The sequence below is a fragment of the Ambystoma mexicanum genome, chromosome 12 (assembly GCF_040938575.1).
Source record: "Ambystoma mexicanum isolate Mex_15411 chromosome 12, UKY_AmexF1_1, whole genome shotgun sequence".
NCBI classification, from domain to species: domain Eukaryota; kingdom Metazoa; phylum Chordata; class Amphibia; order Caudata; family Ambystomatidae; genus Ambystoma; species Ambystoma mexicanum.
Window position 1 is genome coordinate 458894485 of NC_090936.1, and position 1153433 is coordinate 460047917.

A 1153433-nucleotide genomic window follows, 5' to 3' on the forward strand; every position below is an offset into this window, starting at 1 on the left:
ACCGCCGTAATAATGCTGAAGGACTAATTGAATAATTGAATTGTCATTTGGTAACTTTCTTGCTCTTTGTTTTTTATTATATTATTTCGAAGGCCTCACCTTGTATGGTTTCACAATCTTCATACTCAAGTAATGAGAAACCCCTTTACAGTTGTTTGTGTGCAGTTTGGAAGGCTCCTCTTGGGCAGGCTTTTAAATAATTAGGGTTAGGCTTAGTCTAGAAGAGTGTCTGGCAACTTGTCTGTTATAACATGATGATGGCCTAGGCAATTTGCTCTTTCTTACTTACGTTTCAATAGCGCTTCTTCAAGATGTATGACACTGTGAACCTCTTCTTCCAAATATCCATCATCGGAGAACTTACTTTTGCAAGGTCCAAAAAATTATAAACTTTTATTTAATTTTAAGGTCAGAGATATGCAAGATCCTCTAAGAACGTTTAGAACACATCATCTTACATCAGGTGTTACCACAGTAAATGTAATAGGGACATGTCGGGTGCATCAGTTACCAGTAAGTTGAACTGTACCTACACCTTTATATGAGCGGCGGGCACTCAATTGTGGCAGCAAATGGTACAAGGAAAGACTGTTGATGTGGTGGTAAAAATGAAGAAAAGAAGTAACTTTACATTTTTTAATTTTAGTTTCATGGTAGCAAGGAGACACTACTACTTTTCAGTCAGTACCACAATTAGAAATGTAAGCAAAGTAACTTAGTTGGCTAATCCTCACCATAAATGCACCCATTTCCAGCCCGAACATCCAAGGTGCTGAAACCGCAGTACTACAATAGACAACTTTTAAAACATTCCATCGGAAGCAAGAACAAAAACAATGTCATTCACGTTTCCTTCCAGATTTCAGTAGCATTTCTTTAAAATCAAATGATATTTTACATTTCGGAAAGCTCACCCTAATGCACCAGCCCAATAGTAAAGCTAGAGAGGGATGGCGTTTGTGCTATTTTCTATGGGGCAGTGTAACCCCCTCTGTGGAGAGGATCACGTGATTATTGGCAGCTACTGTCACCAGACAAACGTTTGTCGATTAATAGCAAACCACCCAGTGTATTTTCCCTCAGAAATGAGTCCAAGACACCCGTATGCCCAAAACCCAAACAATTGGAAAAAGCAGAGATGCTCCACACCTAATAAGCAATTGGCTGCGAGAGCAGGGGTTTAGGATTTTATAAAAATTGGGATGTCTCGAACCAAACAATGTAAGTGGGGTCACTTGTAGCTCTGTTTCAGTAAGTAAAACAAATGAGTAGAGTTTTCCAGATGTGAGTGGACCACTCTGTGTTCAATAAATACATAGCACTGTGATAAAGAAAAACATTGCAAAAAAAAAAAAACTTCTCTACCTGCTCCCAAAGAGGAAGGCAAAGGAAGTGCTCAGTGGCAGTGAGGCAGCTCTGGGTTGTATGCACCCACCCTAAGAAACAAAGTAGAGAGCATTCTCCTCCAAGAAGTAATGAAAGTATGAATTACATGATTGGGTGGTTCCGCCAGTAATATACCCAGATGGGAATGGTGACACAGGGTTGAGAGAGTTGGTTACAGTATTCTCAACGCCCGATTCATCATCATTGAAGGAGAAGGTTGTGGGAGCGTTGTCGACGTCATGACAATCATTTATTCCGAAGCAAAATAAGGGGATGCGAGAGAGATGGTGACCTTTTGCATTATAAAAAATGTTCATACGCAAGAAAGAAAGACTAAGAGGAAATGGGAAGCAATTAATAAATAAACAGGTTTACTTTAACCATTCCCTGTTAGCTATGGAGATGGACCGAATTTCAGCAGATTGCGGGGTCAGGAAATCCACTTCCTGCTTCTATTACAGGAAGTCCCAGTTCCATACAGCATGTGACAAACACATTCCTCTTGCTGGGCTCAAGGATTGCCCCAAGAATTTCCACCTTATCCTGCAACAACATTTAAGAGCTGGTGACGGGACAAGAGGAGGTTTGCAGCTTCACATCACGGTCGGGGGACATGCAGAAGGGCTCCAGCCTCTCACACTCTGGGAGCATGCAGTTCAGCTTTTCCATTAAGGGCACTGTCTGGTCAATGCCCATCTGAATGCGTCTCAAGATGGCGGACATCTCGTTCACCTTCTGGATCTGTTCAGCATATTTGGCAAAGCGCTTCTGTCGCTCCTGCATATGACTGTACAGTGTGTCCACAGAACTATCCGTCTGTTCAAACAGATAAGAAAACAGACATTTACACAAGGGAAGAATAAAGAGGAGCATTATTCTTTTCCAAAATATATTGAATGTATTTTTCATTACATTATATAAGCACATCCAATATTATGTAGAAAGAAATAGAAAATTATTATTATTAAACAGGATAATTAGTATTATATAAAATTTTTGTCACGCGCAACACGCCCATAGACCTCAATGCACACATACAACAACAGACACGACGAAAGAACAGCAAAGAAAACCTCTCAGACGTCAGGAAACATAAGCCAACCATAACTAATGACCTAATCCTTGGAATTAAAGAGATATGTCTTAATGGCCTTTTTAAGGTTGGAAAGACATTGAATATTTCTTAAGTCAGTCGGGATAAAATTCCAAAGGCCAGATATGCAAGTATCAAAACAGGTGCTACTGAAGTTTTTCAACTTCTATCTAGGTAGAAGCAATTTATTAGGTCCATTAGAATGGAGAAGACATGTAGTTGGAGCTTTGTGCAGCCACTGCATCAGATAGGCGCTTTCCGTGTGAGACACGGGTGTGTGATGGTGAGGATTTTATGTGAAATGCGGTGGTGGACAGGCAACCAGTGTAAAGATCTCCTAGCCTGGGTAATATGCTCTGTTCTGGCCAGTCCACACACAGCTCCCACAGCTCCATTTTGAGCTACCTGTAAAGTTTTTAGGTTACCTTTAGAGGTGCCCATGAGAAGACTATTGCAATAGTAATTTCTGGTGTTTATTAATGCAGTGGCCAACGCTGATACATTAGGAGCTGTCAAATTTGCCTGATCGATTTTGTTGTATAGGCACACGATGCTTTAGTTTGCTCGACATGCTTTTTCAAGTTAAGACCAGAATTAAGATAGACTCCAAGGGTTTTCACCCAGGGGCTAACTTGAATGATGCAATCCGCAATTATAAATCGATTGTATTTGGCTTCTAATTTTTTTATTCGTTGGTTGAACCTACTAGCATCAGTTCAGTCTTATTGTTAAGAGCCAACAAATTGGTGCCCATCCAATCCTGAATAAGATAATATAGCTGGTTGATTTTGGCTAAGTCTCTTTTGTAATCATCCTTCAAGCTCAAAGACCACCTGAGTGTCGTCAGCATAATTGGTATATTTAATACCAACGCCATCCAGGAGGTCAAAGAGAAGACAAGTGAATATATTAAACAAAACGGGGGCCTTGCGTGGTCTCAAGAAAGGGGCCATCCAGGATGTCGCAGTTTCCAAGCATTTTCCAGATTTTCCCACTCTCTCGTGCAGCAAAGCATGATCAGCAAGAGCACATGCTGCCAAGAGGTCGAGAAGCATCAGTAAGGCAACCTTGCACCTGTCCACAATATTAGCAAGATTTGCTTGTGGCATGGCTGTTTCAGTGCCATGCAGTGTGCGGATGCCAGACCGTCGAACACTCAACAGGCCATGTTTATCTATGTTTTCCTGAAGCTGCAGGTAAGCCGCCCTGTCCAGGATTTGTAATACAAATGGGACATTGGTTATAGGGCGGTAATTGCCAGCAACTTCAGGATCTAGAGTCTCCTCTTTTAGAATCAGGGCGATTCCAGACATCCTTTAGGTATGAGGCACCACTGACAAGAGGAATGAAGAATTCACTCACTTAGTAAGATGGGACACCAGACAACCGGTGACATCTTTGATTATACTCGCTGGCACAGACAGAGGGCTTCAGCCTTTTTACAATGCTCAACAGATCATCTCAGAAATGTGATTAAGCGTGAATTCAGGAGGCATGAAGAAAGACTCGGCCACACCATTCCTGTTGCTCGACGAGTGATTTCCCAAACAGGGAGGGCTCATGTGTTGAGCATCAATGGTGGCCATATGATACTTAATTTTCGTAGAGAACCCAGGTTGAATCTCAGCACACCAGGCATCACTTTTTTGTCCGAGCGGGACTGTGCTTATCATTCCCTCCAACTCTCTGAGTATTGAACACAATCCTCTTTGGTTGGGTTTGGCCTTAGATGTCCTATCTTCCAGATTACTTTTTTTGGCTGTGAGAATGGCATTTTTATATTTGGTGGCAGTGGTGCGATAGGTGGCGAGGGTCTCCTATATTTTAGTAATCAAATATCTAAGTACTTGCCCATTGTCAAGGATTGCCATCAAGTACCGGTAGCTTACCCTATTGCCAATAATTGGCATCAACTGCCCAACTAATTCCACCTTTGCAAATGTTCTCCCATCAACTACCCATGTACTGCTCCACTGCTGCTGTCAATAGGGGAACAGCAATGCTGCAGCTGGTCTTTCTTATGCTTCCCTTGCAATGTCTACCCTGCACATGTCCTCGCATGAGAAAAGTTTCCTGGTGGCTCATAATCATTGCATTGCTGCCGGTGCTGGGCTCTAGCAGGTAAGCAGGGCACACCATGTATGTCTCCTTTGATTTGCATGTCCGCGCCCTGTCATTGGATGTCTCACTTACTTTCCTTCCACCTGGCAGGATGACCTTGTAGCATGAATACCTTGGCAGGTGTGAGCTGTTTATAGCCAGGGGTTGAAGTCTACAAAAGAAAGTAGTGGAACTATGTTCTTCTCCGCCTCTCCCCATCCTGACATCACCCTCCCGCTGACCACTGACCCCCTCACCACCCAATACAAACCCCATATCCAGGTCTGGCTTTTCCTACACGCTGTCCCCCAACAATATGTGTTTTGCAACTGTGCTAGCAACACTGAAAGAAAATGACCACCGTTAGTTTTAGTCATTGTCCCTCATGGTAGTATGTCTATTTCTCAACCCAAAACTGCTCAAATTTATTTTGCTGGAATGTTACCACCAAAATGTAGATGGTGGCATGGAGTCCGGCAATATGGTGGGGGTGGGGAGGGGTAGTATATCAGCTGCGCAGTGTCACCTCAACGCCCTCTGCATTCTGTGTTAAAAACTGTGAGCAAAAAAAGGAGTAAAAAAACGTGAGCAGTTTCTTTCCACACCAATAGACATACATCCTTCCTCACAGCATGAAGATGTCTTCACCTTCCCCTTTCCAATCACCCACAATCCACATCTCTCAACCAACATGCCCATGACTATAGCCTGCAGTGATGTGCGTAATTGCAGAAAACAAACGCCGATCACTGCGTGCACCACAGTGATCAGTGTTTCTTTTCTGCAAGTAATCGGGGCTATGGCATGACTCGGGAACGTGGGAACTAGCAGGCTAGTCAAACAAAAGCAAACTAGAGTCTGCAAGATAGCTCAGCAAGATGCGACATTAGAGGGTTATCGGCAGGGCTCGAATACTCAGGAAGAGGGGTTGGAGGAGAGTAAAAAACAAAGCTTCCCTTTTCTGCTGTCCAGGAGCGGTGTTCCCAGTGGCAAACAGTAAGGAAAGATGGAGCATTTTCCGAATAGTAGAGGAACGTTGTACTCTTTAGTTCACACCCACTTCGACTTTTGTTTATAGCACCCTATTTTCTACGGTGGAGGGCTTGCTAGGGTGTACCACAGAAATGCATGGATTAAAGTGATATTGGGTTGGTGAATCATGGGTGTTGCATGCTTTTCACTGTCCTCGTGTCCAAGATTATAAAAGTGGGGGTGGGACTGGGCTTACGTTACCAAGAAAGTCAGCAATCCTTTGTATAAATTATTTTCCAGCGAGCGTTTTGATTTTGGTGCTGAATGGCCAACCCAGATTTTCCAATTTTATAAATGCTGAAACATGTGTGGAAGGCTACTCATGAGTCTCCAATCAAGTTATTCCTAAGCACAAACTAACTTTGTTAAAGGAATGGTTCGCCCAAAAATTTTTATTTCAAAAATAGATAGGCAATATTAAAAAAAAACGATTGCCATTTTTTTTTTGAAGTCCCTATGTAAAAATTTGAGCAATTCAAGCTCAAAGATAGCACATGGGGGCATCCATTTTGTGAAATGGATGCCCGCCGCTGTGCTCGCTTTGGCTTTTGCGGGACTAATGAAGGAAAAGCCAGCCAGCTGTAGTACACAAAAGCTACCACTGGGTGGCTTTTCCTTCATTGGTGCCGGGACTCACAGGACGGAGATCGGAGACTACAGGCAGAAAAGCTGCAGCTGCATCTCGGTAAGTGCTATTTTTTAAATAAAAATAAACACTAGCTGTGGTTTTTTTTCAAAGTTTTCCGGGCTGGAGGAGCCCGGAAAACTTAGAAATAAAACCGCAGCTTTAAAAACATTGTATTGATGTTTGTGGTTTCTTTTGAAGCGACCGCAAACAAATACAACGTTATTGTGTTTGAAAACGCTGCGGTTTTTCTTTCTAAGTTTCTCAGGCTCCTCCGGCTCGGGGGAGCCTGAGAAACTCGGAAAGAAAAATCACAGCGTTTTCAAACACAACTGCGTTGTGTTTCTGCCTGTCGTGGCTATCACTTTGGGTCTCCGGTGCTCCCCCAGGAGAGCACCGGAGACCCAAAGTGAAAGCCAAGGCAGGCAGAAACACAACACGGTTGTGTTTACATGCCGCAGTGTTTCTGCCTAAATCTGATTTCCCATTTGGGGCTCTAGGGCTCCATGTGGGGAGCCCTAAAGCCCCAAATGGGAAAACAGATTTAGGCAGAAACACAACGCGGTTGTGTTTGAAAACGCTGCATTTTTTCTTTCTAAGTTTCTCAGGCTCAGAGGAGCCTGAGAAACTAAGAAAAACCGCAGCGTTTTCAAACACAACCGCATTGTGTTTCTGCCTGCCATGGCCATCACTTTGGGTCTCCGGTGCTCCCCCAGGAGAGCACCGGAGACCCAAAGTGAAAGCAAAGGCAGGCAGAAACACAACACGGTTGTGTTTACTTGCCGCTGTGTTTCTTTCAAAGCACCTGAAAGTTCCCATCCAGGAACAAAACCAACAAAAACACTTAAAATGCTCTACACAGCTACCACTTGTTGGTTCTATGTGATTTGCTCGAAGTTATTTGGTCGAGGTAGATTTAATCGATTTTCTTTTTTGTTAGGGACATTTTATGTTATGTTATGGGGCATTTGTATAGTTTTACCCTTGGTATGATTCCAAAGCGATGTGGGTTGAACACCCTTGGGGACCGTAGTTTAGTAAATAGTGCTTGATCGCAAATATATCTAAGCAGAGACCCTCCTGCTCCCCCCTTCCCTCTACAACTTTGAATACCCAAACCCACCCCCACATACATTTGTTATGAAATTCGTCCAAAAAACGTTCTCTTTTGACCAAATATGCTGTGGCAGAACCTCCCATTCCCCCACTTGTTAGTTTCTATCTATCATTTTATCACCATGTGATGTGCGAATCATCAACTCGCCACTGGGAGGGGGCCCACCAACTGAGAAAAACAAAATTTTAAAAACAAAATTTAAGAAAATGTAAAATAAAAAAAAGGTTAAAAAAAATAGAAAAATGAAAGCGTAGGTTGGAGGCCTCCATGCCATGGGGTGGGGGGGTACTCTATTAATTAAAAAAGAAATAGTTTCTTTTTGAAGTCACTTTGCCTTCATAAAGAAATGATTCCTGTTACGGTTTCGGTCCTTTCACAGAAATAATGTCTTTATGAAGTCAGAGAGACTTCATAAAGAAACCATTTCTTTTTGAAGTACTAGGGCTCCCTTCCACACCATGACATGGAGGCCTCAAGATGCTCTGCAGAAAACGGAAACACACTTTCCTGGCTGCTGCAGGGAGCTGAAGGCCTCGTTCCCTAGACCAACTGATTGAAGGTAAGAAAATGTATTTTCTTTAAATGTGTGTGCGTGCATGTAAGTGTGTTGTGTGTGTGTGTGTATATATATATATACACATATATATATATATATATATATATATTAATGTGCATGACTGAGTGAGTGCATGAGGTATGGGTGGCTGCCTGGGTGTGCATCTGTATGTGTATGGTGAAATGGTGTTTGTGCGTGTGGTGTGAATGGTGTTTGTGCTTGTGTTCAGGGGCGCAACAAAACCTACATTTCGGGTAAGGGGGCTAACCCTTCAAATGTTGGGAGAAGCGCTTACTTCACAGGCGGTGAGTGAGGGGTACATTTATTTGTGTGTGGGCCTCTAACTTCTTTGTGCATTCTAATAAGACTATTCTAGTGCAGCTTCAATGTTCCAATCTGAAAGCACACACTTATGGACTGCTCTGAGAATGGTCTCCTGTCCTCTCTAACCTTCGAATCACTACTGTGGTATGCAAGTACTAAACCCAATTTCAATTGGCTAAAAAAATTAAGCATTTGAATGCAGGTACTAACAGTGTAATGCTTTACATTAGTAATTGCCAGGCCTTTGTTAACAGTGAAACCCAGGCGCTGTTTAACATATGTGTCCTGTTCTGTCTGGCAACGGTTCTGTGGGTCAGCCAGGTCGAGTCAACACAGCCCAAAATGTTGGTGGGGGGCGGAAGCCCAGTCAGCTCAATGGTGTTGCGCCATGTTTGTGTTTAATGCATTGATTACTTCTTGTTAATCTTCATTACTTCCAGCCCTATTCTTCCTCGTTCCAGCACTTGTATATGAGGCACTTTGCGTCTTACACAAGTACTGGGATGAGGGACGTGGAGGTAAGGCCTGCCTTAGTTACCTTTAATCTTCATTACTCTTAGTCCCACTTATCCGCGTCTCTGTATGTACATATGAAGCAAGGTGCCTCATACGTAAGCACTGGGACAAGGAAGAGTGACATGGAGGTAATTCTTGGCAGAGGAGCTCATTTTGGGGTTTGGGGCAGGGGTTGGGTGGGAGAGGGGATGTGTGGGGGTGGGCCGAATGGTCATCTATGTCCAGGCTTAGCAGGCATAATATGGGGTTATTAGTGGCTAGAGGTGCATTTTGGTGCAGCCAGTCTAGTCATTTTTTAGTTTGGCTTTACTTTTTTTTAACTGGGCATCTCTGATAAAGCAGTCCTGCTAAGTGTAATTACCTGGCTAGACTGGAATTTGAGTGCTGCCAGTCTAGCAATTTCTTACTGTGGCATTATATATTTTTCTGAGCATCTGCGATAAAAAAAATATAAGTGTAATTGCATACAACTGCCATTTTGGTGCAACCAGCCTAGGTATGTCTAATTGTGGCCTGGCATGCTTTACTGTAATATGTTATTACGTGTCTAGACTGATCTACATTGTGCAGCCAGTTGGACATGTTTCCTGTGTACTGTTGGTGACTTGCATGCATTGGATGTTTGGATTGGTGTTGCCCTACGAAACAATTGCAAAAGCACTGGCTTTTTTGACAATTTTTCTCAGAAAGTGTGCTGTATAATACATTAAAACAAATATGTATATCTTTCTCCTAGGGCAGTGTCCAGCGTGCCCGTGCAGCAGCACGTTTGTGCATATTGCACAAGCCTAGTTATGTAGGCCGGGCCAGAGTGTGGCGCGACGAGTGATTTGTTACCAAGCTGAGAGGGAGGGGGCACCCCAAGCATGACTCGCATGGAGGCACCCACATTTTGTGCTACGCCACTGTAAATTGCCCATAGAAGTAAAGCAAGCTGTGCCTTAAAAACCAACTTAGGCTTGGCAGCGAAGAGAGCTATTTAGGTAATTCCCCACGTCCGGGCAGAAACAGCTCCAGCTTTAATCTAAATGTACAAATCTGTACCGGCTGCTTGGCGGGATCTTGTTTACATTAATCCTAGGATATTAGAGTTATCGGAGCTCAGACTCACATCTAGCAGTTCCACAAATATGGTGCCTTTTAACAATACTGTGAGAATGTGTGAATTGTGCATCCATCAGGTCGTAGGGCAGACGCCGTACAAAGTAGCTGCCAAAACGCTACTATGGATTACTTGCTTCTCTTTTGTTTAAATATGGGTATATAAGGGAGAAATTTAAATGAGAGGAGGGGTGCCAGGAAGTAAACAGGGAAGGGTCTGAGTGGGCAAGGCCTACACAAAATCTGTAACCCACACAGACCAGACTTCTCCGTGCCCAGTTCATCCCCCACACTCCCGCATGGCTAACGCACTGACTGCACCATTTGTGTTTTTTCTTTTTTCAAATAAATGTAAACATTTTAAAAACATTCTAAATTGTATTTGAGCCGAAGTGTCTGCTGCGGCACACTTGTTTGCTTCCAGGGTACTGAGCAATCATGTCCATGTCGTTTAACAGTGCTGGTGCACCCCTCAGATTGTAGTAATTCCAGGGTGCATCTGCTTCTTGGATTAGTTAGTGCCTGGTGCTGCTCCCTCCTCTGCCCGAAAAGAGGATTCAGAGCAGAAAGGCAAGGTACATGTTTTGTAATGTTTATGTGTGTGCATGTGTGTTTATACATAATGCATGTGGTATATCTGTGCATGTGCAAGAATTGGGTGAGAGAGGGGTGGGGGGTTTGTGTGTGTGTGTGCGTGCTTGCGTGTGTGTGTGTGTATGAGTGTAAGTATGCATTCATGTGTGTCTGGTGGGTTTATATGGTGGGGCCCACAGCAGCAGCAATGCTGATTTATGTGCCCCGGCTTAGCCCCATGCATGTTATTTACAGTGAACGATATTACTGGCACTGATAGATAATGGCTGCACTCTTGTGCAACTCATTTACAGTCACATTTATTAGTTGTGCGAGTAGATAGTGGTCTCATGTAACTCATTTACAGTGACCATCAATAATGACAAGCAGAATTTGGCCACAATCTAATGTAAGTGATTTACAGTGTTCATTACTGGCATACATATTTGAATCACTTATTTCCACATTTGTGTTGATATTGTGCTACAAAATGCACTATTTCAACATATTTTAAATGTTTTCCTGGGGGGCAGGGAGTGCTGTCCCAAACATCCCTGTATTAACCCCCCTTGCTACGCTCATGCTAATTTCGGGAAACATATTTGCCTCTCCACTGAGATGATTAATTTGCCAGCAAGGACTGGGCATCATGCCATTTACTGGATTTTTTTATGTTACCTTAGAGGGGCGAGATAGAAGAGGACACCACTGGTGGACAGTGTATTGGTGGAGGAGAAAGGGCCCAATTGCAGCTCGGAAGGGCAGTTAGTGAGAAAGGAGGTCGGCCAGTCCACTGCTCAGCCAGTGATGCCGAGGGTGTCACAAAGTCGTTTTATGAGGATGGAATGGTTGACCATGTCAAAGGCAGAGGAAAGATTGAGGAGAATAAGAAAAGCAGGATAGTTGGAGTCGAGATTTGCAAGCATGGTTTCACAGTACCCTCCTTCTATCCTCATTTTCAGTGTTATGCCGATGACACACAGCTTTCCTACAAACCTCCCTCTACTTCCCGCTCTTCCTCCTCCCTCATCCCTCCTCTCTGTATGCCTTTCAGGCATGGTGTTCAGTGAACAATCTCTGTCTCAATGCCAGTAAAATGGAGATCCTCCTCATCGGGACACCTCTGCCCTCTTTTCCTCCTACACTTTGGCCACCCCTCTTTGGGCCACCTACCCACACCAACTTGTGAGGCCAAAAACCTCAGGGTCACATTCGACTCCACTCTCTCCTTTCCCCCTCACATCATGGACCTTACCAAAATGTCTCACTTCGAGCTCAACCTCCTCAGAGACATTCTTCTGTTTCTCCTTCCCACAGAAGCTCAATGTCTCCAGAGCTCTGGTCCTTTCCAGGCTGGATAATGCAACAGCCTCTTTCTCAATCTCCCTCTCTCCTCTCTTTGCCCCCAACAGCTAATCCAGAATAAGGCTGAAAGATGTATCCTTGGCCTCAAGCCCAGGGACCGTATCTCTCCATCCCTAAAATCTCTCCACTGGCTCCCAGTGGCTGCAAGGATCAAATTCAAGACTCTCTGCATCGTCCACAAGGCCTTCTGGGGCCTGGGACCATGCGATCTTCAACTTTCCCTCCCTAAATACTTCCCTGCTAAAGTCCTCCTCTAATTCCAGCTTTCTGACTGTCAAACATTTCTCTAAGCAGAGAGTTGGGGCAGATCTCGCTGCACGGTTGGTGGCTCCGTTTGGAACAGCATCCCTGCCCCTATCAGATTTGGGCTGGACCTCCTTAAGTTCTGGACACTGCTCAAAACTATGCTTTTCACTACCTCTTTCCCTCTTTCCCTTCCTTGCTAATCACTCCATGGCCGCTGTGACTGGGTGTCTGATCCTGATGAACCCCACAAGCTGTCAGGCCCTTCCACCTAGGCATTACCAGCACCCCCCTCCCCCTCCTCCCTACTGCATTGCCCTGTGGGCCCCTGCCTGGTGGCGCCACATACCACCCTTGAAAGCTGCCTGTAATAGCACTTAGCCTGAGGTGCTCCTCCTGGCTCCACTTAGCACTTTCCTCTTGGGCCCTCCTCCAGCACTTGTCCACTCCTCTGCTCCCCCTTTCACTCCCCCTCTCCTACACTTCTCATCAATGCACTTACACGGCCGAATGCCACAAGGCCTAGTAGGACCACAACTGTGTATATATTCTATGCCAAGACCAGAGACAAGCATTATGCTTTAACTCTTTAATGCCACTCTCCACAACAGCCTTTTAAAATATCTTTTATTCTCTCCAAACAATAAAACAACTTCAAACAAAACTCTGTAACAGACTACAAATCCCCAAAGGTCCTCTGTGTTTTGTATCCTCACTTTTAACCAATCCTGTCTCAGTTCACCATCTTTGCCATATCCAGTCTGAGATGTATCCTCTTTCTTTGCTGCTCCCCAAGCAGATAAGTTCACTTTTATTTTCTCTGATGTGTTTGAGCTATGTGTGGATGTTATAGACTTGATAGAAGTTTGACATTATTAGACGCTGACAGTAGTAAGGGAACATTGTGCCTGGCTTCGTTTCACTAGATATGCAGGTATGAAACATTTTGTTTTTCATTGCGTCCCATTTTGTTTTGATTACCCGTAACGCAGCGCATACATCGCGCGGCATCCCACAGTCCTTGAGAACCTCGGGACTACACTTGTGGAGCGGCGGTGTCCGGGTAGCGCTCAGAGATCGCAAGTTATCTCACTTGCACAAGGTGACCGGAGCGCTCTTTGGCAAGCGTAGTGCGGCATCTGAGAGCCGCATTAGAGTAAGGGAGTCTACTTTGGCGAGGTGTGTGCTTCCAGGTGTACGCAGTAGCGTTTCCGAGTGCATGGGTCCCCTCATTTAGCCAGCAATTCTTTAGTTGCACATTCGGGCACACACACAAACGTGGCCTTGAAATTAGAGGAAAGAACCTCTAGTTTTTGCATGACAGCACGAATATCTCCAGCAAGCTACGGTCAACGGGGTATCTAAGTCGCTGAAGCGAGCACTCTTTAGAAGCAGCCTGCACTGTCCAGGCAAAGTAAAGGCACACACCTACAGAGTGAACAGAAGCTTGGGGAAACAGGATAAATGGAGCAAGACAGCTTAGCACCTGAATACAGTGAGGAGGAGCAGGAGTTGGACAGGGACCTGACTGAGTTTAAAAAAAGTCTTAGGCGACTCACTTGCTATTGCTATGTCCCAAGGTGTTCAACCCATCCAGGAGAGACACCAAGCATGGGAGACACTCATTACTGCACAAGGCAAGTATCTAAGTAAAACAAAGAGAGAACTGAGCCCTGGTGAGGGCACTTCAGCCAACCAAGAAAGGGGTGACTTCTAAGGGAGAGGACAAGACCTGGAAGACTACCCCCTCTTCTACCCCCCGGGTCCTAAGGTTGGGGTTGACAAGATGCCCCAGGAGGTAGCTCACTCCTTAGGCAAATTGAAAAGTGCCTTTTTGGGGGAGGACGGCTGTGCCAAACCTCTTACCCCCTGCCCCAGGGGCAAAAAATAAAGGAGACGCCAATGAAGGCGACATGACCTCGATGATGAGGAGGGAGACGTTGATCAGGACAACGATGAAGTGGACCATGGCAGCAATATTGCTACCCGAACCAAGCAGACACTGCAGCTGCCCAAAGCGAAGCTGGAAAAAGGGGACGCCATTGCCGACATGTTTGAACCCGAAAACATAAGACACCCAAATTCTACGGAGTGGTCTCCATTGTTGAGGGTGGCACAATACATGCCTCAACGGATTAGGAAGCCTCTTGAAAAAGAAGTATATTTTGGGATAAAAGCAGAGTGCCGAGGCCGGAACTCCCCGGTAAAATCATGGACACACCAGAACTAGATGCCAAGATGGTCACCTTTGTCACCAAGGCAGCGAAAGATGTCAGGAGGGGCATAGTTCGCACCTGGAAAAGTTGCCAGGACAAGGTCCTGGATATAGCTGGACCCCTGGCAAAGATAATAGATTTGTATCTAATGTAGCACTGTGCACACCCTTAAGTTTACAGTATTATTAGTTTCCGGCTGAAGTATATAGAGTTTTATAATATTTAACTATGGTCAAGGTGCGGGGGAGAATGGACTGCCCTGGCACATGGACAGTGAAAACATGAGAAATTGTTTAAGTTCCCTAAACGGGGAACTCCCGTCCCCGGCACAATATCTTGGGATAATCGCCAAACCATCTATGTATATGAATATTCATGTTCAAAAGGTCAGTATCTCTCTCAAATCAAAGACATTTTGACGGTATTCGGGAATAAACAAACACTTTCAGGCACAAAATACTATTTCCCATACATTCCTATAGATAGGGAAGTATATATGATTTTATTTAAAATATCAAGTATTTTCAATCAAACAAAAGGTCTCAACGTGTTTCGAGAAGTTCTCTCTTCATCAGGGGAATTCTTCTTAACACATTTCTACAAACAATTCAAAGAACAATATCAAAACTGTGCCCAAACTGCAAAACTCAGTTTGATACATAAACATGTGGAATTCAAAACTTCATGTTACCAGTGTCTTTACAAATAGTGTACTCTTCTTTCAATCTATAGAGTTAGTAGTTCATTGCATAGGTTTAGCTGCTTTTCCGTCTCCTAGTCAATTGGAGATAACTCTTATTAGTAAAGTACATTCATATTGCCCAGCGCTATAGTCACTCTGTAATATGAAATGAAGATTCCAATACTACCTGACTTACTCAGATTTGTGCAGTTGTAGAGGTCACTAAACTGAATTCCTTATGTCTCTTGAGCACCTGTTGGAGAAAGGGATTTCTAATTGTGTGATATCCTCTATGGCTGTTTGAATCTATCACAGATATGTGTTACACATGGTGCCACTTGGTGCTGTTAGACACAGCCTGCTTGTGGGTCAGGTTTATATGTGGGTCTTTTCAAGGAATGTCCTCAGTTGTATTCTTACACATGGATTTCATCTGTTCTGTATTAATCAATATGCAAGGTGTTTAAGGTATAGTGTGATGGGTCTAAACCCTTATAACATGGTGCCCGCGATAATAAGTAAAGTAAAGGCACTCACCCAATCTCCATTAAACCAATGTTCTCTTTCTGCCTCGCTACTTGCAAATAAAATGTACCTACATATATACAATTAAATGAAAAATGTGTTGTCTCTAAGTATCTGAGTGTAAGTTTACATATTCCCTCAGTAACATAGTAGTGAGCAAAATGCCCCCAAGTCGTAGTTGCACTTACTCAGAAGTCGAGTAAAGGGTGTGCATAAAGCGTCTTCTGTACAATGCTGGACCAAGATTACACAAAATGACCACTATTTGTTATTGCGTGCCGTTCCTAATTACGTCATCACGTAATGACGCGGGGGAGGTCAGCAATGTAAACAGTATTAAAATGAACTCTGTGATTGTTCCACAGGTGTATATAGGAACTAGTGGGTAAACAGTGTTATATCTATTCTCAAAACTAGTGGAGTTTGTTTGTTTTATTCATTTTTTGTGCGCGCCAGACCCAGGGTTAGCAGGGCGCAGTGGCAAGAAAATGCGAGACTTACAAGGTTACATCATAGCACAGTGTACATTAGAAATTACAGTAGGGTCACACAAATAATTACAAAATATACAAGTTCAAGTAGGTCAATCAGAATTCCAGTTATATGGAATGAAGGTCTAGTGATAAATATCAGTAGGAGGTAGGTAACACCAGTCAACTGAGGTCAGTCGATGTAAGGAATTGAATGACTTTTCCAGGTTTTAGCCGCCTTAACCGGGAAACTATTTCCTCCAATAGTAGTGAGTCTAAAGTTTGGTATTGTCAAGCAATTGGAGTTGCCAGCTCTAGTTGGTCTAAGAGATGTTCTCCTATGGAATTTGTCAGACAGGTAACTACGGGCAGAGTTATTAAGGGCTTTGTGGGTCAGTGATAGCATTTTAAGTTTTATTTTGTTCTCCGTGGTCAACCAGTTATGATGTCGACTGGTGGAAGAGATATGGGACCTTTTATTAATGCCTCGTGCTGCTCGCCGGCCATTATTTTGTAGTGTTTGTAGTCTTTGGGTTATTTTATTATTAGCTCCAGAGTATAGAGCATTACAATAATCAATTCTGGAGAGAATTAAGGCTCTAGCCAAGATTAGGCAGCTCTTATTGGAAAGGAATGGTTTACCGGCTCTTATCAGTTTGCACGTGTAGGCCGTAGAGGATGCAAGGGATTTTAGCTGTTTATCAAGTGATAGGGTAGAATCAAGATAGAATCCCAAGGTTTTTACATCCTTGGATACTTGGGTGATGTTCCATCTATGTTGAAAAAGGAGAATTCCTGACCTAGTTTTTTGACATTGGCTTGGGTACCCAGGATAATCAACTCTGTCTTATCATCGTTTAGGCAGAGGCCCTGAGTGGCCATCCATGCCTGGATGATAAGGTATACTTTGTTTACCAATTCCGTGTCTTTGGCATGATCCCCAGAAAGCGGGAGGAGGATCTGTGCATCATCTGCATAATTAGTGTAGGTGATACCAAGATGGTCCAGATCATCAAACAAGGGCTTGGTGAAGATATTGTATAGGGTTGGGGATACACAAGAGTCCTGGGGAACACCACATGAGATAGGGGTGGGATCTGCCGCTGCTGAGGGGGAGAAGACTCTCATCGTTCTCTCGCTCAGGAATGACTTGATCCATCCAATGGCTTCCGAAGAGAAATGGGCGGTGGAGTCCAGGTGACTACAGAGGACTTTGTGATCCACCAAATCAAAGGCCGCTGAGAGGTCCAGGAGTAGTAAGAGTACTGTTCTCCCTTTGTCTCTCAACTCATCAATTTGAGACTTCAAGTCAATGAGGGCAGTTTCAGTTCCGTGCAGGGGACGGAAGCCCGATTATCTTTCTCCTAAATTATGTAGTTCTAGGTGCTTTTGAATTTGGTTATATGCGGCTTTGTCCAGAATCTTAAGAAGAAACGGTACCGTAGTAATAGGGCGGTAATTAGTAGGGATGAGGGGATCTAATGTCTGCTTTTTAAGGAGGGGGAGTACCCAGGACTGTTTAAGGTTGGCAGGGATAGTGCCTGAGGCAAAGGAGGCGTTGATCAATTTAGCGATAAAGGGAGATAATTCTCTGGCAGCATCTTTTATTAACTGTGCTGGGCAAATGTCACCTTTAGAATTTGATGGTTTAAGTGACAGGATAACTTTTTCTACTTCCAAGGCGGTCATTTTGGAGAAGTGGAAGTTACTACTGTGCGTCAGTAGGATATTGGTGTGAGGCATTTTAGTCAAATCCTGAATTTTAAGTACTTCTTTTTTTTGCTGGATTTTATTTTGGAGAGTGATCATTTTATTTGCTAAGGCTTGCTGGATATCCGTGCACCAAGGTTTGTCCTTGGTACAGGTGTCCTGAATGGCGATAGGAGACTCGAGTTCCTTTAAAATGGCAAAAAGCTCTTTCATGCTAGACTTAGATTTAACTATACGGTCATCCTATGAGTTACGTTTTGCCTGGCAAACTTCTTTTTTGTAAAGTGAGGAGAGGGTGGATAATTTAGCTTTGTTATTGAATGATGGGCAGAGCCTCCAGGTGGTTTCACTCTTTCTTTTCAGAATGCGTAAATCTCTTAGCTGTGGAGTAAACCATTTATTTAGATGAGCTTTTGGTTTACTTGGTCTAAGTTTGAGAGGAGCCACTTTATCTAGGGTAGTGAGCATGATGGTATTAAATTCTTGCACTAGGATACTAGGGTTTAGATTAGCTGATAGAGCGTTATGGGTCGGTAATATCGCTGGGATCACTTTCTCTACAGTGATACATTTTTTATTTCTGGTTAAGCAAGGTGGCGCTAGTGGAAGGGCCTTCTGGTTAGGTCTGGTGGTAGCTAGGTTAAAGGACACCAGGGAATGGTCTGTCCAAGGTAGGGGCATTATAGATGAAATAGTGGCTGTACAGTTGCAGTCAGCTATCCAGTCTAATGTTCTTCCCTTCAGGTGCGTAGGCTTATCAACTCTGAGTTAGGCCAAGTGCGTGAACAGTGTTGGCTACCAATGTGGCATTGGTATCTGTGGTGTCATGGAGACCTAAATTAAAGTCCCCAAGAAGGATAGATTGAGAACAGGGTTTGAGGTTATTTGTAAGTAGGTTATGGAGATCCTCATCAAAGGTGCCTAGAGGGCCAGGGGGTCTGTATAAGAGGTGAATGATAAGTGTTTGATTATTATTTAGTTGGAGTTTGGCAGATAGGGTCTCACAAGATAGAATCGATTGGGTGGGTGCTAATCTGAGTGAAAGGCTTGTTTTAGAGATTATGGCTATGCCGCCACCTCTAGCATCTTCTCGGTCGTGTCTGACTATCGTGTAGCCATCAGGGATAGCTAGCATGAGCGAAGGTCCTGCTGCATTGTGTAGCCAGGTCTCTGTGATAGCGAGAAAGTCAAGGTTGCCTTCTGTAATTATGTCGGCAATGTCTAGGGCATGGGCGACAAGCGATCTCACATTAAGGAGTGCTCCAACAATAATAGGGGTCTTAATGACCTCTATGGCTTGAGGATGTAGAGAAGTGGACATAATGGGTGTTTTATACTTGTTGTTCTGAGTTGGGCAAGTATAGGAATTAAGTTGTGGAGGTTGTCTAGTATGGCGAGGTTTACAGACCTGCTTGAGGTTTGTTTTAATGCTGGTAGAAGGCAGAGATCTGCAGAGGGCTTCATGCAGTTTAGATAGTCTAGCACGGAGTCTGAAGTTTCTGCTAAGTGTATCACATGGGTGAGATATCGCAGTAACTGTCTCAAGGGGCTCATAACTCGGGCGTAAATATTGGTCAGGAGAGTTATCGTTCAGGTGTACTATAGACGTCAATGGTGGCAAGGAGTTAGGTACGTTAACATCTGGCATGATGAGTAGGTGTAGGATAGTCCTCAGTAGAATTGTGTAAATGGCTGGTAGATCCATAATTGTAAAGTGGTGGCCTATCTAGAATACCACATTAGTGACTGGTACGTGTGCAGGCAGCCAATGACTCAAAGGCAATTGCTCGAATATGGCCAGCTAGGTAAGTACATGTGCGGGCAATCAATGGCTCAGAGGCAATGCTCAAATATGGCTGACTAGGTAGGTACATATGCAGGCAATCAATGACTCAGAGGCAATGCTCAAATATGGCTGACTAGGTGGGTACATATGCAGGCAATCAGTGACTCAGAGGCAATGCTCAAATATGGCTGACTAGGTGGGTACATATGCAGGCAATCAGTGACTCAAAGGCAATAACTCAAAGGCAATGCTCAAATATGGCTGACTAGGTAGGTACATATGCGGGCAATCAATGACTCAGAGGCAATGCTCAAATATGGCTGACTAGGTAGGTACATATGCAGGCAATCAGTGACTCAGAGGCAGTGCTCGAATACAGTACAATTGTCACGTAAAGGTTGGGCGGCTGCCGTGAACAAAGTGGAATGGGCCAGTGGTGGTAGGTAAGTCAGGTAGGGTGACGGCCAGGTGGTAAGGTTTGGTGCCTGGGGGTGAAGGATAGCCAACTTGGGGATCAGTGGGTGCGCATATTATACTGATAGTAGGCTTACCCATTGACCTCAGGCGCTGGAAGGCAGTAGTGACTGGTCCTGAGGCAGCGGGTCCTCCATGCTGGTGCTCTCCCGTGTGGGCCAGGGGGACTGGCAGAGGCAGAATCGGCAAGAAACAGGCACAAACAGGTGTTGGCCTTACCTCCCGTGGCCTCAGAGTGAGTGGGCCGGCTTCGCCGGCCGGCAGCCTGTGGGGGAAGAGATGGGCCCGGTGCCCAATCAGATGGCTGCAGAAGGCTCAGTTAGGCAGAGGGGCTTCGGGCATCAATCGGGCGGCCATCTTGGAATTATCAGGTACCTCGTGTACCTTAATGGTGGCAGGGGCTTCCTGAAGCTTTATGGTGATCCTCATGGAGAAGTGGGCATTTTGGTGCAGGATTACAAATAGGCAGTGCACAGGCTGCAATAGCGCTTTTTACAAAAAGTGAAGCACGGGGGCAGCGGCGCTTACCATAATCCGCTGATGGTAATGGTAAATAAGGTGGCTGACTCCGTGTGTCCACTGCTCCTGCAGGGACTCGATCTGGAGCTCCTGCTCCTCCGGAGGGTGGTGGTAAAAAGATGTATTGAGATGATTAATTGATCAAATGGAATTTGTGAACATATACACAAAATAAAAAAACGAATGCATCGAATAAACTGTGAAAAAATCCCTAAGTAAGTCTTAACTAGTCCATAAGGTTGATACTCAACCTACCAACAGCAAATAAGTCTTATGCGATCCTGCGTGGAAAGGAATATAACTAAATATATGGGAAGATGTCAGCCAGTGTGGGTGCATAAAATGAAACCCTAGTCCTGTAGAGTACACATGATATGAGTTCATAAGTTTAAAAACATTCTGATCTAAGTGATCTGGTATATACAAATCAGATAATCATAGCGTTTAGGAAATATCTGTGCATAAAATCATTACCTCCATACATGCCACATAATGTTAAACAATTCGTACAAGCTTGTGTAATAATGCACAATATCTCGATGGAATAAGATCTATTGCTGCCGTGCCCTCCTCCATGGAGTGTACATTCTATTGTACTGAGTAATATAAATCAAGATGACAGATAATGGATTTGGCAGAGAGGGCTAGATATACTGGCGAACCGGTGGATGCCAGCACCCTAGGCAGTTGGGCGCAGAAGGCGGTGTTCCTTCTGGGAAACAGCAGTTGCGGCCTCTTCTCTGAGAGTCGGTGCAGCCTTTTGCTGAAGATTAATGGCAAACTAGGAGACCTCACCAACTACAAAGCAGGAGAGTCTGCGCAATGCATGTTGCTTGGAGATGTATTTGCAAAAGAGATGTCCCTGCTTGTGGGTATATATACTGCTCTAGAAAATGTCCAATCTTCCATTTGCAAAATATTTCCCAGATGGGTTTTGGCAGGGACCAGCTGACACAGGATCTGCTCGACCAGTCGCTTCGACTCCTCGAGGAGGCCCCAGGGGTCCAGTATTGGGAGAGCCATCAACAGGATGCCTTCTTTCCTTCCAGAGGAAGAGGTCCGCGCGGACATAGAGGATGTATAGACAGCAGAATGTTGTTAGCAGTAAGTGTGCACCGCTACCCCAGGGTGGGAGGCAGAATGCTGCAGGGCATAGAAAAATGGCAGGAGCTATCAGGCGATGCTTGGGTGATGTAGGCAGTAGCAGGTTTGAAACTGGAATTTGTAGGATATCTGCGACAGAGGTGCTTCCCAATGAAACTAGAGATGTCCGGAGAGGAGGAGCGTCTCCTCAATACAGAGTTGAGCAAACTAGTAGAGAAACGGGCGATAGAGAGGTATCCACCAGAGCAGACAGGTTTCTACAGTAATATGCTCCTGGTACACAGGAAAGGGAAATCCAGACTGTTGATCAACTTGAAAGAGCTGAACAGTTGGATCATTTAGAGGCATTTCAAGATGGAGGGAATTCACCTCCTCAGAGACACTCCTGTCAACACAATGTTCACAGGGTTATTATGCTTCACCTCGACTTGCAGGCATCCCTCAGCCGGGTTCACATTTGCCAAATAAACAGTTCACGTTTCTTTATCACAATGCAGGATTCACTTCCCTTAGCTTTCCTCTTGACAACGTGTCAAAGACTTTTGATTTTACAAGGGGTTTTACTCTACCCTTGTATGACCACTTTGACCCTCTTACGTCAGGCTCTCCTAAGGCCTTCTGGTATTTGTAGTTTCAACAAAAGGGGACCAGCCAGTGTCTTTCGATGAGCGCCCATGTAGAGCCGGACCACTCTGCAGCTGGTGTTTCCCTGGGCTTTCTCAAAATTTCAGTAACACACAAGTTCTTTCAATTCATATCATGTTGCCGTTTGCAACCTTCGATCAACACAGTCTAGTTTACTGTCAGTTCTCCTTCCGACTCACCAGCTGAACTGAACTCCCTGGCGTTTGTCTCTGCTGTCAAGGATGGTACGGCGGTAGGATGCGCGTCTCCCTGCCTTGGTTATCAGAGTGGGGGGCCCCGTACAACATTGACATCTGTTGCATCATACGCCAGCTGTAGTTCCCAGTCTTATGATTCCTTTCAAGGAGGCTTCGCGGGTCTGGGTCGAAAAGGGCAAGGGCACTTTCCTCCTTGTTGTCCTTTCAGGTCTCGCCACCTATCTCTTCCATTTGCACTGCCATCCTGGAACAGCTGCTTCCTTGTGCGTTTTGCATTGCTCCAAGTGTGCTCTCATGCTCTGCCTTTTATCCCTGTGGGGAAGGGAAAGGGCTGTCAGGGATGTGTAGTTATTGTCAATTGCCTGACTCTGCCTGACCCTTGTGTTGGGACATGTCAGGTAAACGGCTTTGGTGTTAGTCCGTTGTCTTTCATGGTGTAAGAAAGTGTTTGTGTAGGTGCAGGGGGGTAGAGCTTCTAAATATCTTATGGGGTGGGATGGGGAAAAGGTGTTATAAGGAAGGGGTTATCGCCTGGTAATAGGATTAAAAACTACAGAATTAACATTATTAACTGTTGAGACTTGAAACACGAAATGATGTGTTGCTACTATGCAGATGGCAGTTTTTAATAGTATCACTGATCCAGTGTGCATTAAAATGCACTATTTGCCACCCTTTTTATATACAATATGTATTTCTATGTATTAGTCAAATAGCCTGTGCCAAAAAGTGATCCAAGGTAATTGGGAATTGTGCGCCACTTGCTTTATCGGTACTCAGACCTCTTGTGACCCAGTTGGAACCAGGAAGCTACAATCTGCTAAATAGTTCTCATTTTCTCACCACTTGATGTGAACCTGACAACCTTGTCACTGATTCCCTGGAAGGAAGCCTCTCTTACGTGGCCAGGGAAAGGCAGAAACTACCTGACTCTGACCCTGGGTGTGGCTATTTGTGAGAGGAACACGTGGGAGAGGGCAAGCTCCAGCGAGACAGGAAAAGACTGAGTCAAGACCACCCTTCAGTCATAACCTTTAGTGACAAACACGTGCCATTGCAACAATCCTACATGGCTTATTGTAATATAGCGACTGACTTCCCAGGTTTTTCAAACTCAGAACTTCATTCACCTCCCACAACGCCCCCTTTTTGGTAATGAGATGAGGAAGAGGGATGGAAAAATGAGGATGACTGGACACAATAAAACAACGCCACTTTCTACTCATTGGAAACTGCAGAGAAAGACTGGGACATTTAAAAAGGACACTGGTGAATCGAATTCAGGAGGAGAGAGCCAGAGACTGGAGAGACACCTGACAGATGCTGACACAGAGGGTATGGTGTGCAAAGGAGCCAGGTCGGGATAAGTTCACTGCTTTTCTGTTTCGGGCAGTCGGAGCTGCCGAATACAGAGAAGACAAAGAGGGAAGCGAACAACTCACAAGGCGCACTGCCAGTCAATTGACCGAGAGCACAGACGCCGGTGAAAAACGAGAAATGCTGAAGACGATGCACAGAGCCGGTAAGCACAGAGAGAGTGGGCTTTCCAGGGTGCTACTGGGTGAATGCGTGCACTGCATACTATGCAAGAGGGCTCAAGTAAAGAGTGAAATCGGCAACGATACGAATACTGTTGAGAGAAAGAGCCTAAGTAAAGGCAGTGCAAATATTACTGATGCGAACATTGTTGAGAAAAAGAGCCTAAACAAAGGCAGTGGAAATATTGCAGACACAAACATTGTTGAGAACAAGAGCCTAAATAAAGGCAGTGGAGTTACTGATAAAGGGTCGCTGACCCAATATTGGAGAAGTGTTGGGAGCTGGATAAAAGAGAAACTGAGCAGAGAGCGGAGAAGCCCTGGCAGGTTAGTGAACCAGGCAAACCATGACTCTGGGGCTCGCACCCAAGCAAGAAAGTAACGATATCCTAGCAGGCGAGTAAGCCAGGGGTAAGAAGATAAAGGATAAAAGGGAAGGTGCAGACCCCTTTTTCCGGAACAAGGAACGATACCCTGGCAGGAGAGTATGCCAGGGAAAGGAGGGAGGATTGAGAAAGTATATAACAGAAAAGGGAAGACATATGCCCCTTTGAGGATTCAAGAGACCTGTGGTTTGATTCAAGAAAATGATATACTTTTGAGGAGGCTCAAGGAAGAATGTTCCCCCTTGAACAACTTGGAACAGTGATAAAATATCAAAACCACTCGACAAAATCTAGGGGAAGGGAATACCCTTTGCCTCATGGAAATGTATTTCTTTTCTTTTCTGTACCTTAGAACTTTATGTTTGAAACTTCAAGAGAAAGCTATAAATCTATAGCTCAGAGAAATTCCCATTTTCACCTCGTATTTAGTTTAGTGTCTAAGGGTCAGTTAAAGTTTTTGGACACAGAACTGAAGAAGCTTTGTTTGTTTGACATCCTGTCAGACGTTCCTTAGTTTTGTTGAGGCAGGGAAGCCCCTCATGGTGTTAGGGCTAGACAGGATTTTTTTCACCAACCCTTTTATGATTTTGAAAATAAAAGTTTATAACCAAAAACTTAACATGCCACTGAGTCTGAGTCTTACCCTTGAACCCCTACATATGGTGTCAGGGAGTGGGATCCAACACAGCTGATACAAACTGGGGGACCCTCAAATTCATGAAATTGAGTGATTGGGCTACCAGTCCGACTAAAGCCACTAAATAATCTATTTATTACTTAGAAGGATCATTCAGTTTGCACCAGCTTTCATTCTTGAAAAATGCACTTTAAGTCATAAGGGTGATATAGGATTATTTAATTCAATGGTGTTTTACCATGTTCTTGTGCCATTCTGTAATAAATACCTTCCATAAAAAAATGTCTCTTTCGTCATAGCTTCATTGATAATAGTAACCTTAAGAGGTTACTGTTATCAATGAAGCTATGACCAAAGACATTTCGTTTGGAATTAAATCTATTCATAAGTATTGGGCAGCCACAATATTGTGACATCCTTTGCAGACAGCTAAATAGCCATAAAACATCATGATTCGCCATGAAGGTTGATCATTGCCTGCATTTCTCCACTAAATAATCTATTGGCTTTGATTTAGCTAGCAGTCGAGAAGAAACCCTACATTTAGAAGATCGGTTGTTGCTCCCTACAGATCTCGTGTTAATACCCCTGAAAGGAACCTACTAGCCTGGAGGCATGGCCTAGATGTGATGGCAGGGGTAGTGGACCCTGACTATAGGGGTGATGTTAAAGTGCAAATGCAGAACAATGGGAAAACCCCCTACACTATTATAGTGGGTGAAAAGAGCACCGTGGGAATTTTGGAGCAAGCCCTATTTCCTAGGATTGTGGAGTTTACTCGAGCTAGTGAAACAGAAAAGGTGAAAATGGATTTGGGGAGGCAGATGAAGGCTCTGCACCGCCATTGAAACACAATGTGTATAGGTGCATTATAAAAATCCAATAAATACATAAAAATAAAATAAACCTGACGTGTTAAAACCCAAACCACAAGGGGATGAACCTGAAATAATTTGTGACCTCGCGTTTGCCCAACGCAACGATCCCATACTGGCTGAGGCTTTTCTACACACAATCTCGGAAGAGGAGTAAAGATAAAAGGAGGGACTGTTCTTTACTAAACTGGGGCTCCTGCAGAGGGGATGTTAGTTCAGAGGGTACACCTCGTCACAAATTGTAGTCCCTAAAACCCATCAAAGAATTGTACTAGAAATCGACCATTCGCATCTGACAGGCAGACACTTGGGAGATGCTAAAACACAAGGGCAAGTAGTTAATAGATTTTAATGGCCTGGAATATATGCAGATGTGAAAAACATTGTCCTTACCTGTGCCTTGTCCCAGAAGACTAGTGGTCACACATCCCCTTCTAGCCCCGCTCCAACCATTGCCTGTTATTGGCATATGATATGATATTTATAACGCGCCTAGACACAAGTGTTTCAAGACGTGACAAGGCAAGGGAGGGGGAACAAAGGGAAGACAGACAGCGATCTTACTAGGCCAGGTGTCATTCAGATCGCGCAGGTTCTTTGGAAGGGGGAAAGGGAAAAAGTGCGAGGGGGAAGGGATCGGGGAAAGTGCAGTACATGGGATAGTAGAATAAATAAGTAAAACGGCCAGCTGGTGGCAAGTGCAAGGAAGTGCACACATAATTGCTGGTAGGGGGACTGTAGGGATACAGAAAACCATCCCCAGGAGCAGGGAGGCAGAGCAGATGTGCAACTGGCAGGGCCTGGGCCCGAGATCAGAAACGGTGGCCAGGTAACAAGTGCAATTACAGGCAGGAATTCAGCAGGAGAGAGGGGGGAGAAAGCAGAAGCAAAGAGGAAGGTTTTGAGGTGCTTCCGGAACCGGAGATGGTTTTTCTCAAGTTTCAGGGAGTCAGGAAGGCTGTTCCAGAGAGAGGCCCCTGCTGAAGAGAGAGATCTACCACCAACTCATTGCTTGGAGAAGCGACTGACCCTGAGGGAGTTGGAGGTGGATGAGCGAAGAGCTCGAGAAGGAAGATCTTTAGGAAGAGCGAGTTGAAGATATTGCTGCCCCAGGCCCCAGACGGCCTTGTGGACAATGCAGAGGGTTTTGAACTTAATCCTCGCAGCCACTGGGAGCCAGTACGGAGATTTCAGATTGCATACCCTTCTCACGGATCAGTATGGATATTGTGGGACCATTTGAACCCTCTGTTAGAAATAATACATCTCAACAAATATTAAAACATCTGATACCTTTTTTCTCCCGAGTTGGATTCCCCAAGGAAATCCTTACTGATCAAGGGACTACTTTTATGAGTAAAATAATGGCTGAGACAAAATAAATCCTTCATATTAAAAACCTCAGAATATCACCCTCAAACTGATGGTTTGGTTGAGTGTTTTAATAAGACCTTAAAAAGTGTCCTTCAGAAATTGGTGGAAGCAGACAAAAGAAATTGGGTTGTAATGAAACCATGGCCCTTTTTGCCATTCCAAAAAACGTAATCCTCCTTAGGGTTTTCACCATTCAAACTCTTATGTGGGAGGGAAACCAGAGATGTGCTGGACATGTTAAGGGAGACATGGGAGGAAAGAGAAGACGCTTTACTACTCCTATCTCTGACAGCCCAACGGCCAAAAGAACATATGACCACCGATAGGGCTATAGCCCATTCCCACCTTATAAGAGCGCAAGAACAACAAAATACCTCAAATGATAAAAAAGCTGTTCTCATGTCATTTTCCATTGGGCAAAAAGTCTCATTTTATTAACCACCTCTGAACATGAAATGTTCTATAAATGGCATGGACTAAATGATATATTGGAACAAACTGGTCCCTGTAATTACTGAGTCTCCCAACAAGACTGATGACGAAAAACATAAATATATTATATTAATCGTTTGAAAGAGTGGAGACAGAACCACGTACAGTTCCAGTCAGTGGTAATAGCTAGCCTGTTGGAAGACAATCCCAGTGAGAAAAACTTAATTCCTTCTGCTCTGTCACAGGATCAAAAACAAAATCTTCATGATTTGGTAGAACAGTTCCCAGAGGTCTTTCATATTCAACCAGGAAGAGTAAAGGGAGTTATTAATTACATTAATACTCCCAGTGGGAAGCTTATCAATTTAAAACCTTACAGAATCCCTGTGGCCCGAAGACATATAATTATACAGGAGTTGGAAAATATGTTAGCCTCTGACATAATTGAACTATCTCAACGCCTCAGGTCATCCCCAATAGTTCTTGTTGCAAAACCCAATAATAGCTGAAGATTTTGTATAGATTTTCGAAAAGGTAAACACTCTCACAATTTGACAACTACCACATGCCATGGATAGACTATTTGATCGACTGATTGGATTCAGCTGTTTACCTTTCTACAATCGACTTAACAAAAAGCAATTGGCAAGTGCCAGGCAACCCAGACGATAAAGAAAAAACTGCTTTCACTCTCCAATTGGGTTACATCAATTCAAAGTGCTCCCCTTTAATCTTCATGGGGCACCAGACACATTTTAAAGACTGATGGATCAGGTACTCTGTCCATTCTTGGCATATTGTGGGGCATATATTGACAACATAGTCATTCACAACAAAACCTGGGGTGAGCATATGCTCCATCTTTACCAAGGAACACACATCCTATGGAGAACATGTTTAACAGCCAACCCCAAAAAGTGTCATCTTGCCCGATCAGCAGTGAAGCACTTAGGAATTTTGGTGGGGAAATGTTATTGTGCAACTCCCAGTCGGAAATGTAAGATCAGTGCGAGAAATGCCAACCACCAAAACAAAAAGCGACTTCAGGGCCTTTCTTGCTTTGGTAGGGTATTATAGGAGGTATATACCAAACTATTCCTCTGTAACAGCCTGCCTTACTGACAAACTTAAAAATGCAGAACCACGGAAGTTAAAATGTACCCAAGAAGACCAAGCTTGTATTTCCACCCTCAAGCAAATCCTTTGTAATGAACCAATCCTGAAAGTAGACAATTTTAGCAAATATTTTATCTTGCAGACAGATGCTTCTCAAGTTAAACCGGGAGCAGTCCCCTCGCAGGGATATGATGGTATTGAACATCAGATTCTCTACATTAGTCAGAAACTCTTTCCTAGCGAGAGAAATTATGACACAATTGAACTTGAAGCATTAGCTATTAAACAGGCTCTGACTTATCTAAGATATCTATCGGCAAGAAATTTCTGACTGGTCTCTGACCAGTCTCCTCTGACATGGATCAGTTTCTGGAAGGATATGAATGCCTGAGTAATGAGCTTATTGTTTTTCTATAGAACACAGGGAAAGTACTAGAACAGGAAAACAGACTACTTTTCCCATTTTCCAATAGACAAAGAAGAAACCAGCAGCATTAGAGGAAGGGTATGTGACGAATCTGACAACCTAGCCACCGATTCCCTAGAAGGAAGCCTCTCTTAAGTAGCCAGGGAAAGGCAGAAGTTACCTGACTCTGACCCTGGGGGTCGCTATCTGCGGGAGGACCACGTGGGAGAGGACAAGCTCCAGTGAGACAGGAAAATACTGAGTCAGGACAACCCGTCAGTCATAACTTTTAGTGACAACCATGTGCCAGTGCAACATTCCTACATGGCGTATTGTAATATAGAGACTGACTTCCCAAAACGTCATTCACCCTCCTTCCCCCCTTTTTGGTACTGAGACGCGGAAGAGGGATGAAGTAATGAGGATGACTGGACACGGTAAGCCAATGCTGCATTCTAGTAATTGGAAACTGCAGAGAAATACTGGGACATTTAAAAAGGACACACATCAAATGGAGTTCAGGAGAACCTGAGTGCCAGAGACTGGAGAGACACCTGACGGATGCTGACACTGTGAAGGATGCTGAAGGCAAGCAGACTGCAGAGCGCAGCACAAAGGCCAGCGGGCACGGTGTGCAGAGGAGTCAGGTCGGGAGAAGTTTACTGCTTTTCTGTTTCGGGCAGGTGGAGTTGCCAAACACAGAGGAAGACAAACCAGGAAGCGAACAACTCATAAGGCACATTGCCAGTCAATGGAACGGGAGTTCAGACACTGGTGAAACACAAGGAACACTAAAGATGTTGCACAGAGCCAATAAGCTCAGGGAGCGGGTTACTGGGGTGGTTCTGGGCGAATGCCGTGCACCGCGTACTATGTGAGAGAACCCAAGTAAAGACAGTGAAATCATTACCGATATGAGTACTGTTGTGGGAAAGAGCCTAAGTAAAGGCAGTGCAGTTCTTACCAATATGAATATTGTTGAAAGAAAGCCCCTAAATAAAGGCAGTGCGATTATGAACGATGCGAACCTTGTTGAGAAAAACAGCCTAAATAAAGGCAGTGGAGTTCATGAAAAAGGGTTGCTGACCCAATATTGGAGAAGTGTTGTGAGCTGGATGAAAGAGAAACTGAACAGAGTGGGGAGAAGCCCTGGCAGGTTAGTGAACCAGGCAAAACCGTGAGTCTGGGACTCACATCCAAGCAAGAAAGTGACAATACCCTGGCAGACGAGTAGGGGGAAGAAGATAAAAAGGGAAGGTTCATACCCCTTTTTCAGGAACAAGGAACAATACCCTGGCAGGAGAGTATATCAGGGAAAGGAAGGAGTGTTTTACAGTAAAAGGAAGACTCATACCCTTCTAAGGATTCAAGAGAACTATGTTGTGATTCAGGAGAACTGTGTTTTGATTCAAGAAAATTATATAATTATGAGGAGGTGCAAGCGAAGAGTTTTCCCCCTTGAACAACTTGGAACTGTGATAAAATATTATCAAAACCTCTGGACGAAATCTAGGGGAAGGGAAGCCCTCTTTCCTAGTGGAACTTCTTTTCTTTATTGCACTGTACAACTCGATGTATGAAACTTCAAGCGAAAGCTATAATTCTATAGATCAAAGAAATTACCATTTTCACATTGTATTTACTTTAGAGTGTTATGGTCAATTTAAGATTTTGGACACAGGACTGAAGATACTTTGTTTAACATCCTTACACAGATGTTCCTTAGTTTTGTTGAGGCAGGGAAACCCCTCAGAGTTAGGGCTAGACAGGATTTCCCCAACTCTTATCATTTTGACAATTGAAGTTTATAACCAAAAACGTAACATGCTACTGTGTCCGAGTCTTCCTCTCGACGCCTTAAACCCTGGAAATAAGAAAAGTTGCATCGAGCCCATCAATAATCAACCGTGTTGCACACAGATCTCTACTGAATATGATCACTCCACCGACCTGTCTCACTAAATTTAGAGCCCTCAATCTATATAGCTGAAACACTAGACCCAACAATGTTCACTCACCTCTTTGATGCGCTTGACTAGGGCATTCTGATCAAAGGCCACAGCCTCAGCGCACTGGTGCAGATGTTCCTGATAGCGGAGGCAAAGGTGCAGAACCTGATGGGAGTCCAGCCTCTCAAGCTTGGTATTTGTGGGTGAGGTTTGCCCGCTAAGAAGCCCTGGAAGAAGTGAACAATAGGTCTTAGAAGAAGAGATAGTGCACTAGTATCCATCTTTTTAATGCTCAAAATATATACTTTTATACCCCAAAAGTCCAAACATCCCAAATAATAACATTGTTCCTAAAAACGTGCACCACTATTTGCACCACTTTTTTAGATTATTAGTTACCATTTTGAGTTCCTTCCCGAATTGATGAATGGAGGGAGAGAGCCTGCAAAGCAACGGGTCCATGTATGGGGAATGTATGCTTTCTCCCTTCCTGAACTTTATAGATATACATTTCTAACTTTCATGCTGTACATGGCTACCGGAATGACTCAGTGGATCATCCTCCACCGTAAATGATGTAATTTCTTGTGGATGAAGCCGCTTGTTTACACCTGTGCAAATGGCAATCGGCTGGCTGGAGGATATGCTCTGGAGGGGCTGGAAAACTTAAGTGTGGCATGCCTACCTTTAAATGTTTGCACTTTTACAGAGAACACGGAATATAAACACTATTTGCCGTTGAAAACTACTTTAAACAAGCATTGGCAATGCCAACAGTTTGGGCTTTTGTTTAGGCATGAGAAAGGACTTGCCAGGCACTGCCCTAGTGGTATTAACTGGCTGATGATAGTAGCAGGTGCAAAATGGTGCGAGTAACTGGCCATCTAATATCAGTGCCTGGCAAATGCCTAATACTTATACACAAGCCAAAACTGTTGGCTTGTCCAATGCTGGTTTCTAACAGCACTTCAGTGAAGGACACGCATAGTGCTTATAAATCGAGTGGCGTAAGGAAGGGAGAGGGAGAGAGAAAGAAGAGAGAGACAGACAGATCACTGTTATTGGAGGGAAATAGACACACCCCAGACGTTGGGTAGAGATAGAATCAGGATTTTGGAAAGAGGTGAACCCAGGAGGCTAGAGGGAGAACCCCAGGACTAGGAGGAGGTGGAAGACAAAGGGAGGAGGTGGTGAACATGCCAGAAGAGAGGAGGGAGTATCCTACAAACAGAAACAAGTGGTAAGAATAAGGTAGGAGATAAAGAGAGAAGAAAGACAACCCAGGAAGGTGATAGCAGTAAGAAGTGCGGGAGGGTGACTTCAAGGAAGAAGATATTGCAGAGGCTGAAGAAGATCAGAGGGAAATCATGGACAGGCAGAGACAAAGAGCGAAGGCGCCATAGATACACCCTACCTCTGGCAGACCACTGGGGTGGCAAGAGGTAGGAGCATGTGGCCGAGAATTGAGAAGGTGATAGGAGTCCAGAGTAAGGAGGAGGTAGTAAAGATAAAGAGAAGACGAATTCTAATTAGCAAGGCTGTTTTGGAAGTACAAGGAGGTCAACCAAAGGGTGGGATTGGGGAGTAGTCAGTGAGCTTGAGGTAAAGTCTGAAGTCCCTCCTTTTGAGACACATGGTAACCCTGTTCAGGACCGGGCGGAAACTGAACTTGGTGGCCCTTGTCCTTCTACCAGTGGTTGTGCACAGCTAAAGTGCATCAGCATGCAACCATTGGACCAAAACCAAACTGGGTCAGTAACGAAGGAGAAGACGGTAGCTACAGGGCTGATGAAAGGAAGTGTTGAGACATCTTTAAATACCTCAAACTGTTAGTGACATATCCCCGTGGATTGCTTGGCAGATGCACACAGCCTTTGAGACAGTTGATTTCTGAAAGTGACTTGTTGCTTACTTGATTTTTATCGGAGGAGAAGCCATCCTTTTATTAGTCTGAGTTAAACCTCATTTCTTTTGTTACTTATTGTACAAATCAAACTCCTTTAAACTTTTACCTTGGGCTATGTTTCTAACTTATCCCCACTCTGTTTTGTGACGACCCCCAGGTGACGTTCTGGATCCTTATGTTATGAATCCTATCAGTCTTTTACCAAGGTTCACAAGCTTCTACCTGCTCTGCCCCTGTGACCTGGCATCTCTCCAGCCTTATCGCACTGGTGGCACCGCCTGCTTGCACACTGGCACCCTTTCTAGTGCCCTTAGGCATTTGGCTTGGTCAATGTGGTTTTCTACTTTGATACCACAAGAATGTGACCCTAGTATGCAAAAGGGTTCCTACCAATGACTTCCCTAACATTTAGACACGTATTAGGGGAAAACAAATGAACCTTTACACACACAAAGAATGTTTTTGTGACAGTGTTAAACTGACTTTATGAAAGATTATTTTAATAAATACAAGTAACACATAAGCATCAAATGGCAAACATTACATTACTGTGAACATGTATCAGCACCAAGAAAAAATACTTGCGTTTCTCGCTGAAAATAGATTACAACATATGTGAGGGGTCAGTAATATGAGGCGAACAACTGCTTGTAATTTTCTCAGTATTTGACATTTTATTTCAAAGAGAAAATGCAAATAAAACCTAACTACGGCCACTCTACCAGTGACTCCCCTACCTAGCCTATGATCTAAGGGAAAACCTCCTAGCATATACAAAACTGACCCTCACTCAAAACAAACAAAGTGTAAACAACATAAATAAAAGATGACCAAACAACCAGTATCTTGGATGATTTCCATCTGACCTGGGTAGATCTTCTTCCCCAGGAATGTCCAAAGTTAATCTCTTCCAAGGAAAAAAAAAGACTTAAATCAGTTCTTGAAAAGTTCCACAGAAACAAAAGTTCCCTCAAACAAAAATCCACCGGTAACTGTTCCTTCTTGGTTTGTTGAAAGTTTCCCTTTCCAAGTTCCACAAAGAAAGCCGCACCAATGGTAATCCTGGATAACCTCAAAACAAAAGTACCACTTTTGCTTTAAGAACTCCTCCTTTGTGACCTCTGCAGAGTCTTGAATACAATTTGTCAGGTTACTTCTTCAAAGGGGGGTGCTCTCCCGTTGGCAACCCTCCTACAAATGATACCATGAAAGTAGACTCCTCTGCCTCACAGTCTACCACTGATTCAACTTCATTCAAAGGCAATTTTTCTGACAAAATGATAAAACAACTACAGCTCTAATGCTTCTGCTGCAAATGGATATTTTGAAAACATGGTAGGAAACTTTAAACAAGACTCTTCGACCTCTACAGGTTGGCAAGGCACTCTTCTTTCTATGCCTTAGGAAAGGGCAGTCTCTTTGCCTTTCCTTTCTGTCTTGCAGCTACCACAGAAATCTGTTTCGGCTTCTAGACTGCTTCCTTCTGTCAGTTTCAACAGTCTCAGCTTCACAGATTGTTGAATAGTTCTTTTTAACAAGCACCCAGCTCACTTCCCCAGCTTGATCACACCTTCCGATGCCCAGTAGGTAGCCCAAAGATGTATGGCCATTCATCCAGCCCTGGATAACCTTGTCACCCTTGTATCAGAAGACTCTGGGTTTGTATCAGCTTCAAGAACTTCATAACATCAATGTTCAGATCTTAATTGTGCTGGTTTCACTTTATAAAGGAACTGCCCACTGGCTTGGGTAATACTTGTTCTGTCTGTGACTTCAGCAACTTCTACAGGTATTAAGTATTTGTTCTGAATGTTACAAGAGTCCGTTTTCACTTTAGAAATGAAATTAGGTATACATCATTATAACTTTATTCGGTCATAAGACCATCAAAGTACATCCTCATACAAAAGGTAATCAACAAACAAATGAAACACAATTAAAGAAAAATCAATCATCCTTCAAAATACCACAAATTCCATGGGATTCTTCACTTTTGCCCCAATTGACATTGGCCTAAGGATGTAGGTTTACTCCAGTTAGGGGTGTGTTTACTGTGGCAATTCCATCTCAGGCAACAGAGCCAGGGAAAGGGAGCAAGCTGGTTGAAATCCCACTCGTAGGCATTTGGCCTGCCCATCCAGAGCCTCCCAAGACCCCGTTTGCTGTTCTATGATCCCAAAATGTCAATTTAATTCTGTCAGGGGTGTTCTTGCCCATGCTTGGAATTCTACAACACTCTGCCAAAGATTCTCTAAGTACAAAGGGGCAGCCTCCAAAAGTCCTCAACCAAAATAAGCATTTGTTTAGTACAGCATCCCTTGGCTCCATCTTGTTTGCTGCCAATTTGGGTACCCCATGAAGATAGACTATGGGACGTTTAGGATTTTCTTGACCAAAGGGCTTGTACAGACCCCCAGTCTTACATGAACCCTGGGCTGTAGTCTCATTTCTTCTGAGGCAATCAATGCCCACGATGGTAGGGACCTGAGTCACTGATGACAGAGTTATTAATTAACCTGATGTTGGAGACCCTACTACTCTTTCTGGTCTTGGCATTTAAATTGCAGGGTCGATTATTGGAGAAAGATTCCCCGGGTGCCAAGCTATGGCGGGCAGCAATCCCCTTGAAGGAGGCCGAATCCATGGGGGCCTGTTCAGATTGGCATTCCGGGGGTGAGATCTTATGCCCTTTGGCAGCTGATGTGGTTACCATGGAGACGTCGTGTATATTTCCTCCTCCCTTTCTTTGGGCCTCTAGCAATGTTATTAACAGTTCCCTAATGACTGCCAGTTCTGCAAGAACTTGATTACACCCACATCCCCTGGGTATGTTAGTCTCCTCTGTGGGTCGGTCGATGGTCAGATTAATGGCATGGTTACTGGCATTGTTTTGATGGCCTTGTCCATCCGGAGTGGGGTTAGACAGAGGAAGGAGCTGGCCCCAGAGTTTGTGGACGAAAGAAATTCCCTCCACGGACTGCTGTGTGAGCTAGAAGAAGGTTTATCCCCTTGGACGTTCTGTGTCAGTATGTCCTCTGCAGCCAAGGGAGGTGACGCAGGGGTTAAGGGAGTGCCGAGGGTAAAGGGTTCGGTAATGGGGGCCAAATGATTTGGGTCAGGGGGAGACTTGGCTCTGAGTTGCAACCAGCAGCTGTGCTGGCACCAGGGAACAATTCGAACAGTCCACCCAGAGTGTTGTGAAACACACTCTTGTTACACTTGGCCTGAATGCTTGCCGCCCCTCCCAAAGTATCATGGCTCCCCAGGTGCTGCTGGGCCTTTACTGTGGGCAAGTTAGCTGTCACTGCTAAATCGCCAAGCATAAACATAGACTTGTTGGCAAATAACCAGATGGCCCGCAGGGTAGAGTCGATTGTAGCAGCCGAGGATGCCCCCCCCACCCCCTGTGGTTGCCGTTTCTTCACTACCAAAGTCTTGCACTGGGATTTGTGGAGGAGGAGGTCTTGGGTAGTGGTTTGAGGGCAGAAAAGAAGCAGGGAGAAAGGAGAGGTGGGATCAGAAGGGTCGGTAGGCGGCTGCTCCATGGCCAGGTCCTGTGAGGCTTATGTTTCAAAGTGTTTTTGTTGGGGCCCGCAGCACACCTCCTTCACAGACTTCGTTATTATCCTTTTCCACAAGTGCTCACCTAAGTGTTCAGTGCCTGTCCAGCCTGGATTTGTCCTTGGGCTCCTCGCTACGCCGAACACCACGCGGTGCCAAACACTGTGCCCTTGCCCCAATGCAGGGCCAGTGGATCGCTGATAAGCCTAGGGGGGCGTGGCCAAGAGGAACCAGGAAGTAGAGAGTCCCTCCAGTGCAAACACTGCACCCTTGCCCCGCCTGCAAGGTATACATGATTTCTCTTTGATGATAAATTTCAACTTCTAAGTTGAGCTCCCTTTTATTCAGGTAGCGTTCTGCTTTAACAAGGATCAGGAAACACAGTTTCTCATATGCAATCTTTCTGTGATGTAAATGTTCTTGTAACACTTTGGGAAAGCCATTTGCTACTGCTTGACCAATTACCAGCAATGTTCTTCCGCTTAATAGGAGACATGCAACATCTCGGGAATGGATTTAAAGGTAACAATGGGAAAAGAAAGATTTTCTTCTCACGCAAGCACTTTAACTTGTGCTCAAAATGCATGATACAAATTCCCTTTGTATAGAAGACTTCCCATGACTGCCAACAACTTCACTCGCTCCAACTTCTATGCAAGTGTGAATTCTACTGGCTATAGTTACTGGCAAGGTAATTATTGTGCTTTGGAAGAACGGAGCTTCACTCACCGGCTCCAAAGACACAACGTTTGCAGGCGACTTCCACTTACCGACTTCCTTGCTTTTGGCTACTGCTACTTCAGGCACACTTGGGACCCACACCCCTCTGCTGCATGGGTGTCTCAGATCAAGCCTCGATAATGGAGAGTCTTCTTTTCTCCAGCTTCACTCTACTTGCTTCTGCACACAGGCCTCGGGTGGATGGACGTCAGCTATGTATTCACATTATTAGGTGCACCTGGAAAGACTGCCAGTTTCTCCCAGTATCTTCCAATGCAGCCACTGCAAAGTAGGATTTATAAGCACAGGACCAACTCAGAGCCTGCAAGTGAAATCTGCTCTTTCTTTGCTCCGGTGTCCCTTCTGTGGTCACACTTCCTGGTGAACTGCCAGCCTCATGCTCTGTTTCTTCTTCTGCTGCCGACCTTCCAATTTCTGCTCCAGCTTCTCTCTTCTGCTTCTTCCAACAGCAGCCTTTTATGCCTCTCAGTTGGTTTAATTGGAATTGTACGATCGGACTGAAAAAAAGGTCCGACCATACAAAAAGTCTGAAAAATGCTACCACCAAAGGTTTGCACACCAAAAGTTCGAACCTTTGGGGTAGCATTGTAGGTAAGTATAAAAAAAAAAAAAACAGGGGCTGCGGAGGTATCCCCCGCGACACCCCGCTCACTATACTGTGTGGTATAGTGAGCAGGGTGTTGCGGGGGACACCCCCACAGCACACCTAAAAAAAACGGGGGCTGCAGGGGTGTCCCCCACAACACCCCGCTTACTATACTGTGTGGTATAGTGAGCGGAGGTTGCGGGGACACCCCTGCAGCTCCCAAAAAAAAGTAAAGGACCCTGCAGCGCCAGTTCCCGATCATGGAAGTGAAAGCAAACTGGCGCCTTAGGGACTCAGCGTGAAGAGGTTTGTTTATGTTGAGGGTGGGGGGGTGTGTTGAAGGTGTGAGTGGGGGAGTGTTGTGGGTATGGTGTGGGTGGGGGTGTGGGTATGTAGGGGTTTTAAATGCAGGTTCGCATGGGAAATGTGAAAACCTTTTGTGGTTCGCACATTTCTCATGCAAACTTTTCCGTGGCGGAAAAATCACACAGATCCGGTTTAATTGGCTTCATTAGGATTCCTATGATGTTGCCCGACATGTTTCAATGCCCAATATAGTTGATGGGATTTTCTTCAGGGGCTGGCATTCCCTGAAAGTGCATGGTGCCTATAACAAAAAAAAACACATAAGTTTTACTAAAAGGAGTGTTGGGGGCACTTTCTCATTAAATAGTTATATATACCAAGGTGAGACCTCTATTAATGACGATATTTCCTTCTTTGGCTGACTTTCCAAAAAAGTCTAGAATATCATTCTGGTTGAGTATTAGTCTATAACTTGTTCACCAACAGTCAAAAATTGTTCAAAGTGTACGGGACCTGTCAAAAACAACACGTCAAAATGTGTAAACTCCCTATCAAAATGGTGTGAGGTTAGGAAGCTTACTGATGTAACACTTGTTTTCCATGTGAATGCACCACAAATGTACCCTTACTATTGTGTAGTAGAGAATCTACAGCACTGCTCTGAAATGGTCAAGTAAATGCCTCTAGGACCCTCTAGGATGAGCGCCCTCTCGCTGTATTACCAGTCATCTCCATTCTGAAAATGATGGAGTCGCCAGTCAGTAGGGATAATTACGAGGAACGACTACAAGGAGAATGCAATAATCTTTCTCTATGTTTTTAAACTATACGGGTCTGTCAAAAAATTGCTTGCATTTATGGATAAGGGGAAACTGCTCACCGTTGTTGGTTAGTTGTTATTCATGTCTGCCTCTGTCGTGCTATCAATGCGCTGTCGAGCTATATTCCACGTAGGTCTTTACTTAATACTTCTGTGTACCGTGATAATTATGTGAATTCTAAAAGCTAGAACTCTGCCGCAACTTGTAGGGGGGGTGGGGAGGGAGGGGCGCTTATGTCTCCATGTTGGGAATATTATTGATAGGAAAGAAATAAATGTTGTTGCACTTCATTTGGTTTCTGAAAACACATTAATCAGATATGCCAAGCTAGTTGTAAATCGTGTGTGGGTTGCATATTCGGGCCCTGCTGCTACTACAGTGTGTAAAGATGCATGGAAGATGCCAGGAAACCAATATAATGACGTGAAAGACATGTGCAGTACTTCTACTGACTATCGTGTCGCAATTGCATAAAGCTTCTATGGTAAGTAATACATTAACGATCCACCCTGCAATTCAGGAGCAACAGTATGTTGTGAAAGATTGTTTCCCACAGCTTTACATGCCCCTAAAATAGGTTACACATTTACATGGGTGGAGTACAACACATCATGTCCTTACAGGGTTACATTTTCCATAGTATTCCGTTACTCATGTCCTGATACAATATGATACTTTGCTAAGACATACTCAAAAACAGCGCCTCACATCTCGTGTGTATGGTGTCTGTTAGTTATCGTCTCCACAGTCTAACACATCTTGTGGGCTAACTCTTAATGTTCACATAGTCTTAAATATAGCAAACAACAACGTGTTACGGGATTTGGTACATATTTATCCCACTAAGCACTGCGAGTTAGAGCTCACCATTTCAGTACAGAGATGGCCTCACTGGTCCCCCTGGGAGTGTATGGACTAGAAATCATTCTTCTTTTATTTTCAAGTGCAGTTCTTTTTAACAATGTAGGAATGGCCAGAACCAGACAAGAAAGACAATAATAACATAGCCCGCTGCTGTTAGGCGCTTAGCCCTCTGTTGGCAGTATGTATTTGAACCACACTGATCCTATGTATACTGTCTTTTCACATCCGGATAGGATGCGGGTACCCTACTTCTCCTGCTTTGTGTGCAAATAGTGTCCTCATTATTCAAATGTTGATGGAAAGGTCCTCATTAAGACCATTAATATGTGATAGTGTCTTAAAATGCTTCTCTGTTGCATGGATAACAACCTTCTGTCCACATTCAAACCATACAAATTGGATATAAGGATGGACCATTTGAAATCAGTTTCCTTGTGATTGTTATCAACAAAGCGCTGTACAAGAGGTGCTTTCAGATTCTTATTTTTTCTACAACTCTTGTGTTTGATCTTGCGAACCTTGGCCTTTTGCATGGTCATCCCTATATACAAGAGATTGCAAGGACATCTGATGACGTACACAATTCTGCTAGTATTAGTTGTTGGGTGTTGATGTTTCCACACTATGGGCCTCATTACGAGTCCGGCGGTAAAACCGTCTGGTTATCGCCGGACTCGTATTATCATTCCGCCTCCGTGATTCCCGGAATTACCGGGGCATTACAACCCCGGTTTTCTGGGAATCACGGAGGCGGAATGGTGTTAATCCCCATTCCCATCGAGTCCTATGGGACTCGATGGGAATGGGGATCATGGAAACACCGGCAGCATCTCGTAATGCTGCCGGTGTTTCCTCGTCCGCCTGCAGGCGGGCGGTGTTAAACCCGCCAGGTCAGTCGGGATCAGGCGGTCCGGAAACAACGGTGGCAGCGGGTTTACCGCCACCGTTATTTCCGGACCGCCTGAGTTGTAATGAGGCCCTATATCTCTGTCCAGATCGTATGTGGTGCTGGCTGCAGTCTGGGAGCACATCACACAGTTTGCACAAAGTACATGACCATTGGGAGGGGGTAAACCTCATAACTGAGTGATCGTGGGAGTGGTTTGGAGGACTTGAGTCAGAACAGAATGGGTCATGCATTCCCTGAAGTTCTTGCTCCATTAAATGCAAACAAAGGGCGCTTGAGATGTGTGGGACCTTTTTCCAAAATGTGCAAGTGCTTAAGAATCATGTTATTGATATTGAATGACAAGTTATTATAGGTGTTAACACAGACCTGTTTGTCTATATTTTCCTCTGCCTCTGCCTTCTAATATGGCTTCTATATTATTGCAGGCCACTCTTTTCTTGCTTTTGCGAATATGCTTCTTGGGGTATTGTCGTTGTACCAATTTGTCAGTCAAGAGATCTGCACACCTGTGGTAAATGCTTCTCTCTCTGCTGCTGCGGTGAAGTCTAAGAAATTGCCCAAAGGGTATACCTTACTGGGCGAGGATGAAAACTTTTAAAGTGGAGCAATGAGTTCCTCGCTATTGGTTTACTCTATGGGGCAATTTTCAAAATCCCTTTCTCAGCATAGATATTGATGTCTATGAAATTGACTATCTACATTGATATCACAAGTAAACTGCAATGGCGGATTGAGGATGTTTAAACAATTATTGAACTCCTGAGCTGTCTGTAGCGACCCCCTCCATACAATCAAGATATCATCTATATACCTCTTTCATCAGCCGAGGTTAAGACGATAGGGGTTACTGTCATGTAGAATGTATGTAAGTTTGAATTCTTTTATGTACAAATTAGGAACGCTGGGAGCTTCAGTGGAGCCCCCACTGCTGTCCCTCTGATTTGTTTGTACAGTTTTTTGTCAAACTCAAAGAAGTTCTCAGTGAGCGAGATTTCAGCACACCATGCTTTTAATTCTCTTGTTTCTGGCCAGAGAGATTAATGCAATTGTTGTAAGGGCCTTTTCACTAGAACCACAAGTCCTTCTGTGGGAAAAATGTTTATAGGGACACTAGGTCACATGTTATCACAAGATGGTTTTGAGTGTCGAAGGTCATACCTTCGACTAAGTTGATAAAATGTGTGGTGTCCTTCACAATGATGACATTTCTGATGTGTTGGTTTAGAAAAAAATCAGCAAACCGTAAGGGGGTTTTGTAGCACTGAACCTATCCCAGACACTTTGGGTCACCCCAGGGGTTTGTCAGGATTTTTGTGAATCTTGGGGAACGTATAAAACACTGCTATTCATGATGGGGATTGTGTCAAGAAGAGTGCCTCATTCTGAGAAAGCCTTTCCTCATGAAGTTCAATCTGTGTTCTTTCTCCCATTAGTTCCAAGATGGAAATGTTAGGATCAATGGTGATAGGGGAGTAGCTGTCTGAATTCTGCTTTGTTCATCTTATGTTTAAGAGGATAAAGTGGCAGGGCTAGCGTGAAAGAAATATGGGTGGCATAGGTTTAATCTGAATTTGTGGTCCTTTTGGAATGAACATTCTATATCTATGGCAGTTTGTTTTGTTGTTTTATTATTTTTAATGCGTGCCAGACCCGGGGGTATCAGGGCGCAGAAAGCAATAAGGAGATGTTCAGCTTCGGTCACATTGCTGTACAGTTATGTACACATATTTATACAAATTACAGAATACAAAATACAAAGTGTAAACAAATATATACACATGGAGTAAGGTAGCTTAAGGTAGCTAAGTTAATAGGGGCAGATGGTAAAAGATTACGAAGCATAATAGGGAGGGTATGTACAGGCAGATAAAATGCAGATAGGAGGGTATAGTGACGATGGTGAGGGGCGGACTGTGTGTTAGCGGTCATTTTCTTTGATCCAGTGAATGAAATTGTGCCTGAAGTGTAGGTATGTTTGATCTACCCTTAAGGCGGACGGAGGGAGTTCTATAGTTGGGCAGCTTTTACAGGGAAACTACTTCCTCCGGTTTTGGATCGTTTGAATTCTGGGTACCGTAAGGAGGTTGGAATTGGCAGTTCTTGTAGGGCGGTTGGAGGAATGTCTCTTGAATCCGTCTATGAGGTATCGTGGGCCGGCGTTATTAAGGCACTTGTGTATGAGTGAAGCTACTTTTAGTGAGATCCATTGTCAGATCACAATGAGTCCATTGTGGTAAACCAGTTGTTAGATCTCCTTATGTTAGAGATATGATCTTTTTTACGGATACTCAATGCTCCTCTGAGAGCAATGTTTTGTAAAATCTGGATTTTGTTTGCAATGTATTTGTTGGTCCCTAGGTATAGTGCATTACAATAATCCAGTTTTGACAAAATTAGGGCTCTTGCCAGGGTGGTGCAGCTGTTGGTAGAGAGGAAGGGCTTGGCCGCTCTAATTAGTTTACATGTGTAGGCAGTAGAGGAGGCCATGGAGTTGACCTGTCTGTTGAAGGAGAGGGTGCATCTACTTAAAAACCTAAAGTTTTGAATTCTTTGGTTACTTTGATTGTGTTCCCATCTATGATAAAGCTTGTGTAATTGTGGCCAAGTTTGTTGATATTGGGGTGGGGGGTGTGCCAAGGATTATAATCTCAGTCTTGTCATCATTCAGCCATAGACGATGAGAGGCCATCCATGCCCGGATGATGAGGTCACCCTATTCACCAAGGCCAAATCCTTCTCATTCTCCCATCAGCGGTATGAGGATCTGGTTATCATCCGCATAGTTGGTGTAGGTGATACCAAGACCATCGAGATCATCAAAAAGGGGCTTCGTGAATAAGTTGTACAGGGTAGGGGAGACACATGATTCCTGGGGCACCCTGCAGGTAATGGCAATGGGGTCGGCTGATGCTGAGGTTGAGAAGACACACATGGTCCTGTTTAGGAATTATTGTATCCAGTCTATCGCTTCTTGTGAAAAGTGGGCGGCTGAATCCAAGTGGTTGCAGAGGATTTAATGGTTTACTAAAAGAAATGCCACTGATAGGTCGAGGAGTAGTAATAGTAGAGCGGCTTTACCATTGTCTCCAAGTGTGCCAATTTGTGCCTTACGGTCACTTAGAGCTGTTTCAGTCCTATGTTGTGGGTCTGAAGCCAGACTGGCGGACTCCCAAGAGGTGGTTTTGTTCTAAGTATTGCTGTATTTGGAGTTATGCTACCTTGCCTAAGATTTTGAGAAGGAAGGGGACTGTGGTGATGGGTCTGTAATTAGTGGGTATAGAAGTATCCAATGATTGCTTTTTAAGTAGTGGGAGAATCCAAGAATCTTTGAGGTTGCTGGCGATGGTACCAGTAGAAAAGGAGGTGTAAATAAGCTTCGAGATAAAAGGTGATAGGTGTCTGGCTGCGTCTTTGATGATTTGGGATGGGCATGGATTGGCTTGGCAGTTCGACGGTTTGAGGGCAAGTATGAATTTTTCAACCTCTAAGGTGGTTACTTTAGAAAAGCTAAAGCAGTGAGAAGGTTTATGTGTAGGTTTTTGTGTGGGCGAGGAGGTGCTGGTTACAGGGGTTGAGCAGTAAAGGATTTCTTTTTTATTGGCAGTCTTGACCTGGAGGGATGCTATTTTATTGCAGAGGGCATTTTGGATACTGGTGCACCAATTAATATCCTTCACGCAAGTGTCTGGGACTGGGATGGGAGTTTCCAATTCTTTAAGGATTGTGAACAGTTCTTTTATACTTGAGTTTGCTTGAGAGATTCTCTGGTTGTAGGAGTCTTGCTTGGCTAGAAGAATTTCTTTCTTGTAGAGGGAGATTATATTACTAAGGTTAATCTTGGTGTCGTCTGAGGGTGATTATCTCCATATCTGTTAACTTTTTCATTTTATCAAGAGTAATTGATTTAAGGTGCGGGGAGAACCACGTGTTCAGGTGCCTTTTAGGTTTGCTCTTTCTTAGTTTGAGTTGGGCGATAGAGTCTAGTGCTGAGGTCATTGTTTTGTTATATTCATCAACAAGGGTAAGGGGATCAGTGGATTCTGTTACTGAGTTCAGGGTCGGTAAAATAAGAGGGACAAGCTTTTCGTCCGTAATATTTCTTTTGATCCTAGTGGGAATGGTGGGGGCCATACGGTTGTTAGGGGGAGTCGGAGTTAGGGCCTCGAGTGAGAATGTTAGGAGGTGGTTGTCAGACAATGGCTGAGGAGAAATGGAGGTAATGGAGGCATGGCAGTTATAGTCAGCCACCCAATCAAGAGTTCTCCCCCTTGTTATGGGTAGGAAGTGTCAATTTTTGATTGAAACCTAGTTCTGCCAGGGAACCAGCGATTCGGCATGCTGGTCTTTAGGGTCTTTGAATCCCAGATTGAAGTCACCTAGAAGGAGGCTTTGGGACGTGTTTAAGTTATCGGAGAGGATGGTAGTTAGTTCCTCCTCGAATGACCCCAGGTGACCGGAGGGCCTGTAAAGAAGATGGATAGTGAGAGTTTGGGTGTCGGCAATAGGTAATTTGGCTGTGAGGGATTCACAGGATTCAGGTTTGTGTAATGGGGCGAGTCTCATGGCTACATTAGTTTTGGCAATTATAGCGAGGCCTCCGCCTCGGCTCTCGGTTCTATCCACTCTGATTACTGTGTAGTCCTCTGGGATTGCTAGCATGAGGGCGGGACCTGCTGCAGTGTGCAGCCATGATTCAGTGATGGCTAGGAAGTCCAATTTTTCTAGCTGTAAGAGGTCTGCTATTTCTGTGGCGTGAGCTACTATGGAACAGGCTTTTATTAGGGCGCTTCTGATGTGTGGGATATTAGTCTCAGTAGGTGATTTTAATGAGGCTTGATTATTGTGATTGTACTTAGGAGGAGCATTAGCAGGTTTGTTCAGTTGGAGGTTGTTAGGTGATGGTGTGTGAGAGAGGTGAGGGGTTTTAGGGGGAGAATTGGTAGGTTTGGCTTGTGGACATGGTTTCCTAATGTTTCTTGTTTCAGTAGGGAGCGTGGACCTGGCGTTTGGGTAGCTTAGCGCGGAGTCTGAGGTTTCTGGAGGTGGAGCTGCATGGACTGGCAGTTTTGGGTAGGTTTTAGCTATGGGCATCGGGGGATAGTGAGTGAGCAGAAGTCATGTTGTTGGGTAGTGGCACTACTGCGTCAAGGGCTGGTGAGGTATGTGGGCTTGTGTGACTAGTCATGCAGATCAGGTGATGAATGGTCCTTAATAGGACTGTGTAGATGCCTGGTACATACATAGTGTAGTAGAGTTAGGCTAGTGTGCATTCCAGCCAGCGGGTAAGAGGCCAGTGCCAGTGGGTGAGAAGGAGGTTAGCAGTTAATTCCAGCTTTGGTAGGCGATACAGTAACTAAGCAGGCAAGATTTGGCAAGGCAGGTGTGGTAAATTGTGAATACAGTTCAAGTAGGTTCAGTGCCAGTGTCGTAAATTGTGAGTATGGTTCAAGTTAGTTCAATGCAGTTATGGTGGTCGGCTGGTTCAGAAATGTACTAGGTGGTTCCAATTCAATGCCAGTTCAGTGCTAATTGAGGCAGTGGCTGTGGTAGGCTGGTTCAACATGCGCTTGGGTGTTTGCAGTTCAGTAATAGTGCAGGCATTTACTATGTTAGGCAAGTTTGAGGTACAGTAGGTACTCTAGGGTGCCCATAGTTCAGTACTAGCTAGAAGCAGTTATTGTGGCAGGCTAGTTCAAGGTACTGTAGGTACTCTAGGGTGCTTGTAGTTCAGTACTAGCTAGAAGCAGTTATAGTGGTAGGCTAGTTCGAGGTACTGTAGGTACTCTAGGGTGCTTGTAGTTCAGTACTAGCTAGAAGCAGTTATAGTGGTAGGCTAGTTCAGAGTGCAATAGGCAGATATAAATTAAGATTCATTTGGAGTAGTTGCTGAGATAGGCTAGTTCATGGGGTGAGTACAGAACAATAGTAGAGTGTGGTTGGCTAGATCAAAATGCACGCGGAAAATACAATTCAAAACAGGTTACATTTTTCAATGTAAACAGTAATGATCACAAAGTGAGCAAAGTTCTAGTGTTAGCTGGGCTGGCTATGTAGAGGTGATGCTGGTGAGTAGCTTTATGGCTGTGGAACAACATTGAGGTAGAGAATAGTATTAAGCCTCATTGTGTGCAGCGTTAGTAGAATAATGCAGGACAGGTAATGCTGGTAGTAAAAATGAAAATCAGCCGGTAACTCTGGATTCAAATGGGGCAACATACAGCGTTATGGAGCAGCAATTGTGCAAGCAGCATGTAATCAAGGCAATTTAGTACAAAACATTACAACACTATGCAACAATTGAGCGATATAGTGCATGGTTGTATAGGCAGTATATTGCGATTGACATGGTAGCATCTGTGGGGGGATTGTGGATAGCGGTAGCGTTCAGATGGTGCGGTTCAGTTAATTGGTGATAGGCATAGTCCGAGACTGGAGGCGTTAGAGGGGGTGCCGTGAGAGTGTGAAAATGTCCAGATACAGTAAATATTTTCCGAGGTGGTGAAGCATGGCGGAAGTTGGTAGAGCAGAACGGGGGAATCGGGTTCAGGACTCACCGTGGACAGGTTGGAGTTGGCGTGTAATTTCTCTCACAGTTTAAAGGGCTACTGCTGTGGTTAGCAGGTGGTGGCTGTAGGTCGTGTGACTTGTATAGAATTCAGATGGGAAGAAGAGCAGGCAGCAAAAGGGACAGCAGGACGTCGTCTGGCATTGGTTGCGCTCGGTCAGCTCAGTCAGGAGCCTTTTTCCTTTGGCCTTCTTTCGTGGGCCGGCGCTCGCCTGCCGGTGAGGTGTGATTGGGTTTAAGGTGACTGCTGCAGCCAATCCAAGCGGTCTTATGCTTGGTGGCATGGGGTGGGGGAGGTCCCATTCAGCAGGGCGGCCATCTTAAAGAGGGGTGAACCTCGTGCAGTGCAATGGCGAGTGTGCTCAGATAGCGCAAATGTGCAGTAAACTTCGGTGTTCACCGCAAAAAAGATGATCAATATGTTTTTCAACGGAAAAGCAGAAAATAGGCTTAAAGAGCAGCGGGATGCCGCACGATCATGAGGGAGCTTGGGGCTGCCAGAGAATATGCCCGGAAGCTTACTTTAGCACCCAGCAGGGTGAAGGTTAGGAAGATGCACCTCCACTAGGCCTTCCACCAGATGGTTATGTTATTTGGCTTTTACAATGCGCGAGTGACCACCGTAGTGGTTTTAAAGCGCTGGGTCCTGTCCGTGGGCAAGCAAATCGTGACCGCATCCAGTGTATTAAACCATACCTTAGTCTGTGAGGGGAAAGAAGGGAAAGGCGTCATCCTGAAATTGAAATCTTTTCCAATACACTTATTGTTTTTCCACACATGTATAATCATTCTCGTATGTATTTCCATAAACAAAATGTTCTCCCAAAACTTTACACCTAAGTATTTCTCTTATTCATTCCCCAATCAACAACTACAAATCCCTCTGAACGATAATATGTGGACAATAGACTGGATGACAAGGGACAGACCGACAAGCAAATGAACCCTATATGAATCATATACACTAGTCCTCACCGGTCTCCATTATCTCTACTCTGCTTATTACTTCATCCCCTTAGGGTCCTATTTACAATCACCCCTGTAGCGAGGGTCTAGGTACTCATCTGTGATCATTCACTAATTACCAATTCACCACATATCACATATCGATTCTATGTCAATTTATGGGAAGGGAGGACATCCCATGTCTTTCACTGCATCATGAATATTTATGAAGACTGTTTTTTGACAACCATCTATATTTTTTTGAGTACTTTGATCTATATTATTCTATGACAAGACCGGAGGAGATCATTATGCTTATCGCTTTTATTGCTGCTTCGCATAGCAGCCACATTTCAAAACTCTAAACTTCAAAACTCCAAACTTTCTTCTCTTTTTGCAAAACAGAACAAAAATAGAAAGGAAACAGTCCACAAGACTACTGCAACTTGGGACTACAAATCCCCACAAGTCCTCAAGGTCTTTGCTGCTTCCTGAGCAGATAGGTCATGTCTTTGAGTCTCTTAATGGTTTTTGTGCTTTCATGAGGATTTGGGAGGTTAGAGTGTTTTTTTGTGGTATGAGCGCAAGATCATCAGTCCCCCAGGGTTGTCACTATTTTGCTTACTTCATTTGCATTAGGTGTTTTCTTGCGCTCAGAGTGCCAGGCGAAGGCAGGGAAAGCAGTCGAAGCGGGGAGTGCACCGGGACCGCGAGTCATCTTGTTCGTGTTAGGTGACCGGTGCTCCCCTGCATTGTATAGTGTTCAGGGGGCCGGTAAGACAGTGGCGACCGTGTGTGTAGCTTTAGAGTAAAGCACCCGCGATTTGGGCACATCACGTGATCAGCGCGTCATCACGCATGCGCGATTTCGCTTATTCAAAGCGAATTCGGTGCCCGTTGAGTTAGTGAAGTATTCTGTCCACGGAGCATCCAATTTTATCAAATTTGCAGCAAGCCTCTCGCCCTGACTGCCTCTGCAAGGCATTGGCACTGTGGCACATAAAAAAATGAAATAAAAATAAAAATATTCTGTGAAGTATAAAGGGACAAAAAATAATAATAATAAAGAAAGAAGGAATTTGAGAAAGAGATAAAAGGAGTGCTAAGGGAGCAGAACTCTGCAGAAATGGAGGAAGCCAGTTCTACTCCTGAATACAGTAAGGAGGAGTGGAACGCTGACAGGGACCTGTCCCTCAGTTTCAAGAGGGTCCTGGGAGATTCGCTGGCCGTGGCGGTATCTCAAGGTGTCAGACCCATCCTGGAGTGCCTAGAGGTGCTGGAATCCCTTCTCACGACGACGGTCCCTAAACGAAAGGTGAGAGAGCTCAGCCCAGGAGAGGGCATGTCTCAAGGTCCGAAGATAACGGAACCTTTGAACAAATACATCAACAACGTCCTGGCACCTGAGGTCCCAAAGATACCAACTTTCCTACGTGACACAATGCACACCCTACTAATTTTGCAGGATATCGTGTGGAACCAAGACTACACTCTGGTAACTCTGGATATTAAAGCCCTTTACACATCCATAGACCACGGACTAGACCTTACGGCCATTGATTTTGCCTTCACAAAAGCATCAGCCTCCTTCTGGTCACATTTGGAACTTACTAAATAATTTCTGGAATTCTCACTGACCAATACTATCTTCCTATTTGACCAACAATACTACAGGCAAACAAAAGGCATAGACATGGGTGCGACATATACACCCTCAATGGCCAACCTATTTACGCACCATTATGAACAAATACATGCCTTCACCAACCACCACTTCAACAAACTGATCCACACTTGCATGCGATACATTGACGACATCCTGATGATCTGGTGTGGTACAGATGAAGAACTTGAGTCATTCAAACGCTATTTGAATGAGAACAATTTTGGGATTGAACTAACGGGGACCTCAAGTAAAGTGAGCATTGACTTCCTGAATATCACTATCACGCCAGCTGGCACAGAACTAATGACCTCAACTTATAGGAAACCGACAGAAGTCAACTCAATCTTGCACGCATCCAGCTTTCACAAAAGATCTGTAATCAATAATATCCCCAAAGGTAAATTCCTCCGAGCCAAAAGGAACTGCAGCAGCCGGCCATCATATGGAAACGAATGTGCAACACTTAACAGACACTTTCATGAGAGAGGATACCCGGACCAAATCAATACAAGCATCCATAGCTATGGCTAACAGTAGAGAACGCAGCTCGCTTTTGACTCCCAAGGTACCCACCAGTAAACAGGTAACAAATGACAGCCCAATAAGATACATTGCCCAGTTTTGCAGTGATAGCCATCAAGTACAGAAGATTCTGAAGAGACATTGGCATATCTTATCAATAGATGAAGATATCAAGGCATGGATCCCAGACAAGCCAATCCTAACCTATACCAAGGCCAGAACACTCAAAGACATCCTCAGTCCATCATTCATGGCGCCTATTCCAAAAACTGATGGCAACTGGCTCACCAGCAACAAACCAGTGGGTTTCTACGACCAAGACTTTGACTTTTAGTACCAGTGACACACATACAATCAGAGAATACATCAACTGTAGATCCAAATTTGTGGTTTATGCTATTAACTGTGTATGTAATCGCAAATATATTGGGAGTACTAAAAGAGAACTCAGAACAAGGATCAGGGAACATCTCAATTCCCTACATTCCCAGGACACCAGATATCCACTGGCATTACACTGGCAGGAAGAACACCAGTGGGACAACAAGGAAGACATCATCTTTGTGGGACTGGAGAAAATATCAACCGACATAAGGGGCGGAGATAGAGAACTCCAACTACGCCAGAAAGAAGCAAAGCAGATATGCAAATATCGCGCCATTACTTTTGGATTAAATAGTGACCATGATTTCCATGTTTTCTTGTAATCAGTCGTACATAAACCTGTGAGAGTTTCTGCCTACACATGCATTATGGACGCAATTGATGTAACTTCCTTCCAGGTACCTATCCTGATCAGGCTTGTTCTGGGCAATTCCCCTATATTTTCTAATCTCACCCCTGTGACGTAAACCATGACAGTTTCCCAACCCGCGGGACAGCCATCTTAGACCAATCACACCACTCGATGAACCAACCAATCCGTGCCATGCTCTTATAAATTTCCGAAAGTAGGGCTGATCCACAGCACATGGATTTCAGAGAACGCTCGCACGCAACAAACTCGCCGGACCCGGCCAACGGTAAGCCTCCCATCAGACGCCCCCTCATAGACGTCCCTCTCCAGCCTCCTGCCTAATTGCTACAACCTAGCACCCTTAACTCTACCGCTTGATATCTATCCAACATCGGCCACTCGTCCATGGGTCCCATCCCTGCTGAGAACCCTATCTATCTACTTTTCAGATCGGCTATCCAGCCCCCCTAGCGCCCTTATCTGGGAGGACCAGCTTACAGCATTTTGAAGTCCACCCCTTAACTCAATTGGGTAAGAGACTGCTTCTTCTACATTCCTTCAACAAGGCTGTCATATCAAATTCTTTTGCCCTTGACTCAACTAATTGACTCTCCTTTTCCTTTGTCTCCCTTGGTACGTTGTCTCTTACTCTGTCTCAATTTCACCTGAACTGTAACTATACACCTCGTCATGCCTAAATGTAACTATCAATTGTTATATGTTCTGCCCTGTTATTCACCCCGCCACCACCACTCACGATCAAGGGTGTTGATAATTACCAATCTGTTGCCACAATTTGCTTCCATTCCTCATTACTGAAACTATTTATTAAATACATGCATATTCAATGGAATATATATATGTCATAAATAACAATGGGTATCACTATGTCACTTCACGGTGCACATCACAACATCACCAAATCACAACCTTAAAAAAGACTTAGGTTGAAACGCGCGTCAGCTGTGTAGCGAGTTACCATATCAAAAACTTGTCATTCATTTCTACAATGATGTTTTCTTTAGTGCTAACTAACCAAAAATAAACAAATTAATTACCATGACCTGACTGGACCATATCATTGATCAAATCGTTCCGTTCAACAGCGACCATTGGACCACCATACCCTACCAGCGCCTAACTGATCCAGAGTTTGTCATCCCCACAATTCTTACAAATAAATGGGAACCCCGGAGTTGGTTCCTCGACAAACCAGGATCCAGGCTGCTGGTCAGATTCGGAAACAAGAAAAGAGGAGGTGCGCAGGAGAAAGGGAGTCCCGCCACGATTAACTCCACCCTTGCTAAAACTAAGGTTATGGAGACACATTAGTTGGACGCTAAAATGGTCACTTCTGTGATGAAGGCTACGAAAGATGTGAGACGAGGTGTTGATCGCGCCTGGAAGTCCTGTCAAGGTGTTGGATATGGCATATCCCCATGCAAAGATCATGGACCTAGCCGAAAGGGGCAGGGACACAGGAGTTCCAGTCTACCCAGGTACGCTCGTCAGCTGGGCGCAGAGAGCGTTCTGTTTCCTAGGAAACGTCAGCTGTGCGCTTTCAGCAGAGAGGCGACAGAGTTTGTTGTTGAAGATCGACAACAAACTAGGATCTTTGCCAATTACGAGGCAGGCCAAGCAGCTACAGGGCTGTTTGGTGAGGCGTTTGTTAAAGAGATGTCCCGCTTCGTGGGAACATACACAGCGCTGGAGAAAGTGCAATCCTCCATTTGTAAGATCTTTCCGGGGGCAAGTTTTCGCCATGACTGGTGGCAACATGGGCCGCACGGCCGGTCGCTCCTTTACAAGACGGCCTCAAGGACACAGGACACAGTACTGGGAGAGTGGGCAGCACGACACCTTCTTCCCCGCCAGAGGGAGAAGTTTTTGTAGGAGAAGAGGCAGAGGAAATTTCCGACAACAGAGTCCTGCCGGAGGTAAGCGCACAGAGCGAAGGCTACCCCAAAGTAGGGGGGCGCACAGCGTTATGTATAGACAGGTGGCGTAGCATGATATCAGGCGATGCTTGGGTTTTGCAAGCAGTATTGGGGCTGCGATAGGAATTTGCGAGTACACCACGTCAGGCCTGGTTCCAACCATTATGAGGATGCCGAAAGAGGAGGAGTTGCTCCTTGACAAGGAGCTTTGCGCGCTAGCAGAAAAAGGGGCGATAGAGAGGCGTCCAGACGAGAGTGTCAGGTTTTACAGCAATATGTTCCTGGTTCACAGGAATGGGAAGTCAAGGCCGGTGATCATTTTAAAGAGTTAAACGGGTGGCTGGTTTACAGGCATTTCAAGATGGAGGGTATCCATCTTTTGAGGGATTTGCTCTGCAAAGCAGAATGGCTGGCGAGACTAGATTTGAAGGACACCTACCTTACCATCCCGATAGATCAAGGGTTCAGGGATTATCTCAGATTCTTCTGGAAGAAGCGACGCTAGCGCTACGCGTGTCTCCATTTCGGGCTAGCCTCTGCACACTGGGCTTTCACGAAAGTGATGAAACCGGTAGCAGAAGCCATCAGTAGCAGAGGTATCAGGATTATTATTTACTTAGACGATATCTTGATACTGCCCCAGAGCAAATGGGTCCTGAAGGAGCAGGTGATCTCGGTCAGCAGCCTGCTGTCCTCCCTATGATTCCAGATCAATCAGGAGAAATCGGAGCTCGACCCGAGACAGAGGATGGAGTTCCTGGGATTTGTTCTGGACTCCAGAAAGGCCACCTTAGAGTTGCCCCAGCAGAAAATGAGAAGTATAAAGAAGGAGCTGAGGATAACTATGGAGAAGGTGGTCATTTTGTTGCAGCGTTTGGCTCGCATAGTAGGGCTCCTCGCATTTTCTATTCAAGCAATCTTTCCGGGACCTCTGCACTACAGAGCGCTTCAGAGGTTGAAGATCAAGCACCTGCAAGGGGGTGTAAGATATCACCAGTTAGTTCCTCAGGACGAGGCAGGGAGAGTAGAATTGCAGTGGTGGCTTCAGAATATGGAGGCCTGGAATGGCAAGGCTATCTTCGGGGACGTGCCGGAGATAGTCAGAGTCAGACGCAAGCAGAGCAGGCTGGGGCGCAAGGTGTGGTCAGATGCAGACAGGAGGTCGCTGGTCAGAAGAAGAGTTGAGGCTACATATAAATTGTCTAGTTATTGGCAGGTTCGTTCACAGTGCGAGCATTTGCAAAGGACAGGGTAAATTGTTGCATTCTATTGGGAAGAACAAGTTACTCTCTTACCTGGTAACGTTCTTTCGATGGGATGGTCCAATGACGTATTCCATATCTATGACAGTAATCACCACAGCTGTGCTGCTTCGGAAAATCTTTCGGCGTCTGCGTCCTGTGTTGACGACGTCGATACGCCACCCTCGAGGACCTCCCCCGACGGCCGACGTCACTGGATGTTATAAGTAGGACGCACGACGCCCATAGCCTCAGTTGTAGTTTTTTCCCCAGAACGTGTGGCACCAGTCTTCTGCCAGTCTGACCACACAAAGCCTTGCGGAAACGTAAGCTTCAATCGCATAAGAAATTCTGTAGCGGGGAAGGCAGGGAGGGAGCGATATGGAATACGTCGTCGGACCATCCCATCGAAAGAACATTACCAGGTAAGAGAGTAACTTGTTCTTCGAGGGGATTGGGTCCTTCGACATATTCCATATCTATGACAGACTCCCAAAGCAGTACCAATGCAAGGAGGTGGGAAAAGAATTTAGCAAAAGAAATTTAGAATGCCCAATCAAATTGCGGAGCAAAAGGACCACCTTGCCAAAGGCCAGATCCTGCCCACGGATGGAATCGAGGGAGTAGTGATGTACAAAAGTATGAACCGAAGCCCAGGTGGCTGTGTCACAGATGTTACGAATAGGAACACCCCTCTGTAGGGCAGTAGAGGCAGCCATATCCCTGGTAGAATGGGCCCGAAAGCCGACCAGTGGGTCCTAACCCGCCAAGCGGTAACACTCAGAAATAGACAGAATAATCCAGCGAGACAAAGTCTGCTTAGACACAGCTTGTCCCAAACACTTAACGGTGTAACCAATGAAGAGTTGATCGTCCTCTCTGACCCGTGACATGCAAGAAATATAAAACCTTAAAGCTCTTCTAGGATCGAGCCTATGGAGCCTCTCCTCTTCCTTACCAGGATGTGGAGGAGGATGAAATGCTGGAAGAACAACCTTCTGGCCTAAATGAAATTCCGACACCACCTTCGGAAGAAAGGAAGGACGAACTCTAAGGACAACCCTGTCCTTATGAAATACAGTGAAGGGTGGCTTAACTGAAAGTGCCTGTAACTCACTCACTCTGCGAGCGGAAGTGACCGCAACCAAAAATACAGTTTTAAGAGTTAACAGTCTCAAAGGGCAAGAATGCAAAGGCTCAAACGGAGCACCCATCAGAAACTTGAGGACAAGGTTCAAATCCCAACCGGGCACCTGGAAAGGTGACGGAGGGAACACATTAGTGAGCCCTTTTAGAAACTGAGAAATTAAAGGGATTTTAAAATAAGAACACTTCAGACGAGCGCTTAAATATGGACAGCGCCGCCAGGTAACCTTTAACCGTACCCACTTGCAAGCCCCTGTGGGCTAAAGAAAGCAAAAAAGACAGAACCACAGGAATGTCATATGCAAAAGGATCCACATTCTTAACCCTGCACCAGTCGCAAGAACTTTCGCCAACAGCAACGGTACAGGGACTTAGTTGCAGGCCTTCTGGCCGAAAGCAACACCTCCATTACGTCTTCAGGGACGTCCCAATCCTTATAACTCAACCTTTCAGAAACCAAGCGTGAAGGTTGAGGGATCTGACCTCTGGATGGAGAACCTGACCCCCCCTCCCGTGAGAGCAGATCGTCTCGGTAGGCGTGGAGGGCAGACGGACAAGTCGAGAAGGTCTGGGTGCCACGTCCTCCGGGCCCACGACGGAGCAATGAGGATCATCCGGGAAACGAACATTCGTTACCTTCGCAGCACTTGCGGGATGACGGGGACTGGAGGAAATGCGTACAGCAGTGGGTAAGACCACTCCACTACGAACTTGTCTCCTAAAGCTTCTTTTGGAGGAAATTCCCGTGAGCAGAACCTTTCGCACTTCCGGTTGACACCGGAGGCGAAGAGATGCACTTGAGGGGTCCCCCAAAGGGCGAAGATCTCCAAGAGAATTTCCTGAGCCAACTCCCACTCGTGAGAGGTCGCGCTCTGCCTGCTCAGAGCATCCGCCGTCTCGTTTTCGTCTCCGGCCAGATGAACTGCCGAGATCGAAACTTCCTGCTGGATTGCCCAGAACCAGAGCTGCATCGCCTCCCTGCACAGAGGAAGTGACCTTGCCCCCCCCTTTTTGTTGAGGTAGTGCATGGCCACTGTGTTGTCCGTTAGGATCAGGATCAGGACATTCTTTCCTCGCACAGTCGGCAGAAAAGCCTTCAGGGCAAGCCTGACGGCCCTCAGCTCCAACAGATTGATATGGAGTCTGGACTCCGACGGAGACCAACGACTGCTGACAGTCAACTCTCATTGGCATGAGCTCCCCATCCCGTGAGGGATGCGTCCGTCACGATCGTCACCTCCGGCCAAGGTAGCCAAAAAGGAGCTCCCTTCATCAGATTGTCTTCCACGGCCCACCACAGAAGGTCCTGGGGGACCGAGGACGGCACCTGAACAGGGTCCGACATCCTGCCAGAGGACTGAGACCACTGGAGCTTGAGTGCCCATTGCAAAGATCTCATCCACAACCTGGTCTCTGGCACCAGAAGAATGCAGGATGCCATGAGGCCGAGCAATCTCAAGAACTCGAACGCTGGGAGACTCTGGGCAAGCTGAAACTTGTGCACCATCTACTGAATGTGATGAGCCCTCACCTGGGGAGGAAAACACTGCCCCAGTGCCGTGTTGAGCACTGCTCCGATGTACTGGAGCCTCTGAGTTGGTGTCAAATGGTACTTCTTTAAGTTGAGGGAGAAGATCAACTTAAAGAAGTTGGAGCTTATGGAGGGAGTGGCAGGTGACTGACAGATGATCCAGGACCTGCTCAGGAGAGCGTGCCCTGGTCAACCAATCGTCCAGGTAGGGGTAGACGTGAATCCCCCCTTTCCTGAGATGCGCTGCACCACTACCGTGAGCTTGGTGAAGACTCTCGGGCGGAGATCAATCCGAACAGCAGGACCCGAAACTGAAAGTGCGAGTCGCCAACCACGAACCTCAGGTACTTCTTGTGCTTTGGATGGATCGGCACATGAAAATAAGCGTTGTTGAGGTCGTGAGACACCAACAAGTCCTGAGGTTGAAGGGCCTGGAGGACTTGAGTGAGAGTAACCATCTTGAACTTGTCCTTCCTGAGGAGTGTGTTCAAACCGCGCAAGTCCATGATGGGCCTCAATCCCCCGTCTTTCTTGGAAATCAAAAGATAAGAGGAATACCATCCCTTGTTCCTCTCCGCTACAGGCACCAGTTCTATGGTGCCTTTCTCCAGCAGAGTTTGAATTTCCTGCGCAAGGAGTGGATCCAGACTCTTCAAAGAGAGACTCCCCGGTGGATTGTCGTAAGGCCTTTGCCGGAAAGGAAGACAGTAGCCGTGGGCTATGATCTCCAGAACCCACACATCTGAAGTAAAGGCACGCCGCTCCACAAGATGCTGCGCCAGCCTTCCCCCAACCGGCGAACCATGGGACATGGCCTCATGACTGAGCTGAAGCGGCTGCGGCGTTGCCTGAGGGCAAAGAGGCAACTGCCAGAGTGGCCTTGGCACCTCGAGTACCTTGTTTTCCACCTCTGGCACTCCTACGGTGGCCCCTTTGACTGGCAGCTCCTCTCACTTTACCAAAGGATGAGTAATAACGAAAGGAACCTCCCCTCCATTGCTGTCACCTAAGACGAGAAGGTGGAGGTTGTCGAACTGCAGCACCCAACGACTTTGCTGCAGCTTTGGAGGTCTGCAACCTCTCAAGGCTCTTGTCAGCCTTGCTGCCAAAAAGATGTTCCCCGTCAAAGAGCATGTTGAGGAGCCGGGCCTGCACATCACGAGCAAACCCCGACTTCCGCAACCACGCAAACCTGCGTATTACGGTGCTCGCCGCCATGGACCGGCCGACGCAATCTTCCATGTCCAAACCCGACTGAACGGCCTCACACATGGCATCCTTGCTATCCTGGACCATAGCAAGGAAACCATCCCGTTCGTCCCCTTCGGGAATATGTTCAGCCACTAAGGAAACACAGTTCCACAGAGTGTGCGTGAAACTAGACAAGGCACACACAGAGTTGGCTGCCTGAAACGCCATACCCCCAGAAGAAAACACTTTCTTTGTCCAACCATCAAAACGCTTGTCGTCCCCATCAGGAGGGATGGTAGGATACGACGCCTGCTTTGCTGGGGCCGTAGCCGCCTGCACCACCAAACTCTCCGGAGTCGGGTGCTTGGTCAAGTAGCAGAGGTCGCTACTGGCTGGGCGGTATTTTCGTGGCAAAGACTTGCCCACTGCCGGGAGACTCTACGTAGCAGTCCAAGCCACTGCCACCCTCCTCTGTAGAGCCCTATGGAACAGCAGTACCGGGTCAGTTGGTGTACCTTGGTCAAGGATATCCATAAGGTCATCCTGAAGAAAATCCCCTGGGGGAGCAGACCACCCCAAGTACTCGGTGACCCTAGACATAAGGCGCCGGTACGAGGAGTCGGCATGAGTGCCAGGCTCAGGTTTACAAAACTCCACCTCCGGAGAAGTGTCCAGACCACTGGCGTCGTGCAGGGACTAACGCAGGTCCTCAATCTGGCTATGTCCCGAGAGAATCTCATCTGGCACTGTATCAGGAACCATGCCATCATCAGAGCCCTCATCCACCTCTGAAATGTATTCAAGATGGCGGTAAGGGGGCACAGAATGGGGAACAAAGCCATGCTTGACCTTGGCCAGAGCCTTTCTAGGGGGTTCCACCGTGCCCCGGGGTACCCCCGTCGAAACTGCCTCGAAAGGCGTCGATTGATTCGGCGTCGACGTCGAACGCGGCGCCGACAGCATCAACGGCGTCGACACAGGCCTCGAGGGCGGAGCCCTGAGCATGTCCCTCGACAGCCTGGCCGCCGATGGCATCGACGACTTCTTCAGAGGCGGAGCCTCGAAAGAGTCCGTCGATGACCTCGGCGCCACAGGCGTCGATGTCTTCCTCGAAGACACCACAGGTGCACACGGTCTCGAGCGCGTCGAGGACCGGGACCTGGAATGGGCATGACGAGAACGATTCCCCTTGTCCGAGCGGGACCTTTCCCGCAAATCGTGCCGACCACCCGAGCCTGAAGGCGTACGAGCGGCGTCTCTCGACCGATCATGACCGACCCCACTCAGAGGCGCGGACGGACCAGTGCCTTGCGATTCAAGAATCACTAGCATTTTCTTACCAAAGGAAGCCCATTCCTCCGGTATCGCATGCTTGGTGGGATAAGAGACCCGCCGATGAGCGGAGTCCTCGGATGAGGACGGGGAAGGTGACCGATGACGGTGCTTCCGGGAGTGCGTCGAAGAGGCAGAGGGGTGGTGGGACCTACTCCGGGACCGAGACCCACTGGACTTCCGACGACGATGCGGAGAGTCGCCCCTCGAATCGTCCGTTCGAACGCCCTGCAGACCTCGACTTCCGTCTTTGGACACCTTACCTACCGACAGTTTCTTCTTGTGCTGCTCCCGCAAGGCTTTGGACGTAAGCGACTGGCAGTCAACACAATCATCCGTGTCATGGGCCTCCCCGAGGCACCAGAGGCAGGCGTTGTGCGAGTCCGTCACCGACATCTTGGACCCACAGTCCCCGCACTTCCTAAAACCCGGACGCGAGGTGGAAGATGAGGTAGACAAACTAACAGGTTCGAAGAACCGATAAAGAACAGAAACTCAAAAGAGTCGAGACGCGCCGAGATCTCCGAAACGAAAACGGAACTGAGGCTACGGGCGTCGTGCGTCATACTTATAACATCCAGTGATGTCAGCTGTCGGAGGAGATCCTCGTGGGCGGCGTATCGACATCATCGACGCAGGAGCCGAAAGATTTTCCGAAGCAGCACAGCTGTGGTGATTACTGTCATAGATATGGAATACGTCAGAGGACCCAATCCCCTCGAATGGACAATATATCAGCAGTGCGCTATATAAACAAGTTGGGGGTACGAAGTTGAGGATGTTAGCAGCGATAGCAAAGGACGTCTGGCATTACTGCCTGCAGAAGAGATTAGTGATAGCAGCAGAGCATCTCCCAGGAGTTCAGAACACGATAGCGGACTGGAACTCCAGATATCTAATGGATTCCAGCGACTGGAGGTTGCACAGGAGAGTGTTCGAGCAGTTGCAGGGACTATGGGGTCTGAAAGAGATAGACCTGTTTTCCTCAAGATTGAACACGCAGGTGTCGAGGTTTTACAGCTGGAGGCTAGACCCCGAGGCATTAGGGACGGATGCTTTCCTGCACAATTGGAGGGGCGCTCTGCAATATGCATTTCCCCCTTTCATAATGATAATGAGGACCCTGGCTAAGGTACGTTGAGAGCGTGCAGAGGTTGTAATTGTGACGCCGCTCTGGAAGTCTCAAGCCTGGTTTCCGACTCTGATGGAACTTTCCTCGGATTTTCTGAGACTAATTCCATGGGGGGCAGACCTGCTTTGCAACCCATCTGGTCAGAGGCATCCCTTAGTTCAGGTGGGAACTCTGCATCTGTTAGCCTGCAGGATTTCAGGAGACTATGGGATTTGTGAGGCCTTTCGAGAGAGGCTGCAGATTTTATCAGGGATTCCTGGGCACCTTCTACCGTTAGGAGCTACGACGCCGCTTGGGAGAAATGGGCAGGATGGTGCGGACAGCAATGTATTCATCCCGTTTCAGCATCTGGAGTACATGTACTCAATTTTCTGGTGAAGATGTCGGCGAGTGGGAAAGCTTTCCATATGCTGTGAGTGTATAGATCGAGGGTCGTCCTATTGGGGAACATCCAGAGGTGGTTAGACTATTGAGAGGTGTGAAGATGCGGAAGCCGCCAGTTCCCAAATACTGTGGGACGTCGAAAAGGTTTTCCGACTCTTTAAGCAGTGGCCGGACAACAATAGTTTGCCAGCTAAGTGCTTGTCGGGCAAGTTAGCTATGTTATTGTGTTTAGTGTCATGTAGAAGGGTTTCGGATGTGAAAGCCTTGGAAGTAGACGGGAATATCTTCTATCTGGATGGTTTAGCGTTTCAATTTGCGCAGAGAACTAAGAGCACTTCTAAAGTTATTTCATAACCATACTTTCCAGATGAGCCCAAGTTGTGTGTGCCGCGTTGCATTAAAGAGTACGAAAGAGTGACCGAGAGTGAGAGACCAGCTGGTGTGCGGCAGTTACTGATTGCACGTAGGAGGCCTTTTGACGCTGTAGCTACAGCCACCATATCTAGATGGGTTCGGGAAGTCATGTGCTGGGCGTGCATTGACTTAGACATGTTTGGAGTACATTCAGTGAGAGGAGCTATAGCTTCCAGAGCTTTTGCGGCAGGAGTGTCTTTGCAGGGTATTTTAAAAGCAGCAGATTGGGCTTCGGAATCTACGTTTAAAACTTTCTATTTCAAACCAGTAGATTCTTTGGCTAAAATGGTGTTGGAAAGCTTTGAACAAGCATAATGATCGCCTCTGGTCTTGTCATAGAATGAAGATTACCAAGGCGGCTAGCGCAGGTAGTCTTGATTCTATTAAAGACATGGAGGCGAGCATTATTCCCACCCTTGTGCGCAGGGAAGGAATAGATGATGATGTAAGGTGGTCATCTTGAGGGTAAAATTGATAATTTAAATGGAGTGATGGATGTTTTGAATGATCTGTTTAGCTATCTTGTTGATGTCTCATAACTGGAGACCGGGTACTCCCGCCGTAATGATTTATTTTCAGATTTGGTTCTAGGGGAGGAGGCCAAGAACAGCTGTAGGAGGAGGTGCCTCGAAGGGGAAGAGGGAACGAGTACACATGGAATTGTTTGCAAATGTGTCTAGTTGTTGCCAGTTCATGTTAAAGGAGTTCGCAGTTTATGGTTGTGAAATCATCAAAGAAAGAGGAAGGTCTTTGGAAAGGATGTGAGGCATGGACTGTGCTGACCGTGGATTGGTGTAGTGGTGGAGGTCAAGACTACAAGGACCTTGAGGACTTGTGGGGATTTGTAGTCCCAAGTTGCAGTAGCTTGTGGACTGTTTCCTTTCTATTTTTGTTCTGTTGTTTTGCAAAAAGAGAAGAAAGTTTGAAGTTTTGAAGTTCAGAGTTTTGAAATGTGGCTGCTATGGGAAGTATCAATAAAAGAGATGAGCATAATGCTCGCCTCCGTGTCTTTAATAAAATCAAGACTACCTGCGCTAGCCGCCTTGGTAATTTTCCTTAATAAGTGCAATAGGTGTCCTGAACCGGAAAAGTGAGCATGCAGCATCATAGCTAATTTACTTTCGTCCTTTGCGTTAGCTTCCGCCAGCCCACACAAAGCATGCTACAAAATTCAGCCAGGCAATAAGCTACAACCGAATATGCTCATACACATGGCCTGGTATAAAAACATACAAGTTCTGATATCTGCCTTCTTAAACCATGGATACAACTGCAGAATTGTGGACAGACAAATCCACCGGGCAACAAGAATCCCACTCAGCAACCTCTTGGAATACAGAGAAAAAGGGGCACAAATTATAATGACACTGGTTGTCACATACAATTCAGAGTTGAAATCCCTCTGCAATATTGCTCAAGAACTGCAAACCATTCTTGAAAAAGATGAACATCTGTATGAGATGTTCTCTGAAATGCCCCTCTTTGTTTTCAGACAGCCAGCCAGCCAGCCAATCTCAGAGAAATTATAAGAATCAAGTTAGATCCACATTGCAAACAAAACGGAACAAAGACATGCAATGTCAAAAAAGGCTTGACATGTCCACACATCTACAGTTCAGATACAATCAAGATACCCCACATGGACAGGATTACAACATTATAGGAAGTTTCAAATTTGCATCCAGCAATGTTGTGCATCTGATTATGTGCACGAAATAACCCGCTAGGGGCTACTATGTTCGAGAAAATGGCTAGTAGATTCATCCACTAATGTAGTCATAAACGGCTGAATCTACAGAGACAAAACTTCAGGTGATTAAGTAAGTACACGCCCATCAGTGAGCACTTTTGGTACCAAATCACACCTTCAATGACTTTGAAATTGCAGTGCTGAAAGGTAAATTTAGGACAGAAAATGCTTGAAAAACATATGAATACAAATGCATGAAGATTTTCAATGAACTTAAAAATTGTTTAAACAGCCATTGTAACTTCATGACTCACTATCCCAAATAACAATTTTCCATTATTTGCACCCATAGAGAACCAGAGGTCAAAACGGATAGACTTGTTTTCCCTATATCTTTTTCTATGGTTCTTTACTGACACCCCACTCACCATCCGCTTCTCAGATGCATGGTTATGTTGCTACTTACAGCTGCCACGCCCTTCCAGTATTTCCTGGCAAAAAGTTTCTAATTGAAGAGGTGTGTCCTGTAAGGAATCCTCCCTCGCATCTCGTACGTAAGGGGCTAAATGCGAGAAATACTGCCACTTTGCAGAACCTTGACAAGACTAAGTGCTTCCAATTTAGGATTGCTTTTTCTCTAAAAACAAATACCGGTAGAACCCAAACATTATCTGCGACCATCATGGTCAGTCTAAGACGCCAGTTTTGCCTTGACAGAGACCCAGTGTCGAAACACGTTTTGGCTGAACCATACCATCAAGTGTACAACAATAAACCAATCTTTGTGCTGATCCAATATACGATTAATGTAATCATAATTACCATCGAGGCTAGCACGTACAACCAGAACCAACCTGCCAGTGCTATATATACATACTCACAGACTATTTAACTACAAATTCCATGACCAGCATGGACATGGAAGAAAGACTCAATCCAATCCAACTGAGTGCTCCAAGGCAGACACACACAGGAAAAGTTGCATACACCTAATAAATTGACAAAACCAGTTCCCACTTCATGAAGGAAGGAAAGGGCTTTGAGATTTGATCATTTTAAAACACAGCTTAGATGTTTTATGCAGGATTCACAGTGATTCAAAATACAAAAAAGGACATATCACTTAAAAACACAAGTGATGAACATCCATAAGTGATCAGACAAAGTCAAAATAAATCTGCCCGATGTCAGTACTGCTCTAGTTGCATAGCAAAATGATTTATAAAGCTCTTGTGCTACACAAAAATGGCTCTGATCAGTAACTGAACATTCAAAATGATGGGCCTCAGATACCCTACAAACTGTTTTTCATGCAGAAATGTCCATACAAAAGATAATGTATCAAGGCTCCCCACTCTCCTGGTGAACATTTAACTCATACTCTGCACATCTCTGGGTCAGCAACCATTTTGCCTCAGGCTTGCAAAAGTTTAAACTCATGGTTACCCCTCTTTTCCCCACTTTTGGGGATTGTGTCATGTTCAATAGCCAAACCCTTTACAGTAGTATACATTCCTTGATGTTCTAAGGTGCAGTATATTGGCGAATGGATTTCCTGCCCCTTGAAATCATACAGTTGTTCAGCAATTCCTTTATTCCAATAGTGCTCCCCACATATATTTTAGGGTATTTAGGGCAAATGAGAATATAAACAAACATTGTTGAACAATTGTTAAAACTATTGATCTCATAAACCCTTTTGACATCATAATTAAATGTACTTGTTCTGTCTTTGTCAAATTGAGAAATGCTACATTTTTCACACGTGAATACACCTTTTGGTTGTGGCGGTAGCCATGTCTTTCCTGCATCAGCACCTAATGATCTAATTACATTGAACCATAACCTGGCACGTATAGTTGTATTCTTGTTGAAGAAAATGTGTGGCTGTTTGTCAATGCAATTCTTCAACTCTTTGCCAAGTGCAAATTATGTTTTCAATATACTCCAGATCCTAGCACAATCGTCCATGTATGTAGTTATGAAACAAATGCATTTCTGATTGTCAAAAACATGCTGATTCGCCGTTTTGGGCACAAATAATATGTTATGTGCCATTTTGTCTGCAATAGCTTTATTTTGCTGGAGCCCCTTCCTTTGAACCTCATCAATCTCCAACCTGCCTGTCACAAAATCTTTGTCACATCTATCGTTGCTACAAACTATGATTATCTCCCTATAAGGGAGGCTTCTGATCAATTTCTGCAGGTAACATGTGTATGCTCGGGATGTCAGTAGAACTCCAGTTGTAGCAATAACCTTACGATGAATGTGAATCTCTAATTGCCTATTGATAGAAATAAATCTCCAAATCTAGGCAAATTAACCTGTCCTTGCTTACATGACTGATGCATTTTAAATTATGATCATTGTTATTTAAATGTATGATGAACTCATCCAATTTCTCTTCCTCTCCTTCCAAGATTACCAGTATGTCATACATACACCTAATCCATAGGGCTATATTATCTCTGTAATCTGCCTCTGGAGTATACCAGGTATGTTGACATTTAAATTAGCTGAAGAATACATTTGTATATGCCAGGGGAAACTTTGCCTCCATAGCTGTGCAACATACCTGGGGGAAACAATTGTCATTAAACATGAAAATATATTTAAGTATGAAGTCAATCATAATATATCATATTTATGTATGGCATATGTAAAATGCAAGCCTAGTCCGTAAATATCATCTTACTGCCGTTAATCTGATGGATGTAAATAATGATGCAACATCTCATGTCAGATTAAAATTGGGCAGTCATGTGCTGCTACCAATTGGGCACATCCATAATGTCCCGTATGTGAAAAGGAAGGGCAATAGCATACACCTGTAAACATTAATCAGTGTACCCAGAAACCTTATCTGTACATGAGCCAAACCACAAGATAACATTTGGGGAAATTTGATTTCCTTATGGATCTTTGGTAAAAGGTACAGGAATGATGTGTGGTGATCTACATTTGAGGAATTTGAATTCTTCCTTACTGAGTAAACCCTGCTGATACTACTGCAACAGCATACCAGAAAGGTCTGCATTCATTTGTGATGTAGGATCAGGTTCCAATTGTGTATAAGCTACTCTTATATTCAAGTGTCTCTATCCTTCATTGATATAATCCATTTTGTTCAACACCACATTACCTCCCTTAGCCACCTCCCTTATTAAACATTTATAATTTTCATGTCCGCTCATTAATGTCTTACATTCTAACACACTCAAGTTATTTACTTGATGTCTTCTAGAATGGCTGAAATTCTCCTCCCATCGTCAAGGTCTTATTTACCTGCCAGTTGGAAGACATCAATAGAATTTCTAGACAGCAAAATAGCAGAGAACAATGATTTAGGTGTAAATTTGGAAACCAGGTTGCAATCTGTCACAATATCCATAGCCTCCCTTAACTGTCAATTCCTCTGACAGGAGAGGAATCCATAAATGTTTCATCTGTTTACTATGTTTAGGTGTTTTCTCCTTTCCTGTTTCAGCCTTGCCGCACTCTATTGGATTATAGGCAGTCTTATTTAATGTCCATGCTTGTTGTGGATTTGGGAGTAGTTTGTATATATGCATATACTTTTAGCACCGACTTCATCTTGAAACAGCACTTGCTGCATGAAACGCGCTATTCATTAAAGTTTTCTGTGCAAATCTTTAAAGGCTGTTTGCGCTGCCGTAGCAATATCTGTTTAAACAGTTGAAATCCCTTTTGTCCATCTTCAATAGATGATCTTTAAGAAGCAGGAGTTTCAGCATTTTCCTCTAGTCTTTTATTCATTTAATTCCAAAAACAGACAGCACACGAGTCAAGTTTTCTATGCTCACACCAAGTACAGACACAAACGTTCTGCTATCGGGACCAAAGTTCTTACTGTACGCAAGCAAGCAAATATTTCTGCTCGACTCAGTTAATGCAACAAGAATTTAAACAGAAAGGTTCTCATCAGCAGTTCTACCAGGTAGCTTTGTTTCTTGTGCTGCCAAGTTGAGTCCCCCAAAGCCATACTTAATAAATAAGTGAATCAGTTACATGGGTCCATTTCTAACAGCCGAAAACTGTGCTCTTCTTTCCACGGCATTGATAAACTCCAGACTAGACTATTGCAACAGTCTATTGTCTGGCACTACTGCCCTGCCGCAAATATTCAATCCTTACAAATGGCCCAGAACAATGCCGTGCGGACCATTTTCAATCAATCTCGCCGCTCCCATATCTCCACCTTCAGGAAGAAGCTTAATTGGCTTCCAGTTAAACATCGCATTACACACTTACTACAACACATAAATGCCTCTCTTTCAGCAGCCCCATCTACTTGTCTGAACGCATTAACATCAAGAGCAATGGAAGAAATCTTGGCTCCTCCTCTGCCACAGTCCTTGCTTCCCCCAGATTTAAGACTGCAAAATTTGGAAGCACCACGCTTGACGTTCAGGGCCCTCTACTCTGGAATGCCCTGCCGGCTGGGCTACGACAGATCCAAAAATACCTCCTATTCAAAAAAGCCATAGAAACCTACCTTTTTAACATGGAGTGATCCTTATGACCCCTTTTTGCTCCTGCTGGCTTTCTCTTTGTTGTCTTGTCTATGTCTGTGTTTTTGTGCGCCCTGAGGCCCAAGGCGCGTTATAAGAATAAAAATAAATATAAATAAATACTTGGTTTTAAGTTACATACTGATTATCATTACAAATCCACTCTATTTTTTATTTTCATGGATACCCTCATAGCTGCATAGTTCATCCTGTTTCGAGGCGCAAGCCACTCATGTTTTAGCCTAGCCTTCTTGTGGCACCAGATACATTTCCCGAAAATGTCGATCCAGATTGCATCACATCCCCGAGGGGATAGGATAGGGGATCATTTGTGCCAAGTATACCAATTTGGAAAGGGTATTAATTTTAATCACATGAATACTTCCCTGTGGCGAAAGGAGCAGCAAATTCCATTTTATCAGATCAATTTGAATATTTGATATCAGAGCGGAAGAGTTATCATCTTGAACTAGTGACAGTACTGAGGCGCTGATACGAATTCCAAAATATTTAATGGTGTAAATTTGCAGCCTGAACAGGGCCACCCCCTTTATCCTAGGGGATATCCGTGCGGAGCGGCATGACCTCATACTTATCATAGTTTGCCCTGTAGCCTGCTGTTGTGTCAAAGCTGCGTGAAATAGATTGGGTTTCTGGGGGAGACTATGTCGCCATCTAGCAAGGTATAGGAGGACGCCATCAGCGTATAATGATATGCGGTGCTCCCCCCCCTGGCTATACCCTCCACCTCTGTGTCCACATGAATCTTGGCCGCAAGCGATTCAATAACTAAGGCTTATAGAAGGGGTGACAAAGGGCAGCCCTGTTAGGTACCGGAGTTCAACCAAAATGGTGCAGAGGTGAAGCCGTTAGTAACCACCAACGCTCGAGGGTCATTGTATAATAGCCAAATCATATCTGAAGTGTCCCTCGATGCCGAAAGCCCGCAGAACAGCAAACATGTAGGTCCAATCGACCTTGTCAAAGGCCTTCTCGACATCAAGGGATAAAACATCATCACCATCAGCCTCAATGCCCACAATGTTCAGAAATCGCCTCAGGTTGTCACATGAGTGTCGCCCGCAAATAAAACCCAACTGATCCGGGTGGACCAGTCTTGGTAGAAGAGGTTCTAGTCGGCTTGCCAAGCACTTGGCCAGAATCTTTGCATCAGTGTTAATAAGGGATATAGGCCTATATGCGCCATTCTTGGAAGGGTCTTTACCAGGTTTGGGGAACACTACAATGTTAACCAAAAGGAAGGACTCTGGTAAAGCACCCACATCTCTTGCTTCATTAAAGACAGAGGCGAGCCACATGGGCAGCTTGTCTGCCAACACCTTATATAGATCTATCGGAAGACCGTCAGGCCCAGTAGCCTTCCCCCCAGTCAGCCTTGCAATGGCAGCCACTAACTCCCCCCTCTGCAATTGTTGCGTTTTGTCTGTTCAGGTCCTCCGCCGTCACCATGGGCAGCTAGAGCCCATTCATAAACTCACAGATGACCTTGTCATCGAAAGGAGGCAAATCTGCGTATAGTTGGTGATACAAAGCTACAAACAGATACTTGATCGATTTGGTATCGGTAAGCAAAGAGCCCGAGCCATCATTGATTGCTTCAATGAGCTGCGCCCTCTAGCGGCCCCGCAATAAACTCAGTATTCTGTTATTGCTTTCAGAGAAGGATTGATTGCATTTGGAAAATAATTTCTGCACTCGCATCATGGTACACTCCCTGAGATCCCTCTGACTGCACTGGATTTTACCCAATGAGGACCTATCTCGTTAGGCCTTATGCGCAGGGGTGGACTAGTACCCAAAAGAGGCCCTGGAAATAATTTCAAAGGGCCCCATGTTACACATTTTCAGCAAGCCCAGTCTCCAGAGTTCCCTATAGGCCAGTCCACCCCTGCTTATGCGCCCGCTCCACCCTGAAAAGGTCTGTCTGGATATGCAGCATGGAAAAGGAGTGTCCCACCTAACCCTGTGCTAACTTTTCCACCTCCCCCATATCCAGATGAGTCTCTTGGAGAAAAAGTATATCCCCACTCATCCCTCATAAAATTTAGCATCCTACGCCGCTTGATCGGGTCCCCTAGGCCCTGAATATTCAGGGCACTAAAATTAATAGGAACCGTTCCTACCTGGTGCCCGTCCCTAGCCATCTTCCCCCCTTCTCAATCAACTGTGTGCAATGCAGCACACATGGACCAAAACCTTCATTCCCATCTGCCAACCCACCAGACCCAGCAGTGAGCCTCTGAGCGCCATATCCCGAGACCCATTTCAGGCGCATTAATGATCTAAGCTCTCCCACAGCACCCCATTCGTATCATCCACCCCTCCTCCCCAATAAAGTGGGAAAAAATATCAGAAAAACAACAAAGATACCCTGAAAATACACAAATATTGGGCCCTAAAGAGATGAGCCCAATAAGAGAACAATAGACCCAAAACAGAATCAACGAGCAAAGGTCCACAGGACTCACTCCCAATTCACAAATACAAAAACACTATAATTCGAACAAAAGCGGTCGATGTAGCAACACAGGGGAAATATGAGCCACAACTCTAGAGCTTCCGTGGCAAGTCCTGCCATGGTTCAGAAAAGTTGGATGCGCATTAGTCTTGGTCCGGTCACAGTTTAGCGTGCGTGGTTGAGGTCCTGCTGGAGCCGACTCTCCAGGGCAGTCTGCTAATGCTGACAAAAGTGGCAAAACGGCAGAGGCGCAAAGAGCAGCCAAGATGACACAGAAAACCACTATAGAGATCCTGTCAAGGTAGCAACTTGATCCATCTTCCCAGACCTGCATCATGCGAGGGGCCCTTAGGTCGTCAGATTTTCTTCTTTTCCCATTGCGATTTTTCCCCCACCAGACTTTGCTCTGCATTGCCTCCCAGAGTCGAGTTCATGAGGATCCAAGGGAAGAACAGCCCCAGGGCTCAGGATACCATGGCCAACCAGAAATTGCCAGGCCTCCATAGGGGAGTCAAAAGAGTGCCAACTGCCGTCCAATTGGCAGCACCAAACCGCCGGTAGTAGCGGTGTAGGTTCCCCCTGAGCGCCTCAGAGATCAGATTGAACTCTCTGCGTCGCTTGGACACCTCTATCGAAACGTCGTCAAAGAGCTAAATTTGGGCACGGTCCAGTCGGATCAGGTCGTGTCGACGGTACACCTTCAAGATGGAGATCTTATGTTGGAAGTTCAAAGAGCTTTCTGTGATGAGACGGGGGCGAGCTCTGCTGCAGGCTTTGGGATCGGCACTCTGTGGGCATGCTCAATTAGGAATTCCAAAGGGTCCTCGAGGTGAAGTGTGGAGCGCCAGATGGAAAAGAGGAACATCTCGAGATCAGAGCTCTCAGCACCCTCAGGCACTCCGACCACCCGCGGGTTATGGCAGGACCTATTTTCTTGATCGTCTAGCTTTGCTCCCAGCTGTTGGATCTCCATGATAGTAGCGTCCAGTTCCACCGCCATATCTCGCTGGTCATCTTTCACCGCATTTATCCACTGTTCATTATCAGTGGTCATCTACACTTGAGCGTTGAGTCACTTATTGATATCCGAGTTCCTCTGACACATCCTGCACCGCTAGGTTAGTCTGCTGAGTGCGCTGGTTCAAAGTCTTCATTTCTGCTAGGATTGCTTGGAACTGCTCCATTATAACCATATCCTCCTTATCCACTTCGGCCGCATCATCCAACGTACAGCCACCAGTTCTTGTACCAGCCCACCGCCCTTTAGGACTGGTTGTGCGAAGTTGCGGCTGTGGTGTGGACATACTCTGCATGCCACTCCGGATGTATACAGGGCCGCCGTAGACACCAGCGATGTATTCTCCCTCGGTGGCACTGGGGGTTCAGAGCTTTCCCCCAAAAGTTCTTGTGTCGCTGGGGCAGCCGCCTTCCCTATTGGTGCCACCAGGTCAGAGGCGCCTTTGTGTCGATCAATGTGGGAGCAGGTAGCCATTGGGGGTGGCACCGGCCCTCCAAATGTGGAAGACTGCAGGCTGCAGCAGCTGGTACACATCTGTCCCTCAAACTGCCCTCCCGGCCTCACGTCTCTGGCTGCCCACGCTGCATATGTCTCCATGGGTGCTCTGCTGAGTGGGGGAGCAATCAGACAAACTGCAGACTCCAATTACTGTCTCTGGTGCTCTCCCCAGGGCCTGGGTCTCAACTGTTGGTTCCCCAGCTTGTGTGTGGTGCCTGGGGCTGAAAATATCATATGGGGTGCATTCTGCCGAGCTAGCCTCTTACCGCATATCACGGCCCTGGTCCTCAGTGTGCTGCTCTCTCCACCTGCACCTCAGGCACACTGCCAGGTCTGGCTACAGCTTGTCTCGGTGGGACCTGGAGATGGTCCTGTGCGCAAACAGCAAGTACTGGATCTTCCACTCGCTGCAGAGCCCCGGCAGCAGTTGCCGACACAGGATGCTGCCTGAGCAGGGACTGTGGAAGTTTGAGCAGGCTGAAGTTCGAGCCAATTTAGCCTGCGTGGCTGCCTGAATGTTCCATGCGCTGTCCCGCTGCAGTACCCAGCCGCTGCTACCGGGCTAGTACTGCAGTGGCTCTAGACTGCGCTGTGAAAATTGCATCGTTCGTGCCAACAGCATTCCGGCGCCAGTTGATCCTGCTTCCTGCTGTCATGCAGGCCTACAGTGCAGCTTGACACACGTTCATGCATTTCTAGGTTCCTTCATCTAGTGCCTGGCTTCTACTGCCTAGTGCCCACCAGCTCCTGCTCCCGCTCTCCGCAAGAGTAAGCGTGAAGCAAAGGACTGCCATAAGATTGAAGCTGGAATGAGGTAGGCAAGTCTCCTCTACATGCTGTGAGAAACCTGAAGGTGTCCCCCTAGCTAGTGCCCGGGGATCTGTCATCCAGGTGGCCAGGACACAGTCATCACTATTGGATCCAGTTCCTGGGGGTGGACCAGTGAGGGCGGATCCCCTGGATGGGGTGGGGGGGGGGGTAAGAGCTGACTTTTCTCTGATTCAGACAGACACTTCAGAGGGAACTGTTACACCCCCGGAACAAATGGCTCACCTAACTAATATCATTGTCCAATTAGTGGCCCATCAGATACAGGCCGAAAACAGACTCCAAGAAAATTTTACTAAACCCATTGAATTCCAAGCAAGGCCTTCCCTACCCTAAGGCGTGCTTCAACCATATCTCGAAGGCGAAGATTTGGGAAATGTTTTTCTAAACTTCGAACGCCTGGCCGAACAACTAGGGTGGGAAGAAAACCTTAAGAGATGCCACTTGGGACCTTTGCTAAAATGGGAACTCCACACCTCCTATCAGTTACTCAACCTTGCACAGGGAGCCTCCTTCCTATCTATCAAGGAAGGCCTATAGAAAAAGAGTAGGACAAACCTGCAATTTTTATCAGGAGAAGCTACGAGCCATCCGGTTAAACCCAGGAGAAACTCCTTTAGAAACGGGTAAGTAGGTTAAAAACACACTGGCCCTATGGTCTGATAATAAAACTCTTGATGAACTGACGGAAATGATTACTTAGGAACAATTGACCAATTCCTTAACCCATTTTTTTGCAAAAATACATCCTTCAGATAAATCAGCCTACCCTAGCCATGGCCATTGAAACTGTGCAAAACCACTCTGATGCAGCTAAACATTTCCACCTAGCCCATCGATGGGAAGATCGAAGAGATCATAAACCTGTCCATCTGCCTCAACCCCAAGGAATAAACAAACAAGGGAGGTCATATAAGATCAAAGATGGGATGCATCGAGAGAGAATAGAGATCAGGAAAACTGATCAGAAGCCTAAAGATGAAAGTAGAAGGGAGGAAATAAAAGGAAGAAAACCTAATCTGATTTGTTTTTCCTGTAGAGAAAAATGACATCTAGCTAGACACTGTGCAAAGAATATTAAAGACATACCTATGGAAATAGGCTGTCTGAAGAGTGAAGAGTGGGCGGAAGCAGAGGAAGAGTTAGAAAACGTTAGCATCTGTTTATGTCAAACCCCTACCTGGTCATATATGAAAAGGCTTGGGAAAATGCGAATCAGGTTAGGACCCTAATCAACTCGGGTAGTAAGCAGACATCTATACGGGCCGATTTAGTTACAACAAAAGACCTAGACCATGCGGCCCTGGCCCGAGTAACTTGTGTGCATGAAGACAATGAAGTATAGCAGAAAATTCCAGTTAACACTGAAATCCGGGTTGAATCCTGTAAAATACCATCAGCCATCACCCCAAGGCTCCCATCTTCTCTACTCTCTTACAGAAGTTTCCACCTCCCTTTGGAGATTTTCTACCTCAGTGTTCCTGGCAAGAGACCTACGACTCAAAACTCGCCCGTATGGGACTGGGAAAACCCAGAACCAACAAAACCCAAGACAACCCTTGAAACTCTGTTAATGGGTTATCATAAAGAGAGCGATAAAACCACTCTACCTCTACCTACTAAAACCGATCAGTGGAATATGTGAGACTGCATGGCCATCTCTCTTCCCTGTTCTCTGCCCTATCTTGACCACAAAAGACCTGACCAAATAACTGGCATTTCCACCTTGCATAGGGGAAGGGTATGTAAGAAACCCGAAGGTGTCTCCCTAGCTAGTCCCCAGGGATTTGTCATCCAAGTGGCCAGAACAACACACCATTGCTATTGGATCAAGTTCCTGGGGTGGACCAGTGAGGGAGGATCACCTGCACGGGCGGTCCTATGGGAGTGGGACACCCACAGGTGTGACACAGTATCCCCCTTCCATCAACACCTTTTCCCCATCCTTCCACGTAGGACATTCAAAAACACTGCTCTCCACATTTCCGACACAAACCCTTTCGCACAACATGAAAGACAACGGACTTACACCATTGCTGTTTACCTGACATGTCCCAATAAAAGGGTGAGGAAATGTCAGGCAATTGAAGAGAATCACACATACCTGACGGCCCTTTCCCTTCCACACAGGGATAAAAGGTGGAGCAAGAGAGCACAGTAGACGCAAGGAAGACCGCACAACGAGACGGCTAACCAGGCACGGCAGTTCAAGACGCAGAGAAAGGCGGAGAATATCGAGATGCTGACAAGGAGCGACACAACATTGCCCTTTTCAAATCAGATCTGCGAAACCTACACAGAAGGAATCGTAACACCGTGGACAATAGCCCATGAGTCTATACTGATGAGCAGGAGCAAGGGAAACTCTCGCTACAGTGGTACCGGCCTTGACTCTAGATACAAAGAAAACCAAGTGGTTCATCACAGCCGGTGAGTCAAAGGGAAAGTCGATGAAAACCGAACTGTGTTATATGAAGGTCGCAAAGTGGCATATTGAGAAGTGTTCAAAAAACTATAAAGTGTAAAGGGAAGACCAGCTGCAGATGGAATTAGAACCATGTAGGTGCTAACTCGAGACACTCTGGTCGATCCCATGTTGAGTCAAACTACTGATTCCAGAAGGCCATAGAAGAGCTGCCAAGACAGGTCAAAGGGGTCAAACAGCGCAGTCGAAAGCCTTTGAACTAAGAACTGAAGGGAAAGCAAGGGAAGTGAATCCTGCATGTTGAGAAAGCAAGGGAAGTGATCCCTGCATGTTGAAAACGCAAGGGAAGTGATCCCTGCATGTTGAGAATGCAAGGGAAGTGAATCCCGCAATCACTATAAGTAAGAGGAATTGTGAAGTGGCAAGAGTGAATCCAGCAGAGGGATGCCAATAAAGAGGGGCAAAGTCTAAAGTCCCAATCAACAGTGTGCTGACAAACATGAACCCAGCTGAGTGATGTCCATGGTGAACTGTGTATAAAGACATTAAGATTTGTGAATGATGGAAAAGCCATAGGGAACCCGGCGGAGGGAGGCTAAAAGTGCAAGTGGTTAGCGCTCGGGAGAGTGGGACCCGGGGATGAAGAATCATCATCCTAAGTGCTGAAAAGGGAACAACGTTTCATTTGTAAAAATAACTTTTGTTGTTTAAAGAGCTGAACATATCAGGGCCCCGGAAAACAGAGAGCTAAATACTGGAGGCCATGATAGTGTTAAGGACGTTTTGTGGATCAGATCCCGCAGAAGGGAATCAAAGGGTGACAAGTATCACCCTAAATTACATACGGAAACAAACTATCGTTTGTTAAAGGAACTTTTGTTTTGGTTACAGTGAATAACATCTGGTCCTCGAAGGCAAGAGACTTTCAAGAGAAACAAGACTTGGCCATCGACGGCCCTGACAGCTGAAAGCAGAACCGTCGTCTTGTGCAGGGGACGCCCGAGAGTGTACTGTGCTACAAGATTTCACCAACCCCTGGTCAAAACATGGGGAAGGGAGACCCAAGCTACCGCATCCTGACATATTATTTGTGAACACTTCTTTCTTTTCTTAAAAACGATCCTACAGCCCTTTTGTATTAGTTGTAAGGATTGGCAATATGTTTTTCATAGCAAGGCCCTTTTCATTTGACACAACGCCACTAGGACTGCCTTATTTTTCATTTGATGGTCAACGCTTGCTCCCATCTTAGATTTAGGTTTAGATTAGGCATTTTTCCAACCTGCATACAGTTTAAGAAACACCCTTGAACTGTGATCACGTGTGTCTGTCTTTACTGTTGCCAGCATGAGTTCCTTACAACACCTTTTAGGAGAGGAGAGGAGGAAACGTCGTTCAATGATGCTCAGTACAAAGAGCTGGAGGAGTGTGAGTTTGTAGTTAGGGCAGCTGGCCAAGAACAGACTTCAAGGCTCAAAGTCACTAAGGCAGCCTGCTAGAAGGCAAATGCATGCAATATATTTTGCAACATACTTTTGCTAGCGATTTAGTGTGCAGTATTGTGTGCGCACGGCTGTAGGCTTGTAGAGGCAAATTTGGGAGGGAAAAAAACCTGCATTCCGAAGTGGCCTCAAGAATTAAACAACACGTTTGCACATTAATTGGTTAACCTGCAACAGTGCTACTTGCTTTTTATTCTCGTCCCAGTTTTTCTCCAGATGTTACAAACGCTGTAAGCAAGCTAGCAGTAAGCAATTAAGCTATATTGAAGCCCACAACCAGCTAGTGCGGGGTCCAACCCTTTAAGATGGTTGTGATAAATACTGGTTTGTCAGCCAAGACCTGATTTATCTACTGATTCTCGACCTGCCGCTTGAAGAGAAAACGACAAAGCGGCGAGCAAACAGTCCCACTCTGGCACGAGCTGCTAAGCGTGCCACAGTGGTGGGGTCACCACTCAAGCAATGGTGACTTACAGTAACACTACTGTGTGTTCTGCATTGTCTGTTATACCTGCTACCCGCCAAACTGGGGGTGGTGGGGGCATTGGAAGAGGCAATTATTCGAGTCGGCCGAGTGGAGGAGGATGGCGTTGTGATGGCTGCCGATATCCAAGTTAAAACGGTTTTGGGTGTCCCAGTACCAGACGAGGCGTTTGCTCCGGAGTCAAGCAACATCAGTCCGGCGCATAACAGTGTGGAGGTTGTGGAAGATGGCGCACCTCTAACCCAAGACTAAGGGTGATTCCTCTAGAGAAGGGACATTCTAATCAGGTCCATGAAAGACATTTCGATTTGGCCGTCCAATGTGTAAGAGCTTGTATGTAAGCAAGACAATGAGTAGGTAACTGACCAAGATTATGGACTTTTATTTCCGTATACATTCAAGTTAAATCACCAGATGCAGGGTTGATAGTATATACCCTCTCACAGACTTGTGCACACAATTAATGGCTGAATTGTCTGCTGCTGCTCCATATCTGCGCTCTAAAATGATCGAGTATGTGGCTTTTGCACTGGGAGGGGAGCCCCAGGTGCAAAAGTATCAGACTCAGGGTTGCTGCTCAGCCATTGGGGTGATGCAGGGGCAAACTCGAGGGTCGCCTCCTCTATGGTGAAGGAGGCGCCCATGAATGCTCTGGCAGATAATGTCAGCAATTGCTTGGGGGTCAGTTTTGAAGAGATTACGGACTCCCCCCTGGTATGGATGTCGCCACTAGGCTTGCCTCTGTTTTTGCTAGATATGTCTGCTTAGTACATCAGCAGGCAGTGAGACTGGGTGTTGATGTACACATCCTAGTGGAGTATAATATGTTGTTGAGTACTGGAATCATTTAGCTCGAAGGAAATGTAAGCTTATTACTAACAGGCAAACCTCCAAAAACTCAACAGGATAGTGTTTCTAGTTGCTATTCTGCTTCAATATTTGCAGTCCTGGAGTCATTACTGGAAAAATTACTCACTAGATGTGATGCGATTATGAAATGTCTCAAGGAGAAAGATACAGTGATCGGAAATAAACACTGCTTCCTTAATCCTTCTCGAGACCATTCTGCAGAATCACCGTCAGCCTTGAGAGAATTAACACTAGCTATGCGAAAAAACGAAAGCTCCCATATTAAAACAGAATGAGGAGGTGCTACTTTCGTCGCCCTCTTCAGAGGCAAAACCTGCAGAACCAGATACATGGTATGCACGTAGAAAGCGGAAAGTCATTCATAAAGCTACCATGTATATCGATAAACAAACTCAGAACAAAGTTAGCAAGAAAGAAGCAGAAATGGGCACTGATGGTAAGCATCATTCACCAACTAAACAAACCGTTTCCCAAGAAGATAGCCCAGTTGATGGTCCTGTTTCCCCAATATTCAACAAAAAGACTAAAGAGAATATTGGAGGCGGAAGAAAGGGTATACAGGAACGAGGAAGGTAAGTACTGCAAAATAAGGGTGTTGTTCTGACATCTTTTTCTCTAAAGGACGATAGTGCGTCCTCGAATAATAAGGACAAGACATTTGAAAGTATTCATCATAGAGCAGAGTTAATGAACATATACAATCACACTGCATCAAACACTATGAGTTTGCATGCAAAGTTGCATACGTTTTGTATTCCATCCAAAGTCAGTCTTACACATGTTTCGAGCCTAAGCTCTTCTTCTGAGGCTGAAAAGATTCATCCCATACAATTTAAGAATTCAAAACATTTACAGAGTTGAACCAATATAGATTTGAAAGGGCATAAAACACCAAGTTAAACAAGGGGTGTCAACAGTCAAAATGCAAATAACCATATAACCAAGCATTTTAGCATGACATAACCATGTACAAATGTCCCAAAACAAATTCATTGGCCCACAATGTACAAACCATGAAAGATAAAACAGAAAATCATGGAGAAAGAAAAAAGGAAAGAGAAATCACACAATAACACAATTAGTGAATGCTGATTGTTATATTGATAAAATGCAAAAAATAGCCTCAGAAGAAGAGCTTAGACTCGAAACACGTGTCAGGCTGACTTTGGATGGAATAAAAAACGTATGCAACTTTGCATGCAAACTCATAGTGTTTGGCGCAGTGTGATTGTATATGTTTATTAACTCATTACTTGTACTGTGGAGTGTTGGACCAGAGCACCCATGCCATACAATCGCCCACTGCCTCCTACCCAGCCATTTTGAGAGTGCGAGCGCTTGGGTGACTTTCTCTTACCTGCCCCTCTTTTGTCTGTTCATCATAGAGCAGACAGAGAAAAATTTGACACTATTGATCCGTCAAAAATGGGCACAAACAAAGTACAAAGGGAAAACAAACTGTAACCACCTGAGGCTTTTAGCCAAAAGAGTGCACATGAAGGTGGGCCTGTATATAATTTTGAGCGATTGTTTTCAATTCCAACTGGCCCACCATCTTTGTCTTTGAAGCATGTGACTGCACCCACACGAAAAAATCAGAACGTGGAAGTGCAGACTGTTGTATGTTTGCTCATTGATAATCAACATGCCTATAAATTGGACTGTATTGAGGACACAAAGGTTAAGGTCCTGAAGGTCAGAAGCCTTTTCCATACCAATAAGCAGGATCATTTGAATCGTTCACATAGTATGGAATTGTTTCAATCTATGTTACCATTGCGTATTATTAGAATTGACGATATTGGAATAGTTGACTCACTTGAGGATGAAGAGTTTGTGATTTCTTTGGTTTACTTCTGCACTTAAACTATGATTGACTATGTTGCACAACAGTGTCAACTATTCCTACGGCTAGGTTATGAGTGTATAGTGGTAGAAGAAAAAGAGAAAAAAAACATGGCGGTGGGGTGTAAGAGCGCTGCAAAAACAACACAGAGGGCTCTCTAATGCACACCATTCTGCTAATAAACCTCCTGCCCCTGTGCACTCAGCCACGTCACCGGCAATGGTCATATAAATAATCAAAGCATCTCAAAGCGTCAGGATCTTGTGGTATTGTATCGGGTATGGACGGTGACGATAGCCATTGGGAATGGTTGGCTAAGGTGGTAGAAAAGAGAAAGCAATGTCGTCTTAGTGCCCCATTCCTCTTGATATGCTGGAACACTAGGGGCCACTAGCATTTGTTCGAACATGAGGGTCTCCTGGATCATATAGACAACTTTACTATTGTAATGATGAAGGAGTCCTGGTTAATTGAGCCTCTACTGTTGGATGGGTGGCATGTTACTAACAAACCTGCAGCTAAAGGAATAGTGGGTCAAACAAAAGGAGGTTCGATTATGGGAGTGAAGAAACCTCTAGTACTGATTGAAATCCCCTGTGAATCCCTTAACATTCTTGCTGGAAGACTGGTATATACAGGTGACACTGGTAGTGGGGAAATTCTACTCATCAATGTTTATGATCGTCCTTATGTAGGACCATATGCCATCGTTCACAGGGAGATGGAGGATCAGTAGGTAGTTTAGCAGGTAATTCTACCAATTGTGGTATGTGGACACTTTAATTCTAGAATACCAAGAAATGCTAACGTGGGGGGTTTGAGAATGACCTTACATATTCTGCAATTGTATTAGAATCTAAGCTGGATTGTGTTAGTACTGCTGGAATAGGATGGACTAACATGCTCTATACAGCAGCATTCTCCATGATTAATGGTGCTAGACCTTCTGATCATCCACCACAGTTTACTCAGACATCCCTGAATAGCATCAGCATTATTGATTATGTATGTATTGCTAATGCGCATTCCTTGATTGCCGATATGTGTATATTCCATAGTTTTGAGATCGACCACTTTCCTATTATAGTAAGCTTCGATTTGGATGGTCTAAACCAAGGGGCACCATTAATTAGTCCAGAAAAAAACTCCTGCTTTGCCCTATAGCTATGATGGGAGTAGTCTCTACCACCAAATAATAAAGCAAACACAGTCCTAGTCAGTCTCTGCCAAATCAAACATGGCCTATCCTAACAAAACCTAATGCCTGTCCTATCTCTTACACAAAAAGTGTCTAATGGCGAATATATATGCAAAGGAAAATTAGTGTTAGAATATAAAGAATCAATGTGGCTGAGTCAGCTCTCCTCCCCACGTTGGACAGCACAGAGAAAGGCGGCCCCTGTAGATAGGACAACACACTCTGGCTCAGGTTCTCATAACAAAAGGTAGTTCAAAACGTGGACAGAGGCCCGCTTGACCTTCCATGTTAAAGTCACTTATTCCAGCTTTCAAAAGTTCTTTCACAGTTCAACAAAAAGTTCACGCAGTTCTCCTTCGGGTCGAGCTCGGACCTCCCAAAGCAAAAAAGTGCAAGTAGGTCTCCCTCGGCCATTCTGGGACCTCCCAAAGCAAACAGTACCCGATTCAACGTAGATCTCCCTCGGCCGGGCTCGGACCTCGCAATCACAGCACTTGCAGGGGTTTCCTTCCCCAAGTTTTATTCACATTCATTAGGGGTTCCCTTGCCCTATGTTATCACACTTCCGGTCTCCCTCAGTTGGGCTCGGACCGTCCGGATGTCAAAGACTTTCCGAATGTGTGAGGCTTTTACTATAGAGATCCGCAGGAGCACTTCAACTTTCCCTTCAGCTCTCACACTTGTGTTATTTGCCCCAGTGTCTCTTGGGCTGGGTAGTTCAGTATCATAAGCACAAAAGTTCAATATTCACCTTTTCACTTCACCTTTTGACGGGTTTAATCCTGACCATTACACATTTTAGAGTTAATTCACTATGTCACTTTATAACAATACATTTCACCTTTCGTGGAGACTTTCGAGTGAGCTACTTCCTTTCCTCAGACAGACCACTCCGCTACTCTGTATCACTGGCTTCACAGTTATCGGTAATTTAAAGTTCACCACAGGTCGGCCTTCCTTCACTTCTCATCCACACACGTGCAGCCTTCAATTGTGAGATAATTGGTTGCAACTTCAATCTTTCCTTAACAAACACCAGCCTTTTATGTGCTCACCAACTCACCGGCTGTGTGCATTCCTTTCTTATGTTTGTGGTTTTAATTCACAGGTCAAAGTTAATAACACAGGCTTGGCCTCGCCTCCCGAACTCTGTCATTCACCCAGGACGCGGTCGCTGGCACCTCTGAAACACAATGCCGTTTTCTTGTCTGGGATTTGACCATCTCTGCAAATCTTTCACAGCTCTTCGGAGGCAACAACCTCCTGCATGGATCTTCTGGGTTTCTCTACCCTTTGCTCTCGTCCCTCTGTTGGTTGCTCTGCTCCATAGGTTTGCCTTCGCCCTGTAAATTCTGTTCCTTCTCGTGTTCCACCCTGCTCAGGGTGTGTCTCTATGCTCCACTTCATATCCGTGTGGGGAGAGCTAATGGGTATCAGATGTACGTAATTAAAGTCAAGTGCCTGACTTTGCCCTACCTGATTAGCGGAACATGTCCAATGAGATATGTAAGGGTTAGCCTCTTTACTCTCAGTTGCCCGCTTCTTCGGTCCAGTGTTTGTGTCGAAATGGGAGGGGGGGTTGGAGGATCCTATAAAATAGAATGGGTCATGGCTACAGGAAAGGGGTAATACCACGTCTCACTATGGGTTGCCTCACCTGAACTCCCTAAAGACCCCTCAACCAGGTGATTCTCCCACACTGGTCCACCCCCAGGGTCTGGATCCAAAGGCGATGGCCGTGCCCTAGCCACCTGAGAGAGAAATCCCAGGGACTAGTAGGTGAGACACCCTTTGGTTTCTCACAGAACCCTACCAATATTGAAGCAACTAAGGTTGTGGTGTTAAAGGTATTTGAAGAGTTAATACCCTGAAAGTGTTTGCTCAATTCTGTTGCTAATGCTATGCTGAGTGGCTTCTCCTTTCTTTTAAAATATGAAAGCTGTCTGGTATTGATCAGAGAGAGTCTCTTGCGTCAAATTACAGGTAATCAAAGGATGGCGATGCATACAAATCAAACATAGAAACCCATTTGATAAGGAGGTTACAATATAAAGAAGGGCAACCATAAGGAATTGCGAATACTTGCATCACGTGTTACTGATCCATTACAGTATGCAACAGAGACCAAGCTCTTAAAGAGCAAATACTCAAAATGGCTAAAAAAATAAGCATCAAGTTGAATATAAGCAATGGGGAGATTTAGTTGAGAGTACACTCACTAATGACCTTCGTACATTTTGGAACATTTTTAATGGTAATAATATACTTCACTGTAGCATTAATGGGGTATCAGAGCAGATTTAGATTGGCTGCATTAAAAGTAGTTTATGGGGACATGAATTGGAAAGATTCATTGCTGGCTAAGATGTAGGGCACTGGAATTACTCGAAAATCAGTGAGGACATCAAAAAGCTGATAAGACTTTAGTAAATCCACAAGAGCCCCCGGTCCTGATGGCCTATGCAATTTGTTGATTAAAACTAATACTTCTGAGACCACCAGGTGGAGTGGACTGAGATGGCCGCGTAGAGCTGCAGCTCCGCCAGAGCCCTGTCATTCTGGAGCCTATCGGAAGAGCCTAAAGAAGTGAGCCACGCCCCCCCAGGACAAAGAGGGTGCAGTGTTTGGCGGCACCATAGAACACTGCCAGACGGAGAAGCTGTGGCAGTTCCAATGGGAGAGGTGGGCCGGATCATATGCAGGTCCAGAGCAGAGGCCAGGCACCCTCCTCTGACAAGCAAGGAGGTCAGAGTTGGTGGATGTGGGAAGGGGACAGGCCGTGAGTGGGGGCCACCTCGGTTGCGGTCTCCAGGACATGGAGCCTGTGGTGGATCTAGCTTGGGACAACAGAGGAGCCCCAGTGGTGATGAGGCGCCGCTGCATGAGAGATCAGAGCTTGCGACACAGGGAGCAGCTCCGGCCACCCTCGCAACAGCTGCACAGGAGAGGGAGGGGGAAGCACACCAGTTCCCACACGCCAGGTCAGAGGGTGGGCGGAGGAGGCACTGAGAAGATTATGTCCGCGTGTCGAGCCTGCCCCCCTTACAGGGCTCCACGTGGAGGGAGAAAAAGGTATGGCCTTTCAGCCCGCACTCCCCCCTGGTAATACTGCAGCCGGGGACCCTGTGGAACACTCAGGAGCAGCGGAGCTCATCTCTGCTCGTACAGACCTGGGCCCAAAGCAGTGAAAGCACCCCATACAGTCAGAAGGCACGTTAAGAGTGCTAATCTAACATTATAGAAGTGACACAGGGGGTTCTGAAGCGAGGGACACGAATATCCTGGGAGTCATCTCTTTGGATATCTTGGAAGACGTTCAGAGCCTAGTTGTGACTATTTTAAGGTCCTGCTGTCAACCTCCCTCCTTTTGACCGCCTGCAATCCTGTGGAACCTCATGTTGGAGGCATAGTCACTCAGTATCTGATAAATAGAGTTGAACATGACGGGATAGTAAGATAGTGGACCAAGAGTTATGTTCAGAGGGGATAGCAAATGCTGAGGCGCTAGGGAGCCGCACACACAGTCAAGCACAGACAGCAATTTCCCAGAAAGGTGGGGCCTCACTCTTGACATAGGGCCCGAGAAGCCTGAGACCCAGGGACAAGGCACACGTCATGGAGGATAAGGCGGTACACAAGTCCACGGACCCCCAGATTACTACGCGGGACTCGGGAAATGAGACATAATGCGCATGGCATCTAGAAGACATGGGCACCTCCGGAAAGGCGACAGATTCACTCACTGAGGAATTGCAGTGAAGCTAGAGTGAAACCAGAGGAGCCCACAGTGGTAAAGATTCCGGGGGAACCGTGCCTGAGGTCACACTGGAAGAGTGTCAGGGCACAGAAGGGCTGCGTAGACTGGAGTACAGTCCCTCCAGCGTTTCCGGAGAGGGGAGTCATCGAATCCAGGCCGCGATGGCGGCTGGGGGGTGGCCACGCCTGCCCCAGCCCTCACCAGAGACGATCTTAAGGACATACTCCAAGAAATAAAGGCAATCAGAACAGACATTCAGGCCTCCATATGTGACCTAAAGGGCAGGGTGGACAAGCTGGAAGACAAAATGGAAAGGATGGAGAATAACTACCTGCAGGTTGACCTTCTGGACATGAAATACGAGGCACCTGGAAATGCGAGAGGAAGAAACCACCTTGAAACTCGACGACCTGGAAAAGATGGAACGCTGGAACAATCTACGTATCCTGGGAAATTTGGGCTGGGAGATCGTATTATGAAAGGGATACAGGAGCTCTACGCAGGCCCGGCGGCGAGAATAGATGTGAATGGGAGACTGTCAAGAATATTTGAGCTACATAGGGGGACGAGGCAGAGGTGTCCCCTTCCCCCCCTCCTATTTGCTCTAATGATGGAAGGGTTGGCTGTGAGGCTAAGAAGGGGCCAACGGTTGAGGGCATTAGGGTGGGCACGAGGGAATTCAAGCTGGGGCTCTACGCCGATGACGTGTTGCTACACTTGGTGAATCCCACCAGTTCGGTCCCCGCAGCATTAGCTATCAGACAGGAATTTGGGCAGTTCTCGGGATTCAAAGTTAACTAAGAACAAGTCAGTGATCTTTCCAATTGCATCAGGGGACCCTGGACGGACCGAGGTGCTCCGATCTCTGGCTGCAGATACAGCCTGATACTATCAGGTATCTTGGAATCAATATTGTTCGGCTGGTGGGGGACCTAGGGGAATCCAATTACCCCCCCCCCACCCTTCGACAAACTATTCTCTGAAATGGCAATCTGGGGTAAGGGACCGCTGTTGTGGACAGGGAGGCTCAACGAAATAAAGATGAATCTCCTCCCGAGAGTGCTATACCTCTTTCAGATGCTACCGGTCCGTGCCCCGGAAACGCACCTGAGAGAAGCCAAGTCACGAATTCTGCGGTTCCTAGGGCAGGACCAGAAATCTAGGGTGGCATATGAGACATTGATCTTACCAAAGGACCGAGGGGGGTGGGGCTCCCGGATTTGATGTTATACTACAGAGCAGCGCAGCTTAGGGTGACAGTCCCGCATTTAAGGGAGGATCCGGGGAGACAGTGGGTATTTCTTGAGAACCAACACATGCTCCCGACGAGAATCCGTGAACATCCTTTCCTTGGAGTCCATTGGGAGGTGCTGAGCATGGGGGGAAAGAGGGGCAGGATCACCATTAAGCCCTCACTGATGATTCACATATGGGCACCCCCGTGAGAGATGCTATACCAGAGGTCTCAAGGTACCAGGAATGGTTTGAGGGTGAGGTCTCTAGAGTGGGTTATCTAAGATGTTTCCTACAGTCAACCCCCAAGGTTGGCATGGGTGTGGTAAAGCTGCAGACTATTGCCACATGTGGTGGGACTGCCCTAGAGCGCAGATGTACTTGTCGGAGGTCCTGGGGTGGATCAAAGAAGCAGGGGTGAGGGGAGAACTGGGGCTTGATCCTATGCTGATACTGTTTAGCTTAGAGAAACGAGAGGATAGATGGTATGCCCTTCCCTGATTGGCGCACTTCCTCCTCCAGGCTGCCCGAGCAAACCGAGCCAGATATTGGAAAAGGGTATCCCTCTCAACATTGAAAGAGGGAGTCAGTAGAGCAAGGGACGTGTATCTGATGGAGTAGATCACAGCACTGTTACATGAAGGGGGGGAACGGTGGAATTGGGGTGGCAACAATTACGTGATACTTTTGGTTGAGGTTTGAAGGGAGCGAAGGACCCGGAACATGAGGCCCGGTCTGGCCCGTTCAAATGAGAGCTGATTGATGACTCAACTGACATCTGCTATGATGGACTTTGAGCCCTTGAAACCACCCAGGCGTTGCCACATTAGATGGTGACTTTGGAATTGGATGGAACGAGAACTGTTCCTTGAAGGGGGAGGGAGGAGAGCAGGGTGGGGGGGAGGGCCAAGGTTGTAAAGGGCTGTTGTACTGTCATGTTTGAAACGCGAGGGATGTTCCCTCAGATAGACTTAAGTTATTTTGATTCTGGTTGTGCGCATAAAACCAATAAAATTAAATTTGTTAAAAAAATGAATACTTCCCTCTGGGCGAACGTTCTACATTGGTTATTTGTTTGTATTTCCCCGACTCAGATCATTCCAACATCCTGGCATGATGGCATCCTGGTACCTGTGTTAAAGAAGGGCTCCCAAGAGGATCCTTGAAATGTTCGCATATTGGCAATGCTCAATGCTTCTGCTAAGTTATTTGCCCGGGTTTTTCTTGAAGAATTGTGTAATTGGGCAGGGAGTGAAAACATCATACCTCTAAACCAAACATGTTACCGAAAAGGATGCAGTACCACAATTAACATTCTCGCACTAGTCACGACTGTTGAAAAGTCTTGGCTTATTCGTAAGAGGCCATTCTATTTTGCATTCATAGATCCTACTGCTGCCTTGGATACTGTCAACAGGGCAAGATTGTAGCAGAAGCTGGTTAGCTGGGGGATTCCCTCTCGTTTACTCAAAATGATTATAATGCTGCACGATCATACCAGAGTTAAAGTGCGGCTGGAGAGTAATGGGGGGACCTCAAGCTGGATTGAACCAAACAAGGCTGTATTTTAGCCCACATGTTGTTTAATTTATATCTTTCTGACACGGGGAAAGCTTTGGAAGATCATAATTGTATTCCTCTTAGATTAGGAGTGGAGGTATTACAATGGATGGTTATGCAGGGGATTTCGTCCTATTGGAGTGAACTGCAGGTCTTTTGACGACTTTGAGCAATCTACATGTCTACTCAACTGCTAACTCATTGAAAGTTAATACTTGTTTTTTGATTACTCCTGAAAAAAGGCTGCAAAACTTCGCTGGCAAATGAATGGAGAAAGCATTGAGGTAGTTTCACACTATGCGTACCTTGGTGTCACTTTAGACGCCAAACTTAATGGTAATGCTCATGTGGATCGATTAAGCATTAGAACTGCACAACCTGCCGGTGGTATTAGCTAATTTTCTTATGAAGGTGGGGGCTGCTCTGTCGGCATCTTGACTCAGTTGTATTCTACTAAAATCTTACTTGTCATTTTGTATGCGGCCGAGGTCTGGGCACTGGGACGTTTGCAGGAAAGGCTTGAAAAGATTTTTAAGGTTGCCTGTTTATACATATATAGAAATGCTTTATTTGGAATTCAACTTATTTCCCATTAGATAAGTGAACCTGAATTGTTTAATTCTACACAGGAATTGGCACATGCACAAACAAATTTGCTCATGAACTAGTTATGTGAGGTTTTTTTCAAGCAAAATACACTTCGTGCAGACAAGTGGTCTGGTGCAAATAAAATCGGAGGCTGATAAATGGAATGCTGGGTGCTTGAGAATATTTCTGCCATGACCCTCGCTTCCTAAAAACTAACTATGAAGATCCTACTGAAAAACAACATCACTGAACAGCTGGTAGTGAATTAAGTCACCAAATCTAACTGACAATGGTTTATTCCATATATAATGGAACGGATTTATCCTCCTACATACATTCGGCACTTCATTGGTAATCATCTGGTTTGGGACTATATGAAGCTTACATTTAATTATGTTGGAACCCTGGAGATTACTTGGGTATGGTTTAGTGCCCAAAGAACGAAAGGTTCCGTCGTCTCTATGGTGAACTTGAATTGGCGTCTGTACCTCATCTCTTGACTAAGTGCAGTGCATTGCTTGATTTAAGAGAATTAGCCATCAAAGCCTTGAATTATCTATATCTCCTGAAGATCTTTGGGAAATGTGTATTTCTGGTCAAAATGAAGGATGCATTATTTTTTTCCCCAAGTTGTGGAAACTAATTTGAGGTTGATGTTTTCGAGATACAAGGAATGTGTTTGTCAGAAACATCTGGTGTTTTTGTATTAAAAGTTAATTGTTTTCATTTTCAACTGTATAATACATTAAAAAACATTTAAAAAAAGATTGCGGCTTGTAGCTCCCATTGCCCGCAGCGTTACGGGATGGCTGCCATCACGCTCAGGCTCTCGAGAGCCCTCCCCCCCAGCCATCATGTTCTGAATATATTGCGGAAAGACAATCTGAAAACTGGGTAGCCCCAGACAAACTGTGTTAATGTAAGCAAGACACAAACACATTTAATCACAATAATGAAGTGGGTGGGAGAAAAGCGGACATCAAGTCGTCAGCTGAAAGAAACCACTTTGTAACATATTGTTTATCTGGATTTCAAAGGGGAGGTTGAAATCATTAATCACCCTGAGATTGCAGACTTGAACCACAGAAGATGGGCAGGGAACAAGTGCTGTTGGTTAGAGAAATGCCTTTCAAAGACTGGTCTTGGGACTGAAGATTATGGTCGTCTTTAGAGATTACTTTTGAGACTTCTTCTGTATTCATAACATGGTCCAATTCATGCAAGTATAAAAGTAAGTAGAAGTAACAGATGGTACAATACACGGTTTCCCGTTGGGATTCAAACGATAAAAGAGCAATGTATTGTGTGCATTCTTTCAAAATGCATTCAATCCAACTCCGTAGCGTTATCACCCCCTCCCTCTGAGCTGGGCCTGGGCAGTACTAGCTCGCTAGTCTGCGCAAAAGTAGGGACAGGCAAAGAGAGGACACCGTTAAGGACTTAGAGCTGTTACAACCCAAGCACACTCTGAAAGCCGGGGCTTAACGCTATTAGCCCCCATCTCATTTTACCAGGTGCTTACAATGTTTTCTTTGGGGTAAAAGATTATGTTTCCTATGATGGGCGGGTGCATATAGTGGTGTACCCATCCATCCAAAGGTAAGATCAGCCCAAGCAATATGAATTCATAGTTATTCTATGTGTATTTTCAATGCATGTTGTTTATCCCTATTTTGCCCAGTCATATTCTGCGATGAGTGTGGGTGTGCATGTTTATTCCATATATGTTCTCGGTGGCATTGTGCGTGTTTGCCGTGGTTGTGGGAAACATTATAAGCCTTAAGATATAACATTGCAGTCGGCCCACGAGTAGAAAGCAAAAAAGACCTGACAATGATCTTTCCAGGTCTCAAAAGGGAATTTATTTGCAATGGGTTTAATATAGCACAAAAACATAATCCCAATATCAAACAGTTGAAGAGAGGGATGGTCTCATGTCCTTGGAAATTCCGTCTCCCTTCCAGCAATCATGTCCAGTCTGATGAATAGTCCTGTACTAGATGGGGGCTTCTGTACTCGCATAGCCCAATACTCTCGACCAAAGAATGTTCACAATGGACCAATGGACTGCTGGCACAGAGTCCAGATCTTGCCCCAGTTTCTGTTTTTGTGGCAAGAAAACTTCCTGGAATCTCAACTTCTCTTCTTAGTTGTTGGTTCCGCTGTGTGGGCTTCTCTAGGGTCAGGCTTCAGGGATCAATTGGAGAGGGAAGGATGAAGATCTGGAGGAGCTGGCCTGCACGAGTCCCAGACTTCCTCTTCACCTTCTGGCTTTACGCAGTCCCAAAACTCTCAGTTTTAGCCTAGTGTAAGCGTCCTATCCCTTTGTGTGATTGCATGTCCATCTTGAACCCCCACCCACATCTGTTCCTTTCTGGGACCATCCTGGTCCAAAATAACCTCCAATGTATGTGTAGCGCAGGTTTTCTAGATTTTGTTCTTCCACTTCTACTAACACCTGCAAACCTCCGAGATCTACCTCCACTTGTTCTGTCTGTCCCTCCTTCTCTCGCCACCATTCTCTGTTTCAACAACGTTGGGTTACCCCTACTCATTCGTTTGTGTTTTGAATTCTCTCCTGCATCACTCTTCCTCCCAAAGTCTGAGAATCTACTCTAAGGCATCCGCATATACATCTGTTTCAACTCCCTGGTCCCTCACCTTGCTAAAGCCTCCTAATTCACCTTCCCTGCCCTTCTGCTCCTTAGTGTTTTCCTTGGTTAGTCCTCATCTCTGAACCACCTCCTCCAGTCTCTCTCGGGCCCCCTTGACACCTTTCCTCCATTCTCGCATTCCTATCTGGCCCCTGTAGTCGGCCAGCCTTCCCTCACCAAACTCTTTCTCCTCCAAACTCCCAGTTTCTGAACTCTCGTCCTGGCCTAGATACGCCTTCACCTCCTGTACTGTAGCCTTCTTAAGAAAGCTCAATTCCTCTAAGGCTATTTCTCCACCCCCATAGCCAAGCTCCTCTACTTCCTTTCCCATCTTTGAGCTTTCTGGGGCATTTTTACAGCCTGAACACTCTGTGAGAATCCCTGAACCACGAAATGTTGTGGCCACTGCTGCACTTGCAAATCTCAGGGTGATCCCTGCACCCTTAAATCGCAGGAGAACCCTGTGCCGTCAAATCTTGTGGTGACCCCTCTGTACATCAAATCTTTGGTGGACCTTCTGTCCACATACTCTGAGACCCCCCCCATGTGCCCCAAAATATTAGGGTAGATCACACAGTCCCAAATCTCTGGGTGACTCCATGTAGCCCGAAATCTGAATTTTTGGGCAGACCCAGTACCTCCACCCCCGAATCACTATATCTACTGTACGCCCTCTTTTTTACTCTCTAGGCTTCCAGCTCCTTCAGTCTCTCCACCAGCACCTCCTCTTAACAGTTGCGCTTCTCTCCCATCGTCTCCAGGCTCCATCTTCCAGCTCCTTCTCGTGCTATCGCTTCTCTTAGACTCAGGGTTCTGTGTTTTATAGCAACATGACCTTTGCTCTGGCCTGGATGGCACCTATGTGACATTGGTCGTGCTTGTTCCTACATGGGTCATGAAAACTGGGACAGGTGGATAGCCTTCATAGTGCTGTTTTTGGGTCTTGCAATGATGTGCTAGTGCTATTCTGGGACATTGAGGACAGAACTAGTAGAAATGTTGCCTACTTTCTGGGGGCTGTAGCTCTTGGGTGTATAATCTGCTTTCAAGATGGAAATACATTGGCCGGAATTGTCTTGTGATCCGAGCCTCCTCTAACTTGAGGTGGTACACAGCCCAATCGACCATCGGACTGTTTTTTCTAAACAATGTACAAACAAGGACTAGACAAGATGAGATGGGGTTACAAGTCCAAGCAGGCCACTTAAGTATAACGATCTGTATTGGTAGGGTGGATTTTGCAATGTGGGTAATGCTTTTACTAAATCACCACAAGTTACAGAACTCTGATGCGTTTTGCAGGTATAGTTATCACAATAGACAAGTAGACGTGTACAGGTCAGGTAACCTTTGAAGGCCATGAAAGACAGATTCAAATTGAACAGATAATGAATGGCAAAGTGTGTTAAAGCTGCTAGTCGTTATAGTTGAGTGCTGCATAATTATGGGTACTGAATCAGGAGGGGGGTGAGAAAGGCTAGTCGGTTAATGTGTCTGAAGCATAGAGGGGTGCCTATGTTTGTGTGTGCTGCAGAGGTTTGAAGTGTGTGTGTTTGTATGCGTGCGTGTGTGTATATTTAACTAGTCATTGTATTTGTATTGCCTGTGTAAGCTTTCTATGCCTTTTGTGCTTTGTCATATTCAGCACAGATTCTGGATGCACTAAATCAGTGCGCTTTTTTCTGCCTATTGCCATGTGCGTTATGCTTCTGTGCAAGAGTGTTGTAATGTGTGTGCGTGTTCCAATTTATCGCCACTGTGACGAACCCAAGGGTGTTGTCACTTTTCCCAGGCGAAGAAACCTTTCTCATATGACACAGGTTGATTCTTGTTATAAAGATCTCTCAATCTTCCCTTCTCTGGTACCATATGCCAGTGTAAAAGTGAACCAGTCATATGTACTGTAACGAGGAAGAACAACAGAGTCCCTGTCATGAATTAAAGTAGTCTAACTGAGACAAGGAAGCCCTATGGGGATGTCTGGAATGCACATGAGAACTGCCACACACGCTCTAGTCCTTTTGCCATTAGAGAAACCAACTGGAGAATACAAAGGAAAGAAGGATGAGACTTGGGGAGAAGTGGACGCAGTTTGGAGCACAGAGGTCGTGGAAGTAGATGGCAATAGAGAAACTGGCAAAAGCAAACAAAGAGTGTTGGAGACAGAGTCACTGGAGCAAAAACAAATAGGTGATGGCTGGAAGATTTAGAATTAAACCTAACCTCTGGCATTGCTCTGGGCAACCCTCCAGACCATCATTCTTCGCCTGCCAAGCCATTACTGAAGGGAAAAGAACATATGCAAATCAGGCTTGGTCCCCCCCCCCCAAAAGGGGGAGTCCAGCCTGAACTGCAAGGTCACATCCCTTCTGCACGAGACCACAAGCATCCCCAGACATGTTTCAGCCTTGTTGGGCATCATCAGTGAGGAGTAGCTTAGGTCTCTAGGCCCAGCAGGCATGGGACTGACTTCTGGACATACCCGGTCCCACTCTGGATGACAAAGCAAAAACAAAGAGGTGATGGCTGGAAGGTTTAGAAGGAATCTTAACCTCTGGCATTGCTCTGGGCAACCCATCCAGACGACCTTTCTTCACCTGCCAAGCCATTACAGAAGGGGAAAGACCATATGCAAATCAGGCTTGGTCCCACCCCAAAAGTGGCTGTTCAGCCAGAACTGCTAAGTCACATCCCTTCTGCACAAAGACCACACGCATAGCGACACATGTTACGGCCTTGTTGCGCCTCATCAGTGAGGCACCCGAAATCAAGTCCCAAAAGCCCGGTCTGATTCAGCGTCTTCGCAGCAAATGGGAGATGATATAAACGACACAGAAAGCATTTCGGCGAAGAACTTGCGGGCTGGAGCTACTGCAGAGCCGAGGCAGCACCACGCGGGTGCCGCGAGATCAGAGGCATTGGTGCAGTGTCTCTTAGAACCAGCCAAAGCCCTAGCAAAATCTCCGAGGAAGGTAGGAGCTTACTGGGCGCTCGCTGGAAGTGAGTGATGAGACAGGCAGTCCTTGGCAGGTGAGTGAACAAAAGGCTGCCATACACTGCAAGGGCAATACAATATAAGGGAAGAATCCCACCCTTTGAACTGTGACGTGTCGGATGAACTGAACACCCTTGGGAAGGACCGGGGAAGAAACGCAAACTATTACTTTGGGACTCTTGTAAGCTTAAGAAGTACGAGTGCCAAAGTGGTACCCCTTTTATGTTGTGAAACATTTTTGAAAGATCCTGGATAGCTCAGAAAGCCTGAAAGAATTCAGGGGTAGAACAGATCAGCGCCTAAGGATTGTGGAACTTTGTTTCATTTTAGCACCTTTTATTTTGGGACTTTGGAAAGAGCTGCCGGCTGAGAGACACCTCCCTGCTCACTTTATATCGAGTGTAGAGTGTGAGGGTCAGATTAGGGTTTTGGACCCAAAACAGAGAACTTTATTTTTGGACACTCTGACACTAGTTAGTTTTGTTGAGGCAGGGAAACCCATCTTAGAGTAAGGGCAAGTTAGGCATTTTCCCAACGGTACAACGTCCTTTCATCGCCAGGCATTTCTATGCCTGCATTTTAAACGTGTATATAATAACGGGAAAGTTCATTTAATTTTTTGCGGGGGTGATGGAGGTGGGAAAGGGCAGATAAGGGGTTGGGGGGGTCAGGTATAGTTAAAATAGGTGGCAGAGTGTGGGATTTGGGGGACCCCCCTCCCAAGAAATAAATTCGATTAACGTTTTCGTTATTATATACACGTTTAAAATGCAGGTGTAGAGATGAAATGACATGGAACCTTCCCAACCCCCATTTTACTTTAAATGTCCACAGTGTATTGCAAGTGCAAACGCAATGTTTGAAGAACGTGTGGATGTTATGTATGTCTATGGGCAGTTTAACATCTATGGGTTTATGTGGGTGATGGGGGGGGGGGGGGTGAGAGCATATGTGTTGCCTGTGCCTATTGTGTGTATCCTGGCATTCCGTGTACATTGCGTGCATATGTTCATTCCAGGCATGTTTCTGCCTATCAGGGTCCACAATATTCTGTGTGGGTGTTTTAGTTGCTGGTAATGTTGTCTGTGTGGGCATCCCTCAACTGTTTACCACATTCTCCTGCCCTGGGGACCCTCTCTTGTCACTGATGTTCTCCCCTTTTTAGACTCTCTCCTGAACTACGCTCTGTCGCCCACCCTTCTTACGCTCACCCTCTTTAGGGCTCAGGCAGGCCCGTCTCTTAAACTCCGCCCACTCTACTTAAGAGTTTTCTTAACCTCCCCCAGACACTGCCGTCCACCCTCCATCCTTTTCTTTTATCTCCTTTACCATCCTCCTTGGGTCTCCTCCTTCTCTAATTTCTCCTTCAACCTTGTCTTAACACCTCCTTTCTGGCTATAATCTCCCCTCTAACCTTTCTTGCTCCAATATAGCCTTCAACTTCCTTTCTTGACTCCACATGCCTTCTGATTTTCTTCCCAATCCGTTTCTTGGGTTGCTACATCTTCCCCATCTAGCGTCTTCTGCCTCTGCATTCTTTCTTATCAAAATGTCCTTCCAGCTCCAGGTCTTTCTCTTTTCTTTCCTCCCAAGATTCATTCTCTCTCTGTCTCGCCCTCTCTCCCCTTAATCCTATGCAGCTCCCCATCAATCCTTCTCCTCAGTGCCTCCACCTCAGCCTCATCCAACCTTCTCCTTAGTCTGCACTTTAGCCTCTTCCAACCCTCTCCTTAGGATCTCTAGCTATTTTTTCTGCCACCCACTTTCCACACTCCATCTCAGACTGTAACCTTCACTACACCCCAAAAGGATCTGGCTCTTATCAAGCCCTATACACTCTCCCGGGTCCGCCCTCCATGGGAGTGTTTGCAACTTTGAATGATAATTTCTACATTATGCAGATTGGTGTGGCGGGTACTGGGGATTCCATTCAGCTGTTTGTTATTGGGAAACGCTCCTCTGTGTGGCTCTGCGGAAAGACCTTTCTTTAGGCTCGTGCGCCATCTTGGTTCCCATACACACAACTCTTCTGGCTGGAGATTATTTACAAAGCAATTACCAGTCAGGCTTTTCCAGCGAAAACAGAACGCAGCCAGCCCTTTCCTGCTTGCAATTGGCGAACTTCGTCGGCCTTGGGTGAATGGGGATGAGGGGCTAAATAACAGTGCTGTAACTACATAGGAACAAATATGTTTAAAAGGGGAAACAACAGGCATTCGTATCAGTAGTAACAGTCCCCAGTCATAGGCCTGGAAAGAGGTGGGATGCTCCTGGGGATCCTCCATGTCCCTTCTCTGGGCTCAGCATCACAGTGCAGCTGGCAGCAACCATGTCCCATGGCCATCCCCATTCACCACCTCCAAGCACAGGCAGGGGACTGCTGCACAATAACTGTATACACAGAGCCATAACAAAATAAATATGACAATGCATTACTTACTGTAATAGCATTTCTGATGGTTGTATCTGCTTAGATTCACATGCGGTGCATAGGTCCGACATCCAGTGGTCACTGCGGAGTATTGCATTTTGTTTTTCGTAGTCGAAAAGGGGACGTCGACAAGGCGTGTCTGTAGCACTATCCCTATAGTGACGTGCGTTGTACCCATAATCCCTCACGCGTCGAGGTCCCTCTGTTTGTATTTTTCTGCCCTGAGGGAGCCTTCTAGACGTGAGTGAGTACAGAAAAGAGAGATATAGAAAAGGATGTCTATGTTCCTTCCATCCGAGCGGGGAGGAAGGGTGGGCGCATGTGAATCTAAGCAGATACAACCATCAGAAATGCTTTTAGGTAAGAAATGCATTGTCTTCTGATGTTTGTTAATCTGCTTAGAATCACATGCTGTGCATAGACTAGCGAGCAGTACTCGGAGTTGGAGGTGGGTTGTGAGAAGGAACAGTAGAGAAAAGATGTCTTAATACTGCTTGTCCCACCTGGGAATCAGATCTAGAGTGGGCATCTAGACAGTAGTGTTTTGTAAAGGTGTGTACAGAACTCCAGGTTGCCGCTTTGCAGATGGACTCAAGGGGAACATTTGCAATGAATGCTATGGATGCCCCAGTGCCTCGAGTAGAGTGAACTCTTGGCTTGAAGGGTAGTTCTCTCTTAGCAAGAGTGTAACAGAGAGTGATGCATTGTACAATCCATCTAGATATAGTGGATTTTGAAACTGCAACTCCTTCTCTTCCTGCTGCCACCGAGACAAAGAACTGATTAGTCTTTCTCAGTGGACTAGTTCTTTCCATGTAAAACATGACAGCTCTGCGCACATCAAGTGTATGCAGGCTTTTTTCTCCTAGATTTGAAGGATTTTGAAAGAAGGTTGGTAATTCTATAGACTGGTTGACATGGAATTTGGAGATGAAGTTCGGTGCGAACCTTGGGTGTGTGCGTAGAACCACTATATCCTTGAGAACTGTTACAAAGGGGTCTAAAACCGAAAGGGCCTGTAGTTCACTTACTCTCCTAATGGAGGTAATAGCTATTAGGAAAGCAGTCCTAAGAGTGAGATCTTTAAGAGTTGCCTTCTGCATGGGTTCAAAGGGTGACCCCATGAGCCTGGTGAGTACCACGTTTAGATCCCAGCCGGGAGCTGGGTTTGCTATTGGAGGGTTTATTCTCTTTACCCCTTCCATGAAGGCTTTGATTACTGGGATCTTCCACCATGATACTTTGAGTTGTGAAGTGGTGTAAGCAGAAAGCGCTGCCAGGTGTTCTTTAATAGAATTGAATACTAGACCCGAGTCCAGTAAATGGGTCAGGTACAGAATAATTTGTGTGGGAGAGCAGTCAACGGGGTTGATACTCTTCCCTCTACACCAAATCTTTTCCATTTGCTAGAATAGCAGTGACGAGTGTTAGGCTTTCTGGCCTCTCTGAGGATGTCCATGCACCTCTGTGGAAGTTGTAAATGTCCAAATTCTATGACCTCAGGAGCCAGGCTGCTAAGTTCATGGTCTGAGGGCATGGGTGCAGTGTCCTGCCCCTGTCTTGTGACAGCATGTTGCACGGGCAGGGCAGTTTCACTGGAGGAGATAGAGACATCTCCAACAAGTGAGCGAACCATGGCTGTCGGGCCCACATAGGGGCCACCAGTATCATGGTAACTTGTTCCTGGTGCATCTTGTGCACTATCTTGTTGAGAAGGGGAGTCGGGGGAAAAGCGTAAACAAATTTCCCTGACCATGGAATCGATAGACCGTTCCCCTTGGACTGGTTCTGGGGGTACCTGGAGGCGTAATCTTGGCATTGAGAGTTTTCCAGAGTTGCGAACAGGTCTATTTCTGGGAAACCCCACTGTGTGAAGACGTCGAAGACGATGTCTTCTTGTAACCGCCATTCGTACTCTACGGGCAGGGGGAAGTCTCTGCTGAGTTCGTCTGCTAACAGATTGAGTTCCCCTGGTACATGTTGTGATAGTAGGAACGTGTGTGGGAGCCCACTTCCAGATGTTCTGGGACAGCTTGGACAGTCCTGGAGAGTGAGTGCCCCCTTGCTTGTTGAGGTAGTACATGGCTGTGGTGCTGTCTGTGAGGACCATCACTGTCTTTCCTTGTAGGTGTTCCTGAAAGGCTTTCAGTGCTTTGAACACCGCTAGTAGTTCCAGCAGGTTTATATACTTGGATGCTAAGCTCGGAGTCCACGCTCCGTGAGCAGTGTGATGGGATAGGTGAGCCCCCCCATCCTGTAAGGGATGCGTCTGTGGTTAGAGTGGCTTCCACTGCGGGTGTGGCAAAAGTTTTCCCTAATAACAGGTTTTCTTTTGTCTACCACCGTAGCGAGAGAACCAAGGCCTGCGAGACCACCACTAGATCGTCCCATTGTCCGCCGGCCTGACACCACTGGCTGTTGAGCCACTCTTGCATTGGGCGCATGCGCAGGCGCGCGTGAGGTACCAAATAAATACATGACGCCATCATTCCTAGCAAGCGCATTGCTTTGCGTACCGTCACCTCTCGACCTGCCACATAATGGGGGATCTGAAACAGCATGTTTTGGACCCTCTCGTTGGAAGGGAAGACAAGGCCGTCCTTTGTTCGAATTAGAGCCCCTAGGAATTGTTTGATTTGGCTGGGGTCTAAGCTGGACTTCTTTTCGTTGATGGAGAAGCCCAGTTGGAAAAAAAAGGTCTACAGTCTTTTGGGTATTGGAGAAGCATGTTTCGTAAGAATCCCCTGTTATGAGCCAGTCGTCGAGGTAAGGGTATACCGGGATGGATAACCTGCGCAGGTGGGCCGCTGCCACTGCCAGTACTTTCGTGAATACCCTTGGTGCAGATGCTATCCCAAAGGGTAGTACTCTGAACTGGTAGTGTTTGTTCTCTATCTTGAACCTGAGGTATTTTCTGTGCGCTGGCAACATTAAAATATGAAAGTATGCATCTTTCATGTCCAGTGTTGTCATGTAATCCCCCTGTGATAACAGTGGGATTACTTCCTGCAAGGTCACCATACGAAACCTTTGGGGTTTGACAAACTTGTTCGCTGGGCGCAGATCTAATACAGGGTGCATGGTTAAGTCCTTTTTGGGTACAAGGAAGTACACTGAATAAATACCTCTGTTACCTGAGATAGGGGGGACAGCCTCTGTAGCTTCTTTTTTCAGTAGCTCTTCTACTTCTTGTAGAAGAATGGTGAGGTGTTCCGGTGTCATGCGTCGGTTCCGTGGGGGTCTGTACTTCGGGGAACCGTTGAATTCGATGCAGTATCCGTGGGCTATGGTGGATAATACCCAGCGGTCTGACGATATTCCCTCCCATGCTGAAAGGAACGATGTTAGCCGGCCCCCGACCGGTGATGCATGGGAGGGGACCCGAATCTTCGGGTCATTTGTTGGTATTGGGCGTGGAACCTTTGGGGCTGGAGCCGCGACCTCTTCCCCTGCCACGGCGTTGGCCTCTTTGACTGAACTGGGTGTTGTTACCCTGGTTAGAGGGCCAGTTGGTAGCAGAGTAAAATTGCTGTTGGTTTTGCTGCTGGCGTTGGCCACGAAAGGAGCGTCTATTGCCATAGCCGCGTCTGTTAGGGGGCCTAGAAATTTGGTCAAAAGTTTTGATGGTATCAAACTCTTTCTTCGCATGTTCTAGGGCCTCATCAACTGCTTTCCCAAACAGATGTGTTTCTTCTATGGGCTTATTTATCAGGGAAGCCTGGGTTTCCGGCTTAAATCCCGAATTGCGCAGCCAGAGTTCCCTCTGAGATTGTAGCTAACAGGCGTGAACGCAGGGGTTCTGGTGCGTCCTCTGCTTCGCTGCGCAGCTTGCTCCACTGTGCATCTGCGTAGCTAGCTAGTAGGGAATTGTTATTTGCAATCCTAGTTGAAAAGGCGACGGACGTCGTGATTCTCTTCCCAAGTGCGTAGAGCTTTTTGCCCTCTTTGTCAGGTGGTGCCTCACTAGTGGATAGTGGTACCCCTGCTCTTTTCCTTGTATTAGTAACTACGAGGGAGTCCGGAATAGAATGGCCTCTGATGTACAACGGGTCAGAGGGCGAAGGGCTGAAGAGCTTTTCTATCCGAGGGTTGACCCCTCTGACTAAGGCAGGATTGGAAAGGGAAGGAGTTATTCTTCTCTTTATAGAAGCCAGGAGCGGAATAGACTGACTAACAGGGGCTTTTTCTTTAATAACTTTCTCTACAAAGTCTATGTCAGGAAGAGTCTCCCCTGTGTCTATTTCAAAATGCGCTGCTGCCTTGCGCAATAGTGCATTAAGTGAAGGTTGGTCATCTATGGGAGAGGTGTTTCCAATAGGTGAATCCTTGGGAGGAGAAGGGTGAAAGACATCAGGGTCTGAGTGCACTGATGGGGATTGCCAAGGCTGCGAGGTAGCTGTATCTTCTTCGAAAGCTCCTGCACTAGCGTAAGGATCTTCTTCAAACCCCTCTTCCTCATGTTCTTCCTCTCCACCCAAACACTCATCATCTTCCTGGAGGTATTGCTCCTCTTCCGTGAGGTCATATACGTCTGTAGAAGGGGGAAACAGCCTAGGAATTTTGACCCTAGGGTCATCCTGGGGCCATTCTCTTAGTCTTTTGGGTGTGGGTGGGTTTTGGTTTCCCAAAAACCTTTCCATTTTCTCCATACAAGAATGGAGTCTTTCAAGGGTCTCATGGGGGACCCCTGAATAGTCTAGAGGGGGGAAATCAGTGTTTTCACCTTCAAAACGCTTAGAACGCTCCCACAACGTCGAAGAAAGGTTTCCGTTGCCATCTGAAAAGCCCTCCGGTAGTTCCGAAGTGCCCTTAGATGAAAGGGGCAGTTCCTGGCTACTCTTATGCTTTTTTGGCGTTTCTATAGCTTTTTGTGCGGTATTCGACGTTTGTTTCGTCGTCCGCTTACGTGTGTCTTCGGAAACAATTCTCGCCAGGCTCTCGACAACGAGTTTGTCAGTAGAGGACTCTGGTGTCGACGTTGCCTGCGTTACGCGTTGTTCCTCGGCGGCCGCTCTATGGAGCGTTACGTCGGATGATTTTGGGGTAGCGCCCGTGTTTGATGAAAGCCCAATCGCTGGTCGCGACTGCGTTTGCGGGTGGGGCTTGAGACCCTTACGGTCTGAGGTAGACACCGGAGTGCCCTGCGTCCCCTTCGGCGCTGATGGATCCTTCGTCTTCGACGAAGAAGAGCCGTGGGTTGTGTTCTTAGGCCTATGGGGTCTGTGTGCGTCCCTGTCGCCGGGGTGTTCATCCCCATGAGCAGGGCGTGAGCCGAGCCCGTCGGGGCCGGGGACGGACGTCGAGGAGCGCGAGCGCTCCTTCTGGGGGTTAATGACTTCCGTAACGGACGTCGAGTTATCACCCTCCTCGTCACTTTCTGTAACAGCGGCAGCGGGTGAGGAAACTGACTTCGACATAGCGTAGTCCGCCCACCTCTTAACTTTGCGTTCTTTAAGAGTTCTTGGTTTCAGGAGCTTACAGGCCGCACAGCTGTCCTCCTTATGATCGAGGGGCAAGCAACGATTACAGAGCTTGTGTTTGTCCTTCCAAGTGTATTTGCCCCTACAGCGTGGGCAAAACTTAAAAGGTGTCCTCTCCATAGCTGAGGCAATAATAACTGGTGATAACAACCCCAAGGGAAAGATAGGGGAGAAAGAAAGACATTCTCAAAGAGAAGATAAAAGTTCGAACCCCCACTCTCCCTACTGTATGTTGGCCGGCGAGGCCAGGCCACGTGTTCGGCAGCGCCGAAGGATCTCCTCCGTCTCTTCCCCTCGGTCGAAAACTTGCTCGGCGGAGAAACAGTTTCACAGCTAACATCGAGGGGAGTGATCTTTAACAATATAATAAGTATAATTAAGGACCGAGGTCCGATAGTAAGTATTTGCAATGTCTCTCTAGGAGCTCCGCGTAAGGCGACCAGAAGCTGGGCGGAAAAAAACAATCTGAGGGACCTCGACGCGTGAGGGATTATGGGTACAACGCACGTCACTATAGGGATAGTGTTACAGACACGCCTTGTCGACGTCCCCTTTTCGACTACGAAAAACAAAATGCAATACTCCGCAGTGACCACTGGATGTCGGACCTATGCACAGCATGTGATTCTAAGCAGATTAACAAACATCAGAAACATACATACATATTAATTATTTAATAAACACACATTAATATAAATGTAGCAACAACCTTAGGTGTGTACTTTTTTATTTAAATATGTACACAAACACACATTCTCCTATACAAACTCTGCTCAACATCTCTGTGCCTTCAGTACCGCACCACAAAATAGTTTCAGGTAAGTTAATTTCCTTGGACTTACATTTTAATACCGCCACTGTTTGCTACACAAATATGGGAGTTCCCCAATTGAGGTAACAACTCAAAATATTGCCAGCATAAATATTATGAGTTGGAATATAACCAAGATTCAAAGAAAGATGATTGCTGTAGACTGTCACACTTTTTTGGTCAGCCGTCACATTATATGCTCTCAAAAAAACAGTAATTCAACCTTTTTAAGCAAGCAAGGTAAGCCATTTCGGGGGTGGGGGGTACCCAAATGGTACGAGGGGGGGGCATATTTGTATGCAGATGGATATGTATGTCAATGCTACATATATTTGTGTTCCCTCTGATGACCAACTAATTTCGAGCATAAACACCAAGAATGGTGGAAATATTGTAATGGTTTATATCTACATCAGCCCCCCCCCCCGTCTCAATCTGTTTTGGCTTCTGAACCACTGATGAGCTTAAGTCTCAAACCCAATGTCTTTTTGATCTTCTTGGGTTATTTTAACACCCAATTCGAGCCTATGGCCTGTATTACTGATCAATTAACTGAAGAAAATGGGGGTATAAAGAGTTCGAGATACTGTGGTTCCACCTTTAAAACGTCAATATAAGCGTGCACTGATACTCTTCACTTGTGTTTAAGCTTCCGATTTCAGGCCCTGCAATAGGCATGCATATTGATTATAAATTAACAAACTTGAAGACAAATGCAAGATGTTTGCATATATCTGTGTGTTGAGAGTGCACATGATCCATTGGTAACCTCTGCTGTGACCACCTATTCAACCGGGTTCAAGGCACATTCACAAGTACTTGAGGTTAGGAATAATAGAAGATGGGTTAGATGGCCTGATGTAGACAAAAGTTATGTTTTGAGATGACTTTATAGAAGCAGGTAATCATTTAACTAATGCCATTACCAGCCAAGATAGGGTGAGCATAGAGGCGTAGGTGTCTGTCTAAAATGTATGGGAATGTTTTGCAACTTAGAACCGAAGAGTGGGTCAGAGAAGATAATGTACTCTCACATTGCCAAGCTGGTTAACTTGGTCTCAATCAGTGCCCTTCCAGTTTTTATAACCAATTTACTTGCCATAAAGACATGCTATTCATTTTAAATGATAAGCTTTAATTAATGGACTATTACATTGCATTAAAGCGCCAAACAGAGATATAAATGTGCATACATAACCAAAACCAAATGCTTATGTAGTCCCTGATTTCTATCCCAAACTGTGTCAGCGATCGCTCTTCCCTGCCCGAGGCCAGGGACAGTTCCCACTGGAACCACTTCCCCACCCACCAGGCCAGCAGGATAGGGATGGGGGTAGTATCAGTAAAATAAAATTGCTGTTAACAAGAGATGGGCTACACCCAGAGTCCTTACCTTACTTCAATTGGACAAAGACACCAAGGTGAGTTTTATTGGGATGCCAAATGGGCACCCCGCTAAATGTATAAAAAAAACACTTAACCTCTTCAATTAAACCTTTCTATAGTTCCAACACCAAATATTTCCCTTCTTATATTCCCCTGGTGTGAGTTTTCTAAACAGGGATCTGCACCATAAGCCTACACTTCCTTGGTGGGTCACAGGGAGACCAATAGGGAGCGACTGACAAAGCAGATCCCATGCCTAACCCCAGGTACCATCCACTGATGCATGAAGCCTACTTCTACTTCACGCCATGGCCCTAACCCACTCGATACCTTCTACGTACTATAAACAGAACCTACTCTTGCATAACACTTACATTACCTCCTACAAAACATTCATACTTCACTACTAACTTTACTATATACACAGTACTATAACTATAAACATGTACTTATCTATAAATATATACAAAAACAACAATAACATACAACACAGATTACATTATATCACATACGGATGACTGCTGCAGTCACCCCACCTCTTCAAAATACCTTCTTTGGTCTGTCCTGGAGGAGTGCAGATCTGGTGGCATGAGTCTGCTACCCCATCTCAATCTTCTTGAGTGGCCCCGTCCACTCCGTGGGGCCAAACTAGATCACAACTTGTGGCCTGCGCCTACCACTAGTCTCTGGATGGCCCTCTACCCGGGTGGGGGCCAGTCCATTCTCACAGCCTCAACAAGCAACACAAAACTGTTCTTTTTGGTGGCCGCCATGGCCTTGGGGGTGGGGGGGTGTTAGGGGTGCTAGACGTCACCACCATGGCATTTTCACCGCGGCTCTCTAGCCTTGGAGGCCACTCACGTCACCACAGAGGCCTCACTGTGCCATCTTGCCTTCAGGCGGTGTTCCTGCTGCCATGGCGATGGCACTGTTGTCACTGCTGTGCCTGCTGCTCCGTTATAGTCCTCATGGCCCCACCCCCACCCGCGTAGTCTTCACCCGGTCCGCAAGGACGGAGCGGCCGGGACTTGTCTTCACCTGGGCTGCTTCGGCAGACCAGGGCTTCGATTTACCTGGCCCACTCCAGCGACCCTCCCACTACCTCTCACTTCACCTTCCAAGCTACCTGGCATCTATAGGAAGATACAGGGTCCGTCCTAATGGGCCCTCCAGGGTGCGCCACAGCAGTCAGGTTTACACTCCCCCGTCTGGGCTGCATGACCCTGACAGGGTGGTGTCTTCCTCCCCTCCTAGTCACCCATGCACACTCCCCAGGGGGATTTTTCTCAATTAGGCCTGTATAATCTGCCACCCCCCCCACCTCCCCAGTCGCCACGCCACATGGGCACCAGGGCTGCTCCAGACATGCAGGCAGGGACCACGGTTCCTATGCAAGATTTCCCAGAACACGTGGCCCGGCACACAAAATATCTTTTGGCCCTTGGAGGCCAATTAAGGAGCTGATTCCCCCCTCCCCCTTTGTTCCTTCTCTCCTTTTCTCATGTCTTTTCTCCCTAACCGTCTTCGCTAATGCTTTTCTCAAACTGTAGAAACTTTTCTCCACTGCCCAGTCCATTCCTGAACAGGCGAGTTCTGTCCTTCGGTTTTCTTTTTTTCCCAACATTCTATCCAGCCCCAGAGTGGGCTGGATGGATCAGTCCAAAACACTTCAAATCACACAGATACACACGCAAATGTTAATAAAGGATATGACTTACAACCCTCGTGTCTGTGTCTATAGTTCTAGGTTTCCCTTAGGGGACAGGCATGTAGCCCTATATAGGCGGGACCTTTTTGGCCATTAGCTACAGTTACATATGTCAATCCTCGCACACAAGGATACAGACACCTAGAGACATGCACACAGTCATACTCAAAATGTCACGCATTGTCAGCACAAGAACACGCTAAAAGGACCGTTATGACCACACATGTCAAAGTGCCCCATACCCCACATGCAATCAGCTCACCAAGAAGCGTTCAACTGCACACATAATGACACACATCGGCACAACACAAAGCAGAGACTCAAATGTAGGTTGAGACGCACTAGCAAACAGCTACATAAATAGCTCTCAATGGGGGGTATGCATTGAGAATGCTCCTGTTCCATGACCAAAAGCAAGATAAAAAATACTCCTCTATGCTATGGTACATTTTTTTTTGTATAGCGCAAGCATGCAGACGAAACCGTATCGACGCAGTCTGATGGGGCAATAAGGGGATGGTGGGAAGACAATATAAGGGAAAATCTAATTCAACGCAACCCCGGAGTGGCAGTCCTCGGCGTGCGCCATATACCGTTTTTTATGTTCCCATCACCTCACAGTTCGCTTTGCTCATGTGCTAAAACAGCTTTCAGTGCCGTGATATGCAGGATACGACAAGTGGCCTTAGCCGGGTCCTTGTGGTATTCATTGTTCAATAAATATTTTCCATCTACAGTTGCTTAGCAACACAGAGTGGAAAAAAAGAGATGCTGAAGATCAGATTACATAGCTGCTGCAAAGCTTCTGGAAAACAAACTGGGATTTTCAACTAAAGTGTAATCTGTGTTCTAATGGTCTACAACAAGATTGAAAAACTTGCTAGCCTCATCGAGTGGAGAGAAATGTTTTCCTTTAAAGGGAAAGCTTTCTTTTTTTGGGTTGGTTTATGGAGAGCTTCAGTGCCTCTCATTTAGGGAGGGGGTGCATTAGCATTGAGGATCAAGTCTCCTCACGGGATTTGGGCACTGTTAGTACATTTAGTGCGGTCTGGCCTACTGGACTGGCGGGGTGGGGAGAATTTAGACCCACAAGCCCAGCCTGTTGGGGAGCACTGCGATTGTCCTTTACCACATGACCGGGACCAAGGTTGGATGACCAGGAGATCCTCACACACTGCCCCCGAGTCCAACATCCACTAGCTATGAGCCACCGCCTTGCCAGTTGCCAACCCAGGCAAGGAACTTCATCGCAGGCCTTAATGACTCTTGCACAAAATAAGTATTTTCTCTGAAGCCAAAGTGAATATGTAGTATATATAAGTGGGGAAAAGTAGCTCGATTGTATTCTTCAAGCAATTACATGGGACCAACACGTGCAAAGCTCTAAAACAGGGGTATGCAACATTTGGCTCTCCAGATGTGCTGACTACCATTCCCATGATGCTTCATGATAGGCTATACTGGCTAGGGATAAGGAGTATTGTAGTCCAAAACATCTGGAGAGTCAAAGGTTGCAGACTCCTGCTTTAAACGATGCCCCACATCTGGTGGGGGCAGTCCATACATTTCTACTTCTCTATTTGCATTCTTGAACAATTATAAATAATGCACAAGTACCAGAATGCAAAGCAAAAATCGGGACTAAATGAGTCAATCCATCAGACATGGAACAATTTGAGAACTTTGCACATACACAACACTCGCTGAATGTAAGCATTTACAGCTAGAAGTGTTTGCACGTTTACAGCACATTATTGACATTTAGTGAAAAAGAGCACATTACCACATGACCCCCTTCCTTGGTCCAGTGCTTACTAGCTTGAAGGCGATCCCCCACCCCACCAACAATATTCCAAAGATCCTAAGAGTGCATTCTTTTGAACTCTTCTCTACATCCATGTATAAAATGTTACACTGACCAATAATACTCCTTTGTGCTGCTCTGTCCTTCCAGGACAACAGGTGGTAAGGCCTGTCTGCCTTTTCTTTACCGGAAGCATTTTACATGAGTACTCCCAACTAATGGGCAGTTTGAAAGATTGAAGAAATCCCCAGTGGCACCTTAAGGCAGTGGTCATAGATGAGGGAAAGTAGCAGTGAATGTCCCTCGATAAGTACAGAGCCCAGGATGCTGCGTCAGATGGGCCAATCAGCAGTTTGCGCATTCAGGCCTTCCAATCCCACACTCCACTGGCAGCCTGGGGGCGAGGAAGCGGGTTACAAAAGGAGTGAGCCAGTGCGCAGTGATCCAGTAAAAGTACAGTTAAGCTGAAAGGAAACTGCATACAAATCCTAAGGGGGAAAAGGAGGCAAACTTAAATCAAGGAGGAAAGGGCACTAGCATGAAAGTCAGCCTTACTTCCACCTCTTCCACTTCTACACCATAATCCTCTACATCTACATCAGAGGTGGACAATACATATGAGCTCAAAGGGAAGTACCTCAATAGAGCACCCAAGTGTCAGAGAGCATGGGGTTTTATAATGAAGAACTCTCTGGACCCTCAAGCTATCCAAATGGAGGCAATTGATTATTCACCCCTCCGAGGAGTAGGAGCTCCTGCCGAGCACTGCAGGAGCAGTGCTCAGCCCAGGAGAAGAAATCCCCACCTGCAAAATAAATGCGGTAAGCAGGCTGCTAATTCCTGCCTGATGTCAGACCACCGCTCAAAAGATTTGTCGGAGCATCTCTATTTAAATAAATATTTGTAACCAGCACCACCGCCTGTATTTCGCCTGGAAATTCACTTTCAATCCAATGTTCGCCGCCGAAATTGCATTTTTGCCATTGAGCACCACGAGGAGTGCACCTTCTAAGATAGCCGACCTGGGTTACATGGCCTAGCACCCTCTAACCAACCAAGCCTTGGATTTGCTGCCTTGCTCGAATTGGTCATTGTGGCCTTTATACCCACCTATCAGGCGCCGGCAGGTATTAGCTGGCCCTTCCTGACCTTAGCCTGTCCCCTGCCGTCAGCCAGCCACTATGCGCGGATCGGATCAACCATTGTGAGGAGCACCTGGCCCCAAACACACAGCTAAGGTACAGCGTTACTCCGATCAACCTACTTGCCTAACCCACCCTCGTGTTGCTTAACGTTCTTGCATTGCCAAAGCCTGACTCTGCCTGCCCTCTCATGTACAACTTCTGCAACCGTTGCATACATGTCTCCCCCTAGGCGAGGTATCCTGTATTGCGAATGTAATTACAAACATAACTCTGACCACACACGCTAGCGTCTATGACCGATCTGTAGTCTATGACTATATGAGTCTCAACTCCTCTCTCGGCTGATCCCCATACCCACAAGTTGACTTTACACCATTATTGATGCTTGTATCCCAGCCACAACTGCTTCACCGGATGCCCGTGCCTCCGTGGACACTTGATCTGCCCCATGTTATTGCCATGTGCCAACTGGAATTTGTTTTGTATAAAGCGCTGGAATATATGTAACATGCAGTAACTGCGGTAAATGCCTATTGATTACATAGTGAGTTGTACCCTGACTTAGGAAACTGCTTCTGGGGCCTTGTTAACTGCTAACCTATCTTGTATTGCATTGCCCCATCACACAGTGCTGAATAAATAAATCCTCATAACACCTAGCCGGTCTCTATAACTGAGTCACATGTGCCCAGACACTACACATCCCAAGGCTCTCTGTGATTCTCTACTCTGAACTGCCTTTTTGCTAAATTCACAGCCCTAACTCCGCTAAGGCAATTACAACTGCACTGTTAACAGATGTACTGCCAATTCGCATTAAGAGTTAACAGAAGTACTGCCCATTCGCATTAGGAGTGGAACAGCAATCCGCTCATTCAAAGTTGTGCCACTTACTTACAAAGACCATATGTCTTCTAGCGTAGCGCTGCTAGCAAGTATATCACTCAGCCTACTGCGCCCTATCTGCTGAACCATACCTCTACTTATGTGCTACCACACCTCTTGGGTCCAATGTATTCATATTGGAGTCTCGTATTCAGCCCATTGTAACGTACTACTGGAATTCTGCATTTAGCTTACTGGGCCATACTAGTTGAATCTGAGCTTCGCATTCAGTCTACTGTGCCCTAATATTTGAGTGTCACTGTTAGCCCTCTGTGCCTTACACACTTAGCCATTTGTGTCTAACTATCTAATGTCGCATTTAGCCTACTGTGCCCTACTATTTGAATTTTACTTTTAGCCCATTGTAACTTACTATTTGAATGTCGCATTCAGCCTACTGCGCCTTACTATATGAGCTTGGTATTTAGCCTTCTGTGCCATACTTATTGAGTCTGCATTTAGACTACTGTGTTCCACTACCTGACCAGTATCCGCTCTGAGCCATAGCCCACTTCACGCCATGTTCACCTACCTTACCATGGCTGCGACAATATTCCTCGCTACCAGTACCCTAGATTATCTCAAAGAGACTTCACGAGTCATGCTGGAAAGAGTCGTGCATAATCAACACAATATAGTCTTACATAACCCTAACCCTGCCCTTCCCAAATATCTACATGATAGGGGCTTAAGTGAATATGATGCCATCCCATGTACCACTACCAACAGAAATCTAAAACTTTGTGCTAGATTACAAGATCCCAAGCACCAACTAATAAGAGAACAGGTTCTCACAATAGTATGAACCTCAAGATTACTAACCGGTCTACCCCCCCCCCCATCTAATCTCGGTACCACTTTGAATCAGAGTCGGATAACCAACCTTAAGCCTAGTATCCCTAATATTCCTAGACCCTTCCAGACTCCAGCTAAAAGAGAGGCACACTCCCTTAAGGGAGCACTTCTAAATGTGAGATCCCTGGTGGCCCACGCCATAGACATTGCTGATCTGATTATAGAAGCTAACCTGGACTTCCTGGCCATAACATAATCCTGGCTACACAATGCCGCAGGACCGGTGCTACTGCTAGCTATTCCAGATGGATACTCTATCTCTAGACAAGACAGGGATGGATCCCGAGGCGGTGGAATTGCCATCATATCTAGAGAGAGTTTAGCTTTGAGAGTAGTCCCCGACCAAACTTTGCAATCATGTGAAATACTCACTGTAAAACTCCTGTCTAAACAACTCTCAAACACTTACCATCCACTTAATCTACAGACCACAACTGGCAATAATCTCAAACCTACATCCCAATTTCTGGTGTTAGGTGACTTCAATTTAGGATTTAATGATCCAGACGACAAGCATGCCTTACTAATAGCTAATAACCTTAATGCACTTGGCCTGTCACAAAAAGTGAACTATCCAACTCATATAAATGGTAGAACCCTAGACTGGATTGCCGACCACAATTGTATAAGTATCATCACTTCTATTATGCCTCAACTCTGGACTGACCATTCTCTTGTCTTTTTCACCTTACTAACTACCAGATCCCAACAAATGACTATACATATAGCTCCACCCTGCCCTACTAGAAATAAAAAGAATATTACGGTGGATAATGTGATCCCAGCCATCCTCCCCACCTTAAATGTATTGCCCGATAATCTTGCCCCGAGTACCATGGTGCATGAATATAACAAAATCATGCTCACCACATTGGATAAAATTGCTCCACTTAAACTAAGAAAAAGCTAAAGCCCACCTTAACACCTGGTTCACCCCTCAATTAAAAGACCTACATCTATTGAAGAGAACAAGCGAAACTGTCTGGAGATTATGTCCCTCCATTGAGAACAAAAACAAACTCACGACGACTGCGGCACACTACAAAAATTATGTCTGTCTAGCTAAACGGAATTCCTATAACAATCGCATTTCTAAGTCTAATTCAAGTATGAAGGAATTATTTTCCATAAAAGAAATTGAGTCCCCAGCCTCTACACCTGACATATAACAAAAACAAGATCTGGTGCTCAGATATCCAACATGCTTTAGCCAACAAAATAAACACCCTCCAAAATAAAATAAAACTAAAGAAAGCCTCTTTAAACCTGCCTCACTACCCTAATACCCCACCACTTAGTGATTCACCTACCACCCAGATTAATAGATTCCACTTTACTAAAACATCTGTTATTGAGGTAGAAAAAACTATCCTATCCCTCAAGCCTTCCAATTGTAAAGGAGATATCTGCCCGGCACAGATTATAAAAGATGCTGCAAGAGACCTTTCCCCATTTATCTCTAAATTGATAAATGCCTCATTCTCCTCTGGCTCTATCCCAGCTGATTTAAAGCAATCTTGGGTCCTACCACTCTCAAAGAAGCAAACTTTAGATCCACTTATTGCTACCAATTATCGTCCTATCACGACAGTACCATTTTTACTTAAAATTCTAGATAAAGTTGTCTATATGCAGATTCAGAAGCACCTTGAGCTGCATAAACTTGTAGGGGTCAGACAATCAAACTTCCGCCCGTTACACAGGACAGAAACTGCCTTGATCGACCTGAAAACACAGATCGATGAGCTGAGAGACAGCGGGAAAACAGCATTGCTCCTGCTACTTGATCTCTCAGCTGCATTTGATCTGGTGGATCACAAGTTCCTCTGCAGGCACCTGGACTCAGCCGCCCATTTTTCTGCAGAAGCTATCAAGTGGATAGAATCCTTCCTGAGCGAGAGAACCATGAGGTTGTTCTCCCCATCGGCAGCTGTGGACCCTACCCAAATCCTGTGTGGGGTACCTCAGGGCTCTTGCGTTTCCCCCACTCTGTACAACATGTTTACCAAACCCTTGTTCGATGATCTAGACCTTCTGGGTATCACCTACACTAATGGAGATGATACACAGATTCTCCTCCCGCTTTCTGGGGATCACTGCAAGGACTTGACGTTGCTAAATAGGGTATATCTCATCATCTAGGCATGGATGGCCATCCACGGTCTATGCCTGAATGTCGACAAGACAGAGTTGTTAATCCTAGGCACTCCCACTAATATCAACAAATTACGTCACGAATACTCCTCATTTATCATCGATGGAAACATCATTGAGGTCTCTAAGGAGGTAAAAACCCTTGGCTTTTACCTCGACTCTACCATGTCCTTTGATAAACAGGTGAGGTCGCTGGCCTCTGCTACAGCTTACACATGTAAGAATAGAGCCGGTAGGCCATTCTCTCAAATGACAGCTGCATTATCCTGGCTAGAGCCCTAATCCTCTCTAGATTAGACTATTGCAATGCTCTCTACAGTGGTGCAAATAAAGTAATCATCCAGCGGCTACAAATTTTGCAAAATAACGCCCTAAGAGCTGCATTGGGATAAACAAAAGAGCACACATTGCCTCGACCAGACGTCAACACAAGTGGCTATCCACCCTCAATAAAATACAGTTGAAAATGGCCTCCCTAACACAAAGCTCTAAACAATGCTACCTCCACCTACCTAAAAGACAAATTGCTGAGAAGAACCTCTAGCAGGCCCACAAGAGCCAATACCAACTGCCTTGTAGTACCAAGATTCAGGCTCACTAAGATTGGTGGCAATAGTTTCCCGGTGAAGGCTGCTAAACTCTGGAACGCCCTGCCCCACGAACTGAGAACAGACCAACCTTATCTACACTTTAGAAAAAGGTACATCACCCACCTGAACCTGACCGAAGGCTAAATAGATTATTAATACGGCCCATACGTTATTGTAGAAGTATATATACTTAGCTGACGCTGCAGCTCATTGTAAATATTTTTGTAGATTTGTATTGTATAGATGTGTATTGCATATAATCTGTAACTTGAGCATTGATACCCATTTCTTGCCTGTGTGTAACCCTACTTGTACCCTACTTGTACCATGATGTTGTGACATTGTGAACTATTGGAAACTCTGTAAGCTTGCATCTTCTTATTACTGAGCCCTGCTACCTATGGGTTTGGTGCGCATTAGAATTAAACAAACAATTTAGTGCTACGATGGGAATAAGCCTTCCCTTCATTCTGGAGGTGTGCCCATGCCGGCCCCAGGTATACCAGCGCCCTGTGCAGGATTTACATGATACTGTCATGTAAAGTGTCAGTAAATTACTTTCTATTAGTGAATGAAAGAGGCACGGCGTGAGCGCCTGTTCAAGAATCATGCCGCGCTTCTGTCACTTACTAATACAAAGAAATTGACTGACACTTAGAGCACCACCAGCTCTCACAATGTAATGTGTCATGTTGACACTTTAAATTATGTGAGGTGGCGGCACCCTTTATTTGTGGCGCCCCTGTGTGACCACATCACTTGGTCGCTGCTTGAGCCGGCTCTGTTGTGTGCATGCTGCTGCTTAAAAAATTGAAGGATTCTGAAAGGATTGGCATACCTTGCTTCTTGACGAGGCTTTATTAATTCAAGGGTGAGGATGAAAAACGACCTATATCATTAGAGGTGGTCTCTCTATTATTGAGCTTGACAGGTTGACCCTTGCATTACTCAAGAGAAAGCAGCATGAGGGATTCAAAAGACAGAAAAGTCTATGCATCACTTCAAAAGAGCTATCAATGGGCTCACTTATCATCCAGTACAGGAACAAGACCTATACCTTCTATGCTGCCAAATCCCTGCTGGATGAGTTCCAGGAACATTAGGACAAAATGGAAAAGAGGGCCAAGTTCTCATCGCTGATCGAGGGAACATGCCAGATTTCAGAATTCAAGAAAGGTAGCAAAGAATGACATCAGGACAGCAATAAACTCAACATTTGAAATCTTTTAAATTCAGTCTTTTTCGTCAAGACAATAGGCAACCCATATGTTAGTCTAGCGTAAACAATGTATTCTCTGTGGTGCAGTTGGACTCTATCCTGGAAGGTTAATAATCACCTCAGTGAGATCATGCCTCCCATGCTCACCAGACTGGTGTGCAGCCAATGTACAATAGGGCTGCCAAAGAGACTTTTCCGTTCAACCCACAGCCTTTGTAAACTCCCTTCTAGCCGGTATGATCCGACTGGACACTGAAGTTAGATCCAATCTTCTGGAGACACTGCTTCTACCTGAAGCGGTGTCGGTCTGCCCATCAGAGCAAATCTGAATTATATTTGCACTCTGGAACGCCCCCATCCCCTAATATCCCATCACTTACAGTAGCTACGACATCCTGAAGGTTGATACTGCCGCATCCAGGTAGAAAAGCAAATTATTTCTAATGAGTCCTGAGGAGTTCTACTTGCGCATATAATGTTCCTCATCAAGGCCTCTACTTTATCAAACTGAAATTGAGGGCTTTTTAGTGGGATAATCTACAGAACCTACAGAAGCCTGGTTAATGAGATAACTAAGTAGGTTTGCCCGGCTGAGAATCGAGATCAGCAGTGAAGACCAGTTTATCGTGCCTTCATTCATTCTAGTTAAAGCCAGGTATTAATTCTCCTTCAGGAAGTTTCAATCATTTCAGAAACATGATCCCTAACCACACGAGAAAGAATGTTTTGCAACATGCAACAGGATTGCCTCTTCATCACCCTTTACCGGAAATGGTATTGAATGCTCTCAATTGATCTTATGACAATTATATTTACCAAAAATCTTTGTCATTTCCATTACTCTGGGCCCTGTAATCCTTGGCTGCCCTAAGAATATAAGCAAGTTGTCAGCGCATAACAATATATGATCTTCCCATTACTCAGGCCAGCAGAATCCCATAAAAGCATGGGGCCTCATTACAGGTTTGTCAGTATTCTGGGCAGTAATACCGCCAGGATACCGGCTTTGGGTAATAAATACTGTTACTGGCACTTGTCTGCCGGAAATACTGGCAGATTACAAGTGCCGGTATTCATGGTAAATCCCTATTTCCATGGATTCCCATAGGTCTCCACGGGGGGATTTTGCCACTATTGCCGGCAACGGTATTACCATGACAGTAATGCAGCAATTCTTTTGCCAGGAGGGGCCAGATATACCTCCAGCTTTTGGATGGAGATAAATCCGTCACCCCTACTGAGAAAGTTGTAGTTGGCCTGTCTGGTAAAAGTGCCAGTAAATGTTATTACAGGCACTTTTGCTGAGTACTGGCCAACTCTTAATGAGGACCATGGTCTTTTATGACTCATTCCGATAAGGGTTCCATAGGCATTGTAAGGGATCTAAGAACATTCCTTGAATATTTTTTGCAGACTACAACTTTGCTGAATTTTAACCCCCCGCCAACACCCCACATTATATGCTAAACACAAACTTACTATCTATAGTTTTGTGGTTAATAGAAAAGTGGTTACAAAAAATGGTGAAAACATTCTGCAAAGTTGTAGTTGTAAAAGTGTGGAATATGTAAGGGTGCAGAAGAAGGAGACTGACACACAGGTGGCATTGTGATTGTTATAGACTTGTATCAGTCAGGAAAATGAACAGCAAACCTAACTATCCCCATCTCTAAAAGGGGATTCCCTGGCAAAAACGAAAATACTAAGGGTTTGGTCAGAATGTCTGAGTAAATCAATAGTCCACCATCATTTGTCAAAAAGCCTACTTCTGTCCCTTACACTTAAAACTAGACTAAAGATAAGGTAAACTTTCTTGGCCCAGAAGAATGACTCCCCTCTTCTGGACTGGGGATACAAGTTTACTTTGGTTGTTGGTTTCCTTTTAGAGGGAATGTTTCCCTTCCCTGGGTCAAAATTGTTCTCCAACATAAAAGGCAACGTTTTAACTTTTCTCCTTGGCAGACACACTATCAATCTCTTAACACTTTGCATCAGAAAGTCTTTACAGTTCTGATTAACAGGAGAATGACACCCTTCGCCTGGAATCTGGATCTTACAGTTCAACACAACCAAGGGGAATTACCCCCTTCCCCTGGTCTTGCTTGGTTGCCAGGAGAATGCCTCCCTTCTCCTGGTATCTTGGTTTCAAGGTTTAACAACTCTAGGGGGAATGATTCCCTTCCCCTGGCCTCTCTTATGCTTTAGTTTTGGCAGGCCGGGTTCACTCTCCTACCAGGTACTGCCATGAAGAAGATGACTTTGGATTGATTTTCTTTTTTTTTTTGAGTATGGGTCCCAGACCCTAGTTTCTCTAAGGATTACTTTAGCAGACCTGTTTCACTGTCTTGTTGGGTACTGCCTCGAAGAAGAGGATTTTGTGAGTGAGAGGGTCCCAGAGCTGTGGGTGTGCTTTTTTCAGAGGGTTTCCCCTCCTTTCCCTAACCAATCATCCCAGCAACCCTGGTCCTTTCGGGTTCTTGCTGGCTCTCCTCAGTAGGTCTGGGCTTCACTGGGCTTCAGTCTTCCCCCAGTTTCTCTTATTCTCAGGCGGGCTGCAGCAGCTCTGCAGCATGTAGTTTCTCTCAGCGTGCACATCTGCACTTGGGTGCACTGTCCAGACTCCTCGCACGCTTGGACCTTCGGCTTGCCAGCTCTTGTTCTCTGGTGGGCTGTGGTGGTTCTGCAGCATGTAGTTACTTTCGGCGTGCGCATCAGCATTTACACGCACTGTCCAGGCTCCTCGCACCCCTGGACCTAGGACTTGCATGTCTTCTGTGTGGTCCTTCTTGGCCGGAATGAACAGGGACATCACGGCTCCCTCGCTCGCGTCCCGACTAGCGGTCTGTGCTCTGTTCTCCTCCAAACCACTTCCTCGTTCGATGGATTCTCCAAGGAGGGCTCTACTCACGAGTAAGTCCTTCCTTCCTCTTTATTCTGAATGGGTACTGACAACTAGAATGGCCATTCAAGTTCTCATTATGGCTCTTCATTGTTCCGCACTTCCTCATCATCTCAGTACTTGTCGAGGTATTCCCTACTCTTCCTCGTCTCAGTGGATCTTATGTTACTGGCCCTACACAGGTACATGGAGGTACTAGATAAAGTGTTAGGGTCTATGGGATATAGAGGTGGGTAGGGTTTTGGGTGTCATACTGCGTTCTCTCAAGATGTCCCCCCCATCCCCAGAGGGGGAGACCTTCCCATGAGATCCTCCTGCTGAGTACCACCACCAGGACCACCACCAGAGGGACAATTGGGTAGCAGCCTCACCACCCTGTCCTCATGGGAAGGGGCTCCCCCTCCGGGCGAAGTGATGACATCTCTGGATTTCTCACAAATACCATGGTAAATAGTAGTGGGGATAACAGACAACCCTGATGGGTGCACCTCTGCACGGAGAAAGTTCTTTGGTCTGTTATCAGGGGGGACTCTTTGGGGCTCACACTAGTGAACATCCTGGCCAAACATGGGGAATATCTCATCCACGGTCTTGCATAGAATCTTAGAGGTCAGGAGAGCAGGAGCTATGCTTCCATCTCTTGGGCTCCTGGTTCTAATATCATCATAATTCCTTTCTGGCATCACTTTAGATGGGTTAAGGGTACTGCTATAGTCCTGGGAATATATCTGGCAGCACACAAGCACCTCTACATCTGGGACTGGCCCACTTGTAAATGTCAAAGTGAGTGGCCCTCCGCGTTCCCTTTCATGGCGTAAAATTGTTTGTAGACCAGATGGAAAAAACTGTGTACAAAATGCATAAGAAGAATAATCAGGCTGGCATCTTGAGGGAAAATACCAGTATTCACCTGCAGTGATAGAAACCTAAGCACACGTGAAGCAGATATAGGTCTACCTCAGGTAGGGGGTGGCCTGTATTTAGAGGGAGGCAGAGAAGCCCTCTGAATGAGAAGGTGACCATGTGTCAGACATCTCAAACAAAGAACTAGTGGGACTGACTCTTCCAGAAGTCTGAAATTAGGGCACAGACTGAAGAACTTTTATCAGAAATGGAATGTTGCAGTCAGGGACCCCTGTGTCCTGCACATCATCTAGGGGATACAAAATCGAGTTAGCAGAGAGAACTCTGTGCACTGGGACAATTGGTAAACCACGGACAAGGTGAAGCAGGAAGCACTGAAAGAAATAATCCAGGCACTTCTCAACTGAGGCTCTATCACCAGAGTACCAGATAGAAAAGCTAACAATGTTTTCCCATCATTTCCTTAGATCCCAACACATCAGAGGAAGTTACATATGGCTCTAAGTCTCAGAGAGGTGAAAACGTGTGTGTAAAAGATCAGATTCAGCATGGAGGTGATAACGAGACAGATATCCATGACTGACTTATTCAGAAGGAAGTTAAAGTCGTGGATGGACCAGATGAAAATGTTGAAAGGTTTCTCGCTAAACCATCCTCCTCTGGAGCTTCTGACCACAGATGCCAGTGCTCTGGGATAGAGAACCTTCCTGAACGAGAGTACAGCCGAGTCTGTCCAACATGCAGGAGAAATTGATGGCCCCAAATTGGTGGGAACTCATGGCCATATTTGGAAAACTGAAATTCTTTGCTTGCAAATCAGGAACAACAAAATGGCAAGGATGGAAAATATGATGGCTGTAGCATTGATCAGTCACCATAGTTGGGACACATTTGGTAACTCAGGAGAAGATGGCTTTCTTGGGCTTGGGTTAATAGGCAGAAAAGATCCTCCTGTCACTGGCAACAGGCCAGATGAGGGGTATGGAGAACACAGTGGTGGACTTCCTCAGCCAATCCTTCCTTTAATCCATGAAGTGGTCCCTATGCCTTGGGAGTGTCCAGCATATTACCAAGGACCTGGGGCTATCAACATAGACACGTTCATGACGAGCGAGGATGCACAGCTCCTGCTCTGTTGCTCAAGATTCCAGGATTAGGGTGTAAGGGGCCTGGGTAGCAACCTGATATCTTTTGTTGAAGGTCTTCTCCTGCACTATATAAATACTGTTAATTGACGATTGATTGATGGATGCCCTCACAATACAGTGAATTGGACGGCATTGTCTACGTTTTCCCACCAACTCCCCTGAATAGCAAAATAATCAGGAAAATCTGGAACAGCCATGCAGGTGTTCGATTTCTGACACATGCCAATCAATGATTACTGTAATGCTTTATACATCGGTGCTAACAAATCTACTATCCAGAGGATTCAAATCCTCCAAAACAATGCCTTAAGAGCGGCTCTGGGCCTACCCAAAAGAGCTCATATATCAGTAATAAGGCGCCAAAATAATTGGCGTTGTACCCAAAATAAAATCCACCTAAAAGTTGCATCCCTCACACACAAAGCCTTGAATAATGCAGCCACTAGCTATCTCACAGACAGATTCCAGAGAAGAATCTCCACTAGACCTTCCTTCGAGAACCATCAATACTAACTGCCTCATCACACCAAGATTCAAGCTGTCTAAGGCTGGGGGCGGCAGTTTCCCAGTTAGAGCGGCACAACTCGAATTCCTTGCCTCAGTTTATAAGAGAAGAGAAGCCCTAACCCAAATTCAGATCTAGGTACATAAACTGGCTGAAGTCCTGGTATATTTAGCCTTGTACAAGTGAATACTAGATCCCCTGCGGCACCTTGTCTGTATATACTTAGGTAACCACCCATCTATCCGTTATGTGTTCTTGTATGTATCTATTAATTTGTCCAAATATTGCCGTGTATATATACCTTCTCCTGTCATATTGTGTAACCCTATATATATACACCTTCTCTTGTCACACTGTGTAACCATGTTTAACTCTGTGTAATTGTGTGCAATTTAAGCCTCGCATATCCTTGACTGCTGCGCCCCGATACCCCTGGGTCTGGTGCGCATTATAAATGAATATACAAACATTGTTCCGTCTTCTGCTACAGATAGCAGCAGTTTCCCGTTAATGCTTAAAGACTCCCTGACCACAGTCAAGATGGGAATTTTCCCTCAGCCGAGAGACAACTGGAGTTGTGGGTCATGGCTCTTGAGGGGGAAGGGCTAGTCAGACATCTCAAGTGCCATTTGCGGATTGAACAAGCACACCATTGCATTCCAAAAGCCTGGGGATTATTTGTTATATGGTGTAAGGCTAGAGATATCCTCTCATTAAAGTGTGGTATGGCAGCAATCAAATCTTGGAGGATGACTTTCTGTTGGTGCTGATCCCTTCATCTCTCTGTGCTCAGTGTACAGACACTGAGGTGGGCAGGCCTCCTCCCAGTCCCTCCTTATCTTCTGCAGCATCATCAGTGGCAGCGAAGACACAACAAGGCGCCAGGCAGAATCGAGCAGTAGCAACGCAGGTTCATGCCAGAGGGGCCAGGCCGCATGAGCCAGCCCTGCCAGTCAGCTACAGCAAAGCCGGAAGGACCACCAACCTCCTGGCAAACAATGGAGCAGGGGGGGCAGCAAGAGCCAGGTTGGGGAAGGCTGCCACCATGGAGCGGCAAAACAACACCACAGGATGCAGAGACCACCGCAACACCAGCCACCAGGGAAAAAGATACTGCACAGGCTCCCAGAATCAGCGTGGTGTCCTGGAGCAGAGGGCAGCATCATCAGAGAGTATCTACTGCAGCTTGCCCAGGGAGAGAACAACCCACTAAACCACTGGGGGGGGTTTGAAATTAGGAAGAAAAGCTTCCAGGGCCATGGCATTAGTAACCAACTACACCACCAGGAATCATTAATTAAAGGTCTCCACGCAGGCCACGTAAATCAGGGATCCACTAAACCAGCAGGGATTATCATTATAAGAAATGGCCTATAGTTAGGCCGGACAAGTAAGGAACAGCAGTTTATTGTGGATAGTTGGAGTCCATGTTAGAAACGCGGTATGACCACATCGAGAAGGGGGCCGGGTTTACAAGCCCTCCCTTAGCCTTTCCCCGTCACACCCCTTGGATTAAGGTAAATCCATTGGTCAGGGATTGATGAATCCTGGGAGGGGGTGGGATATTTAAAGGGTAGTGTGTGAACAGTCTAGTGTAGGTTGTAGTTGGGTGATGTGAGAAACCAGAAGGTGTCTCACCCACTAGTCCCTGGGGATCTGTCATTCAGGTGTCCAGGACACAGCCATCGCATTTGGATCCAGTTCCTGGGAGTTGGACACTGGATGGCGAGACGCGGTATCCCCTACCCTGTAACACCTTTACTTAGGATACTTAGGAACTCAACCCCCCAGCCCCTTTCACAACACAAACACTTTCTCATGGACAGCCCACTGTGAGAGAAAGCAGACTTACACCCGACGTGTCCCAATACAATGGTCAGGCAGGTTCAGGCAATTACTGACCACCACGCACACCTGACTTCCATTACACTTCCCCACACGGATAAAAAGCGGAGCATGAGAACACACTGAGCGAGGAAAAGCACATGAGGAAACAGCAGTTCCAAGATGGCAGTTTAACATGAGGAGAAAGACAACGAAACTGAAGGGGATCACAAGGAGGGAAGCTCCATTGACTTTTTTTCGACAAGGAACCGTTACTATCAAGAATAAAAAAAGTAAGACCAGGAAACCAGGCTGAGGAATCCTGTATTGCGTGTCTGAGGTACCCGGGGCCCTCCCCCGTAGATAATCAAAGCGGATAGAAACGCCAGCTGCCGTGGTACTGTCCTTTGCTCCAACAACAAAACAGCGTCAGTGAAATCAACTGAGCTGTTGAGTTGGGGAGACGGATACAAGACCTGTCTGTGTTGAAGCCAAGGTTGCAAGCAGCAACATTGCATGGCGAGCACTGCAACAAACATAGTATGAAACGCGTGTGATAACCAGCGCGAGTAAAGCTGAACTGCAGATGAGTGGTTGAACTTTAAAACCAAGATATTTGATAATTTTGACAGAGTGGTCTGGCATCGCATGCGTGCCTACCGAAGATCTCTGCAATGTGTCTAGCTGAGAGTTGACAAAAGTGAAAGAGTGGCAAAGGATTGTGAATCAAACTGGTCCTGAAACAGGTGAAGCCACATCCTGTGCACAATCGAAAGTCTTCGATGTTGATACAGTAAAGAAAGTTGATGGAAAGATGAAGATGGTCCGAACCCGACGGAGGGAGATCAATTGAAAGCTCTGCTGTAATGCCAGTTTGTGTTGCAATAGATCAATTGGTCCAAGCCCGGCTTAGGGAGACTGATTAAACATTTTGTGTTAGAACGGATCTGAGCCCGGCAGAGGGGGTTCTGGGGTGAACCGTGAATCACCCGAGAAATTGGATACGTGGAAATCCTAAGAAAATTGTGTATATGTCAAAATACGTACTTTGTGTTAAAGTGGATCTGAGCCTGACGGAGGGGGGTCCAAGGTGAACAGTAAATCAACTGAGAAAAGTGTGCATAGTAGAATCCTGGAAGGAAAGGAATTTTATTATTTGTTTGTTGCATCAGGCCCTCCGAAAGAAGAAACTTTGAACGGCAAAGAGACTTTGGCACAGAAGGTCATGATGTTGAAGTTTGGAACTGCACCCTGTGCTAAAGAAGCCAGAGACTGTGCTAAACTCAAGTGTGCTGTCTTATCACGTGCTGAAAATGTAGGGAAGGGAAGTCAATGGCTTGAATATCCCGACATATCATTTCTTGAACACTTTTGCATAACATTGTTTCCCACACTATTTGTATTTAGAGGTAAGGATTTGGCAATAGATTTATTAGTATAGGCCCTTTTATTTTGACAAGACACCACTAGGACTAGATTATTATTTGATGGTTGTAGCTTGCTCCCATCTTTAGATTTAGGATTAGACAGGCATTTTTTCAAACCCAATTGAAGTTCAATAACACCCTTGAACTGTGGTCTCTTGTGTCTGTGTTACTGTTGATACCATGTCTTCCTTGCAGTGAGGACAAGAGGCGAAGGAGGATATCCGAGAGATCAGAGGAGGAGAGAGTGGAAGGAATGTGGGGGTTACTGTAGAGAGGGGTGTTTGTACGTGGTAGAAAAGAGTGAGTGTCCTAAGAGGAGGGAGTAGTTGTTGTGGTGGGAGGCAGTGGGAGGTGGAGCAGTAGCAAAAGGGAGAGGTAGTCATAATATTAAGAAGTAGTGGCGGTGGCGGTGAGTGATAGTGAGAGTAGAGAGAGTGTGAGAAGTAGTAGTAAAGTATTAGTGGTAGTAGCAGTAAATGCAGAGTGCTGTGTAAGGAAGGCATGGTATCATAGTAAGTCAGGCACAAGTGATGACAGTTCAAGGGTGTTTATTAAACTGTAAAAATTGGTCAGCTAAACGCCTAATCTAAGCGTAAATCTGAGAGGGGAGCAAGCTACAACCATCAAATAATAATAATACAGTCCTAGTGGAGTCTAGTCAAATCAAAATTGAAGTTCAATAAACACCCTTGAACTGTGGTCACTTGAGTCTGTCTTACTGTTGATACCATGCCTGACCCTTGTGGTGGGACATGTCAGGTAAATGGCTCTGGTGTTAGTCCGTTGTCTTTCGCAGTATGAGAAAGTGTTTGTGTAGGAAAAGGGGGACGGGAGGTAGAGTTTTTAAATATACTACAGGGTAGGATGGGGAAAAGGTGTCATAAGGAAGGGGGTACTGCGACTCACCCATCGGCGTCCCACTTCCACCATCGAAGATCCCTCATCCAGGTGATCCCCCTCCGCACTGGTTCACCCCCAGGAACTGGATCCAATAGCGATGGCCGTGTCCTGGCCACCTGGATGGCAGATCCCGGGGGCTAGCAAGTGAGACACCTTGAGGTTTCTCACAGCTGGTAATGAGTGGTGTTAGTGATAGTAGAGATGTGGCAAGGACATTGAGTAGCAGGAAGGAGGAGAAGGAATTTAGGAGGTAGTAATAAGGTGACAATAGGAGATAGTAATGGTAGTTGTGAGTGGAGGAATTGAGAAGCAGAAAGAGAGAAAACAGCAAAGGTTGGAGGTAGGACGGTCGAGGGTAATCTAATATAAGGGGGAGAGAAGCAAGGTGGGAGGGGAACATCTTGGGCCAGCCGAGTAGGAAAGGGTCAGGTGAGACTGAACATGAGAGCTGAAAAATTGACATTGAATGGAAAGATGCACCATCCCTAACTCCCACTGCATACTAAGCAGGGCTAGGCAAGGGACTGTTAGAAAGCCCCTTGGGAGTTAGTCTGCCATTGCCTAGGGAAGCCACCTCTAGCAATAGCCAGCAAAAGACACTAGGGGTTGGGTTACCCGTCAAGAGAACAACCATTACGGATACCTGGGTTAGAGATGTGGGGAAAGACCGGGGAATTTAAGAGTGAGAGGCAGCACTAGCGCAAACCGTCCTAGGCCATAACGTGCTCCCACAAGAATCTACAGCCAGTCTGTCTGTATAGGTTTGGAATAAACACCCATGGGTATCCAACTATCCTAACCTCTTTGTTCAGAAGGTTTTTTTTGTTTTTTGATTGGTTGGTTTTAGTTTGTCTCCCTATGTGAGAGAGAGTGTGCCCAGATGTGGGTCCCTTGCTCGCTGCGACATAGGGAACGAAGCTGCACCTGACTGAGGAGGCCCAACAAATTCAAAACATGTCTGGGGTTGCTTGTATTTCCCTGCAGTGGGGACCTGAACTAGCAGATAAGGCAGGGCTGCTCCCATTGGTGGCAGTACCATACTGATTTGCATATGGCTGGACCCCTTTTGCAATGGCACAGACGTGCTAAAAAAAAAGGCTGAGTGGAAGGTTGCCCAGAGCAATGCCAGTAGTTTAGATGAATTCAAAACCTTCCATCCATCACTTTTTTGGTTTTAGTTTGTCTCCCTATCTGAGAGAGGGTGTGCCCAGACCTGGGTCCCTTGTCGCTGCGCCATAGGAAACCAAGCTGCACCTCAGTGAGGAGGATCAACAAGGCTGAAACTTGTCTGGGGTTGCTTGTGCTTCTGTGCAGAGGGGACCTGGCTTAGCAGTTCGGGCAGGGCTGCTCCCATTGGTGGTAGTACCTGTCTGATTTGCATGTGGCTGGATCCTGTTCACAATGGTACAGATGAGCTAAAAGAAACACTGATGGGCTAAAAAACGCTGGAGTGGAAGGTTGCCCAGAGCAATGCCAGTGGTTTAGATTAATTCAAAACTTTCCACCCATCACTTTTTTGGTTTCCAACTGGATGTCAGGCATGGTCTGCTTAGATATTGCAAAGGAGACAGCCCCCTGTCAATAGGACATGTCAGAATAATATTCATAGAAAAAACATGTGTAGAGTGACAAACAACACGAAAGGGGAAAAAGATTTGTTGTAGCAAAAATATTATTTGAATATATATTCATCATACAAACATACACGACTGGCAGCAAAAGGACTGTTACCAGTCCCGCTGATAGGCTTCTGAAGATGCAATTGTCCCAATGCTCCCTATTTGAAAGTCACTTATGACTTGGACAAAATGATAATGAGTTAGAAATACAATGACTACTTTTGATAATTCACCCTACAAGGTGCATTAACCCCGTAAGTGCCAGGCTATTATGTAAGTCTATGCAAAAAGGACAAGCATACTCGTCCTTGACACCAACAATGAATGCAGCAAACATATAAGACAAATAAAGTGTGATAAAGGAAAGACGTGAAAGAAGTGATGCAAAAAACAACCGTAACGCAGCATTACTCCTCCTTCTCGACTTATCGGCAGCTCTCGATTTGATCGACCACAACATCTTAACCTCTCACCTAACCACATCTGCCTACTTCTCCACTAAAGCTGCTGCCTTGGTACATTCTTTCCTCTCTGGCAGAACTATGAAAGTCTTCCCACCATCATCCTCCGAAGACCACCCCCCCTATCACATACAGAGTCTACAGGGCTCCTGTCTCTCCCTAACCTTCTACAATCTCTTCACAAAGCTTCTCTTCGACTAAAAGGATGACCTGGGAGTATTGTACGCAAATTATGCTGATAAGGCGCAAATAATCATCACACTAACAGGCTCTTTTGACAAAGACTCCACTCTCCTAAATGAAATCCACGCCAGAATTTAAGCTTGGATGGCCCACAATGGTCTTTGTCTTAACAATGACAAGACCGAGCTGCTACTCACAGGGTCTAAACAGCATCTTAACAAACTTTACGGCCAGTACGCTTCATTGGATATTGACGGGAACAATATTAAAGTTGTTAAGGAAGCTAAAACTCTAGGAGTCTATTTGGACACTACTCTCTCCCTCACCAAACAGGTTAATGCTACAGACTCAGCAAAATCATACACCGCTAACCTTTAAGTTACAAGTGTTGCAAAATAATGCGCTCAGATCAGCCTTAAACATTCCCAGCTCAAACCACATCTCACAAGCCAGACGAGATGCTAACTGGCTCCCCATCCAAGACAGGATCACCTTCAGGACGCTGATGATCACTTATAAGTGTCTGGCAAACCTGGCCCCCAAATACTTAGGACAAATTCTCCAGAAAGCAATCCTCCACACCCACTACAGCCAACTACTCTCACTGCTTAAAAATCCCCAAGTTTAAACAACACCAAGCCGGGGGTTCTAGCTTCCCGGTTCTGGCAGCTAAGGCATGGAACTCGTTACCCCCTGAGCTCAGAACCGAACCTTCTTTCCTCGCCTTCAGAAACAAGGTAAAAACCTGGCTCCTCTCTCAGATGTGCTAAGATCCTGTTATCAATGCCTCCCCTGACTCCCTCGAATGCCAAAAAACGGACCCCCTCGAATACCAAAAAACAGACTCCCTTATGAGGACTTTTGTCTAGATATGTAACACTAGATGATTGCCTTGGTGTTACCTCATTTGTTGAAGTTATGCGTCCTGATCTGTAACACAAGACAGCTTCAATGTATCATCGATTGCACTTTTCTCCTCTTCTCATGGACTAGCAGCCTCCATGTCGGATCTGCTCTATTCAGCCTCTGTAAGCTTTGTTTGTCATTTTCATTAATTTTCACTTTTATGTTGTAACCCCTTCTGTATTGTCAAGTAACAGTGCCCAGATGCCCCTGGGTTCGGCACGCTTTATAAGCAAATAAACTAAACTACACTAAAGACAAAAACAGTTAAAAACAATGGATAGCATGAACCAGAAAAAAACTAATAGACAGTAAATCAGACAAAAAACATCGACTCAAGCTGCATAAGTTTCGGCTATGCGGGTGCCTATAAGCATTCAGAAGAATGTGGCCCAGCCATCCTCAGGACTAGATTCCTAGTTGAGGCAGCCACTAGCGATTCTCAAAGTTCATCTGTATTAGATGCAGTGGATAATTCTGAAAAGATTATACAAAAGCATTCATTAAATTCAAGTAGTGATATTCAAATCAATCCTCAATATGCCTATGTTTCTGGTGCTACAAATACCGATATGTACCTTAAATTGGCAGTCTTCTTGAATTATGTGATTCTTCTGATGTGACCTCCCAAATTGGTTCACCATCCCTTTTCCATCCCGGGAATCCACTAAAATATACAGACCACCACTGATGTACCAGATATGTAGGTGTCTTCAAGGTTGACATAAACAAGATGGTAGGGGACAATAAAGATGTACCCCTCTTGCTAAAATTATTTACTGTGTGTTTCAAAGAGAAAAAGTCAGAAGGTTCTTACCCGTGTGTTGGAGGAGACTGTTCTCTCATGATCACAGTTATATTAAGCCTGAAAACATGATAAGAGGACCTGGGAAATGCCCACAAACGGGTGTGGTATTGCACAAATAAAGATACAAAATTAAATTTCTAGCCCTGTTACGGCTCCCAGCAACAAAGAAGCAACGCACCTTCACAGTTAAGCTCATTGTCAGTGCAGCCACTGAAACGCAAAATTGTAGTTGCATTGGTGTCGTCATCTCTGCGCGATGTTAAGTCGCCTTGTTAAGTGTGGCCATGTTATAGGACACTGCAAAACACTTGACTAATCACTGTTTTCCCGGCGGTGACCTCCTTCCATGTGGCCAGGGATAGCAGCCCCTTACTAATCCTGACCCTGGGGGCGGCTTTATGAGGGTGGATCACATGGGGAGAGACAACCTCTGGGGAGATATCCTGACCCCATCGGGTAAGACGCAGCATCCCCCCTTTCAGGATGAATCCCCCATTTGCAACATGCTAACGCCCATTGTGATATCTTCCCTCTTTCACCCATGGAGAGAAGTGGAAAACTTTGGCCACATTCCAGGGTCAAATCTAAACCAATCAGCCTTGTAAAATTATGAAAGAAACCTTTCAGAGCTCCACATACTCTTCTTCCAAACATAGTTTGCCTTTAAACCCTATTACAAACATTTACACAGTATGCTCAGAAAGGGACTACTGTTCCCACAATCTCCACAAAACTGGGACGAAGGAGAGCAACACTGGGACGAAGGAGAGGGGTTATGATAATCACTTCACCCTGTACGCAGTTTAGTCCTTCCCCAAATCCTATTGGCCAAAACTGATATTAAAATTAGGAAAGACTCGGGAAGTGTGAGACTCGGCTGCAGGAATCACGTGCTGGAGTAGGAAGGGCTGAAAACTGCTGTGCCAAGAGAAGAAAGGGGGAACAATTGCCTCCCAACTGCCTGTGGGTAGCTGGAAAGCACTGAAGGTGTCAAGAGAGCCTAGTCTGCCCTCTCCAGGAGGAAGGGGAACCCCTGGGCCTCAGCAGAGTGCTCCAACCCAGAAGATCGGCAGTATCCCTCTCTGGTGCGGAGACTAGGGAAGGTTTGTTGTCTTACCCAGCTGGGGTGAGACCTGTTGAAGTTGATGGTAACAAGACTAAAGAACTTTGCTGGCATGAGAAAGCTGATCCTCTCAGACGCAGCAGCTCGGGAGATGACATGGCTTCTCCAGCAAAGGCAGACAGAAGCTGGAGGCACAGACCGGTGTGCAGAAGCTGGAGGCATAAGCTGGTGTGCATAGGCTCGAGGCTTGAGCCGGTGTAGCGGAGCGAAGGAGCTCGCCAGCAGAAGAGGACAGAAGCGTGGTGCGGAAGAGGAGTGCTGTAGAGACACTGGGAACCGCGAGAGGAGCCCTGGGTGGCAGCCAAGAGAAGCAGCGTTCTCCTTACTGGGAGCCGAAGAGAAGCCAGCATGCAGGAGCGGAGCCGCAATAGAAGCTGGAAAGATGTCAGACTGTAGAGCAAGCGGCAAAGGAACGCTGCGTAGTCGCAAGCAAGTCTGAAAATGCCACACAGAGCCGGCGAGTCTGCCAGAGCAGAGTGGGGACCCCTCGGGCCTTTTCCACGACTGTGCCTAAGTGAAATGCTAAGAATTTGAACATTGCAAAGTTACGGAAAATGAAACACTAAGAATAAGAACATTGTGAAGTTACGGAAAGTGCAGTACTAAAAGGATGGTTTGTGAAGCGCAAGGGGAGAGTGCCAACCCGAAGCCCAATGAGAAATTATTGAAAATGTGGGGAAAGCTTGAATGAGAACAAGTAGATATAGCAAGTCAAGAAGGGTATGTGCTACTTGGTTGTAAAAGAGGCACTATAACAGATGAGAAAGCCCTGGCAAGCATACACCACGCAAGAAAAGAAGTCCTGGCAAGAGAGTACACCAGGTATTTGTGAGTGCAAAAGAAATCCTGGCAGGAGAGTATGCCTGGAAGCTGCACATATATGAGGAGTCCTGGCAGAAGAGTACACTAAGAGTCATTGCAGGGAAATATACCAGGCAAATTGCAAACCTATGATGAAGAACAAGACAAGACAGTGTTTGTTGAACAAAGAAGGAACTTTTGTTAAAGAAGCACTTATGCGGCTAAACAGCTTTATACCTAACAGGATTGTTGTTGGTCAAGAAAGACACAAAGAACTCTTAGTCCAAGAGACATTCTTATACCATTGCAGAATCCAGGGGAAGGGAAGCCCCCTTTGAAACCAAGGTCTTTTAATCTTGGAGAACATTTACGTTGGAGTTGCTCTATTTTTATTTATGAACAATTTTTGCAAGCATTTCCATTTTCACTTTATTATTTTAGGTTTGTAGATTGAGGGTCAGGATATAATGTTTGGACACAAGGACGGTTTTAGATTATTGACATCCTGACACAGACAGTTCCTTAGTTTATGCTAGGGAAACTCCTCTTAGTGCAGGATTAGAGAGACATTTTCCCAACACATTTGATTTAATAAAAGTCTTTAACCAAAAACATAACAACTTTGTGTCCGGCTTTCATTTCTTTCTGTTTCTTTTTTTTAAACTCTTTTTATTGGTTTTACAAGATGTTAAAGATTTCCCCAACTTATCTCCCCCCTCTCTCCCTCCTCCCCTGAGAGGCAAACTCGAGTCTTTTCCTGGTCTGCATCGTTATAGACAGATCCGTGAGGTTCACTGCAGGTCTAAGAGTCTGAGGCGCTGGGGGCACCAAACAGTCCGAAAGTCTTCTCTGAGAAAGGTAAGGGTCTCTTCCCAGTCTTTCGCGAAGTTGTGCACATTACCATTCATGGCATATGTTGCCCATTCCAGAGCCATGATTTCCCACACTTTGCATAGCCAATCCTATAGCGTGGGTATGTTTGCGCACTTCCATTTCTGTGCAATTATCGTCATTGCTGCCAGTGTCAACACCACTCTCGCTTTTTCTCGGGATTTGGGTTCTCTCCTGCTCCCCACACCACCTTGATCCCAAGCAAGATCTGTTCCGGTGGTCTGCCATCCCCTGGTCCGTAGGCCTGATCCTGCTCCTGCTGTACTTCCCCCCCCCAGAAAGGCTTGATTTTTGGGCATTTCCACCAGATAAGTTCCATTGTGTCCTCTTTCCTGCACCCCCTCCAGCACTCCCCTGATCTCCTGAGTATATCTTGTGAAGGCGGGCTGGCGTGAAGTGCCAACCAAAAAGTATTTTATACCACGCTTCTTGCAGCTGGGATGCTCTTGCTAGCTTGGGAATCTTTCCTCATACTCTCCCCCATTCCTCCCTTTGTATGTCTCTCCCCAGTATTTGTTCCCATCTATGCATATATGGCCAGTGTTGTCTAGGCGTGGTGTCGTCCAATATCCTGTACAGGTTAGATATCAGCCCTTTAGCCCCTTCATTTGACAGCAGGAACTTTTCAAACAGTGTCACTCCTCTGGTGGCTGCCTCTTTAATTACGGGATTCAGCACGCAGTGTCTTAGTTGGGCATATCTCAGCCTCTCCCCTTCCCCCACTGTAAATTCCCTTTTACATTCCACAAAAGAGTATCTCCTCCCCAGGAACATATCCTGCAGTTTCCTGCACCCTCTTTCTTGTCATTGTTTAAAGGCCCCCTTCTCCACCCTTGGCGTAAAGTACCCATTGTTGAATATAGGCGTGAAGGGAACGGGAAGATTGTGATTGTTCTGGTTCCCACTAACTTATCCCAGTTGTCCGCTACCAATTTTGTGAAAGTGCTCTCATACATGTGCTTCGGTCTGTGCTTTTTTGATAGCCACCGCACTTCTTTCAGCGCGTGTTGTGTTACTGCCCTGGCCAATTTTCCCCACTGCTTGCTTTGTGCGCTCTCCCTCCTGGAGCCATTCCCAGATTACCCTTAATTGCGTGGCCTTGTAATACTGCTGTAAGTTGGGCAAGGCCAGTCCTCCGTCCATCCTCGGGGCCATGAGTAAGTGCCTATTGATCTTTGCCATCCTACCCTCCCACATGAATTCATTGGTTAGTGGCCGTATCTCCCTAATGAAGCTTGCTGGCACCACCTGTGGGATTGCCTGGAATAGATAAAGCAAGCGCGTGAGCATTACCATTTTTACTACGGATAACCTCCCCATCCAGGAGACCCGAAGGCTCCTCCATTTGTGAAAGTCCTGCTTTATTCCCTTCAGTAGGGGAGGATAGTTGGCTGCATACCATCCTGAGAGGGCTGATGTGATCTTTACTCCCAGTTATCTGATCCCTCCTGGGCTCCATACAAACAGCGTTGCTACTCTTAGTGTGTTTCGGACCCCTGCCCCCAGAGTGAGGTTCATCAGCTCAGATTTGCCGACGTTAACTCGCAGGCCCGATACCTCCCTGAATTTCTCGAGTACAGCACCGCTTGCTTTGATGGATTCCAGGGGTTTAGTCAATGGAGCAACACGTCCCCAGCAAAGGCTGCTACCTTATGTTGCTGTCCCCCAAATGGAATGCCCTGGATCATATCTGCCTCACGTATTGCCTGTAGGAGGGGTTCCAGGTAGACTGCATAGAGCATTGGATAAAGGGGGCACCCTTGTTTCATCCCTCTGCCTGTCCCATTTACCGCCACTTGTGTTTGTGGTGTCTGATAGTTGGCTTGCACCATTCTGAGAAAATCTCCGCCCAGTCCCATTTTTCCCCATGACCCGAAACAGGAAGGACCACTCCACGTGGTCAAAAGCTTTTTCTGTGTCAAGTGATAAGAGGACCGCGGGAGTGTCCGTTTTGTGCACCATTTCCAGCAAATGTGCCACCCTCCTAATGTTATCTGCCGTCTGTCTGCCCCTGATGAACTCCAAATGATCTGGGTGGATCAGGTCCGGGACCAGTCCCTACAGCCTGTTTGCTAGGATCTTTGTGTAGATTTTCGCATCCATGTTGATTAGCGCAATGGGCCTATAAAATGTTCTTTCCGTGGGGTGTTTATTGGGTTTGAGAATTAGGGTTAGTCTGGCTTCTTCCATGGATGGAGCTATACAGCCCGTGGTTTTGCATGTGTTGAATAAGTGTGTCAAATGAGGCTTTAGTATGGGTGTAAATGTTTTATAAAATGTTGCCGTGTAGCCGTCTGGGCCCGGTGCCTTGTTCAGTGGTAGATTCCCAATAGCCCTTCTCACTTTAGCTTCCGTGATCTCCTGATTTAAAGTGTCTTGGGCTTCCCTGCCAATTTGATGCATCTCTATTCTCTCGAGGAAGTCCTCTTGTAAGTGGGCCTGGGGTTTTTGCGATGTGTAAAGAGTCTCGTAGAATTTGGCCATGCTTTCTTGGATATTCCCTATACGTGTAATGTGCTCCCCTGTTTCTGTCTTTGGTGCTGTAATTGCATTTTTTGCCCTTGCTCCCCCAGGAGGCACGGCAAGAGTGTGTCCGCCTTATTCGCCTCGGCGTAGTATTTTTGTCGGACGAAAAGTAACACCCCTTCTGCCCTCTTTATACGGAGGATCTCTAGTTGTCCCACCACGTGCCTGTACTCCCTCATGGTGCCCTGGATGGGGTCACCCTCGCCACTTGCCTTGCCGTCTCTACCTCTGCTTCTAACTGTGCCTCCAGTGCCTTTAGCTGTTTTTCTCTGTGTTTTTGCTGCTATCAACTCCCCCCTAAGTGTAGCTTTGAATGTATCCCATCTAGTATCCTCCCTTGAATCCCCCCTATTGTTGATTGCAAAGAATTCTTTGATCTTCTGTTCTTTTTCCCCTCTAATTACTGGGTCCCTTAGGAGGGTCCTTGGATGTTTCCATCCCACACCCCCCTTTCTTTGCGCCCTAATCCCATTTGTATGGAGACTGTTTTATGGTCTGCTATTCCGATGGGGCAACCATCGCTTCCCTCACCTGCCCCAACATGGCTGCCGAGATCCATACATAATCGATTCTCAATTTCGTTCCATGTACGCTCGATAGAAACGTATAGCCCTCTTCGTCCCCCTTCAGTTCCCGCCACATGTCCCTCAGCCCGCATGTTTCCTCCTATACCTTAGTTCTGTCAATACTACCATGCCCCCTCTCCTCTGCCAGTCCCCCCTGACCTATCCGTTCCCTATCCCAAGCTATGTTGAGATCACCCATTATAATTATTTGGACCCTTGCGCGGTCTTCCAGTATTCCCAGGAATCGCCTCAGGAATGTTTCTTAGCCGGAGTTGGGTGCGTAGATGTCATGATCTCTGCTTCCAAAAGGTCAGGGTTTTCCCAACTCCCTTGGAAGCAGATTCATAACCCAGGTTCCGAGTGCCAACCAGTCCCAATTGGGACCTTTTGGACCCAGTCCTGGCGCCAGTGGCACCAGGCTCATAAATATGCCCAGTCCCAGCGCTGGAAGCGCCGGGCTCATAATGCTTGGGTGGACTTACCTGCAGCAGACCATGCTTCTTACTTGCCTGCCAGTTGAGCCTCTGATCCTCTTCTGTTTGGAACTACTTTTCCTGTTGGGTGGGGCAGGAGCCACTCCCTAGGTTCAGAACACTGGAACTCTTCTGGAAAGCAGGAACTCTTTTCTTACCTAGGCGTGGCTGTGGAAGGAGACACCTAAGCACTACAGGAAGCTATTTAAACCACACCCGATGGATGAATCTTGCTTTGCGTTATTCTGCATCCTCTGCAGCAGAACGCTCATCGTGTCTTCTGCATCTGATCCTGGGCCTAAGGAAAAAGGCTTACCATCCTGAATCCAGTCTTCAGCAACACCTATAAAGACAAGAAAGAACAGGTTAGCATTACGGTCTTCAGTGACAGCTCTTCACTTACCCGGGCCATCGGCTGTCACCAACGCCTCGTGCTGCATTCTGAAAGACAAAGGCTTACCTACTCTTCGTGCGCTCCGGAGGTCTTCACACTGCATTCCGGCATCTGAAAGACAAAAGCTTACCAACTCTTCGCACGCTCCGGAGGCCTTCGGCGCTGCATCCCGCATCTGAAAGACAAAGCAAGGTGCGTTTAAAGACATTGGGGAACTTTAATACTCACGTGCCATTACTCCTTTCCACATCTAACCCAGTGGGTATTCCGGCACCCTGCAGCCGCTCCGAACTTGTACCTGCAAAAAAAAAAAAAAGACAGTTAGAGCGCATCGTGAAGCAGGCAACAAGCGCTTCCTTTCGTGCTTCCAGGCGCTTCTATTCATCACACGGGCTCCATCTTCAACTCACTTCAGCCCGTCATCCACCATCGCCGGAAACCTGCAAAACAAGAGACATCATTACTAAAGACTTTAAAGACATTAGAATTACTCGAAACTTACCGTTCATGCAGTAAACGACGGACAGCAGTCCTCTGAAGTCAAGAGGCCTGCTCCCCTTATCCAGTGAAGAAACTGGTTACAGCACCCTGCCCCGAGGCAGATGGAGAGCACGGCGTTCACTTACCTAAGGTGAGAGCGTTAACCTTCGGGGTTCTACAGGAGAAGAGAAAGGGAAGAAGAGCGAGACATTCAATAACCCAGTTCATTAATCCCATATTTTCTATCTTCAGACATCTTACCCTTCGAGTCAAACATACAGTGCACAGAGGTCCAGCCCAAAGAGCCAGCCGTGTGTTACACATCACCTTTGAAGATACGGTATACGCCCAGTCAAGACCGGCGCCTCTACGGGAATCAGGTGAGCGTTACAGTAGATGACCGCTATGGTGTAGGGGAGATCCATGTGTGTCACCTTCACTATAATGTACCTGCCCCCCTTGTCCCAGAGGACCTCCGTCACCCAGAGGTCCACTGTGTTTTTGATGGCCGGGGCCACCCCCTGTGTTGTTCAATCCTGATGCATGCAGCATCTGGTCGACCCCTCACAGTTTTAGTCGTCCCTGATCTTTGTATAAGAGGTGCGTCTCCTGTAGCCCCAGAATGTCTGGTCCCTCCTTCCTCGTGAAATGCTCTTTTTCCTTTTCAGAGGGGAGTTGAGTCCCCTAACATTGTGGGCCAACCACTTGAATGGATGTGACTTTGTTTTCTCCCCTTGCCTGCTGTCATGTCCCGTGATCTCCTCTCCTTGTGAGCCTCCTCATACCCCTCTCCTGTCTGCCCTCTCCCCTAATACTTTGCACCGCTCCACTCGTGTCTACCCCTCAACCTCAACTTTCCCCCCTATCCCCTTCTAACCCCCCCTCATCTTTTTCTCCCCCCCCTGAAGGGGTTCCCGCCTCCCCCCACCCCCTCCCTTCCCTTTCACCGGGCCTCTTCGCCCTTTCTAACTACATGTTGTTTACCCCTTCCACCCCCGCCCTTATAAACCTTTCTGCGTCCACCACCCCTTTTCCATGTTCCCTAATGAGGGCATCCCCCCATTGGCTGCATCCCCTTCCTCAGCATTTGACTTCTCGCCGCTTTCCTTGTACATCAGGCTGCGTAGGGTGGTTTTTATTTCCCGTTTGTCTCCGACCGTGGTTCCTTCCCATGTTCTAGGTCTCGTTCTGTTCTCTGTGCCTGGAGATCTCTCAGGTCTGTCCTTGCTCCCGCTCTAGCTCGAGGTGCAGTATGTCGTCCCCCTCTTGTACCGTGGTTATTCGTCTCGGCACGCATGCCCACTCGAAAAGGAGTCCAAAGGGGAAGGTCCATTTGTATCGTATTCCTCTTTCCTGGAGTACTGCTAGGATTGGGCCCATTTGGCGACGCTTGACAAGGGTGCTGTTTGCTAGGTCCTGATACAACTGGATTACCGGTCCTTGTACTTGACCAGTTCCTGTTGCCTTGCCGCTTTCAGGACCGCTTCCTTTTGGCCGTATCTTGTGAATGCCGCCAATACTTCGCTTGGTCTGGCATTTGGGCTCTTGTTGAGGCGTCCCACCCTGTGGACTCTGTCCAGTTCCACTGTGCTTGGAGTCGTTTCTCCCAGGAGTTCTCCGAAGATGCTTTGGATGACCTCCTTCAACTCTCTATCTGCTACAGTCTCTGATAGCAGTTTCAGCCTTAGACTGACTCTCAGGATCTGTTCTCCATGTCTTCCATCTGGAGTTCCAGGTTCTACCTGGCCGTGCCCGGCCTTTCTATGACCTCGCTGTTTGCCATTGTTTCTCTGTCTACGTCCTGTAGGCACTTCTCAAGGGTGTCCGTCCTCTCGCCCAGTTGCGCCAGTTGCTGTTTCATTTACCTCAGGGCCGAGTTGAGGTCCGACCGCAGTAGCTGGAACTGGACCTGGAATGTCTTTACTAAGTTGAAAAATAGGGAGAGCATTTCCCCATCAAAGTCCTGGGGTGACATTGGAGCTAGCGGGTCTGTTTCCTCTGGTGTGCTGTGGCCCGTTGCCCCCTCTTGGGCGCCCCATTGTGCTTCATTAGCTTCCCTGGCCAACCACATCGTGGGTAGTGTTCCAGGGATATCACCCTGGGGGGTGGGGGGTCCACCTTTGTTTGTCCTGCCTTTGTTTTTAGAGGATATTTTTGGGTACCCTGGCTGGGTTAAGGTCGGAGCCCTGGTTTTGTCCTGGTTCCCGGCGCTCAAATTTTGATACAGTCCACTTCTTTGAGTGGGATCCCACTACACCGATTCTCCTTCATTCTGCTCCTTAGGGCAGGTTGTGGTCGCCTGCCCCCTAGCATGTGCGTGATCTGGTCCCTTTATTGCGAGCCTTTGCTTCACTTTGTTCCCCCACGTTTCATGTTCTCTTCCCATCTCAGGCTGGGGGCGTCCAGGCCTCTCTGAGCCCTTGTGGCGGCCCTTCTCTCTGCTTCTCCTGTTTGCCTTTTTCGCTTCTATGAGGCTCTTGGGTCTGGGTAGCAGGGCTCTGTCTAGATTTTCCCTTCTCTTATTATGTGTCTTTTGGTGAGGGGTAAGCTATGAGGCCGGAGTCCGCTTGCTGTGTCCTTCCTCTCCAGTGCTGCCCCCTTGTCCTTTTGTTGTGGAACTCCTCAAGTCGAGCCCCCGCTTCCTGGTGGGTATGTCCTTTTGCCCCTTGAATCTGTTGGTGCCCTAGCGCCTCTCCGGGTTATTAATGTGCGTTGAGGGCTTTCCCACTCTGGTGGCCCCCCCTTGTCAGTGCTGCCAGCGGTGTCCAAGCACTGGGGGGCTCACCTGTTGGCAACATTGCTTCTTCCCGCGGTGCTCCTGCGCCTCCTCTCTGCATCCTGCTGGCGGCCAAGGGCCTTTGACCGTCCTTCTGTGCATGGGCTTCCCTTCTGGGCTCTCTGACTGCTCCCTCGTTCTGCTCCTCTCTCCAGTTGCTATCCGTTTCTTTTTTTGTTTGGTTTTTACAAACATTTAAAAAGAGGAAATTTCAAATCAATGTTGGATAGAACAGATTCAAACACAAGAGGTCGCCCATACACACTTGGGCACAGAATCTAGGCGACAGTGGAAAAATAAAAACAATGGTAAGTATAAAACCAATTAATAATAATGACTCATCGCACATTGTCTTGCTTTTCTAGACGTATAACCATTGCTTCTAAAAAAAAAAGTTAATGCAATGGTTAGTTTGCGATCTGTTTCATCAAACATTAACTGCCACCAGTCTTTGACACATATTGTTGGCCTTTCCATCATATGTTTACAAAAGTGAAGTTCTCTTTCATTACGAAGGGCAGTGCAAAATAAAACAAGGTGTTTTAATGTTTTGTCCGCAGTATGACACAGCCGACATTCATTTGATGCATCCTTATTTGTTGACCACAGTTGAGTTCTACCCGTTTCTATCACGGCGTCTACTTGCTTCTAGTGCTGTCTGACACTGGTGATGGGGCCGCTCTCCGTGCCTCCGTTTGCGGGTGTGGCCTCGCTGAACTACTCCTTGCCTCTAGCGCCGCCTGTCTCTGCTGATGGGGCCGCTCTCCATGCCTCCGTTTGCGGGTGAATGTGTGGCCTTGCCCGCCGTGTGTGTGCTTCTGCCTACGGCACCTCAGGCACCTGGCGTTCTTCTCTTGGCTCGGTGGCCGAGCCTGATCTCCGGCGCCAACATCTCCCACCGGGGACTTCTTCTGATTACTCCGCCCTTTACCATCGACGTGGTTCTCTCCTTGAGCGGACCGCCCCGACCTCGGGCCACCTTCTACTAGTGCCCAGGTGTCTCTCCGCACGTTCACCCGTGGCTGAGGAGCTCTGTTTACGGCTATGGTCCTGTGCCTTTCATTCTTCCTGTCAGGTCTCCGGGCCTCTGCGCTCGTCTTTCTACGGCAGTCCCTGCTGCTTGCTTGGCTTGCAGGCTGCTTTCTGGCCAGTCTGACTGTGCAGGAAGGTGCTTCCCGCCCGTTCTAGGCTTTCATTTCTGACCGCTCGCACACTCCACTGGGCTACGTCAGACAACATCATTCATCTTTAACAGCTGGTATTTATTTTGTAAAGGATTGTAATATAAATCCATGGTAACGCATGTTGCCAAACACTAAACTACACAGAACATCTGCACCCACTGTCAAGAAAATAACTGACTAGAATGTCAACATCAATCCTGAGAACAAAGCATCAGGATAGCGATTTCCCCATACTTGAGGCCAAAGAAGAATCAGGATTTCTTGATCACAAAATTGATATAGACCACTAAAGAAAACAAGTGTGTTAACATTCCACTAGGCTCAACCATCTTAGAACAGCTGATAGCTTCTGTGTAACGCATTGCAAAATAAATCAGAAGTACCTCATGCAGACTCCATAAAACGGAATTAAAATTAACTTATGCACAAACTGTCAAGAAAATATCTGACATGGGTGTCAACAATGTCAATCCTGAAACAGAAGTACGAGGAAAGAATTTGTACCCACTTAGACCCAAAAGAGAGATCAGGGTTACTTGATTACAAGATTAAGCGGAAAGACGACCTGGCTGAAAATGTTACCTACATTGAGGGAGTAAGGTTGCCCGGTTGAATTGCTCATTTAACCCTGTATTATGCATGTTCAGTCGATAGATCCAGTGTTGCTCTAATTTGTACAGCCTATTGGCGACTGAGAAATTGGGACTATGTAGAAGTATGTTCTCAATAATGAACAACATGATGTTGTTTTCACTGTGTGTATATTATTGAAAATGTTTAAGAGGAGCCTGCATGTTTAGATTCCCGATTTTGGATCTATGTTCAGCAATTCGTTTGGTAGTGGTACGGGTATTCATGCCTATATACCAACGGTCACATGGACATATAGCATAGATTGTGTTCTTAGTTTGACAGGTGGTAAAGTTCATCATAGCCCATCCACTGGAATTGATTGTATGTGAATTTAAATATCTTAGTTTTGAATTTACAGGATGAATAATAGCCCCATGGCAAGTGCCCCTTAGGGACTGTGGTATTACAACCAAATGCATAAAGAATGTTATGTTGACAAACTCAATGTTTGGTGGGCTGATTTGACAATTTATGTTTCAGGTTACCCTCTTTTCATTGCAAACAGAAGCTGAGAATACACTAGCTTAGCTATGTCTAATGTAGTCCAATAATTTGGGGCAGGTTTCTTCGGAGTAAGGGTGAATCGTGAGAAGGTCTTCACACAAGCACAAATAAGACTCATTGTCAGTGATTTTGTTGGTGTTAGAGAGGGTATGCCTATAGATATGCCAATCTCTCTTAGCTGATCTTTTCAAGAGGCGGAGGGGATATCCCCTTTTCAGGAATTTACAAAAACGGACTGTAAGACGGACTGTAAGGAAGACTGTCTCGTAGATGTCTGGGATGCTGGCTTGAATACTCTAGAAGAGTATTCCTATCCATGGTTTTCCTGAACAGAGTAGTATAGAGAGAATTGTTGGCATGCCGCACTGCAAGGTCAAGAAAGGCAATCTCATGTGTACTCCAATTCATGGTAAAGTTAAGGTTGGAGTTAAAGTCATTAAGTCACGTGACAAACGGATAGTGTGTCACTGTTACAATATCAAATATCAACAATTTCACACCACCAGCATTGGATGCTTTGGCTGAAACAATGAAACTTAAAGACACATTTCTCCTCAAAGGCTGCCATAAATAGATTGGCTATACTGGGTGCCAATGCTGCTCCCATAGCAGTTCACTTGATTTGGAGATAGCGTTTTGTGCCACATGAACACATGTTTAACCAAGGCTGATCCTCAGGAGACGTATTGAAAGAAAACTCTGTTGGTACTGTATGAGGCATATCCCGGGCATTCAGTGTCAACTGAGCTTCTTCCAGAGCCTAATCCTGTGGAATGTTGGTATACAGAGCTTTAATAGCCAACTTTACCAAAAGGTTCAATTGTGCTTAAAAGTTAAAGTTGTCAGTGAGCTGCATGGATTCTCCAGTGTTCTTAAGATATGCTCTAGTTCTAAATGTCAGTGGTTTAACAAAGAGGTCAATATATTGACCCAAAGGTTGTAGAATAGAACCGCATAATAGTGTTAACAGTCCTTTTGATGCCAGTGGTGTATGTTTGTATGATGTATATTTATTAAAATAATATTTTTGCTATAACATGTTTTTTTCTCTTTTTTGTTGTTTGTCAGTCTACACATGTTTTTTCTTTGAATATTATTCTGACATGTTCTATCAACGGGGGTGAGGGGGCTCTCTCTTTTGTGATGTCATTTACTTTCAAATTCCCGGTTCAATTATTGAGAGTTTTCTGTGCCGTGATCTGCTTGGATACCTTGAGAGATATGCACAAGTTAGAAAGTTAAACAGACTGTTTATCATGTTTGGCACATGCTTTGGTGCAGAAAACAGTGTTCATGAAATTCTACACACGGATGCACTGTTCCAATGGCAATCAGTACAAGAATGAAGTGAAAACGAGGAATCTGAAAAGTTCAGTCATGATCCGAGTGCTGCTGAGTGCCGAGTTATGTCGACTCCTCTTTTGGGGAGCCGACATAACTCATGTGTACGCTTATAGCTAGTTAAAGGCCCTCTTAACCAAAATCACAACCATCACCCCAGCTCGGGAGCTGTAGGGCAAGACTGAGTCAATTTTGGCACCCTAGTGATGAACAGACATTGCTAGTATTGGTGTGCAGCCCAATGTTGAAAATGAAAACAAAGGAGATTTATTCCGAGTACTGGAGCCTAAAAGTCTTTTTCTGACCCAGTTCCAATCAGGAAGACCCAGTTCTCATTCGCCAAACTCTGTGCCTGGCACAGATTGTCCACCAAACATGGATGCTGCCCAGGTCTGTCTCTGAAATTAAACAATATGTGGGTGTTGTCGTGTTTACCTAAAAAACAATGTTCTTTTATTGAAAGATGAGGACCAATATTGTCAAATAAGTATAAAAACAGTGGTCATTGGAGATTGTAAAAGAAACAGCTGTAGGTTTTGTTTTCCATCTACTTTATAAGTAAAGATTTATGTATGTGTGTGTGTGTATGTATTTTTCCGGCTATACAAATCCACACCATTGAACCCACATCTACCAAGTTTTGCATGGTGTGTGTGCGTGTGTGCATGCGCGCATGTGCGTGCATGTGCGTGCGTCTGTCTCTCCCCAGCTATACGAATCCACACTGTTGAACCCACGTCTACCAAATTTTGCATGGATTCCTCATTTGTCAGCGGCAAGACTGAAGTTTATGTTTGGATGCCAAAAACATACTCCGTAGACACCCTCATTTACAGATGCTCACCCAGATTCACTACAGTAGGTACTAGGAGGAGGCAACATTTGGAAAAAGCAGTTTTAATGGGAATTAAAAAAAAGATTTAAAAACCTTTTTTTATCACGCCACTCCAAATATGGGAAATGGCAAGGTTACAGTTTGCTTAAGTTCATTCACGAGAAGAGAGCACAATCAACCATTCTTGGACATTTTCTAAAATGTGCTGAAGAAATTAAGTGACAAACCTGCAGAAAAAACATACATCACTTGGAAAAGCTCCATCTGATGCAAAGCGAATATCAATATCAAGAGCTTCTGAAACACAACAAACAGCAGTACGACTTGACAACCAGAGGACAAGAGCAACTTTCTCCTGGGCAAATGAGATGCCAGAGCCAACTGAAGCAAGACTTGCTGACATGAGGACAAGAACAACATCCTCAAGGGCACATGAGAAACCACTCGATCAGGACACGGGCAACGCTGGTACCCCAGCTAGTATACAATAAAAACACTTGCACTAAGAGCAGAAGACCTTCTTTTGAGAGGGGTGTAATAACGGGGACTAATATCACCAGCTTTATCTTGTCCTAAGACACCAGAACTTGTGTAGGAGGAAAAAGTGAAAAGGGTCTTCTGTTCAAGCATTGTTTGCTGAATGATTTTTGTATTGGTGATAGGTAAAAATGCATGGGCATGTTCCAACTGACTGTGGATCATATGACAAACTGTACTTTAAACAACACTGGCTCCTTACTATATTGTACTTTGCTTTAGGTTATTTTGCGATTAAACATGTAAACCAATTACTCTATCAGAAATTAATCAATAAAAAACTAATTCCTCTTTAATAAATCCACTTCGAAAGGCCTACATCAACAAACATTCCAGGGTGAGACAGGTCTCAAATGTCCTGCTTCTGATCGTATTCCACATCCTCTTGTGCATACCGCTTAGTGCCAAGTCAGTGGTGCAGTCCAAAGTACACGGAGTGTGTGAGCAAGATCGCTATTCCGCACACACGCTAAGCAAGAGGTCTCAACTTCTTCCCACAAGGGAAAGCACAGAAGATGTATGATGGGAATTCATATGGATTCTAGACAAATGTGTTCATTTGAAAGAATGTAGAAACTTACTTAGGATCATTTAAGGTGTTGAAACACAGACAAGATTTAACTAAAAAAGTTATCAATGTAATTGTTAAGGAAGACAAGTATCACAATAGGGCTCAGATTTTGTATTGCTTTGTGAAAGGAAAATCGCAGGAGTCAAATCTTGTCCTTGATTTGAATAATGATTAGGGGGTTGTAACAAAGGGTATGTATCTGCACATCTGTTTAACTCCTTCATTAGGACACATACCATTTAAATGTGTTTCAGTATTCAGTGGACATGGAATGAGGCAATTCTTAAGGTACACATTCTTAGTTCCAGGTTGTGCCACGTTTCCTTAGAGGAAACTAACCAGGCGAGGGAGACCCTAACCTGTTTAATCCACCTAAGGTAATGCTGATAACTATTTGATTTGTGGAAGTCAATAATACAGATTAATCAGTCCTATAAAATCATCTAACAAAGAGCCACACGGTTTCTGAGATGGATGGATAAAACTCGAGTGGTTTAAGATGCTCTTTCTTGGCTTGAAGTGGCTGATCGAAAATGTCCTTGTGAAGCTCTTGTATTTGTATTTTATTGAATTTGATAGCGCTTCACGCTGAACATAGCAATGACAGTGCAAAACATGGGAAAATGCAAGAAAACCAACAGATCAATGAGATAAAAAAAATTGGTTTTTAGATGAGATTTGAAGAGGGGAAGGAATGACGTGGAACACAAAGAGAGAGGAAGAGAGTTCAAATTCTTAGGCACCAAGAGATCAAAATAACGGAAACAGGATGAGGCACCAAGAGCCTGAAGAACAGTTTAAGAGGAAGAGAGATTGGGAATGAAGTGGACAAGTAGGTGAATAGAACGAGATTCAGGAAGAGCGATATGGAGGAAAGCCCATAGAGGGATTTGAAAACAATACAGAGAAAGTTAAAAAAGTAGCTGATTTTCAAAGGAAAGCCAATGGAAAGAGTGCAGAGTGGATGTGATAGATTCACGGGGAGAGGATGAGCAAAGTACCCAAATTGATACATGGTACATAGAGCAGAGAGGGGAAAGATGAGATGCAGAGAGTACAAGGAGGAAAGAGGAGCAGTAGAACAGTCGAGAAGAATAGTGAGGAAATAGGTTTTGCAGAGGGCAAGGTAACGAACCGACATGTTTTTTTAAAAATATTAAATAGTTGAAAGCGACAGGAGTGGGAGAGAGAAGCGATATGAGCAGAAAAGGATAGTGAAGAATCAAGTTTAACACCAAGATTATGGGCAGAGGGAGAAATATAAAGAGGCGGGGGAAGGAAAGGCGAGAGGGGGATGGCCAAAGCTGGGAAGAAAAGAACCTCAGTTTTCAAGGGATTGAGGTAAAGATAGTGAGCGACATCCTGGATTGAATTAAAAGGAGGCGATTGGACAAGGAAGAGTGGATAGATTCAGTAAAAGAGGGGAAAGATAGGAAGATCCATAAATCGTCCGCATAGAGGTGATCCGAAAAGCCAAAGGATGAAATAATGGAGCCAAGAGGAGAAGTGTAGGGATAAAAAAGAAGAGGACGAAGGAGGGAGCCTTGAGGAACACTGTGTAAGTGGGGAAACATGGGGGAGGAGTGACCAGCCCATGAAAATAGAGAAGTGCCCTGAGAGGTAGGAACGAAACCAGTTAAGAACAGAGTCCCAGAAACCCAAATTGGCAAGAGAAGTGAGGTTTCAAAGGTTATTAGAAGTTAATAACCACAACTGCAATGGTTAAAACGTCCAAGCAATCTGAGACTTAGCAGTGCTAACATGATGCTACGGAGAGCTCCTTCCTCTTTTCTTTAGGTTAAGCAATTCTGCTTGTGAAGCATTATACAATCTCTTGCTAGACCTAGGGGAAATTGTCTGCAGCACTAGTACATTATTAGAATGTACATGGTGGAACAACATGCTGAATCCCAGCTAGAGTTCCTTTTCCAAAGGCAATCAGCCCAAAAATGCATAAAGGAGTCTGGGCTGAGTTCAGGGTAACCTGAGCAGGATTCATTTCTCATCTGCTGTGTTCAGGTTGCTTGTGTGGTCTAGCAATTTGGAGTTATGGGTGGGGAGCGAGCACCTTTTTCATTCATGGACACAGAGGGCTGAGTGACAAAGTGACATGCCAGTCATAATCACAAGGACCTAGGAGTAATATCACCAGATCCTTGAAGCAAGGAAGGATCCTTATAAACATATTCCAAGGACATTGTTTCTAGACATATTGGATGGACCAGAGAAATAAAGATCACATCTCCCAATATCGATCCAAAAAGCAACTTCTGGAGCAGATCCGGGAACTTCAACTACAGATTCAACAGAAGGAAGACTGTGGGGAAACTAAAATCACTCCACAGAAGTTGTTCCCCACCCGAAGGACAACAGTTATGGGACAGATAGTGTCACAGAGAGACATACAGCTCTTTCTTGTGAAAAAAACCAGACTCACTTCTGCCGTACAGTATATGGAGACCCAAGGACAGGACAACTCATTCTTTCCCTACAGCTGCATCCTTAGTAGAAAGTCTCCTGCAGCCAAAACACATCTTGAAACTAATAGGAGAAACACGCCACAAAGAATGCAAGCTAAATGGTTTTCAAACTCCCAGAACAAATAAGAGATTTTATATCACAAAAACTAAGAGTGTGCATATGGGACAGCCAGAGCAGACTCCAAAAAGGGAAGTCCTGCAGCAAGAAGCAGAGAGTCAAGACAGCAGCACCATCAGAACAGCAAGCAGGCACACACGCACAAAACAAAATAAATCCAAAATGGTGGCTGCCCTATATAAAGGTTTCTATCTCAGGCTCTGCACTACAAAGTATTCCTGCCACTGAGCATTCTCAGACAGGACAACTGACCTTTTCAGCGATTTAGGGAGAAACTATTCTGTCAAATCGCTACAGAAGGACCATCTCCCAAGCGAGAAGGGAAAGGGAGTTTTGGAGTGCAGAGTTGATGAATTTTAAAACTGGAGAGCTATTGGATAAAGAGGACAAGAGCTGCTCAGTGGAGATGGGGTCCATCAGAAGAGAGAGGAAGAAGAAGCCTGTAAGATTGAGGGCAAAGGAAGGTGGTATGAAAGTGAAAACCTGAAAAGTGGAGGAAGGTGAAGTGAAAAAGAAAACCTAGAAAGTGGAGGAAGTTGAAAGGAAGGCAAAAATCCAGAAACTGGAGAAGGTGAAGAGAAAGTGAAAACCTGTAAAGAGGAGGGCAGCGGAGTGGAAGACACAATCTGGAAAGTCTAAGATCGTAGAGGGAAAGAGAAAACCCTAGAATGAAGGAAGGAGGAGTGAAAGAGAAAACCTTTACAGTGGAGCAAGGTGGAAAAAGAGAATACAGAGAGGGTAGGGGAAGATAGATTGAAAGGGAAACAATGGAGAGGAGAGGAGAGGAGAGGAAAGCAGAAGAGAAGAACACCAAAGGGAAGAAAAAAAAGGGTGAGGTGTTCTGCTCACCTAAAAGGAATATAACATGAGTTGTGCACCTTATCCTCAGAGAAGACAGAAGCAGCCTACCAGCATCCCAGGACAAGAGCTGCAAGCACTCTAGAATCAGTATATGGGGTATGCTGCATAGGCCCCGTCTATCAAAGGGTCTGTGTCCCACCTGAGAGGCCTCATGTGTACCACTGAAGAACATGTTGTCTATTTGCTATCTAGTTAATGCATCATGCAATGTCCGTCAATATGGGCTCATTCTTTGTATAACTGTTGGCACTTGCCGTAGCACGGCAATGGGGACGACAGGGAAACTACACTTTGCAGGGGCCTGCGCTTCGTGATGTCATCACAGTGATGTCCATGACATCACCACAGCTACGTCCACGCAACCGTTGGCGCCCTGAGAAGCTTTCGGACGCAGAGAGCAGGGAGTTAAAAGAACACTGAGACCGCCTGCCACGCTTCTCAACGTCTTCCGGGAGTGCCGGTCTTTGTATCTTGTGATCCCTATCGGTTACAAGACCCTTTTTTGCTTGCCTTTTGGATTTCCACTCCTCTCCTGTTGCTCAGTACTGTGTTTGGTGGAATGGAGTTCCTTTTATTTTTTATACTGCATGTACCATGGAATGGTTTGCCTGATTTTTGCTTGATTGAAGGGACTTTTTGGAAACTGACTTTGGTGTAGTATTTTATACTTCTTGCGATGCCTTGCTCTGCTACCTGGTTCTGTAACTCACTAGCCTTTCTCTTCTGGATTGCCCTCCCCTGGTCATAGTTCTTTTCTGCTTGACTCTGCTACGCTGGACATCAAGAGATACCCTGCCTCCACTCTCGCCTTGTTTTCTGGATGTTACCTCTTCTTCCAGGGGTCCTCATGCCATCGGGTGTTAGATTCCTGCAGACATTTCTGATCTATGGACTATTCAACCTGTTCTTACCTGGGAAACCTGAGTATGAAGGAAGAGAAGTCGGGTAGGTGCTGTTCCTGCGGACGTTTCGGACTGCTTGTTGAATATTTGAGGTTAACGTTTGTGTGTTTTCCTTCAGGGCCATAGCACTGTTATCCTACTGACCTCTGGCCTTCCGGTGGAGCAGTTTGTGTTCATGTCTTCACTTTCCACCCGATTTTCTGGTGGAGTGGTTATTGTTCACCCTCCAATGGAGTATTGGGAGAAATGTCTTTGTGAGTCTACTGCATGGCCCTCTCTGCGGTGTCTGACAGAATTTATTAATGCTTATATGTGAGGTGGAGATTAAAGATCATGTATTGGCTTCTTTATGCCATGTGAAATGTCAGGTGTAAAGCCGGAGAGTTGTAGTGCCGAGGAGGTAGAGTATCCCTGGAAATTGCCCCCTTATTGGAGTGAGAAGCACCAGAAAGAGAAGATTAGGTGCAGAGATAAGCTACAAGAGCCAGACTTGACACACCCTTTCTCCGTACCTCTGGTTGACTCTGCCAGAGAAGATGTAGACAGGGGACAATGGGGCAGCCACCTGTGCCCTAAAAGAAGAGAGCACACAAATGAGGACTTAGCAACAAATCAAAATCTTGGGAAATCGCAGCATCAACACTAAAGAGAAGTAGGCGAGGGACCAACTCGTCATGACCCTTGCAAGGAGAGTACTTCTGCCTAAATTCAAAATGCTGGCTAGCCATTTTACAGATTCAGACAAAGCGGAGCCACTGGGAGGAGAAAGAAAACAACCTGGTTGCCAATCTAGAGGCACAAAGCAAATGGAAAGCAAGAAAGACCAATCAAAAAGGGGGAATGAACATGAAAGTGCCAGTTTAAGCTATAACAGCATGATAAAGACAGAGGCAAAGGGGGAGAAACAGTGTGAGCAGAAGATCTGAAGGAAAGAATGACGAAGCCTCAACCTTGTGGAGAAGCCAGAAGAGCTGCTGTACAAGCACAAGCACATGCTTGCCAGAACTACTAAAGAAAGGAAAAGCAAAGTTAATCAAATAAGTCAGAGAAAACCTTCATATCTGTACCTATAGATAACATTAGTTATAAAAGACAATAACAAAATCATCACAGAATATTGGTCAAGCAAATTGGCAAAGAGTTAAGTAGTCGTATGCGCATATAACCAAAAGGATTACAATCCGCCTGAAAATATATTGGTATCACTTTGGAATTTAAGAGGTCTACTAAATGTAGGTAAAAATCAGCCAGAGAGAACAATGTGAGAATGTCACTGAATAGGACAATTGAAACGCAAAGCAGGTATGCATCTTCTTGTCTTCACAGCAGCAAGAGAAGGGAGAGGGCTGCAAGGATATATGCAGGCAGATACAAATTCGAAGGAATGTACAACCCCACTAAAACTCGGCAATTCCTTACAAAAAATACTATAAAAACAAGCATTAACAAAGGTACTTCTTTGTCAAAGTTCTTTTTCAATTAAGTCAGTGTGTATTATTTGCTTAGTAAACTGGCCACATGACTCCATGCCACCGGCCACATGTATTCCAATCTAGGATTTCATTCAACAGATTTCTGTTATTAGGTATCTTAGCCAAATTGGTTCAATGTATTCAAACCAGGCCTGTATCTCCCCAAATCTGCCAGATTGTTAAATGAAACCCAAAACTAGAAATTTGAGGCCTGGGACACATGGAGTCACAGAGCCCAATTCATTGAATACATTTCGCGGAAAAAGGGTACTTGTGTGCCATTCCGCACGCAAATACGCATTAGTCGATTCATGGAATCGAATGCGCAGTACCTTTCCTGGACTTGCGTGGAGTTGGCATATGCTCGACATGTCTCAGAGAAACGTCAAGGGCCTTGCGTGAGAAGCCACACAGATTTTCCAAGTTTAGACTGAGGTATGATTTTTCATACGCAGGTTGTCGGGGTGCCGGGAACAGTTACGGGGAACCCTGCGCAGGGTCCCTGAGATGCAGACCTGCTTGCGGGGAACCCCACAAACTGTTTGAAGGGTGCATGTATTCACGCCCAGGGTTGCGCGCAAACGTGGCTGTGTATGCTTTGCGTGTGGCCGTGTCGGGGGCATTCCGGCCACGACTTGCAAATACGGTTACTGTGCGCAAAAATCCCATGAATACATGGGACATGCATTTTTCTTTATGTGCGCTGGCTCGCGCAGTGTCCTTCTTGGCGCACAGCCCTTGCAGGATTTCTGCGCACATTTCCATGAATCAAGCCCAGACAGTGTAAACACTACATGTTTGAATCACCTGCTTCGTTTAGCCAGAGACATAGGCAATGCTATATACAGCATTATATGTATAATAGAAGTGGTGCAGGCATAAGCAGAAAGAATTCCCGTAAAGTGAAAGGTTGCCTTTCATGATGGACTTCTTACAATTTGTCATTAACATCCGTGTTTGCGTGAAGGCTTGGGCATTGAGGGCACGCCATCCAGAGCCCCTTGCAAGGGCTGTGGGCTGTTAATACCCACACTCACATTAAAATGCGGCTGCTACCGCCTTTAGCACACTGGGCTGGTGCCTGGGGGCTGATGAGTGTATTGTGAAAAGAAGGATGGCGCCATAGACGCGACAGGGACTCAGGAGTGCGTAGCTTGATGCGGTCTATGGTGGCTGGGTGTCAGGAGGATTATCGGATTGCAGAGTCCAGTGGAGAAGGTAAGGGCATGTAAAGGAATGTAGTGGACAAAGATGCCTTAGGAGGGAAAGGTGCGTTGGAGCGGGCAGAGAATGGAGAAGCTGGGACCATGAAGGAAAAAAATTATGTATAGCGCGTGTGAGCCAGCAGCTCACTCCAAACCTATGCTTTTCATGTGTGCTCACGCCGCCGGAGCTGTATGGCGCTGATTGGCTGGCTCCCTCTTGTCAGATGCTAATGTGACATGGTTACAATTCTATTAGTCCCCATATTATTACCCTCTATTAAACTGTAAAGCCAGTTGTAAAAGGAAACTTAATGTACACTTGCATGTATGCACGGGATATGGTGTTTGTAGGGGCTCATTGCGGGACTAGCCTCAGGGGTGTCATTTGGGGGTCGTAACTGCAACCCCTGTGGTATCCCTTGCTACCCCTGTTGTCTGCTTTGCAACCTCCTTTTACAAACCAAAGCTCCTGATTCTGTGGCCAGCACCATGTGGCTCTTTGTTTCTAGAGTGGCTGGCTTTCTTGGTCAAGCCTCTTAAATTATTTTATTTTAAAAAACAGGGGGCTCCACAAATGTAACAGTAATCCTAAATACGAAAGAATAGGAATAGTAAATCATTTGTCTTTCTGAAATACTTAACAATAATTGATAAGACTCATTAAAGGTTTATTTTAGGTGCATTTCAGGGGTTGAGCCACTGATTTAGTCTTTTCTTTAACACCTCAAATTCACAATGCAGACAAAAATGTCCAAAAACCCCTAGAGTTATACAAGGCAAAAGTATGTTCCATGATGTTTTCTGGCAGCGAAATCTGTGGTGATATGAACTGTCATGTACTGGAGGGGTTACTAAAAGACATGCCTGTGCCAACAAGCAGCTTTCCCTACAGGTACACGTGGTAGCTCTTTATTGGCTGGATTGGGGGTGTTCAGTTTGAAGGTGTTGGACCAGTTTAGATTTGTAACTTATTTTTTAAAAGCACGCCTGGGATTTTCAGCTAATAATAAAGTGAATTTCAATGTAAGCTCAATTGCAGCCTCCCCTGGTAAAGAAATACTTGTGGTATGAGGAGAGTGGGTTGTAAGGCACTGTTCATTGGATAGGGGAATAGGATATAACTACATTTGGCACAAAGTAAACTCAAAATAGCTCTTAAAGCAAGAGCCCCTCCGATGGGAAGAGATGCAGCTGTCCAAAATATACATAACCTGCCTTCTTTAGCTTCATATGTAGACTTAAATGCACATATAAGAAAGGACAGAGAAATCTGTGAAATATGATCCCCAGAAGGCAGGAGGCTGATGCTAATGGTGAGTTTAAATTTACCCACCCTCAACAAATGAAGATGATGTGAAGGAGGAAGCACAAAGTGTGCCTGCAAAATGGGAGTGCATGAAGATTTGCTTCCTTTTCTGTTAATTTGTCATTGTTACTCTGTTTTACGTAAGCATGAACATGCTTGGAAGCTATGTTTTTTTATGAATAACTGTAATTATCAGGGTTTTATATAGAGCTTCTTTGAATATGTTAAAGCTGCTTTATTATTTTGGGCTTGTTCTTTGTGAATTTGATTAAATATGATATATGTTATTAAATGTTTCTAACATAATCGAGAAATATGATTAAACAAATAGTGATTGAGTAATAAAGCTCATTGCATGGTAGGCTTTACAGATCACTTCACTGGGGCTATGGAGGTTACTTCCTAAGAATTATTTTGGCATGCAATAGGGCCATAATGACAGGGAATCCGGGCTGTTCAGCGTAGTAATGGCTCGGGCCCGAGTTGCCCTTTAATGAGGGCCCCAAGACATTACCACCCAGTACAGCCCATGTTCCTTGTCATTATGGCCATTAGCACCCATGTAGTTTCCTACGTTGGTGCTAAGGGTGGTTACTTTCTTTAAAAAATGTAATTACTTTGTGGTGCTGCGTGGCACCGCACCGTAGTTTCCCAGTACGTATTTTGAAAAATGTGGCATGCATTTGCCTCATCTGCCCATTATCCACATGCCAGATGGGCAGAGTATCACACAATTACAATTTTTCCATTAGGACACTATGGGCCTCATTGCATGTTTAGTGGCATCCCGCTGGTAAATCCAGAGGGATACCACTAAAGGGTATTGCCATTACCGCCACTTACAAGTGGCCGCAAGGATAGGTTAATCCCCATTCCATGGAGTGCCATCGGACTCCATGGTGGGGTTTGCTGGCAGGATTACTGATGCCGGAAATACTGGCTGTTTTTTTACTGATGGGATGCCTCACTTACCTCTACCTCTTGGCGGAGGTAAATCAAGACACCTCTGAGTTTGGTATCATGGAAGGAGACAGACAACAGATTCAATATAACAAAAAGCTTTTATTACTGAAATTATTAGAATTGAGTAAGACCTAACTTTCCCTATACACAGGTGAGATTTCCCTAACTAAAGAAACTAAGGAAAGTCTTTGTCAATATGTCCAACTGAAAGGTCTGCATGTGTCCAAAACCTACACTTGCCCTCACAACTAAAACAGAACAATGTGTTGGGATGTCAACCATAAACTAAACAGTGTTTCAAAAGTAAAGTTCTGAGCTATTACCAGCTTGTGCTCACTCTTCAGCTTCTCTCTTCTCCCCATGTCAATATGTTCTTTACAATGTTCAATTACCTTCTTTTGGACTTGCAGCAATAAAGTTCCATTCGCCTTAACTTTCCATTGGCTTGCAGTTCATTGTGTAATAGTGTAACACGTTAGTTCTTTCCTTTCACTTTAATTCCACAGATGCAGGTTTTGCTTATTCTATTCAGTTCAATATTCAATGTATGCCGTTTTGCTAGTTTCCACTTATTCAGTGTTCAATAAATGCATCTTTGCTTAAGTCATTTAATTTGGTAGTCCAGAAATGCCGCTTTGCTTGTTTCTTTCAATTTGGTATTCAATAAACACAACTATGCTTTTTGCATTCAGTTCGGTATTCAATATAAGCAACTTTGCCCCTTTCGGTGTAAGTTGCCTCTGACCTTGCTGGGCCGGGTCACTATTGCTAATATGGTCACAAATTGTTGTACTTCTTCCAGAATATTCCTGTGTGCCGGGGCGCAGCTTTCTTTGGCGAATTGAAGACCTTGCAGGTGTAACTGGCGTGGTACCCGAAATCCCCCTGAATTAGTTGGGACACCTTGCTTCTCCAGTGGGACCGCGGCGGCATATGTGCGACTGACATGGAATTATACTTTTTGGCGGCGCCAGTGCATTTTACTTCATACTGGATGCCGGGGACCCTGCGATACCCCCATGTGCGGATTGAGAAGTGTTTGGTACGTCCTTTTGCTATCCAGGGTGTCTTAGTGTCCAAGAGGGTTGCCGACAGGTGTAAGGTTGATCCGGTCGCTTGCACAGTACATGCATGGAATATGATTTTGAAGCAGCTAGGAGTTGACTTCCCTTTTGATCAGGGGCTCGAAATATTGTAATATTGAATGCCTCCGGCCAACTTGCGATGTAGCTTTAGTTCAGGAAAGGTGTGGGAATGAGTACTATGGCTGATCTGTATCCGAACGGGGTGTTCATTTCGCGGGAGCAGTTCATGGCTAAGATGGGGGGTGGGTGCCGTAGGAAACTGCAGTACTTTCGTATGAGGGCTGCGTTGATATCCTGGTCCCCTACATTTCCAAACGCCCCTCCACTGCTGCTGGTACTACAGTATCTGCTTAAATTGGGCCTCAGCTAAGTGGCTGGTTTCTACTGTATATGGGTTGGTTCAGCAGGATTCTCCCCAGGAGGCCCTAAAGTGTAAACACCGCTGGGAGGAGGATACAGGGGTGTCCTTTTTAGATAGGCAGTGGGCAACGCTCTGTGCATGTACTCCTAAGGGGGCGTTTAACACGCATCTCCAGTTGATACAGCTCAAAACCCTTCACAGGGTGTATCTCGCACCTGCCTGCCCCACCTGTTTGACCCTACTAGAAGTGATCCCTACCCGTAATGCCGGGGGGAACCGGACGACTTCTGTCATATGCTGTGCGCGTGTCCTCAATTGAAGGACTTTTGGGGGGGGAATACTTTCTTGCATGCTGAGCTATGCCGTACCCTGTGAGTTATGTATTATGTTTGGCTGGCTCCCCGGGGCTCCATGCTCCGCCCGAAAGCTGCTGGCTACCAGTAGGATTGTGGCCCGGAGATAAACATTGCTACGCTAGACCAATCGCATCCCTCCTACTACTCGGGCCTGGCTGGATGACATGATCTGGCTGAGCAACATTGATAAGGAGTATGGATCATTATGTGGGCCACGGACTAGGCCTAGGGACATATAGGGCCCCTTGGTGACTTAACTCCTGGCTCAGCGGCCAGGAGGCTACAGTGAAGGGGGCGATGCCCACAGGTTAAAGCTCTGGATCAATGGTGTTGGTCCTATGTCAGTGTATTGCAATGTAACCCTGTTGTGCCTATCACCCACAGGCCTATAACCCGGCTATGTCACTGACTGCTTTTTGTTGTAATGTTTATCTGGTGTGATGAGTGAATCTTTCTTCATAAATAAAGTTTTTTTCATTTTTTTTTTAAACGTTGCTCCTTTCATTCAGTTCAGTATTCAAGATTAATTTTGGTATTCAATAACGGCAGCTATGCTTCTTTATGTAGACTGCTGCTATGTGTCCAGTCTTTTTCAGTATCCCAGACACTTACCCGGACTCTGAAGCTCCTCGTAATGGCTTTCCCCACTTTGCGGGAAAGCTTGATCGTCGGGCGCTTCAAACAGACTGCTCCGGCTCTCGTGCGCAGTGTCGCTCTCGCTCTTTGGTAGCACCTGCTGCCCGCCTTTCTTTCCATGGTCTTTTCGTCCTGCACCATCACTCCAGCAGGATCTCGGTCATGTACCAGTGTCTCGGCCTCTCTCATCACTGCACGGCTGCTTCTGTTGTGTCTTTCTCTTTCCCGGCTTCTGTTCAATGCATCAGCATTCCACCTCTTATACACCTGCGGTCCGGTGATGGGCTACAGGTGTTCTTCATTAGAGGCTGCTTGGCTCTCATTACAAAGACGTGCCCAACCTCTCATCATCTTCTTGTCTCAGTACCAAAGTGTTCAGAGTACCTGGTGACTATTACTCTCAGTTGCCTCTTCCTCGTCTTAGTACTCTTAGGTATCCCACTGGGGTGGGGGTGGGGGGGAAGAAGACTTCCTTATAATAACCCATAAAGGTTGGGGGAGGGTTAAACTGTTGTCAAGAGGATAAGAAGAATACAATGTCTCACCTGAAGGTACCTCACTCCCACACCCCAAGGATCTTTACCCAGGTGATCCTCCCTCGCTTGTTCACCCCCAGGGTCAGGATCCGATAGCGATGGCCTTTCCCTGGTCACCTGCATGGAGGATCCAATGTGATTAGGAGTGAGAATACCCTCAGGTTTCTTACACACCCCACCAGAAAACGTGTAGTTTGCTGTTCTGTAAACATGCCGGTAAACATTATTACCAGCACATTCATTCCGGTCCGGCAAACTTGTAATGACCCCCAATGTAATAATAAATCTAGGTGACACTAAACGTATTATTTCTGATACATATAATGCATGGTGGCATCAAACACAAACCTCACTTGTACAAAAAGCAGTGAATGCAAATTATTTGATAAAGCAAAGTTGGGTATGCATCCCACATATTTTTCCATTATGCTTCTGCTAGCTGTACAAAGGAACAGAACATCACCATTTTCTCCAGGACACAAACATGGGAACATGGTTCAATTATTTTGCTTATTAATACATTTGTCAGCTGGGCAACGAATCTGAAGAGGACAGGGTTTTAACAATGACACTGCTATAAAATAAGTAAGGACATTACTCCTTCGTCCCGTCCCCTTTGCTCCCTACTGTAGGACGTACCTCGCTAGGGACAGGAACAGGAAACTTTTTCACCCCTTTTTCACCCCCGGCGCCACCGTTCAGTCCTCTTTTCCGAGTCGATGTGAGCGGACCTCTTTCAACTAGGCTAGGATTGAGGCCCTTACTTCTTGCTCGTAATTGCACGCTAAACTTTACCTGGGATCGGTTTTTCCCTGCCATGCTCCTCCCTGGCACATGTCAACTGCGGCGGGATTCAGCCGGTGTCTGGCCTGCAAGGGTTCCTTCCCCACATCAGATACACAAGCACTCTGCTTCCAAAGCCTTGGCGAGGACCACAGCAGGGAAGGCTGCTCGCCGTGCGACGCGCTCACCCCGTGCTTGCTGAAGAACCACTTGGCCAGGTGGAGGGAGCTCTTCCCAAGATCGCCACCGGAGCACATCAAAGAGTACATCAGGAGGAAGACCAGACCAAAGGTAGGTGCCCTGTTCTCCTCTTCACCCTGCAAGTGCGACTCCTTCCCAGGGAAACGTCCAAGCGGGAGCCGCCTTCCAGGTCCTACTACCAGCAAGAGCACTGAGGCTCTGTGAGCTACTGGTCACAAAGCTGAGGGGTCTGAGGATCCTCCCGGTCCTGCAGTTGAGGGGCTGCAAGAATATTTTGCTGGGGATCCCCCCCGACGAGGCACTTAGCTCTAATACCGGGTGTAAACGTGAGGTGGTGCCTAAACGCAGTACCAGCACTACCGGCAACATGGCTGAGGGCACTTCACTTCCCAGGCCCTTACTTGAAGTGCAGGGAAGGTCCGAGCTGTCGCAGTCAAGCAAACAGGCGGAGACTGGTCCCAGTATGATTGTCACAACGCAGCAGGCATGTGGGGAGTACCAAACAAAATGCCCGCCTGGCCAGTTAAAATGGCAGCGCATCCTGAGCCTCTCCATTCCAGTGCGCAGGCATCGGAACGCCCGCCAAGGCGGGATTGGTCAACACCGGTCACTGGGGTGGGTAGACCGCATCAACAGGTAAAAGTCCAAGGACCCACACCCATGTAAGTAAGATCCTCACCAGCATGCGAGGACAGATTCTTTGAAAAGTTCCCCACGCTCATGATGTCGCCTCAAATGGGGACCATACTTAGGGGGGGGTCATCCAAGACATGCTCTCTCTGAAACCCAGTCAACTGCCTGTAGTGGTTCATACTCCGGTACCAGAGCAGGCCCAGGTTCCTGCAATACCCCAGGCACAGATCATCACTGCAGCTCTGCTCCAGGTGCAGCCCCTGGCACAGTTTTCGGCGCAGCCCATCAGCACACCACAACCAAGCGCAGCACCCTCCATCACTCCACCATCAGGCCCTGACCTGTTGGACACAGCGGGGTACATGGACAACGAGGTGGACCAAGAAACCACCTCCTCAGCCAGGGCCTCCCATGAAAGACTGGCCGGCGTGCCGGAATACTTAGGGATCCCGTAGCCACAAGCTGAGCAACCAGAGATGGGGGTCTTGGCAGAGGTGCTTACCATCTGGTCAACCACTAAAACTGGGATCCCATTGCAGAAAGAGGTTGAGTCTTTGACAAAGAAGGGCTGGGTAAAACCACACTCTACACAGCCTACAAGCAAGCACCTAGATGCCAAATATCAGCAGTCTGAGGGGGCCTCCCTCGTGCCATCGGTTCACCCGTAACCCCACTCTTCGGTTATAGCGGTGTCCTCTATGTATGCTAAGCCACAAACATGCATGTCTACACCTACTTTGGCCCTCCTAGGCAAGGAAAAAAAACTCCTATAGGCCTGTGGAAAAAAGATACATTCTAATGCTACGCTCCACCTATGGCAGGCTAATGCCGACGCCATGCTAGCTGCGGTAAACCAAAAGCTATGGCGGGAGATTGCAGAATTCTTTCCCGAGCTTTCACCCCACAGTCAGGTGAGATTCAAGGCAGGGCTGGCAGAGGCTAAGATAGTAGCCCAGGACATCATGGAGTCAAAAGTGGTACATATAGACACTGTAAGCAGGGCTATTTGTGTTGCCACCGACATGAGAACAGCTTGGCTCAAGGCAACTAAGTTTAACCCTGACATGCAGCAATGCATTCTCAACCTGCCATTCGAGGAGTGGGCGGGGACTTGTTTCAGTCATCTAGAGACGAGGAGCTTGATGAAAAGATAAACAGCTCTCAAACAGCCAAGTCCATGTCAATTTTAACTAAGCCCACGCCCAGGAGCTATACCTCACTCCCACATATTAGGACAGCAACTCTTCTCACGGAGACCAGCTCACTCATGGTAAGTCAGGCATTGGAGGAGGTTCGGGCCTCACAGTAAGGTGTGGGCTTCTAATCCCATATCTTTGCCATAAAGAAAAAGAACCAGGCTGGCCTGAGAGTCCTAATGGCCCTGGCAACTTTAAACCTTTCCCTACCCCTTCAAAAGTTCAAGATGTTTATGCCAGCACTTATAGCAGACACACTGTGTGGGGGAGACTGGATGTGCTCCCTGGATCTGAAGGATGCTTACCTGCACGTCCCGATTTGGGAGCCCCATCATTCCTTCCTATGGTTCAGGATCATGGACTTTCATTTCCAATACAAGTTCCTCCCAGTTGGCCTCAATTCGGCTCAAAGGGTTTTTACAAAGTTAATGAATGCAGTGGCAGCCCTGCTCAGAGCGGAAGGCCACCACCTTTATCCATACCTCGACGACTGGCTCGTGCGAGCAGAGTTCCCCTAGGGAGTTCAGCGCACTGCAGCCAGCCTAATGCACATGCTAATCGAATTGGGGTTATCCATCAACCTCAAGAAAACACAGTTACTTCCCATGCAGTCCTTAGCCTTCTTGGGACTAATTTGGGATACGAGGGTGGAGGGGATCTTCTCCTCGGAAGACAAGATCTCGGCAATCAAGAGGGCCATGGGGCATTTCCTCAGCAGACCAGTAACTTCGAAATGGTGGTACCAACACCTGCTTGGAATAATGCTGGCCTGTCTCCTGGCAGTGCCACATACAAGGCACAGAATGAGGAGGCGGCAGCTACACTTCTCAGCCTCTTGGAATCTGGAAACTGGCTCCCAGGCAGCTCTAGTAAGCATATCCGTCTGTCGGACCAACCTCCAGTCCTTCTTCCATTGGGACCAGCCCCCCTACAATCCCAGCAGGGAGATACAGTGGTTCATCCCGCTCCGCAGAAGTCAGCCCTAGCACACATTACCCTAAACATTTTCACCTGTCTCAGGACAACTTGTTGGCTATCATTCGGGGGGCAAGAAGCAGCTCCACTAGGAGTCAAAACAGGAGCAAATGTTCTGTAACTGGGCCAAGGCAAACGACTTAGACCCTCTGGCATGCACAACCAGTCCATGCGCTGTCATTTTCTGCCCATCTAGCACAATCAGGCGTGATGGTAGACACGTCATACATACCTGGCGGCCATAGGGATCTACAGAAACTCTGGATTTACCTCTTCTCCTATCCGATGGTCAAAAGGCACTTGGTGGGTCTGACCAGATTGTATCCCCCCGGTGAAGCACCCACACCCCGTCTGAGATCTTAACGTGGTGCTGGGTACCCTTGCCCACAAGCCTTTCGAGCCCATGGCATCAACGGATATCAGGGTTGTTTCTATAAAGACTGCTCTACTAGTTCGCCTTACCTCAGTGCGCGGGATCAGTGCGATATAGGCGTTAGTGGCATCAGAACCATATACCACATTTCACCAGGACAAGGTGGTGCTGAGGATGCACCCTTCATTTCTCCCAAGATCGTGTCATCTTTTCATCTCAATGAGGAGATAGTACTTCCAACATTCTTTCCAGATCCAAAGGACGAGGCACAGAAGGTGCTGCACTGTCTGGATGTCAGACGTGCTCTAAGATTTTACCTGGACAGGACTAAGAGCTTCCGTAAATCGGATGCCATGTTCGTCACTTTCGGTAGGTCAAAACCAGGCTGTCAAGCATCCAAAGCATCTATAGCGAGGTGGATGGTGATGGCCATCAAGGTGGCGGACTAGGGGCAGCACGTCTTTGCCAGAAAACATGCACGCCAATGCCATCAGAGCCAAGGCCACGGCTGTGGCCTTCCAAAGACACGTTCCAAGGCAGACGATCAGTAAGGCGGCTACTTGGGCTTCCCCAACGGCCTTCTGCAATCAGACGCAGATCAGACACAGCATTTGACCAGGCAGTTTTAAAAAAACGGTTTTCTTAGAGGGGCAATTCTCCTCCCCAGGGCTGCATTCAGTTGTAATCACCCATACAGTATGGAGGAAAGTCTCACCATCCTTCCCTTAATAAATTTGTGTCACTAGGCAATTGGAATATAGCCGACTTGTCAAAGGGGACTGAGGAGTGGAGCCAGAGGGCGGAGTCAGGTGAGCACCGGCTTCCTGTGATGTCACTTCAGGGAGGGATCAAGTGACATCACTTCCTGTGATGTTATCAGAGGTCAAGGGGCATGTGATATCAATTCCGCCAACCCTGGCATTTTTAGTAAAATGACATTCCTGACTAGCCTATACTAAGACCACAGCTGGGGAAGATGCTTAACAACTGAAAACAAACACGAAAACAGTGTAAAGAAGGTTCAAAGACAATGGAAAAATACTATTTATTTTAAAAAAATGTCATTTAAAAGCCACCTGAGCTGGCTAATGGATTAGCAGTAAATCATTACAAACACAATAACACATATAAAAGCCATCACAATGTACATAACAAATATTATAAAGTGCATCATGCAAGAAGTGCCATTAATATCAATGTCCCATGTTGTGGTCTTAGAATTTAATGTGGAAATAATGCAATCAACACCTAGTCAATAGAGTAAATTGTCAATCGAACACTTCTAAACCGCCTGGGTGTAAAGACATCCAAACAAATTAAAAGTATTCAAATAAGCCACAGTCTACTAAGTGAGACAATTGTGTGATGGCATTGTCCTCTAGAATATTCGAGCTCTTTTGAAGGGTCTTCTATTTTCCCCTTCTTCCTAGTTTCAGCATTTCCGCAAAGTATATTTGGTAATGCTTTCTTCAGGACTGGCTGCCCATGTTAATTGCTTTCAGAAGTGCGTAGATCACTTTGGCTCGAAAAGTCACTCAACAATACAGTGTCTCCAATCTCTTCATGGATACATTTTCCTCACCTCTTGTTCCATGGTTCACTGGGGTTCTAGCATCAATAAAAGCTTAATATCATAAGACCCAGTGTAGTCGGGGTCTTTGAATTGAAATCAACGCCTCACGCATCACAATATACGCTCCTGGGTTTATCGCAACTCAAACCAAACATGTGTGAAATAAAAATAGGCCACAAAAAATAAAATAGGCAACTTACTGGCGATACCAGCAAATGCCTGGCTCAAAGTAAAAAAGGCACCTAACAACTACTTGTGCAGGCTTTTATCATTCCCCGACATGCCCATCTCGATATGAATTTCATTTCCGGTGTTAAATACTTCTGTGTAAAAGTACTTAGATATCTCCATGTTTTTGTTAATCTTATGCCTGGACTGCTGCACAGCCTCCCCTGATCTAGCCCTTTCAACATGCTCCTCTGGGAAATGATATGGCCCAAACTACTTATTTGCCTTCCAACACTAGCATAAGGTTCTAATTGTACATTGCATGATATGCAATACGTGGCCCGGTCCCAGTGCCAAAACGTTATGGCCCTGAGGTGTATCCCCCAGGACATTCAGGCCTCGACCCTCCCTGATCTTCCTCTCAAAGATGGCAAACAATGCTTCCAATCTCATGCCTCAGCCACCCAACCAGACAACAAACCCAGCACCCAAGCTGCCCCCCTGTGACAGAGCTCTCAACTCACACGCTTTTGGCGGGTGTCACCCGCCTTGTAAAAGGCTGACTCACCCGCCAAGCCTCCTGCACGCCCATTCATTCCAATGGGCGTCTCACCCGCCAAAAACAAAATCGGGTGATTTCACCCGCCTTCGCAGCACAAATGGTTGAGAGCTATGCTGTGAGTGCACCTGGAATGCCATAATTACTATAGTGGCTGCACCGCTGCCGCTCTCCTTGCGAGCAGATGCACGCCTGTGTCAAAAGCGGTGTTCGATAAATAAAAATTAGGTTTTTCCTAAAAAAAAAAACATTTTATGGAAACGGTCCTTCTGAAGGTGCATACAGGATACTGCAGTCCTAATACTGGGACCTAGATAAAGGGCATCCACATTACATGTCCCTAACTTGCTGTATGGCACTTCAAAACAGTGAAACTCATAGGCCAGACTGGCAGAGGTTAGGAGTGCATCAAATGAAAGGCGGTTGGGAGATGCCATATGAGTCCTTTTAGGTCCGAGGGAGTTGGTGCAGCTTGACGCCAAGGTAACGGAGGCCACGTGCTTACCTCTGAAGAAGAAATCCTACTCTCCATGAACATGTCTGTATTTACCATGACCCTTGCCTGTAAACGCCTAACTCTTAGGACTTCCAATTGTTCCAGTGTTCGGTTGGGAGGTAGGCTGGGGGCTTTGCTTGTCACTAAATAACACACCGTGCATAAAGCAACATGAACTTTAAAAAAAAGTTGAAAACCAAAATGATCGCTGTTGGAGAGAATCTAAAATGTGAGGTATCCAATGTATTTGCTTTGGCAATGTCTGTGCAACTTATAATGCCAATAAAGTGCATTGTACTGCAGAGCCATAATTACAAGGAACAACTGTGCATACTTTGTGCAGCTCTCTTTCTTACAGAGTTCCTTTCTGCCCCCACTCCTCCTCCCCGCCTTTTCTCCTTGGCATCGCAGCAGTATCTATGTGGAAAAGAACTGGTGCCTGCTCCTGGCCAAGGGTGACCTCACCTCATTCTTAAAGGGTGAAGTCAGGCAGAGCTTTGCTCACACAAACATTTGCTAAGGCCGGGTGCCTTTAGCACTCTGGGCTGGTGGCCAACTTCTTTTTTCTTGCGAATGCTTTTGTTGATGAAGGGGTGGGGGCTGGGTGAATCAAGGAGGAGAAAATAGGGATGGATTTGAATGTGCATTCACAAGTCTAAGGGATCTATGCGATCACTGCGCCGTCCATAATTCCACCGACGAAAATGTCGACTGCAATCACTGATTACTGTAATGGTAAGCAGCAGACACCCCTGACCCTTGTTACTAAGCTCAAGGAGAGCGGGGTACACCCCCGCAAACCCCGCTCTGCTTGGGCGCAGTAATGGGGGTCGGGATGTTTGTAGCGCGCTCTGGCGCAATTGTAATAATTATGGATGATTCTGTCTAAACATAGCCTGCAGGAGCACTTTGTGGTTGAGGTGTAGGTTTGGGGGCCCGCTTAGCAAATTGAATCCTCCTTGCAGCTAGCAACCTGACAATGCAGGCTGCACAACTGGCCCAGCCTAGAACCGATGCTATCCATGGGGAGTGGAATGAAGTTGGTCTCTGGGGAGCTATTCGTTTGAAAAACTGCAACAATGAATGGCGGTTTCATTTATTTGACAACTGCCTACGCAAAACTCAATTGTTTCTTGGCGTTGGTGGATCGAGATTATAATACTCGCAGGTGCACAACGACTGCAATAGCTCAAGCGCTTAAGAATTAGAAATATCAAAGTAGGGCGAACAGGCTGCTTCACAAGGGGTTCTACCATCACCTCCAGTCAGAGTTATCTGCCAAACGAAAGAGGTTGTTTTCAAAAGATCCTCACCAGGCACCATCAAAACATCCACTGGAATCACTAGTGATTGCCCCAAAAGCCACGGCAGTTCCTCCCACAAGCAGCTTTTTCTGTAACTGTTTCATGGGGGGAGTCAGTCAGGTGAGCGGGTTATGTCTTTACCTTTCTTTCGGAGCAGAGGTGTGCAGTCTTGCATACATCAGCAATGCATTACATCGAGGACATTTTTATTATCAAGACTAATCTCACTGCACAGGCTGCTTTTTTCACCCATGCATGTCAGACAGGCAGGTGCACACTCCGGACTCCGCCACAGGCCTACGCGAATAAACGACACTTGCTGTGAGAAGCATTCGCCCCCTCTTTGCCGAGGGAAAGTGAGCGGACCAAGCCTGGTTGGCTCCTTTGATGACCGTCTTCTTTATCAGCAGTGTTTCTTCCCTCTGCCGAGCGGACGGCGCATAGGCTTTAATTACAGCTGACATCTGAGCTCTGAGGACGTCTGGCTTGGCCTTCAAAGAGCAGCAATTCCACGTTCACCCCGGAGTGCTTCAAATGGCCTGCTGTCACCCCAAGGCTCAAAGAGTAGGGGCTCATGGTTCTGATTGAAAACATGCAGCTCTGTAGCGAGTCTGGAAGTCCCAAAGATGGCGCCGATAAAGGGTAAAAGCAGCATGCTCAGTTTGCTTTCCCGTCACACTTTTGCCATCTACAGAAGTGTTCTCGTTCCGAGGTCCAGGCCCATTGGGTAAGGACGTGGATGGATGGGGAAGGAGCTGCCAATATCAAATCAAGCGTTCAATGGCAGCTAATGTACCTGCCTGTAATGGACCACAATCAGGTGTTGTTGCTCAGGCAGCACTCGGGCTGGGCATGGCAGGATGCGGGAGGCAGGCTCCGACTGGTCACGATGATGCCTATGAGATACATCGCTTCTAGGGTTTTCCCAGTCTCTAAGCTTGAGCTTGCCTAATATAGGTGGCTGCCTACAAGGAAAGGGGATCATGGTCTGGCAGGGAAGGAATTGGGCTCCGGCGAAAATGGTCATGCTGTAGCGCCGTTCCATGTAGACCTGAGGTCCAAACCTGCATGTTGAGGAAGCTCTCTGCTTCTGACTGCACCAAGACTTCACAAACTGCACCTGAAAGTCTCCTTTGCTCACCAGGACAGCCCAAACTCAAACAATGAAACAGTCCAGAGCTGTATATATGGATCATGCTTTGCACACATTTTACTGCCATAGTCACCATTTTAACAGATGAAATAAGCATCATGCAAAGTGTGCATTGCATGCTCAGAATGCACATTTGAATTATTGCCACAGATGTTTGATACATTGGTGGTCATGCTTATGTTCCGAAGATGCACTTAGTTTTTATGCAAAGCAGGCATCATGCTATATTGAAGACACCCACATTATTTGACACCTAGCTCTGCCCCTCTGTCCTGTCCACACCACTGACAATCTGCCTCCCCCACACCTGGTAACCCACAGACACATACGAGGAGTGGGGGCCGGGGTCCCGCAGCAAATTCTGTGCATTCCCAGCTCTGTGTCCTAGGAGGTGCTTCCCTCACTAATAAGTATCAGCTGTAGAGACAACCGAGAGGTCCTAGAGCAGTGGCAATGGAGAGAAGCAGGAGGACTGATTCACTTACATCTGTGCCAGCCCCGACCTCAGTCCACTCGGTGCCAGCCGCAACCGGGGAGAGCGCTGGACTGGTCAGGGAAGAAACCTACCTCCCCACTGCACGTCAGATCAATGAGCTGATGAGCAGGGAGAGTTGGACTTCCCAACATCCTGCCCGTGCAATCGCTCCAGTGGGAGGAAAGGCTATTCACAACAGAGCCTTAAAGCGTCTCTATGACCTCCTCCATGAGCTGCCTCAGCGATGGGCAGCATCTTCCATTACTCCTGCTGCCTGTCCTGCAGATGTGTGCCCAGCCTTAGTGCCTCCCTCAGTGACCATACAGGATGAGGCTGGCTGCAGGGATGTCTTTAGATAAGAGGCGCCCTTTTCTTCTAGTGCACCATCATTGGACATTATTTCCCGACCAAAGGGTCACACAATGTTGTGAAGCCAGTATGAAAACTCCCGGTATTTCAGTACCACAATTAAGAGCTTAAACCATAGACCAGACTTGGGGGAAATACGTTTTTTACAACGTAAAAAGAGTGGGTGGAAGAGAGGGGGAGTTCGAGAGAAAATGTAAAACCAATGGCTGAAGCTAAAAGCACGATTGGGAGCATTTCAGCCCAGCTGAATGATACTTTGCGCAGATGGCATTTAGGTATCCCTCCATGGCCAGCCACGCTGAGCACTGCACCTATGAAGGAGGTGCTGCCCTCCTTCCCACTGAAACCATCGACGACGAGACCCCCCCCAAACATCAAATTACACATCAGAACGAGTGTTTGTATTTCTTTCCGAAAATCAGATTTATGTTTTTAACACAAATATTAAAGAGAATATTAAGATATGCATCACTACACACGAAATAATATATATTCAAATACAATACGGTTCTTACTATAAAATGTTTTTCATTGCGCAAAAAGAAGTAAACCAACACATTAAACAACAATTTTACATTAGTGAAAAACCATACAATTTCACGAGCGTTTATATAAGGTTTCCAGAGCATATCCCTACAACGCATCCCTAACAAGACCACTATAGCACTGCATAAGACTCAACATAAAACTAGAACCGTTCACTTATGTAGAAAAATAAATAAAAACCTGTGCAAGTATTTCCAAATTTTCTACAGGGAAAAGTACAAATCTGCAGAGAAAATTTAAAAGTTGGAAGAAACGAGCAAAAGAAACATGCTAGACTTTACATAATGTTTAGATAAGTAAGGAACAAGTTACTTACCTGTAACTATTGTTCTCCAGCATGTATCTGGCGTGGATTCACATGCTCATGAATATTCCCTGTTGTCAGGCTGGGAATCCTCCTAAAAAGACAAACAGTTTCACTTTCACTTACAAACTGTATTTCTCCTCTAAACCAATCACTGTCCTCTGGGTCATACTGCCCCCATCCAATGACAGCCCTCTCCCTAACCCTCTCCTCTGGCAGCCATCTTTAGATTTGGTAATCATGTAAAGTGGCAGTATGACCATGAAGAGCTGCAGAGAGGACAGAGAGAGGGTTTGCATGTGAATCCATGCCAGACTCATGCGGGAGAACAATAGTTACATGTAAGTAATTTGTTCCTTCTCCAGCATGGGGTCTGGCATGGATTCACATGCTCATGAATAACGAATACTCAGCAGTACAACATTACACAACCACAGGATGTAGCAAGGCTCAACAGAAGCAATTAACTCTTAACTCTGGAGCAGACTCACCTCAAGCAAACAGGTTGCTTAGCACTGCTTGGCCGACTCTTAACTCCTCCCTGGAATCCCTGTCGACACAGTAGAGCCTCGTGAAGCTGTTCCTGGGCCTCCATGTAGCAGCCCTGCAGATATCCAGCAGGAGCACACCACCTAGGAAGGGCATCGCCGCAGTGATCGCTTTGGCGGAGTGGGCTCTTGGAAGGCCGGGCAGCGGTCGGTTTCGCCAACCGATGGCAGTGCAAGATGTAGCTGAAGAGACACCTTGAGATGGAAGCCTTGGACAAGGCCTTCTCATGGTTCACAGGACCAAAGTTCACAAACAGCTGTGAAGTCTTTCGAAAACTCTTTGTGCGTGCCACATAGAACTTCAGGGCATGAGGAACGTCCAGCGAGTGCACAGCTCTTTCAGCCAGTGATAAAGGTTTTGTAAAAGAAACGGGCAACATCAAAGGTTCGTTGAGGTGGAATTCCGACGGAATCTTCATCATGAAAGAGGAGTGCTTCTGTAGCACCACCCTTGTTTTCATGGCTGCTTGCACGATAGGGCCTGTATCTCACCCACCCTCCTGGCGTAGGTGATGGCCTCCAGGAAAGCCCTTTTCCACGAGAGGAACTTGAGAGGCGCTTGATGCATAGGCTCGAAGGGGGGCCCCATTGAGCCTCGACAGCACCACATTGAGTTCCCACACCAGGGAAAGAGCCTTCACCGGAGGTAAAGAATGAAAAAGTCCTTTAAGGAATTCCTTGATGAGTCGATGAGACCAAAGTGAAGACCTTGCTGTAGACCTGGTGTAGCCGGAGATAGCTCCCAGATGTACCTTGATCTAGCCGTGCGCCAGTCCGGCCTTGGCCAAGGCTAGCAAATATGGAAGAATCTGCAGGACTGTGACCCTCAGAGACGTAATCTTCTGCGACTGGCACCACATAGCGAAACGCTTTCACTTGTGAACGTAGCACTTCTAAGTCGACGAGGCCCTGGCGTTGGCTAGGACCTCCCTGCAGTCCGCAGGCATCTCATAGCCTCCAAACTCTAGGGCTGCAGGAGCCAAGCCATCAGGCTATGCGATACTGGATCGTGATGCAGGATTGCGCCTCCTCCTCTGGCGAGAAGATCCGGGACCACTGGTAGCTTGATCGGAGGCAACGCTGACAGGTTGAGAAGGTCCGGATACCAAAACTGCCTCGACCACGTTGGGGCAATGAGCATCATCCTGCACTGACACCGTCTGTATGTATTGATGACTCGTATCAGGAGAGGTAATGGAGGAAATGCGTACAGAAACATCCCTTCCCAAAAGAAGGAGAACACATCCCCCCCAGGCTCCTCGGTTAGTGGAATCTGCTGGCAAACTTCTGGCATTTGGAGTTTGCTGCCGTCGCAAACAGATTGATCTGCGGCCTGCCCCACTTGATGAAGATATGGTCCACCTGGTCCTGCTGACGTTCCCACTCCTGGCAGGAGCGCAATTCCCTGCTGAGGGAATGCCGAATAGTGTTCTTGACTCCCGCTAGGTGAAGAGGGATGAGGACCATTTCTTGTCTGATGGCTCAGCGCCATAGGTCCTGCGCTTCCCTGGTGAGCGCCGGGGATCGAATGACCCCCTTGTTTCCTGATGTAGAACATTGTGGTGGTGTTGTCCGTGAAGATACTCACCACCTTGCCCTTCAGAGACGGAAGGAATGACTTCAGGGCCCAAAACACTGCCCATGGCTCCAGGATGTTGATACAGAGATTCTTCTCCGGCAGCCACAGGCCTCTGGTGTGCAGACGTCCGGTGTGGGCTCCCCAGCCCTCCAGAGAAGCGTCCATTGTGACCGTTTCCTGGAATGGAGGGTTCTGAAACCCTGGGCCGCGGCCGATGTTGGAGCGGACACCCCATCACCTTATTGCCTGACGGAACTCGTCGTCCAGAGGGATCTTGTCTGCAAAGTTTCCGGACACTTCTACCCAGCGAGCATACAGGAACTCCTGAAGAGGTCACATCTGTAACCTGCAGAGCCGGATGAGGTAGATGCAGGACAACATCATGCCGAGCAATGACTTGATGGTCCGAACCGTGGCCATCTTCATCGACAACAGCCGCTGCACCTTCCCCTAAATGGCCAATACCCTCGACTCCGAGGGTGATGCTAGGCAGGACACTGTATTGAGTCTGGCCTCCAGGAACAGCACGTTCTGCGATGGGGTCTAGCAGGACTTTGGATAATTGATGGAGAATCCTAGATCTATCAGCAGCTTGACTGCTGACTCCGTGTGTCCGACAGCCAACTCTCACGAGCGTGCCTGGATGAGGCAGTTGTCGAGGTATGGATATCCGTGAATCCCCCCCGTAGACGCAGATGGGCCGCCACCGGTGGCAGGCACTTCGTGAACACCCTGGGGGCCGACTTCAAGCCGAAGGGTAGGGCCTTGAACTGGTAGTGCTGTCGCTCCACTATAAAGCATAAACATTTCCGGTGTTTCCTATGAATAGGGATGTGGAAGTAGGCGTCCTCCTGGTCCAGCAAGGTCAAGAAGCCCCTCTTTCCAGTTGGCCGAGCACATGCTGAAACGGAACTGTCCTGAATTTCTGAGACTTGAGGTACTTGCTCAGACGTTGCAGGTCTAGAATGGGCCTCCAGCCCGCCCATCTTGTTTATTACCAAGAAGTATATGGAATAGACTCTGGCACACCAGAGGCACTGGGGAACCAGCTCTATCACCCCTCTTCGTAGCATGGCTTGTACCTCCTCCAAGAGCTGAGAGATATGCTGCTCCCGATTGGTCACCGGAGGGATCTGCGGACACCTGTACTGAAATTCCAGGGTATGTCCTTTGTTGAGAGCATCCAGCACCCATCTGCTGGTGGTGATCTTTTCCCACTCACTGACGAACCTCGTCAGCCGGCCTCCCACCAGGGTACACGGATGGGGGCTAGACGCTAGACGAGGGGCACCCTCCACCAGGCCCCCACTCATGTCTCCCACCACTCCCATCCCCCTGCCACCATGGGCAGCCTCCACCAGGCCCCCACCCATGTCTCCCACCACCCCCACCCCCCAGCAGTGCAGGGGCACCCTCCACCAGGCCCCCACTCATGTCTCCCACCACCCCCACCCCACTGCCACCATGGGCAGCCCCCACCAGGCCCCCACCCATGTCTCCCACCACCAGTGGACAGTTCCGGCTTCCTTCGGTGCCGGTGCCCTGCTGGCAACAGCGTTGCGGTCCTCCTCCCCCGTAGGCCTGTGAACGGACTCTGTGGGCTTCCTGGGCCGTGGATCTGGAAGGCTGATGGTACGAGGAGGAGACACCTTTCAAAGACCTGCCCGACTTTCCTCTGGAAGAGCGAATGGAAGACCGGTGCTGCTGGAGGGTCTCCAGGGAACGGGCCATCTCCGTATCCGCATTGATGGCCTGTAGGGACTCCTCAACGACCTTCCCAAAAAGGTTATCTCCATCGAAAGCCATGTCCAGTACCTTCGTTTGGACCTCCTGGCGGAAATTTGTGGCCTTCATCCAGCCTTGACGATGAAGGCAGACACTGTTCCCCCATCTGCCGGAACCCTGCGTCGGCAACGTTGAGCGCCACTGTGATGGCGTGATCTGATGGTACCTCTCCCTCTAGGAAGAGGTCGATCACCTCCATCCTCTTGTCGTCCGGTAGGAACTCCAAAATTGGACCCTGGACCTTCTTGGGCAGCTTGGCCTTCTTCTCATCCGTCTGCGGCTTCTCAGCCTTCTCCCACAGCTTTGCCGGTTTGGACGACTTTCTCTTAGGGGAGGAGCTTGATTGCCGGCTGGCAATGGAGGCGGAAGGCGATGTCGATTGCGCCCTGTCTGCCGTGGGACCTGCTTCCCCGGCGACCCCGGACTAGCTGTGCTTGGCCTTGTCTTGGGCCCCCACGGATGAGGTGCCCTCACAGGATTTAGAAGACCGCTCCTTAGACTGACCGGGCTTGGGTGAGGCATGCCCCTGTTTGGAGCACCGGGCAGAGGCCTTGGCATTCAGCCACGCCACCAGTCTGCTGTGCCTGTCCTTTGACGTCTTCTTGGAGAAGCCGCGGCATATCTTGCAATCTCCTTCCTTGTGGTCCGGATGCAGGCAGTAGAGGCACTGCAGGTGCTTGTCTTCCACAAACACATTATGAAGCCCTCACTTGGGGCAGGACTTGAAGAGGGACCTTCCTTCCTACTTCTCCTTTATGGTCGGAAGTGCATGAAATAGACACAATGGCCTTCTGGAAACGTCAACGCTCTTCGCCCGTGAGGGGTGCTGAAATTCACCGACAACAGATCCACGCTGTCAGCAGATGGAGAGAAGAGCACACAGGCTCTTTTGGAACAAAAATAGAACCTTTTTCCATGAAAAACACGAAAAAACATATAAGTAGCTTTCAGAGCAAACTCGAGGTCTCCCAATACTGAAGCGTGCAACAAAAATCTGAAGATGGCTACAAGAAGAGGGGCTTAGGGAGAGGGCTGTGATTAGATGGGGCAGTAAGACCCAGGGGACAGTGGTTGCTTTAGAGGAGAAATACAGTTTGTAAGTGAAAGTGAAACTGTTTTTCTTTTTACCGAGGATTCCCAGCCTGACGAGGAGGAATATTCATGAGCATGTGAATCCATGCCAGACCCCATGTTGGAGAAACAGCATACATTACAATGCAATGACAGGAGCAAGCTTGCAGAGCAAAGTGGCCCTCATATTCTGCACTTACATCTGTGGGGTGTAATCAAAGTTCCCAAACCAATGGAACTGAAGGGCCCACCGGAAACATGGCCGGCCAGCTTTAATCAAAGAACATTTAAAAAAACAAAATTCACACAGAAGTGGGCCTATTAAGCCAGACTGTGGCGTTCTGCAATTAATAAATGGAAGTGCCATATGAGACAGGCCTACCTGTCATTACAAAAGGAACGGCCACATCTGAATTCACAGTGGCATGAGAAATGCAAAGGCCCCTTTCACGTGGAAAGCAGGATTTTCAAACACTGACACCAAAAGGACTTTGCATGGGTGTTTGCAGTTTAAAGCAAGACAAGAGAAAAATGTTCCCCTGCCAACATGAAGATGTCAGGAAAATGACATGTGTGTTGACAAAAAGTAATGTATATTATGCTTCACATCCAAAATACCGGCAAACATTTGAACAAAAAAAGCCCACTTTGTTTCCATTGGTCACATGAAAAGTTCCTGTAGGCCCAAGGCAGACCCTTTTCATTGTTGTGGGCCAAATTTCACAAAGGACTCCCCCGATGAAAGCCTAGCTTGCATCCCAGCTGTTTACAACTGCAATAAATGGTGGCCGCTAAGAGATGTTCAAAAGCATGTTTCCCTAGACCTACTGTCTCTTTTTTTTCTTTATTTTTTTTATTTATTTGTAAAGCGCTGAAAGCCCACGGGCATTAGAGCGCTGACAAGAAGACAGGACAACGAATAGTGATAAACAGGACACAAGTAAATTGACCGATTTCCTCAAAGAGATTTAGCCTGTTCCGCGGAGTTAATTGAAAAGTAATTTTTTCAATTTTTTACGGAATGAAATGTAGTTGAACTCAAGCTTCAGTGAGGTGGGAAGTTTGTTCCATTTTTTTATACTTAGAGTCGGAAAGGCTTTTCCAAGTCTATGCTGCTTTTTGTTGTGAATGTTTGCAGTTGGCCTGTATTAGGGGATCTGAGCCGCCTAGTTGGGGCATACCAGTTGAAGTGTTTAAGGTAAGCTGGCGCATTACTGTATAAGCAACGGTGAACCATTGTGAGAGATTTAAACGTGATTCTTTCTTTCATGGCCAACCAGTGGAGGGCCTTCCTTTCGCCAGTGATGTGTTCCCTCCAAGTTCTTCCTGTGATGGTCCTGAGTAAGCTTGAAGGTATACTCCTAAGGTCTTCACTTTTTCAAAGATCGGTATTTGGGGGTTTTTAATGGAAAATTAGGAGTAGAGTGGACTCAATATTCTTCTGGCCTGTGTGGAACCGAATATCATGAGCTCGGTTTTAGAGCCGTTTAGACACATCCAATTTGCTTTCATCCAGCATTCTATGATGTTATATAAAGATGAGAGCATGTCACTGTCCTTGTCGTAATCCCCACTAAGTTCTAAGACCAGCTGGGTATCATCAGCAAAGTTCGTAAAGAATATACCCATTTGGGGGGAGCATGATACAGAGGCAGTGCATGTAAAGGTTAAAAAGAAGTGGGTAGAAACTGGCTCCTTGTGGGACGCCACAGTCTACCGGTTTGGTATTAGATGTTTTATTTCCCCAGACAATCCTCGGTTGCCTGTTTTGAAGGAATGAAGCTATCCATTCGGTTGCCCCTGATGAGCAATTTCCTGATATTTCCAGGGCTTCTCTGAGTTTTGTGTGGTCCAGCAAATCAAATGCTGCCGAGAGGTCCAACAATATCAGTAGGCCAGATTTGCCTTTATCTAATATTGAAAGCATTTCTGTCTGAAGATCTAGCAGAGCAGATTCTGTACTATGGCTGGATCTAAATCCGGACTGCTGTGGATGTAGTAAATTATTTTCATCCACATATTTTTGTAGTTGTTCTGTAGCAACCTTATCCAAAATTTTCAACAGAAAATTGCAGTTGGTTATAGGTCTAAGGTTGGCTGGGTCTTGCTGGTTGAGGTCCGGTTTCTTTGGCAGGGGGGTGACCGTAACAGTTTTGATGATGTTGGGTACTGTTAAGTCCCTAAAAGAAGCGTTAACCATTCTTGTAAAGAAGGGGGCGAAGATAGCTATGTTGTCCACAATAAATTTTGGGGATAATACATTTTCCAAACATGATGTGCATCTCATGCTGGAAAGTGTTTTTTTCATTTCATCAAGAGTGATGGACCTGAAATGAAATTTGGGGTTTTCTGATTTGGTCTTGTTCTCTAGAAGATTGGTGTCAAATGAGGAATTTGGAGTCTGACAATTTGTGATGTTTTCTCTAGCTTTGACAATTTTATTATGAAATGCGGTTTGGACTTGCTCGCAGTCCATGTCAGTTGGTTGGAATGGTGGAGTAAGAGTGGTAGGTTTGTCCAACGATTTTAGGGTCTGGAAGAGCTTTCCCGCCGCACTAATGATGTTATTATAGTTGAGGGCAGTTATGTGCTCGACACATGTTCTAGCGGTTGCATGACCGGAATGTAGGGGGAGGGGAGGTGAAAACAGGGGCTGCATTCAAGGCTGAACTCTGCATTCAGACAACAAAGAGACTAATAAAAACACTGGCCAAGAGAGGCAAATGCACTGAAGACAGGAGGGCTCCAATTTGCATAACAAAGATGTGCTATTAATTCAAAAGGACCATTATCCTTTAGACATTTTTCCCCCGCAACCATAAGTCACACTGCCTTGATATATGTGTCATTTTTTGCTAAAATAAAATTCATCCACGTGCGATTTAGGGAATTGTAATGGTGAGCTAAAAGGTGTTCTTGGCTGCTATGAACATGTCCCGGATTTAAAAGTTAGCAACCTGGTGGAGGGTAAAATTAGTAGTGTGGAGTTTAAATTGTGAGTTCATAATTATTATGCTTTTTGTGTAAACGGGGGAAAATTGCCACACAGCCGTGCAACATGATGCGCAAATGGCTGTTTTACGAAATTCCCCATGAGTAGCTGAAGTGGAATATATGTATATTATGGCAGTTACTATTAAACCTTGAAGTTTTGCTACAAAACTAAGTTTTGCCAAAAAACTGAGACAGAAACAAAAGGGGATTTAAAATGGCAATTGACATATGTCTACGCCAGACTCCTAAACCAATCCTTAGCGGCTGGACTAGCGGGTAGAGAGAAGGGCAACTGTCCAATTCTGGTTGCGAGAATTCTTGCAGGGCACCGGCCAGTATTGAAATCTTGATGGTGTCATCACTGCTATATAAAGTGGATGCACTATGTGGAAAGGGGAGCTGCTAAAATTACCATCTGACAGCCAAAGGAAACACCAAAAGGAGATGTGCATCTGGATGGAGCTCTCCATTGCTGGGAAGGCCTAAAAGCTGACTGGGTCCTATGGTGGAGAGCTGGGGACCATCCTTGAGAGCTGAGTGACCAGACCCCTGCCCTGTCCATTCACAGGGTACTGAAATGCAGCTGGCTTTCCTAAACTTTAAACAGAGGTTTTCAATGTAAGGAGACCTGAACCCTTTGCAACCCAAAGGTGGGCAAATCTGTTGGCCTTTGACCCTTTCCCTTTATAGTGGGCAGGGTGGGAGCAATATGATGTAGACCCTTAGTCTATTTAACTAAAAATATGATAATTAATTCCCCTTGGCAGAACACCACAAGGTAATTTTTGTTAAAATTCGAAATTAACAAAGCTCATTCCGAGTGTGCATTGAAAACTATAGATTGTAATGTAAATGGGTAATCCTATTTTGCCTGTTAACCCTAACTTATTTTAGGAAGAGTGGTGTCTTTGTCCTTAAAATAAAAAAATCCCTAAACTACCAGCATCCCCAACACAGGCCTTTAAGTGGACAGGGGTGGGTGGCCGTGAAATCCAAATTTCTCAAATCGTCCCAATTTTTACCAGCTTCCCCAACGCAGGCCTTTCAGGGGAGGGGGTCTGAAATCCCAAATTCTTAAATCATTCCAATTTTTCGGTCCGACTTCCCCAACACAGACCAAAGCAGGGGGGGGCCTGAAAACCCCACTGCTAAATAACCCTGTGTTTATTTACTGCTAGCCATTTAAGCGTGCAGGAAAACTGAAAATTGTACAGCATTGCAAATGTGTAAAGTGATGTTATTTAGGGAACAGTGTTGATGATCATTTATTTTGAAATTTGTTTAAAGTAAAATATTGGGATTTGAGTTTTCCCAACCAAATGGTATAAGTTATTTATGTAGAGAGAAGTCGTGTTGTGCCAAGGCTAAAGTGCTGTGTGACATTTTAGTGTGATTTTCTATTACCTATAATCCAAATAAATACAACTATATTTCCTGTACACCAGCCTAGTTCTTGGCTCAACGGTAGCTCCGGGGGAGGGACCCAAGGGATATAATATGCGTCTGAAATAGGGCTGAACAAAGAACTGACATTAAATAGTTTGTTGTGTGTCACCTTAATTGGGGAGGGAAGGAACTCTCTGTGTTGAGGGTGGCCTCTCAATAAATCGTTACACATCTGCACCAGAATTCCCAGGTTAACTAAGGGCAATTTGTGTTGCAGGAGGAGGACTGGCTGAAGACACGTGACCTGTAGCTTACACTTCCCGATACTCACATATGCACTGGCCCCCTGAACCTGTGGCTCCGTGTTCACCAGCAATGCCATCTCTCAAAGGCTCTACTCTCATATACGTCATTCTGATATTTCCACCCTTGTTTCAGGGATAGAAGTGCAAAGAGAAAATAGAAACGTTCATGCTTAGCATGCACATTTGAGGCGCAGAAATACAAGCAGGGGTCTGGAAAGGATCTTGTCGACGTTACCGACCGTATCCCTGTGTCAGGACTCTGCCAGGAGAGGCATGGTGCGGGTGAGGATGCGGGCGGGGTGTGCGGAAGTGGGCGAATGTTCACCACAGCCTGACGAATTCCAGAGAGCACACACATTGGAGAAATAGCCCATATGTTGTGTGTCCGCACCACAACTCATGCCCAAAGAGATTTGCACATGTAATTTGCCGCTGACGACGGAAAGGGCAAACAAAGAAAAATGGAGAGTCCTCCTCTAACCTTTTCCCCTCCCCCTGGGTAAGGGGAGGGTTTGGGGGCGGAACGCTACCAAAAGCACCACGAAGCCCGCTAAAGGGCAAACAAAGGAAAGGGGCGGGTTAAGCCCCTCTATAACGAGCATGGTCCTACAGCAGGGAGCATCCAGCACCTGCAGTAGGACCCTGCATACCCGCCGTAAGGAAGGATTTCGTTTTCCACCCACCCACCCCACGAAAGGAAAGGGAAGGTGGGGTGACACCTGGACGTCGCTGTCGCAGGACTGTCAGGCTGGTATAAGGCGGTGTTTGGGCGACCAAGCACAAAAGACAGACTCCGGATGAGCAAGAAGGAAACCGGAATGGGTCTTCGCTCTTCCGGACCAGCGCCTCTTGGGAGCCTAACGGCAGGGGTGTCTGGTGGTAACAAAAGCTCAGCTTCCCCCAAAAAAGAAACTGCGCTCTCCCCACCCACAGACACCTGCATGGGCAGTATAGGCTCAGGCACAAAGGGTTGGGAGAGTTGGGCCTACTATGGAAACTATACAAAGGTATAGGGGGAAGCAGGTGAGGTCGGACACGGAGCAAGCGCCACACTTAACAGACTGGAGTTCACGGAATGTGTACAATGATTCTTTTGTTGTGGAAATAAAACTGCGGCCAAGTTTGCCATTTGAAACTACTGTCTCATGCCAATTCATTGCTTGTAAGAAACAAGGCGCAGCGAAGGAATGAACTAAGGATGGCTAATTGGCAATGGGTGCAAATGGACAAATGCAGGGGGTTAAACCTTTTGCGTCTCAAAACAAATGCAAGGGGGTTATTCACATGTAATTGATCAGCCCCGCTGCATTTTCACCAGACTATTGCTCGGTATTTAGAAGCAATAACAACATGCCTGCCCTAAGTGGATTGTTTGGGGTAATAAAATACAACAAGATTGCAGCAAATAAGTGATTACGACAAATCACATTGGCTCATTCTTTTGATCAGCATAGACTTTGTAACGGGGAGAGGCTTCCCAAGCCTCAATTCCTTGATTCATGCTGTGCATGGAAATGTCCTGTATATCAATATCAGTGAGCAAACAGACTAGTACCATTATAGATGCTGTCCATGAGCATCCTTGAAACATTTCTCCACCAATCAGGACGCGTGGAATGCAGACATTCTCTGCCAGAACAAACCTGCCCCCTGCCTTCAATCCGCGCTCCTTCCTCGTTGTCTAGTCTTCCCCCTCCGTCTGCTCCACTCCCCGCGCCTGCCTCCAGCTTCATGCATCCTCTGTGCCCGACATTCATTCGTTTATTTATGCTCTCTCCCCCTCCTAGTCATTTCACCTGCATGGAACGGATGCTAATGGCGATAATGGTCTCTGGGTGCGCTTTACCGGCCTGGCATTGTCCTGCCGCCCCGGTGAAGCCCTCACTAAACTAAGGCCTTTGCCATAGGATGGTAGACCAATACAAGATGGTACCACCCACCCCTAATGCCATTACCGACTGGCCAATATCACTAGTGCCCCTGGTTGGTCTACCTGGAAAGCACTGCAATTCGGCAGCAACGTTGACTTGGAGAGGATTGTTGAATTTCAGGAACGTTTTCAATTCAAACTTCTGGAAGAACCCATGTGAACCGCAAAGTCGTCGGCATTCATCTCTTGCAATGAAACGTTTCATAACATGTAGACACTGTAAATTCATCCAATAAATAAACTCGTGTTAATTTACCTTGTAAGTCTGCCTCTCGCCCAACAATATTCAGTCTCTCGCCTGGTGCTGAGCTTTGTCTGCCTAGTCTTTGGTCTGAAAAGAAAATGAATGAATTCTCTGCGCAGATTATAAATAAACACAGCACAAAGCAAATGCATAAGTAGACATCTGAACTTTGGAGGAGTTGGTTGGGAGCAGTCACTGGGCATGACCATAGTTATATGCAGATGTGAATCACCATGTGTTAGTAGTAGGTAATCTCTGCTATTAGTCATCGTAGACAGACAGGCATTTTGGCTTCTTTTAGTTATCATAGCAAGGCCTGGCTGAGAAGAAAACATTGGAGAGGAAAAATGTTGCTATATTTTGTTATTAATTATTTTTCCAATCTACTTCCTACTGGGCGCCTGCAATCACTGCCTTTCTAACACAGGGGCGTATTTATACGCTCATATATTTAGGTTAATGCAATTTAGTCTTGGGGATCAAACATCTTGCCAGATAACCGATTTCATCCGAGTTAATAATGTTTTGCCGTTTCTCAACTTGAAAAAAACGCAAACCAAGATGGGTGCCATGGACAAGGGAAAAGGGAAGTATGCATAGTCTCTTTAGCTCTTCCATGCCGGCCATTGCAGAGACAGGGATGTGCGGGGAACAGAGTCCTCTGTGCCAGTGAGGCACAAGGGAGTACCAGGTAAGTGGGGCAGTGTGTGTTTGTTTATTTATTTACATAGCACTCCAAACCCTGAGGTATCTGGGCGCATTACACGTTGCATACAAATACTTATTCCATTACAAAGTTTCAAGATACAAGAATATGTGAATTACAGGACAAGAATGCAAAGAATATTACACAGTTCAAAGTCAAAGGATTTACATATTATTTACAGGACTCAAAAGATTCACATACTATTTACTGAACTATACATGATCAGCAGGATAATGTCTAGCGGAGAAGCATGGTCATCAGGATAAATTAAGGATTCATGGCTAGAAGCCAGCTTATTGTTTTTTTTTCTAAAGCTGAAGAATGAATGTTCAGATCTTAACGCTGTAAGCATGGAGTTCCATAGCTGTGCTGCCCTGACCGGAAAGCTACTTCCTCCTACTTTTTTAAAGGTTATATCTGGGGACCTTAAGGTAATTAGAATACACTGTCCGGGTCGGTCATGCAGACATATTTTTAGTAAATTTATCCACCAGATATTTTGGTGCTGCGTTAGCTAGGCATTTGTGCGTGAGGGTTAATGCTTGAAGTTGTATTCTGTCATTAATTGCCAGCCATTTGGTATTGCATCTGATCATAGAGATGTTGCGTTCTTGGGATGCTTAAAGCAGTTCCAAGAGCGTTGTTCTGAAGAATTTGTAATTTGTTAATATTTTGCTTACTGGAACCAAGATAAAGGGCATTACAGTAGTCTAGTTTTGACAGAGCTAGGGCTCTAGCAAGCGTAATACAGCTGGCCGTGGAAAGGAACGGTTTGCAGGCGTGGATAAGCTTACAAGTATACGCTGTTGCCGAGGCAGTGGCATTGACTTGCCTTTGTAGGTTAAGAGTTGAGGCTAAGTGGAAACCCAACGTTTTTACATCTTTGGCAACTTTAATGTCTATACCATCGATGTTGACAAATTGGAACTGGTTACTTAATTTATTGAGAATGGCTGAAGCTCCGATAAGTAGGAGCTCGGTCTTTTCATCGTTCAGACACAGGCCGTGCGAGGCCATCCATGTCTGGATAAAGAGATAGATTTTATTCAACAAGGCAGAGTCAGCTTCGTAGTCGCCAGACATCGGAATGAGGATTTGGGTGTCATCTGCATAATTTGTGTAGGTGACACCCAAATTGTCTAGGTCATCAAACAGAGGCTTTGTGAAGATGTTGTACATCGTAGGAGATGCACATGAACCTTGCGGAACTCCGCAAGTTATTGGTATTGGCTCTGTGGATCGACTGTCTAGAAAAGATTGGATCCAGGCTGTCGCCCCTGGAGAGAAATGGGCAGCAGTAGAAAGACTGCTTGCTTAGCACATTATGGTCCACTAAATCAAAAGCGGCCGAGATGTCTGATAAAAGGAGGCGAGCCAGTTTTCCTTTATCCTTTAGGTCATCTATTTGTTTTTTTAGGTCCACTAAGGCTGTTTCCATACCATGTTCAGGGCTAAAACCAGGTTGGCAGAGCCCCAGAAGATTATGAGTCTCTAAGTAAGGCTGTATTTGGATGTACGCAGCTTTATCAATGATTTGTAACAGAAATGGGACTGTAGTTATTGGTCTGAAGTTGGTTGGGATGTTTGGGTCCAGAGTAGGTTTCTTTAATAATGGGAGGACCCACGCATCCTTAAGGTTGTTAGGAAATGAACAGGAGTCAAATGAGGCATTAATTAGTGTCCCTAGCTGCCTCTTTAATGATGGGGGCTGGGCAAGTGTCTTCCTGGCATGTGGAAGGTTTAAGGGAGGTTATAATATTCTCTACCTCCTTGATGGAGACCGGGGAACATTTTTATCGGTTGGAAGGTTTGGAGAGGTCTGGCAGAGTTATTTGCGGAGGACAGGAGTTTAAGAATTTGAGTTTTTTGGTTTTGATTTTATCTTGGAGAAGGGATATTTTATTGGACTGAGCATTTTGAATATTTGAGCACCAAGTCTTGCCCTTGATGCAAATAGGTGAGGTCACGGACTCGAGTTCTCTTAACATAACAAAGAGCTCCCTTGTGCTTGAGCTCGCTTTATTGATCCCGTCATTGTAAATATCACGTTTAGTTTGAATAATCTCTGATTTGTATTGTACTGACATTTTTGTGAGATTCTCCTAAGACTGTACGGTTAGTTTTCCAGAGGGATTCGGCTTTACTTTTTTCAGCTCGTAAGGCTTTAATATTGGGGGAGAACCAAGAATTGAGGTGGGCTCTAGGTTTACCTTTCCACATTTGTAAAGGTGCAATATTATCTATGGCTTGATTAATTGTAGAATTATATAAATCGACTAGGACTGCCGGGTGAGTACTGGCAACCGTTAGATTTGTAATGGGTTGGAGAAGCGGTAGTAAATTGTTCAGTGTTATATTCCGTTTATTTCTAGTGAGTGCAGGAGGTCCCAGAAGATTGGTCTGTGTGTGTTGAGGGCTATCCTCGAGATTAAATATTAATAGGTGATGGTCTGTCCATGCACAAGGTTCATTGGACAATATAGTAGTTTCACAGTTAAGGTCAGCCAACCAGTCTAGAGTTCTACCTTTAGAATCTGTTAGTGTGTTAACCCTCTGGGTAAAGCCCAATTCTGCAATAGTATTGGCCAAAGCATGCTAATCATTCAGGTCAACGAGACCAAGATTAAAGTCCCCAAGGATTAAAATTTGAGAGGTAGGTTTAGTATAAGTAGAGAGTAATGTTAAAATATCTTCTTAAAAATAAGCGATAGGGCCAGGTGGTCTGTATAACAGATGCATAGTTATAGTCCGTGAAGGTGTGAGTGGCAGTTTAACTGTCAAGAGTTCGCCTGATGGGAAAGGTGGATGAGTTGAGATTCTTAATTCTAGATTAGTTCTGGCAATGAAGGCAATGCCGCCACCTCTAGCAGTGTCTCTGTCCAACCTCAGGTTGTTAAAGTTATCTGGAACAGCAAGAGAATGGGAGGGGCATGCAACTGCATTTAGCCAGGTCTCTGTAATTGCTAGAAAGTCCAATTGATAAGCTATTATCAGATCTTCTAAATCTAACGCATGGGCAACCACCATCTCACATTAATTAAGGCTCCTTTGATATGAGGAAACTTATTGACTGAGGCATTGAGTGAAGTTGGCTGATCAAACAACTTAGTATTAAGGTTAGTTTTAGGTTTGCAACTCTTTTTCGGTGGAATTTGACACGTGGAGTTTTCCCTAAAATCAGGGGAGGTGATGTGGTTATTTAGTCGTTTAGATCCCAGCCTATAAGTTTCCGATATTGGTAGGGCAAGGTTGATTTGGAGTGGGTATTGTGGCAAATTTAACAGATCCATTGGTCCGGAGTTAAAGAACATGTAGAACCCAAATTGGCCATGTCCAGGAGATTATAGATGTAAGCTGCAGGGTATTGACAGGGCAAAGATGTGGACCGTAATGTAGTTATGGCTAGAGGCAATGTGATCGGTCAGTGCTGGGCGAATATATGGGAAGGGATATGTTTACATAGATATCATATTCTGGAGTCATAGGAGTCATCAATTTAGTGAGGCTCCTTGTGATAATATATGTATAGGAATTGGATGTTCGGCAATCATCCTTAGCGTTAGCAGTGTCTGAAGCTAGCACAAGTGTACAGATGCTGGGGAGTGATACCAGAAGGCATACAATTATTGAAAAAATGCCTAGCACAGTTAAGGCTGTCGGGGTAACCCGGGTGGGTGTTGTTTGCAATATATGAAGCAATATAGGCGGTAGTTGCCTTTAATAGAACATGGCGTAACATAACCACAACATTATATTTGGCCTTAAGCCCACATAAAACCAGTGTAAAAAAAATCCTATTTCAATGGATACAGGTTAAGAGGTACTCATAAAAAAAGTGCCAGGTACATGTAGCAATTAAGGTACTATGTGGACATCAAGGTACATGGAGGAGGCAATACTCTCTTATGTGGTTGAGCCAGGGAGACTAACAAGTTACTTACCCAAGGTAACGTTCTTTCGACTGGATGTTCCTCCCACGTATTCCTTATCTTTTATATTTCCTAATATCCAGCTTGCTGCTTCGGAAAATAATTTTCCCCAGTCCAGTAGAGGGCGCTGTGCGTCAATGCCTGTCGAGTGGATGTCCCTCAGAGGCCTCCGTGCCGATGTCGATGTCATCACAGGTAGAAGTAGCGCAGGCGCAGTGTCCGTTGCTCAGTTCCGTTTTGAATAGGGAAGCATAGTCCTGAGTTAGATGGTTACTAACCTTGAGGGAGCGCAGACTATAACCACAAGGGAACTTTTACTGCAGGGAAGGATGGGAGGGGTGATAAGGAATACGTGGGAGGAACATCCAGTCGAAAGAACGTTACCATGGGTAAGTAACTTGTTCTTCGAAAGGATTGTGTCCTCCCATGTATTTCTCATCTTTGATACTCTCCCAAAGTAGTAATATAATCAGGAGGAGGGAGTAAAATTCAAGTTCTTTAGGTATGCACATAGTGCAGTAGGGCCTTACCAAATTTAGATTTGTGGCTAGTGGAGGAATCCAGACTATAGTATCTTGTTAAGGTGTGTGCAGACGACCATGTGGCAGCTGCACAAATATCCTTTATTGGTACTCCTCTTTGAAGAGCTGACGAAGCTGCGATACCCCTCGTTGAATGAGCCCTTATATGCTCTGTAGGGTCTTTACCGGCCAATTTATAACATTCTGAAATTGTTAAAATAATCAACCTAGAGATGGTTTGTTTGGTAATGAGTAGGCCCAACTTATGACCTGTGTAACCCACAAATAATTGGTCAGTTTGTCTCAATTTAGCAAGTCTGCTAATGTAAAAGCTCAAAACACGGTTTGGATCGAGTCTGTGCAGCCTTTCTTCCTCTTTTCCCCGGATGTGGAGGAGGGTAAAATGATGCCAAGGTTATTTTCTGAGTGATGTGGAATTCAGAAACCACCTTAGGGAGGAAGTTAGGCTTCACCTTTAGTACCACTCTGTCCTTGTGAAAGACAGTGTGAGGAGGCTTGCAAGACAAAGCCTGTAGCCCACGCACCCTTCTGGCAGATGTTATTGCCACTAAAAAGACTGTTTTGAGGGTAAGAAGTCTAAATGGGCACGAATGAAGAGGTTGATATTGATATTTTATTTCTATCGCGCTCATACACAAACGTTTCAGAGCGCGACAAGGCAAGGGAAGGGGAACAGGGGAGAACAAAAACCACGATCTTACTAGGCCCAGTGAAATTGAGAACGCGCAAATGCATGGTAGAGGGGGTGGGGGAGAAGTGCATGGAAAGGGGAACAAAAAGGAGAGTGCGGAGCGAGGAGGAAAAAACAAATAATAATAAATTAATAAATAAAAAGGCCGCAAACAGTGGGAGTGCATTTAGCAAGTGGCAAGTGCTGGGTTTAAGGCAGCAGGCTGGGTAGGTCTGATAAGTGCATTGGAAAAAAAGGGAGGGCTGTATGGGTACAGATACAGACCCCAGTGCAAGGGGTGGCCCGGAGGCAGCGCGTGAGGGTGGCAAGAGGAGCAGGTACCTGGGCCCAGAGGAAGGAGGGTGGCCAGGTGCATGGTGCCGAGGGAGAGTAGAATCAGTAGTGGAGAGGTGGGGCGAAGGCAGAAGCAAAGAGGAAGGTCTTGAGGTGCTTCCGGAAATAGAGATGGTTCTCCACAAGTTTTAGAGTGGCAGGGAGGCTGTTCCAGAGGGAGACCCCAGCCGAAGATAGATCTCTCCCCAGCTCGTTTCTTCGAGAAACGACTGACCCTGAGGGAGTTAGAGGTAGAGGAGCAGAGTGCCCGAGATGGTATTTGGGGAGGGATAGCTGAAGTTATGTTGGACCCAGGCCCCAGAAAGCCTTGTGGACAATGCAGAGGGTTTTGAATTTAACCCTTGCATCCACTGGGAGCCAATGGAGAGATTTCAGAGCTTGAGAGATACGATCCCAGGGCTTGAGGCCAAGGACAAGTCTTGCAGTCCTGTTCTGGAAACGTTGCAATGTGTGGAGAGTAGAGACAGGTAGATTAAGAAAAAGACTGTTGCAATAGTCCAACCTAGAGCGAACCAGAGCTTGGGAGACAGTGAGCTTCTGGGGGAATGAGAGGAAAGGAACAAGTTACTTACCTGTAACAGTTGTTCTCCAGCATGGGTCTGGCATGGATTCACATGCTCATGAATATTCCCCGTCGTCAGGCTGGGAATCCTCGGTAAAGAAAAAATCAGTATCAGTTTCGTTTCTGATCTGTCTTTCTTAGTAGTAACCAATCACTGGTCTCTGGGTCATACTGCCCCCAGCCAATGACTGCCCTCTCCCTAAACCCTGCCTCCGGCAGCCATCCTCAGATTTGGTAGCACGTGAAGTGGCAGTATGACCAAGTGAAGAGCCGCAGAGGGGTAGGCGGGAGGGTTCACATGTGAATCCATGCCAGACCCATGCTGGAGAACAACAGTTACAGGTAAGTAACTTGTTCCTTCTCCAGCATGGGGTCTGGCATGGATTCACATGCTCATGAATAAGAGAATATATAGCAGTACACACATGCACAACAACGGGAGGTGGCAACAGGCTCAACATTAAGCAATACAACTCAACATTAAGCAACTCTTACCTCCTCACCAGGCTCACCTTAGGCGAACAGGTTGCGCAGCACTGCTTGGCCTACCCTGGACTCCTCCCTGGAGGCCCGATCAACGCAGTAGAATCTTGTGAAGGTGTGCGTCGACCTCCACGTCGCAGCCCTGCAGATGTCCAGCAGGGGCACACCAGACAGGAACGCCATGGTAGCAGTGATCGCTCTCGTTAAATGGGCTCTCGGACGGGCGGGCAGCTGTCGGTTTGCCAACCGGTGACAGTGCATGATGCAGCTGGAGAGCCATCTGGAAATGGAAGTCTTTGAGAAAGCCTTCCCTTGATTCACAGTCCCAAAGTTCACAAACAGTTGTGACGTCTTCTGAAAACTCTTCATGCGGTCCACGTAGAACTCTAGCTACATCCAGCGAGTGCAAAGTCCTCTCAGCCGGCGACAAAGGCGATGGGAAGAAAACTGGCAACACCAAGGGCTCGTTGAGGTGGAAGTCCGATGGCACCTTGGGCATAAAGGATGGGTGTGTCCTCAGCACCACCCTCGTGTCATGAAAAGTCAAGTATGGAGGCTTGCAAGATAGGGCCTGGATCTCTCCCACTCGTCATGCGGAGGTGATGGCCACGAGGAAAGCTGTCTTCCATGACAGGAACTTCAAAGGCGCTGAATGCATAGGCTCGAATGGGGCCCCCATGAGCTTGGTCAGCACAACATTAAGCTCCCACGCCGGGGCAGGAGCCTTCACCGGCGGGAATGATCGGAATAGTCCCTTCATGAATTCTTTCACCAGGCGATGAGACCACAAGGACGCACGTCCCGCCGTCCTGGTATATCGGGAGATTGCAGCCAGATGTATTTTGATGGAGGCGTGAGCCAGTCCAGCTTTGGCCAGCGACATTGGGTATGGCAGTACTTGAGGGGCCGTAATCCGCAGAGGGTTAATCTTCTGTGCACGGCACCAGACAGAGAACCTCTTCCATTCATGTCCGTAGCACTTGAGAGTTGAGGACGCCCTGGCCTTTGCAAGAACCTCTCTGCAGTCAGCCGGGATATCGTACCCTCCAAACTCTAGTGCTGCAGGAGCCAGGCATGCAAGTTCAGCGACTCCGGGTCGTGGTGAAGAATGGCGCCTCCTTCTCTGGAGAGAAGGTCTGCGTCCGTCGGCAGCTTGACTGGTGGGGACGTTGACAAGTCCAGAAGGTCCGGGAACCAGATCTGCCTCGGCAACTCCGGTGCAACGAGGATCATCCTGCACCGGGACCTCTTGAGCTGGCTTATGAGCCGGAGCAGCAACGGCAGCGGAGGGAACGCATAAAGAAATAGGCCGTCCCAGGGGAACGAGAAAGCATCGCCCATGCTCCTCGGCTGGGGGAACCTGCTGGCGAACCTCCGGCACTTGGAATTCGTCGCGAAGAGATCGATTTGGGGTTCGCCCCATCGTCGGAATAGTCGATCCACTTGATCCTGGCGTAGTTCCCACTCGTGGCACGAGCGCAGCTCCCTGCTGAGTGAGTCGGCGATCGTGTTTTTTATTCCTGCCAGATGAAGAGGCACCAGAAACATCCCTTCGGCGACGGCCCAATGCCACAGATCCTGGGCTTCCTTGGATAGGGCCGGGGACCTGGTTCCGCCCTGCTTCCGGATGTAGAACATCGTGGTGGTGTTGTCGGTGAAGATCCTCACCACCTTGCCCTTGAGGGACGGAAGAAAGGACCTGAGTGCCCAGAACACCGCGCGGAGCTCCAAGATGTTGATGTGGAGAGACTTCTCCTCCGGGAGCCAAAGGCCTCTCGCGTGAAGATCTCCGGAGTGTGCTCCCCAACCTTCCAGGGAGGCGTCCGTCGTCACCGTCACCTGGTGAGCTGGGGTCTGAAAGTCTGTGCCCGCCGACAGATGGGAGTGGGTACCCCACCACCCGATCGCCTGACTAAATGTCTCGTTGAGAGGGATCCTGTCCTCAAAGCTGCCCGTTGACTGGATCCAGCGGGCGTCGAGGAACTCCTGTAAGGGTCTCATCCGAAGCCTGCAAAGGCGCACCAGATAAATGCAGGAGGACATCATCCTGAGGAGGGACTTGATATTTCTTACCCTGGCCATGTCCATGGCTGGCAGACGCTGCACCTTGCCCAGAATGGTCCTGGTCCTTTCCTCCAACGGCGAGGCCAGCCTCGCCACTGTGTCGAGCTTGGCTCCCAGAAACAGGGCTACTTGCGACAGAACCAGGTGGGATTTTGGAAAGTTGATGGAGAATCCCTGGTCCGTGAGCAGCTGGACGGTCTTCGCAGTGTGCTCCACGGCGAGCTCCCTTGTCCTTGCCCGGATGAGCCAGTCGTCCAGGTAGGGGTAGAGGTGGATCCCCTGTAGGCGCAGCCGCGCCGCCACCGGTGCGAGGCACTTGGTGAATACCCTGGGTGCCGACTTCAATCCGAACGGGAGGGCCTTGAACTGGTAGTGCCGCCCTTGGACCACGAACCTGAGGAACCTGAGGAACCTTCGGTGTCTTTTTAGAATGGGGATGTGGAAGTACGCATCCTCCAAGTCCAACGACGACTGGAAATCGCCCACCTCCAGCTGTCCCAGCACGTGCTGGAGGGTGACCATACGGAACTTCTGTGCCTTGATGTACTTGTTCAGTCGTCGTAGGTCCAGGATGGGGCGCCATCCTCCTGTCTTCTTTTTTACGAGGAAGTACCTTGAGTAAACTCCAGAGCCCCGAAGCCTCTTTGGGACGAGCTCGATGGCACCCTTCCTGAGCATCGCCCTTACTTCCAAGAGTAGTTGAGGGACGTGATTTTCCTTCCTGGCCACAGGTGGAACGCGAGGGCACTTCTTCTGAAACTCGAGAGTGTGCCGTTGGGCCAGGGTGTCCAGCACCCAACGGTCGGTGGAGATGGACTCCCACACGCTGATGAACCTCGCCAGCCGGCCTCCCACTGGGGTGCTTCGGCGGGGGCCCGACCCCACGGTCGGTTCAATCTTGTTTGGAGGCCGCCTTGCCTCCTTGTCGACGACGGGCACCACCTGACTTGCCGCGTCCCCTGTAGGCTTCCTGGGACAAAGATCTTGCCACTTGGCGGTAAGTGGAGGAGCCACTGCCGGATCCCTTGGAGGCACCTTGTCTGCCTCCGGAGCTCCGAAAGGACGGCCGTCGTTGTTGGAGCACCCCCAGTGCCCGGGCAGTCTCTGTGTCTGTCTTGATGGCCTGAAGGGACTCATCAACCGCCTTCCCAAACAAGTTGTTCCCGTCGAAGGACATGCCCAAAACCTTGGTTTGTACGTCCTGGTGGAAATCCGTGGCCTTGAGCCATCCTCGTCGTCTCAAGCAAACACCGTTGCCCTACTGCCGGAAACCGGTGTCGACGATGTCCGTTGCCACCGTGATGGCGTGGTCCGAAGCAATCTCCCCCTCCTGTAGGATTTCAAGGGCCTCAGCCCTTTTGGCGTCCGGAAGGAAGTCTAACAGAGGGGCCATTTTGAACCACAACTCCCTGTCGTAGCGGGCTACGATAGCCAGGGCGTTGGCCGCCTTGATAGCCGTCGCTGCGGATGAGATGATCCGTCGTCCCATCGTGTCCAACTTCCTGCCCTCGCCGTCCAGCGGGGAAGTTGATGTCGAGGCCGATGCCCCCCCCAGCTTTCTTCTTTGTCGCCGCTGAGACGACCGAATCCGGGGTAGGTTGTGCCCGAAGGCACAAGGGGGCAGCGTCGGGGACCCGGTACTTCTTCTCGTACCGGTCCCTCTTTGCCGGCGCGGTGGCAGGGTTCTTGAGGAGGGCGAACCCCTCATCCCAGATGTCATCAAGAAGCGGTACGGCGAGGACCGTCTTCCTTTTAGCCTCGCGCTGTTGGTAAAGGAACCCTTCTTTCTTCTTTTCTTCTGGGCAGAACTGAAAAAGCTCGGATGCCCTGGAAATCATATCATGGCATGAAAGGATCCAATCTCGTCGGGCGGGGACGCCCGAGGAGGGGGCGACGGGGGACACGTCCCGTTGTCGCCTCTGTCGTTATCTGTACCTGTCGTAGCCGTGTCCGTGCCTGTATCATCCCCATGGGTAGTAGACCGGGGGGAAGGCAGAGCAGGCCGCAGAGGTGGGAGAGGTGGCGTAGGATGCATCCTCCTCCTCTTATGCGGTGGACTCTCCGAAGGTCCTGGCTCCGGTTCCCCCGTTGGGTCTGGCTCAGGTACCTCCGTCGGGGGAAGGGGCAACCTCGTCCTTATCTCCGAGCAAAAGGACAAAATCACTGACAAAATGGCCGCCGCGGTGTCCTGCGGCGCCGGAAACGACAGGCGCGAGGGCTCTTGAGGAGCCTTGTCGGCGACACCGTCACTCTCGTCACGCCCTCGTCGGGATCCCTCCCGATGGGCTGGGCCTCTTCCACGACTTCGATGAGCTCTTCTTCAGAGGTCGTGTCCGTATCCACGATGGCCACCAGCCCCTCCCCCACCTTTTCCAACGCGGACTTCGTTGGGGTCTTCTCAATGGGCCTGAAAGACGACTCCCTCCGCGGTGGCAGGGAGACTCTGGGTCCTGAGGGCACCTCCACTGGTTTAGCCTCCAGAGGCTGAGTCAGGGCCGCGGCGACATCCTCGATCGAGGTCTTAGCAGGGGGAATTAAGGCCATCGACACCTTCTGGACGCCTGGGGCCTTCACCTTGGGGGGAGGGTCCGCGCCTCGCTCCCCTCTGCCGGAATCTTCGAGATCGACCGGGGCCTCTCCAGAAGCTTCGCCGGGTTCTCGGACTTCCTCTTACCCGAGCCAGAGCGTTGGCTCGTGGTTGATGGAGCCGGGGAGGATGCGCCCTGCCTAGCAGCCAAGGAGCCCGACCGTTCGGCGCTCCCGGTGCCCGCTGACTCGCGGTGCTTAGCCTTTTGTTGGGCCCCCGTCGCCGGGGCACCCTCACAGGACTTAGAAGACCGCTCGGACTTCTTTTTCTTCTTCTCGCCTGACGGGCTCTTCCCTTCTAGCCAGTTGGCGAGACGGAGGTGGCGATCCTTCATGGTCCGCTCCTTGTGCGACTTGTCCTCATGGAGACAGTAGAGGCATAACGAATGCTCGTCCTCCTTGAAAACATTCTGAAGCTGGCATCCAGGGCAGGTCCTGAACAGCTTCCCGGGCGTCGAGCTTCCTTTCTCCTGGGCCATGTCCGGGGTAGGCCTCGGGAACTTCTGGAATCCTCCAAAAGCGTATCTCGACGAAATCTTCACCCTTGAGGGGCGTAGAAAACTCCGAAACGGATACCCGTTGATCGGATGTAGAAACGGTGGAGCTTGAGGCTCTATTTAACCGAAAAATTAGAAAAATCTCCTGAAAAAGCGCGAAAACGCAGCAAAAGCTTGAGAGCTGCAGCACGAGGACTCCCAACACTTGAACGTGCGGTAAAAATCTGAGAATGGCTGCTGGAGGCGGGGCTTAGGGAGAGGGCAGTCATTGGCTGGGGGCAGTATGACCCAGAGACCAGTGATTGGTTACTACTAAGAAAGACAGATCAGAAACTGATACTGATTTTTTCTATACCGAGGATTCCCGGCCTGACGACGGGAAATATTCATGAGCATGTGAATCCATGCCAGACCCCATGCTGGAGAAAGTGAGGCTACATGGTCCGAGCCCGAACTAGGGATGTCAAATGTGAATATTGTGAAAAAGGGATCCGAGCACTAACAAGGGAGATCCATGGTCTGAGCTCAAACGAGGGAGATTAAGTGCAAACATTGTGGTAAAAAGGGGGTCCAAACCTGAAGGAGGGAGACTCATGATGAAAACTAAAAAGCAAGAATTTGTGCATGTAACGATACTGATAAGAGTGGAACTTTGATATTTGTTTGTTATGACAGGCCCTCTACGGTAAGAGCCTTTATTGGAAAAGAGACTTTGGCAGAAGGCCTTGATACCTTTGCTTTGAACTGTATCCTCATGGCAGAGAAGCCAGAGTGAGTGCGAAGCTCGAATGTGCCACCTTGCCCCGTGCAGAAAACGTGGGGAAGGGAAGCCAACTGCTCAACCGGTCTGTCATATTGTTTCTTGAACACTTTTCTTTTTGCATACATAATTGTCCCACATCCTTTTCTTTTTAGAAGGATTGGCTATATGTTTATTGGTATAGGCCCTTTTATTTTGACAGAGACTTGACTAGGACTGTGTTATTATTATTTGATGGTCGTAGCTTGCTCCCATCCTTAGATTTAGGTTAGACAGGCGTTCAACCAACCCATTGAAGTTCAATAAACACCCTTGAACTGTGATCACTTGTGTCGGTCTTCACTGTTTGAAACCATGCCTTCCTTACACTGCCCTGTCTCTTATACAAATTTGTGTAAAGGGGAATGTACATGCAAAGGAACATCAGTGTGAGAATATAAAAGATCAAGGTGGCCGAGTCAGCGCTCCTCCCCACGTTGGACAGCACGGAGTAAGGCGGCCCCCGTAGACAAGATTGGACACACTGGCTCAGGATATTAAAAAAAAAAGGCAGTTCACAACATGGGGCGAGGCCCGCTTGGCCTTCCCCGTTAAAGTCACTTATTTCTAGTTCACCAAAAGTTCTTTCACAGCTCAACAAAAGTTCATGTAGGTCTCCCTCTTTCGGGCTAGGACCTCTCCAGACATAAAGTACCCGATTCAACGTAGATCTCCCTCAGCTGGGCTCGGACCTCGCAATCACAGCACCTGCAGGGGTTCCAATCCCTAAACTTCATTCACATTTGTTAGGGGTTCCCTTCCCCTAACCTATTTCCTGTTCCTGGTCCCCCTCAGTCGGGCTTGGACCTTTCACTGATGTCGAAGACTTTCGAATGTGCAAGACCTTTTCCATAGACCTCTGCAGGGCCACTTTGACTTTTAATTCAGCTTTCCCTTGTTTTTTTTGCGCCAGTGTCTCTTGGTCTTTGAAGTTCCATAACACACTTAGAAAAGTTCAACAAAATCTTTCTTTTTAACTTCCCATTTTGACAGGATTAATCTTCACCATTGCGCATTTCCTAGTTCGTTCGCTTTGTCGCTTTACAACAAGACATTAAGCATTTCGCTGAGACTTTCGAGTGGGCTATTTTCCTTTTGCTGGACCACTCTGCTATTCTAGATCACTGGCTTCACAGTTACCAGTAACTTTTAAAGTTTACTATTTGTTTGCTTTCTTTCGTGTCTCAGCATGCACGCAACCTTCAATCGGAGATACACTGTTGCGGCTTCAATTTTTCATTGACACAAACCGGCCTTTAGTGTATTCCGCTAACTCACCAGTTGCGTGTATTCCTTTCTTGCATTTGCGGCTTTGATTTACGAGTCAAGGTTGGTACCACAGGCTTGTCCACGCATCCCCAACTCCGCCTTTCACCCAGGAGGGTCAGTGGCATCCTTGAAACACAGTGGAGGCTTCTTGTTGTCTGGGATTTGGCTTTCTCCACGTATCCTTCATGGTTTCCTGGAGGCAACGACCTCCTGCAGGGATTTTCAGGGTTTCCCTACCCTTTGCTCTTGTCCATCGATCGGTCGTCCTGCTCCGCTGGGTTCGCCTTCGCCCCCGGAAGATCTACTCCTTCTCGTGTACCACCTTGCTCAGAGTGTGTCTCCATGTTCTGCCTTTTATCCGTGTGGGGGGAGCTAATGGGTATCAGATGTGTGTGATTAAGGTCAAATGCCTGACCTTATTAACGGGACATGTCCAATGGGATATCCAAGTGTTAGCCTCTTTACTCTCAATCTTCCCCAGCCCAGTGTTGGAGTAGAAAAGGGGGGTGGGTGGGGTTGGAACATCGGAGAATCCTATAAAATAGGATGGGGTATGGTTACGGGAAAGGGTGGGTACCAAGTCTCACCATCGGTTGTCTCACCCCCACACCCTGAATATCCCCCTACCCAGGTGATCCTCCCGCACTGGTCCACCCCAAGGATCTGGATCCAAAGGTGATGGCCGTGCTCTGGCCCCCTGAGAGAGAGATTTCCGGGGACTAGCAAGTGTGCCACCCTTTGGTTTCTCACAGAAGGGAGAAAGCAACTTTAGCAGAGCTGCTGAAATGAATGGGGCAACTTAACTTTGCAGGAAGGGTCCTCCCAGATGGCAAAGTATTTGCTAGAAGGCTGGGCCGGTGGGGCTGACACAAGCGCATCATCGTGTCCGTTTAGAGGCAGGATTGAAAGGGGATCTGCAGGTCTGGGAAACCTTCCTTGAAACCTTCAATGACAGTCTAGCAAAGAGATAGAGCTTTACACAGATGCCTCAGGAGGTTTGGGATTTGGAGCTTTTCTGGCAGGAAGCTAGTGAGCCAGCTCATGGCTGGTGGCATGGAAAACACAGCAGCTAACAGGGAACATAACGTTTCTAGAAACGTTTCCCATTGCAGTTAGTTTTTACATATGGCAAGAGAGGTTGGACAAGAAAAAGATCACGCTTTGGTGCAATAGCCAAGCAGTAGTGGAGGTTGTGAACAATGGTGCAGTGAATTGCCCAATGTTGCTTGCTTTGTTACGATTCTTGACGCTCACCTGGCTGAGACTGAACACAGAAATAAGGGCCACACATATACCAGGTCTACAGAACAGCATATCTGATGCATTGTCTCGTTTGCAGTGGCAGAGATTCAGGCAGCTCGCACAGGGGGCAGAATAGGAGATGACATTAATGTCAGAGTGGCTCGGGGGATATCAAAGATGTTCTAGGGACACACATGGAGAACTTGTTGGCCCCAGGTACGTGGCAACATTACAAGGGTCACTATGATAACTTCATGACAATAATTAAACCTGTGGGAGCAATTCAGGAACAACATGTTATTGAGTTCATAAAAAAGGCCTCACGGCCAAGAAGAGAAGGGCATGGGCAGCAAAGAGTTTGCCAGAAGTTGCATTTTTCATAAGAACCAGAGCAGTCAAGGACCCCACAAAGAGCGAGGTTATAAGCACAGCCATAAAAGGCTGCGGGGGGGGGCAGTGGAATGCAGTGAGCCAGATCACAGGTGCCCCATTACATTCCAAGACCTAACAGCAATGATGAACAAAAGTGCACAGGTATGTGAAGGCGAATACCAAATGAAACTCTTCCGAACAGTGTTCCTGTAAACATTCTTTGGGGCCTTCAGAGTAAGTGAAATCGCTGCAGCCAATAAGGCAGGTGATGGTCAAGGGGGCTTGAGGGGGGCTGACGTGGTGATACAAGGACAGGAGGTTAGGCTATTACTGAGAAGGTCAAAGACGCATCAGGCAGGTAAAGGCAATGGGTGCGGCTGCAGTGCATACAAGATGGCAGCTGCTGCCCAGTTTGTTTGCTAAGGAATTTTATGTCCATTAGACCTAAGGGTGCAAAAAACATGTTGGTCCACAAAAACGGGCTACCGTTAACGGTTTTCGAATTCCGTGCAGTGATGGGCACACTGTTGAGAAGGTTTGGTAGGGACTCAAAACAGTCCAGCACCCACTCATTCAGAAAAGGGGCAGCCACCGCAGCAGCAGGGGTAAGCATTCAAGGAATTAAAGATGTCGGGCGGTGGAGACAGCAGGCCTACAAGAAATATACTAGGAATTAAAGGCTGTAGGGTACACCAATGATGGTTATATATTTTTCTCCCCCTGTGATAGAATACACCACAAGTAGCAGGAAAATAGTATGGGTGATTGGTCACTCATTCAAAGCGAGCGCAGCAGAATGGGTAAACTTCAGGAAGAAAAAGAGAAAGTGGCCCTTTGAGAAGACTGACATTCGATGGTTTGGTAAGCAAGGCATGAGATGAGATGATCTTAAGAGCATGATGAAGAGGTAGACTGAGAAGCAAGCCCCTCCTGACATGGTGTTTATTCATCTAGGAGGGAACGACTTGGATCAGATGGGCAGGGGGCAACTGCTGAAAGAAATGTGCCTCACGTTTTAGTCCTTGAGCAAGGACCTGGTTGCTTGCGAATTGATTGGGTCCGAGATGATGCCTAGGTTCTCTTGAAGAGGGGCAAAATCGCATACAGCAGTGGAAAAGTCAAGAAAGAAATTGTATATGGCCATGGCCATGGCAATATTTTGCAGGAGGGCTAGCTTTTCATTGATTAGGCACGAGCAGATAAACCTAGGAGTGCCTGGTTACTACGATAAGGACAGGGTTCACCTGTCAAAAACTGGGTTGGACCTGTTTTTATTGAACTTAGAAGATGTCTAAAGAGAACGAGGTTATGAACACAAATTAAACCAATAAATAAAATTGTACATTGATGGAGGGCAGCAAAGGGGTGGAATCCCCTTTTTGCAGTGGCGGTTGCACAGGCGATCGAGCAGTGCCAAAACTAACCTCCTGGCGGAGGACACGAATGACCAGGAAAAAATATCCCCCTGTTAGTCTAACACAGTGGGGAGCGGCAAGGTCGGATTAAGAGGTGCACCCCCTGTTTGGTTTTCAGCTTCCAACATTGGATGGTGGAAAGAAAAGCATAATGGTGCTCCCCGCACCCAAGAGCGGCAGCTGTCAATGTGATTGTTTGGGGGAGGTGGGACCCAATGATGCAAAGGAAAAAGTTTATAATGAGAAAAAGAAAGCTGACTGGAGATGAATAAAGAGATGAAGAGTTGAAGGGGGTGCTGATGAAGAGAAAGGCTAAACGAAAGGTGCTGCCCACCATCTGTTATTAAAAACGTATGTGTGTTTTGAAGTTTATGGTTGTAAATGTGTAATAATAAACTTCGGCCTTGTTTTGCCTCAATAAGATTAGTTGATTTGTCCCCCGTTATTCGTGCAAAGTAAGCTTAAGTATAATTCTTGGATATGATGGGGGTGTTGTTGAGGGGGAAACAGTACGACACTGCCGATCATGTTATGGCGGCTAGGAGACGCGCGACTGGAGCCGACAGCTGAGATGTGGGGGTTGAGAGGATAGCTGAGTGAGGGTAATAAAGACAGCAACTGGTGCGATCGAGGAGACGGGAATGTCAGACTAAGGCAATGCAGCCTTGTGCAGTAGTCAATCCGCCGTTCCCTGAGAACGGACTCGTTGCACAGAATTCCCATATGGTGCTGATGTTAGCTAGTTTTGCTTGCAGATGTATTTCACCGCTGCTAATCTCTGAACCTATATCACAAACGCAGCTGAAACCTAGGCTCACCTGTCGGCCTAGGGCTTTGCTCACAAGGCAATCTGGATCGATTTCCTGGTACTTATGAATGCAATCAGTGCCCAGTCCAGAAATAATGGTGTCAGGTGAGGGTATGTTGCGTCATTCCAGCATTCAACCAAGTGGCATAACACTGCCTTGACTGAAGTGCAGGGAGAGAAAAAATGCAGATGGAAACTATGCACGTGCATAGTTGGTTTGATAGCAAAGATAGATCAGCAGATTGTGTGCATTTGTTCTACCTGGTTGAAATGGCTAAATAGTGTTACAATTTATATAAGTGTAATACAAATCTTAAATATTAGGTTATATCAGTTTCTATTTATAATACCAAAAAGCCATAAGGCTGGCAGGAAAAGCAAGAAACATGTTTGGGGATGCTTGTGGTCTCATGCAGAAGCGATGTGACCTAGCAGTTCGGGTTGGACTACCCCTTTTGGGGTTGGGCCAAGCCTGATTTGCATATGGTCTTTCCCCTTCTGTAATGGCTTGGCAGGCGAAGAACGGTGGTCTGGAGGGTTGCCCAGAGCAATGCCAGTGGTTAAGATTCATTCTAAACCATCCAGGCATCACCTCTTTGTTTTTGCTTTGTCACCCCGAGTGGGACGGGTATGCCCAGACGTGGGTCCCATGCCTGATGGGCCTAGAGACCCAAGCTACTCCTCACTGATGAGGCCCAACAAGGCCGAAACATGTTTGGGGATGCTTGTGGTCTCCTGCAGAAGGGATGTGACCTAGCAGTTCGGGCTGGACTACCCTTGGGGTGGGGCCAAGCCTGATTTGCATATGGTCTTTCCCCTTCTGTAATGGCTTGGCAGGCGAAGAACGATGGTCTGGAGGGTTGCCCAGAGCAATGCCAGAGGTTAAGATTCATTCTAAACCTTCCAGCCATCACCTCTTTGCTTTTGCTATGGCAGGAAAAACAAACCACGAGTCATTAGATGATGAATACAGTTGAAGAAAAAAAACTTCGATAGGGTAGAGCTAAATAGGGATCATACAATCACTGCGCCTACAAACATTTTAAATACGAAAATGCCGGACCTTTTGCTTCACATTTCACCTCAAGTATATGTGCAGGGGGTCGATTCAGGTAATAAATAAGGTAAGCCAAGTAGGGGGTGCGGGGCGGTCTTCCGCCGCATATACTTGCGGTTGCTGTTAACGGAAAAGACAAACTGGACATTTTAGTATTCTAATTTCTTTTCTGCAGTGATCTCGTAGAGCCGCTAAATGAAGCAGTAATTGGAAGATGCAATGTTATTTTAGATCGTCAACTGTACCTCGAATATTCATTCACTGGGGGATCCTCAAACTCCCATGGGCGGACACTAGTACATTACCCGTCCAAAGAGCACTGCTGCAAGTTTCACAGTGTGTGCAGTGCAGCAGAGTTTACAGACCAATTCTTTATTATAGGGCGACCTCTGCTGGCAACGAATAGTAATAATGATTTGGCTGGAAATCGTGCAAAGGTTCCGGTTAAGGTTCCGGTTGATTTCAACGCCTGTACCTACCCTCCCGGTTTTTTTTTAATGGAATAGGTACATCCTTGCCTTCAAGCGCAGTAAACTTGGATGGTGCGCCCTTACCGCCATTCACAGGAGTTAACGATATTTCTGCATATGTCCCATGACCTTGAATAATTTGTTTATATGCTACAGTGGTTCGTGTTCGCCATGGTTCCCAAAACAAGATTCGAACGTTACTATTACAAGTTAGTATAGGCAAACATTATAACAAAACATTGAGTTATTGTGGAGCGTTCGTAACCACAGTTGCTGCCATTGCGTAGCCCTGTAAAGTAACATATGCTATTATTACCCAACATAATAGTCAGTTCATTTATTTCGAAAGGATGCACTTCTGAATCAGCCATGCGAGTATTCAAATCTATGAACTGGAAGTTGATCGCAGATCTGAGCGGGAAGTAAAGGCACGGTGATAAATATTATGTAGCCGCGTTTCCGGATTCCAGATGAACACTAAATCCACCACATATCCATACCTCCCAACTCACACTTGCTGGTGTCGCACACAAGACCCATGCATGCCCCTAGACTTCAAATGGCTCCCACCCTCCGCAAATCAAAATCACCCGATTTACCCGCCCTGGTCACTCAAAGGGTTGATAAGTATGCCTAACCCTGCTTCAATAAGCAGAAAATGTTTAGCTCTTGTTCCACTGACATGATTTTGCACACTAGATCTAAATGTGTCCCTTGGAATGAATTCAGGGCAAGACAGAGTATAATGTGTTAAAGCAAGTATGGATTTTAAAAATAATTGTGTTTCTTTGTAACATCTGCATGCTATCACAATGGCCTCTTCAGGATGCAAGAAGGACATAGGGTGGGGAAAAAGGAGCGGACTGAAGCTTGAGTTAGTGATAGGGTGCAGGAAACTTGTAGGAGTCCATATTGTGTGTTCACACCGCTAGCTGACAGACTGGTTCAAAAAGCAATGCTTTTTGTGATGTACTGATCTTTAACAAACCTGGTTTTTCCCCGAGGGATGATGGGAAGAGTCCTCCCCCACCCCCCCACCTCCCCGCGAGGTGTCCTGATATTGATCTGATCAAACTTGTTTGCACCTGTGGTAGTGATCAGACAGCAGGTATTTGGAGGCAGATATTCGGAGCATGGAAGGGTGCTAGTGCAGGAATGAATTGGTGAAATAGTCATGTGCAGGAACACAGGTTTTATGGACCACGCTTAGAGTTTTGAACTCAATACTTTGCTTGATAGATAGCCAGTGTACATACAGTCTTCAGTGCTGGAGTAATGGGCTATGTTTCCTTTAGGGCAACAATGATGCGGCCTGCAGGATTTAGTGCCATTTGAAACTTGTACAGAGTTTTTTTTCAATCAAACCTGCATAAAGTCGATTGTGCTAGCCAAGGCATGAAAACCACCACAAGGACTGGAGTGATCTTGTTGCGGTCTGAAAAAAGGGTTACAATGCTCCAAATCCACTTCATTTGGTTGCATACCGATTTAATTAACGCTTTTGCTTGAGGTACAATTTAAAGCACTCTATAAAAGGTGATTCACAGAATACTAACTTTTGATTGGAGGCAGTCAAAATGCTGAAGGCCAATTGTTCACCTTCTTCTAGACACTATGCTAGAACTCAAGTGATAGTGATGGAGGTCAGAAGGATAAGTATTGGTGTGATTAGTGTATGCTTATTTAGGAAGTACAGCCCCTTAGATCAGTGAAGCATTGATAAGAGAATTGTGAGGGTCAGAAATGAGAGACAGACACAAAGTTGTAATTTTCTCAACATTGGTCAGGTTTATTAAAATAAAGCGAGGCACAGTGGATCTGCCACATAGAAACTATGCCAGCAGAACTGACTAACCTAGAAGCAAGGAACTTGTGGGAGAGTTGCTTTAAGATCAGCCAGGAAAACATTGCCTGTAAAAACGCCTGGCCCGGATGCGTTGGCTGCAGTAGTTATAAAGAATGCCCCAGAACTTTGGCCGAAAATACTAGAAATACTGTTGGGAAAAGTGATGACTGAAGGTAAGATACTGGCATCATGGCTAACGTCAATATTAATCCCCGTTTTCAAGAAAGGCAGCCGGACACTCCCTGGGAACGACCGCAGTCTAGCCATGCTGGATAGTCCGGGGAAGCTGTTTACTTCCTTTATCCTGAACCATCAAAAAAAAATGGGCCGAATCTAGTAAAATCTTCGATAACTACCAGACTGGCTTTCGTCCGGGTTCTTCTACAACTCACAACCTCAGAGCTATGAACTTGCTGATTGAGAACACAAGGCATGAAGGCATTCATAGCCTGTATGCGCTATTCGTGGACTTTACATCTGCCTTTGACTTGGTTCATAGGGAGAGACTTTGGTTAAAGCTTGAAGCCTTTGGATGTCCTGTCCCGTTATATTTCCTGAAACTTTTTCATACCAACTATACTGTTCAGGTTAGGATAGACAATGAGGAAACTCTGCCACACCCTATGGCTAACTCCAGGGGGGTTAAACAGAGGTGCACTTTAGCACCCCTACTCTAACATATATTTGGCAGGCTTACCTGAATATCTAGGAGGGTTGGAAACATGCCCTCCCAAAATATCCTCAGCTCACTCAAAGTCCCTTGCGTACGTTGACGACCTGGTGCTTATGGACCTGACCTTTGCTGGCATAAGAAAACTCGCTGATGGCTTGTGGAAATATGCTGCAGATAACCACTTAGTTATTAATCGTCAGAAGACCAAGCTAATGTTATTTAACCAGAAGAGAGCTGCGCGACCTGCCTTGCTGATCGAGGGGATTAGAATTGACTATACAGATCAGTACCTGGGTGTGGAATTGGAGTGTAAAAGGAACTACCCGGAGTACGAAGCTATCAGAAAAAGGAAATCTGTGCAATTAACAGCTCTGATCTCTACATTCAGCAAGAGCACAGCAGGCTATAGTTTGAAAGGAATTCTGAGGATGTATAAACAGTGCTTTTGTCCAGCTGTGATATAAGGTCTGGAATCTATCACGACGGCTGATATGTCCCGGATTAATAAACTAGAGGCCTGCTTTTGGTGTTGGATTTTAGGTCTACCACCCTGTGTCCCGATAGAGGTCATACGCCTAGAACTGGATCTCTGCTCAATGGAAGCATCGATCCTCATGAGACAAGGTCTGTTGTAAATAAAGGCCCTAAGCATCCTGGAGTGCTCCCTACTAAGTCTGTTAGGCCCAGACATGGAGTGTAGAGAAAACTATCCATATGTCAAGTCTATCATAGACTTATTCAAGACAATCAACTGGTCACCAAATTGGGAGCTGGGCTACTCATGCTGCATAACGAATTTAAGATCAAAATGACCGACTGGGATAGGATAAACAATCACACACACTTACAGAGCCTTATATATTATCAGCACACATCATATATGCTGTACACTCCAGGAGTGCCGCAGTGTTATCTTATGCTCTGCCCATCAGGAAATCTTTGCAGGTTTGTATTGATGCTCCGATTAAATCGGCTGCCCGTGCTGGGTAACATCGGGCCGGCAATGAAAATGAAGCAGAGTGAAAGATTCTGTTGTGCTTGTAAGAATGAAAGCTCTTTGGAAACTGAGAAGAACATACTGAGTGCCGCAGTATGAATGACAACTGCCATTCTGTGAAATATGTCCGATCGTACCGACAACTTGGTTTCAATCAGCGAGATCGCCTTCTGGCTCCACTGCTTGAACACAAGTAGAAATAGCTTACACCTGGCCTTATACCGCATATGGATATCCTTTGGGCAACTGCTGACACGCACAGGGATATGAGTGTAACCTGTTTGGCACTTCCGGGGAGTTGCTGGAGAATAAGCTAGATCATGTACAAGTAGATTTTATATTGTATTTAGTATTTAAAAGTTTTGTATATTTTTAATTTGAATCTTTTATGTGTACATTTTTTTTTGACTAAAACACATGAAAGTATAAAATAAAGAAATAAAAAGGGGATGGGGTGAAGACCTATCTATCCCTATCCTAACAAGGATGTTCCTACCTATCAAACTAAAGCTAAAGAAAATTGAACTTGTATCCAAATATATCTGACCCTCACACTAACATATACAACCAAAATGTGTAAGGTAAATTTATCCATTTCCAGTTCAACAGAAATGTGCAAAAGTTAAAAATTATAATTCCAACAAAGTAATCCTTGTGTCCATGGTTTAGCTCCCATCCACTGAATCAATTCAGGATGATGGTTGAAAGGGTTTTGTTTTAACAATATTCTATTAAATTCAACGAAAACAAAATTCTTTCATCCAACTCATTCCTCAAATAGGCAAAGTAAATGTCTCTTCCATACAACACTTGTTCAAGAGCAAAGCAACTGTTTCTTCCATGAAATACTTTTCTCAAGATGTCAAATCAATTACTTGGAAGAATATAATAAAAGTCTTTTCCACACAATACTTTTCTCAAGATGTTAATACAAGTGTTTCTTTTATAGAAGTCTTTTCTCAGGAGATCAAAGCAAGTGTTTCTTTCATAGAATACGTTTGTCAGAATGGCAAAGCAAATGTCTCTTTTTGTACAATATTTTGTCAGGATGGTAAAGCAAATGTTTCTTTCCACAACACTGTTTATAATGACATTGTTTTCTCCTTTACACAACTGTTCCTGGTTTACTCTCCTGCCAGGGACCCCCACCCCTTGTTGGCTCTAGTAGATCCCCTGGTGTACTCTCCTGCCAGGTATCTCCTTCCAAAACGGTTCACTGCCTGATATCTACCTTTCACCAGGTTCTGTCCACAATGTTCACTTTCCTTCAAAGCACAGCCCAGTTGTACTTCTTTACTTTTTACAATTCAAGTATTACTTGTTTCCGACTTCCCCCTTATTCGGGTTCCACATATGGAGGTTTGTTCAAGGACTGTCTGTCAACTTTCATAGTACCCTTTTTGGTTTTGACAATGCTTGTTCCAGTTTTCCCCAAACTGACATTTCATGTAAGGGGAATTGTACAATGTTGCCCTTTTATTTCTTCTTTAATGTCTCACCGCTTGTAGCAATGTTTGTTCCAGGTTTCTCCACACCAACATCTCATATGACTAGAGTTATACCATGTTTGCCCCTCTCTCTCTTCTTTAATGTTTCTTTGCTTATGGCAATGTGGGTTCCAGATCTCCCCAACTGGCATCCCATGTAAGGAGAATTGTTTCCTTTTTGCCCTTCTTTTCCTACTTCATCAGTATTCAAATTGCCTCCTCAATTGTTTGTCAGCTTTATAGCACGTACAGGGGCCGCAAACACCTTTTGGTTGACTCACCGGTCCAACGTGCAGCTGCAACGAAGAACCGTCAACGGGCCGGTTTCCCCAGTTGCACAGATTCTCTCTTGGTTCCCGCGTCAGTCTCTGACTCCTCCGCCAATAGATCCTTGGCCTTTCCGCAAGACCGCATCTTGTCCGGTCCTGCAGACGCGGACTTTCACAGGAGTCTCTCTCCTCCGGTATGCAACACTTCTAGGCGGGTGCTTGTGAGCATCCTCTTCCTTCAACATGGCTCACCCCTATGACTCTGCCTCTGAGTTTGTCTCCCACGTTCTTCGTAGCTCTCCTCTCCTTCTCCTTGTTTCTGACTGCGACCACCTTCTCTTCTCCTTCCACATCGTTCATGACAAGACGCACCATTTCGAAATCTCCTGCACAGCTGATGATCCTTTGAACAACCAGTCTGTGTCTTTAGCTTAAGGGTGTTCCTGCTTCACATTGTGTCCTCTCTCCTCTTCATCATCCCAGTACCATAGGTGTAATGGGTGTTGCAGTCCATATTGTTTCTACACTTTCCAAGGCTATATTCTTTTAACTGTTTGTTGGAATTGAGTTTGTCAAAAACAGAAGACGTTATGTCAGTATTATGTGCAGTGACTTTGTGTTCAAGACTTTTACCCCGGAGAGAACCATTATAATAGATTGACGTCAAATGTGATCCATACATTCCTAAGGTGTAAAGCTTATTCTGTTTATGTGGTCCTTCGTATAATATTCTTTGGGTTTTAATATGGGAGGGACTTGTGAAGTTACAGCATGCCATTAGGCGTTTTGGGATTATAGGATCTTCATCGTCACAAAAAGAAAAATACTGCTTCTCTTCTAAGGGAGTCACCACTTCTCCCCAATAGCTATCGCCTTCCACGTGATCCTCCCCCATAATACCACCTCCAGAGTCAGTGTCAGCATCAGGTAGCGACTGCCTTCCCCTGGCCACATGGGAGGAGATCTTGGGCTGGAGATCAGCGATGACTCTGCAGGATTCATCACAGAAGCAAATACAGGTACCCCAATTTTGGCATTCCTGTTATTACAAACATCAGCTCCTGTGGGCGAAGTCTTGAATGATTTTAAGATGTTGACAACATCAAGTTCAGTAACATGGTGGTTGGTTGATCTTTAAAGGCCTGTCAGTCCTTATCCCCAGCCAGGATTAGATTGGGCTCATCTACTCACCAAAATAAATAAAGGAGGTGCATAATTCACATATTGCATTCATCACAATATAGAAGTAAATATCACATATGGTAAAATATTGGTTGATCTGAAACCTTAAACATGCCATTCAAATAGGAATGCTGCTCAGAATACCGATTCTCAATTGGCAAACATGAATCCGAAAGAACTCATAGATAATATCTTGCAAAACCACTAAAGAACACATCACAACAACCAGAATATCTTCAACAGTTGAGGCCTGTGAACAAATAAATACTGTATCCTTAGAGTAATTTACAAATTCGATGAACAATGAACAGTCAGATAAATAATTGTGGTGTTAGTTTTTAAGAATGATGCGAGCATGTCCAAAGCTACTGCATTTCATAACTGGGCCCACCACACTTAGATAGGCAGTGGCCTGTGTGAGAAAGCTGAAGGTGTTGTCTCCATAGCTAGTCCCCGGGGATCGGTCATCCAGGTGGCCAGAACACAGCCATCGCTATTGGATTCAGTTCCTGTCGGTGGACTAGTGAGGGAGGATCACCTGGATGGGGTGTCCTCGGAGAATGTCAGACCGACGGGTGAGACGCGGTATCCCCCTTCTTTCAACACCTTTTCCCCATCCTACCATGTAGGACATTGAAAACCACTGCCCCCCTCTTTTCCGACACGAACATTTTTGCACAACACACAAGAGAACAGACTAACACCAGAGCCGGTTACCTGACATGTCCCAATACAAGGGTCAGGCAAAGTTAGGCAATTGATCAGAAACACACACACCTTAAGGCCCTTTCCCTTCCCCACAGGGATAACAGGTGGAGCAAGAAAGCACAGTACGACCAAGACAGACCACACAACGAGACAGCTACCCACACCCGGCAGTTCAAGATGAGGAGACAGGTGGCGAATATCGAGAGGCTAACAAGGAGAGACCTTGTCCTTTTCGACGCAGACCTGCGAAACCTCTACAGAGGGAATCGTAAGACCGAGGACAATAGTCCAAGTGTGTTGCAGCAGATGTCAACGGTACATGCAGCTTGTGGACGCTGATAAGCCGGAGTGAGTGAGACTCTGGCTGCCCTGGTACCGGCCTTAACTCCAGTTACGAGGAAAGCCAAGCGGTTCATCACTGCCAGTGAGTCGAAGGGAGAACCTATAAGAACCGGGCTGTGGTGAATGAAAGTCGCAGAGTGGCAAAGTGAGAGAAGTTCAAAGAACTGTAAGATTGAAAAGGGGGAGACCAACTGCCGAAGGGGACCGGCACCACGTGGGTGCTGCTCCGCGAAACCCTGGTTCCTCACCATCTGAGTAAAAACTACCAATACCAGAAGGCCATAGGAGAGCCGCCAACACAGGTCAAAGTGGTCATACAGGAGGTCAAGCAAAATCCCTGTACAGTCGAAAGCCTTTGACCTAAGAACTATAAAGAAAGCCAGGGAAGTGAATCCTGCCAAATGAGAAAGCAAGGTAAGTGAATCCTGCTAACATTGAAAGTAAATGTGAAGTTGGCAAGAGCGAACCCGGAAGAGGGATGCTGAAGAGGAAGGGGCAAAGCCTAAAGTCCCAATAAACAGTGTTGACAAACGTGAACCCGCCCGAGGGATGTCCACTGGAACTGTTTAAAAAGACATTAAGATTTGTGAGTGAAAGAATAAGCCATAGTGAACCCGGAGGAGGGAGGCTGAAAATAAAGCGGGGTCAGTGCCCGGAACAGGGGGACCCAGGGGTGAAGAATCCTCACCCTAAGTAAAACCAGGAAGCATACTTTGATTTTGTTGAAGGAACTTTTGTTTTGTTATTTCAATACGTCAGGCCCTCAAGGGCAAGAGACTTTCCAGGGAAACGAAACAAGGCAATCGAGGCTCCTGATAGACTGGAACAGACCTGTCGACTCGTGCCAGGAAAGCTCAAGTATGTGCTGTGCTCCAAGATCCCAGCTTACCCTGTGCTCAAATCGTGGGGAAGGGAGACCCAAGCTTCCGCATCCTGACATTATTTGTGAACACTTCTTTCTTTTCTTGAAAAACATCCCACACCCTTTTTGTATTAGTTGTAAGGTTTGGCAATAGGTTTCTTAGTATAGGCCCTTTTCATATGACATGACGCCACTAGGACTGCCTTATTTTCATTTGATGGTCGATGCTTGATTAGATTTGGGTTTAGATTAGGCGTTTTTCCAACCCGCATACAGTTTAATAAACGCCAGTGAACTGTGATCACTTGTGTCTGTCTTTACTGTTGCCACCACAAGTTCCTTACACCTGGGAAACTTTGATTGCTGGGCAACTGTCAAGATGGCAGCTCTAAACATTTGCGCACAAAGTCCCACCTGCAGACTGGCCAAAGTGTAAAAGTTAGCACCATCAGCATCATCTAACTGAACTACATTAGGGTCTAAAGGTAATTTTAGAGGAGCTATTTGTATGGTGAGCTAAGATTCCATGCCATAACAGTTGTCATACAGCAGACCATTATGTATGTATGGGAGTACCCCTTGCTAAGAGACATCTCTAACAGAAGAGGGAACATATATGAATTTTATTTAACCGAAACAGCATTAAAATAACATTTTAAAAATCATCACACTTCATGTCAGAGTCCTTCCTCTAAGTGGGGGACCAGATATCAAACCAGTGATGAAAAGCGTTGCCTTCTTCAAAGTCGAACGTTGCCCTTGAGCTAGGTACCATGTCATCACAAGTTTATATGCATTTTAATTCATTTACGTACAAAGAGAAGTTCTTGCAGCCCTGAATCATATGTTGTAACAGCAAATGTTATTGGGTTGTAGATCCTACTCCCACTGGACCATGTAGGTGTGTTTACACAAAAGTTCAAGCAGTTTATACAGATGTGACACTGTGTGCTTAAACACACCTGTCTGGTAAGAGTTCCAGATATGTGAGATCCTGACTACCGAGATGGTTATCGTCAAGGCAAGATGCCCAATGCGTAAACTGTAGATTATGAAAGTCTTCCCCTGCGGGAGTGAAAACTCTACTAAACATTCAGCTAATGGTTTGGATTTGCCATTTGAGTATATTTGTCCCCAATGTTTCAAACCACCTGTTTGACAAATGTTTTAACACCTCAATATTACAACCGAGGGCAAAATCAATATTCTTCCAAATTAGGGTAAGTGGGGCGGGGGGTGTTGTACTTTCAGTTTTAATGTACGATCCGATCAATCACGTCCCATGATGAGAATGAGTATACAGAGGCAGCTGGCCCCACTCTGGATCATGTCCTATGTGCTATACAAGGCAAAGACACCAAATGTACAGGTGTGTAGGCCTGCTCTAGACTCCACCATTTGTTTTGGTTGGTGTTCTCTAACCTAGGTATTTTTGTTTCAAACACACAATTTGCTTACTCCCAGTATGTGCAATAAATACTTCTTTAAATCTCACAAGTCCTTTCCACCTCACAAAATAGATGACATCCTGTGTGTGCCAGGGCAATGCTGATGCTTCTTGTCTGAACACAGCAGTGCCAGAGGCAACAACAGGGCAGAGTGCAGAGAATTGTCTGCCTTTTAAGCTCTGGATCTGTTTGGAGGGTGTATTTGCCTAATGCTTGGGAGTAAAACAGACCAGTAGGCCAGACATCCGTAGGTCTACTGACGTTACCACCAAGGGGCAACGTAAATCACACCATCTGTATCTGCATAACACTGATATCAGCCAAGGGACATTTGCAATGGTTGTGCAATGACAACATTACTCCCAGGTCAACAACTATTACACCTTAAACTGAGAGTAACACGAAGGGCAAGCACAACACTGGTGTGACCTACAGGGCAAGGGGCATCACGCATTCTGTGAAAGTGCAAAACAGTTGCTTCCTAGGGGAAACAACTATTACACCTTCTGTACATGTGCAAGATGAATATCACTACCCAGGCCAATGACTACATTCTGTATCCAGGGACCATGTAGATCATCCCCAGGGTAATGACCAGCACACCTTCTATAAGCGTGCAATACGAATATTACCCCCAGGGCAACGACTATCACAACATCTGTACTGGTGCAACAGTGTTCTCAACGCAGGAAAAATGCCCCCACATATTTAACACATGTAAAACAGTGATCACCCCAAGGCTAAGTAAGGATTATCACACAACGTCTGTTCCTGTGCAACACTGATATCACCTGCAGGGGCAATGACTATCACATTACTTCAATACATGTAAAACACTGCTACCTGCTGGGGCAAGATCTAACATAGCTTCTTGTGCAACAAGGACATCACACTCAGTGGCATGGGCTGTTGCACCATCTATAACTGTTCATAGATAGGAATGCTGTCTGAGTCAATGCCTGTCTTACCTGCAGTACCTATGCATCATGGATATCAACCATGGGAACAAGGGCTGTTACATCTCTGTATCTGTGCACCACTGACATTACATGCAAGGGGCTTGAGCGTCTCCTATGTACCACTGCATCGCTAATAAAGTAAAAACAGCAACAAACTATAACTAAAATAGACACACATTCAATACCTAGGCGTCAGATGCATGGCACACACTATTATTAGCATGGCTGTATTTCTGTTCTTTTGAAATCCAACACTCACGAGAAAATGCAGAGTAGTGGCAGGGGTGCAGATATTTGCCCTGTGGGCTTTGAGTTGTTGTGGCTTTTCAGATATAAATGTGAAGGTAGGAAAAAAACAATGCCACTAACGTGACATCTCCCTGGATATGCAAGAATCTCAGTATTGCTAGGTTCACATTGCAAAGGTTCCTCTGAGGAGAGAAACATCCACAAAGTTTTTTGTAGAATTGCAACTAAAAATAAAAAAGGTATCGAGTTCTGCTCTTCCTATAAATGAATAGTAGAAGCCACGCTTTTGGCACCATTTCACTGAAAAGTGTGAACAAAACTTAGAATTACATTACAGCGATGTTAGTAGGACAACAGAAAAAAAAGCTTTCATGGTGGAAACAAGAAAAATAAGTACAACATGTATGTAATAGTATTCAATGACAAAGGAAAAATAAATGGATAAACAAGTTAAAAAATACTCAACACACGTTAAGTAATTGTGTCCGGATTTAAAAATACACAAAGTACTGCAATACAAATTTGCAAATTGTTGTGTCAATCAATCTCTCCAGAGAGTTATTGCAGTAATAACGCATGAATGACTATTCTATAATGGGAACATGCAAATTAAACGGTATCTCTACAAAATATCCCCACCAAAAATATAGCCGTACATATGGTTTGTCTCGCCATAGTGGGCGAGGGGGTTGCGGGGGTGTCCCCCGCACATTTTAAAATAATGCAGTGGTTGTGGGGGGGGGTCCATGAGTCAATATCGCCGCAAAAATATGGCAATATATTTCTATCGCAATATTTTTGCGGGGATATTAACACATGGAACCAATGAAACTACCTTATTTACAATCAGTATTCCTGACCTTTGGAGCCAATTCCTGCATTTTATAGAACATTCTCTGTATATATTCTCCTGATTTGGGACTGTGTAGTACCAAGAATATGACTAAATGCAATTATTCAATCATATCATATGGTGACATTAAAAAAAACAACTGCCTAAGGACATTTGGTTGACGGAGTTCTGATATTTGACTTGTGTTTAGCCCTCTATGTTTAGCTTTCAAGGTTATCTTCGTCGCATAATAAATGCCAAATGCTCAAGGACAACAAAGTGCCTACATTACATTAATAGAATCACATATGGCAAAATCTTTAAGAATGATAGATGTTTTAAGGAATTCCCTCTTATGGGATTATACAGTGCTGATAACTGATTGCAGTTAGATATGTCATGTCCAGAGTTTCCATCCTATTACTAAGATTAGAGTTTTACCATATAGCCAACATCTTCTTAGGAACAAGAGAATCATTTCCAAAACCCAAGAGTGACAGCGGCAACATTTACTTTTTCCTGAACATTTTGAAGCATGAGCTTATGATTCAGAAATATCTAAAACTGCTCTTCAGAAGTCCTTATCACTAAAGGGAAATGATTTATTCAAACCAAAAGACAGTAAAACTGCCTCCGGTTTTAGTCTAGGCAAAAACCTATTCCATACAAAGTCAGAAGATTAAAGCAATTGTTCAAAGCATTTAGTAGATTGTCATAATGATGACCTAACTAGCAGATTATTTCCCAAACCCCAACAATCTTCTTATCGCAAACACACATTGATGCATAACATACTTGCCAAATCTGAACGAGGGAGACTTCAACCTTCCACAAACAAGAGGGTACATTTCTTTGCAAGTCTTGTCAACATTGTAGTAATCTTATAGGAGGGAATTCTTAAAGATTTAACAACATGTAATTGTACTAAAATAGAGTGGCAGTATATTTAATTGAACTTCGGCACACAAATGCACAATTACAATTTGTCATATTTGAGCTACGTGGTAAGGCAGAGTACTGACATAAGTGATATTGAATTTTTGAGTGAGTTTCGACAATGCTCTTTACAGTTTTATCAACTATGGGTTGGTTCAGTGCGGTGCCGTCTTGGAGTTGTCACTGACATGGGGAAAAAAGGCCTTGCTCCACAGCTCCCCTGCTCTCATCGGACATGGACCGCATTGCATACTTCTATGCTTTAGGTCTGCAAGGTGGTGTTTGCCCGTTCTTCTGATGTTAAGGCTTCTCTTCTGTTTCTTCATGGCTGGCAAACTCAGCAAGTTCACGGAACAGCTGTTCTTTGCCCATTACCGGCTGTCCCTCTTTCCATGGTTTAACATATGTCCCATTATGCCGCTATGTAAATGTAGTGTTGTAGGCCAAACCTTTGTAGAGGGACACCAGCTGAGGTAATATTGTGTATATGGGGGGACAGCAAGCTGGCAGGATCCTACCTTTTGCCTCCTCTGGAAGGCACATCAGGTAACGGCCAGACCAGTCCAGAACCTGGTGGTGCCATTCCTCGAAAAGCAAGGATAGAGAGTTCACATAAGTCACCACGGCTACTACACATTCCCAATAGAGGAGGTGATATACATAGAATGCTCGCGCAACGTAAATTCTTTTGAATATATAAAATGTTGGCATGAATGCCAATTATGAACTAAATTATTTCATATGAATATTCCCTTTATGTAATGTTTTGTTTATGTTTTGACATACCACTTTGAGAAATTGCTGCAATAGGTCTCGTGAGATATAGATTGAAAACAATGTTCACATTTTATAAGTGATTTATTCATGCATATTTTAAAATCCAGGCTTAATTATTTCACTCATCTTCGAGTACTTCTTAATTTATGTATATTTTGTTGGTTATTCTTTGTCACTGAATTATGTTATAATATTTTGTGCCAATATATTTAATGTAATTACAGTCTTGATTTATATTGTTTTATTTGAATTCTTTTCAATGTTATTGTTAACTTTGTTGGTGCATGCTCTGTTTATTTCTTAAACATCAGTCCAAATGTGGTACACATGATGTTCTGTATTAAGTTTAAGAATGTGAAGCTTTTTTTGTCCATTTACTTTAGCGAACAATTTCCGTATATTAGTGTAAATTATGAACATCTGGGACTCTTTTTAACTGCTTTACTATGATGACCTGTTAATGTTACTAGTTGATTGAGGATACTTTAAGTTGTGTCCATATTCTTCCTGGAGAGATTTCAAAAATACAGCCTGAACTCGACACCATTTTTCACATATTTAGTTATCAGCGCATATGAGGACTATCTGGTTTGAGTGAATGTTATCTGCTGGCGTGTTTTGGTTATGTAGATTTCTTTCAATTCTTTATGATGTTTCTCGAGTATTAGCAGCTTTGAGACACTATTGTAAGAAGGCATTTATTATTATACAGGAATTTATGGAGCACACCGCCCTACGTGTATATTGAAGCAGCGCTTCAGTTACATTTTCTGACTTGTTCTTCTATTTCACAATTCATTTTTGAATTACTTGATATTTTTATCCTTTAATTGGAACTTTGAGAAGATATTCAGGACCACAGTTACATCAATGTTATTTACTCTATAAATTGATTTCTGGTCTTATGCCCCTCTCTCACATATATGCCGGTCGAACTGTCATACATACACTTGATCTGTAATATCTCATGTTTAATCATGTGTGGCTTTATTCCGTCAGTTTGTTAAACAGTTTCTGTGTATAAATGTAAAAAAAAAATATACATATATATATTTTGATGGAAGGGGCACACTCTGGTTCTTGCACAATTCACCTCCACAGCTACTGATGTTCTCCTCCGACCGGTTTCTGTGCTCATCACGTCATCAGGGAGGCAGTCTCACTTGCAGCAAAGAGCCAGTACTGGTGTAATCAATCAATGTTGATTCTGCTGCAAGGACCTTTGGTAGCTGTAGTCATTACGTTTGCAGTGCCTCAGTGTGGGCTACCCCCATGACCTTTCCCCCACTCTGGGTCTGGGTGTGAGCTGGTACCCTGCAAACCAGACTACAACTACAAAACGTCCATGCAGCAGAATCTACACTGATTGACAACACCTACACTGGCTTTGAGCCGCAAGTAAAGATTGCCTCCCTGATATGATGAGCACTGAAACCGGTAGGAGGAGAACAGCAGTGGCTGAGTAGGTAAATTGTGCAGGGAACCAGAGTGCACCCCTTCCTTCTGGGAGTCTGGACATCATAGGTGGAGCTGCGGCACATGTTTTTCTAAACATATCAGCAGTATGTAACACATTTGATAGTCATCACTTTGATATCTATAAAATAGATAAACACATTTCTTACATGAAAGAAGGAATGGGACTTATCAGCCACGGCGTATCAATACATTTACAGACAGGTGACAACGACTTTATTCTCGTGTATTTAGTGAGTCGACACACAATCTAGCAATATAATAAAAGGCCAGATATATGTGTCCATGTATATTTGTCTGATACAGTAGCTTCGCCTGTTGTCACCGCTAGAGGGAGCTGTTGCCTTACGATATATAGAGACAATGCCAATTAGTATAGCTTCGCCTGTTGTCACTGCTAGAGGGAGCTGTAGGCTTAGGATATATGGTGGTCCTACTGTTTTAATGAAAACCTGCACTTTACTTATGTAAATTTCCCTCGCGATACCATCACAATCAATTCTTGAGACTTCGTCTCAACCTACTTAAGACCAAAGTAGTTCGAATGATGAATCGGGACCCTGACATCACGGACATTCTTTGCAGATACTGCAACAACGCTGCCGAATCAGCAAAACACCTAATAATCGAATGTCTAGCCATCAAGGACGAAAGGACATTGCACCTCGCAAGATTTGCTCCAATAGATGACGATCTAGAACAATGGTGGAACTATATAATCTCCGGAACAAACACACAATTAACATGTGCAGTGATAAATTACATGGACTTAATCCTGCCAATAATCTAATGCGACTTTGACCAGAGTAAAATGTGCAGCAACATGATGGATTGTCAAGAAAAAGACAGAGGGAATTGTGTAATAAAAAGTTTGTTTCTTTGTAAATTAAACTAAACATTACAATAAAAAAACCCCCAAAAAAAACCTGCACTTTTGCCAGTGTACACAGGCCTGTACACTAATCATGTTATGTTACTATGATTTTCTTCTGCCTGACTCACCACCTTAGTAGTTTCAAGGTGCAAAATACTGGGGTAAATTGCATCCTTCCAGCGTAGCCAGAGCTTAGTCTGCTAGGAAGGATAACGTGAGCAAGGGTCAAAATCAGAGGGAGGGAGGCGGCCACCAGGGGGCGCAGGCAAAATGGCAGCCTGATTCCAGTGCTCTGCCCCCTGCCCAGAGATTAAGAGGAGTTGCAGTGGTGTCTGTGGCATGGGACCCAAAAGAGTGTGGTACCCGTGTAGTGCGAGTCAGGAGGCAACATCGCAGTGAACCTGAAGTGTCTCAACCTGATACTGCAGGGAACTGGGCTCCGAAACGGGCGGCTGGCCCGGACTGCAGAGGGATGCCGCTGCAAGGCTTGAGTGCAGTGAGGGACAGCAGGGAGCGGTGAAGGTGGCGCTGGGCCCGAAAGACTGGACCGGGCCCGGGTGTACAACACGCCATAAGTGGAGGTGCGGCAGGGGACCCACACCCCTCCTTTTTCATCCCTCACCCTGAGTGCAAGAGGGAAGGCACTGCCGTGGTTCGGAGCAGAGCTGCCTGAGCAGTGCTCTCCCAACCAGGCTGTGAGGTGACGGACCATCCCCTCGCCCCTCTATCCACAGGAGGGCTAAGGAAGACCAGAGAGGTCTGTGAGGCATCACAGGGCCTGCAGCACCGCAGGTGAGGAGAGGGGCTGGGCAAAGTAGTGCCCCCATGGGGAATGCGCATAGAGAGCCCCAAAGGGCCACGAGAGGCAAGTGGAAGGACCCCATATCTGGGAGCGAGGAGGTGAGGCCAGAGATAGACGGCAGGAGACCAGCTGAAGGCCCTTGGAGTGAGAGGCAGTGTTACATGACAGTTTGAGGGACAGGGAAGAGATTGGAGCCACACCCGGAAGATGCCCATAGTAGAGGAGTGAGAGGTGGAGGACGTTGAGGCCACAGAGCAGCCACGGGGGACTGTGGAAAAAGGCCAGGCCGGGGGGGGTGTTGGAGACTGGCAACAGAGGGCCAAGAGATTCAGAAGTTTCAGAAGCTTAACAACCCACCTCCCCCCCACCCCCGAGAAGGGAAATGACATGAGGGGGATTGATAATATTGTTTTCTGATAATAGCACTGAGGGGGCGATGGTACCCTGCATTGAGTTCATAGGAGCCCTTGGCCCCATCACCCAGGTAGGAGACTACCTGAAGGGGCATGGATGGACTGATAACACTTGTTTGTTTTGACAGGGTTCGAGAACCCTATATGAGGGTGTTGGTTGGAGAAGTCTGCTCACAGTTGGGGGGGTGAACCTGGGAGGGTGGGGGGATGTGAACGGACGGGGGTTGGACCGTTTGTTATTAAGGCTCCGGTTTTGAATGAGTTTGTGGGGACACATACACAAAGGCCAGGAGGATGGGTGGGAATAAGGGGGGGGTAATCTATTGGGACTGCGGGAGCAGGTGGGATGGCCGAGGGTGATTGGGATAGTGCATCTAGGGCAAGGAGAGAGGGGAGCTCATTCGGGACAGGTAGGGACCCGCTACCACAAAGACTCGACAGGTGCCTGGACCCGGGGGTCCTGGGATTGGACAATGGACTGGGGGAAGCTTTGTTGTAGGGACGGGGGTCCTGGGAGGTAGGGAGGGGGGCGAACACTGGATAGGGCAGGGACTGCATCCCTCATGGTTCGACGACTATGACCAGCAAGGTTGGGAAGCATGGTCGGATGCCTCAGTTGGGGCTTGGGGTGAGTGGGAAGGTGGGCGGGGGACCTCATGCAGGGGCTCTCAGGAAGGGTGTTGAGGGGGCACGCCTTGAGTAACGCGAAGGGCAATTGGCGAACGATATGCAAGGGCTATGGCTGAAGTGAGGGTGGCCACGCTGAATGTGAAAGGGCTTAACTCCCAAAATAAGAGACTGCTCACCAGCAATATGTTCCGTAAGCAGCGCTTGGCGATCCACTTTTTGCAAGAGACCCACTACAAGCGGGGGCGGAGTCTGCTATAAAGGGTAAGGGAATCAATAGGAATTTATGGGCTTCTCACAAGGACCGGAAGAAGGAAGGGGTGGGTATCCTACTAGGACACACCTTCAAGATGACAGACACAGATTAAGAGGGAATTTGGGGACAGTTTTTTGGGGATATAGAGACTCCATGTGGGGACACGAGTTACCCTGGCTACCTTATGTGCATGAATGTGGGACAACTGGGGTTCTTGCACCAGGTATTTAGGATGTTGGAGGACTGGGCAGAGGGGGCCACGATATGGGGGGACTTTAATATTGTGGCTGACCCGGCACTCGATTGGTGGTCGGCAAAGGACGGAGGGCCAAAAGTGGCGGGTACATCGAACATTGCCTTCAGGAACTTCCTCCACTGCAGGATAATTATTGAGCCGACGTGTGGCGGGGGCACTTTCAGGGTCCAGGGGGATATACTTTGTTTTTGCCCCTGCACCAGACATATACCAGGATAGACTTGCTGCTGGTCCCGCAGGACAGGAAGAGTGAGATGAGGGCACCCACGGTTGAGGCAATCACGTGGTCTGATCATGAGTTGGTGGTTGCAGAGTGGAAGGTAACGCACCCTAGCCAGCAGCTTCGTTGGAGGTGTAATGACACCCTGCTGAGGGACCAGGTTATTAAGGAAGGAGGTGCAGTCATATTTCGATGTTAATGACAATGGGGAGACAGGTATGGCAATGGTCTGGGAGGCCACTAAGGCTACATTCAGGGGACATCTCTTCGCTGAGAGATCGCGAACGGTAAGAGAAAGGGGGTTGATCGAGGCCAGGCTTTGGGAGGAGTTGAAAGCGCTGTGGTCTTAATTACTCCACAGGAATGCGGACAGTGGAACACTCCTGGGTGAGATGAGGGACAAGAGGCAAGAGCTCCATACCGTGTTGATAGGTGAAGTGGTAAAAAAGATAAGGTCCATGCGGCAAATGTACTATGAACGTGATGACAGGGGTGTCCGGTCAAAGTTTAGACTCAAAAGGGTCGAATGACAAAAGGGTCAAATCAATTTGACCGAAAACAAAAGGATCGAATTTTTTTTAATGTATCTTTTTTTTTGTTGCTTTAGTATAGGTAAAAAAAGGTGTTTTTACACCAAAAACGGGGGTTTGGTAGGGCCCCCCACCCAAAAAAAAACAAATTTGACCCTTTTTTTTGGTCGAATTGACTCAACCCTTTTGTCATTCGACCCTTTTGAGTTGAAACTTTGACCTACAACCGGTGACAGGGTGGGAATCCTTCTGGCAAATAGAGTGAGGGGGGTTTAGGATGGAGAGCGGAGTAGGTGCAATATGGGGCTCCGATGGGAGTATGGTGATAAATGGGGATGACATTTCTTCCCAGTCTGCGAAGTACTACCACTAGCTCTACACCAAACCGGCAGACCCACGGGAGGAGGAGGTGCAGGGTTATCTTGCGGCTTCCCAAGTTGATGGGAGCAGAAAGAGAGGTCCTAGAGAGAGGGTGACGCGAGAAGAGGTGCTGCAGGTGATCCAGAGATTAAAGGCTAGGAAAGCCCGGGGGAAGACGGGTTCACAGCAGACATTTATAAACAGTACCAGTGCATATATGCAGCGCCGCTGGCTAAGCTGTTCAACTCGGTTGTGAGGGTGAGTACGATCCCGCCGACGTTCCTTCGGGCCTTGATAGCAGTCATCCCAAAGCTGGGGAAAGATTTACTGAATTGTGCTTCGTACAGGCCGATAGCTCTACTCAATGTCGATGCCAAAATCTTTGCCAGGGTCCTCACGTCCCGTTTGGAGTCTTGCCTTCCCCATTTGATCCAACCAGACCAGGCAGGCTTTGTGATGCACAGGCAGGAAGCTGACAACATGCGTAAGACACTTCATTTTCTTGTATTCGCTCTCCGCTCTTGCTTCTCCACTCTTTTTGACTGCTTATTCTTGGTTCTCTCCTCCTCTCCCTTTCTCCCTTTTCCTATCTCCTCCCCTCCTCCCCTTACTTTCTTCTATGCACTTACTCTATCAGAATTGCCCCTGGACCTAGTATGATAGCAACCTCGTCTGTCTCCACCCCCTCCCCTTACTTGTCCCCCCCCAACCTCCTTCAGCACCATATGAAATGTTGTCAGGCCTAGTACGAAACTCACTTGTTTTGTTCCTCCTCTCCCTTTCTGCACCCCTCTCCCTCACCTTTTGTTTTTCTCTGTTTCTACCAGAAATGTCAACAGGCCTAGTACAGTAGTCTGTTTCCATTTCCTTTCCACTCTCCCTCTCCTTATCTATGTCTTAGCACTTGCACTACCTGAAATGTCGTCAGGCCAAGTACGATAGTTAATTTCACATTCTTAATGTTCATGCCTGTAAGAATGTCATTGTATTTTCCCTTGTTCCCTCCCTTGCCTTCAATCGCTTTGAAACACATTGTGTATAGGCGCTAAATAAATAAAATATCATATCATAATACTACGGTAGTGAGGAAGAAGGGGGCTCTGCTGCTGGCCCTGGATCCCAAGAAGGTCTTCGACTGGGTGAGCTCAGCTTTCATGGGAGAGGTCAACTCGAACATGGGGTTGGGCCCGAAATGGAAAGGGTGGAAGGCGGCTTTATACTCTAGTCCGATGGCCAGGGTGGTGGTCAACAGGGATGTGTCACAGGCCTTCCCGCTACAGCGAGATACGTGACAGGGATGCCCACTCTCCCCCCTGCTTTAAGCACTGGTAATGGAGATTGGGACTATCCTGGATGGCACGCCTTAACTGTATCAATATAGTGGTGCTGTCGCTGTCCAGATTTTTGTTCTCATTCCCAATGCTCCCGGTGGTGATCCTGCCTTCCTTTGCCGAGGTGAAGGTGGCTATGCTAAAACTCCTCTGGGCAGGGGCAAAACACAGGGTGGCCTATAGGACGTTGATTTTGCCGAAGGATGAAGGGGGGAGTGGGGTTCCCGTATCTTGAGACTTACAATAAAGCGGCCCAGCTTCAGTTCCTGGTGGACCATCTGAACCCGCGCTCTGACAAACCATGGATGCCGATGGACAATGCAATCTTGGCCCTGGTCTCCCTGTGAGAAAGGTTGTGGGCTACATGGAAAGAAGGGAGAGGGGAGAAGAGTTGGCTTTCCACATGGCGATAGCCACTAAGTTGCATATGTGCCCCACCCCTAAGGGATGTGATTGAGGAACCACTAGCATTCCAACCTGGTATGAGGAGGGGGTAAGTAGAGCTGGACAAATGTGCGAGGGAGGTACTTTTATCCTGTTGAGTAAGTTGGAGGGGGCTCTGAACCTGGGTAAATTGTCGCCATTCCGGTGCTTGCATTTGAAAAAGGCCCCGACGGTCGCCCCGTGGGGTGAGAACCTGAGGAGGGAACCGACAGGCTTTGAACGGCTTGTAATAACAAGGAGGGGCTCTAAGGGTCTCATTGCAGGATTATATAGGACGATTAGGTGGTAACATGATCTAGGGAGGGACATTGAGGACACGCTGTGGACAGGCTGTGGACACAGATCTGTAGGAGGGTGGTGCGTTCAACAATCTCTCTGCAGTATAGGCAGCCAGCGCTGAAGCTGATACAAAGATGGCACTACCCGCCGGCTAGGATAGCAAAGATGTGCAAGGGATACGACTCACGCTCCTGGAAGTGCCAACGGGTGAGGGGTGACTATATACACAAGTGGTGGGGCTTTCCCAGAGTGCAGTCATACTGGAAGGGGGTTCTCTCCTGGATAAAAGGGGTGAATGGGATTCATAGGGAGCTTTCACAGTGGCTTTTTCATTTCGGGTGTGGTCAGAGGAGGCGGATGAGGTGAAAGGGGGGGATATGCTGCAGATTATGCTGGTCTCTGCTAAATGTTGCTTAGCCCAATTGTGGAAGAGCCTGCGTATAGCGGAGGAGAAGGACTGGGTGGCAAAGAGCAGGGAAATATACGATATGGAATACCTCACACATGTCCGGGATGAATCCCGGTCTAACATTGAAGGCCTATGGCTCCCGTTCTTTGAGAAGAACAAATGACTCTCTTACCTGGTAACGTTCTTTTGATGGGATGGTCCGACGACGTATTCCATATCTATAACAGTAATCACAACAGCTGTGCTGCTTTGGAAAATCTTTCGGCGTCTGCATCCTGTGTCGATGACGTCGATATGCTGTCCTCGAGGGCCTCCGTCGAGCCGACGTCACCGGATGTTATAAGTAGGACGCATGACGCCCGTAGCCTCAGTTGTAGTTTTTTCCCAGAACGTGTGGCACCAATCTTCTGCCAGTATGACCACAGAAAGCCTTGCGGAAACGTAAGCTGCAATCGCATAAGAAATTCTGTAGCGGGGAAGGCAGAGAGGGAAGGCAGGGAGGGAGCGATATGGAATACGTCGTCGGACCATCCCATCGAAAAGAACGTTACCAGGTAAGAGTAACTTGTTCTTCGAGGGGATTGGGTCCTTCGACGTATTCCATATCTATGACAGACTCCCAAAGCAGTACCAACCTAAGGAGGTGGGAAAAGAATTTAGAATATACAAATTTAGAATGCCCAATCAAATTGCAGAGGCCAGATCCTGTCCAGGTATAGAATCTAGGCAATACTGTTGTACAAAAGTATGGGCCGAAGACCAGGTGGCTGCAAAAAGTATGGGCCGAAGACCAGGTGGCTGCATCACACATGTTACGAATAGGAACACCCCTCTGCAGGGCAGTAAAGGCAGCCATACCTCTAGTCGAATGGGCCCGTAAGCCAACTGGAGGGTCCTTACCCGCCAGGCGGTAATATTCAGAAATTGCAAAGATAATCCATCTAGACAAAGTCTGCTCAGTCACAGCTTGTCCCAAACGCCTTCCAACGTAACCAATAAAGAGCTGATCGTCCACTCTGACCCAGGACATGCGTGAAATGTAGAAACTTAAAGCTCTCCTAGGATCTAACCTATAGAGCCTCTCCTCGTCCTTACCAGGATGCGGAGGAGGATAAAATTCCGGAAGAATGACCTTCTGGCTCAAATGAAAATCCGACACAACTTTCGGAAGAAAAGAAGGATGAACTCCAAGAACAACCCTGTCCTTATGAAACACAGTGAAGGGTGGCTCAACAGACAGTTCCTGTAACTCACTCACTCTGCGAGTGGAAGTAACCGCAACTAAAAACACAGTTTTCAGGGTTAACAGTCTCAAAGGACAAGAATGTAAAGGCTCAAATGGGGCACCCACTAGAAACTTGAGAACAAGGTTCAAATCCCACCTGGGCACCTGGAAAGCGACCATCCTTGTCCGACCGGGACCTCGAAGGCGCCCGGTGGTTGCGACGACTGCTCGAGCCCAAAGGCGTACAGCCACAACTGGCGTCCTCAGACGGCGCATACGGACCGGAGCCCTGCGATTGAAAAATTGCCAATATCTCCTTTCGGAAGGAATCCCATTCTTCAGGAGTGGTATGCTTGTTGAGACAAGCAACCCGCCGATGGGCAGAGTCGTCGGAAGAGGACGGGGAAGGCGACCTGTGACTGCGCTTCCTGGAGTGCCTCGAAGAGGCAGAGGAATGGCGGGACCGACTACCAGACCGAGAACCCCCAGACTCACGACGACGATGCGGAGAGTCACCCCTCGAATCGTCCATCGAAAGACCAGTGGAAAGCGACTTCCGGGGCTTGGCCACCTTACCGACCGACAGCTTCTTCTTACGCTCCTGCAAGGCCTTCGATGTGAGCGATTGGCAGTCGACACAGTCGTCTGTATCATTGTCCTCCCCGAGGCACCAGAGGCAAGCGTTGTGCGTATCCGTCAGCGACATCTTGGACCCGCACACCCGACACTTCTTAAACCCGGACCACGGGGCGGAAGAAGCCGAAGACATCATACGATAGCAATGAAGAAACAGGTACGAAGAACCGAAAGAACAGGATTCAGTAGAATCGAGGCGCGCCAAGATCTCCGAAGCGAACACGTTCGCAGAAAAAATGGAACTGAGGCTACGGGCGTCGTGCGTCCTACTTATAACATCCGGTGAAGTCGGCTCGAAGGAGGCCCTCGAGGACAGCGTATCGACGTCATTGACGCAGGACGCAGAAAGATTTTCCGAAGCAGCACAGCTGTGGTGATTACTGTCATTGATATGGAAAACGTTGGAGGACCCAATCCCCTCGAAATACAGACGCTGATGGGGGAGAGAAGGTGGGGATCTAGTGTTGGGGTGGTTGGGAGGGCCTTATTGTGGGGGAGCACAACTTGTTTTGTTTGTTATGGGGGAAGCCAGGGGGGAGGGGAATCACTGCAAACACAGAGGTAATGCTGGTCCGCAGGCCCTGGAACTACCTTTCCCGATAAGGGGGTGTTACCCCGGATTTTAACTCTGTGGACTCAATGAGAACCTGCTGCATGAGGGTGGGGGAGGGTAAGAGGGTAGGGTGAGAGGCTAGGGGAGTAGGTGGGGGAGGACACACAGGGCTTGCTTTAGGAGGTGGAGATCTCATGATGGTTTGTAATGATTTTTGAAATATTAATAAAGTTTAATTTTGAAAAACATCAGAGAGAGGGAAAGGAGTTGGTAGATCCAGGAAGTGAATATGATAATACTTTAATACGATTCCCTACAAATTCTGAGTTTTTTTAAGAGGAAGGATATGATGCAAATATATTTTAGTAGAGCCTTATTGCGAATGTTTACTCTCAAGATACATTTATTCTGTTTATCTCACCAAGCTCGTGTTTGATCAAAGGCTATTTATGATCAAATGTTATGTGCTAACAAAGACGTATTTTTTTTCTTCACTTTATTTATAATTTTCACAAACATATCAAATGGCATACAGTAAACTATAACATTGTTTCCATCAGAACACAAGCACACCTTTAAGATTTGATGTTGAGCTGCTACTAACACTGTCAATCCACATCCTTAAACCATAATCCCATTTATTGAGAACAGTTTTTCAAGAGCTTTTTCTCTTTTAGAATTTAAGTCAGGGATGTTTACTCCTGAGGAAAATACTATTGTAATTCGACACACATTGTAATGAAATACTTTTATACAACCTTGACTATGTTCTGTTTGGGTAGGATCCTTTTTTCCTCAAATTATTTGTACATTTAGATTTTCCACTATGTTGAAATGTATTAAATGGTGACAAAAACTTTGTTTTACCATTTATAAAATAATTTGAAAGAATGTCATTGTTTATATCATTATCAATTAAATATTCACCTTTAAGAACATTTATTGGCATTGATATAGGTTATTTTAATTGGAGGATTGTTTCCCTAGTGAGTGCCACACCACTCCTAGACCTATAGTGTCAGACTGCGTGCATTTGAATCTTCTGAAATAGTTATTTCACAATAGCAGCAAGATGAAGTTTGTTAAAACAAAAAAGAAAACTGAAAGAAAAAACAGGCAAGCAATTTGGAAAGGCTGGTAACGTCACTAGTAGCAGCAACTGACAAATCATAAGATCAGCTTTATGGCTGTGATTTGCTGCAACATGTCATAACCAATGACATTCAACGATATCCTAATAAAAACTCTGCATGGCGCCTTATCAAATAAGTCATTATGCTGAAATAGCTCAAACATGAGAAAGTGTTTGCCCTTTAAAAATGGTCAGAGAAACTTTCATACAGGAATCTAGAGCGCACAAACAGCGGCATCAAATATCGGCAACTGATAAAACCGAATGGTCCTTTTACACCATCTAGGAACAAACCATTCCATTTCAGTAAGGGTGCTAAGGCTCAGATCAGTGCAGCATCTTGGTAAATGTATATTGAGGTGATATAACTTGAGAGGCCGGGCCGCCCCTGCTGTAACAGCCCGCCACCCAAGTTGATGGACCAAGCAAAGGGTTAGATCGTCATTAGCACCCATGCAATTTCTAGTGTGTGTATAACTTTTAAAAAAGGAAACAAAAAAATCTTACCACAGGACTATATTTACAAAATCTGTTTTCTATGTTGATCACCGTGACGTCATCAACAAGGAAACAGACTCCGATAATGGAGCAGAACGCTGCACTACGAGGTAAGATTTCTTTTTAATTTTCATTTTTTAAAGTTAAACACACAGTGAGCAGCTGAGTAAGAACTACACAGGTGCTAAAGGTTAAGGGGGAAGTGTAGGGTGTGCAGGCCAGCAGCTTTCAGGCTGCTCAGAACGCAGGCTTATACAAGAGAATATAGACTGCGTTCCAAGCTTCCTGATTGGCCAGCGCCCAATTCCAGGGTGCTAATGAGGGAATCCAAACGTGTGAGTAAAAACATCACAAAGCAGAAAATCTGAGGATGACTAGTTGGAAATCATTTTTTAAAAGTTGGTACAAAATATACAATCTCTATATTTAGGGAGGATAAGGACTAAGAAGGACGAAAAGGACTGTGATGAAGGAAGAGGAATAAGGACTAAAAGTAAGACTGGTAAGTGGATGGCACAAAAAATACTTTATGAAGCAGCCAAATAGTCCACTTCGTGACATACTTTCCCACCTCTATAGCATTGCTTTGGCCACAAGGTGAAGGGAAAGCACCACCATATGTGCCATAACAAAGACTGCACAAATACACCAAGCTTTGATGCATGGACAGCAGGAAGGATAAAGAGCTGAATTACAATGTATCCTTACAACAATCCAAAAGCCCTCATACACAGGAAGACTATGGAAAAATTGGTTTCACCAACTTTCAGCAAAAAAAAAAAAATGGGTGAGGGGCAGCCAAGACATTAGGAGCCACAACATTAAATGACACTACAATTAGAGGCATATCATTTTGACATGGACCCTACATGATATATATTGAGAAAACACCTAACTTGGAGGCAAAATACGTTTTTCGCGATGCAAACTAAATCTACGCTATCAGTTTTTAGTCCTAACAATAATTAATATTTGTAGCCAGAATTCCTATGCCTACGAAAAAGAGCATTTATTCAATCTGCTGACAGACTGCACATTGTGCCTCTGTACTTTAAAGCAGATACTAACACTACAAGTGATATATGGTCATTCCTACCAGCAATAGAACACTGCCAGCCAAAAAAGCAGATGTAAAATCCATTCTGCATGTTACGAAGGTAGTGAAATGAATACCCTTTATACAAACTGGTGAAAAATATTGTTATTGAATGTTTACGATGCTATGACTCACACCTTCATTCCCGTAAATGGAATATGTAATGAATTATTGAGACTAGACTGAAGCCAAATATAGCTGGGGTCACCTTAATTTGGACCTGGTGAAAGTCAATGAGAGGATGCGCAAAGCCATGAGGCCCAGCACTCTCTGGCACCAACAAGCTTTGGTTGAAGAACTGGTCAAGAACTGAGCAAGTCGAAAGGATGTCCAGGATCCTGTCCTCTGTCAGGAAGACCTTGGCCAGACGAGAGTCCCCAACAAAGTCAATGAAGGTCAACCTTTTAGAGGGCATCAAGGTTGACTTTGCCGGATTCACTGACAGACTACACTAAAATTGAAGATCCAGCCGGACCACAAGAGATGCCTCGACTTCTGAGGCCTGAACCAGGCAATCGTGGAGGCCTTCCTGTCTGAGGTAGGCCGCCATCATGGACATCATTTTGATGAAGACTTGTGATGCTGTGTTGAGCCCGAAGGGCAGCACCTTGTACTGAAGCAGATGCATCCCCAGGAGCACTGCTTAACACTTTTTCACGGTTCCCAACCCAGACCACCACTGCTCCTGCGATCCAAGAACAAAAACAAAATGTTAGGAATGTTGAGTTCTGAAAATGTACCATCATGAAGAAGCATTGTTTTTATTTATTTTTAATTTATTGCATTCAAATTGTATAACATTTTTTACCTATGACATTTAGATGTAAACTGTGACAGAAAGAAAGAGGAGTGAAAAGAAGTCAAAAACCTTACTGTTTGCCGTTGAAGTGAACCGTTAGAGTTGTGTTTTAATTGTTTCACGTGCACAGGATGCTGGAAACCTCATTTCGTGTGAGTAAGGAACCTTGTTACGTGCATCTACGCAATTAGATGCAACGCAGGAAGCGACTGTTCGTTCCGTCAACGCGTCGAGTGCCGCTTCCTGGATTGTCTGCTGATGGACAGTGGTGGCAATGTATGGACGGCATACCGTCGTCCAGTGCAGTGACTGAGGTTTCCTGTCTTTCCCCTGCATGGAGTGCTGTGGGGAATGCTAGCGGCTACGGGAACTCCCTCATGGTAGGCTGCTGGATTTGGAATTCGTGGGTGCATATGTACGGACACTGCGTGGAGCTAGCAATGCAAAACTCAGGCTTCGGAAACACGTCTGAGTTCCGCTGTGCGCTTGCTGCTATCACTGCTGGGCGAGTTGGGCTTATCTTACGGCACAAATGAACTTTTGTGTTTCATGCTGGATTTTGGTGTTCTGAAGACCGTGGTCCATTGGGCTCTACTATTACACGAGTCAGTCTTCATACTAATGTACTACATTTACGCTTTGTTTGCATTTGGGGCTTCTTTTTGGAGAAGGTACTACTCGCACTCTGTTATTGTATGGGCTGCTTCCTGACTTGTTTCTGGCCCCTCCTCTGGGACGTATATGAAGTGATTATAAACAAATGGGGCCAATTACGTGGGGGGAACTCGGGTACACTTGTAGCCTAGTGTGCCATTATGGTAGATTGGTAATGTGAGCACTTTGGAAAAGGGTTAAGTGTGGTTGACTGCAGTAGGGAGAGGACTGTTGTCTTGCTGCTCTGGCATGGCACATTTACACGTTTAAAGTGTCAATATGGTGGGGATGTTGATGCCAACGAAGGAGACTTCTTGAGTTTTGCATATATTTTTTCTTTCAGGTGACTCTGTATTCTTTGGGATATTCCCGGGTGGATGGGGGTTGCTGGGCTCTGATTTTGCTGTGGATTGAGGAGTTCTTCGGAGAGGGTGTCACTTCATGGTTACTTTCTGTAAATTTAGTGCGGCCCTACTGTGCTTATTGTGGGCGGTTGCGTGGTTCTTTTCTTTCCTGTAGTGCAGTGGATAGCCCGGGATTTGTAATGGCGTGCAGACAAATGCTTGCAGGGCTTCTGCTTGCATTTGGTCTGTTCAAGGGGTGCTTTATGGTGCCCTTAACTTATGTGTGGGAGCTAGTGAGGGGTTAGTTTGTCAGTGGATTGAATACTTTGAATGCATCATCTACTGTTTGCAAGTTTGTATTGTAGTAGTATTCTACACTATTCAGCTAGCTTAGATGCATATGTAAAGAAGAGAGTATGGGTGGCGAAGGGCCTGTTTATGGATGTTGATGTGAGGGCATGCCGATCACGGTGGGGTCTATATATGGGTCATGTGTGGGTGGGAGGACCTTTTTGACTGATTGAAGAGAATGCTTGGGGATATAGGTAGTGTAATGATTGTTTTGGAGTGGGTTCTGGGACTTGTTACTGGGGATATTTGATGAGGAAGTTGTATTAGTGAGAATGTTGCCCACAGGGTTCTGGGGGGATGGTTGGAATAGGTTATGATTGTCTACATAATAGTACTTTGTTGAAACCTAAGTTCTTTTGGGTTTTTTTTCCAAACAATGCTGTTTTGAATGTGTGTATGTTGTCTTTTGTTGTTTGGATGGGGTGGGGTGGGGGATAGATACTAGTATTGCTCCACTCTGTGGGATGGGCTTGATGATTGTCATAGGGGTTTTGCAAAGGTCATGGCGACTTAGCCTCTCAGGAGGGTGCAGGAATGGGAGGTTTGTGGATGATTGATGATTGGCTCTCTTATGGATAGTGCTTGGGCTGCAGAGACCTACATGATTTGGGTTGATAGTTTATGAGTTTGTGTGATGATATGGAGTGGTTTAGTGAGTTATGACGGGGTCTGTTTCGTTGTGTACTTGGAATGTGAAAGGGTTGAATTGTGTGCGGAAGAGGAGGAAGATGCAAGCTAAACTTTGGAGGGAGAAAATTGATGTGGCGGTTTTACAAGCAACACATTTAGTTGATGGGACTGGTGTTTCCCTGACCAACTCGAGGTATACTAAGGTTTTCCTGAATTGCTTCTCCTCTAACTCCCAGGGTGTTGGGATCCTGTTAAAGAGAGGCTTGGCTGCATGTGTGGAGAAAGTGAGTATGGATGGCGAGGGGGGTATCATACTTATTGATCTTAAGTATGAGGACATGCTGATCACAGTGGGGTCTGTATATGGGCCATGTGTGGGAGGAGGAGCCTTTTTTGACTCACTGAAGGGAATGCTTGGAGATATGGGAGGTGAAGTGATTGTCTTGGGTGGAGATTTTAATTGTGTAATTGACCCCAATATGGATAGGTCTTCAAAATGCAAATTTACTGGACAGAAATCGAATAAGGAGTTTCAAGAGTTCTTAGCTGTATATGATTTGGTGGATACTTGGAGACATTTTCATTGGAGGGATAGTGAGTTCTCTTTTTATTCACCGGTACATAATTCTTATTTTAGGCTTGACTATATATTAATGTCGGATAGGCTGATTGAGAATGTAAAGGAGGTGTGTATGGGAGAACGACACATTTCGGATCACTCAATGGTAGTGGTCAAGTTGATGTTACTTACAGAGAGGCAGAGACCTAGCCGATGGAGGTTGAAACCTGTTGTGTTGAGTAATCAAGATGCTGCTGCCGCATTACTGAGTTTTATACCTAGTTTCTTTGAAGTGAATGAGGGTATGGCGGACAGCAGGGTGGTGTGGGATGCTTTTAAGGCTTCTATTAGAGGGGAACTGATGAATTGGACTGCGAGGATGCGGAAAAGGGGTGAAGCCAAATTGGTGGAGCTTGAGAGGGAACTTGGAGATTTACAACAGAGTTATGCCTTATCAAGAGAGGAGAAAGTTAAACTTGAAATTTTGGATGTTAAGGCGTTACTAAAAAATGAGGTGGACTCGCAAGTTGAGATGGGGTTGTATTTTGTGAAGCAAAAGTACTGGGAGCAGGGTGATAAAGCAGGGAAGTTGTTGGCAAATAGAGTTATTCGGAGAGGGTGTATATTCAAAAAATTGTTGATGAGTCTGGAAATTTTGAAATCAGGAAGGGAAAAATTGGAGAATGTTTTCGATCCTTCTATGCTAAATTGTATGAGGAGGATATTACACCACAAATAAGTGATTTTTGACAGATTTGGGAAGATTGAACTCCCAGTGCTTTCCGAGGAAGGTAGGTGTTTTCCGGAGGCACCGATTACTGTCTCAGAGGTTTTGTCGGTAATTGGGGAAATGAATAATGGTAAGTCTCCGGGGATAGATGGATTGACTGTAGTATTTTATCAATCGTGTGGTGAAGTGTTAGCACCGCGTTTGTGTGCATTATATAACTGTTTTTTGACGGAGGGGAGGTTGTGTAATTCAATGAAGGAGGCAATCATCACGGTGGTCCCGAAACCGAGAAAGGATGTAACTAAGTGTAATAACTATCGACCAATCTCCTTACTTAATGTGGATCTAAAGATTTTTACGAAAATACTGACGATGCGACTTAAAAAATATATGGGTGATCTAGTGGAGCGTTCTCAGGCGGGTTTCATGGAGAGAAGGTATGGTTATGATAATATTCAAACGCTGTTAGATATTTTAAGTTTACCGGACTCGAAGGTTAAGGATATTTTGTTGATTTTTTTAGACGCCGAAAAGGCCTTTGATAGGGTGAATTGGGGTTTTCTGAATTATACACTGTCCAAGTTGGGTTTTGGTCCTTTTTTTATTAGAGCTGTTCAAGCTCTTCAGAATGACATATCGGCAAAGGTGTGGGTGAATGGGGGATTTTCTGCGTCGTTTTCGGCGTGTAGAGGCACTCGCCAAGGTTGCCCCTTGTCGCCACTGTTATTTAATTTGGTATTAGAGCCCTTGTTAGCGTATATACGTCAAATGAGATGTATCAAGGGGTTTGGAGTGGGAGAGGTGGAAGTAAAGGCTCTGGCTTATGCGGATGATGTGGTGATCATTTTGAATGACCCTGTTGTTGGGGGCCAGGTCTTACGGGGGATCTTTGAGGAGGTAAGTAGGTTATCCAGATATCGGATCAATTGGGATAAGTCAGTGATATTTCCGGTGAGGGTTTCGCCTAATTGTGAACAGCTGTTGGGATGGGATTGTAGATGGGAATACTCTAGTGCAAAGTATCTAGGTGTTTATATTACTCGGGATTTGGGAAAGTTGGTGAGTTTTAATGTTGATAAAATCATTGAAGTTATTAGGTGGGATATTATGAGGTGGGGTCGTGTTACTCTGACTCTTTGGGGCAAAGTTAATGCTATTAAAATGATTTTATTGCCGAAGGTACTGTATGTTGTTCAATCTCTGCCTTTACGTTTTACAAAGGGAATATTGGCACGTATTGATAGGTTATTCCAGGATTTTTTGTGGGGGTTTGGAAAGAGAGCCAGAATTCCCAGATTATTATGGTCAGAAGTGTTAAAGATGGGGGATTTGGGAATCCGATCTTGAGAAATTATTGTAATGGCTTCTTGTTGAAAAAAGTGTCTAGTTACAATGGGATGGATATGAACCGGGTGCCGTGGTGGGTGCTAATTGAGAAACAGCGGTTTTTGCCTTATGATATTAGATGTTCATTTTCTTTTGGAAAGTTACCTAAGAGGGTACAGTGTTTGAGATCGATGTTGGCCACTAAAGAGGCATTGTCATCGTGGATTGTTGGTACTGGTCAGGGACTATATCTTTATGAAGAAGCTTCACTTTGGCATAATCCTGGTTTGATGCTTGATAATAAGGTACTGTCTTGGAAGAGTTGGATTCAGAGAGGAGTTCTAACTATTGGTGATGTATGGAATGAAGCTGGGGTAGTGCCTTTTGAGAGTTTAACCAAGACATTTATTTTGAGGAATAGGGAATTGGGGAGGTATCAGGTTTTGGCGGCTTTACTTTTAGAGCGGAGGGAGATGTTGGAAGCTCCTTTTTTGAAGAAACCGGAGAATTTTGATATTTTGGAGATGGATTTTTTAAGAGTGTCTACATGTATGCAGTTTATGTTACCGGATAGGCAATGGCTGGATTCGTGGGAAAAATTGAGGTTGTCGTGGACAGAGGAGTTGGGCAGGGAACTCACATTGAAAGAATGGGAAAAGATTTGGAGAGTGCCAACGACAGCCAAAGTGGATTTGCAACTACGCTACAAACATCAAAGAATAATGGGCAGAATTTATTGGACTCCAGCGTGTATGTGCAAGTTGGGTTTAGCCAATGATGTGTTGTGTTGGGGCTGTGGGAAGGAGCAGGGTACACTTCTACAAATGTTATGGTGTTGTGAAAGGGTGGTGAACTTTTGGAAGGAGGTTTGTGACAGAGTTGACCAGATCAGGAACATTGTCTACCGACTCCATAGCGGTTATATTTCTGTCATATGGTGGTGGGCGTAGTGTGAGTTGGGTAACATTGTGTGGAGTGCGTAAAGTTTTGTTAGTGGCAGCTAAACAGGTGTTGAAGGCCTGGAAGACACGGAAAAAGCCGACAATGGAAGACTGGATTTTGGATGTTAGAGCTTTATCACGGCTTGAAAAGACAATGTTTCGTAAACTGGACAAGGCTGACCTTTATGATGAAATGTGGGAGGGATTTAATGACCTTTATGGTTTGGACTAAGCTAAGTTATGGGGTGGAATATAATGGTTTGATTTCAAATACTATACGTAGGAGGGTGGGGGGGATTTGTGTTGTTTATGTGGTTGTTTTATGTAGTCCCGTTTGTCTGTTGTTGCTTGTTTAGGTGCATTTGGTTTGGTTTACTGATTCAATTTGCTGATTTTTCATGGGGGGATATAGGGTTATGTGATGAAACTCTGTAGTACTATTTCCCACTATTGTATGTATGTTTTGCAATTCTGTGACTTTCAATGATGCTACTGTTGTTGGTTGATTAATGTTGGAAATGAGAAATAAAGAGTTAAAAAAAAAAATAATCAGCTGAGTGTTCCAGTATCAGAAGATAATCGCTCGAGGAATTGTACCAAGGCTATACCGTACATGATTTTCGCACCACCAATTAAAAGTGACCACCAAACTTGGGGACCAGAGGCAATTAAATCTGAAAATAGATGTCTAAAGTAAAACGTGCAAAGATCTTTCATCCCAGTGCATTTTGTAACGATGTGCACCAATGTTTCAATCTCGTAAACTTGTCTACAAAAGCAAAACCGGTTGTCTTTCGATAGTCCTCGTATTGCCTGGATCTCATGTGTCAAGTAAAAGTTCAGCCGGGCTCGCAAGAAATTGTCCCTTACATTTTTCTCTGGAAAATGTTTCAGATAAATGCACACACTGTTCAGATTCCAACTGTCCGAGGGCGAGTGCGACACCAGTTGACATTCAGAGCCCACTTGCAGCGTTTGAATCCAGCCAAACCTTTTCAATTTTTCTTTCACCCTGTTTGGGTTGGTCAAGAGTTGGTCAAGACAACTGCCAATGGCATCTAAGCAGCTGGTCCTATCCTGGAACCAGTCCTGCAAAGATGGGTTGTGTTGTTGTTTTATCTCGTGAATCAAGTTCTCGGCGAAGAATGGCAATCGGGGTAGATTGTGGGACCCCAATAGCTCGCTTCTAAAAAAGGCCCTCAAGGCGAGATTAAACAGGGTATGAAATAGAGAACATGGCATCAGCCCCATAAACTACTGTCGGGATGACCTTTGCTTTGTAAAACCGGATTACCAGTAGGATGGAGAAACGTCCGAATTTCCTGTTTAAGGCATACGCCTGAGAGATCAAGGTTTTCATTTTTCCTACCAAGTATGACAGCATCGGGGTTTACGGCTTGCAGTGGCTTAGCCAAACCCTGAGGTATTTAAAGGAGTCCATGTTCTCGATTTTTTCACCACCGATTTGCCAGGAAAACCGTTTTTTGCCTTTGGTAGATGTACCAAAGCTCATGGTTTTGTTCTTGCCTTTGTTGATTTGGAGCCCACTCTGTCCGATGTAGTTATTGAGGGTATCGAGTTGCCGCTGAAGACCCCCCGGCGTTTGGTCGATGAGAACTACATCGTCAGCGTAGAGTAGTCGAGAGAGGTAGGCCCCACCCACCTTTGGGGGGAATGATCCTGTCGAGTAAAAAGCCTCAGGCATATCTTCCAGAAAAAGTTGAAGAGGCCAGGCGCCATCAGGCACTCCTGTTTTACCCCTCGCAAGGTCTTGATTTCCTTAGATGAAGGGCCGGCCTTATTTAACCTGACTCTTAAGGGAGTGTTGGAGTGCATTGCCTTAATTGGTTCCAATATAGATGGCGGGCAGTTCTTTTTCTCCATCTTGGACCAGAGCAGGCCTCTGTCTACTTGGTCAAATGCCTGCAAGAGGTCCACAAATACCATATAAATCTTTACTTTCTGACGCCGAGCCCTTTCTTTCAGGACCTGCAACAAGAGAATGTTAACGGCCGTACCCAGGCCTTTCACAAATCACCACTGGAATTGGTCGTAACTCGCAGTGCCCTACACCAGGCGTGGAGATTGTCCAGGAGGATCATACCAAACAATTTGCTGAGAACATCCAGTAGGGCAATTGGGCGATAGTTCCTTGGATCCTTCCGATCCCCCTTCTTGTGGATCGGAACCACCATCGGGGTATATTCGCGAACTAAAGAACCAGAAGTTCACCATTCAAGGAGGAGAAGATTGTGGTCACTCTGGGGGGTGGCAATTATCTGAAGGCTGAGGACCAGAAGCAGGAAGTTAGAGGACACATAGATATAGTCTACAGTAGAGGTAGAACCCCTACTTTGCCAAGTAAAGTGAGTAGGCACATCCCCTGTGATGTTACCATTAAGGAGGTGCATGGCTCTTGAGTTCATCAGTGTGTTCATCAGTGTGTTCCACTTGTCACGTCTGCCAGTTTTCGGGTCGTCATGATTCCATAATCGGCCCTGCTTTGACTGCACAAGATCAGGGATGTTAAGGTCACCACAACAATGAGGCATGTGATCTCCTGATTTGTATAGAAGTCATCCAAACTTGAAGCGATACAAGCAATAAATGAATCATTAGAAATCATTGCTGAGTTCCAGTAAACGGTGATGAACTGGATCGTATATCTTGAAGTACTACCTAGTGAAGGTAGACCAGGATCCCATCTAATCGTGTTTACTTGTATGTGAAAGTTGGAAGATACTGATTTCAGAGGTTTCAGAGAACCACCTGATTTTACCGCAGCGAGCGAACTCGCAGATGAACGACCAAAGTCACCCTTCACAGCCGGAACAAAAGATAGAACAAAACCATCCTACGTCGGTGGCTTCTTCAACCATGTCTCCTGGAGGGTTATAAAGTCGAAATCAGCTAAATTTAAGTTACTAGGACATGTCAGGTGGTGAAACCCCCTCGTGTTCCAGGAGATAAGTTTTAACCTGTCCGCATTGGTTATTGAGAGAATGTTCAACTAGTCTTTTGTTGGATGTTTTGGGCTGAGACTGAGTTGCTAAGAGGAAGGATGAGACACCAGGGTGTTGGCCAGCCAAGACCAGTCAGAAGAAGGCAAGTTAGGTCTTTTAGTCGCTTTTTGCATGGTCACACTTCCCACTTCTCGGGACGAGGAGTCGCGCTTGAAGGCGACGTTCAATTTCGTAACAGGGCCAGACGGGATACTACCAATCTTCAACGGGTCCTGAAACGGAGGAAAAGATTTGAAGTCTGCTATTCCTTTGTCCCTCCACATGTTTCACCTGTCGGGAGTAGCAGTTTGACGGCCTAGCGGAAGAGAGACTTCGGTGGAAGTACAGCCTGACAAGTCAAATCCTAGCAATAGCAAACTTTCTGTGGAATCCTGCAACATATTTTTAACTATTGGTGACGACAGATGGAGAAACACCAAATCCATCCGTTGCTTGTCGTAGAATTCAATGAGGTCAAAGTCAGAAGAGTGCAATGAACGCAAGTTTGGAATAGAGTGAAGCAGCTCCAGAATCGCTTGCCGGTTTAAGATGAGGGAGGTGTTTTTATCCAGGACCCTCTCCAGTTTCAATGATCGATTATGCGGGTTAACTCGTTTTACAGTGGCTTGTTTGTGATCTAACCAGTTGTTTCTAGAGGTGTTACTTTTGCCACCCACCTCCCTCCGCTTGAGTTAATCGGCATAGTTTGCGATTTTAGAGTAAGCAACGGAGTGAGTGTTGGCCGCCGATGTTCTTGCCCCCACTGGGGCCAGCAGACTGAGTTGTTTCCATTTGTCGCTCATGGGGAAACAGGTGACTTGTTTGTCAGTTTGGGGCACCAGCTTAATTCCAGCAGGAGGCTCTATGTTCTGAACATCCTCCAGAGTGTCCTCAATCCAGTAGGTGGAGAGGTTCAGCAAGGACTGAGAGATGGGACTGGTATTAAGAGGACCTATCAAAGGCCCAAGAGAAACACCACACTTCTCTAAATCACCGTCCACCAGGGGTCCTCCCTTAGTTGAAACCACCCTACTCGCAGCCGATTTCAAGGCCCCCCCTTACCTCAGTTGGAGGGCGGGATGAAACCTTGTTTGGCACTGGTGTTGCTCCCTCACCATCTAGAAATGGGCTCTTCTTCTGTTGCCCTTGTTTTTGGTTGGAAAAGATCGGGAAGGGGTTGTTGTCCCCCACCCCGTCCCCCTCTTTGAAAAGATTTGAAGAGTCGTGTCCCGGACAATATAAGGACCAGTCACCATCGTCTGAGTAGAAGAATACCTAGAGGGTTCGGACAGTCCCTGGTCAAATCAACAGCAAGCGACTGGTTTCTTGTCTGAATGGACTGGTTCCTTGTCTGTGTAGATTGAGAGATTGGTGTGTCCATTTTGTTGACAGTTTGTGAGGTGGCATGAGAAAACCCCACAGAACCGCTAGGTCTTGAGTCGTGCATTTCCTTGCCCATTATGAAACCCTCTAAAAATATTAGCTTAGAATGTGTCATAGCTAAGAGAGTGGTGTGATCTTTGAGGGTGTCGTTCACTTGTTCATATAATGTAGTGAACAGAGCAAGAGCAATAGTCAATGTAGACATTATCGAGAAGAGGTCGAGTTTGTCCTTCCGAGTCGACGGAGTAGTTGGAATAAGAGGCTCCAAGGGTTGTTTTGATGAAGAACCCCCCAAATTGAGTTGAGGAGAAGGAGAGACAAGCCAGTCAAGCAGGCGATGAGCTTCCAGTACCCGTTGTCCGGACTGACCCGCTCCGACAGACACTGGCGTCTTGGAAACCACATCAACAGCCACTTCTAGTCGCAACTTCGGTGAAGCAGTTACCAAGGCTGGAACATCCGATTTACTGGGAATGGAATCTAAGGGTGCAGACGCCATCTCCAAAGTTGAGTCATCCTTCCTGTGACCTTCCTGCTGGGGCTGAGGGTAATTGCCCGAAGTAAGTAGCTTTGCTGCACCTGGGATGAAATCCAAAGGTGCAGGTGCCATCTCCAAAGTTGAGTCGTCCTTCCCATGACCTTCCTGCTGTGGCCCCTTGCTGGGGCTGAGAGTCATTGCCTGAAATAATTAACTTTGCTGCACCTGGGACCCCCCCAAGATAATTCAGCATAGGAGCGACTGGGGGCGTGAGCCAGGCCTTCGTGTTCCTAGCAGCAGCTTTGAAGTTGAAAGGGACTATGAAAAGGGGGCGCTACTAAAGGACCCCCGTCAGCCATCTATGCATGAGTCGGAGACCAGTTCCAAGTTTCAGTGATTTTGAGTAACTCCACGTCAGACATGTCACTGAACCGCTAACCGAATGTAGAGACAGCAGATTTTTTTCCATAGAGAACATAGAAGGAACTGTAGGCACAGTCCCATGCCCCCACCTGACCAGTTTGTGGTGGATAAGGGGGTTGTGCAACAAGTTACCAGGTTTAGAAGAAAAGGCACGAGGGACCCCTGAGCCTCTAGTTCCTTTTCTGGTTTTTGAATGTGGTGGTTTTTTGGGATGACGAGGACCATCCGAGACCTCCGAGGCGTTCAACGTTGCGTCTTCCAGTGTAGGTGAATTAACCTCAAGGGCAGCTGGAACTCAGTGTTATTATGGAAATTCACACACATTGGTTGCTGTATCAGAGGCTCAAGTCAAGACTGGGACAGAACCCATGCCGTACTATGATTAATATATGTTTGATATAAGTTTCTTCTTCTAGATTACTGATATGACTTCAGTTATGCTTTCTTGTCTTATATCTTAGTGGTGGGACATGCACCATTGTACTGAGCAATACCCTACTAATAAGGAATTTGTTGTCTAATACTCTGCCTACCATACAGGAAGACAGATTGGTGCGCTAAGGATGTGAAGAGATTATCATGATTTAATATAAATGCTTTAACTGGCAATTTATAGATAACTCTGGTGACAATTTGTGGCTAACTATTGGGTGGAACCTAATATCTAACCCCCCCCTTCCTCTTATTGCCATTTACTGTCAAGTTACAAAACTGATTGAATGAACAAATACAAAATAAATCTGCCACCCTATAGTATGAAAAGAAAGAAAGAAACATTAGGAAAAAGGTGTGACAAATGCATTATAACAGCCAGAAAGGGAAGCAATCTATCAGTGATATCATCAAATAAAATAAAAATCAATCCAGGAACTTAAAAAAAATAAACAGGCATGCCGTTTTTTCACTAGGAAGGGCACTGCTTATTTTCAATGCACATGGAAACTCTTAAGTCAGAAGAAGAAGTCAGACAAACGGGTGGCATTTTACACACAGGTTTTATTAAAAGTATGAAAACAACCTACCTTTCCTTATACAAAGGGTTTGCCCTACCTAACAGAACTAACTAGTGTGCTTGTCGTTAGGGTGATTTGTCCAAAGCAAAAACTCTGTCCTCTAAAACAAACCTACTTCTGACCCTACCACTAATCAAAAAAGATTCAGAAAACAAAAAAGGGCTCAGAAGAATGTCTCCTTTCTCCTCGTCTGGCTGGCTCAGCCTTGGTGACTGATCTTATAGTCTCTTGTGACAGTTTTGATTTGCCCCTGCATATCCTCAATGGGATTTCTTTGGACTTTCTCAAGTGTCCAATGACTAATGGCTATCTTCACAATTGCTATGATGAGGGAGATCACTCTTGTGACACTCTTTACTTCACAATCGCTATGAGGTGCGAGATTACTCCTCTAGCAATTGTACTCCTGTAATGGTTCTCACAATCTCTGTGACAAGGTAGGTTACTCCCGTAACAATCTTTACTTTGCCCCGAAACCCAACTGGATCGCCCATCTCTTCAGTTACCTTGAATTCGATGGGGCGCATCACTGGTTCTTCCCCTGGTTGCAGGCTGGCTCGAGTTTCTCTCTCCGCTTTCTTGTGTGTGTCCGTGGCTCTGCTGAGCCTTTGGCTTGTCTGTGTCGGCACAGTTTATGGACTACATGGTCCACCTCCCAGAGGTAACGCCACCGTCTGACTTCTTCCAGCTTCCAGGTGGGATGGTTAATTGTCGAGTCACTGAGTACTCCTCTGTACATAATCCCCTCGACCGAGGACCAGCTTCTTTCTACGACCTGCTTGTTCCCAGGTTAGAGCTTCCCGGGCTGTGCAGGCTTGACGCCAGCTTCTCTCTTTAGCAAGTTATTCCTCTATTTTCATCCTCTGTTGCTGGGTCCTACTCAGTCAAGGATCAGTCCTTTCTTTGTTTCCAAGAGGTATTCATTATGCCTCCTCGGGGTCAACTTTTCCCAGTACTGGCCATCTTCACTGAAAGTGTAGTTGTTATTGCTCCTTCACTCTTCCTCTTCTCAGTGCTATTGGGTTCCAAACTATTGCCACTCTTCATGCCTCTTTTACTCTTCCATTCTCAGTGGTTTCTGATCTTGGTTGAGTAAAAGAAGAGATCTTACAACAGAAAACAGTTGTTTCTTCAGGTTGGACTTCTTTCTTGGTCTGAGGGTCTCATAGGAAAAAGAATTAGGGAGTTCCTTCAGGGGACGGGAGTACCTATCCCCAAGAAAGGAGTCTCTCCCTGTGAGGTCCTGCTTACCACCATCCTGAGGGGGAATGTTGCGTAGTAGGCTCACCTCCCTATCCTCACAGGGAAGGGCTCCCCCCCAGAGGAGAAGTGAAGAGATCCTGCAAACAGTCACAAAAGCCAACCACAATGTTTTCTTATCAGTGAACTGTAATGCCAAAAGCACATTTAAAGCACATTTAAAGTGTGGAATATTTTGGTTTAGGCAGTTTCCCACTACCTTCGCTCAAATCTTCCCAAAGATGAAATTTGTGTTACAGAACCATCAGTATGAAGTACCCTTTGATAACAAACGTGAATGTTCAACACTTATGTGCCGTGTACATACCCACTTTCTAAGAGCCCTTTACTGTCATTTAGCAGTTATCTAAGTACTACAGAGTTTTGGCAGAAAATAAGAGAACTGGGGCACAGTGTTATAGATAGGACTATAGATACAATTTTGGCATGGGAGCATTTTACTCTATTTATTTTTTAGGTGGGAGTAGAGTGATTTTATGGGAGCAAAAAAATAGTTCTTATTCCCAATTGTTTTTTTTGTTGGCAAGAAAAATATATTTAAGTCTAAACCAGACACCTTTACTGTAATGCAGGATTCTTTCGCCCCAGTAATTTAAGCAAATTAAGATGTACTTTTACTTTAAAGTTTCTTTTTAGATAAAGCAATGATCCTATTGGAGCTTCTTTCTGTGGCACTGCTCTGCTCATTCCACTGACCATAACATATATATTTGTGTAGAAGCAAAGTAGCAGCCTCATCTGCGTCCATTGTATTTTTGTTTGTTTTTTGGGACTCATTTTACTACATATTTTGTGTTGCTCAGAGTATTTGCCCGTTGCTACGTGATAAAGGTTGCAGGTACGCAGTTTATCTATAGGACTGATTGCATGCTCAATATTATGGCAGCATGTAAAACAGGGCTATTTGTATTTGAATTGGTTTATTGACATTTTTAGGGCAACAATACAGCATTGTATCAGCACAATGGGCCTCATTATGACCCCGGCGGTAGCCGTGCTGGTAAAAACGGCACGGCTGCCACCGGAGTTGTATTTTCTTCCGGTGGCTGGAAATGGGGAATCACCGGGGCATTACATCCCTGGCAGTCCCTGAAGCCAGGCGCCGGAAAATGTAACTGCCCCATTCCAGTCCCATAGGACCATATATAGGACCACCAGTCCTGCACCGAGGGTGGTGCCAACCACTACCAATATCAACCTTGGCTGCGAGGAGCATTGTGTGGAGAATAGATAGATGATGACAGAGTACCTGCAACCCCTTGCCTCTAAAGATGGCCAGAAACAAACTCACGGATCCATCGGCAGGGATTTCCTGTGATGAGGTTAATCGTGTTCAGTAGCTCCGTCCAGTTACAGACCAGTTTGGGTCAGCGCCATCAGGTATGCATACACGTCCTAACACCCCCAAAGCCCTACCAACAAGTTCCATCAAACCCACCCACCGCAGTGGACCTATATGCTCCAGCCTGTCTGGGGTTAGGTAGTCCATTGCCGAAACGTAAAACCCCTTTCCACAGACTGCATGCTTTGGGTGGCTTACTTCATCCCCTTCAAAGCGTCCCTCCATCTCTCCACAGGTATCTCCCCGCACTCTCATGCCAGGCATGGGCATATGCCAGCAACTTGACGCAGGCTTTAGTCCCCAAGCCCTTGAACAGTCGGGTTTAGTCCCCAAGCCCTCATATAGGCGGGATATCAGCCCCCTCGAGTCACATGCAGAGAAAGTCACTTTCTCAAACTATGTAAGCTCCCTGGTGGCAGCTGCCTTGTTGTGTGGCTGCATTGCCCAGTTCCACAGCTGCCAATACTGATACCGTTAACTCTCCCCAACCGTGTCCTTGCATGACTCAAAGGACCGGATTTGCCCCTTAACAATGAGGTAACCTAAAGATTCACACACCCCCACCTTCCGTTTAGAGGACACGCCACAATAGGTCGGCTTGACATCTGGCTTAAAATGTATGGGAGTAACTGGAGAAGGGAAAGAAGACAAACCGTGCTGCAAGATAGCCCCATCCCATATCAGGACAGTTGTCTTCCAAGAAGGCAGCTCATACATGCTCAGCAGTCTGCTAGGTCTGGGAAGTCATGGCATATAACAGAGGCTTACCTACTTACTTCCTCTTGCAGGTGACAACACTCTTGGAAGTTTTCGGATTGACCGAGTCATGCAGTGCTCTTAGTTGCGAAGCTTGGTAGTAGAGTGAGACAGGGGAGGGCGAGCCCTCCCATATGCTTTGGCCTGTAAAGAGTCGTCCTGGCTATCCTAGCCCTACCCCTCCTCCATACAAAGGACTCGACGTCACTCTGTACTCTCCAAAGGGCCCATGGAGGAATAGCCACCGGCAGAGCTTGAACTATGTACAGTAGCCACAGTAAGATGTTCATCTTGAATGAAGCAATCCTGCCAAACCACGATATTGCCTACGAACCCCAAGCCTGCGTGTCAACCCTGATAGCCGAGAACAGCCTCGGATAGATGGCCTCGTACAACCCCTCGCAATGCGGCTTAAGGTAAATGCCCAGGTATTTGAGAGACTCCTTAGCCCACCGAAACAGGGTCACCTTCTGCAAGTGCTCTATGGTGACCCAGCTTCTGCTGATATTCAGAGCCTTGCTTTTGTCCAAATTCAATTTGAATCCTCCGGTACCTGCAGAAGGAGGGGCACAGAAGACTTTGGCTGCGAAAGTGTCCGAATGATATAGTCAGTGAAAAGAGCTATCTTGTGAAACGCCTCCAACAGGGTACACCAACACCCCTAAACCCCCCGGCACTCTAATCCTCACCGCCAAGGGCTCTACTACTAGAGCGAAGAGCAACGGCGAGAGGGGACACCCTTGTCTTGCCACCCCTAGCAAGAGGCAAATCCACAGATAATACACCATAGCGGCTACTCTATCGAATGGAGCAGAACAAAGAGAGAAGACACCCTTTATAAAAGCTGTCTGAGACGCCTCTAACTCTACTCCACGGCTCCAACTGCACTCCAGATTACTTCATCTACGGTCTGCAACATTCCCCTCCATTGACTTGTTCTACTTCCCCTTAGTCGTATTGCTGTGCCTTCCGCCTCCACAACCGCGGCTCCAGCTACTCTCTGGCTGGCTCTCTCCACTTTGTACTTTAGAGTTCTCCTCCTCCGTCCTTGTTTCCCTCCCTGTCACAGACCACTGTGCTTCCACTTCCACTCCTTCTGCTCCTTCTCACTACCTATTTCTCCTACTTCAGGCTTCCGTGATCTCCCCCCCTCAACAACTGTGGGCATTGAGCTCACCTACCACCACCACTAGCTTAGCCCCCATCCCCTCCCCCCTCTCCAGTATTTCTCCTCTTCTGCCCAATAATGCAACTACTTTTAAGTGTCTGTCCCCTTCCTATTCCCTCTCCCTTCTCCCCTCTCCGCCCTCACCCACTGCTCTACTTCTCTTACATACTCCCTCTAACTGCCACTCGTTCCTGATTCATTCTATTCTCTCTCCCTGTTATGCTTCCTCCTCTCTCTCTACACCGATCCTCGCCCTTTCCCCCCCGTTTTCCCCCCACTGTTCCCCCTCACATTACTCTACATTCTACTAATGGCCATCTCCTCTCTCCATCTTCCCCCCTCCTCCCACACCTTCTCTATCACTCTCCCCAATACCTCATCTCATCGCCGCAACCTTATCTATCCTCCTCTCACTAACACCTCTAATGCCTTTGATGTCGCCCTTTGGAATACCAGATCGATCTGTAACAAAACATCTGCTGTCCTTGACCTTTTCTTCGCCTTAACCTACAATTTCTCTGCATTACTGAAACCTGGATCCCACCTCACAATATCTCTGTTCCTGCCTCCTTCACCTCCTCCTTCACCTCCTCCTCCTCCTCTTCTTCCTTTGAACATGTTCCCCGCACCACTGGCCGTGGTGGTGGTCTTGGCCTACTCTTTCGCCCGCACTTCACCTCTTCTCCATCCCCTTCTTCTCTACCCTCCTTCCATTCCTTTGAATTCATGTTCAAAATATTTAATTATCCTCATGCTATCTCTTTCTTCATCATCTACCGCCCCCTGGGCCAGTTTGCTCCTTCTATGAGGACATTGACCATCTCCTCAGTCTTATTTCCCCAGTCCCACTCCACACTTCTTGTCCTTGGTGACTTTAACCTCCACCTCTCTTCTAACCCTCCCTCCTCTCCTCTCCTCTCCTCTCCTCTCCTCTCCTCTCCTTTCCTCTCCTCTCCATCCTCGACTCCTACCTCCCCTCCCCTCCCACCCACCAATATGGCTCTACTATTGATCTCCTCTTTACTTCCTCCTTTCTGCCTCCCCCAGCTCCTCTATTCCCACCTACCTTTCTGACCACTTCCTACTTTCTTCTTCCCTCTCCCCTCCCTCCTCCTGTGCTCCTCCTCCTCCCCCTTAATCCTCTACCTCTTTTCTCCGGCGTGACCTACGCTGCTTTAACCCCTCCCGATTTCTAGCATCCCTCTCCTCTTCCCTCTCCCTCCTCCCCCAATTCTCCTCTACCTCCACCTCTGATGCCTCCTCCATCGTATCTTCCTCTCTCTCTTCTACTCTTGATCTTCTCTACCCCCTCTCACCATTTCGCCCCTCTCACAAACCTGCTCAACCCTGGCTTTCTTCTCATCTCTCTGCCGCCTCCTTAGGCACCTTGAACGTCAGTGGCTCAAACACTCACCCCCCCCTCTAACCAATCTGCGTATTTCTCCTATCACACCCTCTATGACTCATGCCTCAATTCTGCAAAACGCACCTACTACTCTAACCTTCTCCAGTCACATTCCTCTCACCCTCGTTGCACCTTTCAAACTTTAGCCCGACTTCTCTCTCAGTCTACTCATGATCCCTCCACTAGCTCTTCTCTCACTGCTAATGATCTTGCCTCCTCCTTTTCAAGCAAAGTCCTCAATCTCCGTCAAACTATCATCTCCCCCCTCCCTCTCCTCCTCCTCCTCCTCCTCCTTCCCCCACTACCTTCGCTGTCCTCTTTTGCTCCGGTCACACATTTTGATGTCACTCTTCTCCTATCCAACACTCATCCTACTGCTTCCCCCTCTGACCCTATTACCTCTCCCCTCGTCCCTAAAATCTACCCCCTCCTCAATCCCCATCCCACCTCTTTTTTCAACATCTGCCTCTCAACTTCCACCTTTCCTTCTCCTTTTAAACAGGCTACTATCATCCCTATTCTCAAAAAGCCTTCTGCCAACCCCCACCTTGCCTCCAACTATCGCCTCATCCCTCTACTACCCTTCCTTTCTAAACTTCTTGAGCGTATTGTCTGTTCTCAACTCTCTTCCTTCATCTCCAACCACTCACTCCTTCCCTCCACCCAATCCAGCTTCCGCCCACTGCACTCCACTGAAACAGCCCTCACATCTGTTCTCAACTCTCTCCTCTCTGCACGCTATGCAAAGCACTCCTCCATCCTTATTCTCCTTGACCTTTCTGCTGCTTTAGATACTGATGACCATCCTCTTCTCCTCACCTCCCTCTCATCATTTGGCTTCAAGGACAACGTTCTTAAACTGTCTCTCCTCTCATCTTTCTAACCACACCTTTTCCGTCTCCTGGGGTGGCTCCTCCTTCCCTTCTTTTCCTCTTAACTACGGAGTTCCCCAAGGTTCTGTTCTTGGCCCTTTTCTTTTCTCACTCTACACCTCGTATTAGCTCCTTTTTTGACATCTCGCACCACTTCTATGCTGATGACACCCAACTCTTCCTCTCCTTCTCTCCTGACATTCATGATAAACTCTCTTCTTGCCTTTCTGCTATTAAATCCTGGATGTCCTCACACTTCCTTACTCTGAATACTGATAAAAACTGAACTCCTTTTCTTCCCTGCTAACACTGTTCCTCATCCCTCCACTCCCCCCTTCATTCTCTTTCCCCCAGCGCAGCTCTCCTTCTCTCCCCACTCCCGCAACCTTGGTCTCCATCTTGACCCTCACCTCTCTCTTTCTCACCACATTTCTCACTGCTAAATCCTGTCGCTTTCACCTCTATAACATTCGTAAAATTCGACCCCTCCTTCCCTTTCACGCCACTAAACATTTAATTACTTCCCTCCTCTTCTCCAGACTCTTCTACTGTTCCTCCCTTCTTTTCGGACTCCCCTCCACCCATCTCTCCCCTCTTAAATGCATCTACCACTCTGCCATCCGCTCCCTACGCCTTCTCTCACCTCTTGACTGCATCTACTCCTCCCTCACCTCTCTAGGTTGGCTCTCTTTCCACTCCCAACTCAAGTTCCTCTGTCTTGTTTTCAAATCCCTCTATGATCTTGCTCCCCTTACCTCTCCTCCCTTCTTTCCTTTGACACCCCTTCTCATCCTCTCCGCTCTGCTAATCTTTTCCTACTCTCTCCTCCTCCTCCTCCAACCTGCGCCCCCTCCCGCTCCTTCCAACTCCTTCACATCTGCTCTTCTCCCTCCTACCCTTCCTTTCGCTCCTCTCTAAAATCTTACCTCTTCCACTCGCCTACCTAGCTCCCCACCTTCTCTACCTTCTCCCTTCCCCTTTACCCTTACCTCATACTACTCCTCTTCCTTACCCTCTCCATCAGTCCTATCCCCTTCCTCCCTTCCCCCGCTTGATTCCTGTCTCGCTTTCTCTGCCCTTCTTCCCTCACATTCCTGCACTTTCTGCCATCCTTAACTCCTCTATGACCTACCACTCCCTTGTACACCTCCCCCCTCCTACACCCTCCTCTCCGCTGTAATATTGTAAGTTGTTCTTTATGCTGTTATCAGATTGTGGTTCAATTCTATGACAAGACGGAGGCGGGCATTATGCTTTAACTTCTTTAATTACTGCTCCCACAGCAATTCAACAAAACACTTTTTTTTAAAAAAAAACGTGGTAACACTGTTTTACGCTTCCATGCCCTGGAAGCTTCTGTAAACACAGAGGTAAAAGTTTTCAAAAAATAGCATAAAAAATGATATCAAATCGTTTTGAACTACTAATGTCCACAATCCTCTGTGCCTCTCTAGTCCTGCACCAGTCCCTTTACCCAATGAGGGCTCACCCCTGTCCATAAGAAGGGCTCCGACTGCTCTCCAATCCTCTTACTTTGTTGCTGCTCCCATAAGATAAGTGCCTCATGAGTGTTGCTCTTCATTGTGTGATCGTACTGTGATTTATTTAAAAGGCGCGGCACGCTTTCCTGACCTACTTTATTATTAGTAGCGCTAGCGTTTAGCCATTATTGGTGTCAAAGATATAAATTAAATGCCGCGTTTTCCTTTTTTCCTCTTTCGTGTCACCAACGCTTGTTTTCGGTTTCCGCATCTTCGCATGCTCGCATTAGGCCCCCGGCCCCGCCTCCTCAGCTCAACTCTTGCGAGTGTGTCGAGCGGCCTTTCCCCGTGGGCTTTAGGACCTGGCGGGAGAGCGGGCACGCCCATCAGCTTTTGCGCACAGCTCAAACTGCATAGTACGAAGGAGAGAGCGAACGAAGCGACGTGCAATACGGAGCTCCGCTAAAGAGTTCCAACGGTAGAAAGATAAGTTCTAGAAGAGTCGTCTGGGCTATTTGGAGTGTTCTACATTCAGCGGAGTATAAAAAAATAAATAAAAAAAGGGAGATTGTGTTCCTTTACACTATACAGGAGAATATAGTGTACTCTGAGGTCCCATTCCAGTATGGCACAGTACAAAGAACCCAGATCCAGACCCCATCTCCTGAGTGGACTTTAGATGAGTGGGTTGAGGAGACTATCGAGGAGGACCAGGACCTCAGCTTGAGTTTCAAAAGAGTCCTAGGGGATTCATTGTCCCAAGCAGTATCCGAAGGAGTCCTCCCCCTCACCCAAAGACTCAATCATTTGGAGGCTGTGTTTAATAAACAGAAAGCAGAACAAGACCAGTCCAGGAAGAGGAGGGCGCTTAGCCCTGGCAAGGGGACCTCAGGGAGACACCCCAATCCTGGGGTTGAGCAGAAGGGCTGTAAGAAGGCTCGGCAGAGCGGACACTCTATGACGCCCCCGAGCAGACCAGAAGAGGTAGAATTAACACCTCAAGAGCCAGTTGACCCGGTCAGAAGACTAAAAGAAGCATTTCTGAAAAGGGCAACGGTGCCAGGCTCTCGGCCCCCTGCCCCAGGGGTGTATAATATAGGGGAAAAGGAGGATGCCGGTTATACACCAGAAGACGAGAGCGGCGACGAGGAGGTCTCCCCACGTCAGCCTGGAGCACAGGATCAACTCCCAGAAGAGGAACCATTGGGAGATATGGTTGATCCAGAGGCGATTAGGCATCCTAGATCAACAGACTGGGTGCCTTCACCCAGAGTCGCCCAGTATATGACTCTCCACATAAGGAAGCCCCTCGACCGAGAGGTAAGGTCAAAAATGCGAGCAAAATGTCCCAGAACAGAGCTGCCAGGCAAGGTCACAGACACTCCGGACCTAGATCCAAAAATGGTCACCTTTGTGACGAAAACCGCCAAGGATGTTAGGAAAGGAGTAGATAGGGCTTGGCGAGGGTGCCAGGATAAGGTACTAGATCTCGCTGGACCCCTCGCGAAGATCATGGACTTGGCCGAGAGAGCCATTGACACAGGATCCCCAGTTGACCCCCAGGTTCTAGCAAACTGGGCCCAACGTGCTGTCTGCTTGCTAGGAAATGCAAACTGCGCACTCTCTTCAGAGAGAAGGCGCGGAGTACTACTGAAAATTGACAGTAAGCTGAGTGATCTGGCTTCGTACGAGGCAGGCGAAGGAGAGAAGGGATGTTGTTCGGGGACGCATTCGCGAAAGAAATGAATCAGTTTGTGGGGACTTACTCTGCCCTAGAGAAGGCACAGAGCTCCATCAGAAGGATCTTCCCCAGCCGTGTTTTTTCCGGGACCGGGCGCCAGAGAGGTCGAGCGTCCTGTCGCTCCAACTCCAACAGAAGACCTCAGAATCAAAGGTCCCAATACTGGGAATCTCGGCAGCAGGACAATTTTTTCCCAACAAGGAGCCGTTTCCCTAGGAACAGAAGGGGGAGAGGAGCTTTCAGGCAGCAAGGTGCTCCTACTACGCCGATTCCCTACAATATAGGGGGCAGGACAGCAGAGTTTGGGCAGGCTTGGCGCGAGCTCTCCAGCGATGCGTGGGTTCTACAGACAGTATCCGGTATGCATCTAGAGTTCATAGGTACTCCCATCCAAGCGCGTACCCCAGTTCCGATGTTCAAATCTCAGAGCGAAAAGGCCACGCTCTTCAGCGAGCTACAGATCCTAGCCGTCAAAGGGGCAATAGAAAGAGAACTACTGCAGGATACAGGCTTTATCAGCAACATGTTCCTAGTGCGCAGAGGAGAGAAAGTGAGACCTGTAATAAATTTAAAGAGCCTGAACGAATGGGTAGTTTACAGGCATTTCAAGATGGAGGGTATTCATCTTCTTTGAGATATTCTCAGGACAGGGGATTGGCTAGTCCGCCTGGATCTCAAGCACGCCCACCTCACAGTTCCGATAGCAGCTCAGTATCGGAGATATCTGCGTTTCCTGTGGGGTACCGAGGTGTGGAGGTTCACTTGCCTACCCTTTGGTCTGGCCTCCGCTCCGTGAGCCTTCACCAAGCTCATGCGCCCAGTAGCAGCAGCTATCCGCGAGCGGGGGATAAGGATTATCATTTACCTAGACGATATATTGATTGTAGGTCAGAGCGCAGCGCAGCTGTGGGTCCAAGCAGAATGGGTATCCATGCTAGTGACATCTCTCGGTTTCATCATCAATTACAAAAAGTCAGATCTTCGCCCCGCTCAGAGGATAGAGTTCTTAGGATTTGTGATAGATACCAAGAAGGCAGTTCTAGAATTACCAGCTCACAAAGTGCGAGCGATTCGGAAGAAGCTCAGAGGGGTTATAGCGAGGAAAGTTATTTTGCTTCGTAATCTAGCACGTATAGTGGGTCTACTTGGAGCATCCATTCAGGCAATCTTTCCAGGCCCTTTGCACTACAGGGCTCTGCAGCGGCTAAAGATCAGACACCTCCGGGACGGGCTGAATTACCACCAGCTAGTTTCGCTAGATCAGGAAGCCATGACAGAGCTACAGTGGTGGTTACAGAATATGGAAACCTGGAACGGCAGAGCGATTTTCGGGGACTCCCTAGAGTTAGTAGTGGAATCAGACCCCAGCAGAGCAGGCTGGGGGGCACGCTGCGGAAGTCTCCAAACAGGAGGAAAATGGTCCCAAGAAGAGCTCAAGCTCCACATAAACTGCCTAGAGTTGTTGGCGGGTTCTTTTGCAGTGAAAGCATTCACCAAGGACCGAGTGAACTGCTGTGTCCTTCTCAAGATGGACAATATTTCGGCCGTCCGTTATATAAACAAGTTAGGGGGAACATCTTCCAGAATGTTAGCAGAGTTAGCAAAGGATTTCTGGCATCATTGCCTACGCCAACACATATCCGTATCAGCAGAATACTTACCAGGCGCTCAGAACGAGATAGACTGGAATTCTCGATATCTGGTAGACTCCAGCGATTGGAGGCTACTCCCTTCCATTTTCAACAAGCTCCAGCATCTATGGGGCCCGTTTAACCAGGAACTGTTCGCCTCCAGGTTCAACGCACAGCTGCCCAAGTTTTACAGCTGGAGGAAAGACCCGGAAGCAGCGGAGACGGACGTCTTTCTCCAGAAGTGGACGGAAGGAGTGCTATACGCCTTCCCTACATTTATCATGTTGACGCAAGTGTTGGCACAGACGAGGAGAGTAGTGATGGAACTTTCTATGGATTTTCCGAGAGTGATTCCCCACGAAGTGGATCTCCTGCCTAGCCCAGTCGGGCACGCTCACCCGCTCATAGCAGAGGGTACTCTGACCTTGCTAGCGTGCAGGGTTTCGGGCGACGTTGGGAGTTGCCAGGCATTTCGCAGCCCGCTGCGGACTGTATAAGAAGTTCATGGGCGCCTTCCTCCATTAGGAGCTATGGTTCCGCTTGGGATCGATGGTCGTCGTACTGCACAACCATCGGTGTGGATCCCGTTTCAGCCCCTCTAGTTCACATGCTGAACTTTCTAGCACTAAGGTTTAGCGAGGGTTGTGCTTACAGAACTTTAGGAGTTTACAGATCAGCCATATCGGCAGGTCACGACAAGGTGGAGGGACACCCGTTAGGGGAGCACCCAGCAGTGATTAGACTTCTGAAAGGAGTGAAGCTAAAGAAACCACCAGAACCTAAATACTCTGTACTATGGGACGTACGCTCAGTGTTTCAGTTGTTCGTGTCCTGGCCAGATAATAAAGACCTTTCTCGCTCTCTCAACTGTCAGGGAAGCTAGCCATGCTCCTATGTCTCATAGCGTGTAGATGAGTATCGGAGGTGAAGGCATTAGAAACAGACAGGAAAATATTCTACCCAGATGGCATGGCCTTCTCCATAGCGAGTAGAACGAAGTCGGACTCTGCAGTTATTTCATATCCCTATTTCCCAGATAATGCTAAGCTTTGCGTAGCGCAGTGCATCAAGGACTATGAAGCAGCTACGGCAGCGTTGAGGCCCAGAGGTGTGACGCAGTTGCTCATTGCGCGTAGGAAGCTTTTTCACGCAGTAGCGACAGCCACCATAGCGAGATGGTTTAGAGAAGTGATGCAGTGGGCAGGAATAGACTTGTCACGGTTTGGGGCGCACTCCGCAAGAGGTGCAATGGCATCCAGCGCATTTGCGTCAGGAGTATCCTTGCAAGACATTATGAAGTCAGCTGATTGCTCTAACAAACATACCTTTAAGACATTCTATTTTAAACATGTCTCACAAATTGCTAATAGAGTTATTAATGACTTTGAACCAGCATAATGCTCGTCTCCGTCTTGTCATAGAATGAAGATTGTCCAGGCTTAACAGCTCAGGCAGTCTTGATTTTATTAAAGACAAGGAGGCGAGCATTATATCCCACCCTCCTGGGTCATGACAAAGCATGAACTGTACTGTTGTATTGTGTTGAGCAAAGACCCACCCTTACGTTCTCGTCTTCCATTAATTGCAGGGGAAGACCAGAAGCAGACATGAATAAGTCTTCAGTGTTCCCGCATTTTGGAGTTCTTGGGAGGGAAAAGTTCTACTGCAGCAGCTTACGCCAAAGTTTGGCGAGAGGAAGGACTGCATTTCCAGGGTTGGTAGTTATGTTGACTGAGGAGTTTGAGTTAAGGACGTTGGTCGCTAGCCAAAGAAAGAGGATTGGAGAGCAGTCGGAGCCCTTCTTATGGACAGGGGTGAGCCCTCATTGGGCAAAGGGACTGGTGCAGGACTACAGAGGCACAGAGGACTGTGGACATTAGTAGTTCAAAACGATTTGATATTTTTTATGCTATTTTTTGAAAACTATGTTACCCCTATGTTTACAGAAGCTTCCAGGGCATGGAAGCGTAAACCAGTGTTAACAAGTTTAAAAAAAAAAAAAAAGTGTTTTGTTGAATTGCTGTGGGAGCAGTAAATAAAGAGGTTAAAGCATAATGCTCTCCTCCTGGTCTTTAATAGAATCAAGACTGCCTGAGCTGTTAAGCCTGGACAATCTTCATTGTCATCTTATGCTTGCTGAGATAAAGAGAAGATTTGAGCAAGCAAGGGGTTCCTCTTTTTTGGGGGGGCTGTGGTATTGGAGGAGTAAATATGAAAACAACAGCCAAATATACCACTAGCTACCCCACACCAGCAGTGGGAGAACCTACTCACAAGATGATTGTTTAGATCATCAAATTATATTCAACCAAAGGCATTGTATAAAAAAAAGACATTTTAATTTATATATATGCTGATGTAGCTTGAAGATCAACACCAAACATAAGGGGAGCTGTTTCTGCATGCACTGTCAATGTTGTTCATTTAAATGTCAGTGACGTGATGTTAGTAACATTCACTTCAACTGGGTATTGATCTTTTATCCAGTCTAAATTAGAGCAGTCTCAAGTGCAGATGTTTATCCAACATGGATTAACCAGCGTCTACACTTAGATGTGTTTCTGGGGCAGGGAACTGCACTTCCGTGCTCGGTCTTTGGTTAGTGGAGTTTCGAGACCCGTCTTCAGGACGCAAATCATTAGTGACAGTATTCAACTATGGTGCCTGGAGCCTGTGCCACACAGTTGAACCCTAGGGACATAAAAACAAATGTGTTTTAAAAACAAACCTAATGGGAAAGTGCAATCTATTGTGTACATTGTGTAAGCATGGAGTAGGAATTCCACTAACCTGGTAGAAACATTTCTTGTATGGAGGACAACTTGTATTTCATTGGTCTCTGGGTCACACTGCCCCCAGCCAATGACTGCCCTCTCCCTAAGCCCCGCCCCTGGAAGCCATCCTCAGATTTGGTAGCACGTAAAGTGGCAGTATGACCAAGTGAAGAGCCGCAGAGGGGAAGGAGGGAGGGTTCGCATTTGAATCCATGCCAGACCCATGCTGGAGAACAGTTACAGGCAAGTAACTTGTTCCTTCTGCAGCATGGGGTCTGGCATGGATTCACATGCTCATGAATATAAGAATACATAGCAGTACACATGCACAACCACGGGAGGTGGCAAGGCTCAACATTAAGCATTGCATAAAACTCAACATTAAGCATCTCTTACCTCCTCACCAGGCTCACCTTAAGCGAACAGGTTGCGCAGCACTGCCTGGCCGACTCTGAACTTCTCCCTGGAATCCCGGTGGACGCAGTAGAATCTCGTGAAGGTGTGCGTCAACCTCCACGTAGCAGCCCTGCAGATGTCCAGCAGGGGCACACCAGACAAGAACGCCGTGGTAGCAGAGATCGCTCTGGTCGAATGGGCTCTCGGACGGCCGGGCAACGGTCGGTTTGCCAACTGATGACAGTGCATGATGCAGCCGGAGAGCCGTCTGGAAATGGAAGCCTTCGAGAGCCTTCCCTTCGTTCACAGGTCCAAAGTTCACAAACAGCTGTGATGTCTTCCGAAAACTCTTTGTTCGGTCCACGTAGAACTTCAGCGCTCTTGCTACATCCAGCGAGTGCAAAGTCCTCTCGGCCGGCGACAAAGGCGACGGGAAAAAGACTGGTAACACCAAGGGCTCGTGGAGATGGAAGTCAGACGGCACCTTGAGCATGAAGGAGGGGTGCGTCCTCAGCACCACCCTAGTCTCGTGGAAAGTCAAGTATGGAGGCTTGCAGGAAAGGGCCTGAATCTCTCCCACGCGTCGTGCAGAGGTGATGGCCACAAGGAACGCTGTCTTCCACGACAGGAACTTCAACAGAGCCGAATGCAAGGGCTCGAATGGCGGGCCCATGAGCCTGGTCCGCACCACTTTGAGCTCCCACGCCGGGGCTGGAGCCTTCACCGGTGGGAACAATCGGAACAGTCCTTTCATAAACTCCTTCACCAGGCGATGAGACAACAGGGACGACCGTCCTGCAGTTCTGGTGTATCGGGAAATCGCTGCCAGATTTATCTTGACGGAAGCGTGAGCTAGTCCAGCTTTGGCCAGCGACAGTAAGTATGGTAGCACTTGAGGGGCTGTAATTCGTAGAGGGTTAATCTTCTGTGCACGGCACCAGACAGAGAACCTCTTCCACTTGTGTCCGTAGCACTTGAGAGTTGAGGACGCCCTGGCCTTTGCAAGAACCTCTCTGCAGTCAGCAGGGATATCGTACCCTCCAAACTCTAGTGCTGCAGGAGCCAAGCCTGCAAGTTCAGCGACTCCGGGTCGTGATGAAGAATGGCACCTCCTTCTCTAGAGAGAAGATCTGTGTCCGTCGACAGTTTGACTGGTGGGGACGCTGACAAGTCCAGAAGGTCTGGGAACCATATCTGTCTCGGCCACCTCGGTGCGACGAGGATCATCCTGCACCGGGACCTCTTGAGTTGGTTGATGAGCCTGAGCAGCAACAGTAACGGCGGGAACGCATGCAGGAACAGGCCGTCCCAGGGGAACGAGAAAGCATCGCCCATGCTCCTCGGCTGGGGGAATCTGCTGGCGAACCTCTGGCACTTGGAGTTTGTCGCCCACGCAAACAAGTCGATTTGGGGTTTTCCCCATCGCCGGAAGAGTTGATGCACTTGATCCTGGCATAATTCCCACTCGTGGCATGAGCGCAGCTCCCTGCTGAGTGAGTCAGTGTTTTTTATCCCTGCTAGATGCAAAGGTACCAGAAACATCCCCTGGGCAACGGCCCAGTGCCACAGATCCTGGGCTTCCTTGAACAGGGCTGGGGATCTGGTTCCTCCCTGGTTCCGGATGTAGAACATTGTGGTGGTGTTGTCGGTGAAGATCCTCACCACCTTGCCCTTGACGGACGGGAGGAATGACTTGAGGGCCCAGAATACTGCTCGGAGCTCCAGTATGTTGATGTGGAGCGGCCTCTCCTCTGGGAGCCACAGGCCTCTCGCGTGAAGATCTCCAGTGTGTGCTCCCCACCCCTCCATGGAGGCATCTGTCGTCACAGTCACCTGGTATGCTGGGGTCTGAAAGTCCATGCCCACTGCGAGATGTGCGTGAGTGCCCCACCATCGAATTGCTTGGCGGAATACTTCGTTGAGAGAGATCTTGTCCTCGAAGCTGCCCGTCGCTTCCATCCAATGGGCGTTGAGGAACTCCTGCAGAGGACGCATCCGAAGCCTGCACAGGATAGATGCAAGAGGACATCATCCCGAGAAGGGACTTGATGGACCTCACTCTGGCCACGTCCGTGGCCAGAAGATGCTGTACCTTGCCCAGGATGGCCTGCGTTCTTTCCTCCGACGGCGAGGCCAACTGCGCTACTGTATCGAGCTTGGCTCCCAGAAACAGCACGACCTGCGACGGAACCAGGTGGGATTTGGGGAAGTTGATGGAGAATCCCAGGTCCGTGAGCAGCCTGACAGTCTTTGCTGTGTGTTCGACGGCGAGTTCCCTTGTCCCTGCTCGGATGAGCCAGTCGTCCAGGTAGGGTTAGACGTGGATCCCCTGCAGGTGCAGCCGCACCACCACTGGTGCTAGGCACTTGATGAACACCCTGGGCGCCGACTTCAATCCGAATGGGAGGGCCTTGAGCTGGTAGTGCCGACCTTGGACTACGAACCTGAGAAACTTTCGGTGTCCTTTTAGGATGGGGATGTGAAAGTACACATCCTCCAAATCCAACGACGATAGGAAGTCACCTTCCTCCAGCTGGCCCAGCACATGCTGGAGGGTGACCATCCAGAACTTCTGTGCCTTGATGTATTTGTTTAGCCGATGCAAGTCCAGGATGGGACGCCAGCCTCCTGTCTTCTTTCTGACGAGGAAGTATCTTGAGTATATTCCAGAGCCTCTTTGGAACAAGCTTGATGGCTCCTTTGAGCATCGCCCTTACCTCTAACACCAGTTGAGGGACGTGGTTTTCCTTCCTGGCCACGGGAGGAATTTGTGGGCACTTCTTTAGAAATTCCAGAGTGTGCCCGTGGGCCAGGGCATCCAGCACCCAACGGTCGGTGGAGATGGACTCCCACATGCTGACGAACCTCGTCAGCCGGCCTCCCACCGGGGTGCTTCGGTGGGGGCCCGACGCAACGGCCGGTTCAGTCTTGCTTGGAAGCAGCCTTGCCGCCTTGGCCTCCCTGGCAACGACGGCGAGATTCACCTGACTTGCCTCGTCCCCTGTAGGCTTCTTCTTTTTGCGACAAGGAGCGGGCCGCCGGTCGAGGAGCCGCCGCCGAATCCTTTGGAGGCACCTTGCTTGCCTCTGGAGTTCCGGAAGGGCGGGTGCCGTTGCTGCAGAAATCCCAAGGCCCGAGCCGTCTCCGTGTCGGTCTTAATGGCCTGCAGCGACTCATCCACTGTCTTTCCGAACAGATTGTTCCCGTTAAAGGGCATGTCCAAAACCTTGGCTTGCACGTCTTGGCGGAAATCCGTCGCCTTGAGCCACCCCCGCCGTCTAAGGCAAACGCAGTTGCCCAACTGGCGGAAACCGGTGTCGGCAATGTCCGTGGCAACCGTTATGGCATGGTCCGACGCCACCTCACCCTCCTGTAGGATCGCCAGGGTTTCTGCCCTCTTGTCGTCCGGGAGGAAGTCCAACAGGGGGGCGATCTTGTACCACAACTCCCCGTCGTAGCGGGCCACAATCGCTAGGGCGTTGGCCGCCTTAATCGTCGTCGCCGCCGACGAGATGATTCGTCGTCCCATGGCATCTAGTTTCTTTCCCTGGCCATCCGGTGGGGAAGTTGAAGTTGAAGCCGAAGCTCCCCACCCGCTTTCTTCTTGGCCGCTGCCGAGACGACCGAATCCTGGGTCGGTTGTGCCCTAAGGCACAAAGGGGTGCTGTCGGGGACCCGGTACTTCTTCTCGTACCGGTCCCTTTTGGCAGGCATCGTGGACGGGTTCTTCAGGAGGGCAAGACCCTTGTCCCAGATGTCATCCAGCAACGGCACCGCGAGGACCGTCTTCCTCTTGGCCTCACGCCGTTGGTAGAGGAAGCCTTCCTTCTTCTTTTCTTCGGGGCAGAGTTGAAAAAGCTCAGATGCCCTGGCAATCATGGCGTGGAGGGAGCCAATTTCGTCGGGAGGAGACGCCCGAGGAATCGGAGACGGGGGGGTGGTCAGTCCCGTCGCCCCCGTCATCATCCGTCCCCGTCGTGACCATGTCTGTTCCCATGCCATCCCTCGGGAACTAGGGGGGTGGGGGCGACAAAGGCTGAGAAGGCAGTGAGGGCTGAAGGGGGGCCGGATGAATTCTCCTCCTCTTGCTTGGAGGGCTTCCCGACGGACCCGGTTGAGCTGGGTCGCCCGTCGGGGGCAGGGGCAGTCTCATCCTTATCTCCGTGCATAAGGCCTGGATTGCCGTCAAAATGGCCACCGAGTTGTCTTGTGGCTCGGGTTGTGATCGGCGTGCCGGGAGCAATGGTTGTTCCTCCTCCACGGGAACCTCATCGTCGCCACCCTTGCTCTCGTCGTCCCCCCTCGTCGGGATCCCTCCCGTGGGGCCCGGCCTCTTCCAAATTCTCAGTCAGTTCCTCCTCGGAGGTTGTGTCTGTGTCTATCACGGCTACCGCCCCTCCCTCTTTTTCCACCGGGGTTTTCACGGGGGTCTTCTCGAAGGGCTTAACAGAGGATTCCCTCTGCGGGGGCATGGAAACTCTGGGCCCCGAGGTCGTCTCCACTGGGATAGCCTCCACCGGCTTCGCCAGTGCCGCAGCGACTCCCTCAATCGAGGCCTTGGCCGGGATCAAGGCCTTCACCACCTTGGGCGCGCTTGAGGCCTTCACCTTAGGGGGCCTCTCCAGAAGCTTAGCCTGGTTCTCAGATTTTCTCTTCCCCGAGCCAGAGCGTTGGCTCGCGGTTGATGGTGTCGGTGAAGGTGCGTCCTGCCTGGCAGCCGAGGAGCCCGACCGTTCGGCGCTCCCGGTGCCCCCAGACTGGCGGTGCTTTGCCTTCTGTTGGGCCCCCGTCGCCAGGGCGCCCTCACAGGATTTAGAAGACTGCTCTGACTTCTTCTTTTCACCTGCTGGGCTCTTGCCTTCCAGCCAGTTGGAGAGACGGGTCCGACGATCCCTCATAGTCCGAACCGACATGTTCATGCAAAACGCACAGTCCTTCTCCACGTGCGTTTTGTCCTCGTGGAGGCAGTAAAGGCATTTCGAATGCTCGTCCTGCTTGAACACATTTTGTAGGTTGCATCCAGGGCAGATACTGAACAGTTTTCCGGGAGTCGAGCTTCCCTTCTCCTGGGCCATGTTCTTCTCGTCCGCGAGGTAGGCCTCAGAAACTTCTGGAATCCTCCAAGAAGCGTAACTTGACAAAAACTTCACCCTTGAGAGGCGTAGATAAATCCGAAACGGGTCCCCGTTGATCGGAAGTAGAAACGGTGGAGCTTGAGGCTCAATTAAACCGAAAAATGAGATAAATCTCTTTGAAAAAGAGCAAAAAAGCAGTAAAATGCTCGAGAGCTACAGCACGAGGACTCCCAACACTTGAACGTGCGGTAAAAATCTGAGGATGGCTGCGGGGCGGGGCTTAGGGAGAGGGCAATCATTGGCTGGCGCAGTATGACCCAGAGACCAGTGATTGGTTACCACTTAGACAGACAGATCAGAAAAAAAAACTGAGTGTTCTAGTGGACTCTTTTTTAATTATGGAATTGTTGATGTAAATGGGTGCTTTCTTAGCAAGACATTTGTGGGTGACAAATAGAGATTTAAAGATAATTCTGGCCTTTATGGGTAACCAATGGTTCTCCCTCCTGATATTAGAAATGTGGTCTTATTTTTTTAGCCCTAGTACTGCTCGTAGTACTTTATTTTGCATGAGTTGTAGTTTGCTTAGTTGGTATTTTATGTCCCTAGTAGGAGTACATTACAATAATCCAATTTGGATAATATTAGAGCCCTGGCTAAAGTGATGCAGTTTGTGGGTGAGGGAAACTGGTGACTTAGGGCAATAAGCTTAGATGTGTAAGATATGGATGAGGAAATAGTGTTCACATGTTTCGTCATAGTTAATTTAGCATCTAGGTAGACTCCTAAAGTTTTTACTTGTTTTGAGAGTGGAATCATGGTACCATCAATGTTGATAGTTGCATAATCAGAGTGGAGGGTATTGATTTTGAATTGGGAGCCTACAATGAGAATCTGTTTTCTCATCATTGAGGCATAGGCTATTCAGGGCCATCCAGTTTTGTATTGCGTATATTTTATTGATGATCATCATGGTCGTAGTTTCCTGTGATTGGAAAGAGGATCTGGGTGTCATCAGCAAAGTTGGTGTAGATGACACCCATGTCATCCAGTGCCGAAAACAGGAGCTTGGTATACGCATTGTATAGTGTAGGTGAGAGACATGACCCTTGAGATACCCCAATGGGAACTGGGATGCGATCTGCAGCCTCTTTACCAATGGAAACTCTGGACGTACGTTCATCTAGGAAGGATTTCACCCAAAGGATAGCATCTTTAGAGAAACTAAAGTCATTCGCATGTGTAGCACATAGTTTATCATGGTCAACTAAATCGAATTCCGCTGAGCGATCTAACAGCAGCAGTATGCAAAGTTTGCAGATGTCTCTAATAGTATCCATCTGGATTTTCAGATCAAGGAGCGACATTGCGTTACTGTGGTTAGGCCCAAATCCTGATCGTCTAGCTCCCAGAAGCTGATTTTGTTCTAGGTGTGTTTGAATTTGAGTGTATGCTATTTTATCTCTGATCTTAAGCAGAAATGGAACTGTAGTTATTGGTCGGTAATTGGTAGGTATAGTTGCATCCAGCGAAGGTTTTTTCAGAAGTGGGGTCACCCAAGCTTCTTTTATGCTCGCAGGCACTATGTTTGTATTTAACGAGGCATTAACAAAGTCAGTGATAATAGGAGTGAGAATTGGGGCACATAGTTTGACTAGGTGTGCTCGGAAGTTGTCCCCTTTGCAGTTAGATGCTTTTAGTTTGGAAATGGTGTTCAGCACTGATTGTTGGGTAAACGGAGAAAAGTGGAATAACAGGTTTGTTTTCTTGTCTGTTGAATTAAACGTGGGTTCAGGCAAATTTTTGATCAGCTAGGATTTTTCTTTTGGTGAGGATTTTCTTTTGAAGTAATTAAATTTTAGAGGTCAACACATTTTGGATGGTGGTGCATCATTCTTTGCTGGAGTTTGCCTGTGTGGTGGCTGGGGTTGGATTTTCTAATTCCCTAAAGATGGTGAAGAGCTCAGAGTTTAAAGTGGCGTTATTGATGCAAGTGTTGCAAGCATTGGCTTTGTGAGTTATGATTGCTGCTTTGTAGATATTATTGGCAGCTAAGAATGCATTGGCAGATTCTGTTGTGAGCGATTTTTTGTGGTGGTGTTCAAGGGATCTTTTAGCCCGCCTGAGGGTGACTAATTCTTTATCAAACCAAAAACTTGTACGTTTGCCAACACAACGAGTTTTAATTATAATGGGTGCTACTGAATCAATGGCATTTATAAGACATTGATGGTAACGTATCTGCAATGTGACAAGGATTGTTTATGACAGAATGGGTAGAAAGGGCATCGCTAAGTAGCGGGGAGAGGATATCCGCTGTTAGCTTGCGGATGTTTCTAGTTTCAAACGTGTCCATGGTTATAGTCTTTGTGGCACAAGTCTCATTATTAATAATAGTAAAATTGATGAAGTGGTGGTCAGTCCAGTCAAGTGGTGCGATAGACTCGATAGTTACCTGGTCGTTGAGCGTGAGAACCCAATTGAGTGTTTTACCCTTTTTATGGGTAGGTGCCTTCACTATTTATGTAAAGCTCATGTCTTGGAGTACAGCATGGAAAGCTTCTGCTTTGTGATCCTGTTTGTTGTTGAAACCTAAGTTGATGTCGCCTAGGATGATACATCTGGTGTTCGGTTTGTTGTGAGGTGCTGATAGGAGTGGAATGTCCAGGTCCAGATGGGAGATGCTGTTGGGTGATCTGTCAATGACCAGGATGTTAGTTGTTGTTTTGGGGTTGGGTGAGAATTTGGCTGAAAGTAGTTTGTAACGTGCTATTTCTTCCAGGGGGCAGGATCTGATTTGCAAATTGGTTTTGGCTATTATGGCCACGCCACCTCTGTGTGCATTGGCTCTGTCAGTCCTAATAATGTTCTAGTCAGGTGGGATGGCCAAGGCAAGGGGCCAGATGCTTGATGCAGCCAAGTTTCTGTAACCACTAAGATTGTTGATCAGTAATGAGGTTGTGGGTCTCAATAACATGGGCTCCGAGTGAACAGGCATTTATGAGAGCTCCTTTGAAGTTAGGTAGTGGCTCTAACGGAGGTGATGAGGTAGTGGTGGGTGCCTGCAATGCTAGGTTGCAGCGGTGTTGGTCAGTGGAGACTATTGGTGGTGTCTTATGTCGTTTGCTGTTGGGAAGGGGGTTGTGCTTCTGCTGCATAGGCTTTGTGGGAGACATATGAGGCCGATGGGGCTGCATAATGCGAGATCTTAGGTGCCATAGTCTGCTGTTGCCTATGATGGGGTAGGAAGCATTGGTGTTCAGATTGGTAGGCATACGTTTTGTAGCAGTCCATGGAATTCTGGCTGGAGGCTCTGATTTATTAGGGATTCTAGTATTATTAAGCGTATTACTGAAGTCCTGGGTAGGTGTAAATGGTGTCATAGTGGGCAGGAAAGGGGTGGGACATGGGATGGGATGGTGCCTGCGGCACCCCATTCTGGATGAGGGATTACCCTGGGGGAGAAAGTAACTTCCTGTACAAGGTAAGCTATCTTCTACGATTCAGAATGGGAACATGACGGCAAGTAGAAGGCTTAGCATAGTTGTGTAGTCGGTCGTGGTGGAAATATTTCAAAGCCAAAGAGCGCAGATCAATAGGGCACCCTGCCGTGGAGTAAATTCAGATATGGTGCAAGAATGCACGTAAGATTAGTTAGGCTCTGTGCGATAAATCAGCGGGGGATGGATAACACTATAGTACAGGCTGCAAATGAGATTGGTCAGGCTAAATACTAACAATTCAGCAGGGGATAAAAACACTTTAGTACTGATGCAAGTAGGATTGGTTGGACTAAATGCAGCAGTTCAGCGGGGGATAAAAACACTTTAGTACCGATGCAAGTAGGATTGGTTGGACTAAATGCAGCAGTTCAGCGGGTGTTAATAACACTTTGGTACAAGAATGCAAAGGGGATTGGTTGAGTTAGATGTGACAATTTTACAAACATTCAGTTTTACAAGACAGAGGATTCAACTTAGTCTGTCAAAGAACATTGGCATTAATTATTGGATAGGGAAAGAGCTGGTCAGTGTTAGACACTATAAGCTGGATATGAAGTAATGGGTGCTGGAGGGGCTAGATGATTACATAGAAGCATGCTCATGCGTTATGGTGCACCCTCTTGAATCACTTGGTACACATCAGGGCGTAGTCATACATTGAGTGGTGAGCGAGTTGGGTCCGTAACTGTGGATGTTATGGTCGAAGGATGGCAACCTCTTGGGTTACATACAGTGCTCGGCCATAATAAGCAATGAATGTCGTAACATAATAGAAGGCACGAAATAATATGAATAGGCAATCAAATGGCATGAAAGTCACAATGGGAGAGTAGCGCTGCCTCAGTTGACAGCACGTTGCAGAGTAATTTACTCTCAGTTCATGGCAAAGTTTGTTTCATCGGTTCGTGAGAGTTCCTCTGTTCTGCAGTGGATGGAAACTCTCCTGCTCCTCTGCTACGGCATCGCTGGAATGGGCTCGGGACAGGAAGAGCCTTGTGAGGATGGCCCTTGGAGGAGGGCCGGTTTCTCGCCTGCTGGGGAATCAAGTTGGGTCAAATAGTCAGCTCCAGCCAATGCGGGCAGGGTCAAAGATGCAGAAACGTTGCCATGTGTACCATAGGTGGCGGGTAACCATAGCGGGCATTTTGGAATGGAGAAGATCTCATGGACTAGTATTGCCCCGGGCAGGACAATGCTCAACAGCAGAAAATTATCGAGATAACAGTGCGGCAAGGCAGAATGCCACAAAAGTCAAAATGTGCTTTTAAATTACGAGCAGACTGTGCAATTTAAAGGGAGGTTGTGCTGGCAATATTGGAAGCATCCAGAATAGAGCCCACAGGCTTACCTTCCTAAATGGGAGGCCCCTTAGAGGTAGTTGGCACTGCTCCTACAGTGGATGGGAGCTCCTGCTCCTCTGCTACGGCGTCGCTGGAATGACGAAAAATGTTGACCTTACGCCCAAGTTTCCAGGGCAATATCTTCCCAGCTTTATTGCCTTCCTCAAAAAACTTCTGATTCAAGATGCCATTGCGAATTCTGCCTCGTCTGTTTCTAGGATGTTCAATTGTCTCCTGGCTAACTGAAGGTCACAAAAATCTTTGAGATCCTGTTTCTCTATATTCTTTGTCTTTAGCCCCAACCTCCTTGGTAAGGAGATGACAGTGTTCCCTCCTGGTTTTATTAAGCGCTGTGGCTTTAGATCGGCAAAGCCCATGCATGTATTCCTTAAAGGCATCCCACCTGACCACTTCTTCTCCTGTCCGACCAGATTGTTCACCCAGAAGTCGTAAATAGCCACCTCAATCTCTGCGCATATCATAGTGTCCCTCAGAAGAGCCCGGTTAAGCTTCCACTGTCTGGGCATAGGTGCCTGCGGCACCAGTGTGATGAGGATAGTCATTGGGGCATGATCCAAGAAGTCAATGGTGCCTAATTCCACCCCCTATTCCCTCACAAGGAGATCCTTGCTCACCCAGAAGTTATCAATTCTAGAGTACACTTGGTGCGAATGTGAGAAAAAACATGTTGCCTCTAGCGAACAGGGCTATTTGATTTGAATGCACTATAATGCAATATGCACATTTTAAAGCAAACAAAGCAATTGTAGTCCCAATAATATCAGTTTATTTTCATATTTGTACACTGGCATTTAGTCTGCCTCTACGTGCTCAAAGCTTGCACAGAAGAGAGAACTTTGGTGGAGCGATCAGCTGAGGAGAACACTATGTGTGAGTGAGGGGCAAAGTGGAAAGGTGAACATTGGTTAGCGCCCACGTTACCAAAGATCAGAGCTGAGGCAATAACTTCGTCACTAGAACACATTTTGTCCTAATAAGTAGAGGGTTAGTTGTTTTTAGATGTAACAGTATATTCCCCAGCATGTTGCTACAATTTAAAAGGTTAGTGGAGCTAGGGCTGATAGTTAAATGTGTATGACTGCAATGTGCCTCAGTACAACCAAGCTTCAAGTCTTTTTACATAGTCCCGTCAATGTCTGCCTAAAATAAAATGGGGACCAGTACGTAAGACATAAATAAATATGTTAATACCCAGGTTCTGTGTGAAAAGACCTCATTATTAAGGTCTAATGGGAAAAAGACTGATTTTTAATGGCCGTTTTTCTTTTGATCGTAGATCCCGAGACCTTAATAAGGAGGTATTTTCACACAGAATACCCTTTTTTTATCCAGGGGATTTCACCCCTAGTCCCCCTTTGCTCCTCCTGCCCCTGCCTCCCACGCCCTAATTTCCCGCACTATTATCTCACCCATCCCCCGACTCCTGCCCCTCCCCCCCACCTCTGTCGAAAAAGATAATTTCACATGGAACGAATACTTGGTTAGAATGCTTATAATGCCAGTAAGCGTCACCGGCTGTTTCACAGGAATACCTACTGCAAAACATGGCCTTTATACACAGACAGTACTCCTAAATAAAGCATCTAAAAAAGTATTTATTCTAAGGTGCAGCAGCCGTTTTACTGTCCATTTAGAATATTTGTATAGTGGCATCTAGCCTATTTCTTTTTTAAAGGCATGGTGTATACATTCATGCAAGAGTGCATCACTACATTTCTGTAGCTACCGAGACACACACCCATAACAGAAAAATTAATAGACATTCACGTTAGAGAGAATATTACATTAATGTTCATGGTTCAGGAATGTTACTGTTAGATGAGGTCGAAACATTATGAGCAGGCTTTTAAAGAGGAAAGGACTGAAGTGTGGACCAGTTATTTTTGGATGTTGTTGCATCAGTACCATATCACTTGCACTCTGCACCCTCTATTCCTCCTGTCCCCCTTCAATGAAGAAGAAATGCAGTGTTAAGGGGGTTCGTATTGTTCCTTACACCAATGATGTGAGGACCATTTCCCAGTCTCTCTCCTCTGTTCATGCCTCTTTCGTTGATTGTGCTCCTTCGGACTTTCACTATGCCCTTATGCAATTAGGTCTCCCTTTGACAAATACTAGCCTACAAGCACCTTAGCACCTCCCCCGTCTTCACCCCTGAAATTAAAGACCCTAAAATAAAAAAACATACATTGTTACCAACGATGCTGCCACAAAAATATGGATCACCACCCTGCTCCTAGTCTACAGAAATTCCGTTTGCTGCTCTCACCTCTGTCATGGACTGCATTCTCATTTACTCTACAAGCTTTGGTCACACCTCTCAAGTCAATATCCATTGCCTCCTACAACTCTTCTAATGGCCTGGCTCTCTATGCTTTCCTCTAAAATCTCAAAGATTTGCAACTCTCACAACCCTCCTTTGTCTTCCTCTGCCACCCTCCCTTGTCCACAACCTCTCCCCACCTCTTCTACTCTCAACTATTTCTCGCTTACCTCACCTTCTGAATAAGCACCTATGCTTCACAGCGGTAACCTATCTTGCGCTCCTATCGACTTGTTCAAATGGTCAAAGACACAATCAGCGGCCCTTATCTCGTAAACACTCTTTAACCTCTTTCTCCACTTCGCTCTTCCCTGTATTCTTCAAATGTGCAATGGTCCTACCCCTTTTCAAGAAACCCTCTACTGACACAAGCATCCTAGACAACTATCATGCTGTGTCCCTCTTTTACCATTCCCTAAGTACCTTGAAGTTAATGGCCTTGGAAATGCACTTCAATTTGGTTTCCGTAGTAAATATTCCACCAAGACTGAATACAAGCATGTCTCCAACTTTCTCCCTTATCCTCACCACTCCAAATCATGTCCTATAATCATCCTTTTGGACCTCTACACATTTGACACTGTCTAGCACTCCTCTCTCATTCTTGCTCTCCAGGACCCTGGGTTTTGCAAATCTGCTGTCACCAGGGTTGCGCCTCCTACCTGGAAAGTTGCTCCTTTAAAATGTCTGGGAAATCGCAACCTGATCCCGCCCTCTCTCTCTCTCTCTTCGTCTACCTCTCCCTCTCTAAGGTTCCCCGAGGACACGTTCTTGGACCTCTGTTCTTCACCCTCTATACCACCACCCTAGGAAGGCTTATCTTGTCATTTAGCTCTCATTATCACCTTGAAGAGGGGTTCCCTGGAATAGCTTCATGTCCCCTGTGCAAATGGCAACCTGAAGAATGAAAGGTGTAACTCGTTGTTCAGCCAGCCACCAGATACACCAATGTACCAACAATATGACAAGAGATATTCTTTGACAACCAATTAAACCATATCCATTTGATGGGTTTGAGGAGACAGGGGTCTCATCAATGGACCAGGCCGACTGACAGCAAAACCAAGCAGTGATGACGTCACTAGAGACGTCACAACATAGCATCGTTAGTCATGAAGCAAACCCGCACTCACAGACAAACACACGTTTTTATTACTTGTAGGCATGAAAAACATGCTTCTGACTCCCGCAGGTAGAGGACGGATACACTTGCATAATGCCAAGAACCTTATCCTTCTTTCGCCAAAGCAGAAACGCAAGACAGCAAAGTATATGTGAACCGTGCTTGCATTTGTTTTATGGCAAGTAATCTTATGAAGATAAAGAAACATATAGGGAACCTGTAGGGTGATTAAAAGATTGACCCTGGAAACACAGGCCTCAAATCCAGGGAAGGGGAGACAGCTATGGAGGGGGGAGCGTATGCCAAAATACGGTTTTATTGCTCTACATTCGTTCCAGCAAATGACAGACAACGGGACACTCACTGAAGCAGTTACCAGATTATCACAAATGCATGCCAACAAAAATGGAAGCAGAAACGGATGCTGCAGGAAAAGACAAAGGCTGGCTACATGCATCTTCACATGGATACCAACATGGATGGCCAATGGACTGAAAGTATTACTTGCAGCATTAGTACTAGTGTTGCTGACGTTCTGCGTCATCAGAATATGCATCACATAATGCCAAAAAGTGACAGAAAAAACAACTGTATGCATGAAAGTACTGGTAGAAACGGCCTCCAAAATGACAAGATAATTGTAGCTCAAGACACCCTGAGAGTGCAGATAACAGGTTGTCCTTTGTTCCCAACTGGATTAGTATTCGATGACCCCAATGACTCCAGAGACTATTGTGGAAAATGAGCTTGGTGCAACCCTGGAGGAGACTGTTATTTGGCATGGAGTTTGGATGACTAGGCAAGATTTTATGGACACCTAGGTGGAGTGACAAAGATTTGGCTCCCGGAGTTGAAAGTGAACAGGTCTGGAGAAATGTTTGTCAGGTCGACCAGAGAGGGGGGCTGAAGAGGGGGTCCCTGGAATGGCCCTCATGGCCCCTATGTGAATGTCAACCCGAAAAACTTGAAACAAAAGATGCAACTCGCTGTCCGGCCAATCACCAGGCAGCCAGTGTATCCCACATATGCAAAGAGACATTCTCTCAAGACCTTTTAAACTTTATCCAGTAGAAGGCTTTCATGAGACAGGTGCCTCATTGATAGATCACGATGACTGATGACAAAGTCCAGTTGTGATGACATCACTGGCACCAACACAACATAGCAGCGTTAGTCACAAAGTAAACTGACACTCCGGCACGAACATACACAGACTAACACACAAAGAACATGCTTACACCTTCTATAGATAAGGGACAGATACATGTAGATACTGTCAAGAGCTTTTCTTTTTCTTTGGCCAAATGCAGAAACACAAGAAAGGCAAACATACGTGAACCGAGCTTGCAACCACTTTATCGCAACTAACCATACAGAGCTACCGAGAAATGTAAGGAACCTATAGGGCTCTATTGCAACTAACCTCTAAGAAGATGTTAAAACGCATAGGGAAACCATAGAATAACTGTAGCGAATACACACAAAACCAAAGGCCTCCAATACATGGAGGGAGGAGTGCAGTCCCTGCAGCACAAAGCACAGATCCAGTATTCGCAGCCAAGGACAAGGGCGGGTGGAAAATTCCTGATTCCCGAGACGTTGAGCCACCTGCGAAATACGGAATAAAATCCACATAATTGTAGATTGAAAGGCTCAGTTTTGTGGTCCTCGCACACGTGACTCAGCAGAGCCAAACAATGGCTATTTTCTCATGGTGAGAAGAGGAGCTGTTCCCAGCGAAGCAGACAAGATTGATACATGCGTTTTCCATCATGCTGCAACCTGCAGGCACTCTCTCAGGCTAAGGTAATCAGACCAGTGGCAATAAAGGGAACGCATAGTCTTTCTCATTACCTTTAAAAGGTACACTGAGCGCTGTGAACGAAATAGTGTCCCTGGCCTGGGGGGACCCGCTCCAGCCAATCCAGACGCTCTGATCATGAAGTGTGTCAAATGTTGCACGGACGAATGGTCTTCGTGCGACCTTGCAAAACAGAAATGGATAGTTTTGTGGGGAAGTCACATAAAACTGAAGTGATATATCCATATCTTGACCCTAACTACACATCTATCACTGCAAACCAAAGGAACCAAGCAGGGGGTGCACAGCAAAGACGCTGAGTAACGTTCTTGGGTAGCAGTAGTTCATCAGGGTCGGATAGTGACTTCTATTATCGTCACTTCTATAACCCTTTTCAAGGACCCCCTCAACCTTTTTTAGGGGCAGGTCCATCACGAGGCCCCGGCCCAGGTTGGTTCCCTCCCCAATTTCAACCATGGGGACGAACCCAGAGACAGCCACGCTTCCGCAGGAGGAGCAATCGACCAGCAACGAACCAGTAAACTTACCAGTATTTAACTTATCACAAGTACCGCTTACAGCGATGGAACTTCAAGTTCTCTCCAAAGGTCTTTCATTTATTCCAACACATCCTACTGATTGGTTCAGTGTGCACTCCGAGATCAAAAGATTCTTTAAGTCAGTTAGACTCGAGATGTTTTTTTCAGATAACCAGGGTGCATCGGATGAAAGTGAAACAGGGTTACACCCACCCTCTACATTCATCCCGGAAGACAGCACTATGCCAGCTGAACTCCTTACATTTCAGAAATGTATTCTAAGAGACCTTAACCAGCTACAAAAACAGCATAGGACTGTTCGCTACAATCTAACACAAGCAGAGAGACTAGCCTTAAAATCCCTCAGCAGTAACTCAAAAATTGTCATCAAACCTGCGGATAAGGGTGGGGGCATAGTAATGCTAAATCAGTCTCAATACCACACTATGGTACAAGACCTTCTCAGTGTACCAGGCAGTTACCGCCCCCTCCGCAAGGATCCAATTAAAGACATCCAGAAGATGATTTCAGAAATTACAGATTATGCCTTACTACACTCCTGGATCACTCCAAAAGAAGCACAATTTCTTAACAAACCCAACTGTTCCACCCCTAAATTTTATGCCATTCCTAAAATCCATAAAGACTTGGCTAAACCACCGGGGCGGCCTATATTAGCAGGCTGTGGTACCGTTTTGGAACCAGTCTGCCAATTCATGGACAAATATTTACAACCCATTAGCCAACAAACAGAGATATATCTAAGAGATAGTACTGCAGTAATTTCTCTGTTTGAAGGCAAGACCATTGACCCAGCTACCAGCCTTCTGGTCACACTAGATATCACGGCATTGAATACTAACATCCCACACGATGAGGCTATGGACTGTATCAGAAACAATCTGACCCATTCTGCATCAAGTTTCAAAGCTCCCACTGAATTTCTCATGGAATTACTCTCCCTGGCACTTACCAGGAACTACTTTGTATATCAAAATCAATTTATCAGCAAACCCAAGGCACTGCCATGGGTGCGGCCTTCGCCCCCAGCCTGGCCATCATTTTTATGGCCGACTTTGAGTCCAAATTCATTTTTTATGACATTAATCCATATCGCCAATATATCGAGAGCTGGAGGCGCTATATAGACGACATAATCTTCATCTGGCACGGCACCTCCCAGGAACTTGACTCCTTTCTTCTCTGGTTGAACTCTTGCCACCGGACGATTAAATTTACTCATGATATGAGCAATATCGAAATCCCTTTTCTTGATTTACTCATTCAACATAAGGCGAACCAACTGGTCTGTTCTCTTTTTACCAAGCCCACAGATCGTAATACATTACTGCATTACGACAGTTACCACCCACGCACTCTGAAAGAAACCTTACCCTATTCCCACTTTCTACGCATTAGACGGAACTGTACATCCATAGCAGATTATGTCCAACATGCTACTAACCTGACAACTAAGTTCCGCCAGCGAGGGTACCCCAAAAAATTGATTACCAATTCCAATTAACGAGCAAGATTCACCCCTCGGGACACCCTGCTACTACCTAAAAATGTGGAGCCACAGGACAAACTAGCATGTGCCCTTACCTATAGTCCCTATTCCTTTCTCATTAAAAAAGCAATTAAGAAGCATTGGTCAGTGGCACAATTAGCTTTACCAGCTACAACCATTGCCGATCTTCACCATGAAGAGACAAAAGAATCTCAAGGACCAATTAGTCCATGCCTCCACTCTACAGAGGATCTGCGCTGGTGCGTGATTGATGTTGTCAAAAACTCTTCCAACCCCTCTCAAACTCTGTCCACAAAGGAGGCTCGTTGGATTTTCCAATTGGACACCATTTCCAATGGTCTTAATGAGCTATCTCCGCTTTGGCACTAAGGCTATATTTAACTAATTTTTTAACTAGTCCTCTTCAAAAAAACTTTTTTACAATTTTTTCATAATTTTTGCATTTATGCATTTCTATATGTTTCTTTTTACCAATGTTTATTATTGGTTGGTTTTCAATTTTCTTTCATGCAGTTTCGAATTTGGTAGAATTAACACTCCATATGCTTTGGGGTGTGCTGCCCCTTTTCGCTTTCTAATGTTTTTTTCCCTAGGATTAGTACCCTTTGCATATAGTACATAATGCCTGGCCTCACTAAAGTTTCAGCAAGCCTGCAATGTTAGTGTTAGTCCCTTGTCTATGTCCGGTCATTCATTCATAGGATTAGTACCCTTTGCATATAGTAAATAATGCCTGGCTTCACTAACGTCTCAGCAAGCCTGCAATGTTAGTGTTAGTCCCTTGTTTGTGTCCGGTCATTCATGGAAGGGCTCCATTTTGCTTTCCATTCACTTTGTTAGTCCAAGTCCCCTTTCTTTGTCCACCTTTTCCATTCAGTGTTACATGCCTTCCAGTTGAGTGCTACTACACCCCACTGGCTGCCTCTTTCTTCACTATGAAGAATAGCGTATACACGCAGCATTTTCCAGAAGCAAGCCGCAGCTTTCTTTAGAAGCAAGTCATTTGCTGCTTCTACGTGGTAGAAGTCAACAGTAAGTTCCACTTTACTTACTCTTCTCACTAAGCCATGACTGACCCACGCGCTGGGCGTTTTATTTACACTGCCTAACTCACATGTTGGGCTTGTCATTTTTTACTATAATGCAGCACTGCCATACTCATCAACCCATAGCCTGATACCACCAGCCCCAGGCTAGGAGTTTTTGTGTCCTGCGCAAAATACGAAGCACTTCATGGGCATCCACATATTCATATGGTGAGTTCTTGTTACCTTTACCATACCTGCACACACCAGCCGTATTAAATTACAGCTGCACATAAACTATCGCTACCTTTAGGTCTTTGTTCTCCTCCTTTTTCACTTTAGGTGAAAATTCCAGATTCAGTTCGTTTTCTAATTGCTAAACCCAAATAATGTGCTGAATGAACGACATCTTGCATGGTGAGCACATGATGTGCCCTCTGAGGTACGTTCCGCCATGTTTTCATTTATGTGCCTTTCTTTTGCACAGCATTTTTTGTATTCTATCACACACATTTTTCACTATATGATCACATCTTTCACTTATTTTTCTCATGAGGTGACTTAGTTTTTGGGCACGCTCTTTACACTTTAAGGGCGCCTTCTGGTAACCTTCAAGTTTTCTGTCTGGGGGTACTGCCAACTTGTTTCTGGGGCTCTGAGGCCTGATGCCTTCACCATATATTGGTATATTCTCTAGTTCTCTTCCCATTTAAAGTTAAACCTTTTGAGTTCACAAAATATCCCATGTTACTACCTTTTCAAGAGGACCCCCTACATTAAGGCTGTCTGTATTAAGGCTGAATGTGAAGATCCCAGTACCTGAGGAAGGTGGTTGCTACCCATCAATATACCACTGAAACGCCAACTAGTCCTATGTAATGGTCACAGGAACTACATTCTCCTGCGGTTTGGCATCATGGACATACCCGCTTTATAGCGGTAGGCGTAGTACACCCCCTTTCAGCCTGTGACAACACAGCAGATAAATGACTGTTTGGGTGACATTGTATATGTCGAAATTTTTTTTCAGCCAAAATCTGGCTTAACACACAGCACTATGCGACATTGTTTACATGGTTAGCCAAAATTAGGCTTAGCAAACAATATTCTGTGTGATATATATATTTTTTTTGTTGTAGCCATAATCAGGCTCTGGTTGGCGCATGTACTGTGCCATTTTCACGAAATTGTTTAATCTGAGCCTTTAGACAAGTAAGGGTCAGCTAGGGATAGTTTAAGTTTTATTAGCTATCTCGGAAAACTCTTATGATTTAAAATGTATTCCCTGTTTTGCTAACACCAAATCATTTTTTGTCAGTTCCCATATATTGGGTTCCTATGTGTATTTCCTAGTGGGGTTGTACCCCTACTTCTGTGAACCTTTTCATAAATTCTGCTCGCATTGATTGTATGGACTAAATAGTCCTGTTTTTTTCTCTTTGTAAATTGCATTGTTTTTGTATGTTTTTCATGTTGTATGTACTTATTAAATTGACACATTGTCTAGTTACAAACTAACAATTAAAGCAAGTTTATAATTTTTTTATGCCAATGTACTTTTTCCCCTTTTTTTCTCATAAAGGTTACTTTGACTGGTGAGAGACCAGTAAATTTAAATATTGAATTTGATTTAATCTATTGTTTAGGCTACCAGGAGAATAATACGGTTAGCTCCACAAATGATATTTTTTGACTTTGTATGTTCAGACACACCCTTGTGTTTATAGATGTCTGTTTGCTCCATTTTAGTGCCTGTACGTTTTGGAGTCCCTCTTTTGTTTTTATTTTATGAAGTCTCAGGCAAAGCCACCTGACATGGGAAGACCAGTGAAAATCCAGATGTATATGGGTTCCATAGGTAGTAAGCCTAAGCTAGCCAATAGGGGGTTCCCGTAGGTTTTTGGGGATGGGTCTGATGTTTGCAACATCACTGTGATACAAAACTGGGTGCCACGGGTTCAGAGGCTGAGATTGCTTGAGATTTGTGGTTTCCTGTATGACCCCTGTCTATTGGACAATAAAAGACAGTAAAACCTTCCCCATGGCTTAGTCCTCCATCATTGCCGGGGGGCGGGGGGGAGGTTCTGGATGGGGAACTAGGTACTCTGCTAACTGGTGATATTGTTGATGTGAACACCGCCATACTCTGGCATACTATTACAACCTCACTTCATCCCCAGCCATCTTGGAACAGATAACCAACTATCTCACTGCAATCTGTCACTGCATGCAAAAATTAATCTCTACACTACCTCTGTTGCTCCTCTTAACCTTCTCAACATTTGGAAACAGTGTCCATTTCTATTGCATCACTCTACGAAAGCTCTAATCTCCATCCTTGTGCTCAGCAAACTATACTACTGCTTGTGCCTAATCCATGCCCTTCCTCTACTCCTTCCACCCTCTAGATCAAGTCCTCAACTTCACTACCCAAACCCTCTATAACCTACCCAGATCCTCCCCCACTTACACTTACTGACACCAAGCTGGTTGACTCTCCATGCACAACTGCTCCCCTTTTCCATTACTTTCTCCTACTCTACAAAGATATAAATGTCTTACTCCTCAGTACCTGGCTGTCTACCAGTCTACTATACCGTTCTGTTATATCTGCTCCTTCTCTGAACGCAACCTCACTGTTCCATGCCCCTTCTGGGCCTCCTCTCGCTTCTGCTCTTTCTCCCTACTTGCCCCACTCCATTGGAACCCACTGCCCATCACAATCAAAGCCAGCCTGAGTATGGATCTCTTCAAGGGTCATCTTACACTTCACTTACTTGCCAAAGAGGGAGATACTGCTACCCTGTGCCCATCCTCATGTCCTGACCCACCCACTCCTCCAGTGCCGCGTAATAATGAAACAATGTAGTTTTATATATATGCACAGTACTCCACTGTATATGTTACCTTTGTAAGTCACTGTTTTTCTTATTTTTAGTTTGTTATGGCCTGGTCCATTGCATACTTTGTTCACACCCTCAAACTAGCTCACCACTTATCCTCATATTTGTGCTATTGTACAGGCACTCTTCAGTAGAATGCCTCCGCCAGATAGTCTCTCATGGTGTGCATGTTTTTTGAAAAAAATGGTGGCTACTCAACTGAATTCCTATGTTGAACAATTCTGGCTCTTTGATTTACTTAATTTGGTTTTTGTCTGCGTCATGGCTCTGTTTTCTGTAATGGTCGATATTCTCACCAATTAAGCTTACTTAGCCATATTGGTTATGGTGGACCCGTCAGCTGCATTTGTTATCAGGATAACTCTTTTTCACTCTTTCTACTCTCACAAGTGCTAGCGGTTCCAGAGTAGGCTCAGATTTCGTTTTTTTTTTCGTTCCTGTCTAATAGAACACAACACGTTTCTCTGGGCTATCTTTTTTCAATTTATTACCCTACTCTCCCCACGTCTTTTCAATATTTTCATAAGTCCTCTGTTTTTTACGCTGAATGTTTGGAGTCTTCAGTAACTTTCTTATGCTGATGAAACACAGATTTATGTAAACGTCCTTTCCTCTTAGGATGATATTACCTCCCTAAATTGCTATATTTCAAAGATTCAAGGATGGATGCTAAATAATCGCCTTCAGCTTCACCCTCAAAAACTAAATTTATTCCCATTGGTTTAAATAATCTTCTTACCCATCTGCTTAAATGTCCTCCTCACTCTCGCTCCCCCTGATTATTTGTAGTTTGGACACAATCTTTGCTACATCATTGAAAAACGTGGGGTGTCTGACCGAAGTTTTAATAAATCTCATAGGTTTCCAAACGCTCATATATTAGATTCCACCAACTCTTTTTTTGACTCAACACAGCCATAACCACAGAGGCCCTAATTTTTATTAATTTCAAATTGGAATATGCAAACACTTTTTATTGGCCTTCCAGATTATCAACTGGGACAACTGCAGCTTATTCAAAATGCGTCTGTTTGCCTAATTTTTTATCTTCCTTAATTTAAGTCGGTGCCCTAAACCTGTTCATCTTTGTACTGGCTTCCTGTGAGGTATATCATTCATTTTAAGACCCTTTGACGTGTTTATAAATGCTTGCAAGATACTACCTTATCCATGTTGCTTCGCTTATCCTCTTGCCTCCTTGCACATCGTTCCCAAACCAGATATATATATCTAGTGGAGGGACAGAGGCTTTCAGTCATGAGACCCCTTTTACAGAAATCACCCCAACAAAACATCCGGATGCTTCACACTCTCGACTCTCTTGGCCTTCTAGAAAACGTTGAAGACCCATTTGTTCTGTTAGTCACAGCCAGTATCTTTCCCCCCTGCAAGATACAGTTAACTCATTCCACTCTGCACCCAGATACAGATTTTCACTGTTTGATGCTCTCTCTGGAACTATGCACTATGTGAAGTAGCCTAATACCAATCCTAATCTGTAAATGAATTATTGTAAGGCAACTAATTCTGATCAAAATTGACATCCATACTCTTATAAATACAAAGTCTCATAACAATCAGACGTTAAAAGAACTATTTGGACTCCGTTTATGGCATTTTCCCTTTCGACATCATCAAAATGCACTTTGTAACCAACAGTACTGATACAGACATGTAGTCATATAGATCTTTAATAAAACTTTAGCAATCAACCTTAACTCTTGTAAAACCTGGGTACAACACTGAGCCACCATTGGGCCAGTCCAACACACGTGATGAAATATAACAGTAGCATCAGTATTGTACCAAGTGATTTTGGTAGGTGAAAGATATGCTCTATTAGGTATCTTAATTTGTACACATTTATGATGTGAATTCATAGAAATCCTCTGGGAAAGCAACACATTCTCTTCTACTGAGCAGGGGAAAGGGAGGAACCTATAACTAACACCCATTTAGCCTGAACCTTTCCCTCAGAAGAGGCACACACCTCAATGCACCATGGAGCAGAGAGAAAAGAACACCTTTACAAAGTTGAGCGTTCTCTATATAGGTCAATAAAGAAATTGAGATGGATGTCTCTTTATACACCTGCCTACATGCACTGAAGGCATGCCTCATTCTGAAATACTGAAACGTCTGAGCAGGATTCCTTCGAGTTTATATCTTGGAATACCGCTCGAGATTCAAATGTACCCTCAGAAAACCTTTCTTTCCCTTTACGTATTCCATGTCGATATCAAAATTAAGAAATGGCTGGATCACAAGTAGGGATCAACTCACTAGCTGCCCCATGAGCGTCAGTAGGGACTAGAAATCCCCAGTCTGATGTAGATATTTAGCCAGGCATTGACTGTACAGGTGTCTGGGTCAAAAGTTCACTTGTCACCAGTCTAACAAGTAATACAAGTTACCAAAGAAAGAGGAGGTTTGACACGGCTCTCTCGACATCGCGATGTGGAAAAGAACCTGCTGGGTAACTTCAATGTGTGACAAACTGGGCCTAAGCAGCTAATAAAATATAATTCTAAAACAGGAGCAACCGCTCCAACTTGGGAGAAGGGCCTGACCAGGGTCTGCCATTAACATAGTTGTTAGGGAGTTTAGTGGGGTACTAACAATGCTAGGATGCATAGTGACATAGTGATAATATGAGCATATAATGTGCTCAATTTACAGTTTACTGAAACACATTAATAATTCTATAGTTTTACTTGCGGTCGTGAAACAGAAGGAGGGGAACATCATTATAGAATTATACAGGAAACCCACAAGCTCCAATGCACCTCTCCATGAAAGCAGCAGTCACCCTAAAAGTCTTAAATGGAGCATTCCCATATGGGGAGTTCATCAGACTACAGTCCAATTGCTCCAACGTAGACACATGTGATAGAAAAGAACAAGTTACTTACCCCAGGTAACGTTCTTTCAACTGGATGTTACTCCCGCGTATTCCGCATCTTTGACACTTGTCCAGCTTCAGTTGCTTCGGAAAACATTTTCGGCAGAGGGCGCTGTGCGTCGAGTCGGTCCCTCGAAAGTCTCTGTCGAGGATGATGTCATCAAAGGCATATATAACACGCCTAGCGCCCTTTGGCCTCAGTTAAGTTCTACTCCTCTTGCAAGAGATACCCGTAAAACACAGGAGTGATCGTACTCAGCCTTGATGGAACGGAAGCTGTAATAGCACAGGAAATTCTACCCAGGGGTAGGTTGGGAGAGCGATGAAGAATACGTGGAAGGACCATCCGGTCGAAAGAACATTACCAGGGGTAAGTAACTTGTTCTTCAAATGGATTGTGTCCTTCCACGTATTCCTCATCTTTGACAGACTCCCAAACCAGTATTTGGTTTGGAGGAGGGAGTACAATTTGAAGTCATACATTTTCATGGACAGAGTGAAGGACTGCCTTGCCAAAAGTACTATCTTGACCAAGGGAAGACTCCAGGCAATAATGCTTAGTAAACGTGTGGATGGAAGACCACGTTGCTGCTTCACAAATGCTTCGAATTGATACGGAACCAAGCATGAAGGTTGAGTGTCTTGACCTCTGGATGGAGAACCCGACCCTGCGCTCGCGAGAGAAGGTCCTCTCTTTGTGGAAGACGCATCGGAGGACAGATAGACATGTCCGGAAGGTCCGTGTACCACGTCCTTCAGGACCAATCCAGGGCAATTAGGATCATGTGTTTCCCGAACCTTCTCAACCTCCTGATCACATGAGGAATGACGGGGACTGGAGGAAACGCGTACAGGAGTGGAAACTCCCAGTCCACTACAAACGTGTCTCTTAGAGCTCCTCTAGGAGGAAATTCCCTGGAGCAATACCTTTTGCACTTCCGGTTGACCTCGGTCGCGAACAGATCTACTTGAGGGGTTCCTTGAAGGACTTCCTGAGCTAGTTCCCACTGTGGGAAACTCTGCTCTGCCTGCTCAGAGCGTCCACCGCCGTGTTCTCCTACCCGGCTAGGTGAAGTGCTGATAGGGGGTTCTTGCTTGTATTGCCCAGTACCAGAGCTGCATTGCCTATCTGCACAGTGGTAGTGACCCTATGCCTCCTCTCTTGTTGGGGTAGTGCATGGCCACTGTATTGTCAGTCATTATCAGGACATTCCTTCCCCGGACAGAGGGCAAAAAGGCCTTCAGCGCAAGTCCGATTGCCCTCAGCTCCAAAAGATTGATATGTAGTTTGGACTCCGATAGAGACCAACAACCGCTGACTGTCAGTTTGTTGGCATGGGCTCCCCACCCCATGAGTGAGGCATCCGTCACTACTGTAATCTCCGGCCATGGTTGCCAAAAGGGTTTTCCCTTCAGAATATTATCCTTGCAGGCCCACCATAGAGGATCCTGTGAGACCCTGTTTGGGATCTCAAGTCGGTCCGACATCCTTCCTGAGAACTGGGGCCATTGAGTTCTTAGAGCCCATTGAAGAGATCTCATTCTCAGGAGGGCCTCTGGCACCAGAAAAATGCAGGCTGCCATGAGGTCGAGCAACCACAGAAAATCGAAGGCCGGTAGACTGTGGTCATTCTGAAATTTGGTCACTATCTGAAGAATGTATTGAGCCCTCACCTTGGGTGGCGAACTCTTTCCCAAGGATGTATCTAGCACAGTTCCCAAAAGCTCCAGTACATCGGAAGGTGTCATATAGGACTTCTTGTAATTGAGGGAGAAGCACCGTCTGTGAAGAGAGTGGGAGGCGACATTGAGATGACCCAGGACTTGTGTGGGAGAACACACCCTTATCAGCCAATCGTTCAGGTAGGGGTAGACACGAATCCCCCATCTCCTGAGACTAGTTGCCACTACCGCCATCAGTTTGGTGAAAACCCTTGGGACTGAGGTCAGCCCGAATGGCAGAACTCGAAATTAATAATGAGAGCCGCCAAATGCTAACCTCAGGTATTTTCTGTGCTTGAGATGGATTGGCACATGAAAATAAGCATCCTGAAGGTCCAATGACACCAACTAATCCTGATGTTGGAGGGCCTGAAGGATCTGAGAAAGTGTGACCATCTTGAATTTGTCCTCCCTGAGAAACTTGTTCAAGTATTTCAAGTCCAAGATGGGTATCAGTCCTACGTCCTTCTTGGGTATGAAAAAATATGGGCAATCCCAACCCTTTTTCCTCTCCGCTACAGGCACTGGTTCTATAGCAACTTTCTCTAGCAGGGTTAACATTTCCTGCACAAGGAGTGGATCCGGAATCCTCAGTGGTTCCGCAGTGGATTGTTCCAAGGTCTTTTTTTATAAAAGGAAGTCAGTAACCATGGGCTACGATTTCCAGAGCCCAAGCATCCGAAGTATTGTCTCGCCATTCTTCTAGATGCTGAGACAGTCTGCCCCCCACTGGTGAACTGAGATTCAAGACCTCAGAGCAGTTTTGCGGCAGCTGATGCAGTAGTCGATGGTAAGGAGGCTCCTACTTGATCTGACTTTGCACCTCTACCCCGTCCATCAAGAGGAAATCTTCTCTGGCCTCTTTGACTGGCCATTCCTCTCGCCCTTCCAACTAAGGATTAGTAGCGGAAAGATCTATCCCTCCAAGGTTGTCCACAAGGACGAAAAGGCTGAGGTTGCTTAATAGCGGCGCCTAAAGATTTGGCTGAAGTCTGCAACCGCTCAAGGCTCTCGTCAGCCTTGTTGCCGAAAAGGTAAGACCCGTCAAAAGCCATGTTGAGAAGTCTAGATTGCACATCAGGTTCAATACCCGACTTTCTCAACCACGCAAATCTGCACATAACGGTGCTGGTAGCCATGGATCTGCTGATGCTATCCGCAGAATCCAAACCCGACTGAAGCGACTCGCCCATGGCCTCTTTGCAGTCCCTAACAATAGCTAAGACAATAGCTAAGAAGCCGTCCCTTTCATCCCCTTCGGGAATGTGCTCTGCCGCCATGAAATACAATCCCATACAAGATGAAGATGGGAACAGCATGATTCAGGGCCACCAAAATGGTGTTTGGTCGTGGGAATTTCCATATGTGAACAAGCAACCATATGGTTGCAAAACGCAATTTCTTTTGCCCTTCTATTTCTGCGGTACCAAGCCACAGCCTGATCCAACCCTGCCACGCCGTACCCCTCAATATTGGGCAGCGAGGGATCAGAAGAGGCCAGGATTACTTTAGGAGCTAGCAGGAATGTGCGTCAGGCACCCATATCCGTTGTTTCCTGGAGAGAACGTACCGGTGCGCAGATGGAGTGTTCCTCAACAATATTTTGTAGTCTTATTGTTTGACCCAATGCTGAAAACTCACATAAAAAATAATATTCTCGTGACTCCTTAGCTTCTACTCGGGGGGGGGGGGGGGGGGGGACCCTCGGCTCCTGCTCTGTATTATCAGGTGCCTGGCGTGAAATGGCAGAGAGCGTGAGGGCAAAAGAGTAGTAGCCGGTCTACATTCTATGTTGGGCCTCAGTCCCAGGGAAAACCGAATCTGATACAAGCTTATTTTGGTGTACTTTTTGTGTATTTGTCCTTCTTTTGGGTATTAGACAGAGATTCCATGGTGGGAGATAACCAAGAAAACAGCAGACTTCCCTGATGCCAGGTTGTTTGGGAGTTTACGTCCCCAGGTAAATTGAACCACGAGTGACTGAAACTTAGAAAAGAAGTCACACTCAGCCCTTATCGTACATTTTGAAAAAAGTAGGGACATTTCAGAACCACTAATTTTTTTTATAAGGAAACCCTATAGTAAATAGATGTGGGTAAATTAAACTAATACCAAATATTGGATTGCAGGAGTTCTAAATATGCCAGTTTAGCCTTCAGCATTTTAGATGCATCCCCGAAAACCTTGATCCCCAAATAGGTTATCATATCCTGAGACCGCCAGATTATAAAACAAAGATGCATAATCATTCAAAGGGAAGAAAGCAGATTGATTAGATGCAGTAATTACACGGGGTATGATTGAGGAATGCGATTTATACTGCTCCTTATAAAAAGTTTGGAATGAGAACCATGTTTTTTTTACCAACAGAACAGGTTCTAGGCCGGTTTGCGACAGAGCGTTGTCATGGCGCCCTCTCTCCGACTATACTTTCACAGTCGTTGGCAAGAAATGAACAACGCTGTAGAAAGAAGGCTATGGAGATTGTTCAGAAATATTTAAACTTAGGACTCCAGCCATTGAACCAGACTGCTCTGCAAGAGGAGTCCCGACGAGGCTCTCAGCGTGACACATTGCATGCGAACATGTGGGTGTTCATAGTATTATCACTAGCAATATACCTCCTGTGCGGGTATCAACCACCCTCGCTATTTTAGCTGGTGACGATGCACAACTGCCACCCACTGATTGTGGAGTACAATAATGATGACAAGGCTGCACAATTGGAGGCAGAGCCACTCCTATCCAATCAGGATTTGCCAGCACTCCTGGCACAACCACCTCCCAATCAGGATGTTAGCGGAGAGGGACCTCCACCCCCGGGTTATGTGGAGCCAACTCTACAGGTTATCTCATGTTCTCACAATTTATTAACCAACAAAGATACATCACTTGCTGATGAGTCAACTACTACCACCAAATGCAACAAAAAACCGGTATCAAGACAAGACAGGAAGCTGAGATGCATGTTGCTTAATACTACGTCACTTATTAAGCATTCTTTGAAGGTATCGGATTACTAAGTCACTCAGAAAATCGAGTTTTGTACCGGCTGGCTAAAATAGTCAAAGGACTGACCACTTGAACACTAAAGGAGGTGGAGTGGTGCTACTCTATGACCAAGCCTTAAACATTTGTAAGATAAAGAATATCATGTTTCGGGAATGTGAGGCGATGTGGGCTAAGTTTGAGATTGACCCTAACACCACAATCAACATATTTTTGATATACAGACCACCACATAGCAGGTCTGATTTCCTAACCCATCTTACTTATCTAATAGCTCCCAGTCTTAAACCAAAAGCAAGAACCCTCATTCTGGGAGATTTCAACTTGGGCTCCTTAATGACTCAGATGTGACATCTATGACGGTCAAGACCTTGTTGCTGGATTTAGGTTTTCACCAGCACATTACACATATTAAAGGGAGAATTTTAGACTGTGTTTTTTCACAGAATATTACCATTGGGGACATGCATAACAATCCGTGCCCATGGTCGGACCATCATCTTTTGGACTGGAATATGTCCATTCGTTCTACCATTAAAATTACATGAGAGGCGCTGGGTTTCCTGTAGAAACCATTGCAAGCTCACACCTGCTGCCATGGCACCTTCATTGCACCCATCAATGACAACTTCGCCAACTTACGTTCTGCTGAGGAACTGGCAGTTGCCTACCAGAGAAAATTAGAGACAGCTGATGGCAATGTGGCTCCTGTCAAAACACGCAAATTGACAAGGGGGGTCCTGGGAGTCCCTCTGCCAGACATTAGTCCTGGTTACAAGAGACTTACCCAGAGTCTTTAGCTCACTATCTTTCACAGAGAAAAAATATCCCAAACATATCAGTCTTTGTCCTGCCCTGGGGCAGTCCAGCACCAAAATGCTAGGCAATTCTCCTCTGAACAAGAGTACCAACAGCATCCCCAGACACGTGTTTCGGTCTGGTTGGACCTCATCAGTAGGGAGGAACTGTGCCTCTCTAAGAATAGTGAGCAAGGGGTCCACGTCTGGATTCCCCTAGTAATTTAGGGTGAGACCCAAAGTTACTTAAATATGCAAATTGACAAGGGGGGGTCCTGGGAGTCTCTCTGCCAGACATTAGTCCTGGTTACGAGAGACTTACCCAGAGTCTTTAGCTCACTATCTTTCACAGAGAAAAAATATCCCAAACATATCAGTCTTTGTCCTGCCCTGGGGCAGTCCAGCACCGAAATGCTAGGCAATTCTCCTCAAAACACGCCTTATGAAAAAGATTCCCGACAAAAAGTCGTACTAGCCAGACATTCAGACTCTTAAACACAGAAATAATGCTTAAAAAAAACGTTGGGAAATAACTAAATCTGACAAGCAGAAATCCACCCATTTGCAGGTAGTTTAAGGCACATAAAACGGCCATCCCTAGCAAAAACAAATTACTACAACCAACGTATTCTTGGCACTGTCTCCAGCTCTAAAGAGCCATTTAGAGTTCTCAAAAAGCTCAAGGACCCCTGCCTGCTTCCATCACACATCATCAAAGACACTAAGTGGTTTAATACTATTAAAAAAACGCTTTGGGACAAACTAAAAAACATCCAGGCTAACATCGCAAGCGAAAATGTCAGAGGCAACACAGAACATAATAATTTGAAAGTCTCCAACTCTAAGAGGACTTGCCTTGAGTTTCATTTTCACTCCATCTCTGAGCAGGATCTCACCGATATTCTTAGTAAGTTAAAGCCCAAAAATTGTAAAGGGGACATCTGTCCAGCAATTACGGTAAATTCTTGTGCCTCGCTGTTGGTTCCCCTCATTACAAAATTTGTGAATGCCTCATTCAGGGAAAACCATGTCCCAAGTGATATCAAACAGGCTTAAAATGTCTCCACTGTTAAAAAAAACCCTTCCTTCATCCTAGCTTGCCAGTCAACTATCGATCCATCACTAACTCCCTCTATCTGCTTAAAATACTGAACAGAGTGGCATATCTGCAGATTGAGGCTTTCCTCTCTGAACATGAAATTCTAGGACACAACCCATCTGGTTTTAGACGTGCTCATAGCACTGAGTCCACTCTTCTTGAATTAAAAATGAACTAACTCCAGACTAGGGAAGGCTCTACCACGTTCAATCTGGTGGATCACACCCTTTTGGCAGACAGACTATGCAGTACAGCACACTTCTCCACAGCAGCAGCTGATTGGTTAAAATCTTATTGGGCTGAACGTAGGGCTAGGGTTTTCTTCAAGCATGCCCAGGCAGAGGAAGTAATCGCCATCTGTGTGGTCCCACAGGGCTCGTGTGTGTCACCAACTCTCTAACATATTTACACTCCCATTGTTTGAACATCTGGACAGGGTAGGCATTATATATGCAAATTACACAGATGACATGCAATGTCGTGTTCCCCTCTTAGGGGACTATATCACTGGCTCCACTGCTCTGAGCTCCACCTATGAGCATTTCAAGGCATGGATGCAAGCCAATAAGCTCGCCCTCAATAGTTCAAAAACAGAACGTATGGTCATCGACACTGCTACACAGTTGTGTAAACTTAGCTCAGAGCACACATCTTTCAAATTTGCAGATTGTAGTATTTTTACCCAGTCTAAGTTCAAAACACTTGGAGTCACACTAGACCAGGAATTGACCATTAACGGACAAGTAAATAGTCTTCTGTCCAGCGCTTGTTACCATCTGAAATTTCTGGCCCAGATGCGCCCCTTTCTCTCCACCGCAAATTGTGCCACAATTACAAGGGCAATTATAGGTGCCAAATTGCCCTATTGTTCCAGTGTGTTTGGCATCTCGAAACACAATCTCGGTCACCTACAGGTTGCGCAAAACCATGCTGTACGCATTGTTGAGGGTTTACATAGAACAGACCATGTCTCTGCATCCAGGAGAGCTCTACAATGGCTTCCTATTTGTAGCAGAATTTCTGGGCAGGCTCCTAAGTATTTATCTACTTACATCTTACTGCTACCAGCTCGTAGAATACTGAGATCCAATAACACCTGCCTGCTGGAGGTGCCTAGAACCAGACTCTCCTACGTGGCCCAGAGATCCTTTTTTTGCACGCAGCTCCACCAATCTGGAATATTCTTCCGCTTGATCTTAGATCATGCCCCTCACTCGCACTCTTCAAGCGTAGACTGAAAACCGTTCTGTTTATTTGATAACCTGGTGATGTCCCTTCTGTGAGTTTTGACCTGCTTTCATGTTACGTGTTTGTCTTGTCTTAACGCTATTATGCCTCCGGGCCTGTGCTCACAAGCCTAGTAAATAAAAAAAATAAAAATATACAAATAAATCTGTTTGGATGCAACCAGATTTTCTGCTGACATTATGGGTTAAATAGTTTTATTTTCATTTATTTTGTTTTTTATTATTCAGTTTGTTAACAGTTTAACATTAAACTTTCCACACTGTAGCATTTCATAACATACAATATTGTAATTTAAAATGTTCATAATGTGCAAAATATAGCCAACACGATCCATCCAATACTACTGTGACGTTCAAGTGGGACAATCAGGGAAGCATTTCTAGGAAGATAAAAATGAATTGGCCTGAAACAAGGATGTCCATTTGCGCTGCTCTTATTTAAATATTTTTATATTTAGATGATACCTCTAATATACAAAGATTCCTATTTAGACAATTATTGAAAATAGAAAGCTCCAATTTGAATAAATATCAAATTAAAAAGAAGATCTTGCAGTCATATAAAAATTAAATTACATTTCTAAAAGCTGAAATATGTGTGTTGGATAGCCAGGTTATGCTGAAAGCATTGGGTACAAAAAACATGCGATGCAAAGATTTTGGGAATTGAGAAATTCTAGTCAATCTTCAAATAATGTACAGGTTAATGTAATTTCTGAAGAGGAGTGGGTTCACTACTATGCTAAAGAATTTGATTCACAGATTACTAACATATATAAGCATCTTAAAGGAAATGACTGGAGTTATATCTAGGACGAAATTGGAAAGGTTCTGTGAAACCCCTCCCCCCAATCCGGATGGTGATAATTTGGCACTGGTTACTTTGAAACAAAATGTGGAATTGTGGTTGTATTTGCTGCATGATCTTTATATGGAAATTGCAGCTTTAAACATTCTTCCTTCTATTTATAAAAGAACAATTATAATTATTTGGGGGGAAGCATTTATCTTGCCCATACTCAAAAAAGGAGATCAAATGAAACCAGAAAACTATCGTTTAATTGCCATTTTAACAGCACCCAGGTAAAGTCTTTGCAGCCCTCATTTTTGATTAACTAAACAGGTGGGTGGCTGATTTAAACATCCTTTCCAAATTCCAGGTGGGTTTTCGATCAGGACTTGGTACTTCACTGAACAGGATGATACTGACCCACTTATATGCACAATCGCAAAATACTGGGGCGCTGCCTATCTATATTGCTAGCTTGGATTTGGCCACCGCACTTGATAGAGTAGACAGATCTAATTTATGGTAGAAGCTATGCAGATAGCATCTGCCGGAAAAGATAATTGCATTTATTGTCTTGTTATATAGGGAAACTAAAATCCATGTGCAGCGGCTAAATCAAGAGGAACATGTAACTAGGGCTATTAATACCTCGGTTGGTTTACGCCATGGCTGCTTGCTTGCCCCTCTACTTATTAATCTTTATTTAGCTGACTTGGAGGAGTTCTGGAATCAGACAAATTTGCTACCTGTGAGGTTGGGTTGAATGAGGCTGCATTGGCTTGCATATGCAGACGATTTTTCCCTTTTTAAACCTGCCCCATTGGGGCTGCCACGAAAATTGGATCTGTGTTTTTAAATATGTGATGGAGAATAACCTCCTGATTAATGGCTCTAAATTGAAGGTGCTAATTTACTCCAATAAAAGAGCTCTGAAAACATTTCAATGGTCTGCAGGGGACCAGCATCTAGATATTGTAAAAATGTGAGATATCTGGGATTTAATCTTCAACAATCCTCGTAAATCAGGCCTATAAAGGAAATGTTAAGAATGAAGGCAGCACCTTTGAGTTCTCAAATGAAACATGTTTTAAATACGTTTTGTACATTTTCAACAATCCCTTTGAGAAATGTGTATTATATGAAGGTGGTGCCTTCGTAGATATATGGGTCGGAGACAAATTTATTGTCATTGGAAATGTTTTTAAATGTTTTGGAGGGTATCATTTGAAAAAGGGTTATAGGTCTTTATGTGTCCCGAACACCCTAATAAGGCAGGAATTGGGGTTTATCTCTTTGGAATGCTTGGTTGAATGGAAAAAGTAGCATTATTGGCAAAATTATTTAATCCGGTCACACCAACTATCTTTTTGGAAAGTAGGAAAAAGGTTTTAGATATTAAGAATGTTTCATCTTTAAAATGTTTTGCTACTGATATGATGGTAGTTCTAGATCATGTTGACAGTGATTTAACGTAACTTCTGGAAATCCAGGGAAAACTAAGTTGAAATTGTATCATTTGAATTGGTGCTTTATGGTTTATTCCTTACATTGATATTCCCAATTTAAGGAACAGGCAAATTGTCCAAGGAAAAGAGGTATGTTAGCGAAATAGTTTGTGAAATTTCCCTGTCAAAAGAGAAGGAGATGGTTTATGAAACTCCAATTTAATCTTTTGCTAACAAATGAAGTATTGGGGCTAGGAATGGCATACTCAGAGAATATGCTGTGGGTGAAAACTTCCTTCTGAAATTGAGACATGAAGACATTTGGTTTTATGCTGTCTTTTTTATGACTAAAGACAGTCATTTTAAGGAGTGGGTTGAATTGAGTTATGTTCTTGCCGAAAGTTTATGGATGTGATTTCGTTCAGGTAACAATATTTCATTGATTCTGCAGCTGTGTAGATTTTGAAAATGTATTGAATTTAAAAATGAATTAATGTAAAATTTCTTTAAGTTGGAACCCTTATATAAGTCTATGTAAGATTTGTCTAGTATTTGTAATTTTGTAAATAATGTATTGTGAAAGGTTTTTTTCAAACCAATACACAATTAAAAAAAATATATACATATACAACAGTGTTGACATTATGAGATCTTTTTGTATAGAGACACAATCTGACTACTGGCCCATTTGCATTATCCCCTTTTATCTAAATGTTTAACATGTCATATTCGCAATTCTTGGAAAGCAATAAATGGGTTCTGATATATTTTTATTTTTTTATTATTGATATCGTTGAGATAAATCAAATTTTCAATACAAAACATTACATACAATTGATCTTAAAAAGTACATAAGATTAAGAAAGAATTCATTATGATTGATTGAAGCATTAAAATTGATACATAAGGATAATGTACAATTCTCATTAACAATAAAAGAGAAAAAGAAGTTATTCAGTTCATATAAAACACGTCTAACCAGAAATACTGAGAACGAGAAGATTCAACATGCCATTCCTGGATAAATGACAGAGAACTCAAGTAAACAGCAACAATTGTTTAACAGGTTAAGTTCACTCCATAAAGAAAATTGACAATGGCAATTTGAAGGGAAACATTGGTCGTCAGCAGTAATGTGGACCATCTTTCTACTGATTCTAAGTTCCCTAAGTAGCTACAATGCCATGAGAAAAATTTCAAGCGCTCTTGAACTAGCGCGGGGCATAGCGAAAGTATATGCTGTAAGGTTTCTATGGCTTTAGTATCACCACAAAATCTACAGAAAGAGGCCACCTCCTCACTGCCCTTCCGTTTGGCCAAAAGTTCACGAGTGTGCCATAAGTTCAGGCGCATTCTGAGGATGGCTGAGCGTATTCTCTTACAGGGACATTTTAAGAGATGAGGTTCAATACATTCCAACCTCTTATGTCGAAATTTTTCAGGGATTGCAGACTTATATTGCAAGCATTTGTTTAGAGTATTAATCCAATCTTTGCGGTAAATTAATTGTTTTACTTTGTTTGGATTGGTCAAAAGCAATTTAAGCAACGCTTCTGCCTCTACCAAAGTGCGATAAATTGTAAAATATTGTGCTCACAGTGAGGTAGAAGAGTTTTCCGCAATAAGGCACATGTTCTCCACTGATACTGAACAGAGAGAAGTGAGACCTAATTCATACCGTATCCAGACTATCGGGATACATTGGGGCAGCTGAAGAATGGCTTTCCAGAATTTGCCTTCAAGCTTATCAAAGACTTTTGGTAGCCATGGTGATTGAGACTCCAAACCATATAGGATGCATGGGGTGGCTTTTTGTTTCCAAAAGAGGACTGCTGGTTGCATCGAAAAAGCACCATATCGATGCATTATAATTTTTGTTTGGGAGATAGCCGAATTAAGCTTACACTTAATAGCATCGAGGTGAGCATTAGTCGAAACACCAACATCAAAAACCATACCAAGATAAACATAGCTTGATACTATCGCCAGATTTATGTGATTGATGGACCAAGATGAAAGAGATCTCATTGTGTTACATGGTCTGTAGACGACAACCTGGGTTTTGGTTGTATTCAAACGTAAATCATTGGCCAATATATAGCTATTAAAGCCATCAAGAAGTTTTTGTAGTCCAACTGGAGTTTTGGAAACTAACACCAAGTCGTCGGCATACATTAAAGTTTGAATCTGGCAATTGTTTATCTTGGGGGAGTCCGATGTTATTTCCTCAAAAACCTTTCGCACGTCATACATAAAGTAGTTGAAAATTGCTGACACAAGAAGGCAGCCTTGTTTAAGGCCACGAGCAGTTGGAATGGCTCTGGATAGAAGACCTTCTAGGTTCAGTCTAATGCGCACTGAGGTTTCCCCATGCAACAACTGAATGATTTGTTGTAGAGTGGACGGACACTTATCTCTGGTAAGTTTTGCAAAAAGAATCAGACGAGAGATGGCATCAAATGCCGTGTGGAGATCCACAAAGGCAAAATAAAGTGCTTGTTTGGTATTTTGCGCTTGAGATTTAAGAGCGTTAAAACAAAACAAGTTAATATTTGTGCCTAGACCCGCAAGAAAACCCGTTTGAAACGGGTCTCTTGCATGAGCTACTTTGGTCCAGATGTTAAAGTCCCTCAAAATAAGCTTGGAAAAAAGCTTTCCGGGGGCATCAAGAAGGGCAATGGGTCTATAATTGCACGGTAAAGTGCGGTCGCCCTTTTTGTGAATAGGAACTATAATAGATATTTCCATGAGTTGGGAATCTCGCGAGTCCTGGTGATAGATTGAAAGAGATTATTTAATATTTCAGCCCACTTTGTAGGGTTCAATTTAAACATATGATTACTAAGGCCATCAGGGCCTTTAGCCCGAGAAGAGCTAATATGTCTGATGTATTCTTCAAGTATAAGAGGGGAACAAGCAAGAGACCAACGCTCTGAATAACTAGGTAGCTTGACCAAAGGCACAAACGACGAGTCTGCATATAGGCTAGAATAGTGTTTGATCCATTGGGTCTCAGTAACACTGGAGGCCTGTAAAGTGCCTTGAGATTTACTAGCACATTGGTTGAAAATTGCCCAAGTTTCGGCCGTATTCTTATTTGCTATTAATTTAAGCATATGTTCACCATCTACTTGCAAAATGTGTGCACAATGTTGTTTCATCCAATTGTGGAATTTGGTTTTAACGATTTGCAACTGTTGAATGAAATTAGGCAAATTCATTTTGACAATCATTCTTTTTTCACGATGATATTCAGTCTTTTTAGCCTGGATTAGTGGATTGAAGGTATGTTTGTGTAGATGAAGCTCTTTTTTTTATATGGTTTCATACGGGAATCAAAAGTAAGGAGAAGGTTAGTATACTGTTTTGGATAAATAAAGCTATCATTTGAGATGATTAGACGAGCTAGAGATGACAAGTTACTATTTGACCAACGAAGGCGCGTTTTAGCATTATTGACTATTAGGTCGTTAGTATAGTATGACCTTTTGATAGTTAAATAATTCCACTTAATTGTAAGCATCAGTAAATGGTGATCACTATGTACTTGTGGAAATATTTTAAAAGTGCTTATTTGTCCTGTTAAGTTGGTATGTGTATACATATAGTCTATTGTAGTAGATATGGAACCCCTATGCCATGTGGGCTGAGCCGGAATATCGCCTTGAATTTCACCATTGGTCATGTGAAAATGGCGATTTGACATAAAGGAGGTCCATCGCTTAACCTTCTCCATTGTGATTTTTCCTTTAGGATTAATACAGTCCAAGTTAAGATCACCTACAATAAGGTTATCCGTAATATCTTGGGAAAGGAGTACCAAATCTAAAAGTCCGGACAAACCTGCATAAAGAGCAGTATCAGTCAACCCTAAAGGATTGCGATAAATATTAATCAATGCAATAGTATGTGCTGGACATGTAATTTTGACAAGTTGGATAAAGCCAGAACCAGAATCCCAGGCTTCAATGGCAAAACCACTAGATATGTTTACTCCTGTCAATAATCCTGATGATGGTCGACCTCTGACTCCCAATGGCTGGAAGGAGAACAATCTCGTAATTGTTCCATACAGGTGTTTGCAGGAGCCAAGTTCCTGTAATGCTATTATGTCTATAACAGTTGGAAAGTTAGCAATAGAGGTTTGTAGATGTGTATAACCTCTAGTGTTCCAACTAGCAACATTAATTAGATGGTCTTTAGATGTGTAATGGTTATGACAACTCGGCACGACCAATATTCTGCATCAAAGGGAAGCTTACGCTAGGTTGATTAGATGGTTGCTTTACATTAGAGTCTCCATTCATAAATGCTGGGTCTTGTGCTAATAAGAACCCCATCGAAAATAATTGCATTTTTGATGTCCAGATGGTATTTAGAACGATACCCGAAGGTATCCACAAACGCACCACTGAACAAGTATTTTCAGAAATAAATTCAATCTGCTCAATGTCACTCCAACATATGTCTTCGAGCTCCACCACTTCAGAGAAGATGTTGAGCACTGATTATTATGGGTTCTGATATATAAAGCAAGAACAGAGAAATACTGCCTAACTGTCCAAATAGACAACAGTGGGAGAATCATTGCTAGACACACTATTTACAATCGTATAGAGTGGAGTGAGGAAAACGGAATACTTCGATCTGAACAATGTGGATTCACAAAAAACACTCCAACTTAGGTAATTGCTTGGTCTTGAAGTGGCCAACCGAGAAGTATTGCATGAAAATCAATTCTAAATAATTTGTTTCCTTCATTGACTTTGTGTAGGGCCTTTGACTCGGTGGACACGATTCAGGTATGAAATAAATTAGCAAATTGGGAAATTCCAAAACAGATACTATATATCATTGTAGAATTGCTCAATAGGATCTGGATTTAGGCGCAGGAGGAAACTGAGGGCCACTAAACAAAGGAAATTTGAATAATGTCCTCAGGCAAGGCTGCATTCTTGCACCATATTTAGTCTCCTTATACGTAGGGCAATCCTCCTCCCTAGCAAAATCAAGTTGGTTAGGGCTTTCCTTCGAAAACCATCTCATACTGATATTAAGTTATGCATCTGCAACCTTTGGCTCTCCAAGTGTTTTGGACTGAACTGCCATGAGCCCTACCCAGCACAGTCAATGGTGAGGGATTATAGGAGTCTTAGTGCAAAACCTCTGGAAAGCCACAGGTTGCTTACCACTGCTCTATGTGAATGGCATAATATTGGACCGTACTCTTATTGGAATGCAGCACCCAGTTACAGCTCCAAGTAACAACTGTAAAGAAAATTCTCTGAAAATCGATTAATTTAAAACCAAGGTCAACTTCGATAAAATATTAAATGGGTTACTGTGAGAAACCCGAGGGTGTCCTCACAGCTACTCCCCTTGGGTCCTCTTCTCAGGTGGCCAGGAGAAGGCCATCGCTCTTGGATCCGGACCCGAGGGGTTGAGAAGCGAGGGAGGAAAACCTGGGTGTAAGGACCCAGAGGATTGAGAATGATGTCCTCAGGCGAGATGCAGTATTATGCATTCCCCTTTCAGGAAGAACCCTCTATCCTAGAGGCAGTTATGGGGTATTGCTATCCCTGTCCCACTGTCCAGGAAAAGGCCCAGATATATTACCACTCCAGAAACACCAGAAGGAAGGTGAAGAGAGGGGTCAAGGGTGAAAAAGGTGAGACATGGTATCCCCCTTTTCCTATTAAAGACCAACCTAACCCTTCTGTGGCCTTTATAGGCTATTATAAAACCTGTGCCCTGATGACCCCACATTTTACCTCTAACAGTACTGAGACGAGGAAGAGGTGAGTAGGAGTAATGAATACTAAAACCTCATTTCACGACTCTAGTACTGGGACGAGGAAGAAGCCTGCAGAGTGCTTTAAAGGTCAGGCATGTACCTTTCACTATAGTCAGGCAAACCCAATTGAGAATCCACACCTTCAATCTATCAAGTGGTTGCAGGTGTATAAAGGGCGACCAAAGGAACAGCAGAGATGGCAACAGGGAGGTATGTGTGGGAGAGACCTGCAGGGGACCCTTCTCGTGAGGAGGCAGCTGTGGGGGGCCAAAGGAAAAGCCAGCATATGTTCCAGAGATCCTGTGGAGCCCAGAGCGAGTCAGGCCTTTAGGCTGCCACAGGTGTGTGAGCGTCTGTGGTTGAGGGAAAGCAGCTGGAGCTTCAAGCAAGAGAGAAGGAGAGGACGCTGTCCGTGGAGCAGAAGTGGAGCCGCCGGCGTGTGTCATGAAGCACCCAGAGAGCGAGCAGGCGAGCAGAGACTGGCCCACCAACCTGTGAAGCTGACTGGAAGCAGAGTAGCTGAACGCGGAGTACCAGTGAGTGCAAGGAAAGGGCACTTGAGTCAGGGTCCACCTAGGGGGCTACGCACAAGCACAAAAGTATTGTATGAATTATATAGACTCCTGAACTGAATGAAAGCCTGAAACAAAGTTCAAATGTGCATATTGTATCCCGAACTGAATGAAAACTTGAAGTAGAGCTACATTGTGCACAAGGAATGCCGAACTGAATGAAAATTAAATATATTCAATATCGAACTGAATGAAACTTTACGCAAAAGCTAATAGCTGGTGAAAGCCAAAAGGGAAAGTGCCCATTTGCAAGCAGTCTACGGAAAAGAGCGCAAGTGTGAGAGTGCGACAGGAAGGTGTGGTATACATAAAGCCATCTTAAAGTGAACTTTATGAATGGATACACTATAGCAAGGCCAGAGACTGGCATAAGACGTGTAACAAATAATGGCAAAGCCAAGAGGCTAACCAGGAAAAGCCTGGAGAGTATGAACCTGCACATCAATCCAAGAGGCCAACAAGGAGTAGCTAAGTGAATGTGGATCTGTGCAAGTACAGAAGAACCTGTGTAGGGTGGGGTGCCCAGGGTTCCTGATTGCGCAACCTGTATTGGGTGGATTGTGTGCTCTGACAACTGCACCTAGACCAGGTAGCCCTGAATTGTAAAAGCCAAAGACATTGTGAAATAAGCCAAGAAAGAGCACTGTGAGTAAACTGGTAGTGCAATCCAGAAGAAGGGTCAAGTTGACCTAGATTTGTGTGAACTTTGAAACATTTAAATCAGTACAAGTCGCTACTTTGAAGTCTTGGGGAAGGGAACCCTGACTGGATGAACTGCAAATACTGTCTTGGGGAGGGAGCCTCAAGACCCCTTTTTGTTTGAACTGTGTTCCATTGAACTTGGGGAAGGGAACCCAGAGAATTGTGTGGAACTATATTGCCTTGAACTTGTAAAAGGTAATCTTAAGACCTTTGTGGAACTGTCTTAAACTTGGAGAAGGGGAGCTGACGAGGAAGCTAAGAGCTGGAAGAAGTTCAGAGCTTTCTGTTGATCATTTCTTGGATTATTGACATCCCTACACATAGTTTAGCTTTAGTTGTGAGGGCAAGGATAGGTTTTGCACACAGCCAGACTTTTAAGTTGAACTCTTTGACACAGACTTGCCTTAGTTTCATTCAGGTAGGGAAATCCCACCTTAGCATGGGGCAGGTTAGGCCTCCAACCATCCGGAAATTTGAATTAATAAACCATTTGAGTTTGATCTTTGAATCTGTTGTCTGTGTCTTGCTGCATTATGCCTTCACATTATTCAAATCAAACCAATAACAAAAAAAGTTATTTAATAAATGCATTCAACCTTTTTTGTAGCTGCCCAAGGAGCTCTCAGCATGATATTGTTAAGTAAACTCTATGAAGCAAAAATTCCTTAACGGGTATTTTATGTTTTTTAATGTCTTCCATTAAAACCAGTCTTGTTAACAGAAAAGATGGAATACCATACTTGCAAAACACTATTGAGTATAAGGAAATGTTCCAGTTTACAGGCCTAATTAGAAATGGGTTTGGCAGGAATATTTGTTTTAATGATTAGTGTTATTTTTTTTTGATAACACATTTTATTGTATTTTCGGTTTAACATCAAAAAACATACATTATTCTTCTTATAAACATACAACCTGTATGACCAGTGGAACAGTCCTTGGCCAGGCAAAAAGAAAACGTGAAAGGAAGAAAAAGAAGAAAGGAAGAAAGAGGAGAAAATGGTCTTGTGGTGTCCGTTGTTTCTCACGCTACGTGCCAGATCAGAGTACTCTTGCACAATGCACATTGTGCCCTACCGTCCATTATTCAGGTTGTTGCAGTCACTGGGCCTCCTCCCACTTGTTCCATATCTTATCTACTTTTTTCGGGTATCCCCTGGCCGCATATACTCTCCTTTCCATCGCGATGCATATGTTGACGTCCGTCACCCATTGTTTGTACTGTGGCGTGGTTTCCGAACCCCATAATTGTGCAATGTTCCTTTTAATAATTGCCGAGGCCGTCGATAAAAGCAGCTTCTCATATTTAGATGCTTCTCCCTCTTCCTCTATCCCGAGCAGGAGTAGCTTTGGGTCTCTGTGTATCGTTCTCCCCAGTACCCGTGAGAGTTCATCGCAGCATTTTTGCCAGTACTGTCTTATATGGGTGCAGTCCCATAGTATGTGAAAAAAGGTTGCCTCTTCCCTCTTGCATCAGAGACAGTGTGGGTCGGATGTCTTCCCCCAACAATATAATACCACCCTGGGGTAGTAAATTCTATGCAGAATTTTCAGTTGTACACGTCTAAGTCTGGCCGAAATGGCCACCTCCCGGGGGTACATGAGGGCCCCCACCCAGTCTTCTGGCTGTATGAGTCCTAGGTCCCTTTCCCACTTGCCCCTTAGGCTGTTTAGTTCAGTGGTGGCAAAGGAAGTGATGGCAGTATACATGGTAGACGTTACTTTGGCCTCTATGCTTGCCTCCACTATGTTTCTTTCGAGGGGAGTGCTTTCGACAATGTCTTTAAGTGCCGGGAGATGGGCTTGTAGGGCATGTTGCATCTGTGTATATTGGAACCGTTCAGTGTCAGGGAGGTGGAACCTGGACTCTAGTGTTTCGAAGGACACCAATTTGCCCCCTTCTACGATATCACCCACCGTGCTGATATCACACTGTAACCATGTACGCCATCTCGGCAGTTTGTTTACCTCGGGTCAGTTTATGTTGTTCCACAGGGGCTGTAGTGGAGTGATCTTCCCCTCCCATCCCAGGAACTTGCGCGTCTGTCCATACTCGGGTAATGTGTGAGAGCATTGTTTGTGGAGCCGAGTTACGAGACGCTTTGTAAAGGAGTTCAGTTTGTGGTCTAGCGCGTTCACTGGCCCTCCCCAGTCTATTGTGCGGCAACGTAGTGTCCCCGTGCAGCAAGTCGTTGACCACTGCCATTTGACTAGCCCAGTAGTAGGACTGTAGGCGGGGGAGCCCTATCCCTCCCTCCCAGATGGAGCGTTGTAGAGTACCCAGCGCAATACGTGGATGTCCGTTGTTCCACAGGAGCTTCCTCAGTGTATTATCTATCTTTTTAAATTCTTCCGCCGGGACGTGTAGCGGGGCATTTTGTAGAATGTATAGGAAGCGTGGGAGAGCCATCATTTTAAACAATGCCGCTCTTCCCAATAGGGTCAGTGGGAGGGAGACCCAGTGCCTAGCATCTTCTATGAACCTGGTCGTTATCGGGTGAAGATTATTAGCCACGTACCTGCTCAGGTCGTTAGTAATTTGTATGCCAAGGTATTTAAACTGTTCGGTTTCTAGGCAGAAGGGACAGTTAGCTGGTGGAGTAAAGGTAGTGGTGCCTATTGGGAATAGTATTGATTTGGGCCAGTTTACTCTTAGCCCGCTGAGAGTACTGTAGCTGTCTAGTATGGCTACGAACGTGAAGCAGGACAGGTGTGGGTCTTTTAAGTAGAGAAGCAAGTCGTCCGCGTATAGGGAGACCCTATCCTCCCGCCCATCTTCCCACTGGATACCACACCAAGCCGGTGACATTCTCAATGCCTCAGCTAGCGGTTCCACAGCCAGGGCAAATATCATGGCGGATAATGGACATCCCTGTCTAGTTCCCTTCCCGAGCTTAAAGGTGTGCGATGGCCACCCATTCACTCATTTGTGCCTCGGGGGATTCATATAGGAGTTGCACCCAGGTCAGAAACTGGGGACCAAACCCCATCCGGCCCATTATTTCCCAAATTGCCTCCCAGTACACCGAGTCGAAAGCCTTTTCGAAGTCAATCGCTAGTACAGCCAGGGGGCCTCGGGTGGAGTGCGCATTCTCTATTACAGTGTGTAGCCTGTGAATGTTCATGCGGGTCGACCGTTTCGGCATGAACCCGCACTGGTCGGAATGAATTAGTGTTGTGATGACCTTTTGTAATCGGTTGGCTAGTACTTTCGCTAGTATTTTGGTCTCACTATTGATGAGTGAGATTGGTCGGTATGAGCTACAGAGGTCCGGCGGTTTGTCTGCTTTGGGAATCACCATCACTGTGGCCTTCCGGAGATCTGCCGGTAGGCGTCCGCTCTCCTTGCACTGTAGGAACATTTGCAGTAGGTGGGGGGTAATCACATTTGTTCCGAGTTTGCGCCACAACTCAATCGGGAAGCCATTTGGCCCTGGTGTCTTTCCCGTCTGGAGTTCTGACATGGCCGCTATCAGTTCCTCATCTGTGATATCTTCCTCAAGTAGAGCTTGCTGCTCAGCGCTTAAAGTGGGCAGGGCAATGTCATCTTGCACCGATTTATTGATGGGCGATGTGGGTGACCTGTAAAGTTCCGTATAGTAAGCCGCGAAGCCCTCGGCTATATCGCGGTCGGTCCCTAAGGGTTCACCTCCTTCTGATCTTAGCGCCCTGACCTGGCCGCTGCCTGTCTCACGTTTCTCTAACCATGCCAGCATTTTGCCGGCTTTATCGCCGGTCTCATACATTCTAGCTCTCGTCGTCATGTGTGCCTGCCTAGCGTTATCTAACGCAATATTTCTTCCTCTCAAGTGTGAGCGGTCCATCCCCACCTCCATGACTTCGTTGAAGTCACCCCCAATTACTAGTAGGTCTGCGTTATCTCCCGAGATCAGAGGTGTAATGTCCTGTAGTAGGGTGGTGAGCAGTGTCGGTGGCGAGTAGACCCCGAGTAAAGTTATCGTCTGGTTCCATAGTGTTCCAGTAATAAGTGTGTATCTGCCGCCGGTATCTTGAGTCACCCGTGTCATGGTCAGGGGTAATCGTTTAATGTATTAAGAGAAGCACCCCACGGGTGCCCGTGGTGAACCCAGCATGTATTGCAATTCTATAGTTGGTACGTTTAAATACGGTACATGTAGTGCCTGCTAGGTGGGTTTCTGTAAGGAAGGCTATCTCTGGTGTGTGGCGATTTAGGAGTTGTGTGATAAATCGTCTCTTGATTCCTGCTCCCCTCCCATTAACATTCCAGGTTAAGAGTCGTAGGGTCTTGGCATCAGTGTTAATGGAGGCCATCTGGTAAAGAGTGCAGATTGATCACCGGCTGATAGCACTATGTGCACATGCCATTTGCGGATAGTGTTGTGGCATAGCGTTCTAGGTTTGAGCTTTGGACCCTTTTCTGAACAAAACCGTAATTAAACAAACTTCCCATCCCCCACCCTATACTCCTAACTCGAAGCATCTGTCGCCCGAACATTCAACGAAACAAACCTCAGCTAACCGTGGCTGAGTGCGCCCGCTAACAAATGAACAAATAAACTATTTGGAGTTGTGTAGGCTCCGGTCGCACCAGAGGAAAGGGGGGGGGGGGGGCTCTCCCATCTGGGCTGGCCGCTTAGCTGTGTGTCTCCTCGCGGCTAGTCGATAAACGTGGTCCGTATAAGGTTCTTGTACAGTACCTTAGGCCCCGCACGGTCAGGTCTCGAGAGTTTCTGTTCGCATCTTTTCTGGGAGTCGGTGCTGTTATCTCTGCAGTTGTGGTGCGATTCCCGGTGCAGGCGGTTGTAGATCTGGCGGGTCAGGACCCGGTCGGGCGCGGGGTGCTCTGTTTCTCTGTCTGTTGCCCCTCGCTGCCTGCCAGTCTCCCTTGATGTGTTGTTCCGCCCATCTCCTCGCCTCTCCGGGGTCGGTGAAGTGGACTGTTGTGCCTCGATGGTAGATTTTAAGTTGGGCAGGGAACATCAGGCCATATTTCACTTTGAGGGCTTGTGGTTGTTTTTTTAATGGGTCAAACGATTGTCTAGCCTTTTGCACTTCCCTGGTGTAATCTGGGAAGAATGCTATTTTGGATCCATTATAGGTGAGGGTGCCTTTCGCCCTTGCGGACTGGATCAGCGCATCACGATCACGATAGTTCAAAAGTTTGGCGATCACTGTGCGAGGCGGGGCGCCCGGAATTGGACGACCCGTCGGCACTCGGTGGGCTCGTTCAATGGAAAAGAAATTGGAGAATGTATTGTCTTCAAACATGTCTGTAAGCCACTGTTCCAGAAACAGCTCCATATGTGGGCTTTCCACTTTTTCCGGCAGCCCCAGGATCCTTACGTTATTTCGCCTGGATCTGCCCTCACTCTCATCCACCCGCTCCTCCATGGTTTTCAACCGTGTTGTAACTCTAGCCAACTGCTGTTCTATGTTCCTTATTCCATCCTCCGCACCCGAAATACGTTGTTCTGCCTCGCCGGTGCGCGATGTCAGCTTCTGGAGGTCGTGTTGCAGGAGGGAAACGTCCATGCTGATGCCGTCCATTTTTTTGCTCCATGGAAGCGCGCGAGTCGGCTATGGCCGCCATGATGTCCTTTAGGGAGATTGTGCCCTCTGTTTCCGCCATGGCGTCCATTTGGTCATGCTCTTGTTCTGGCTGGCCGTTAGTTGTTGGCGTAGTAAATTGATCAATCCTGCTCTGGGATATCAATCTTCTGGATTTGTCTTTGCCCATGCCGGATGCCGATATGTATTGCAGTCCAGACTGCTGTAAAGGGGTGGCGGCAACACTTTCCACCGGTCTCGACACCGGGATAGTCCTCTATGCTCCACTTGGCGGGGCCGTTTCTCCTCGTTCGCCGCGGTGTGAGCGGGCAACCAGTTCACCTCCTCGACCAGTTCTCGGGCTCCTCTCCACTGACCCTGGCCCTGTCGTGCCGCTCGGGCGTGCGATAAGTGTCTCGCCCTCGCCATCCAGAGCCGCCCAGCAGATTGTTGTTATATGTAGCGTATAGGGCGTTTTGCTGTACGGTTTGCGGTGGATAGTCAGGGTACTCCCTCAGAACGCCTTCCCGCCTCGCTCCGGTGAGGGCGGCCATTTTGATCGTGCAATGCCGCGCGCGCGGCGCCTCCTTTCCACCGCTCCGAACTCGCTCAAAGTGGTGCGTTTCGGCCTGGAACTTTCCCTGCGTGTGCCAGGGGCACTTGCCTTCAGGAGGGTATGTTTTTTGGCAGGATTTGCCACTCGTAGCAGGCCATTTATTCAGGCTGTTTGCTGCGGCCGTCGGAGCGCCAGGTGCTCACGTCCTCATCATCCTGTTGCTGGCCACGTCCCCCAATGATTAGTGCTATCTTGATGCTTGGATATACATTACTAGTAGTTTAACCAAGGATTATCAGGAGTCTTATCCAAAATATTTATTCTAATCAGAGTAAAGGAGTGATAGATTGGATCCATGATGTATCTAAACAGGCATATTTCATTTTACCCTCACTGAAAGTAAAGATGGATTTAACATTTTAAATTTACAACAAAATCAGTTTTAGATGCGTACGGCCTGTCCTACTGTATTAGTTGTATCAACATTTTTTAGAAGGGGACAGCAGATCAGCAACTCCCCCAAAAGTATGCAGCGATAGTTGGGAAAATTAAGCAACCAGAGGATTAGGAGATTTTATTGCCATTTTCAGATGGGCCAATTAAATAATGTTACTTGGACAAATATTTTTATTGAATTTGCTAAAATAAAAGGCTGCCGTTCAAGATGTTATTTATATTAAGCGTATGTGTACAACATTGAGTACTGTTCATTGGCTACTTCTTAAGCACATTATTTTAATATAGGATTTATGTGAAGGAATCATTAAGTAAGACACAGACAACAGATTCAAATTTCTAATCAAATGTTTTATTTTACTTAAATGTCGGGATGGAGTAAGGCCCAACTAGATCTATACTAAGGTGGGATTTCCCTACCTCAAGGAAACTAAGGCTAGTCTGTTTCAGTAAGTTCAAATCAAAAGTCTGTGTGTCCAAAACGTATACTTGTCCTCACAACTAACTATATACAATGTGTAGGGGCGTGCTTTAGAAGCCATGTGAAAAGACGTGCCTGTACGGGGGCTCCCGCTGATCCGTACATAATCCGACTGATACCGTGCAAGGACCGCTGCGATTTGGCGAAGATTGTGAAGACTGTGTACATGAAGTTCGGCTGCACGCGAGGATACATTTTTACACGGGTTCGTATTGCGCACGTGTACTTAGGAGCCGAGTGAAGCGCTGGTGGCGAGACCTCGAAGGACGACAAAATGGCCGCCGCCGCTTGACGAGGGGACAAAGGAGCGGTGGATCGGGACCACAGCATACGTGCGCCCTCTTGGCGGTACGAAGGGGGCAGCGCGACCCTGCCCATCTGGGGGGAGCGCCGGACAACAGCGTTGCCTGAGATTGTTGGGCGAGCTGGGACTCTCAAACTGAGTTGTGGTGTATGGGCATAGTGCCTCCCTGCCTTGGACCTGAGCGCGGCCAGAAGGACGCTCCTGACTGGAGATATGTCGAACAAGCTTCTGAGGGCGAAGAATAAACAGCCCACGCTCGACGAATACGCCAAGACGCCACCCGGCCCGGAAGGAGCCAGGAGCAAGGATAAGGCTCAGACCAAGGAGATGGCGGACCTGAAGGCGACGTGGGAGACCAAGCTCCAACTTGCTGTGGCCGAATCGAAAACTGCGATGGAATTACAGGTTGGGGCGGTGCAGGAGGACGTGAACCTCCTGAGGCAGGATGTGCGAGCCCTAGCTGAGCGCACGGAAACTTTGGAAAAGGAGATGGGCCCTACTGTGGCGGACTGCACCGCACATAAGCGTGATATCCATGCCCTGGTGCAGCGGGTGGGCAACTTGGAAAGTAGGGCTGAAGAGGCGGAAGGATGTGCCCGGAGAAACAACGTTCGCATCGTGGGCCTGCCGGAGGGGGCTGAAGGCCAGAATCCCACGGAGTTTATTGAGAACTTGCTGCTGCAGGAGATCACTGGGGGAGCCCTGTCGCAGGGGTTTGCGGTGGAGAGGGCGCACAGGGCCTTGATCAGGAGACCACTGCCGGGGAACCCGCCTAGGCCTGTGATCGCCAAGATCCTCAATTATCGGGATCGGGAAAGGATCCTAGAACACTTTCGTAAGGGGGGCACCATACGGCGAGGAGAGGCGACCATTACTGCTTACCCCGATTACACCTTGCAAGTACAGCGAAGTCGCATGAACTTTGGGGCGGTTAAGAGGCGATTGCGGGCAGCTGGGTACAAGTATATGTTGCTCTACCCGGCCAGACTGAAGGTTTTCTTCAAGACTAAGATGCTGTTCTTTGAAACTCCGGAGGAGGCCATGGAATGGCTCGATGCACAAAACTGTCCTCAGGAGCCAGATGAGCGGACGGCGGATGGAACGGGAAGAGATAAGTGACGCTGCGGGCCCGGTTGGGCTATGAACATTGGGACTGGAATATAGTCTTTGTGACTTTGTTATGGAAGTGTATGCGTTAGGAGTGTGGAACATGGTCCGTGTCCGCGGATGCGAGGGAGGGGAGCCTCCAGGGGCTGTTCTTTGTACCCCAGTTTGAGTTTAGGTTAGTCACTGTGTGTGGAGTGACACCCTGTCGGGTTCTCTACTTGGGTTCCAGAGAGAACCGAACACAGGGATGCCTGAGATCCAGGGATGGAGCTGGGCAGTTGGTTGGGTTAGGGGGGTGGGGTGGGTCAGTTTTTATACGAGCCTGGGAGAGAAACTGGAAATGGGGGGTCTTTGAGGTGGGGGGAAGCGAGCAGACCTGGGAGGCAGGAGGGAGCTACTGATAAATCATGGGGGACCTTAGGATACTAACGTGGAACGTTAGAGGGCTTAACAGCTACCTTAAGCGTAACAAGGTCATGTTGTACCTAAAAAGGCAAAAAATAGATGTCGCCTTGTTACAGGAGACGCATCTGACACGGGATAAACTGGAACTGGTGGGGAGGAAGTGGAGAGGGACAGTAGTTGGATCTACATATTCTGCCTATGCTAGAGGTGTGCTGGTTTGGGTTGCACCACATGTCCCGTTTAAGCTACTTGGGGAGGATGTGGAGTCTGATGGGAGGCTGGTCATGGTAAGGGGGCTTGTGGAAAATAAAGTAGTGTGTATTATAAATACTTATGCTCCCAAACGTGACACGGCGACATACTTTAGGACACTGATCACTAGACTTGGTGAAGAGATGGGGGGTCCGGTGATTTGGGGTGGGGACTTTAATTGTGTACTAAACCCCAGGGAGGACAGGTCGGATGACAGGGTGGTCTGGCCCAGCCCGGCGGCTAGGGTACTGCAGGCGCTGCTGGTAGACCTTGGCCTGGCAGACGTGTGGAGGACGAGACACCCTGGCGTGAGGCAATATTCGCATTACTCGGCCCCGCACCAGCTACACACAAGGCTGGATTACTTTTTCGCCACGTTGTCGCGGAGTGTGACCAGATAGTCTACAGGGCGAGACCACTCGCCCCTGGTCATGCGATGGCAACTTTGTCCCCCACGTGCGCGAATTCCAACATGGCGCCTTAGGGCGGAAGCGCTCAGGGATCCAGTCTTCAGGGAGGACATGAGTGAGGAGATAGTTGCTTACTTTGAGGCGAATACAGGTAGTGTCAAGTCGGCTGGTACTTTGTGGGAGGCCTTTAAGGTTGTAATGAGGGGGGTTGCCATTGCGAAATCCAAGGGATTAATGGGTGGAGTCCTGGCTGATCTGCGTAAAGCCGAGATTGAGTTGGAGAAAGAGCTGGGGGAGGGTGGGATTGATACGGAGGAGGTCACTAATCTGCAGCAGAGGTGCGCAGAACACTGGGACAAGCTCTGTAATCTGAATTACAGGAAATACATTGAGAGGTTGCATGTGGGAGGGGACAAGACGGGCAGGCTTCTTGCTTGGCTGTATAAGAGCGAGACCCCGAGATCCCCGATCCGATCAGTTATCACTGAAAAGGGCGTGGAGGGGGACACCCAGGAAGGGGTGAATGGGGCATTCGCGGAATATTATCAAGCATTATATGAGGATCGAGAAGGGGGAAGCCGGGAGGAGATAGCGGTAGTACTTGAAGACATAGGCCTGCCCAGGATAAGTGACGAAGAGCGAGAGGAGATGGATGCTCCGATCACTCTGGAGGAGCTGCAGGAGATTGTGCGGCAGCTACCCACTTGCAAGGCCCCAGGAGCGGATGGGTTCCCCAGTGAATTTTATAAAGCGTATGGAGAGGAGGTGCTCCCGCCCATGCTGGAGATGCTTAATGAAGCGTTCGAGGTGGGGCGGCTGCTGGAATCGCTCAGGGAGGCGATTATAGTACCGCTGACCAAACCCAATAAACCGGGACATGATTGTGGCTCCTATCGGCCCCTGTCGATGCTGAACCAGGACAGCAAGATCCTAACAGCTGTCCTGGCGGCCAGAATGCGGAGGGTGATAGGCAAGCTGATCCATCCTGACCAGACGGGCTATGTCCCGAATCGGAATATTACTCAGAATCATAGACGCCTTCACAGGGTGGTTGAATGGGGGTTTCAATGAGGACAGCGAAATGGCGATAGTGGCGTTGGACGCGGTTAAAGCGTTCGACTCTGTGCGATGGCCGTGGCTGCTGGCGGCTTTGGGGCGGTTTGGACTGGGACCAGGCTACATGAGGTGGGCCGAGCTATTATATAGTGCGCCTCTGGCTAGGGTCCGTACGGGCGCAGTGGTGTCAGATAGATGGCAGTTAGGTGGGGCACTAGGCAGGGGTGTCCTTGGTCCCCAATGTTGTACATACTGGCCCTCGAGCCCTTAGCGGTTTACCTCCGGCAGCAGTATGATCCGGTGGGCAGAGAGGGGGGAGGGGAGTGCCATCTTATATCCCTGTATGCAGACGATATGCTGTTATACCTGAAACATCCGGAAGAGAATTTGCAGTATATCTTGGAGGTATTGGAGAGGTACGCCTGGTTGTCCGGCATAGCGGTCAACCCTCAGAAATCCGCACTATTCCCGCTAGGCAGTTATGTGGGGATACCGGTGGAGAGGTTGCCAGAGCTGCGGATCACGTGGGCGACGAGCTCCTTCCGGTACCTGGGCATTGACGTGTATCACACGACCGAGGAAGAACACAGGCATAATACCGAGCTAGCTGTGGGAAAGATTGAGAAGTGCATGAGGTTCTGGGAAAGATTGCCTTTAGCGATGATGGGTCGTGGAGCTATGCTTAAAATGGTGGTGTTGCCCAGGCTCCTGCATTACTTTAATAACATCCCGTATATGATTCCTAGGAAGTTTTTTGCTAGGTTACATAGTGTATGTAGGAATTTCCTATGGCACAGCACGCGCAACAGGGTCGCATTGTGGAAATTGCAGAACTCTTATGAGAAAGGTGGCGCGAAGCTGCCGAACTTTGAGGCCTATTATATGGCGGCGCAACTGCAGTATGTGGCCAGGTGGCTCTCGGATGAAGAGACCTCCGAACACAGGCTGCTAGGGAAGGACTGCTCCCCCTTCTATCTGCGGGAGGTGATCTGGGTGACCGGTTCATGGATGAGAGAGCGTCCTAAGATGCTAGCCGTTGGCAGGAACATATGGCGGCGCACCTGTCGGATGATGGGTGACCCCTTGCCGTGTATGCCGCAGTTACCTCTGGTCGCCCTGGCGAAGGAAGACGGGCAGCTGAGAGCTATTCTCCGGACATACTGGGAGTCAGTGGGGTTGATCACTATGGGCGACATCTGGCAGGATGGACCCTGATGGAGTTCGATGAACTGGAGGCAGGGTCGGGGCTACACAGGGGTCAATATGTGACATATCAAAGGGTGGTCCGGGAGGTCCGGAGCACGTGGCCCGAAACTACTTTGGCCGATGAACCGGATGCCACGCTGGAAATAATGTATGATGCATCAGAGGGTGGGCACGAGGTCTCTAGGTTGTACGAGATGTTGATGACAAAGGTTGGGAAGGATTTGGGGCACCTGAGACTGGAATGGGAAGCGGAGATGGGGGCCTCGATGGCAGATGGGATGTGGGAGTGCGCCCTGGGGTACCACAAAAAGGTATCGAGGAACGCCAGGTTTAAGCAGATACAGCTCTATATTACGCACAGGGCATATATGACCCCCCTTAGAATTTCCAAATTTCTGGATAATGGGCGCCAGGCGTTGCGCAAGTGTAACAAAGAGAATGCGGACATGATACACATGTTCTGGGCGTGCCCAGTGATTGCAACCTACTGGGGTGAAGTGGCGCGGAGGCTGGCAGGGAGGGGTATCACACTTAAGGTGGATTCGGCTTGGGCCTGCCTGCTGGGAGGGTATCCCAGGGCGCGTAAGCTTCGACATGTTGAGAAACTTAAAGATCTGGCCTATGTGCTTGCCAAACGTAGGATAGCCATGGGGTGGAAGAAATGTCATAAGCCGCGAGTGGAGGTCTGGTGGCGAGATCTCCAAAAATGGGCTGATGCCGAAACGGCAGTGTGGCAGGATGGCAGTATGGCAGGGGAAGAGGAAGAAACAGGCTCTCTCACGGAATGGAAGTTGTTGTTAGCTGAGCTGTTTGGTACGGGGTCGGCCTCGGCTGGACTTGAGAGCGATGAGGCCCCACCGCATGGAACGGACACTGATGGCGGACACTCTACAGGCTCATAGGGGGGAGGGATGGGGACTGCAGTGCCTTATTTTTTGTTCGTTTGGTTTTGTTGTTTGAGGTGTTTTATTTATGTTTCGTTGTAATGTTGTTTGGTTGAGATAAAATAAAAATATATTTATAAAAAAAAAAAACTATATACAATGTGTAGGGATGTCAACAGTAAAATGAATAGTGTTCAAAATAAGGTTCTGAGCTCCTTCCAGCTCTTGGTGTGTACTCAGCTTCCCCATCCCCGAGTTCAGAACAGATTAAAAGGCCTTGTGCTCCGTTCCCCAAGAGTTCAACAGTTCACAAAGTCTCCGGGTTCTTATCCCCAAGAATTCAAATCTTCCACTTTCAAAAAAACAAACCCAGTTAAAATCCAGGAAGCCTTATACATTTTTATGGATGCAGAAAAAGCCTTTGATAGGGTTAGCTGGTCTTTTATATATGTTTGTTTGTTTTATTATTTGTAATGCGCAAACATACCCTAGGGTAACAGGGTGCAGCGGTTACATGTAAAGGCAAGGCTTATTTGCAGCAGAGCAAAAATATACATACACACAGAATAAAAATAGCAGGCTTATATACATATGTACAAATAAACACAAAAAACACATGTGGATACAATATGTACAAGGGAAAGGGTGTGCAGGACTTAACACCAGGGAATGTTTGAAGGCTTACGTCTTCATCCATGTCACAACTTTAGAGCTGAAGTTTTGATAAGGCAAGTCCGTTCTGAGGGTTGGCGGTAGGGAATTCCACAGTTTTGCTGCTTTCACTGGGAAGCCATTGCCCCCTATGGTGGAAGGTTTAAAGTTAGGGACAGAGAGGCAGTCTTTATATATTGTTCTTGTGGGTCTCAGGGAAGTCTGTCTGTGAAATCTGTTTATCAAGTAAGTCGGAGCAGCATTATTAAGGGATTTGTGAGTAAGTGACATAGTTTTTAGCTGAATTTTGTCTTTGATAGAAAGCCAGTTATTCTGATGGCTATGTGTCGTGATATGATCTCTTCTAGAGATACCCAATGCCGCTCTAAGAGCATTGTTTTGGAGAGTTTGTAATTTACTGGTAATAGCTTTGGCCGCCCCAAGATAAAGAGCATTGCAATAGTCCAGGTGGTACAATATGAGGATTCTCGCGAGGGTCAGGCAGCTAGTGTAGGACAGAAAGGGTTTGGCTCCACGGATCAGTTTACACGTGTAAGCCGGGGATGAAGCTAGGGAATTCACCTGTCTGTTGAAAGAGAGGTTAGAGTCCAGGTAAAAACCTAGCATTTTGACCTCTTGTCCTACTTTGATGCTATTCCCATCAATTGTGAAGGAAGAGTAGACAGGGCCCCGTTTCTTTAGACTAGAGGTGGTGCCCAGGATGATGAGTTCAGTTTTATCATCATTCAGGCATAGACCATGTGTGGCCATCCATGCCTGGATGATGATGATGATGTACACTCTATTCACCAAGGCCAAATCCTTGCCATAATCCCCAGAAAGTGGAAGGAGGATCTGGGTATCATCTGCATAATTGGTGTAGGTGATACCGAGATGATCCAGATCATCAAAAAGGGGCTTGGTAAATATATTGGACAGTGTGGGCGACAGACAAGAACCCTGTGGCACACCACAAGTGATGGGTATGGGGTCTGCTGCTGCTATGGGTAGAAAACCCCCCATGGTTCTACCGTTAAGGAATGATCTGATCCAGGTCATGGCCTCTATGGAAAAGTGGGCTGAAGTGTTGAGGTGAGTACATAGGACAGAATGGTCGACCAGGTCAAAATCTGCAGATAGGTCTAGGAGGAGGGGTAGGGCAGCTTGGCCATTGTCTCTGAGCTCATCAATTTGTGTTTTAAGGTCAATAAGGGCAGTCTCAGTCCCGTGTTGAGGACAGAAGCCTGGTTGTCTTGCTCCTAGTATGGGGTGTTCTTCTAAGTACTTTTGTATTTGTACGTATGCGACCTTATCTAGGATTTTTAGAAGAAAGGGTACGGTCATGATAGGTCTGTAGTTGGTTAGAGTGGCTGGGTCAAATGTGCGTTTTTTTAGTAACAGAAGTACCCATGATTGTTTTAAAATTAGTAGGGACAAAACCCGTGGAAAAGGAGGCTTTGATTAACTTCGTGATGAAAGGGGAGAGGTCTCGGGCAGCATCCTTAATGAGCTGTGCCGGGCACAGGTCTCCTGACAGTTGGAAGGTTTCAGTGACAAAATAATTTGTTCTACTTCAAGTGTGGTGACCTTGGAGAAGTTAAAGCATGTGGTTTCCAATAAAGTAGGGTTCTCAGTCGGTTTGGAGGGGGAGGGGTCAAGCAAGGAGGCCTTTTTACAAGAGATTTTGTTTTGTAGGGTGGCAATCTTGTTGGCTAGGGCATTTTGGATCTCTGAGCACCAATTTTTATCTTTAGTGCAGGTATCGGGTGGTGCTAAAGGGGTCTCTAATTCTTTGAGGATAGAGAATAATTCCTTCATGTTTGATTTAGCTTGTGTTATACGGGCGTCATAGGAGGTATGTTTTGCTAGGCAGATTTCTTTTTTGTAGATGGCTGTGAGTTTGGTGAGTTTGAGTTTATTAGCTGCTGAAGGGAGTTTTCTCCAAGTGGCCTTGCAATTTCTTTTTTGCTGCCTTAAGTTTTTAAGAAATGGAGTATACCATTTGTTCAGGTGCTTTTTAGACTTACTTGGTCTGAGTTTGAGGGGGGCGATTAGGTCCAACGAGGTGGACATAATTTTGTTGTATTCTTCGACCAAGGTCTCAGGATCAGAATTGTCAGGGAGTGTGTTAAGTGTGGGGAGTAAGTTCGGGATAAGTCATACTCTTAAGAAGAACAAGTTACTCTCTTACCTGGTAACGTTCTTTCGATGGGATGGTCCGACGACGTATTCCATATCTATGACAGTAATCACCACAGCTGTGCTGCTTCGGAAGAATTTTCGGCGTCCTGAGTCGATGACGTTGATATGCTGTCCTCGAGGGCCTCCGTCAAGCCGATGTTACAAGTAGGATGCACGACGCCCGTAGCCTCAGTTGTAGTTTTTCCCCCAGAACGTGTGGCACCAATCTTCTGCCAGTATGACCACAGAAAGCCTTGCGGAAACGTAAGCTGCAATCGCATAGGAAATTCTGTAGCGGGGCAGGTAGGGAGGGAGCGATATGGAATAACGCCGTCGGACCATCCCATCGAAAGAACGATACCAGGTAAGAGAGTAACTTGTTCTTCGAGGGGATTTGGTCCTCCGATGTATTCCATATCTAGGACAGACTCCCAAAGCAGTACCAACGTATGGAGGAGGGAAAAGAATTTAGAATATAGAAATTTAGAATGCCAAATTAAATTGCAGAGTAAAGGCCTGCCTTGCCAAAGGCCAGATCCTGCCCATGGATAGACTCTAGGGAGTAGTGTCTTACATAATTATGGACCGAAGCCCATGTGGCTGCTTCACAGATGTTACGAATAGGAATACCCCTCTGTAGGGCAGTAGAGGCAGCTATAGCCCTAGTAGAATGGGCCCGTAAGCCTACCAGAGGGTCCTTACCCGCCAAGCGGTAACATTCAGAAATTGCCAAGATAATCCATCTAGACAAAGTCTGCTTAGTAACAGCTTGTCCCAATCGCCTTCCAGCGTAACCTATAAAGAGCTGATCGTCCACTCTGACCCAGGACATGCGCGAAATATAGAAACTTAAAGCTCTCCTAGGATCCAACCTATGGAGCCTCTCCTCTCCCTTACCAGGATGCGGAGGAGGATAAAATGCCAGAAAAATGACCTTCTGGCTTAAATGAAATTCCAACACCACTTTCGAAAGAAAGGAAGGACGAACCCTAAGGACAACCCTGTCCTTATGAAACACTGTGAAGGGTGGCTTAACAGAAAGTGCCTGCAACTCACTCACTCTGCGAGCGGAAGTAACCGAAACTAAAAATACAGTTTTACGGGTTAACAGTCTCAAAGGGCAAGAATGTAAAGGCTCAAATGGAGCACCCATTAGGAATTTTAGAACAAGGTTCAAATCCCAACCGGACACCTGAAAAGGTGACGGTGGAAACACATTAGTGAGCCCTTTCAAAAACTGAGAATTTAAAGGAATTTTGAAATAAGGACACTCCTCAGACGAGCGCTTAAATATGGACAGCGCCGCCAGGTAACCTTTAATGGTACCCACTTGCAGGCGGCCTTTGTGGGCTAACGAAAGCAAAAAAGAGAACCACAGGAATGGCACATGAAAAAGGACCCACATTCTTTACCCTGCACCAGTCGCAGAACTTTCTCCAACGGCAACGGTACAGGGACTTCATTGCCGGCCGACTGGCCGAAAGCAACACCTCCATCAGGTCTTCAGGGAGGTCCCAATCCTTATACCTCAACCTTTCAGAAGCCAAGCATGAAGGTTGAGGGATCTGACCTCGGGATGGAGAACCTGAACCCCCTCCCTTGAAAGCAGATCATCTCGGTAGGGAAGATGGCGTGGAGGGCAGATGGACAAGTCGAGAAGGTCCGAGTACCACGCTCTCCGGGCCCATGCCGGAGCAATGAGGATCATCCGGGAACCGAACCTCCGTAACCTCCGCAGCACTTACGGGATGACGCGGACTGGAGGAAACTTGTACAGCAGTGGGAAGGACCACTCCACCACGAATGCGTCCCCTAAGGCTCCTCTTGGAGGAAATTCCCGCAAGCAGAACCTTTCGCACTTCCGGTTGACACTGGAGGCGAAGAGATCCACTTGTGGGGTCCCCCAAAGGGCAAAGATCTCCAGGAGAATCTCCTGAGCAGCTCCCACTCGTGAGAGATCGCGCTCTGCCTGCTCAGATTGTCAGCCGTCTCGTTTTCGTCTCCGGCCAGATGAACTGCCGAGATCGAAATTTCCTGCTGGATGGCACAGAACCAGAGCTGCATCGCGTCCCTGCACAGAGGAAGTGACCCTGCCCCCACCTTTTTGTTGAAGTAGTGCATGGTCACTGTGTTGTCTGTCGGAATCAGGACATTCTTTCCTCGCACAGTCAGCAGAATAGCCTTCAGGGCAAGCCTGACAGCCCTCAGCTCCAACAGATTGATTTGGGGTCTGGACTCCGACAGAGACCAACGACCGCTGACTGTCAACTGGTTGGCATGAGCGCCCCATCCCGTGAGGGATACGTCCGTCATGATCGTCACCAACGACCAGGGTAGCCAAAATGGAGCCCCCCTCATCAGACTGCCTTTGACGGCCCACCACAGAAGATCCTGGGCGACCGAGGGCGGCACCTGAACGGGGTCCAACATCCTGCCGGAGGACTGTTACCACTGCATCTTGAGAGCCCATTGCAGAGATCTCATCCGCAACCTGGCCTCTGGCACCAGAAGAATGCAAGATGCCATGAGGCCGAGCAACCTCAGGAACTCGAACGCCGGGAGACTCTGGGCATGTTGAAACCTGTGCACCATCTGCTGAATGTGAGAAGCCCTCACCTGGGGAGGGAAACACTGCCCAGGACGTGTCGAGCACTGCTCCGATGTACTGGAGCCGCTGCGCTGGCGTCAAATGGGACTTCTTTAAGCTGAGGGAGAAGCCCAGCTTGTGAAGGGAGTGGCAGGTGACTGAGAGATGAGCCAGGACTTGCTTGGGGGAGTGCGCCCTGATCAACCAATCGTCCACTTAGGGGTAGACGTGAATCCCCCCCCTTTCCTGAGATAACGCTGCCACTACCACCATGAGCTTGGTGAAAACCCTCGGGGCGGAGGTCAATCAAAACGGCAGGACCCGAAACTGAAAGTGCGAGTCACCAACCGCGAACCTCAGGTACTTCTTGTGCTTGGGATGGATCGCCACATGAAACTAAGCGTCCTTGAGGTCGAGAAACAGTAACCAGTCCTGAAGTTGAAGGGCCTGGAGGACTTGAGAGAGAATAACCATCTTGATCTTGTCCTTCCTGAGGAACTTGTTCAAACCATGCAAGTCCATGATGGGTCGCAATCCTCTGTCATTCTTCAAAATCAAAAAATAAGGGGAATACCATCCCTTGTTCCTCTCCGCTACAGGCACCCATTCTATGGTGCCTTTCTCCAGCAGGGATTTGATTTCCTGCGCAAGGAGCGGATCTGGACTCTTCAAAGAGAGATTCCCTGGTGGATTGTCGTGAGACCTCTGCCGGAAAGGAAGACAGTAGCCGTGGGCTGTGAGCTCCAGAACCCACACATCTGAAGTAATGGCATGCCGTTCTACAAGATACTGCGCCAGCCTTCCCCCAACCGGCGAACCATGGGACATGGCCTCATGACTGAGATGAAGCAGCTGCGGCAGTGCCTGAGGGTAAAGAGGCCACTGCCCGAGCGGCCTTGGCACCTTGAGTACCTTGTGTTCCACCTCTGGTACTCCTATGGTGGCCCCTTTGACTTGCAGCTCCTCTCGATCTACCAAAGGATGAGTAATATCGAAAGGAACCCCCCCTCCTCCATTGCTGTCCCCTAGGATGACAAGGCGGAGGTTGGTGAACTGTAGCGCTCAACGACTTTGCTGCAGCTTTGGAGGTCTGCAACCTCTCAAGGCTCTCGTCAGCCTTGCTGCCAAAAAGATGTTCACCATCAAAGGGCATGTTGAGAAGCCGGGCTTGTACATCAGGAGCAAACCCCGACTTCCGCAACCACGCATATCTGCGCATTACGGTGCTCGCCGCCATGGACCGGCTGATGCAATCTGCCATGTCCAGACCCGACTGAACTGATTCACACATGGCATCCTTGCCATCCTGAACAAGAGCAAGAAAGACATCCCGTTCCTCCCCTTCGGTAATTTGTTCAGCCGCCAAAGAGACACAATTCCACAGAGTACGAGTGAAACGTGCTAAGGCACACACGGAGTTAGCTGCCTGTAAAGCCATACCCCCCCTGAAGAAAACACTTTCTTCGGCCAGCCATCCAAATGCTAGTCATTCCTATCAGGAGGGATGGTAGGGTAGGACGCCTGTTTTGCTGGGGCCGTAGCCGCCTGCACCACCAAACTCTCCAGAGTGGGGTGCATAGTCAAGTAGCTGGGGTTGCTACTGACTGGACGGTATTTCTTCGGCAAAGACTTGCTCACTGCCGGGAGACTCTCCGGAGCAGTCCAAGCCGCTGCCACCCTTCTTTGCAAGGCCATATGGAATGGCAGTACCGGGTCAGTTGGTGGACTTTGGTCAAGGATATCCATCAGGTCATCCTGCAGAAAATCCACTGGTGGCGCAGACCACCCCAAGTATTCCTTTACCCTCGACATAAGGCGCCGGTACAAGGACTCGGCGTGCATGCCAGGCTCAGGCCTACCGAACTCAACCTCCGGAGAGGCGTCCAGACCACTGGCGTTGTGCAAGGACTGACGCAGGTCTTCTAGCTGGCTATGCCCAGACATGATTTTGTCAGGAACCTCTTCAGGAACCGTACCTTCATCAGACCCTTCATCCACCTCAGAGATGTAACCCAGAGGCTGGAATAAATCCCTGGATCAGGGAACAGAAAAAGGCTCAAATACAGGCCTCACTGACTTCTGCAGGGCCTTTCTCAGAGTTTCCACCGGTCTCCGGGGCACCTCCGATAAAACCTCCTCGAAAGGAGTTGACAGAATCGGCATCGACGTCGAGCGTGGCACCGACGGCATCGACACTGGCCTCGAGGGCGGAGCCCCGAGCGTGTCCTTCGACGGCTTCGGCGCCGAAGGTGTCGATGTTTTCTTCGAAGACCTCACAGGCTCCGACAGTCTCAAGGGCGTCGAGGACCGGGACCTGGAGCGGGCATGGCTAGAGCGATCCACCTTGTCCGATCTGGACCTCAAAGGTGCCCGGTGATCACAACGACTGCTCGAGCCCAAAGCCGTGCCAACGGTGTCACTAGAACGTTCCCTGCCAGCATCTTGCGACAGCGCGGACGGAACAGAGCCATGCGACTGAAAAATCGCCATCATCTCCTTACCAAATTAATCCCATTCCGCAGGAGTGGAATGCTTGTTGGGACAAGCAACCCGCCGACGGGCGGAGTCCTTGGACGAGGAAGGCAACCGGTGACGATGCTTCCGTTAGTGCCTTGAAGAGGCAGAGGAATGGCAGGACCCACTCTGGGACCGAGACTCTCTGGACTTACGCCGACGATGCAGAGAGTCGCCGCTCGAATCGTCAGTCGAAAGCCCAGTGGATTTCGATTTCCGAGGCTTGGACACCTTACCAAGAGAAAGCTTCTTCTTACGCTCCCACCAGGCCTTCGATGTTAACGACTGGCACTCGTCACAATCATCCGTGGCGTGCTCCTAACCGAGGCACCAGAGGCAGGCAGCGTGCGGGTCCGTCAGTGACATCTTGGAACCGCAGTCCCGACACTTCTTGAAACCCGGACACGAGGTAGAAGACGACGAAGACATCATGGAAATCGTCACAAACGAACAGGTTCGAAGAACTGAAAGAATAGAACTCAGACGAACCGAGGCGCGCCGAGATCTCCGAAGCGAACACATTCGCAGAAAAAACGGAACTGAGGCTACAGGCGTTGTGCGTCCTACTTATAACATCTGGTGACGTCGGCTCAACGGAGGCCCTCGAGGTCAGCGTATCGACGCAGACATTTTTTCCAAAGCAGCGCAGCTGTGGTGATTACAGTTCATAGATATGGAATACGTCGGAGGACCCAATCCCCTCAAAAATGTCATTTGGGGAGACGTTCATAAAAATTATTAGAGCACTGAACTCTACAATTAGTGCTAAAGTATGGGTGAACAGTGTTATGTCTTCATCATTTTTGCTGTCCAGGGGGACTAGACAAGATGTCCATTGTCACCATATCTGTTTAATTTGGCATTGGAACCACTCATTGCATACATTAAAAAAGAAAAGAGTCTTCATGGTCGTAAGTTTGGAAATAGTGGTTAAAATTTTATGTTACGCTGATCACATGACGATTATCTCAACCAATCCAACGGAGGGGTGTGAGAAACTTAAAAGCATGTTTAATGAGGTAGGTCTGTTATCTGGCCACTAGATAAATTGGGAAAAAACAGTGGTCTTCCCTATAGATGTTAGACACCCAAGAAATGTTATGGGTTCCTGGAATTGTCGCTGGGAAGTGGGCACAATGAAATATCTGGGTGTTTACATGGTCCGAGACTTGAAAAGGATGGCAGAATACAATTTCTCAGAAATATTGGTGAATATTAAAAGGGACATTTTAAAATGGAGCCAACTAAAACTGGGATTATGGGCTAAAGTTAACGCCATAAAAATTGTACTTTTGCCAAAGGTGCTCTATATCATGCAGTCCATACCCCTGAAGTTCACAAAAAAAGTCATTGGTTCTATATATAAGGTTTTTCAGGGATTCCTTTGGGGGGAAAGTAACAGGCCAACAGAGCCTAAATATATATTGACACATTCTATAAATGATGGGGGATTTGGGTATCCCAATCTGATGAATTACTGCACTGGGTTTGTCCTCAAGAAATCAACTTTTTATTCCTCTGAAGTAAACAATTATGTTCCCCATTGGCATGTTATAGAAAACGCTCAATTTTCACCTTATGCTTTGAATACTATATTCTACGTCAAAAATGCCAAATCCAGAAGAAAAACTACTTACTATGTGTACAACTAGGGAAGCATTGCAAAGTTTAATGAAAAATAGAGGGGAAAATATCTGGATACATTATGACGCACCTTTGCGGCATAATATGGGGCTACAAGTGGCGAGTAAAACCTTATACTGGAAAAGCTGTATCAGTAAGGGCATACTTAAAATTCGTAATGTGTGGCAAAATGATCGCGTGATTCCCTTTGATCAAATGAGGGAATCCTTCGGGTTTGGGGGAAGGGAACGTGAACGTTATAGGACTTTGAAAGCTCTTTTGATAGAAAGGAAAGGAATGTTGAATGACTTCATGAAAGAGAGACCCTCAGTGTGTGAGATCATTTGCTCTACCCCGTGTGCTGTGTCCACAAACATGAAACTAAAGCCAATGGAAATGTCAGAAGTAGAAGCATGGGATAAGCTTCATAGGGCTTGGATGGAGGATCTTGACAGACATTTCTATAGAGGAATGGGATTATCTGCTTCACGTAGGGGTAAAATCAAGAATGGATCTGGGGCTAAGATACGTTCGGCAAAGGATCCTTTGCAGATTATACTGGACACCATCTAGAATGGCCAGGTTGGGACTTTTGGAAGCCGATACCTGTTGTGGATGTGGCGGAGGTACTTTAATGCATATGCTGTGGGTATGCTCAAGAGTATCTAGTTTTTGGTCGGCAGTACTAGATAGACTAGACATTGTGGTGGAGGAACAACTTCCACGTACTTTCTGCTCGACAATTTTATTATCACACAGAGGAAGAGGGGATAAGGCCCGAGTAAGAATGGACAGGATTAATAGGGTTTTGGTTATGGCGGCAAAGCAAATACTGAGAGTTTGGAAGTCAAGAAAGAAACCAAATGTGGAGGAATGGTTGTTAGATATTAAACCTCATCAAAATATGAAAAGATTATGCTGTTTAAAGAAGGAAGAGAGGGTTATTATTCTCGAATTTGGGGGGCTTTTAATGAATTGTACAGTTAAAATTCAGAGACGTGCGTACCATCGTCTGTTTACATTAGGGGGATAGTTTAATGGATATATGGAGTCTGTTGTCTTGATTGTTGTACGTCAAAGTTCTATGAATTGATTGTATAATGGTGCTTTGCAATTGCTATTCATTTCTCTATTTCATGAATTTAAAAATGGTAATGTATAATTATTAATGGAATTGTGTATTTTACAATCTAGATGCAATGTTACGAGATTGAGATTGTGTTATTGTTTTGCTCTTTGTATGTTCATTTTAAAACTATAAATAAAGTGGATAAAAAAGAAATCTTCGGTCATCTAGGCTTTTCAATAGTTAACATAGATTGCTCTGCTTCTTCATTTGAAACTCACTTCAGCAACTGTTGCATCACACAAGCTTCTTTACATTTTAACTTTTTCCTTGGTTCTTTCCAAGTAGGGGGTACTCAGTCTAGGCGCCGTTGTCAGACCACATGTTCCACCCATTAAGGTCACGCAACCGATACCCCTATGCACTTTGTTATGCTTTCTTTACTCTTCTGGCTTTTTCCAACACAGTTTTTCTTTCTTAACCTGTAGTTCCTTGGGCTCCTGTTTTGGCTTTGCCACCACTTGTGGCTCGAACAATTCATTCTGTGGTGTTTACTATTAGCACCACCTTGCTTTCACTTCATTCATAAGTGTTCATCACTTGCTTTTGTTGTGTGCGGTATTCAAATATGCTCAGAATGTCCTTCAGTCAATTCGGTATTCAATATTACTTGTTTCAACTTTCAAAAGTGCGTGTAATAGCTTGCAGCTTTTTCTGTATTCAAAGACCCTTGTTTTGGCCTTCCATGGTACTTGGTACTTATAACGGTTTTCAGTTTACTCAGCATTCATACATGCTTATTTCCATTCCGCGGAGCGCCCCAGTACGAGTGTTCCCTTCTTTTCACTTACCGGTGGTATACAGCAGCTCCTTTGTGTTTCTCTGCTCGGCTTTCCGGCTTCTATTACCTCCAACCTTCCATTCTCGGGAGCCACTGTGAGCAGCATGCTCAGTCCGCTTAGCTCTGCTCTTCCCCTTCGCAAGCTTCTGAGAGCACCAGTTACTCTCTCAGAGATCTGGAGCGATCGGGAGGCTTCAGCGTCTCACAGCTCCAGTTATGGCTACCGGGCAAGGAGGACAGCAGGATTCTAGACCCTCTTACGGCTAGCCTTGGCCCCGGTGTGTCTCTCTCACTCCTGCTTGGCACAGCTTCTCTCAAGTCTGTTCCTCTCCAGCCCGCTCTAATAGTCCAGGCCGCTTACTTCTCTCCAGGCTGTCTCTCCCTCAGTGCTGGGTGGTCACCATTTGTATACACCTGGAACGTGTTAAATGACTGCAGGTGTGAGTCACTGACATTAATTGCCTGACCATGGTGAAAAATATTAGCTGGACATGCATGGCTAAGCCAACTGAAATCCTCCAAAGCCCCCTTCCTCATCTCAGTACCAAAGTGGTGTTTGGGGGGCAGGGGGGTAGGTGGAGGGGAAGAGTTTACATTAAAGGAAGTGTTTATAACTCATAGGTGTTTCCTTCTCGTCCCAGTATTAATGTAATATGTCTGTGGGACATTTTGGGCAGTAGAAAGAGACAAAGACGGATAGTAGCCTACAAAGGCTCATGGAATAGAGGGTTCACTTTGACAAGGGAAAGGGGGATACCATATCTCACCTAAAGGCGTCCTCTCCACACTCCCCAAGCTCCCTCCACCCAGGTGATCCTCCCTCACATATCCACCTCCAGATCCAGGATCCAAAAGCAATGGCCTTTCCCTGGCCACCCAAGCAGAGTACCCATGGGGAAAATAAGTGAGGACGCCCTCAGATTCCTCAAACTTACATAAATTCAAGAAAAATTGTGTTTTGTATAATCCATTGAACTTATTATCTAGCTTACGTTTTTGATTCTTTACTGCACGGATACATAAAAGAGACTGATATATTTGTATTTTTGATTATTTATGTTGTTGTCTGGCTTGATTGCCTTTATTATCAACAGTAAAGAAATTCTGAAATCCTGACATCTGTCAAACACGGGATATATGCCATATACTTTAGACTGTATTTTCTTTGAACATTAGAAGAACAAGTTACTTCTTACCTGGTAACGTTCTTTCGATTGGATGTTCCTCCAACGTATTCCTCATCTTAGATTTATTCCATCCAGCTTTGCTGCTCTTCGGAAATCTTTTCGGCAGAGGGCGCCGTGCGTCAATGTCGTCGAGTCGATGGTCCCTCGAAGGCCTCCGTCAAGGGTGACGTCACCGGGTGTATAAGTAGCACGCCCGGCGCCCGTTGGCCTCAGTTCTGTTTTTCCCCTCTTTTGTATCTGTGATCTTGTACTGTTTTTTTAGATTGTGCCGGCAGACAGGTGTCAGCCTTGCGAGATTTGAGATTGCAATAACCCGGAAAAAAATCTACAGAGGGGTTGGTTGGGAGGGCATTGAGGAATACGTTGGAGGAACATCCAATCGAAAGAACGTTACCAGGTAAGAATTAACTTGTTCTTCGAGTGGATTGTGTCCTCTAACGTATTCCTCATCTTAGATAAGCTCCCAAAGCAGTATTTTGCATAGTTCCTCTGTCGGAGGGGTCAGATTATTATTTATTTTTTTTAAACTGCCCTTAGATGGCAGAGTAAAGCACTGCTTTTCCAAAAGTTAGCTCCCTAGACTGGGAAACATCCAGGTTATAGAATTTTGAGAAGGTGTGAAGCGAAGACCAAGTTGCTGCTTCGCAAATGGACCTTATAGGGACACCTCTTTGAAGGGCTGTGGAAGAGTCGATGCCTCTGGTGGAATGAGCTCTTAACCCTTCAGGTGGGTCTTTTTGTGCTAGTCTGTAGCATTCTGAAATGCAAAGAACGATCCAGCGCGAAATTGTTTGTTTTGTTACTGATTGACCCAGCTTTCTTCCAGTGTAGCCTATAAACAACTGGTTGTCCACTCCAAGTCTAGAAAGCCTAGCGATGTAAAAGCTTAAAGCTCTTTTTGGGTCCAGTCTGTGTAGTCTTTCTTCCTCCTTAGAAGGATGAGGTGGAGGATAGAATGAGGGTAAAACAATTTTCTGATTTAAATGAAAATCAGATATTACCTTCGGTAAAAATGATGGTTTAACCCTCAACACAACCCTGTCCTTATGGAACACTGTATAGGGTGGCCCAGAAGATAGTGCCTGCAATTCGCTCACTCTTCTTGCTGATGTTAGAGCAACTAAAAATGCTGTATCCATGTTAATAATCTTAATGGACACGTGAGCATAGGCTCAAAAGGGGCACACATTAAGAATTTTAAAACCAAATTTAGGTCCCAAATCGGTACTTGAAATGGGTGAGGAGGAAACACATTTGTGAGACCTTTTATGAATTGTGTTATCCAAGGAATTTTGAAGTATGAGCATTCTTCCGATGAGCGCTTGAAGATGGAAAGCACCGCAAGGTAACCTTTTATTGTTCCGATATTCAGACCCCTATGTGCTAGGGTCAGAAGGAAAGATAGTACTTCCGGAATAGAACATAGAAAAGGATCAACATTCTTTTCCCTGCACCAGTTGCAAAAACCTTTTCCAACGGCAACGGTACAGAGACTTTGTTGCTGGCCTTCTTGCCGAAAGCAACACCTCCATAACATCAGCTGGAAGGTTCCAATCCATATATCTCAGCCTTTCAGATACCAAGCATGAAGGTTGAGTGTTCTGACCTCTGGGTGGAGAACCTGAGCTTCCATTTGAGAGAGAAGGTTTTCTCTCTGAGGAAGACATACTGGAGGACAGATGGACATGTCTAGAAGGTCCGGATACCACGTTCTCCTGGCCCAATCCGGGGCAATTAGGATCATGCGGTTCCTGAAGCGTCTCAGCCTCCTGATGACTTGAGGAATGACGGGAATCGGAGGGAACCCATACAATAGTGGGAAATTCCACTCCACCACGAACGTGTCCCCCAGGGCTCCTCCCGGGGGAAATTCCCTTGAGCAATACCTTACACATTTTCGGTTGATTCTGGTTGCAAACAGGTCTACTTGAGGGGTCCCCCAAAGGGCAAAGATCTCTTGAATGACTTCCTGAGCCAGTTCCCATTCGTGGGACACCGTGCTCTGCCTGCTCAGAGCATCTGCCGTCATATTCTCTTCCCCGGCTAGATGAATTGCAGTTAAAGAGATTCCCTCCTGAATCGCCCAATACCAGAGCTGCATTGCCTCTCCCTGCACAGGGGTAGTGACCCCACGCCTCCTCTTGTTTAGGTAGTGCATGGTCACTGTGTTGTCCGTCATTATCAGGACATTCTTTCCCCTGACGGATGGCAGGAAGGCCTTCAGCGCTAGCCTGATTGCCCTCAGCTCTAAAAGGTTGATATGTAGTTTGGACTCAGATGGAGACCAACGACCGCTTATTGTCAAATCGTTGGCATGAGCTCCCCACTCCAGGAGTGAGGCATCCGTCACTAATGTGATCTCTGGCCATGGTTGCCGAAAGGGTTCTCCTTTTAGAATGTTCTCTGTACATGTCCACCATAAAAGGTCTTGTCTGACCTTGTTCGGAATCTGAAGAAGATCTGTCATTTGACCCGAGAACTGGGACCACTGAGTCTTTAGGGCCCATTGAAGGGATATCATCCTCAAGCGTGCCTCTGGCTCCAGAAAAACGCAGGATGCCATGAGGCCGAGCAACCTTAAAAAGTCATAAGTCTGGAGATTTTGGGCATTTCGGAATTTGGAAACCATCTGAAGAATGTTTTGAGCCCTCGAATTGGGAGGCAAGCTCTTTCCCAAGGACGTGTCTAATAAAGCTCCGATGAAGGTGTTGGGAAGGTGTCATCTGTGACTTCTTGAAATTGAGGGAGAAGCCCAGTTTGTGGAGGAAGTGGCAGGTGGACTTTCAGATGACCTAGTGCTTGCTCGGCAGAGCGCGTTCTGATCAACCAATCGTCCAGGTAGGGGTAGACATGAATCCCCCCTCTCCTGAGGTGTGCTGCCACCACTACCATTAACTTGGTGAAGACCCTCGGGGCGGAGGTCAACCCGAATGGCAGGACTCGAAACTGATAGTGTGAGTCGCCAACTATGAACCTCAGGTATTTTCTGTATTTGAGATGAATCGGCACATGAAAATAAGCATCCTGGAGGTCCAATGACACCAACCAGTCCTGGAGTTGAAGGGCCTGAAGGATCTGAGAAAGGGTAACCATCTTGAACCTGTCCTTTCTGAGGAACTTGTTCAAGTTTCTTAAGTCCAAGATGGGTCTCAGTCCTCCGTCCTTTTTGGGGATCAAAAAATACGGGGAGTACCAACCCTTGTTACTCTCCGCTGCAGGTACTGGTTCTATAGCACCTTTCTCCAGCAGGGTTAGAACTTCCTGTTGTAGGAGCGGGTTTGAAAGTTTCAACGGGTGTCTCCCTAGTGGGTTGTTTTGAGGTTGCTTTAGAAAAGGAAGGCAATAGCCTTGGGCTTTTATTTCTAGAGCCCAAACATCTGAAGTAATGGCTCGCCATTCTTGCAGATGGTGCGACAGCCTGCCTCCCACAGGTGTTTTGTGGTGCAAGTCCTCACAGTGGTTTTGTGGCGGATGTTGCAGCTGCTGATGGCAAAGAGGCTGCAGCTGGAGCTGGTTTAGCACGTTTTCCTCGTCCACCACGAGTGGCCTTTCTTTGGCCCCTTTGACTGGCCATTCCTCTCGTCTTCCCGTATGAGGTGTAATAACGATAGGCTCGTCCCCTCCATGATTGCCCTTGCGCACGAAAAGGTTGAGGTTGCCTAATAGCAGCTCCTAAAGATTTGGCTGCTGCTTTTCTGGTCTGCAACCTCTCAAGGCTCTCGTCAGCCTTGTTGCCAAAAAGGTGAGACCCATCAAAAGGCATGTTCAGGAGACGGTTCTGTACGTCCGGTGCAAAACCTGACTTCCGTAACCACGCAAACCTGCGCATTACCGTGCTAGTGCCCATGGACCTGCTTACACTATCCACAGTGTCCAATCCAGATTGAAGGGATTCTTGCATGGCCTCCTTTCCATCTTCAACGATGGTTAGGAAACCTTACCTTTCTTCCCCTTCTGGTATGTGCTCCGCCGCCATTGCGATGCACTCCCACAGAGTGTACGAAAATGTTCCCAAGGCACATGTGGAGTTGGCAGATTTTAATGCCATGCTCCTGGCTGAAAATACCTTCTGTGCCCAACCATCCACACGCTTATCGTCCCTGTCTGGAGGGATAGACGGGTACGCAAGTTTGTTGGAAGCTGTGGCTGCCTGCATGACCAAACTCTCGGGAGTTGGATGTTTTGACAGATAGCCAGGGTCGCTACTGGCTGGGCGGTATTTTGATGTTAGGGATGTATTCACCGGAGGAATAGAATCCGGAGTTTCACAATTCTTGGCCACCCTGTTTTGTAAGGCTACATGAAAAGGTAAAACTGGGTCTTCAGTGGGACCATGATCCAATATGTCTGTCAAATCGTCCAGGACGAATTGGGCTGTTGGCTTAGCCCATCCCAAGTAGTCTACCACCTTGGTCATTAATTGACGATAAGATGGACTGGCATGCTCTCCTGGATCTGGTCTACCAAAATCATTCTCGGGAGAGGTATCAATGCCACTTGCAGTGTGCAAAGACTCCACCAAATCCCTCATTCTGCTTTCCTCTGAGATCAAGCATTCTGGGACATTTGGGGTGCCATACTCTAATCCAAAAGGTACATTTTGCTCCTCGGATCTCTCCTGTTCCTCAAAAATTGAGGTCAAGGATTTGAAAAACTCCTTTCTAGGGAGAGGCTTGAAAACCTTTTCTGGGAGAGGAGAAGGAAGAGGTGTAGTACCAGGCTCTGAAGGAATTACATATTTTTTAACTTTTTCCTTCTCTTTTTCTGGCTGCACTGGCTTGGTTGGAGCCTTTAGCGCCGAGGGTTTCGGCGTCGACGTCGATAAAGGCGTCGACGGCTGACATTGTGGTCGTCGACAGGGTCTGCTTCGAGGGCGTTGAGGCGGCCTTCGACAGTTTCTCCTTCGAGGTGTGAAAGGTCTCGGACGGCGTCAGTGACCTCGAGTGGCCGACTTGACTCGAGCATTTTTCGCTCGGCGTCTTGGAAAGTTCCCTATCCTTCCTTTTACGATCACCCGGGCTTGAGGGCGCGCGAGTGTCGGAGCGATGACGCTCCCCGCCGGCTTCCGTAGAAGGCGTGGGCCGAGGCTTCGCTTTCTCAAACACCTCCATCATTTTGACCCTAAATGCTTCCCACACTTTGGAAGACTAATGTTTTGTGGGGCATTTCATTTTCGGAGACTAGTCTGACGACGAGGTGGAGGGAGATCTATGGCATCGTTTCTTCGACTTTTTCGCCGAAGATGACGAGCGATGAGAATCGCTTCGAGATCTGGATCTATGCCTTTCGCGTCAAGGAGATTTTTCCCCATGGGGTCTCGACTCGACGCTAGAGGCTTTCCGATCCTTCCGACCTACCTGTAGCTTTCCTCTCCTTTCTCGCAAGGCCTTTCCCGTCATCGCCTGACACTTCGAACAGGCCTCCATGTCGTGGCCTTCCCTGAGACACCACAAACACCTGCGGTGCGGGTCCGTGATCGACATTTTTGAGCCGCACGACTTGCATTTCTTAAAACCCGATCTCGGGGTCGTGGTCGGCGTCGATGACGAGGACATAATTACTTCTCGTAATATTATATTTCCTGACAGAACTCGAGGCGCACCGAACGTCCGAAGCAACATACTGCAGAAAAACGGAACTGAGGCCAACGGGCGCCGCGCGTGCTACTTATACACCCGATGACGTCACCCTGGACGGAGGCCTTCGAGGGACCATCGACTCGACGACCTCGACGCACGGCGCCCTCTGCCGAAAAAATTTCCGAAGAGCAGCAAAGCTGGATGGAATACATCTAAGATGAGGAATACGTTGGAGCACACAATCCACTCGAAATGCATTTTTGTATGGTTTCACAGTATAAGATATGGTATTTATATGTTTTTCTTTTAAAACGGTTAGCAGTATACCTTTTTTAAAATAACTTGCAGACTTTTTGTTAATGCGTTGCTCTATGTAAAAAGTAAGCACCTTGCATTATTTTACAATTATGTGTTTTATATATGCTGCACTTTATATCTGCACTAAAAGCATGTTTGTGACTAAAATGTCACATGCTACGTGCGTGGTGACAACACAATGCTGCTCAAATGATCTGGGCAGACATAATTTCTTGTTAAAACAACAAACTCTCAGTATTTTGTAACCGGATAGACAATGACGGCTGTTTAGGAACGCTTAAAGATTTAACTGGGTTATTAAGAATAATTGCCTAAGTATTCTGCAATGTTGAATCTACTACATTCACAGAAGAGTTACAAGCAAATGAACACATTAGTCTCCTCATCTGTGACATGAGGACATTTGGGATAAAATATGAGAAGTTTAGAGTTTACAAATGAAGACAAATTTGATTTTTATTTTCTGGCATTGCATTCTGATATTAGAATTTTGAGACACTTTCCATGTGAATCACTCTGGAAATGAAACTAGAGGCAGGAATGTCATGGTCAACTAGACGAGGTTTCTGTGGTCTTAAAGGTCATACCTGAATTGTATTATTTAATTTACTTTTATATTTAACCCATATGTTTCAGAATGAGGAAATGCACAGTGGAATGCAGGTATGTCTAGATCTAAATGATAGGCAATGTTGATGATATTTAGAAGACTTCAAGTTTCAATATAAGATGTCCACAACATTTTATCTGTTGCACATTTTTCTGGAAGGTGGATCATTGATCCGAAATGCATGGATGGTTATTTTCTGCCTCCTAAATATTATGTACTGTGATGAACCTGATAATATCATCACTTCTTTCCCAGAGGTAGCTTCTCCCCATGTGGCGAGTGAACGGCAGCCGCCATCTGATCCTGACCCTGCAGGTGGGTAGTTGAGGGAAGACCACATGGGGCACTCAACCCTCAGGGGATGACGCAGCATAGTCAGGTGAAAGCATAGATTCCCATTTCCCTTATAGGGATGTTCCCACCATTCCTCATTGCATACTCTGGTAAACCCCTTGTACAGACCACAAGACCTACTAATGACATTCTTTAATATTCCATGAAAAACCAACAACTGAATCCGCACCTTTGATTGCAACCAACGCGTCATCCTTGTTTTTCCGGCTCCGTCGGCGGTGGAAGAGCAGGCTGTCGCCCTTCGGGTCCGGAACACTCTGGCGGGACCCTTAAGATAAGTGGTATGGACGGATGCATGATGGAATAAGGAAATAATGATTCAGGGTTTGTGAAGAGGACGGTGGTAAGTCCGTCTATGAAGAAGTAATGTTGAAATGATGATATATGTTAGATACGCCAGGAGGATGTATTATTATTGTTAGCCAATAGGTGCATATTTGGGAAAGGTGAGTGTTTTAGGCAATTGCGGTATACCGCCAAGATGGGTCAAACGGCTTCCCACAAGGGAGGTATAGGCAAGAGACACTATGCCCCCCTTGAAGGAACCCCTGCATTTGATATGTTGATTAAACATGGATTGAACTCGACATTGTTTTTAAGGGAGTGGTCTGAATATACAAAAGATTCGATTGAACATAATTGGCCAGATACCGGGTCCTTTGACATAGACCGCATATCCAAAATAGAAATAGAGTTAGTAAAAAGACGGGTTAGACCCGCACAGTTTGAGGCTATACGACTATGGAGGGTAGAAGCAATGCGCAGGCGCAATGCTCAGAATAAACAAAAAGCAAAGGAGCAGAAGAGAACGGTAAATCAAAAATTACATGATCTAGAGATAAAAGAGAAGGGTGAGAGGCTAGATCAGTTGGATAGACATATGATGATTAAGAACAGTGGGGGTATGTATCCTGCCGTGCCGGTGCCTCGATATGAAGATGTGATAGGGCTAGAAGCAGAACAAACAACGACTGAATTATTGTTTCCAGGAGCTACAGCTCCACCGGCAGACAGTGAGGGTGAAAGGGTGGAATTCCCAATGAAGTATGGAGACCCAGATAGGTTGATAGACCATAGGAGAACGACTACTGTAGAAAAGGATAGAGATGGAGACTTGCAAATCCTTATGACCGGGCTGTATGGAACACCCCTCAATGACAGCCTACGGGACCAATTGGGGCGTTTGACACCTTTGGAATTTAGGACAGTGGCCACTAAACTATATACCTTTCATGAGGGTAACTGTAAATTGAGAGGACAGAGTACTGCGGATCTGCCCTCAGCATATCAGGACGCTGTCGCGTTACTACCAGTGACTGCGTCCAGTGTTCAGTTATGGGGATGTATGTCCGACATAATAGCGGAAGTCATAAGGGGCGGTGTTGAATGGGAGAAGGAAAAGAGGGCATGGGAAAGAGAGGTGAGGGAAAGAGAGGCTAAACTCAAAGATGCAGACCAGGCGGGCCAAAACGTAGCTAATCGTATGATAGCATCCATACACTCGCAGTCCATGTCCACCCTGGTGAGTCTGATGGAGGGCCTTGGCTGGCCTATACAAGTAAACGTAATTAAATATCTTCTTATTAGGGTGGATGATATAGAAGAGGAAAAGGAGCCTAGATATGTGTCCCAGTGGAATAGGATTAGGACGGAATTGGATAAGAAACTGCTATCTAATATAAGAGTGGATGATTCAGGGGCGGAAGAATGGAGGATGGCTAAGGTGGAGAAACTATTAAAAGATTATAAAAAAATAAAAGAGAAAGCTCTTAGTCATCAATCCTCTGTTTCGCCACCAGCGCAGGCCCCTGTGAGTGAACAAACAAATACGGAAAAGTTACTATTAATGCCAATGAGAGAGTGCCAACCCACCATAGAGGCAGCCACTGGTAACATGATGCGCACCTATGTGTATGTCCCTTTATCCCGAATTGAATTAATGCATATCACCAAGTCCATCCCCGACCCCCGTATAGACCCGGCAGGATTCTACAAAGAAGTAGGAAAGTTATTCAGACCAGGGTTATTTACCGTAGAGGATGTAGATAACATATTGTTAGCCATTGTCCCAGAAGAAATATGGACCCCTTTCGTGCCAAATACAATGAAACAATAAAATGGAAAGATGTAATGGATGCGAGCAAAAATAGAAAACTGCATGAGGAATATCCTGAACCCCTAAGGGGGCATGGCAGTCCTGAGGGCTCTAGAAAAGGTGTTACCCCCATTTGATGTGAATGTGGAGAAACTGTCCGCTGTGATACAGGGTGCAAGTGAGGAAGTAGCACAGTACTTTCTGCGTTATGAAGCAGCATTCAAAGCGCACAGTGGGCTAGAGATAGGGTCTGAAACGGGCCAACGGTACTTTGCCACAAACTTTGTAGAGGGGCTCCACGGGCCAATTCAGGAGAACATTAGGAGGGCAGAAAGTACATGGATGACTAGAAACCCCCGGGATCTCCTCGAAATGGCTAGGTATTACGAAAGAGGGGAAAGAGTGAAGGGACAACAAAAGGCACGACAAGAGAAGGATTTATAAACCAAAGTGTTGATGCAACAGTTGCATCAAGGGCCCCAAGGCAGGTATAACTACAATTATAACGGCCCGTCACAGGGCTATAGTAGCAACATGATAGGGGGCCAAGGGACAGGAAGAGGTACAGTGCAAGGAGGTGCGCTATATGGGAGGATGGATGGGCTACCCCAAGATGTATGTGCCTTCTGCAAGAGACCCGGACACTGGAAATCCCAGTGTCCCCAGAGTGGTGGGAGAGGAAGGGGCGTACTCCCCCCTTCACAGACATTTGCCCCAGGAAATAGGACTGGTGGGTACGGCAACCAAGACAATAGAATGTTTAAACCCCCTCAACCCAATGCCTTTGACGGACAAGCAAGAGGGGATGTTCCCTGGCCAGCCCCGCCTCCCCCCAATCTACTGCATCAGCGACGACAAACGACACAAGTACAAGGTGTATGCCAGGGTGAAGAATGTGGAGAAGGGGTATACTATAACGATGATTTTCAGGATAACACAAGCGATATGTCCTGAGGATGCCGGAATGAGATAGCGGGAGTGGTGCAGGTTCCTATAGACCAAAGGGGGCCTTATGCCTCTATTAGGATAGGCCCCCACCGAAACTTGAGATGTCTGGTAGACACGGGAGCTGGAAACAGTTCCGTGAATATCAGAGCCGTCCCCGCTGTCCCATTATCGGATAAAAGCAAGGTATCAGTTGGATTTGGGGGAAATCCAATAAAGACTCCTGTAAGTGAAATAGTAGAAGCGGAACTTCATGGGGTAAAATGGGAGAATGGGTGGCTGTTGACCAATCACTGCCCAGAAAACTTGTTAGGTATTGATGCATTAAAAACGCTAGGGGCCACAATATATTGCTCCCCCCAGGGAGTGAGAATGACCATAAGCAAACCTATGAGTATGATAGGAGTAATGCAAACCCTGCCCCCGGAACTCCAAGACATCCCAAATGAACTATGGGCCACTCATGGGAATGATGTAGGAGTGTTGGATGTTTCCCCAGTAGTAATCAAACTAAAGCCCGGTGCCAGGTTGCCCAGGATAAAACAATATCGCATATCACACGGGGGAGAGCAGGCACTATATCAAATAGTACAGGACATGATACGGTTAGGGGTGGTAGAGCCAACAAATGATAGCCCTTGTAACTCTCCGATCCTTCCAGTACACAAGAAAGGTGATGAAGCCGTACCCTATCGTTTTATTATTGATTTGAGAGAAATAAACAAAATAGTAGAACCCAGATATCCAGTTGTCCCTAATATTTCAAGTGTACTCACTTTAATCCCCAAAACAGCGAAATGGTTTACGGCAATTGATTTGAAAAATGCCTTCTTCAGCATTCCTATTGCCGAAGAAAGCAGGTACCTGTTTAGTTTCACTCTTCGAGATAGACAGTATCGATTTACTAGAGCGCCGCAGGGATATACAGAAAGTCCCGCCATATTCAGCCAAGCACTAAAAACACAGATGGATAACCTAGCCCTACCCGCTAACACTGCTCCGATACAATATGTTGATGATTTGCTATTATGTGCAGCCACCGAAGAGGAATGCCATTATGTGACCAGATTTGTGCTAATGCACTTAGCAGAGAATAAGCACAAGGTAGCCCTAGCCAAAATGCAGTATGTAAAACAAAAGGTCCATTATTTAGGCTTTGAGCTGTCCGAAGAGGGGCGAACCCTGTCTACTGGTCGCATTGCTTTGATACAGTCCATAAAAGGTCCAGACACGGCAAAGGGTCTCCGAAGGATAATTGGTGTTTTATCCTACTGTAGGCCCTGGATTCCTGAATTCTCTGTATTGATCCAGCCCATGCTAAAATCCTTAAAAGAAGTACAAGAAAACGGCCCATTAGAATGGACACCTGAGATGGAAAAAGCCCTGACAGCTATGAAAGATGTTCTATGCCACGCACCGGCCTTAGGCACACTTGATTATACTAAGAGATTTTGCCTTTTTGTTGATGAACAGGAAGGTTGCGCTGTGTCAGTCTTGACACAGGAACAAGGGGGTAAACAGAGACCCTGTGCATATTTTTCTAGCACTCTGGACTCAGTAGCTCGAGGCCTACCCCCATGCATGAGTGCAGTAGCTGCAGCAGCGACAGCCCTAAAACAAAGTGCAGGTATCATCCTAGGGAGTGAAGTAACAGTAAAGGTTCCACATACGGTAGATGTTCTTCTGAATAGAGTGCATACACAGCATTTGACCACAGCTAGACTCACACAGTATGAGATGATCCTGTTTGCCAGTAATGTAAAAATTGAACGGTGTAACACTTTGAATCCAGCGACACTGCTTCCTTTGCCCACCTCACCTGATGACATTAGGCATGATTGTGTGATCCAAATGGAAGAACACACTAAGGGTAGAGCAGAACTGCAAGACACCCCGCTGGTTGATAATGAGGGTATATTATTCTGTGATGGTTCCTGTTTTAAACTGCCAAATGGGGAGACAACAGCAGGGTATGCAGGAACTACAGGGGAACGGTTGATTGAGAGTGGGAAAGTGTGTGAAAAATCGGCCCAGGCAGCAGAATTGATTGCGCTAACGAGAGCATTAGTGTTAAGCAGCGGTATGAAAGTGACAATTTATACTGATTCATCCTACGCGCACGGGGTGGTTTCCAGTTTTGGTAAACTCTGGGGAGAGCGTGGGTTTTTAACCTCCCAAGGTGATACTATTAAACATGCCCGATTGATTGCTGAATTATTGCAAGCCCTTACGCTGCCCAAAATGGTGGCCGTAGTGAAGTGCTCAGCGCATAAAAAAATACTGGATTATGTCACACAGGGAAATTCTTTGGCTGACCAGATGGCTAAACTAGCTGCCACAAGGGACACTCGGTGGGAAGCCCGACAGCTCATAGTGGGGAGGGATGCGACTATGGAAGGGACGAAGGAGCGCGTAAAGGAAATCCAAGCAGATGCAACCATTGAAGAAAGACTATCTTGGCACAAGGATGATCAATATGAGGAGACGGTAGATGGGCTATGGGCACATACCAAAACGAACACCTGGGTACTACCTGATGCATACTTACCTGTGATAGTGAGCGTGGCTCATGGTCCAACCCACGTTAACGCAAGCACTATGGAAGAAGTTTTAAGTACTGTGTGGTACAACAAAAGATTGGGAATGTATTGTCGCCAATGGGCAAAACAATGTGAAATATGTGTTTTATATAATGTGGGGAAAGGTGTACCGGCCCCGGCGGGCCACAGTAAATTACCCACCTGCCCTTTTGAGGTGGTGTATATGGACTTTATACAGCTGGAGCCTGTAAATAAACATTCCTACTGTTTGGTGATGAAATGTGGGTTCTCAGGATGGGTGGAAGCATATCCCCTGCGGGACAATAGTGCCACCTCCACAGCACAATGCATATTGAAACACTGGGTGCCCTTGTATACGGTCCCCAGATATCTATGGTCTGACAATGGGACTCATTTTACTGGTGAAGTAGTAAGCAAAGTTTGCAAGGCCCTTGGTATTGATCAACGTTTCCATGCAGTTTTTCATCCTCAATCAGCTGGGATTATAGAGGGCACAAATAAGGTACTGAAGAACAAACTGGCAAAGGCTTGTGCTGAAACGGGACTGAAATGGCCGGATGCATTGCCTATTGCATTATTGAGTATTGTACTATGCCTAAGCGTACACATGGTTTATCTCCTTTCGAAATTGTTATGGGGCGCCCACCAAGTATTGGGACCCCCATATCACCTAAGAGATTGTCTGAGCAAGCATGGCCTGCATTACAACAGTACTGTATTGGGTTAACTAATAGACTGATTTCTATTAATGCACAGGTGAACGCAGCAGCTCCATCTCCTCTGATAGGAGAAGGTCACGACGTGCAGCCCGGTGACTGGGTTGTTATAAAAGCCTTCGATCGCACAAGCGGACTGCAACCCAGATGGAGGGGCCCGTTTCAGGTGCTCCTCGCGACACAAACTGCGGTAAATGTTGATGGCAAACCGCACTGGTACCACGCAAATCATATTAAGAAGACGCTGCCACTATCGATTCCTCCAGAAAAGGGAACCAACCAACCCCAGGTTGCAACAGTACTGCCAGACGCCATTAGTAGGTGTGCCCATCGTCTCCGATCCCGTGACGTGTATGTGCCAAGCAACGTGTAAGGAGACTGTTTTGAACTTTGATCATTAGGGAGATGAACATTTGGACTCTCTTGTTGGTTTTAGCAGAATTGTGCCTTACTGAAGACGACGGGCTTGTAGCCTGAAGGGCCTTCGGCGTTCCCCTCCTGGGACAGGCACTACGAGACGTGGGACAGATCGGATGAAGGTTTTCGGTGAGACCTAACACTACTAGAGTAATAAGGACACTGGTGCTTTAAATCGGGGATATTGCTATATCGCTAGGTTGCAACTGATATACGCTGTATACTGAGCCATATACTGAACTATGTCTACACCCGTGTATGCTGGTTTAGTCCCTGAACGGATAAGTGTATGCTCCTCAAACACAGAAGGTAAGAGGAAAATACCAGTTTGTACCACAAGAGGCAAAATTTTGTTTTCTGTATGCACGATAGTAGTACTAATAGCATTTGCCATAATATTCTGGTATCTGGAACATCCATCTATATATGAATTAAAGAACCTGTTGCCCGAGTCAAATGAAACACGGAGAACAGATTCGGTCAAGAGCAGGAATCGAGATGCCTATGACCAACACGACCCGGAAGACTATGCTAAAAATGAATACGTGAAGATAATAAACACAACATATGGGGTAGTGAATAAAACTGATTGCTGGATCTGCACCCACATGCCCCGACATAGCAGTGAAGGCATCCCAGTGTACGCATCGCCAGTTACTGAGGATGCCGGGTGTACATTAATTTACATGAGAATAGTGTCAGCACAGCAATACATGATACCGAATACCGCTTGTTATGTTAGAGGAGAGAACAAAACCCTTCTAAAGGAAAAGATACGCTATAAAATCAAAACTGAGGGAATCGGGCTTGCACCTGCTATGGTACAGATAGTAAGAGAACCTCCTCCCCCTATCACCATCACACAAGAGTTTAGGCCAAAGAATATATGTTTTAAGAGGAGCGCAAGAGGTAATCAAAGAATGATCTCGGGGTGCAGTCAAATGGTGAATCTAAATAACTACAAGAAGGGATTGTTACAGATTGAAGGACATGCCTACGTCTGTAACAAGAGGGCTTATTTGTGGTTAGCCAAAGATTTTGTTGGGGTATGTTACATAAACAGAATAATGCCGGCTGTGATGGTATATGCCCCGTCTACTCTGCATAAAGAAATACACAGCAGAAATAAACGAGCAGTAAACCCAACAATTCCTACGTATCAACCTACAGGATGGGAAACGTTTATAGATCTGATGGGGGTCCTGGTTCCTCCAGCGGGCATCTTTATGAACAGTCAAGAAATCCAAAAGCTAAACAGGGCCCTTGAGTTCGTAATCGAAGAATCTGCAGACCTAATGGAAAACATCACTTATGAAATGAAAGCAATTCGGCTAGTGGCTCTCCAAAATAGGTATGTCTTAGACATACTCACTGCAGAAAGGGGCGGAGTCTGTTTTTTGGTGGGATCCCAATGCTGTGTTTACATACCAGAAGGGAGTACAGGAATCCTGGATGGAGTAAACAAACTGCATAAAGTGGCGGATAGCATCCACCAGGAGGAAGGGTCAGGAGATAGCTGGTGGATGAAGCTCCTGAAAGAAATTGGATGGCAACTTCTTACGCCTATACTGGTTCTAGCGGCAATAGTTGTAGGAATTTGTCTCTGCATCCAATGTTTCCCGGTATGTGTGTCGTGCTGTGTTTCCATGTGTTCCTCCACCGTAACACGCCTAAATGCAACAAACAAAAGCCATGTACAACAGGAATTCCTGGACATGGGAGGCCTGGAGAAGATTATGGTATACACATTATGTGATGATTAGAAATGCCTAAATTGATGCTCAAGTGTGAGCAAAAGGGTGGATTGAAGGTGAGCCCGCATGTGTAATATTGTGCTCACACTTGGAGTTTTGTATTTTTCACTATGTGCGCTAAATGAATGTGCGTTTATAAAAGAAAAGAGGCTTTCCTTTTGATGGCGATACTTGCAGATGCCGAGACTAGCATGAGTTGTTGAATGTCCATATAGGGATAGTAATTGTAAATTAGACAGAGGCCTGTTTAACCTGACAAGAGCTTGTTTTGCAGAAGGATTGTGCTTGGTCCATGTGTGTCGAAATGAGCTGAGTCTAACTGAAACTGTCTGCAGGATGCGGGTGGGGGGAAGGAATGAGTAAGCACAGCCTCGTGCACAGAGATAAGGACACAGAGGGGCACGAGAGAGAGCGAATAACAGATAACAGGAAACCACAATAGCAGAAGTTGAACTGTTGACCGTTGATGCAAAGTCATGACTGGAAGGAACCGCCTTGTGGTGGACATAATCTATGTGCAGCAATGTTTGACAATGTAAAACAGATGGGTATAAAAGGACCACGATGTGCAGGGGATAGGGCGGCACTTTGACGACTTGCTTTGCGAGACGGTTGAACTTGTGGCCCATTCGCGAATGCTTGTGTGTTAATAAAGCAATGTTTACTCAACTCTTTTCAGTTTGAGTTTTTATAGGGTCCCTCTTGTACTGGTTATGGTGACGGCGAGAAATCGCACCCACACATTGGCGGCGGTCAAGATGACTAGGCCTCAGGAGGAGTGAGGGTGATTGAAAGCCCACAATGAGCACACACAGTAAACAAAACCGCAAATTACTCTCTATAAGTGTATATCAAAAATATACATTTATTAAAGGCCTTTTAAGTCAAACACAAAGTAATTATTCAGCAGTAATAACAAAACCAACACAACACTAATCTAGCAAACATATATATAAGTAACCAATGGCCAACAGGGATATTCCACAGTACAGATCCACAACCCGCAAAGAAAGGAGACATACAGTGTGAATATCTCTGTGGCAGTCCTTCAGAATTCCCACCCTAGCTAAGAGGCTGTCCATTCCCTAAGATGAGCAGAGCCTTGCGCTCAAAAATACTTTTGGTGCTGGCGCACGCGATTGTGCGGTTAAGTCAAAACGGAGTCTCTTCAAGGGGCTGTAACGACTCAGGAAGGTGGGTGAGGCAGTGAAGAATAAGTTCCCACTATTCGAGGAGGGTCTCCCAAGAGGGCAGAACAGGATCCAAGAGTTGGTAATAGCTCAGTAGCACAGGCTACCTCGATAAAGAACAGTGGCCCTCAGGGGATACTTGTGCATAAAAATGGATGGATGCGCCAGGGGCCACTGGTAAGGGTTGCAAGCACTCACCTACCCTCGGCGCACTCTGGACCAAACTTCGGTAGTTGAGTCAACTTCGGTTGCAAGTTCAAATTCTGCAGTTGTGCGGCTCTGCAGCTTTCTGGGGCTGTGTTACAGGAATGATTATGTGGCGGGACAGTAGCGATTTCTCAGCTCCTGGTGAGTGGATCAGGCCAGTTCTGCTGCAGCGAGTATGAGGGCACAGGGGGGTACAGCAGCAAGGCGCCCACAAAGTTTGTTACCACAGCTAGGCAACACAGTGACCGCGTATGCTCGGTTTCAGGCATACTCTCCCAATTCCAGACCTAGGAATGCAGGTGTACAAAACGCATAGGGAGAGTGCCATATACCCAGAGGTTACAATCTCCAAAGGCTCAAGTCAAAACTCGAGACGGTGGCGGTTCCAGGGCAAAGGTCCTGTATGAGTTGTCAGTTCAGTGGGCGGTCCAGAAACACTTCCGAAGAGGCTCGCTTACAGGTTAAGTTGGAGGTGCCGAGAATAGTTGGTCTCACTATTCCACTGGGTCAAAGCGCCCTTGCAGGCCTTCTAGGTTCGATCCGAAAAAGAGGGTGCTACGAGTCATAGGCGGGCTCATGGTGCCAAACCTTCCAGCAGGTCACCAGCGGTTCCATGGCTCTGGTTCTTCGGTTCAGCATACTGGTCTCCTTTACTAAGTTCGGTGTGAACTCAGAAGTTACACCTGGAATGGGTGTAAAATGCTGTCTCTTATCCAAAATCTCCTTCGCGCCAAAACAAAGAAAACCCAATAGGATATCCGCTGACATACAGCAATCCCAGACGTGGACCAATTGCGTCATCCCAGCACACCAGACATCCTGGCACCCAGGATGTGTATTGGAACTATACAGTTCCAGCCCACATCCTGGGCATACACACACAAGGCATGCAGAAGACTGCTAAAGCTTTGGTTTGCGTGGGGGTCTGCATGACCAAATAAGGAATTTCACGATTCTGCTCGACCTGGGGAAGGCAAAGGGACACGATGGCCAAAGGACAGAACAAAGGACCTTGTGGCATGGCCATTTTTAGGTACTGGCCACTGTCCTCGGCCAAACGTGGTAAACGCGGTTAGGACCATTGAAAAGAGTTGAAAACACAAAAATGAACAGCTGCCACCGGCTCTGTCTCCAAGCCACATGTAGACATTCACCAAAAATCGCTCGCGGGCGTCTAGGGCCTTAAAAATGAAAAAGGAACCCCACCCCACTATACTGTAAGGTATTTTATGCACTGATAAAATGTTACTAAAGAATAGCAACAAAGTGAAAGACTAAGGGAAACAAAGTCTCCCAATACGGACTGTCTTAAGGGCATGTCAGTTTCCCCATAACAAAACGAGCAAAAGCCCAGTGGAGTGCAGCAGAAGGCTGGGTTCCACTGGCAACAAGTCAGGCTAGGATTGTCAGACAACAGCAAAATGTTGGGGGGTACACAACTGGAGGAAAAATTACCCATAAATGGAAATCCTTCCTAACAAACTGTACATGCCAGCTGATGCTTGAACCACAAAGAAAGAACTTGAAATACAATTGGGTGGGGTCACGCAACAGCAGGCCCATGGCAGGAGGGAGTAGGATACTTCCATTGGCTAAGTTATGTTTCTTTGTCATTAGCGGCAGGGGTCAGGCAATAGGAAAATAGGTTTGGGACAGAGAACAAACGTTAATTTGCAAGACATCCTGACAAGCACCATTTTTATTATTTTGCAGGATGGGGACCAGCAGAGAGGTAGGGGAAGGACTGGTGTCTCAACTTTAATAAACCTGAACCAATTGAGAACATGTCTTTGTGTCCGTCTCCTATGTCTGACTTACCACACCTTTTACTCCTATATTCCCAAAAAGGTGTTCGTGTCTGGAGGGAGGGAGATGGTAATTTAAGCCCCTCTCTGGGGTTCCATGTCCCCCAAGGAGGAGTGTGATGACTACTGTGAAATCATTACTGAAACCCTGGTATTGGTGTCATCTCATATGGCCAGGGGAAGGGAGTCGCTACCTGATCCTGACCCTGAGGATGGCATTATTAAGGATGATCATATGGAAGGAGACGTATCGAGGGGAAGTGGTAACGCCATTTATAGGGACACACGATTATTCTAATCTCCCGGAACTACTGATGGTGTATTGTAAAGTGGAGGCAAGTGGTGCAACTACTAATACCTACATATCTCCTGTTTCTGATAAACTCTATTCCAACAAACATTTAAAACAATGTAGCCATGGAATGTTTAGAAACAATATGGACTTCAACTCCTAGGGGGGCGTCAGTGAGGGTGTCCAGTTAAAGGGTCGACTCAATTTGGTTGAATTGCAATAGGGTCGAATGGTCAAAGCATCGAAATTGGTCGAAATGCATTTAAAAATAAATAAACTTTACAACGGTTTTTATTTGATATATTTTTATTATTATTGTTCAATAAATATTTTATATTTGTTGTAATATCTGTAATATTTTGAACATTGTATATATTTAAGCAGGAAACATTAATAAATATATAACTGCTTTTATTTCTTAAATAATTAAATATATGAATTGCTTTGTAACATGGAAAAAAATGTACTTTGAATGTATTACTTTTTGAACACTAGATGGTGCTGTTGTATTACTTTTCACATGCATAGTAACGTATAATTGTTCTCTGTAATACGTATGACGTATTACGTTTCGTGCGTCGACATAGACGCCATTTTTGAAGTCTTTTGCTCGCGTTTCGGATGCCTGTTGCTCAGGCTCCCACTTTTAATGGATTTTCGGATGGATTTTTTCTTTTTGTGGATTTTTTCTTCTGCTTGGATGCTTTTTTTACTGGATCGTGTCTTGGATTTTTTGGCTTGGATAACCTGTTCATGGATTTTGGTTTTCGAGTTCAACGGATGATGGATTTACCTTGGCGAGGATTTTTGTCTTTCCTGGTTTTTTCCTGCATGGATGGATTTAACTTTTATGGATTTTTTTTTTTTTAAGAAAAGAAAAAAAAGAAACTTATGGATTTTTTGACATGGAGTACGCGTTTTTGGATTTGGGTTTTTTCTTCAACGGATGGATTCAGCATGGATGGATTCAGCATGGAGTAGCTATTTTGATATGGTTTCCAGCATTTGGTGTGTGTTTTCGGTGTCCGGAGCTGGCGTTTTTTTTGGTGAGAATATGTGTCTGTGGATATATTTTATATTACGTCCGGTTACTTAAAACCATCAGACCACTATTGAGTGAGAAAAACTGCGCCACAATAGCAAGAGCGACCGTCATGTCACGTCTAGACTATGGTAATGCTCTCCTGGTAGGAGCTAGTAAACAAAACATTCAAACATTCCAACTGGTCCAGAACAACGCGATCAGAATGGTCAAAAAGAAAGCAAGAGGTGAACATATAAGTGAAGCTAGACGAGACCTTCATTGGATGAGAATAGAGGAATAGAGGAACGTATTCAATTCAAGTCTATGTGCTTATATGGCAAGGCACCAGCCTACTTGAAGTCCAAAATTACGTTTTACCATCCAGGTAGGGCATTAAGATCAGAAGCAAATGGACTCATAACACCCCTGAAATTCAAGAAAAAAACTCGGCTTGGGCAGAGCTTTCCCTAACTGAGCAGCCTCCAACTGGAATAAATTGCCAAAGCACCTTAGATTGGAGTCTAATCTTCTGGTCTTTCGCAAAAAACTCAAAACAGAGCTTTTCAAGTAACCTCCCGTCTAGGCCACTCTGAATCAGTTATCTGGTATATACATGCCTTCCGTCGCCTCTTTCTGGCTCCTTCCTGAGCTATGTTTATGTCTAATTGTAAGCGCCCCGATGCCTGCAGGCAGTCAGCGCTATATAAATATAAAATAAATACAATTTTAGAAAATGCTTTTATTTGTCCTTGTTCAAAATCCATGATTATTGTTTTTGTTTTTTTTTTCCGGCAATGATTCTTTAATTAATTTATATATACAGCTGTACAGTTCTTCCGATTTTCCAGGCATTAAAACGAAAATTAAAGGTATCACTGTCCCATTTATTGTGCCATGAATGCTGTAAAACTGAAGAAATGGTGCTGGACAGGTTTTAAAAGTAGTGTCTCCATGCCAAGTAGTTGAATCCCCCAAGTGTGTTATATTTTGAAAAGTTGTAAAAATTAGCATTTTCTCACTGTTTATTTCTAACGATTTCCACAGAAATTGCTCTCCCTTTTCTGTTTTTTGTAAAACGTCTGGTACAATCAGGTTTACATAACTTTGTGGTGCTATTGGTAAGTTCTCTTTTTGTTGTTTCGGTCTGTTTACATTCCGTTTCATTAACTTCGTATTTGGCATTTGTGCTGTTACATGCAGTGGTAACCTCTCATAAGCTTTGCTTACGAGTGAACTTGTTGCTTCATTTTTATTAATTTCTACATTTTGTTTCAATTCATTTAGCGTTTTCTTTATTAAAACTGTGGTATTGTCCGGCATATGGTTATGCTCACCAGTTAAACGTAGGTTTTCTCCTTCAGTTATAGCTCTGCCGTTGCAGTTTAATTTTTTGTATTCCTTACATTTCCAATAGCTTTTTTCATTTCTTGTGCATTCCTTGTTGTACACATATCCTTCATATGCCAATTGTGAAGCGCTCATTTGCGATTTTATTAATTCCATTTCTTTATCGAATTGTATCTGAAATATTAAATTGTATAAATTAATTCACCCAATCTGCTATAATGTGTGGGAAACGAGTGTGCAGTCAAAGTATCTTTTGATTAATGTGGAAAGTTATAATATAGAATACTTTAATGTCGAAAAAATAATCGAATTTCTTATTTTTTTATTTATATATTTTGTAGGGGGTTTAGCATTTATAAAAAAAGATTTTAAATATAAGTGGGCGGTTGGGAGGAAACCCCCACATTTCAAATAAACTGTGTGAACGACTTTCTAATTCGCTTATTTAGTGTGTGTAACTTACCGTTTTTCCAGTCACGTATACGCTATTCACTCGGTTGTTTTGGTCAGCTGCTCTCTCTGTCACTTTCCTGACGCACTGGCAGTTTGTTTTCAACCGTCAGCTGTGCTAATTGTTCCAATACAAGGTGCTTTACTCTTCATTTACTATCATGTCCTTTAACCCTTTTTTATTTTCATTGCTCTTTCAATGGGCTAGCCCTTTGTTTCGATCAAATGACCCGTGTATATTATGTGTATGGGTTGTCGATCCTTTGACTTTCGATCCTTTGGTTTCGACCCTTTTGTGTTTCGATCCTTTGTTTTCGATCCTTTGACCTATAACCCCTGTGAGGGCACGTGCAGGGTAAGAGTTGGGTGGGGCGAGAATAAGTGCAGAGGTAAACTGGGCAGGGGAGGGCCTGGCACCCTGTAAGACTCTGAAGGAACAAGGCCATCAGTCTCAGGCAGAGGGGACATTAGCAGGGGAGAGAAAAGTATGTTTTTGAGGAGATCCGGCTCAAGTCCGAGAGTGGCAGGGAGGCCATTCCAGATGGAGGCACCTGCGGAAGAGGGAGATCTACCCCCACTCTCTGCTTGGAGAAATGTCTGATTTGCAGACAGTTAGAGCTAGTCGAGCGAAGGGCTCTAGTGGGGTAGTATTTATGGAGAGAAAGGTGGCTATAGCGTGGTCCCAAGCCCCAGAAAGGCTTGTGGATTATACAGAGGGTCTTGAATTTGATCCTTGCAGCAACCGGGAGCCAGTGGAGAGTTTTAAGGGCTGGAGAGAAGCAGTCCCTGGGCTTGAGACAAAGGATAAGTCTTGCAGCCCTATTCTAGATAAGTTGAATTGGGCGAAGGGAAGACTAAGGAAGATTGAGGAAGAGGCTGTTGTAGTAGACCAGCCTGGAGAGAACCAGAGCTCTGGAGACATAGTTTCTGGGAGAAGGTGAGGAAGGGGCGATTGCCTCCGAAGAGGTATAGCTGAACATAGTCCTTCTAGGCTAGGTCCATGATGTGATGAGGAGGAGAGGGAAGAGTCGAAGATGACACCGAGGTTTTTAGCTTTACGTCAGGGTGAGGGGATGGGGCCTAAGGAGGGTGGCCAGAGTATAGGAAGGAAAGTGGGAGCAGTGGTCCCAATGAGATGGATCCCCGTCTTACTGGCATGAAGGCAGATATCGTTAGTAGTGCACCATGCCTGAATAGCAGACAGGCAATCAGGAATGAGAGAGGAAGAGGAGGTAAGTTTGAAAGAAAGCTGTGCGTAATCAGCATAGCACTGAATGTTAGGACAGAGGGTGGAGATAAAATGGGCAAGAGGGGCCAGGTAAATATTGAAGAGCCAGGGTGATGAGAAAGAGCCCCGAGGGACACCACGCGTGAACAATGAGATGGTGGAAAGGAAAGGGCCCAATTGAACTTGGGAAGGCATGTCCGAGAGGAAAGAGGCCAACCAATCTACAGCCGATGCCTGATGTGAAGGGTATCACAGAGCCGATTTATCAGGGCTGCAAGATTGACCATATCAAAGGCAGTTGAAAGGTCAAGAAGGATGAGAATGGAAGGAGAGCTGGAATCGAGATTAGAGAGCAAGTCTTCACAGGGATCCGACAAGTTGTTTAAATGATCATTTGCTCTGCAGGACATTTTAAAATGGTGCATCTTGTCTTGAACGGTGTGGAAGGAGAGGAGTAGGTGGTTGCAGTCAGAATGAAGGAGAGGAAAACCGCGGTAGACAAACTCAGAGGCAAAGTCACAAAGGCAAGCCGTGCTGAAGGAAGAGGACGCTCACAGGCACCCACCTGGAGGCCTCGCATCCTGGAGGAGAGAGACTCCAGTGAAAATCAGCTGCTGCAGGACCGGACGAGACACAGTCTTGTAGAATGACAAAAGTTCCATTGGCAGAGGTATGAGAAACCAACACGGAAACCAAGAGATATCAGTTTTTTGGAAAACTGGAACACGCATTGCCAAATCCAAAAAGAGTACTGAGAAGGAAGCTGACAGACAGTCCTTGAACAAACATCCATATGTGGACCTCCAATGGAGGGTGGGGGGAGGGAGTTGGAACAAATAATACTTGAAGTCAAGTAAGTGTAAACTGTAAGGAAGTACAGCTGGGTTGTGCTTTGAAGGAAAGTGAACATTGTTGAGAAAACCTGGTTAAAGATAGATATCAGGCAATGAAGCCTTTTGGAAGGAGATAACTGGAAGGAGAGTACACTAGGGGATCTACTAAAGCCAAAAGGGGGTAATTACGGGCAGGAGAGTAAACCAGGAAAGAACAGTTGTGTGAAGTAGAAACAATTCATAGCAGGAGAGTAAACCAGGAAAGAACAGGTGTGTAAAGGAGAAAACGTTATTATTAAAGGTTTTGTGGAAAGAAACATTTGCTTTGCAATCCTGACAAAACTATTGTACAAAAAGAGACATTTGTTTTGCCATTCTAACAAAAGTATTCTATGGAAGAAACACTTGCTTTGCGCTTGAACAAGTTGAGGAATGGGTTGATGAAAGATACAGAACCCTTTCAAAAGTCTTCCTGAATTGATTCAGGGGAAGGTAGTCAAACCCTGGACACAAGTAATACTTTATTGGAATTATAATTTTGAACTTTGCACATTTGTGTTGAATTGGAAATAGGTACATTTACCTTACACATTTTTGTTGTGTACGTTAGTGTGAGGGTTAGATATATTTGGACACAAGGTCAATTTGCTTTAGCTTTACTTTGATAGTTAGGAACATTCTTGTTAGGATAGGACAGATATGCCTTTAAATCATCCCCTTTTTATTTTAATAAACATGACAAATGTTGAGAAGATTATAACTTTGTGTCCATCTCTCATTTCTGGCCCCCGACAGGTGTCACCTCCAGAAGGTTCCCACGTATGGGCGCCGTGTATCCTATCTCAAAGTGGGTGTTAGGCATAGTGGGATCACCTCCCCGGTCGCAAAAAGGGTGGGGTGGCTCCCCCTTGGGGAGAGGTGACTAACTCCTTGGGGTTGAAACTTTAGAATTTAAAGTGCACAATGAACAAAGGATGTAAATGATGATGTGGTTTTGAAGGTTCTGTAGGACATTGCATCTTTTCACCGATGCCACTTAAATACATTCTGGTAAGCACTGATGGGTTCAGTGATGGATTGAGTGACTGCATATTTTATTAATGTGCAAATAACAAGGGGGTTCCTGGGAGACACTCTGCCAGAGATGAGTCCTGGTTACAAGAGCCTTACCCAGAGTATTTAGCTCACCATCTCTCACAGAGAAGAAATATCCCAAAGATATCAGTCTTTGTCCTGCCCTGGGGCAGTCCAGCACCGAAATGCTAGGCAACTCTCCTCTGAACAAGAGTACCAACAGCAAACCCAGCCACATGTTTCGGTCTGGTTGAACCTCATCAGTAGGGTGTAGCTGTGCCTCTCTACGAATAGTGAGCAAGGGGTCCACGTATTATTTTATCAATATACAGTTTTGCTGGTCTTCTCTCACATGCGCAACCCTGGTTCCCAACATGGTTGCACATTATAGCATATATAAAGAACAACAACAAACGTGCAATGCCAAACCTTTACACATACATACAAAAATATCGGGCAGGATTGGTACTTTATCCGGATAAAGTCCTCTGTGGGCCACGTAGAGGCTCTGCCAACATGCCAGAGTCTAGCCATTTACTTAAGTTTGCATGCTACACCCACACACCCATAAAGCGGGAACAAGAACATAAAGGCCAGAATGCAGAAGATGTTTCACCTTAGTGTGAATACACAATAAAAAAGAAAATTAAGATCCAGATTGGAGGAGGTGTAGGGGGGTAGGGGATGGAATAAAACTAGAGGTCATCCTTTTGTTGCTAGTAGGAGAATTAGGAATGCAAAAGTAATAAAACATGGTGATAGAGAAAGTAGGGCGCAGCCAGGACCACATCAGAGGAAGGATGGTAAAAAACTGGACCACATTGTTAAAATACAGTTCTTTTTGGTGTGAGAGAAAATGGACTGAAAATATAAGCAATTGAACAAGATGACATGAGGGAGATACTCTTGGCGTGTGAGTGGAGAAAGGATAAGTAGGGGGAAAAGGTAGTAAATGTGAGCCAAGTATGGAGCTGAACAAACTTGAGTAACGTAAAAAATAAAGATGGGGTTTGGATGGAAGATAAGTCAGACAGAAGCATTAAAGGTGTGGATTAGGGACATGCTTGGGAGAATCCCAACTCGTAGATGATATCTCGCCAGACAAACTGCCATTATTTGCTCTCCGTTTACAATACTGGCACCCACAGTCTCAGTCAACAAAACAAAAGCAATGTGCAATGCCAAATTCCAATGCAAATATACAACAATCTAGGGCAGCATTGCTACTTTATCCGGATGAAGCTCTCTGTGGGCCACGTAGAGGCTCTGCCAACATTCCACAGTCCAACCATTCGTTTAAGTTCAGACTGTACACACCCATAAACAGGGAACAAGAAAATTATTAAGTGCAGAAGGGAGCTTACCTCATTCAGTGTTTGTGGTAAAATGAAAGGCAAGATCCAGAGTTGGGGGATAGAGAGGAAAAAAGTACACGTCCGTCTCTGATTTCTGGTGGGAGCATCACACAAGCTCAGGGATGAAAGAGCATTGAAAGGCGTGTTGATAGAGGAAGAATGGCGATAGCCATGTCCACACCAGGGGAAGAAAGATGAACTACTGGACCACATGCTTAAATCAGGGAAGAGTGATATTGGGGTGTTTAGAGATAAATGCATGAAAAGACTAGATAAAGTGGGGGTTAGGCTCCTTGTGGTGTGAGAGAGGAAAGGAATGAAAGGGCGAGTAGGGGAAAAAAAGGGGGTATGTATTATGTTGACGCTAGTAGCCCTGTAGTTAAGGTGAAACCTAACATCCATTGTCTTTATGAACATTGTTTGTTTATTTATAACATGTGCATGTTACAGGGTACATAGGTACATGATATACATGAAGAATATACAAGAGCTTAGACATACTATCAAGTACAGGAAAATACATAGAATTAATTCTGTATAATGTAGATTACATGATCAAATAGCATAGTATTAGGGTGGGCATAATACATCCGGAAGGCAGTTCACATAAGCAAACACATAGAAGGCGATTCAGAGAACAGAGAGGTGGGTGTCAAGAGAAAGGTAATAGAGTAATTAGTTATCATTCTCTTTTAGCCAGTTGGTTAGATTCAGTCTGAATTTAAAGAAGGGTTGGGATTCTCTAATGTCAGGTGGTAAGGAGTTCCATAGTTGCGCAGCCTTAACTGGGAAGTTGTGTCCTCCTATAGTCGAGAGCCTAAATCGTGGAACTTGCAGACAGTTCAAGTTGGCTGTTCTTGTAGGTCTGGGTGAGGTTATTTTACAGATTCTATCCATGAGGTATGGCGGTGCGTTATTAATGAGGCACTTGTGAGTAAGGGAGGCAATCTTAAATTGAATTTTATCAAAAGTGGATAACCACTTGTGTTCTCTTCTTTGAGCGGATATGTGTTCATTTCTATTGATTTTAAGAGCTGCTCTTAGGGCATTGTTCTGGAGAACCTGTATTTTATGGATAGTATGTTTATTCGCTCCAATGTAGAGAGCATTACAGTAATCCAATTTGGAGAGTATAAGGGCCCTGGCAAGCGTAAGGCAACTATCTGTGGAGAGGAATTTTTTACTAGCTTTGATGAGTTTGCATTTGTATGCAGTAGCAGAGGCTAGGGAGTTGACTTGTTTAGAGAAGTTCAGGGTGGCGTCTAAGTAAAAACCTAGGGTCTTCACTTCCTTAGCTACTTTTATGTTATTGCCATCAATTGTGAAATGTGCATAATCAGGGCTAAGTTTGGATATGTAGGTTGGGGTGCCTAAAATAATAAGCTCAGTTTTGTCGTCGTTCAGGCATAACCCATGAGTGGCCATCCATGCCTGAACGATACTGTAGATTCTATTCACTAAAGCCAGATCCACGGCGTAATCTCCTGAAAGCTGAAGGAGGATCTGGGTATCGTCTGCGTAGTTCGTGTAGGCGATACCCAGATGGTCCATTTCGTCAGAGAGGGGCTTAGTGAATACATTGTATAGAGTAGGTGACACACAAGATCCATGCGGTACGGCACAGGTTATAGGGATCGGGTCTGCTGAGGCCGATGGAGAGAAGACTCATGGTTCGGTTGCTCAGAAAGGACTTGATCCAGGTTATGGCATCCTCCGACAAATGGTCTGCAGAGTTTAGGTGGCTACATAGGACTGTATGGTCAACCAGGTCGAAAGCAGCCGAGAGGTCTAGCAAGAGGAGTAAGGCTGCTTGGCCTTCATCTCTGTACGCATCTATTTGGACCTTAAAATCAATTAGGGCCGTCTCCGTACCATGTTGAAGGCGGAATCCAGATTGGCGGGATCCAAGTAGACAGTTGGATTCCAGGAAATTCTGTATTTGAATATATGCCACTTTGTCTAAAATTTCTAGAAGAAATGGCACGGTTGTGATAGGCCTGAAGTTTGTGGGAATGGCCAGGTCAAGGGTTTGCTTCTTTAATAGTGGCAATACCCAGGATTCCTTCAGGTTGTTCGGGACGGAACCTGTGGTGAATGAGGAGTTAAGTTTGGTTATGAAGGGGGATAGTTCTCTTGCAGCGCCCTTAATGAGTTGTGCCGGGCATTGGTCGCCTCTGCAGTTGGACTGTTTAAGTCCCAATATAACCTTTTCCACCTCGATAATCGATACTTTAGAGAAACTTAAGCGTGCTTCTTGTTTAGGGAGTAGAGGTGGGTCTGTACTCTGAGGGGTTTGAGGCGTTGGAGAGGCTTTTTTGAGTGCAATTTTGGTTTGTAGGTTGGTGACTGTTTGTTAGGGCATATTGGATGCTGGAGCACCAATTGTTGTCTTTGGTACAATATTCTTGTGGTACAATGGGAGTTTCTAGTTCTTTCAAAATACTAAACAGTTCTTTGACACTAGATTTAGATTGAGAGATTCTGTTGTTGTTAGTTTCCCGTTTGGCTAATAGGATGTCTTTCTTGAATTGGGTTGAGGCCTTAGTTAGGTTAAGTTTATTTTCAGCTGATGGGAAGAGTCTCCAAACAGTTTTGAGCTTTCTTTTGAGTAGCCTGAGGTTTTTTAGATGAGGGGTGAACCAGGAGTTAAGATGTTTTTTAGGTTTGCTGTTCCTTAGTTTGAGCAGTGCGATCTGGTCGAGGGCTGAGTTCATAACTTTGTTATATTGTTCGACTAGTGAATTTGGGTCCATGTCATCTGAGGTCAAATAAAGTTTAGGAATTAAGAGGGGCAGCAGTTTTTCAGTTGTCATAAGATTTTTGTTTCTCGTAGGCACAGGTGGGGCGAGTGAGGTCTGAGCCGTAATTAGGTTAGTTGTCAATGTAAATAGTAGAAGATGGTGTTCGGTCCAGATCTGAGGTATAATATCCGTAATCTTTACTTCACAATTATAGTCTACTATCGAGTCGAGAATTCGACCTTTATTATGCGTGGGTACGCTAACTTTCTGGGAGAAAACCAGCTCTTTCAGAGTCATGGGAGTGGCAGTTGTGTGGGTATCCTTGGTGTCATTATAACCTAAATTAAAATCATCTAGCACTAGCGATTGGGAGGTATTTTTTAGGTTATTGGACAGGGTTGTAGAAATATCTTCCACGAAGGTTCCGATGGGACCTGGTGGTCTGTAGATGAAAGAGGTTTAATGTTTGTGAATTGGCGCTGGTCAATTTAACCGTGAGGCATTCACAGGATTTCATAGTGGGAGATGTGACAATTCTCATGTCTAAGGTGGACTTGACTATAATTGCTATTCCACCACCTCGAGAGGTGTCTGTCTGCTCGCAGGATCGTGCAATTGTCAGGGACTGCCAACGATAGGGCCGGGCCAGCTGCCTCGTGTAACCAGGATTCTGAGATGGCTAAGAAGTCCAACTTATCTGTTAGAATAATATCAGATATCTCAGTTGCATGGGCGACTAGAGACCTGACGTTTATAAGTGCTCCTTTGAGATTAGGTCTGTGACTTTCTGGAGTGGGGTGGCTGGTACTAGGATTGTCTTTGGACGTCTGTTTAGTACGGTTAAATGTAGGTCTTGTGTGGTTGGTAGGACTTGTATTTGGCTCTACAATTACTTTATGGGATGGAAGCTTTTTTAGGAGGTTTAATTGTTCAATTTTTCTGGCTGGTAGCTCATGCAGTTTGGATAGGCGAGCGCGTAGTTCTAAGTTTCTGTCAGTGGTTTTACATGGTATAGTAGGGTATTCAAGATGCTGGTTCATTTTATGTGCCATATTCTGTTTATGAATGTCTCGCACAGTGAGGCAGGTGAGATAGTTAGAAGAGGTCAAGGCGCATGAGGAGAAGGTGCTAGTTTTATTTGGCAGGCTGTTGGTCTGTAATGCTAGTGTGCAGGAGGAGGCTATGAGAAGTGGTAGCCAGACTATCATAGAAAGGGCGCCTGTTAGGAATTTGCCTGGAGCGAGAATGTACATTCTGGTAAATGAAGCGTAGGCTGTCCAGGGTGAACCAGATATGCTGCTGGTCGGCTGATTTTAGGGCACCGTGTAAAGGTGCGTTGTGGGTAAACTCTGGTCAGTGACTCTGGTCGGTGACTTTAACTACCAATAGCATTTCTAGTGGTATGTAATTGCAGTGGAAATATTAGAAAGCGGTAGACATCAAACTAATAGTTTGTAAGTAGCAACGTACTAACAGGCCAGAAACAGCTATCGGGCTAAATGCACGTTTTAAGTAACGGGGTACAAGTAGGCTAGATGCAACTATCAAGCTGAGTGCATTTTTAAGTAACAGGGTACAAGTAGGCTAGAAGCAACTATCAAGCTGAATGTATTGTTTAGCAACAGGGTACAAGTAGGCTAGATGCAACTATCAAGCTGAGTGCATTTTTAAGTAACCGGGTACAAGTAGGCTAGATACAACTATCAAGCTAAATGCAATTTTGAATAGTAGAGTGTGGCACCCTAGACACATAGTACAATGTTGCTAATGACTAAGCAGCCACTGGGGTACCCGACTGGGGGGGAGGCTGCAGTATTAGTTGCTGTGAAAGGAGAGGGAGGATGGAGAAGGTTGGATCATCCTATGAGTAGTAGGTCTAACATAGCAGCATAGGCAGGTATACAATAGACAGACAGTAGGAAGCTCAGTGTAGTGCTCAAGTGGGGGAAGCTAAGCGTACATCAGGCGGTATGCAAACAGTTGGTTAGATGGTCAGGCAGTTGGATTTTTGCCGTACGTAGGTTGGCATTAGGTGGAATAGTACAGTATGGTGGATATTGTATTAACAACGTGTAGTGCAGCGAGCTGAGCCTTGAGATAGGACATTCAGCGGCTGTGGCAAAACATATACAAACAAGGTGCCGCTGTAGCAGGCAGTGTACAGTAGCTTGTATACATAAGGCTATGGTGGTAGCCTGAATAGTAAGGTTCTGGCTGTTATGGCCGTAACAAGTCAATTCATTTCTAGGAGGTCAGCATACTCACAGGTTGGGTTTAGTAGATGAATCAAGCAGGGGTCCCGGCCGACGGCCCTTACGGCATGCAACAGGCATAAAACAGGCCCTTTTACCCGGCCCTTCTGCGAGGAGCTTCCGTGCTCCAGCTTCCGCCTGTGGTGGCAGTGGTGGGCGGAAATAGTGCGCCGCAGCCAATCCGGATCTAGAACATGCTGGGTCAGGCAAATGCACTTGAAAATACTGCAATGGACGTGGCAGCCATTGACCACGTTGAAGGCAATGGCGGCGCTGGGCAAAATAAGTCGGGGCAGGGAGAACAAGGTATTCATGTGCCTTGCTCTTGCACGGCTGCCTTGCAGGGTGCAGAAGATGATTTTAGATCAGGGCCAGCCGCAATGTAGATGTCGGCGGCGCGACTCGCTGCTGCAGTGCAGATGGGTACCTGCAGAGCCCCATGTACTGGGCAAGCCTTGTGGCACTGGAGAGGAGGCTCCTGTCTGCCTCTCCCGATGTGGATGCAGCTGTGCTATTGCATTCTATTGCTGAAACGTGTTTTACCTGCTTGCTGCATCTGTAGGTTTCCCCCTTCAGTCTCCACTCACATGAAATACAGCAATTTCATCACTGCTACCCACCTTATTCACACAAAAGATGTAGGTTGTCTACTCACCAAGTGAGTAATGATTCTCACCAAATTGCGCATCTTACCACAGTGTCAATATCAAAAAACATATTTTAATAAGTATATAGCAATACATACTTGTAAACAATTTTTTTTAAAACAGTCCAATAAAAAACATATTTGCACTAATAGCAACATGCGTTGCGGAAGAGAAAGAGCCACTAACAGATATTAATTTGACCAACACCTATTATGGCCAACAAGATGTAGCTTGTGCACAAATAGGATCATGTGATGTTAGTAACATGGGTGATAGATGACAGCCATGTGTCCATTTTTAAAGAACATGGAGCGTCTACACATTAATCGTGTTTCTCTGAGCGGCTGAACACTTGAATAAACTAATTCTGCGTTGTGTTCTGCTAGCACCCGTCTTCAGGACGCGGATAGCTAGTGAGCCAGGGCTGACTAGGCTGAATGCAAGGGGCACTGTGCATAGTCGTTTTGACCTTTCTTTAATTTCTTTATCGTCTGTAAGGCAAAATAATTTCAGGAATAATCAGCACGGTCCTAAGGATACAGCACCGCAGTAGAATCCAATTACTTTCCTTTACGTTGAATCAATCAACATGTTGATAAATCGTGGGAAGCGAGGTCCCTCTACTGGCAATTGGATTATATCACATTTGCTTTGCTGAAGGTAATACTGGCCAAACTTCATGAACCATGATGCATCAGTATCTCTGTGAAACTTCAAAGCGCCTCCCAGTGCGAATGAAATCCAGCGAACGTGGTCCTGGATGTGTGCTGCGTAGCGCGTTGGGTTAATGCATGCACGCCACTAGTTGTTCTGAGGAAAAGCCCCTCAGCGAAAGTACATTCAGGAGAATATTTCACCTTCTGTGCTGATTTTTCAATTCTTCGATGTGTGATATGGTCATTCTATGAAAGTCCATGGGATCTTACAATATCTTATTCATGCCAGTCAGGCCGTCCAGAAGATCTGCAATCACGCTCTCATTGGCATCAACTATTACTTGTGGTTTCTAATTCCTTCTTAAAATCATCTACCGCTTGGTCGTTGGCCTACTAGTTGCATGCAGTCCCTCTTCTTTCCAAAGACCATTTTTTTAGCAACCACTCTTCTCCATTACAATGAATCAACAAGCTGGCAACACTCCACCCCCCACCTTTTGTTTCCACTTGTCTGGCCTTAACCTAGCCTGGCATGGGGAGCACTATTCCTAGGTTAGGTCCCCTACATTCTTATCTCATTTGCCCTTCTCTGCAGTAGGAGGGACTGAAGAATATACCAATCACATGCTCACATTATGGCTTATTGTGTCTCATGCACGGAGACCAAACCAGGGCTTCCTCCTTTATTTGCGCCAGTGACATGAGGAGACCCACAGTGTAGCGAGACCGAAAACTTGTGGGGAAGGTCCACAAAGAGCCAGTGACTGTCTGACTTCTGAGATCCTAGACATGTAGGTTGCTCCATGTGCAGCACTCAGTGAGAGCTGGTGTCCAATGCTCCACCAGGGGAATCTGTCTCTGCCCCCACCCAGAAGACAAGCAGCACTAAGCTGAGTTAGGATCGGGCCCAAGGACACTGAGCACCCCGATCCTCTACACTACTGAGTTCCACATCTAACAACTTTACTCCTCAGTCGTTCTGGGGACAGCATGTTACACGGTGCTCCCGCTAGCCAGGTTACTTGAGCCAAGCATATGCTCCATTCGGCCGGGCCCACCCCCATATCAGGAGGAAGAGAGCAAATTGAGCCCCTCCAGAGTTCCTCCAGCCCTATAAACCTTGCACGGCCTCTTAACAGGGCTAACTAGCCTTCCATAGTGCTACAGGGTCAGGGTAGATGGAGAATCCGCCATAATTCTTCCCTCAAGCGGCTATATTACACTGTGCCAGACACACACTGCATAACTAACATCTTAACTGCGCGGTCAACCAGCTGAGATCTCTTACTGGGTCAAATATAATGTGTTGTGTTATTGATGATTAACCTATATGTAGGCTCACCATTTACCTACAGCTACGTAACCAGAATAACCATTAACACATTTCATTAAAATCTGAAATATTAAAATAAAATTTGGATATTGCAAAAGAGACACTTATAAAATGTATTGTTTTTCCTTCACCACCCTACAATTATATAAAACAACCTTAAGTGTTTGGGTACAGGAAAATGCATTTTTTTTGTTTCATTACTGATACACTGGGCAAAGAGGAATTGTAAAATCATTTTTAAATAGTCAACAAGCATCCTCTACATTTTGGACAGGTTTTCATTATATTTGTTGTCTTTTGATTTTATTGAAAAGCAATAAGAAATCACCAAGGTAATTTGTATGCGCTTCTTTTTGAAGAAGTTAAGACATTAGCTAGATAAGGAAAGGTGCCCCCCGTCATTAACAAAATACTGAAAGAGTTTGTAATGTACATATTCCCAACTTGTTGAATATATTCTGATATCACTAGGTCAGTTACAGTGCACAATAATAAGTTCTACTCCTCTCCTTCTGTGTTGCTTCTTTATAGCATGTTGCCTTTATGGGAATACACCATTGCAAGTATCGTGCTAAGCGAAAAGGTCTGATTTTCATTGTAAAGTATACTATAGTAAAACCCTTGAAATTCAGTGAAATAAACTGTACATGATGTGACGGTAACATGCGGCTTAATGCAACAGGCAGACAGTGTTGGAAGCAACACCACCGTACCAATGATCTCCCCCCTTTGCATAGCCCATAAGCACGATGATGACATAAGATCAATGTACACTAGAGTACACTGATAATGTCACAATGACACCATTGATTACATCAATGTTAAAGGAATGAGGTCAATGTGTAAGTGCATCTCAAGTGAAGGCAAGGAAAATAAAGTTGAATCTAAAAAATCGTATGGAAAGAAGTGCACATTTTGTAAAGAGAGGACATTAAAAAAATACTGTACATTTTCAACTCTGGTATTCTTGCATAGTTGTATCAGGCAGCACTCTATTATTTCTATGAAAACATACTTTAGTACCTTTATTACTCTGTCCTTAAATTCTGTATCCCTTGATTAATCCCCACTATAGTAGCACAAGACTTCTCAAAGCAGAATGTCCAGCTTTCAGGATAAGCTTAAAACTAAAGTTTTTTACTTAATTTCATGGGTTTGGTTGCACTGAAATTGTTCACCTTAATCATTTTAGGTAAGGTTTTTTCACTAAAAATATATTTATAAATATTGGTGCAGGGTTCCCCCTAGGATCAAGAAATACGCAATGACCATTTGTGTTCTACTTGAGAATCTTTATTAGGGGATTTGTTACAAGAAGGGATAACTTAAACGAAAATAGGATCTTCCCAAACAAAACAATGGTTTCTCTCCTAAATGGGTGCATGTCCTTTTCCCTCAGAGAGCCACCCCTTGCACAATGTTTCTTCCATTTCTGGATGTGTCTGCCTTACCAGTCTTTGAAGCAATTGTCCCAGTTTGTATAGTTGAAGAATGGTTGCATCAACCCTTCCTGGTGGGCAGGCTTTAGGTTGACATGAACCCTTCTGGCCTCTCCCCCCACCCCCATCAGTTCTCTTCCCCTCCTGATGTTCTACTTGCTCGCCTCTCTGGTTTCTCCACCTGCTTCTACCACCTCCCAAGTCTTCTGATCCGCTGGGCTTTGTCTCTTTTGTAGAAGCCCCTTATCCCTTTGATATTACAATTTCAACCCTCTGCATACAACCTCCACTTACCCTTGATGTTACCCTTCCAACCTCCTCCACACCACATCAGGGTGTTCCTTTCTCCGCCTCCTCTGCATCACTCTATCCCCCTGAAATTATGATACAATATGATATGGCATTTAAAATGCGCCTGTACATTACCTCCTCTATGTCACTGCCGCCACCTTCTACTGCACCCAGTTTTACCACCTCCTATTGAGTGACACTCCCTGCTCCTGATGGAGTCAACTAGCATTGGCATAGCACCCCTTCTGATTGTACAACCATCTGTCAGTCAGCCGATTAGCTCTTGCCACCTCCTCCCGATCCCTCTCTCCAGATACCACCACCTCTTCATTTACCTTGACTCTCACCACCTTCTCCTGCTCCTCACTACTGCCACCTCTCCAGTCTCCTCAATCTCTCCAGTCTCTTATTCCTCCAACACTCTACAGTCATCTCCAAATGCAAGCCTCCTGCAACCCGCATTGACCAAGGATTCAGGATAAGGTGCAAAGGAAAAAGGGTGGTCTTGGTCTCAGCAGAAAGACAGAAGTCTTGGAAATGATATGCAAGATGGAAGTGCAGAGGCAGGGTGAAAATATTGATTATTAGAAAAGATTTAGGAATAACAAAAATGCCCAAACACCACTTACAAATAGCAGCCAGGTTAACAGTAGGAAAGGGAATTATATAAAACCTCCGGGTCACGGTATCAGTGACCAAATAAAAGTAATGGGCAAAGTAATGGAAATGTTTGGCAATGTTGGATTTGATTCTTTCGGTTCCCTTCAGAAGCTCTGGATCTTGCAGCTGTGCTCCATCCTGACTTTTCTGGGTTAGATTCCTCCGCTCCATGCAGTTAAACCTTACTCCTCCATGCTACCACTGCAGCACTTTCAATTCCAGTGTGGCCTGTGCTTACCTTCTATATCCTTCTGCCCCTCTGTCAGACTCATGCCTGACAGTTTTCCTGCAATGGATTAGATCTACTGACTAGTTCTAGCACATCCCCAGGTTTGTGCACAGATAATAGAGGGTGTTTTACTCCTTCAGCAGAAGGTTATTTTATTCCTTTACCAAGAACTACACATTGGTGTGTGCGTGGTACCCTGCGGGACAAGCGCCCTCTAGCTTCCTTGTGGGTAAGAATATTTATGCTTTTCTAAATATGTTCAATGCAACTGTTAAACATACAAAAGAACAAGTTACTCTCTTACCTGGTAACGTTCTTTCGATGGGATGGTCCGACGACGTATTCCATATCTATAACAGGTAATCACCACAGCTGTGCTGCTTCGGAAAATCTTTCGGCGTATGCGTCCTGCGTCGATACGCTGTCCTCGAGGACCTCCGTCGAGCCGACGTCACCGGATGTTATAAGTAGGACGCACGACGCCTGTAGCCTCAGTTGTAGTTTTTTCCCCAGAACGTGTGGCACCAATCTTCTGCCAGAAAGACTACAGAAAGCCTTGCGGAAACGTAAGCTGCAATCGCATAAGAAATTCTGTAGCGGGGCAGGTAGGGACGGAGCGATATGGAATACGTCGTCGGACCATCCCATCGAAAGAACGTTACCAGGTAAGAGAGTAACTTGTTCTTCGAGGGGAATGGGTCCTCCGACGTATTCCATATCTATGACAGACTCCCAAAGCAGTACCAATGCAAGGAGGAGGGAAAAGAATTTAGAATATAGAAATTTAGAATGCCCCATCAAATTGCAGAGTAAAGGACCGCTTTGCCAAAGGCCAGATCCTGCCCATGGATAGAGTCTAGGGAGTAGTGTCGTACAAAAGTGTGGACCTAAGCCCAAGTGGCTGCTTCACCGATGTTACGAAGAGGAACACCCCTCTGCAGGGAAGTAGAGGCAGCCATCCCCCTAGTAGAATGGGCCCGTAGGCGTACCGGAAGGTCCTTACGCGCCAAGCGTTAACATTCAGAAATTGACAAGATAATCCATCCAGACAAAGTCTGCTTAGTAACAGCTTGTCCCAAACGCCTTCCAGCGTAACCTATAAAGAGCTGATCGTCCACTCTCACCCGGAACATGCGTGAAATGTAGAACCTTAAAGCTCGCCTAGGATCCAACCTATGGAGCCGCTCCTCTTCCTTACCAGGATGCGGAGGAGGATAAAATGCCGGAAGAATTACCTTCTGGTTTAAATGAAAATCTGAGGCAACTTTCGGAAGAAAGGAAGGACGAACTCCAAGGACAACCCTGTCCTTATGAAACACTGAAGGGTGGCTTAACAGAAAGTGCCTGCAACTAAGTGACCGCAACTAAAAACACAGTTTTAAGGGTTAACAGTCTCAAAGGACAAGAATGTAAAGGCTCAAATGGAGCACCCATTAGGAATTTTAGAACCAGGTTCAAATATCAACTGGACACCCGGAAAGGTGACGGTGGGAACACATTAGTGAGCGCTTTCAGAAACTGAGAAATCAAAGGAATTTTGAAATAAGAACACTCCTCAGACGAGCGCTTAAATATGGACAGCGCCGCCAGGTAACCTTTAATGGTACCCACTTGCAGGCCCTTGTGGGCTAAAGAAAGCAAAAAAGACAGAACCACAGGAATGTCACATGAAAAAGGATCCACATTCTTAACCCTGCACCAGATGCAGAACTTTCTCCAACGGCAACAGTACAGGGACTTTGTTGCAGGCCGTCTGGCTGAAAGCAACACCTCCATCGCGTCTTCAGGGCGGTCCTAATCCTTATACCTCAACCTTTCAGAAGCCAAGCGTGAAGGTTGAGGGATCTGACCTCTGGATGGAGAACCTGACCCCCACACCTGTGAGAGCAGATCGTCTCGGTAGGGAAGACGGCGTGGAGGGCAGATGGACAAGTCGAGAAGGTCCGGGTACCACGTTCTCCGGGCCCATGCCGGAGCAATGAGAATCATCCGGGAACCGAACCTCCGTAACCTCCGAAGCACTTGCGGGATGACGGGGACTGGAGGAAACGCATACAGCAATGGGAAGGACCACTCCACCACAAACGGGTCTCCTAAGGCTCCTTTTGGGGGAAATTCCCGCGAGCAGAACCTTTCACACTTCCGGTTGACACAGGAGGCAAAGAGATCCACTTGTGGGGTCCCCCAAAGAGCGAAGCTCTCAGGGTCCTGGGCGACCGAGGCTGGCACCTGAACGGAGGACTGTGACCACTGCATCTTGAGAGCCCATTGCAGAGATCTCATCCGCAAGCTGGCCTCTGGCACCAGAAGAATGCAGGATGCCATGAGGCCGAACAACCTCAAGAACTCGAACGCCGGGAGACTCTGGGCATGTTGAAACCTGTGCACCATCTGCTGAATGTGAGAAGCCCTCACCTGGGGAGGGAAACACTGCCCCAGGGACATATCCAGCACTGCTCTGATCTACTGGAGCCGCTGAGTTGGCATCAAGTGGGCCTTCTTTAAGTTGAGGGAGAAGCCCAGCTTGTGAAGGGAGTGGCAGGTGACGGACAGATGATCCAGGATTTGCTCGGGAGAGCGCGCCCTGATCAACCAATCGTCCAGGTAGGGGTAGACGTGAATCTTCCCTTTCCTGAGATACGCTGCCACCACCACCATGAGCTTGGTGAAGACCCTCGGGCGGAGGTCAATCCGAACGGTAGGACCCGAAACTGAAAGTGCGAGTTGCCAACCGCGAACCTCAGGCTATGATCTCCAGAACCCACATATCTGAAGTAATGGCATGCCATTCTACAAGATGCTGCACCAGCCTTCCCCCAACCGACGAACCATGGGACATGGCCTCATGACTGAGCCGAAGCGGCTGCGGCATTGCCTGAGGGTAAAGAGGCAACTTCCCGAGCGGCCTTGGCACCTCGAGTACCTTGTTTTCCACCTCTGGTACTCCGACGGTTGCCCCTTTGACTTGCAGCTCCCCGCGATCTACAAAAAGATGAGTAATATCAAAAGGAATCTCCCCTCCATTGTTGTCCCCTAGGACGAAAAGGCGGAGGTTGGCGAACTGTAGCGCTCAACGACTTCGCTGCAGCTTTGGCGGTCTGCAACCTCTCAAGGCTCTCGTCAGCCTTGCTGGCAAAAAGATGTTCACCATCAAAGGGCATGTTGAGGAGCCAGGCATGTACATCAGGAGCAAACCCCGACTTCCGCAACCACGCAAATCTGCGCATTACGGTGCTCACCGCCATGGACCGGCTGACGCAATCTGCCACGTCCAGACATGACCGAACCGATTCACACATGGCATCCTTGCCATCCTGAAAAAGAGCAAGAAAGCCATCCCGTTCCTCCCCTTCAGGAATGTGTACAGCCGCCAACGACACAATTCCAGAGTATGAGTGAAACGTGCTAAGGCACACACAGAGTTGGCTGCCTGTAAAGCCATACCCCCTGAAGAAAACACTTTCTTCACCCAACCATCAAAACGTTTGTCGTCCCTATCAGGAGGGATGGTAGGGTACGACGCCTGTTCTGCCGGGGCCGTAGCCGCCTGCACCACCAAACTCTCCGGAGTGGGGTACGTAGTCAAGTAGCTGGGGTCGCTACTGGCTGGATGATATTTCTTCGGCAATAACTTGCTCACTGCCGGGAGACTCTCTGGAGCAGTCCAAGCCGCTGCCACCCTTCTCGGCAAGGCCATATGGAATGGCAGTACCGGGTTAGTTGGTAGACCTTGGTCAAGGATATCCGTCAGGTCATCCTGTAGAAAATCCACTGGTGGCACAGACCACCCCAAGTATTCCGTTACCCTCGACACAAGGCGCCGGTACGAGGACTCGGTGTGGGTGTCAGGCTCAGGCCTACCGAAGTCCACCTCTGGAGAGGTGTCCAAACCACTGGCGTCGTGCAACAATTGACGCAGGTCTTCAAGCTGGCTATGACCAGACAAAATCTCATCAGGTACCTCAACAGGAACCAAACCTTCTTCCTCAGACCCTTCTTCCACCTCAGAGATATAATCAAGAGGCTGGAATGGGGGCACAGAAAAAGGGACAAAGACATTTTTCAACAGGCATGCGAGTGGCAGCTCTAGCACGGTCACGGCCAGCGTCTTTCGACGGCACGGACAGAACGGAGCCCTGCGACTGAAAAATCACCATCATCTCCTGCCAAAATGAATCCCATTCCGCAGCAGTGGAATGTTTGTAGGGACAAGCAACCTGCCAATGGGCGGAGCACTCGGACGAGGACGGGGAAGGCGACCGGTGACGGTGCTTCCGTGAGTGCCTCGAAGAGGCAGGAGGAATGGCGGGACCTACTCCGGGACCGAGACCCCCCCTGGACCGCCGACGACACAGAGAGTCGCCCCTCGAATCGTCAGTCGAAAGCCCCGTGGATCTCGACTTCCGAGGCTTGACCACCTTACCGACAGAAAGCTTCTTCTTACGCTCCCGCAAGGCCTTTCGACGTAAGCAACTGGAAGTCTACACAATCATCAGTGTCGTGGCCCCCACCGATGCACCAGAGGCAGTCATCGTGCAAGTTCGTCAATGACATAGATATGGAATACGTCAGAGGACCCAATCCCCTTGAACTAGAAATTCCTAAAGGTACTAACTGTGACCTCATCTCATGTTAAGTGCATCTGTGTAATGATGCACTAGTGTTTGCCACTCCTCTGTCCCCAGTCAGTTACCCACCAGAGGGCTATTCCCCTTTACCTGGGTTGGACCTTCAGTGAGGGTCTGCACACCTGTGTCATGCAAGTGGGTACTGGCTGGGATTGGTTGTTGTATCTTGAGTGCACCTGAGACAACTAAGGGGAGTGGGCCAAACCTACGATTGGCTTGTCAGCCATCTTGAAAGTTGGTTTAACCTTCTGACCCTCCCTGGTGCTGTGCATGAGGTCTCCTGTACTTTCAGTATGTGAAATGGATACCGCTTAGCAAGCTTTGTAAACTCTTTGTTTCTATTTTCATATTGTACATGCAGTAAAAGTAACACACTGCATCTCTGGCCTGAGGATCACTTGCAAGGGAACGATGTTCCTGCAACTTTACTTCCTGCAATATATTTCCACCATTCAGGAAGTCAGAGATTTCTAACATTGCATCTGTTGAACTCCGTCAAATACCTTCGAAGATCTATTGGGTGAAGCTGAAGATGTATGCAAACACACTGCCATTGTCGAGCAAGGGGAAATAATTTCCCATATAGGGAAAGTTACTTTTTCTATGCTGGAGTCTTGGGCCTGCTTGAAGAGAGCGTTGCACTCTCTCAGCTCAAGGGGGTCCATTATTATTGCCCTAGAAGCACTCAAAAGAGGTTTGAGCAGGGTTAAGAGATGCTCAGGGCTGGCCTGCCCCAATTGACTCATGGAGTGGTAAGAAACCAGGCAACGAGTGCTGGTCGGTGATGAGGTACAGTGACTGTTTCCTGCCATGTGACTGGGACAAGGGTAGGGTGATCTGAGAATCCTCCTCATACTGCCCAGGCCCCAACATTCAATAGCTTGGGTTGTTACCTGGCCCCCTCAGTCACGACCTTGGTCCATCCCAGAACAAGTTGGTGGACTTCATCAGAAGCAATAATGAGTCCTCTGAAGTAGTTCGAGTTGAGGTTTATTTGTGGTAGGATATACTTTGTAGTAGGAAAATACTTTATTTGGACTGGTTGTTTCTCTCTTAACATTGGCATTCCAAATTGTTTTAGACTATATCTTGTTACCTTTGGACTGAATGTTTGTACATTAATGTTAACATTTCCAACATTTTGTAGACTTCATGCTCCTGCAGGTAGTAACCGGAACGGTTTTAAAACATTTTTTTCACATATTCCAATCTTTTTTTTTAAAATGCCCCTGTGTATTCCAGATATAAATGTTTTGCGTATTGTATTGCATGTTCGGTGTCTATGGAAGTTGAGGCATGCAATTCTGATTTTGCATGCGTAGTATGTGTTTGTACTGTCATCCACAAATGAACATGATAATGGTCTTCCTGTCTAATGTGTGTTGTGTTTAGTCGCAACCCTACAGTGTTGCAATGTTGTGCATCTACGCACGTGTTGAAGGATTTGGAGTTGATAAAAGTGAGAAAACATGAATGTCCAATACTTCTCCTACATGAAATCCAAGAAACTTCAACACACTTGGCCAAAAATATCCTGATCTGGCCGCAACAGTTGCATGCACAATCTGGTGAAATGTTGGGCAAGGTCAAAAGCTACAGAGGTAAACTTTAATTTTCTTATGTAATGCATCGTGCAACCTCAACCATAGAGTCACAACAACGACTAAATTCGAGACACACACACACACACACACACACACACAGACTTTGGCCCATTTCGTGAAACTTTTTTTTTCTTCTAAAATTCAGATTGCACAATTATGTCAAAAAAATGTGTTTTTCCTTTTAAACAATTATTCAAAACCTCACATTCAAAGAGTTATATAAAGATTAGATATGTAAAATATGTACAACACATCAAAGTAAACAAACCGCCAACACATGTTAAATACATTCGGCAATAATGCAACGGTCATCGGTGGATTCCAGTGCGAGTATGAATGGTGGCATACCAATCATGCAGACTATTCCCTTTCTTTTATCAGTAGTTTTTGAATATCCTTATCATAGATACAGAGCACCAAACATATTTTCCACGTTTTTCTCTCCAACAAAAGGTCTCGGGGTACTCTTCCCCAAGATCATCACAGTTCCTCAGAAGAGCCTTAGGGTTCCCTACCCCAAGTTCCACCCAGTTAGCCAGTTCCAACAAAAGGATCTCGGGGTTCCCCTCCCCTGATTCAACACAGTTTCACAAGGCTTCAAAGTCACAGTTAAATCCACTTGTGTAATTTGCCTCTTGTTTTCATCACTTGAACAACTTTTAGGCCGACCAGCCTCAGTCTCTTGACCCTTCTTGAGTTACTCCAAAGTTGCCAGCTCCATCTTGGATGCCCGTGCTCTCCGGCCCAGCTGGCTCCCCCTATGCTGCTTCTCACCCTTTTTATACACCTGCAACATTATAACAGGTTGCAGGCGTGAGCACTCAGTTTCACTTGCCTGACCATAGTTATTGGGACATGCCCGACACTCGCAGTACTCCTCAGGCCTCTTACTCGTTCATGTACGAGTGGTGAAATGAGCGGTTAGTGTTCACTACTCTTAGTCACTTCTTCCACATCCCAGTACTATCATGGTTTGCATGAGGGGAAATGTGACAAGATGGTTTACAATAGCCTATAAAGGCAGGGGAGGGTGAGGTTGATACTCATCAGAAAAGGGGGATATCATGTCTCAGCCTTGAACCTCCTGCTCTTCACCCTCTTCCTGGTACTTCTAGACTGATCATATCTTCTGGTGTCATCCAGGCCAGAGGGAAAAGGGTGACAATATCACATAAATACGCCTGGGATAAAGGGTTCATCATGGAATGGAAATGGGGGATACCGTGTCTCACCTAAGTGCCTCCTCTCACCATTTCCCAAATGTCCCCTGCCCAGGTGATCCTCCCCTGTATCTCCATCCCCAGGGTTGGGTTCCAAGAGCGATGGCCCTTCCCTGGCCACCTGAGCAGAAGATAACGGGGAGAAAGAAGTGAGGACGTCCCCAGGTTACTCATAATGTGCACTCAAGAGATTGATTTTGCCTTAGTGCCGGTAATTTACATACATCTTTTAAGAGGAGCACATATAGGCACGTTCAAGATCACCGCTGCACAATCACTGTTGTTATTGCTTACCGACTACCCAGGTGACCTTTCTTGACCAAATTGTAGCAGGTATTCGGACATTGATTAACGTCCTAAACATTTACAATATTTTGGTGTTAAATATGGGTTAGGTACAATACAGTTAACAAACCTTAAAAGTTTCTACAAACATTGTAGTGAAAACATCAAAGCATTTCCTGCTTACAGCTGCGCACAGAAAACAAAGTTCTGCTAACAGGACTAATTGCTTTCATCTAATGTGGCAGTTTATTCTTAGTGTGAGAAACCGGATGGTATTCTCCCACCTACTTCCCCAGAATCTTCCATTCAGGTGGCCAGGGAAGGGCCATCGCTTTTGGATCCCGACCATGGGGTGGACAAGCTAGGGAGGATCACCTGAGTGGAGGGTCATGGGGGTTGGAAGCAGAATACCCGAGGGCGAGACATGGAATTCCCTCCCAATTACACAACAAACCACTCTCCCTCAACCTTAATTGGGTATTTCCAATCACACCCCATCGCCACCTCCCCAGTTCCAATATGTACTGGAACGAGGAATAGGTGATCGGGAGCAATGAGGATTACCCATAGAAACAAAATAGGGATACAAAGTGAGGCTTACCATCTAAAACCTTTGAAGTGTCCCACTCCAATTGACTCTCACCTGCAGTATAAAAAGAGTGGTTCTGCCAGAATCTTCGAGTGAGCTGGTGTTGCTGGATGTAACCAGAAGTCCAAGGAGCAGAAGGCTGCAAGGAGAGGAGCTCAGAAAGACGCTGACCCGATGTATGTGAGGTGTTGCCCTGTGGCGAGGGAGCCGTGTCTCCAGGAAGTCAGAGCGCGACGGAAGGCGTCTATCGGCCTTGTTTAGGCAAGTTCTGATTCCCCTGGGACATGTGCAGGGCCTAGGTGTGTCTGAAGGACAGGTGGTGAGACCCTGACCTCGATCCAAACCCATTTGACCTGCTCGCCAGCGGCACGCTACTGTTGGAAGATTTTGTGAGCCAGAAAAGAAACTCAGTAGCACGCAGGTGGCTGGAGCGTGAGCAGGGGCGCTGAGAAAAGTGAACAGCTCGGTGAGCAAAAGTGGTGAAAGAAAGCAAAGCAAGAAAAGGGTAAAGCAAAGCAAAGCAAGCAAAAGCTGGAAATAGTTGAAAGAAAGCAAAGCAGAATGACAGAAAAGGTGCGCTAGAGGTGCGAAAGTAAAGAAAGAGAGCAACAGCATTGGTGGCGCTGGAGCAAGAGTGGGTGCGAGTGACTCGAAAGTAAGGAGAGGGGCGTTAGTGACTCAAACCCGAGAGAGTCAACAAAGAGATAGAGAGAAGGAAAACTGACAGTCAAGAGAGAGTGAAAGTAACCCAAAAGTAATAAAAATGGTGCAAGCGGCCCAAGAGAAATACAGAGAATGCAGAAGGCACGTTAAAGAAAGAATGAAGGTTCAAGAGAGCACAATGAGAAACTGAAGGTGCAAGAGAGCACAGTGTAAAGCAGAGACAAGTGTGCCAGAGGCACAGAAAGGTGAAAAGAATGTGCAAGTGGGCCCAACAGGAAAAGCAGGTGTGCAGGAAGCACAGTAACGTGAAAAAGGACAAAGTGAAAGAGGCACAGAAGAGGAAAAGGTACCAGAGAATAAGGAGAGGGGCTAGAGGGCAGACTGGTCGCGCCTGGGAGGAGCAAAGAACCCAGCGCAAAAGTCTCTGATACTACCCCCATGAAAGAACTGTAAAGTGAAAGGTACATCCTGACAAGAGGAACTTACTTTGTTTGAGACCCTAGGGGCCTAGGCTTGGGGAAGGCAGCCCTAAGAGGCCCACAAGAGACATTGTTGAACTTTGTGAAGAGAAGCCTAGACCTGGGGAAGGGAACCCTGAGAGGCCTAACGGGAACTGTGTTTTTTTGTTTGGAACTGAAAGCATCAAAGCTTGGGGAAGGGAATCACAAGAGACTCAGAGACATTGTGAACTCTATTGACTTACAGCAAGAGCCCTATGTGACAAGTTCCCAGGGGAACCCTTTTAGTTGAACTATTGTGAACTGGCAGAAATACCTGAAAGCAGCTGTGGTTTACATATCTTTCTTTTGATCCACTATTTTTTTCTTAAAGAAGATTTCCTATCACATTTTTGTAAACAGTAAGGGCAAGCATAGGTTTAAGACGCATATAGATTTTGGTTTTGGACTTTGACATTGACGACCCTTAGAACTGTAACTTACCAACTGTAAGTTACTTACCAACTGTAACGTTCTTTCGACTGGATGTTCCTCCCATGTATTCCTCATCTGAGATAATCTGCCAGCTTGCTGCTTCTTTCTTAAGAATTTTTTTTTCGCCAGAGTACGCTGTGCTCGAGGCCGCGTAGCTTTAGTCTCTCGAGGGCCGCCGTCGAGTGTCGACGTCATCCGTCGTATAAAGGGCTCAAGCCGCGCCCGTTGTTCTTAGTTCTGTTTTTTGGTGTTAATGGTCGCTTCAGTTGCATCGGGCGTCGATGGATGTCAGGCTCTTAAGAAAGTACAAGTGCAAAAAGCGTAAAAACTGTACGGAGGGGTTGGTTGGGCGAATCGATAAGGAATACGAAGTTGAAAGAACGTTATAGTTGGTAAGTAACTTGTTCTTCGAATGGATTGTGTCCTCCCATGTATTCCTCGTCTTAGATGGACTCCCGCAGCAGTAGTAATTTGGAGGAGGGAGTACCAGAGTTTTTAATTATGTACTGAATGAAGGACGGCCTTTGCAAAAAGGCCTCCTTGGTAAGAAGTGGAGTATAAACAATAATGTTTTACAAAAGTGGGCATGGATGACCAGGCGGCCACTGCACAAATGTCCTGCACAGGCACACCACAACTGAAGAGCCGTGGAAGTTGCTATGCCCCTGGTTGAATGAGCCCTTAAATCCATCTGGAGGCTCTTTCCCAGCCAACTTGTAACATTACGATATTGCTAGGATTATCCATCTGGATAAGGTTTGTTTGGACACACCAAGGCCCAATTTGTGTCCAGTGTAACCGACAAATAACTTATCAGTTTGTCTGAATCTTTCAAGTCTAGAGATATAGAAGCTGAGAGCCTTTTTAGGGTCTAGCCTGTGGAAACTTTCCCCCTCTTTACTAGCGTGCGGAGGAGGGTAAAAGGAAGGCAAAGTAATCTTTTGTGACAGATGGAAATCAAACTATTTTAGGTAAGAAAAAAGGTTTGACCTTCAAAATAACTTTATCCTTGTGGAAAATAGTATGAGGAGGCTTACAGGAGAGTGCCTGCAACTCACTCACCCTGTGGGCTGAAGTTAAAGCCACTAGTAAAACAGTTTTAAAAGTTAGGAGCCTTAAGGGGCAAGAATGTAAAGGCTCAAAAGTAGCACACATAAGACATTTTAAAACTAAATATAAGTCCCAAATGGGAACTTGAAAAGATGTAGTAGGGACATTTGTTAACCCTTTAAGAAATTGGACAACTAAAGGCATCTTAAAATATGAAACTTCTTCTGAGAAGCGCTTGAAAATAGATAGCGCTGTTAAATATCCTTTAATATTACCAACTTGAAGCCCCGAGTTGGCCAAATGTAAAAGAAAGGAAAGCATGGGAGTGCTACACTGAAAAGGATCCACATTCTTATCCCTGCACCACTGAATTTCTTTCAACGACACCGGTACAAGGATTTAGTTGCTGGCCTTCTAGCCGAAAGCAAAATTTCCATAACGTTGTCCGGAAGGTCCCAATCCTTATATCTCAGCCTCTCAGAAGCCAAGCGTGAAGCCTGAAAGTTTTTACCTCTGGATGGAGAACTTGACCTTCCCTTTGCGAGAGGAGATCCTCTCTTTGTGGAAGACGTATTGGAGGGCAGATAGACATGTCCAGAAGGTCCAGGTACCACGTTCTCCTGGCCCAATCCGGGGCAATTAGGATCATGGTTTTCCTGAACTTTCTCAACGACCTGATTACTTGAGGAATCACGGGGACTGGAGGGAACACGTATAGGAGTGCAAAAATCCAGTGCACCACGAACGCATCCCCTAGAGCACCTCTCGGGGGAAATTCCCTTGAGCAGTACAGTTTGCACTTTCGGTTGGTACCAATCACAAACAGATCCACTTGAGGGGTTCCCAAAAGGGCGAAGATCTCTTGAAGGACTTCCTGAGCTAGTTCCCATTCGTGGGAGACTGTGCTCTGCCTGCTCAGAGCATCTGCTGCCATGTTTTTCTCTCCGGCTAGATGAATTGTCGATAGAGATTTTCCTTCTTGCATTGCCCAGAACCAGAGCTGCATTGCTTCTCTGCACAATGGCAGTGATCCTACGCCTCCTCTTTTGTTGAGGTAATACATGGCCACTGTGTTGTCCGTCATTATTAGGACATTCTTTCCCTGTAGAGAGGGCAGGAAGGCCTTCAGCGCTAGTCTGATTGCGCTCAGCTCCAAAAGGTTGATGTGTAGTTTGGACTCCGATGGAGACCAACGACCGCTGATTGTCAGATCGTTCGTGTGGGCTCCCCACCCCGTGAGTGAGGCGTCCGTCACTACCGTTATCTCCGGCCATGGTTGCCTAAACTGTTCCCCCTTGAGGATATTTTCCTTGCAAGCCCACCATAGAAGATCTTGAGCTACTTTGGCCGAGACTTGCAGAAGATCTGACATCTCCCCCGAAAACTGGGACCATTGAGTCCTGAGGGCCCATTGAAGGGATCTCATCCTCAGTCGAGCCTCTGGCACCAGAAAAATGCAGGATGCCATGAGGCCTAGAAACCTTAGAAAGCCGAAAGCCGGTAGATATTGGGCATTTTGAAACTTCGTTACCATCTGCAGAATGTGGTGAGCTCTCTCCTCGGGAGGCGAGGCTTTCCGTGAGGTAGTATCCAGGACTGCTCCGATGAGGAGTCTTTGGCTTGGAATAATTTGTGACTTCTTATAATTGAGGGAGAAGCCCAGTCTGTGTAAGAAGTGGTGGGTCATGGTCTAGTGTTCCTGGGCTTGTTCTGGTGAACTCGCCCTGATTAGCCAATCGTCCAGGTAAACATAGACATGAATCCCTCCTCTCCTGAAACTTGCAGCCACAATGAAACCAGCCAGTCCTGAAGCTGAAGAGCCTGAAGGATTTCAGAAAGGGTCACCATCTTGAACTTGTCCTTCCTGAGGAACTTGTTCAAGTTTCTTAAGTCCAAGATGGGTCTCAACCCTCCGTCTTTTTTGGGGATGAGAAAATAAGGGGAGTACCAACCCTTGTTCCTATCCGCTGCAGGTACATGTTCTATTGCACCTTTCTCTAGCAGGGTTAAAATCTCCTGCACAAGGAGCGGGTCTGGAATTTTTACAGAATTGGCTCCCGGTGGATGACCTTGAGGTCTTTGATGAAAAGGAAGGCAGTAACCATGGGTCACCATCTCTAGTGCACAGGCATATGACGTAATGCCCCGCCATTCGTCCAGATACCGAGTGATTCTGCCTCCACCAGGGTTTTGTGGGTTAAGACCTCAAAGTGGCTTTGCAGCGGCTGAGGAGGTAGTTGCCGCTGCTGTGGCTGATCTAGCACTTCTCCCTTTTCCAACACGAAAGGGTTTTTCCTGTTGGCCTCTCTGACTGGCCTGCCCCCTCCCTTTTCCAAAGGAGGAAAAGAAGCGAAAAGGGCGACTCTTCCAGGAAGATGAACCGGCGTAAGAATGTTGTTGAAGCTGTCTTTTAGCGGCGCAGAGTGATTTTGCTGCCGCTTTTGAGATCTGCAGCTTCTCCAAGCTCTCATCCGCCTTGCTGCCGAACATCCTCAAGCCATCAAAGGGCATATTGAGTAACCTGGACTGTACATCAGATGCAAAACTAGATTTTCTCAGCCAAGCAAATCTGCGTAAAACCGTACTAGACGCTATGGACCTGCTCACACTATCAGCAGTGCCCTGTCCTGACTTGAGGCACTCCTCCAGAGCCTCCTTTCCATCTCTTGCTATCGCCAGGAAACCATCCCGTTCCTCACCCTCCGCTATGCGTTCATGCGCTGCATTCAAGCAGTCCCACAGGGTGTAAGTAAATCTAGCTAATGTACAAGTCGAATTAGTAGATTTAAGGGCCATACTGCCCAAAGTGAACACTTTCCTCGCCCAAGCATCAATCTTTTTATCGTCCCTGTCAGGGGGCATGGAGGGATAAGCTGATTGCTTATTTGCAGTCGCAGCTTGAATCGCCAAGCTCTCAGGTGAAGGGTGCTTAGACAGATACTCTGGATCTGAAGGTGAAGGTCTGTACTTTCCCACAAATGTTTTATTTACAGCTGGTAAAGATTCTGGGATTTCCCAATTTGCCATAACTCTCTTTTGTAGAGCTTTGTGGAAAGGAAGGATTGATCCTTCTGAGGTCCTCCATCAATTATATCTGTCATGTCATCTTGGTCATAACTCGGGTACACTGTCTTCCACCCCTTGAAGTCAATGACTCTTCCCATGAGGTTCCTATACCCAGATTCTACATGTTCAGTAGGGTCTGGTTTTTCAAATTCTACATCAGGTGAGGTATCTAGGCCACTGGCTGATTGTAGGCTGTCATAAAGGTCGGCCATCTTGGTACTTGGGGCTATTAATTCTTCATGAACTTCTCTTGTCCCAAATCTAACACCAGCTGATGTAATTTCTTCATCAGAGGATTGTTCTTCAAAAATAGAAGACATAGATTAAAAAAATTCCTGCCTGCGCTGAGGATGGAAGATTTTTTCTGGTAAAGGTGGTGGCATTGACCTAGGTTTAGCCATAAATGTCGTTTTGGATATCTGCATTAAAGATTTCCCCGTCGAAGGCGTCGATGGAATAGACGTTGGCTTCGATATGCTCGAAGGAATCCTCGATGTCATCAAGGAAGGCTTTGATGTCGTCGAGAGAGGCTTTGACACTGTAGTCGAAGGTATCGACGCCATCTTTGGCTTCGACATAGTCGAAGGACGTGTCGAGTCAATGCCCGACTTCGACGATGAGGATGCCATTTTGTCCTCTGTTAACCTCGATTTGTGCAGCAAAAGGTTTTCTCTTGTATCATGAGGCACTGGAGAATCATCCTCCGAGGACATGGACTTTTTGTCGGATTTTGCGTGTATAGTTTTAGATTTCCCTCTGTCACTCTTGGAGCGGAACAGGGCATGCTCTTCACGCAACTTTTTTGTGGGGGCCACCTTCTCAAAAATTTTCAGCATTGAAGCCCTAAAGGCCTCCCATTTTTGGGGGGAATCATGCTTAGAAGAACATCAAAAGAATCTTCTGTCAGGCGAGGAGGAAGAAGAGGAGGAAGAGGAAGAAGAGAAGGAGGAAGAGGAAGATTTGGGACGTCGCTTCTTTGATTTTTTAGATGAAGAGGAGTAAGACTTCCTCGAGCGACTCTTCGACCTCGACCGCCTCGACTCGTGACAAGATTTTCTACTCGAGTCTCCCGAGTCTTTTTGTCTTTTTGCAGACTTAAGACTACTCTCCCACTGCTATCTTACCTTGGCGTTCCTTAAGAGCCTTATTTGACATCGCCTGACACAAACCGCACTCGTTGACCCAATAGTCAGGTCTGAGGCACCAAAGGCAATTGCGGTGAGGATCCGTAATGGACATCTTCCTTCCGCACTTTAGACACTTTTTAAAACCCGTCTTGGATGTGGTAGGAGTTGAAGATGAAGACATTTTCAATGAAAGAACCGACGCGCCGTTTCGAAACCCGAAGCAGAAGCTCGGAAAAACAGAACTGAGACCAACAGGCGCGGCTCAAGCCCTTTATACGACGGATGAAGTCAACACTCGACGGCGGCCCTCGAGGGACTAAAGCTACGCAGCCTCGAGCACAGCGCTCTCTGGCGACATTTTTTTTCCAAAGAAAGCAGCAGCAAGCTGGCAGATTATCTGAAATGAGAAATACGTGGGAGGGCACAATCCATTCGAAACATCAGTTTAGGGAACATTCCCTTTAGAGTTAGGGACAGTTAGGTATTACACCAACCTTGGAACTTCATTAAATAAAGGTGTTCAAACTGTTACCTTTGAGTCTGTGTCTCTTGATACCATGCCTGTCTCACATAAGACACAAAGCACAATTAGCGTTTTCACCTGGAAAATCCTTCCGATGCTGCAAGGAAAGAACCAGAAGACCGGCATTCTCGGTCTCTAGTCCCTAGACTCGGGAACATCACTGCCAACACCAAACTCCTTCCCTAGTTTCTACATTATAGCAAGGAGCTTAAGACCATCCTCTTCAAGGAATAGCTCTTCCCTAACACCTAGAGTGACACTCTCCCTTCCTCATCTCACCTGGGACTGGACGATATGTACTCCCCCTATCACCATGTTGCCCGACCCTCCTCTTCTAACTCCTCCTTCCCCCTTGTTAGCTCGCCACTCCCCGTATATTGATGCCTGTGATCTGCTTCCCTTGCTGTACTCCTCTGCCCCCTTTGCTCTACTGTTTTCCAAAGCTAGGTCTGTGATCAATAGATACCCTAACAATAACACAAAAGAATAATTTTAAAAAAGAAAAAATCATTCAATGCATATGCAAGGGGCAGAATCTCAAGTAACCTTCTGCAATTCAAAGTGACACGCAGAGCGTGTGAACCCATACTTTTGCTATATGCATTTCTGTGAAGATGCCAAATCATCATGCATGCTCTCCGACCAATAGTGGCAGGGGGAAGAGGGTGGCAGGCAGGCAACACACCCTTGAGCATCAACGCAGACAGAGTTTGCACCTAAACACAACAATGTTTGGTAATGGAAGACTGCAAGTGGCCACTGCTGGGTTAGGAATCTGCAGTTGATTAAAGCAGACGTGTGGAATGACAGAAGCAAAAGAGACCAGATATATTTAATTGTGTGTGCATGGACTTTTTTTCAGGAACATGCAGGGAACAAAGTATGTGTTGATGCATGCACTGTGTGTGCCTGCGGGAGGGCAGTGGACACCCAATACTGTCCTGCGCTCCAACAATATACACATTACAAACACATAGCAGTATGCATGTAAAATCAGAGCCAGATACATTGTGCTGTTTGTTGGTGGGGATTCTACGGGTTCTGATTTTGCGTGAGAAAAGGTAGAGCGCATCAGATACTTGTGGATGAAGTGTATTTTGGGGAGAGTGGAGAATAAAAGACATTTATCGATAATGGTCGAGTAGTTATTCCCATTTCAGCTAAAGTCAATTAGGAGGACACTTGCAATCTTGGCCCTCCTTTTAACCAACCTTCATGAAATATTTTAAAAAGGCATACATTTTTGCGGCTTTATGTCAAGGCTGCTTGGTAGGTATTTCAATTCCCTTACAGAATTTTTGAAAAACTATAACACAAACATGCTGGTTGGATCGGCAGCACATTTGAATTATTAGTATGTATTCTGGTTTCAACAGAAACAAGTATAAACCCACCAACATGAAATGCTAGACTTCAGTGTAAACCAAAGGGTAATGATGTATGTACTCTTCTGCTATAGTAACAAAAGGGCTCCTGATATGAAATTATTAATATTTGTCTGTTACAGCATAAAGTTAAGACATCAACACATTTTATTTGGGATGCAACACAATCACTTCTTGAGAAGCTTGTTCATCAAACTATTGTTAGTTAGATATAAACAATTTAATTGATTTTGAGAAAAATATTAATTCATCTGGCCCAACTAATGCAGCCTCTTAAAAGAAGAACGTGGTTGACCTTTGATCTAAAAGAAATATAAATGTATAGTGTACATTACTAAAGTGCAGGAAAAACAGTGATTTAAAGTGCTTATGGTCAAAATTAAACGATCAATCCAAAACAAATATGTAAATACAGAATTGCTGAAAAAACAAATATTAGACACACCCGACTACGTTCCCATTCAATGTAAGTGCACAGATCCCAAACTGAATATATATTGGAGGCTGACGTCCCCGCCCAATATGTATGTATAAATTCCAAAGTGCATGTGCACCGAAGTTGGAGTCCCAACTCCCCTATAGCCGAGGAAGTTCAAGAATCCTCGCTAGGGTGTTTCGGTGGAATATGTGCAATGAAAACCACCTTGTTCAGGGCAGGACTTTGTAGGATTAACCATGCAGACAAACATATGACATTTTTAGCAAAGATACATTTTACTGCAAAATGTTATTCAACTGTTTATGTGTTGCTAAGGCCAAATCAAACAATAGCTGACCTTGTCTTGCGCTCGAAACTTCAATGCCTATGTGACCCTCAATTCCACGCACAGGAAAGACTACTGTTGACATTTCTACAAGTCTGTTTTTTAACTCCTCAGACGTAAGTGTGAGGGGTCAGAAATTTGAGGCGGACATTTGCAAGGATTTTTCAAAAGATGCCATTTTTATTAAATTAAAAAGTTGGATACATGCCTCACAATCCCTACCCTGACAAGGATTTCCATGCCTAAAATAAGATAAAGGAAACAATCTAACAATCCCTCACACTTATACAAACAATAACATAATAATTGGCAGTTCAAAAGCAACAAAAATATATCAATTTATTTCATAATATAACAATTGTCTCTCCTTGTAATCTGGATGAATTCCGCCTTCCCCAGATTCAAGCAGGTCTCTGATCCACAGTTCAACAAGAAATAAGGAAATCCTGTTTTGTAACACAGTTCTTTGTAACTCCAACTTGACAATAGAAAGTTCCACTTCCAATGATCCAATAAAAGAAAATAAAACGTTATTCTCTTTCGTGAGCAAAAGGAAGATTAACCTCAAAACTTAAAAAATATTTTCTTAGGTCATCAATAAAAACAATTGTCTTTGTGAGGATGATTTGCCACAACTTGGCATTTCAGAAGAAATACAACGCCTCCACAGCAGTGTTCTAGAGTTCTTGCTTCAGCGCCACAAACAGCATAAATTGCCTTTGTCAGCACCCCTTTATAGCACGTCATCAACTCCATGCCAGACAGACTACGTCTGACACCTGGTTTACTGCCATGCCAGGCCTACTGCTTCAAAGATTTCAAAAAAGGTAGCAAGCGCTCCTCTCCAGAAAGAACATGGCATGATAACCTGTTCTGAGATGAGTTTGCAGCACACGCTTTTTGCTCACTGTACCTTTCACAGATGGGAGATTACCATTTGCATATCAGTCTTTGTCCCGCCCACATGGGCAGTCCAGAACCGAAATGCTATGGCAATTCCTCTCTGAACAAGAGTACCAAAAGCAACCCCATACACGTGTTTCAGCCTTGTTGGGCCTCATCAGTGAGGTGAAGCTTTGTCTCTCTGAGCACAGTGAGCAGGGAGTCCACGTCTGGTTGCCCCCAGGTAACTCAGGGTGACCAACCCCAAGTTCCTTTCAAATATTTCAAAAAAGGTAGCAGGCGCTCCTCTCCAGAAAGAACTACTGCTTCAAAGGTTTGCCATTCAGGTATCCTACCCTGCCTGAACAGCACGTCACAAACAGTCAGTGCTTTTGTGGTTAAAATCAAATTAGAACAGATTTTTTAACAGCTTCTCAATGTTCATTGTTCTGCAACATTAACGTTTAAGCAACACAACATGGAAAAAGATTCACATTGTTGTCTCTGCAAATTATGCTCCTCTCCTTCTGAATAACCTTATCCAGAAAGACATACTTGCCACTCGCGTTTCCCCACTGCATAAGTAACCAAATACTGACAAGGGTAAGATCTTACTCTACTTCTTCCTTCGCTTTGGCAATGTGGGTTTAGACCAGCGTTTGTTATATGCTTCTCAAAATATGGGCAACAAGCTTCACAACCTTTGGACCTTTCATTAGCTCCCTTTTGCCTTTGGCAATATCTGTTGTAATTGAATTGCCTTGTTCTTGGTTTCTTTTGGCTTGGGCAATGGTTGTATGTATTAACTCTTAATAATATTGCCCTCTCTGGTTACTGGGTTCTTAAACTCACACACTTAAAGTTACAGTCATTTGGTTTTGACAAATAGTACTTTCGCTGCTTTCTGATAGTTTGGTAATCAAAATCACTTGTAGTACCTCTTCCACTGATACACAAGCGTAAACAACTGCCTTGAACACGCAAGCAGTCTCGGAGCGCTCCAGGGTCATTAACAGCTGGTGAACCCAAGGGGTAAGACGTGCGTGTCTGATCCTCTTGTTTATGCAGGTCTTCTGCTTCAGTGGCTCCTCGCAACACAGCAAACAGCTACTCGTGGTCCGCTGTCGCCCACGCCACTTATAATTGGAGCTTTCCTTGCTCCGGAGTCTCCCTGGTGCACGCCAGCCACCGGAAACAGCCTCTTGGGAAGGAAAGCTTTCCTTGCTTTCGCTTACCGCTGCACAGCCTCTGCATGATAGGTCTTCAAAGGGTAAGCTTCCCTCTTGCACACTTCCCGCTGCACAATCTCTGCACTTAAGACGACTGGAGGTATAGACCCTTTCAAGACCGGCTACTGTCTTCAGCTTAACAGTGTTCCCGGCATCTTCTCACTCGTCCAATTTCCGCGTCGGATGCATACACGCACTGCTCTTCCTGTTCGCTATGCTCTCTAATGACCTGCACCTCAGGTGTGGCTCATTTCTATTAACAATCTGACCACTCCTGCAGCATTGTTCTTCGTTAGCCCTCTTTCTCGTCCCATTACTTAGGGAATTACGGGACTTGAAGTCCCAAATGGCAAAGTTAGTTTTTCTGGCTTGATTTTCATTCTTAAATTCATTTCTGTCCCCTCTAATGTTCTTTAAAGAAATGTCATATGGATTAATCACCAGATTTGATTGTAAACAGGAAAAGTTATTTCGAGATTAAATCGTTACCATTCACAGACTTGCTTTCATTGTACCTTTGGGAGTTAGGGACGTTTTTAGCTTTATAATGATCCAGGGTTTTGGATGGGTTTTTATTTCTACCAATGCTTAGGGATTTGTGATTGTTTTTACTCATGTTGCGATGTTTGGTTTGTGGTAGTTTGTGGAACAAAAAGATTGTTACAACAGCAAGCCATTACAGACTTGGGTATGGAAGAGATGTCTTACTTGGAGGAAGATAAATACTGCCTCTCACCCCGCAGAATCCTGTCATTCCCCTTGTCCATTTCTCCTCCTAGGTGATCCTGCCTCAGAACACCACCCCAAAGATCAGGATCAGAAAACGTCTGCCTTTCCCTGGTCACCTGGGAGGAGACTTTAGGCAGGGGTTTAGTGAGGAGTCCGTAGGATTCATCACATAAGACATAACACAAAGCGTGAAAAAGCATATATGTGTTGTATTCAGAGGAACCTCAGAAGTTCATAGCCAGTCTTTTAAACCTCGCAAGTAACAGATACTCATTTACCTAGCATGATGCAAGATTCACAATGGCTTTTTGTTCCCTGCTGTGCTGTCCAGAACTCCGATTTTCCAGGGCGGATTTTATCCGCTACTACTACTGAGGAAAGACGGCAAGCGTCATATGTGAGCCCAATTTCCTTAACGCTGACATGCCAACCCTAAAGAGAGCCCCCAATTTTCAGCTCCATTCTTTATTCGAGCAAATCGGCACGTGGCTTCTCAAATTTAGTGTGAGTTTTTATTCTCACAATACTGAACCCCCACCGGTCGCATTAAAGGGAATGTGTCCGCGGGACACGGGTATCAATCACCCATCAATCAGTGGTGGCCCTTTACCGAATATTAAGGGAAATGCGTGGGAGAAAGTTAATAATCAACACGCAACCAGTTTACTGTCACCAGAGATTTCTCCCTCACTTTATTTCCACGGAATTTCCTGTAGTGGCAAGAGAGTATTTCTCAAGAGATTAGGACCGTGCTAGGCGGCCTATGTCTCTGCCATAGTTTACGAGCATATACTGCATGTCATTCAGCCCGGCATGCAAAAGGGAGGTTTGATAAAGAGACAGAAGTGTCAGTCGCCTGTCACACAAGGGCGTTCCTATGTCAAGTAATAAGGGCACACATAAAAAGAACATACGGCACTAGGCTTATTTAGTTTCACCGAACTGCTCCCAAAAAAAGACGTAAGAGTTGGTGCTTTGGGAAAGTTCCAACAGTACTGAGCATCCTCCGTTTTCACCATGAACTAATAACACGTGATGTATGTCATTCCTTGATGTGATACTAGACAAGGATATGCAGACTTGTAGCCTGGGCTATGGCTGGCTACCAATGAGAGGGCCCTCTATGTAGCACGTTCAAAATAATGTGTTATTGAAGGGGATCTGGTGAGGAAATTAAATTCTGCCATCACTCGCCTGCAGTGTAGCACAGGAGCACACCTTTTCAGAGAATGTGTCACCCCTTACAACAGCTATTGAGCTCCCGTAATCTAAATTTAGTAGCAAGCACTTGAGGCTCAGTTTTTCCACTCAAAGGGGAGTTCCTCATTCAGTCCCTCAATATGGATGCGTAGTTTAAATACCCACCACCTTTCTTTATGGTTCAGGACACTGGCTGGATTTGCTGACATTCCCACAGTTTCTAGTACCCACCACAGGACATCCTCCTGTGAATGTTGAAACTCCACATAGTGGGCAACCATTGGAGCATCCAATTTCTGACATCTAATCCGGATCTATGCTCCAAAATCCTCTTATGTACTGGTTTGCACGATTGTCCCACATACTTCTTACCGCACTGCCCCTGAATACAGTAAACCACGTGCAAGGTTTTACAATTTGAGAAAAGCCACAATTTCCCTCCAAAGTCAAATTCCCAGACTTTGTCGATAGTGGCCAGCGGTACAATTCCCACGACAGTGGAGACAGCCACTGGGTGCAAATTCCACAAGGTCTCTTTGACCGGTTATCTAATGAACTAGGAATGCACAAGATGTTACCCCAAGTTTTTGGACTGCTTCAGTGACATCCGTGGGAATGGTTCGGAGGGCAGTGCAAGCCTAACCAGTGACCAGAATGTTTTCATAATACTTCGGAAGTCAGACGTGTTCCGACAGTAAGTTGTAACACATCATTCTGTCATCCTTGTCAGTGGATTCTCCTGGATTCAACAGGGTATCTCAAGGTGTAAACCTTGCCCTTTTTGCAAGATTGTGTAACCAACTTTTTTGAATATGCCCTGGCTCTCAAAGGGGCATTTAATTGTTCAGCGTGGTTGTAGAAGCTGTCTAATGTAGAACAATTCTGGCACACCCTAAAATACTTGCTGTAAGGCAAGTTCTGTTTGCTATGCAGAGGATGATAAAAGCTGAAGTGTATCAGAGTACTCCGGTCAGTTGCTTTTCTAAAAAGGCTGCAGATCAATCTTCCTTCTGAATGACTAATAAAGAGATCTAAAAAATTGATCTCCTGTGTGCTGCGGTCATTGTGAACTGAATGTGGGAGCTCCTCCCTTTGAGCCACGCTACAAAGTCTGCCAAATCTCCTTGAGGACCCTTCCAAATTAGAATGACATAATTGATATACTTACACCATTTGCGTATCCTATTGATCAAAAAATAGTCATAGGTGCCCCTCTGTGAGAACGAACACGGCTAAATGACCTGTTCTTTGGAAAGGTTCCCACTCGAGAGTCTGCAGCCTATTGATGTAGGGTGTACTCAGAGAAAAGACATGTAGTTCTTCATACAATGCCATGTAAATAATGGCTAAACTCAGCTTGAATGCAGCATCCATTGCGGTCCCCGAAGACTTGTAGATAGAAGACTATGTCAAAGCTAAAGTAATTCAGTGTCAGCGCTATCCACATGAGGTCCAGAATGAAATCTACTGGAACTATTTGCTGTAAATTGTATGCATTCAAATATTTTCTCATGCATTCAATAGCGTGCTGTTGGGGATCATTAGTATATAATGCTTTGATGTCCATGGTGACAAGAATCTCAGATTCTGGATTGAATATTTCATCCTCAAAGCATTGCATGGCAGTCTTGGTATTGTGTAGGTAAGGCTTAAGGAACCGATCCACAAAAGTACTAATAGGCTGCAGCACTGATCCGCACCCGGAAACAATCGAGCAGCTGCAAGGGGGATCTTGGGCCTTTTGGATCTTGGGGAGTGCATCAAAAGTTGGTTATCTCCCTTGTGATGTATTCAAGAATTGATGTTGTTTGCTAGTAATCCATTCATGCTGAAGACCAAATGTAGTTGTCTCTAGAATCTCTAGCTGAAAGGCTGCTGTTGGATCAGTATTCAATTGTTTGTAACATTGCCAAGCAGCCCCCGAGGGTCTCAAAACAGCAAGTGTGAATGTACTATGCCGTGACCTAGAGCCTTGTGTGTTTAGAGACAGGGGTTGTCCCCAGAAGCATAATAAAATCTAGGGAAATTGGCATGACGTGAACGGAGGGTGGACTCTGAAAGTGGCGGAATGTCAAGAGTGGGAGGGGGGCTTAAACCATAGGTGTTGGGATCAGAAGGAGAGTGGTTAGCATACTGTGATCTACCAGAGAGGTGTGACACCATGAGGGCGGGGGGATGGGGTAAGTAGGACGGGGGGGGGGAGCTGGATGGGGGGCATTCACTGTATTGTGGTATGTTGATTTTCTATGCAACCGTATTGTGGTGTGTTGATTTTCTATGCACCTCTGGGACTTGTTTGACACCTTTTTTTTGTTTGAAAACGTAATAAAAACGATTTGTAAAAACATTCAAATAATACATTGCCAAGCAGCTGTAGGACCATGCTCACCTATTGGTCCGGATTACTTATTAGAGATTAGAGATTTTACTGCTGCCCTCTGCACGTTCGTGAGATTATGTTTTACAGGTCTGTTCATTCCCTGTAATTGAAATATTGAATTGAATATCACATTTGAAGACGTATTCTTCAAATGTGAGTAGTTCCTTGGAAGTGTGCACTCTCCTGCTACACAGGCTGTTCACATTTTTATTTTATTTTTTTAAGTATTTGATTGGCCCCTTTTCAAAGCTCTGATGGAGGTGCGTGGTATAGGGTGGATGCAGGCTACTTTGACACCTCTTTGTCTCGAGTAATGCTATTTTGTATCTAAAAGAGTGTAGTAGAGACAACAGTGAGTTCAATGGATAATAAAGTGACCACAGTCTGCCAAGAGTCGTTTGGCCTGGACTGGCACATTTTCATGCCCAATTGAAAACCCAGATAGAGTCTACAGTGAACATCACGCTGTCACACAATGACTATATCAATGTGACCTGTGATTTATTTTTGTTATGCATCTATACCTTCAAATGACAGTAGTAAAACACAGGAGATTTCCAGAGATCAAGTTTCTTGGACCGAGGTGTGAGAGGAATATTCTTTCCCAACCTTTTGGCACACCTCACTTTATATTCAAACACTTATGGATGTAATTTCCCATCACAAATGAAGAACTACAAGTACTATAAAATAATGCAACATGGCACATGTTATAGTGACTGGCCTTCTAGATCACTTGGGAACTGTATTTATGCAGATCTTTTGTAAAATAAGTGTGAATTAAGAGGTTGTGTTGATTCAAAAATGTTTAAGTAGTTCCACATTAAATGCAATGGCTGCCTTCAGAATGTGCTTGCTCCGAAGTTTGCTTTCCTGCAAATAACAATTTTGTGATTAATGCATGCTAGAAAATTAAGCCTTACTGAAACCAGTTGAACACCAATCTAATCTATGGCTTGACCTTGTGAGCCAGGAGCAGAGTACTTGTCCCAAGAGCCCATTATCTCACCATGTATGCTCAATGAAGTTAGAACCTTGAAAGGCCTGATTGATCCTGCACATTTCACCTAGACACAAACAATTCAAATGTGTTTCTGAAACTGGAATAGCACACCAATATATCAGCATATTGCTGACCTCTTCAAAAACATTTATTTTAAAAATACAAAATGGAAGGATGGTTCATTGACAACCTTTGCTTGAATGCATCCAAGACACAAATGGTCTTGTATAAGCTCTTTAGCCCTAATACAATACCATTCAAGTGTCCGTCCCACTTTTATGGGACCAGGCACTGCCACTTTGGAACAAGTAAAGTAATTTGGGATGATTTTTGACAAAACCCCATAGAGCCCTAAATTAACAGCTTGGTGTAAAAACCCATTTACAACTCTATATTATAAAGAAAATCATTCCAAGACATAAAACTGACCTGACAAAGCACTTCTGCTCTCAAGCCTGGATTATTTTAACAGTCTCTATATTTAGGACCACATAAATACAAACTACAGCAACTCCAACTAATCCAAAATAAATAGGCTAATGTTTATTTTCCGTCTCATAACTTGGGACCACATCTCGCCAGTTTTGAACCCCCTCAAATGTATCACGGCTGGGAAACTGATCACACAAGGCACTGGCTTCACCTTTCCGAATTCTAGAAAGAAGCAGTTTTAGCTACTTGAACACTTACATTGACAAATACGTAACAAAGAGAAACCAGAGATTTACCTAAACTACAGCCTAATAACACCATGAGTGAAAAGATTCAGAAATATAATGCAATTTAGACCTGAACAAAGCACATCTGCAATTTTAGCACCCTCGCTGCTTGTGGTTCTGCAAGAAAAGAGGGCATAGGATTTTTCGTGGGATAGGGGGAAAGGCAGGTGCGAATCCTGTAGATGTAATGCTTGCTGGTCAGAAGTATCCACATCCTGAGTCTTGGTGTGATCATATCTGGGCAGCAGCCTGGAATAGGACATTTGTTTTGTGTTTTATCCGGAAAATGAGAGTGTAAGGATAGTAGATCAGCGATGCAAGAATTTGGTTAGCCGCTGCGGAGGGTGGTGTGGTAGATCAGAATTAGGAGGCAGACAGGGTGCCACATTCACTGAATGTTTCTTTATTAGGCCTTCACAAGACCTAAGCTGTTCCTAAGCCTTACATTATTTGCCCTGCTCTATAAAAGAAAACATAAAAGGTTGGTTGTCAGAATGTCTTACAAAACAAGAAAAGTCTTCTGTCCAGAATCCTATGGTAACCAGAGTTCTGTCCCTACCACTCCAAAAGGAAAAAAACATACCTATAACAAAAGTACAATTAGGGCCCTGGTCCAAGCAAAAGAACGGTGGCTGGTTTCTGTCCCTCCCACCCCCACCCTGGTGTATCTTTCGCAATAGGGGCTACTCAACCCGCAGTATAGTCTAAGCCAAGTACACTGAGCGTCTCTTCAATTCCTTCTCTCCCCAGCACAGTTTAAGCGAGTACACTAAATATCTCTTGCCCTCTTTCTCATTTGGGGAATCCCTGCTCCTCTCCCCGCTCTGAATGTACTCTTGTGTACCCATCAAAGAAAGCTCCTTGTGTTCTCTTCACCTGGGAAGTTCCTGATTTTTACCCCACCTTGGGGTCTCACTTCTCTCACCCCGCCTTTGGGGGCCTGGTTTCTCTCACCCTGACTTGGGGCCAGTTTTCCCTCACCCCACCTTTGGGCCTGATTTCCCTCACCCAACCTTTAGGTCTGATTTCCGTCATCCCACCTTTGGGCCAGATTTCTTTCAACCCATCTTGAGGTCTGGTTTATTTCATCCACACTTGGGGATTGCTTTCTCTCACCCCACCGTGGGGATTGCTTTCTCTCACCCCACCGTGGGGTTTTGCTTCTCTCACCACACCTTGAGGTCTGGTTGGCCCTTGCAGTCTACATCCCAGTTCCCCGGAACAACCGCATACCTCTGATCTCCTGGCACTGCTCCCTGGAAGAGTCAGAGTTTGGCCGACGCTTCACCGCCCCTTTGGCTTCCCCAGTGTTACACATTGCGCAGAGCTTCCCTCTCTTGCCGATGGCTTCTGGTAGGACTTCGACATCAGCTCGTCAGCACGGGAGGATAGCTCAGGGGCAACACGCTCGCCTTTGAAGCAAGATGACACGGAGGAACACAGATTTGATCCCTGAGTCCGTGCTTAGAAACCTCTGCGTATTAAGCGCATTATAAATCATAGCGGTTGTCCGCTTGTCTGGGGGATTCCACTTCTCAACACTTTCCTGGGCCAGGCATTTCCAGTTGGTGTCCTGGCAAGAACAGAGCGCGCTCCACAGGCTCAGACATAGCTGGGTCCGTCATACCTGGCATACACTCCTCTTTCCTGCCACACTTCCTAGGAGGAGGTTTCAGATTCTTCAGCTATGTAGGCTTCTCTTCTCCTCCTCTTCAGGTCTGATTGGGTCTTTATCTCTCCCAGTGCAAAAGGGTGGGACTATCCACTGTTCTCTTGCTCACAGCGAGGACAGTGAACAGGGAAGATCAGAAACCATAGCAGCCGTTTGCACAGGAAGTTTCAAGTAATCACATAGTTGAACTCCCATATAGCTACAAAAGATATTGGGGTCTTGAGATAAGGGAGGGTTAACCTATATCCCTATCTGGGGATTTCCTGTCCTATAAGGTGGTGGCCCCCGGTGGGATCCTGCATACCATGTCCCCTAGGGGGTGTTAAGCGTAGTGGGCTTACCTCCCTAGTACCAACGTGGGTGGCTCCTCTTGGGGAAAAGGGGATGAGTTCCCTGGATTCTTCACAGTGGGTGTGATGAGATTAGAGAGTAAAGTATATTTGCTGCTCTATTTGTGTGGTATGTTTGCAGGCAGTTTGCTACCATCTGTGGGGGGGGGGGGTTGATTGTTTAAGTAGTGTAAGTTGTAGAGAGAGTAGTATGTTTGACGTGGTTTTTATCACCTCTACAACCAGAGCTTGTCCTCCATCCTCAAAGGGTGCGTGTTAGAACACCCCCCTTCCAACTTTCCACAATCTACTCTAATAGGGGTTCTGGTAGTTATAGAGGAAGAGAAAAGCAGATACATGTCACAGAGCTTCAGAGAACGAATGGGCCATAAACCCCTGCAGTGGACTAGCAACCCTCACTCATCTACACATCGGCACAAAGTGCGTGCAACAACCTTCCATCTTCGCTCTGGGATCTTACCTGCCTATCCCATTTTAAAAAAGAGCTGAAGACAAATCTTTTTTAATAAAGGATTTCAGTAATTTATTTTGATTTTTTCCCCCTAGTTATTCTTGTGTCTGCCATTTTGTGCATTTGTAAGGTTTCATTTATGTCTGTCTGGGTGCCCTAAGGCCTTTGAGCATGTGGTACCTTATATAAGCATTAAAATAAATAAACCAATGATTTACTAATTTCATTAAATGTATATAAGGATTCCTGTTAAACCTCCTACCAACCCATTCCTTAATGACACATGCACAATATACTGTAAAATACATAGATACCCCACACTTAATCCACATACACCTATGTTCATGAAAAGATTGTCACAAACTCTCAATGAATGCTCACAATACAAAGTTCCTTTCTTATTAGAAGAAAAAAGAAATACACAATCATAGCAATTATCACTGTAATTATACATAACACAATATAATAACGGTTATTAATGAAAACATTTCTATCATTTTCTAGCCTATATCCCTACTTATAATGAATCAATCAAATCAAAAAAGCTTCTTAAAAAGGTAATATGAACGTGAATTTGCTCAACAAAACACCTCATCCATATTACCCATCAATTGAATTATCTCTTCTAATCATTTTCTAATACTTCTTCCCTTTCTCAATTATATTAAATCAGGTAAAACCCATCTCTCATACGCAAACCACTCATCTGTGGCAGTGGGGAGCTGATCTGACCGCCTGATGCTGGAAAGAGGCTTCAGTTGTACAATCCAAAAAGCCCTCCAAATATAAAATACAATTGAAGAAATACCTAACCAATCACCATGGCCTTGAATGGCTATACTAAAAGCCTTAATAGAGATTTGGTGTCAATTGGCCTGACCATGATTCAAACACATGCCCAAATCAGGAGTTGAACCGGCTGCTGTAATTAAGCACATGGTGTTTCCGTATACAGCTCAATAAAAAAAGGATAGCGCTCTCAAAAAGCAAAAAGGCAAAGCTTTCTGAGCGTCATCAAAAATTCAATTTAGTGCTGCAAAACATCCAGGACAGAAAAGGTGCAATGGGAGCCCCTCCCTCCTACATAAACTAGAATGGACAACAGTAATCGAGCTAGCTTGCACTCTGTGATAACCTCAAACAGCATTCCCTTTACTCCTCCCAGAAGCTATCTTTATAGAACCTCTGCATTTCAAAACATCTTCCTCGGGAATAGGTTTATCATATTCTGAAGGAACATGCCATTGCTCCATTGTAGGAGTGCAACGGGTGGTTTGGAGCGCATCAGAAGATTGTTTATTACTTACAGGAAGATCAGGGACTATTTACATAAACAAAACAGCCACTGGATCCCAGCCTGGAACCTATTCTTACAGTGCTCTCTCGTGTGCATAGGAATGATAAGCTGGCTCAAAGGCCAGACTGCACAGAAGACAGAAAAGGATTAAAAGGATTAATTTGTAATTGTTCATGACACGGCTGACGGTAGCTGGCGTGTAGTTATGGTTAAGTTGCTAAACTCATAGGAACAGCACTTTTTCGGCAGCTTATAACTTCACTCCCCCTTTGCAAAAAAAAGTATATTGCCAGCTCCAAATTTTTTCGCCAATTTGGGTGTGGTTTCGTGCAGGGGGGGGCAAAGTTATAAGGGGGTTCCAAAAAAAGTTTTTTCCCCATAGACTGAATGGGGAAAAACTGCGCATGGCTACAGCCCGAACGGCTGGATGGATTTTCACAAAAGTGGCGGCAGGGGCTTGGGTCAGAAAGTGTGCTTTTGTGTGTTTGGTGGAAATCCAACAAGTACTTTTGTTGCAAATTGCTGAAATGTAGATCCCCAAAAAAATGGTGATATCTGGGTCCGCTGCGCTGACCCATTTCCCCGTTCGCTCCGTGGACCGAAGTGTCATTGGCCTGCGTTACGCTGTGATGTCGGCGAACGTTGGATGTGGCCGGTGGTTGGCTGGAGGGAAGCGTGCTGTGAGACAACGTTTTTGGAAAATGCTGCCATGGTGTGTCGGAGGACAGTGAGCCGCTGAAAGGGACTGACAAACATAATGTAGGGCATGTGGTGATGGGAAGAGGGATGGAAAGAGTGGGCGAGAGAGAAGTGGTTAATCACAGATAAGTGATTATTAGGTGGACGAAGACGGAGGAGGGCCTGCAATATTAGTGCATATTGTGTCAATTAGCCAGTAACATAGAGAGCCGACTACATTACAGCGTTCGTAACGGCAGATAGCTTGGGCTGCGACCTGTTTGAGGCAAACCACTTTCCGTGGTGAGGGGTGGCAGGTGATTTTCAGAAGGGGAGTGAATTACATATGGCATAGGCTTGGTGACAGCGCAGATGTGTGTGCTATGTGGATGGATAGCGGTAGTTGGCCACATGGTGGCATGCATGGGTGCATGATGCATCGATGGGTCTGTGGAAGGATTAGACTATTGGGTGCATAGCCGAAGGCCGTAGGCCAGCGACTATGCACTGAAAACCCTAGGACTTGAGCTCACCAACCCTAGCAATGCCGGTCAGACTCTGTATCCAGTAGAGGGGGATTTGTGTATAGTGTGGAGTGTGCAGATTGTTTGGAGTAGGTTTACTGTTGCAAGGAGTATGTGGGTAGGTTGGCAGTGCCACAATACTTTGTGAATGGAAAGCGGTACATCTGTACAATGTGATTCACAGTGCGCAGGGGTGTAGGAGACAGCATATTTTTTTTTACAATATGATAAATGTGGCAATTTAGTACTGGATAGCTAAATGGCGGTTGGGGTGGAGTGCTGGTGGGAGTGTTATGTATGTGGATTGTGCGAGTTGGTGACATGTATGGTGGAATTACGTTGGGGTGGGTGTGTGTAAGGCCTAGACTATTGGGTGCATGGCTGAAGGCCGTAGGGCAGAGGCCTTGCACTAAAGAGCCTAGGCATTGAGCAGAATGATGGCACTATTGTATTCTTGAGTCTGCATCCTGTCAGTATGGTAGAGGGTATGGTTGAAGGGCATTTTATATGTGGTTGGTTAGTCTTCTATGTGGCGATTGATTGTAGTATGGGCACTGTTGCGAGTAGTTTATGGTTAGGTTGGCAGTGACACAATACTTTGAGTGTAAGTGGGTAAAACAATAGTATGTGAATGAAAGGGCTTAGGGGTGCAGGAGACAGTGTAATGTCAGTACATTATGGTGACTGCTGCATTTAACGCTGTGCATATGCATTGCAGTGTGGAGGTTGGGTAGGAGTGCTGGTGCCAGCGGTCCGTATGTGCATAGTGGTATGTGGTGAAAAGCTGACATGAATGGTAGAGTTACGGTGCAGGGAATGTGTGCAAGGAGTACAGCCACTGCAGCCTTGCAGGTTTGACAGTGTGTTAGGCACAGGGTGATGATGTTTGGAGAATGGGTGTGGAGCACATTGTACACGTGCTACACCAGCACAAGTGAGTTCCAAAGGGTGCAACTGTGCGTTCCATGGTTGTGGTGAAAGTTGGAACATGGTACAGTATTTGGTGTACGGCAGGAGATGGTGCAGTGAGAAGTTTAGCAGTATGGCCAGTGTTTATGTAATGCGAGTATGGAAGAGGGTATGGTTGAAGTGCTGCTTACATGTGCTTGGTTACTGTGGTGTGTGTAGATTTCTTTGCAGTTGGTGTGTTGAAGGATTGGACTATTGGGTGCATGTACGGTAGGAGATGGTGCAGTGCGAAGTTGTGTACTGTGGCCACAGGGTGCAGTGTTTATGTGATATAAGTATAGAAGAGGATATGGTTGGAGTCCAGCTTACATGTGCTTGGTTACTGTGATGTGTGCACATTTATTTAAGAAGGCCAAATGTTGTGTAGGTGTTGTGAATAGGTTGCCAGTGACACAATACTTTGTGAATGGCAGTGGGTAGGTGTGGAGCGGGTTGTGGTATGTTTGTGGATTCTGCTAATTGGGATACTTTGCCCTGAATGGGTGTTATTCAGTGTGGGGGAGTTGGGTAGAAGTGGCGCCACGTATTTTACGTGTATGCATTATGTTAAGTGGCGAAATGGTGGTATGCATTGATCCATAGTGTTGTTGTGGGTGTGGAAAGGGTTGCACTGTTGAGTGCATGGCCCAAGCTGTGGTGGGTGAGCCTCTGGATAATTGTGGATGCTGCAATTGTGCATTCTTTAGCAGAGGTTTCTGTTGGAGGGGCTTTGGAATGAAACGGGACGTGTACTGAGAGTGTGTAATGGTAAATATGGAGTGGTGTGCAGAAATGATAGAGTGCTATGCAGAGGTTTTGTATATGAATGCTGCATGCGCGTTCGACAATTTGCCAGCACCTAATGGGGGAATGGAGCAAAAATGCTTGTGCAAAGGGAAGAAGTATTGTGTGTGCGTTACTGGGCCATGGCCCCAACTGTGGATGGGAAAGCGCACGTGCCACATTATGCCATTGTGAGCATGGTGGAAATGGAATTGTGGGAAATAGGCAATTAGATGTTTAGGGTGTGGTTGCCAAGAAGGGGCGGTACCAAATCGTCCCAATACTGTCTCGTGAGGTTGGTGGAGATGGATAGACGCACAGTGCTCATCGTCAGCGACACCTTTGAGCGCCATCTGCACAGGATTTGCTTAAAAAAGGTGCTGCTGGTAATTTCTGGTTGGAAGAGTGCACGTTTTCTGGGGCTGTCAGGGTGACTGCAGTTTCCGCAGAATGGTTCGACTTTGCAGATATGTGGCCTCTGTGACGAACGTTAACTTTGTCATCGTGCACTATGGAAGTCTACCTTTGGGTTATATGTCGTGTGGACATTTAATCCGCCATCTGAAGAGGTTGCTGAATGCAGTGATACCGATTTCTCCCACTGCTAAGGTCGTTTTCTCATGCATAACACCAAGAGGAGGAAGGGCCCACGACGGTGCAATTTGTCTGCAGCCAGAGGTCGGAAGGTGTGTTATAAACAGATTTATGCATGATTTTATGCAGACTGCAGGCATGTTGTCCACCCATTATGAGGTGATGAGGTTGCACAACATGCAGTGGTTCCGTAAAAATGGCATTTATTTGAGCGCCATTGGCAATGCGGTTTTCTTTTACACTGTGCAAGAAACATTGCGCAGAATGTGGTAAACAAGTGAGTAGAGGCAAACAAAAACGCATATAAAGAGGAAAGGAAAAAAATTAATTGCTCGCACACCCGTTAAAAACAAAAAACACAAAAAAAAAAACTGTATACATCTACGACAGAAGATCCAATCCCATTGTGAGGTTCATATTACTTACTCAGCCACCTCCCCCAATCCCCACACTATCACGAAAAGGTTGCGGATTGTGCAGTACTTTTAGTATTACACGTGCCACATCCTGGGTGGACCTGTGGATATATGCGGATGTAGAAAGCGTACATAGTTTTACAGAGCTTTGTAGTGGACGTGCTTTGCAATGGCACGCCACTTGTACTGTAAATGTGTGACGGTACATGTGAAGTGTTGTACAGGGGTGACAGTGTTGGATGATGGCGGCTTCCATGCGATTGGTGGATGCGTGTGTGCCTATTAATGCATAAACCAACGAGGTAGTGCCGCAGAGAAGATCGTGCCAAGGGAAGTAGGAGGACTCCTGCTTTACTGGAGCGCGGCCATGGCGCTACTTGGGGAAAGGCACGTGCCACATTCTGCCCTTCTCACCATGCTGGCCCATCAGGTGTTCAGGGTGTACATGACAGGAAAGAGCACCAATAGGGAGAAGGACTCCTCCTGCTTCACTGGGACGCAGCCCTTGCGCTAGTTCGAACGTGCATGTGCCACATTGTGCCCTTGTAAGCATGCTGGGCAATGGGAATGCGCCTGTCGGGATCCTCCAATCGGCTTCTTAGGTTCACCTCACAGGAAGGGGCGGTAACAAATTGATAAAGTACTTTGTGCAGTCAGATGGGTAGAAATGGAGGGATGCAGAGTGCTGTTACTGGGTGATGGTTTTGTGGTAGATTTGCACAGGCATGCCCGGGAAAAAGACTTGAATGGCAATTTCGGGTTGGAAGGAGTGGAGGCATTGTGGTGCACTGTCGACGTCTGCAATTTCGGCCATGACATGGACCTTTACAAAGCCTTTTGACGTTGTCATGCTACACTACGGAGCTCAACATATGTGGTGCATCAACTGAAGAGACTGTTGACAGCAGTGAGGCGTTTCTTTCCCGCTGCGAAAAATTCTATTCTCATCTATACCGCCAAGAAGAATGTGCGCCTGTTGGAATGGAGTTTCTTCCCACCCATAGGGTGAAAGGTGTACCATCAATGGAAAAATGGCTACTTTTTTTTAGCAAAGTTGGAATGTTCTTCTGCAATAATGAGATCCTTGGGTGTAGAAATGTGGTTTTCGTCCATGACAATGGCATGTCTTTGTCGAACACTGGAAATTGTATTTTGTTGCAGCATTTACAAGATGCATTGAAAACCTTACTTTAAGAATGCGCGGAGTACAGGAAAAGAAAAATCTGCATAAAAGCGAAAATCCTTTGCATTATCCATACCACTAACAAGACTATGCACTTGTTCTAATGCAGTTTGTTTCCTGCGAGAGGGCGGAAGATGTGTCAGCAATGGAAGCATATCTACATTTTTGTATGATGCTGCCATGTTTTTCTGCAAGATTGACATTATTCTGTTGGGATCTCGCCCGACGCCCAAGTCTCGCCAGATCTCGGGTGATCCCCGAAGAGCTGGGAAGAAAGAGCGCGATGCCGTCACCGACTCAGACTAAGCCGGCAGAGGACACCAAGCAGGTCGAACTTTCGGGCCTCCTCTCAAATGAACTGTAAAATGACTCCCGAGTCTGCATTTCATTGCGTCACCCTGCACTGTTGAAGGTCAGCTACCTTTAGACTAAATGCTACACTTGTTGTCTGTTTTGCACTGCCGATTTTGCTGCAGTAATAGAGAATTAAGCTTGTAACACAAGAGCTTCTGCTACATCATTTCACAACACGTTGCTTCAAAAAAATGCAGACTTATTCCATGACAATGGCATTTCTTTGTGCAATATTGGTAATGGTGTTTTGCAGTTGCATGTAAGGATGAGGTGAGGAGATTGTTGTAAGAATGGGCGGAGTGCACAAATATAAAAATCTCTACCGGAACCACAGAACGTTTTCCCTTAAATGCATCAACACAAAAAACACTGCAACCGCCTCTTTTGAGAGCCACCGCTACATATCAAATATGCTGTCTTGGTTGAAATGTATTCTGCCACGTCTGCACACAGCACGAAAAGTATGCATAAACCTTGTTACTTCTGGGATTCCACATGCACATCCGGGCCCATTTGCTGAATGGCGCGCAATGGAATTGGGTCTGTGGAAGCTACGACATTGTGCAATAAAGCTTCTGGGTGTGGTGTGAGGAAGAATGTGTTGGAAGCTTACCGTTTGTAAATTAGTCACCAAGGGGATATTACAGTACTGTATATGATGTTAACAGGAAACTGGAAAAGCTACTGCAAACGGTGGGCAGGGAATTGGACACGCATTGCGATTGAAAGCCGTTGACTGTAACTAGGTTCCAATACGCACTGTGTTCCTTTCATCTTGCATGTGGACAAAGGGCCACTGTACAGGTTGCGATTAACAGTACAATAGACCAATGAATGTACATATCCAACGTCTCATGCACTACTCCTACACAGCTTGTACAGTGGTGCTGCCATATGTGTGAATGTCTCCCCACAGGTCATTTGTTCTCGTACTTATTGATGTGCACTATATTAATTGCCATATATTACGCCACAAAACTGCTATTTGTACGTCTAATATAGCAATCTGTGCATCCAGGCAAAAGTTCCCTCACTTGAGGGTACGATATTAGTGTTATCTGCAAGGCATAAAATAAGCGGTAACGCATTGCAATTTGCGATACGATACCGCCTGTTTGCGTTTTAAATTTAATATGTAGCAGAAACTGCAATATGATTTATGGCACATAGCGCAGAGTTTAAAAGGCACAGATTACTGTGCCTGTTTATTTAAACTCTGTGCTCGGTGCAGTGACAGTGTGCAGGCAGCAGCCCCCGGCCTGGCTAAATACATTGTATCAATGTATGAGCCCAGCCCGGGAGCGGCGGCAAAGTCACGCGGAGAAGACTTCAGCAGGAGCACCCCAGCTCCACTCACAGACCCGGCTTCCATCCAAGGTAAGGAGTCATGCTGGGGTGCTTAGGGGAGGGTGGAGGAGGGGGAGCCCCTTGTCTGCGGCGCTGGGTGTTAGCAAATGGCCACACGAAATATTAATTCCAGCCACTTGCTAGTACCCAGCCCCACAGTAAAATGGCATGCGGGCAGATCAACTTTCAAATATTCTTTCCTTCTCGTGATTCGCATTTTTAACTCTTTCAGTCTAGTGCTTAAAAGTGCCACAAGCGCTTTAATCACGAGACTGAAAGAAAATTAAAAATGCCCTCTGCAAGCAGGCTACGTTATTACTGCAGGCCTGGGTGCTTGGAAAGTGGCGGTAAACATTATTTCTCCCGCCCGTATGGGCAGGAGATTTATTATTTACTGCTACTTTCCAAGCACCCAGGCCTGCAGTAATAACGCAGCCTGCTTGCAGAGGGCATTTTCAATTTTCTTTCAGTCTCGTGATTAAAGCTTTAATCACAAGACTGAAAAAAAATGCCCTCTGCAAGCAGGCTATGTTATTACTGCAGGCCTGGGTGCTTAGAAAGTGGCTGGAAATAATAATTCCTCTGCCCGAACGGACGGGAGAAATCTTATTTCTGCCAATTTCCAAGCACCCAATCCTGCAGCATACTTGCCAACATTTTGTGGCCAAAAAGATGTAGGATTTTTCAAGTTTCAAAACGAATGCTTTGCATAACAATTACATCACAGGAAAATACAAAACATACATTGTTGGCAACACTGGAGCGTTCTAAAATACACAACCCACCCAACAGCACAAGATGGAAAGATGTTCAAATGTCAAAAATGTGTAATTCTGAACGTAAGTTAACACCAATTACCTACCTTCACAGAAGGTAATCACACAGAGCTGGTAGGCAACGTTTGTCACTGCTCTGTAGCAGCAGCCCGGGCAATACATATTTATTCCTGCAGTGCAAGATAAATAACTGAACAACATGGAGACGGATACCCTCCTCAGTCTGATATGCAGATGATGTGCGATGGTGGCACGCTCTGCCACTTGCCTTCACTGGTGGTTCACCTAAGGCCTGGTCTGGCCAGAGTGCAGGGCAAAGTCATGTAGCTGTCAGGTCAATGGATTGGTCTGAGCCCATCACTCTGCACAGAGCGTTGAACTGAAAAATGTTTACAGAGCTTTTCTTTTTTTTTTTTAATCAGATCTATTTATGTAGTCCATTCATGCAGTGAACCTTTACATTTTACACTCATTGCACGAATATATTACTTCAGAGGTACATAGAAATGCTGTATTCTTGCTAATTGTATGTCTCGGGGTAAAACTAACTTCTGGTGATATTTAAAATAGGAGTAGAAAATTGCTAATCAAATAGGTTTATTTGCTAATCAAAAATATTTTAATTAGCAAATTCTGCTAATCAATTTTTGAAAACTAATTTATGCCTTGTATCTGTAGCATTTATGGAGATGAGTAAATTTTGCACATAGGAATGCTTTTCATCAGGAGACACGCAGTTTCATTAGGAAGCGCAGCAAGACAGTTCAGGCAGCGCCACGCAGCCACACTACTTTTGTAACCGCCACTGTTAATGTTTGAGATTCCAAGATTTTTTGTGTACTCAGCTGTGCTCAGATGCAACTGTCTGGGATTTAGCAAGCAGCAACAGCGTTCATATTTTGCAGACTCACTACTGATTGTCATATGTGCAGTGCAATATTTTATGCACTTGTGCAAACGGCAGTGAGGAACTTGCTACATACCCTCATGTTGCTAAGTGCAGAGACAGTGTTGGGAGTTTCACACGTAAAGGAATTGAATCAAGGCAATGGGTTATTTAACATGCCCACTGTACATTGCAGCATCCGGTTCCTTGCTCCCAATGGGCCCCAGGCAGCAAGCCGTGACAAAATCATAAATTGGTAGCTTTGCAACACGAAATCCGTAGCCGGCAGCACAGTTTGAGATGAGGTAGTGTGTGGCATGATTCAGTAGGCGTGGCGACAGGGGCGGCATTACCAGGAACCAGAGTATGACATATGCATACATATAGCTGTGCAACTGACAAGACGTCGGGTGCCACGACTAATTCAGAAGGGAATGAGAAGATGCAGACATGAGGCCAGTTCTGTAGTCGTATGGACACTTCCAGTGCGATTGAACATACGCCGGCCACATGCACTCTCAATAGGAAACCTCAATTTTTCTGACCTGCAGGCATATGGGGCAGCACTGCGCGCTACAGAGTCACAATGCATTGACAGCACCAAAGCAACAAATATACACACAGTCACAGGTTAAATGTACATATTTAGTTTGTAAGAAACATTGGCCGTATTTGGACGGGGTAGTAGTAATTGTTTAGCAATTGTTCTATTTTTACGCACTGGATGTGTACATTACTTTTTACAGTGTCTCATAGATTTAGTGTGCCTACATGCTGTTGTGGAAGAGCTGCCGCTATTGATGCGTTCCTTCAATGTAAAGTATGTCCTCTTACACACAAACATAAAGCAATACAGATTACCTACATTTCTTTTTACACTGTGCTGCTTGCCCATGCAGTTAGTATCCCTACTTATTTACAGCTATTCTAGGGTGCTTGGCATTGTTGCAGTAAAAAAACCAAATATCATGGTTTCCTACTGTGGTATACTGCAGAAATTAGGCATTAATAGGTGACACTTCAGTGTAGTTACCACATTGGAGTTACGTTTTGCTGTCAATACTTTGCATTCCTTACTCTGCTATTTGTTTCTACGTTTTCATGTGTGGTGGCATTATGGTAATATTGCTGGATGCAGACGTGACTTTGTGTACTGTTTTTTTCCATTATGGTGCATTCTGTATGCCTTTGGTCTGTGTGTTTCACAAGTAAAGAGTTTGCACACTTACCTTACTTCATTCTCCTTGCGATGTACATACATGGTGCTATTTATACATGTTTATTCACTTTGATGAATGGTAGCAGTATGTAAGACAACTAATGCGGTTTCCAGCAGTTGGAATGCTAGCCACTATATGCGCTCAGACATACATTTTGTGGTTATTGTGCTCCTTGGTATGGAGACATCAATTTCCTATGATGTATGGTACATCTACGCAACCTAATGGCTTTGTGGTGAAAATCTATTAAATTCAGTGAAAAAACTTTGTTAAAAAGGGAAGTTATGTTTACGTTGCACTAATAAAAACCTATGAAAATCAATGAAAAAACGTTGTTATAGGGAAGATATGGTTAAGTTGCGCTACTAAAAACATTTCCCCTTTATTGAAAAAACTAGCCTAAAGCAATGTTATGGTTAAAGTGCCCTACTAAAAACCTAGGAAATTCACTAACAAAAAACCTTGTTAAAAGGGACGTTATGGTTAAGTTGCACTACTAAAAAACCTATGCAATTCAATGGAAAAATGTTGCTACAGGGACGTTATGGTTACAGGTAAAACCGAAAACTCCCCGAAATTTGCAAGTTATGGTAAGCTAAGAAACCATAACTCGCGCCACCAGTGTGCACTGCAAGGACTAACACCTATCACATCAAAGATGCCATCACAAATCTCATTCATGACATCACTGATGACATCACATGTGCTTTTCGTTTTCATGGGAAGCCTCCACAAGGGATTGTTATGGTTATGGTGGCAAAAAACTATCAAACATCTTTGGAAGAACTACCCAGAGTGAAGTAGTCCATTGAGCAATGCACAGCTATACACACCATTGTATTACACACTTCTTTGCAGTACATGAACCAACTCTTGTGGAAAGAAGCCATTCTTTGCACCATGCCCCATTGAAGTGTAATATTGAAAATGTTCCCATGTCACATAGTGACATCATGAATGCTTTCGTTTTACAGTTTTGGGTACTGTGAAACATGTAAGAAGTAGCTACCATTCTCGTAATAACAACATATTTGCACTACTGTACAGAAAACAAAGACACCACAATGCATACCAATATGAGCATATACAGGGAAATTAAAGTAAGCAAAAAAGGAGCACTATTACCAGAAACTGTTCATAACATAACTGATTATCTTCATGCACAGAAATGCTTGCTGTGTTTTACTCTTTCTTCTTCCCCTATATGTATGACATCATGAGTGTACCATAAGGAAAGTAGTGTTGCAACATATGAGAAGGGTGCCATACCTAAAAAAGAACCTTTTCTACTTTTACTTACTGGCTGTTAGTGAAGAAAAGCACCTGGCCTACTTATGTCAGTGAACAAAAAAGAGGGAGCCACACATGTGTTGTCATCAGTGATGTCATGAATGAAATTTGTGATGGTATCTTTGATCTCATGGGTGTTAGTCCTTGCAGTGCACACTGGTGGCGCGAGTTATGGTTGCTTAGCTAACAATAATGAGCAAATTTTGGGGGGGGGGGGTTCGGTTTTACCGGTTACCATAACGTCCCTGTAGCAACGTTTTTCCATTAAACTGCATAGGTTTTTTTAGTAGTGCAACTTAACCATAACGTCCCTTTAACAAGGGGGAGATATATATATATATATATATATATATATATACACACACACACACACTTAAGTTTTTCATGTGTGTCCCAACTATGTAACAGAACTAGAATCACAAGACTACACTGTTAGTGAAAAATGCTCATACCTCATGAATGCATTTTCTTCCAGCTCAGCTAATATACAGGATAGGTTAGAAGGCGGGGAGTTAGGGTGATTAGGTGAGAGGCAGCCATTAGGTTCAGGATAGTTGATCTGGTGTTCGAGCATTTCGTTACAGCCTTTATTGCCAGGTTTCTTTCTGTCCTGAATATTGATTTTAAAAAAAGGTGCGGGCAGACTAACCACATTTGCCTAACCACCTGCACTTGTTTACTGCTTTGAGTCTGTTTGAGAAGTCACGTGGACATGGAGGAAGTTCCTTAGGCCTAATAGAAGACAAACATTGAACAACCAACCATCCTGAAAATTGTACCAAACTACAAGCGGTTCCAGAGACTCCTGATTTGGTGAGATATTATTATTTTTTTTTTTTTTTACAGTCCCCTGTGGGGGATGTAAAACCACTTAACCTTATAGCAGGACAGGGTTTCCAACCAAAAGATAGACCAAAATCTTTAAAGTGATAGCCTTGGCAGAGTGGTCAAGCTTCATTCAAGGAAAGACGTAGGATGATAGCGAGGTAGGAGTCCCAACAGTTACCCCCAGAGAATACAGCTCACTGATATACTAAAAATATACACATTATAAAATAACACATAGAAAAAGGAAGTGTACTTTGGGTTAACAAAAATACCACACCACATGGTATGACAGTGTATTGTATGAGAGGAAGGGTCGTTTGGGGCCCCCCTACATCCGGGACGAAGTGTATGGTATGCTCATACAATGGTTGGAAACGTACCCTCGGCCGAGCCCAGATGACGGGTGCAAGGTAACCATTGAATGGCACATATCCAAGGCCTCTTGCATGACCCCTAGGGACTCCATTTTGTATTAACCACAACTCCATTTTTAACTAGGCCGCACATGAAACTCGTAGTGGCAAGCCTGCATCTCTCCCATGTCCAGCACTGCGCATGGCCAGCCCAGCAACCCCCACCTCCTCCCCACTGTCTGCGCTGTGGCTGTCCTGTTCTCATAGAAGCTTGGGGGCGAATTGTTGCAAGCTGACACTGCATCTCTCCTCTTCCTCTGAGATCACTGCCCTGTGTGTGACCGGGCCAGAGCCTGGCACATGGAAACCATCCGTCTCCACAAACCTGCCCCTGCTCCAACAGCCCCCACCATCAAGAGTTACTGTCTGCATGAGCCTTAAAGCCCTCATCACTTTGATGTAGCAGTGGTGGGGCCCCTGCCTATGGACCACTCAAGTGCACCCCATATAACTAATCCTGAGCAATCATATATGTTCTATGTGCTGTTAAGCCCCGACACCCTTGTTTGATCTCCGAGGCATCTGATAAATGTGCCCCAAGAGCACACACCAAGATAAGGCACCTGAACCACCGCACCTCTGGCCCCTCTGCTCCAGGTCAAGAATGTATATCGATTGCTACAATTTATAGACGAGAATGTGTTATGAGAAGTCTTGTGTGTCATATTAAATATTGCATGCCCATGATTATTGTGAAGTTTAGCTTAGTTAGAATTACAACTGTGTGGACACGTCGTGACCCGCTGCCCCTCCCCGATGAGCCCAGCTGCCCCACACGCCTCAAGAAGCAACGAGTTCAACACCAGCCAATACAGCGGCAGCACTACTACACACTGTATAATGTCTTGCTTGACGCATTTTGGGCTTAAAATGTGATGTTTTCTTTAGCATGGGCAGAGTGCTTTCGGAGTAGCAGAGTCCTCTGCGTGCCCCATTTTATCTTTTTTTTTTTTTATAAAGAATAGCTTTTACTCACTCGCAATCTCTCCTGGTCTCATTCCCTACTGTGGTGTGTCCATTGGTGTCCATTTATTCTGTTTCACTGTACCTGTGGGGAATGACCACTTTCATTTGGTGACCCTGACGCAATAGTTTTTTTATTCTTTTGATACGAGTAGTCCCCCGGCCACATCGGCGAGATCTGGGGCGCCCCCATCAAGGCTGCCCACCTATGGCAACTGGTACCTTTAGAAATGTGTATGCTACTGAGAAGGTTCCACGGGTCCTGGCTTTGCAAATACCTGGCCCTACCGCTTGCCGGAGCTGGGTTTGGCTCTTGATTGTGGGGCGGCACCCTGATTGTGGATAGACCATACACGGAGGCTCTCAGATCAATACGGACACGTGTGTATCGATTGCGAGAGACTATAAAGGAAGGGTAAAAGAAAAAGGGAAGGTAGTCGGTCAGGTATTTATGGGATACTTGATCGGTGTGAGACTCGGTGGGTTCTTCCTTGACTGTTCTTTTCGGTATATGGCCATTAGATATTTTAAGAGGTGATGAAATAAAAGGAGATACAGGAACCTAGCTCCGAAAGGGGGTGGAAGGCGGCGCCGCATAGTACTATATCGACTAGTACAGGAGTTTAAATAGTGAAAAAATAAATGATGGGGAGTCTTGTATAAGGAGAAAGCTCAGGAAACTTTAGTTCTATTTTCTTTTTCTGATCTATCTGAAAGAATGGGTCTCTGGAGGTCGGTCCAAAAGGGGCCAGGGAAGGTGGAAAAAGGAAAATTACATTACATTTGTTATGCGCACTATTGACCCTTAGGCATAAAGGCGCAGACAACAGAAAGACATACAGCAACAATTGAGGAAAGTCCTTAAAGATGAAGGGTCATAAGGCTCAACAGAGGTTATTCCGCTATCCCCCGTAAGATAATACAGCCCTAGTGGAGAGATCCGGAATTTTCAATAGGTCAAAAAATCGAAAAGTCTTCAATTCCTTCTTAAAACATAAGAGGGAAGAGTGACTCCTCAAACTTGTAGGAAGGTTATTCCACAGTGAAGGGGCCTTCACCTTGAATGCTCCCTTTTCCGCCTTCGATGTTTTACATCTTGGCTGTATGATTTGGTTTGAGAAATCAGATCTCAAAGATCTTGAGTTACTCTTTGCAATTATGTACTGTTGTAGGTATTCCGGCATTACTTGGAGTCAGCATGTAAAGACTATAACTAATACTCTAAAATTAATCCTGCCTTCAATAGGTAGCCAGTGTAATGAGCGTCTGGCCGCAGTTACATGACTATGACTGGGAAGTCTGAGCACTACTCTAACCGCCCAATTCTGGGCTACATGCAGTCTGTGCAGCTCACCTTGATTAATGCCAAGCAGGAGGCTGCAACAATAGTCCAATTTGGCACCTATGATTGCCCTGGCTATAGTGTCCGCACTTTCCTGCGAAATAGAAGTACGGGGAGAAACTCTGGGTTCAGGGCAAGGGTAGTAGGGGAATAGGAAGATAGGGTTCATGTTTTATGTTATACAGTGTAAGTAAAGTATGTCAATGTGTCACGTTTGATGTTCTATGGTTTATGTTTTGTCATTTGGTGGTTTATAAATTTGTTTAGCATTGCAGAATTGTCTGGTATATTAAGAAAACGTGTGATCAGAATGTATTGTTGAAAGGTTGCAAAAAGGTTTTTTGGTACTGTACAGTACAGTAGGTACTGTAAGAAGAAATATTTTAGATTGAGCACACCTCCACGCACGCACCCAATAGTGGAAATGATGTTGGTACCCTTATGCACCTTCTATGGGATTGCTCTAGAGTTCGGACTTTCTGGACTGATGGGATTGATAGAATTGATTTAATGTTGGATGTAGCTTTACAGAGATTGGGTGGGAACATTATCTTATTTCTACATCGAGGTAGGTGTAGGCGTTCTTTGAAATATAGTGGTTGGATACATAAAGCTTTATTGGTGGCCATAAGACTGATCCTTCGAGTTTGGAAAACTAGGAAGAAGCCTACAGTTGAAGATTGGTTAGTTGATTTGCGCACCTTATCGAATTTTGAAAAGTTCTCATTTAGAGTGAAAGACAAGGAAGAGGTGTACAATTTGTTTTGGGGTCCATTCAATACCTTGTATGATTGACTATATAGGCTGTGGATTAGTATAAGAAGTGGATAGAAATGATAAAGTGGGAAAAGGAAGAGGAAAGGAAGAGATATGGAAGGGGAAAGAGGAAGGGAAAGATGTTTTATTTATTTATTCTTTCTCACTATTATACTTTTTGGGGGATTTGGTTTGGTGTATGTGTGTTGCTGGTGTTTGTGTGTATGTTCTATGTTAAATGTTTTTGACTGTTGTATTTTGCTCTTTTATTGTTTACAAAAAAAAATGGTCTTAGTATGCCGGAGGGATCATTTGTGATTATGCTGTTTGTTTATTGATATGTTCTTTGATTGAATAATTTTGATTTGTGTTCTCTGGTTAACTATTCCTTTATGTATTTGATTCTATGATTTAATTTAATGACAAACAAATAAAGATATTTGAAAAAAAAAATAGTGAAGAAGAAAAACACATGATGGGGCAGACACACCATTCATGTATATATGCCAGCACCTCCCGTGTATAGCGAGAAAATAAAAAAATACCATGAGCAATCACTAACTGATATAAAATGGGACCGACATCCCAAATATGGCCAGAAAGGGGGGGGCGTTTGACAAGACAGTATTGGACCATGTAGCAACATATTTATCAATTAAATATAAAGGTAAGCAGCTCCAAAATAGAAGAGATGTGGTAGATTTGTGGAGGCTGTTTGAGGCAGTGCCACAGGTTAAAAATAACAGAGAACAGCCGCCCCAAGCAACAAAGACCAGAGTGAAGGGGGTGAAGAGAAAGAGGAGGGGAAAAACCCAAAAAAACTGTACCCATTACTAACTAAACCCGCCGAGGGATACAGTGACCCTATGTACGTGTCAAACCAAGTGCCCCGACCACCCACACCAGCAGCAGCACCTCCTCCCCCTTATGATGCTAAGGGCTCGTACAGGCCAACGTTTAACGCAAGACTTGGAAAATCAGATAACTATGACCCATGCTGAACTAAGACGGTTAACTTTTGACCGGGGGTGAACAAACTCTGCCACCCCCAACACCGAATACTCCCGCAGACACAGCAATAGACAAGTGGAAATCGGGGGACTTCCTATTCCGTATAGATAACACCCCTGTTAAGGTAATATGGCAGGGAGGGGAGAAGAGCAGGTAAGTACGGGACCACGAAGTGTGACATCAGAAAGGGAAGAAGAATGTTGGAGTGATCTGGATGAGTATGAGGAAAGAGCCAGAGCAGGAGGGGTATCCCTACCGAGGAGGACAGTACCAAGTGATGAGGGGGAAGAGGAAGGGTGGCACATCGGGAAACTAAGAAATAGAATTGGGAGAATGGCCCTAGCAAAGACAAAAGTGACAACGGTGAGTTAAGGGAAAGGGAAGTAGAACTTACAAATGCCTCTAATACACAAGGGAGCAGGGAGGGCCCCACTATGTTCCGTGGGCACAGATGGACAAGGCCAATTTACTGAAAACATTGCCCCTGCTTTCAGGGGGAGCGAGTAAATGGATATATGCCTTTGAGAAAAACACAGCAGATGTTCCCATCAGCAATTGTCAATGTTAAATGTTTGCTGGTATCAGCGGTGGGTGATCAGGCTAATGGGAGTGTGGGTGAAGGCCAGTTTCCCAGGGGTGACACTGGATTGTGACCGTCATGATGGGGCGTCATTTAACAATGTAAGAGCACAGGTGTGGGATGCACTGAGGAGCAAATTGCCAGACAAGCCCGACTTACAATCTGTAATGCAATGCACAATGGGGGAGGATGAGGATGCTGCAACTTACATTCTTTGGGAGCAGGATATGCAGAGAGCAGAGACGGGCACGGCTTGGGACCAGTTCACCTCCCTCTTTCACTTCATAATTAAGAGAGGCCTCCCGAAGGAAGTACAGAAGGCACTTGATAAAATTGCTGGCATAGAAGCCAAGGGTTGGCCAGAAATACAGAGCATAATAGTACATCACTGTAGGAGGATAAAAGAAAGGGAGAAAGAAATAGCGCAGAAAATGATTAGCAGACCAAGCAAAGCTTGTGCAGACAAAATTGGTGAAGGTTGCGGCAGTAGCTGCCGCCCTCCCCACAGAACGACAGGGAGATGGGGAGGAGGGGCCAGTAGCAATACAAGCAAGAATGGCAGCCACCTGGACAGCAAACGAACAAGAGCAATGGGCTGGAGAGGAGCAATATGGAGGGCCCCAATGGCAATGAAGGGCTGGAAGAGGACGACGAGGTGGGTACCGAGGACAAAGAGGAGGGTATGGAGGCCAAGGACCCCGAGGGGGAGGGCAAGGAATGTGTTGGTCATGTGGTAGATGGGGCCACTTTGCAAGGGAATGTCGCACTCGCCCCATGGCATATTATCAGAATGAACAACGGTATGGCCACTCCGACCCAAGCAGCCCCTATGGCCTACATATGGGTGGATACAGACAAGAACAAATGGACCCCCCGTTACACACAAGAGCAGAGAGCGAGCACCACCACAAGATACAAAGCAGCGATTAACACGACAGAACCACATGGTAAACACACGCAGTAACCCATTCATTACCACGGCAAATGGCATGCCAGCGCCGTTCAGAGGAGCAGCAGTGATGGGGGACAGCGTTTTCACTCACCCTGAGACAACTAACACCCAGAATAGGACATCTCACAGAGAGCACTTGCGTGTCCAATCCTATCGACAACCCCAAGTCCAGGCGAGGGACCACTGGTGGGGGCAGAGATAGGAAACAAGCAGTTCATCTTCATGGTGGAGTGAGGGGTGGAAAAATTGTGTCTAAAGGATGGCCAGTTTCCGCTCTCAGACCAAAAATTGGAAACACAGGGATTTTCTGGGGCTGTGATCTCGGTTCCGTACACTAACGATTTGGACCCAACGGTGGGGGGAAAGACAGTGCGAGCACCCCTACTGTACCACAAAGACGCACCAATAAATTTACTAGGAAGGGATCTCCTCAGTAAACTTAACATGACCATCTCCTTCACAGAGAGGAGAATAGTGTGCTCTACGCCAGGTATATGTGCCATGAGAGCAATGTTACCAATTAACACAATTGCCAATGAAATAACTGTTCGAGGAGTGTCAATTGACCCAGACATGTTCGTACAAGGGATAAGAGTGTTGGCAAAAGCAGTGCCTGAAATAACGCAAGAATGGCGAGTACCTTCCGACTTTGTGTTCTGCCCCGTGGCTGCCCCCGAGGTGGTACCAGGGTCAGTACTGTCCCTAGATTTACATGGTGTGCAAATATACGAACAGCGAATAGCAGTGATAGGATTGGACATGCATGGGTGTGAGTGGAGAACAGTGCTATGAATAGATCCCAATATAGCGCTATGTGACCTATCAGATGGGGAACTATTCACTGACAGCGATACTGATGGGGAGATCATAATGGAGATTTGTATCCCTTGTGACATAATGATTCAAAATAGGCAAGTGTCTAACCCCCTCAGGGCCATTGTCAGTGCACCCCCAACATTTTTTGACAAAGACATGCAACAGGTGCCAGCCACGTTATGGACGACCAATCCCCATGACGTAGGTCTCCTGCAAGAATTAGCGCGCCCCGAGTAAAACAGTACCCCTTGTCAATGGAATCAGAGGAGGGAATAAAAGACCATACACGCCCTTCTAGAACAGGGATAATGGTACCATCAAATTCGCCTGGCAATACAGCAATTTCCCCAATTAAAAATGTGAAGGGTGGGGCTGGGAGGATGATACAAGACCTATGCCCACTTAATGACGTCATACAAAAAGAATTTCCACTTGTCCCAAACCCTGCATCAATTTTGTGCAGCATGCTGAAATCGACACCTTGTTTTACAGTAGTAATTTGAAAAATGCATTTTTCCCGACCCAGAATCGGAGTACCTGACTGCCTTTACCATGGAGGAAAAAAGATATGAGCATTGCAGATTGCCCCAGGGATATTGTGAGAGCCGAAGCATTTTCAATACAATTATACATGAACACCATGGCAATATTGACACAAAGAGCATGATAATTCAGTATGTAGATGACCTCTTAATATGCAGGGAAAACAAGGAACAGTACAGGACAGACTCAATCACATTGTTAAATTTACTGGCCTACAAAGTGTACAAGGTGGACAGACAAAAATTACAGTACTGCCTAAAAGAAGTGCTGTATTTGGGACAGCTGATATCAAAAGATGTTAAACGTATACTCCCATACAGGGCTGCAGCAGTACGCGCAATGATCAGGCCCAAACAGTGAAGTACATGCAGAAATTTCACGGCATATGTAATTATTGCCGAGCATGGATACTAGATTATGCAGCATACACCAGACCATTGCTTCAAGCACTAAAGGGAGCACAGAAAGAGTTCAGGGATCGTGTGGACCCCAGAAATGAACACAGCTTTTGACACACTGAAAGAACGCATCTCCACAGCACCAGTCCTAGCAACTCCCGATTATGACCACGAGTTCTTCCTATTTTTGCACTGTGACGGAACACTCATGACAGCAGTATTGACACAGAAAACGTCTCTAGGACACAATCCTTTAGCCTTACTAAAGTGGTACACTCAACGCTGTAATGCAAGGAAACTTCGCTTGCGAACAGGCTCTCGCAGCCGCCACATTCGCCATTGAGAAAAGCACCACCATTGTAATGGGATGTTAAGTAACTATTTGTTGAGCACTCCTTATTTGGCATTCTTGAAAGATCCAAATCCACACCAATGACACAGAGGGCCACAGCATATAAGATCATATTGTCCAGCTCCAACATACACATACTGCGTTGCAAAACAGTGAACCCAGCAACATTCATTACAGAAGCATGCACAGTGGAAGACATGCAAAATCATGATTGTGCCAAATATGAAAGGGAAAATGACGACATACCCAAAGCAAATGAGAATGCCCCAGAGGAAGGGAAAGCGTACTTTGTAGACGGGTCAGCATCAGTGTGCCCAGAGACAGGAGAAAAGCACGTAGGAGTAGCAGTAGAGCGGTTGGAGGATGGAGAATATGAGACGATTGTACGGCAAAAGTTACCAATGCATCTTTCAGCTCAGGCAGCGTAATTAGTGGCATTAATTGAAGCACTCCACGCAGCAAAAGGGTGCGCAGTAACAACCTATACGGATTCCGCGTACATGACCACAACCGTGCAGTGGGGGTTGTCAAGGTGGGGGAGGAGAGGTTTCAGAAGAGCAGATGGATCCCCTGTGCAACATGCAGAACTCTTGAAAGAACTAATAGAAGCATTAGCGGAACCCTCAGTAGTGGCCCTCGTAAAGTGCCAGGCACACACTAATTATAATGATGTCATCTCATTGGGAAACGTGGCAGCTGACGCCGCCGTGAAACAATCAGCATATTTTGACAAAGATTTAAAAGGAGAGTTCATACTGAAGACAAATGTGGAAGAGGAAAGGGAAACAGGATATAACTCAATGCCCATATCACAGATAATTGACCTGCAAAAAAGAGCACCGATTGAGGAACAAGAATTATGGGTTAAAAGGGGATGCACACAGTAGCTACAGACCTCCTTTGGTACCAAAATTGCACAGGGAAGGTAGTAATGCCTCTAGAACTGTTACAAATAGCATTTTAACAACTGCACTTCCCAGCACACACAGCAAAACACATAGCGGCAGATATAAAGGAAGACTGGTTCGTACCAGGTTTACAAGAACATGTGGCAAAATTAACAATAGAATGCATGACATGCCAAACATATAATTCAGGAATGACTAAGAACGCTGAGAGGGACCCTGCCCCGCCCCAGCAGACCATTCTGTGAGCTGCATATTGATTATGCGGACATGGGAGAAAGGTGCAATCGAGCAAGAGAACTCATTTTGGTGGTCTGCCTGTTTCAGGTTGGGTGAAGGCAGGAGCATGCGCCCACACAGATGCGAAATGTGTGGCGAAATTTTTTATTTAGTGAGAGGGGTATTCCCACAATTGGGAATTTGTAACGTCATACGTTCCGACAACGGAACGCCTTTTGTAAATGACTTGTTTAAGGAAGTAACATCCCTACTGGGCATCCCACACAAACTAGGTTCGATTTATCACCTGCAAGCGAATGGGGCTGTAGAAAAAAATAAACAGCCTTCTTAAAAGCAGATAATCAAAATTGTGCCACACCCTGCTACACCTGAGTTAGTGAGCTTGAAATCTGAATGGGAGAGAGATGTAGGGGCTATCCTATCGGAAGATTGGATCACAATCCTGATGTACCCTAGGGAAACGGCTGTATCTTCCAGGCTCCTACAGCTTAAAATACAGCACAGAATATATTATCCAAGGGTGGCACTTTATCACCGAGATGAAGGCACCTTCTTTCATATATTATGGGATTGCCCTCAAATAAAGCAATATTGGCAACAATGCTGCGAGAAACTCTCTCGAGTCCTCGGTTGTACTATTCCAAGAGACCCTAAACTACTGTTGTTGGGAGTGGAGGATGGGGGGGTCAATGTCGCGCTATGATGAGCTGCTTTTTTTGACCACCACAGCACTGAATAAACGTAATATTGCCAAAATGTGGGGGCTCTGATATAGTTCCGGAACATGCACAGTGGCTTACAGATGAGGACTCGTGCATAGTGATGGAACAGAGGGTATACGCGGCTAGAGGTTGTCCAGCGAAAGCCAAAAAGGTTTGGGGGAGATGGGAGGATGCCCATTAAACTGCTGTAAAATTGATCAATGTGCACCCTGTACAACTGTTGCGACACTGTTGCCAAGACATACTGTGATTACTGTGTGTGTGTGGAACTCTTGGATCCGGAGGTTGCTTGAGAGTTATTGTTGGTTGACTCCTTGGGGTCAATGATTTGTTATGTAATGAATAATGAAAAAATGTATAAAATGTGTTACAAAAAATAAAATAAATTGTGCCACACCCTAAAGAAAAACTGTGTATTGCTTACTGCTAGCCTTATTCCAGTTGAGAACACAGCCAAGCAAAGACCACCACTTGTCCCCGCATGAGATAATGACAGGAAGACGCATGCATACTCCAATATCTCCAATGAGAAGAGCATCAGAGGCTCACAAAACAGCCACAAAACTAGGCGAAGAGTTCCAGGAATATTTGACGCAGTTGACAAGAGCAGTAAGGAGTATAGCAAGACAAATCGCACCACCATTCACACGAGAAAGTGAAACTGACTGTCACAGCTGCAACAGACAGCCCCAACCCACAAATAATGCCTGGGGAGATGGAGTATGTGTGCAGTTTCATGAGATGATGGAATGCTCCAAGATTTCATGGCCCATATGAAGTAGTATATTGTACAGCAACAGGAGTGAAGGTGAAGGGCCTGAAATACTGGATACATCTCTCAGACGTACAAAAAGCAGATGATAGCATGATAGCACAAAGGGAGCAGCAGAATGAGCAAGAAACGGCTGCACCTTGAGGTAACTAAAATACATAAGTGTGCCACTGGTTAAGGGGTAACAAAATAGAAAAAAAAATGTGCAATGACAAATACAAGCTGTTCAACTCAGCAGAGACATTCTTTGCCTCATTCATCACAAGCATCCAGGCTTGAGCGAACGCCAAATGGCTACAGATTGTTCGCTGGGAGCTGATCCAAGTGGCCAATGACACAGAAGAAGGGTTCAACATCATCAAAGTGGAACTTAAAGCCCTGTGGTTAATGACTATGCAAAACAGGTATGTGCTGGACCTGCTCACAGCAATGGACGGTGGTGTTTGCCGAAAAATAGGGAGTGCACGTTGCACATTTGTGCCTTCTGCCGATGAAGACAATGGGACACTGTCACATGTGATAGCACTGGTACACGGTCTTGGTGAAAGGATGAAGGAAGAAGGTTCGTGCAACCAAACACGTGGCTCGACAACCTGTTTGAGTGGGTCCCATCATGGCTAGGGGTGGCCATGAAGCTCCTGATATCCGTCATCTTTTTTCTGCTGTTTTGTGTGTGTGGCAGGTGGAATCGAATGCTGTGCAAAGTCCATTCCTAACAGTGTTAGTCCACATATTTCTATGGTAGTTATCATACGAGTAATTCATCTAATAAACCATCCATTGACCATGTATTCATTTATGTATTCCACTAGAAATAGGCCATATTTACACAATGGGTTTGCTTAAGCTATAATGGTTCTATGTTTGCTTGAAGCCATGTGAGTTATGCATTTTAGTATAGCAACGAGAAGTGCTTTTAGGCACTAGAGAAATGAGCTGCTCTCTCTCTGTCCATTCTGAAACGGCTTCGCTGAGCGCGGAGGATTGTTGTTGCACAGTGTGAATTGTTTTGAAAACATTGTTCTTGGCAGACAATCAGCTATTTTCCGAGACAACCTTGGCTGGCGGAGAGAGCTGCAAGGAGAGGATGCGTTTTTCGGTTTGAAATAGAATGTCTTAGCTGAAGGAGAAAGATTATTTTGGTTTCACAAAATGAGCCGTCTCCATGCTCCGAGCAAAAGACATGACATGCTTGTCCCGTCCTTATGTAGAAATGTAGAAATATCACTGTGAACTATGTTCATGCACGTAGATGGACATGCCGTTTTTCAAGAGAAATGCTATGCTGGCGAAATTGTATGCATTACGCACACTGCCATTTGCGTCACTGAAATGTATGAACAGTAGCTGTCCTGTTAGGCTTCAGGATACTGCAGGGGGGCGCAGGAGGATCACCTTGGTGGAGACAAGATCCAGGGTAGTGGGGTGATTTTGCAGGGTGAAACACTGTATTTTTGCTTATAGAAATACTCTTACCACAGGCTTGGAGGAGGAATTGGAGTATTGCCCTTTTGCGATATCTCGACCTCCTACTAAGGATGAAAGGTAAATTTTAAAGCAGTAACTCAATCTAGTGTTGAACCCAAAGAAAAAATATTTGATGTCCCTAAACTCCCATATCCTACACAATGCCAAAGGTATGCCAAAGGAAATGACGAATATATGTCTTTTCCTGTCCCATCTACCTCTAAAAAGGGTACACTTAATAACTCCTCTTTCAATAATATCAAGGGAGGAAAGCCTATTCTTAGACCTTTTAAAGAAATAAGAAAACAATATTTCTAAGGTGGACTGCATGTGCCAGACTCCCTCCAGGAGTGTGACGAAGAAGAGGGCAAAGGAGGCATGCAGGTGCCCAGGACAGGCAGGCAGGCCATATAGCTTCTGGCAAAGTCAGGCAATTAATCCTAAGGGCCTGTACTTGAAGCCCATTAACCTACCTGAGAGGCAAGAAGTAGCAGTCGAAAGAAGCTGGAGCACGACCTGGAAGGTCGGCATTAGCAGAAGCAGAGCACGAGGCTGGCAGTTTACTGGGAAGCGTGACCACAGAAGGGACGCCAGAGCAGAGGAAGAGCAGATTTCACCTGCACGCTCCAAGTGGGTCCTGTGCTCACAAACCCCGTTTGGATGTGGCAGCACTGGAAGAAACAGGCAGTCTTTCCAGGTTTGCCTAATTGCTGTGAATGCAGAGCTGAAGTCATGCATCCACCCAAGGCCCATGTGCAGAAGCAAGACGAGGGAAGCTGGAGAGTGGAAGAGACTCTGGATTGGATACACCCGTGCAGCAGAGGGGTGTTTGGTCCCCAAGAGTGCCTGTAGCAGTAGCAGTAGAAGAAGCCAAGCCGGGAGGCAGAAGCAGCCAGCAGTCGCTGTGATTGTGGATTCGGTAAAGGGAAGCTCAATACTCCAAATCATCAAGAAAAAACTGCTGGTTACTGTAACCAGCTTATTTTATACTTGCGCGCACATAAAATTGAGTAGAAGTTGTTAGCAGGATTGGGAAATCGTTCTAACAAGGGAATTGTATCACACATGTATTTAAACAAAGCTAAAGTACCCAGTGTGGAGAAAGCATATCTTTTCCACATTGTTAGATGTAACCTGTTGCTGAGCGGTCGCATGTCTCTTGTTAAAGAAGACAACATTGCTGGTAAACCTAATAAAGCCAACTTTGACTTTCCCTCAATATTACTTTCCCTCAATATTACAAGTATGTTTAACATCAGAAGAACAGTGTTTCCCAATCCCCTTGGAAGCTTAACGCTGACCGAAAGGTGGCAACGCATACACCTAAATTTGTTTCCATTAAGTATGTTGATACTTGTAATATACCGAACATTGCTGTAGAAGTAGCTGAAGTTGAATCAAGAACAAGTATTACCCAAGCCAGTAGATCAAAGTGAAAACTGCTCATTGAAGGACTAAAACATAATTATGTTATTGTCGCTGAAGCTGTTGTAAACCCCAAGTCCTCTGATACAAGGGTGATAAGGTGTCCAAGATTAAAAGAGTGGCACTACAGCCTAGAGCAACTACTGGCGGCAAAAGACACATGAAGCTGGGTAAGGAAGCTGGGTACTTGTTCAAAGAATTTTGATAACATCTGCAGAGCTGAAACTGTTTAAGTCGAAAGAAAAAACAGTCTGGAAACTAAAGACAGATTTTGTGGTAGCTGCAAGACAAAGGGGAAGGCAAAGAGGCTGCCCTCTCTTGCCATACAAGAGAGAAGAGTGCCTTGCCCACCTGTAGAAGTCAAGAGTCTTGTGGAAATTACCTAAAATTCTAAGTTGTAGTAGCAGCAGTAGAACTACATTTGTTGATATATTTGTCAGAATGGTATCAGTTGAATGTTATAGAAGCAGAGGTTAACTGTGAGCAAGGGAGCCTGCTCTCACAGTATCATTGGCAGAAAGGAGTTGCTAGATAAAGAGCAAACCCTAAGAAGAAGCATCCTGACAATTGTATTTAAAGACATTGCAGAAGTTGCAAGTAGAAGAGTTGTTGTTAAACTGAAGTGGTACTTTTGTATTCAACTTTACCCATTCTTTCCTGGAAGGATGTTATCCAGCAACACCATTGGTGCTGTTTTCTTTGTGAAACTTGGAAAGGGAGTCTTTTCGTCAGGCAAAGAAGAAACTGTTACCAGTGGATTTTTATTTGTTTGAACTTTTATTTCTTTCGAACTTTTCAAGGCTTGATTTAAGACTTATTTCCTTTGAAGAAGAACAAGTTACTTATCGTACCTGGTAACGTTCTTTCGATGGGATGTTCCTCCGACATATTCCACATATATGACAGTAATGACCACAGCTGTGCTGCTTCGGAAACATTTTCTGTGTAGGCGTCCTGCGTCGATGACATCGATACTCTGTCCCTCGAGGGTCGACGTCACCAGATGTTATACATAGGACGCACAGCACCCGAAGCCTCAGTTGTAGTTTTTTCCCCAGAACGTGTGGCACCAATCTCCTGCCAGTATGACTGCAGAAAGCCTTGCGGAAACGTAAGCTGCAATTGCATAAGAAATTCTGTAGAGGGGCAGGCTGGGAGGGTTTGATGTGGAATACATCGGAGGAACTTCCCATCGAAAGAACGTTACCAGTAACTTGTTCTTCGAGGGGATTGTGTCCTCCGACGTATTCCACATCTATGACAGACTCCCAAAGCAGTACCAACATATGGAGGTGGGAAAATAATTTACAAATTTAGAATTTTAGAATGCCCAATCAAATTGCTGAATATAGGACTGCCTTACCAAAGGCCAAATCCTGCCCATGGATGCAGTCCAGGGAATAGTGTCTCACAAAGGTATGGACAGAAGACCATGTGGCTGCTTCGCAAATACTGCGAATCGGAACGCCCCTCTGTAGGGCCGTGGAAGCAGCCACACCCCTAGTAGAGTGAGCCCGTAAGCCTACTGGAGGGTCCTTACCCGCCAAACGGTAACACTCAGAGATCGTCAAAATGATCCACTGGACAAGGTCTGCTTGGAAACAGCCTAACCTAAACGCCTACCAGCGTATCCAACAAAGAGCTGATCGCCCACTCTGACTCAGGACATCCGTGAGAGATAAAAACTCAAAGCTCTCCTAGGATCCAACCTTTGGAGCCTCTCCTCTTCCTTACCAGGATGCAAAGGAGGGTAAAACGGCATAAGAATCACCTTCTGGCTTAAATGAATTTCTGACACAACCTTCGGAAGAAAAGAAGGAAGAACCGAACCCTAAGGACAACCTTGTCCTTATGGAACACAATGAAAAGTGGCATGGCAGAAAGTGCCTGCAACTCACTCTGCATACAGCAACTAAAAATACAGTCTTAAAGGACAACAGTCTCAGCGGGCAAGAATGTAAGGGCTCAAACAGAGCTCCAATTAGGAACTTTAATACCAAATTCAAATCCCATCCGGGCACCTGGAAAGGCGACGGTGGAAACACATTAGTGAGCCCTGTTAGAAACTGAGAAATCAAAGGGATCTAAAATAATAACATTCCTCAGACGAGCGCTTAAATATGGACAGCGCCGCAAGGTACCCCTTAATGGTACCTACTTGCAGGCCCTTGTGGGCTAAAGAAAGCAAAAAAGACAAAACTAAAGGAATGGAACATTGGAAAGGATCCACATTCTGTACCCTGCACCAGTTGCAGAACTTCCACCAACGGCAACGGTACAGGGATTTCGTTGCGGGCCTTCTAGCCGAAAGCAACACCTCCACGTCTCGGGGAGGTCCCAATCCTTATACCTCAACCTTTCAGATACCAAGCATGAAGGCTGAGAGACTTGACATCTGGATGGAGAAATCAACCCCCCATCCCGTGAGAGCATATAGTCTCGGTAGGGAAGACGGCGTGGAGGGCAGATGGACATGTCTATAAGGTCTGGGTACCGTGCTCTCCTGGCCCATGCCGGAGCAATGAGGATCATCTGGGAACCGAACCTCCACAACAGTTGCGGAATGACAGGGACTGGAGGGAACACGTACAGTAGTTGGAAGGACCACTCCACTACGAACATGTCCCCTACGGCTCCTCTTGGAGGAAATTCCCACGAGAAGAATCTCTTGCACTTCCGGTTGACACTGGTGGTGAAGAGATACACTTGTGGGGTTCCCCAAAGGGTGAAGATCTCCAAAAGAACTTCCCGAGCCAGCTCCCACTCGTGAGAGACTGCTCTGCCTGCTAAGAGCGTCCGCTGCCGCGTTTTCGTCTCCGGCCCGATGAACTGCCACGATCGAAATCTCCTGCTGGATGGCCCAGAGCCAGAGTTGCATCGCCTCCCTGCACAACGGGAGTGACCCTGCCCCCCCCCTTTTTGTTCAGGTAGTGCATGGCCACCGTGTTGTCTGTCATAATCGGGACATTCTTCCCCCGCACAGACGGCAGAAAAGCCTTCAGGGCTAGCCTGACAGCCTGCAGCTCTAACAGATTGATGTGGAATCTGGACTCCGACAGAAACCAACGCCCGCTGGCCGTCAGTTCGTTGGCATGAGCTCCCCAACCCGTGAGGGATGCATCTGTCCCGATCTTCACCTCCGGCCACGGTTGCCAAAATGGAGCACCCTTCATCAGATTGCCTTCGACGGCCCACCACAGAAGATCCTCTGTGACCGAGGGCGGAATCTGAACGTGATCCGACATCCTTCCAGAGAACTGCGACCACTGCATCTTGAGAGCCCACTGCAGAGATCTCATCCGCACCCTGGCCTCTGGCACCAGGAAAATGCAGGATGCCATGAGGCCGTGCAACCTCAAGAACTCGAACACCAGGAGACTCTGGGCACGTTGAAACTTGTCCACCATCTGCAGAATGTGATGAGTCCTTACCTGGGAAGGCGAACACAGCCCCAGGGATGTGTCGAGCACTGCTCCGATGTACTGGAGCCGCTGGGTCGGCGTCAAATGGGACTTCTTTAAATTGAGGGAGAAGCCCAGCTTGTGAAGGGAGAGGCAGGTGACGGACAGATGATCCAGGGCTTGCTCGGCAGAACACACCCTGATCAACCAATCGTCCAGGTAGGGGTAGACGTGAATCCCCCCTTTCCTGAGATATGCTGCCGCCACTACCACCATCAGCTTGGTGAAGACCCTTGGGGCGGAGGTCAAATCCGAACGTCAGGACCCGAAACTGAAAATGCGAGTCACCAACCGCGAACTTCAGGTACTTCCTGTGCTTTGGATGAATCGGCACATGAAAGTAAGCATCCTTGAGGTCTAGAGACACCAACCAATCTTGCAGTTGAAGGGCCTGGAGGACTTGAGAAAGAGTTACCATTTTGAACTTTTCCTTCCTGAGGAGCTTGTTCAGCCCACGCAAGTCCATGGTGGGTCTCAATCCCCAGTCTTTTTTCGGGATAAAAAAATAAGGGAAATACCATCCCTTGTTCATCTCCGCTATAGGCAACAGTTCTATGGTGCCTTTTTCCAGCAGGGATAGGATTTCTTGCGCAAGGAGCGGATCTGGACACTTCAAAGAGAGCTTCCCTGGTGGATTGTCGCAAGGCCTCTGCCGAAAGGGGAGACAGTAGACGTGGGTGATGATCCTCAGAACCCACACATCTGAAGTAATGGCACGCCATTCTCCAAGATGCTGCGCCAGTCTGCCCCCAACCGGTGAACCATGGGACATGGCCGAATGACTGAATGGACGCAGCTGCGGCAGTGCCTGAGGGCAAAGAGGCAACTGCCCGAGCGGCAGTGGCACCTCGAGTACCTTGCTGTCAACCTCTGGTACTCCTACGGTGGTCTCTTTGACTGGCAGCTCCTCTCGATGTACCAAAGAAGCGCTTGTAGTTCCCATCAGGAGGAATGTTAGGGTAAGCAGCCTGTTTCGCTGGGGCCGTAGCCGCCTGCACCACCAAACTCTCCAGAGTGGGGTGCGTTGACAAGTAGCAGGGGTCACCACTGGCTGGACAGTATTTTTTCAGAAGCGACTTATTCACTGCCGGGACACTCTCCGGAGCAGTCCAAGCCGTCGCCACCCTTCTTTGCAAAGCCATATGAAATGGCAACACCGGGTCAGTGGGTGGACCTTGGTCCAGGATATCCGTCAGATCATCCTGAAGAAAATCAACAGATGGAGCAGACCACCCCAAGTACTCAGTCACCCTCGACATGAGACGCCTATACGAGGATTCAGCATGCGTGCCAGGCCTGCCAAACTCAACCTCCGGAGAGGTGTCAAAACCACTGGTGTCATGTAAGGACTGACAGAGGTCTTCCATTTGACTGTGACCAGACAACAGGTCATCAGGAACCTCAGGAGGCACCACCACCTCCTCATCAAACCTTTCTTCCACCTCCGAAATGTAATCTAAAGGTTGGAATAAATCCATCCTGGGGGGAGGAACAGAGAAGGGCTCAAAAACAGGCTTCACTGACTTACTGAGAGCCTTCCTCAGAGTTTCCACAGCCCTCCGGGGCACCTCTGGCAAATTCTCCTCAAAAGGCGTTGAGGGCGCTGATGGAATTGGTGTCGACATCGACCGAGGCGCTAATGACTTCAACAACTGCTTCGAGACCGGAGCCCCGAGAGTGTCCTTTGACAGCCTCGGCGCTGATGGCTTTGACGACTTCTTCGGAGCCGGAGCCTCGAAAGAGTCCCACAACGGGCACGGTGCCAATGGCTTCGATGCCTTCTTGGAAGGCCTCACAGGTTCCGACGGTCTCAAGGGCATCGAGGACCTGGACCTGGCACAGCTACGGCAACCAACTTGTCCAATCGGGACCTCGACGGCTCCCGATGATTGTGCTGACCGATGATTGTGCTGACAAGCCCGAAGGCGTGCGAGTGGTGGCTCAAGCTCGTTCCTTGCGCCTTTTCTTGAAGGCGCGAATGGAACAGTGCCCTGCGATTCGAAAATTGCCATCATCTGCTGGCGGAATGCGTCCCATTCGGCCGGCGATGAATACTTGGTGGGACAAGTCACCCGCTGTCTGGCGGAGTCCTTTGACGAGGACAGGGAAGGCGACCGGTGACGGCGCTTCCGAGAATGCCTGGAAGAGGCAGAGGAATGGCATGACCCACTTCGAGGCCGAGACCCCCTGGACTTACGCCGACACGGAGAGTCGCCCCTCGAGTCGTCCGTCGAAAGCCCAGCAGATTTCGATTTACGGGTTTTCGAAACCCTACCTACAGATAATTTCTTCTTCCTCTCCCGCAAGACCTTCGATGTCAGGGATTGGCAGTCACTGCAGTCGTCGGTGGCTTTCACCGAGGCACCAGAGAAAGACGACGTGCGGGTTTGTGATGGACATTTTGGAACTGCAGTCCCGATACTTTTTAAAGCCTGACTTTGGGGTAGAAGGAGATGAAGATATTTTCGTAATCAAAGTAGAAGAACCGAGCGTGCAGCGATTCCGAAGTGAAAACATTCACGGAAAAAACTGAGGCTACGGACTTCCTGCGTCCTATATATGTAACATCCGATGACGTCAACCCTCGAGGAACAGTGTATTGACGTCATCGACGCAGGACGCCTATCTCGAAAAAAATTCCAAAGCAGCACAGCTGGGGTCATTACTGTCAGATGTGGACTACATCGGAGGACACAATCCCCTCGAAAATGACTTTGGGATTTAAATGGGGAGCAAGATCTGCCCGGGATGAGTAGAACTCATCGAAGACACTGATTGTTTGGTAACCTTTAATTTATGTTGTTTCTATGTTGCTTTGAATGTTTGAGTAGTGTGAGGGTTAGTTTTGTGTATGCTAGGAGGTTTTCTCTTAGGTCCTGGACTAGGTAGGGAATTGCCTGGTAGAGTAGGTTTGGTAAGGTTTTTTTTCTAATTTTTATGTAAAATAAAATGTCAAACCTTGAGAAAACTAAACAGTTGTGAGTCTGACCCATCACAATAGGTTCAAAAGGAGGGCCCATACGTTTAGTAAGGACGACATTCAAGTCCCCTCCGGGAGTTGGATTGGAGATAGGTGGGTGAAGTCTTTTCACCTCTTCCATAAAAGCTGTGATTGATTACAGGGATTTTCCACCAGGAAACCTTGCTTTGAGAAGTAGTGTAAGCAGAGGGCTGCTGGGGTTCTATGTTCATTCATCAACAGTGTTTTTTGAGACGTGTGATTAGTCAAAATTGTTTTTGTATCACAAAAAAAAGGAATCAAAAATGAATTTGTACACTATTCCCTACCCGCCCCCCTCATATACACTATTCCCTACCAGCCCCCCTTATATACCCTTACCCACAACACCCTACATTTTTTTTTGAGTTTTTTCGGAATTAAATGTTCTGCAAAAAAACAATCAAATAACAATGTCGGTGAATGCACATCGTACCCCGCAAGGTGGACCTTTAGCAAGTTAAAAACTAGTCCTGAGTCCAAGAGGTGAGTTAGTTAAAGAACTGTGTGTGAGTGAACAATCAATTGGGTTGATGTTACGAATACCACACCAAATGACAAAGCATTTCAATTTACTCAAATGACAGTATCTGGTATTTGATTTAATGCCTCTTTAGGAATGTCCATACATCTTTGAGGCAGTTGGAGATGCCCGAACTCTATGAACTCAGGAGCCAAGCTAAGTTGAGAGTTTGAGGGCATGGTTGCAGTGTTCTACCTTGATCCTCGGACAGCATGTTGTAGGGGCAGGGCAGTTTCATTGGCAAAGCAAGGCAAAGTGACATTTTCATGAGATGTTTGAACCACGTCCGACGAGCCAACGTTGGTGCCATCAGGATTAGTGTCACTTGTTCCTGGTGCATCTTGTGAATTATCGTGTTGAGGAGAGGAGTTGGGGGGGGGGGAGCGTAAGCAAATCTCCCTGACCCTTTGATCCAGAACCCGGTCTACTTGGACATTTTTGGGGATACCTGAAGGTGTAGTCTGGCCATTGTGCATTCTCCAGTGTTGCAAAGAGGTTGATATCTGGATGCCCTCATTCTGCAAAGACATTGTGCAAATTGTGTTCGTGTAAACACCACTCATCTTCTACGGGTAGTTGTAACGTTTCTGTTGAGAACGTCTGCAAGATGATTGTTTTCCCCTCAAACATGTTGCGACAGATGGAACATGTGTTTGAGTGCCCACTTCCAAATGCTTTGTGCCAGTTTGGACAGCCGTGGAGAGTGAGTGCCTCCCTGTTTGTTTATGTAAAACATGGCCATGGTGTGGTCTGTTAGGACTAAATCCGTCTTCCTTTGCAGTTGTTGGAAAACCTTTATGACTTTGAATACTGCTTGTAGCTCTAACAGGTTGATATGTTTGCTTGCTACTGATTGTACCCACATGCCGTGCACTGTCTAGTAGAGAAGGTGAGCTCCCCACCCCAACAGGGATGAGTCTGTGGTGAGAGTGGCCTCTATTGTGGGGGTGGTGAACCATTTCCCTTTCATAAGTTTTTCCATTGTCCACCACTGCAGTGGTAGAACGAGGGTGTTCAAGACAAGTACTATATCGTACCACTGACCGATTGCTTGACACCATTGACTCAAGAGCCACTCTTGCATAGAACGCATGCGCAGACTGGCATGTGGTACCAGAAAAATGCAGTAAGCCATCATTCCTATTAGCCGCATGGCTTATTGTACGGTGATCTGATGACCGGCTAGATACTGAGGGATTTGGAACAACATGTTGTGTACCCTCACCTTGGAGGGGAAGACCAGTCCGTCTATTGTCTGAATCAGATCTCCCAGAATTTGTTTTACTTGGCTGTGGACAAGGCTGGACTTCTTTTCGTTGATAGAGAACACCAGTTCAAAGAGTAGGTCTACAGTATTTTAGGTGTTCTCTAGATACGCCTAATGTGCGTCTCCTGTTATGAGCCTGTTTTCTAGATAAGGGTACACCAGAACAGCCTGTCTGCGTAAGTGAGCTGCTGCCACTTCCAAAACTTGGTAAAAACCCTTGGGGCTGAGGCAATGCCGAAGGGGAGCGCTTTGAACTAATAGTAAGTCTCCCCTATCTTGAACCTCAGGTATTTTCCGTGCGCTGGCAACATTGAAATATGAAAAAATGCATCTTTCATATCCAAGCTTGTGGTTCCATGTAAAAAAAGTTGCAGCGAAAATGGCAGTAAAATAAATAAATAAATAAATAAAAGAAATAAAAGAAATCGCAGTAAAAAGGCTGTGATGTTGCCACTTAAATCCATGGATGCAGGGGACACCCCCACAACCTCTGCACCCATTATACTGCACAAAGGGAGCAGGATACACCGCAGCAAACCACGCTCCCCTTGCGTGGTATAATGCAAACACTTTTACTGGGTCACAAACAAGCCTTTTTGCTGTGATTCTTTGAAAAAACTGACATTTTTCAGTGACCATATTACTGGATACCATCCTCTTGCTTCAGCAGTGGAATTAAATCCTGCAGTGCTTGTCATCCCGAAACTTTGAGGCTTGCCATACTTGTTTGCAGGACGTAGATCTAATAGTGTGCATGGCTAGATCCTTTTTGGGTACAAGGATGTATACTGAATAGATGCCCTAGTTTACATGGTGAGCCGGCACGAGTCCTATCGCTCCCTTTTGCAGCAGAAAAAAAGAAGGTGGTCTGGAGACATTCTTTGATAGGCATTTGACAACCTTCGATTGGAGTACTAGGGTGAACCTGCTGTGGTGTATGAAGCCTGTGTGGGTCTGGAGAATGATTGCCCTCGAAAGGAGCGGTGGGTGTTAAAAATCCTGCGCTGCAGCTATGGGTTGCTGGATATTTGGTTTAATGACGAGATTCTCATGCTCTTTTTTTTCGCCATCTCGAGGGCTTTGTCATCTGCTTTCCCAAACAAAGGAGACTCATCGATCGGTTTATTAATAAGGTAAGACTATGTCTCGTGTTTGAACCCTGAGTTCCGTAATCAAGCATGGCCCTTCAAATTAGTTCCCTCAAATAACACCTGTCTAGCTGTCTCGGCAGAGTCCAAAGTGTTTTTAAAATAATTTGGGTGGAGAGGGCGCTAGAGACCCGAACAAGATGGCCGCTCCTCTGTGAGCTCCCGCACGGCCTTCATATAAATCCTTACCAATCCTGAATTTACCGGTGGTTTAACTCCTCGAAACAGCCTCCGACCCCCGTCAAGCAGGCGGCAAAGAAATCAGCCCGGGTGCCAGCCGATCCCCGGGGCTCAAAGCAACCTATTGCCAGTTCGGTGCAAAGAGGCGTCCTTGTGAGGAGGAGAAGACCCGTAGGCCCAGCGACGCCTGCCTGCCACCCTCGGCCCTGCGGGGGAGCTGCAGTAACAGCCGTGCGGCACCAGTGGGCCTGTGAACGAGGGAAGGCGAGCGGAATTCACACCGATCCCCGGGGCCGCGGTGGCGCCTTGGCCCCCCCCGGCAACACCAGAGGCCGCTCTCGTGCGAGGCCCTTGAGAAGCGGAGAGGACCCGAGGGCCCAGTGGCATCCACCCGGGAGGGTTGGGGGGCTGGCCCTACACACAGCGGAAAACAGTCCATTGCTGCCCGCAATCCAAGTGCAGGTCCTACCAACCCCCCCCCCCCCCAGGTTGGGGAAAAAATACCCCCCGGCTCACCCCTATCAAACAACCCTTCATATTTTGGTGAAAGACTGCTTCGGCCACGCAGGGGCAGAAGCGCAACTAGCGTAAACACATCTCAGCCGGCACAAGCCAAGCCACCGGCCAGGAGTAATTCGAACGCGCTTCTGCAATAAAACACAGGGGGGCCACACAAATCAGTACAACTGCCACCACGCAAAGCGGAGGGTCACCAGCAAATTGTCCGGCTGACGAGACCCCTCCACCCCCGGCACTGATGGGACACCTGCTGGTAACGGAAAGCTGATCATGACCAGCATTACAGGGTAACAAAGTGACTCACAAACACCTCTAGAGGCGCGGAGACCCCTATAACCAGGGTAGTCGCCCCAAAATTCTCCACCCTGCATCATCCACTGTCCAGACTCCTGAACTGAGCGACTAGCAACACTGCCCACGCGATTCCACAATGGGGAAAATGGACAAAATGCAGCGCAAACTGAACTTTGAAGCTAGCAATTCAGCCAAAACGCCAAGACACAGCAGCGAACCCGACTCACCGTCACACACATCAAACCATGAAGAATGTGACCCACAAACACTTGACATTAAGGCACTTCTCTTAGAATTGAAATCAGCTATCAACAACCTCGACAGCAAACTAGATGACCTCTCTTCCAAAGTTGATCAAGTGCAGCATCGGCTGGATACCCACAATGAGCGATTGGACGAAGCAGAGCATCGTATCTCCAATCTCGACGATGGAGTAGCATCCTTGACCACCAGGGTGTCATCTCTAGAGGCCCAAATGAAAACAGCTAACGCACGAAACCAAGATCTCGAAGGGCGCTCCAGAAGGAACAACATTCGGATAGTAGGGGTGAGAGAGAAGCAGCAACAACAGGGCAAAATGGAAGATTTCGTGGAAGAGCTGTGCAAGTCTCTCTTTGGACCAGAAGCACTCTCGCACCTATTTGTCAATGAGAGAGCACACACAATACCGACGTCCAAGCCTGTTCCCGGAGCACCACCCCGACTAATAATTGCAAAATTACTTAGCTAAAAAGACAGACGCGATACTTCGAATGGCCAGAGAGAAGGGTGAACTACAACATGACGGCAACACTGTTCACTTTTACCTTGACTTCTCACCAGCCGTCCAGGCGCAGAGGAGGTCCTTTACACACATTAAACAAAGGCTCCACACCAACCAGATTCCTTATTCGATGCTGTTTCCAGCCCGACTGAGGGTACAACATCAGGGAAAGACCCAGTTTTTCCAATCTCTAGAAGAAGCAAGTATATATCTTGATCAAGCAGGCTGCCGCCCACCAGAGAACAACCAAGCTCGCGCCCAAAGAGAAAGAGCCCAGAGGAATCCGCCATAGACAAGCGGAGGCAACGGAACACAGACCAACATGAAGGCAACACCACCGGTACACACAATAACGGGTTTGAACACCCCGAGGCCACGCGACTTGGGAAGATCCAAGCACCCCTAGCACAGCAATGTTCATAAGTTATACGTTAGAATAAAGGGTAATCACGACGAGCAAGTTGGGGGTTGCTCGCGCGGGAGGGGTTTTCACACAAGTTGGGAGTTAAAGTTTCACTGAGCCCGTGGCTCACTACATGCTCCAACTAGGAGAGGACCGCACCCGGTCCAACACAGCCGCGCCAGGATCCACCACCTCAGCCATCCAGCTATGGTCCGCAAGAAACCGCTCGCATGAAAAAATAAAAAGACAGCGCATTCACAGTAGCTACATGGAACATTAAGGGGGGAAACCAGCTGGCGAAAGTGAGGAAAATGACGCAGTACCTACGCCGACATAAAATTGATGTAGCATTCATTCAAGAAACCCACTTACGGCCGACAACCGAACACTCCTGGGTGAAAGACTGGGGTTGTCACCGCTACTTTGCTTCTTTCTCCTCATACGCTAGAGGGGTAGCGATCTTAATCAACAAGACAATCAACTTCAGACTGATCGCCCAGAAAAAAAGACACAGAATGCAGATCGCTCCTGTTGCATGGAACAGTTGACAGGGAAGAAATCACCCTAGTGAACTCATACGGCCCAAACACAGACAGCCCCAGCAGCTTCGAATGGGTAATGACCCATGTAAACTCGTCCAGACGATCCACAATCATATGGGGAGGAGACCTCAACACAACCCTAAACTCAGCCAAAGATAAATCACACAATACGACGACAGCCCCATCCAAAGCAAGCCTACAAATTATTGAAATCTGCAAGGCCTATGATCTCGTTGACATCTGGAGACACAAAAACCCGAACACCCGAGACTTCACGTTTCACTCCTGGGTTCATCAGACCAGCTCAAGAATGGATTATCTTCTAGTGTCCGCTCATAGCCGCCTGCAGGGGGGGATTGCCGTATTCTACCGAGAGCCTTATCGGACCACTCCATGGTGTCACTAGAATGCAACACCACACAAACAATCAAACCCAGGCCTCCATGGAGATTCAAGCCCAGAGCGCTGCAAGACATTGTCTTTGCGGATGAACTCCGGAAGGAACTGAGCTCATTTTTTGACGTCAACCAGGGGTCAGTGGCCTCAGACGGGACACTATGGGAGTCACTGAAATGCTTCACCAGAGGGGTCTGCATCACGAAAGAATGTGGAATCTTAAAACTAATTCGAAGAGAACTGAATGCCAGTGAAGCCCGACTCAAAGACTACGGTCGAATGGCCCTTCCTCTTCACAGTCCTGGAAAGGATGGGCCGGGGAAAGCGCTTTATTCATCTAATTTCACTACTCTATAAAAGGCCAACATCTAACATCATATTGGGAGGTCTCCGTTCGGCCGACATCCAGCTAAGAAGGGGGACCAGACAGGACTGCCCACTCTCCGCACTTCTGTTCGCCCTAGTTATGGAACCCCTAGCTTCTGATATGCGCATGCACCACCTCCACAGAGGCCTCTCATTTGGCCCACACAAGATGATCATTTCACTTTACGCAGACGATGTAGCCCTGTTCTGCCAGAACGCAAGGGAGAATCTGAACGCGGCAATGAGAGCAGTAATACGGTTTGGGCGCTTCTCTGGCCTGAAGATCAAAAACAGCAAATCAGTGATCTTCCCACTTACCGCCACCACCACTGAATTCGCTGATGGCTTGGGCTTTCAGTGGCAACACTCGCATGTCAGGTACGTTGGCATCTACATGTCCCGACAGAAGGAAGAGGTAATACGCGGCAACTATGAAATCACTGCAGACACCATCCAATCCAAAATCGACAGGTGGAAATCCCTAGCACTTACTCTCTGGGGCAGAGTATCACTAGTAAAAATGATCATTCTCCCGAAGCTATTGTATCCATTCTCGAACATTCCTCTACTTCTCACACAAATTCCTTCGTCTGGGCTGGTAAGGTAGCGAGAGTTGCTTACACCACATTAACTCTGCCGACACGACAAGGAGGACTGACACTCCCGGATCTAGAACGCTACTACTGGGAAGCCCAAGCCCAGTACCTCAGTCAATGGTACGCCACAGAGTTCATAAGACCCCATGTACAGAGAGAGGGCGCTGGAGACACCACATCTCTTTCGCTTCATAATCGTTGGGCAGTTCCCAGTAACCCAATCATCTATGAACCCCGTCGCTACCACATACTCAATATGGAGGAAGATTGCTAAGGATAGTAACATCACATCTAGATTCTCTCCTCTTCTCCCGATCAAACACATCCCCGGAATTCACATCACAAACGAAAAATATTCCTGCTCTTGTCAGAAAAGCTACATTTACACTCCATGAACGATCTCTTCCCGGAAGGCAAATTTTTGACCCCACAACAAGCCCAAGAAAGAGGAAGCAATAATGCCCTTGATATTTTCATCTATTTTAGGCTTTGACACTCGCTACAGACGGTAATGCCGACCTTCCCGCAACAACCACCTGTCTGGCCGCTTCTTCATAATACAATCCAAGCTCAAGGAGACGGACGCCTAGTTACAAACATCTACAAAGCCCTCCTCAGTGAACTGAACCCGCCTTGCCCAAACGCAAAAAGAAGATGGGAAAAAACACTGGACAGCACAATTCTGGACGAAGAATGGACCTACACGCTAAGGCTCACTCAAAAAGTAGTGATCAACTCGAGATTCAAGCTGATCCACCTCAACTTCCTCCATCAAATACATCATACACCAGCGAAACTACACGCCCAGAGGGACTCCATATAAGCACAGTGCGCCAGATGCGGGGCACCTGCAGCGGACTTTCTTCATCTGGCGTGGACCTGCCCTCCGGTGGCCTTCTGGGGAGCAGTATTTGAAAAAACGTCTGTAATAATGGGAACAGATCTCATTCTTGAACCGAAAATGGCACTATTGGACCTGGATCAAACGCTACCAAAGGCAATAAAAAAACTGGCTGACCTACTGCTAGTCCTAGCACGAAGAAGATCGCATACAACTGGGGCAGGGGACCATCACCAAGTCTGGTGCTCTGGTTGAAGGACATAACATACTGCCAAGATGTAGAAACTGACTATATCAAGACTCTTCCACTGCACGCACGCACGCACGCACGCCGGACATCTGGGGTCCGTTCATCTCGTACTTGCTTTCAACAACTGACGCTTTGGACTCACAACATTCTTCTCCATCAAGGGACTCAAATGCTAGCTCGATTCACAACGTAGAATCCTCGAGGGCTGCACCACGGAGATAATGACTTTGGCATGGTGACACTGTCTAGTGTGAGGGGTGGGGAGGGAGGTTGCGGGGGGCAGGGGGCACCTTTCCTTTTTCCTTATGGCCGGCGCATGGCCTTACTGTTTGCTTGTTTTGTTTTAAGTCAAAATGCCAATAAAGAAAGTTTTTAAAAAAAATAATTTGGGTGGCTGGCTTGCAGCCCCAGCGATAAGGATGCTTCTCCTTTAGCCTCCGTGAGAAGCCCAGCATACAAACATGACATGCTCCAGTACTAGAAAACGAGGGTGCCACTAAATGCCAGGTGGCAAAAGGTGAACTGGAGCAGAAGTGCAGAAGTGCTGGGGAAATCGATGCAGCATTCCACAACACAAATGCAGAATAATTAAATGGAGCGCTCCCAAGATGGACGCTGCCTGCGAGACCCGTTGCCTTCCCCTCAACGAAGTAGCCTGCCTGCGGGGAGCAGGAAGCCAGGGACTTCAAGCATAACGGTGTGAGCGATCACGTAAGCCAAACACGGCAGCTGATCCCAGCATGGCCCAGCATGGCCCACGAGGAGCAGAGAACAAGCGGACTGTGAGGCGAGGACCCCCTCTGGATAACGGAAGGGCCATCCGCAGGCAGAATATGTAGTACGCCAACAATGGCCGGACTCTGGCTCCTGCGGGAGGAGGAGCCGGAGCAACACAGGAGGTGGGCTGTGAGGAAAGACACAGCCCGAGCTAAGTGATTTGGAGCATAGTTCCAGGGATCCCTGCCCGCAGCCCCATCAGAGCATGTATACGGCCTCCTTGAAAGCGGAGCACTCCTGGGAGAGTGGAGGAGCACGCCCAAGCTAAGGCCCATATTAATGCCATAAAGCAACCTTGAAACGGACCCGTGGGGCTGCAGATGCCGGGGGAGAGGGAGCAGCACCATTAAAGGAGACTGCACCATTTTAGTAGAAGAAGAACTACACAACACCCTCCCTACCAGCCAAGATCACACAGGGAAGGGAGCACTACGCCCAGGAGTGTGACAACCCATAAAACCTAGGCCAGTGGTGACAGCAGTGAAGAGTCTATTAACCCACTAGCTCACCTGAATAAAGGAAAGGGGCTGAAAAGGACCTTGCTCAAATCAATAGAAGCCCTTCCACTGCGGAGCTACCTCTTGGAGCCCTTCCCACCCTTTAACTCCTTTGGGACCAATCCTCCTACGTCGACTACCCCTGCAGGGGGCCCTCAAATTAGACCCCCGCACCCAACTATGGCAAAACAGCAGAAACTCCAGAAAAACACAGACATTGCAGCCCTCCTCCAACCCCAGGACAAACGCAAAAAAATGGATGTCGCCAAGATCTCATATCCTCTGCAGGAACTCCCCACTGGACAACGGAAGACTAAAGAAGATCTGCAATCCTTCATGTCAGAAATCGAGGTGGAATTCCAGAGTTGTGTGGCAAAGATATCGTCAAAGGTGGACAAGTTGGACCAACAGGTTTTGGAAGCGGAACAGAGGCTTGAAGTGAAAGACCAGGCAACGGACCAATCTACGATAATGGCTGAGTTCCAGAGAAGGATCCAGGTGCTGGAGGAGGAAAGCGAAGAGATGGCAGAAGAACAGGAGGACCTGGAAAACGGGGCTCGAAGGAATAACCTCCGGATCAAGGGAGTACCCACCTCAATTACAGACCAGGCCCTCCCGGCCTATATAGGCGGGCTCTTCAAAGAGGGCGCTAGAGAGCCGACCAAGATGGCAGCCTCTTAACGAGCTCCGTGCAGTGCCCCAAACATCCTGAAGATATTGTGCCTGAACTGCGTCGTTTCGCTTAGCCACAGCAGACGAATAGTACCCGGCCTGCTGCTGACAGTGGGGGACGCCCTGCCTCTCCTGAGGACTCACCAGATTCTCCGAAACAGCGTGTGGAGACCCGACCACTCCCATCCCCTAGGTCAAAGCCTCAGTCTCCAGCCTAAATCCGTTGGGGCCTCCGAGACTCCAGCCGAGGGCAACATCCCCAGCCAACAGTGGTGAAGGGTGAAGCAATCTCCACCTGAAGATCTCCAACGCTAGCACATAAACCAGACAATGCAGAGACTGCCTGCCGGGGAGCAGACCCCGCAGACCTCCACCCTCACCCTGCGCAATACTCCCATGGCGCACCCCTGCGAGGCCCCCAAACCGCCACGATTCACAGGCCCTGTCCGCTGGACCGACTTGGAGGAGAGCTAATAGCAGCAGACACAAGGACCGGGAGACAGAAGGTGGGTGACCGACGCAAGTGCGGGGCACTCTCCCACTCCAAAGAACACAGCTGGCAAGAAGTTCGCTGCGAGAGTGCCCGCGGCTGTCCAAACCCAGCACACATCTCCTAGCCGGTTCCGTGAGGCACTACCGACAGGAGCCTTCTCACACCGCTGCAGAGCCGCCTAGAAGCCCTACCCATCCAGGTACAGAGCGAGATCCCCTCACACAAGCGAAGCGCCCAAGGCCACACAATCAGCAGGGTGGTGTTGGCCACACATACAGGCCTTTGCTCGCACGGACACTCTGAGCCAGGGAGGTCCCTTGGTGCCGTCGCTAGGCATGGAAGCCCCCACCCCAATGCCAACACAGCGTCACAACTCCCAGTACTGGGCACGCAGACTGCTCCCCTTTCAGCCTGACGACCGGAGCTCTGGGTCCCAGCTGCAAACCCCACGAACAGCAACGCAGCGCCATTAGTCAACCTCCCGCTAGGAGGCACAACCCATACCTGAGGAGCCGGAGGAGCCACTAGATCGCCACAGCGGAGCAACGACCCGAGCAGCACCATCATCTGGTTCTTCCCCAAGATCGCCACAGGGGAGCAACGACCCGAGCAGCACTATCATTTGGTTCTCTCCCCCTTCTCCAAACCATCCTGCTCATTGTGGCCTCCGCAACACAACCGGCCATCGTCCTAACCCAGCGGCACAGACCAACGGGGTTGCTCCTGCTCCGCCCCTGCCCCGAGACCGACACGAGGCGGAACAGCACCAGCAATGTAAATATTTCTCATCACAGGCCCAGAGCCCCAATACACAACAACAACTCACCCACAGAGAGATTCTCCACGCACAGAGGTGTCACCACGCCTCGATCCTGCCTCGGACACCACCACGATATCCACGACCCCAGTACCCAGGGGGATCGTCGCCATAACGAACCACAACACTCACTAGCCGCACACTCAAAGGCAACACCACCAAGAGGGTCACACCCCACGGACCGTAACTAGTCAACAAGGGAAGTGCTAGCACCGTCACCGCTACCTCAACTAAGCCCTAGGACGAAAACAGTCAACATGCTTAGCGCTTCCTTGAACCAATCCAGGCAAGAAAATGGGGTAAAACCCAAAGTGTCTGACCACTACACGCACTTCTTAGCAATGCCACTACGGCCCAGCGATCGACTCAGCCCCTTCCTCACCCCGAGGTTGGACTATCGATAACCACCCACATCTAGCAATTCAGCAGACTCCCCAGTCACCCATTTGCCCCCCAAAGAGCACATAACCATCCTTGCTGTGAACATGGGCAAAACAGATAAAGCACAGAGAAAACTGACCTTCGAAACTGGGACCATAGTTAAAACCCCAAAGCAAACGAGCCAACAAACAGCTCCAGCGTCTAAAATGAAACCAGATGAAGATCCTGCATCCCCACCAACGCTTGATATCCGAGAAATCCTCCTTGATCTCAAGGCCGGGATAGGAAACCTTGATGCCAAAATGGATGCCCTCTCGTTTACAGTATACCTGCTTCAACACAGATTGGATAAGTACGGCGAACGGCTTGACACAGTAGAGCAAATAGTTTCCGACCTGGACGATAATGCGTCTATGCTCACCAACAGAGTGACAATACAGCGACAGATGAAAGAGGTAGCGGCCAAAAATGAAGACCTAGAAGGGCGCGCTCGCCGCAGTAATATCAGGTTGGTGGGAATACAGGAACAGCAGGCCCCTTCGAAGATGGAGGACTTCGTAGAACAGTTGTGTAAAGATCTCTTTGGAACATCAGCATTCTCCCATCTCTTTGTCGTAGAAAGAGCACATAGGATTCCAGCTAACAGGCCGATCCCAGGAGCACCACTGCGTCCCATCATCGTAAACTTCGCAACTTTAGGGACCGGGATACTATCCTCAAGCTAGCCAGAGACCAAAGGGATCTGCATTACGACGAGGATAATGTCCAGATTTTCCCCGACTTCTCACCGTCAGACCAAGCGTCAAAGAGGGCCTTCACTGGCGTGAAACGCCGCCTACGTGAGGAACAAATCCAATACTCAATGCTGTTCCCGGCCAAGCTGAGAATCCTAATGCCGAAAAGACCCAGTTCTTCACTTCCCCGGAAGAGGCCAAATCCTTCTTGGACAGCATAGGATGTCTACCCCAGAGAGGCATACCTAACCCACGGCTGGGGGAGCGAGACAGGGGCGACCCCCCATGAAACAGCGCCAAACGGACCGTTGCACGCCTAATCATGTGACACGAGTTGACGCAGGAACATGCACCGTCCATGACGAGGAAAGTGGCAACTGTTCTTGGAAGGCACTAGCGCCCCAAGCACAGCACAGTTTTGTTCATTAAAGAATGATTTTGTTCAAGGGGGAGAGAACTATTACGGGCAGGTTGGGGGTTGCCCGTTCGTGGGGGAGGGAAGTTACATTCGTGGTCCGTTCACCCAGTACCCGACCCAACCGAAATTCTCTTCCTCACACTACCTCAAACCGCCAAAAGACCACCAACCGACCGACCGACCAACAATAAGGAGACACCGCCTCACACATAGCGGCGCAGGCGGCGCCAGAAGCCTCACCAAAAAGATAGAGACCAACCAACAAGTTCAATCTAGCCACATGGAACATTAGGGGAGGCAATCAGCCAACCAAAACATGCAAAATAACTAAATTTCTGCAAAGACCCAAAATAGACATGGCCCCGATTCAAGAAACGCACCTTCTTTTAGCCCTGAAAATAATTGGGCCTGAGACTGGGGCTGCCATAGGTACTTCGCCTCCTACTCCTCCTTCGCCAGAGGGGTCGCCATCTTAAAATCGACAAAAAAAAACAAAGTTCAGGCTAAAAGCAACAGAAAAAGACCTGGAGGGTAGAACACTTCTGGTGCCAGGGTTGACAGAGAACAAAGAAATCATCCTGGTGAACTCCTACGGCCCAAACACTGATGGACCGAATAACTACGACTGGGTGATGACACACCTGGAAACAGCCGGATCAGCCACAATCATCTGGGGAGGCGACTTAAACACTCCATTGGACCACAAAACTCAGTCTCATAACTCAGACGCCCCCCCCCGTTCAAGGCTAGTTTCCAAAACGCAGAAATATGCGACGCCTACAACGTCAGCGACATTTGGAGGCATAAACATTGGGAGACCCGCGAGTATACCCATCACTCGTGGGTCCACAAAACCAGTTTGCAACTCGATTACCTCCTTGTGTCCTCACAGTCAATTGCACTGGGGGCAGTGCCAAAACCTGCCCAAAACCCTATCAGACCACTCTGCAGTAACCCTTGAATGCAACACACCAAGTGGCAGTACAAACAAACCCCACTGGAGATTCAAGCCAGGAGCCCTCCAAGACCAAGTCTTCACAGACTAACTACGAGCCAAACTACTGTCTTTTATTGAACTAAACCAAGGCCCTGTTACATCAGTAGGCACACTCTGGGAAGCAGTAAAATGCTACGTCAGGGCAATATGCCTGGCAAAAGAGAACGGACTATTGGAACTGATAAGGAGAGAACGGACCTTGAGCGAAGCCCGACTCAATGAACTAGAACGTGAATACTCAACGCCAACTGACCCTCAATCCCTGGCAGCACTTAAAGCACAACTAGAAACTTTCAGAGTTACAGCTGAAAGAGAAGTGAAATTCCTGATCAGAAACCACCAAATTCGCCAGTATGGTGAAGGACAGAAACCCAGAGCCCTCCTGGCGAGACTTGTGGCAGCTGAAAGAAAACCTACCCTTGTCGAAAGGATCTACGGCCAAAATGACAATCTGAGGTACACCGAAGAAGAAATAGTCTAAACCTTTCGCAAGTTTTATCAAAAGCTCTACAATGTTTACTACACCGCCGACATGACTGACTTGGTACGATACCTGGACAACATCGAACTCTATTGGACGAGCACCGAGCTCTGAGAGCCACTCAAGAAGCCTATTGCCCTAGAAGAAATTCTTGAAGCAATTAAAGAACTACTGAATACGAAGGCTCCCAGCCCAGATGGCCTAACAGGCGAATTCTACAAAACCTTTGCACACCTACTGGCCCCACTCCTACTACAGGTATATGACGAGGCCCTGACAACCGGTAAGCTACCACCAACTCTCCGTATGGCCAATATAATCCTTCTCCACAAACCCGGAACACCAAAAGAAGAATGCGCCTCATACAGGCCTATCTCCCTAATAAATTTGGACAATAAGATACTGGCGAAGATCCTGAGAACAAGGCTGCTCCCCCTGATGCCTGCTATGGTGCTAGCCGACCAAGCAGGCTTTATACCAGGCAGGAATACATCGTTCGGCATAAGAAGGATGTTTGGGGTGATGGAGGCTCTTGACCCAGAGTGCCAAGCGGCAGCAATACTGCTCGACGCCGAAAAGGCCTTCCACTCAGTCAAATGGCCTTTCCTTTTCACCATCTTGGAACGCATGGGCCTAGGCAAATACTATAACAAACTAATCACTCTCCTATATGAACACCCGACGTCCAACATCATGTTGGGAACTCCTCATCAGCTGACATTTGCTTACAAAGAGGGACAAGACAAGGCTGCCCACTGTCGGCAATACTATTTGCTTTTGTAATGTAGCCCCTGGCCTCTGATCTCCACTCCCACCACTTGGATAGGGGTCTCTCCCTGGGCCCACACAAGATGATCATATCCTTATATGCCGATGACGTTGCCCTCTTCCTTCGTAATGCCCAGAGAACCTGAGCCCAGTGATGCGTGCACTGATCAAATTCAGCAAGTTTTCGGGACTGAAAATTAACCACTCGAAATCCATAATCTTTCCCCTGACCAACAATACTCAAGAATTTACTCATGACTATGGCTTCCAATGGCAACAATCGAAAGTCAGATATCATGCAAGACAACTACAGGAAAACAGTGGAAACTATCCAAAGCAAGGTAGACAGGTGGAAACTCCTCCCGCTCACACTCTGGGGAAGAGTCTCCCTGGTCAAAATGATCATCCTGCCTAAATTCCTGTACATATTTTCGAATATCCCACTGGTGCTAACACAGCGGTTCCTTCAGCGCATCAGAAGCCTGATCCTCGATCTACTATGGGCAGGCAAGGTAGCAAGAGTGGCTTACACCACACTGATTCAACCTGTGATGCAAGGCGGACTCGCTCTCCCAGACTTAGAACGCTACTATTGGGCTGCACAAGCTCAATTCCTCAGTCACTGGTACACCACACACTTTATCAGACCCCATGTCCAAATTGAAAGAGCCCTGGCGACCCCCTACCTCCTCAGAGCTGTCATGTTACAGCCGTCAATTACAACCGCCTCGCACACCAATAAACATTGTCTTCACCACGTACACTATCTGGAAAAAGATAGCCCTAAAAAGTAACACACAAGTCAGATTCTCTCCTCTCATCCCAGCAAGTTTCATCCCGGGAATATCCATAACCACAGAAAAACTATCTACAATGGACCGACAAGTTGCAAATAAAAATACTAGGCAACCTCTTCATTGAAGGCACATTTGTGTCACTGCAACAAGCTCGGGATAAAAGGAAGCGACAACGCCCTAGACACGTTCATTTACTTTAGGCTACGTCACGCTTTCCAAACAAGCCTTGTCAATTTAGCTCGACAACCACCCACATGGCAGCTTCTCCACGGGATGATTCAATCTCAAGGTGAAGGACGACTGGTCTCCAAAATCTACAAGTCACTCCTTGTCGAAACAACAATACCACCCGCTAACCCCAGAAAGAGATGGGAGAAAGCACTAGACACCACAATAGCCGATGATAATTGCAACTACATACTGCGGCTTACCCAGAAAGTAGCTATCAATACAAGATGCAAACAAATCCACTACAATTACCTTCATCGAGTGCATCATACACCGGTGAAACTCCACACAACACTCGACAATATCGGCAGCATGCAACCGCTGTGGGGCCTCAGACGCAGACTTTATACACCTAGCGTGGTTATGCCCAAGTATCTTGTCCCTTTGGAGCCTGGTGTTTGAGAACATCTCGGCTATCATAGGGACACAATTGGAACCCAGACCCATTTTGGCACTCTTGGGCCTAACTAGACTCCTCCCAGAGGCCGAACAAAGACCGACAAACCTCCTACTAGTCCCAGCATGTAGAAGGACTGCAATCAACTGGGGGCGCATGTGTCTGCCAAGCCTACAACGCTGGCTAAACGATGTGACCTACTGCCAGGATGTAGAAACGTGCTTCTTAAAAGACACTGCCTCTGCTTGCCCGCCCCACCGGATATTTGGGGACCCCACATATATCTGATTTCCACTGCAGACACCTTCACAGACTTCATCCCCGGTTTCATACCTGCGCTCTCTGTCACATCAAGAAGGGACGAATGAGAATACGTGAACCTGGTTGCTAGCCAGTGTTTTGTGCCCAGACTGGGAGGGGAGGGAGGCTGGTGTTTTGGGCACTTTCCTGCGGCCGGTGCCTGGCCCGTTTGTTAGTTCATGTGAAAACCAATAAATAAAGTAAAAAAAAAAAAATAGGCGGGCTCTTCGAGACGCTCCTCCCACACCTGGAGAAGTCAATTCTGCTTCTCGACCAGACCCACAGAATACGCACCCGACCGAGCCTGCAAGGAGACAAGCCCCCAGATGCAATTACTTGGGTCCACTTTTTCACAACAAAACAAGAGGTCCTAACAGCCAGCCGGTCGCAGGGAGACGCAACATTCCAGGGATCACCTGTACAAGTTTTTCCAGGACCTAGCGGTGACAACGATACTAAGACAGGGAGAGCTCAGGTCCCGGACAGCATTGTTGCAAGACCAAAAGGTGCGCTATCGCTGACTCTTCCCCATCACTCTACGATTTGTCCTGGGTGACATGACTCGCACTATCAGCTCACTAGACGAAGCAGAAGATATCCTAAAAATGCCACCCCCGGAAGGAGAAACAAGCTCCTAATCGAGATCCTCATCGCCATTGAGAAAACTCTCTCCAGACCAAAGTGAAACACTTGGGCACAGGTAGCCAAGGGGCATAAGCCAGGAATACCCCCACAACAAACCTGAAGGCCTCCTCAAACATACTCTGGGCACTTCCTGTTGGAGCGAACGGCGGCCTACCGCAGACATTCCCATCAGCAGATCACCGGAACTAATGAGGTGCTCATACCTGGGCTTCACACGCCCTATGCCGGGCCTAAAGTGCCACAGCACCCAGAGGCCAAAGGGGTGCTCACCCCAATTTTAGTTCAATGTTATGGTTACTGGCAGTAGGCTGGATGCCAACTGCCACTGTTTTGTTACAGCTTCATATTTGGAAGCAAATGGTAAAAACCCGGTTGCACCACAGTGGGATCATTTCCACAACAGACCTGAATGGCTAAACTCTTCCACAGATTCACTGCCCCATCAGAAACAGAACTTTATCTCACTCAATGTGAAGGGCCTAAACGCACCTACAAAGCGCAAATCCACGCTTCAGCACTTACAGGATTTGAAGGGCTCTGTGGTCTTCTTGCAGGAGGCCCACCTGATTCCACTGGACTCTCCCCGGCTCCGAAAAAGAACTTTCCACTCCCATACTTGGCTTCCAGTGGCTCGAAGAGTGGTGGCACGGCAATTCTCCTGGCAAAAGGAATCACATTCAAAGCACTGAAGACATTATACTACCCAGAAGGACACTTGCAGAAATCAAGGGGATGATCTTTGGGCAACTATAAACCTTGATTTCAGTCTATGCACCCAATGAAGGACAAGCAGCTTTCTACAGAGCAGGAAGCCAAGCTGCTCCCCTTCTTCGAGGGCCAAGTGATCATTGGGGGAGACATTAATGGGGTCCCAGACCCCCTGATGGACAAATCTCACCCACGAGAGACTTCAGGACGTCCAAGGGGCTCATTCATCTGTTTAGGTCACTCTGGGTGGTGGACGCCTGGAGGGTAGTACACCAAGGTGAAAAGGACTTCTCTTTCTTCGCGCATGTGCATCGGACCACCTCGGGGATAGGACTACTCTTGACATCACCCTCCCCCCCAAACTACCGTCCTTTGTCGACGAGGTGTGCATAAAGTCAAAAATCTTGTCAGACCACGCCCCAGTCATACTGATCTCCCGGGTATATAACCCAGACCTCCCATTCCCAAACCTCACTGGAACCTCTATGATACAATCCTAAATGGCATGGCACTGAAGCATGCCATCGCTAAAGCAATCTAATCTTACTTTTGGGAAAATCCTACAGAGCACACCTCACCAGCAAACACCTAGGCTGCCATGAATGAAGTGATCAGAGGAGAACTTATAACACGCGGCAGCTTACTGGAAGCGTAGACCGGAGGCAGGCGCAAAACTAGAAAAAGACATAATAATAGCCGAAGGGAAACACAAGAAGGGATGGTCTCCGAGGGCCCACCGCTCCCTAGAGGTATCCCGGAACAAACTCGAAGCCCATTACGCAGAGGAAACGGCTCACGATCTATTGAGAACTAAACAGGGCTATTACGCCAAAAACAATAAAGCAAATAAGCTCTTGGTTAAGAAATTAGCCAAAATAAAAAAACAATAAAATAACAGGCCTGCAGGACCTACAGGGAAGGTTCCAATATACAGAAGCCAAATAATTGGCGGCAGCCAGCCTCACTGACACTATGACAGCGGCTCCCCGCAGCAGAACAGAACAGAACAGAACAAAAACAATATATCGAAGGGGCCACCCTCCCACACCTCAGTAAAACAGACACAGAAGCCCTGGATGCCCCGATCACAAGCGAAGAAGTAGACTTGGTCATCAAAGCTCTAAAAAGCAGGGCCCCAGGCCATTAAGGGTTCACAACTAGATTTTACAAGCTCTTTTGCCCCCAACTTTTGGCCCCCTTCACGGCCCTTTTTAACCCTTTCGGCGCGTCGGGCTCTGTCACTCCAACAAGGCAAGAATCTGTGACCATCCTCTTACCTAAGGCCAGGAGAAAATCCCAGTGATTGCACCTCATATAGAGCTATTTCCTTATTCAATATAGATGCCAGCATATACTCCAAGGTCCTAGAAAATCGCCTGGCAGTAGTTCTCCCAAAAATAATCAACCAAGACCAAACAGGCTTCATTCGGGTAGATCAACAGGGGACAATAGCCAGCGAGCACTGAATCGGATGGGAATAGCAACCACAGAGCGCCAGAAGACAACACTACGAGCCCTAGATGCATCCAAGGCTTTCGACAAAGTGGCTGGTCCTTCATGCAACTGACCCTTGAGGCTTTCCAGTTCGGCTCACTCTTCCGCAAAATGGTCCTGGCCAACTACTGCTTGCCCAAAACCTCCTTAAGGGTTAACCAGAGACTAATGGCATCCATCCCACTGACCTGTGTGACAAGGCAAGGGTGTTCTCTTGCCCCCCTAGTGTTCAACCTAATAATGGAACTTCTGGCCCAACGGATACAGAGGGACCCCAATATTAAGGGACTGCAAAAAGGCACCTCACAACACAAGATATCGCTTTATACAGACAATGTCTTGTTGACCATAACAAATATCCAGCCCTCATTAAAACACTCCCTCAGAGAACTACATAGATTTGGAATGGCAGTTGGGTTCACAATAAACTACGGGAAGTCCTCAGCCTTGGGGCTTGGGATGACTGCAGAGTAGATGGCAGTCCTTAAACCGCTGTGTACCGTTCAATGGAACAGGAAATCCATCCACGTCTAGGAGATGTATACTCAGCAAACGTTCCCCCTCACCCCTCTTTTTTAAAAAACTGGAAAGAGATCTCGAACAATGGGCCACCAAGAAACGTCACTGCTGGGGCGAATTACAGCCTGCAAAATAAGATTGCTCCCACGATTTTACTTTTTCTCCTCCCTACCGCTCTTAATCCCTTTACCCTCCCTTCTCCACCTTCTGCAAAAAATGCCCCGATTCATATAAATAAGTGATGATAGGCAGTGCTCGTCTGGGGGTCCCAAACCTACGCAAGTATTATGTGGCCTCACAACTGGCGCGCTTCTAAGCTTGGCTCCCCTCAACGGAGTCCCAGGGGTGGGTGGAAATTGAACAATCATGATTGCCCTTACCCCTCAGTTCTGTTCCCTATATCTCTCCCCTGATACGGAAGCCCTGGCCAGCCATACTTTCTTCAACGAAATGCACGCTGCAAACATGGGACTGGGCAATGAAATCCAAAGACATCCAGAGGGGCTTGGGCTCGAATACCCTGATTTTTCAGAATCTGTCCTTAACGCCGGGAACCCAACCCACAAACTTTAAAAACTGGGTAAGAGGGGGCCTGAAAACTGTAGCACAACTATTTGAAAATGGCCAACCACGGACATTTGAGAGCTGTAAAACGGCCTTTCAACTGGCCAAAACTGACAGATTCCCCTACGGCCAGTTCCCCCACTGGTATACTCACTCATGGTCCGACAGGGGGCCACACGTGACTTCAGCCCCATCAAACTCATCCTGCAAAGGGAACCATCGGAGGAAAGATATCCAATTTATATAAACCACTACAAGAAGACATGCTAACTCTCAGGCCCACATACATGACACAATGGGAAACAGATTTGGGACACCCGACCGAGGATCAATACTGGACAGACATTTGGATGAGAAGTTACTCCTCCTCGATATGCGACACAAATAGAGAATGTGGCCTTAAGCTGCTCCTCCGCTGGTACTATCCCCCAGTGCGGCTCCACCAAATCCAAAATTCACTGGATTCACAATACTGGCACATATGTGGGCTGCGGGGCATGTATTTACACATGTGGTTGGGACAGCCCCATTGTCCAATCCTTCTGGGCCCAAAGTCTTTCTACTATTGAGGCCATTACCCAGATCAAGATTCCCAAATCTCCTGAGGGTGGTCTTCCTCGGCTCCCCAGTCCAGGTGGTTTACCCAAGAAAGGAGGCGACTGCCAAACTCATCACTCAGTTGCTCCTCGCAGGAAGAATCACGATCCCCCGTACCTGGAAGATCCCAGAGGGCCCATCGCTGACCCTTTGGTGGATCAAAATATGGGACATCCTGGTGGCAGAAAAGGCTACTGCTGCCAGGGAAAGCCTCCTGAATAGATTCACAGATATTTGGCCCCCAATTCTAGACCATGACACGACTTCAGAGCACAAACAAACAAGCCCCACCTAGCACAGCTTTTCCTACGAGACAATTTCCAATAATGCATTCTCCTTGGCCGAACAGTTCTCTGATGGAGAGAAACAGGGACTGAGGAATGATTAGCGCCCAAAGAAGGGAGAAGGGAGGCAGTTTTTCATTTACCGTTCCATCCGCTAAAACTTTTGTGATACTGTCTGCTTCTCCCATGTACGCAACCGAACCAAAATAAAGTTCTTAAAAAAAAAAATTAAAAAAAAACATTTGGGTGACTTGCCGGCCCTCTTGAAGAATAGTGCGACTTAGCTGAATCAGGAACACTTTTCAGGCCTTCCTTAATAAGACCCCATTGAACGTCACTAAAGCTGACCAGCAAGGTGGTGTTGTTCGCAACACAGGTAGTATATGCTGCCAAAGTTCTAATCCTTTTGCCCAAGGCATACCATTTTTTACATTCCTTGTCAAGAGGAGCTTCAGCTGAAGACAAAGGAACTCCTGCACGCCTCCTGGTTATGGTGACCACCAGGGAATCGAGAAAACAGTGTCCCCGGATGTATACAGGATTTGAGGAAGCAGGTCTGAACATCTTCTCAACCCTCGGGTTGACTGCTCGTACCAGGAAGGGTGTGAGCAGAGAAGGGGCAATCCACTTCTTTACGAAATTAAGCAGAGGAATCGATTGACTCACTGGCTTTTTCTCATTAAGGATATCGTCCACTAAGTCAGGGTCAGGCACTGCCTCCTGAGTGTGCATCTTAAAATGTTCTGCTGCTTTTTTGAGATTATTAAATAGCAGCTGGTCATCAATTAGGGAAGAGTCACGAGGCTGTACAATGGGTGTGGGGTCTGCAAAAATGTTGTCTGGCTCTGCCTCACGAGTGGGGGTAGTAGGCCAAGGCCCTTGGGTCATCAGCGACATTGAGCCATGTGTCTGGGTCCTGGGAAATAGGATCCTGGGATTCGTCTCCCTGGTCTGGGACACAAGTCCTCATCTTGGTCATATTGATCATCCTGAATTATATACCCTGCAGTATCAGTCTGTTTAGGTACAGGAGAGGTAGCGTGAAAAGCTAGAGGCTGAGGTCTAGATGGCTTAAAAAGCCCAGGCTCCTTGTCTAAGGGAAGATACCTTTTAGAGAATCTGAGAAAGAAAGAAACGCTGACACCTTCTCCATACACTCCTCAAATCTTTCCCTTGTCCAAGTCCCTGTATTCTGAGTTTCCGTGAGAGGGAAAACAACTTCCTCTTGAACAGGGCTTTTGTGACCCTGTAAGGGCTGCGATAAAGTGGAAGAGGACCGGACATACCTTTGAGGTAAAACTCGAGAGGAAGCCTGGGTGCCAAAACTATAGGAATCTGGTTAAGTGTTTTGAAGAATTTTCCCCTTGATTTAGGGTGAGTTTTAACTGTCGGCGTGTGTTTTGACATGCCTGAAACGGGCATCGAAGATTTAGGGGGAGCAACCTGAAAAATCAAAGACTTTGAACCACGCGCTAAATGTGGAAGTGCAGCGGGCTCAGAACCGGAAGGTTCTCCAGGTTTCGCCGAAGATTACGACGTACCTGTAGGTGCAGTCGGCTTCTTCGACAGTACCGTCAAAGAATGCCTGTGGGTTGAGTGCTTAGCCTTGGTGGGAGTGTGTGTGTCCCTGTCGCTAGTGGGTGGGTCCCACATGGCAGTGCATTCAGCATGTCTAGTGGGGCTGGGGTCGGGGACGCAGGATTCCGAAGACTCCACTACAATGTTGTGGGCATCCAAACTGGGGGCGTGGCTGCCAGATTGTTCAAAGTCCGATGCAGCAGAGACGGTGGAGGGAATGGGATTTGGCCTGCATGCCGTAGGCGGCCCAGCGCATAGTGCATTTTTCTTTTAGCATTCAACGCTGCTTGCCGTGGTCATGAGGCAAACCGTTGTTACACTCTTTATGAGTGTCCTTCCAAGGGAACTTCCTGTTACAGGAAGTTCAGAATTTAGGAGGAGATATCTCCATGATTAGATATAAAGAAAGGAGCAGCCAGACGAGGGAAAGAAAAAGGAAGGAAAGAGAAGGCATTCTCTAATGAAGAACAATGTCGAGAAGAAGCCGCTCCACTCTGCCTACTGTCAAAGGCCGAAACCTGAAGGAGAAGTCTGCAACCAGTCGTCGAGAGTCCAGGAAGTCTTCAGACGGCAGAAGGGAACAGTCGATGAGACGCCAAAAGTGCATCAAAAGCTGGACTAAGTTTAAATAATAACTAGCAATATATTCATAGCACGCTACAAGCTCTGCATTATGCGACCAACCAGTATGGCGGAATAAAACTATCTGGGGTGACCTCGACACATGAGGGATCAGGTTTACACTACACGTCACAGTAGGGATAGTGTTAGACACGCCCAGGTCCGTGTTTGAAAAAATAAATAAATACAATGCTCTGCGATTACCACTAGATGTCGGACTATATGAACAGCATGTGATTCTAAGCAGATTCACAAGCATCAGAAATATTGTATATCACCATTAAGCCCAAATATATTGAGATATGACTTTTGGTCCATTACGTCCAGCCCTTCGAAAGACCTTCTCCGCTTGTGCCGATTTTTGTGACTCATTCCACCATGGTGAGTTAGGGGGCCTTCTCCAAAGCGTCAGAACACAGGCAGTGGGGAGGGCTCTGGGCAACTCTTGGTATGGATTATTACTCTTTACATCTCTTCCAGACCCACTGCACAGGTGTCCATCTCAGCCCTTTCCATCTCTATTCCTCGTGCTTGAGTGAAGAAGCCAGCTACTGTCCTGTCCTGTCCTGTCCTGTCCAGAATGTCCAGGCCTACTCAAGTTCGGGATGCATCTCGTTATCTCCAGAGGGAGTGTTTGGGAGGTGAGGGGGTATGTGCTGGCCACCATCAGTTACTGTGCAATATCAGAGTCCAAAGCCAGAAGTGTGTTAGGTTGGGTGACAGGTGAGGAAGGACAATGTCTTTCTTTTAGTATGGGCTGGGACTGAGAGTGTTTGAGGAGATCTAATACAAAGATGAAGAATGTATCTTTGATGAATTTGGTTACTGGGTGATAATGACGTCACGTGGACACTATAAATGATTGATGCAGTTAAGTGTGAGATTTTAAGATTTTGTTTAGTTTTAGGGGTGGTCGGAGATTGCTTGCTTGCTTGCTTGGATGGATGGATGGGAAAAGGCAGAAGAGAGGAGAGCCGGTGGGTTTGTGCACAATGAAAGCTTACACTATCAATCTCATGGAAATGATGTAGTCCGCGGCCTTCGGCATGAGCAGTCAGCCATGTTTTAGTGATCAGGCTTCTATTTTTCAAGTGCCAAGTCAGAAGACTGTATAATAAATGGATTTGCATGGGTGAGCTTGTGGCTGACCAATATAAAGTTAGAGGAACTGCAGGTTTGTTTGAAGAGGCAATGTTTGAAATGTTTTAGCATTTACTTTGAGATGATATATGAAATAAGTCATTTATAAAGCACCTGTACACATGTGTTTCTAGGCGTGACAAGACAAGGGAGGGTACAGAGGGAGGACAAGACAAGGGATCTTACTTGCGTCATTCAGATCGTGCAAGTGCGGTAAAGCAATGTGCAGTGGAAGGGGAACGGGGGGGTGGGGGGGAGTGCAAGGGTGGGGGGAAAATGCAATCAGGACAACATTGTTCTGAGTAAGTGCAGCCAGGACAGCGCAGCTGTGGATAAGTGCAAGAAGACAGGCACTGTAGAGGTTACAGTTACAGTCCCTAGTTCGTGACAGACCCAGAGGCAGTGCAGGGGAGACCAGTCGCGGGGAGCCAGGTACCCAGTGAGACTCTGAGGGTAACCAAACAACCAGTCAGCACAGCAGACAGGTAGATAGGTAGTTCAGCAGGGGAGGGAGGGAGAGAAACAGAGGAGAAAGGGAAGGTTTTGAGCTGCTTCCGGAGCTTCAAGTGGTCTGGCTCAAGTTTGAGAGGGGCAGTGAGGCCGTTCCAGAGGGAGGCACCTGCAGGGGAAAGTGATCTGCCCCCCTACTTTCTGCCTGGAGAAGCGTCTGACCCTCAGAGTTGGAGGCAGCATAACAAAGGGCTCGAGAAGGAAGGTATTTGGGAAGACAGTGTTGAATGTAGTGCAGGCCCCGGCCACAGAAAGCCTTGTGGACGATGCAGAGGATCTTGAACTTGATCCTTGCAGCCACTAGGAGAGATCAGGGCTGGAGAGATACAGTCCCTAGGCTTGAGGCCAAGGATACATCTCGCAGTCCTTTTCTGGATTAGTTTCAGAGGGTGGAGAGTAGAGGAAGGCAGTTTGAGAAAGAGGACGTTACAGTAATCCAACCTAGAGAGAACCAGGGCACTGGAGACAATGAGCATCTGGGTGAAAGTGAGAAAAGTTAGAGTACCTCTGAGGAGGTGCAGCTGGTAGTGAGCCTTCTTGGAAAGGTCTGAGGGGAGGAGAGGAGAGAAGAGAGTGCAGTCAAAGATGACAACTAGTTTTTTTGCCTCACAGGAAGGAAGAGGGTCCATGATGGGATCGGGATTGGTGGCTGAGGTATGTAATATGATAAGTCATTTATAACGTGCCTGTACACAAGTGTTTCTAGGTACGACAAAACAAACTATCTTACTAGGCCTTGTGTCCTTCAGATCGTGCAAGTGTGATAGTGCAAAGTGCGGAGGAGGAGGGAGAAGGAGAAATGCAAGGGAGAGTTAAAGGGGAAGTACAATCAAAGCAGCATTGCTCAGTAAGTGCAAGGAGGCAGGGGCACACGGTAGGTCAGGAGACAGTGCAGGGGCGAATAGTCATGGAGGAGCCTGGTAGCCAGACCACCAGTCAGCACAGCAGAAAGGTAGGTCAGGAGAGAGAGAGTGAGAGAGTGAGAGAGTGAGAGAGTGAGAGAAAAAATGGGCGCGAAAAGGAAGGTCTTGAGCTGCTTCCGGAACTTCAGGTGGTCCGGTTCAAGTTTGAGAGGGGTAGGTAGACCATTCCAAAGGGAGGCACCTGCAGAGAGGAAAGAGATCTACCCCCCCCCCCCCCCCACTCTCTGCCTGGAAAATCGTCTGACCTTCAGAGAGGTAGAGGTGGCTGAACGAAGGGCTCAAGAAGGAAGAGAAAATTGGATGTATTGTGGGCCCGGGTCCCAGAAAGCCTCGTCGAGGATGCAGAGGGTCTTGAACTTGATCCTTGCAGCCCCCGGGAGCAAGTGGAGAGATTTCAGGGCTGGAGAAATACAGTCCCTGGGCTTGAGACCAAGGACAAGTCTTGCAGTCCTGTTCTAGATTAGTTGCAAAGGGCAAAGAGTCGAGGAAGGCAGATTGAGAAAGAGACTGTTGCAGTAGTCCAGCCTAAAGAGAACCAGGGCTCTGGAGACAGTGAGCTTCTGGGGGAAGTGAGAAAAGGAAGAATACCTCTGAGGAGGTGCAGCTGGTAGTGGGCCTTCTTGGCAAGGTCCATGATGTGAGAGAAGGAGAGAGTGGAGTCGAAGATGACACCAAGTTGTTTTGCCTTACAGGAAGGCAAAGGAAGAGGGCTCAAGTAGGGCGGCCGGAGCGAAAGAGGAAAAGCGGGAGCAGGGGTCCCAATGAGAATGATCTCAGTTTCACTGGCATTAAGGCAGATATCCTTGGAGGTGCACCAATCCTGAAACGCAGATAGACAGTCAGGAATGAGCGAGAGAGGAGAGGAGGCTGAGGGGAGCCTGAAAGAGAGCTGAGTGTCATCCGCATAACACTGAAAATTAGAGAAGGTAGAGATAAGGTATGCCAAGGGGGCAAAGTAGACATTGAAGAGCCAGGGTGAGAGGTTAGAGCCCTGGGGAACACCACATGTTGAGAGAGTGTGATGGATGAGATTCAGTTACAGAGGGCGCTTATCTGTGAAGGCACACGCTTGCACGCTCACACCAGAAAAAATACAGCCTGCTAGGGAAGAAGACCCAAGACACTCTTGCAAGGATAACAAGTATTTATTTCTAGAAAATAGGAATACATCAGCAAATAACTCTGCTGCAGCCAAACGTTCCAAGCTCCGTAGGGATGTGCGGCACATTATAAGAACAAACAACATCACTAATGACGCAATCATATATACTACAGTTCTACAGTACGGATCAGAGGAGCCCTGTATAGGGCCTGTTACATATGGGATGCCAGCCATTGTTCCGTCTTCATTTGTCCATTTTTGTCCACTTGGGCGTCACTGGGCTCGTCATCTGCTGTGAAGCTGGCCTAACAATCAGTTAGCTACTGACATACACAATGTTATTTTATCGTCGTAACAATACACCTGGCAGATACAGGGATGGGTTTGGGGGGAGAGCAGAGGTCACACTAACTCGCATGCTTCACTCGCTCCCAGACAGATCAGCAACTCCCATGGTCCTCCACCTTAGTTTTAGGCTATAATTCTGATGCTACCCTGCACCTTGCTGCACAAATCACGTGACCCATTTCTGAAGGCGCGATAGCCTTGCCTTCAGATCTTAGTGATCAATCGGGAGGTGTAAAAGTTTCATGGTCCAGGTTTGGGTTTGGATGGTGCTGTGGTATGCAGGGGTCATGGGATGAAAGTGTGGCAAAGCTGTATTTTTCATCTGGGGATCATTGGGGGCAGGAGGGCCTTGCTATCTGCTTCGTGGGATGGTACTGCCAAGAGGCGCTCTGATCCCATCTCATGACCTTGCTGCGTGCATCCTTCCCAGGGCGTGAGAGCCTGTAACTTTCTGAACAATGGAGGATGTTGTGGATCTTTGAAACCTGGCCAGTGTGTAGGTGGTGTTTGTATTAGATCCCTTGCATGACCGTGAACACAAAATGCTGTTCGCTGTGCTTGGGCCCAAATTCTAAAGATGGCTGCTGCGTGCCAAGATGGCGTTCACACACGTATCTACCATATAGCTTGCAATGCATGCACAAAGGTAATTGTGCACCCTCCTCTATGTGCACTTTGCTCCTCTGCTCCCTGGATGTGCTCTCTTAGCGTTTAATTCTAATTTGGTATCATCTAAGGGGGTTGGGAAGATCCTCTCTCCTTCCCAACATTTTCCCCTTTCGTTAAGCCTAAATTAATGTACTCCCCCACAGTGTCATTGGTAGCTATGTTCCAATATATATTCTCCTCCCGCTTTGCACCCTCTCTAACCTTTCAGATTCCAGATATGCCGACAACCCATCCTTTGGAACCCATGCTCTGCAAACATCTTATAAACTTGCTCCAGACTGGGCATATTCCTCTGGGGTACATGTCATGTAACTACAATCCACATCCCCTGCTAAATCAATCCAGTGTACTTTATAATTTTCGGGGTGTGGGATTGTGCAAAGGGGGTGTACTGGATGATAAATCTCTATCATACAGGGTTTGTTTGGGTCGTCTGTCTGTGTACCACTCTCTGTGGTACCGCAAGGTGCTTTGGGTGTTATCCCAATTGAGACCATCCTCATTGCACTATTGGGCACTGCTTTGGAACAACATTGGAGTCCCCTTTGGCACGTGCAAATGATGACCAAGATGAAGACGTTGACGGGCATGAGTATTTTTACAATCGCCCACAGCCAGGATGGAGCCCAAGAGAACGTTAGATTGAACCAATCTTCACTCTGTATTCCAGCTTCTTTCTTCATGCGCACTCTCAGGTTGTGTACAGCTTCAATTATGTGTGAAAGAGAGCCTGCATCTTCTGGAGGCACGAACGTACAACAGGAATCCCCGATTTGTTTGCATACGCCTCCTTCCATTGCAGTAAGCATATCTAAGACGTAGCGGTTCCGCATCGTCATCAGCCTCAGGGCACAAAGTTCCACCTTAATGACGTTGAACCCTTGCTCAGTGTCATTAGCTAGCTGTATCAGTTCCCAGCTGACAATTTGCACCCATTTAGCGTTGGCTGCAGCTTGCACACCGGGTAATAACAAGGAGTCAAAGAAGTCTCTGCTTTGCTGAAGAGCCTGTATTCGTCTGGTATTTCATTGAGCAAGTTTGAGGAGTCTTTGGACAGACAGTTCAATCTCTTCTTCCTTCGCAGTGGTGTGCCTTTTTCTTTCATTGGGAGGGTGTGGAACTCTGGTACTGGCAACAGGGTTCTTGTTTCTTCTTCAGCGATTGGAAAGGTGGTAGGGGCAAAAGTCTCTGATGGACCCCCTTGCAAATGTACTTCTGGGATCACAAGCAGGGCTGAGTGTAGCATGGCCAGCGAACAATAGCCCCTCCAGGACGGTGGGAGGTGGATAGATAGCACAGGGGCAACTTGCTGGTCTTGGAAGCAAGACCACGCAGATGTTAGGCTCACCTGGTCTCTGCGGAGGCGTTGGGGCACCGTTGCAGCCCTCCGTGAACTTGAATCACCCCTTCAGGCCTCTCCCTCAGTAGAAAAGCTGTGAGGGGGTGGTACGTGGTGATACAGCTCCTGCATGGAGACAACAGTGTGTGAGTGCGCCAATCTGCGATTGTTGTACCTCTCGAACCCTTCACCCCAAAGTACGGTTTCTGTGAGCATACGCCGGTCCATAAAGCGCACCTGTGAATTATGGAAGATAAGCTCTCCGTCCTGCTGCTTCTGGCAGGGACTTGTCGAATGGGATCTGGTTCCTTCACTGATCCCTGATAAGGATTAGTCCAGACCAGCTGCGACTATGCTTTTCCTTATGATTGGTAAGTCTTTCTTGAGCTCTTGTGATGCTGTTCATTCTGTTTAATGTCTTTATATGTTGCTCCTACTCATGCCCACAATAATGTCTCTCTTCTGTTTTCTTCCCTTAGATGGAAATGCAGCCTCAATGCAGCTGTGAGACGCGAGAGGAGGCCGGATAGAAGATGTATACTACCGCAATATTCGACAGCAGGTAAGTGATGGTTTAAGGAAAAGTGTGAAGTATGGCGAAGCGCAAACTTAAACTGACTGTTTTTTCGATGTCTAACCTTGTCTTCTGTTTTTTCCTTGCAGGCGCTGCTGTTGACGATGGAGCGTGTCGTGCTGCAGTGCCAAGATCAAGATTTCGGCGTTCCGGAAAGTGTAAAGATGAATACTTGGCTTGGCAAAGAGATGTACAGGTAAGAACAGCTTCCCCCAGTTGGTAAGTATGCTGGCAGGAAGCAGGATGTCCAGGAAGCAGGATTTTCAAAGATAAGTCTGAAGCGTTACGCCGCTTGCAAGTGCAGAATAACGCAAAGCGTTTGTCTTGAGGATCGGGGCAGCTTATATAGCTGAGATCGTGGGCACGCCCATTAGGGCCGGCTTACCAGCCACACCCTGCCACTCCTAGAGAGTGAGCACGTGTGAAGGCAATCCATTAGCAGCCACACCCAAGAATACACTTGGGGCTGCTTAATGGATGGAATGTTCAAGGTTAATGCATCTGAAGTGCTATATCCATAAAAGCTTTTTGGTGTTAAATGGATGTTCTTGTTTACTTTTGTTCATGAGCCTGGCGTCAAAGGCACCAGGACAGTGTCCACCCAGGTTTCCTGTGCATGCGACCCCTGCATGCCCGTGCTCCTGACTTCATGACCATGACAGCAGAGCAAAAGAGGTTAAAATCCCAGATCTGCGCTTAGAAACCGAACTCAGGAATGGTATTAGGCGCGTTATAAAAAAACAAAATAAATAAGTACGCTTGTTGGCCGCACACCCAATAGTAATCTATCACTGCCGCCGTGCCTTTCTTGACATCAGGAATGAGCAGAGTATAATTGCAATGTTCGTTGGCCCCTACAGAGATCGTTCCAGCACTATAAAAGCAAAGTTCATACCTCTCTTCTCCATGCACCTTGACCGGTTTCACTATTGCTTCAAACTATGTTAGATTTGTGATGTGTTCCAGTCCAGAACGGTAATCATGCTGCTTCCACCCGGGCAATTATTTCTGCCGGTTTAACATAACAAAAATAAATAAAAAACCACATGCACCAACATGTGACCTGGGCATTATTTAATACCAAAGGCACAACTGCCAACTTTTGGATTATTGAATCCGTCCAGCGTCTGCAATCATCCACAGGTTTGTCATCCCTCCAAAACATTCAAACAATTGGGAACCCTGGAGTTGGTCCCCAGACGAACCACGATCCAGGCTGCAGGCTGACTTTGAAAATCACCAATAGAAGGTGCGCAGTGGGTAACGAGTTCCGACCCAACTAACTCCAACCAACTGAAATCTAAACAGTGACACGGGTAAGCAATGCACCCAGTGTTTCTTCAATGTGGTGCCAAACTTAGGTAGCTTCTTTTTGAGGTGTGTGTTGATCCTCGCCACAACCCTGTTGGCCTAAAGGTGATACATTGTACACATTAGGTGCTTAATGCCAAAAAGTGCAGTAATCTCCTTAAACAACTCATTGAAAAAGTGTGTGCCATTATCTGACCTTAATACATCACACACGTCCCATCAGAGGAAAGCTTTGCGGACCAGAAATGTTGCTGTGCATTTGCCATCTGGATGTGCACAAGGACCTGCCTCCAACCCAACGTGAGACGGGGCAGACGACAATGATCAGATACCGGGACCCGCTGCATCTCTCACCCATGTCCATGTATTTGATATGCAACTTGCGGAACGGCACAGTGGGGCAGAGTAGAGTGCCTCTCAGTGTTCAGAATGTCATGCCAGTGCTGAAACTGACACGTCGTGCATCTGATAACAATGCTCGTCAAGTGTTTCTGGATGTTTGGATGTTTTGCCTTTAAGGTCATCCTCCTCCCCCTCGTATGTTACAGTCATGTCTGGCCAAATCCTCATCAGTGCATATTTCTGTTATGAACATCGCAGAGTTCTCGGTTTTACATCATACAATGTGGATATTTGTGCTGGAGAGAATGATCTCATATGCAGATGCTCTTTGGGTAGTCAGAGTGGATTTCGATCTTTCTAAAATGGCAAAGACGGCATGTTCCACGTAGAGTGTAATAGAACAGCCCATCTCAATTGCAAACACTGCTGCTGGAAGTGCCTCCTCACAAGCGAACTGCCCTTGCATTCCTGAGTCCAGTGTGCCACTGTAATAGGTCACTGGCTTATGGCCCATAGTGCTTTTCTGTGTCAATACGGCAGTCATAAATTGGCCGTTCAAGTGTGAGAATAAGTAGAATTCCTGTTTATAATCTGGCGTTGCTAACACAGGGGCAGTTGAAATCACCTTTTTTAGCTCATTAAAATTCTGTAACATTTCTTCAGTCCATGCCATTTTGTTATCAGTCTTTTCTGCTTCTTTGAGGTCCTGTAAGAGTGGCCTTGTGTATGCTGCATAATAAAGGGTCCATACCCTGCAGTAATTGCACAACCCTAAGAACTTTTTCATTTCCTTTACTGTGGTGGGTTGTGGGGTGGCACGCAGAGGCAGCACGGTCAGGTATTATTCTTTTGCCATGTGCTTATATCAACTGCCCTAGATTTCTTGTACACAGTATTGTATTTTGCCTTGTCAACCTTGTACACCTTGCGGGCCAGGAGCTGTAACACTGTAGTTGAGTCTTGTCTGCAGTGTTGCTCAATGTCTCTGCACACCAGCAGGTCGTCCACGTACTGGATGATCGTGCTGGACACTTGGATGTTGCCTAAATCTGCGTGGAGTATTCTGTTGAAAATGCTGGGGCTCTCACAGTACCCTTGAGGTAATCTTGTGTGTTTGAACCTTTTCCCCCCACCCCATGTGTAAAAGCGGTGAGGTACTGTGAGTCTGGGCGCAATGGTATGGAGAAAAATGCATTCTTGGGGTCAAATACTGCGAAGTAGGTTACTACTTTGGGAATGCTACACAAAATGGTGGCACGGTTAGGAAACACAAGAAACTCTTGCTGCACAGCATCATTTAGAGGGCGCAAACCCCCAATCATTCTCCAATTTCCCTGTTGCCTTTTTTACAGAATATGTAGCCGTGTTGCATGGGGAGGTAGATGGTACAATTATCCCTTGGTTGAGTAGGGTACGATGGAATCCTTAATTACCTGCTGTGCCTCCCTGGAAAGTGGCTACTGTTTCATTACAGGTAGTACTGCTCCTGGTTTCAGTGTAATGTGTACTGGGGTCACTCCCTGTAGGAGCCCTATGTTATGGGGGTTAGTTGTTCACAGTCTCTTGGGCACCTGCTCCAAATCCGCCTCAACGAACTGAGGTGGGGCCGCAAGGGCCATCATGGAACATTGGACCTTCCTGTACTGCACCATTATTTCACAGGGGATACAGATTGCTAGCACTATTTCTCTGTCATCTAGCTTGTCCTGAACCAATTCAAAGGTACCGTGGGGTCAATGCAAAGAACTGTGCGCTACTCGTACCCATCCTGGTCAGTCCCTATAACAATCCTTTTTGCCGAAATCACCAATCCTTGTAAATCTAGGGACAGTATGGTTATTGTACCTGCCGCCAATTCAGGGGACACAACAGGGAGAAAAATGAAATCTGTGGGCACCAGCCAACACCCCTTGCAAATTCCATACACTATCAAGTCTGGGTCTATGGGAATTCCACGAACCACCAACTCTCCTCCCATTACATGAATGATCAGCATTGCCCTCATGGGGCACATCCCTGGCATGGCGCAAACTATGCCACGGTCTGAACGATATTGTCATATTGAGCTTGCTGAGCAGGTCTATGCCCAACAATTTCCTGCACCACCATCCCCTTTATTTTGATGTCAACCTCTTAAGTGTATAGAACCATGGAGACAGCCCCAGAGTAGCCCTGCATGTCAAGAGTGTGGCCCGAGAGTGGAATATCTCCCTCACTGATGCATGATTTTGTGGCCCCTGCGTCAACCATAAAAATGAAGTGTTTGTTTCCTATCTCTGCACCCACTAAGGGTTCCTCATCGGGGCAGACTGTCCTAGATAGGACTGAGCACGCAAGCGCTCTCTATGGGCTGTCCTAATTCGGCTATGTGGTCGACCCAGGGAACGCAGAAGAGTTGTTCCCCCATCATGCTCACCCCTCGGTTGGGCACTATGGTGACATTTGGTACTTAGTTGCGGGTGTGCATGTTACCAGTTCCGTGCTTGGGCATAGTTTCTTGTTGGTGCTGCTGTTGTGGATGGTGCTGTTGTGAATGCGCCCCCGTGGCTGGGGATGGAGCGGTGCGTATGCTTGGTGTATTTCATAGGATATGGAGGTCATTCTTGGTGTCGGCATTTGTGCTGTATTTTGGGGTTTATTTATTTGTAGAGCGCAGCCAAGCCCTGAGGCATCTGGGCGCTTAGCTTAAGGATATGGTTACAGGTTAGTTTGCTGTGGTCGTAATGTTACAGTCATACCACAAGTCCTACTTGCATGTTAGGTTACATACAGATTGTCATGAGACAGATGGATTCATTTGTTGCATACAGGTAACATGCATTATTCTTGAGCGGACAGCTAGGTTTGTAAACCTTTTAGGAACAACCAGAGCAGCAGGTCCGCTCTGAGAGCTAGTGGCATTAAGGGGTGACATGGTATTTGTTTTATGACTGTACAATAACCTTCTTGCCAAATGACGGTATATCATGGTTATCGCAGTATAGCAGGTGGAGTTAACTGATCTTAACAAATAATTTCTAAAAGGTCATAAATTGACAGATGTATCATCACAAACAAAACCAGGCACCCAGGGCCAGAATTGGGCTTTTCAACATACTTTCCACTGAAATGCCTTGCTTCCACCAAACACAAGTGTGGAGTGGAGGGGATGGAGGCCTGCTGCAACTGGCAAAGCAAAGTGTGTGTTTTGTTTTGTTTTGTTTTGTTTTGTTTTGTTTTGTTTTGTTTTGTTTTGTTTTTGTTTTGTTTTGTTTTGTTTTGTTTTCTCTCTCTCTTTCTCTCTCTCTCTCTCTCTCTCTCTCTCTCTCTCTCTCTCTCTCTCTCTCTCTCTCTCTCTCTCTCTCTCTCTCTCTCTCTCTCTCTCTCTCTCTCTCTCTCTCTCTCTCTCTCTCTCTCTCTCTCTCTCTCTCTCTCTCTCTCTCTCTCTCTCTCTCTCTCTCTCTCTCTCTCTCTCTCTCTCTCTCTCTCTCTCTCTCTCTCTCTCTCTCTCTCTCTCTCTCTCTCTCTCTCTCTCTCTCTCTCTCTCTCTCTCTCTCTCTCTCTCTCTCTCTCTCTCTCTCTCTCTCTCCATTGCATCCATATAAAGGATATTTTAGGCTTACAAAGTTACAAGATATGTCACACAGAATTTACAAATTACATAAAGAATATACAGGTTATAGTGCATAGCAAAGGTGACAGGATACATAGGTGGCAACAGTGGCAGTTTTCACGAAGGCGTAGGATACAGTGATGTCTGCCGATGAAGGTCGTGGGTTGGAGAAGAGGGGAGGAGATCATGAGGGGCTGATGATAGGCCTTCTATCTCGGGTCAGAATTTACGAGATCATTAGATTTGAACCAATTGATAATATTGCACCTGGAGTGTCGGTATGTTTGGTTTTCCCTTAGGCACGGGGGCAGAGAGTTCCATAGTTGTGCGGTTTTGACTGGGAAACTGTTGTCATCTGGTGGTTCGTCTGAATGGGGGAACTGTCAGACAGTTAGTATAGATCGTTCTGGTAGGTCGGACTGTCAGTCTTTTGTTAAACCTCTCCATGAGGTAGAGGGGTGCTGCATTGTTGAGGGATTTGAACGTTAGGGAGGCAGTTCCGAGTTCGATTTTGTCCAGAGTAGATAGCCAGTTATTGTTTCTCCATTCTGTAGAGATGGGCTTTTTTTTGTTTTTGTAATCCTATCGCCGCTCTCAAGGCGTTGTTCTGGAGTATGTGGATTTTCTTTGTGATGTATTTGTTAGCTCCAATGTAAAGAGCATTGCAGTAGTCCAACTTAGATAGCACAAGTGTTCTCGCCAATGTGGTGCAACTACTTGTTGAAAGGAATGGTTTAGCTGATCTAATCAGTTTACACGTGTAAGCCGTGGTGGATGCCATAGCATTCACTTGTTTAGTCAGAGTCAAGGTACAAACCTAGTGTTTTTACCTCCTTTATTACCTTGATTGAATTGCTGTCTAGGTTGAAAGAGGTGTATTTATGGCCAGGTTTGTTGATGTCAAGTGTAGTCCCCAAGATGATGAGCTCTGTTTTATCATCATTCAGGCATAGGCCATGTAATGCCATCCATGCTTGACTGATGAGGTATATCCTAATCACCATGGCTAAATCCTGGTTGTAATCCCCTGCAAGTGGGAAGAGAATCTGAGTGTCATCTGCATAGTTAGTGTGGGTGACACCAAGACAACCAGATCATCAATAAGGGGCTTGGTGAATATGTTATAGAGAGTGAGGGAGACGCAGGAACCCTGGGGAACACTGCATGAAATGGGGATAGGATCAGCTGCTCCTGAGGTGGAGACGACTCATCGTTCTTTCACTCAGGAATGATTGAATCCACGCTATGGCATGTTGTGAAAAGTGTGCAGCTGATTCTAGGTGGTTACAGGGAACAATGTATTGTCTCGTCTGGAGAGGGACACAGATGAGTCCAAATAGACTTGTAGAGTTTTTACCTCCTTGGCCACTGTGATGATGTTACCATAAATATTGAAGGCTTTGTAGGCTTGTGGTAGTGAGTTAAGTCTAAGGGGGTTGCCGATTTGTCGTTCAGACAAACCTCATGTTGTGCCATCCAAGCTTGAATTGTGAGGTAAATATAGTGTTGGCGTCGACGTTACCTGATATGAGTAGGAGTATTTGGGTGTCGTCAGCATAGTTAGTGTATGTGACGCCCAGTTTGTCGAGGAGGTCAAAATACGGCTTAGTGAACACATGGTAGAGAGTGGGGGAGACACAAGAACCTTGTGGTACTCCACATGTGACAGGGACAGGTTGTGCTGCTGCAGTGGGAGAAAAGACTCTTGTGGTCCGGTCTGCTAGGAAAGATTTGGTCCATTTTATAGCGCTAGTTGAGAAATGGGCTGCGTGTTCCAGATGTTGACAGAGGATTTTGTGGTTGACTAGGTCGAATGCAGCGGACAGGTCTAGGAGGAGGAGAATTGCTAGGTCGCCTTTATGCTTGATTGGATCCATTTGGATTTTGAGGTCCAGTAGGGCAGTTTCTGTCCCGTGGCCCAGACGGAAACCCGATTGGGTGAGGCCTAAGAGGTTGTAGATTTCCAAATATTTCTGTATTCGTAGGTACATGACTGTATCGAGGATTTTCAAGAGAAACGCTACCGTAGTGATTGGCCAGTAGTTAGTCGGGGTGTTTGGGGCTACAGTGTTTTTTTTTTTTAGCAAGGGGAGCACTAATGCTTCTTTCAAATTTCCTGGTACGTTGCTGGAGTTGAAGGAGTTGTTGATTAGATTTGTGATAAATGGTGCAAGTTTCTCAGCACAATCTTTGATGATGGTTGCAGGGCAGATGTCACATTGACATTTGGATAGCTTTAGACCATTGATGATTATTTGCGTTTCCACAGAGAAGATCGGGGTGAATTCAAAGATGGGGATGTTGTTGGGGGTGGGCAAATCGGGTGGCATGTTTACTGGAGCAAGCTTAGAAGATTTGGTTTTAATTTTATTATGAAGTATGGCGACTCTGTCGGAAAGTGCATTTTGTATCTTAGTGCACCAGGTAAGGTCCTTGGTACAGTGGTCTGGGTTGGGGCAGGTGATTCCAGCTCCAGTGCCGGTTTCATATGTGTGTCTCTTCTTCGTTAGAGCTCAGCGTTGTTGTCGGCAGCTTGAAGTCAACGAAACCGGCACAACCAAGGTCGGTAACATGGGCAAGTTGAATCCTGCAACTTAACTACAGAGAATGAGATAGTAATCACTGCAGCCCGAATAAAAAAACGTAGAACGCTGATCCAATCCTTTGCTATTCACCTGAAGGTCATTGCACCTCAACAATTTTGCACCCCACAAGTCCCGGCTGAACTAAAAGCGTGTAAACTTGATGCACTTGGACTAAATGTGGGCACTCAAAACTTTAAACCCACCAGACTGAGAAACTGACCACTGATCGGATCTCCTCAACCTCTGCGCTACCCACCTCACACTAACAAGGGTCACTATCTGCTTGTCCCAGTTGTTGATTACCCACCAAATTAAGGGGTTTATGTGGTAAATTCGCCCCCTGAGGTAGGCTGTTGACTTTAGACCTAGCAGGTGCCCTGTTTGCCAAAACGTAAATGGTTGTCTATAGATTTGATTAAGATAGCCCTATAACAAAAAAACAATAATGATTTTGATGTCTTCGTATACGTAGGCAGACCTACTAAGAGAAAAGAAAACAGAAAAACTAGCAAAACAAGTTGGATATTCATTTCAAAAGGTTGGAGCACATCCTGTGCTTTCTCCATTGCTAATTTGTATGTCTGTATTTCTGACTACAACTAAGTTTCTTGTCTTTTTGTAACAGATTGTAATTTGTTTGTATTTTGATAACAAATTTGTTTATGTTTTTTTACCCATTATACACTTTTTATGTCTAAGAAAATAAATTCAAATTTTTTGGATAAAATTGATGTTTACATTCAGACCTTTAATGGGACAACTTTGCAGTGACATCTGTTTTTGGATACACGCATCAGAATAAGAAGGATTCGATTTTAAAATAATATTAACAGCAGCTTTATAATTATCTGCATTTAATTTTCATGACAACCGCCATAGCTGCACCACATTTGTTAGTAGGTGGACTGAGGAATATCTACAAGCTGGAGGTGGTATAAGGCTAGACTGGCGCGGAGCGCCTCAGGTGAGACTCACTTACAGTTGGTAGGTAGGGCTTGTCTAAATGTTGAGTGCAAGCGGTGGGCCTATGACGCAGAGGGCAAGCCTGCAAGTGACATTAAGTGGTCAGATATAGAGCGTGGTGAGAGCGCAATTAATAAGACTTTCAATGGTCAGGCAATGGATGCAATGAAGGTGTAGCAAGATTTAACCATTGATTACTACCAACTTTGAATTTCAAAAGTCGAGCAAGTAGTGAACATAACCATAAGCACACCTAGATTTGAATTTCAATAGTCAGGCAACAAGTGAATATAACCATAGCACATCTAAATTTGAATTTCAGTGGTCAGGCAGGTGCGGAGTAGGAGCACAGCAGAATTCAACAATGAGCACATTTAAATAGGACTATCAGGAATTGTGCACGGAACGCAGTACAAGCATGATTAATCGCAAAGTGCAATGTTCCAAAATGTATTGTTCCATCTGAGGTGTGTGGATAACTTCGGTATGCTGCTCAGAGGATTGGAAGTGTCTCGCATCAGATTGTTTTAGCCGTTAATGAGGATGCACGGCGGGTTAGTTCGTGAGGTGCAGGAGCGCACAGCCATCAGGGCTAAAGGCTTCTGATCGGATGTTGTCTACTGCCTTGTGTGCCTCTTTTGGTAATCCCTTTTTGATGACTAAATAGAAAAGAGGAACTGATCGGTCCCACTGGACCCCACGGTCTTCGCCCTCCCCATCTCCTAAACCTTAATAAACTAATGTGCGGTGTCTTCGTCATCACCCATGGGGCCTCATCATGAGTTGGGCGGTATCCGGGGGTATTCCCGCTGGGCTACCGCACGCGCTAATAGTGCTACCGGCAACGGGTCCGACGTTATTAGCGCCGGATCACGGGTTTGGCGGAACGGGAATTCCCCATTGGGCCCATTCGGGAATTCCTCATTCCCCAATGGGCCCAACGGGGAATTTTTTGCCGCAACTACTGTCGGCGGCATTAGCACACAGTAATTGTGCCGAAAATCAGCAAATTTGCGTCAGATTTACCCGCAAGCACAGAGCTGGGGGTAAAATCCTGTCAAAAATGTGCTTTGGCGGACCCTTAAATGCAGCAGTAAAAACATTACCACTGCATTAAAGGGTTACCGCCAAATTCGTGAGGACGCAATAGTGTTTTGCATGATGAACTGTAAGTCTAGGGTGTCGGCGGTATGTGCACCCAAGCCCATCTAACATTGGTGCTCTGATGTTGTTGAACGGTGCACGGTCATGCGCATCATCGTCCAATCTCACGCCAGGGTATCTTGCTTTAATCCACACGTCCCGAACCTGATCTCTCACCATCTCCACTAATAAACTTTTCATATCACATATGAATAGGGGTACACCCGCAGTCTGTTTTTCAATTGCGTATATCCATTTCCCCCCCTGCTGTTAACGGCGGGAGCGTTTTGATCAAATTGTTCTTGTCCATCTGCGTCCAGGGTACATACTGCGATCTACCCACGCCCTTGTGTATTAGAGGCATCTGTAGGCCTACTCTCGTCCCTTCCTTTCTTCCGGCAATTCCCTTTTTCCTCGCTACTGTCATCCGGCCAAACCTCCTTACCCTTTCATCCCACAAACTTTCCACTGGGGGTGTTATTTCAGGTGCCTGTTGAGCTTCCTCTGTCATCCTCAAATTCATCTATAGTACTCCACACATCCTCTCCCGGATCCCCACCTAAAACTCTGTCGGTTCCTGAGAGTTCTGTACCCTGTGCCGACTGCTAGCCCATCCTCTTTCTTCTCAATATGCACATCCTTTATTGCTGTACTGTCCAATCTAAACAAAATGTCCCCCGCCCTCATCTAGTCCACTCCTCTTTCCCTCGCTCTGTTCGGTTTGCAGTCACGCTAGCTCTGCTCGCGCCAATTCTAGTGCCCCTTCCAATTCCCTCCGTCCCGCGCACTCCATAGGCAGAGCGGTTGCTGCAGTGGGTGTGTGTATATATATATATATATATATATATATATATATATATATATATATATATATATATATATATATATATATATATATAGGGACTGTGGCCCAGTTGGACAGTGGCAAATAGGAGAGGTTTGTACCCTGTCTGGGGGCGCTGCTAATGGATATATCCCCTGGTTTTCTGTTCGGGTCCCACCCGCTTCTGCTTGTTTGCCCCCTTCATGGGTGTACCGTGATCCTCCCTCATTGGAGGCTTCTGCAACCTTAATCATCTTTCATAAGTCTAAAATGTCCTTTCTGTTCTGTAACTGTTTACCCTTGTACTTTGCTGCCAGAAATGTAGTCATATGTTTCAGAATTCCCTTATTGTGGGTGCTCTGCTCTGGCCATGAGCGGGCCCACCCCCCGACCCCCCCCGTGTTTCTGTTACCCACTGTTTATAGTACTTCTCAATCTTCTCCCGGTATAAAGACAATGCCTTGTACACGTAGTCTAAATGGGTCTCCCCTCCCATTGCAGCAATGTATGCGCTCTAAAGCATCTCTATGCTTCTAATTGCGTGCTGCGCATGCTGCAAATGTCACAGTCAAAAAATCAATATGTTGTTCCCTCCTCCCCATCAGCCAACATTACTTTCGCTCCCCTCCCTTTCACACGCACTCAAAACATGCCACTATATACACACAACAAAAACACAAACAATAAGCTAAATTAACAAGCTAAAATAATCACTACAGTATCAGAGCCCACTAATTATGTGGGGCTCCTCCTATGTATTTACTTTTCCTCTTTTACACAATATAAGTGGTACCACATTCTCCCCTCACTCGGAATGGCTCCCTGCACTCTGTTTTCCTTTCTGTAATGTTCTCCTTAAAAAAATCAATATTGATAAAAACTCTGTAGGCATGTGCGGCACATTATTAGCACAAACAACGTCACTAATGATGTAATCATACATAGTACAATTCTATAGTACGGATTGGAGGAGCACTATACATGTAGGGCCTGTTCTATATGGGATGCCAGGCCATTGGTCCGTCTTCATTTGTCCATCTTCGTCCACGTGGGCATCATGGGCTCGTCATCCGCAGTAAAGCAGGCCTAACAATTAGTTAGTTACTTACATAAACAATGTTATTTTATCGTTGTAACAATGCACCTGGCAGATATAGGGATGGGCTTGGGGGGAGAGCCGAGGTCACGCTAATTCACACGCTTCACTCACTCCCAGACAGATCGGCAATTCCCAAAGTCCTCCACCTTAGTTTTAGGCTAGAATTCTGATGCTATCCTGCACCTCGCTGCACAAATCACTTGACCCGCCTTGCCTTCTGATCTTAGTGATCGATCGAGGGATGTAAAGGTTTATGGTCGGTGGTCTGGGTTTGGATGGTGCTGTGGCGTGCGGGGTCATGGGATCAAAGCATGGCAAAGTTTTATTTCTCATGTGGGGATCGTTGGGGCAGGAGGTCAAACTATCTGCTTCGTGGGATGGCACTGTCAAGAGGTGCTCTGCTCCCTTTTCATGACCTTGCTGGACGCATTCTTCCCAGGCCACGAGGGCCAGTAACTTTCTGAACAATGGAGTATGATGTGGCTCTCTGAAACCTGGCCAGTATGGGGGTGGTATTCGCGCCCATGCAAGGAGTCCAATACTAACACACAAAATGCTGTTCAACTCGCTTGGGCCTAAATTCTAAGATGGCTACCGCATGCCAAGATGGCGCTCACCCACGTATCTGCCATATAGCTTGCAATACATGCACTAAGGGGATTGTGCACCCTTCTCTATGTGCACCCCCTTTGCCCCTAGATATTTCTCATTCGGTAGCGACCGGGGGGGGGTGGGAAGATCCTGTCTCCTTCCCAACATCTGGTAAAGCAGAGGACAGGATCAAAAATATCTAATTACTTTTGTGTAGTTCATGCAATGCATTAAATAATAAAACATACACACCCTAATCCGAATTATAATTCATGGTATGGGTTTTTTCCCTGAAATGTTGTGACCATTTATTGTCTATGGAGCAAGCATGTACCCGGAAACAGGGCCATTATCTGAAGTGCAAACAAGCAGGTATCTTTACCCAGAACAGGCATATTGTTTAAGATGGGAGCCGGGAATAGTGTGCGTAAAGGCCCATTAAAGTAGATGTCGAAGTTTCAGGGCCAAGCACCAGAAAAGGTATAAAAACAGTCGATCTGGAAGGCGTGGCAGGTTAGTATATGTAAATTGGTTAATGGCTAGGATGCTGTCAGTTTGACTTGTAAGCAAACAAAACCTTTTGTTTAATTCCTTGTATGATTTTTAAGACTTTCTTTTTTGGCATAATCAGATTGGCACCGTTACTCAGACTGGTCACGCAATGTGGTACGGCATCAGACCGGCAGGTGGCCTCCTCTTGAAGACCCCTTGTGCATGACAAGAAAAGTTAAGAGTCCTAGATAAAAACTCCAAGGGGTTTATCGGAAGGAGGATGCACAGGTTTGTTGGCGCTGTGCATGCATAGCCACTCAGGGGAGTCAAAGGTTTTTTAATTAACATGAATAAGCAAAAGGAGGATCTTTTAAGGGTATATGTGAACATGGGGTTGGAATTCTGGGTTTGGTGCGGTATCCAGATAGTTGGTTTTTGCAGGTTTTATTTTGGTGGTCTTGGTGATTGTGTATTTCTTCTACCCTAAAATAGATCTGGCAACATACTGGGAATTATAATTTAGTTAGGCTGGTCTGCTAACAAACCCTGCAGGTTTCAGTTGTAGGAGTCTACATTTTTTCTGAATGCATCTAGGTCATGGTACAAGCAGGCACGCTCATGAGACCTTTCGATTATCTGTATATCTGTCCTAGAAAGGGCAAATTAAACATAAAACGGGATCGGGTGTGACAGTAATACCCAAAACATAAAAAGGAGAGATGGATGCTTAGAGGTCAAGTGACCCGTAGCCATTTCATGGCAACTCTGCAGAGTCTCTGGCAAAATCCCCTCCCTTTTCAGGACTGCAAAGGAGTGAAGTCAAAGAGTGAGTGGTACAGAGGTGAGTGAGTGTAGGGCACCTGAAGATAAAACTAGTGTCAGAAAATGGCCAGACGGCAGTTGAGACAGGAAGAAACTCCTCCCAAGGGTTTGCCTATTGCTACTTGTGACCTTTTAGACACCTAGCATTATCTGTCACGACTTAATAAGCACCCTCAATTCCCTATATAATGAGCATTTAATTTGGGCAAATTGGGAGCAGCGCTCAGACGACCCTTAGAGGGACAGAAAGGGCAAATAAGCCCCTTCCCCTGCCCCTCCAAGTGGGGGACATTTGCGACTTGGTTAGAGGAAGCAAAATTGAGACGCAATGACTAAGATTAGTAGACTAAGAGGGTTTTGACAGGTTGTGAGAACAGATACAATTATTAAGGGCCAAAGGTTCATCAGAGAAATCGACAAACCTGTGCCCCAGATTCTGGAAGGAAAATCAGAATCTGAAAAGGATGATCAGGACAACAAGACTGGCAGGCGGGGTAAGTGGCACAGATGACAAGGCTGCCCCCCCCCCTGCTGCTGCCCATCCGCAACACACCAGACCCTCTGCACCAGCGTAGCGCGGACCAAGCAACTTGGGCATCCAACGGGGGCCCTGGTTAACTGTTGTACCTCCCTCTTCGAGCCTGTCAGAGACAAGTGGTAGCACAGTGTGTACAGGAGAGATTCTAAAGTTCTCCAAGCACCCCCTAAAACAGAGGCCCGGAGGAAGGAGGAGGGGCAGCATCAGTCAAATTTGTTACTGTACATGTTCTATGGACACAAGGCAACTTGTGAAGCCTGGTTATGGTGTTCCAAGATATTAGGGAGAAACCCCAGTGGCTCAAGGGAGAGCGGTAGACCCTAATCCGGTGCTCCAACTCCACTTAGGCGATATGAATCAGCTCATATGGGTGGTAATGCCACTCGAAGTGAGACAGATGCTTAATGAGTGCTACTTGACCCAATGCGGACCACAGAACCGGGGATGCCCGTGTCCAAGCTAGGGAAAAGATAATCACAGATATTCCTGAAATTTGCCCATTAAACACCAAGTGGGCCAAGACAGGGAACTGTAAACAAAACAAAGGAGAATCAACAGCAGATTATCTAGAGCGACTCAAGGTAGTGCTTGTCCAACACTCCGGTAACACTAATCCAAATGAGAACACACAGGAAGCCAAAACCAAATCCTTTGTGGCCGATCTGCTGCCCAAGGTGCAAGTGCAGTTATGGAACGTGTGCATTAGATGGCAGACCAAACCCATAGTGGAGTTTGTGGCTGTTGTGAATCACGGCATAGTGTGTTGGGAGCTTAAAAGAGAATAAATTAATGTCCCTCCAAATGCAGAACTTAGAGGGACAGGTACAGAACATGCAGAATACTATTCCAAGGCAGGCAAACCACAGATTATAGAAAGAGGAGTTCCACCTCTTGAACAAACAGGAAAGGTAGGACAGGTCGGAGGGCACCCAGGTCACTAGGACAGCAGAGACAGTGGAGACAACAGGGACTACAGGGAACACCGACCAATCTATCAGTTTGTAATGACTGTAAACAGGTTGGGCAATAGAAGAATGAGTGTTCATACAGACTTGCAGAGAATTTCCTTTCAGGTTAACCAAGGACAAAGCATCACACAAGAACCCCCGGTGGACAATCCAGCCCTTTTCCCTGACATGAACTAGAGAGCCGCAATTCCTTTTCAGAACCTTAACGCTCCAACATTTGCCACCATTCCTCCTCTCATCCCTCAGGGTGACCATGGGCCTCTTAACCCCAAAAGATCAGGATGGACTGTATGTACAATGTAGCTAGAAGGAAGATCTGTACCTTGCCTGGTGGACATGGGGGCCTGTAAGTCAGTCAGCCCTGCATATCAACAGTTTGCCAGATGTGCCAGTATAAACTGGGACAAATCCAGGGAGTTTGTCCTTTCTTCCCAAAGTGGAGCGACCCCCATTTGAGACTCGGGAGGTGAGCCTGCTATGCATATCAACCCCTAGGGGACAGGTCCAGCGGGATATCATAAGGGTAACTGCACCACAAGGGGGTAAAGGAATCCATTTCTCTTAACAACAGAGTCCCAGTTATTTATTGGATACATGGGGACTAATCACAATACAAATGTTCAAGGCCCTTTAAATGTACTTGGTTTGGTTGCTGACCCTTCCGTACTGACCGAAACTCAGATCCAATAGCGCTGTCTCTCTTGTTGCAGAGAGAGATGTAAAAGGGCAGAGACCCTTACCTAGCGAGGAGGAGCCACTGTGGAGCGAACCAGCCACAGGGCAGGAGCCAACCCAAGCAACGCCACGTTCAATCAAAGCCTATGCTGCAGCAGAGAGCTGGCACATCCTGGAGGGTGGACATTGTCACATACGTGGTGGGCGTAGAGACAGCGGAACAGCACCGATCCCAGGAGAGCCGAGAGCTACAGACACTGAGGTCTCAGACACTGAGAGACCGAACCAATGCAGCAAACCGGTATGCCCAAACAGCACCAGGATGAAAAAACAAAACCAGGGAACCAACAACCTGAGAAGCACGGTTGCAATGCTACAGGAGTTACTGCCTCCCCCACAGAAAAACTCTGCAGACAAACGGGTACATGGGCACTGCCGAATAGAGTGAGAAGGGGCACCAAGCTCTGAAAAACACTGCCAAAAGGAGGACAAATAACAAGAAAGCGGATAAAGTAGCTGAGGGCCCAGTAGCCCGTGAGAGGTTACCAGAAACCTGAAAGCAAGAGAAACACCCCGAAGGGGGTGAACCTAAATCCAATAACACACGAGGGGTTATGAGATATTACTGTCACAACTTCTCAGGCTGTATCATAGCCAAGTTCATGTGGGAAAGGAAAGGATGGTTAGGTCACAGAATATGTTCTGGTTTACCCCAGAATTCTGCAAAATCACTGAAGAGTACTGTAGACATTGCACCATCTGCCTCCAGAATAATGTGGGGAAACCTGTACCTGGCACCCAGGTAGCACATGCTCCTCCTTATGGACCCTTTGTAGGCCTTCAGAATGACTTGATCTAGCTTCCTTGTTGCAGTAACTTGCAGTATCTGCTTGTTATTCTGGATATGTTCTCTGGGTGGGTGGAGACATACCCTGCCCGAGGGCAAATGCTATAACAGTCGTCAAGATAATTTGTGTGTGCCCAGGTTTGAAGTGCCAGATAGTATCAATAGTGACCGAGGGAAGCACTTTGTGAATAGTGTGGTAAAAGCACTCCAGACCTTGTTAAATGTGCAAAGCAAAAGATGGCTGAAAGGTTTAGACTTAATCGTACCCTCTGGCAATTGCTGTGAGCAACCCTCCAGAACATAAAGCCATATGCAAATCAGGCTTGGTCCCACCTCAATGGGAGCAGTACAGCCTGCACCGATTTGTCACGCCCCTTCTGCATAAGACCACAAGCAACCCCGGACATGTTTCAGCCTCATTCAGCGCCATCAGTGAGGTGTAGCTTGTGTCTCTAGGCCCAGCAGGCTCAGGACATAACTGTCCCACTCAGGGTGACTTAGACAAAAACAAAAAAGGTGGTGACTAGAAGGTTTTGAATTAATCTTAACCTCTGGCAATTGCTCCAGGCAACCCTCCAGACCATTCTTCAGCCTACCTGGGTATTTTAGTGGCTTGAAACCTAACAAGTTCCTGCACTTTTGGACTCTTTCAATGTTTACAGGTTTGACTCAGGGCAAAGGAAATCGTGATGCCCCAAGTAGGATGACGAGGGTATGACGTACAAAACCACCATCGAACTACATGTAACAAGGACTGTCACATATCTGCGTTACAAATCACAACCACCCCTTGCCCGCACACCAGTCACTCGTGCCCCAGTACTAGGATGTAGTGCTTAAAAAGACCCCCCAAGGGGAATTAACACCTAACTCCACATTATTTGCCAGGTCTGTGATAGCGGATGCCTTAGTGGAAACCTCAAAAAAAATTGTCTTTATGGTCTACTATAATCATAAAACAACAAACGTTACATTCATCTTGAAGGGTCAAATGATAAAGAAGGTTGAATATTTAGACTATCTTGAGATCAGATTCCCCAAAAATGGGAATGGCAGCAACATATAAGCAATAGACATTTGGTTACGGTGAAGAAGGTGGGCGTTATTAATAGATTTTTGAGTATGTTTGGTGGTAGTTTTATTCATCCGGCCATGCAGGTCTATAAGGCCCAAGCAAGAGCATCATCTATGTACGGTGCATAACTGTTGACCTATAAAGTACAGAAAGAGTTCTTAAAACAACTATTATCTTTACCCAAAAAATCTCCTTTCTCCCCATTTTCATACAATGGGGCTTTATTCCCTTCAACTATGAGGCGCTGCTAAGACCGGTACGACTCAGGTTGCGAAATAATACAGCCTGGGAGCTCCACGTCGGAAAAGAAATCCTGCAGGATTTTATACATTCACTAGTTGTTCCCTGCGTAACATACGCCGTTCTAGCATATTTTAAATGTCAATATCGGTCGGTAATTCATAGGGTCACTTTTGTCCCCCTTCTGAAATGTCTTCTGAAATGTCGGAATTACCACTGATCACTTCCAGGAAGACAGCTCCCTGTGACTTATTAATGGTCATTGAAAAGGCTAAACGTATAGGACAGTCTTTTTAATGTGATAGGCATATTTGTATCAGATGGAATGAGCGGTATGCACAGTATGGTATAGGAACAGCATTTACATTTAATCCATTGATTATACTTGCCTCTATGATGTCTTTGTAGACATTTCATTGTAAACCTTGTTCCATTGCAGAGTTCCTGTGATGGCATAAGATTGTGTAGTAGCATAATTACAGCACCTACTTTCAGTTTTAGCCCGTGAGGAGGCATTCGTCCCAAGACGTTTCGTTATTTAAAAATCAAATTAACTGTTCATTGACTTTGGAACTGCTGTTCCCTGTATGAAGAGAAATGGGGTGGAAAGTAGTAACTTGAAATGATTCAGAATGTTTGCAATAGTGGTGAAGGTAGCTGTGTAGAACTATGCTTGTTCTGTTCGTTAAAATGATAGCTGTTGTTGCAGTGAAAGGGCACACAAAGGTGCACTTTGCCATTTGGACAGCAGAGGGCAACCTAACACTGAAAAATTGCATCAGCTGAGGCAGAAACACGAGAGACAGAGAGAGACAGACAGAGACAGACAGAGAGAGACAGAGAGAGACAGAGAGAGAGAGAGAGACAGCTTATTTGGGAATGGGTTTCCAATGTTAGACATAGTCTAACAAGAACAGGCTTTGGCGACCTGTGGAGCGATAGTAGTATATTAACCCAGCAGTGAGTGAACAGGTCACGCTTGCTTATGTTGAATGGGCGAGGTGTGATTTCATAACAAGGAAAGCCACTGGGTAAACTATCAAATTAGTACTCGTCTTTCAAAACTTCCTTTGTGAGAGAACCGTATTTTAATGTGATTTTAAAGGATAGTTACGGGACTTTTTTTTTATTGTCCCTACAGTTCGGCCATGTGTTTTTAAGCATAAATCGGTAGATGGTAGAAAACTTTCCTATGGACCTTACCCGACTTTTCGTCCATTAACGCACTCGAAATCAGCCGACATTTTCTGATAATCCTATCATTTCCCCCCATCGCCCTGGCTCACCTGCTTTTGCGGCACTAAATCAAATCCCCCGCCCCTGAGCCTGACATCAGCAGACGCGTACCGCCCATTTCCCAACGCCAAAGCACGTTTCGTGTCAACAATCGCTGCGCCTCAGCTAATGACGTGTCGCCATGGAAATGGCAGGACGCCTCTTTCCTCAATAAGTATAAACACACCGTTTCACAACACACAGCAGCAGATTTTCGATTCCATTCCTCTCTCTGTGTTACTTTGAGTATTCTGTGACTCGTTTCTGTGCTCTGGTCAGCTACCTTCGCCGCTTCTAGGCCTTGTGAACACCTGTACCATCTCTGTAAATTATTTTACTTTCTTTACCACACAATGGCTACAATAATGCCGTATATGTACGAGCCCGAGTACACCGAGGAGGAACTACTGGAAAGGCAAGCACGCGAAAACGATGGGGATTCGGACGGCAGTTGGGAGGACCAGTCAACGGATGAAGAGCCTGGACCATGTCGCATGGACGGCGTCTCCACCTGGTGCACGTGCAATCGGTGCGAGCTAATGCCAACTGAGGAGGAGAACTGCTGCTGCCGTGAAAATTCCGGGTGCTTGGCCTACATTTCGGAAGGCGAGCCAAGTCCGCAATGCATCACCGAGCTGCCAGAGTTCAGGGAAGCCTGCCTCTCACGGACCGTGTTGAGGATGATGATGGTGCTTATGCACGAACTTCGCGGCACTATTCGTCCGCGTAATCCGAGTAACGAGTAAGTATACTCTGGTTGTGATGTCAGTGATGCCACTACTATGTCATGGTCGTCTCCCACATATAAAATGACATCTACATATCGTTCGAATGCATGTAAATTGGTTCCATATTGTGCATTTTCTAGATAGAATTTTTTTCAAAGCAGAATGACATTTTTTACCTGAATCGACAGTGATAAGAAAGTTTTGTCATTTTAATACAGTTTTACAAAGGTAGCGGGCGCCCCTCTCTCGCAAGAACAGACATGATAACCTGTTCAGTGGTTATTAACCACTTGAGAGTTCGCAGCCACTGCTTTTACTCACTGTGCCTTTCACAGATGGGAAATATCCATTTGCATATCAGTCTTTGTCCTGCCCAGGGGCAGTCCAGCACCGAAATACAATGGCAATTCCAATCTGAACGAGAGTACCACCAGCAACCCCATACACGTGTTTCACCCTTGTTGGGGATCATCAGTGAGGTGAAGCTGATGCCTCTCTAAGCACAGTGAGAGGGAGACCACGTCTGGTTGCCCCCAGGAGACCTAGGGTTACCAATCCCAGGTTCCTTCAAAAATAGTTTTACAAAGGTAGCGGGCGCCCCTCTCTCGCAAGAACAGACATGATAACCTGTTCAGTGGTTATTAACCACTTGAGAGTTCGCAGCCACTGCTTTTACTCACTGTGCCTTTCACAGATGGGAAATATCCATTTGCATATCAGTCTTTGTCCTGCCCAGGGGCAGTCCAGCACCGAAATACAATGGCAATTCCAATCTGAACGAGAGTACCACCAGCAACCCCATACACGTGTTTCACCCTTGTTGGGGATCATCAGTGAGGTGAAGCTGATGCCTCTCTAAGCACAGTGAGAGGGAGACCACGTCTGGTTGCCCCCAGGAGACCTAGGGTTACCAATCCCAGGTTCCTTCAAAAATAGTTTTACAAAGGTAGCGGGCGCCCCTCTCTCGCAAGAACAGACATGATAACCTGTTCAGTGGTTATTAACCACTTGAGAGTTCGCAGCCACTGCTTTTACTCACTGTGCCTTTCACAGATGGGAAATATCCATTTGCATATCAGTCTTTGTCCTGCCCAGGATATTTCCCATCTGTGAAGGTACAGTGAGCAAAAAGCAATGGCTGCGAACTCTCAATGTGGTTAATAACCACTGAACAGGTTATCATGCCTTGTTCTTTCGAGAGAGGGGCGCCTGCTACCCTTTTTTGTGTCATTTTAATACAGTTTGCATCTTTCATTTTCACAGGTGGTGCAGGCTGGTGGCCTATCGTTGCTTCACTTGGTGGCTTCACGGGAGGCTCGGACACCGCGTTCGGAGAGTAATACCTGCCTGTGCGGTACTTGCCATTAGACAACATTTCCCCAGCGACAGTGGACAATACCGCGGATTTTCCCTGGATGTGCTGCAACCGGAACTTTACAATGTGTAATGTTTATTATTTATGTTCAATTGAAATTAAGATCTAAAATAAAACCCAACATATATTTTAACAATGGTTGTTTTGATTTTTTAAATGAATCTAGTGTGTCTCCACTTTGTTCAAGCGTTGGCAATAAAAGGAAGGCCGTTGGATTTTATTGATACAAAACATGGTTATAGGTAAATAATCAATATGGTTGATCATAATAAATCATCCTTTTGGGCACCGGGTACAGAGATGACCCCCTCTGGCCCGTGCCGCCTTGCCACCACAGGCCAGCCTGCTGCTGACTAACTGCCTAGGCATCCAGGGTCTCCAGGGTGAACTGCACCCATATATTCTCCTGGGAGGCTGAGGTATTTATAAACTCACCCCCCTGCCTTCCATGTACTAGATCCTTCAGCCTGCCTCTTACATGCAGTTAGATGGCCTCTCCTTGGTGAGGCCCTGCGGCAAACGAGTCTTGTCTGCACGACCAGCGCCCTATTCCACACCACCCCCCCGCCCTATCAAAGGCAGTTCGCACCGGGGTACTTGCGCTGCCACGTGGAGCTGTCAGGGAGCGATAAAGGCCAAGAGGTGCCAAAGACCATGTACACTTCAAAGTGGTCTATAGAGCATGGGTTGTTGTTCCCATGTCTACCTCCAGACCCCGTGTCTCCTGCCAAGCATCCCCCCTCACGCTGGACGGCCCCCTGCAAACCACATAATGCCACGACATATACACGTCATTCATTCACAAACACACCCCTGTTTCGAATTCTTTATAACCCACTTCATATTTCTAATCAGCACTTCTTTGCGCTTTGCTAGTCAACCCGTGAAGGTGCTGGTTATCTGCTCTTCGTCTCTGTGAACTTCCGTGACCACTTCGAGGAAACTCCTCAGTTTGCAACCTGTGAACTGCTCCCTGTTCTACGACAAGAAACTACTCTGATCCCTGAATCTAACTGTTTGTTCGTCAAGGTAAGGCCATGTACCATAATCATTTTGCGTCCAATTTCTTTTCGTTCAAGACAGTACATGCAAGGAACTAGTCACATGTTCTGAGTTTACATTGGTATTCATAGAGAATTGTTGATCTTTACTTTTCAGAACTTTCCACAATGCCTGCCTGTTCCATTGGCGGTTGCCCTTCGAAGACCCATAATAAATCTGAAGGTACTATAATGCATGTTTTCCCTAAGACAATAGATCAGATAAGAGAATGGGTCCGATATTGCGGATATCCACCGTCTGAGCTTGAAAGTAGAGTCCTAGAAGTCTTTGCGGCCAAGAGGGGTGATCGATACCGCATCTGCAGCAGGCACTTTACCTCTGACATGTACTCCACATCATTGCTAATAAAGAAGAACACACCGCGAGCGAGGCGAAAATTGCTCTCAACCGCTATTCCCACTCTATTCGTCCACATCCCTCCACTGGTGAGTCAAGTTTACGTATTTATCTCTCGGCCTTGCGGTAGTGTGTAGCATTAGCTAACAATAATTCCCCATTTATGTATCCACTCAATATGAAGGCGGAAGATTCTCCATCCGTGTCGTTATTGCAGTCATCAGCCACTTCAAGCGCCTATCGGGTAATCTTACTTGGCTATTCTGCCACTGACTTGTTTTAGGCATGTAAATCAATAGTTTTAATTTATCGTGTAATTATTTTACCTAATGGTACACCCTTGTACTCGTCCTCTAGTCTTTCTTTTCAGTTATAATTATTGTTATCCAAAATAATGCAAGTACTGTCTTTCAGGGAGATGCTGAGGAGTCCAACGTATTGACGACTACCGTTGATGTCACTCAGATGCTCGAGGTACGTTTCCGGACAGTTGCATCGATGGAGATCATCAGATCTTGCATTCTTGTAGCGTGATTGTTACACACAATGTTTCTTTTGTTTTTAGCCATTGATATGTCCTTCTGTCGTCGCCCTCCTATGCGTCTTCTTTTTTCAATATTGTGTTCATTACTAATGAAAGTCCTATGTTTCAGGGAGTCGATGGAGCATTAGTCCAAGAAGAAGGGGGAGCATGCAGTTACGGGTCGGCGCAACAGCTTGCAGAAGTGTGCACCGCAGTTACATCGTCCCTTGATGTTCTTATGCATTTCGAGGTATGGATACTGACAGTCCGATGAAGCGAAATCATATGACGTGATTACATCCGCTATACTTCCTTGTTTATTAACGCAAGTACTATGTTTCAGGGAGATGACGGAGCTTCTTCTACAAGAACATCACCCCTAGTAGTTGATGCAGATCTCTGGGTAGTGACACTTCCAACGATCGAGCAAATCGAATCATATTTAGATATCCATTATTTATTTTAGACAACTGATCATTTGTGCAGGTCTATTTAGATGAGCCGCTGACGCCTGCACAAAGTTTCTGTTCTTTTTATCAAAATAGAAAACCATACTAATGCAATTACTGTGTTTCAGGGAGTTACTGAAGCATCATCTTCAATAATATCATCAATGGAAGTCTAGGAGGAGCACAAGGTATGGATCTTGACAGTTCCATCTAACTAGATCAACTATGCGTGAATAATTGTCGTTTGAATGTTCTACACAAAGCGTTCATTCGTGTTTTGCTATTGAGATGTACGTGGGTATTGGTCCCCAAGTACATTTTGTGTTTTCGATATTATTATACATACTAATGAAAGTTCTATGTTTCAGGGAGTCGATGGAGCGTCAGTGCGTGATGGATGTGCTTATCATGAAAATATAGTCGTTGCAGCGCAAGAGGAAGTGGAGACATGCACACACGAGTCGGAGCAACAGCGTCCTGATGTTGAAGTTCGAGGCAAGAAAGTTTCAAAGAAAAGAAAGCAAAAGAAGGTTAGTGTCCTGGTCACTATATTATGTTGTTTTTCACTGTTAATAGTTCAATACTGTAAGTTGTGTTTAAACTGAACATCCCTTTTCCAATCTGTCCTCTAGTTGCGAGTGGGTGTACGAACTAGATCTACACAGACAGTGAAGCGAACGAGAGATGTTGCTTGTCAAACCTTTTGGCAGGGACTTGAGACTGGAGATGCATCGTGCCAATGGGAAGAATATGAAGTGATTGACAACGGAGCTATACCACCACCAGCCATTGATAGTGAATGTCCTCCTGGTAGTTCGGATGCAGTCGGAGATCAATTCACAGAATCCACACCCGCAAAAACTAAGACCGCGAGAAAGTTGAAGAAATTGTCTTATTCACCCATCGCCGGAGAAGGAACAGATGTTGTAATGGAAGAGAATGAAGTGGACGACAATGAAACACCATCAATATCACTGAACATAGCGGAAGACGATATCAGAGATTCTACCTTTCACGTGAGTGACATGTCCTCAACGTTACAGGCCGAACCAGCTGGGATGCAGAGTGACAGTATAAGGGAAGAGGCCAAATTCATTGTATTCGATAGTTGTTTGATTGATATTATTATTCGGTTGAAATGTGGGCATTCGGTAGGTGGGGAAGTATGTGGGGAGCCATTGATTAATGTGACTCGTGCAATTCGAGGCACTAACCTTAAAATACATGCCACCTGTACAAAATATCATCCTTTCTCATGGTCTGCACAACCCATGCTGGGACAACTGCCAGCAGGCAATCTACTTTGTGCAGCGGCTGCACTTTTTAGTGGTTCAAGTTTTAAAAAGTTAGAGTCTTTCTTTCAGTTTGTGGGAATCCATTTCATTGCTAAAACTCAGTTCTACAAATACCAAACCGATTATCTATTTCCAGCCATTAGCGAAGCTTGGAGAATGGAAAAAATGTCTATTGATAGTACATTCGCGGGCAAACGGTTCAGGCTAGCCGGTGATGGACAGTGCGACAGCCCAGGATTTTCAGCCAAGTACTGCACCTACCACTTTCAGGACATGGAAAGTAAGAAAATTGTGAGTTCTGTGGTCGTGCAGGTGTCACAAAGTACATCCTCAGTGGCCATGGAGAAAGTTGGCTTTGTAGCATCATTGCAAGAACTACAATCGCGGGGAATGGTGATCGACCTGATAGCCACGGACAGACACGTTTCAATTGCCAAGACAATGAGAGAAGAGTACAAAAATATAAATCACCAATTTGACGTTTGGCATCTTGCAAAAACAATCAAAAAAATGTCGGCTGCAGGTAAAAAAAAAAAGAAATGCAAGGTATTTCACAGTGGTCCAAGTCAATCAGCAACCATCTTTGGTGGAGCTCAAAAACATGTGGAGGGTCGTTGGAAGTTCTACTGGAAAAATGGCGGTCAGTAATGCTACACTGTACCAACGTTCACCGTTGGAACACAAACCAACATTTCCACAATTGTGAACATGGCCATTTGTCCACAGAGGAGGCACGGAAGAAGAAGTGGTTGATTCCTTCATCACCCACTCACAAAGCCATTGAAAAGATTGTATTTGATAAAACTATAACAAGAGATTTGAGGGGACTCACGGAATTCTGCCACACAGGAGATTTGGAGGTGTTCCACAATATGTGCCTAAAGTACAGGCCAAAACAATTGCATTTTGGCATGGAGGGCATGATAAATCGGACTCTTCTAGCGGTCTTGGCACATAACCATAATGTTGGCCGTCAACAAAGTAGGACGACCGGAACTTTAGGGACGCTTCGCTACAATAAGGCCTTCACTAAAAGAAGTAAACAATGGGTTATCAAACCAGTGTTTGAGGATATGCAATATGACTTTATTGAGAGACTTATTGTTGATGTCCTAGATAGGCACATACATGGAGTTGTGAACGAACCTGTGCAGGGGACAACTGCATTGCCACCCAACATTGCCTCTGTTCCATGTCCACCTAAAGAAGAGCTCATTGAGAAATACACATCACGGTTTAAATGATTGTAATTTGATTGTCTGTTCTCTCGAGTCTCCTCATGTCGCAGGTCCATTGAATATGTGTAGCTATGTATTGTGTAAATAAAAGTGATTGCTCTGCGAGTCCTGTGAGATGGCCTTACACTGAATGTAGCTAACTAGGAATGTGTGCTCGTTCAAAGTGAAGGTCAGCTGCTTTGATTTTTTTCTCGGGTGCCGGAATGGCCCACGACTCAGTATAAGGTTCTATTGTTATTTGACCTTGACAGGCCAGTTGACTTCACACCAGTAGGTGTTATCTGAGAAGCAGCTGGTGGACTTTACAAGGGAAAGTGTTATATCTGATAAGGATTCGCGAACAGACACATTGCTTACATACGCCCAGTTAAGGCCCATGGAGTGCCATACAAAGAAGTAAGAGCGATTCACAACAGATATTTGATGCAGAGCTCCACTAATGCCATAAAGTGCAGTGAAGGCATTCGCTGAGACGTGCGAAAACCCACCTAATGTAGTTTTACATAGGAGACGTAGTTCAGCTAACACAAGTGACGCACTCAGCGCTATGCTTTACTGTTCCAGATATAACAAACGTACACAGGCAGGGAAACCATGTTCCTTCAAACATATAAGGCCCAAGCAAAAAAGTGAAAAGGGGAACACCAGCAGACCTGCCAGGGCATTGAGCCCTGCAGGGCTGGGGAGGAGTGCAGAGCAGAGGAGTCCAGAGCAAAGCAGCAGCAGGTAGGAAGGAGACGGAGACAGCTGGGCCCAGCTAAGCAGATCTTTGCAACCCAAAAAGGAGCCCTTTCATTTGAAGCACACTGCTCTAAACGTGAGTGACAGGTGGGGGCTTGCTGCATGAATGGAGACTGATGGTGTGTAGCATAGCTTCATGAGACATAAAGGTTACACTTGCTGTTAAACTAAAACCACCACATGCTCTATTATTTATCCATTCAAACATGCTCTTTGCCCACATGGCAATCTTGTTCATAGGTGTGATGTTAGGTTATATTATATCTTAGCTTGTTTAATGAGAATAAGAGCCCTCAGAAGATAGCGGGTCATATTAAATGCATTAACATGATAACTCCTGTGTCAAGTGTATGATTCAGAGAAATGTGTCAGAGTCGTATCTCAAAGTCCAAGAATTTTACAATTCTTGGCTGTATATGTTTAATCATGTTGATAAGCACATAAACCTAGGCAGGCCTGTCTTTTAGCGCCGAGGCACAGCCTAGGGTGAATTTCGACATGATTCACTGACGATGAAGCATCTATTTTCACAGCCTCAAAGTGGAGATAAAGGCTCATGGCCACACCAAACTCTTGGGCAATCAAGTCACCCATTCACAGGAAACACTGCAAGTTTCTACGCTTCATAGTGTAGGGACAGCGGTACCAATTCAAGGGCCTGCCTTTAGGCTTAAAATCAGCCCCCAGAGTGTTCAAGAAGTGCATGGCAGTGGTAGCGGCCCATCTGCATCTACAGGGGATTCACATATACCCGTACCTCGATGACTGGCTCATGCAGGCCCGCTCGTGGGAGTTGCCCGTTGGACACACAGAGGCAGCCGTCAAGCTGCGGACGGATCTGGGATTCTCCATCAATTATCCAAAGTCCTGCTTGACACCATCGCTGAACGCGCTGTTCATGGGAGCCAGGCTCGATACAGTGTCCTGCCTAGCATCGCCCCTCGGAGGAGAGGTTAGCGGCCATTCAGTGGAAGGTGCAGCGCCTGTTGCCGATGAAGACAGCCATGGTGCGGACCATCATGTTGCTCAGCATGATGTCGTCCAGCATCTACCTCATCAGAGCCTTCCAGAGACAGATGCAACCTCTTCAGGAGTTCCTGGACGCTCGCTGGGTGCAGCGGTCTGGAAACTTTGTGGTAAAGATCACTATGGACGACGAGTTCCATCAGACAATAAGGTGGTTGGGCGACCGCTCCAACATCGGCAGTGGCACAGAGTTCCAGAGCCCTCTCTTCCAGGAGACGGTCAGGACGGATGCTTCCCTGGAAGGCTGGGGAGACCACATCGGACGTCTTCACGCCAGAGGCCTGTGGCTGCTGGAGGAGAAGGATCGCCATATCAACATCCTGCAGCTACGGGCAATTTTCTGGGCCCTCAAGTCGTTTCTTCCATCTCTGAAGGGCAAGGTGGTGAGGATCTTCACGGACAACACCACCACTATTTTCTACATCAGGAAACAAGGGGACACTCGCTCCCCGGCCCTCTCCAAGGAAGCGCAAGAATTGTGGCGCTGGGCCGTCAGGCAATAAATGTTCCTCGTCCCACATCACCTAGTGGTAGTCAAGAACACCACCGCAGACACCCTCAGCAGGGAGTTGAGCTCCTGCCACGAGTGGGAACTTCTGCAGGACCAGGTGAACCACATCTTCGCCAAGTGGGGCAGGCCCCAGATCGACCTATTTGCGATGATAGCGCACTCCAAAAGCCAGAAGTTCCCCGGTACATTCCATCAGCCGAGGAGCTTGGAGCCCACATTCCCCTTCCCGTGGGAAGGCATGTTTCTGTACGCGTTTCCTCTCCTGCTATGAGTCATCAACACACTCAGACAGCATCAGTGCAGGATGATACTCATCACCCCGGTGTGGCCGAGGCAGATTTGGTACCCGGACCTTCTCAGCCTGTCAGCGTCGCCACCGGTCAAACTGCCGGCGGTCCCGGATCTTCTCACCAGAGAAGGAGGCGCAATCCTGCATCACAACCCAGAATTGTTCAACCTGAGGGCTTGGCTCCTGCAGTCCTAGAGTTTGGAGGATATGCACAGAGGTCCTCTCCAAGGCCAGGGCATTGTCGACTCTGAAGTGCTACAAGCACAAGTGGAAGCGTTTCCCTACATGGTGCCAATCGAAGATTACCCCTCTGAGGGTCACGGCCCTGCGGGTTCTTCCGTACTTGCTATCCTTGGCCAAGGCTGGACTGGTGCATGCCTCAAACAAAGTACATCTGGCGTCTATCTCCCGTTAAGCCAGGAAGGTCTCATCAGCTCGTCAAGGAGTTCCTCAAAGGACTTTTTCTATCTTTCCCACCAGTGAAAGCACCTGCCACGGCATGAGAACTCAACGTGGTTCTGATGAGGCTCATGAAGGCCCCCTTCGAGCGTATGCATCAGGCCCCTCTCAAGCTCCTCTCGTGGAGAACGGCTTTCCTTGTGGCCATCACCTCCGCCAGGAGGGTGGGTGAGCTACAGGCGCTATCCTGCAAACAGCCATACCTGACTTTCCACGAATCGAGGGTGGTGCTGCGGTCGCACCCTTCTTTCCACCTCAACAAAACTTTGATGTTACCTGTTTTTTTCCTGAAACTTTTGTCTGCGGCTGAGAGAGCTTTGCACTCGCTGGACGTTGCTGGTGCCCTGAAGTTCTAAGTGGCACGCACAAAGACTTCACAGCTGTTCGAGAATTTTGGTCCTGTAACCATGGGAAGGTTTTGTGCTTGGATTCCATCTCAAGGAAGTTCTCCGGCGGCATCATGCACTGGCATCTGTTGGTGAACTGCTGCCTGGCCATCTGAGAGCCCATTCCACCAGAGCAATCGCTGCGACAATGGCATTGCTGGCTGGTGTGCCCCTGCTGGTGTGGAGGTCCACGCACACCTTCACAAAGCTCTACTGTGTCGACACGGATTCCATGGAGGAGTCCAGAGGAGCCAAGTGCTACGCAGCCTGTTCGCTTGAGGGGAGTCTGTTCCAAAGGTAAGAGTGAATTGCTTCTGTTGAGCCTTGCTACCTCCCGTGGTTGTGTAATGTTGTACTGCTGTGTATTTGTCATTTATGACCATGTGAATCCATGCCAAACCCTGTGCTGGAGAAGGAACAAGTTACTTACCTGTAACTACTGTTCTCCAGCATGGGTCTGGCATGGAGTCGCATGCAAAACCTCCCTCCTCATCTCATACTGCCACTTTACGTGCTTCCCAAATCTGAAGATGGCTGCCAGGGGAGGGACTTAGAGAGAGGACTGTCATTAGGTGGGGGCAAAATGACCCAGAGGACAGTGATTGGTTTATGGGAGAAATACAGTTTTTTTGTGAAAGTGAACTGTTTTTCTTTTACTGAGGATTCCCAGCCTGACGATGGGGAACATTCATTAGCATGTGAATCCATGACACACCCATGCTGGAGAACAATAGTCACAATTAAGTAATGTGTTCCTTATAAGCATCTCTGTAAAAAAATGGCTAAAACCCTACTTGAAAAATGAGGGTTTTATGCAAGTAGCAGTTGCAATGAATAATTTTAAAACTGAGCAACAGCGACTTAATTTTTAGTTCAGGCAATTTCCTGAATGGAGTTTGGTGCTCCTACAGGTAAGTTGTTTCATGTATTTCATGGTTCATTGATTTGTTTTAGTATTAGATTTAATAATGTGAATGCTTCTTTTATATGGTTGTTAGTGATACTATGCTGTTTTTAAAAAGTATTATTTCTGGATAAAATGGAATGATGAAGAATCTTCATGGGCAAAGCAGCATGAGACGCATAGAGGACAGTTCAGTTGGTGAAAGTTTTTGGGAATCAAATAATACTTTTATCTTTAAATGTATGTATTCGAGGGTACAGGACTGCATGCCTGGAAATATATGTCTGCCACTGCTTCAGGGGTCAGGGATGCATATTAGTATAATCATAAATGTGTTGCATGGTACTGTCCCTGGCATTTCCCTTAAAAATGAATTGCTATGTTAAACAGTACCAAATGATTGCGCTGTAGAAATATTTTTGAATATCAAAATAAAAAGAAATAAACAATTTTAATGGTGGTTCGGCCCACTGCACCATGGACCACAAATGTTGTACTTCCCACCCAGGCGAAATGTTGCCAATCCTTACCTGCCAGACATACAACTCCTTTGCACCCAGGGAAGGTCTCTTAGCCAATCAGGTGGCATGGAATAGTGGATGAGAACAGACTGTACCACCCGCTATTTCCAGCCACCCAAGGCCCTTCTCCGAGTGGCGCCACCTTGATTGTGGGGAGCTGCTCCTCCCCCCCTTGCACCCGCCGCCACAGAAATGGGAAAGGGGATTTATGGCGGTAGCCACCTTGTTTATTTTTTAATACATTAATACATTTATTGCATTTTAACAATTTTTACAACAAACCAAACCCCTTCGAACCCCCTGGAGTATCCCCCCACAAAACCCTTTACATGGTATATTGTACATATTTCACAGAGTAATTAAAAGTCACGAAACATCAAGAACACGCAAATGTCGAGGACAGTATTGAAGATTAAAATCAGATTACAGGGATTCAAGATGGCTGCCGGCAGCGATTAGACGTGCCGACGGCTGCTCCCGCACCCCGAGGCCTTCGTCCGGGACCCACCACCCCCCGAGGGCACTGAGTAGCAGCGGAAGAAGGGTGCGGCATTGGGGAGGCCAGGCGGCATGGGTCTTCGGGTGCCGCGGACCCTGATTTTCTACAGCGGCGAAGGCGTGTTCTGGCTGCTGCGGGCGAGTGTGCCAGCCCGCGGCGGTGAGCGCTCACGAAGAGGATTCGTGCAGCGAAAGGAACGGCGCGACCGCCCGGTGGCAGATATCCCCAGAGGGGCTGTCCAGTTGTCCGCCGTGGAGGGCCATGACAGCGACCAGAAGGCGCAGGAAGCGACGGGCTGCCCGGGTTCAGAGCCGCCCCGCCGAAGCAGGTGCTGCCGGAGCCGCCAGCGGATTGGCTGCGCAGCGGTGACGTGAGGAGTTGGAAGGGGCCGCCGGGCCTGCGAGGTGGCGAGCGTCAGAGGAGGTGAGGAGCGGGCAAGTCTCCGTGGGGGGTGAGGACTGGAGGTGACCTCCCCCCCTCGTCCGATATGTACGGCCGAGTGGTGGAGGCCCTGACTCAGAGCGGGTCCTGGGGGACCCCAGGTAGGCTGCTTACCGGGCCCTTCCCCAATCCCAACGTTGGTGAAGTCCCCGAGGGGAACGGCGGATACTGTTGGAGTATGCCGAGCCAGGGATCCCCTGGTTAAGGCTGCCGCAGGGGTCGGGGGAGGAGGGGGGGCCCCTCTCTGCATTACTTTTGGTGGTTGTCCCCTCCATTGTGGGGCCTGAAGTGGAGGGCTGTCCCTGACAGCGTGTGGTGGAGGATTTGGGGGCGCGCTGGGAGACGCCTGGGTGCGGGTGGACCCCTCCCTTATTCCAAACCTCCGGACTTCCAGGAGCAAAGAAAAAAAAAAAAAAACATACGGTGAGGCCGAGAACCGGGAGCCTCTGACGAGGGGGGACCTTTAGGGCGAGATGCACGCCCTAGGAGAGACCCTAGCTAAAACCTTCCAGGATCAGTTCCAGTTGCTGAGATCCGATTTAAATATGGCCCTTGGGGAGCTGAAACAGGAGGTAGCCCAGCAAGGTGAAAGAACTGACATACTGGAAAGGGGCCTGCAGGAAGTGGAAAAAGACGGCACGGCCAATGGTGAAGCTATGCATCGCCTGGACCTAGCGACTCGTAATCTAGAAACCCAGCTGGAGGACTTGGAAAATAGGTCGAGACGGTTCAATGTCAGAGTGAAACTCCTTCCAGAGTCGGTAACGGACAGGGACTTGAAGGGAGAAGTTCAGAGAATTTTCATGGACTTGCTGGGCAAAGAAGACCCTGAGGCAATCGAGCTGGACAGGGTGCACAGAGTGGGCCGGCTCATCCGCGGCCCTGGCGCTAGGCCTCAGGATGTTCTGGCTGCGTTTGCACAGTACGCCCAAAAGGAGGCAGTGTTGCGGGCTGCAAGGCTTTGTGAACCGGTGCAATATATGGGTCAGGAGATCACTCTGTTTCAAGATTTGGCAAGCAGAACGCTGGTGAAAAGGAGGGCCATGCGCGCCCTGTTCTCAGAGAACTTGCGAGGAAAAATGTTAGGTACAGGTGGACTTTTCCATTTGGGATGGTGCTTGAATGGGATGGCATCCAAAGAAGGGCCACTACTGTGCAGGAGGCGGCTAACATCAACCACCTAGACCGTGAAAGCAGGGGGTGGGAAGGGGGGGGGGGGGACTGGGGGAGCCCAGCCCACTCAAGGAGACAGGGTCAAACCATGGGCATGGTCGACGGTGGGTGACAAAGCAAGGAAGAAAACAGCTCGGAAGCGTCTACAGGAGGGGAGAGAGGAGACTGCTCGAGGAGGGGAGGAGGGAGGGGTCCCGGGCCTGGTGTGATCCTGGAGATACGAATTGGATGGAGTATTAAAAGGGGGTGGTGGGACGCAGACTATCAGTGGAAATGGGGAGGGGGCGGAGATGCACTTCTTGGATCATGCAAGGACAAGAGAGTCCGGGGAAAAGTGGGGGGATTGCGGTCCGCCCTCCAAGTTGGGGTTGGGAGGGCGGAGGGACGGGCAGGGGAGGGTTGTCCGGTGGGGGATAGGGGAGGGTGGGTGGGAAGGGGGGGTAAGAGTTGGGGGGTGGTCACAGCACTCAACGTGGAAGCGTTGCCCTGAGAGCCCAGCAAACAGGGAGCTGGCGAGTGTGGAGGAGCGGGGGAGGAATTTGGGCCCCGTATTAGATAGGAGGGAGATTCTGATTTATTGACACCCCGGAAGGCTGGCTGGTAATGGAGCAATATACCCAATTGATACCTTTAAGTAGCAAACACAAGCAAACACATAATGTGAGGGGGCTCAACTCCCCCCTCAAGCGTACAAAGCTGGAGCAATTTGTTAGGTCTCACAAGCCGGACGTGCTGGCCCTGCAGGAGACCCACCTGAGGAAGCAGGATCAGGCCCGGTTGCGGCTTAAGGGTTATCCCCCGATATGTTTCGCGTCTGGCCCCACGAAGAGGGGGGGGGGGGAGGGCGTGGCCCTTGCCTTTGGTAGGAGTATTGATTTTCAGCTCCAGGAGGTTCTCAGGGATGGCAATGGGAGGTACGTTGTGGTAAGGGGGACTATAATGGGTTCCTGCTATACCATTGGGTCTATATACGTGCCGAATGTGGGCCAAGACCAGTTTTTACGGGATACCTTGAACACCATCGAGAATTTCGCCAGAGGCCAAGTGGTACTGATGGGGGACTTTAATCTGGCTTGGGATAGGGTTAGAGACCGCTCCAGAAGTGAAGAGGGGGGAGGCGCAGTGGCCTCCCCCCAGCTGAGGGAGAGATGGACAGGGGCTGGCCTCCGCGATGTTTGGCGATCTCTGCGGGGGAGCGAGGAGGGCTTCACATTTCTTTCTGATGTTCATAGGACACAATCCCGAATTGACTATATCTGGGTATCTGCCAGTCTAATGGGAGCGGTAGAGGCGGTGGAGGTGGGCCCCCCTGGGAGTTGCCGATCACAGGGTGGTACAAATGGACCTGAGGCTGGGGAGGCGTAAGCCAGGGGTGTGGGGTTGGAAATTCCCGGGGGAGCTTCTGAGGGACCCCGTGATACGCATCGAGTTGGAAGACAAGATTCAGGGATTTTTTGGGGAGGAACACGGTCACAGACACGAATTTGAGTATTAGGTTGGACGCCTTTAAGGCTACTCTGAGAGGGGACCTCATCGCCTTAAAGGCGGAGAGGAATAAAAGGCTGAGGGGTTTCAAGGCCCAGCTTGAGCGTGAGGTGGAGGCAGCTAGAGCCCAACTGCGGGAAACCCCCACAAGGAAGGATTTTAGGGCGTATAGGCTGGCAGAGGGCCAACTGGGGATTTTGAGAAATAAGAAGGCGGAAGAAGCCATGCTTAAGGTGAGGCAAATCTTTTACACCAAGGCCAATAAAGCAGGCTCTCTCCTAGCCGGTCTCTTGAGGAGGCAAAGGGAACGGAGGGTAATTATCGCACTTAAAGACCAAGGTGGCAGACGACAGACCCGGGTTGAAGAGATAAAAGAGACATTTGTGGAATTCTACGAGGCTCTTTACTCCTCTCAGGGTCCGGCCCCTCTTCCACAGGGAGGGTTTCTGGGGAACCTACCCCTTCCGCAGGTATCTAGGGAAGTGGCAGAGGAGTTGGGCCATCCTATTACGGAGGACGAGGTAAGAGCAATTATTGTCACTCTTCCCCGGAATAATGCGCCTGGCCCCGATGGCTACCCCGCCTCCTTTTATAAAACATTCTCCCATCTTTTGGTCCCGCATCTGACACAGTTATTTAATTTGTTCTGCGCCAAAGGCGGAATTACCCAGACGATGGAGGAGGCTAAGATCACCCTTATCCACAAGGCTGGGAAGGATCCAGAGGACTGTACCTCTTATCGCCCTATTGCCCTTATTAATACGGAGGCCAAACTCTTCACAAAGATCCTGGCAAGGCGGCTAGAAAAGCACCTTCCCTCACTAATCAACCAAGATCAGTCGGGATTTGTAGTGGGACGGCAAACCGCTGATAACATTAGGAGGGTGGCCCACCTGGTGGAGAAGTCCCGTAAAACGGATACCCCGGCGATCCTCTTGGCGCTTGACGCCGAGAAGGCGTTCGACCGGGTGAAGTGGTCATTTCTATTCCAGGTGATGGAGAAGATGGGGCTTGGGGAGGGTTTTATTAACCTGATTGCCGCCAATTATAAAAATCCCACATCAGGCATTCTGATCAATGGGGAGGAGTCCAGGCCTTTTAGGCTCCAGTAGGGGACGATACAGGGGTGTCCCCTCTCCCCTTTACTCTACGCCATTTACTTAGAACCTCTCCTGTTGGCAATTCGCCAGACAGCGGAAATCAGTGGGATCCCACTCGGTGGAGGTCAACGTAAAGTAGCGGCTTTCGCTAATGACATGCTGCTCACACCAACCAACCCGTGGGAATCCCTCCCAGCATGCATAGCATTATTAACCACCTTTGGCGAAGTATCGGGCCTGCAGATTAACTTCCAGAAATCGGAACTGATGAATCTTTCCCTGGAGGGGGGAGGCGAGGGAGGTGTCCCCATTCAAGTGGAGCCCCTCTGGGTTGCGGTACTTGGGAGTAAGGATCACCCCCTCACTAGCCGGTTGGTATGGAGCAAATTATGAGCCGATTCTTTTAGCCATTCAGAAAGATTTACGGAGGTGGAGTGCCCTACCTATCTCATGGCTGGGTAGGGGGGCGGTCCTCAGGTTGGTGATACTCCCCCGGGTGCTCTACCTCTTCCAGGCCATCCCGTTGAGGGTCCCGGAGAGTTTCTTCAAGAGGCTGGATAGGTTGATCAGGTGCTTTGTCTGGTGGGGGACGGGGGGGATTGCAAGTATCCAGGCAGCTGCTCACAGCCTTTAGGGAAAGAGGGGGTCTGGCCTTCCCCGATTTCCGCCGCTACCACGACGCGCCACAGCTCAGGATAATCAAAGAATGGTTTTCGAAAGATTACCTGAAGCATTGGGTGAGGATGGACAGGGTGGTGGCTCGGCATCACTTGGCGGAGGTTCTTTGGCTCCTGCGACGGCTGCGACTTTCACATCTTTATTTGAGCGACATTACGAGAAGTGGAGCTGATAGCTGATCGGTCTGCAGTGAGGTGGGGGACCACGACTTTTCCATCGCCGTTTACCCCCATCTTCCAGAACGGGGACTTCACTCCAGGGATAGAGAGAGGAGCGTTTTTGGATTGGGAGGAGTTTGGATGTAGGACCCTGAGGGACATGTTCATTGGAGATAGAGTGAAAACATTTGAGGAATGTAAAAAGGAATTTGGCTTGGGGGAAAGGGAGCGGCTTCGGTATTTCCAAATCAGGCATTGGGTGATGTCTCCGGCCATAAGGCGGGCGGCGACTAGGGATCTAACCCACTTTGAAAGGTTCTTAACAACCCATGAGGGCACAAGGGGGTTTATCTCAGACTTATATAAACAGTTAGAGAGATGCAGCCCGTGTATTAGTTGGGCCCACATGGCAGATTGGGAGCGGCATTCCGGGGTTCGAATGGAGCAGACAGATTGGGAGAGACGGTGGGCGCGTATCCCCAAACTTGCGAAGGCGATCCAGGTTCGGGAGGTTTGGTAGAAATGCATGGTGGGGTGGCATTATACTCCCGCCCGACTTCATGCAATGAACCCTGCCTTCCCGGGGGAGTGCTGGAGGGGATGTGCAGAGAGGGGCACGGCCTCACATATCTGGTGGAATTGCCCCGTCATTCAACCCTTCTGGGATGGACTTAAGCGGGCTACAGCTCAGGCTTTGGGAGGGGATGCCCTTCGGGAACCCACGGGAGATTTTGCTGGGGAGGAGTGGGCTGGGGGAGGAAGTGGCAGGATGCGGTCGCATCAAATCAACAGTGATATTCACATTGGCGGCCTTGACCCTCATCGTGCAAAGGTGGAAGGGACCCTCGATTCGAACGGAGCAGGACTGGCTGAGGAAAATGTGGGACATTGTGTCGTTGGAGTGGGCTTCTTATGCTGCGGATAACAAATTGGAGTCTTTCTACGCAGATTGGGGGGAGAGCTTGGAATACTTAAAAGGGGATTTTACAGAACAATGGTGCCCGCAAAGACTTAAACTACTGGACATCTATGGTTAAGAACATGGTTGGGGGGCGGACGCGGAGGGTGGCCCATGGGTGCTGTCCCACAGAGGGGGAAGGTGTATGGTGTATGTTTTATGCTTATGTTGCCGTTATTGTTGACTTGTGCTGGTAGTTTTTTGTTTCTTTGTTAACACAATAATAAAAAAAGTGTAAAATAAAAAAGAAATTATCAGATTACAGAAATTCAAGCACATAAAACCATTCATTTGAACATTTCAACTGTTCACCTTGAATTGTATAGGTAGTCCATTCCAATGCTACAAAGTTCCAAATTCTAACAGACCATCCTGTGACGAGGGTGGGTCTTTGGACTTCCATTTTTTAGCAACCCCCAGTAAAGCAGCTAATTGGAGCATCACATGCGTTATACGTTTCTGCTTTGATTTACAATGCATACTAGGCTGAAGAATTAACAGTAATTTCGATTTCAAGGAGCCAGAGTACAATGAGCCAAACATCTGTTGCATTGATGCATCGATATCTGCCCAATATCCTGCTAAGACTGGACAATGTAACCACACATGCCCCTGTGAGGCGGGACCTCATGGGTCTGATGGTATGAACCAGGTACAGCAATCTAAAATAGGAACCAAGCAAAATCACATCAGCATGATATTATCTGGAAAACTGGCAAGAGGTGCAGGGTACGGTGATCTCAGGGGAATCAAGGAGGAAAAGAAGGTAACAGGGAACCAAACAGGGCACAATGCCAGTGCATCAAGAATTGCAGAGATTAGCCATTACCACTCCCATAATGCATTTAGGTCGCAGTCTAAAAAGCCCTACATCTCAAACATTCAAAAAGCATAGTGGGATACCACTACCGTACCATCGAGCCGGGAGGGCATTCGGAACGGAAAGAAAACGGGAATGGCAGGTGGGACAAAGTATGAAACAAGGCGGACAGACCGAAGAAATGCAGAGGGACGAAGGCTGGAAAAGGGAGGGGTTGATTCAAAAGAAAGGGGAGGAATTGTCTTCACATGTGGAGGGGAGGGGTGAAAGAACATTAAATGCTGAATGCGTAGACTCAAGGTTGCTTGCTATTTTCCCATTTAAGAGCAGAAAGAGGCTAGAGAGGAGTGGACGGAGGATGTTACCGGATGGAGTTGGGCTTATTAAGTCAGAGAAAAACTGGCATCAGAAAACTCCTTATGCTAGACCAAAGGAGAAAGAGGAACGAATTACAAGGAGCAGCCTTATTACCGGAGTTCGTAGACACAAATCTTTCAAAGAGAGTGTACTCTCCAATTGCCGCCTGCGACAGTGGTGGGGGCCATGATCCAGTGTCGGACCTGCAAATATCGAAATTGCTCCATATCTTCAAGACCAAAATCAAGTTTACACTGAGGGAATGATTTGAGTTCCCTACCAATAAACATTGTATATTTTCTGACACCCTGTTTACTTCCATTTGGAAAAGGCCCGACGATCACAACCTGATCTAAAGGTAGGGTTAAAGAATATGGTAGTGAATGGGGGAGGAAATGCCGTAAAACTATATTTTTTGGCCGCTAGATCCCATACCTCTTCTTCCAAGTTCGTAATTTTGCTCCTCTGCGAGTTAGGTGGGCGATCATTTTCAGAAAGCCACAGCGTTTCATCTAATTGTGGCCCCCTCAGCGACCGTTCCATCTGCATCCAGCATTTCTCTCCGTCCCCATCCCATCAATGCCTAATAATACGAAGTTGTGCAGCCCAGTAACATTTTTGCAAATTTGGTAGGCCCAACCCACCTTTTTCGGTGAGGGTAGTCAAAACGACATCTGCAACTCTTGGAGGTTTATTATTACAAATATAAACAGAGATTGTCTTGCGCAAAGATTTACACCATGTGGGAGGGATTCGAATTTGAAGTGCCTGAAAAAAATACAAAATCTTAGGAAGGAGAGTCATATTTACGACATTCATCCGACCAAGCCAAGAAATCGATAAGGGACCCCCATTGTCCAAGCTGTGTCGCAATCAATCTCAGCATAGAAGGAAATTAAGCTTCATACAAGCCCACCAGGTCCGGGGTTGTCACTACCCCCAATGGTTTAAACTGCCCATGTTCCCAGCCAAACTGAGTTTTAGTGCGAAGATACATTTAGAATTTCCGATTTTGCCAAGTTAATTTTAAGACCCGCCACCTTACCGTAAATCCCCATGTCATGTTCTATTACTGGTAGTGATTTGGCTGGTTCCAAAATAGCCAACAACATATCATCAGCGTAGGCCATGATTTTATGCCTGACCCCACCAAATTGAACCCCTAGTATGTCTGGCTGTTGTCGAACCCTTGCTGAAAAAGGCTCGAGACCGATAGCATACAGCAAAGGTGACATGGGACAGCCCCGTTTCGCCCCTCTCTGAAGGGAGATAGGAGGGGATAGTTGCCCGTGAATGAGTAATCGTGCTACCAGGGATTTATAGTTTACTTTAATTCTTGCCATAAACCGAGGGCCAAACCCCATCTTTACCATTGTCTGTAAAAGAAATGACCACTCGACACGGTCAAAAGCCTTTTCACAATCTAATGATAGTGGTATAGCAGGGATCCGTTTCTTCTCCACTAATTCCAGTATATGGCAAGTACACCGAATGTTATCATGAGTCTGGCATTTTTTAATGAAACCGGACTGATCCGGGTGTATTATAGAGGGAAGCATATCTTCTAACCTATTCCAAGTATTTTAGTGTAAATCTTTGCGTCGATATTAATAAGAGCGATCCACAATTACCTGGTTTCTTAGCAAGTTATGGACAAAATTATCTTTGCTGCCTCCATAGAGGATTAAATACAACCAGAGCTAGTAAAAGAATTGTAAAAAAACGTTAGCTTCAGAACCAGGACTTGCCTGAATGTTTTATAAAATGGGACGGAAAAGCTATCTGGTCCTGGGGATTTGTTTAGGGGGATTGAGTTTATAACTTTCATAACTTCCTCAGGGGCAAATTAATAGTTCAAGAATGTCCCGTTCTTTTACTGAAATCTGGGGAAGATTAACTGCTTGTAAATACAGAACCTGAGATTGTTCCTTAGGGTCTTCGGAGCTATAAAGGTTTGAATAGAATGTGTGCAAAAACAATATTATTTAAGTGTCTCAGTAATATCATCCCCATCTGGTGTTTTTAACGAGTGAATCATTTGCAAAGCAATTTTTTGGGCATAGTTGTCTCACCAGTAAAGTATCTGCCCTGTTTGCCTTGACATAATATACCTGGCGCAAATACAGCAAGGATTTATCTGCCTTTTTCCTTTGAAATAAATTAAATTTTCCTTTTGCTATTATATAAGCTTTTAGTATTTCAGTGTCAGAATGCATTTCCATCTTCCTCATTACGTGTTCAGCTTCCAAAATGGACTCCAAAGCCAATCTTTGTTGCGTTTATATGCTACTTCTGCAATAAGACATCCACAAATTGAGGCTTTGAACGCATCCCACATTGTGTTCAGAGAGATAGCCGGTGTCATTAAGATCAAAGAATTCAATTATTTTACCCTCAATTTTCCCCCTTACATATGTATCCTTCGGACGGGAATCGCCAGGTCCACTACCTCTGAAACATTCCAGCAATGACTATCTGAATGGTCATGAGTGCGTGGTCCAAAAGCACAATCGGATGACAAGTTATTGAAGTGACCCTACCTAACAGCCTTGGAGACCCAAACATAATCAATGCGGGAGAAGGAACGATGCACATGCAAATAAAATGTGAATCTCTTGGTCTCCCCCATTAAAGCTGGCCAAACATCTACCAGTGTTAAATTGGCAAACTTCTGTTTTTAACAGTCTGGAGGGTACAGAATGCATCGAGGTGGTAATTACGCTGTGATCTCTATGTTTAGGTCTCAAAGCAGTATTATTTCCCCTTCATTGAACAGTGAGTAATGACGGATTTCCAGAAGGCGCCTTGGCCCGCATTGGGAGCATAAACAGAAGCCACCATTAGCCTTCTAGGGCCAATTCCCAAGACAGCAAAGATATATTGTCCCTCTTTGTGAACATGTCTACCTAACACCTTACATTGGAGACCAGATTTCAGAGCAATCAGGACCGCTGCCACTTTTGCCCCACCATTGGCTTGCAGTACCACCGGAAACTGTCGAAGACGCAGTTTATGCCCATCTGATAAACATATATGCATCTCTTGGAGAGCCACCAAATCCGGTTGGTGACAACCCAAAAGAGCATTCAGTTTCCTGCGCTTCGCTGGTGTGTTAAGGCTCCGTATATTTAAAGTCAAACATTTAAACTGTCCCATACTACCAAAACAGTTGTGATCACCTTATGCTCAATGTGTTCTGACACTTTTGCTGATCTTATCCCAATATACCATGCATACCCTTCCACACCTGCCCCTCCCATCTAGCCGGGCCCACCCTAAAAACCCGCCCCCAACCAAACTTTACTCAAAACAACACCCTAACAGAGTCCCCAGGTGTGAGCTACTATATATAGCATATTCTTGAGCAACTGGCCCCAGTCATGAACGCACACTAAGCCCAGGACTACGTGCGGGGTATCCTAGTACCCTCATCTGCTACTTGAACAGATAGATTCCAAAACGTTATGCAACCACTCCTCTGCGATGGTTAAGGTTATAAAAGACCTGCAAATTAACAAGGGGGTCCTGGGAGTCCCTCTGCCAGACATTAGTCCTGGTTACGAGAGACTTACCCAGAGTCTTTAGCTCACTATCTTTCACAGAGAAGAAATATCCCAAACATACCAGTTTTTGTTGGTACTCTTGTTCAGAGGAGAATTGCCTAGCATTTCAAAGACTGATATGTTTGGATATTTCTTCTCTGTGAAAGATAGTGAGCTAAAGACTCTGGGTAAGTCTTTCGTAACCAGGACTAATGTCCGGCAGAGGGACTCCCAGGACCCTCTTGTTAATTTGCATATTTAAGTAACTTTGGGTCTCACCCTAAGTTACTAGGGGAATCCAGACGTGGACCCCTTGCTCACTATTCTTAGAGAGGCACAGATTCACCCTACTGATGAGGTCCAACCCGACCGAAACACGTGTCTGGGGTTTCTGTTGGTACTCTTGTTCAGAGGAGAATTGCCTAGCATTTCGGTGCTGGACTGCCCCAGGGCAGGACAAAGACTGATATGTTTGGGATATTTCTTCTCTGTGAAAGATAGTGCGCTAAAGACTCTGGGTAAGTCTTTCGTAACCAGGACTAATGTCCGGCAGAGGGACTCCCAGGACCCCCTTGTTAATTTGCATATAAAAGACCTGCATTCATCCCTGCCATCTCTGGTAGTTTTGCTTTATTCTGAGGGTTTTGGCGTTGGGCCTCTAAGGCAGGCCTTGCATTCCCCCTTCTGCTGCATCTTCTGTTTTCGCCCTCGGCATGAAACTGTGGACCAGTCTCATGGTTTATGTTGCTGGGACATATGTCCAGAGTCAGATCCAGTTGTGCCTTCCCCTTCCTCTTCTTCAATTTGCAAGAATGCCAGACCTGCTTCTCACAAAGTGACCCTACGCTGTGTGCATTCCAATAGGAAAAGAATACCAATGGGAAAGGTCCATTTATACTTGATCCCACAATCCCTTACTGCCCTGACCACCGGCTGCATTTCTTGCCTTTTCTGTAATGTGATCTGAGAGAGGTCCTGAAAAAGCTGGCTTTCTGTGCCCGTTATAGATGATCACACTTTGTTCCGGGCCGTTCGCAGTATTTGTTCTTTTTGCCGATACGATGAGCAAGCTGCGAGGTTGTCCCTTGGTCGAGCTCCAGGGTCGCTCCTTTTCAGGCCAGTGCAGTGTAGGCGGTCAAAAGATACTACAGGGACACTGTTTCTTTTAGCTGAGAGTCCGGCACTGATTCTGGTAGGTTTCTCACCCAGATGTTTGACCTCCGGGACTGATTTTCTAAATCATCACATTGCAGTTTGAGGTTTCGTGCCACCCTGGCGAGTTCTTCCAGCGCTATATCAGTTTGTTTGGTTGCCTATAAAAGTCCAGTAATAGCAGTTTCATTGACTTCCACTCGCTCACCGAGAGTTGCAATGTACTTGCCAAGATCTGCGAGTGACTGCTTTATTTCCATGGTAAATAAAAAAAAAACTGCTGTTGGAAAGAAGCGGGAAAAGTACCCTGAAATTACTGACAGCTAGCCACAAAATCTTCCTTTCCCATCGCCATTACCGTTTCTTGAATGTTTAAATCTTCAGACAGAGAAAGGTGCTCTGCTGCCGGTGTGGAAGCAGTCTCCAGGCCAGCTGCCCCTCAGAGTCTTTGAAATGCAGTACTTTTTGGAAGAGCGTCATTAGAAGGCTACTGTTGGGTTCCTTTCTTCTTGCCCCTCGGCATAGGACTAAGCATCCACCCACGCTATGAGCCGAAGAGCAAATAAAGCAATTGCTGCTGTGCACCAGAGAAGTAAAGTTGAGGAATGAATCCACTGCTACATAAAGCAAGATGTGTAATCAGTCCGTAGAGAATTGCGAGGCAACACAGTCTCATCCACGCCAGCAAAAACTATTGTCTCCGGGGAACGTGACGATGCAAAGAGGCTAGGCGAGCCCTCCTATGATTACACACCAGCTCCAACGCAAATGTCTCATGCTAATGTCCAATCTGGTAAAGATTAGCTGGGCTGCCACGGGTTCACTAACCCCAGACTTCTAAATTGTTGCTTATCAAAATAGAAGGTACCAACAGGGGTCCAACACTCTTGTTGGATGCTTTATGCATGCACACGTATTAAAATATCCAGTTCCATCTATTATGCTTGCAACCTTTATGGCGGGCGCTATGCAGTGAGCTCGGTCCGAGTTAACGCGGAGGCAAGGGGCGAGGCCCGCTACAGCGACTAATGCAAAATGAAATGTATACAAATAGCCCCGGCGTGCAGCTGCGAGCTAGCCATCACTGGTGCACCCTCTTCCCAGCTATATGCACTTACTTGCATTAGCCCAGCAGTGTCAGTCACCACATTTCACAGAGTTGGGAAGTTCTGTTTTCAGGGATGTTCTTAGCATGCTACTCGCATGCCGCACCCAGTCTGTGGCACAGGTTTATCACACTGTGCAGACGCCTGCCGGGAGAGAGGGTCGGTCGACTGAGCCTTCTCCTGGGATTTCACCAGCCAGTTCCCCTAAAGTTACACCTGCAGAAAATCACTGATCCACCCAGGCTCACCTAAATGTCCCGAACTTCTCCCGATGCTGCAGTGCACAAAAGGAGGGATATTGCAAAAGCGGGTTCCCACGACCACGCCCAGTCCGTGTCGTGGATCCGCCGGTAACAGCAAACAATCACCACAGTTGAAAAGATGCAATCAGCCGTTTAAATTCTGCTGTCTTAATGAAATACTTTAGGCCCCATATATTGCGTCCGGGAGTCACCTTATGCAGGTGAATGCAGTCCGCATTGTTAATGCTTCAGGAGAGAGTCATAGACACGTCCTCATGCTGCGGTGGCCACCTTGGAATCACCATCTCAACGGGAGATTGGGCTCACGCAATATACATGCAGTCAATCTCATGTAAAGGAAGGTTACGAAAATTAAACCATTCGCACCAAAGATGAACCCCGGGGTGTGAATGGCTATCAACCCCTTGCCGGGTGGGCAGACATGGGTGGTAGCCCGCCATGTCTGCCCCCCCCTCCCGACACAGGGTTTATTGCCATATTCCTACCTTATCACCTGTCCAAACCAACAGAAATAGCTCTGGTCTCTATTCTGTTCTACTGACAACCAAGCATTCAGACATCACAGACCCCCTAGCTACCACACTGAACACTTGCATATCCAGGGCACAAAGTGCCAGAAGCGATTTAACTCCTGCTTGTAGCCGAGAGTAGCCTGGTCAGCTTAACACCAATAGCTACTACCATTTACTCCCTGGGCCAGCTGGTGTCATAGAAACATACGGTGTCTAGTCAAAGGATCGAATATAAAGGGTCGACAGGTCAAAGGATCGACACCAAAGGGTCGACAGGTCAAAAGATCGATTTTTTTTATGTTTTTGTTCACTTTTTTTTGGGGGGGTGGGAAAAAGTGGTTTTTAGCAAAAAAAGGGGGGTTGGGGAGGAACCTCGCCCCCCCCCCCAAAAAAAAAAAAGAAAATTGTTACAAAAAATAAAATAAATTCGATCCTTTGACCTGTCGACCCTTTGGTGTCAATCCTTTGACCTCCCGACCCTTTTACTGTCGATCCTTTGACCTAGAACCGAAACATACCTATGCAAAATTAACTCTGGGTGTTTGTGAAGGTGTGTAAAGGAGCATTATGTCTCACCTAATCATTAATGGGTCATATATAGCAGACAAAGAGTAAAGGGTTGCCTTTCATGTGGAAAATATATTTGCCACACACTATGTACTAGTTCCTCGTTTGTAAAAGGTAGCCCTGCTTACTGGCTGATGCTGAGAACACAGGAACTCAAGCTCCACCTCTTGAAACAGCTGAACCAAGCAAACAAGCACAGAAGTAAACTCAGTCTCATTTAGTGTGACCCCAGACATACTTTATGACACCAGTAACAACCTACCACCCATGGAAGCAAACCCTCACACCAATGACAAAGAATATGGGTAGGCCAGAAGTCTAATCATCTTGGTCAACAACCTCCTGATGGAATCAGCAGCACACAATTACCCACTACCAAACAAGTACAGCCTACCTACTCCACGCACATTCACTAACTCAATTTGGGTGCACTTACACTCTGTAAACTCTCTCCACCTTTTCAATCAAAAGCTCAGGGCATGCAGCACACTATACATTTCCAAGCACACAACTCAGAAGAACTTTGTCCATACTTTTTATCTCCTTTCACTCAAAGGAATGAAAAGAGAAATGATGCTCACAAAGCTAGCTCCATCACTGTGCTCCACATGGGAAACAATCATTTCCTCAAGAATGTTTCACTGGATGCGCGAGCGACGTATGCGCTGCTAAAACCAACGGCTCACGGCGGCCGCTGCTAACATCCTGTAAATTTTCCACTTTACGCGGACTAATCTTTCCTCAACCGCCTGCCAGCGGTGGTGGCCCCACCAGGGCTGCTGACGCCGCACTCCGGAGAGAAACCGGAACGGGAGACTCCAGAACCAACCCGCGGACTGCCGGCGGACGGCAGGCGACCATCGCGGCGCGGGCGGAAGAAGAGGACCGCCCCTCCCCCCCGGAGGCGCTGAGTTCGCTGGTCCCCAGGCGAGATCGTCGCTCGGAACGCGACCCCACGGCGCTCTCCGGGGGCATTGAGCAGCCGTGGAGAGGCCCCCCCCACCTCCTCCACCCTCAGGACAACAGTGGCCCACACACTACGAGAGGCTTTGCGGCCTGGGCGCTGCAGCTCCGGCCTCACCTGCCGGACCTTCCCCCCCCCCATCAGCAAGACTGCGAGACCCGGGGTCAAGCGGCAGCAGGAGCCGTGAGCTGCGCTCCCCCGTTGAGGAAGACACGCTGCAACTAGAGGCACCCACGAGAAGGTACAAGGGCGTGGGGGGCGGACGCTTTGCTTGTTTTTCCCCCCCGCGACCCCTTTTTGCAACCAGCCTGCACAGAACACAGGTGCGCCACAGACCAGCACCAGACCCAGAGCGCTGCTACTACCTACGTATCCGCGGTGGACCCCAAAACTCGGCGTGAACAGTGGAACTGCCCTGCCTCTCTCTTGGGACCACCCTGAGCGGCCTACCTCACACCCCGAAGCGCAGCACTCGCGGTAGAACAAGGGAACAGTCCTACGCACTTTGGCCACTCGGTACGCCCGAGATAGACAAGGGCCAACATCACGCCGCCTGGTGAGGCCGAGCGACGACACTGCGAACACCCCAAACGTGACCTTGGCCGCGATTCACAGTGCGCATCCCGCGCAGCCTGTACGCAATCGTCCGCCTCGAGGGGGAACAGCTAGACCCCTGCTGCACAGAACCCGATCACAACATGGGAAAGGAGAAAACCAGGAGGCAAACGCTACAGAGCAATATGGATCTCTATACCGTGGGGGCCCCTCCCCAGCGCAAGCCTCAACCCCTAGAAGAAGAAAGTAACCCTGGAGAACTCAGCGACCCTCCTATCTCTTTGTCAGACCTTATGAAAGCGATTGGGGACTCCAGGACGTCCTTGGAATTTAAAATGGGCGGCTTATCCTCGGAGGTGTCCCTCATACGCCAAGACCTCCGCAACTTGTCGACCAGAGTGGGTGAAGCAGAACAGAGGGTGTCCAGCAATGAAGATGCGATCCACCGCATGGAACAGCAGCTCACTGCGATTGCCCAAAAGGTGACCCAACTGGAAAGCCGCGCCGAAGACAGTGAGGGGAGGGCGCGACGCAATAATCTCAGGATCCTCGGTATACCGGAGAAAGAGGAAGGCCCCAGTGCAGAACTCTTCCTGGAAGATTGGCTCACTCATATCTTTGCCCCGAAGAAGCTATCCAAATTCTTCTCGGTGGAAAGGGCACACAGAGTCCCCACCGGCCGGCCTATACCGGGCGCCCCACCCAGAACAATGATCGCACGCCTACTGAATTATCGCGACCGAGATGCAATCCTACAAATGGCAAGGGCCATGGGCCCGATCACATACAACGGCTACAAGGTTGGCTTCTACCCCGACTACACAAAAGAAGTCCAAAAAGCCCGCCAATCTTTTGACTCCGTTAAGAGGAAGCTCCAGTCACTATCCATCAAATATGCCCTCTTCTTCCCGGCATTGCTAAAAGTCCAGTATGAGGGCGCTACACACTTGTTTTACAACCCCAAAGATGCATGGGACTGGCTTGAAACTCACGTCCTCACGGAACCCAACGGGAGACGTGGGCCATCGGGCCCACCCACGCAGCGACCCCGACCTGGGAGCCCCTCGCCCCCTCGTTCCCCGTCTGAGGCAGACGACGACGCATCAAGGACCCAGGCGGGAAAAGGATGAATACCCGGTACTGTAGGGCCCAAACTACAGATTGGTAGAGTGGAAATGCTCACTTAGCGGCCGCCGCCCCCTAAGGCTGAGCGTGCGTTACCACACCCGGGTTATCCCGAAGAAGTTTATAAAGTTATAGGTTTAATGTTTGGGCGACAGGTGCTCCCAGTTGGAGGGGAAGTACAGGGTGGGGGGGGGGAGTTCAAAGTTCGTAAAGAAAACGAAACAAGAAACAAGAAGATACGACACATAGAAGCACTGGCAAGGGAGCCAGATATTGGCTATGGGCAAGACCACAGACACGATCATCATCCAGGCAGGAGATATACCAACACGAGAAGACCTTCGGGCAGCCCCCCCGAAAGTATAGCGTTGCACAAATCTCGAGCGTACAGGACTACCATTGATCCTTCCAGATATCCAGATAAGCGCCCCACGCAGAGAGAATGAACTCCAACAAGGTGACCGTGCTCTCCTGGAACGTTAACGGCCTCGGCTCCAGCATAAAGCGAAGACTGGTGCTCCAGTACCTTAACCGTTACTCACCTGATATTGCCCTACTAAATGAAACACACTTGCTAGGCACGAGCACAAACTTCTTCAAAAAAACCAACTACTCTCACACCTACCAGGCTGGATTCACAACAGGAGCTAGGGGCACGATGATCCTGGTTCACAAGCGAGTCCCCCTGCAGGTCAGGAAGGTCAAGATCGACCCCCGGGGCCGATATGTTATGATACTGGCCGACATCTGGGGCGAGAAATGGGGCCTCGCTGCAGTCTACGCCCCCCCCCTCACAGACGAAAGAGCTACTCTCCGAGCTACAGAGCCGGTTGCTTGAGGATGTGGTCGATGTATGGGTGATTGGTGGGGACTTTAATGAAGTGATGAACACTACAATCGACAGATCTCACAGGGGGTCAGGTTCCTGTCTTGCCCCCACACCACTCGCCATGTTCGCCGAAGCTCTGGGTATGACAGATGCATGGCGCGCGCTCCACAACAACGAGGCTGGGTTCTCCTTCTTCTCAGGTGTCCACAAGTCATTCTCCCGAATCGACTATGCCTTCATCCCCCGCAATGTAAGTCACAGGCTCCTTGACGCTGACTTCCTCGCAAGAGGTATTTCTAACCACTCTCCGCTCCTACTGTCTATGAAGAACTCTTGCCGTGGTCCGGATCGTAATTGGCGCCTGAACACATACCACCTACGTCTCCCCGAAATAGCGGAGGAACTGGAGAAGAAGACAACAGAATACTTCGAAATCAACGAAGGATCAGTGGATTGCCCGATCTCGCTCTGGGAGGCATATAAGACTGTCCTCCGCGGAGAAGTTATCTCGGAAGTTTCAGCCTACCAACGAAGACGAATCCGAAAGATCAAAGAGGCAGAAGCGCGCGCCCTGGAGTGCGAACAACAAACCCTGGAACACTCCACCCAAGAAGCTAAGGAGGATTTGATCACCGCACAAGTGGCCCTTAGCAACCTGGCTCTAGACAATGCACGGACAGCCCATCAGTTAGTCCGGAGTCAAATCTAGGAACGAGGTGACAAGGCGAATAAGACACTGGCCTGGTTGGAACGGCGCGAGCAGACCAAGGGACATGTGCGGGCAATTGAATCTCCAGACGGAACGCTCCTCACAGACGACTCGGACATTGTTGCAGCATTTGCCGCCTACTATGAGAAACTCTACACTCCACCGACCGAGCACTTGCCTCCCGAACCCACATGCTACCTTGACCGGTTCGAGATCCCGAAGCTCTCTCAGCGCCAAACAGACCTCCTGAACGCCGAAATCACTGTAACTGAGGTACAAGAGGCGCTCGCACAGCTCCAACCTGGGAAGACCCCGGGTCCCAACGGGTTCCCTACAGAAACATGGAAATGCCTCGGCGGTTCACTGCCCGCCCACATGCACCGTATGTTTCTACGCAGCAAGGAGCTGGGGGCACTCCCCCCGGACCTCAGGAAGGCATGCATAGTCGTCATACATAAGCCCGGGAAACCCCCGGAGGAATGTGCCTCCTATCGCCCAATATCCTTGATCAACGGCGAAGCCAAGGTCCTTGCAAGAACACTAGCCAATAGACTGCTGCAGGTTATTGAGACCCTGATTCACCCCGACCAATGCGGATTCATGCCCAACAAATCCACCCGCATGAACCTGCGCAGAGTTCAGTTGGCGCTGAGTAGAGCCAAGGAAATATCAGCCCCACTGGCCCTCCTGGCAGTGGACTTTGAAAAAGCATTTGATTCTGTGGACTGGGAGGCCTTGTGGGCAATCATGTCTCGAATGAACCTGGGCAAACGTTCATATCGTGGGTTAAACTCCTATATGCACACCCAGAGGCCACGGTAAGGGTGAACGGCAGGTCTTCTCAATCATTTCCCTTGGGTCGGGGTACGAGACAGGGGTGCCCCCTCTCCCCGCTGCTTTTTCTATTGGCCATAGAACCTCTCGCAATTGAGCTTAGGACTAACACTACTTGGACAGGGTTCGCCTGGCCAGGGGGGGAGAAGACCGACTATCCCTCTACGCGGACGACCTCCTCATATACCTAAGTAACCCACGCACTTCCTGCCCGATTGTCTCCCGCATCCTCAGGGAATACCAGCGCTTTGCAGGCCTCAAAATAAACGAAACCAAAACCATTTACTTCCCGATCCAGGGAGGTGAGTCTGCGATCCCTGAAACCTGCCCATATCATGTCTCCATTAGAGAACTCAAATACCTGGGCATAAGACTCCACCCGTCACTAGGTGGGTTCCTACAACTCAATCTACAGCCAATAATTGACCGATTCATTAGGGACACCTCCCACTGGCAATCACTCCCACTATCACTATTGGGCAGAGCGGCGCTATTCAAAATGCTGACCCTCCCCAGACTACTATATGTACTTCAAAACGCCCCCCATATAATCCCCCGTGACACCTTCGCACTCATTGACAGACGCCTCCGCACACTGCTGTGGGGAGGGAAACAATCCAGGATCGCCCTGGAGACGCTGCAGCGATCAGTGTGGGAGGGAGGCATCGGTCTACCATGCATTCGCACCTATTACCTTGCAGCCCAGATTGGGGTGGTAAACGACTGGATACATGCTGACCCCACACTCCCCCACATCCGCCTTGAAATGGAGAGCATGACCCCACTAACCCCACTACAGACCCTGTACGCCACCCACGACCAACCCCCGTCCTTACCCAAAATGACACGTCACATTTGCTGGGCCTGGCGGGATGCGCACAAACTGATAGGCTGGAAAGGTAAACCAACGCTATCTCAACCCCTATGGCACAACGCACTCCTCCCAGAAATAGTGAAGATGGGCCCCTTGGGTCACTGGTGCGCGAAAGGGATACACACACTAGCACATGTGATACAAGAAGGCCATCTCCTTGACTTTGAGGCCATGCAAGAGCGTTTCGACCTCGCACCTATGGACCGGTTTCGACATGCGCAAATGACCCACGCCATCCGCACCCAATTCCCTGACACGACGACCATACCCCCCTGTACTCCCATTGAGACCAACATCCTTCCGCAACGCATTACCTCTAAGGTCACCTCCACGATCTATCAAGCCCTTAACTCCTTCGGGGCGACGCAGCTAGATGGGCTCAAAGAAAAATGGGAAAGGGATATAGGTCACATGGAACCAGAGGACTGGGCAGAGGCATTAATGTCCCCTAGAGAAATAGGTATTGATTCTAAACTCAGGCTTATACAACTGAGGGTCCTCCACCGCACATACTATTCACGCACTGCCATGGTCAGATGGGGTGGACTGGAAGATGGGACATGCCTCAGGTGCAAAACAGAACCGGCCACCTTTTACCATATGTTATGGGAATGCCGAGTCTTACAGGTCTTCTGGGAGAGCTGTACCAACACGATTTCTGCCACCCTGGCGACACCAATCCCCAGGGACCCCAAAATGATGCTGTTGGGAATCCGAGGTGAAGTGGATCTCTCAAAACATGATAGAATATTTCTGGCACTGGCACTTGGGACAGTCAAAAGATTGATCGCGGCTAGCTGGGGCTCCGCCGACCCCCTATCTGTGAACCGATGGTGCAATGAGTTGGACAGATGTGCGGCCCTGGAGCGCCGGATTTACAACGCACGGGGGTGCCCCCGCAAATTCCAGAAAATATGGGGTAAATGGCTGGACGCTAACTGAAATGTACAGAGAGGAATAGAAATGTACTATTGTTAACATTGGTTACCTGCCATACCCAACGAATGTCTGATGGCCCTCGGCCCCACCGGGTTCCCTCTGCCTCTTTGAAAACTGCCTTACTATCATGATCTGTTGTATGCCTTTGACTCATGCCTGTTTTGTTGTTGTGTTACTAAAACGTAATAAACAGAATTATTAAAAAAAAAGAATGTTTCACTGAGGATTTGTTTAGCCTATTATACAAACTATTCATTTAATGGAGTACCTCTTGTCTCATGGAGAAATGCCTGCTGCTTTTCAACCATTTCTAAAATGCTAAATTATTTTATATGCCTAATAGTATACAATCTGCAATTAAAACACTTTATTTTTACAGAATTTCAAAGCTTTTCTGACAGCTTTTAATGGAGAATCAGAGGTCAAAAAAGAAATTGTGACAGTCCACTGAAATGTCTGAAAATGTGTATATACTGATTTTCTTAAAGATAATCCACAATCTCTACAATTATGTAACCCACACCTTTTCTTCTTTGGTAAATGGACCTGCCATTGATTTAAAACCCAGTCAGTAAGAGGTCTTATGTATGCTTCTTTTTTATGTTTGCAGTCCTATGTTAATTTCACCAAAGATATTTATTATTTTTAATGCATCTTTAAGTTTCTTTAGCAATCCTGTTTTAAGACTACGATAATGTTCCCACCCCGACATAACCATCATGATTAGTTTCTGATCTTATTATTTGTGATGAGATAGGTGAAGTGTGCACTGCCCTTACAGAGAAGCTTGTTCAAGTAATGTACCTTTTGCTTATTTTACCAGGTTTAACTCTGTATGTATGGCAGATTGTAGAAAGGGAAGTGGTCTGGAACTTTGGTTTATTTTTTTTCTTTATGATGCAATGACTCATTGAAACAGTCCTTGTGGAAATTAACTTGAGTAAAAGAAGCTTTTAGTTAATTTGTATTTATTAATATTTGTATTCAGTTCCAAAGAACTTTAATAAAAATTAATAATTGCTATCAACAATACATTTGGACAAAATGTCCACCTCGTAATACATTATACATTTTCAATTTTAATTTCTAAACCACTGAAACCTAAAAATCGAAACAAATGATTTTTCCGTTCCACTGGAAAACCAGGGGACAATTAAAATTCTCATAATTCCTCCTAAATCTCATAAAATGACACACTGTTTTCCATAATACCTCAAATCACAAAAGATTGTGTACTAAAATTCATATAAAAGTGATAAATAGCTGAAATCCCTTTCTTACCCTTTTGTATAAGGTATATAAAATTCACTTTGTAACAAGCTTGTATTGATAACCTACATTTTCCTTCTCATATGTTACAGACCCTCCAAGGGAGGAACTCTTCACCTTATACATACCCAGCTTAATTCCCTTGTCCTCGTACTAAGTTTGAGTAGTTGTTCCACCTGCTGCCATACCCAATAAAGAGCAATGCCTCCAATTTGGAATTCGGACAATAGATCCAAAACACGACAAACGTAATCAAGTCACAATTATGAACACATTTCTCCAAAATGGTCATATACATTGATCCTAGCCTCTTACATTCTGTAAGCACATGCTTTGCTGACTCCAACTGACAGAATCTCTTCTCCCGTGGTATGCAGAGTCGTGTTCCTTGGAGTAAGAGTAGCAGGAATTGATTTGTGCGTTACAGTCAGCATAAAAATAGTTATCACAGGGCTGGGACTCTGCAGCAAATACTGCTGTGTTTTAGGCAACAATAGGTTAGCCAAGCCTCTGTGCTATAATTGTGTAGGTTGGATAAATGTGTATGTTTTTTGTTCGAAACCCACAAACTGGCCTTGCTGTGAATATAGGCTTTAACAGCCTCAAACTGTCTCCAGCATTCAGGCTGTGGCACCCAACTTATCACCCTGAATAATTCACGATTTAGCTCTTCAAAGTTTTTCCCATGCCTGGCACTTTCAAACTCATAACTTCCTAATTCCTTCAACATCGGGCACCATTCTAGATTTAATGTAAAGGTCCCCCCTCCTCTTGAGAAGCTGTGCGCTTAAAGAGACAATCACCAGTTCAAGATGCATATATTCCATAAGCGTCGTCGGGGGAAGGTTAAGAGCCCTTCGCCAAAAGAACCCCTCTGGCCGATTTAACCACCCTACCTCTATCATTAACAATGCCTCTAACCCATATAATACCATGGGGCAGAAGCATTGCTTGTAAGAGTAATAATATCACCCCCCCCCCCTCGATAGTATAGCCAGCTGTCTGGCAAATCTACACAAGAGGTGCACCAGTTGCCATGCCCTTCTTATTTTGGTGTCCTTGATGGTTATTATTATCACAGATAATCTCCAATCTCAGATACATATAACCAGGCCTCCAGAAAAAGGTGCTTACCAGGCCTTTTTACGCATGAAAATCTTGTAAATACGACAGCTTTATTATTTTCCTGTGTACAATTACACATAATAGCAGAGGGAAATGCAAAGGTCAGGTTAATTGACAGAAACCGGAAGACTTCTTTTGATTTTTATCCAAGTGGATGTAATTGCAAACAGAATGTATTTCATTGAAACCTTTCAAAAAAAGAAACTGCGATGGGATAAAAGGAATGGTTTATTTCTGCTGTGTTGCTGCACATAAAGCAAACAGAAGCACAGTGCATATTTAGTTTCCTAGCATTTTAGGATTGTAAAAGTTATAAGATGGAAAACTAAGCTGGAATTGAAAATTAATATTTTCTAACAAATTATGCTTTTTTTCCCCCCCAACTGAAATCAAACCAGTATTGACCAATTGTATTTTTCAGAGTTCCTGTGCTGTGTACATAATCATGCTAAGGCAGATCATTTTTACACTTATAATTTCATTTACACTCTAATTATAAAAACAGTGTGTAAAATGATGACTTTGCACCATCTAGTTTACATCCATTCAACCTTGCAGTCAAATTGGGTACATTACTATAAATGGTCAGTGGCAGCAGAGTCTTTGCTCAAGGGGAAGTGATTGTCATTACACCAATCACCGGTGTTCTAGCCTCTCAAATCTTCTAGACTACCATTAAAACATCCTAAACTAGACTCTCCAGGTAGTGCAAGCATTTTTTAAAAACAAACAAATGAAAGTTACATTTGTAATTGAAATAGAAACTCAGCAAAACCTGTATAATCCAGACAGGTATATCATTTTATGTAGCACTTCATACATGGTTCGTCCAACATCTAGGCACTGTGATTATTATACCTCAGTCGATACTCAGTTAACCGACCCCTGAAGGATGTTAGCCAATAAGATAGCTCAGCTGGTTGAGCACTCGTTGCTGCGATATGTGTGTGATCTGTAGGTTGCAGGTTCGAGTCTCGGCAAGGCTAACTCAGCCTTTCAAGGTCGATAAAGGAGGCCCGACTTCGGTTTGGTAATAATTGTGATAAATATGTTCTATGTACAGCATTTGCCAAAAGCGCTATATAAATGACCATTTGACCGTGAGATTAGATATAGAATTTAGCACAGAGTCCTTGCCTCTCTGCACTGTCGTATCATAACACATTGGCATACCATTAGGTAGTAATAGCGCCAGGAAATGAGGACTTTCATTAAACATAATAAGGTAATTCTTCTATCGAACCTCAAAACACACAATACAATTCATTCTTGCTTTACTATGTAATTGGCTAGGTTTTTGTGTTTTCAACATTTAGACATATAGAGGAGCGATCAAATGGCAGACCTTAGAGAAATAACGAAAGGTGTATTCTGTCACATGCAGAAAGGTGCTGCATAGTAATGATTTCCATACATTTTTTGCACATGTCGGCAGGATGTCGAATACATTTTACTCTCTTGTAAAGTAAAAAAGTCATTTTTGCTCTCTTCAAATCACATTTACTCTCAAGGTTTAAAAATAGGGAGTAAAATACTCCCACCTCAAAATCTTAACTGGAGCACTGCATATAACTATTACATAATCAATGCTACCCAACCTAGTGGTCATTTCTAGATTATGCACCTTCTTCCCTGTGATCAGCATACTTTTTGTTTTTGGAGATGTTTATTACCAGCTTGCTCTCAAGTGCATAGATAGATAGTTCACGAAGCATTTCATCCCTCTGAAGGTGAGGTCTAACACCACTAAGTCGTCGGCGTAGATACTGGTCACATGTTCTGCAACCAATTTTGGGGGGCAGTTCGATTTAATTAATAGGCGTGGTGGAATATCAGTCAGGTAGAGATTGAACAGCAGGGGAGCCAGCACACAACCTTGCTTGACTCCTCCGTAGTTCCTTTAACAGGAAAGACCCAAAATGTTTCCCTGCGATGTCCAACATAGACAGCAGTCTAAAGTTGTCTGGGATATTCCGGTCATCCTTCTTAAAAACTGGAACAATTAAAGACTACTGCCATGAGGCCGGCACTTGGTGATCGATACAGACCCTCTCAAACATCACCAAAAGTATATTCGCACATGCCTCAGGTGCCTTTTTCAATACCAAATTGGCAGTCCTTGGGTCCCGGAGCTCTAGAGCTTTTCAAGTTCTCCATCGCCACCACCACCGTCTTATACCTAATACCAGCAGGCCACCTCTCACCAATGTAAGGGTCGACTAGCTTTTTAGGCTCGTTCTCCTCTGCCTTGTATAAATGGCAATGCCACTTTTCTTCCTTAATTGGGTTTAGGATATTCTTGATGTGATCGCCCCTGGCTCGAGATAAAGCTTGCCATATGGAGCGCACATTTCTGCTACGAAGCACTTCTATCATTCTTTACCATTGTACACTTTTGATTGAGAACCTCCAGTGGTTAAGCCAGTCTTTATACCTGCATTTTTCTCTTTTTCTCTAGCTGTTCTTATGTCCCAGGATTGCTTTGAATTTCTAATTATCCTGACAGTTCTTCTTAATTTGTGTTTTGCATCTCAAATTGCGATATTCAATACATTCAAATGTCTCTAGTCTGAGATGGTCGTACACTTCCCCTTACTAGGTCCAGAACCATCTGCCACACACTTCAGCCACTCTTCAAATTCGTCTGGGGCGAGGGTCTTCAAAGTATCTAATTCAAACTGGGATGCTTGCAAAACCGCTCCCATGACCTTGTTTACATTTTTGAGTGACCAGTAAATACGGTTACCTGCACAATTACGCTCCAGGCCCCAGTCTATCCTCAAATTGGCTTCAGACCCATCCATTACAATAGACAAAGAGAATAGCATGATCGCTTACTATGAGAAACCCGAGGTGTTTCTCCCAGACTATTCCCGGGGTTCCTTTGTTCAGGTGGCCACGGGAGGGCCATTGCTCTTGGATCCCAACCCTGGGGGCGGACGAGTGTGGGAGGATCACCTGGGCAGGGGGTCCTTAGGGTCTAGTGGAGACACGCCCTCGGGCAAGACATGGTATTCCTTCAGTTCCGATACACCCCTTCCCGACATCCCCTCAGTTGTCATAGGATATTCTCAGCAGAGTCCCACCATACCCCACTGCCTTTCGGTAAGGAAAAGGAGTAAACTACCAGGGAACGTAAAACCCAATAACAAATCCATTCACCCATCAGAATACATTTACCCCCTTCATCATGACGAAAACCTATATGGTTTTTCCACGATTGCCAGAAAAACCTACAACTCCTACAATCCCTAGTTCCATTCAAGACGTCCAACTACTGGAAAGAAGAAGAGGCAGATGGCAGTCATGGGGATTACCCATAGGAATCATTGAGCAATGGATTCCTATAGTCTCCATGTTGTCGCAATAATGATGTCAGGCAGATTCCGGCAAGAAGGGACAACTACTTACACCTGACGCCAATCAACTCTTTCAAAGAGTATAAAAGGTCAGACACTGAGGCACACTCTGAGCAAGCTGGGGATGCTGAAGGAAGCAGAGAAGCCCGGAGGAAGGAGCCAGGAAGGCTTGGAGTGGGCAGGACTGCCAGTACACTGAGCCTGCAAGCACAAGAGAGGCTGCAGTGTAGCGGGGAACCTAACCCAGGACCAGTTGAGGCTGCCTGACCCTGCCCCCCCAGAACTCCTCCACTGGGTAAGACTCAAAGACCCAGGCTCTCAAGGGGCCAGCGGTGAGACCCTGATCTCAGGAGGAATCCCATTTGACCACTGATGCACACTGGGATTTGAAGTCCCAAAATCAATTAAGAGCGAGCCGGTGCACGAGAGAAAGCTGTACTTGCAGGGCACAGGCAAAGGAGACGATGGAGCGCGAGATACCAGGGGGCTGCATCCAGGAGGCTGAAGAGTGAAAGCCCCTTTGTCGAGAGAACGCTACTGCCTACAAGCCAAGGGGGCTATTTAAGCCAGCCCAGCAGAGAAGGAGAAAGATGGCATACAGTGCTACAAGGTTACCAGAGGGCCCTCCGGGGAACACTGCAGAGTTGGGGAGGCGCTGAGGCTGAAAGAGGAATAGCCTTTGACTTCGACATCAAATTGTGAATGGAAGTGGTCCCGCGATGGGTCAAGAAAAATCCAGCGCAGTCGAAAGTCTTTGATTTTTGATGCAGAGAGAGGGACTCAAACCAGACGCAGGTAAGTCCAATAAAACAGTAAAGAAAGCTAGGGAAAGGGAACCTCGGAAGTGAATTGAGGAAGGTTTGAGCCCAATCGAGGGGAACCTTTTTATTGAAGAACGAACATTTATTAAGGAACTTTTGTGTGTAAACTGTGTAAAACCCAAGCAGGTTGATCTGACTAGGATGAAGGAAACCCGAGAGATCAAGCCTCCTGAACTGATAGCTGAATGCCTAAATGCCAAGAGAGCTCTGGAAGAGAGGGTCGACAGCTTAAGGTGCATTCACATAGTTAAAGTGGGTCTGAGCCCGGCGGAAGGGGACCAGGGGTGAACCAGTAAATCACCCGAGAAATTGTACATATGAAATCCTTTTTGTTTGCTACATCAGGCCCTCAGAAGTAAGACACTTTGGCACAGAAGGTACTGATACTGAGATTTTGAACTGCATCCTCATGCTAGAAAAGCCAGAGTATGTGCTAAACTCGAGTATGCTGCCTTGCCCCGTGCTGAAACATGGGGAGGGGAAGGGAAGCCAACGGCTTGAATATCCCGACGTATCATTTCTTGAACACTTTTCTTTTGCATAACATTGTTTCCCACACTACTTGTATTTAAAACTAAGGATTGGCAATAGGTTTATTAGTATAGGCCCTTTTATTTTGACAAGACTCTACTAGGACCACATTATTATTATTTGATGTTCATAGCTTGCTCCCATCTTTAGATTTGGGATTAGATAGGCGTTTTCCAAACCCAATTGAAGTTCAATATACACCCTTGAATTGTGATCACCTGGGTCTGTCGTCTTACTGTTGATATCATGGTTTCCTTGCACTACTCTCAGTGAATTTGATCCCGACCCCTTATACCCTTTCCAAAACAGCATTGCTACCGAACATGTAGTCTAGTGTTGCACAACTCTTCCCATTTTTCCAGGTTGGCTTGCCCAGGATGTCCCCCTTAGTTCTCCCATTATTAGGTGCATTTCCTATTCTTTCATAAATTCTACCCATAGCTTACCATTCCTGTTTCTTTTCTTCTGCAACATATTGCACTTACTCGAAATAGTCTCATAGACCGCACATTCATCGCCACAATGAGCATTACAATCACCCCCACAACAGAATTGCCTCCTGGAGTCTCCTCCCCACCCCATTTTGCAAAAATATCGTCAATGCAGTCATAAATTGTGTCTACATTCTGTAAACCTGGTGGCACGCAAACATTTACCAGGAGAAGGTTTTCCGACCCTTTTCCCTTATTTAGGAAGACCTTCAATGCCATCACATTGTAATTTACCTTGGTTAACAGCATGGGATCAGACTGTGGGCCTCATTACACGGTAGGTGGTAAGGGTTTACCCGAACTGGTAAGGGCAACGGTAAACCCTTACCACCTTACTACAAGGTCCATTTGCGGGACCCGACCTTAATGGCTGGTGTTGACCAGCCGTTAAAGTTGGGACCCGCAAAGGGACCTTGGTGCTAATTAAGGTACCGCAATATGCGGTACCGTAATTAGCCCCTTCCCCATTGAGCCCTATGGGGCAAAAATGGAAATGGGGAAGGGCCATGGAGAAAGGGGGGAATTACCGCCCCGCCAACCTTGGAATAGGGTGGTAATTCCCCTTTTCTCCATGGTGGTATCGGTATGGTACCGGCGGCAACCATGGTGCTAATGGCACCATGGTTTACCGCATTCTGTGTAATGAGGCCCTGTAACTCGTAGGATACACCTATAATAAGGGTATTAGCTTACTTGTTCGAAAAACATTTGACCTTTTACTTTTGACCGAATTGTTTTGATCGTTTTCTTTGTCGAAATTCGGTCATGGTTAATTAAATATATATATAAGGGTGGGGTAAGGGAATAGGGTGAGGGTTGCAGGGTCTCCCCCCTGCATTTTCGCAACCAAAAAAACGACCCAAAATAATGTGGTCAAATGTGAAAAGGTCAAACGTTTTGGACCAAGTAGACCTAAACCATAATAAGGCCTCCATAAAGCCGACCACAAGGACCCTTCTTTGCAAATACCTCATGTAACTAGTAGACATCCACACCTATTGTAGAAGTCAACCAGGTCTCTTGTAGCATAAAAATGTCATGCTTTATAAGGACATCTAGGGACACAGGTTTCTCCAATAGGTGTGCGTGCCCCCTGGTGTTCGAATGTATCCGTTTTTCTCTACCCCTTGTGTGTGAAGAAATCCCTTTAACCAAGCCCAACACTTACCGTTCTCGTGCAATGCCACCTGGAGGTCCAACCTCTTGCCTCCCTCTGTGTTTTGTCTTACCAAATCCCCATTTTGGCATCTCTCACAGCACACTATAGGCTTATCGTCTAGCCCCTCCTTATCCAGGCTGTACCCTAGATTTGACGGCGTAGATTGATGGGATATTATCAGGCTTGCTATTTGCTAATGAATACGAGGGGTTTACCCATTTTCCTGACTAAGGGTTTGACAAACTCAAGGTCACTCGAGTTCAACACTCTGAATATGGGATTTTGAGTAAAATATGCAGGAGTTCACTTTGGTTAATCCTTCCTTTTGTGGAATCCACTGGATCTACTAATGAGGGGGAAGAATCTTTACCAAGGTCACTGGCACAGTCTGTGTCTGGTGTTTGTTCTTTCAGCTAACCGCTGGGGCGCACACACACCACCCAATGGTTTACTCGTGTTGCACTGTGCAGGCTCACAGGAAACTAAAGACTCATTGCTGTCTATGGGCCTCATTACATGTCGGGCGGTCCGGAAATAACAGTGGCGGTAAACCTGCTGCCACTGTTAATTCCGGACCGCCCGATCCCGACTCCTGCAGGCGGGAGGTGATGTTCCCGCCAGGTCTGACTTGGTGGGTTTAACACCGCCCGCCTGCAGGCAGACGTGGAAACACCAGCACCATCACGAGATGGTGCCAGTGTTTCCACTTCCCCATCCTCATCGAGTCCTATGGGAATGGGGATTAACCGAATTCCGCCTCTGGAATTCCCGGGACACCAGGGTCGTAATGCCCTCGTATTTCCGGGAGTCACGGAGGCGGAATGGTAATACGAGTCTGGCGGTAACCAGGTGGTTTTACCGCCTCAGTTACCGCCAGACTCGTAATGAGGCCCTATGTCGTCTATGGATTCCTCATCCTTGTCCTTAAATAACCAGTTAGACAGGGTCCCTGGCCCTCTTAGGGCCCTTCTTTTGCCTCTGGTATTCCCCTTTGTAGTCTTGTGTTTTAGGACGGTCCACCGTTTTGGTGGTAGAGTTTAACGGGTCCTTTTGCATGTTGCTAGTTGGCAACTTGTTCTCCTCAACCGGCTCCTTTATCCCCTTTTGGCAGCTTTTTCCCCCATCCGCCTTTGCTTCCTCATCTGAAGGATTGTAGATTTGTCTTCTATTTCTGGACAAACTGTCAAGGCCCCCAATAAAGGATCCACCATAATTGGTTTCACGTTGGGGGTAGTACTTTTCTCAGTCAATGGTGATGTTTCTCCTGTTATCAGCTTCTCCACTTGCCCAAGCAGATGTGTAATTGCTCCGCCCTGGGAGTGGACTTCCTGCAGAATGGTGCCACAGAGTTTCAGCAAGATGTTTACTGCAAACTGCAGTGTGGCCATGCTCCCGTCAAAACCCCATTGGCTTGTATTGCTATGAGCTGTAAAATTTCAATTCTGTGTGCCACCGGCACTCCGATTACTCTCGTTTCTATACAAGTAGGGATACAGCACTGGCGTGGCTGACAATCTTTGCTTATTTAAAGGCTCTGCATGAATGGAATGTGACAGCTGCTGCAGCAAGGGCTCACTTGCCATGGCTCTGCAGTGTTGGATTTCTGGTGTTATGTTAACTTTAGCTGCGCCTGCTTGTAAGGAGTCATGTAGTGTATAGCATAGGGAAAGGAGATAATTGTTTGAAATGCTTCCAAAGTCTGTGCCAGAATGTACAGAGATCTCATTCTGGATTTTCCCTAACTGGGCCGCTTGTATGGGAATTCCAAGTTCTTGTTCCTGCACCTTATCCGCTCCTCGGTGAAAAAAGCAGTGATCATTCCTCGAATATTTGTTGTTTCTTGTTGTTTCCGTTTCTCTGGTCTTAGACCCCTCCAGATCCACCGCTTTATATCTCCCAGATATGGCTTTGCTCTAGCGTGTTGCAGGCATTTTTATATAGGGTTCTACAGGTGTCTGCCTGGCTAATTTACCCTTGTTGGCTGCTTTTCCAGGCATCAGCTACCACCAAGGACCATGTAGGCCAAGCATCCACCAACTACCAAGCTGGGTCAGCTAGGCACTCGTACAATCAGAAGGGTACTCAGCTGCTCCCCACCACACCTCTTACTGCCATATGTTTTCCCACATTCAAATGTCTACCCTGCAAGCCTAGCAGCGGCTAGCTAGGACTTATACCAGAGGCCAGTGTCTATAGTACTGCGGGGTGCAGTTGCACTCACCGCAAATAACAGGTCTGCATGGATCTGCCAGTCGAAGTCGCAAGGGCAGTAGGGCATGAGTGGGGGTACAACGATCTAATGATTTTGTTGAAGTGTGGGTATTTAACGTAATTGCCAATGACCATCAATAAGCAGCCCTGGCCATAGCCATAGCCATAGCCATGCCATACCATACCATCCCATGGCCTGGCCGGCGTCCGTACCAATTAGTGCCCCCACAGGCTCAGGCTCAATAACAATACACCAGGAGCCGGGTCTCGAACCTGGTGTGGATCTCACACAATGGAATGCAGACACGTGGAGGTAAGCGACTCCTCTTCTCCACAAACTCCATGTGGGGGCTCCAAGTTGCTCTGCGCTTCCACTGCCACCCACTATTTTTGAAATCGAACCCCCTGCCCCTCAAACACCATAGTTCAGTCAGAGCTACATGAACCCAAACAGAAAAATGCAGCTACCTCGTCATAGAGGAAAAGACCTAGCAATGTTAGCAACATCAACTAGTCAAGCCGCACCAATGCTTCTCTGGCCACTTCCGACAGTTAAACACATTTCTGTTCATTGAAATTACACTCAAAGAAAGCTCTTCAAGACAAAACAATTCTCAAAGACTCAGCACAGATTCCTGTGCACACTCTTCCTTTTGGACATTGCCAGCACACAAACCACACCACCTTCGCTGCTCCTTCAAAGACAATCTATCTGTAAAATAAACGCATCAAATACTGCCAAATCCCATCAACTATAGTTTGCGCCAATCGGTAGACTGTAGAGATCTGCCCACTTTACCTTATGCACCCCCAGACGTTAGCTAAGAATCTGAAGGCACTATGCCACTTGAATCCTCAGTATCAAGAAAAAGTATTCTAAGACTTGACAGGTAACAGAGCACCACACAACCTAAAGTAGAACAACTTTCACAGACGCCCCCCAACACTGTCATCCAACTCCATGATCCCGACACCTGTGACACTACCCTGTGAGAAACATGTGTTTGAGCAGGTCCCAGCACACAATTTCCCCAACAGAACCTGCTGTAGGGAAATCAACAAACTGCAAAGGAATTTCTGCCCTGAAATAATGTAGGAGAAGATCATAAGATCCAGCCCCTCCACAGGACCACTCAACTGGCAGATGCTAAACATATATGCCTCCATGCCATGCAGTGAGTAGCACCACATGATCATGTAAATGGCAGATGATACACTTTATAAAAGGTGCCTCACAGAACAAAACACCACCTGTAACAAGACCCACCCCTAGTGCCCCAACTATAGGGTTTAGAAAACCTGCAATTCTTCCCATCAGTTCCAGGGGCTTTTTACCCAAATTATATGATCAATTTAAATAACAGTGCGTTTTTATAAATGTGAAGCAGCGAAGGGCAACCGTGGGCAACATGTGTGGTTAAAACGGAGCTAACCGGTTGGCTGACTTGGTAAATCCATATTTTACCCATCACGGAGCACCAGGCAGAGTGAGCCATCAAGGGATTTTATCAAAATTGCACATGGACACCTTATTCTCAGCATGGCCAGTGGTAGGGAGACGTGCTATAGAGTATGCAAGATTATACACAAGCTCCAACAGGTGCCATGTAGCAGCTACTGTGGCAGTTGTAAAGACACAAATCCACCTCTGAGATTAGAGAAACAATCAGAGCAATGAATGGTGAGAAAGGAAAACTGACCTTTGAGGAGAGGCTGGAAGGTCGGGATTTCCTGCAGTTTGATGACCTCTGGATCGTTGCTGACATTTCGCAAGGACTGGACTCCAGGTGTAACAACCACAATGTCATTCATTTTAGCTCTTTGCTTTGTCAAAGAAGGGGAAGCTGGAGAAGGGGAAGCTGGAAAACAAGAACCAGATACATTGCAGCAATGATATGCATGAGGAAATGCAGTTATACAAGAAAGCAGGTCAAACTCTTATCACACAGGTAACAGTGACTGAACGCTGCTACCTCAGCCCACATACTGAAAGCTGAATAGGATGATAGCCATGTGGTGTAATGGCCCCTATATTAAGCCTGATGACTTCAGCATACATCAAAAATCATGCAACTGTTACATAGATCAGCTCAAGGAGTTAGAATGGATTATCCTAACCACAAACTGGACACCATAGGTACAGGGCAGGATATACGGAATTGCCCAACTCTAAAAAAATTGAAAAGTGCAGGCCTTTTCCCAACCAGAATCCCCATCGACTTCTCCTATAGAGATAGCCAGGTACCTGCGATGTGGCATATCACTGATGGTACTTCTACCATTAGAAAGGAAGTGAAATCTCACCTAAAGCAGGATGGACAATAGTGACTTCAGGCCCATCACTCCTGTGGCAGAGTTAGTAATTAAGTTGTGCATTGGGAGCGTGCAACTTAAAAAACAGCCGCGAATGAGGCCTCCTGATTTAACAGGATCCTTGCACCAACAGTACCTTTGCCAGCAATAAAAAGCTAGCCAGTAGCGAGTACATAATTAGTTAAACCTGCAAGCACAGCTGCAGTTTTTCAGTTCTTTGAGATTCGGCTACAAGTGAGAGCTAATTCTCTTATGAGTAAACAAGAAGGGTATTGAATGTCCAAGGGCAGCGTTGGATGGGGATGCAGCAAAAAAAATAAGAGGGACCCTCACATCTGCAGCCAAGAATAATTTTTAGATTTCACTGTGAAAACCAACACTCCAGCTTCAGATGTTGTCAAGAGGGCACCTGGTGAAATGATAATGTTCACTCTAAATGCTTTTGTTTCTGATGTTCCAATTCCTAGCTATTAAGAACGGGATGGAGACTTTGAAGGAGCTGGAGATTCACCTCTTTATTTTAGGAGTATACAAATATCAGACACTCGGGAACTACAGAGAGAGGGGCATTAACGGCAAAATATTTGCATTTAAAGCTATTTGAAAATGTCTGAACGTTATTGTCACAATGAAAGCCAATAGGGAGTCAATTTAGAGGCAGTTAGCACCTTTGATGAAGAGTGCTGGTAACACAGAGATCTAAAAGGTAAAGTTGATGAGTTTAAATGTGCATTTTTTAACATTCCACATGGGAGAGGCCTAGCTGGCACACTGTGGTGGCAAATAATAGGAGGAAAGTGAATTAGTGCATCTCTTTCCAGCGTCTGAAGTGAGAACTTTGAACAGAAGAGCCCCAATATGCTAGATAAATGTCTTTAAATATAGCACGGAAAAACCCTTATGATCAAATTAATACGTGCAGGGATGGAGACTAATCACGTCAAGGATGGACGTTTTTTAACAATCTTTTGGGTATGTCACTGCAATAACAACAAAAACGGTGTATGTTTATACCATTCCTTAAACTGCCGTATAGAAACACGTAAATTACAACCAATTTTCCATTTATTAAAATTACAATATAGCACGTCAGAAGAATTTCATTTAGTTAAAGGCAGATTAAGTAAATTTAACGTCAACTCCTATTTTGAAAACCTATTATATGATACTGAAATACAAATTGTTCCACTTACATAGGCCATGGTGCTTGACAGAAGAACAGATACAAAAAGACACGAATACATACAAACATTTTCCATTGAGCAAGCAATTTAAACGCATAATTCGAACAATAGTGGTCATTCTTACAAGCTGACGAAATGAGCCGAACTAAAAATCTTTGCCCACGTTTGCATATAAATGATTGCCAAACCTGTCTGATACGCTATAAAAAGCAGTTATACGAGTAATGCTCAAAAACATTTAACAGGGAAAGGTGACACTCGTGCGTGGGATGCTCAGTTTGGTTTTGCTCATACCTGCAGATGTAATGGGCAACTGTTTTTCGCAAGAACTCAAAACACTGGGTTGGCATTTAGCCCTAAGCTGGCACGGTTTAGAACATTGGGCAGTAGTGTATAAGGCTGGAGAGGTTTATTGCTTTGGAATTGGTAAACGCTAGAAGAGAGTATAAGACAATGGGGAGTGGTAAAACTACCCATAATTTCTGAATCAGGGTGCCGGCTGGCCTGATGTTTGGAATTTGATAAAAGGTTATACAAGCAGAGGGGATTCCCTACAAAGCATGGCAAATATAAGGCAAGTGGTATCCCAGGAAAGATAGAATGTGGCTGGAGGGACATATTTAAGGAGATGAAAATGAATAGAATATGAAGTATATTTTAAAGTAGGAATATAGGGTTTGTGGTTCGGTTATTGGGAATACGGGAAGAAAAAGCTCAATTGACGCGGTTTGCTCATGTTGCATAAGTAGGACTGGAAAGATGGTGTATTTTGGGCAGCTACGGATGGTGGGAGGGGGAGAAATGCTTACTCGTGTTTTTGATTAATGATAGATGTTTTTTAATATTTTCTCTTTTGACAAGAAAAGCAATCAATACATTTCATATTAAAAAAAGATCCGTTTGCCATTTGAGCAAAACCCTCTTCAGTAAATATGTGTTTATATGTTCACCTGCCCCTTCTCACACAACACATGGTCTTCAATGCCAGACATATAGCACTCCATGGCGACACTGAGGCATTTGTCGGTTTTAGAATTCTAGGACAATAAAAAATATATCCAGTTGAAACGTTTTGGGTCAAGAATTCAAATCTTTTGATCTTTTTGCTAATTAAGGTAGTTCCCCAGTCTTTATTACTGCTTTTCTGTTGAGGCTTTTGCCATGGGCTCACTTAAGGTTGCAACTCCCCTTTGTTGTGCTGCCTTAGTAGCCCATAAAACTACCTGGACTGGGATACCCAAAGGGTACATGATTTTGTCCTAGGGTGAGGTTAACAGTTAGTATTCTCTCTGTTACAGTTCTGGGATTCACAATGGTATATTTGTCAGGACGACTTCTTAGTACTACTGCTTCAACTTTACCAACTTCACTTCTACTTCATTCACTATGACAACGGTCACCTTTGTCTCGCAGTACTCCTCTTACTTTGAACTACTACAATATTGCATCCATCGAGCACCAGATATACCACCACAGCTTCAGTACTTTGGACTACTATCAAAACTTCGGAGATTTGTACTTTTATACAGGCTTCAACAATATATACTTCAAAGTACTTCAACAACTTTTAGAAGACAAGGCACTCTTTCTCTGAATAACTCTCTTCAAAAGGGGCAGCCTCTTTGCCTCTATTGTCTGTCTGCCACAATAACAATCTGGGCTTGCCTTTGAAACACACTTCTCTCGGTCTTCCACAGTCTCTGGCACCACGGGTTGTGTCAACTTCAAAATAGTCTTTACAAGCAGGCAGTTCCCCTTCCCCAACTTTAGCTGCACCTTTTCTGTCAGCCCAATCAGCACCAGAAGCATTGGTGCTGTTCTCTTAGCTTCAGGTAATACTTGCACACTTGTATCTTAGGCCAGTAAACTGTTATCAACTTCACAGTACAGTTAGATTGCTTCTTAACTCTGGGAAAGGTGTGTTTCAGTGTGACTATGTGGAGACTCTTGGCTTGGGTACTGCTTGTTCTCTTCTTCAATTGTAATACACTTCAACTTCTTTAAATTAAAGGTATGCAGTTTCAGGACAAAGAACAGAATTCAGTCTTTCTTTAGAAAACAAAATTAGCCATACACAACCACTTCTTGATATATTTTTCAAGGTTTAAAGATCGATATATAATTGCATTGCCGGGTAAAAGTACAGGATAGAGTTCAGGCCTTCTTTAGAATCACAGTTCGGCACACGCAACCATTCTTTGATATAGTTTTCAAAAGTTAAGTATTGTAATTCTTTTATTGTCAAGGTTAGATATTTGGTAATTGTCTCGACAGCGTTCCCTCTCCTAAATTAGGAACACATGACCACTCCTACAAGCACAAAGCAGTCTTTTAATTATGGAACAGTGGGTTTAGTCCATGTTAGCTTCGCACATCAGTAAAATGCTTTTCAAGTTGTACGCAAGTGCTACAATTCCATTGTTCAGGGATTTTTAACTGCAATGAACAACTACTTGCTTAAAGTTTTACGCGAGCCAACAGGGAGCTAGATACTGTTACTGGCAATGCTCGCGTAATGTTAGAAAGCCGTGCTTCACTCACTGGCTTCTTATACACTTGTAATGCGGGTTGCACAGCATTCCCGACTTCTGCTACAACTTCTACTGCTTCTGAATGAATGAATCATTGAACATTTATAGGGCGCATATCCAAGGATCCAAACAAAAATGCATCTGGGTGCAGCTGGTATTTAAGGAAATGTAATCAGCAGTGATCGCAAACATTACTGAATGAGTTTTGAGCTTTTTCCTAAACTGCTCCAGCGATTCCATTCTCCTTAAGTCAGATAGGAGGTTATTCCAGAGCTGTGGAGCCATACATGAGAAGTATCTGTTCCCATAAGTGACTGATTTTGAGAATGGGACCGTTAGAAGGCCTCCCTCCGATGACCTCAGAGATCAGCCCGGTTGATGAGGAACGATTTTAGATGAAAGATAGGCTGACCCCAAGCCATGAATACATTTAACACAAGACAGTTTTAGACACGATTCGCTGCTGCACTGGGAGTCGGTGAATACTCCGGCGATAATGGGAGATGGATGCCTTCTTGGGCAGTGAGAAAATAAATCTTACTGCAGAGTTTTGAGCAACCTGCAGTCGCTGAACAGAGTATTTAGGAATACTGAGCAGAAGGGAGTTACAATAATCAAGCCTCGAATTTACAAGGGCTCCAATCAGTGCGCACCAAACACTTTTCCGAAATGAGGCATTAAAGGCTTCAACTGTTTAAGTTGGTAAAATACTGTTTTAAATCTGTCCATTGCAGTTCATATTTACCTGCCAGATGCAGCCGGTGTTCTTAAATTTTTGTGAATAGTCTGGACATTAAAAAGAGACAGACAAAGAATTGGCATAAGGTTTCCTAGTATATTTATAGGCCCAAATACCATGATGTCCGTTTAGACAGATTTAGATGCAACTTATTCTCCAACATCCAGGTTTTGATTGCCTTGGCACATTGTAAAACGTGGGCAGTTGCGACCAAAGTGCTTTTTAGCCGCACATAGAGTTGTGTGTCATCCGCCTAAGAATGATATTGTAGGTTAATGTGAGAAAAGATTCAAAAGTGGGCGGATGTACACAGTAAAAAGCAAAGGGGACAAAGAAAGTACTCCACATTTAACTGGAAACAAGCCAGACCAAAATGGTCCCAATTTGACCTGCTGGTTTCGATCCATCAAGAAGGATGAAAACCATCCCAGAGCCTCCTCAGAGACGAAAGCAACTGGGGAGAGTCTGGAACGGAGGATCTTGAAGTCCACGGTATCAAAGGCTGCCGAGAGGTCCAGCATAACAAGTGTTGTCACCCTCGTCGGGAGCCCTCAAAATGTCATCCCATACTGTGATAAGAGTTGACTTCGTCCCATGTTCTGGTCTGATCCCTGACTGATATACATCCAGGATGCCATGCTCTTCTACAAAACTATGAAGCTGCATTGTTACTATCATCTCCAGGATTCTTGCAGGCCAAAGAAGGCCGCCAATTGGACTATAGTTTGCCAAAGTCTTTTGGTCAAGGGATGTTTTGTTTAAGAGTGGAGTAAGATATGAGTTTCTTAAATCAGGTGGGACACTTCCTTGACGCAATGAGGCACTAACTAATGAATGGGCAATTCCACTTAGAGCTGGTACATGCCTTTTGACCAGATATGCAGGAATAGGGTCATAAATGATATTTGGAGATTTAAGCTTTTCCATAAACTGCCCGTAGACTGACGGGAGAAAATGAAAATGTGGGGGACAGAGTTTTTAAATTCAGTTGGATTTCAGCATTACTAGTACCAACATTAGTAGTACCATCCTGGCACTGTAGGCTCTGGGAATCAATGTTCGTACAAATTTGACTGGTTTGGTCTGAAAAATAGACATTAAAATCATTAGCCAATTCAAGTGACAGAGAAAGACTCTGGGTAGCACAGGATGGAGAAGCGACATTCCTGATGGCAGAAAACAGGGTATTTGACTTATTTTCCACCAAAACGATTTGCTTATGTATGTAAACCGATTTGGCGACAATAATGTCTTCCTTATAAGCTTTCAAAGCAGATTTGGCTACTAGCCGGTCTTCGGGGTCTCTAGTTTTAAGCCACAGCTTTTCTTTCGATAATTGGTTTTAGATATTTTTAATGATTCATTATACCATGTGTTTTTTACCATTTTGGAATATTCAATAGGGGCAATTTCGTCGCAATTCTTTTGTAAACCGGCCATAAGAGCCACTTTAGATCAGACTGTACATAATTAAGGCTGGTCAATAAATGTTCACGAGTTACAAGGTCCAGCTTTTTCTTTTGATGCGATGGTTGTGGTTTAATGGGCAGATTACTATGGAGAAAGTAACTAAGAAAATTGTCTGACCAGGAGACTGGAAAAGTTTCGGATGAATAGGAGTACCCCTCTAAAAAAAACTGGATCCAGACAACGGGCCTCATTCTAACTATGCTGGTCCGGTAAAAACAGTGCCGGTAAGCCTACCGGCACTTATAGGACCGGCTCAGTACGACTCTCCGGATGGGTGCCGTCTCGCCCGCCAGGGTCAGACCTGGAGGGTGGAACGGCACCCGCCCGCAGAGTTTCACGGAAGCACTGGCACCGTTATTAACGGTGCTTCCGTGCTACCCTTTCCCATTGAGTCCTATGGGACTCAAATGGGAATGAGGATGGGGATTTACAATTACCGGCGCCTGACTTCCAGGAACGCCAGGGTTGTAATCCCCCAGTGTTTCTGGCAAGCCAGGTGCTGGTAAAATTTGCAAGTTTGGCGGCAACCTGACTGTTTTACCAGCGTGATTGCCACTGGACTTGTAATGAGGCCCAATGTCCTCCAGAGTGCTTAGCATCTACTGATAATACCTCAAAGTCATATGAATATAGTATGTCATTAAGGTGTATACAATCAGGACTGTCGGGGCTTTGAGACCAAATATTAAGATCACTGAGAATAACACGCTTTTTTGGAAAAGTGCCTCTGTGCCAAGATAGGCATCCAATCTGTTTAAAAAGCTGCTCGGGAACCCTTTGTGGTCTGTATTACAGTATTGTATGGCATGAGTCATTAGGGAAAGTACGCCAAGAATATCAGAACCAAGAGTCACATTTTAGGGTGTGGACATAGAGTAGGTATATAGAAGATTTAGCAAGAATAGCGACTCCTCCCTTGTACATGTCTTGATTAACCCATTTAATTTGGAAATTGTCTGGGACCAATAAGTGAAATTGTGATAAAAGTGGTCAGTAAACCACGTTTCTGTCACAAAAAGGTGGTCCATCCAGCTGAAAGGTATTAATCAATTCTTTTAGTGCAACAGCATTATTTTTAAGGCAGATTGTGTGTTAATGAGTGAGGCGTGAAATATATGGTTGCTTGTGCCTAAATGACCATTCTCTGCGTTAGAAATACCCAAAGCATGGATTTTGTTCCGTGCACGCAAAGTAATTGACCCGCAAGCATTAGTTCTTAGATTTAATGTGCACTCAGCAGAATATTGCTGCAACACCCTTAAAAATGGGTCAGTATAAAAGATTTTATAAAATGAAGCTCATTAACTCGGCTTCATACCATATAGCTACGAGAGTATAGCACTACGCTCCCGTACGTGACATGGACCAACACAGACTGGCTTGCCCCCGACGCGCTGACGCTTCTGGCTCGCCTAGGACCCACACCCTTCTCAAGTAAAGGGGTCTCTGGTCTGGCCACACATTTTGGTAGTTCCTCTTGCTACAGAGACCCACAGCTTGATAAGTGCTTATTACCTTGGTCTCCTGCAAGACCACAGCTCGGCAACCACAGCAGTCAGGTTAACATGGAAATAGACGGCTCTACTGCACGTCTTCCGCTGCACAGCCTCTGCACTTCAGGGTTCAGGGTTCGGGGGAATAGGAATTCTCGCAAAACAAGCAGGTGACATCTGCTGTCTCCACGTTCTGACGTCCCTCTTGTTCGCACACTTCTGCTTGGTTTGCCACCTTGTGCCTTCTTCCTTCTGCTACAGCTCGCATTCCAGCCACAGTTCCAGCTCCTTCCACACCATCCAATCGCCTGCATCTGAGAGGGGCCTTTTATAACTCCCAGATTCCTTCAGGTGTGGACTATTAGGCCTAATTGCCCTACTATAGCTACCTCTTCAGCCCTCTTCCTCGTCCCAGTACTTCTGGGAGTATAGGACCAGTAGTCCCCATAAGTAAAATGTGTTCTTTTAACTTCTGCAAATTGGCAAACAGCCATCAAAAGTGTGGGAGCATGGGGAAAGTTAAACAGGGGGCCATCCCAATCTTCCTGGTCTGCAATCCCCGGACCTCCGACCCTCCGACCCTCCATGTGATCCTCCCGCAGTACAACACCCCCATGGTCAGGATCAGGAAGCGTCTGCCTTTCCATGGCCACAAGAATGACGGTCCCAGACCAGGTTTCTGGGAGGAATCATCACAAATTCATCACAGCGAGGTGCAGAGGTGAAAGGGTGGAGGAGCATGATTTGCGAGCGATTAGAGAGGAAGGAGGAGATCCAAGTTAGGGCAGTGTTTTTGATTCCTAAAGAGTGTAGCCTCTCTGGGAGAATGGTGTGAGCAATGGTATTGAAGGCGACAGAGGGGTCAAGGAGAAGGAGTACAGTGCATCCCTCTGCATCTGCCGTTCTTTTTAGATAGTCCCAAATGGACACTAAGGAGGACTCCGTTCCTCGGAGTGCTCTGTAACAGGGTTATGCAGGGTCAAGGAGGTTTTTGGCTTCAGTGAAGTGACCAAGTTGCTTATATGCTGTGAGGTCCAAGAGTTTGGCCATGAAGCAGTGTTAGAAATGGGGCGGTAGTTCTGAGGAAGGAGTGGGACGAGCGTGGGTCTGTTGAGGAGAGGTTTGATGTAGGAGGTTTTGAAGGCTTCCGGGAAGATTCCTGATGTAAGGGATTGGTTAAGGATTGAGTGTACGACACTGCCTCCACAGGTTGAGGTTAGAATGTTTTGAGGAGGGTGTGCGGGCAAGGGTCCTCAGGGGATACTGATAAGCAGCTTTGTGCTAGGAGCGAGAGGAACTCCAGGTGTGAGATCAAGGAGAAAGAGGTGAAGGTTTGCATCAGGGGGGGAGTAGGGACATGGGATGGGAGGTGGGCGGGCAACAAACAAGGGCATTATTTGTGTTTTTGTATTATGGCAGAAGTTCTGTCGATAACCATGTTATGAAAATGTTCTATTAAGGCTTCACATAATGGGAGTTGCTGGCAGAGGGGTTGAGCAACCCGGTGATTTGAATTCAGTGAGGATTCTATGCAGTTCCTTTGTTGGGTTGCGAGAGTTCAAGATTCTGTTCCCATAGAAGGCTTTTTTTGTTTTTATGATTCCGATCTATAGGCCCTTGTTAGTCTTATCGGGGGTGGGGGGGGTTGGGTTGGGTTGGTTCTCCAGGTCCGTTCCAGATGGTGCTTGCGGGTTGTCAGAAATTTGAGGCGGGTGGTGTACCACATGGGTGTGGGGCCTTATCTCCGAGAGGTCTGTTTTGTTGGCGGGAGGGGTGTGAGGGTGCTGGAGAGCCACTGGTCGAAGTGTTTGATGGGGTGAGTGGAGGCCTTGCTGGAGGGAGAATATTGGGAGCGAGTCGATGAGGGAGTTGTCTAGAACAGTGGTGATAATGACTTTTTTCCAGAGTGGGGTGAGAGGTTGAAGGTGGCCACGCGTGGTGTTGGGAGGGGGGGACAGTGTTGAAGATGGTAAGGAGAAGAAGATTTCTGAGTGATCTACCATGTTAGGGGGTGTGGGGGCAGGGTGGATATGTTGTTTGTGGCACTGAAGACCTCATTTAGGGTGTGGCCTACAGCGTGGGTGGGCAGTGAAATGCGTTGTGTCAGGTTGAAGGCTTCTAGGTTATCTGTGAGAGAGTATCATGGAGTTTGAGGGGGGAGTCAAACCAGATATTGAAGTCACCTAAAATGGCGAGTGTTGCATGTAGGTTGAAGGTAGTTGACAGAGCATCGCTGAGTGTGTCTGCAAAGTTTTTGTTGCAGCCAGAGGGTCCGTAAATGAGTAGGAAGCTGTGCGAGGTGGAGGGTGATAGTTGTAATTTTACACAAAGGGATTCATAGTCTGTGGTGTTGGCTAAAGTGTCCTTGATCAGCAGAGGAAATTGGTGCTTGTGTATGTTTGCTAGTCCCCCACCTCTTCTTTATCTTTTCTGAATAGTCAGGTTGTAGCCGTGGTGGAGGCGAACTTGGGGGGAGGGGGTGTTGGGGGGGGTGGTAGGGGGGGGGCAACAACCTCGTGTGCAATGGGCTCGTAGTCAGCAAACCAGGTCTTTGTGATGAAAATTATGTCTGGGTTTTCGTTGCATAGGGTTAAAGAGGTTACATTTGTTTTTAGAGACTTTTTAGAGACTGACCTGGCATTGATGAGAATGCACGAGATTTAGTGGCTCGAGCTGGACGGCATGTACTTTCCTAGGTCGTGGTGGGGATTGTTGAAGGGGTGGGAATGATGGGGGTGTGGTGGCAACAGGGTGAGGGATGGGGAGACCAGTGGAGGGCATTGTGGGTGGAGGTCGACAGTGGGGGAGGCGGGAGGAGGGGAATAGTGCTAAAACCGGGTTGGATGCCAGAGGGGAGGCTTGGGTGCTATAGCAAGGCGGAAAGGGTTGGGATCTGGGGTGGAGCACGGGTGATACTAAGTGGGCCTTGAGGTGGCTGAGGCCTGGGCCTTTTCGTGTCTTTCGTGCAGCCAATGGCGTGTGGCTGAGAGTGGGGAGGGGGATAGGTCTGTTGAGTTTAGGGTTTTGGCAAGGGCTGCAGGGAAGTGGGAGTAGGGGGCGGGGGGCCACGTCGTTCGGTAGAGGTGAGACGTGCGGACGCATGTGGGGTGGCCATGGTAGAGTTGGAGTAGGAGGGTTGGCGGGACTGGGTAGGTGGTTGGTTTTAGTACCCGTGTGACGTGGAGCTTGTCCGGACTGTCGGCAGATTAGGAAGCACAAGCCACTGAGGTTGCTAATGATTCTCGCTAAGATGGGGAAGCAGGGACCACTGACAAACCTTTGTTTGCCTAACTGATGTGACCGTGGGTTGGAGAGAGGTGTCTTGAAGGCACGATGCCGTGAAGGGGGTGGCAAAGAGGCGCTTCTGGACACTCTTCTTTAGAGGTGAGGAGATGAAGCCATGGAAGGACATCAGGCTGGGGAGAGAATAACAGATAGTAAATATGGCAAAAGGGGAGGGACGTATAGGGTGGGACTAATGTGGACAACCAGGTAATGGTCTTACCTCGAGTCCAGCCCGGGACAGTCATGGAGACTCCAAAAATAGAATGGTAGGATGTAGAATGTTGTACTGATGAAAAAACTACCCCATCCTTCATGGTGAGAAGTTGGAAAATGTAAGGGAGGCATGGTATCACAAGTGAAGACAGACACAAAATGTACAATTTGTAAAACCTTCATTAAAGTTTCTGGGTTCGGATAAACTCCTTTGCCCTATAGCTAGGATGGTAGTATTTTCAACCATCAAATAATAAAATAGAAACAGTCCTAGTTGAGTCTGTCAAATAAAAATGGCCTATACTAACAAAACCTAATGCCTGCCCTATCTCTTGTACAAAAAGTGTGTAAAGGAGGACATGCATGTAAAGGAAAATGAGTGTTCAAATATAAAGAATAAATGTGGCTGAGTCAGCTTTCCTCCCCACGTTTAGACAGCACAGAATAAGGCGGTCCCCGTAGGCAGGATGATCACTGACTCAGGTTCTTAACACAAAGACAGTTCAAAACGTGGACCGAGGCCCGCCTGGCCTTCCACATTAAAGTCTCTATTTCCAGCTTTTTAAACACAGTTCAACAAAATGTTCATGCCGGTCCCCCTCTGATGGGCTCAGACCTTTTAAAGCAAAGGTACAGAACGTTCCCTTCCCTAGGCTTAATTTGCCTCCTTTAGGGGTTCCCTTCCCCTAACCTATTACACTTACAGTCTCCCTCAGTCGGGCTCGGACCGTTATCCTGATTTCAAAGACTTTCAAATGTGCGTGGCATTTTCTACAGACCTCCACAGGACCACTTTGACTTTCACAAAAGTTCAACGTTCACCTTTTTACTCTCCCCTTTTCTCGATCACTTTGCATTTACAGTTCATTCACTTTATCGCTACAACCATTTGACCTTTCACAGAGACCTTCGAGTGGGCTACTTCACGTCGGACCACTCCGTTACTCAGTGTTGCTGGTTTCATAGTTATCGTTACTTCAAAGTTAATTCACAGGTCTGCTCTTCTTCGTTCCTCATCCACACTCGTGCAGCCTTCAATTGTGCGATACAATGTTGCACTTCAATCTTTCCTTAACACACACTGGTCTCTCATCGCTTGCCAACTCACCGGCTGTGTGCGTTTCTTTTTTGCCTTTACAGTTTTTCCATTCACAAGTCAAGGTTAGTACCACAGGCTTAGCCTCGCCTCCCCAACTCTGCAGTTCACCCGGGAGGATCCCTGGCATCCTTGAAAGACAATGCAGTCTTTGTTCTCCTTTTCTTCTCCTCTCCAGGGGTCTCCCTCAGCCGGGCTCTGACCCCTCTTAATTTGCACGATGGACTTCAAGTCACAGAATGCACTTCTTTTCGCTTCCACTTCGCTAGCTCCCCAAAAACGTCATTCCAGCATTTTAGGGGCTGCAGGAGTTCAAGGGGATAACAGTTTAGGTCAGGGTCTCAACACTGCCCCTCAAAGACCTGGGCTTCCCCATTTTGCACAGAGTTGGAGCTCTGATATGGGCACTGCCAGGAAACCCCCAGCTGCCCCTCATTTTGGCTCCCTAGAGTTGGCACTCCCTTGCCACTCTGCAGCCTCCCCTATACTCACGGGCCTAGCAATTAGGCAGTCTTTGGTCCTCCAGGCATTCCAGTGCATCTCCTGCGCACATTTTCCTCCTGGCCTCTGTACCCCATATAGCATCCCCAGCTTGCTCAAAGTGTGTTTGTGTGTCCTGCCTTTTATACTGAGGGGGAGGCTTAATAGGACTGAGGGGAGACCGACTGTCAAGGGAGGCCTGACCTTGCCTGTCTCCATTAGTGCGACAGTCTAATCTTAGCATGAGGCATAGTGTCTTCTGTCTCTCAGTGTGGTATTGAGAAATCTTCATTCTCTCAGTTCCTCTCTTCTTCGTCTCAGTATTTTTGTATTCTAGTATAACAATGGGATTTCTAGAGTGGAAGTAGGATTTGTAGTTTTTTCAAGTGGTGTTACATTAAGATCTTTTCGCTTGTGCACCCTCTTCTCAAGAAACCCTCAGCCGACCCCTCCCTTCTGGCTAATTATCACCCGATCTCCATTCCTGGGCAAACTCCTGGAAAAGCTGGCCCTCTCCCAGCTTAATCTTCACACTGAATCTGTTGGTTGTCTCCATGACCATCGGCCAGAATCAATCACTCCCCCTCCCCCTCCCCCTCTCCCTCTCCCTCTCACTCCCCCTCCCCCTCCCACAAGGCCTTCTGGTGAATAGGACCAAAACATCTCCACCTTTCTCTTCGGAAGTATCTTCCTACTCGAGCTCTTCGCGTCTCCACCTCCAACTCCAACTCCTTGAGGGTCAGTCGTTTTTCGAAGCAACAAGTTGGTGGCCGATCCCTCTCTTCGGCTGGTGCCTTTCTCTAGAACAGCCTCCCTGCCTCTCTGAAACTTAAGCACAACCATCTCCAGTTCCGGAAGCAGCTCAAGACTTTCCTCTTTGCTTCCGACTTCTCCCTTCCTCTTCCCTAATGATCTCCTGTCTGATACTGCACTGGTTACCTGGCTACCCTCTGAACCAGGGGGCCCAGGTCCCTGCCCTCCCAGTTGCTCACCTGCACTGCCTCCTGGCAACGCTGCACTTGGGGCTGTATATGCAACCCTAAAGTCCCCCTACATGCACGTATCGAACACTTGTCTGCACTTAACCCCTGCACTGCCACCTGCTGGCCGCACTTCCTGTTTTGATCCTATGTCTTGCATTTGCTCCTTCTCCCCTCCCCCTGGCACTTTTCCCCTTCCCTCTCCCCTGCCAGCACATGAGCGATCTCAATGCCACTTGGACTAGTAAGATCGTTGTCGTGTCCTCCCTTTGTTCCCCTCCCTTGCCTTGTCGCACCTGTAACTTCATTTCTCCAGCGTTGGCATCTTTCATGGATTCACATGCTGTTAATGTTCCTGTTGTCACGCTGGGGAACCTTGGTCACTTTAACCTACCGTTTTCCTATGGAAAACTCTCACTTAAGTGTCCCATCAATGTCCTTTTTTGGGTGTTTTAGTCCATCAATAGGACGGAGGGTATAAACAGCACCGCCCCTGCGGCTTCCCTTCAGATTTTAACCTCCAAAGTGGATGAAACGCCGAACCAGGTTTGCCTACAGGGGCAGCCGGTGGGCGCATGTGAATCCATGAAACATACCAACGCTGGAGAAACGGAGTTACAGGTAAGAAACTACTCCCTTCTCCAGCATTGGATCTTTCATGGATTCACATGCTGTGAATAGATGACATAGCAGTACTAACCAAGCATGGAGGAGTGTAAAAGGCAAACCAATGAACCAAAATGTTTTAATCACATATATGAGACAAGGGATTGTACCTTTTTACCTACGCAAGGACCAAAAGTTCTAAAAATGCTACCACCAAAGGTTCCAACACCATAAATTCAAACATTTGGTAAGTAAAAAAAATAAAAAATAAAAAAATAATAATAAGTACTGCGGGGGCATACCCGCAACACCCCGCTCACTAAACTGAGGTATAGTGAGCGGGGTGTTGCGGGGGACACCCCAGCAGCACACCCGCAAAAAAAATGTAAACTAAAAATAAACTGGGCCTGCAGGGGTGTCCCCCGCAACACCCCGCTCACTATACTTCACAGAATAGTGAGCAGGGGGAAGCCCTGCACCCCCCGTAGTATGTACATGTGTTTGCATGAGAAAGGTGCAAACTTTTGGTAGTTTGCACCTTTCTCATGCGAGCATTCGGCCGCAGCAAAATCAGCCGCGGTCGGATCACGTAGATCCATGAGACAACAAACCCATACATTGACAAAGTTCAAAATAAACACCCCGAATCTGCGGGGCTTACCTTATTGGAACAGGTCGTTGCAGGAACGCACGTCCCACCTGTACATCATCACCATGCTGCTGCCCCAGACAGTAATGCCGGGTGAAGGTATGCGGCACCGCCCAGGCCGCCATCTGGCAAATGTCCACCAGCGGAATCCCCAACCATAACGCCGCCGACGAAGCCATGGACCTCGTCGAGTGAGCCTTGGGATCCTTCCTCAAAGGCTTCCCAGCTTTAGAGTGGCACAACGAAATAGAAGAAGACACCCAACGTGAGAGCCTTTGCTTGGAGATAGCCTGTCCCTTGGTTGAAGGACCATAAGCCACAAACAGCTGCTTTGACTTCCTGAAGTCTTGAGTTCGATTCAAATAAAACTTTAACACCCTCTTAACGTCCAAAGAATGCAGAGCCCGTTATGCAGGCATGGATGCCGAAGCAAAAAATGAGGGCAAAACAATAGAAGAGAGTTTGTGAAATGCTGTTGGCACTTTGGGGATAAAGTGCGGATTAGTGGCCAAGACAACCTTGTCCTTCAGGAACCTCAAAGTATGGAGGATCGACGACCAATGCCTGTAACTCCGATATCCGCCTGGCCGAAGTAATTGCCACCAGAAAAGCCACCTTCCATGACAGAAACTTCAAAAGGAGCTGTCAACATGAGCTCAAAAGGCGGTTTCATCAGCACCGAAAGTACCACATTAAGGTTCCATACCGGCGCCAACTTCTTCATAGGAGGAAAGACTCGAAACAACCCCTTCAAAAGGTGCTCCACTAACCGATCACTAAACAGAGGAGCCGCATGACGCCTCCAAGTAAACCTGGATATCGCAGCCAAATATACTTTAATGGAAGACCATGCCAGGCTTTCCTCCGCCAAATGCAACAGGTACGGGAGAACCTGCTCCTGGGAAATGTTCAAAGTGTCAACCCCAGGCTGGGCCTTACACCACATGCAAAACCGTTTCCATTTACGTCCGTATGAGATATTTGTGGACGGTGCCCTTGCTGCCTCCAAATTACGTTGACAGTCCTGGGAAATCCCTAACTGGCTGAACTCGGAGTAGCCAGGAGCCAAGCCGTCAGGCTGAGAGGTCCCGGATCGTGATGCCACACTTAACCCTCGTCCTGAGACAGGAAATCCAGAACCGCCCCCAACCGAATCGGCTCTGCCATCGACAAATGCAGGAGATCTGAGAACCACGTCTGCCTGGGCCAAAATGGAGCCACCAGAATCACATGCCATTGGTATCTCAGAATCCACTGGAGGGTCCGTCGAATGAGCGGAAACGGGGGAACCGGCCTGTCCACGGCATCGAGAACGCATCCCCCCCAGAGACTCTGGATGAGCCCTTCGGCTGGTGAACTACCGGCACTGCTTGTTTTCTACGGTTGCAAAAAGATCCAACAGGGGATGACCCCATTTCCGGAAGATCATTGAAACCTGTTGCTCCTTCAGCTTCCACTCGTGCAGCTGGCTGGCGGCCCTGCTGTGCACGTCTGCCTGCACATTCAACACTCCCGACAGATTATCGGCCACTATGCTGATCCCATGAGCCAGTGCCCAATGCCAAACGTCCTGCGCCTCCTTCGACAGGAAACTGGAATGTGTGCCCCCCTGTTTCCTTAGATAAAACATCATGGTGTTATTGTCCGTCAACACCCTCACCAATGAACTGCGTATGCGTTCCAGAAAGGCCCCAGTGCACCGCTCTCAACTCAAGCACATTGATGTGGAACAGAGATTCCTCCCGAGACCATAGGCCCTACACCAGTGAATCGCCGAGATGAGCCCTGAGAGGCGTCTGCCACAATTGTAAATTGGAACTCTGGCTCCAGCAATGGCATGCCCCGTACCAGACTGGCCGTGCACGTCCACCAGTGAATAGCCTCCCCCTGACTGCCGTTGACCACCAAATTGTCGGACCAAGACCCACGACTGCACCCACCAGTCTGCGAGGAACTCTTGCATCCACTTCATGAAGAGAGGACAATTTGGCAGCAGCGGAATACACGAAGCCATGGCCCCCAGCAGTGACATGTAGCCTCGGACCGACACCTACCTTCCACTTGCCTGCCCTTTGCAGCAACTTCTTGACCCTCTCGCTGGAGGGCTTCACCAGATTGTACCGGGTGAGAAACTCTGCCCCAGAAACACCAACTCCTTAGAGAGTGTCGAAAAGGATTTTTCGAAGTTCATGTCAAATCCAAGTCGTTGCAAAAGCTGCATGGTAGCTCCGAGACTTTAAGTCCTTCCCAGAGACGAACTTCTCACCAACCAATCATCCAGGTAGGGGTATACATGATGACCTTCCCGTCGGAGGAACGCTGCCACTGGTGCCAAACACTTTGTGAACGTCCTGGGAGACGACTTCAAGCCAAACGGGAGGACCCGAAACTGGTAGTGTTCCTCGCCGACTACAAACCGCAGAAACCTACGGTGCCGTCGACGCATGGGAATGTGAAAATATGCGTCCTCTAGATGCAACTACGCCAGAAATTCATCCGGCTGCACCACCGGGTGACCTCCTGAAGTTGAACTTCATGCGTTGCAGAGTCTTGTTCAACGCCCGAAGATCCTAATGGGCCGCCACTTGCCGTTGGGCTTCTTCACCACGAAGTACTGGGCTTCTTCACCACGAAGTACAGGGAATAAACCTCTTGGCCCCGCTCTGCCCCCGGCACCGGTTCTGTAGCCCCTTTCTCCAGTATAAGAATCACCTCCTGCTGCAGGATTTGAAGATGCGGCTGTAAGATATACACCGGTGGAATGGGAACCGGGGAACACTTGAACTCCAATAAGTGGCCTAGACGCACCGTGTCCAACACCCAATGATCCAGTGTGATTTTTCTCCATTCGTCCACGTGCATAGCCACCCTGCCCCCCAGTAGATTGTCCTGAAGGCAGTCATTATTGCAGTTTAGCGTGCCTCCCTTTAGAGGTTGAGGACTGCGAACCCCTTTTCCGCTGAGCCTGGAAGTCTCGACTCTTCTGCGCAGATACCCTTGCGAGGAATAACTGGATCGACTGTAACCCCGGTCCCTGGTGGAAGCAAACCGGGCATTACCTGAAGCACCACGGAACGGGGCAAAAGGAGCGAAAAAAACGCCCACTCCGTAAGGAACCTAAGGACTTAGCTGTTTCCGTGTCCTCCTTCATCGCTTTCAGGGCTTCACCGATCTTTTCACCAAACAAGTGCTCCCCCTCACAGGGCATGTCGATGACTTTGTAATGTTGTACTTCCGGCCGAAAGTCAGTGCATTCTAAGCACCACCCCATTGTTAATCTGCTTAAACCCCGACTCTGCCAGGTCCACGGCAATATTTATGCTGTGGTTGGAGGCCTCTTCACCCTCACGCACCAAGAGCATGGCATCCTTGCAGTGCTGCTCCGGCAGATGTTCCAGAATAGGAGCCAGCCTATGCCACATTTTGCGATCATAACTGGCCATGATCGCCAAGGAATTTGCCGCCTTGACCATCGGTGCCCCAAAGTCAAAACCTTTTCCCAAAGGCATCCTGCCTCCTGGCCTCACTGTCCGGAGGAACAAGACACTTGTGTTGACTTCTGGCCTTCCGGCTGGCTGCCGCTGACACCACTGACTCGGGCGTGGGCTACAACACCAAGCATTTTGGGGTGGACTCCGGGGCCTTGAACTTCTTCTCAAGCCGACCTTTGACCGCCGGCTCCGAAAATGAATGGCGCATCATGCGCAGGCCCTCCTGCCACACATGGTCAAGAATAGCACGGAGAAGACAGCTTTCCTTCTCTTGGCCATATGATTGAACAGGAAGCAATCCTTCCGCTCTTCCTCTGGCGCCAAACCAAACTCCACCCACGCCTTAGACATCATAGCATGGAACGCCCCAATATCATCTGGTGGGGATGGTTGTGCCCGACACCCAGACTGTTCAACCTCTGCGTCCGTATCCCACACGTCGTTGCTCGCCGGTGCAGTCGAAGCAGTAGACAAAGTGTCCCGTGGAACACTCATGCTCAGACTCTGGCAGCTCTCCTTCTGGATAGGACGGGTGACAGCCTTTCCTCACTGGCAACGGCACTAGTAAACCTGCCGGAGGAGACTTCCTCTGAGGCACACCAGGAACCTCAACCACTGACACCGCCGGATTCACTTTCGGAGGAGGCAACCTCACATCCAGCTGGTCCAACGACGACTGCATCTTGGACAGCACTTGGAGCAACAAAAGAGACTGTGGTTAACCAGCGGATAAGCGGCTGGATCAGCACCCATTCCACTCGAAGGCCCAACACTTTGTAGTCCCAAAGCCGATGGGCCCAGCACACGATCTTGGTCGTCTTCAACCTCCGATGACACTGAAAAAGTCGCCTGATCTTGATGCAGAATGTTGTCAGGAAGAAGAGAATCAAAGGTGGAAGACTGCCACACAAAGCAAAAACAAAGAGGTGGTGGCTGGAAGGTTTAGACTGAATCTTAACCACTGGCATTGCTTGGGGCAACCATCCAGACCATCGTTCTTCGCCTGCCAAGCCATTACAGAAGGGGAAAGACCATATGCAAATCAAGCTTGGCCCCACCCCAAAAGGGGCAGTCCAGCCCGAACTGCTAGGTCACATCCCTTCTGCACGAGACAACAAGCATACCCAAACATGTTTCGCCCTTTTTGGGGCTCATCAGTGAGGAGTAGCTTGGGTCTCTAGGCCCAGCTGGCACGGGACCCACGTCTGGGCATACCCATCCCAATCGGGGTGACAAAGCAAAAACAAAGAGGTGATGGCTGGAAGGTTTAGACTGGCAGATTGCCACACCCCACACGTCGACAACAATCCGTCCGTTTCCACTCACGTTGACGAGAACAGCATCGGTCCACTGTCAATGACTGTCGTCGCCGATATCGCCTCTCTCGGCGTTAACTTCACCGGAGACGTTGCTTTCTTTGGAGCACTGGATCGGTGTTTAGAAGACTCCCAGCTGGAGGACGACCTGTGATGGTCCCCAGAAGACTAGCGTTTCGATGACGATTCTTTCGGCTTGGACAAGCACTTCTCCTGCGCCGTCGACTTCTTGGGCCTACTACCAGACCCCCGGCAATGGTCCTACTGACCATGCTTGGACGAAGAGGTATCCTTCGACAGCTCCTTACTCGAAGAAGATATACTGCTCTTCCCCACCTCCGACGCTGGGAAAGCCGGTTGACGTTTCTTCGCCGGAGGCTCGGCCGACGCTGCACAGCTATGTTCCGTGGACTTCACAGGCCGCTCAGAGGACAGACTCTGGACCGACTCCATCTCCGAAGCCGGGTACGTGACCTCATTGAGCCAACATATAAGCCGCTCATTGCGGTCCTTAAGGGTCTTCTGCGAGAACCCCTGACAAATGCAGGCGTCTGCTAAGTGATGGGGATAAAGGCAGGAGAGGCAATCCATGTGGCCGTCACCTTCATACACCTTCAGGCCACAAGTAGCAGAGGGCCGAAAAAGAGATTTCTTCTGAGCCCCTGAAGACATCATATCTCTCAAGTACCAAACGCACATGCAAAAACACGCAGAACACGAGGTGATCCCAACAGTTTTGAGACGGTTGAAATCTGAAGGGAAGTCGCGGGGACGGGGCTATTTATACCCTACGTCCTATTGGTGGGGACTAAAGCACCCAAAAAGGACTTTGATAGGACACTAAAGTGTCAGAGTTTTCCATAGGGAAACTCTAGGTTAAAGTGACCGAGGTTCACCAGCCTGACGACGGGGAATATTCACAGCATGTGAATCCACGAAAGATCCAATGCTGGAGAAACACCTTGATTTGAGAGGCCTACAAGAAGGCGAAAGGTCTAAATTAGGGTCACAGCAGCAATAGCAATAGTGGGAAACTAGGGTTGGGACACAGCAAAGGTGGGGAAACCCCTAGAATTTGCACATTTTGATTTGGGATAGGGAGAAAGGACAACACAGTAAATACAGAAAATACAGAAAGACCTCATTTTGGGATACCTGGATAGATGGAAACGCCTTCAAATGGGGACAAAACAGTAAATGCTGAGACACCTAGATTTGGCATACCTGGGTAGAGGGAGAAACGCCAACAAATAGGGACAAAACAGTGAATGCAACAAATTAAATGAATGGTGCATAGCAGTGATACTACTTACTAGCTGGATAACCTGGGTGTGCTAAGTTATGTAGGTGAGAAGAGTGGTAAGGCTTTTTTAATACAGCAATTGCTGTACTGCCCACCCAGACCAATCATATCTGGTTAGTTGCTACTGGTTGATGGCTGCCCGGCTTTCCAGGCGAACACGGGCAAACACGGACTGGAGCTGCTTTTTCAGGGAGCTGCCCTTTGCCTTGTGGCCCTTAGCCGACGGAGCTGTCCTGGAGGCTTCAGTTAAAAGGGTGGCGTTAGGCCAATCAGGGCTAGGGGGCGGGCTAAGAGGAGGGTGGGGGAGGAACGCAGGACGAAGGCTCTGGGGGGCAGGGCTGGAAGGCATCCTAGAAACAAGCCACGAGGCAGCAAAATTACTTACAAATTAAATGACACACAAAGTATGCAGGCACAACGAGCAAAATCTCTGAAAGGTTCAAGGACTCACCAGGTGCTCACACCAGGAAACTCCTTACACAGATGTTTTCACATCTGTAATGATTCTCAGCATCTTCGTTTAGACCAAGGATGCACAGAGTGATTGAATTCTGCCACCTTGGAGGACTATGCCCCTGACATTGTTCTGATTCTGCATAGATGTATCCCGAAATATTACAAAATGAGGATCAGGCAGCCATGGTGGTTAGTTTTGAAAATACTGGACACAAGGCATTTGATGGGGGTGCAGACATACAGGAAGTTAGGGGACGATGAGGCAAAAGATTAATTAGCTGAGAGACATAAGTTTGGGGAATAGACACACCAGCATTATAAAGTTAAGGAGACGACTCAAAGGGGTTGGGGGCACACAAACAATGGGCTCAGAGGAGGAACAGACACACAAGAGATTGACATAAAAAGAACCAACACATGAAGATCAGAGTAAGGAAGGGACAGGTGGGACTGGGGACACGCACACAATTAAGGGAGCTACACAAGAGCTGCAATAAATATAGCTGTGGCTGAACACTCCTTATCGTAGGCCTGAGTCACAGGCATGGTGTTAACTGATCTGCCTGACAAGGGGGACTAATGCCACCACATAAAACAGATGGATGGCCATTAACCTAGGAAATTCACACTGTAGAATATTATTCCTGCTCCTGTAGTGCCTTGGCCTGCACCCACTGTTCCATGCACTTGGTCCCCAACAACCCATCTCTGCTAAGGCTCGGGGGACAAAGCCTCGCTAGGGGGCATTGTAGTTGTGGACTAGTGCTATTGTGGCCATCATGGTTGCCGTCTGAAGACTCAGAAGCCTAGGACTTGATACTTCCTCCTGCATCGCCTACTCTATCTGGTAATGAGTGAGATTGAGCCGCAGGTTACTGTCACTAGGGCTGAGCACAAGCACTTTTCAGGCTGTTTCAGCAATACATACTTGTTTGCTCTACCGATTGCTCTTCCAGCTCCTGAAGCACCCTGACATGCACCACCACGGCTTGCTCCATTTTGTACCACCCTGGGTTAGATGGCTTCACCAAGAGGCATTGTTGTTGTGGGACTGTTGCCGCTGCTGTCCCCCATGTCATAATGTCAGCTGTCTCAAAGAGCGAAAAGCCTGAGGCTGGATACTTCTCATTGCAATGCCTACATTATGTGGAGGTGAGGCAGACTGGGCTATGGACCCACATGACAATACTCAAGCCGGCAACACCCAAATAAATTCCAAGGAAAGGGCAGTCTTCACTTGTCAGCTTGGCGAAGGAACGTTTGGCATTGGGAAACTCTTCTTTGCCTCTTTGTAAAGCTCGCCCTTTGCAGGACCCAGCAAAACTGCACCTGCACATCCTCGCCCTGACCATCTAACAAGAGCTCTTTGTTCGATGCTTCTCCATCGCTCCCCCTGCACTTTCACTGTGTCTCCCTCTTCCTCCTCCTCCTCCTCCTCCTCCTCCTCCTCCTCCATCACTGTGGCACCGTCTGCTACCCCTCCCTTTGGTGGCTCTCCTTTCTCGCCTCCTTACCCGCTTGCGTGCCTGTCCCTCCAGCTGTTATCACGTGCACTCTCTGGATTTCAGGCTTCTTTCCTGCCTTTCTCCCTCCCCACGCCCCACTGGTGGATATGTAATCGTAACAATCCCAAAAGCCCACTACTTCATAGTATATGGTCTGTATTGCATGGGATCCTCCGTAAGCATGTGCATGTTTATCTGAGCATATGCACTTGCACAGCTTAATTTGCTTGCAAACATCTTGTCTTGACTACTTTACACCTCTCAATAGTTCACTGTCTCAGTCCCGTCTTCTGTGCAGTGGCATTTTTGCTGCTGCACATTGATTTATTATCCGTTAAACTCCATACTAACCTGCCCAGCAACTAATCACACAGTCGACTGATGGGAATGGTGTGTCATTTCTCCTAAACTGTTCTGGGGCGTTTTGTTTATATCCACTGGTGTGAAGTAAGTGATCATTGAAGTGTATGACGTTTGAGTATTTGTAGTTGCTCTGCTAGTTTCTCCTATACCTCTGCTCACCTATGGCTTTCTCAGAGGCATACCTCTTTGCCTGTTGCCCCTCTTACAAGTGGGTATTTTATGGCCCCAAGTGTATTTGTCCTGTAGCAAGCCCTCACTTGGCATGAATTGGTGCATCCTCTTTGGCACTCTTCCAGCAGTGTCTACTACTCATGTGGCCTGGGATCTTTGTATCCTCTTGGACTACTTGAGCCTTCCCTCTATTGTGAACAAGTGCTGTGTCCCCTCTATGGCTCTGGACTGTTTTCTGTTTTCCATCATACCTGTTTTAGTCTTGCCCATGTTCATGAATTGTCATACTGTTTTCCAATGCATATCTAAGCCAGCTGAGAAGAAGTGGAAGAAGGCTGCCCTCTAATGCAACCTGGGAATTCTATTGCAGACACAGATGTAAACTCTGCTTCCAAGGTGAATTTCACTGGCATTCTGATATTTTTTCCTGGACCATCTTGCCTGGCAAGTCATTATGCTTTTGAAGCTCTCCTTCTACCGACAAACTGTGCCACTATATAGGATATTAGGGTGAGTTCCACATCCAGTGCGAAGATGATCATTAACATTACCAAGAATTAAACCAATCTGGCCCAAAGTAACTACTTGAATGTGCTCTCCGTTGACCACCTGCTGCCTCCGCTCTTGCCCCTTCACGCCTCCATCTCCTCTGCTGGGTACGCCCCTGCTGGTACTGCTGCTGAACTGTGACTTCTACCAACCATCAGCTGAGCCCGAGTTTCCTAATACTCCACACTGGCCCACTGCTACAGGTTGACATGCATCCACCTTTTTCCTGTGCACCAACTAGGAAAGTCCTCAAGGCTTGCAGCTACTTTGTGGTCAGTATTCTCTCAACACTAGCACTACCAGCATGCATGTCTCTAACAGTCACAAACTACTTGAGGAGCACGACAACAACCTCATAGAGACCTGGTTCTTTAGCAAATAGATGGTCTGCGTCAACTCAGCGTCTCCCTTATGGCTTCAAGATCCTTTTAAAGAATAAAACCTAAAAAGGTCAGGTGGTGGTGTCACCCCATTTACCCTCCTCTCATCACTACCACTATGAATTATGCAGTGAACCTTTCTTCCCTGAACAGTCTGACAGGTATGTTTTTACTGTACACCAACACCCACATTACTACCATCAGGATCTACAGGCTGCTAGGAGACACTGACTTTTTTCTGTTGTTTTAATGAGGAATGGTCTGTATTAAAGCCCAGCATTCAATCGGTCTCCAACTATATCTACATTCTAGGGAACTTTAACATCTCATTGGACACCGCTTTGAACAAAACCTCTGCTCTTCCTCTTAGCTTGTGTGATGCTCTTGCCTTCAGAGTTTAGCTTCCGTCCTCTACCCTCAAAGGTAGACACACTGTTGGTGCCTTCCTTTCCAATAAGCTTTCACTCATGACATTACCACCACAGACCTTCCCTAGACAGGCCATCCCTCGTCACCTCGTACATGGGCGATCTGCAAGGACTTTGCCTCCTGCTGAGGTGAAGTTTCTTTCTCGAAGTCCGACGAAGAAGTTGTCCACTTCCGCCTTTTCTTCCACCTTCTTACCCTGTACCTTAACCCAGGATACCCTGACATCTGGCCCAGATATCCATCTTACCAGCCTTCACATTGCTCTTTCCAACACTTCTGGATATCCTTGCCCCTAATGTTACTAAGAAGAAAAAACGTCTCCATAAATGGAATAGCTTATCCGACTCTGATCTGGCCAGTATGGAAGCTTGAACGAAGTTGGGCTGAATACAAATCAAAAGAGGACAAGATGGTTTGCTTTTGACCCATGAGAGGTTACTAGGCCACCATTAAGCACAGGAAGAGGCCTTCGTGCACAGCCGCATTGACTGGTCTAACAACAAACCTGAAGTGTTCGGAATCTTCAGCGAGATGAGTGCAACAGAGTTTTCTGCAGTTATGCTTATGGCTTGCCCAACTCTTTCAGACAGCCTGTCCTTTCCTGAAATAATGGAGTTGATCCAGACCACTACTTCTGCCTCAGCAAAAGTGGTTACCCTCACCTCCACCTCCAACACCACTGGACCTTCTTCCTGCTACTCACCTCCCTCAAATTAGTGTCTCAGACTCATATCACTAGTGCAGTTAAAAATATGAAGATGTCAGCGGAAAACATTTCTCTGGCATAGCCAGCACCATAAAAAACAATTTTGTCTGGCCAATGTAACAATTATTTCTACATTGGTGTCTTTCCCAAGGGTTAAAGAAAACCTGCATCCTCCCTTTACTCAAGTAGCTGTCGGCTGACCTGTAAGCACTGGCTAACTATTAATCTATTTACATCACACCTTTTATCAGCAAAGTTCTTTAGATGCACCTTTTACACAAGCGTAAATCTGGCCTCCGGCCCTTGAGTCTGAGTCGACCCTCGCCCCCTTTATGGAAGAGGAACGCTCCTCTATTAGAACTTCAGTCACTGCCCGGCCCTCATCATCCCTCTTGACCTAGCCTTTTTTTTCAACCCTGTTAATCAGGCTACTTTCTTGCCGGCCTGAAAACTCCTTGGCATCAAAGACTGGGCCCCCAGGTGGATTTACCTCTCTAAGCCTACTATCTCAAATGGACAGTGGGGTTACTCAAGGCTCCATCCTTTCGCCTTGGCTTTTTAACACTAACTGGTCACCTCCCGTGGATATTCTCTCCCTTTTCACCGCTCCTTTAAATCTTATAATGAAGACACCCAAGCTGTGTTCAGCTTAGCTGGCAAAGCCTCTCTAGAATCTAGTCAGATTACATTCCATCTCTCTTCTGTTCAGGCCTGGATGTCCGATAACATACCTCTCTCATTGCCTTTTCCCTGGCCTCTCTCTATGGGCCCCAAACCTTCTGTGGTTCATTCTACCAAAAACCTAGGAGTTAACTTTGATATCTCATTCTGCTTTACTTCCCAGATTCCTGAACTATCAAAGAAGGTCCATTTCTGGCTGTACCTTCTTAAGTGTATTCTGCCTTTCCTCCATTCCACTCATAAGGTAGATTGCATCAGGACTAAGGTCCTCTCGAGGTAGAACTATTGTAACAAGCTCTATCCTTGGTCTTCTAAAGTTCACACTTCAACCACTACAGATCATATAGAACAATGAGTCTAGGCTCATCATAGCTCTCAAACAGGCCTGCCCGCCTTCAGATCCTTACACTGGCTCTATGTTGCAGCCCATATCTCCTTCCAAGCTCTTTATATCATCCACTAGGGCTATTGGGACTTGGGACCTGAATACCTGCCCTATCTGGTGCTTATGAACAGCCTCTTCCAGTTCTTGTGTCTTATTTTCCAGTAAGAAAGTATTTGGGGGCAAAGCCCTGTGTGCTGCGGAGGGGGTGGGGGGGCTGTCTTTTCCAATGCGTTGCCTTCATCCTACAGCAAAGTTAAAAGCCATATCAGTTTCAGGATAGGACTTCTGACTCTGCTCTTTAAGGAATTATTTGAATCTTAGGGCTGGACTGCTTCTTTTTGATCTTCTCTGTTTGCATGCAATTGGCAACCCCCTGAGCAACAACTCTTCAACTGGGGTCTTCTGCAGGATGATTTCCCTTCCTCAAAACACCACTGAAGGCCTCAAGTGTTGATGGGATGTGGGAGGAATAGTTAAAGAAAAGCATCACCTGTTGGAAAAAGCAGAAGAGACAAAGGACAGCTAGGAAAAGCAACAGTAGAGGAATATAAATAAAAATCAACAGACACCCACCAGAAACCATCAGGTCACTTTGCCTTTGATCCGATTCAGCACTTTGTTCTGCTCCCATGCTGCTCAATGATGTTCAAGCTTGTACAGTTTATTGTTAAGTTTCCTGACTTCAGTACAAACTCAGCTTCTGCAATCAAATAAACAAAGTTCACAATGACATTGTGCTTATTGAAACGAACTATGGCCAGTTGAATTTCTTGGGTATTTTGTATGTGCAGGTCAATAACCTTCCCAAACTTGTAATAACTTTGGGTGTTATGTTACAGTAAAACTCGTGACAACATGTTACAAGATTAAAACAATGTTTCTTCTGTGTTGTGAAGAGGTCAGTGTTTTCGGATTCAACCTATGCCTTGAAAAGAAGATGTTGCTTGCAACACTATCTGATCGCAACTGGTATGACAGCTGGGCTCAGGGAGAAATAAAAATTAGATGACAAAAAAATACTATGGAAAAAAAACAAATGTTATCAGCATTTGAAGACCCCACAATAGTTGTGTGTGCGCAGAACGTTCCCCCCGAGATTGTTCTGAATGACCAGAAGGATCAAAGAGCGTGAACACGTTCTACTTGGTGTTGTTGTCTTTTAAAGTTCAATTGCATAATTTGTTTTTTGTTCACAATTTAAGGAGTAAAGAAATATTTTCGTGCCTGGCCGGTTGATTACAGGATGGTGGACCTTCATGCCATGACACAGAAATATAATGTTTAATCTTAAAATGTATGTGTACAAGATAGATTTTTGGGAAAAGTTCAACTTCACTTAGCTTGTAAGGCCAATAAGACAGGAGGATGGTGTCCTAAATGTAAAGAGCAGGTTAGTATTGTAAGAAGAAACATGAAGCAGCTCAAGGGTGTTTTTCAGGGAAGATATTGAATGAAGTGATAGAGCTACATTAGAAGCACATGACTACACAAAAACGATATGTATGATGCAAAGCTGCAATTCATGGCAGACTATCAATGACTTCTGGTGCAGCACGGGTGATTGGCCTAAGCAATATGGGATGCTATGTGGGTGATTTGGCGCAGTCCAAAGGGAAATTAAAGAAATATTTCTCTCCCTAATACTATTCCCTCTTCAAGGAGCCAAGCAGATGTGTCCCTTGATGGTTCTAGTCCCGATTACTCCATTCTCTCTATCCTCTACTGTACCTTTGTTCACCTCTACCTGAGCAGTTCTGAGTCCTGGCATTTCTGTCAGCTGGCTTGGCACCTCCAGATCTTCCTCCACGTGACAGGTTTGGACGATTTAACAAGCACCATTTGGGTAAAGCCCGCATACATCAAGGATCACTTAAGAACAACTTGTAGTGACTGTTCCTACTGGCAATGTATTATAGCATTCTGTTTACCAACATTGCTAAAAATCCAGAGCAGGGCTTAATTGCTTCTTTTCTGATTAGTGCTTTGTTTGATCCATCTACACGACAAGCCAGAATGACATCCCCTTCTCCCACATTACCATTGTCTCGTCTCTTGTCAGATATCAGATGCAGAAACAAGTGTAGGAGGACAATTAAAAATCCCAGGACTGCGTGATTGTGATTTGATTAGTACATTCGGCCCCAAGTGCCTTTTGTAGCAAACAAAAAATACAGACATACTGATCACACAAAAGAGAACAACCCTTCAAAAAAAATGATATATCAAAGAATATTCTATTAAAATACAAAGGAGAAAAAAGTTCAAATGAAATAATATATCAAAAGACAATTAGATCATAAAGATCATAATACAATATTCTATGAACGATTTTCAAACCACACCACTGATAGGTTAACACATGAAACCTGAAAAATTAAGTATAAATACTGTTTAGTAAAATAGTGGGTGAAGCTATACAAAGGAGACTATCGGTCATATAAAATCATGATCATTTGTCTCTTACTTCAAGCCAGTATCTCACTAATTACTGCAGGGAGAAAAAAATAAGGTCTCAAGTGCTATGGTGGGGTGACAGAAACCAAGTGCTCTCTTTTTATTTTTTTTACATTTATTATTTCACACAGTTTATACAAACTTTCGAAATATAAAACTAAAAAGAAAAAAACCTAATTCTAAAAATAACTAAATAACTACTAAGCGAGAAATAAAAACAGATTTTTTGTTTGTATAACTTCATATTAAGCTACATACATGATTCCACCTCATTGACGTACAGCTGTCACCATCTCCCAGCATCCTTTGTAACTGTTCTAGGAACCTCGTGACTTCTAATGTTAGCAATTTGAATTCACTAATATGCATTTGTCGCCACCAATCATCTTTGTTATATGTCAAGCATTTGCCCAGCTCTTTCCCCAGGTAATTCGTTCATATGTCTCTTACACCAGGGCAAGCCAGTACTAGATGTTTTACATTTTCTTTGTTGACTTTGCAGAATCTGCAATTTGTATTATCCAGATGAGTCGTTCGGTCTTTGCCTCAGAATTTCTTTGGTATCAAACATATTTAGTCTAAATTTCAGGTAGAGCCTTCTCAGAAGTTTGCATGGTCCAAGGACCATGTATTTGGGTATAGTGTTGAGCCTTTTAGCTTTGGCAGGTGAGTTTTTCATGCATTCATGTTGGGATCTTTTCTCTACAGTTTCGATCCAATGGAGTCCCAACAGTTTTTTCTTTACTGAATTTGTGTTAGACCATAAAGTCTTTTCATCTGTGTCCAATTGGCTCAAAATGTCTCCACAGCATTATTGCAGTGTTCGCCTGGTTTTTTCGTTCGATTAAGACTTCAAATGGTGGTAAATCCGCTTCCTCTAAGGTCTTTCTAAAGAGTAATAATTTGTTCCATATTATTCTGGCGTTTAATGTGGATACGCCCACTTCATACAGTATACAGGCGGTTGGACAGCTTTGGGGTAACTGAAGAATTCTCTTCCAGAAAGTGCCCTCACACTGGGCCCAGATCTGCGGAGAACAGCCGAACATGCTTTCTGCTCCAAAAACCAATATAGGGGTCACCTTGCTTTTGTGAAACTTTATTATTGGATTATAGGAGAATTTCTCCCATATTTTTTTTGCAGTATCTTGTGATGTTAGCTGTTTACAGTTGTTTACACGTTTTTTCATCATTGGTTCATCATTTATGCTAGAATTTACTAGCGTTCCCAAATAAGGAGTATAGGGGACTTTATTCAGGCCCTCTTATCCCAATGACCACCTTAACATTTTTTCTTGATTGACCTCCCAGTTTGTTTTCGAGGACGAGAATCTCCGATTTCGCTACAGTGATCTCGAGTCCTAGGTCTTCAATGAAGGTCTTGAATGCGGACAGCTTTCTTTGGAGACTGATGGGTGTCAGATCTAAGACATGTCGTCAGCGTATAGGATCCAACTTAAGTGCACCCCATTCAGCTTTGGAGGAAACGACACGACACTCTCTAGCACAGAGCCGACTTCTGATAAGTAAAAGTTGAAGAGTGTTGCACCCAAGGGGCACCCTTGCTTTACGCCCCTTTCTGTTGGTATGGGCTTAGTTAAGTGTCCCACGCTGTCCAGGGGAATCTGTATCTGAGTTTCTGAATACAGCTCTTTTATTGCTTGAATCAGACTAATGGGCCAACTTCTTGCTTTTAGCATTGACCATATCTATAAATGCCAAATAGACCTTCTGGCCTGTTTTAATAGCGTCCATTTTCAGCAAGTTCAGTATGAGCAGGTTTAAACTACATCCAACTCCTTTGACGAATTCGGACTGTCGTACATCGTAGATCTTATTCGTTCTTATCCATCTCACCAATTGGGCTAGGAGAAGACTTGCGAAAACTTTCCCTACCACATCCAGAAGGGCTATTGGCCGGTAGTTTGCTGGATTGGTACGGATGCCCTTTTTAAAGATCGGAACGATAATGCCTAGTTTCCAAGTGAATGGAATGCACCCTTCTTTAATTATATTTTGGAACAGGGTATCGCAAAAGTCTGTCCATTCCTCAATGTTATTTTTGAGATCAGCGTTTGAGAGGCTGTCAGGTCGTGCAGCTCGAGAGGAGCTGCACTTTTGGATGCACATCCGAATATCGTTTTGTTCGATCCTTAATTCCCATGGGTGACTTATTTGCAGACTAGGGCAGGACGTTTTTTTCCTTTTCTTGTAAAGGTGCTTATAATGCCTTACACAATCATTTTCTTTCACCATATTCGTTAGAGAGGCATTTTCAGGATTCTTCAGTTCGTTAATTGACGACCAAAAACTTCGAGTTTCTTTGATTCATGGCATCTAACATTAATTCAGCATCTCTTTGTTCAAGCGTGGCTCTATGTGCTTTGCTCCAGTTGTTTTTTTTTCGCCGCTGTCCTCCATCCGGTGAGTTTGCTTGGTTTCTCAGGCCCTTTGGCTGTCTTTACACCCCTAGACCCCACTGGCACCGTGGTTTTCCCTGCTACCTGCCTCTGATTAGCCTTGCCAGCCCTCGTTCGTTCCCCGCTTCCTGGTCTCCCACCTCCCGCCTCCCATCCCGCCCACTGACCCTGATTGGGCCTGGCGAGAGGGTCCAACCCTCATTGCTAGTCCCCCCAGGGCAGCCATCTGCCCGGCAGCCCATCGGCTAAGGACCTGAGGCAAAGGACGGCTCCTACAGTGACGGCGCCAGGTCGTATCTGCAGGTATCCGCAGGAGAAGCAAGAAGCCAACAACAAGTAAGTGTGGCAAGGGCGGGGCCAGAAGCAATAGCCTCTCTGAGAAAAGTTGCATTTAGAAGTGTACCCAATAGCCTCTCTGAGAAAAGTTGCATTTAGACGTTGTGCCTAATAGCCTCTCTGAGAAAAGTTGCATTTAGAAGTGTATCCAATAGCCTCTCTGAGAAAAGTTGCATTTAGAAGTGTATCCAATAGCCTCTCTGAGAAAAGTTGCATTTAGAAGTTGTACCCAATAGCATATGTGTGTATTTAGAAGTTGTGCCCAATAACCTCTCTGTGAAAAGCTGCATTTAGAAGTTGTACCCAATAGCATATGTGTGTATTTAGAAGTTGTGCCCAATAGCCTCTCTGAGAAAAGTTGCATTTAGAAGTTGTGCCCAATAACCTCTCTGAGAAAAGCAGCATTTAGAAGTGTACCCAATAGCACATGTGTGTATTTAGAAGTTGTGCCCAATAACCTCTCTGTGAAAAGCTGCATTTAGAAGTTGTACCCAATAGCATATGTGTGTATTTAGAAGTTGTGCCCAATAGCCTCTCTGAGAAAAGTTGCATTTAGAAGTTGTGCCCAATAACCTCTCCGAGAAAAGCAGCATTTAGAAGTGTACCCAATAGCACATGTGTGTATTTAGAAGTTGTGCCCAATAGCCTCTCCGAGAAAAGCAGCATTTAGAAGTGTACCCAATAGCATATGTGTGTATTTAGAAGTTGTGCCCAATAGCCTCTCAGAGAAGGCTGCATTTAGAAGCGTACCCAATATCCTGTTTGAGAAAGCTGCATTTAGAAGTGTGCCCGATAGCCTCCCTGTGAAAAGTTGCATTTAGAAGTGTATGCCAATTGCACTTAGAAGGGGTACCCAATTGCACCTAGAAGCTGCGCCCAATAGCCTCCCTGAGAAAGTTGAATTTAGAAAGTGTTCCGAATTACACTTAGAAGTGTACCCAATTGCATTTAGAAGTGTAGCCAATTGCAGTTAGAATTATAAACAAATGCTTAGAAGCACCAATCAATCTTTGACTAGTTGATCCTGGAAGTGTACCTAAAAGCATGAGTCACCGATCCTAGAACTACAACCAGAAAACCCTCCTAAATCAACCCAAAGCTCACACCAATCATGAGCACACCAACTCCACCAGTGACTGTCAGAAACAACTCCTGTGGACCTCCTCCACTCTCCGATCTGCCTTCCTTCCCACCACCCACCTCTGCAATCCCTGCCATCACCCTCTCCAAACACCAAGCCAGGGGGGCACGATGGCGTGCCACTCACCCCAAGACCTCTCATCCCCTGAACCACACCGCCAACCCGCCAGCACCGCCCATGCCCGCTCCCCTCACTACCACACCACACCCCACCCGGCAATCACCCACCCCCCGCCTTGCCATCATACCCCTGCCATCTCCCCCCCCCCCCCGACTGCACCCTTTCCCCTCCCTAAAAACTGCGCACCTAGCCCTAGCGAGAACCGAAGCTGCCTCCCTCTCTCCCTCCCTCTGACCCCCCTACCCTCTCTCTCACACCAGTTGCTGCAAAGAAACTAAAGAGGAAACGCTCCTGGCCCCCCTCAACCCCTCTGCTCTCCTCGCCTCCCTTGTCTCGACCCACCACCTCTCTCCCACAATCGCCCCCCTCTCCCTTGACCTCTCCCTTCCTGAAACCCCTCTCCCTCGATTTTTCCTCAACTGCAACTGAAACTCCCAACCACCCACTCACCATCCTCAAATCCCCCACCCCAAACCCGATCATCCTATTACACACAGCCACCCAACCCCGCCCGAAACCTGCAAAACTTTCGGCTCGCCCACTTTTCCCTAACATCACCAACCTTACCCCTCCCCCTCCCCTTCCCCCTCCACCCTCTGCCCAATCCCGCTCCAGCACCGATACCAACCTTCCCTGCCAATTTGAACTGTATCCTATTTAACGCCCGTTCTGTAGCAAAAAACAGACATTGCATCTTTGCCCTCCTCGCCTCTGTCAAACCAGACCTAGTTTTCATCACTGAAACCCTGTTCTCTGATGACTTCAGCCCAATTGCAAGTGAAGCCTTTCCGCCCGACTACTGCCTCATCCCACTGAACCGTCCGTCCAGAGGAGGGGGCGGGGGGTAGCATTCGTCTTCAAATCTCTCTTCCGCGCCTCAATAATGGACAACCAACCCTCCATTCCATCCTGCGAATCCCTCCTCGTTAAACTATCCCTCTCCCCGTCGCTCTCACACACTTTCCTAATAATCTACAGGCCCCCTGGCCACAATAGACATTTCGCAAACAACCTTTGCGACTCTATTGCCACCCTCCAAATAAACCACCCCAACCTCACCCTTCTCGGAGACTTCAACATATGGCTCGACATCCCCACCAACCCTATGACACTCGCCCTGGTGGACGGTCTAGATGCAATTAATCTCCAACCCCACATAAACGGCCCGACGCATTTTAAAGGACACACTCTCGATGCCATCTTTAGCTCCAACACCCTGATTCAGTTAAAGCCCCCCACCCCTATCATCTGGTCCGATCACTTCATTCTCTCCTTCGCCATCCCCTCACCCGGCCCCCTTCCCGTACTCGCATCCGAACCTCCGAACCTACGTAAATGCTGGAAAAAACTAATAATCACCCCGGACCTAGCCGAGGCACTCCTCCAGTCCCCACCACCTACCTGCCGGCCCAACAACCAACTAACACCTGAGGCCTTTGACACATGGCTCAACGCATCTTTGGTGCGACTCACCCCCCCCGTGCAAACCATCAACCCGCCGTGGCCCTTTCCCCAGATGGTTCACCCCTGAGCTGAAGACCACTAAACGACACTACAAATACCTAGAACGCAATTGGCAGAAAGAGAGAACCCATGAGAGCAGGACCACCTTGGCCCGACACTTGTACCTGTACAAGGCCGAAATCCGGAAAGCCAAAAAAGCCCACTACAACACCCGAATCCTAAACTGTAAAAACCCAAGCAAAGAACTCCACAAAATCATCGCTGAATTCACCAATCCAGCTTGTAATAAACCGTCCCGACCCCGTCACAATCACTGTGTGACTCACTCTCCCTCCACTTTTACACCACAGCTATTGAAAGGACAAAAACTCTAAACACCAAACTGACTCTCTTACAGCCAACCGACAATCCTCCACCCGTACCGGCCAGCCTGTCAGCTGCAACCTCTACCCGACCAACTTTCGAATCCTTTAGTCCAATATCACCAGAACAATTTCTCAAACTTCTATCTGCCCGCAAACCATTTGGATCCCCCCTGGACCCCTGCCCAGCCACAACCCTTAAAGAAATTGCTTCCACCTGCGCTGGAGAACACGCAAGATCTATCATTAATGCCTCCCTTTCCTCCGGTATTTTTCCCGAAGCATTCAAAATGGTACATGTCAAACCTCTAATTAAAAAACCTTCGCTCGACCCTCTCGAGCCCAAAAACTACCGACCAATCTCAAACACCAGATTCCTTGCCAAACTCATTGACCGAACCGCCTACTCAACTAAATGCCTTTGTCGAAGCCAACAATCTCCTTGACCCCGCCCAATCAGGTTTCAGAACACGTCATGGAACTGAAACCACCCTAACCTCGATCTGGGACGACCTTAAAATGACAGCTGACTCCGCAGGATGTGCCGCTCTAATCCTTCTCGACCTATCTGCTGCCTTCGACACGATCAATCACTCAATCCTCTTAGACCGCCTTCACTCCCTAGAAATTTGTGGAACCGCTCTTAAATGGATAGCTTCATTCCTCAAAGACAGGCACCAAATAACGACACTCTCCAGCTTCACCTCCCAAGCTCGACCAGTCGACACGGGAGTCCCTCAAGGAGCGTGTCTATCCGCCCTCCTGTTCAATCTCTACCTGATCACCCTCCCACCAATAATTCATTCTCACAACATCCTTTGTTACAACTACGCCGACGACACTCAACTAATTCTAAAATTCCTGAACTCGAAACCCAACTCCCGACCCGGCATTCTGCCTCCTTAACATAGAACGCTGGATGACCCAAAACCACCTCTTGTTAAACCCCTCCAAAACTGAAATCATGGTTTGCGGCAACACCGATCTTCTTCCTCACCCACTACCCTGGCCACCCGCCATGGGCAACTCACCTACACCCTCCAACACAGTGAAAAATCTTGGGTGCACCCTGGACTCCGACCTAACACTCTCGCGCCAAGTCAACAATGTCTCAAAGTCCTGCCACTACCACCTTAAAACCCTTAGACGCATCTTTCCATACCTCTCATTTCCCAACAGAGTCTCCGCTGTCCAATCAATCGTTATTTCCAGACTGGACTACGGGACCCCCCTTTACCTCGGAATCCACGCCTACCAACTGAATAAACTCCAAAGAGCACAAAACGCGGCGGCCAAAATGCTACTTGCGCTCGGTCGAAGAGACCACGTATTGCCAGCTCTTAAAACACTGCACTGGCTTCCAGTAGCCCGTAGGGTGGCTTTCAAAACCTTATGCCTCTCCCATCGAGCACTGCATAAAACTGGACCTCAATATCTTCAAGACAAACTAATACCTTATCATCCCACTCGCACCCTAAGATCAAGCTCAGCCGGCCTCCTAGTAATTCCCAAGACGAACTCAGTCAGGCTAGGCGGATCATCATTCTCAGCCCTGGCTCCAACCCTGTGGAACTCACTCCCACCCCATATCCGCCTAACTGGGGACTTAACGCCCTTCCGCAAACTACTGAAAACCTGGCTCTTCCCCTAAAACCAAACTAGCATCATCACAATAATACCTACCCAACAAACTACCTGAAGCGAGAAAGGACCACCAAATAAACTCGAATGTAAACTAGAAAGACAAACGGATAATAGGAATGAATCATTGAAAAGTGAACCGATGAAAGGGACAGAATGAATGAGGAGGGAACAAGTGAATGACATAAATGAAATAGATGAAATGGATGAAACGTACAGAACAGACAAATACACTAAGTGGAAGCGTGCATGAGTGGAAGAACAGACGACTAGAAAAATCAAATGAGTATGGTGACCGAATGAAGTAGTTGAACATAATGCCAATGAGTATGAAAAATGGTTCGATGTGTAGAGCGGCTGAGCGAATTGAGTGGACGAGTACGTATAGAATAACCGAGCACGCAAATACAGAGAAGCGAACAAAACGCAAGAGCGCATAGAACTCAGCTGGATAGTGCAAAAGGGCGTAGAACTATATTGAACGGACAAACGTTTAGACATAAAAAAATAAATAAATAAAAACAGGATTGTGTGCTGAAGATCGGATGAGCACAGAGAGCGGATATGCACGGAGAGCGGATATGCACGGAGAGCGGATATGCACGGAGAGCGGATATGCACGGAGAGCGGATATGCACGGAGAGCGGATGAGAGTGGAGAGCGGAGTGTGGGGAGCGGGCGAGTGTGGGGAGCGGGTCGAGTGTGGGGAGCGGGCGAGTGTGGGGAGCGGGCGAGTGTGGGGAGCGGGCGAGTGTGGGGAGCGGGCGAGTGTGGGGAGCGGGCGAGTGTGGGGAGCGGGCGAGTGTGGGGAGCGGAGGAGCGTGGGGAACGGAGGAGCGTGGGGAACGGAGGAGCGTGGGGAACGGAGGAGCGTGGGGAACGGAGGAGCGTGGAGAGAGGTAAGAGTGAACAACGTCTGATTGTGGAAAGCACAGAAGCAAGTGTGGAGAGCGACCGAATATGAACACTGCAGAAACTTATGAAGTAGTTGAGCTGTGTAAAGCGACGGTGTGTGTAGAGCAGAGGAGTGTGTAGAGCGGAGGAGTGTGTAGAGCGGAGGAGTGTGTAGAGCGGAGGAGTGTGTAGAGCGGAGGAGTGTGTAGAGCGAAAAAGTGAATGTGTAGTGTGGATGAGTGTAAGGAGTGGATGTGTATGTGGAGCGAATGAGTGCTTGGTGCGAATGAATATGTGGAGCAGACAACTGTGTGAAGCGGGTAAATGTGTGGTGCGGATGAATGTGCGTAACAGATGATTGCATAGAGCGGACAAATACATAGAGTAGGTAAGTGTGTGGAATGGATGGACATATGGAGCAGACGAGTACTATTGTCAAGCCGACTAGTAGTATGTTGTGCTGATGAGTGGGTGGACCGGATAAGCGTTGTCGACTGGACGAGTGTCTAATCTGGACGAGTATGTAGACTGGACGAGTGTGTAGACTGGACGAGTGTCTGGAACTGACGAAGGTCTGGAACCGACGAAGGTCTGGAACCGACGAAGGTCTGGAACCGACGAAGGTCTGGAACTGACGAAGGTCTAGAGCAGAGGAGTATTTGGAGCGGACGAGTTTATGAGGAGCTGACGAGTGTGTGGAACGAACGAGTGTGTGGAACGAACGAGTGGAGAGGATGAGTGTACAGAACTGATGAGTATGTAGAGCCGATGAACGCATGGAGCAGATGGGTTTGTAGAGCGAACAAAATGCATAGAACGAACCTACCCGCACGGAACTGTGTGACATACATATTATGCCTTGGAATGAAGGGAACATTTGAAAAACATACATCATACCACACCCCACGCTTAATCTCTCCCTTACACCACCACTCAACTAGAACACAGAGATACTATGACACCATTCGGTATAACTGTTCTCATATCTACATTCTCCCGCTCACTCCACATCACTCTATGTAAACATTGCTGGTTTTACATCCCCCCAGCCAGGCGTCCTCCTCAGACCTAACGCAGCCACACTCATTCTGGATAAAGCCGGCCAGAGCGAACACATACTCCTGATCTCTCAACCACCACACCTACCGCTAAGAAGCAGCTACCACTTGAATTCCGCACCAGCTGCACACATACCTGGTGCACACACGCACCTTTTAGACTCTCTCTACTCTCTATACGGACCTGAACTTCAGTTCCCAGGGTCGTTCAACCTACCAGCGCCTTCAGACCATACCAATAGTATATAAGGCGCTATATAAATGCAAAATAACATAACATAACATTAAAGATGTTCTTATCTCAGACTTTTGTGCAAGATTAACTGCACCACCGATTCTTCTTAGATCCTTTCTCAAATCCCTTTTTTTGGGCAACTTGCGCATCATAGTTGTGCCTCTGATAGGTTGATTTGTTCCCAGCACTTATTTTGACTTTATAGAGTTCAAACAAGAGATGGTATTCTATAGGATCTTTCAGCACTTGCTCGTTTTTCGGACTGATGTGTTTGGTTGGAGTTGTGATGTCACAATTTCTTAAGCGTAGTCTGTTATGACCAGGCTCCAACGAAATGTGCTGTTGCCATTGCTCACGTGATTGCGGCATTCTTTGTTTCCAAACAATTGTGACCACGTTTTGATCACTTTGCTTAGACTTCGTTACTTTAAGAGTAGAGATTTCAGGCGCCATTGCTTCCGATACAAAAAAATAATCTAGTATTGAGTTTTGTGCGCCTCTTTCCCAGGTCACCTTGGGCGGGATATCTCCTTTTGCGGCACAATTCAATAACAGCATTCCTGCTTGCTATTTCCTCAAGCCATCTTTCACTTTTTCACTTCTCCTTATGATTTATAACATTTTTGGACAGGTCAACTTCTAACAACTTCATGTTGAAATCCCCACACAGCACGATTTGAGCATTTGCATTTCCTATTAAGATGTTATCAAGTGTGTCTAAAAGTTCTTCTTCAAATTTTTTATGAGCTGCAGCGGTTGTGTTCCAATAAACATTTATCACATGGTGAATTTTTGACGATTGTCTCATGGACTTATTTGTTTCTAGGCTAACATACTGTAGATGAGACGAAATATTCTGTGCTGTTTTAATCTGCAAGCCAAATTTACGTTTTATCAGAATTAGTTGTCCAGACATTGGTCGACCTTTACATTGAGTGATTGCCGGGTTTATTGCCACCTCAAATCCATCAATGCATGGAGTTCTTTTTAACCACGTCTCCTGGAGACATACTATGTCAGTCATCACTAGAACTTTTGGGAGCGACTTAAGGAGATGTGAAAATCCTCTTGTGTTCCAGGTGGCGAACACAATCTTGTTTGACAGATCACGGCATTAATTTTCCGACGGGTCATTTAGAGCTTTGGCAACCCACGACCAACAATTATCGTGGTTATACAAGACTGCGCACTTGACTTTACATTTTTTATTTGAGCTATATGCTCCTATGGGTGCTAGGGGTTTGTTATTAGCCAAAGCGTTATCGACCTCGTACACTTGATAAACGGCATCTACCAGCTGTCTTACGCACATCATCACAGCTTGCGCATCTTTTCTTTCGCCAATATGTAGCAAAACAAACTTGCGATTTAGGTCATCCATGATTTCCACTTGATCAATTCTTGTACTTTTAATAGCTCTTAGTGCGGGGATGAGATGAAACAACTGTAATATTGTATGTCTGTTTAGCGGCACATCCCCTTTTTTCTGCTCGATTCGTTCAATCAAATTCTGAATGGCTGAGGTGATCGTATGGACTTCGGGGCTAAAGACGGCTGGGTGTCGCTCTGCGACTCAGCCCCCCTCTTTTTTTTATCCAGGAGTTCTCTCCCACTCTCCTGGTTGCTCGACAAATCTTTGCGAGGATCCTCATTAATAGTTTTATGTAGACACTTCACTTGACAGCTGCTGTCCAACTCTATTCACTGGATAATTAATTTTGGTAGTTTGAATACTGAGCAAACGTTTCTCTTCCAATGTCAGGAAGGGTTTTATCGTTGCCTCCTTTGCAATTTCACTTGTTTTGGTGTTGTCGTTTTTTTTCGGGTGTCTGAGGCCACCATATCACTTGTTTCTTGAGGTGGACTCTCATTTGGAGCTGTCGTGTTGGTCGGGTGAGTCGTAAGTGGCCTGTTTTCTCTTTCATCCGGTTCGCAACTGATGATTCTTTCATTTTTCTGCACCGGGACTACAATCCGTATCTCATCGTCTCCTTCCTCTTCAGATATACTATATGTCGACATATTCAGCAGCACCTGGGCGTCATCTTCTTCGTCTTGACTCGCCAATGCGGCTTTGCACCCAGTCGTCATTCTTCCTACTTCACTTCTGTTAGTCAACATGTCTTTCCTTCGAATTTCAACTAGATCTATTCCATCATTAGTGTTTGCAGTCTGAGTTATTAAGAGTGATATTCAAGGCTTTTATGTTTCTGAAAAAGCTGGCTGCATTTCATGAGTTTTTATTCTTTTGTGCTGGCATGTTTTTAGTTGTTTTTTTTCTTACATTTGCTTTGTTTCACAACATCTCCAGATCCTTTATTCATCTTTTGTGATGTGGATGACGTTTGCGGTTTTTCAAATATATCAAACCATTCTACTTCTTTTGGATCTGTCGAGGTTACTATGGACTTGCTTTTTGGTTGCTCCAACAAACCATTTACTGTTGCCAACCTAGGGGAGCCGGCCACCTCCAGACTCTGCTTCACTTCCCTTTTGTTCGTATTGGATGGGCAATTTCCCGCTTCTCCAGTAACGTGCACATTTTTCCACTCCTCGGACCCCACTGGGGCTTCCATCTCTTCTACCGGATCTTTTGCACTCCCCACCATCAGACTCTTCTCTGGTGTGAGGAGTTTTCGCACCTTATTCACTTTGCTCAAGTTCAGTTGAGGATTTTTCCGCTTCAGATCGTCCCCCAACTTCGGGTCGAGTCTCATTTATTCGATGAGCTTTTGCGCGTTCTGGCTCCTCGCGGTCTGCAGCTAAGCCAAGGGGTGGCTGACTTTCTGTTTGCGTTTGCTTGGGAGCCACACGGCCCCTTCCATCACGTTCTTTTTGAAGTAATTGAAGGGCTTGTCTGGTGACTTCAGTAAGGAGCCTTTTAGCCTCAGTTATTTTTCACGGAATCCTTTAATACAGATAGTGAAATATCATTCCCTCTCCTTGTCACCGTGATTTGCGACATCATATTGACAAGATCAGCTTCCAGTTTTACTATTTTTGAGAGCGATCAGTGTCGTTTGATCACGATAGTTCTCATTCAAGTTTTCAAATAGTTTTGTTAGCAGAGACACCGCTATTGTGCTTGCAGACATCAGTATAGGGCGTAATTCGTTGATTATTTTCTCAATTATCCCTATCGTTGGTTCATGGCATCTTTGTCCTTTTGCCAGTTGGCGCTTAAATTCCTCTTGGTTCCTATTCCTTTTATTAGGTGAGGTATCTTCTTCATCGTCTGAGGATGAAGAGGAGCATGTCTCGATCTCATCTCTTTTGTTCTTAAAGTGTGTAGACTCAAAACATCACTTTGATTTCTACTTGAAGGTATCACGACCTGGCCTATCGAGCATTTTTGCGAGCTACGGGCATCACTTTCAGAGCTCATCACATGTCTAGCCCTTTTTTAAGATGTCATAATTTCATCGTTCCTTGCATCAAATGATGGAGTGTTCAGCTCTAGGCTGACTAGGTCACTCAAATCCTTGTTCTGGAAATGCGCATTTGTCCCTGAAGACTTTGGTATTCCATGTGGTGTTATTTTGTTTTCTCTCGCAGAAGCAGCTTGTTTGGAGTTCAAGACTACTAGGTCTTTAAGAACCTGGACTGCAATTACTAATGAGTTGCAGCGAGAGAGGGGAAGGATGTGATTCAATACTTCAGTTAAGCCCCCCTGGTTCTCTAAGGGCTCCCATGCTTCAACCAGTCCTTCTACCTCGGATAGCTGGTTTGCACATTCCGAGTCAGAGTCAGAATCCTGGCACTGGACATCTGCCTGCACCAATCCACTCGTCGGAGATGGCGTTCAAGCAATTTCAGTGTCAGCCGCCTTTTTTGGCTGTTTTGGTTTATTCATCATGGCAACCCTCCACCATGCCATTTGCTTTAGTGGGGGTATTACGCCTGTCATTGCACCATTTTTTGAGGCTTGAGCTCGAAGCAATGCATCACTATTTCCACTCTTTGTGACTGAGTTCTCTAATGTGGAATGGTCTAGATACATTCTGTTGCCCGTCAGTCAGTATTTGTTTTTTTTGGCATCTGCGCTAGGGTCTGTGCAGTTTTGTTTGGCAATTAGCGCTCCGAGCTCCGCTTTATCGCATTCACTTTGGTCTATAGAGGCTGGTGCTTTGGGGTAATGTTCATATGCACCATCTGTTAGATCTATACACTCGCTGCTCACCCCCTGCGGTACCGCATTCGTCCACTCGAGACCACCAAAGTCGGGGCGAGGTCCACCCTAAGAGCAGCAGCCGGCATCTTTGCCAGTACACAGCCAGCCAGAACACAGCCCACCACCAAGGGACAGCACGCCAGCTCCCCAGCAGTTTGATCAGGATCACCAGACGCCTCCACAGGTAACACGCTCGCCCCCATTCCCCCACCTCTGCTCCCTCCCTTCATCTCAAAGTCACTCTCTTGGTGTATTCGCTCAAGGAGCTCCGCTGCGACGGCATCCAGCTCCGTAGTTGGTTGAATAGCGGGACTCTCTTTGCTCTGTGGTCCACAGTCCACACCCAATATGGGGGAGGGAGCGCTCTGCTTTAGCCCACGTTTCGTCTGGGCACGGGTCGCTGGGATTCCTGTTCTCCGACTCATTCTGAATCAGTCAGTTACCTCTCGGTCACGGTCACAGCTGGTACTGCGTCCTCACGACTCCCATGACTCCCACGGCAACACACTCTGCTACGCTCCGCGTAGTGCAGGGTGTTTTGTGTTGTTGGCTCCACCCTTTTCCAATGAAGGTGGACAAAATACTGCCACTCGAACACTACTGGGCAAGCCTCCTCCACAGGCAACACACTCCGCAAGCCAAGTGCTCTCTTACTTTCCAAGTGGTCGATAAAAAGGAACCCACATACCTTGTAACTTTAATGTCAAAGTCTCCCAAGTCTCCCAAGAGAAAGGCCATAGCCTCCAGTGTTTTCCTTACACCTTTGGCTCTAAGGATCGGACGCAACATTTTATTCCTCAACTTTTTATACAGGGGCCGATGAGTACAGCAACAATGGCTAATGTTGGTCATCTTTCAAGATGTTCTGATGTAATTGAGTGACAATTTGTCACAGCAAGCCAAAGCATACAAGTGTCTCTTTGGTGTCCTTAACGAATATACGGTTGCACACCAACTGCATACCAACTGCGCTTGGGTAAAAGAGTATCCAATCTGCAAAGAGCATCCATGCACATTCGTTCCATCCTTGCTGTGATGAATCCAGCAATATAACTCCCTCTCTGGTGAAATCCTCTTCCCAAATGTCCAGGGAAGGAAGCCGCTACCAGATGCCGACCCTGGGGGTGGCTGTGGAGGGCAAGCGGGGGGGGGAGGAAGGCGAAGGGAGAGGGATTGGTGGCAAGAAACAGGACACCCACCTTTCCATTCTGGGTATAACCCCCCCCCCCCCCCCAAGTTTAGAGACTGTTATGGCTTACTGTGATATTAAACCCAGCCAACCATCTTATACTGACATCAGGGTTCCTTCTGACAAATGATACCAAAGTACTGAAATGAGAAAGAAGATCCGAGTGATGAGGGATACTAGAACCAGGAAGCCTACGCTACATTCTAGTTGTTGGCGGGAGCTACATAGTAGCAGGATGTTTAAATACCCATCAGCTGTGAGAATCATGGAGAGAATCACTGGGGGAGAGATGTTGCAGAGTGAACACTGTTGCATGTGAAGCCGGTCAGAAGCAGGAAAGCAAGCGGAGTGCTGCCTGACGCTGGAAGGCTGCAGGAAATGCTATCCGGATGAGGTTGGGAAGCCAGAGGTCTACTGTACTGAGACTGAGGGCAGAGCAAGGCTGTCAGGAGACGCAGGAGACCAGGCGAGAAGCAGAGGAGGGGGCAAATACTGCACCGAGCCACCGGCAAGCCACAGCAACCACAGGATGATGCGAAGAATGCCAGAGCAGCCAAAACAAACCGGTGAGCCCGAAGGGCAAGAACGGTACACAAGAGTGTTTCAGGGCAAATGCTGCACATCGTGGGGAAGGTTAAAGACTGTTGAATGAGCGGAAAGCCTTGTGAAAAGTAATGAAAATACTGACCAAGAAGGTGAAGGTTCATTAATAAAACTGATTTAAAAAAGCATGGGCAAGGTTATTGCCTAGTGAAGTGTACAAGTTTGAAACCTACCTACATTGTAAAGAAAAGTTTGAAAAGTCCTGGCAGGAGAGGAAACCAGGCACTGTGCGAGTTGGGAACCCGCACCCATATATATGTGTGAAAAATTGGGACGGTGAGTCTGGAGACACGCACCTGCACTTGTAGTGAAGTCCTGGCAGGAGAGTAAACCGGGCCAACCTGAATGTGAAAATATAATGAAGTCCTGGCAGGAGAACAAGCCAGGCCAAAGTGAATGTGAGTCTGGAGACCCGCATTTCTAAGATTGTGAAACCTAGGGGAAGGGAACCGTTCCCCCGAGTGGAAAAGTACTGTGATGAATTGTGAATTATAAAAAGAACTCTGGTCCATTGAGTAAGTGAAGGAGTGAGGGAGAACCCTTGGGTGTGTGATGCTAGGGGAAGGGAAACAGACCCCCTTCATTGGAAAGTTGCCTTTTGTCAAGGAAAAGAACTGTGGTAGAAAGATGAAGAGAAGCTGAAAACTCAAGGGAAGACCTTCCCCCATCGTTCTGAGAGCTGTGAGTCTTTGGGGAACTTTATCATTTGTTTATTTGTGTACCCTTTGGAACTTTATGTTGGACCATTAAAGAAGACTGCAGATGGCCAGTTGAAAGACTTTTTTCCTTTGCACTTTTTCTTAGGTTTAACTTGTAAGGGTCAGGATAGGATTTCGAACACAGAACATATAACCCTTTATATTTTTGGACATTCTGACACAAGACATCCTTTAGTTTCGTTGAGGCAGGGAAACCCTCAGTGTTAGGGTGAGATAGGTCTTTCTCTAACCCTATTCATACAATCACCACAATGTCTCTGTGTCCAAGTCTTACTCCTGATTCATTACACAGCCCATGGTTTCTTTTTCAGGTCCTACAAAAGCATGGGCTTTGAAAGAATTGCAATTGGTAACTAATCTGAAGAGATGCACCAAATCTAAAGTAGACTCCGCAGAGTCCTGGAAGCTCTGCTCTCGTGTTTGTGTTTGGCTGTCCCTGCAAGGGGTTAATTTTCCTGCCTGGCGAGGAGGAGGCGGGCTCACAAGCTCAAGAACCCACGTTAGCGCGGAGCGCGCGGAGTCCTTGGTGTCCTTTGTGCCTTTTGGCGCAGGGGTGAAGAAGCAGTCTGTTTCTGACACCGGTGCTGCCAGCACCCCTTGGTTTGTCAAAGAAGCACACAGCTTTTTTTTTTTGCCTTCTGCCCACAGACTCATACAAGGTACGCCGTTTGCTGTGGCCGCCTTTATTGTGGTATGAGACTTACATGCAAGCATTTTGGACTTTGGACTTTTGATAGGCTCCGTCATTCTTGTTCAGGCTTTTGGACCATTTAATTCGCTTCATAAACCTTAATTTTGGTCATTGCTGTGTGCAGTTGCAGCTGTGCTTTACGCCTCCACCTTTGAATCCTGGTAGAATCCTGGTAGAGGTTGTTAAGCTTTCAGCCAACCTTAAAAATCGGGCTTCTTTCTGCCTTATGGACTTTTTCCTTTTATTTTTATATTAACTATGTAATTCTTGATTCGGTTCGGTTTGGGGACCGCAAACTTGTTGCTTTTTTCAAATCATCTAATTACTGGTTTTAAGGTTTATTTTTGCACAATTACTCCTGTTTATTTGCATCCAGTCCATTTTTATTTTTACTATTTTATATATAACGCCTATTACATGAGGTTTTAATACTGCAGGCCTATAACCTGTTTTAGGTTCTTATGTTTTAAAGTGTGTGGTACTTTCTGCATATTTTTTTTTTTTTTAAGAGAGTGTGAGGGGGCTGCGAGATCTTTTCCTCTCCCCCCTCCTCTCTACTTATATATCCCATCCCTGGCTATCTACATGCTATTTTGGTCATCTTGGTTTCAAGCATATTTGTTTTTTTTTAATTTTGCTCTAACAGGAGTTGGTTCGGGGCAAGTCACTATTCTGAATTTACATTGTATTTTATGGGGAAGAGAAAAGCAGGGGAGGGTGGGGTTGGGGTTGCCAGCAAAAAGGCAAAAAAACCCAAAAATGTTACTTCCACTAAAATTGCTAAACCCCCAATAGCTGCACCTAAAGCTAAAACTTCATCAAAAATTGGTGAATCTCATTCCCAAAGATCTTTGGACTTTTACCTGGATGCTATGGCCAATAAAATAGTTAACTGTATGAATGCGGGTGAGCCTGCCTCCAGAAAGGTTGTTTCCCGGGGGGAGGGTTTGGGGAGAGGAAGGGACAGGGGGATGCCGTTACGGATGCCATGAATAGGGGGGCTGAGACGGTCTCCAGTGTGGTGACGGGGAGACCCCTGTCGCCTCAACCTTAATTGTCACAAACTATACATCCCCCGGAGGGGGGTCCCAGTTATAATAGTAGGGATTTGGAGGATTTGGAAGAAGAAAGGGAATCGGGGTCCTTAGATTGTTCTATTGCTAGCGAGGGCGATAAAGAATGGTTGGAGGCCTTACTGGAGGAGAAAATTAAACCTCTACAATTGTTGATGAATTTTCTGAGGGGGTTAAAAGAGGGGGTTTTAAATACCTTGGCCATCATGGATGACTCCATTAGGGCCGTATCTCTAAAACTTTCTGATTTGGCCGTTATTGTTGAGGAAAGGGGTTTAGAGGACTGGCGGTGTAAATGCCCTGCGATTCCCCCTGTATCCAGTGTAACCACCTCCAATGACAAGAAGGATATATCCCCATTAGGGAGCTGCCAGGAGGTGTTGGTTATAGAAGATTTGGTCGATGTATCTGAGGTGAGAAAGAGGACGATGGGGCCTGCGAGGGTTAAGGAGATAGATAAACAAGAAGTAATGGCAAGAGAACGGGGGCTAGGGAATGGGCCGGGGACAGATATCATTTTGAACCTACCCCCGGAGGCAGTCCCCTATGTGGGGGTTATCACTGGTTTGCCCGGGCTCCCAACAGGAAGTTTTGAATCCACAGTATCCCTGATTAATAAGGCCTCCCATTGGATCAATTCGAACTGGATGGGGCCTAAGATTGACCCTAAAATGATTCGTATGGCCAGGCGAGTGAGATGGGTGGGGAACAGACCTAAGAATTTGAGTGGGGATTGTGTGGTGATTACCTTTTCCGATTTCGGAATACCTTCGGAATACCAACTTGGCCCGGGGTCTAAAGCCCAATGGTTATAAATTGTCCAGTAAATTACTCTCTTTGGACTATTTTTATCTCCCGGGCGGGGGAAGGAAGATGCCACATTTAATTATGGGAAGAAGGCAAGGTGGAGGTATTGGAGACCCTAACTCTAATCTGAGACGAAAGCTACCGTCCAATACCCCTTTGGATGGGTGGAGCACAACCTCATTCAATAGGGATCAATGGAAAGTCCCGGCAAGGAGTGAACCAGCACCCCTGTCTTTGGATAACCATTTTGAGATATTAACGTCTTGTGAGGATGTGGATTGACAAGGGGTTGAAACTGTGGCAGGGGCAACAGCGCTGACCCCCTCAGCATCCATTGGGGGTCTGGTTAAAGTTAATCTGCATATGCGCCTGCTCTCTTGGAATATTGCCGGTGCAACGCGGAAACTTAAATTGGGCCCAGTGATGGAACTTCAAGATAATTCTTTAATCCTACTTCAAGAAACCTGGGCTTTGGAACCTCCACACCTTGATGGTTTTGTTTCGTTTGCTATTCCTGCTAACAAAAAACCGAGAGGTAGATATTATGGTGGTCTGTGTATTTTGATTAAGGTTGCCTTGGATTGTAGGATTGAGGTGATTCCAACAGAGCTGGATTTTTTGCAGGTGGTGTCTTTATCTTTTGGCAAGGGGAAGGATATTTGTATTATTAATTTTTACAACAGTCCTCACATTCCCGACCTTGAGAGACTCGCCAAGGTTAAAAAGTACATTGAGACCTTGTTGTCTAAGGAAAGAAGGAAGTTTAACTCTTATATTTGGGGTGGGGATTTTAATATAAAAATGTCGGTGGGGGGCCTAGACATGGCTGTTCTAGACCCCCTTGAGGACCAGATAGAGAATATCCCGCCAAGGAGCATGCGAGATGGAAGAGTCTGCCCAAAGAGCTTGCAGTTTAATTTATGGTTGCTGGAATGGGGTTTCCGTATTGTCAATGGCCGAATGGCTCCAGATATACCAGGGGAGGGGACCTTTAAAAATCATCAAGGTTGTTCAACCATCGACTATTTTTGCATCTAAGTAAATCTCTGGGAATGTGTAGTATGCTTCGAGGTGTTGGCGGATACCCATAGTGACCATATGCCCATTCGCCTAACACTCAAGGGTTTGATGGGGGAAAAGGGCTTCGCAAGATATATCTCCTAGCCCCCAGCTGGGAATACCTGCTGGTTCCAGAAGAATCAATTGGGGTACTATCCTAGAGGAGGGGCTTCACTATATATCCTTAAATGAAAACAACTCGCTTGTGATGGACATTCTGGGCAACCATCTGGCGGCGCAAGTAATTGTAGAGAAATTTGTAGAATTGGTGGCTGCTTTAACATCTAAATTCTCTAAAACTATAAAGGCCAAGGGCACTGTATCGAGAAGGGGGTGGTTAGATGAGGCTTGCAAAAAGGCAAAGAAGTCGTTGCTGAGTACTTTAAAGGACCCGACTAGTGGGAGATTGAAGAGTGCCCTAGATAGAAAAATTTATCAACAAGAGTTAAAGAGAAGAAAATGGGAAATAGAACAGGCTGCCTGGGAAGGTTTTTTGAACTCCGCTATGCAGGGGGATCAGGAGGCTTTTTGGGCTTTTGTAAAAAGTGGCCCGAAGGGGTGTTGGTCCAATATGGGGAGTGGCACCCACGTGGAAGAAGGGGCATGGTTAGCGCACTTTGGTAGCCTGTTTGGGTCTGAAAAATCAGAAGTCGATTTAGATTATAGTGGCCCCTGCCTGAGGTTTGAGGTGGAGGAGATTGCTAAGGCAATTAAGCTCCAGGCGCATAACCGTGCCCCTGGTCCGAACATGATCCCCTCGTATTTGTTCCAGGACCCAGTCGATCTGTGGGCCCCTCTTTTGACTGTGGTGTTTAACGCATGTCTTAAAGCAAGGAAATATCCTCCCTCGTGGAGGAGGGCGATAATTTTCCCTATATTTAAAAAGGGAGACCTGTCTAGCCCTGGTGCATATAGGCCCATTTCTTTATTAGACTCCTCGTTTAAAATTTTTGGCAGAATTCTGCTGGCCCGTATTGAGTCCTGGATTGAGGAACAGTCTGTTCTATCCGATATCCAATTTGGGTTTCGTCCCGGAGTGGGCACCTTAGAACAGAGCCTCAATCTATACTTGCTGGTGGCTAATTCTGTGTTCTGCAGGGCGAGTCAGTTTATTTGGCATTTATGGACCTAAGCACCGCCTTTGATAAAGTAGATAGAGCTAAGCTCTGGACAGTGCTTGGGTCCTTAGGGTGTCCAGGTGAAATTTTACAGGCCCTGGTAGATCTCCACACGGATAATGAGGCCTGTGTTTGCAGCGGTTCTGGGGGGCACCGCACGGCCTGCTTTCAGGTGGGGTGTGGTGTGAGGCAGGGCTGTGTATTGGCCCCCATTTGCCTCTGCCTTTATATCAATGCCCTCTCACAGGACTTGATAGGTCTATTGGCCGATTATCTAATTTTGTGTGGTAGGGGGTTTAAAGTATTGGCCTATGCTGACGACACTGTCCTTTTGGCAAGAACACCTCGGGCCTTACAGATTCTGATCAATGCCTATTCTTCATTCATGGACAATTTGGGTCTAAAAATTAATTCTAAGAAATCTGCGGTAATGGCGTGCGTTGGTAGAAAACGTCCTGCGCCGATGAAACCCATGCTCTGTGTAGGAGAGATAATTCCCAGAGTTAAGTCCTTTGACTACCTTGGAATACGGTTCTCTGAGGCATTAAATGGCAAAGATCATGTGGTAAAACAATCTGTCAAGATGAGTCAACAGCTTGGTGGTATTGCACGGTTTATGTCACAGTGTAGGGGTCAGCCATTGGACGTGATTCTCAAGATTTATGGTACCCAAACTGTGGCCTCTACCCTCTATGGTGCAGCTATCTGGGGCTTCCAGAATGCAGAGGAAATACAGAGAAATGAGAGCACATTTTTTAAAAATTTGCTCGGGCTTCCGCCCAGTGTTTCTGGTATAGCGGTCCACCGGGAGCTGAGTGTGGAGTTCTGGGAAGATCAGTGGGCACTGGCCCCTTTGCTTCTTTGGGTTAGGATATGGGCTAACGAGCACGCCACCTTGTGTCAAACCATCTTACGTACTGTGACGGACAAAAGTGGCTGGAAAAAAATTCCTTGGTTAGCGTATGTCTTTTCATCTCTGGGTGAAGCTAATTTGCGTGCCCTTTTTCTGCCTGCTTCACTTATATCCAAGTGTGAGGGGACTGTTTATAAAGCCATGTTGGGTGAAGTGATAGTAAGGAAAAGAATTTTGCTGGAGCATGGCCATAGTAATGGCGAATTGCACTCCAGCATTAGCTGTTTAACAGGAATTCAACCGTATTTGCTCTGGAGTGCGTTGAAAAAACACAGGTGGTTGATCTCTAGGGCACGGTTCAACTGCCTTCGGCTGAATGGTAATATTTATAAGTGGAGGGGTTCTCTAGTTCAGCTAGTTGCCCAGTTTGTGGTTATTGTAGAGAAGATCTCTCCCATTTGCTGTTCTTCTGTACTGGGTATGTCGGTATACGTAAACTGACTTTGATCCCTGCCCTTAAGAAGACGGTGATCCGCACTCATAGGGCTGCTCTAGTGTTCCTTCTGAGTGCTGAAACAGTTTACAGCATGGGCTCTCCAGACGTTTTTGAAAAGAGCGATGTATTTCAGAAATAGTATTTTGAAACTACAAGGTGGCCAAGGCCTGTAAATAAAGTATAATTGCATCTGCAATGGGACAAATGGTATGTGTATAGCTTCTGGTATGATCCTTCACTCAATGCTTTTAGAATATAGCCTCTGTTGAGATAAATTTTTTTTAATAATTAAATGTATTTTTATACTGCTTTTAATTTTTATTGATTGTATTCTCATGGACTGGTAATCTTATGAATTTGTAAATTGGAACTGTGTATCAATGTGTTTTATTTGTTGTTTAATGGTTGTTTTTACACATCCGAATAAACTTGATTGATTGATTGATAGATATGGGGCACGGAAGGTGCTCTTATCTACCAGATTTACTTTTTCAGCACAAAATCTCTTAACCAAATATCTAGCCAGGGAATTTTTGGCTCCCTCTAAAATTTAATTAAAAGCCAAATCCTCATTGAGGGCTAGATATTCCAAAGATTTGGAAAGCTCTTTGGAAGTTGCAAAAGCTGCTTTGTTTGCCACTAGGATATTAGCTTGCATATCTAGCACCTATAGTTCCACAACAGGTCACAAGGCTTCCTATTTTATTTTATTTTATTGTTTGGCTGACAATTTACAACCTTTCAACATCAATTTCATGCATAATACAATTTTAAAATTAAATCAATTTATCACATTTCCATCACCTTTAAAAACAAGATCTTTACATTTCACCCTTTGTCACGATCCAGTTCCTAAAATTCTTCATTTTTACTCTGTAAATTCTTTAAAACAGTAAACAATTGATCACAGCCAACGTGAATGAAACCGAATGACTATTAAAAATACTTTTCCACATTTTCTCTACAGTCAAAACTCTATAAATTGCTTCCTTTGCAATAATAGGTTAGGACAAATAACTATGTTTTATGGTCTCTAGTTCGTCCAAGTCTTCACACAATCTACATGACCTCTACTCAGTTGTCCAAATAGAGCAAGTTCCTGAGGCTTCTCTAGTCGACCATTGATTAAAACGTAATCTTAAAAACAGATCTGCATATCTAGGGTCGGGACATTTTTGTATATACATTGGGATTTAAGAGGTTTTATTACGAACATTTCGGTAGTAAATAATTTATAAGTATTACATTCTTCCCAGGTCTTTATCCAATCATAGTAGAATAGTTTTCTTAACCCAATCTGGTTCATGTATTAAAAGGTTGAGGTCAATATCTACCTTTTGCATCATCTTCAGACCCTCCTTTTTCCAAGATACTAGTGAACCATCCATCTGTGTAGTTAATATTTGCACCAGTGCTCGTAGCAAGGTGGAGTTGGAGTCCGTTTATGAAACATTTCCTATATAGTGCCAATATATGACATTCCACCATCCCTCTCAACGATTGTAGGCGTAGCTCAAATCGAGCTATTTGTATAGGAAAACGCTTGGGCAATAATAGTAACCTTTTCCAATATAAACCTTCGAGCTTCTGCCAATTTGGTCTATGCTCCGCTAACTTTGTCTCCACCCCATATATTACCATAGGCGCTACTTTTTGTTTATAAAAAGGTGATCACTGGGTTAGTTGAAAATGTACATTATTTGTTATGTACAATGGTTGCTGTGCAGCCATTGTCTCCACCTTACGCTTCACCACTAATGTATAGGGTTTTTCTTTGGGGTATGTATTTATATTTAAGCCCAAGTATGTGTATTCTTGGACAGTCTTCAAGGGCTGCTTAAATGTTTGCCAATGGAAAGATTGCTTCTTATGATTTTTCTTTGGTTCAAATATTATAATTTTAGACTTCTAGACGTTGATGTTTAGAGAGTTTTCCTTAGCATATTGTTCTAAAGCCTGCAGCTTTCTTTGCAGCTCTATCAGAGTTTAATCTAACAGGACTTAATCATCTGCCTATAGTAACCATGATATTATTACTGTCCCTAGTTTAGGTGGGAATTTGTTTCAAGTATTTCCCCAGCTCTCTAATAAATAAATTAAAGTGTCGGTGCTAAAAATACAGCCTTGTTTTAAGCCTCGATGGGTTGGACTTGGCGCTGTTAATAATCTTGCTCTATTTAGTTTAATTTGTATGCGAGTCTTAGAATACAATTGTATGATCAGCTGCAAGATGTAATTTAGGCAACCAGCCTCCTTCATTTTGGTCCATAATAGCTCTCTTGGTACTGAATCAAACGCCATCTTAAAACCCACAAACGCTACATATACTGATTGTCCGGTTTGCATTGCTCTTGTTTTTATAGATGTCAATATTAATACATTTTGGGCTGTTCCAATGCCTGCTACAAAACTTGACTGACTAACGTCAAAATGGGATTTCTCAATTATCCATTTCATTTGATTTGTTAATACCAGGTGCACAAAATACTTGGGTGTGTACTAGGGCTATTGGGCGATAGTTTAAACTATCTCCCTTTTTAAAAATTGGGATTATGACAGAGCATTTCCATGACAGAGATATTTTTTTTATTGTATATCACCTGGGTAAATATCACATATAATATTGCCGCCCATCGCAAAGAATGGGCTTTAAGCATTAAGTTAGTTTACCCATCTGGTCCTGGGGACCTGGAAGTGCTTAGTCTTTTCATTTCATATAAAATATCTTCCGCATCAAATACTAATTTCCATACATCATCTTGTAAAATGTAAGTGCATTGTTGTTGCTTTGATACATTTTCATAAACTTTAACGAAATAGACTCTCCACTCTTGTTCCTGTATTGGGTTAATCATTAACGGAAGAGGTCAATCATTGGAGTCTACCTTCAAGAATTACCATATGTGGGCACTTGATTTGGTATTTATGGCAAGAAACATCGCTTCCCATCTTGCTGAAGCATCTTCTCCTTATGCATTCTTGCCGAGTTTCCGTATTTTTGTTTCAGCGTCTTTAACAATAGCCATTTATACTCCAAATTTCCATCAAGTAAGACTTTCTGTTCTTTCCTACATTGCAACTTTCTTGGTTTTACTTACTGATCAAATACATACCTATGTTCAAAAATGGTCCGATGGCCCTTAGGATTACTTTGTACAAATAGGCTTAACACTGCCACATAATCTTGTTTCTGTGCATCGTTGTTTATTTGTTTTGATTATTTCCCATTTGATACCCTTTTAATTTTTCCAGCCTATGATCCGCCCATTTCAATCAATGTCTCCCCGAGTCAATCTCCACTTTGTATTTATAGATACTTTTCATCGAAAGGGAAGCTAGTTGTTCCCAATTTATAAATCAAAATTGTGTGAACACTTGTTTTCTGGAATATTACACGAAAGTCAGTTATTTCACTAAACAAATGTCTGGAAATATATATAAATAATCAATTATGGCTTTCTGGGTGGACCGTCTGCAAGCAAAATGTGGAGGAAGATGACCTTTATAAGCTCCATTTAACATTATAAAGCCTCTAATAGCTATTAGCTGTGCCCACCGCTGAGCTCTGAGAGTTATGATACTATTTCCTATATCCACGCACTTGATATTCAGGGCTCCTGCTATAATGACCATGCCTATAATGTCATCAGCTTGGCAAAGATCCAACATAGTTTCAATGGCTCCCATGAAATCATTACCTGTGATTGCGTGCAGGTTCTGATATACATTTAATAATACATACTGCTTTCTTGGGTAGTACTTATTAGGGCCATAAAGTCTTGTTTGCTGAATAAAAGAATGGTTCCAAGGTTAGTACGAAGCTAATTTTACAAGCTGTTAGCAATCTGGCTAAAGGCTTACCCCTTTTGACCTTCGATTGCCGGAACCCAGAGCCAACTCTCCTGCAATAGAATGATATCCGCCTCAGCCAAGCGGTTATTCACATGTGCTAGCAAGTGAATTAAGCCTCTGGTATTCCAGGAGGCTAGGCACACAGTTTCTTTTATAGGAGAATGTTGTCAATACCTTCTTATTTTAGGCTGTCTCTATGTTTCCCTAGGGCTCCTTATAGCCATGACCAATCTAGGTTCATTACTGGATGGTGGTTGTACAATAGCAACCTCCCTTATTAAGTTTCCTTGATCTCCTTGGCAGGAGATTCGCATCGGAAGGTAATCTAAACAAGTATTCGTGGGGTGAGGTTTCATGGTTCCACTTTTTGCAGGGTCTTTATGCCCTTCTATTTGGGAATCAGAACTACTGGTTCTCTTCAAATTCCCCTTCCTCTGTTGGGGATCATCAGTGAGGTGAAGCTGATGCCTCTCTAAGCACAGTGAGAGGGAGACCACGCTACCTTTGTAAAACTATTTTACTCACTGTGCTTAGAGAGGCATCAGCTTCACCTCACTGATGATCCCCAACAAGGGTGAAACACGTGTATGGGGTTGCTGGTGGTACTCTCGTTCAGATTGGAATTGCCATTGTATTTCGGTGCTGGACTGCCCCTGGGCAGGACAAAGACTGATATGCAAATGGATATTTCCCATCTGGTGAAAGGCACAGTGAGTAAAAGCAGTGGCTGCGAACTCTCAAGTGGTTAATAACCACTGAACAGGTTATCATGTCTGTTCTTGCGAGAGAGGGGCGCCCGCTACCTTTGTAAAACCCTTCTAAAATGAATTGGCCTTACTCTTTTAGGTAACTTATTTTCCAATAACCATAATTATTTATGCACTTTTTTTATTTTGAAATTATTTTCACTACAGTGCCTGCGTTAACTTGTGACTGTAGCCCAATCGAAGTTCTGGCAAAAAGAATCAAATCATGTGTGTACAGAAGTAGAGGAACCTTTTTTCCACCATATACAAGGAACATCTTCAGATGCCTCCAAAATAATATCCTACAATGTGGTGAACATAAAGCAAAAAAAGAGAATTGAAAGAAGACAACCCCAGCAGATGCCCGTGAACGTCCTAGATGACCTTTAGAGTTTCCCTGAGCAAGAAAAGCAAACTTGTGTTTTCACTTAAACCACTGACAATATTTAGGGCATTATATTTCCATACCCATCATAGTTCGCTTGGACCAGAATATAGCCGTGTAAAAAGCTGAAAGAAAAATAAATGGGAACTCATTCTACAATGAGAAGGCTAGCCGGACTGTGATTTGTAATCTAAAGATATTTTATTATAAGCCAGGAGAAGCTATCCCGTTTTGTCAATTACATTTATGTTGCATTTTACCTAATTTGACCCAACTTTAACTAGCCATAATAACTTTATTGAATTTTGAATTAGAATGCAACCTGTCTATCTCGTATTCATTCTACTCAGTTTTGTGAGATTCTCTACTTTAAGGTCAGTGTGAAGTCAGAAGTCTTCCCAATCAATGCATTCTGTCAAAGGGCCTCATTTGGTGACTTCCATATTAAGTGAATATATTAATGCTTACATATAAAATTAATAAATTAGGTGCTTTGATACCTTGCTTATAGGGTCTTAGGAATATGAAGGGAATTTTACATGACACAATTATGTTATTATGCTATTAGTCTTTTATGCTGCGTACATTCCCACTGTACTTGTCTTAAAGGCTTGTCCATGTAGAGGTGAATTGTGACCGTGCCCAGACTGGCTACCACACAGACGTCTCTGGGCTGAAAATAAGAGGTAGCAAAGGTGAGTGGGGAGGAGATGAAGTGGGAAAAATCCTCCCCATTTCCCTCACATCCCTTCACCAAATTGTGGCCCGGCACATTTCACTGCACTTTTGCCGCATTTGTAAGGGTGATGAGGAATTAAGGGGCTCAGAAAACAGTGAGTCCAGGTGTGGGAGAGGAGAGGTGGACAGTGGGCCTTGTAAGGAACTCATGGTGGCAACAGTAAAGGGATCACAGTTCAAGGGTGTTTATTAAACTGTATGCAGGTTGGAAAAATACCTAATCTAAACCTAAATCTATGATGGGAGCAAGCGTCAAATATCAAATAAAAATAAAAGCAGTCCTAGTGACGTTGTGTCAAATAAAAAAGGGCCTACACTAAGAAACCTATTGCCAAACATTACAACTAATACAAAAAGGGCATGGGATAGTTTTCAAGACAAGAAAGAAGTGTTCACAAATAATTTGTCGAAATGCGATAGGTTGGCTCTTCCTTCCCCACGTTTTAAGCACGGGGTAAGGAGGGATCTTGGAGCACAGCACACACTAGAGCTTTCGCAGCACGAGTCGACAGTTCCGTTCCCGTTTATCAGGAGCCTCGATGGCCAAGTCTCTTTTACTTTCAAAGTCTCTTGTCTTCGAGGGACTGAAGTATTCAAATAACAAAAAAAAAGTTCCTTCAGCAAAATTAAAAAGTTAGTTTCTTGGTTTTACTTAGGGTGAGGGTTCTTCACCCCTGGGTCCCCCCTCTTCCGGGCGCTGACCCCTGCTCCTCGTGGTGTTGGGTAATGGATCTCCCACTTCCAGGCTTGGATCCTAAAACAGTTCCTATCGATATCGAGTCCTTCGGTAGTTTGAGTCTCCTGGTACAAAGGGCCCGATAGGTTTACAACAAAAAAAAAAAATGAACAACCACAAAGTTCTATTCTACGTATCTCTCAGTGATGGCATCACCCATAGGCCCCCCTCTTCCTGGTGCAGACGTCACTTTGCTTTTAGCCTCCCTCCATCGGGTTCACTATGGCTTTTCCACCATTCACCAATTTGAATGTCTTTTTGAACAGTTCCAGTGGCACTCCCTTGGCCGGATTCACCTTTGTCAACACACTGTTTTCTTGGGACTTTAAACTTTGCCCCCTTCTCTTCAGCATTCCTCTTCCGGGTTCACTCTTGCCAACTTCACATTCACCTCAATGTTTACAGGATTCACTTCCCTTGCTTTCTTTATAGTTCTTAGGACAAAGGCTTTCGACTGTACAGGGATTTTGCTTGACCTCCTGTAAAACCACTTTGATCTATCTTGGCAACTCTCCTACGGCCTTCTGGTATCTGTAGTTTCACTCAGATTGGGATCGACCAGTTTCTCGGAAGCAGCACCCATGTGGTGCTGGTCCCCTTCGGCAGCTGGTCTCCCCTTTACAATTATACAGTTCTTTGATCTTCTCTTACTTTGCCACTTTCATTCACCACAGCCCGGTTCTTATCAGTTCTCCCTTAGACTCACTGGCTGTAATGAACCGTTTAGCTTTCCTTGTAACCGGAGTCAAGCTCTGTACCACGGTAGCAGGAGTCTCCCTCACTCCGGCTTATCAGCGTTGATAGGCTCTGTGTACCGTTCGACATCTGCTGCAGCACACTTGGGCTATTGTCCTCGGTCTTATGATTCCTTCTGCAGAGGTTTTGCAGGGTTTTGTCAAAAAGAGCAAGGTTGTGTCTCTCCTCGTCAGCCTCTCGATATTTACCACCTTCTCCTCCTCTTGAACTGCCGGGTCTGGATAGCTGTCTCATCGTGCTGTCTGCCTTGCTCGTACTGTGCTCTCTTGCTCCACCTTTTAACCCTGTGGGGAAAAGGAAGGGCCGCCAGGTGTGTGTGAGATTTAAGTCCATTGCCTCAAGTTGCCTGACGCTTGTATTTGGACAGGTCAGGTGAATGGCTCTGGTGTTAGTCTGTCGTCATCCATGTTCGTCAAGGAGCGTTTGTGTCAAAAAGAAAAGGTTTGTCATGGGAAATTATATTCTTTGTCCTAGAGGTGTTGGTAAAGTCAGAAGGATGAGATTCATAGGGTTTGGGAAGCAAATAGGAATGATCAGGATTAATGTAAAAAAATAAACAGTCGGTAGTGTTTCATCTGAGTAGATGGAAAAAGTGTGGGAAATAGTGACTAGAGGGGCCTGGAATGGAATGACCAGGAGTATGTGGGTACGGAACCGAAAAACAGGGATTCTGGGAGAGATGGTTTTTGGGTGCATTTGGGATTTGGGTTCCTGTGGAATTTGTTGGATCTGGAGGGATCATTAGAGTGGGGAATAACAGAAAAAGGAGGATTCTCAGAGTTGGGATGCTTGAGGTTTGTAATCCTAGAGGCTTGCCTATATACGGAGGGATTGTTGGCTCTCAGTCGGAGGGATTCACTGGGAGGAAGGGAGGTAAATGTCATAACAAAGGCTTCCGAGGTCTTGTTTGTGTTTTTTTTTCTCCCCTCTTCCCCCTCCCTCTTCCCCCTCCCTCCCTCCCTCCTTCCCTCCCTCCTGTGGTCTTTTCCTGAACACAACCTTGGATTCCCCTTTCCAGCTACTGCTCTCTCTTCAGTCCACCCCTTGAGTTGGGGTCAGAGCATTGGTCCTTCCCAAGCCACTTCAAAAAAGGACTCTCAGGGCTGGCTAGGGAGAATACCCACGGGTTTCTCACAGCATGGAGGGCTAACCCCCTATATAAATACTGCAAAACAGGAGGTAAAATGCCCTTGGTGGTAGAGGATCATAGATCAGCCAGGTCATTTGGATAAAACTCACAAACAAGAAAAAATAAGATGAGGTAAGTGATAATGTTTGTTGGGATGCGTGTATCATTGCTATGGCAACCGCCACAACACCAGCTCCGGAGAAGCCGTATTGGCCCCCACACCTTGCCGCAACCTCCTCTCCTGCTTTAAAGGGAGAGGAGAGTCGCTGCGAGGCAAAGCTGCGAAGGGAAGGCCAGGAGGAAAGGCCATCATCCCTCTTTGCAGCTCTGCTGCGAGGAAATCCCAACACTGGAAAGAAGGCACCCGCCTCAGCACGACCTGCGTGCTTCGCTCTCCAGTCTGTGAAGGAATCAGCTGGAGACATCCCCAGTTGCAGTATTACGAGCCACGAGGCCCGTCGCAATCCTAAAATGGCCACCGCTAATGTTACTATGGCAACCACCACAACTCCAGCTCCAGAGAAGCCGGATTGGCACCCACACCTCGCCGCGAACACTTCTCCTGCTTTAAAGAGAGAGTAGGATCGCCGTGAGGCAAAGCCGCGAAGGTAAGGCCAGGAGGAAAGGCCATCATCCCTATTTGCAGCTCTTCGCTGCTCGTCGGCGCTCGAAGGTGCCCGGGGTACGCAAAACGATAAGGCTATTCACCCCACTCTCCCACCTCTACTCATAGCCCGATCCGCACTGAGGCCCAGGCTCCACTCCACACTTACCCTGCTGTCCTACTTGCCAGAAACCTTCGTCTCTGCACACGCATCCTGCCCTTTCCGATGCGCTGCTATGCACCGTGTACTAGTGTCCGCAACTTCAGAGTTGCCAGTAGGTGTCTGCAAAAATCCTTCCGCAGATATAATTCTACACGCGGCATGCCGTCTAACCTCTGTGACGCACCCCCCAATGTGCATACCGCCTGCCGTAACATCACAAAAACACTCACTAAAGGAACCTTGACTTTCACTCCGAGCTCAAGCGCGGAGGAGAAAACTCTTGCATGTTAATCGGCATGCAACCAAGCTGTTGCACTACCTATTTCCCACTGCAATGCCTACGCCCAATCATGCTGTTGCTGCACTGCCCATGCCCACTGTAATGCCTGCACCTAATCATGTTGTTCCTGCATTGCCTATGCCCACTGTAATACCTGCACCTAATGATGTTGTTGCTGCACTGCCTATGCTCATTGTAATGGCTACACCCAATCATGCTGTTGTTGCACTGCCTATTCCCACTGTAATACCTACGCCTAATCATGTTGTTGCTGCACTGCCTATGCCCACTGTAATGTCTACGCCCAATCATGCTGTTGCACTGCCTATGCCCACTGTGATGCCTGCGCCCAATTATGTTGTTGCTGCACTGCCTATGCCCACTGTAATGCCTACGCCCAATCATGCTGTTGCACTGCCTATGCCCACTGTGATGCCTGCGCCCAATCATGTTGTTGCTGCACTGTCTATGCCCACTGTAATGCCTACGCCCAATCATGCTGTTGCACCGCCTATGCCCACTGTGATGCCTGCGCCCAATCATGTTGTTGCTGCACCACCTGTGCCCACTGAAATGTGTCTGCCTTCTCATGCCGCTGCATCCCCAATGCCTGGCACACCATGCACGTCTAACCTCCCTGCATGTAACAACCACGCCCCCACTGAGCCACTCCCTACCGCTCTGCCATTCCCCACCACACCTCTACCCCTTCTCACATCACCTTACAGCACCCTGAACGTACCCTAAAATGCACACTAATTAATGCATGTTCTATTCCTACACATCCCCTCGACATTCATGATCTTATCACCAGAGACAATCTCGACATACTTGTAATTACTGAAACTTGGCTGAACGATAGCTCAGGACCTGCACTCTCTTTAGCTATCCCCACAGATTACGCTATCTACAGGAAAGACCGCACCAGCCAGAGATGAGGTGGTGTTGCCCTCATAGCCAAGAACTCCCTTAGCATCAGGGAATCACCGGGAGAACAGGGACAACTTGGACTCCACTGCAACTACCTCCCACTTAAAAACAACCTGTCTCACACCTGCATCATCAGTATGCACATTGTATACCGACCTCCTGGCCCCTGCACTGACTTCCAAGACTCTCTCGTCCACGCCCTATCGGATACTATCAAAACCTCCCAATTCATCCTCTTGGGTAATCTTAACCTGGGCCTAAATGACCCTAAAGATCTTCACACCAAAGCCCTTAAAGCCCTTACCACCCTTGGCTTCGCACCCACCATCTCTGAACCCACTCACATTAAAGGATGCACCTTATATTGGGTCAACCAGCTCAATTGCTCCATTCTGGTCACTGCCAATACCCCCATCCCATGGTCCGACCACCACTATATCCAGTTCAACCTCACCGCTAAGCAAAAGCACTCTGTCCCTACCACCCCTTGCCCAGCGGCACTCGCCAGGAGCTCACGTAAACTCACTGCAGAAAATCTGGTGCCATACCTAATGGTTCCCGCACTTCAGACACCCTCCTCCAACAATCCAGACATTCTTGCTAGCACCTTCAAAAACATTATCACCAATGCTATAGACACCATTGCTCTCCTGGCCCCCAAGAAAGCCAAGACAATCAAGCACTCCAACACCTGGTTCTCCAATGAGCTGCTCAAACAACGCTCAGAAAAACGATCCGCCCTCTCTACCTGGAAAGCTAACCCCTCAGAATCTAACAGGGAAGCTTTCAAAACCATTTCCAAGTCATATAAAAATAATGTCATCAAAGCGAAGGCCCTCGCATTTAACTCCAGGATTAATGACGCCAAATCTTCTCTATCTTTAGAGAATTGGAAAAACCCTCCACCCACCCCTCCTATGCTCATCAAGGATGCAAACTGGTGCAACAGCATTCAATCAGCAATGCTAGACAAGCTCAACACCCTTCAATCCAAAATCATTGGCCACCAAAAAGTGCTTGAAAAGCTTATAGCTAGCCAGCACAGCAAATCTCCCACCCCACCTGCACTGAACCCCTCTTCCCCCCTTCGAATTCAGAGACATCACAGAATCGGAGGTAATTACCCTGCTCAAATCCATTAAACCCTCCAACTGCAAAGGTGATGCCCGTCCAGCCCAACTCATCAAAGACTCTGCTCCCACATTGGTTCCCTTTCTCACTGCCTTTATCAACGCTTCCTTCAGGACAGGTCTTGTTCCCAAAGATCTCAAAGAAGCCTGGGTACGCCCACTAATAAAAAAAAAAAAGCCTTCACTCAATCCCACCATCCCCGGGAACTATAGGCCTATCACCATGGTCCCATTCCTGCTAAAAATTCTCGACAAAGCTGAATATGTGCAAGTACAAAAATACCTGGAAGAGAACCAACTCCTAGGCCTGCGGCAATCAGGTTTCCGCCCACGACATGGCACTGAATCAGCCCTCCTCGATTTAAAGAGCCAAATGGTTGACTTGAGAGATGTAGGCAAACCTGCACTCCTCCTGCTCCTTGACTTATCCGCTGGATTTGACATGGTCGACCACAACACCCTGTGCCGTCACCTTGCCTCTGCAGCTAACTTCTCCCCTAAAGCATGCGACTGGATTACTTCCTTTCTCCAAGACAGGGCTATGAACGTTTTCTCTGAATCAGCCTCTGCCACCCCCAGCCTCCTCAAATGTGGAGTCCCACAAGGATCCTGCATAGTGGCAACGCTCTATAACCTTTTCACTAGGCCACTGTTTAGCATCCTGGATTCCCTGGGCATTTCATACACCAATTATGCAGATGATATGCAGGTGTTAATCCCACTCACAGGTGACTACAAAACTGACATGTCTAATCTCACGGCTATCTACTCAACTATCCAATCCTGGATGGCTGACAACTGGCTTTGCCTAAACAGCGAAAAAACAGAACTCCTACTTATCGGCTCACCCACTACCCTGGGTATCCTCAGTCATGAATACCCCTCTTTCACTATCGACAACACACCCATCAAGGGGTCTGACTATGTCAAAACACTTGGCGTCTACCTAGACTCAAACCTCACCATGGACAGACAAGTGAATGCTATTTCCACCTCATCAGCCTACTACGCGAAAATCATCAACGCAGCCAGACCATTCCTATCTCAACAGAATTGCGTCACCATAGCCAGAGCCATCATTAGCTCCAGACTAGACTATTGTAATGCCCCACTATCCGTGACGTCATGCAAAAACCTTTCAAAACTACAACTAGTGCAAAACAAAGCCCTCAGGGCAGCCATGGGGACCTCCAGGAAAGAAAATCAGGAGACAGGTCCACTGGCTCCCGGGTAAACAGAGAATCATCTTCAAAACTCTCTCCCTGGCACACAAATGCCTTGATGATGCTGCCCCTCCGTACCTTGTACAGAGTATTGTCAAACACACTAGCCACAAGACATCTTAGGGAAGGGTACTTAACCTTATCCTTGTGCCTAAAACCAAAAAGGCCCGTGCAGGGGGATCCAGTTTCCTCACGATAGCTGCTACACAATGGAATGCCCTTCCACCTAACCTAAGAATGATTCAGTCCCACCAAGCCTTCGCAAAGCACTAAAACACAACTCTTCATCTAACTAATCCACTGTTTTCTTATGTGTTACTAAAATCTGTGATGAGTAATGTATGAGTAATGTACCTGTAACTAAGAGACCCATCGGTCACATGTAGCTCGGCCTACTGAAAATGCTTATAAAAATTCTTGTAACAAGCACCATGATGCCTCTGGGCTGTAGGTGCGCTATACAAATGCAAATAAATACAAACATTTTAGGTGCTATGACCAATAGAAAATATTGTCAAGAGAAGGGAGGTGAGCTACTTATACTGGCTAGCCACAATACAGTTGTGGAAGCAGTTCATTATGTGATGTAACGAATTGTCTTAAATTAGGTTACAGCTGCATGATGGCCTCGAGATGTGCTCAAGTACCTGGGATTTATCAGGGTTTCAAACCCTAGACAATCCCATCAGATTATATTCTGCTGAAAGTTGAATTGGTGTTGGGGGTATCTGGACTTGGCATGTAAGACCTTTCCAACGAATTTCATTCAACGAAAATACTTTCCATCGAAATGCATTTTCATTGACTAAAATTCGATGGAAATTAAATGGATTTTTTAAATTTAAAATTAGGGTTAGGGTATGGGGTAGGGCAAGGGTTAGATTAGGGTAAGGGGTAGGGCAAGGGTTAGATTTAGGGTAAGGGTTAGTGTAAGGGGTTGGGCAAGGGTTAGATTTAGGGTAAGGTGTAGGGCAAGGGTTAGATTTAGGGTTAGTGAAAGGGGTAGGGCAAGGGTTAGAATTAGGGTAAGGGGTGGGCCAAGGGTTAGGGTTAGGGGTAGGGCAAGGGTTAGGTTTAGGGATGGAGTTTGGTTAGGGTTGGGGGGGGGAAGCCCCTCACCCCACGCCCACACATTTTTTTTAATGTAATGTTGCACAAAGCTGGCCAGTGCCAAAATCAGATTTCAGCACTAGACAACTTCATGTAACCTATTAACGTTACAAAAATAAATGCATCAATATGCTATTTTTTACATTGAAAAGTCCATATCCATATAAACTTGTCCAATTATATATTCGATGGACTGGTTTCGATAGAAATGCACTTTTACGTGTAAAATATAACATTTCCATGAAATGAGAAATCGATGCATTTCCATCGATGGAAAGACCATAAACCGTGCTGGGGGAAGCAATAATGAAAGGTATTACAGAACCTTCCTCTACCATGAACCATAAACAAGAGGTCCTCAGGGAGATGGGATGGGAGTAGCATTGGTAAGAGAACTATTCAACGATGTGGGAAGGAGCAAAGGTAAGCATAAGACTACAAGCTTTTTGTGCTGTTAGGCCCGAGTCTTGATTCCAATTTCCTAAATGTGATAGTAGCAAACATGCATGAAACGGTATCCCTACATATTATCCCCACCAAAAATATTGCCGTACATATGGTTGTTTGTCTCGCCATAGGCGAGATTTTTGGGGGGGATAATTTGTGGGAGCGGGGGTGTCCCTCGCACATTTTAAAATAATGCGGGGGTTGCAGGGGTGTCCCCCGCAGGGTCCATGGCTCAATATCACCGCAAAAATATGGCGATAGTTTTATATCGCGATATCTTTGCAGGGATATTAAACACATTTTGAGATCTAACCACATGTATGGCCTCCTCTTGAAATATTGGAAGTAGATGCTGCAATTAGGTAGAGGTTATGTGAAAGCGGGGGTACCAAAACATTGGCAGACCTGTATAAGAAAACAGGCTTTATTCAGCGACTTAAATAAATGAGAATTGCCAGAGTAGAACTATTTAAAGAGAATAGATCAGTTCACACAATTTGGAGCGTACAGTACAAAGTCATTAGTCTGGATAAATATATACAAGTGAACTAATCGTCAGCATTGCTGATGAATAGATAGGCATGTTCCCCAACGGATATTAAAAAAAAAAATGGTGTGTAAATAGACCAAGCCGTTACCAGGTGCTTTGTTGAAATATGGATGCCGAGAGCCTTGAAAATGCTGGTCGTTTTCCCTTCACTCGGAAAATAAACAAGTTTTAATTGGTGTTTGAAATCGCGGAAAGACTAGGATTGCTCGAATGTACTTGTGTAGTAAATTTCAAAGATGTGGTGCGAGAGTGGAATAGGATGAGCTACCTAGTTTAGTTTTGGAATATGTTGTGATCACTTGAGACAAGATTGAAGCTGATCTTAGGTTAAGGTTCAGAGTATGTTTGAATTTTGATTGCAGGCGACTTATTTCCATGTAGTGCTTTAAAAAGTGATGCACGGATCCCAAGATGGCTGCCTGCAGGGGAAGGACGTCCTGAACGCAGCTCGTATCTCTCCCGTGGTAAAAGGTGATTCACAAGCTGAGTTTGCACTCCGCACCCTTGGCGAGAGCACCCCCCCCTTGGCGAGAAGATAAGATGGCGAATACACAGACCCCCCAGGCTATGATAATGAAACTTGTGGGACCCGGTGACATCGGGAGAAGGAGATTGCTATGAATGCAGTGTTGAAGCCGAGCTGGGCATGCCCCTGTTGAACGGCAACCAGGAGGTGCAGATCCTAATTAAGGAATGAGACGCTGCAGCCCAGCGGTCTGAAGTGTCGCAGCAGAGGTCACGAGAGATGTGACCAAAAGGTAGGGGGCCACCACCTCCCCCCCTTCTCACCCTGCCCCTCAGACCCCCCGAATGTGATACTGATAAAGGAAGAGAGGAGTTGTGAGCAACATAGGCGGATCGACGCTTGGGGGCCAGTACAGTACAGTCCTGTCCGTCCCTGCTCGCAGTGGATATACTGAGGAATAAACATCCTGCCCCGAACCCCCACCCCCTGCACCACAAAAAATTACTTTTTGGGACTTCTGGTAGTGGGGGCATATGGGGCAGCGTCTGTTTAAGCTACTTCAGAACTGATGATTCCAACGGCGCAAATTGGCATGGTATAGCGGGTCCTTTCCAGGGACCCGCACCATTGAAGCAGTTTCACTCACCCCAAGAGGAGAGCACTGCAGGTGAGGAGGTAGGGTGCTAAGCACGCACTGGAAGAATCCCTCAGTAGTCTCTGAGAAATGTATTGCAAGTGAGGGGACGTGAGGGTAGCTTGGACTAATGTGAAATTCTGGCGATTTGAATGAAACAACTCGCTTCAGTAAAAACGGAGTAGTGTGCAAGATATAAAAGGAGAAATTGTGAAAATGGGTGCACAAGTGGACGTGAATGAGCGGGCCTTGCAAGAACAGGCAGATGACTCCAAGAAAAACGAGGCTCTGCAATGATTAGCAAGGACGTTTTATAACTTGGAGCTTCAATGCTAAGATTTGGAAAAAAAATCAAGACGGTTGAACATTCGTTTTAAGAATCTTCCGGAAGAGATTGCGGATAAAGACCTCAAGAAATCGATACAAACCTTTTGTGCTGAACTATTCCTAGAGATTACCTCGGACGAGATTCTCATTGACAGGATTCATAGAGTGGATCCGGTAAGAAAAGGACCTGGGGCCAGACCAAGGGATGCGTTAGCAGCATTCACATCCTCTGCACATCATGAAGAAATTTAGAGGGCGGCTCAGGCTGGTATGTCCCTGTCTCTTAATGGCTCAGAGGTTCAACTCTTTCAAGACTTGGCGTACTCAATGTTACTTAAAAGGAGGCCGATGGGACCAGTTACTAAGATTCTTATGCAGGAAAAGATGCGCAACAGGTATACTTTTCCTTTTGGCCTGCTATTCTTTTGGAAGGGTTGACAAATTAGAGTAACTACGTGCGAAGAAGGTTTGGTAGTGGTGTCACTGGAGTTTAGGAACCCAAGGCACACAGGAGGGAAGTAACCGATCCACCAAGCTGAGAAGACAATGGGAATGGTTTACATTGGATAGTCAGTTGAAAACCACTGGCCCAGAGAGAGAAGACAACGGACACACCGCAGCCTGAGGGGTAATGGATGGGGGACACGGAATGCCGGTAAGGGTTGGCCGAGATGGTAGACTAGTGAGGGGGGCACGCTAGAAGGAGATAACATGGGGGACAAACCATGAGGATGCTAAGGAGGGCAACAGAACTAGAGGGGTTTGGTATTCCCCATGCGAGTCAAAATTATTACATACAATATTAGAGGGTTGAATTCCCTGGCAAAGCGATACAAGCTGGACCATTTTATGAGACGGGAGAAACCTGGACTTTCTTGTGCTCCCGGAAACCCATATATGTAAGAAGGGAAAGACACGTTTGAGATTAAGGGGATATCCTCATATTTTTCAAGCAAATGCAAACGAGAAAAAAGCAGGGTTCTTAATAGTGATATGATATGATATTTATAATATGGTCACACTAGGTGATACGTGTGATAAGCAAGGGTGATAAGTATTTGTCAGGCTTTGCATCAAGACACAGGCATTCATTGTAGGTATGGTATATGTGCACAACTCTGGACAGTTTTCTTAGGGCTATTCTAGCAGCACTAGAACAAACAGCAGTGGGGTATGTTATCTTAACAGGGGACCTAAACATAGATTGGGATCTGAAGTTATACAGAAGCAAGGAGGGATAGGTTTCTCTGAGTACTCCATCTCAACAACTTAAAAATAGATTTGAACAAATGGGGCTCAGTCACAAATTGATTGCATATGGGTCTGCTCTCGGTTGGCAGGACGAATTGGCGAAGTATCCTTATGGCCAATTGCAATGTCCGACCATGCACCCTTGGCGGCAACATTAAATATGACACTTTGACGTCAGGGACTATGGCAATGGTCGTTACCAGCATGGATCCTGGCAGATACCGTTCTAGAGATAGAGGACAAGATCCAAGCTTATTTTAGAGAGAACGATACAGCCGATAGATACATCAGCCGGTATATGGTGGTATGCTACCAAAGCAGTAATGTGGGACGAATTGATAGCATGCAAAGCACTCAGGGAAAGGTTAAGTCGGCACCAAGAGGAGGACTTGGAGGCTCAACTTAAAGATATTATGCCGAAAATGGGCAACTATCCATCACGAACTACGCAAAAAGCATAAAGAGCAATTTGCGGGCAACTGGAACTTTTGAGGGCAAAAAAGGCTGAGAGGACCCTCCTTACATCCCGACAACACTACTATACAGAAGGGAATAGAGCGGGGAGGCTACTAGCACGGCAACTAAGACAGAAAAGGACACTCCAAACAATCCTTAAGATAAGGGAAGGAGTGGGTGGATATGGAAGGAATTATAAATGGCTTTGAGCACTTTTATGGCGCATTATATACCTCGGATAGACGAAGCGAGGAGCAGCAGATTTCATACTTAGCTGATATCACCCTTCCGATTCTGCCGAGTAAAGATAAAAGACCTTGAGAGGGATATCACAGAAAAGGAGGTTGTAACGGCTATTGTAAAGCTCCCCCCAAACAAGGCCCCTGGCCCCGGCAGTTTCACAGGAAACTGCCTGTAAAACAGGGTGGGTAGAAAGTTCTACCCACCCATTTGACGTGGTTAATTCATTTGAAAAAAACTGGGTATATCACTCCCTCGATGGATCAGGAAAAACTGGTGATAATTCCAAAGCAATGTAAAGGTCCAACACAATGCGGGTCATATTTCCCAATAGCACTGATCAATGTTGGTGCTAAAATATACACCAAGATTCTCGCCTCTCGCTTAGAAGACAGACTTCAAATCTGGATAAGACCCGACCATGCAGGTTTTATTAAGCACTGTTAAACTTGGATAACATAAGAAGGGTTTATTACCTGATAGAAAAGGTGGATAGACGGGGCATTCCAGTGGTCCTCCTAGCTCTTGACACCGAAAAGGTATTTGACTGCATCGATTGGTCAATGCTCTTTCGCACAATAACAAAAATGGGATTTGGGGAGCGCTATCTTCGTAAGATACAGGCTAATTTTCAAACCCAACTCTGCAATTGTCCATAAATGGACTCGAGTAGAGAGGGGGACAAGGGTGCCCCCTATCCCCTTTGCAATCTATTTGGAACCTCTTTGCAGAGCATAAGGGAAATCCTGGTTGTGAAGGGTGTTCATTTTGGGAACGTGAACACAGAACTATGGTGTTTTCCGATGATATGTTGCCGTCACTCACTGACCCCCACCCCCCCCACATCACTAAGGGCAATAACTGCGGAGTTAGAAGCATTTGGGGAAGTGTCCGACTTAAAAATCAATACTCATAAATCAGAGATAGTAAATCTTACTTTGTCAAGGGTACACGCCGGGGATATACGAAAATGCACTCAATTTCAGTTGGCAGAAGGGAAGATCAAGTACTAATGGGTTTATATTACTAAGTCATTAACAGCGTTATATGAGGTGAACTACCCCCAGCTTCTTGATACTCTTAAAGTGGACTACGACATTGGGATCCTCTACATATTTCGTGGTTGGGGTGCATGGCCTTTGTGGAGATGGTGACCCTCCCACGTTTTCTTTACTACTTTCAAGCCTTACCGATTTCCATCCCTAAGAAGTTCTTTAAGTCACTTAAATCGCTCATTGTCCATATTCATATAGCACAATAAAAGACCCTGGGTGACGCTCCTAAACCTAATGACCCCGAGATAAAGAGGAGGACTGGCCTTTCCAGACTTTCGGCAGTATCATTGGGCAGCCCAATTGAGGGTGTTGAGACAATGATTGTCAGGGGACAATAGCAAATTATAGATGTCCATGGATAATGCGGTTGTGGGGGGGGGGTCCTTTAGATGCTGTCTTATGGCTTACTTAGGAGGATCGACTTCTTAGTATGAAAGCATCACAGATTACTGAACTGGCAGGTGAAATATGGGATGAAGCGGTCAAACATCGGCAGATCTCATCAATCCCGGACATTTTCAGACCCTTCTATGGGAACTCCCAATTTATACCAGGGATGGAGGCAGGCACCTTTGGAAAGTGGAAGGCGGCGGGATGTTTAAGGCTTAAAGATCTGATGCACGGCCAAAAAGTTAAGACCTTTGAGCAATGTAAGCAGCTCCATGGCCTCACAGAAGGGGATAGACTTTCATATTATCAACTTCGACATTGGATGGTATATCCCTCTAATAGATGTGTGGTAGGTAGACAACTTACTACTTTGTAAAAAATATTTAATATCAAACTCTGGGGATACACAACTCATCTCTGCTTTCTACAGATTAATATCTGAAGGGGGCCTGTAGTGCTCGTGCAAAATGAGCAAGAAAACATGGCGCTGATGCGCGGCCATCTTGGACATTCACTGCAATGAAACAGCATTGAAAGCCTACGTTTTCATGTGCTCAGCAAGTAAACATGTATTTCTAAAGCGAAGACAAGGTCACATATTTATGTCAGATGACCAAGCTGGGGAGAACAGTTGTTGTATTGTCCACCGAAGGACAAGCCAGAAAGGGAGTCAGCGCACTCTGCAGGTGCAGTGATAAGGGGTAATGGGAATGAAAGCAAGGAGAGATGCTGGGTTTTTTCCACTTCTAGATGGAATATTCCACTCTTTTGCGCCTCATGCTTATCGTCTGCTCTTTGGCTGAGGGCAGTATGGTAACCCATGAGGGGTGGGGATCGAGAGTAGCCCCATAAAGAGAAGAGGTTTTCTTCTTGAGAAAGCAGTTAGAATTTGGACCCCGGGTGATGCAATATCGCTGAGAGGGAGGACTCTACGCTCCAGATCCCGTTAGGACGAGCAATCTCTTTGCCTACCTGCTGTGGGACTAAGCAGTGTCGTAGTGGCCGAGATGAAGGTGTCTTCTGCAACTATCTTAACGGTGATGCATTTTTCTTTGTTTATGTATAACTGACTATGTGCTCATTTTCCTTCCTGTATGTTATGAGTGAATAAAGGGCCTATAACACGCCATTTATATTATAACTATAACCAACATTTTATGTGCAATTCTTTGCCTACCCGAGTCCAATAACTGATTTTGCAAGGGTCCGGGGAGCGTAAGTACGAGGTCTCCCCACGTGGCCAAGATAAAGCAAAGCAGGGCCCCCGAGATAAGTGGCCATATAGGGGCAAGTGGGAGCAAACTCTGGACCGACAAATATTTATGGAGGAATGGGAGGTTCTATGGGACAATCTTCCGAAGATCACCTGATCCATCCACTTAAGGGAGTTCTGGTATAAAATTCATACTCAATGGCATTATATCCCAGAGAGGCGCAGAATCATGTATCCGGACACATTAGCGATCTGCTGCCGGGGTTGGGACGGGAGATCGGTTTCATATCTGGTGGTCTGAAAGTGGTGGTAGGGAAAGACATCCCTCTGGGAAAAGGGGAATGTATGTTGGGTTTATGGACAAAAGATAAGGCACCACAAGGGAAGGCATGTTTTAAGGCATGCATGATGCTAATACAGACGACCCTGCTGGTGATAGCTCCTATTTTGAAGAAGGAGGCCTCTCCTACACAGCATGAATGGTTAGGTAAACTTTGGACTATTCTTGCTATGGAATGGGCTACCGATAATCTGCAGGGGGACCATCAAAAGTTCAGGACGGAGTGGGGAACTCTACTGGATTATTTACGAGATGATTATTGGATTCAACTATGTCCGCTGAAGATTCGGATTTTTGGCATTACCTGAGATCTCCCGTCTAATGGAGAAGGCCTCTAGAACTTAACAGCCCCATCGAGCATAAAAAGTGATGCACAGCGTTTTGAAAGACAATTTTCCTGCCTACCAATGCCAGATATAGAGATTGGGGAGCAGGGTTCCCAGCAGTCCAGGTGGAGTAGGGCTTGGCCAGTTGCATTTTGGAATCTTTGTAGTCTAGCATCAAGGTACGCTGGAGCACCTAGGATCAGACAACTAGAATATTCTATTCTAAACAAAAGAATGACAATGGTGGCAGTGTATTTTGGTGGAAATCTAACAAGAACTGGCAAAGCTAACAGTTTTGGCTTTTATATAGGCGTGAAAAAGGCTTTTTCCAGGCCTTGCCATGAAGGTACTATCTGGTCAAAAGATGGCAACATCTGGCAGATGGTGTTAGCATCTCAGTATATTATGACAGTATCTGGCAAATGCCTGATAATAATGCCCATACCAGCCCCAAAACCATTCACTTTGCCAATGTTTGTTATTAGCATGTATTGATTATAAATAAAGTGCCTTAAGGCACATTCAGTTGCAAGGGGCTGGTTTATAGTTGCAAGTACGATTACCTAAAAGCAGACTGCTTAGAAATAACAAAGGCTTCCCCTTAAAAGCACTTAGCTTGCTCAAAGAGATCCTGGAGGAATTATGTTTTTGATGGGGAGGGGCAGGTACTTGTTGATAATGTTCATGGGTGGATGAAATTCTAAACAGTACCCACAGCATGTGTTTGACCACCTTGTATCCCATCTCCCAGCTTCGCATCCCATGTCAGTAGTTGCAGATTATAGCAGCGCTGAAACCGCCAGCCAGTTGCAAAAACTTGAAATGCTTGAAGAATCATACCCAAAGTACCATTTCTCTTTTTTGTGCTACTTTTTAAACTTGCAATTCTAGAGCTCTCAAGTTTCAAGTGGCCATGCATGAGAAGGCCATGCAGTCTCGTTGGTTTCCCTTTGGATCCTAGGACTTGGAGTTTTTTCTTTGCCATTTGAAATCCAGGAAAACTGTAAGTCCCAGGATTCCAAGCAAAAACAGGACTGGGCGGCCTTCTCATGCACAGAGACAGAAAATATATAAGTTCTGCTATTCCAGCTCCCTTCCACGTCAGGAGAGTTTGTCATTTGAGCTCGGACTTCAATGATATCAGTGAGCTCAAAGGTAATTTATGAAAGCACTTTCATTTGCCTCTGCCTGCAAACCAATGGTTAGGGTGGTATATTGTGATTTATCCCTAATCGCTTTTCCCCCTCCAGCCCTCTGTAATGCTTATGCGTGCTAAAACATGGCGCCGGTGCCCAGCCATCTTGGACACTCATCTCCCATCACCGTAATGAAAGCTTAAGTTGAAATGAAAGCCTACTTTCCCGAAGCTGATGCCCTAATCTTGCTTTGTGCCCCCATCTGTCATTACACTGGTACACTTTGCAAATTCCTGCTCTCCTGGTAATATGCACTCTGTGCGAACCAATGCATAATCCCGATTTGAACCTAAACTGTATCCGCAAACCTATTTCAGAACACGAACTAGTATGATCGTTCACATTTGGCCTTCTTAGCACTAACGATGTTGTCCCTTCTGTTAGCGTAGTGTGAAACGCAATGAAACACACTGATGTCCCAGCGTACACTCCACACTAACATTAGCCACTATTCACTACGCTTAAGGTGCCGCACAATATGTTTAGGCCCGTGTTTGTCAATCAGCGCACCAGCATCCGCCTGGCTCTTACGTGGGCTATATTACCGTGGCCTATATTACCGTGATCTATATGCATCGCTCTAGCTGCATTACTTTTTACCTGTTGTCACTATTATCGGTGCACTATATGCTACCTGCGGTCACCAGCCTAGTGTAATTTATGTTCCCTGTAGACACTAGACTTGGTGTACTATACGCCATCTGTTGTCACTAACCTCAGTGCATTATATACTACCTGTTGCCACTAGCCATTTTGTATTATATGTCACCAGCTGCCATATTCCTCGGGCATTATATGCTACCTCCTTGCTTTTCCCGCCAATCCGACCACCACGGAAACACTGCACGTCTACATAGCTCCTCGCTTATAGACCTCTGTTCATGATGTACTGGTTCCTACTGACACTCTGTATCCCATTCCCACCACAACCTCGAGCATTAAGCCTTCTGCCTTCAACCCCTACACGTCGCTTACACCTAAAATACAACATTCCACTGCATACCCTCATACTCCTTAACCTTACCCACCTCCATGCTGTACTCACACATCACTGACCCTCTCTGCACCATGCCCTGCTCCAACCTGTATCTAAACTCACCAGCTTTATGGTTGGAAGACTTCGCTAACAAGCCTAGGCCCAATCAACCATGCGCTCTCCACCTCAGGAACCTCAGATTAGGTTCAAGATTGTGCCATAAAATCCAACATCCACACCACTGTATTAACATCAAACGCCACATGGCCCAGGATAACACCACATCAATATCTGATCCTATCGATATCACACTGCCTAACCGTAAAGACACCCCAATTCTCCTTCATGATAGTCCTAACACTGCAAAAGACATTATGATCAAAGGGACCCTCATCAATGCTAGATCCCTCTTAGCTCACGCACTTGACAATGCCGCCCTTTATTGTAACCCAAGACCTTGACTTCCTAGCCATTACTGAAACCTGGCTGCAGCGGGACCCTCTCTGTCCCTGGCCACCCCTGATAACTATGCCATCATTAGATGTGACAGAACTCCAACCACTCTAAAGATGGCGGTGTTGCCTTCATTTTCAAAAGATCAGTTGAACTTAGTGTCATGATCTCTGCTTCCAAAAGGTCAGGACTTACCCAACTCCCTTGGAAGCAGACCCATAACCCAGGTTCCGAGTGCCAACCAGTCCCAATTGGGACCTTTTGGACCCTGTCCTGGCGCCAGTGGCACCAGGCTCATAAATATGCCCAGTCCCAGCGCTGGAAGCGCCGGGCTCATAATGCTTGGGTGGACTTACCTGCAGCAGACCATGCTGCTTACTTACCTGCCAGTTGAGCCTCTAATCCTCTTCTGTTTGGGACTACTTTTCCTGTTGGGTGGGGCAGGAGCCACTCCCTAGGTTCAGAACACTGGAACTCTTCTGGAAAGCAGGAACTCTTTTCTTACCTAGGCGAGGCTGTGGAAGGAGACACCTAAGCACTACAGGAGGCTATTTAAACCACACCCGATGGATGAATCTTGCTTTGCGTTATTCTGCATCCTCTGCAGCAGAACGCTCATCGTGTCTTCTGCATCTGATCCTGGGCCTAAGGGAAAATGGCTTACCATCCTGAATCCAGTCTTCAGCAACACCTATAAAGACAAGAAAGAACAGGTTAGCACTACGGTCTTCAGTGACAGCGCTTCTCTTACCTGGTCCATCGGCTGTCACCAACGCCTCGCGCTGCATCCCGGCACCTGAAAGACAAAGGCTTACCTACTCTTCGCGTGCTCCGGAGGTCTTCGCCCCGGCATTCCGGCATCTGAAAAAAAAATTTACCAACTCTTCGCACGCTCCGGAGGCCATCGGCGCTGCATCCCGCATCTGAAAGACAAAAGAAGGTGCGTTTAAAGACATTGGGTAACTTTATTACTCACGTGCCAGTACTCCTTCCCACGCCGAACCCAGTGGGTATTCCGGCACCCTTCAGCAGCTTTGAACTTGTACCTGCAAGATAAAAGGACAGTTAGTGCGCATCGTGAAGCAGGCAACAAGCGCTTACTTACGTGCTTCCAGGCGCTTCTATTCCTCACACGGGTTCCATCCTCAACTCACTTCAGCCCGTCATCCGCCATCGCCGGAACGCTGCAAAACAAGAGACATCATTACAAAAGACTTTTAAAGACATTTGAAATACTCGGAACTTACCGTTCGTGCAGTAAACGACGGACAGGAGTCCTCCGAGGTCAAGAGGCCTGCACCCTTATCCAGTGAAGAAACTGGTTACGGCACCCTGCCCCGGGGCAGATGGAGAGCTCGGCGTTCACTTACCTAAGGTGAGAGCGTTAACCTTTGGGGTTCTACAGGAGAAGAGGAAGAGGAAGAGGAGAGAGGCACCCAATAACCCCAGTTCATTAATCCCATATTTTCTATCTGCAGACATCTTACTCTTCGAGTCAGACATACAGTGCACAGAGGTACAGCCCAAAGAGCCAACCGTGTGTTACACATCACCTTTGAAGATACGGTATTCGCCCAGTCAAGACCGGCGCCTCTGCGGGAATCAGGTGAGCGTTACACTTAGGCCCATCCCTAATCAGCAGATCCCCCCCAGCTGAACCATTATCGGTTAAATTGCCAATATCACTTAAACTGTCACAATGCATCGTATTTACCGGCCACCAAGACCTATTACTACCTTTACTGATAACATCACATCTCTCTTCGCAGCTAACACGAAAACTAAGTCCCAAATCATACTATTGGGGGACCTCAATTTGGGATTCCAAGACCCAAATGACTCTAAAGCCCTTGATCTTGCCAGTACCTTATCAGACTTAGGATTTGCTCATCATATCCATGTACCTACGCATAACAAAGGCAGAACCCTTCATTGTAGTATCAATACTGTGTCGATCATCACACCGTGCATGTGGTCAGATCATCACAAGATTACCTTCTCCATCAAATCCAGCCACCAAAGACCTAAACAAAATATCGCCCCATCCATCAGTACCAGAAATAAGAAGGACATTACAAAAGAGAAACTGCTCCCTCTTATCCTTCATCTCGTCAATAATGCAGCATTATCCTGCTCAGACCCTACAGCATACATATAACCAAACTATCCAAAAGTGCTAAACATCATAGCCCCATTGAAATTGCGGAAACCTAAACCCTGCGCTCATCTTGATTTGTGGTTTACACCACACCTGGGAGATCTTCGCAAAGCAAAAAGAAACGCTGAGGCACGTTGGAAAAGTCTTCCCACGGACACCAACAAATGTTGCCTGATCTTAGCCTCATCCAACTACAAAGAAGCGATATTCCTCGCAAAAGAAAAAAGACACCTACAATAAGCATACCCTTCAGGCTGAATCTAACACTAAAGAGCTCTTCAAGATTCTAAAAAAGAACTTAAATCTCCCATAGCCCCTCTTGACAACTGCAACTCTGACACTGCTTGGAATACTAATATCCAAAAAGCGCTCCTAGACAAAGTCTCCACACTCTAAAGTAAAATCAACGCCAACAAATGCAGCCTTCCTTTTGATTCGGCACCTAACTCCCCCTTTAATAATATTCCACTAACTACACACTCCTTCAAACTCTTCTGCTTCTCACCTCTCAATGTTGCAGAGGTGGAAAACATTATTAAAAAAAACTTAAACCATTGAATTGTCAAGGAGATTCCTGCCCTGACCCTATCATCAGGGAAGCTGCCCATGACCTTGCCTCCTTCATCACTACCTTTATTAATGCCTCTTGCAAATCTGGCACAGTCCCCGATAACCTCAAGGACGCGCGAGTCATCCCTTTAATAAAAAAACCCTACCTTAGATCCAAGCAACCCATCCAACTACAGACCTATTACCACAGTACCATTATTACTGAAAATCCTTGACCGGGCTGCATACCTACAAATTCAGGAATACGTCGAATCTAATAAACTCCTTGGCCTCCGACAATCTTGTTTCCAACCGAGGCACGGAACAGAAACTGCCCTCATTGATTTAAAATCACAAATTGAAGACCTAAATGACAATGGAAAGATGGCTCTCCTACTTTTGCTAGACTTATCGGCAGCATTTGACCCGTCAACCATCAAATTCTCTGCCACCACCTTAAAAATGTGGCCCACTTTTCTGATGAAGCCACCTCCTGGAACAGATCCTTTCGGGCAAACAGAACTACGCGGGTTTTTTCCCCTTCTGCATCTGCCGAACCGTCTCCAGTCTTGTGTGGGGTGCCGCAAGGGTCCTGTGTCTCGCCCACACAGTATAATGTCTTCACAAAGCCACTCTTTGATATTCTTGATTGTCTCGTGTCACCTATACCAATTACGCTGATGACACCCAGATACTCATCCCTATCACTGGTGACTATGCGACCGATTCAAAAGCCCTCAATGATGTTTACCTAGTGATCCAGGCCTGGATGGTGCATCATGGGCTTTGCTTAAATGATAAAACCAAGCTACTTATCCTAGGCTCCCATCATATACTCAATACATTGGATTCTACATTCAAATCATTTGTCATTGACAGCAATACAATCAAGGTATCTAATGATACAAAAACTCTAGGTATCTATCTTGATTCTACCTTATCCCTCACGAGACAAACTAACGCTGTGGTCTCAGCGTCAGCCTATACATGCAAACTCATCACCGCATGCAGACCCTTCCTCACTGCTGCCAACTGCATTATCTTGCCCAGAACTCTCATCATGGCTAAAATTGACTGCTGTAATGCCCTTTATCTGGGAACTAGCCATAGGAACATTAACAAGCTACAGGTAACACAGAACAATGCCATTAGAGCTGCTCTTAACATACCTAGGAAATTCGACATCTCCGACACTAGGCGCAGTTTACACTGGCTCCATGTTGTTCACAGAATATCCCTCAAAACACTTGCGCTCACCAATAAGTGCCAGTCCAATCTGGCCCCTGCGTAGCTAGCCAACTGCTTCATCCCCCACTCCTCATTCCACCCTCTGAGATCAGCCCAAGCCCGCACCTTATCCACGCCCAGATTTAAGTTGCAAAAAGCAGGCAGGTCTAGCTTCCCAGTCCTTGCTGCTAAATTATAGAACACACTTCCCAACCTACTCAGAGCTGAACCTTCCTACCAGGCATTCAAGAGTAAAGCTAAATTCTGGCTCTCTGCACAGGACTGTGCACCCACATGCATCTTATAAGCATCACTGTGCAAGTTTACCGCATAACATCTGTATCCTACTGTAAATTTGTGTACTGTCTGCACATCTACTTTGTATTTATTCTTGTATTCTTGTGATTATCAAGATGATATTGTATGTACATTTTTTCCTGTATTCCTTTATACCTGTAAATACTATACTGGTGGCACTAGCCACCTTGCACTGTCTGTTTTTCTGTAACCGTGTACTTTGAAGATATGCGCCCAGAAGCCTTTGGGCCAGGTGCGCAATAAAAATAATCAAAACTACGTTTTTCGTGGGCTCAGAGTAAACGTGCAGCGAAGGCAAAGCAAGGTCACAAATATTGTTGCAAGTGGACTTACTGTGGAGAATAATTATTGTATTGTACACTGAAGGACGAGCCACAGAGGGAGTCGGAGAGCTCTACAAGTGCACTGATGAGGGATCATGGGAATGAATGCGAGGGGCGGGAAGCTGGGTTTTTTCACTTCTAGCTGTTTTTTTTCCCACTCTTTTGCCCCTTCTACCTATGATCTGCTCTCGGCCAAGGGCAGTTATAACTGAGAAGGGCGGAGACATGCCCCCATAAAGAGAAGATGTTTTTCCTCTGTGGTCAGCAGTTAGAATCTGGACCCCCGGGTGATGCAGTCTCGCTGAGAGGGAGGACGCTCCGCTCCAGACCCCGTTATTACATATGATCTCCTTGCCTACCTGCTCTGGGACTAAGCAGTGTCGTAGTGGCCAAGATGAAGGTGTCTTATGCAACATTGATAACGGTGATGCTCTCTTTTTCCATGTTTCTGTATAACTGACTATATGTTTATTTTGTGTATGATGTGTCCATATATAAGGAGTGAATAAAGGGCCTATAACAAGCCATTTATATTGTTTAACTTGTTTTGTCAGGGGCAGGGGAAACGTAAGTCTAAGGTTCTCCCCACGTGGCCTAGCAAAAGCAAAACACCCCCCCCCCCCCAAAAAAAACAGAGCAAACTGAAAATAAAAGGAGTTGCTGTAAATATTTCAAGAACGGTTATGGGAAATGAAAGGATACAACATGTGGCCACTCAAAAAAGCAGTCAAAGAGAAAGGTGCATGCAAGTATAGGGCAACTAGGAACTTGCGTAGCGCACAGCACACACACTTGCAATAAACTATTAAATAATCGGAGGCCGCCAGGGGCGCAGACAGAATGGCAAGAGAGCTTTTGTCTCTCTTGCCAAGAAAAAGTTAATGGCGGCGCATTGAGAGTTTAACACACTTTAATTCAACACAAGCGAGTGGGGGGGGGGAGTAGCCTGGTGCCACTGGGCCAAAGCTGGAAGACGGCACTGGGGCAGAAGAGATTGCGCGACGCCTTCACATCCAGAGCCCAGCTCGGAAGCAGTGTCGCAGGGATGCGAGCAACTGTGAACGGCGGGAGGCCCAGCCCAAGGCCCATTCGTGGGCACTGTAGCAGCCCGTTCAGCCCCAGCAACCAAGGCAAGCATCAGAGCAACAGAGACCGGGGAGGTGATACTGGTTCGCTGTCAGCGGAATACGAAGAGAGCAACCCGGCGCACAACTAGGATGCACGGTGCTCCGCTCTGAAATACGTGAATGGAGGCTGTTACCCAGGCAGTAGGAGTGCTCAGAGATAGCCGTGAGACCACCAAGCACAGTTAACAAACACCCCCCCCCCCACCCCCCCAATAGGGTAAGCAGAGAGCAATACGGCATAGGACATCGCCCGCCAAAGCAGGAGTGAAAAGGTGAGCCCAATCGTTGGAACAAAGTGCAGCACGGGCATGCTACAGTTAACACTGTGCGGTCACCCGGTATGAGGGGAAAAACAAGGCCCTTGGGGGAAACATGGCAACGAGAGCGCCTGGGAGCGAGTCCACAGCCCTCCTTCGTCAGCAAACAGGAGTGCGCGATTTTTGCGGTTTGTTAAAATGGGCTTGCACCAACAGTAGCCTTAGACACAGGCATCCATCTGGAGGGGACTACATTGTACTACACCACATGCCTGGCAAAGCAAAAGGGATGTCCCAGTGCCTGGAGACAAACAGCAGTGGTCTACACCTCAACATTGCTCCATAATAAAAATTAAGAGCCTCAGGTGGTGGGGAAGAGACTAGACACCGGGTGAGCTACGTCCCACACGGAAGGAGAAGGAAGCAAAGCCACAGAAAGGGCCCCCACCAAACACGGAAGTGCGGGCAATAGAGACACAACGCCCATTAATCATATGCCAGGGTGTGCACAGCAGAGTTGAGAACATAATGACACCTGGGCGGACCCCTCCGCAACCCGGAACCACTGCTTCCCGAGCTGTCCGCCAACACAGCAGCAAGGTTTTCTACCACAAGTCTGTACTCATGGGGCAAAATCAGCCAACCCACCCGTGGAGCATCGCAGGTGCGGACCATGAGGCGTCCACAAAGGCAGACTTCAGACTGCTTGTAGATGAAAAATATCAATGAAGAATAGCATTTCAACAGCAGCGACAGACCTGCAAGCCAGGATGGTGAAAGTGGAGGCGCTAAAAAATAATCAGCTGTGATGCCGATCTGTTCGGGATGAAAACAGAAAGTCACTTTCTTGATCTGGAACAGAGAGAGATGGACCTAGCATTGAAAATTGCCGATCTAGAAAACCGGGAGGGATGGTGTAATATCCGAATAATGGGGCTGAAGGAGACAGCAGGAGAAACCCTGATGTCATTAGAAAGGCAGGTGATGGCCCTGATCAACCTTGTTACACGATAATGCACAGAGTTGGGGCCCCGCAAAACAGACCACATTCAGTCCTAGCGAAACGCCATTATTTTAAGCAAAAGATGGAGATCATCCAGAAAGCAAAAGAGAAGTATCACATTGATGTTGAAGGGTCAAGGGTTTTAATAATACAAAGATGTATCTTCTACCACCCTGACCAAGCGAAAAGAATGTCGCCCGCTGACAACGTGGCTGCAGGAACAGAAAATCTGATACTGGTGGCACTTCACCTTTTCGCTTAAATTTCGAACACTTCTACAAGTAATACCGGATAGTCTCGGAAGAAGAAGCCAGGGGGGGGGGGAGGTCTTGCAGTGCCTGCAATCAGAGGCCTGGGGAGTGGACATGGACGACACACAGAGTCTGCAGTGAGAATAAAGAAATCCCTGCCCAGGAGAGGCCGGGCCGACAGATCAAGAACGTTTCACCGCTTCAACACCCCATAAACGTAGAATAAATGAAAACTGATTTGTGATTTAATCCTCCTGAGGGATAATGTTTCAGAGACCTCATTGTTTAAGGAAACAAAGGGTAAGGTGATACTGTTTCAACAAGGCATCGGCCCAGTGGTGGGTGGTTCCATTAACCACCCATATCCTGCTGGTCAAAAATACTTGTTTTTAGTCCAGTAAGTCGACTGGGTTTTGAAACGTGCCATACTATCGGTGCAAGGCAGCATTTAGTCTCACTGAGACAACTCAGCAAGGTGTCCTTTCTAGTGTGTCCCTACTTTAATAGGGTGCCTCCAACATAAGGGAAAGGATGACCTGCCTACCTCTAATAGGGTGTCCAGGGGGAGGGAGGGAGCCACATCTAATGTGTTGCACTCATGGGAGCACGGCTAATTACGTGCGGTCAAAACACAAGCACAATTGTAAGGATCTGCATTTGTCAGGGAGATTTTGCACCACCCTATTGGGAGCTTTTCGAACAAGGATGAGTCAGGCGGGAAATCTGTTTGAAGACACCATGATGGTAGATGACTCAGTCCGGTTTGGAGCACTCAATGTACAGGGTCTGAACTCACCACTCAAGCACTCAATGGTAATGAGGGAATTCAACTAGGCGAAGTTAGATGTGCCGTTTGTCCAGGAGTCCAAATTTAAGAAAGGGGGAAGAAATTGCTCTTAGAGGAAAATATTTAGAGGGAGGGGGGGCGATCTGGGCATCAGGACCTCTTAGGAAAGGGGGATGGGAATTCTATACCAGGCCTCCCTTGGCCTGCAGATTACACATTGGGCGATATGTAGTAATTAATGGGTTAATCCGCTCAAGGGCGGTCACTCTGTGCTTGGTCTATGCCCCAAACCAACAGCAGCTTCGGTTTATTAGAGAGCGTTTTACTTTTTTGGACTCCTGGAAAACAGGTTTACTGGTATGCAGGGTGTTTTTAACACGGTAGCCGACCCCGACCTAGATTGAGATTTGTTAAGGCAGGGAGCAATTCCACCACAGCACACAGAAAGGAATTACATTCCCTCTCTCCTGCAGGACCACTTTCGTGTAGATACTTGGAGGGCAGTACATCCATTAAAGAGAGTGTTCACTTTTTACCCACCCCTTCCACATATTTGCGAATAGACTCCCTCTTTCTTGAGGTGGCCCAGAAACACGCCATAACCAGTTCCACCATCAACATCTTAGGGTGGTCTGACCACCTGAAGGCTGGACCTGGGACCAGGGGCCCCTATAGATCGACAGTGGGTTTGTAACAATACCTTATACAAAGAGGTGCTTTTTAAAGACACCCTTTATGAAGAGATAAGTTACTTCACATTTAACAACACAGGGGTCCTCCCCTAAGCACTATCTGGCAGGCAGCCAATGTCAATACGAGGGGCCCTGATAGCAGGGGAGCCCTTAAAAAAGGGAGAGAAAATTGCAAGAAACAGCCCTTAAAGAAGAGATAAGGAAGAAAGAAACAAAGCCCTTAAGTAATAAAGACACACAAGAAGCCTCACAGATTTAGATCGGGGAGCTAAGAAAGTAACAGATCTGCAAATGGAAAGCCCTCACCCAGCTCAGTTTCCTAAAACAAAGGTTTTACGAGAAGGAAGATAAAGCCCGCACCTTACTGGCAGCACGGCTGCGAGGTCAGAGAGCGGATAGACCAGTATACAAAATTCAGGATGAAAAAGATGAGGTACTGGTCGATTTGTGAAAATCACAAATAGGTTTGCCCAATTTTACACAGCTCTATACACCACCAAAGGAGGTAGCGAAAGTGAAAGCATCATTAATGATTTATTTTAATTTCCGCCCAAATCGTCAACGGAACAACTGAATATCCCAATAGGCGTTAAGGAGGTTTTGGAGGCGATATCAAATTTAAAGGCAGGCTCAGCCCCAGGACAAGACAGTTATACACCGGAATTTTACAAATATTACCCCACATCTTATAAAAGGGAATCCTCGCCCCCTTCCTGATACAATTGTTTAATACCACTTTGCAAATTTGTGAAGCCCCCAGTTCGTTTACAGAAGCACGTATAATAGCGATACCAAAAGAAGGCAAAAATAGACCAAATTGTGTCTCCTACCGCACCATTTTGCTCATAAAGGTAGATGCAAAACAAATTATGCAAGTGTGTTAGCAAAGACTGACAATATGAGGAAAACTTTTATCTTATAGCCGCTATCGACAATGGAGATGATGACCCCACACTGATAGAGATTGATGCAGAAAAGGCCTTCGATAGGGTGAAGTGACCATTCATGTGTGCAGTCATGCAGAGGATTGACCTGGGACCGAATTGGTTAGGGGGCACTCAAGCACTGTAACTTGCTACAAAAGCAAGGGTTGTAGTCAACGTTATTGCATCAGAGCCATACCCCCCCTGAGCTGTGGTACTAGACAGGGGTGCACCCTTTTTCCTCGCCCGTTTGCCCTGGTATTGGAACCCTTGGCCTGGCCGAGGCGATACAAAGTAATACAAAGTAATACCCAAATACAGGGTCTTTGGTCAGGAATATAAATTGGCACGGTTTGCCAATGACATACTAGCTTATATAACTCAGCCAGCATCATCGTTACCAGCAGTATTCACCACATTTGCGGAATATGGCGCCCCAGCAGGGTTTCACATTAATCTGATGAAAACAGCAGCTCTCCCCCCCTAAGAAGAGACGCAATGCTCCCAAAGCAATTGGTAGAGGAATGGGGGTTCCAACCTCAAACAGAAGGAATAAGATATTTATGAGTAACCATAGCCAGACTACACAATGGCTTATATAAAGCTTATTACCCACCTCTTTGGAGCAAAATCAAACAGGACCTACAGAAACTGTCACAGAAAATGTTATGGTGGGCTGCAGGATTTACAGCCATATAATTGAACAGATTACCACGTTTCGTGTTCCTCTTCCAGTCTCCGAGTTTTAATTCCAGACTCCTTCCACAAGGAGATGAAACAGTTGCTTTTGTCATTTTTATGGGCAGACAAAAAGGACAGAGTAGGGTACGGAACGTTGATACTGCCCAAAAACAAAGGAGGCATGGGCTATCCAGACCTATTTGAGTATTATAGGGATTCACAATTTCGTATTCTTCTAGACCATTTGCGGAACAATGCTGATAAGCAGTGGTTTGGCCTAGAAAATTGCCTTTACGCACCAGTGTCATTGGGGGGAGTGGTTGTGGGTTCCACAGAAATCATTCTCTCGAAAAATTTGTGAACACCAGGTACTGTGGTCACTGTCGCAAAACACAAAAAAACTGAGAGGGAGTCACAACTTTGGCCCTCCCTGATAAACTGCATCTGGGCCTCTCCCATTAGAGACTTGTTAAATGACCCTCTCTGTTTCCAGCATCAATATGAAAATGGTTTGGTCAGGGCGGGTCAGATGTGAAGAGTAGGAGTCTTCATTACCATAGAGGAGTTAGGCTCAGCTGGGCACAACGATACACCTCCAGCAATAGTTGCAATTGAAGGGCGCACTGACAGATCCCAGGTGGAACAAGCACCTACTCACACTTTGAGAAAAAACTGAATGGGCATCACGAATCCAAAGGGCTCATATCAGCGCTCTACGCATCCTTGATCAATAGAGGTAACATGGTGGCACCACATACACAGAGGGACAAAGAACTAAATCTAGGTAGTAACTCAGAGGTGTGGGCTATAATTTACATAGCGGTGTGGTCCTCAACCATTTCAGTCCAATACAAGATCCATAATAGTAAACTACTACTACAGTGGCCCTTAACTCATTAAAGGCTAGCAGAAATGTATACATGAGTGAGCCCATACTGTTGGAGAGGCTGCTTGGTGGTCTGTGATTACTGGCATCAGTGGTGGGGCTGCCCGAGGACTGGAAGGAAATTCTGGGTTGGATGCGCGCTATAGAAGGGATTTGGAGAGATTTAACCCCGTTATTGGTATTGTTCGGGGTAGAACAAGACACATGGGATTATGCAGTGCTGTCACGCCTGCCCAGGAACTTGCGATTGGCGGCTAGGGTCTACCACACAATATGGTGGAAAAACAATGCACCCCCCACAAAAATGAAATGGTTAAATAAAGCTCATGAGATTTTCGACATGGAGAGCTTAACTGCAGCACTGCTGGAATCCCACTCATGTCGAATCCCACTCATGTCGACACACTGTGGCTCCCCTTTTTGGAATTTTATGCGAAAGAAACGCAAGTTCATGGGACTGCTGTACTCTAAACTGAAAAAGTGACCAACTGGACTAATGGAACATATTCAAAATAGGTACCCTGAGGGCGAGTGGCTAGAATAGTAAATATACGAGTGAAGAATGAGTGTTTTATTGTTACAAGGACCCAGACCATGAGAAAAATGTGTGTACGGGGTGAGTGATCCCCCACAATGTGCAGCTTTTTGATAAGTCGAGGTTATGATGTGGAAAGGAGGGAGTTTTTAAGTTGGGAAAAGGTTAGTAATGACACACTGGTTGATTTGGTTATGGTAGCTTGACGGTGGAGAAACCTTCAAATGTCAGTGATGTCTAACTTGATATTAGCATTATTGTATGTTGCAAATGTTTGTTCCAGTTCTCAATCATTCATAAAAATTACCATTATAAAAAAAACTATGAAATAATCAAGGAGGTAGATACATTTAACTTTTGAAAGTCGACACTGTGTAAATGTCTTGTTTAGCATAGAAACAACCCTCGCTAAAAATGAATACATCTCTTTTTTTGGAAATCATTATTGTGGCTTGTCTTAAGCATTCTACACAAATAGTTTGAACCAGCAATGGTCAGTCGGAAAAAGGCATTTTGATATTTCATTGAATACATCTTATTTATAAAGAAACTAAGTGATGGCCACTTAAGAAATGGTTGAATCTAAGGAAAACATGTATTCAATAAAATCTAATGATGGTGTGAAATGAGCACCATCGTTAAAACCTGATCATGATGAATCTCAATCAGAACATGTGTTATACCTAGAAAACATGTCTGGATGAGCACATTTTATAGGAGAGAACCTGCCTTATATAATAATAAAATGACACCACACTATTTTACAGCTCCCATATTGCCCCATGTCGGGCAGGATTAGTCTGAGAAAGTAAAAAAAAAAAAAAAAGTGCTTTATCAATGCTTTTTTAATAGCAGTTCAGTGCAAGGAACAGATGAAGGGGCTGAAGATGCGCTTGGTTAAGACATTTTTGGTTTTGGCGTATTTGCTAAAACATTGCTCCAGGTAAAAGAGAGCGAGAGAAAGGGGAGTTTGGCACCAAGCTCTCTTGTTGACGTGACAACTGGCCAACGCTTACGTCATGAAGTTACCGAAGTACCGGCTGCGCATTGATTTGTTTCCAGGAGCTGGTTTTCGCATAGTTTTGGGTGACGCAGTCACTTCCGGTCTCAGTTGTAGCGGGTACGCCACCTCTGCTTGCTATACTGCCAGGCCAGTAGACTCCCATATCCTTCTATGGGGCGACTAGCCCCAGGCCACTGCAGTCACTTGTTGAGGAGTCCCAACTGTCTAATTGTAATTTTCTGTACGATTTTTTTTTTTTTTTAGTGTAGGCTTAACCTAACTTTTGTGTGCATGCTCAGGACGTAATTGTATTGGGCCCCAGCCATAGAACATTTCAAGTTATTGCAGGCGCTTCACCTTCGAGTGCACCAAGGGTGCACATAGTCCACATTGCAAAAGTTTCAGTTAGTACAGGATTAATTCCATGGCATCTGCTTTGAGCATCTTGATTTGTTGCCTGTAGTAGCTGTGCTGTGTCTTTCTGTGAGCCGGTCATACTATGTTATAGAAATATGCATGGAATTGCCCTCTCGACATTATTTATTGTATGCTCTGTATTGTCGAGGGGGCGGGGGGTAATAAGAAGGCCACTGTGGCATGTGGCTTGCAGTACTTCCCTTTACTTCCTATTGTAGCAACACAGGCAGTGGTGAATTGCAACTGATGGATTCTGCAACTCTGAGGAAGAGGAGGAAAGGCATCAGCATGTGGCTACCAACAGTTGACCTACTGGCTCACTGGCCCCCACTCATTAGTTTTGGCGTTTAAGTTGTGCTAAAGCGCCACCTATAAACTGGAACTATTGCATTACAGGAGAGCTGGGGAGAAATGGCATAAAGGGACACAAGAGTTGTAGTTTGGGTATTTACCCAACCATTGACTGCCCATGGCAATGCCAATACCTATGGTCATACCCACCCACTTCCTTCCCATGCCTGCCCAGGACGCATCCGCCTGGACCTCTTTGAGCTAGCTTTATTAAACCTTACCATCAAACGGTGTGTTTAAAGTGCCTGCCAGTGTTTTTTCCAAGCAGTCTTCGGAAAGTGAACGCCTGAATTGGAGATGTAAATGTACTACTGGTGTAATATACTATTAACCAAGTCTAGCTTCAGCTACTACATTTATAAGCACTGTGTGTGTCCTTCGCTCAAGTCCTGTTAAAAACAAGCATTGGAAAAGCCAACAATTTTGGCTTGTGTACAAGAATTAGGCATTTGCCAGGCACTGCTATTATATGCCCAGATACTGACACCATTTTGTACCTGCTAACATTGATGGAAAGTTAATACCATTATGGCAGTGCCTGGCAAATGCCTTCCCCATGCCTACACAAAAGCCGAAACTGTTGGCATTGCCAATGCTTGTGATTACACAAGTAGTTGATTTTAGAGCTGCAACAAAGCCATTAACTGTCAGCAGACAGCTTAGAAATAATACTTATATGCCAAAAGTTGATGTTACTGCTTGATGCGTTTTGGGCGGTGAGGGACATGTACTGGGCGGAAATGACCATGAAAATAATTATGGACATGGGCAGTCAGTGAGTGGGTAAATAACCGAACAACACCTAAAAGCTGTGTGTTCCCCATCATATACCATCTCCCACTTAGCTGTACCTCAATGCAATAGTTTTAGCTTATATGTGGCGCCGAGGCGCCACTGAATAGTCAAAACAAAAATAAAACGTGTTAAAATTAATTTCGCAATGGAGAATAGTCAACTAACTATGCTACAAACCTCCGTTTTTTTTACGAGTCACCATCCTCAACACTTGAAAAATAACTTGCCTTTGAGCCAATTACAAAGAATCAAACGGATAGTCTCAAAAGAGGACACTTTCTTGGAAGCAGAAAAAGATCTTATGTCACGATTTGAGGCGAGAGGATTCCCTCAAAACATTCTTACAGAAGCAAAAGAAAAATGTCATCAAAAGACAAGATCAGACTTGTTAATGCACAAGACCATAAAGGATAAGGACAATCCTCCACTGATCTATTTATCACAGTATTCTACCAAAAGCACACAAATCAAAAGGATTTTGCATAAGAATTGGAAAATTACCAGGTTGGACACAAAACTCAGTAGTTTATTCCCAAAACCACCATTAATGGCCTATACCAGAGGGAGAAACCTACGGGACTCACTAGTCAAGGCAGAGAGGGTAAACACGGCACAACAACAATTCTTGTTTAAAACAAAGAAAGGTACATTTCCCTGTTTGAATTGCAGTCAATGTAATAATGTTCAGAAAGGACCAACAATCAGACATCCATACACAGGCCAGAAAATTAATTTACAAAATTTTGCCACTTGTGACAATAAATGTGTAATTTATGGACTTATATGTCCATGTGCTAAATATTATGTGGGTCAAACATTGAGACGTGTAAAGGATCGTATCTCAGAACACAAGTCTAATATAAGAACAGGAAACCTAAAGTCACCAGTCACAAGACACTTTAGGGAGCATAAACACAATCTCACAGCTTAGATTTGTAGTTTTGGAAACAATTACACGCCCAGCCAGAGGGGGCAATTTACAGCAAATTCTATCTCGTAGAGAGATGTTTTGGGTGCACAAATTGGACTCTCTTGAGCCTAGAGGTATGAACGAGGAGTATTGCCTGAATGTATTCTTGTGAAAAGAAAAGAAAAAAGCAAAAATAATGATGTTAATGTTCCCTGTATAAATTGTCAACTGCCTTCATAATCTTTTTGTTCTACTACTGTCACATTCATATAGTGACACACACTTGAGAAATTTCTGGAGTTATTATAATGTATACCTGTCTCCCACTTACTAATGTGGAATGAGGAAAAGACAATCTACAGATAATGTCCTGGACTTTAAACATGGATCTAGCTGAGCCAAGAAATTAATATCGTATGGCACATATAGGCACTTATAATTGACATTACCATTGGCATAAAACCTACCTGACCACATCACTATAAAATTTGCGTAGTGAGCTTCTCAATTTTTGAGAATAGTAGTACTAGGACTACAACTCCTATAAGTTGACCTGGCATTGTTAAGTGGCCGTTTTTACTAATGAGTGGGGTGAAAGTCACATTCACTCGAGAGTGGGGCAAATAAAGATACATGAACTGCAGAACCCATTTGAACACTAAACACATCTTGTGTATTATCTAAATTGACACTACAACTCCCAGAAAACACTGGGGCTAGATTTAGCTCATTGACAATAAGGAAATACCTTATTCCAGTCTGGTAATCAGTGTAAAACGACACACACAAATAAGCAATAGATTTTACAGGGTAATGACTATTAAAACTAAATACACACGGTCAGTATGCATTTGCGCATTATTTTGCAATTAACACTACGACTCCCAGAATGCTAATCCGATCACATGATCTACACAGACATATGACCTCAAGTCACATGACAATAAATAGGGAGAGAGGATCGAAAACACGCGCGGCTCGGGCAGAGATTGCAGATCTTGTGTTGGAGTGAAGGAACATCACTAATAAGGTATGAAAGAAATGAGAGAGGTTACAACATCTATTAGTGACATGGGAAAAGTTACATACATTGACACAATGTTTTTCGCGTAGGTTACCTTTGAAAAGCTGGGGACGCGACCACGAGGGGCTCAGCACTACAACAAACACTACCAACAGGGCATTGAGGTAATTTTTTGAACTTAAGTTAAGGAATCAGATGAAAGCATAATGTGCAACTACATTCTGATAGAAATTATCAAATCATTATTTGTGACAGAACGAAGGCTGATTAGAAGCCACAGATGCCAGCCATTAACAGTGGTCATCTTTGAATTGAGAAACACACAGGATATGAACAAGTAACACAGGTAGGAATACCGTTTCCCACACGGGTTTACATTTATTTAATTCCCCGTTTAAATCACTAGCTAATATACGTATTAATGTCATTTACAGCACATCATATTGCTACTTCACTAGATGACGTTTTCACCATTCCACAACAAGAAGGGATGCTTGAAGTTCTAAAGACATAGAGAAAAATGAAATAAAAATGAAATGGACATACTTTGAATTTATTTGTTGACTGTGAATTAATAACAGGATAAGAAAACATTGTGTCCATACTGAAAAGTTATTGCTCCTGAAGGAGAGGCACACTCTCGAAACGCGTAGAGCTCTGAATTAGGAAGGCTTTCCCCTTTTTTCTTGAATTTTTTCTTGAATTACTGTATATTCTTTTTGAGTGAATTGAACTCGAACATTCTTTATTATCATGTATATGGTACTAAAATACTATCATACCTTCATAAAGACTTTTTGAAACTTTTATGTATATTGAAACAAATCATTGCATGTTTTCATATGTAATATTTGTACAAAAGAGTGGCTTAATTGATACTTTGCAATGCTAAAAATCAACAATAAGTGAACAAAAAAGTATATTTTGTTTGGATCTTGTTATCCAATACCCAGAGGTGTGCAGGGGACGGGAGTTTCCATTGTTAATGGGAACACCATTCTTTTCTTTTTTTTTTAAACAAGCAGGCTTCCATTTTCTAATACTTTACTTCCATGTGTTTTCATGCTTCATTGCTCTGTCCGCAATTATCAAACACCAGCCCCCACAAGTGCTCTTTCAGACATGTCCTGGAAACGTTAGCTAGAATGAGCTGGTGATGGTTTACTGCCTCCAATGCATTGAATTCTCAAGGCACGCTTTGGTGTTAAAACTTATTTCTAAAGTCACAGGAAAGTTATGAAGACACACACCAGTCTTAAAAAGATACAATGCTGCTGCGTTTCCAAAGAAGCAGTAAACATGCAGCTTCTTGTCCAAGAATCGTGTGGGCTTGTGGTTAAGTGTTGCCCTTACAGTCGTGCACATTGGGTTTGAATCCTGTCCAGGGGACTGTTTACATGTAGTTGGAGAAGCAAATTATGTTTTTTTTTAATGAGGTGAACTACGTGTTTTAAAATAATTCTAAAAACATAATTTGCTGCACTTAATAGAAATAAACAGTCCTATGGCCGATATTCAAACCCACAGCAGTATGGGCAAACACTTAATCGCTATCCAACACAAGTCTCGGACAAGAAGTTGTGTGTTTGGTGTGTCTTTAGAACTGAATTCTAATAAAACACAGCAGTGTTCCAAGTTTAATAAGACTGCTGTTTGGGTTCCAGGACCACAGTCGACAGCTGGGAATCCACCCACATCCTACTGGACACCCACCTGTTGCCATGGCGACCGGAGGTGCTTCGTGTCCTCAGACGATGGTAACTTTCAGTCCTGAACATCCCAGACGCTGTCAATTGGCATGCATCTTTAGAACTGAATTCTAAAAACACACAACAGTCTTATGACAATTAGAACATTGCCGTGTTTCTTTAGAGTTCAATTCTTAAGATAGGGCAAGCATGTCCGGTATAGGTGAATTTCTACTCACATTCAGCAATACAGGACATACTTACCATGTCTTTAGAATTGAATTTTGGAGAAACATGTCAGTGTTATAACTTTCATAAAATAAATTAAAAAAACAGTTTCTCTTTAGAATTCAAAAATAAAGACACTGCAAACGTGTCCTATATAGCTAAATTGCTACTCACATTCAGCCATACCGGACATGTTTGCTGTGTCTTTAGAATTTGATTTTAAAGAAATATGGTGGGAGCACCGCATTGGATCCTCAACACTGAACAGCTACACACAGCAAGAGGACTAATAAAGGACAAAACGGTGACCATGTTAGAATGATATGCTGCTATGGCTACACCATGCAATATTCACACAGGGCAGGGGTATGCACATCAAGGGAGAAGGAAAAACCATAATCCAAAACAGATCCTCAAAGAAGCAATTAAAGAGGATTTCTTTTTTTTTAAATTTATTTTTATTAATCTTTTCTTTTGATATACAACACCAGATATCTTCAAAACTTGTTGCATTAACAGAATTCTTCTGCAGAACTATCATAAAGGAGACAAATTATTGAACAAAGAAGAAGAGCTGAGGCATAACCAACCCAAGTCTAGCATTGCAACCCCCCCATTTCCCCCACTCCCCACCCTTCCCCTCCCTCACCTTTACCACGCATAACATTCTTATAGGCTAAAAGACAGAATATATGTGTAAACCAATTATCAACAAACGTACACTGGCCTTGGGCCGAGCACAGTTAATATTTTTCCTTTCCATCTTCCTTTTTCATCAGCACAAGGCACTACACCAAAATACAATTTCCAGCCTGGGGTGGACAATTGTCAGGCAGAGCGGGGCGTCACCCCCAGCACTTCTTGCTGGCTACCATATCATCTAATACCCATTAGACCAATATGAGGTGTAGTATTCCAGAAAGGGCAACTATATTGCGTCAACATTTCTGCGCGATTCGTTTAATGCAGCCGTAAGGGTTTCCATTTCGTAAATGGCGCGTGCCTTCATTAGCCATTCCTTTTTCGAGGGGAGCACTGCTGATTTCCATTTAATGGTTAGGCAGACTCTAGCTGCCAATAAGAGATTACGTGGCAGATACGTCAATAATTCGTGTGTTTCCTCATCCTCTGAAACCACTCCAAATAACACTAATGTGGGCGCTAAATCCCTGTGGACTCCATCGATTGCTCGGATCCATCCAAGCACCTCTCGCCAATACACCTGGACCCTATCACATTTCCACCATTGGTGCCAGTAATCACCTCGCTCTCCGCATCCCCTCCAACAGTAAGGAGACGTCCCGGGGAACATTTTAGACAGCCTAAGGGGCGTATAGTGCCACCTCATAAGTAATCGTAGATTGTGCATCTTGTAATGCATGGAGACCGATGATGACCACACCACTCTGTATATACTCTCCGGTTGGGCGTCTATGGCCAAATCAGCCTCCCACTTTGCTTCGGACGACGACTGAGACCCCCTGTAAGCAGCGATTTGTACATCTTCGATATGAGGCCTTTTGATGCCTGGGGGGTGCTTAAGGTTTGACCAAACGGTGTCAGGGAGCGCTTTAGTGAGTTACCACACCTAGCGTCATGCAGGACGCTTCGTAACTGGAGAAAGAGCATGGGAGGAATGTCTATGCCCTGCAGATCAGTTTGCAAATTTTCTCTGGTGGTATACACTCCGTTTTGCCATAATTGTCCAACCCGGCTGAGGCCTGCGTCATACCATGGCTGAAAACGCTGGACATCGCTCAGCAGGTCCCTAATTGGTGGAGCCCAAATACAACTAAGGGGCGAGGGCCAAGTAGTAACTCCCTGCATGGCACGAGATGGGCGCCAAAGCGACCACAGAACCTTAAGTATGGGGTGCTCCTTAATCCGTCGTGTCATGGCGGACATTGGGACCCATAACCAATTTCCCAATGCAACTGGCGCGAAGATATCGTTTTCTATCGCCACCCACTGTTTTTCGGGATTTTCCCCACAGATGATCCGGGAGTACCTGAAGTTGTGCCGCCCTATAGTATCCCCCCAAATCAGGAAAACTCATGCCCCCCTCTCCTTTAGGTAGAATTAATGTTGAGAGTGAGATCCTCGCCCTTTTGTCTGCCCATAAAAATCTCAGTAGTGTGCGCTTCACCTTTGCCAGGAAGGGGTCCGGAACCTGAACAGGGAGGGACTGGAATAAAAATAAGAACCGTGGGAGGATATTCATTTTGATGGCAGTAAAGTGCGCTGCCCATGACGGAGAGCCTGTGCCATCTAGAGATGTCATTTTGGATGGCAGCCCATAGTGGAGTATAGTTGGCTTCAAAAAGGTTGGACAGAGAAACCGTTATGTTCACCCACAGGTAGCGGACAGAGTCAGTATGAACCTAGAAATTCCAGGTCGCTTTTAAACGTTGCGCCAGGTCAGCATTGTGTCTTAGGGGGACAGCTATGGTTTTTTTTAGGTTAACGCAGAAACCCGACAGGGCTCCATAGTGCTAAAATTCTAGCAAGAGAGCGGGGATGGAATTAGACGGTTCGGTGAGGTATAGAAGAATATCATCTGCAAACATTGCAAGCTTGTATTCCTTGCCTCCTCGTGGGATTCCTCTAATCGTAGGGTTGGCTCGAATAGCCTGAGCAAGAGGCTCCATCACGAGGGCAAAAATGAGAGGGAAAAGTGGGCAGCCCTGCCTTGTACCTCTGGTGAGAGAGAAGGAAGATGATGACAAGCCATTGATCGAGACCTTGGCCTGGGCTGATTGGTATAGTGCTTCCGCCCCCTCTGTCCATGCAGCCCCCAACCCAACCTACCTCAGGACCGCTCTTAGGAATGGCCACTCCACCCGATCAAAGGCCTTTTCAGCGTCTACCGACAATAAGACGGGGTCTTCACCCGCTTCTCGCAGTGTTGCCATTAGATCAAGGGTTTTCCTAACGTTGTCTGCACCTTGCCGGCCTCTCACGTATCTCACTTGGTCTGAATGAACTTGTTGGGGGAGGACCTGAGCAAGCCGGGAGGCTAGTATGCTGGAATAAATTTTAGCATCTACGTTTATGAGGGAAATTGGCCGATAAGATGCACAGTCCGCGGGGTCCTTTCCTTCTTTGGGAAGTACTATAATAATCGAGTCAGTAAAGGATTTAGGGGACTGCCCAGTTTATAGAATAGAAGTAAATAATTTGGCGAGAAAGGGGGCGAGTGAGTTTCTCTTATAGAAGGCTGGTGTAAAGCCATCCTGTCCTGGAACGGAGCCTGCCTCAAGTGCCGAGATCGCTCCCTGCACCTCAATTGTGGTAATAGGGGCGTTGAGCATCTCTAGGTGCTCTACGGTTATGGGGGGGCGTGGCAGGGCGGCCTGATATTCCCCTATATTCAGGCAAGTGCCCCTGGTCTCGGCAGTGTATAACCCTGAATAGTAGTCAGAGAAGCGATTCAATATGTCTTGGGGGTTTGTGAGCAAGTTGCCCAAAGCGTATTTAATTTTGTAGACTGCTCTGTCCGCTCTCTGTTTGCAAAGCCTATTAGCCAACATTGTGTGAGCCTTATTGCCTTTTTCAAAGAATCTCTGCTTAAGCTATCTAAGCTGAGTGAGGGCCCTACCGCTCCATATGTCTTTTAGTTCTTCCCTCAACTTCCAAATTTTCAGCATGGCGTCTTCGTCGCTTGCGGGTTGCTCTCCAAGGGCACGCTCTAGACGAGCAATATCCCTTTTCAGTTCTTTCTCTCCGAGTAGCCGGAGCCTTTTCTTGGCCGTCCCTTCCGATATCAAGGTGCCCCTTAATGTGGCTTTCCCTGCCTCCCAGATTGTGTTTAACGGCATGACCCCGGTGTCGTTAATATCAAAAAATTCTGTGATGGCCTCAGAGAGATGCTCTAAAAATTGGGTCTCATAAAAGGTCATTACACCGCCACCAGCGGTCCAGGGTCGGGAGCGGGCCCAGATCTAATTCTAAGGTGTATAGATCATGATCTGACCAGGCCACTATCTGGATGGATGTCTCCAGAATGTCGCTTTCATTTTCTGCCCCTTACAAAAAGGTAGTCAATCCTGGAAAAAGTTTGATGTGGAGGAGAAAAAAAAAGGTGAAAGATTTTTCCCCCGGACGAGTCACGCGCCTGGTGTCTATCAAGTGATGTTCTCTCAGCTGACTCGAGAATCTGTTGCCCTGGAGGGTCCTTGGAGGAATAGTGTTCTGTCGTGCAGAGCGCCAATCGCACTTGCGGTCTATGACAACATTAAAATCACCACCACAAATCAGGGTGCCCTCCTTCTAATCCTCAAGAAAGTCAAACAGGAGCTCAATAAAGCTCGATTGCCTTTGGTTTGGGGCATCAGCAGCACACAGTGTGACAGAGCGCGTTCTTATTTTACCTTTGAGTGTGACGAATCTCCCATGCACATCCCTGTGTATGCGGTCTACTTGCATTCCCAAGGATTTGCGTAGCAAAATACCCACCCCACCCTTCTTCTGCAGACCGGATGCCCAGATTGCTTCCCCTATATCTTTCCCAAAGATTCTTCTTTCTTCCCCACTAATGTACTTTGATTCCTGAATGAAGAGGGCATCCAATTTAGATTGGGCGAATTGTCTCGCTAACATAGACCTCTTCTGCGGGGAATTCAGTCCCTTAACGTTCAGGGAGCCAAAGACTATACCATTAGTGCTAGCCATGCTCTGAAGTGAGGGCAACAGCTACTTCAGCATCACTCGCCCGACCCCATTGACCCATGATGAGGCTAAAGTACAATTGCCATGGTGCGTTGTGTGTGCAAGTAATCCTTGTGTGCCCAAGGCTTGATGTCTTGAGTGGTAAGGTGTGTCCTCCTCCCCTACCCTTGCCCCGTGTGAAATGCTGCTAGGTGCATTCTTTCTAAAAACATCGGGGAAAAAATAACAAGATGCAACCAGCGACAAAGAGTAAACAACAATAGAAATGATACGCCCTTAATGAAGAAGGGCCACTATGGGTGGACCCCTCTCCGGGTTGTGACTTATGATACTACTTAAATACATGCTAAGTGAGGACAAGAAAACCACGTTCTGCTCGTAAGAGGAACCTAATGTCTTCAGATTCCCATATCTTTCAACAGCTACCAATCTGCAATCATTTCAACCATGGAAACGGACACTCCTGTGAGGTGAACCAACTTGTATCACAGTGAGAAGAGAGAAAAATAAAAAGAGGAGAGATTTCAAAGAAAAGCCCTCAGGGGGTATTAAGACGTTTATATTTCCACTTCTGCTGCGATCTCCCCCGCCTCGATGGTGTGTTTTTGGTGTCTTTGCATGGGCCCGATGTATCCTTGCGACCCTCCACATCCAGGCCTGCCATCAAGCTTTGAAGAGAGTGGTGAACCTGCTCAGCCTCCTCAATGGAGGTGATTCTGTATTCCTCTCCATTATATGTACACGTGAGAGAAGGGGTGACCCCACCGATAGCGTATTGCCTTCTCTCGCAGCCAACCTGTGAGAGGGCGACAAACCCTCCTCTTCGCTAATGTAATCGCTGACAAATCTTGATACAGTCGGATCCGCGAGCCCAGGAATTCTATAATGTCTTTCACTCTGGCTTTCTGCAGGATTTCTTGTCTTTGGGCATAATAGTGGCACTTTGCTAGCACCGGGCGGGGGTCTTGCTGCGCCCCCCCGCCCTGTGCACCCTGTCGAATTCGAGCATCGGGGGCGAGGCGTCGTCATGAAGGGATAAAATGATGGCCTTCACTTTAATTTCCAAACCAGAGGGAATTTCCCCTTTTTCCTCCTCCAGCCGCATTATGCGGATGTTCGATCGCCATTCAGGGTTCTCAAAATCATCGAGCTTGGACTCTACATCTCTCTCCTTCCGCTCTAAGTCTGAGATTCTGGCTTCATATTGCATAGTAAATACATCCACCGATTGCTGGTTGTTTTCAACTGCCTCCAGACGGTCTTCGACCTTTACCATCTTTGCTTGCAGAATGGAGACCTTTTCAGTGAGACTGTTTTTTTAATCGATCGGATCTCCCCCAGGAGCAGGTGGATATCTGATTTAGTTGCGCTGTTGCCATCATTGCCCGGAATGTCAGAAGGGCTTTGAACGTTATCTACCTCCATGGGTGCATTTGTGCGACTAAACTGTCGCAGAGCAGCCAGGGTGCGCGGATCCAGTATCGGGGTGGGTGGGGATTCTACCCTGCTGCTCTGTGGACCGGTGGGCAGTGAGATGGAGCCACCTACATTCAGCGCTACAGGGCAGACTGGGTAGCACAAGGGGGGGGGGGGAGGATCACCATCTAATTGGCAAGCTTCTTCTGCCAGCACTCCCACCTCTAAAGCCTCTGTCGTCCACTGCTTTACCTTACCAAACCGTTATTACACTAGTGCCGATCTTGCCTCCACTGGAGAAGACACCCTTTTAGTCCACAGGGCTGGCTGTGTGATGGACGACTCTCCTTCTTGGGAAGGCAAGAGATTCAGAATGTAAGCCCCGTGGTTATGAGGTCTGCAATTAGTGGTGTCGGGGGAGCCCTAGGTCTTAAGCTCCTACAAAGGATGAGATGAGGGAGTTTAGAGAGAAAATCGAATTCCAGTTTATTTCAATATCACTTCGAAATGGAGAGGAGTCCTGTTCCCAGTTATTGGCAGCGACGTTCGGCGTGTTGATTCGCACAGAGGGCTATGCAAGGTCTGATGCAGCCGCAAAAAAAAATAAAAATAAAGAAAATTAAATTGGGAAGTACGGTACTGTCCAAAGCCAAGCACGTGTCCAGAATGTATGTTGCAGGGCAATGTCCGCCGGGGCACCAAAGCAGCCAGGGAAGCGCTCCCACGGGCAAGGGGCGTCACTTCTCGCCCAGCGGAGACCACCCCCAAAGCCAAGCCACCCGCCAGGGACCCCGCCGGCCCGGACCTCATAGACAGGAAGCACAATGCTTAAAAAAGAACCCGCCGGTGGAGAGTTCAGCCACGGGCACACCGGGGCTCAGGGTACCCCCGTGTAGGTTGTCAGCAGGGGAGGGGGGGCGGAGCCACTGGGTCTGCAGGCGATCTACGCTGAGTGGAGCGCCTGCATGAATTACTTCCAGCACCAGATCCCTCTTGTGCCGCCTCCTCCCGTTCCCAGCTCCATCTCGGCAGCGTCTCGGTGACCGAGGAGCAGCCACCACCACGCACCGCCGTAGCGGGGGCCTCTGAAGTAGCGCTGATGAAATAAAGCCCTCGCGGGGCCCCCGGGTGAGCGGCAACAGCCCCTCGGCAGGCGAAGCTCCTTCCCACGAGCTGCCCTTCTCTCGCTGTAGCCGCCGGCTCCTCTACGGCAGCAGCGCGAAGGGCACGGGCACCATTTTTCGACGTTGCACTTTCGAGTAGGCACAGGGCGCCGGCGGACGGGAACAAAATCAGGCGTTTCTCCTGCACTACCTTGGAGGTGGACCGGGCCAAAGCTTCCAAAGTGGTTCCTCTTACTTCTGCTAGCTTTATTCGGCTGCCTTAACGTCTCTCACGGGCGTTTTTCTCAAGGCTTTCTAACCCGGAGAGGGAGACATTGAATCAGGCGTCCATCCTGTCCGTGCCCCCTAGCGGTCCTAAAGAGGATTTCTAATTATAATATCACAAGCACAGACTCAACAAACCTATGGGACATATGGGAAAGTGAAAACATGGAAAGAAAACAAACAGTCACATTGGGAAAACTAACCTGGAGATAAAAAAGCCAATGACACACAAAAAGGTTAACTAAAGCACAGGCATGCATATGGAGGCTCTGTACAGTCCTGTTGTCCATATCACATGCCCAAAGTGTAAATAGTCGAACAAAATCACTTTTTTCTTTTTTAAGTTATTTTATTGTGTTCATCACAGATAATAGCAAAACTCACAAGAATAAGCTTATAGTAAATTAAACTTAAAAAGATGTCGAAGAGTACAAAGGAATGTATACATTCTAATGCATCAGATGCAATTCTATATGTTAATATACCAGAGAAAACCTCATAATAGTTTACAAATCAGTGTTAGCACAAAGAATATAAGGAAGTGATAAAGAGTAAAATAATATGCATTGATTTAAATGAGCTATAGAAGTTTTCATGATGTAAATAATACAGTAAATCGAATTGCAAAATACATGTGTCTCATGACTTGTATCAAGAAAGAACTAAATACCCAAGAGATAATAGAGTAATATATAGAAAGAACATGTAAATTAATCACACCACACAAATTACTTAACAGGGAAGGAAAAACACAAAAGGGAGATGACAGGGGAAAGGTAGTTCTAAATTAAATTACTAAAATGACACAGAACAGCGTGTGGGTTAGGATCTACAGTAACAAAGCTAGATATTAAGGTCATTTCTTGTCATTCATAAACATAAGTAACTAAAAGCGTCACAATCACACGTGCTGTCCATACAACTATATGAAAGGTCATGGTGGATCAGCAACTCATTTACCTGGGAGTAGAGTGGTTAGTACACTCCCATTTGCATTTAACTACGGCAAGGGTTGGGTCAAATCAGGGAGCACAATTTAACGTTTCAAGCAACTAGCTAGCCAAAAGAAATAAAATCACTCACCACCTCAATTATGTACATGCAAGTAGCACTCCATTTCGTACTCACCAAGAGTCACTCATCACTAACCAATGGTTTTATCAAGTGCATATTTTGTATTCTAGGGCAAATCATTTGTAAAACATGCCATTTGAAATCATATTTCTATAGTAGGCTTGGAGTGGTTGCAAGACATTGTTCTAGTCCGTGGTTGTTACAAATATATTCCACCAAGATCTAATTTGATATTCTGCAACTGTTGCAATTTAGAAGCTATATTCTGGATTGCAACTAAATTGAAGAGATGAAATAGACGATACGAAAACCTATCCATCTTAGGTTCTAGAGGAAGACTACTCAGTAAAATGTTATTAAAATTGTGATATTAATGAAAAATATGCATCATTTACCAAACCTCATGCTAGAATGTTCTAATGAATTTACATTCACGAAACATACGCTTAAAGGTTCCTTCTGCTGTCAAATATGACCAGCATTTACTGCCATCAATCCTGAATTCAATAATTTGACCAGGGTTAACTATGCTCTGTGCAGAAAGAAAAACAAAGACTGGGTTAAACTTGCTGATGTAGAAATAGTTTTGATTCTAAACTAAATATTGGCCCCAAACTACTCCACAGTCCCTTCCCAAATTAGTTCAGAATGCCAGTTCACATGCCCACATCATTTAGTATTACGCATAGCATTGGCATGTGCAGCTTTACATGAAAAGGTTTAACGTAGCATAATCTTGTCGCATTTGGAGCAGCTTCAGCCCCTAGAAAAAAAAGACATGTTAGCAATAATATCTATTAATAAATGGAAAGCGCCAATCAAGGAAGAGCAAATGTAGGTCTTAACTGATCAAATTTTAAATTATCTGCAAATAGTTGGGACACAAACTTAATGCCCTTAAAAAGCCACAATTTCCAATATATTACCTTCCCCTTCATTTTAATCACGTTATTGTTCCATAAATATTGCGATACACATTTAAAAGGTTTAGAAGAATGTGGATGTAAAAACTCCCTATGACGTGACCAAGTAAAATAGATTGTAGTGGGCGTCCGAAATTTAGAGCAATATAGTGTAACGAATCCTTAAATGTTGTCACTTCTCCTCTAGGGGGAGCCCCTTCCCATGAGGCAAGGTAGGTGAGGCCGCTAACCGATATCAGTGGGAGGATCCCATGGGGGTGGATCCCCCCTATGGGACTAGGAAAGACTGACTGGGAAGAATGCGGTATGTCCACACTGCACTACAACCTCCCTCATCCTCCTACCATATACAGGGCACATTAGTTCCCACACTTACATGTATTTCTGTAGGGTAGATAACACAACCCTCATGAGAAACACGTAGGGACTAACCACCTAAAGTACACTGGAAGACTGGGAAGAGGAAGAATCCAACTAATCCAGTAGAGACTGACTATGTCAATAATGGTACTAAGACGTGCAATGTGGACACTGTAAAAAGTGAGGAGGGAGTTGAAACAGTGTTCGACACTCCCTGGAGAAACCCAGAGAGAAGTCATCAATGGGAGAACCGAGGTCGTGAAAGCAGAGGAACTCAAAGACAGTGTCGGGGAAGCTCACTTACCATTTGCCAAGGTTGGACGGTCCGGAAGGCTATGGGAGCCAATCTCCAGATGAGGAAGAGCGCTGGACGTTGCGGTCAGAGGCAGATAGAGGTGCAGAGTGCTGCGGCAGCATACAGAAAGGCGAGCGATGATCGCAGAAACCTGACAAAGCTGCACACCACCTAGAGAGAGTAGGCAAGGCCCTCATAGTTAACAGTGTTGCCAGGACGCTTGGTGGGGCTTTGGAAAGGTTCAAGAGATACGAAAGTCAGGTCTGGGACCTGCACCCAATTGAGAAGAGCATCACATATCCTCTTGTTCGGCGCAGCACCTGGCAGTAAAGTGAGCAATGTCTAACAAAGGAAAGCAGCAGAATCCTAAAGGGTCTGGGACTCACACTTACAGGCCAGCAAAACAAGGTAAAAGGAAGACCAGGGGAAGAGAAACATACCCCTTGGTGGAGTATAACTGAAAATACAGTACCAAGAGAAGGGAGACGTTTTCATTCAATGACCCATCGTTTACCATCTATCATCAATTTGGGGACGTAGCCGATACTCCATAGGTTCTAGAAGCACAAAGCTTGATTATCTCTAAATCCATTTAAAATTTTATAATTAAGGGGCACTTTTAGCGAGTCTTAATATTCTTTTACAAAAAACTGTTTTCCCTAACCGCACGGACCCCATCATTCTGCTCCATAAAACACAGCCGAAATTGCTTGCTTCTTATACATTTTACTGTTTAACTGCTGCATATCCAGAGGAGTAAAGAAATCTGTGGCAGAGCTGCTGCAAGCCAAAGTCAGGTTACATTTTTCTAAATGTATCCCCCTAGGTGTGTCCCAACGAAATTCCATGCCTAGATAATCCACTTCTCTCTCCTAACCATTTAGGCTTAGTCTCACTTTCCTGACACCTCATTCTTCTTGGGGCACAGACCATAGGTGTAGTTCTCCCCCGTCCCCAATTCATTTGAAACCACTTTGGAGTACACAGAATTTACATAATTATTTCCTGAGACGTATGGGGTGCTTCAGATGAGCACGACACCATCTGCATGAAGCAGTATGCCTGTCATTTCTCTATTTAGAAAATAATTCTCAGTCAAGGCTAATGCTAGGTTTTTCCTTCCAATAGATTGTGTTGTCCATGTCTTAATGAGCACTATTTATAGAAGAAAGTTTGTTTCCTGTTGGACTCTTGCTGCTTCAGGATTGTATATCATAACACTTGACCTGTAATTGTTGAATATAACATTAAATAACAAAATGATGGGAGGGGCGCTGCTGAGAAGTGGCTGATGTAGACGCAGGACTCCGGAGCTCCTGTGAGGCCGAAAACATTCCGAATTAATATCCTGTTCAAGGTTGCTTGGAAGTGGTGAAAGGTCCCTATCCTGGTTGTGGAGGGGACCGGCGTCGACCCAGATCATTTCTGCCACTAATAGTGGTGGGGGAAGAGTGAACTGAAGCGACTGCAGCAGCAGCTGTCGGGATCACGGAGCTGCGCTGCCATCTCTGCAGCCTGAAGGCCGGGTTTGAGTGTGCATGCTCAATCAGTACTTAACGGATAGGATTTATTGACAGCAGGAATGTGGTGTGCCTGTGTTTGTGGGGTCCCAGGGGTCCAGTTTCTGTAACTTGATGTGAGCCAGGCCACTGAAATAACAGAACACGTTGAAGCTGTGTTAAGAGCGACTCGTAAATGGACACAAACAGCACAAGCCCAGCGGACTCAAGAACATGAACGCAGCGGACACCGTTTCATAAACTTCCAGTATTCCAATAAGAACTAAATATGTAAAACATATGAAAGTATCCATAACACATATATATGTACGTGTATGTGAACTAAGTGCATCATTATCACGTTAATAATGCACTTATTTCACATACACGTACATATTCGTGATAAATTCGGCTGACGGCGCATGCTCAGTCATGACTTATAGTTAAGCAGTGGGGACAGGGCTGTTAGGAAAGATTTCGTTATTGTAGGGAACTTTCCTTCCATGTGGCAACCCCTAAACTTTTTGCTATTGTTTTCAACCTGTTTTCTTGACTTTGCCAGAGAAGTGCAGCCTTCTGCCGTACTCCTCTGGGCTTTCGCTCCTTTCTTACGGGGAAACTGACATGCCCTTAAGACAGTCAGTACCGGGGAACGCTGTTTCCCGTAGTTTCTTTTATCGTGTCGCCATTTTAGAGCAACACGACACAAGAGGGCACTGTAAGCTAAGTTACAGCTCTCTTGGGTCTCTAGCCTTCTACAGACCCTAGACACTCTTGTAGGATGGTTTTTTGATCGGTGCAAGTCATTCAGGGACTGGGCTGGTGGCAGCGATCATTTGGTTTATTTTGAGCTCCTTTTGCCGTTCTGAGCACCTTTTTGCCGCGAACACAAAAGGGTGGCCCGGCTACCCAAAATGGCCGGACCACGAGGCTCCTTTGTCTCGTCCACTGTCCGTCTTGCTCCCTTTACCTTCCCCCGGGTCAGGCGACCCGGGGCCTTCCTTATTTGGGCATGTAGTTTCCCGCGAAACACGGTTGCTTTCGCGGGCTTCTACATGTCGTTTGAGTGCCCCCAGGATGTGGGCTGGGCTGTCTGGTCCCAATACACATCCTGGGTGCCAGAGAGTCTAGGGTGGTGTGAATGCCTGGGACCACTGTGGTCCGTGATTGGTCCACGTATGGTATGTGTGTTGATGAGCGGATCTCCCATTGGCTCCCCTCCGTTTTGGCGCGAAGGGAACCGTGGATAAGAGGGAGCTGGAAACACCACTACCATGTCGATCTCCTGAGTTCTTACGAACCCAGGGATACAGGAGCCAAGTATCCTGCGAACACGAGGCTGGACCGAGGAATCGCTGGTGACCCCCTGAAGAACTTCTGCTCCTCATTGCTGTCGTCCGGTGAAGCCCTTTCCACCTAAGATCGAACAAGAAGGCCTGTACTGGCGCTTCGACCTATTGGAATAGCAGGACCAGCTATTCCCGGCACCTTCATCAACTCCTGCCGTAAGCCTTCGGAAGTGTCTCTGGGCCATCCAGTTGACTGACCAGCTTACTAAGGAGTCCTGCTCTGTAATCGCCGACAGGTTGGGTGGTATTCTGAGTCCGGGGCACGCTCACACGCTTCGTTTGCTTAGCAACCCTAAGCTAGAGGTGAACGGTGCTCGTTTGGCTTGAATACACCCGGCCGTTCCGTTGCCCTGCTGTGGCGACAAAACTGTGCTTGTTTCTTCGATCGGGACGTCTTTTTACTCTGCACGACGACGAGACGTTCCCTGCTCTTCAGAACCTGCCAGAAGCTGCATCTATCGAGGAGAAGCTCGGGCCTGCTTGCTTCGGGGACCGGTGAGTAGATTAGCTAGGATCTGGTCGCCCTCCTGCAGTGCCCCTTGCTTTCCCCCGCTGTAAATACAGCACCCCTTGTCCGTACTCGCGCCCTACTTCTGCCTCACAGTGGAGGCTGCGCTAGAGTCGCGGACCGTGTTCTCCTTCATTAGGGCACCCTACAGAGCTGTCCAACGTCCTCCGAAGAGCTTCACCTTCTGCCCATTGGCACCGGCGTGTGCAGGTACTTTTGAGCGCTAGGCTCCACTCTTCGTAGGGATTGGACTACCATCTAGTTAGGGGCCTCAGAAGGCGGACATATCACACGCATTGGTTCGCACTGCCTGTTTTCCTTCCCCTGCAGGTGGATAACATATTTCGTGCTGCTAATGCTGTGAAACTGTGTATTCTGTATATATATTGGGTGGATAGTGTATGTGTTGGTTTAATATCGTTGTATATTGCTGCTTTTACTGTGGTTATTAGTTTCAAGGCCTTATAATAAATGTGTATCTATTTTTGATATAAACAACTGTTTGGAGTAGTTTGTAAGCGCTCTTGCTTTGTGTGCTCACTGCGGGCTTTCAGTCACCCTCACCCCTCTTGAGACCTAGTCTTGACCGCCGCGATTGCTACCTTGATCGGTCTGGCTTGTCCAGAGGTTACCCTGTTCCAAGTAATTAGGTTGGCCTTCTGAACTTCTGCGCCACCAGGACAGAGTTCAGAAATCCGTCTTAACAAGGGCCACCGAAACAGCAGAGGAATCTTTGTACAGATGAAAGCAGTGGGGGCAGGGGAGGGGGCGCTCAGCCATCTGTCCACATTGGCCTCTCAGCCCTTGGTGATGTTTCCCCATGCCCCCCTGGGCTCTTCACCCAGAGTGCCTAAATAAATTCACAAAGGTTTGAAGGGGCTCTCTCACTTCCCAGCGCAGTCTTCATTGGAAGGAATGGGGCAAAAATTGTGAATTTTACAGCACACGTTTCAGTACTGTGGGTGGCAAGCCATAGATTGTTTGCAAACCATTTAATGTGTCAGATAGTAGAAAGGATAATTCTGCAACACACCGTCATGTGGGTCGTTGTATCAATGTATGCCAGTAATGCTATAGTGAAACGCATCTTCATGCTGCTTGTTGCCACTCAGTATCCAGTTCGGGTCCCCTAGGGGCCGAGTTCTGCCAGCGTTGGATGGAGAATCGTATGTTGCAAATGAAGGGACAGCGTGCGGGGAGGGTGGTGGATCAGGGCAAGGCTTGACCTCTGGATTGGCTGTTGTTGCTTTAGGGGTGGGCTAGAAAATGTAAAATAAATACAAAATACGAAAGGCACTAGCTTTATACCCAACAGAAATACTCAAACAGTAGGCTAATACATGGAAACCTTTGATCCAAGTAAACAAGATACTATCTGACAAACATCGCTTTGGAGCAGATCTATCCATTTTTCTTTTATACTAAAGAGCACAATTATAAACATGGCTCAAACTTGTTGTGATTGGCATTCACTTAGAGCTGCACAGGACTCTGACAGGTGACACTAGTATTCGTTTCCTATTGTTATTACTGCATCTTGTGCCTTAAAGGAATTTATTAATAAAGAACTGTAATTAAGGAAAACACAAATGCAATAGTAATGTAGCATTCGCTGCTTGCAACAGCAAAAGATAGATGCCCGCAGCTCGTCATCATACTGGGAAGCATAGGCAGGTAGTGTTTCGCGATGTGTTTCCGAGCGCTGCCTCGGACCACGCAGGGTTGGAAGTGTTGGTTATTGGGCAGGGGTCTGTTCGGAGGTGGCAGCAGGGGTGGATTGGGAACTAAAAGAGGCCCTTGAAATAATTACTGGTACCAAAACAGGTCCTGGAAATAATATGCAAAGTGGCCCCATATTACACATTTTCAGCAAGCCCAATGCTTTTCCTATTGACAAAATGGGGAATACCACACAGAAGAGGCCCAGGGTGCAGAGGCTCACCGAGTAATCGGCAAAGTTCCCTATAGGCCAGTCCACCTCTGGGGGAACAGTATGCTGCATATGGGTTCTAGGTGTCTGCCGGAAGGTTAATGCACTGTGCCATTGTGTTTCGGGCTGCTGCCCAAAAATGGCAGAACGGTGCTTATGTGTTTTTCTGCCCTTAAAGCATGTCCCTCCCACTTCTGAGCACTGTCATGCCAAGGGGAGCGTGGGGCTCTGACTGGCGTAACAAGGGTGGGGGAGCTGGGGCACGTCGCAGGGGAAGTACAGCGAAAGGGGTAGTTGCAAAGTAGTGTCAGAGGCTGAAATGATAGTGAACGTTAAGTGGGGGCCATAGGTGTGCGGAAACGGTTGGCCCCCACAATAAGATGAAGGAGTTTTCGGTATGAGTAAACAAGGAAAGGTTAGGGGGGTTGGCTACCAGAAGAGCAGATCATGGGTAGGATGCCCTGCCCAATGTATAGAGGCGTGATGAGGAGTATGGACTGGGGGTGGCTTCGTGGTAGGACATATACTGTGTCATTCACTAATAGTTGAAAAGTATAGGCAGTGACACCCTCTAATCCGTGCAAATAAAGCAGGTATCAAGATAAAAAGGCGGGTATGAGGAGTCAACAGGCATATCATTGTCTCAAGTGTTCCTCGGGATGACGGAAGCACAAGGTGTTCATTACTCTTCAAACTGGGCTACACTGGCCAGAAACACCTAAAAAAAAAAATCCCACAATTGGACAATATACCTTTGGATTAGCGCAACATTTAACCCAGGGATCTAGCGTGGGAGGGGGGGGCGTAACACTGTGCAAGTGAATTAAGAGTACTGATGTGTGATTCAGCTGCTCTAGAAATACCTATTTCTATAAATTAAGCAAATCGGTACGTTTGGGAGGGCGAAGGGAAGAGGGCGGCCATTATTAGGGTGAAGTAAATTACTGTCTCATGACCTATACTGATACAATTTGTCTTTTGTTTCCAAGGTGGCCACGTTTTGTGGGGTCAACAAAAGGAAGAGTGGGGCCCACAGTTCCAAGACAGCTGTCCTTGGCACAGAATTGCAAATGTACTTGCACATAGTGAGTTAATAGCGTTTTTAAGAAAATAGTTAGTACAAATATGGAATGGAAGACGAAAGGGCTGCAACAGATAGGAAAATAGGTAAAGTAAGGTGAGACAAATGCCTGCTGTCATCAAAACGTAGCTGTTAGGTAGTACAATGGTGCAGTGTACTCAAACAGCTAGTACAAGGGCCGGGCCAACAGTGTTAAGGTAAGGTGCGCAAGTTCGATCCTCTTCTCCCTAAAGCGAGAATTTGCGGGGGAGAGGGGAGCTCTGGCAGGCGCAACTGGAGGGGATTAGGGGGATGCGTATACGGCAAGAAGGAAGAAAGGCAAGGGGACAATAGCACCAAAAGGGGATTCTCTCTTCCTCACTCATATGGCACGTGAATAAGATATGGTAGGAATAGCGTGCGCATACACAAGTGTTTCAAGGTGCGACGAGGCGTAGGAAGTGGCTAAGGGGGGGAAATGGGACAATGAGCTTCCTAGGACCAGTGACAATGAGGTTGCGCAAGTGCACAGAGGGGAAAGAAGGCAAGGCTGACAAGGCAGTGGGAAGGTTGCCACTTCAGTCAAACGCTCTAACATGGGAACTAACATGTGGGCTGGGCATTGCAGGTATTCTGACTTGCCGTGTTACGGACTGTTTAAAAGCCCATAATAACATTCCTCGTGTATGGGATCTGAATGGCCAGGCGGCCTGTGTTGTATTGACGAATTTGCAAGTTTGGTTTAAAAGAATTTAGCTGAGGGATTAGGAAGAGGTCCTCGACAAAGGAAAGTAGGACAATAGATATAGCACTTACAGGTTGGTGTCAAGGGAGGTAAGGGCATGTGTGACTTGAAATCAATATCCTCCCGAGAGTAGCGTATGCGGTGGTCTATCCCAAGAGGGGTAAATGTAAGGACGTTTAACAAGGGAGAAGAAGTTCACAGTGCAGGTGGAGGACGTTCAGCAAGGGAGAAGAAGTCACAGGCGGTTGGAGTACAAGATTACAAGGGATAGCTCAACTAGATGGGGGAATACGATTAATGGGTTTGAGGCCTAAGTCTCATAATAGGAGTTTAAGTTCAGTTTGAAAACAAGACAAGGGACAACGCACCGAGATTTGAGAAGCCTGTATAGTGGGAGAGAGGCGAACATCGCAGGACTATACTAGGGTCAGAAACCACAACAGGAAGGGGAAGGTAAAATTAAAGGTGATCAAGATAACTAGACTAACCATAGGAATGCGATTTTGAATGACGTCAGCATTCCGGAATGCACAGGCGAGTGCTCCAGTGGAGTATTAAAGGGGACGAAGGGCACCGAGGAGGATTCCTGGATGCTGGGCATTAAAGGGCGGAACAGACCAGGGCTAGGACTGTCTCCTGAATTTACAGTTGTGATAAACAGAGCAAGGGAAAGGAATTGCATAAAGGAGCAAGAGAGTGTGAAACGCAAAGTGTAGCGATAGCCAACGCACAGTAGCAAAAGCCCAAAACATACAAAGTTCGGGCGAACAATGTGGTGATTAGGGCATGCAAGTTGGATCCCCCTGTCCCTTAGGCAAGAATGTGTGGGGGGGGGGAAGAGGGGTGCTCTGGCTGGCGTAACAAGGAAGGTATCTGATGAAAAGGGCAAGGAACAGCGCTGAGTGTTAGGGGGCTTGAAAGGACAGTGGTTGAAAGGAATAGTGAACAAAAGGGATTTATAAGGGGTCAATGTAAACAATGAAGGAAGGGAGTGGTTGGCTTCACAGCGAGATTATGGTCTTGCTAGGGGGAGTGAACTAGTAAAGGCGAAGAGGGTTGAGTAGCAAAAGGTAAAGAAAAATGAGTACGTAAAATTATAAAAAGGTAAAGGCAAACTAAAGCAGAAATAAGCAAATTTTAATGTAAAGTGAAAGTAGGGAGTGCAAGTTAGAACCCCTTCTCCCTAAGGCAAGAATTTGCGGGGTAAAGGATGCTCTGGTGGGCACAAAGGGGGGGGGGCAAGGAGGGTATGGCACCAATAAGGATTCCTGGATGCTAGCCTAAGGCAGAACATCTCAGGACGATAACTGGGAGCAATAACCCACACATATGGGCCAAGGAAGTATAGGTAGGAGCAATAGAGATGGAAAATTTAGGTGAGACGGTAGGGAACGGTCACCAGCAAAATCCAACCAGATTTAAAAGTAATGTGTAAGTGATTAGTAAGCGAAAGCAAGAGAAGTGAAGTGTAAACACTTAAAAGGAGAAAAGGGTTAAGAAAGTAAGGGAATTAATAAATAAAAAAAATTAAAACATTTAAACAAAGATAATTATAATACAACCAGAAAGCTAAAGTATGGTGCGCAAATTGGGATCCCCTTCTCCCCAAGACAAGGATTTGCAGTATGTGGGGGTGCTCTGGCTAGTGTGATTAGGGGTCAAATGGTAAACAAAGGAAAACAAGAGTAAAGGGGAAAATAAAGTAAAAGCGAATAAGTGAAGTGTGCGAGGTCACGGGAGAGGATGGCGGCGGGGGCATAACCTCCGATGCGCCACGGGGCATGTGGAGTGTGGTGGGAGGAGGGATAGAAATTAAAAAGAAAAGTAAAGTAAAATGTGAAAAATGGGTGCAAACTGAAAGATGAAAAGTAAAATTGAGAATAAGCTAATTAATAGAAGTGGAAGCTTAAGGTAGGGCTCTCAATGCCTAGGGGAGGTTAACTGATATAAGCAAACGGGAGCTCCAAATGGGGAAAGGGACAGGCACCGGACTAGGTAAAGAGGCCTACGAAGAGGCAGGTGGGGGGGGGGGGTCTCAGGCGCAGTAAGCCGCCCAAGAGTCATGGCAGTGGTCTACGTAACTGGCATTAGGGGCTGGCAGGCACAAGGTAACAGGGCGCAGGGGGAATCCAGTTGGTCAGTAAAGGGGACAAATGTACGGAAAGAAAGCGGTGCAGCTACTTGGGGAATTGGTATAGGACTAGTGATCAGGTACCATGGGGAGCAAAGAGGGAGGGAGGAGAGGGGGGGGGGGACAGCCCCCAGGGGAATGAGGGGCAGGCAACAGCGGTAAGGGAAGGGGGCAAGTGCAATGGGGAATGAAGGAGAATTGAAAGCTAATAGGCGAGTCACACAAGCAACGGGGAGTGAGTGGTAGGCCTGGAGAACGTGTGGACAGGGCATTTTCCTACCCAGTCACTTTTTCCTACCACTGGGTGGGTTGCCCAATGCCTGCTCTCGGTAGGATTTTCTAATGGGTAGCAAAAAATTACATTACAATTCCTGTCAGATTTTCCTACCGCGTCAGATTTTCCTATCGGTAGGATTTTCTGACAGATAGCAAAAACTGACGTTACACCGGCCGCCCTTTACGCTGCCCTCCTCCCTGTGGTGATTAATATCAGTGAGGTAAACTGGATTGTGGTCGGCGATCAATGGATTAGCAGCGGGGCAGCAGTGACTGCCAGAGGATTAGTGCAGCGAGATTAATGTGAGAGCCCGGGACCCGGTGGTGCAGGGTGCTGCACGGGCTGTACTGCCTCACAAATTCATCCTGGGAATGAAGGTCCCGGTCGACCCCGGAGCCCAGCAGCGAATGGTGCACAATAAACAAAAGAAAATAAATTAATTGTTGCCAATTAAGTTGTCACCCTCCCTTTCCCCAAAAACAGGACAGGGTTTTTAAATTTTATAAAAAACCTCTCAGGATGGAGGAACAGAGGGAACAATTCCGGGACAGTTCTGGCAAAACTGCAACGTCTGGTCACTCAAGGCAGATACAGTCCGAACTGTCCTCTGTATCCGATTCCACGGACAATTACCCTCCTTACCAAAGTTTGGAAAGCTTTGGTAAGGAGGGTAATTGTACATTTCAATGCAGTTAAAACTTACATTTTTATTCGAAATGCACTGTAACGCTCACCGTTTTGAATAGCCAAAATGTAAACACAAATATAATTTAAGGTAAAACGAGGGTTCACACATCAAATAAGTGTATTTTCACAACTGTGCATGATTCTACGGTATTGTTGAATAGTGTTTCAATGTCACTATAAGTTGCACAGAACCCAGCAATGGGTTTTCATGAACAATTCTACATTTGGGATTTGTGGTCTTAGATCACTTGAATCAAATCAATTAAAGTGCCAAATTACAATTCTTAAAAAAGAAATTTAAAAAAATCCTAAATGACCCTGCCATCTGATTGTATAGTTGTATAACAGCGAGATATAAGGCCAAATGGAGCACTCTGTACACAGTAAGCTTTAAAGTGGAAAGTGCACGTTATCCCTTCAGAAAAAGGAATCCACCGTGTCTCCCAAGCCCTCCCCTATAATCCATTGAAAACAGTCATGCACAACACAAACACTTAAACAAACGCACCTGAATTTGTTTTAGGTGCCCACACAGAGCAGTAAAGCAGCGGTAAACGGTTTGAATATGGGGAGCAATTGAAGCCCAGCCAGTGCCTGTTGCCTGTCCCAAAAGCTAATGGCTACTTCCTATTTGAGAAACGGACCCAACGAATTTTCCATCTTGCTCATCACGTGAGATGCACGTTCAATTTAGGAAACGTTGATGCAGGGTAGAGACCAGTTCCCATCCGAGAAACGGACCATAGAAACGGCCGGACCAATCCTCTTCACGTGACTTCCTACTCATTGTGATTTTTTTCGGAGCAAAGAAGCGATTCTGGAGCAATTTCAGTCAGTGGGATGCGGGAAGACTGTGGCTGCCGGTGCAAGCGGGCATTTTATTCAGGATACTGGGAACGTTTCTGCAAAACCCTGGAGCGTCCGACTTGTCTTGTATTTGTCATTTTTCAGAGCGGCACCCGGGAAGGCACTGGCTGCCAGGCTGCAAGAGCAGCAGCAGTCTGTGTGCTCTTGGCTGACAGGCTGCAGGAGCAGCAGCAATTCGGGTGCTCGTGGCTGGCTTAGAACACAATTTGCGTTTCTTCGCGATACTGTGAACGTTGCTTCAAGACACCAGTTTGAGACAGGGAGCGGAAAAAATTACATTTACTTTAAAAATCATGTTCAGCTTGCGTCTGGAGGCAGGGGTAGGGACACAGTGGTGTGGGTCTGGAGGGAGGGGTAGAGATACAGTGGTGTGGGTCTGGAGGGAGGGATGGGGCACATTGGTGTGGGTTTGATGGGAGGCATGGGGACATTGGTCTGTGTCTGGGGGAGGGATGGTTCATCCCGTTTATAATGAAAATGTTGAAAAAAATAATGTTGAATGTTTTATTAATGGGGGGGGGGTCCCCCGTTCCCCCCCAAAGCCCCGTTCCCCCCCAAAGCCCCGTTTATTTTTCAACCCAAAAAACATACAAATAAAAATTAAAAAAAGTGAATTTTTTTTGTTTTTTTCCGACATTATTTTTTCGACATTTTTGTTTTCGACTTTTTTCAGTCGACATTATAACTGCACACCGGTTCATCCAGCTGTGGGTCTGGAGGGCGGGATGGGGGTATCTTGCTGTGTGGATAGAGGGATGGTGGGATCTTGGTGGGGTCTGCAATGGATGGTGGCCCATTGGTGTCGGTATGGAACCGGTGTGGGGCATCTGTTGGTCTGGCGGGTGGTATGGGGCATCCTGGCGTGGGTGGGTTGGGGACATCTGAGTGCATCTGGAGGGTGGGATGGGGCATCTTGGTGTGGCTCTGCAGGGAGGGATGGGGATATTGGTGTGGGTCTGGGAGGGATGGGGCACATGGGTGTGGGTCGGGAGGGATGGGGACATTGTTGTGGGTGTGAAGGGAGGCATAGGGCACATTTGTGTGGGTCTGGAGGGAGGGATGGGTGCTCATTGGTCGGGGAGGGATAGGGGCATCTTGTTGTGTGGGGCATCATGGTATGGGTCTTGAGGAAGGGATTGGGCATCTTGGTGGAGTCTGGATCAGAGGGGGGCATTGTTGATCTGGAATGGAGGGACGGCGTATGATGGGGGCATGTCAGGGAATGATGGAGCATGTGGGTCTGAGTGAGGGCTGAAGCACTCTGTTGGGAAGGAAGGGGGCATCTGGGTGTGAATGGAGGGATGGGGTCTGTATGCCTACAGAGAATGATGTTGGTTTATGGGAGGGGTGGGAGCATGTTGTCAAAGGGATGGGGTAATCTGGTGTGGGTATAGAGAGGGCGAATGGCAGCATCTGACTTTGACTCTGGAGGTAGAGGTGAAGCATATGGGTGTGGCTCTGAGAGGTGGAGCTTCTTGGTGTAGGTATGGAGGGACGGATGTTGGTGTCTTTGTGTGGGTTCGGAGGGAGGGATGGTGGCATGTGGGTTCAGAGGGAGGGATGGTGGCATGTGGGTCAGGAGGGAGGTGGCATTTGAATCTGGAACATGAGTTTGGAAGGAGAAATGGGGCATTTGAGTGTGAATAGGGACATGTAGTGGTATCTGCTTGTGAGTGGGGGCATGAAGGATCATTAAGCAGCCGAAGGCAGAGCCGTGGGCCCGACCTCGGTTGCATCCCAGACGTGCACACCCACAGCCCGGAGCACCTCTTGCAGAGCGGTCCAGGGTGCATTGGCAACCGGGGAGCGGGGATTCCCTTTCACAGTAGGGGGGTCCACGACCCAGCAGATGGCGGGGGACGCCTGGCAGGGTTGTTTTAACCTGCTTGGGATGTCTCCAACCACGCACCGGAAAGGGAGCACTGCGCTGCCCCCTCTCCTCACCGAGCCAGCCGGTGCGCTGGCCGGCGGCGTGCACTCCTCTCCCTGACCCGCCCACAGTTGGGCGCACCCCAGTCAGCAGGGAAGCCCCAAGTGGTGGCAGCCGGGAGCCGAGGGAAACCTGACTGCTTTCAAGAGGAACCTCCCCATGCAGACAGGGGCCTGGCGCAGCAGGCTTACTCGACGGGCGGGCGTTGAGGTTCCAGCCGCCCACATCTGTGGGCGAGCGATGGCCAGGTCGATGGCGCAGCGGGTGACCTTCCCTCTTGCCCAGGTACCTGGAGCAGGGTCTTGTGTAGCCAGGCTGGGCTTTGAAGACTCTAGCGGTCCCACCGACCCCCCTGCCTGTGCTGTCTCTGCCCCACCTCGCCTTCTGTCCCCCAGCCCCCCAAAAAGGGGAGCGGTGGGGGTCAGGGAAAGATGAGTGGATCGGGCCGGTGGCAGAGCAGCCTGCCTCCATCCCCCTGGGAAGCGCTGTGCTACTGCAGCGGTGGTAGGTTTCCCGGGCTGAGCGCCTGGATTTTGAATTTTTAAAAAACTGCAATGGTCTTGGCCAAGCTAGACAGGGCGCTGGGCTGTCTCGCACTGGCAGGGTCAGGCGGACGTCTGGAACAAAAAAAAAAGTTGGCTGTGACTCTTGCTGGTGGATCACTCGGCTCGTATGTCAAAGAAGAACGCAGCTAGCTGCGAGAATTAGTGTGAACTGTGGGACACATTGATCAACACTTCAAACACACCATGCAGCCCCGGGTTCCTCCCGGGGCTACGCCTGTCTGAGGGTTGCTTGTACATTAATCGCCCAGGGGTGTGGCTGGGGCTGTCGCAGGGACCCCGTTCCCTTCATCCCCCTAAGGTCAGATCCCGATCAGCACCGTCGTAGGATCCCTGAATCTGGAGCGTCCGGGCCTCCCCAGTTTCCCCGCCTCTTGTGGGTTTCGGGAGGGCTGGGTGGCCGGCACGCCCCGGATCTGGTGGCGGCGGCTGTGGGCCTTAAAAAAGCCTGGCACACCTTCACTCTATGCCGGGGCACCTGGCCATACTGTCTGTGGTGTCCCGTGGCTGCCGGCGCAGGATGGGCATGGATCGTGGGCCTCGTGACCATGTGGGCTTCAGCCGCAGATCGGGACAACGCACACTCTGCTGCGCCAGAGACACAGGGCTGGGGTAACCCCCTGTAAGGGCCTGAGGCCAGCTGCCCGATCTTTGTGCTCCCCCCGACTACAGCCTCAGATCAGACGTGGCGACCCGCTGAATTTAAGCATATTATTACACGGAAAGAAAGAAACTAACCAGGATTCCCTCAGTAATGGCCAGGGAAGAGCCCAGTGCCGAATCCCTGTTCAGCGCAGGTGTGGGGAAATGTGGTGTACAGAAGACCGACTCCCCGGCATCGCTCATGGGGCTCAAGTCCTTCTGCTCGAGTCTCACCCTGCGGACGGTTTTAGGCCAGTAGCGGCCTCTGGCATGCCAGGATCAGGTCTTCTTGGAGTCAGGTTGCTTGGGAATGCATCCCAGAGCATGTGGTAAACTCCATCTAAGGCTAAATACAGGCGTGAGACGGATGGCTAACAAGTACCGTAAGGGAAAGTTGAAAAGAACTTTGAAGAGAGTGTTCAATAGGGCGTGAAACCGTTGAGAGAGGTAAACTGGTGGGGTCCATGCAGTCTGTCCGCGGATTCAACGCATCAGGCAGGTCGATTGCCTGGAACAGTGGATGCCCTCGCAGGATTCCTGCCCGGGCAGACCTGGCCCCCACAGGTCGTATTTCCTCTCTGGCGGTGCACCACGACTGGCTGGGAAGACCCCATGGGGCAGGTGACTGTCTGCTTAGGCAGAGAGTGTTTGTCACCGGAATCAGTGATCTCTTTGTCAGATGAATCAGACTCTGAAGTTACCCCCTCCCCTAACTCCTCACCTTCTTCTTCTTTCCAGGTACCCTTCTTTTCTCTTCTCCGTGAAGGTTCCTTTTTTTTATGGAGGTAGGGACGAGTCCGAAAGGAAGCCACCGTGTCTCCAATAAGGAAGACCAGGGGGCTCCTCTCCCGGAAACGCCCAGGAGGGGAAAAAGCCTATGAGGCACAAAAAACCCCTGGTTTCTACAATGTTCGTTGGTTGTGGTACCGCTGTGAATCTCTGGAAGGGTGTGTAGAACAGGAGACCTGGGGGTACTCTGTGGAATGGTACCCGGGAAGGGCAATAGTCCAAGGCCAGCCAAGAACAAACAAAGGCGCCTGATATCAACCAATTTTCCCAAACGGTAAGCGAAGGCAGTCCAAAAAGGCAGGCAGGAATCCGGTACACGGTAAGCAAATAGGCAGGTATCCAAGACGGCAAGAAGAGGCAGTCCAGAGAACAGGCAAGGATCCGGTACACTGTAGGGCAAGGGCAGAGGTATCCAGAAAACAGGAGAGTCTGGCGGGAGAAAAAACCCCGAAAGGAAGAATAAGAGAAAACAAGGAAACCAGAAAGGGAAGAAAGGAAAGCGTAGAACGGAGAAGGGAGGAAGGGAGGTAAAAGGCTGAAAGGAGAAGAAGAAGGCGGGTACGAGAAAAGATACGGGAAAGGAGAAAAAGAAAAGACCAGTGCAGTGGGAAACCAGACGGGAGGAGAGGCGCCAGGAAAAGGCGCGAGGTTCCACACAGGGGAAAGTGCTGAAGGCACGAACAAAAGGGAGGCGAACGGGAACAGCAGGCAAGGCGCTGAAGGTCCGAAACCCGGAAGCGTTGCGACGCATCCCCGACCCGGAAAGAGCTGGTAAAGACTCTGAGCCGGGGAGCGTCACAACCAATGGAATCAGGGCAGAAGAGAGAAACACAGGAAAAGGGGGCGTGGCTAAGCGGAGGCTGAACGGAACGAAACTAGCATCCGCGTCGCCATCGGCTCCACAAACGCCAGGTACTACATGGTATGACAGTGTTGCAGCCCCCTGACAGCAGTTTTGCTGTGTCCACGGGGCTGAGGGAGATTGACCTCTGCTGTGCCCTTCTCCGGCACCCGTACTGGCCCCTCTTGGGGGTCGCCGGGAGACAGGGCTCCCGATGCGACTGCGGCAGACGACCCTCAGTGCACCCCGACCACGTCGTGCCGCTGGGTGGGGAGGCCCACAAAGGGCGCCAGGGGTCTGAGGTGATGTTGGTTAACCACCCAACCTGTCTTGAATCACGGGCCAAGGAGTCGAGTCGGATGGCCAAATGAAACCCTGTGGTGCAAAGAAGGTGAGGGCCAGTGTGTGCCGATTGCAGTGGAATCCCGCCACAGTGAACGCACCACCGACCTGTCTCGCCCACTCTGTCAGGGAGATGGAGCATGAACATGTGTGGTAGGACCCGAGATGGTGAACTAGGCCTGGTGGAGGTCCGTAGCGGTCCTGATGTGTAAATCAGTCGTCTGACCTGGGTATAGGGGCAAAAAACAAATCGAACCATCTAGTAGCTGGTTCCCTCTGGAGTTTCCCTAAGGAAGCTGGCGCACGGAAACCCCACTTTTATCTGGTAAAGCGAATGATTAGAGGTCTTGAGGCCAAAATGATCTCAACCTAGTCTCAAACTTTAAATGGGTAAGAAGCCCGGCTTGCTAGCATGGAGCCGGGCATTGAATGCAAGTGGGCATGCGCTGCGGGATGAACAGAATGGCGGGTTAAGGCACCCGATGCCGACGCTCATCAGACCCCAGAAAATGTGTTGGTTGATATATACAGCAGGACGGTGGCCATGGAAGTCGGAATCTGCTAAGGAGCCCCGAGGAGAGTTCTCCTTTTCTTTGTGAAGTGCAGGGCACCCTGGAATGGGTTTGCCCTGAGAGAGGGGCACGAGCCTTGGAAAGCACTGCGGTTCCGGCGGCGTGCAGTGAACTCTCGCTGGCCCTTGAAAATCTGGGGGAGATGGTGTAAATCTCACGCCGGGCCGTACTCCTATGTGCAGCAGGTCTCCAAGGTGAACAGCCTCTGGCATGTTGGAACAATGTAGCTAAGGGAAGTCGGCAAGTCAGATCTGTAACTTCAGGATAAGGATTGGCTCTAAGGGCTGGGGTGCAAAGTGAGGCTGGGTGCGCGCCACGGCTGGACGAGGCGTCTCACCCACCTCCCTCCAGGGGCAGTGCTGACTCTGGATGCGAGCCGGGCCCTGCCTGTGGATTGCCCCAGCTGTGGTAGTCGCCTCTCTCTGTTCCCTTCCCGGGGATTCGGGGCTGACGTTCTGCCTCGGCCGACGCCTAGCAGCTGACTTAGAACTGGTGCGGACCAGGGTAATCCGACTATTTAAATAAAACAGCATTGCGAAGGCCTGTGGTGGGTGTTGACAAATTGTGATTTCTGGCCAGTGCTCTGAATGTCAAAGTGAAGAAATTCAATGAAGCGCGGGTAAACGGCGAGAGTGACTATGACTTTCTTAAGGTAGCCAAATGCCTTGTCATCTAATTAGTGACACACATGAATGAATGAGATTCCTACTGTTCCTACCTACTATCTAGCGAAACCACAGCCAAGGGAACAGGCTTGGCAGAATCAGTGGGGAAATAAGACCCAGTTGAGCGTGCCTCTAGTCTGGCACTGTGAAGAGACATGCAAGGTGTAGGATAAGTGGGAGGCCCTCGGGCGCCTGTGAAATACTACTACTCTTATTGTTTTTTCACTTACCCGGTGAGGTGCGGAGCGAGCCCTGTGGGGCTCACTTCCGGCTCCCGCCATGCACGAACCACTCCGGGGCCAGTGGCAGTTGGGGAGTTTGACTGGGGCGGTACACCTGTCAAACAATAATGCAAGTGTCCTAAGGTGAGCTCAGGGAGGACAGAAACCTTCCGCGGAACAGAAGGGCAAAGCTTGCTTGATCTCGATTGTTCAGTATGAATACAGACCGTGAAAGCGGGGCCTCACGATCCTTCGGACTTTTTGGGTTTCAATCAGGAGGTGTAAGAAAAGTTACCACAGGGATAACTGGCTTGTGGCAGCCAAGTGTTCATAGCGACGTGAATGCCCCTTTACTTCCATCTGACACATTGCAAAATCATATGCTGCACCTGTGACCGTCTAAGAGTATTGACTGCGCAGAATAGTTTCCATGCAAAGGAGCACCAGTCCAAAGGCAGAACCCACACTTGCTCGCCTCTCAAGAACTATATCAGTATGTGAAGTGCATGCCATCAAACTTTGCCTGGCCCACACAACACCCAAAGGACCGACCTATCAGAACAGCGTGGGACAGTTCTCAAGGTCAAAGCAGACTACTTTAATTACTGTGCAGCTAGTACTTGTAACCAATGTTACTGAGGAGCTGTGCTGTTGCAACGCCTTTTCTTCAAAAATGTACCATGATAAATCATGAGTTGCCATTCGATGGCCAGGACTTTTTGCCTCAGTCTAACCCTGAGCCCATGCATGGATTCCTGCCACAAGGAGATCCGTGTATGCAAGGGCTGAGTAAGACTAATAGGTGCAACCTCTATATAAAAAAGGGTGATTACATTTTAAATGTGGTTAATCTATTGGCGTAAATCGTCATGCACTTACCTGTGATTGAAGCTGTCTGCGCCAGCCGTGGTGTCTCTGCAGGTCTGAGAGGTCGGGCCCGGGTGGCCAGGCAGGGTGGCACACAAGCAACAATCCATTGACCCCAAGGGAAGCAACTGGGCCACTGCCCTAGCTCATTCAGGCAGCAGGGGGCTCAGTAGTCACAATGAGACAAGTCCACCACGCCCTACTCTGAAGTGAAGTTGGTGCTGTGCCAACCCCCACACCACACGTGACGTGAACATTTGGCTGGCAAACAGCCAATGAAAACGAAAATGTTGTGTTACTATACAGAATGTATCAAATCCTGTATAGTAACACAAAATGCTTGTTTTCCTTGGCTGTTCTCAGTGTTCTGTTGTCGTTTCACATTCCGCTGCAGTAGACAGGTCGGCGGCAGGGGCTGGGCGGGGCCTGCAAGCAGAGCGCTGAGCATGAGATAAATTATCCAACAGAAATGAGTTTGTTTTGTTGACTCATCTCTGTTGGATAATGCTTTTTAAAGTTAAAACACACCGCACGTCGTGCGCATCTGTTCCGGTGCCCAAAAAGAGTGCCAGTGTTGCCCACCGGCAAACACCGCACAAATTAAGCACTGGCGAGGTTGCTTTTTGATCCTTAGATGTCGGCTCTTCCTATCATTGTGAAGCAGAATTCACCAAGCGTTGGATTGGTCACCCACTAATAGGGAACATTAGGTGGGTTTAGTTTTACTCTACTGATGATGTGTTGTTGCAATAATAATAATCCTGCTCAGTACAAGAGGAACCGCAGGTTCAGACATTTGATGTATGTGCTTGGCTGAGGAGCCAATGGGGCAAAGCTACCATATGTGGGATTGACTGAACATCTCTAAATCGGAATTCCCCCCTAAACTGTAATGATACCGCAGCGCTGTCGTGCCTCGGTTTGCTTAGGATAGTCGGTCACTGGGCCGGTGCATAGAGCCGCTCGCCTCGGGACTCGAGTGTGGACAGAAAGGGGCCACCTCTCTCGCCCGTAGTGTACCACATGTTTGTGGGGAATCTGGTTATAATCATTCGTAGACGACCTGATTCTGGTTCAGGGTTTCGTAAGTGGCAGAGCAGCTACCTCGCTGTGATCTATTGAGTCATCCTCTGAGTCAAGCTTTTGTCGCAAGGTGCCGCCAAGGGTTTCTGTCCTTCCTCCTGTTGTGCCGCGGGGCACACAGGAAACTCCCACCCACCCTAGGTGCACACCCACGGGGGTGAGCGGGCTGGGCGGGGAGCACTCTTCTCACCTTTCCCGGTCAGCCTGGCGGACCTGATGGTCTCGGCCCTGGGCCTTCAAGGTGGTACCTTAAGCCCCCGGACAGGGCGGGGGAAGAGAAGCTGCAAGTCACCACAGGACGCAGGGGGTGGTACCTTAAGCCTGTGCCCCTGGGTGGTGTGGTTGAGGCAGGCATGACCGCCGGGCCACCTGGCCTGGGGAGTGGGCAAAGGTGGCCCGAGTTGTGGCTGGCAGACCAGATGGCTCGAGTTGCGGCTGACTCCTGCATTTGTCTCCGGTTGGGTTCCGTAAGCGCCCACCTCACATGTGGGTCGACTGTTCCTCCCCGGAGGGATAAGCTCGAAGGTGGGCAAGAAACCTTGTACATGGAGGGGGTAAAAAGCTCTAAGGTGGCCTGGCCAGAGCCTGAGGATGACCATTGCTGCTGGCCCATGCCGGTCCTCTGACCTTTCTCAGGCGGGGGGGCAAAGGCCCTTCCCATCCAGGCCCACTGCAATGCATTGCCCTACCAGATGATTGCTCTCCGAGCGTTGTCGTTGGCCATAGGAATGACTGCAAGGACCAGATGTCCGGGCTGCTCTGGAAGTCCCGATGGGCGTCAATTTGACATTTTTCTCCAGTTGGGTCTAAAAGGAGCCTGAATGCTTTTGCCGAGAGGTGTCACTCTGGGTACACAGATTACAAGAAAGCTTAGTCGCCTTCCTCCAGATTACTATAGACCGGAGTGAGAGGGACCTGTCTGCGCTCCTCTTGGTTCTCGCTGCCCGACCCCGGCTCTGTAGCGAAACCACTGCACCTCCCAGGGCAGACCTGGGGGGTGTGCCGAACGCTATCCCCAGCAGAGACGGGCCTGCTGGGGGCGCTTTTCCGAGCACTCCATGGCGCACATGGTCTGTCTAGGGTTGGGCTGCTTGGCCAGCCTCGGCTGTTTCAAGCAATTTGCTTCCACCCACCTTGGGACTGTGTCAATGGTATGCCCCCCTCGGGGAGGGCCCCCCTCCGAGCAGAGCGAAGGCTGGGCAGCCCGGCAGCTCCCCAGTGGTCGGATCAGAGTGGACAGGCCCCCCCTGCAAGCCACGACGCGGCCGCCTCCTCCACCAAGCATGTTTCTCCAGCAGTTCGGAACTTGCGTTCTGTGGGGTGCTGACCCCTTCTGTCGCCACACCGGTGATGGCGTGTGTTAGGCAAAGTTTGTATGCAGTAGCCTCTGGGAACACTACAAACAACTCTGAATACAGGTATAGGAAACCCAACCTTTGGTATAAGCTTGTACTACACAGTTTTGGTAGTGTGTTGAGCAGCCAGGCTTATTTCAAGAGTGGGTCAATGTGACCTGTAGTGGAGTTAAACCGAGATTTACAGTTACGAGTATTCAAATAAACTCTTACACTCAAGGATTCTTGAATGAAAATGTATTAATTTATTCATCAGTCAGTTAGAATAAGCCTTCTTCAGAAGGGGCTATTATAACATTAACACTTGAATACACTTAATGAAATACACAATCTTAATGTCTCTAAAACAGTAGATAACCTTTTGGGGGCATTAATATATCACTGTTGCATTTAGAATCATATAGTAATAAGTCAAAGGAAAAGATTATTTAGAATAAACAAGAGACCACAAATATTCTTAAGCAGGCAAATACCTTTGGATCCCCCAAGAAGAGTCATTCAGTTCAATCAGGCTAAGCCCAAGTCAATGGGCAAAAGTCTTATGTAGGATGAAGCACTTCTGGTAGGTAAATGGAAAAGTCTTTGCACAATGTTTTAGAAGTCTTTGAAGAAAAGAAGAATCAAATGTTGGGCCACAAGATGATTAGACTTGTGAGTAGTCGAAGATGCAAGCAACTCTACAGCAAGAAGTAAGTTCTCTTAGACTTTGTACAGTACATTTAAAATGAAGAAAAGATGCAGCAGATGACTCCTGTGCAGGTCTCATTGTTCCTGGGCCTCAGTCGTGGGGACAAGAGGGAGGACGTCAAGGGGACTCCTGCAATGCACTGGGACGGTCAAAACTCTCAACCGGCAAACTTCACTTTGAGTGGCTGTTCAGTGTTTCAGCTCCTCGCGTCTACCGCAAATAGCAACACTGCGGTTCCTGGCTGTCGAGATGGACTTTCCTTGCTTCTGGGGTCCCGCACTCTGTTGAGGGGGCTCAGGCTCAGTCAGTCCCGCCTCCTGGGCCAGCTTAAAAGCAACACACACAATCTGGTGTTCCGCTCCCTGGCTATATGATTTCCAGCAGTAACTCTGTGGAAATTAAACCAGCTCCGAGATGGATGTCCAGGTGGCTTACTTTGGAGTTGATTGGTCTCACCAACTCAAGGGGAGAAGTCGTCCCTGTTGGTACGAATTTGGAGTTTCAGCACAGCAGCAGGGCTTCACCGGGCAAACAGTCCAGGAGTTGCAGCAGGCGTCCTCTTCAAGTTCTTCTTCGGTTCCTTCATCCAGTGGTGGACTCTGCCTTCCAAGCCAAAAGACTAATCTTTTATTCAATTCTCTCCCATTCATACCAGCCCAGCTGTCAGTCACCCAGTAGGGTGGCTGTCCTTGCCGGACAGTCAGCCGGCCAATCATCACAGAGTGCATTTGGGTCTCCTAGGAGACTAAGCACCGGGGATTTCGGGCACCTCCCTCATTTCCTGCCTACCCCAGATACCCTGGAGCCAGAGGCGGGCTTCACTCGTGAATCCCGCCAAAGGCAAAATGAACAATGGAACCAAACCTGGTTTGGCGCACAGTGTAAATCTCAAGAAGGACCTTTCCACAAAGAAATAGCGAAAAAAGAAGACCGGGGCCATTTTGACAAAAATGGCACCCTTGGGTGCTTTATTGCAGCTGCGAACCCAGCCTGCGGTAAATGCACACCACAGTAGTTGAAAAAAAAACACTGCCACCAGCCATTCAGTGAGGAAAGGGTAACATAAAAAATGTTACATGAGAAGCTGGGATCCTAGGTAACCCCTCCAGCACCCTATTGTAAGATAGTGTATGCTGGGTCTAGGAAGTTTACAAGTGTAAGTAAAGTCAATTTCACTTTACTGCTCTGGGAAACAGTAGTTTTTCCCAGAGAAGGTATTCAAACCTTTGGGAAATCTGAAAGACTTCCCTGTGCCACTGCACTGAAGGTGCTGTGCGACACAATGTAAAAGATGACTATGGAGTTTGTCAGGCTCCATAACCAAAAGAAACACAAAGCTCAGAAATCACATTAAAATACATGAGAGAGTGGGAAAAAGGGACTCTCTCTCTCCAGGTTGAAAAAAATCACGTCTTCACAATCCAGCAAAGTTGCTGGGGGTCTCTAAGGTGGAGGGAATTAGCACATTTCTGAGAATTCTCCCTAACAGCGTGCGGGTGAACCCCCCACCCCCACCGCTTCAAGTTGTGTCTGGGCCCGGCCTCTCCCTCCCACCGACTCCGTGGCATGGCGGAGCAGGCCGGGCCACCGGCGTCCGTGTGACCAACCTGTCCACCCGACACGCGTCAGGGGTGCTCTTTGATGCTCGGGTCTGGCAGATGGCCACAGAGGGTGCGAAGGTTGGCTCTGAGGCAGGCGCGCGGCTCCCTCCGTTGCCACCCTTCAGCAGGTGCAGCTACCTGGATGATCCTGCCAGTAGTATATGCTTGTCTCAAAGATTAAGCCTTGCACATGTAAGTACACACGGCGGTACAGTGAAACTGCGAATGGCTCATTAAATCAGTTATGGTTCCTTTGATCGCTCCATCTGTTACTTGGATAACTGTGGTAATTCTAGAGCTAATACATGCCGACGATCATGGACCTCCTGAGATGCGTGGATTTATCAGACCAAGACCAATCGGGCCGATCGCACGTCCCAGTGACGGCGACGATGCATTCGGATGTCTGCTCTATCAACTTTCGATGGTACTTTCTGTGCCTACCATGGTGACCACGGGAAATGGGGAATCGGAGTTCGATTCCGGAGAGGGAGCCTGAGAAATGGCTACCACATCCAAGGAAGGCAGCAGGCGCGCAAATTACCCACTACCATAGGTTGTGACAAAAAATAACAATACAGGACTCTTTCGAGGCACTGTAATTGGAATGAGTACACTTTAAATCCTTTAACGAGTACCCATTGGAGGGCAAGTCTGGTGCCAGCAGGCGCAGTAATTCCAGCTCCAATAGCATATATTAAAGTTGCTGCAGTTAAAAAGCTCATAGTTGGATCTTGGGATCGAGCTGGCGGTCCCCCGTGAGGCGAACAACCTCCTCTACCAAACCCTGCCTCTCGGTGCCACCTTGATGCTCTTGTCTGAGTGTCCTGGGGGTCCGAAGCGTTTACTTAGAAAAAGATTGTTCAAAGCAGGCCGGTCACCTGAATAATTGAGCTAGGAATAATGGAATAGGACTCTGGTTCTATTTAGTTGGTTTTCGGAACTGGGGCCACGATTAAGAGGGACGGCCGGGGCATTCGTATTGTGGCGCTACAGGTGGAATTCCTGGACCGGCGCAAGATGAACCAAAGCGAAAGCATTACCCAAGAATATTTTCATTAATCAAGAACAAAAGTCTGAGGTTCGAAGATGATCTGATACCGTCGTAGTTCCGACCATAAACGATATCGACTAGCGATCTTGCAGCATTATTCCCATGACTCGCCGAGCAGCTTCCTGGAAACCAAAGTCTTTGGGTTCTGGGGGGCGTATGGTTGCAAAGCTGAAACTTAAAGGAATTGACGGAAGGGCACCACCAGGAGTGGAGCCTGCAGCTTAATTTAACTCAACACCAGAAACCTCACCCGGCCCGGACACAAAAAGGATTGATGGATTGATAGCTCTTTCTGTGGGTGGTGGTGCATGGCCGTTCTTAGTTGGTGGAGCGAATTGTCTGGTTAATTCTGATAACGAACAAGACGCCTCCATGCTAACTAGTTATGCGACACTCCCCCGCCCCCACCCCCAGCAGTCAGTGTTCAACTTAGCGGGAAAAGTGGCGTTCAGCCACATGAGATCAAGCAATAACAGCTCTTGGATGATCTGATACCGTCGTAGTTCCGACCATTGTCTGGTTAATTTTGATAACGAACAAGACGCCTCCATGCTAACTAGTTATGCGACACTCCCCCGCCCCCACCCCGAGCAGTCAGCGTTCAACTTAGCGGGAAAAGTGGCGTTCAGCCACATGAGATCAAGCAATAATAGGTCTGTGATGCCCTTGGATGTCTGGGACTGCACGCTTGCTACACTGAACAGATCAGTGTGTCTACCCTTCGCCGATAGGTGCGGCTAACCCGTTGAACCCCGTTCGTGCTAGGGATTGGGGATTGCAATTATTTCCCATGAATGTGGAATTCCCAGTAAATGCGGGTCATCAGCTTGCGTTGATTAAGTTCCTGCCCTTTCTACACACCGCCCATCGCTACTACCACTTGGATGGTTGACGCTCCCTCCCCCGGGCCTCTTGTCCTAGCAAATTTTCGACCCATTTTGATTCTTCAATTTCTTATGAAGCTTTTTTTTTAAACGTTATTTTTATTGCCATTTTAAAGTTTTGAACATTAACAATCTCCTTCCCCGACGACCCTCCCCCCTGGATCACTGCACTGCATATCCTCTGAGGCGGATTTACAGGGTATAACGGGTCGTAGTCTATAGTATATCCAATAGCCTTAGTCTCTGAGGACAGCATTGTTCACAGTAGTCTTTGTGCAGGAAGTTCAGGACGGTGTCCCACTCGTTCTTGAATTTAGCGTAATCCCCCAGTATAGTGTATGTTACCCATTCCAGTGAAGTGTAATGCCACATTTTTCTGTTCGCTGGGAATCATGTTTTTTTTCCACTTTTGCGCAATTAGGGAGAGGGCCGCCACACTTGGGACCATATATGCTTTCCTCTGTGGTTTAGTCAGGATTGCGTCCAGAATGTCACTCAGGCCCAGCATAGCTTCTCCATATTCTCTCTGTATTTGGGGACCAAAGATGGCTTTTGTTTCTTTGTTGACCACTTCCCAGAACGGTTTTAGGATGGGGCAGGACCACCAGACATGGAGCCACGTCCCTACTTCTTTGCAGCCCTGCCAACACATCTGTGATACTGAGGGGTATATTTTATGTACCTTCTCCGGTGTTAGGTGCCACTGCACCAGTATCCTGGTCCACAATCCCTGATCTGCGTCCAGGGGCCTTCCCATCACTGACCTATCCATCCTTTGCCAGATGCTGTCGGGACTCCCATTGAACCATTCTCGGATGACCCTCAGTTGGGCTGCTCGTTAGTACATTTGAAAGTTCAGAATTCCCATCCCCGCCCCCGTAGGAGTGACCATGACCCTCTAGGACCCCCTCTGTATTTGCCTTTGCTAGATGTTGTTACATACTAGTTATTCAAGATTTTGAAGAATTTCTGGGGACTGCCAGGGGGAAAGCCTTAAAGTAATATTGCGCTCTGGGGAGAGTTATCATTTTAATGACATTGATGTGGCCCATCCATGATATGTTAAGGAGCCTCCTCTCCCAGCCAGGTCTTGATAGTTTCCACATATCCTCTAGGATACTGGTTATTGTCACCCCCAGGTATCGAAGGGATCCCCCTACCTGTGCAAATTGCCCATCATCTGATGTTTCTGCAGGCGTGCCTTCTTGTAGCACCATTAGTTCCGGTTTTTGTTTGTTGGTCTTCAGGCCTGCCACTCTGCCAAATTATCCTAGGAGTGCCGTCGACCTTGGGAGCTAAGTGTCCATGCCTGTTAGCACGACCAGGGGGTCGTTGGCAAAGGCCATTGCCTTATGGTCTTCCCCGCCTAATGTAATCCCTTTTGTTCCCCTCTCCTGTCTTATTCTAGCTAGGAAGGGTTCGGGAAAGATCGCGTACAGGACTGGTGACATGGGGCAGCCCAGCTTAGTACCCCTAGTGACCCTTATGGCCTGAGAGACATTCCCATTGATAGCTAGCCTGATGAGTGGTGCTCCATTGTTGGCTTTGACCAGGTGGAGAAAGCCTGGGCCAAACCCCATAACCTCCATGGTAGCAAACAAGAATGACCATTCAACTCGTTTCGAATGCCTTTTCGGCATCTAGTGCTAACACCCCCGACCTCAGGCCAGCCCTGTTTGACTTCTCTATCAGGTGGGATATTTGCCTAATGTTGTCAAATGTTTGCCTCCCCTTGACATGCCTGCTTGATCCGGGTGGATCAGGTCGGGGATTACAAAAATTCTAACATCTAGAATGGATAAAGTAAAGATTTTGACATTGAGGTTTATTAGGGCAATAGGGCGGTAGGAGCTACAGAGGGTTTGTTTCTTGTTTGGCTTAGGGAAGAAGATTACCTTGGCCTCCTCCATGGACTGGGAGATGCGGCCCATATCGGAGAAGGAGTTGAATAGGTATGTCATTAATGGGACTAATGTGGTCTGGAATGCTATATAGAATATGGCGGGGTACCCGTCCGGACCTGGGGCTTTAATTGGTGGTAGCAATTGGATCACTGCGTGCACCTCGTCTTTGGTAATCATCCCTTCTAAAGCGTCACGCTGGCTCTGTTCTAATCTTTTTAGCCGGCAAGATTTAAAGAAGGCCTTTTGGAGGTCACTGTCCGGTTTCTCCATAGAGTAGAGGCTCGCATAAAACTCAGTGAACGGCTGCAGGATCTCCTCTGTACGTGTGGTTTCCTGGCCCCCCACCATCGGAATGCAGCGTATTGTACCTACCGCCTCCTTATGCTTAACCTGCCTGGCTAAGAGCCAGCCTGTCTTGTTTGCCTGGAGGTAATACTTCTGCCTCAAGAATAGGAGCGATTTTTACTGCTTGTTTAGATAGAATGATATTGATGTGTGTTTTGATATGCCTATTCTCCCTCCTGATCGTTAACACCCTATTTGTGAGTCAACCCCAGGGAGACGGGATGCGATTTACCGTAGGTGTGTCCAGGCCATGATATCTTGCACCCCCACAATCAAAAGGTATTGGGGTGTTTCGGGAGGGGCTACATGGCACCTCTACATTGGATAGGACCAGAGTAAACACAAAACAGCATGACCACTTGCGTCACTGTAAATTAACCACAGGAAGGTAGGGGATGCAAATTACCATAGGTGTGTTCAGACCCTGATATGTTGCACCCCCACAATCAAAAGGTATGTGGGTGTACAGGTAGGAGATAGATGGTGCTGATACATTGGTTGGGACCGGAGTAAATATAAAACAGGATGACCACTTGTGTTAGTGTGAATTACCGCAAGAGAATTAGGGGATGCAAATTACCATAGGTACAATTGGGCCATGATTTCTTGCACCCCCGACAATCAAAAGGTATGGAGTGTCCAGGGAGGAGCTAGATGGTACCTCTATTTCGGATGGGACCAGATTAAACATAAAACAGGATGACCACTTGTGTTAGTGTGAGTTAACCCCAGGGAGCCAGGGGATGCAAATTACCATAGTTGCGTTCACGCCATGATGTATTCCACCCCCACAATCAAAAGGTATGGGCGTGTTCCCGGGAGGGGCTGGATGGTGCTTCTACATTGGCTGGGACCAGATTAAACAATAAACAGGATGACCACATGTTAGTGTGAGTTAACCCCAGGGAGGCAGGGGATGCGAATTACCATAGGTGCGTTCAGGCCATAATATATAGCACCCCCCACAATCAAAAGGTATGGAGGTATCCAGGAAGGGGATAGATGGTGCCCCTTACATCATTTGGGACCAGAGTAAACATTAAACAGGATGACCACTTGTGTCAGTGTGAGTTAACCCCAGAAAAACAGGGTATGTGAATTACCATAGGTGCGTTCAGGCCATGATGTCATGCACCCCCACAATGAAAAGGTATCGGGGTGTCCAGGGAGGAGATAAATGGTGCTGATACATTGGTTGAGATCGGAATAAATATAAAAGAGGATGATCACTTGTGTTAGTGTGAATTACCAAAAGAGAATTAGGGGATGCAGATTACCATAGGTGAAATCAGGCCATGATATCTTGCCCCTCCCACAATCAAAAGGTATGGGGGTGTCCCGGGAGGGGCTAGGTGGTGCCTTTACATTGGTTAGGACCAGAGTAAACACAAAACAGGATGACCACTTTTGTCAGTGTAAATTATCCACATTAAGGCAGGGGATGCAAATTATCATAGGTGTGTTCAGACCACGATATCTTGCACCCCCACAATCAAAAGGCATGAAGATGTCCAGGGAGGAGATAGATGGTGCCCTTACATTGGTTGGTACCAGAGTAAACGTAAAACAGGATGACTTCTTGTGTCAGTGTGAGCTAATCCCAGAAAAACAGGGTATGTGAATTACCATAGGTGCGTTCAGCCCATGATTTTATGCAACCCCACAATGAAAAGGTATGGGGGTGTCCAGGGAAGAGATAGATGATGCCTATACTTCGGTTGGGACTTCAGTAAATATAAAACAGGATGACCACTTATGTTAGTGTGAGTTAACCCCAGGGAGGCAGGGGATGCGAATGACCATAGGTGCGTTCAGTCCATGATATATTGCACCGCCTACAATCAAAAGTATGGGGGTGTCCAGGGAGGGCTTAGATAGTGCCTCTACATTGGTTGGGACCAGATTAAACATAAAACAGGATGGCCACTTGAGTCATTGTGAGTTGAACCCAGGGAGACGGGGATGATAATTACCGTAGGTGTGTTCAGGCATTGATATTATGCACCCCCACAATGAAAAGGTATGGGGGTGTCCAGGTAGGAGATAGATGGTACAGATACATTAGTTGGAACCAGAGTAAATATGAAACAGGATGACCACTTGTGTTAGTGTGAGTTAACCCCAGTGAGGCAGGGGATGCAAATTACCATAGGTGTAATCAGGCCATGATTTCTTGCACCCCCCACAATCAAATGGTATGGGGGTGTCCCACAAGGGGTTAGATGGCGCCTCCACATTGGTTGGGACCAGATTAAACATAAAAGAGAATGACCACTTGTGTCATTGTGAGTTAACCCCAGGGAGACCGAGGATGTGAGTTACCGTAGGTGTGTACAGGCCCTGATATCTTGCACCTCCACAATCAAAAGGTATGGAGGTATCTAGGGAGGGGCTAGATGGTGCCCTTGCATCATTTGGGACCAGAGTAAACATACAACAGGATCACCACTTGTGTCAGTGTGAGTTAACCCTAGAAAAACATGTTATATGAATTACCATAGGTGTGCTCTGGCCATGAAATCATGCACCCCCACAATGAAAAGGCATGGGGGTGTCCAGGGAGGAGATAGATGGTGCTGATACACTGGTTGGGACCTGAGTAAATATAAAACAGGATGACCACTTGTTTTAGTGTGAATTACCCCAAGAGAAATAGGGTTTGCAAATTACCATAGGTGCAATCAGGCCATGCTATCTTGTACCCCCCACACTCTAAAGGTATGGGGGTGTCCAGGGAGGGATTAGATGGTGCCTCTACATTGGTTGGGACCAGATTAAACATAAAACAGGATGACCACTTGTGTCATTGTGAGTTAACCTCCGGGAGACAGGGGATGCGAATTATCATAGGTGCGTTCAGGCCATGATAGCTTGCACCTCCACTACCAAAATTGTTTGTACTGTTCTTTTAAGTGTATGAATGCTGCACCTCTGGTACATGTGCATAGTATTCAACACTGTGATGTGCGGTATAGACCACGATTTGCAAGGGCAAAATTGTTTCGATGTAGTGGGGCACATAGGTCTGATAAAATGTCCTCTCTAAACATAATGGAATATTCTCTGCAGGCCTGGGTAAAGATGTGTGGGGGACCATTTCAACATGATGGTTGGGGGCTCCCCTTGCTTAGAGCAGAAAGGAGTCTGAGGCTCCTGTGGGGGTGGAGGGCATACATTATAATGGAGATAAAGATAAGGTTAAAAGCCGCCAATTATCACAAGCCAGCAGGGAGCTGAAACACTGAATGACCGCTGAATAGTTGTGAATAATCCTTCTTCATAAGAAAGTAGGTGACGTGGAGGAAACAGTGTTGAAAGTAGGTGATAATATTTCTGTTTTCCTCAATGGGGCCCCAGCAGCAGCTTGTAGGGTGAGCACTGCAAAGCACACACTGTAAGACCCAGAAAGTGAGCAATATATAAAGGAATATATTGCTGTTTTATTACACTGCTGAGTGGCAATATCGGGGCTGTTACTGGGGGGTCCCCTGAAGCTCGAGGCCACTTTCATTATAAAAAGTTGAAAGGTCCTGCCGCCGTCCCTGATTCTCGGCCAATGAGCTGTCCTTGTTGCTTACTAGCAAAGTATACAGGAAACATGGCTAGGAAGAACCTAGCAGCTATGCACCAGGGCTATACAGCCGTACAGTCCTGTTAACATAAAACAATAAATTCATAACTGGTTTATAAATACACATGTACAAACTGAGCTAAATACAACTGTTCCATTGATCTGGATATGGACTTTTGCCAGTAGATTGTGTTTTTGCAGAGCTTGCTTGGTGTCCCATCTTTCCTCCAAGACTAACTTGCAGAGTTTAAGTAAAAGGTATTACGTGCGGACGTAATGTTCTAGTTCCTGCGCACTGGTCTTTTTGAAGGGCTATTCTTGGCACCTTTGCTCCCAATGTCTCGTCCAACTCTTAGAGACTCAATATCATAGCATAACAAGACATAGCAAAGTGCGGGCAGTACTCTGGACAGCCCAAACAACTTCAGTGGCTGGAAGCAACAGGGGAGAAAATGAAATGTTGGTTCTACCACAGTTAGTCCCCTATACAAGAATCTCTGGTGCACAGACTGGATGGTGAGACCGTCTGCCTGTCAAATCAAGTTATACGTGACTGGCGGAGGGCCAGTGCAGCAATAATGCAATTCTATGTGAGAAAATTGGAGCCACTAGCAGAGAAGCACCAGGGTACAATAAGGTTTCCCTACACTTATTAAAACTGTCCTATTGTAAGGGTGTAAACGTAATCACTTATGAGCACTCCAATTTTTGCAGTTGAAGTCATTGAGCCTCAATGCGAGTGTGCCGGTCCAGTAACAATGGTGCTGGTAAGCCTACCGGCACCATTGTTACCGGACCAGCACACTACGAGTCTGAGGGCTGGTGCCGTCCCGCCCGCTATAGCACCACCCACATTTCACGGAAGCACCGGCACCGTTATTAAAGGTGCTGGTGCTTCCATCATCCCCATTCCCATTGAGACTCAAATGGGAATGGGGATTTACCATTTACTGGCGCCTGACTTCCCCGAACAATGGGGTTGTAATCCCCCCGGTGTTTCCAGAAAGCCAGGTGCCACTAAATATTGCAAGTCCGGCGGCAACCCGCCGTGCGCACCGGAAGGTTTTCCACCGGACTTGTAATGAGGCCCATTGTGAGATTACATTATTTGCCCAGACAAAGACATCACTGGCCAATCCCAGGAACTGAGCTGTTGGGGGGAAAGGCTATGCCGCTGTATTTTCTCATTTTTCATTTTTACACTGTTTGTATGGCTGTAGCCATCTGTGGGTGGGTGGGGCATCCAACTGAGCGTGGCTCCGAAGATTGCCGAATACTGCCTCCCACAAGCTGCCATGTGGATGCAGGATACCATACAATACCGGCTCTCAGGCTCCCGCAGCGGCCCGCCGCCGCTCTCTGTTGTAAAGCAGTTTTTCTTCCGTCTTTCTCCTTTATTCCACTATGCAAATCTCCCCCTTTCAGTTATCCACTTCTGTCCTTTAATTCTATTTCTCCACCATCCCGAGGTCGCCCACTCCGAACTCTGCCAATTTCACTACTCCTTCGTTGCTTCTGGCTACTTCCAAGTCCCACTTCTGAAGCCACTTCTACTTCCTCCGTCACCACAAATCCTACTGCTACAAACCTCTGTCTTCGGTCCTTCTTCTCTCTTATTGATGTCAATGTTGAGAAACACAGAAAAGGGACTAAGAGGTTGTGCGCATCTCTCTGGCACCTCCATATAGGTCCTCCTCGTCCCAGTACTATACCCATTCATTACTGGTATCCCTCTAGTATCATACCTGTTTGGATACATTGCATTTGTATTTTTAGTGGGCCAAGTAGCAAAACCATCCTGGACACGTGGTTTCCGCAGTATGCGAGTAGTGTTAGTTGGCCAACGTCAAGGGGTGATGCCTCTAGGTTCATCACAATACATAAATAAATAACTCAAGGGTTATCTTGACTTAGTCGCTTTCTGTATTCCTGGAGCTTGCCCTCTCCCACGTGGTTCTCCAGAAGCTTCTACCTTTCCCTGCCCACGAAAGAGAGGCTTCCTTCCCTGGAATCAGTGATGAAGTTGTCAGATTCGTCACACCTGGCTTGATGCTGTCGAGACCCAAAGTCAACAAGGTATTTGTAGAGGCCTTGCCCTCCTTAAAGGACCTTGTGACTTTTAAAAGGCCCCCTTCTCTACCTTTTGAAATACATATCCATCAATTTTAACATTTTCACTGCTGAAATCTTTGCCTGAGTATGTGTGTCAACAAACCCAGAGTGCCCCTTTATTTTAAAGTCTGCTTTCTCTGTGTTGTTCCTTACAGGGGTGGGCCAGTATGGTTTTGATTAGTTATGTCCATTTTTGTTAGTTTAATTAAAGATCCTGTTTTTCTAGTACCTTGGTTGGACATTATGGTATTTTGGTAACACATTACTATTGTGTGTATTGCTTCTGTACCAGCTCACACGCTTCCTTAAGAGTAGAGCCTTCCTCAAGCCCACGTTACCAAAGGAGGCTAAGGAGGATATTTGTGGCTATGCCTGTTTCACATTATGATTTGGATCACCGCTGATTTCATACTGATGTGGGGATGAGTTGACGCTTTAGCCACTACTCATCCCTATACTTCTGCAGAGCAGTAGTAATTGCGCCACTGGCCAACCGGTTTCATACAAACACAACTTTATAAAAATTAACTCTTTGTGTTCGGGAATTTGTCGCAAGGAGCATTATGGTACTTAATGAAGCCATTTAAGGCATAATGGGTCATATTTAAAGGCCAAAAAGGTATAGTTTACATCTCACGTGGAAGTTTGATTTACGGGACGCTATTTGCTAGCTCCTCGTTCTCCACAGGTAGATATGTCAGTAGATATGTCTGACTGGATGAGGTCTGATACACAAGAGTTAATTTTAGCTCCTGGTTATCAAATCTTTATTTTGATCCTTGTTATTTATGGTACACCCACCTATTGGTTCCTTACCACATGCCATGCTATACTGGGTGTTCATTTTAATTTTAATTTCCACCTTTTTGACTTTTGGTTTTAGAGTTTATTTGTTTAGTTACCTGCGTGGTCTGCCTACTTTACCATTGACGCTGCTGGAGGATACTTAGCAAGTGGTGTGTCTTGTGGTGTTTGGGGTACCCAGCTGTGTGCTGATACACCACGTTTCCCGGCACAGCCAACTGTTTGGACATCATGGTGCCATTCAGAAACCCCTCCAATCACACGCCACCGTATGTTCCGCTTCTTGCATTATTGCACAAGTTCAGATGATGTAATCCTGGGAGCGAAGCGAATGCTTCTCAACTGTGAGAAGCATCTGTTTGTTTCCTATTCTGGTGGATTTTCTGGCCTTCCCACCGCTGGATCGGTTCTTGACCGGCATCCTTGAACTTTCTCTTGGCATTGTCTTTCTTCTGTGGTAACGACTTTTAGTGACCCTCCAGACCTGCTTTAGTTCCTCCTTGGGTATTGGTGTTTTTTGGACACTGATTGACGACAATCCCTTGCTCTTGTCTAGTGGAGAGAGTTTTTTGCTTCTTGTTGTTGACACCATATTTTAGGTTGGGGTTTTCTCTCTGTAGCAAGGAAAGCCTGTACTTTCTAGGTCTGTTTGTTCTACAGTGGAATCTATGAATCGACCTTACCCTCTACCTCTTTATCATCAAGGTTTTACATGGACAGTGGATTATTTGTGGTCAACTCTTGGATAATGGACTGTATATGTTTTCATTATTTCTCTTGGTTTACATTGTGCAGCTCATGGCAGGCCCTTACAGACATTTTATTTATTTTGTACCTGGGGTCTCCTGTATTTTTTTTTTCTTGTCTATGGGCCGGCACCTTACGGTGGAAGTTGTGCTCAACTAGGTTTCCAGTTATCCTCTAGTCTCTAAGCTGGGTGTTGGAGCTTGAATGAGGGAGGAGTGTGGTAGTCAACTCTGCATGTCATTCCTCTAAACCTTTTCTTATTCTGCAACCTGGGAGAGTTGTGAGGCATTCATCCGCCTTTTCAGGTGACCGCCGCGCACAAGTGAGTAACTTTGTGAGTAAAGTTTGTTATGCCTCCGCAGAGCAGTTATTCGTAACCCATTGAGTAGAACACTCTACACCTGTGTTTTGTCTCATGTTTACCAACATTTATTTTTAAAAAGCATCATGCAAACAAAACACATAACGAGCGTGGGTTCACTAATACTGTGAGCCAATAGTTCCTCCTTCTTGCTAATGTAGAGATCTACCTTCGTTGTAGCAGGGCACGGTAGAATTTGGTTGTACTCATTCGACAACTTTTGATGCACACATTTTTAATAGAAGAAAAACTGTTTATGTCAGTGGAAGCAAGTGACAATGCTAACCTATCCCACTCCATCGAATTCCCATGCCCTCAAAAGCTTAATGATGTGCCCATTCTTTACACTCCCATCATATTCTAAGTGATAAATGTATTCTCTGCGATGAGGCAAGATATCACACACCTCCTTTTTTATACACTGTAGGAGCGCTCGCCAGGACGACATAATGGCAACACCCCCATAGTCCTGTTCCACACCTACCCACGCTCCAATTTAACAGAATGCTCTCCAACCTCCACAGCCTTTTATGACTTCAGTTCAGTCATATTTTGCAGACAGTCCTCTTCTATGGGACTGCTAGAGCACATTCCTCATTCTCATCTGCCCCTGTGTGCATCTGTTATCGACTAGGAGTCTGTGCCTTGCTCATTTATTAGCATGCAGGACATACATTTCTATTGGCCTTTTTGCTTCTCAAGAGCTCAAAAGTGACCCACCCATGGCAGTACACTGCTCTGACATATGCATAGCTCTGACCATGGACATTACAGTGGCCTCTTCCCCTTCCCCGTAGGACCTAGCCATACATACTGCTTCCATAATGATTCTATTCACCCTCTCCTCTGCTCTCCTCTGCTCCGTTACACCCAAGGTGATATAGAGAGGTCATCTTTTGGGCAATCCCATTGTCCCCCAAAAACATCTCAAACTTGCACTGACAAATTGTGAGCCATCTTCTGCCAGTATGCTTGCAGGGAGACCTTCATTTCTCAACACACACATCCGACGAAAATATCACATTGTAGGATGTGATGTTCTGAAGCACCTTGACCTTGATCCATTTAAAGTTGCGGTACACCACACACAACACAACACCTGCCTTTGTTTTGCATCATCACTGAGCCAAGTATGTCACTCGATAGGCCCACCTAGGCCTTAGATGGGGAATGTGATGGGCATTGTGAGATGGGGAATATAGCTGAACATTTTGTCAGAATCCATATGCTGCTGGGCGCTCCTCCAGATGCCACTGCACACACTGATCGACACGGGTCACCAGTAGTCACCTCTTAACATTTACTTGGTGTGTGTTATTCAAGTGTGCCCTTCATGGGCAAGGTCCACCAGTCATTCCATCACACCTGTCGGGGTAACCACTTTCCTTTGTACATAATTCATCCGTCCATGCTCAGTTGAACCCTCACCTGCCAATACTGATGTTCACTATTACTGAGTTCCATTTCTAGGGCCACCGCGCTCTTCACCTCAATGCGGTCTCACTCATTGCCATTATTGTAAAGCAGTTTCAAAATGTTAAGTGGTGAATGATGAACATGTTTATTCCTGCACTGGACTCCTAGTACAGGATGCTCCATCCCGTACTTCCTAGCTGACTGGTCAACCACCATCCATGAAATGCCCCAGCCCTTACAACCATTATGAGATAGGTTCAGTCTTTAAACTCGCTTCACATTCAAAGTGACATTTGCCGTTTCTGGAAGGTAAGTCGAGCCACGATACCACAGGGAGGCCACCAGGTACCTGATGCAACTCATGCAGATGGTACATGGAGGATCCCCCAAGATATCACGCAGTAGCCCCACGGGCGGCCCTGATTCGCACTCTTCACTTTCTCCTTTAGTGAGATTTCCCTATTCGGGCCCATCAGCAATGTATTCTTGACAGGTGGGTGTGAGTGGTCAGAAATGCGAGACAGACTCAAAGGTTTAGTTTTCTCAATGTTTGCCATTTTATTAAAATAAAAAGGATGAGAAAAACACCTATCTTTCTCTATCCTATGGAAAATGCCCCTACCAAGCAAACTAAAACTAAAGGAAAACGACCTAATGACCAAAAGTATCTGACCTTCACACTAATACATACAAAACAAAATGTATAAGGAATATTTGACTGTCTACAGTTCAACAAAATAGTGCAAAAGTTCAAACTTATAGTTTTTAGACAGTGCTCAGTTCAATACACAATTGGCCTGATTACAAGCATGGCGGCCCGGGAACTACGGTACCGGTAAGCATGCCGGTACCGTAGTTCCCGGACTGCCATACTACAAGCTGTGCTCGCGGGTGCCTGTCAGCCTGCCATGTTTTTCCTGGTGGGCTGACAGACACCCACGATCACAGCACATCGGATGCACCGGCAGCGCTCTGAATGTGCCCGTACATCCGACATCCCCATTCCCATTCAGCCCTATGGGTCCGAATGGGGATGGAGAGGTCCTTGTTTCCAGCACCGGCAAATGGGCAATTACCGGGTCTGCCGAACTTGGCATGAACCGGTTCTTGCCCATTCGCGGGTGCCTGAAAAAATGCAACTCCGGCGGCACGGCTACCGCCAGAGTTGTAATGAGGTCCAATATCTTTTCCATCCAATGGGCCTCATTATGAGACCGGCGGTAGCCATGCCGGTAAAACCGGCACGGCTGCCGCCGGAATCATTTTGGGCAATCACCAGGGCATTACTGCCCTGGTGGAGCCGGTAATTACCCATTCCCGGGCGCCGAAAAATATTGCTCCCATTCCCATTGGAGTCCCATTGGAATCAATAGGAATGGGGAATTCGGATCCACCGGCACCATTTGTGAATGGTGCCGATGCATCGACATGGTCTCCTCGCGGGTGCCGGTCCACCCACCAGGTCAGACCTCGCGGGCGAAAATTCACCCGCAAGCAGACCTCATAGGTTGCCGGTCCGGTAACAGCAGTACCTTGCTTGTGGTCTCGTGCAGAAGGGATATGACCTAGCAGTTCGGGCTGGACTGCCCCTTTTGGGGTGGGGCCAAGCCTGATTTGCATATGGTCTTTAATTGCTTGGCAGGCGAAGAACAGTGGTCTGGAGGGTTGCCCAGAGCAATGCCACTGGTTAAGATTCATTCTAAACTTTCCAGCCATCACCTCTTTGTTTTTGCTTTGTCACCCCGAGTGGGACTGGTATGCCCAAACGTGGGTTCACTTGCCTACTGGGCCTAGAGACCCAAGCTACTCCTCACTGATGAGCCCAACAAGGGCGAAATATGTTTGGGGATGCTCGTGGTCTCGTGCAGAAGGGATGTGTCCTAGCAATTCGGGCTGGACTGCCCCTTTTGGGGTGGGGCCAAGCCTGATTTGCATATGGTTTTTCCCCTTCTGTAATGGCTTGTCAGGCGAAGAACGGTGGTCTGGAGGGTTGCCCAGAGCAATGCCACTGGTTAAGATTCATTCTAAACTTTCCAGCCATCACCTCTTTGTTTTTGCTTTGTCACCCCGAGTGGGACTGGTATGCCCAAACGTGGGTTCACTTGCCTGCTGAGCCTAGAGACCCAAGCTACTCCTCACTGATGAGCCCCAACAAGGGCGAAACATGTTTGGGGATGCATGTGGTCTCGTGCAGAGGGATGTGACCTAGCAGTTTGGGCTGGACTGCCCCTTTTGGGGTGGGGCCAAGCCTGATTTGCATATGGTTTTTCCCCTTCTGTAATGGCTTGTCAGGCGAAGAACGGTGGTCTGGAGGGTTGCCCAGAGCAATGCCAGTGGTTAAGATTCATTCTAAACCTTCCAGCCATCACCTCTTTGTTTTTGCTTTGTCACCCCGAGTGGGACGGGTATGCCCAGACGTGGGTCCTGTGCCTGCTGGGCCTAGAGACCCAAGCTACTCCTCACTGATGAGCCCCAACAAGGGCGAAACATGTTTGGGGATGCTTGTGGTCTCCTACAGAAGGGATGTGACCTAGAAGTTCGGGCTGGACTGCCCCTTTTGGGGTGGGGGCCAAGCCTGATTTGCATTTGGTCTTTCCCCTTCTGTAATGGCTTGGCAGGCGAAGAACGGTGGTCTGGAGGGTTGCCCAGAGCAATGCCAGTGGTTGATTCATTCTAAACCTTCCATCCATCACCTCTTTGTTTTTGCTTTGTCACCCCGAGTGGGACTGGTATGCCCAGACGTGGGTCCCGTGCCTGCTGGGCCTAGAGACCCAAGCTACTCCTCACTGATGAGCCCCAACAAGGGCAAAACATGTTTGGGGATGCTTGTGGTCTTGTGCAGAAGGGATGTGACCTAGCAATTCGGGCTGAACTGCCCCTTTTGGGGTGGGGCCAAGCCTGATTTGCATATGGTCTTTCCCCTTCTGTAATGGCTTGGCAGGCGAAGAACGGTGGTCTGGAGGGTTGCCCAGAGCAATGCCAGTGGTTAAGATTCATTCTAAACCTTCCAGCCATCACCTCTTTGTTTTTGCTTTGTGGACCCGGTAATTGCCCATTCCCGGGCGCCGAAAAATATTGCTCCCCATTCCCATTTGAGTCCCATTGGAATCAATAGGAATGGGGATGTCGGATCCACCGGCACCATTCGTGAATGGTGCCGATGCATCTGACATGGTCTCTTCGCGGGTTCCGGTCCACCCACCAGGTCAGACCTGGCGGGCGGAAAGACAACCGCAAGCAGACCTCATAGGTTGCTGGTCCGGTAACAGCAGTACTGGCAAGCTAACCGGTACCGTTGTTAGCGGACCGGCAAGCTTATAATGAGGCCCACTGTATCTTTTCATTCGGAAAAGCAAAAGTCTTTTCCATGAACACTTGTTCGAAAATAAAGCAATAATTCTCTCCCACAATGTCCTTCCACAAAACACCAGTTCATAAACCAAGGCAATTGTTTTACTTCACAACAGATGTCTTTCTCAGGTTTCAAAGTAAATCTAAACTGATCACATGTATTCTTCCAATGGAATGCTTTTATCAGGATAGCGCAACCATCATTTTTAAGGATGCAGCACTTTTTAAAAATGAGATAGTTATCAGTGTCTCTCCACAACACTTTTTTTTACTACAACCACATTTCTTTCATTCAACTGTTTTTTCCTGGTCCACTCGCCTGTTAGGACTAACTATATGTGGTCCATTTCCTGCCAGGAAGAAAACTCCTACAACTACAGTTGATCTCTTCTTTAGTGGCAATATGGGTTACAGACACCCCCAAACGGGTGTCTCAGGAGGGGAGAATCGCGCCCTTGTTGCCCTTTTACATCTTGGTTATAGTGCCTGTACTGTTGGCATAGTGGGTTACAGTTTTCCCCAAATTGACATCTCATAAATGGAGATTTGCGCCCCTTTTGGCCTCCTTACTTCTTAAGTGGTTCTTAGCTGTTGGCAATTCGGGTTACAGGCTTCCCCAAACTTCACTTCTCACGAATGGAGAATTACACTATTCTTGCACTTTCATATCTCACCAATTAAGGGTTTTAATTAGGCATTCATCCAACACTTTGCCAGCCCTGGCATATGTCATTTTGCTCTCGGCCTCCCCATAACTCAATTGCGGGAGATGTAAACGATTTGAAGCGCCCCAGTGCCCTGTTTCTCATTTGAGGCTCACTGGTTACTTTTGGCTGCTACAGCGCCCTCTCCAGGTGCAGTGCGACCCAGCGGTTCTTCTTTCTGGCTTGTCAACATTTCGTGAGCCTCTTCGGTTCTCTCGCCATCCGGGTCTCTCTCTCTCCAAAAGCCAGTGAAGTCTCTCCTGCTCCTTCTTCCACCTCCACCACATGCCGTTTGTACACTTGCAGATTTAAATGTCCCGCTCAGATGCTTTGCCTCCCAACAACTAGATTGCACCTTTTCTTCAGTGGCACTTTTGACCCTAATTCACTCCTGATCCTTCTTCCTTATTTCAGTACCACAAGCATTATGGATCCTGGAGTCCATAATGAAATTGAGTCTTTTAGGTCTATTCATTTCTGTATGTTTGTTGAATTGAATGTTATTAAAGTTAGGAGATGTTAAGTGCATAGCAGTCACATTGCTTTCCTCTACTTTGCAACATGCCATCAATACTTCAGGGAGGATAAGGAATCATAAGTTAAAGAGGTCACAGATTCCCCCTCATATGAGTCCTCTACCATGTGATCCTCCCTAATAATATGGCTCTCAGGGTCAGGATCAGGTAGCGGCTGCCTTCCCCTGGCCACATGAGAGGAGGCCTATACCGGGGTCTCAGTGATGGTCTCCCTAGATTCATCACATGGGGCACAGTCCCTCATAGTAGTACATTAAGAGGGGTATATCGCAGATGGAAGAAACCCTGAGAAATTGGGCCCCAGGAAAGGTTTGCCCAGAGTACACTATACATGAGAGATCAACCACTTGCGCTGACATCAAGCTGCAAATCCGCTTGTCGAGCAGGATTCTTCATGAGGTGTCCAAGCCTTTGAGTGGATTGTGGAGCAGAGCCCAAAGCAGGATGAGTGCCTATAAGGAGAAGAATTCGGACAGGGCCGATACATATAGTGAAAATCTGATTTCAGTGAATCAGTGCAATCTCTGAAGGCACCAGAAGCCAGAATGTAAGGCTGCCTTGAGGCCTGTGCAAGACCCCAAGAGAGTGGACTCCCTATCTGAGACCTCAGGCTACCGGGCAGGCACATGAACCACATTTAATTATTATGAGACAGGATGCAAAATGGGCACCCGCCACCCGCCCTGGGTTAGTGATAATTGACTCTTGGCGAATAGGAAATGGTGTGTTGTGTATATTTGTAGAAAATGGGTGGCACATGGCTTTTGATGGCTGGCTAGTAGCTTGCAACTTGAAATGTGTAACTCTTATGAGACCTAAATATCTGATTACACATAAGGTAAAGGCACATACTTCGGGAGGAGTGAAGGTAGAACCTTTTACCCTGCAACAGTCAGACAGCACCAGGCTGATGGGGAAACAGGCCTGCCAATCGGGACTCAATAGAATAATTAGTGCCCCAGCCACATTATAAAAAAGGCACAAACCACTAGAATGGATGGGAGTTATTTAATGTATTACAGGTTGTTGGTGTTGTAGTACTGTTGAGGAGGAGAAGCAGAGGGACAGAGCAGGAGGTGGACAAGCCAAATAGGCCACACTGTCACAGAGATAAGGAACAGAAGGTAGCTACACTCCTAGTTGAGATTTGCACGAGAGACTAGATCAAGGAACCTCTTGGGGGCCTTAGCCTAGAGGCAAGCAAGAGCCACAGAATGCCGAAGAAAAGTAGAACAACAATAACCTGCTGGGGGCTTCCGTTCATATACTTTTGTTAGCTGCAAAGCTACCAGAGGAGAGGAAAAGTTTTACAACTGCTAACCTGAAAGGAGTATGGGCCTCATTACGAGTCCGGCGGTAACCTGTCGGTTTTTCCGGCTCAGTTACCGCTGACTCGTATTACCATTCCGCCTCCGTGATTCCCGGAATTACCAGGGCATTACAACCCCGGTGACCCGGGAATTCGTGTGGCGGAATTCGGTAAATCCCCATTCCCATTGAGTACCATAGGACTCAATGGGAATGGGGACCATGGAAACACCGGCACCATGTCGTGATGGTGCCAGTGTTTCCACGTCCGCCTGCAGGACTCGAGATCACCCGGTATGGAAACAACGGTGGCGGCGGGTTTAACACCACCGTTATTTCCATACCGGGGGACTCGTAATGAGGCCCTATGTTGCCCAACCCACGAACTGCCACCCTTGGCTGGGGAATCATTACATCCTGGAAAGGACCGAGCTGAGGAGTACATGGGGGGGGGGGGTGCTGAATGATCATGCCCAGGTAGGAATGCAAGGAGGGCTCATCCTCTGGATTATTTGTCAAAATCAAAGAAATGAGTGTGCTTGGGCACTTGAAACATTCTGAGATTGTGAGTTCATTGATGCTACTTTCAGGGTGCAGACAACTCAGATTTGCGTGTGGATTAGAATAGGGATTGGACATTGGACTAAGGACATTAGGTCCTCTTAGCTTGGGCCCTGTGTTGAAGCCCCTTGCTTGGTTTGGGGCACTATCAATGGAGTGACTTGGGATGGGTGACTCCCCAAACCAGTGGATGATGGGCTATAGGGCTGTGTGTGGATGATCACCTTAGTCACCTTATCTTGGCAGGTGACAAACACATGCATGCACTGCAGGACAATTCAAGTGATAGGGACCCTCTTCAGTCCCACATATGTAGACAGGCCCACAGTAATGCAGAGACCCAAATTCACCATGACCTTGTCCGGGATCAGAGGAGATGCAGAGGGCATAGATTGTTTGCCCCCACTGACAGACAGAGCCTGATGCTGCTGTGAGTAACCAGGAGTGAGATGCAAACACAGAGGACTCATAGTGGTTGCTTCAAAAGTTTAAGTAATAATGGGGATGGAAAATGCTTTGCTGTCCCTACTCCAGGATGTATTTCCCTACCTCAACCAAAACTAAGGGTCTGTCCTGTGTCAAGATGTCCAAAGCAACATTTCCTGTGTCTGAAATCCTATCCTAGCCCTCACATTCTAAAAGTAACTATAAGTTGTTATGGGTATTGTTCTTGGCCTTCAAAGTGCACAAAAGATTCAGGTTCAAAAGAAAGGTATGAATCCAACAAAAGTTCCAAATAGAAATGTTCACAGTTCCAGGGAATGGCTTCCTTCCCCAGATTTCTCTCCACCAAAACAAAAGTTCAAAAGAATACCCATTTCCTTATGGCCCAAGAGGATAGCTCCCTTCTCTCATTGTTTTACTCCACTCCAAGGAAAGTGTCTCCTTTCCCCAGGTCTTTCGCCACATTCAATGCAAAGCGAAATCCTAAGGGCATAAGTCTTCCTTGGGATGTCTCTTTTCAAGATACCACAACCTGAACACCTGGTATACTCCTGTGTCAGGTTCTCTCACATAAATCAAATGCCAAATCCTATGGGCATGAATCTTCCTTTGGATTTCAAAATGTCACAACTTGTGTGCAGGTCCCAGACTCGCAGAACACCTGGTATACTTCCCTGCTAGGTTCTCTCATATATTTAATACAACATCCTAAGGGCATGGTGTCTTCCTTGGGATGTCTTTTTTCACAGTTTCTTATGGGTGTGAATCCCAGATCCGCAGTTTGTCTGGTATACGCTCCTGCCAGGGCTTTCACATACAGCTTCTTCAATTTGGGGGCGGGTCCCAGGTTCGCACAGTTTATCAGGCCTCAGCCTTTTCCATATTCCTCCCATGTACTGGGTCCACAACCCTCTGCTTGTCAGTTCGTGTCTTTCCCCTTGTGGAAGCCTCTCACTCTCTCAATCAACTCCTTTATTGCTTCCCAGGCTGCGCGGCATTATCCGTGAAGCACCCCACTTCCTCTCGCTGGGCTCACCTGTTTTCTGTGGTCACTTCGGCGTGCTTCACATTGCTGGGCTGGTGCTGCGGATTGCTGATGGATTGATAGGGCAGCCAGCTCCTCTTCGCCGTTTGTCTGCTTCCTGGTGTCCTCTGACAGCCTCACGCTGTCTCTGGCCACTCGTTGCCTGACCTCTGTTTTCTCTGGTATACAGGGAACAGCGATTCCCACAGTCCTTCTTGTTCAGGCAGCACTTTCCTGGCTTCCCACTATCCATCTGGTCTCGCCTACAGCAGAGCTCTTCCCGGGCCTTCTCTCCACCTGACCAGAGCCGCCTGCTCCTGTCAGCTTCTCTCTCATGTCCTTCAACTGTCAGGTTTTTAAAGATCCCAGCACACCACGCTTCTTTCCAATGACTAGAGCGCAGCATTGGCATCTGTGCTCTAGTGAACCTTATAACTCCATTCCTCTTCCTTGTCCCAGTATTTTCAAAGAATTCATATACATGGCATTGATCGTCAGTCCTAGTTGTTCATTTGTTATAGGATTCTGAAGGATACCATCAGCAAGTTTTGAGGGTTGTTGAAAGGCATTATCGCAATTTGCCATCAAGGCATGGGGAATGGGGGGATATCCCTAAAAGGAAAATGGGAATAACATGTCTCATCTAATGATGCCTATCCCTCCCCTTGAGGGTCACCTCCACTCATGTGATCCTCCCTCGCATAGCCACCCCCAGGGTCAGGATCGGGTAGCAGCTGCCATTCCCTGGCCACATGAGGAGAGACTACCTCTGGGAAAGGCGTGATGACATCAAATTCCCCACACTGCCTTTAGACAGACTCAAACCTCTGTTGGGAAGCAGAGAGGGTCTTCCAACCCCCCTAGGCGATACCAAACAAGACCTAGATGCTAATAGAGCACACCCAGGTAGCAGGGGCATGGGGTGCACATACAGGGGGGTTCGCGATCACCTTAGTGCATGTATTATAAGCTATATGGTAGATGCGAGTGTGAATGTCATCTTGACAAGCAGCAGCCCTCTTAGAAGTTGGGCCCAAGCGCGGCAAGCAGCATCCTGTGTATTAGTATCAGACTCCTCGTATGAGCGTGGACACCACCCCCATCCTGGCCAGGTCTCAGAAGTCCACAGCCTCCTTCATTGTTCAGAGAGTTACATGCTCTCGCGCCCTGGGAAGAATACGCCCTGCAAGGTCATGAGAAGGGAAAATAATACCCCTTGGCAGTTTCATCCCACAACCCACAATGGCCTTCCTGCCCCCAACGATCCCCACATGAGAAATACAGCGATGCCATGCTCTCATCCTATGACCCCCGCATGCCACAATACCATCCAAACCCAGACCACTGACCATAAAACATTTACATCCCTCGATCGATCACTAAGATCAGAGGGCAAGGCTATCGCACCTTCTGGAATGAGTCACATGATTTGTGCCGCAAAGTGCAGGGTGGCATCAGAATTATAGCCCAAAAATAAGGTGGAGGACCTTCGAGTTGCTGATCTGTTTTGGAACAAGTGAAGTGTGTGTGAGTTAGTGTGACCTCGGTTCTCCCCCGAGTCCATCCCTGTATCTGCTAGGTGTATTGTTAGGATCGTAAGAATAACCTTGTGTGTTAGAGTAGCTCATTAATTGTTAGGTCAGCCACCGCGGATGATGAGCCCAGCAGCACCCATGTAAATAGAGACAAACAGATATAGATGGACCAATGGCCTGGCATCCCATATGGGGCAGGCTCAACATCCATAGGCCTCTGCCAATCCGTGTCATAGAATTGTACTGTATAGTATGACGTTGTCAGTGAAGCTTTTTTCACATATATTTTTATTGCCATTTTTCAGACAAGTAAATCTTTCCCAAATCCCCCCTCCCTGGGTCCTGTCTTTCATCCCTCACCCCTCCTTCCCAACACTCTTCCTTTGATGTTAAATCGTCTACAGTCCACATATTCATCTTTCACCTTCCTTCTACGCATGTCTCTGTCCCTCCCCCGCTTCCCTCCTCAGTGGTTAAACCCTTGTCTTAACTCAATCCTAGGAGTTTAATCTTCCTTGGGCAGCACACGCCTCTGAAGTCCTTCCTTAAGAGTTTTAGTACCAAATCCCAGTCTGAAAGAAAGCCCCCATAGTCTCCCTGAAGAGAGCAAGACACCCACTCCAGTGCAGCAAAGTGCCAGACCTTTCCCACCCATTCGTGTTCCGTCAGTGGCTCTTTTTTTCCAGTTTTGTGCAATGACCAATGCCCCCATCTTCATCAATACCACATACACCTTTTGCTGTGCTTTAGATGCCAAATCCTCAAGTGGTCCTCCTGCCTCCAAGATAGCCAAGCCTCTATGTCTGCTTCCTTTCACTCCAAAAATGTCCACAGTGGCCCCTTCTATATTGTCCCAAAACCGTATAGTGTGTGGAAACTCCCACCAAATGTGCTTCCACATCTCAAGGGCCCCACATTCCCTCCAACATTTCTGAGATACCCTCGGAAAACACTTGTTGAGTCGTACCGGGGTGAGATGCCACTGGAACATTAACTTTACCCATTTCTCTTGCACTTGGATTGACCTTGTGAGTTTAGGGATATTTACCCATATCTGGGCCCATTCAATTCTTTTCAATCGGCGCACCAACTGAAACTTCCCATTGCTTCATATAACGTCTGCGGCTTTCCGCCTTATTCTGTATGATTTATTTGCAAATTATCCCCACCATATGTTCTTACCAGGAGTCCGATATAAGGAGTTTTTCAAAGGGTACTAGGGGTTGAGTTGCCGCTTCCCTAATCGTTATGTGTAACACCCAGTGCCTTAATTGTACATAATGAAATCTCTCTCCATCCCTCACTGCGAAATCTGGTTTGCGCTGATTAAAAGACTTAATCTCCCCTCCTCAAACATATCCCGTATTTGAAGACCCCTGACTGGGTGGATTCGAATGGCCTCTAGCCCCTCCTGATTTGCCTTCCCAGGGATCGAGTCCATAATTCAACCCAGTCTCCCCTTGTGCAGGCTCACCCAAGCCCATAACTCAGTTCCAACTCCTAGCTTGCCCCCCCCGACCCTTATATGCTAACAATTCTTGCCCTGCCTGGGCTACATTATGCAAGCTATATTGTGCAGTAGGTTCTACCAACGCACTTGATAACTTCTTCAGAGCAGTCTTTCAGTCCTCTGGCCTTCGATCCTGGAGCCCCATCTTGTCCCCCGCTGTGCCTTTCTTCCTTGTGTTTTTCCGTTTCCCTGCTGTCCACTCCCAATCCTTACTTTTGTCCTGTGTTGTTTTTGTCGGATCCCTGGTACCTGTTTCTTCCTCATCTATGCCGAGTATATTTGCTCCTACAATACAGGACGAGACCCTGTGTTGCCTGCCATCTCACTCAAATGCCATGCCGAAGGGGAATGTCCAGCGATATCGGAAGTCTTTATCGCAAACAAAGCTCACAACCAGACCCATTTTTTTCCTCTTGGTTAGGGATATCTGGGACAAAGTCTAGAAGAGTTGTAGATCTGATCCATTATAGGACAACTGTTTCACCTTATTTGCTGCCCCAGTATTCCTTCTTTATGGGAGTAGTCACGTCAGGCCGCCAAGATGTCTCTCGGTCTTGCCCCCAGTTCTTTCCTCAATGGGCCGACTCTATGAACCCGGTACAGTGTCAGTGCAGCTCCATCTTTCGGATCTGCCAAATGAGTTAATATTTAAAAGATTGCCTCCTTAAGGTCCTTGTCTTCAGACAGGCCCCTTACCCTAATATTCGATCTCCTGGACCGTTTTTCTAGGTCCTCAGTCTGTAACTTCAGGTTGTGTTTTGCCTGAGCTAAATATTCTACTAGCTCGTCTGGTTTTGGCGCATCTTCTGCAACTTCCTGTAGTGCAGTCTCGTTAGTGGCCACTCTTTCCTTCAATTTGTTGACATTGCCTTTTTTCTCCTGCAAGGTTGAAGCCAGGTCCTCGCGCATCTTGTCCAGTTGTGCTTGGACTGTCCCTTCAATTTTATCCCCAAAGTCCTGGAAATATAGTTTCAGGATATCCTGTGTAACCTCCTGGTCCTCTCCTTGGCACCAGGTGCATTCCTGTCTTTCCGGGCTACCTTCCCCTTCAACCTGGGATCCTGTGTCCCTTCTCCACATTTTTTGTATCATGCCTTCCGGTGATTTCTTCATACTTTTTTGCCAAGGATTGTGTCTCATTTCCCCTATTTTATTTACATCTTCAACTTCAGCCGTTCCGCGTGGTATGTGGATCTCTGGTCTTGGAGGGTGCTCTCCCCCAAGATATTGGCCTGTTTGTGGATTATTACCTACACTGGTCCTCTCAGCTGGTAGTACATTTTCAGACTCGTTTGCATGTTTTCCCAACCTGGGGGGCACCCTTCACTTTCCATGAAGACTGACCAGGGCAACACTGACTCTCTTCTTGCCCTGTTTGGTGCAGTCTCACCCCAATGGCTGTGTCTGGCCACTGCTTCTCTGGAGTACTCCACGTTACCCTGATCCCTGTGCCAAAGATATGAGACCTCCAGAGGGTCTCTTTTCCTTATGGTGGGAGAGGGAGAAGGGGGCGCTCTATTGATATCCCCACAAAGTCCTTATGGATGTTGAGGGACAGGGGTGACAACGAGGCCCTCCCTCTCTTTGTCCTTGTATTTACCCTCCAGTTCTTAGTCTCTTAGTGCTCCTCAGGCCTTCTAGGCAAGTTTACCACGCCCCCGCCACCTCGGCTTGAGATTCTAGTATGGCCTTCTCCCCCTCCACTTAGCAGAGCACCGTGGAACATCACTTACTCGGTCCTGCCCTGGCGCTTCCCTCCTACACACGCTCGGCCCCTGATTTAGTCTTGCTTCATGGCTGCTCTACTCCCTCTCACCTTGTCAGAGTGCCTTGCCTCGTCTCCCTCGTGGTTCTCGTGTGGCGCCTCCTCTGCCTTCTGTCTCCTCCGTGAGCACTCCCCACTATGCCTGCTCCGTGGCTCCTCAGCTTCCTCGGATCTCCGTCCTAACCACCTTGTTTCGTGTGAGCGTCCTCGTATCCTTATTCCGGGAGCCTGGTATCTTCCTCAGAGGTCCCCCTCTGGCTCGGACGAGTTCGCCTCTAGTCCTGTTCTCCTGGGGACACCTGATGGCTGTCCCTCATCGAAACTCCGCCGCTTTCCAGGATGGCACACTCCGGGTACCTGTGCTCTTTGGCACGCTTCCCTCCGATTCCCCAGGTTCACACTGGTCCGCTCCTCCTATCCTCGGCAACCCATCCTATTTCGCTTTCCTGGGAGCACCCGCTGGGTTTCCCTCACCGCTGCTCGCTCATGGATCTGGTGGTTCACACCTCTGTAATTCTCCTGTATTCAGCAACGATCTCCAGTCCTGCACAGCTCCTCCTAAAGTGTGCCTCCACTGCACTTTTAATCCACGCGTGGGGAGGGTATTTCTGAGTTTATTCCAGGAATAACAAGAGTCGGGGGACAGGAGAGCTGCAATTACGTTGCACTCCTGCCAGTAGCCATTTTCAAAATCATCAGTGATGCTTTTTGTGCTTATAACTTACTGCACCTGCCAACAGACCTCAGAACGGTCTGTGACAGAGTTCTTTGCTGATGCATTCCTATTTTTGGAGAAATAAATACTGAGCGTGCAGGGGTGTGCCTTCATTTGGTGACCCCTGACTTGATCCCAGCAACTACTGCACTGACGCAGGCTTCCAGGTTGTTTCTCCCAAGGGGCCACGCCCACCTGCAGCAACCAGTCCCAAAAACGTGTATGTCCCAGAGCTTTACAGGAGCCATCTTTGCAGAATTTCTGTCTGCTCTTTGAAGCAGGGCGCGGCTCTGGAGAGGGTGCAGCTGTTGTTAGAACCCCATGACGGAGGAGTTCGGTTGAACACGCTTATGTGAGTATACACTTGCAAGGGATAACAGGTAGGGAAGGGGTATTTGGGAAAGAGTGTGGGTTGTGAGCACATGGAGACCGAGGTTGACTGTCTAATGTTGGTGTATTTTTGTGTTTTTCATTAATATTGAATTTTTAAGGAGTATATTACGGAAAAAGAAAACGGAAGTGTAGGGAACCCCCCAGAGTGAGGGGAGATGGTGGTACCACTTTTACTGTGTAACGGAAGAAGAGTAAATAAATAGGAGCCCTGCATAATTAGAGGTCTCGGGAATAGTAGTGGTTGCTATTTTAGCTTGTTATTTTAGCTTATTGTTTTTGTGTTTTTCATCGAGCAAGGTGGAGGATTGTGTATATAGTAGTGTGTGAATGATAAGGATTTTTTTTTTTAACAACTTTATTTATTTCGGTTACAGCATTATCTATGCATTACATGTGTCCACAAGACACTCCTCACCTCTAATATGCATGCAACTTGCTCTGTACCCACTCCAATCGGTCTCTTCCCCCCTCCTTTAGTTCGTGGTGCTTTGATGGGTAGGGGATCCATCAGGGCTTTGAGGGCCCAGAAAGTTTGCTACCAGGCGGGATTGAAATGTTAGGGCTGGAAAACGGGAGTGATAGTCCAGTACTGGAGCCCAGCAGTCAGTGAAGCGGTGGAAGGCTCCTTCCTTCGCCGCTGTTACCTTCTCCACTACCTGGATCTCCCAGACCCTTATCCACCAGAGGGCCAGCAGCGGGCCCTCCCGGGTCTTCCACTTCCTTGCCACCGTGATTTTGGCTGCTAACAGTAGATGTGTAAGCAGTTTGGCTGTTCAGCCGACTCTGGGATAGCAGTCTGGGCTCGCGACTCCAAGCAGGATGACCTCTCGGTCCATCGGGAGTCTGCGCTGAGTGATGTCCTCTGCGATCTGCAGGACTTCCCTCCAGAAGGTTTGTACTGTCGGGCATTCCCACCACATGCGGAAAAAGGATCCTCGTTCGCCGCATCGTCTCCAGCAGCTCGGATCAATGTCAGCGTTACAGTGGTGCAGGCGGACCGGCGAGTAGTACCAGCAGTGCAGGAGGTTCAAGGTGCATTCCTTGTTTATAACGCATCTGGATGTCGAGCTGATCCTGGACCATATCTCCACCCACGTCTGATCTTCTATGGGATGTCCCAAGTCCATTTCCCATCTGGACATGTAGGGCGGCTGACTACTAGCACGTACTCCTGGAGGAGTCGGTACAGTTTGGTGACCTGACCTTGGCCTGTGCTTTCTTCTGTAGCCTGCTTGAGAGGATGGAGGTCCCGGGTAGCTCCCCGACGGACCGCGGGCTGCAAGATCCAGTGTCGAAGTTGGAGGTATGTGAACCTCTCTCCTTCTGTCAGGTGAAAGTGGGCCTTGCATTCCTCAAAGCTCAGTGGGTCGTTGGCTTTGTATAGTTGGGAGAGGGTTCAAAGGCCTCCTTTGGTCCATCGGTGGAAGTGGGCTGCTTCCATTCCTGGTTTAAAGTCAGGGTTCCAGATGACAGGGGAGAGCGGGCCCAGGGTCCTGGGTATCTTTCCTCCTCAGACGTTCCCATGCCCATGCCTCAAGAGTCGCTTTGGTGGCTGCTAGCATCTGAGGTCCCTGGCTACGGCCTGGGCCCAGGGTATGTTGCAGGGAATGTAGATGTGGCTGACATCTGGATTGCTCTATGTGGGACCATTTTGGGGGGCCTCCGGACTCATCCAGGCCGTTGCGTTTGCCAACTGGACCACGAAGAAGTAGTTCATCAGATTGGAGAGACCAAAGCCGCCCCATATTGCAGCCCCTGTCATGAGCCTCATAGGTATCCTGGCCCTGCGACCCTTCCACACAAACTTTGCTAGTTTCCTTTGTAACTGTTCCAAGGCCCGCTTTGGCGGGGGGGGGGGACCGGAAGAGCAGAGCACAGGTACAGCAGCCTGGGGAGAAGATTCTTTTTGCACGCTGTGACCCGTCCTAATAGCGAGATCTTGATTGTTCCATCTTTGGAGGTCTTCTTCCAATTCCTTGAACAAGGGGGGGAAGTTGACGTTGTACAGTTGTTTCGGATCTGCTGTGAGGCGGACTCCCAGGTAGGCTGTTGAGGAGGAGCTCCATGTTAGCGGGCAGAGTGCCTGGAGGTCTGCTACGAGGGGGGGCGCTCATGTTGACGTTTAGTGCCTCTGATTTGGAGTCATTCACCTGGAATCCAGCCACCTCTTCGAACGTCTCTAGCTCGGTAAGGATTGCGGGCAAGGAGGATTGGCAGTTGGTAATGGAGATCTTAAATTGTTTGCCCTTTATTTCTACACCAGTGATGTTCTCGTTAGCTTGTGTGCGTTGGGCGAACGGCTCCATGACCATGGCAAAGATTAGTGGGGAGAGCGGACAGCCTTGTCTCGTCCCGCACGAAAGCTGGATCGGATGGGAAGTCCTCTGATTTAGACAGGTTGATGTTCTTGGGGCTTTGTAGTTTTCTAGCACCATTTTCTGGAATATTGGGCCAATCCGAAATGCTTCCATGGTGAGGCGCATGAAGTTCCAGTCCACCCTGTCGAATGCTTTGGTGGCGTCCAAAGTCAAGACCGCCATGCCCGGACGTTCTTGGGTCGCAATTTCGATGAGATTAATCGCTCGGCGAATGTTGTCTGTGGTGCTTCTTCCTCTAATAAACCCCACCTGGTCCTGGTCTATGATAGATGGGAGAATTTGTGCCAACCTTTTGGCCAAAACCTTTGAGTATGTGTTAGCATTGCTCAATGTGGACGCCATCGGTCTGTACGATGAGCAGTCCTTTGGGTCCTTGCCGGGTTTCAATATCAGGATTGCGGTGGATTCTTGCATAGAGGGTGTGATAGAGCCCGATTCCCGAAAGGAGTTAAATAGCTCTGTCATTGGGTGCAGCAGCATGGGGCGATAAAGTTTATAGAACTTTGGTGGGAAGCCGTCTGGGCCAGGGGCCCTGGGTTTCAGGTTTTTGATTACTTCCTCCACCTCCTCGGGTGTGATCGGGGCTTCCAGGGCTGCTCTGTTCGCTTCTGAAATATGTGGGAGCCGGGCGTCTGCTATGTATTGCTCCTGGAGGGACTGTGGACGTGGGGCCGCAGTCAGGATGTTGGTTAGATGGGTAGCCGCCACCTGCAATTTCGCCCCATCTCCATGTACGGTTCTCCCCTTCGGGTCCCTTCGTGCAGTGATATGGTTCCATCGGCGGGTTTTGGCGAGTTTGTTCACCGGGTATTTGTTAGCTTTATTGCTGTGTGCTTAGTAGCTTTGTTTTGTCCGGACCAGTTCTGGCCAGTGTCCTCGGCGTAGTGGGCCTCCAGCTTTGTGCGAGCTAGTCTGACCATCTTGACGGCCCTGGGGGAACCACCTCTTTTCTAGGGCTTTATCTGCCTTCCTCTTGTCCCTCTCCAGTTGGTTTATGAGCATAGTTCGCCTCCTTGTATAAGCAGCCGCCTGCGCTATTAGTTCCCCTCTAATTAGGGCTCTCTTGGCTTCCCATCTTGTTGCTGTAGAGGTGAGGTCGGGGGGGGGGGGTTTCTTTAAAGTAATTGCTGATTGCCTTGGCTATGGTGTCACGTGCCACCATATCATGTAGTACGTACCACCATATCATGTAGTATTGGTTCATATAGGGACCATTTACTTCGTTCTGGGGGTTCCGGGTTGAAGATCCTTGCAGTGAGGAGGATTGGGGCATGGTCTGACAGTGCCCTTGCGCTTATTTCTACATCGTCTATGAACTGCAGGAGCTGAGGGCTGGCCAAAATGAGGTCAATTCGGGATGAGGAGCGGTGGACGTTGGAGAAGAAAGAGTAGTCTACAGTGTCCGGGTGGAGAACCCTCCAGGTGTCCACCACATCCAGTGTCTTGAACAGGTGGCAGAGGCCCAAAGCCAACTTGAAGTCCCTGCTGGATGGGGGGCCCGACCTGTCCAGTGAGGGGTTGGGAACCCCATTGAAGTCCCCGCCTAGGACCACCAGACTTTCGAGGAAGGGGAGGAGGGTGGTTTCCAGGGTAGTATAGAAAGCCTCCTGGCAGTTGTTCGGTGCATAGATAGCAATCAGCATGTGAAGCTGCCCGTAGAGGTCCCCCTTGACCGCCACAAACCTGCCGTCTGGGCTGCGCAGGGTCTGCTTCTCTTTAAAGGGGACACCCCTCGCTAGCAAAACTGCAGTGCTGCCTTTTTTGTTGGGGCCGGCGGCCAGGAATTGTATTGGGAATGCTTGAGATCATAGCCTAGTGAAGTCCTCTGTTACAAGGTGGGTCTCCAGGAGGAAACCCACCGAGGTCCGAAGGTCCTGCAGGCGACGGATGATGGACTTACGCTTTGTGGGAGAGTTCAGGCCTCCGACGTTTAGCGAGGTGAAGTGGAGTTTGGTGTGCACCGGGGTTGAGGTTGGCGGGGTGTCACTAGGGTTCAGGTGAGTGGTGGATGATCCTGTGCTCAGGGAGGGGTCTCAGGGGACCGCTGGCAGAGTGATTCAGCTGCAACCGAGTTTCAACTATATCCAATTTAGGGCCAACCGGGCCTTGGTAACCATGGGGGCAGCGGATTAACCCAGCCCAACCGGAAGAACAACGGAAACAACAAAGAATAACCAGACTGGCCCTGGTGGGCCTTGGGCCGAAGTGACTGTCCATCCACTCAGCAGGGGCATTGCGTGGGACGCCCGGAGCCTAGAGTGCAGGTTCCAGCCCAGAGTACTGAAGCTTAGTTACTGTTTGTGTGCTGCGGGAGTTTTCCCTCCCCTTGGAACTTTCATCCAGCGGCTGTGCTGGGGCTTTGGTGTTGAGCTGCAGTGTTTGTCTTTCAGAGAGGTGGTTGTGTCCTCCTCGGGTGTCGAGGGCTCACATCCCATAATGCTGCCTGCTTCCTCCAGGGCATGGATTACCCTTGTTTGGCCCTCAAAAGTGAACTACAGCGAGGCTGGGTAAAACCAGCGGTATTTGATTTTCTGTTCCTGCAGAAAGGCTCTTAGAGGACAGAAGGCTCTCTGCCGTTGGACCGTAGGGGCGGATAGGTCCTGGAACAATTGTAAGGCAGCTCCTTGGTACATCTGGTCACCCTGCAAACGGCTTGCTGTCATGATCTCCTGTTTCGTCGAGAAGAAGTGAACTCTGGTGATCACTTCAGGGTTGGCCGCTGATAGGGAGTTCCTGCGGCTTTGCAGTCTATGAGTGCGATCGAGTAGCAAGAGTGACCTGTCACAATCCGGGAGAAGAGTCTGGAAGAGGTCTTCGATGTAGGCAGGGAGAGCGTGGTCTGGGACTGAGGTAAGGACCCCTTTGATACAGATGTTGTTTCTGCGAGCCCTTTTTTCCAAGTCCTCCTGTTTGCGTTGTGTGGTTTCTGCGTTATCCTCTAGAGATTGGATTTTCTGTTGCAGCTCTGCAATCTGGGTTGAGTGCTCCAGGACCTGATCTTCTGTGTCCCCAACCCTATGTTCCACCTCCTCAACACGCGTGTCCAGGGCGTCTATCTTGGACGTGACTTCTGTCATGCAGTTGTGAAATTCCGTTTTCATGTCGGTGAGGAGGCCTTGAATGTCTTATTTTGTAGCCCATTGTCCTTGGGTCCTTGTGGTTGAAGAAGGCTGGGTCGGTGGAGGGTCCAAGGGTTGGGGTTTCTCCCTCAAGTGGAGCAGGTTGGCTATGTCTGCCATTCTCGGGCCCTTCTGCCTAGACATTCTGGTGCCTGGGTCGCTGTCCGCTCGTGTGAGACGGCAATTATTGCGAGGGGAGGAAAGTTTCAGATTCCAGTTGCAGGTACCTTTTTTTCTGGATGGATGTGTGGGACCTTCTGGGGTGTCTCAGGGGGAGCCCGTCCAGACAGGCCTGTTCGAACTGCTGGATCCCTGTTCTTCTGGCCTTTCTATGAATGCAGCAGGGATGTGATTAGGATAGTGTTGGTGCTGTGTACCTCCGGCTCTCTGATGCTGTGTCTGTCTGGGGGGTGGGGAGGGGGTCCCCCAAGATGATCCACTGGACCCGTGGGGAGCTGCTGTGGAGGGTGTTAAATGGGTCAGTGGAGGCTGAGGGGCGGCAGCCCAGGGCCTCTCTAGGCCGTTGTTCGGTAGCCCAGGGCCTCAGCTGCGTGGGACTGCCCCAGACCTGAAGAAGCGGTGCTGCGGTGCTGCTGGGCATGTGCCGGCAGGAGTGTGGGCCACGAGATCCTCCACCCCACACTGGGCCCGGAAGGCTCGTGCTGCTGGTGCGGGGAGGGATCGGATCGCCCACGGTCTACAGCCGAGAGTTGCCGAGTCCTCAGGGGGGGTTGCTGGCAGGGCTCCCGAGATTCTGGGGGCGTGTGCTGTCTCTTCTGCCCGCGTTACTCCCCGGCGGGGCTGAGCGGGATGGAGCGAGTGCCGGGCCGCTTCTTTCCTTCTTTCCTGTCGGCCAGCAGTGCCTCGCGGATCCCCGGGGTGGAGCGGAAGGCAGGCACCCCCCCCGTCTCCCCAGAGCAGTCGCTACGTGGGCCCACAGCTCGCTTGAGGTGTGCCGGCAGGGCCCCTCCTCACCCCCCGCCCCAGGCTCACGCAGGGGGGTGGCAGCCAAGGTTGGGCTGGTGCTGGTGCCGTGGGGGCCTCCTGCCCCTCCTCGGTCCCCGCTCGAGGTCCGTCAGTGCCGTCGCCTCTATGATTCGAGGCTGTGCTGGGGCATCCAGGCCGATTTGCCAGGCAAGTCTGTCGTCGGGGGCCCCTCCTGCAGCCGGTGGGTGGGCGCAGGTCAGGGGTTGAACGTTGGCAGGGCTGGGGAGGATAATCGCGCCAAGAGTGCGTCGCAGGAATCAGTGCCTCACTCCAGACCCGGCACTGTTAGGAGGTCGCCATCTTGGTTCTGGGGACTTGGCCCCGACGGCGTTTGCAGTGTACGGCTTTTCGGTGGGAAAACCTCTCCGATTTTGTTCGGCGTCTGGCTGGCTGAATCCGAGGATATTCCACCGAATGCTGGGATGACTTCGAGCCGGGATTACAGTTTTATAACGGGCATTTAAGGGCTAAATCCCGGGCATCCCACAGAGCTTTTAATGAGGCATCCGCATTGCCGGTGCCTCAAGCCATGCCCCCTCTGGATTTTTTTGTTGTGATTTTTGCAGCGCGTGATTAGGAGCGTAGAGACTCCTTACAGTGCAAACATTCTACCAAAAGGAGGAGAAACACTGTTAGAGTACATGTACGAGGCCCTGCCCTTGTACTGGGAGAAGATCAAGAAGTATCACAAACAGTGGTTGACATAAGCAAGAGGGGGGATGCCAAGTTCCTGGCCAGAGCAGGGCACCCATAATAAGGGAATATTGGAGCACATGAATACATTTTTAGCAGCGAAATATAAAGGCAAACCGTTGCAGAACAGAAAGGACATTTTTGATTTATGGAAGATTATTGAGGACATGGAAGACTTTAATGAAGGAGGGGGATGGGAAACTCATGAAGGGGGCAAGCAGGCAGAAGTGGGTGGGACCTGATCAGAATACAAGGGGGTATATCCATTGGCAGCGCTCCCAGCAATGGGGTATAGTAACCCGATCCAAGGTGTCCACACAAGCCACAGGTTGTCATTGGTACCAGGCATGTAGTCGGGGCAAGCTGGGTGGAGGCCTGGCAGGCCTGGCTTAGGCACACAAAAAAAACATAGCAGATACCTTCTTTTAATTCCTTCCTGGTGTTTGTAGTAACTTCCTGGTTACCACTTCCTGTTGCCAAACCGGAAGTGCATGACAGTCCATGAGCTCTCTAGTGTTCGGGTGTGGCTGGCTATATAAGCCACACCCAAGATTCTTCCAGTGCTTCGTGTTGCTTTCTGTAAACTGCATCAGCAACACACTCACTGTGCTTCTGCCTACCTGCTGCGGATCATCCTGCTTCTGCTTACATGCTCCGGATCATCCTGCTTCTGCTTACCTGCTCCGGATGAACCTCGGTGCTTTCTCTACGCCACAGCTTTCTCCGGTCACGAGCTGAAACCTACACCGGCACCTGTAAGCACAAAGAGGAACTTTCATTAGTGCGCTCGCTCCAGTAACGCTGTGCATGCTCACCGAAATTCCTGCAAAAGAAAGGTGAGACATTACTTACTGCGCTCGCTCCAGTAACGCTGTGCATACTTACCGAAATTCCTGCAAAAGAAAGGTGAGACATTACTTACTGCGCTTGCTCCAGTAATGCTGTGCATACTTACCGAAGTCTCTGTGCAAATTTACCGGACCACAGAGGATCTCCAGTAGCGCTGAACCCAAGCTCGTGGCGCAACTCCATAATCCACTCCTGCAAGGGAAGGAGAGACATTACTAGGTGCGCTTGAACCTCTAAAACTGTGCATACCTACCGGCGGTTCTGAGCTCTACACGCATCGCTATTCACCCAAGCTACCTTGGCAAATAAAGACAATTCTGACAATTCCGGACTCTCAAAATCCACTGTGCAATGTTCGCCTTATGGAAAAGAATTTCTTGCTAGTGAAGAAACTAGCACATTGAATACTCTGCCTCGCTGTGAAGGCATATAACAGCGTCTGGCATCAGAACTCGGCAAACAGACATTGGCACCATCCCTACGAGTGTAGGGCTGTGAATCTCCCATAGAATCGCGCCCCTGCGGATGCAGGATGGAGTGCACACCCACTGAAAACCAAGGTAAGCCCTTAGGGGACATCACAGCACACAGTAGAGAGAAGGGAAGGGGCCCAGGGGAATCAGGTGAATCCAGGTCTGAGTGTGCATCTTATATTTGACCCTGTTCCTCCGGGTAAAACAGGGGAAGTGAGAACACAGGGTCCAAGAAGGCTCATCCATCGCTCCTGCAGAGACACAGGTGAGTGTGACACAGATGCCCTCCTATACCCCCATTTCAGTAACAGCTCTACCGCAAGAGTGTGCAGGACAGAAAGAATTAGAAGAGGCACTACAGTCAGTGGTTGTGAACAGCGCAGAGTGAGGCAAAGGGGAGCGGCCTAAACAAATGGAGATTGTTCAGATTAGACAGCACAGCAATAAAAGATGTGAATATATAAAGAAAGAAGACGAACGAGCACATAGCACAGGATATGGAACTGTAAGATACGACAGGGGCCTAGGTGGCGATCAGGGTGAGGATGGGTGGAGCACAGTGGATGAGTTGGAGTATGATGGTGAGGAAGAAGCACAGCATGTGCCACAAATAACACCTCGAGTGGAACGTTTGTGGGATGAGACGGAATAGAGATTTGGTTGGATGGCAATAGCAAGGAAAAAGGGAAGCGCAGGAAGAAAAGAAGGGAAGACGGTGGAATTCCAAATGCCTTTAATTCACAAAGGCGTAGAAAGCGCACAGTATGCACCCTGGGCACAGATGGACAAGAACAATTTTATCAAGGCACTCCAGCCATTAACAGCGGGGGCGGGGAAGTGGATATATGCATTTGTGTCAGGAATAAGGGCAAGCGTGTGTATACTGGGCTCAGAGGGCTAAAACACTGAAAAATCCAGCAAAACTACAATTCCCAGCAGTACTTGGGAGGCTGGGTAGTTTACTGCCGTGCGCGCGTGGGGGCCAGCTGATCTTGATTGCTAACGGTTTATGAGCGGCTCACGGCGCACGGCAGGTGTGGCTTATTTTGTTTGGAGGTCAAAGCTGCGTCGGTCGAAGCAGCATTGGAGAAGTCGGGAGCCGCCCGCTATGGAATTGGTATGAACGCGGAGGCGGCGGGCATGAGCACTTTGCAGCGGGGAGAGAAGTGATCCCGACGGCTGCTACGGGCAACAGCATTCAACGTCCGGGAAGGCTCAGGAGCTTCCCGGACACAAGATAAGTGCGGAAAGGGCTAATCTTTTCTTTGACGAAATGCACACGTGATTACGAGCATGCTAACAGAAGTACCCAGTGTTTGTTAGGTGTATGCTTTGCAAAAACTATGGGCAGTACGCAGAGGTGCCATTAGAATTGCATTGTCCCACAGTGTTCCAATCCAGCAGGGGTTACTACGGGGTATTTATGGAGACAACTACATACTGAGAGACTGTGCATATCTTTCTGTTATGCTGCGAGGAAGCACTTGACAAATCTTTATGTTCCATACGTTTATGTGCTTGTTAGTAACTATAAGTGTTGCATATACCAGCCCAGGGGGCCATGTGTCATGTCTTCACCCTGGGAGTATTCCCATTGTATGTTTCATCTGCTAACCATGCTTGTTTTGTTTCATGTCAATGACACACAGTGTGTGAGATACATGTATTAAGGTGTTCTCAAGATATAGGTTAGCAAGTAACAGGCAGTACTACCACATATGATATCAAGTAATCAAAGTATTGCAGGTTATGGTGTTACAAGTATTAATAAGTGTAGGATTTTTCCCTGTACTTCCCCCAGTCCTATCCAAACTAGGTTTTCCTCTACCCTCTATCCGGTGTTCCTAAAACTCCTCACCCTGTCCACAACCTCTCCCTAACCCTCTTCCCCCCACTGGCTGCCACATGGTGTCCTGTCTATGTATATATCAGGTACCTGTGCCAACCACGGTGGGAGGGTCGACTTCATTCGGCTTCTGTGGTTCGGGGGAGAGTGTCGACCTCTCCTCCTATTATTGTGTATCTTGACATAATAAGCCACCCCCATATTGGGATACTCAAACCACCCAAGCCAAATGGAAGCGACTCCTCCGCCTTTGGCCGATGTGCTAAAGGTCCTCCAAGATATGCAGTTGGAATTAGCTCAGACAAGACAAGAAGCTGATAATTTGAAGACTCAAGTTCAAAGTTTAGTTGCTCAGAGAACTCCATTGGAGGGAGCAAGTGCAATGGGAGTTGCCTCTTCCAGTCAGAATTCCACGGTAATTTTCCACCCTCCCAGTAGTGTCCCTTTGGCAGCCCCCGAAAGTTTTTCGGGGGATCCCCGATAGTACATGATGTTCCTTACACAATGTAGACTACATTTCCTGTGTAAACCTACAGCCTTCGAGACTATCCAGGCTAGAACGGCTTTTGTCATTTCTTATTTGACCGGGGATGCTGCAGCATGGGCGATGCCCTTGGTACAAAAAGATGATCCTCTATTATATAACTGGGATGAGTTTTTGACGGAATTTGGCCGACTATTTGATCGCAGAGAGGTGTCTCTAGCCCAGGATAAGGAATTGTTGGGATTAAAACAAGGAGTGCGGGATCTAGTAACGTATGTAACTCAGTTTAACAGGCTAGTCATAGAGACGGAGTGGCCAGCAGCCAAACAAACAGTATTATTTTATCAAGGATTACGGGAGGAACTAAAAGATGCCATTGCACAAGTGGAGCCTCAACCGCGCACATGTACTGCTATGATAGATTTAGCGCTGAGGTTGGATCATCGCATGAACGAAAGGAAAGGTGATAAAAAGAGACCGGAAGAAACACCTTTTGTACGACTAGACAGAAGTAGGGGAGGAAGGGCAAGTGAAGTAGAACCAATGCAGATTGGAAGTGTCAGAGGGCCATTATCGGCGGCAGAAAAGGAACAACGTAGGTCCAATAAGTTGTTTGTATTGTGGGCAAGCAGGGCATTTCATACAGACATGTCCCAATACCCCTCAGAAGAGTGGTGAAAAGAGTTCGAAGGAGGCGGGAAAAGAATTGGGCCGGCCTTGAGGGGAACACAGGTGTCAGGCCCATTAGAAGTAAGATTCCCCAGGTGGATTGCAAACACGGTGGGTGGTAAAACTTCCCATTTCTACATTCTTGTCACATTATGTTTTGCTTTGACTAAACAGGAGGTTAGGGCTATGGTGGACTCAGGGGCCACAGGTAACTTTGTAGACATCTCACTGGCTACTCAGTTAGGGTTACCTGTAGTTGACAAGCAGCAGGTAGAAGGAGTCCAGTCGGTAGATGGTTCAACATTAACATCAGGTCCCATACGACAACAGACTGAGAAATTGGAAATGATTTGTGAAGGAGGTCATCAAGAGATAATTACCTTTGATCTTATAGCAGCCCCGCAATTTGGGTTGATTCTGGGGATGCCATGGTTAAAATTACATAACCCGCAAATTGATTGGGTACTACGGACAGTAAGATTTGATGAACAACGGTGTCAGGAACACATTCTACTCGAAACAGGCCCCACAGCATTGTTAATTGAGAAGGTAGTAGGGCCCCAAGTGGTGGGCGCAGTGGAAAAGAGAATTCCCTCACAGTACATGGAATTTGCAAAAGTGTTTGACAAAAGAGTGGCGGAGCAGTTGCCTCCTCATAGGACCTATGATTGTGTTATTGAACTAGAAGAAGGGGCGAAATTACCTTGTAGTAGAATATATGCCCTTACGGAGAAGGAAAATGAACACTTACGAGAGTATCTTGATGAAATGTTGTCTAAAGGATTTATTAGGCACTCTACTTCTCCAGTTTCCTCTCCATTATTTTTTGTCCCTAAAAAGGAAGGGACGTTACGCACTTGCATAGACTATCGTGCATTAAACAAGGTGACCATCAAGAATCGATTCCCTTTACCTTTGATTTCGGTTCTATTGGACCAAGTAAAGAATGCAAAGATTTATACCAAATTGGATCTAAGGGGAGCCTATCATTTGATACGGGTAAAAGAGGGTGATGAGTGGAAGACGGCATTCAGAACAAAGTTTGGATTATTTGAGTATCTTGTCATGCCGTTTGGTTTATGTAATGCCCCTGACGCTTTTCAGTTTTTTATGCAAGAAGTATTGCATGAGTTTATTGATCTTTTTGTAATTGTGTATATTGATGATATTTTGATTTACTCAGATTCCCCAGAACAACATGTAAAACATGTAACAGCAGTGTTGAAAAGGTTACAAGAATATCAATTATGTGTGAAATCAGAGAAATGCGCATTTCATGTAAGCCAGGTGGAATTTCTGGGGTTTATATTGACAAACACCGGAATCGTGATGGACCCAAGGAAGGTGCAAGCAGTGTTGAATTGGCCTTCTCCACAATGTATAAAAGACATTCAATCCTTCTTGGGGTTTGCTAACTTCTACAGACGTTTCATTGGCAATTTCTCCAAAATCGTTAGCCCAATTACACAACTACTAAAAAAGGCAGTGAGATTTACATGGAGTGTGGAGGCAGAGCGAGCATTTCAACAACTAAAATCAGCATTCACTACCGCTCCTGTGTTAAGACATCCTAAACTAGAGAGAGCCTTTCAGGTGGAGACAGATGCTAGTAATGTGGCAGTAGGAGCTATTTTATCACAAAAGGATGAAGAGGGAATTTTGCATCCTGTGGCCTTTTTCTCTAAGAAATTGTCAGGGTGTGAACAAAACTATTCTATTACGGATAAAGAATTATTGGCCATTCGATTAGCATTTGTGGAATGGAGACATTATTTGATGGGTGCAAGACATCAGGTGGTGGTAGTAACCGACCATAAAAATTTGCAATACTTCACAACGGCACAATCACTAAGCCCTAGGCAGCTACGTTGGTCTCAATATTTTAATGAATTTGACTTTGTGGTTACATTCAGACCAGGTAGTAAGAATGGAAAAGCAGATGCTTTATCTAGACAACAAAATGTGGATAATTCAGTAGGGGAAATTAAAACTGTTATTTCACCTGAAAGAATTGTCGGGGCTATTACACAGAAAGTCATTGAACAGGTCAAGAAGGCATTACCAGTTAGACAACTGCAGGAATGGAGTAAAACTCATCCCGCACGTACCATACGGGAAGGTTTGCCCTATCATCAGGGTAGACTGTATTTGCCAACCAAGGAATTACAGAAGCAAGCACTATATTGGTGCCATAATTCTCCATTGGCAGGGCATGCAGGTTTGAGAAAGATGCAAGAAATGCTAGGGAAATATTTCTGGTGGCCCACTGTAAAACAAGACTCTGAGAAGTACTTAAGGTTGTGTGAGAATTGTGCACGTAACAAGGCAGAGCATGGGAAGAAGAGAGGGTTGTTACAACCCTTACCAACCCCAGGTCAGCCATGGACTTCCATTTCGATGGATTTCATTACGGATTTACCTCCTGAAAATGGTTATGATACCATTTGGGTAGTAGTGGATTTCATGTCTAAGCAGGCTCACTTTGTTCCATGTGTAGGAATACCAGGAGCAGGAAAGTTGGCAGAGTTATTCTTGCAACATGTGGTCAGATTGCATGGGCTACCAAAGTGTATAATTTCGGATAGAGGTTCACAATTCACCTCCAGGTTTTGGTGTGCCTTTTGTCAGATGCTGGGAATCAACTGTGCGCTCTCTACTAGCTATCATCCTCAAACTGATGGGCAGACAGAGCGCGTGAACCAGACCCTAGAGCAATATTTAAGAGGGTACTTGGGAGATGGCAGAGAGTCTTGGGTACAAGCTTTATGGTTGGCAGAATTCACATACAATAATACCTATCACACTTCCCTGGGGATGTCACCAAATGAATGTTTATATGGACAAGTGCAGAATATGATACCCGAACATTTGCCAGAAGTGGGACAAATCCCCGCGTTACAAGAGCGAAAGCAGTTGCTTCTGGAGATCAGGCAAAAGGCACGGGCAAATCTAGAACAAGCAAAAAGACAATATAAAAGCCAAGCTGACAGACATAGACAAGCAGGTCCTAAATATGCAGTGGGAGATAAGGTGTGGTTATCCACACGAAATCTAGCCTTGATAGGCTCGCGGAAATTTCTGCCTCGTTTTATTGGGCCCTACGTGATAATTAAATGTGTGTCAGCCACTGCTATGAAATTGCATTTGCCAAAAAATGTACCTATCCATCCGGTATTCCATGTCTCTTTACTTAAACCCGCAGCTCCGGGGATGACTGCTAAGAGACCACCAGCCATCATGAAAGAAGGTCAGATGTAGTATGAAGTGAAAAGTATTCTGGATGCCAAAAAAGGAATCGACGGTTATGGTACCTGATTAACTGGAAAGGTTATGGGCCGGAGGACTGTTCTTGGGAGCCGGCGGAATCAGTACATGCTCCAGGGTTGGTTAAACAATTTCATCAACAACATCCGGGTAAGCCAGGTCCTGGGAAGGGCCCTCGGAGAGGAGGTAATGTCAGGAATAAGGGCAAGCGTGTGTATACTGGGCTCAGAGGGCTAAAACACTGAAAAATCCAGCAAAACTACAATTCCCAGCAGTACTTGGGAGGCTGGGTAGTTTACTGCCGTGCGCGCGTGGGGGCCAGCTGATCTTGATTGCTAACGGTTTATGAGCGGCTCACGGCGCACGGCAGGTGTGGCTTATTTTGTTTGGAGGTCGAAGCTGCGTCGGTCGAAGCAGCATTGGAGAAGTCAGGAGCCGCCCGCTATGGAATTGGTATGAACGCGGAGGCGGCGGGCATGAGCACTTTGCAGCGCGGAGAGAAGTGATCCCGACGGCTGCTACGGGCAACAGCATTCAACGTCCGGGAAGGCTCAGGAGCTTCCCGGACACAAGATAAGTGCGGAAAGGGCTAATCTTTTCTTTGACGAAATGCACACGTGATTACGAGCATGCTAACAGAAGTACCCAGTGTTTGTTAGGTGTATGCTTTGCAAAAACTATGGGCAGTACGCAGAGGTGCCATTAGAATTGCATTGTCCCACAGTGTTCCAAACCAGCAGGGGTTACTACGGGGTATTTATGGAGACAACTACATACTGAGAGACTGTGCATATCTTTCTGTTATGCTGCGAGGAAGCACTTGACAAATCTTTATGTTCCATACGTTTATGTGCTTGTTAGTAACTATAAGTGTTGCATATACCAGCCCAGGGGGCCTTGTGTCATGTCTTCACCTTGGGAGTATTCCCATTGTATGTTTCATCTGCTAACCATGCTTGTTTTGTTTCATGTCAATGACACACAGTGTGTGAGATACATGTATTAAGGTGTTCTCAAGATGTAGGTTAGCAAGTAACAGGCAGTACTACCACATATGATATCAAGTAATCAAAGTATTGCAGGTTATGGTGTTACAAGTATTAATAAGTGTAGGATTTTTCCCTGTACTTCCCCCAGTCCCCAGTCCTATCCAAACTAGGTTTTCCTCTACCCTCTATCCGGTTTTCCTAAAACTCCTCACCCTGTCCACAACCTCTCCCTAACCCGCTTCCCCCCACTGGCTGCCACGTGGTGTCCTGTCTATGTATATATCAGGTACCTGTGCCAACCACGGTGGGAGGGTCGACTTCATTCGGCTTCTGTGGTTCGGGGGAGAGTGTCGACCTCTCCTCCTATTATTGTGTATCTTGACAATTTGATAAGCAGACCGCAGGTGTGCCCCTTGCTGTGGGCAACATGAAATGTCTATTGATGGTGATGGTTGGGGAGCAGGCTGGGGACATATGGGTTAAAGCAGGGTACCCCGTAGTAAGGCTGGATGACGATGCGCTTGATGGCGAGCCGTTCAACAACATCAGAGCACAGGTGTGGGACATGCTTCAGCGCACATACCCTGATACCCCCGACTCACAGTCAGTTATGCAAAACACTATGGGTGATGACAAAGGTTCTGCGCAGTACATTCCTAAGGTTAAGGAGATGTGGAGAATGGAGACAGGGGACCATTGGGACCGATCAATTCCCCTGTTCTATTTTGTCATCAAAAGGGGATTACCAAAAAAGGTGCAGAAGGTGCTAATCAAAATCATGGGCATTAAAGCGAAAGGGTGGCCAGAAATTCCAAGTATGATAATACACCATTACAAACTAATAAGGGAACAAGAAAATGAAACTACTTTTACTTTACTTTAACAGACTTCTATGGCATGGAAATGGACCCGGAGGCATGATGGCATGGACATAACATAAAAACAGCTTAAAACTCATGTACGAAAATTAGGGCCTGGGAGACGGCAGATAACGAGATGAGCACAAGTTTAGTCAACAAACCAGGTTTTTAATTTTTTCTTAAAAGGCTCAAGTTTTTATTCCAGCCTAAGGTCCAGAGGAAGGCTGTTCCAGGCCGCCAGAGCTGAAACTTCAAAGACTCAGTTTTCTGCCTTTTTTGATTTGCTACGGGTAATAACTAACATTTTTGACTCATTAGATCTAAGTGTTTGAAGAGAGGTCTTAGTCGTAATGAGTTCGTTCAAATAACGGGGCATGATTCCTAATAAGCTCTTAAAGGTAATCATTAGTAGGCAATATCGAATTTTCGTCTCCACATGGAGTCAGTACAGGGTTCTTCTGGCTGCCGAGATGTGATCATGTCTCGCTAGGCCCATCACTACCCTCACGGCCCCATTTTGTATCACCTCGAGATGGTTAATCTCTGTTTTGCTATGGCCTATCAAAAGACTACAACAATAGTCAATTTTTGTGCCCATAATGGCTCTTGCTAAAGTTTCTGCAATGGTCTGGGAGATTAAAGGCTGCAGGTGCGCAAAGAGTCTTAAGTAGTAGGCTGCCCCAGAGACCACACTCCCCACGTGGGCCTTCATGGAGAGGTGCTGGTCTAGGATAACCCCAAGAGATTTAATGTTCTTCATAGTAATAATCTTAACGTCAATGAGTTGGAAGATTCTATTCGCAGTATCCAACTTGGAGATTGTGTTTGGAGATCCCACGATCATGAGCTCCGTCTTGGATCTGTTCAGGGCCAATCCGTTCATAACCATCCAATTTTCAATGCATGTGTAGGCTCTATTTATACTGGCTTCATCTTGTGCATGGGAGTCGGTCAGCGGGATGATACATTGCGTATAATCCACAAAGTTGGTAAACCAGATACCTTCTTGTTCATGCATGGCAAAAAACGGGGCTGGGAAGATGTTATAAAAACACGGGGAAAGACTTGTTCCTTGTGGAACTCCATATTCAGTCGGCATCATGTCCACTTCAGCAATTACCGAGTAGACACAACTTGCCCTATTCTGAAGAAAGGAAGCTACCCACCAGCAAGCATCTGGGGAGAATGCAGCCACTTTTTCGAGCCTGGAGACCAACAAAGTGTGGTCTACCAGGTCGAAAGCGGCGGATAGATCCAAAAGCATAAGCATAGAAGCCTGTCCTTTGTTTGTCGATATTGGCCAGGAGCCTGGTTTAAGTTCCAGAAGAGCAGTTTCGGTGCTATGCCCGACTCTAAAGCCCGATTGTCGACAATTTAATATAGGGAAGCTTTCAAGATAAAGAGCTATCTGCTTATAGGCGACCCTATCCAATATCTTCAGCAGGAATGCTGAATTAGTGATGGGCCTATAGTTCAAGGGATCTTCCTTGGGTAAATCAGGTTTTTTTAGCAACAAGGTCATCCAAGATCGTTTCAGGTTTTTGGGCATTATGCCCTCTCTAAAGGATGCATTTACAAACTGGAGAATAGCGTCCAGCAGAAGCGGAGGACAGGTTTTAATTATGACAGCAGAAAATGGATCCCCCTTAGAGCTGGTCGTCTTGAGGTGGACCACGAGGTCCGTCAATTCCACCAAAGTAATGGGGGAAAAGGAAAATTCAGGGATTGTTGGGCACTACACAGCAGCTACAAGCAAATGAAGCAAAATTGATACAGAGGAAGCTGGCAAACATAGCTGTAAAAGGGGCGGTGTCCACTCCAGTGCAGACAGAAGGGATGGGGAGCCTGCAGGGATCCACAAATGTTCGAATAGCAGTTTATTTGCCAGAAGAAGGACATGGGGAGGCAGGCAGCATTATCCCACCCTGGGGTGGCAGCAAGGAGGTCAGCAGCATGGGAGGGGTGGATTTGGAGGGCAAGGGGGGGCTTTAGAAGTATGGGACTAAGGTGGCAGGGTATGGGGTCCTCAAACTACTGGAACTGCAGGAAGCGGGGGCATTTTTTGAGAGAATGAAGGAGCAGGCCAGGGCACAGGTATAACACATACAACAACTATCCCCCGCCACCCCAGAGCACACAGCAGATGCTGACAACAAGAAGGACCTCCATACCCTATGAAATACAGCAAGCGTACACACAGCTCCTGCCCCAGCCCCCTGGAGCGTACCCTCAGCACCAACAACTGCAACAACAGTACACACAGGAGCAGTACCAACAACAAGCAATGCCCCAGCATGGAAATGGAAACATGCACACATGCAACAAAGTGCTCAATGGCACTATGGTGCCATACAGAAGAGTGAGCGTGATAGAAAATAACCCTTTCACCTTCCCAGGCTCAAACACGTACCCAGATTAGGACAGCCCATGGAGAGCGCTTGCATGCCCAGTACTATCTATGACAGTTCACCCTAATGAGGAACCCTTGGTAGGCACAGAGATTGGAAACAAACATTTCATTTTTATGGTCCACACAGGTGCCACAAAATCATGCATCAGTGAGGGAGACTTCCCACTATTGGGTTATACTCTTGACACCGAGGGCTTCTCTGCGGCTGTCTCCATGGTTCCATACACTAAAGAAGTCGACATCAAAATAGGGAGGAAGGTGGTATGGGCCCCCCTACTTTACTCAGAAAGTTTGCCAGTGAGCTCAACATGACGATATCATTCACAGACAGTGGGCCTGATTATGACCCTGCCAGTCCAGAAACAATGGTGGTGTTAAACCCGCCGCTATCATTGTCTCCGGACTGGCAGACTACGAGTTCAGCAGGCGGGTGGCCTTACTCCCGCCAGGTCTGACCTGGCGGGAGTAATGCCACCCGCCTGCTGACGGACATGAAAACACCGGCACAGTTAATTAGGGTGCCAGTGTTTCCACGGTCCCCATCCCTATGGGAATGGGGAGTAACGTTATTCCGCCTCCGGAATTACCGGACCACCGTGGCTGTAATGCCCCGATAAATCCTGCAAGTCCGGAGGCAGTAATTCATTCCGGGTCTGGCAGCAGCCTGCCGGTTTTTCGGCACTGCTACCGCCGGACTCTGAATGAGGCCCAGTGTCATTGTTTGCACAATGCCAGGGATGTGCACCATAAGAGCAATGTTAATTATCCATGCAATGGGAGGAGAGGTGGTGGTTCGTGGTATCCCTATATATCTGGACATGTTTGTGTATGGAATCACTGAGCTTGTGAAGGCCGTGCCTCAGGTTGGCAGAGAGTGTTGGCGGGGGCCCTCCAACTTCATTTTTCGTCCTGTCGTGCCCCCTGAAATGGCAACAGGCACAATACTGTCCCTAGATTTACACGGATTGGTGGTTTCAGCAAAGTGGATTGTTGTGATAGGGACTGACCAGCATGGGTGCGAGTGGCACACAGTACTTTGCATTGACCCAACAATACCCCTGAAGGAGTTGACTGATGCAGAAACGTTTGAAGATTGTGTTAGAAATATGCATACCCTGAGAGATAATGGGGCAAATCCGAAAAGTTCAGTGTCCCACGATGGCCATTATGGCCCCACACGAGTGTGTCGAGACAGACTTAGAGCAAGTGCCCGAAAGACTACGGACAACAAACACCCATGACGTAGGGCTCCTACCGGGAGTGACCCGAGTACACATTACACTGAAACCAGGAGCACTACTACCCCGAGTGAAGCAATACCCACTTTCCAGGGAGGCAGAGGAAAGAATAAAGGACACCATCAGTGCATTATTAAACCAGGGGATAATTGTACCCTATACCTCCCCACGCAACATGGCTATCTACCCTGCGAAAAAGGAATGGGGACCAATTGCAGAATGATTCAGGATCTACACCCCCTAAATGACATTGTACAGCAAGAATTTCCTCTGGTTCCTAACCCCACCAAGATTTTGTGCAGTATCCCCAAGGATGTGACGCAATTTTCGGTGGTTGACCTCAAGAACGCACTCTTCTCTATAGCCTTGCACCCAGAATCACAGTACCTTACCGCCATTAGTCATGAGGGAATGTGATTCGAACACACAAGATTACGTCAGGGGTACTGTGAGAGCCCCAGTATTTTTAACAGAATGCTACACCCAGATTTAGAGATCATTCAAGTGTTCAGCACGATCATGCAGTACGTGGACGATCTGCTGGTATGCAGCAACACTGAGCAACAATGCAGACAGACTTGATCACACTGCTGCAGCTTCTGGCTCACAAGGGGTACAAGGCTGACTAGGTAAAACTGCAAAACTGTCTACAAGAGTTCTTATGCCCACGACAGTTGATATCGGCACATTGCAAACCAATAGAACCTGACCACACCCCAGCCCATGACAGTGAAAGATATGCAAAGGTTCCTGGGGTTATGCAATTACTGCAAGTCATGGATACTCAATTACGCAGCATACACAAGGCCACTCTTACATGGCCTCAAAGAAGCACAAAAGACTGACAATAGAATTGCATGCACTGAAGAGATGTCGCAACTTTTTGACTAACTTTTAACTAAAAAAGTGATATCGACTGCACTGTGTTGGCAACCCCAGACTACACACAGGAATTTTACTTGTTCTCACATTCCAATGGGCAGCTTATGACTGCATTGGTGACACAGAAAAGCACAATGGGCCACGAGCCACTGGCCTATTACTGTGGCACATTAGACTCAGTGATGCAAAGCTGCGGCATTCGCCATCGAAAAAAGTTCCACAATTGTAATGGGCTGTTCGATCATGCTCTAAGTGGAACATGCCGTCTTTGCCAATCTAGAAAGGTCAAAATCTAATCTGCATTACAATTCCACATTCTACTGTAAGAGAAAGGAAGAGTTTGACTCACGTGCCAAGTGTTTCGCAACTTGTAAAACACTGAGAAAACATGTGAGCTCCACATAGGCAGAACAAAGGCAGGGTCCTAGAGGGCAAACCGAATAAAAGTACCAGGTGAACTCAAGACCAACCATAAATCCCAACCCTCGAAATCCTCACCCATGAGACTCAAGATGGCCACTGGTCAGGAGAGGATGTGAAGATGGTGCTCACCCCCCCGGGCCTTGACAATAAATCGGAGGAAGTGCAGAAACGAGCTGGGATCCACCCCACCTCCTCAGAAGGACATAGACCCCAGAGCCCCAGGTGCAGAAGGCAGGGTACAGGGTCACTGCACACTTCGATAGAGAGGAGGAGGAGCTAGTAGCAGTGGCAGAGATGGCAGAAAGGCAAACGAGGGACAGGCAGCTCTGACTGTGCCAGTGTCGGACTGGAGAGGAGGCCCGCCCATCGACAAGCCTCCTTGTTGGGGAGGAGAGGAAAGTAAAACTGGTAGGACAGCAGAGCCGGTGGCTAGACGTATTGAGGACCCCCGCAAAACATTGTGGACTCACTGTGGTTGGTTGAGGCTCTGGCACGGACGTAGGAGAGGAGGAGCTGGTGGGAACCAGGCATAGTCTGGGCGGACACATCCCAGTGACGGTGGCAGGCTGGGGCACCTGACAACAACAATTAGCTGAGAAGGAAGGAGTGGGGGTACTCACTCCTCCCAATGAATCTCAGGTGGATCTGAGAATTCGCCTCCCTTACAGTAGGTGGGGCCCTAATGGACAGAAAGGCTGCTGGAACCGCAAAGGAAAGCTGAGACCGTGGCGAGCAATGAAGGACTGCATAAGAGGGAGATAGAGGCAGCACCTCCTTCTCTTGCGCAGGCCCAGCCCAGCGGTGTGCGTTATCTTTCAAATTGAAGAGGAGTAGGGACAATTCCAAGAGAGGCAGAGTGAGAATGGAGGTGAGGAGGGACCACTGCACTACTGTTTGGGCCTTGGGATCCCACGGGGGGAGACCGCCCCGCAAGAAATCTGAAGACACAGTGGCAGTACGGGTGCAAGGGGATCCGGTCGATGCCGTGATACAAGTTCAAAGAGACCCTGAGGAGGCAGACAAAGACTTCCAAGCATTCACAGGACCCTGAGACGCAAGAGGGGGGCCTCCAAAGGTTCTGGTGACAAGCGGCATGATGTGAAAATAAGGAGCCACAAAATTCGGCAGAGCTCACCAGTCCTGAGGTCACAGAAGAACCCATGGTGGCCAGCAAAGAAGAGCTGGTCTAATGTTTGAATGCCTTCCAAGAAAAAAATCACTGCCTCCTTCCAGTACCAATTTACTGCTCTGAACAAGGAAATTAAGTCGGCAGCAAGGGAGTTAAAGGCAGAGATAGGGAAATTGGAGGAGTGGATAGACACTACGGAAAGGACAGTGCAAGACCTGGCAGAGGATGGGAGCAAAACGGATGTCGCCCTGGACCGACTAGCTACTCTTTCACAAACCCTGGAGACTCTGTGTGAAGATCTTGAAAATAGATTGCGAAGATCAAACATAAGGGTGAAGGGACTGCTGGAGGATGTAGGGGACGGAGATCTGAAAGCTACGATGCAACAATGCTTTGGGGACCTGTTGGCCCGATGTCTCACCGTAGCAGATGGGCATAGACAGGATACACAGAGTTCGGACCCAAAAGAACTGTCCCAGGGTCCCGCCCCCGGTATGTGCTGGCAGCCATGACAATATATGGTCAGAAAGAAGACATCCTGAAAGCAAGTAGGAATTCACAGCGGATTACATTGAACAGAAAAGACATCACCCTCTACCAAGACTTGGCGCCAACCACTTTGCACAAAAGGAGGGCGATGGGGCCGGTGACTAGGTTCCTAGCGTAAAAAGGAGTCGGATACAGATGGACCTTCCCGTTTGGGCTCCTGTTCACATGGGCAGATCGACAGCATTGGATTACCACGGTGGAAGAAGGAGAGAGTATTCTACAACTAAGGGAGGAGGGACTGACACAGGAGCAGGAGAGGCAACTGAATGGCAGGAGCAGGCGTGAATGGGAGTGGGAATCTGTCTGGTAGAAAAGTCAAGGAAAGGGAAAGCCGAAGTGAAAGAAAGGCAGTACACTAGTAAACAGCAAAACGGAAAGTGGATGTATTTTTGAAGGGGGGTGGGGAGCATGAAGCAATGTTGAAGATTTAAATTGGGGGGCATTCAGCTCAAGAATCACTGAACCATTGTGTAGTGGATCTAGAGGCCGGGAGGGATAGTGGGGGTCATGGGGTCATTTGAGTTCACAGAGGGGGGACTCTTTATATGGAAGGGGTTGGATACCTGTGTGTTAAACCGGGTCACGGACAGGGGGCGGTCTTCCCGGGATCCTGTTGGATAAGTGATTCAACCCGGGTGGCGGGAGGGAAAGGAGGGGGAGAAGGGGGTGGGTAAGGGGAAGCTGGGGGATGCACACCCAAGGGGAAGGGGATGAGGTGGAAACCGTGGAACAACTCTGGGAAGTCGGGGAAGGGAAGTAGAGGTCACTCATGTACAATCTCATCTCATATAATGTCCACGGTGATAACTCGCAGATTAAGCTGAGAAAGCTGGGGAAGCTTCTAAGGCGGGAGCATGCTGATGTCCTATTATTACAAGAAACACATATTAGGAAAAGGGACAGAGACATATGGAGACTGCCTCAGTACTCAAAAATATACCAGGCAAATTCACAAGGGAAGACGGGAGGAGTAATGGTGGCATTTCGAGATACACTGACGTTACAAGTACAGAAAATGCAACGGGATAGGGAAGGGAGGTGTTTATTTGTAGTGGCTCAGATAAATCAACAAGTCATTACATTTGCATCCATTTATGCCCCCAACAGTGGCCAGCCTGGCTGCTGAAGGAAGTTCTTATGGTGTTGGAGAGGTTTGCAGAGGGAGAGACCATAATGGCAGAGGACTTCAATTTGGCCTGGGATCCAAGTGTAGACAGGAGCTCGGGGGGAAGGGGGACGCGAAGGGGGCAAGCGGGACAGATGGGCCTCTAAGGGATAGGATGGAAAGGCTGGCCCTGAGGGACATTTGGAGGGTGCTGAAGGGGACTGAAACAGGTTATACATATTTTTCCCACGCACATTGCTGCATGTCACGGAACGACTATGTTTGGATGGAAATATGGTCAATCTCTTTCTCCGATCATGCCCTGATAAAACTCAATCGACGAACCCCAGAATCAAGTAGGCAAATCTTGAGATGGGGATTCCCAAACGACATTCTGGGGGACTCAGTCCTACAGGCAAGACTGGGGGAGAAAATAGATCAATACTGAGCCAGTCAGTGCTTTCAGATGCATTCAAGGCAGTTTTAAGAGGTGAAATTATAGCGATTAAAGTCACTGGGATAAGATCTGGGGCGACAAGGGAAAAAGAGCTGGAAGATCAGTTGGAGGGTATTCGACAGTCCTTGGAATATCAACACACCCTGGGTCAACTGGATTTGATTCAGAGCCGAAATGCAGAGAAGTCCTTGCTGGCAGCGAGACAACGCTATTATGTGGGGGAGAATAAAGCTGATCACCTGTTGGCACGGCAGTTGAGAGGGAAGGCTGCAACCCGGACAGTTATGAAAGTAACAACAGAAACAGGGGAAACGGTAACTGAAAGCAGGGCCACAGGGAAGGCCTTTGAAGCTTATTATGGGTGCCTATACTCCACATGCATACGGAGGGGCGGGAACAGGGCTTATATCTGAACAAGACGTCTCTCCCACGGCTCAATGGGGAGGAAAGGGAATCCTTAGAGGGAGATATACAACTAGAGGAAGTTGAACAAGCAATGAAGTCACTCCTCCTGGACAAGGCTTCTTGTCTGGACGGTTACACAGTGTAGTTTTACAAAAGGTTCCGGGAATGTCTGGCACTGTGTCTAACTCATCTATTTAATACTTTTAAAGCAACAGGGGTGGTCACAAAGTCAATGGAGGATGCCAAAATGGTGGTCTTCTCCAAACCAGGCAAGGACCCCATCAGCTGTGGGTCATATAGGCTTATAGTGTTGCTGAATATGGATGAGAAACTATTTACCAAAGTACTGGCGAATAGGTTATCGCTGCTGCTCCCAAGGCTGATAGGTCCCGACCAGGCTGGTTTTGTGCCGGGGAGACAGACCCTAGATGACATCAGGCGGGCCTGCCATCTTATAGAAAAGTCAGGGCACAGACAGGTCCCAACGGTGGTAGTAGCACTGGATGCGGGAAAAGGCGTTTGATTGAGCGGATTGGAAGTTCTTGTTTTGAGCCATGGTCAACATGGGATTTGGTCCGAATTTCGTTCAGGCAGTTGAGACCAACTATCAGTCCCCATCTGTCCGGCTTGACATCAATGGGTACATATGTAGCCAGATCCAGTCCACAAGGGGAACACGACAGGGCTTCCCCCTATTCCCTCTCTTTACGCCATCTTTTTGGAACCATTCCTCGTGAAAATTAGGGGGGGCTCCAGTGGTGAAGAGGATAGAATTTGGGGGGTCCCGCTTAAGATAATGGCATATGCGGACAACATGTTAGTATCGCTAATGGACCCAGAGGCCTCGCTAGAGGAAGTTGGGCTGTAGCTTGAGAGATTTGGGCTAGTCTCGGGACTGAAAGTGAATAAAAATAAATCAGAGATTTTAAGTTGGGAGCTGGCACAAGCCGATAAGGCAAAGATCAGAGTAAACACCATTCCGATGGGCCAAGAGGGGAATCAGGTACCTGGGGGTCACAATTACAAACTCGATAGAACAACTGTATGGGGAGAACTATCTGGCTCTCTTGGATAGTTGCGGAAAGATGAAGCCAGATGGAATCCAATGCATATCTTGTGGTTGGGCAGGGAAGCAACAGTAAAGATGGTGGTACTGCAAAGGGTCCTGTATTATTTTCAGGCTCTCCCATCCCCCTGCCTAGGTCTTTCTTCGGAGCCCTTGACAAGATAGTTAAGCCTTTTATTTGGTGAAATAGGCATCCAAGGATTGTCTACAAGATTTTGAAGGCAGATAGAGGCGGGGGGGGGGGGTGTGGGAGCCCCGATCGTCAGGAAACACTATGAGGCAGCCCAGTTGAGGGTCATCCGGGAGTGGCTGACCGAACACAAAATGAAAAGATACTTCTCAATGGTTTGGGCGGTGGCACGGATGTCATTACAGGGGGTACTATGGCTAGATAAGGTAGATAGACCTCCCAACATGCGCATCAGCAGGTTTATGAGGGCACTGCAGAAGTCTGGGATCCATTAGTACACTGAGGGGTTATTTCTACCTTCCCTTCCCACCACTCTTTGAGAACCCCCGGTTCTTGTCAGGGTTGGAGGCAGGAGCATTTAAACAGTGGAAATTGATATTGATATTGATATTTTATTAATATTGCGCTCATACACAAGGATATCAAAGCACGACCAGACAAGGGAGGAGAAACAAGAACAAAAACAACGATCTTACTAGGCCCAGTGACATTGAGAAGGTGCAAGTGCATAGGAGAGGGAATGAGGAAAAGTGCATGGGGGGAGTGGAAAGTACAGAGCAATGGAGAAAGCAGGTCAATAATAATAAATAAATAAAGGACAACAGACAGAAGTAGTGCAGCCAGCAAATGGCAGGCTCTGGGTTAAGGTAACAGACAGGGTATGGAGGCAGTACGAGAGGGTGGCAGGGTGAGCAGGTACCAGTTATTAACAAGCGAACCCGCTTCCCCGAAATGGGTTTATATGGCCAAGTGGGAAAAGACCTTGGAGGAAGAAATATCAGAGGAACATTGGGTAGGCATATGATGAAATATTCCCAAACTGACACGTTCTATCCAATTACGGGAGCATGGTACAGGGCCCTGCTGCAATAGCACTTTACCCCTGAGGTACTACACAAAATGTTCCCAGGCGTGGCAAGCAAATGTTGGAGCGGATGTAAGGACACTGGCACATGGGCTCATATTTGGTGGGATTGTGTACAACCGTTTTGGAAGGAAATAGGTGAGATCTTCAGACCAAGGCTGGCTGTGGGGCGGAGAGAATGGCTGATGGGGCATTAATAATATGGGTATTATTATTTACGCCAATAGGAGTTATGTTGTAAAAGGTGGTGTGAAATTTGGAAAGGGCCTGATGTCCAAGGCACAATGGAAGGCATTCATGATAATGCTTATTTCTGCATGGCTCACAGTGGTCCAGTTGTGGAAGCAGAAAACCACCCCATCCAGTATTGACTGGCTGCAGAAAATATGGAAGTTTGCGACACTGGAAAGGGTCACATATAAAATACAGGGGGATCAGGAAGATTTTTGGAGGGATTGGAATGTGGTTTTTGAATACCTACAAGGGGACTATCAGACTCAATGGTGCCCCCAGAACCTACGGACCATAGACTTTCTGGGAAGCAGAAAAAGACCGGCCGCCAATTCTAGCATGGCAAAACCTAGGACTGGGACAGGCCTTGAAGCATAGTGATGACTCCTCAGTGACTGGATATGCAGGGGAGGAGGGTCAGGGGGGTTAAATGTTATATATATTGTTGAAAATTAAAAAAAAACAATTACAAATAAATTCATCACCAATTTACAAGTCAAAGGTTCAGACCCTCACTGCAAGTCCCCCAAACCCTGCCCTCCCAAACCCCATGATTGCCCCAGCCGTTACTCACCCTCCCACACACCCCACCGAACACACCGACCACGCCTGAAGCCGTCTCCCAACCGCTACTACTTCCTGATTGTGCATGATGCTCTTGTATGTTGCTGGCTTTGGATGCAGGTTTTACGTTTTTTTTTTTATTTTCCCCCACTGAGCTCATGGCCGGTGTACCAACTATTATACATCTCTGGGTGACACACATGTTCTATGGCGTCAAGACCAAGCCCATGGTTTGTGTCATACTTTACCTTTCAGGCTTGTCTCTTTGTGCATTTAGGTGCACCTATATATCCATTAATAATATGGGTATTATTATTTACACCAATAGGAGTTATGTTGTAAAAGGCGGTGTGAAATGTGGAAAACCAATAGGTACCTAGCAATATATTCTATCAATCCAGTGCTAGGGGGTGAGTTATTTTTGTGTTCATAATTGTTGACCTGTTGATGCATAAAGTTTGGCCTTGTGGACAATACATTTTCCTGTTATTTTGAGTGGTGTTCAGTGTTGTTTAAGCTAACATTTTGTCTGTTATTTACTGTGAACACAAAGAGAGAGATAGAAACAGAGAGATTGAGAGAGAGGATGCCCCCATCCCCATATGTGAAACTTACTTCCACTAGCAGCTGTGCTTACACATGGGTTTTGGGTGGGGGCGAGGGTGACTGCTGGCAGTGAGAAAGAAAATGAGGTAGATGTCCACTGTCAGTTTTTTCTGTCTGAGAGATGAATCCAATAACACAGCCTCTTTACCTTCACTGCGAGGGGAGTTGAAAAGATAACTCAATGGGGCCATTAAATCTGGGGCTACTCCACCAGCGGATAAGGGACAGCTCGTAGACCAGGTCTCCTGACAGCAGCGGTTGAGTGGGTGAAGATTCAGTCGTGCAGTCAGTTGTGGCACCTGGCCCGTCTTCAGATCTGGGCAGTGCAATCTGGCGGGAAATACATTTGAGTTCTCAGATAGTATTTGAACTCGTCTCCTAAGACTGCTGCTGCCCTGTGAGTCTGACGCCATCCGAATGTGAGATATTGCATTGTGAATGTGACGACCAGTTACCACTTCATGGGGTGATAAATGGTGGTCCTTGCTTGTCTGCATGCGCAAACTGAACAGTGCCAATGGTAAGCAATGCACCCAGTTTTTCTTCAATGTGGTCCAAAGATTAGACAACTTTTGAGGAGTCAATTGATTCTCTCTACAACCCTGTTGGCCTGGGGGTGATTAATCGTGTACATCCAGTGTTTAATGCCAAGTAGTGCAGTGATCGCTTTAGTTAATTAAAAAAGTGTGTGCCATTATCTGACCTAAACACATCATACACACTCCATCAGGGGAACACTTCATGGACCAGAAATGTGGCCGTGCATTTGGCATCTGTTATGTTATAAAGTTTTTCGTACCAAGGTACAGCACAACCGACACCAAATGGCAACCTGGTGCTAAGACTGAGTAAGCAATATTAAAGGAAGAGGAAGGGGCTTTGAAGAGTAAGGTTTTCAGAGCCTTTCTAAATTGCAAATGGCCGATGACAGAGCGAAGAGCAATGGGAAGGGCATTCCAAAGCATAGCCACCCTAACAGAAAAAGACCGGCCGCCAATTCTAGCATGGCAAAACCTAGGGATGGCAAGAAGGAAGCGATCCCTAGAGTACAGCACACGGCCAGGAATATAAGGTTGAAACTCCAACTGCAAGTACTCTGGGCCAACTGTGTGAAAAGCCCTGTGCACTAGGGAGATTTAAAGTGCACACATTTAGCCACTGGCAGCCAAAGCAAAGCATTGAGAACTGAAGAAATGTGCTCCCGATAGGAGAAACCAGTGGCAAGATGGGCAGCTGAATTCTGAAGAATTTGGAGGCGGCGTAGCAAATAGTCAGGCTGTGCCAGTTAAAGAGAGTTACAATAATCGATCTGACTAAGGACCAAAGCAGAGACCACCGGAGCCTGCAGGTGAGAGGGAATACACTGCAGAGCCTTTCTGAGTATTTTCAGCTGGAAGTGACCAGCCTAACAAACTGTGCTGATCTGGGAACATAAAGAGAGTGAAGCAAACAGCCTTGACCACAGGAACAGCAACAGGAAATGAACCAAAGGAGAAAGGTCAAAAAGACAAAGTGCAGGGGGACATGACACCAGTAGAGCCCACAACCATTACTTCAGACTTATCCCCGTTCAATTTGAGCCAATTGTCGCTCATCCAGCAGCCCACAGCAGACACTCACACAGCTGAGTGGCATGGGCCAGATGGGAAAGGTCCAGCTGGACAAGAATATGAGTATCATCAGCGTACGAGTAACATCTGAACTCATGGAAGTGGATAAGAGCAACTGGAGGCTGGATGTAAATATTGAAAAGAGTGGGAGATAAGGCAGCGCCTTGGGGAACCCCACACACCAGAGCAGAAACAGCAGAAAGAAAAGACTGGATTGAAAGCAGCTGGGAGTGATCAGAAAGAAAGGCATGAAACCCTGAACAAACAGAACCAGATACCCCAGCCGCTGACAAACGACTGATCAGGATGGAGTGATCAACAGTATTAAAAGCTGCAAAGAGATCCAGCAGGATCAATGCCGCCACTCCACCCTGATCAGTAATAAGTGTCAGATCATCAAGCACCGAGACCAGAACCGTCTCAGTACCACGTCATGCCTAAAACCTGACTGGAAAGCATCAAACAGGGACGTATCTTCGCAGAAACGCCCATACAGTGGGGAGACCAGGGATTCCAACAACTTCCTCAAAAACAGCAAGAGTGAAATAGGGCGAAGATTTGCAGGAACTAAAGGGTCCAAATAAGGTTTTTTTTAGCAGAGGAATCACTGTGGCACATTTGAGTGCAGAGGGAATAGTCCCGGTCAAACAAGAATTGTTGACCACGGCTGTGATGTTAGAGATAATCAGAGGCAGGATGGCTTTCACCATTCTCAAGGGGATGGTATCAGTAGGAGAAGCCAACTTCATTATCTCTACCGCTGAAGTGATATCTGGATGTGCACAAGGACCAGCCTCCACCCATCGGGAGAAGAGGCAGACAACAATGATCAGGTACCAGGACCCGCTGTACCTCTTGTCCATATCTGTGTAGTAGATATACATTTTGTCCATATCTGTGTAGTAGATATGCAACTTGCGGAATGATCCAGTAGGCCGGGGCAAGGTGTATATCAGTGTCCTTAATGTCATCCCTATACTGAAACTCTTACATGTGGTGCGTGCACCTAATGACCATGCTCATTAAATTCTCCTGGATGTTTGAAACTAACCGATCCTCTTGTATGTCAACAGCGATGTGTTGTTTGCAAATAGGTGAAGGGTGATGCAGTTGGTCAAATGCTAATAACATTTGTGGGGCATTACTGCCCTCCCTGTACACTCCTGCCTCCACAACAAGTCAGTAGGGGACTGCGTGCACCCTCTTTTTACGTATAGTTGTTTTTCCACCTCTGGGGCTCTTCCCTTGAACCCTATTATCTGCGTTCTGAGCAGGGCACTGTATGAGACAGGTGGCTAGTCGGGGGCAGGGGCTCTGATGACATAATCTGCCACAGTTGACACTGCAAGATATTCTGCTAATTTGGCCATGGTGTCTGCAGCGGTGTTTCCAAGTGACAACTTGTCTGTGTTGTTGGTGTGTGTGGCACACTTAACGACCACCACTACAGAAGGCTGTTAAACGTGAAAATTAGCTTGTCTAACAACACTGCATGTTGCACTGGGAAACCATCCGCCCTCCTGAAAACCCTCCTTTTCCATTGTAAAAGACCAGCATGCACTGTCGTAGTGACATAAGCTGAGTCAGAATAAATGGTCACGTGGCAGCCCTGTGATTATTGCAGTGCTTCGATGAGTACAATGAGTACTGCTGCCTGTGCTGAATAATAAATTGGTAGTCTTTTCAAAATTAATGTCTCATATTCACCCTCAACTAGGCGCACCACTGCTGCACCCATGTGCCTGAGGCCCGTGTCCTGGTCGATTTTCGCTGACCCATCAACAAAGAGGGCCCCCACCCCCTTGAGTGGTCTGCCTTGGGGATGTCATCCTCCTTCCCCTCGAATGTTACACAGTTGTGTCTGGCTAAATCCTCATCAGTGCACATTTCTCGTCGCAGGATTCACTGTTTTGCATCGTATAATGTGTATGTTTGGGCTGGAAAGAATGATCTCCTTGCAAGAGTCTCTTGGGCCTTTTTTCCCTAGCAGGCTGTATTATTTCTGGTGTGAGCGTGCAGGGGCATGCCTTCACCTCCAGTGTAGGAAAACAGGTATTTTTCATTAAGGTAATTGTCAATCAACAGACCGTGGCAGAATGTGTTTAGGCAATATTTCTATCCCGCTAGTAACATCAGGGAATTCATTTTGCCGAGAGAAAATAAACTGTGAAGGCTGGAGTCCCGCAGATATAATATTGCAAGTCTGAGGGGTTCCGACCGTACAGCTTCCAATGCAAGAAACAAAGTTTCAGGAGCATTGTTCCCTGGCAGGGTATTCATACACTGTGGATTCATTGCAGTTGCAGGTTATCCTGTCTTTTTGACTTGCACACTGCGGTACACGGTCAATAGACCTAATACCAGGTGTGAAGCCATCACCCAGTGTGAAAAGAGTTGCTTAGTTGAGGTAGGGAAACCCCTCTTAGAGTTAGGGAAAGTTAGGATTTCTCTTAAATTTTATTACTAATAAATGTTTATGCCAACAACCATACCACCTGTGTGTTAGTCTCCTCCTTCTGCACCCATAAACCAGGTATATTTTCACTTCCCTCTGATAAGGCCTTTTGTCTCCTTCATTTCTGCACTTTTTCTGCCCACCACCTCACCCACGTCCCTCTTCAACGCTGCCTATAGCGTCTGTCCTCTCCATTAAAATACCTTTGTGCCAGCTGTTTTCCTCTTCTCTATACAATCTGATCTCTGGATTTTGATCTCATCCAGTCTCCAGCTGGTACTCTCCGTCTCTCCTCTCTGATCTCACAGTCCACTGTTCTTCTCCAGGGCTTCCATTTCACCACTCATCAACAGTTAACATATCCTATTTGGGTCTTGATGTCTGCCTTTTCCCTCATTGTGTTAGTCAGCCCTGCAATCTACTTCCTCCTCAAAACCACAGCTCGCCTGCTCTATGCCACAAAACTCTTCCATTTTTGCCTTGGAAGCTGTCCCTTACAAAGTGCTTGCGCTGAGTAGCTTTTCTCTGATTGGTTGGAGGGGGTCACATGACACAACCTATCGGGGCATATTCAGGGGCAGGGATGCTTTGCAGTCCTCAGGTCATTTACCTTGAGGTAGGTCTTCACATGGGTCAGCCACCATTATGAATCCCACTTTAGTCTCTGTTTGTTGCTGACTGGGAAGAAGCTGTTGGTTTGTTTTCCTATCTCAGGCTGGAGGGTTTCCCCTCTTTGAATTTTGTTTGGGTGACCTTTTGTGCCAAACGAGTCAGGGTATTGTAAGGGTGCAGAAGCAAGGCTCAGACACAATGGTGGTATGTTTTTGTATGTAGCCTTTTATTAATTAAAAAAGGGATGGGAAAATGCCTCTCTATCACTAAAGCTAAGAGGGGTTTCCCTACCTCAAGGTAAACTAGTGGAATTGTCAGGAAGTCTATCACTATTGTGTTCCAAAACCTACTTCTGTCCATAACACTAATCATCTAAGACAACTGTGCAAGGATGATCTCTTCTCAAAGTAAAATGTGTTCTTTGTTTTTTCAACCAACAGAAATGTTCCCAGTTTCACTGGTAATAAAGTGATGCACAATAATGTTTTGTTCCAAAATACAAGATTCCGATGCTAGGGTGGTTCCCCTTTCCCCTAGTCTGCTTTATATCTTACTTGCATTCCTTTAGGCTTCTGAGTCGTTTTCCTCTTTGGCTATAATGTCACTAAACAATCCAGGAGGCAATTCGTCTTGGGTTCATACTTCTTCATCCTATCAATTTGGCACAGTCTGCTACCAAGCATAGGATTCCTTGCGTCAGTTCCGGGGTTCTTGACCTTCCTATTTTCAACCTCTCATGCAGGTGCGGGTTCCAGGCTCACAATACTTTACACAGCTTGGTTCACTCTCCTGCCAAGCAGGTGCTCTCTCATGGGCTGTCTCTTTTTTCCTCTCACATTGTCCCAGAGCCTCTTTCCTTTAAACTGGTTTCTCATATGGTTGCGGGTCCCAGACTCGCACTGTTGCATCCTATCATCTTGGTTCACTCCCCTGCCAAGTATACAACTGTCCCTCATTTTCTTCAGTGTCCGGACCTCCTCTTTCCAGTTTCTGAGCTCACCCAGTTGTTCCCCCTGGACCTCTAACAGCTCACGGGCCACCCACATACCTGTTTGCTTCCTTCTCGGAGGTACCAGCAGTTCCCAGGCAGCTGTGTCCCTTCTGGAGGCTCTGGTAGCGTTTGGGCATCCAGCGGGGTCTGCAGCGGCTCTGCAGTGGCTCTGCAGTCTGATGCCTTTCCCCGGCTGCGCATTCTGTCTCTTCTGCACTTCGCCGGGCCTGGGAGGCAGATAGGATTCACTTGGCGGCAACCCGAATAGTCCTCTTGAAATGGACCACGCTCAAGTTCTCTCTTTCCTCCAGCTTGGGCGTCCTTGCAGGTCATGTCAGCTGCTCCCACGCATGTCTCTTGCTGTTCCTCTTGGGAGGATGTCTCTCCCTCTGTCGCGTCTCAGTTGCTCTTGAGTTTGAGCTGCTTCCAAACTCCTGCGTGGGATTGCTGTACTGCTTTGGGCCAGTCACTGACATTAGGAAGTTATACCGCCTGCTATGCTTGTAGGGAGTGATCATTGGGCTCCCGGCCATCTTTTTAGTCACAGTACCAGCCTTAAAGCTGCATGTATGATACTTTGTACTTTCTATTTTTTCAGTGTTGTCATGTAAGTTAGGTTGACTGACCTGACAACAAAATACATTGGTTCTATCCAGGGATGGGTAAGGATGATTTAGAGTTGGAGAAGGGGTTGAAAATTTTAAAGCAGGGTGATAATGCATTCTTTGGTGATGGTCGTCCCCAATCCCATTAGGGGATTCCTTCCCCCATGTGATCCTCCCTTGGTGCACCACCCCCAGGGGAACTATTGCACTGTGGGTGCACTGCGCTGGCCCCATGGAAAAGGTCTCCCCCCTAGGGGAGAAGGGACAACACCTTCAGATATGTCACAGTATGTACTGAGCAGTCAACCTGAGGTGTAGGGGTTGAAAAAAAAAATTCTCCTTTCTTTGGTGTCCCCAGTGTTGGAAACTGTTGTAGGTCAGATAGATGAGGCGGAAACTGAGGCATAGTTCAACACTGCTTTATTAAGTAAAGTAAAGAAAAAAAACCTGTTCTAATCCCTACTTCTAAGATGAGTTCCATATGCTCTAAAATAAGAAAAAGGTGCTTCTCAGGATGTCTCATAAACTAAAGTCAGTCCTCCGTCCCAAACCTAAGCTAGCCTAACACTACTTTGCTCTATGAAAAAAGATAGAAAGAAGGATACTAAGTTATGGCTTAGTTAAGTGTTACTTCACCCCAGCAAGTAGTGATGGCTGGTTTCTGACCGTTACCCTAGAGTTCGGAGAGACTCTTGTGTCGCAAAACCAAAGAATGTTTTCCTTACAAAACAAGAATGGCCCCCTTGCTTGTTCAGTTTCGTTCACCGCATCGTGGGGTAAGCTCGTGGTTGACCCCTTGCAGGCTATGGGCTTCTATGGCCCTTTCGCTTGTTCGATTTCATTCACCCCACCCTGGGGTATGTTCTTGGTTGGCCCTTCTCGGGTTATGGGTTCTCTGTCCCTTTCAGTGGTGGCACTCCAAGCGATCTCTTCCTGCTGGGAGCATTGGTGGCTGTGCTCCAGGACGCTGGTACCTCTCAACTGCAGTGGTGGCGATGCTTCCTGCCTCAGTGGCCCCTGTCTGGCTCGAGGTGCTGCCTTGGTCCAAGCTGCAGCATTTTCCTCCTTGTCTCTGGGTTCTACCCACCATGGTGTGGGCTTTGTACTCGGCTCTTCCTCTGTGTTGCTCTGCGAACCTGCATTCCTACTTCTACGGTGGATGCTTTCCTCTGGCTCAGATGTTCGGCAGTCTTTAAGTTCCTCCTTGGAATGGAAGAAGAAACTTCACAAGAAGGTGACGACAAATACAGGTCAGAAACTGAGCCTTCTATGTTAATGGGGTCCTGCAAATAATTGCACTGTTCACTGCCTATGTACCCAACAAATATGTTAGACTTTGAGGTAAGGGGAGGCGGAATATAGTTCTTACTCAGGCATTCCTTCTCCCCAGAGGGGGAGGGGCGCCCCAAGTGGTATCCCACATGCCCAGTCCGCTATGGAGGTTATTGCGTTGCAGGCTCACCTTCCCAAAGGGGGTGGCTCCCCCTTGGAAAGAAGGAACGAATTCCCTGAATTCATCACAGAACCTTCCCCTTGCTTTTAATGGAGGAATGGGCTACATATGATTATTTCTTCCTTGTGCTTGCACTTGAGAGGGAGACATGAGTTCCCTTTTTCTCAATATTCCTGGTAGTGTGGGGATAGAAGTGGGGCTCTGTCTATTTGTTGTGATGAATCCTGTGGAGTCCTCACAAAGACCCTACCTAAAGTGTCCTCTCAGGTGGCTAGGGGAAGGCAGCCACTACTTGAGCCTGACTCTGGGGGTGGTATTAGCCAGGAGGATCACCTGGGAGGAGAAGGGCCCCAGGGGGACAGAAGGACTCTGTTGGGAGAGATGCAGTATTTGTCTTACTCAGAGGAAGAAATGTCTGTGATGCCAGAATATGTAATGGCTTGCTGTCATGGGGTAAGGGGAGGATTTCTTTCCCAAAGCTAATTATTCTGGTGGAAGCTGTCATAATTAATCATTTATTGTGAGTAAAAGTCACCCACATTTATAATGTTAAAGACTCCTTCGATTCACAGGAGAATGTTAAATGCGACTCTTGGAACATTAACATCTTAGATCCTGAAAATTCTAAATCTCATGTAAAGCAGAACCATAATCCTCCTTTAGAAGATGCAATTAAGGATAGAAATTAAGTTGGTATATTTAGAAATAACATTCCCATTGAAAAGAGTAATTTGAACATTGGGGACTTCAAGTCCCACAATGCCCAAAGTACTTGGACGAAGAAGAGGGATGCAAGTTGCAGCCTAATAGTGCTAATGACCCACACCTGAGGGAGACTGGGAGGTATAAAAAAACTCCCTTTGGTGCAGGCCATAGAGAACAGTAGTAGGAGGTGGAGTGATTCCATTAACTGCACGTTGAAGTTGCAGCAGCAGTTGAAGGAGAGCAGAGACACCGGAGCCACTGTTGTTTGTCAAGCGGATGCCGGTTCTGAGAAGCTGTCTACCTTCGAAGAACTTGAATGCAGAGGTTGTGCAGCAGGTGGCGGTGTGCTTACAAGCTTTCCCCCTGAAGACCATGAAAGGAGAGGTTGCGCAGCGGAAAGCGTTAAGCTGCAAAACTTCCCCAGTTCTAAGTTGGGCTCCGGTGGCAGGCGAGCACGGAGTGTCCCGGGAGAGAGGAGAACTCCTTTTGGACCTGTGTGGCTGTGGAAAGCCGAACGAAGTAGTTTATCTGATCGAGCGAAGCAGAAGACCAGGAGGCAGCAGAGCGAGCGGACGCAGATGCGGTACCCGGTGTGTTCACTAGTGTTGTGTGACCCCGGAACACTCTGTGATCGCCCGCTGACCTGGTTTAATCCTTTTGAATATTGAACTGATGTAAAGCAAGTGAAGTGGCAGAATGATAATCACTTTGAATATCGAACTGATACTAAGAAGCTAAGTGGGCAGAATAATAAGAACTTTGGGGACAGCCAAGAAAGATATCATTGCACTTATCACAGTCAGAATAATTGCCAAAGACAACAGAGGGCAATATTAAAGCAAGTCCATAAGTTCCAACATTGCCAAAGCCAAGAGAGGGCAATTAAGAAGCAAGTTGTGTATTAACCCTATTACCATAGTGTTAAAGAAGCATTAATGGGAACTGACCTAAACAAGAATTGTCTAAACCAAGGAAGAGCAAATGTATGAAGCAGCCATTATTAGCACTTGGTTAAAATAAGAGGGGAAGACAAGAGTGGTGGGAAGGCTGCCCTTCTGATAGAAAGTATTCAGGAGGAGAGAAGCATAACCTGTATTGCATGAGGCAATTACAAGTGTGTAACAAACAGTACCAATGTGTTTCATCTCTTCCCAGAAGTAGTCCAAACTGATGTTGTGGAAAGTCAAGAGACTTTGCAAAGTTGTTAGAAGTAAAAATTTACCACAGAAGTACTTGTAGTAGTTAGGAGTTTCATTGAGTCCTGGCAAGCGAGTATACCAGGGCAAGGGACTTTGTAGTAGTAGTAGACCTGGCATGTGAGTGGACTAGGTAGAAATCACTGAAGTGCTGTACCACTAAAGTATACTGTGAACTGTTGTGGAACCATCCTGACAAGCACTGTTGTTGATACAGATGAACTGTGAAAGTATATTTGCTCTCTAAGAAAAAGTTGCGTGGAGCCCTCTAACACAAGTGGAGGGATAAAGACTTCTTGAACATTCCGAACTGTTGGTCAAGTCCAAGTGAAAGACTTGTTGGAGCAAGAAGAACTTTATTAGAACGTTGTTGCAATCTTTCCTATGTTTAACTGTTGATTGAATATCTGTGTAAATCTGGGGAAGGTGAATTCACCCAGGTTACAAGGAGAAACAGTTATCAGGTTTTGGACGTAGCTGTTATTTCTGTTATATTTGAATTGCCTTGTTTAAATTGTTGTATGTATAAGTGTGAGGGACAGATTCCTTTTTGTTAGACTGTTTCCTTTAGTTTATTTTCATAGGCAGGGAAATCCTTGTCAGGGTAGGGATAGTGAGGCATTTGTCATACCCCCTTTGAGTTCCTAAAATGGCATCTTATGAAAAACCTATACAAAGTTGTCCACCTCACATTTCTGACCCCTCACAGTGTCCACTGTAATGGTGCTTCCTGTTCCCACTCTGGTTTTTAAATGGGTGAGGGGGTTGAGTTCCCTGGGACTGTCCCCTCAGTGAGGTCGAAAGAACTCTTGTTGGTTACTCCGGCCCACCCCATTATCTTCCTGACTCTAAATCTGTACCTGTGTTTTCCTAGCTTGGTGTGAGTTTACCTTTCACTCTGGTTGTAAAGAAGGATTATGGGAGATGTAGTGCCTTCATTGTTGGTTTGTTAACATAGTGTTGGTGCCCTGGCCCAGGGATACACGTTCACCTCACACAGCCAATGTTGTAGATTTGGGGACACCATACGATAGCCAGGTCAATGTGGTGAAGTGTGTGGGGTCACTTCGTCACACAATCTAATATATATTTTTGAAAGCATGTCTGTCTGTTTGTCTGCTTCAGAAATTAAGGGGCCCTATCTAGAGGGCTCAACAGAGGTCTAACAGGGGTAACATTTCCCATGGAATCTAATGGTGTGGTTTAACGTTGCTGTAGTGGAATCCCGATAGATGCAATCAAAACAAATGCTTATTTTGCTAACTTTTAAGTTGCTAAAGAGGCCCCCTGGTGGATGAAATGGAACTGATGCTTATTTTGCTTAACACATGACTATAGATATTTTGTTAGGTTATGGTAGTGTGATTTATACCGCGCAACGCTGCTATTCTCATGGTCTCCAGCTGCTATGGCGGATCGGAAAACGAAGCAGGGGTCGGGTTGGTTAGTGGAATGAGAGGGAGAGAGCAAGTGAGCTTTGATGTGCTGCTGGTTGCTTCAGTTCTGAAATACCAGTCACTGTGTGCTGGGTGTGTTTTGATTGGTAGTGGTCAAGTCATGTCTTGTGTATGCATGTGCATGGGTTGTTTGCATTTTCATGGTTGTTTTTCCTCTGGCGCGTTTGGGGTAGTGAGTGTTGCACTGCAGAATGTGTCTGGTTTGTGATGGTTTCAGATTTCTTTTGAAACAGGAGTGTGTGAGTTTTAGTGTTTGAGGGTGGGTATGCAGAATAATTGGAAGGGTAAGTGATGAAGGTGGTCTGTGACATTTTCCTTGGGATTATGTTAGTTTGACAAGGTACCGGTTCTTTTATGCTGGTCTGCGTTGAGATGTTTTATATTTTTAGGTATCAGTTCAATGTTTTTAGGTTGTTTTGGGTGTTTCTCTTGTGTAGTATTGTAATGGCTATTTCTCTTCTACAGCGTTTCCCATTTAGTTCAGTGAGTTAAAGAGCCATGTATTTAGTTGTTTTCTGAACACTAGGTTGTCTTCTGTTGTTTCTATTTCCTTTGTGAGTTCCAAAGTTTTGCCGAGATGCAGGAGACTGCTGATCCACCAAATATCATCTTGGAGTACTGTTTTGGCTCTAGGTGGATGTCATTGCTCAGTCTTAGTGTTCGATTTTGTTTGTAAATGGAGATTTCTTTCTTGTATGAATTCTGCTCTTTGGAAGTGGATTGCTCTGTGTGTTGCTCTGTGGGTTATGCAGAGTGTCTTGAAGATAATATTTTTGACTGGCAGCCAATGAAGTGACCTGGGTGCTGGTGTGATGTGTTCCCTCTTGTTGAGTCTTAGGAGTAGTCTTGCTGCTGCGTTCTAAATTCTTTGTCATTTTTTGGTGAGGTGGTCTGGCATTCCGAAATAGATGCTGTTGGCTTAGTCTATTATTGACACAAAGAGGTAGATGGCGGTGAGCATTCTATGTTGAAGGGTAAGGTAGGGTAGTGTCCGTTTGAATGTGTGACGGTTGAAGCATCATTTCATTTCTTTACTACTGCGTTGACTTGTGGTTCTAGGGTTAAAACGTCCATTAGTATTCCGAGGTTTTTAACTACTTTTTAGGCTTCTGGTTGCTTTCCCATTTCCACAGGCCTTTGGATGTAGAGTGGGTTCAAGGGATTGTTGGGCATGATCATGATTTCTGTTTTGTTGGGTTGAGTTTAAAGCTGTTGGTGGTCAGCCATTCATTTATTTCTGACAGGCAGCTCATGAGGGTTATGTCTGGTTCTCCTCTTGTGCTGACTTTATAGATATTGTGTGTGTATTCTGTGTAGTTGTAGCAGGTGAGTCTACGTCCTTTGACTACATTGATGAGTGGGGTCATGTAGATGTTAAATAGCGTGGCAAGAGTGATTAGCATTGTGGGACTCAGCAGGTTGTAGTGTGTGGGGCTGAGTTGTAGGGGCTTAGCCACGTTTTTTCCGTCCTTTCTGTTAGGATGGATTTTAACGATAGTAAAGTAATTCCTATTTTGCTGAGCCTTTTGATGAGGGTTTCGTGGTGGACTGTTTTGAAGGCTGCTGATGGGTCTAGTAGTATTAGCGTTAAAGTGATGTTTTTGCTAAGCAAACAACCATAACAAAAGCTAAGAATGCACCAAGCATTAGTACAAGTAAACCGGGACAATTAATATGAGAAAATACAGGAAATTAGTCTTATCGACACTCAAGAAGTACACAGCCCCAGCGACAAAAAGATCTGTCATTTAATCCTCCTGCTATTCAGAGACAATCTACTTTTGGGAAGTCGCCTGATACTCGGCAGAGAGAGCCAGCCGGGGCAGCAGTGCAAAAACCATATTCAAAGTTTGGTTACTTTGTAGCCCGGGCAACGCCGGGTATATCTACTAGTAATGTGATCATTATGGAATTAGGATGTACCGTGTTAGTTTTTACATTTTGAATCAGAACAAGGACACACATGTGTAGCTCTCCCTTAACTCATATGGAAGAATATTCTTGCTTTCGGAAGTCACTGATAGTCCACAGGAGCTGGTGAACATCACTTAAAAGATAGCTTGACAGAGCCAGTTTTCAAAATATTTATACAGAGTGTTATAGCAGGCAAGTGGCAGTAAACTAGCACTTTGGTAGAAAAGAATGAACACCATTCTTTGCATGTCCCATACTTTCATTCAGAAGCAATGTGCCCAAGTTGGGAGATATTATACATTTTTGATGACTGCTGCGCAGTGATCAACCACTGCGGAAATTAGCACTATTGGAGTGATTAAGGCAGAACAGCCTAAAACTATCCAAAGAATGATAGTAGTATGTTCAGTGAATTCCTTTAAAAGAGGCCTTGTGTATCAGAGTTTGATTTATCTTAGTGTTTGCCTACTGAATCACAATTTTACAGTTTTTTAAAAAATATATTTTTATTTTATTCAAACCAAACAACAATACAACAAAACATAATTAAACACATTTAACAACATAAACACCGCACTCCCAGTCCCCCCCCCTTATGAGCCTATTTGTTCTTCACATTCAGTATCCGTTCCGTGTGTCAGGGTATCGCTGCCCTCAGATTCAGCTGGAGCGGACACTGCTCCAAACATTTCAGCTATCAATAATTTCCATGCCATGAGGGAGCCCATTTCTTCACCCCCCCCCGCGTTAGTAGCCTCTTGCCACACCACTGTTTCAGCCTCTGCCCATTTTTGTAGGTCCTTCCACCAGACCTCCACTCGCGGCTTATGACACTCCTTCCATCCCATGGCAATCCTTCGTTTCGCGAGCACATATGCCAAATCTTTCATTTTCCCCACATGTTTGAGTTTTCGCGCTCTGGGATACCCTCCCAGCAAGCAGGCCCAGGCCAAGTTTATTTTGAGCGTGACCCCCTTCCCTGCTAGTTTCTGTACCACTTCACCCGAGTAGAATTCAATTACCGGGCACGCCGAGAACATGTGTATCATGTCGGCATTCTCCTCGTCACACTTAGGGCACGCCTGGCGCCCAATATTTCGGAACTTTGATATTCTCAGAGGGGTCATGTACGCCCTATGCGTTATATATAACTGTATTTGTTTGAACCTGGCATTTCGCGACACCTTCTTATGATATCCCAAAGCACGTTCCCACATCCCATCTTCCATCGGGGCTCCCATCTCTGTTTCCCATTCTAATCTCAAGTGCACCAGGTCCCTCCCAACCTTAGCCATCAACATCTCATACAATCTAGAAACCTCATGCCCACCCTCCGATATATCATACAGTACCCCAACAGTAGCATCCGGTTCCCCCACCAAAGTAGTTGCAGGCCATCTGCTCCGAATCTCCTGCACTACCCTATGATAAGTGACATATTGGCCTCTGTGCAATCCCGCTGCTTCCCCCAGTTCCCCCAACTCCATAATAGTCCCGTCTTGCCAAATGTCTCCCAAAGTGACTAGTCCCACTGATTCCCAGTATGTCCTGATAATTACCCTCAGCTGCCTGTCTCCCTTTGCCAGTGCGACCAACAGTATCTGCGGAACACACCGGAAAGGGTCCCCCATCATCCGGCAGGCTCGGCACCACATGTTCCACCCCAATAACAGCATTCTAGGGCGCTCTCTCATGTCTGCGCTAGCCACCCAGATCATTTTCCGCAAGTAAAAAGGGGTACAGTCCCTCCCGAACAACCTGTGTTCAGGGGTCTCTTCATCGGAGAGCCACTTAGCCACATATTGCAGCTGCGCCGCTACATAGTAGGCCTCAAAATTAGGCAGTTTAATACGGCTTTTTTCGTAAAAGTTCTGCAGCTTCCATAATGCAACTCTGTTCTGGGTACCGTGCCACAAAAATTCCCTGCACATACTGTGCAGCTTAACAAAAAACTTCTTAGGTATCATGTATGGGATATTGTTGAAGTAATGCAAAAGCCTAGGTAATACCACCATTTTAAGCATAGCACATCGGCCCATCATCGCTAAGGGCAACCTCTCCCAGAACCTCATGCATTTCCCAATTTTCCCAATGGCTATTTCAGTATTGCGCCTATGTTCTTCCTCTGTCGTGTGATACACATCTATTCCAAGGTAGCGGAAAGAGCTCGCTGCCCACGGAATCTGCAACACCGGCAACCTCTCTACAGGAGTTCCCACATAGCTACCCAGCGGGAATAGGGCAGATTTCTGGGGGTTCATTGCTATACCGGACAGCCTGGCATACCTCTCCATCACCTCCAAAACATACCGCAGATTTTCTTCCGGGTATTTCAGATATAGTAACAAGTCATCTGCATACAAGGATATAAGGTGACGCTCCCCTCCCATCTCAATATCGATCGGGTCATATTGTTGCCTGAGGTATATTGCTAAGGGCTGCAGGGCCAGTATGTACAGCATCGGGGACCAGGGGCACCCCTGCCTAGTGCCTCTGCCCAGCTGCCATCTTTCAGACACCACTGCACCCGTACGGACCCTGGCCAGCGGTTCACTATATAACATCTCAGCCCATTTAATATAACCTGGCCCCACTCCATACCCTCCTAGGGCCGCAAACATCCACGGACACTTAACAGAGTCGAACGCTTTAACTGCGTCCAATGCCACAATCGCCATTTCGCCGTCATTACTGCACCCCCATTCGACCACTCGGTGGAGTCGTCTATGATTGTGAGTGATGTTCCTGCCCGTTTGGTCTGGGTGAATTAACTTGCCGATTACTCTCCGCATTCTGTTGGCCAGGACAGCTGTCAGTATCTTGCTGTCCTGGTTCAGCATCGACAAGGGCCTGTAGGAACCGCAACTGTGTCCCGGTTTATTGGGCTTGGGGAGCGGTATTATGATCGCCTCCCTGAGTGACTCCGGCAACCGTCCCACCTCAAACGCCTCATTAAGCATTTCTAGCATGGGTGGGAGCACCTCCTCCCCATACACTTTATAAAATTCACTAGGGAACCCGTCTGCACCTGGAGCCTTGCTGGTGGGTAACTGCCTTACAATCTCTTTCAGTTCCTCCAAAGTGATCGGAGCATTCAGCTCCTCCCTCTCCTCGTCACTGACCTTGGGCAGGCCTATATCTTCCAGTACCTCATCTATCTCTTCCTGGCTGCTCCCCTCATCATCTTCATATAATGCCTTATAGTATTCCGCAAATGCCCTATTTACACCTTCCTGGGTGTCCACCGTCTCGCCCTCTTCATTGCTTACAATTCGAATCGGGGATTTCGGGGTTTGGCTCTTGTACAACCACGCTAGAAGTCGGCCCGTTTTATCTCCTCCCGCATGCTGTCTCTCTATATACTTTTTATAATTTAAGTTACAGAGCCTATCTCAGTATTCCGCGCACTTCTGTTGTAATTTGAAGACTACCTCTGTATCAGCCCCACCACCTTCCAACTCTCCTTCCAGCTCGATCTCAGCTCTATGTAGATCAGCTAGAACTCCACCCAACAATCCCTTCGACTTCGCAATGGCGATCCCCCGCATCACAACCTTAAAAGCCTCCCATAAAGTACCAGCCGACTTTACACTACCAGTATTCACCTCGAAGTAAGCAATAATCTCATCCCTTATGTCCTCTCTGAAGACTGGATCTTTGAGCGCCTCCGCCCAGAGGCGCCATGTTGGTATGCGCGCCCTTGGGGGGCAATACTGCCACCTCAGGACCAGGGGCGAGTGATCAGCGAGAACTCTTGCTTTGTAATCTATATGGTTACTCTCAGCAACTACGTCCAGAGTGGCAAAGATATAATCAAGCCTCGTATGTAGTTGATGCGGAGCCGAATAGTGCGAGTATTGCCTCTCGTCAGGGTGTTTCGCTCTCCACACATCTACCAAGCCAAAGTCCGCCAGCAGCGTCTGCAATACTTTATCCGCTGGGTTGGGCTTGGCCGTCCTATCATCCGACCTATCTACCCTAGGATTCAATACACAATTAAAATCCCCACCCCAAATCACTGCACCCCCACACACGCACTGAGCTTGGTACACAGCGTCCTAAAGTATGCCGCCGTGTTTTGGTTGGGGGCGTATGTATTTACAATGCATACTTCTTTGTTCTCTATCAGCCCCCTCACTATAACCAACCTCCCATCCGCCTCCACAACTTCTTCAGTCAACTTAAATGGGAAATGTGGCGCCACCCAGACAAGTACTCCTCTTGCATAGGCAGAGTACGATGAACCCACCGCTGTCCCTTTCCATTTCCTCCCCACCAACTCCATTTTCTCTCGCGTCAGATGCATCTCCTGTAGCAAGGCGACGTCTATCTTCTGTCGCTTCAGATACAGCATAACCTTGTTCCGCTTCAAATAACTGTTGAGCCCTCTAACATTCCACGTTAATATCCTAAGGTCCCCCTTGGTTCATCAATAGCTCCCCTTCCCCCTTCCAAGCATACTGTGCAGCTTAACAAAAAACTTCTTAGGTATCATGTATGGGATATTGTTGAAGTAATGCAAAAGCCTAGGTAATACCACCATTTTAAGCATAGCACATCGGCCCATCATCGCTAAGGGCAACCTCTCCCAGAACCTCATGCATTTCCCAATTTTCCCAATGGCTATTTCAGTATTGCGCCTATGTTCTTCCTCTGTCGTGTGATACACATCTATTCCAAGGTAGCGGAAAGAGCTCGCTGCCCACGGAATCTGCAACACCGGCAACCTCTCTACAGGAGTTCCCACATAGCTACCCAGCGGGAATAGGGCAGATTTCTGGGGGTTCATTGCTATACCGGACAGCCTGGCATACCTCTCCATCACCTCCAAAACATACCGCAGATTTTCTTCCGGGTATTTCAGATATAGTAACAAGTCATCTGCATACAAGGATATAAGGTGACGCTCCCCTCCCATCTCAATACCGATCGGGTCATATTGTTGCCTGAGGTATATTGCTAAGGGCTGCAGGGCCAGTATGTACAGCATCGGGGACCAGGGGCACCCCTGCCTAGTGCCTCTGCCCAGCTGCCATCTTTCAGACACCACTGCACCCGTACGGACCCTGGCCAGCGGTTCACTATATAACATCTCAGCCCATTTAATATAACCTGGCCCCACTCCATACCCTCCTAGGGCCGCAAACATCCACGGACACTTAACAGAGTCGAACGCTTTAACTGCGTCCAATGCCACAATCGCCATTTCGCCGTCATTACTGCACCCCCATTCGACCACTCGGTGGAGTCGTCTATGATTGTGAGTGATGTTCCTGCCCGTTTGGTCTGGGTGAATTAACTTGCCGATTACTCTCCGCATTCTGTTGGCCAGGACAGCTGTCAGTATCTTGCTGTCCTGGTTCAGCATCGACAAGGGCCTGTAGGAACCGCAACTGTGTCCCGGTTTATTGGGCTTGGGGAGCGGTATTATGATCGCCTCCCTGAGTGACTCCGGCAACCGTCCCACCTCAAACGCCTCATTAAGCATTTCTAGCATGGGTGGGAGCACCTCCTCCCCATACACTTTATAAAATTCACTAGGGAACCCGTCTGCACCTGGAGCCTTGCTGGTGGGTAACTGCCTTACAATCTCTTTCAGTTCCTCCAAAGTGATCGGAGCATTCAGCTCCTCCCTCTCCTCCTCACTGACCTTGGGCAGGCCTATATCTTCCAGTACCTCATCTATCTCTTCCTGGCTGCTCCCCTCATCATCTTCATATAATGCCTTATAGTATTCCGCAAATGCCCTATTTACACCTTCCTGGGTGTCCACCGTCTCGCCCTCTTCATTGCTTACAATTCGAATCGGGGATTTCGGGGTTTGGCTCTTGTACAACCACGCTAGAAGTCGGCCCGTTTTATCTCCTCCCGCATGCTGTCTCTCTATATACTTTTTATAATTTAAGTTACAGAGCCTATCTCAGTATTCCGCGCACTTCTGTTGTAATTTGAAGACTACCTCTGTATCAGCCCCACCACCTTCCAACTCTCCTTCCAGCTCGATCTCAGCTCTATGTAGATCAGCTAGAACTCCACCCAACAATCCCTTCGACTTCGCAATGGCGATCCCCCGCATCACAACCTTAAAAGCCTCCCATAAAGTACCAGCCGACTTTACACTACCAGTATTCACCTCGAAGTAAGCAATAATCTCATCCCTTATGTCCTCTCTGAAGACTGGATCTTTGAGCGCCTCCGCCCAGAGGCGCCATGTTGGTATGCGCGCCCTTGGGGGGCAATACTGCCACCTCAGGACCAGGGGCGAGTGATCAGCGAGAACTCTTGCTTTGTAATCTATATGGTTACTCTCAGCAACTACGTCCAGAGTGGCAAAGATATAATCAAGCCTCGTATGTAGTTGATGCGGAGCCGAATAGTGCGAGTATTGCCTCTCGTCAGGGTGTTTCGCTCTCCACACATCTACCAAGCCAAAGTCCGCCAGCAGCGTCTGCAATACTTTATCCGCTGGGTTGGGCTTGGCCGTCCTATCATCCGACCTGTCTACCCTAGGATTCAATACACAATTAAAATCCCCACCCCAAATCACTGCACCCCCACACACGCACTGAGCTTGGTACACAGCGTCCTAAAGTATGCCGCCGTGTTTTGGTTGGGGGCGTATGTATTTACAATGCATACTTCTTTGTTCTCTATCAGCCCCCTCACTATAACCAACCTCCCATCCGCCTCCACAACTTCTTCAGTCAACTTAAATGGGAAATGTGGCGCCACCCAGACAAGTACTCCTCTTGCATAGGCAGAGTACGATGAACCCACCGCTGTCCCTTTCCATTTCCTCCCCACCAACTCCATTTTCTCTCGCGTCAGATGCATCTCCTGTAGCAAGGCGACGTCTATCTTCTGTCGCTTCAGATACAGCATAACCTTGTTCCGCTTCAAATAACTGTTGAGCCCTCTAACATTCCACGTTAATATCCTAAGGTCCCCCTTGGTTCATCAATAGCTCCCCTTCCCCCTTCCAAGCATACTGTGCAGCTTAACAAAAAACTTCTTAGGTATCATGTATGGGATATTGTTGAAGTAATGCAAAAGCCTAGGTAATACCACCATTTTAAGCATAGCACATCGGCCCATCATCGCTAAGGGCAACCTCTCCCAGAACCTCATGCATTTCCCAATTTTCCCAATGGCTATTTCAGTATTGCGCCTATGTTCTTCCTCTGTCGTGTGATACACATCTATTCCAAGGTAGCGGAAAGAGCTCGCTGCCCACGGAATCTGCAACACCGGCAACCTCTCTACAGGAGTTCCCACATAGCTACCCAGCGGGAATAGGGCAGATTTCTGGGGGTTCATTGCTATACCGGACAGCCTGGCATACCTCTCCATCACCTCCAAAACATACCGCAGATTTTCTTCCGGGTATTTCAGATATAGTAACAAGTCATCTGCATACAAGGATACAAGGTGACGCTCCCCTCCCATCTCAATACCGATCGGGTCATATTGTTGCCTGAGGTATATTGCTAAGGGCTGCAGGGCCAGTATGTACAGCATCGGGGACCAGGGGCACCCCTGCCTAGTGCCTCTGCCCAGCTGCCATCTTTCAGACACCACTGCACCCGTACGGACCCTGGCCAGCGGTTCACTATATAACATCTCAGCCCATTTAATATAACCTGGCCCCACTCCATACCCTCCTAGGGCCGCAAACATCCACGGACACCTAACAGAGTCGAACGCTTTAACTGCGTCCAATGCCACAATCGCCATTTCGCCGTCATTACTGCACCCCCATTCGACCACTCAGTGGAGTCGTCTATGATTGTGAGTGATGTTCCTGCCCGTTTGGTCTGGGTGAATTAACTTGCCGATTACTCTCCGCATTCTGTTGGCCAGGACAGCTGTCAGTATCTTGCTGTCCTGGTTCAGCATCGACAAGGGCCTGTAGGAACCGCAACTGTGTCCCGGTTTATTGGGCTTGGGGAGCGGTATTATGATCGCCTCCCTGAGTGACTCCGGCAACCGTCCCACCTCAAACGCCTCATTAAGCATTTCTAGCATGGGTGGGAGCACCTCCTCCCCATACACTTTATAAAATTCACTAGGGAACCCGTCTGCACCTGGAGCCTTGCTGGTGGGTAACTGCCTTACAATCTCTTTCAGTTCCTCCAAAGTGATCGGAGCATTCAGCTCCTCCCTCTCCTCGTCACTGACCTTGGGCAGGCCTATATCTTCCAGTACCTCATCTATCTCTTCCTGGCTGCTCCCCTCATCATCTTCATATAATGCCTTATAGTATTCCGCAAATGCCCTATTTACACCTTCCTGGGTGTCCACCGTCTCGCCCTCTTCATTGCTTACAATTCGAATCGGGGATTTCGGGGTTTGGCTCTTGTACAACCACGCTAGAAGTCGGCCCGTTTTATCTCCTCCCGCATGCTGTCTCTCTATATACTTTTTATAATTTAAGTTACAGAGCCTATCTCAGTATTCCGCGCACTTCTGTTGTAATTTGAAGACTACCTCTGTATCAGCCCCACCACCTTCCAACTCTCCTTCCAGCTCGATCTCAGCTCTATGTAGATCAGCTAGAACTCCACCCAACAATCCCTTCGACTTCGCAATGGCGATCCCCCGCATCACAACCTTAAAAGCCTCCCATAAAGTACCAGCCGACTTTACACTACCAGTATTCACCTCGAAGTAAGCAATAATCTCATCCCTTATGTCCTCTCTGAAGACTGGATCTTTGAGCGCCTCCGCCCAGAGGCGCCATGTTGGTATGCGCGCCCTTGGGGGGCAATACTGCCACCTCAGGACCAGGGGCGAGTGATCAGCGAGAACTCTTGCTTTGTAATCTATATGGTTACTCTCAGCAACTACGTCCAGAGTGGCAAAGATATAATCAAGCCTCGTATGTAGTTGATGCAGAGCCGAATAGTGCGAGTATTGCCTCTCGTCAGGGTGTTTCGCTCTCCACACATCTACCAAGCCAAAGTCCGCCAGCAGCGTCTGCAATACTTTATCCGCTGGGTTGGGCTTGGCCATCCTATCATCCGACCTGTCTACCCTAGGATTCAATACACAATTAAAATCCCCACCCCAAATCACTGCACCCCCACACACGCACTGAGCTTGGTACACAGCGTCCTAAAGTATGCCGCCGTGTTTTGGTTGGGGGCGTATGTATTTACAATGCATACTTCTTTGTTCTCTATCAGCCCCCTCACTATAACCAACCTCCCATCCGCCTCCACAACTTCTTCAGTCAACTTAAATGGGAAATGTGGCGCCACCCAGACAAGTACTCCTCTTGCATAGGCAGAGTACGATGAACCCACCGCTGTCCCTTTCCATTTCCTCCCCACCAACTCCATTTTCTCTCGCGTCAGATGCATCTCCTGTAGCAAGGCGACGTCTATCTTCTGTCACTTCAGATACAGCATAACCTTGTTCCGCTTCAAATAACTGTTGAGCCCTCTAACATTCCACGTTAATATCCTAAGGTCCCCCTTGGTTCATCAATAGCTCCCCTTCCCCCTTCCAAGCATACTGTGCAGCTTAACAAAAAACTTCTTAGGTATCATGTATGGGATATTGTTGAAGTAATGCAAAAGCCTAGGTAATACCACCATTTTAAGCATAGCACATCGGCCCATCATCGCTAAGGGCAACCTCTCCCAGAACCTCATGCATTTCCCAATTTTCCCAATGGCTATTTCAGTATTGCGCCTATGTTCTTCCTCTGTCGTGTGATACACATCTATTCCAAGGTAGCGGAAAGAGATCGCTGCCCACGGAATCTGCAACACCGGCAACCTCTCTACAGGAGTTCCCACATAGCTACCCAGCGGGAATAGGGCAGATTTCTGGGGGTTCATTGCTATACCGGACAGCCTGGCATACCTCTCCATCACCTCCAAAACATACCGCAGATTTTCTTCCGGGTATTTCAGATATAGTAACAAGTCATCTGCATACAAGGATACAAGGTGACGCTCCCCTCCCATCTCAATACCGATCGGGTCATATTGTTGCCTGAGGTATATTGCTAAGGGCTGCAGGGCCAGTATGTACAGCATCGGGGACCAGGGGCACCCCTGCCTAGTGCCTCTGCCCAGCTGCCATCTTTCAGACACCACTGCACCCGTACGGACCCTGGCCAGCGGTTCACTATATAACATCTCAGCCCATTTAATATAACCTGGCCCCACTCCATACCCTCCTAGGGCCGCAAACATCCACGGACACTTAACAGAGTCGAACGCTTTAACTGCGTCCAATGCCACAATCGCCATTTCGCCGTCATTACTGCACCCCCATTCGACCACTCAGTGGAGTCGTCTATGATTGTGAGTGATGTTCCTGCCCGTTTGGTCTGGGTGAATTAACTTGCCGATTACTCTCCGCATTCTGTTGGCCAGGACAGCTGTCAGTATCTTGCTGTCCTGGTTCAGCATCGACAAGGGCCTGTAGGAACCGCAACTGTGTCCCGGTTTATTGGGCTTGGGGAGCGGTATTATGATCGCCTCCCTGAGTGACTCCGGCAACCGTCCCACCTCAAACGCCTCATTAAGCATTTCTAGCATGGGTGGGAGCACCTCCTCCCCATACACTTTATAAAATTCACTAGGGAACCCGTCTGCACCTGGAGCCTTGCTGGTGGGTAACTGCCTTACAATCTCTTTCAGTTCCTCCAAAGTGATCGGAGCATTCAGCTCCTCCCTCTCCTCGTCACTGACCTTGGGCAGGCCTATATCTTCCAGTACCTCATCTATCTCTTCCTGGCTGCTCCCCTCATCATCTTCATATAATGCCTTATAGTATTCCGCAAATGCCCTATTTACACCTTCCTGGGTGTCCACCGTCTCGCCCTCTTCATTGCTTACAATTCGAATCGGGGATTTCGGGGTTTGGCTCTTGTACAACCACGCTAGAAGTCGGCCCGTTTTATCTCCTCCCGCATGCTGTCTCTCTATATACTTTTTATAATTTAAGTTACAGAGCCTATCTCAGTATTCCGCGCACTTCTGTTGTAATTTGAAGACTACCTCTGTATCAGCCCCACCACCTTCCAACTCTCCTTCCAGCTCGATCTCAGCTCTATGTAGATCAGCTAGAACTCCACCCAACAATCCCTTCGACTTCGCAATGGCGATCCCCCGCATCACAACCTTAAAAGCCTCCCATAAAGTACCAGCCGACTTTACACTACCAGTATTCACCTCGAAGTAAGCAATAATCTCATCCCTTATGTCCTCTCTGAAGACTGGATCTTTGAGCGCCTCCGCCCAGAGGCGCCATGTTGGTATGCGCGCCCTTGGGGGGCAATACTGCCACCTCAGGACCAGGGGCGAGTGATCAGCGAGAACTCTTGCTTTGTAATCTATATGGTTACTCTCAGCAACTACGTCCAGAGTGGCAAAGATATAATCAAGCCTCGTATGTAGTTGATGCAGAGCCGAATAGTGCGAGTATTGCCTCTCGTCAGATACAGCATAACCTTGTTCCGCTTCAAATAACTGTTGAGCCCTCTAACATTCCACGTTAATATCCTAAGGTCCCCCTTGGTTCATCAATAGCTCCCCTTCCCCCTTCCAAGCAGCCCTCCACCCCCACACCAAACAGATTCCTGATTTTAGTTCTTCCCCCAAGGCTCATTTTTAAACTTAAACACCCCAAAACCCCAACCCAACCAACTGCCCAGCTCCATCCCTGGATCTCAGGCATCCCCGCGTTTGGTTCTCCCTTGGAAGCCCAATTTGAGAACCCGGCAGGGTGTCACCTCACTATCAGTGACCAAACTAAATTCTAAATGGGGATATAAAGATCGGCCCCAGGAGGCTCCTTCCTCTCGCAGCAGTCTCCGTGCTCACGGATCATGTTTCCTACCAACTAGCGCGTACCTGCTCTCCAACTGCATTAATGACTATAATCAAGTCCCACAGGCCGCGGCCCCACCAGTCCCGCAGCTTTACTTATCTCGTCCTGCTCGGTCTTCCTTCTGAATATCTGGCTCTTGAGGGCAGCTCTGCATATCCAGCCACCCGATAGCATCTTCCGGAGTGTCGAAGAACAGCGTCTTGTTCTTATAAAAAACCTTTAGCTTGGCCGGGTAGAGCAGCATGTATTTGTACCCAGCTTCCCGCAATCTCCTCTTGACCGATCCAAAGTTCATACGGCTTCGCTGTACCTGCAGGGTATAATCAGGGTAGGCAGTTATGCTCGCCGCTCCTCGTTGTATTGTTCCCCCTTTGCGGAAGTGTTCAAGGATTCTTTCCCAGTCCCGGTAGTTGAGGATCTTGGTGATCATTGGCCTGGACGGATTTCCCGGCGGCGGCTTTCTCGTTAAGGCCCTGTGCGCTCTTTCCACTGCAAATCCCTGAAACAGGGTTCCCCCAGTGATCTCCTGCAGCAACATATTTTCCATGAACTCCGTAGGGTTGTGACCCTCAGCTCCCTCTGGCAGTCCAACAATGCGAATGTTGTTCCCCCGGGCACGTCCTTCCGCCTCCTCCGCCCTACTCTCCAAGTTGCCCACACATTGCACCAGGGCATGGAGCTCTCGCTTGTGCGCAGCACAGTCTGCCGCAGTAGGGCCCATCTCTTTCTCCAGAGTCTCTGTGCGCTCCGCCAGAGTCCTCACGTCCTGCCTGAGGAGGTTCACGTCTTCCTGCACCGCCCCAAATTGGAGTTCCATTGCCGTCTTCAATTCCGTCACAGCCAACTGGAGCTTGGTCTCTCAGGCCACCTTCAGATCCGCGATCACTGCAAGGACCTCCTGATTTGTCCCCCCCACGGCCATTCCCCCTGCTGGGGGTTTGTCTTTACTTCTGGCTCCGTCCGGGCCAGTCGGTGTCCTGGCGTATTCGTCCAGCGTGGGCTGTTTACCCTTCGCTCTCAGGGGCTTATTAGACATTTCTCCCGTCAGGGGCAGCCTCCTGTCCACGCTTGGATTTGCAGCAAGGTGTCCCAGTGCACTTCTTTGCTTTCCCTTCGCTACCGTTGCATTTCTGTCACGAAGCAACCAAGCTCCTTTGTTCCCTGGCCCCTCCGGCCATTCTATCTTCTTTCTCCGACTCTCACAGTCCAATAATGGGTGGAACTGCACTTCTCCTTCTTCAAAGGATTTGAAAAGTTCTGAGGGCACTCCCAGCACTTTCAGAAGTGCCCATGTGTGTTTTCAGCAACCTCTGGGAACTTTAACTGCACTTTTTACCCTCGCCTGCCAACAGTTCAACAATCCAATATCACCTCCTGTCAAGCCCTGCCTTCACCTCATTCGGCCTCAGCTGTACGCCTATTGAAAGCCCCAGCGCTTGGGCTACAAAATGTCAGGGGCCTCACTCCGTGTTCGCAGCGCTCGCTACATTGTAGCCTTCCAGGAAGACATCCGCGTTGATATCAGGGCTCAATGCCCCAGCCGTCCACTGGCCGCACTGCTGCTCCCGCAGCCGATCCTCCGTAACACGAGATACAACGTATCTCCAACCAGGCCCGGCTTCCCTTCAGTTACCTGCTGCTCCTCGCAGCATTTAATCGGGCTTTGAAGCCGCCGCGCCCGGAGCCGCTCGCTCATGCAGGCTGCACACATATCCCGATCCTGATGCTCCTGCACCAGGCTGCTTCAGCGACTCCCGGGCATCGGGGCCGTGTCGCACGGAGCCACTTCACTACAGAGGCTGCACACCTCGCGGGCCTCGGACTGGGTGTCGGGTGCCCTTAACGTTTGTAGCACACCCGATCCATGCTCCTCCAATGCCGCGCACCTCCGCTGCAATCGCGCGGGCAGATAAGTCGCCAGGCGCCCAGGCCAGCCTCTCCTTTGTTCCTTGACTATGCGGCGGCGGCCATCTTCTTCTTCGTTACGCTCTCACCTCGAGATTTTCCCCCAGCCTCTGGCAGCACTCTTATAGTATGGGTCCGTGCCACAATGTATCCACACGTGCACCCAAGCTTCGTATACACGATCCTCCTTGTCACGGCATAATTGCATCAGTCCTTGCACGGTTTTCAGTCGGATAATGTTCGGATCTGCAGGAGCCCCCGTATGGACACGTCTTCTTACATGGCTTCCTGGCCACACACCCCCACAATTTTACATAGTTAATTAGTTTATATTTATTTCGAATTTGTAAAGAGGTGCACTTAAATGCATTTCGCTATCACTACCCATCTCCAGGGCCTGCATGGCAAACACAAGACTTTTTCTCCAAAATGTGTATTTATTGAACCAATAATCAACCTCAATCGCCACATTATCCATGAGATAATAAGCAGCATAGTTTTCTCCACCTTCCCCATTACGCCCCTCTACCCGATGAGGACAGCAACTAATCCGCCATCTTTCTACCTCCATCATCTCAAACACACTCTATATATAGGCATAACCATGTGTTTTCCAGTTCATGGTCTGTGGGCTTCTTACTTATCACATCCTTCGGGGTCCTCAAGAGTCTTTGTGCCCTCAATATTTTTGCAGGAAAGGAAACCATTTAGATTCCACATTGGTCAACTATTAGTGAAGCATGCTTGTCAGTTTTTCCATCTCGTAAACGTCCGGTCCTCTGAGGAGTCATTCTTGCTTCGTGGGTGGGTTTTGACTTTTCCAAATTGTTGCAACACAAGCCAACGCTTCTATCAATAAAAAGTGAGTCATATGCAGCAGGCCTTTTCAGGTCTTCTCACCCCTCTGTAAACCATGGAGAATTAGCATGGAATCCATGTCCTTTGAAAATCGCTCCAGGACCCTAATACATCACAGCACTTTCTTCCAACCACATGTCTACCACGTATGCCAGAATCCACCAACTTCCCTGCAGTCTCTTCAGCAATATGGGTTCACCAATTAAAACATCTTTGACAACCTCAATAGGTCATATTGCAACCTGAGAAGGAACTTTACAATGTGATGTTTTTACTGACATGATATTGATGTCTTATGAGCATTCAGACATAGGGAGGTCCACCAGTTATCCAGGAACTCAATCCTAAATCTTTCTCCCAACGCCAATGGTTTGTTCTTTTACGAATCTGCTGAGATCATCAAATGTGTCAATTTCCTCTGCAATTCTCTCACCCATTTTGGCATCATCAAAATGGCTTTCATCTGGGTGTACGACTGTGCCTATATTTAGCTCCTCTTCTAACTGGGGATGCGAGATGAACTGACCCTCTTCCCCTGCAACACATCCTCATACCATCTATTTGGCTCACTAATATCATCCCTGATCGGGAGATCCAATAGAAAGCTAAGGGGGGTGGCCACGTAGAGAGTTTATTAGTGTACCTGCTCTTATTCAATAGATCGCACAGCATGCACACAATTCCATGTTTTCTTTTTTTTTTCCCAAAATATATTTATTGGTTTTTGTACAAACAATGCATCAAGTGGTAGCGAATACATAAAGAGCGCTGCGAGCAGCGACGTTGAGCTTCGAGATGCAAGTAGTAAAACAACAAGGACTATGTCCTTTATAACAAAACAACAGTAATAACAGGTCAAGGGACAGTTCAAGGGGAGGGGCAAGCGGTTAATTTAGCCCTAGTGGGCTGAGATAGGTTACTAATGGGCGAGTGGGGATCCTTGAAAGTGCTTTAGGCGCTGGGTCATGAGTGGGTGGTAGCGAGCGTCAGTTTGTCCGGGCCTTGATGTGTTATTCCTGGATTTAATCGCCGACGGGGTCTTGGGCCAATCCGTACCTCTGCTACTGCGTTGTCCCTTCTGTATTTATTAGGTTTTGTCTATCCAACGTAGGGAGGGGGGTTGTCGTGCCAACCCTGGGAAATTCTGAGTGTAGTCCAAAAAGGGAGCCCATGTTTGGGAGAATTTGTCTCTGTTTCCGAACCGGAGGGCCGTTATCTTTTCAGCTGCAATTATGTCCCATCATTTTGTCCACCACATTTGTACTGCTGGGCCCTCTGGGTTTTTCCACAGCCTAGCTATGGAGATTTTCGCGGCCGTCAACAGGTGGGAGCATAACTCTGCTCTGTGCCCAGAGAGGGGGAATTGGCCCTCCCCACTTGATCCCAATAAAGCGATGCCCGGGTCCCATGGGATGGAGAGACCTGTGATTTTCCCGATGTGATCCAGCACTGATTTCCAGAATTGAATAGCCTTGGGACATGACCAAAACAGATGGAAGAGAGTGCCTTTGTCTGGGCATCCTCTCCAGCAAGCCGGGGGAATCGTGGGGTTGCATTTGTTGAGTGTCTCTGGGGTCCGATACCACCTGAAGCATACCTTGAATGCTCCTTCCTTGTTGGAAACGCACTTCGAGCTTCTGTTTGCTCTTGTCCAGATGTGATTCCACTCCTCCAAATCGATTGGCCTCCCGATGTCATTTTCCCACTTTGGCATATATGGTTCTTTGCGGGGTGGGTCTGTTCTGTCCAAGAGCTTGTAGAGGGTGGAGATTCTGCCCTTTGGCGGGGAGCCTGTGAGGGTGAGTTCCAGGGCTGTGAGGGACCTGGTTCTGTGACGCTTCATCTCTCTGCTCGAGAGCCAGTGGCGGAGCTGGGTGTATCTGAATCTTTCGCTCTCCGGCACGTCGAACTTTGCCTTGCAGGCCTCGAAGTCTAGGGGGATTCCTTCCTCGTAAAAATCTTGTATCCTCTCCAGTCCTCCAACTTTCCATCTCCTGAAGTTACTGGGGTTGCAGCCTGGGGTGAATTCTGGGTTTCCCCAGACCGGGGTGAGTGGGCCCGTCGCGCCGCGGATATTCCATAGACGCGCCGCTTTCCTCCAGCTCTTTACTGTGTTTTCAGTTGCCGATAGAGGACCCATTCCCTTGTTTGCGTTGGGGTCCTTCAGGTGTGGCAGTGAGGTTATAGGGCCTGGACTCCAGGCCTCCTCCAGCTCCAGCCAGCAGGGCTTGGAGGCGGCGGGGAGCCAAGCGAACGCCGATGAAAGCTGAGCGGCCAGAGCATATCTTGCAACATCGGGTGCTCCCAGTCCTCCCGTCTCCCGACCCCGGAGCATGATCTTTCGCGGGATGCGTGGCTGTTTCCCCTCCCAGATAAAGCTCATGATGTTCTTTTGCAACTTCTGGATCTCTTGCTTCGGGATTGTAGTGGGTATGGCCGCACACTGATACAGGAGTCTAGGTATGAGGTTCATCTTTAAGGCCGTGATTCTTCCCAACCAGGAGATCTCCTGTTTTTGCCAGCGTGAGAGATCGGCTTTGAGCTCTTTCAGGAGTGCCGGGAAGTTGGCTTTGTATAGTCTGCTTAGAGCAGCGGGGAGCTGGACCCCTAGATACGGGAGGTTCTTTCTGGCCCAGGGGATCTGATATTCTCTCTCCAGGTCCGATAGTAGCTGGCTGGGAAGGTTGATGCTTAATGCTGAGGACTTGGTAAGGTTAACCTTAAACCCCGAGGCTTCCCCGAAATCTAGCAGTTCCTTCCATAGGGCTTTCATGGAATCCTCTGGCTTGGTTAAGGTGAGGAGGACTTCGTCGGCGTACAGGGCGGCTTTATATGTTTGGGACTTGATTGCCAGACCCTTGATCCCTGCATTGTGGCGAACCCTGATCGCGAATGGCTCCATGGAAAGGGCGAAAACCAGGGGGGACAGGGGGCACCCCTGCCTAGTGCCTCTTGAGATTTTGATCGGGTCAGACTTAGTTCCATTCATTCTGAGGCTGGTGGATGGATGTTGGTAATTTGCTAGTGTCCATTTTATGAAGTGTGGGCCGAAGCCAAAGTGTGTTAGTGTGTTTCGGATATAGCCCCAGTCAAGCATATCGAAGGCTTTGTGTGCATCCAGTGATAATACCATCAATGCCTGCCCCCTCCTATTGGCAGATTCGATGACATTGATGGTTCTTCTTATATTATCGTGGGTGCAGCGGCCGGGTATGAATCCCGTCTGATCCGGGTGGATAATTGACGGAAGCAGGGGGGCCAACCTGTTCGCTAGGGTTTTGGTGAAGATTTTTGCGTCATAGTTCAGAAGGGTGATAGGTCTATAGGAGGCACACTGGCTCCGATCCTTTCCAGGCTTCAGCAAGAGCACGGTTATTGATTCTTCCATTGAGGGGGTGGTCGTGCCTGAGAGGAGGAATGAGTTAAATAAGGTAGCCAGGTGAGGAGATAGGATGTATGAACATTTTTTGTAGAATTGAGCTGTAAGCCCATCTGGGCCAGGGGTTGAGTTTTTCAATTTAGCTATGGTTTCACTGACTTCTTCTGCCGAGAAGGGGGTCTCCAAGGCGTCAAGTTGTGTGGATGGGGCGGCAGTATATGCTTCTGCCAGATATTTGGCGTGCGCTGTTTCGGCCGTGGGAGCACCCGACATGATCGTTCTGTGATGGGAAGCCATGATTTCCATTTTCTCTTTGGTGGAGTAGCGGAGGGTCCCTTGCGCATCTGCGAGGCTATGGATGAGGTTTCTCGTTCGTAGCTTTTTTAATTTGTGGACCAGGAGCCAGTTTGCCTTGTTACTGTGAACATAGTAAAACTGTTTAGTGTATGTTAGCGCCCTGGCCGCTTTGTCGGCCAGGTGCATTTCTAAGGAGCGTTTCGCCCTTTGTAGCATGCGGCTCGCTTTCCTGTTCGGGCCTCGTTTAAGGATATTTTCCGCTTCTGCCACCTCCGCTTCGAGTGCGTCTTGTTGCAGCTTGCCAAATCGTCTGAGTCGAGCTGTGCAGTCGTTCGCCGTGCCCCTGATGACAGGTTTCATAGCGTCCCAAATCATTGCGAGCGAGGAGTCTTTGGTGGTGTTTTCCCTGAAATAATTTTTGAGGGCTTCTGCCATTTCTGTTCTGATTGCGATGTCAGATAGGATGTGGTCTTGTAGTTTCCATTGTCTCTGGGGAGGTTCCGGGAGGCCTGATACCCTCAGGTTCAGCATGACTGGAGCATGATCTGAGAGGGCTCTGAGCCCGATTTGGATGGATTCGACGCAGGGTATGAGGATGCTTGAGATTAGAAGCAGATCGATCCGTGAGTGACCCAGGTGAACGTGGGAGAAGAAAGTGTAGTCCCTCTCTCCTTCGTTGGCCAGTCTCCATACATCTATAGTGTCAGTCTCCCTTAGGAATTCCGCCATGGCAATAGCTTTGCTGAAATCCTCTTTCGATGGAGGGAGCGATTTGTCCAGGTTTGGGTCGGGAGCCAGGTTGAAATCACCCCCTATAAACAAGCGACCCTCTATGAAGGCGGTAAGTGTTGGTAGGAGGTTCCAGAGGAAAGTGCTTTGCCCTGTATTCGGGCAGTATATAGCGGCTATCGTGATGGGAAGTTCCAACAGGAGGCCTTTTAACAGGAGATAACGACCCTCGGGGTCTCGCTTGGTGGTGATATTGGATAAGGGTACGTCCCGGCTTAGCAGAATGGCCACCCCTCTCTTCTTGAGGTCCGCGGAGGCGAAGAATCTTTTGGTGTAGCGCTGAAAGGTTATGCGGCGTTCGTCGCTCCTGAGAAGATGAGTCTCTTGCAAGCAAATGATGTCGGGTGCCAGTCGGGAGAGCCTATGCTCCACAGCCTTCCTTTTCCTGGGGGAATTCAGACCCTGAACGTTCCAGGTCAGGAGCGAAAGTTCCCTATCCGGTTGAGACATTATTGGGTTGGATTGATAGAGGCTTTTACCCTGGGTATTTTGAATTGCGGAGCTGGGGACCCCTCAGATCCGGCTGGCCTCTTCGCTGCTGCCCTGGAGACGCCCGGCAGAGAGGAGCGCGCAACGTCAGCTTGCATTTTGACTGACCTTTCCCTCTCGCCATCTGCTCGAGCTCCAGCCCATTTCCCCCTGACCAAGGAGAACCAAAAACATAAACTAGAACAGAACCTAAAACAACAAACAGATAAAGGTATCCAGACCAGCCTTCTACCAACAGGGCTGTCGGCTGGGCCACAGATGTCATCCGTGTCGGAGACCAGGAGGTCTCATGCTATATTGGTGAAGATCTTGCAGATTGAGTGATCTTGCCGCCGGCTGCCCAGGCCCATCGGCTTGTGAAGTTGAAGGGTAATTTGGTAGCGACTCTGCTGGGCTAGGAGGTTGTAAGGCTCTAAGTTTGAAAACTAGGCTCCCAGGGGGGCGGTCAGGCGGTTGCTGTATGACTTTGATGAGGAACAGATAGGAGCTGGGCCATTCGGGTTCTCAGTGAGGATCAGTGTTTTTCCCCCTTGCCAGAGGGCCGCGTATCCTGCGTCGACCGACCACCCGGGACCAGGGGCGGGGAGATCCCCCCACAGCCCCCTCGGGGGAGCGGGCCGGACCCTTTGGGACCCCCTCCTCCATGTCCGGGTCCATAAATGCTGCCGCTTCACGTGGAGATGGGATTTGCTGAGGTTTTCCCTCCCAAGTGAAGGAGAGGCCCGAAGGGAAGCTCCAGCGGTAGGTGATCTTGCGTTCCCGTAGCCAGTCAGCCATGGGTTTCAGAGCTCTTCGCTTGGCTAGGGTAGATGCGGCTAAGTCTTGAAATAGGGATATCTCTGAGTCGCGGAAGTGGATTTGACCCATGGCCCTGGCCTCCTGCATAATCTCCTCCTTGAGTTTATAGAAATGGACCCTGACCAGGACATCGGATGCCCCGTTGGATCTCTGCCTGGGTCTAGCCCTGTGTACTCTGTCCAGCTCCAGGGGGGAGTCATCTGGGAGGGTGATGATGTGGTGGAGGAGATCGGAAACATAGGATGGGAGATCATTCTCCGAGACTGCCGACGGGATTCCCCGGATTCTGATGTTGTTCCGCCTCGAGCGATTTTCGGCGTCCTCCTGTCTAGCTTCCAGCGCCTCACACCTACACTCCAGGGGCTTAATCCTGTCCGACCCCTCTCCGATCTCAAAGTTCTGCTCGCATAGTGTAGTCTCAATCTCCTCGGTCCTCGCCTCCACCTCCCCCACTCTCTTGTCCAGCTGGGCGATTTGGGTCTTGACTTCTTCAGTGCCCTTATGGAATTCCCTGGTGAGGGCCGATAGAAGGTTCTGGAGATCTGCCTTCGTGACCGCTTGTGATGCTTGGTCCTCAGGGTGGCCGCTCCCCGCCCCAGCCTCGTTACGCTCACCCTTCTTGCTTTTTTCCCCCCCAGCGGGCATGGCCAAAAGTGTGGAAATGTCAGACTGCTTGGCGGCTTTGCCCGATTTGGACATTTTGCCCTGGAGCTGCCCCTGCAGCTAGGACAGAGGCGAGAGGGGGCAACAAGCCAGGCCCGGGGGGCAGCGGAACGTCCAGGTGGAATTGGATGCGGCAGGTGCCGCCTTACCTTGTGGCGGTAGTTTAGAAAGTCTGCCTCCCCCCTCCGGGAGTGGGCCAGAAGCGTATTTTTGCGAAAGAAAGTCCAGGCGCCCTGGGATGCAGGGCAGGCGGTGATGGGTGCCCCGACGCGTGGAGAGTCCTTCGAGCGGTGGGACCCCAGGGCCTCGGGCCGAGTCTCCTGACTACGGTTTCAGTGCATTGAGGGGGGGAGCGACGAGGTCGTTGAGGGGCTCAAGGGCCACCGCATGGGCCGCACCGGGCGACAAAGGAGGGAGAGCCTTGGATGTGCTGCTGATACAGAAGGGGGGACGTCTCGTGAGAGGATCACCTTAGTTCCGGAGATGGGCCCCCTCCCTGGGAGCTATGTTGGAAGATGCGGACTCCGAGGGCCCCTGAGGCGGGTCGGCTCCGTCCACACCAGAGCGGGTGGCTCCAGGCGCCCCCAGCCAGCTGAAGCTGAGGGGTGTCGGGGAGAGGGTGGGGGTCGATGAGGGGGAGGATCAGGCCTCGGGCCCTCTCCCTCCGTTGAGGGGGGGGTGCAGCTGAGGGGGGGAGGGCTCGACGGGGAGCGTCCACGATGCAGCCCCTGGGCGGATGTTAAGTTAGGGCCCCCATCCGGGTACGGAACTGGAGGCTTCTCGGAGCGTCCCGCAGGGTTGCTGGCCTGGGGGCCGGGTCCACACTGACCCTCCGCGGCCGGCCCGACTCGCCGGTGGACGCGGGTGCCGCCCCCGCCGAGGACAGGGGGCAGACGGGTGACGCCGCTGAGCTTATCAGGAGGGAGGGTGGCGAGGAGGCCCACGGCCGCGCAGCGGCCAAGCTCAGCGGGGAGTGACAGCTCTGTCCGGGGCCGCTCCCGGCTCAGTCCGCGGCCGGCCCTGCTGAGGCAGCTCAGGGTTGAGGAGTCGGTGAAGGGATCAGCTCCAAGACCCCCGCAGGCGAGGCTCCGAGTGGGCAGGGCGAGGACCCCTCACAGGCCGGCAGCGTCGGAGCCGAAGTCAGATGAGGCTATCCCCTTTCTCCCGGCGCCGTCCCCGGGTCGGAGGCAGTGAAGGACAGCCGAGAGCAGGCAGAAGGCACCGCAGCAGGACCCCAGACAGCTGCTATCCTCTGTTCGGAGCCTAGAGGCGCTCCATGCTGATCTGTGGGCGTGCGCTCGGCGGGTGGGCTCTGCTCCCAGCCAGGCCCCGCGGCGGAGCCCCGGAAGAAACGCGGTGCTCGCGCCGATCAAGGCGTCCCACGCCCGGCGGAGCCCAGGAAAGCTGACGCCCCGCTCGCGGGCGGGCGGACGGGCCCCAGTCTGAGTCCGAGACCCGGGTTAGCCGCGGGCCGAGCCTGGGTCTCCCTCATCGACGGTGAGCCTCGGCTACAGTAGGGTCCGCCATTTTGAATCTGCTCCGTAGCGGGCTCCCCGTCGCCTCGAACCCAGGAAATCAATCGGATGCAGCGCCGTAGCTGGACCAGAGCGCACCTAGAGCATGCCCCTGCTTCCGAGCATCGCAGCAATGATTTTATAAGTTAGAGGACTCAGGATTCACCAGGCATTGTGGATGGCAGCGTGGCACCAGCCGGGAGCTCCTACAGAGCCGTTCCGACCGCCATGGCTCCAAGCCACGCCCCCCCAATTCCATGTTTTCTAAACCTCTTGGGAAGTATGTGTCCTGGGACTTTGATGAGTCAGAAATGAGAGCCGGACACAAAGTTGTATTTTTCCTCAAAATCAGATATTTTATCAAACAAAAAGGGGTTGGTATAACACTTCTCTAGCCCTATTATAAAGATAGGCTTCCCTATCTAGAAACTAAAATGAGTCTGTCTGGGTCAGGATGTAGGTTATTAAAGAAAGCCATCCTTGTGTCCTAAACGCCCTATTCTGACCCACACACTAAACAAAACAACAAAAGGTGCAAGGAAATATGTTTGTCTGGATATTGGCCAAAAAAGTTAAAAACCAAAACATAAAGTATGACTCCAACAAAAATGTTCTCCAAAGTAAAGACCCTTAGATCCAGAGGTTGTTGCCCTTCCCCTGGATTCTTAGATAAACTAAAAAAAAGCTCTCTTTAGCAAATAGTTCCTTCGTGACTTCGCTAGACTCACAAAGTTCTTGTATAAACAAATAAGTTCTGTAACAGTCTTTCTGTAGTTTTTCTGATACTTTGTAGACCACCTGGTATACCCCACTGCCAGGAATCTAATATAACTTGAGCTGCGGGGTATACTCCCCTGCCAGGGATTTTCTTCATGCGTTTCACAATTCTTTACAATCTTCCCCCCACCTTGGCATCTCATGTATCTATGCTTATTGGGGTTTCATTTCACACTTTGCCTTGTCTGCATTCAAACATTCTTCTTGCTAAGTGCTGAATTGGTACTTTGCCTTGACTGCATTTAAACAGCCGTTATGCATTTTCTGCGTCAGCAATATTGTAGCATTCAAACACTTGATGGTGCGCAGCTATTTTTCGCTCGGTGCCGCGTATAGCGGAACAAAAGCAACCTGTTTTGTGATAACCTGTTTTTGTGACACCGTGTTGCTGGACACACACGGACACCAGCCTTTCCTTGCAAAAAACTTGCAAACCTTTGAAATACATCTGACCCATGGCAGCTGGAAGGTTCTCTTCTCGAACTTCCCTGCAATGGCGATAAGAAGCAGGGTAAAGTATTCACCCTGTGGCTGAAATTGGTGATTGAACATTAATAACCACCAACTTGCTTGTTTGTTTGCTTTTTAAGAAGACTGTCCTGATGAAAGTGGTTTCACTAAAATATACACCACTGAAACCAATAGACAGTGGTTGTTACATGGTGGAGGCCAAAACCATTTCTACCTAGACCATGAACAACCGTTTACATGTTTTTTATCTGTCCCACACCCTGTCCAACACATAGGGCCTGATCACGACCTCGGCGGTAACGCTAACGCTATTAGCGCGGGGGCTATTAGCGCGACCACCATAGCCCCCGGCACTAATAGCGTGGGATCACGAGTTGGGCAGACTTGGAAGTCCCCATTCCCCATTGAGCCCATTCGGGAATGCTCCATTCCCCATTGGGCTCAATGGGGAAAATTTGCGCTCTTACCGCCGGCGGATTTCCCGCCGGCGGTAATAGCGCAAATTGTTGGCGGATTTCCCACCAGCCAAGAGCTGGGGCGAAATCCGCCAGCGGACCCTTAAATCCGGCGGTAATAGCGCTACTGCCGGATTTAAGGGTTACCGCCGAGGTCGTGATCAGGCCCATAGTACCTTTTGGACGGCTGTTGTGGGCTGTTTGTCTTCCTTCTGAAAAAGCTCTCCCTGAATAGGGAACACCTGCTATAGCACTGTATTGGCTATTTGCAGGATTTTTCTTGAGCTTTGAATTTTTAAACCAGAGCTACCCTAGGATGGTTCGATCTGTCTACGGGATATTAAAAACTTTGGACCCAAAGTAGAAGGTCGACCCTTTGTCCTTGTGTGTTTTAACCCTAAGTGTTTAACTCTTTTTAAACACTTATTTCGCTCATACCTAATCAGGATGATAGCAGTGACTTGGGACATACAGAGGCATGACAATTCTCAAATTGTTACGTTTCTTCAAAAATGATTTCTCTTTACTATCTTCTCCTATCCCCTTTTTTGTAAGTGTTGCACCAGCGCTACCTAAGGAAAGTCTCTACGCTAGGGAGTAGGTAGGGACAAAACGATTTTTTCGATCTATCCTTCTGTCTTCCAGACCTACCCTGTATCTCCACAGTCGCTGTGCACCAATGTTCATCTCTTGTTAAGGGATTATTAATTGCTCTTTTGAAAACCATACACAGTTGTGTGTTGCCCTCTTTTCGTGTTAAACACTAGCCTGTTAGGGCTTCACCCTGTACACTGCTATTATCAGTGCCCCCCTTTTGTTATGACGACCACCTGGTGTACACCACTGCCAGGAATCTACATATAGCTTCAGCTGCCTGGTATACTTCCCTGCCAGGGATTTTCTTAATGCGTTTCACAATTCTTTACAATCTTCTCCCCACCTTGGCATCTCATGCATCTATGCTTATTGGGGTTTGATTTCACACTTTGTCTTGTCTGCATTCAAACAAACTTGGCCTTTGAACTTTGCCTTCTCTGCATTCAAACATGCTTCTTGCTAAGTGCTGAATTGGTACTTTGCCCTGACTGCATTTAAACAGTAGTTATGCATTTTCTGCGTCAGCAATATTGTAGCATTCAAACACTTGATGGTGCGTTTGTCGGAATGCCCCAGGGTCCCCAGTTGCTTTGGGTAGACTCACCGGTTTCTATCAGTATCTCTGATGCTGCTTGTGTCTCTGCAGTGTGATTCCTTCACTGACTTTCCAGTTCAGAGTATGCAACCGTTCTCCCTGCATCCTGCATGGATGCACAGTCACCCGGCCTGGTCTCCAGAATGCTGTTGCATCGAGTGACCCAACCTCCAGGAGATCCCACCGTCTCCACGACCCTTGCTCTCACTCGGTATGTTGCCACTTCTCCCAGTGGTTCTCTATGTTACACCAGCTCCATTGGTTTGCCTTGCGTTCGTGAGCCTCCGTATGGGCGGCAACGTCTCCTCCTGCACTGCTTGACTTGACAGTGCAGTTGCCAGCTTTAAATTTCCCGCTCATTACAGGTTTGGAAAAACTACTAGTCTGCATGTTAGACTTCGAGCACCTGTCCGTTTGCACAAACTCCCTTGTGGTCCTCCTAGTCTCAGTACCTGGGTGATTATGGGAGTTGGTTTCCATAGTTGTCCTGGAACTTTTAACTCCTGGATGGGTTTTCTTATGAACTTCACATAAGGGTTAATTGGAGACAAAAGATGCTTTGGGTGCTTGAGCCAGGTGAAGGCCTGACTCCAATGACAAAAAGCCATTAAGAACTCTGGTATCAGAGGTTCTTCCTGATGGGAAGGGGGTATACTGTGTCTTGACCAATGAAGTCAAAACATCCCCCTGGTAGTTGTCTCCTCCCATGTGATCCTCCCTCATGAAACTGCCCCAGCGTCAGGATCAGGTTGCGGCTGCCTCCCACCAGCAACATGGCAGAAGGTCACCGCTGTGGAATCCGTGATGACTCGACTGGATTCATCACAGTATCTAGAAACACGCATTGCTTTTCCTTATTCTCTTTCACATGGACAACTAGGACCCATATCTACTTGGCCTTATAGCACTCCATATCCGGAAGTCCTAACCCTCCCTCCTCCTTCAAGAGAATCAATGTTTGGTAGGCAATTTGTGGCCTCCCAAAAAAATATCCGGATCTTAGCCTCTATTTCCACCAATACCTGTCCAGGTACTTTTATTAGCAACATTTCAAACAGGAAAATAACTCTTGGCAATTGATTTATCTTAATAGTGTTAAGCTTACCCATCCAGGAGCGGGAGGGTATAGATAAGGCATTTAAATCCTCATATAACTTCTTCCATAGAGGTGGATAGTTTGCCTCATAAAGGTTTTCCAATTGAATTGTAGTACTGACCGCTAAATCTTTCATTCCATATTTTTGCATCCCGAAAGGTAAACTAGCCAAATCTTTGATTCTTTCTCCAACCACCCAAAACGGGAAAGGGGCTGACTTTTGGTAATTTGCCTTGAAACCGGAAAGATCCCTATAGGTTTCTGTTACTCTTACAAATATTGTTTTCTATCTTTCCATCACAAGTGGCTCAGAGAGACCAGCACCTTGGTTTATCCCTACCGGTAATGCTATTTCCCAGATGCAGCTTCATCAATTACACCGTTGAACGGCATGTCGTAATGCAAAAGGCTATGCTTTCTGAAGGGCACCAGGTGGCTCAGAGGTTAGAGCATGGGTTTACTATTGTATTGTGTGATGAATTCTGCAGAGTCCTACCTAAAGGTGCTGCCCAGTTTGCCAGGGGAAGGCAGCCGCTACCTAATCCTAACCATGGGGGTGGTATTAGCCTGGTTAGCCTGGAGGATCACCTGGGAGGAGAAGGGCCCCAAGGGAGTGGGAGGACTCCATTGGGTGAGACGTGGTATTTTTCTCCCTTGACGGAAGAGATGTCAATGATGCCAGAATCTGTTATGGTTTGTTTTCAAAGGAAGATTACTTGTTTTTCACCAGGGGAGTGGCAAAGCTTGTCCTAATGAGTCACTTATTAGATACAAAGCTAGCCCTCATAAAGTTGTTCATACTTAAAATGATAGGAATTCCTGTGGTTCATAAGAAGAAATTAAATGTGTTCGCCAAAACATGTCTAGCTCAGACTTTACTACAATCAGTATTCCTTTTGATTTCAAAATCTTCATTGACTCAATTTAAAGATCCACCTTAAACCATGATTAATATTAGAAGTGACGATAATTCATTTTAAAATGATGTGGAAAGAAAAGAAGCTAATTATGACATTGCATTGAAAATTTCAAGTCCCACAATGCCCAAAATACTGGGACGAGGAAGAGGGATCTGGAGGCATTGAACTGCAAGGGACAGTCTAATGATTTCAATGACCCACACCTGAGAGGGGACTAAGGAGTATAAAGAGCCCCCTCATGTGCAGGACAGAAGGGGCAGTTGTCACGAACCACTTCCTGAAACCCCCCAGGCAGGCCCATGGGCCAGGAGGGGTCTCGGCTCGGGCCCCCAATAAGCTTAGGCATCCTTTGCCTAGGCCCTCTTGGGGCCGGTCCTGATGCCTTTGGCGCCAGGCTCATACTTAATGAAGGAAAGGTTGCAACTGTCCCTGCACTTATTTGCGCCAAGATAAATTACTGGTGTATTTCCTTTTGCTGTGAATGACAAATCCAAAAGTTCTGTTGTATTTGATAAAGTTTTTTATTTTGAATTTTCAGCCCCTCTTGGATGACACGTGTTTCGGCGTACAACCTGTGCCTTTTTCAAATCCGGGCTAGTTTCATTAATCAAGACAATGAAAAAAATATAAAAACACAACATTCAGAAACTTGTAAATGAAAACCATGTCAATTTCAAAAACAAAAAAGAAAAGAAAAATCTTGTCAGGGTTTAGTCCCATACCATACATTATTCAAAAACCACATTACACCTCGTGCATTCTAAGGAACCAGACTTTTATAAAAATAGATATATAATAATAATATTAATTAATAAATAATTTAAAAAAAATAATAATAATATGTGTGCCATTGTAACGGAACAAAGGAGGGAGGGAGGTTAGGAAACTCCTGCTAATTGTATTTCATCTTATTCAAAGTGCTGTTTACGGTATCATTACTGTCACTAAATGTGATTGCCTACTTTATTACTGCCAGTGGGTTACATGTAAATCATCTTTTACCCTTTAATGGTTCATTACGGTTCACACAAAGAATAATGTTCTTGTTGTAAATTAAGCACTTTTAGTCTTGGGCTCAATCCCACTTGTGCAAACAAGCAAGTTTAAAAGTCAAATTACTTGTTTAAATTTTGCAGCGTGTAGCGTGCATACTACTATAACACATGATATATGCAATTATAAACAGCAATTGTTCACAGTTGCTGGCTTCTGTTTAACCAGGCGCGGTACTGCCTGGGTGCTGACATAACAATTTTAGAATGCATAATGTTGGTAAACACATGCTAAAAAACGTTATATTTGGGACTAAGTCCCATCATTTGCAGATGCATTTCAGTTTACTGATAAGAGGTTCTGTTCAGCACAATATAAAACGTGTAAGTATCTTGAAAGGTGGGCTTCCCTCCCATTCCCAGGGCTTACCTGAAAATTCTGATGCTCACGCTACAAGCGTCGGGTTTCCTCTCACTTGGGGCTTTCTGGTTGTTATTAAAACACCTAGGGACCTAAGTCCTTCTTCACTTGCCGTTGTTTTGGAAACGTGGCGGCCATGTTTTGGGATGGATTAACATGTTCCTCTGTATGTTAGGTTAGTATTGCCCCTTTCCAATCCCAGTCATAAATCACCAGTCGATTTTAGTTAGTAGAAAGACTATTAAAATTTCAATGTGAGTAAATGTTTGCCATCATAGGTAATTGCTAAACCCAAATATTGCTAAAATATTGTGCAGTTAGCAAAACGTTCTTTATAAAAGTAAATTTCGAGTGCAATGCCTCAAAAGTAAGTAGTTGTCACTGTTTGTACCAGAGTGTGAAGGATTGTGGTTAGGGTAGTCATTTCACCTTTTATTTCTATTTTAGAAAAATCCTCACCTGAATATATCCTAGTTCTGAAAGGACTAGAGGGCACTTAGAGAATAGGTTCAGAAAAAAGGGGGGGGTTATAGTTAGCGTAGTTTTAGCATCCTATTGCTCTGCCTGTGTTAGTATTGGTAGTCCATATCCCCCGATTGCCAAGGTGTGACGGAGTGAGGGATTCTGGTTAATGTAGTCCTTGTGCCAGATTATTTTTTTAATTTTTTTTTTTAAGTTTATTTATTTTGGGAATTTCTATTTCACACATAAATTTCGTTATGGGCTTGTGTTATTCCTCTTTCTAGTTATATATTCTGGTCTGATCTTATCCGGCACCACATTGGCCTACTCGTGCCAGTAGTGGTGATCTGTATCTCCGATGAATGGTGTTTATGTTCATTAAAAAAGTACAGTAGACACATTATGCATTCTCACTCATAGTGTAAGTGAGGATTGAAACATGTGACATTTATATCATAGGAAGTGAACCATCTCATTGTCCGAGTTCAGACCTTGTTCAACAGTTTTGAAATGACAGATCAGTCTGGCTTCTTCCTGCCGCAGACGTAATTCTTGGTCACCTCCACGTTTGCCCATTTTGATCTTCTTAAGGCCCACAAATTTGATGTCCTTTTTATTATGTAACTGATGGTGGTGTTGCCAGTGATGTGACAGTGGAAGGTTCTTGTCTTGGCTGCCAATTGTTGAAATGTGCTCTCTAATTCTTGTTCTTAATTCTCGAATCGTACTTCCAATGTAAACCAGATTGCAAACACATATTATAGCATAGATAACGTGTTTTGATCTACAGTTTATCTGTTCTTTAATCCGAGTTTTCACTCCTTTCTTATCTGTGAACATATCTGTGTTTGGTACTGCATAGTTGCACATGGTGCAAAAGCCACACTTTCTAAACCCCGACATAGGTTGCTGTAACCAAGTTGTTGGTCTTGTCTCTTCTTTTTCTGGCAACAGTGATGGGCTTAGGATCATTTTCAAAGTTTTAGCTTTTCTATATACCATTGTGGGATGGTCCTGGATACATTTGCCCATGTGTGGGTCTAGCTTCAGTAAATACCAATTTCTTTTAAGGACTCTCTTAATTTCTTTATTATTTGCGCAGTACGTAGTGATGAATTGAATTGTATTGTCTAGTTGTGTTTCCTTGATTCTTTGAGTCAATGTTGATTGTCTCATCATGTTCAGAGTTTTTTTCCTTGCAGTTTTAATTGCCTTTTGAGGGCACCGTCTAGCTGAAAAACGATTTGACAACAGGTTGCATTCTTTCTCAAATGTTGATAAATCTGTACAGTTCCGTTTTGCACGGATAAATTCTCCTTTAGGAATGTTTCGAATGACTGGTTGGTGATGGCAACTTGTTGCGAATAGTGTAGAGTTTACTTCCGTTTTTTTCCTGAAGGTTTTTGTATGTAATCGATTGGAGGATATAAAAATGGTTAAATCCAGGAAGTCAATTTCAAAGTTGCTGCCTTGGCTGGTAAATTCCAAACCATTGGTTTACATTTACTTGACGTAAAAATGATTCAAGTTCGTCTGGTGTTCCATTCCAAATAATTAATACATCATCTATGTATCTTGACCATTTTATTATCTTATCCTTGTATTCTTGAAACTGGTAGAAAAACAAATCTTCAAACATCCCCATTACTAGATTAGCTAGGGCCGGGGCAACCCCACGGATTTGTTGAAAAAATTGATTGTCAAAAGTAAAGATGTTGTTCTCCAAAGTGGCCATTAGCATTTCTTTAAGCATGCATACATAGTTAAAGTGTGAGGCAGATTTGTCCTTGAAAGTGTAATCCATTGATTCTAGTGCTAGTTGGTGCCCAATCGATGTGTAGAGTGCCTTGACGTCCCAGGTTGCTAGCAGGTAAGTCTCTTTCCAATGTATTTCCTCCAAAAATTTTATGACAGCAGTAGTGTCTTTCAGATACGCCTTGATTTTACATACTTCTGGTTTTATCACATTGTCAATATATTCTGCCATTTGTTCTGTTGCCCATCCAATGCCATTCATAATTGGCCTGCCTTCTGGGATGATATCAAAGGTCTTGTGTACTTTTGGGAGAAAGTATATAGTCGGAATTACTGGTTTGGTGCCATAGAGATGTGATTTTTCTTCATCTGAAATTAATCCTTGTTGGTGCCATCCATCTATTTGACCTTTCAATTCTTGTAATATCCTCAAAGTTGGATTAGTTAACAGTTTCTCATACCAGTTTGGTGGTCTCTAGATAGTTGTTAGCCATCTTGATGTAGTCTTCACGGTTCATTATTATGATATTTCCACCCTTGTCTGCTTCCTTAATAACCTGATCTTTGTTAAGTTGTAGATTTAGTATTGCTGTTCTTTCCTGATGGGTCAAATTGTTGGGAAGCTTCCTACTTCTTTGTTTTGATTTTGTTGTCAATTGGTATAAATCATGTGTTACCGATTTGTAAAAGGCATCCACCATGTTGTCAGGGGACAGTTGTGGTAGGAATTTTGATTTGGGTTTGAGTTCCTTATTGGTTAAAGTTGCTGGTTGTATCTCTAGCTCCTGCATTGTTTGATGTATTGGATAGTCGTTAGCTTCCCGCAGGGATCTCAGTAGATGGATGTTGCCAAGTTCTTCAATGGTTATGTCACTTTTGTTCCTTCTTTCTGATGTTGGTTTCTGTTTGTCTACTTGCGTTGCAAAAAACATTTTCAGTTTTAGTTTTCAAACAAATTTAAAGAGATCTATGTGTACATCAATAGATTCAAAAAAAGTCGTCGGGGCAAATGATAAACCTTTGTTAAGCAAGCTGATTTCATCTTTGGTTAAAGATTGGCTTGATATATTCATCACTAGATCGTTTATTTCTTTGTTTTCGCTGCTTCTCGTGCTGCTGATCGTGTTAGTCGCCAATCCCAGTCATAAATCAAATCGACTGGTGATTTATTACTGGGATTGGAAAGGGGCAATACTAACCGAACATACAGAGGAACATGTTAATTCATCCCAAAACATGGCCGCCACGTTTCGTAAACAAGGGCAAGTGAAGAAGGACTTAGGTCCCTAGGGGTTTTAATAACAACCAGAAAGCCCCAAGTGAGAGGAAACCCGACACTTGTAGTGTGAGCATCAGAATTTTCAGGTAAGCCCCGGGAATGGGAGGGAAGCCCACCTTTCAAGATACTTACACGTTTTATATTGTGCTGAACAGAACCTCTTATCAGTAAACTGAAATGCATTTGCAAATGATGGGACTTAGTCCCAAATATAACGTTTTTTAGCATGTGTTTACCAGCATTATGCATTCTAAAATTGTTATGTCAGCACCCAGGCATACCGCGCCTGGTTAAACAGAAGCCAGCAACTGTGAACAATTGCTGTTTATAATTGCATATATCATGTGTTATAGTAGTATGCACGCTACACGCTGCAAAATTTAAACAAGTAATTTGACTTTTACACTTGCTTGTTTGCACAAGTGGGATTGAGCCCAAGACTAAAAGTGCTTCATTTACAACAAGAACATTATTCTTTGTGTGAACGTAATGACACATTAAAGGGTAAGAGATGATTTACATGTAACCCACTGGCAGTAATAAAGTAGGCAATCACATTTAGTGACAGCAATGATACCGTAAACAGCACTTTGAATAAGATGAAATACAATTAGCAGGAGTTTCCTAACCTCCCTCCCTTCCACCTTTGTTCCGTTACAATGGCACACATATATCTATTTTTATAAAAGTCTGGTTCCTTAGAATGCACGAGGTGTAATGTGGTTTTTGAATAATATATCGTATGGGACTAAACACTGACAAGATTTTTCTTTTCTTTTTTGTTTTTGAAATTGACATGGTTTTTATTTAAAAGTTTCTGAATGTTGTGTTTTTATATTTTTTTCATTGTCTTGATTAAAGAAACTAGTCCGGATTTGAAAAAGGCGCAGGTTGTACGCCGAAACACGTGTCATCCAAGAGGGGCTGAAGATTCAAAATAAAAAACTTTATCAAATACAACGGAACTTTTGGATTTGTCATTCATAGCAAAAGGAAATACACCAGTAATTTATCTTGGCGCAAATAAATGCAGGCACAGTTGCAACTTTTCCTACAGTTTACAAACGGAGTAGAGGAACTCGGTGTCTCTGTAGTGACCTACACTCATGCGACAAAGAACCAACCAAAAAAGACAAAAACCCTAAAAAGTCTAATAATCACCAAGTAACCCCGATTTGGTCGCAAAGGTACAGGCCTATGATATCTCAAAAAAGTTCCTCATACTTAATGAAGACTTGTGCTTGGGAACTACTTTATTTCAATGCCAGTCAACATGGAGGCATCCACATAGCTTAGCTCCTTGGAACCAAGCTATGCGGTATAGTGTTTTGGGTGTGGTAGCCAAGGGACTATTTTACCTGGACTACTTTCTTGATGCTATTTAAACCACACCCTACTTGGAGAACATGCTTTGCGTTACTTTGCAATCCTGCAACGTGACGCTCATCGTGTTCAGCAGCATCTGCTAACCTCAGAAGAACAGCACCTGAAAAACAAAAGGGACATTATTATTAGCAGCAGCTTACCTGTGATTCCACCGCTAGCTGCCCTCTGCTCCTGCAAACAGCATCCAAGGTACAGCGAGCCTCCCGGACCGTCGGATCTGCAAAAGGAGAGAAACAAGACATTAGACATTTACAATTGTGCCGGCAGCTTACCTCTCAAGTCGCCCGTCGACCAGCACCGCTTTGGGACTTCTTGCTCTGAGTAAGCATCGGAACCTACGGGAACAAAAGACAACAGATTAGCAAAGGCAAGGCATCATAGCGCTGCACATAGCGCCTACTTACCGCATCAAGGCGCGCTCGAAACACCATCACCTGCCGGTGAGTCCAAATTCAGCCAACGTTCCACAGCGAACTTCCGCGCACCTAAGGAGAGAGAAAAGACATTATTGAATCCAAGAAAGGCTGACAGTATAACCGTAATAAGACCTACCTGAAAGACTCTAAAGGGCAGCATCAGTGAAGTAACTGGATCGCACTCGCCCACAAAGGACAACGCGCCCCTGCCAAGACGGCAGGACGGAGAGCACGCCAAAATCCTTAACAAGGTGAGGAAAGGTCCGGGGAGGGGCTGCAGGCATACAGGGTGTTGGGAGGCTCTTACCCCAGTTGCCCAGTCTTGAACATTGCCCACCTGTTTTTCAGGCAGAATTTCCCCGCTGATTATACCAGGGAGTGGCTGAGAAGGGCACCAGAGTCCCTGCAGCTGGGTGGCATCCCCGTGGATACCAGGTGAGCGTAACAGCAGTGGAAGCAGTAGCAGCACCCAGTGATTCACTAGTTGAATGTGACCTGAGAACGCTCCTTGTTCGCCCGCTGACCTGTACTTCTAATTTTGAATACCAAGCTAATGTTAAGAGGCAGAAGTGGAGAATTGGGGCTAACCTTGCATACCAAAATTAGGTTTATTAGCTAAGATGGCAGAATAAGAACATTTGGGGGCAATTGCAATTCCGGAAATGATAAAAACCACTATTGCTAAAGCAAAACGAAGGCAATACGACAGGTCCTTTACAACATCCAATATTGGCCCAACCCAAATAGGGCAGTTAAGAAGAACAATTGTAGACCCTATTGTTATCAAAACGAAGAGGTTATTATAAACAAAAATCCAGCCAAGCTTTGCCCAAATCCAAGAATAGCAAGGGTGATAAAAGGCCATTATCTTATTATAAACAAAAATCCAACCAAGCTTTGCCCAAATCCAAGAATAGCAAGGGTGATAAAAGGCCATTATCAAATATAATTGAGGCAAAAGTTGGGAAGCAAGTGTGGCAGAAAGCTGCCCTCGCCATAACCAATATTCAGTAGGAGAGGAGTGGAATCTGCTTCGCAGGTGGCAAATACCAAAGGGGAAACCAGTAACATCAATGTTTTTTATATTCACCCAACAAAAGTAGCTCAGACTGAAATTGTTGAAAATACAAGACTTTATTGTACCCTCCTGATAGCTAACATTCAGGCGGAGAGAAGCATAATCTGTGTTTCATGTGCCATAACAGCAAAACAGCACTAATGTGATTCATATTTTTACAGAAGCAGTGTTTTCCTTTGAAGTTTTTGAAAGTCAAAAGACTTTGTTAAAGGGGTAGTGCCATCAAAAATTTTATTGGCTAAAAAGATGGGTCATCATCAAAAATATATATAAAAACTATTCATTAAAAAAAGTTGCTATGTAAACTTTTGAGCAAATGAGGCTCAAAGTCACAGATTTAAAGCACTACGAGGCATCCATTTTGAGAAATGGATGAGCCTCCTGTGCTTGTGTTAATTTCTGCCCTTGTGGCACTAATGAAACAAAAGCCAGCCTGCTGTAATACACAAAAGCTACCAACAGTTGGCTGTTGCTTTGTTATTGCCAGAGAGCAAAGATTAACACAACCTGCTGCTGGTAAGTGCTTTAAATTTCTTTTTTAAAAGCACTGGAAAATAAATGCTGAGGTTTTCTTTCTAACTTAGAAAGAAAACCGCAGCATTTATAACTTGCATTTATGTTTGCTGTGGCTTCAGCTTTGAGTCTCCTGGGCTCCCCCCGGGTCGGGGGAGCCCAGGAGACTCAAAGCTGAAGCCACAGCAAACATAAATACAATGTTGTATTTAAATATGTTGCAGTTTTCTTTCTACGTTTCCCGGAGCCCGAGAAACATAGAAAGCAAACCACAGCATATTTAAATACAACAACGTTGTATTTATGTTTGCTGTGGCTTCAGCTTTGAGTCTCTTTGGCTCCCCTGGGTCGGGAGAACCCAGGAGACTCAAAGCTGAAGCTACAGCAAACCTAAATACAACGTTGTTGTATTTAAAAATGCTACAGTTTTCTTTCTATGTTTCTCGGAGCCCGAGAAATGTAGAAAGAAAACTGTAGCATATTTAAATACAACAACGTTGTATTTCTCAATGAGGTGGCTTTCACTTTGAGTGAGTCTCCTGGGTTGCCCTGACCCGGGGGAGCCCAGGAGACTCAAAGCAAAAGCTGCCGCCATCAGAAATACAAGGTTGTTATATTTGTGGTTGCCATGGTTTTCCAAACACAGCATTCACAAATAGAACAACGTTGTATTTATAATTGCCGCGGCTTTGCTTTTTTCACTTTCATTTTACGTTTTCTGTGCTTCCCTTGGCTTTGGTTGCACCGAATACGTAAAATGAAAGTGAAGGCAGCCTCCTCAGCTCATGCAGCTATGCCCTGGCTGAAGTAAGAAAAAGCTCCCAGTAGGGGGCTTTTGCTGCTTGTTTAGTGCCACCAGGGCAGACCTTAACATGAGCTGAGCAGACTGCCTGAAATGGCAAAATCGATGCTCTCATGTAAACGCTTTGAGCCTTGTTTGCCCAAAAGTTTACATAGGAACTTCCATTAAAATTATGTTTAATGCATGTTTTGGATTATTGCCCATCTTTTGGGACAATAATATTTTTTGAGCGAACTATTCCTTTAAGTCAATTGAGACTTTCTCCTCCTCTTCCAATTCTAATAGATCCTAATCATTGCTCACCCTCCCTTTTTGGGTTTTCTTCGTGTTATCCTTGAAGTTAGATTTCTTCATAGGTCTGATTTCTGTAGGAGAATTGTGTGGAGTAGTTAGATTTCTAATGAAGGCACGACTACCATTGGATTTCTGTCTAGCTTGATTTTTTAATTTCTTTTGAGCCGGTTGGGTTGTAGTTGATTGCCCCACATTGAGTTGTTGCTGAATTGCTCTCTTTTTTTCTCTTTCTGTTGCTTAGTGAACATTTTGCATATTTTCTGACCAGGCATTCCCCCGTTGTTCAGTTTTATTCTCTTTTTGAGGATCTGGCTCTGGGGATTTGACCAACATTACCACTTCTTGAATGGTCCCGCTTTCCCGTCCTCTTAATGTCACATTAGTAGAATTTTGTGGCTCACCACTTTTCTCCAGTGCTGTGTCACAATGACGTTGCTCAAGTTCCTGGGTAGGCGTTTGTGTATTATTAAGGTTCTTCGCTGCGCTCCTGTCAGATCCCTCCTGGATCTCTGGCAACGCTTCATTAACCGTAGGTATGGCAGCATCTGAGTCCTCTATGGTTGTAATGGCACCCAATGGTATAGTGCCCTTCGCTTCTGACATTTGAGAGGATATCCTACTCATTTTATCCTTAATGATGGGCTCTAAGATGCTATGGAGTAGGTTTGAGACTCTAGCTGAACTGTTATCCATGTTATCCTGTATAGCTGTAATAAAGCCTTCCACAAAAACCATCTTTGAGTGCAGCATTGCTAACATGGTGGTATGGTCTTTTAAAGTGGCTCCCGTGTTCTCATATCATTTCATAAACGGTGCCATTGTGGCTGCCAGGGTCGAGACCAATATGAAATCATGCTCTTTTGCCTTTCCCTGGCAGGGCTTAGAAGTTTCTCTAGAAAGGCCCTCCTCACCAGTTTATGTTGTCTTTGTCACTGTGGCACAGTCTTTTAGAATTGTTGCTAGTGGTCCTCGCACTTCACCTAAATCTTTTCTTCCCGTTGTTTGTGAACTTTTAGAGCTCTTTGTAGTAGTTTGTTGCTCACTTTCTATGTGGCTTACATTTGTGCCATTGTCCAGCTTTGATCCTTTATGCAAATTACTCTGCTTCTCAACCAGCAGGTGTTTTTCCAGCAGCAGCTGGTCTGGGATTTCTCCCCCTGCATCCAGTGACCCCGCTGTAAGTTTTTGTAATGCTGGTAACCATTGGGTTTCACACCCTATCGGCCCCATTTCTTTTAAGAAGAATCGCCTGCCCCCCATTTCACATGCTGGAATCAACCTTGGCGGTTTCCATATGTTTTTTTCCTGTTGTGACCAACAAATTGTGTTCATTCTGGGGTTCATACCTCCGCCACTTGCCCGAAAATGGATCTTTCCCACAATGTGTTCGACCGCAGCCGCAAATGCGCAGCTGGCAGTCTGACTCTGCCCTAAAATGGGCTCTGGGCCACCGCCAGTTTTTATTCTCTTGTCCATATGGTCTTTCTGCAAGGATAATGTTTCTTTTCGATGTAGAGGTTTTTCCACACAATTTGAGTCAGGAGAGGCATCAGTTTTCCATCTTTCATCTTGTATATTGCTCAGCTTTTTTTTGTGGCTGCACCTGCGCCCATCATATCCAATACCGAGTTTCCTGGTGTCCTAAACTGGGAACTGCCCTTATTATTAATCCTGGCCGTCTTTACAGTGCTGAACTCTTGTCGGGGAGAGTCCACTCTGAGGCATCGCCCTCCTTGACCTGGATCACCCACAAATTAACAGGAATACCCATGGGAATATCCACAGACATTCTACTTCCACTGCGCCCGATCGGCGCTAAGTGATCAGTGATGCACCCAGCGAGATTGTCAATATACAACGCTGTGCTAGCAGCGATTTCCACCTCAATGTTAAATGGATAAGTGATGCAGGAATCATCTTTATCAGCCCTCTGTATTTGCACAGTCTCCTCACTGATGACAGCTTTAAGACCCATCCCAGGGGGAGAACTCCTTTCAATGTTTGTAATTAAAGGATTGCCTAGCGCCTTACCCTTCTGCCTTGCAAAAGGCTACAGACTTATCACCAGACTGGGTAGGCGCTGTGTCATCTTCGTATTTCCCGCTGGGGCGTGTGGGCGGGCTCTTCCACTTGCCGGTTCTTAATACGCAAAGAACACCTTTCCTCCATAAAGCCACACGCCACCGACCTACCGGACACCAGACACTCTGCTCACTCCTCTACGCTTTGCTATAGCAGATGGTTTTGAATGCAAGCGTTAGCAGGAGGAGGGGTGTCTGGAAGTAGACAGCAAGGAAAGACTCTGTTAGCAGAACAGCAGCAGCGGCAAAGTCCGTGAAAAACAGCAGGTAGGTTCAGCCACACCAGACACTCTGCTCAATTATGAAATCTTCAACATTAGAATGGAAAATGCTTAACTTCAACGTGAATGGGTCACAGAGCTTTATCTCTGACCTGGTAACTCGGGCACAAACTCACACCAGCTTTAAGCCAATAAGATCAGTTAGGCCTCCACATTGTTATAATGAGGACCTTGCTGCAGCTAAATCCATCATGAGGAGGGAGATTAGGAAACTTAGGGACCTTAGTGATAATGTAATGGTAAGATCTAGTCTTGCAAAGAAGATCAATCAGAAATATAGAAACTACTGCAAATCGATTAAAGGAATGTTAGTGCATCAGGACGCGGAGATCGTGCTTGTGCTGCTGATAAACTCCTGTGTGGGGGCATTCTGGTCATTAATCTATGGCCAAGACCCCAATTTTGTTATAGCCCAATGAAATTCTGTCCCGGAGCCGGAATAGGCCAGTTTCTTTGAAAATGTGTTTGGATCACATACTAGTAACATTGGTGCTGATCCAGTTCCTAGCCTTTCTACACATGACTACTCATTGGCAAAATAAACTGCAGACGGGCTTTCATAAGGGGCACTCAACCAACATAAATGGCCTTGTAGTCAAGTGTATCCAAGAATCAGCATGGTCGACGCCCGAGGGCTGTACTTATATGGCCTCAATCGATCTATCTGCAGCGTTCGACTGTGTTGATTGGAACCGGCTATGGGCGAAACTGGCTGGTTGTGGTATGCCTGAGGGGCTCTTGTGGCTGGTTAATGGTGTTTATGAAAATTGTGGAATCCAGATTCGGCTTAATGGACAGCGTGATCTGTCAAGTAGAATACGCTTGTATCGGGGTCTCTGGCAGGGCTGTGTGTTGGCCCCTTGGCTCTTTAATAAATACCTCTCTGATGTTGCTGACTGCCCGGGCAAGGGGTCTTATTCCTTCGAAGGTCAGCCAGTTTAAGATCTCATGGCTGGCATACGCCGACGACTTCCTGATATTCGATAAAACTAGGATTGGTCTTCAGAGGCTGTTGAAGTCCTTTGCAAATTATGCCAAGGAGAATGGGCTTATTATCAACCCTGGAAAAAACAAAAATCTGGCATTCTCAAAGAAAAGGCAGAAAAGTAGCAATACCTCCTGGCTCTTTGAGGGTGTAAATATTAAAAGCAGTCTTAGTTTTGTATACCTGGGGTTTCATTTTGGGGCCCATGCAGGCATAAGAAATATTAAAGATTTTCTCTTGCAAAAAGCAGCCCAGCTCCAGTGCCAGATCATTAAAATCGATCAGAAATTTGGCAGATTCTCCCTTAGACCAGTCCTCATGTTCTATGAAGGGAAAATCGTCCCAAAAGTAATATATGACCTTGAACTTTACACCAATGCCATATTTAAATTATTGGATAGGATTGAGGGTAAGCTGTGGCGAAAGATCTTGTGCATCCCTAATGCAATACTTTTAGCGGTCATCAGGTTTGAACTGGGGGTGATATCCTTAGCAGCCCAAGTTGAGTGGCGACTGTTGACTCTATATTCTAAACTAGCGCCACCAATTGTAGATTACTTGCATGAGCCCTTGGGCGATTCCATTAAGTGTAAAAATGTCTCAGGTGAATTCCAACTATCTGGACCAGCTTAGTAAGAGATGCAAAGCTATCCTTTCAAGAACTTGCCTGGATCTGGAGATCTTAATGAATAACCCGATGAAGGTTAAAAGGGCTTTGTTTGACCTCCATTGGGCCACAACTACTGACTTTGTCGATACTGCTTTCCAAATTCCTTAATTGACATCATAGGGGTATTCTTCTTTGGCAACGTTGGAATTTGCTCCCTACAAAGGAGATCCTGCTTAGGCGAAGCTTAATTACTGAGGCTGAGAGTGCATGTAGATTCTGTAATGTTGGTTTGGAATCGATAAAGCATTTCGTACTTGATTGTGTTGCGCTAATACCACACAGGACAAAATACATGGTGCCTTTTTTGAAGTACCGATTAAGATGTATAGATGAAAACCTATGGAAACGATGCCTAAGCATCCAAAATGTCCATGAAGGCCTAGCTTTAGCAGGCTTCATGAAAAGCCTTAATTTGCTGTAATGTTTGTGTGCCTACATTATCGGATACCAATACTGATGTGCTCTGTAATTACATTGTACTTCTTCTGATCCTCACTCTGTTTTTGAGTAATTGAAAGTTTATTGTTCTTTTTTCTCTCACTTTAACTTGTTCAGTAGTGGTTGTGTTTTATGTAATTTTTGTAAATGTTCGGCTTATTTATATTTTAAATTTGTTTTATATTAATGTGTGATGGTTTGTTTTGTAATAGTTTAATTTAAACCAAACACAATAAAAAAAATGTTAAAGCGCCTAACAAATGACCAATAAATCAATAAATAATACTCTTTATTTCTACTCACATCAGTAAGATTTGTACAAATATGGACAAGTTTCTTATCCCGTGGTCCTTAGTAATCATGTGACTGACCCTCTTGCCATTCCCCCTCTAGTCCTACTATATAAATTATTGCAATGAACGGCGAAAAAGAAGGCCCCGATGTTCACTCAGAATGCTACAGCAGTTTTTTAAAAAGTGTGTTCGGAGTTGGGTGGAGGGAGTTCACTGGTAAAATGTAGAGTGACGGATGTGTCCATAGCGCTGACAGTCTTGGTGGGGGCACGCCTATATAAGCTGCTCACACACACACACACCCTACCTGCTTGTCCTTATTCCTTACCAGCTACCCTCCTCCCTTGGAGCCGCCCCCACACCTCCCCCCACCTGTACCCAAATGAGAGGCATGACCAGTTGACTGATGGGAGAAAAATTGCCACAGCAATCTTTATTAAAGGAGAGTTCCGGGACTTTTTTTTTATTGTCCCTACGGTTCGGCCATGTGTTTTTAAGCATAACTCGGTAGATCGTGGAAAACTTTCCTATGGACCTTACCCGACTTTTCGTCCATTAACGCACTCGAAATCAGCCGCCATTTTCTGATAATCCTATCACTTGCCGCATCGCCCTGGCTCACCTGCTTTTGCGGCACTAAATCAAATCCCCCGCCCCCGAGGCTGACATCAGCAGACGCGTACCGCCCATTTCCCAACGCCAAAGCACGTTTCGTGTCAACAATCGCTGCGCCTCAGCTAATGAAGTGTCGCCATGGAAACGGCAGGACGCCTCTTTCCTCAATAAGTATAAACACACCGTTTCACAACACACAGCAGCAGATTTTCGATTCCATTACTCTCGCTGTGTTACTTTGAGTATTCTGTGACTCGTTTCTGTGCTCTGGTCAGCTACCTTCGTTGATTGTAGCCCGTGTGAACAGATACCAGTACCACCGCTATAAATTATTTTACTTTCTTTACCACACAATGGCTACAATAATGCCGTATATGTACGAGCCCGAGTACACCGAGGAAGAACTACTGGAAAGGCAAGCACGCGAAAACGATGGGGATTCGGACGGCAGTTGGGAGGACCAGTCAACGGATGAAGAGTCTGGACCATGTCGCATGGACGGCGTCTCCACCTGGTGCACGTGCAATCGTTGCGAGCTAATGCCAACTGAGGAGGAGAACTGCTGCTGCCGTGAAAATTCCGGGTGCTTGGCCTACATTTCGGAAGGCGAGCCAAGTCCGCAATGCATCACCGAGCTGCCAGAGTTCAGGGAAGCCTGCCTCTCACGGACAGTGTTGAGGATGATGATGGTGCTTATGCACGAACTTTGCGGCACTGTTCGTCCGCGTAATCCGAGTAACGAGTAAGTATACTCTGGTTGTGATGTCAGTGATGCCACTACTATTTCATGGTCGTCTCCCACATATAAAACTACATCTACATATCATTCGAATGCATGTAAATTGGTTCCATGTTGTGCATTTTCTAGATAGAATTTTTTTCAAAGCAGAATGACATTTTTGTACCTGAATCGACAGTGATAAGAAAGTTGTCATTTTAATACAGTTTGCATCTTTCATTTTCACAGGTGGTACAGGCTGGTGGCCTATCGTTGCTTCACTTGGTGGCTTCACGGGAGGCTCGGACACCGCGTTCGGAGAGTAATACCTGCCTGTGCGGTACTTGCCATTAGACAACATTTCCCCAGCGACAGTGGACAATACCGCGGCTTTTCCCGGGATGTGCTGCAACCGCAACTTTACAATGTGTAATGTTTATTATTTATGTTCAATTGAAATTAAGATCTAAAATAAAACCCAACATATATTTTAACAATGGTTGTTTTGATTTTTTAAATGAATCTAGTGTGTCTCCATTGAATAGTCTTCCTGTGCCTTGTCTTGTCACACCACATGTCTCCGGCCAGCATCCTCCCTCACGCTGGCCGCCCACCTTCAATCCACATAACCGTTGAACCCATATGCAGCAGACATACATATGTTATTTTGCGGGTTGGCATCAAGCCTCCCGGCCTTGCCTCCTCCCCCAAAAATACTTACCACACCACTTTGTTCAGGGTCTCCAGGGTGAACTTCACCCATATATTCTCCTGGGAGGCTGAGGTATTTATAAACTCACCCCCCTGCCTTCCATGTACTAGATCCTGCAGCCTGCCTCTTACATGCAGTTAGATGACCTCTCCTTGGTGAGGCCCTACGGCAAACGAGTCTTGTCTGCACGACCACCGCCCGCACCGGGGTACTTGCGCTGGCAAGTGGAGCTGTCAGGGAGCGATAAAGGCCAAGAGGTGCCAAAGACCATGTACACTTCAAAGTGGTCTATAGAGCATGGGTTGTTGTTCCCATGTCTACCGCCAGACCCCGTGTCTCCTGCCAAGCATCTCCCCACACGCTGGACGGCCCCCTGCAATCCACATAAGTGTGTCTCCATTCACGAGTCTTCCTGTGTCTTGTCTGCACGACCACCGCCCCAATCCACCCCCCGCCCTATCAAAGGCAGTTCGCACCGGGGTACTTGCGCTGGCAAGTGGAGCTGTCAGGGAGCGATAAAGGCCAAGAGGTGCCAAAGACCATGTACACTTCAAAGTGGTCTATAGAGCATGGGTTGTTGTTCCCATGTCTACCGCCAGACCCCGTGTCTCCTGCCAAGCATCTCCCCACACGTCATTCATTCACAAACACACCCCTGTTTCGAATTCTTTATAACCCACTTCATATTTCTAATGAGAACTTCTTTGCGCTTTGCTAGTCAACCCGTGAAGGTGCTGGTTGTCTGCTCTTCGTCTCTGTGAACTTCCGTGACCACTTTGAGCAAACTCATCAGTTTGCAACCTGTGAACTGCTCCCTGTTCTACGACAAGAAACTACTCTGATCCCTGCATCTAACTGTTTGCTCGTCAAGGTAAGGCCATGTACCATACTCATTTTGTATCCAATTTCTTTTCGTTCAAGACAGTACATGCAAGGAACTAGTCACATGTTCTGAGTTTAGTCAAATTATTTTTGTATTTTTTTAAAGTTATTCAAATACTTATCCGCATGTGAATACCGTGTATAGTTCCAAAAACCAAAACATACCTTGCATTGAACCTTTTATGTATTTAATTTTTTAACACATTGGTATTCATAGAGAATTGTTGATCTTTACTTTTCAGAACTTTCCACAATGCCTGCCTGTTCCATTGGCGGTTGTCCTTCGAAGACCCATAATAAATCTGAAGGTACTATAATGCATGTTTTCCCTAAGACAATAGATCAGATAAGAGAATGGGTCCGATATTGCGGATATCCACCCTCTGAGCTTGAAAGTAGAGTCCTAGAAGTCTTTGCGGACAAGAGGGGTGATCGATACCGCATCTGCAGCAGGCACTTTACCTCTGACATGTACTCCACATCATTGCTAATAAAGAAGAACACACCGCGAGCGAGGCGAAAATTGCTCTCAACCGCTATTCCCACTCTATTCGTCCACATCCCTCCACTGGTGAGTCAAGTTTACGTATTTATCTCTCGGCCTTGCGGTAGTGTGTAGCATTAGCTAACAATAATTTCCCCATTTATGTATCCACTCAATATGAAGGCGGAAGATTCTCCATCCGTGTCGTTATTGCAGTCATCAGCCACTTCAAGCGCCTATCGGGTAATATTACTAGGCTATTCTGCCACTAACTTGTTTTAGGCATGTAAATCAATAGTTTTAATTTATCGTGTAATTATTTTACCTAATGGTACACCCTTGTACTCGTCCTCTAGTCTTTGTTTTCAGTTATAATTATTGTTATCCAAAATAATTCAAGTACTGTCTTTCAGGGAGATGCTGAGGAGTCCAACGTATTGACGACTACCGTTGATGTCACTCAGATGCTCGAGGTACGTTTCAGGACAGTTCCATCGATGGAGATCATCAGATCTTGCATTCTTGTAGCGTGATTGTTACACACAATGTTTCTTTCGTTTTTAGCCATTGATATGTCCTTCTGTCGTCGCCCTCCTATGTGTCTTCTTTTTTCAATATTGTGTTCATTACTAATGAAAGTCCTATGTTTCAGGGAGTCGATGGAGCATTAGTCCAAGAAGAAGGGGGAGCGTGCAGTTACGGGTCGGCGCAACAGCTTGCAGAAGTGTGCACCGCAGTTACATCGTCCCTTGATGTTCTTATGCATTTCGAGGTATGGATACTGACAGCTCGATCAAGCGAGATCATATGACGTGATTACATCCGCTATACTTCCTTCTTTATTAACGCAAGTACTATGTTTCAGGGAGATGACGGAGCTTCTTCTACAAGAACATCACCCCTAGTAGTTGATGCAGATCTCTGGGTGGTGACACTTCCAACGATCGAGCAAATCGAATCATATTTAGATATCCATTATTTATTTTAGACAACTGATCATTTGTGCAGGTCTATTTAGATGAGCCGTTGACGCCTGCACAAAGTGTATGTTCTTTTTAACAAAATAGAAAACCATACTAATGCAATTACTGTGTTTCAGGGAGTTACTGAAGCATCATCTTCAATAATATCATCAATGGAAGTCTATGAGGAGCCCGAGGTATGGATCTTGACAGTTCCATCTAACTAGATCAACAATGCGTGAATAATTGTCGTTTGAATGTTCTACACAAAGCGTTCATTCGTGTTTTGCTATTGAGATGTACGTGGGTATTGGTCCCCAAGTACATTTTGTGTTTTCGATATTATTATACATACTAATGAAAGTTCTATGTTTCAGGGAGTCCATGGAGCGTCAGTGCGTGATGGATGTGCTTATCAGGAAAACATAGTCGTTGCAGCGCAAGAGGAAGTGGAGACATGCACACACGAGTCGGAGCAACAGCGTCCTGATGTTGAAGTTCGAGGCAAGAAAGTTTCAAAGAAAAGAAAGCAAAAGAAGGTTAGTGTCCTGGTCACTATATTATGTTGTTTTTCACTGTTAATAGTTCAATACTGTAAGTTGTGTTTAAACTGAACACCCCTTTTCCAATCTGTCCTCTAGTTGCGAGTGGGTGTACGAACTAGATCTACACAGACAGTGAAGCGAACGAGAGATGTTGCTTGTCAAACCTTTTGGCAGGGACTTGAGACTGGAGAAGCATCGTGCCAATGGGAAGAATATGAAGTGATTGACAACGGAGCTATACCACCACCAGCCATTGATAGTGAATGTCCTCCTGGTAGTTCGGATGCAGTCGGAGATCAATTCACAGAATCCACACCCGCAAAAACTAAGACGGCGAGAAAGTTGAAGAAATTGTTTTATTCACCCATCGCCGGAGAAAGAACAGATGTTGCAATGGAAGAGAATGAAGTAGACGACAATGAAACACCATCAATATCACTGAACATAGCGCAAGACGATATCAGAGATTCTACCTTTCATGTGAGTGACATGTCCTCAACGTTACAGGCCGAACCAGCTGGGATGCAGAGTGACAGTATAAGGAAAGAGGCCAAATTCATTGTATTCGATAGTTGTTTGATTGATATTATTATTCGGATTAAATGTGGGCATTTGGTAGGTGGGGAAGTATGTGGGGAGCCATTGATTAATGTGACTCGTGCAATTCGAGGCACTAACCTTAAAATACATGCCACCTGTACAAAATATCATCCTTTCACATGGTCTGCACAACCTATGCTGGGACAACTGCCAGCAGGCAATCTACTTTGTGCAGCGGCTGCACTTTTTAGTGGTTCAAGTTTTAAAAAATTAGAGTCTTTCTTTCAGTTTGTGGGAATCCATTTCATTGCGAAAACTCAGTTCTACAAATACCAAACCGATTATCTATTTCCAGCCATTAGCGAAGCTTGGAGAATGGAAAAAATGTCTATTGATAGTACATTCGCGGGCAAACGGTTCAGGCTAGCCGGTGATGGACAGTGCGACAGCCCAGGATTTTCAGCCAAGTACTGCACCTACCACTTTCAGGACATTGAAAGTAAGAAAATTGTGAGTTCGGTGGTCGTGCAGGTGTCACAAAGTACATACTCAGTGGCCATGGAGAAAGTTGGCTTTGTAGCATCATTGCAAGAACTACAATCGCGGGGAATGGTGGTCGACCTGATAGCCACGGACAGACACGTTTCAATTGCCAAGACAATGAGAGAACAGTACAAAAATATAAATCACCAATTTGACGTTTGGCATCTTGCAAAATCAATCAATAAAAAATTGTCGGCTGCAGGTAAAAAAAAAGAATTGCAAGGTATTTCACAGTGGTCCAAGTCAATCAGCAACCATCTTTGGTGGAGCTCAAAAACATGTGGAGGGTCGTTGGAAATTCTACTGGAAAAATGGCGGTCAGTAATGCCACACTGTACAAATGTTCACCGATGGAACACGAACCAACATTTCCACAATTGTGAACATGGCCATTTGTCCACAGAGGAGGCACGGAAGAAGAAGTGGTTGATTCCTTCATCACCCACTCACAAAGCCATTGAAAAGATTGTATTTGATAAAACTATAACAAAAGCTTTGAGGGGACTCACGGAATTCTGCCACACAGGAGATTTGGAGGTGTTCCACAATATGTGCCTAAAGTACAGGCCAAAACGATTGCATTTTGGCATGGAGGGCATGATAAATCGGACTCTTTTAGCGGTCTTGGCACATAACCATAATGTTGGCCGTCAACAAAGTAGGACGACCGGAACTTTAGGGACGCTTCGCTACAATAAGGCCTTCACTAAAAGAAGTAAACAATGGGTGATCAAACCAGTGTTTGAGGATATGCAATATGAGTTTATTGAGAAACTTATTGTTGACGTCCTAGATAGGCACATAAATGGAGTTGTGAACGAACCTGTGCAGGGGACAACTGCATTGCCACCCAACATTGCATCTGTTCCATGTCCACCTAAAGAAGAACTCATTGAGAAATACACATCACGGTTTAAATGATTGTAATTTGATTGTCTGTTCTCTCAAGTCTCCTCATGTCGCAGGCCCATTGAATATGTGTATCTATGTATTGTGTAAATAAAAGTGATTGCTCAGTGTACATGCAATGTGTCTCTCCACCCTTGTTCATTTGCGCATTAAATTAAACCAAACAGTAATATAAATCATTTTTCAATAAATATAGAATCTCTCCGTATTTATGGTTCTGTGTGGCTGTAAAGCACGCAGACAAAATGCAAAGATGGAGTGTAAATTTCAAGTCCTGTGAGAATGCCTTACACTGAATGTAGCTAACTTGGAATGTGTGCTCGTTCGAAGTGAAGGTCAGCTGCTTTGATTTTTTCTCGGGTGCCAGAATGGCCCACGACTCAGAATAAGGTTCTATTGTATTTTGACCTTGACAGGCCTGGACCACGTAAGAAACGATAATGAATATAATTTCAGAAACGAAAGCCATTTCATGTTCGTTCATTAGAAGAAATAACGTCGGCATAGAAGGAGTGGTATTTCGGGGCTGCCCTACGCACAGACGCAATGGAAAATGCAAATATAATGTAAGTAACTCTTTAGATGAGTTTATACCGCAATTTAATTACTATACAGTTGCTTTAAAGACGGGTTAAGTTGTACTTGTTCGTTCTATGTGGCATGTTGTTTTGTACCGCACACTATCTTGGGGAGAACCGTCTACTTTTACGGAAGCACCTCAAAACCTTTGCTTCTGCTTTCTCTCTCCCTCTCCCCTGCAACAACTGGTCCACTGTCTGCGATCTCGGTCCTGGGCCCTTCCACTCTCCACCTGCACTCCCTGTCAACCCCTGCACTGAGGGACTGTCTCAGTATCCTACAGCCCCCCCTTGACGTTTAAAACCCAGTTGCACTGTCCTAGCTATGAAATAATTTACCGACCGAATATATAAAATGAATAATTTTAATAAAGATCTGATGGTGAGACTAATTTCATTGTTTATGTTTTTCAAACAGGTACATCATGCATTACTGCATGTGTCACGAGTACCAGACACCGGCGGACGGCTTCTTTAACCGCCAGTTGCTTCTCCGCGTGAACAACGTTACCACCCTGACCATTTTATGGGACGATCGCCAAGTACAAGTATGCCCTTACGCGGTACTAACGGCTAGATGCAACATACAGACCGTTGTGGTGGCCTAGTGCCTCGTTGTTGGAACAGCCATGCGATTATCAGTGCGACCGAAGAGCTTATTTTATCGTAAACCAACACCATGTCTACTGCACACGAACATCGCTTGCCTCAAGACGAAATATTTTGGATCGAGAGCAAATAAAAATTAATTTATCTAAGACCCTGTGTACAGCAAAGGAACATCGTGTGCCTCGAAACGAACTTTTCGGAACGTGAACAAATAAAAATGCAAATCGCTGAATATTCTCAAAACATTTGATGTCAAATAAATGTACTTTGCCAAATGTACAATCTTGCCGTTTGCTTTTAAACCACTGTTTCATATTCCGAATTGTGGCGCTGTATTGTGAGATGATCTAAGACCCTGTGTACAGCAAAGGAACATCGTGTGCCTCGAAACTGAACTTTTTGGAACATGTGCAAATAAAAATGCTAATCGCTGAATATTCTCAAAACATTTGATGTCAAATAAATGTACAATCTTGCCGTTTGCTTTTAAACCACTGTTTCATATTCCGAATTGTGGCGCTGTATTGTGAGATGATCTAAGACCCTGTGTACAGCAAAGGAACATCGTGTGCCTCGAAACGGAACTTTTTGGAACATGTGCAAATAAAAATGCTAATCGCTGAATATTCTCAAAACATTTGATGTCAAATAAATTTACTTTACCAAATTTACAATCTTGCGGTTTAATTTAAAAGTACAGTTTCATATTCCCAATTGTGGCGCGCTGTGTTGTTTGAGCTCATCTGTGTTGATTTCCTGGTTCTGTGTGGAGTCGCGTAGAAGACGCCTGGGCGCGTTTGCCTACGCAGCTCAGTCACGTCACGGATAGAGGCGGGGAATATGAATGTTTTGATCAAGTCTGTTTCAGGGGTGGGGGATTTGATTTAGTGCCGCAAAAGCAGGTGAGCCAGGGCGATGCGGCAAGTGATAGGATTATCAGAAAATGGCGGCTGATTTCGAGTGCGTTAATGGACGAAAAGTCGGGTAAGGTCCATAGGAAAGTTTTCCACGATCTACCGAGTTATGCTTAAAAACACATGGCCGAACCGTAGGGACAATAAAAAAAAAGTCCCGGAACTCTCCTTTAACATACCTAAAATCAGGAGTTATCTTACAGGTGTTCCGTTTCGCCACCCCCTCAGGATTCTGCACTGAGCAGTAGCGGCCTAACCCCTCCCACCCCTTCTAATCCTTCAGGATCCGTTGAGGGCCCCGTCCCTCTTTATCCGTCCCTCTCTACTCTTTGGCCATTTTATTTAATTTTTATTTTTTCATTTTTCATTTCATTTCTTCCCCATTACTATTTAAGTGCATTTCTCTTTCCATTTCCTTGTTTTTCTTCTGCATTGGCTCCTTTTTTAGGATGCGTCGCGATTTTCTTTCCATTCCGTTTCCTTGTCCGCATTGGCTCATTTCTTAGGATGCATCCACTTATCTTTTCCCCCTCATGCTTCCCTTGTCCCCTGAATTCCCCTTCTTCCCCTTTCCCCTTTCTTCCCTTAGAGGGTCTCTCTATTCCTTGCCAAATTCCCCTCCCCCCAACGATCTTCCCTTAGCCTGTCATGCCATGAATTCCACCCCCTTCCGTCGAGACCCCAGGCTGCCCTAGCTCCCACCGCCTTAGCTGGCCCATCCCCCGGTGGCCCCTCCTTCTTTTTCCTTCCCACCCTCCGGTTGTCACGAGCCCCATCTAAAGCTATCTTCCCCAGAGCCCAAGCATTCTTCCCCATCCTACTCCCCATAGCCTAAAAGGTCCTTCTTCCCACCGTATACCAAGGACCCCCCTCCCAGGCATTACCCTGAGTTCTCCCTAAGCTGTCACTTGAAAATGCCCCAGCTCTCTTCCTACCCCCCCTAGCCGACCCCTCGTCCCAGGATTCCCTCCCTCCCCCGCTTTTCCATCTTACTCGCCAGAGCCCCGTTTACTCTAAATCATTTCCTTCCTCCGCCTCCCCTTGTTGTATTCGTTCTTACTCTCTTTTTTCTTTTCCATCAATGCACTTCCCCTTTTTCCCCACCCACATTGGAGTTGGAAGGTCTTCCAAGCCCCCGAACCCTCCCCTTTAACATGGGCCTCCCCTGAGTCTAGTACTCCTGGGCACCGTTCATAATAAACTGATGGCTGTGCAGTTTCCTTGTGGTATCCTCCAGTACTTTCTAACGGGAACACCATGTAACATCCGCTGGGTGTGTCTGACCGAAACCCATCACTGCGACCAGTGCCTCCGCCACGACTCATGGCTGGCAACCGGCGGCAGTGAGTTCCCCCTCAAGCACCTGGTCACCTTGCGCTGTATAGAAACCCTGCTATACTCCAAACACTGTTTGTCTGCCCCCATTAATTCCGTTTGCAACAGACAAGCTTGCCCTCCGCACTCCACGGTTGGGGTGATGATTTGTGCTGGGGATCCCTGTCCCCGACCGTCACCCTTGCGTGACAGCGTTCCTTATAGACTCTGCTCCATCGTGTCTGTGCTCCCTGACAGGAGGGCCAACTGTCCAGACAGTGGCGTAGTGGAGTGAGGTCTTCCTTTGACCGTGTGGTTCCTTTTCTAGAAGCCCCCCCCTTCGACAGGGGGAGCGTGTTGGGCCTTGCCCGGCCATTGCGATCCCTTCCAGGAGGGCCCTCGCTTGTTAAGCAATTGTGTAATTTCTTATATTTTAGTTAACCTATTTCCTTTTCCATTATTCCATCCGTTTTCCCCCACACTACTCCCTCCCCATGAGCCCCAAGTCACCCGGCCCCATCAACTGGGTGTAATTTCTAACCAAGATAAACTTAGTTCCCTTCCATTTACATTTATTTTACTTTGCTCTCCATTTTTACATCCCTTTACACTTATTGAACCTCTTCCCCTTTTCAATATCTTACCGGGAAGCCAACGCTTCCTTCTGTATTCCTCCCCATGTGTTCCAGCTTCTTCCTTGAACCCCCCATTTGCCCCTCCTTGTTACGCCAGCCAGAGCACCCCTCCCCTGCCAGAGGGGGAGGGGGATTCACCCTGCGCACCCTACCACAGACAGCAGCGAGGGTAAAGTAAAGGGGTGGGTGCCCTCAAAGTTGGGCTGGGGATACTTATTACCTGCAAATTGCCCGGTTGGTTCAACCTTTCTGTGGGGTGAGGGAAGGCTTGGCCCTCTCGGCACATAACATTGCAGTTTGATGGGGTGGGGCGAGACATGGTGGGATCGTACTTTTGCCCCAGAAAAGGAAAGGCTTACAGAGCTCTGTGCTAGCTATTAGTTGCTGTTTTGAAACTCCCCGAGATTGAGTTGTGTAAAACAAACCTATCACCCCGATTGTTTTATCTTAAAACATACCCAACGTACAATATGTGGTACACCTTTATAAACTTTATTTTTTACCTTTAGTATTGTCTTCATTCCCATATTGTAGTGATTGCTGATTGGACATTTGTTCTAGTATAAATCCTTGTGCCCCTTTCAAGAGAGAAACATTTTATTCATACAAAGGCAGGACAACTCCTGGCCCCTTACATCATTTGGTTGTGCGTTGACATCCCCTGTTTGACTGCCTCCTTCTATTGTAGGCCACGGTTGCCCCCCCCCTGCCAACTAATCCTCCACCTGCTTATGTTCCCATCTCAAGCTGGGGTCGCTCTCCATGCTTCTCCTAAACCTTAGGTCGTTCAGCAGCCAAAATGTGCCTCCCCACTTTCTGTGCTCCTCCACCACACATTCTCTGTAGTGGTATAAGGCTGGCCCCTGGTCGGGCTCTTTCTCCATTATTATCTGCGCCATAATTCTGAATGCTGCCAACCAGTTCTGCAGGTTTTCCTCCGGCCTCACCCTCTTCCCGGCCTTTTCCCTGCCCCCAATTGACTGCAGAGTGTCATACCCTTTGTACCCGTCATCCAGTAACCCGCTGCCTGAGCAGCCGCCCCCTGGTAGTGGAGGCCCAAACTGTTTGCTCGGCCCTGTATCTCCATGCTCCTCGTGATCGGCGGCCGGGGGACTCGCCTGGTTACCCCTATTCCCTGTGGGAGATGTCAAGCTCGTGTAGGTGGAGGGGGAGGCTGCAGCCCGGGTTCTTGTTGCATCGCCAGCTGGCCGTGGGCCCCCCATCCTGGCCACCGCTGTTTCCCATCCTTCGGTCTTGGCCAGCACTCCAAATCTTGCCCAGGCCTCTGCATTCATTATCTGTTCCTGAGGTGGCAAACCACCAATCTCGACCTCTGCTTGACCTTCTGCTGACTGCTCGTCTCCCATTCTCTACTGGTCCGGCCTTTGAAGATGAAACGTGGTGACCCTCTCTTCCTAACCCAATTTAGGGGCTCGCCACGGCTCCCACCCGGTCACGCAAATACGTGGCTCCTATCCCTGCATGGTGCGTAAGTTGTAATTTTGTTTTATATTAGTGTGTGATGGTTTGTTTTGTAAAGGTTTAATTTAAACCAAACACAATAAAAAAAAGTTAAAGCACCTAACAAATGACCAATAAATAAATAAATAATACTCTTTATTTCTACTCACATCAGTAAGAATTTCTTTTTTATTGACAATAGTTTAGAAAAAGAAAATCTTTTTCTGTCATTACCTGTTTTACACATATAAAAAAAAGAAAAGAAAAAAACCTTTCCAGCAATTATAGCTGTTGTGCATTTGATATGATCATATCCATAAAGTTAATAATTGCACACGTTAATTGAACGTTAATGCCAGACAAAAGATAACTCCACCATTCAGCCATATTGTCATTTTTCGGCGAAAACTGGCCCAAATGCAAGGAGCGAGCGTTAACTCACAACCCTAAAGCACTCAGTCACCAGATGCTTTAGGGATTCAATGGCATTCAAACAGAAACGACATTGATTTGATTTTGTGTTTGGATCTTTTTGCCTCATCAGCACTTCGTTTGTTCTATAGAGGTTCTGGCGAAATCGTTTGAATTGATCACAGTGGTATCTTAAGGGAAATCTGGACAAATATTTTGGCAGTTCGTCCATTTTGTGCATCGAAGTGCCCAAGTCAATTGCAGTGGCCAACTTCCCTCGATTCTCAATGTTCAGAATCCAACTCCACTGCCAGAGCTTTTTCTTAGCAATTTGTGGCATTTGTATAACTTGTAGCATGGATATATCAGCTTCACTTGATATTGACAGCATTTTTTTTCCCAACTGTTCAAAAGGGTTGCAGATAAGTCTTTGCTCTTTGCATTTAAAATCAAGTAAGGCTTTGTTCCGGGGGTCAAGCGTATTTTGCGCAAAGCAAAATTGATTTCCAAAGTACTGTAGTATACATGGAAACCAAGCAAAGTTTGTGATGAAGTGCAACAACCGGAACATTTTGTGGCAAATTAAGCAACTTGCGCCAAAATTTCACCTCAAATTGGCACCAAAAGCCAGCATGGATATTCCAGCCGGCTTTGCTTCCAAAGGATACAGCAAGGATAACTTTTTGAAGAAGATAGAAAGTTTTTACTGGTAACAGTGTGAACTTGCCATACATTCTGTGAAGTTTGGCGCCTTGAAGCGCAAACATCCACATTCGAGATGACATATCATGCATCCAGCTCCACTCATGTATTGAAGTATTAAATATTCACTCAGGTATCGAATGCTATCAGTCTGCGATATTATATCGTTGTTTACCCTCCACTTGAAGCTTTTTCTTTCTTTGTCGAGTTTTTGGGCCCAAGGCAATTATTTTAGATTTTTCCACGTTTGTTGCCAAGAAATTTATGTCCAGATAATTTTGTAATGCTGACAATAGTCTTTGGAGCCCAATTTCTGTAGAGTCGAGTAGAACCACGTCGTCAGCGTAGATGACACAACTTAACGGGTGACAAAACCCAAAAGAAGTGGGAACCTCAACAATCACTGGTACCTTGAGGTAGAAACATATAATAATATACAAAAAATGGTACCAGGAGGTGAGGAAACACTATAGAAAGAGGGCAAGTGGATGCGTGAATTAAATTATCATTTTCATTTTATTTAGAATTAGATAAACCACAATATTTAGAAAACATTTAGGTCATTATAAAAAACATTTTTATACTCAGACATTCAAAAACATTCATTCAGAATTATTAACACATCTAAAAGTTATATATATGTACTAAAGTGCCATCGAAAGTGTCATTTATTTCATTGATACATTTCTTTTCATTATGAACATAATAATTCAGAAAAGCGTAAATAACAAAATTATTAATCATAGTTCATTCCAGAAAGATATATCGACTATTGGTGCCTTAACAAATTGTTCTTCTTTACAAAAAAGCTTCCCAGTTGGTAAATAGTTTCGACTTGACAAATTGTGTGTGTCTTCATCAGGATTGGATGAACATTTAACAGATATTTCTAAAACCAAACAAACATACAGTAAATAAATATTTTATTGTTTAAAAACATTATATACAACATCGGAGTATAAAGCATACTTATGTCTTTGACTCCAAGGTAGACATCTCTTTTATCCACCATTTTGTTAACATAATGGAATAAATCTAGCCGGTTTTAGAAAATTATTCATTGAACGTTTTTCCAATATAGCAATAATTTTTTCCTATTTCTTTAGGATGTCTAGCATCAGACCTTGACCAGAGGCTGCTGGAATACAAGCCACTGGGCGAACCAAATGGGGCTTCCAGGTAGGAAGGACTTTGCTTATTTGAAACTGTAACCTGATGTTGACGTTAGGAGGGCCGTTTGGTGTGACGGGAGTGGGTTGTTTCAGCACTAATCAGAGGGTGTAGACTATGAAGAATATAGGAACGTTGTTTCTTTTTCAAGTTTTTCGAGAATCTTTCATGAAACTAAGATTGCAGAGGTTCAAAATGAAACAAGACTGATTAGGTCAGTAATGAGTTTCTGTTATAATTGGCTAGATTTATTCCATTATGTTAACAAAATGGTGGATAAAAGAGATGTCTACCTTGGAGTCAAAGACATAAGTATGCTTTATACTCCGATGTTGTATATAATGTTTTTAAACAATAAAATATTTATTTACTGTATGTTTGTTTGGTTTTAGAAATATCTGTTAAATGTTCATCCAATCCTGATGAAGACACACACAATTTGTCAAGTCGAAACTATTTACCAACTGGGAAGCTTTTTTGTAAAGAAGAACGATTTGTTAAGGCACCAATAGTCGATATATCTTTCTGGAATGAACTATGATTAATAATTTTGTTATTTACGCTTTTCTGAATTATTATGTTCACAATGAAAAGAAATGTATCAATGAAATAAATGACACTTTCGATGGCACTTCAGTACATATATATAACTTTTAGATGTGTTAATAATTCTGAATGAATGTTTTTGAATGTCTGAGTATAAAAATGTTTTTTATAATGACCTAAATGTTTTCTAAATATTGTGGTTTATCTAATTCTAAATAAAATGAAAATGATAATTTAATTCACGCATCCACTTGCCCTCTTTCTATAGTGTTTCCTCACCTCCTGGTACCATTTTTTGTATACAACTTAACGGGTGACCATTGACCTTTGGGGGGAATGCCTTAGCTTCTTGTAGGGCTACAGGAAGATCGGAGATAAAGAGTTTGAACAACAGTGCTGCCAACGGGGAGCCCTGTTTTACCCTTCTGAGCATTTTTATTTCATAGGTTAGCTCACCTTGAGCATTCAGCCGTACAGGGATTGTTGTGTTTGAATACAAGGACATCAATTGTTGGATCAGCTCACCTGGACAGCTCCAGTTTTTTTATTTAGTCCAAAGGCACTGCCGGTTGACACTATCAAACGCCTGTTTTAAATCTACAAACGCAAGAAATAACCGTTTCTTGCATTTTAGGGCGTCGAGTTTGGCCAAATTTAGTAGAATCAAATTTTACTTTATTCCAACACCTTTTGTAAAGCCGGTATGCCTTATATTCACTAAATTCGACTCTTCAGCCCAAGATGTGAGCTTTTGTTGAAGAAAAGTTGCAAAAAATATTCCCATTGTGTCCAATAGCGTTATTGGGCAGTAGTTTGACGGGTCCTCTCGATTGTTTTTTTTTTAACACCGCCACTACCACCGCACTTTTCCATGAATCAGGAATTACTTTTGTAGCCGCTATCCTCTCAAATAAGATTTTGATGAATGGTGCCCACTCTTCTTTTTTGGTTTTTAGCATCATGTTTGAGATTCCATTGGGGCCGGCAGCCCTTGAGGTCTTCAGAGCATGTATAGCTTTGTCTATGTCATTTACTGATTCAATGACATTCCAATTACTTGAAGTCGAATCTGCGATAGAACTTTCATCTTGTCCCTGTGAGTCGAAGACCGCTGTAAAGTGTTCCACCCATTTTGCTGGTTTACTCCGTTGGATAGCGCAAAAACTTGCTTTATATGGCCGGTGTTAATAATTTCCCATATGTTTCTACTATCCTTTTGTATAATCAGACGTAACATTGTTTCAGCTTGATTTTGCTCACCAGTTGAGTTAAATGATCTGATCCAATTGCGATAATGCAGACGACGCTTCTTCAGTAGGACATTTTTATTAGCGTCTTTGCTTTTCCTTATAATTCGTAGATCTTTTTGTAGCAGTTTTTTTGCTTCCCATACTTCAGAGCTGCACTGATGTTTGTGATTTACAGTTGCGACCTTGTTCTTATGCAAACGTTTTGTAAACAGCATAAGCAACGGTACGTAGTCAGACCGGGTGATTGTTGGATCTTGTTTTGTGAACTCGGCAGTCAATGACTTGATTTGTTTACTAGTTAGCCGGTCTATTCATGCCGCTGTTAATGTTTAAATCTGTTTCAAAACGTAAAGGAGTTTTAGCAAACGACCAGTCCCAGTGTAACACCAGAGCATCGTGATAGCTTTTTTGCATCTTCCTATTTGTTAATCCAGTAATGATGCAGTGTAGATTTTTTGAAACCAATACGTAATCTAGAGTCTTTTTCAGGTCGCCACGATGCCAAGTGTCAGCAGCGGGGATGTCTCCCTTTGTACAGCCATTTAGCATTACACATTGGCTTAGAGCAAGTTCATATTCCCAGTTTTTACCACTGTCTGCCCATTCTCTAGGAATTTTAAAGTCATCGGCCAATGGTCGCTCTGATGACTTGTCAAACCAGGAATAATTCAGGTCTCCAAATACTAATATGAATGGATCTTCGAAAGCTTGAAGACAAGCATCGATTTGAGCTGTTATCGATGTCAAATAAGCAGCGTCACCAATCATTGCTGGATTCCAGTATGTGTTTATGATCATAAATTGTTTTTTTGTGTCAGCACCAGAATTGACGCTTTGCAAAATTGAGACTTGAACGAACAAGTTCGGGTTTAGTGACCTTAGCACCTCCCAACCACAAGAGTTCTTAATCATTGTGATTAGACCAGAGAAGGGCCAACCAAATAAGTTTTTTCCTACTGCACTTAAAAGGACTGAATAACCATCACAGCTTGGGATTTCACGCAACCATGATTCTTTCAAACAGATTATCAAGTTTGTAGTCTCCAATGGGCTGGCTTCTTGAAACAGATGGACAAAGCCTCTTGTATTCCAAGAAGTTAACAACTGGGTCGAAAGACTTGTCTGAGAAATTAGCTAGTTATTACTTCTTTGCGACCAAACATTTGCATGGGCACTTTGTGGCCCTGATGGATTCGACTTTAAATCTGCCAGGCCATTTGAATTTTGTTTTAGATGCTTCCACAATGCGTCTTTTTTCTGCTCAATAGTGGAGACATTCTGGTATTTCAATGCGTCCGAGCCCTGAGAAGTTTGATGATCATCATTCCAGACCAGATTGAATCCGAAAAACAATAACTCTTCTTTGGCATCCATTAATGGTTTTACCAAGGCCTTGGATTTCAAATGTAAAACTACCCAATCAGATCTTAGTTCTGTTTTATATTCAACTATTGCTAAATTGTCAGATCTGATATTACAAAGCGCGGGAATTGTATGCAGCAGGTTCATGACATTGGAGCGATTCAAGTTTACCTCGTTCTTTTCCTCCAAGATGTTTTCTAACTCAACTTTCCACGTACGAGGGATGGTGGACCCGACTGAAGACTTACCAACCTCGGGACCTGGTTGAATGAGGTTATGTTTTTGGGCAGATGTATGTTTCGGGTTTAACTTTGACACAATATTGTCCGTTCCTGTCCAAGTTAACTTTTTTGAAGCATTTCCATGTCCAGTCAGAGCCACAGTTACAGTTTTTGTTTCTTTTCTTCTGACATTTTGCAGCCTAACCTGATGTGTTGAATAATCAGGGATTGACTTCGGGACTTTGTCTTGGAGATTATCGATCATAGCCTCAGCGATACCTTCAGCAGATAGGACAGCGTCCTCGTCCTCTATTGAGTAAATTGAAAGGTTACACAAATCTATTGAGGAGTGGACACTTGAGTCAACAGACATCTAGGTGACATTTTGTGGTCTTTTTGCGAGATTTGCTTTGCTGGCGTCAGCTGACATTTGTGCTGGTATTTTCTGTTTCAGATGTACGGACCAGACATCTGATCTGCTTTTTATGGCTGGTTCAAGCCGTGGAGGCGTTGTCAAATTTCGGATGAACTTCTTAGCTTCGTTGGAACGTGCGCGTTTGTTTGGAGGCCCTGCTTTTGCCTTTTCTACAGTTTAACTTGTTTCCCTCGCTCTGCAGCGCCAGGTAAACTGGCTGTTTTTATTGATTTTGCTGCACCTGAAAAAATTCCAAATGAAACTTTAGAAGCTCCAACAACGTTGTCTTGTGGTTGGAAGCTTAAGGTCTTTAAAGCAGCCTCAGCTTGGCCATCCGCATTTGGGTGTTTCTGCGATGAGACTTCATCATTCAAGCCCACTACAGATTTCACAGTTGCTGGAACTGCAACGGAATCTGGGCCTGGGCCCTTTAGTATGTCACTTGTTTGAGCCTTTGTTACATTAGATGGGCCGTCGCTGTCCGGGACTATTGCTGCACAAGCTACAGGAATTGCATTATTACCAGGAGCAGCTTGAGGAACATTTGCATTTCTTGATAGGTTAACATGGGCTCCAGTTGGTAGTTCTAAGTTCTCAGCCATGCAGGAACAGAGGTTACTCTTAGAGCAACAAACTTGACGCACAGGTGCGTTGTGTCTTATCCACTTGATACACTCAAGTACAGCTTTAGTTTAGCTTAGTTTAGTTTCTTTATTTGTACCGCGTGCCGAACCCTTAGGTAACCGGGCGCCGGAGACTTAGAGATGGTTACAGCATAGTAAAAACATACAATACCGACAGATATAACAACAGTAAGTGCAGTAGACCGGGCTACATGATGGTCGACAAAAGGTATGAGGAGAAGAGGTACATTAAGCAGAATTTTTGTTGGAGAGCCATGTTTTTGTTTTGGCTCTAAAATCCAGAAGGAACAGCGTCACTAAGCTCGCCTTTATCATGCATTTCATACTTGGTTATCTCGTTCAAGCGCAACTGCCATTGCCGTGAAGTAACTGCTTCATAGTCAAGTCTGTGTTCTAAGTGTTTGTTGTGTTTTTCCAGCGCTAGTAGTTTGTTGTTTGCCATCACCAATAAAGAACTTTGATCTCGTACAGCCTTGTTCAGTGATTCATAGAGCTTCATGAAAGGTAGCAATGCTATTGATGTGGCTGCAAGCACGTTATTATGAATTTGAAGCCCAGCAGCTATTGATATGTTTCCTTTCATATTTGAAGTGTCTTCAGGAATCTTGTCAGAGGCACGTGAGGCGTGGTGGGAACGAAGGTCAGATTTTTCATGTCATTTTTGAAGAGTCCACCACATGTCCAATCTCCTTTTCGATGTTAGCAACGTCATTGCTGTCCTCTGACCCATCTAGATTTATAGGAACTGGTGGTGGAGACATTCTGTTACCATTGGATTTTCTGTTGGACCTATTCGGATCTTTCTTTGTTGTGCTCAGTTGACGTCCATTTTCAGGCAAGTTTGCATGTTTTTGAACAAACTTTGCGTTAAAACGTTCCCTCATTTCAACGAAATCGGCTTTCAGCCGTTCGGTTAACCGGGCTTCACGTGCGGCGACATCAACGCCTGAGAAAGGGGTAAGCAACATGTTAGACACGCTGGATTTGTCTTGCGATAAATCATAGTGTGTTTCTTTATCAACTGGGGTCACAGCATTTGCTTCTCCGACTTTTTGTGTGCTTGATATCACAGAAGCAGATTTTACGGATGGCACCAGAATGGATTTAATACTGCCCACCGGATTAGGCAAGCACCCGAGGCTTGTGGACACTTAAGTCGACCTTTCAGTCAGGGGTTGTGCAGCGCCAGCGAGAATGCCGCCAAAAGGAACATCATTAATGGCTGCATTGGCATCCGTGACTAGTGGCATTTGTAAGAGATCTGAGTCAGTTATGTTGAAAGCGAAGGGGACCTCGGACGCATCCAAATAAATCGAAGACAACAGCGATCGCCTCACATTCGGAAGTATTGCTGCCAAATGTCCTTGTTCCAAGTCAATGTCTATAAGCTGTGGGCATGACTGCTTAGAGTGCTTAGAGTGGGTCGTACTGACCGCAGACACAAATTCAGATGGGTTTTCAGCATTTAAGGAAAGCACAGTTGTAGCCATGTTGGCCAGACGGTATGCAACAACCACCCACCGCCAGCTTTTCTAAAGTCGGAGCACATGACATCAGCTCACTATCAGTAAGACAGGATGTGCTTATCTTATGCTTTGTGAGCTTTACAGACTTTAGAAATGATCGCTGGAGCTGGAGAAGTCTGTTACGAGTTTGAGGACCAACCGCCATGGGAGCGGGCTGTAAATCCATCTGGCGGCCTGAGGGCGGACGGAGGCTGACTGAACTCAGCTCTGAAATCCACGCTGCGCTCCGGAAATTGGATTATAAAGGCAGTCTTAGCAGTTAAAGAGACAGGCACTCCAGCACCAAAGTAAACGTTGCTGCACCTCCTCAGTGAAAGCAGCTCCACACAGTAACAGGATCTGAGGCTGACTGAACTCAGCTCCGAACTCTGCAAGTAAGAATTTTACAAATATGGACAAGTTACTTATCCCATGGGCCTTAGTAATCATGTGACTGACCCTCTTGCCATTCCCCCTCTAGTCCTACTATATAAATTATTGCAATGAACGGCGAAAAAGAAGGCCCCGATGTTCACTCAGAATGCTACTGAAGTTTTTTTTTTATTTTGTTTCGGAGTTGGGTGGAGGGAGTTCACTGGTAAGAGGTAGAGTGGCAGATGTGTCTAGGCCCATGTCTTCAGGAGAGGCTGGCTATTTTATCCATTCGAAATACCCCCTCTCCTAGGTTTGGGATGAGAAACGATTTGATATATAGGCCAAGATTGGCGAGTGCCGCGGAATAGGGCACTGATGGAGCTGACAGGCAGGGGGAATAATCTGGGGGCTCAGGGCAATGTAACCAACTCACCCAAGCAGCAAAAGGAAGGAGGAAGCTTGGCTCCCCCGCCCTGCACAACACACCTAACACTTGAGGCACAACAGGGTGGCAACAAAGGCAGTGAGAAGCCCAAGGTCAGGAAGCAGTAGGGAACAAAAGCAGAGAAAAGAGGCCACACCAAGGTGTGAATGGCCGTCTGCGCCAGCCAGCCAGAAGGACAGCAAGCCCACGGAAGCAGGCATAGCCCTCAGGCTATGGAAGGGGAATAAAAGGAGAGAACTGGGAGTTGGAATCCAGTTCTCCTTGGTACTCCGAATGGAGCACCAACAGTCATCCTGCGAACGCAGGAGACTTCTTTCTTTTCCCAATCCAACCCGCCCAGATATGCCCCAGGCCCTGGGTCGTACAGAGTACGACACGATGGAGGGCCTGGGGGGATAGGCGCAGGGTGGGGGAACAAACGTAGCAAAACAAAGAGGGAGGGGCAGACAATGCGGCGCCCCCACCCTCTGCGTTGCCAGGGGAATGCACAACAAATGGGGAAAGGTGCGAGGAAAGACAATGGGGGGGGGCAGGAGGAAGTCCAGCCCCCCCAGGGGGACAACAAAGGGGAAAGGGGTATAAGTACCCCAACGTGAGGCAGGAAGAAACACAACCAGGTAGGAGCTCACCTCATTCGGGTAAGCTCCAGGGCCTGGAAAAGGGGGATAGGAAACGTTTTGCCTCTGCGGGCTTATCGTATCCTTACCTCTCCCACTGCAGGAAGAAGCACGAAGAAAGGCACGAGCCAGCAGTCCGTGGGCCGGGAGCATCTGGAGCAAGGAGAACGTGCCGTAGCTCAATTCGAAGGGCGGGTGCTGCGTCGAGCATCAAGGCATCGTGAAGATTTGTGAAGGCGAAGAGAAGCCAGCATTGCAGCCGAAGCGGCAAGCATCAAGGCCGGGCGAAGCATCCGACCACTCGAGGCATGCGGGAAGCAGCGGCCGGGTGAGGTGACAGAGAAGCAGCCATCCGGAGGTAGCAGCGAGCGGTAGGAGGACGCGAGGAGGGCGACAGCAGCAGAGGAGGCTCGTATTGCACCGGCGTCAGCAGAGGGAGACCAAATCAAAGCTAACGCTTCGCGTGCCACAAAGGCAGGAGACCCTTCATAGCACAAGAGGCAGCGAGTCAGTCTCATAAGCTGCAGGTCGTGAGTTCGATCCTAACTAAGGGCATACGTTATACTGTGTGGACAATTAGAACATTTCCATTCAAAGTGACACAGGCTACAGTGCACGAGGTAAAACCGATTGAAGCCAAATTTTTTCACGGAACATAAAAAGACACTGACAAATCACTGCCACGAAAAAAAGAGGAGCAAAGAAACTTCAGGAAACCCATTCGGTGCAAATAAAGAGTGGTCATTTGTTTGCACACACAAGAAGCAAGGAAGGAGGCAGGAGAGAGATGGCAGGACAAAGGGCAAAGAGAGCGCAGGAATTCAGCGCATGGGCCAAAAAAGCTGAGAAAGAGTACGGAGCACAATGGGTGCTGGAGGTGATGCAAAAGGAGGAAAGGGCTATGTCGCCTTTGCTACTAGAGGATTCCAGCAGCAGTGAAGAGGAGGCTGCACTGCCACAAGGCCAGAAAAGGTTGAGAGAGGCAACACGGGATCCGCAGGAGCAGACAGAGGTGCCGAAGAAAAAACAGAAGAAAGGAAACAAAAAAGGTACTGAAAAATTTGATAATAATACTGGGGACAAAATTGTGAAAATGTTAAAATCATGCATCACGGCTCAGGGTAAGTCGCCCAGAGCTCGTGGAGGGAAAGAAAGAAAGCAAAAAACAGTAATGTCTGAAACAGAAAGTAGCAAAGATGAGGAGAGGGACCACTTACAGGCTTGGGTGAAATGGAAGGGGGTGATGTGCAAAGATAAAAAGAAAAAAGCAACAGAAGAAGGGGCAGGGGACGGCCAGGGAGCAGGAGGGCCAGGGCCAACAGACAACAGGGTCCCCATACTAGTGGCGCAGGGGGTCCCGCCAGGGTCCACTCCACAGGGAACGCCCACCAGCCCACCGGTGCCTGCAACAGGGTCAACCACAGTAACAACAATAGACCCAGCCACAGTTATGACAAAATATGGCAGGCCCACGGTTGGAAAAGATGCGCAAGGTCATTCTTTGAAGGCACAGGCATGGTACATTAGTGAGAAGGTGAAGGAAAAGATATGGAGAAAAGAGCTCATAGACATCTTTTCATTACTAGATGTGCAAAGAAGAGGGCAGAACGTATCAATAGAGGATGTAAAAGAGGATGAGAAGGGCTTATTAAAAAGGGCACCAGTAGCAAGAAATTTTGATAATTGGACGGCGGCATTTCAGATCATGTCCACCATTATCCTGCAAAAATACCCGGAAGACGGGGCATCACTAGTAACATACCAACAGCAGGTTTTGAAGGTGTACAACGCATTTGGGGGAGAGGCATGGAAAGAATATGACCACCAATTTAGGAAGGAAATGGACTGCTTTCCAGACATAGGTTGGGATGAGGAAAACTACAACCTGTACATATTTAATGTGCTAAAAGAAAAATGGGACAACAAAGAACAGGGTAGTACAGGAAGCTATCATAGGAAGCAATATTGGCAGAACGACTACAGAAGTGATTACAGATATAACAATAGGAGATACGATAACTATTACGACAGAACGAGGGATCAGAGTTTTCGGAGCAGACAGTACAACACTCAGAGAAGTTGGCAGAGCAACATACTACCAACAGCCCAAGGGAGTTGTAGGGGGAGCAATGGGACAGATAGGTCAGGGTCAGCCCAATGCAGAAATTTCGAGAATGGGATACCATGTAGCTGGGGTAAGAAATGCAAATTTAGTCACAGATGCGAGAATTGTAAGGGGGAACATAGTACCGCCAAATGCACCGGAGCGACATCCAGCACGCACAGGGTGCAGGAAAAACGGAATTGAGGGTGAAGTAGAGAGAGGGGCCACACCAGTAAATATCGAGAACATGGAGAAGTGGCTACGGGTCTTCCCAGACCAGGAGGTAGCTGAGACAATCAGGCAAGGATTTCAAGAGGGTTTCAACATCCCTTTCAAGGGTCACGGGTCCGAGAATACCCCTAGAAACCTAATATCCGCATTAGAGAACAAGGAACTAGTGGGCAAGAAAATCAGGAAGGAGGTAGAACTGGGGAGGATGGGGGGCCCTTACAGCTTACTGCCATTTTCTGAGTACATATGCTCACCACTAGGCTTGGTCCCTAAGAAGGAGGCAGGCGAATTTAGGTTGATCCACCACTTATCATACCCACCAGGGGCATCAGTGAACGACGGCATAGAGCAAGAGGCAGCTTCTGTGAATTACTCAGACTTTCAGGAAGTGGTACAAGTGGTCAGGAAAGCGGGTCAAGGGGCATGAATGGCAAAGGCCGACATAAAGTCAGCATTTCGTCTACTACCAGTAAATAGGGAGTCACAGAAGTGGTTATGCATGCATTGGGAGGGCGAATATTTTGTCGATAAATGCCTCCCAATGGGCTGCGCCATATCATGCGTATATTTTGAGAAAGTGAGCTCATTCCTACAATGGGCACTCACAAAAGAGTTGCCAGAGGCGCACGTGGTTCACTATCTGAACGATTTTTTGTTTGTGGGACCACAGGGTTCCAAGCTATGTAAGGATACATTAAGGAAATTCATGGCAGTAACAAGGGAGTGGGGCTTCCCGCTGGCGGAAGAAAAAACAATGGGCCCAACACAGAGAATCCAATTTTTAGGAATTGAAATTGACTCACTGATAGGAGTGTGTAGGATCCCGGAAGAGAAGGTGGCAGACCTACTAGGCACAATCAAAGACCTGAAAGGGAGAAACAAGGCCACAGTAAAGGAATTGCAATCGCTAGCAGGAAAACTAAACTTTGCTGGCAGGGTCATACCGCAAGGCAAGATATTCCAGAGGAGGGTGGAACAGAGAACAAGAGGGGCAAAAGAGGGACACCACGGAGTCAGAATGGGTGGCGGAATCAAGAAAGACTTAGAGGTGTGGAGCGAATTCCTTAAATCATTTAATGGGTCAGTGATATGGCAAATACCCATAAATGAAGAAGACAAAAGGGTGTTGTTCATGGATGCAGCCGGGGGCTTTGGGTTTGGAGCAATACTGGGTACAGAATGGTGCACAGAAGGTTGGCCAGAGTCATGGCACGAGGCTGCATGGACAAGTAATATTACGCTACTAGAGCTGTTCCAGATTTGGGTAGCTCTGTGCGCATGGGAAGCAGAACTAAACAACAAAGAGCTAAATGTTTGGTCTGACAACATGGCAGTAGTGCACGTGATAAATAACGGAAGCGCATCATGCCCGTTGGTCTTGGAATTAATGAGGGCAATAACGTTGGGTTGTCTAAAAAATAATGTTAACATAAGGGCGAGGCATATCGCTGGAGAAGAAAATATGGTTGCTGACGCATTGTCTCGTTTCCAGTGGGGCAAGTTCAGAGAGCTACGGCCGGACGCAAAATGGATGAAAACGCCCACGCCAAAAAGGGCTTGGGTCCCACTGGAAGCACTGGAAAAAGATCGGTTAACTACAAGGTTGACTCAGAAGAGGAGGAAAAACCAGAGGAGCAAGGTCAAGTGATAGAAAGATTGGCAAGGAGCGTGATAACGTACAAGACTGGTAAGCAGTATGAAAAACATGTGATTGATGTGCTAAAAGGAACAGGTTTACAAGAAGTGGGGGAAATTACAGTTTCCAAAATGTGCGATTTTTTGGCGATAGCATTTGCGCAAGGAAAAAGGAAAAGCTGGACAGCAGCGCATTTGGCCGTGGTCGCATATACGGCAAAAGTGGCCGGTGCGATAGACCCAACAGTTAGCTCATGGATAAAATATGCAATGAAGGGTTGGGCAAAGTTGGAAGGAAGGAAACCAGACAGCAGAAGACCTTTGAATTTTAAGAAAGTGGTGAAGCTGTTACAATTATTGCATGACACATGTAGAGACAGTTATGAGACTAGGTTATTCAGAACGGCTTTCGTGCTAGCATATTATGGGGCATTCAGGATCGGGGAACTGGTAGCACGCAATACAGTCGCAGGAGACGGGCTAGCAAAAAGCGACGTCAGCATAGGCTCCAAAGGCATGTCAATAATACTGAGAAAATCAAAAACAGACCAAATGGGGAAGGGAAGAGCAATAGAGCTAAACTGCATCAAGGAAAGGGAACATTGCCCCAGGTGCATTACCAAACAATTCCTGGAGGTACGACCGGTATTAGGGGGGCAGTTACTGATACACAGGGATGGCAGAGCCCTCAGCAGATACCAGTTCCAAGCAATACTAAAGAAAACCATAGCAAAAGCGGGGCGGGATGCAGCTGAGTTTGGGACCCACTCTTTCAGAATAGGGGCAGCCACATCGGCATGGGCAGGGGGCCTGGGAGCAAAGGGAGTAAAGAAAATTAGGGGGTGGAGGTCGCAATGTTTCAAAAAATATGTACGAGAAAATCTGATATGATGCCTTTCCCACCCACAAATGCAGATACAGGGCCATACAGATCAGCGTGGATAGTCGGCCATTCTTTCGTGACACGGGCAGGCGGGTGGATAGAAGACTTCAAAGAGGGCCTGCATTTTAAAAAGACGATAACCTCCTGGTGGGGCCTCCCAGGTATGCTGTGGGAAGACATTCACGACCGGCTGACTGATTTGATCGGGTTCAGGGACCCGCCCGAATACCTGGTAATACACCTTGGGGGTAACGACCTGGTCAAAACAAACAGGGCCGAGCTAATGCGCAACACGTGTGAGTCATTAAGGGCGATGGCACACTGCTGGTGGAAAACAGAAATTTTTATGTCCGAGATCATCACCCGCAGATTCTGGTACGGGGCACACAGGAGGCATGCCATTGAAACAGCTAGAAAAAAGCTAAACAAAACAGTAGAAAGGTACTGCAGGAGCTCAGGGGTCCATTTCATAAAACATGGCTTGTCACAGAATGACCCGGATTTGTTCCATCAGGATGGCGTACACCTTTCCAACAAAGGGATGGGTGTATTTTCAGACATTTTCAGAGCTTTGGCAGCACGGGGATGCAGTTAGGGACGCTTTATGGGGGACCTGAGCGGCCTAGTCAACACCCACTCGGGTGTGGCGGCGCGTGTCCAGGAACGGATGTCCATGGGTATCGGAAAATAGCCAAGGAGAAGGCGGGGCTTTCACATCCCCTGGACACGACGTGCCCAAAAGCGATTTTTATTGTTGGTCATTATGATTATGGTGTGGTGTTATTTTCTGTAGAAAATAAAATAGCCTACGGCCATAATTTTTCCACAAACAAATACTCTGTCTGTATTGTTATTTCTTCACCCCAGGTATTAGGGTATCAGAAACAAGAGCGAAGGGGGGCCCACACTACTCAGCCTATGCCCCAGACCCCGGGTCGTACAAAGTACGACACGATGGAGGGCCTGGGGAGTTAGGCGCAGGGTGGGGGAACAAACGGCACAAAACAAAGAGGGAGGGGCAGACAATGCGGCGCCCCCACCCTCTGCGTTGCCAGGGGAATGCACAACAAATGGGGAAAGGTGCGAGGAAAGACAATGGGGTAAGGCAGGAGGAAGTCCAGCCCCCCCCCGGGGGGACAACAAAGGGGAAAGGGGTATAAGTACCCCAACGTGAGGCAGGAAGAAACACAACCAGGTAGGAGCTCACCTCATTCGGGTAAGCTCCAGGGCCTGGAAAAGGGGGATAGGAAACATTTTGCCACCAAACCCGCCCAACAACAAGAAGAAAAAGAACATGGAACAGGCACGCCGAGTACTTTGATGCGGTATACAGTAGAAGAAAAGTCGTAGGCAGCGGCGGCGCGTGTCCACGAACGGATGTCCATGGGTATCGGAAAATAGCCAAGGAGAAGGCGGGGCTTTCACATCCCCTGGACACGACGTGCCCAAAAGCGATTTTTATTGTTGGTCATTATGATTATGGTGTGGTGTTATTTTCTGTAGAAAATAAAATAGCCTACGGCCATAATTTTTCCACTAACAAATACTCTGTCTGTATTGTTATTTCTTCACCCCAGGTATTAGGGTATCAGAAACAAGATCGAAGGGGGGCCCACACTACTCAGCCTAGAAGAAAAAGGGAGAAGAAAGGGAATAGCAGGACAACAAACGGGGCCCACGAAGTCGTGGGAAGAAGATGGCGGCACGGGCCAGATCGTTGCCCCCAGGTCCTGGTGCCCAAAAGATAAGTGTTTATCAATGTGTGTTTTCGAATGAATACGTTTACCAAGATATGTTTTAATATTATACTTTGTGCAATAAAAACCACTGCCTTTCATTGCCAACCACAAGACAATGCCTCAAGCCGTCATTGAACAAACAAACAACCATTGTAGTAGGTAAGCCGTTTCTGAGCTCCACCGATTAATATGATAGAGATTAGTTTTCGGTCTATAGAATTTTATTTTAAAACAATGTTGCGACTTGTAGTTTCGTGTTTTGCATTATATTAATGAATCTACAAACCACGCCTTGATGCAAAATGCTGTACCGTTCACAAAAACAACACAACTGCATTATCTGTAGTCTGGCCACGAGCACACTTTGCAGTTTGAAGTCCAATTGTAGAACCCACTGAGGGAAAAAAAAGTTTGTGAGGGCGAAAATGTTTTAGCGCCTCTCGTGTAAGTGCGCAGAGAAGAAAAGTACAGGACGGGATCAGGAAGGACTGGTGTGCTCACGCTGTTTTGGATCCGGGTAGTCTTGAAGGAGCTAAGCTAAGAATTGTTACGTAATAGATAATCAGACAGCCATTCGTGTTGAGGGAGGCGGCGTGCGTGCAACAACCCCTGGGCGGGGGCCGGGCACATATAGTCCGGATTTCAGACTCACATGGGCGGGCCATGGATGTGTGGTTTCCCAATCTCGCGAGTCAGACTTCCCTGTCAGTACTCGCTGTCTAAACATCGACTTTCCCCGAGTGGGCCTCTGTTCTGGGGAGAGGAGGTGGGTTTAGGCAGTACCTCAGCCTGGTGGGCATATCGCTTTAGGGACGGAAGATGCTGGTCTTTGGAGAGGGTCTAAATTCCCCAGGCGCTAGGGCGGGGCAGAGCAGAGGTTGGGAGGAGTAAAGGCCCCAGTGGGCGGGACATAGATGCCCCGGGGAGGTGATCGTGGCTCTAGGGTGGCGGGTGTGGGATTCCCCAGGGTGGTGGCTGGGTTAGTCAGACTGTAGGCGCGGGCTCAGCCGGTGCATAGTTCACCGTGAGGCGTAAGCTGGAAGGTTGAGCTAAGGTCCGGTGTCTTCGGAGCAGCCTGGCAAGGTGAGGGGAGAGTCTGCACTTGCTGTCACCCAGGGTGACTCACCCTATATCTAGGAGCCTTTGGGTCGGGGAGGGAGCGGGGGAAGACCCCACAAAAGGGCAGAGCGACCCGCCCACATTGAAAAGCACACAAGTGGAGAAAATGCCTTCCGCAACCAAGAGCAACAGGGCAGCGTCCCCCAAGCGCATACAAACAATGCGCCCCCCCCATCTTTCCACCAATCGGAGTATCCTGAGAGGACCCCCCCTTTTTAGCGCGAAGGGAAAGTAATACTTCTGCCTGCGTAGGAGGCAGAGACCGATGCCACAGCAACACGTGTCCTACGCCCATGTCGCAGGTGAGCGTGTGGAGCCTTTCCTCCTAAAGGCAAAGGTTCGTTCCCGAGTAAAGGAGACTGGGCGTAATTCCCACACGAGATGGTAATTGTCGTTTACCGCATCTGCTGGACATGACAAACCACCACTAGAGGGGCCTGCTCTGCGTAGATTAGCATCTGTCGTGTTGTCTCCGGTCAGTCGACTCTCCAACTCCTCTCCTTTCTTTCAGAACTATCATTTCCTTTTCAGGGGCGGAACAAAACCTAATTCGCGGGATGTGGGCTAACCCTTGAGAGACGTTAACTTCAGAGACTGTGGTGGAGGGGCACATTTATTTGTGTGGGGGGAATCTAACTACGCATTCTAAGGAGATTATTCTAGTGCAGCTTCAATGTTACAAGTAGTTAACTCTCCTTTGAGTCTCAAAGCTCCTACTTCAGGACTGCTGTGACAATTGGCTGTCTCCTCTCTCTACCCATCAGTCTCCTGGCATACAAATACTAACCCCGCATCACGATTTCAATTGCCTAAAAATGTATGCATATGAATGCAGGTGGTAACAGTGAAACGCTTTACTTTAGTAATTGCTGGGCCTTTGTTGAAGCCCAGGCGCCCTTTAACATCTGTCTGGCCTGGAGTGAACATAGCCCAAATAAACCAGGGGGGTAGGAGGTGGGATGAGATGGTATTGGATAGATGAGTCATGCTGAGACCAACAAGTACGTAGTTTCTTCCTGTTAGCCTTTAAAGCAAGCAGCTGTATCTTGATAAGGTTTGTGTTTGTGGTACAACTCTTTACTTGACTCCACTGCAGTGTGTATTTTTGTGAGCTTGTGCAGCATGCCTTTCGTCACAGTTCTTTTTGTTTGTTGTGAGAAGAGTGGTGTTTGTCTTGCAAGCCCAGACAAACTCGACCAAGAAACCTGAAGTCTCCTAATAAATACTCGCAATAAGAGTGAGCAGCAAATCGTTAATTCAGTTAAGTTCCACCTTGACTGCAAAAGTAGGGAGGGGCAAGTGTAAATCGAATGGTAATCCCAGGCGAAGCAGAGGTTAATCCACAGAGCCCCCTTCCCCCGCAGCAAACCGCTAATCCCCAAGTGCTTAGTTGGAAGAGGATGATCTAGTTCCAAGTCCATATGCTGGGAACAACACCAGCCCTGGGTGGCATCAGGACGCAATTGTATGGAGCATGGTACACACGAAGAATCCAAGCAGGGGAAGAAGGAAGGATCCACCAATGACTGGCACGAAGCACAGCTACGCAGTTACGAAGTCAACTAGACGGACCAGCGAGAATCCGATTAAAATGTCTGTGGGGAAGTGGCAGTGGGCAAAATCCGCCAAATCAATTAAAGAATGCATAAGAGAATTGGCATGTTGCGGTAAAAGGGCATTTCCGCATAGATGTGCAAGGGAATCGATAAATGGGGAAAACCAACAAGTGGCGAACCAATCCACACAAGAACAGAGCAGTAGCCAAGGCAACATACCTAGGTCGCAACAGGGAAGTGCCAAAAGTAAAGTGGGGGGAGCTAAAGTTGGGAGCGCTCTGGTTCTCCATGGTTTATTGCCTTTCTCGCACAGAGTTCCAACAATGTTTGACGTGTTCACATGCTCTGGGAAATGCATTCCCAGGTAGGAGGCACGAGTTGCCATGTGAACCCTACAGTTTTCTCTTCATGCACCACTTTGTCTTTCAGTAAGGCTTGGTATCTTCTCTTATGTTGGGCAAGTTCGGCAGAACTAGATTGATTGGAGTTCTTGTCCCTCTCACCAGTAACTGGTGACAGCCTTTGGCCAGCGACAGCCTGTGGGGCCGAGTTGTGGGCACTTGATGGGAGTAGCAGCCAACTGGAGTCTTCTTGCATGAGTTGATTTGCTCTCTCCTCCTGCCCCACTGCACTGTGGGTGGTAGAGCATTGGTTCAAACAGCAGACCATCAAAAAGAGCACCATATCATGCGGTACAAACTTTACTGCGTTGTTGGTAACTTGTTGTTTGTGGAAGAGTCCTCTTCTGAAAATATCTCTCAAGTCATCCTCAATCTTGTAGGTATGTCGAGAACAAAAGGTGGCGAGAGAAACTACCATCCCTGTCCGCGATTACTTTAATGTACCATCTTTTCTAGTGGGCCAGTAAAAGCCAAACCCACCTTGCCCTGGGCTGCTCCCGGGGCCTCGATGCTCTGTAGGGGAGCCTTCCTGCTGAGCAACCTGTTGTCAATGGCAGTGAGGGCCTCGCTCGTGGCAACTGCTTTCTCTGGACAATTACTCATTTGCGGCCACCACTGCTTTTTCTGTTAAGGGCGAGTCATGTAAATGTCCTTGGAAATGACTACAGGCCAAACATTAAAGGTGGGGATGGTTTCGTCACCTCAGAATACTATGTTCTGTCACGGAGTGCAGGGGAAGTTTGCTTCTAAGGCTTTAGTGTTATGAGCTAGCGTCATTGTTTGGGTCATCCGTTTATCGCATACTGCTTGGCTTCATCAAGTGCCCGTTGCTTCGGTCCTTTCACTCATCGTTTATTGCACCACCGACCACAGCCTGTAGGGAAGCTGCTGCACGTTCACCCTTCAGAAACGTTGTGGGCGGTGGCACTCTGCAGGGTAGTGGTGACATGTAGTCAGCTTGACTATTCTGCCTGGACGTGTTTGATGGTAAAAGTATCCTCTTATACTTTTGCAGCCAGTGTTGAACTGCTCTTTAATCTAACTTCCGGCTCAGCAAGTGTGCTCGTAGTTTCGCTCTATCTGTAATGTGGAAACACGAGACAGACTGTTGAGAGTGATGGGGGGGATGCGGGGGACGAGCTCTAACAAGGGAATATGGTCGAAGTGCTGGCAGGGCCTAACAGAGGGGAAAGTGGCTTTGGCAAGGGCTCTGCTTTCCAAAAAATACATAATTAGACCATAGACCCTGTAGGGAAGTATTTTGGGGTACTTGGCATTCTCGTGTGGGCTTGCCTGCTTACTTGGAACAATCTCTCTGGCCCACTTTGTAAATAATTTCCTCACTCAGTATATAAAGAATTCAATCTGTGAGTAAATTGCCCCTTTTCTGTAAATAAATAACCCAGGCTGATTGATGTCGGATCCAGCTTAATAGCGTAAGTGGTCATTTGGGGTTTCAGCTCTCTGCTGGCTGCCTTCTGTTCTGTGCGGCGGTCAATACACCTACCCTGTGAAAATCTGCCGCCATACTCTGCATTGTTTTATCTGGGATGTTGCTCGAGAGGGAAACCCCAAGATGGGGTGATGGGTATACAGATATTGTCCAAGGAGGTATCGGTCTTCACAAACTAAAGGCTGCTTCACTTAAACCTCCAAAGGCAGACCTCTGTAAAAGTGTTACATGCATGTTTTAGCATTATTTTATAAGGTTAACGTAGATTCGACGAAGTTAGGGGTACTGTTTTGCACCCCCAATGATAAAGGCTGGGAAATCGTCCCTTCAAGATTGCAGTGGGAAACGTCTCCATTATAATTTTGCTTCTAGGGAGTAAGAAGGATACCAAACCTCTTTTAAATTGGGCCCCATGCATCTTCAGCCAGCCCTGAAATCGCCGATTAGAAAGGGGAGCGAACAAGCGGCACCAGTGTAAGCTACAGGCTGCTTTTCAATAAAATAAATTAGCATTTTGCGAACATAAGCATGTATATTTGACAAATATGTCCGACAGCGATTTAAGCCTGCAAACCTTCACAGTGCACACTGGACATGCTGCTCATATCATTTGTGATGATACCTGAACAGTATAATATTTAACAACCACGAGTCATGTATGCACATTTGGTCAGCCTTTGATTGTGAGGCGTTGCTGTCCTGCCTGAGCAGAAAATGGCTTTCATGGATGGGGTCTTCCCAGCGTGTTCCCTTATTAAACTCGCACATGTCTCCTTTGCACTCCTTTCTTGCGCTTGACTCGTGCTCTGGAAAACTGGTGCTGTTGACTGGAGAGCCCCCAGGCAGCACAGGTGGTGTCCAGGGGTGGCCCATGCTACTCCTGGAATCTGATTGGCCACCCAGGTGCCACCCAATTATCCTAAACTACGAGCATTAAACTTCTTACACAGGAATGTAAGACACTAATGTTGGTAATTAAAGTAGGTATGGGTAGAGGAGACAAATGGTCAATTAATGCTATTCAGATGTATGTGCGTGCACAGGTACTTCATGCCATCCCTGCATATGTCAGTGCCCCACTTGGGCCACCCCAGTCAATAGTGTGGACATGTCACCGCCAGGCACTACCCCGACTCGTGCCCTGTTTTTGGAGGCTGCCGGGGCTCCACCCCTGCTAGCCAGCACCATTTAAAGCCCTGATGATTCTACAGCTTCTGGCTCGTGTGAGTCCTCTAAATGCATGATAAGTAGAGAGACTCCACAATCAGAAATTGTCTTCCTTATATGTTCTGTTAGGCATGGACCTACCACACAGAGGTCTGTTTCCTTCCAGGTAAACGTTCAAGGCACATTTCTACTCTGCTCTGATGTATGGCCAGAGGTAAAAATGTAGATCTAAATTATTGGTACGCTCTACCACTAGTTTGCTTTTTACAGAGGTACCTTTTAGTGCAAAGGCTCAAGAAACGCGTCCTGGACGCTTTTTCTTTCTTCCAAGAGACACGTGGAATCTGCTCAGACCGGTCATTCAAGCACTGCCAGTTTTCCAAGTCTCAGCTAGGCAGACGCACACAGACAAGCAGTGGCTCTTCAGGTCGTTAAGGTGCTCATGTTGCAAACACATTTCTTTGTATCAGTGGCAGAGGCTTTCATCTGAATGATGGTCATTTCCAAGAGCTCGCAGAGCACCAGTTAGCTTGCACATCTGTGATAGTTAAAGTGAGCAACACAAAGCATCAGTTTCTATCCATGAAAACTACTATCTTAACATGCACAAAAATAAAGTTGCTTTATGTCACTAATCAAATGTTTTGAACATCATGAATAACGAGCTGGAGGTCTGTTGCAAAAAATCTTCCTATCCATCTCAGTTTATTACGGGTCTTAACTCGCTGATAGTACAGTGGGGTTAACGTGATTTTTCAAGTTGGTATTATCTTGCATTCTGGGACTTAGTCTACCATTCAGGATGTGAAAATTAAAGCCACAATGAAATTCGTTTGTCTTAACATGTTGCTATAAGGATTTCCATGTTCTCATGTGCCCTTGTTATACAATTTGTATTTATTTCTTTGTAAGTAAACTCTAGAAGACATTATTGTAGGCCTTGAAATGAAATCCAAACTGTTTGTACAGAGTAAAGCTTGGAAGGTATGTAGTTAGTTTTGCACAGTGGATTAAAATTGCCTTGGAAGCAAGACGACATGGAGCAACACGGGTTTGATCCCGGGACCGCGCGTAGAAGCCTAAATAACCTATCATCATATCATATCATATCATAATCCCTGCTTCACTGTTCAAACAAGGTTTGTGATCCTTGTCCCCACTCCCACCAGGCCATCCCACTCCCTCCTTTTTGGATGCAGCAATAGTACCACTGGTACCTTTTTTCCCACTTCCACCACTGTGTATAACTGGAAGTTGTATAAGTTAGCCAAGCTGCTCTCAGCCGAACCAAGTATTTGGAGCTCGGACCTCTCTCCTGCATACGAGTTGGCTAACACGAAATCCAACGCAGTGGAGGCTCTTAAGTTATGCAGAATAAAGTGCTCTTAGCCCAAATTAGAAAAATGGCTCCTTCCGAACGGAAATAACCTAATGGGCACAAAGAGAAAATCGTGCATGTTTTATGGTGAGTTGTCAGTATTTCTAAGACGCCCCTGTGCGTGGTAATAAATGCTTCTTATTCAGCTGTCATCGCCAGGTACTTCCAGTAATGTTTTGCCTTACTCTCCGCATCTTTGTCCGTTTTTCTATGGATAAGATTGGAAAAATCCATTCGCCAATCGCTGCAGACTTCCCTGCTCGATGGCTGTTTATTTGGTGCTCGAAATTGGAGAATGTCCCCCCGCCTCCCCTCCACCCTTTTCAACACTAAATCATTTTGCACCGAGGACCTGCAGAGTCATACTCTCTCTCGCAGGTAAGGAATCGCTTGACTCTTGTGGTGTAGCCCCTCTGATATTTAGCAAGGCAGCCATCTCTCTGTTGTGAGAAACCCCCCAAACAAACTTGGATCCCCTACTACATACTATTGTTACATGGCATTAGATTAGACCGTTATTGTAAAATCCAGGGTTGATCTGTTTCTTAAAACGTATTCACAGGCATATGTATTATTATTATTTTTAAAAAAATGTGTAAAGCGCACTACAGCCCAAAGGCATCGAGGCGCTGTTGCAGAGAATGTCTTAGTCACAGGTAGCGGGCTTTGCTCATGGTTACAGGGAACGAGGCCTACCAAAGTGCAGTAATCCTACTTGGGTGAATGTGTTATAATGAACAATACTTTTACAGGCATGAGTTATGTAGCCCGAGTACAGAGGCAACCGTGTCTAAGTTACAGGAAGACGGCTTAGTGTATTGGTTACACAAAGAAGGCTTGGCTCATGGTTACAGGGAGCAAAGGCATAACAGGGCACGAACACCGGTACAAAGTTACCAGATCGGTCAGATAACCTATGTCAAGACAGAGCCAGAGTGGTCAATTTATACAAATAGTAGTGTTTTGACACCTTTCCTGAAGGCTGCGTGTGAGCCAGTGCATCTTAGATGCAGGGGGAGGGAGTTCAGTTCGTAGCTGCGATGACCGGAAGCTTGAATCTCCAGCACAGGCCCTAAGGGTCCTAGGAATGGTTCGAGTAGGCAGTCCTGGTAGGTCGGTCCGTAGAGGGTATGGCAATCCTCTAGGTGAGGTAAAGTGGGGCATTATTATGGGGACATTTGTGGGTAAGGCCGAGGGTTTTAACAATAATACGTTCTTTGATTGGGAGTCAGTTGACCTTTTTTCCTGGTAGCTGAAATGTGGTCCCTATTGGATTTGCCAGTTGCCGCCCTCAGGGTATTGTTTTGGATGGTCTGCAGTTTTCTAATGTTTTTTTAACAGACGTGTCAGCCAGGAGGGCTTTGCAATAACCCAGGCGAGACCCAATTATAGCTCTGGCAATGGTGAGGCAGTTTTGTTCTGTCAGAAAAGGCCTGGCTGCAGTGAGCAGTTTAGAGTGGTAAGCCGCAGCAGACGCTATGGCGTTAATCTGCCTGACCATGGAAAGGTTAGAGTCTGAGCAGACCCCCAAGGTTTTTACCATTTGTGAGACCGGGATGGGGGTGTTATCAATCGAGAATGATTTGTATTTCTCATCAATTTCTTGATAGTTCCTGATGAGCCAATATATAGACCATCGTTTTTTTCACCGTTAAGGCACAACCAGTTTTCTACCATCCAAGTTTGAATCGTGGCGTAAATGGAGTTTAGAGTTTCCCTGTCAGCCCCATAGTCCCCAGTTAGGGGGATGAGTACTTGCGTATCATCAACATAGTTCATATATGTGATGCCCAAAGAATCCAGTAGGTTGAATAGTGTCCTCATGGACAGGTTGTAGAGGGTGGGTGAGATGCATGATCCTTGTGGGCCTACGCATTTGATAAGTTTGTGTCACGACCCGGCCAGGTTGGAAATTGCCTTGGCGATTATCCGAGCGCTATTCGGCAAGTAAAAGTCCCTGAGACTACAACTCCCACAACGCCTGCTATCATAGCCGCGTGAAGTACGCGTGACGTTGCGATGATTTCATTTGTTGGGAACGATATATAACTCCTATCTATCCGGAGATCGAGTGCTCCTAAACTGTTGTTAGTTGCGAGCTCCCGGACCCGTTTCTCGAATCCTTGACTAACCAGCGCCTGAATTAACTTATTGCCTTCGCCTTGTCCGTACCTGCTTCCCGACGCCAGCCTCCCTCGATTGTTCCCCTTGGATATTCTGAACCCGGCTTATTCATTCTCGACCTCCAAATTCTAAATCCTTAAACTTTGGTGACTCGATACCTCGAACATTTCCGTAAGGAAATTAGCGTGAAGTGAACGCTCACTATTTCAATTTTCCTTTTACTTCTGTTGCTTCGAACTATATTTTGGGACGCTTTGCTGTTTACCTTTTGGATTGCTTTGAACCTTTATTTGGGACGCTTTGCTGTTTACCTTTTGGATTGCTTTGAACCTTTATTTGGGACGCTCTGCTGTTTATACTTTGGATTGCCTTGAACCTACTTGGGACGCTCTGCGGTCTTCGCCCTGGTGATCCTAAGATACTGGCAAACTTCCACTCCTCCCTCCCTACAATTTGATACTAGTAGGTTACTGGTATATTATTTCTACGGTGCAGGTAAGAGTGGGGATTGGGGGTGGTGTTGGCTGTTTGTGATCCAACACTTCTTGGCTGCATTTTTCTGAACAACTGTTTTCTTTGTTTTGTTCTTTGTCCCTCTAGCTCTGACGATTCTGCTCCGGCCTTTTCGCTCAAGCCCCCAACCTGTCAGGTGTATTTATCCCTGAAGGCTGAGCTCTTGGGAGGGAAGTCTTGGGCGCATCTCCATAAAAGCCCAGGATTACTTGAGCAAAAGGAAATACTGCATACAACCAGAAAACAACCTCTGGGTTGTGACAGATTTAGGAGCCTTACATAACGCCTATTGGTTATGGAAGCCGCATCTGACCCGATGGCAGCTCTCATGCAGGCTTTTTCTGCCTTGCGTACCGATATGGCATCTGCCCATGCGACCTTACATCAACGCATGGATGTATTACAGAGCTTTGTGCAGCCATTACCCCATGATGAGGAATTCGGGGATGGCGCTGCAGCGGCACCTCCTCCTGTATTTCCCCCAACTCCAGCTCCGGTGGTTCTTCCTGGACCATTTCCTTTGGCCCCACCCGAACGCTTTTTGGGGGATCCCAAGGCGTATCGGACTTTCGTGAATCAATGTCGCCTTCACTTTCTTTGTCGTCCTTTGGCGTTTCCAGATGCTACCACTAAGGCGGCCTTCGTTCTCTCCCATTTAGGCGGCACTGCCGCAGCATGGGCTAATCCTTTGTTGGAAGCTAATGATCCGGCTCTTTATGACTTTGATCGGCTAATTCAATCCATGAACAGCGTTTTTGATATGCAATACAAAGCACAAACCACGGATTTAGAATTTTTAGCTATAAATCAAGGCAAGACGGATCTGTTGACCTACCTGGCCCGTTTCAATCAGTTGGCGGCTGAAACCATTTGGCCAGAACAAAAGAAAGCGGCTGTTTTCTACAAAGGTTTGTCGGAGGACCTTAAGGACGCCTTGTCAGTGGTGCCCGCCCTTCCACCTGGTTTTCCTGAGTTACTCGACCTGGTTCTCCAAGTTGATGCTCGGATTCGGCAAAGACGGGGCGAACGTCGGTACCCTGATATTCGTACTTCTTCCCGGTCAGATAGCACTACTACGATTCCTCCAGGCGAGGTTGAACCCATGCAAATTGGGGCCATCAGGGGTCCATTGTCTAAGGCTGAACGAGAGAAACGGGCACTGAATAACCTATGTTTCTATTGTGGCCAGTCAGGACATTATATACGGCTATGTCCTAAAAGACCAACTAAACCGGCGGGAAACGCCAGGACTCGTCCATAAACCGGGCCTTTAGGATGAGTCAAACGTACCCGGGCTCGGATGCATGTTTTCCGTCTCCACATGTATATCTCACTATGTGCTTCAAGGCCCCTGGTGTCAATTCTTTTTCCAACCCGGTAATGATAGACTCAGGGGCTAGCGGGAATTATATGGATTCCAACCTGGCTCAACATTATGGGCTACCTATAATTTCCAAAATACGACCTGAAGACATACATGCTGTTGACGGTTCCCGTTTGGTATCCGGACAAGTCACGGAACAAACCACTGCATTACAAATGTCCACATTACAGGGTCATTCGGAATACATCACCTTTGGCCTCATTACGGCCCCCCAGTTTGGTATGATTCTGGGTCTATCCTGGTTGCAAACCCATAACCCTGTAATCAATTGGGTTAAACAAACCGTGCTGTTCTCTTCCTCTTTTTGCAGTCAAAAATGTCTAAGGACTCAAGAGGCAGCAGTCTTCTCCCCTTGCCTGACCCTGGTGGCAAGTGTACCTTCCATCAGTGCTTTATCCTCTATCCCAGTCCCTGTACTTCCAGAGGAATACCGAGAGTACTCGGATGTCTTCGACAAAGGCTTATCAGAAAAGCTGCCTTCACACCGAGACTATGACTGCCCCATTGACCTTATACCTGGGGCGGTCATCCCACATAGTCGTATCTACTCCCTTGCTCGAAAGGAAGAAGAACACTTGCGACATTACATAGACAAAGCATTACGCTTGGGACACATACGTCCATCCCGTTCACCAGCGGCCTCCCCGATATTCTTCGTACAAAAAAAAGAAGGAGATTTACGTCCATGTGTCGATTATCGTTCCCTTAATAACGTCACAATCAAGAACCAATATCCTCTACCGCTCATTACGGAGCTTCTTGATAAAATGGACCTCCTCTACCATCTTCACCAAGTTGGACTTACAGGGAGCATACAATTTGGTGAGGATGCGTGAGGGGGATGAATGGAAAACAGCATTCAAAACTAAATTCGGGCTTTACGAATACTGTGTAATGCCCTTCGGGCTTTGCAACGCCCCAGCGACGTTCCAACACTTTGTCAACGACATTTTCAGGGACCTGTTGGACTGTTACGTCGTAATATATTTGGACGACATCCTGATATATTCAGAAACCTTCTCCCAACACATACACCATGTACGCTCTGTTCTCCTCCGTCTGAGAGAACACTCCCTCTTTGCAAAACTGGAGAAGTGTGTGTTTCATGTATCGTCTGTGGAGTTTTTGGGTTTTCAAATATCACAAAAGGGAGTGCTTATGTGCACCTCCAAGGTCCGGGCAGTACTGGATTGGCCTGTCCCGACTTCAGTAAAAGCCCTTCAATCATTCTTGGGCTTTTCCAACTTTTACAGACGTTTCATCGCCTCCTTTTCTGAAAAAGTTGCGCCACTAACTCGGTTGACCAGCCCGAACGTCCAGTTCATTTGGGATGAACAGGCGCACTCTGCATTTCAGAAATTGAAGGAAGCCTTTACCACAGCTCCAGTCCTGCAGCACCCTAATCCGACCCTTCCATTTATAGTGGAAGCCGATGCCTCTGCAATTGCTGTGGGGGCTATCCTGTCGCAAATTTGTCCAGCCACCCACCGACTACATCCTGTGGCTTTCCATTCTCGGAAACTTACGCCAGCCGAACGTAATTATACGATCATGGAAAGAGAACTACTGGCGATTAAGGTAGCGTTTAATGAGTGGAGACATCATCTCTTAGGTGCTAAACATCCCATTACTGTATATACGGATCATCGGAATCTCCAGGCATTATCCCATATAAAATGCACCAATGCTAGGCAAATACGGTGGCATTTATTTTTTACCATGTTTAATTTCACAGTGACATATCGCCCCGGTCCACTACATGGAAAGGCGGATGCATTGTCGCGTATCGGTACAGATATGGTCACTAGGAAACAGTCAACCCCTGTATTATCCTCAGGGACTGTGGTGTGTATTTGTTCGGTTTCTCCGTCCATCTTAGATGGATTAAGGACGTGGGCTAAGGATCATGCTCCTATACTTAAGGAGCTGGGCGCTGAACTCATCACCGGTCTTCCATATGTTAATGGTTTGCTATACTTACCTGATAACCGTATTCGACGAAAAGCTCTTGAATGGTCCCATGATCTCCCGTTGGCAGCTCACCCTGGTCGGGCTAAAACTTATGATCTTCTCCGCCGATGGTGCTGGTGGCCTGGTATGAAGAACGACACCGAACAATATGTCTCCAAGTGTGCAGTATGTACACAGTGCAAGAGGCAACCGGGCAAGCCCGTCGGTCTTCTAATGAGTATGCCGTTAACCCCATATCCATGGCATACGGTTACCCTTGATTTCGTGGTGGAGCTCCCTTGTATCGGGGGTATGTCCACCATTCTTGTGGTTGTCGATGTCTTTACCAAAATGGCACGATTTATACCGTGCTCGGGTATACCTACTGCTTCTATGTTAGCGACTCTGTTTTTTGACCATGTGGTTCGATTTTTTTGGGCTTCCTACGGTTCTAATTTCTGATCGGGGGTCTCAATTCACCTCACGCTTCTGGCGCTCCCTTACTTCATCTTTGGGTATCGATGCCCGCTTGTCTTCGGCCTACCATCCCCAAACGGATGGTCAGACTGAACGTACCAATGGTACTATGGAACAGTTTCTTCGCTGTCTGTGTCTGCAGCATCAGTCCAACTGGTTCTCGCTACTAGGTGCTGCAGAATTTGCCTATAACAATTCTATGCATTCCTCAATTGGTTGCTCTCCGTTTTATGCTTTATATGGTCTGCACCCAAGGACTCTCCCACCTGTCTTACCCTCCTTAAAGCAGTTTCCCGCCGCTAATGCTGTAAAAGACTCCTTGCTTGCCATCCGTAAATCGGTGTTGTCCAATCTGCATACGGCGCAACGTCGTACCAAAATGCAAGCTGACAAACGGCGCACACCCGCCCCTTCGTATTCTTGTGGGGAACGTGTATGGCTCTCTACAAAACATCTGGCCATTAAAGGAAAAAGGAAACTATTGCCATGTTACCTAGGTCCTTATAGGATTCTACGGTGTCTTAACCCTGTCACCGTTTGCCTAGGGATTCCATCTCATTGGCGGGTACACCCGGTATTCCATGTTTCCTTGCTTCGCCCTTTTGTACCTGGCACGAGATTACCTACTGCCCCCACCCCAGTTAACGTCCATGGTGAAGACGAGTATGAGGTGCGTGCAATCTTGGACACTCGCCTATGTCGTGGGATTCGCTCCTACCTGATCGACTGGAAAGGGTATGGTCCAGAGGACAGGTCCTGGGAACCGGCCTCTAATCTAAACGCTCCCCGTTTACTACGTGCCTTTTGGTCACACCGCTTGTGTAGTCTCAGGAGAAAGCGTTCTTTGTGGGGGGGTACTGTCACGACCCGGCCAGGTTTGAAATTGCCTTGGCGATTATCCGAGCGCTATTCGGCAAGTAAAAGTCCCTGAGACTACAACTCCCACAACGCCTGCTATCATAGCCGCGTGAAGTACGCGTGACGTTGCGATGATTTCATTTGTTGGGAACGATATATAACTCCTATCTATCCGGAGATCGAGTGCTCCTAAACTGTTGTTAGTTGCGAGCTCCCGGACCCGTTTCTCGAATCCTTGACTAACCAGCGCCTGAATTAACTTATTGCCTTCGCCTTGTCCGTACCTGCTTCCCGACGCCAGCCTCCCTCGATTGTTCCCCTTGGATATTCTGAACCCGGCTTATTCATTCTCGACCTCCAAATTCTAAATCCTTAAACTTTGGTGACTCGATACCTCGAACATTTCCGTAAGGAAATTAGCGTGAAGTGAACGCTCACTTCCCATTTCAATTTTCCTTTTACTTCTGTTGCTTCGAACTATATTTTGGGACGCTTTGCTGTTTACCTTTTGGATTGCTTTGAACCTTTATTTGGGACGCTTTGCTATTTACCTTTTGGATTGCTTTGAACCTTTATTTGGGACGCTTTGCTGTTTACCTTTTGGATTGCTTTGAACCTTTATTTGGGACGCTCTGCTGTTTACCTTTTGGATTGCCTTGAACCTACTTGGGACGCTCTGCGGTCTTCGCCCTGGTGATCCTAAGATACTGGCAAACTTCCACTCCCTCCCTACAATTTGATACTAGTAGGTTACTGGTATATTATTTCTACGGTGCAGGTAAGAGTGGGGATTGGGGGTGGTGTTGGCTGTTTGTGATCCAACACTACTTGGCTGCATTTTTCTGAACAACTGTTTTCTTTGTTTTGTTCTTTGTCCCTCTAGCTCTGACGATTCTGCTCCGGCCTTTTCGCTCAAGCCCCCAACCTGTCAGGTGTATTATTCCCTGAAGGCTGAGCGTTTGGGAGGGAAGTCTTGGGCGCATCTCCATAAAAGCCCAGGATTACTTGAGCAAAAGGAAATACTGCATACAACCAGAAAACAACCTCTGGGTTGTGACAGTTTGCGGCCAAGCGCTTGCTTGGTCTGAAAAACGTTCATAACTCTTTCCTGGAGAAAGGAAGTAATTCAGGCTGCGGCACTAGGCGAAAAATTGGCAGTGACGGCGAGGTGGTGGCAAAGGGTGTCATGGTCCACCAAGTCAAAAGCTGCGGATAAGTCAAGGAGCAGAAGGAGGGCAGGTTTGCCCACATCCCTGAAATCATCGATCTGGTTTTTGAGGTCCAACAGTGCGGTTTTGGTCCCATGGCCGGGACGGAAGCCAGACTGCTGGAGACCCAGAATCTCATTCTCCTCTAGGAATTTGTGGACCTGTAGGTAAGCTGCTTTTTCGAGGATTTTTAGTAAGAACTGACCATGGTCCCCACTTCAAACGCGTTGAGAGAAAGTTCTACATAATCCAGTATAGATATAAAAACAAAAAAGACCAATATGGGGCCTTGTTCATTTACTCCAGCATTCTTAACATGCTTTAGATGCAACAAATTATTGTGTTTATAAACGCATCAAGTGTTTGTTTTGCGATTTAGATAATAGTTATGCATACTGTGAATTTAATGTCAATATAAAATGAAAATAAAGACAATTGCAATAAACCTAAGAACGAATTTCTGCTTTTAAGATCTTGGTTTAATCCAGTATTGTTTTTGTAGAACTCCCACACCACACGTAGTGTGGTGGTGCTCTTACTTGTGGTTAGCATGGCAGTCTTGTTGATCACCAACCCTGTGCTTGCTGTCAAAACAAATAAATAAATAATGTCCAATCAGCTGCACTGTTTAATATCTACGTTCCCTGCCGCGCTAAACCTTTTGACTCCTATGGCTTACTTGCATATTATTCTAATTGTACAAACACCCACACGCTTCTTTGTAAAGTTGTAGACTGAGGGTCGTTGTCTAGAATCTTTGGAGATTGCCTCAATCTTGTTGAATTTTGAGCAAGCTGCAGGGGCCATGGGTGGCAACCTGGACTTCTCCCATCTTCATTTATTTTGCTTTCAGCCTTTCCGGTGATAGTATCCAATTACATAAAATAATTGCAATGTAAATCTTTTTTCTAGCTCTCAGCGATGGGAATACGTCCCTCTGCAAGCCATAGCTGAATACTATGGGTGTCCAGATTGATGGGATGCAATTTCTCACCCCTCTGGTCAATGCTCTATCCACTGCTGCTTTAATCAGATGCAGATACTGTAAAAGGTCAAATCCTCCATCTATGGCAGCAAATGCTCCTAGATGGTGACGCTGAACCTGGATGAACTTCGCCCGCTTACAAGTGGTGGTGAGCATTCCTGTATATGTGGTGGTGTGGGTGCACCTCATCTGTTTCTATTTAGTGGGGTGGTCTCTGCTAAGATGGTGGTATGTTTGGGCTGGATCATGTCAGCTTTTGGTGCATTCTGTCAGTTTTTTGCAGGGTGTGTGGCTATTTGTATTTGCAGTGCACCAACAACACTCGGGCATCAGGGCGCTAGTTACAGTCATTGGGAAGTGACATTCAAATTACAGCATACAGGTGGTTCTTAAAAAGCATAACTTGGGAGAGCCACTGCATGGTACGGGGTCTACCTCAGGCATGCAGATACACGAGACAAGATTATGGTAAATGCAGAGTCTGGCAAAGCCACGCCTCGTGGTGCGGGGGCTACATCAGGCATGCAGATACACGCGATTAGTGTGGTTGTGTGCAGTAGCCTATATGGCCCTTTGTGGGGGGGTGTATATCTGTGTTTAGTATTGGTGGGTGAATCCCATCGGACTGAAGGGAGTGCTTGCCTATATATGGTGGTGTTTCAGCGTTCAAAATAATGTTTTGATGAGCAGCAGCTAAAAGTCTTTGGGTATACATCATCCCCATTGACGAGTAACCAGGAGCTACTACATAGCATTCCGCAAATGTAATTGCTACATGGGATGCTGAAAACTTTAACTTTTCACCATTTTATATATGATGCCATTCTACTTTTCCCTTCTAGCTATGTCCTGCTGCTCCCTTATACCCACTCCCAAATACTGGGGGTGCGTGTTACAGATATTTGCATGTCACCCTTTGGCCCCAAGAGTCCACTGTAGCACTTGGTGTCGGGGTAACCAGACTCTTACATGCTACAATAGACAGCCTTACAGATAAGGGGTCTATCAGGCACGTTTACTCCCTACAAATGGGCAAATACTCCCAAAAAATGAAACGGGGGAGTAAAAATAGTTGCAACAAAAAATAGGGAACAGACACATAAGCTGCCTTCCCCCTTGCTTTCAGCCACCCAGCACCATGGGATATGTTTGGACAAGTGATATACGTAGTGCCACAGGAAGAAACTACTATTGTTACTGCCCGATCTGAAGCGGTAAACTTTTATCTTTTACATTTATGAATAACTAGGGGCAAAGAAGTATTGATTATGAAACATTTATTTTACAGTGAACTTTTTTTTTTACTCGCTGTTAAAATACTTAGGAATGAGTCTTGCTCAACTTCAAATCATCTTAATTCCAACTTTGAAAAATAGGGAGTAAAAAATACTTGCTCTTCAAAATCTTATCTGGGGCACTGATGGATAGCCACATAGATTCGTGCAATTCGACCCCATGGTTTATTCTGCACTGTAGAACTTTACATTCTCATTTAGTAGAGCTAGCAGTGAAGAGATCCGCTTGTGGGTTGGGCAAATGCAAATCTTTTATAATTGTTACACTGGCAGGAAAGTCCTGCACAATAGGAATTTTATATTTATTAAACAGTGTTTACACTGGCCTACTGCTGAGGCAAACAAAGCTTAAGCATACATTGGCAGAGTTAGAACCTGCAAAAATACATTTTCATATACATTCCGGCAAGACCGAACCTCCAACAAGGGAGGAGGTGTCGCCCTCATTGTCAAAGATTCACTCAATTCCTGGCAAATAGAATCTGCAACTTCGGTAAACGTAGACGCCCTATCAATTAAAATCTTCCCTACACTAAATGTCACAATAACTTTTGACATCATCTACCGCCTGCTGGGAACCCCTCTTGACTATCTCCTACACCTTCTAGGGTACAATCTAAAAAATAACACTACAGAGATACTCTTGGGAGACTTTAATCTGGGATTCAACAATCCTAAAGATAAGAAAGGTACATCCTTTGCTAAAGCTCTCCTAGACATGGGCTTTATCCAAATAGTTACTAACCCAACCCCACAAAAGGTTGTATACTGGATTGGATAGCTGAACACAACTGTGCAGTTGACATCAGCTCCAATACACCACAACCATGGACTGATCGCAGTCTCCTCCACTTCCACCCAGAGCCACAGTTAAATCTAACTCACCATTGCCATCGGCCATGGCCAGATCTAAACGACTCCTCACCAAAGATAGAATCCTACCATTCATAGAAGCCTATGCACTAAAGCCTCTGTTCTCTAACAACCCCAGAGAGCTTATAAAGCTCTGAACAACGCCACTCTCAAAGGAGAAATAGATGCTATTGCCCCATTACAGAGAAAGAGCCAAGACCGCCAATCATGCCAATTCAGAGTTCACCCAAGATCTACTTGCTATAAGATCCCTTAAAGGTGCAGCTCTTACTAAGTGGCAATCCTGCCCCTTTGACTCCACACAGGATGCCTACAAAACTATTGCCAAAAAATACAAAAAGGCCATCTCGGTAGCCAAAACCTCTTCATACAACCTCAGAATAGACCATGCCAAATCCCAGTCTAAAGAATTGTTTGCAGTCTTCAAAGAACTTGTTGTACGTCCTACCTCCACACAACAAATGGTGAAAGACAAGGAGTGGTGCAACAATATTCAACATGCCATGCTAGACAAAATAAGCACCCTCCTGAAAAAAATTAAGGATCACTTCAACGCCTTTACCATCTCTATGCAAGGGTGACATCTGCCCAGCTAGCCCGATCAAAGACTGTGCAGAGTCTCTAGCTCCTTTTTCTCACAGCATTTATCAATGCCTCATTTGCTTCAGGCATCATCCCTCCCTCCCTCAAAGAATCTTGGGTTGGACAATTGCTAAAAAAAACAGCCCTTGATCCAGACTCCCCTAACAACTATAGGCCAATCACCACTGTGCCCTTTTTATTAAAAATTCTAGATAAGGCTGCATATTTGCAGATCCAGTCTTATCTGGAATCGCACAACATTCTAGGGGAAAGGCAATTCGTCTTCCATCCACGGCATGGCACAGAGTCGGCCTTGCTAGACCTAAAAAATCAGCTACTTGATACAATGGATAAGGGCAAGCATGCGCTTCTCCTTCTCCTGGACTTGTCGGCCACTTTTGACCTGGTCGACCACAAGATCTTATGTAGACCCCTCACGGAGGCAGCTCACTTTTCCCAGTAAGCCACAGCCTGGATCACATCCTTCTTGGAAGGTCGAGCCATGAGGGTCTTCTCTGACCAGGCCTCGGCCGCTCCATCCCCCATTGACTGCGGAGTCCCAAAAGGCTCATGCACTTCCCCCACCCTCTGCAATCTCTTCAAACTACCCCTCTTTAATGACTTAGACGAGCACGGCATAGAATTTACAAACTATGCCGATGACACACACCTTCTCCTCCCTCTCTCTGGCTCCTATGAGCATGACCTTAACACTCTTAACGAGACCCATGCATTCATCCAGGCTTGGATGGCGGCTAATGGTCTATGTCTCAATGGGGACAAAACAGAAATCCTTCTGGTAGGTCCTAAGGAAATTCTGAACAAACTAGACAGTCAATACAGCACCTTCAGCTTTGAGAATACTTTAATCACGGTCTCTGCTGCAGGTAAAACCCTGGGTGTGTATCTTGACTCCACCTTATCAATGAATCGCCAAGTCAGCACCATCGCTTCCTCAGCAGCTCTCGCAACTACAATCATTAATGCAGTAAAACCCTATCTCTCGGCCAAAAAATGCATCAACATAGCCAGAGCCCCCATTGGTGCTAAGCTGGATTACTGCAATGTCTTGCTCTTAGGCACCTCATCCAAAAACCTAAAAAGAATTGCAAACCACAGAAAATAACACGCTCAGAGCAGCTCTAAGTATTCCTAGAAGAGAACATCTCTCTCAGGCAAGAAGGGACGCCCACTGGCTCCCAGTCAAAGAGCGCATATTGTTGAAGACCATCACCCACAGATACCTCTCTCGGTTGGCACCCCGTATCTTTCAGAACGTATTCTCTAGGTGCCCACAAATAGACATAAACGATCCCAATATTCACACCAGCTTTCAATCACTGCCTTCAAAAGAGTCAAAGCCGGTGGTACCAGCTTCTCTGTGCTAGCACCTAAAAGCTGGAATACACTACCACTCAAGCTCAGAAATGAAACTTACTTCACTATGTTTATAAAAGCCCTGAAAACAATGCTCTTCATCTAGATTGTACTTCAGGGAGTTCCCCTGTAACCATGGAACATACCCACTGTATTACTGCAATGAACCATGTACTGCTTTCTTTTTCTCGGCTTTCTGCTTAAGTAATCTGTAATCAAGTGAATCTTCTGTAACGGTGCCACGATGCCTCAGGGCTGCTGTGCGCTTTATACATTTAAATAAATATACTTCAACTAGAGCCCTAAGTCGCAAAGCAGTGAGCGTCTTCGGTACCGCATGTCAGTCGGCCAACATGCTTCTTGTGCTAGGATTTGGTTTTACAAACCATTATTCTTCTCCACTGAAATTCAGTTGAAATGGAATTGCATGTTAGAAACTTAGATTTGCGTTCCGCTAGCCGTCTTTTAGTCATGCAAACAGTCAGCTGACGCACATTTTGCACATGCTGCACTTCATCAAGGCTCTAGTTTTGGTAAGATGCAACACACTATCTGGGTTTTCTCTGTTTATACTCAAATACTCGGCTTGTTGTTCATATCCAATATGTCTATGTATAAAAACATTTTTGTTTATAGTGAAAGTAACTTGAATTTGATTTCATTATTTATACATATAAACACACATTTAAATTTAAATGTAGCTTTACTTTGAATTATTTCTTTGAAGAGGCTAACCCCTTGATCAGAGTGACCAGGTTTTCACCTCAGTGATTTCTGAGCTAATACAATTACCATGTTCTCAGCTCTTATTGTTTGAGTAGCAAGAGCTTCACCTGGAGCACCAGAACCAGTTTGAATAATCTTTATAAAAACTATTAACATATGATTAACTATTGTACACAGTGGTGCACCAATATCCCGAATTTTACTCCAAGATTCCCTCACAGCCGTTTTAAATGGTATCTCTACATACTAGCCATTTGAATGAATAATTGGAGGATGGACTTGCTGCAAGGTCCAGAGCAAAAAACTGAAACTTGCGTTGTGGCTACTAATTTAGAGAACCTGTGGAGTGCAATTAACTATTTGTGGAGGACCTGGACCCCCACGTCCTAGCATTGATTTCTGTCATTGCAAGGCCTGCAGTGTGGCTGGAATCCCTGCCTCAGCTGTATCGATAATGAACTGTTACTAGCTCAAGTTTTTCTTTGGTTGTAGCAGCAATCATTGGTGTACGGTGTTACCTGCAGTCTCACGAAGATAGGATAACTTTTAGTTTAGCAAGTAGCCTCTGACAACGACTTGTAAAGGTGTGATGCCTGTGTGGAAAAGGGCTGTCTGACAGTCTTGATGTTCTGGTTCTGTGTCAAAAACCAACATGCTGAAGGCTGCAACAATAAAAAAGAACCGGCTCCCTCACCCTTACCTTGTCTAAAGTCCTCTGCCCGCTATGGCGACTTTCTGGTTCAGGCTGATGCCTCTCCTTGTGGGCTTTAGAGACGGTCTCTGATTATCGGTTATTTTGACATGCGTACAAAGGTATGCCGTCAAAAGAATGAATACCAAATCGGTTTTCTGGCTGTGTTTGACACAGGCTACATAAGAGAAATGTCTGTTTGGTAGGTTGTATAGCAGACTAACAGAACATGCAACACTTGCTATGTTTAAAACGTCTATATTCATGTCGGTTACAAGGAGTATGGATAATTGACTATTGATCGCAGGGGTTTCTCTACAATGGATCGAGATGTTCTAATCTCTGAACGGATATTTTATACTTTTTCCTTCACCCTGTCAGTTTTTCTTTCTGAACCGTTAGGGATATTGGTTTATCCCTGGAACGGGGGCAAATCCTGCAGAACAGCGAAAGGTGGTAAAAGCCTGCCTTCATTGATAGCAAAGTCCGAGGAGCCAGTAACAAGTAAGCATCTGTCAAGACTGGTGATTTCTCATGTGATCCTGCCGTTAGCAACAAATGGATGGAATATTTTCAATTTCTATTCCATCCATTTCTATCATTCTAATCTCCATTTTACTCAGATTCTGCCTTCTACGGTTTGCTTGTAGTTCACTTTAAAATACTGTTTCCAAACTCTGGAAACGTCTAGCTGGCCTACTTTCCCAGTTTTTTAAATAAAAATTAATATGGGTAGCTTCTGTACAATTGTAGCAATTAAGACGGTATTTGCAGATGGCATCGGATAACGATAAGCATGTGGGACTCCACATGAACAAGTTATGAGATTTCAAAGAGAAACGTGGAATTGACCCAAGTTGCTGTGGTTTTGATAATAAAATACAGAAAGAAGTTGGACCTGATGTCAGATTACCAGATTCCCAAAAGGAAGGGAATGAGCTGGATGTAGATGGATGATGTTGAATGCATGCAAAACAAACTTAGTCCGGTGATTTGGAATGGTATGTTTACACAGCATTTTAATGTAGGTTGCTTTTTTACATTACTCGCTATTGGTTAATTTCCAGTATGTATTGATATGCATTCTCCACATAAACTATATGTAGTGTTAAGGTGGTTATAGACTTTCATCTTTGGTGATGACAAAATGTATATTGAGGGTTGCTTGGCTTGTTCAAATATAAGTGTCAGAATTGAGGTTCTATGTCATTTCATCGATGGATTATTTTTCGATGCGTTTTTTACAAATATTTTTAAATGAAAAAATGAATTGAATTATTTTTTATTTTGCAGGGGGTTTCCCTCTGCCCCCAACTCCATCCCCTATTGTTTCTTCTCTATTCCTGACTCCCCAACCGGGTTTTCCCACAGAACATTTTTCGTAAAAAAACTGTTGTACCGAAAAGGAGACGGCAGCACCTTCTTTCTCCTTATTGGTGAAAAACTATGGCATGGCTTGCTCTCTAATCTGTATTCCAACCCCTTCTGTTCTCATAATTCTCGACCTTTCCCTGCCTTTTTGATATGTTCAATCATGCCACCCTTAAAAATCGGCTCTGTGATACTCTTGGCATCACAGACCTGGCTCTGGACTGGTTGACCTTCCGTTCCGACAGACCTTCTCAGGTTCAACTTTTCTCTCCTCCGGTGGGGCGTGGCCAACTGCTGAGTGATGAGCAGGTAAACCTATGGAGCTCCATCGCAGGAATCCTGCCGAAATCCTGATATATTACCCCCATGAATGGTGATAGTGGTGCATGGGAAGGAAGCTAGACCTACTGGGAGCCACTAGTTTTGATGTGGAGAGTGAACACGCTGGGGGACTGGCCTTAATGCGTGTTAAAGTCTTGGCGGCCGACAGGAGGGAGCGCGCAAGATGGCCCCGGTGGCGGACTGTGGTGATGTGAGGCGGTTCGCCGGGTGCCCAGACATCTTAGGTGCATACCTGTTGCTGGTGGGGGAGAGGCGCGGGGACGGCGGTCCTGCTCTGTGGGGTCGGAGGAACCTGGGAGTGGCGGAAATGGTGCAGCGAAGGGCTGAGGGGCGCCCCCCTGGTAAGAGTTTGTGAGCCCGAGTGGAAGGATGGAGGCGACGAGGAGGAGAGTCTGCGGCCCGGGACTGTTAGTGTGGACGAGGCTGCCGGAGCGGAACTGACTGGCCCCTCGGGCTGGGAATCGGCACCTGCCCGTGGGCTGTGGGCTGTGGACGGCGGCGCAGCCTCGCGCCGGGGGCCGAGGAGCAGGAGGTTCGCTGCAATTGGACTGGAGGCGGTGGAGGGGCTGAGGAGGAGCTGACGGACGAGGGGGAGAGTCTACCGTCTGGACTGTTGGTGCGATCGGGCCCGCCCCCCTCCTCATCCGGAGTGGAGCTGGTCGGCCCCTCTGGGCTGGGGGCAGCCTGTGAGCTGCGGCCGACGACATGGTCACGTGGCGAGGGCCGAGGTGAAAGAGCTTCACCGCAGGAGGCCTGGAGGCGGCGGATGGGCTGATGACCTGATGTGCGAGTCGGGTTGGGGAGATGCAGCCTCTGGCGGGTGCCCCCTGACGGAGGCCTTCTGTTTGGGGCAAGTGGGGGGTTCAGGAGTGGCCCCCCAGGACTCTTCAAATGTCGTGGACGCAGTGCAGGTGAGGGGGGTGAATGGCCCCCCACGTGGGACAGAAGGGGCTATCTGGCACGGTGTCACTGGGTCTGGGGTGGCAGAGGCTTCACTGTGGCTGCAGAGCAGGGAGAGCAGTGAGGAAGGGGCGTGAAGACCCCAGCATCCAGGTTGGCAGAGCTGAGAGGCCCGGACTGGGGCCAGCCGGGTGACCCATCACTGGAATATGCAATAGATTCCTTCAATAGGAACTTGAACGTGAAACTTGCCGTTTAATGGCCCCTCTGGGACAAATGACACTGGCCCTTGGAGAGTGCACCTTGGTGAGGGTCTAAGATACTGTTCTGTGGCACCGGTGGGAGCTGGTCTGTTTTGGAGTGGGCCTCCCTGGTGGCACACGGGGTGATCGTGAGGGCTGATCTTGGGAGCTCAGTGTTGAACTAAGGACTCGGTGGCCAGAGGGTGAGGCCAGTCGCCAAAGTTGCCATGGGTAAAAGCCAGCAGCGAATGGAGAAGTATGCAGAGGTGAAGGACAGAGGGAACAGGCAATATGGGCCTGGGCATCAGGAAGGAGAGGGACCTACAGAAGGGGGGGCAAATGTGGTAACTTTGGACTTGCTAATGGAGGCGATACAGGTCTCCAGGTCCACCCTCAAGGAGAGCATCAAAGAGGTGGGAGTGGATGTATCCCTGGTGAGGGCGGACCTTCGCAAAGTGTGTGAAAAAGTGACGGAAGTGGAGCAGAGGGTCAGCACGGTGGAAGATGAGGGCCAGAAGCTCAAAAATCAGGTGGTGGGCCTGGTGGGAGCGACCCGAGTGCTGGAGGCTAGAGCAGAAGATGTGGAGGGACGCTCTAGACGTTGTAATATCCGTTTGTTTGGGATACCGGAGAGAGAGGAGGGGCCTAGTGCAGAGCTTTATGTGGAAGAATTGATCCTAAGGGTCTCTCTGCCCTTTTTACTCTAGAGAGGGCCCATAGGGTCCCGGGCCGACCCCCACCACCGGGGGCTCCTCCAAGGGTAATGGTGGCCAAAATTATGAATTTCCAGGATCGGGATGCTATCGTGCAGGATGCCTGTAGGGTGGACCAGTATGAGATTGGGGGTGGGAGATTGCAGATTTTCCCGGACTTCACGCTGGAGGTGCAGCGCCAAAGGCGGTCATATGATGCTGTGAGAAGTCGGCTACGGGAACTCAACTTGCAGTATATGATGTTTTTCCTGGCGAAGTTGAAGGTGTTGTCGGGGGGGGGGAGTCTTGGTTTTTTGCGTCCCCAAGAGAGGTGTGGGACTGGCTAGACCCAAGGTTGCAAAAGGAGGATCCCCCGCTCGGGGGTCCTAAGGAGGCAAGGCGCCAAGATGTTGTGGAACGGGGATGAGGCTGAGAAAGGTGCACAGAAGTTAGCACCACAGGTTGACCTATCTGGATATGGGGAGGGATATGATACTGGAGGGCTGGCAGGGGGAAGGTAGTGGTCCCCCCCGATCAAACGACCCTATTGGTGGCTAACCCCGGGGGAGGGGAGGAAGGGGGGTCTGGCAGGATAATGGGTCTACAGTTAAGGGGAGGGAGAAAGGGGAGGATGAGCCCCCAAGGGAGTGGGCTCTCCTATTGTAGTTGGGGGACGTGGGAGCTGACAGGGGGTTAGGGGGGTGGGACGGGTTGAGAAGACAGGGTGGGGTGGGAGGTGGGCGGGAAGGGGGACTGGGGGGAGGGTTGGGTGTTTGGGTGCCAGGTTGGGGTCAGGCACGGGTGGGTGGGTTCCGGATATATGGTGGAGATGGGAGTTTTGGCACAGCAGCAATCGGGTATGTGGTAGGAGTAGGGGTGGAGGTGGATGTGGGTATTAAAGGTGTTGGGAGAGATGATGGGGTAACTTGAGTGTAGACACTACATTTTTAAATGGGTAGACTGGGGAGTTTGAAAATTGGGTCTTGGAATGTGTGGGGGCTGGGGAACTATCAAAAAGGCGTAGAGTGGGGGAGTTCCTAAAGCGGCAGGGGATACAGGTGGCCTTGCTACAGGAGACGCATGCGGGGGCGGAGATGCTGGGGAAACTGGGGAAAATGTGGGGAGGGCGTGTAATTGGTACAACATACTCAACCCAGGCTAAGGGGGTGCTCATTTGTGTGGCCAGGGAGGTACCATTTGAAGGTGGAAGTGATATCAAAGGACGAGGTGGGTAGGACGGTGCTTGCGCAGTACTCATGGGAAGGTAGGGCAGTCTTTTTGGTTAACTCGTATGTGCCGAATGTGGACGACAAGGAATATTTTTCCTCGCTGCTTTGTATGATGGGGGGGGGGGTATGGGGGAGACATGATAATTTGGGGGGGAGATTGTCATCTAGACGAGGGGCTGGACGGATCTGGAAGTAGGGGGATGTCTAAGAGGTATATGACGCGCAGTCTCCGTGAGATAATACGGGAACTCGATTTGGTGGAAGTGTGGAGGGAGAAGCACGGGGAAGAAAGGGGGTACTCTTATTACGCCGGTGTGCACGGGTCCTATTCGCGGTTGGATTATATTCTAACAGGCAGGGAGCATTGTCGGTTATTTGGTGATGCGAGGTATCTAGCGCGAACCCTATTGGATCATTCCCCCTTGGTGGCTACGCTGTTTGGGGCCGGTGAAAGGTCCGCGCGGCGGTTGTGGCGGTTACAGAGGGAGGCGTTGCGGGATGGAGCCTTTATTGGTGAGCTTAGAGAAGGGATTCAAATGTTTTTAGAGTTGAATGAGGGTTCAGTGGAGTCTAGGGGAGTGCTTTGGGAGGCCTTTAAGGCGACTATGAGAGGGAAATGTCTGTCTATGACGGTTGGGATGAGGAAGCGGCTTCTGGATACGCTAAACCGCACGGAGGCCTGAGTGACTGAACTAGACAAGGAGGTGGCGAGGGGCGTGGAGGTGGGGGAGGTGTTGGCGTGGGAGCTGGAACTTTATCAGGGTACCCTGGCAGAGCTATCGCTCTTTGACAGCAGCAGGCGGGATGTTAGGCTGCATGGGGAAGGGGACAGGGCGGGTAAACTGTTGGCTTGGTTGATAGGTAGAGAACATCCGGACCGAGTCTTAACCCAACTTAAGTTAAGCACGGGGGAGGTAGTGGGAACCCAGAGGATGATTAACGAAACCTTTTTGGCATTCTATAAGGAGTTGTACACAAGTGAGGGGGGATATGTGGAGATGGAGGTAGAGGATCTTTTGGAGTTATTGAGGTTACCAAAACTTGGGATGGACCAACGGGATGAATTGGAAGCCCCGATTGGGGAGGGAGACATTCGCTGGGCGATCCATACAATGAGAAGAGGCACAGCGCCGGGTAGTGAGGGGTTCCCGGTAGAATGTTATGCAATGTTCGCTGACCTCCTGGTGCTGCAGCTTCAAAAGGTGTATGAGGAGTCCTTTCAGAAGGGGTGCCTCCCAGAGTCGATGAGGGAAGCAGTGATCACAGTGATCCTGAAAGAGGGAAAATGACCAGAGGGATTGCGCAGCATATTGGCCCATTTCCCTGTTGGACGTGGATGGGAAGATCTTGGGGAAGATCCTGGCGGCCAGGCTTGCGAGGGTGGCACCAGGTTTGGTCCATGCAGACCAGTGCGGGTTTATCGGGGGAAGGAATACATCTGGTAACATTTCCCGTTTGCATCATATCATGGACTTAGTGAAATCACAGACACGGGAGATGGCAATAGCTTCGTTCGACGCCATGAAGGCGTTCGACTCCTTGGAGTGGAGATGGCTGTTCAGGGTGTTGCAGGAGTTTGGGTTCGGGGAAAATATTTGTAGGTGGCTGGCCCTCTTATATAAGAGCCCGCTGGCGATGGTGAGGACTAACGATTGGGTGTCTGAAACGTGGGAATTGGAAAGGGGGACCCGGCAGGCGTGTGCGGCTTCCCCAATTTTGTTAGCCCTGGCCCTGGAACCTTTGGCGGCATACTTGCCGCAGGAAATGATGGATGCCGGAATTGAGGTGGGAGGTCAAAAGCATATAGTGTCCCTATACGCGGACAATTTATTGTTGTATGTGGTTGACCTGAGAGTGTACCTGCCAGACCTGCTAGAGATATTGCAGAACTTCCGGCATATGTTGGGTTTTCGCATTAATCTAGAGAAGTTGGTGTTCCCGGTGGGGGGTTTACGGGATTGTCCACTGGGGGATTTGCCGGAGTTTGGGATAAGGGGGGAGACAGAGTCCTTTCAGTATTTGGGGATTCGGGTATTTCACGAAATGGTGGACACGTTTGTACATAACACAGGGAGGGCATTATCTAAAATGGGGGATTCGGTCCAATTTTGCAAGTTTCTGCCCCTTTCTTTAATGGCCAGGATGGCGTTATGCACAATGGTGATTCTGCCACGGTTGCTTCATTTTTTTACTAATATACCATATGTGGCCAAAAAGGTGTTTTTTAGAATGCTGGATGTTAAGGTTAGGGAGCTGTTATGGGGTACGGGGAGGAGAAGGGTGTCTTTAGACATATTATGGAGGAATAGGGCAGAGGGGGGACTGGGCCTCCCAAATTATGAGCAGTATTTTGTGGCGGCACAGTTGCAATCAGTGCTGATATGGGACTAACCGGGCGGGGTGGCCCTTAAGGGTCTGATGGGGAACCTGCCGCAGAGCTTCAGGCCGGCTGAATTGCTTTGGCACCCATAGTATTTGAGGTGGTGAGAGAAACATGGAGGAAGTATGTGGGTGGGAGGGGAGTTGGGGGGCGTTATGAGGGCAACCTTCCATGAGGGGGTTGTTGAGAAGCTCCGTCGGGCGATTGGGAGGGTAGGGATACAGAGGCTTCGGGAGAAGGGGTGTGAGAAGGTAGGAGACCTTTTTGAAGATGGAGAAACTACTCACCTGCGAGGAATGGTGCCAGAAGTTTGATCTACCACAGGGCCTCTTTTTAGCATACGGGGCAGTGGTTCGTAGGCTGGGGGAGATGTGGACAGGAATTCCAGAGGAGCCGAAGCCTTGTCCGGTGCTCCAAGTTCTCCTGGAACGGACGGTGGGTAGGGCGTGCATATCGCAGATTTATAAAGCTCTGCGAGAGGGGAACTCCGTGGGGGAATCGAGGGTTGAGAAGTGGGAGGCGGACATGGGACATCACATACCGGAGGAGGAATAGACACAGGTTTGGGAATTGGTCTGGAAAACATCAAGGAATGTCCGCTTCCAGCTGGTCCAATTTAATATTCTACACAGAACATATGTGACCCCGGTGGTACTCCACGCAATGAATGGGGAGCTGTCTGACGAATGCCCCAGGTGTGGCATAGTGCAGGCGGGGTTTTGGCACATGTTGTGGGATTGCAGGATAATAGCCGAGTTCTGGGAGGAAGTCCTTGAAGGAGTGAATGAGCTTCTAGAGACCAGATGGGAACGGTGTCCGGAGATTTGTCTGTGGGGGAAGCTACAAGGGGGGGGGGGAAGAGGCAAAAAATACGGAATAGAATGGGCCGGTTTCTGTTGATACTGGCTAAGCGTCGAATGGCGATAGCATGGAAGTGCCCACATGGTCCGGCAATTAATCAGTGGCGGAAAGATGTCCGGCGGTGGGGCCAGGCGGAACTAAAGGTTTTGCAGGAGGTGGACTCAGAGGGGGGCAGTGAGAATGTCACAATCCATTGGTCCCAATTGCTAAATGACCTGTCAAGTGACAATGACCTACGACCGCCGCAAAGAGGTACAGGTAGGGATAGGAGGGAAAGGGTGAAATGTTGAATGGGGGAGATATGAACCTGGGAATGGTTTTGGATGTTTCCGACCCACAGAGGAAATGGGGGCGAAAAAAGACAATATGCTGTGCCATTGGAGGGCGTGGAAGCCCGGAGGACATATTCAGACTTTGGAAAGGGAGGGTGGAGGGGGGGGGGATTGGGGTTCCTTTTGTTGAAATCAAAGTTACTTAATGTGGTGGGGGTAAAGTATTAGGGGACAGGGGGGCAGGAGAGGGGAAGGGGAGGGAGGGAGGGAGGGCGGGCGGTTGTTGTTTTTTTTTTTGCGCTGTTCCGTATTAAAAGCCAATAAAGAGTGTTTTAAACTTTTCTCTCCTCCATCTCAGTCTCCACCTGCAGTGTCTCTCAGGGCTCTAACCTCTCGTTTTGGCTTTTCAACAGCTACCTGGCCCCTCTAGCTCATTTGATCTCCACCTTCTCTCCTAACATGTTATGCGGATGACACGCAGCTGTCCTTCAAGTTTCCCTCCTCCTCTTACTCTCTCCTTCTATCCTTGCATCAAGGGCCTTGCCAAGAAGGCCTGCTTTCAACTGCACCTCCTCATAGGCATCCTCCCTTTCCTCACCTTCTCCCCCAAAACTCAATGTTTTCAGACCTCTGGTCCTCTCCAGGCTGGACTACTGGAACAACCTCTTCCTCAATCTGCCTAACTCCTCCCTTTGCCTCCTTCATCTAATCCAGAACAGGACTTATCCTTGGCCTCAAGCCCAGGCACCGCATCTCTCCAGCCATACCATCTGTCCACTCACTTCTGGTTGCTGCAAGGCCCAAGTTCAAGACCCTCTGCATCATCCACAAGACTTTCTGGGGCCTGAGACCCCACTACATCAACTCTCTTCCTAAATACCTTCATGCTAGAGCCCTTCGGTCTTCTAACTCTCTGCAGATCAGATACTTTTCCAAGCAGAGAGTGGGGGTAGATCTCTCCTATGCAGGTGCCTCCCTTTGGAATGGGCTCCCTGCCCCTCTCAGACTTGAGCTGGATCTCCTTATGTTCCGGAAGCTTCTCAAGACCTTCCTTTTCTCTTCCTCCTTCGCTCTCCCCTGCTTATTTCCTGTAGGCCTCTTGACTGGCTGCCTGGTCCCTTCAGATTCTTACAGGGCGCCAGCCCCCCTCGTCCAGTCTACCCCTGCACTTGGTCTCCCCTGACCCCTCAAACCTCCTGCACTAGCCTGGCAGGGCCTACACCCTTGAGACCTTCACCTCGCACTTAGCTCATGGACAGTGTTTCCCCTGCACTCTCTTGATTCCCCTGGCTCTGTCCAGCGGATCTCCCCTGGCTCTCTTTGTACGATCTGAATGTCACAAGGCCTAGTAGGACCGCTTTTGTCCTCCCTGTCCCCCCTGCCCCCTCTGTCTTGTTGCGCCTTGAAACCCATTGTGTATAGGCGCATTATATATATCCTATAAAAATAAAAAATGGCTGATGCTGCCCTCATGCCACTGTGTGAATCTGGAATATATGCAGTGTGGGCCAGAACCCTTTGCTGCAGGCCAAAGCGCATGGTCAAAATAAAAAACGGCAAAAAGACGTCAGACCCGACTTGGAGTCCACTGCAGCGAATGCCAGGCGAACACCAGCAAAATGTTTGTGCAGTCAGTTGTTCTGCATCACCTTGCAGAATGTGAACACACACACAGCCCTAACCGCCCATGGTGTCTTCGGCAACTTCCAACCATCGATCCACTGGGAAAGCAATATTATAAAATGGAGCAGACATCTTGAATCTTTAAACCAACCTTCCATAAAGTCAGAGGCCAGATCTCAGTCACGAGCTCTGAATACTGTTATCCAAAACGCTGCGTCCTGCACACCCGGTACCACACATTTTGCCCTGCCTCTAGTGTCTGTGACTCATTTGCTGCGATGCCAAAGCCTTTTGTCTTGTACTCGCCTGCAGCAGTCATATTTGTTGGGTATGTTATGGCCGTTGTTCAAGCATGTGCTAATTAGGATGCCTGGTGTGATATCTAAATATAGTGTGTTGTCTACAATGAGTTGTCTTTCTGTAATGTTCTGTAGAGCCACTTGCCAAAAAAGTGCAGTGTGTGTACGGTGTGCAAGGCACTGTTCTCACTTGGCATAGGATGCATAACGTGTCACTTGCCATTAAAGTGCTGTCTTGTCTAGAGCTAGAAAGTGCGGTGCAAGGCGTAACTTTGCAACATTGGAGAAGGTGCTATGTAGTTTGTATAGCGCCTGCCGTGCATTCTCGGGGCCAAGTCCAAAGTCTGCAACGCCCCTGAGATAGAAGCGTAAAAGTTGCCATTTACACGTCAGTTTTGAGCACTTTTAGCTTAGAGGTGACGTTATGACCGACCTTTTGAAATGAGCTTTTGTCCGCTGAGTGAGCGTGTTGTCCGTTGTTGTAAGCTACATTGAGGCATAATCTTATTCCTGGGTGCAGTAAATGCCTGTCGCCGACGCCCCAGTTAATAGCAGAAGACAACGTGTTTTAATGCATTTCACACACTGGCGTAAATACGTCACATTCCAGTCCTCCGGCAAGGGATGGTGTGGGTGTGATGGCTCTACCTGTCGGACTGCATTGCTGCGCGCAGTACTGAATCAAACGCACAGGGGGGTTAACTGACTGTCTTCCGGTTACAGGGAAAACCAAGTCCCCCTCATAGTGATTTTTTACCTCAGTGTTACCTCTTTAATGGACATGGACAACAGATTATCTGCTCTTCCAGTGGTCTAATATACGAAGAATGTGTTAAGTGGTAGTGTCGAGTCTGTTGGGGCCTTTCAAAAAATTGCCCTATTGCTCAGGGTACACTGCCCCCCCCCCCCACTTATTGGTCTTAGCTAGAGTGGTAGTAGTAAGTAGCTTGGCACCAGCCAGGCCGGGAAAAAAAGTAAACCTGTAGTTGTTTCCTGTCTCCAGCCAGGTTTCCTTCTGCGCTACGCAGATCTCATGCCCAGGCTGGTGTTCCCCTTTCTCTGGCCTCGAATCCTGCTACTCGCACCACTCCTGTTTTTGGAAGGCAGTACAGGAACACTCCCTGCCTATAAAAAGGTCATGTATGCTCACTGCGAAGACCCTGTGAAACCAGCCCTACTGTGACAAGACCACACAGACCAAGAAGAATACTTAGCGGGGCTAACCCCTACTCCTTGGCCCCTTACATCATATTGGTAACATGCATAACATCTCCCGCTTGCTTGCCCCAAAGATAGAGTCGGAGACCTTCTGAAAGTTGGAAACGTATATAACATTTTATTGGAAAAACATATGGTCGCATAATTTGGAGTCATTTTATGAGGGCGGCCCCCCATCCCTGCTCAGGTCTTATGCCTGCCTGGCACCAACCATGGTCCTTAGCCGGGTGGCTCCGCCAATCCCGCCTTACAAAAGTCACCATGTCCAAAAGCCTGTGAGCCATCTCACACCATTCCGTTCTTGCGAGAACGGCCCGCCCTGGATTCCACTGCCAGTTCAGTCATTCCTCCAGAGAGTATGGAGCGAATAAGGCGACTGCATCGGTTGTTGAGGAGTCCCAACCGTCCCCATGGATCGGCGCCCGTGTCACCCCATCCTGCCTGAAGCAGCCAGTGGTTGTAGCTCACGGACCAGACCGCAGCGTGCCTCCTTCTCTAGGACCGCCCTCGTAACTCCGCCACGCTTTGGGGTGGCCCCCAAATACCCCCACACCAAATTCCTCCTCCTGATCCTACTCACCGACCACTATTTACACCCATTTCTTACCATCAGTCCCCATAGCCCTAAGTTGAAATGGCCCATCCCGTGCTCTGAAAGATGCACTCCACCTGCTCCAAAATCTATTGCAAAACATGACACTTAGAAATGTGAGTGTTTCTGTGTTACCGCGCCATGATGCCTGTGGGCTTTCGGCACTATAGAAGTATACCGTACATTGGCTTCCCTTCACATAACTCCAGGTGTCTGACAAAACCAGCCCTTCCTGCTTCATGAAGTGTTCCATGCTCCTGTTCACCCTCCTCCTAGACCTTTCCATGGCAGCGTTGAACTCTGCTCCCCGCCATACCTTCCTCGGGATCAACTCTGACCAAGCTATTTCCATTGTAGGCAGCGTCCTTGCTAAGATCCTAATGCCCTCCTGCATTATTCTCATCAATCAGCCCTGCCCCAAATCTGCAAGGTCACCCCCCCCCCCCAAGGTGCAAACTCTGCAATGCGGCATCTTACCCTTTGGTGAACAGCCCACCGGTACATTGATATTCACCCTTAATTACATTGGGTGCCCCATGGCCTTCCCAGGGCATTCCTGTGCCCTTACAGCTCATCCACACCAGCAGCCCATTGCTGGTTGTTACCTGCCGTTTTCTTTCGGCCCCACCTCCTAGAACATCATGCAACTCCAGCTGCCACCTGGACCTGCTCCTGGCACCGGCCAGAGCGTTGGGTCCAAGCCCTTTTGACTGATCCCTGTCCGCACGACACTATGGATCGCCTTTCCGGGAGTTCCCCTCGCAAACCATGTTTCTTACTTCACATGTATGAGTGCACTTTACCAGTGCTGCTCCACCAACCACACTGAGCTTTTGTCCCACGGTATCACCTTCCTGGCAACCTTCTGCCTGGTCCTTTGCTCCTGTGACACAAAAAACAAATTAGTAGTTTAGACATCTCTGGCCCTACAAAATCGCCAGCCGCCTGGTGCCCGGAAGGTAGTAAAGAGTTCGTGCATGCTGCAAGCTTGCTACCTATTTCCACTACAGCGTCCTCCTTGCTGCCTGTAGCCCATGCTTTGACTGCTGCCTTTACTGAGAATTCCTTAGTTGGGTCCCCCCTCCTTTCAGTTTGGAATGGAACGCTACAGCGGTTAAATGGCTTGGGACCCAGCTCCTGCCCTGCCCCTGGTTGTGTGCCCACACAACAAACCACTCTACCCCTGCTGTAAAACCCAAGTTTGTATGCCCCTCTTCCTGCATCACCCTTACAAACTTACTGTAGCCTTTCTGATACCAGGACCGCACTCCTGGTGAGAGCGACTGCTCCCCAAGGTTCCAGAGCGTCGGGTCCACGACACCAGTTGCCACCACTTCTGCGTGAACTCTGTGCCCCTCTGCTGTACCCTCTGGTGGGCCTTCCGGAATCTCTCCCACTGAAGGCGAGAAAGAGCGTCAGCAGCCACATTCACAATTCCTGATGCATGTCTCGCCCTAAATTCAATGTTCTGGTACAGGCACACTTCCACAAGTTTCCTTAGCAGCCCCAGCACCACCGTTTATGAAGCGGACTGTAAGTTGATGGCCTGGACCACTGCCTTGTTTCTGACCAAAAACAGACCCTCCTGTTGCACAACTCACCTGGCCACAACAGGAGGGCGATCACGATTGGGAACAGCTCTAGCGCCATGATGTTCCCCAACCTTCCCTTCTTTCTCCATTGTGTTGGCCACCTCTGCGCACACCCCTGTGTGCCCAGGATCACACCAAAACCCTCCTTCCCAGAGGCGTCGGAGTACATTTGTAACTCACTGCTGGTAACCATTGCTTCCCGCCAAAGGCTTACTCCATTGAAACCTTTCAGAAACTTCTGCCACATGATTAGGTCCTCTTTGAGTGCGGCGCTCAGCCTGATGTGGTGGTGTTTGTTTGTTACCCCCGCTGTGGCCCTTGCCAACCTCCTGGCAAACACCCTTCCCGCTGGTACCACCCTGGCTGCAAAGTTGAGTTTCCCAAGCAGCTGTTGCACTTGACCCAGAGTTGTTTTTTCTTTTGCTAGGCTGTTGGAAATCAATTCCATAAGCCCCTCTACCTTTTCAGCTGGCAACCTGCATGTGCCTTTGCAAGTATCAATTTCTATGCCTAGAAATGTGAGGACATGGACTGGGGTTTGTGTTTTCTCTTTGGCTAGGGGTATCCCCAATTCTGCCATTAGCACCTGGAAGGATGCTAATGCAGCTCTGCAGTCCTCAGTACCCTCTCTACCAATGAACAAAAAATCATCAAGGTAATGCATGATTGCCCCCTTTGGTTCCTTTTCTTTGGCTGCCCATTCCAAAAAAGGAACTAAATTATTCAAAGAAGGCACATGAAACCGCACACCCCATTGGCATGCACCTGTCAAAGAAAAATTGGCCTTCCCATTTGAATCCCAACAAATGAAAGCTGTCCTGATGGACTGGCAGGAGCCTGAAAGCGGATTCAATGTCGACCTTTGCCAACAATGCCCTTCTTCCCATCTGGCCCACTAGCTCCATTGCTTTGTCAAAGGAAGCATATGTAACGGAGCAATAATCCGGGTCCAGCCAATCGTTCACAGAATCCCCTTCTGGGTAAGACAGGTGGTGAATCAACCTGTACTTCCCTTCTTCCTTTTTAGGGACAACCCCCAGTGGGGACACAATGAAGTTAGGAAGGGGAGCTATCCTGAATGGACCCGCTATTCTCCCCAATGCCTTCTATTCGGCCAGTTTTTCGCTCACAATACCTGGTAGTTTGTCCGCTGAAGGTAGGTTCCTTGCCCCTCGTGATGTCAGGGGTCCTTCATAAGGGATCCTAAACCCTTCCCTAAAAACCCTGGGAGATCAACTTTCATTCGCCAATTTTTGGGTAATCCGTTAGCCATCCTTGTAATGTTGTCATTCTTATGGATGAAGGTCCCTTCCCCCAGCTCCCCTCATTGGGTGTTCTTACCTCGGCCCCTGCCCCGCGGTCCCCTGGACCCTTGATAGCATGAAGAGGCGGGGTGGGACCCCCTTACATTTTTCACAGGCATGGGCAAATATACATTCACGGCCGAAGCGGCAGTACCCTGCATTAAAACCCCTGCACGTGACCCTGGTTGTGTCACCCCCCGAGGTGCCCCTGCCGCTCCCCCGTGCCCTCGGTCTGTTCCCGCCATCTCTCCCCCTGCCCCGCTGCCTGTTCCTAAAGGGCTGCCAAGCTTCCCTCTTGTCCTCGTTGTACCTACCCGACCCGGACTTGGTCGTATCTCTGATTGGCTCGCTGGACCTCTCCTGGCCACCCATAAATGCAAACCAACCCTCTGTGTCCTTCTGGGCCCAAGACATTGAGGGCAAATCCTCCATTTTATGCCTGAAACCCCTATCATAATCTATCCAACCCGACGTCCCATAAGTCTTATGTTCTGCCACTATGGTATCCCTGTAATTCCATAGGTCAGTCCCTTGTTCTGGGAACTTTTCCATCATCACTGTAGCATACAGAGAGAAGGCCTTTGACCAGTTGTCAATGGTTTCCTCCGGCCTGTACCGCTTTTGCCTCTTTTTCTCTTCCTCTTTTGCTACATTAACATTTGGGCCCTCATTTTCAGATGTCAGCATATAAAATATGTCAAAGTAATCTTTCGCCCATATCCGTTCCTTTACCTGTTTATGAATGTACCAAGACAACGTACTTCTCCCTGTCAGTACTGGGGCTATTGTTACCAATGGCACCCTGCCGCTTACCGTGGATGTCCCAGCACCCAAGGAAGTCACTGGTAGTCCTTCTGGTGGTACCACCCTATTGGACCCCAGGGAACCCACAGGCAGTCCCTCTGGTGGTATTACCACTGTTTCTTGGGGTACCCCATTGGCTGGTGCCCCTATCCCACTGACCTGCCCTGGGAGTCCTACCTGTGCCCCTGCGACTGCAGCCGGCCCTGTTGGTTGACCCCAGACGGTGAGTGGGCCCACCCAGTTACCCACATGAGGTGCCACCGGTACCTGTCCTAATCGGAGCATCATCTGGTCCATGAATCTAGTCATTTCCAATTTTGCCCACTCCATGGTCTGCCCCCTTACCCCGGGCTGTGCCACATTCTGGGGCGATGTCCCCGTGTTCGCTACCGCCCCCACCGGACCAATGTTTACCAAGGCTACTGGCTGAATCCCCTGGCTTGCCCCATTTGACTGGTCAGTACCTGTGCTTGGGGAAATTTCCGTTGTGGGCACCGGAATAGAGACATTTGGAGACACATTCACTACAGTGTTATGCTCCTTACCCTTTTGCTTGCTGGGCGCGTGCTTTCTCTTGGTGGGAGTGGGTGTCTCTACCTCTGGCCCCGTTGGAGGTACCCCTGTGTCCGGCGATCCCGTTGGTGCTGGTCTCTCCAGTGACTGCTCCACCATTCTTTTTGCCCATTCCGCACCTCTATTTCGGACCCTTCCTTGGAACCATGCCACCATCTGGGCCTCCTCCTGGCTTTCATAGGACCTTCCACTGTCGGAAGTGCCTTCCCCACTGTCGAACAAACTTGGTGATCCCTGGCTGGACATATTGCCCCTGTGTAAGAAAGCAAACAAAATTGTGCAACAAGAGTTTGCTGGTTAATATAATGTCGACCTCAGTTGTGTGTCTTTCAGGCCCAGTTCACATTACCTGTGGCAGCCACTTGGCTGCCTATTTCATTTGCTAGCCACTTCCAGCCCCCAGTAGGCCCTTTTCCTTACCACAGATCTTTTTCCTTCTTCCTTCTAACAAACCACTTCTGCCGATTTTACCTCAAGATATCCACTGTGATCTGTAAAGTACACATGCTTTGTTAAAAAATATCCTTCAGCTTGGCCATTGTCTAGGCACGTACTCTTTTCGCCCTATCAAACCTTGCAAGTGTTATCAAGGCCAGGCCCCTGTCCGTGGCCTTCTTTTATACCTTCCTATTGGGGGCAACCGCGATGCACCCTTCAAACACCTGTACTGTTTATAATTTAATGCAGCTGTGCTACTAGATCGCTCCCTCGCTGCGACTTCTGCCCTTTGACCTTAACTCTGCACACCCTTGTGCGTGTGCCTGGCGTGATTTTCTTCCTCTTTAGCCCGGTTAGTATTAAACTACACAGTACTTTCCACATGAACTATTAAAACAGACATTTCATTCCCCCCGAACCTTGCATCTGCCCCACTCAGTATGCATTTGTGTGCAAGTGCATTATATGTGCCTTCTTAGACTCCCTAAAACCATTATGGTGTGTACTGTTCCTTCGTAATAAACCTTGCCTCCGGTGATGCCGTTTCAGATGGGAACATCCCCCATGGTTCCCGACCAGTGCCTGCAGCACGCTCCCAATCCTCCGGCCACCGCCTGCCTTAATGGCCCCACTGCCCTCCTTTGTGCGGCGTCCCCATGGCCAGTAAGCGTGGCTCTCCACAGCTTACCTAATGTTTTCACTGTGTATTATCACTCGACGCGAGAATCACCCCATGCACGTCCATTACTATGTAAAACAACGGGAACAAAGAACCTGCTTCCGGCGAATGCCGCCACCGAAAGCAACAAAGGGGGGGGGGGCACACTTGTGCAAATAAGATGGCCTCTCGGCACCCATTCCCCGCGTGCGCATGGCTGCTGCCAAGCGCCACATCATAGCACTTTTAAAAAACTGCATTGCCCTTCCTGAGCCCCCGGGCTATGCCGACATCCCCTTCGATCACTGCATCATAGCAAACGCTTTGCATACACAAATTAAATTGCCACCTTGAATCAAAAATCCACCCGTTCGGAGACAGGCCCATCCGATGTCCCCTAAAACGACAGAAAACCATCCCTCACCAGTCCCTTTGTGCCCTCTAGGCACCGTGGAGGAAATGCCGTGGGCTCCAGACCCAGGGCAAGGACCGGCGCCCCGCGTCGTCCATCAACTCCTTGACTCAGCCTTTGTGCCCTTGAGGCATCGTGGAGGAAATGCCGTGGGCTCCAGACCCACGGCAAGGACCAGCACCCCTGCGCTGTCCCTCTACTCCACACATTACCTTTTCAAGATAGATTGCTTAGTCCTGCTCGTCGCGTCGTGTCCTCGTCACTTGTAGCTGCTCCGATGTCGCTGCTGCCAGGGCTGGATGAGAGGACTTGCTCTCTCAGCCCTGGCTATTTAAGCCCCTGGGGGTGCAGGCCGTTTCCGGCCGGACTCCCGAGGGCACCCTGACTGCGTCCTCCCTAGGGGAGGCGAGTCCACGCAGGGGGCGGCCAGAGGGACGGCCTGCTATGTGAGCTGCGCCTCTAGCGCACCCTGCATGGGCTTGCGCATCTGCTAACCCACGACTACATACTCGACCCGAGAAGATGCCTCGGTATCCAAAAATCACCGCTGATGGATACAAATCTATCAGTAAGAAGAAGCGCCATTTGTTCTGCTGACAGCGCCTCCGCTGATCACCTGCTGCTGCGTACTTGCAGGTGACATGCGTGTTGACTGCCAGGCCGTCCACTTAACATCGGAGTTCTTGATGTGTGTGGCTCGTGCCCCAGGGTCCTTTGCCGAGGAGTCCCCTGACCATTGCAGACGGCCCTGAATAGATGTATTTTTTACCATGGTAACATTATTTCATAACTTGGGAATTTGTCATATTTGTACCAACACGCTTGCTCATTCCATTCGCCCTTTTCGATAGCCCACCAAGGAAAAAGGTGCAGAATGGAACATTCTTTCTTTGTTGGCTTAAAAATGCAGCAGATTTTTTTTTACAACATTCTTTATAACTACCAAACTCAAAACACTGAAAACAAACTTTGTGAAAATAGTTCTGAAGATGCGGCGACCGGCCAACTGCTCAGTGTCCAAACCTTGCTTCCCCCTTTCCCATCCAAATCCACTGTAAGCCAAAGCTCCCCCAACCATTCTTGTCTGAGCCCCGCCTGCCCTTGCAGGTGTTCTTGGGCTGGGAGTGTGCCAGGGGAAGCTGAGCCCTCATCGATACCTGCAGCGTGCTGCCGCTTAGACCCCCAAGGGGCGCTGGTCACGAGAAGAGCGAAAACCCTTCCTGCTTTTCCACGGATCCTTAGTCTATCTTGCCACTGGTCGCCAAAACACTGCCTCGCTGTTCTGCGACAGCAACGGCCAGGCCTTGCCGTTCCGTCCGTCCAATTAGCAGTGTGGGTGGGAGGAAAACAAAACGAAACTGGTCCTCCTTCCGTGCGTGGCGTCCTTCTGCTGTTCTGCGATCTTCCTGGAGGTGAAAAACAGGCAGCTTATAAGCCGCCTGGCCCGCCCCTTTCCATTGTCCCATTTCACAGGCATTCTTGCCCCTTTGGCAGGCTTCCTGCCCCTCGGGCTTCCTGCACATCTCCCCCTTACCCAGGTGGAGGGAGGGCGCTGCCCCATTATTCGGGCACCTCCTCCATTTCTTTTCGTCAACACCTCCATTAAGTAGTATTTATTCATTCCATGATGGATGTGAGCGGGAAGCAAATCCTAACTTAGACGTGTTGCCAATGCTGTGTCATTGAGCTGTGCGAGTCACCGCTCCAGTGGTCCTAAGGTGACAACACCATGTCCTAGGTGGATTGTGACCCACCCCGGGTATAAACCAGCCTCTGCTCTGTGGGAGAGATGGAACAACAAATGGGGGGGGGTTGGGGAGTGGTGGTTGTGTGAAGAGGAAAAGTGGGAAAAGAAGGACACGTAGCATATGGGTTGATGCACAATATATTTTCTAGTGAATCTGGCACATTGCTGTTCATTAGTTTGGGCCAAGTGCCACCTGTAAGGAAATGGCACATGAGGAGGTACACACAGCTTGCAGGCGTTGTTTGGTTATTTGCCCACCCATTGACTGCCCATACTAATCACTTTTGTCGTTCCCACTCAGTTCCTGCACCTCCCCACCCAAAAAACCTCCACTCGCTTTAATCGTGCCCTACCATAAAACTTTGCTCTCCAAGTGCCTGCTGGTGGTGCTTTCTCAAGGCAGTCTTCTGGGAGTTAATGATTTAATTGGAGTTGTAAACGGCCTACTGGTGTAATAACAATCTCTTGCAGGTCTGCCATCAGCTACTCCATTAATACCGCTGTGCGTGTCCTTCACTGAAGCCCTGTTAAAATCAAGTATTTGCAAAGCCAACAATTTTGGATTGTGTATACGTATTGTGCCTTTGCCAGGCACTGCTATTAGATGCCCAGGTACTGGCACCTGCTACCATCAATGGCCAGTTAATACCACTACGCAGTGACTGCCAAGTGCCTTTCCCATGCCTACACAAAAGCCCAAACTGTTGGCATTGCCAATGCCTGCTTGAATTGAATTTGGGTTACTAGCAATGATCCTTTGAGGATCATCTCGGGGAACATGCATGTACACTGGGCAGACCATCTTGAGCGGGTTTAGGCAAGGGGTCCCCCGTTTATCATTTTGAAATGAGCCCCTGACCACTTTCCTAAAATGGCTCTGTAAATGTTACTTTTAGTCTGCGTAGGAAGGCAAACGTTAATGGGTTGCCCCATTCTAATGGAAATGATACCCTTCGCAAAGAGGACTCTTGCTATTTACGCAAGAGATAATCTCCATTGGAGATTTAGTGTTTAAAAAAAAATGGTATTTCAAAATGCTTCCAGCCGGAGATATTTGGGTGAAGGTGGTGATGTTTTCTGTGGGTGCCACCATTATCCTTTTGCTTCTCTTGCTACTCTGAATCCACATCTCTCAACACATTGTTTGTACTCCCCCAATACCCACTCCCCCTCCCACCCACCATAGCTGGTGCAACTCATCCCCATTTGCACGGATACACACTTCCTACCATGCCAAACTCCTCTCCTACACTTCGCTCTTCCCTGCAAATGTTAAATCACCTTCTGAAGAATGGTCCTCTACATTGGCCTAAATGGAATCGCTTCCAAAAGCCTGCAAAGTCCCATCCTTCGAAACACAACAGGTTGAGAGGTATGCTGGTTTCACTGGCTGCTGTTCTGTGACCCCACGAGACCAGTGCATGCTGGGATTCCTGCAGCCAGACATTGCCGCGCGTGCATTATGGCACCACTTCTAAAATAAGTATAAAGAAATTCTGGAGAGAAATTGTACATGGCACAGTTTACACCCAGTGCCTATTACAGCCAGAGAAGCGTGAATATTACGTTCTTTGTACCATGCTTAACATATAGGCAGGAAGGGGTGCAGCAGCCAATGGCTTCCTGTTATATGGAATGTTGTATTTTGGGACTTCCTGGCCTTTGACCTAGTATCCTTCCTGCGAGTCCAGTTTCTTCTGACCTTGCAATTGCGAGTTTGTTCTTTTGGGTGCCTCTAATGCACATACAAAAGCATTGGTAAAGCCAATAGTTTTGGCATGTGTAGCTTATTGAATTTTACATTTACAATGGAGGGAAGAGGAATGACCGCACAGAGCGCTGGGGGAGGGTCAGGGAAGAGGTGAGGAGTAAGAAATAAATGGCAACCTGAGGAAGAATACCAAAATCTAATAGATGAAAGGTAGGCCAGCAACAGTACAAGGGGGAATTGTACAACATTTGAAGAAATGGTGGATGGCACATATGGGGGGACGAGGAGTGACCGGGCAAAGGGGGGGCTGTGGATCGAAGTGCAAGGGGGTGCTGATTGGCAGCGCAAAGGTGGGCCGAGCGATGGGGGAAGAAGGGATGGTGAAAGGGCGGGAAGGAGGGACAGCGCAAGGGGGGAGGAACCACATTGCAAGTGCTCGGGATGAGGGGCAGTGCAAGGGGAAGGCACAACAGACATGGAGGAAGGATGGACCGTGCAAGTGGGGGGGGGTTGGAGGGACCATGCATGCATGGGGAGGGACTGCAACGGTGGACCGTGCAAGGTTGGAGAAGGAGAAACATTGCAAGAATGGGGAGGGACTGTGCAAGGGTGGACCACACAAGGGTGGAGAAGGAGGAATGGTGCAAGGGTGGGGAGGGACTGTGCAGGGGTGGACCACGCAATGGTGGAGAAGGAGGAACCGTGCAAGGGAGGGTAGGGACTGTGCAGGGGGGTACCACACAAGGGTGGAGAAAGAGGAACCGTGCAAGGCAGGGGAGGGACTGTGCAGGGGTGGACCGCACGAGGGTGGAGAAGGAGGAACCGTGCAAGGGTGGGGCACTGCTCTTGTAGTGGAAGCAATATGACCCCTCAACCGTTAACTTGGTTGTCCATGAGGTAATATTGGGATCAGGAGGTGAGGGGTTGGATTTACAACATGCAGCTTTCTACAGGCTCAAGATCCTGAACGCAAGGACCAAGGAACATCTTCAGAGCCACATTCAACCAGTGGTATCCCCCTCGCAGCCTACTTACTGCGGATTAAAGCAGAGCCGGACTCCGGGGACGGAGTCCCACATCAGATCCGAAACTCAGACCTGATGGCGGCACAGCTCACTATGATGACATGGAACGTGAAGGGTATGGGCACATACCTCAGACGTAATCGTATACAGCCCTATCTCAAAAGGAAGAAAGTCTCGATTGCACTCCTTCAAGAGACCCACCTCACGACGGAGGCCATGTCCAAGATTGCAGACCGATGGGCCGGGACTGTGAGAGGGTCCCCCTACTCCAAATACGCGAGAGGGGTGCTAATATGGATAAGCCCGGATGTGCCCTTCCAGATGGAGGGGTGTGAACAAGATAAAGAAGGGAGATACGTAGTGATTTCGGGCACCATGGAACAGACCCCGGTCTGCCTGGTCAACTCATACTTCCCACATCACGGGATACCGGCGTACCTCACCACAATGATCACAAAGCTGACTCAGCACCGGGACCGCACCTTTATATGGGGAGGCGACTTCAACTGCGTCGCTGACGCAAGCATGGACAGATCGCTGCCTCCCCCCCACCCGAGCAACCTCGCACCCCGGGCCCTGAAGGAAACTCTGAAGCAGCTCAATCTGGTGGATATCTGGAGGGAACACCACCCGGCCGATAGGACCTACTCCCACTACTCAGCTCCACACAGAGTCCATACAAGAATTGACTACCTGTTTATCAACAAGGAGTGCCACAGCCACAGAGTACCTGGGGCGAACGATCTCCGACCATTCCCCACTGACCATGCTATGGCAGCTGAGGGGCCCCAGACCCCCGATCTCTATGTGGAGGATGCCGACTGCGGCACTTGAAGACCCCGAGTTCAGGGAAAACCTCGCCGAAAAATTGGAAGATTACGTGGAAATCAACATGGGGTCGGTATCCTCCTGGAGCACATTATGGGAAGCTATGAAGGTGGTGACCAGAGGAGAAATTATATCGAGAGCCGGCGGAATTCGCAGGCAATTGAAGATAACGCTTGAAGCACAAGAAGCTGAGATCTCCCAACTAGAGTCTACCCATGACAACTCCACAGAGGCCGAGAACAAATTGAAGGAAGCTCGGGCAGAATGTCAACAAGCTTGGGAAAGACTGGAGAAATTCGATTTCACCACACACACCATCAGATCCCACAAATAATCGGACAAACCAGGGAGGTTACTGGCCTGGCTCTGCAAGCGGGAACACCCCAAACACCTCCCAATGGAGATACGGGACGCCGATGGGAAATCCCACACGACTCAGCTGGGGATCAATGATGCCTTTGCCAGATTCTACACCAAACTGTATGCCCACGAGGCACAAATTCCTACTGAAGACATTATAGACACACTTGAGGAGATAGAACTCCCCTGTATTTCTCCCGAGCAGAGAGAGGAACTGGAGATGGAGATCACTCTTGAGGGCGTGCAAGGGGCAATCGGGTCCCTCTCTAACAGCAAAGCCCCTGGCAGCGACGGCCTCCCACCTGAGTTCTACAAAACGTACGAGCCCATCCTCACGCCAGTTCTTCACAAGGTCTACCAGGAGGCATACACGAACGGGGTTCTCCCCAACACCATGAAAGAGACTATAATCGTTCCCATGCTCAAGCCACACAAATCACCCACCGACTGTGAGTCCTATCGCCCTCTGGCCATGCTAAACTATGATGCCAAGATTCTCACATCCATATTAGCCCGCAAACTGGCCAGAGTGGTGGGATCCATCGTCCATGAGGACCAGAACGGATTTGTGCCTGGGCGCAACACCACAGCTAACCTTAGGAGGTTACAACATGTAATGGCCGAAACATACGGGAGAGATGAAGACCTGGCGGTGTTGTCGCTAGACGCTATCAAGGCCTTCGACTCCATATATTGGGAATGGATCAGGGAGGTCTTGAGAAGATTCGGCTTTGGAGGGGGCTTCATCAGGTGGATCGAGGTCCTCTATAATTCCCCAATGGCAAGAGTGAAAACGGGAAGAATGGTATCAGCAGCCTGGGAAATACAAAGGGGAACGAGACAGGGGTGCCCGCTATCGCCCAGGCTGTACATACTGGGCCTGGAGCCGATTGCACTTTACTTCAGGCAGCAGCTCTTTGACGCTGGCATCAAGGTGGGCAATGTACACCACATAATATCTCTATACGCAGACGACGTTCTCCTATACCTAAGAAACCCAGAAGTTAACGCACCAACAGCACTGGAGGTGCTAGACAATTACGCGAAGTACTCGGGGATTCGATTCAGCAGAAGCAAGTCCTCCGCATTCCCCCTGGCGGGCCTACGCAACACATCAGAAAGCGATCTCCCAGTGATAGGAATAGGTTGGCAACTGGTCAAGTTCCGGTACCTGGGGATCAACGTGAGCCACACCCCGCTACTCACGCACGAACATAACACTTAGGTTGCCATCACGAGTCTTCGACGCTCTATACAATTCTGGTCCAAGCTCCCATTGGCCATGGTGGGCAGAGCAGCGATAGTCAAGATGATCGTACTCCCCCGATTCCTATACTTCTTCGTGAATATTTGCCATTATGTCCGACCGCCCTTTTTCAAGAAACTGGAGGCTATCATCAAGGACTTCCTATGGGGCCCTCACAGGCATAAACTGTCGCTATCCGTTCTTTCCCTGCCACACAAAGAGGGTGGAATAAAGCTACCAGATCTCCAGTTCTACTACCTGGCTGCCCAGTTAAGTCACATAACGAAATGGCTCTCGGACGAACCTTCGGCTGAGACGGAACTACTGAGGCAATCCTCGAACAACGTGATCCCCAAGGAAACCCTATGGCACCCCACACGGCAATCCCCGATCACCTTACAAGTGATTGACCTGGGTAGGAGGATATGGGCCAGGTCCTGCTACATCAGGCGAGTGCAACACCCATACTCTCCGGATAACCCCATTTTAGTAGATACCTGCCGAACGGATGCAGACCTCTCCACAGCAAGGAGGTGGGAAGAAGCCGGCATATACATATGGGGTGACATGTTCGAGGAAGGGGAATTCAGGGACTTTGAATCTCTTAAGGCCAACGAGGGAATACCCCCGGGCCAATTCCTCTGGTACCACCGCCTCAAGCAGACTGCCAAGAAACAATGGAACGGCTGGCCGGAGGAACCCTCCCCTGACCCTCTACTTCAAGAAATGCATGACCTCTCGGATGGCTGGAGACCAGTCTCCACGCTCTATAGCAGACTATGCGATAAACCCAACCCTAAAGGCGAAGCTCTGAGGGCGAGATGGGAAGCGGACCTCGAGACCCCGATTACGGATAAAGAATGGGAAAGAGTGTTAATATTTCCCAAAAAAGTGTCTAGGAATGCTAGATTCGGCCAGATTCAGTTGAATGTCCTGTATAGGACATACATGACCCCACATAGGGTCACCTCCTTCAACAAGACATCCTCCCCTGCATGCCCATGGTGTGGGAACGATAAAGCGGACATGATCCACATGTTTTGGACTTGCACTAGGGCGATGACACTATGGTCCAAAGCCAAACAGACTTGCATGGACGCCGGAATGACGAGGTACGAATGGACTCCCGGCGAGTGCCTTCTGGGAAAGTACCCCAGACCTAGCAAGTTCAAGCATGCTGTCAGGTTAATGGATATCTCATGCATCCTGGCTAAGAGAACAATTGGGATGGCTTGGAAGACACCGTCGGGCCCCAGGCACGAACGATGGCTCAAAGAACTCGAGAGATGGACGGTAGCCGAAACCAGGGCCTGGCAAGAAGGAATCACGTCAAGCGGCGAAACTGAGAGCGGCACCTTAGAATCATGGAAGGCCCTCCTCAGAGACATATGCTTCAGCGCCGACTACAAGCCCCCCTGAGATCTCGTAGCATCACACTGACACTAATCCCCTGCTCCTAGCCCGAAAGGACAGCCCCTGTATGCGACCCCTCCTGCTTCCTGAAACTCTGGGTCGCTGGCCTTGACCCATCCATCCACTGAAAAGTTTGCTACAACATGAAGACTGTTGTTGTTTGTTTGTTCCTTCCCTCTTCCCTGTTCCCCCTTCACCATTCCCTCCCTTGTTTGAATCACTGCTTAATTTCTCGTTGTATTGCACGTTTCTTTTTCACCAAAAATCAATAAAATACGGTTAAAAAAAAAAACAAGCCTTGAGATAACAACGCAAACAGCGAGTGACCATCATATGCTAACGCTAACCTGGCTTAGATGTACTACTTCTGAGCAACAAGAACAACAATGAATGGCTCAATTGCTAAGTATTAACACCGCTAAATTGCACTTCAAATGGAATCCCAATAAATTGTCCTCTCTTAATAAGGTACTGAATGCGCAGCAAAGCTCTTCTCATCCCCAACCCTATGTTGATTCATTGCCATTGTATAAAAATCTATATATTCCTGCTATGAAGAAGCATAAACATGCATTTGATCTCCATATGCAGCAGGCAAATAAATTGTATTGAAGAGAATTGAGATCCACCAATCATCTACCGCTCAGTGAGAGGATCCCAGCACGTAAAGCCATCTAATCTCGCTTCAGAAACTGGACAAGGTCCCACAAAGGAAAAATGTTTCAACAGGAGGGCGAAGCATTTCTTGCGGCATCATCTAATAAAAATGCTTCCCAAATTTGGAAACTATTGAATGAAAATTCCAATCTCAACCAACATCAGTCTCAATTAAATGGAGTTTCTGAAAGTCAGTGGGTAATGCATTTTTCAGATCTTTATGCTGACAAAAGCTTTGCATCATATCAATACAAAATTTGAACTAAATCGCCGTGGCAATTGGATTGTTCGGAGACTATAATCGAGGAACTCGTACTTAAATCATCATCCTCTCGGACCCCTGGACCTGATGGTATTACTAACCATATGCTGAATCAACACCTAAAGCACTGGGCAATGATACTAAATAACATTTTTGATCATATACTTAGCACTCAAACAATCCCGGATTCATGGCGCACCTCGCTGATCGTTCCCATATTCAAAAAGGGCGATCAAGAAACACCTTCAAATTATCAGCTGATAGCCTTATTAGACTCTCCCGGTAAAATCTTCTCACGTCTGGTCCTGAAAGACCTCAATAAATGGTCGCAAACTTCCAATCATCGTGACAGAAACCAGACGGGCTTTGTCGCTGGGCTAGGTACAGCAGTCAATTTACTGACACTTAATGCCCTAAAAGAACAAGCTCAAAATACAAAACCCCCATTGTTCTTTGCATTTATTGATTTAAATTCCGCTTTTGATTCGGTCTCAAGAGTTAGGCTGATTTGAAAAATTGATTCGAGCAAAATTCCCTTCAAGTCTGATTGAAGTTATTTTTATGCTACACTTCTCAACATCTATACAAGTCAGACTCTCCATCATGGGATCGTTGTCTATGGTAATAGGAACATCAAAAGGGCTGAAGCAGGGCTGCATTCTTGCTGCAGCCCTTTTCAACTTCTTCATTCATGATGTACGAGATATCTTACTTGCCATCGCATCAGATTCACCTAAAAGGAATTCGATACCAATACAAGCATTATTATGGTATGCAGATGATCTTGTTCTTATCTCTAAAACTCCGACTGGGTTACAAAAGCTGCTATCTGCTCTTTCAATTTACTTTGATGAAAAATGAACTCACCATGAATTTAAATAAATCACAAATAGTAACTTATGTGCCTAAATCCACCAACAGAAACAAATTTGAATGGAGGGTTAAAAATATCACCTTGACATTGTACCTAACTATAAATATTTAGGTTTGCCTTTTGAAGGAAACGCTTCTAGTACATTGCAATTACAGACATTACAAAATAAATTAACCTCAGCCATATCTCAAACGAAGTTAATCCTCTACAGATATGGCAAATTCACTATCGTTCTGGCGTCAAAAAATCACTCCATTATTATATGGGTTGGAGACACAAGATATCATCACATCTGATTACCTGAATAAATTAGAATAAAAGCGCTAGGAGGAGGAGAACAGCAGCACAAATGCAGCAAAAGGGATCCAACCCTGTGAACATTTTGGCAACAATTGGGATCTAACCCAGTGAATTGGACACTTTTGAGATTTAACCCAGTTATATATTTTTTCTTTCTTCAGGTAGTATATTGGCCAGGAATTGGAGTGCGCGCCTCACCCCCTCTTTTTTAGTTACAATTTGTGGAGATCCGGACTCCAGAGGCTGCAGCACCGGGGATATTTTGCCCTACAGTGGAGAACCATAGTTATGGGTTTTTCTCTCCCCCTGCTAAGGGTAAAATGTGTGCTCCTGGAGGGGAGTCTTTCCTTGGTCACCTGAACTGAACAACATTTTTTCACTACAGCTCCCATAATCCTTATAGACTGCATTAGCAATTTAATTGGATTCACCTGAAAAGCAAGGCAACACAGCCTCCCTGAAGAGTGTTGGGACACGAAAGCGCTAGGAGGAGGATAACAGCAGCACAAATGCAGCAGAAGGGATCCAACCCTGTGAACATTTTGGCAACAATTGGGATCTAACCCAGTGAATTGGACACTTTTAGGATTTAACCCAGTTATATATTTTTTCTTTCTTCAGGTAGTATATTGGCCAGGAATTGGAGTGCGCGCCTCACTCCCTCTTTTTTACACTGAATAAATTAGAGGCCACATTCCACTCCAGGCTCATGTTTGAGATATGAATTGGGCCTTACATCTCTAAAAGCAAAATACCATTGGCAACTATGTGCCTTATTTCGTAAATGCCTTGTAAATATTAATGTTGAGTCAATCCTAGCTGTACTGGCATCCTATATGTTATCATCCAATCATATATTCACCCAGAAATGGACTAATACATCTATCAAGTTATGGTGGTGGCAGATATCGGCTTAGAAACTCTAATCATGAACCCTGAAAGGGCAAAAAAGAAAATGTTCCTACAAGATTGGATTGATACTCGCTCACTTTGTTTACAATATAAGCATTTTAATAGCCAATGTTATGCTGACAAGAAAATGGGGATTGTTGAGTCGTATTTGTCTAAAGCTCCATCACCACAAATACGTCTGTCTATCATAAGAATGAGATTTAATTTGTGGCACACTCGAGATCTCATGGTCCAACGCAGACAAATCAGTGAGTGAAAATGTTTGTAGATTCCGCAAAAACCAAGAAATAAAAGAAACTTTAGAACATCTGATCATAGAATGCCCAGCATTTAATATATTGAGGAACAAATTTTATGAGAAACATATACCTGTGGTTGTAAATGTTCTGCCCGAACTTAGATGGGCCTTTGTCCTTAATTCTACTAATGAGTTTAAAAATAGCTTCGGTGAATTTTCTTAATGCTTTACTTTTGAATGAAACCGAATGTGTCGAAATGAACTGCTAAAAATGTACTCCTGTTAAAGATTTTTCTTTGTTAGAACCCTAGGAACTGTAAATATAACATCTAACTAACTCAAGTCCATTACATTGGCGAAATCTCAATTTTCTATTTTCTATATATAGTTGTGTTGTTAATAATGTTCATTTTATTTCACTTAATTTGGGTGTATATTTAATTTTATTGTTAATGATGTAAATAACCCAACATCTTCTTTTCTGTAACATTGTATGGTTAAATGTGATGTTTTATGATAAATTGAAAAAAGTTGATTGAATTCAGCTATATTTCAATTAATAAAATATGCAGCTTTTAGTTGTGAAAAGCAAAGACTTTTGCATCAGGTATAATGTTTATTTGTGTAAAGCAACGGGCATTTTATTTTTCTTTTCATAATAGTCAGTAACTCTTGTTCCTCCCTTATCAAGCCTGTGAGGCCAGTCAATCTGTACCTTATTATAATTTGTTTCTAAGGGTCGCAAAGAATCTTTTATGTATAGGGTCTGCGAGTTTATCGATTTTTAGGATTGCAAGGACTGTGTCTTCTAGAATCATATTGATATTAATGACAATCACAATTTGTTTTGGTTCGATATTCCTGCATCTTAGGTTTCATGGTATTCCGCATTGACTGTGTTATTTTCAGTAGGGACTGTAAGAGGTTTGGTACCTTCAGAGCTCTAAACTCCACTAAACCTTACATTGTGTTCCACCTGAAGAGGTTGAATGTTTTGTGGTGCACTTATAAGTAAGCTGCATGGGGTAGAAGACGGAAGTTCTGTAAATAACCCGTTCATCCTTTACATAAAACGGTCCGATCGTAGAAGCTCTATGGCGGGAAACCTGGGGTTCAACAATAGTTCCTTGGTTGACACTCCTTCTTCCAATGTATCATATTCTGATGTTAAAGTTTCCCCAGTCAGAATCGGGATAAAGGCCAAAGACAATGGGCCTCATTACGAGTCCGGAGGTAGCCATGCAGCCGCCGGACCCGTAATACCATTCCGCCTCTGTGATTCCCGGAATCACCGGGGCATTACAACCCCAGTGATCCAGGAATTTCGGAGGCGGAATTCCGTTAATCCCCATTCCCATGTAGTCCAATAGGACTCCATGGGGATGGGGACCATGGAAACACTGGTTCCGTCTATGACAGAGTCGGTGTTTCCATGTCCGCCTGCAGGCGGGAGGTGTTACTCCCACCAGGTCAGACCTGGCGGGAGTGACACCTCCCGGCTGTAGGACTCATCCGGTCCGGAAACAACCAGTGGGAAATATATTCTGCACATAACTTTCTCAATGGAAGTGTTTTAATGTTGGAAGTGGTGACTTGATTCCTATTTCAGTGGAGTTGGTAATTTAGTGCTGATTTTTCTCTCTAAAACCTCCCACCTACAAAACTAAGCGCACAGCGATAAGGATCATTATCTACGTGTGCGCACAGAGCAGGAAAACTGGGCTGCTCATTCTATCTCGGGGAGATGCAAGGCAGAGGATATTGGCAAGGGCACTGTGCTCAAGACCCCACGCTGCGTTAAATATTACTCCTCAACAACATTGACTCCGGCACCAAGAGCACAACGCTTTACTAATACTAGGGTTGTGAGAGAGGGGCTCGTTGCAGATCTACTAAAAGGTGTGGTGTTTAAGCACTCAGAAGCTTCTTATGATTGCAGTGGTGCACAGCAAGCTCTTCGCCCACTATTGCTGCTGTAATTACTATCTGCACTAAGCTCACATATAGGACAATCCATGACGTAGTCTGAGACTGGAGTTCTGTCTGGGATTACTTGTGCATATCTAGCTAGACATGTTAAGTTTACCACTCTCCTTTGGCTTCCTGACAAAAGTTAGGAGACCAGGTACCGAGCATGTTCCCAGGCAATAGAATTAGATTTTTACTGTAAAAGAGACATTCCTGTGCCCTCTGTGAAGGTACTTCCCAAATGTGCCAGTGTCTCTGTAGGATGGGAACTAAAGTGACTGGCTTAGGTTAACGCATTTGTTTATCGGTATCTGCACGTTTGGCTTAAGTAGAAACATGTCTACTAGGACTATACCGTGCACATTTGTACGAACAGCAATTTATGTTCCGAGTTCTGTGCAAAAACAGCTTGGGGCATCATCCCGGGGGGGGGGGTCCCTTTTTCCTGTGTTAGTTGCAGCATACACGTTTGTTTTGGATGGCTCTATTAGAGTGGGCAATTCAGATTTAATGTTTTTAAATGTTCCTTTTTCATCTGCTTCACAAAATATGGGAGAGGGCGTTGTTAGAGGAGGTGGGGTTTCAGTGAATTCAGTGATAGGGTTTAGTGGCACGAGACAAGGCAGTGCTGTGGTACCAGACTGCACGGTATCATTAATACTAATTGATGATACAAACCATTGTCAGCTTGGGGGGGGAAGTTGTGTGCTCTGTAGTCTTGACCAAAGAATATAATGTTTTAGAAGTCACTTAAGTTTAGATTTAAGCCATCAGAATTGCTGTCGTGATCGGCTACAATTGATTGACTTGCGGAACGTTACGCTGCAGTTTTCGTAATTCATGGGTGATGGGAGCGATTTAGCTACTGAATGTAGCCTAGAAGAGCCTGCTTAGCTTGACATCAACAGCTACCAGGACCTACTTTTGGCTCCCCAGGCCAACTGATGCTGAACAAAACACATCTATGGTAATTGAACTCTGTGCATTTTGGACACTCTGCATTAGGATGCATCTATATGACATACAAGCGGTAATAAAAATAAGCAAACTAAACTGTGCATTTTATGTTGTGTTAGATTTGCAGAACGTTATTCTAGCTCCTGGTTTCGCAGTGGTAGCGGCTGGTCACTGGTTAATGCCTATACGTAGGAGCTGCATTTAGCTCCTGCTTATCCAACCTTTACTCCGATTACCTGCTCTGCAACACATTTTGAGCATCTGCATTTGTCCCCTTTAGTAGATGCAGATGGCAAAGCTTCTTTTCCTTTCAATGTAGACGTTTTGCTAAAAGATTTCTTTAAAAGTGAGAAATCAAACCATGTGGGAATTTAGTAGCCCCTGCCTGTTCAGGGTCGGTTCGACTAGCCTTAGGGGTTCCCATAGTCCAATTCTTTGTGTGTTGTAAGGTGTTAGGCAATCTTAGATAGGCGACGGTTAGTCCGGGGAATGGAGGAGTAGGTCTTACAAGGCAAAACAGCCTGCAAGCCTGAACTCCCACCACGGCATCTTGCATTCAGGTGCCATTTCACTAACTTACTCTACCTGTGTCAATCCTTCTCTCTCTCCGGCACATTGTATCACATGTGCAACAAAATGAGCATCTGCGAGTTGGGCGGATGAAGGGGAAGGAGAGCAGTCCGTAATCTCCATTCAATTTCCATGAACTACAGCAAAGAGTTATGGGTGGCAAGAAAGTCTGGTTAAGAAAAAGGGCTACTTAAAATTTGAGGCTGCGGTTGCCCATTTTGCCTTGCTTAGCATGCTGGTTTGCAGGCTGAGAGATGCTTGAAAGTTCGCTCTATCATGCTCGGGTGCTGTGCTCAGTGGCCTACTGGGAATTCGGCCTGTCAAGGCAAGGCCCGTCTTTGGCAAGGCAAGAAGTCATTTGTCAGGTATTGCTCGCGGCACAGTCCAGAACCCCTGCTCATTTTTGTTGTTGTTGCTCATTTCACCCGTAGAGGTCTACCCTACTGTCCCATTCAAGCCCCAAACTCTTGTCACAGAGTCAAACTTGAAATCCCACCCTCCTCCACCAGCAGACGGATGTATTGACGTGAAATCCTCTGCATGCCTCTTTTAGGGAATGCCTGACCCAACAAAAGCAATCGATTTCCCTTGGAGAATATGTTGACTTTGGTCTTTCTGATTTAGATCTATAAATCTTGAATTCTGGCACATATGTTTAGCTATTTATCTCATCAGGGATCACTGGCAACGAAGACTCAACCTTGTCTAGTCTTAGGGGGACATTGTCTGCAAAGAGGTAAACTTTGCAGGTCTCAGCACTCTATTAAAACCTATTGATGCCTGGAGTCTCTTGAATGGGAGCTGCAAAAGGTCCCCTTATTAGTGAAATAACGGATCAACAGATGGGGAGAGGGGTAGGAGGGCAACCTCATTTTGCCCCCTAGACGGAATGCGTGTGTAAGTACCACATTCCCTCTAACTTTGATGCATGGTATCGAATAGTTTACTGATATCATTTTAGTCATTACCTCCCAAACTCCATAGCTTGGTTTACCTGTAACTATAGTCAGCTCTGTCGAATGCCTTCACAACTAATTTTTTTTTTTTTTAAACTTTCTTTATTGATGGTCACAAAGGTGCACCGGCACCACACCTCGTACAAGCTTGCGTAAATGACAAGGAGTGCAATTAACCATAGTTCCACATATACTGTTACAATGGCATGTCATCATTCTCAATCATATTACATAAATAAACCCTGAAGGGGCCCCATATGTCTTTGGGCCTGCACGCTGTAGGTTGGGTCATAACAAATTGTTCCTCTGTCTCATTCACATGTGTTAATTCTTTCAAAAAATGATTCATACTGGGCGGGGCGGGGCTCTTCCATTTCTGGAGTATGCATTTCTTGGCCATGGCACAAATAATATTGAATAATCTTCGAATTGTTTCGGAACATTTGCCAATGTCGCCAAATAAGTATTTCTGAGGAGTCATAACCGGGGGAACTTGTGTTATTTCCTCCAGCAATTCCGCCACTTCTCTCCAGAACCCCGCCACCACCGGACATTTCCAGTACATATGAAAGGCGTCAGCCTGGGGTGTATCGCATTTAGGGCAGGAGTCGGAAGCACCCGGAACAAACCTAGCCACCTTGGTGGGTGTATAATGTAACCTATTTAGAATCTTGAATTGAATCAATCGCAAACCAGAGTTAAGTGAGATGTTTTTAGTAAGCATGCAATACCTTGCCCATTTGTCCTCTTCTATTGGTGTCTGCAGGTCCGCCTCCCACTTCTCCCTGACGTGGTTCAGTGTAGGGGTGTGGGCCTGAACCATGGTGTATAACCTGGAGATCCCCAATCCTTTAGCAGCTGTTATTAACTGTATACACGGATGAGCCACCGGTTCATCCGGGAACGTCGGCCATCGCTTAATAAATGCAGACCTCATACGGTAATATTGGAGGGTTTTAAGTGGTCCACTTCCCAGTGCATTCAAGAACAACCTCAGATCCGCAAACTTCCCTTCCACAAACATATCGCCCACCTTCATTTCCCCACTTGGATCCCACGATTCCTGTATGCCAGTGTCATGAGTGGGAGGCAAGCCCGGAAAGTTCCAAAGAGGGACCTCCGGGTTGTAGGGTGTCTCAATCTTTAACCTTTTAAATATTGCCTCCCATGCTCTTACAGTGCAGCTCACAGGGTTGTAATCACAAGTGTCTCTATACTTTGTGTCAAAAATGACAGATTGTATATTTGTGGGGTGTGTAGTACGCTCCTCAATCCATGCGTGTGGCGTGTTTTCTGGGGGCTCGTACCAGTGTTTTGCAAACTGTGCCTGGGAGACATAGTAATAAAGCTCGAAGTCGGGGGCCGCTATGCCACCCATGGAATACGGCTCTGTCATTTTTTCCCAGCTTATTCTGGCCGTTTTACCGCCCCAGAGAAATGTGACCGCTATAGATCGGAGTTTGGTGAAAAAGACTCTACCCGGCCATATGGGGATGTTGACAAAGAGGTACAGCAGCTTGGGAAGGATCACCATTTTAAGGACCGCGACTCTCCCTGCCAGCGATAGCGAGAGGCGCCCCCAAATCTGGAGTTTCGTGCATATGTCACGTAGTGCAATCTCATGATTGTCGGAGTACAGCGTGTGTTTGTCTCTAGATACTAGAACCCCTAAGTATCTGATGCGATGTTCCGACCACTTAAGCCCTCCCGTGGTGGGGGGCCGTCCGGTGGCTGGGGTGAGTGGAAAGATCTCAGACTTGGTTTTGTTTATGGTGTACCCGGAGTATGCTGCGAATTCATGTATCTCTTCCATTATAGGTGTTATATTTACCTCGGGTTCTTTGATATATAATAATGTGTCATCTGCATAGAGTGAAATCAGCTGGGTGGACCCCTTCATCCCGATCCCTCGGTGTATGTGTCTCAATCTGACCGCGGCCGCCATTGGTTCGATGGTTAAGGCAAACAGTAGGGGCGAGAACGGGCATCCCTGTCTGGTACCCCTGCCCAAAAGGAACATATCAGAGATGGTTTTATTGGTTAACACTCGTGCACCGGGTTTAGTATACAGCAACCTGACATAGTTCACAAAATTGGGGCCCACCCCGAACGCCTCAAGGACCGCAAGAAGGTAAACCCACGAGACAGAGTCGAATGCCTTCTCTGCATCGAGGGCTATGGCCACTGCGCTTCTTCCCGGATCTATCTGTGCCATGATGCCAAAAAGCCTACGCAGATTCAGGGCGGTGGACCTTGTGGGAATAAACCCATTCTGATCAGGGTGGACAAGGGTGGGGACAACCGGGAGAAATCGGTTCGCCAGGACTTTAGCAAATATTTTTGCATCTGTGTTTATAAGTGACAGGGGTCTGTATGACGATACGTCCTGTGGTGGTCGTCGCGGCTTGGGGAGGACCGTTATCACAGCTTCCCTCATGGTTGGGGGCAGTATTTTATTTTCAAGAGCCTCCTCCCACACCTGCATTAACACCGGGACAAGTTCCTCGCGGAACTCTTTGTAAAATTCGGCCCCAATTCCGTCCGACCCAGGGGCCCTGCCTGACGCAAGCCCCTTGATTGCTTCCGTGACCTCGTCTGGGGTTATCGGTAGGTCCATGGCGAGGCGTTCCTCCTCAGGGAGCTTAGGGAGTGAAAGGGCTTCTAAATATGACCTAATATCCGGGAGTGACTTCGTATCTTGGTTTGAGTAGAGGTGTTTATAGAAGTTCACGAATTCCCCATTTATATCTGCGTCAGTGAGGCGTACATCGCCTTGTGCTGTGTGAATACTAGTGATCAGGGTGGGTTGTCTGCCCTGCTTGAGTAAATTGGAAAGGGTTCTACCCGCCTTATTCCCTTCTCCATATCTGCGAGCTCGTATGGGTGCCGCAATATATTGCACCTCTCTACCAGCCAACTTGTTAAACTCTTGCAGGCGTGCTTGTATATCTACCAATATGTCTTTGTTTTGAGTACGTGTGAATTCTGTTTCTAGCTTATCTAGTTTGGTCTCAACCTCCGTTAACTCGGTTCGCACCCTTTTGAGCATACCAGCAGATCTGGATATCAACATTCCCCTTAACCAAACTTTAAAGGACTCCCACACCGTTGAGATCTTGTCAACCGATCCCACATTGTTCACCAAATATGCCACAATTTCAACATGCAATGTCTCAACTTCCCCGGGGTCTGCAAGCATTCCGCCGGGCATTCTCCACCTTCTGGCGGGTGCGGGAACACTTTGGAGTAATAGATCTAACAACACTGGGGAATGGTCTGTCATAGTGCGTGGAAGAATTTCACAGCCCCTAAGTGCCGCCGTCATTGATGAAGAGACCAACCAGTAATCAATTCTTGATTCAGAGTCGTGGACTGAAAAGTAAAATGTGTATCGTCTACCATCAGGATGTAGCTCTCTCCAGGAATCCACTAACAGAAGTTGTGATTGGATGTGCGCCAGAGTTTGGGCAGCTTTACTGGGAGCTCTAACAGCCTTAGAGGCCCTGTCCAGGTTCGGGTCGAGGACCAGATTAAAATCCCCCCCCCAAATGATCCTTGAAATTTCAAGCGAAACTATTGTCTGATACAGTTCTAAATAAAAGGAAGGGTCGTCGACATTGGGCCCATACGTGTTAACTAGGAGAAGGCGTTGGGAGGCGATCTCCCCCCATACCAAAACATACCTCCCCAGTGGGTCAACCTTGTGGCTTTCTAGTCTAAACCCCAGCCCTGGATGTATGAGTGTGATGACCCCCCTGGCCTGAGAGGAATAATCTGTGTAGTACCTAAGGGATCCCCATCTAGGCAATATGTGCAGATTATCGGTCCCTACCATATGAGTTTCTTGTAACATCAGTATCTGGGGGCTGTGCCTGGCGATGTAGTTACCAATTTTTTTGGTTTTCATATGATTGTTTAGCCCCCGAACATTCCATGTTAACAGTTTAACCTTCAGCCCCTCGCCTGTACATCATGAGGAAGTATCTGACAGCATCCAGAACGATGGTTCTACAGTATTCATATGCTTTGCTAGGTACCGGTCCAAATGTGACCACATTTTTACATTTCAGGTCATAATTACCAACTTTGTGCCACTTTAGGGCTAGTCCAGAACTGTAACGTCTATTCCCAACTCCCCTTTCCGCCCCCCCACCCTCATTGTCACCCCCAACTTGACAATGGATCAAACCAAACTCGTGGAACCTTCCGAGGGTAGCCGTGTTGCTTCACATGGCCGCCGACTGGGTCCCAGCCTCCACTTACTCAAGTGCCTGGACCAATAAGTATTACTGCATCTTTTTTTTTTTTTTTGTAAGTTACGCCCCTCAAGCACCTTATGTTATATCTTCGTTCGTCTCATGAGATCAAGATCCCCATTTCAGTCTGCCGGTCTGGGCCTGTTGTTTTGCGCCGGTCTGCCTCCCTTGGGAGGAAGAGGTATAGAGGCCTCGATGTAGTGTGTAGCCTCAGCCGGAGATTCAAAAAAATGCGCCCTGCCTGCGTGCTGGATTCGCATTTTGGCGGGAAAAATGAGAGCATATGGGATTTGACGCTCTCGCAGAAGCCTCTTGGCCGGCTCGTAGGATCTCCTGTTTGCCTGTACCCCAGCAGAGAAGTCAGGATATATATGAATGCGATTTCCCTCAAATTGAAGTGTCCCGATCTCTCTTGCCCTGCGCAGGATTGCGTCCCTGTCTCTGTAGTTCAGGAGTTTTGCAATGATAGTGCGTGGTGGGGCACCCGGTTTAGGAGCCGGGGCCAAAGTGCGATGTGCCCTTTCGACCAGAAAGTGATCTGAGAATGCCTCACGTCCAAACAGGGTTTTAAGTAGCTCCTCCAGTTGCCGCTCCATCTGGCTTTTCCCAAAGGATTCAGAAACCCCCACCACTCGGATGTTGTTCCTTCTTGATCTCGATTCGAGATCCTCACACTTGTTTTGCAATTTGGCCAGGTCTCCTTTGATCTGGGAAATGTCTCGTGTGTGGTGTGTGATGGTGTCTTCGTTGGTACTTATTCTGCTTTCAGCCTCTGTGACACGTGAGCTCTCCTTTTCCACCCTGGCCTTAAGGGAGCTCATGGTGGAAACGATGTCATCTAGTTTCGTATTAATCGAAAGGAAGCCACTCTGAACTATCTCTGTTAGTTTGTCGACTTGATCGCCAGGTTCAGGGTTCGAGGTCACATCAGTGGGAGAATGAGGTTCCACAATCGTGGTAGGGTTTTGACTTCCCGTGTATGCATCCATCGGGCCCTTCTTTTTGCCTGCCGGGGTTTTGGAGCCCCTTCCCACCTTGGCTGGTTCCCCCATAATAGTATCCGCTATATTGGCTGTACCGGTGGAGCGGTCCGTTGGCTCGCCCTTGTGAAGTGTGTATGAAAAGGAACGGGATGCGGTGATCCACCCCCGACAACCCCGACACCTGGGGGGAGCCACCCAATATGTCCGAATGAACTGTGTCTTCCCGCGTACCACCGGCCCCCGCAAGTTATTTCACCGGGGGATGGCCGTGGCGAACCTCAAAAGTGCAAGAGCGCCGGGCGGGTCCACCTCACCTTATTCAGATGTAAGTCTCCGTTCCTGGGGACCCCTCGTCACCACCAACGTCCGCTTTTCCACTCTCCCTCTGCCGGGGCTCCCCTCTCACGGTGAAGTTGAAGATCGCCTCTCGGCGCCGCGTACAAGCCGTGTTACGGGCCGGACATCCGCCAAGCGATCGAGCGCGGGGCCACCTCAGGCCGAGCGTCCAACCGGTCACAGGAACCGATCCTCCGGCAGTGAGCCCGGCAGCGTGATCCCAGCACGGAGAGCGGCGCCGGATAGGCCCCAGGCTCCTCCCACCCGCGGCCTCTCCGCACGCCAAAGCCGCGGCGCTCGAGTGAGCCGCCTTGGTACCCGACTCCGGGTCTCGACCGCCGCAGGGGCCGGCCAATGTTTGGGCCGGGACAGCTCCGTCCACTCAGGGCCCCGGATCACAGGAGTTGCAGGGGATATTCACGGGTACTCGGGCCAGTCATACCTGCGTCCAGGGTGCGCTGGTTAGGTCCAAGACGGATTTCTACCAACAGGATTTGTCAGTGGAGCGGGAGCTCAGCAATCAAGCGGCCATTTGTAACGTGCGCAACAGCGCCCCCCCTTCACAACTAATTTAAAGGGCATTATGCACCTTATCAGTTGTATTGAAGAATCCTGCATATATTATCAAAGACATTCCTGTTGGGAAGAAAGCCAGGCAAATTCTGGTTTGTTATGATTGGAAGGAAACTCTTCTGTTGGCCAGGACACTAATTCTATAGTTTGACATCATTAGTAATCGAGGCACGAGTCTGTTGGAGGAGCTCTGGGTTGGTCTTTACCTATCTTGCAACGTGGACCGCCTCTGTCGTGTCCATCAGACCTCTACTGTCACAGAAAGAATTACAAAGGCCATTGAATCAGCAGAGGTGCATAGACCATTCTAGTGTACCTATTAGGACCTGAGCTTTTATTAGATTTTAGTTGCTTACTTTTGACTGAGCTATCCAGTTTGTTTCGGTCTGCCCATTTTATTTTAAATGGGGTGGGGGCATTTGGTCTAAATAATCCAAATGTTTCACATGGCCCACGGTATCCAGCCGAGTGTAATCGTCTCAAGACGTTCCCCAACGTACTCAGTTTATCCTCTTTGCTCCCCACTTTTCCATCCTGCCCTCTGATAATGTGAGTTTGTTTTCCTGCATTCAGCTTCTATTGCTTTGCTAAGTGCTCTGAACCTGTAGTGAGATTCTCTGCACATGGGAGCAGAACTAGAAGTTTGCCATGCACAGCTGAGCTACCCTCACGTTTGTAACAAGACTGTTTCCACTGAATGTAAGTTTTATTTTGGAGAAGGCAGCACCAATCGTCTGGTTAGTTGTGGTGATTGCATGGTCTAAGTTTGGGTCAGAATGTCATATCTGATCTCTTACCTAATACTTTCTTAAGGAATTGTGCCTGGTGTATGGTTTGGGGGCATGTACACATGCTATTATAATGCAGTGTCCTACAGCCTCTCTCTTAACGTAAAATCTTAAAAGCAGCACAGGCCTGAACTTGCATTGCATACTGTGACAAATCCAGTGAATGTCTCCCTTCTCCCAATGTGGGATCCATCCCCTTTGGGACTAGGGAAGTAAGTCTGCGATGCAAATTCATCCTTCCTCCCTAGGGCACAGGGTAAGTGGGAGTCCACTGGGGTTGACCTCCCTCTCTACCCCCTTTGGGTACAAGGAATGCCCAGTTAAGGGTTTTGTTCCATCTCCCTTTTCTCCCCAGTCACAAGTATTAGTTATTTAGAAGGGGGTTGAACAGGGCAGTAATGTACAGGGCCCTTTTAAGAATGGAAGGCTTGGTTTCCGATCCAAACATGTTGCTGCTTGTTTGGGGAGAGTGGAATCAGTGCACCCTCTTATTTGGTTCTCAGGGGGAGCATAAAACAGTGTTTACTTCACAAAATGTGAGAGAAAAGCAGCCGCAGAGCAAGAAACACTGTTGTGTGTGACTGCTATGTTGAATCCGATGGACTCCTCAGTGTTTTCCCAGCAGTGACCTCTTTCCATGTGGCTAAGGGACGCAACCACTACCCGATTCTGACCCATGGCTGTATAAGGGAGGATCACATGGGAGGAGACAACCTCCGGGAAGATATCATGACTTCATTGGTTGAGACATAGTATTCCCCCCGCCCTCCTTTCCCATGAGGAAGACCCTCTAATGTCCAAAAGCTTAATGTCCTATTGTCTGATTTGTTCCCCCTTGTAGAGGAAGTAAAGAAACCTCTTCCTAAAATTATTTTGGTCAAACACCCACCTATGACCTGAAGCTGCAAAGCTCCAACAGAACACCTTTTACTTCTGGTGTACTTTTTTGTGAAACTGTTCTCTCGTGTAAAACCACTGAGAAAGACTATCTAAATAATTTATGTCCCCCATAACCACCAAGTACTGAGACGAGGTGGATGAAGGAGTTGGTGCAAGGTAACAGGAGCTCGAAGCCCAATGTGCAGACCTAGTTGTTTTACGAAATCAGCGGTGCACAGGACATTTTAAAGATGGCAGCTGCACTACTGAGTGTGGCAGTGCAGGAGAAGACATTGGTTCCTCTGCGGAGGCTCAGGAATGTGAGAGACATGAACCGGTGTGGCGGAGCTGTGGTGTCTACCGAGATAGGAGAGATGCAGTGCACAAGCAGGAAGTGCTGTGGAGAGACTGCGAGCTGCGAGAGAGGTCCTGGCTGCTCTGCAGGTCGAAGAGGCAGCGTTCTCCTTACCGGGATCTGAAGGGAAGCAGGCATGTGACTGCGGAGCAAGCAGGACGTCTGCACACTCCAGAGTGGGAAGCGAGTGGCAGAGCCACACCGCAGAAGTGCAAACAGGACTGGAGATGCTGGAGGGAACTGCTCAGTCGGCCCAAAGAAAGTGGGGACCCTGGGGTGTTCCAGCGACCGTACCAACATCCATTTTAATATTATGAAATTGCTAGTACAGAAATCGTAAGAAGATTGTTAGAAAGCAGAAAAGGCTAAGTACAGCGCATGAGATGCAAGTGTTGGGCAGAAGTCTGAACGAACATTGAAGCAGACAGATGTACAGAGTCAAGAAAGGTATATGCAGTTTTGGTTGTACATAGAAACTGTGAAACACATAAGTAGTCCTCGTAAGAGAATAATGCCAGGCAATTAAAACTACGAGAGAAGTCCTGGCAGAAGAGTACACCAGGCAGTTTAAAGTACATAAAGAGTTCTGGAAGGTGAGTGCACCAGGTGATTTACAAGGCTACAAGAAATGTTAAAGAAGGACAGTATTAGTTAGCCAAAGGAGAAACTTGTGTTAAATAGACTGTTACAGAACTTATTGCTGAAATCGTGAATCAAGGAGAAACACAAAGGAACTGTTAGTAAATGGACATTGCCATCGCATTTAAGAATCCAGGGGAAGGGAACCACCTTCTGGAGCCAAGGTCTGAGCTTGGAGAACATTTTTGTTGGAGCTATTCAGATTTTCATTTATGAACACCTTTTTTGCCAATATCCGGTTGAAGACCTTTCCTTTCTCACCCTACACAAGTGCTTCTAGGCGCCATATAACATGTGTGGAAATTGAGTCGGGCATTAAAAAACAGACCTTTAAACATTCGAGGAAAAGGACATCTAAACAATTATCAAACTTAATTCCTTATGTATTGTGCCAAGTCTGAAGACTTCTGTAGAATCCACTTTGCAGACTTTGCAACACAAATCGGAGTGAATTTGAAGTGAGTGTCACAACTGCAGAGCTGTACAGATGCGAGGGAGAGGAGCTTTCACATACACCTTGTTGATCCTTAAAATGCCCAGCCTGTCCCAGCATTACAAGCATGAGCTAACTAAGTGGCTGGGAACCAGTTAAAATGAAAATGGGGGTTGTTTGCTGAGGCCAGTGGCGACATTGCTGTTGCTATACCTACGGTGTCCTGGATCCTGAAGATGTGAGTGATAAAGCACCTGGGCACAGACGACCTGCTGTGGCAGTGATGCGTGGCCGAAGTATGAATGCCCTTGCCCCATTGCTAAATATCAGGAGGGACAAGTGGAAGAAGGCACAGTTGACAGCGTGTACCTGGCATTCTTCCTCCCCAACCCACACCTCCTGAAGATTTGACTCTGAGCCATGGACCGTGGGCATAGAAATCTCACCCACTGATGGTTATGGAAATGTGCACCCCCGCAGGTAACTGAAGCTACAATAAAAATGAGCCTGGTAGCATGGTAGCACGTGAGCTGTGCAAGCATGGCGAGTGGGAGATGGTGGAAAGGGAGATGGAAATGTGCTAGTTTGGCTGAAGGAGCAAATGCCTATTGTTGACGATGGTTTGGTAATCGGTGCACTCCTACAAGCTGTGGTGACAGGAGATGCAGCTAACGAACCATGAATGGCATGCACACCATATATATATATATATATATATATATATATATATATATTTAGCGATCAGAGGGTGTTGTTGGTGTGGAATACAATGGGACTGTGAAGGGTCTGACCACAGTTGGATATCTAAGCAGCAGAGTAGTGTAGGGTCTCACATATGACGGAAGAGACCAGACCTGGGTCAACAGTAACAGGGTTCTTAAAGAACAATTGGACCTCAAAACATGGATAATGGCACACAGGGTCATAAACTGACTGAATCTGGCAAGATGGGGCACAGTGACTGACATAACAAACATGAGAAGCAGACCAGAATACACAAATTCATGAAGCCACTAAGGGAACAATGCAAGTGCACCGGCATGGTTCAAACAATGGTTGACCGAGGGCAGGCTGTGAAACTCCTCACCCAGAGATCCTGGTAGCCGGGACTTGCATATGTCCTTCGCAACAAAGATTGAAAAAGTCGATTTGCACATTTCACTTATAAAATAGGTACTCTGCAATGTGTCAAAGCATGATACGAACAGAAACACTGGCCACAGGTGTAGAAGATCTAGTGAAAAACGGACGTCATTTAACTAAAATGCAAGGGGTAGCGGAAGTGACATTACATAACCCTTGACCTCCCAGATGACATCACAGGAAGTGATGTTTGCCTCCGCCTCAAGTGACCTCACAGGAACTGGTGGCACACGACCTTTCGCCACTTGACATCACAAGAAGTGGCATCATCTGCTTTCAAACGCAACTTGAATGACACTTTGCACTACAATTCTGCCATAAGAACGCAGCTTCCTTTTATGAAAACATTTGAATTATAGCTACACACATAATGACTATCACCTCGCATACCGCCTCTATGCTACCTGTAGACCTGGGTGGCTAGCAGCGACTTGGCCACCCCTTCATATCCTCGTATTGGCTATAATGCACATAGCACCTCCTCGAGTTTCCCATACCTTGGACTTCGGTCCCACCAGAGGGTGTTCAAACTACAGCGCGTAGTGGCCACACCAATGGTAAAAGGTGCTATACAAATAACACATTACATTACATAGCATCGTCCCATGTGCAACTATCTGCCCCTACAACTGGACAGTGTTTTGTAGGGAACCATGTGTTTGATGACATTCCAGGTTGCACCCAACCCGTGAGCTACTCAAATGCTGAGGAGCAAGGTGGGGATGCACAGTGAAGCAGTAAGCACTGACAGGTTTTGAGTTTATGCACCATTTTAAAAGGATGAGGGTTCTGTGACTGCATCCCTCTGTTTAGATGCTGTAGTGTGGGCCAGGATGGTTTGGGACCATTTGTGACTCTGCTTAAAAGGCTCCCTGGCAGACATTTTGCCCTTGCACTATTTAGCGACCATGGCAAGGGATATTCCCACATCCTTTGTGTCTGCGCCTCATTTCTTACCCCTCACACCATGTTCTGTTTAGATTAGTGATGGACATTAAGAGATGAGGTTTATGAGCACTTCTGTTGAATAAGGATTAAGAACATGTAAGAATAGGGTTAGCCAGGAGTGTGATTAGTTTTTTACTTTTGTGTTGGCTGTCACCTTGTAACTTAAAAAATAAAATTAAAATGGGACATCCATGGCGGGGCAGAGACTTATAATATTAGTATTAGAGACTTTGGAGGAGCCAATATTCTGAGATACAGGGAGAAACTGGAAAACCGTGCTGTGTGCTGTTCCATCCTTGGCAATGTTTTACAGATGTATAACCTTATTTTTAGACTACTAAGCTAGTCCCTATAGGTATTTTCCATCCCTCACCTTCAAACACAAATCCTTACTAAAGCTCATTTAACTTGCACAATGCAACCTATGCTGTATCATTGCTCGAGCTTCCTGCAGGCCCCTAGCCCTGGTCTACTGCAGTTTTCAAAGCTCTTAGGTGGTCAAGTTGATGGGTCGTAGCTGGCAGGGAGAGCTAGAGGGGGTCCCTTAAGCAAGGTGGTATGGTGAATCTGATGATGCCATCACTCCTTTTCCAGAGGGGCCCTCTTCCAATTTGGCCAGGGATGGCAGCCATTTCCTGACCTTGGCGGTGGCTACTTGAGGGAGGAGCACATTGTGTGAGGCAACACTCAGGGGGGGGGTCTTGGGAGGTGGGGGGTTATCATCAGATGAGACATGGTATCCACCTTTTCCTTTTAGAAATACCCCCTCCATTTCTCATGCTTTGATGGCAAATTGCGGTAGCCCCCTTCATCAACCTACAAAACTTGCTGATGGCATTCTGCAAAATTCTGAAAATAGAATGACAAAAACTAAGAATCCCATGTGTATGATTCCTTTGGAAATACGAGGTGGAGGAATAGAGCTATGATAATCACTAGAGTACGGAAGCCCACACTGCGCTCTAGTTGTTGGCAGGAGACGTGCAATGCCGGGACATTTAAACTCCTCACTGCTGATGCAGGGAGGAGAGGGATACCGGACGCGAGCAAGCAGCACCTGTCAGAAGAAGTTCGAGAAGAACTTGGCAGCAGGCGAAGTCAGGTAAAGGGCGAGGAGCAGGCGAACAGCTGTCTGACGCAAGGTGGTTGCTGCCATTCCTGAGGGGAAGGAATGGAAGAGCCAGTGCTCTGCTGAGAGCAGGAGGCTGCCCTTCGACCGCAGTGAGCAGACGGAGAGAAGAGAAACTGCCAATCGTGTTCCCGAGGGACTGATGAACTGCAGCATTCACGGTAGGTGGGACAGCGGGGCGCTTTGGGAACGTTGCCGTGCACTGCGGAAAGAGCTGAAAGGCTGCTTAGGAAGGGTGAGAAGCCCTGGAAGAGAGACATTGCAAGAAGGGTTGCTGACCTGTTGGATGTTGAATGCATGGAAACGGTTGCAGTCTGAGAAACCGTGAGAGTCTGGACCTGCATCCACATTGAGAGAGGGTTGAGTTATATGAGAAAGCCCTGGCAGGAGAGTATACCAGGCAAAGTCAAGTCTGTGAAGTAAATTGCAAACGCCAAGAGAGGGAGTTATCCTCGTGGCCTATAAAGAACTTGGTTATTTTTGTCGAGCTATTATTTGTGGTGGAGACAAACCTGAGGAAGTGAACCATCCGCTGGAACTGTGGACGCTTTACATTTGGAGCCTTTTTGTTGGAGATATCCTTTCATTTTCTGGACCTTTTGAACAATTGTCCACTTTCAAGGCCAAACCAATAAATACCCTTAGTACCTTAGTTACTTATAGAATGTGAGGGCTAGGATAGGATTACGGATACAGGACATTTTGCTTTGGACATCTTGATTCAGGACAGGCCCTTAGTTTTTGGTTGAGGTAGGGAAATACCTTTTAGGAGGGTGAGGCATTTTCCAACCCCTTTTATTTTGAATAAAAGTTTATAGCAATCACTCGGAGTCCTCTGTGTCCACTTCTCATTCCTGGTTCATCACAGTGGTCAAACATTAAAGACCTGTCCCTTCTCCTCTTTGTTCCTCCTCTTCCCACTATCTGAACCTGTGGTGGGGCAGGCCGGGTCTGCCGGAACCTGCCTCTTTTGGCTGGATAGGCCCTGCTCTCTCGAAGTCTTTCTTACTGCTAGGTCTCCTTCCTCACCACCTCCGTACGACTCTCCCCTGATATTATTACTGGCTCTCGATCACTCCTGGGCTCAGCTGTGTCCCTTTTTTGCTTTTCCTGGGGCTCCTGTCACCACTGCCTGATTCCCTTCCATACAGGTGAACATGCCCCATTCCAGTCACAAAAGATGCTAGTGCTGGTGTTAACTTTGCAGTCTGCGACTTGTAGTCCTAGCTTTATATTGGGGAAATCTGGACTACAACTCTCGGAATGCAAAGCTAAATCCACTACTCGACTACCATGTCCTTACTAGAATGGGTCATGTAGACATCTATGCTATTGTTTCCAAGTCTTAACTTTTGGCCCTATGACCCTCTGAGCTGGCGCAACCTAATTGTGCTTGCTCCCCTCTGGTTTTTCTACCTCCTTTTGATTTCATTCCTCCTAGAACAACATCGTTCCTCTCCACCCCAGGTATTGCCATCTCCTTCCTTTCAACTTTTGTTCTCAATGCCTTTGATTCTACTTCAGATGTTATTTTCTCCTTCCCTTGCTTTTCTGTTACCACCTCCTTACACTCCTTTCTGGATGTTTCCACTTCCTTCCAATCTACTCCTGATTTCCTGTTTTTATCTTCCATCTCCTATCCAAACTTTCATCTCTCACCATCTCCTCTGTCTCCTTCACTACGATAGCATCCTGACCTTATCTCCTTCTAACCTTCACCCAATGTGGGCCTCCTGTTCCTGCAACCTGCATCCCTGAACTTTGCTTATAGAGGAAGCTTCCCTTCTCCCACTGGGTATGATTTTGGGTGATGGGCCGCACTTGCAGGTCCCAGGGATTGTAGGCCATGGATTGAGTGTATGCGCCAGCCTTCTGTGGGTCAGAATAAGGCTGTGGGAGCCTGTCTATATCTGTGTACTTTGGCGGCCATCTTGAAATTCATGTGCATTAGGGATGGGTCTAGGAGAGTTGTTTCTGCCCGACATAAGGCTGCACGTATTTGCCTGTCAGATAAGTTCTGTTTTGGAGGACTAAAGGTCTTATTGTCCTCATGTTTTCCATAGTTCTGGCACTGGTCTTATCTATTTGTGGGCTTGCAAACCTGGACCCAACCTAGTCCACAAACATTGTGGATGGGGCCCAAACCTTGCGGCACCAATGAAGTGTTTCTGATGCTCTGAGGTTCAAGGGGTTCTCACTAGACATCTTTTGATGGATCTTGGGACCAGAAATGGGGTTTTCAAAGGGGTGGGCTTGGTTGAGGGGCAAGGCAGTGGTTTATACGGGGGACATTGTATTTTGTTACTACTGTAGCAACCTCCTGCCAACTACCCAGACAGAGGACAAGTGCTCTGGAGTTCCTCCCAATTCCACCCACAGGTTTTAATCCACTGGCTTGTGGCGGTACCAGCCTCCGAATGCCACTCTGTCAACTGTCTGTAGAGCCAGTTTGGGGCCTTCATCAAAGCTCCTTTTCTCGGCATAGTAACCTTTTTTTTTTAAGTCCCAAGAAAATCTGAACTAACACAGCATTGACCAAAGCAGGAACAGCGAGTAGAAGGGCAGAGAGCCTAGACCGAGTGGGGTATGATACCCTACAGCGATCTGAGCGGAGACCAGCAGAAAGAAGCTACATTGAAGTGATCTGGTGCTTTGGGATGGGGCGACTAGCAGAAAGAGAGCCGATTCAAGCGCATGCAGTACATTGATGAGCGACTAAACACTGTTAGATGATTGTTTTATAATAGTACAATGAAGATGTTGTGGGGGGTAAACAGCTGGTGCTAAGAAGTCATTGCTACTGGGTGAAGGGTTTGCATTATGAAGACGAATTGAAAAAGGGGTGGGAGAGGGTTGTCTGACCTACAAATTACTTTTAGCTAGGTGGGAGGTTTAAGGGGGAGAGGCTACAGTAATGCTAAATTAGCCCTGACATGGAATGGAGACTACATTTATAACCTCTGACACAGGAGAAGAGGTGCCCTTGTTTTTTGATGAATATTCCATGTAGAATATATCAAATAGTTTGAGTTGTTAACGTTGGAGGAATTTGCAGGTGATGTGGAAAAAAGGTGCAGGGGGCAGTATTGGGAGGTAGAATCGAACAATTGGGGGGAGCGAAGGGTGTGCAAAACCGACAAGGCGCACAGCACAGTTTTATAAAACCAATAGTCAAACTTAACAAAGGAGGTTGCACAAGAAAGAGACCCTGCATTCTAGCTGATTTAAGATTATTGAAAATAAAATAAGACCTGATGGAACAGATTAATATACTTAACTGGGATGTTGCGGAATTTAAGAACAATATGACAATTAAAAAAAAGGTGGGAGTATACTTGAAGAGATGTAGAAACAATATGTTTATCCAAGAATGCATCTGACAAGCACAGAACACCATCAAGTGCTGTGTAAGGAGACTAGCACCTTAGCTAATTCCAGGCAACATAATCTATGGGGTCATGATCTGGGTTGTGTAACCGGATCAACAAACTGCATGAGACTGAAATGTTTTCAACGAGCTTTATTAGTATTGGAACGGTTTGAATGAACATCCAAAGAACTAGGGGGTTCAAACTAAAACTTATTAAGGTTAGCTATACTAAAGGTGTCAGGATGGGATAACTCACTGATGCAAGGACCTACATATGGGACCACGATTCCCTAATTGAATCTACAATTTTTACGGGTATAGCATCCAGTTCACTTCTTGCATTTCATAGTCTCTGAATTATAGCCCACAGATGGCTTTGCCGAGCACCGAGTATTGCCTCCCCACCCTTGCTACAGGCCACCCTCATTGGCTAGCAACAAAACAATTTGTTCCTGCTCCTACCAGAAACTGTTTCTTTGCCCTAGCTTAGTGATTTTGTCCTGTTGTGTTATTTCACCCAGAAGCCATGTGTCATCCTCCTGAGCCAATGTCTTCTCTGCTTTCTCTGTGGCTGGTCTCTTCAGAGCATTTGTTGGGATAGCTGCCAACAGCTGTATCTCAGACATTTGTAAGGGCCAGACCTAGGGACTGGCACTAAAGTCCTCCTTTAACTTTTGGCTTCACCTACTTCTCCATCTCTTGCCTCGACCAGTGTCTGAGATACAGCACTTGGTTCTCCCTCCTTCTATGGGTCTGTTTGTCAGCAGTCGCTGAGATAAAGCCCTCAGCATGCTTTCTCTCCTGCCATCTAGTCTCTAGGCTCTTCCTCTGCCTGGTCACTTCCCTGGGTATAGCCCTCTCCTTGGTACTTCTGCGTCCCTCTTCGTTTCCAAGTCGGTAGGCTTGTTTTTGACAATCCCTGCATGGTTTGGTGATCTTAGGGTGACATTAGTTTAATTATTGTGACAAATCATGGAATGACATCCAATAGTCCCCCTAGGGGTGGTTTAATGCAGGAGGACCTCATGGGCAGGCACTCCTCTGGGGACAAGGACGACCACCTGGAGTGCAGCCCTGGCAGCCCTGGCAATCCCATCACCCACATACATTCCCTAGTCCTACACTCCACCTCTAATCCTTCCTAGAGAGCAAAGATATCTACTATTGTTATAGTGATGAAACCAGCCACGTTGGAAGAACTAGGACGAAGAACTAGGACGATGAAGAACATCAGAGGTATGAAGATTGCACCTTCAGGTACTGCCAACACAAGGTGGCTCACCCCCATAAGAATAGCGTCCCGCAATCATACACTGCAGGGGTTGACGATAGGCGGAGGCGGGACCAGTCCTACATAAAGACATCTGAAGACGGACTTGAGGTTGTCTTTGAGAAGCGAGGAACCCAGGAGATTCGAATCCTGACAGAAGCAGTCAGAACACCAGATGCTGGCAAGATTCTGCAAGAGTCAACCGGTCACCCTGCAGGAGCAGATCACTCTACCCGACCTGAAAAGTAGAGAGGTGGTGTAACCTTGGCCAGGTGGACCGACAGGTGCCACAGAGAAGCTGAGATCTGAAGGTGGGAGATCAACGAGAACGCTGCAGAGCCCGCTTGCCGAAGGCACCTGCAAGCAGCAGAGTAGAAAACCCATCCCTGGAAGAACCAGAGCAGTGCCTGACATCGCGTGATGTGTAGGGAGGCCGAGTAGGGACATGAAGGGAATCGCTGATGCAGGAAGCATCAGGAGAATGCTTCCTGATGCCAGTAGTGTGTATAAGACCATTGGACACCAGAGAAGGGTCTGGGACACAAATAGGGAATCTTCCTCATTACAGTGGGAAAAGGAAAACCACTGACCACCAGAGAAGGGTCTGGGACCCTGACAAGATTTGGGACTTTGTAGAGAACAAGTCAAAGTGGAAAAGTGTGCGTGAAGTTGAAAACATTGAGAAAGAAATATATATCGAGCCGTGCCAGGAGAAGGGAGTCATTCTTCTGGTACCACAACAGGAGTTTGGATAGAGTCTGCCGGGGAAGGGAGTTACTCCCCCTTGCCTTTTGTTGAACTGTGCCAAAAGATAACATGAGAAGGGAGGCGTTCTCTTGGTCCTGAACCGAGAGTAAAGATATTCCCCCTGGTTCTATTGAAGAGTTTTAGGAGCCACACCAGGAGAAGGGAGCCATTCTCCTGAATGGAACATTGTGCCAGGACTCGGTGAAACCTGCAAGCCAGGGGAAAGGAGTCCTTCCCCCGGTAATTTTGGTTTGGGAGAACACCAGTTTGAACATTACCCAAGAAGAAGGGAACCATTTTCCTTTAAAGAAGGAACCTTTTGGTAGTTTACGTTTTATTTCTAAAGTGTGAGGGATAGAAGTTTGTTTTGACATCTGACAGTGGAATTTATGTTGACTAACATTCTGACAGACCCTTTTAGTATTTGTTTTGAGGCAATAAAACCCATCTTAGAGTCCTTAGATAGTAAGGACCTTTTTCACACAGAAATAAAACTATATAACAAAAACCATGCCCCCTTTGTCGGCTTCCTTCTTCGACATCCTTACATAATCTAATCTGCTCTGCTCTCATATGTCGTTCCCTCCTCTCTGAATTCTTGCCCACTGAATGTTATTCTATATTCCTTTGCCAGGTGCTTCCTCGAATGTATTACGTAATCTTCCTTGTGGCTGATTACCGGTCTCTTGTTTGTACTTATAGGGTAATGAGAGGCTGTGTGACTGCGATCCAAGGCTTAAAAGATTGTGCTGCAGAGGGAACCGGGGCTCTCCAATGTGTGTGTGTGTGTGTGTGGGATGGCTACTAAATCTTTATGTACGTCGCAGGTGGACTCCCCTCTGCTGCTGAGTAACAATGAGGGAGTGGCTTTCAGGCTTGCCAGTATGAATTTTTACCACCTGCTTTCGTGGTACTTGAAGCAATCCCTGTTCTTGCTAGAAAACCATAAGGGATGCTGCTGTAGATATTCTTGGGATCAAATGATTAAATGTCTTGTGAGGTGAATGGGGATAAGTGGTGTTGTACAGGGGAGATGCCAAGCTGGCAGACCGAGGATCAGTCACAACTATTTCTAAGGCTGTGTAGCTGCTACCACTGTGACTATAATACATGATGGTCAGGGATACCTGAAGGGGCTCTGGAGAACCCTGCTTATTCCAACTCTAGGTAGCTCTTCATTCTGTTGGTGGGCATCCCTGAAATCACCCTCCCCCCCAACCCGGTGCTCCCTTTTTTGATCCTAAATGAGGTTTACAATTACGTGGCTTTGTCACAATAGCACTTGGAACCTCCTTCTGTGTTGATATTAAGATTGATGCAGAAGGCAGAGTGGTAGTTGTACAGGCACTTTAACAGCATATACCTAGGGAACATACATGGACCTAGCGTGACTACACCTCAATTTGTTCCAGCCCATTTTGAGATATCTGGCATTCACAGGAGGGATACGATGACCTGTGTAGGGGACTATAATTGATCCGCGAGTTCAGAGTTGGACAGGGCTACATTGACACAGAGGCCATCCACAGGCAGCACCAAAATGTGAAACTGAAAACATGGCAGATTTCGAAATGCTGAAGTTATGGCCAACACTGAACAGTCAGTATGGCCTGGGGGGTCACCCAACGTATTCTGGTGCGATGTCCACACACATATAGACTATATCTAAACAGGGATGGAGCTCATGCATAGATTCAGGAAAGAGGAAAACCTTAGGGGGGCCATCACAGAACATGCCCATGTATTTGGTGTTTTTATTGTGAGTTAAGTTAGACCTGAAGGATCGACTTGGTAACTGAGAGCAGAGTAACTGACTGGACCCTGCATAAAAAGTGGATATTGAAGTTGTCATAGAACATGTTTCACTGAGAACTTGCTGGAAGAGGTAGATGTGCTGTGGGTGACATTTACAGTGGTAATAAGGAATGAGTGCATCAAAACAATATATTCGATGACCAAGGAATCCAATGCAAAAACTGATGAAGGCATCTCAACACAGAAAAGCATCAGACTATGATCCAACAAATTGGTATGGGGCAGGAATTGCCAGAAGCCAAGGAGAATACAGCCAAGCTGTAGGAAAAACTTGGTGGCCATCAATACGAGGAAAGTAATGTTACAATACACAGTGAGGGAGAGAAGGCTGAGAGATTTCTGCTGTGGTTAATTAAGAAAGGAAATAAGAGTGCCATCTCCAGGTTAAGAAAATCTGATGGTATGGAATCCATTACACAACAAGATGTAAATTACACTTTTCAATAATACTACACAGTACTGTACATGAAGACGTTCACTGATGGAGGTTGTGATGTGAGATGTCCTAGGACAAGAGGAGGATAGTATGGAAATAGACCTGCCCATAACGGAAAAAGAAATTGGAGCAGTAAATAAAAGCCTGGTGTATTTTACAATACTGGGGGTAAACTGGCTTCCTGCTGAATTTTGTAAAACCAACGCAGAGCAGTTACTATTCTGGCTTATGAAAATGTTGAAGTGGTGAGGGAACCAGCCAACCAACATCCCTGCGTGAGGCTATGGTCATAGTAGTAGTTTCAAAACCAAATAGGATGCACATTGTCTTGGGTCCCAGTGGACCTCTATTGATGGCGAATCAAGATGCCAAAACCCTTAGTAATGTAGTGGTACCATAGTGATTGCTATAGACCTTTAGTAAAGAAAAACAAACCTATCTATCCCTAACTCTGAGGGTTTTTCCCTACCTAAACTAAACAAACTCTGGTGCTCGTCAGGAAGTCTGTGTGAGTCAAAACAAAAAGACACTGTCCCAGTTAAAAATGCTCCTACTCTGTCACTACAGCAAAACGCCACAAAGTCCAGCTACTGTTAGTATTTGGGAATGACTCCCTTCTTCTGGATGTAAAGCTTCCAAGCACTTCTTGAAGTGTTCAAAGTAAAAGTTACATAAAAGTTCTGGGTTCTCTGTAACCAAACAGAAAATCAAATAACCACATAAGGTTCTTGTGATGCAAGGAGAATGGCCCCCTTCTCCCAGCTGGTTCCCCAATGTACTGCAGTTATTAATAAGGTTTGTAGTTCCCTTATGGAATGTTCACAATCTCAGGGTGCTGTACAGCTCTGGTTTCTGTCCCAACTGGGACGATGAAGCTGTTCCTGGAATCCCTCTTGACTCTCCAATATCACCCTTTGGTGAAATTGGCCTGGGATCTGTATCACAAAATGGTTTACAGCTTTCTTTATTTCTTGATGGTTCAGTCTCTTAACTTCCCTGCCCCCTGCCTCACTTGTATATATCCCTGTTACCGTCTCCAAGTGAACATTTCACAGGTTTTGTCAGGGGTTGCGGGTTCGTTCTTCCTACTTAAACTTATTCCTTTAGTTGTCCTCCGTGTCTCACCTCTCCACCTTGAGCTGTTGTGGACTGCCTCAGCGTAGCTGTTGAACCCATCGGTGCTGCTGTGAACCCCTCGGTCCTGCCTCCTCCACGGTCTCTCGTCTTCTGATAGTCACCTAGCTACGGTAGGCAGTCTCGGCACTATTGTGGGACCACCTGGTCCACCAACTTCATGTCATGCCACCACCTCTCCGTCCCTGCAGGTTTATCACGCCAGTTCCCAAACGACTCGCAAGACGTTTCTTGTGTGTCATGCTATTCCTCTTCTCAGCCTTGGAGACGAGACTTGTTGCAATCTCCCGAATTTCTGCGTCACCGTTCCCGTCACAGCCTCCTCAATCGCCTGGTTCTTCTACTGGTTCTTCTACTGTGATATGTCACAGTTTCCAGCTTGCCAGAACCGCACGGGCCATTGGCAGACGGGTCGGCAAATGATGAAGAACCTCTTCTTCCTAATTCACTGTCCGGTTTGGAGATGGTAGGCTCCCGGGTCTCACTGGTGTCCTGCCGACTTACCCTTTGACCCCTCTCTCCGTTTATTTAGTTTAGTCCTCCCCAGCGTAACGTCGGTTTGATTGACTGAAGCTGTGGGAACACCATTAATGCTTCGCTGTAATGTTCTCATGCTCTTCTTCGTCCCAGTCTGTGTAACATTCAACAAATTAGTTGTTGAACGCTGACGCAGGAATTTGTGACAAAATTAGTTGTTTTGTCACTGCTCTTCTTTCCATTCCATTGTGGTCCATGATTCTCAAAGCACTGTTAACAAAGAGCTATAATTGGGTAAATGTTTTAACTTGGGCTTCCTAACAACATTATAAACAACACACTTAGTTGAAAGGATATGGCAACAGTATACATTGGCACTTATGGAAGAGCTCTTTACAGATCTTATAAGTGTTGAGGTCTCAAGGGTGAAAGAGCGATTAGGATCCATAATGGTATGGGTATCTTTACCCCGGAAGGATTTGAAGCAGATGTCACCCTGTGGGGTTGTGGATCAAAGAGGGGGTTTGCCTCCGATTCATATCCGTGTCCCCATGAGGTCCTCCTGCATGTGTCCCCTAAGGGGACTATCGGTTAGTGGCCTCACCACCCTAGCCACATTGAAAGCGGCTCCCCTCTGGGGCGAAGTGAAGAGAGTAAGTGAATCTTCCCAGTGGTCACATGGGTAAATCGAGTACTCGCCACACTGATCATCCGGTTCAGACAGGGTTTGTATTAGACTGCAATACTGCCTGCAATGTGAGCAGGCTCCAGCACATGATGGTAAAAGTAATTAACCGAGAGGAAATCCGTATAGACATCATTAGATGTGGAAAAAGCTTTTGATTCAGTGGGCTGGTCATGGATGCTTGAGGTCCGCATGTATTAACTTTGGGGCAGAAATTATCAGGTGAATTAGATGATGTGCACCGCCCCAACTACTAGAGTCAAAATGGGTCCGGTAATCTCCTAGAGTTGAACGCTGCAGAATAACCAGCCATGGTTTTCTTCTATCCCTGACATTTTTCCATTTGGGAAAAGGGCCCTTCATGCATATTTTGAAGAAAAAGTTATTGGGGTAGATGAGACCGCATGTTGTCTCTATATTCAGATGACCTGCTCTTCTATGCAGCGGGCCAGAGACAGTTATTGCATGTATGCTGGAAGTCCTTGAGGGTTACAGAGAGGTGGCTTGCCCATGAATCAATTGGGCCAAGTCCTGCATATTCCCATTGGAGTACTTGGCATAGGAAAGGGCACAATGTTTTCAGAAAGTACTGCTTGGATGGGAACTGACTCGTTCATCTACTTGGGGATTAGGAGAAACAGTAGAAGATGCATTTTCGTCTAACCTGGGAAGCGCCTTGGGTGGAATAGAGAACTCACTAGATTTCTTCAACAGGCGGTTGCTGTCTCTGGCCTTTATAGCTTTCATTAAACTGATATTCAGATCTGGATTACTATATTACGTTGCTAACATACCATACGTAACACACTCACACATTTTCCTCATCAGATTACAAGAGTTTCATGAGGAACTGGTAGAATCCATGTCCCCTGAAACCCTAAGAGTCTTTATGAAAAAGGGAGGAATGACATTCCCAGACAGTTAATTGTACTGTATCCCACTGCAACTCCCTCACAGTGCAACAGCTCATACAAGACAGTAGGACTCACTTGTTTGGGCCATCGATCCACCTAGCCCAGATGAATGAACTAATGTTTGCAGAAGGGACCAAATGTGACACCATGATGGTGGACACAGTAAAACGGGCATGGATACAAGCGCATGAACAGGATCTAGGTCCTTTACATAAACCACACATGCTTATATGGGGAGGGAGGGCCATAAGGCCAATGAACAATTAAGTTAACAGAGACCTGTAGGGTGGGTAGTTTTTGTGTGACTTGTTTCAGAATTGGAAGCAATTGAGATGTCAGGAATGGACTGAACAAATATAAGACCTAGATCCGACGTTGGCAATCGGCAGGTCATCCAGAGGAAACCCAACCATCCATGCTACTGGATGCCATACTGTCATTGGGAGACGGCTGTAAGCCATTCTTGACAATATGCAGAGCGCAACAAGAGAAAAATAAAAGGGTGACAAATGAAGGAAGCTTGGAAACAAAACCTACAGGAGACAATGGGTGAGAATGAGTACCTTGAGCAAAAAGGTCTCATGAAATGCCAGATTTAAATTGGTGCCACACAACATACTGCATCGGATGTACATGACCTTAACACGATTAAACCAAATGAACCCATTGACGCAGAAACAATATGGGAGACATGACTATGTTGAGGCGTTATAATGACTCATAGCATGAGAATAGCCAATTATACACAATGATTAGATGGTGGACAAAACAGCAAGCCAAATGTCAAAGAAACTGAAATCTGCACCCAACGTATGCCTTTGGGCCTGATCCCAGGGAATGAAGCCAACGTGTGGCAAAAGGCGTGAACTTGCTCTTCTTGTTGGTGCAAGGTGGAATGACTATTACATGGAAGTGTACTAAAGCCCCACAAGTTTCAATATGGGTGGCAGCAATTTAAACTAGAGATGCTGCATAGATGGACAATGACAGAGTGGGCCATGGAATGTGTGGTGGAGTAGAGAACATTGCTGGACAAGCTTCTCTCTGCATCTGATTAAGAACCACCCTGAATGTTAATCCTGTATTAGGAATGAGGTATAAATGAACTGCAAGAAAAAACAAAATGTGTGCTGTCTATCTGTAAGGAAAGTTGTAATGCTTCTACTGGATGTTGTCTATGCATTCATGATAGATGAGAAGCTTATAACTTCTCTGCTTTGAAACTAATGAAGAGATTTTAAAACCATCTGCAGTCTGAATGATGAAAATCCTGCTACTTCGCAACCACAGAATTCCTAACAACATTTCGTAATATAAGGCACTGAAAAGACCAGAGATCTATACTGAAACCCTAGTTGACTATGTGGACCGTTGTACAACAAATCTATAGGAATATAGGTGCAACCTGCATTGGTTGAGGTTTTTTCCTTGTTCCTTTGTTTGTGCAGTACTTAGAAGAAAAGAGGCATGCCATATAAGGCCCACGGCAAATAGACATTTGCATGGAATGCACACGAAAGATGTGTGAGAAATGTATAGTTGGAATGACAACCAGTCTTATCTGGCCAAGTCAAAACCAAATTTGACTCTTGAGTAAGTCCCTCCTGCTTGGTTCTCTGCTCAAGTAGTACACCAAAAATACCAAGTCTTAAACATCTTCCGGGAAAATATGCCAAGTTGAAAAACCTGCATAGAAAAAGCACTCTTACTTAAGACAAAGTAACATTATTCTTGATACCTGGTGCGGCCAGCAAATTGTTTGTGCTGGGCACGATTCATCACTTTGTATGTTTATTTATAAATTGCACAAGCCCCCGGTCATGAGAGCGCTGGAGGGGCTTGATAAACCTATAAAGTGGTTTTTGTATAACACATTTTTCCAATGTTAGCAAGACCTATATAGAAGAAATTAATGAGTTTCTTTGGGCTTTGTGAAATTTACCAAAGTTGGATTCAGATCTTAGTGAGAAGGGACGTTTATTCTAGATTCTGGCACCTTGAACTGCAAAACGTTTACCTCAAGCAGAGTTTAGTCTAAATCTAGGGGAGGTTACCAGGATAAACGTAGTTGCACAACGTGATCGATTAGGAGAATAACAAGCTGCCTTCACAAGATATATAGGGGACTTTCATAGATGTACTTATGGACCAGGATGGCTAATTTAAAAATAATTTGTAGCTGAAACTGGCAGCCAATGAAGATGCCATCGAGCTGGTGTAATGTGTGCATGGTCAGGGAGATTAAAAACTGTCCTTGTCGTAGTGTTTTTGCGGATATGATAAATGGTGGCAAAGAAATTACATAGGCCGGCATAACATGAGTTACAATAATCCTTTTATGTCTCGAGCAATGACTGGCAGATGGTCAGAAGAGAGATACGGGTGAGTAATTAGTGCTACTCATGGTCTGATCAATTTGTGCTGGAAACTCTTCAAGTGAACCAAAATGGATTCCTAGTGACTTAACTATTATTTAAACTCTTAAGAAAACCGGTGTCTAGATCATGAGGTATACTGAAGAGACGTAGGTTGAGAGTAGCTGGAAGTATACCATCGCAAGTTCAGTCTTAGCAGTGTTAAGACTGAGCCAATTACTTTGCAACCCGGACTTCACCCGAGTTAAAATCTCAGACAATGTTTCATTGTCTCAAAAGCAGAAGCCTGTAAGCTTAAACCATAATTGGGTGTTGTGACAAGTGGAGGGAATTTGTCCCTTCTCCCCAAGGGGGAGCCTCCCCTTTGAGGCTACGGAGGTGAGCCTGCTTCGCAAAGACCCTCGCTAGTGGTCTGGGCAAGTGGGACCTCACTGGGAGAGACTCCCCCGCCTCCCACCCCCTTTGGGGACAAGGACTCCTGTTCCAGTGAGGAACTCTCCATGCCATTCCCCATGGTGGCCTATATGGGACTATCAGATATGAGCAACATTGTGAAGTCCAGAGATGTGGCCGAAGACAAAACCAAAATATACAGTTTCGAACAAGAAAGAGGAGACAGAGTCAAGAAGAGCCGCAGAGCCTGCAACTTTCAGAAGTGGCCTGAATGCGAGCGCAAAAGGTTGGAGGCCCAGCGTTTACACGCAGTGAGAAAGAGAGGCTATGGGAATCAAAATGTCTGTGGCGGCGTGACCACAATGACTTTGTGGTGGGCAGTGGGCCTATCAAACAACGTCAAAACCACTCACTGAGGAGTCAGTGAGGCGTCCAGTTAGCCGGCGCTATACCTGGCTGCAGAGTGAGAGAGGACCGAGAAGGGGACACCAGTGGAATTTAGAAGGTGGATAAACCGGTAGAACAAAGAGAACCTGAGTGAGTGCAGGCCCAGTAGGGTGGTTAGCACCTTCCAATAGGGTGGTTACCACCTAGACAGTTCTGAATCTCCCTTATCATGCCCACAGCTTGAAGAATGGCTTCAGGGCCATATGGAGGGCAAAAACTAGACTGGCATATACACCCAACACAGTATTGTAGTTGGAAAATCACTATCTTTTCTTGTATCTTCATTAGCAAATGGGAACATCTTTTTGTGAGTGAGTTTCCAGCTAAGTTAGTTTTGGGGTGTGAGGGGTCAGAAATGTGAGGCAGACAACTTGGTAAAGGTTTTTCAGAAGATGCCGGGTTTGACAAACACCTCACTATCCCTATCCTAAAGAGGATTTCCCTGCCGATCTATGTAAACTAAAGGAAAACCCTCTGATAAAAAGGTATCTGTCCCTCACACTTATACATCAAACTCATAAAGGTAATATATGGCAATTCAGATATAACAAAAATAACTGTTCTGTTCAACATAAACCTAACAACTGTACATCCTTGTAACCGGAGTTGGATTTCCTTCCCCAGATTCAAAGCAGAATTTTCAATCAAGGGTTAAAATGGGAAAGTTCCTGTTTGTAACCAAGTTCTGATTATAAAGTTAGTCTTGCTCCAAAAATCTTTCACTTGAACTTTAGCGAACAGTTCCACTAGATGACAAGTCTTTCTTTCAGCTTATAGCAGATTTTTCTTCCACTTCTTCTCTTGCCCTTCTTCTCTTGCTTTTCTTCTTTTGCTCTTCTTCTCTTGCTCTTCTTCTTAGACAATGGCTGCGGTGGTCCTTTTCAACTATTGCCTATTCCTCACTCTGGCAATAAGGGTTATAATTAGCTTGCTTCAGTATTGGCCTCTCTTGGCTCTGGCAATGTTGGTTAGTGTTAATTTCTTTTAGTATTTACCTCTTTTGTCTTTGGCAATGACTTTGACCTTTATAATCACAATTATAACTTTCTTGGTGGTTCACAAAGTTCTTATTCTGCCACTTTAACTTCTTTACACCAGTTCTGTATTCCGAATTATTATTAGTGGCCAGTGGGTGATCACAGAGCGTACCGTGGTTACCCAACAGTGGTGAACTCAACAGTTGCTGCATACACATCCGCTCACTCCGCTGCCACAGTTCCTTCTGCTTCCTCCACGGCAAATGGCTTCGGTTTGCTTCTCGTAATCTGTGCCGGTTGGAAAAGGAGTATTTCTTGCTGCTCCAGAAGCACTCTGGTGCTCGCCTGCCACCGGAGCACAACTTCCAATAAAGAGAGCCTCTTTCCTCCTTCCACCGCGCAACCTCTGCATTTACGGCCATCAAAGTTGGATACCCTCAGCTCTACATGCTTCCCTTCTACTGCCACTGCAACGTGGAGTCTCTGCAACCACTCCACCTCCTACTTCTTATGGCCTGCACCTGAGTGGGTCTTATATATTCAAAACTCCTGCTCAGGTGTGGGTCATTAGGACCACTAGAGTGCTCTTTGCAGTGTATTGTCTCCTAGTCCCTCTTCCTTGTCCCAGTACTTTGGGCATTGTGGGACTTGAAGTACCCAATGTTCAAGTTACCTTTTTTCTTTAAACGTTTCAATTCCACAATAGGCTATTAATATTGTAGGGTTTCTAGGGAAGTTAGTCAAGGCGTTCTCCCAGTCCTCCTGACCTGTTTCTCCTTCATGTAATCCTCCTGCAGAACACCACCCCCAGGGTCAGGATCCGGAAGCGTCTGCTTTTCCATGGCCACATGGGTAGGGTCCCAGGCCAGGTTTTCTGGCAGAATCATCTCTGATTCATCAAAGGGGGTATACAAATACTTCTTAGCTGACACCATTTCAGATTTATACTTATTTATAATTTAATTTCTGCCTATTTGAGTTAGGGTTACTCTCCCTAAAGGAGCTAAGGAATCTGTAATCTCTAATAGGAGCTAGTTATAAGTTCAACTTGGAGATTCAGTCTGAGTCTAAATGAACTGAATCAAAAGCAGATTGAATTATTGGTATAAAAGATTCAGGTTTTTAACAGGAAACTTGGGAAGTCGGCTTGGAAATGGGGGTACTGGCTTGACTCTAAAAAACGGTTTAAGATGCAAAAAGAAAATGAATAAGTTTATGATTAGGCCAGTCAAGATCAGACCCAGGAGGGCTGATAGTGATTTTATTTGATATAATCAAGTATAATTGATGGTCCCTGATATGGGTAGGACCTGTATTTAATAGACAAAAGTCAGCAGGCCCTGCGAAAATAAAGAGAAGGTTGTTTGAGAATCCAATTTCATCAGATAATAAAAGATCAGTAATTTGCTCAACAAAATTGCTCTTAGAAACATTCGGAGGGCGGTAAAGTAATGTAATAGTTTGTTTCAGAAGGAGTAAAACTTAGTTTGCAAGAACTTGCTAGAAGTAAGAAACTTAAATTGTCACAAATTGAGAGAGGTCTTAATACAATGGTCAGGCTGCCATCATTTTTGTTCGATCTATCTAAGGATATGAGAGAATATTCTGGGGAAGTAATAAAGTGTTTGGAAAGACCAGTGGAATTGTTGTTAATGTTTTTGTCAAGAACAATAAGTTGAATTTGATTTTCATGATCAAATTATAAAGGGCTGAATTGGGGCTCATAGCGGAGCAAAAGTTGATTTTAAATGCATCGAAGAGAGTTGCCTGATGCTGTACTCCTGTACGCGGGTCACTGCAGGGGTATAGGTCTATCAAGAATTGAATTGGTAATACGTTTTTTGTTGAGGTTTCTTTGGGTAACTGCGAAGGAGGCGTTATTAAAGAGTTTTCTAACTCGTAGAGGTGGGGTGGGGGCGGTAGAACGAGCACCTGGCCAATATGGCCATGTGTCTGTGAGCTCCACCACCAAAGATAACCCCCATGATAGCCATGATAGCCTGTCAAATCATGGCTCTTCATCGAATTGGAACATTCATATAAGGGCTCTAAAGACACGCTGAAGTAGCGGAGCATGAAAACTGGGCAACCAGCGCCTGTTGAACGATCAAACAGAGGCGCAGCTTGATTGTCTTGCCCTGTGTGAGCGCTTGGCTCACAGCGACGGAGAGACCTTGGTAGCCCAGGAGGCCTAGGTCGGCTGTCGGGGGCTACGGTGCTGAGTGTGCATCGGAGCCATAGATCTACCGCCTGCATTGGAGGAGCAACCCGGAGTGGGCTTGGAGCTCTCTGTATCACTAGGGAAAAGACCACACTTCTGTGGTGTTGGCAGAGGCGCACAGAGCGAGGCGAGTAGCCCATGATGTGTGGGGGAGGAGCCTGCTCTGACAGAGGTGCCAGATCACTCCGGAGGGGAATGGAAGACCGAGCAGCTGCCTGGGCTCTGTGCAGTGGCCTCGGAGACCGTGAGGGCTTGGCAGGATATGGTAGGTGATGTAGACTGCTGGGAGCTGCATGTGGAGGAGCACAGAGGGGATTACCTGATTGACATCATGCCCTATGAGGTGGGGGCATGCTGGGGTCAGCCGGTGCTTACAGTGCGGGATTGCAGCGTGGAGGCGTGAGGGAGAGCGTGCCTGGCAAGTGGGCTACTCTTCGGTACTTGAAGCCTGAAGTTGTTTAGTATTCTGCAACCCCTGGAGTGAGTTCTATTTGGCTGGGGCATAAGGCTCCTGTGATTGGCGGGGTGAGTGGGGGCTGTGCCTGGGGGTGGACCAGTTTACCCCACTGCAGATAGACAGCATTGCTGTCGTGGAGGCCGAGTGTCCCTGATAGGTGCCTGGGAGAGAACTTGTCAGTGTCTTGACAAATGGGGGGGTGCTAAATTCCCTTGGCATGCCAACCGCATGATGGTTAAGGGCCAGCAGCAGAAGCTGGAGCAATGTCTGGATGGTGAGGCAGGCAGTCTAAGCTGAAGCCACAAGCTGCAGAGGAGGGCAGGGGCCCTGTGATTTAGGGGGGAGCCATAACAATGGGCCGGTTGTTGAAGGCTATTCAGGACTCCAGGTCATCCTGGGAGAATAAATCGCAAATGGTGTCTATAGAGCTCTCGCTGGTCAGGGTGGACTTGATGAAGGTGGGGGAATGGGTGACCGAGAGATGTGGAGGACACAGTGACTGTGCTGCGATTGATGATTAACACTCTTGCAGCAACTATGAGATTGCTTGAAGAAAAGGCTGAGGATGCGGAGGGCCACTCCACGCAGAGCAATGTTCGAATTCTCGGAGTGGCTGAAGGGGAGGAAGGCCCGAGGATAGCTGTTTTTGCAGAAGCTATTTGTGGATACCTTGAAAATCAAAGGCCTTTCCATATGGTTCTCAATTGAAAGGGTACACTAAATGTTCAGGACAGGGATGTGATTCTCCAAGATGCAAGGCTGTGCTCCTGTCTAAAACATGGGCGGTGCATTGATTATCATTTCTGGACTTCGCTTAGGTGGTGCAAAGGCAATGCAAGTCATACGATGCAGTGAGAAGGAGGCTCGGCTATAAATGCATGATGTTTTATCCTGCACAATGGAAGGTGTTGGCTGATGAACAATCTTTCTTCTTTCACAAGCTGAGTGAGGTCTGGGTCTGGCTGGACAATGGACCATCGGATGGCTCTATGACTAGACGTGGGGCCCAGGCTTGGATCTGGGCTGGCCTGTGCGGCCGCTTCCCAACATCATGGACATGCAATAGCTGAGGCGTTGATGGGATGGATTTGTGTGGGCAAGGATGGCACGCTGGCCCTGAGGGAGAGGTCGCAGCATGGGAGCAATGGCCAAGATGGGGAGGGGGATCCTGCTGATCGCCCCGGTATGGACATGGAGGGTACTTGAGGACACTGGCTGCTGGTTTTTGGATGGAGGAGGATAGTCGAGGTGGGTCTTAGCCGGCATAGGTGCTGCAGATGGATGGGAGGTTCTGAGAATCTGTACTGCTGGTGGCTCCTGGATTAGTGCTCCAAAGCTGAGATGGGGGGCATCGAGGGTGGGTTCTAAATTCTGAGGATATGGGGGTGCAATGGGGTGCTTTGTCCGAAAGGGGGGGTAGAGGAAGGGTGGCGTTTGGGTGGTGGGTTTCTCAGCTGGTGGTGGGAGCGGCCCCAAGTATTCTACCTCTTGCCCATGCATTGGACCTTGGTTAAGTGTGGCTTGTTTGGGTCATGGGGTGGAACCTCATTTTGAGGTCTTGTTGGGTGGGGGAGAATGCTGAAGCATTTGGGATGGTTTTGTCTACTGTTTGGGGTGTGGGGTGCTGGGTTGGGGGAGTAGGGATGCTTATTGGGCTTGTTTGGGTTCTAGGTTATCTTTGCATACGTATGGTGGACTTGATCTAAGTCACGTGTGGCAGAATGGGTAATGAGGGAGCTGGGACTAATCAATGGCTGTGTTAAATGTAATTAGCTGGAATGGACAGGGACTTAATGAATCTGAACAGCCATATAAATACCTGTTGTATGTATAAGTGTGAGGGACATATACCTTTTTTATGTTGGTGTTTTCCTGTAATCTTAGTTTCATAGGTAGGGAAACCCATGTTAGGTTCGGGAAAGAGAGGCGTTTATCACACCGTTTTAAGTTAATAAAATGGCTTCTTGTGAAAACCCTATATCAAGTTCTCTGCCTTGCATTTCTGACCCCTCACAGAACTTATACCCTGAATGTGGCTCAGGCTGACTTTTTTTCAGGGTATGCAGGATTTGATAGTTGGACAGTGGGCTGCTTGGATTCTCTGGCTCTGGGATTTTAACTGTGTGTTGGACTGTGCACTAGACGTCGAGAGTGAGACGGTGTGGCCCAGGGAAACGGCAACCAAGGTCTTGTCAAACGTTTTTGTGAATATGTGCCTACAGGATGCATGGCGACTGCGGCACGGTGGAGAGCGTAGCTACTATTTTTCAGCGATGCACGGGGTCATACTTGTCCATAGACTATGCATTTGTGAAATTCCTGGATAGGACTCTCTCGACCATGCACCACTACTTTTAGGGCTGACAGTGAAGAATGTTAGGCCGCACATTCACAGGTGGAGAGTTGATGAACAGTGTGCTGTCGGACAGCACTTTTAGGGTCTACCTGGGGGACCAGATTTCTCTGTTTTTGGTGGACAATAGGTGATCGACGTCTCATAGGTTTACTGAGTGGGAAGCCCTTAAGGTGGTCATTGGCACTAGGGGTCTGCATCTCTGCAAATGTTGGGGTATGAAGATTCGTGTCTGCTGTAGTTCTGGATCTGGAACATAGGGTGGCCTCTCTGGAGCAGCAGCTGGCCAGCGGGGAGGTTTCATGTGAGACGGTTGCAGTTGCCAAAAGTGACTTGCCTGGGGCAAGGGGGAAGACTTGATAATCCGAGGGTGATAAGGCAGGCAAGATTTTGGCCTGGTTGTTGAGGAGGGAGGGGGGTCAGTGCATCTGTGATGGACTTGGATGGTGTGATATTTACCCAGTAGGATGGTAATTGTTCATGGTTCAGGGAGTTGTATGTCACCCTGTATGTCGAGTAAGTGGGCTTACTGAGAAGCAAAGAGGGCACCTGGGGACTGCCGTGGCTGTTCGAGGTTGGGCGGACTGTTGAGGGATTCAGCTTGGGGAAAACACCAGGAGTTGATGGGATTACAGTGCAGGTGTATAACGTCTGCAAGGAGCTGTTGTGGTCCGTAGGCTCCTGGAGGTTTTCCTAGAGGCCAAGGAGCGCGGGGAGCTCCCTGTGTCTGTGTTGGAAATGTTGGTGATACTCTTACCGAAGGAGGGCAGGGATGATGGGGTTTGTGCTTTGTACCGGTCTCTATCCATGATCAATGTAGATGTTAAAATTGTGTGTAAGCTCTTGGCGGGTTTCCTGTCACCGGTTATGCAGGTATTGGTACACCTGCACCAGATTGGATTTATCCCGGGTAGGTACATCGCACAAACTTGAGACGGTTATTTTTGATCCTAGATAAATACTGGGACTCCTTAGCAGTGATTAGCTTGGATTCTTATAAGGCCTTTGACTCCGTTAACTGGGACTTTCAGTGGATTGTGCTGACTAAAATGGGACTGGGGGGGTGGCAATTTATTGAGTGGGTGAGGTTCCTGTATGGGGGCTTGACTTCCAGGGTGCAGGATAAAGGGGATATCAAGTCTGTGGCAAGTGCAATGAGGCACCCGACAAGGTTGTCCGCTGTCTCCGCTGGTTGTTGCACTGATTATTGAACGACTGGCATGGGTCTATCGAAAGAGGCATGAAGCAGAGGGTCTGTGGATGGGTGGTCTGATGCACTGCATCTCCTTATATGCTTACGTTGTGCTTTTGTATGTTCGGGATCCGGTTGTGCACTTAGACCAAGTAACGGCCACAGTGGGAGAGTTTGGGAGACTCTCCCGGCTGGTCATCAATAATTCCAAATCTGTGATCTGCACTTTGCTTGGGGAAGTGGGGGATGAGCTCTTGCATCATCGGATGGAGACTCCTGAAGGGGGGTTTTGGTATTTAAGTATCGTGGTGAATGCCAGCTGGAATTGGGTGTATCGGAGGAACATGGAGCGGGCGTTGGCAGCCTTTGGCAAGCTTGCTGAATTTTGGGAAAGGTTTCCGATTTCGTTGATGGGGTGGGTGGCACTAGTGAACATGATTATTTTGCCAAGACTTCTGTATGTGTTTGAGATGATGCCCATGCTTCTGCATGCCTCCTGCCTCAGAGCTAACAGAACGTTGAACACACTATGGAAGAGGGGGGGTGGGGGCTGAGGATTGCGCTGGGTACTCTGCAGTTACCGGCAAAGGAGTTTCAACTCATCCTTGTGTAAACTATGCTAAACATAATGTTAAATCAAGTGAAGTTACCTAACAAAAACGAATGCCAGTACTTGCAAGATTATGAATACGGTGAGATGTGAATGAGGGCAAACAAAGAAGCCAACGGGAAAGGATCAGCCGAGCTGGCCAGCCCACCAGGCCCAACAGACCTAACCCACTATAACTCCTATAAACCCTTTGGGTGCGTTGGAGTGTAGATGGGGGGGGCAGGTGCAAGTGGATATAGGTCATCTGGCCTAAGCCCCGCCCACCTGGTGCCTTCCTGCCTGCCGCTCTTTTTCACCACTTAGCAAGCCCCGCCCAACTGGTGCCTTCCTGCTTGCTGCTCTTTTTTACCACTTAGCAAGCCCCGCCCACCTGGTGCCTTCCTGCATCCCGCTCTGTTTCCCTACTAAAGGAGCCCTCCAGCTTCTTTTCCTTTGCAGATGGGGAGCAGGTGCAAGTGGATCTAGGTCACCTGGCCTAAGCCCCACCCACTTGGTACCTTCCTGCCTGCTGCTCTTTTTCACCACTTAGCAAGCCCCGCCCACCTGGTGCCTTCCTTCACCATCACTGTCTTGTGGCCAATGCTGGATTTGACTTTTATGGACTTCATTCATTCACGGTGCGTCACTCTTTCTCAACTCTCATGCTGGACTTCCTTTGCACCTTGTACTCATGGAGGCCCTGAATCATGCTGTTCCCATCTTCATCTTGTATCCTGGCTTGCAACATTATGTGTTACTACTGACTTCAGCAATTGTATTCGCTCTCCACTCTTGCTTTTCCACTCTTTTTGACTGCTTACTCTCTTTTCTCTCCTCCTTTCTCTTCTCCCTTTTCCTATCTCCTACCCTTACTTTCTTCTATGCACTTACTCTATCAGAATTGTCCCTGGACCTAATATGATAGCAACCTCGTCTGTTTCCTCCACCCTCCCATTACTGTTTTTTCCCTCCCACCACTCTTCCAGCACTATCTGAAATGTCGCCAGGCCTAGTATGATATTTGCTTGTTTTGTTCCTCCACTCCCTTTCTGCACCCCTCTCCCTCACCTTTTTGTTTTTCTCCGGCTCTACCAGAAATGTCGTCAGGCCTAGTACGGTAGTCACCTGTCTGTTTCCATTTCCTTCCCACTCTCCCCCTCCCTTCCTTATCTATGTCTTAGCTCTTGCACTATCTGAAATGTCCTCAGGCCGAGTACGATAGTTAATTTCACATCCTTACTGTTCATGGCCTGTAAGAATGTGGTTGTATTTTCCCTTGTTCCCTCCCTTGCCTTGAAGCGCTTTGAAACACATTGTGTATAGGCGCTATATAAATAAACTATCATATCATATATCGTATACTATCATAAGAATGCCTGCGCTCATGCTGGTGGTAGGGAAATGTAGTTCAGTTCCTGCCGCTTGCCGGGAGCAGGTTAATTAATGCAAAAGGATGGTAAACAATCATATATTCTAAAAAGAAAGTATGCAGCATATTGGTCAGAAGACCAACTAAAGCGTTAAGTGCAATAAAAGACTGGGTATTAAAAGCTGATGTGAAAGCTAAAAACAATTGCGTATCATCTGGAAACAAACGACTGTGATGCAACACTTGTGGTGAACTATGAGGAGGACTCTGACTACGTTGGGTCATAGTTAAAGATGTTTATTAAAAATAAAAGAAAAAAATACTTAACTAGCCCTATAACTATAAGGGAAGTTCCCTACCTAGCCAAACTAAAACTAATGGTGCACGTAAAGCAGAAAAATAAGTCTTCTGTTGGAATCCAAACCCCTAACTGGCCCCAACACTTTAGAAAACACCTAACTAAAAGGAAAAAGGGGAGGCTTACACAATAGCCTCGGTGTGGGCTTCTACCTTGCCCAACTTGGCCTAGACTTGCTCTTGGTCTCAAAAATATTTTAGTACACAATGGTGTATAGTTTTCACAATCTTCAGATAGCCTCTTGGTAGAAATTATAATTATCTTCTGCATGGGGTTCACCCTCCCCCTGGATAAAGAAAACTGTATCGTCTTGTACTTTTCCTTAGGTTTCATTTCATATGTCGAAATCCCTTCAGTATTACTTGACAAGACACTTTTCTGTTTCCCACCTTTGTGGCACTCGGACTCCTCAAAATTCTTTGGTTCTCGATGGGTTTCTGTTTCACAATTACAATATTTAACTTGAGGCATTTGCTTGCACGTGTATTTTGCTCAGTCCTATGGCCTCATGCACTTTGCTAGCCTCGCTGCAGAGCATTCACCCTCTTCTCTTCACTTTCATCCCCGTAGGGCCTGTGTCTGTCCATCTTTAATGACCTGGTCGGCTACCCTAGCCTTAACATACAGTGTTTGTATCTCTTTCACTCTGTTTTAGTGGGGCTGTGTGTCCAGTAGCTTCTTACTTCTGGTGGCTATTCCAGCCATGAAATACAATGTTCATATCTCTTTCGCTCTTTTTTCCGTACCTGTTTCGGTTTTGGTAATCCATGAAACCAACCGTTATAGGACTCACTGGCATCCTCAAATCGATGCATCTGTGTTCCCGTCAGTACTGCTTTTGGCAGAACAGGCGATTGTCGGGTGGAATTCAGGGACCCGGGCACCTGTCCAGTTTCTGGTCTCGGCTTTGGTTTCTGGGTGCCAGGCCCACCACTGCTCTTCAGTGGTCGTGCCACCAAAGAAGATGGTTCTCTTCCCATCGTGCCTCATCCCCTGATGGGAGCCTCTTTCTTGGTCAAGGCACCCGCCGTCCAGCTTTCACCTCACAGCTCTCACTCTGTTCATGCCACAGCTGGCTCTGCAGATTGATGTGGCTCCGCCCCTCCAGGATATCGTTGCTACAGGGGCTCGACTATGCGTAGCAGTTGCCCTCCTCCCTCTGTAGGAGTCTCTCCTGTATGCACAGACTGCTCTCTTTATACATGTCATTTGAGCAAAAGGAAGTACGTCCTTCTTACTTGATCATGGCCTTCAGCATTGCCTAAAGCCAATAATCAAATAAAGATCTTTGTTAATTAAGGTTGTAACGGGGAATGCCAGTCTTTCCAACATCCATAAATGCAGACTAGATGAATTGGAATGGAGTCCCTGTCCCTGTCCTCAAGAGCAGAGTCACTCCCAGTTAGGTCCCAGTTGCCCAGACCCCCAGGGAGGGTCTTGCATAGTGGGCTCACCTCCCTAGTCTCAAGTGAGGTGGGGCTCTCCTTTGGGGAGAAGGGAAATATTGTCCAGATTCCTCATACACAGTATCTGCAAATCGAGCAGGTTCACCAGGGGACTCTGACCAGCAATAACTGGTTAGAAGAGAGCAAAAGCAAAGTCACTCCTATGCTTGTTTTTTTTAAATCTGTCCAGGCACCAAGCTCCGTTTCAGAGCCGTCTGGCACCATCTGCCTTCCAAGTGATGTGGGATAGACCACAAGAGGTTGGTCATGATAAACATTTGACATCCCATGAAACGTGTGTAGCTCACTACAAATGTTTGTCTCATTTGCATTCTGGCCCTTTTTCGTTTGTTGTATGAACTGCAGTTTTATTCTAAACCCTTTTTTAATGGTTTTATTTCTGTTACAGCTTTTTTATATTTTGTTTTTTCGAATGTGTTTGCTTACAGCTGATCATCTTATATTCTATTATTACAACTGTGTCCTTTAGCTTCATCAAGTTAACCGTTGCGAAGCAAACCTTTGGGCACTGCCTCCTACCAAAGGTTAACTAGGTATATGGAAATAAGATTAATGAGAGATCTAAAGTTAGATAACTACCAAAAGGAACTGGGATGAGAGTTGTAATTTTATTAATATTTGAGTTTTCATTATTTTTGTTCTCCTTTTTTTTTCTTTGTCTCTTTGATATCAGTCTAAATGTATTTAAATGAAATATGTATTGCTGTTTTTTTGAATTTTCTCTTTGTGAAATGTTTTGTATGTAAAGAAAAGTGTAAAAAGTCATATACTTTGGCTAATGCACAATAAATAAAAATATATATATATGGAAATAATCAATGTTCTTTTTGTACTATCAATGCCCAATTGTCATAGGAGTGCTAGTTTAGGGTTAACCACTGCCTTACCATCGATTTCTTGGACTGAGGGTTGAGGAAAAACCAACACAATGAATCCCCTTAGTATCTTGAGCTGGTTGACTCCCTTTATTCTCAAATGGGACTTGGCTGTAGAGACACATGACCTTAACGGGCGGTTTTATGTCCAACAGTGAAGACTTTTTTTTTTTTTTAAAGCTACTTTAAGTTCTAAAATGAATGCAATAAACCTATTCATGATGTGAGTCGCACTCTGTGCTTTTTTTTTATCTCTAGAGATGTCACCTGCAATGGATGTTTTTTGAAAATGTCCCAGCCCGAAAAAACGAGCATAACTTTGCAGCTCGCTGATTGGGTGCATGGAAATCGATGGTGAAGAAGCCAGGAGTTTGAAGCAGACATAGCGGCATGGGCTGCAACCGCGGGAAGAAGCCATCGTTTGAAGCAGGCATAGCTGGGAACATGGGCTGGAACCGTGTCTGCAGGCTGATGCTGCTTTTGGTTCTAACCTTCATTCCACTTACCAACTCTGACAGCTCCACCTGTCCAACCGATATCTTGGAAAACGCCACAGTCGATATCAAGCCAGCCGTTAATAATGGGGCGCGAGGCGATGATCCGGTATACATGCCTTCCCATGAGAGTTGTGTGGCGAGGTGCTGCTCAGCAACGTCTACCTCAGGTAATGGCGACATTATGCCTGTTAATAATCATTGCATTCTAACAAAGCACACTGTTTTCTAATTCTGTTACCCCGTAATGTTTGGATACGTGTATCGTTATTTTAAGCGTGTTCTCGACCGTTTGGATAATGGCTTCTGTAGTTTCTCTCTTCAGGTTTTTCATTGTGCACCATGTGGACACCTTTGTGAATTTTACAGTGGATTAGAGCAGATTAATGTTGGCAGATGGAGGGTATGGAAGCAGGCACTCGGTGGAACATATAGTGAGCAGCTAACGCCACAATCGGCTAACCCCTGGTTCCATCTACGGGGCCGTCCATCAATCTAATTTCTCTTTGGAACCATAGCCACTGCTAAGCTTGCTTACAAGGGGGCATATTGTTGCTGTAAGTTCAGGTAAGTGAACTACCACCCACAGTGAACTTGACTAATGCTACTTATTTCGCATTGGTCAGAGTAAATTGCCATGACTGGAGCACATCTACACTGTAATCTGATTTTCTGCGTATGCTTCATTTTCGCGTGGTTGGAACTCTAGAAATTCTGTTGTATCTTTACAGCAGCCTCCCCTCCAAAATGAATGTGCAGTGTTCCAGAGGCTGCATCAGCCTTTATAAGGGCTGCCATGACCCCATAGAAGTCACTTCCTCTGTCCATTGTGTTTCCCTGCAGTTAACTTCTCCCGCCTCTGACACCCATCCTGTTCACCCCTCTTATGAACCCTTAGAGGCACCTATCCAGCCAAGATACTCATGTGCTGGCCACCATCTGAGTGCAGCAGTGGATAGAAGACCCCAATGCATCAATCTGCCACAAGCTTGATGCAGAAAGAGCTCTGAGTATTGAAAAGGAAAGCTGCCAAAGGCTGTTCTCGGTGAGATGAGAACTAGTGACCCAGGACAGGCTCTGTAGCCCTGTGTCTAGCTAGCAAATGTTGCATGCCAGCTGAAGGTTGGAGTGCATAGTCCTCCAGTGATTCAGAGACCCTGAAAGTAAGTCCTTCAAAAGTCATTGGTCTGGAAGCCAGACCAATCAATGTTTAACAGGAATAATCCACTTTTATGTGAGAGTCCATTCACAACTTACTTGGAAAAAGCCTACGAAATATGTTTGATGTGGATAAAAAAGGATAGCAGTGCACGAATGTATTTCAGACAGGAAGGCATACTTGGATGTTCCCAAAGTCGAGAGAGCTACTTTTAGGAATTTGTGTGAGTGGTCAGAAATGCGAGGCAGACAACTTGATAGGTTTTTCACAAGTAGCCATGTTAACTTCTAAGGGTGTAATACACGCCTCACTATCCTTAACCTAAAGAGGATTTCCCTGCTTATCAAACGAAGACTAAAGGAAAACACTCTAATAAAAGGAATCTGTCCCTCACACTTAACACACTCAATCTGGCATAATATGGTCATTTAGGTTTAACAAAATAACAGTTATACTCCAACTTTCTAAACCTGTATCTATGTTACCAGGGTCTGATCCCCTTCCCCAGGTTTAAAGCAGTTTTTTTCCAAATCTATGTTTCGAATAAGAAAGTAAATTTTAATAGCCAAGCTTTGCTTTGTATTCAACATAAAGTTATTCTCACTCCAAGTCTTTCACTTGGCATTTGGCAACGTTTCCACAAAACAAAAAAGACTTTGGGCCTCATTACAACTTGGGCGTTCTGGGTAATGCCATTACTGCCGCATTACTGCACCGCCCAACTAGTTTGGGGGAAATGTGGAGGATTCACCTCCAGCCATGCGCTGCAGGTAAATCCACCGACTTTCTGTCCATTTTTGGTGGAATTACTGCAGCGGAAGCATCTCAGTAATTATGCCGAAATGCCCCACTGAGTCCTAAAGGCTACCAAAAAATTGGGACCTACACCGCCACTTGTAATCTGGTGGTAATACTGCTGAACCAAGTGGCGGTAATGATAATTGCATTGGGCGGTATTCTGGCAGATGTAACGCTGGAATACCGCCCACCTCGTAATGTGGACCTTTTGTCTTCACACTTGTCAATATTTTAACCGAACTTCTCATTGAAAAACAAACATTTCCACAATTCTTAATCAACAACAATGTTTTGTCAGGATGGTTTTATCACATTTCATTTTATTTTTTATTTTATTTTATTGAGCATTTGTTAGGCGGTTATACAGCAGAAGTGTGTTGCAAAGCACCACAAGGCTAAATTGGAAGGAAACAGGGGGAGAGCAAAAACATTGGCAAAAAAGCAAATATACAGTCGTGGTCCGACTAGGCCTTGTGGTATTCAGACGTGCAAGTGCAGTGAAGAGAAGTGGAGGCGGTAGGGATGGTGGGGGGCAGGGCAAGGAATGGACATGTGCTGCTGGGGGGCCCGGGAGGGAAGTGCCAAGGAGGAGGCATCACACTAAGTACTATTGCTGGCGACTCCCAAGGGTGGGATGTAGAGCCGCCAAGCAGGGGCCCGCAGGGGCAGTGCAGTGGGGGGGGGAGGTGCTGGCATCGACTGGGTAGAAGGCCTGGTATCCTGTAAGATTCATGAGAACCAGGCCACTGGTCTCTGTGGCAGTGGGGTGATTAGCAGGGAAGGGAAAGAGGTCGGGAAAGACAGAGTTTTGAGCAGTTTCCAGAATTTAAGGAGGTCTGGCTCAAGTCTGAGAGGGGCAGGGAGGCTGTTCCAAAGGGAGGCACCAGCCGAGGAGAGAGACCTGCCCCCCACTCTCTGCTTGGGGAAGTGTTTGACAAGCAGGGAGTTGGAGATAGCGTGGTCAAAGGCCTCTCAATTATCTCTAACTACAGAGACTTGATTCTATGACTCATCAACAGTCCAATTAGAGGTCTATTGTGTGACCTTTTCATTTTTGGAGAACCGAGCAGAGATGCAACTCTTAGTTGACAAAGGCCTCACAAAGCCTTGTGGATGATGCAGCAGATCTTGACTTTGATCCTTGCAGCCACCGGGAGCCAGAGGAGAGATTCTAGGGCTGGAGAGATATGGTGTATGGGCTTGAGACCAGTGAGAAGTCTTGCAGCTGTGAGAAACCAGAGAGTGTCTCACCTACTAGACCCAGGGGATCTCTCTCGCAGGTGGCCAGGGCACGGCCATCGCCTTTGGATCCAGACCCTACGGGTGGACCAGTGTGGGAGGATCACCTGGGTGAGGGGTCTTCGGGGTGTGGGGGTGAGACGACCAATGGTGTGACACAGTATTCCCCCTTTCCCGTACCCATGACCCCTCTTATTTTATAGGATTCCCAGATGGCCCAACTCCCCCCTCCCTAACCCTACCCCCACTTTCTACACAAACACTGGGCCGAGGAAGAGGATGACTGAGCGTAACATCTCATTGGACATGTCCTGCTAATCAGGTCAGACAAAGTCAGGCACTTGACTTCAATCACATACATATGATACCCATTAGCTCTCCCCACGTGGATAAAAGGCAGAACACAGAGACACACTCTGAGCAAGGTGGAACACGAGAAGCAGCAGAACTTCTGGGGCGAAGGTGAACCTACTGGAGCAGGGCGATGGATTGAGAGACGAGAACCAAGGGTAAAGGAACCCAGGAGTTCCCTGCAGGAGGTTGTTGCCTTCAAAGAACCATAAGAGATACATGGAGAAGTCCAAATCCCAGACAAGAAGACTGCATTGGGTTTCAAAGGCGCCCGCGACCCTCCCGGGTGAACGACACAGTTGGGGAGGCGGGACCAAGCCTGTAGTAATAACCTTGACTCATTAATTAAAATGACCAAGACAAGAAAGGAATGCACACAGCCGGTGAGTCTGAGTGAGATGAAAGACTGCTGTGTGTTAAGGAAAGATTGAAGTGGCAACAATATATCTTACAATTGAAGGCTGCATGCGTGTGGATGAGACGCAAAGAAAGGCAGACCTGTGGTGAACTTTGAAACTACCGATAACTGTGATGCCAGTGATACTGAATAGTGGAGTGGTCCAGTGAAAGGAAGTAGCCCACTCAAAAGTCTCTGCGAAAGGTGAAATGTTCTTATTATAAAGCCACGAAGTGAATTAACTTTAAAAACGTGATGATCAAGATCCCTCAAATATGGTGCTCCGTGTATTCTTGGATGAGTTAGCTAAGGCTCCAGGAGACATGAAGTTAGCATTTCCAGGGGCCGACATAATCCTGGGGGGTGATTTGAACGCACAATGCCTTGATCTCCCAAGAAATAAAGAATACTAACTGGGAAAAGAATTTCCAAATATGGTCAGTTGTGGGTAGATTGGTTAAATGACTGGGACCTGAAAATGTCAAATGGGAGCCTGCCAGGAGATATACCGGCTAATCCAACTAGGATCCAGGGCACATCTGCCTCGATATTGGATTATCTTTTCTTGTCGGGTGGCCTCTTTGAACATAAAGTAAGCCTTAACATAGAAGAAGGGGGCGGTAGTGACCATCTTAGGCTGGAACTCTTCTTTCCAGAAATAACATTGATAATCTTGCCATTAAATACTCAGAGGTTAGTAGCCAGGAAAGGCAAAGTTCGACTGCTTAAATATAAGACAGGGGGAGCTAACCTGAATGAAAGGCTGTTAGCCTTATCAGAAGCTGTTCAAAATGAGAATTGCTCACCTTCAGGCTTTATTAAGTTTATCTGGCAAACTTGTCCTCCGAAGTTCAACGGTGGTGGCTGCAAACAAACCCATCGGCACATCTATGTTGAGGAAACTATGGCAAAGAAAAGAGATTTCAATAGGAAGTTGAAATTCATAAAAAAAGATTCCCTTTTATCCAAAACTGAACAAGAGGTGGAAATAAGAAGGCTAAAAAACGTGTACAAACATTGGTCTGTGGTGCAAAATAGAAAAAGGTTCCAACAGGACGGGGAGCATATCCAAGAAGTTTTGGGCAAAAGGGATGCAAAGGGGTTTTGGGATACCATGCAGGAGATGGAGGGGGACAAAACATCCCAACTTTGCAACTTGGTACCCGAGAGTGAATGGATTTAAACTCAGTCTTTGGAAAGCCAGAAAGAACAGCCTGTTATTACAATACTAAGGCTGCTTGGCATCTTGAGTTCAACGCCTCGGATATCGAAGAGTGCATTATGAAGGCCTCCTCCTCGAAAGCTGCTGGCCCAAACGGCCTGACCTACCAAGTATTGAAAGGAAACCCGGCTCTATGGGCCAAATTGCTCAATTGGCACTTTAGGGAAATATTGGCAAAGAAACAACTTCCGACATCATGGCGCACCGCTACAGTTATCCCATTATTCAAGGGGGGCGATAGGGAGGCTGCGAAAAACTATCGCCCCATCCCCCTGCTGGATATTGACAGCAAGATATTTATGAAAATCTTGCTGGGGGAACTGGAAGCATGGGGAAAAAAAGTTGGGATGCTGTCAAAGTGCCAAACGGGGTTCAGGAGGGGGCTCTCAACCGCAGTGAATGGGATGATATTAAACCTCCTGACTGAAAAAACACAGGCAAAGGGGGGAGAACTGTATGGTGCCTGGGTTGATTTCTCAAGGGCCTTTGACCAAGTGGACAGGGGCAGGCTTTGGTTGAAGCTAAGAGCAAAAGGCATTCCAGAGGGGCTCTTGGCGATGCTCATTGAATTCCATAAAGAAAACGATATCAGAGTGAGATTAGATTCAGAGGGCCACCTGTCAGAACCAGTGAGAGTAAACTGGGGGGTGAGGCAGGGGTGTCTAGGGGCCCCCCTGTTTTTAAATCTATACACAGCTGATATGGGGGACTTCCTAGCACCCTTGGGGTTGGCTAGCCCATCCATAAGTGGGAAAAAATACACTGGCTGGCTTACGCTGATGACGTGGTGGTCCTGGATAAAACGGCCATTAGCCTGCAACGTCTAGTCAATGGTATTCGAAAATATGCTGTGGAAAATGGGCTCTCGTTAAATTCAAGTAAATCAAGGGTGCTGGTCTTTAGACAAAAGAACAAAAAAATCATCTTCCCAAAGTGGTCTTTGGGTGGGGAGGTAATTACAAGGGTGGAGGACCTGGTTTATCTGGGGTATAAGATCTATGCCACCCCAGCAATATGTAAGGCAGAGTCGGACCTTGATAAAAAATAAAACCACTAGTAGCACAGATGAAAAGAATTCTCTGGAAATATGGTTCATTTTCTATTATACCAGTCCTTAAGTTCTACCAGACCAAAGTCATCCCTGTCCTACTATATGGTCTTGAAGCCAAACCCCAACTATGGGACACGCCTTGGCAAAAATGGGAAGGTCTTTTGTGGAAGTATGTACTAGGTCTACCAATGAGCCTATCTATGGATAACCTTAGATCCGAACTGGGCCTTAGATCATTAAAATCTCAAGCGAGGTGGAAATTGATGTTACTGCAACACCGTATTATGATGACCCAAGACGATTCACTATACGCAAACATGAGAAAACATCTGGAGGCGGGTAGCTCTCAATATTTGGGTAGGTTAGACTTACTGGTGAAGGAACAGCTAGGGAGTGCAGATATAGACCCAAAACTGCTGAAGGAAAACCCAACAAAGGCTAAAAAAAAGTGGGGAGGAAATGGATTGGATCCAGACACTTGAAAAAATAAGATCATGTCCCAACCCGAATCCTCTCCAAATGTCGGAAAGAAAATTGGGCTTCCTCAGTAAATATCCAATTAAGTTCCCAGATTGGAGACTAAGGAATACATTTATGAGACTACGACTGAACATCTTACATACAGGGGAAATCTTAGCGAGGAGAGGTCTGAACTTGTGTCAAATTTGTGCCAAACCAGAAAATCAATCTATCAATCATCTGATGTTGGCGTGTGAGGGCACGAGAAGTTTCAGACAACAGTTCTTCAGCAGGTTCATCTCTGATTCAACATATTGGGGGTATGACCATCTTTGGGAAAGTCTGATTGATGGCCACTCCCAACAAAAGACGATTGCAGTAGTTAAGATGCTGGTGGACTGTAAAATAGAACTGTAAAATCTTTGCCAAAAGACTGTTTGAGGGTCTGGACTTCAATATGTTGCCCGCCGAAAATGTTAAATCCTGGTGAACTGACCTCTTGAGGAAGTCTGTCTTTTTCTTCCTCTTTTATTCTTGTTTGTGTTCCCTTTTTCCTCTAATTCTCACATCACCTCTTCTTCTGATGTTTCTTTGAGGACTGAAGATTGTAAAAAAATTGACCTATTTGCTTTGGATGAACTTTTTTTTCTCAAGCTTTGGATTTTATCAATAGTTTAAATACTTTGTTTGTGAAAGGTTAAATTTGTAGCCATATACAATAAAAAAAAGATCAAGATTGACCCCAGCAAAAGGGGAAGTGGAAAGTGAATATTGAACTCTTGTGCTTATGAAATTGAACTACATAGACCAAAAGACACTGGGAAAAATAACACGAGTGTGAGTGAAGGGAAAGTTGAATTGGTCCTGCAAGGTCGATAGTAAAAGCCTTGCACATTCGAAAGTCTTTGACATCAGGAAAAGGTAATAGTCTGACTGAGGGAGACCGGAAGTGTGATAAATTAGAGGAAGGGAACCAATAACGGATGTGACTAAAACTTGGGGAAGGGACCCCCTACAAGTGCTGTGAGTGGGAGGTCTGAGCCAGACTGAGGGAGACCTACGTGAACATTTTACTTTGACAGGTCCCAGCACAATCTAGGAAGGCTTGAGTGAACCTTTGGTTGAACTGTGAATCCTTTTTTTGAACTGTGAAGGAAGTTTTGGAACACTGGAAAAGCGATTGTAACGTTGAAGGCCAGACGTGCCTCGATCCACGTTTTGATGTGGTGTGCTACTCCCATCCTAGCTATATGGCAAAGTAGGAGTTTTTCCAAACCCAGAGAACTGAAAAAAAATATTTTACAAATTGTACTTTTGTGTCAGTGCCATACTTGTGATGCCATGCCTCCCTTGCACAGCCCTATTCTGGATTAGCTGGAAAGGGTGTAGGGAGGAAAGGGGGAGATTGAGAAGGAGGCTGTTGCAGTAGTCCAGCTTAGAGAGAGCCAGAGCTCTGGAGACATTGAGCTTCTGGGGGAAGGTGATGAAAGGGAGAATGCACCTGAGGAGGTGAAGCTGGAAGTGGGCCTTCTTGGTAAGGTCCATGATGTGAGGGATGAAGGAGAGACCGGAGCCCCAGATCTCCCGCTGTCCCCGTTAACTTCCTTCAATCGGGACTGCATCAATGGGTTGGCGCTTTCCTCCTTGAACGCACAGCTTCTTGTCAGGATGGTTCAGTCTCTCAATTTCTTTCCTTCTCTCCACAGGTTCCCGTGTATTTTCGTGCAAGTTGTATTGGCTCCTGCGTGGATTTCCTTTCTCTCCCCATCTCGGCCACCACCTTTTCCTAGGGCGTTGCTCCTCGGACTTGGCTTCACCTCACAAGTGGTATCGGCTCCAGTTGGGGTTTCCGCTTCCTCCCCAGCTCGGCCACCACTTCCTCTCTGGGCGTCACTCCTGGGACTGGACTCCACACAGGCTGTCTGTAGTCTGCCCTTTGTACAAGGCATCTCATGCCCCTGTCCTCTGCTGCTCTTTCTCATGTTGGGAAGCAGCGTTTCCCCGTCTTCTCCAGCACCAGACACCCGGCGGGTTTGAAACATCTGTGTGTCTCTCTCTCCTGTTACTCCCACTTTTATGACGCTACTCTGGGGCTTCTCCAGCAGCTGCAGAAGTACTTTTTCTGTGTTTCCTTCACATTCATTATCACTCCTTTGGTTTTATTCTTGATAGTAACAACTAGGTATTGGTTCTCACATAGTGTTACAGTAGCAAATATATATATAGATTCTTCTTGTTTCCTCTCAGTAAGGTGGTTATTTAGTTGGTAAATGAGTTGGGAAGGGAGTTCCTCGTTGGACCGAGAGTCCTTGTCCCCATGGGTAGATTCTCACCCGGTGAGGTCCTGCTTGCCTCTACACCTAGGGAGCGTATTGCGTAGCAGGCTCACCCTCTGGGGAGAAGTGACGGAATCCTGCGAAGTGTCACAACTGTTACCAAATCCCCACAGATCGATATTATCCAAAAATGCCTGCTTTACCAAGTTTCATCCTTCTTTTCTTCCACCTGCAACTATCTGCTTTGTGCTGCAGTACGATCATCCAACATCTCCTGAACACTCTTTCTATATTTTCTCATCTCCACCTCAATATCCTGTGCGTGTGTGTCTGTGTTGTTGTGGGGACCCTTTTTTTTTAAAACTTGTATTTATTGGTTTTTACATAGAATAATCATCAAACATTATAACATCCCCCTCTCCCTCCCCCCTCCCACCCCTCGGGTCGTTTGAAATCATGGTGTCAAGGGGTTCCTTTTATGCGTTGAAGATGTCTGATACTTTGATATTATGGGGGCACCATTGTTCCATAAAGTCTGACTGAAGGTATTGCAGAGTCCCATCCCATTCCTTTACAAACTTGTCCCTCGTTCCTTGGATTATGTGGGTGATTTTCTCCATTGTTATATGGGCCCATACCTTCTGTAGCCAAGTATAGGTCAGTGGGGTGTTTTTATTCTTCCAGTTCTGGGCAATAGTTGTCCATGCCGCAATGAGAAGTCCCATTAAGCTTCTCCACTGTGATTTATCGTATAGCCTTGTTATGTCATCTCTAATTCCACAAAGCCACACCCCTTCTCCAATCAGCCCCACATCCGGGAATACTTTACCCATCTCACCTTTAACTTCCTCCCAAAAGGGCTTTATGCCTTTACAATCCCACCAGATATGTTTCCATATTCCCACCTCGGCACATCCTCACCAGCATTGATTTGACGTGTTGGGGAACATCAAATGCAGCCTCTCTGGGGTATAATGCCACTGTGTCATGATTTTGATCCACATCTCTCTAGTCTGTGCCGAACAAGTCATTTTGGGGATCTGTTTCCATAGATCCTCCCACTGTTTTTTCGTCGGCTCCTCCCCCAACGTTCTGCCCCACTTGATCCTGTATGACCATTTAACCTCTTCCCCTTGTGTGTTTATGAATTTATACAGAGTCGATACCCATTTTTTTGCCCCTTTGTTGGGGATGATGTATGTTTCGAACAATGTAAGATCCCTAGTTGCCGCCTTGGTGATTATCGGGGAATTTAGCCAATGTTTTAACTGCTCTTATCTATATATATCGCTTTTGGGGAGAGTTGAGCCTGCAAAGCAGGATTCTAGTGACCTAATTTCATTGTCCATGAACATTTCGCCTATTTTCTTTATGCCTGCTTCCTCCCAGTTGTCATATGCCCCTTGTTCCATCCCTGGTGGGAATTGCGGATTCCTGCTTATGGGCGGGCGTAAAGGGTCCCAGTGTTGTGGTCATTATACCTTTCTGCGTTTGGCTATCCCATGCTTCCAGCGTGGTCCTCATTATTTCACTTATCCCCAAGTTCTCATGTCTTTGTTGCCTCTGTTTCCAGAGAAGCGCTACCATTGGGGTTCTCGCTACTGCCCTGTCTTGCTTGGCCCAGATCTGCTGCGGATTCTTCCCCCACCCACTCCCGCAGGACCTCAATCTGCGCCGCCTGATAGAATTTCTGAGTGTGGAAGTGCCATCCCCCCTCTCTGGTTGGTGCCGTGAGGACCGTCCTAGCTATTCTTGGCGTTTTCCCTTTCCATATGAAGGATGATACGAATTTCGTTAGAGTTTTGAAGAACGTGTGGGGGACGCCCACCGGGAGAGCCTGAAAGTAGTATAGTACCCTTGGGAGGATGGTCATCTTAACTGACTGAATCCTGCCCCACCAAGATATCTGTAATGGATTCCATCTGCCAATTTCTCTACGGATGCTTGTGAGTAGTTGCGGGTAATTTTCCCCATAGAATTGCCCAATCTTTTGAGGTACTATTATTCCCAGATATTTTATACCTTTTTCTACGATCTTAAGGTCGAGTAGCTTTGCTTCCCCTTCGATGTTTGCTCTATCACCCGCCAGGATTAGGATTTCTGATTTTTGTTCTATATATCTTCAAACCTGAGATGGCCCCAAAGTCTTCTAATTCCCCCACCGCTGCTGACAAAGTGGATTTGGGATCTTCTAGGGTTATTAGCATATCACCCGCTACGCTATCACCTTATGTTGTTGTCCTGCCATATCTATCCCTTTAATGAGTGTCGATTCCCTTATTTTTATTAGTAGAGATTCTAAAAAGAGAGCGTACAGTAATGGGGAAAGGGGGCAGCCCTGTTTAGTACCTCTTGATATTATCACCTTGTCCGTAACCTCTCCGTTAATGGCTATTCTACTGGATGGGGAGTTATAGTTCGCTCTGATGCTCGCAATAAATTGCTCTCCAAAACCCATGCACTTTAGAACTCTAAATAACATTGACCATTCCACTCGATCAAACGCCTTCTCGGCGTCCACCGATAGCAGTATCGCTGGGGTGTGAGTTATGCCTATTTTTTCCACTAGATGAATGAGCCTCTTAGTATTGTCATGGGTTTGCCTGCCTGGGATGAAGCCAGATTGGTCCATACTGATCAGTTTTGGGAGGAGCGGGGATAGTCTTGTTGCCAGAATCTTTGTATAGATTTTTGCATCCAGATTTATCAGGGAGATTGGTCTATATGATGAGGGGTATGTTGGATCTTTACCTGCTTTGTGAAACACCAACACCTTCGCTTCATTCATTGTGGGGGGTCACGCTGCCGCTATCTTTAAATGAGTTGAAGAGCCTAGTTAAGACTGGGATCAATAAGTCTGAGTATTTTTTATAAAATGGGGCCGTAAAACCATCTGGGCCTGGAGCTTTGTTACCTGGGAGTCCATTTATTGCTTTTCTAACTTCCCCTTCCTAATTGGGTTCTCTAGGGACTGTTTATCCTCCTTGGAGATCGTAGGGATCTGTAGGGCTCCTAGATAAGAGTCTTGGGCGTCTATGTTAGGGCGTTCCTTAGAGTAGAGAGTTTGGTAGTATTCCCTCAGTGCTTCCCCCATGTCTTGCGTGCGCGTTTGTATGTCACCATTCGCATTACGCATGGCCTTAATTGTTGTTTCTTTCTGTTTCGCACGGAGTTGTCTCGCTAAGAGTCTATCCGCTTTTTTCGCTTTTATGTAATATCTCTGTTTCAGATATAGTAGGTTCCTTTCTGCACCTTTTATGCGTAGCATCTCTAATTGGCCCTTTTTATGTTTCAGCGATTTTTTTCAATATCTTAGTGGGGTGTGACAGCATTTTCTCTTGGATATCTTCAATTGTTTTTTCCAACTCCTTTTCCCACATATACCTTTGTTTGTCTTTCGTGATTTTCAGCGCCATCATCTTCCCCCGCATAACTGCTTTAAACGCGTCCCAGACTGTGCTCATCGTGACTTCCCCCGTGTCATTTTGTGCAAAATATTCTTCTATCATTTCCCTTATGGATTCCCCGGTTATTGGGTCCTGGATCAGTTCCTGCGGTAACCTCCACGTCCATAGCCCATCTTCTTCCCAGGAAGAGACACGTCTAGCCATAGTGGGGCATGGTCCGAGAGCGCTATCGCTCCCTTTTCTAGCCCTTGTATCTTACCCATGAGGCCCACCGATACCCAGAAGTAGTCTATCCTGGACATGGTATTGTGAACATGCAAGAAATATGTGTACCCTCTTTGTTCCCCCTTCAGTTCCCTCCAGACATCCTTCAAGGCCATGTGGTCCATCTGTTGTCTAAGACGCTTTGATGGTGCCCCTTGGCCGTGTATGTTCCCCGTGCTTCTATCCAAATGTGGGTTCCATGCCATGTTGAGGTCCCCTCCCATGATCACTTCCCCCTTTGCAAAGTCTTCTAATTTCCCCAGAACGTCTCTGAGAAAACCATCCTGTCCTTGATTGGGTGCATATATTGAGGCGAGGGTAATGCGATATCCCTCAATCTCCACATTGACGAAGGCATATCTTCTTGTTGGGTGATTCATGCCCCTAATGTTATAGGTTAAAATGCGTATCATCCCCATTCTGTTATGCAAGTATACATTGGCTTCGAGTCCCTTTCTGTGCTTGATTCTTTCCATCGATGCTTCCGACCCCCTTCTCCCATGAACTCTTCCCCTCCCCCCAACATTGAACTTTAAACCAACCAAACAGTCCCCCGAGGAGGGCGAGGGCTCCTACTGACGCTAGTGCGTTGCGCCCTTCGCTCCCTGCCCTCCATACCCTCGGGGGCTGGGGGTATGTTGTGGGGAATTCTAAACCCCATTGTTCCATCTGTCCTTACTGAGATCCAAACCGCTGGGTCATGACAAGACCACCATCTCCGTGTTGTTCGTGCAGCTCCGTTCTCATCCCACCCCCCGATTGGGTCTAAATTTCAGCAGTTCCGTGTTAAAATCCAAAGTATATGTAATTCCTGGGTTTCTCATGGTACTTTTCTCCGGGTCTCCCTTCCTGCGTTTGCCTTCTTTTGCTTGCTTGATTCCCAGCCCTCAGGTTTCCTTGTTCGTTCTCTCCTGAGTGTAGCCTCCTCACGTTCCATCTCTTCCTCTTGTAATCCCATCGTACTGAGGCCTTCTTCCCACGTGGTCACTCTTCTCTGTTTTCCTTCCCATGTGAATAGTAACTCAAATGGGAAGGTCCATTTGTAACGGATATGTTTCTCTACTAACGCTTTGACCAGTGTGGCCATTGCTCTCCTTTTTTGCAAGGTTACTAGAGCTAAGTCTTGATACAATTGAATGTCTTGACCATTCATTTTAATATGCTCCAGTTCCCTGGCCCTGCTTAGAATCTGTTCTTTCTGCGGATAAGAGGAGAGAGCCGCCAGGACATCTCGTGGTCTTTCTCCTGGGGCCCCTGATCTTCTAGGTCCTACCCTGTGGACTCTGTCGATTCCCATATCTTCTGCGTCTTGAACTCCCAGGATGTCTCTGAACACCTCCTTCACCGTCTCTTTCAGATCTTTGTCCAGCACTGTTTCCACCATGTCCTTAATACGAATGTTGGAGCGTCTGGAGCGGTTCTCCAAATCCTCACATTGTATTTCCAGGTTATGAGTGAGTCTCACCAGATGTTCTTGTGTTTCACTTGTTTGTTTTGTGTCTTCCTCAAGACTTTGCACCGTCCTCTCCACTATGTCAGTTCTCTCTTCTAGGTTGGCTATATCAATTCTCATGTCCTGCACCGCTTGTTTCATTTAGTTCTTCATGGTTGTGAATTGTTCTTTAACTGTAGACATGAACTTTTCTTGCAAGTCCATAAACCAAGTTTGCATGTCTGCTCTAGTCAGTGGTTGTTGTTGCTGAGAGGGTGTTTCGGTCTCCCCCATGGGCTCTCCCTGGGTTTTCCCTCTCGATTGCGATGAGCCCTCTGCTGACCACATTTGCAGTATGTCTGCGCCTTGTTTTGTGGATTGTGGTATCTGTTGGGTGGGGTTACCCTTTCCTTTAGCTCTTGACATGGTAGAGTGCCTTGTTAGAATATCGATGGGGCTTCAACACCCTCCTGTTGCCCTGTTGGCCGACCTTCCACCAATTCAATTCCATGATTAAGCTTTTGTGAGCGGGATCACTGTCTTTCCTAGACGCTGGACTTGTGATTCCGTATCTTCCCTGTGGTCTCCCTGTGCCTGTCCGCTTATGATGGCTAGGGCTCGCGTGCTCCCCCCCCCCGTCGTTGCGTGGGAATTGTGGCCCCCCTGTATGCTCCTCTTATGTCCTCTCCGCCATTATTCCGGGTCCACTTCTCTCGCTTTTCGATAGTTTGGGAGGGGGGGGCTTCTTTAGCGCCCCGCCGCATTACTGAGGTTGGGCTTGCGGGGGAGGGTCGCTGCGTTATGCAATGTTGCGTTCTTTGGGAGATGGATGCCCCCATCCAATATGTTACTGTAAATTGCTACCATGCGGTGGCTCTGCTTTTAATGTCACTCTGTCTTCCCAAAGTTCTTCTTTAGTTCTCGCCCCCTGGCGGTCCCCCCTCCCCCCCCCGCGGGGTATTGGTTTGTCTTCATATGCGTGGGTGTCCCCACTATTCCCCCTAGCTGGGCTCACCTTTTTTTTTTTTGTTGCTCCGGACGAGGTATTTCGGGGCGGCCCCCGCTCCACTTCTCCAGCGGTCCGCCCCTATCTCGCCGTCCTCTGCGGCCGCTGCGCCTTTGCAAACCGCTATCCCTGTCGCGGCGTCCCAGCTTCCTGCCAAGCCCGCCGCTCGTCCATGCGCCACCGGGGAGGGCGGTCCTTCGCCGCGGTCGTTAGCAGTACCCCAGATCCTGCTCCACTGTAAGGGCCGCCGCACCGCTGTCCTCTTCGTCTGCCCAGATCTTCCTTCCAAGTGCGGGAGATTCCGATCACTCTCTCCGTTCTCTGTCCGTCGACCGCATTTCGTCGGTGCCGTGCTCTTCCCCGGGGGGGGGGTGGGGATCTTCAGCTGTCGGAGGGGTGGGGGGTAAACGAGCTGCCTACTGCTTCATCTGTGCTTTTTTTTCCGGCGGCCCGGGCAGAACGCGGCTTAGATGCGACTCCTTACCCCGGCGGCCATCTTGAATCCATGAGGACCCTTTTTAACCTGGGAGGGCGCCACGGGCCTGGCGGAACCTGCAGTGTACCACTTGAACATCACATACCTGTCATGGCCACTGGGCAAGGACCACTAGTTCCATCATATAAAGGGTCCAGGTGGACCCAGTCCTGGCACCTTTGGCGCCAGGCTCATTAGAAAGTGTGTTCTGCACGCTTTATGGTGCACGTGTTCTTTTTGCCCCTGCAGGGTCCCCACGTGAATCCAGGTCGGGCGTGCCATATAAAAACATTGGGCTGCACGTGCAGCATCCTCTGGATGCGGCAAGGTGAGGCCAAAAGGCGGAGCCAAGAGGGCGTGGCTGGGACCATGCTATTTAAGACTGCCCCGCCCACATGCAAGCGCTTCGCGGTAGTCTGCTTATAGCAGCGTAATGCTCACCGCCGCCAGATGCACTCTTACCTGATTAAAGCAATACCATCGCTTGAAGCGCAGCTTACCTGACGCCAGCAACATCATCTCCAGCGCGCATCTTACCTGATTCCAGCGACACCATCGCCTGAAGCGCTTTTTACCTGATTCCAGTAGTCACCGCAGTCGGAGCGCATCCTCACCTGTTCCGGGCGTCTAAGCTACACAGGAGCTCGTCTCGTTCAGCATCCTCGCAAATCCATCCATCCAGCAACCGCCAGCAGGCCTTCAGATAGCTGCCTCTCGTTGGTTGTCGTCAGGCCATCCCTGCAGGAGAAAGGGACAAACAAGGTTAGAAACAACATAAAGACTTTACGCTAAGGTCGCACGCAATGCATTTTTCGCGCTTAACCTTGGAACCAAACTTACCTTCTATTTGGGACATTGTAAACTCCTCTGGCCCCATTTGGACTCACTTCCAACACCGCAACTCCGCTGGGCCCTTCACCACCTATTGGGGAGAAGGAAAGACATTACAACGGTTACGGACAATAATCACGGAAAAAAGACATTGCAAAAGGATACAGACAATAATCATTGCTGAGAAACACTTACCTTAGAAGTGGATCAGCCAGAGCCAGTCTGGGATGCCAGGCACATGGATCAGTGAAGAAACTAGGTTCATTAGAGGCACCCCTGCAGTTGAGAAGCAGGACGGAGAGCTCATCCTCATAAATAAACAGGGGCAGTGTCAGCAACCAGTGCAGTCCACACTACCGGAGCAGGGGAAGCAGCCTGATCCGGGGAGCCAAGTCCAGGGAGGGCTGCAACCGTGCCCCAATGCCCCCACTGAGACCAGGTGAGCGTAACAGTGCTTTAAGTGGCCTTCGTACTTGAGCTTTGGCTCTTAGGGGGCCTGGCCTGGCAGGGGGTCAGTGCAGCAATTAAGAGGCAACACTTACCTCACCTGAATGCTGCCTATTAGGCCACACCACCGTAAGAGCCCCGGCTCGATTTTGCAAAAGGGTTGTGACCTAACAGGCTGCAGTCAAGTGAGGTAATTATTGCCTCTTTTAATTGCAGCACTGGCACCCTTTTCATTAGAGATGCAGGGAACATCACCCTCCCATCTGGGGTGTGAGGGTGATAATCCCTGCATCTGTAATGAAAAGGGTGTCGGCAGGGGGTTGCGACACAATGAAAAGGCAAGGCTTTTTTTGCAAAGCCTGAAGTTCCTTACACACAAATCCCCCGGCTGTAGAAAAAAAAACCTCACCTTTTTATTGTATCGCGACCCCCTGCCCGAGACCCCTTTCATTACAAATGCAGGGATCATCACCCCTATATCTATAATGAAATGGGAGTCGGCCCGGCGACACCGTGAAAAGGCGAGGTTTTAGGGAAAAAGCCTTGGCTACTAGGAGCCTTGTGGGCTGGGCTTAGCAGAGGACTTTAGGGAACCAGGCAGGGCCCTGTTTCGGACACTGTATTTGCAGCCTGCCATGGTTCTGCCCCAGTTTGCCCAGCCCATTTAATGCAATGCCCATACCTGCCATACAACATGATAGGCAGTGTTTTATCTTTTGTCTTTCTGGACCGCTGAGACCAGAATGCAGCAGCGAATGGAACATGCAGCCCACCAGCATTGGAGGTGGCGGTGAATGAGAGAATGTAGGCGAGTAGTAGGAGCAGAGGAGTAGAGTAGACTACAAAGTGGAGAGTAGCAGTAGTGAAAGGTAGTAGAGAGAGTAAAGAGTATTAGAGAAAGTTAGGAATGGAGAGTAGAGTGAGGATATGGAGGTAAGGAGTAAAGGTGAGAAAGAAGAACATTGAGGGATGGCGAGGAAGAGCAGGAAGGAGAGTAGAAGGAAGGGAACGATCATCAGGGCGAGGAGTATGAGAGCTTGAGAAGTAAGGATCGAGTGAGACCTGGGTGATTGGAAGGTATAGCTTTATATCATTCATCTTCTTGTGGGACCCCAGGTTAAGATAGGTTCGGAATCCGCGTTCCTTTCCCTTAGACCAATGGCCTCTGTGAAGACACGTATGGCTTTACTGATTTTCTCAGTGGCGGCACAGTTGTTGCCACATACTCATGTTCATCACATCGTCGCTCTCCTTTCATCAGTCCAATGAACAGCAGGGAAGTTGCGTCACAACTTTGCTTTGTTGCCTTGTGTAATGAATCAGGAGTATGACTTGGACACGGGTTATTTAGGTAGGTGTTCTAAACGTATATTAATGTAAAAGAAGGGGTGGAGAAAGACCTATCTCGCCCTATCACTATGAGGAGATTCCCTGCCACAACTAAACTAAAGGATGCGAGTGTCACAATGTCCAAGTGCTCCGTCCTGTGTCCAAAAATCCTATCCTGACCCTTACAAGCTAAATTTAAACACATGTGCAAAGGGGCAAGGTCTTCCACTTGCCCATCTGTAGGCTTTCCAATGTTCCAATACAAAGTTCAAAAGGTGCGCATTTAACTGAATAATCAAAGTTCCACAACCCTCAGGGGTAGGGGGTTCCCTTCCTCTGAATCTCTCTGCTTCCTCTCAGTTCAGGATTATAATTCTGCCAGGAAGAGCTTCTCCTCCCCTATTAGGATCTTCAGTGATTGATTTATAAACACTATTGTTAAAAGGGTCGGGTTCTTCCCTTTGTTCCATAATATTCTATCATCTCATCCAGAAGTAGGGCTTTCATTTCAGTTTGGTTTTTACATATACATGAAGTTGACTTTCTCACTCGGTTAATTGTCTGGCTATTGGTTTCAGACTTCAAATCAATTCACCTGGGGTATTCTTTTGCCACACCTTCTTCTCAATGTCACCATTCACCTTCGGTTTCCAGTCCAGGGCTACAATACCCTTCCCATGGATTCCACACAGTCGAGAAGGCTTTCTTTTTCTTACTTTTCTTCAACTTCAGAACCATACATATTTATTTACTGCAGGGGATATTGTTCCTTCCCCTGGGTTCAATACATGTTCAAGAGTCTGCCTTTCCTCTTCTGGCACATCTTCATTTTAGAACTCTCATTTGTAATTGGGTGTGAGTTCCACACTCGCAACCACACTGCCTGCCATCCTCTCCCACCAGGACTTTACCAATATTTTCTTTCTCTTTGGGTGCGGGTCTCATGACTCGCAGTCACATTGCCTGGTATACTCCCCTGCAAGGGATTATTTACTTTATACTTAGGGCGCGGGTCCCAAACTCACAACTGGCTGCCCGGACTTCTTGCATATGTTACAATTAGTTTCTTTCAGGTACTGGGACTTTGACCCCCTTTCATTTGTCACCCTTCTAAATGTACTCTGCGTCCCAGCTCCATCACCCGGGTTTGCGCTCTGAGTGTCTCTGCCTCTGCGTGCGGTATATGCCTCAAAGCGCTGTGGTGTCCCACTTCCCCTCTCTGGGATCACCAGTGGTCTGTGGCTGCTTCAGTGTTCTCAGCTCTCTGCTTCTCCAGTGGGGCACCTTGTCCTTGTGGTGGCGTCCTGCCTGTCCTCCAGTGTTCGCAGTGCCAGAACCTCCTCTCGTCCGCCTCACTTGTTGCAGGTCTGTGTGCAGCAAACTCTTCTCTCTGGACCTCTTGTGACTGCACCATTATGGGCCCTTCTGCTCCCTAGTTTGTCTGCTTCTTGCTTCCCAACCCGTGTCTGGTACCGCAGATCTCAATCTTCCTTGCGGTGCCAGGATTTTAAATGTCCCTGCACCGATTAGATGCTTCCAAACACTACAGCGCATCTCTAGTTTCAAGGCTTTTGCACTCTGCATTACTCTTCCTCATCTCAGTGTTTTGGCATAAATTGTCAAAAGGAGCACTGTCCTCGTACAGAGGGGTTCAACTGGATCTGCACTACAATAGGCCATGAAGGTTGGTGAACTTAAAGGAATGTCATACCCTGAGTGGAAAGGGGGATAATCTGTTTCTACCAATGAGTCTTCTTCCCTCACAAGGGTCCTCTTCTCCCATGCCGTCCTCCCTCGGACAGCCACCCCCAGGGCCTTCCTTTGCTACATGGGAATAGAGGTTCCACAGAGAGGAAGCGGATTCATCACACTTGGCACGCAGTGAGTATTCCGCTCGTCTTCTTTTTAGTATTCCCCCATCCTCATCCTGACTACTTCTCCTTCGTTCTGGCTCCCATTTTATTTTTTTCCTCTCCCTTCCTCATTTCAGTCCTGGTTCCTCCTACCACCTTGGGTTCTTCTGCTCGTGCTGCATTCTACATCTTGAACTTGCAGTGTAATCTTCCTTCCTGAGTACTCTGGAATCCCTTCAAGATAAAGTTTGTTTTTACCTCTCAGGATTTTGCCCTGAAATTGTTTATACAACCAGGGGGGCCATAGACCTCAGCTGTATCCATACCAGCTGCATCCATTGTGGCTTCCTGGTGTAATAGACCTTACAGATTATCCTACAGGTTGGGACAAGAAAAAGTTGCTAAGCCTGAGAGCTTGGAACGCCCACCATCTTCCACTGATACTTCCGGGATCAGTATGGAACGAATACAGGAATTAGGCAATGCTGTACAAGTGTTAACAGCTGAGGTCCAGCATCATCAGAACGAGAACGCTAACCTGAGGCAAATGGTCTAACAACATGGGGATCCTACAGCTGAACCCCTCCTGCCCCCATCTCAATTTTCACATATCGAGAGGCATGACGACAATCCTAAAAGTCCATGAGAATCTGGATTAGTGTATGGTACATTTTGCCTTTTGTCAGCACATCTATGCAACCAACAAGAGGGAAGATGGGATACACAAAGGCTCTTTAGTAGCCGGTCAACATGTGTGTGCCAGTGTTACCGTCTCCGGCAGGACGACTGCCGGAATTACCAGTCAATTTCGAGTACTCGGACGCGTGCATCCCCTTAACCCCCAACGATTGCCAGAAACGCTATCATCCGCGGCTGCAGCAATCCGGGGTATGCACTATTTCTGGCACTGGCTGGTAATTCCAGCAGTTTGGGTGTCTGTACCAATAATACGGATACCGGCACCCAAACTGCTGGAATTACCAGCCAGCGCTAGAAATGGCATCACCGCCGGAATGGGAAGCTCGCCAGCCACCATCTTTTGAATCAACCACTTCCAACTGCTACAAGAGGTGCCAAACATGTCGGGAAGCCAAAAGACACAGGTCCTTGACATCCGCCTGTGCAAACCCACATTCTCTGAGGCTGAGCTAACTCCACTGGTGCAGCACTCGTAGGCACTCTTTGCAGCTGGCCACAGAAAGACCAGCCAGCAAAGAAAGGCTGCCATATAGGAGGAGGTGGGTGAGAGGGTGACGGCTGTGGGGGACTGGCCCCACACAAATAGGGACTGCTGGACGTGCTGAGATGATCTGCGTCTGAGGGACTGGAACCTCATCTCCCAGCACAGGAGGGACACTGTGGCCACTGGAGGAGGGACAGTGGCACCCATCCACCTCCTGCCCTGGCAGGAGACGTGTAACTCCATCTTGCACATGGAGCGCATTGAGGGGGTTGGGACAGCAGAGGCAGGAACCGGGACCCAAGGTGAAGGTGAGAAGTACAACAAACCCCATGTAAATGAGACTATCGTGTCCAAATACATACATCCCCAAACACTCAACCACCTAATCTGCAAGAGAACTGGCCGAACACGTGTCTGTCACAGCAACTGGACGGATCACACACATGCCAGGGGATGCAGGTATCATCATAGAAAAATGCACAGCCCCACACATGGACACACGAGTAGCGCTCATGAGTGCCAAGGAAGTCCATGACCTGAATCGTTCACCCTACACACACACACACACACACACACAAACAAAAAGGCACCTTGGCATGCCAACAGGCAATCTGCACTCCCACCACCTACATGTATGAGCACACATTAGGCCCAAGACCCCAAAGAGGCCACATGAATAGAACAGGACACAAAGAATGCTGCATGAGTGCAATGCAAGCCTGCAGACATGGCTCCCAGATGACTAACAGCATGCTCATCTCTTTCCAACAGGCACACAGTACACGGACATAGAAGGAGCTGGACCGTCTACATCTGCAGCCTACCGTTGAAGCCCATACCCCCTGCCAGAAGGCCCAGACAGCACGGCAGGGCCATTGGCATAACAACAACACCTGCATCAGCCCCACCACCCACAGCCGCCGCACCATCACCTCTGGCAGGCCTGACCAGGCCACAGTTTCGGCACCCCATGCTGCTGCCCCTCCTGTGCCCTCAACACCACCACTGGCACTGCAGCCACCAGTCCATGGTGGCAGGGTCACCACCACTAATGAGGATGACTGCAACACGTCCTACCTCTACTCTTGTTACAGCTCTGGCACACCACACAGCCCTCTGCCACTGCCCAGCATATGATTACTTGATGCACGCCTGCATGCCATTGAGGACAGGCAGTCAGAACTCTCCATCATGGCACACCAGCAGCTTCATGAGATGCGTCTGATGTGGGAATGCATGTGGGGTTGAGCTGCAGGACTGCAAAATCCCTTGGACATGCCACTGCTGCCCTAGTATCCCTTGCCCAAAGGGTGCATGAGGGTAATGAGGTAGCCTCCGCTACAGCTGAGGTCATCAATCACAGAATCCAATTGATCCTGTAGCACATGCCGGCCATGAATCTGACCCACCTACCCGTCACCACCACATAGGGCTCCCAGCCTGCTACTCACGGCGCCGCACCCAGCAACTCGGTTCTCCTCCTGGGTGTACCTCCAAGTTGTTCAGGTATTTAGCCCCACCCATTTCTCCCTGTGGATCAAGCTCTGTTAGTGTTGGTAAGCCATGTGGAATTGGAGGGATTGTCTGCTGGTTCGCAGGGCCAGAGTGTTCTCTTGCTGCTTTTTTTAAAAAAAACATTTTTATTGTGACATGGTTTATACAAATAATCAAACCTTTCACAAACATATAAGGAAAAAAGAGAAATTATATACAAATAATCAAACCTTTCACAAACATATAAGGAAAAAAAGAGAAATATAAAAACATTTTTTTTAAAAATTTTATTAGTTTTTCAATACAACCAACAATTCAAACAAAACACGCAGTGCAATCCACCATCATTACATTAGCATCAATTGGTCTTTGTTCACTGCCCCCCTGTTCCCACCCCCCTTCGCGAGCCTGTTTGTCCTTCACATCCAGTATCTGCCGCACACAGCTGGGCGTCATTTTCATCAGATTCCTCTGGGTCTGGCACTGTATCAAATAAGCCTGATATCAATGTTTTCCATGCCATCAGGGTACCCGCTTCTTCCTCCCAAGCCATGCAACTTGCTTCCTGCCACACCACCCTCTCAGCCTCCGCCCACTTCTGTAAGTCTTTCCACCACACCTCCACCCGTGGTTTATGACACTTCTTCCAGCCCATAGCTATCCTTCGCTTTGCAAGCACGTACGCTAGGTCTTTCAATTTCCCAACATGCTTCAGCTTTCGTGGCCTAGGAAACCCTCCCAACAGACAGGCCCAAGCCGTGTCAAAGGCAAGCGTGACCCCTTTCTCTGCTAGCTTTTGGGCCACTTCTCTCCAGAAACCCTCAATCACTGGGCACGCCCAAAACATATGTGTCATATCCACATTCTCCTCATCGCACTTAGGGCACGCCTGTCTCCCGGCATTCCGGAATTTAGATATCCTCAGCGGGGTCATATACGCTCTATGCATCACATATAACTGTAATTGCTGCAGTCTGGCATTCCTAGATACTTTCTTATGGTATCCCAGGGCCCGCTCCCACATCCCATCATCCATTTGGGCTCCCACTTCTGTTTCCCAATTCAATCTCAAATGTGTCAATTCTTTCCCGACCTTAGTCATTACCATTTCATACAATCTGGAGATCTCATGCCCTCCCTCAGTTATGTCATATATCATCCCCACAATGGCGTCTGGCTCCTCCGCCAGCACCGTCTCAGGCCACGTTATCCGAATCTTCCGCACCAGCCTGTGATATGTAACATATTGGCCCCCATGTAATCCCACCTCCTCTCCAAGTCCTTCGAACTCTCTGATGGACCCCTCCTGCCATATATCCCCTAATGTTACCAGTCCCACAGACTCCCAATAGGTTCTAATAATCCCCCTCAGTTGCTCATCTCCACCCGCCAAAGCAACTAGAGGTACCTGCGGGGAACACGGCAGCGGATCCCCCATCATTATACATGCTCGTCGCCACATTTTCCACCCCAGCCTCATCATCTTCGGGTATTCCTTAGTTTCTGCCTCAGGCAACCAGATAATTTCTTTCAGGTAGTACGGGGCACAATCATGCCCAAACAATCTAAATTCGCTGGTCGGTTCGTCAGAGAGCCATTTGGCCACAAACTGTAATTGACTTACTATATAGTAGGCCTCAAAATTAGGTAGCTTGACCCCCCCCTTTTACGTGAAAGTTCTGCAACTTCCAGAGCGCTACTCTGTTCCTGGTACCATGCCACAGAAAGTCTCTACACACCCCATTCAATTGGGCAAAAAACCTCATAGGAATCATATACGGGATATTGCTAAAGAAATGCAAGAGCCTAGGCAGAACCACCATCTTAAGCATCGCACCCCGTCCCATCATCGCCAAGAGCAACTTCTCCCAAAACCTCATACACTTACGGATTTTCTAGAGAAATTATATAAATAGCAATTGACATAAAAGAAAATCTAGGAAGAAAAAAAAATCCACAAAAGATTATAAACAAACACCAAATTCAATATTGCCTATAGTTCATACAATCGGGCAATTTAGATATGCACATTTAAAAGCGCAAAAACATCGATAAAGAATCTACAAAGCGTTAAAATGAAACAAATACCATTTCTTTGCATAAGACGGGACAATAAAAGTTCACCCATCTTAAGAGTTTCTAATGCACAATCTTTTTTACAAAGTCTGCACGAACAAGACTGATCTGCCGACTAACTCCACACACCAATACGCTCGAAAGTGGGCAACCGGTTCAACCTAAAGTGTAAATACGCTTTTCTAGACTTGGTGCTTGGAAAACTAAGACAGTGTGGCACTGGCACCGTCCATACCGTACCCCCTTATTCCAAGTTTCCCTCGCGGGTTCCTGACAGCCCGCCAGATCTTACCTGGCGGGTTGTGAGGCACCCACAAGCAGAACTCGTGATTGCACCGACACCGTTATAAACGGTGCCAGTGCAACCATGCTCCCGACCCCAATTGTGCCCTATGGGGCAGAATGGGGATCGGGAGCCCAGCATTACCGCCTCCTGCGAATGGGCAATTACCGGCCCCTTCATCTCGTAATGGGCCGGTTATTGCCCAATTGCGGGAGGCGGTGCCGGTAGCGAGCATGGCGGTAGCCGTGCCTGCCATACAGGCACAGCTACCGCAATGCTCGTAATGAGGCCCAGTATGTAGTTAAAACCTCTCTTCTACCTTACTAGGCATATTCTGCATATGTTCTGTATGTATTTAATAGATCTACTGTTTCACACCAGTCAATTGCATATAATCTACGTTTACCTTTAGCTGGATTACAAATGAGCTCCTCTTCTTTTGATGGAATTCTAAGAAGAATCCTGGACATGCGCTCTCCAAAACAATTAAAAGAATATACAGACCGCACGTATACTATCACTCCCAGATAAAAATATAAAGAATTAGACGGTGGACACATAATTTTGGCGTAGTTGGATAATTGTCTCCATAAAACCTTATACTGTAAGGAGGTTAGTCCCAAATTCACGGCTTATGACCACATTTGGAATTGACAAAGACAGATTTAAGGTTTCCTTCGAGATGGTACCTTTTTAAGTATGGCCCTATATCCAATAAATCCAAGCCATACAGAATCACTGATTCTACTTTTGCCAAATAATACTGCTGTAGAAGGAGAAGGGAATATTTACACAATTTATAATCAATCCTTTTTAGTTGGGCTTTAACAATTTCAACTTGGCTCTCATGACCTCGTTTGTAGCAGCTATGGACATGGCTAAGTTAAACCCTAGATACTTAATGGAGGAAACCCTTCCCAGCTTTGGTCACCAACCTTCCAGACCATAGTTTTAGGTTTGGTCTTAGTGGTATAAACTTATCATTTTCGATTTCGCACCATTGACTGTGAGGTTTTTTTCTGATGGCATAATCTGAGAACAGGTTCAGTGTCCTCTGGAGGCCGATTGGCAGCTTAGTGAAAAATATCAGGTCATCTGCAAAGTCCATCCAATTTAATTTAAGCTGGCCTCGTTTGATAGGGAAGGTGATATCCTGGGACCACAGGCAGTCAATATGAGCGATCTATAAATTGGAGAGGGCTGGGGCCAAAACACAGCTCAGCTTTAAGCCGATACAAGATTCGATAGACCTAGACAGCAATCCCTCTTGTTAAGTAGTCAGCTCGAGACAAACAAGGTTTTTCTTTCAAAGTTGTTTATTTTCACAACTAACACTTCACAGGTCATTTAATTCAGCCAACGGATGACTGTTCCTTTCACCTCGCAGGCACTGGCGCTGTGACTTGCTTTACTCGCACATTCAGCGGTTATGCTTTTATAAGTCCCACAATAGTCTCTTACATAACCCCGGCGTGTACAGGCTTTCCTCCCTCAACCTGTTCGCCGTCCGTGTAAACGAAATGAAAAAAAATAGCAATTGTCCACACTTCACACCTCGTACTACTTTTCATCTGGTGGCCGCTTTTCTTCACTGGAATGCTGTCTTGAGCCTCGGACAAAGTACGGTGTCAATCTGTGGGTTTTCCTATTCTTCCTAGTAAGCCCACCTGTACTCTCCGATGGTCTCACTCCATTCGGGTGCGGCGCCCATCGCCACGCGCTGTTCCTGCAAGAGAAGACCCCGTCTGAGCCTCTTGGAGTTGCATTTAACCCTTGCACCACTCCTCCCCCGTAATTAGCCCCTGGTGTTCCCAGCAACGGTTTTGTCACACCTGACCCTGATTCCCCACCTCCTCCCTGCTCCGCCCGCTGTGGGTTAACCCTGTATTTCGTTTCTGTTCAGGTGGGTCTAATACGATAAGGAAACCCGGTTTTCCCTTTCTTTAGTTTTCTTTCTTTTCCCATCGGTGTGCCCCCTTCCTGATGCTGTATTCCGTGGGGGCATTCTGGGATCTGTAGTCTTTACTCTGTTTTCCTTTCGCTTAAAGGCCATCATTGGCACCCGGCTGGCCCCTTCCGCAACCCCCTCCTTTCTCCCGGGATCCAGGGCGGCCGCCACTGCTTCCACATCACATAGAGTAGTGCCCCTTTGCAGGACAGAAAGGATTTTGACCAAAGGGGAGGGTATTCCCTTCACCAATAGTTTATTCTACAAAACATCACGGTTAACTCTGTCGAAACCAATACTCTTGTCTATTTGAAGCCATGTAAGATATTCCCATATTTCCCTTTTATAACTTCTGCCAAGACGTAAGACATGATGGTGCCATTTAGGGAAGTACCCAGACATGGCCTAAAGCCAACCTGATACTTGGAGAGAAGTCTGAAAAGGGTTACCCATTTGTTTAAATCTATAAGCAATAAGGACGCAAAGATCTTGCTGGTAGCGTTTAGGAGGGCTATTGCCTGTGATTAGATGGATTAGTAACCTACCCTTTCTTGTGGATTGAAATGATAATGGACTCCAACCAAGAGCAAGGAACACAAGTTACCAATGTCTCTCTAAATAAGTCCTCTAGGATCCCTGGCCATTAAACAGGATCGGTTTTGATGGTAGCTGTAGAAAGACTGTGTGGGTCGGGAGCCCTAGAGGGCCTAGATTTTGATATAACCCATAAAACCTTGTGCTGTGTCCAAAGCATATACCCACTGTCCGTATAATGTCAATTTTCTAAAACAGACAGTTAAATTATCTGCAGGTTTGGCAAACAAGGCAGAAACATTCTGCCCAGGTCGGCCCTTGTATCGGGCATATCAAAGATGGGACATCACTACAAACAGTTCTATTTGTTGAGGCCCAAAATGTTGCGGAATTCACATCTTGTAGAGTTTCAAGCATGTACTGGTTATCTCTATTGTGCAAGTACATGTAGGACTGTCCTCTTCCCCCCTCCCCCCCCTTCAGAACTTCGATAGTAAGGGTGTGATCGTGCAACAATTCCCTAAGTAGCCTCCTTTTATGTTTTTTAGCATAATATAAATGAAAAGGCTTTCTAAGGCTGATGGGCTGACCCTTCCCCATCAACTTCTTCAGGCACAAAGGAATAGTTGCATTAGTACACACAATGAAAATATGTCGCCATGGACATTGCCCCCCCCCCAATAATTTGATCTCAGCAGAAAATGTCCTACATAAGGCTCCGCTCCATTAAACAGTTAGTCCCCTTCTGTCAATGGATACCAAACCCATAGCAGGATACACATCGTGTAATACACTCGGACAATTCATGGAAAAAGATAATATTAAATGACCACTTAAGCCTATGTTCGTCAAGGCCAATGGGGCACAGAGCAATTTGACCTCCATGGATAACATACACATGGTCAATCCAGGAGGATCATGTGCCCTCTTTCCGAAGTAAATGTTTGGGCGTCCAACCAAACCCCAGCCCCCCACCCCCCTGATCCCCCTTCTGGTAAACATAGGTATAAGTCCCAACTGTGCATATAGTCAACTGGAGCACTATATAACTGAAGTAGAGCTGCTTTTGTCATGATGAACTTGATTTCTTGCCATTCGTATGCAGGAAAGTCTCTACTTCTCCTAAGTCACATTGCTGACAGATTGTGTCCTTCCTGAGCTTTTTGTTGGATCTGTGATGGACAATCTTTTGGTGAGAGTGCTTTGTATTTTTTAATGACTATTTTTTATTGAATTTAGGTACTCTGCAACATTAAAGATTTTCCCAAGTGATCCGTAGCATTCTAGCTTTTGTGCTGTCCTAGTTCTCAATTCTGTTGTGTATGCTTCGTTTGGGCATATTCTAATTTCTTAGCCTATTTTCGCCTGCTGTCTTTGGTTTCCAAGGAGAGTTTGGGCAACTGCATTTGATATGGTAGCAGAAATTTAGAGAGTGCTTTTGAATGTTGAACAGATGGGGAATCTCCCTATCTTTGCTCTGCACCCATGAGTTGAGCAGTTTCTATGTGCACTGTGGGGCCTTGAGACAATAATGCATGTGACTCCAAAGCATAGGGCTTGGCACCTCTTTATTTCTGCAAAAGAAAGGCCAAGTGTTGGATGAGATACATGCCTTAAAGATACTTGGGGGAACCTCTACAACTAAAGGGTGACTTCTATATGGATCTTTCAGGGGGAGGTCAAACTAAATCTGGGGTAAAAATGTTTGTTGCAAGCTACTAACCAGCCACAAAGTCCCTCGCCCCATCAATTTTGCAGATACACACAGCACACCATTTCTTACTTTCCAAGAGTTCATTATCACTAGCTAGCGGGGAGTGCAAATTCTGAGCCCTGGCTTAATGATTGTGCCTTACTGCTCCCAGTTTTCCCCTTGTGATAGAACATAAAGATTTAAAACCTATTCTAATAAGTTCTTTCTCCTGTCCCTCTAGAGCACCTTGTTTTAAAAAGAAATATCACAACGGTGTGGCCTGCAGAAAAGTTGAGATTAATCTTAGTCTGCAACCTCCTTGCTCTGGCTACCCCAAGCTAACAACATTTCCAAGGAATGGCCAAAGCAAATGTTTGTTAAATCCTATTGTTAAGCTCTGTCCCTAAGCTAACCAATTCAAACAAGTTCATGGGTAGGTTCTTGTAGGAGGTACTCGGTGCGTAATACCATAAATTGCACTGCTTTTACCACACTGAGGACCTCTCCTAGGTGGTTCAATAGTGTTTTCTTCTCTGGCCTTTATGGGACCTTGCAACATTCACTCCTAGGCTTTTCTCACTGGTCTTAAGGATTCTCGGAAGGTCTCTCCTAGACCTACAGTTGATTATTCTTCCCATCAGGTCTCTCCGAGACCTTATGTTTCTTAGGATCAACCACCGGTCCCTCCTGGACCTTGGCTTCAGGATCCATGACTGGGTCTCTTGAACCTTGGCCTTAGGATGCACATGTCCTTCCTGATATTGGCTTTAAAGGGATGGTCTAGTAAAAAATTTTATTTAAAAAATAGATAGGCCACATAAAAAAAAATATACTAGCATCCTCCGTTTTAAAACTTCCTATGTAAAATTTTGAGCTATTCAAGCTCAAAATTCGAAAAAGCAAGCACAGGGGCGCCGCCATTTTGTGAAATGGAGGCCCTCCTGTGCTGGCTTTTGCTTTTGCGGCACTAATGAAGGAAAAGCCAGCCAGCTGTAGTAAACAAAGTCTACCGCTGGGTGGCTTTCCCTTCATTAGTGCCGGGACTCGGAGGACGCGGACCAGAGACCAGAGCAGGAAAGCTGCAGCTGAATCTCGGTAAGTGCTATTTATTTTTTTTACAAAAAATAAGCACTAGCTGCGTTTTTTTTTCTAAGTTTTCCAGGCTGGAGGAGCCCGGAAAACTTAGAAATAAAACCGCAGCTTTAAAAACGTTGTATTTATGTTTGCGGTCGCTTTTGAAGCGACCGCAAACATAAATACAACGTTATTGTGTTGGAAAACGCTGCGGTTTTTCGTTCCAAGTTTCTCAGGCTCCTCTGGCTCGGAGGAGCCTGAGAAACTCGGAAAGAAAAACCACAGCGTTTTCCAACACAACCGCGTGTGTTTCTGCCTGCTGTGGCTATCACTTTGGGTCTCCGGTGCTCAGCACCGGAGACCCAAAGTGAAAGCCACAGCAGGCAGAAACACACGCGGTTGTGTTTACATGCCGCGTAGTGTTTCTACCTGCAGCTGATTTCCCATTTGGGGCTCTCGGGCTCCCCGTGGGGAGCCCAAGAGACCCAAATGGGAAATGCTAAATGCTGCGTTGTCTGCCTAAATCTGCTTTCCCATTTGGGGCTCTCGGGCTCCCTGTAGGGAGCCCGAGAGCCCCAAATGGTAAAGCAGATTCAGACAGACACAACGCGGTTGTTTTCCGCAATGCCGCGTTGTCTGCCTGAATCTGCTTTTCCATTTGGGGCTCCCCGTGGGGAGCCCGAGAGCCCCAAATGGTAAAGCAGATTCAGGCAGACACAACGCGGTTGTGTTGGAAAACGCTGCGGTTTTAAAACCGCAGTGTTTTCCAACACAATAACGTTGTATTTATGTTTGCGGTCGCTTCAAAAACATAAATACAACGTTTTTAAAGCTGCGGTTTTATTTCTAAGTTTTCCGGGCTCCTCCAGCCCGGAAAACGTAGAAAAAAAACCCACAGATAGTGCTTATTTTTTGTAAAAAAAAATAAATAGCACTTACCGAGATTCTGCTGCAGCTTTCCTGCTCTGGTCTCCGGTCCGCGTCCTCCGAGTCCCGGCACTAATGAAGGGAAAGCCACCCAGCGGTAGACTTTGTTTACTACAGCTGGCTGGCTTTTCCTTCATTAGTGCCGCAAAAGCCAGCACAGGAGGGCCTCCATTTCACAAAATGGCGGCGCCCCTGTGCTTGCTTTTTCGAATTTTGAGCTTGAATAGCTCAAAATTTTACATAGGAAGTTTTAAAACGGAGGATGCTAGTATTTTCTTTTTTTCTGTGGCCTATCTATTTTTTAAATAACATTTTTTACTAGACCATCCCTTTAAAGGATATTTATTTCTGTCCCCCTCTCAATCTGCATACTTTCAAGGCAGTTGCATGGCCTCACCCACCCCAACTATGAATCGCTGGTGGACATTATTTTGCACTGGCTTTCTTGTTCTCCTCCAGGCATTTAACAGGGACTGTTCGCCCTTCTGGTCAGCCTTCCTCTTCCAGGACTTGGCAGCCATACGTCTCTCCTTCCAGCTTCCCTAGGCTCACACTGCCTTCCTATAGGTAGCGGTCCCTACAGTCCTCTCTCCAGCAGCCTCCCCTTGTATTAAGGGAGCATCATCGGGTAAGTCTGCTTCCTCTGGGTCTAAGACACTGAATGAACTTTCCGAGCCCCCTTTTTTTTTACCCATGAGGCTTTATTTGCTGTTTCTAATCTAGTTACTGGGAGGGATAGGGGAAGAGGAAAAAAGTGTGTTCTGATGCCCTACGCAAGAAGGAGGTGAGCACATCTGACTCGCCACAACACCTTCTGTGTACATTTCTGTGGGGCTGTCTTTGTACAAGTTTAAGCAGCCTTCATATCTGGCTATTATTAATGGATATATGTAACTCTGTTCTAATTTCTCTGGCTCCCTCGCTGCCCTTTGCTACCAAGCCAGAGATGAAAAAACTCTAGGCCAACCTTCCCCTGAACTGCTAGAAAAGAAGGCACAATGCAGACTACCTCCTCCATTTTTTAATTATTTTTCTTCTCAACACAGCATAACTTGGGGCAGCTGTATTAAGCCCCCAGCTTGTTTGCTAATTCTGCCATACCATGAGGATTGCAAATCCCATACATAGTTACTGTTGGGCTCTCTGATCCCTCACCAGCACCCGCCATCACAGTTAGTCACCCCCGCTCGGCGACGGGAGGCCCAACCAGTTAGCTGATTGTTGCTGACCAGTCTTCCGCGGGGTTCTCCGAAATGAGTGAACAACTAGGAACTCCTGTTCTACGTGCCACTCGGGTGCCATGCAGCCTCGAGGCACAAGTTTGATGTGTCAAACTTGAGGCGCACACTCTGCAATACATGGATTCAGCTGCCCCATGGGAACCTGACTGGAAGATATCTGGGGTAGGTAGGTCCGTCAGTTCTCTTCAGTGCTGTCAATTTGGCTCACAAAATCATTCTTGGATAGCAAGGTCAGACACCAATTCGCCTTGCAAGACAATAAACAGGACTGTGTCCTCGCTGTACCAAAACAAACCCAAAATAACCTGACCCTTCAACCAGTCATCGCCTTTATAGGCCCTGCCCTTGTGACACAAGTGAAACTACCTAGGAAACTTCTAGAATAGAAACTGCAGTATTCTGATTAAATGGAAGTTGTTCCCTCCAATGTCTAGTTCTCAAGGATGAGCAAGCGAGTCTGTTAATGCAAATGTCACCTGTTAATAAATCACCTGACCTGATCCCTCTGAAGGATGGCTGGATTCTGCGTCTTTTGGGCTTAGTGCACAAAATACCCAGACTCGCTTTTAAGTAGAAAAGGTTGCTTTAATGTGATGGGGCTGTTATGCTTGAACTAAAATGGCGCTGGTGCGCAATGCATTCTGGGAGCGCTCGGAGCCATGATGGATATTTACTTCATGCCGCAGTGAAAAGCTGCACACATTTGGCTGTGTTAGATTCACGGTGCTGAGAAAAACATGCTTTCCAAACCTGGTATGCGGTCAAGGACATTTCTGCTGGGAAAGCTAACTTTGTTATGGTTTGCTACTGTTCTCCGCGGAGCGTGTTTTTAGAGAAGGGAGGCACTATGCTTCTTGGGGGGAGCTCTCGATTGACCCAGCTGGCAACCGACGGCTGTTCCTCAACTGCGCAAGTGCAATTTCCAGAAGGTTCGAGAATTGACTCCCCTTTGTGGAGTGTGTATATATGTGGAAGCCCGGAGGTGGTCAGGTGAGACTTCAGCCGGAGAAGGATGCTTACATTCCGGCCCTCCTGTGAGCTGTGGTGCTCTCGGCCTGGCTGTTCCCGCGGTCTTCCAGCCGCTTCTGGGCGAGATGATGTACTGCTCTCCCCCGACAAGTGCACGAAACAACCATAAATCATCAATGCAATTATGGAGCAAGTCCTTTGAACCAAAAGAAACAGACAGACACAATAACTCACAACCACGCACTCTTAGAAGATAAATCGGCTCTTTACGGCTATTTATTCAAAGCTTACAAGTACATAGAAATAACTCATAAAAATAATATGGACAGAAGAAATAAAGAAGTCAAAAGGAAATACATCACCGTGAGCGTAATTGAAGTCCTCATCTCATCCAGAAGCGGCTGGAAGATTCCAGGGACAGCCAGGCCGAGAGTACCACAGCTCACAGGAAGGCCAGACAGAGCGTCCTTCTCTGGCTGAAGTCTACCTGACCCCCTCCGTGCCTCCACATATATACACTCCACAAAGGGGAGTTAATTCCCGAACATTCTGGAAATTGCACCTGCGCAGTTGAGGAACAGCCGTCGGTTGCCAGCTGGGTCAATCGAGAGCTCCCCCCAAGGAACGCAGGGCCTCCCTGCTCTAAAGACACGCTCCACGGAGAACAGTAGCAAGCCATAACAACGTTAGCTTTTCCAGCAGAAATAGCCTTGACTGCATACCAAGTTTGAAAAAGCATGTTTGTCTCAGCACTGTGAATCCAACACTTCAGCAAAATGTGTGCAGCCTTTCACTGCGGAGTGAAGTAAATATCCAACATGGCTCTGAGCGCTCCCAGAATGCATTGCGCGCCCACGCCATTTTGAACCAAGCATAAATCAAGCATAACAATTCCACCATTTGGATATTTATCTTCGGTAGCCAGGTGGCACTGGAACTGGTCTCTGAAACCTACGAAATGTTAAAACTAAATTGGGAACACATTGAAGGCAACAACAACAAGCAATTATAATAAACAATGTAATAAAAATGCAAGCAAAAATATAACGTAGTGTACACCTAATATCAGGTATCCATGAAAATAACCAATCCCACCAGTTTTTGTTACGATCTTGAGACACTTGAGAAATGAGATCCCTCAAACCTTGAATATGACTTTCGATGGATCGCGAGTGGTCACTTAAATTGAAACAACACATACCTTCAAAGGCATTACACCCTAAATTATGTTTTAGCAATAAGTAATCAACAGCAGCTCTGTTCTGTAAAGTTGCTTTTCTAATAACTTGACTATCAAGGAGTAATTTTTCTAAAGCCTGCGAAGTATGATTAAGGCTTTTAACTACTAAACACGCTAATTTCATCAAAGATTTGTAACCTCCAGCAGCTAAACCCCAAACACCTACTAATGAAAGGGTTAATGCTAAAACCTCAGCTTCTGATAGCAAATGTACATGTGAATCACAGTCAGGAGATAGTCCCACAGATTCAAAGGTTGACCTTTTACCTCGAGTTATCGCTGAGTGTAAAGGAAACATCATTAGTCCTAATCGAGTCAACGCACATGGACCTCCAGAAATGGTAGCTGGAATATAAGTATATGTAATGTTACCACATGAAAAGAGCCATCCTGTTGGAAGTTTCACATGATTCAAATGACTAGCAGTTATCGCTGTATGATTGCAAGACATAGTGTTATTTACACTGGTGCATTTGCGTGACATTTGCGAAGAGTCTCCTCTCGAATTTAGTGTGATTGTACTGATTGGTTAACTCTATTTGTCTGCATTTACCAATTTCTTGTGCATTGCACGTCATAATGTAGCACACATCACATCGGGTTATATTGTACGTAATCACACGTGTCTAATTTCTCCATTTCTTGTCGGTTTCTTGGCAGAACCTACAGTACTCATAAACTGAAAAAGATTGTCTAATGTCTGAATCTTGAACTAAAGAATCATTATGTGTGACGTGGAAAATATGCTTTAAAACCGGAACAGGCGTAGGCACCGCTACTAAACATGTAGTCAATAAAGCTTCAGCATTGGGCACATCAGTCAAACAAAAGTGTGATATATTCAGTACTTGCTGTGCCAGATATATCCACATATGTTCTTCTTGGGTTATCATAGGAGAGTGTTTCCTCCGTCCTACAAAGGGCTCCTGCACAACTGGCATCAAGGTCGTTTTCACTTGCTCCTGATGTGTTTGTCGCATTTCACGGATTCATATCTTCGGTCTGGCGGGCTTGTCGGCACTGGCATAGGGTTGCTTGGCGACAACATTATTCATCACTATCAGTATCCCCTTGATCACTGGCACAGATGTGACATTTGTTGTTGGTGACAGAAGATCGTCTAACCCGTCCAAATGGAGTCCATTTAGTGCCACAGTCACACCCACCAGACCCAGGAACTAGAAGGCAAACCCAGAAAAGAGATATCAGTGTTGCACATCACTCTCTTAGGTAACATTTGTCTGCGGGTACATATTGCCATTTCTTTCTACCAGGCTCCATCACTAAAACCACTTGATCTTTGCCTGATGCAATGACATCTGCTGGCACTGGTGGGCCATTTGGCTTTTCCACCCACACTTTTGCACCCAGTACCATACTGTCTGAAGAGCCAAAACCGCGATCCCCACGGGTAGTTAACACTGTAGTAGGCTCCCCTTTCTTAATCATGGACAATTTAATGGGAATAACTATCAATTGGGCCACTTGATCACCCTTGTGGATTGATAACAATTGATCCCCACTATTCATTAGGATGACTTTAATCTCGCCCTGGTAATCAGCATCAATTACCCCTCCCAACACTTGAACTCCCTTCAATGCTAGGCCAGATCTAGGGGCAATCCATCCCATATGCTCTGGGGGAATCTGTACTCCAATCCCTGTTTCAATGACAACTATTCCTCTTGGATCTAATCTGATTTCTTCATTAGAATGCAAGTCTACCCCTGCTGACTCTGGAGTTGCTCGATAGGGAGCTAACAGAACCTGGTGTAATTTCCCAGTATAACAATGTTTCTCTAACTGAATTGGGTTGAACCTGTAAATTAGGAGTCATTAATCGCGGTTTATAGTCATAATGTCGAAAAAAAAATGTCGACAGACAAAAATGTCGAAAAAAAAATGTCGAAAATAATAACATTGACATTATGACTATAAACCCTTAAAACTATCAACACCTCACCCAACACCCCCCTGCCACCCCCCCACACCCCCCCAACCACCCTTTCACCCCTCATACTCAACACATACCAATTATTTATTTATTTATTTATTTATTCAATAAATAAATAACCTAAAAAAGGATCATTTACTATGGGGGGGTCCCCCCCCCAACCCCCCCTCACCCAACACCCCCCTGCCACACCCCCCCAACCACCCCCATACTCAACACATCATATATATATTTATTTATTTATTTATGCATACACTAAATTAAATTTCGAAAAAATATCGAATAATGTCGACATTTTTGTTTGTCGACATTATTGTTTTTCGACATTAATTTGTCGACATTTTGACTGTCGACATTATTGATGTCGACATTATGACTGCACACCATTAATCGCATCAAAGGAGTTTCATGTTCATACACAGGCCTATTGTTCAGCACTTGAACCGCATCAAACACACGATCACGCCAGCCTGCCAAACTGCCGTCTCCAGATTTGCGCAACTGTTCCTTCAGTAACCCATTCATTCGTTCAATTAGCCCTGCTGCAGCTGAGCGGTAGGGAATGTGATATATCCACTCAATGCTCTTTTCCTGACAAAATTCCTGGATTAGTTTGCCTTTGAAATGTGACCCATTGTCACTTTCAATTTGCAAAGGCACTCCATAATGTAATATGATCTGATCTAACAACCTGATGGTATTCAATTGGGTTGCACATTTGCACGGCAAAACCATCAAATATCCCGAGTATGCATCTACAATAGTGCATGTATACTGACAACCTCTGCTGTATGGCATAGGACCGATATAATCAATCTGCCAAATTTGACCTGGTAATTTTCCTCTTCTCAATGTACCTCGAACAATCTGAGGTATAGGTCTATGCAACTGGTGTTGGCACACGGGACACTGCAAAATAATTGTTTTCACTATATCTAACGGAAGACTGATGCCTCGAGCTTGTGCCCACCTGATAGTAGCCTTTTCTCCCAAGGTGCCCACTTTTCTGATGGGCCCATTTGGCTAAACCCTCCATATCGTCTTCCCGAGCCTCTGCATCCATTGTCGCAATCTTGGTGTGTCCGTCTGCAACAGAATTAAACCAACGTTCTAATGAATCTGTGGCACAATGTGCGTCGACATGATATACAGTGACTTCACTTTGTAACAACATTTCTGCAATATTTTGCCACAGTTCCTTTCCCCACAACTCTTTTGAATGAATCTTCCATCCATTCTTTTGCCAAGTCGGCAACCACACTGCCAATCCATTCGCCACTGACCATGAATCTTTGTACACATAACATTGACCAGGGGTCTCTTGTTTCAATGCTTGATAAACTGCGTAAAGTTCTGCGAACTGACTGCTCTTTCCTTTCCCTGTCGTTGTCAACATCTTTTTTGTTTTGGGATTGTACAACACTGCTTTCCAGTACCGCTCAGTTCCCACATATCGAGCTGAACCATCCGTGAACCAAGCATGCTCTGTTTGTTCCACGGTCAAATCACTGTAAGGGACTCCCCATTTCACAGGAGACTCACGTTTTTCAGGCACCTCCGGTGGTATATAATCTGAGGGCGGTATGTTGGCTACTTGCTCATGTAATTTTGCCACTCCACCCTTTCCTGATTTATTTCTGTCTTGAATATACCATTTCCACTTAATTATACTGGCTTCTTGAGCATGTCCTATACGATGCGTTTTAGGAGAGCTCAGTACCCACTGCATGATTGGTATTTCAGGTCTCATGAATACATCATGACCTAAGTTCATCTGCTCGGTATCAACAAGAGCCCAATAACATGCCAGCAATTGCTTCTCAAACGGAGTATATGAGTTACCAGCATCGGGCAACTTATGACTCCAAAACCCTAATGGCACACGTTTCCTGTCTTGTTTCTGCCACACACTCCAGTTAGCATAATTGTCTTGCACAGACACATTTAATTCCACTTCGCCTTCCTTCAAGGGCCATAAATCAAGCACTTGCTGCACGGTGTCTTTCGCCATCTCAAAGGCTCTCTGCTGCTCTTCCCCCCACTGAAACTCATATTTCTTTCGTGTCACCTAGTAGAGGGGGGCCAATATCTGCCCTAAATGCGGAATGTGCTGTCTCCAAAAGCCAAACAGTCCTATAAACTGCTGAGCTTGCTTTTTGCTCGTTGGAGTGGTGAATTCAAGTATTTTCTGTCGTGCTTTTGGCACCATTTCTCGATGCCCATGATGCCACTGAATCCCTAAGAATATCACTGTTTCAGCTGGACCTTGAATTTTACTCTGATTAATCTCCCACCCTTCCTTTTTCAATCCTTCTATAAGGACATCTAGCTGACTTTGCACACTATGTTCATCCTTGCTTGGCCTGGATCAAAATATCATCAATGTAATGAGAGATGTGTATGTCAGGTTTACACGGTATCTTGTCTAAGTGCTCTGCCACCAGCCGGTGACAGATAGTCAGACTGTGCATGTACCGCATGGGTAGTCTCGTGAAAGCGTACTGACGTCCACCCCATGAAAATGAAAACTGTTCTTGACACTCGTCAGCAATTGGCACAGAGAAAAATGCATTAGCTAAAACTATCACTGCATACCAAGTCCCCTCAAACTTTTGGACATTTTCAATCAAAGTAATAGCATCTGGTACTGCGGGCACTAAGGGAGGAGTGTGTTTATTCAACTCCCTGTAATCCACCGTCATCCTCCACGACCCATCCCCCTTTTTAATGGGCCAAAGCGGATTGTTCCATGATGTGGTAATAGGGCGTAATAAACCCGCCTCCACATACTCTTTGATGGTGTCTGAAATTTCCTTGCGCCCCCCAGGAATGCGGTATTGTTTCATGGCTACCCGCTTAGTCGCCACTGGCACTTGCACTGGGGGCATCTTCAATTTGCCTACAGTAATGGGTGAACAAATTAATGCACTCACCCCAAACTGGTACGTTTTACCGCCAAGTCCCAAGGTTGGCTATTCCAAAATGTCAAAGCCAATTATATATTCAGGTATCGGGACAATCAACACTTGGTATTTCTGCCTCTTTAAGTTACCTATTTTCATCTCCACTCTCGTTTGCACTGCGGGGGTCTCCTTTCCCCCGTAAACCTGTAATCGTAAACTGTTTGCCTTTAAATTGTGTCGGATTACCATGAATCAAAGAGGCCTCTGCCCCAGTGTCTGTCAATGCTCGCACCCCTTGTGTGTTTTCTGGCCCCCAAAAAATCTTAACATCAACATGATGCCTATCCACTTTTATGCGGGCAGACGCTGCCGGAGCTTGGCCGAAGCCCTGGTCAAACTTCGAATGAGTGTGACTCGTCTCCGCCTCTAGCATCGCACTCACCACCTTTCTCAAATCAGCATATGTCGGCTGGTACGGGGAAGGTGTCCCCATAGACCCTTCATCTTGTTCTTCTGCAGGGGGAGCAGAAGGTGAGGCATCCCGCTATGTCGTGGTGACTACTTGTTTCTTAACCTGTTTATACCGTTCTTTGGCTGCAAGTCCTCGTTTTTTGTATAATTCATACATTACTCTGGTTTCAATGCCATCAATTTCTTCGTGTGGCACACTGTCTTTTAACAAAGCCAAAAACGCATCTTTTTGGGACACTTGGGAGTCTCTGCTATCTTGCCGCCTGCCTTCGGTTCTTCTCTCACTACGCCCCTCTCTCTCTCGTGGCTTGTTATCGCTCTTATCCCACTCTCCCAAATCTGCAAGTTGCCGAATGGCATCTGCTACCTCATCCGTAGCCTTGCCCGTCATGCCTACCAGCAAAGTCATAATGATACTTTTGTATGCAGGTGGAGCAGTTCTAATCACCATGTTTCGATTTGACACTGAGAGCGGCACGGCTCCCATGTGATCATGAGCATCTATGTGAATCGCCTCTTTCATAGCCTGCTCTCTGACTTTTTGAATTGCTTCTCTCAATGTATACCACTTCGTTTCTTCACTGGGCCAATCTGTGGTAATAGGGTATTTACGGTTACATGCTTGGGCTATCCGGTGCAACAAAGACACCTGCGTATCTTGACCGTTAGCATCAGGGGGCAGTCCTGCTCTTAAAACCTCCTGTACATTGGTGTCAATTGACAGGGGTAAAAAATGCGGTGAATCAGTGGAATCTACCAACAACCCTGCAGCAATCCTGTCTAGTAACCTCACCATCCATGTCAATAAAGCTTCCCCTGATTTTTGCCTCAAACGGGCAATAATTTCCCCAACCTCCTGTTGTGTGTAATCTTCAAAAGTACTTAAATCCACCATACCACCACCAGGATTCTGCGGGTGTGGTCCGGCTCGCCGCCTTCTAACAGGCTTCGCCGCCACTGTTTTCTGTTTCACCTCTGGTTTGGGGTCAGACTCTTCTGCAGATCTACTTTCTAGACTGGTCGAATCAAAAATATCACCATCCCATTTGTCCGGATCCCAGTCTACACCAGCGGTAGCGATTACAGTTGCCACCTTTCTTTTGTTGACCCCCTCCCCGCCTTTTCCTATACTTATATCGCGCTACTCTGACTGCTGCCCTCTCGGCCACCGGCTGATATGTGTCGGCCTTATCTTTAAACAATTTCATTTGAATCTGCTGCATTAACGCAGTCTGCCGTTCTGCAGCTAGTTCTCTCTCTAATCTCAAAACCTCAGTTTTCATATCCATTTGCCTCTGATGTATTTCCCTATAAGCGTGCAAAAGAACCAAACCTCGCCTACCTAATGCCGCGTTTTCTTTACCACGTTCTACTGGAACTTGTTGCAAGCATGCAATTACATCAGTCGGATCGGCATCTCCCAATCCTTGATCCCAAGTTTCACTTAAACCGGCACCACATGCCCACGCTTGAGCCAATTTATCATACAGACTCTTAGTCCAACCTGGAATAACAACATCAGAACAGTCACCGCCAGCGCTAATGCTCTCCTTCTTGAACAAACTACTCATTATCGCAAACAAAGCAAAGCCTCGTTGAACCTAAATATTTTCTTCTCCACACTGCAATCACTCCCACAGGCACTCAAACAGTTACCAAAGAGACAAAAAATGTCACTTCTAAATAAAACGTCACTTACACGACAACCAAATCTTATCTACATTTCAACAGATTCTTGGATGCACGGAACAACTCATCACGTACATCCTGTTCGTGGCGCCAAAAATGTACTGCTCTCCCCCGAAAAGTGCACGAAACAACCATAAATCATCAATGCAATTATGGAGCAAGTACTTTGAACCAAAAAAAAACCAGACAGACACAATAACTCACAACCACGCACTCTTAGAAGATAAATCAGCTCTTTACGGCTATTTATTCAAAGCTTACAAGTACATAGAAATAACTCATAAAAATAATATGGAGATAGTTCACAGAAGAAATAAAGAAGTCAAAAGGAAATACATCACCGTGAGCGTAATTGAAGTCCTCATCTTGTCCAGAAGCGGCTGGAAGACTCCGGGGACAGCCAGGCCGAGAGTACCACAGCTCACAGGAAGGCCAGACAGAGCGTCCTTCTCTGGCTGAAGTCTCACCTGACCCCCTCCGTGCCTCCACATATATACACTCCACAAAGGGGAGTTAATTCCTGAACATTCTGGAAATTGCACCTGTGCAGTTGAGGAAGAGCCGTGGGTTGCCAGCTGGGTCAATCGAGAGCTCCCACCAAGGAACGCAGGGCCTCCCTGCTCTAAAAACACACTCCACGGAGAACAGTAGCAAGCCATAACAACGTTAGCTTTCCCAGCAGAAATGGCCTTGACTGCATACCAAGTTTGAAAAAGCATGTTTGTCTCAGCACTGTGAATCTAACACTTCAGCAAAATGTGTGGAGCCTTTCACTGCAGAGTGAAGTAAATATCCAACATGGCTCCGAGCGCTCCCAGAATGCATTGCGCCCCTGCGCCATTTTGAACCAAGCATAAATCAAGCATAACAGATGAGGAATCCTGTTACACTCACGGTGATGTATTTCCTTTTGTTTGTGAGTTATTTCTATGTACTTCTAAGCTTTGAATAAATAGCCGTATAAGAACTGATTATCTTCTAAGAATGCGTGGCTGTGAGTTATTGCGTCCGTCTACATTCAAAGTATTTGCTCTGTAATTGCATTGGTGATTTATGTTTGTTCCGTGCACTTTGGGGAGAGCAATACAGGGGCTCAGCTCACAAAAAAAGCTCACCTGGCTCCCTGGCCTTACAGACTGACCTATCCATTTTAACAAATTGCCAAACAATTAAATAACTAACAATTTCAATTCCCCCACAATTAAATAAACCGATTAAAATTCCTCCCTTCCTATCTATCCTTTGCTCCTTCACGTCCCTTTAAATTCCTCTCAACCTTCATTCCCACTTTAACCTATCTTCTCCATGAGGCCACACCCCTCCTCCAATACCTCTACCCCCTCTTTGCAAACCGCACCACCCCCCTCCTTTACCGCGCTAGTACCCCATTGTGCTCCCCCCACCCTTCCTCCAATGGGCCATGTCCCCGGCACTAACGCCAAAACTTGATCACCCCAAAAACTCCCCATAACACCAATCTCCTCCTTATCCTACGACCTGCAGCAAGGTTGACCTGCCACATCAGCAACAATGAAAACCCTGTCTATCTCCCCGGCCTGTCACACAAAAAAACCACCATCCCCACTAAGCCCCCCGTTTACCATTCTTGAGCCCTAGACTTAAAAATAGCGGGAACAATTCTTAGAGAAAAGACAGAAAATCTATGCCACCCCACCCCTTGCTTACCAAAAAAGGGAGTGGGAGGGGGGAGGGTGGGGACAAATGCTGTGTCCCAACCGTCGCCTGCTCCCGAACCTTTCCTGCCCTCTTAAATACCCCTAACCGCGCTCCATGCGCAGGGCAGCTCCCTGGCCTGTGTATCGCCCAAAATCACCCCAGGGGGAAACGCTTGCGCGTTCCCCTCGGTGCCCCCCTTTGGGTTTACTGCACAAAATACCCAGACTTGCTTTTAAGTGGACAAGGTCACTTTAATGTGATAGGCCACAGCTCAGAAAAAACGCTAACCTGGCTCCCTGACCTTACAGACTAACATATCCATTTTAACAAATTGCCAAACAATTAAATAACTAACAATTTCAATTTCCCCACAATTTAATAAATAAACCATTTAAAATTCCTCCCTTCCTATCCCTTGCTCCTTCCCGTCCCCTTAAATATCTCTCAACCTTCATTCCCGCTTTCACCCATTTCTACCTGAGGCCATGCCCCTCCTTCAATACCTCTTCCCCCCCCTCTTTGTACCCCCAGGGTAGCCCGTTCGTACAAACAGCACCACCCCCCTCCTTTACCGCGCTAGTACCCCATTTTTCTTCCCCCACCTCTCCTCCAAAGGGCCATCTCCCCGGCACCAGAAAAATCCTCCACTGAGGTGTTCTTTCTGCCCCACCCCCTCCTACCCCTAGTTCTCCTCTACTTCCAACTGTTCACAATGTCCTCCACCGCCAGCCTAACATCCACCAGGTAGTACATATTCCCAAATACCGACAGATGTACTCCAACCTCCTGAAACACTGAAAAATCCTTGTAAATTATTTCCTGGTGCTCCAGCTCTTGCGCCCCCCCAAGATCGACAAAACTTTGCCAATCTCCCTATTAATCTTGGTTCTTGTCCTTTCCACTGCCCCTTAATTCACCGCACCCCTCCATACTCTCCTTGGCAATAACCTCGTCCAAACCTGCCCCACCTTGGGTCATATCTCCCTTAACCAGCTACAGTCCTGCTTCATCTTCCTTAACAACGATACCCCTGTATCTCTACCTAGGTCATTCCTCCCTGCATGCAAAATATATTGCCGCCGGAACCCCATGGCGCTCCCTCAAACCCACTAACATGGCAGCAATTGATCCCACCTAAGCCCACCTACCCCCGATCACCTCAATAAGGCAATGTTGTAGCTGCAACCCAATTGTGTCCCGAAACTCCTTTTTGCCGCATCCTTCCCTGCCCATTTTACAATTGAATGTCCACAAATCCATATCTGCGGCATCTCGCCACTCCTCCGTGCCACATCTGCAAAAGAAAAAATGTTATGAGTCTCTTGCCACCACTGCCATACCCCGCCCCCTGCTCTCTTCCTGTCCTAATCGTCCCCATCCCCCAACTCTCTGATGTACCCCTTTGTATTTTCCCCATTTCAGACGCCCCCAAACTCTAACCTTCTCTTCCGATCGTTCCATTCTGTTACCTTCCAATGCCGCCCCCATCCTGAAAGCATAGTTCTCAAATCCTCCGCTCTTGCCACCCCCCACTTGCCCCCCAAGGCCAACAAAGCCCTCCTCCTGACCACCAGAAGTTGAGCTGCCGTCACTGTTAACTCATTCTCATGCTGGAAAACCACCCCATCTCTTCCCCTACATGTCTCACCACGATACTCCTGCCATCACCGGACACAGCTCAGTACTACCTATATCCAGAAGCACCCAAAAGCCCTTAACCTTCTGACCCGTCTTTGATCTGCCAATCTTTATATCCAAACCTATTTCTGATAACTGAACCTCTCCCCTCTGTAGACCTCCTACCCCTCTTCTCCCCCACCAACTCATCCCCCCTAAATGCCCAAAGAAACCAAATAAAACAGGTTGAAAACCTGTCCCTCTCCCATGGTGACCTGCACATCCCCCGCAATCTTGGACAACCTCAATAACAGGGCTGCTGAAACTGGTCTCCCGCTATACTTATCCATCCTTCTTCCCTTGCATTCACCATACAACCACCCACTCTCTCCTATACACCCATGACCGCCCATAATGCTAGGAAAGGGTGAGTCCGCAGACGCCTAATTCCCCCCCCTAGCATCACCCATTCTCTGACACAGTTCCCAACCACTACCACCGCAATATAGGAGTGAAACCTCACCGCCCGCAACCAACCCAGTCCTAGCCCTCTTTCCCCCTGTACCATGTTCCCCCACACCAACTGCTCCCTCACCCCCCACACTCCACCCCCCACCCTCTCCACCATTGCCATTCCCCTCAGCAGAACCCGCTCTTCCCCCCAACCCTCCTCACCCTCTACCCACTAAGGAATCCCAACAAATAGCTTGCACCCTCATCAACGCCAGGTCAGCAGCCAACTCCACATCTACAACCTCATCACAGAGAAAAGCCCAGATATCCTATTCATCACTGAGACCTGGTTCTCGGATGACTACGAACCCCTCGCGCACTAGACCTTCCCACCTGGTTACATTCTCACTGTTAGGAACAGATCGCAAAGGGGAGGTGGGCTAGAAATATTACACAAAGAACAAATCAAGCTAATAACCAAAGACACCTCCGCCAGCACCACAGACTTAATCCCTCCTGGTAAAACTCCAACCCGCACCATCCGCCTCACACAGCTTCCTACTCTACCCTAATTTGCAGACACACTTGGTGAAGCACTGGCCTCCAACCTCATCCTACACACAACCCTCACCATCCTATGAGATTTCAACATATAATTTGACTTCCCATCAAACCCTTCATTCACTCAATCTGAAACACCACACAGCCACTCCCATCCACACGAGAGGCCACACCCAAGATGCAATATTCAGCACCGCAAACACATCGACCCAGCCCCCGCCCCCCTGTCATGGTCTGATCACTCAGCACTGTTTCACCATACCACTCGACAGTGTGGTCAGCGGCTCCCGCCCCACACGTCCACCTCCAACCACCCCCACTACTTTCCCACTATGGAACAAGTAATTACCCCACATTTTGAATGCTCACTCCGCAACTCCCTTAACTCACTCTTCCTCGCTGAAGGACCCCCAGCAATAGGTTCCTACAATCTCTGGCTTACCAATGCCCCCAAACTCTTCAACCTGTCAAAACATTGCTCACAGAGATCTGGACCATTGGCGAGATGGTTATTCCCCAATCTCAAACCTCTCAAAACTTTCAAGCACCGTCTGGAACGACCCTGGAGAGCCGACCCTTCTGCCCAAAACATAACGGCCTTAGCAAGGACAACCAGAATTCACAGATCAGAAATTAGAAAAAGCAAGAAATCATTCTATGGGAACCAAATCCAAAATGCTTGCAACCCAAGTAAGGAACTACATAAAATCATAGCAGAATTCCACGTGTGCTCCCGCCTGCCCACTCCAAACTCCCAAGCCTTATGCAACACCCTCTCGTTCCACTTCTACAATGCCGCCAACGAAAGACACAACGCTATCATAACCAAACTAAAAATCCTACCACCACCGCCCACTCGCCCTCAGCCCCCCACCCTAACCATGCCACATCCTTCTATTGACTCCTTCTCCCCATCACACACCATTAATTCCTGTCGCTGGTAGCAGCCAGCTGCCCGTCATGCTTCCCGGAAGGCCCGTGCCCACCCACAATGCTAAAAAAAAAATAATAACCTCCACTTGTGCAGGTAACGTGGCACATGCATTCCTTAACCAATCACTCACATCAGGATCCTTCCCGAAAGCCCTAAAAACATCCTACACCAAACCCATTCTCAAAAAACAGACACTTGACCCACTTCTTCCCCAAAACTACAGACCTATCTCCAATACGCATTTCATTGCCAAACTGATTGACTGTGCGGCCTAAAAACAGCTCAGCCAATTTGCCGAAGCTAACCACCTCCTAGACCCAGCGCAATCAGGCTTCACACCACAAAGGGGAACAGAATCTTCCCTAGTCTCTATCTGGGATGACCTAAAAAGAACAGCTGATGCAGGCTGCTGCTCGGTTCTCATCCTGCTTGATCTCTCTGCAGCCTTCGATACCATTGATTACTCGATCCTATTAGTCAGACTACAAACACTAGGAATCAAAAGCACAGCCCTCTCGTGGATTAATTCCTTCATCTCTAACCGGTCGCAAATCATGCACCTCGACCAGTTCACATCCATAGCACGCACAGTTTGTAAAGGTGTCCCCCAAGGAGCGTCCCCGTCACCGCTAATCTTCAACTTCTACATATAACCCATTCCCACAATCATCCGCTTATACAACCTTTCCTGCTACAACTATGCAGATGATTCCCAGGTCATCCTCAAAATCCCAAACTCTGAAGGATCTGACAGCCCAGACCTGTCATCGTGCCTCTCTGACATTGATCACTGGATGTCAGCCACCTCATCCTCAACCCTGGGAAAAACGAAATACTAGTCTGCGAGAAAACATCACTCATCCCCCAACCAATACTGTGTGCTGAATCACTAGGACAAGCACCAGCTCCCTCAAACGTGGTTAAAAACCTGGCATGTGAATTGGACTCCCTCACCCAACACACTACCAGTGTATCCAAAACCTGTTTCTTCCACCTACGTATCCTCAGGCGGATCTTCCCCTACCTCACCTATCCCCACCGTTTCTCTGTCATCAACTCCCATCATCCTCTCCCGCCTAGACTACACAAACTGCCTCTACCTAGGAACAACCGGCATCCCAACTAAGGAAACTCCAAAGAATCCAAAACGCAGCAGCATGCCTGCTCATTAACCTGCCCCTCAGGGAACACATCAGCCCTACCCTGAGAGTCGTCCAATGGCTCCATATTGCTCGACGCACCACCTTCAAAGCCATGTGTATCGCCCACTGCGCAATGCACAACACCGGCCGTGAATTCCTCCAAGATAAAATTGTCCCCTACTGCCCCTCCAGGAACATCAGATCTTGCACAGCCTTTCGCCTAGTGATCCCACCACACAGCTCCACAAGACGTGGCAGTTCCTCCTTCACCGTCCAAGCGCCAATCATCTGGAATCCCCTTCCCTTAGGCTTTTGCAACACTGAAAACCACCTGAAATTCGGGAAGGCCCTTAAAACCTGGCTGTTCCCAATACTCGCCTAACCCACGACGCTGCGTGAATACACCACTATTAAACTCCCCTGCATCAATCACAACTCAGGGGCCGTCAGTTCTCGCACCAGTTTCACCTGACACACTACCACATATTGCTCAACAACACAGCAGCCGACTAGTACTCCAGGTAAGCCAGCAGCTTTTGTTATGGCACCCCTAATCCAATACCAACCCACCCACAACAACACTCCCACCCGACAAGTACTCCAGGTAGCCAACAGCTTTTGCTTTGGCACACCCACAACATTCTCTCCGCCCCCTCCCCCCCACCCGCCAGCCCACAGGAGAGACCGGTAGCCAGCAGCTTTTGCTGTGGCACACCCACAACATTCTCTCCGCCCCCCCCCCACCCGCCAGCCCACAGGAGAGACGACTAACAATGAGATAAGTAGCCCAGGGTAGCACATGCCTATCACTAAGCAATCACCGCCACTGTTAACCTGCATTGCTCATTCAGGGAAGCTCTCAACACTAGCAGTCTCCCACTACAAATGCACACTCAAACCTAGGTACAACAGATCATTGATGACTGCTACACTACGGAAACCCACTGCACTACAGGCTTGTAAAGCCTAGGCCCCCCCACCATCCAGGATTCTCGAATCTAAGTGTAGCCTAGTCCTCCTTTGCTGACCATATGATGAGGCCTCCTGCGTTTTGAAGCCTACTATACAGGATACTCAAATATAGGTGTGTCCTCCTTCTCTGTTTACCGTACGATTAAACCTGTCGCATTGTGATACTTGGGCCTCTCTCCCTCTATACAGGATTCTCAAATCTAGGTGTAGCCTCCATCCTTGCTTAATATATGCGGATACCTGCTACAGTATTAAACCTAGTTTCATTCCAACCCGCAACAGCACCCACCCACGTGTCTGACCTCTGTTGGGCTGCTTAGTCGAGCCTTGCCAGCCACCCAAGTCTTAGAAGGGCAACATGCACACGTGCATCTTACAAATCAAACTCCATAGAATTTCCAACCACATCGATTACGGTCACCAAAGGCATTTCAACCAAGGAAAGAAAAGTGCATTGAGGCCACACAAGTCGGGAAAGAGCGTTATATAAATAATCAAATATTTGGTGTAAAGCGCTTTATAATTCAATAAATACAACAAATACAAATACAAAATAATAGAATACAATAGCTCACCCATGCGAAACCCCGAAACTCGTAAACGCCTTCCTTATTACGTCCATGTATTTCAGTAACTCTACACTTGCATATATAATAAATGCTGATGTCCTATTGTCAATTGTGATTGGCACCTTTGGTCTTGCAGCCAACTCCTGCTCTTCCTCCTTGGACCCTTCCTTCGATCTCACCTCCCTGTGCAGGATTTGAAAAACATCCACAAACTTGCCTGCCTAAATTTTTTCCTTTGTCGCCCCCATCAAATGCTCACCGAGGGGCTTTGTAATGCCCATATAAGGCACCCTTTTTGTCCTTCCCTGCCCCCTCCACAGTCCTCTACTTAGGAATCTCAATCACCCCCTTGGCCACAGGCTCTGCCACAATGTCAGTTTATACTTCCACAGAGGAGACACTCCTTCCACTTGCACTCACGAATGCCCTTATGATCTGCCTCTCCCTACCTGTCCCTTGTGCCTCCGCTCCCTCCCTGCATGCCCCCCACCTCGCACCTCTTTCTGCCCTGCCGTCACCTAGCCGTGGCATCCTGACCTCCACCCCAGCACTCCTCCCCGCCTTTCTCACCGGGCTCCTGCTGCAGGGAGCAAAAACATCAGCAGAGTCCCCCAGCCAATTTCGCAGCCGTCCTCTTGCCCTTCTGCTCCCCAGCCCCAGCTTCCCCTTCAAACCTTAGACCCCTCCTCACCCTTTCCCTCACCTGCAACCCCTCTTGCTCCTCATCCCTCCAATGCACACCATTCTCCTCTTCCCATTCATCCTCCCCTGTGAAATACCATTGTTGTTGCGAGTCCGGGCAGCTATTCCTCGGGTGAGCCTGCCCCCAGGCTCCCCGCTGCTCCAGTGAAGTCTTCTCGGCGGGGTCGCGCCAACCCCTTTCTGTTCATCTCTTCTTGGGCGAGGGGTTTTCTCCTCCACCCTGTGCTCAGCCGTGCTAGAGGCCATACTGCACCCTCTAGTCTGCACTCTACTGTCTTTTTGAGGGGCCGCCCCCAAGCCCTCTCCTTATACTTACTCAGGAACCACCAGAGCCGTACTACGCCCTCTGCATACCACTCTACTGGTCAGGTAGGTCGTTCCGCACCTTCCCTTTTCTTCACTAACCAACAGGGATAGAGCCCTCTTCCGCCAGTCCGCCCTCTTTAGCAGGTATTTCCCTCCTCTGCCCCTGTACACAGCCGCCTCTTTTGGGTCCGAGCTGACTCCTACCTTGTCCTGTGCCCACCTCCACTCCTGTTCCTGCTCCGCTAGTGGCCTTCCCCGATCCTTTGGCTCCTATCCAGCAACAGTACCAGCCTGCCAAATATGTGGCCTGTAATAATTCCCCTACTGTGCTGCTAACGCCCTAGATACAGGTGTGGGCAGTTCCCACCAGAAGCCTTTAATATGTATGTCTCCTTGCAGGGCCTGACTGTAATATATTTAGGAAGTAGTACCTGATTTCCTCAAACAACCTGCTCATTCCCCCCACCTCTACCTGTTAGGAAAAATGGTCCTACCAATACCAGTGGCAGGGCAAAACTTGTCCCCAGCAACATAAGGCAAAAAACTGCTAAATAGAAAAAATATTAACTTTTTTAATTATTTTTTAATTCTTCCCCTATCCTACCGTTGGACCACCCGTAGAGCTCCTTGGCCTGCGGCCAAATAAAATGGCTGTCTCCAAGCTGTGCGAGCCTTACCAGGCTACACGCACACTGCTCCCACATGGATAACACCCACATTTGCAGGCCGTCAGATACCTTGTCAGAAGGGCCTATGCACTGCTGACATAAATAATGCTGCCCCTTTAAGAGCACACACTGCCCGCTGGCTGCAAGGATCCAGTACCGCACTCGCCAGTCCTACACACAGGGCTAAGAGGAATGGAACCCGTGGGGCAGGAACGCACGCTCCCCAAACTCACTCAGGCTCTGCCCCTCGTTAACAACGCCCACTGACCCTCCCCCTGTTGCATGTCACCCCTGCCGGAAGGACATGGTATCCTCCAGTGTGTGTCATGGTCAAATGGCTTCCCATGTGACCATTTTAATAAAAGGGACGAGCTGCTTCCGGCTCCTCGGTCACGACGGAAACTGACTCCGGTGTCGTTCATGTGGGGGAAGCACCATGTTGGTGCTGCACCGTGGGTGCTGGGCCCAACGATGGGGCCCAGCTTGAGGACGGTGCCCCTGCCGGGCAATGCCGTCCAGACGGTGCCCTTGTCGGGCAACGCCGTCCTTGTGTGTCCCCAACCATGTGAGGCGGGCTGGGGAGGCGGCCCCGGCCTGGGTGCCCCCGGGGCCACGTGTGCGGAGCGCCGGTGATCCGGAGCAAGTGAGGTGTCCCCCCACCCTTGTGTTTGCAGCGTGAGCGCTGCACTGGTGTGCGCCGTCGGGCGTTCCCCGACATGAGCAATGGGGCTGCCCGGTGACTCGGGGCAGCCCCCAAAACCCCCTCCCCCCCCAACGACATGCGGACCTAAAGAGAGGAACCTGGGCACCGCCCACAAAACTCTAGCCACAAAAAAAGCCCCAGGGGGGCAGAGTGGCTCGCAGCGCACAGGGAAGTGGCGCACCCCAGGTAAGGAGGGAAGTGCTCTATTTACATCACTCGCTCAGATTGTGGTGTTATGGCTGTACTTATTTCGTATGAATTCTTTTTTTTTTCTTTTTTTTTAAATATATGTATCTCGCCCACCCCACTGACACAACTAACCTCTGCTCACACCCTGCCCTACCTCTAAACTGCTGCCACTAAACCGAGGCCCCAAAGCAGGGAAGGCTCGGGAGCAGCGACCTGGACAAACGCTACGTCCCAACCGTCGCCTGCTCCCGATCCTTCCCTGCCCCCTTAAATACCCTTGTGGCCCTCCTTCCCCACTACATGTGCTAGTGAATTTCCATTATCGTATCCTCAAGTTCACTTTCCAAGTTGCTCCATACCAAGTGACCTCAGAAGGTCACTTCAGTCTTTTGCTGATTCTCATGACCAATTTACATACATGGAGCAAGAAACAAGAAAACATTAGGCATTGCGTATCTCAATGAATATAGCAAGTTTAGTTGCATTTAGAAATGCCTGTTTATCGGCTGCAAAGCAGAAAAGCCAAGTTGAAGTGAGATGTGCTGGAATATGTTGTGCATTCTGTGAGGTGAATTGGTCACGTAACAGACAAACTCCTATAATAAAACGCATTTTTCTGTCACGTTGCCGATGATCAAGCCCCATGAGGGCTCCATCACTGTGTCCCATGCACCCTGCCACCACTCTGCACTCCACACCACGGGTTGCCCGCACATTCTTGATCTTGTACCTGCCTGGGCCACTGCCTACACAGGTAGGTATCAGCCGAGTCACATTCGTAGGGCGGCCTCACAACCTCTCCTTCGTGACCAAGCCAGCACAGAGTTGTCTTCGGCTGCGGGCTGGCCCGCGGTCACACCTTCCTGCAGTGGGCAGTACAAAGCCCAGGTCTGGCGCTCATTGCCATGTCTTCTCCTCGGCACTTGGCAGGCTTGCTGCTTCAGTAGCCCTATATCTTTATATAGAACGCTGAATGGATGTATGTGTAGTCGATGTTTGGATACAAAAATCTTATATGCAAAATTTTGATTGCGCCACTCCTATTATGGGAAATGGCAAGGTTACGGTTTACTTTAGTTCCTTCACAAGAAGAGAGTACAATCTGCCAATCTTTCTTAGACATTTTCTCAAATGTGCTGAAGCCACTGAGTGACTGAAACAAGGCGCACAAAAAACGAAAATCACTTGGAAAAGCTCCTTCTGATGCAAACCTTTCTTTTCGAGTAAATGGCTACCCTGTGCTCCACTAGCTTCTCTCAGGTTTTCTCTGTAGGCCTCCTCGAGCAAACTGAAGCAAGACTTGCAGACAAGAGTAACATCCTCCAGGGCACCTGAGACACCACTTGATAGGGCAACTCCGGGTACCCCAACTTTATCAACATAAAATAACTTATTTAAATAAAATGCAGATTTTGAACAACACAGAGAGGCTGTGGTATGGTCTGTATGTATGTGTGTGCGTTTATACTTACCAAATCATGTTAACAGTAAGCCCAACCTATGAGGCTCTATTCTAGTCAGGGGATACAAATATAAGGTTATTTGTTTTAATCTTTGCCCTAATTCTCTCAAGTTGTCGATAGTATCTACCAGAGTCAGTTTGCTTGTCATCTATTCCATTTTTGTCTTCCTTCTTGTTGATTTATATTCCATGATTGTGCAGAGGATAGTAGCATGAAACACTCTCTGGTAGTTTTGGAAAGACAGAAATGCTATGGTGTGCTAGTTTTGGTGAAATTAAGTTGACCTTGAGAACTATTGGTACCACAATATAGGACCCCAATCCCTGAGTCCAGGACTAGTCTCTGAGGATGCCAGGGGAAACCATGCACTATGCAATTTCAACCCCACAGGTGGCATATTGCAGCTTCCTTTCCCAGCCTCTTTTTTTTCCCCCGTCACCGGAAGGATTCCTTTTTAGTGTTTCCCACAGGGTCTCTGATAAGCACTCATCATAATTGGGCCTGCATACCTCCGAAGCGGAGAACTGCTAGGGGCATGCCTGCAGCTGGAAGACACCAAAAATGTGATTTAGCCTATGGCAGCCAGCATCATGGAAACTGGAGATGCATGCATCTAGCTGCTTCTTGGCCACACTGCGGTTGGGAGTGGGGGCGGAACAACAGAAACCAATTCATGAACCCTGATTTTTGAGTCCTTGCTTGTGCACGCTCTTAAACATTAGTAAATCCAATAACCTGCAGCTCTGCCATGCTCCAGGATTAGTTTGGGAGTTTTGATCTGGTCAGACAGAGCAAGGCAGAGTGAAGGAAGAGCTGAAGATCCGTTAGAGGAATGTGACGCTATCATCTGTCCTTTCCTGGCGGTAGCCTCTCCCCATGTGGACAGGATACGGCAACCTCTACCTGATTCTGACGATGGGTATGGTTACATCAGGGAGGACCAGATGGGGGAGGTCACCCTCAGAGGGGTGATACATCATCGGATGAGACATTGTATCCCCCTTTCTCTTTTAGGGATACCCCCTCCATTCCGAAGGCCTTGATGGTATATTGTGCAGATTCCCTTGAACCATCCACAAGACATACTGGTAACACTTTTCAATACTCTACACATAAAATACCAGGAACTGGCAACAATTCCCATACATCTAGAAATACTGGGTTGAGGAGGCTGAATGGATTAATGCAAATCACCAGGGACGAGAAGCACCAGACACACTCTAGTGGTTGCAAGAGTATGATAGGTGCTGGGACATTTAAAAGCTTTATCCAGCATGAAGTGAGAGAACGCTACCTGGGAAAGCCGAGCCCTCTCAGTGTTGACTGAGGGATTGTGAGGACGTTAAGACAACCGTGGAGCCGACAGGCTCGGGTAGAAGGCAGGAGACTGATGACTACAGAGGACGGTTCACTGTGCGGTGAACGCGAGAGGGAAGGAAGAAGAAACATCCTAGCAGCCACGGGAACGTGGAAACAGCCTCACTGCCACCCAAGGACTGTGCGAGAGCCCAGAGGAAAGCAGGAGCCGCGAAGGACATGGTAGCATGCCTCCCGTCTACTGCAAGGGAAACTGAAGGGAAACTGGACACGGGGCGCTTCGGCAACGCTGGCAAAGAAAGACAAAAGTGTATGAAGCATGTGAGAAGGAATATGAAATACAATAATACAGAAAAAGGGTTTACAAGTGAATGTGAGAGAAAAGAACGTTTGAAATTTTATATAACAAATCAGATGAAAAACCCTGACAGGAGAGCAAATCGGGCAAAAGCAAGTCAGCACGTGTTAATTAAATCACAGGAAAAGCCCTGGCAGGAAAGAATACCAGACAAAGTCAAGTTTGCAAGTCCACAAAGTAAATCATATAAAAAGCCCTGGTTACGGAAGTACACTAGGCCAAAGTCAAGCTTGCAAGTGTGCAAAACCAATTGCATATAGAAGTCCTGGCAAGGGAATACATCAGTCAAATTCAAGTCTGAAAGCCAAGTTAAACAAAGTGGACACGAACCTGGCAGGGGAGTACACCAGGTATTCTATGAGGGTTGGACTCTCAACCAAGTGTTTTTTTTGTATACAAGTATTTTATTGAATAAAGATCCCTAAGGAAGATCCATGCCCTTAGTGATTCGAAGTGACTAAATGGGAAACCTGGGGAAGCGTTTTTCTGCCCTGGAACTGTCTCCTTTATCCATTGGGAACTATTGAGTTGGAGCTATACATTTCTTATGAATTTGAACGTTTGGGCACTTGAAAGGCCAAAGACATTACCCTTAACATATTAGAGTTGTTTTGTAGAATAAAGGCAAGGATAGGATTTCGGACACAGGACATTTTGCTTTGGACATCTTGACACTGGGCATACCTTTTTAGTTTTGGTTAAGGTAGGGAAATGCCTCCTAGTGTAGGGATAGTGAAGCCTTTTCCAACCCCCTTTTAGTTTGAGTAAATGTTTATAGTCAAAATCATGAGCTCACTGTGTCTGCGTCTCGGTCCTGGCTCCTCACAGTAACCTGGGGAAGAAGGGCAAAAAAAGGGGGAAGAAGAAGTTAGCATGAAGGAAGGAAAAAGGAAACCATAAAGATGGAGAAAGGTAAGGAGACGGGATCCACTGAGAGTAAAGAGGAAGACCAGATTAGGGAAAGGAAGTTGTTAGGGGAAAAAGAGGCCAGGAGGAGGGAAAACGGCTGGATAGAGGCGAGGACCAAGAAGAGGAGAATAGATGAAGAGGCGGGAATAGAAAGTGGTGGTCACTGATGTCCAGAAAAACAAGGAAGCATGGACTGATCTAAGAGACTTAGTGCGAGTTAAGATGTGGAAGGAGTAACCAGTGGAGCCGGAATTAGAGTGGGGTCAGAGTGCCAGAAATGAGATAATTTTGGGCCTTGTTGTCTTGTGTCTGAGACCTGGCGGGGCACAAACCTAGAACCCCCTTAAAGAGCACATTAGTGTGAAGCAGGCTGGGAGTCCTAATCTAGACCTGGTCGGACTGGGAAGCCTACAAGGAAGACTTAAACCCTTGCCAGCAGAGCCAACAAAGAAACAACCACTGGTGTCACACACACCCCTCTTGGTGGAGGTTAGCATTACTACGGCTGGAAAATCTACCCAGGACTGACAGGGAAGAAATAAACCGACATATTCTGTTACTAGGGGCGCCTCGGCTGCATAGACCCACAAAGGAATGGTTAGAGACCTTGTTCTATAGACACCTTACCTACACATGATGGAGCTTTAAACCCAGCATGACGATTCTTATAGAGACCAGCCCAATAGTTGTGAGCATTCCTTGCAGTTATTAGTTCTGCTCTCAGAAGGTTTCCATAGATGTACCCCATCTTGGTAATCACTTTTGCTCATACCCGAGTCTACACACCACAAATAAAACCTTTGCTAAAGTGAAACTCTCGAGACCTCTTGTCTATCCCTTGCCCTGTGACGGTCCATTTGTTTGTAATGGTTGTTAAAGATTCTTACATTCGTCATTCTCCCTAGTTCCTCTTTCCGGTTCACTTTGTGAACAGGAAAGAGTGAGCTTTGTGGGCTTTGACAGGTCTTGCACGTACGTTGTAGCTGAGGCAGGAGCTCAAGCGCTGGGCTTGTGGATTGGGGCACAGTTTATGGTCCCTTTTTATATCGAGCCCCTCCCCAACTAACAGCACAGAACCATTTATTCTGCAGCGAAACCTTTGGCTACAGAGCAGCGCTCAGCCATTGTCATAACCTGTCAACGTGGATCATGGCCTCACCAGTGCCTCTTAGTCTTGTTCCTTTCATTGTATGCTCCAGTTGGTCCTAATAGACCGTGTGAATCTTAAATGCGATCCACTGACTTGTGGTAGAACCTAATCACTACAAGGTCACACATACTGCCCTTACTTTTTTCCTACTTCGCCCTTGCAGTTGCATCAGGAACTTGGGCACTGGTGCACACCTGGCAAAGAGCAGCACACAGAAGGGGACATGTGTGGCAGGGGACCAATGCACAATATCGCACAGGCAAATGCAGGGGAACAATAATGCAGGACAAGGGCAGACATGAAGACCAGTAGAGGCAGAACCGTAAGTACAGGGACTACATCGGCCTCCCAGTATTAAGACGGCTCATTTTAGTCCCTGCAACGTCTTCATGGAAGGTATGGCCACAGCTAGATGCTCTTAGGATGGCTTCCATTATTTGAACGGTTGGAAATAGTTTGGGAACATTGTTAAATGCCTCCAGGATTAAATGAGGGGTTCCGTTCCAAGATAATATGGATAAAACCATTGCAACACGTGGACATTTTGAGATGTACTTTTATAATTTAATGTGTTTTGCTTTTTTCATCAAATACTCAGTTATTTTAATGCATTTTCTTCAAGACACAGATTTTGTTTTTGAATTGTACCTTTCTCCCTTCTCGCTGCAGTTCCATTCAACTTTGCCTGATACAAAAAACCTAGCAAGCCTCTTTGTCATTCAATGCATAATGCATCAATGTGCCTTCAGTGAACAGATGAGGTTTAAAGTCATCACGGTTAATCAAATTAGTTTGACCTTGGTTACAGGATCCTTGAACTGCACGTTGGTGATCTTTGATTCCAGAAAGACGGGGAACCATCCCAACTGCTACCTATTTGACTGTCCCTCCAACGATGCATGTCCTACGAAACCCTCTGCAGGTGTTACCAGCCATCGTATCATACGAGGTGAGTGACTACTCCTCTCTTCAAGTATACCCTGTTATGCTGATGCAGCAAGTTTTGTTTTGAAGACTACGGTTGTTGGCTTGACTTTTGGTAGACTGTGTAGTATCACATTGCCTCCGTCATACGTTGCTTTGACTGAACACGACATTCAACAGTGAATTAACATTTCAAATTACACAACTTGTCAATGTATGGTCTATGCGGACCTATTCCCAGTAGTGCAGTAAGTAGTCTGGCTTATCATACTTGGCAATAATAGTTTAAAAGGTAGTTGTATTCTCTTCAACATGGTTTACCTATTTAAAGAGAGATGTTCAGATACATGTTGCATAACTTTAGGTGAGAGGCTAAATAACAGGAAAACTAAATTATGACATCCCTGTTTCTCTGCTCAAACTTAACCAAATCTGGACTTGAAACTTGCAACATAAAAACATAGTCGTAGCCTGGTGCGCATGCATTTGTAACCCTAATGAATTTGTGTGGCTCTGCATGCTGTTTTCTATTTTACTGGCCAACAAACGGAGACAAATTAGGCTGCCATGGACTGAAGTGGTTATGTTCACAGCACCATAGTTCCTGGTGTGATGTCATGTTAGCTGCTAATTGGTTGGGCGGTCCTGAACTGCGGTCAGAAGTTGTTGAATGTAAATGTCAGTATGGTGTCTCTGTCTAGGAGTAGCTGTTCCTCAGTGACTAATAGACATCATTTGTTGAAGACGGACCATCTAACTGTTGGATATTTCTGTAGACAAATAATTCCTGTGTAGAGTGATTTCAGTGTGGGGGACGGAGAGGGGGCGGTGTACAGCCTGCACCCTAAGGTGATCCTTGTGCCACTATACTTAAATGTTTGATTGGAGAAAGTGGATGAAGCAAGATGAGGGATGGGAGTAGCGACCACAAGCCACTGTCTGCGGTGCCTTCACAGGTGTTCTCTGGGATGCCGTCTAAGGTGTTCTTAAGTTCCTTTTGATTTTATTTATCTATACCAAACTTAAAAAGCGCACAGTTGCCCGAAGGCATCGTGGCGATACACAACAAGTAATAGAGAAGATGGAACAGATAGGTCTTCAGAGCTCTCCTAAAGGCCAGATCATCCATCCATCCTCCGCAGGGCCAGAGGATGAGTGTTCCACAGAATGGCACCCGCCACTGAGAAGCCCTGACCGCCAACCCGGGACAATCTGAAGCTGGCAACCTCTACCAGAAGCGCTTTGGCAGAGCGAAGAGAACAGTGGGGTACATAAAACCAGAACTTAGCCTCCGTTCCATGAAGAGCATGAAAAACTATTGAGTGACTTAAACTGCACACTCTTCGCCACTGGAAGCCAGTGGAGACCGCGCAGCACAGGGGAGATTTGGGCCCTGCATGGGGTGGAAGTAGCGACCCGGGCAGCCACATTTTTAAGCTAGCTGTGCCCGGAACAGCACATTTTAATAATCAAGAGATGAAAGCACTAGCGAATAGACCACTGGTGCCGAAAATGAGGGTGCAAATATGGCAGGACTTTACGCAGTATCTTAAGCTTTAGATGCCCCGCCTGACAGAACTGACCTGGGAATCCACGGAAAGTGAGGATGCGATCGTCACCCCCAAATCCTTGTGAATAGGCACTGGTAAAGGGCAAGAACCTAATGAAGGAATCCAAAGAGGGGAGATCGGAGAGCAGCAGCTTCAGGGGGACCCACTACAAATAGCTTGGTCTTCTCCCTGTTCAGTTTCAGCCAGTTCGAGGACATCCATTCCCCCACAGCCTCCAAACATGTCCTAAGCCTGACAGCCGTCTCCGGGACTGACAAATCTAGGCAGAGCAAGATCTGGGTATCGGCACAGACATAGCAAGTGGAGCTGTGGGAGGCGATGAGCTTCATCAGTGGCTGAACATAGATGGTAAATTGGGAGATAGCGGAGCCTTAAGGTACCCCACATAGTAGTAGGAGCAGAGTGGAACGGTGGTAAAGAGAGTGATTGGAACCGATCAGATAGAAACGAAGAGAACCAGGGCAGTAACACCCCGGAGTGCCTAGCCCCTGCTAAGCATCTCAGCAGGACTGCATGATCAATGCTGTCAAAGGTGGCTGACGGGTCAAGCGGAATTACTGCCCCACGTCCGCCTGAATCATGTAGTCGAGTGAGATCGTCCACCACTGAGACCAGAACCCAGGTTGGGGAGGGTGAAAGAAAATTTTTTCCAAAAACTATGGTCAAAAGCAGGCGGACAAGAGTCTCAAGCTGCTTCATTAGAAAAGATAGCAAAGAGATGGGTCAATAGTTGGCAAGCACCGAAGGGGGGAGGAGTGGATTTCTTCAGTAAAGGAATCACCAGATTCTTCTTCAATTAATCACCAGAGCGTGCTTAAGTGACTTAGGAATGAGACACGTTTGAATGAGTCATTGACTGCTTGTGCTGCCAGCGGGCCGATTTGATCTATCACCTCCTTTACTACCCACAACAGGATAGCATCAGTCTAGGAAGTGGATTTCAGTCTTCCAACAGCCCGCACGATAGACTCCAGAGAGAAAAGCGGAAACCATCACAAATCGTGCTAAGGGGAGCCTCCATAATCACGGAAGGGGATTGTGTGGGGAATGAGGCTGGGAGGTGTGGATGGTATTATGAATGTCAGCAATTTTCTTCAAAAAGAAATTGGAAGAGTCGCACAAAGATTCCAACGGAGAAGCCCCTTCGAAGGGAACAGAGGAAAGAGTACCAGCCAGTTTGAAAAACTTCCAGGGTTGGCTGAGAGATGTTTGAACTTGTTTGGAATAGAAAGCACACTTTGCCTCCAGAATGGCGTTGTGATAGAGGCCAGTGCTACGTTTTATTTTGCCTAGCCATTTGACAGTAATTGATGCGCAAGGTGCGCTCAGCCTGCCGTGGCAAAAGGCGAAGGGCTCGGAGATGGTCATTAAATAATATAAAGTGCATAGCTGTCTACACCAACTGCAGACAAAGTAGACGCATAGCAGATTCTTGAGAAGCATACAGACATGTTGAAGTAACAATGTCAATAGGTAGTATTTTTGCTGGTAAGTGTTAAAAGTGACGGTAATACCGTTTATCAGCACTTTTACCGGTCTGGCAAAGTGGTTGTCCTTCAGGACACAGTTGCCGGAATTACCGGCGCAGATTCCACCTCACACGGAATTAAAGGTGCCGGTAAAGTAAATACCCACAGCGCAGGATAACTGCCCAGCTAATACCAGCACAATGGTATCACCGCATGAGAATGGGTTTGCCCGTAACACCGGCAGATTGTTGCAGGTAACACTGGCAAAACCAATACGGAGATAGCATCACCTCAAAGCAGCCTGTAAATGGACACAGGTGATGGAAATAAGTGCACACAGTCCACCCAATGCACACAGGAACAGTACTTAAGGGCCACACCTTCACCAAAAACACTTTCTGACACATCCGTACTCCCACTCTTTGCTGCTACCATGGATCTGTAGGTGCTCCATGCTGAAGCTGGAGCAGCAGCGATAGGAGGACAGAGATGGGAGGAGAAAGATGGGGATACGGGTGATGCAGGTGGTGAGGCAGAGGTGTTCCGTGATCCCCTGCACAAAGTCCACATCCTGGGCCCTCACAGACAGCCAGATACTTGCCCTGTAATGCCTAAACAGGGAGACTATTCATGATCTCTTGGCCCACATCCAGAAGGACATTGGGAGTAGGATTGACATCAGGACAGCCATACCACTGCTGCTGAAGCTGGTGTTGGTCCTGCACTTCCTGCCCAGTGCCTTTTCCAGCACTCTGTCGCTCAGTTGCATGGCATTTCGCAGCCTGCCATTTCCATAGTGCTGGTGCAGGTACTGTAGGCCAGCACATCACCCTCCCACACCACTCGGGCACAGTTAAACGCCACCATGGCACACTTCTATACGATTGCGAACATGCCCAATGTGTTGGCAACATTGACTGCATGCATGTAGAGCTGGTGCGTGCCCCCCCACACACCCACGCCTTAGAGGAGGACTACAGGAACTGGAAGCAGTACCATTCCCTCGATGTCCAGGTGACCTGTGACGCTGACCTGACCATCACGCACTGCTGTACCCAGGATAAATCCACAAATCCATGGTGCTGCGGAACAGCACGCTGCCGGCTTACATGGCGCGTCACAGTTGACAAAGGACCTGGAGGTTGGGTGTGTACACGAAGATTTACACCTACATTGCAGCATAGGTGACGGGCAAAGGGGCAGGGGGAGCTATGTCACAAATGCATGTCCAACAAGCATCCTGCACATGCAGGAACAACCAGCGCATGCCTCAATTGACAGACGCATTGCACAGGAGTAGCCTATGACTGGCGATGGAGCAGTCACTGACCAGGCCATTTCAAAACCAAAAGCACATCCATATGTACTCCTACGTCACGTCCCCTTTCCTCCATACTGCATGGGTTTCCCTTGCTAGGGAATGGGAACGGAACCTTTTCACACAAAAAAAGACTTTCTCCTTTACATTTATCTGCGCATGGAGGCGTGGTACCAGAAGCATGCGCTCCCCTGACTCCGCCCTCCAGCGCCACACTTCAGTCCTCTTTTCCGTTGCGACTGGAGTGGACCTGCTCTGCCTGCGCTGGTGGTTAAGGCATTCTCCCTCCTAGTTCCACGTGCTTCCCCTTAACCTGGGACCTTGTGTCCCACTAACCTTTGTAATTGTTTTTTAAATGCTTTTGTTTGTTTCGTACATTTTTTTCGTAATATCAGTCATACACCAGCCTTTGATGCCGCACCCTCTCTAGCGCATGTGGCCCCGGTGGACTTTAGTAGGTGCCCTTCCAGCGACAGATCCTTTTAGGCGTCTGACCCGCACACGCTCTGCCTGTAGTGCCTCGTGAAGATCATGGTTGGGACAGCTGTTTGGCATGCAACGCTCTTACTTCGCAGTTACTCAACACCCGGCTCACGAGGTGGAGTGACTAAGGGCCGAGTCGGAGACCCAGGAGTGTCTGATGGGCAGGTGGGAAGACCCTGACCTCAGACTGCAAGGCCGCTGTTAGTAAAAGGAAGGAAACACAACCGGAGATGCAAGCGATATGAAAGCCTGGTGTGTTTGAGCAAAATACAAACTTATCGCTCGCCCGCGCTTAGTGAATGACGCGCAGGGTCTTAGTCTTCCTGGGCGTGCTGTGGGATACCAGAGAGCAGAAGATTTTCCCCACTGCAGAAAGGATGGTGGCGCTGAGGACAGCTACTGGACATTTTCTCAGCAGATCGACAACTGCAGCCTGGTGGTTCCAGCACCTATTGGGCATTGTAGTGACGTGCCTGTTGGCCATCCGGCATTCAAGGCTCAGGATGAGGAGGATTCCGTAACACCTAGCAGCCTCCTGCCAAGAAACAGACTCCCAGACGGCGACAGTCTCCATTCCGGAGGAACTCCACCAGGATTTGGTGTGGTGGATGTAGGAGGACAATCTCACAGTTGACATGCCGTTCAGGCAGGCCATTCCGACTTAGACTATCACAACAGACTCCTCATTGGAGGTGTGAGGGGCCACTTTGGGCAATCACCAGGTGCACGGTCTGAGGTCGACAGAGGACAAGGCGCATCACATCAACTGGCTCCAGCTGACAGCCATACAGCTTGCGCTCAAGGTTTTTCTACCAGTGGTCCGGGACAGTTTAGTTTGCATTCAGACGGACTGCTCCACTTGCATGTACTACATCAACAAGCAAGGGGGAACCAAGTCCCCTCCCCTGTGCAGAATAACTATCGGGATATGGGAATGAGCAATGGCACACAATATACAGCTGTCGGCAATGTTCCTTGCGGGGGAGTCCAATCTAAAGGCGGACAGGCTCACCAGGCTGGGTGTAGACAATTATGAGTGGCAGCTGGATATGTAAGTCCTGCTGGAGATTTTCCATATGTGGGGCCATCTGGAGATAGATTTATTTGCCACAGAACAGAACAGACACTGCCATCAGTTTACATCCTGGATGGGCATGGGCAGAGGATCGCTGGGGGACGTACTATACCTGCAATGGGACAAAATGTGGGTCATACGCCTTCCTGCCGAACCACCCCCACCCCACCCCCAAACCTGCCATGACTCCCACCCCAATTCACTGGTCATCTGCAAAGTCAGGGAGGAGCAGGGGCTGCCGTTAATTCTAATACTGCCGCAGTGGTCAGCTAGGCCTTGGTTTTCATAGCTGATGAGGCTGGCGGTTCAGAGGCCTGTTCCGCTTCCAGTCACAGGATCTCCCCTTCTCTTTCAGCAGAGGCGGGGGGGAGCTGTGGTGTGCACCTAGCTCTGGAGAAGTTAGCCCTAACGGTCTGGTTCCTGAAAATGGGACCCTTCAGCACCTGCAGTTGTCGCAAGAAAATCTACAGATTATACAAAGGGCAAGGAGTGACGCCATAGTACAAGGGCAAATGGAGCAGGTTTTGTAACTGGGCAAAGGACAAGGGCATAGATCCTGTTGCACACTCGATCAAGTACTATCGTTCTCGGCACAACAAGCTCATTCTGGCGGGCAGGTCTTACCTGGTTGCCATTGGAGCCTACAGGAACTCGGACAGTATGTCTTACTCCACATATAACCTGGTGGCCAGGAGGCATCCTACAGGTTTATCAAGGATGTACCCCACCCACCCCCCTGTCAAGCATCTGCATCCGGTTTGGGACCTCAGTGTGGTGCCATTTGGAACCAAGGCATCATTGGACATCAGAATGGTCACCATTAAGACTGCTCTCCTAGTGGGGCTTACATCAGCATGCCACTATAAGCAAATGAATGTTAACAAAGAAACTGAAAGACAAGATTTGCACAAGTCTCCATGCATGGAGAATTCAAATGGGGAAAGTTGGAGGACGCATTGTCCTAAGCAAATTAGTGTTGATGAAGAAGTTGAGGAGTGGAACTTGAACAAGTCTTCATATGTGAGAGGTCCATATGGAGACACGCATCTTTTGGTCGGAACTGTTAAGCTGGCTAAAGGAGGTCATGGGTGTGCAACTGGAGTTGAACCCTCTACAGATTCTGTTGATCATTCCCCTGTAGATAACAATGATTGTAGGTTACAGAGGATGTGGGATGCCTTGTTTAGGGCAGGGAGATTGGCAATTGCCCAGAATTTGAAGACTCAGTCTGTACCAGATAAACCGGATTGGTTGTATGAGGTCAGGGACATATTCACGATGAAAAAATTGACATTTATAATCCATGATGACCTGGGTTCCTTTCTTGAAGAATGGGGGGCATTCATCAACAAGTGGGGCTCCAGTCGTAGTTAAAAGGCGGAAAGCATTCTCTCGAGTGCTCGTAGAGGTAAGGAGGGAGGTGGGGAATTGGGAACTTTATGGACTTGGGAGGGCATTAAAGGGGTAGAAGGGATTACTATGAAGTTGACCCAAGGAGTAGTAGTAGGAGGAGTGGCTGTGTTTATGAAGATTACAAGTGGAAGGCGCCATGACTCCAATGATGACTTATAGTTTTAGGTATCCTGATGTAATCTTACTATACGTTTCAATCTCCAGAAATGTTAAGGGGGTTTATGTTGGAGGGAGGGAAAGGGTAATTTTTGTTTAATTTTGTTTCTATTGTTCAACTAAAAAATCCAATACATTTTTGTTTTGTTTTTTTAAGTGCAGCTTCCCAGTAGCAGAGGCAACCTTTGGTGCCAGAGGGAGTGGGGAATTCCAAGGTGGCACCTTAGTTGTACGTTATTGTCTGGCAGCGTTGCATTGGGGTTTTTTCATAAGAGGTGTGTTAGTATTTTGCCCTAATTAAGGCATGCAATAGAGTTGCGAGGGAACCTACCCTGAGAATTTATATTAAATAATGGGTTAGTAAAATGGTGCATTTTTATAGCACCATTTATTTAGAAAAATAGGTTTAAAGACTGTTCTGTAGGATAATACATGAAATAGATGGGTGCCATGTTGACCAACAATACAGAGGAGTATTCTGCACTATTTTCATGATGCCATTCCCACAATATATGGCAGCTTTACCACTGTTTTGTGATTGTGTCCACAATATATGTCAACAATGACAATGTTAGAGCACATGTTCATGATGCCTCAGTTCACGATATATGCTATCCCAGCCCTCCTGGCTATGCTCAAATGATTGGCAGCATTGCCACTATAAAACACTGTCGTGAGTGTGCCAAGAATATATTTCATTACTGCAATAGTGAAGCAGAGGCTTGTGGTGCCTGTGCCTACAAAATGTGCCAGCATTTCCTGTAAAACCTGTGTTCATGCTACGTGAGGTGATGTGTGAATTGCTGCGTCTGTGAATATATAGCTTTAATCATGGACAAAATTTAGTGTATAGCCGGTAAGATAGCTCAGCGGGTTGAGTGCTCGCTGCGCCGATTTGAGCGTGATTTGCAGGTCGCAGGTTCGAATCCCAGCAAGGCCAACTCAGCCTTTCATCCTTCCGAGGTCGATAAATGAGTACCAATTTCGGTTGGGTGATATTGTATGTAAAATGTGTGCTCTGTAAAGCGCTTTGGATTAAGGCGCTATAAACACATCATTATCATTATTAACTAGTATGAGAGACTGCACGGAACAGTGGAGTGATTAATGTGAAAAGATGCAACTGTCCATCTCTTGATCAACTGACTGCAGTTGGGGGCTTTGCAGATGGGGGGTTTGCAATTGTTTACAAACGTATTACATGAACATTTGGCAAACAGTCCATGTGCATTTGATCAACATTACATGTTTAAATGGTAAATTACTAGCAGGCATACTTGGAAGACCCAAGAATGGTCATATAATTGTTTGAAAAGAATGTAAGACATGTGTTACGTAACATGTTATGTGGCCCTTGTACAGGACCCAACCACCACTGCTAAGGCTCTGAAGCGCCCCAGGCCATTGTGGGGCTCTGAAGACCCCAGTCCAAACATACATAAAAACAGCACATTGCACCACAGGAGGACTCTACGTGACAAACAACCGCATTCAACTGGAAACCTTTGCCAGAGATGACCAGAGCTGAAGTTCCATAACCAGCAGCTCTGTGTTGGTTGTGAGGCACAATCTGCCGGACCAGCCAATGTGTGGTATGGGGACACCTGAGTAAACGTCACCCCGCTCCTTTTCTTATGACTATTCTGTGACAAGGGGAATACACATTCTGTGGTGTTTTTTGTGTATTATCCATGCCCTGCTCAAATTAATCTGGGGCCAACACACAGTTTGCGAGTGGGGGTTTACTGGCTTTGTTTCGAATGATGGTGTGATATTAGGGGGGGACCACTGAGTCTCGAGTTGCTTTCTACAGGCCAATGTGTGTCTTTGCAGAGTTCTTTGGAGAGTCACTTTCTGTTGACTGGGGACTTTGCGAGTAGGCCCACCCCACTGAGTGCAAGTGCACCTGTTATAAGATGTACACCTTGTGTACATTCAGAGCTAGAAAGTACCCACACTGATGTCCAGCAGGGAGCGAGGGGAATACTGGAACTATGCAGTTTCTGTTTTGAATAGTGTACTGCTATGCCATGGGGGAGGGTAGTTGCTTGTTTGAAGTTACTTTTGCAAGTCTGGTGTAAAGGAGGGTGACTAAAATCCATTGCCAAAGTGGCAAAACCCAATACCCACTGGCTCGATTTTCAGGACGCATCTCTGTATGCCCTCTTTAATTATTGTTTTATTATTTATCACCTGATGAGTTGAAAGTCTCAAACCTCTTAGACTCCAGGTGTTGTAACACACACATGGAGAGGTAATGCATAGTAGCTCCGAGTGTTTAAAGGAAAGCCCTTTTTTGTCTGATAAGCTGAAGGGTTTGAAGGATCCTGTTCTGGCTGTAGAAATATGTATCATATTGCGTATGCTGAAGGGCTTCTGAAGTGCAATGTTTGTATGTGTTGTTTTATGTGTGGCTCCCTGATGCCTGTGGGCTTTGGTGCTTGATAAGTAAATAAATACTCCTGTCCTGGGAGGATAGCTCAGGAGCAACGTGCGCGCCTTGGAAGCAAGACGACACGAAGTTACACAGGTTCGATCCCTGGGTCTGTGCTTAGAAACCTCTTGGTGTTTAAGCGCATTATAAATACGCAACTAAGACAAAAAAAACAATTATGCAACTAAAAAACAATTCCTGTAACAGCGCCTCGATGCCTGTGGGCTGTGTGAGCATTTTAAAAATATAAATACAAAAATCACAGGAGTCCAATTTTTCACAGCCAGCTGCTTGAATAATTATGCAAATATATTGATCAGAAATAAAATATTGTAGTCATTAATACACACCTGTGTAGAAATGATGTATTCCTATTGGTCAAATCCATTGTCTTTTAGCTAACTAGTCTGTAGGTGTGCTTTGGCTAGCTACGATCAAATGGGATGAGAGAAAAGGTAGGATTGCTACGAAGCCACATTTGGCTTTTTACCTCATACAAACAAACATGCAACCACTGCAGACGCGCGCGCACACTCTCTCAAGCATGCACGCAGATTCAGCTATTCACAAAATGTGGACACACACATTGAACCTTTTGCCCTCAAACGCATTTCATCCACAGCATGCACCATCCTTTCCCGATATTTGTTGTAAGTAAGCTTTCCTTGAGGTGATGTCTGTGACCGCTCCCCGTTCTCTTACACTCTGGTCCAGGCCTGAGGGCGGTGGAGGTTGCACAACATAGGGTCACACCCCGGGAAGATGAGGGGGGCTAGGCAACTGCGGTAAGCTTAGGGTGTCAAAATAATGAGCAAAGGGCCAAATAGCCAATATGTAAGGAATATCAGTAATTAGATCCCTTGGACAAATCGCAATAACAAGAAGGGCGCTTGCATGTCTATTTGGGGGAATTGACTATATAAGGAATGATGAAAGCTAGTTACCAGGCCAGCAGGTAAGCAACGCAGCGGTCAAATGTACTCACTAAAAGCCGGCAAAGACTCCCAATAAACAAATACTGAGTAAAAATACTCACGACACAAAACCGGAAACGGACACATTGCAGCCTGCCACCTGCTTCCTCCCGGCACATCTCCACTCAGTGGCACCTGCAGAGCAAAGGCACAGGAAGGAGTTCTACTATCACTAATGCTGTTCTGGGTCAGAACTTTAAGTCGAAATTGGTGATTTAAATGCATCTCAAGGCGAAAAGTAGTGTGAATTACAAAACGAGATCTGTTTTAGGGTTGAAATGTATTTTCACTTATCTAAAAAATCATTTTTTAACCCCACTTAAAAATATGCCACATAAAAACGTATCTGGAGCCCTCACGGTCAGTGAATGCATTCCAGCCCTGCAGTGTTCCAAGCATATATGCATTGCCTTGAAGTCAGGTGCTACGCCATTTCTCGGGCGAATCTTACTAGCGCTTGCCTAGTTCTTATGCACTTGCATTCAGGGCGACGAGTGAGTGAATGGTACCCGTGTGATTATATAATGGCTGTATGTCACCATCCTGTGCAATGATAAAAAAAGCGGGTTCAGACATTACAGGCAGCCAACATGAGTTAACATTAAAATAATTTCCTTTGGGACTCTATGGGAATGGGGATACGGGATTTACAACAGTGCCAGTGCTCCCGTGACAAGTCTGCCTACTGTGGCCGCTGTGCCCGGCAGGGTCAGACCTGCCGGGCACAGCGGCTCTGGCACTTATCGGGAAAAACTTGTTTGCGGACCGGCAAATTTATAATGAGGCCCAGACACTTTTGTTTCACCTCTTCTTCGATGGAGTGATTGATGCAGGCCACTCTTTCTACCGTCTGATTTCTCCCTAGGGCTGCTCCTCAAGATGGCGGAGGAACCATCAACGAGGGGTCAGCCGGGGGCAGGAGGGGCGATAATGGCAGCAAGGTGAACTTAAAAATGATGATCATTAAGCAGGTCTTCCCTGCCCAATTGAGCAGCCAAGGAAGTACAGCCTGGTTTGAGGACATTGCAGGGCCTGGAATTTGGGGTGGGGAATCGGATGGCAAACTGAAAGTAAGGGAAGTATTCCAGTTTGAGAAACCCATGGCACCTAGACATTCTTTTACAAGGTCTGTGCTCTCGCATATTTTCAAGCTGAAATCAGGTAGTAGATGTGCTGGTGCTACCTGGCAGGCAACAGGGGGTGCCCCAGGATGTGGAAGGGGCTCCAGAGGGAGCGAGCGCACCCCTTGCCCTCCCCTAGCTCCGCCAATGCAGCTTCCTTTCTTTTTTTTTTATAATCTCGCACTGTTACTCATTCATATAATCACTCCGAATCTTACCTGCGCCGATAGGACTATGCGCCCTGCTTGTAGCATCCAACAAGGCGCACCTAAAGGTAAAATCGCGCGAATCAGCTGCACGGAACACCCAGCGCCATAATGCTTGCTCCTTAATGTCCTGATCCGCTTTAAATTTAACCTAGCGACCCCCAGGTAGCTCTCTGTTGGAATTTTATGGCTCATTTGTGCAAGTTCAGATTGAGACTAGGGGTTCAATTCCTCAAAGTTTATATGAAGCAGGCCTCTCTACCCATGTTAAGTAAAAGAAATTCCATTTCTACTGGGTGCTGCGCTGCTATGTGAAATGCTGTGTTCAGAGGTTGATTTGATTGGTTTCAAATTGTTTGAAATTGTGGCAATGACTTCGCAGATGTTAACATTGTCTATTTTTGTGTTCTTAGAGAAAGAGCCAACAAGAAAGTCCAGCTCCAAAACAAAGGACTCCAAACCAGCATATGTTGACCTGAACAAACAGAATATGTCTATGAATTCACAGCCTCCTGATCCTAAAAAAAAGGAAGACCGCCTGGCAGTAGGCATCAGTGTGAACAAATCAATTACTTCTGAGATACTGGACCTAGCAGTGGACATTGAGAAGCATTTAGATAAGATGGATCAGTCCCTTGATGAAAGCCAAGACAATACGGAGACGCAGAAGAATGAACATAAGCCCTCTGCCAATCAGTTCCCAACAGCTTTCGATGCTCAGCCTGAGTACAGTCATCCAATCGGAGTAACAATTAGTACAAAAACCACTCAGGCCACCACTTCAACAAAAACCAAGGCTCTTCCACCGACTACGACTTTGCCCACAACCACCCCCATGACCACAGCGTCAACTACATGCTTGACCACAACTACGACACCTGTGACCACAACAACTACCCCTGTGACCACAACAACTACCCCTGTGACCACAACTACTACTCCCGTGACCACAACTACTACTCCCGTGACCACAACCACCACCCCCGTGACCACCACAACCACCCCCGTGACCACCACAACCACCCCCGTGACCACCACAACCACCCCCGTGACCACAACTACCCCTGTGACCACAACAACTACCCCTGTGACCACAATAAAAATACCTACCACATCTACTATAACCACAACACGGCCTACCACTAGGATGGCCACCACCACCACTTACAGCACAACTAAACCTTCCATAATCACCACCACTACTACGATGTTACCAACATCTAGCATTGCTCCAACTACCACCCTTGCTGCCACTACCCCTATTCCCCCACTCATGAAACCTACTCCTGTACACAGTAACTCCTACAAGACTGCATCTTCCAAGGTTGCCACGCCTACTCCAAAGTTTTCCAAGCTAGGGCACGGCGCCACAGTAAACCCTGGTCAAATGAATGCTTCGGTCAACACACTGGCTGGTGTGGAGTCTTCCTCTTCATTACTGAATAGTAACCGTGGACTCCATAGTTCAGAAAATGAAAGTATCATTAATGCAGACTCGAAGACTGGGGACAGAAGTGGCCTGTTGGCTGCTCTGGTGTTTGGTGTGACTTTTTTTGTGGTTGTTTTGGTTCTGGTAACCAGGAGAGCCTTGGAAGCATTGCGCAGAAGACACTATTCAAGACTCGACTACCTGATCAATGGCATGTATGTCGACACTTAGACTTCACTTTTAATGTGGAGTTATTTGTGTAAGAAAGACATACCTTGACGGCAAAGGTGATCAAAGTGGTGAAATGTGAGGGGAAACTAGCAGGGAGAGGGAAGGACATGACAACACTAGTGGGCCATACAAGATGCAGGGGAAACTGTAAAGAAAGTGATCGGGAGTCCTTCTATTTATTGGGTCTGAGAATTATCAGGGAGCATGGAAGTTGAGTTTAAATCTTAGTAAGCGGTGGAAGTACCAAGTCTAGAGTACCGGTGGAAACATTGTTATGCGAGAAAACAAAAGGGACACCCGCAGAGTGTTAACTTAACAGCAGACTGAAGCATGGTCAAGAGGTGCACAGAAAACATTTAGGGTCCCTGTTGTGAAGTCTTGAGGGATGCCACAAAATATGAAACAGGGGACCGTCCAAAGGGGTACTCTTACATGGGGCATTGTTTTTTTCCTCTATGTAGACCCAGAGATCTTGTGTTGGTGCAAAGGCCTTTGATAGCGATGGGCTGAAAGCAGAGGCGGAAACTCTACTCATCGGTTTGCTCAAGTCACCCTGGTTGCATGCCGCTTCCAGACATTTTCAAAGTCATCTTTCTTCTACTTTTTCCTCCCTCCACCATCAAGCGCCTCATCTTTGGGTTTTTATTTCCTAGTGTGTTGCAGTGTAATTTTCCCCCAAGTGTTGCAAAGCGTCCAATCCCTTGCTTGGTTTATCTACAGGGCTCTGCAACTTCTGGCTCCATAGATGTTTTGAACTACAACCACCATCAGCCCTAGTCAGCCACCCTAGTAAATTGTGGTATTATGGGGGTTGCGGGGGTTCGTAGTGCAAAACATCTGGAGAGCGGCAGGTTGAAGACCTCTGTGTTGGAGTAAAGTGCAGAGTAAGAAAGTAGTACTAACCAGCTGTGGTGCTTACTTCAGAGCTGCCTTGTAATAACAGTCTCCCACAGGTCTCTGCACAGCGTATCTTTGTTCAACGCTGCTTCGAGCCAATAGCAATTTTTGGCAGCGTCCATCAGGCGCACCATCATGGTGGTTGGGGGGGGAAGGCAGATTACCTTTACAAGCAGCGAATGTGGAAACATTTCACTTGCCCCAGGAGTGGCACAAATCCTTGCTCAAGTTGTGCTTGTGCGGGACAGCTTTCACTCTCTGATATTCCCTGTGCACCTCTGGAATCTTGACTGTATTCAGACAACGCCATCAACTAGAGGAGTTGAATTAGGCCCCTCTAGGCCAAATCTTCTTCTGTTCCCATAGGACAGACCTGATGTGCATCTCCAATCGTGTTTAACTTTCCAAAAATGATAGCCAATTCAACTCGCATTAATGAAATTCAGCACCGATCCGAACAAGGTGACGGGTCTGTTGACACCAAACAGTGATTCTTAGACTGCATTATGTGAATGCACGATTGCCCCCCTCCCCTACTACCCACTGCCGCGGCAGGTAAACTGAGATCAGAATGTCCTTTTGTTTTGAATAATGCTCAAACTATCAGCTGTGCGGTCGGGTTGCCTGGAGTGGAAGCAGCATGCCCCACTATTTGTAGTAGAATACTACAGAAGGATACAGTTGAAAGCCACTGCCTCCTTCCCCCAACAGCTGCCATTTTATGTTATGCCATTGTTTCGCAGTGGCTTCTGTCAAGGGTTTACATATGACTATATCTGTCTGAGTGTAAACCGCCTTGGCAAGGATAGCATAGGATCACCGGGGGCATGGGATTGGATAAGGGACGCACCATGCTCCGTCTCTTTTTTTTGTGTTTGTGTGATGCTTGAAGCACACCATTTAAAGTAACAGTGGTCATGAGAAAATGTTCAACCTCTGGGACTGGAACTAAATCGTGACACCTGGCAGGTTTCTTAAAGACCCCGTTGAATGCGGATCTATGTATTTATTTTATGATGTTTGACTGCTGTCTTGTCTGCTCCGTTCACACGTTGCATAATTTGAATGTATGAGGTGCAGCCAAAGGGAACAAAATGGACGAATAAAGGAAACTTGGTCTCGTTTTATTAGCAAAGTACCAGAAAACTGACCAGAACGATTAATGTTGGTAAACTGAAATATATATTTTTAATGATTTTAAGGTTTTTAGTTGATGTGAATTTGCAGCTTCATTCCAGTTTGTATATTCACTGAAAAATCATCTTCTGTTTTCGGCCCTCTCCAGGGGGTCATTTGCTGCCCTCGTGCAGCAGGGTTTACAGTCTGCAGGGTTGAGGCTGGGAATTGCATAAAAGGGATGAGATTATGAAACAAAAAATAACCCCTAACAGAGAACTGAAAGACTGCTTTTTGTTTGTGCAATAAAAAATGGTCTTATTTAGGCGCTTCTTTCATTTTAGGTGCAGTGAATATGGAAAAAAGAACCTGGTCTGAAAAAATCTCTTCCAATTGGAGGCCACACTAGAGAGACCAAGATTGTTCATTGGTCTGCTTCTGGCCGTGGCTTTGCGAGTGGGTGATCGGTGAGCCTGTGTGCCTAAACGATGAACTGAGCAGGGTCCCCAATTCAACTCTTAAATGGCTCAATTGCTTCCTTTTTCATTGAGGCAAGTTGCACTTGAATGGCGCCAGCTCCCTGGTACATTCCCCCAGTGACCCGGTATTCCAGGCAGGCCCTACTACTATCGTTTGTGCACTAGTAGATCTCGCGGGATGGGGCTATGTACCCAGGCTCCCGAGTCACCAGCCCTGGCCTACAGAACCATTACGGGTGAAGATCCCTTTGTTTCCAGAGCCCGACTCCCTGCTGAAGCACTTCTGCCTGAGGCCTAACGTCATGAAGTTTAGAAGAGCGTTGGAAATTCGGCTGTTGCCATGGCTCCAGATAAGATTTTGTGTTGGTAGCATTTCGCTCCATTCGTAATTTTCTTTATTTTTAAAGTAAAACGATTTTTCCGGGAGTGAAAAAGTTCTCATTGGCGACAGGGTAATTTCAGGCAAGTAAAGATACATTTTGATAAACCTAGGTATTTACGTTGTAACACATACTTAATTTGTGCCTAAAATCTCCATAAAGGAAATCCTTTTTTCAATCTTCTGAGTCCTCTTCAGATGACATCTCAGTAGTGGAGCTCGTCGTTCTGGCTTGTGCTGCTGATGCCTCTGGTCTGAACTCATTAGAACACCAGTACAGGGGCCGACCACTATTACTCCCTTTTTGTTTTAGTTTTGGCTACCAGATGCCACCTGCAATGCAAAACTATACACTTGAGTGCTGTCAGTGAGGAGATGGGATGTGAGGGGGGACACCCCGTTTGTCTGTGTTTGGCGATTTCCCCACCCATTGATTGCTGATGGCCATGCTACACACTATGGCCATTGCATTCACTACCTGCCCCGCCCGACCCAAAAACGCATTGGTTCTCTTTGAGCTAGCTCTGGCACGCAGTAACATCAATCGTTGTGCTCTATTGGTCCTGCAGTGGTTATTTCAAAGTAGTCTTCTCCAAGTTGAGGGCGGCTGTAAATCTTCCTACTAGTGTAGTAAAATGTATTAAGCAACTGTGGCTTCAACCATTTTATTCCTAGGCAGTGTGTGTGCTTCATATAAGTCATGGGTACATGCATGTTTTTGAGGAATTAAAAAAGTAATTTGCTGCTTTCAATTGATCCAATGGTTCAGTTGCTCAGCCACTAGTTGGGATTTAAACCCAGATCATCTGTGGTGTTGTGGATGTCTTGCCTTGAAGCCAAAGGTCTGTGAAGTATTGATGGTGCTTGATGGAGGATTAACGCAGGTAAGTTTATTTAAACAACAAACCCGGTGCTCTGCCTGCAACCGCTGCCATCCGCCTCTAACACAACCGCTCTCTCACCAAGCCCGTTCCACCTGAACCTCGCTATGCTTTCCAATCCAAACATTAAGGGCATGCGGATACAGGCAGCACCGCTTATATAAACAATACAATATACGAATAAACACATGGAAGTAAAAGTGACATCATAATACATGTTGCACATGCATATAAAATACTACAGTCTGACCTTGATGTGCTTAGAATATCTTCTATTGAGATTTTTCTCTGTACCGTGATGCAGCTTCTTGGGTTCAAAGGTTAATGTTCACTTACTATACATTTATGCTGCGCCAAATCACCATAGTAGCAGTATCAAGAGGGCCTAGGCTTCATAGAGTGGTGAACTGTGCCCCCAATTCCCACCTGGGTTCTCCAGACCATAGTCTACTGGGAGAAAGAAAGTGAGGGAAAATAAGTCGTTGGGAATGGTGAAAATGGATGCCATGAACAGCTGGCGAAGAATGTTTTGTGATGGCATGGATGCGTGTCAGTTCTGTTAGGTGGACCATGATTATGCAAAATGGAGGAGGCGGCGTGTACTAAAGTGTAATCATTGGGTTCTATTTGTAAGGCAGATGTGGGGAATTTTAAGTTGGTACACCATGTATTGCTGGATGCACGACAGGCCCAAGAGTGCCCTGGTAATCCTGGATGTTTGGTGGTTTATTTGCCTGGGCTTTGCTATACTTTGTACCCCAGGTCAAAGAAGTGAATGTACCTCAAAGGGGGCACACCTTTTACATTTTGGCAGCAACTTTGTGGGAAAAGATCTTTTTTTTTTTAATAACTTTCTGAGTAATCTTCTTCAAGATACATGTGTATTTCCCCTATGCACTGCCTTAGTTTGTGAAAGACCAATGGAATGTGCATATATCACTTTAGAATATGTTCCCTTCCTAGGACGTCACTTCCAGTTGGGCACATTAAGTCTCCTCACTTTCTTTCTTAGGACTTGTGTCCTAGTGTCTTTTTTCATGTTACTTGAACTGAAGTACTATTAAAAATAAACGTTGGCAAAGTCAACAGTTTTGGTCACGTAAATATCCCATGCCTACACAAAACAATACTGTTGGTTTGCCAATGCTTGTTTTTTCGGAGCGAGTGTTTAACTAATCTTATGAAATTAAACTGACAGTTGCGGCTGTTAAGAGCAGCTCATGAACCATAACTAACAAACTGTACCTCCCACTCCACGACTCATCACCGAAGTAATGGCAGCTCTTCGAGCAGCACGAGCACGTTACAAGCGAAAATCAACATTTGAAAACGAACGCATACATCGGCCAGAGGTTTATCTGTACAACATGTTTGTCCAGTAGATGATAAAGGAGCTCAATGTATTGGAAAGGCCATTGCTCTTGGAAATAAACAGTATCCACCTGCGATAACTGGGGACATTTTGTAATGAACAGACCGTAAACAATGTGTCAACACTTCGAAATGGGACGGTTCCATGTCTTGCACATGAGCCCAATAACTTCCAGACCGTAAAGTGCTTGTTCTTGGGCTGAAGTTGTGCTATCATTCTGCTGATCTAAGGACAGTGATGTGTGTGAGTGACCAATGTCAGCGCTGCAGCTGGAGCGCAGTACTCTATGGACGGGCTTGTTTAAATCCTGTCCACAACACATCTTCCCAGCCCCTCCATGTACACCATGTCCTTTACACAAATCTACTGACTAACACATCGGGTTTTCAGCTTTGTCTTTACGGTTCCATGTCATTTCGCTGACACCAGTTTTTACGACTGGTGTTTTGCCGCAGGAGGTTTTATGAAAAACTTCATCAAAACTTTGTGTACATTAGGGGGGGTTCGGTTCCCACACCAAGCTCCCCTTAATGTTAGGATTGTTTTAATTTCCTTTCCCCCCAAACCCATTACTTGCCTCCCCAAACTTTTCGATGGAGTTTTTCGTAAAAAATTCCCGCAGCCAAACACCTGTCGGAAAAATGGCTGTCAGCGAAAGGACGCCATACCGTTTCTGGACCTTCTTACTGGTGCTGCTTTTAGTGTCCTCCTGAATCTGTCCCTCGAGGATATTTGTTTGTAAGGTTGAAAACCGGGTTTTGCTGTGGATGCACAAACACGCTGACCTTTTGCAGACTTGGCACTGCCTAACCGCATAACCATGTTTGTTCAGTGTAGCATAGGCTTTTTTCCCCTCATAACCCCAATATCTATTAAACTCTACCTCCCTTTTCCTTTAAAAGTAATTATTGCGGTGATAATGGCTGGTTTGGATGGCCATAATGTCCCATCAGCAAGGGGTGGAGCAGCCCTAACATTTTTGGCAATGGGCTGGAGGACAGTTTAGAAAACATGGTCGGTCGCGAGTGGAGCAATGGCTGATCACCCAATGCCAGCATGTCCACTATCAGTTATGCTTTGTGCGTACTGGCATTGGTAACTCTCACACATAAGCTGTCTCCCTGCTCAAATTGAGAAAAATTAGTGAAGCAGAGGGTCAGAGGTGAAAAGTGTGGTATCTTGCATGCTAAAGCTGATCTCTTACATGTATTTGTTGTCAGCTGCTAGTGGAATTCCTGATGGAACATGTAATCCAGTGGGAGCTAGATTCCACGAGTGACAGTGGAACAGACTTCAGGATGGGAGCCGATACCTGGTGGATGCACAGTCCCTGCTCTTCTGTTTAACCACTTACCTGTAACATTGAATACTTTCCTTTTGTACGTACCTAGGTCCTGTGTTGTTCCTGAGTGCTGCTTGACTTACCCAAGAACCAGGATACAATACAATTTGGCGACAAGGATGTTGAAATCCAACCCATGAAGAAATGTTGAGGCTGCTGACGGGAAGCCATTGTTGCTGGAGAAGATGAGCTACGACAGAGCCAGGAGAGAGGCATTACAGTGCCACGGTGGGAGTTCCAGAGCACCTAGGGTCTTTGTGTGAACAGCTTGGAGTTTGGAGCAGGTGGATGGCTGTAGGAACCATTGCCATTTCCCCTCTTCTCAGCCCTGGCGGCGTGCTGGTGTATGTGCTGGATGTGGGTGGAGGAGCCAGAGGCACTGTGAAGTCATTGCTGAGGCACCTAGGGCAACAGGAAACCTCTGCTGTCAGGGGGCATCATAGCTTTGTTGTAGCTGTTTCTGAGTGCAGGAGGGGAATGCTGGCACACAGAGGGAGAGGCGTTGGTGAGCAATGCTTGTTCACTGAGGGCAGCAAGGATCCTGTGCTGCCAGGAGGCGGCAGAAATAGCAGCAGGGTTGCCTGGCATTCCAAGATGACAGTTGGTTCCCTAAACCACACCCTAACTCATCTACTTCAGATAATAGTGGCGAAGGGAGCATTGGTGAGGCTATACCTGGTAAGAGACCACCTACACAGCCACAAGTACAGGATATCAGCATATCATATTCTGGACCCCATCAAATTCTGTTTGCAACCTTACTCCTGTTGCTAGAGTGGAACACTGCGGAGCCCGGAGGACCGGTATCTTCGGATTCGTCTCCACTTCCTTGGCGATTTTTACCCCATCCCCACTTTCCTTCTCTCTGATACTCTGGCATATCCTTCTCATTTTTCTTGTTTGCTGAATTACACTGTAACTGTCGATTACTTACATCAGGCTTTGGTATATTTGGCATGATGGGGGTAACACTTGTGGGGGTCACTCTAGCCATGTATGCATCGACTGCTCTCCGAATTTCAATCCTTGGAGCAATCAGTGCCACATCGGTTACCACCTTTTCTTGTGAGTCTTGGCGAGGTACCACCTGAGAACTTATCGGTTCCTGATGCACCAGTTTTCCCCCTTTAAGTTCTTTGAGTCTAACACCTCCACCAACTCATCTAACGGGGGATACACCATTGCTTGTACCGGGATGAAGTTGAGTGTGTCATTCCTTCTAGCTTGTGCATACTGTTGATATTTTTGTTTAATGGCCTGAGAAACTATTATAGTGTTTCGCTTAGGCAGTGAAATGACTTTGAAGAAATGTTTCACTGAAGATTTACCTATATTTTTCGGTGCATGTTGGTTTTTAGGGAGTTTTTCCCCAAGGCTACTTTCTCTTTTTTATTTTCTAATATTCCTGGTGTGAATATCGTGAATGTCTTTCTCTGTAATTCTTGTTTGTTTTGTTTGGTAATGGCTTGCTCTGGTGTTATAGTATTCACTTCCAGCGGCACTGGGCATCCACGAGACATGACATATATATAATCTCTTTAATACACTGTACCGCAGATCCAATTTCCTTTATTTCTTTTGCGGCAGCACTCTTTTTACTCAACTGGGGTTTACTTGCCTTACCTTCCGTTTGGCACGCTACCGAGGACACAACCTTCTTTGGACCTTCATTTACTTCATTTTCGACCAGGGGGCACTCACTGGAGCTGCTCCTCATGGATTGCCATAATAATATTTTTTGTAAACTTTCTCCTGTGCTTGTAATTTTTGTTCACATGTTTGCAGCATCTTAGTAAATGCAAGCATCGCTAGATTCATTGCCTGCAAGGTTATGCCCATCATGTTCTCCGAATGATGTATAGTGAGGGATGTGTTAGTGCTATGGTTAGTCATGATCAATTTGATTGGAGACAGAGAGTCATCTGAAGTCAGAGATTCCTCTGTACTCTGACTGCTCTCTGAGAACATCACTGGAGAACCCCAGAGGTTCTCAGACAGCAAGTTGTTTGAGAAAACCGAGTCGTTTGCCTCCAGGTCAATGACAACCGCATCAGTAGGGACCTGCTGGATCTGTTCCATCATATTTCGTATCTAGCCTGTAACCGGCACAGACTCCCAATATTGCACTGTCCGTTAGTGACGTCTCTGCTGTAGTTTGCTCGCTCTACTTAGCCATAAGTTTTTCCGTTGCCATTGTGTCCTAATATATTTGTTCACTACTTTTTCTTAGGTCTGGCCCCTCATTGCTTTGCTCCCCCGCTATCCGCTGTGTCAGACCCTGGGGTTACAACTTTGGCTCTAAACACTGACAATGAGCCATTACAAAATGGGCGAATATCCACATTCCCAGCTGTTCTGTTCGAACCGGCACCGCGTCTAGGCGTGGAGCATGCAAGCAAGGCAGACCTATGCTTACTTGATAACAGATCTTTTGTTTTTCGTAAGGGGCTTCTTACCGGTATCCCGGTTTTCAGCGTTTGCAGGATCATATTTTTTACTTCTCACTCCACATGCGTCGCAATACGCTCCTAAGGACTCACGGCTTAAGGCACACGGCAAAAAGAAGAATAAACAACAGAAAGGGAAAAAATCAAGCGCGGGTAGCACCCGTGAGTCCTCAGCGCCTCGGTGAAGAGGCAAAGAGGTACTTCTCGCTAGTGCGTGCGTCTTCTCCTTTTTATCTCGTTACTTCTTTGTGGGCGTGGGTTCACCCTTTGCAAATAATACAGACTAGAAAAAAGGTTGAGAGATAGATTAGTAATTACTAATCTCGAGTCCTTAAGAAGTCCTTAGTCTCTTTGCATTAGGTGCTTATAAATACCGTTGCAAGGCTTCACAAAACGTCCCAAAGTACAGCACCAACACAGATTACATCCAGCGGAGTCGGCAAAGAGGTACTTCCCAGGTACTTCTCGCATATCCGGCACAGTTGCTCCAACACAATCCAGTGTCCAGCTAGTCACGTACTCTTCTCTTTTTTTTTAGAAAAAAGACCAGATGTGGGCACAAGGTCAAAAAAGAAAAACAAATAAGTGACGCTATCGTAGTGAACATTTCCAATAAAACCTTAGCATCCAATCAAATTGAAATTTTAAACAAAGGGTTTATCTTTTGTCCCGACAACCAATACATATCTATTTGAAGAAAAGGTAAATCTCCATTTGCTCTTACGAAACGTCAAACTTAAATTGTTTTTAAAACTCAAATGGCTGATACCAGCCAGGAAGAGTCAGACGATAGACTTAAACTAAAACCAAAAAGCAATTTTGATCCTCCCATACAGAATACAGTTATTAACTCGTTTAAATATAATGTGGAACAGGACTTGATTAAGTACACCCAGCGAACCCCTTTCAACATTAAAGACTCAATTGAGAGAACTCAAACATCTGTCTAAAAATGAAGATCTCACCTTAAAGCCTGCTGATAAGGGAGGAGCAGTAGTGGTTATGGATATGAGTTTCTATCATAATCAATGTATCGAAATGCTTAATGACGTATCAACATATGCTCCTCTGGACCAGGACCCTACGTCGGCAATAAGAACTCTGATTGATACTTGTGTCAGTGAGCCTCGGATAATGACTGGATTAGAGAAAAAACAAAGCCCTTTTTGCTTAAAAAGCATCCCATCATACCAGTCTTATATGGATTACCCAAAATCCATAAAAACAAATACCAACCACCCCTCAGACTGATGGTTGCTGGCACAGAGAGCATCCTGTATCCGTTAGCAACATACGTTGACATGGTCCTACAACCTTTAGTACAGGCCATTCCAACCTATCTAAGGGACACCACTGATTTCCTTACCAATATCAATGACATCACATGTCTGTCAACAGACTGCATACTATTCTTGTTGGATGTATGCAGTCTGTATATCTCAATCCCTCATAATGGGGGGGATAGACGCTGTTGAATGGTTATTACTGCAATCAGCTAATGTAAGGAGTGAACGCCAACTCATTATCGAATTTATAAGCATCATTCTGTACAATAGCTTCTTCAGGTATCATGGAAAAATGTTTGCACAGGGCTCTGGAACATCTACGGGGTCAGCAATGTCCCCTGTCTATGCAAATATTTGTATGTACTTATTTAAAAAAACACATGTATTAGACAAGTTGGAATGGTCTTTGAAGATTGTCGTCTGGAATAGATACATCGATGACATCTTCGGTATTTGGTGTGGATCTAAAAGTGAATTGGAGGAATTCCTTATATATTTGAACAGTGTACACTCGCGTATCAAATTTACCTTAGAGATTGGGGAGCCATTACTTCACTTCCTTGATGTGCAATTGTCCATTGTGAATAATGTTATTAAAACATCTTTATACCATAAGCCAACAGATGTCGACAACCTTTTACATTTCGCAAGCTTCCATCCGAAAGCCATGATGGCCACCCTTCCATATAGCCAAACTTTGTGGTTGAAAAGAATTATCTCAGATGTTGAAGATTTTCAAACAGAATGTAACACACTGACCCATACATTTACCACCCGAGGTTACCCTGAGAAAGTGGTAGAAGAGGCGCAATTAAAAGCTGCACAGATTACTAAACAACAATTACTTGCGCCTAAGCCTAAAAAGGAAGCACACTTTATCCTACATATTTCCAAATTTTCCATACGAAGTTACCATATCAAAAAAATCTTGCACAAGAATTGGTCCATTCTACATCATGATCCAATGCTTCTAAAACTCTTCCCACAACCACCTATGATGGTTTACAAACGAGCGACTAATCTGAGAGACAGATTGGTGAAAGCCGAAAAGGGCCCTAGACAAGACCAAATGGTGTTGACCTCCAAGAAAAAGGGTACATTCCCTTGCCTTTCATGCAGCAACTGTAATAACAATCAAGGGTGACTGTATCATGCATCCCCACACTGGCAAAAATGGACGGAGCACAAATCATATGTACGGTGCAAAAATGAAAAAGCACCCGTTGGAAGACACTTTGTAGCACTTAGACACACTCTAGCCCAAATTCTATTTCAAATCTTAGAGGTAGTTAAGAAACCACCACGAGGAGGTGATTATAATAGATTACTCTCTCAACGGGAGATGTTTTGGATCCAGTTTTTGGATACAGTCCATCCAAAAGAACTTGATGAAGATTTCTCATTGAACTGTTTCATCTAGACATGTAGTCAATTTTGGTGTTTTGACTGACTAACCTTGCATGACCAGTTTTCAATTGCATCCACTTGGTTCGGATACCTTTCTATACACTTCTACATGCAATATGCCCATCATCACTATCTCGGATTGGACGTTATAGTCTGCTGTCCTTTTGTCCAAGACTTTAGTATCTCTAAGAGTGCTTGACCATTTTAAGTGTTACCTATTTGAGCACATCCCTCCTCATTTGGGATGTGTGCTACCGTGAGGAGATGGTTTATTCCTCTCACCCGCTTCGCTAACTATGTACAATACTTTTTTGTTTTCATTTGTACTGTATACACTAGAGCTGCATGTTTCTTTTGACAACATTATGCTCGGCATTTGAAAGTTAACAAGCTCACTTTTTTCTGTGATTACAAGAGCCATTGATAGTGCTCGAATAGCGTAATATTTGCCATCACGGTGCATCTAGATTGTGTTTTCATCTTAATTCTAAAGTATATTGTTTACACAGAGATAGCTACGTTGCCCGTGACAACGGGACGCAAATGGTTAACAGACCGGCTAGTTCTTGAGAATATACATTACCTTAATAGCCATTGGTAGCATCCGTACAACGTAACATATGTCAACACGGTACTCCTTGTGCTTATATGGTCATGTGGTCCCTAATGTAATCTGTTACGTGACTAGAACTTTTTCGGCCACACTTTACTCCGCTACTTGGCATCAGATGCTGGATACAAGCAAGACTTTACTTCGGAAACAATACATTCGGACGCTACGCGTTCAAGATTGAAGGAGTTGATCTAGGTAAGAAATATCTCGGATACACTATAGCGCTATGGCCGTGACGGTTGTTAGCGAACAGATCAATGCAATATTGGTTTACTTACCTTGAGTTTGCTGTGGTTATTAACGCGGCAGCCTCCACCCGACCACTCATCATGGACCTAAGGTTATATTTATTTTCATTTATCCGATACAGGTATTACAGACTTAGAAGGGAGAATATAACTTCAACATGCAGTTAAGACTTCATCTTCACTGTGTAAGGATACGCAACAAACTAGTCCCATGGTTACCTGGTGTTCGCTTTTCGCACCACGCTGCTACCCGAAGTCCCAGAGTTTTAAGAGGCGTTGCTTCACGGAGACACTCTGTGCCTTTGGCACATCGGTTTTTCATGACTGCTAGGACCCGTCTCTCAGCGCATTTACGGTTGCCCTGGAGACTGGGTCGTTCCAGGCGCCATAGTGGTCATGTGCGACGTGACTGGAGATCATGTGACATTGGGCTTTTAAGCCGTTAGGGGAATCGGCTCGGCGCTTCTGATTGAAGTAAGTTACTTGTTTCTTGCCGACCTCGCTTTATATTGCCCTTGTCTTTACGACCATTGCCTGCCTAACGGATTGCTTTTGCCTTGCCCCTTGTTTGGTTACCTGTCTTCTTGGTACTTTGACCTCTGGCTACGTTTCTGGACTGCTTTTTGTCTTCCCTCTTTGCCTCTTGTTGCCCACCTGTTGCCAAACCCTGCCTCCGCTATTGACTGCCTCTTTGTCGAAGCCTCAGAAACTCTTGCTTACTGCTCACGTACGATCACAGTAACCACGTGCAGTGCCGCAGTCCCGTTACTGCATCGCGGACCCTGAAGCTGCGTACTTTGTCTCGCCTATTTAAGGAATCAGCACACTCCATCTCCCACAGAACACCTCGGATCTGCTTATTTGAAAACTTTTGCAACTCAACGGAAGAACGTGGAAAAAACAACTTACCCGCAACCTCTGGTCTCAGAATCAGTCTACATAAGGCGTCGTCGTGCCGTCGGGTCAGGTGGTTTTTGTGTGGACTTGAGACTTACCACCTCAGGAAAAGGTGTCTGCGTGCCGTCGGGTCCGGTGGTTCCATTGAACTAGAGACTCGCCACCTTAGTTCTGCATCCTTGTGCCGTTGGGTGGTTCTCTAACTTCCGCGACCAGAGTTGCTCGAGTTGCTCTCCTGCTACATCCATCTTGGTAAGCCTGCTCTTGAGTCTTAAGTTTTCATTGTTACCAGTATTACTAGATTTCTTACGGTACTTGTGGGGTGTCAGGGGAAGTTCCCTCTAGACCATTTGTCCTTTACAAATTTACATCTCCTCTCTGTCATACTTCCCGTTATTATACAGTGTAGTCTTCACCTGCATTGTTTATGGTATTGAGGATGTCTTGTGGATGTTTCTGAGTTGTACCTTTATCATTAGGTCACTGATCCTGTTGAGAGTTGCAAAACATCCCGTGACAGAATCCACAAGTTCGAGTCTACGACTGATCTCCATTCTTCTGAGCAATAATCTTATTGGTGTTATTGGTATCTGTCCTAACCCAAGGGGAATATTGTTTTGAGGAATTCTACGGCTACACTACGGGGTCAAGGCCGTGGGATTCCTAACACACTTGTGTCAGGTCAGACACACAGAGCAAATTACCTGACTTTAGTCCGAATCCATTTGCATACTGCATTGTTAGGAAAGAATACTATGATGGTAGTTAACGAATCGACCAATGCAATTTAGATTCACTTATCGCTCTGCAGTCGTGCCACCTGGTACGGCAACTTCTTCCTGACCCGAATTCATGGGTCTAATGCACTGTCTATCTTTACTTACCACATATAGAAAAGCCTTACTTGGGAGCAAGATTTGAACTCCCCCGTTCAGTGAAGACTTCATCTTTACCATAACGGGTCTAGAATAAGATACGTTATTCCACTTCAATTTGAATTTTGTTGCATAATGTACTGATAGGTAAGCGATGTGTTTCCTAATGTATTTACATCTAGAACCACCATACATAGTTGGTGCCATACAAATCTAACACTGTCCATCTTTTTTTAGGACAACCAGTGTTACGCTATAGTTGAAAGATAGGAAAGTTGAACCAGCGTGAACAAATTCTATTAATTTTTATTCCCTCTCCCACACCGGACTCACACCTTTAAAACAGCAGAGTGACAGCATCTACATGGTCAGAACACGGTTAGACCTTCTGCATATTTTCTTAAGATTCTCACAACTGTAGACCTTAGAACCTGCCTGTGCAAACACTCAGTTGAATCATTATGCGTAATATACAAGTGTAGGTTCTTTTGTACCTTTTATAAATGCTATGTGTTGTGGTTTTTAGGTGTGCCATTTCATTTGTGCAGGCCTCTGGGTTTATGGCTATATGGAAAGTGGACTGAGTTATGTATATAAATAACAATGCATGGCAGAGAAAGATTTTTAATGGAATGATATGCTACCTTTGTTAGACCAAACAACGTTGTAGGTCCGAGAGTTGCTATATTGGAAATGCTATTGAGAGATTGCAATATTCTTGAAATATCTACAAAAACTTATAGGCCTTCGCTGTAATATGTTTTTACAGATATTTCTGCTCCTGAAGAAGGGGTCGTTACCCCGAAACACGTTGAGCTTGGAACATTGAACTTGAAACTCTGCTTTATTTAAATCTACCCTGTCATCTACAGGAAATCGATTGTTTTCAATCACCTGTTTTTGATTGATCTGTTAATTTACATTATGTATGATGATTATTGAATGTTTTTCAGAAAATGTGCATCTATTTACAAGTAAAAATACACTTTTTATTATATATATATGAACTCTACTTGACTGATTTATTCAGCTTTGATGGTGTGCAGGGGGACGGGAGTGTCTCTAGAGTTAGACACCTTTCCTTGCTGCTATATTTCAGATTCTGTGTCAGTCTGTTTTCCTCCCCTGCACCCTAAACTATTCGTTAATGTTGTGGACATTGTAAAATTTGATTTTGTGTAAAAGGTGTGCACCTAGAGATCTCTGTTTTCAACCACTATCGGCAGCAGAAGAGAAACACTTCCAGACATTCCGACTCATAAAACATACTCTTGTCAATCTCCCCAGAGGGGTTTTTGCTAAAAGAAAACAGGATTGTCATCTCTGCAAGTTTACAAGACCAAATACTCGCTCTGGCACACATGGGACACCGGGGCATCGTGTCCGCGAAAAGACAGCTCAGGACCAAAGTATGGTTCACGCAGATGGATGACAGAGTGGAACAGGTACTAGGGAAATGCATAGCGTTTAAGGCAGTCGCCCTGCACACATTTCCTGAACCTCTCAAGATGACAACAATACCACTACAATTATGGGTCGATGTCGCCATTGACATGTTTAGTCCGCTAGCCAATGGTAAATATGTACTGGTAATCCTTGACGAGATGTCCAGGTTCCCTGAAGTCCATTTGATCTACTCCACCAGTGTTTAGGCGGTTATTCCAGCGCTAGGCAAGACATTTTCCGACTATGGAATCCCCTCCATCGTGAAGTCGGATAATGGACCCCCTTTCAATGTGCATGACTTTGCCATGTTCGCAGAACACCTTGGTTTCCAGCATTGCAAAATCACACCTCTTTGGCCACAAGCCAATGGAACAGTGGAAAGGTTCATGGGCAACGTAAAACACACTCTTCAAATCTACTCAATCACCAAAGGATCCTTAATGCAGGCCATCTGCACACTACTCTGGGATTACAGGAATACGCCACATAGCTCCACAGGAGCCTGTCCTTCAGCGCTCATGTTTTGGCGCGTGGTAAGAGCCACTCTTCCCCACAATCCCCACAGCGCCTCATCCAGCAAATGTGCGGTCACAGCCCGGACAAGGGACCGTGAGAGCAAATGCAAAATGAAGGGAGTATGCAGACCACTGACGAAAGGCAAAACCTAGCAATTTGCAGATAGGAGACCATGTACTTGTATGTCAAGCACAAGACTCCAAGGAGGTCCCCGCATTCAAGCCAGAACCGATGACAGTGACTCATGGACCCATTGGCACTGTCACCCCAAACTCCTCATTCTTTCGGTCTTTTGAAGGCGAGATGAATCATGAGAAAGATGATTCAACAGTATGTGATGATTCGTCTGACGTGGACTCTGAGTTCATGGAAGGTGACGTGGACACTGATGATAGCGATAGTGATCGCAATGTGGAAGACTCTACCCTCATGCGAAGCCCCTCTAGAAGGGTAGTTTGCAAGCCATCTAGATCGATTGAAGAAATGGGTTGAGAGCCCTAAGTTCTTTACTGAGCAAAGGGAAGATGTAATGTCCCCTCTTTATGTTTATCATGTTTGTGAAGGTACAGCCTGAAAAACGACATAGGCACAGAGTAAATCTAATGGTCTACAATCAGGATAATCTTTGAAAAGTAAGATTAAAGGCCAGCAAGCAACTTACTGATGGCCTCACTTCTCTTCACAGCATTAATAATGTGAGCACCATATCGCCCTTGTGGTAAATCACAACTCTCACTCCAGGGGTTTCTACATGGAGTGTTCACGCTACCTTTAGGAGATATATAGAGAATATAGACAACCTGTAAAACACCTAATCTATAGTTCCATATGATCTCAAGCATGCATGACTCACGACAACTTACTTCTAACAGTGTGGCTGTTTACTGGCACAGATGAAGGTAAATGCCCAGTCAATATGTCATCTCATCCAAGTACTAAGGATGGTGTGCTAGAGGTTAAGCTCAAACCACCTGAAAAAGAATCAAACAGATGACCAGGATTCCTGTTATTAAGGTGTCTAGTGTTATGAGACATTATAAAAATGTCACCCTCCCGGGCCCCTTATTGGTCTGAAGCCTGTATCTGGCTCAGCACTTTTCTCGCAGCGTGTCCATTTCAGATAACGTCTGCTGCCGGGTGCCTTCGGCGTGCAGTAGAGTAAACCAATCCCTCCTCGCCTGCGTCTATATAAACAACGAAAAAGCAGGCAAATAACTGGTCGTTGTGCACTTGATCGTCACAGTGCTAAGTGTGTATATATTTCAATTCAAATTCCAAAAATGTGCATGCGCGGGTGATCCTCTTATCTATAAGTACATACTAATTCCACATTCGATCGTCACAATACTGAATATGTACTTCATTCAACTTCCAAAGGCTAGTGTGTGAATACGGATTCCACACCGCCATGCGCACTTACAAGAAGGAAAAAGTCCACTACAGACGAGTTACTAGCATCATTAAATATGCTGTGTTTAATGAAAAGAGGCGGGATTGAAATGTAAATAGTAATTTAAGTTGTGTTTGTGTTTTATGCAGAAAGAACATTGGAAGACATCTTCCACCGGAATATGTTATGTGTGTGAGGGAACAAGTATACCTCTTATTTGTCCTGAAGAAGGTCGTAACGATTGTAGGCTGCTGTTTGAAGCCATTGTTTGCAGACCGAAACATATGTAGACCGGACATGGTCAATAAGCTGCTGTAGCTATTGTACTAATATACATTCTTCTATGAGAGAAGGATGTGAATATTGAAATACTCTGTGGATATATAGAATAATGGGTTTGTGTTGAAGTTGAGATTGCTTGCGTGTATGAGAGTTTGGGTATAAATGGTAGAAATGTTTAGATGTCAAAACAGTGATCTGAGATTAGAATATCATGTTCTTAATTTTCTTAATTTTGTGATATATTTTGTAATAAATTCATTTTTGTATCAAAATAATGTGCTATTTGTATCAGTCCAGCTTCATGACCAAGGTCCAGTTTTTATTTAGCCATATAGTATTTACCTGGAGGGCCTTCAGGATTACAGGTACCCTTATAACCTATACGTGACAGAACATAGGCCTGGGCACCCAAAAAAAGTGGCCCAGAATCACAAACTACAATTCGTGACTTTTAGCAACACGCTACTGGATCATCGCACAGGGGCCATTTTGGGATGTGTGAGAAAGCATATTACAGCATGTTTTACGTTTTTTTAAAAAAACAATTGTCTAATATACTACGTCATTAAATAGGCCCATGTAGACCCTAACAGAAATGTCCACTCCGGTTTGTCAGACGAGCCCTTTGCCTACTTGCCAACCCTACCGATTCAGACGGTAGGCTACTGCTTTTTAAGCCGTTGTACCGCCTACCGATTTTTCTGCCTATACCGATTTCGCATGGCTCCAGTAGGCCTAGCTACCTGAGGCCCAGAGCAGCATCCTCCAAGGTGGGCGTGTTAATGGGCCAATTATTTTGATGACATGATGCGGTACTGCCTGGCGTGAAACAGACCTCGACTCTGCCCTGAACACTCTGTGGTCTAGGTAGTGTCAGAGGGTCAGCGTGACGCCGCCTGCCATCCTGCGCCTCTCTGAGCTTCCTGCCTCATCGTGATGTGACAGGGCTCCGAGCCGGTGGTCTGTCTGAGTCTACTCTCAGTAGATATTCTTCAGAACAAACCGCGCGCTCACTTCGGAGTACGAGCAGTGCCATTCAGCTGCTGATTAGAATGGACGGGTAAGACCCTGGAGCTTAAAGTGGGACCCTTGTGATTAATAATACTTCTGCTTATCTGCCCTGCCACTTCCAGTTCTCCATTGTCGCTGCTGCACTGTGGTTAATTGCACTGCTCTCTCTTGCTGAGTTGCATCCAGAATATAAATGAGTTCCTTCTCTAACAATGAATGAGGGCCACCAACTATTTTTGTGGTAGGCATTCTCGAAGTGACCTTCCCTCAATTGCATTGCCCCATGCAAACAATGTTTTGGTGCACTTTGCAAGCTGCAAAGGATGGTCTTGTTAACTGTCTGCGTTCTCTACACATGACGATGCGGTGTGCGGGATGTGCATTTAAAGCCAGTACGTGCGATCTCGGGCCCCAGCTCCTCCACGACTTCTTACAACTGTCACTGCAGACAGTATTTGGGTAGACGTTTGCTAATGGTTATCGCGTGTTGAGCCAATCAGCAGCGCTGAAATCATTCCAACACTCCTGAGCTTCTCTGGTGCAGCCTGTGTGCACTGTGTCAGAGGTGATAGTGGGCATAGAAGAGTGAGTCTAGGCAGCAAATGTTGGGAAGTCTTTGTTAATAAATAAGTCATAATACAATGTAGTTATGATATGACTTATAAGTTTATTAGGAGAAGCCACCGAGAGGCCAACCTTCTTCAACAAGAAATTTTCGTGTATGATTCCATATGACATTCTGGAATCATGCACGAAGGTGTAGTCCAGGTTACAGAACATATGTACATCAGGATTGGATTAACTATATACAAGAATACATGGTGTGTTAAACATCACAACAGCAAGACGGACTTGAACATATAACAGACCATTTAAAGGACGTAGAGTCTGTGCATGTAACTATCCTGCATGGTAGCGCCATATGCAGGACACCCTTTCTTCCAAAAGAGCCGCCCCAATTTCAGGACGTATGGGGAGGGATGGGCAGTAACAACACAAGTGGTAACGCGGGGAGCGCTGTAAAAGGAAGTGGGGAGAGTGCTGTACAGCGAGCAGGGAGAGCGATACAGGCACAAAGACAGTGGTATAGAGTGTAATGGAGGTGGGCCCAAAGGGGTACAGACAAAGAAGAGCAGCTGGGTGGGGCTCGGGTTTCAAGATCTGAGAGGTGTCGGTGTGCAGAACGGAAACCCCAGGATAGGACTGGCATGGAGTTTGCTTCTTGATCCGTGATCTGACATATTGCAGAACTTGTATACTGTGATCTGACCTTGCATTGCATAGGCTATAGTATGCAATATGTGGCTAACGAAGATCTACATATATCCAATTCTTTAGGACCAAGGCTGATGGTAATGTTAATATTTTGTGCTTCTCTGTATTGAAGTGGCTTGAACGTTGTTGAGCTTGGAGCGGAAAACAGTCTGAGGCATCCATGGGTGCATACATTTTAGTGGAGACAAAGAAATACAGGGGGTCTTTTGCCACTGAGTATCACGAGGAGGCCAGCCAGCGGGGAGCTGAAACAATAAATGCCCACTGACAAGCTATTAATCCTCCTTTGTGGCTGATGTAGAGGAACTGGTGTTAAGGGCAACAAGGTGATAACACTTCTTTATACCCCAAGGGAAGGGACAGCGGGAAGGGCTCCAGCAAACACAGCTTGTAAGGCGAGCGCTGCAAAGCGCACATTTTGAACCAATACCTAGAACCTGCTTAGAACCTTGTGGTTCAGGGCCATATGACATGTAATGTTATTTCCTGAGATATTATCAGGTCAAGCGATGTCATTTCCATGAAGTTATCATTTTGCTAATTACCATTTTTGGAACTTAAAGGAATGGTTCGCCCAAAATGTTTTATTTCAAAAATAGATGGGCAATATAAAAAAAAACGATTGGCATTATTTTTTTTCGAAGTCCCTATGTAAAATTTTGAGCAATTCAAGCTCAAAGATAGCACCCCCAGGAGAGCACCGGAGACCCAAAGTGAAAGCAAAGGCAGGCAGAAACACAACACGATTGTGTTTACATGCCGCGTGTTTCTGCCTAAATCTGCTTTCCCATTTGGGGCTCTAGGGCTCCCCGTGGGGAGCCCTAAAGCCCCAAGTGGGAAAGCAGATTTAGGCAGAAACACAACGCGGTTGTGTTTGAAAATGCTGCGGTTTTTCTTTCTAAGTTTCTCAGGCTCGGAGGAGCCTGAGAAACTTAGACAGAAAAACCGCAGCGTTTTCAAACACAATAACGTTGTATTTATGTTTGCGGTCGCTTCAAAAGCTACCGCAAACATAAATACTATGTTTTTTTTTTTACAACTTTATTTATATTTGCTCACAGGTTATGCACATACATTAGCAACTTTCGGTATACAGGCATACAGTATACACAATTCAGTTATTTTCTGCATTCAGGTTTTCTAGATCGCTTAAGTCTGTCAAATATTGCTTATATCGTGCCCATATGTTTCTGGGTCTACTGTGTGGCACGACCAAATCGATATACAATTCTTCGGTATCATTAATCCACACCATATCTCTGTTCCAGTCTTCTATTGTAGGGGGTTGCACATTTTTCCATCTCAATATGACCCTCTTGGCTATTGGCAGACTCAGGTTCAAACGTTTTCGCCACGTTGGATTCATTTTCTTTTCTACTCCCAACATGCAGATCCGTGGTGTCCATACCACTGGTTGGTCTGCCATTTTGTCAAGAGCCCCGCAAACCTCTGACCAATAATGTCTTAATTTCGTGCAGTCCTATAGCATATGAAATATATTAGCATTTTCAGAATTACATCTCGGACAGGCTCCATCTAGCGTGGGATATATCTGCTTATGCCTTGATGGCGTGTAGTGTGTCCTATGTACTATTTTATAGTGGATCAATTTAAACCTCGAGTTACAAGATATCCCTTTAGTCAGTGTACAGATCTGAGTCCATTCTTGATCTTCTATCGGTTGTCCCAGGTCTTGTTCCCACTTGCCCTTAGCTGTGTGGGTTACCGCAGGGCGTGTTTGTATTATGGTTTTGTAGAGTGTAGAGGCAGTAATCTTCTGGGTTCCCCCTGTAAATATGTAGCCTAATGCCATGTTTATTTCTGGTTCATCTGGGAATGTTGGGTAATTTGTTGTGTGAGGGCCGCAACCCTATGATATTGTTGTTTATACGTGTTTGTATTACCTACCATCTCTTTAATGTCCTCCCATTGAAGGAAGTGTTGGTCCGGGAATAGTTGACCCCACTGTGTAATGCCTCTAGCACTCCAATACCTTGCTATTTCACTGTCAGCGCTGAATGGTGTGTGTGGGTCCCCCCACATTGGCATACTCGGATGATAAAGTTTACTGGCGCCGAATATGTCAGCGGTTCTGGACCATGCTGTGATAGTGACCTTGGAGGGGTTTATCGTGTTGTATTGTTTCAGGGTGGGTCTAGTAATCCTGTGCAGCACCGCCATCGTTTCCCGCTTTTGCGATGAGTGAGGGGGACGTGGTGGCAGGGTTAAGAAAGCAGGTGGCCCATCTAGCCGCTTGTTGTGCTTGCGCCGCCAAATAATAAAGTTCCATGTCCGGCGCCATCAGCCCTCCCCTGAGATATGTGTCTGTCAATACTCTCCAGCTCAATCTAGGATGTCCGCCCCAAACAAATGCAATGCAGGCGCTGTTAATTTTGGAGAACAGTGCGCGGCCAGGCCACACTGGAACCGTGCTGAAAAGATAGAATAGCTTCGGCAGTATCACCATTTTGATCAGAGCTATCCGCCCTGCTAATGATATCTGGAGCACACTCCATCGCCTCATCTTAGCACACAGTGTTTCTGCTAGCGTAGTGTAGTTCAGTGCGCGGGATAATTGGGCCGTTCTGGCTATGTGGGCACCCAGATGCACGATGTGTATCGGACTCCATATAAGTCTGTGTAGATTTTGGGGGCTTCGGGGTGTTGTCCGTGAGTGGGAATATTTCTGATTTATGGGGGTTGAGGCGTAATCCTGAGTACTCACCGAACTTTCCCACCTCTGCCAGGACCTTGCCTAGCGTACGGTCTGGGTTTTTTAGACATAATAGAATATCATCTGCATACAGCTTTATAATTTGCAGCTTGCCCTCGAGCCATATCCCGAATGAGCTGTACCGAGATCTGAGAATATCCATTAATGGCTCTATAACCAAGGCAAAGAGTAAGGGGGAGAGTGGGCAACCATGTCTAGTGCCTCCCAACAGTTCCAGTATGTCTGTGAGGGCTCCATTTACTCTAATCCTCCGTGTGGCCGTGTGTAATAAATACTACGTTTTTAAAGCTGCGGTTTTATTTCCTCCAGCCCGGAAAACTTAGAAAAAAACCACAGCTAGTGCTTATTTTAAAAAATAAATAAATAGCACTTACCGAGATGCAGCTGCAGCTTTTCTGCCTGTAGTCTCCGGTCCGCGTCCCCTGAGTCGCGGCACCAATGAAGGAAAAGCCACCCAGTGGTAGCTTTTGTTTACTACAGCTGGTTGGCTTTTCCTTCATTAGTGCCGCAAAAGCCAGCACCAGCGGGCATCCATTTCACAAAATGCTTTTGCACATTTTTGAGCTTGAATTGCTCAAAATTTTACATATGGACTTCGAAAAAGAAAAATGCCAATCGTTTTTTTTTTTATATTGCCTATCTATTTTTGAAATAAAACATTTTGGGCAAACCATTCCTTTAAAAAGTCTTATAGCTTTTTGGTCACAGAATGTTGGCAAGTCTACCTTGGATCACTTCCCTTTTGTACTATCGGTCAGTCCGAGCATGGGTCTGGAGGAACATTCTAGTGCTTCGCCCTTGGTGCAACTCTGCCCTCAGTAGCGGCCATCCACCCCCACAGCTCTTCCCACAGGTAGATCGATGCGTGCTGCAGTGCATGGCTCTGTGCGTTTCGTGCCCCAGAAAGAACAATGTTAAAAGAACACGAAAGACATGACAAACCTTTTCAAATGAAAATGCGAAAAGAATTCTCCTTTCTCGGATCTGCGATCAGATTTGTAAAGTGCACGAACATGCGCCCCAACTGAAAGACCTAGCAGTTTTCCAGCCCCTTAATGTACATTTTACGTACTGTCTCTGACCATGGAACAGCTCCTGCAATGGGGGTCAGGGGTGTATTTTTGTGAACGGCCTGGACTACAGGCGTGACCGGGAGGCAGCAATACCGAAGGAGTCTCTTCAGCCAGTCTCTACAGGGGCAAAAGCCCCTCCACCGTCACTCCCTCCCCCACCACCAACCCCCAACTCGCCATGAATATGAGCAAGAGGCGGAGCCTGACCCCTTGCCAGGTGAAACGGGTGCATTTTAATGCACATTTTACAGCAGGAAAATGAACGAATGTATAGGTTGATCTCGACACATAATATCTCAGCAACAGCCACCTAACCTGCTGTGCTATCTTGCAGCACTGCTTTGGGAACTGTCGCTCAAATTTAAAACAAATTAAACTTTGCACGTGGATCCCTGATAATGTTCAAAGTCACGGCATTACCAACAGCGCAGCAGTTCGTGTGCATGGCGTGAAGGACCCTTCTCTCGGTTTTATGTCCAGCAATATTGACGCTGCGTGAGGGCTCAATTGGGAAGTGCAGACAGCAGCTGAAAAGTGTAAATATCTGAACAGGAACATACTGTGCTTCCTCCTTCGCCCTCAGGCCCCTGTACTCAGCGTTTATGCATGTGAATTGGTTTCCGTTATTATTCCACAGACAAAATCCTCCGTCTTTTAGACCCCCCCCTCCAAATGTTGAGAAGTGCTATAGGAGTGTTGACGCTAAGTACTTACTGACTGTTCGCTCTTTCAGAGTCAGCCGTCCGCTGCACTTCTATACAAAAGTAAGAGGGAGAAAAATCGTCCCCTGCCCAACAACGCCTAGGACTTGCGTTCCATAGACTCGCCGCTGTGTGTGAGACCAGTAATTCACCACCAGAGGGCGCCCGCGGTTAATCAAACGGGCAGAATGGGGCGCTTACGCAATAGCTCTCGCTCTCCTGTTTTAGGTGGCTGTTCCACATAGCGTCATATACTCTACTCACTTCACATATGTATTATTCGACCATTAAAATACGTTTCTGTTTTCTCAGGTTAGTTAGATTGACCTTTAAGCCTAGCTCTGGTCTACATCTTTTTAACCCCTGTGTCTAGTGGTGGAAAATAAAAATATGTAAATATCCCACAGGTACCAGGGGGGTGGGCGGAGTTTGGAAGAGTGGGTGGAGTTCCGAGGGGGCCGAGCTGGCAGTTCAACTCTATTGAAAGGAAATGTTCAAAATAATGGTGCAATTTATTTCATGATGCTGCTTCCCAAAGTCGACACTGTACACCAATTCCTTTCCACGCAGACTCGGACTGGCGGCATATAGGTCAATAGAAGCTCGGACCAAAAACACAAAATGCTGGTGTGGGATCGTTTTTTTGCACCATGTGGGCCACTTTTGGGCCTGTTTGATAAGTTATTTCACCATGCAGCTAGTAGTTTTAATCAGCCTTACTGAATGAATATTTTTCAAAATACACAATTTACATCAAATGTTATCAAAAACCTCCCCCTTGGCTACTAGTCAAGCAGTCTGTCGCAAAAGGAGTGCATTGCCATTTGCTACTGTGGGCAGCTTTTTCATTGGTGCTCGAGACACTTTTATGCCCCAAACCGACCTTGCTTCCATGGCAGTGGTGCATCCAAAATACTGTTGGTAATGCCGTGATTCTTAGTACATTCAGAGATCCATAGACAGGCTCCACAGTAGGCTCACGGTAGGGCTTTAAGTAGGGTAAGAAATTGAGGGGGCCCTCATTTGTGGGCATGGCTTGCATGATGGGCGTAGCCTGAAAAGTAGACAAACCATTGTAAGGTGCACAAACAATTATAGAAATGTATGTTAGCATTTATATATTTGTATGTGTACCTTACTATGGTTTCTGTACTTTTGAAGCCATCTTTTTTAAACATAGAAATATGTAACTTATTTATAGGTTTATAATAGATGGCTTGAAAAGTACAAAATTCAATACATCTTTTATAAAGCTTTGACGATGGACAAAGCCTGAGGCATCTTTGTTCGTTGGCAATGCTTTATGAAAGATGGCTTGAAAAGAGATGGCTTGAATCGTGTACTTTTCAAGCCCCCTTTTATAAACCTAAAAATATGTCATGAGTCCCCAGGATCGCCGAGGGTTAACAACGCCTTGGTGACCTGGGGGAGACGGTGGGGAAACAAAAGAACAGTGACTTTCTCTGGTGACAGGGGTCATCAAAGGAATTTACAGTGACTGATGTTAGGGAGAATTCTCTCTTTAGGCTGAATTTCCTAACCTAGTGAGTCCCCCAGCAGCTTTGCTGGATTTCTGGAGTTTGTTTTTTTCTCCTGCCAAGAGTGAGACTCTTTTTCTCCCACTCTTGGACATGATTCATGGTGTTCCTTTGACTGTCAATGTGTTTTCTGGGCTATGGGGTCCTTTACTCCATAGGGTCACATGTGTTTTTACTATGTGTGTTACACAGCACCCTCCGTGCAGTAACACAGGGGTGTCATAGTGACACCGCACCATAGACTCCATACCCTGGGACTGACTACTGTCTCCCAGGGCATGTAAAGTCACCATTGCCTTTACTAGTCCCAAATTATTAACAGAAACCAGTACAAACCATCATATTGTGGACGTACTGGTCGGGGCAATTCGATTGCCCCGGGGTCTGTTAGTCGAGGGGGCACGTCTCCATCCCCCCTGATCGAGTTTTGGCTGGTGGCAGTGGATACTACTTTTTATATCCGACCGCAAATATATTCCTATGGGATTTTCCCATTGTTCGAGGCTACCAACTTTCATTATTTAATTCTCATAGCCTCGAACATACCGCCGGTTTATTTAATTAATATTAATTCGCCGGTTGGTATTTTTTGCCAGGACTTGATTCTAAAATGGCGTTTGTGTTCTCTTCTGTGACTCCAACCCAAGTCGAGCCCTTTGTTTCACTTTTTGGCGGGCTTCTCCACAGAAGCCTCCAAAAGTGGTGCCACTCTGTCTGGGTACCACAGGGGGTGTGGGAGGGGGTTTAGGCACCCTGGACTGAGTTACCTTGGTAACTCAAGTCGCACTCTTGTGTGATTGGCCCAAGTGGTGAGCCGGCCGGCTCACCACTTAGCATGTTTGATTGACAGCTAGGCTGAGTGAATGGGGGTATGCTGCATAAAAGCAGGGCTTTGGGGACTGGAACTTCAGAAGTCGCCACAGGACCTGAGAATCTGACGAGGGAGAAGCTGAGCCGACCTACCACGACAACACCACCGGTGGAGCCCTGCGGAACCGACTCACCACTTCCTGACGACTGAGAAGATCTCCCGGCTGGAGAGGCTTCTTCCCCTGACTGGTGGGCACAACCAGTTTACCTTCTTTTCTTCGCACCCCAGATCGATTTGTGGTCGAACTGCCCGTGCCAAGCATCCCGGCGGCCGGATAGCCACTTACCACTGAACTGCGAATCAACGGACCGCTCCTTGTACCTGAGAAACTCTGCGGCTGGTTTCTTCCCTGGCAGTGCAACGGACTCCTGTCTTCCTCCCCGACGAGATCCTCTCTTCCCCCGGACGAAGCACCGACTTGCATCCGCTTCCAGAAACAACTGCCCCCGCTGGAGTATTCTCACCACTTTAAGGTACTGTGTCCGCCAGGCCTCCCTTTCTAAAGATTGCTACAAGGTAATAATAACCCCTTAACCTTCTGGACTGGGCTGGCCGCCTTGACCCTCTAACTGGTCCCTTTCTTTGAACCGTTACAAGACTTTTGTGCACTGCAACCGTGTGACCTTGGACACATTTCGTTTTGATCCTCTTAAAGCGGATCCGGCCTACTGACTCTGAATTCACGGTGTTACTTTGCCTTCCTCTCTTGTTGTGTTCGTGAAAAAGTGTTGGGATCTGTTTCAATTTATTCTCTGTTTTTCTCTCCCTTTTTTAAAATGAATTATTAGAGTGCCATCTACATTAAGCGCTCACCGCTATCTGAAAATAAGTGGGGCTTTACTTAAGACTTGTCTAATATTCTTTTAAGGGAGTGTATATCTTTTAGTGACCGTGTTTTTGAATTGCTTACTATTAGTGCCTGTGTGTTTTTCTAGATGTGGTTTTAAATAAATAATTGTATCTCTTTTACACCAAGCCCTGGTCAGTGTTTACTTGTTCTAGTGTGTTCTCTTGACCTATTGTGAATACTCTGTATACTGCCTAACTCTTCTTGAGGGAAGTCTGACTGCTCAGCCACAGCTACCAAGTGAATCTGTGTGGTACAGACTGCTACCAAGTGGGTTTACTGCCAAACACCGGTAGTCCTAAAGCTTTTGCAGTGGTCCCAGAGGGAACTGCACAGGTTTCTGCCTAACAACTGACAGAAGTGCCAGCTACTGGCTGGCTGGCACTTCTGTCAGCTTGCCTGACTTAATGGCGGGCGCATCGCCTGTCGCGGCTGCAGCTGTGGCAGGATAATGTGTCCTGCCATGATGTGGTTGGAGCGGGGGGTCCGGCTCAGCCCCAATTTTTGGAGTCTGCTGGGGCCTGGCAGTGTCTTGCTCCGGCCCACTTAAAGCACTGGCCACGGGGGAGCTCAGCAGGTTGAGAGACAGTTGTTGAGATGTTATATATTAAAAACTGTTAATCGTATGACTTTTTGTAATTCCTTATTAAAAAAAAACAAGTGCTATAGAATGGGTTTGGCAAGGGAATGGGCTGGGTTGGTCACTTGCTTATATTCAGGGTGGAGGTGGGGGTATTTTTGCCCCTGTAGTAAAAATGTAAAATTGGCACCCATGAACCCATAAATTCCAAATAACTGCAGCCAGCAGAACAGACGCATTACGTTGTGATTACGCAGTTTGACAAGAATATAGAACATCTTTATACATATAACCTGTGATAAAACACAAAGGAAGGGGCACACAAATGACATGGTATTTGTGTGGCAGTCCTACAAAAAAAGAAATACATTTTAAAGAAAACTCGTGAATGCATGTTTAAGCAGCATTTTTGAGTTTGTAAATCACCTTTCTCCCTCCAAGGAAAGTGATAAATGCACATTTGGAAAAGAATAGTGTGCCCAGCATGTACAAGGCCTGTTTTGACATCCCCCGCCCCAGTGATATTCCTGGTCCATTGATGTGTCTTTTTCAGGCCAGAAGAAAGGAAAAAGGCTGAGCAAATAGAACCTACAAAGGCCGAATAACTGGTGGGGAAAGCAGCACAGAGCAAATGAGGTCACTGAGCCTCCAACTTCCCTCGGCAAATCTGGGGGCTCAGTAAAGCCTAGTCAGGGCTGAGACAGGCTGGGTCCGAGATCCGGGCAGACATCTGAGGCCGGATCTCGGACATGGCAAGGGCCGGCCCATTGACCAGCGCTGCCCGTGTGACAACATCCTTCAAGTGACGCCTAATTCATGATCCATTCATAGGGGTTGTGTAGCTCAGGGCTGCTTCGGTGCGCTGTAGCGCATTATGCATATAGTGATATGTGTAGGGGTGGAAAGGAGCCTGGGGGGCTTTAAAGTGCACACAAGTCTTCGACGCGTCAGTGGGATCCTCTATTAGGTGCTAAAGGCACTTTATATACAGAAAGTACACATCAAAGAGCGGGCTCAGGACCGCACGTACTTTGGTGTGCATCATTGGCTGAAGGCTTAGTGCAGGAAGACCAGCTTTATTCTTTCTGAAACTTTACTCAATGATCTATTTATTAAAATGGCAAGCTTCGGAGCAGACATGAATCAGAGTGCGTATATATGTGCAGAATATCATATATATTGAAGGGCAGCAGCGATTGTCCTAAAGATGCATGGCAAATAATGTAATTCATTCTCCATAATCCTGCTGGAGCAGTCCATAAAATACCCAAAGAGTACTCAAGCGCCATGGAACCACCGTCGTGGTGCTGTACTATTGCAGAGAGACCAGCTGTAGACTCATAGCAAACCTGGTCATCCCTATAGACACATGACATCAACTGGGAGAGAGTCAGAGTTACTACCAAACTATATATCCCCACACTGGCAGTGCCATGGCAAAATAAACTGGTTGGACCTGACTTGTAAAGTACAGGCAATGTCAATAAGAACCAAGCCCCTAAATTCGTCAAATTCCCCATTCTCAAAAGTTGGACTAAATTGGGCTTAGTCATGCCTGAAAACTCAGGCAGTGCGTCAAAAGTAGGCCTCTCAACTCATTGAACCCCGATATCTACATCCAAGGCCTAGCCAGCCTCAAAAGTAGGCCTCTCAACTCATTGAACCACCATATCTACATCCAAGGCCTAGCCAGCGTCAAAGGTAGGCCTCTCAACTCATTGAACCCCCATATCTACATCCAAGGCCTAGTCAGCGTCAAAAGTAGGCCTCTCAATTCGTTGAACCACCATATCTACCTCCAAGACCTAGCCAGTGTCAAAAGTAGGCCTCTCAACTCGTTGAACCCCCATAGCTACATCCAAGACCTAGCCAGCGTCAGAAGTAGGCCTCTCAACTCGTTGAACCACCATATCTACCTCCAAGACCTAGCCAGCGTCAAAAGTAGGCCTCTCAACTCATTGAACCGCCATATCTACCTCCAAGACCTAGCCAGCATCAAAAGTAAGCCACTCAACTCGTTCAACCCCCCTATCTACATTCAAGGCCTAGCCTCAGCTAGTTTATGGGTAGGTTCTGTTCAGTTCCTTTAGAACAATGGTTATCATTTTGCAGCATCATGCCAGGACTTCCCTGGTCCCGTGTTTACTATTTAAGCACCTGTTCGTGCTGCTCATGCCCAGGAAGCAATGATGGAAGTTTGTGTGCGAACAGAGCTAGTATTCTTCTCAGAGTCTAAATGTAGGATTTCTTGTGGCATGGCTCCATCTCAGTTCGGGTTACCAGGAGGGCCATGGGAGTTGCAGCCAAGGCCGGTGCTATCACTAGGCAAGGTTAGGTGCTTGCCTATATGTTGGAAATGTTAGAGCAGCAACATGCTGCATTAACACCTCCACACTAATTACTGCCTTGCCTGTAGTGATAGCAACGGCCCTGACCTGTTGTTATACTGTCTGCAGGCTGGCTGTAGAAGCTGTGCTGAGAGTGAGAGAGTAACAGTCCGACGAAGGTGAGGACAGAGGTGGTGTGCCGACTACTGCAGACCAACACCATGGTGCATCATGCATGCAGTGCCCATCAACCCTCTGTCTGTCATAATTAAATGTTATGCTTATGCCTGGCTGGCTGGCTGGCAATGGCTTAGGCTTCAGGCTCTAACAGTAACAGCCCCTCAGGGGAGGGGGGCGGTCTCCAGTCTGCCACTGCGGCTTACATCAATATTATGGAAAATAACAGAATCAGTTTTTTAAGCATTTACTGATAATTTGTTATTGCTGTAGCGCTTTCGCTGTATGAGTTGCTCACATCATTAGCATAGACTGCATAATCTTTGTACCCTGATGCAAGTGTGTAGCTGGATACAACTCTAACCCTTGTCCCGCTTGGACACTCGAACCCTACTCTCCTCTCTCAGTTGCACAGTGCACGGTCCTCGCCCCGGCCCACATATTCTTGCATCTAGCATGCTGACTTTGCAGTCACTGCCTCGCTGAGCCCTCTGTGCTCTGCTCCAGTGTTTTCATCCCAGTCACCTCTGCTGTCACTGTCCCACTCCTCTCCCGTTCATTGCTGTCTGAGCATTTCATTCTTTACTCACATCCTCCCTTGCCCTTAGTACTCACCGCATTCCCCTATTTAGTCTTTCTGCCCATGTGCCTTTGCGGCTTTGCTCCGTCTCTGCCTAACACCCTCCATTCTTATGCCATGCTCCCTGGCCCCACCTTCGTGTCCACAGCACTGTGGTTGGGAGGCCATCTCCCTTTCTCTAGTCTATATGCCCTTCTGTGTCCTTTAGTCCACCCCTCTGTCTGGCCTCTTCCTTCTGCTGCCACTCACCTGTCCCTATGCCCTATCCACATATTACCATTGCTCTATCCTGGATGTATGTGTGTGTCCCTATCTGATCCCCTCATGTTTCCAATGCCCCCCTTACTCTTCTCTTGTTTTCTGTTCTTGTCCTCCTGTCCCGTTCCCACTGTGTTCTTCCCACAACTCGCAGGGGGGTACCGAGAAAATACCCACGCCCACAACTCCCCCGTGCCACACCATGCAAAGAGCCTGTCCGTACCCGTTTGCCCTTCTTTTCGAGCCACGGGCTTTCAGTGAACTGATACGTTCAGGTAACTGTATATTTGGCTACAATTTATTTAAGAAAAAAATGCAGTCGGGCCCATTCATGTCACAATGGTGATGGAGGTGGTGGGCAGAAGGGGCGGTCGTCCTGCAGTCCTGGACTTCACGCAGGCCATGTTATGAGGGCATGTATTTTTTGTTTTGGAAAGCACCACCAAACTATTGTATCTGAGTGGGGAGCAATGGCGTATGAGGAGGGACACAAAGGTTGTCGGTGTTGTTTGCTTATTGACCCACCCATTGACTACCCAAGCCCATGCTAATCCCGATGGCCATTCCAACCCACTTCCTGCACAAAACGAATCCATTCCTGGGACGTCTTTGAGCTCGCTTTACTCAAGCCTTACCATACAACTTTGCACTTCTAGTGCCTACCAATGTTTTTTCAAATCAGTCTTCTGAGAGTTACTCACTTAATTTGAGCTGCACGTGCTACTGATATAATAAAAATGTCTTACCAGCCCTGCCTACAGTCACTCGATTCATAAACACTATGCTGTCCTGTTAAAAACAAGCATTGGCAAAGCCAACAGTTTTGACTTGTGTACAGCTATTATGCATTTTGCCAGTCACTGCAGTTATATGCCCAGGTACTCGCACCATTTGCACCTGCTACCAGCAATGGTCAGTTAATACAAATGCCTGGCAAATGCCTTTCCCATGTCCACAAAAAGGTCCAAACCATTGGCATTGCCAATGCTTGTTTCTTTTGTTTTCGTGGTATGGTGCCAAATCTGTCAGGGCACCTGGAGCTGCTGCCTTGAGCTGACCCACATTCGTTTGTTCATTTAATTTTATGCATGCTGGCCTAGAAGTTAGCCCCTCCTGCAGGGCAATTCACACCTCCTGAACTTAAGGTTGTGGGGGGTGTGGTTGGTGGGAGGGGGGCAATTCAATTAGTGAAGCCGGCCGGCAAGTGCCAACAGCTGTCTTCGGCCCTTTAACCTGGGAGCATGCATTTACATGACTCAGTCCTTTAAAAAAGGGGAAAAAATGAACAGTTCATCTTTTTTGAAATGTGGAAGTGGGGTTTGTTTCATTAAGTTTGTATACTTCTCCAATTTCAATTCTCAGCATGTCCTTCCTCGTTTTTGACATGCCACTTGGTAGAGCTATACAGATGTGTTTCTAATGTTTTGAGCAACCTATTGTACGGCGTCAACGTTTTAATATATACATTTCCTCCTGCAGTCATTTCGCCCCTGAAAGCGAATTGGGCACGTTTTGCATAACATGTTTCCATAACCTTCTATACTGTGTATTGGCAGATTCACACATGAGCCGCAGTGGTTTCCCAGAAAAGCCAACCAAATGTTTTGCTATGTTTGTTGGTGGAGATTTTCTGTAAGGTGGGTCTTTGAAAGACAATGGGCCTCATTACGACTGGCCGCCACATTACAAGTTCTGCAGCGGGTCCCGCTCTGTACGCCTGGTCAGACCAGACGTGCAGAGCGGCACCCGCTAGCAGAACAGGATGCTAACAACGGACCTGTCATTAACAGGTCCGTTGTTAGCATCCTCCCCATTCCCATTGTGGGGGCTCAATGGGAATGGGGATGTACCGGGTCCCGCTAATGGGAATTACCGGGCCCGCAAAGGTCAGAATGGCCCGGTAATTCCCATTTTGCGGGACCCAGACCTGAGTTTGGAGGTAGCCATGCTGCTAAAAATGGCATGGCTACCTCCAAATTCGTAATGAGGCCCAATGCATCCTATTTGGATGGATCTATGGGATATTTGTTTCGAACTGTTGAAGGTGCATGCATGTAATTTGGCAACAGGAAAACTGGATCAGAAAACGGGATAATCCACTTTACCAAAATTGTGTGATACTGAGCAAATCACAGTTGCTTTCTGTCGCTCAGTCCACTTGAGTGCCTACATTGTGAGTGCATAGACCTGGAACCTACGTGAAACATAGTTAGGTACAATTATCACCCAACCAAAGCTGGCGCTCATGTATCATCCTTGGAATGATGAAAGGCTGAGTTGGCCATGCCGGGATTCCAACATGCACCTGCAGATCACAAACAGATCGCAGGAGTGAGCTCTCAACCCACTATCTATCTTATGCTTATTTTCCTATGTTTTAGTCACATTTCAAGGAGGTCCTGTAGATGATTATCCAATCCTGTTCCCAAATGCCTATTGCCCAACAGCCGTCAGGATGAATCTAGGGGGTGATTTCAAAAGCCTCCCCAGGAAATGTGGTAAGGTAACTTTTAAAACGTATTTATAATATTGGTAAATAGCTGCCACAAATCTGGTCTTTCTACAGCTCATCACATTGGATGGAAGAGGACTTTGCGGCACTGTTTCACTGAACCAAGCCCTCATGCACAAGTATATGAAGGAGTAGAAGGGGGTTTGTGGCAATCTGTAACAAAATGAGCATGGTTGGTTGAGAACGGTTAGGATCTGGAGTGGGGGGGGATGCCAATCTGACACTTTGCCTAGGGTGTCAAAATTCATTGCACCGGCCCTGCTGGTCACCGCACTCGCCAAGTGACAAAGTAACACCAGCACAATCACCGAAATGACCTCTGGCAGTGTGTGGCATGTGGTTATAAAACTAAACCCCAGTGTAGAATACAATGCCAGCAAGGAGGTCGGAAACGGTGCCCTCAATTCCCATGCAAAACTAAAAACCTTGAGACATCCAGTGCCCTTTCAGTGGTGCCCACGTTCTTTTGAGCAAATCTGCATCTTTGTTGAGCACCCCTACAAGAACAGTCTGCAGTATATCCCATCAATGACACTCTTGCTTTTGACTCTGTCCCCACCTCAACCTCAGGAACGCCTGTTCTCAGTGGAACCGACGCGCACAGACCCAGCTGACCATCAGAACCAAGTCTGCAACCCAGCATGGCCACCTTTTTACATTACCATCATCAATGAACCCACGCCGGCCCTGTATAGAACACTAACCTCAGGGATAGATTCATAAACGCTTTGAAAGATTTTCTGAACCAGAAGTAGTTGTTTGAAATATGCACTAACATCTTTATTTCCATTTTATGGGATACAGAGTATATTTTCAAAATACCTCTGTGTGGTCCTTTCTACATTTCAAGTAACACTGTGTTATCCTGAATTCTTGTCTGCCACCCTCCTCTGCTAACAGATGGCCTTGATTACCTGACCACAGCTACTATTAGTTGAGACAAGGAAAGCTTGACAAAATCAGTGCTTAATTTGTGGGGGTGTTTGCCAGGGCCCTTGCACTTATTTCTTAGCCCTGGCACTTATTTTCCAGGATTCAGTTTAATAATACTGTGCTATTTTAAAAACGTTACTATTTCAACTGTCAATCGGTAGTAGTCACAAAACAAGCAACGACAGTTTGCCCTGGCCACATGTCTCTGTATCCTGAGCTGGCTCATCGTGACTCATGAAAAGGATGACAGGCACTGGAGCAGCAGTGCTGGTTATTCATTTTCATGAGTACCAATGAGGTGGAAAGTGACAATGCCATGCACTCATAGTGGACATGCCTGTGCACCGCTCCAGTCAGCCTGCATAACTTTGATGCAGCTCCACTACTGTAATAACAGCAGCAATGCCACAACAGAGTGGGTTCACAACAACAGGGAAGGTAGCAGTACCAACTTCAGGGCAATACCAGGGCAAAGGCCATTGCCAGAAGGAGTGCCTGGTCTGAGTGCCCAACTATACAAGAAGATCTTGCTGCAGTGTTTGACAGAAGAGTTCATCTGAAGTTTCGCCTGCATTTGTACATCAATTATCAATAGGAGGAAAGCATGTTTGCTGTTTTCTGTGACAGTCAATAAGTTTCTTTAGCCACATAAGGAATCATTTCAAGATGTTAACCATGATCATGGGCCTCATTATAAGCTTGCCGATCCGGTAACAACGGTACCGGTAAACTTGCGGTACCATTGTTACTGGCCTGGCAAACTATGAGTTCTGCTCATCTGACCTGGCGGGTGGACTGGCACCCACTCACAGACCATGTCAGATGTACCGACACCATTCCTGAATGGTGCCGGTGCATCAGGCCTCCCCATTCCCGTTGAGTCCAATGGGACTCAAATGGGAATGGTGACTAATATTTTCCGGCGCCCGGGAATGGGCAATTACCGGGTCCGCTGGGGCTGTAATGCCCCGGTAATTGCCCATTCCCGGGCGCCAGAAAAAAATGACTCCGGCTGCAATCGTGCCCGTTTTCCCGGCACGGCTACCGCCAGAGTAAAAAAAAAAACAATTATGCAATTAAAACACAACAAAGTCCTGTAAAAGCGCCTCGATGCCCGCGGGCTGTGTGAGCGCTTTAAAAATGTAAATTCAATTAAAATAATGAGGCCCAATGTGTTTAAAGAAGCTTTTAATCATGTGTATCCTTTCAAGACATAGCTAGCATGTGATGCTTTGCTGATTTTTATTTGTAAATTGCAATCTACTATAGTCAGTGCATCCACAGTGTGCCGGTGGAACTTGCAGCTTTAACCCCAAATATGATGCTATTGTGGGGGGCAGCTGTGGGTGGTGGAAACAATGGCACAGAGGAGCCTACCGCAATGTGTCACAGGCAAGCTAGGAAATATTTGGGCCTTGCCATTTTTTTTTGGGCAAATTAAACACTGGACAAAAGTATGTGTGCCTATGTTTAGGAGGGTAAACCCACACCCTAAAATGAGGGCTCAGAGAATATTCCTTAATGTTGTAAATGTGAACTATTATCTTTTTTTCTGCATCAATATTTGTTACGAGTGTTGAAATAGGAGGCATTTCGTGACAATAAGCAAAACGCGTTTGAAAATACATTCACTTGATGAACAGATGCAATGTACTATTTATTCAATTCTCTGGGCCCCTGTTTGAATAGGCTTCAAATTCTTTGGCAATGAATAAGGCAAGACTTTGCTATGAAAATAGAGCCACTGCCAAAGACGTCGGCTGGCTAAGTATCGTGTTGCACGCCTGGGAACTCTCGAGGTTTGGACGTGACTCGTGAGTGAGTCTCAGGATTTTAGTCACATTTCGGGGTGTCGGGGATAACGGCAGTTCTCTCAAGGTCATCCATGGGTCCTCTAAATAGAAAGGTACAACATATTATAGTTTATAGTTTTTTTATTGATATACATATAACAAAACAAATGTTTTATATATCATTGCTTTCGCATGTACATTTTAAAAACAGACAGTTGATCTAACATTATTACAGTTAAAAACATCACAGTTGCTATTACATTAGCCATTCAAAAGTACATTTGGATAGTACGAAATACATATAGTGTCACTTAAAATTGTCTCACATGATCAGACAATACACTGTACAATTAAAACAATGTTAGTATAGAATAGCACCATAAAATACATTAGGTTTATATCGTTTGCACTCATAAATAGTGACCATAATGTCTCAATTTCATCAGACTCAAAAGTGTTATTATATGATTTCATATGTCGATACAACAGATTTCCATTTGGTCCCCTTTGCAAATCTGCTGGAGCGTGTTTTTACTGTGGCTACACATAGAAACATGTCATGTGCAGTGGAATAAAGTCTTTATGGTGTACTGCAGTTTATGTTTAATGCCGATGGGGGACATATGGGTGAAATAACATCGCTTCTAAGCCACCGCAGAGTGAGTTCTATGAAATCGCCCACTCACTAAAAAGAAAAAGAAAAAAATCAGGGTGTGGCAATAAAAAGCATCCCAAGTGTGTCTATGCTGAGAGAGGTTATTGTATCAGAAAACCCCACAACTCATTCTTGGTAGAGGTGTTGGGTGTTACTGGGATGAGGACTCCTGTACTATTTAAAGAGCTAATTAAAACAGTCCAATCGTCCACCAGTCCATGTCCCTGTTTTGCAGACATCGGGCACTAAGCTATCATATCTCTTCATGCAGATGATGTCCTGCTTTATACTAAGAATCCGAAGTCCAACCATCATCTTCTGCCCATCATCCAGGGGGTCAGTGAATATTCTGGTCTGCGTTACGTGAGGAACCTGGGGGCATCCTCCCATCTACCTCCCTTGGATCTACCTCTCAGGTGGCAAGGGAAAGGCCATCACTCTTGGCTCCCGACCCTCGGGGAGGATATGCGAGGGAGGATCACCTGGATGGAGGGACCCTGGGGAGTGGGGAGAGAATGTCTTTGGGTGAGGAATAGTATGCCCCTTTCCCTTGTCAGAATGCACCTTACCCTCTCCCTGCCTTCGTAGGTTATTGTCAGCATTTACCTCTTTCACACAAACACACTGTCCCACCATCATATTGCTTTAAGACTGGGACGAGGAGGAGGCAACTGGGAATTATGCACACTTCCATTTATTCACACTACTGAGACGAGGAAGAGGACTGTGGGGGACTACCAATGTAATAGCTAGGCATGTCCCACTAATAGATTCAACTATGGTCAGGCAAAGGAATTGCACCTGCAATTAGTTAAGAGGCCACAGGTGCATAAAATGGGACACTGGCTGAGAGGGAAGAGAACCTCGCCTGGTAAGAACGACATGGCTGCGAGACTTGGAGCAGGCTAGGAAGGGGCCGGTGGGAAGGACACCATGTGCTGCAGAGGGCCTGAATGGGCAGTGAGGGAGTCGAGGCACCTGTAGTTTCCAGGGCCGTGTGTCCACAGCCAAGACTTCAGCTTGCTGTAGGCTACTGCAGCAAGGTTCAAAGGCGGCGAGTGCTGCTCCCTGGAGCTCCCGAAAAGCACAAGCGCAGTGCGAGGAAGCCAGAGAGGAGAAAGAAGATGCTTGGAGGAGTGGCCGCACACCAGTGAGTGTAATAAAGGGAACACTCATACCGTGGCGGTCCAGGGGCTTGTATTGGGCATATGAAAATGACGATCTATCTGAAACTAGTTGAGTTTGGAGACTGAATTGAAGAATGTTGAATACAGAACAAGCTGCAAAGTACTTATATAAATGCAACAAGTATTATTGAATACCGAACTAAAGGAGAGACATGCAAAATAGATGGCAATACAACACAAGTGAAAAGCAATTGATGTGCATTTAGGAACACAGTGAAAACAATTAATGAGCATTTATGAACAAAGCGAAAGCCCACTTATGAACCAAGTGAAAAGCACTAATGAACAATGTGAATGCAAGGTGGTGGAAAAGGATGAACACTGCAGAGTGAGTTGTGTGAAATACACATTGTGGCAAAACCAAGAGACTGCCAAGGAGAGACAGAATTGAATGTTGACTAATGACGCAGGTTCAGGGAGTAAGTCTGTGTTGGCAAGAAAGTCCAAAGAGAACATATGCGTATAACAAAGTGTTAGGCAAGATTGTATGCACTAATACAACCACAGAAAAACTACTCCCACTACTACAGCCACTTATTGATTTCACAACCACCAACACTGACCCCACAGCCTTAGTTGACTTATACATCACTACCATACTCAACGCCATCAATACCATCGCCCCTCTCAAATTACGCAAAGCCAAACCTCGAGCCCATCTCAACTCTTGGTTCACCCCAGAGTTGAAAACACTACGTAAAGCTAAAAGGAATGCAGAGACTGTATGGAAAAACTCTCCATCAATCTCTAGTAAAGACAACTTCACCATAGCCTCTAACAACTACAAGGAAGCCATACACCAAACAAAGAAACATTCCTATAATGAGCAAATCGTCAAAGTCAAATCCAGTACAAAAGAGCTCTTCAACATACTAAGAGTTAGAATCTCCCTCCCCTGCACCTGACACATGTACCAAAGATACTACATGGTGCACGAATATCCAGAAGGCCCTCCTAGATAAAATCTCAATGTTACAAACTAAAATAGAGTCAGAAAAATCCACTCTACTAACAACAAAGCCCAATCCACACCCTGAAGCAAACAAATTAACAGTAACTTGCTTTTCCACTTCTCATCTCTAACTATCAAAGAGGCTGAAGACATAATATCAAAACTTAAACCATCCAGATGCCAAGGGGAGACCTGCCCTGCTCCGATCAACAAATAATCAGCGAAGCCATTAGCCCCCTTTATCACCACTTTAATCAATGCGTCATTCAAATCTAGCGTAGTTCCAACTAACCTAAAAGACTCATGGGTTCTTCCCCTCCTGAAGAAACCCACCTTAGACCCTGATATAACAACAAACTACAGGCCTATCACCACTGTACCATTTCTTTTAAAAATAAATTCTGGATAGGGCAGCTTACCTGCAGATCCAGAAAGACCTGGAAACCCAAAACTTTCTAGGACTCAGGCAATCAGGCTTCCGCCCTAAACACAGTACTGAAACCGTCCTGATTGACCCCAAGACACAAATGGATTCCATCAAAGACAATGGTAAACTTGCCCTCCTACTACTACTTGACCTCTCAGATGCGTTCAACTTGGTTAACCACCAAATCCTATGCAACCATCTAACTTGAGCAGGCCATTTTTCTGACGAAGCCAATGCATGGATCAAATCCTTTTTAAACAATAGATCAATGAGGGTCTTCGCACCAACAGCCACAGTCAACCCAGCTCCAGTCACCTGTGGAGTTCCACAGGGCTCTTGCATGTCACCAACATTATGCAATGTGTTTACCAAACCATTGTTTGACCACCTTGACCAACTGGGTATCATCTACACGAACTATGCAGATGATACCCAGATACTCATCACTCTAACTGGAGACTATACTAAAGACACTACTGCACTCAACGACATCTATTCCTTCCTCCAAGCTTGGATGGCTGAGCATGGCCTTTGCCTCAATGATAACAAGACCGAGTTACTTCTTCTAGGCTCCCAATCTAGACTCAACAAACTTGACAGACAATACTCAGCATTCAACATAGACGGAAATAACATTTTGGTATCTAAGGACGTTAAAACGTTAGGCATCTATCTCGACTCCTCCCTCACACTGACCAGACAAATCAACGCCATCTCCTCCTCATCCGCTCACACCTGTGAGTTAATCAATGCCTGTAGGCATTTCTCTTTGCAACCAACTGCACCTCCATTGCCAGAGCGCTAGTTCTCTCCAAAATAGATTACTGCAATGCACTCTATTTAGGTACAAGCCAAAGTAATCTAAACAAGCTGCAAGTGATTCAAAATAATGCGCTTAGAGCAGCATCAAACATGTCAAGATCCCATCACATCTCGGACATTAGAAAAAACACCCAAAGGATAGAATACAAAATGTTATCACTCACTCACAAGTGCCTTGGAAATGCAGCATCAATATACCTGACCGATAATTTCACTCGAAACACAAGAACACGCCCCACTAGAGTTGCACAAACTCAGTGTCTTACTGTGCCACGGTTCAAACTGCAGAAAGCCGGTGGTAGCAGCTTCCCAGTGCTGGCCGCCAAGTTGTGTAACACACTACCTTCCACATTAAGGACTGAACCCTCCGAAAACCAATTCAGGAAAAATGCTAAATCCTGGCTTCTTTCGAAAGAAGCATAGATCTCATAGTCACTCCTCTGAGACCAATGCCCAAACCTGCTAGGTTCTTTATGCAATTGTAAATAATGGTATTATTCTGCTGCTACTGTAATTGCATGTGTTTTGTAAATAATCCTTGGGTATCTAATCCCCAGCATATGCAAAATCCTATAACTGTTGTATTCTAGTGTAAGCTGTCATACTGTACTGTAAGCAATGCGCCTAGATGCCTGAAGGCTAGGTGGGCTTTATAAATAAATAAATAAATAAATAAACCCTGTATTTGTACTTACTTGTATTTTGTTTATCCCTGTAGAAGACTACACCCGTCATGTCCGCTTGGTATTAGGTAACCCACTTATTGGTATAGGTCTGTACTACACAAGTTGGTAGAGTGACTGAGCAGCCAGACCTATCTCAAGAGGGGTAAATGTGAGCTGTAGCATCGGAATCCACATATATAAGTATCCAAATAACACTTACACTCAAGGTTTTCTAGCAAAATAAGTATTTGTTTATTTAACAGTCAGTTTTAAATAAGCCTTCTTTAAAAAGGGCAATGTGCAACAACAAAAATACACTTCATAACATGTTCTCAGAATCAAGATATGCAAGTAGATACTCTTTAGAGATACTTCATACACACTTCCTACACCCTGGGGTGACTTCAATTGCTAGGACAGTAATGCCATTTATATATCATTTTTGCACTTGGTAAAAGTTTGAGTTTGTAGAAAGGAAAGGTTAAGGGAAGGAAAAAGGTTAACCGGTTCTCAGGACATGTGAGCACTTTTACATCTCCCAATTAAGTCTAGATAAAACCTTTCACAGCAATATTAGTTAAAACCCAATGCATCACCTATGAAGGACAGCTAGAATCAAAGTCAATGGGTTATAAGAGTCTGAGGGGAGCCAGAACAGCTAAGTAAATTTTGAACAAAGTCTATGAAGCTGAGGCACTTCTTAGATAGCAAAAAAGTCTTGCACAAAGTTAGAGAGTTTGTTTGTAGAACATCACCTTGCTCACTATTCTTAGAGAGGCACAGATCCACCCTACTGATGAGGTCCAACCAGACCGAAACACGTGTCTGGGGTTTCTGTTGGTACTCTTGTTCAGAGGAGAATTGCCTAGCATTTTGGTGCTGGACTGCCCCAGGGCAGGACAAAAACTGATATGTTTGGGATATTTCTTCTCTGTGAAACATAGTGAGCTAAAGACTCTGGGTAAGTCTCTCGTAACCAGGACTAATGTCTGGCAGAGGGACTCCCAGGACCCCCCTTGTTAATGAACATCACTGTTGGGCCACAAGCTGTTAGGCTTGTGAAAGTTAGAGCTGAGATCAACACTAGACAAAGCAGCTACTGCAAATCTCAAGTGAGAAAAGCAAGCTACAGACAAAAGGTTAAGTACCCCTTAGTCAGAACAGTACCTTAGGTCAGAAGAAGAGGATCCAGCTGGCTTCTGTCCTGGTTGCAGAGGTGCAGATCCTGTGTTCCTGGGCCTCAGTTGTGTGGACAAGTGGGAGGACGTCTGGAGGACTCCTGCACAGCAGTTTGAAGGTCGGCGGCCTATATGGGCTCTTTTTAGTTCAGCAGCTACTGGCAAATAGCACCACCGTGGATCTTGGACACAGGATGGGCTTCCTTCACTCCTTGAGACCAGCACTCTGGTGAGGTGACTCGATCTTGGGTCGTCCTGCTTCGAGAGGGTCCTCAGGGTCCGGCTTAAATAAGTTGCATACGACTACGGATATCTCGGCCCCTGGTACTCGGTTCTAGCAGCAACAAAGAAGTACAGCCAGTTGGGGAAGGTATTCCAGCAAAGTTCGTCTTGGGGTTAGTTGATCCCACTTACCCAAGGGAAGAAGTCGTCCTCTCCGGAGCTTCTCGACTCGATTTGGAAAAGGAGTTTCAGCACAGCAGCAGGGCTTCACCGGGCAGTTCAACGGTCCAGGAGCATGCAGCAAGCTTCTCTTCACAATTCCTTCATCGGATGTTTCTTCCAGTGGTCGACTTTGTCTTCAGTTCAAGAAGCCTCACTCTTTAAGCAGGTTTCCCCTATTCATGCACAGCCTAGCTGTCACTCATGCAGCAGGGTGGCTGTCCTGCAAGGACAGCCAGCCAGCCAATCAGGACTGAGTGCATTCAGGTAATCAAGGAGACTAAGGACAGGGAGTTACAGGCACCTCCCTCGCTTCCTGCTCTGCCAGACACACTGGCGCCATAGGCGGGTTTTGGTACTGAAGCCTGTCAAAGCGAACAAAAGGGTTAAACCTGGTTTGGCATGCAGAGTAAACCCAAGAAAGACTTCACAAACAAGAAAGGGCAAAAAAAGAAGACCAGGCCATTTTTACACAATGGTCACCCATCGGTGCTATGCTGCAGCTGAGGATTCAGCCTCTGGTAGAAAGGAACAATTGTAGTAAACCACTGCCACCAGCCATTTAAAGTAGTGAGGGTAACAAAAAAATGTTACATGAGTAAGTAGAAAAAGGGGCTACTAAGTAACCCCAGCACTCCACATAAGATGGGGTGTGCTGGATCTACAGGGAGGAAAGGTAAGTAAAGTCAATTTCACTTTACTATTCTCGTGTACAATAGTTCTCACAAGAAAAGGTATTTAAACCTCCAGAGAAATCTAAAGGATTTCTCTCTGACACTGCACAGAAGGTGCTGTGTCTCACCATAGACACAGTAGATGCATATGGAATTTGTCAGACTCCAAAAACAAAGGACACACATAATCCAAATCAGATCAAAATACACAAGATAGTGGGAAAAGGGGCTCACTCTCTTCTGGGTGAGAATTAAAAAATCCTAAAGTCCAGCAAAAGAGCTGGGGGTCTCTAAGGTTGAAGGGAATTAGCACAAACATGAGAATTCTCTCTAACACAAAGTGTCAAGGGTTATCGGTTGCATGACCTATAATGGGTGGACCGTGTGGTCCGACAACTGCACTGAGACCGAGTAACCCCTACTTGTAAAGAACCAAGGAAGTCAAGATACGTAAGCTGTTTTGTATAATAAGTGCTGAAATGATTGGAGAAAGGAACAATCTGTGTGAACTATTGAAAAGCCCGGATGGTTACAAAGTTGAACTGGAATTGTTATTGAAAGCCAAGATATTTAAACGGATTGTAGTCTTGAAGCTGGAACAGCAGTTTTATTGGGGAAGGGGACCCCGAAACTTTGTGAACTGTGTTGCACTCTTGGGGAAGGGAACCCAGAGGCCTTTTGCAACTGTTTTTTAACTTGGGGAAGGGGAAGCTGGAAAGCAAGATAGGAGCTGGAAGAAGCTCAAAACTTTATTTGGAACACTGTTTCTTTTGTTGTTGACATCCCTACATATTGTATATCTGCAGTTGTGAGGGCAAGTATAGGTTTTGGACACAGACAGACTTTTGAGTTGAACTTAATGACACCGACTATCCTCAGTTTCTTTAGGAAGGGACATTCTTCTCTTTGTCTTGCTTCTGGGTCAGCAACCGCTGGAGGGAGGGTCTCACCTTTATAGAGTTTCACATCACCTAAATGCAGCCAAGCTTGTCTGCCCGATACCTTAACTGCAGAAGGGGAGACTTTCTCAACACTAAAGGGACCGTTGAACCTAGGTTTGTGCCACCTTAAGAAGAAAACCTTTTAATGAGAATTAGGTCACCAACATACAACTTTGACGCTGGCAATAGTTCCCTTGGATTGGTCACCTGATTTTCCTCTTTCATGTTCCTTGACCCCTCCTTCCAATGCTTTTCTAGCTCTGAAATGAAAGAAACACTGGTAGTCATACATGTCAAATAATTGTGAATCTCGTCACCTAGAGTCTTCGCTACACTCTGGGCATCACTCCTTACTCTAGATGGAGGCGTAAGAGGCATTCTCATGCGATGTACTGTCAGTAACTCGTGAGGGATGAGGTGATGGTCAGAACCTGGCTGATTCTGAAGGGCATATGAGGCTAGGGCTATGCAATATAGCCATCCCTTCTTTAAAGTCAATTTGATCTTGGCGATCCTCTCCTTGAGGAGGCCGTTGAGTCTCTAACATTTCCCGTTTGCTTGTGGGTGACAAGCAGAAGGAAACATATGCTTTATACTCAACAGAAGTCCTATTTGTTCCTTAGAAAAGTAAGTTCCTTGGACCCATATGTCAGTTCACACAAGTAAGCTTTATTCCAGTGAGGTTATGATCCATTAAGATGACAAGTATGAACCACTGGGTCTCATCACCCAGGCTGGGGCTCTCCAACTGACATACAGTGGAACCTTCACTTCAGGCATTCCTACACACACAGCTAAACATTCTCTTAGGCACACCAACATTCTCTTGTGCATTCCCAAGCACCTGCATTCACACCAAGCACATTACAACATGTTCGAATAACTCATTGACAAAATTTTGCCCATTATCAGATCTTAGTACTTCGCACACACCCCACCTAGGGAAGACTTTGCGCACTAAAATCTTCGCTGCGCAATTGGCATCAGGGTGAGTACATGGACCAGCTCCTATCCACCTAGAGAAGGGACACACCACCACTAATAGATACCTATATCCATTAGATATCTGTGACATATCCATGTAAAGCATATGTAAATTCTGAAACAGACCATTTGGTCGAGGTATTACTCCTCTGATTGTTCTCAGTGTATGCCCAGCAGTACATTTTTGACACACGATGCAATTCGCCATGAACTGTGTAATGTGTTCCAGCAGATTGGGAATGAACCAGTCTTCCGCAATAGTGGCAGCAAGACTTTCTCTGGTTATATGCGCGGGATAGTGCAGTTGTTCAAGAGCAACTTTCAATAACGCTGTTGGCATCACAGGCTTTCCAGTGCTTTCCTGTCGCCATAATGCTTCCATGGGGGATAAAGAACATTCCCTATGTTTCCATAGTTCCTGCTCCTCTTGCGGGGCTCTGCCCTGAATTTCTATTAGTTGCATACTTGACAGCATATTAAACCCCTCTCGTACTAGCATGTTTCTAGTCAAAATTTCTTCAGTATCAATACTCAACATATCTGGTGAATATACAACTCTTTTTGCTTCTAAGTCTGTGACTTCGTTCCTGCAAAAGTCTGTTAGTTTAGTATGTGCTGCGCATTTTACAACCGCTATGGCTACTGGGAGTTGTAGTGCTTTAATGAGCCTGTCCAATAAGGAAGCATGTTGCACTGTAGAGCCATCTGCGCGGAGATAGCCCCTCCTTTTCCAATGTGGCAGCCCTGCGTGTTTGGTTGACGTCACATAGGCAGAGTCACTTTACACCGTCACTTCCTGTCCTTCATGTTTCTTGAGCGCAACAATAAGTGCTAATAATTCTGCTACTTGTCCTGAAAAGTGAGACGTAGCCTTGCACTTGCTACTACCTCAAATTCACCATTTAACCTATGTCTTATAACTGCGGAACCTGAATGCCTCTCCCCACTAGTCTCATCAATTTTCAAAGAACCATCAATAGAGAGAATTTCCCCTCCCAAAGCATTTTCTTTCACACAGGGTATATCATCATAGAATTCAACATAGTTTGCACAGTCATGCACATGATCACTTTCTTCTAACGGTTCAGATACAAACGTGGCTTGGTTAACGATTTTACACCATACAATTGTAATCGCTGGTTTGGAAATTATTACTTCATAAGCTGAAGCTCTTTGGGACATCAACATCCCCTTGTGTTTCTCTAAAATGGCAAATAAGGCTTGTTCCACAAAAAGAGTCATGGAACAGCCCATGACAATACTTGTGGACTTCTCAATTGCAAATGCGACAGCAGCCAAAGATTGTTCGCATGGAAAATGTCCTCTCATGACTAGGTATAAAATCCCACTGTAGTATGCCAAAGGCTTATACCTCAACATTGTCCTTTGTGTGAGAACTGCTGTCATTACTGCCCCGTTTGTGTGTGTAAATAAATAAAATTCCTTGCTGTAGTTGGGAATCCCTAAAACTGGAGACTTACAAATTGCTCTTTTCAACTTCTCAAATCCTGTGACTGCTTAAGCTGTCGAACCCCTTCGTCTTCCCGTCCCTCCACACTCTCCTCACCTGAGTCTTCAGAGTGACCTGAGTTTCGTAGATTCCGCCGACTCATTTAGTCCCGTTCTTTTTTAGGTAGCACTTGCCTGTCTCGGTGAGAAGCCACAGTGACTGCTGAATAGACAGCCGTCCTGGGGCCCCTTTTCCGGAACCAGGCCGGACAAAAGGGAAAAAACCCACAGGTGGGAAAAACCCTTAGGAGACTTCTGGCAATGAAGTAGGTGACGATCCAATAGTAGCAGTAGGACTGGAAGCAGAGACGGGATCCACAGGGTTGAACACAGGAAGTAAGTCCAATGCGACACAACTCGAGGCGAGAAGGAAGCCAATGCGCACCCGGCCCAAGGGAAACACAGGCACGGTAGGAAAAGAGAGAACCTACAGGAGAGAATACAACAGAAAGAGGAAAAGGAAAAACTGGAGAACCGCGAGTGAAAAGAGCGGCAAAGAGGAGAAAACCGTCCGCCGCCGGAGCAGCGAGACTAGGAGGAGGAAGCGAGGAAGTGCCGAGAGGTCGGCGAGGGAGAGACTGGAAGAGGTAAGGCCGCCACTGGAAAAAACAAACCGGCCGACAGGGAAGGAGAGGAATCTCGTTCCCAAGGAAAAAGGAACGAGCAGGCAGAAATAACCCGCCGCACGCCGAGGCGAGCAGAGGGCAAGCTGGGCGAGCGCAAGAACCAGAGCCGCTGGAGCGAGGACCAGCAAAGGGTTGAAACGCAGCGACTGCCGGGCTTGAGGGGCAGATAACTTCCCGCAGTGCTGCAATAGGCCAATGACTCGAGACCAGACACAAAGAAGGGACTAAACCGCCCTACCTGCCGGGTTGCAGCCTCCAACGTGGAAGGAGCCGCCACCCGCGGTAGCGATTGCGGATGACAAATCCTTCCTCCATTTCTTCAGGCCATTCTATCTTTTCCTTACCAATTTGTGCTTTCTTTAACGCTTGCAAAAGTGGCTTGGTATATGTGCTCTAATCAAAAACCCAGGCTCTGCAGTAATTGCACAAGCCCAGAAACTGCTGCATTTGTCTCACTATGTTTGGCTTTTGCATCTTGATAATAGCCTCAGCCCTTTTGGGTGTCACTTTCTTGCCTTCATTTGAAATTAACTGACCTATCTAAAGTACTTCTTCCTGACAATACTGTAATTTCTTCTTGTCCACCTTGTATTCCCTAATTGCTAATATAGTTATTTACTGAACAGAGTCTTGTCTGCATTAATCCTCTTTTTCACTACAAATCAATATGTCATCTACATATTGAATTGCCACACTTTTGAGTTCAATGTTACCAAGATCCATCTGTAGGATCCTGTTAAAGATTGACAGGGACTCACAATACCCCTGAGGTAAATGAGTATGTTTTAGTAAAGGAAGTCAGGTCTTGTGAGTCCTTATGCAACGGGATCGAGAAAATATTTTTTTTCAAATCGATCACTGTGAAATACTTAGCTTCAACTGGGATACTACACAATATTGTCGCAGGATTAGGAACTAAAGGAAACTCTGCCTCTACAGTCTGATTAAGAGGGCAAAGGTCCTGGATAAATCTCAATGACCTCCCTTTAGATTTTTTAATCGGATACACTGCAGTATTGGACAATGATTCCGATCACACTAGGATTTCCTGATTCATCAGTGCTGCAATAATCTGGGATATACCCTCATCAGCTTCTCAGGACATAGGGTATTGTTTTGCTTGGGGTAAAATTGCTCCTAGTTTAAGCTTTATTTTAACCTCCCTTATTCCCTTCAATAGGCCTACACCATAGGCGCCCGTGGTCCAGAGGACACTTGGCACCTTTTCTACATATTCCTGGAAAAATGCTGGTCATTGTCGCATTATCCCCATTTGCAGTGGGATTTCAGTTTTTTCGATCATTATCCAGTATGTAATGCTCATAAAGAACACCACTTCGTCATCATTCTCTAAACATATTGTCATCTGTTATGTCAGTCAATCAGTACCCTTCTTCAAGAGCTATCACCATTCTTCATGATTTACCCTCATCAGCCACCCCTTCAAGCATAGTTCTCTCTCCTCGTACTATGGCTGCTTCCAGTTCTATGGGAATACCCTGTCCGCCTTCGTCACCCACAGGGATTTGGGGCCTAAATAGGAACTGGTGTCTGTCGTGAATATAACAAGGGAACATACATGTCACATTCCCCTATAGAAACAGCTAACTTATCAGTAAAAGGAACTAAATTCGTAGCTCCAGAGAACCCTTGAGCATTCATGGCAATACCTGACATTGGATATTTTCCCTCCCGTATACAAGATTAAGTCGCCCCAGTGTCTACAAGAAAAGAAAAGAATTTGCCTCCTATCGTCACATCGACCCTTGGTTCCTCTTGGGGGTCTGGTGTTACAGATAGTAATGAACACATCAAGTCCCCCTGTGAGCTTCCCTATTGAGGGTATAAACTCATCCCCATCCCTGTGAAAGGGTTTCCTCCCACCACAGTGACACCCCCTATCCTAGGAGTCAGTATGTGCTGTGTTTCCATAGGTGCTTGTTGTGACTGCCCTTGCGGTGGGTGCATTTGTACTTGCCCCTGCTGTTGTACTTGCTGTACTTGTGGCGCCTGTGCTTGATAGGACGTCTGACCCTGGGCAAAGCCCTCTCTTGTTTGTGTGCTATATGGCGGTGGGTAAGCTGTCCCCCCTCTTAAAAATTGTCAGTTTTGTTGCACATTCCCTCAGCTCCTACATACGCGTGCAATATGCCCTGTTATTCCACAATTTCAACATACTGGGGATGGCCCTCTGGCAAACCCTCCTTGGTTATATGATCCCTGCGTTTTCTGACTCTCATTCTGAGCATTCTGAATCCACCCTGAGTATTCGGGAATCTACCTCCTCTTCCTCCAAAACCTACACCTCTGCCTTGTGGCATAAACCAGTACCCACCTTGATCCATCGGGCATGATTTATTCACCTTCGATATACCTATTGCTTCTTGCAGTCCTACTGCTTTTCCGCTTGTCAATACTGCCCCTTCTATGGCAAACTTTGACAATTTATTCTGAACTAACTTAGCTTCCTTCACTTTTCTGTTCTCATCTTTCTGTTTGTTCTTCTCTTGTAATAACCGACAATGATGTACAATAGTCAACTGTATCTCAGCCCACCCCCACTTATTTTTTCATCTGTCTCTGCACCGGTTCTGGTAATCCCTGACACAAAATATTATAAATTAGTGCCAATTTTTTTTTCCCCAAGGCTCACGTGTTTCAAGCAGCCATTTCTCTTGAATATCTTGAATGTAAGCAATGGGGTCTTCATCTTCCTTCATTTTACACGTCGTAATTGCACCCATATCTGATGAGTCAGGATACTGTACCTTGAGAGCCCTCCAAACATCTGCCCTACAATTATAAAATGGCACTCTGTCATGCGCTGTGTTTCGTGCTGTCACACTTCATGCGCCGCTTGCCTCCATTTGTCGTCAGCCCTTTCCCCAAGAATAGCTGCCAGTAGACCTTTTATGTCTCCTATGGCCAGTGTATTGCTTCCTGTCATTTTCTCTAATTCATATATCCATTTCCTAGCCCCAAAGTTAAACTAGGGAGCTTGCATTTTAAGTTATCCTTAACCATCTCTGGCTATGGAATGTATTGCGGTCTTGCTCCCCCTTCTCTAACAAGGGGAACTGTGAGAACCCCATCCCATGGTCAGATCCCACTAATCATCTGTGTACGGCAGGGGTAATCGTCCCTATATGTTTTCTTGCTGGTGATGACCTTAACCTACTCACATATGGTCGGGACTCTCCTTTCTCACTACATGATCGTCTTTGGGGAAACTCATGATATGATATGGGATCTTATGTTCTTTCTTTATGGTGTTCCAGATCTGACCATCTTACTTCTTTATCCATCAGTTGGCTTCCCGGGATAAGGAGGGGCCCACACACCTTCCCCTCCTGTCTCATGACCTGACTCTCTTTCCTCGTCTAACATTACTAGCCCCCAACTAGTGTGACTATCATCCCCTTCTTCTCTGTCTAAATTTAATCGGCTCAAAGACAGTGCTCGCTGTTCATCACTGAACATGTTTTCCTCCTTATTTTGTAGTGGGGGTACTGGGGGTCGAGTACCACTCCCCTTAGCTCCATACTGGCTGTTCTGCCTTAATTGCTGATAGACCTTATCGATCCTTTCTCCAATATTATCAGCATCGTATCTTTCTTCTTCTAGTGCTAGTTTAGGTGTCTCTAGCGTTATTTCCTTTATCAGGAGAATCTCTATCACTCCATCCCATCGTATTTCTTCGCTAAACCTCATTTGTTTGTTTGTATGTTTTGTTTGTTTATTATTTGTAATGCGCAGGCATACCCTCTTGTAACAGTGCGCAGTATTTACATGAGATTGCGAGGTTTAGTTACAGCAAATAAAATTATGTACATACACAAATTACACATATTTAGAATAATAACAGGAATATATACATATATGCAGATGGGCAATAGTAAGTACAAACAGTGGGCCGTATAATATATACAAATGGCACGAGTGTAGAGACTATGCTCCTAGAAGTGTTACTAGGCCTACGTTTTCCTTTGTTCCTTAAGAATGAGACTGGCATCCAGAACTCGCTGCCTCCTAATTTGATTTATTTCTTTATCCACTTCCCTTCACTTTCTTGCATCCCTTCTTACTCTTTCTTCTTCTTGCCTTCTTTCCTCTCTTCTCACACCTGTCTTCATTCTTCTTCTTCTTCGCTCCTCCTCTGTAACCTTCTGGTTTTCACTCGCTGTGCTTCTTCCTCCTGTTCCTTTCTTCTATCTCTCTTTGTCTATTGTCATACTTCCTTTGTTCCTCTGCCCGTTTTTCATCCTTTCCTTGTTCTTCTCTATATATCCGTTCACGTTGATCCCTGCTTTTTCTTCCTTGCTCATCCTCCCTCAATCTCTTTTCTCGTTCCATGTCCTTCTTTTCTTGCTTGTCCTTATCGTCCCTCTGCGTAATTTCCTTGATGCTTTTCCTATCTAACTTCAGTAGTATCTGTCCTCCCATCCACCTGTTCTATACGAGCTTTACCTCGTCAGCCCTAACCATTTCTCCTGTCCATGGCTTCATTTATCGGTCTATATATATATATGTTGATATATTCAATCTCCGGTCTCTTCCTTCCTTATATCATATAGACTTACAGGCATCTTCTTTTCCTTTGCTCTCTTCTGGACTATCATCACTACTATAAGTGGGGGGTTCATATGTTGGTTTACTGTACCCCGCTGCTGCTTTCAGTTCCTTTAAAGAATAAACTTCTATCTCTTCTGTAATTACACTCTTAATTCCTGACAAAGTAAGAGGAGCTGAGGAATCAACGCCCTCTCTCTTATACCGATTAAGCATCCACTCCTCCGGTGGCGAGTCATCCTTCTCCTCTTGGTTCATTTTGAACAGTTCTAAAATTGGCAGCCTTATCTCTAATTTCTTTCCCGTGCATGCAGTGTGTACGTATGTAGTCATGTGTTGCAATACTGCTTTTGACAATGATCCCCTTTGTGGCCATGTCATAAACATTTTATCAGCTGTGCCCTTTACCCATTCTGCACTGTACTGTTTGAGCTTGGGTGCACATTTTGGTATTGTTTTACACACATGCATGAGACGAGTGTCCTCCATAGTGACAAAACGCAATTGACTGTTAATACTTACCAGATTGTTAATAAACTCTCTATCTCAAAGTTTTAACCAGCCACCACCTTTAATCTTTAAAAACAACAAATATGAGCCAGCACCACCAATCGCCACTCAATCCTCTTTTGTTTCAACAACCTATCTGTCTTTTGATTGGCGCCAATCGTTTACTACACCTTACTTCAAACAGTGTGACGTTTAATCTTTACAACTTGTTTTTTCTTTAAAACTTCACACAACAAATAATACTTATTATACTAACACACTATACATTAATAACCCCTGTGATCACCTTCCCTTTATTTATAACCTCTTATAATATGGGATATACTTCCCACACTTCTACTTATTCTACCCTATGCAGGGTTTAAGGTGTCACCTTCACAGTCCTGGCTGTGCGTATTCCCTTTATTAATATTCCCACTGGACTTTGAGATGTCTTCTTCTATCTCCCTTGAAATAGGATTACTTAGGCGTTCCTTTATCTACACAAAATTTCACAAAGCCACCCCTTTATATTGCCATTTCCCTTAGTCTACTTACATTAGTTAATCAACTCAAGGGCTTCCGCATCAACTCCTCATTCAATTCGACCACTTCGCCTTCCGTCCGCAGAGCGCCCGTGGAAACAGAGCAGGGATTTCTTCAAAGAGGGACCTGCCACCGTCTCGATTCTTCTTACAAGTTTCTTTCTATTGGGCACTCTCCACAGGAAACTGCGATCTTACAGCTAATGGTGGGGGATGCCCAATCGTCCGAAACTCTGGAGCTAAACTGGTTTCAATCTTGAAACCATCGCACTGCTACTACGTGAGCATATGGCCATTAGGAACGTGCATATGGAATGGATGGGATTACACCAAAGTAAGTCTGAGTCCAAATAACCGAATCAACTCAGGAAGATGGCAAAGTACTGTTTTATTAATAATTATCTAAAACATGGAGGTTACAACGAACATCAATGGACGTACGCTCAGTCTCTCAATGATCTCCACACAAAATATGGTTCTAACACACAAAATGCATCAGAGTGACATCATACTACAAGGCAATAGTGAAAAATCTATCAAGGGTCAGGATTGGTTAAGGGAGACATCTAAATATACATTTCTATAGGAGCTAGGATTGTTATTGGTTGTCCTTTATCAGGCGGACAACGTATGCCTACCTCTAAAAACATGTCATTTCAGAAACATTAGATACACAGTGTCTCATTGGTCTTCAAACTATAAGGTCCTTCGTTATATGGAACTAATAAAATTGGTTGGCACGCTTGTGCCATGTTTGGAACATTCAGTTCATTTAGCAGCACATAAACCCAGACCCAGGTGCAAGGAGATAGGGCATGAAACAACCTCACCACTCAATTAGCCCAGCATTTCTCATCACCCATGCTTTCTGCCATGAAATTGTCTTTGTAGTTGGTCTTGCAGAGTATCCTTGTCTTTGAGAATGCACGGGAGTGAGCGCACTCGCTATCGTGTCTGGAACTCCAAGTTCAAATTCTATTTCCATCATTAGCTCATGTGACAGTAAACCACGATTTGGTCTATTTTGCAGCTTTTAAATGCTTTAAATGAATTGAAGCTTGGTATCCTTTGTGTTCTTTCTTGCACCTTAATGTAAGAAGGTTCATCCTCCGCACACTTGTCCTCCTTCAGTGAAGATAGCTGACCTCGACCTTCTAGAATCTTGACTTTAGGCCGGGCAGTCTGCCGCGCAGCTCCATGAGCCTATTATTCTTGCTGCAACACAGTTTTCCATTCTTGCTTAATGGTTTCTGGCTTACTTAATTCATGATACTAATGCCCAGTTTCTGTACAATGGCGGCTTTGCCTGCATTCTACTCACTAGTCATAGCTAGCTTCTATGATGACTTAATCTACCTTGCGTTTCAGCATCTGTACATTTATTGAACGGTTGTTTTTCTGCAGCACTTCATGCACGTGTAATCTTCCTCTTTTATATTTGAAAGTTCACTCGATTCTTTACTTCGTCTTTAGTTTCTTCAGGATCTATACATCATCTTCAGCCAGTATCTCGGGACGGCGTGCACACTTTTTATGACGTCACTAACTCCTTTTCTTTGCTCTTTCTCATATTTCTTCAGGGAGATACTCCCGCAGGTTATCATCACTTTGGGGGTACATTCGATAAGATTCTCTCAATGGGTATCTTCTTCCAAATACTTGCTGCGGTATTGGCACAACGGCTGGTGCCAAACACGGCACGGTCCCATGTCTCCAATACAAGGGAGGTAGGGGTGCGGGATCTCCTGCAGATGTATACAGCTGCTCCGCTACAGTTACTTAGTATTTTCATATAGTTTCAACATAGGTTCATATAGCTCCGTCATGACATCACTTTGTCCTTTGCAGACTTCATCTTAATGTACGTCCATGATGTCTACAAGTGCGTTCTGACATCTTGGTAGGTGACATCCTTCCATGTAGCATTCTTCCATACAAAAAACTGAAGAGAGCAGGAAAACTCTAGCCTCTGGACCAGAGTATTATAATGACATAGAAAAGCAGAAAGGATATGTCCAGAGAATATATATTTGAGGAAAATGTATCAAAATGTATTTAAAGTGATACCAACAATTTGGGCAATGGTGAATCAATCACAAATAATTAAACACTAAACATTTTAATACAGCAAAACAGCAGCAACCATATGCCTAAAATTGGCTAAAACAACGTCACACATACTTGCCATTCATAGTGTACTCATTCAAACACAACTCATCATACCGTGACATGCATCCAAAAAGCTAAAAAAACGAAGGAATCATGCTAAAAACCTATGAGGACAAGGAATTCCTAACTAGTCCCCATAATAATATACATTATTGTTATGTTTTGCTGTATTAAAATGTTTAGTGTTTAATTATTTGTGATTGATTCACCATTGCCCAAATTGTTGGTATCACTTTAAATAAATGTTGATGCATTCTTCCATACGACATCCTTCCACGCTTTCAGTGCAATGGGACATTCTATATGGCTGTATGAGTGCATTCTGTCTCTCATACACTTGAGGCTGTATAGGAATGATGTAGGGGGTCCCATTAATGGCTTTTCTCTGACTGTTCCAATATGACGGTTGCGAGGGGGCAGGAACTGGCAGGACAGCGTCTACCTGCTCCTCTACATCTTACTTAGCTCTGTCACTACGCTCCGCTACTCTCCTCATACATGGCTGCGTTCTTGGAAGTGTGGTGCTCTGCTGTATTTCACTCTCATTGGCAGCAACTTCTGACATATGCAACAGCCACTCTACTCTTTGTTCTTGCTTCCTTTCCACTAGACACAATACTGTTTATGCATGAAGCTGTGAACATTTGTTAATACCTGTTTAGGCCTTTTCTGTGCAAGCTTACCATGCCATGTGTGTGCAAACCTGTGAGCGTCCTTTAACAATTTTGATATTGTTCTACTTCATTCTTGATTACTCAGGTGTTCTAAGAAGGGGAAACTGGGCACTTCACTTCTCACTATGTGGGGAAGGGTCTTTGGCATCTCTTAATTTTCTCTCTCCCCATACCTACACCTCTGCCCCTCTCACTGGATTACTTAGCTCCAACCCTGAGAATATGCAGATGGATAATCCAGTCCTGCATCCAGAAGTGGTGTCTCCTGCAGGCACAGGCCATCCTGTTAGGTGTTCCACTCCTGGGGATTTCCTGGAGCATGCAAAGGGACAGGATGTTTAGTGCATCATAGTCCACATCCTTAATGGTCTTCCCGTGTTTCCTCAGCCCCACTATTCACTGACATGCCTGCCTCTCTTCCAAGTATCTTCACCGTTGAGAGACACGTGATTACTGTCCCAAGTAGGTTTCTGTCAGAGGTTCCGGAACACAGATAGGCTGCCCTTTTTTAATGTTTTAAGTATGGTCCTGCTTCTGGGTCTGGATTTCCTCAGCATCGTTCCCTTTGCGACTTTCAGTGAGTCTTTCATAACACCTAATATGGAGCTTTATTAATTAGTAGCACATGCTCAATTTGCAGCAAATTGGGGAGCTGCTAGGCCATCTTTTCCTTGTGTGGTCAATGAGACCCAGTCTATCTGCCCATATTCTCTTCTCTCTTTCATCCTTTCAGGAAGGCCACCTAATAATTATAGCATTGACCCGTATTGCTTCACAGTTCTTCTATGGTACAGACTCTTCAGAATGCTTATTGTTACTAAACCCTGTGCACCTGAGATACCATAGTGGGACATTGAATGGCTGTCACTTATTTGCAACCCAGATATTTGAGGTCTTGGGACAATCTTGGCATAGATTGTTTGGGGGACATGTACCCAAAATGTTCCTTTGTAACTCGCAAGGTGTTCATATATCGAGTTGCGGGGTGTTCAGGCCAGGAAAATCCAGTTTAACTGTATGGGTAGAGCTTTTCTCACTGGTCAGATGTTTGCATGAATCCCCCACTATCTCCCTTCCTGCAGTACATTTTGAGGGCTTCCTGATGGCGGGCATGTTGTTTTGCCCGCTATTGTATGGTACAGAATGTCTCTGTCCCTTCAAAGGCTATGCTTAAGCTGAACAGGGAGATAGCTCTCTGCACAGTTTGCCTTGCTAAGCAATGGTCCTGTCTCTATTCATATACTCCAGGAAGGTATCTCTTAACTTTAGGCATAGGTGGGTACAGGATAAAGTCCTTAACAGCGCATATTTCAACCTTGCTTGGCGTTCCTCCTTCAGAGTGGGATTGAGGCCACCTGCCCCAGATGCACAGATGTTTGGCACTCTATCGCATATGCTCTGGGAATGTCCGGTTGTGCATGCCGGAAGTGATTAGCCAGTTGTGATATCACTAATATTGCTCTACTCTCACCTCCTTAGACTGTTTGCTTGGCGGGTTTTATAAATGCCAGAATGATCACCGATATCTGTATTGCTCCTTCTGGCTAAGCGCTGCATTTGACTCGCCTGGAAGGGGCGCTTCAGATTGTCAATTGACTCGTGACTCCATGAACTCACCTGGCGACAGAGACCTAGGGATCTCTGCTCCTTCTAGCGGCTGTATCTGTTTAAAAAGCCATCTTTATCCTTATCTGTTCCTGCGTTGACTAGAGATAACACTTCATGATTGTCCTATAACCCACGAATGTGCACTGATTGACTTTCACCCGAATGTGCGCTGATTGACGTTAACCCTGTCTCTTTTTGCTTTTAGTTTTTGCGTTATTGGATCGTGTCATGAGGCCACCATCTCGGTATGGATGTGAATTGTGATGCATTTTTTTATTGTATATTGTTGTGAATTGTTTCCATGATGACACAGTGAGGGAGTACTCACTGGTAAATGCATTGAGGCAGTGTTGGAAGCGCTACAGATCGTTGTTGCTTGTTAAGTTCCAGCCCGCGGCGTGCGAGCGGGGGCTGGCGTCGCTGGAATAGGCCGCACGGCCTGTGGCGCAGCTCCAGCGGGAGCAGCAAAGACGCACACACACACGCGTGGATGGTATGCCCCGGAACTGCCTCCCGAGCGCGGGGCCGGGGCTTTTATTGGGAACGCCCTGCGTCACCGCGTAGCGGGACACAGGGCGGAACGTAACATTCCTCCTTTATTATAAAACAAACAAACATAACAATAACTGACATCAACTGTAAGTCCAACATCTGTTCACGTCTTTAACCAATAGCTACCCTGCCATTAATGTTCGTGATCCGGGTGCATCAAACTACCACACATAGTCATTTAACTTGGCTGGCGGTCTCGTGGCAGATCTCAGACCGTATCGCCCTTTTCGGGGCCTACACCCCCCCGGCTCATGATCTGGCTCACCTTCGCTGTTCGGGTCCTCAAGGCGGGGTGCATCCAGCGGTTCCCAAGTTCCATCCATCGCTCCTGTCTCCTCCGGGATGGACCCAGGCTCTTCTTCGCTGGGCTGAGCGTCCTCGTCTTCCCGGTGGCACTCACTGTCAGTCCACAGGTTGCGAGGCACCGCCTTGAACCACGACGAGTTCCTCGTCACTTGACGGCGTCCTCGTGTCACAGTCACCATGGTTCCGTGCCGGTCACTGACGGTCCATGGCAATTCCTCCTATCTGGTGTCGAGTTTTGACTTGGTGGGGTTGCGTAGCATGACGACTTGGTCCCCCACTTGATGATTGGACGGCCTCGCTCTCCTCTTGCCACTCATATGGGCGTTGGCACTCCTTCTCCTCATTTCCGTGCGTCCTTCGTTGACCTCGTCCGGGGTCCTACTTGGATGGTGCGGAATCGAGGATCTGATGACGGTGCCGAACATGAGGTCCGCCGGCGGTATGCCGGTTGTGCTGTGGTGGGTGACCCGATAGTTCCGGAGGAAACGGTAGAGGTCAACCTTCCATGGGCTGACGTTCACCTTGGATACCCTTAGCACCTTGTTAATGGTTCACATGAACCGTTCTGCGTCCCCGTTGGCCTGGGGCCATCTTGGCATGATGTGATGATACTTTATATTAAGGTTCTGCAGATAGTTTTGAATTCCTCCCCTGTAAACGGTGGCCCATTGTCACTTTTGATAGAGGTAGGTAGTCCGTGAGTTGCGAGCATTTTCTCTATGGCCGGAATGACCACGTCCGCTGCTGTGGATTCGACTATTTCAACTTCCGGATATCGGGAGTGGTCATCAACGGCCACCAAAAGGTGGAGGCCTTCTCGTAGCTTATAGAAGTCAATGCTGATGGCTTCCCACCGAGAGCGGCCGCGTTCCGCCGATAGAATTGGTTCCGGTTCTGGCGGGGCCCCCGTTATCTGACAGTCTAGGCATGTGCTAATGAGTGTCTCGACCTGTTCCTCGATCTGGGGAAACCATACCCTGTGCCTTATGCAGGCTTTTGTCCTTGCCAGTCCTTAGTGTCCTTCATGCGCTAGGGCCACTATCCTGTCTTGTATTCTGAGAGGGATTACGATGCGGTTTCCTCTTAGTATCAATCCGCCTTCTGTGATCGACAGATCTTGCCGGACGGTGAACATGCCGGACAGAAACCCTTTCGCTTCCGCTGTTCTGTTGTGTGTGTCTCATGAAGGTTTTCCAGTCCCCTGAGATAATGGCATCTTTCACTAAGTTGCAACAAGGATCCTTGTGAGTTTCTGACTCGATGTCCTCGATGCTCACAGCCTTTGGTCTCATTGCACGTACCACTTGGCATATATGTTCCTCAGTCTCTTCGGCCACTTGGATTTCTTGTTGGGTTGCAACTCGCGGGTGCCTCGAGAGAAAATCCGCGGGGTTTCCACTGCCTGGTTGGTAGATGAGATCAAAGTCGTATTGCTGAAGATGTAGTAGCCATTTGGTGATTCGTGCCGGAGGGTGTGACGACGTTCCCATGAAGATGGGTAGTAAGGGTTTGTGCTCAGTGATTGTCGTGAACCGCCGCCCATATAAGTTGAGATGAAAAGGCCTTCACTCCCACAGCACGGTGATGGCCTCCTTCTCAATGTGGGAGTACCGCTGTTCGGTTTCCGTGAGGGCTCTCGAGGCGTAGGCTATCGGCCTTTTCTCCCCTTCCTTCGTCACCTGCATTAGGATGGCTCCGAGCACAACGGGGCTTGCATCCACGAACAGTTCTGTGGGCAGCTCGGTATTGTAATACGCCATTTTGGTGTCAACGGACAGGGATTCCTTGATGCTTTCGAACGAGTCTTGGCACTTCTGCCCCCAGTCCCACTTGATGTTTGCTGTCGTCAGTTCCCGTAATGGCTCAGATAGGGTGGCCAGGTTTCGGATGAAACTCCCGCAGTAGGTAGCCATACCTAGGAAGCTGCGTACCTCTGTGGGGGTCATCGGTGGGCTCGCAGCCTGAATGTCTGCGACCTTCTGGGGATCAGGGGAGATGCCCGTGCTGCCGAACCTGTAACCAAAGAAAGTGATTTCCGATCTGAGGAACTCACTTCTACGGTCAGCCCAGCTTCTTGTAGTCTGCCCAGTAGGGTATGAAGCCTCTTGATGTGCTCTTTCTTGTCGGGGGCGTGAATCAGAATGTCGTCGCTCACGTTGAGGACACCAGGGATGCCCCGGATGACCTCTTGGATAGTTTGCTGCAATACCTCAGCAGCGGACGATATCCCGAAACTTAGGCGTTTGTATCTCCTCAACCCCAAATGCTTCGAGAATGTTGTGATATAGCGAGAGTCTCTGTGGAGTTTGAGTTGGTGATACCCCGCCTTCAAGTCAACTTTCGAGAATACACAAGACCCCGTGAGGTCCGCCACGATTTCGTCGATCGTGGATGTGATGTGGCGCTCTCTTTTGATGGCAGTGTTAGGGAGACGCATGTCTTTACAAATCCGAACTTTTCCGGGCTGTTTAGGCTTTCGCGTGACAACCATTGGAGAGACCCATGGTGTGGGCCCTGTGATCGCCTCTATGATGCCTGCTTCTTCCAGTGCCTTGAGTTCCTGTTCCACTTGTTCTCTCATGTGGAATGGTGTCCTCCGATGCCTTACGGCTTTCGGCTGTACTGTTTCATCAATGTGCAGTTTGATGGTTTTGCCCTTCAAGCAGCCTATTCCATCTTGCAACTTGGGGTATTGGCTCAACATTTTCTCCACCTCCTCGGCTTCATCGACATGGCAGATGAATTTGACCACTCCCAGATCTTCTGCTGCGTCCCCACTCAGGAGGCTTTCAATTCCTGCCTTCACGACATAGACTTTCGACCATAGTCTGTTTTCGCCGTGTTCCAGCGTAGTGCAGAACCTGCCAATGACTGGTAGGGGCTTCCGGCTGCCGTATGCATACAACAGCGTGTCTGTGCTTTTCAGGTCTGGTTGAGGGCTTAGAGTCTGGAATATGCTTGTGGGCATAACATTCACCGAGGCGCCTGTGTCAATGGTCATGAGGATGCGCTGATTTTGGACGGTGACCATGCACTTGCGCCTTTGGACAGATTTTCTTTGTGTTTCCTGACCTTGGCTTAATGCAGACACCAGGTATACCTTCCTCCCTTTCCTATCGTTATCCTTACCGGGATCCTGCTGCCCTACCGAGACATCATCCCCTTCTTCCTCCGTGGAAGAGTTGGCTACTGCGACCCTCCTTGCACTGGCTTGCTTCTTTTTCTTGGTCGCGTTCTTCTCCGGAAGGTTCTGTGGGGGCTGCGTGGGGGTGCCCGCTGATCTGCATACCTTTGCATAATGATCCTTCCTGCCGCAGGCGCCACATGTGGTGCCTTGTGCGGGACAGTTGCGGCGGCCATGTCGTGGGCCACCACATCAGCCGCACTCTGTGGGCCCAGGAATGCGCGGTTGTCACCTGTTCTGGCCATAGCCCCCACTGTAGTCATCCCTCGAGGATTGTTTGTTGGTGATCTGGGCCACCATGGCTGTGTTGAGAGCAGGTTGCAATCTGTGTAGCGTGGCCTCCATGTTGGCCGCTCTGGTGTGAGCTAGTTCCCTTTGTCGTCCAAGTTCAAGGATCCGTTGCAGGGGAATACCTCTCTCGCTGAGTATCAGGTGTCTTAGTTTTTCTGAGTGTATGCTGTTGATAATTTGCCTCCTGATCTCCCTCTCAACATTTGTGAACTCGCAGGACATGGCCAATTTTCTCAACCGAGTGTGGTAGGCATCCAGGGTTTCGTCCGCTGCCTGTATCGTGGTGCAGAAGATAAAAGTCTCATAGTCCGGGTTCAGTTGAGGGAGAAAGTGAGCCGCGAGGGCATCTTTTGCGCTTTGGTATGCATCTTGGCCATCGTCAACATTCAAGGAGTTGAAAATGCGCAGTACCTCGTCACCCACACTGAGCAGTAGGTGCGCCTTCATCTTCCTGGCCGACGTTATATCTTTGCACTCCATCGCCATCTCGAATTTCTGGATCCACAGCTGCCATCTAGGTCCACTTGATGATGGGTTCGTAAAGGGGTCAAAAGGCTGGACCAGTGTCGATGAACCTCCTTGTGTGCGAGGCTGTGGTGATGTCAACGACAGGTTTGCCGCAATTCTGGACGGCGTGGTGGGCCCAGGGGTGGACGTACCGGCCGCCATGTTGACGTGTACCTGGTCGGTGTTGGCGTGAGCTCTTCAGACGACCACCAGCGCCGTGAAGTTGGGCCTTCCCTGGAAGTGCTGCGGTTTCCAAGCACTGTGACGGAAAGTTCAGGAACTGTTGCTCCCACGTGGTTTTGATGCCAGTTCGTGTTGCTGCCCTCTAGTGTGGGAGGCCAGATGCCAGATGGCTCCACAATGCCCAGCCGGCGAGTAGAGGGCGAATGAGAAGGAGAGGCAAAAAATTGGGGTGGGGGGGTCATGTGTGCGATCCCCCCCCCACCGGGTGTCCAAAAATTTCGCTGCGATGGCTGCGGGCCATCTATGTGCTGTAAACGCTGAGCGCGTGTTAGTATTCGCTCCACCTCGTCGCCATTGTTAAGTTCCAGCCCGCGGCGTGCGCGCGGGGGCTGGTGTCGCTGGAATAGGCCGCACGGCCTGTGGCGCAGCTCCAGCAGGAGCAGCAAAGACGCACACACACACGCGTGGATGGTATGCCCCGGAACTGCCTCCCGAGCGCGGGGGTAGGGCTTTTATTGGGAACGTGAGTGAGGGAGTACTCACTGCTAAATGCATTGAGGCAGTGTTGGAAGCGCTACAGATCGTTGTTGCTGTCCAAATGCAGTGCAGCTTGACACGTGCATCATACATTTGAGGGTTCTTGCCTCTCATTCCTCAACTTTCGCTTTGACTCGCGTTCCATTGCTGGCTGTCGGCTGCGGCTGTGGCTGCCGTGAAGAACAGGTAGACAGAGCCTGGAGAGGAGGAGCATAGCTGGTGCCCTGCTGCCCGAAACATCTTCTGGCGGTTGGAGGGGTCCACTGTGCACTTAAGGTGAGACGAGTGTGAGGGGAAATGGCATGCAGGCTTGAGCGTGACTTTCCGGGCTGCATGGCTGTGAATGCAGACTGCACCGAGCACTGCCCCAGCGATGCCAGGTCCAACTCCATTCAACGTGAGCCACCCTATTTGAAACTGACACGAGGCGCATAGCCTCTGGCCTCTGGATAACTTGTTTCTGCCGTGGCTGGCTTGCTACCCTTGCTATCCCACCATCTGTGACAGGCTTGGGTGCGTTTGTGCTTTGTGATTGCTGTTGGAGTGCCAGGTGTGACAGTAGCCCTGGCTAGAGCAGTGTGGAGTGCACTTTCACCACTCATTCAGCGGCACTCTAACTTTCCTTTACCTGATGAGAGCGGCTCATCTCTACTGGATTGCTTTTCTCTGGTGAAGCCGAGGAGCGGCTCTGTAATCACCTATCTGCCTGGGCTATCCTCCACCCATAACAACCACGGCACGAGCGCGTTAGCACGCACTTTCGTGCTCTGCGAATGTGATTGGAATGTTAGGTGTCTGGTGGTCAAGCGGCTATGGATTGTCTCCTTCCCCTAATTATTGGGGAAAGTTATTATTTTTCCTTCTCGACCTTACTGTAAGACCACCAAGCATCCCCAGCATTAACATCCACAAAACCACTCTGCTCAGCGCCAAACGGGGCCCGACACCCAGCACAAAAGCATCCTGCTCCATCCAAAGCTCACATTACTAACTTTCTCGGCCCCACAAAACCGCCATGCACTTACGTGATCTGAATGATACTTGGCCTAGTAGGATCGTTGTCTGTCTTCCCTCTGTTCCCCCTCCCTTGCCTCGTCGCACCTCGAAACACTTGTGTATAGGCACGTTATAAATGCCTTAACATATCATATCATATCATTCCAGCATATTGTGTGACATTTGAGCGCTTTCACCATCTCACACGATTGACAATAACAACTCACTCATAAAAATGGTTGTTGGCCTCCAGCTACGTCACTGGGTGGGGAATTTTCGTTACCATCATATGAAGACAATGAGAACAAAAATGGCATGAACTTCTCCAATTCCCCTGACTTAGAAGCGTCGATTTCTTCGTCAGACCCTTCCTATTCGTTGAATCTGATTCAGAAAAGACTGATTTAAGCTGCTTGACAAAACTCACTTCATCTAAGTTAAATACCAAAGCTCTCAATCTTTTATTGCCCAAAATAGATGCTTTTTCCATGCTAATTTCCTCAATGTCTAACAACCAGGCAGTTATTAAGGCTATGCTGACAGCCACAGCTTTACTGCTAATACCCCCAATTACTCGCCCTCTTGCGCCACCGTCTTCAAAAACAGCTCTGAAAGAAAGTGCACCAATATCCATCTTGATCCCTTAATCATCTGCCAGTGACAGGGCACTATTAGCTCCTTGCCCTTTCATACACAGCCATGAAAATGAAGCTTCGAGTAAAAAATGGGATTTCGAAGAAGTATTCTTTCCACCGGAAATGGTTACTAAAATTGATACCCAAAAAAAAGGTACACATAAACTTCCAATGGTTACATTCGGCTCTAGCAAAACAATCCCCAAACCAGGACCGAAAGCACCTAAATGACTGGAAAACATTTACTCTGAGCCTTGCCTCTTGGAAAGGAGAGACCCTATGAAAAAGAAAAAATAAATAACAACCACCAATAACAACCATCCTCTCTGATGGCGCCACTCGACAAGTCTTACTAAATGGTCCCCCGGATCACTTCTTCCCCACCAAACTGCCTGTGCAAACGGGCCGCCCCCTCAAAATTCTTCAGATTCACATTCAAATTGTCTTTCTTCATGTTGCTGTTTAAATCCATCTTACTGTTATTGGAAGGATGGCGAATCTGCAACAGAGAACGAAAAATCTCTGGGGCCTCATAAACCAACTTCTCAGTTAAAAACAGTGTCTTGCAAAAAACCTACATGGGGGCTTGCAAGAACTCTCTAAAAACAATAGCGAAGGATTGGCCAAAGGGGTGATAGATTGGACCCGGGCAACTATTTCCTCCTGGCCATGATTGGCTGCAACCACAACATCTTTGCAACAAGGTTATTAAGGGATCTAACTGATTGGGCAGGAAAGAAACAACCGTCTAAGCCCTTTCCAGGCAGGATTATGCAAATCTCACAACTCACTTACCAGCATCAGTACCCTCCAATTCCTCATTACACACGATTGCAGACCCAATCTTTATTGCTGTTACATCGACTTCAGCAAAGCATTCTATTTTGTTTCGTGAGCAATACTTTGGAAGAAACTTGTAAAATGGGGAGTAAACCCATCATTGTTATTCTTCATCCAACAACTGGACACAGACACTTCAGTCAAAGTTAGCCTAAATCAAGCTAGCTTACAAACAAAATGTGGGAATACTGACAACGGCTTGAAACAAGGATGTGTCCTTGGGCCCATCCTATATAATCTATACATGGCAGTTTTGCCTCAGATTTCCACTCCATTCACAATATTCCTCCTAAGTTAAACGGGACACATGAACATGTTCCATGGCTCTCCTATGCGGACGACATCATCCTGTTCGACCAGACCCCAATTGGCCTTCAGTGGTCATTGGACGCGTTGGTCACCTACGCCGACAGGGACGGCATGGTCATTAACACTCAAAAATCAAAAACCATGTGCTGGGGAAAAAGAGCTCCATCAAGAGAAACAAGGGATGGAAACTAAAGGACCAATTGTTCGAGAACGTGGAGGAATACATTTATCTGGGTTTCCCCATTAAAGTCAACCCCTCTCCTAGCTACTACCAAGTCTACTGCTAAAATGGAAGACATGGCTGGCAGCTCGCCATTACGTAATCCATGAGGGCAGCTATAACATACAGGGTCTGATTAAAATCTACCGTACAGCTATAATACCCGGGATACTGTATGCCTTGGCGGCTCTGCCCGATATCAAGGTAAAGTGGCTCAACCGACTCGAAGGTAAGGCCCTCTGTATGGTCTTGAACCTCCCAATTTCCACTCCGGTCGAGGCACTTCGCTTGGAATACGGGCAAATGTCACTGAAGGCCTCATGGCAAGTGCAGAGAGTCCTATTATACTCCAAGCTTCTGCAAACAAATCAAAATTCGAACCAACTATTTAGGCTCTTGGGAAAGAATATAGGTACTAGCAAGAAACAAAACGCCTTCACGCAAGACCTGAAATTGTCAACCCACAAATACCTTGACGAATTGGGCCTCGAATTAGATATTTTTTAGACTGAACCACACTTCGAAAAGAAAATTTAAATGAAGGATAAACTGTGGGACAGGGCGAGATCTATTGACATTCTTCACTCAAAGCAAAGATACACTGAATTTTCCCACCAGAGCTTTTGCATGTACGAACCTCATAGTTACTTAACTAAGACGTGCTCTATGGAGCTAACACGCTTTATAATATACCTGCGATTTACCCTCTTACTGACCATAGAAAACCTCAGCAAATGGAGAAAAAAAAAACGGAACTGAGGACAGCTCATGTCGCCTTTGTTGTAAGGTAGTAGAGACCAGCCGACACATATTGACAGATTGTACGATCCTAAAAGACTACTATCAAAAAGGCTACACTGACTTTGTATCGCATATTGAGGACATCTCCAGTGACCAATTCTGGTCAACACTTGTGGGGGCTAAATCCATAGTTATTGCAGCTGCTGGTTGGGCAATATGGTTAGAGGCGCAAAAGAGATTTTGACCTTACACTCGAAGCGTTGTCACCAGGCTTATCAATTTACTAAGTGTTTTACTATTTTATGAAATGTATAAAATAAAATTGACTGTCTATATTTTAATTCATGGCCTTTTTTAAAATTATTTTGTTTAATGTGCTGAAACTTTACATTGAACTATTGCACAATACAATTTAAATTTAAATTAAAAAAGAATTGCTTCCATGTGCACTATGTTACTTTTGCTGCACATTTGATGTACTGTGATTAATCAAGCAAGATGAACAAAAAAAAACAAGAGCTGAGATACCGCCAGAGAAGCTCTGTGCTGACAGATGGGTCAGGCACTACACACCACATACATAAGCTTGTTCCAGTACTTTTTTTGTGAGGTGCCAACCTCTGTGCAGGAACCCTTTTTCTGTTTTCATTTATTTTGCCTGCCCCGCCCCTTACTTCAAGGTGTATAATACCCCCAGAATCCTGGCATGATTAAGTTTAAAATGTTCCTGGCTCAGGAGCCGGGGCGTGGGAGTATAGCTGAGCTATATTCTTTGCAGCTATGTTCCTTCCATTCCAGAGCACCAGGGGGCAACACATGCAGGACCCACTTGTATAGGTCGCTCCTGCTGGTTTTAGGGGACTGGATGAGGTGGGAGTGATCTCCCGGGGCCCTTGGTGTGTGCAGGATTGGACTGTCCTATAGGGCAACAGGGCAATGCCTGAAACAAAAGCGCAAAATGCTAGTGTGGGACAGTTTTTTTTGTCAAAGTGGGGCACTTTTTGGCCAGAGTGGGGGCCAGTTTGATGAGTTACTTCACTATGCGGTTAGTAGTTTTGACCAGTGTTGCTGAATAAATATTCTTTAAATTGCACAATTTCCATCACATTTTAATTTTTAAAAAACTCCCCCTTGGGTACTATGCAAACAATCTGTCAACAAAGGAATGAATTGACATTTGCAACTGTGGGTCACTTTTTCATTGGTGCCCGAGACAATTTTATGCCCCAGTCCGACCCAGCAGGGTGAGAAAGCCCAGTGCAGGAGGCATTGGAAGTGCAGTGGGGGCATGGAAGGACGCCTCATACACTGCTCATGGCAAGCTCAGCGCAGCCCAGAGTGGGAAGAAGGAGGCTGCAGCAGCAGCCCCAATGGAAGAGGATCACTTCAATCCTGGGCAGCTGTGAGACGCATGTATGCCCAATATGAGGGGGCGCGTTTCCGGGTGCAGCGGACATCTTTGTTTGGGAGGCGGCATGAGGCTGTTACTTTGTAGCGTTTACACAAGTTTATTATACTGTGGCCCGAAGGCAACGGGTGATTAGGACATGAGCGGGAAGAGGAAGGATAAACAAAAGAACATACATTGAACCAGAGTCGTCTAGTTCTACATCTCTGCATAGGACAAAGAAGGGCCATAACAAGAGAGGAATGTCCTATCACATTTCGTAAAGAAGAAATCTGCAGATTTTTTTTTTTTAAAAAAGCTTTAAAAGAGCAAGGAACTAAAAAGAGGCAATGGGGAAAATATCACCAATATCGTCTTCTTCATCAGATTCAAGTTTCTTTTGTCCCCTTCAGCTCTAAGCCATTGCATAAGGGCCATCAAAAGGGAAAATAACTTGGCACAGCGATGGTATCCATGGTCATGGTACAAGTATTAGAATATATGGGATTTCCAGAACAGGAGCAGGTTGAAGCAGGGGAAAGGATGGCCAGTGCTCATAGCCCAGAGCTTTAAAGCACCCTGAAGTCTGGGTTACCACTGTGCCCAGAAATCAAGGAGGAGGTGTTTCAAGAATGGAAGAGGGCCGAAAAAGTGGCAGTTCCAAGATTTATGGCAAAATCATATCCACAGTAAACTGGAAGAAAAATCTCTGCCCCAATCAATCCAAATAGATACAGTCCTGGCTAGTCTGGTAAGGCGATCATCTATGGCTTCAGAGGAAGCAGTCAGAGATACAACGGACACAAAGCTGGAGATTGCACCCAAAACGGTGCATGTAGGATCTCATCTTTCATTGAGGGCAGCAATATATGACTCATTTAGGGCTGTGATTGCAATTGGAGGGTTAATGGGAGATGTCAAAGGCCCTTCATGGTTGTAGAGATTTGACACCAGTATTACAAGACATGGGGATTCAGACAGACTTCCTCTCGACCTAGGGCATGATGGTGTAAAAGCATTGGCAATGGCCATGGGGTCATCCAATTGAAGTCACTGTCAATTGCACCTTAGAGACTGGCACACTGAGGCTCATCAGAAAGCAACAGTTATGAGGATCCTTTCATGGGACAGATGCTGCTTGGAGATGCACTGGAAGACAAGGTGCATAAAGTCTTCAAATTGGATGCACCTGCAGGGAAGTGGATTAGAATGACCATCATAAGCCTGAAGGGAAGGGGCGTAGAATGACCGACAGCAGGGCTAAAACAGCTTCTTACAGCTCAAGGTTGGCCAACGGGCATCCGGTAGGACTTTGAGGAAACACACGGGTAGAGATCGGCAGAAATAGTCACAGATATCTAAATAGCTCTTGTCACTCCCCAAGACAACGAATTCCAGATGCCAGGCCAATAAGGGCAGGCTCAGATGGTTCTCAGAACAGTGGTGCATTGTCTCAACAGATGCGTGGATCAGCAGAGTGAAGAGATGGGGCTTCACCTCCATGCCAGGGACTTCAAGAGTAGTTGACCCACCCCTAACCAGGGGCTTGGCCAAAAGGAGTGTGATGGTGGAGAACATTGAGAAGCTGCTCCCAAAATAGCTGATCACAAGAGTACATAGATGGAAGGAGTGGGGAGGAGTTTTCTCCATAATCATCCTGGTGCCAATCACTTTGTCGAAGTTCAGGCTAGTATTAGACCTGAAGAACATGTGGAAATATGGCACGTCAAAATGGAGTGCCTTCAGAAGATCACCCTGATCAGAGAGAGTGACTTCCCGCCCTCGCTGCATCTGCAGGACACATATTTCCATATACCTATTGAGAGGGAACATCAGAAGTATTTGCGCTTCTCAGTAGGCAAGGTCATGGGACCAGCAGGTGCCTTCCTGTACAGAATGGAGATTCAGATGTTCCCCTGTCTGGATGATTGGCTTCTCAGAGCTTCTTCACTGGAACAGCTGATCCAGCAGGTGAAGATAACATGCAAAAAGCGTGAGTCAGTATGGTTCATCCTAAATAAGGAAACGCCACATCTTTTCCACTTGCAAGATCTCAAGTTTATACAGTAAGATTCTGGAAAGTGAAGGGAATGGTGATGCTGTGGAGGATAGAGCAGTCAATCGCTATCTCAAACAAATCTCCCATCGCTGGAGCAGGCATCAGCCAGGACATTCTTAAAGCTACAAAGACGCATGGCGTCATTTTTCCTCCTGGTACCATGGGCAAAGGCTTCATGTGAGGTCATTGTTGTCCTATCTATACAGGCAATGGGAGGTGGATTTCCGGGATTTAAAAAAAACTGATTCCAGTTCCACAGGATCTGAAGCACAAATGACAGTTGTGGCTGCAAAGAGACAACCTGTTGAAAGTATTTCCACTGAAGCAGCACTTTCCGATCACACTTACTACAGACGCCAGCAAGTTGGTCTAAGGAGCCTTCCTCGAGGGAGAACACACAATGGCATGTGGTGAAACAGCAAAGTCGTCCAAGTGGAGGGAATTGGTGGCAGAGTTCTTTGCCCCAGTGATCTGGAGATGTCAGTGGTATTACTAACAGGCAACACGTCAGCAACAGACATGGGGACCCACTCCAGAGCATTAGAACTGGCAAACGATCTGGGGGAATGGGCAGAGCTAAACCTCCTGCCCATCTGGGCCGTTCAAATCCAAGGCACAGACCACTCAGAAGTGGACAGACTGATCAGAGAGCTCCCATCAGCAGCATGGGAATTGTGCCATGAAACCTTTCACCTGATATATGAAAGATTCAGGACTCCAGTCGTGGACCTATTTCCCGCTCATGAGAATGCACCAGTTTTACATTTCTTTTAGAGGTTCCCATATCATAAGGGTTGGGGGGGGGGTTGATGCAATGTTGATATGGTGGCCAAATAGGCTATTGTATGCATTTCCCTCTCTGCCATAAATTCCAAGGGTAGTGATCAAAATTGGGGACACAGTGATACAATAATTCTGGTGGCCCCTGTCTGGCCAAGCATGGCTTTTTTTTTTTAAATAAATCTTTATTTATTAGTTCATTATCACCAGTGCCATTTGATACAGTTATTTCCATTTTCATAAATTATCATGAAGGCAGAACTAACGGAAAACAAAATGAATTAACAATGATATGCCATCTTTCGTTATGCATTTTCTTAGTGACAATGAATTTTTAATAATCAACTTAAACTCCCCCCGTAATATAACTTCAATAACCAAAAGAAATAATTTGGCATAACATCAGATGCACAGCGCTCATCAATTCTTCGTACTATCCTCTATTCCTTGGAGTGCCGACCCCCTTTTCACAGTTTTGAGAAGCTTTTAAGCGCACCTGTTTTAGAGAACTGCCTCTCTCTGACATATTCATGAAAGGGAAACCACACTTTAAGACATTTCTGGTATGTTCCATTTGCCAGTGCACATTCCTTCTCCATCGCCAGAACATCCCAAATCTTGATCCACCACCAAGCCAGCACAGTGCCCTCCTCGGTTTTCCAACCTTGGGCCAGTGTCATTCTGTCCCAGGTCAATAAATGTGTTGTAAGGGTTGCCTTGGCCCCACTCGCAGCATATATGTCACCAAGCAGGATCATACTTGGGGAGCCTGGGATTTGTACCCCTGCTATCTCTTTGATGTGCCCCAGTGTCTCTTTCCAAAAAAACCATGCTTTTGTACAGGACTACCACATGTGTCTAAGGTCGCCAATTTCCCCGCATTTCCTCCAATATAGGGGTGAAAACTGTGGGTTCATGTTATGTATGCACTGTGGGGTCAGGTACCACCTGTAATAGATTTAATATTTTGATTCCTTATTGGTCGTGCATTTCCAAATCTGTCCCCAATCTTCCTCTGCAATTGTAGTTCCCAGGTCCCTTTCCCACCAGTCCATGTATGGAAGTCTGTCATCCGGCAGCACCTTATCCAGCAGACATTAGAGCCGTGAGGTGCTTTTCGCCACCATTCCCTCTCACATAGTCAATTCTAATCCCAATAGTGCCCTCGTTATTTCACTACCTTCTGTGAAATACAATGCCTTATCTGAATGTACCTGAACCGATCTCCGTCCCGTACATTAAATGTTTCCTTAAAAGTGTACTGCAAGAGAAATGGACATCTTACCTCATTCCATGTGAGCATGCATCATCTGGTCAGTGCAGTCCACCAAACTCCCCCTCTGTTGGTATGGGAACCACCAAACACTTATGCTGTTTCATGTGCATGCATATAGTTGCTACTTCCTCCACTATTCCTGCATCCATTATTCCATGGCAAAATCATCTGTAGAGAAATACAAATCAATGTGAGGGCTGGCAAAATACCTCCATGCACCCAAACATACATCAACATGTGCCCCCCTGAGTGACGTGCAACAAATGCATACACTAACTCACCAGCCACCCATCAAAAGGTGTCTTGGGACACATGAAGCTACATCCACCCACCTCATGCCAATGCAACATGAACAAAACACACCGTGACACCTTACCCACCAAACACCCCTACACTGCCCCCCTCACACGCCCGAGTGCCATGCAGCAAAGGGCCATGTTGGACTTACCCATCATCATGCTAATGGTACCTTCCCAACACATGCATCTGGCCACAGTCAACATGATACTTAAGGACCCCAAAAAGAGAACACTGAGAGGATGGAAACCCAGGAGCAACTTCGCAATATTCTCAATGCCATCCTCTCCTCAATGTGGCAGTGGGGCAATGCAGTAAATACTGGCAGGTGAGCCGATGATGCTAAGCTCAAGAACAAGCGAAGACAAAATCTCACCAATTGCACAGAAAGCAGAATCTTGCAGAAGGCAGTACTTCACAGAGGCAGCTGTCGGACTGGAAGGCAGGTCACTGATGAAACTGGCAAGAAATACACAAGCAGACATGAGAATGCAATGAGAAAGAGAGGCAAAGGACAAACACACACAAAAGGAGCATGTAACCGGAAAGGCAAGAGAAGGCAGACTTCAGCAGGAATGGATTGAACTGGGTCAAATGTACATTGAACAGAAGGGAGCATTGAGGTGCACCCAGCAGATGTCAACAGGCCTCATAATAAGTAACGGTGCAAACTGCATGGTACATGGTCACCATGGCAACCAACAAAGAATGGACAATCATGTGTGCCTGGGGTCTGTGGAGTACATTGCATCCCACCAATGAGCAGAAATGCTGTTGTGTGTGTATTTGGCTTGGGACCGCACCCCCAGAAGGGAAAAAAGTACCAATATTGGACTGCCTGTGTGGGTAGGAATTACTGTTAAAAAATCATTGTATGGGATGCCATGTGGCAGCCAAGACACATGTGTAAAGGGCAAGGAAACACTCACCACCACCTTAAACATACAGCACACAAACAGCTGGCCCAGCCACCCTCATGACAACTCACCAACTAAAAGCCTACAGTGTTAGCCACCTCCAAATAGGATCCCACAACCAGGGGCACCATGATTATCTTGAGAATAAAAGCATGTATAGAAACACCAGCATAACAACACCATGCGTCACATGCACCCACGAAGCTGGACCTGTTCACCCCAAAACAAATAAAAGAAAAGGGACCCCACACAGTGCCAGACTACCTGCCCCAAACGACAACACGAGTCACACCCCGAGTGCCCTTCACTTACCTGTACATGGTACCCACCTGGCTTGCATCCAATGCATCCCGCCTGCAAATACATTTTCAATGTGCAAAGACATGCATTGCAACAACTTAAAGATACTGGGCACCCATGACAACTCATGTAGGCAACAAGAAAATGGGCATGCACCACCCAGTGTACAAGGATCGCAGAGTGCAAGAGGGAGACAGCACACAGATGACAATTGGCGAGCAGTGGAGTGGAGCAGGAGCGAGAGGCACAGGAAAAAGCATTGCAAGGAGGGCACTGTTTGGAGCGGAGATGAAGACGGACATGTCTGACATCACAGTGGGTGAGGGCATATACAATCCACACTAGGGAGGAAGACGTAGATATGAACACCTCTTGAAGTAAAATCCTGGTTGGAGCGCACATAAGGGACAGAGATGGATAGGAATCACATATAGTGGTCCATGAAGGACAAAAGTGGCTGACGGTGAAGGGAACACTGGCAAAGAATGGGCACATGTGAAAGGTCAATCATCCGCTGTACATCAGAAAATACACAGGCAACACCCACCATGGCATGCAAATCAAAAAAATACCCATGTACTCTACATCCCTGCAACGAAGGCACTACAACCATATACTAAGACCCTGCAGCAATCAACGTACACCCCCTGTACCACAAATCTGCTAATGGACATCCGGACAACATGCAGCTGTTCACTCACCCCCAACACACCACACACCCTGATTGAGACTGTTCCAGGAAATGCGCATGGATTCCAGGGGGCACCTGAAACTCACATGGGGAGAACAGACAAAGACAAGCTGTGGGGAGTGGATGATCTCACACATGCATGGGACCACAATGTGGGCAAGCAATGTACACTCACTGACAGTGTCAGATGATATATGATATGATATGATCGTTTATTTATATAGCGCCTATACACAATGCGTTTCAAAGCACTTCAAGGCAAGGTAGGGAACAAGGGAAAATACAATGATATTCTTACAGGCCATGAACAGAAAGGATGTGAAATTAACTATCATACTCGGCCTGACCACATTTCAGATGGTGCAAGAGCTAAGACATTGACAAGGATGGGTGGGGGAGAGTAGGAATGAAATGGAAATAGAAATAGTCAGGCAACTACCGTACTAGGCCTGACAACATTTCTGGTAGAGCTGGAGAAAAATAAAAGGCGAGGGAGAGGGGTGCAGAAATGGAGGGGAGGAACAAAATAAGCGACAATCGTACTAGGCCTGACGACATTTCGGATAGTGCTGGAGGGGTGTGTGGGGCACAAGTAAGGGATGGAGGAGAAGACAGACGAGGTTGCTATCGTACTAGGTCCTGGAACAATTTTCATAGAGTAAGTGCATAGAAGAAAGTGAGGGGAGGAGGGTAGGAAATAGGAAAAGCAAGAAAGGGAGAGGAGGAGAGAATAGAGTAAGCAGTCAAAAAGAGTGGAGAAGCAAGAGGGGAGAGCGAATACAATTGCAGAAGCGGGTATCAAAACAACAAAAACTTGTAAGACACCCTGGTGCAGATAACCAACAGAATCAAACACTGTACAAAGAGTCACCTCATTGGGTAACACAGAAGCAGTCAGTCATGGGAATACATGCGCATATCTATCCAACCACACATGCATCAAGTGTGACCAGCATATCCTGTAGAGTCAATGCACACAAAATGCCAGAATTGAGTCACCATAAGCTACGTCATGAAGCGCTGCAGCAGAGGATGAGGATGCATGTCAATGAACGTGTCTGGTGCATGCTGAACAGTGCTATGGCTGGGCAGGCCATGCAAGTGGAGAAGGGAGTGGATTGGGAAGTGGTACAGGTCAGAGAGTAGTGTGCACAGATAGTACACCTGCACGGCACGGTCAGAAACCTGTGGACAGGGGAAGTGGAAGGGTGGCACTAAGGAGATATCATTGTGGTCATTGAGGCAAATGTTGCAGTTCAAAAATACACAGAGTGCAGATGCACAGTGAATGCATGCCGTCAATCAGTATGTACATACAGACTTAATGAAACAATGCCAATGGGGAAAGTGTGAATAGTGCTGCACAATCCCTTCCAATGTTGGGGTCACTTATCTAAGTTCATCCACCAAAACAATGCACACGCGTAACTGCACATACACACACATGCATGTGTATAGACACAAATCGGCAAAGATATTCAATGTGGCACAATGTTAACTCCCCAGTCCATCAAGATGTGTACTGCATGCAAATATCAACGTGACCAAGAACCCTGACACAACACGCAAGACAGTCCACATGCTTACCTGCTGACTGAGCTGGCATGATGTGATTCCCTCATCACCTGCACCAGGAACTGTGCCTCCAAATGTGTGAGAGGAGTACCAGTGCCTGGCAGAGGGCATGTGGACTAGGGATGTGAAAGGGGGCATGTTGGACCTCCCATGGAGTGCAGTCACTGCATGATACTGGAGCACTGAAAGCACATGGGACAATGCATTACAACAGCCGTAGTTCACAATCATACATACAGCAGACATGCGACAATATTCCCTCCACCCAATGTTACCTGCACATGCCATCCTGTTGCCCACGAGGCAACCATGCCAGTTGACATGACTGTGCATGGTTGCTTGTCCACAACTGCATTCATCATGCCCCTGAGAGGTGAACTGCACATCTCAAGGGTGGAAAAAAAATACACCTTGGAAAGGGCAAAAAAAAAAAACACATGCCAACATCCGGCCCGAGGGAATAGAAAAAATAACAAAACATTGTCCATGCCTAATCAAGGGGAACACAAAAACAAGAATGAACTCGGGCCATAGGCAACAAAAAAATAAAAAATGTCCTTCGTGGACTGGGGGGGGGGGGTGGCCACCCTGGAGGGGCAGGGGGATATTCAGTAATAGAATTGCTGCAAAAACGTAATTTGTAAAAAAAACACTGCAAAAATGTGTAAAGGTGTACACATTATACCATTTAAGGGGGCAGGGGCTGCAGGGGTGTCAGCTGCTCCACTTAAATAGTAAAATGGGTCAGGGGTTGCGAGGGTGTCCCCTGCATCCATTACATGGAATGCGATGGCAAAACCACAGACTTTTCGCCATGCTTTTATTTTTGCAAACGGCCATTTTTGCTGCGATTTTAACACATCGAACCGGGAGGGGTAGTTGCGTGTCAATGTCCACTCATGAGTGGACCAAAAAATAGGCAAAAAGAAAAAGAAATACCCTCCATGGGCTCCTGGACCTCACAGCAACGGTGGACCAGGAGGCTGGTATGTGCTGGTACCCCCATCCTGCAGTTGATCTGCAGGTGGACGTGGTATTGGAGCCTCACCATTCAGTGCCAAGGACTGGTCTTCAGTGGCCACGGGCAGCCGTGACACGGTGGAATGCACCAGCACAGTGAGGTTGGTGAGGTCTGCATGCATTTCGTCACGGATGGCTGCAGAGTCTGTATGCACAATCACCTGTGATGCATTGAGTTGCTCTGAGAGTGTCTGCCAGAAGGCATCCATCTCATAATGGATCAGTGTCCTAGTGGCTGTGAGAGCCACATGGATAGCGTTTCTCATGGCCAACATCTTACGCCTCAGGGCTTTACTGTGTGCCTGAAGATCAGCCTGTCAGCCCTTGATGTTTGCCTCCATGAGCAGTCTGTCGGAGCGGCATAAGGACCACATGACCTGCAGCTGTTGCTCTGCCCGGGCTGCTGCTATGGTCATGGACTTGGCCATCTTATCCATCCCCTTCGATATTTTGCCCAACACATTTCCATGTCGGAGGGTGGCACACAACATTTGCTGCTCCCACTCTGTCTCCCCAGCCTACACATGTCCCCCATGTGTGCAGGGCCCACGGTGGCCAGATGCAAGGGACCATGCTTGTTGCTGTGGTACCCCTGTCCTTGGCTGCAGGTCTGCAAACCTCCCTTGGACATAAGCCCCAGGACCGGAAGCCAAATCATGGGAGGTTGGCCTTGCAGCTGTAACCACCGCAGACGGGGGGACAACCACTGACTGGCCTTGTGAAGCCAGCTGGCCCGCTGTAGACTCATGCCCCTATCTGATCCACCCTTTGGGGCACTCACTCTTGCTCTCTTTGAGGTATACACATGAGGTGCAACATCAAAGCCAGCTGAGTCCGAAGAGTCTGCAGCACGACTGAGAATGGTCTGGAGCACCAGTGGGTTCTCACAGCCTGCCACACCACATCCCCACTGGTGGTCTGATGGACCATTAACTCTTCCTCCTCCTCTGCATCTGGTGCATCGTCACCTGCACCTGTACAGAAAAAGATATATTGAGCCATGTTCAAATATGAAACAATGCATATTTGCTTCAAGGTTCACAGTCACAACAAATGGCAGGACACGCACCCATCAGACATTGTGCATTCAGACACTTTGTTCAGTAAGCAACAGATGCATGACTTTTGCTGACAACTGACCCCCCCCACCCATCATGTCCATGCCAACAGTGGAGACATTGACATTCAACAGTGGTGTAAACGCACAATGTGGGGACATGCAAATGTCGAGTTGATACACATACCAGGGGAAAAGTAATGCACATGTGACATTCAAATGTTCAATGACAATGGCGAGATCCAGACATCCAAATCCACAGACAACACCATGGTCAACAAATCCTGCAGGGAGGTGTGGAAAGGGAAAAGCCCATGAGTAGGTACAGCCAAAAGTGGGCCTTCTAGTCAAGGTCTGTGAAGTGCAAAGAGACAGAGAGTGCATTAGGCGATATAAACAAGGTCCACTGAGCCTTTCTGGGAACACCACAAGATGAGTTGGCAGACAGCTCAGATGTGCATTGTGACAAGGCAGCACATAGGAGCAGGTGACAAATGGAACAGCCAACTCTGCATGACATAGCGTGAAAGTTGAACTTTGTCTGCATGCACCTGTCTAGCAGTACAGAGTGACACACAACAAGAATGTAGCTGTTATGCTAGGGCTGGATGAACACAAAAACTGAAGCACCTAGTCAACAGCCAAGAAGCAGACAACCACCAACCTGGATCCAGAAGGAGGTCAGCTAGATGTATTGAGAGCCCACCTGGTTGCCAATCCGCATTGCCGTAAACAATGGAAACGAGGAGTGGTCCCCAGGAAAACCCTTGTGGGGAAGAAAACCCTTGGTGTGCTCCGAGGGTAGTGGAGATTCCGGCCAATCCCTGGGACAGGCTGAAACACTTGTGTGGATGGAAGTTTCCCCACAGTTCAAGTTCCAAACACCAGCTAAAAGAAAGGGTCTAGGTCACCAGAAGTCACAGACAATTGGATTGGTGAATGTAGGTATGTCTCTTACCCTAATAGCTTGTGCCCGGGTTCTCAAATGAAGAAAATGCGGATCCTGCTATGTGCTGGAACTGTGACCTCAAAGGAGGTTTCTGATTAATAATGAAAAGTAACAAGCAAATTGTGAACGAAGAAGGGAAGGACAGGAGGTCTAGAGGCAAGAGAGAAGGAACCGTGGTCTCCTTTCGCTTACCGTTAGAAGCGGCAAGTTATGGCTCCAGTTATGGCATGGGCGTGTACCTATGATCCTTGTCTGCTGGCGTGTGAGAGAATTGGCTAAACCTATATGGAATGGTCGAGTGTTATTAATACATAAGGTAATCGGTTTGGAAACTTGGATCACGAGTCACTCAGCGCTTTCTGCACAATTTTGCAGCACCTCGCGTGCCAGACGGGGCTGAAACACACCGCCCGAGCCTACCATTAATAGGTATTTAACACACGCAGATCGCTCCGTGCGCTGGGCATATGATTGTAACCCTAGCAGCTAGGAATCTTACCTTTTTTCCAGGATTTTTTCCTGCGCGAGTTACACCTTTGAGTTGGCGCGGGTGGAGTAAATAGTTAAAATCCCCCCTTGCTCCTTTTTTCAGATAAATAGGAGCTCACTTTTGGGACCCCTACTTGAGATGGCCTCCCACACGAGTGCCTGTGGTGAATCATCGCCATAGGTAAGCTGTGTTCCTCCATGATACCTGTCACATGGCACAGTTTATCTACTAATTAGATAATTATTCGCTTAGCACTCCCCTAAATAAAATCTTTTTTCCTTGTCCACAGCACTCCATGAACTACTCTCATACAGTCCTCCATACTGATGAAGGCCGTGTTAGATATGAGGCTCAGTTAGCCCACATAGACGGCTGAAACACCTGGTGTAGACGCACCCTTTTTTATTTTAAAGAATCACAGTGTATTGTCACTATTCTTTGAATGAACTTTGTATTGTTTGTTGTCAATGTCTTTGTAAAATGTTCAGTAGTTCTATGTATAACACTGTTCATCAAGTCATGGCAGTAAAGGCTTCATGTTCCGCTCCAGTACACAAGAAAATGGATTAATCATTGTTCATACTTTTGTTCTTGTGTATTTCATCTTGTATGATCATGAGAAATTATGTGTCATTTTGAGTAGTGTATTTTGTATAACTATATATAAAAAAACAAGCAATTACCCTGCTTGGGTACTACATACTGAGCGTTGTGGATACTTGTTGGTCCATGACCATAGGACAAAGCAGTAGTGCAAAAGGGAGTGTCTCATGGTGACCATTTTCCCAGGGGAGTACCCTGTGGGGGATGTGTACTGTCACACAGACATGTGCCACAAATGTCCGCCACACGGGGTACTCCCAGTATGATGGTCATTTGACGTGAGTCTGTACGTCACAAGACATGCTTTACCCAGGGCTGACATACAAATGCAGCTAGATATGCCAATACACAAATGGTGTGGGTGATAAACGACTGGCAAAACACAGGAGGCACAATGATGGCCACTCACCTGAAGTGTCCTCATAATTCTCCAGGCCTCCCATGATTTGCACCTGCTCAAGGAGGATGAATTGGCTCATGGCTTCTTCATGTGGTGTCAGCTGCCCCTTCTCTGCTGGTCCCCCTCCAGTTGCCAGTGCAGAGGACAGGCTGACACTCAGTTTGTGCTTGGTGCAACAGGTGAGATCATTACAGTGCTTCTGAACCTATTCAGCATTGCGCATCTCCACCCCTAAGGCATTTATCTGGTCCGTGACATGCTGCTAATGCACCATACTTTGTGCAGGTGTATGTGTGCTCCCTGCATACAGGCACATTTCATGATGGTGATCGGTCATGTAGTCAATGAGCATCTGGAGCTCCTCATCAGTGAAGTTCTTTTTCCTCTGCGGGCCAGTGTCCTGTGATGTGTCTTGGGGTTGAGCCTCTTCCTGTTGTGCAGGGCGTCCCTTCCTGCCATGAGTGGCATGGGGTGTTGGTGCTGCACTTGACTGGATGGAACCATGCTGGCGTCCAGGTGCCGGGCCACCTGTGGACTGGGGCCTGCCATGTCCCCCTAGGGCAGGGGAAGATGTTTCATCAATATGACCCCCACACCGACCCTGTCTTCCCTGTCTTCCCCCTTTCCCTCTTGGTACCTTTCCACTCATGTCACAAGTGTAAGGGATGACTGGAAGGCACACCAAGTTTTTGTCCTGGGCAAAATGAGTAAGGGAACAGTCTACGTGATGTTCGATGTAGATGTGGGGTCCAGCAAGGTACAAATGTCCCCAACAATGACAAAAAATACTGTATGCGATATCTAGTGGCACCCGGAAAAACTAAAATTGTGTACGCAATACTCAGAAAGCTTCCGAAAAATGGAAAAGCAGTATGCGACACCCAGTGGAACCCCCACACACAACATTTTGGGACGCGATACCAGAAAGCTTCAGTTAAGTCAAAGAAGTGGTACATGATACACAGAGGCACACAGAGAAACACAAATGTTGTATGCGGCACACCGTATGCCTCACAAAGTTCACAAAAACATGCGTGTATGCGCAGAGGCAATCCCCCCACGAAGTAAAATGGGTACGCGATACCTGAAGGAAAGGATTTCTCTGTAACGCTCACATGACTCCCACGGAGGCGCTGGTCTAGTCTGGGTTGCTGTGGCCTCTTCGAGCGTGTTGCGCAGAACTCGGAACACCGACTGAAAAGGACCCTCAAATCTTGCTTGTCTGGCCCGTAGGAATATCCTTCTGCAGATGAGAAAGGGGATTAACAGTCTGCAGAATAGTGTGCTTGCTCCCCCCTTCCTCCCTTCGTTCTTCTCTAACTTCCTCCGAAATCCCCGGTTGAAGCTCACCTTATGGTTTGAAAGGATGAACTCTCCATCCTGCTTCTGGTGCAGGGGCGTGTGTTTGTCCAGTTACTTCACTGGTTTTCAGAATGGCGCTGGCAAAATCCACTTGACTTTTCCGAGCGGAACGCCGTAAGTATGAAGATTACAAAAGTTCAAGTGTTGAGCCTCCTTTTCTGTTGCCTTCCTAACCTGTGATCTGTCCTTTATTTCAGGTGCAGAATGAAGGCGATGCGTTGAGGGATTGACTTGCCGATGGTAAACTCAGGTGAGTTAGCGATGGGGGCGATCCCTCTTAATGTCTTTATATTCCTCCAGTAATGTCTTTTGTCCTTTCCCCATAGGGGCCGGGGTGCGGTACCTGCCAACGAAGCGGCGCCGACCCGAAATGAGGAATGATCCACCAACAGAAGACCGGTAAGTGTTATGGCAGAAAATTAGGCTTTCCTCATATGTTCCTTCTGCTCACCTTTTGTCTCTTCTTCTCTCCCCTAGGCGCAGAGATGTGGCGACCGGTGCAGACAGTCGCGGTGGAGCCAGAAGAACTCCCGAGGACAGGTGAGTGAAGCACGGCGCTGTAGCGAGCAACGCAGTGCTTTTAAATTAAAGTCTTTTCTCAGGAACGCTGGCGTGAAGGTTCCGGATGCAGGTAAGAAGTTTGATAAAATTCTTGGTTTTCACCTTTCTCTTCTCTTCTTTCCTTACAGGTTTTCCAGGATCGAGGCGGGCGTGGCTGGAGACCAGATGCAGGAGCAGACACGGTGAGCGTTCAGCTGCTTGGATGCAGAACAATGCGAAGCGTGAGCTACTGTCTGGGCGTGGCTTAAATAGCCCCCAAAGTAGTTCCAGGTAAGTATCCTTCCCTGGCCACGCCCGAGTGGCAAAATAGTCCCAATGAAAAAATAGTCCCTTTCAGGTCTCAGGGAGGCCTGAATCTTGCAGCATGGTCTGCATCAGGTAAGTGCACAAAACACCTTCCTTTATGAGCCTGGCGCCCATGGCGCCAGGACTGATGTCCAACATGAGCCTGGCGCCAAAGGCGCCAGGACAGAGTCCAAAGAGCCCCTATAAGGGGCCGCTGGGCTTTTACCCGGGGGCATGATGCCTGCTCCCGGGGGTGCTGGGCCTGGCCTGGTGCTCCGGGGGTAGGCATCATGACATTCGTAGCAATGCAAAATACAGCTCCGAAACTAATCAGGATCGTAACCTTCACGCGCACAACTAGTGATGCGCATCACATGACTTATATCACTCCGTCATTGCCATGAGCCGTGTAGGCGTGCCACACAGGAGCCCACTGCACGCAACTTAAGCGTTAAGGGCTGTTAATTTGCTATTGGCTGCTGCGGATGCAAGATGCCTCGCGTATTATAAATAATAAAAACAAACAAACACTGTTCCTCCTGCCTTCCTGCTGCTGCATATGCTTCTTCTGGCCCTGCTTTGCCTCAGTCACTCCTATAGTGCTGCTGCCTGCTCGAGAGTGAGTGCCTGCCTGCAACCAGCACTGTCTTGGTGTGCCGGCTGCCCCACTTTCACCTGGACTCCATTGTTGGGCCTGCAACCACATCCTCTGTACTTGCCGCGACTTCCACCTCTGCCAACACCACCTGAGCTCCACAACACCTACCCAGGACCCACAAAGCCCATACCTACCTCGCTGGTGCCATCTCTGCCCCATCCACCTCATCTTGGAGCGGAGCACCCCCACATTGAGCAGAGGCCTGCTAACTTCACCAACACCATGGATCGGGTCCCGGGCGCTTATGATGCCCTCTTCAACCCAGCTACGCAGGTGGACACGGACGCAAGGCTGAGAATCTGGGACGACATCACGGGATTGTTGTCTCATGCCAATGCAAGCTATTTGTGGCATCAGACATTGTATACTGGCATTTGCATGAGTATTGGGGATTGCACATTCATGGCTTGTTGTATTTGGGCACGTGCAGTGTGTGAGCATGGAGCAAGTGCTTGGTCATGAGAGATGTGGACATGCTATGTTGTGTGCATGTGAGTGATGTGTATGATGTCCAAGCCCATGTGTCGCACACCTGACAGTGCATCCATGCAGGCACATTTGCTGATAGTGAAACGTGCATTGATGCCTGCGTATGTGGATTCATGCATTGACTCCAGGCCAGGGATGTGGGCTATCATCCCACTGCATTTGTGACACAAGTGTTTGAGTGTACATAAAGTAGTTGTATGGTTGGTCATCCAACATGTGCAATTTGTTCCCAGATATGTGTGGGGGTACATGTTGTTTGCTTGAAGGTCATGGTTTTGCATGTGGACATTGTTGACTATGTGTGTGTGGGCAGGTGCCCTCGTGCTGCCCCCATGGCCATGGCTGCATGTCATTCTTGTGTTGTTTGGTCATTGGTATGGTGGTGTTGCTGGTCTTTGGTGATGTGTTGTTGGGCACTGTAAATGTGCTCTGTTCACATGTCCATGGGTCATGACTGTGATTGTGCCTTCACACTACACTCATGGAGCATTTGCAATGCAGCTTGCCAGGGCACATTTGTGTGTGTGTGTGTGCATTGTTTGTGTAAATTCATGGTTGATGCATGATTTGTCATGTTTATTTTGTGTATGCCAGACATCCATTGACAACGTTTACTGATGTCAATGTTTAAAAAAAAAAGAATCCTACATGTTGCTGCAGCTAGTGAAGAGGGCAGAGGCATTGTTGTGGAGAAGAAGGGCAGGAAAAGATCCACCAGACAAAATCGCACACATCGACCAGCCCAACTTGAGTCAAAATCATCCGAGGATGAGTTGGCTAGGGGAGCGCAAGTTCCATCGGGCGGAGCTGGACGTAGTTGTGGAGGGGGACTCCTCAGTGGCTGTGGGCCAGCGCTCAGGGACAGAGTGGCCATCCAGGGAGGAAGGCTCTCTGGAGTCATCCAGGGAGATGGAGGTGGTGGTGGGGGAGGAGGAAGATGAAGGCCAGCGCACAGGGTCGCGTGAGGGCATTCAAGAGGGTGTTCAGGCTGCACCCCTGGGACAGGGACAGGAGGATGTGAAGTGCACTATGGAGGGAGCTGACCAACCTCCTGATCCTATCCATCTGATGCAGCTGTGACCACTGTTGTGGGTGCCTCCACCCAGTCCGGGCCCTCCCTTGGGGCCACAGAGATCACCCCTGAACTTTCACGCGCCATGCTGGCTGGGATTGCAAGGCAGACAGGCTTGATTTGTGATGATGTGAGAGTGATTTGTCAACTGCTGTCAGATAATCCCAATTGGCTGTCTGTCTCCCAGGCCCAGCTGGTATGTGCGCTGCTCTAGCATGTTCTCTGTGCACTGGCGCATTCTCCTGCCCCCACTTCCACTGCCTCCTCTGTGCCCCAGTAGTCCTGCGGGGGCCTTCTTTGCCAGTTTCCATCACGGCCCCTTGTACTCGTGTCTTGCCTGCACCGGCCAGTCTGGTGGTCAGCACCTCTCTGCCTAAGGTGGAAGTCCAACAAACTACAGTAGAGGTGGTTCATGTGCCTGCACAGACACCTACACAAGAACAGGCATCAATGGGGCAGCTGGCACATCAGGACAGTGCTGGTACTGTACCCCCTCCATCGTGCAACATCCAGGTGGTGGGGGTGCATGCACAGGGTACGCTTGGCCATGCAGCAGCACTATAGGAGTGTTCAGGGGCAATCATCACAGGGCCCTACTACATCAGGGAGGCAAGCTGCGCAGCGTGTTTCGGACACCTGGCAGGAGGAGCGCCCTGCTTGAGACAATTGGTGTGTGTCAGGATGTAGTTAAGGATGCAGCTGATGGCGGAGAGGCAGCGAGCTACAATTGCATGTGTTGCCAGGGCCAGGGCAGAGATAGTGGAGAGGAGGACACAGAGGCGGGTTGACATCCTGGAGGAGTCTTGCAGGGATGTGGGGGAGCAGGAGGGGAGAATGAAGGACAGCCTGCACACCATCCAGGACCAGACAATGGCCCGCCTCCAAGTGGAGGATGAAGAATGCGACTCTTCCCTGGAGGACATAATGGCCGCGTATTGAGCGTGCTGCCTATGTAAATAGTTAATTGTGTGTTTTTTTCTTTTTTCCCTTGGCTATTTCCCCTTTTCCACATAGTAGTTTTGGATAGTGTAAATATTGTTAATACAGTGTCTCGTTATTCATCACACAGTTGTTGTGTCCTTGTTAATGGGCAGCTTTGATTTTGTTATGCATTTGTTATGTGGCTCTCCCGTGGGTTGGGGGCCAATCTGTGGAGGTGTAGCATACGCTCATCAATTATGTAGTTGGGGGGATGCCTCACAATGCATGGACACCTACCAACACACATCAGCTACCATTGAGTATGTGTTCTCATGTCATGCTGCACATATGCCACTGTAATGCTTCATCACATCTGAGTTTGGTTATATGGCGGTATACATCATCCAACTGCTTGGCTCACACACCCTCAGACTTCCTTTGCATCGCTCCAAAACATGCCTGTTCAAATTATGATAGTTGCAGGGGCTATGAATGTTGTGCTTTCCAACCTCAGTGCCTTGATTCATTGATTGTTGTTTGCTAATATGCACTGACATTACATGTGACTCTGTCCCATCAGTAGTGGTGTCTTGGACTACTTTCCTCCTGGGTCATTCACCTACAGCACTTTGAGGCAATTGCAATGGCACATGTGCTCAATGATAAGTCACATTGCATCACATTGCTTTACTGTGTGACTTTTTGTACATGGTGATTTCACTGTGTAGCTGCTGCTAAATTCAGCTGTCCGGTTGCTGTGCCACTGGTTGTAATGTACCACAGAGTCCTGTGATGAGCTACAAGCATGGATTCTGCATCAGTGCACCCATTTTGTGGGTATATGGGTGGGTATGTGCCCAGTGTGATTCATGTTGGTGGCAGGACAGTCGAATTGTTGTTCAGTATTACACTCAGGCCTGGACTGGCCCACCGGGACACCGGGAGTTTCCCCGGTGGGCCTGGGCACACAGGGCCTCTTTTCTTGGGGGAATGCATGGACGTCATTTGGGGTCACCAGAGGTCGCAGAGACTCCTTTGCCTTCAAGCACACCCCTCGCTCAGTGCCAGCGCCAGTGCGACACCGGAAACATATACAAATGTAAAGACCATAAATAAATGAGACATGTGTAACAAGAATGGAGTATAGGTTCATACCCTAGACATGTCCACATGTATCTGTAGTAGCTCGAGCTGTCAGCAGTAAATCATGTCGCTTCTATAATAATGAGCCGTCTGCACACATCCTCCCCTGCTCCATCAGCTGAGTGGCTGGAATGTGACACACTTAGGGACTGTAAGACCACGCTTCAACCGGGTGCTTTGCAATCTGTACTTTTAAAACGCCATCCATGTTACCCACAGTCCAAAATAGCCCTGGGTCATGTAGGTCGCTTCCTCGGTGTTTTCCCAGCTGCCCTGTACATAATGTGTAAACCGTCATGAACATCTACTGTGCATAACACACGTTATTTACAACCATGTGGCGTGTTGGTTATGTGTCAGAGACTGTGTACTGGGGGAATGTTTTTTTTTGTTTACTTATTTACTGTTTGTATACCGTGCGAGGTTAATTTACTAAACAAATTCACTTAATACCAAAAAAATGACACTGCACAATTGTGTTTTTTTTCTCAGAATGTCCGCCCCCTCTCTCTGCTTATAATATTGGTGGGTTGTGAAAATGAATCTCTTAGCCCGCGTCCTTCCGGTTATGCTCTCCAAAGTGGTGTGCCATGCGTTCTATGAAACCTCAACACAACATGTGTCAAGTGTGTGGTGTCACGTGCCCTGAAGCTGCTAAATGGCCCGGGCCATGGGGGAAGTGATCTCCTATTTCAATTGTAGAGTGAACTTCTCCGTGGCTTTATTGTTGGCGCCTCTCCTGCCAGATGCTTGGAGGGGTCACAGGGTCAGCGCTGCAGGTGCCATAAAGCATAAAGGCCTGCAGCCAGAGCCGCTGGCCATCGCAAATGGTTTGTGTGATGAAGGGCGAGCTTTCAGTCAGTCAGTCAGTGTGTGGGGATTTGAGGGCTGGCTGGAATGGATTCACAGTGCAGTGCTCGTGTTCCTTCTCGTGTGTACGGGGCACCGGACGGGTTTACTACAGAAGTAACATAAGCAAACCATGGCCTATGGGGACTCTTGTGGAGAAGGATTGTAGTGTGAGATATCTTTACATGTGTAATTAACTGTCAATCTGCGCTTCTGGGGCACCTTCTCCACCACAGGAGAAAATATGGAGTGCCTTGAATATGGAGAGTTGGCGCTTGTGTTTGCAGACAGCAAAATGTTGCAAAAGTCACTGGATTCAGCAACTGCCTTTTTTTTTTGCTCTTGCCCTTTTTCGTCCTTGTTTATTTTTTGTTGCTGTTAAATATGTTGCATGTCCTATTTGTGAGTATGCAAAGCAAAATCGTATGCACATTTCAGCGATTCTTTCAAGCCTGCCAACTGTGGGTAGCTTTTCAAGGATTTAAAAATAATCCCCCCAAAAAACCTTCTTTAAATATTTTAATACAACTGCTCGCTGTCGCCGCAGCCAGGCACGTGCATGAGGTTGGTACATTTTTGAAGGGCCGACCCAAGCTTTCATCCTACAAAGTTGAATGAACCATGTAGTTTGGTTAATAATACATGTATTTGCAAATGTCCCAGATTATATTTGATTACAAAAGTTTTTAGGTCATCTATGCTGTTTTCTGCTTTTTTCATTTCGCAAGTAAATTGAGACCAATGGAAAGATCCTCCTGCGTTTTCTGATTATTGCAACTACAAAATTGACACGTCTGAAGCAGGCCCAGGCACTCATTCCCAGACGGAAATGTTGCGCTGTTTTTTGAATGTAAAGTTTCCAACGCAGCAGCAATTTCCTTTTATTCAGCCCAGTCATGCCATTACAGTAATAGCATGCAGCTGACTCCTATAGCATCTTACAAGGTCTTACATCGCACGTGCTTTACCATTTCAAGTGTTCGCATACAGCTGGGGTGGAACGCCCTCACTTCTACACCTCAAGAATGTTTTCATGTTTTTTAAGCTGGCAGAGCAGTCTAATGCCTACCTGCCCACGTTTTCCAAAGTGTAGTTTGAAAGACCTCAAGCCTGCCACAGTAGCAGGAATGATTTCATTTTCTGGAAATGCAGACATCATATAGCCAGGCGAACAAACACTGCAGTGGTTTCTACCAGGCATATTTTATGAAGTGGTATGATCAAGCAAGCATGATAAGTGTTCTTATGGGTCTAGACTGGCTTACGTTGGCACCAGTTCGGACATGTTTTCTTATTGTGACATGTCACCTTTAATGTCCAAACCAACGGGAGTATGTTCTTACATAGGAGTACTCGCATGTTTGCGCAGCCAGCTTTGTGCCTAGTGCCAGTAATGATACTATAAAACACATCTTAAAGCGAACATGAGTATGTTCTTATATGTGAATACTAGCATATGTTGATGGAACCAGCATGGAAATGTATGGGCACAGCCAGCATGAAAATATTTGTATACTGTACTGGCATATATTGCAAGAACCGGCATGACAATGCATTGGGAAATGCGCTTGTACACCTTTGGTGACTTGCATCTATTGCACTTTTTTCATGAGTTTCCCTGCTCCCTACAAAACTGTTAGCATGCCAGGGGAAAGATTGGAAGAGTAGAGAGGGGCAGGAGACTGCTCAGTCTCAAAGCAGTCCTTAAGTGGGTACTTTTAGACTTAAAGGAGAGAGTTAACTGCTTGTAACATTGAAGCTGCACTAGAATAGTCTCATTAGAATGGGTAAAGAAGTTAGATGCCGCCCACACAAATAGGTTTGCCCCTCCCCAACATCTTTGTAGTTAGCACCACTCCCAACAGTTCAAGGGTTAGCTCCCCCACCCCAATTTTAGGTTTTGTTGCACCCCTAAGACTGTTCAAGCATAAGCGAGAAAGGAGTTTCAGATTTCATAGCACGTGAGTGACAAATGGAAAGGAAATCCATATTGGAAGATGGCATAATGTGCTGGTGGAGGAATGGGAGGATGGGCAGGGACCAAAGACTGATATGTTAAGATCTGGTCATTGGAGGACAGGCGTCTGCAACAGTAGCAGAAATTGTATTGCTCCCGTCAATCGCATCTTTGTCTGAGGCCCTGTGTTTCTGATGTGTTCAAAAATGCTGCCACTTCCTGTTTTGTCAAGGGGTGAAAGGTCATGTGCTATCACTTCCGGTGATGTCACTTGGGGGTGGGGAGGGGTCAAGTGATGCCACTTCCTGTGATGTCATCAGAGGTCAAGGGTCATGTAATGTCACTTCAGCCACCCCTGGAATTTTGGTGCAATGATGTTCCGGACTGCTGCGGGTTAGAGCTCTCCTATCATCAGGCCGTCTCATGGAGAATCACGCTGCAAGGGGCAGCTCTGGGTGCCTGCTCAGGTGTGTGTGTGTCTGTGTTTCTCTTTACCTCAGTTAATCCTGTAATGTGTTTCATGCACTGCCTGCTTGCTCATCAATTGCAATCATGTAATTCTCTCTCTCCTGCTTCTGGGTCTCTTGTCTGACACTCTTCTTTTCCCTTATGCGTGTATCTCGCTCTCTCTGTTGGCTCCTTCCTCTCCCTAGATTTCTCTGTTATAGACCTCCATCTATCGGTCTGAATGTCTGTATGCATCTGATTCGTCTATTTCTTTCACTAGTTCAGTATCTGCACCCGTGTCTTTATCCGCTTAATTCCACCCATGTTAGGTCACTGTTACAGTCAGTGTTTTAGCAAAAGACCATTTCTCACTATTTTCCGGGTATGACTACTCGCTGTAATGTCCAGTTCAGTACGAGTGAACATTTAACAAACGTTAGAATAGACATGCATTTGAATGCATTTGAAAGTCACCAAAATGATACTTTATTTGTAAGGCATGTACTCTTCCTACCTTCAACATGCAGTTTAAAAAGAAAATACATTTGGTGATCAGCAACAGCATTGTTAATATCAGGTTTGTCCTCTCTAAATATCATATTCAATGTCTTCTACGCCTATACTTGTAATGGGAATAACGAAACTACAGGTTCCAGAAAGCACAGCGTTTTGCTGTGGGTGAAAGATCAGGAGTTGCTCAAGATGGCATATTGCGATGTAAGCTACATTTTAGCAATCTTCTATTGGGGTACAATGCATACACTTTTGGAGTCCTAATGACTTCCTCAAACATTCAAGCGTAAGCATCTGAATACTCGCACTACCATTCTGAAATAAGTATTGAAAAGACTGTAGTTCCAAAAGATTCCAAAACAGGGTCAGATGTGCTCTCAATGAATGCTAAATATGGCATACCGAAATAGCTAATTCAGACCTTCAGCATGCAGAGGCAGATGAAACTTAGTAATAGCGCTTAGAAGCAGGAAGAATGTGTCATAAAGCACAATATGAAATTGAAATATTATTGAGCTATACATGTAAACTAATACGTAAAAATATTTATGAATGCGTAGGTATTTAGACATTTTGTCGGTATTTTAAATATTTGTTGGTATTTTAATGATTTTCTAAATGATAAAGTGGTGCTTTGTTTTGTAGTTTTGCGAGGATGCTGATATTCTTTGAAATGAGTTTAATTTCTTTATTTATTTTAAATGAATGTATAACTGGATTTAAACTTTAAACGTGCACTATCAAATCCCAAGGACATGTCATCATGCACGATCATATACCAAGAACACGTCATCACAGCGCTTTCATTATCCAGCAATCCAGTAGGTGTTTTCCAAGGGAAATAGTGAGGAAGTAGCCATGCAAATCCAGTGTGCGGTGAATGCTTGAAGGAACGGGCAGATCTGGATGAACACAGCACACTTGAGGTCCATGTAGGATCTGGCAACTCATTCTGCTTTTAGACCACGGAGGTTGGCCTATTGCCATTCAGAGGGTGTAAAAACAATGAATATACAGAAAATGCTTGATCGCGAAACACTCATTTTAATTTGTCCCTGAAATGTATGACGCAAATGGCTCTCATGATGTGTCAGGATTATTTGGCATGAATTCCTCTTTCAGACATGTCTTCTGACTTGGATATATTGTTCTGCACTCAATAACTTGTAAGCAGTAAGAGCCCAGGATGTGCCCTGCCTTGTATCGGTTTGAGCGTTATACGTTGGCAATCAGTGCCCACTACCAGTGGTGGACTGGCTTACAGGGAACTCTGAAGAGCTTCTGGTGGGCCTCTTTTGAGTGGCATGAATACAGAATTTCTTACAAATCGTTCAGTTCATGTTAATATGGGGCCACTTTGAAAAACATTTCCAGGGCCACTTTTGGTTCCCAGTCCAGCTCTGATTACACTGGTAGGGGGTGATGTGGCAGGGCCAGGCTAAGTTGGTGTTGGAGGTGAGGGGGGCTGGTGGCTGATGTGAGGGCTGTCTGGGGTATGGGCGGAAGTGCATAGCTCTCAAATCACCCGCTTTTGGCGGGTGTCACCCGCCTTGCAAAGGGCTGACTCACCCGCCAAGCCTCCTGCACTCTCATTCATTCCAATGGGCGTCTCACCCGCCAAAAATAAAATCGGGTGATTTCAGCCGCCTTTGCGAGGCAAATGGTTGAGAGCTATGGAAGTTAGTGGGGCCAGTATATGGTGTCATGACTGGAGGGGGCTGCCTGGGGTATTGGCGGAGGTGAGGGAGGCTGGTGGGTGGTGTCAGGACTCGAGGGGGCTGCCTGGGGTACTGTTGCAGGCGAGGGGGGCTGGTGGGGAGGTTTCTGGGCCTGAGGGGCATGTCTGGGGGTGGTGGCAGAGGTGAGGGGGCTGGTGGGTGCTGTGAGGGCTGCCTGGGGTATTGGCAGAGGTGAGGGGGGCTGGGTGGTGGTGTCAGGACCTGAGGGGGATGCCTGGTTTATTGGCAAAGGTGAGGGGGGCTGGTGGGTGGTGTCAGGACTTGAGGGGTCTGCCTAGGGTACTATCGGAGGTGAGGGGGTCTGGTGATGTCAGGACTTGAAGAGGCTGCCCGGGGTACTGTCAGAGGTGAGGGGGGCTGGTGGGTCTTGTTTGGACCTAAGGGGCATGCCTGGGGGTGGTGTCGGAGTTGAGGGAGGGGGGCTGGTGGGTGGTGTGAGGGCTGCCTGGGGTCATGTCAGAGTTGGGGGGCCTGGTGGGTTATGTCTGGATCTCAGGGGCATGCCTGGGGGTGGTGTTGAATGTGAGCGGGCTGGTGGGTGGTGTAAGGACTGCCTGGGGTATTGGCGGAGGTGGGGGGGCTGGTGGTGGTGTCAGGACTTGAGGGGGCTGCCTGGGATGGTGTCAGAGGAGAGGGGGGCTGGTGGGTGGTGTCTGGACCTGAGGGACATGCCTGGGGGTGCTGTCAGAGGTGAGGGGGACTGGTGGGTGGTGTGAGTGCTGCCTGGGGTGGTGTCAGAGGTGAGAGGGGCTGGTGAGTTCTTTCTGGACCTGAGGGGCATGCCTGGGGGTGTTGTCGAAGGTGAGGGCGGCTGGTGGATGGTGTGAGGGGTGCCCTGGGGTGGTGTCAGAGGTTGGGGGGGCTGGTGGGTGGTGTCATAACTTGAGGAGGCTGCCTGGGGTGGTGTCAGAGGTGGGGGGGCTGGTGGGTGCTGTCTGGACCTAAGGGGCATGCCTGGGGGTGGTGTTGGAGGTGAAGGGGGCTGGTGGACGGTGTGAGGGCTGCCTGGGGTGGTGTCGGAGGTGAGGGGGGCTGGTGGGTAGTGTCTGCACCTGAGGGGGCTGATGTGCAGTTGGGGTATGTGCCAGCACTTTGTGCACAGTGGGAGTAGGGGGGGCGGTTCGCCGGGTTATAGCCGTTACTTACGTGGGACCTCACACAGAGTAGCTGGGGTGCAGCCATTACCTGTGTGGAACTTCGCGCAGAGTAGCTGAGGTGCAGCCGTTACTTGCGTGGGACCTCGTGCAGATTAGCTGGCATGTAGCCGTTACTTGCGTGGGACCTCACGCAGAGTAGCTGGGGTGCAGCCGTTACTTACATGGGACCTTGTGCAGAGTAGCTGGGATATAGCCATTACTTACGTGGGACCTTGCACAGAGTAGCTGGGGTGCAACCGTTACTTACATGTGACCTCACGCAGAGTAGCTGGGGTGCAGCCATTACTTACGTGCGACCTCGCGCAGAGTAGCTGGGCTCTAGCTGTTACTTACATGGGACCTCGCACAGAGTAGCTTGGGGGCGTATTGTAGGCGTTACTCACGCAGCTCGATTCCCTTCGCGTGTCAGCTGGAAATGTGCATTTGTATCCATGAATAGGCGGCGCGCGCAGATTTTCTTATGCGCGCGGGCTCAAGCAATGTTGTTCTCGTCACGTGGCACTTGCGGGATTAATGCGCTCTTTTCCATGAATCGGGCTGAACGTATGCCAAGGGGTGGATAGCGCATCCTTGTGCGCAGATCTCCGTTAAGAACAAGGTGACCTGCGCATTTCTGCTCAAACGAAAAAGAGCGCATCCTCCGTGCTTTTTAATTGGTGCTCTTTTTTGAGAATCTGGCCCTTCGTGTATCAGCTCCCTATTCCCCAAAGCTGCCTGCCCTGTAATAATCAGTAGCTTTTAACCCGCCCCAGTGTGCCTCAGACTCTTTGTTTCCCTGCTGCAGGAAGGGGGCACCGTAACATCACGTTGAAATGGGCCCCACAGACATAACACTTCTCCAGTTTGCCCGGGTGGAATCTTTACGCGTGCGTCACTCACTAATCGATGCTTTCTTGGATACAGGACAGCGTGAAAATAGCGTCGTCATACTCTTCATCCCCTCCTGTGCCCTTTGGGGTAGAAAGAGGCACCACACACTGTTGTCACGACGAGGCGTGGTGTACTCCATCCACAAAGAAAGTGGCACACTCCCTTTGAAATTGTCGCTTCAACAATTCCATCAAAATTGACGTGGGGCATTAAAGTGAAGAACCTAGCGTTTGTTTATCCCCTGCAACATTTCAAGATTGCCGCTGCTTGCTGCCCTGTCAGCGATAGCCGAAGCACTAAACCGCAACCACCAGCGCAGCAATCTCTAGGCAGTAAAAAAAATATGGCCTCTGCGGCTTCCAAAGGCAACAGGAAGAAGGCCAGGCAAATAGCCCAAACAGCAGTGAAGGTTTGCAGCATAATTACAAAGACAGCTTACGCGGATAGATTTCATTAAACCAACTGCTCACGGAAAATGAGGTTATTTTTTCAAACTGTTCTTTATTATAAACAGGGGAGGGTCGTAGGTGTTGTGCTTGCCCTGCAATGATGCGCTCTGTTAACCAATGCAACGAAACGTGTGCTGCCCAATATTACAGAATGGCGTCCGAAGAAGTAACATACCAGGCAGGCACTATTAATAGCCGGCATTAGAAAACGTACAACTTTCCCAAAAATGTGCTGGGAGACACTGGGTCGTGTTACAGCAACGGTTTCTTCCAATGCACGCCCATTTAGGGCTAATGGGACACATATGTCGGCCACAGACCTTCCAAAAGCAATACTTAGAAATCTCCCTGGCGGAAACGTGAGCTGCGCACTGGGGCCTGCGTGCGTTCCTTCCACCTCGGTAATGTAAGCACAGACTGAAATCACCCCTTCGTCTCCGGCCCGGCTACAGACGACTTTGTACGCGCAAGTCAGTGCACACCACTGTAATATTGCAGATGTGCTGTCCGGCCATACAAGGCGAGGTGGTTGTCTTCCGTGGTGATCTGTCTCGTTCTAGGTGCGCCACACCATTGGGCTAACTGGGACCTAACCCTCTCCCGCTGTAAAAACCATGGCCCTTGCTGACTTACCTCCAGAACTGCCACGAGAATGGCAGCAGGATACATGTAATAATAACTGTTCTTGGCCACGAGGTATCCAGCGTGTGAGGAGTGGGGGGCCGAACTATAGAAAAAGTCCTGTTTTTGAATGGGGAAAGCGGTTCTCCCAATGTGTGGCCAAACATGGAAGGAAGACCTAACCAACCGGCCACGTTAATGGGCTTCCAAGCATCACCTAGACAATACGACTGCAGTTTCCGGGGGAAGTTGGTGAATTTGCAAAGTGGAAGGGTGTAAAAATGTACCTTGAACAGAAGTTAGGATCTCACCTCAGCTAATTCAATAAGGTTTTTGCCAGTGCTTCCCCACAGAATCTTTTTAAATTGGTTGTGTGTATTTCAGGTTAAAAAAAATCCGAAAAACTGGGTAAAGATGTAAAATGTACATTCTGTTCTTCAATGAACTATGTGAAACCATCCAATAGATGCGAGGTCACCAATAGTACACAGCATCATTTTGTAACGCGTTATGATATGATATGATCGTTTATTTATATAGCGCCTATACACAATGTGTTTCAAAGCGCTTCAAGGCAAGGGAGGGAACAAGGGAAAATACAACCACATTCTTACAGGCCATGAACAGTAAGGATGTGAAATTAACTATCGTACTCGGCCTGACAACATTTCAGTTAGTGCAAGAGCTAAGACATAGATAAGGAAGGGAGGGGGAGAGTGGGAAGGAAATGGAAACCGATAGGTGACTACCGTACTAGGCCTGACGACATTTCTGGTAGAGCCGGAGAAAAACAAAAGGTGAGGCAGAGGGGTGCAGAAAGGGAGGGGAGGAACAAAACAAGCGACTATCATACTAGGCCTGACGACATTTCAGATAGTGCTGGAGGCGTGGTGGAGAGGAAAAAAACAGTAATGGGAGGGTGGAGGAAACAGACGAGGTTGCTATCACATTAGGTCCAGGGACAATTCTGATAGAGTAAGTGCATAGAAGAAAGTAAGGGGAGGAGATAGGAAAAGGGAGAAGGGAAAGGAGGAGAGAAAAGAGAGTAAGCAGTCAAAAAGAGTGGAGAAGCAAGAGTGGAGAGCGAATACAATTCCAGAAGTCATTAGTAACACATAATGTTGCAAGCCAGGATACAAGATGAAGATGGGAACAGCATGATTCAGGGCCACCATGAGTACAAGATGCAAAGGAAGTCCAGCATGAGAGTTGAGAAAGAGTGACGCACCGTGAATGAATGAAGTCCATAAAAGTCAAATCCAGCATTGGCCACAAGACAGTGATGGTGAAGGAAGGCACCAGGTGGGCGGGGCGTTGATGCTGGATGTCCCCAAAGGAAAACCAGGAGGCCTCTCTCAACATTATATGCCAGCATTGCCCAACATTCCAGCCGGTTCTGCCCAAACCACATCATAAGGTCTGTGCACTTTCATGCTTTTTTGATCCAAAGAAAGTAAAGAGGCGCCTCTCAACAAATATATGCCAGCATTGCCCATGTAAAAAACATTGGCATGCTGATAGTGCCCCAAAAAGGCCGGTCTCAACAATATATGCCTGTGTTGCCCACCTTTCATGCTGCTAGTGACCAAATCAAATCCTGCAGCCTGTCTCAACATATACCTGCCCTGTCCCGAGTTCTGCATCATATCTCTCTCAATGACCACAAATTGTGTGTTTCCCCCCAGATACACACATATGCGCTCGTGCACGTATGCCCAGTTCACACAAACACCTTCACTCAATCATACCCTTTTTTCATTTGCGGTCTAGATGCTACCAGGGAAAAACCAAACGCACAAAAGAGCACCAACGCATAAGCAGACACTCAAGAGCATGGTCGGGGGAAGCGAGAAAAAGTTAAGTGAGGCCAGCGGGGAAGTTGGTGAGGGATGAGCAGAGGGATGGAGAGGGAGCAGGCACGTCATTTCAAAAAAATGCCAGGAGTAGTGGAAGTGACATCATGCGACCCTTGAACTCTGATGACATCACCAGAAGTGATGTCATTTGACCCCACGCTAAAGGTCACTTTCAGCAGTGACCATAAATAAGAAAGAATGGGAATACCAAATAATGTATCTTTCTGGAATTGTATACAATGATTGCTAGACTCATTAAAGGTTTATTTCAGGCACACTTCAGGGGTTGAGTCACTGATTTAGTCTGTTCTTAAACAAATCAACTCAGCCTTTCATCCTTCTCAGGTCGATAAATGAGTACGAACACAGGTTGGATGATATTGTATGTATATATGTATATAAAGCGCTTAAGCGTAAGTGCTATATAATAACACATCATTATCATTTGGCCATGGATGACTGCTTGCATTCACAGTAATTTGGTAATATGGGCCTATACACACTGATCTTAATGATACATATGGTGATCTATTCTTGTATGAAACATATATCACAATATAGCAATATCATAACCATACTTTTCGTACTGTACTTAGGAACAATGCCACTTCCATTGTGATGCCACTTCCTGTTTTGTCAAGGGGTGAAAGGTTGTGTTCCATCACTCTCCGTGATATCACTTCGTGGGCTCAAATGACATAACTTCCTGTCATCTCATCAGAGTTCAAGGGTCGTATGATGTCACTTCTGCTACCGCTGGCATTTTTTTTAATGACGTCCCTGTTAGATAGACACAGCACAATGGTCTACATGGCTTGATACCTAAGTCTGATAGGAGCACAAATGATAAACAAATATATGGTGGTTGAGAAAATGTATTATATCTCTGGTGGGTGCTGTTAACGCTCTAAGCTGGAACATCAGGGGTCTGGGCAACCCGTCCAAATCACGCAGAATCATGGCATATGTGAATAGGCATAATATTAACATTCACCTCTTGCAAAAAACCCATGCCAAAGGGAGTATCAATGATAACTTTGCTACAAATTGGGGTAGCAGTAGATACTACATAGACTATTACACACAATCCAGAGCGGTAACAATTATAATTCATAAGGCTGTGTTAGTGTGCTAGTCTCAGTGATGGATGATCTGGTTGATGGCTGGGGGTTGGTTTTGCTCGATCTGTCAGCGGCCTTTGACACCGTGGACCATCCCCTGCTTCTCGCCCGCCTGGCCTCTCGGGTCCGGTCCTGGCTTGATTTACCTCTTTTTTGACTGGCAGGAGCCAATTAGTTTCTCTCAGTTTCTTTCCTCTCTGTATTCTCTTTCATGTGGGTTCCCCCAGGGATCCCCCTTGTCTCCAATGTTTAATATCTATATTCAGCCACTGATTAGCCTCATCCGCTCCCTCGGTTTCAGGTGCTACTCGTATGCTGATCACATCCAGATCCTGGTCCAATTAGATCTTGACCAGGGCGGGGTGTCGTCTGATTTGAGGGATTGCCTGGTGGCCATGGGGGATTGGATGAGTGCCAATTGGCTTAAGCTGAATGGGGACAAGACGGAGGTTCTTGTGGATGGTATCTCTAGTAAATCCTGTCCTTGCTCCTCTGACTTCTGGCCTTCTTCACTGGGTGAGGTTCCGGTTCCAGTGATGGTGGTGAAGAACTTGGGGGTCTACTTCTCGGCATCTCTGTCCATGGCCCTGCAAGTTAGTGCTGTCTGTCAAACCGGGCACTTTCTAGTGAGTGTTCTGCAGAAGGTTATGCTCTTTCTCCCACCCCCTGCATCCTGTGGTCATTGCCTCTCTTTTCCAGTAGGCTAGATTATTCTATTGCTCTGTATCTGGCCCAACCAGCTGGCCTTATCCATCGGCTTTAGCTGCTTCAAAATCTGGCCGCCTGGGTAGCCACAGATATTCCGTACGGCTCGCACATCAGCCCTGTACTTCATCGTCTGCATTGGCTCCAGGCAAAACAGAGAATAGTCTTTAAGTCCCTTTGCCTCGTTCATCGGGCCTAGGCAGACTTTCTTTGTGATACATTTCATCCCTATGTTCCCAATCGATCGCTGCGATCTGGCAATGATCGCCTGGTTCAGGTCCCCAAATTTCGCCTTCAGTGAATGGGTGGTCTGGCCTTTTGAGTGGCTACAAGTAAATTATGGAACAGTCTTCCCCTTCAACTCAGGATGACTGAGAACCATTTACTTTTTCGCCGCCTGCTAAAAACAGAGCTCTTTGTCCAGTCTTGATTGCTGCCACTACTGTTGCAGTGTACATCCTTGCGCCAAGATGCCCTCGGGTGAATGAGCATGCTACAAATACTAATAACAACATAACATAAGGCTGTAATATGTGATAATGTGCACCAACATGTAGACCCAGAAGGAAGATATGAGATACTACATTGTGTGACACAAGGAACTGCAGTGGTGCTAGTGAATACTTATGGCGCTAACATAGACAGCCCAACATTTTATGATAAGATCTCAGAGACTGTTTGTATTTGTTTGTATTTTATTTGGGATTTATATAGCGCTTTACTCCAAAAAGCTGTATATAACACACTTACAGTACAATAAAATAAAAGTGGAAAACTATACAATGTTTACATCATGAATGCAAGAGATGGTTTTTAAGGGAAATGCAAAATAGTGAATATGAAGTGACAGAACAAAAGGAAAGAGGAAGAGTTCCAATGAAGAGGGGCAGGCAAAGAGAAGGAACGAAATCAAGATTGGGCACATGGAGGGCCAGATAATAGAAATTCAGACTGAGAGCGAAGAGAACGTGAATGAAGATAACAAGAGATAAGAGAAGTAAGGTAGGAAAGTGCAAGACCATAGAGAGATTTGAAAACAATACAGAGGAAATTAAATTTGAGGTGGGAATGAAAAGACAACCATCTAAGTGAAGAAAAAGATAAAAAGATAGAATCACAGGGCATGAATAAGCATAATAGACCAATAGATGCATTGAAAACAGACTTAAGTGGAGCTAAGTGTGGAGCAGGAAGGCCAAAGAGTGTAGAAGAGCAATAAAACAAGCGGGAGAAGAAAAGAGAAGAAACTAGAAGTTTGGTAGCATCAAACATAAGAAAATACCTACATTTACGAATACTGAAAAGATGGAAATGACAGGAGCGTGACATTATATACATGTGATCAAAAAAGGATAGATTAGTGTCAAGATAAAGGCCAAGATTACGGGCAGCACTAGACATAGGAAGTAAAGAGGGAGGAAAGGAAATCGAAGTAGAAGGAGAGGGAGGAGGAATAGTATTAGCTGGAAAAAAGAACACAGTCTTAGTAGCATTTAGCACAAGAAAGTGGTCAGACATCCACAAATTAATAGCTGAGAGACAAGAGGTAAGATTATCATGAATAGAAGGTAGAAAGGAAGAAAAAGACAGAAAAAGCTGGGTATCATCAGCATAAAAGCGATGAGATATCCCGAATGAAGAAGTAATAGCAGAGAAGGGAGAAATATAGCGAAAAGAAAAAGGTCAGAGGGCAGAGCCTTGAGGAACACCGTGCAAAAGAGATAAAGTATTGGATGAGGTCCCACCCCAGGTTACCGAGTATGTATAGTCAGATAAATAAGAACAAAACCAATATAGAACAGAGCCAGAAAGCCAAAAGAGGAAAGAGAAGTCAAGAGCAAAGTATGATCCACTGTGTCAAAAGCAGCAGATAGGTCCAATAGAATTAGAAAAGATGAGTGTTTAGAGCAGGGTGGACGGACGGAAAGGGGAGCCGTTCCTGTGGTATATAGAGGTCAGAATCCAGACAGGAAGCGAGGAACAATATCATTTTCAGTTACAAAGGAGGAAACCTGAGAATAGACAAGACGCTCAAGAAGCTTGGAACGATAGGGAAGAAGAGAAATAGGTTGAACATTCGAGGGAAGAGAAGGGTCCAAGGAAGGTTTAATTAAAATAGGAAGAATAAAAGCATGTCAAGCATCTTGGATCCTTCGTAGGTAACATGCTGGTCCAACCTTAAACTGAGACGGTCAAGGCAGTTAAAGAAGCCCCTATGAAAACAAAGAGAAAATATCGAGGCTGGGTACCCCAAAAAGGAAATACACCGAACACAGGTTACAAAGGAACATACAAAGATGTTTATTTTATACTGAACAGTTTCAAAGGACAAAGCAACAGATAGCTATCGGCCCTCAGTACAACACAGCGAACTCCAGCGTGGTTCGGTGTGCTCAGTGAGTAGGGCTGTACATTAGAATTAGTCGCACTTTTATATCCTTTGAGAACATGATGTCCAACCCTACTGTGGGTTAATATTCCACTAATACGTTACTGATCTAGGGTTCGTGCCGAGTTCACACATTTATATGCTTAGGGTTTGCCTTTAATACATTCGCCAACAAGCCTACACGGCAACAGTGTATTTTAGGATTTCTCATAGAGCCTTCTCAAACATTAATACAATGTAGTTTAAACAAGTGTTCTTAGTTCAGTATTTGGATCCATTGTTCTTAACATATGCTCGCAGACTAGCTTCACTGCATGAGTAATCCTTCACACACAGGTCAATGAAGGACAAGGTCTCAGTTCACGACCCCAACATGTAGCCTGCAGGCAAGTTATACATTAGTTTAAACACAGAGGTCAAGACGGCCATGTTACATTTTTGCGATGACACTGTCCACCATTTTAGCTCACAGGGTGACTTTGCAGAGAGAACCTAAAATGGCGGATTGACCTAAAATGGTGACTTACATTGATTCTAAGGTCAGGACCTTGCAACACGGATTTCTTCGCAAGTAGCTTACAAGCAGCTTGGCGTAGGCCAATGTACATATATTCATTGCAATAAGAGGCATGATATAATTTCCCGTTTAACACCCCAAGGCCCAAGACAAAGAAAGACTTAAGAGCTTCTTAGGGTTTAATAGGATATGCAATGAATCCTACAGAGCCATCACTAAACCGCAGCCTAAGATCTCCTCCCATGTGGTCAGGGGAAGTCAGTCACTACCTGATCCTAACCCTGAGTGTGGTATCATGAGGTAGGATCACATGGGAGTAGATGGCTGTCAGGGGGAAGTGGTGACTCCCTTGGGAGATACGCAGTATTCCTTTCCTTGTGAGGATGAGAATCTTATAATTCCCAGAAATCTAATTGCATGCTATCATTGCACAAGTCCCTCCCATGAAAGTACCCAAAGGACATGTTATCAAAAGTCATTTAAACAGAATATGGTTTGTATCTTGGGGGGAGAACAACTGTCTGAGGTGAGGTGGAGCAGAGCAAAAATATACCATAAAAAGGTGTTAAGGAATACTAAACTGCAGCAAATTCAATTGTATGTGACGCATAGAGCATATCTGACTCCAAGTAAACTAGCTAAGTTTAACCAGGCAGAGGTTCAAGCGTGCCCGGAATGTGGAGATACAGATGCTGACCTCGTACATATGTTTTGGGCATGCGCAGAGGTTGGCAGATTCTGGCGGGAGGTGGCACAACGGTTAGCGAAAGTGGAAATCACATTAGATGTGGAGTCACCCACGTCCTGTCTGTTAGGAGGGTTCAACTTAAAGACCTGCCATATATTCTGGCAAAACGTAGAATAGAGATGGGCTGGAAAGCTAAAGCGAGACCAGTTGCAAATGTGTGGTGTGGGATTTGTTGAACTAGGCAAAATGCAGAAACTACCGTGTGGCAAGAAGCATCCTGCAGAGTGGGAGAACAAGAGGGGAGTGGGGTGGAGTCATGGAGATTGCTTATAGCAATGTACGATACAGGAAATGGAGGAGATCCCTGCACAGGAGGTCAGGGTAGATGTGCAGAATGTAAGGGAAGACCAGAGTGAGTAATAAAAGGTGTGGTGTAGGCTTAGTGTGAGAGGGAGTTGGGGGGAGGGGAAGGGAGTTATCATTGTTGAAAATGTATGTTGTTGATTATTAGAAGTGTATGTAAAGTATGTTTGTGTTATAAAAAACAAATAAAAGATGTAGATTTTTAAAAAAGGTTTGTATCTTGGGAGTTCAGGAATTAAATACGACATCGTCTAATTGTTATAAATCTGCCTTAGGTAGAGGACCTCACTCCAATGTTACATCACAAACCTTTGTTATAACATCTCTTAACTCTGACAACTTTCAGCTAACAAAGCAGTAAAAATTTACTAAATATCAAAGGACTAAAACCACTGTGGACTTCAAGAACCATAATGCCTATGGTACTGGGATGAGGAAGAAGGGCCCAGAGTTAGTAAAGATCAAAGGTGCTATTGATCAGAATGTCCGGTCTAGTTGTTGTAGAGCTAGGTATCTGAGCGGGACATTTAAACTCACAAATGAGTTGCAGCTGGAGAACAGAAGGATAGATGCGGGAGGAGTAGCAGTGGCAGTCCGGAGTGCTGTAGTTGCCACAGATGAACGAATGTCAGCTGATGCCAACGCAGACTGTGGAAGCATGCTACATTGCAGAGTGTGTGCAGAGGGAAGCAGCATCAGGAGGAGTGGACCAGCCGAGGGGGAGACATGCTTCCACCCCAGTGTGAGGTGCTTCAGTGTGCGAGAGGTCACAGAGGATCTACAGCAGAGCTGTCAGAGCTCGGGGGAAGAGCTGTGCGGTCTGCCGGAGGTTCGCGAGAACTGGAAGCAGAGCGGGCAGGACACAGGAGGTCCGCCACAGCAGCGAGAAAGGAAGCAGAGATGCCAAACAAGACCGGAGAGTTGACCTGAAGCTAAAGGTGACCCGGGATGTTCCGAATAGGACATTTAAGAACAAATAATAATTTTGAATACCAAACGAATAAAATACTGAATTGACAAGGGCGCATCTTCCCTTCCATGGGACACCAATTGGGGGAAATGTGTAGCCTGCATTGTCTACAGCCAAGAGGCTGTAAAGAAGCAGTCAAGAAACAACTTGGGCACAATTCTTCTTTCTTTAGTTTCCAGTTTGGGAAACCTGGAACTCACATTGCCCTGAATCAAGAGACTATAAAAAGAGGCAGCTATTGTTCAACCCTCCTCACATGAGACACTGGTATGGAGAATCTTGGAACAAATACTGCCACTAAAATCTATTGTAGTTGTAGGAGTTTGCTTCCTGGCAGGTGGGTACACCAGGAAAGGGATCAGAGTAGTTAGTCCTGGCAGGCGAGTATAAAAGGAAAGAAGAAGATGATTTGATGAAGTGTGTTTGTGGCAAAAATGTATGGTGGAAAGAACTTGTTAATTCTATTAACAATTTGATGAACGGTGGCATCACTAAAAGTAGTTGCTGTGCTATCCTGATAAAGGCATTACATTGGAAGAAAAAGTGTGATATTCTAATAATTACTTTACATCCTGAAGAGAGCAATTGCATTTTGGCACACTGTTGCATCACTAAAGGTTGTCGCTGTGCTATATTGACAAAAGCTTTCCCTTGGCAGAAAAAGTGTGAGATGCTAATAATTGCTTTACATCTCGAGGAGAACAATTGCGTTGCTTTAAGAATGTATGTTTTGAAAGACATTTGCCTTATCAAGAAGGATATTGTGGGAAACAATAACTACTTTGATTTTTCGAGCCAGTATTTGTGAAAGAGACATTTTCTTTATTAAGTGGAAGAATGAGGTGGATGGAAAAGATATTTTGTTTTATACAGAACAGGACTTTGTCGAATCAGAATTGTACCAAGGGTATTGCTGAATTTAGGGGAAGGGGAAGGGAGCCCAACCCTGGTCACAAGGAGTAATTTCTAAAAACCTAAAAGCTTGAACTGTTATATTATTCTGTTGAACTGAAGATAGCCAAATATTCCTTCTATTATTCTGTTGAATGTATTAGTGTGAGGGACAGTGACTTTTTGGATGCTAGGTCATTTTTCTTTAGTCTTTGTTTGCTAGGCAGGGACATCCTTGTTAGGTTAGGGAAAGATATGCGTTTATTTCATCCCTTTTTATTTAAAAAATGGCAAACATTGACTTGAAAAAAACAATACCTTTGTGTCCATCTCCCAATTCTGACCCCTCACAGATATTACAGACGTTGTATCCCTAGTTTCTCATCCATCACGTCTTGTCTTACTGATAAACTCAAAAATGCTGAACCGCAGGAAGTAAAACGTCGAGAGGAAGATCCGTTCTGTTTTGACAAGCATAAGCATATTCTGTGTAGTGAACCTGTGTTGAAAGTGGCAGATTTTAACAGAGAAATCATTCTACAGACAGATGCTTCACATATTGGCTTTGGACCAGTTCCTTCACAAGATCATTATGGTATTGAGCATCCTATCCTCTATATCAGCAGCAAACTGTTCCCAAGAGAGAAAAACAACACCACTACTGAATTAGAGGCCTTGGCGATAAAGTGGCCTATAACCTACCTCAAATACTTTCTAACAGGTAGAAAGTTCAGGGTGATCACTGACCATGCTCCATTGAGATGGACGAGCCTCTGCAAAGACCAAAATGCGATAGTCATGCACTGGTTCTTAGATTTGCAGCCTCTGTTGTTTTACAGTGAAACATAGGGAAGGAAGAGAACAGGGTAACAGACTTCCTTTCCTGTTTTCCAATAAATGCTGAAAGAACCAGCAACATTAGGGGAAGGGTATTGTGATTAATTCTGTGGAGCCATCACTGATCCCTAGCCAGAGATCTCCTCCCATGTGGCCAGGGGATGGCAGCCGCTACCTGATCCTGACCCTGGGTGTGGTATTATGAGGGAATGTCATGTGAGAAGGGGTGACTACCGGGAGGAGGTGCTGACTCCCTTAGGAGGGATATGGTATTCTACCCCCCCTTTTGAATAATGCCCTATGACACCTAAACTGCTGATGGCATACTGTCATTCTGAGCAGAATACCAATCATACCTCATATACACGTAAAATACACTTAACATCTCCTGTCGCTGATGTTTTTGTTTTAAACAAAAATCCTAATCAATATCACTTTAGAAGTTCCATAAATCCTATGCACTCCAACTTCCATAAAGCCTCAAGTACTGAGACGAAGAAGAGGAAGGAGGTAATGTGGATTGAAGGAAGCACCTAGCTTAACATTCAGACTAGTTGTTGAAATGAAGTACGAGTGCACAGGGCATTTTAAAATGGCGTACTCATTCAAGTAGGAATTGTTGAAGAAGAGGGAAGCAGATCGCGAGATGTGGGAAGCAGATCAGAGGGAGAGGGCAAAAGCACAGGAACGGGCCATGCTGGAGAACGTAGGTGCTTCCAAACTGCTGCTCATAGGCATTACCTACCGACATGGTGCGATGCCAGTGGAGACACAGAAGACACAATGGGCGAACAGCTGGGTAGCTGGCAGCAGAGGCAAAGCTCCTGGGGACGAGATTGTGCTAAGCAGCAGTGCTCTTTCCAGCGGGTGGATGCGGAGCTGGTAGGAGAGCTGGGAGAAAGTCTGTAGATCGTGAAACACCATCCCAAAGTGAAAGCTTCACCGCAGCAATGTAACATGGGTCGGGAAATCTACCAGACACCGCTGCGTCTGCCCAGAGATGTTGGGGTCCCCAGGGCGTACCGACAGGCATGTGAGCAATTAAGAACTTGTTTTGAATACCGACCAAGTGAAATAGAAAGACAGAATTCGCACAAATCCTCATGTATGAGTTGTCAATATGGGGAAAGTTGGAGCAAGTGTTATCACAAGCAAATGAATATTAATGAAGAAGTTAAAAGACAGAACTTGAACAAGTCTCCACATATGAGATATCAATGTGGGGAAAGTTGAAACAAGTAGTACCTGAATCCAATGTAGTATAGACAGTGAAGGAATACAACTATGCTATACTGAAAGACATTCAGAACATTGAAAGAACGCCCTTCCCAACGCACTTAGAGCTGATACTTTCCTCCCAGCGTTCAGGAAAGCTCTAAAAACCACTCTTTTAAACTAATACCTCCCTTTCCTCTCCCTCCTCTGTTTCCCCTTCTCCCCCTCACCACGACTTTAACCTGCTTGTTGTAACTAAGATTGTATTATGTAACTAAGTATATTGCCTTGTAACAGCGCCTCGATGCCTATGGGCTGCTGTGTGCTTTATAAATGTTAATAAATAAATAAATAAGTCCTGGTGAAAGAAGCACAGAAGGCAGTGAGCCTTTGGGGGAAATATTCCTGGCAGAGAAGCATACCAGGGGAACTGCAAGACCCAAAAAGGGGATTTCCTGGCAAGGGAGTATACCAGGAAATCCATTTGAAATATGAAGAAGAATAAGATATTGTGAAAAAGATACATGGCAGGAGCGTATACCAGGGGATCTTAGAACCAGATGCAAGGAAGCCCTGGCAGTCACAACACCAGTCAAGTTGAAGTTGAATACGCATGTTAACATAGTACTGCGATACCTGGCAGGAGAGTAAACTAGTGGATCTGATGAACCTACTAAAAGATTCCTGGCAGGGGAGTATACCATGAAGTCCACTAAAGGCATAGAAAGAAAATTACTTTTGCAATACATATGGCAAAACAAGTATACCAGAGACTCTAAGAAACAGGCAAGTGGTGAAATGGTATAAGCAGAGACCTAGAGAGTTCACAGGAGGATTTCTGATGGACAAGTACATCAGATGGTCCGCTAAAACATGAAAGAGGTTGAAGATAAGCCTATGTGAAACCTCTTATTGTGAATAAGACCCCTTTGGTTTGTGAACTCAGTGCAAAGAAACCTAGAAAGACCTGAATGGTGTGGGGCATATTGGTTGCACAGAAACATTCTGAACCAGATATAAGGAACCAAAGAAGCTATTTTGTGAAGAGAGACTTCTGCCACCCTTAAGAAGTTGTTGTTTAAAAGAGATACTTTTACCATCTTTAGGAAAACTGTTGTGTCAAAGAAACACTTTCGACCCTCTAAAGAACTATTGTTTGGAAAAGACACTTTTGCCATCCCACCCAAGATAGCCAGGGGAAGGGAACTACCCTCTGGATCCAATAATTTCACCTTGGAAGAGACTATTGTTGTTGGATTTATCTCATTGCTTTAATTGTGAACACTGTTTGGCAAACCCAAATCATAGACACTTACCTTACACCGTTAGTTGTTCATTTCTAGTGTGAGGGTCAAATTGGTATGTTTTGGCTACAAGGACAATATATATAATTTTGACGACGAGACACAGACTGATCTTTAGTTTTAGTTTCCTAGGTAGAAAAACTCATTAGGATAGGGACAGAGAGGCCATTATCCAACCCTTTTATTTTAATAAAGATGCCTGATGTTGAAAACACTACTACTTTGTGTCTGCCTCTCATTTCTGAACACTCACAGTATGTGACTCCAATTGTCATGACGCACTGCCTCAGCCCGGATTAGCTGCCTGGTCACTATGGCGATGGTGGCGACGCTTCCCACTCTGTAATGGAGGGTCACGTTGCATCATTACGCCGCGTAGCGTGATGACATCATCCGTGCTGGCAACCCGGAACGAACTGCGTATTTCAACACAGCCTTTCCGGTAAGCGATGTCTCGCAATAGTTTCCCTCATTGCACTGATGCTGTCCTTGTTCTCCCTCCTGCATTCCTTGTTATGCTTGTTTCTGCTCCTGATCGCTCCTGCTCCTCGCTGCTAGCTCCCTCCTCTCCTGTCTTGGTCCTTATACCCTGCCTTCATTGGTCCTTCTGTCTGCGACTCCTGCTGCAGGTTCTTTCATCTTGCCTCGCCTCCTTGAGCATCTGGACTTCTCTACACTACGCTACAAGCAGGTTTTTCCTTTCCAATAAGGGTTTTGTTCCCGCATTCTGACTCTGTGCCCCCTGAGCAGGTCTAGACATCAGTTTTCAACCTCTGCGTCGCAGTGGCTGCCCAGGGGGCAGGACACACTTTACTTCACAAGACCACATCCACTAAAACAAAGGTAAGAAGTGATCTTGACACCAATGGAGTCATCACAGATTCCCTGGCTGTGACTTCCTCCCATGTGGCCAGGGGACGGCAACCGCTACCTAATTCTCGCCCATCTATGACCTGAAGGATAAAAGCTCCAAGAAAAACGTTTTCAGTTCTAATTTCCCTTCAAATAGAACTCATCTGTCAGAGACTCTCTAAATACTATGGATCAAATGACATCAATGGACTCCAATTCGCACAACCACCTAAGTACTGAGACGAGGAGGAGGAAGGGATTGATTCAGAGCAATGAGAGCCTCAAGCTCACTGAGTGCGCTAGTTGTTTGGTGAAAACACCTGTCCACGGGACATTTAAAAATAGCAATTGAACTATCAGTAGCAGCTCAGGAGAAGACATTGGATTTGCTGCAGAGGCATGCGGACGTTGGACACACAAGCTGGTGTGGTGGAGCAGATGACCGCGCCACAGAGAAGGAAAACAACAGTACACGAGTAGGAAGTGCCGTGGAGATGCCACGAGTCGGGAGAGGATTCCTGGGTGCTCGACTGCTCAAAGAAGCTGCGTTATCCTTACCGGAACCAGAAGAGAAGCACACGTGCAGGAGCAGAGCCGCAAGGGGAGCCGGAGAGATGTCAGAGCCACGCAGAAGGTGGAGCAAGAAGCAGAGGAACGCTGCCTAAGAGCAAACAGTACAAAAGACACTGTGAAGAGCCGATGAGTCAGCCCAAACAAGGTGGAGACACCTGGGTGTTTCGGCGACCGCACCAACAAGTTGAATGTTGTAAAGCTACAGAAATTGAAAGAATAAGAAGGTTGTTTGCGAGTCAAAAGGGCAGAGTGCAAACTCAATCCCCAATAACATATGAGTGCATGAATTGCAGATGTGAGAGAAGCTTAAACGAAAATTGAAGAAAATCGATATAATAAGCCAAAAAAGGTTTTTTTTTTTGAAAGCAAAGAGGAACTGTGATAAAAGAGAAGTCCTGACAAGAGTATACCAGGGAATTGAAAGTACAAGAGGAACAGTCATGGCAAGGGCATACCAGACAGTTGAAAGCATAAGAGGGAAGTCCTGGCAGGAGAGTACACCAGGCAGTTTGGAAGTACATAAAGAGACCTGGTAGGTGTGAGGGGTCAGAAATGTGAGGCGGACAACTTGGTGAAGGTTTCTCAACACGGTACATTTAATTCTAAAGATTGCATAATAGTCTCACTATCCCCACCCTGGCAAAGATTTCCCTTCCTAAAATAAACTAAAGGAAACAATCTAACAAAGGCTGTTTGTCTCTCATACCTATGCGTACAATAATTAAATAAGGAAATACATGGCAGTTCCAAAACAATAATGAATACATTTGTAATGTAACCACAGTCTCCCTTTATAAGCTGGGACAATTCCCCTTCCCCAGGTTTAAATGTGATTCTGTTTCATAGTTCAAGAAATGAAAACAAGGACATCCTAATTTGCAACAATGTTCAAACAAATTATGATTTCACTTCAATTTATCAAAAGAAAGTTCCAACTCAGTTTGGTGCAGCTTCAACTTGTCAACAGAAAGTTCCAACACAGAAAATAGAAGGCTCTTCCTCTTCCTTGAACAAGTTCTCAGTTCCTCAATAGCAACAATAATTGTCTTGGTCAGGGTGATTTGCAACAACTACCTTTAACACCACAAACAACATAAATTGTCTCCATCAGGATCACTTTGTAGCACTTCTTCAACTTCCACCTGGTTTACTCCCATGCCAGGCCTACCCCTCCAAAGGTTTGCCATCTCGGTATACTCCCCTGCTTGAACAGAGTTTCACAACAAGTGCTTTTGGGGTTACGGTCGCCTGACAAGCATTTCACAACAGCTTCATAATATTCAACAAATTGCAGCATCAAAACCTCAAACAACTCTTCAGGGAAAACAAGATTCACATTGGTGCTCTTTAATACTCTTCTGCAAATAATGCTTCTCTCCTTCTGGATTTCTTTTTTCAGAAGGGCAGCCTTTTTGCCACTCTTGTTTGCCTGCTACACAAGTAACCAAAGACTTTTATTTATTTTTAATTTTTTTATTTCATTCCTAACGGTTCAGTCCTTCCTCATCAGCGCCATGATGCCTTTGGGCGACAGTGCGCTTTACAAGTGAACATAACATAACATAACATAACTGACAGGGATAGGGTCTTTTCCTGCACCTCCCTTGGCTTGGGCAATGTGAGTTTATAACAGCTTTCACTATATGTTTTACAAAGTATGGGCTACAGGTTTCCCTGCTTATTAACCTTTCAGCACCTTTCTGTTGTTGTCAATATATACTAGATTGGAATTGCCTTGGTTTTAGTCTCTCCTGGCTTGGGCAATGCTTGTAGATCTTCACGCTTAACAATGTCACCCCCTTAGATTTCTGGGGTTTCCATAGACTCACACTTTTCAGATTACAGTCTTTTGGCTTTGTTACAATAGGTTTTCGCTGATTTTCACTAGCATGGGAATCACTTTCACTCACATGTGAATGCTGCTTCTGCTGCTTTTCAATAGTTTGATACTCAAAAGTGCTTCCCGAACTACTTTCATTCACACACGAGTGTTCCTCACTTGCCGAATGCCTGCCTTGCATATGCGAGCGAGGATGGAGCCTCCGGGGTCACTATCAATCTGTGAACTCACCAGGTATGACATGCGCTTCCACTTCTCTCGCTGCTTGCAGGACTTCTGCTCATGTGGCTTCTCACGACCCGGCAAACTTCTTCTTTTAGTCCGCTGCCTCCCGCGTCACCTGCAACTGGAGCTCTCTTCGCACCGGAGACCCTCGGGTGCACGGCAGCCACCTAAGACTGCCTCTGGGAAAGGAAAGCTTCCCTCACCTTCGCTTCCTGCTTTACAGCCTCTGCAGATAGGGTCACCAGAGGGCAAGCTTCCCTCCTGAACGCTTCCTGCTCCAAGACTTCTGTACTTTAGAACTCGAAAGACACAGACACTCTCATGACTGGCAGCTGATCTCTGCCAAGCAATGGTCCTGGCTTCTATCTCCTGCAGCTTCTGCTTTGGCTGCCTGCACAAACTATACTGCTTTAAGTCGCTATTATCCATAGATTCCCTTTCACTGGACCTTGGGGTGTCAAGGAGGTCTTTAGCTTTACTAGTCTCTGGTATTTTGAAAGAGTTTGTATTTCTTCTAATGCCTGGGAGTTCATTATTGTTTTACCCCTATTTACATGTGTTACTTGTTGCACATCAGGATGGTTTTTACAACAAGCCATTACATACTGGCATTAGGCAGTCACCCTCGCTAGAGGAAGATAAATATACCCTGGCAGCCAGGGTCGGACTGGCCCATAACATTGTCTCGGGCACCAATGAACAAGTGGCCCACCGTTGCAAATGGCAGTTAATTCCTTTTTTGACACTGTTTGAATAGTACCCAAGCGGGAGTTTTTTGTTTTTGATACAATGTGATGCAAACTGCATTTTTTTTATTGCATATTTAGTTTATTACAAAACATTTTACAAAACCATCTTCCCATCACCTCCTAAAAGTGCCCACAATTTTCCGTGAAAATTTAATTATTATTATTCTCCTAGGCTCCAGCACTCTCCAAAGTACAAAAGAAGAAACAAAGGTCCGCTTGATACTGTGCAGTTTAAAAGCACTCCTCTGTGCATTTTAAAGAATATTTATTCAGCAACACTGGTCAAAACTACTAGCCACATAGTGAAGTAACTCATCAAACTGGCCCACATTGGCCAAAAAAGTGGGCCACTTTGACCTAAAAAACTGGGCCACGCCTGCATTTTGCATTTTTGATTCGCCAATGGGCCTATTGCCTTATAGGCCAGTCCGAGCCTGCTGGCAGCCACCCAGCTAGAATACCCTCCCTGACCCCAATGAGATTCAACTATCATGTACCTCCGCCCGCTGGTTCTAATTTCTGCCTTGGACCAGGCTGGCCTACCTGCAACACCCTTATTCTTTCCTTCTATGGGCCCTTCTTTCTCCTAACACCTCCTCAGGTCTTGTAGCTCTATCCCCCATTCAGCTGTCCTCCAACCTCTGAATACCTCTTCTCCATCTGACTCCAACAACCTTTTTTCGTGGTCTAACATTCTGTCTCCATACTGCTGGCTAGATCTCCTTCAGCCTCTTCCCTATGCTCTCTTCTTCTGATGGTTTGTCTCATCCTCTCATCACCAACACATTGCTCCTGGCTGGTAACTATTTTTCCGCCAACCTCCTCTACTTTGCAACACCTCTCCTGTCTTTGATGACACCTTCCACCTGCTCTCACATCCTCTGCTCCCCAACAGCGCTCCACTTCCTGGTGTCACCCCTAATCCTGCTCCAACCTCCTTCAAACTCTCCCTTCAGCTCTCTCCTCCTGCTCTCCTCTCAGTATTACTCTTTCACACCACTCTCCATCAAACACCTTCCTCAAATGCCTACTCAAACACCACACACCACCATACTGAGTTGGCTGCATTATGGTAGGGTGTCTCCTCCCCTGGGTTGTGCTTTCTGCTATTAAGAGCAGCTGTGCCCTAAGGGTTGCAACTAGGCCTGTTCTGAGGGTCATGTGATTTGGAAGGGGGCTGGCCAGATGTTGCATGAATGCCTCCCACCATCATAGGTCTCGGAAGTGCCATGAGCAGGTCTGGAGTCTATCTCTCTCTCTCTTGCCCTGGAAGTCCTGGTGTTATGGCCTGTGAGTTGGACACCTCTGCTAGCATGTGATTCCTCAGTCAGAAAATCTCTTGATATGCAAGAGAGGATGTTTGCTACATTTAATGCTCTTTCATCAGGGGAACGTGACCATTTGTAACCCTACAGTGTGGAAAAATGGCTGTGTGTCTCTTTGTTTGCACATTTCGTGGGAATCACCCTTCCATTGTTCCATGTGTTCCAGTGTGATTTTGAAACAGCGGGTCTTCTTTGGCCTTGTCGAGCCCTAATGACAATGGGAGCTGAATACTATGGCACTCCCAATGCAGGGGACTATGTATTTTCCCACTTCGGAGATTGTCAAGTGTCGTAAAATTGTTTCTTCCATGGGAGTGGCTTCACTACTTACGCTGGAGCTGGACCTGGCCAGGGAGCTTGAGCAGCTCTCTGGAAGCATTTAACTTATGGGAAGGAGTTTCTTTAAGGGTCATGGGCAGCCCATTTTCCCAGCTCTGGTCAGCATTAAGGGTAAGGCCAGTGCGGGAAATATGAGGGCCCTGGGAATTTCCTCATCCATGGTCCAGCATATTCCAATAGTGTAAAAAAGGATGGTGGAATAACTTGTGACTGACCCCTGCCTTCATGCGGGGATGTAGGTGGGGTGGGCGGGGAGATCCCCTGTATACATCCTCTGGGTACAGCACTCCCTCTCTTGGGGCGGGCCACAGCTCCTTCCATCACCCCACCTTCTATCCCCAAGGTTGTGCAGGGGCCATTGTCAAATCGGCATTACTTGAACACACTTAGGCAGTGTAGGAAGGCCTCAAAGCATGTGCCTAAGGTGCCAGACAGCCTCTGCATAAGGCATTACAACAGGCATTTTCCATTTTAGAGTGTTGTCCTTAAAGTGAATATTTTGTTTGACCTGGTGAACCTACCGCGCATCTACAACATGACAATGTAATATCACCTCCATATTAGTAATTGCCTCAATTAAAGTTTTTCTGCCCATTAATAGAAGTTCTTTTCCATTCTTTTAGATGTAATTCTTTTCTGGTCAAAACCTGAAAGCTATACACTCGTCCCAACGATCACTATACCCCACCCTGACATTTTTATTTTCATGCACGTTGTGAGTTAGGTCTGTATGTTTGTGTCTCCTTGACTTTTTCCACTCTCCCGCTTTCCCCCTCTCCTTGACCATGTTTCTTTTTCACCACACAGACCACAGTCTGACTGCCACCTTGGGAATATCACAATCGCCTCTACATGGACACGGCTCAGCACTTTAAGACCACCAGGGTGGTGATGTTATATATTAAATAATATAACATAACAAGGGCTAGGGTGGACTTAGCTTGGTCACTCAGTGAAGAAAGCCTTGTCAAAGGGATGGCCTCTTTGCCTTTTTCATGTCTAGCTTTCTACCTGCCAAAATACTAGCTAGATTTGCATTCTTTTCTGTCTTTGGTTCCTGTGGTTGTAAGTACCACTGCTTGCTTTCATTTTGTTTCCCCACCTCTCCACTGGAGTCTCCTTCCTCCTTTTTCATCTTCTCCTAAAAGGCTGTCTTGCCCTCCATTGTCACTCTTTGAGGGTCTTACCACTCTGCTATCTTCCCTACTCCTTTACTTCCCACCTTGACTTCCTAGCCACCGTTGCCCTTTGAACATTGTCCCACTAGTTGAAGCAGTCTCTGTTTTTCTCCTGTTTTCCATGTTCTGCTTTTCCCCCCCTGATCGATTCTTTACCTTCCTCCCTCTCTCTACTCCACCATGTTACTGCCCCTGACTCTGCGTCCATTTGAATCACCGTCTCATCTTTCTTTCCGCCTGCCTCCCACTCCCTATTGCTGTACATGTACCTCTGTTGATCCCTGCCTGTATACACCCTCCTTACCTCCTCTCTTTTCTCGTCCTGCCTTGCCCACCGTATCTTGTTTGACCATTTTGGCTGTTCTCTCTGTTCTGTTCTGATGACATTATTTGTCTGTTATTCCATGTACTTTTCTGCATCCCCTACAGCCTATTCATACCGTCTTCGTAAATCTGGTATCTCTTCCTTTCTCACCACCACTTTCTTCTGTCTCATTAGACACACTTCCTCCCTTTAAGAGGCTTTGCCATGTGCTAGGATTATACCTGCAATCATCACTTGGGTACCCTGCCTTGTGCCCTTTAAACTACTTTGTCCTCCACCTTATGGCAATTACAAATGCCATATCATATCTCTGTGACACCTGACCATCAACAGGGCTTATTTCCCGACTGGCTCCGGTGTGTCATTTATCCATCAGCTGCTCTACATCAGATATTCATATTCTGCCTTTTCCAGTGCTTAATTTGTGGGTGGTGTTTGCCAGGGCTCAGCCCTGGCACTTTTTTCCCAGATTCAGTTGATTTTTTATTTATCTGTTTGTAATGCACCAGAGCCCGCAGGCATCAGGGTGCAGAAAAGAAAGAAGGATGAAGAAACAGGGTTTGGGTCACTGGGATCTAATGATTCAAATAGGATAGTTTTCAAACACTTTCTAAAACTCAGGAGATTCGGGCCTGCATGTAGATCTTTAGGCAGATTATTCCAGGCTAGAGTGACCTGAACAGGGAAACATCTTCACAAGCCTCTAGTCCGGTTACTTCTAGGAATCGCCATACATATGCCCCCGCTAGATCTGGTGGCTCTCCTGGGAGTGTGGGCTTTTATAGCGGTTTTTAGATATGCTAGGGCCTGTCCATAGTGATATTTACGGACAATGGTAAGTGCCTTCAAACGAGTCCTGGCTTGAACTGCAAGTCAGTGCAGGCTTTTTCTGTGCGCAGATACTGGTTCATCTCTGCACACACATTTCACAATGCAGACGGCATCCTCTTGTAGCACCTGCAAATGTCCTAGGCCTCCCTTACTCGAGCCAATATGTAATGCACTACAGTAGTCTATCCTAGGCATAATCAATGCTCTCATCAGGGTAGTGCAGTTGGCATCAAAGGCATAGGGTTTTACTAATCGCAGTAATCTAAGGTGATATTGGGTTTTATTAACCACATTTTGAATGTGAGCATCTGACCTCAATGACGCTTCAAAGATAACTCCCAATGTTTTAACCTTGGCAATGATGGGAATAGAATGTTTATCAATGATGAAGCCAGTGTAACAATCCCTCAGTTTCCCTCAGGCCTGAGGAGAGCCAAAGAGAAGCAACTCGGTTTTGGCTGCATTCAGGCACATACCGTTATTGGCCATCCAGTTGTGAATTGAATTATATATCATTGATACTCTCTCAGAGTCTTGCTCATATACTCCACACAGCTCGATTATCAGCTGTGTGTCGTCAGCATAGTTTGTAAACCTTACTCCCAATTCATCCAGCAGGACACATAGAGGTTGACAACATATATTGAACAAGGACGGGGAGAGACATGCGCCCTGAGGTACACCGCACCTCAACATTTCAGCAGGTGAGCTTGCAGTGCCCCAGGTGACTCTGGACATCCTATTGTCCAAGAATGATTCAATCCAGGTGGTGGCTTATGCTGAGCAGCGGCCAATATTCTTCAGCCGGTTTATGAGCATCACATGGCCCACCAGGTCGAAGGCTGCTGAGAAGTCAAGTAACATCAGCAGCCCTCCCTTACTTTTGTGTAAGAGAAGGAACATTTCCGTCTGCAGGCCCACCAAAGCGCTCTCCATGCCATGGTGTGTCCTGAAGCCAGAATGCTTAGAGTGCAGTAACTCAGAGACCCGAAGTTTTGCCCAAAGGAAGGATTAAAGGCAGTGAATCAGAGGATTATCCCCCAATGAAATCAAGAAGACAAGAATAGTGTGTACATTGTAAATCGGTGTGGTACATACCCCTGAAGAATTTCCTTGTCAACTGTATGAAAATATAAGGAAAGAAACATGTCGGGTGTGTTGTGAATGTTGTACGATTGATTGATTGAATGAGTGGCGGTTGCACAGACAGTCAGAAGGAGTAGGGACTTGTGTTTGCTTCCACAAAAGTAGATGGTAGATAACAAAAGATCCTTAATGAAAACGCATTCTATGTACTAAACAAATTGTTGATTAATTGATGCGCCAGACAACATTGTATATGTACAGTACGATTCTGTTTAAATTAAAAAGTATTTTAGACTCTTGTCAAAAAGTAACAATAAATATGAGAGATAATGTATTTTTATTGAAATGTGTTTTGTAAAGAGAAAATAAATTGGTATTTTTTGATAAAAAGTGGAATAGTATGTCATAATTCAATAGATATTAATACATACGACTGGGCTGACACGAATGGTTATGGGGAAGTAAGTGACCCTTTGAACAAATATATTGTATTGTTGTTATATAAAGATGGCTGTTTCAAAGTGGTCCACATAAAAATGTCCTCTAGTCTCTCTGAGGTTTGCGAGTAACTCAGAGACCTCCATGTGGGCCTGAATTGTGCAGTAGCCACTTTATCAATTACCTTCAATAAGAATGGTACGTTGGAGATGGGTCTCAGATTGGAATAGTCTTTGGGGTCCAACTGCGTTTTCTTTATTAGCAGGGTCACAGCTACCGTCTTCAAAGAATCAGGGACCTTGCTTTCTCTAAAGGATGCGTTGGTGAGACAAACTACAAATGGGATGAAAAGCTCTTTATTAGCAAGGATAACTTTAGCGGGGAGGGTTAATCCGACCCATGTGGATGGTTTCATAGATTTTAGAGTTTTTATCAAGTCTCCTTCTTGAATAGGCCTAAAGATGAAGTTAGGTTCCCTCACCTGAACTGAGTCAGTGGTGCAGGGTTCCTGTGGGGTCATGGAGCATATCTCCTAGTTTGTCTGACCATTGTTGAGAGTGATATTGACGAGGGCTTTATCTATTTTATCATCAGAATCGGATGGTACAAAAGGGTGTGCTGTGACAGAGGGTTTTTCTAGGTCTCAAAGAATCTCCAAAAGCTTCCTCGAGTCATTCTCTGTGTTAGCAATCTGTTAATCAAGATATTGTTTTTGGCTTGCACAATCTCAGCACAATATATTTTCTCTTGGGATTTCCATATATCTTTGTTTGTCTGTGCTTCATCTTTTTCCCAAGCTCTTTCAGCCCTGTGTTTCTCTTTCTTCCGATTAGTCAGGGCTGAGGTGCACCATTTGTGGTTGTTACTTTTTCCTCTACAGGTTTTAGCTTTAATAGGAGCCACCTGTTACAAAAGCTCAGTTATTGCCATATCATATTCAGATAGCAGTCAGTCGGGAGAGTCCATGTCCGAAGTAGACTTCATAAATCTAGTGAGGCATCCTGCTAAATCTGCATGACTAATTGTGTTGTAGTTCCTGCTACTGACTTTTCTCAATATGTTTTTCATGTCAGCTGCTTCAGAAGGGGGAGTCAGCTGAAAAGGGACAAAGAAGTGATCGGACCAGATACATTAACTAATTTCTGGGGGAGTTGAGATTTTTACTGGAAACCCAGTCCAGGGTGTTACCTATATTGTGCATACAATCTTTACTATGTACTTTAAAACCCAGTAGCACAAGCTGTTGAGTCAAACAGGTGGCTTCTGTATCCTGAGGATTACCATACCATCTATTATAATCTCCCAGTACAAGTGTGGCATTATAAGGTTTGTTATGGGAACATAAGGTTTCTAGAAGCTCATCAGTGAAGAGTGGCATGTCTTTGGGGGACAATAAACCAAAACGATGTTCATACAGTTGTTCGTGGGAGGGGTAATTTTGAGTAAAGTGACTACACAATTATTACAGCTGGTGTGTGACCGAAAAAAGTGGAGGTCGTCACGCGCCACAATAGCGACTCCCCCACCCTTACCAGCATCTCTATTTTGGCCGAAAAAAGTATAACCGGGGGGGGGGAGAGGTGCCTACGTGTGTGTTTGGGGCACTGGAATCTCGCAACCAAGTTTTGGTCAGGCACATTATATCGATTTCCTGAACTACTATGTAGTCCCTAACATTTAATGAGTGCTTATCTAGGGATCTAGTGTTGAGTAATGAGATCTTGAGAGGGCCGTTACTTGGAGCCATATGGTTTTCCAGCTTTTTTCCTCTCCAACTAACGGGGTGCCAAGTAGTTCCCTTATGTGCAACATTCATGTCCATGGACGTGCATCATGCAGCAGGCACATTCGGCGTGGTGCTTGCGAACATTGCAGTCTGCAGTCTCCCGCTATCTGGAACTCTCTGCTCTCCACATCTGCAGCATTGACAATCACCTCACATTCAGAAAAGCCCTCAAAACCTGGCATTTTCACTCTTCGACACTATGCTTTGATTGCTCCTTGCACGCAAGTACTGGCCCACACCCAACAAAACACCAACAACTTTAAACCACTCCGGATGCCAGCAGTGTTTGCAGCGGCACACCACGATAACCCCTCCCCTTCAACTCCCAGAGACAATCATACATCAACCCACAACCCTCAGCCCTCCTCTCTGCCCGGTCCACTAACTCTTTAACTGCTGCAAATTGGTTACAGAACAGCACCTGTAAATCTGATTGTACCTTGGACGTGGCCACCTAAAAGTGTCTGGACAGAGTGCTCGATTGGATGGACACTAGAGATAGCAACTGTAGCGCGCCAAGCTTGAATTGGGAACAGGTCTGGTCACGCACTCAGTTGGATGGCTTTACCTAATTATCAAGGGCTTACCCTAGCACTCAGAATGCTCAACCCACAGGTTTCACTGTTGGTAGAGAGTAAATGCCCCAGTTCAACTTGGGCTACAGGGCACGGTATGCACTTTAATGGCTTTTGGGGGGTAGGAATAGAGATGCACTAAGATGTACTTAGATGGTTCTTTCTTTTGGGGACGGGAAACAATACCATTAGTCTTAGGTCATAGGTGGCAATGTCTATTTAATGTACTTGCCTATTGCACTCAAATAATGCCAGCAGCCAGGTCCTTCCCGATGGTAGTATGCTAACCCCACCAGAAGATGCACTTGAACGACCAGCCTATTGCCTTGGGAGACCTAAGAATATGACACTGAAGATAAAATCAGTCAGAGTCTAAGGTAGAATAAATCGCACCACATCTGTGGACACATGCCATAGGCATGGCTCCCCATCCGTGCACCCCTTTGGCAGCTCCTCTTGTGCACTTGGCTTCCAGCAAATGTGTCTTGTCTGCTGTCTGACCCACGGTGGATACCTTGCTCTCATTAGCTAGTCCTTACTGAGGGTCATTCCCTGGTGCCTCCGTCTTCATTCATCTCTTCCTTCATCTCACTTCTTAGGCTTTGATCTCTGACTGGTGACAAAGTCTCCTGTTTGACCATGGGAATGGGCAGCAGGGTAGTCATGGAGAAAGGGTGCCACATCAAGTTAGTACATTCTGGGCCCTGAAAGGTTCACTGTATGATCCTCAGACCACACTTGCTGCATTCCAAGGGTGAGCTACGAGCTTGTCACATAAGTTTAACTTTAAGGGATCCAAGCTGCACTGCTGAGAAATTAAGAGACATTGGGGCACATTACGAGATTGCTTGTAAAACTGTGGTAATTCCGGTCTGGCGGCATTACCATTACCGTTGGGGTGACCGGCAAAATGACCACCATATAACGAGTCATTGGGCATACGGACACACCTTGCTGGAAACAGTAATACCGGCTGGTGGTATTACTGGCGTCAATGGCCACCAGCCGGTGATACCGGCAAAATATTCTGGTTATCAAAAACCTTTATAAAAAGAAAAAAACAAAACACATAAATAAAAAGATCCTCACTGTCCATAAAACAATATAGATCACATATTGACGTTTTGTATTACACTTAAAAAGATTTCTATATTGCTAACATTATATAACCACAACAGATAAAAAGCAATAACAGCTACAAATATATAAAAAATAAGCAAATAGGAAAGCAATTTTTAGACAAGAAAACCAAACATATATATCACCATATTTTTACACATATAAAAGCAATTTTTTAACACGAAAAGCGAACATATGTAACACCAAGTTTTTGCACATATTAACAAATTAAGTTAAGGTTCTTCATTATGAATTGGTATGGCCCATGTCTTAACAAATGCTGCAACTGCCACTCCCTTAGCTGTCGATTTGAGGTGAAGCATTCTTTTCTACACTTTAATCAAATCAACTTTTTCAGATACACCCATGATTTTATTAAAATAAACAGACCATTCATGTTGAAGTAAGGGCAATCCATAAAATGATGTTTCATGCTTTCTACAACACTGATATCTTTACAATGTATACAAGCTGTTTCGAGAGGGTCAATGTCACCCCTTCTTAATAGAATCTCCTTGGTGTGAAATAAGTTGTACCGAAGGTGTAATATCATAGATCGATAATATCTCCTGGGGAAGATCAAGAGATAGGGTGCTGTATCACCTCTGCGTTTATGTTCATGAGACAGGTGTTGCAGTGAAGTAAAACCATGTAATATGTCGGCCGTGTTTATCCAATCTTGATCATATAGGCCATTTTGACCTTGCAGGGCATGCATTAGAGAAATCCCACATCTAAATTTAAATGAAGGCGTATTGCTTCACAGTTAGATTTCAACAGGTCTAAGAATCCACCAGCACATGTTTCAAAATGACGAATACAAACCTCACACGCTTCAGAATAAAGTGTACCCTGATCAGCCGTCAGAATTGTGTGATATAATAGCAAAAACTGATATTGAGCATGGACATGAATCGAAGCTAGCCCCAATTCAAATCTCATGGCTGCAACAGGAACCCCATTCGGAACTCGCAACACCTGTCTCCAAATCTTACCTTCTATTATATATAGGCAATGTTGGGATTTGTTTGGCCTTAGTTCCAACCCATATATTAGCTTTGGAATTACCTTTGCCTCGTAAAATTGGATAGTTGCTTTAATGGAAAAATGTACATATCTTCTGTCAATAAGAACTAGTTGGCTAGATAGATTTTTAGATTTCCAAATTACTAAGCTCTGTGTAGCTCCAACGTTAAGTTATGAGGAGAAATGAAAGCCTAGATATATGAAGCTAGAGACTACTTTCAGTTCTTTTGACTGAAGTAACCATTTACCACAATCATGTTTTCTTCCTCTAGAAAACACCAGCATTTTTGTCTTTTGTGGATTTATCACTAGCGCGTTCTCCTTTGCATAGTTAGTTAATGCTAACAACAGTCTATGCATCCCTATCTTTGCTTGATCAAATAGCAAAATATTGTCAGCTTAAGCAATCCAGGAGGTTTGAATGCTACCAAATTTAGGGAGAATTAGCGCAGCCGTATCCAGACACTCACCAATGTCGGACACATATAAATTGAAAAGACAGGCAGCTAAGACACAGCCCAGTCTCAGGCCTTGATGTGTACCAATTCTATGTGACAGGTGTCCGGCTTGATTTAATCGAACACAAACACCTGTGTTAGAATTTAAACATATCATTAGTTGCAAAAGGCCTACAGTTATGTCCCATTTGGCTAATTTGGACCACCGCATATTGCGATGGACTTTATCGAATGCTGCAGAGAGGTCTATTGATGTCACATAAGTTCTTTTATGTGGGGAGCTCCAAGCAGATTCTTGTAATTCGCGCGAAACCACAACAGTAATATTAGTGGAGTGGTGTCGCTGAAAACCTGTTTGTAAGCGATTCAATCTGCCTGTCTCTTTTGTCCATCTTTCTAAATGTTCTAAGAGGACACCAGAAAAGATTTTATTCTCAACATCTAGAAGAGTGACTGGTCTATAATTAATTGGATCAGACCACCCACCCTTCTTATAGATGGGAACTACATGCAACAGATGCCAAGATTTAGGGATCACTACTTTATCAATTATGCTTGCAAACAGGATCAATAGTATGGTAGACCATACCCATGGATCCTTTTTCAACAGATCTATGGAGAGGCCATTTGGGCCAGATGCCCCAGAGGATTTAGCTCTCTTAATCAGTGTAGTAATTTTGTCTGGATCTGGCTTTGTAATAGTGAGGCCAAATGGTAGATAAACCTGTGCCTCATTATTCATTGTCATAGAGAGATTATTGCTGGAATATAGAGTGGTAGAATGGGATACCCAGCAAGACTCTGAGACCGAATTAACATGAGAGCAAGATTTACAATGGGTTGCTGCATTAACAGTTTCCCAAAAAAGGCGACAATCTTTTCTAACCAATATTGTTAACATGGATTCAGCATCTTTTTGTAATAGTGCTGCTTTTTTTCTTTTGCAAACATTTCTATGTTTCTGATTTATTATTTTTAGGTTGCAAATCTTAATTGTGGGTTCACACGAAGACTTTTTTTCCAACCTAATCGCTGTTCTAAATGCTTGTTTTTTTAATAACAAGTTATATTGGTGTAGATGTCTGCCCGGTTTTTCTCTAATTTTCAATGGATCATCTAGCACTAATTTTGAAAACAATATCGTTAAATTCTCTGTATAATTCTCGACTCCAAAACAAGCCAATTTGCTTTCATAAGATGATTTTACCAGATAGCTCACAAGTTCTTTATTTAATTTCATTGAAATTCTATGAGACAATCTTACTCTATTGCCTCTGTTATTAATTATTAAATTAATCGGACCATTGGTATTGACCTTAGCATAGGGTGCATTGAAATGTGCCCTAACCATGTTATGGTCACTCCATATTTTTTCTAACACTGACAAATCAGCACAAACTTTTATTAACGACCTATCGACAAATATATAGTCCAAGGTCGTATAACTTAACCCTCTATGCCAAGTTGGTACACTTTTGCCTGTTAGGGGGTCTAAGTCATTAACCATAAATAACTCTAGGCTTCGCATAGTCAGGGCCCAATTCAGGCCTGCTGAAGCTTTGGCACCTTTAGGGAGAAAATCAGCTGTAACTCCACGAAATTACTCATCAGGAAGAGTATTTCGACAGTCAGCATTCAAATCACCAGCAACTAATATGTGAATCCCACTATTTGATGTTTTCTATCATAGTATACAACTTTCTAGATCCTTTAGAAAATCATCCAGGTCAACAATGCTTTTGTGGCAATAGATATTAAGTAGAAGTATCGGTGCATCTAGTATACCAAGAATCATCTCAACCGCTAAAATCCCTATCAGCGTGTTTGCAACTTTAGTAACCTTCAAACCATTCCCAGTTCGAATAGCAATGATTAGACCACCCGAAGGTCTACCTCTGCCAACTGTTGTAGCCGCCTGGTAAAAAAGCTCATAGCCATCTATTTGAGGGCAGCTAATAAGCCAGATTTCTTGAAAAAACACGAGTGTATTAGTATTCAGGTATGACCATGCCTCAACATTCTCATACAAATGTACAAACCCTTGAGTGTTCCAGATGACACATTAAATAGAACGGGTTTCAGTGTCTCCCGCTTGCAGCAATTCGTTATCTGTGTTTTTTAGCCCATTGTACTGAGGGTGGGAACAAAATTGACTTGTATTTGGGCTGATCTATCTCCGTTTGTCCACATTCTATCATTCTTGACCCCCGATCTCACTTCTCAAGAGCTTAATTTATTTGGAGAATCATCTATTTCATCTTGTATACACTTTAGCTCATTACAGCTTTCAACACTGAAGCCCAATCCTTCAAATTTGATCTTTTCATCTAAAACTAGACCCATAACTAAAACGTGAACAGAAATGGATAACACATTTGTCTGATTCTAATCGATTGGGAAAGTGGAGTCTCTCAGTGTCAAAGGAGGAAATTGAGCGTAGCGTAATAATTTCTGCAAAAATAATTAGTACATTCGATCTGTTTAAGCATACTTGCAAATCCCCAGGAAGTAGACAAGTCATATACAGTTTTTTAGTTTCTTTTTTGACTTGATGTGGGAATGAATGACCAAGATGCAGAGATGGAGAGTTATCCGTTAATACTGCAATAGCTCCTTCATGTGAATAGTAAAGAGAATCAGTAAGAGGAGGAAGAGGCATGTCAGTGGATGTTTCTCTAGGGTGGTAGATAAGAGATAAATCTGAACCTTTGCTCTACGCAACACACTGCAGGCTAATGACACTTGCCTTTTAGAGGGACTAGAAGCCGGATTTTAGCCTTGCTGGTGACAAGCCACCCGAATTATAAAGCCCACAGCAGTTCCATTATCAGGGACGTCAGCCTGACATGGTTCCTTAATCAGCAGAGGTAATAAAGTATCTGTCATGCCTCGCTCACCTGTAACGCTCCGTTCCTCTTCTTTTGGCATCAGGAATCCTTATGCAGTTAGATCAGTGGCTAAACCATTCTACACGAAGTGGAGGTTTTTTAATAGACTCCCTGCAAAACGTCTGTGATTCCAGCTTTAGGTCACGTGATTCTTTGGTTAGTCCCTATCACGTGTTTTCTTGAAAGTATATTAGGTGCCCTCTTGTAATAGATAGGTGCCTCTGATCGTGGTTTCCTATTCTGCTTGATTCGCAGTGAGCCTGCGTTCTTCAAGCTTTGTGACTCTTCGATACAAGTCCTATCATTTGGACTCCTTTGTTCTACGGCTGATTTCCACACGACTTTCATTTCATGTCTGCCGTTGCATTCAGGCTGCTCTCGGCAGCGTTCCAGTCATGGCGGTTCTCCACGTGTGATTACGCCCCTTCCAGCTGCTGCATCCAGGTTCCTCTCGGCAGCGTTCCAGTCCTGGCGGTTCTCCACGTGTGATTACGCTGCTTTCAGCCGCCGCATCCAGGTTCCTCTCTGCGGCGTTTCCAGCAACAGCGGCTCCCCGCGTTTAGTCCGTGTACGCCGCTTCCAAATTATTCTTCACCGCAATTCCAGTCTTCAGCGGCTAAACAAAAGACATTACTGAGGTATTGCTTCCTCATTCCACACTACGGCATTGTTTCTAAAACATGTTCTCGTGACGCAAGGTCGCGTATAACCAACCCAGTTGGGAATTATTATTATTTCATGTTGCTTTTAAGGGTGTATTGGATAAAGAAGAACATTACCCTATAGTTTCCAGTATCCTTTATTTGGGTGAAAGTTAACCTTTTCTGAATATTTTGGCTTTGAACATTCTGAAGAAGACCAATCCTGTGGAGTTGAATTTAGTGCACAGAACTATAGGACGCTTTCCAGAGTGCACCAACCCGGCACTAATGCGACCCTCGTGCCGTTCGGGTTTAGTACCCTACTAACTTCCCTTTTCCTTATCGTTGTGTTCTAACTGGTGACTTCTGTCTTGGATTTAATTTTGGACCTCGGAACGTCATAGAACTACATTCAGGTTAGTGGGAGATTAACTAGTGAATTACATTTGTCTGATTTATTGGATTGAATTCATACCTGAACTATTCTGTTACACAGATTGGAGTTTGTGTTCTTACTTCACCCTTTCAATTGATTCCTCGCTCTGGCTGTATTTAATATCAGACAGTGGGTGGAATCAATGGAAAGGTTTTCACCTTGAGGATTCGACATTGAAGTTAGAAGAAGACCTCATCTGTCAGGACCGGCGGGTGGAAGCTATGGAATTGCTGGCGGCATTAATCAATTCAGGGTAGCGCTCTAGTCCTCAACTAACATGGCGGCCTGCACTATAACTTCCGGCTCCACCCCTTCTGCCGGTGCGTTGTATCTGTTACCTCTTGCTACTTCGCTCGCACTCCTGTGCCTACTCTTGCGTATTTTCTTGTGATTACTCCCGTTCTCTGCATCCCGGGCCTCCGGGATCCCTCTCATCCTGTGTCTTGTGTTTTCTGTCCTTTCTTACTTATACGGTATCCTGCCGTTATACCGCTGCCCAGTTTCGGTTTGCCTTCTCACGCTATCTACACTTTCGTCCTCCTTGCTTGCATTCACAGCGCCTTGCCAGATAAACCCTGCCACTTTCATTTTTACACCCGAGCGGCAGTGTTTCTTTTTGTACGCGAGCAGCTCTCGCGACTTCCATTTCCATACTTTACTTGCACCCGGCGCCTGTCCGTTCCTACTTGACTTTAGCTTCCATTCTTTCGGTGTTTGAGGTTTCTTAACCACAGGTTTTTTTCTATTGAATTTCCTGTCAGCTCCAGTGCCTTTTTCCCTGAATTTCTGTTCATACTATCCTTTCCGGTTCCTTCATCACTATTGAGCCCTTCTCATCTTGCAGTACTATAATCATTGCTGGACATTGGTCTTTGGAAGCTACTTTTCATTACCTCCGCAACACACCAGAACCAGGGTTTTTCATGCCTTCCGGCTTTTTCCCTGAGGCAAGGCTGGCCCCCCCTGGGGGTCTCCCTTGGCAGTTTCTCATCTCTGTCACGGTGGCCTCTGGAGGGGCCAGACCTTATTTACACAAAAGAAAAGGTCGGAAACTAAAGGACAACCAACCCAAGGAAAGGAAGAAGGATAAAAAGAAGCCTGAAGCTGCACTTAAGGATAGCACCTCCGAGGATTCAGGTGAGGAGAAGGGGGAGTTTGAACCTGATCCTGACATCATCAGGATACTGTATCCTTTTATGTTACACCTGTATCCTTTATCGGTATATTCATAGATTATGAGGGCGGCATGTCAGTATCAGCCATAGCAGTACAAGGCCATTACAATTTGTCGAGCAGGCACTGCATATCAGTGTTAGCGTTGACTTTCGAAGGCCATACACCACTCCCCAAGTCACTAGGAAGACACAAGTCGCTGGGTACACGACTTCTTTCAGTTTCACCAGTTGTGTCAAGGGTTTGTCAAGTCCCACTCATGGAGGTTATGGCAGCTGACTGCATCGAGGACTGTGATAATGAAACCACTTTAGTGTTAGATGTCACCACAATCATTGATGTATCTTCTTGTATTTGAGGTTCGGTACCTAATTGTACGCAAGATCGCGTGATTACTGCTTTAGTGCATTAATCTGTTAGCCTATTAGTTTGTACGCTGACAGAAACGCAATTGTGCATGACACCAGAACGTGTTGCCTTTAATTCTTGTGTCTGTGAAGCAGACTCTTGACTCAATTCAAGTGTAGATAACAACAGGAGATTTTCATTAAGCAGCATATTTGTTAGCATGGACAAAGGCAAAGTTCCTTCAGACAAGGTTATAGTATTTGTGCAAGTAACATCATGGTGAGCGTGAAGGTTAGCCTTTTTTCTTTTCTCAAAAAGAGATTTTATAATTGGCGGAACCTTCATTGACTTTTTACAGAGCGTTTGTTTCTTAGTTAAGGCTTTAGAGATCAAATGACTTTGTTTCACTGATTTTGTTCGCCACCCATGCCGTGAAACTTTTTGTGTGCTGCACGGTAGTTTACACAAAAGATTTTTTACTTCAGCATCACTTTTCAACAACAGCGGCACAGTTGCAGTCATAACACCTTGATTTTGGGTTGTTGATTCAACCACAATCACAGACTCATTTAAAATAATTAAATCAGGGCCGTCCTCTTCTTTTTCTGGGAAGCAAACGGGAGAAAGCAATGGAAGCGGACACAACATATCTCCCATCAGATCTAACTTCCGAGTTATTGCATCCAAATAGTTTGAATGGTCCTTCACTTGCTCATATATGTTGTTGTATAATGCGACAAAGGAACTGAGTACCATATTCAGCGCTGAGACAGTTGAAGAGGTCAGGCGTAGTCTATCATCCAGTTCCACAAAATATGGTGCAGGCCAGCTCTCTCATTGTTAAAACTACAAGGCTCAGATTCTGCTGTTTCATGGTTCCCATTATTTGCCTCTAACAAATTAGTTAAGGTAGTTGGGGAGTCAGGAGGAGAGCCCTCTGTAGAAAGAGGTAGTGAAAGGCTTGCCATTATTGGAAATGGCACTGTAGCCAGTGGTGCACTAGATAAATCACATGCCAAGGATTCAGCAAGATTTATCATGCTGAGGTCATTCACATGGGAGTGGACAATCTCTTCAACGTTTCTCAGTTTTTTAAATGGTTTAATTTAAGCACTAGAAACAGATTTCTTGAAAAAATGAGTAAATGGAGTCTGACTTATTGGTGATTTTTTTTAACTGTATGAATTATTGGAGGCCGAGGACTCAGTTATTTTATTTGAGCACTCCTTTGCAACTGTGATGGCAGAACATCATTGCCTAAGTTGGTTAATAGTTCCGCAACAATGGCGTCTTCTTGCAAGGAAACACAGTTCGATTTTAACTTAAAGTGATCCATAAGAGAGGTCTGGCCTCTGTTTATGTCAGGAGGCAGTTTCACAGAGTCTGGTTTGGACTTAGTATACTTACGGCCCCCCTGACTTCTCAAACCAGTCCGACCCATAGCTATGATAGTATTTATCGCTGCAAGATTATAAGCAGCGCAGTACCTGATGAAGCAGAAATTGCTGGTCTCGGCAGTCAGCAGCTCTCAGCCCGCGGACCAAGGACCGCTTCACTTGTAAGCCACTTTGCGGCCGATATGCAGATTCCTGCAGTAATTGTTGTAAAGCCCAACAGCCGGGGGGCAGAGTCAGGAAACACAGGCAGCCAACGCCAATGTCGGTAGCAAGTAAGAAAATGAAGCGAAACAGCAACCACACCGCCGATCGCTTCACTTCTCGGCCACTTCGCAAGATTCCCGCAGTCTTTGTTGCAGATCCCCAACAGCAGGGGGTGGAGTCAGAAAACAAAGGCGGCCAACGACAATGCTGGTAGCAAGTAACACAATTAAGTGAAACAGCAACCACACCACAGACCGCTTCACTTTTCAGCCACTTCACCTCCTTTAAAAACTCAATCCACCCCTAATCACCCATTTCCTGCAGGCATTGTGAGGAACCTGAGGGCCTCCTCCCATCTACTCCCCTTGGATCCTCCTCTCAGGTGGCCAGGGAAAGGCAATCCCTTTTGGATACTGACCCTGGGGGTGGATATGTGAGGCAGGATCACCTGGGTGGAGGGGCCTCGGGAGTGGGGAGAGGATGTCTTCAGGTGAGGCATGGTATCCTCCCATATGAGAATGAGTCCTACCATCTCCCTGCCTTCGTAGGATATTGTCAGTCATTATCCCTTCCACACTCACACACTGTCCCACAATCATATGCCTTTACGAGTGGGACGAGGAAGAAGCAACTAGGAGTGATGCCCATTTCGAGTCAATTTCATCACTGTGGTACTAAAACAAGGAAGATGACTATGGAGGGTCAGGCATGTCCAGTTAATTGATACAATTGTGGTCAGGCAAAGGACTCGCACTTGCAACCCATTGAAAGGCCAGAGCTTCTTTAAAAGCGGGCCCAGCAGTGTGGAAAGAAGAACCTTCCTGGTGAGAAGGACGCAGCTGCGAAGCAAGGAGCAGGGTGGAGAGGGGCCAATGGAGAGGACGCTGTGAATTGCAGAGGGGTGAGAGAGGCACTATGACCCAACCAGTCTGTGAGGAGGTCAGAGCCCCTGCAATTCCCTATGCTGCGTGTTCCCAGCTGGAGCTGGGGAACACAGAAGACTCTGAAGAGCTGTGGGTCGCAGCCACGAGGATGGCAGGTAGCGAGCGCTGCTTGCTTGAGCACCCGACACGTACCCGAGAATGAAGTGGAAGCCGGAGAACAGAAGGAAGACGGCCGGAGGAGTAGACAAGCCCTGGTGGGTGCAAGAAAGGAAAACCTCGTACGAGGGTGCTCCAGGGGCGGGAACTGGACATTCACTAAGAGCGACTGAACTGAAACTTATAAGAATGGGGTTTGGAACCCGAAAGAAAGAACATTGAATGACAGACAAGTTGTCTAGTATTTTGTGAAATACAACAACAGATATTGAATACCAAACTAAAAAAAAGATATGCAAATTATGTGAAAATACAGTACGAGTGGAAAGCGAGTGATGTGCTACTGTGAAACTATTGAAAACCATTAAGAAGCATTGATGAACAAAGTGAAAAACTGTAATGTAAGCTTATGAACTAAGTGAAAGCAAGTGTGAAAGACAAGTTGCTGAACATGAATGGATAATGTGAAAGCAAGTTGGTGGAAGAGGAAATACACCACAGAATAAAGTGAATACAAGTTATGGCAAAGCCAAAAGACTGCCAAGGAGAAAACCACAGTGCATGTTAATTACTGATACAGGTACAAGGTAGAAAACCTGTGTTGGTCAAGAAAAACCAAAAGCTTTACAAAGTGCCAAGGGTTATCGGTTGCGTGAACTGTAATGCTTGGACCAGGTGGACTGCGCCTAGACCGATTACCCCGACTTGGGAAAGAGCCAACAGACAAAGGCTGAGTGGTATAAGTGTTGAAGTAAAAGAAAGCATCTGTTTGAACTGTTACAGAGTCTAAAGGATTATAAAGTGAAACTGGAAGCCTCATTGAAAGTCAAGAGACTTGAACTGTGTTGGACTTGGGGAAGGGAACCCCAGGTTATCCTGGAACTGTTTTACCTGGGGAAGGGAACCCTGAGTTATCCTGGAATTGTGTTGTACTTGAGGAAGGGAATCCCAAGCATTTTTATTTTTACTATTTGAATTTGGGGAAGGTGAAGTTGAAAACAAGCCAGAGCTGAAAGAAGCACAGAGCTTAATTTTATACACTGTTTCTTTTGGTGCTGGCATCCCTGCACATTGTATATCTTTAATTGTGTGGAGAGGTCTAGGTTTTGGACACAGACAGACTTTTAAGTTGAACTTACTGACATAGATTGTCTTTAGTTTCTTTAAGTAGGGAAATCCCACCTTAGCACATGGCAAGTTGGGCCTTACTCCAAAATAAAATACATTTGTTAAGAAAAGTGAATCTGCTGTCTGTGTCTTACTTCATGATGCCTTCACAGCATCCAGTCCTCAAAGTTGTGGCAACATAATGGCACTGGAATAAAAGGCCTGTCTGCCAGATCTCCGGCTCCCTCGGGAAGCCAAAATATATGGAGGCAGAGCTAAATGCACTAGCAGATGCAGTGGTGGAGCATGCTGATGCCTTATTCGGCAGCAGGCACATAAACACTTTGCCCAGAGTAAGACAGCCAAATGGGCCAACGTACAGGCAAGGGTGATGACAGTGGGAACTGTACCCTGTAGCATCAGGGACTGTCGGAGGTGCTGGGACAACCTCAAGGCGAATGTCTGCAGCCTCAAAGCCAGACACAGGAGGGAGAGCGCTGGCACAGGCGGAGGCACGATAGAACCCCTTCACCTAACACCCTGGGAGGAGACAGCCAGCTCCATCCTTCACATGGAGGCCATTGAGGGGATAGGGAGCATGGAGGCTGGAGCAGGGACCCACGGCAGTGGCTGTAAGTACATCAGACACCATGTACACGTGAGTATAGTATCCAAAAGCATGTGTCCCCCAGCATAGATGCACAAAATGGGCACGGGAATGGCTCAATACATGGCAGTCACAGCAAATGACTAGTGAGCACACACACGTGCCAGAGGAGGCGGGTAAACGTAGCAATGCGCTGTAGTTGAAATGTACATGCCAATATATGGACACATGAGAAGCACCCATGTGTGCCAAGATAGTCCATGTCAGCAAGGGAAGCCCCACTGCACCCACAACAACAAGTCAACTTGGCAGCAAACAAGCAAAGTGCACATGCATGCACTGTGTACACCCTCCGAAGGCACTACCACCAACTGATAGTAGCAAGCCAACCACAGGAAGTATGCATCTCTGGAACACACACAATGTTGCATGATTGTAAAGCAAGCCCGCAGATATGTCTGCCAGATGACTAACAGCATGTCATTCGATTCCCAACAGGAACACAGTCCACAGACAGTGATGAGGCCAGACCCTCCACTGCAGGCACAACATCTTCCACCACCCCTGCACAGGCCAGACCCCTTGCCAGCAGGAGCAGACAGCAAGGCAGGGCCACCAGGCCACCACCACCACCTTCTCGCAGTGGACACACTGACAGGTCCTGAGGATGACACAATCCCCATGGCAGTGCTTTGTGGCCCCTTCACTGGCCAGGCAGGTGACACAGCAGTCGCTAAAGCCCCCAGTGCTATGCCACAGCCAGCACCTGTCTGGGACACAGTGCTGCCAACCCTCCTGTGTCCAGTAGATACTAAGGTTCCAGCACCCCTTCCTCGCCTACTGGGCAGTGCAGCCACTGGACCATCATGGCAGGGCCCATGTGGACATCACAGATGAGCATGAGGGTATGAGGTGGAGCACCGAAAGGGAGGTGCATCTCCATGCTTCAGCCCTGGCCCTCAACACAGCCCATCACCTATGGCAGTGCCCAATGCGTTGACTATGAGTGCACACCAGCATGCGACTGAGGAGCGGCAGGCTTCCATTGAGGATCTGGCAGGACAGCAGCTGCAGCAGATGTGGGACATTCATGTGTGCATGCAGGGTTGCAGCCTCAGGATGGCCTGGTCACTTAGCCATATCATCGCCACCATGACTGCAATAGAATAGAGGGTGTAGGAGCACACAGAAGCTACCTCAGCCTCCACAGAGACCGTAAACCAATGCATGCAGCTTACCCTGCAGTTCATGTGGGCCCAGGGGTCAGAGGCCTCCACCTCTGTGACACCCACAGAGGGCTCCCTACCTGGTACCCCAAGGTGCCGCTCACAGCGCCTCATCACTGGCAAGGGCCCGGCGAAGAACCTATGCCCAAGAGGCACAGAAAGTGACAGTGGGACACTGCCGGGGCATTTTGAGGGTGGGTTATTGGGGAGTGTAAGGGATCAGGAGTAAGTCTCAGACACAGTGACATGTTTGGTGTTGGATACAGACTTTTATTACCACATAAGAAAAAGGGGTTGGGGAAATTCTATCTATACTTACCTGTAAGAGGGGTTTCCCTGCCTCAACAAAACTAAGGAGCGTCTGTGTCAGGATGTTTTTTAAATCAAGAAAGTCCTCTGTCCTGTGTCCAAAATCCTAAACTTACCCTCACACACCAAACTTAATAAAAGGTGAAAATAGGGATTTCTGTTAGCTGTACACCAACAGTTTCTTTCAAGAGTTCGAAACGTATAGTTATAATGCGCAAGAAATCCCTAGATTTCTTCTGATTGTTCACTTGATACCTTTGAATGTTCCACAAGCTCAAGGGGAACTGCTCCTCCCCATTAGTTTTCTCCACTCACACAAAGTTCTTTACAATATCCAGTTTCTTGCTCTCTGTATCTCACTTGTCTTCCAAAAAGGGGTATAGTTCTTCCCTTATTATATTTTCCTTTTCCTACCCCTGATATACTCTCCTGGCTTTTTATCCTTGTATATGAGTGCGAGTCAAGACTCACGGCTTGCTTGGTTTACTCTCCTGACAGGACTTTTCAGCTCACCCTCACCTTCTTTTGTAGCCAACAAATTAGGTTTTTCACATATTGGGTCTCCAACTCTTTCTCAATAGACTAGGTTTTCGTGTCAAACACTTCAACTCTCTTATCTGGGCTTTCTCGCGCTGTCAACAGTATGCAGCATTCACTCTGAAGCTCCCCAGTAACCCATTCAACTTCCCTGGGCTTACCGGTCTTCACTGGCAGCTTTGACATCCCTCGCGTACTAACATTTTCTTTTCTCTCTGCTTGCTGATAGGGAAGGCATCTTATCGGTTCCTTGGTCCCGGCTTTGCACTGCAGCGGAAAACCTTCCACTTTCCAACTTTGCTGCACAACGGTTTCATCAGCATCTCTGCGTTGCCATGTTAGCGCCCATCCTTCCATGTCCCAACCAAGGCTGGGGCAGTCAGAATCCTGTTCTGCTCACCTTTGCCATATTTGTATGTCCCAGCACTGATTAAACTTTTCCAACAACTAGACTGTGGTGCGGGTTTACCGCTTCCAGTTGTCCTCATTACTCCCTCCCTCTTCTTTATCAAAGTACTAAAAAAGTGGGGGGAAATATATAAGGGTGATGACTATAAAAACATGAGGATTGTCCACATCACAATAAGCCATACAAGAATGGGCAAAAGTGGAATGTGTGTCACTCAGATATGCAGGCAGGTAAGGGATTACTCTGATCTAGGGGTTTAAGTTTGCCTCACTGCAGTTTGTCCTCCCCTATGTGGTCCTCCCGCAAATAACCACCCACAAGGGTCAGAGTTAGGTAACTTCTATCTTTCCCTAGCCACATAAGGGAAGCTTCCCTCCAGGAAATCAGTGCCAATATTGCTAGATTCGTCATTCGTCACAGGAGGGTGTTTTGAGGGTGGGTTTTTGGGGGGGGTGTTTTGTGGGTGGGTTTTCGGGGAGGGGGATATTGTTCTGTTGAAGGTCATTCCACATTGCTACATAAAAATAATTTTGACTTGGGGGCATGGCTTGAGGCGCCGACAATGCAAACGCCCCACTAAGAGCTCTGTGGGACGCCCGGGCTTTAGATAATACACGCCCGTTCTACAACATCGTTTCAGGCATGGAGGTGCCCTAGCTGGTGGCTGAACTCTTCCCGATGCTACCGCTCGAACGCGGACTGGAATTGGAGCGGGGAAGCCTGAGGTAATTTGTCTGGCAGAAACTCCACTGGAGCCGAGGTCCAGCGCCCAAGATGGCGGCTGTTTGAAGGAGCCGAGGCGGGGAGGAGGAGTTGGCCCTCGCAGCACAGCGGCTCACACCTAGAGCCTATCAGACCCCCCCCAGCCACCAGTGGAACAGGCGGAGGTGTCTGCGCCCTCCTGACAGCCGCCGAGGTGCCTGATTGGGTTGTGGAGCTACGGGTGATCTTTGGCTGGCCCGGCACCCCGCGGGTGGAGGCACGCAGCGATCGGAGCTCTAGAGCAAGGGGAAGCATCGGAGAGCCAGGAGAAACCCCTCAGGGTAAGAGGCCCCCCGCCACATCAGCTCCTCTGCGACTCCTCTCCCCCTGAGTGTCCGGAGCCCAAAGGGGACTCAACGATATCCCCCCGAGCCTAAGCACCATCTTGGCCTTGCATGCCCATCGTGGCGAGGCCTCCTGAATGAACTTCACCTACCTGCACCATCCGGACTATCCCACGAGCTGCTCCCCAGCCCTGTCGCCTCCTTGGGAGGAGGGGGGCCAGAGCGGGCCTGCTGTGAAGGGCACCATCTTGCAGGCTGAGACTAGAGCAGCCCGCAGCAGTGAAGGCGGACATACAAGGAGGACTGCATGCACCCGGTCCCTGCCAGGCAGGCTCATTGGAGAAGGGAAGCGCAGCCAGCCACATCACCCCGCTGCAGATGGGGCATACCAGTAAACAGAACAGGTAGAACCCCCATCAACCGCCCCCACAGCACACCGTGCATGTAATCACCGGATACACTAACAGATCTCAGGCACACCGGGCTGGGGCCCGGTGGAGCGCACAGGAGGCCCAGACAGCAAGGACCGTCCGGTGTGAGCCCAAGAAGCGGCTGCAAGGGGCTGTGGCCCTCCCTCAGGTACCTCAGCTAGACAGTCCCCTGAACAGGCAGCACCCCCTGGTCATACTTGGTGCCCACCCATCCGGCAGAGCCAGCAACAGCCCCACTGTCAAGGCAAAGCCTGGCTCCCTGCTAGCAGGCCCCCTAGAGGTGGAACAAACACACGCCCCCGCCCCTCAAACTCACGCATGGGGTCCATCTCATTGCTTCAGAAACAGCCACACTGAGAGACAGACAACCACCCTGGCCTTGGAGACCCTCCCCAGCAATAGGTTGCCGGCGACTCAGCATCTCCAGGGCTTCTACCTTACCTGGGAAGGCACCGATCAATGTGTCAGGATGTCCAAAGTACAAAGGCCTGAAATCGTCAGATAAAGCCAGCTGCAGGAGAAATCTAAGAAGACGAACCCCACTCAAACCCGGAAACATCAAGTCCTGGAACACTGCCCAGATTGCTGAGCTGCTGCAGAAAATCCAATCTCTGGAAGATAACACTGAAAATATGAACCGCAAGCAGGAAGACTTGGAAAATAGGGCCCGTAGCAATAACATTCATATTAGAGGGGTCCCCAACTTAATATCAGACCAAGCCCTACTGGCCTACATCGGCGACCTCTTCCAGGTTCTCCTCCCGGATTGCAATAAATCGCTACTTATGTTAGATCGCATCCATATACTGCAAGGCCATAGGGGCGCCTCTGTGGCTGACATCCCTGAGGTGATCAGCAGGGTTCACGTTTTTACCACAAAGCAAGAAATCATGGCCGCCAGCCGCACACAGGGAGACCTCACATACCAAGGAGCCGCTATATAACAGGACTTAGCCCGCTCCACAGTCCAACGCCGGAGAGCCCTGCGGCTGCTAGGCGTCTTCATGCAGGACCAAAAGATCAAATATCGATGGCTCTTCCCGGCCTCGCTCCAGTTCTCCTTTGAAGGACAGACAAGGGTGATTCACTCTCGCGCAGAAGCCGGAGGCACCATGGGTAGGGAACCCTCGACCCCCGACAAGGATTTGATGACTTTCACCCCCAGATAAAGTGCGTAGCTCGATGCCGAGGTCACAACAGAACCACTGGATGAAAATCCCTAGGAGAGGGAAGCCGCCCGCCCACACAACTAATGACAAGCTGCTAGATCTCTGTGCCGGAACTTATGCTCTCGGCGCCCGGGCGTCCCACAAAATGCCCCAGCCGAGTGCATGAACAGTCACTCTGGCTGAGGCCCCTTGGGCCTAGTTTGGTTGACCTTTGGTTTTTCTTTTGGTTGGGCCCCCTTTTGGCCCCGCTGGTTGTCGGGCCACGTTTGGCCCTAGTTTGGATAAAACTAAAACCCGGTTGCAGCAGACTAATGTTCACAACCTAACACTGGAAGACAGCCCCCCACTGGTAGCTGCCCGCCCACCTGACCGCTGAAGGAGGACAGCGGGCCCCCCCTTCCACATACCAAGCTGCGCTACATTTCATTGAACATCAGAGGCTTGAACTAAAATCCACCCTTAGGCGCCTGCAAGACCTCCAGGCGTCGGTGGTGTTCCTCAAGGAGACACATCTGCTTGCAAAAGACTTCCCAAGGCTTCGAGGACGGGCCTTCCCAGTACAATACCTGGCATCAGGAATCAGTAAAAGAGGGGGCAAGGCGATTCTATTGGTGAAAGGCACCCCCTTTAGGGAAAGGAGGACCCTGCAAAGCCCGAACAGCAGATACGTGGCGGTAAAGGGAGATCTCTATGGCCAACTCCACACGCTGGTTGAATGATGGCCAAGATGCCTCCCTTGCCGACCTGGAGTCATCCCTTCTCCCATTTATCGAAGGTCAAGTAGTCATAGGGAGTGACTTCAATGGGGTCGCCAAACCCCTGCTGGATAAAACGGGCACCCCGACACCCAGAATCGCACTAGCCTTTTGTCACCTATTCAGGACCCTGGGAGTCGTGGACACCTGGAGGGTCCTCCATCCGGTCACAGCAGACTTTTCATTTTTCTTGCATGTCCACCACTCCTCATCCCGCATAGACTTGATTCTAGTAAGCCCACAACTCTTAACGTTCACGGATGAGGTGGAGATCGGCACAAAGGCCCTGTCTGACCATGCTCCAATACTATTAACCGCTAGGATCTTTGACCCAGACCTTCCGGATAGGCCTCACTGGACCATCTACAAACCAATGTTACATGACATGGCACTGCGGGACGCCATAACTAAGGCGATCCATAACTACCCACCGGATCTCACCTCTACAGCGACAAGATGGGAAGCTATGAAGGTGGTAATCAGGGGGGAACTGATAGCCCAGTCAGCCGCATACATGAAAAGACGAGCTGGAGAAGGAGATGGCGGAGGCTGAGACAATTATGAAGAAGAAATGGTCACCTAAAGCTGCCAAACTTGTGAGGCTGGCCCGCACGAAACTGGAGGCTCACTATGCATAGGACACTGCCCAGACCCTGATTAGGACAAAACAGAGCTATTATGTAAACGGCAACAAAGCTAACAGATTCCTGGTAAGCAAGTTAGCTAGAACCCGCTGACGGAACCACATCACCGCTCGGAAGAGCCCGGAGGGCACAATTCTGTATGGAGAGGAGGTGAAACTACTGATAGCGGCGGCCCAGCTGGCCGACACACTAACTTCTTCCCCTCGCACGCAGGTGCTGCAGGAACAATTTACAACAGGTGCCGGTCTCCCAGACCTCTCGGAAACTGACAGATCCTCTCTGGAGGTCCCAATCACAGCTGAAGAGATTGAGGAAGTGCTCAAAACTCTGAATCCCAGGGCCCCGAGTCCGGACGGCTTCCCACCTAAGTTTTACAAACTTGTTCGTCCCCTTCTCCTGGGCCCAATGACAGAGTTCTTTAACTCGTTCCAAGACACAGGCACCATAACCCACTCTATGCAGGAGTCCACTACAATCACGCTCCTGAAACCTGGCAAGGATCTGAAAGAGTGCTCATCATGTAGGCCTATATCTCTCCTTAATGTGGACACAAACACATATTCGAATGTGCTGGCAAATAGGCTGGCACTGGTCCTACCATTTATCATAGGCCAGGATCAAGCAGGATTCATCAGAGGAAGAAGCACAGGGGACAACATTCACCGAGCCCTCAATCTCATCGAGGTGGCCACCCAAAATCAGCAGAACCTAGCAATCCTAACCCTGGACGCCACCAAAGCTTTTGATAGGGTGGATTGGAACTTTATGTGACTGACACTGGAGGCATTCCAATTTGGCCCCTCATTCCGCAGAATGCTGCTAGCCAATTACCAAGCCCCAAGGACGTCACTGAGATTGAACCAAAAGAGATCAACCCCGATCTCGCTCTCGTGCAGGACAAGACAGGGCTGCCCACTCTCCCCGCTGATCTTCGCACTTGTCATGGAACCGTTTGCCCAAAGGACCCACTTGAATGACAAGATAGCTGGGCTGGACATAATCTCCCTGTATGCTGATGATGTGCTGATCTTCATCACCGACTGTCAGTCTTCCCTCCCCGCCGTCCTAGACGAACTGAAAGCCTTCGAACAAGTAGCTGGATTCAAGTTAAAATACTCTAAATAGGAGGCTCTAGGGATTAACATAGATGCAGCCTGCATGGCAGTCCTCCAGACGCACTGTCCACTGTCATGGAGCACCACGTCCACAGCTTACCTGGGGATACGTCTTGCAGGTGACCCGAAACAGTTGTATGCAGTTAACTCACCAACCCCCTATTTCGGGAGCTGGAGAATGACCTGAAGCGCTGGGATGGCCAAGAAATCTCTCTGCTGGGCCGGGTTATGGCATGCAAGATGAACCTCCTTCCTAGGCTCCTGTGCTTATGCTCTACCCTGCCGTACCCCGCCCCCCACGAAACCACCCTTGGTGCAGCTACAGAAGAAACTTTCTAAATTTGTCTGGAAGGGGCGCAGGGCCAGAATACCGATGGGAGTCATGACGGAGACAGCCAAGTGGGGAGGCATAGGTATTCCTCAGCTCTCAAGCACCTCAGCCTGGGTGGAACGAGTGAACCCCCCCCCCAAATGGACACTCATCGAACAGTCTGTTTCGGCTAAACTCCCTGTTACATATAGCAGGAGTTACCTGCAGTCGTGGGCCAACGATGCTATCTTCTACCAAAGCAACCCTGGACGCATGGACATGGGCCTGGCGCAGGAAGAAGCTACCTCAGGGCCAAAGCCCACTCTCCCCGGTCCTCCGGAACCCAGATTTCTCTCCCGGAATGGAAATGGCAAACTTTAGCAGATGGGCCAGAGGAGACCTTTGGGCCCTCTCACAACTCTACGAGGGAGGCCCTCCACTCAGCTTTGAGGAACGCAAGAGCCGCTTTTATCTGGCAGATAAGGAGAGATTCACATATGCCCAGATAAGACACTTGACCTCGCAGCCGGCGGTCTGACAGGGGGCCACAAGGGACTTACATCCTCTCGACTCCTTCAAGAGGACATAGTGACAGTCAGACCACAGTACATGGCCAGAAGGGAGGCAGACCTAGGGCACCCCATTGAGGACCAGACATGGGTGGATATATGGACAAGGATCAACTCACCCTCAAGATGCATCACATGCTGGTATTATTCCCCGGAACACCTGCACCACTGCCACACGCCCATAGACACGAGCTGCTGGAGGCTTTGTGGTGCACGGGGGACCTTCTTCCATATGTGGTGGAGGTACCCAATGGTGCAGGCCTTCTGGATGGAGATCATTTGCATCATTGAGGACATAACTCAGCGCAAGCTGCCCATGGACCCAGAGGGGATCCTCCTGGGAGTAGCGAGTCCAGACTGTTACCCAAAACAGGGCCCACTGCCAACTGCTCACACACCTGCTACTGGCTGCCAAGATAACTTTGGCCCACAAATGGAAGGCACAGGAGGGCCCCCCGTTACCCCTCTGGTGGATGAAAGTTTGGGACATCTTGGTGGCTGAGAAAGTTACGGTGGCAAAAGAAGGAGCTCTGCATCGCTTCACTGACTGTTGGGCCCCAGTGCTAGAATACCATAGCCGATTCCCAGCGTTAACTTTCCAGCCACAGTTGGTGACAACATTTCTGAGACCTTAGGGCCCCTGTGCCACTTATGGTCGTCAACGACTCACAAACATGGGGGTGTTCACAATGGGGGTGGAGGGGGGGAATGATTAAAGGTAGGGTACTATCTCAACTCCTGAGACGACTTGGGCCAACCCATACATTGTATGATATTGTATAAAATGAAGTTGGAAAGAATACGAGGGAATGTAAAAAGAGATTTCCGTATTAGGAGAGTCCTATGAGATTCGAACCGTGACCATCTCAAGGCTAATGCACACATTTCTCTCATGAGGATTGCTCGATCCTGGGGGTGTGATGGGTGGGAGAGGGGAAAAGTCATTTTGAAGATCTACAGTCCGAAGTTATCAGAATATAAGAGGTTCATATTTAGACGATAATTGGAAGTGTCTCCAGCTCTGTTCTGTGTTTCTTTGCTTGTATTATTTGTATGACTTGTATTTACAAAATTTTATAAAATTGAATTAAAAAAATAAATAATAATAATTTTCACTTGAAGCAATAACAGGACATTCCTTATTGCGTACAAGTGTTAATGTGACAAAAAATTCATTACAAAGGTGCAAGGGGAGTGCAATGTGATGGCTTTTTCAAAACATGTTTTCAATCAGTTCCTGGCTAGCCAGGCGCCTGTCCCTGGCCTGTACCCACCCAGTGCATGCATGCATGGCATCCACAGGCACTGCGTCATCCTCCTCAGGGGGTGGTAGGTCCAAATCTGGAGGCACGGGCATTACACATGCGAGCACAATCTGTTCCACATTGTCGGGCATGTACATGAGCACACCCCCAGACTTGTGTAAAAATCAGAAGCAAGCCTTACACAGCCTAAAGGTGTGCTCAACACACACCCTAGTCCGGACATGTGCCGGGTTGTATGCCACCTCCTGTGGTGTCTGGGGATTCCTCCGATGAGTCCTTAGCCACGGTAGCTGCGGGTATCCAGAGTCATCTGCAAGGGGAAGGGACATAGGTGTAAATCATGATGTTCTGTGGATGCGTTGCATGTACAGGGCCTTGTCAGGGCATGCAATCCCTATGTGTGGGGTCACCCCATTCCACGTCACTTGTAGAGCAAGGTTTGTGTGATGGAACATGTACCCACCCAATAGCCAGGTCCGTTGGCCTCTGTGTCCCTCCATGTATGCCGGCAGCGTGTTGTTCAGCAGCACCGCGAAGAACCACACCAGGGAACCCTGAAAAGGGACAGGAGAACACAACAACTTAATAAAAAAACAAATTCTCCAAACATAAACATAAATTTATGATCGAAAGAAATTTACATAGGTACTCATTTAAATGATAGTGTACCCACACATACTATCCTTAGTATGTAAAGCAAAAGACACACAAAGTTCCCCACTAGACAAAACTTTAAAAAATCAGCAGGACCATGGCATCATGGGTTGATCCTGGGAAGCGGACACAGCAGTGAGTGATGGTGAGGTCTGTATTACAGGTGACCTGGACATAAAGCGAATGTAACTGCTTTGCGTTCCTGTAGACCTCCTCTGATGGCTGGGGTGCCACCAACCTGATCGGTGCCTTCCGAGGTCCGGGGCTGTTACCACATTGGGCATGTGTGCCATGGAGTAAAATCTAGCCCACATGGCACAGGAGTGCCTCCAGCATCTGGCACAGCACTTTAGTGAAAGCAGGCTGCGAGATGCAGTGCAGTTGACTCTAAGTGTGCTGGAACGTGCCCGGGGCAAGGAAGTGCAGAACCGACACCAGCTTTACCAGCAGTGGTATGGCTTTTCCAATGGCGATCCTGCTCCCTATGTCGTCCTGGATGCGGTTCAGCAGATCTGCAATAGTCTCCCTATTGAGGCGGTACAGGGTAAGGATCTGTCTGTCATTGAGGGTCCATAGTGAGGCCCTTACCCGGGGTATGGGCGCACGCCTTGCTTGTCGTCTCCTCCTCGCCATCATCCTCCTCCTTTCCTCTGCCTCATGTTCCCTGCGGAGGTCTGCCAAGCCCCTGCAGCTCTATGTTGGCCTAGATCAGCTGCATGTGAATGCTGATAGAGACCAGTGGCAGCAAATTGGTTGTGTAGGGAAGTGTGTTTGGGCGAAGGTGTGTCCCTTTTGTTCTCTTCCTGTGTGCATTAGGTGCACCTGGGTGCATTGGGTGCAACTGTGGCCTCAATTCCATCACCCGTTTGCATTTTTTTGCTGCTTTCCAGTGTCCGTATCTTTGCCTTGGTTTTGCCAGTATTACCATCAGAAAACGGCAGTGTTACTGCCATTTCCCAACTCATAATCGGGCCATAATACTGTTGTGCTGGTAATACCGGCACTGGTTGTTCTGTCGGCAGATATTCCACTGTCGGTATTACCGGCACCAGTATTTCTAGAGCTGGAAATACCGGCAACAGTATTGCCACCAACTTTTTTCGCCAAAATGGTAACTGGAATTACCACCACTTTTACCATATACCGATGAACTCCTAATGAGCCTCATTGTAAGGTTTTAAGGTTATGCCCAGCACTCGTGTTGCATTGAAGTAGGTTCCTGATGGCAATTCTGATGTTTTCTCGGGTAACACTTCTGTAGAAATCTGAAGTCACGAACAGGGTTTTCCTTTCTTTGGCAGTGGCACCAGAGAAAACACGCAAGCACAGCATTCATACCAGTGTGGTCAGTGGCACTGATGCTAATAGTGTTGCAACATGAATAATGCAGGAAGGCTCTCCTGGTGCGGTCTGTGGGACTCACACAGATATAGCAAATACACAATGACATATTAAGATACATTCTCTCCCTTTCATTATCTGACTATTACAACAAATTCTGCTATAGACATTTTAATTTCTTCCACAACATAGTCACAGTTTGACATCCAAAATAATGTCTGACATTAAAATAACCTTAGGCCCAGATCCTCAAAGACCACTTGACCCTAACCACATAATCCTATCCGATACAAAGCCAGCCCAAACCACCCAGCTGCAGCAATTGTCCCTAGACTCCACCTTAGGGGAGGGGGAATCGGAGTATGGCAGCAGCCCTGGACCATTCCCAGGTATGGGGCATTGAAGTAGAAGGGGGAGGAGTGTGGCAAGATAGAGAGACCTAATGAGATGGCAGGACGTTGGAGGAGGAAGTTGGAGGTTGTGCTGGAGGAGGAGGATGTATGACTCTCTACAAGGAAGTTGTTTGGCGGATCAAGCATGGAGCAAAATGTTCATCTTCACCAGACCCCCTATTCACAACGAGCCCCCCGGATCCAGATGAATTTCAAGACTTTGATTTTTATCTCTTACTTTTGTTTGTGAGGAATGCCTGTGCAGTTTTCTCCCATTAAAAACATGATCAGGTTATTGCATATCTTTTTGTGAACTGACTGAAATGTGAGGATACGGGCGGCTGTGATGCTCCATAACACACAGCCTTTCTGCAAATAGAATTTTTATTTTTAATGTGATGCTTTAAGTGCAAGAGAAAAAAGGCTGCCAAAACGTAATAAATGGTGTTACACAATACCACATTGTTTTACATCACAAATGTGAAAGAGTAAATAGAAAATGTAACAGGAAATCTATTTTCTTTTTGTACTTTGCATGTGAGCTGAGGCAGTATCAAAAACAGACTGCAAACCTGAAAGCCTGTTTCCTAGCAGAATGCACAATGCTGTCTTCATGTGAATGATTCACTGCCGGTCAACACCTCTACTGCCACACTCCCAAAAGTACTATTGTCTGTCATGAATATTTGCTCTCTAAAAAGGACAGTCATTTTATGTTTTCAGTTATAAAAAAATCAATATACTTTGTTTGTGCGACATTGTAAGTAAATTAGTTTTGAAGCAATACACGTCATGTTTATTGAAGAACTGACTGAAGGTGTTACATTAGGGACTTTTTTTAACCGCCTACAGATAGTTAGCTGTGGTTCACAGTAGTGCAAAAAACATAGACAATGGGAAGGCCTCCAGGACTAGTATGCACAGGGCATTTTCTGGACACCATTGCATGCAGTGCAACATGCTAGGATGCCCTCCATATTTAGAAACCCACACTCCACCCCCTCACCAACATTATAAGTACATTGCAACATAAACAAGTTGTTTTTATGAACTTGCAATCAAACTACTTCTATGTAGGAACTAGACACAATCAAGTAGGCACAAATATTGCAAGGAAGAATTCACTTTCATTATTGCATGCATACTTCCATTGTCTAAAGCCTAAGCTCCAAGATGTCGTCTGCTACTCAAGTATTTATTGCTTATGCAGAAAATATATAAGATGATTTTGCTCTCAAATGTATATCTATATCAAGTAGCCCCTCTTCAGCCATAAAAGACCGTAAATATATATGTAGCTGATTTAATTTACTGAAACATCTCTAAACAATCAACAACAGTCCCTGTAACCAAGATCTTCTGGGCGACCCCACCCATTTAGAAACAACAAATATTTCTTTGTATGGTAAATCTGTTCAACATGGAAATTTGATGAATCCTGTGGAGTCATCACTGATCCCCAGCCTAAAGTCTCCTGCCATGTGGCCAGGGGAAGACAGTCACTACCTGACTCTGACCCTGAGGGTGGTATTCTGAGGGTGGATCACATGGGAGGAGATGGCTGTCAGCAGGGAATGGTGACTCCACAGGGAGAGAAGCAGTATAATTATCTTTGTTGTGAAGAAAATCCCTTAATTCCAGAGATCTTGATGGCTTGCTGCCATTACTTAAAACCATCCGATTGTAAAATTACTTTTAAACAAGACCCTATTCAGTCTCCTTATGTTGTGAAAGCATCATGAAGAAGGACACAGACAACAGATTCAGAATTCAAAATAAATAGTTGTATTAATGCAAATGTCAGGGTGGAAAAAGGCCTAACTTGCCCTATGCTAAGGTGGGATTTCCCTACCTAAATAAAACAAAGGAAAGTCTGAGTCAAAGAGTTCAACTGAAAATTCTGTCTGCGTCCAAAACCTATACTTGCCCTCACAACTAATCTATTCAATGTGTCAGCAATCAATCCTTTCCCCAAGTATGAAACAGTTTTAGCAAAAGTCTCAACGTTACCTCTCCTGCACTTACAATAATGTAGTTTTCACCAGTGCTCGGGGTTCCCTTCCCCAAGTCCAAAGAACACAAATCCAAGTACCAATGAAACTTTAGTCTTCATCCTCAAGTCAATAAAGGATTCAGGTCCTAGAAATAGAAATAGTTCCAGCCTCAGGGTTGGCTTCCCCAAGACTTAAGTTCAACAACCCCAAAATTGACTTTTGTCTCTGTAAAGGTCTTTGCCACTTGTGGGCCTTCTCTTTATAGTTGATGGATCGAATGTAAAGTGTGACTATACACAAAGAAAATTCAAGAAAATGCAAAGTCTTAATTAGTTATGCTTCAAAACATAATTCTTTGTAATATGCAGTTTTTGGCTTCATTTGGAATTTTAAATTACTTTGGCAAAGATTTCACTCAATTTGGTATTCAATACAGGTAGAATTCTACTTGTTAAGGTTTCACTCGCTTTAGGATTCACTCGCCACAGGTTGCATTTAAAACACATCTTCAACATGTGATGTAGGTTTGTGTTCAACAGGTTCAACATGTGCGGGTTGCACTCAAAACTCATTTGCTTCTCAGCCCTCAGTGTAATACTTCTTTATTCACTTCAAAAGGAAATACCCTATTCTTGGAGACCTTCGAGAACATGTTTTCTCTCACACACGACCACTCTGATACAATGTGTTCCTCTCGGAAAATTCAAACACTTGCATACCGGGTTTCTCCTATGCTAGAAACTCACAGATTTTGTTTAATACCTCCCAGCAGCACAGAGTGCTCAGCCCTCGGCTTTCCACGTCAGGGTTCCAAATCCTGCCCGTCAGGCACTCCTGTGTCACCTTCTGAACACAGGGGAATGACCACTTTAAATTCCACGAAAAAGGGACAGCCTCTCCGCACGGCTCCCGTTCCAGAGCTTGTTCTGCTTCACGGGGCCGCAGCTCTCACACTGCACATCAACAGGTTGTCTCTCTCAGCAGACCGCAGGTTCCTTGCTGCTTCTCTTGGTCTTACTGCCGCTGTAACTCCGCCTCTGCTTCCCTTTTATACACCTGCAGCCCTTTGACAGAATGCAGGTGCCAATGTTCAATTAGCCCTGCCTGACTACAATTAAAGTGACATGCCTGACCCTTACAGCTCTCAGCAGGCATCGGCCTCGCCCCAGTACCATAGTGGTAAAAAAGCATAGTCTTCATTGCTCTTAGTTGCTTTTTCTTCATTGCAGTAGTATCAGTGTGTGAAGGAATAGGGGAACTGACTCACAATAACCCATGAAGGTTGCGGAAGGGTTGGGTTGGTTGTCACTAGGGAACGGGGGATACCAGGTCTTGCCCAGGGGCATCCCACTCCCAGTTCCTAAGGATCCTCCACCCAGGCGACCCTCCCTCGCTTCTCCGCCCCCAGAGTTGGGATCCAATAGCGATGGCCTTTCCTTGGTCGCCTGCACAGAGAATCCAAGGGAGTTAGGAGTGGAACTACCCTCAGGTTTCTCACAATGTGCATAATGAACATAGAGTATATAAAACATCAGATCATTTTGATGATTGTATTTCAAACACAACTATTCATCAATGTGATCCAAAACCATTTGAAACTTATGGGGACTCCAAGTCCCAAAAATCTCTAAGTACTGTGATGAGGAGGCATAAGAAGTCCTTGTGGAGGAAATGTGATTTTGAAAACAACATGCAGTCTAGTTGTTGTCAGATGTGGGGAATCCTATGGAGCCCTTACAGAAACCCTGCCTAAAGTATCCTCCTAGGTGGGCAAGAGAAGGCAGCCGCTAACTGATCCTAACCCTGGGGGTGGTGTTAGCCGGGTGGATCGCCTGGGAGAAGGCCCCCAAGGGAACAGGACAGCTCCACTAGGAGAGACGCGGTATATAGCTTGTTCGAAGGCAGATATTTCCATGATGACAGAGTATTTAATAGCTTGTTGTCAGAGTGGGGCGGCTTCCATTCCCAAAATTACTGTGAGGGTTTAGTAATATGAGGTGGATAACTGCTTGTCTTTTTATCCAAATTAAATATTTTATTAAAAGTAAAAAGTGCAAATTAAACCTTGCTAATTCTACTCTATTAGGGAGTTCCATGCCTATTCTAGGGTCTAATGGATGAACTCTTAGCATCAACAAAACTGTCCCTCCCACTAAACAACAAAACATTCAAGATAAAACATAAACAACATAAATAAAAGAATAGCCAACCAATGACTTGACAGACCTTCACCTGTCCTGGGTAGATCCTTTTCCCAGGATTACTCAAAGACACGTTCTCCCAAATGTTCAAAAGAAAAGTAAAGTCTTCAACCAGTTCTTATTAATTCCAAAAAGAAATAAAAGTTCACAAAACAAAATCCCACTGGCAACAGTTCTCCAGCCTTCTTTTGAAAAGTTCCTCTTCGAATTTCAGCTAAGAAAAACAGCACCAATGGTAATCCTAGATATCCTTCATCCATGGTAAGTTTTGCCACAGTTTATTAAACAGAAGGGGCAACTTCTGCTTCGACAACTTCCTTGGTATTATTGACCTCTGCAGTTTCTTTAGTATACTTGTCAGGATGCTGCTTCTTAGGGAGTTCTTAGGGTGTTGCTTCTCTCTTAACAACCCTCTTCCACTACTGTTACTGTGAGAGCAGGCTCCTTTGCTCCACAGTCTACTACTAACTTCAATCAGCTTCAGGGTACGATGCATTGATAGCAGTATACAACCACAGTTCAATTAGGTCTACTCCAACTTGATACTTTAAAGTTATAAGGTGTTTGAAGATATGACTCTCAACCTCCACAGGCAAGGCACTCTTTCCTGAGCCATGACAAAAGGGCAGCCTATTTGCCTCTTCTGCTTGTCTTATTACCACCAATGTAATCTGTGTGAGCCGTCAGTAATGTGAGACTCACGACTATGTTTAGTTTTCTCAAGGTAAGACATTTTATTTAAACAAAAATAGAAAATAAACCCTAACTAAACCTACTCTACCAGGGGATTCCCTACCTAGTCTAGGATCTAAGGGAACTACTACTAGCATACACAAAACTAACCCTCACACTAACAATAGAAACATTCAAATTACCATATAAACAACAATGGTAAAAGGTTATGCAATAACCAGTTTCTTGCATGACTTCTGCTTGTCCTGGGTAGAGCTTGCTCCCCAGGAATGTCCCAAAGTCAATTTTCTCCAAGGAAAAGAAAGTATTAAATCAAGTCTTCAAAACTTCCAAAGAAACAAAGGTGCACACAAACAGAAATCCAATGGTAACAGTTCCTTCTTCACTTGATAAACAGTTTCCCTTTCCAAGTTCCACTAAGAAAAACACTAGCACCAATGGTATTCCTGGATATTCTCCTTCCAGGAAAGAAAGAATAAAGTTTAATGCAAATGTGCCACTTCTGCTTAGCAACAACTCTTCTTCTTGTAACGTCTGCAGTGTATTTAAATGCAGTTTGTCAGGATGCTTCTTCGGATTTGCTTTTTCTCTAGCAATTCCCTTCTGCCGCCAATACTGTGAGAGCAGGTTCCCTTGCCCCACAGTTTACTTCTGCTTCTACTACATTCAAATAATAATGTTCTGACAAAAGCATCGACAACCACAGATCTGCTGCTGCTACTACAACTTTGTATTTTAGGCAACTTCAACAAGACTCTTCTGCCTCTACAGGTTGGCAAGACACTCTTCTCTCTTATATGGCAAGAAAGGGTAGCGTGTTTGCCTTTCCTGTCTGTCTTGCAGCTACCATAAAATCTGTCTTTAGCTCCCAGACTACTTCTTCTTAACTTGAACAGTCTCAGCTCTACAGATTTGAATGTGTTATTTTGAACAAGTACCCAGCTCCCTTGCCCAGGTTCATACACACCTTCTTGTCTTCAGTAGTTACCACAAAGCTATTTTGCCACTCTTCCAGACTTGGATAACCTTGTCACCCATGTATCAGAGGGCTTTTGGTTTACGACAGCTTGATCATCTTTAATACAACGGTGTTCAGCTCTAAATTGAGCTGGTTTCACTTTAACAGGTTTTGATCTACTAGCTTGGGTAATACTCGTTCTTCGTTTGACTTCAGCAACTTCTATGACTGCTACATAAGTATTCAGTATGTTACAAGGAGTCAATTTCTCTGTAGAAATGAAATTAGGTGCCTGTGATTTTGTTTTGAGAATTAACTACCACTTTAAAGAGGTGCACACCCTCTTCTCTGCCAGAGTTATGCTTCAAAAGAAATTGGGAAACAGTTTCATGTGCACGAACTCTTCTGATGATAAATTGGCTTGTAACATTGCAGGAATGTCAGCTTCTACTTCATAAGAGTTACCAGCAATTGTCTCCTCTTTAATAGAAGACACGTGATCGTTCAGCATAGTTTATAGCTACCAATGGGAAAAAGAGAGGCTTTATCTTCATGCGGGTACTTAAGCTTTGATGATATATGCGTGTAATACAAATCCCTTGTTAAAATTACTTCCCACTTCTTCAAGCAACTTTTACTCACTCTTACTTGCATGCGTGCGAGTAAACATTAAGCTGGTTACAGTTACCAGCAAGGTATTCTTGATGATTTGGAGTATGGAGTTTCCTTCACTGACTCCACAATCACAGCGGCTCCGGGATGCTTATACTTCTTACTAAATTTCTTCTGCTGCTATTGCCACAGGCACTCTTGGGACCCACAGCCCTCTCTAAAACAGGGTATCTCAGATCCGGCCTCATTAATGGAGAATCTTCCTTTCTCCAGCTTCCCTCAGCTTGCTTCTGCACACGTCCTTGGGTGGATGCACAACTTCAGCTCTGCATTCACAGCAATTCGGCGCACCTGGAAAGACAGCCCGTTTTTCCCAGTCTCTTCCAATGCTGCCACAGCCAAACAGGGCTTGTGAGCACAGGACCAACTCAGAGGCTGAAGATAAAATCTGCTCTTCCTCTGCTCCGGCATCCCGTTTGTGGACACACTTCCTAGTGAATTGCCAGCCTCTTGCTCTGCTTCTTCTTCTGCTACCTCTGCCGGACTTCCAGCTCCTGCTCCAACTTATTTCTACTGCTCCTTCCTGCTGCAGCCTTTTATGACCCTGGGGTATGTTAATTGGCTTCATTCAGGTGCAGGCCTTTAGGACTAATTGCCTGGCCTTGCCAAAAGCTATTAGGCCTGTCTTCCTGACCTCGGCTCCTACATGCCTCTTCAGCCCTTTTCTTCGTCACTGTCCCTCTGGGACATGTAGTCCATTTTAGATAAATGTATTTTTCCTACTTCTCTAAAGTGGCAAAAGGCAAAGTGTGGCGTAAGTGTCACAGTCTATGGGAGTCCACTATTATTTGGAGTACCTGAGTGTGAACCTTTGTCCTTATTCACGGAAAGTACAGTGATAACATTTATTTTGTTTCAAGTCACCAGTTTGCTAAAGGCACAAGAAGAGAGGTTGATCCCTCCAGTGCCTGCAGCTTTAAGGGGACGCCGTGTCGAGCGTGCAGAGCTTCACCCCCCTGCAGGTTGAGCTTTCAAAAGCTGGGTGATCCACGAAGCGGATGTGAAGTGTGGCGGAGGTGTTACAGTCTATGGCAGTCCACTATCCCTTGGAGTACCTGGGTGTGAACCTTTGTCCTTATTCACGGAAAGTACAGTGATAATGTTTATTTTGTTTCAAGTCAACAGTTTGGTAAAAGATCCCTGCAGTGCCTGCAGAACACAAAGTGTGGCGGAAGTGTCGCAGTCTACGGCAGAACGCAGGTGAACGGGGAAATACAATCTACCCCCTCTGCAAACAACAACAGATATAACTTGTCCACTCATGTTAAACTGTATCTGCCCATAATGATCACATTTAATATCTAAGAGCTAAGAGCTGAGAGCGTGACCTCAACCGACGAACGGAAAGTATCGCAGAGACTGTGGAGCTTGTCCCTTTGATCCGCGATACTGAGGACACATAAGAAAGAATGAGTGTAGTGCGGACAATGGATGTGATACAGGATGATTCACAGGACAATAACCTGGTAGAAAAACATAGCATTCAATGTGATTTGAATGAGATATGCCCTAACACAACTACGTCATCCCCGGGTTCTCACGGTGGATGCCCTTTGCTCCCGAGATTTGAGATTGGCGCAAAAGACCAGCTCCTCTCACAATATTATGCAAAGATCACCGGCATTAACGGCATCAAAGGATGAACATATGAAGACTTCATCCCCAGTAAAGACGCAAGATCTAGAAAACGTGAGCAATTTAGATGAAACAGCTTGGTGCTCACAGTGCTCTAATGGAGAACCAGTGTTAGATAGTCCTGAGAAATCATCTATCACGTCTAATTCGGACGTGATCAGTCAGGCTCCTTCCGAGCAAAGTATCGACACACAAACTATAACGGAGCTTAGTGGGTAAACCGAGGAAGTTCCCTACATATACACATTTGGGTCCCAGTCAATTAATGGTCTCACTAACAATTTACTGTCAAAAATGTTATTGAGCAATGGAAACCAAGGGGTATTACTCCTGCTATTTTAAAAGGAACGCAGTTTTTTTTTTTACAAGAGTGCGGTGGGAACTAAGAGAACCCACAAAAAATCATGCAGACAAGAAAGCACAAGTCAGAAAAAACAGAAACGAGCCTAGTAAGGAGACCCAGAATCAACGACCAGTACAAATGGAGGAGGAATGCAGTGCAAAGGGAGACAAGTCAAACAGAAATTACAACACACGGTTGACTATCCACCCTCCTGTTGATAGGTGTCAGTCTCCTGCCCCGGCAGAGGACTTCATACCCTCACGGTGGATTGACACAGATTTGCAGACTTGGGCTGCAGATATTAATAAACGGGATAAACAATGCACATTCGTGAAACACGGCTATCTAATAAAGAAATTGAGTTAAATAAGACACCAGTCAATCCCTGGAAACAGAACAATAATAAACACCCAAGAATATGTTCAGGGCACAAGGAATTTTTTAAGCAAGTAGAACATTTACCCACGGACGAGGATCTGGTAATGGACCTGGCATCCACCCAGGTGGAAGAATAGGCAGTTAGCAAACCATTAATCGACACAGGGATGATTGAGGCCTTTGCAGTTCACATGGCCCCTTTTATGAAATTGATAGAAAATCAAAATGACCAACTAAAGGACCAGACTACGGTAATTGCAAAGCTACATACACAACTTTTGTACGTGGAGGGCTTCATTACAGCACTTCAAGGCAATTTAGACAAGAACACTGAACAGATTACTAAGATCTTGAGAAGTATACTTGACCCGATTATTATGGAGAAAAGAGAAGAGGAGGTCAGCACGGCTCAGTACACACACACATTCACATATACATCAGAAGGAGGGGACTCTGTTAGCATCTCTGGTAATGGAAGAGGGGGTAGGGGCCCCCACCCCTATAGTAGGGACACTGATGCCCTCTGGAGGCAATCTCTATGAGGTATGTCACTATGAAACTCCAGAGCAGGAAACAGTGGAGGATAGTCCAACCAAAGACAGTGGCGCACAATCACCAGAACTGGAGATAATAGAGGCACAAAAAGGAAAAAAATCACTTGGAGTGGAAACATAACAAAAAGGGAACCACAAGGGTACAGGAAGGATCTCCACCTCGGATCTCCCCAAAGAAATATGATATCTTCTCCAAATTATGAGGGGGATAAAACGAGGGGAAAAATCTATCTTCCAAAATTAAGGAAGTTAAATGCAAAAACAAACAAAAAGTTAAAACAAAACTTGACTAAAAACTCAAAAATATTGTGTGAGGAGATCAAAGAAATTGAGCTTTTGTCCCCAATCATTAAGAAACCATTTGTACTGCGAAACATAGTTGCACCAAGAAAAGCAGTGGTTTTCATATGGGCTGAAAAGACACTAAAAACATTAACAGGACATGGAAGAATTAATAAACCTCTCTACATAGTCTGACGAGGGGGATGGAGTACTGCAAGGGCTAATTAATCTGCAGAACATTCAAGAAGAGAATCACACAAGCAGGACACACCCTGGAATAAAACCTCTTCATTAGGAGAGGTCGGGAGGAAGAAGACGATACTGTTAGCTCCGAAGAGGAACATGTGGAAGATTGTATAGACAGAAATGTCCCCATCTACTTGGAAAAGTTGGTACCACAGACTAGGTGGAAGACTAGAGTCCACTAAAAAACAATGAAAAGAGAATGTATCTACGACATAAAGCAGGATGAAAAAGGCACCGAACCAAGTGTAGAATTCAAGATATTAGAACAACGAAGGAATGATCTGACAGAGCCGCTGAAAGAAAAAGAAAAAGATGGGCAACCCAGAAGATCGGCAATAAACGAGACAGAGATTTTCAAGAAGACGGAAGGCGTTGGAAACCAAAGTGGGTAGCGAAACGTATAGAATGGCGTTGGAGAGGGTTTTGTTGATTAATCACAAGCTCACTCTAAACCGGGTTAACGTAATGCGTTCCATTGTATAACAGAATTGAAAGCAATTCAATCAAAGGACTTGCTCCTGACAGAGTTTCCAGATGAACAATGGCTGCATAGGTTAGTAATTTATTTCTCAGCAAGAACGGTAATGGATCTCCTGTAAAGGGAAGGGCACAAAATACTCTTGATGGGCTTTTCGCTGAAGGAACTACAGCAGGAAGAAGTACTATCAACAAAAACCCAGGAAGGTGAAAGCAAAGATACACTACGACAGGTAAGAAACAAACGAAAAGGAAACAGACCAGGCACAACACAATGTGAGACACCATTTAATAAACGGCTTTTTGCCCTAGGAAAAGGTACCACCTTTCAAATTGTACGAAGAGGGAAAGAGGAAACTGCTAAATCCACGAGTGTCAGGTCTTCCCAAACGACACGAAAAAGAATGGAGTTGGTTGGCCACTGCTCTTGCTTCAAGATCATAATGCTTAAAGCATTTTTAGGATACCATCAGCACGGGAACAGTATTTGTTTGTTGGAACACCAGGGGCTTCACCCACCTTTACACTAGGGGCGACCTAAGCTTTGACAGCTACGATGTTATATGTTTACAGGAAACGTGGCTTAGGGAAGCCCCAATACTGGAAGGATTCCAACTACACATTAATCCAGCAGAGAAAGGAGCAGCAGGGCTCCTGACAGCAATCAAAAGAACATGTGGTTTTACTGTTGTCTCTATGTTAAATCCAACACCATTGACACAGTTCAAAATACTGAAAGACAAAAAACACAACACAACTAAACACAGTGACCATAATATATTGAAGCTGAAAGGAAGATCATTGAAAGAAGGTTATACTGTCCCTCTTGACCATCTCAAACAAAAAAGGGGGATTGCCTGATTACAACCTGGTCCGTCGGGCTATACAATATATACAGATGCAACAATGGACAAGTGGAAGAGGGATGACACCTCATATCCGGTTTATCTTTTGATATATACTGTTAAACAAATTATTAGAGTACAAAATCAGCTTTAATTGTTATTCATTTCATTAAAAATAGATCAATTAGCATACACAGTTCATACAATTTAATCAATACAATTTGATTAAAAAACAGTGCAATTCAATAAACAACTTTTAGGATCACTCACAGCAAATTCCCACCATTCATTCACTCTCCTTTCTTCCTCACACACTACTGCGCTCTCATACAAAAATGACAATTTTTATAGGTCTCTATAATCCACAATATTTCATATTCTCTGGTTCCCTTTGACTATTTGTTTGGTAACCAACTCTGTATGTCCCTACAGGTTTTATGTCGGAACATAAATGTTTTATGTCTTGACATTTGAAAGGGCCTCCAATTGGGATAACTCCAGGCGGAAATCGACTAAGGATTAGTGGAGTCGAGATGACAGCTCTAACAAATGCACTGACGGCTACCTCATTAGAAAACAACAAATCAAGAACCTCAGCAATTCTTCAGTAACCATAGTTATTAATGGCGTTCAGAGAAAAAAACAACGTGGGCCAAAGGAAATCATTTAAGGATTCCAATTCATTTGAGCAGGAAGTGGCTATAATGAAAACTTTAAACAAACTCCTAAGGGCCTCCAAGAAACATCCTACCAGACGCTCCATTGAAAAAGCCAGAGTAGGGAAACAGTCATATAAAAATTGGCTTAGGTGTCATAGACATGAACTCCTCCATCGTGATGCTGAGTTGATGTTAAAATTGGTGGCAAAGAAAAACACAGCCAAAATGTGGACAGTCTTTAATGATTTACCGGCTCCACAACAATCAAAGCTATCTAACTCAGTGCCGGCAAAAGTATTGGAGGACTACTGCGGTCGGTTATTCGCGAGTAACAGCAATAAAACAACAAGAACAAAGAAGATTTATAACTACTGCTGGGACTTCCACATTGAAAAAAGTTACATCATAGACCCGAAGACCCGATAAAGAAGTCTAGCAATTCAAGAGCCGCAGGGCCAGATGGCCTCACGAATGCAATACTTAAAAGGTATGAACAATATGGAAGATAGAGGCAGGTCTGTAGGGTTAGGAATATCTGAAAGAGGAGATTACTTCCAGTAGATAAAAACACATTTAATAATTAAGAATTTTAACATCAAACTGCATACATGAAGTTTCACTAAAAATATTGAGAGACCAACACTTCAATTGGCTTCTTGTAATTAAAACAAATTTCCAAAATACCACATAAGTGGCCAGGGTAACTAAACAATATCAATTGTTCATTCAATAATATCCTAGTTCTCAAGCATATTGGAATAACATAGGTTTTTTTTGCATACACTTTTTAGTTATTTTCATCTGGTTGAACAGTGTCTTCATAATATACAATACAATTTCTCAACATGTTTCTGTTCAAAAAGAAGGTTTGAATCCGGAACATTTGTCAGGAGAGAAACCCTAGTTCATGTACAAGTGAAGGGACCAGCGAGGAATTTATTTTCTTCCTTGTCCTAACAGAAAAAAAAACAAACACAGACTAAGTAGAGCTAATATTTCTCTGATTTATAGTCTAACTCTTTAATCGAGTGTGACACCTCTAGAGGTAACAAAATGTTTTACCTGCAGTGATGTGTTGAGAGACGAGACCAAGCGTCATTGCTGGAGGTAAGACTTCAAATGATCCTACCTAGTGCCTAATCAATAGAGAAGCGGCGCTTAGGTCTGCCTATCTTCTCCCTAAAAACATTGCCAGTGGGGTCTCCCCCACGAGCTACACAGAAAGAATGGTGATGGTCAGTAGCCAAGTCGACTCATCTCTCTTGGAGGATCTGTAGCCCTGAATCTGTATTGCGGGCGAGCAAATGCAGCTGGTGTCTGTCTTATGACCAGCACCTCTTGTCCAAAACCACTCGTGATTGGGGGTATAGCTGGGGAAAAGAGGGAGTTGGAGTTGTCAATTATCTTGCCAAACAGTGCTGCTATTTCGTAGGGGGTTCATAACATAAGTATATGTGCCACCGCACTGTGCCAGTACCTTATTGCTGGATAATGCACGTTCTGTAAAAGTTTTACTCGGGTCCAGCGTGTGGCTCCCGACAATCGTGGCTGTTCACTGAAAAATGAATAAATAATGGGAGATGTAGTAATCCCTTTCGTGCCTTAGAGTTTTAAAACATGGTTGTAAGTTTTACAATTACCTTCCAGGAGTGCGAGTCCAGGGGCGCAGTCTCCTTCTGTATGCCACTCGTGGCTGTGGTCGCTGGTGCAGTCCACGTCTCCCTCAGTTAGCAACCGTAGTCACGGTAACGTTAGAAGAAAAGAGAGCACGGGACTTTCTTTATTTTAGTGGGGGTAGGGTGATTATGCGGGCACCATCTTAGAATGGAGTAGTGGGAAATCATTTGCAAGTACTGCACCTCAGGGTATCATATGCCCTGTCCCCTTAAAAGGTACCCACAGAAATGGGCCTCATTTATGATGTCTTTGTTTGAGACAATTAAGAGCAGGAAAACCATCCTGTTGTCTTATATAAAGTCTACTGTGGTGCCGATTTTCAAGAAGGACGATAGGTCTAATCCGGTCAACTATAGGCCTATTGCCCTTCTGGACGTAGTGGGGAAGATAGTTGCTGCCATACTCCTAAAAGACCTGAATAAATGGAGCACAACCACCAAACATCAGGACATCTGGCAGGCTGGATTTGTCAGGGGAACAGGAAGAGCTCTAAACTTGTTCCTTGTGAACCTGCAAAAGTGCAAGACTAAAGTGCATAAGGATAAAAGAATTTTCATCGCCTCAATAGACCTTGCTCAAGCGTTTGACACGGTAGACATTCTGAATATCACTTGAATTGAAAACAAGTTAGAAACCCTTGGCATATTGAAAGAGATGAAAAATGGAATTGTGAACTTTACTGAAAGGAAAGTTTAGAATCATGTGAATAGAAGGATCTGCATTAACTGAAAACAAGTGCTGCAAAGCCAAGAGAACACAAGGAGTTGAATGCGGGATATATGAAATCCAACACTGATACAAAGAACTGGGTATACAAGCATTGGCAAGAGCCAAGGAAATATAAGGAGGTGTAACCCCTGCAAGGTAGCTAACCAAGCCACGATATTGTGTCAGGAGAGTGTGACAGGTGTCTGAGGCACACCTTGCTGCTGAGGAGAAGCAGTGGACTGGCACTACAGGAAAATCAGTCAGGAAAGGGCACTGGTTGCGTGGACCTCTGTGGTCCATCAACTGCGCCTAGACCCGGTGGCCTTGAACGGAAAAAAGTCATTGAAAGCACCTAAAGAAATCTGTGTTGTGCAAAGACTGTGCTGTAATACTGAAACCAAATATTATGTTGCAAGCTGGAAGAACTTAACTCTTTTTGTAAGAGAACTAAAAGATTTGAACTCTTAGGGAAGGGAACCGTGGCATTTGATGAACTTTCTTGAACCTGGGAAAGAACCGCCTGCATTTGGTGAAGTACCTCGAACTTGGGGAAGGGGAGCTGATTACAAGCCAGCTCTGAACTTTAATTTGAACACTATTTCTTTTTTTTATGCTGAAATCCCTACACATTGTATGCAGTTAGTTGTTAACATAAGGCAAGTTAGGCATTCATCCACCCTACATTTCCAGTTGAATGAAGGTTTTGTTAAAAAAACTTGAACCTGCTGTCTGTTTCCGACTCATGATGCCTTCACATAAGCCCAACCCCCTTTTTGTATGTGGGTCTTTTGGAGTTTGGAAATACTGGCCCACTCAAAGTACAGTACATTTCAGAGTTCTTATGTCCGCCAATTGATGATAGCGGCTCGCTAAAGTTGTAGTCAATTCAACTAGGGCCGGGAGGATAGCTCAGGGGCAACGCGTTTGTCTTGGAAGGAAGACAACGCAAAGTAACACAGATTTGAATTTCTGTCCCGTGCTTCGAGACTGGTCTCTGGTATTAAACGTGTTCTAAAAGATGTAATTAATTAATACCACAGTGTCCTATCAGGGCTCAACAGAGTGTGGATTACTGGTTTGATATGTAGACTACTCCACAGTCCTGCTGAAGGTAAAATCAATTTCACAGTTGAGTTGCTTGCACTTTCATCCACCGCCAAGTGTTCTGGGTAATTTAGTCTACGGGACAAGAAGAGACAGACTGGCTAGCATTGTGTACAACAGGTATGAGGCAAGAAAATGTCGTACTTAGGTCACTTAGCCTCAGAAAGGCAGAGTGGACAGAGACTGGGGCCCATCCAACTCCCATCCCCCCCTGTGGGACAGGACTAGCTCTGGGGAAAACCCATGGTAGGCCTTCTGCCCCTGGAGACCCCACAGATCTATGACCCTGTTACAACACTAAAGCTCATAAAGCAACGACAAACTATTCCATGATAATGTCTCATATCACAGATAACTATGTCACCTAAATGGCCAAAATAAAATATGTAATCAACAAGATAAACTACACAAAACTATATAAGATAACTCAATATTGATATACAAGTGAGAAAACAGTGGAATAAGAACCTGCTTGAATGAGGTTCTTTCCTGACATCCATACTGTTGTAATCTGTCTTGCGCACATTTATTACGAAAGTAGCACATCACAGAAATATAAACTTGGCAAAGTTAAACCTTACTAACAGGTCTTTAGTGGTTGATTTTTTAACTAAAAACCCAATGAAAGATAGCAAAATGTCCAATTAACATGAACCCCTTCTTTATGTTTCATATATAACAAACGTCCAGATGGTTCTTGGCATCCAAAGACAATTGAGAAAATTCCATGATGAAGGAGCACGGCTCTCATGCAACTTTCAGCAATAATCATAACTTTTTTTTTAATTTTATTTTTTATTTGGTTAGTTGATAAATCAACCTTTCAAATTCTTTTTTTTAACTGTATCTTGACATTATATTACAAATTCATAACATATATTTCACAAGAAAAAAGAAAAAATTAAACAGACAATAATTACAATAATTAAATTCAGATTTAAACGAAATAATTTCAAAATATATCACACAATAGAAAAACGAGGAAGATCTGTAAACAAATAAATTATACAGCATTTGCCTCTTTAACTATTGTGAGAATAGAATCTAAAAAGTGGATTATCACCACTTGAACAGACTGCTTGGTACTTGTAAAAATCATTTGCCAGATTTGGTCATTGTTAACAAAACGATGTAAGGTGAATAGGCCTCTGAAGTGGGTATTATGTTTTACCACCAACGATGGACAATCTACAAGTAAATGCTGAAGAGTTTCTTTCTCTTTGACATTTTTACAAAAACTACATGAGTTTTGTGTTACAGAAATGTGTTCACGTCTAGCTAACACATCGTTAGTAGGCTAGAGGTTAAGTCTAAAACGCATGTATTTAAAGCGAAGGTAAGGAGATGGAAATACCAAGAGATAGCTTGCTGGTTCACGATAACGTTTGCAACCAAACAATGATATATCAAAACTTTTATACATGCTACATTTTGTTTGGGTAAGACACCAGTCATATTGAAAGATTTTCACTTTCGCTCGCTCTGGATTGTGTAAAATCATCTGAAATGTAACTGATGCATCTGACAATGCTTTGTATATATACATACGCCATTGAGATGGAAATGTATCATTGGAACTTAGCACATGGCGACCTACTATACTTAGACTGGTGTTAGCTGAAACGCCCATCAAACACTGTCTCAACAATGAGCACATGCGCCACAAAGCTTGTGATTGCAATGACAAAATACCCACTTCATAGCGAATAATCGGCATGGGTACACAAGTTGATAAATGCAAAACTTTTTTCCAAAAAACAGATTCTAGAATGGTCCAATTCGCATGATCTTTCACAGAACGAGTTTCCACACCGTATAAAAGTATTGGTACTACCTTCTGCTGGTAGAATGTAATGATGTGCTTAAGAGAAAATTTGCCATATTTATAGGCTATTATTTTTGCCTGTGAAGTTAAGGTTCTCAATTTGTTCTTTAAGTCCAGATCATATGTATCTTGTACATTATTTGAAGAAAAGGACATTCCCAGATACTTATAGTGTGGAACAATCTGCAGAATTGTGTTTTGCAAAGACCATTTATGGTTAGGTTTCCGGGTTCTGCATTGACTATTTCAAATTACAATTTGTGCCTTTTCCGTATTAATATTCACATGATTATCATTAACATAGCTTTCCAGGGTTCGATAGTAAATTTTGCAGTCCCACTGGTGTTTGAGATAATAAAACCAGATCGTCCGCGTACAAAAGCCAGGTTATTTTCTGAAAGGCAAGTTTTGGTACATCTCCTGAAGTTTCTATTAACCATTCTCCCATATCCAATAGAAAAAGATCGAAAAGTGTTGAGGCTAAAATACAGCCTTGTTTAAGGCCCCTTCGAGTGGCAAAAGTCGCAGATAATCGCCCCTGGTTAGTTAGTCTAATTTGCATGGTGGTATCGGTATGCAAATGCACTATTAGAGCTAGCAGAGAGGGGGACATTTATATCAATGTAGTTTTTGGTACAAAAGTGACCGATCAATAGAATCAAAACCTACCCTAAAATCTATAAATGCTAGATATAAAGGGAGCCTTTGTTGGGTATATTGGACTTTATGCATATGGAGTGCAAGGATATTTGGAGAGGTGCCCAAGCCAGTAATAAATCCAGCCTGAAAGGGTCCTTCACCCTGGTCTTTAACGTCCAGGCATTTAGCACTTTCAATATTAATCTACTAAATATTTTCCCTGGCACATCAAATAAAGCTATTGGTCTATAACTCGCTGGCAGTGCTCGGTCCCCCTTTTTATATATAGGGACGATTACTGAATGCTTCCAAGATAGTGGCAATGTTTGCGTTCGATTACTGGCTGTGAAAATATCAAATAAGATAGATGCTCAGAGCTCTGGGTGCTGCCTGATCATAAGATTTGACAAGCCATCAGGGCCTGGTGCTCGGGATCTGCTTAGTTTGGAAATGTGAAAGCTATCCAAACAGATAACGATACACTAATAGTCTGGACCATAGTTTGAAAGCCATGAGGAACGTGGTTAAAGATGGCCCATATTTTGGCAGTATTTTTAATCTCAAGAACTTGCAACATTTGAGCCCCATCCGCTTGAAACATAGCAGCTTTGCGACCTCGTAACCAATCTTTATAGTTGGTACGTGCTCGCGTTAGCATGCCAGCCCTCATTTCCACAGGATAGTTTAAAATTTGTCATTTTTGTAATTGATATTGAGATTTAGTGATCTTAACTTCATTATCAAAAACATGAAGTCTCTGTTTTCGGGTTGACTTTACATGAGTATGGGACTGAAACATTTGCATCATGTCACTGTATACAATGTTGGATGAGGATCCCAAAATCTTGTCATTATCTAATGCATAAGACAAAAGACAGCCAAATGCTCTAACTGAGGATTTCGACCATCATAGACTGTTTTGTTGATTGTTCACCATGACATTTCCCTCAATCATCGTAACATTTTTAATTTTTCCCAAAATGTCATGTTGCCATTTCATCACCAATATGTCATGATCACTTTCTAAAGTTTCTACAACACAGAAATCGGTAACATTTGGGAACAAAGCTTGGTTAACATAGATATAGTCCAAAATGGCTGCAGATTTACATCTTCGCCACGTTGGACGTGGTGAACAGTAAGACATAAAAGTGCCATTTAATACATGTGAATTTCTCGAGTCAACAAATGCTTTCCAAATATAAAGTCTTTCTCGATTCACACTGACCTCTTCACTCATACAATGCAGATTTAAATCACCAGCCAAAATTATGTAAGAAACAGAGGCGTCCAGGACTATCAAATTCATCAGATTATCCAAATCATTGATACATTTAGTATTTGATATTCCCACTGGGTTCCAATAGAGATTTAGGACTGCGATGGAAAATGTTTTAGCAGATAGTTTCACCAATTGGATGTACGCATTTGGGGGTCGCCCAGGATTCCAATTGCAAGCCCGACCCTACCTTAACAGCTACTAAGGGGCCAGATGTAGGTCTACGTCGCACAGCCTTTATGGCTGGATTTAATTGTACATCATACCCATCCCATATCGGAGGGGCTAGCATCCATGTCTCTTGTAGTAAAACCACAGCATGTTTGCCTATTGAATTCATATCATTGTTTAGCAAATGACAAAAGCCCCTCGTGTTCCAACTTATAAGCGTAAATTCTTGGAGTTCTCAGTTAGTGCCTAGTTATTTTCCAGGACCTGCACATTTGGCACGTTTGTCAGAATCACCAAACCGTTGACTGTTATTCATGGTTCCTTGTCTTGATGTATGGGCATATTTGTTTTTCCAAATTGGAGCATTGTGTGCCTGTGTGACATTTTCTGTGAATATCTCGAAACCCAGTCTGAACAGATGATTCTTCGCAGACCAGTTTGTATTCTGGACAACCCTCGAGAGAATACAGAGCTTTACTGTGTTCAGATTGGGTTTATTAGTGAATTCCACCAATTTAATATCAGAGGAAGCTATGTCCTCTAACATAGGAATGTCAGCGAATATGGCTAAAATTGCTCGTTGGCTTAAGTCATATTGAATGTTTGGCAGTGATTTACAGGCCAGGATCAAAGAATAAGATGCTGGTCGAAAATCCCTCTGAGCAAACTGCCGGTGCTCAGATCTCTTAGGATCGTTATTCATATCTTTGACCTGTTCAGATGTTACAGTTGTTTGTCCTTTATTTAGTGCATTACCAATAAAATCAAGAAGTTGTGGTTTAAGTGCAGTGAGAACTGAGGAAATTACTTGTTTTGGGTTAGTTTTATCATTTCCTTCTGCCATATTGGTAGGGATATCAAAGTGTACTTTTTTTGAGTGAGGGGGGACCTGCATAAGATGAGTCTCATTTTCATCTACATCTTCCAAAGCCTTGAGAGAGGGTGAAGCTTGAGGAGAACCATCTCCGGTTCCGGAAGCACCTCAAAACCTTCCTCTTTGCTTCTGCTTTCTCTCTCCCTCTCCCCTGCTGAACAGCTAATTTAATTCCTCACTGAAACTGCACTGATCCTGCAACTGGACCACTCTAAACGGCCTCGGCCCTGGGCCCTGCCACTCTCCACTTGCACTGATGCCCTGGAACCCCTTTGCACTGCGGGACTGTCTCTGTATCCCTACAGCCCCCCCCTCCCCCAGCACTTGTTCTGCACTTACCTCACACTTGCCACCAGCTGGCCCTATTTATTTATTTATTACGTTACGCCACTTACCTTGTACTGCACTTCCCCCCCTCCCCTTCCCTTTGCACTTTTCCCCCTCCCCCACCCCTGCACTTGCGCGATCTGAATGACACCTGGCCTAGTAAGATCGTTGTCTGTCTCCCCTTGTCCCCCCCTCCCTGCCTCGTCGCGCCTTGAAACACATGTGTATAGGCGCGTTACAAATACCATATCATATCATATCACTAAATATCGAGTCTTTTTTCAAGGCCTCTACCTCAGATTGAACCGGCCTTGTTGATGATTGCGAAAAAGCCATTGAATGTGGGCATGTGGTTTGGCAAGGTCCCAACATTGGTTTTGGACACAGCCAGTCATAATAACGATTTATTCAGTAACTTGTCACAATTTCAAGACACAATGTTAGTAATTTGTAAATTTACCTTATTTTGCTTCGAAATTCGGCCTACTTAGGAACCGAAGCAATTTGTTGCAGGGAAAATACAATTTCTGCCCTGCTTCAGCAGACAGGTGGTCTAATACCTGACATACATGGGGGACACTAGCCAGGCAGGATACTGCCAATACATTATTCTGATTAAAACCAAACCAATATAGAGTTTTTAGAAATAAAATGGTTTAGAAACTGAAAGGCAAATCTTTCTTAGAATTACAATGAAAATGCAGGAATAAGTAATAACTATAAAGGCACGTATTAGCATATAAGAAATAAATGGCAAGAAAATTGGGAAAACAGCATATACAGGCCAAAACGTCAGACCTGGTATATTGTATTAAATATTATATTTGCATAAACCGCAATGACAGTAAAATATCCTAATAATAATAATGTAGTTCTTGTTCCTCATCTTATTTGCATTCTCAGAACAACGGTATTTATTGTTTGAAGTAAAACAAAAAGAATAAAGTTGAACACTTTTAAAGGGTAAGTGCCTTCAAGAAGTGCACTGACAAAGCTTGACTGGAACATACAAATTCAGAAGTTTCTTTTAAGACCTTGTGAACAATGGAGTCATATCTCAACTGAGAAATTCTTTGGGAAGAACAAGATACATATTTGAATGATAAATCAGGGTTAATGCACTGTATCATGGAAGTAAAACCAAACAGCTACAAACACTCTAAATACACACGATTAGGCTATAAAACAGCTTCAAGATTATTTGCCCACGATATGGATTGTTTGCCTCAACAGTAACACACTCTTCCTCATGCCCAAATAAATGATATGCAGACAAACTTTGCACCTATGTAAAAAAACGAACATACTACTACTCCGGAAAATGCACCTGTTAGAGCATCCGCATCATTATGTGGGCGGGCCGCAGTTGCGGTCCCACAGGAGATGTCCAGGACATGACGTCTCGGGAAGGGGAGGGACCCGGGGAACGTTGCGGCAGTTGCCTGCTGCCTGTTATAGAAAAAAAAGGTTGTGTTTTACCCGCTGTCTCGGAGTCCGGCGTATCATTGGGCGGAGAGACCGGCTTGCCATAGACTCCAGTGAGTCCACAACAACGGCGACGAGTGGACACGCGACCCACGCGCACCGGACTGAGGCCTGCAGCCGAGCTGCACCCCAGCACGAGGGGCACAGCTTGCTTCCATCTAGGCACAAATGCCCTGCCTGAAACACAGAAACAGACCCGCACATAGCGCCTGAGTACTTCTGCAGACATCAATACAAAAGCAAAGCTATAATGCATTTTCCCTTTCCCCTCATTAGCCTAACCCACCCCCTTTATTTCAGATCCTCTTAAAGACTGTGTTAATGGTAGCAGTGCATGGAATACATTCCAGTAACAACCAACAATACTTTTATTGAATGTTTGCATGTACAGGCACAGGTTTTCCCTGGCTATTACGTTGAGATTTGTTTGCATTTGTGTGGAGATTCTCAATAAAAGATAACAGCACGTTCCAATGTGAGAACTGCTTTATAAGCGGAAACCATGCTCAATACATACGAAGGCGCCAGGTGATCGGCAGACGAGTTGCACAAGGCCTTATCAGTGGTTGAAGTGGGTGGGAGCGGTGCTCCTCTACTTCTTTGAATTAGGTTTTACCGTCCCTATACTTTTATTTTAAAAAAGGAACCGTTCCAGAATGGTTTCGTTTTAAAATAAAACTGTAGGAAGAAGTTGAAACTTGCACTTTCAGTGCACTGCACAGGACGTTTCCTTAAAGAGCAGGAACATGTGTTTTGTATTTATTTATAAATTGGGGGTTTTATTGTGCATGGGAGGGGACGGGTGATGAGGTCTGTTGGGTGCGGTGCCGGCCAGTAGGGAACATAGTTCCACTAATTATTTTCGACCACTGGGCCTCATGCCCTTTCACGTGTTCCCACGTACTCGCTCTCTAATGTCCCCTCCTCTCACGCCTTGTCTCTGCATCAGGCACCGAATCTAGTGGCGTAGCCGTATGAACGCTTAAAGGGGAACACACTACAACACCTCCTTCCATTGGTTTAATATAGTTCATATTGGACGAGCCTCGATGGTATGGATTTTTTTTCCTTACAGGGTGGACTAAAGGGGAGGGTTCATGGAGTGCCTTGTCTTGCTTCCCTTGTGACTTGGTTGGGGGTGGAGGGGTCGTGGACTGGGGCCTCTTCGCTCATAATTATTTCAGCCCTAGTTGTATGCTGGTCAGTTTTTCCTTTCTCGTTTCTTGGTGTTCTTCCTCATTTCTGATTTCTTGATGTGTCGGGTACAGCTTGCTACGAGGGTTGTAGCATTGCCTCGTGCTGTCTGGATGCTGGACTGTGCTTTGCTTGCTGTTTCTGGTGTGTGTTTTCTGGTATAAAGCAACAAGGTTCTGTGTGATTTCATCGATTTCTTTTCTTGAAGTAGATTTCGTTTAATTGTTTTTTAATGGTTGATTTTGCCCAAAATATATGTGGGGAGGCAGCAGCCCCCCTTAACTCCAGTACATTCATTATTATCCTAAACCCATCCCCACTTATATTTTTGGCAAAATACGTTATAATAAATTCAACTAAAACGATTGACGAATTCTGCTGTGCCCAAAACTGCTGTTACCAGGCGACTCTGCACATATGCACTAACATTAACATATGCCACACATTTCCCACTTACGTGACAGTGGCATTGTTGAACATGTCAATGACTTTGGTGGGTGTTGTGAGGGGTCAGCAATGCGAGGCGGACAAATGCTTGTAGATTTCTCAAATTGTGCCATTTTATTAAAGAAAATATAATGAAAAAAATACCTTGCTTGCCCTACTCTACAGAGAAATTCCCAACATAGTCTAAAGGCTTAGGGAACATTCTCTAGCATGGGTAAACTGGCCTTCACACCAAACAACAAATATACAAAGGTAATTATAAAACAACATAATATAGTAAACAATAGAAACACATCATCTAAATGGCATGCTCCTGCCTTGGGTAAGGACCCTTCCACAGGCTTTAAAGTCAATTTAAAAATGTTCAGCAAAAGAAAAAAAAGTTTTGAACCAGCTCTTGAAAGTTCAAAGTCAAAACAAAAGTTAATTAAACCAAAACTCACTGGTAACAGTTCTTTTTTCCTGGATGAAAAGATCCCCTTCGCTTTGACTTCCACAAAAGAAATAGCACCAATGGTAATCCTGGTTATAATGATAATTCGGTTCTTCTTCAAGAAAATTTGCCACAGTTCGAAAGAAGGTGTAATATTCCCCAATGTCAATAATACGCAATTCTTTGGGATTTCTTCAGTTAAAACTTTACATTTGGTATATTTGTCAGGATGCTTTCTCTGTGCTGCTGCTTCTGTTTCCAACAACCACACTTCTTCTGTTGGTACTATGGGAACAGTCACTTTTATCTCACAGTATGTTACTGCTTCCAACCACTCCAATGTGACATCTGTTGACAACTGCATATACCACCATAGTTCAAGTATTATTACTACTGCTTCAGTACTTGAATTATTAGGCAGGTTTTTTACCAGACCCTTCGACCTCTTCAAGTAGGCAAGGCACTCTTCCTTTTAATGGCTTTCTTAAAAGGGGCAGCCTCTTTGCCTCTTCAGCCTAAGTACCACAAGAGCAACCTGCTTCTGCCTGCAACCTGCTTCTGCTCACAAAACTCTCTCCCTTCTAGCTCCATCAGTCATTCACATCACAGGTTGTATTTTACGTCAAAGTATTTTTCACAAGCATTTAGTTCCCCTTCCCCCAGCTTTGTTCCCACCTTTCTGCCGGTTTTCAGTCCAAGTTATACCGCTTGACTGTTAACAACTTCACAAGATAGTTAGATGGCTTTTTAACTCTTGGCAAGATAGATTTCACTATAAAAGGGGGAGGCCTATTGGCTTGGGTAATGCTTGTTCTTCTCTCAAGCTTTAGACTCTTTACTTCTCCAACTCTTTGCGGGTGAACTGTTTTTCTAAGCAGAGATTTGGGGGCAGATCTTTATCCTCTGCAGGTGCCTCCCTCTGGAACACCCTCCCTGCCTCTCTCCGCCTTGAGCCGGAGCGCCTTCAGTTCTGGCAACTCCTCAAGACCTTCCTCTTCGTTTCTGCTTTCTCTTTCCATCTCCCCTGCAAACCTCCTCTCTTTTTCTCTCCTGCCTTACCCCTCCTTCCTGTCCTCACTCTGTTCAGTTTTTTAGGACTGGTTGCCTGGTTCACCTCAGAGCATCATAGGTCCCAGGCTCCCTCACCAGTCTTTGCACTTGGCTCTGGGCCTCTGCACTTTCAGCATACACTCCATGAGAGCAGTAACCTCTCTGCACTTAACCCAGGGCCCTGCTGGACTGGGCGCACTCCCCTATACGTCCGTCTGTACACTGCATGACCCAAATTTACTAGGACTAGTAAATTATGTCTTGTGCCTCCCCTCCCCAGTTTGGTTGCGCCTGAAACACTTCACGTACTTGCACTAGGAGAACTGCCGTCAGGCCTATTACGCTAGTTACTTTTCTGTTAGATCATTCAGAAACTTCAAGGCCTAAGAATTACTATTGTATTCTCTTGCTCCTTTCCCGCCTTGAAGCGCTCTGAAGCACTTCACCTGTGTATAGGTGCTGTACAAACAAACAATAAATACATAAATAGAATAAATGTCTCTTCTGGATACAGTATAGAGTTCAGTCTTCCAAGTGAAAACACAAAAGGGCACACGCAACCTCTCTTTCAAGTAGTTTTCTAAGGTTTAACATTGAATTAAACCTTGCATTCCCATGTAATAGTAAAGAATGAGGTTCAGACTTCTATTGGGAATTATAATTAGGCACACGCGATCGCCTTTTGATGTAGTTTTCACTTTGCTACTAGTAACTCGTATATAGACAAGGTTCAGTGTTCGGTCATATTTTAGGAAGCGTTCCCTTAGTTTAATTGGAGACATGTGACCACTCAGTTATACAGCAAACAGTGTTTAGATATATCAACAATGTGTTTTCATTACTTTAGCTTCGCATGTGAACAGTGATCTTCAATTTTATATGCAAATGCTACAATTCCACTGATAGTAAGACTTTTGAAATAACGAACAGCTTTTCCTCGCATTAGAAATTATGCAAGTCATTTAGGAGCTGGCAGCAATAAAGGCCCTCCCGAGCTCCAAGGCACCAGGTCCGGACGGACTTACCGGAGAGTTTTACAAGGCCTACGCAACTTCCCTTGCCCCTCTCTTGCTACGCGTATATGAAGAATCCATTGAAAGCGGATGCCTTCCCCCAACACTACGGGAAGCCAACATAATTCTCCTACACAAAGCCGGCAGACCCGCTGACGAATGTGCATCCTATAGACCAATTTCTTTGATCAACCTAGACAATAAAATCCTAGCCAAAATTCTTGTTTCCAGGCTCCTCCCCCTTATGCCAGCTCTAGTGATTGGAGACCAAGCAGGATTTATCCCAGGGCGCAGCACCACCTATGACATCAGGTGCCTATTTGGCGTCATGGAGGCCCTGGACCCCTCGCAACAGGCAATAGTGGTGCTTCTTGACGCCGAGAAGGCATTTGACTCTGTGGAATGGCCATTCATGCAAGCAACGCTTAGACAAATGGGTTTTGGCAACTTCTTCATTAAATTGGTGTCATTATTGTACAACAGCCCCCGATCTTATATTACACTAGGGAACACCAGATCCACATGCATTTCACTTGAACGCGGAACGAGGCAGGGATGCCCACTTTCAGCTCTGATCTTTGCTCTCATTATGGAACCCCTGACTTCCAGACTACGCGAATTCCAAATACACAGAGGCCTCAAATTAGGTCCCCACAAATTGATTGTCTCCCTCTATGCTGATGATGTTATATTATTTTGTCAGCAATCCCCAGGAGAACCTTAACCCAGTTATGCGGGAGGTATTAAGATTTGGGCAAATGTCGGGACTTAAAATCAACCACTCTAAATATGTGATATTCCCTCTGACCCCTCACACGGTGCAATTTGCTGATGACCATGGTTTTAAATGGGAGAACTCAGGGGTACGCTACCTAGGTATATTCATGTCACTTAACCCTCACGAGATATATAAAGACAATTATGTCTCCACGCTCACCTCCATTCAGGAACGGGTACACAGGTGGAAAACGCTCCCACTAACACTGTGGGGTAGGACCTCTCTAACGAAGATGGTTATACTCCCCAAGCTTCTGTACTTGTTTACCAATATCCGGCTACTCCTCCCCAAATCCTTCCTCCTGAAAATCAAGGCTGCAGTCCTGGAACTGCTATGGGCCGGTAAACCGGCGCGCGTGGCCTACGACACCCTTGTTCTGCCCACATCAAAAGGAGGCCTTGCGCTCCCGGATATTGAGAAGTACTATTGGGCATCTCAGGCACAGTTTTTAAGCCACTGGTACACGATCCACTTCGTGCGTCCTCGTGCAGGTGGAACGTGCTCTGGCCTCTCCTGACTTGCTCAGTGCCGTTATCATTAGTCAAATCCCAGTTCCGTACAACACTCTGAATACAGTCCTCTCTACGTACGCAGTCTGGAAGAAAATGGCTGCCAAGTGTGGGGTGACCGTGAGATACTCCCCTCTGCTACCGCTCAGGTTCATCCTGGGTGTTCTGCTTACAAATGAAAAAGTATTTTTAATATGGGCCGACAAGCTTAATATCCACTCCTTCGGTGTTGTCTTCCCGGGAGGCACCTTCCTAACGCCTCAGATGGCCAAAGATAGGGGCGGAAGCACCTCACTGGACATCTTTCTTTATTTCAGACTGCGCTATACCCTGCAAAAAATACTGCTCTCTTTTCCTGCACAACCCCCCACATGGGATCTGCTGCACAAAACCATCCAGGCTGGGGGAGAGGGGAGATTGGTCTCGGCACTTTACCAGTCCCTGGTGGCAGACACCGGGCAACCCAATGCCAGAAATCAACAAAGATGGGAATCGGACCTCCAGACGACAATAGAGGCTGGGGACTGGTCCTACATTCTATATCAAACCCAGAAAGTCGCGGTGAATACACGATATAAACTAATACACTTTAATTACGTGCACCAAACATATTACACCCCTGCCAAGAAACACCGTCATCACCCTGAAGGATCGGCCCAATGTGAACGTTGTTCAGCGGCGCATGCCGACTTTTTCCACCTGGCATGGGATTGCCCCGGAATCCAGCGGTTCTGGGCCTCAGTCCTGCAGATCGTCGCCGACATTATTGGGGAACAAGTAGCCCCGTTACCGTTGGCGGCCCTCCTCGGCCTCACAAAATACCTGCGCCCCGCAGACTGGCAGCGCTCCTCCTGGTGTTGGCCCGTAGGCGGATAGCTATGGCCTGGAGCCAGGACCCTCTACCCAAAATTGAAGATTGGAAAAAAGACATTACCTATTGTCAGGATGTAGAGAGCGAATTTATAAGAACCCTACCACTGCATGCTCAACCCCCCGACATCTGGGGGCCGTATATTACATATCTGCTAAACAGTGCAGCTCCTTCCACTACTGAGGGCTCCTGATTCCGAAACAGATCTGTGAGATTGGGGGACACCATATATTTGTGCCTTAATGGTGATTGACAATTAACCAGGAAAGTCCTAATGCTTGTTGTTGTGGGCGGGAGTGGGGTGGGGCGGCTCCGCGGCCGCACGCGGGAGCGGGAAATGTTATGTTTTCTTTTCGCTTTATTCTATCCCCTTCCTTTCCCTACCCTCTCCCCAATTTGTCCCCTTTTCCCCTCTGTTCCACCTTGCTACGTTAGTGCACCCGGATGGTGTGCTCGTATTCTCTGTTGTTCCGTAAAATTTCAAAAATAAAGTTTAAAAAAAAAAAAAAAAATTTAGGAGCTGGCTACAGTTACCAGCAAGGCTTGCGCAGTATCTGAACGCCATGCTTTACGGTTTCAGTGATACTGCTTTTGCGGGTTGCACTGCTTCCCCGACTTCCTCTGCATCTTCTATTACTTCTGGCTCGCTGGGGACCCACACTCTCCTCCAGCACGAGTGTCTTCGGTCCGGCCACTTGATGTGGGAGTTTCCTTTTCTCCTGAGACCCTCGGCTTGCCTTTTGCTTCTGGCCTTAGTCTCCTGCACAATTCCACAGTTCTGCAATCACTGCAACTCGGCTCACATGGGGAAAACACAGCCTCCAGCACGTCTTCTGCTGCACAGCCTCTGCAATTAAGCCTTTGGGAGAACAGGACTCTCAGAGCTTGCAGGTGAAATCTGCTGTCTCCACGCTCCGGTGTCCCTTCTGATCTTCCTTTTTCTTGTGATTTGCCAGTCTCGTGCTTCTCCTCTGCTGCTACTACTGCTACAGCCAGCCTTCCAGTTCTCGTTCCAGCTCCTTCTACTCCTCCTTTCCTGCTGGGGCCTTTTAGGCCTCATAGGTTCAATGATGGGCTGACTACTGCAATGACTAATAGGCTTAATTTCCTGACTGCTACAATAGTTACTAGGCTTAATTGCCTGACTATTACATCTGTATACCTCTCCAGCCCTCTTCTTTGTCTCAGTAGCTCTAGGATTCTAGGACTTGTAGTTTCTTCCACAAAAGTTAGGTTTTTCAACTTCTACATTATTTATAAGGGTATTTAATTATTTATAAGGGTATTTAATTCCCTTAAGATTTTGAACAGAGGGACTATGAGATTTAGCTATCATAGAGAAGATGGTTTAGTGAAGACAACATTTCCATAATCTTTTACATTGTACCCTTGGGTTTCAGAAAAGTGTTTAGTCTGGGATACCAAAAAATATTCTTTCTTTCAGTATAGTTTGTTCTGATTTAACCTTAGGGTTCACAACATTAGATCTCATATGAGGTTGAGAGATATTAAAATGACAAGTCAAAACCTCTTTAGGTACAGTGGGAACAATCTTCCTGTCAGAGGAAAAATTCTGTGTCTCATCCCACAGAATCTCCTCACCACCCTGGGCCCTGTCTCCTCCCAGGTGATCCTCCCACAGTACACCACCCTCAGGGTTGGGATCAGGAAGGGTCTGCCTTTCCCTGGTCACCTGGGAGGAGACTTTAGGCAGGGATTCAGTAAGGGATCCGTAGGATTCTTCACAGCGTACTGTACTATGAACAAGTGTCCTTGTTCTGTGGCAGTTTGATCTTGACATGATCTTTTCTTGGGTGGATAGCTCAGCGGCAACATGCTCGCCTTGGAAGCTAGACGACACGGACCAACACAGGTTCGATCCCCGGGTCCACGCTTAGAAACCCCTGGGTATTAAGCATGTTATAAATAACCATTAATCAATCTTCCATGCTAATGCAGTGCTTTACTGTTGAGCTCGGTTTGTCCAACGTGCCTCTTTGTTTCCATTGGGAGTGTAGAACATACTCTTGAACAACTGGACTGTGCCCTGCTGTTCTGTGGGCATTTAGCTGTGTCCATAACTGCTTCGCGATAAACTGCATTGTATGCTCTGGCCAGCTGCCTGGTCTTCTTGATCAGTCTGTTTGCCCTTTCGACTTGCCCGTTTCAACAAGGGTGGTACAGAGACTGATCATGCTTAATACCTTTTCTCTGCCAAAATGCCACTATGTTCTTTGATTTGAACTGAGCACAACTGTTGGAAACTAGGGCTTCGGGGCATCCACCTCTGCAGACCACTGGTTACTATGTCATACGTGGTGGCAGTGGTAAACCTTTAGATGAAATTAGCTTCAATCCGTTTGAAGGTGTATTTCACAAGGACTAAGGCATTTAGTTGGTGGGAGGCATGTGCTCAAGGGGACTGATGATATCTCTTGCCATGGCATACTGGTCTATTCTACCAATGTCAATGGGGAGAGGGGCGTGATGAGGCACTTATCACCAACATATCAGGTGGAACAGGCAGCAATGTGCAACTCCATTTTTCTGTCCATCCTCATCCATCAGTACTGAAAGTGAAGGCAACGCTTGGATAGCGTGATGCCAAAGTGCCTCTTGTGGGCCAGCAACATTTTGCGGAAGGGTTACCGGAGGGATTCGTTTTGGTCGTTTGGACATAAGTCATTTTTTTCAGTAATTTTAGGTGCAAGATTTCTGAAAGGTTGCATGCCTGGAGGAATATTTTCCTCTAATGGCCAACCTTGCTTTGTGTATGATTTGATGAGCTGCAGTATGGTCTTCCTGTGTGCACTTTTACCATGACTGTGCAGAAATGCAGGCAGACGTATCTTCTGCTGGATCTTATTTATTTATTTGTCCATTGATAAAGCACCGTAGTCAAACAGGCGCTCATACAAACAAGGACAGACAGGTCACATAACGTAAAACATAAAGCAAAAACAAGAAAAAAAAGCAAAACATAAATAATCAAAGAAAACAAACAAATAGAACCAACAGATAACACAATAACTAAGAGCAAAAAAGATGTACATTCACTATAATTATAACTACGGCCAGATTACTAAAAGAAGAAAAAAGTATATACTGACCAGCATAAAATTAAAACAACCAAACTAGCTCATTCTTTAACTCATAGGGCCTCATTACAAGTCTGCCGGTCCGGAATTAAGGGTGCCGGTAGCAACGTACCGGAACACTACAACTGTGCCTGCTGGGGCCTCTGCACCCGGCAGGTCTGATCTGCCGGGCACAGCCGCCCCCGTAGACACAGTTGTCACGGAAGCACCGGCAGCAATGCTGCCAGTGCTTCCGTGTCCCCACTCCCATAGAGTCCTATGGGACGCTATGGCAATGGGGAATACCATTTTCCGCTGCCTGAGATCCCAGGCCCCCCGAGACTTGTAATGTCCCAGTGGCCCGGGGATCTCAGGTGGCGGAAACAGTGTTACAGGGTTGGCAGCAACCCACCGGTATTACCGGTGGGTTACCGCCAACCTCATAATGAGATCCATTGTCCTGTGACAAATCCTCTGATGTCGTCCCTTCTCCCATAGGGGGAGCCCCTTTCCACAATGCCAGGGTGGTGAGGACGCTACCCGAGAGTCCCCCTGTGGGTGCTACTCCGCAGGAGGCTCTCATGGGGAGTGACCCCCCATATGGGACTAGGGAAGACTCTTAAGGGAGAACATGGTATGTCCACAGTACATCCCAACCTCCCTCATCCTCATTCCCTGGGCACAGTATACCAGTCCCCCACTCTTCCATGTACTTGTGTAGAGTAGATAGGCCACCCCTTGTGAGAACCACTGAGACGAAGAAATGTAGGGACTACTTGCCTGAAGTATGCTGGAAAACTGGGACGAGGAACAGTCCAGCAAACCCAATAGAGCGTGACCATATTTATACTGGGATGAAGAAGATGTGCGGAGCCATGAAGACCGCCTGTGGAACCAAAGTGAGCATACTAGTCTATACGGACATTTTAGGAGCATAAAAAAAACGATGGACGGACTCATGACAGAGGCTAGACCTCCCTGGAGGAACCGCGAGAGCAAGTACAGAGTGGAAGCAGGTTGGGACGTATGCGCGAGGATCTGGAAGGTCCGGAGCCGATCCAGGATGGAAGGACCAGATGTCGAGTGGGCAGGCAGAGGCTCCAGGCGCTCATAAAAACGGAACACTTGTAGAACAAGAATACAGGTACGCAGTTTGCCAGAAAGGCGCTGGGGACCGTAGAAGACAGTAGCAAGCCAGAAGGAGCAGATGAGCCAAGAGTACAGGGGCTGGGTCCTTGACAGTTGTGAAGAAACCTTATTAAACATTGGGTCGCATGGTAGTACTTTGCAGGAGAGTAAACAAACTCTATCAAAGAAGAAGTAGAAGGAAGAGAGATGAGGCTGGGACCTGCACCCTTAAAAAGCAAAGGTCATCGTTGATCTTGTTAGTCACAGTATCTGGCAGGGTAGTGAACCAGCTTGACTGTGAAGCAAAATCTGAAAAAAGTCATGTGAAGGGAGTCAATCGTCCTGGTGTTGATGAACATTGTGAAAGAAGCAAAGAGGAGGGAGTGTCATGACCCTTGCCCCTGACCGTCACTGGCAAGTCAGCCTTCCAGTTAGGGCAAGGTTAAAGGCCTTAAAACCTGGGACTATTTACTTGGGACTATTTAACTTGGGGAGGTTCAGCCAACATGGAGGCGCACACATAGCTCAGTTACAAGGAACTGAGCTATACGGTCTATTCTTTTGGGTGTGGCAGGCCTGGGACTACTTTACCTGTGGCAGGCCTGGGACTATTTTACCTGGACTACTTTACCTGAGACTATTTAAACCACACCCAAACAGCAAAACATGCTTTGCGTTATTCTGCTGTGGGCAGCGTAACGCTCACCGTGTCCAGTTCTTTGATGCCAGATTACCTGAAACCAAGGACCTGCAGAGAGAGAAAGAACACTATGAAACTTACCTGGAACAGTATCCTGTCTTCAATCCATCACCACCTTCAAGTTGCACTCGCATGAAGGCACGAACTCCATCATCCGGCACCGCATGCATCTGTGGTGAAGTTTGCACTCTGGTTCCTTCCTCCCCTACTAACACACTCTCCTCACCTGAGCTGCTGGAGTTGTCGGTCTCTTGTAGGTGTCGCCGTGCAAGGTAGTCTCTCCCTTTTTTTAGATGAACATGCTTGTCACGGAGGGAAGCTACAGTGACTGCTGGAAAAACAACATTCTCTTCTGGAATCAAGCCGGAATAAGGGAAACACCCGAATTCGGGGGAAAAAACCCTTGGCGGAGTGTATACTCTTTTCGAATCCTGATGACAAGGCGGACCGCTGGCTGGAGGGCTATGTTGAAGATGTAGGTAGCCAAGGAGAAAGTTCAACAGAGCTGTGGCGAAGGAGTCGCAGTTTTGCAGGAAGTCGATAACACCTTGCAAGTGGAGACGAGGCAATACAATAGAGTATGCTGAATCCAAAGCGGGCCGAACAGGAGGAGGTAGTAGGTAGGAAGGGTGCACGGACCCGGAGAAAACAGAAGAAAGAATGGGAGGAGGAAAAAATAGAGGGAAGAGAAAAAAGCAGTGTCTGAAGGAACGAAGCCACCAGAGAGGAAACAGAAGCGAACCGCTCAGGGCAGCGGTAGGAAAATTAAGGAGAAGGTGGGCTTCGTATGAAATACGAACACAGGAGCGCAAGGAACTTCTGACCGGACCGAAGTGGGAAGGCAGAAGTTGGGAGCGAGGAAACCCGGAACAGGAAACATCCAAGTGGGGGTTGCAACATCCCGCCGGGAGGAGGAGGATTAAATACTCCCAGCGGCGCTACATCAGTGGAGCCGCAAGCAAAAACACAGAGAAGGGACTAAAACACCCTACCTCTGCGTCGCCAACGCCAACGCGGAAGTATCTGCCAATCTCGGCTGCTGCCGTGGCGGTGGATGACAGTATGCCCCTCCCTGTGCCGCACCCACCCAGGCATCCCCGGATGCAGGCGGTGAAATTTGGCAAGTAACCGAGGGGCATGTACTTGGGAAGCTGGTTCCCAAGAGTCCTCTGACTCCGGGTAACCCTTCCACGACAGGAGGTATTCCAACCGGCCTCGGTAAAACCTAGAATCCCTAATAGCCGAGACTTCGTACTCTTCCAGGTTAGATGCAGGAGTAGGAGTATGGCGAGAGAGAGTCCTGTGATATGAGTCAGGATGGTAATGTTTGAGAAGAGAGGAATGGAAAACAGGGTGAATGCGTTTAAGAGAGGGGGTGAGCTGGAGGTGATAGGCTACGGGATTCACTTTCGAGAGAATGGGGAAAGGACCCAGAAAACGAGGAGACAGCTTAGAAGGTCGAGTCCACCTGGGTAGGAACCTTGTAGATAACCACACCTTGTCACCTGGTTTCCAGGCAGGGCATTCTTTGCGTTGTCTGTCGGCTCCTCTCTTATTTTGTTTTCTGCTGTCTTCCAAGCTTTTCAATGCGGTGGTCTGAGCCTCTTGAATACTTCTCAAAACCTCCTCTGCGGCTGGGGAGTTGGAAAAACTGGGTACCTCTGGTAAGAGAAATCGCGGGTGAACCCCGTAGGTACAGTAAAATGGAGAAAGACCAGTGGTGGAGTGCTTTGAGTTATTATAAGAGAACTCTGTGGTTGGGAGTAGAGAGACCCAGTTGTCTTGATGTTGAGCGATGAAACACCTCAAGTATTGTTCAAGAGTAGCATTGAGTCGTTCGGTCTGACCATTTGATTGCGGGTGGAAACCTGAAGAAAGGGCTCTCTCAACCCCCAATCTGGCACATAAGGCTGTCCATAATTTGGAGACGTACTAACTTCCTCGATCTGAGATTATTTTGTCGGGTAGACCATGAAGTTTGAAAATGTCTCTGGCAAAGATCTCCGCCATCTTAGTTGCTGTAGGGAGTCATGCAAGAGGGGAGAAATGAGCCAACTTGGAAAAAGCATCCATTGTCACCATGATACAAGTACATGATTCTGATTCAGGAAGGTCCACTATGAAGTCTGTGGAGATGAGCCCCCATGGGCGAGTCGGCATCTCCACCTGAGTGAGAAATCCTAGGGGTTTGCCCGACGCATACTTGGCTCTGGCACAAATCGGACAAGACCTCACATACTCAAACAATTCCTCACTCATATTTGGCCAGAGAAAAGACCTCCAGATGAGTTCTAGGGTATTGTCTCCGCCTCTGTGTCTGAAGGAACGAAGCCACCAAAGAGGAAACAGAAGCGAACCGCTCAGGGCAGCGGTCGGAAAATTAAGGAGAAGGTGGGCTTCGTATGAAATACGAACACAGGAGCGCAAGGAACTTCTGACCGGACAGAAGTGGGAAGGCAGAAGTTGGGAGCGAGGAAACCCGGAAAAGGAAACATCCAAGTGGGGGTTGCAACGCAGCGTCCCGCCGGGAAGAGGAGGATTAAATACTCCCAGCGGCGCTACGTCAGTGGAGCCACAAGCAAAAACACAGAGAAAGGACTAAAACACCCTACCTCTGCATCGCCAACTCCAACGTGTAAGTATCCGCCAATCTCGGCTGCTGCCGTGGCGGCGGATGACAGCATCCTGAAATACCATAACCTAGAAAGAGGAGAAAGAAAGACAGCATTAGTAAGCGTTTACTCACGTTTCCTCCCGAATGAAGAAAGCCATACAATTCTTACCTGGGTAGACATCTCCTGGTCAGTATCATTGCTGGAACATTACGGCGCTCGGCAAGGAACATCGCAACCTGCAAGGAGAGAAAAGACACACATTAGCAATATAAAAGGCAAAACAGCGCGGCGCATCGCACATTACTCACCGGACAGCATACCTTTCCATACCTGAAAGGAAAGAAGCAAGACATTATTATTCGAACTAAGAGGAAAATAAGAACTGCACATAAAGACTGTAAAGCAGCAAACCTATGGAGTCGCAGCAGGCCTGGATTCCCACAGGTGGGCTTGCACCAGTGAACTAACTTGGTTGCTGCTCGCCCCACACATCTATGCGCCCCTGCCACGAGGAGCAGGACGGAGAATCCACCTTTTACAATATTAAGGTGAGGAGAGGGCCCAAGGGGGAGGAAGGAGTTGAGGCCAAGGGAGGTGGGAAAACATAAAGACAATCTGGTATTGAATCCAGCTCTCCTATATTGCAGATCCATCTTTAACCAGAGGCCTTACCAAGGGACCGGGAGAGGGTTTGAGAGTGCAAATCATCCAACCAGGGCAGGGTGGCGTCCCCGTGGATACGAGGTGAGCGTAACAGGGAGTCAGTCTCTTGGCAATTTGAAAAGCCTGATAAGGGCCAGGGGAAGGGAGTCAATCCCCCTGGTGTCGATGAACATTGTGAAAGAAGCCAAGAGAAGGGAGTCATTCTCTTGACATCGTGAAAAGCCTGATAAGGACCAGGGGGAGGTAATCATCCCATCCTGGTGATTGTGAACATTGTGTGAGAAACTCATTGTGTGAGGTATTCCCTTGGCATTATGGCATTATGAGAAACCCAAGAAAGGGAGTCGTTACCCCTGGCATTGTGAACTGTATGGTAATAGCCAGAAGAAAGAAGTTGTTAATCCTGGTGCTGTGAAAAGTATTAAGAAGCCTGAGGAAGGTTAGGGGAAGAGGAAGTCACCCCCTTAACCCTGTGAGGATACAAGACTTTATTTTTCCATGTGCATTGGTGGTGCACTAAGCTAAGAAAGCTTTTGAGAGTTTTTGGTTTTTACCTTTTTGAAGAACTTTTCCTTTTCATCACCCGAAAGTGAACTTTGGTTTATCATTCAGTAGAAGGGAGCCATTCTTCTTGACCAAGAAGATCACCACGTTATTTAGTTTGGTTTAGAGCGTAAGGGAAGGAAATAGGTTTTGACACACAACAGTGGACTACTTTTTATGGGCGGGCATCCTGACGGAATTCTTAGTATTTAGTTGAGGTAGGGAAACCCCTCTAAGTAATCGGGAGAAACAGGTTTTTCTCTTTTATTTGACGTAAGTCTTTAGCCAGAAATATTCCACCAGTGTGTCAGTATCCTACTTTTACACCCTAACAGTCCCCTCAGAATCTGCCTTGAAATCTCAATTAAGTAATGCAGCTCATAAGAGGGAACCCTCCATTAACTGAGTTAGCCAGCTAGAGGTCATCCACCACAAAGTTCAGGTTCAAATTGACTGACCCATTGGGCCATCTCTCACAAATGATGAGAAACCGAGGCCGGGTTACTTCTACCGCAACCTACGACAACGCAGTCTTTGTTTCCAGAGGACACTTTTAGTCAATTTGAGTTCTGAGAACAAGTTTCAGGTCTTGCTGTCTTATGCACCCAAGGCCTACTTTATGGTGTAGCAACGTTAGTAGCACTTTATTCCTCAGAGCATCTTTTGGCTCTTTCCTTTCAGGCTTCTCAACATTGAAAATTACAACAGTCGTCTTGTCCTGTATCAGTTTTCTTGTTGTGACAGGGCCAGCGTTGTGGCCCTGTTGGGGGGGGAAGCCCAACACAACACGGGTGGCTGAATGTAGGCAGGGCCTCTCCCCAGCTCTTCTTTTCTGTGGTGAATGCAGTGTCCAGGCTGGAGAAGCAGCACAGCAGCTGCAAGGAAGACGCTGAAGCAGCGGTCTACCAAAAACAAAGGGGAGCCACGAGTGGCACAACACCGGCCACCTAACGCAGGAGGACGTGGAAAAGGATTGCAGAAAACCAAGGGGTTCTAGAGCACCCACAACACTGGCCATCAAAGAAGCAAGGCTCCAGCTAACAGCGTCAACTTGAGTCTGCACCGAGACAAGCCCCACTAAGCCATCAGGGAAATATTCGTTAAAATAAAGGCCTCCACAAAGTCCTTTACCCACTAAACCACTGGGGAGTTTTGAGAGGGGAAACAGCCTCCAGCGAGGCCTGGGAAAACAGTTGGCCTCATGGAGCCAGTATAGGCTCCATGTGAGAAATGCAGCAGGGGCCATGTTGGAGAGGGGTGAGGCTTGCCAGTCCTTTTAAGCCTTCCCATGGACTTCCCCTGTTAAACCCCCTGGAGCCAGGTAAGCTATTTGTTAAGGTAAGTGGCAAATCCTGGGAGGTAGTGGGGTGTTTAAGTAAGCCTGTGTGAATGCTTTAATGTGGGTTAGTTGGGTGAGGACAGGAGGTAGTGGAGGACATGTGGGAGGACATGTGGGAGACCAGAGGAGGCGAGAGAGCGATTGGAGTGCATAGGCTATTATTATGGAGGGGGTCTGCAGAGTGTTTGAGTGTGAGATTAGAGAGGGGGAGTAGTAGCGGTAGAGAAGGAGTAGTAGAGCGGTGGTAGTAGAAGTGGCGGAAAGGGAAGAGACGTGAACAGAGCCACATATCCCTGGGGTTCGTGAAGTAGCAGTGGTAGTTAGGAGTAAGGACAGTAGGTAGCGGGAGTAGCAAACAAGAGAAGTAGGTAATAGAGTGGTAGTGGGTAGTAGAGGGAGATAGTATGCATTAGTGAGTAGAGAGAAGTAAATTTACAGTAGTGGTAGTCGGAGGCGAAGGTAGTAAGCAGATGATGTGAGCACCGAAGAAGGAACAATAATAGCCGGAGAGTGGGAAGAGTGACAGTGAGTAGGAGAATAGAAGTAGCTATTGGCATAGAGTGAAACATAGATTATATGTAGAAAGATAGTAAGAAGCAGGGAAGTAGAGTTTGAGGAAGGAGGGAAGTGAAGACAACAGAGATAGAGGGGTAGTTGGAGGTACAAGCGTTAGTAAAATCAGGCGTAGGAAAGGGAGCAAGATCAAAGGGTGGAGGTGAAAAGGCAGAGTAAGAGATTGGAGGGATAGTGACGTGGTGGTAGAAGAACATCTTAAAGAGACCAATATAGTGAAGACTCAGATAGCGTGAGTGTGAGAGAAGCGAACATGATGCCAGGCGGAATAAGGCACCATTCCTAACTCCCTAAGACTACTAAGCGAGCTAGGTTAGGGAAAGCCTAGAAGACCACTAGGGAGACAGGTAGCCATCAATTTAGGGAAAACATCTTTAGTCCCAGTCAGAAGACAACAGTTAGGGGTTACCGATCCGAGAACACTAACCATCCCCCAATTAGGACACCTGGGTTAGGGAGGTAGGGCAAGACTGGGAAAACCGAGATAGAGAGGGACGGTCACTAGCGCCAATTCCCCTTAAACCTCGATAGGTCCCGAAGTACCTTGAAATCGGAAGCCCTTCTGACCATCTGTAATTTTAATAAACAACCTTGGACTTATTCTAAGAGTCGATGTGAGTCTTTGTGGCGGGCTATCCAGTCATAGGGTTATTCTATTTACAATCATTGGCATTTGACTTTTTCTAAGACGCAACTCCCTGAACACGTGAGTCAACATGACAGTATTTTGTTTAGAATTAGTATTAATTGGCTGGGTTTTGCAAGGGATGTAGACAACTGCCTGAAGATCCTAAGGGAGCTAACATCCCTGACTGTGTCTTTGATGGACAAATCTGGACTAAAGCCAGTAAAGGGGCTATAGTTGAAGGGGCATCTTTTCCAATCCCACCGCCTCCAATTTCGCCATCCAGTTCAGGTCCACTTCTGCAGTTGTAGATAAAGTCTGACAGTTTTGTCTGCTAACATCCTTGGGGTCTATCCATCCCCTCTCCAAGAGACCCACGCCAATGCCTGAACTTTTTCAGACTATCCAAATTGATCAGGTTTGGTCATAATGCGATTTTTAAGGCTGTGCCAGTCTTTAAGAACTATTGACATGACATCTGATAGGGACCTGTTTTTTTGTTGTTTTTTGATTATTTGTATTGGTTTTATACACATAAACATGCCACCTTACAACTGTGGATCAATACCAACATTACACATTCCAATATGTGACTGTTTTTTCTCCCACCAAAGCTCCCCCCTCCCATCACAGCCTACGTCGCACCCACCCTTCCATACCTCTCTTCCCAATCAGCAACTCTCCGCGCTACAGTATTAACTGTCTGAAGGTCTATTACGAGACCTGAGCACTTTGTTCAGAGATGGCCAGATCAGCTACTAATTGCCTCCAAGCCTCCAATCCTCCCTCCTCCTGTTCCAGGTTTCTACCTCTCATTTCCTGCCACACCACAGACTCTGTATTGGCCCATTTTAACAGATCCCTCCACCATATTCCCACTGCTGGCCTTTTTTTGTGTCTTCCATCCCATCACTATTCTGCATTTTGCTAGTATGTATGCTAAGTCCTTAAGTTTGCTCACATGTTTAGATCTTTTAGGTCTCGTGAAACCTCCTAACAGACAGGCCTTAAGGGATCCCAAATCCGGGGTAATCTCTGCTTTTGACAGTGTTGGGGGTAATTCTCACCAAAATCTGCCAATCTCTGCGCATGCCCAGAACATATGTACCAGATCTGCATTTATCTCCCCGCACTTCGGGCATGTCTGTACATTTGCTTGATTGAACTTGGCTATTATGTTCGGGGTCAGATACGCTCTGTGGGTAACATACAGGTGTATCTGTTGTAGTCGCGCATTCCTCGACACTTTTTTGTGGTACCCCATCGGTCTGCTCCACAGCTCATCGGACATTGGCTCCCTCAATTCTGCCTCCCACTTCTGCCTCGTCTGTCCCTCTTGCAAACTTGGAATAGCTGGCCCCATATCCCAGCCCTCCCCAGCGCGACAGCAGCACCTCCTGTCGCTCTGGGTGCAGTGAGTCTCCTTTAGCAGTACAATGGATATCTTTTTGCGCTTTATGTATGATTTTATCCTGTTTCTGCTGAGGTAGGATCTAAGGCCCTGCGCATTCCATGACATTATTCTTATGGCAGTTGACATAGCAATGCTTGTTGGCTGGCACGCTCATGGCCATTACATCTGTTCCATAGGAATATTGCAACTGCCCTATCTCCACAAGCCCTATGTCAGATTAAGGCAGAGTCCGCCAGAGTTCCAACGCCGACATGAATGTCACAGGTACCCTAACTCGACAATTGTAAAGCCTATCCCGCTCACCAAATGGGAGCTTTCAGAAGACAAGACATTTTATATAGATGACATTAAAAAACAACAAGAATGAAACCAAAACATGAACATGGTGCCCAACAACGTCAGGTTGTTCAGGCAAACCGGTACCTACAGGGCTTAGACCAGCCATTGTGTACCTGCTTTGGAGTCCAGCAAAGGGCTGGAGACCTTTAGGAACTTGGGGGTGGGTGGTGAAGACCAACAGTGAATAGCTGGGCTGCGCACCCGCAGTAATTTCGGTAGTGACATTCTCCTTGTGCATTTGGGGGAGTCTGTTCACTTTTGAGTGGTGGTAGTTAGTTCTCACCCAAAAGTAGGTGTTTCACGTGGGTCCATAATGGTTGTTATCTTGCTTGATTTGGCGCTTGCGATAAAATCTGGGGCCAAGGGCCCATAATTGTTGTGAGTAACTTCTGTTTGTTTTTTTATTTATTTATATTGCGCGCCAGACCCGAGCGTATCAGGGCGCAGAGGATACAAGGAGGCTTTCAGCTTAGTTGCAAAGTGACATAAGATACAAATCAGGATATACAGGCATAATATACAGAATATACAGGCTAAAGTAGATACATAGAAAGCATATAATAATGAATAACACTGTACCAGCAGGAATGTAATTTACGTGGAAGTTTGATACTATTTACAAGGCGAGAGAAATGGGGGCCAGTGTGTTACTTGTCGTTATCTTTGAGCCAGTTAATGAGATTCTGTCTGAAGTTCGTGAATGTTTGGTCAACTCTCAGCGGGGGTGACAGGGAGTTCCAAAGCTGTGCTGCCTCGACAGGGAAGCTACTGCCCCCGATTTTAAATAGTTTGAATCTTGGCACAAAGAGACAATTAGTATTGACTGTTCTAGTGGGCCTACTTGAAGATGTTCTATTAATTCTCTCTGACAAGTAGCATGGTGCCCTATTATTTAAGCATTTGTGGGTGAGTGATGCTGTTTTCAGCCGGATTTTGTCATGGGTAGATAACCAATTATGTTATCTCCTAGTCTCTGAAATATGCTCTTTCCTTGCTATGCTTAGTGCAGCTCTGAGGGCATTGTTCTGGAGTGTCTGTATTCTCTTGACAATGTATTTGTTGGCACCAATGTAGAGGGTGTTACAGTACTCCAATTTGGACAGTATGAGGTCTCAGGCCAAGATAATACAGCTGTTAGAGGATAAGAAATGTTTGCCAGCTCAAACTAATTTACATGTATATGCAGTGGAGGAAGCCAAAGTGTTTACTTGCTTCGTAGATGTGAGGGTGAAGTCAACGTAAAAACCTTAAGTTTTTACTTCTTTGGCACCTTTAATGGGGTTCCCCTCAATGGTAAAGGATGAATATTCAGGGCCTAATCTTGTGAGGTGGGAGGTGGTGCCAAGGATGATACGCTCTGTTTTGTCATCATTCAAGCAAAGACCATGAGAGGCCATCCATGCCTGAATGATGCTGTAAATTCTATTCACCAAGGCCAAATCCTTATCATAATCCCCAGTAAGTGGTAAGAGAATCTTAGTATCATCTGCATAGTTGGTGTAGGTGATACCAAGATGGTCTAGATCATCAAAAAGGGGCTTGGTACAGAGTCGGAGAGACACATGATCCCTGGGGCACCCCACAGATGATGGGGATAGGGTCTGCAGCTGCTGAGGGAGAGAAGACTCTCATAGTCCTATTGCTGAGGAAGGATTGTATCCAGACTATGGCCTCCTTAGAGAAATGGGCTGCTGAGTCCAAGTGGTTGCATAAAACCTTGTGGTCCACCAGGTCAAATGCAGCTGAGAGGTCGGGAAGGAGAAGCAAAGCTGATTTTCCATTGTGTCTGAGCTCATCAGTTTGGGCCTTTAGATCAATTAATGCTGTTTCCGTGCCATGTTGTAGGCCGGAAACCTGATTGGCGTGCTCCTAGAAGTTGGTTAAGTTTCAGGAACTTCTGAATTTGGAGGTATGCCACCTTATCTAAAAGTTTTTGGAGGAATGGCAGTGTCGTGATGGGCCTATAGTTAGTCGGTGTAGTAGGGTCTACTGTTTGTTTCTTGAGGAGAGGGACTACCCAAGACTCTTTAAAACTCTGTTTGCGTTTCTTGTCATGGATCCAAATCGTTTTTTACTGGACAGGTCATTGTGGTCCATCCACATGGTGGCCGCCTCTGGGGTCTCCAGGTATTGTGCTTTGCCTTTATAGAGGAGTTTGAGTCTTGCAGGAAACAGTAGCATATATTTAAGGTTTAGCTGTCTCAATCTTTCTTTTATAGGGATGAACTAATTCCTGGCCCTCTGAACCGCTGGCGTATAGTCTGAATAAATAGAGATTTTCGAGCTACCCCGCACTATTTCGCCCTCCTCTCTGGAGTGTTGCAGAATGATTTCCCTGTCACAGAAGTTAAGGATTCTGGCAATGACTGGTCGTGGGTGTGACCCAGGCGGAGGTCTATTTTGAAGTGATCAGTGAACCCTCTCGATACCAAACCCTTGCGAGAGCTTGCCAGGTCCGATCTCCTGGAGTAGTAGGTTCTCAACATACAAGGTAGGGTGCGGCTCTTCAGATCCCTCTGGTATGCCAAGCACTCGGACGTTGTTTCTGCGCGATCTGTCTTCGGCATCCTCTGCGCGCATTTCCAGGGTGGCATTTCATTTTTCAAGTTCCTTGACCTGTTTATCCAAGTCCTTGGTAGAGTCTGTTGTTGCTTGCTGGAGGACCTGTGCAGATGTGACTCTTTCGGCAAGTTGCACGACGTTTTGTCGGAGGACCTGCGCGTCAATTTTGACTTCATCGATCTTTGACTCCAGGGACGTGCATAAGGCAGCTATTGCTGCGAGGGCTTGATTCTCTTGTGGGTCTTGGGGTGTAGCAGGGGGCAGTTATTGGTTCGGGTTGTCGGCCAGTGCAACATTGCAGTTTTTCCCTTGCGTCATAAAGGATTCTATTGTCATGGTCTTGTTCTTATTTTTGGTGGGTGACATACTGCCCCATTATTGGCAGGCAGTGTTGGCTATGTTGTGTCTAGTCACACAGCCTGGGGCCCAGCTGTGTTCTGAGGGCAGTACTCAGGGATGCCCAGGTAAATTCCTTAGCAGTAGCGTGATCAGAGGCACAGCAGTCAGTACCAGCTAGGTTGTCCGGAGGACTCGCCACCGGGGCGCAAGCGATAGGGTCCCGCAGGGTAGAGCCTATCTGCCAGACGTTGGCAGATTGCGGGGGTGTTGTTGGCTCTTTAGCAGACCTCAAGGGTCTCAATACCGGGGAAGTAGCATTGTGTGTTCAGCGGTTCAGGTGTCTGGTCTCGTCGCAGCTGCCCGTTCTGGTGGCCGTTTTTTCCAGGGGGTCACCACCATCCTGATAGTTGCAAGTGGAACTGTCGACATGTGCTGGGAAAGTTCAAGCGTGTGCTGTGTTTCTAGATCCCATTTTACCCTGTGCTTAAAACGTGGGGAAGGGAGATCGAACTACTGCATCCTGACATATTATTTGTGGACACTTCTTTCTTTTCTTGAAAACCATCCCACACCCTTTTTGTATTAGTTTTAAGGTTTGGCAATAGGTTTCTTAGTATATGCCCTTTTTATTTTACACAACGGCACTAGGACTGCCTTATTTTCATTTGATGGTCGACGCTTGCTCCCATCTTAGATTTAGGTTTAGATTAGGCATTTCTCCAACCGGCATACAGTTTAATAAACACCCTTGAACTGTGATCAGTTGTGTCTGTCTTTACTGTTGCCACCATGAGTTCCTTACATATGGTGTTAGAAGTGGGATGTGACTCAATTGAAACAAATTGGGGGACCCTACAATTTTAAAAGCTTGGTCAGACAGCCTCTAACCCTTCCATCGCCACCACAGAATCACTAGGGTTTGATATCTGTAGCAGTAGGGGAACTATTATACACCCTGGGAAAAGAGGAATGATTCCTACAGACTTGGTCTTGATATCCCCTCCCGGGTGCTATATAAAATTAGCCCCAAAATCTGGCTTAGCATGGAAGTTCAGGATAGATGCTTTAGCGGGTGTTATTGACCCCGACTTCCGAGGAGATGTGAAGGTTCTCTTAGAGAATCCTGGTGAAGTCCCTTTTGAGGTACGCCGGGGATACCAAATTGCGCAGGGAATTCAGGAAAGGGCTCTGTTCCCTCAATTCAAAGAAAGTGAACCAGATGAAAATAAAAGACATAACTTAGGCTTTGAGGAAGCTGATAAATCTCTTAACATCGAAGATAAGGAAGGAGAAGAACCCACCATTTATCTCGACCTAGCCTTTGCCCAGCGAAATGATCCAGCCCTCGCTGACGCTTTCTTGCAAGCAATTTTACAAGAGGAAGTCATAGAGAAGGGAAGTCCCTTTTCTTCTTAAAAGGTGGGTTACTTTACTGAAGAGAAACCTCCCCAGAAGGTTTTATAAAAACTGAACTGGTAATACCAAACAGCCAACAAAAGGTTGTGCTAGAGATCGCACATTCCCATGTCACAGGAGGGCATTTGTGACATGTTAAAACTCAGGCGCATATTAGTGGAAGGTTTTACTGGCTAGGTATCCACGCTGATATGAAAACTTTCATACAAACCTGCAAAATATGTCAAAAGAACAAGCCTAACATCTCAGTGCCTGCCCCTCTGAACCCGTTGCCGATCATAGAAGTCCCCTTTTCTAGATTTGGTATGGACATAATAAGTCCTCTAGAAACATCTAAATTGGGCAACAAGAATGTCCTCGTGATCGTAGATTATGCAACCCGATATCCCTTGGCATTCCCAATTTGAAATAATACCACTCAGCAGATCCTAAAACATATTCTACCGTATTTCTCTATGGTCGGTTTTCCGAAAGAAATACTAACCAACCAAGTTTTGATTTTTATGAGTAGGCTTATGGCTGAAGTCATAGAGCTACTCCACATTACCACCTTGCGAACTTCTGTGTACCAATCCCCAAACCAACGGTCAAGTAGAAAGATTCAATAAGACCTTGAAACTAATCCTACGGAGACTGGTAGACAAGGACAGGAAAGACTGGGATCAAATGATCCCATGGGCACTATTTGCAGTGAGGAAATCCCCCCAAGCTTCCACAGGTTTCTCTCTCTTTGAGCTACTTTATGGAAGAGAACCAAGCGATGACCTGGACAAGCTCTGGGAAACCTCAGAAGGAAAAGAGGAGGCTCCTATTCCAATATCACAAATCGCCACTAGAATGCGAGAACACATGAAGTTGGTTTGGGAGTTAGTTTGTACTCCTATGGGAAAGGCCCAGAGCCAACAGAAGGCAAACTATTACTAAAAATAAAGTATATTTAAGATATTTTTCTATTAGACAGAAAGTACTAGTCCTTTTAGCCACCTCAGAGAACAAACTTGTTTCCAAGTGGCACGGACCTTACGAGGTAATAGAATGAACGGGAATGTGTATGTATAAAAAAGCCAAACCAGACCGAAAATAGAAAGTCCACTTATCTCACATCAACCTCTTAAAAGAGTGGAAGGAGAACCCATCAGCCACCCATGGCAAAATACTAGCCTGCCTGGTTCCCGAAGATATAGATAACTTTGATTTAATTCCTTCCGAATTATGTTTCCAATGAGAAGATCTAAAAGATGTAGTGGTCTCATTCCATGATGTATTCACAGAAAAACCAGGAAGAGTAAAAGGTGCATACCGTTATATTTGAACCCCTAAAGGCAATGTAGTCCATTTAAAACCCTATCGCCTACCCAAGGCACGAAAACAGATATTGATTGAGGAAGTCGACAAGATGTTGAAGGCTAATATCATTGAGCCCTCTTCAAGCCCATGGTCCTCTCTTATCGTGTTGGTCACTAAACCGGACCGTTCCTGGAGATTCTGCATAGACTTCCGTCAAGTTAATGCCATATCAGACTTCGATGCCTAGCCCATGTCATGTATCAATTACCTAATTGATAAACTCGGAACAGCCACCTTTCTATCCACCCTAGATTTAAGAAAGGGGTACTGGCAAGTATATGGGCCAGATAAGGAAAAAACAGTGCTTTCAATGCGCCTGGGATTATTCCAGTTTAAAGTCCTCCCTTTCGGCCTACACGGTGCGCCAACTACGTTCCAACACCTTATGGATAACATTCTACAGTCCTATTCTGATCTCTGTGGAGCTTAAGTTTGACGATATTGTGATTTACAGTAAAACATGGGAGAACTATCTCTTCCATTTTTATACCATCATGAAAGTCCTCAGGAATGCTGGCCTAACTGCTAATCCAGCTAAATTCAGATTGGCCCAATCAGACGTGAAATACCTTGTCTTTTTAGTAGGGAATGGGAATGTACAACCCCAACATGAAAAGGTAAAGGCCGTCTTGGATACTCCAACTCCCAAGACCAAAAGAGAGCTTCAGGCTTTCCTTGGTCTAATAAGATATTACTGTAGGTTTATCCCTCACTATTTGGATAAAACAGCCCGGCTAACAGATAAAATTAAAAATGCTGAACATTGTAACGATGACGAGATATGCTATGACATCTTAAAGCAGACATTATGCCAAAACCCAATCCTAAAGGTAGTCGACTTCTCGAAAGAGTTTGTGCTTCAGACGGATGCCTCTCTTACAAGGCTAGAAGCCGTACTCTCTCAAATTTGCGACAGACTAGAACACCCCATACTATACACCAGTCGCAAGTTATTCCCATCTGAACAAAACAACTCCATGGTAGAACTAGAGGCCCTAGCCATCAAGTGGGCCATTATCCATCTTACATATTACCTATTGGACGAAAGTTTACACTGGTTACCGACCACTCACCCTTAATTTGGATTAGCCAACATAAAGAGTCCAACCCTCGTGTCATGCAATGGTTTCTAGACCTACAACCCTATTGTTTCACAGTGGAACACCGGAAGGGAAAAGACCAGGGAAACGTGGATTTTCTTTCCCGGTTCCATTTGAAGCAAATGTGGCTACATCGCATGGAGGAAGGGCATGTGTATCCCTGGCTAGTCCCTGGGGATCTGTCATCGGGGTGGACAGAACACAGCCATCGTTATTGGATCTGGTTACTGAGTGTGGATCAGTGAGGGAGATCACCTGGATGGGGGGTTCTTGGGGAGTGGGACACCGATGGGTAAGATGCGGTATCCCCCTTCTTTCAACACCTTTTCCCCATCCTACCACGTAGGACATTCAAAACCACTGCCCCCCCTCCTTTTCCGACACAAACACTTTTTTCCCTTCCCCACAGGGATAAAAGGTGGAGCAAGAGAGCACAGTACAAGCAAGGCAAACCACACAACGAGACAGCTATCCAGAACCAGCAGTTCAAGAGGAGGAGAAAGGCTGCGAATATCAAGAGGCTGACCAGGAGAGACACAACCATGCCCTTTCTGACACAGACCAGCGAAACCTCTGCAGAGGGAATCATAAGACTGAGAACAATAGCCCAAGTGTGGTTGATGTCAACAGTACACAGAGCATGTCGCTGCTGATAAGCAGCAGTGAGGGAAACTCCTGCTACCGTGGTACCAGCCTTGACTCCAACGAAGAAGAAAGCCAAGCGGTTCATCACAGGCGGTGAGTCGAGGGGAGAGCCGATAAGAACCAGGCTGTCGTGAATGAAAGTCGCAAAGTGAGAAAGTTCAATGAACTGTAAAAGTGTAAAGGGTAGCCATCTGCAGAGGGGGACGGGCACCACGTGGGTGCTGCTCCAAGACAACTCTGGTCGATCCCCATCTGAGTAAAACTATAGAAACCAGAAGGCCATAGGAGAGCCGCCAAGTTAGGTCAAAGTGGTCATAGAGGAGGTCAAGCAAAATACCTGTACAGTCGAAAGCCTTTGATCTACAAACTTGAGAAAGCAAGGGAAGGGAATCCTGAAAACAATTATGAATGTGAAGTTGGCAAGAGTGATGCTGATGAGAAGGTGGCTGGTCTTAAGTCCCAAGGAACAGTGTGTTGACAAAGGTGAACCCGGCTGAGGGATGTCCACTAGAACTGTTTCAAAAGACATTAAGATTCATAAGTGAGGATAAATGTAAAGAGAGGTCAGCGCCCAGAAGAGGGGGACCCAGGTGTGAAGAATCCTCACCCAAAGCAAAACCAGAAAACAAACTTTAATTTTGTTTAAGGAACTTTTGTTTTGTTGTTGAATACTTCAGGCCCTCGAAGGCAAGAGACTTTCAAGAGAAACAAGACTTGGCCAACAACGATCCTGAAAGCTGCAAGTGGAATTGTCGATTCGTGCCGGGAAAGCTCCAGTGTGTGCTGTGCTCCAAGATCCCATCTCACCCTGTGCTCAAAACGTGGGGAAGGGAAATGCTACTGGATCCTGACATATTATTTGTGTACACTTCTTTCTTTTCTTGAAAACCACCCCACACCCTTTTGTATTAGTTGTAAGGTTTAGCAATAGGTTTCTTAGTATAGGACCTTTTTATTTGACACGCCACTAGGACTGCCTTATTTTCATTTGATGGTTGACGCTTGCTCCCATCTTACATTTAGGTTTAGATTAGGTGTTTTCCCAACCTGCACACAGTTTAATAAACACCCTTAATCTGATCACTTGTGTCTGTCTTTACTGTTGCCACCATGAGTTCCTTACAGTATTGTTGATTTTACAGCTATCGTTATTTGAAGGCTCATTCGCAGGTCTGTTTTCTTTTTGCATCTCATCCATACAGGTGCAGCTTTCAATTGTGCAACAAAATGTTGCGACTTCAATTTTTTTCAGCACGCACCGGTCTCTCAGGTCGCTTGCCAACTCAGAAGCTTTCAGCATTTCTTTCTTGTCTTGACTGTCTTTAGTACCACAGGTTTGACCTCACCTCCCCAACTCTGCCGTTCACCCAGGAGGGTCACTGGCATCCTTGAAACACAATGCAGCCTTCTTGTTTGGGATACAGCTTTCTCCACAAGTTTTTGTCTGCCTTTTGGGGGCAATGACCTCCTGCAGGGAACTCTTAGGGTTCTCCACCCATGGCTCTCATCTCTCGGTCCGTTGCTCTGTTTCAGTAGGTTCCCCTTCACCCCAGAGGTTCTGCTCTTACTCGTGTTCCACCTTGCTCCGAGTGGGTCTCTATATTCCGCCTTTTATCCCTGTGAGGAGAGCTAATCGGTATCAGATGTATGCACTTAGAGTCAAGTACCTGCCTTTGTATGACCCAATTAGCAGGACATGTCCAATATGATGTGTAAGAGTTAGCATTGTTACTCTCAGTCGCCCTCTTCCTCAGTCCAGTATTTGTGTAGAAAGGGGGGGCCAGAGTTGGGACATCAGAGAATCCTATGAAATAGGAGGGATTATCGGTACTGGAAATGGAGGAATACTGTGTCTTGCTGTTGGCTGCCTCACCCCCAGTCCCTGAAGACCCCTCACCCAGGTGATCCTCCAGCATTGGTCCAGCCCCAAGGTCTGGATCCAAAGGTGATGGCTGTGCCCTGGCCACCTGAGAGAGAGATCCCTGGGGACTAGCAGGTGAGACACCCTTTGGTTTCTCACAGGCCCCACTATCTATCACTCCCCCCAATAGGTTAGTAATGGCTGTTATACTATTAGCACCTCTGTTTTTTCAGTTTGGCGATTTATGTCCTTGCCTTGAGATTTAGAGTCCTGAACCCGAACAAACTCTACACTCCCCAAACCGCTTTCCTAAGATTTACTAATTCCCTATATTTACACTTGGGGTCACCCTTTCTTTGGTCCAAGGCCCCACAGTCCGAACAGGTGCCAGGAATGCAGGGAACTGAATTGGAACTGCTGGGAGCCTGCTTTGCAGCAGGAGCACCACTACTCTTACTCCAGCCCCCATAAGACTTATACCCACAATATTTGTGGACCATAGAGGGAGAATTGTAACTGTAATTGGTTATTTATAACGCGCTTAATACCCAGAGGTATCTAAGTGCGGATCGAACCTGTTTTGCACCGCATAGCCTTGCTTCCAAGGGGAGAGCGTTCATTTCGTTTTATTTGGATGTGGCTGCTTCTTGGGCTCCTCAGCCTTCTAAGCGGTCCCTTTCTCATTGTCCTTCCCACTAGGATCCTTAGGGGAACCCTATGGGAGACCCACTTAAAGCCAAAAGCTTAAAGAGGTTGGCTTTAAGTGGGTCTCCCATAGGGTTCCCCTAAGGATCCTAGTGGGAAGGACAATGAGAAAGGGACCGCTTAGAAGGCTGAGGAGCCCAATAAGCAGCCACACTTAAAGCCAACCTGGCCAACTTAAAGGGGCCCAAGATATTCTGGCCCATAAAATGTACTTGTGCAGCTCTGGTGAACAAGTCTCAGAAACATTTTCAAGAAAAGAAACAGCGGATGATACAATTCAACAAAAGACTTGGCTTTGTAACCAACAAGGTGTCTTGCCAAACTTGGCAACCAAAGCAGCTTTCATACACTCATACTGCCTTCTTTCTTCCATGCTCAGTTTCAGAATACAGTCATAACCAGTCTGAGGTACTCTACTTAACAAACAGCCCAATTTCTATGGCCAACATCATGGATACCACAAGCCATTTCAAATGCTTCTATCAATTGGAGGATATCAGAGCCCTCCAAATAAACACCAACCAAATCTTTCATAAACCTGGTTGCTGGAGACCTGACACTCTCAACTGGTTTGGCTGAAGTCTCTGCCTTGGCTTTCTCTATCTGGATTCTCTGACATTCATTGTCTCTGTCTGAGTTCAAGATCTCTTTCTTTGGGTTTTTTGTTGTTTTGCCTACCCCTCCTTCTTCAACTCAGCTTCAGTCTCTAACTTTTTGTATTCAAAGGCTAACTTCTTTCTTAATAACTCTAGTTCCAGGGCACTTCCCTGAGAAGCAATGCTGGGTTTTGGAACAGAAGTGACAGGAGAGGGGGCAATCCCAGTGGAAACATCTGTAACTTCCCCAGGGGTAAGGACCCCACCAGAACCCCCCCTTCAGGAGTATCACAATCTGCCTGGAAATTCAGAAGGCCTAGACTTATCTTCAAAATCTATTTATCTCACTTCACAAGCACTCTGAAGAGCCTCTAAGCTCATCCTAGTCATATTACCATTTACAATAGTTTCCATTATTTGTAGTGCAGTTATCAGTATACACTGCTAAAACTCTAAATTAATGTTGTAACTTGAATGTCGTGCAGATATGTGAGACCTCCGTCCCCAAGTGCCGCACAGGGAGAATGATAAATTTACTCCCTATACAACCTTTGAGGCCACAGGTGGAGAAGAATCCGGGACCGCGAAGTACTGGAAGCCCCACGGAAGCTGTAAAGGAAAGCAGTGTTAAGTAGCAAGCAAGCAGGGTAAAGCACGGGTAACCAATAAACGGGAAGGATCTTACCAGGAATTGATAGAAGAAGGGATTCCGGCGCTCAAGAAGGCAAAAGGTCCCGGGTAGGAGGCACTTACTGGTAGTCACACCAGACCCCACCTGGAGAAGACCTGCAAGCCGGACTAAACCAAATTGCAGGTAAGGGTGGTGATGAGTCGTAGTTCATACAATGTTCCAGATTCTTTGGAGAGGGGTAATCCACAAGAAGTCCGTGACAACAATCCAGGGTCGAGAACCAAGTGTAGCAGTCCAAGCTGACGAAACAATGAAGAGCGGGATCCAAAGAGAAGTCCGTGACAACGATCCGAGGTCAAGAGCCAAGAGTATCAGTCCAAGCCAAAAGCACAGATATAACGTGATCCAAAAGAGTTCCTAGAAGAGTTATCCGGGTCCAAGATCAATCATAACACAAGGTGACAAAATGCAGGCCAAACAGGGTCTCCGAGAAAACAGCTGTGAAGCGCGGCACTGAAGTACTCCACTGCTTAAGTACCATTTGATTCCTGATCACGTGATCGCGATTCCGGGTCACGTGATCATGAGTTCCGGTCACGTGACCGCGAGTTTAGGTCACGTGATCGGATAGAGCCAGCAGCACGATGCAAAGAAGCGAACCTGATCTTTTGATGGCTTAATCTCCACGGCAGCTGCCAATGAAGAAACGGTTGCAGTCGTGACTGTGGAGTAGTAGCGTGAAGCTGCTGCTGTAGCTGTGTGCGAGCCGGACTGGACCGCCAAAGTGAGCCCTGGAGGGTAAGTGGGGGGTGAATCCGGGCCGAGGGGGAACTGGGAACACTGGTGGGTCGGATGGAGGGCATGACAATTAATAAAGAAGTGTGGATATTTTGTAGTAGCTAGGTTAAACACTGTGTCATAAAACCAGTGATCCCACTGCTGTACCACCAGTGTAAAGACTGGAGGGGGCTATCTCTATATGGTAGAGTAAAGGCACAGAACACCCCAGCTAGGGTTCTCAATTTGGTAGCAATGGACGAGCAGACAGGTGTAAGCTTTCAGAAGGTGATGCAGGCTGGTTCCTAAGTACAGCAAGTCCCCAAACCCCAATAAAGGAATGTCCACACACTATGTTAGGTGATAACACAGCTTCTTTATATAAAATAAGATTCAGGAATATATATACTTTTAAATAACATTTTGTACTTGGAAATAAGTATTCAAAGAATGGCAAATATATACACTCTATGTGGTACCACACAATACTTAAATTCAGTAATAGCACTAACTGCAGACCGTTTTAAATAGGCATTTGAATTCTTAAGTGAGGTGTTATCAGCATAGAATAGGGAAGAAAGGCAGGTTAGTTGTGAAAAGTGTTGGAATGCTGTCTTTAGACTAGATATACAATTATGTGTGAAGATCCCACCACCTGGGCAACCTCTAATGGAAACGTTAGGGAGCCATTTATCTTGCCTTTTACAGCCCAGTCCAATACAGTTCAATAACCTTCTGCTTTCCTTAAAATGTTGTACCAACCCAAGGTACCTGAGAGGCCACCGGAGAACAGGATCCAAGATAAACCTGGGACCCCTGGACAAATACTGAGGCTAAAATATGCTCTTCCTCGTCAGTACCTTTGGTGCCTTGGCAGGCTAAGTGGCAGAGTTTCTCGGTTTCACTCAATGACTCCCTCTGAAGATGGACCCCCCTTGGAAGACAGAACCAATGGGATGCTGAGTCCAAGAAGAAAAATGAAACCAAAATCTTTCTGAAGTGCAGCATTCTTGCTCTTTACTTTGCTCTCCTTTGGTCGACGATTTCTTTGACTGTACAAGTCCTGTGAAGATGAAACTTGCTGTGGGCTCCTTAAATACTTGGCAGATGAGGGTAAGACTACTGGCATCCTTCGATGACTTCTGGTAGTGACAGGTGCATAGGTCACTTTTAGTGTCGGGTTTCAGAATATCACGGTTTTCCACCTTTCGGTTTTTCGGTGTTGCAGTTGCAGCACGGACCTCTGGACGGCTTCTGGCGATCTGGACTAAACCACTTGAGTGGAGCTCGGACCCTCACCAACTATGGGCCCATGGGATGTCTTTGTTAGCTTCTAGTGGTGGAAAATCCACTGACAGACCTTCCTCTGCACTCAGCAGCTCTGGACTCTCTCCAGTGGGAAAAAGTGGTCAGTGATGAAAGCACGCCTGTCCGTTGAAATGTTCTCAGGCAGTTTGGAACTTCGCAGCTCCAGGTGTCCAGCAGCACTATGCCAGGGTATCCCCTCTTCTAGGCGGTAGACAACAACGGCTTCCAGCGGACACAAAACGCACCTCAGGACCCTGGGTGGCACCAATCACTTCTTCGACTCGAGATAGCCAGGCACTCCTCTTCAGGACTCACGAAGACCCCTTTCATGGACGACAGGCACACAGGTCTAGCTTCCAGGGTACTTCTGATGAAGAGTAGCAGTTTGCATGATGGTCCCTCATAGCCCGTGGAGAGGTCTCCTTTGCAGGTCCACTCTGGGTCAGTCTTTGGAAGAACACAGCAGCTTTAGTATTACCCGAAGAAAATGCAGCAGCAGACTTCTCCTCCAGCTGGTCTTCAAGGAACGGGTTCTTCTTGCTTTAGCTTCGACTTCAGATTCTGAACAAATTGGTAAGTGAGAGGTCTCCAGATATACACATCTGTTCGCCATTCACTCTGGCTGAGCCAGGCTCAGTCAGCCAATCACGCAGAAGGGCATTCATGCAGGCGGTCAGGCAGCCAATCAGGCTCACAGGCATTCAGGCCATTCACTCCAGCCAGACACCCATAACAAAGAATGTGGATTGGGGTAAGTAGCCAGCCTTTCAGCACACTACACTCCGTTCATGTCAGTTTCAGTCAGGGCTGTCTCAGACATTGTGACATACACACAGAAACCAGACATCCATAACACAGAATGTGAGTTCACTTCAGACTCCATTCACACATGTCCCACCCCTCGGGTGTACTCAAAACACATAACCTCTGGGAAGGCTCCAGTCAGACTGACAGAAGGCAGCCCCAGAGCCATATATGTTATTTCCACCCAACAGCCAGTGAGGATGAAGGGACAGAGTCGGGGCTTCCCAGGACTTTGGGAAACAAAGTAAAAGGCAATAGAAACCAAGAGGCCACAGGGGCCATCTTGCTTTCTGCAAGAATCCATTGATTCCTATGACAGGGACTGGGTATCCCAAAATGGAGGACACTCAGAGCCACTGCCAAGTCAGCATGTAGCTGCCACCAGCCCATACTCTGCTCTGTGGGCAACACACAGGTGCCCAGAAACACACATAAGGGTACAAGAGTGTACCCCCACCCATGGGTGCCATAAGGGTATCCCATGGGTGTTGTTCACCAAAAGGAAAACATGAAGAGCTACACTGAGGTAGGTCCATGCTGGACCTCAGTGGCAGACAACATAGAGAAAACATACACAGAGAAGTGGTAGGATAAGGACTAGGAGTCCCTATCCCTCCATAAGGCATCTCCAGCATCACATCCACAATTTCATTAGTAATCAAAGTGTATTAGATCTGGAGTTGCGGGGACTTGTGGGGACGAGCGAAGGCCTGGCCGGGATCAAGGATGCGGACCTCAATGCACTGATTACAATAGAAGATCCGCCTTCCTTCTTGACGGAACATCCAGATCGCATTTATGTCTATCCTGTTGTGGAGTCGTCATCTGATTTAAATTCAACTCATCAGGGTCTTCACCACACATTGAGAGAACTAGATAGTCAGATCAAACTGACGGCTTCGGAGAACTCTGCCTTAAATATGGTCCTGAGCTTGTTCTTGACCGCATAAGATATAATTCGGCTGGAACTCGCAACGCATACTCAACCAGCTCAGTGATGTTAAGATCAACTCAGAAACTCAATGAATTTGTATGATAATATTTGGTTTGAATTAGCCACGTTCAATCATTAGCTAACGTCTTTGATCAGAGTAATCTACCAAAGGCCACGCCAACGGGGCCAACTGAGCCTGACATTGTATAAAATGGTTGTGTTGTATAGTTAAGTTGCGCAAAACAGATTAATCAATCATAGTATCCAATTCTCTCTGAGTAAGATTCCTATCTCATAATAAATTCAATAGTTCATAGATGAAGAATATCCAATATTTGAATAGTGATTTTTAATTGAAGTACAGTCGACACGTGTTCCGACCATCAGGTCGTTCTCAAGGCCAGGATGTTGCTGGGGGTTAATCCCTAAAGAGTTTGGCAGGATAGCTTCAAGGCTGAAGATTCCTTGTTGTGGTTTGTGAGACTATTGTCTCTTAAAGTGGGTCTTTGGGTAAAAAGCCCACTTAAAGTATGGCTCAAATGACTTTAAAAGGAAAGAATGTGGTGTTGCACGTTGGCCTCTTCTGTATAATTAGGGTTCTTTCAGTAAACCAAGGTTCAAATACCTATTGCTCTAGTCAGGGATGGATCCCAAAGAAAGGCTGCCAGGATAATGGTATATCAGGTGTGCAGCAGACGCCAAGGGTCACAAGTGCTTGCCCAATTATTCTTACTTTTACAAGAGTAAACAAGTAAATACGGCGGTATTAGAGTTGCATCGGCCCACAAATGGACATTGGGGTGTGTGGGATGGAATTCGGGCCAACGATCATTCGCAAAGGTTTTTTCGCCCTAGTAATAAATTGGATCTGTGCCCTCCCTCCCCAGTGCTGAGGCCCTATCAAACTAATGAAACCCTGATTTGCCCTGCCATTGCTTCAACATCAAAAGACCCAAGTCCCAAGTTTTGAATGTAGCTCATCCAGTTTCTGGAGCCAAAAAGTCTACCATAAAGGAATCCTCAAGGTTTATTTTAGAGCGTTTGGAGCCCGGCACCAATGACATTCTGTTGAACAGAGCACATGTTATCAAATTACTGCATGTGAACCCCCAGCTAAGGCTGTTGCCAACAAAAGACATTGAAAGGGTTTATTTCCCATATGAAGATTGGACGGATTTAGTTCATTTGGACTTCAAATCAAATAACATATTGAACCAATTAAAATCACCTGTGTTTTGGGTTAACAAAGAAAGAGGGTGGTTGAATTCTAGAATGCAGAGGGGAAAGCCAGTGCCACCAACCCTAATGATTGTAAGTGGCTCTCTGAATCACTGGCATACTCTGCCAAATAATTGGGAGCCTACGGTACAGTCTTTAGCACTGCCTAATGTGCTATTGAGTTGTAATACCTGCGGCTTTAATAGCTTCATGGGTACACCTGAAAGATCCAAAATGTTATAAAAGTATGATTTGATTTATTTGCAGGAGGTTTGTCTAAAGCAGAACATTTTGTTGGATGGTTTTGTAGTTATCAAGCAAATGGCTTCACCAAGTTTGGTTGTGAGGGGAGGTCGGAATTAATAACTCAGTTCTAAAGAGCTTCGAGGTAATATCAGATAAGGTATATGGTTTGTTAGTGGTAAAGGTAGTTTTGAATGATTTGATCCACACTAAGCCACTTTTAATAGTAAATATATATGGGAACCCATGGTGTAGCAGTCTGGAGGCCATTTTATTAAAATTGTCCAACATACTTGAAGTCTACCTGAGCGATGAGATTGGCCAACATGTTTTGATAGCAGGAGATTGTAACACAGAAGGTATTTCCAATGTAGGTGCCGGAAACACTCCTCCTAAGTCTTGAGAAAGGTTCATGAGCAGAATGATCAAAGATGGTCAAAGATGGAGTGTTTCTTTTTTTATCAATGGGACCTAAAAACGGCTAACGGTGCATTAGTGGGTGATGTACTGCCTAAACCAACATAGAGAAATGGGAGGGAAAACTTTCCACCTTGATTATTTGTTTTTATCTGAATGTTTATTTGAAGTTTGTAAACAGATTAACGTTGTTGACGTTTTATTAAGCAATTATAATATGATCTCTGCTGCAAATGAAGCTTGAAGTGCCAGACAACTGAGATACTTTAGTTGCTAATATGTTGGTCAATCCAGGGGGAATTAGAGTTGCAAGATGCATAGTTAATATTGATATAATGTGAAGGTGCTTAATATTTTCTTTATTTCCCCCTACTGGATGGAAAATTGGAGGTAATCACTCCAGGCCTTTTCCAAGCATTTATTGACAGATTTGATCAGTAAAAAGTACCCATGAGGAACTCTATGCATGTTGTAATCCATCAATTTGATCCTGTGGTGAAAGACAGAAAGAAGAGGTTAAGGAGGGATGTTAGGGGTTTGGTTAGGAGAGTTTTAATTGGTGTGGAATATAAAGACAATGTCGGACATCTGAGACAAGCTCACAAAAACTAGTCCAAAAGCCATAAATATATGCAGCTGCAAAAAGAGGGGGAAATTATGTTTAAAATCGTTATTCAAAAAAGTTTGCATAACTTTGGGGTGATGATTAACATTATGATGAAACCACAAAATTATGTGCAGGACAATCCTATTCCTGTTGGTTTATGGGAGAAACATTTTAGGACCCTCTATCGAAATTCGGACAGTATCATTCCTTGCGTGCACCCGGATTTCCCTTGGTCATTGCTTTTGAGAATTAATAGAAGGAATTATTAGGAAATCTTCGACCTAAAGGGCCCCTGTGTCCCAATGGTCTGAGTAACATCATTATGAAGAGTGACCCTGAACTTGGGGGCGTGGCTATCAAGCCATGGAGTAGGACGTGCTTCTGGGGAAGCTCTTGCAGATCCTGAACTGATCTGCATCAAAATATTCCAAATGCAGCCAGAGATCTCTGGAATTGAAAGCACGACCGTGGGAAGGTGTGCTGCACACTAACCGAAGATAGCGAATGCATCGGGACGGAGGATTACAAGGAACGGAGCCGTCCAAGATGTAGACATTCTCAGACAGGGAAAACCAAAATAGCGGACCCGGAGAACAAAGGAACCGAGTGAGGAAGCTGCGGCTGTGAAAGGACTTTTGCTCGAGATCGCACTACGGCTGATATCAGGCGCTTCGACCTCAGATCTGCCTTACCAGGCCTGGAGCTGTGGTCCGTGGCAGGCGTGAGCAACAGTAGCACCCGAAGACAAAGGCGCCGGATCTTGAGAAGGGAGACGAGCGAACTCGCAGCTCGTTGGACTACTGCGGCGAGGAGGCCTGGGTGTGCGCACCGGAGGGGAGCGTGGACAACGCGGTTCATGATCCGTGGACCACGCGTGATCCGAAACCAGCAACGAGCTGTAGCAGCAAGCAAACGTGGGGCTGCGCAGATTCAGAGGCTTGGTGCCGGCAAGACGCCGGACCGAAGGCAGAGCGAGAGGCACTCCAGGACAGCTGACTGCGGAGACCATGAGGAGCGGGTAGTGTGCCAAGGCTACATTAGTATCAGCGGAAGCCGGCAAGCTGAATGGAACGGACTAGATACACTGTGAGGGACACAGTGTAACGACTGCGAGACGATAGCACAAGAGTTAGTCGTGCTCAAATAAAAGCATAACAAGGGCTGATAACGTCGGGCAACAACACTTGCGAATCTGGGGCCGCAATACGAGAAGACACAGGTGAGGCCCCTGACAGTGTGGAGGTGGGGCCTGAGTGCTGCTGAGGCACAAGGAAGGTGGAGACAGGCATTAGCCTAATATATGAAACTGGATGCATGCAACAAGCCATTGAGAAAGCGCAACAGCCCGAGGGCGACCCAGTGGCCTGCAGACACCGACATAGGGATGCATGGCATGGTGGTGCGCTAGCCAGCTGGACACAAAGAGCTCAGGCCAGTGGGCACCTGAGTCTGCTGGCGTCCCCCCGAGGGCGGATAAACCCCAGTAACAAGGAGGACTGAGAGGGTGCTGGAGCAATAATAGGTGATAAACTGGGACAGACAACCCCAGAACTGGGAAGAAGT

At 46.5% G+C, this 1153433-nt stretch overlaps 2 protein-coding genes, 1 long non-coding RNA gene and 1 pseudogene across 5 annotated transcripts; 2 read left to right on the forward strand and 2 right to left on the reverse strand.

Annotated features, from left to right (window-relative positions):
- Window positions 1–622: 622 nt before the first annotated feature.
- Window positions 623–628626, reverse strand: BORCS5 (BLOC-1 related complex subunit 5). Of its 3 annotated transcripts, XM_069628711.1 has the most exons (7): window positions 628486–628624; window positions 617801–617962; window positions 541102–541228; window positions 513455–513613; window positions 178557–178631; window positions 31142–31299; window positions 623–2202 (listed from the first exon to the last, which is right to left on the reverse strand). In XM_069628711.1, the coding sequence occupies exons 3-7, from the start codon at window positions 541157–541159 to the stop codon at window positions 1942–1944; spliced, it is 711 nt and encodes a 236-aa protein (XP_069484812.1). In that variant the 5' UTR covers window positions 541160–541228; window positions 617801–617962; window positions 628486–628624; the 3' UTR covers window positions 623–1941. The 3 variants fall into 3 exon arrangements, with proteins under 3 accessions (XP_069484812.1, XP_069484811.1, XP_069484813.1); XM_069628710.1 differs by lacking the exon at window positions 617801–617962 and having other exon boundaries at window positions 628486–628626; XM_069628712.1 differs by lacking the exons at window positions 178557–178631; window positions 617801–617962 and having other exon boundaries at window positions 628486–628626.
- Window positions 628627–631417: 2791 nt separating this feature from the next.
- LOC138514887 (5.8S ribosomal RNA) lies at window positions 631418–631568 on the forward strand (annotated as a pseudogene).
- A 149407-nt stretch (window positions 631569–780975) lies between these two features.
- On the forward strand, window positions 780976–949374 carry MANSC1 (MANSC domain containing 1). Its single transcript, XM_069628713.1, has 4 exons — window positions 780976–781131; window positions 874632–875037; window positions 933041–933181; window positions 945790–949374. The coding sequence occupies exons 2-4, from the start codon at window positions 874764–874766 to the stop codon at window positions 947034–947036; spliced, it is 1662 nt and encodes a 553-aa protein (XP_069484814.1). The 5' UTR covers window positions 780976–781131; window positions 874632–874763; the 3' UTR covers window positions 947037–949374.
- Window positions 949375–983534: 34160 nt separating this feature from the next.
- LOC138512978 (uncharacterized) lies at window positions 983535–1022356 on the reverse strand. The gene is made up of 3 exons (XR_011281646.1): window positions 1020711–1022356; window positions 1020047–1020205; window positions 983535–984220 (listed from the first exon to the last, which is right to left on the reverse strand). It is a non-coding gene; the product is annotated as an uncharacterized lncRNA (long non-coding RNA).
- Between the last annotated feature and the right edge of the window lie 131077 nt (window positions 1022357–1153433).

Excerpts from the sequence above, each read along its gene's own strand:
- BORCS5 (XM_069628710.1), bottom strand. The coding sequence starts at position 541,159 with ATGGGAGCAGAACAAAGTGCTGAATCGGATCAAAGGCAAAGTGACCTG. Across the intron at positions 178,632-513,454 it reads CTTCCAGCCTCTCCTCAAAG|ACCAAAGACTAGGCAGACAA; the intron begins GTCAGTTTTCCT and ends TTTTCTTTTCAG. Across the intron at positions 31,300-178,556 it reads GCGAGAGGCAGACTTACAAG|GGCTTCTTAGCGGGCAAACC; the intron begins GTAAATTAACAC and ends CACTTCTTCCAG.
- MANSC1 (XM_069628713.1), top strand. The coding sequence starts at position 874,764 with ATGGGCTGCAACCGCGGGAAGAAGCCATCGTTTGAAGCAGGCATAGCT. Across the intron at positions 875,038-933,040 it reads CTCAGCAACGTCTACCTCAG|GATCCTTGAACTGCACGTTG; the intron begins GTAATGGCGACA and ends CCTTGGTTACAG. Across the intron at positions 933,182-945,789 it reads CAGCCATCGTATCATACGAG|AGAAAGAGCCAACAAGAAAG; the intron begins GTGAGTGACTAC and ends TTGTGTTCTTAG.